The sequence below is a fragment of the Canis lupus genome, chromosome 11, assembly GCF_011100685.1.
Source record: "Canis lupus familiaris isolate Mischka breed German Shepherd chromosome 11, alternate assembly UU_Cfam_GSD_1.0, whole genome shotgun sequence".
NCBI lineage: Eukaryota > Metazoa > Chordata > Mammalia > Carnivora > Canidae > Canis > Canis lupus.
This window is the reverse complement of record NC_049232.1, coordinates 35436124-36589556: the sequence shown is the minus strand read 5'-3', so window position 1 is coordinate 36589556 and position 1153433 is coordinate 35436124. Positions and strand designations below refer to the sequence as shown.

Sequence of the window (1153433 nt, the reverse complement as noted above, 5' to 3'; positions counted from 1 at the left end):
GTATCTGCTAGGTTTCTTCATTGTAATGTTATGGTTTTTCTCTTTTGTAGTTAGTACCTAATTTGGTTTTTTTAAGAAAATTTTCTGCTTTCTTAAATTGATAGGCAGGTTGGGGCAAGTATTATTCACAGGGATTGCCAAGTGTCCTGTCCTAGTTAGGAAGAAGATGTGCTCTAGAAAATGATGGAGTCATTATTTAAGTGTTTGAATACATTTCTCTCAATCCATGCTGAAATGGATTGCCTGACATTGGATTGCAGGATTTTTAAGTCCTACCTCCAGGCAAATCTCATAGTTACTAGCAAAAATGAAAGTGTGAAATGCTTTTTAATGTATATTTAACAACACATAGTCTGGTGATTACTGATGTGTATTCTCTGTGGACTCCCTTTGCTATCAGAGGGGGATGTTAAGAGACAACATTTTTACACATTTATTCTATCTAAATCCATCACATGTTTACTTTCTAAATATCTATAACTGCCATTTATAACAAGATCATCAGAAGTCAAATACTTAAAGTCTAACTCAAACTTTGAATCATAGGATTACAATCAATTTTCGGGAAAAGTGAAATCACTGTTTTTTCTTAACTCTACCTTATGAGATTGTCTATTAGTAAATGACACTAAAATCCGGGCATTAAAGAGAAAAAAATACAGTTTAGTAATGGGGGCAACAGAAGGCAAAGCTACTTTTTTCATTTTTTTTTAATTCGGAAAGTTATATAATAGCTCCAATTTAAAGGAATTTTCATCGCTGAAGCCAGTATCATGTCTGCTTGTATCAAAGAGGTAAATTTCACAAAATGTATTTAATCTCTTCCTATGGTGTCACTATTTAATACAGATTAAGGTACCATTTTTTGTGTGTTTTTACTGGGTTGCACAAGAGTTCACATCTTATACTAATATGTGCTAGATAATTGCATACTGTATAGACCATTGTTGTTAAAATAGCAGTAAAAAGGCATGTTAGATCACAGAGCCCCAATGGTCTACATTTTGTTTGCTTTGATATTAAACTCAAATCTGTTTCTCTAACTGTGACTCTAATTACTACAATTGCATGGCAGAAAAGTTTGCTTTCTGGGTTGACTTTTATGAACAGTGCTTGCGTGTTTTCTGCTGTCACTCTCAGTGTTCATGAGCAGGCAGAGAGCCTTCAGTTGCATTGAATAATTATGCAGAATCAATAAGTTTTTGTGTTTATCTTTGTTATTTCTTTGATGTGGCCTCTAGGATGCTGCCGGCAAGGTACTGGACCGCTGGGCCATCATGTCTCGAGAAGAGGAAATCATCACCCTTCAGCAGTTTCTGCGGTTTGGAGAAACCAAGTCCATTGTGGAGCTGATGGCAATTCAGGAGAAGGAAGGGCAGGCCGTAGCTGTACCGTCTTCAAAAACAGACTCAGACATAAGGACTTTCATTGAGAGCAATAATCGCACCCGGAGTCCCAGCCTTCTTGCTCACCTAGAGAACAGCAACCCTTCCAGCATTCATCACTTCGAAAACATCCCCAACAGCCTTGCATTTCTGCTTCCATTCCAATACATAAACCCAGTCTCAGCCCCACTGCTAGGATTGCCTCCAAATGGGTTACTGTTGGAGCAGCCAGGACTGAGGCTGCGGGAACCCAGCCTTTCAACCCAGAATGAATACAATGAGAGCAGTGAATCTGAAGTATCTCCCACACCTTATAAGAATGATCAGACTCCCAATAGAAATGCCCTGACCAGCATTACTAATGTGGAGCCCAAAACCGAGCCAGCCTGTGTATCCCCCATTCAGAATTCTGCCCCAGTCAGTGATCTGACCAAAACTGAACACCCAAAAAGCTCATTCCGGATTCACCGGATGAGAAGGATGGGGTCAGCCTCCAGGAAAGGAAGAGTGTTCTGTAATGCATGTGGGAAGACGTTCTATGACAAAGGTACTCTCAAAATTCATTATAATGCTGTTCACCTGAAGATCAAACACCGATGCACCATTGAAGGTTGCAACATGGTCTTTAGCTCTCTCCGAAGCCGAAATCGCCACAGTGCAAACCCTAATCCTCGCCTTCACATGCCCATGCTACGAAATAACCGAGACAAAGATTTAATTCGGGCCACATCAGGAGCTGCCACCCCTGTCATAGCAAGTACAAAATCAAATCTCACACTCACAAGCCCTGGCCGGCCCCCAATGGGTTTTACCACTCCCCCACTAGACCCTGTCTTACAGAATCCTCTGCCTAGCCAGCTGGTGTTTTCTGGGCTAAAGACTGTACAACCAGTTCCTCCATTTTATAGAAGTTTACTCACTCCGGGGGAAATGGTGAGCCCTCCAACCTCCCTCCCAACCAGTCCCATCATTCCAGCCAGTGGTACCATAGAGCAGCACCCCCCACCACCCTCTGAGCCCACAGCACCCATAGTGATGATGGCCACTCATGAGCCCAGTGCGGACCTGGCACCCAAGAAGAAGCCCAGGAAGTCCAGCATGCCTGTGAAGATTGAGAAGGAAATCATTGATACCGCTGATGAGTTTGATGATGAAGATGATGACCCTAACGATGGTGGGGCTGTGGTCAACAATGTGAGCCATGACAATCATTGCCACTCCCAAGAAGAGATGAGTCCAGGCATGTCTGTGAAGGACTTTTCTAAACATAGCAGGACCCGGTGCATTTCAAGGACGGAAATAAGAAGGGCTGACAGCATGACTTCTGAGGACCAAGAACCTGAGCGGGACTATGAGAATGAGTCAGAGTCTTCAGAGCCCAAACTAGGTGAGGAGTCAATGGAAGGGGATGAGCACATTCACAGTGAAGTGAGCGAGAAAGTCCTAATGAGCAGTGAGAGGCCCGATGAGAACCACAGTGAGCCTTCTCACCAAGATGTCATCAAGGTAAAGGAAGAATTTACAGATCCCACTTATGACATGTTTTACATGAGCCAGTATGGACTGTACAATGGTGGGGGTGCCAGCATGGCAGCCCTGCATGAAAGTTTTACATCGTCTCTGAATTATGGCAGCCCTCAAAAGTTCTCCCCAGAAGGTGACCTGTGTTCTAGTCCAGATCCCAAAATCTGTTACGTGTGCAAGAAGAGTTTCAAAAGCTCCTACAGTGTGAAGCTTCACTACAGGAATGTTCACTTAAAAGAGATGCATGTCTGCACGGTGGCTGGCTGCAATGCTGCCTTCCCCTCTCGCCGAAGCAGAGACAGGTCAGTAAATCTCCATTGGCTGCTCCTGCTGGGGGTGGAGGGTGCCAGTCATGTTGGACTTAGCATTAAAAAATGTTTTTGATACACTGTAAAGATCGTCCACAGTGACCATGAGAAAACCAAGCTGCCATGCTCATGAAGGATTATTGCAGTTGGTGCTTGTTATGATTAAGCATGCAGAATCATATGCCATCTTACCCAGTAATGCACGCCATTTTTCTCTGTGCTGTGTATGTGTGTATGTATGTTGTCCCATGCATCTAGGTGTGAATAAGTTAACTATGTACACAATTCCCTGCTTCCTCATGAAGCTTCACTTAGAAGCCGCAGCTTCTGTTATATATATATTTCTGCTTTGCCTTGTGGCTTTTTAATAAATCAATATATTATCTTCATACACACATATTTATCCAATATAGAAACAGAAATTTACGGATGGAAAGAACCATAGGTCCAGGACATCGAGACAGCCTGCATCTCCGTAGGTATAACCAGAAATGTTATCATTCTTACATGAGTATTTAGTGTGTCCTTGAATTCTTTTAATTAAGAGTCATGAAAATATCAGAAGAAAATGGGACCAAAATAATTACTAATGTGGGGAAATGGTGTGGTGGTATGGGTTTCTTTATTTGAACGTCACAGTGTCTCTGAGTACATCTCTAAAATATAGTCTATCGTGGGAATTATGCACAGAAGGGGAGGCATGCATATACTTTTAGGATCAGTTAGAATATATTATGTCCAGCCTTGAGATGACATCAGACCCTAGCTATGTGGCTACAGCTCTGAAACAGTTGGGTTTAAACAGAAGCAGCTGGTCTTAAACCTCCAATGTTCTTTTTCAGTCCTAAAGAAAATGTAATATAAATGGAATGTGTCAAGGTGGTCAGTGGTGGGGTAACACAGTTATCCTACGCTTGGGGAGATAAGCTTGCAAGCAGATCATTTACATAATACACCAGCCCAACCCAGAATCACACACCAGTTAATTCTTCCTCTTATGTCTAATGTGGTTTTTTGGTTTTACACTGTCTTTTAAAAATATTTTTAGACAAAATGCTATTACATGGTAAAAATCAATATATGTAGAAGAAACAAAATTAACTAGGAAGTTTCCAAATAGCCACCCTCCCCCCAATTTTTGTGCTTATCCATTGGGTAGAATTCTTTAACAAAGTAACATATAATAAAAGTACCACTGAAAAGTAGTGACCTGCTTCTAGAATACTCTGTTTTGTCTCCATATTTAAAAGATAAATCTTTTTTAAAATAAAAGTTAAAAAATATTTTCCATCATACTGAAATGCAAGGGAGCCCAATCCATTAAAAGCAAAATTTCTGAGAAAAATAAGTGGCTCTCTTTATACAACTCAAAACATGCTTTGAAGAGAAATCTATATCCTTAAAGATTTCTCCTTCCCACCCCTTCCCCACTCCCATTTACCTTGTTCTGTAAAAACGGTTTACAGTCACAAAATTCTTTTCAGGTCTGAGTTATCGTTCCCAGTACCAGAATACAGCAGAAGAGATAGCTATAATTTGAATAATAAAATATAATACTATATACAACCTCCCACCCCCAAGTTTGTGAGTAATACTCATTCTTTTATATTTGAAATAGTGCACTTGTGATGAGGTTAATGCATTGAATTTTTTTTTTAACAAAAATAAAAGACTCATGAAAACCTGCATAAAATATTTATGGAAATGGAGTGTTTGAAGACAAGCCAAAATTTAAGCTTATTTGCATGAATTCCTATCACAGTTTTAGTTGGTTTGCTGAAAATACTGCAAGTCATAATACTGGAATAAATGGCTCTGTGACCAAAAGGCTACAACACCCGAAACGTGGTGCTTTCATTTATGTCAAACCACTAGAAAACACAAGCACTTGTGTTTTTATGTCCTAATGCATAAGGAGGTACTGTTGAAAGGGTGGTTTGTCTAAGGAAAAACATTTATTAATAGCAAGAGAATATTTCAATCTCCATTTTTATTCTAAGGATTAGGAGCTTGGCAGATGACTAGCATATGGAAATTTAGAACAGTGTCTAGGATATGTGGGATATTCTAGGGAAGCAGAGTACAGATACTCTCCCATGTGTGTTCAGTCACACAGGAGACCACAAACCTCCAAAGAGGTGATGCATTTCATTTGGGTGAAATCTCACATCACAGCTAATCTTTATAATTCTGGAGTTTTGTAACACATGATAAATGAATAAAAGCAAATTGAAAAAATATATATATTGTACAAAGAAAGTATCTTGATTCTCACTTGAAGTTTTGCTTTTCAAGAATGCACATTTTTTAATCTCGAGTTAAAAACTTAACAAAAACTATGATACTTTGCCATTTTTGTCCTTACAAAAAGGTTCATCCTTGTTGAGTCTGTGACTTGAATTAACATAATGATGCAAGCATAGCTACCACCACATCACCAGAAACAGTGATGCCATTGAGGTACCTGCCTCTTCCTGCATCTCTACAGAGTGAGCTCAAATATAAACTATACTACCATTTCAGCCCGTTATCATCACTTCTTCCACTGATGTTATGACTTAATCTTCTGTTTCACAGAGCCTCTTGGACCACATATCTGATCTACCGTTTGGACTTACCTTCCCCTTTCTCTTCACTTTTATTGTATTAATCATGAGAACACCAGGACATGTGTCCCTGCTTTTTTCTTCTTCAATTCACGATGAAGCTAAGACAAATGTTCTCTACCTTTCTCTGAGCCAACAGACCTTCCCAAACAGAAACCCTTCTTCGCCTTTAATCCTGTTGTCCTCAGGCCTATTTCTTTCCTTTCCCCAGAGTCTTGATTCATCCATCCTTGACTCCACGGTGTCTTCCTTGTGCAAATAAAGCATTAGAGGGGATTTTGAGTGGGGGCTGACGTGTGCAAGGCTACAGGATGTCTTGTGATAAAACTAACAGAATAACCCTCTTCCTTTTGTTTATAAAAGCAGTCTTCTTGTCTTCGGTCTTAGAACACCTTACAGGAGTGATACCCAGGTCTTCTTGGGCTTTTTCCAAAATGGCTATAGATGAGATAATTGTATTTCTGGTCTCTAAATAGGTATGTTAGTAAGATATAAGTAGAAAGATGTTAAATACTGTGTTTTACATTTGGCAGTTAGTGATTTCCAGGTCTTTGCTTGTGGGCTTTCTAGATTTTATAAGATCATGTTGAAGGCTTTTTGAAAAGCAAGAATGTTCTTTGTCTAAAGTCATACAAAGGGAGAAGCCTTTGCGGGGAGGGGCGTTGCATGCTTGGTTTGTTAGGGCCAAGGATTCTAAGCACGATGTTGAAGTTATCCCTTTTTTTTTTTTTTTTTTTTACAGTTGTGACTGAGTGTGAGTATAATAAATTCAAAAGCAAAGAAGACCATTTCACACTAATGACAGCAGTATACACAAAGTTCAATTCATCCAGTTACCATGTGGCTGTTGGAATAATTTTTATTCTGATTTATAGAAGTGAAATGTAAATTATTTGCTCTGTGAAGAACTGTGGTACTATAAGGAGATTGCTAAAGTGTTTAAGTATTAACTGATAATGTTGTGTAGTCTTAGACCTGACACTCCCTAAACACCCTTCCTTCTTGTTTATCCCTTGACTTTTCTGCTACTAAGATGCTGTTCTTTCAGGGATCAGGGAGCTGACCCTCCATTTTGAAGTATGCACATGAAAAACTCCCTGGGAAGAAGAAATTATGACTGGCTTAGAACCTAGTCTTCACAAAGGAAATTTTCTTGAAGATGTGTCAGAGTCAGAATTAGCTGGGCCTAGTTTACCTTTGGTCATTTCTCATCACCTGTCTTCAATTTTGATCCCTGGGCTGAGTGGCCATGGATCACCTAGGTATAAGGGAAGCTCATTTATAAGTTACATTTGGCTTTTATTAAAACAACAACAAATAAATGGCTTTCTGTCCTCTTTTCTAAACTTCTTATCATTTGCTAATATGTTAAAAATCTGTTTATACCTGTTTTAGTGACTAGCAGTTTTAAAACTCCCTCAACTAAAATTAAGACTTTGTACATGGAAACTAGATGATCTGCATAGAAAGAACTATTTATCTGTTTTGCATCTTACATGATCTTTACCATCTTTGTTCCTTTCTTCTGAGAGTAGTGGCCACTGATTGCCAGGTTTGTCTTAAATTTTATTAGAAAGGTAAGCATGTATGTTTAATCTTCAAGGTGTAGGAAAGATGAGTCAGCCCCGTGAATAAATTTAAAAACAAAATAATATTTGCTTAGGGTGATTTATAAATAAATATGAGGCAACCATTGGTGCCAAGTGTGAACCTTCTCTTTGATTGCTAGTTAAATCAGTCCAGATTTAAACATGTAAACTTCTTGATTTGTATGGAGGAAGACATCTGTATTTGGTTTATTAAAACCTGCTGATGTCTCCAGAACTAAATTTGTTCCTATATGGGCCTCTGGGTAGCTGTAGCTAAAAAGCAGAGCTGTATAGTTTTTGCCTGTCTGATTACCTGACTTCCAGCCCTGTACAGGTGTGCAGGAATAAATTAACATGAGCTACCTCTGATGAGCCACTGCATACATTAACAACAGAGGTGAAGATGTGAGAACATGCTACCTGTCTCCTGTTATCACCTTCTCAGCAGCAACATCCATTTTTTCCATCATTCTCTATGTTTGGAAACTTAGAACTTTTCTAAAGAGAGATTTTCAATAAATGCACATGATTTCACTACCTTCAAGAAATGAGCCACTTAGCACCAGTTTGAGATAACTATTAGTATATTTGCCTTAATATAATTAGCTGTCAAATACAGTGTGTTAATTTTCTTTAAGTAGAAGTAGAGAACATTTTAAGGCATTTCATTTCCTTTATGTTTGCCAATCAAACCAAAACTCTTCTATTCCAAAAGTCTTTTATAAAGTAAAGTTGTGCAGGTCCTCTGACACTTAAATGTTAAGGAAGAGATTTCCCTTCCTTTACTCTATTTGGCTTCACAATAGGAGCCAGCAGATCAATAGGTCTTTTGTACTTATCTCCATTACTTTCCATCAAAGGCAAACAAACAAAATAAATCCCCCTTCTGAGTAATTGCTAGTTGTGCCCTCCTCAAGCGAAACTTTGGTAGTAAGATAAACTTCGGTGTCATTCCTGTCTCTGGGGTTCTTTTTATACACTGGGAGAAGAGCAATGAGCAAAACGGTCTCCTTGTATCATGGGGAGAGGCTCTGACAAGCCTAAAGTGAGCCTCGGATCTTCCTAATGATCTCCTGCTGGCCCAGCTGGATGTAAGACAAGCTCATTTAAGCCTCTGCTGACCTTTCACTCCTCCATTCCAGGAACTACACCAGTCACTTCCACCGTCTTCCAAACCGAGTACCAAATAGACAACACAGCTTAATGGTGGATGAACGACTTCCTTTTCATGATACAAAGAGATTCTTAAACGTTTCTATTGATGAAAGTTACATTAAATCTCTTATCCATACATAACTTTCATTGCACAAAACACATTTCTACATACTCCTTGTTCTTATCTTCCCTTGAAAGGAACAAGCTGTTACTCTTGCCAGCATTATCTTGAAAATTCAGGCAAAATTGCACTTAGAACAGAACGCACGTATTGGGGTGCTCCGACAGTATTTTTCACAATGGCAACTCTTTGAAACAAGGGTCATCCTCCTGATTTCCGCCTCCCTTGGGTCTGCCACCATCTCTCTGACACCCTGAGAGATTTTATTGGTCATAATTATTCTACATAATTATTTGAGATACTTGTTTCAGTAGATAATCCTTTCTTTTTTAAAAAAACACAGGCCATTCTCACTGAAAGTGGGTTGTAAGACTGCACACCTATATTAGTCAATTCTATCAGTATGGTTCTCTCTTAGGTGAAAGGCTTCTTACCAGCTCTCTCTCGCTGTGAGTGATCATTTGTTGTTATGCTAAAAGGAGACCTTCCTTTCTCTGTTGAAATTTCTTAGTGAAGGTCGGGCTAGAAAGCACTTTTTTCTTTTTCTTTTTTTTTTTAAGCCTCAGAAATAATTTAACATTTTTGCTGTAAGACTCCCACAAGCTTCAAATAAATGAATGTGGCAAAATATGAAAGGAGTTTACACTTGCCAAAAAATTACAATGTCATAAAAAAGGGATTTAGTAACTTCGATTCTTGAGTGCCAAGGTGTGTGTGTGTGTGTGTGTGTACACATGTGAGCAAGAAGTAGGCCACAAAAGAAGAGACAAGAATACTTTGTAGGAAAGGACAATTTTTCTTCAGTTGCTTAACATAAAACTACACTTTTAAAAAATACCTAGATTTTATGTCCCAATGCAAGCTGCTTGAATTAAAACAGGAGTTGTAAATTCCTGGTAAAAAGCTGTTATGCCTGAAGTGTTAGTGATCTTAACTCTAGTACTTTATGGAGTTTATTACTTCTTTTATTAACTAGGGGGAAAAATGTTACCCACTTCTAGTTCAATTCTTTTTCTTGCTTGCTCTAATTATTTCGCTTTACCTTGGAAAAAAAAAGCCAAGTGTTTCTAGCTAAACATATGTAAGTGATGCTTCAATCTCGCTAGAGCATATATCAATCTGAATTATTACCAGCTATTCAAAAAATATGCTAACGTCCTCATCTAAATGCATCCACGTAATGTATATGTGTGTTTATACATAAACATCCACATAAATAAGAATATCAAAAGACAGATCATCCTTAATTGCCAGAACAGACATCTTCATCTTGGAAAGTAACGTATGAAGTTACTTTATCATATTGATGGGAAATAACAAGATTTTGTAAGTAAAAGGAGGCAGATTTGGACAATGAGCACAACAGACGTTCAGAAGGAAGCCTCTTCGGTCTGATGGCCAGCTGAGGGGGCCGCTCTGACTCTGCTGCCTTTTGAGTCTGCTCTGTCATTGAGGGGGCACTGGTGGGTCAGTTCGCTCACTAGTAATTGTGTTTTACAGACTTCTAAAGCAATTGGCTCAGTCAGTCCCAATTCAATAAAAGTGGAGAGCAAGAGAGAGAGCACTTTTGTTCTATTTTTTACTTGAAATTATTTCATTCAGCAGTCTGTCTTTTTTATTACCAGGACTTGACATTAGCACTCCAAGCTATATTAGCATCCATTTCAGCAGTTCAGTAATGGTATTAAAAAAACACTTAACTTCAACGGTGAATGGTTGTATGACAGTACCATAAAAAATCCACATTAAAAAAAAACTCATGTATTTGTCCCAGCAAATTATTTTTCACTTGTTTAACCACTTCAAAACTATGTTCTCATGATGGGTATTCACGAGGACCTTGTTCTCAGAAGCAGCCAACGGTGCTGCTCTGCTGATTAGGGAATTGGGGAAATCAGTAGGGAGAGGGTGGGTAAAGATGCTGTTTACCCTGTAGTTAGATTACCTTCCATTCATCAGCAGAGATAGAATTGGCAACCTCAGAGCACCCAAGGTGAAATTCTTGGATCCTCATGCATAGCTGGGATTTGATTTTGAACCCAACATTCTCCAAACTTGGGAGCAAAGCCTAACTACTTTGGCACTGCAGTGTGCTCATAAATGACTACATTAGATTCTAAATTTTGATTAAACATTCAGTAATTAATCAATGGTAGACATGAAGCAGTTGGCAAGGTCCAGAGCTGCAAAATGTTTAAGACATAAAACATTACGAAGTAATTAGAATATGCTCCTTCAAGAGAAGGATTGCCTTCAATAAAGAGGTAAATGATAGCATCCTGTTTATTGTGGACGTAGGCAGCCAGAGCAATATGATAAACTGCTGGAGATACACATATCAGTAATCATCCACATTATTAGTGTCATTAATCATAATTCCAAAAATATGACAGCAGCAGCCAACTTTTTGACCAATTTTGCTTCTGCCTGTTGGCCATTATAACTTTGCTAATAGACTGCAGAGCTCCTGTGCGTGGCAGTTTGCATTGAGAATAGAAGGTTAATTATATTTGAGCTGCTGATTTTTTCTCTCCTTGGAAAAGGCTTAGCACTTTGACAATCCCAGGAGCTCACTGTTGTTAAACCAGTAAAAGTACTTTATTGAAATTTTCTTTGTTGGTCAGGAATGAGGAGATATTTCAAATGAGATATAAGCGCCAGGCTGGGATAGCCGCTAATGTTTCTTGCTCCAAAGTGATCCTTGGGCAGCAAAATAAACTCAGTGGTTTCTTTAGATCACTTTGTTCTCTCATTTCTCTTTTGCACTTGGGTAAAAATTTCAGCACTATATGGTGGTACATCAGGAAATCCCATAAGATCAGTGGTAGTCTCAATATGTAGGACTAAGAAATTGGGGGGAGTGGTCCTTAATATTGAGAGAAATAAGCAGTCTTTCAATATAAAATTCTGTATTCCCTATGCTCATGTGAATAAAAAGTAAAAATAATTTCAAAAAATTGTTTCTAAAGATTGAGATGTTTAGTAGCATAGGTACATTGCTGCCTAGTTAACTAAAGTTTTCATGTTTTCATTGGTACTTTTGACCTCATTTAACCAAAAACATAAATTAGATTTTGTGCATTCATTTTGTCCACGTATCTTAAGTAGTTTCATTTTTAATGCAGAATTCAACATAAGGCCATAGCTAAATAATAATACTGATGGTCTACAAAATTCTGTCCCTTTCCTTAGGGAACTCATACACTCCTAATCTTACCTTTTTAAAAGACCTTAACCATTTTAATGATGTAAAACATTTTGAATATTTAATCTTAGGAAGTATTGCCTTTGAAAAAGATCTCAGAAAGAAATTGAGGTTTCACATTGTACATATTAAAAAAAGAATGCTTATTTTTAAAATGGCAGAAAATTTTCAAGAGAAAAAAATGCATTCCTGTTATTTTAGACATAAGTCTTCTGAATTTTTTATATAAGTCAGACTATAACACAAGGGTTGGAAGACAAAGACTTGATGGTTAGTTCATCCAGGGTAAAAATATACATATATAAAACCTAAAATTATAGCTCAGGTTCATTTCATTCCTTAAAAGACACCAGTGTAAAAAAAAAAAAAAAAAAAAAAAGACACCAGTGTTCGAGGCCTTTTTCTTACCCACCAATAGTAAGTAGTAAACTGAGCACCATATGAGCTGCCTGATTGAGAAAATTTCTGAATGCTGTGAAAACATAACCCTCTTCACAGTGTAGCACTCCTCTCACGTTACAGTGCAACAGGTACCAATTGAATTCAATCAGCACCCTGGAGAAGCCTTGATGTGTCAGATACAACTCAAAAGTAAAATGGTTAGGGAATGGGCTGTCGGATATCAATTCTACACTTAACCTGAGCATCCGGCATACACATTTTCCATCTACCAATCTGCCTTCCCAAATGCCATTACTACATTAACATTTTTTATGCATTCCACAGCAATGACAAATTGTTTTCTAACTGTAGCGCCAGATTTAGTATGCGAAAGACACGTTTGCCTCTGCCAACAAACCAATAATTCTCACTAACATCTTCAGAGTTACAACATTTATAAAGTTGCAAAGTGGAGTAAACAAACCATCTGTTTGGCTTTTCCATATATGTCATGCTTTCTTATTAGCATATTACGATTCATTTAGTAAACAAATTTGGTGATTTCGTTCACGTCAAAGTTAGGTCGGAAGCTTGAAGATGATTAACATTGCTGGGACATGCACATTAATACATTGCTTCCTCGGCAAAGTTAAATGGCTTCTCAGGAGAATCACCCCTTGTTGACAAGATGAGACTGTCAATTTTGTTTGCCTGCCACATTAGGGGCCGTGAGGGGATGGCAGGCTCTGAGAGAGGGGAGTCATGTAGGCAGCATAATTCACTGTGAATTGAGAAAAGAAGTCTAATTCTGATAAATGGTCGACCCCAATACATCCTACCTGTTATTACAACAGACGTGCCGTATCTGTGCAGTAAATTAGCTAAACCCCTAAAGAGTTTGGTGGGAGCTTATCTTCAAGTGAATAATTTGAATGTAGAGGGAACTGTCTGCGTGACCAGTATGGATGATTTGTTTTATATTGAAAGAGATTGAAGTGACTGAATTTCATACTTTTAATTTGCAAGAATTTGCTTAGCTTTTATTTCTTGCATTAGTATGTACTTCTTTGGGGATTTTTTTTGAGCATTTACTAAAATTGTACATTGTGTATGTGAGCTAGAGATGGTTTTCAGCTCTTCTGGAGAGGATCTTTAAATAACAGCCTATAGAACAACTATGAGTTTTGAAGAAATGTGTACTATCTAAAATGTCATTTAACTCACAGAGCTGTGAGCCTCCTACCATTAATACAAAAATTTTGAGGAGTTAAATATAACAGATAATGTCATAGCAATCCAGATAAGAAGAGAATTAATGAGGGGCAGAGGTTTTAATTTTGCATTTCTGTGGATTTAGATAGATGATGTACATTTCTGTTCAAGAGTATTGTTGATTCAATATCCCACAGTACACTCATCTGGCATCTAGGTTTTTCCAGATTGGTTACAAATTTATTTCTCTATCCTCACATATGCATACACACACACACACACACACACACACACACACACACACCATATATATGATATCTGTTATGTATACATCACTGATCATTCTGGACAGTATAATTTGAGGTGTGTGTGTGTGTGTGTGTGTGTGTGTTGAGTGGCAGAGATAAACAAGAAAATAAAGATAAAAATCCAAAATGGAGCCTCAATTCTATTTTGCCTGAAATATTATTTATCAAGTATTTTGTTTCACTAAGTTTAGAATGGTTCAAAACTGATTAAGAATTCAAATTTATTAGATTGTTGAACTTCTCGTGTGACCTATGATCTGATTCACTATTCAGTTTTGACCAGTATATTCTTTTGGACATGAAACTTTTTCTTTAAAAAAAAAAAGTTCTTTTGGGGACTCCTGGGTGGCTCAGCGGTTGAACATCTGCATTCAACTGGGATCATGATCTCACAATCCTGGGATCGAGTCCCACATCAGGCTCTCTGCATGGAGCCTGCTTCTCCCTCTGCCTCTGTCTCTGCCTCTCTCTTTCTGTATCTCTCATGAATAAATAATCTTTTTTTTTAAAGTTCTTCCCTGTATATCAAAGTCAAAGTTAAAACTTCAAAACACTATTTCTTTTCAATGTTTTTAACTTTAATTTTTATGAGTCAACATTGTTATTAAGTTGGACTGGCATTAGAACATCAAAAGAGACATGAGAAAAGAAATGCCCACCAAGACTTACTTTCTCTCACTTGCATTTATGAAGTTACTTAACTGTATTTGATAAATTCAGTGTCTTCTGTGGTTTGCATAGTAAAGTTTTCTTTCTTTTTTTTTAATTGAGACATAATTGACATAAGTAAAATTTTTATTAAAGAAACAGAAAAAGAATGGTGGTCCACTTTAGTCCAGTTACAGTACTTCCACTCAGGATCTCAAAATGTTAAGTTTTATGACCTCCCCTATCCAAGCCTTCATTACTCTTTATTCTTAAGAATAATGTTAGCTTTCAAAAGGCATTTGGCAAACTCGCAGTATGGAGAGAATAGGAAAGAGTACAGAGATTCAGAGGAAGCAGTTGTAATTCCAAGCATAGCCCAAGTGACAGGGCTGTGGCATGCCTTAATTATATAGCATTTCTGTGCACCACACTGAAGTATTAATAGGGTCAGAATTATGCTTTGCTCTATCACAACTGCCTTTTCTTAAATATTCTGTTTTGTGCTTCCAGTCTTGGGATCTTTGTTTTCTCTTCAACAATGTATTTTGGGAAAAGCTGCACTAAGACTTGTGCATATTACTGATTGAAGGCGAATAAAAGTATTTTTCAAGTATTTGCTATGTGCAAAGTATTCTACTTCAGTGAAGGAGACTGGAGGTTAAATGAGATCTAGTTTGCATCCTTCTTGAAAGTGGCCATCTTGGAGCCCCATTTTGGACTCCTCTTTTAGGATGTAGCACTGTACTAATTAATACCAGATCCCTGTTAAAACCATATCCTTACCCTTTCTACTTAGGAACTCATCTTCTCTCTCCATCCCAGTCATTTTTTTTTTCCATGAGAGGGATTTACGTCTATGTATCAGCATTTCCTACCTAATCAAAGCAAGTGGAAAGAGCTTTCATGCTGTTTATTTTCTTGTAAGTTATAATAAGTTCTAATATAGATTTTTGTTAATGATTATTTCTCTCTCTATTCTGGAGATAAAATATCCACAATAAGTCTATATCTAGAAAAAGTAAAAACTAAATCTCTGGAGAACTCAAAATTAGGTTCCTTCATAGATTCCTCCTTCCTCTTACCACATACATCTGCACCTTGCTTCCTCTGCTCAGGTCCTTCTATCTCCAGCACTCTCTGGCCTTCCTCCCATTTTAGGATCCTCTTCTCTGTATCTGATGGTCAGTAGGCATGAGTTCTTTCTGTGTCTCTTCCATCTTCCCTATCTTTTTACCTCTTTAATTTTGCTGATCCAAATAAACTTGTAAATTGCCATTAGCCCTAGGCCTTTGTATCTCTTTGTGAGGACCATGTTTTACGACAATTAATGGTTTGGATCGACTGACTCCAGAGTCCAACTATAGGTCTTTGTTAAGATCAGGTGCTGCCTTTTGTCTGCTCAGTAGAGACCAAACCTAATCTCTTAAGGAACAGGATCAGTACTTGCTAGAGAAACTGTCTGTCTTCTTTCTCTACTTCTCTCACTTTTCCTCTTTCCATCCCAGTTACTGTGAGTTTGCTAGAAAACCACCAAGCTCACTGCCATGAGGATGAATGAACAGACTTCCCACAGCCTATTCTTCCCATCCCCACTTCATGTGTTTTGCATATGGTATTTAGGAAGATTATTAAACAAAAATGAAATAGATTAAGAAATGAGCATAAAAGAATCAATTCTCTTGAACTGTGGTTGCATAATGGAAATCGACTATCATGAATGAACCCTTGTACTGAAGTTATGAACAGCAGAGCTAATGCACTGCCATGAGTTCATCTTTATTATTGCATTACACCTGAATCAATTGATAAAATAGCCTTTTTTTTTTTAAGCAAGGGATGGCACTTAATTGAATAAAAGTCAATGTAATTATATTAGCAGAGGCCAACAGTACTGCTGACAGCGGAAAAGGGACACTGTTGAATAGAGTGCCAGAGCTGGTCTACACATTTCTGCACATCGTTTGGTTGACAGATATTGAGGGCTGGTACATCGTCTAATTAGATTACAGATTTCTATTGCTGTAAGTGAGAAATGAAGAGAAACATCTCTTCCTGGTAACATCAGTAGAGATGTGTAATTTCACAAGTCATCTCAGGAAAGAAGTGTCCATCTGGGTGATCAGTGTGTCCTTTTGTCAATGTTAATTTATTCTTCCTTATTCAGTGTGTCTTGATATGACTGCTGTGTGTCTGGCTGCTGTTTTTTCAGCAGTGAATCTAGGAAGTGGTAACTGCAGATGTGTGAGAAGCAACAGAGTTCTAGATTACAGTCATCACAAAATGTGTGCTTGTGAAATTAAGAAAGTGGGGAGGGTGTTAAAAATAATAAACGGGTAGGATTTTGTGGGCTACTTGCAGTTGGCAGATTGTTTTATCAATAGAGTAATAGGACGCAGTGTAACTTGGTTTCCACATTCTTATAATAACTCTGAGAGTGTCATACCCACGTGTCAGGGTAAAGACCACGCGGTAGGCAGTTCCTGCCCTCTGCTTAGCAACCTGCACTTGGAGTCATCTGCCATCTGACACCGAGGAAACAGGGAGCCAGAGTGTCAGAGCAGGGACTGTGGGGACAGCTTCTGTTTATCACTCACACACTCACACCCTGCATGCATCCGTGTAGAACTCATTTATGGATGATAATGATGCTGTGGATTTGGTTTATCTTAATTCAGTTTATGATTTTTGGATTATACAGCTGATCTGAAAATCATCAAGACAGCATATAAGTTGATCGCTTATGACAGAAAATGATTTTGTGATCAGAACATTTTAAATCCCTATTTTATTGTTTAAGTTTTTTTTAAACCAGATGTCTAGAATGTGAATTTGTTTTCTCTCTCTCTCTCTTTCTCTCTTTCTCTCTCTCTGTCTCTCATTCTTGCTTTCTTTTGTGATCGATTTAGCAAAAGATTAGAAAGCTGATCTTATTATCACAAGGTAAGCTCAGCCTTCCTAAGTGCAGTGTGGAGAGGGCTGCTGCCCCTCTGCTCCTTAACACCCGGAGTGCTATTTATTGTCTTGTGTGGAAAGGTGGAGAAGTCTTTCCTACCTTTCTTGTCTCTGAGGCACATACCTCTCAACCATCTCTAAGAAATTAGCCATGCTGGTCACAAAATGGAGTGACTCGTTTTGGTCTTCCATATGTTTTAATTATAATCAGGAGGTCTGTTGAATGTTATACTGGCCATTCTAGGTCATTTCTATTATCACAATTACTTCAAGATGTAGAGCTTCTGACATTATCAAGAAGCTTTTATGTATCTGTGTATTTATTTATTGGTGTATTTTTTGGAAGGGTTTCCTTCAATTTAGGTACTTGTCAAACATGAGAGCCTTTTCAGGTGGTGAGAGGTATATGCCCAAGGGCACTTTAAAAATAAATGGGGGATGTAAATACAAAAGCAATGTTTTCAGATAGATAATAACATATCAGGCTTTGTAAATCATGACATCCCTATGGATGCTGTGGGACAAATCCTATCTTTTTTTTTACACAAGCAAAGCACTTAGTAGAGTAAAAGTTTTGCTTGTCTCAGAAATACAGATTCCAGTTGTTAAAATAGGGGGACCTTTGTTGTGCTTGATTTGGGGGTTATTTATTGTGTGGGTTTTTTTTCTTTTTTGTCCCTTTGGGTTTTTTTCTCTTGTTTAGTGTGATTTTTTTAAACGGTGGGTGGGTTTTATTTTAAAAAATAATTTCTATTTTTCAGGTTTTGTTTTAAAGGATTACATTTTAAAAAGTTGAATTACTTGGTGAAAGCATTTTCAACTCTAAAATGCAGCAGCTTCTGAAAATGAAGCATAGTTTACCATTAGATTAGTTGAGATTCCAAATTAATCTGAGGAAAGGAATTTATGATATAGTCTGTAACCCTATTTCAAATTGCTAATCTATAAAACTAAATCTTTTCCTTCCTAAGATGTGAATGAAGTGTAGAAAGGTGAGGGGTAACTTTTTGGAAGTTAAACTGAAATTATCTAGACCATTTACTTTTTTAAAGAATTGACCTTTTTTATACCTCTAAATAAAGCACTGAAGGAGAAAAGGGGCTTGGCTTTTTTTTTTTAGGTGTAAATTCGAATTAGTCAGTTTAGATGGGCAGCATGTTTCCATTCTTTTATCCTATTTAATATATATTCTGCAATCTCTGCTGTGAGATTTTCTGTAGCTGATGCTGCTACCTAGTAAAGCTAACAATATCATTGAGAAAAAGGTATGTGGATTTGCATTCATTCTACCATTGAAGAATTTTACTCTTATAAAAATTATGTTAATGAAAAGCTCCCCTTACTGCATTCCCCACCACCACTTATTCCCAAATCCTGAGAATATAGAGAAATGTTTGCTTTTGTAATGGTGTAATTAGCAATGAATGTGCTTATTTGATGCCTGGTGGAAGCTGAATCAATTTTAAAATGTTCTCCTTTTTCTCACCCTCCCCACTCCCCATACACCTCCCCCCCTTCCCTCTTGTTTTCCTAGACACAGTGCCAACATAAACCTGCATCGCAAACTGTTGACCAAAGAACTCGATGACATGGGCCTGGACTCAGCGCAGCCCTCCCTTAGCAAGGACCTTCGGGATGAATTTTTGATGAAGATCTATGGTGCCCAGCACCCCTTGGGGCTCGATGTCAGGGAAGATGCCTCCTCTCCCGCAGGGACTGAAGACTCCCACCTGAATGGGTACGGGAGAGGCATGGCAGAGGACTACATGGTCCTTGACCTGAGCACCACCTCCAGCCTCCAGTCCAGCAGTAGCATCCATTCCTCCCGAGAATCCGACGCAGGCAGTGATGAGGGGATTCTTCTCGATGACATTGACGGGGCGAGTGACAGTGGGGAGTCCGCACACAAGGCCGAGGCCCCTGCCCTCCCTGGCAGTCTCGGGGCTGAAGTCTCAGGATCTCTGATGTTCAACAGCTTGTCCGGGAGCAATGGTGGGATCATGTGCAACATTTGCCACAAAATGTACAGCAACAAGGGGACTCTGAGAGTGCACTACAAAACTGTGCATTTGCGAGAAATGCACAAGTGCAAAGTCCCTGGTTGCAATATGATGTTTTCCTCTGTGCGAAGCCGAAATCGGCACAGTCAGAACCCTAACCTCCACAAAAACATTCCCTTCACTTCAGTAGATTAGTCTCAGAACGGACACTACAGATGCCAGCTCTCACCAGATGGCCTACATATTTGAACTGCCATAGTCAGTGTGTGCTTGTGTACCTGGGTGGGTGTGGGTGTGGGTGTGTACATATGTAGACCTCTGAGTCTACATATACACACACACACACACACATATTTTCTTTTATTTAGATATAAAAAGATAAACACTAGGTGCTTTTGAAATTGTTTTATTTTTCCTTTATAGTTTTGGGAAAGGGGTGGAATCTTTAATTTAGGGTAAAAACAAAGTACCCTTAAAACACACACACACACACAAACATAAAGTGTGCAACTAGCCCAAATTCTGACAGAATAAGAATTCTTGGTCCTGTCCAGAGGGACAATTTGTTGTACCCACGACTGTTGCCTGCAAAAAAATAAAAGGGAAAAAAAGAAAAAAGAAACAAAAAAGGAACTTCTTATAGTTGTCTTTTGTGAACTTTAAGGTTTTGAGAGAATCTTCAATTAAAGCATGGCAGATTCACCTGTAAATATTTAGCCTTGAGAGGCCAATGATGTAAAGCAATTGTATTGATGGTTGTTTAACTCTTTTGTTTAATTTTTACAGTTACATCCAGCTGTTAGATATGCAGGAAAAAAATAGTTTGCTGGCTAGCTCTATTCATTTATGTTAGCATTAATGCACATTTAAAAAAAAAAAAAAAAACATGGTCTTGTTTTTACTACCTGCTAGATATAGTGATAAAGAGGTGCTGGCATGCTTCACAGCACAGATCTGATTTTTTAAAATGTCCTGTACTAGTACATAAATCCAGTCATGCACTTTTTTTCATACACTACAAGGGGATGTGTAATATCCATGCTTCTTTCTTATCCTTAAACTATTGCCATACTTCAAGTAAGTGTCTTTTTTAAAAAAAATTCACGTGTATAAAAATGGTCTGGTCAGTATAGGGCACAAATGCCAAACAAAAGTATTAGTGTTAACACAAAACTGCCAACTTTGCACAAGTTTCCAGAAAAGAAAATACAATTAGTCACTCAACATAACCACAGGCCAATTTGTCGGCCACCAGAAAACCGCTTTTAAAAAAAAAAACACTTGGTGATTCTTTCAAGTGCCGAATGTTATTAGAATCAACATTGCATCCTTCTTGCTTATATGTTAAGTTACATAAAAGGAAAACAAAATTATGTGGTGTGAAACAGCCAAGGCATTTAGTCTTCAGAGGCAGGATAATATTTCAGGATACAAAAGCCCAAATTACTCACTATGGAACAAAGCTGAATACAGTAAAAGTGTTGAACACTCATTTCTAAGGACCTAACCCTTCTCCTTTAAAAAGAAAGAAGTCTGAACTGGGTTGGTCTGTTGTATGGCTGTCTAATTTGTTACAAGTTCTGCAGTAGTCCTATGATTCAGGCCTGTTTGATAGACAAAATCAAAAGACATTTCACAGCAGCAGTACTTGGAAGCTTTGAAAACATGTGCTGAACTTGAATTGAGCAACACTCCTTTCTGAAAAGCCAGACGAAGGGGGGTTTAAAATAGGATCTCTCACTGTTGAGTGTTTTGTGTTTCCCCACATGATTTGTCAGAGAGAAATGAAAGCAAGCCTGAAACCAAGCAATTGAGAGTGAGAAAGAGGGGGAGACGATTCTCCAAACCTTTTTTGTTTTGTTTTGTTTTGTTTCCGATGTTTACACATGTTGCCTGAGCTGGTTAACCACATGGGCAGCCCTCAGCTACCACAACATACTGACTAAATGATGATATTTACTCAAGTTCGGTCTGTAGCCAAAACCATTAGGATGTGCATTGCAGACTGTGTTTTGTTGTCTTTTTTTTTCTTTTTTCTTTTTTTTTAAATGGGGGGGACAGATAAACAAGGAATATTTTGTCTAACAGTACACAGTAACTTAAAGAGAATGTATTTCTTTTCTGCATTTAATGGCCTCAAACATTTCTCTCATCGGTCTCAAAGTTAGAAATACCCCCTTGTTTGAACTTTGCATGTTTCCATTTTTCATATGTTTTGTTATTATTTTTTCTGTGTTCACATCAGCATTCACTTCCGTTAAATTTGCCAAAGGAAACTGTTAATATGTTTCTGTTGTTGTTATTATTCCTGTAGGATTTATTGTACCTCACAGTATTTATTGTTTCCAAAAATAAGCATCATTAGTTGAGGATTCAGTATTTTTATTTGTAAAAATTTCAGAAACAATAGATTTTTAAAGATAAGCTAGACTTGTCTAGAAGCTTCATCTTTTCATCTCCTTCAGAGGAAGCTATGGGGTTCGTTTAATTCATTTGTTCTCCAGTGAGGAAAGACCAAAAGTATTCACAGTACAAAAGAAACCATATCAAACACTATGTCTGTTAAATGACAAATGTTTACGGTAAAAAGCTGAGGAATTAGTAATAACCATTTTTGTTTTCTTGTACCTTTGAATTCCCCAAAGTCTTAATTGCTTTATTTTGGTGTTGTGTTAAATTGAATAGACAGAGATGTTTTCCTTTGTTTTATACCATATAAGACTATGTACAGTATGTTTGTGAAAAATTGAACTAGAATAATGAAAGTTTGTTTGCAAACATTTTGGTCCTCTTAGCGTTCTCTGTGTTGCGCTGTTGCCCCATTACCAAATGATTCAATTCAAAAAGGGTGGAAAAAATATTTTTAGTATCCCAACAAAAGATTAGGGAAACACTAGCTTTTCAATTGTGATAGACTGAATTACACCTCGTTTTACAAAAATAACACATTTTTATTTCAGTGATATTTAAAAATTACACTCTTGGTTGAGATATTAGAACTCATCTTGTACAGAATCAATGTTTAGTCTGTTTAATTTAATGTCAACTAAAAGGTCAAATAGCCCTAGTGGGTGAATTACATAGCTGTCAGCAGGTCACATCAGCAAATGAACCCGGCTTAGAACAAATGTTTGTTACTTGCCACAAACTGGGCTAATGTGAAGAGCCAGTTAGAATAGTCCAGAAGTAATGAGATTCTCAAAGTAGAATTTCCCTTGCTCGGAAACAGGAACGTGTTCATCCTGAGATTTGCCAGAGAAATGGCAAGGAGTCCTGGACAACTGGCTCTTTTTAAGCATCTCGCCTATTTGCTACTTACTACTTTTGTGCCTCAAGTGCCCAAATGTTATGGTGGCCTTCTAAATGGATGAATAACACTTTCCAGTATAAAGCCTATTTGCTTTAAAAGGGACAGGGGGAGTGGATGGAAGCAGTACATAAAATGTAAAATTCTGAAATGCACAATGCTTCCTGTCCCAAAGTGTTGCTTGTTCTTGGGATGTGTGCCTGAGTGCAGTGTTTTGACTTAACTGTAAATCTAGTTAGGATGGTGATCCCAAGACTTATTTGCAAATGGGAAGGAAAAAAAGATCAGCATTTTAATCAATGGGCCCTTCGACTTTGTCCGTTCCGACTCGTTTGTTTCTTCATAGGAGTTTTCTACTGTGGAACAGTTTGTCTCTAGCTGCATCCATTCTGTGCTGGCTGAAAATTAATAGTGATGCAGATTTTCATCCAAGTAGCTTTTACCCATTTGATTGATTATAAGCACAGTTTTGTTACAGAAAATGAGTCAGTATTATTAATGTACATGTTCACTAGCTGGTGTTGAAACTTACTGTTTTGATCATTTTAAACTATGTTTTTGTACAAATCAGAAAGGCTTAGTCTGCTTTAGGGAATATCTGCATGCTGCAGAGAGGGACGACAAAGAGCAAGAGAAAGATGATAAGTAATTTGGTTTTAAAAATGTGATTTAAAAGCTTGACATTCTTTGTTCTATTAATTGTATTAAGATAAGTCAACGCAGTGTAATGCATCTCAGATCTTAGTCTAGCTGTCCAATTCAGCCTGATGCCTTTTAAAGGTTTGAAGGTATTAATGTTTTCCTTCTCCATGTGACAAACATTTTTTTTAAAACGTTTTTAGCACACTAGTGCCACAGCTCTTGTAGTATGATTTCTTTGGTCATGAATTTCCAGGCCCTTTTCCAGTAAGAGGAGAAAGACACTTAACTGGTTAATAGCCCTCTTAGTATATACATTGCTCTTAAAAAAAAAAAAAAAATCTTTGAATATACTAAGAACAGGCTGTTGAGAGGCATTCTCCCCATTTTACTCAGGAGAAACCAAGCACTAGATTCCCACCAAATAAAAAAGTGACCTTTTGTTCCCCTTCCTATGTACACACCCCGGATATGTACCAAGCAAATGAGAGTGGGGGCCACTGGCAATTAAAAGACAAAAGCCCGTAACCAGATTGAGGTGGACATGCTGCTAACTGCTAACAGTTGACCTGAGCAGTCCTAACTTGTAGTTGGTCTGTTAGTGTTGGATTAGATTGACTAACAGTAAATAAAACTCAGCTGTCATAAGACACACTACATCTGCTATCATAAAGAAACAAGTCATTCAGAAGAAACTTTCTTTAATCCTCTGGAGACACTCCTTTTCTTAACTTTTAAACAATTATAACAAATTACATTTTTTAGAAACTTGGAATATTTAAATTAGAGGATTTTGCTTCTCCCTCCCATTCTTTGTTTTCTAATGGGAAGCGTCTTAAGTGTGTAAGGAGGGCAATAAAAGGCAGGTGCTAAAAGACATTGGAAGGAATGAGTTTTTCCAAAAAGCAGAGTAAGGGATACTAAGTAAGGGATTGGTACCTGCCCTGGTTTGGGGTAGCTAGAAAAGAAAATAGAGAATGAACCGTGAGTGTTGGTGCAGAAGAAAGGTCTGGTACAACTGTGCCTAGCAGCGGGTGAAAGCATACCGGTGCACTGCCCCGCAGAGCCCCGTGACCAGGTGCTCCACAGCACCCCAGTCTGAACAACGGGGAAGGCAAAGAAATTGCATGGAATAACAGGTTCCTATGGGTCAGAAGAGCAAACAAGGGCGGTTGTGGGATTTTTTTTTCTTTGTTTTTGGTTTTGTTTTGCAGGTGGGAAGTGATGCCAGGGTCCCTTAGGGGCGTAATTAGATATGATGGGTCACCAGGCAAGGCTGGTGGTCAAACTGTGCTCTTAAGTGTATTTTCTCCCTTATTACTTTTGCTTGCTCCTGTAGCCATGATGCCACTTGGCTAGACTTCTTGATCATTTACCTTCCTAAGAAGCATAAAACTTTTCTGTGTTCAAGTTTTCCCTCAAAGCTAAACCATGTGGTAGTCTTCCTCATGTGAGTATTAAGACCATATCTGACCCATCTCAGACTCATTTCCGCATTCCCTATAGTTGGAAAGTTGCTCCCCATAAAGGGTAACTTGAAATTAGTTTGTAAATCAACCATAAAACTGACAGGTGAATTAGTCTGCATTGGTCTGGCCCAAATGTGCATCCTTCCCTGTGTCCTTTCGTCATCCCCATTCTTTCCATATCTTGCCCAAGATGAAGCTTGTGGTCACACGGCAATAACTGGACATCAAATATTGTCTTTTGGCATTTGTCGAAAACTCCAAATGCCTAATAACGGATTTTTTTTTTAGAAGAGCATTTTTACAAGTACACCAAATTGGATCGGCATTATTGGTCATTATAATGCTATATATATTTTTGAAGCAACATACTAGACTTGTTATAAGACTATCTTTATTTTTTTCCAAAGTGTTATTGTAAATTCATTTGACCTTTACTGCAAAAAAAAAAAAAAATCCTTTTTTTATAGAGTATCCAGACAAGGCTCAGTTTGTAACAAATAGTGGACCATTAGGAAAGAGGAGAGGAAAAAGCTGGGCTGAGTAGTGAGAAGCTTCAGTTCAATTTCACCTCATATCTTTCTAATAACTTACTTGTCACTTTATTACCTTCCAGTAATGTGAATGCTGCTGACAAGACTGTCACACTAACAGCAGACAACACCCTCTCTGCTGCAGTCCCAGCTCTCCTGGCTACTTATTGCCCTGGCCCTGAAGGGACACAAACTAATAGTGTGCTTTCCAGTTCAGCACTTGGCCATCAAATATAAAAGGATGCGTAATTGCCTGTTTATCCCTTGTGAAGGGGAAATTGAGTACAAGGGCTCGGCTTTCCCAGAGTTCCCTGATGTACACACACATTCTCTCTCTCTCTCTCTCTCTCTCTCTCTCTCTCTCTTTCCCGCTCCTGCTCTCCCTCCCCTCCTCTTTCTCTTTCTTCTTGCCTTTCTCCCTCCCCTCCCAACATACAAGCACATGCACACACACACACACACACCCCTACTAACCTGCATCTTTGGTAAGCCCGAGGCTGCCTCTCAATGCCCGCCCCAGCTATTAAGTGGACAGTAACAAGATGACTTCTTAAATAAAGGGGCAGTCGAGAGACCCCGTGACAGCATTCTCTGTGTCTTCAGAAACTTCAGTGTTGGAATCCCATGCCCACTCACTTGAGGAGTCCTGAGTGTGGCCCCCCGTGACTTGAGCATAATTTCCCACAAGTCAGTGGCGTAGCAGAATTAGATCACCCCATGTTCTGGAAGGAAAGCATTAAAATATTTTTCTTTCCCTTCAAAAACTACATATGTTGGAAACAGATTGGTTGTGCATGGTGGTCAAAAGTTGTCGTTGTTTTAGCTTTGGCAGCTCACCATGGGTCTAATGGACACACGTACCTTGAAATGACAACCTCCCAATCCATAGTGTGACATTGACCAATCAACGCTCATTTTGTTAAACTGGACTGACAATCTAAAAAAAAAGTGGGGGTGGGGTGGCGGGGAGGATGGGGCTTTTTACTTTAATTACTAAAATAGGGACTACCCTATATGTAAAAGGTAAGTTCTCCGCTTTGGGAGACTTTTGGTAACTAGAAGTACAGTGAGCTTTACAGACTGAAGGGACGAGAGGACGAAAGGTACAAAGGAGGAACGCACAAAAACGTTGTATTCCAAAATACCTTGAGCCCAAGGGGTATGTAAGTATCGGCTGCTATTTATGTATCGTGAACTGTTCTGAACGGGGAGATGATGGCTGAAAAGTGGCTAGGTAGTGGCCAAGTGAAGTGCAAGATGAATCTGTGTGTCCTCCTTGAGGAACTGGGGGACCCCATGACCCCTTCCAGTCTCCTAGAAGCCAGTCTGCCAGAAGCTGTTGAACCCTGCCGCCAATAGTCACATCACAAATATATTTGTCAGCCGAATGAGGTGTATGCAGGCGTCCTCTCTGATGTGAACTTTTGGAAAGACAAAAGCAGGAGACGTAGAGATAGAAAGCCTAACTGGTCTTTGTCAACAAATCTGTGCAAAATAATTTCATGAGCCAGTCTGAGGACTGGGAAGAAAAGCACTTTGAACAGGATTCTTGGGGTGAGAGAATAAACAGTTGGCTTGATGTTTTGTCAGTTCCCCCCGTCTTTGTATATTATAATCATTTATCAAACATCTTCATACCATCTTAAATGAATTAAAAATTCAGTTGCCAAAATTGCACAGAATCTGCTAACTAGTATTAGCTTTTACCCTTGAAATTAACAGGGATGTTTGAGGACACTTCTAATGTTTTCTTTTTAATGCTTTAAAAAAAAAAAAAAAGTTTCATTTAAAAAAAAAAATCTTTGAAGGGAAGGAAGAGCAGAAAAAGGTATTTTAACAAAAATGGAGACATAGATAGTATAAAAATATATTTCTTGGAGAGAAAGAGAGTATCTAAATGCTATACCGAGACTTTATAAGGCTTCCTGTTGCCAAATGTGATGTTGAAATAACGCACAAGGAAGAAGGTGAATCAATCCATTATTAACTGGCTCTGCCCACTTCTGTTGCGGAACACAAGGATTGAGAGGTGACCCTGGGGAGCCCCTGGATATGTGAGAGCCCTGTCAGCTGGCCTTGTAAGTGTTTTCCAACAGAAGGGGAGACAGGCCAGCCCTCTGGGTGTCCCCCAGCGAGGGGAGCCGGCCTGGCTCAGGCACAGCTTCTGAGAGGCCCCGCTGCCTGCCTCTTCCCTGCTAGGACACAAAGCACCCCCCACCCCACCCCACCCCCGCCAGTGAATCAGTGCTGCAGCCGCGAGGAGCATTGATTCACGGGGTCTGAGGCTCCCCAACTCCCAGACAATGTGCTGAGTTAATAGGTTCACTTGAGATGTATAACTAAGGTTGATTGTTTATTTTTCTTCATCTAGTACTCAATTTGGAGCATTTTTGCATGTATCTGTACAGAGTAATCCATTCCTCTCATTGCCTATCTTAATCTCCCCTGACTTTTCCATTCTCTTTCCACTCCCGCCCTGTGCTCTCCTTCTGATCTCACCTACACCCTTAAAAAAAAAATCCTTGCTGAAGTGAGAAGATAGAACACTGCCTCCTTCATCCTGCGTTTGATCACTTTGGAAATGTGTGTGTTCCCTCCTGTCCAGGGTTTACATAACATGAATCGAGTGAATTAAATGTTCTAGTATTCTGTATCAACCGGATAGGACTATCTAAGATTTACAATAGATGGTGCACTTGCTTTCCTGTGCAAACTTTGGTTCAGCTGCCCTGCAGAGAAGTCTCACCATTTTCCTACCAGTGCCAGTAAAAATAAAATAAAATAAAATAAAATAATAAAATAAAATAAAATAAAATAAAATAAAATAAAATAAAATAGTGCAGGAGAGCTAAATGTGGATGCATGGAGGTGTCGGGAGGTCAAGGAAGGTCAAAGAACCAGGAGAAGGCTTTGGTCTGAGGCCACCTGGGCATGAGGCTCTGGGAGAGAAAGCTCTCTGTTCTCCCCTGCGGGTCACGGCCTAGTCATTCTAGAACTAGCAAGATCCCTCACACAGTGGGGAGAACACACGACTTTCTGATTCACCCCGAGCCCACCTGTGTGTCTCAGTAACAAAAACATTTGACTCGACCTGCATATTTGACAGCAGAAGTGGCCAAAGGGAACGGAAATATCTTGAGGAGGAGAAATTCTCACCAAGATATGTCCTCTCCCTCCCCCAGAGTTTGGGGATCTGTGCTTTGTCCCTGTCGTCCCCTTGACCTCCAAGCCATCTCTTCGGCTAAAGCCTGTCGAGGAGCCAAGGCTGCTCCGGCCGCCGGCGGCATCCCTGCCCGTGTGCTACTCGTGGCGTTGTAGCTTCAGAAATACTGTGTGTACCTTGAGCAAGAGTTTCGTTTCTGTTTTGTTTTGCTTTTTGGTTTGTTTTGATTAGTAGTCTAAGGGAATTAAAACTTCTTTATTTGCTGTTTCCTTTGTTGTATTTTCTGTACTATAACTGTCTATAGTATGTCTTTTGCATAAAATGCATAAGGGTTTGGGGATGTAAATGGAATTTTATTCATATTTTGTCCAAATACCTCTTGTAATTTGTATCAGAATTCTTGTACAATTTTTATATTAAAGATTTATCAGTCACTGACCCCTTCTTTCCTTCTTGATTTGAAGAAACCTCAACAGACTCCAATAGACCTTTACAAAATACACTTAGTAACACTTCAGCTCACATGGTAATTCACTGTACTGAAGCCCACTTGTATAACTCAGAGTCCGTCTCCTATTTGTACTGAATCCTGGTATTATTGAATACTCTTCTTAGGAAGATCAAACTCCTCTCTTGCTCAGATGGCGAAGCTGACTCAGAGCTATGAAGATTGTAGCCAGTCCTGACGGATCCCAGCAAACACTGCCCAGAGTCTTCCTCACCAAAGCTATCTTTGAGGGATGACTTTTCTGCATCTCTCCAGAATTCCTTTTCCCCAGAGCCCTTTGCCCGGGTTCTTTTTAGGAAAGAAAGACCAAAGGAAGAATTTAGGCTATCTTTGCCTCTTAGCTTTCTACAAATGCATTGTCTTCCCTCCCCCGCCTTTGAAATTTGTGGACAGCAGCCAACAGGATGATGACTATATTTTTTTTTTCAGACTAAATGCTTGTGTTTCAGTTTATATTCCCTGGGCTGTGGTTTTCTGCAGATTGTGCTTCTTATAATCTAGAAATAAAACTAGCAGAAGGAAAGATGTCATAATCGATGACATTTCCTCCTCTTGTCATACTGCTTGAGGGACAATGGGAAGAAGCATGTAGAAGGTGCCTCTAACTCAGCACTGTTTACTACCACCCCCACCGCTGACTCCCATCTTAGCTAAAAATTCAGCTAATCCAAAAAAAAGACTAATTTTTCCTGGAGTTTCCTTTCCAAGTTGGCATTTTCTCTTCTCATCTCTAGAGCTGGATCTGTCCATCTCCCCACCTCCTTCCACCCACTGACCCATCACCAGGGAAATGAGTTACCCATACTCTACGGCACCCACTGTCCTAGGCAGTGGGTGCCAGCAAGGGGTGGACAGCTGCCATCAGCCCCATGCGAGGGACCAGCCAGCCAGCCTTGGATACCACAGGCTGAAGGGCCCTCCAGGGCAATGGGGTGCCAGGCACTGAGCCTTGATGGGGCCTCCCTCCTTGATTTCTTCTGAGCACCCATAGGCAGGTTTGGGGGTAAGGGCAAAGAAATGAAAGGTTAAGCAACTTTGGAGAAGTCAACCTCCGTTGACGCATGTGGTTATTAAATGTCACGGATGTATTAACGCACTCCTGCAGGGAATCCAAGCATAATTATGATCTTTTCATCTGTCATAACACGTCTGTAATTGGCAAGAATTCTCCCTTGAACAGCTCCTTCTTCTTAAAAAAAAAAAAAGTTGGTTTAAATGCTACTAAATGGTAGAAATCCTCCCGTTTAGCAAAAAGGCACCCATGAAGACAGTTCTTGGCACAAAGCTAATCAAAATTGTCTGGGTCATGGCCACTTGCTCTCCCGAGCCACTGGAAGGCTGGCCGTCTGCTAGTTTGCCACGTGTCACTTGACAATATGACAGTAGATTAAGTGCTACTAATTTAATAAAGCTGCTCTGAGGATAGGCTTGATCTATCAATGAAGAGCAGTGAGGATCGCATTGGCTGGGGGCTCCGGGAGGGGCAGGCGGAGAATATTGAATTGCTTGAAGTAATACTGGGAGGGAAATCTATCGATCCCCAGTAAGACGCAGTTATATTTAGTCACCTGACTCCCGGGCACCCAATCATTACCCATATTCATCAGAGATGGGTAATGAACAGAGGTATTGATTAACAGGGCTAGCTGAAGAGATTTCCCAACAGTGCTAGTTCACATTGATAGGTCTCCAATGGGAACAGAGGCCATGCAGCCCTGGAACATAACTTACTGTGTTCTAGGTCCTTCCATTGATTTTATTTTGGGAGGGGAGGGAGGGACAGTCTTGCACACAGCGATACTCCCTTGACCTTTCTCTGAAACCCTCCTTGGAAAAAAAAAGAAGAAGAAGAAGAAGAAGAAGAAGAAAACCAACTCACGGCCACAGTCAACAAGTAGACAGCCCTGCTGTTTTCTGCTTCTATCCCGGCTGGCTCTCCTACCTCACCTTTGACTGCTGTGTGTGTGTGTTACCCTGATTTACAGAAATGTGCTCGAAGCCGGGACATGCCAGTCAGAGCTCAGAGCCATCAGGCATACGAAGCCTCTCCTCCCCTAAAGATCAACATATGGCTTCGGGAAATTATCGTGTTCGGCTAATTGCACCAAGTTGGCATGGTAGGAACATAATGAGTCCCGGTTTCAGCATGCTGACCCCAAACCCAGTGATGCCAGCACATAGTAACTTTCCAAGCATTTTGCCTCATGGCAGGAATCCTCATTGAGCTGCTGTTTGCAAAATGCATTTGGTTAGATTCCTAGCGCGCGCCCTGGTCCTGCGCTGCCGTGTTCCAATCCTGCAAGCGAGTTTGCTGTGCTGTGCACAGGAGCACTTGTCCTTGCGGGAACCAGTGGTGACCCGAATGCCGTAACCTTCGGCAGCCCTGTGCTGCCTGATGGGCGGCATGCTGCTCGAAATGCTGATCTATAACTAGAAACCATTAAACCCCGGGGGAGAAAAAAGTAAAGGATTAAGACAAGGACAGCTGTAAAAAATAAAGCTCAAATGCATCATTAGAAACCAGAAATTCACAAAGTACAACTGCCTGTCATCCACGCTGGATATTAGCAACACTTGACTTGTAGATGAATGAACTGCTCTAGGAACCTAAGTCACCCTTAACCACCGCAGCCTCAGGGAAGTTTCTCTTTGTTCCGGTCTCTCCTTATCTGAGCCCGGGTTTTCGATGACGTTGGATTTCATTTGCCTCCGATTATCCTCATCAACCTGCCCTAATTTGACTTACCTTGGCCAGCAGACCTTGTCTTCCTGAGGTACAGCCTCTCCTTCGACTTTGTCTTTTAAACACGCCACCTTCGCCTTTTCTTTGCCCGTCTTTACTTCCTCATTATAATGTTCAGTTCAATTTCTGTTTTCTTCGCTGATACCATTAAAAAAAGAAAAAAAACCAGTTCAATATCTTGTGATCCTCCGGGGTTAGACCATACCTTGACTTCTTTCCAAATGTAAGAGCTTAGAAGGAAAAAATATATATATATCAAAGCCTTCAATAATTTTGAATCCAGATTTCTGAACATTGTGTAGAAACTTCAGGTCTTTGGAATGCTCCAGAAAATGGTCATAAGCAATTCAAGTTGGAGGTTATCAGTGGTTTGGGGCATGTGCTGTGTAAGGTTATTTAAAATTATTAGGCCACTTCCAGGTTTTTAGAGAGATTCATTTTTACAAATATAAATGCTATTAACAATTCAAAGCACTCTCATAATTCCCCATCTTTGTTCTTCCTCATGATCTCAATTTCAATTTTTGTGTTTTTTTTTTTTTCCTTAAGTGGAGAATTTCCTTCCAAAGTTTCCCAAAGTCATTTGCAGGCTGAAAACAAGACACTTATTTGATTATTTTCAGATGTCGCATCAATTGGTCTTCAGCAGAAAGTAATCCTGCAAGATGTTCTGCTTTTTGTTCTTTCAGAAACCGCAAACCTGTGTTTTTGAAAAATATGACTTTCTCCAAAGCCCTGAGCCTCACCCTCAGAGCTCACATGTGAGGAGGGTTTCAGGCTCACACACGGACTTGTTTTTGCAAGGAAGCAACAGAGTCCACTCAACTTTTAGTAGATCCCTAAGCATAAGTAGAGAGTGGGAAAGCCAGGACATGGGTGAGATCCAGGAGCGGGGGCTCACGTGGGAACTGTGCTCTACGCACCTGGAAGATGATTTGTTTCTCTAGCCTGCAGCTTGCGGTACTTAGCAGGTGATCAGTGCACAGTAACAGAATAAACAGAGGAAGGAATCAGGGATGAAGACTGGTAGATGCAGCCCTCTGCCAAATACCAAAGTCAAAGCTAGCCTTACCATTAGGTGAAGGAGGCAGCTGTAACACTTGGGTAGAATGCATGTATCAGCTATTTGTGGCCTTTGAAAAGCAAATGGTATAACAGAAGCTTTGAGAAGGAAGACCAGGATTCAAAGTGCCACTGAAATGGCCTTACTTTGCCATTTTTTTCCATCTTGTATGCCGGGACCGGCCTGACCTTGTCAAAATCTGAAACCCATGCGTGGGCATCAGGGCTGGAAAGGGGTCTCCAGAAGCCCTGTTGTCAAAATGTAGGAAAGAAAACAGCAAATGGTCAGAAAGAGTGGGAGAAATCGCCTATTCTCTTTCCCCTCAGTTTTCTAGTGCCTGCCTCAAATCCAAGCTACTGCCAAGAACAGCAGCAGCAAAGGGAATCTGTAGAAGCCAATACTCTGCACCCCAACAGGTGCTGCTGTCTCCAGGGTAGGGAGACCTGTTCTATCTCCACCTACCCTCCCACCCTTTGGTCCTGGAGGCAAACACAGTCACTGCAGAGCACCAGCTTTCTGGCCAAAGGACTGAAAAGGCAAGGTTGGAAAGTTCCAGAAAGATCATGGAGAGGAAAAGGTATTTGAAAAACTAACGGCAGCAAACTTTCTGAATTTGGCAAAAAGACACAAACCTACAGATTCAAAAGTTTCCTTAAACCCAAACGTGATCAAGTCAAAGAAATTAACACCCAGATGCAGCGTAATCAAATCACTGGGTTCCACAGATTAAAAACAATGACAATAACAACTGAGAAATATACTGCTTTACATATAGGGGAACCATTGGAATGACTTTTTTCCTCTGAAACCAGGAAAGCCAGAAAAAAGGAGAACAATATTTTGAAAGTGCTGAAAGAAAAGAACTGTCCACCCAGAATTCCAAATCCAGGAAAAATATTCTTCAGGGATGAAGGTGAATTAAAGACATTCTCAGATGAAGGAATTCTCAATTTTTTTGTCCAGGATACATGTTCCAAGAGAAATGTGAAAGGAAATTCCTTAGAAAGAAGGGAAATTATACCAAAAAGAAAGTTTGGATCCTCACAAAAGAAAGGCAACAGAAATGATAAATATGTGGGCAAACATAATACATTATTTTTCTGCTATTAATATTCTTTGTAATCTGAAAGCAAGAACGATAGCATTGTGCGGCGGAGTTTTCAATGTATGTGGATGTAATACACGGATGACCACGACGTAAGGCTGTTTCCTGCATGGTTCTACTCATGTGACATTGTCTGGAAGACAAAAGAAGAGGGTGGAGAAGAGAAGGGGTGGGGGTGCTGCTGGGGTGCTGGGGTGGGGGCACGGGGGGGCAGCGGAGAGGGTGCAGGAAGGTGTTGGGAGAAAAGGAACCGCACAGTTTCCTGTTTGCGGTGGTGGTAACACCGATCTATATATGTACTGAATTTTATAGAACTGTCCACAGAGAAAAAGTCAATTTTACTTAATTTTTAAAAAGATTTTATTTATTTATTCATGAGAGACACAGAGAGAGAGGCAGAGACACAGGCAGAGGGAGAGGCAGGCTCCTTTCAGGGAGCCCGAGCTGGGACTCGATCCAGGCCCTGGGGTCACGCCCTGGGCCCAAGGCAGTTTTTAGATCAGGGTTTGGCAAACTGTGTTGTGGCTTCCAAGACGGTACCTCACAGCCCCCTGCACGGGGGGAAAGAGGAGGCCACATGGGGGAAACTCTGACACCCCCAGAGAATCTCTGTTTCCCGGTTTCCCTCCTCGAGGCTCTACCCGACGCTGCGATTGAGAGAAGGGTTCTCGTCGGCCGCGCGCCTGCTACTTGGCCTTCCTCCCGCTCCAACACAAGCTTCCTTTCCTTTGCCACAAAACCTCTCAATAAAGCCCGCGCTCATCCTCGCCCAGGCACTCTGCAGCCCAGAGACGCTTGGGGACCGGGCCTTACCCAGCCCGCTGGCTCGCTCTGTCTCTGTCGTCGGCATTCGTAGCCTCCGTCTCTCCCTCTTGCTCGAGCGTTCGCTCCTCCTCTTGTGCTATGTTCGCCTCACCTCCAGCGGCTCCACCTACTTCACACAGCAGAGTCCAGTCCTGCGCAGAGAGGGCTTCAATAACCAGTAACTTTGCTTTGAACCAGGCCTCCTCCCGGCACCGCCGCCAGCCTGTGCGTGGCCTTCGCCTGCTCAGCCTCTGGTCAGCGTCCAGCCAAAGCCCACGCTTATCGTGTCGGGGCTGAGGGCAAAGCACCCGGCCAGCAAGGAGTCCGGGCCTGGGGGCACTGTGCTGCAGAAATCAAACATGTGCCCTGTTTGCGCCCAACTATTAACAGCTTCCCCAGCCACCCAATCTGATGAATGCTTCCAGATTTCCACCTTCCCCGACTTCTCTGCAGAGTTTCCCAGGGCCAAGTCGTTGGCATGTCTGACGTCCCAACCCCCCCTTCCGTGAGTCTGGTTCTGTCCTCACCCCTCTTGCCCGTCTCCCTTGCTGGACTCTCGTAATCGTCCTGCCCCTCCCTCTCTAGGCCCTCTGCTATCAAAAAGCACTGCTGTAAACAAGCCCGAGAGTCTTTAAGATGAATTTTAGTCAATGTGTCTCCTCTGTAGGGTTTTCTTTCAAGCCTCGTCATTTGGATGTGAAGGATGCTGCCCTCTTTTAAGGACATTGCTGTAAAAGCAAACAAAGAACATATCATTTAGAACCCAGGGTGAAAGGGTGTAAGAGGTAGATTTCACTCTGAAATCAGATTGCTAGGGGACCTGTCTCTACTTCCTATTCTTTAAAACAAATTAATATTAAGTAAAACCTGGGTGGCTCCATGGTTGAGCGTCTACCTTTGGCTCAGGGCATGAACCCAGGGTCCTGGGATCAAGTCCTGCGTTGGGCTCCCTGCTCAGTGAAGAGCCTACATTTCCCTCTCTTTTTGCCACTGCCCCTGATTGTGCTCTCTCTCTCAAATAAATAAATAAATCTAAAAAAAAAAAAAGATCTTCTGACTTTTGGTCCAGGACCTTTTCCATTCTGGTTGGCATGTCCATATAATGTATTATCTAAGTTAGGACATACTTTAGAGTGAAAGAGAAAAAAAAAAGAAAGAAGAAAGAAAGAAAGAAAAAGAAAGAAAAGAAAGAAAGAAAGAAAGAAAGAAAGAAAGAAAGAAAGAAAGAAAGAAGAAAAAGAAAAAGAAATAAAGGAAAGCAGGCACTAGAAGTAGTTGATCGGAGCAGGAAGCTGGGACACATCCTGAACAAACCAGGACATGAGTTCACTCCAGTGAAACTTGGCCGCCCTTTGGTACACTTCCCAGCTCAAGGTCACCCAGGCCGCACCTGCCAGCCAAGCCCTTCCCACAAGTATCCATTGATGTCCAGTGTCTGTCCATCCACTGAGCTCACAGAACCCAGGACTGAACTGGGCCCCTCCTAGGGCTCCTATCTAACACCTTTTAGTGCAAGCTGCCCTGGTGCTTTGCCAGACCTCCATTTGTGCGGGGCTAACGAGGCCCTGGGCAACAGTCATCCCTGGTGATTAGAAACTGAGTTGAAGAAACATTTGGGGGCGGGGAAGGGGCACTGAAAGCCTCACTGTATTGGTCAGATTCTTAACCGAAAGGAACATAGAAAGATTCTGACTTGTGTATGTAGAAATATCTATCAAACACTGTGAGCGGCCTGCGGAATTGCTAAGAAGACTGCATCACAAAGTCTGGGAAGCAGACAGGAATGCGAGATGGGGAAAAAAAGGGCAAACAACTAACTAAAATCATATGGCAGAATTAGCCCAGTGAGGACCTGAGTGATGTTGCCAGACTGGGTTTGGTTGCTATGGTCGGTGCTGCCGCCCTGTGGACCCAGGATGACCCCCGCATCGACCCTGCTCCTCTACGGAGCCCGCTCTGAATTCAATAAGCGTAGTGGGTGAATCTGGCCAGTTCTAGGTCATTCCTGTTCCTACCCTCTTCTGTAGCGGGAAGGAAGGTTCTGCCTACAATGACTCTATGTGTGTTCCCAGAGACCTCGGCCCCGCCCCGGGCAAAGGATTACGCTCCTCTGCCTCCTTAACATCAGCGGGCTTTGACCGTGTGGCTTATTTTAGCCAATGAAATAGGAACAGAAATGACGTGGGTTGCTTACAAGTGGAAGCACTAAGAGCCGGTGTGTGCTTTGCCATGTGTTTTCCCTCTGCCTCGAGAATGGCACTGCTCTAGATCGGGGCTGCTGAGTTGGTCAAGATCCAAGGAGGGAAGATGATGCGGAGCAGAGCCACAGCCGTGACTAACATGTAGCATTAGCAGGAATTAAACCTTGCTTTTTTTGGTGTGGTGTTTTTTGTTGTCATTGTTGTTGTTTTAAAGATTTTATTTATTTATTCATGAGAGACAGAGAGAGAGAGGCAGAGACAGAAGCAGGCTCTCTGTGGTGAGCCTGATGCGGGACTCAATCCCAGGACCCCGGATCACACCCCGAGCCACTCAGGTGCCCCGGGATTAAAACTTTGCAAGCCACTGAGATTGGAGAGGGTGTCATTTGTTACCAGGACATTGCTTACCTTATCCTGACTGATACAGTCAGGATACTGACTGATACTGATACTGAGTCAGCTCCCTGCAAGAGTCAAGATTCATATGATGGAGAATTCCCAAACATAGAAGCAGACCAAAATAATAATAACAACAAGAAGAAATTTAAAAAATACTAATTTAAAAAATCCATCTTCACATATGTGATTCATCCAAATGTTAATTTTTCAAGAATCATCTCCCTCTTCAAGGTCTTACTTACCCTGTAGCTCTCCCTAGCGCTGCCCAAAGGTCCCCGCAGCATAATCAGAGCAGAGTTGGCTTGGGTAGAACCCTTGAGGCCAAATCAGCAAGCTCTTCACAATCTCTGGTGTGTGTATGTTAGAGAGATTATTTATATTGATCTTGCCTTTAAAAAAAAATCTCTGAATGTTAAAATTGATCAGGAAAGGCTTCCACTGGGAGAGAATGGTTTTTGAAAAACACTCAGGTGGATTTGGACAATAAGAAGTTGCAAAATGTGTGTGTATATGTATGTGCACGTGTGTGCACGTGTGTGTATGTATGTGTATAAATGTGTGTGCATGTATACGTGTGTGCACATGTGCATGCACATGTAATTGCATGTGTGTATAGGTGTACGTGTGTGTGTGCATGTGTATCAACTTTGATTTTACGTGGGTTTATTTCTAAAAAATGAGTTACATTTTTTAATAAACTTAATGAAAATAAGGAATCCGTTGTTTTTCTAGTTATAGAATCAAAATAGTTGTGCCTGTTTGCTATAGAATTATTTTTCCAGGACTCCTGGGTGGCTCAGTGATTGAGGGTCTGCCTTGGGCTCAGGTCATGATCCCGGGGTCCTGGGATCAAGTCCTGCACCAGGCTCCCCGCAGGGATCCTGCTTCTTCCTCTGCCTCTGTCTCTACCTTTCTCTCTGTGTCTCTCATGAATAAATAAATAAAATGTTAAAAAAAAAAAGAAGTATTTTTCCTCTCCCAAGGAAATTAATTTGAGCACCGTTTCCTGGCTTCCCCAAAGTTTTAAGGTTCCACTACTTCATTCACATCGGGTCACGATGTTCACAGTTCACAGATGCAAAAGAATCCTTATGTCCAAAAAGCAGGTTGACCAACAAATTGCAGAGCGAACTTACTGTCGAGGCTTTGCAGAAGAGGCCGTGCAGATTGGGGGGCGGGGGGCCCACCTTCTCGGAGGCTCAGCCCTCCCCGCCCTCCCTCACCCCATCATCTATTCGCTTCTTGGCCTTCCCAGCCTCAGCCCATGACCTACCACCTGGTCACTCTGACAGAGGCCGCCGCCAGCACCTAAAGGACTGGTGTCCCCCGGTCCCCCCAGACAGCTGTGGTGTCCACCGGGGCCGCAGCCCCCCTTGAAACTTCCTGTCTTCGCTCCACTGAGATTTCTCTTCCCTGGCCTCCGCCTCAAACCTTCCCTTCTCAGGGCCCTGGGGGGCATCTCCTGGGCCCCGTCCTTCCTGCCCCCTCTCCCTTAGAGACGCTACTGGGCCTCGCGCTCGCCTCCTGCTCAGGAAGGGAGCAGCTCCTGCGTGCTCACCGCGCTCCGCAGCCCCCGGGCCTCTCCACCCGCCCGGCCGGCCTCGGGTCAGCATCCTGGCACCTTGGCACTGGACAGCCCGCTCTCTTCTCTGCCTCCCGCGTTTCCCGGTTGGGGTGACTGCCCAGCACGGACCCTCTCCTCTTTCTCCCCCAAGTCACGGGAGAAACAACGCTTGCTTCTCTTCCTGCCCTTGACTTCTCCCTCTCCCTCCTCCCCACTCCCCCTGACTTCCATCTGGGCCATCACTGCGGCTCTTACCTGCTCCCCCAGACTCCCATCCACCAGCACCATGTCCTGGGGGCCACATCCAGCTCCTCGGAACTCAACCTCCTCACGAACGAAGCTGACTCCCCTTAGGATGGCACCAGGTCCTTCACGACTTGCTTCCACACACCTATCAAGCCTCGACTGCTACTAACTCTCCTTTGTTTCGTGACTCCTCGCCCATTTTTATGGACCTAAGAAAGAAAAGCCTCTCTAGAGAGTCTCTGGGGAGGCTGGGAGGTTCTCTGGACCCTCTAGACTGTCTGGAGACTGGGCCTCGTCTGTCTCCAGTTGTGAGACCCTCCGAGAAGGTGACTTGCTTCATTGGCTTCAGGGCCCCTTCTCTCCCCACAAGCCTTCCTCTTGTCACTCTGAAGTGCCCTGAGCTTCAGAGCCTCCTCTGTAAGGTGGCACTACCCTCACCTTGCACTGTTTTGAGGACTTACTGACCTATAACTAAAACCACTTACCCCCATGCCTGGCACATGGCAGGTACTCAAGACGTAGGGTTCTTTCCTTTATTTCTCGACCACGCATATTTGTCTTCTAAGCAGTAGAGCATTGTCTGTAGGTGATATCCTTTTCACACCCACTCATCATTTCTTCATCCCCTGTTTGTGGGCAACTCACACAGGGCGTAGTCCTGGGTTCCGGGGATACCTGAGTGAGGAGCCCAGCACCGCTGGGTGTCTGGTCTTAGCACAGGGCCGGGGCTCCTTCTCTAGCCGCAGTGGAAGCAGGTGTCCCTCAGCACGCGGGCCCAGGCGGCACAGTTTCATCTCATCTCATCTCTTTCTTTCACTTTGATTTCTGGTGCTTTCCTCCAACACGTATAGCTCATGGCAGTGTACGACTGGAAAGAAAATAACTCGGAAAAAACAAAGTGCTCCAAGATACGTAAAGGGTCCTGACGTACCCCCATGGTGAAAATGCCCAACAATGGAGAAGAAACAAGGCCAAGAAATCTTCATGTTTGACTAAATAAAGTGTTCCTCACCAGCACGAGCTGTTCAGCTCAGACAGCAGGAGGCACCTGCAGGTGTTTGGATGGGGACACCCTATCCATGGACTGACTTCCCTCCGTATTGCTCCCAGCCAGAGTATGGTCATTCCCATTACTTCTGGATCAATCCGTTTGGACCAAATCTCCTGAATCCACAGGCTGGGGTCAGGTCCTTCTTTATGGCTCTAGTGCGGAGCTGAGTGCCTGGAACGAGGTAGGTGCTCAGCAAATCCTGGCGACCGTCGGCTCTGGGCAAAGGCCCCGTAGCCGCCGGAGCCCAGCTTACTCACCGCTGCAATCATCTCCTAGGCCCAGGGCGTGGTGCACAGTAGGTGCTCGGCCGACGTCTGTTAAATAAGCAAAGGAATGAACAAAGGGCTGGAAGGGCGTGAGCGGAGAGATGTGGAGAAGCTCCTTCTCAGCCCACGTCTGTGACAGCGCAGCGGGCGTCTGCGGCTCTCAGCGGACCCAGGGCCCCGTGTCCCTGCCCTCGCAGTGGTGCAGGGTCGCGCCCGAGCGAGGCCGAGGCCTCCCCCATCGCACAACGGGAGGCCTCCCCTGACCAGGCTGCTTTGGAAAACTGCTTGCACCTGGCCTGGAAGAACACAATTAAAAGACGCCGTAAAAATTGACAGATCCCGGTGCAGAGGGCTGAAAATACATTACAATTCCAATCGAACTATAAATAAAGCCCCTAAATTAAATAAATCTCACACAATTATGGATTAAAACATGTTTAGTGTTAATGGCCTTGCACATGGACCCTGACTCCCGAAATTGTTGCTGAGGCTGCATGGCTGGGGGATTGCATCATAATTAACACCAGGCCATCCCGGGAGGGATGAACTGTGGGCCTTGAGGAGGTGAGGGGGGCACCCACGAGGCTTCCCGCTCCCCAATGCTGACCTGACTCTTTCTTGGCGACACCGATTCTTTGCTTGGAAGGACCTGGAGGTGGCCATTCTTGCCGAGGGCCTGCCCTTGGGCACAAAGGCTTATTCTAGGTTTAGTGCTCTGGCTCCTCTGCTTGCACGCTTTGTTGCACACATGTCTGTGTGCACCAAATAAACGACCCAGTACCAAAAAAGGGTCGTGGAAGAAATATCTTGATAGTTCCGTTACTGCTCACTCCTACCCTGTTGCTTTGAAGTCCATAAATCATAATATAAATGATCAGCGATAATATTATGCATAAGCTTCCTCTAGTAACCCTCAAACCTCAATCCGTGGGACCGAGGAGGCTGGTCATGTTGTGAAGGACAATCAAAGACACAAGAGTTCTAGCTTCCCCAAACCAACACGATTCTTAAAATTTAGGAAATCTTACACGATAAAAGCACGGAGCCTGGGATTTTCATTCAAGACAGATTCTCACCTCTCCCTGAGACCCAGCAGACGGAAAGAGGCCACGGCCCCTGCGTGACTGCGGCCCCAGAGCAGGTGCTACTGTGGCTGAGTGTGTAAGTGTTAAGACTCCTTAGCAGTCTTTACAAAAGGATCTCACTGACTTTTTTCGATCTCTACACCTTGCACTCTGAGTTAAGTTCTCAGGCTGTCTGGGGTTCTTTTTTGCTCCTGTACGCTTTGCACATGTTCTTCCCTGCGTTTAGAACTTTCTTCCTGCTTCCCCTGGCAAGCCTACTTGGCTGGCTCGGGGTCGTGGTTTATATACCATGTCCTGCATGAGACCCTCCCTGATCCCTCATGCCTTAGTTCCGTGTCCCTCCTGGATGCCTCCTCCGCAGTGGGCTCAGACCCCGTCTAAGTCCCTGTGAATTCAAGTGTGATCACCCAGTCACGTGGCTGCAACCCCTGCAGAACACAGGCTCCGAGAGGACAACTTTCCTTCAGTCACCACTGTATTCTTGCTCTAACACAGTGTCAGGCTCAGAGCAGTTACCCAGGAGATGAGAGAGAGAGAGAGAGAGAGAAAAGAAAGAAGGAAAGCAAGTAGGCAGGAACCTGGGTGGCTCAGTTGTTGAGGTGTCTGCCTTTGGTTTAGCTCATAATCCCGGGGTCCTGGGATTGAGCCCCACATCGGGCTCCCTGCTCAGTGGGGAGCCTGCTTCTCTCTCTCCCACTTCCCCTGCTTGTGTTCTCTCTCTGTCAAATAAATAAATGAATAAAATCTTCAGAAAGAAAGAAAGAATTGCTCATTTTTGTGCTCCCTGCTTGTCTGTTTCTCCTTGGCATCACCACAAGGACAACCGAGCATGTGTCTTCCCTAGTGAATCAAGAACCAGATCTGAAAGTCCCACAGTGAGAGGGGCTTCCTCGGAATAGGGAGTTACCTGCACATCTTGGCCTGGAAGATTTCTGGTCTCAGCCATCCTTTCACATGAAGATATAGATAAAGATGTATAGATAAAGGTGCAGATATAAATATGGACGTATTGCAAGGACTTGGCCTCCATGACTGCATGGACTGGCTAGACACAGCCGAAGTCCCGGGCCACAATTGGAACCGCCAGGCATGGGTAGAAGCTGCAGTCCACAGGCAGAATTTCTTCTTCAGGGCAGGCTCTGTTCTTAAGGCCTTCAGCTGATTGAATCAGGCCCACCCCCATGATCTAGGATAATCTTGCTTACTTCAAGTTAACTGATTGTAGACTTTAATCACATCTACAAAATAATCGTATGGGGACACCTAGATTAGTGTCTGAATCACCAAGGATGACAGCCTAGCCAAGCCCCCCCCCACACACACAACTCATCCATCAAGCCTAGAGCCGCACTGAAAATCCAGCTCTCTGGTCTCTTGCCTCCTGGCCCAGGCTGATCTCTGTGCATTTTCTCTCTCGTACCTTCTGACTGTCTGAGGCAGAAAAGACTAGCACGCACTGCTTCGAGGCCTTCTTCAAAGATATTTCCAGGTAGGATTATCTCCAGAAGGATGGCTTTTTCTTTTTTTTCTTGTCATGAACGGCAGAGAATCTGGAAATAGTGGGTACCTAATGTGAGAAACCATATTCAACCTCCCAAAAAGAGGAGTGAAGGAAGCCCTTGCCCATAGGCCGGGGCCAGAGGGTAGTTGGAGGCAGGGCTGGTCTTCTGCTCAGATGTACCAGAATGGCTGTTCGGATATTTGGGGCCGGCCTCCCTTCCGATCCGTCAGTGCTGGGCACGTTGGTTGTTAAATATTTTGCCTATCAACACTAGGCCGAGGTTAGGCTCCCCTGGGCCAGTGTGGTTTAAGGAGAGTAGCCATTTAAAATATACCTGACAGCTCAGTTAGTCAAAAAGGGCCATTGATATTTGAGAGTCCCTAAGACACATTCGCTTCTGTCGATTCCAGCATGGAAGTGGGGAACTGGTCACACCCAGGGACGGCGAAGACTGTGCCATCAAGTTAAGGCTGAGAAATCCTCATGGAGCCCTGGCAGCCGAGAGTCTCCTCACAGTAGCTCCAAGTTACAGAGGCTGTAAAGTACTTGCAGACTGTTGCTCGCAGGAGTTGTTGGAACTGGAATCAGAGACGTGATAGACAACTCGGCACATCAGAGCTGAGCGAGGGCGCGCAGGTTACTGACTCCAAGCTCCTCGACAAGAATCGACTTTACCCCTAGGTGTTTCACGTGTGTTCCACAAGCGTGATCAGCGCCATCCCGCCTCTCTCAACACTGCCCCCCACCCCCCCCACCCCCGTCACTTGTCTGGAAATACTGAGACAAGAGACAAAAGTGAGTAGGAATCCTTTCTGGAGAGCCTCTCCTTGTTGAGGTGCATTGCCACTGTCATCAGGGCGAAGTATTTGTCTGCTAAGGCTAAACGCTTCTAGTTGGAGGAAATGATTTCTGATTGGCCTCGTGAAATTTTCTATAGAAAAAATATACATCAGGAAATAAGACAAATCCATCTCCTCATGCTCAGTTATGACAGCACGCACAGGAGGGAGGATTCTCCTGCTGTGCACACCCTGTTTGGGGTGGCACGTTTATGCTCCGCCAGCACCAAATAAGGATGCCCTAAAGTTGCTTCTGCCTGTCGGAAAGAGCTTTTCTGCTAGACTATTAGCACCGATGGCCTTAACCATGTACATTCCATTTGATTCAGTGTCTCTAATCCTACGGGTTTATCCTAAGAGGATAATAAGAGATAGCTATAGCTCTTATTGTTTATATTAGAAAAAAAAAAAAACAATCTAAGCGGCAAACAGGATCAGTTAAATGACTTCAGGGATTTTTAAATTGAACTTGAACAACATAAAGCTTTTGAAGTTCATCAGGAAGAAGATAGATGTAAAAGCAGTCAAGGCAACTTTGCAAGGAGACGTAAGAATGCCTTGATTTCACAAGTATCGAAGCACATTGTAAAGCTATAATGATTTAAGCAGTGTGATAGTTCCTCACTTCTCTCTCTCTCTCTCTCTCACACACACACACACACACACGCACTCATGCACACACACACCTATGTTTACTTTATTCATTCAGTTAGATCTTCAGTAAATACTGAGTTTGTACTGAGTTAGGACTGTCCTAGCTGTCAGCAATACAACAGATTTATGATCTTTTATGTTTATCCCTCTGCTCCCAAACCCCAACACAGACATAAGCTTCACAAGGACAGCAGTTGGGGCTGCCCATTCACGGTTAACAGGATGGTAATGTGAGATGGTGTCCCAGGTGATGAATCATGATTTTCTAAGTCAGGGTTGGCAATTTTCTTGTTAAAGGGCCTGATAGAAAACATTGTAGGCTTTGTGGTCATACTGTATTACAACTCCTCATTTCTGCCGTGATGGTGCAAAAGCAGCTATAGACGATACATAAATGCATGGGCATAGCTTTGTTTAAAAAAACAAACAAAACAAAACACAAGCACTTTAGTCACAGAAAAAGGCAACAGGACAAACTTGTCACGATGTCCATCATTTGCTGAATTTGATTCTAAGCCTGACATTTTGATTTCAGGACCTCCTTACTCCCTTAACAATTATCAAGGACATGGAAGTGCTTTTGGGAACATGGGTACACCTATCAATGTTTCACATATAAAAATTAAAGCTGAGGATTTAAAAAATATTCATGATTTCATTTAAAAATAACAATAACAATCTCAGTATATGTTAGTATGAAATGACTATGTTTTCCGAAACAAAAAACTGGTGGAGTGTTATTTTACATTTTTGTAAACCTTTTTAACATCTGGCTGAATAAAAGACAGCTGGATTCTCATATTTGCTTTTGTATTCAGTCTGATGTGATATGTTGTTTTCGTTGAAAATTCAATCTCCTACAGAGATGTGGTTGGAGAGGGAGGCCTCACAGAACCTCTGAAAAGGAGACCCTCAAGACACTTTGAGAACCACTGGCCCATGTGGGTCAAGGGGATATTCTTCCCCTTTGCTAAATACTCAGTGTCACAGACTCCCTTAAGCTGTGGCGACTGTGGGGACCCGGTTGCAGCTGGCCTTGCACTAGCTAGTAAACTTGGGCAATTTGGTTAACTTATTTGTGCTTCGTTTGCAAAACGAAAAAGAAAGGGATAAAAGATTTAATATATTTCACATGTAAAGCACCTACCTAATGTCTGATAATAGTAAGCAAGTGAGTGATACAATTATCTTTATGATGATGGTAATGATGATGATGATGATGATTATGATGATGATGATGATGATGATAGTCGATTAGACCTCAGGAATGTCTGCTTGGGGTAGCACTAGGTAGTGCTTACTTTATAGTAAATGGGCACACCTCAGAGCATGGACACAACCCCTACTCAGTCCCCCAAGGCAGCACTTTATACCAGGCTATGAACAATAGGGGATAATAGAGGGCCACAGCAAAAAGCAGGAAACAGGATGAAGTTGGATATCTGACATCACCGCTCTTGAAATCTGTTAGCCAAATGCAGCGCCATGGCTCTGGATGGCCACCATGTTGCTAGCGCCCATTTCATCTACCAAATCCTCTGTGATAAGCAGAATTCTAAAGATGTCTCCCAAGATCCCTGTACCCTGAACACTAACCTAGGTCCTGCTGTGGAGGGGCCTTAAGGACGTAAATAACCTTACCAATCAGCTAACCTTAAAATAGAGAGTATAGCCTGGATTATCCAGGTGGCCCAATCTTGAGCTCATAGAAGCAGAGAAATTTCTCTAGCTGGAGTCAGAGAGATGTGGTGGAGGAGGACAGATGAGGAAGAAGAGAGATCAGAGGGATGTGACACATGAGTAGAGCTTAGCCATTGCTGGCTTTGAAGATGGAGGAGGTAGGGCAGGAGCCACGAAGTGCAAGTATCCTCTAAAAGCTGACAATGACCCCGAGATGAAAGCTGGCAAGGAAATGGGGACTTTGTTCCTACAACATCACGGACCTGAATTCAGCCAACAGCCTGAGTAAGCCTGGGAGCAGATTTTTACCTAGAGCTTCCGGTGAACAATAGAACCCTGCTGCCTTCTTGACTTTAGCCCAGTGAGAGACGCTGTCAGATTTCCGACCTGCAGAATCTCCAAATAATATCTTTGTAAGCCACCAATTTTGTGGCAATTTCTAAAATAGCAACAGTGAACGAATATATTCTCTCTTCTCACTTTGGGATGGTCCATTCTGTGGCCTCACCCTACTGCTCCTTGAGGAACAATTTGTCCACCTAAGCAGGACACCTTTTGTTCATTATGCAGCACAGATTGGCTTCTCCCTGTGTCAGCTCAATCCTAACAGAACCCAAGACGTACTCAAGTGAATGCTGAGATGTGGCCTTTCCACAAAAACCTCATTCGTGATAAATCCTCTCACCCCTTAGAAGGCAGAAATAGTTGAATTAAATATATTGCACATCTCCTGTCATATCTTATCCTCTCCAAATCATAATAGGATTGTAGATGTGCCCTTTCATTTATCATTCAAGTAAAGAGATTCAGAAGCTCTGTGAAGATGCTGGAGTTATGCCTTCTGTGCAACAAGACCGTGTTTTTTCTGCTCTTCTGTTTTTTGAGGGGAGAGCTACAGGAGACAGAACCAGACAGAGCAGAGTGGTTTTGCTACTCTGCTGAGTCAAGTAGGTAGAAACATCCAGGCAATGTGCAGGACTCCCGTATATATGTGGTTTTCTTCCACTATAGAAAAGCAACTGTGACCTTCTCATCCACCTTGATCTGGTTGCTTTCAATCAACAATTGTCAAAGAACTTTCTTGTTTTTGTCACTTGGATCACTAAATCTTGGCCATGAATGTTGACCTTAAAAACTCAAGTAAAACTCAAGTAATACCAGACCAACTGGATTGAAGTTTGAAAAGGCAAATTAGAAGGGAATATATTCAGAGATCAACCCCTTGGCCCTCCAGAGTTTGGTCTCAATTTTAAGCTTGTTTCAGACAAATTTGAACAGGACTTATGCTTCTTAATACCTGTATGGCCTTCAATTGTTTATCTAGGTAATGAGAGTTTTGTCTGTCTTCTAGATTCTGTCCTAGGACTGAGCTTCCCAGCAGGGCAGAGGTTGTTCCAGAGCCTACAGAGCCCCTAGTTTGGTAGGGATTCAGTGGCAGGTCATGTGTTTTCTTTTCCTCCCAGCCCATCTTCCCTCACAGAATGAAGGCAAAATCCTAGGATGGTGTAAGCAGGAAGAGAAGTGAAGCTCTTGCAGCTGTACAATGTGGTGTGTGTGTGTGTGTGTGTGTGTGTGTGTGTGTTTCTGTATATTGCCAAAGGGCTGAGGAAAGCTCCTTCTCTGAAATCTTGATCGCATTTAGAGTTTGAGTTGTTAGTTCTCTTTCTACAGGTGCAACTTATCTCCATAGCAAAATTGCAATCTCTTTGTACCCAGGGAGCACATCTTTAAAAAGAAACTTGTAGAAAACTGCTTTATTGTTTTTGTCACAGATGGGCAATGCTTGTAGTGTCAGCCAGTGCTCTGTGAAATAGTCACGTTCTAGGTGCTCGCTGCTTCTTTGCTGTTAGCATAGTGTGATGAAGACCCTTGTACCTGAAATTTGGATATCTTTTATCTATTTTTCCCTGTTTAATTTTTGCAAACCTGATTAGTAAAAATATGTTTTAACTTTGATTTCTTTGTTTATGGTAGGGCGAGTGTGTGATGCTTTTGTCATGTATTAATATCCATGCACTAGGTCTGTTCACTGTTTCTTGTCTAAGTATCTCACCTGAGATGTTTTGATATTTGCCAACAGAACTCCACCCTTACTTGTAAAAAGTTAGTTATCCTTACCTTTCCATTCTTCTAGATGGGTTTGAGAATTCTGCTTGCATTTTTGTTGAAATCACAACCAGCCTAGATGCTGATTCAGAAGCTTTAACTGCTCTATGGTAGTCTACCTCTCTTCCATCTGAAACAAGATTTCCTTCTCTAAGTTTTCCATCATAAATTGCAGCAAAGTTCTTTTGTTTTCTTCCTGTGGTTTCTTTGTATTAGTTGCTAGAGATTTTCTTAGTTATTTTTTGCTTAGATTACTACTGTGAATAGAATCTTCTTTTCTCTTATACTGTATATGTTCAAATATTTTTTATTATACTGAAATATATTTCAGATATGGTTATTTAGCTCCTTTCCTTTGTTAATTGTAGGAGATTTTCAATTGATTTTCTTATAGTGTCTGGTTTTATAATTTTGACATCTATGAATAATAATCATTATCTTTGTTTCTAAAGACTTATTTATTTATTATTTGAGAGAGAGAAAGAGAACCTCAAGGAGACTCCCTATTGAGTGCAGAGCCCAATATGGGGCTCCATGTGGGGTTCAAACTCACAACCCTGAGATCATGACCTGAGCCAAGATCAAGAGTTGGACACTTAACCAACTGAGCCACCCAGGTGCCCCTCTTTGTTTCTAATAATTATACCTCTTATTCTGTTCCATACCTTTCTTATTGGTCAAAGTTTCTACAATGTTAAATAATCATATCAACCAAGATGCATGTGGTAGCATTATTCATATGAGGGAAAAGCCAAAACCTTCTAAAAGTTTCCTTTAGATTCAAAATTCACTTAAGATCATGTTCATTTTTAGTATTATTGTCAAATTGAGGAAAACTCATATTAAGTCTACTTTATATATTAGCTGCAAGATTTTTTTCTTTTATTCTTATTTTATTGAAGTTGCCCATGGCCTTTTCTTGGGAGATGAGTGGCTTTGCACATGGAGGGTGTCTATGAGTGTTTATTGGATCAAAGACACTTCATACTTGTGGTTCTCCTTGCTCTAGCTCTGGATTCCAGGCCAATGAATAGTTGCTTCGATACAGAAAAGCAAAATACTAACTCACTCAAAATTTTCAGACCAAGGGTACTAGAGAGTGCCAGATGGATCATAGGAAAACCATTTCACAGTGGGGAGAAGAGCCATGAAGCCAGGGCTCATTTTCCTTAGCTGTAAGATTTGGAAGATTTTCCACATGCTGTCTTCTGCTGCTGTGTATTTAAAAACTTGCTTCTCCTTTCACCCACATGCTCCTGGTGCTCAGCATTCTGGGACTTGTTCATGTCTTAATATGACCTCTGGCCCTGTCTCTTTGCCTCATGACACCAGGTGAGTGAGCACAGTGGGTAGTAGGAATATTCCTGGAAGTCACTTCTATCCCAGGACAGCCAGAAGTAACCTAAGTATACATGGCAGTGGCTGAGAAGCCCGAACTAATGTATTTACCACTCAACTCCTCATTAGCCCAACCCTCCAGTGCTCATGTCTACTCCAACACTACCCAAGAGGCAAGGAAGAGTGAAGTCAGGGTGGGCAAAGAGATTAACTTAACTGATAAAATCTTATTCAGATCTTGTACTTTCTACAGATTTTACCAGATGTCAAATACTGTGCTCTGCACAAGGGTGCTCTGGAAGGTGCCATTCATATCATGGGCATCATGGAGGTGCATATTTATTACCACAGTTTTCTGGCACGTGGCATTAAAGTGTCTCATTCTAACTGAATTAGAGTTGTTTGAAGATTTTCTACTGATAGAAATAGTCTTGAGGAGGGGAGAATGTATGTTCCTATTTCACACAGTCTCTATAAGGGTCAGTGACAGCTCTGCTTGGGGGGTTCGGTACCTTTTCAGCCGACTGAAGTTCTGCCGTGGTCTTAGTTGTGGTCCCTACTACACATGTCTGTGGTGGAAAGTGGTCAAGGTTCAATCTCATGGTTTAAGAAGGACCCAATGCCCAAGGCCCTCCAGCCCCAGAGGTTCTTCCAAGTGCACATCCCCATGTGCACTGACTCCATCCAGTTCTGGGGGAAGCTGGAGGGCAAGTGATGAGGATTTTGGAGCAGAAGGACGTATCGTATTAACCTGCCTCACCTTCTTCTGGCCACACAACTATAGGCAAGAACTTAACCTTCTCCTCTGCTTTTCTCTAAAAGGAAGATAAATAGTATTTAGAGTATTTGGAGGATTTACATTATTTTTCCCTGTAAAGTACTTAACAGAACTCCTGACCTGAATGAATGCTCAACAAATGGTGTCATTATTTCCATCATTACTCCTGCTTTCAAACACTGGGTCTTTGCATGTCTTTGCCTTTCCCATCCCCCGGTCTGTGCGTCTCTCTCCCCACTCTGAGGCTCTTCTTTCTAGAGCATTGATTGCACCTTATTTCATGGCTCTCTCTCCCCTGATGGATTTTGAATTCCCTGGGGACATTGGTCCATAAGCCTTTGTTTCCCCCAAAGGACCCAACAAGATCTTTTCACGGGTCAGAACGTTATTGCTTTTGGCCAAAGCTATTGCAGGACTGACAGTCACTGGGTCTTCAAAGTACAACACAAGATGAATGCACAACAAAATCAATGTAGATATTTGAGGGAGAGTAAAAACAAAATGTTAGTATTTGTTTCATGAGGTAAATCATCTGGCAAATGCACGGGGTTTTTTTTTAAGAGGCTTTAGTTCAGTTTTACTGAAGGGATGTGAGCAAATAGAGAAATTTGAATCATTCCATGCAGTTGGAAATTGAATTTTTCCTTATATATTCAAGAGCTTAGATTTGTTGGAATCCCACAAACATCCACCATAACGGTTGTCATTAAATGGTGGGAATGGGGTGGGGATGGGGGGATATTCAGCCCAGGATCAGCTCAGGTTGCTGATGGATACTATCAGGTAGACGGGGGTATATGGTTTCTGTTTTCTGATGGCTGCTGACATGGTTTGGGCGTCACTTGCCATCACTTCTCCATCACGTGCCATCATCCACGTTCACTTGGGATCTGGCCCTAAACTGCTCTTCTGGGCTCTCCTCTTCGCTGCCCATGCATTCCACACACCAGCCCATCTGGACCTCCCACCATCTTCCTCACAGTCTCTTCCTGCTGTTCTCCCTGCCCTGACTCTCCATCCTCCTGTTTTGACAACCTTTTCTCCTCCCACCCCTGCCCAACTGTTGCAATGGTCTCTTCCATCAAGGTTTATATTCCACTCCAACTGCCTCCAGGTAGAATTAACTGCCCTCCTGAACGATCTCACAGCACTTTGTCCAAGACCTCACTACTTTTTTGGCCATGCTGCTCAGTCTTCTCTGCCAGACCCCTGTACCCTTCTGTCCTCTGGATGCAGGAGTCCTTGGCCCATGCTCCTCTACTCTCTGTACACCCTCTTCCTCAGTGATCTCAGCCAGACAGAGGACATTAATAGTATCAATATGCAGGTGACTTCAAATTTATTTCTGTAGTTCTTTCTGAATCCCAGGCTTAACTACATAGCCACTCCTCTAATCTTTGCTTAGATGATAATAGGCCCCTCAGACTGCACCAGATAATCTCTTGATTTCACCCACTCAAACCTGCTTCCCGTCGGAGGAAAAGAAACCATCATTCAGTCAGTTTTCAGGCTAAAAACACTGGCCTCCTCATCCTTGGTGTATCTCTTTCACATCCCTCATCCACTCTATAAACAAATCTTTGGTTCTTCCTTCAAATATTTCCATGATTCTATTTCTTATCATTTTTTCTGCTGCTGAGTCCAACTTGTCTCCCTGCATCCATTCTTGTGGACTATATTCACAAAGAGTCAGAGGGATCTTTTCTTTAAAAAAAATATTTATTTATTTATTTATTCATGAGAGACACACAGAGAGAGAGAGAGAGGAAGAGATATAGGCAGAGGGAGAAGCAGGCTCCTTGTGGGAAGCCTGATGTGGGACTTGATTCCAGGACCCCGGGATCACAACCTGAGCCAAAGATAGACACTCAACCACTGAGCCACCCAGGTGCCCCCAGACGGATCTTGGTAAAACGAAACTCTGTGTATGTCACTCCCCACTCAAAATCCCCCAATGGCATCCTGCCATATGTAGAAAGAAAAATCCACAGTCCTTCCTGCCTCCAAGACACCACAGGCTCTGGCCTCTGGCCCCTTCCCAATGCCATCTCCAGTGAGCTTTTCCTTGCCCTGGGCCTCATCACACTGAACTTGTGGCTCTTCCTTGAACACCCGAGAACACACCTGTCCCAAGACATTTGCACTTTGTTTTCTCTGCCTCCTTTTACATTTTTGCTCAAATGTGCCTCTTCTGTGAGTCCCTTGCTGACCATCCCTATTCCAAGTAGCAGCTCCCCGTCTGTATCCAACACCACCTCTGTCCCCTGCCTTATTTTTCTCTATAGCATTTTCCTGAAATGATGTTCTCCCTTATTGTGCTGCTTGCTCATTGTTTGCTCCTCCTACAGGAATGTAAGCACCCGAGGGCAGAGACATTGTCTGTTTTAGTCTCTGCTGTGCTCTGGCACAGCGAACATTGCGAAGCACATAGTAGGTCTTCAGTATCTTTGTTTTGTATATGAATGAGTGACTGCGACTGTATCTCAGCCTATCTCACGGAATAGCCCTTTATTTTGCACCAGCCTGTCTCCTTCCTTTACTCCATCAGCAATTTGGGGAACAGAAGCCATTTCTTCTTCCTTTGAATTACCCTCCATCCACTTGGACCTTGGTCTGTGCTTGTGGACCCGGGGTAGAAAGACTCATCTGAACTTATGAGAGGGAAGATTAACAGGGCGATTGTGCCCCCATGACTACTGACTTCTCAATGGCTTTGTGCCGTCGGGCTATCCCTTTAGGAAGAAGATGGAACATCTGTGGAGGATTTAGGAGGGAGATGGCAGATCTGTGGAGGGACCTGGCTCTGGAAGGTTGTCTCAGCAGTGGCTGAGCCTATGTGAAGGCCCAGGCTAATAATGCTTTCACCTCACCCGACTGAACAGGGATTCCCTCCATTGACCAGACAAATGAGAAAAGATGAACATATCCTTTCGTAACAGTGACATGTCTGCTACATCTTTCCCTCTGCTCTGGCTATGGACGACCCTGGTGTGAGGACAGGAGGAGGGGTGTCAGTGAAGCCACTCTGTGGTGACTTCGGCAGTCCCTGGGTGCTAGGTCGCCCCTCAAAGAAATTACCACTCATAATTCAGCAGGAGCCCACCCTTGGAGACAGGCCAGTGGAAGCCAGTGACGAGGAGCAGCCTGCTTGTGGGGAGTACGTCACACAGACACCCTCCGCCCCCCAGCCCCGGACCTCCCTCACTATCAGCAGAGTGGCCCGAGTCCCCAATTTCTTCTGTAGTTAACCCCAGTTACCATTTCATTTTTCCTGGCCGACCAACTAAACACCAAGCTATAAATCTCAGGACATCTGGGTGTGCAGCACCTAAACAACCCTGACGCTGATTCCTTAAGAAAACTCATTTCTTGTAATGTGAGCCCTGCCGAGGATGGCCATGTCAACTTATTAGACTTTTTGCTTGGCTGTATTGATTCTGCTCTACCCCGATGCGGCCCGTAATGCTGGCTAATGTTATTGACGAGCCATCAGTCTTGTGGAGAAGTGTGGGGCTTGCAGCTCTTTCTGAACCACAAAAACCTCCTGGTGGACAGTGATGGAGAGAAGGAGGAGGACATGAGTGGGGCTCTCAGGCCAGCTCGGTGCAGGCCCGGGTACTTTGATGAAAGACGTGCTCTCGGTGGCAAGAGACAGATGCAGCTCTCCAGAAGCCATTTATTTATGAAATAATTATGAACGCACAGTTGAATCATGGATTTTCATTACCGTGTGTGTCCAACACTCTTTCTTGATTCATATTTTGTTGTAAATGGAGAGCTGTTGGGTCCGGGGCGGGCGTGGTGGGAGGAGGGCGGGCGAGGGGGCATCTTTCTGCAGGAACCCTGTGATATTTCTTCTCTTTTCCACCTGAGGCCCTGGCTGTCCTCCCCTCCTGCGGGTCCCGTGTGTCCCCTCCCGTGTGTCCTCTCCCCTCCCGTGTGTCCAAGTGGGGCCAGCACTGTCTCCAGAGGGAGTTCAATTCCGGTCTAGGCTCACAAGGGACCAAGGTTTTGGCCTTGTAAGTCTGCAGATCAAAGCTTCAGTCAAAGAAGCTCAGCTCCAAAGGGCCAGTGAGGGTGGCACCTACTGACTCTCATGTGCTCGTGTGGAAGGGGACCTTTGGTGGGGTCCTGCAAACAGACGAGTACAAAAGACGCTCACACTCTAAGCTCTGTACATATCAGACCCTAACTCTTATCTGGGGGGGACTTCTTACCCTTTCTACAGGCTTCTGTTTTAAAATATCATAGACTGGGTGGCTTTATTTCTCACAGTTCTGGTGGCTGGGAAGGCCAAGGTCAGAGCGCCAGCAGTTTCAGTGTTCGGTGAGGGCTTGCAGGCAGGAGTCGTCTCCCTGGGCCCTCACCTGGCCTGGTCTCTGCCTCCTCATATTAGGGCGGGCACTCATCACAGGGCTCTACCTTAAATAATAATAAGAAAAAAAGACTCCCCACCTCACCAACCCCTGGCTCCTTCAAAGCCAAGAGACTGCCTTTGCCTCTTCAGCTCATCGTCTTCTCCCACCTCGCATAGTTGCTCTGGCCAGATAGGAAACCTGTGTGTCTCACGTTGTGTATATCTACAGCAATGAATCCAATACCAAGTCCAGTGCCTTGATGGTGAAAAATATAAATTGAGGGCCGATACCCAGTTTTCACTCTTTGTGTTGGTATTCAGGAAAGAGAGTAGCAAAGTGGATCAGTCCTGGGAAAGCTTGAGTGGAGAACTTCTAGAGTCTTAAGGTAAATGAAGTTGGCCATGGGATTTATTTCTAGCAGGGCTGCTAGACAAGCAAATGATCAAGTCACATGTTCTAGCAGTTTCTGTGCTGTTTAACGGGTACAAGGCTTCTGGAGCCCTCCTGGTGGACGTCCCAGCACATTTCTTCTTTGCCTCACACCCTGGCTTTTCGTGTGTTTGTCTTCCTACTATGCTGTAAGGCCCCAGGGAGGCAGGACAGCATCCTGGCAAATCGGAGTCTTGGTACATAAAAGGCACTTCATAAATGTTTGCAAATGAATGAGGTTGTCTATTTTTATTATTATGTTTAGGGTTTTATTTTTCCCCTCAGAAGCTATAACCTCCAACTGTTTGCAGCTCAGCTCTTCTGAAAAGTCTAGTTGGTCTAAAATGTCCTGAGGCACAGAAGATGCATCCACTGGCGATTCTTAAAGTTTTTATAAAGCAGGAGAACTCTTTCCTCCTAACAAGACCTAACCTGAACTCTCGAAGTACGAAACAGATCAAACTGGAGCTCGTTTGGAGGAGGAGAAATGGAGTGGTGGTGAGAAGAGGGGTCAGAAAGAAGCCAGATTTTCCTAAGGCTTTGGTCATTTGCACGTGTCTGAAGGCAGAGGGGCAGGGGACGGTGAATGTGGGGAGACCAAAGATGTGTGGGGTGGTCACCCCATCCTATCACACACACACACACACACACACACTCACATTTATAGAATCACATACACACACACTCATACCACACACAGTCACATTAAGGGAAAAGAAAAAAACAGAAAAATTTGATTTTGACTCTGCAGAGTTGTCTTTGCTTGTTTGTCCTTTTTTCCACAGACCGGGGGAATGTCACAGATGCCATTTCTCTGTCCTCTCCTGCTAGGTGGTCTTCTGACTGAAACCTTTTTGAGCAGCTGCTCCATGGTGCTCATGGCTTCCTGGATCCCTTATCAATTAGTGGGGTGACCTTGGGCAAGTTACTTACCCTTTCATTTCTCATTTCCTTCCAGTCTGAAATGGGCATGATAATACTACTTGTTTCAGAGGTTTGTTGAGAGGATTAAATGATTTAATGGATGTAGATGCTTGGAATTGTGCCCAGCACCAAAGAAGCACCTCAATCCTGTTCGGCAGTATTTCAATCCTGTAGCAGCTTGGCAAGGGAGGTGTTTTTTAGATGAGGAAACTGAGATTTGGGGACAAATAATATACCCAGAGTCCCTCAGCTATCAGGTATCAGAGCAGGGATCGCTTTCAGCCACACTGCCTCTGGTCTGCTGATACTTCAGTCTTCTGAATCATCCTGAGCAAATGGTACCTGCTGAGCCCTTTGCCCAGGATCTGCTGTCTCCTCTGAAGTCACTGCCACCTGCGTGTTCACCCTGTGTGAATGTTAGTTTCTCCAGAGTGAGTCTCACTATTTACCTCTGTGAGGTCAAGCATGAGCCTGGCATTGGGTTCTCCTGGTAGCCCATGGTTCATCACATTGATCACTGAGGTTGGGTGGGCCATGCGATGTTTGGTGGCCTTGGGGGACATGCTGCAGCCTTTAGAAATGGGATTTCAAAAATAGATAGAGTCAATATATACCATTAATAGGAACAGCAAAGGCTGCTGCATTCTTCAAGGTAATGACCTCCCCGAGGGCGAGGAGCGTGACTGCTTAATCACCTCCTATGGACTCATGGGCACATTCGTCTTTAATCAGTCTTTTTTTTCTTTCTTTCTTTCTTTCTTTCTTTCTTTTTTTTTTTTTTTTTAGCTAATGGCAGCAAAACTAAGACCTTACCAACTTCCATTGTTTTGCTTTTGAAAGTATTTTTTTTCTGTATGGCAAAAAAAAAAAAAAGAAAAAAAGAAAGAAAAGAAAAAGAAAAAAGAAGAGGACCATTCAGAACATTCAGAAAATATGATATTTTTATTTTGCATTGAAAACTTTGGCATAACTGGGGGAATAATCAGAACATCATTGTCAGGGGGCTGGTCCTGGAGATGATCACCCATGTTAGCACAACACTTCTCCATTCAGTGCTGGCAAAATCAATGTGGTCCCTGCTTTAGAAATATCTGCAAAGCAGTGGAGGCCTCTGGTTTGGAGAGAATGGGACCCAAATGCCTGAAGCCGCTCAGGACCCACCAAAGGCAGAATTTATGCCTAACTGGGGCATATTCGGGGCAGTCTGAGAAGGGAGAGGAGGTTTGTGATCATCCAGGGATAAGCATGCAGGCCCTGGCTATGTGGCAGGGATGACAGAGGGAAAGGGAAAGAAACCCTAAGAGAGGAGCCCGTAAATTGTAGGGACCTGGGAATCAGAGCAGGTCACTGGTGAATCCAGACTGCAAGCCCCAGTTCCTAAAACATTGAAATATCACTGAGAGAAGAACACATGCTAAGGGGAAAGTCGATTGGGCTGGTGCCAAATCATTACGTTTAAAACTTCTTGGTTTGATTCAGTGAGATGCTAAGTGGAGAGGTCCTAGGGGTGGCTACAGGTCGGAGATTTGCTGACGGAATTGCTGCAGGAGAGTCCTGGGCTGTGGAATGAGCCCCTGAGGAACACAGAGAGAGGTAGGCAGGTCAGGGATGGGGAGGCACCAGTGGACCCAACAGAGGACAGGCTTTGCAGGGGAGGGTGCATTCAGTGGGGACACGTACCTGTGAGAGGCCTGGGGGGACAAGGATTTGAAACTAGTCATTGGGTTGGAGGTTAGGGTTTTTCGGAGGAACTTTGGCAACATTTTCAGTAGAGCCATGAGGTGTAGACTAGTTAGAAGGGTTTGGGAGGAAATGGAGAGAGGAAAGTCATCCCTGAAGGAAATAACCACTTCTAGGTCCAAAGGTTTGAAACTGAAGAGTAGATGATGACCGGGGTGTGGGCTCCATAGCTCAGTGCAGCCAAGGGCAGCCTCTTCACAGAGTGCCACCACTGTCTGTTTGCAGCCCATGGAAGTGAACCCAAGGAACATGAGAACAGGAAGACTGGGGTGTGCAAAGGTGAGCCAAGAATAAAATCCCTTCGGTCATTAGGGTGGATGAGCTGAAGGGGCGACCTCAGCAAAGAGGAAGGAAACATGTGGCTTATAGGGGAGCATGAGGATGACTGGAGGATATGTAGCAAGGGAGGCCAGAGGACGGTACTTCCTGTACCATGTGACCATGGCTTTCTCCAAAGCAGGCGGTCAAATAACTGCTGGCAGGAAATTCTAAAGGGGAGGGGTGACTGCTGGGTGACCACCAGGAAAGGCTGAAAGCAGAAGCCTAAGTAGCATTTCTCAACATAGCTGAAAGGATCAAAGCAGGGGTCAGTGAGGGTCTCCCAGGAGGTAAGGAGGTGCCCTGCTAAAATGGAGACATTTTCAGAGAGGGAGGTCCCAGGCACCAACAGAGACTCACTCTAGGCACAGAGTCAAACAGCATCATAGGAGGGGATGCTGAAAAGGTGGAAGCAACCAGGTGCAGAGAACTGTGAGCTTCTTCAGATCCGTGAACTGAAGCTTTTGTCTAACTAAGCCCCATGTCGAGTACCCATGCATCCCTATGCACCCACCCCTGGGAGCCAGCGGTGGACACAAGGTGGTCGCTCCGAATGGGAGGCCAGTGCTGTAGTAATAATAATACCAATAATAATAATAAATAGCAACAACAACTAACACTTTTGAAGTGCCCTGCTTTATTTCCTTTACATATAGCTCCTTGATTTTATTTGTTGTAAACTTTACATGAACTTTATATTAAACTCATTGAACAGCCAGTGAGTTAAGTCTCATTACTATCTCCGTCCTTCAGATAAAGAAATGGAGGCACCAAGACATTCAATAACTTGCTCAATGACTCACAAGCCTCTAAGGTCTAAGGTCAGGACCCAGGGAGTGTGATGGCTCAGGGTGACACTGTCAACATTATTATCTCAAAGCTCCTGCTGAGTGCCTACTGTGTATGGGGCACTATGATCAGTGGTGGAAACCAAAGGAAAGGAAAGGAATGAGTTGGTTCTAGCTTCGGTAGGCTAGCAGGTTCTCACAGGTCAGGGCTACTACTGTGAAATAGTAACTAATGACTTTCCCTGGATTTCCTGTTTTCTGTTTACACCACACATCCCCACCCCGATTTCTTGAATAAAGGAATGCAAAAATGAGACATGGATTTAAATAGGTGGATAATTACTCATCATCCCTGGCCTGTCAACTGTGCAGGAGTTATCACTTTCCTGAAACAAAACAGAACAGTCAAGTTAGCTTTAACCCATGGTGGGTGGGCAGGTAGGACTTTGGAGTACCTCCGCTCAGTTTGCTCCAAGTTCAGGTCCGACACCAAGTCCTCTTGATTCCTCCTGACATGAGTCTCCTGTCACACTGAGTCCTTTGCTGTATGCACCTCCATGCTCTAGCTCTGGCCTTGGCATCTCTTATGTGCACTACTGCAATAGTCTCTGAACAGGCAGACAGGGAGCTTTCGAGTCAGATGGATCTGAATTTGATTTTGAATCTCCTGCTTGTTTGCACTTTCACACTCTTGGGCAAATGTCAAGATCTCTTTGACTTCTGTTCCCTTACCTGCACACTTTGGAAAATAATACTTGGCCTCACAGGTATAAGACAGTGAGCACATCAAGTGCTGACTACAGGCTCACCCTTGATGCTGTTATAATTTGTGGGTATTATCGCTAGACCTCCACTGCCAAGCCAGCCTACCATGTTGCTGCCAGATTAATCCCCTCTAAATCCAGTTTTGATCATGTCATTCCCTATCCACCTGCAAAAGCTACAGCTGCCAATGGAGAAAGTCTGCTTGTAAGGGGAGTGACCTTGTTTTTCCTTTCTGGATGCCAGAATCTTGAGTCCAAGAGTCAGATGCCTCCTATTCAGCCCACTCTCTCTAGAAAAATACCTGGAGAGGTTCTTCAATTTACAAGAACAATACAAGGGTTTGTTAATTATAGTTGAACCCACTCAATGGGGTGAGACCAACATAAGTTTCACTGTATGGTCAAGTTATGCATACTTGAGTGATGGGATAAGAATTTTTAGAAATGTCAACAGAATTTTCTCCCTGTGATAATTCCTCTGGCCCTTTGCCCTCTTCAATTAGGCTAGTCATTCTGGATTCATTCCCTTGGGAAAGAGTGTGGTAGGAGAAAGCAGAGAGTTGGGGGACTTCTTTTTGCCTTGGGTTCTAAAGGCTGAGCCCCTATGGGGAAAGATAGAACTAGCTGACAAAAGATAGAGGAGAAAGTCATGATTAAGGACAAGATTTTCAGGCCTCTACCCCACTGGAAAAATCACTGGGATTAGGGAAAAGAAGAAAGGGTAGGGATAGGGGAGGAGAGTGCTGTACCTCAGCCGCCCCATACAATCAACCTGCTCCCCATCAACTGCACCCCCAGGGCTCTGCTAGTTCTGTTTCCTGCCATTGACTGAGGACTGCCTTTCACAGCAGCTGGAATTTTTTTGACCAACCTATGAGAAGGATGTTCTTCACTCTGAGACTTTGCTTCAGCCCATTTGACTAACTCCATGGGAACTGCCCTAAAGATCTACCTGGCCAACAGTGGTTTGGAAAGACCCTATTACAACTGTGTATTACAAACCAAATTACACACAGCAGGGCTCTGGTTCATATTAACTAAACATGTCTCTATTCCAGTCAGACATGAATTTATCCTCTTCCAAAGAATGAAGCTATCATAAAGAAGTAGAAGGGAACGGGGTTCTTTTTGAGATGGGGATCCTGCTTGGGCTTGGCGCCTCTTGAGGTTGATAATACAGAGGATAAATTTCTGATATGATAGAAAGAGGTTCTTGCTTCTTCCTTTCTGTCCTGGGGCCCTCTCTCCAGTGCCACCTTCTGGGCCAGGACTCCTAGAGGAAGGGTGGGTGCTTCTAAAGGGGTGGGTAGGAACATAGCCAGATCCAATTACCAGAGAGGCTGTCAGTGGGTTCAGACAACCCGTGAATCCTTCTATGGTAGACTGTTCCATCCGTGGCCCACAGAAAACAATACTTTCTTGTGTGGTCCCCTCCTCTATGGACTCTGGACTTGGCTGCGTGGTATGCTTGGCCAATGAGACATTAGCAAGCATGATGTAAGCAGAGACTCAAAAGCGCATGCACAGTGGTCTCCTTGGGACCTTCCTCTGGGAAACCAGCTACTATTTGGTCAAGAGGCCAATGCAGACTACTGGGAGAAGAAAGGCCCTGTGGAGGAAAGTCAAGGCATCCCAGCTCCTGACTGCCACCAATTACAAGTCACATGGATAACACCTTCATGGACACTTCCCTGCCTGAGAGCAACAGCCTATGAGACCCCAGCAGATACACATGGGACAGCATTGAGCTATCCCCTCTGAGCCCTCTTCAAGTTGTAGTATCATGAGCAAATAATGGTTGTTGTCATGTCGAGCCACTAAGCTTGGAGCAGTTTGCTATACAGCAAAAGGTAACAGAAATATTGTCTTTCTAGGGGGTACTTTCCCTTCCAATTGCAGGGATTTCCCACAGGGCAGGGACCTTAGCCATTTTGATCACCTATATCCTCCGCCCCTAATAGCCTATAATAAGTGTCCAATAAATATTTGTGGAATTCGCAACATGAAACCAAGCACGCAGCATTTCTACTGCATCACGATGCTCTTTATCCTGCCCTTCTAAAACCACGAGCTTCCGAGCTTTGAAGCTTCTGTTTATGTAAGTGAGTGGTGGGCAAATCTCTGATCTACTTGTGTAACAGTTTATTAATGGGAATTTGACTATTATTATTCATGGACTTTTGGTTACCTGAAAACTAAGAACAATGGATAATGAATACCCCTAACATTCTAAAGATTGGTGGCTAACACATTTGCAGCATGTGCTGAGATGACTAAAATCTTTTCTGACACCTTATTCCATTCTTTGCTCCCAGCCTCTAGAAGACAAAGACAGGTACTAGAAATTTGTAATCAGAAATCTGGCTAGAAGCTGGAGCTAGTCAGCCTGAGTTTGAATTCCCCATTTGGCCACATACCAACTGGGAGACTTGGGCCAAGTTACTTCACCTCTCTCCTCTTCCGTTTGCTCATCTGTAAAATGGGGGTGATGACAGCATCTACCTCACCGGGATGCTGTGAGAATTAAGTAGGTCACTGTATAGAGGCCAGGCAGTTCTGTGTTTGGAACCCTGAAAAAGTGCCCAGCTCACAGTAAGGACCCGTATCAGCTCTCATCAGTATCATCAGAGTGAATGAAGAACTCTGAAGAAAATTGCTGTTGGGGAGGGGCATACATTTCCCGGTGGGGGAACCCCAGGTTTGGGGCTGTTTGCCAGAAGGGAGCTGACATATCATTCGTTGCCCTGCTCCACCCTCCAGCAGCTAAATAATTGTTGGACTGAAGAGACATCTGGATCCTTCCTGAGCTTCTTTTGGGAGTGGACATGGTGAGAGAATTCTTTAGAGCACTTGACCTGCATCTGCCAGCTGGTGGAGGCACCAAGAACGGAAAAACCCAAAGGGGGAAAGGCTGGCAGAGTGAGGAGAGAATCCTGAGGTGGCATGTGCACCCCTCCAGTGTTTGAGAGGTGAGGGTGCTGAGTTTCCCACCAGCAAGGTGGACAGTGTGGGAAAGAATGAGGACATGGCCAGCGGTGCAGGGAGAGGTGGGGAGGGGGTACACACACCGAGGTGGCGCTGAGGGCCAGCCTGAGCCCGTGGGCCATGCCGAGTGAGGGGTTCTAGGGTGGGGTTCTGGATAAAGGCCCTGGAGTGCTCAGGGAGGACAGGCCGGGGTTTGGATGTGAGCCATGGAGATCTGTCGACAGCAGCAGCTCATTCCCTAGACCAGTTTGGCCTTTCCCTTCTCTTCCCCGCCCCGCTGCAGCCCAGGGGTTGGGGTGAGTGGGGGGGGGGGGGGGGACTCTGAGTGAAGAGCAACCCCCTTCCCCCGGCTTCGGGCTACTGAGCCGGGGAAAGACAGAGGCGCCTTGAATTGGATGACAAATTGAAGTTTTACTATCAGAGTGGTCTGCACTTTATCACTTCTGAGGACGAGACTTCTCTGAGGCCTGCGGGTGACTGGCAATGCTCTGGCTCCGGCCGAGACAGGCTGGGGAGCAGGGCACAGAGCGCACGGGGCTGGGAGAAGGCGGCTGCCCCTGGAATCTCTTCCCTTCCTGTACTGGCATCATTGCCTCTGCCTGGCAGCTCTGAGATACCTCGGAGCCGCCACAGCCCGGCTCTGCAGAACCTCAGCAAAGTCCACTTGCCCGCGGTGCCCGGTCCGGCAAGTGCGGGCTGGAGCTCAGGGCCTGACTCTGCCGCCAGGCGGACGCTCGCAAGGCTCCTGGAGGCGGGCGGCCCGCGCCCCCGCACCCCGTGCTTGGCGCCCGCCCCACCTCCGGAAAATGTTCTCTACCGCACGCGAATGCACGCCTGGTCTCCAGCACGCCCCGCAGTGCCCTCACCACGGCCGAGCCCCCGAGGCACGGGCAACAGAGAATTGTTTGGGGCCAGGCCAGCCGGGCTGTGGGCCGAGGCGGGGCGGAGCGCGCTGCCCCGCAGAGCAGGAGGGCCGCGGAGGCAGGGCGGCTGGTCCTCCCACGCCCCTCGCCCCTTCCCTTGCTGCAGGAACGTGCCCGCAGGTGCCAGGCCGGGGCCCAGGCTGCCGGAAGGGAAGCCAGCCTGAGCCATCTCCCCCGAAGAGCCCACAGGAACAAAATTGCTTGGTAGCCGGGAAATGTCCCCGGTGGCCCAAAAGCCTTGGATAGGTTGGCCAGTGTGGCCGTATTTCCTTTCTCTTTCCCCGCATCAGAACACTGGGTGAGACAAATGAATGGATGGAGATTCCGAGCTATTGCTTTGGGGCCGGGGCCGTGTCTGTAGTTCCCACGCATAGGCAGCTGATGGCGGGTGGAAGGAAGGTGGTGGCCCCAGGGTGGATAACCCTGAGTGGAAAGGGGCCAGGATTCCCAGCACCCTTGGCTTGGGTGTGTTCTGTGCTTGCAGTTGACCATGGGTGTGCCTGATGTTCTGGGAATTCAGATCATTTCAAACAAAAGCTCAGAGCCACACACTGAGAAGATTGTCTCTGGAGATCTGGAAAAACGGCTCAATTTCCCAGAGCTGCCCATAGAGCAACTCCTCCCTAATTTCATTTGCTGTTTGCAAAACATTTTCACAGATAGCCTTTCATTAGCTCCTCATAACAGCCCCCAAAATTGATGGAAAAATATCGCTATCCTAATTTTACAGAGTCCCTGGAGCTTCAGCATGATTAAAATACGTGCCTGAAGTCAAGCGGCCGGAGGTGAGGGCACCTGGCCTCGTTCTGAGCTTGCTCTTGCCTCCTCACCTTGCCCAGGCCAGCCCTGGCCACTCCTAGGTCAACCCTAGCTCTCGGTCGCCAGCCTGGGCTGGGACCCTGGGTCCCGTGTGCTCGGGGAGGGAAGTCGGCCACCTGGGAATGTGGTGTGTGAGGTATGTTCCCACCATGCCACTATTTTATATTCGTTTCTGGCGGACCTTAGACTTTTCCAGGGAAAAGCAATTCCACCTCCAGGGATTTATATTTAGGTAAGATTCAAATCCGGTCATAAAGACAGATGTCTAAGGGGTTCACCACAGTGTCCTTCATAAAAGGGATATGTTGCAAATAACCTGAATATCCAAGAAGGGGCCCAGTAGATAGATAGATAGATAGATAGATCTGAATCTATAAATTCAGATATACTGAATTGATGGACTATTATTCCGCTCTTAAAAACTCACCTAGTAGAAGGACTTGAATGAATGGGATGATGTTTTTATTCCATCTTTAAATAAATAAAACAGTTTACTTGAGAAGTGTTTCAAGATGGCCCCATTTTGCTTTGACAAATATTTGTATCTCTGCCAATATGCTGACAAGTACCCAGAAGGCCATACACCCAAATGGTAATGGTAGCTGTTTCTGACCGGCAAGGTTATAGATAATTTTTTTTCTCTTTGATTATCTAGGGTTTCTAAGTACTCTACATTCAATGTGAGTTTTTCTTTTTTAAAAAAAGATGTTATTTATGAAGGCACGTGGGTGACTCAGTAGTTGAGTGTCTGCCTTTGGCTCAGGTCGGGATCCCGGGATCCCGGGATCAAATCCCACATCAGGCTTCTCACAGGGAGCCTGCTTCTCCCTCTGTCTACGTCTCTCCCTCTCTCTGTGTGTCTCTCTTGAATAAATAAATAGAATTTTTAAAAATATATTTTATTTATTTATTTGAGAGAGAGTGAGCACAAGCCAGAGGGAGAAGTAGACCCTGCTGAGTGGGGACCCTGATGCAGGCCTGGATCCCAGGATCCCAGGATCATGACCTGAGCTGAAGGCAGATGCCTAACTGGCTGAGCCACCCAGGTGCCCCACTTAATTTTATAAGATGAAAAAATGTTCCTTACAAAGCAGCAAGACAGTCACTAAAACAATGACTATTGTTTCAGTCATGTAGTGATTCGGTCACCCAGCTATTTGTACTTAATGTATTAAGTGTTGGAGATTCAGAGATGAATTCAGAATAGAGTCCGCAGTCCCTGTGCTCTCGCCCCTTTCCAGCCTCACAGGGCCATCCCTTAAAAGGAAGGGGACATTTATTGAGCATTTACCCCGTGCCAGGCATTCTTCCTTCACGTGCTGTATTCTCCTGAATTTCCAACACCATTCTGCATGGGAAGCATGATGATTTCTGTTTTAAAAATGGGAAGCTGAGATTTAAAGAAGTGATATTACTTGATTAAGTTTGTGTAGCCAGTTAGTGGTGGAACTGGAGGTTCAATGACACATCTGCCTGAATGCCTTTCACCGTGGCCTCGGCTGCTTCTATTTCACAAGGACTGACCTTGAATCCCTGGGCTTCAATGGCTTCCAGCGCCTGCCATTGGTCAGAATTTAAGCCTGGTGTCTGCAGGATTCAAGGAGGTGACTGAATTGCCAGGAGCAACCTCGAAGACTTGATTTTTCTCAGACTGCATCATCTAGGGGAACCTAAGCTGATGAAAAGGCTCTGTGACCCACACTGTACCTGAGATGTGCTGTCAACTTTCCCCCACCTGCTTCCCATGTGCGATGTGTCTGGATCACGTGCCACTATGTGTTAGGACGAATGATGCCAGAGAATCCTGCTGCAATGGAGTAGAGATCTTTTGCTGGAAAAAGAATTTTCAAGTTGCCATTTAAAGTTTTGAAATCCAGAAGAAAGCTTAAAGGAAATAAAATCCAAAAACAAAATAAAAATCCACCCGTGGGCTGAGCTCTGGGGATCAAATATTCTCTTTGTATTGTGCAGAGGGAGAGCCTGGGCAGCCAGGGCTGGAGTCTTCAGTTGGTCATGCAGAAAATGCTCCTGGGCACTCCCTTTAAAAACTAAATCAACATTATTTTAATTTGTGTTCCCTGCTTCCTCATTCACAATGGAGGGGAAGGTGTGAAGCTGAGCAAGAGCATATTTCTCTTACAAGTTAACTTAACATGCAATATGCAGGGGATTACTCTGGGCTCACTCAATACCACTGCCCAGAGCTTTATAGAATTCTATTGATCTTAGCTAAAGCTGTTTAATTTTTTTTGCTTTAATTTTCTTTCCTTATTTGCTCATTAAGTTGAAGTGAAGAAAGGGTGAGGGAGTGATCACAGATGACACTTCTTGGACTTAAGGCTGGTTTGAGGGACCAGGAAGCAAGTCTGGCAGCTTTTTAACCCAGTGGCTTGGGGCCGGGGTGGCTGCAGGAAAAGGAACTAGAGTGTTTGGGGGCACCTCTTGGATATTCTCTGCCATCAGTATTCATAGAATCAGGGCTCTGTGGGCATAACACAGAAGGAAAACAGTGAATCTGACACAGATACGACCCACAGGGAGCTTACCTTTTAGCAGCAGAGAAAAGCACATTAATCCAAAGGGGGACACAGATGTGCCAGGATAATCAAATGGGACATTCATTTTTGCTGTTAGAGGAGGCACAAAAGAATGAAAACATAATTTCTCCCACCCGTTCCCCCAAACCTTTGACTACAGTGTAATCCTCCCATAGGGTCATTGGGGACTTCAGAGGAACCTGTACGGTACGGGGTGTCAGAGCTGGAATTTGGACAGAAGGTCTGGGAGGCAAGGAGGGGATGACTAGGGCTGCTCATGGGTATCCAGATTATCAAGCTCCCATGATCTCAGAGCCTGTGTGTTGAGGGGGGTGGGCTGTGGCTGCACTTAGCTGCACAGGGTGCCCCTCTGGAGCCTTCCCACTGCAGCGGGGTTCACCTGGTGGCAGAGGACTGCTGCTCATCTGTGGCACTCTATGGTAGGAAGAACCATGGTGATGGTGACAGCCACCAAAGATGGACTGGGCACACCTTGCACATCTTAGAGTCCTTAAATTCTTATAGAGCCCAACAAAGAGCAGGAAGGAAGGCCATTACTAACAATAAATGGCATCTATCGACCTTTACTATGTGTCAAGCACTGTCTAAGTTCTCTAAAGGAATCCTCACAGAGTCCCTCTGACGTAGGTCTCATTATCATCCCCTTTTTATAGAAACTACTGAGCTGGAAAGAAGATAAGTCTCTTGACCACAGTCTTATGGATGGGCTAAGTAGCAAAGCCAGGGTTTCCTCCTTCTCGTTCTGGCTCCTGGATTCCTTGCCCTCAACCACTGCACCCATACCTACTCTTACAGGACCTGCTGGTCCAGAGGCACATCCCTTAGTGGATGTTAGCATAGTTTGTTTGCTGGGGGGAAAAAAAACAGAAAAAAAATGATGTTATTTGTATCCTAATATTGTGAAACAAACTTGTATCTAGTGCAAAAGTAGGTGAAGAAAGAATGCTATGGGAGTTTAGATCTCCACCAGCTCAATTCTGATGGAGAAGAGTTTTTCCAGGTGGGGCTGTGAATGGAGTGAATGTGCAGAAGAGAAATGAGGTGTTTCTTGGGGGCAGAGTGACAGAAAATTTAGCATATTCCTGGAGCCAGTGAGCAGTTCATTGCCTGCGGCATGGAATAGGAGAGCAGTAAGAGATAAAATGGGAAGGGGTGTGTGTGTGTGTTAGGGTCAGAAAGGATTAAGGGAGTTGAACTCTATACCCAAGGTCAAGGGTAACAAAAGGATTTCACCTCTAGGCTGTATTTGATTGTAGTTGCTGCCTGGACGGTTCTGAATGAAGGATACACAGAATTAATGGAAAAGAAAACTGGATCAGGCAGCAGTGTCCACCATGGACTGATTCTCACCAGTCTCCCTTCTTGTCCTGGCATTCAACAAAGAGTCTGAAAGACAACTGTGAATTTGGGTCCTGGTAGAGGGTTCAAGCTCCAAATTATTATCAAATATCTGGTCATTTCGAGGTACAGAGACCAATTCCTTTGTGTCATCAATTACTCCTTCCCAGTCCTCTCCACCAATTTTATTAGAAATGCCTGAAAATAATGAAACCAAATAGATCTGAGGGTAGCCAGAGAGCTCTGGTTGTGCATGCTTCTCATCTGGAGCTGCTGAATCTGATCCAATGTGCAGAACCCTGCATGGGACTCCGGAGCGCCAAGGTCTAAACTGAGCTCTACCTATAATAGCAGGGGACCTTTGGGCTGACTTCTGGACCTTTCCGAAGTTGTTCTGCATCACAGAGCTTTTGTGGGGAGAAAAGGAAGTAACCCATTGAAAAAGAGTGTGACGAAGAAAACATGCCCTCCCGGTTAAATGCCATATTTTATCAAATAAAAAATATCATTGGTTGTAAGATCCTATCATTAAGAAAGAAAAATGCTGCCCACTACAGTGCTCCATCCAGTTTCAATCACATTCTGTTATCAGGGGTGTTAAAATGCTGGGAAAACAGCATTTTAGAATCAATGAAATATGGAACATTATGACAAAGATTCAGCTCTGAGTTACTAACCTCCATTTAAACAAGTTAAAAATGTGTTTGCTTGGATTACAGACTAGGTTCTTCATGCATGAATCGCCGCGTTCAAATCAACTCACGTTACCTAACACAAAAATCTGGTCTCCCATTCTTGCTTTGTAATTGAAAGTTGAAGAGATATGGTTCTTTAAGGGGAGATTGTCCCAATTTACAACGACTATGAAAACACTAGTTTGACTGTTGATTCAGATATAACTGGCTCTAAATCATAGAAGCTGCCAAACAGCCTTGATTAAACACTTGCTAGAAATATTTCAAGGTCAAGGAGCCTTGTGATTCTGAGTGTGACACAGTAAAGCTGTGTTAGATGTCAGTCTGAGGCTGGAAATAGTAGAATGTGAGGCCTAAGCTGATGCTCAGAAGCCTGGAATTCACACTCTTTTCCATTTTATTATTTATAATATAATCCTTGAGAATTCAAACTATGTGAATACAAACTATCACCTAACCAAACGGGGGAATGTGTGTGAGACATCTCCAAGGGAGCCCGCATCTAACAATTCCACCACCAAACAGGGCCTGAAAGTCTTTTGCAGGCTCCAGTTTGAGACATCCCAGAAAAAGAATTCTGGTTAGTTTAGTTTGGATCATGTGCCACTCGTGGGCAAATCAGTTGTGGCCAAGGTATGAGAGTACTATGATTTTTAGACCCCAACTACAAATATACAGTTTGAGAGAAGAGGAGGAGCCACTTTCTAAATGGGGTGGCCCGCTATCCCAGAAGAAGAAAGGGGTCCTGGCAGACAAAGAATACATGCGTTTCAGTTACCATATTTATTCTCGGAAAGACCTTTTCATTTTATGGCACAAAAAAGAAAATTCTTAGAGGTTTGGCTGACAACAAAGTAATCTTATCACCAAAACAGACCAATTTAGCAGATTAATAATGAGCTATTGGAGCCTCCACAAAACCATAGCCACCATTTTGGTGAAGGCTAACATGCCATTCTATGGAGGACATGACCTGGTGTCAATGTGTGCCTAGAAATTCCTAACTTTCAAAGAACATTGGAGAACATAGTCCAGTTCTGTCTGTCCAGCTGCATGCGTACTTTACAGAAGAATGTGTAGAGACTATAACTCTCAGAAGGATTAGACCTGACTCCCTAACTCTAATGTTCAGATAAGACCTTGAAAGCTTCTTCGGGAGCCCAGTTACTTGTGTGTCATTGGCCACAATTGGCCTCCTCTTCTCATTAGAGACAGATTATGAAACTTATAATCAAAGATGGCGCACAAGATGGAATTGATTTCTTTACAAGGACCCTTCAGGAGAGCTATTCGATTGGTCTGAGCACCAAGAATGGCTATGCTGCTTCCTTGAACAACTGGTTTATTTTTGCTTGACAGACACTAAATCTCATGAACTTTCATGTTTCCCTCTTCATGGAGGCGGCTAGGTAGCTCAGAGCCAAGTTCATGAACCACCTATCGTCCAACCTTAAATCTTTAACTGCAAGCATTTAGTGTAAGTGGTTACTTCTTGACCCCTTCCTACTTCCTTAAGCTTACTGTCTTTTCATCTCAAATTTTAAGACTTGCATACCTGTTAATCTTGGAACAACTTTCACATCTTTGTAAGCCACCTTCATTTTTTTTTAAGATTAAGGTAAGGATATAAGTGATTATTCTTCCTTGGTTTCAAAGGTTTTTCAGCCTTTCAGGTGGAAACTATCTTGGTGGAGTGTGCCAGTATGTGGAGTACCACTCCTCCTGGAACCCAACTGATATCTCGGGGACATCTTTGATATAATGTCCCTATGCAGGGGTTTCTAAACTCACTCTCCCACCTTTTAATTACAAATTACACTGTGAATTTATTGATTTTTCTTCTTAATATTTTTGGCCATGAAAGTAGATTTATTTTGTGTTCCTTTCCAAGACTTGGGAGGTAAATTGCCTCCCTCATGATAATGAAGTCCAAAAAGGGAATTCATTTCCATCCCCTACAATACTCCTTTATGTTCAGAAACATCTTCGGGCTTTTTTACGAATCTCTAATTGCTGAAAGATCTGTAGTTAACAACAAATCTCAAATATTTAGCTTTAGGGATTTAAAATCCCAACAATAATGATAACAAAGATAAAACAATTACTAGCTGCAATAAATGATCCACAGCAACGTCTTTTGGAGAATACTTGATGGGTGACTTTCACTTCCATGATCAGGGGTGGGGTTGAGGGAGGAACTCCGCCAGATTCAAGGGTAGAAAAACAATTTAAATGAGACACGGGTTTCTGAAGTCTGAAGCTCAGGAACAGTCCTTGGGAAGGCTAGCTGCTCTTTCCAGTCATTTGAGGCAGGGCTCTTCATGTCTCTTCTGGGAGCATTCTTAAGCTCACAGACAAGGTACACATTCACATGGGCCCTATTTCTCTCCTTTTTCCAAAGGCACTGTAAGTGAGGCAAACATTTGCAGTGTGATCTGTGTCATGTTCTTCATGCAAGTTCATATTTTGGTGGATATGATAACCATAAATATTTAACATTCTAAAAGCTGTGGCTTTTCAGCCCCAGCCATCCATTCTACGGGAGACAATGTTGCATGCATTAATTTACAGCCCACTCTCATTTCGAGTGGGTCGATAATATTTCATAAGGTAGACAACCAGACGGCATGATTTTGGTGGGGAGAAGATGAGGGCACAGCTTGGCTTAAAGACCTAAAGACAAAATTATGAGAGGGGGGGATAGAAATTGTGTTTGGTGCTCTTTTTTTCCTTAATGTTGACAAAATTTTCTTAAAAAAAAAAAAAGATTTTATTTAATTATTCATGAGAAACAGAGAGAGAGAGAGGCAGAGACATAGACAGAGGGAGAAGCAGGATCCCTGTGGGGACCCGATCCTGGGACTCTGGGATCACACTCTGAGCTGAAGGTAGACGCTCAACTACTGAGCCACCCAGATATCCCCCAAATTTTCTTTTTTGTGAACTGAAGAAATTAATAACATCATTTGAAGAAGAAATAAAAGCTCTCTTGTGCTGACCCCCTTCGCACATGCACACGTATGCACTCATACACTCACATACTCACACAGCAGAGGATGTTCAGGTGGGAGGCTCCTCTGTTCAAATACCAAAGGAAAATAAGAGGAGGGTGCTGCCCACCCAAGCTGGCCACAGTGTGTCCCTGCATTTGACCTAGTTGAACAAAGGTGGTGTTTTGAAAAATGTCCTCCACTTGATATTTTTTAAGCGATTGATTTCCTAGCTTGCAGACAGTTTAATTCTCATCAATTTCACTTTGAATTTAGAAGAGAAATGATAACCAATGAAAAAAAGAAGAAACCTCACCACAGAGGCCTGTGTCCTTATATTTCACAGTGGTTTTTCATTTGCGGTGTTTTCTGCAAATGAGATTTTGAATAAACCCCAAACTGACAAGTAAAGGGTTGAATGGAAATACCTGCTTCCTTTTTAGCTGGGACTGTAGAAAAATAGGTGACAAATAAAGTATTCCAATTTCAAAAGCCCTACAATGGGATTGGTTAAAATATATAAATAGAAGTTCAATCATAGGGAAGTAATTATTGTATATCTACATGCTGATGTGAGAATGAACCACTTTTACTGCAGATAATTCAGTGGCTATTGATTTTTAAATTTTATATGTTTAATAACATGCTCCTAAGTTCAAAATAATCAAAATACCAATGTTCAGTGATTTTGGCCTTCAAAGGCCTTTACTAGTATAACTATTTAAAGCTCATGCATCACTGCCCAGTGGCCCTGGTGAGGTCCAGGTGCTAAAAGCAGAGCTCAAGGCTGGCAGCCCAGAGCAAACCACCTGTGGGGTTGACTCCCCTCTGCTTTCTTTCCTCCCAAAATGAAATGTTCAAATGAGGGTCATGGGAGCAGAAGCACCAAAGGAACAGAGATAAGTCATGTGTCCACAGTTGGGGCACATATAGACCCCAGGCTGGTCCTTGAAACTTCAGATATCCCTGAAACTCCATTTTCCTTTTGGAGAACGGATAGAAAATGAGAAATGACTAAAAAAGCTAGTTGGACAATGAAAAAAATGTCTTGTTCATGTAAACAAAGAGTCTAGTGATAGGACCAATGCTGGGTCATACTTGGTCCAGTGGCCCAGTTGATATCATCCAGGACCTGCTTTCTCCCCTTGTCACTGGTTTGCCTTTGGTGGCACTGGCTTCATCCTCAGGCTGCTCAGAGCAGCCCTCTCAGCAGCTTTGGTGTCTCATCTCATGGTAACAGGAGTATCCTAGCTGTTTCCACCTTCGTATCTTCATGACCTCTTCTCAAGGAGAAGAAATAAGGTCTTCCTTTAGCTCCCATACCTCTTGGGATGCCATTTCCCTTATATTCTGGGGAGGGGGAGAGGATACGCTGCTTGGCCTAAACCAGTTATGGCTCATTCTGGAAAAGGGAGTGTGGTCACTCCCACCCACATTGAGTGGGAATGGAGAGAACGGATTCCTGAAAGGAAGATCAAAGTACCATTGGTGGGGGACAATGGACGCCATGGATGTAAACAAGTGTTCACTATAACAACTTTGTATCTTCTTGTTTAGTTATGCCTTTAACCAAACATCTTGATTTTATTCTCTTCTGCCACAAAGTCACCTGAGGAAGTCAACGGTGCCGTCAGTTCTAGTTGCAGGCTGGATTAAGACTCTGATGGTCCTTTGATCCCCATCTCCAAGTCCTGGCTCTGTGTCTCCAAAATAAGGGGCTGGCAGTGATGGCAGACACCTGGCACACAGGCCGCCACTTTCCCCTCTCAGTCCAACAGCAGACATCATCCATCAATCACAGGACTTTTTCCTGTGCAGTCCAGATGTGGCCCCAGAGACCTACTTAAAACAGTCCTCCGGACAGCCCCTACAAATGTATTGGTGTTGACAAGTGAGATAAAATGTATTTGCCATCCCTGGAAAGGATTGCACACCAATGACCCAAACTACCAATGCATTTCACTCATACACCAAGAGCATTCACAAACACACATGCACAAGTTCATATACCTCAGTGTTTCTCTAAATGTGGTTTGCAGATCTTTTGCATCAGATTCCCCTTATGTCCTCATAAAACGTGGATTCCAGAGACCCATTCTAGAGCTACAGGATCAGAATATTCTCAAGATAACAGTTTTCAATACTTAATAGGTTAGTGGAGGCAAGAGAGTAATATGCCTAATTCCTCAGTTCACTTTTGTGTGTTCTTTCAACAGTTTCTTAAGCTACTGTAGGTAGGAGCTGGCTAGTTTCTGTGAATTCAAAGAAGATGGTGCAAATAAAAGGCTCCTAGACTTGCTCAGTGAAGCCCAGTGATGCTCTGTGGAAGGGGTTAACAGCCACAAGAAAAGACCAGGAATTTGGGAGTTTAGAGATGGGGCAAGATCACTTCTATGAGAGGGCGCTAAAAAGATAGACAATGTCATGGAGGACTTGGCTAGGAAGACTTGGAGCATGGGATGGAGGAGGAAAAACCTGGGAGGAAAAATGGCAATGGATGGAAGTGAAAATGTGTAGCAAGAGATCATGAACAGTCATTTAAAGCAATTGGAGCTGAGAATGGAGATCTGAGAAAAGAGGTTGGAAAGAGGATTATGTTTTCATTATGGAGGGTTTTGTGGGCCTGGCTTCAGTGTTTAGACTTTATTTGTAGCCAATGGAAGCTGTGTTAAGCAAAGGTGTGGTATGATACTAAGCCATGTCTGAAGGCATAAAATCTGGAAATGAGGGAGGGGGAAAGGCTAGAATGAGAAAGACTGGAGCTTAGGGTGGCAAAATGTTGTAGCTGTGCAGGTGAGAGGCTGGGGGTCTGATACTAGAATCTTGGCAGTAGAAGTGGAGGGGAACAGATGTGAGAGCCACTGAGGAGGCAACACCATAGGCCTTGTTGGTTTGACAGCTTGGCCAGACTTTCAAAGGCATAGTAGCCAGGATATGCTGGGTCATGCTGCAATAACAAATTAATCTTGAAATCTCAGTTTTTAACAAAACAAAATTTTACTGACCTCATGTTTTACATCCAAGACTGATTGGCAGGGGGCTCCATTGCACTCAGTCACTCAGGGATGGGTTGAAAGAGGCTCTGTTATCTCTCAGCTGCATCACGGAGCATGTGGCTTACTGAACACTAAAGAAGAAGGAGAGACGGATGCAAGCAGAGCAAAGACCTTTAACTGATTTGACATCAACATAACCTCCACTCACAGTCTGTTGCCCTGAACTAGTCACGTCTAACTAAATATCTATAAGGGAGGTTGGGAAAGTAGGGGAGAACATGGACTATTTGGGAAGCTTTCCTTTTCTTAGCTATGATAAGGCAATTTCGGCATTTCATCCAGAGAAAGAAATTAAGAAGTCACATACCTGAGTTGCTCCAAACCTATTTATCTTCCTCAACAACCTCAGAAGTTTTTAGAAATACAAATATTTTTATGGAGTGACCTGTCTTCTGGGAACCTCCAGTAACTCCTTTGGAAGTCTTCTTTCTGAGTCTTGAACAGAGACTTCCCTCCAAAAGAATCATGGCTGTTGTCAAACAGACACACTGTTGCAGGCATCAAGTATTTACTATATGTCCACCAAGCCCCAAGCATTCCTCTAGGTCCTGGGGATTGCACCTTTCTGGAACTTCTGTTTAGTTGGGGAGAAATACAGCTAGGCAGCACACAGCTGGAATTTTAGCCAGGATTTCATACTCCAAACTCTTTGCACTGACATGTTATCTTTGTTCTTCAAATGAAATCTTCTAGCTTTCTCTCATTGCCACCACCTAAAGCACTAGCTCTTTCCCAATCATCCTTGAAAACCCCTAACAAGCCCAAACTTATTGGGTAGCATGAGGGGGTCTGTAGCTATGGGGAGATGAAGATGATAAGGCTCTATCTTCACTTTCAGAGGGGCTTCTGGTCTATTTCTTGGGTGCTAATCTGTCTTTTTCTGATGTGTTCCCCAGTCTTTGTTTTACAAAATTTCAGGCCAATGCAAGAGCAGTTGAGCTACCGTGATGGTACCCTGGCCAGGAAAGAGAACACCTCTTTTCGCCCCCCTTTGTGAAGGGCAGGAAGATATTCAGGAACTTGATGGGGGTACTTTCCACCCCTGCACAATACAGAACTATTGTATTAACCAAAAAAAATCTGGTTCCAGGCCAAATCTAAAGCCATCTTCTTTTTGCTCCTAGGGACAGCGGCTCCACCAGAAAATAGTTGGAATCGTTGGGGCAGAAAATAGAAGGCTCTCTTGGAACACAGTGCCTCTGATCCCACTCCTTTTATGCCCCAGGAAAAGAAAAGAGGCCCATGTGAAAACCCCTCCTGGGGCTTCCCAACCAGTTAAACATGAGGGAGAGGAGAAAAGGGGAAAAAATTCTAAATAAAAGCAAAGTCTTTGAAAAACTTCAAAGAAACATTTCTCCTGTTCAGAAGTCAAGAGCACATCTGGCTGGCGGTGAAAAGAGAAGTGGTGTCATCTGGGCAAAAATGTTCTTTTCAAATATGTCCTTTAAGAAAAAGCAAGAAAGGAGAGTACAAGAGATTGAGAGGAGAGAAATAATGCAAAGAGGGAAGGGAAGTTAAAGGGAAAAAGAAAAAAGGAAAAACCTCCTAAATCTTGTAATGTTTTAGGAGGGCTTATTAGAGTGAAAATTAAGTGTCATACAGAGCTCTGCTCCAGTATTGATGGCCTTTATTCAAAGAGCCATCACCCTGTAAACTCACTTTAACAACTCCCTTCAGATGAAATATAAAAATTAAAGACATTTACAACACAGCTTAGTAGCAGATGTAGTCGTCCTATTGGGGCTTAGATCAAATAGTGATGTAAACCCCAGCAGGATAACAGGTCTTATGAAAAAGTCCTTAACAACAGCCCCCAAAAATCTTGGAAATCTTACAAAACATGTTTCCCATTCTCTCCCAACCTCAAGGGTCCCCCTTCCTTCCCCAACCCCTCCTCTGATCTGCTAGACTCCTTTTCCATCGTCATCCTTGTCTGGAGTTCTTATGAGTCACTCTACACTTAGCAACTGGACCCAAAAAAAAAAAAAAAAAAATCTGGTTGGGCTTCTGGTTATCTTCTCCATCTAGTCATCTGCCTCCATCATTACCTGGGGGAGCGCCAGGGTGAGGGATGTGCTGAGCAGTCTGGGAAAAAGGACTGAAATCTACATATAGCTCGAATGGGGATTGAGGTCTGACCTTCACCTTGGTCCATTTTTCCCTGTTTGCCTTTCCTCCTTCTTCATCTCTCATTTTTCCACCCAGAGGAGCCTGAAAAGAGGTTTCCAATTTGATTTAGAGGCTGGGTCCTCACTAGTCTGGGAGACATTTATATCTGTTATATTGTAATGATGGCAGGTGAGGGCCTTCTCTCTAATCTACCCTTTCCAAAGAAGACTTTCTTGAGGATTTATTCTGGGAGCCACCTTCATCCACTCATGCACACCATGCACCCATTCACTCACTCATTATTTTGAAAAGTACTATGACATGCCAGGCACCGGGAAAGTGCTGGAGGCATGGACGTGATCGTCCTGTTGGTTATGGTTTTCTTTGTCCTCAAGCTGACATGTCCATGGACTGGCTTTAGGAAAGAGAAAAAGTTTAGAGAATGAAAGTGGAGAGGTATAAGTATGGTCTATCTGAGAATTTCTGGTCGTTAGGTTCAGTTTTTCTGTGGCCCCAACTCTTACGAAAGAAGCCAATGACTTCTCTTGCCCCCACCACAGTATATGAAAAAAGAGTCAAGTTGCCCTCTAGGCCCAGGGGCTTATCCCCAGACTCCTCTTTTCTGGCAGATGATCACTTAGCCAGTGATTTGGGAGTGACGGTGTTAGATCTTTGGCCACAGCTGGCCCTTGGATGAGACAGAGGCCAAGAGGCTGGAAAATAAGGAAGAATCTAAAGGGTCTTCATGAACAAGAGAGCAAATCCTGACCCTGTAATGAGCTCTACTTTGAGGGTAGGTCAAGGCCCTGCTTCATTGGGAGCAACCTGATAAGAAAACCAAAATAAAATGTTATCACCTCAGCTGGCTGAACCAAGGCCAGTGAGAAAATTGTCCTAGGGAGCCCTGAAAGCAGTAAACGAGAAGCTAGCTTGGATGTCACATGGAGCTTAAGAAGGTTGGAGACATTCCAGGGCTAAGTGGGGGCCTTCTAAGGTCATGCAGTCTAGAGTTTTCCAACACCCAAGCCAACATTTACAGCTTGAACTCATGCCCTCCCTGCCCTCTTCTCCTTTGCTTTACCCAAGAGATCTGCAATATGATTGGGTTGCAAATTTTGTCTGGTCCATCCCCATACCTCCCAGCAGGCTTGGCTGGATTTTGTTTCACACATGGTCTAATCTGAAAACAAACACTGGAAATCAGCTGCTAGGGTGGGAGGCCATGTTGATATGACCAGTGATCAAGGAAGGTCCCCTCTCTGGATCCCTGCAAGGAATGACTTCAAAGGTACTTTCCTCATACTCACTACGTATCCTCCTCCTTGCACATGTACACTCACCGACCTAACAGACAGCCACAATCCCAGTGGATTACTTCACTATGCTCTGGGCCATTTGGTCAGAGAGGAGGCAGCATTTACCTCCACTAGTGCAAGGTCAAGCCTGTGAAGAGTGTGTGTGTGCTTATGTAAAGAATCAAAGAAGATAATAGTTGCAGCCTATGTCACAGGCGTGGACTAATCTTCGATTAAATAATGATATTCAGATGACATTTCTTGGCAACTGGCAGACCAGCTGGAAAAATAAGTCAAAATTTCCACAGAGAATAGACCGTTTTGCCATCCAAAGCTGGCCAAGTACAAACAGCAAAGGTTCTAAATACATGTGAATAAAAAGGTCCCAGCACGCTGGCTTGTAAAGAGGCTCCCTCTTCTCCTCATAGAACTGTACATACTAGTTTGCAGATATGTGGAAAGTGCACAGGTGAATTTAAAATCTGCTCCCCCTACTTGTCTGTCCTCTTCTTCCTGGGTATTCTGACCTTTGAAACTTTCTAGTCCAGCTTTTCATTTTTCAGATGAGGAACTGATGTCCAAAGAGCTGGGGAGCTTGAGGGACTTGTCCGAGGCTACACAGCAAGCAGGAGTCTTGATTCTCATCCCAGGGCTCTTTTTGCATACATTCTGAACTCCACAGAGCTGGTTGGTGGAATCTGTAAGCATCCATCATGGGAGGCATGCATATGCACAGGAATTAGTGGCATTGCACTGATGTGTTAAAGGTACACGTGTGTAACATGACCCAATGGAAAGACTCTGTCTTGGACCTGATATAATGTCAGAATCTCAAAAGAAAAATGATGGAGACTCTAACACAGGGACTATTTATGAAGAGGCTGATGGAGTCAAAGGAAGCTGACAAGGGATGGGACAGAAACCCATTAGCAACAGTAGAGAGTTCTTCTGGTTCCTAGACCTGAAGGTGGCTAGTGGAGGGAGAGGTTTCTTAAACCCAAAGAGAGTAAGGTTGTTCTTTGCTAGGGAGCTCAGGCAACCAAGGTGGCCTGCCTGGAGGAAGCTGGGAATCAATACTGTGACTTTCCCTTTCCCCATTCTTTCAAATCCTGCTTGTGCCTCCTGTTGCATGAAGCCAACAAAAGCTAAAGGCATGGGGGGCTATGATGTGGGCCATAAGTCGGGCCTCCCTGTGGAAAAGAGTGGTGAGTGGGTCTAGAGGAACAAATAGGATATCCTGCATGTCTGGGTTCAAACCTCAAGTAGCTCTACTACTTTACCAGTGCTGTGACTTGGGACCAGTGACCCAAGTTTCTGCTCTTGGTTTCCTCATCTATATGATGGTTATCATGCGGGATCCCTGGGTGGCGCAGCGGTTTGGCGCCTGCCTTTGGCCCAGGGCGCGATCCTGGAGACCCGGGATCGAATCCCATGTCGGCCCTCAGTGCATGGAGCCTGCTTCTCGCTCTGCCTATGTCTCTGCCTCTCTCTCTCTCTCTGTCTCTCTCTCTCTGTGACTATCATAAATAAATAAAAAATTAAAAAAAAAACTTCTGAAAAAAAAAAAAAAAGATGGTTATAATGCCACCCGCCCTGAGAGGTGAAGTGACTCTTAGGGCTGCTATCCCGTGCAGCTTCAAGCTCAATGCCCAGCACTCTGGAGCAGTCCTCTCTCCTCTCAGCAACGTCAGAGGCCCCTGGACAATCTGGCAGTATAAACCTGAAGCCTTTCAGTTTTGTAGACTTTTGATCCAGTCATTCTGCTTCTAGGAATTAGTTTCAAGGAACTAATCTGGCAAATACACAAATTTATAAGTTTTTTTTCTTTTTTTGCCACACCACTACTTAAAACGTGAAGATTGGGAGCAGATTGACTGTCTATATCCATCAGAACTTCTAGATGCAAACAATAGAAACTGATTCTGGTTGAATTATGCAGAAAAGGAATTTATTGAAGGGATACTGGATGACTCACAATTGCTAGGAGAGGCCAGGTTGCCTTGGTGGTTGAAAACAATTGGCCTTCTCCTCTTGCACACTGGGGTTTGTGGCTGATGATTTGTGAGCAGTAATGTATAAACCATGCCCCCAGACACCCAGAGGATTCATATCAAATTATGTGGGCAAACCAACTTGCCCCTTACCACCCAAAGTCATGTTTCGTAGGCAAATTCCAGATGCACAAACAGAATGAGGGAGATGTGCCTGGCAACAGCACTTATAGAAAGAGTTGCAGACATTGCTCACCAGTGAGCTCCACACCAAGCACAGACTGGGATTCTTAAAGGAGCTGGTCACCCCACTCCAGTTCACAAAGGAGGTCAGATAGACTGAAGTGATCCTGGGGGAAAAGTGGACCCAATAGGGGTACTTTGACCCAAACCTGCTTGTGCCTGGAATGTTGATGCCCAGGTCCCTTTTACTGGGCCTCTGTGCCCACTCAGATGCTCTGTTGGGTGACAGCTCACGGTTGCCCACCTTGGCTGAGCTAAGGGGATGACTTGCTTGAGCAAGGTTTCTTCATCCTCAGACCCCCAAGATTCAGGCAAAAGCCAGACTTTTCTCCTCTCTCCTTCTTTAGTTTTCCTTCCTCCCTTCCTTATCAGTTTTCCTTGAGGAGCACTTGCCCCTTTGATAAATCAGCTGTCCTCAATCCTTATCTCAAGCTCTGCTCCTAGGAAAAGGGGCCTAAGTCATTGACTTAGGTTTATGCTTGGCCTTGAATTCCTTCTTGCATCTGTGCCTGAGGCCTGGTTTCTGCCCTCATTTGGCTCCTAGCCTCTGCTGTCACCAAGCCCAGTATGATAGTGAAGGAGAAAAGGCACACAGTGTTGTTGGAAGGATAGGCATTCACTTAGGGGTGCTATTTTGTTTTGGTCCTCTCACAGAAGGAGCCAGATCTCAAGTGATCAGCCTGGGTTGCCTCTCTCTCCTGTGACCTCCCAGTACCCTGTGTCTCCCTCTACTGTCACATACACCAATCACACTGTTTTATAGTATCTCCCTTCTTATCTTTCTCCTTGATGAGCCTGGGCTCTAGAGTGAGCAAAGTCTTTCTTAGTCTTACTCAAACTCAGAAATGGAAGTGATTGTCATTATTATTGACAGGCACACTGATAATCTTTGCCAAATGAATGAAAGAATCTTCAGAGGACAGGTCTCCCCCTGTTCAGGGGGTCAGTACCACTCTTTGAGGAGAGTGGATTTACCCCAAAGCCGGGCAGGGTTATCAGGGTAGCCCATAGATGAGCTTGAGCTGAGAAACGAATGAACACAGATTCTCATTACCTACAAGTCATTAAGTTGTGATTAGAAAAAAGGGAGAGAGGAAGGGATGATCATTTGTAAAGAGATACGACATCTGTATTCGTCCGTGCACAGATACCACACTGGCCCACGGGGCCACCTTTAATGAACAACATATGTTATGGTTTCTGTGGACCATATTGTATACCTGCTTTGTGCACAGTGTTACACAACACAAAGGAGATTTCCGTTGAGATGGCTGCCCCCAAGGACCTCACAATTTCAAACAAACAGGCAGTTATACGATATGTTATTTGTTTATTTACTGAGTGTTCACTATGTACCAGACGTGGCTTGAGACACTTCACGTGGATTAATCTTTTAATCCTCACTGCCACTGTCTGTGATAGGTAATTTTACAAAGATAAGAAGTGAGGCACAGGGAGGTTTATTAACTTCTCAAGAAAACAGCTCCAGAGTGGAAGAGGCAGGATTTGAACCCACACTGTTAGTGCCAGAGCCCCTCAAGACTCTATTGCAGTGCATTATTTCACTATGCTCTGGGCCATTCGGTCAAAGAAGAGGCAGTGTCTATGTCTAGAATGGGGAATCTGCAAAGAGATGTGAGTTAATTGCCACTAAATCCCACCCTCCTTGCTGAAAACTTTTGCTGATGTCCCGCTGGCTCACCAAAATCACTGTGTCCAAAATGGAAAGCATGCATCCTTTCCCTTGATCATCTGCCCCTTATCCTCATCCTGCTGGCCAACCGTGTCTGTCAATGATCTCAACCCTGGACCTCAGATTTGTCCTTGATCCTTCCTCCTCCCATGTCACCTGTAACATCTACCTGCTTGCTAGGTCTGCTGAATTCCACAGGAGATTTAACTCCAGGACTCAGCCCCCTCTCCCCACACCCCTGGCCCCCATTTGCTGGGATCACTGCAGTCGTCTCCAACGGCTTCCCAACTGTCATCCACTCATTCCTCAAGTCGATGCCCATCATGCTACCGCCTTTTCACCCAGTCTACCCCAGCCACTTTGCAAGTCCCCAGGAAGGGACTTGGACTCTGGTCCAATCCATCCCGGAGGCCAGGACTCTGCCTTTTTAAGAGTAATTCTGTCCAGGACTAGGAAGTGACTCATCTCCCCCAGGGCAGGGCAAGAGAGGCCAGCTGTATGCATCAGAAATCACACTGCTTTGCACACGTTCATTCCCATATGACTCACCTGGGAATCTTGGTGAAGTGCAGAGTCTGATTCAGTATGTCTTGGGTGGGGCCTGAGATTCAGCATTTCTGCTGAGTTCCTAGGGGAAGCAGCTGCTGCTGGTCCTCAGACCTGAGTTTGAACAGCAGGTACTAGAGGGCAGCGTCAAGGATGACAGCAGGGCTTTCTCCAAGCCACAATCGTAGGCCAGGACTAGTGGAGCTAGAGAAAAAAAATCAGCCGTGGAAGACTTTATCGAGCATTTCCTATAGGCCAGATGCCATGCTACGTGCTACCGAATATTGCTAAAAGTAGGTGCAGGGACGGCCGGGTGGCTCAGCGGTTTAGTGCCGCCTTCGGCCCAGGGCCTGATCCTGGAGACCCAGGATCGAGTCCCACATTGGGGTCCCTGCATGGAGCCTGCTTCTCCCTCTGCCTGTGTCTCTGCCTCTCTCTGTGTGTCTCTCATGAATAAATAAATAAAATCTGTAAAAAAAAAAAAAAAAAGAATATACATTAAAAAAAAAAATAAAAGTAGGTGCAATAATCAGAGATGCTCAGAGAGAGGTTCAGAGGCAGAGCAGGCCTGAGATCCCATCATCATTGCCTGGTTCTCATTACACGTCCTCCCTGTGAGCCCTTGTGGGAGGCATGGGGCCCTACTCACAATTCTCAAGGAACACCAGGCCCAGGCTGGGCTGCTGCGACCCCCACAGCACTGGCCACAGCGCACCTGGAGCAGGCAAGGCCACAGGACATGGGACCCTGGGTGTGAGGAGGCCAGAGTCAGAAGCTCTTGTCCTGAACAGAGACAGCACAGTGAGGCTGTGTGGTGGAAAACTCTAGACTGCTTGTCTTGTCCTGGTTCTACAGTAAAAATAAACAGTGTGACCCTGAGTAGCCTTTCCCCTCCCTCGGCTCCTTTTTTCATCCAGAAGGCCATGGACAGGACTGGATATGTAATCTTTGGGGTTCAGGATACAGTGAAAATGTGGGTCTCTTGTTAAAAACAATGACTATGAATTTCAAGATGGCAATGCAGGTCTCTAAATCCAGAGTGGGACGTTTCCCAGAGTGGGAAGAAGAGTGTGTGGCCTCACAGGTCACACACCCTCGAAGCCAGCCCTGGAGTAGGTGGGACAAAACAACATCTAATGTCCCTTCAAGCTCTAGTTTTCAATAAAGTTGGTTTCCTGCTATTTTCTGCAGTCATCCTCACTTTGCATATTTATAATTTAATGTCACCCAGAAAATATGTGTAGCAGCCTCTCCACCTGGCTCTGCCTCTCTCTGATGTCATAGGATCATCTCCCTCCTCTTCCCATCTGCTGTAACACCCGAAGACCTTGCACTGTTTGCTGTGTCGTGAATGCAAGAAATTGGCCCTGGCCTGTGGCCGTCCTGGAAGAGACGCAGGGTAGCATGGGTGGGAGGAGAACACGCCCTTCTTCTGCCCCGGACCCCATCCTGCGCAGATGGCTCCTTCGGTTCCCAGGTCTTTCCTGCCGCCCAAGAATCAGAACAGAGGCATTGAGAAGAGTGAGTCAGCAGCACAAGTCCTGTCCTTGCCTCCTACCCCCCCCCCCCCCCCCCCCAGGGACTGAATACCTCAGTTCCCAAACTCTCTGAGTCAGGGAGGTCGCCCCGAGGACATCTGCCTGTTTATCTGAGCCAGGCCTTGCAAGCAACAGCTGCTCAAACGAGCCCAGGAGGCATCACTTCCCGTGGCCAGGAGGCCGGACCAGGTGGACTCCTCGCTTTCCTCCCAGACGCCTGCAACGCTGCCCAGGTGGCTGAGCACAGGGAGGGCACTGGCCGCCCAGTACCATCCAGGGCCTGAGCCCAGGGCCCAGCAGAGCCCCTGCCAGCATCTCTTGGAATGCTGAGCGTCGGGGTTATCAAAGTGTAGGAGGCAGCCCACCGTGCAAACTGCTCTCTGAGAAACAGAAACACTGGCCTGAGTGTCTCTTAGGTTTTGCCACTGACCTTGGGGGAAACAAACAAACAAAAAAATTCATCTTTTCCCCTTGATCCTCTCTGGGCCTCAGTTTCCTTAACCAAAAAGTGAAAAAATCTTTGCCTCCTGCCCCAAGACAGAATGAATTGGTCCTTTTCTGGGATCCCCCAGCATACAATATTGTAACTTGATCGGGTACTTTCCCATCACAAGATGGTTGGTCCATCCTGTATCTGACTCCCCTTCTGGGTGATCAGCTCCATTGCGCAGGCAACGTATTTTAATCTTTCCCTGGGGCCCCTCTTCGCCCTACCCCTCCATTCTTGTGTGTCTTAGATGCTCAGACTGTACTGGGGACCCTCGTGCACAGGCTAGGGCCATCTTTCACATTTGGGAAGGTGAAAACACTACTCATCCCTGTGAGCCCTTGCGGAGCAAGGTGGGCTCTTGATGCTCCTCTCCTGTTCTCTCTGTCACTCTCCCCTAGTGGGTCAGGAACCGGGGAGCTGCATTCATGGGAACCAAGGCAAGGTTGGTATTATGAACCGCACCGAGCTCTCCTCTCTCCCCCAAATCCATCCTTCGAAGTCTTAATCTTCAATGTGATTATATTTAGAAATGGGCCTTTAAGGGAGTAATTAAGGTTAATTTTTTTTTTGAGATTTTATCCATTCATGAGAGACACAGAGAGAGAGAGAGAGAGAGAGGCAGAGACACAGACAGAGGGAGAAGCAGGCTCCATGTAGGGAGCCCGACGTGGGACTCGCTCCCAGGTCTCCAGGATCAGGCCCTGGGCCAAAGTTGGCGCCAAACCGCTGAGCCACCCGGGCTGCCCGAGTAATTAAGGTTAAATGACATCACAAAGGTAGGGTCTAATGCTATGGGCTGGTGTCCTGATAAGATAAGATGGCAGAGATCATTCTCTCCACACACCCACGGAGAAGAAGCCACATGATGAGGACACTTGGAGATGGTGGCTGTCTGCCAGCCAGGAAGAGGGCTCTTACCAGACATCAGCACTGCTGGCACCCTGGTCTTGGACTTCTGGTGTTCAGAACTGTGAGAAAACGAACTTCTGTCATGTGGGGCACCCAGCCTGTGGTGCCCTGTTATGGCAGCTCGAGCTGGCTAATACACCTGGCCTGTAGTTGGGCACCACCTACCTGGCACCGGAGTGGGGCCAGATGTCACAATATAGAGACTAAGGAAGAGGTTTCATGGTGAAGGGGAAATTACAAGAAGTCAGTGAGCCTGTGCTCACTGTGGCAGTGTGGATCCCCATCCTCCCACTGTGCCCGTGGGGTGGTGTTCTGGGCTGTGAGCTCTCACTGCCATGTGCCGATTCTGTCCATCCTGAGGATCTTTCCTTCTTATAGAATAAGCAAGAGAGGAATGTTGCCACTGTGGGCAGCGATCAGACCGCTTTAGTACAGGGCAGACTAGCCTGGGGGGCTGGCACTTACCAGAGCTGTCTGGGGACCCCAGCTCCTAGGACCTGGAGCCCTTGAGTTCATGTGAGCAAGGGCAGCTGAGCTCAGCCACAGGCCCTCCACGCTGGGAGGTCTGGTTCTCTGGGTGCCTGAAAGATCATTGCCTAAGCAACCTGGAGTGAGCGCTGGGATCATTCCCGACAACCCAGGTACTTTTGTTCAGGCATAAACCTGAGCAATCAGGAGAACAGTATTCCCCTGGGGTTGAGAAGCTGGTGGGCAAGAGATGGAACCCAAGAGAAGGTCAAATGCAGGGACCTTGCTAGTCACTTGATCAGCTGCCCTTCCCTATCAGGAGACGCTCCTTCCTAGAACAGATTTAGTTCTGACTAAGGGCATTCTCTCCACATGGTGGACAGATGAGGGGACAGGGCAGGACCCTGGGGCATGCATGTGATCATGGGCCACTGGGTATAGCCAGGCCTATGAGACCGCATGACTCAATGCTCCTGACCCACAGTGGCCTCCTCTGTCGAGCGGAGAGAGTGCTGAGGGGGCATGAAGTTTTAGTGCTCAGTGCTCAAGGGAGAGGGTCAGAGGCAAGACTCACCAGCCACCTGTGCCCAAGGCTTCCAGGGTGGTTGGGATGCACCCAGGCTACTTTCTCCCCAGCGCTGCCTGCCCTTATTAAAATGAATATATCTGGGGAGTGAGGGCCTATGATACAAAGCATATTTGGCTTTGCTTCTTCCCAAAGCCCTTGGGGGCTGAAGCAAGAGCCACCCATAGTGTGTGTGCACACATGATGGCACAGATGCATGTGTATGGGCTTGTGAGCACGTACTGGCTCTGGAGCCCAGGAGAATGGAGATGGGGCAGACGGCTGTGTCCCCGCCCTACTATCCTCCTCCCATGCTGACCACCTGGCCTGCTCCTACGGCTGTCGTCACCCACAGGGCTTTGTCTCCCATGGTGCTTTCTCTGCAGTCTGTCCAGGAGCAGCCAGGCCTTTGACGGCCCCCTCTGGCTGCCTTGTGAGGTCAGACTATGGGAGGCTAGCGGAGAGGCCAAAGATCAAGCATGACTCTACAGTTTCTCCTGTCTGTCCTGACCATACTCTGGGCAGTGTCTCAGCTTTGGTGGATTTCACTGTCACTTTCTGGTATTACCAAACAACCTCAAAATGTATACTAAAAAAAAAAAAAAAAAATGTATACTAAAAAATCCTGTCCAGGGGCACCTGGGTGGCTCTGTCAGTTAATCATTTGCCTTCTGCTCAGGTCATTATCCCAGAGTCCCTAGATCCAGCCCCATGTCAGGCTCCCTGCTTAGTGGGGAGCCTGCTTCTCCTTCTCCCTCTGCTCCTCTCCCCTCTCATACGCTCCCTCTCTCAAATAAATAAATTAAATTAAATTAAAAAGTCCAGTCCAGTCTAATCCAGAGTTTTACCCTCTCACCCAATTTAAGGCCTCTCCCTGTCCCAGCTGAGCCCCAACTCAGGGGAATGGGCTGTGTTTAGCTTCTTCCATGTAGCTTTAAGGTCTTGGGATTGGAACACAGAAAGGGTGACAGAGGCAGAAGAGGTCTTTCTCTCCTGGTCTGTTGTCACCTTGTCACCTGGCACTGGGGATCCTGGCACACATACAAATACTGGCTCATTTTCCTGTAATGAAAATGTGGGTCCTCCTGGGAGTCACCTGCTATGCCTCTACTTGGCATGGGCAACGCCATCTCTAGCTGACAGTTTATGACCTACCCTTCTCAACCTCCATTCTGTGGTGCACTCTGTGGGCCACCCAAACCTCTTTCTGCTGGAGTTGTCTTGGCTCTGCCAGGAAGCTGGCTGGGCTGGAGACCTTTTCAAGACAGAATCCAATCTGCTGCCTTCCGTAGGTCCACTGGGCCCACAGACCATTGCCTGTCCTTTCTTTGCCTTCCTTGGGTGGAATGTAGCTTGCTTCCCCTGCTACCTTCTCTGTCCCCTGCCTCAGGCTGTGGTCATCCAGCCACTCACCTTCAGACTTCTCCAGATGAGCTTCAGGCACCAACACATTGTCTCCTCTCTCAAGGACTCTCTTTCTGAGGACCCCCCGATATTGGTGTCACCATGACTCAGATTTCTATAGCTCAGTGAGCATCTGGCCAGAGGGGTGAGGTCACTCTCTTCTCATGGGAAACACGACTATTTTGGATGCAAGTTCCTCCTGAAGCCCCCCCCTTGTCTGCCTGCAGCTGGGGCTCCCCTCTCCCTGCCCGAGTGAGGGGATGAGCAGACTTGCTGACAATGCTGACTCTAAGGACGTTGTCTGCCTCAGTTTCTGCTGATGGGTCTGCCTCTGTGCCTTTGTGGAGGGGGTGGACTAAGGGAATGGTCTTCAAACTATTTTGTTTGACTATTTCCTAAAAGGATTTTGAAAAATGATGTAGCCTTTCAAGCATTTTTAAATTTTTTTTTTTAATTTTTATTTATTTATGATAGTCACACAGAGAGAGAGAGAGAGAGAGAGAGGCAGAGACACAGGCAGAGGGAGAAGCAGGCTCCATGCACCGGGAGCCCGATGTGGGATTCGATCCTGGGTCTCCAGGATCGCGCCCTGGGCCAAAGGCAGGCGCCAAACCGCTGCGCCACCCAGGGATCCCCCTTTCAAGCATTTTTAAACATTTTTTTTTTAAATTTCATTTATTTACTTGACAGAGAGAGAGAGCACACAAGCAGGAGGAGCAACAGAGGAAGAGGGAGAAGCTGACTCCCCGCTGAGCAGGGAGCCCAATGCAGGGCTCAATCCCAGGACCCTGGGATTATGACCTGAGCTGAAGGCAGATGCTTACCTGACTGAGCCAGCCAAGTGCCCCATATACCCCAGCATTCTTACCCCAAGATAGACAGGCAGGTAGGCTGGAGAGGTGCAGAGCTCCGTGGTGGTGTTACTTGTATGAAGTATCCCTGGCTTGGATTCTTACTGGGCTCTTTCCTGTAGTCCTGCGTTTGGTGCCCTATTTTACTCCGCAGGGAGATGCCCCACAGCCAGCTTTGAGACGGGCAAGGCCTTTCTTTGTGGGAAAACTGGAAGCCACCCGTGTGCTCCGACACTTAGGTTTTAGGAAAGAATGCCAAAGCAGAGGGGCTGGAAAGAGGTCTTCGAAGCTGTCTGTGCCTGTGTGTTCTTGGGTCTATCTCTCTGTATCCCCAGGGCACCCAAACGGAAGGCCGCTAGGCGGACAGTTGCCGTGTCTTTCGTGGTCGCCCCCACAGGTTTGCACAGATGGCCCGACGCCCCTTGTTAGCATTAATGGCCTTGGTGTTGGACTTGAGGTCTCACCTGAGACAAGTTGCAGGTGAGCACCTCGCCCAGCTCATGGGGGGCTTGGCCCACTGGGGTGCCCGGGGAGGGTCTGTGATCCACATCTGATGTCACTGTGGAGTCAGCCCCGCAGTCCCTGCTGCCGCCGTCCCTGCCTCCTGCCCCTCCCCGCGTGGGAAGGGGTGTGGCGGGGAATTCTGGGCTGAGAAGCCACTTCCGTGTGGTTGGGGCTTCGGTGTGGGCGGCGGTGGGAGACGCAGCTGGCCGGGGGGCTGGGGGGCCTCTGGGGCCGGGCCGGGGCCGGGCAGAGCGCGGCGGCCAAGTGGAGTCCCCGCGGCCCCATTTTCGAAGTCATTTGCAAGGCTGAGCTATTACTTTGTCTGTGTCCGAGGACCCCCCACTTTCAGCCACAGCCTGGGAAAGTGTGTGCAGTCGGGGCCACCGTGGCCTCTGCGAGCAGCAAAGCCGAGCGGGCAGCTGTTCTGCTTGAGCCTCCGCGGAATGAGCCTGTCTGGCCGGTCACCAACCTGACGCCGGACTTGGCCTCTGCCTGGGTGGTGAGCCCGGAGGACACAAAGATGTACTTGATCCGAGTGTCTCCCACCCAGCCTGTCCCGGTGCCTGGTGGCCCACCGTTAGAGAGAGACACAGGCACGGAGACACGGAGGGAGAGGGCGGCAGCCTTGGGGCTGGCGGGTATCACTCCTTCACTGCTTTTTTTTTTTTTTTTTAATGAATTTATTTATTCATGAGAGACACAGAGAGAGGCAGAGAAACAGGCAGGGGGAGAAGCAGGCTCCCTGTGGGGAACCTGATGCAGGACTCGATCCCAGGACCCTGGGATCACGCCCTGAGCTGAAGGCAGATGCTCAACCACTGAGCCACCCAGGTGCCCCTTTCTCCTTCCTTTCTTCAAGTACTTGCTGCCTGACCTGGGATAAGCCCCCTAACCCCTCTCCAACCTCAGTTTGCTCTCTGTGAAATGGGGCCAGGATTCAGGGCCGGGGTCATCAGGAGCCATCAGTACTGTGGGCATATCGGGCACCCCGCATGTGGCCGGGCATGCACGGTGTCCTTCCTGAGCGCTGACCCACAGCCTGTGGCACCTGCAATGCCCTCTCTCCAGAGGGGCTGATCTTCAAACCAGCATGTTTGCCTTCTTGGGGTTCTGGATGAAGTGAAGAGGGAAGCTGAGTGGTAGGCACAGTGGAGAACTGGAGGGATGGCCCCGGAGCTGGCTACCAACTGCCAGGTGCCCCACATGTGACCCAGAGTGGTCACTGTCACACTCCAGCAGAGGCCTGGTTACACATAGACTCCTGAGCCCCAGCCTGAAGGGCAGAATCAGGGGGCCGGGGCCAGGGGGTGGTCCAGGTCCCTTTGAAGCAGATCCCTGCCTCTGGCCCCTCCCTCCCTGGTGGCTTTCTCCTCCATCTGATCCTGGGCAGGTTGTACACCGCCAAGGCTGTCTTCCAGAAACTCCGCTCCCTTGCTAAGAGCATCCTATAGCAGACCTCACTCCTGAAGGGGCTCAGCATTCTGGGGAAGCAAGACAGTGACAAGAGAGAGTGAAGGAGAGCTATGGGTTACGTGCTGGGGGAGGAGAAGTGGAATCGGGACCACTCCCACCATCGCAGGAATACCCAGGGCTCACCCGAGCTCAGGCTCAGTGTCTCCCTCTTGAAAGGTGGTGAGCTGGCTAGTATCTTCTGGGTGGGGGTGACATCCCTGTGTGGAGCACCAGCTCAGGCCCAGCTTTGGACCGCACAGAGCTCTGGTGGGGGAGCAGTTACCCGAAAGACTAGTTGGTGGCAACTCAGCCTCATTGACTCACCTACGCTTTGGGCAGCCTGAGGACCAGAGCACTGGGCCAAGAGCAGCTAAGAATGAGCATCACCACAGCTGATGGCCACACTTCTGTTCTTCTCTTCCTCCAGGAAGCCTTCCTTAATTTCTCCCTCGAAAGCCCCTGTGCCTCAGTATACCGATCATGTTTTTGTGCCTTGTGTCATGGTCCTGTCTCCCTGAGGGTACCTCTACATCTCTGGGGGCTCCAGTCTCCCTGTGCTGGGCTGAGAGGGAGTCTGGTCCTGGGAGGCCAGATAATGATGTGGTAGTTAAGAGCTTGACTTTCAGATCCAAGAGACCTAGCTTCCAATCTACTTCTCCTGATGTGTAACCCTGGGGACAGATCATTCAACCTCACTGAGCCTATTTCCCCATCTGTACAAGTGGAGGAAATGATAGTTTTTGCCATATGTGATTTGTTGTGAGGATTAAAAGAGATAAAAAGATGATGCCTGTAACATCATAGGCCTCTCTGCACTTAGAACATACCTGGAGCTCAATACACATGAGCTATTATTATTATTTATTATTATAACGATTCACTCTAACCCCTCCTCCAAGATTCCCTGTCAGCCATCTATCAAGTGCTGAGCCGGTGCTGGGGACAACAACATTAGGAAGAGACAGACCTCTCTGCCATAGGACAACTTGTGTGACAAGTGTTTGCATGGAGATGTGGCCAAGGAGACATGGAAAACTATTAAAAAGGGGCTTGTCTGGGGTCGAGCTGGGGGGGGTGGGGCAGGAGTGGCTTCTGTTAGAGGGGGTAACAGAAGACAGGGACTCTGAACAGGAGGCACAGCTTTCTATCATGTGGAGGAAGAGGGAGAAGGGCATTCTGGGCAGAAGAGAATGCAACAGAAGCATCTCCTCTCTCGGGAAGTCATCGCCAGTCACAGTAGGGAAGGAAGGGTAATGGGGTGAGGGCTGAAAAGTGTTCAGGAGAATCCTTCCCTGTGTCCCTAGTTGGAGCATGAAAATGCAATCCCTCAAACGTTGATCAGAAACATGGCTGGCTCAGGAAGGCTTGCACCAGGACCACATGAAGTGTCAGGTGAGGCTCAGGCAGACAAGAGCAGAAGCTACAGAGGGTGAGCACCTCTCAATCGACAGTGTGTGCCCCTGAAAGCGCCCCACATACAAGGAACCAGATTCTCAACACAATGGCCCTGACCATGGACCCTTAGACAATTAGACAGATAGGCAGAAGACCATCTATGGATCTTAGAAGAAATGCAGAGACAGGACATGTGGAAGCTCGGGTCACACTTGGGGAATTATGCCCCTAATTGGCCCCTCTGGTCCTAGAGTCTCTGCAAGGAGCCAGCTGCAACCACAGACATGCCAGGCAGTGGGAAGAACCAGTGCCCTCACCATCCCCAAAGCATGTCCGATTATTAAAACTCATACATCACGCTCTGAAGCAAATACCCGGCATAAGGGAATTGGAATCCTTCAGCGTGGACTAGATCCATCACCTTCTAAATCAGGTACATCAGCCCGTGAATCAAACACATCACCTCTGGATTCGATGGGCTCCCAGTCGGATTAGATGCATCACCTATTGAATCAAATGCAACTCTGATTGAATCAGAAACTGCACCTCACCTAGTAAATCATCTAAATATTATCCACATTACAAGTTTGGAATGGCTGCCTCACCAATACGTTTTAACAGACGACATGTTAAAGCTGCTATAACATTTAAACAATTACCCACAGAAACGAACTCAATATATCACTTGGGCTGGCCGGTCAACGTTTCGAGCAGGAGAAATGGCCATCCAGATGCATGGGCTTTCCATTTTCCGTCTCTCTCTCTGTGGCCCCCTTCCCCACTTGGAGTCCTTTCTCCTGCAGACACATGCTGAGGTGAGGTGGGTGGGAGCAGGGGGGGCTTCTGATCACAGCCCTGGGGAGGCCGCCATGAAACCCAAGGCCTCAGACCAGATGTGGGCCCATCCGGCAGCAGATCTATTCTGCTTAACCTGCACAGTGCTTTAAAAAGAGCGAATGTTTCAAAAATCAAAAAATCCACATTAAAATCCTGGATTTTTGGCTTCTCTTAACAAAGCAAGATTTGGCAATAATAGGCCCGCACTCCCCAGCTCAACCTAGTAATAGTAACTATTGCCAGGTGCGGTTGGTTCCAAGTACTCTTCTGTATTATGTCATCTGATGCTCACAACAACCCCCAAATAGTATGTAATCATGGACTCTTATTGTTTCCAGTTGAGGAAATCCAGGGCACAGAGAGAGCAAGCAAGTGGTCCAGATCACACAGCAGAGCAGCGGTGGAGGCAGCAGCTGAACTAACCCAGATGTTGTGGGGCGGGTTCTGAGGAGGTGGGGCTGAGCTGGCTCACCTTTCCAGGTGCCCTTCTGACGTCATTAAACCCACATGCCTTTGTGTCCCGACTCCTCCATCAGCCAGCATCCTGGCCTCACGGTAGGGCCTATCCGAGAGGTCCTCGGCTGGAGACCTGGGTATCATCTACAAGACGCAACCACAGAGCTGTGCTGGTCGCAACTGGAAGAAATACTATACTATTTTAGAGTTGCACCCCATTGACTGTGTTATGCTGCACATAGCGTCCTATAAATTGATAAGCGATTTTAAAAATAAATCCTGTAATTGCAACTTTACAGGTTTGTGAACTTAAACTTCACAATTATGCTGCATTGTATTTGTGTGCCATGTGCCAAGAGTGTTTTCTCAAAAGTACACACTAAAATACAACAGTGCTGGAAACTCTGCTTTGGTCTTTCTTGTTTTTTAATATGTCGGAAGCTCAAGGAGGGAAGTGGCCCAGGCCCTCTCTTTCCTGAGCGGCCCTGCCCCAGGCACTGTAGTGGTCAAGGCTGCCACCCAAGGCTCTGAGACCATGTCCCCTCTGCATCTAACCAGGGCAGCTCCTTCGCTCAGGAGCGCTCTGTGCTCCCACCACCCTCCCTCAGTCTTGAACTATGAACAAACCAAGTAGAGTAAAGGTGACAGGTCTGCACTGCATGATCTTTGCATGTCACCACGCTCACAGAGAAGCTTAGTGAAGATGACAGGCATGTTTTCAAAGGAAGGCCTGGGAAAGGCCAGTTCAGGATCTATGTGTAAGCTTAGCGGCATCCCAAGGCTTTGTGGGTGCTACCCTGCAAACAGCCGGGGCTTCAGTCACTGAAACTGCCAGTTGAGAAGCCACAAGTTAGCATGAGCCAGGATGTAGCACCTAGACTGTAAGCCTAGCCCAAGGCCTCCCCTGGACCACTAGGAAGCAAAGGGAAGTGCTCAGGAATCTTCTGGAGGGTGGCTCAGAGCATCCTCACTGGATGCTGCACAGCCCCTGCCACCCAGCCCATGGCTTTAGGCACCATGGAGGTCTAGCTGACACAGTGGGCTGCCTTGAGAGGTGGCCTGGCTCTCACCAGGTGGCTGCTCAAGCTCGATGTTGAGTTTGGATTGGAGTCTGGCCCTCAGCCTAGCACTGCTCTAACCCCAACGGTCCCCAAGGAGGCCTTTGGAAAGAGCAGCTCCGGAAAGTACAACTGTATAAGGGGGAGTGTCCCAGACCAGCCACCGGTGGGTGACAGGGCAGAAGGGAGTGAGGCAAAGGGAGAACAGGAAGGAGGACAGACAGCTCGGTTGGGTCCCAGCACCAGGGACCGAACTCCGGGAGTTGACAGGAGAACAAAGCACCTCATCGGTGGAGAAACAAGACTCAGGGAGCCACCGGATCAGCAGCCTGAGAATTTAACTTACTGGAATCAGGCGTGTTTTCTTTCCATGTACTGTCTTATCACAAAACAAGGACATGGGTACTGTTTTTATTTCTACTCTTATGTGTGAAGAAAACTAAAGTTCAGTTTACCTGACTATTCTTATTTTTACAGGGTAAAATTTCTGAGGATCAAAGAGGTGCACTTGCCCAACAAAGGTTTCAGAGCCAGCAGAATAGCAGGGTTGGGGTTTAAATCTGAGCATGTCTGATTCTCTGGTCTGTGCCTTTCAAGACCCAGAGAATGATTGTGTGCCTGGTCCCAGGTGTGTCACAGACAAGACCAGGAGAGAGTGGGAAGGCTGTGACTCACACCTCGGAGGTGGAGCACGGGGGTCCCCCTTCCAGGAACAGGCTGCGCTTTTTGGCACATCACTCACTCCACCCTGAACACACCCATTTGTACCTGGAACAAGGGATCTGCACCTGTGAGTGCCCAGAAATGGCTCCGCTGGGTTCTGTACAAATGGGAGTGGGGTGGGCTCTGGTGTCTCTCCTGGTCCCCTTCTGACCAGCTCCCCAGGAGGTGGCAGCTGATGCCCCTGGAGGACGCAGCGGGCTCTGAGCGAAATCCTCTCCAGGCCACATAGCCCCTGCCCCTCCTCCCTCGTGCCCTGGCCGCTCTCTGCACACCCTGTAATTACAGCCTCACCAGCCCATACACTCTCCACTGACAGCCTGTGCTTTTCTGCCCAGCGCAGCCTTCGGTGCCTGAGGTCCCCAGGGATTCTCAAAGGTCACAGGAAAGAGAAGCTTCTGTGGGCTCCTTCTTATTGGACCGAGAGATTCCTGAATTAACACTGCCTGATATATTCAAGGAACCTTACTCTTTGAAGCCACAAGTGTGGTTGGAGGGGCATTGAGAGACACCCTGGTTCTACCCAAAGTGCCCCCGGTTGACACTGACATAGGGTAAGTCGTTCTCTTAGTTTCCACTAGCTGCAAGATCTTTTGTTCAAATGATCCCTTATGTGGAAGCCCGACTATAAAAGAAACAAGAGTAGAATTTCCCTGATCGAAAGATGTATGTGAGGGGACCTGCGGCCTCACCTGCTGGGCGCCCCTCGCCCCCATAGTAGGACCAAGGCCCGTCTTCTGGGCTCCCCACAGATCCTGTTCAAATCCTTTGATTTACCAAAAAAGCAACTGAAGTGCTGAGAGGCTATGGGACTTCGGTCTGCTATTTCAACAGAAAATTTAGAGCTGGCTGGATTCTATCAGGTTTGTATACCCAAGTTTATTGTGTTGAGTATGAGAGTCTAGTTGGAATCCTTTATACTCTTCCTTCCTATGTGCAAATAATCAGCCATTAAAAACATCACTAGAATCAGATCATGCAGTTGATTTAAGCTTAATCAAGTTCTGACTGCCTGGCGGCCGTGTACAAAGCACCATGCACTGGATGCAGTGGGAAGAAAGCCCAGTGGCTGCCCTCAAAAATCAGGAGGAGACCCACAAGCAGATCATTTCAGGATCTTTGGGGTGCTGGGACAGCATGCATAGAGGGCCATGGGAGCCGAGGACAGCCACTCAGCCAGCCGGAGGGTACAGGGGGGCTCTCCCAGCTTGCGTGGAGCCATGAGGACAGGTGAGGCTCAGCCAGTGAGGGCAGGAGGCAGAGGCAATTCCAGGAGCCCTTAGACCCAGAATCAGACTTGGGGAAAGTATGGTGTGTGCTGTGCGTGGAAGATCACCAGCAAAAGGGATACGAGGTGGGGAGAGGCAGGGAAGGGTGCTGGGCCATGAATGCTATACTAGAGAGCCTGGGTTTCATCTCCGGCACTAAGGATGAAAGGTTTTAAGAAGGAGAATAAGAACTTTAGGATGAGGCGTTCTGGGTGCTGTGTGATGACAGGTTTGAGGAGAGGGGGTAAACTGAAAGCCCAACGAGGATGTTATTATCATGATTTAGGTGAGTCTGGGGTGGAGCTGTCCAAATCGAGATTCCAGAAATATTTGCGAGATATTTTAGGGGGTGGGTGATAGGGAATAGGGAAGGGCTGCCAAGGGAGAGGGGGGAGCTGAGAATACGGCAGGTGACCTAGGAGGGCCTGGCAAAGCAAGGACACGGGCCAGTGCTCTTGGGAGAGAGAAGGTCTAGAACACGGGGAAGTCGGGGAGGGTACGGCTGGGGCCAGGAGCGGCTCTGTGTGGCCAGGCAGATCACGAGGCAACAGAAGGCTCCCCCTGCTCGCCTCCTCCCGCCCGCTCACTGCACACCTGGGGAGCCTTTCGACCTCAGTCCCCTTCCCTGCACCAGCCCTTGGGCAGGTCCCGGAGCTGCAGGCGAGTGGGAGGGAGGCTTGTGCTCTGTGTTCACATCTCAGCGTCTCCTGAAAGATGCTCTTTGTGGTCCCCAGAAGGTGCCAGTGTGGGTGTCTCCTGGAACAAGCAGAGAAAAAGCAAACCCAGGCCCTATCGCCAGCTGTGGTGTGGGAGGTAGCAGCCGCCCAGTGAAGAAAACTGCTAACTCAGGTCACGTTGCCCCCCATCGACCTCTCTAAGCAAGGGGTGAAGCATTTCCTTAAAAACCCTACAGTGCCTTGGAAATCAGCTGAATGGCCTTTCTGTACAGCTCCTAAAGTCTCGGGTGCACTCCCTGGCTTCCTGACGAGATATAAACGGTGCATTTTATGGGCAGCGGCATGGGCCAGTGGGCTAAGGACAGGCCGGGGAGCCAGCAAGGACGCGGCCTCCGTGCCTTGTGACCGCTTGACTCAAGGTGTGACCTTGGGCCGGTTGCTTAACCTGTTTACACCTTAGTTTCCTCGGCTGAAAAATGGGAGTCCTGATACCACTGGGTCTCACAGGGGGGCTGTGAGCCGAGCTAATTGATGGCTGAAGTGCACCCTGGGTGTCTCGGATGCTAGTAAACGGCTAAATAATTACGTGGGCCTCGCAGTGCTGGCAGCCCGCACGCAGGGCACTCTGCCCAGGCCGAGGGGGCCCGGAGAGCGAGGCCGGGAATGCCTGGCTCAGCGAAACGCCAGCCATTCACCTCACCCAGCACCTCCCCAGCGAGCCCCTCTGCAAGGTCATCCTCTGCGTCCTGGAGGTCTTTCTCCTCGGGGCTGGCACACCTCGTCTCACCCAGACCTGCCTCTCGCCTTCATTTCTGCAAGATGAGGCTTTTTCTGTAATTGATGGTCTGGTGAACAATAAGCTTGTTGAACGGCCACTCTGTGCAGGACACTCTGCTAGGTGCTTTCTCTGTCCCCTCTCATGAATGGCCAATCCCCACTCCTCAACAGGCACAATTTAGGAGGGCTCTATTGTTCCCATTTCACAGATATGGAAAGGAGGCTCAGAGAATTTAGGCACTCCTTAATTCTTTCAGTGGATCCTCTCAACAAAGACTCTCCATCACTGTGCCCATTTAAGGCATGAGCCTGCATAGTCTGGAAGGGTCAGGAAGAGGATTCACAACCAGAATTCCCTGGCTTCAGTGCTTAGAACTTTCTATCACTCAGGGCTGCCTTCCCTGTTAGCTCTTTATTTCATGTAGGACCATGGGGTATAGGATGGGGCAGGAGCATCACTGGCCTCAAGTGCAGGGAACCTGGTAAGCTTTTCTATTTATACCAGAAAGTTACTATATGAGGCCTGGGGTAACTTACTTGACCTTCCTGAATCTATTCTTGTCCACCCACATCCCTTTTGTCTCTACTACACTAAGACTGTATATCGTGGTAATGGATACCTAACTTCTGTGTGTTCTAATATACGACAGCTATTAGTATATCTGCCATACTAGGTGCAATGGATTGAATATTTTCCCCCAGAGGTCATATGTTGGAGTCCTAACCACCAACGTGGTGGTATAAGGGAGCTGGGGTCTTTGGGCTGTGATCAGGTTAGGGCAGTGGCACCCTCATGAATGGCATCAGTGTCCTTGTGAAAAGGACCCCAGGGAGCTTTCTCATCCTTCCTGTGGTGGGAGGACACAATGGGGAGACTGCTGTCTGTGGACCAAGAGGTGGGCCTTCACCAGACACTGGATTTGCTGGCACTTTGATCTTGGAGACCTCTCAGTCTCCAGAACTGTGAGAAATAGGTTTCTGCTGTTTATGTCACTCCGTGCATGGTATAGCAGCCTGAATGGACTTGGATACTCAGCTAGGCTAAATGATCCTGTGTCAAGGATTTTGCTACTTATCTGATTTTCTGTAACAAAATGCACACACAGTGTGCCAGGCCCCGTGTTAGAAGTGGGCACGTGTCCCTGCCCTGAGGGGACAAGACATACCGATGAGCAGGAAAAGCCAGTCTAACATTCATGGTCTATGCCCTGAAGAAGTGGCCTTCCTTTCTCTCTTCGGTCTACTTGGCCCAACTTGCCAGTGGGCAAGAGCTCCTGAACTGGGCCCCAGGGGTCTGCTCCTTGAAAAAACCAAGTGATTCCTACCAGCTTATCTAGGTAGGGGGCCATGGGTGGAGGCAGTTGAGCCTGCCCTGAGCTGTGCCCTGGCACGCATCCTGAGGGAGGTTTGGCTCTGGGGGCTGCTCGGCAGGGTCCTCCTTCGACAGATGCTTGGGGTCCTTGAGCAAGCCAGTGGTCCTCCCCTCCTCAGGCTGGTGCCCCATAGAGGCACCCAGAGAGGCCTTGATGAATCACAGGAAATAATGAACAACACCATCATCAGTTTGAGCCAGCGAATGATGGTGACACTATTTCATCTTGTGCTCCCCAAACTGTTGATGAGCTATGGAACATTTCAGCAGTTCAGGCATCCCACTGCCCAAGCTCAGGACCCCATCTGAGCCAAGCACACCATCCCCGTGTGGTTGTCCCCAGAGAAGCAGCACAGAGACTGTGCGCCTGTTCTGCCTCCCTGTGAAGTTTCTGGTAGCCCGAGAGCACTGCCCGTCCTCCAAAATATTCTTCCTTCTTTTCCTCTTCTCAGTCTGAATAAAAGGTGGACAAAAATAGTATAATCCTTGGTGACCGGCAGGAAGAGCCTGCTACCCCCACCTCTGTGCTTGCCCTGCCGTAATACAGACGGCGTTTCTCACCCTGCGCCAGGGTTCCCAGGAGAAGGGCTGCAGGAATGTGAGCCTCCTTTAAATCCTGCCTTTCTGGACGTTTCCAGCTAAATGGGATCAACCATCACTTCCTATTAGCAGAGCTTGTCCTTTCCAACGGTGGGAGGTGGCCATGGGCTCCTCCGTGGATCACTCAGAATCATAAAGACTGCTCTGTGTGCTACTCTTGCATCCCTGAGGGCTCCCAGGAGCAGCTGGGGGAAGGACAGGAGCGAGGAACACAGAGTTCCAGGTCTTTGGCTGAGTGCCTCCCTGCCCGCTCTGTCCCGCCTCATCCTTTGGCATCATGAACTCTTCAAGGACAAGGACGTGGGAGCCACGACAGGTGAGATGAGTGACCACCACCTTAGGATGCTGTGCCAGGAGCTAGTCTCAGATCTCAATTAATGCTGCTGTAAAGTCTAAAATTTACACCTGGGGCTCAGAGAAATTAAGTGAGTGGCTCAAGGTCACAGGCAGGATGGAACTGGGCTCCTCAGGTCATGCTCTTTCTACTTTTCCTAGCTGCCTTGGGGAAACTACCTCCCTTCGGACTGCCAGGGTGACCCTATCAATCAGAGACAACTTTGCCCCTGTTGGGGAGACAGGTTCATTCCAGAAGGGCCATATCAAGCAGGGTCAGCTCTCTGTGGGTGGGGAGGGTCACACAGATACTGTCTTCAGGGCCTGCCCAGGCAGGCAGTTCAATGGTTAAAAGCTTCCATGTAGCATTTATCCCTCAGCCTCCAGATGTGTGGGGACAACCACAGTTGAAATTCCAGCCTCAGGAAGCTCATGTGACCCTCTTCCCACCCCCACCCTGGCACGGCCCATGCAGGGTGGAAGGCAGGGCTGCAATTTTATAAAAGGAAGCAAAACTATCCAATAATCCCGATGCAGAGCTGCTGCGAACCTGGCCTAACAGCAAGCACGTGAGAAATGGATGCATGGATTAGTCCCCTCTCTGGGCCCTGAAAGTCCTCCCTCATGAACGTTTCACAGGGTGGCCAGTGGCTGGGCCTTCCAGCAAAAGTGCATTCCCAGCTTGGCCCACATCCCGTCCTTCCCAGAATGACCCTTCACTCCTTCATTCTTTTGGTACAAGTTTCTGCCAAAGGAACACAGATGGAGAGAGAAAATTCAGGGCTGGGTTTACATGGGGAGGGGGAGGGGAATTCACAGAATGTCAATCTGTTCATCCTGGAAGAAAAGTTAAAATCATATCAGATCGTTTTAGGGTCTTTGTAGGATCACACACACACACACACACACATGCAGAATGGCCATGTCATTGGGCTCTACATCTGTGAGCTCTTAGCACTAGAGAGTCTTGCAGAGGCATCAGGCTAACCTTCAGGCTCTTCTCCCCATTGCATCCTGGGATGGCCTCTCTTGGGTCTTTTTCCTCCTCTGTTCTTGTCTCCCACAAACACTGCTTCCCTCTTTCTTCTCTGTCTCTCCATGTCCTCCCATTCTCCCTCTCCAGCCCACCAAAAAAGTAGCTCTGCAGGAAAATTCTGCAGTATTCCGATCAGAGGGAAAATGAAGGCCAGAGCTTAATGTGTTCCCTTCCTGGAGCTTTGGTGTTTCCAGGGACAAATGGCTGGGCATGTGTGGGGTCTCTCGGCTCAGGGAGTTGATGAGGGGAGTTGAGTGGGGCAGAAGTCATCCTTGGGACCCTCAAAAGCACCCCCATGCACAGGGCGGCCTGCTGTACCTAGCCAAAGGCCTGCTCAGAGTTCGAAGTCTATGGGGTGCTCCTTGCTCTTCAGAAACACCCCTGAGGCTGTGTCGGTGCTTGGCGGGTGGAGATCTTACACTGGTTCCTTCTTCCAATTCCAAATAACACCTTCCTTCCATCCTCCCCCCACCCCCCAAAAGAGGCACATTGAGAACAGGCGTGGGTTGGCTGTGGTTAACTGGGTGTGGGGGGACAGGCCTGTGGACCTGGCACAGGGCTGCCTGGCACGGCAGCTGCTGCCCTGGGAGGTGCCCAGGCGCCGGGCTGGAGGCTCTGCCCCGTGAACAATGCTCTGGCAGCCGTGAAAGGGCAGGGGGAGGCGAGAGCAAGATGCTGAGAGGAGCTGACAGAGGGAACGTGCCTCTGCCCTTTCCTCTCCTAGGGACTGGAGCCTGGAATTTGAAAGCCCTTGAATGAGGCATGGCCCGCCCTTTGGCATCTGGGATCTGGCCCCCCGCGGACTGACACTGAGACTGCTCACGCTGAGAGGGGCCGGAACAGGCACAGAGCAGTTCTCACGCGGTCTCGTTAGGTCCTCGAGGACGATGGGGGCAGAATCACTGAGTTCTGAGAACATCAAACCTCCCTCCTAGGAACTGAGGGTGAGCGTCAGGGCCAAGGGCACAAGGGGTGCAACTGATAGGACCGGGACTAGAATGCAGGTCTTGTAACTCCCAAAGTCTCTTCCCATGGACTTTTCCAGAGGTGTAGAAAGTAATCCCAACGGTCAAGACAAAGTTCAAGAACAAATAGCTGGCAGCCCCAAGATACATAGGCATTCTCTCAACTGCTTCTAACAAACAATCTTCTAGATATTTGCTCTTCAGCCCCTTCCTAAAACACATTGAGTGAAGCCCACGACACCGTGAATGCCCCTGGCTAGTAGTCATTCTCTGGCACATCTGGTACACTCTCATGCCAGCATGGCCTTCCCCACCAACCTCTCGTGCACCTTTCCCCAGTACGCATTTCCACTCCAGCCAGGTGGATGCATGCTTGCTAAGTGCCAATGAGTCTTTGTTCCCAAACCTGTGTCATGCTTGCTTTGCCTGTCTTTGTAAAAGCCTTATTGCAATTAAGGCATTTAACGAAACGTTCTGCAAACAGATGATATAATGACAGTGGAAAGAGAAGAGTCGTCATTCTTTTGCAAACTGAGCGAAGTACTTTCAGGAGGTGACACGATAATGGGTTGCTAGGAAGTAGTGCTCATGTTAGGTGTGGATTCGTTAACACTGGAGATTGTGGGAAAATGAACCCATCTCGGATAATTCTTCACGCGGAGCACTTGGCACATGTAAGCTCTCGCACTACTTTAAAGAAACTGAAACTGGAAATGGTAGATGATTCCGTACTGGGTGTGGTTTACTCAGGAAAGACGGCTGGACACGCCCATCCACGGACCCACACTCAAAGGAAAGGTGTTGGACCTACATCAAAGAACAGTGAATGGATGTACATTTATATGTTTTAACTTAAAATAAAATGTTGAAGGTGTGTAGCATAATTTCCTCTGATTTCTCTTTTCAACTAACTTTTTCCATTAACTGACCAACACCAGTCCATATTGTGTCAGATAAAAGGGATCTCGATCTAATAGCTAACAGTTATTGAGCAATTATTTGGTGCCAGACATTATACTAAGTGCCTTTTATGTAGCATCTCTTTTAATCCTCACAACCTACCCATGAGTGAGATGCTGACATTATCCAGCGGTGGCACGTGGGCCAGTTTTTACAGGCCCTAGTGGCTCTACCTCCCACTCGCCTTCCTTTCTTTTACCAGCCACAGCCCCTGCCTCAATTGCATCTCTATAGACCAGCACAGCTTCCTCACAGCCTTGTGTCAGAAAGTGCTTGAGGTCTCTACTTCCTTAGAAAGACTGTGACCCAGATCCCCCCTATTCCATCCCCAGCCGATGGTTCTGTGGGGAAGGGAGTATGGTGGCTTCACATGATCCCACTCAGGTTCCAAGTTCTATGCATGGACATGAGGAAATGAATAGGTAAACACACCTGGCCCCATACCTGGGGTGGAAGCCTTGAACACTGGAGCTGGTAAAAGACAAAACCCAGCGTGAGGCCCTGTGACATGAATGGTATGTGAGGAGGGATGTCTTTGGAGCAGAGCACTGGAAAAGTCCACGCTAGACCTTTGGGTGGGAAGGGATGGGAGCAGGAAGGAGGGGAAGGCGGGAATGTGCTCCCAGCAGCAACAGGCTGGGAGGCAGAGCTTCCCAATTTAAACTGGAGTCTGTAAATGGGCAACCACAGTAACAGGAGCAGTAAAAACCATCATAGGAAAGAGGAAAGAGGAGCACCTCCTTCAGTTAGTGGCGGTGTGGGACCTGTGACTTTTCCAACTGTCTTATTTGCAGTAGAAATGTACTTGCTAGACTGCTGATGTCAAGACTGAGATCTGATGTCTGTGTAGGTTAGTACAAAGGATTAGCAGAAAGGAAAGTGTTGGGAGCCACTGGCTGGGAGAAATATTCGCTATACATGTACCTGCCAGAGGATTTATATCCAGGATACATACAGAGCTCCTACAGTACAAAAATAAGAAGACAACTCAATTAAAAATAGGTAAAGATTTGAATAGACACCTTAAAAAAGAAGGTATATATATATATACATATATATACAGCCAGTAAGTTCAACTTCATCAGCCATCGGGGAAAGGCAAATTCAAACCACAGTAAGATGCCACTACACAGACACAAAGGCAGCTAAGATTGAAGAGACGGTCTAAACCAACTGTTGGCGAGCAGTGGTTGTGCCAAAGGGTGGGGCAGTACAAGCAGTCTGTCCAGGGCAGGGAACAATAACAAAACCACTCAAAGTCAATCTGCTTTTTATTATCACCATGCATCAGCAATTCTCAACAATGTCAGTGATAAGATATTGTTCCCCAGCTAGGACAAACTCCTCCCACGGCCCCCTCCCTCGATACCTCTCTCTCGGCCAGGACATGCAGCCTCATTGAGAGCAGGGATGCCATGTGGTACAACCACCCGGGAGAACTGCTTGGCAGTTTCTTTTAAATTAAAAACTTGAGCTTGTATGTATTTACCCAGAAGAAATGAAAAACACAAGAAGTGAATGTTTATAGTGGCTCCCTTTATACTAACCCCCACATGGAAACAATCCAAATATTCATCAATGGGTTGAATGGATCAACAACATGTGGTACATCCATACAATGCGGGACTATTCAGCAATTGGGACTGAATGGAGCACCGGCGCATGCAACAAAACTGAATTTTATAAACATCAGGCTGAACAAGAGAAGCCAGACACAAAAGAACACACACTCTTTGCTTTTATTTATTTGCAGACCAAGAACGGGCAAATCTAATCTACGTGACAGAAAGTAGAAGAGTGGTTGCCTGGGGCCGGGGGTGTGGGTGGGCCATGACTAACAAGGAGTATAAGAGAATTTTCTAGTATGGGGATATTGTTCATTACCTTGATTGTCATAGTAGCTATGTGACCATGGAAGTGGCCATGTTTGCCCAGACTCATCAAAACTGTGTACCTAAAATGTATGCATTTGGTTGTGTGTCAATTGTACTCTAATAAGGTTGATGTAAAAGTAAAGTTTGCAATAAAGTAAAAAAGAAAACCACCTAGAGTCAGAACCAGGACAGGTATTGATTAAACTGAGGAATGTCCCAGGCTTTTTGTGATCATTCCTGAGGAGGACTCCTTCAGCGCTCTGGAGACATTCCTGTAGACCACGCTTGCAATGACCAAATCTGTATGTGTATTGACATTCGTCATATAGAAAGCTGTGCATAGTCTGACCTATAGACATTTTTATTTCTTCCCTCTGAAGTGCTTTTGTGGTTCTCTCTGGTTCCAATATTTTAAATTTCTTCAGGTGTAGGCAAAAAGTCTTTGAATGACAATGATCGTAATAATAATGCTAACAGCTAACATTTCTTGAACACGTGCTGGGGCCGGATATGATGCTAAGTGATTCGCCTGCATTTTTGTATGTAATCTTCACCTAACCCTGACCCTCTAAGGCATTATTTCCATTTTTCAGATTAGGACTGAGGTACAGAGAGGTGAAGACTCTTGTCAAGGGCACACAGCTAGTTAGCCCAAGACTGGTGTTCATTCAGGTTTCTATGACTTGGACTCTGTTTTTGTCACTGTGCTCCAGGAACACTGACCCGGCTGACCTGCTACTGCTGTCACCATCCAGTAAATGACAACACACAGTCCGCCAGAAGGAGGCCACAAGATATGCCCACCATGGGAGCACTCGCTAGCCATAGCTGCCAATGCCTTCAGAACAGCATCCCTTCCCCAGGAGCCTTCCTAAATTCTGCCTTGCACAAGGTCACTGCGATGGTGCCAGGCAGACAGGCTCGGGCTGTGTGATGAGTTCTCCAGAGCTTCACTGATGGACTGGAAGCCACCGCAGAGTTGAACCGTTTGGTCCTTGTGAGCCAGGAGTAGGGTGGGGGCTGCTTCGGAGATTCCTCCTTGACCTTTCCCTCCTGCCTTGAGTTCTTCCCAGCTCTCTTCCACCCTGGGAATTGTGTGAAGTTCATTCTTTGGAACTGTGACCATGACCATATCCATCTCTGGGTGTATCCTACTGGGAAACTGCGTTCCTCCCACTGTGGGGCGGGGGGCGGGGGGGGAGGTTCTGCAGGGCTCAGGGGACCCGGGGAGGAATCTGCTCACCTCTGCCAGGGCCTACATCCTGACCCCCGAGTGCAGAGGCGTGACCCCGGCCTGCTTGACAAGTGACCCCAGGCAGGAACAAAAAGGGGAGAGGAGATGGGGGCCAGGAGGGACCCCCATATGGGCCAGCCTCCTGTTGGGGAGGCCTGTCTGGAGGCCTGGCAGGAGGGGGGGCGCATCTGCAGAAGAAGAGAGGAGGAGATAATGGAATCCAATCGAGCTCCCGAAAACGTGTCATCTTGCAGCTGCCGAAACCCTTTGAATACGTTAAATCCTTAATCAGAGGAGCCTAAGACTGCAATGACTACATGGAGACACGTTAGTCCAGATAAATCCTTGCAGGTTTCCCAGATCTGAAGGGCCCCGGCACTTCCCTCGGCGGCGGCTGCCCTCTGCCCTCGCCTCCATGATGTCACCATTGAAGTTCCGCTCTCGCCGTGCATGGTGGAAGTTGACATTGACAGTTGCAGCGCTCTCACACCGACTCTGGAGGATTATTAGCTTTGAAGCTATTTGGCCTTGAGCAGTGAATTCTTTTTTGAGCTCACACTGGCTTATAATATCTGAGAAGGCTTGCTCCACTCTGGCCCCAGCTTGAATTAGGAGAGGAGGCCGCTTTCCAACTTGGAACTGATACCAGCAGGAACAGAATGGGGAATATTATCCATTTCTGATGGGCAACGGAGTTAGTGTTCTGGAATCCCCCTGAGGCCTTCACACCGAGTTTCCATTTTAACATCAGAGTTGTAGCCGCAGCCCTGGCTGGCCTCCGCCTGCAATCGCTGAGCAGCCTCACAGCTGGACGCAGAGAAGGACTCGAGGAATACATGCTCCTCTGGCCTCTAATCTGTTTGTTATTAGGCTGTTGGAAACCCCTCAGTGGGGCTGGAAGCTGATGTCAGAAGAGTATAATTCAAGTGTATGTTTAAAAAAAAAAAAAAAGGAGGAAAAAAAAAGCTCCCTTCTGTGATAATTTGCATGTGGTGAATACAAGTGTCTGGGAGGATTAATTAGCTGAACAAAGCTTGGGCAGGGACCGCCAATGAATTGGCAAAAAGAGTGACCCGAAGAGCTTCTGACCTGTGCTTCATTTCCCATCAGGATTTTAAGCCAATGTCTTGCAAAACCTATTTAAGGGAAAAGAGATGTCCCCACTGCCCATGCCCAGCCTCAACCTCTAGCTCACTCGTAAGGAGAAAGAGCGCGTTCCTCACCCTCCTCAAAACACACCACTGTTCGAGGAGAAACTTGGCAAAATGGGGCCTCGTTGTCTCAGTTTTGCTAGGCCATTGGCTGGGGTAAATGGTGGGGCCATGGAGGAACTCTGGAGAGCTTTCTTATGAAACGAAGAACACAAGTCCCAAGTTTTTAGATTGCTGATTTCAGGAGAAGAAAAGTTTTCTTGAAGATTATCACTTATTTATCTCTGTGTTCTTATTTGTCTCCCTGTTATCACTTATTTATCAGTCTGTGTGAAGGTCAATCTTCTCCAATACTATTTATGTCCATAATTCATGGGCTGCTTCTCTCCTGATGCAACTGGTTTTGGGGATGTACCGGCCTTGGAGCTTCAAGAAATGCGAATGAGACATTTTCAGATGAGAGGTGGCCTCAGAGTTTCGGTTGGCTAGAATCAACTCAGCACCACCGCCAAACATCAAAGCTGATGAAGTCAACATGCCCAGGAGAAGATGTTCACAGAGGTGAAAGCACAGCATTCATGAGAGAAGGGGGTGCTGGGAGAACAGCTGAAGGGAATGGACCAAGTCACAGGATGCAAACGCACCCTACAAACTCACGGTCAGTCCTCTTCGTGGTAAGACAGTTGAAAAACTTCCTTGCGTCTTATGACTCTGGTGCTTAGGAAGGTAAATGGTACATTTCCTTCTCTTTAACAAATGCTCCCTGCCTACTCCTCACCACTTCTGAGATTGGGACATCTTACAGCTGATATATCCTTTAAACGTATCGGTGCCCACCCAAAGTGGTATTAACATGATGCCATGTCTTATGGTCAGTGTGTTACTAACAGGCAATATGGTCAGAAGGAAAGCATTTAATCGTTCAGAGATGCCAGTGAGACCTGTAATGCTTTGTTTCACAGGATAACTCTTGGAGAGAAAGCCTGCACCTAGCTGGAAGCATGCACACAGATAATTTGGGTATATGCTGAGGTGAGAGTCTATGAACTGATCACGTCCACCAATATCCAGACAATGAATGAGCAGTGTCCATGCTGACATTCCCATTACTTACTTAAGCAGTTGATGGGTGCTCACCTCATCAAGGCTTACTTATTTTGGCAAAATGATAAATTGCACTCATATTTTTTTCTGCCCCAAGGCAAATTGGTGAGCTTTAAAAAAAAATCCATGAAACTCTTTTGGGTCTGTTAATAATTTCCAAAGAAGAGAGCAGCCAATGGTTGAATAAATAAACCATTCTTGATGACAATTTAAGAACTGGAGTAACAATATGTGTGCATGTGTGTGCTAGTGTGTGTGTGTGAACATGTACATAGTGTAATCAACTCCTGATTAATCCTATTAATTTGGGAAGTACTATCCTAGCTGATTCTGTGTTTGAGAGTGTGCATTTGTGTATGCACACATAATATTTTGCAGAGAATGATAAAAAAAAAAGCTTATAACTAGTGTTAGAGGAGTTAGCTAATGACAGCTAATAAAAACAAAGCAGAAGCAATTCCCAGGAGTCATTTAGTAATTCATAATAACCCTAATTTCAAAAGTAGAATCAGCTGCTTTAGGAGGTAGTGAGTTCCCGGTGACTAAAAGTGTTTGAGTAGCAAGTGTCTAAGGACCATTTGATAGGAATGTTTTGGTTGCAGCCCTTGAACAAATGTGGGGAATTGGATGTGATGAATTTTTCTGTTCTTTCCAGTTGAAGAACCTGTGGTTCTGTGACATAGAATATGGGACATAATCTTAACTGAGAGCGTATCGAGCGTTTCACCTTATTTTAGCATGGTCCACAGGACACACAGTCGATTGTGTACAGAGGTACTCATGAGTTGGATGAGATGATTTCTGATGCCCTTTGCAGTGTAAAATGGGAGTTCGTGAATTAATTGTATTAAGGTTCTCCAAAGAAAGAGAACCAGTAGGATATATCTATATCTATATCAATAACAATGTGTGCCTATACACACACACACACACACACACACACACACACACACATATATATATATATATATATATATAGAGAGAGAGAGAGAGAGAGAGAGAGAGAGAGCGAGTCTTATTATGAGGAATTAATTCACATGATTATAGGGGCTGAGTCTCATGATCTACTTGTGGCAGACTGGAGACCTAGAAAGCCAGTGGTATAGTTCAGTCTGAGTTGGAAGAGCTGAGAACTAGGGGAACCAGTTCTGCCCTTAAATCCCAGTTCAAGGTTCAAGGGCAGAAGAGGACCCACGTCCCAGCTGAAGCAGGCAGACAGGTAGAAGAAGAAGAAGGGGTGAATTCCTCCTTCTTACTACAGCTTTCATCCTATGCAGGCCCTCAAGAGCTTGGATGGTGCCAGCCCATACTGGGGAAGGCAATCTACTTTACTGAGTTCATAGATCCAAATGTTAACCTTGTCCAGAAACACTCTCATAGACACACCCAGGAAAACATGTCTCATCTGGGCTCCCTATGACACAGTCAAATTAACACAGATGACACGGCAGTCAACCATCACATTCATGTGATGTTGTCAGCCTATGACAATAATGTATGTGGAACACATGACTTCCTTCTTCAAGAATGTATTTTACTAAACCAGTGGCTCTTTTCCCTTCTGTGCTCTGTGCCCTTTGAAGCTGTGAATTGTTGGTGGCCCTCCTACTGAGATTAAGTTCTATCCATAGTTCTTTCAGTGTTTACTTGTCTGTCTTTCAGCACTGAGCTGCCCTAGAATAGAATTGTTGACCAGCCCAGTCACACATTGTTATCCATTCCTGAGAAATTCCTCCCACTTCTGGTAAACATGACTCCACCCTGAGAGCTGGCTCCTTGTTAGGCCTCACCTCTTACCTCACAGGCAGGTGGACCCTGCTCCACACTCTTGCAGGCTGGCTCAGGTCCCTTCCATCTCAAAGACATCACCAGAACAAAATCCACCCCTGTTTTTTGTTTTTTGTTTTTTTAAGATTTTATTTATTTATTCATGAGAGACACACAAAGAGAGAGGCAGAGACACAGGCGGGGGCGGCGGGGGGGGGAAGCAGGCTCCCTGTGGGGAGCCCGGTGCGGTACTTGATCCCAAAACCCTGAGATCACGACCTGAGCCGAAGGCAGACGCTCAACCACTGAGCCACTCAGGTGCCCCTGCACCTGTGTTTTTAACAGAAATGAATTTCACACATTGATTGGAATTTGGTGGCATGCTGGTGAAAGGTAGGAGAAGCATTATTCTAAATGTGTCTATACTGTTTGTTGAATATCTGATGTTCAGCAGTAAAGCAGACCAGGTCATACTTGAATGTTCAATGCTCAAGGTGGGCCAATTTCCTTCCGTTGAAACTTTCTGATGCTTGATGTGTTTGCAGGAAGTCAGGCTCCTCCAGGTACGCGGCATCATTTTCTGAAACTTTGCTAAATATCAATGAGGGCTGGCAGAGGCAGGCGAGAGCTGCTTCTCTGTATGGGCACCTTAATGATACAGCCCACGACAATAAAGTGGGCATTCAATAATAGTTAAGCACCTTGGACATGACCCAACACGTGCAACCATTTTTCTGATTCTGTCCCCCGCCCCTGCCCCCCTCATTCAGCTTTGCTTTTGAACTTTCACTTTTAGCTGTCCTTAATGGGCCTTGGGCTGTGCCTGGGCCCCACAGACGTGCACACGGCCACATCGGCGATGGCCCGCACAGACCTGGAGCTGGCGGGCACGCAGCTGTCCCTGAGGACGGAGCCCTGCACGCCGAGTATTGCTAGTTACATCACGAAGTTTTGTCTTTTTTTCCTGTGCCAGCCTGAGCCTGTCTAGTTTGCTTCAACACATCGTGGGTTCAACGGAGACATTTTTCAGGGAGCTGGGCTCTTGTGATTTTTTATTCCACGTCTCCCACATCCCCCCCTCCACGAACGGTTGGCAACCCTCTCCTCCCCCCAAAAAGAATGCTGACCTCCACTTTCACATGAAGCACAGTGGGGCTCAGCTAGTCTTTCTTGCAGCTTTGATTTTAATTCAAGTGATGTGAGCATCGAGGACTTCTCAGGAGGATATCTTGCAAACTTCAAATTGCTATTGCCTTTTTGGGACATTAAAGAAAGTTTCTCGTGCCCCTGGGCTTCCCGGAGGACACTTCCAAACACCAGATCTGCTTTGACTTGAAGGAGGATGACATGTGTACACTTGATAGAATGGTAAGGAGCGGCAAGGAATAAAGACATAGCAGGGTCGCAAATTCACTCACACTCCACTCAGATGTGCAATATCAAGCGGGTCTGAGCTTTTTCAGGCACCCCCTACTTGGCAATTAACAATATCGGAGTCTCTTCCAATTTAAATGTTCTCATTTTAATTTAAATACTTCAGTTATTAGAAATTCAATTCTTTTCTAGGGCTGGTTTAAATTTTCCCCCTTAAACACCTTGTCCTCTAGAGGTAAACGCTCATTCTCCATCCCAGGGTGGTTAAAGAGGCTGCATGTTGTTTGGCGGGAGAAGAGAAAGGGGACCATGTGTGATTCTCTGGATCCTTGCTGGTCTTGGCGGCAAAGTGGCAGGACTGGCCTGGCCCCAGTACTGGGATCACTGTCCAGCGGCCTGTTGGGGTGACATAATAGCCCCCACTTCTGGTCACAGGGCCTGTTATGGCCTCTTCATCCTGATCATGGTTTTCATCATCCCACCTTCACACCCCTATACCCTAGAATGCCCCACGTGCCCTCTGGGGCTCTAGGGATCTAGAGCGTTGCCACAGACTTACAAGCCTGATTATATTCTTCCATTGTTGTCCCATTGCCTTGTACCGTGTGGGACCACACAGGAGACTTCTTGAGGCCTGTAGCCTCCCTCTGAGACTTCCCACAGGAGTGAGACAAGGAATGAGTCTCGAGTGTCCTGACATTCTCAGCCTTCCCTTCCATCTATCTACTATGCCCCCTGTTCCAGGCTCAGGCTCTGAGAGGAGAGCTCAGGCCCCACCTGGTTTCCTTGTCTGCCTGCCCCCTTTGGCTTCTTCATCCAACCCCTTAGGCAGAACCTCTGCATCCCATCCTGATGGCCCAGAGTAAATCTCTAGAATCTATTCCACCAGGTATGGCTCTCCATATACTAATGGGAACTAAAGGAATTTAGAAAATCCTCTTCCTTTTCAACAATGCCTGGCTTTGAAGATGATTTTCTTACTTAAGAGGTCAAGAAAGTCAGCTTTGAGATTCAAACTGATCAATGGTCTCTTTGTTCTAGGCAGTATCCCTGGGGCCAGAAGCCTTGTGCCTCAGCCTTGGAGGTGGAAGACTGCAGGGGAAGGTGATTTAAGAGGAAACCAGAAAGTTAGATGTGTAATATTTGCAAAATATTATCCCAGTTACAGAAATATGATTCCGGGCTTTCAAGAAGCACAAACACTCCCATTTTAGGAAATGTCCATTTATACAATTTTCCTGTTTGAAACATCCATAATTTTTGACTTCCTTCCTAAAACACTTTCCCCAGAGTCATATGTACTTTGAAAGACTGTCTTTGAAGGATTTTTTTCCACTTTCCTTCTCGATTTTTCCAGTTAACAAACAACACTGAATCTGCAATATGTTATCTCTACCCATTTGCTCTTCCTCTACTCTAGATTCTCCCTTCACTTAGCTCTCCCTTCCCTCTTGGGAACCCCTAAGTCATGAGGTCCTCATCACTGTGCAGAAGAGAGCTATAATCCCTGTGGCTGGAAGGAAGGAAGGTGGTAGCAGCATGCTGGGTGGTTGCTGTGATCATTACGAAGAAAGGACAACCAACTTGGTTTTCATGAGGCAAATGACATTTAGCTTTTCTTTGCACGTTATCTCCATGGTAAAGACCATGACCCCAAAGAAGATGGACACAGCACAGAGAGGAGTAAGTTTTCCTTGTGCTTGTCAAAGTGTGTCACGGCTCTCCCATGAAGTGCAGTACAATTCTCCTAATGCAATTAGGCAAGCACCTTCCTTTTCTCTGGAAATGCACTTAGAGATGTCAGTCTGGCCTGTGGTCACCAGGCTGGGAAGAACTTTGTTATGGAACCTGAAACTTGGCCTGCTTACGTGTTTTGCAACAAAATCCTGAAGTTCACATGAACTTTTCAACTGGTGAGTTTGGCTGGGGGTTCATCCCAGGTTCACTTGGGTTTTTGGACAGAAGACTCTGACCCAGGGGTGCTTAGTGTGTGCTTCATGTCTGATGCGTTAGTCTTCTCACGCCTGCTGGGCAACACTCTCTACCCCATTCTTTGGATGTGACAGGAAGTTACTTTTTCTCCCTCAAACTCTGTGGATAGAACGCAATCTCCAGGACAGGCTTTAAGTAGAGAGCAGGTGGTTTCTGCAGCTCAACAAAGCACTAGCCCTGCTTGTTGGGTCCTCCCAACCTGGCCTACAGTGACACTCTTGCCCTTCATTGGCAAGGTGTGTGTGTGTGTGTGTGTGTGTGTGTGTGTGTGTGTGTGTATAATAAAAATCACAGCTCCTTCCATGAGTAGAGATATGTGACAATTATTCAGCATGTTTAGTTAATTCTCACAGACACCTGGAAAGAAAAGTTGTGTTGTTCCCACATTGCTTCTGAGGAAACCGATATTAGAACTTGAAGCCAGTGCCGTGGCCAGAAGAGAGTGTGAAACAAACAGGACACAGTATAATGGTGGTCAACACAGCCCTTCTTACCAACTCATATCCAATGGTTCTGAGACTGGGACTTGTCTTGGGGGATGCAATACAAAGTAGCATCTGACAGCGTGAGCTCTAGAACTTCCCTCCAAAAGCCAGCTACTTTTGTGAGGCCCAGTGTAAAATGAAAACGCAGGATCCCTTGTTCAAAAAGCAGGAAAAAATGCCCATTAAATGTACTAAAAGGCAAAGCTTTTCCCTTGCCTTTGTGGTCTCTCTCTTGATTTATCATGGTGTTTTTTTTTTTTTTTATTTGCTATTTAATGTCATTCCCCATGAAGAGAAATTAAAATCTTAAATTATTAGCATACCTTGTGCCGTTCAATTTTATGTTGCAGAATGCTGGTTTTAAATGTAAACTTAAGGGCATTTAATTCATGCAGAATCATCGTAATGACACAGTTCTTATTTCACAGCTCACACATACAGAGGAGACATTGCACAAATCTAATTCAACTGCTCTGTTTTGCGTCTTGACCTGTGCACATCCTCCCAACATCTGTAGCATTGGCTAACTGGTGAGGTAGGGAACACTGAGAGGGAAGAAACTGGGGGTTGTCCTATGTCTCTCTTCCCTTCCATGTAATCATTCTCTGTGGAAGTGGTTGGCTAATAAAGAGAAGCAACAAGAGTAAGAAAGGATGGGATAGGGGTCATTGATCGTTTGATTCTTAGAATGCTATTGCCTTCTTTCTGTGTCAGAAGCAAGTTCTGGTTCAGATGAAAATGAGCAGCCTCTCAGGGCTGTCAGCACCCTCTGTTTACTTACTCGTAGACATAACACTCTTATCTTGTACTCACTTTGAGACTCAGTGAACTATCACGCATCACAGGTGCACTGAAACTCTGTGCCACAGGACATCCTAAATGAGATATGTGAACGAGGAGGCAGGGACCGGCAGATGTGTTGTGCGCATCTCCTCTCCTCATGCGCGCGCTCCGTTGTCTTGTCGGACTTCATTTACAAACCCAGTTCTGAAGACAAAATTACTAGGAATCTGAAAATGATGACAGTAGAGCATTAAGCTGAGTCGTCTTGAGTGTGGGGACCTGTGTCACTGCACAGGCTATATTCTGTGGACCTGCTCTGGAGCTGCTTCTCACCTAGGCGCAAATCATGGTCTCGCCATATTTTGACCATGTAAACTCCAGGAAGTGTGTTAATCTTCTGTAGCCTCAGTTTTCTGATTGGCAAAACAGGAATATAAATAGTGCTTATTTTGTTATAAAGCATCTGTTCAGTGTCTTTAACAGTACTGTCCAAAAGAAACATACTGTGAGTCAAAATGCAAGTCTCACATACTTTTACATTTTCTACTAGCTAGGTTCGTTAAAAGCAGTAGGAAGAAACAGGTGAGAAAATTAAAATATTTTCTTTAACACAAATGACCCCAAATATTATCATGTCAAAATGTAATCCATTTAAGAAGTTATTGACCATATCTTTTACATTCATTTTGCATGAAAAGTTTTCAAAAACTGGTGAGTATTTTCCACTCACAGCACACATTTCGAGGGCTCAGTGGCCACAAGTGGCTAGAGAGCATCCTATTGCATAGCACAAGAGTAGAATACAGGAAATGCTCAATAAACATTAGCTAGCCGATGCTGAGATGGAGCATCACAGGCAAGCAGTTTCTTAGGAAATGCCCAGAACAATGCCTATAAGGGGTGAGGAGGGTGGGACTGGGCAGAGGGAGATGCTGAGCTGCAGTGTAGCTGCCAAAGGGGCCTCTGTTATTCTTTCAGGATGCTCTGAAGCTGGAGTGAGCTTTTGGAGATGTCCCAAAGTGGAGCAGGAAGGAAGGGCCCAGTCCTGGATGTGAGGCTTCCCTGTGCAGGGGTGTAGTTTGGGGCAAGCCAGCTCCTTTTGGCCAAGCGTAGTCCTGGGGAGGGACCAGTGAACTGCCATCAGGCATCATTCCTGGCAGCTGGTAAACAGGAGCTCCAGCCCTGAGAGGGTGATCTGGGTGGCACTTCACGGAATCCACTACTCTCTACCCCCTTGTGTCATTTGACTCTACCTGCATCATGAAACAAATTCCCCACGTCTGGGAACAGCTCATGAGGATTCCAGCTGTTCTCTTCCGGAGGAAGCGTTTATGAGGAAGATTAGTGAAACAGACCGCCTTGCCCTCCTTGCTGCAAGTAATCTTTGGGCCTGCCATCAGTGCCATTTCCGTCCTCTACTATCCTTCATCCTCAGCTGGTACCTCTGTGAGAGGTGTGAGCTCCTGGTCAAAATGCCCTTCTCAGACTCTGGTTGCCAAGATTATCTGTTTACAACACAACTGGGGAGGGGAATGCCAGGAGATGCCCCGGTGGATCACCTGGTAAGAGCGTTTTCCTCCCGGCACCATTATGGGACAGCAGCCCTACGTCCCCCTGATCAGGGTCATTTACTCTTGATGGGATGGGAACTTCTCTTGTCTGTAGATTTCCTGTCTCTGGAAGCCTAATGTGACCAGGAGGCATTCACAGCAGCAAGTTTGTTTGTTTGTTTTCTAAACAGAAAACTTTTTTTTTTTTTTTAATTTACTCATGAGAGACACACACACACACACACAGAGGCAGAGACACAGGCAGAGGGAGAAGCAGGCTCAATGCAGAGAGCCCGACGTGGGACTCGATCCAGGGTCTCCAGGATCACACCCTAGGCTGAAGGCGGCGCTAAACCTCTGCGCCACCGGGGCTGCCCCACAGCAGCAAGTTTAACAGGATTTTTGGTGGGCAGCAATGTGTCAGTAGCTCCCAGCAATAACCATCTGATTCCCTGCTCCTTGTGCTTCCTCAAAACTTGTCAAATGTCCAAGATAATGTACATGCTGACATGTTCCTTTCCCCCGATATGCCATCCCAGCTGACCACTGGTGAGAGTGTTAACAATTGCACTGGCTAGAGGCCCTATAAAGACAATGATTGTATTTTGCAAACCACCGTATTCCCGGCAGTTTGCCCTGGCCCTGGCAAGCAGTCAGTGCTGAGTAGCGTATGCCGAGTTGCCTCAGCAGACTGTCTACGTGAGGTGCTAGTGATGTAGTGTTGAGTGGAACTGCCATCGTCTCTGTCCCCACAAAATTCATAGTGTAGGAGTGGACACAGACCTCAGTCTGAGCAATAATTACACACTGTGACCATGAAGACACATTGTAGGGAGCCTTGAGAGCATATGCAAGACATCGTGACCAAGTCTGGGGAGCCAGGGCAGGTGTCCCCTGGAGAGCTGGTGAAGGAGCAGTGGGAGCTATCCAGATAGCAAATCCAGGGTCCTTTTCTCTTGTTCTGCTCTGTGAGAACCATAAAGCTAATGAGGACAAATGAACACCCTACCTCAATAATTAGGAATTACTAGAATAGGACAGCAGAGAGAGAAAGAGAGAGAATATTCTCGATTCTTTAACCCCCATTTTTTTCTAGAGTGCATCAGAGTGTGAGTTTGCACACATTTGGCAGGATCCCAGCACTGCCTGCAGTGTCCTGGGGTGATCATGAAGCCAGGGCTCCTTCCCACACTTACTTGTGCTGTTTGGCAGGTGGCAGCTAAAATCCCAGCTAGCCCTGTGGACAGTGGAAGCCAAAGCCATTCCACTAAGCAGCTTTCCAGTGACAGTCCCTGTAGCTGTCCCAAGCTGTTTAAGTGGGTGCCAAAAGCATTGCAGAATTATCATCCTCTGGCTGAGTATAGGGGAGACAGCTCTTATCACACTCTAAAACAAGAATTGAAAAACCCCTTCTGCCCCATTCCTCTGTTGCAGAAGCAAGCGATCCTCACATTTCCTGATACCCTGCTGTGTGCTCAGGGTTCCCATAGGCATTACCTCATTCTTTCCTGCAAGATGGATATTACTAAGCCCATTTATTTTTTTCAGATGAGGAGACTGAGGTCATGGAAGTCAAGCTATTTAACCAACCTCTCAGGGCTAGCCAGTGGCAAATGCATGCATCAGGTAACTATATTCTAATCACTGGCATATTGGAAAAGCCGACACGGGAGCAACCACTCGTCTTCCCCCAATCCACTGTTCTTCCAGCTACTCAGGCGAAAGGCCTTGAAAGTGTCCTCAATTTCTCTTTTTCCCTCAAATTCCACATTCAGTCCATCATCAATAAATATAACAGTCGTCAGTGATGTATACTTAGATGACATTTGTATGTCAATTCCTATGTGCCCAAGATTATCTCACTGAATGAGGTAGGCACTGTTAGAAGTCCCATTTTTCAGACTAGGACACTAAAATGCAGAGAAGTTAAGAAATTTGCCCAAGCTCCCATGGCAAGTGTGTGAAGAGTGAGGACTTGAATCCAGGAAGTTTGAATCCAGAGTGTATGTTTTTAAATCATTACCTTTTAAGTGTATCGAATTGACTCTACCTCTCAAACCCATTGTGAAATTGTTTTCACCAGCTCAGGGCCTGACAGCCTGGTTCAAACCACCTGTATGTTGCGCCTGGACTTCAGCTATAGTCTCTCTGTTTCCATTCTCTAATTCCTTCTTCACAGAGAAGTCGGTAAGGGCAATTAAAATATATATTAGATCATATCACTCTCTACCCAGAGTTCTCCATACTCTTCACCATGACCCACAAATGCTTTTCATGATCTGTAGCTTGTCTTCCTCTCTGATCTCACCTCATACTATGTTTCCCCTCATTCATTAGCCTCCAACCCCACTGGCCTTCTTGTATTCCTCGAATATACCAATTCCTGCCACAGGGCCTTTGCATATGCTTGTATGCCTTTGTCCCAGACCTTTATATAGCTCTGTCTCTGATTTTTTTCCTTAGGTCTTTGTTCAAATGTAACCTTCATGGAAAGTCATTCCCTGACAACTCTATAGTAGGCAAAATTCTAAGATGGCCCCCATGATCTCTGCTCCCTGGTGTAATGTCCATGTGCTGGTAAATCTGGGATTTAATGGGATAGAACTTCCATAATTAAGTTACTAATCACTTGACTTTGAGTTAATCAAACAAAGACTATCCTGAGTGCGGCTGACCTCGTTAGATGAGCCCTTAAGAAGAGGAATAAGCAGTTACAGATATTCTCCTTCTGCCTCCATGAGTTCTACAGCTGTAAAGAACTGAACTCTGCCAACAAACACATGATCTTGGAAGAGGACCCCGTGCCTCGGATGCGACCCAGCCCTGGCTGACCCTTTGACTACAACCTTCTGAGATTTACACAGAGAACCCATGCCTTGATTCCTGACCATGGAAAATGTGAGATAATACATTTGTGTTGCTTTAAGCCACTAAGTTTGTGGTAATTTGTTACACAGGAAAAGAAAGTGAACACAACGTCTAAAATACATTCTTTACTGCTGTTCTCAGTCTCCTTTCCCTGCATTGTTTATCTTTTTAGGATTTTTTTTTTTTTTTTTTTTTTTTGCCACCTGAAGTGATATCTCCTAATGATTTGTCTTGTCTGATTGTCCCACTGGAAATAAAATCTCTACAAGGGAAGAGACCTTGGCTTGTTTACTGTCCATTTTCCAGCTTCTTAGAGCAGTGTCTGGCACATAGTAGGTACTCGGTAAATACTTGTTGAATGAATGCATAAATAAGTTTATGTGCATTCAGTCTTTACCTAACTCGAAAGATGATTCTTGGGTCAACCTCAGTTTAGTCAAACTTGGCATGGAGAATCTCAATTTATATATAAAAGAGTTTAATATTGATTTTTTTATTGTCTAAAAGAACATAAAATATGAGCCAATTTACAAGGTGCCACTTAGATGCAACATTTTAGGAGGATATGTATTGCATAAAGCAAGGTAAACCTGGCCGTCTAATGCCCTCATTATTGTTACTTCAAACAAATGTTAGTGTATTTTAACATAAAGAAGCAGGACAGAAGGCAGACAACCTAGACGATAGGCACTTGTCGAAAAACATCTTGGAGAAGCATACTGGGTGAATGGAATATATGATCAAAGTGCTACCAGCACAATTTAATGGCAGTCAAGAGGAAATTTACTTAAAAAAAAAAAAAAAAACTTCAGTGACAGCAGTGCCCAGAACAATTTAATGGATTATTTGAAATTGTTATAATGGTGAATTGCTCTATGAATTAAACATCCATAACAAAATAAAGATGGACAAAATAAACTTGCTAATACCCAGCACCATCCCCTTTTTGTTCATTTGTGATGATGAGTGATCATATCCTGGGATAGATTCTCACCCATTTTTTAAGGGTGGAATGCTAACATTTACAATTACAAACAAGAGAAAGCAGAAACGTTTGAGGCTCTGAAAACAACACATTTCCCCTGGTGGAACCAGAGGATGCTCTCCCCTGGGGGGAGAGTCTGCAGAGTGCTCTCTCAGTGTCCTTGCTGTTGTTGGGGGCGGACGACTCGCAGGTGAGTGCCTTCAAACTGACCACCCAGCTGTGTGCCCTTTGCCTTCTGCGACCTGCCAGTAGCGATGCTGCGAAGGCATACATTGGTTGGAAATCATGAACCATTTCTCACACGGAAGGAGGAATTTACGAAATTAAACATCCCTAACCAAATAAAGATGAACAAAATAAACTTGCGAATACTCAGCACCATCCCCTTTTTGTTCATTTGTGGTGATGGGTGATCCTGAGATCTCATATCTGATTTGGAGCTCCACATCCTCCTTCCCTGCCACCATGAGGCATGTGTCACACTTCTGGGAGCAGGAGCCTGAGGTCTGGCTATTGGGGGCAGCCCTGTGAGCACCTGTGGGAGCCCTGACTCTGAACTCTCATCCCTCTATCGGTACACAGAATAAATATCTTCTTTTCCCCATAGGAAACACCTTATAAAAGAACAAAGTGTCCTGCAGAATTACTCCTGGGATGGAAAGCGTTGCTCTCAGTGAAACTTTTTCACCTCTGCAGACACAGGCTCCAGCAGCCCCGGGAGCTCTGGGGAAGCAGGGCTAGCCTCCTTGGGCCACCTGCATGTCCAGCATACAGTCAAGGTTACCTCCTCAGCAGTCCCCCTGGCCAGCCCTCCTCGGCTCACTAGCCTGCTTTTGTTCGGGTCATCATCGGCTCTCCCTTGGATTAGTAGTTTGCTACCTGGGTTTCTCACTTCCATCTTGTTACTCACACCTGCCATTCCCAACCCATGAACCCTCCTCTGGGGTCCCTCCCTGGGGGTCAGCCAGGCTGCACTTGGAGTTCTCAGGGTGCTCTAGCCTGTCTCACGCTGTTTTCAATGAAAACAAAGCAAAACCATTTTTTAACCTGTTGTGTTGACAGTAATCCAAAGGACAATTTTAATTGCTGGCAAGCGTGTGGACAATCAGGCACTCTAGTAGAGTGTGGAGGCAAGGGTAAATGGATACAATCTGTGAAAATTTATTTTGAAAAGTGCTTCCCTTAGGCAGCTATCATCTAGAAATAACAGCATGCAATGTTCGAAATGCATGTATGAAGCTGTTTGGGCAAAGCCACATTGATAATACCACTTATCAGAAATGACCTGAAAGTCCACGAATAGCTGAATGGGTAAAGATGGGTATAGCTCTCGATGAATGCTCAATGCTTCTGGGGGAGATGTGGATTAAATCTGTATGTTCTAGTATGAAGAACATGATTCAGTAAAAAATGCCAGAGTACTTTCAATGAAAAGGTATATATATATATATATATATATATATACACAGTAACATATATACATACTTTTTTTTTTTCTTTTTGCTTAGTAATACATTTGGGGAAGTATTTAACAACTAATAATAGGAATAACCTGTGGTTGGCTTTGTGTGTATACACACGAGTCAGTGTGTAGGTTTGACAGTCATTACTGATTGACTATCCAGTGCCCACTCTCCCATCCTCACCTTCTCACAGAATCCCAACTTCATCTGGATATCCACCTTTCAGGGGGTGGGGAGTGGAGACAAACAGAACACAACACTCCCAGCTCCGCCACGAACGCTGACCAGGCTCTGCCAACCCTGGTAGTTCCGTTCCTCTTCTGGTTCCTCTTCTTGGTGACGAGTGGGCACATGACTTGGTTTTGGCCAAGGAGAGGTGATGGGAGAATCTGGGAAAGGATTCTCCTGCCTGTCTTGCCTCTTCTGAGTGGGACCGTGGAGTCGCTGTGGCCATTGAAGAACCCTGAGGTATCTAAACCCAAAGACCAGGTGCACACCCGGAGGGTGGCAGAGAGGAAAGATGGAAAGGACCTAGGTTTTGATGTCATGAGTTGCTGAGTTAACCAAGTTTGGATCCATTCTGCCTTGGGACTTCTTAGTCTGTGAGATAATCAATGTCCTCTTGCTGACATCACCAGGAGCCATGGGTGCTCTCTTCTTTGCTGCCCAAGGCCTCCCAACTGGTAATGAGAGATTGGGATTACAGAAGCAGAAGGACTTTTATATTCTCATTTATTTGTAATTTAAAAACTGGCAAGATTGTCTATGGATCTTACTCTTTTGTCATTTCCCATATTTTGCAAAAAGAAAAAAAAAAGCAAAATATATAACTGAGGCAGGCTACAGGTAAGTCTCCCTGTTGTCACCCAACACAACAAGGCAGTGGGGTTGGCCCTGACACTGGGTCAGACAAACCTTACCTCTCCTTCCTTGGCTGTGAGACTTTGCCTTAAAACCTGAGTGTCAGCCTTCTTAGCCATAAGAATAATTATAGGCGCCCCTTCTCAGGATCGCTATGGAGACTGTGGAACTCAAGGATAAAAACTGGCATCTCAGTAAATGTTATTCCTTTGATTCCCTGAATCTGAACTCTGATTTTTCTCGGGACTTCGGTGGGCCAGAAAATCAAGGGGTGAACACTGACAGTCAAGAGACTGGGTAACGACTTGGGTAACGAATGGGAGTTCAGGCCTCAATCTGCCCAACATGGCTTAGGGTATGAGTCGAAAGACACTTCCGATTTGGAACAACAATAATCCTAAGGGCACCTAGTAATGCCCTGGGGGCCAAGACCTGAACTCACATACCCAGCTGTTTAGTACAGTTTCCTTGTGTTTTTCTGGCTGTTGAGAGCTCTGCAGATGAGGACTCAGGCCACACCTGGATAGGCTGCTCTGTCTTTGAGCTGCTGGGTGGGAGTGTAGGAGTTGGTTGTCTGCTTTTTGCAACCTTCACTTAGGGCAGCTTCAGCCAAGCATGTGGCCTCCACCCCCTTTGCGATTGGTGCCTTGTACAAGTTCAGAGGCAGCAGATCCCCCACAGCTCCTGGGGCCCTCTGCTCAGTGGGCTATAAAACACTATTGCTCTCAGCAAGCCCTGGTCATCAGTAATAATGAGACGGCTTTGAAACTGCCACTCTGAAACCCTAAACCAGGCCCAGACCCGCGTGTTGGGCCAAGTGTTTGGGAGAGGTTGGCCAAGGTTCGTAAACTCTAGACTGGGTTTGGAGGGAGCTTTCTCAGCCTGGGTTTCTTTAGGGCCTGAGACTGTTTCAGCAGATGCTGGTCTGGGTGGTATGTGAACAGGCTGATTTACTGGGCTTGGGCAGAAAACAGGCAAAGCCTGGGGCTTTGACTAGTTCTCACTTTGAGGTTTTTGGGAAAGTGATTGAAGCCTGAATTTCACCTCCTGGGGGGAATTCTGGCCCTTTCTCCCTGACCTCATTCCCATAAGGCTCATATATTTCTTTCACCCACCACCTCAACCTTCCAAGATGCAGTGAGTAAGTGAACAGAGCTTCCTCAAATAGATTGACTTTTCAATAATCCGGACATGGAAGCCTCAGAAGGGAATGGTTTTTGTTTTAATATGTTTTTAAAGTTAGGCATGTGATGGTAAAGATCAATACTTCAACAGATAGTATTAGGATCTCCCCTCTTACCTTGAACAAAATATGACAAATCCTATCTGGGCTACCACTGCCAGTTGGAGCCCGGGAAGACCTTGTCAACTATTAGCTTCTTGGTCCAAGCAGTAGGATAAAGGCCTTACTTAGTATGGTCCCATATGCAAACTCCTAGGAAGGAATGCATGGTGGTCCTCGTTATACAGCATCCCCTGTGTATGTGTGCATGCACACGTATGCATGCGTGTGTAACCTAACCTCACAGATGAAGTGCCAGTCGGGGTGCCAACAAGAAGTAGACAGCATATTTAAGTGGGATATTGAAAAGAGGTTAGTGAGGGACTATTTTCAGCCTTGTGGGCAAGACTAAGAGGAATTTAGAAGGGATGTCGAGGGGGCATCAGGCTAATAACAACAGGGAACCAGAAGGACTGCAAGAGTGAAGAAGAGCCATGATTGAACCTGGGGAGAGAGCTGCTTGATGAGCTGTGGCCTTTGGTATAGGAAATAGCCATGGTCCCCCAGTGCTTGGGCAGAAGGGAGCTGGGGCATTAATACTCCACGTCACTTCCTTTTGCATCCTGATGTGCTGCTGGCTCCTCCTCAAGGCTGGACCCAGGTGGCAGCCAGAGCACAGGAGCACATATGTGTGCATTCTGTAAAGTTCCCATTCCTTGAGCACAGATTCCCAGGCTGCTCCTGGAAGATTCTGGTTCAGGAGGTCCGAGAGGAGCCCAGAGAGGCTGTACCTTTACAGTGCTCTGATGGTTCTGCTGCAACCAGGATGGATAATGCCTTGGTAAGTTAGTGATGTTCTTGTGAGTAAGTGTTATCATCTGGATCTCAGTTCAAGTTGACCACTGAACCCCGGCCTCATGCTCAAAGCTGGCATTGAAGTTTGTTTATCCATTTATTCCCCAAAACATTTGCTGAGTGCTACTGGGTGCCAGGTACTTTGCTAGGTGCTGGGGGTCCAGTGGGGAATAAAACCACTGCCCCTTCCCTGAATAGGCTTCTTGGTTTCTCTTGCATCTGGGGGAAATTCTGTATCCTTCTATGGCAGGATGGGAACGTTTTTGGGAGATTACCTGGTGTTACTAGAAGAGGCTTTGAACCTGTGGCCTCTCTGTGTTCCAGTTTCCTTGTTTGGGATACAGGCATAATAAAGGTGCTTTCTCCCAGAAACATTATGAGGACTAAATGAAATAATATGTGTAAACCTTAGTCCAGAGCCTTGTACATCGTGAACATCTGATATCTTTGTTATCATTGTTAATCTTACCGTTGGTATTTCTTAGTAGGTCTTTGTCAATCATCTCCCTCATCCCTGAATTTAAAACAACAAATGGGAAAATGCTAGCTCTAGACTCATACTTTTGAACACTCCTTCTGAAGAAATCCAGGCAACACCAATGATGTGATGGAGCTTTCTCCTTCATGGCTGCCCTCCTCATATGTTTACCTGATCCATTTTTATATAATTTTTAAGATAGGCAGGTGGCTTGTAGGGATGCAGGGAATTTGGAAATGGTTCGAGGGTAGTGATTTTGAGTTGGAAAACAGGACTAATGGGGAAAGATGAAAGGAACTGCAATTATTAACTTGCAGGAGGAATGGCTGAGGGGATCGGGAAGTCATCCTCTGGGACAGAAAGATTATTAAAGACAGAATGGCAACCAGTGCTTCTTCAGGAAAGAGAGAACAAATGGAAGGCAGAGAGCATGGCAAGAGGGATTTCAGTTCTGCCTAAGGACCTTTCCCAGCAGAGATGGTTATGAGCTCCAAAACAGACTGTGAACCCCTTGACTGGTTCAAAAATATAAAGAATTTGCACAATGATCTCTGAAAGTCCTCCTTTGATGGAGTCACATTTGAATAGGCAAAGGGCAATATCATGGGGTGGAAAGGTAGGCAGGGGTCCCACTCCCAGCTTGGACCTGAAAAACCTGTGTGATGTCCTGTGGCCTCTGAGAGTGTCCAGTCTCCTCAACTGCAAGGGAAAGTTTCGGACCCTGCCTGCTACTCCAGATACTCTCTGCAAGTTCTGGGGCCCACCTGAAGTTTCCAATCACTGAAGACACCCCATGTGGCGAACACCTTGCTGGCTGGCACACCTTCTGAAATGCTGAATTCCGCTTTGAAGATGAAGAATCTTTGTCAACTGGTCAGTTGAAAATTCATCATACCCGCATATGGAAATTGTGTGTGGCTCTAGACATTTTTTTGGCTCAAAAATGACTTCGCTTTGTAGTATCTTGCAGAGTTTTCTGCCTCTGGATAAGTAAAGAAGTACAAGATGCCTCATGTGAGGCAGGCCCACTAGGTCTCATCACTGGTGTGTCTTGCACTTGGGTTTATTTAGGCTGTGGGATGGTTTCTCCTCCTTTTTCCTTCTGTCTCTCCAGAAGGAGACAGATAATTTCAGCAACATACCAGTAAAGAAGAAGTGCTGTGAATCTGGCCAGGGTGAGAGTCCTGCTTATCTGGCAGGTTCTGCACCAAGAGACAGACCTGCCCTCCATCTTCTGGCTGACACAGGGTTTTGTTGGCCAAATCATCCAGGAGGACACTTGAGCAAGCTGAAGGAGTAACAAGCAGGAAAAGAAGAGGAACAGTCCTGGAGAAGGAGAGAAAAGGCGAGGAAGTGCCTGGGAGGCTGAGAGAGAGGCAGATAAGAAGTGGGGTGTCCAAATAGAAGAGGCTGTCCTGCCAATGTCAGGGATGTGGCTTTGCGGGTTCTTGAGGGCTGGGAAGTAAGAACTCGACATAAAGAAGAAGCTGGGAAAGGTGAAACTGGTAGGTTTACATGGAGAAATACCCGTGCATGCTTATTCCCTTTGTGGATTCTATAGCACTTGGAATGTCTAACTGGAACCTATCATAAAATATTTTTTTAAAGCATTCTTCTAGATCAGGACTCAGCACACTTTCTCTATAAAGTCAGATAGTAAGTATTTCAGGTTTTGAGGGTCTGTCCAACTACTTAACTCCACCATTATAAGTGAAGGCAGCCACAGACAACACATAAATAAATGGGTGTGGCTGTGTGCCAATAAGACTTAATTTACAGGGCGGCTAAGCGGGCATCTGCCTTCAGCTCAGGGCGTGATCCCAGACTCCCAGGATCGAGTCCCACATCAGGCTCCCCCCATGGAGCCTGCTTCTCCCTCTGTCTATGTCTATGTCTCTGTCTCTCTCTCTCTCTCTCTCTCTCTGTGTGTGTCTCTCAGGAGTAAATAAAACCTTAAAAAAAAAAAAAAGACTTAATTTACAAAACCAGGTAGCAGGCTGGATTTGACACGCAGACCAGTTTGCCACTCCTTTCCCAGACCAGGGTTTCTCATGCACCTTAATGTGCATGTAGATCATTTGTGGATCCTGACTTAGGTCTGAGCTGGGGCCTCAGGTTCTGCTTCCCGAACACACTCTCAGGTGCTGCTGGTCCACAGGCCACATTGGAGAAGCGAGTCCAAACTGTGGTGGCTACAAGAGCCAGAACTGAATGTATGGGAATGAGGTGGCTGGTGTGGGCACATGAGGTCTGAGAGCTGGGGACCCTGGGGCCTGCAGTGAGTTTGCCTGTCTGGAGGAAGCACCACTCCCAGGGCCTGCTGATGAGTGCTCTCTGGGAATACCATCTGCGTGCCCAGACATTCTGATTCATCAAGAGGAACGAGAAGTACAGCTTTTATGGGAAAGTCTTCTGATTTCTAAAAGTTTTTAACCTCCTGATTTTTACAATTTTTAAATATTGGCTCAGAAGTTTTTAAAACCCAGTGTGAGCCAAATAAAAGACACATGTGGAATGGCTCCTGCCCACAGGCTGCCATTTTGCAACCCCTGTTCTAGAACCTTGACCAGTTGCAATGACTGCACCGGGCTTCTCTCCATGATAGGAGTATGAGGCTGGGGTTATACACAGCATCTCTCAAGCTCAGGACCTAGAGAAGAAGGTATGATCTTGATTTTATGGAAAAGGAGCCTTGAAGAAGACAGAAACCAGGGCTGTGACTCACACTTACAGTGGTGGGCATATTTAAATTTAGGGGGCATTTGGCTAGCTCAGTCAGTTGAGCACCTGACTCTTGATTTTGGCTCAGGTCATGATCTCAGGGATCGAGCCTAGCATCAGGCTTCGTGCTCAGCTGAAGTCAGCTTGAGATTCTTTCTCTCTCCCTCCACCCTTCCCCCTGCTTGTGCTCTTTCTCTCTCTGTCTAAAATAAATCAATCAAATCTTTGAAAAAAATGAAATAAACAAATTCAATAAATCCAGGCAGTGAATTACAAAAATGCATCCCCTCTGGGCAGACTAAGTGCACACAATTTTTTTTTGTAGAGCAGAAACTCCACACCTGTAAGGGTCTGACCTGGTCAGCAACTTTCTCAAAGTTCCTGGGCTGGTAATGAAGAAGCTATTATTTGAACCCAGCCTTGTGTACCCAAAATTCCATGTTCCTTCCACCACCACCCACTGGCTCTATTTTTTTTTAAGATTTTATTTTTATTTATTTATAAGAGAAAGAGAGCAAGAGGGAGAGGGAGAGGGAATCTGAAGCCGACTCTGTGCTGAGTGCAGAGCCTGATGTAGAGTTTGAGCCCTCAACTGTGAGATCACAACCTGAGCCAAAAGCAAGATTTGGGTGCTTAACCTAACCAATCGAGCCACCCAGGTGCCTCTGACTCTAGCTTTGATGTGTTTTTCCAAGTGACAAAGTTCAACCCATTATCTCCCTGAAATCCAGACATAAGCTGCCTTTGTAAGACATAGGCATAGCCGATGTGATATTTTCATCTGAAATATTTACAGGTGGAAAGAATTAAAGCAAGTGATGGAGTATTGAAGGTTAATGCCATCTTTTAATATGGAAAAACTACTTTCTCTGCAAGAAATATACTTGTGGGATAATCTTGAGATATGTGTGTGCGTGCTCAAAATGTCAGCCAGAGTTTCATTAATTTCAGCCTCCCCCTAGAACACTATGTTATGGTTCTGAGGCTGCGTGCTAGTGTGCTGACACAGGCGGGACCACGGCGTCTGGCCCTCGGGGGGGAATTTATGGTACGATGTGTGAGGAATCCATCATATAATTTGGCCGGTGCCCCCAGCTTCTTAATCAGAGATGGGAGTCGCAAGACAAATGTTGCCTCCATAGCTTTGGGTGCTATGTCTCGGCTCAAGCTTTGATCCATCAGGACAAATGCTTCCACCAGGCAGGCCAAATGAATAAGATGGCTTAACACCCAGCAACTCCAAACACAGAGGAGTACTCTGCCCTCGGCTTCTCCTGGACTGTTATTTAAAAATTCTCTAGGCTAGGGGATCATGTTGTAGAGTTTTAAGGCAAGCAGAGGGCCTTGTGAAGGTGTCTAAGACATAGCCTCATTTATTCTGGCCTAGTTTCGAAGATCATGCTCACAGTGGAACCACAGCCGGTATCTAAAGGGCCCAGCCATGCTGTCATTGACGTCTGCGGTATGAGCCCATCGAAGGCTCATCTACCTCTCAGCATCGCGCAGACGAAGAGGCAGCCTCTAGAGGCAGCTGGCCTTGTCTTCTGCCTCCAGCTCTCTGCATGCTCAAGCCGAGTAACCTGGGAGAATTACATGAGCATCACTTCCCTCATCAGTGACACGGGGTCAATATTATTTCCTGCAGTGCCGCAGTGCTGGGAGGATGACAGATACTGGGTTGACGCACCCAGCACAGCTCTTGGCACTCAGTAAACCTGCTGGGCTGTGGTCTGTGTTTGCAGGTTTTCCTTTCTGTGGTTTTGCCTCTGCGTGGTGTCCTGGATCAAGCCCCGGCTTTGGGGCGGCCCGACCAAGGTTTGAGTTTCTGCTCTGCCGCTAACCAGCTGCACAATTTTGGGTAAAGCCTTTAATCTTGCAAAGATCTTCAGTAAAATGGACATAATCATAGTGCCTGCCTTGGAGAGCTGTAGTGAAGATTGAACAGTGGTTGTATATAAAATGCTTATATTACAATGCCTGGCATATACTAAGTACTCAATAAATGTTTATTGTAAATACTAAGTAGGATACACACTTTGGGGTCTGTGAAGTCTCTGGCTACATGTTAAAGGGGATAGTTCTACTCCTCCTCTAGAACGTATCAAAGAACTCCTGAGAGTCTAATTGACCTTAGGAACTTTTATCTTTAAACTCTGAGATCGTGCCAAGTGCACTTATTGGGAAAATAACTTTCTAAGGTGCAAAGGTATCAAAAGCCCATTAACTGCAGCCCAGTTCTTTCTGAAATGCATCCGTTGAGCCAATGCTGGGGAAGTGTATAAACCCAAACCAGTGTTATTATTTATTGGGCAACTTTAACGCGTAGAGCACAGGGCTGGATGCAGGGTGGCGAATGCTAAATCCGGCACCCTGCAAGGCCACTTTTATTTATTGTCTATGTGTAAAGCAGGAGGAACCTGAAGTACACGGGATGAGTAATCAGGGTCTCAGAGCTTGGGAGAGATAAAGCTCCATGCTCATTTCTACCATCAGGGCTGCCAAGGGCGGCCCTTGCCCACAAGTTCGGTCTTCTGCACTTCGCTGTCCTGACACATTGGGCAAAGCAGGTGTTCCTGTTTGTTTCATAGAAGAGAAAACAGGCTGAGAGAGGCCACGGAACTGGCTTATGCTCACATAGCTGGGGGCACAGCTGAGACTCTCGCCCCTTAACCACACCTGTGCTGCTCGCACTCAGAACCTGGAAGGCTTCCCCCGTAGGCAGAACCTGCCCTTGGACGTGCCTGGGATGAGGGGAGGAGACCAAAGTGTATCCAACAGTCCCTTAAAGAAGTTGTATTTTCCCATTATTGCTGCCTCGCTGGCAGCTCCTGTCATCCTGAGAAGAGATCCAGAGACCGATGCGCAGGCTGGCGTTGTTGCCCCAAATAAACCACGGAGGGCAGATTTTCCTGCGATGCCGAGACAGCTAGCCTGGGTCTGCGAGTACATATTTCTCACTATAAAGCAAACAAGCCGACTGGCAGAGCACTGTAGGGAAAATGACATCACTGCAGAATTTTAGGGCTAATCATTTAGCTGGATTAGCCCCAAAGTGCTGTGTCTAAAATCAGCATCCCTGCCTCTTTATGTACTCCAGATGAAACACATTAGCAGAAATATGGCAAGGGACACTCACAATACTCGGTTCTACACTCTCAGCAGTTTTTGCAAATCTGCAATTAGTCTAAAGGGCCTGGGTAAATTAGGCCTCTTGATAAATGAAGCACCTAGACAGGCCTCAGATTTATTGGATCCCGCTGTCCCGCTGTCCAGAGCCTTTGTCAGCTCCTTGCAGGGCAGGGACTGTGCAGGGGGAAAGGGAAAAGGAGCCAATTCAGGCCTGGAATTGCCCCCAAATCTTTGAAAAGACCGTGCTCCAGGCTGCCGCCTCTTTGGCCTTAAAAGTCTCTGCCAGGAACATAGTAGGTGAAGTACGAAGCCTTTGCCAGGAAGTTCGTGGGGGGTGGGAGTGGGGAGATGGTGGGGGGAGGTGGGCACAAGAGGCCCAGTCCATGTTCAAGACAGGAAAGATGGGGAGGCAGGGCCACCCAGCCACCTCCCGATTCCTTGAATTGGCCCTGGTTACTGACAGGCACTGAGGGCCTGCGCTCCCAGGGCTCCCTTACTCCCAGTTACAGTTCTTAACCCGTTACTTCCCCAAATGAGGTTTCCACATGCTTCATGCAATAGACTACAGGGGTGTTTTGTCTATATGGAGAGGTTAAACAGATTCTAGAAAGGTACCTCCAGAGGTGGAGTACTGGTCATGCTGTCAAGCAAACCCTGGAGGCCAGAAGGCTGTTTGTGGCCGTGGCTCAGGTAAAGGGGACATCTGGGGAGGGGATAACTTGGGCCTATTGCCCTGATTTATGCCTGTGAATCACGGGATGCAGTCCACAGCCGTGGTGGGGTGACACCTGCTAGCTCTGCTGCTGCTGCTGCTGCCATGGCTGCAGTGCTGACGTCAGCTCAACCAGGCCAACAGAGGGGTCCAGCAGATGTGCACATGTTTTGGGGGTGGTGAGAGTTATTTTTTCTTAAGTTTTTCTTTCTTTCTTTTAAAAAAGATTTTATTTATTTATTCAGGAGAGACACACAGAGAGAGGCAGAGACATAGGCAGAGGGAGAAGCAGGCTCCCTGTGGGGAGCCCGATGTGGGACTCGATCCCAGGACCCCGGGACCAGGACCTGAGCCAAAGACAGATGCTCAACCACTGAGCCACCCAGGCGCCCCAAGTCTTTCTTAATTATTTATTTAATATAACATTTTCTTTCCTGATTATAAGAGGTAATGCATGTTTTGGGGTGCATAGTCTGAATTTTTAAATTTAAGAACTAGGAAAGTAATAGAGATTTATAGACAGTCTATACTGAGGTCCATGCATGCATACGTGTGGGAATGTGTGTCTGTCTGTTTATCTCTATTTCTTTCTGTCTGTAGCTTATAGTCTCAGGATCTCTGTCTCTCTCTCTCCTCTCTGGAACCCAGCAGGACATGCTGTGGCCCTCTGGCCCACTCGCCTCATCCCCCAGACTGAGTACTTTGTCACTCAATCCCTAGCAGTGAGGTATCAGGTAGACAGGCTGGTTGAGTCAGGAGCACCCTGGGGTGTGAGTTTTCCAAGACCCTGTTCTCCCAGAGGCAGCAGGAAGTGCCTTGCCAAAGCGCAGCCCGCAGCCTGCTGTGATTCAGTGTCTCTGGTCTGCAGATCAGCTGGGCGATTCTCCTGTCAGCCCACATTGATTTTCCTGTAGATTACATTACCTCCAATCACAAAAGAAATTGTGCTCCTCTCCTGGAGTGTCAGGGCAAAATGAATAGCAAACATTTTCCTGCAGGCAGCTCAGCTCTCCTATCGAAGGCGCCTGAGCAAGCAGGCCACTGTCCTTGTCTCTCCCCTTACCCCCCAATTCCTCAAACCTTTCCTGTTCCACTCCGTGAAAAAGTTTCCAGGCCGAGGTGCGGCATCAAATCCAACTTGGAATACGCAAGATACCCAATTATGCCTCGGTGAGAGCCTTCTTGTCTTAAGAACTTCTAAATTATGGAATTAAGATGGTTTAGTTGGTGGGGGGGAAGAGCTGGTGACACCAGATGTGTTCAGAATTTAGAGTGTCTTTCTCATATATTAAAAAAGATCCTTTGAATATCATCAAAGAGATTGGGCAATTTTTATTCCTTTTAAAAGTTGCTTTAAGAACTGATTGGGGTCTCTGGTCTCTGGCTCATGTGCATATGTGTGCGTGTGTGCGTGCGCGCATGTGTGTGTGTGTGTGTGTGTTGTATCGCAAGGGCCGCCTCTCTAACTATGTTTGGTTGGTGCCAGGTCCACCTTCTGAAACCCTGGCGTGCAGGGAGGGTCTCGCTCATGTGGGCAGATTTGGCACAGAGTCCTGGCACTGCAGATGAAGGGAGGTGTCAGCACTTTTCAGACAATGAACTAGCGGCAGAAGGCAGGCGCCAAATCTCCAAAGTGGGCTTTGTGGGAGAGGTGAGGTCTGTGTCTGGCTTACAACCTGCCTATAAAGGCTGGACGAAGCAAAGGCACAAGACATTTGAAAATAAGATAGTATATTCCCTCTAGGGGCACCATGGTGGCCTCATAAACAGAAATCTCCCCCCAACTGAGCATGGGTTTCTGGGTATCCATGTGAAATAATAATAGCAAAAATTTTAGTTGACAACTTAACCAATATTTATTGAGCAACTATCATGTGCCAGGCATCGGATAACTGTTCTATCTGGCATCGGCCCAGCCTTTTGCTTGTCAGATAAATTTAATCCTCACAACAAGGGGGGCATCCCTGTTTTATTGATCAGAAACAGAGCCTTGGAAAACATATATGGCTCTCCAAGGTATTATGGATTGAATCGTGTCCCCATCCCCACCCCGGTACATAGAAGTCCCAACCCTCAGTATCTGTGAGTGTGAATTTACATGGAAATAGGGTCTTTACAGGTGACCAAGTTAAGATGAGATCATTAGGGTGAGCCCTCATCCAATCTGACCCGGGACCTTATAAAAGGGGAATTTAGACCAGAGCGAAGACCATATAAAAATGCAGAGAAAGGATGGTCGTTTATTTACAAGCCAAGGAATACCAGCGATTGCTAGTAAACCACCAGAAGTGAGGAGGGAGGCCTGGACAGATGCTTCCCTCATAGTCCTCAGAAAGAACCAACCCTGCCAACACCTTGATCTTGAATCTTTTGTTTCCACAACTATGAGACAATACATCGATGTGGTTTGTGGCACCCAGTTTGTGAGATTTTGTTATGACAGACCCAGAAAAATGCGTATACTGAAGTTCATGCAGTCTGTTGATGGTATGGGGGCCTGTGGATCTAGGCCATGCCTTTACGCAGCACAGGCTGCACACTGCCTTTCCTCGTGAACAAGTACACAGCATCTAGGCTTGTTCAGGTGGGCCTCAAATCTACTGTACTATATTTGGGTGGTTGGAGGCAGAGGCTGAAGCGAGAATTTATTATAAATCTAGTATCATATATATTTTAGCTTCGGAAATTTAAAAGCCTGCTAATTTGATAATTTATAGGATCTTAAAATGTTTATATCTATGACCTGTTTCTAGAAATCCATTCAAATAAAATAGTAATGAATATAGATACATGTTTATGTAGAACTATTTATCACGGTACTATTTATGTAACAGAAAATTGTCCCAAAATGATACAAAAAGCCAGATTTCTTTATCTTTCAAAGCAGAATTAAATCTGGTCGAAGCCAATACTGGCTAAGAGTGGTGACAAGAGTTCTTAACCTGGACCTGGGTTTAAGGATCTTGGCAGAGCATCCCCAGCTAGGGTGAGTGGTTGCCAGCCCCAGAGACAGTCACACAGCAGACCCTCCCTGAAGTCATCCGGGGCACCAGGCTCAGAGGGTGCCCCAGCTCCATTACGGGTCAAAGTCCAACCCTTATTTCTCATCCTAGTCTTGGGAGGACCGAGCCTCTTTTCAACATCTACAGCTCACAGCATTCATCTCCTTGGACAGTGTAGTCTACAGCTGTGAAGAGCCTTCACTTTTGAAATGCAAAGGATCATACTCTCCCCAAACTTTTCAGTTTCCATCTGGGAGCAAAGCGAAGTTTTCAGGAATACCTTGTCCCTCTCTTGCCTCTCTCACTTTCTCTCTCTCTGTCGGAAGAGATATAGCTCGGCAGATACTGGAAAAGAGAGGTCTGTCTCTCATGTGACCGTAGAAGCCAAAACAAGCACAAGTAACCAAAGCAAGAAGGCACTGAATTTTTAAACAGCTGAATTTTTAAACCTAACACCTATGATGACAACACCTAAATGCCCAAGAATATAGGCTGGTTGCATCAGTTATGATCCATACCCAAATGAGATGTCAACATTAAGATGTTAGCTAGCAACAATAAGAGAAAACGTTTCACGTGAATGAAAAAATTGAACAGTCTTTTAGGTTTCAACTGTTCGCAGAGCAATGAACTATAAACTTAGCCACTTAAAACAACACCCACGTATTGTTTCATGGTTCCATAGGTTCTATAGGTCCAAAATCTCAGCAGGCTCAGCTGGGTGTTCTGCTCCAGGTCTCCTAAGACTAAAATTAATGTATCGGCCAGGTGGTGATCTCATCTGGGGTGAGATCATTCGAGTTGCTAGTAGAATTCAGTTCCTTGTGATGGAGGAACCAAGGTCATTGCTTCCTTACTCAGTGTCAGTGGGGCCAGCTCTTACCTTCTGTAGGCTTCTAATGTTCCTTGCCATGTGGTCCTCTCTATCTTTAAAGCCACCAAGGGAGGATCTCCTTTGCTTCAGACCCTCTCATGCCTCCATTCTATCTCCCAGAAAAGCCCCATCCTCTATAGGGCTTACCTGGTTAGATCAGGTGACCAGGATAATCAATCTCCTGAAAGTCAACTCTGCCACATGCTGTAACCTAATCATGGGGGTGCTATCCCATCATATTCACAGGTTCTTCCTACCCGAATTCACGGAGAGGAGATTAAACAATGCTGTAGGGCATTGGAAGCCATCTTCGAATTCTATCCAACACAGATATAAGCAGTGTAGACAGTAATATCTCAGCCACAAAACATTGATATGCTCAGAGAATACTAGTGTGACAGACTCTATGTTAATAAGATCATTCTGTAGGTAGGTTATGGGTGCTCCTATTTTCTTTTTTGTACTTTTCTATATTTTCCAAGCATTTTATAATCAGAGAAAAACCCACATTACTTAGATAAAGAAACAATTGGGCCTCAAACTAGGAGAGTAACACATGACTAACAAGCATTTGGTCTGTGGCATTACTTAAGTAAGGCTGAGCGGTTCATTCATTCATTGATCCTTTCATTCGTTCACTAGCCAAAGCATAGAGGTGCAGGCAGATTGCATTTCCTGTAAGAGTGTGTGGTGATGGAGGCCTTCTGTGTCTCCATCCTTCCTGGAATAACTTGATACTTTTCAGCAAAAGATTCCAAAAGGCAAGTGGCATTTCTGTTTGTAATTATTCCTGGGAAAAAAATATTGAAGGCAAGTTACTCAAGCCAGTTGAGAAATACTTTGCCACTTCTATTTTCCCATCACTATAGCTTGATAATTTTTAGGTTTTGAAATTTCCCGTTGTCTTTGTTAGGAGAAAACACCAGCTTCTCATAAATAATCAAAATGAAGCAACAGAACTCTTGGCTCAAATTCACTTTTTCAGCCTGACATGTCAGAGGGATCCCGATGCCAAAACTCTCTCTCGAAACAGAAGTGTGGCCCTGGGAGACCCAGCAACGCAAATGAACCAGAAACCCCTATGGTGGAAACCCCCTGTACTAACATTAGAAAGAGGAATTGCTCCAGAAGGAGAATCTTAGCACATGGCAACATCACCAGGGGTACACTGACTGGCCATCTTGGGGCATTCTATGTCGGGAATAAGCCTAGGGCTCAAGTTAAACAATGAAGAGAATGTGACATTGATGGGGTTGGGTAGAAAGGTAGGCAAGGCTGCCCTGGACCAAATGTGATGCTGTCCTGGTTTGCCTCTGGGGCTCCCTCACCTCCTTTCTCCTCTACCATGCCTCCTCTCTGCTCAGGTGCCCCAGGGTACCCCCCAACTGTGGGAGACTTTGCTCTCAGTTAATGAAGATCAGGAGGGTATTGATCCTGGCATGGATACTTTCCAGGGTATTTGGATTTTAATAAGGGAAGGTAAAAGGTGGAAGAGCTTCGAAGTTGGCATGGAAGAGTTTGCTGGTAATGGAAGGACCAGTAAGGGCTTATTTATGCTCAAGAGCCCTACCCAATGTCCCCCACAGTCATCCCTTTCCAAATGGTCTGCACAATGACTGCATGGTTTTGTCCATTGTGGACCTGGCCCAGGGACAGGTCCCGAGGACTCTTTTGTCTGTCGGCCCTCGGTGGGTGTGGCTAGCTGGAGGAAGCTCCTGGAGAAGGAAATGAAGCTCTTCTCTCTGAGATTGGGTATGTTCAGGCAAAAGCTGAAATCATGTCAGCTTTAACTTAAAAAAAAAAAATGTATGCAGCTTTAAAATACAAACTTATCAATTATGAAGCATGAGAGATAAATGGATAATCACGAAACTGCTGCCCAACTAAAGATAAAGAACATTATCACCCTCCATCCATCTGTGGTACTATTCCTCATGTTGGCCCCTTTCTTTCCCACCCCTCCCCCACCCCCACTGCCACACTTGGCAAGAAACCACTATCTGAATGTTGCTTTTATTATTTTTAAAAAAAATACTCCTTATTCCTACTTTTTTCATTATAGGTTTACCACATATCCTCTAAACACATGTTACTTAGTTCTGCTCATGTTTTCAGCCCTATATAAGGGCTACCACAATGTCTGCATACTTTCGTGACTTGCTCATTTTATTCAATATTATGGTGTTTGGGATTCACCCATTTTTGTGCTTGTGGCCTCCATTCATTCATTCTCATTTCACTTTGTATTCCATTATGTGAATCCATAGGAATTCGATCATCTATTCTCTTATTGGTGGAGCAGCTTCAGTTTTTAAATTGGTTTTAAATATGATTTCACCATAAGATTTAGGGTGGTGTTTCTTCCAACAGCAGTAAAGACCAGGTGTGGTAGTAATTGGGACTGGGTAATTGGGCAGAAGAAAGTAAAAAGGAAGCGTTTTCAGGGTAAACCAGGGAGTGGCCCCAGCTCGCCCTATAGTTTCTGTGTACATATTATTCCGCCATCCTCAGAAACACTTTTTCTGTGAAATAAAAGAGTTGGATGAACTTCAGGTTTCCCTCCAAGGCAACCCTTCAATGCAATGAGTTATTTACTCACTTGACACATAGTGAGCACCTGCTATTTGCTCCCACTGCTAAAGATTCAGTGGGAAACACAACAGATATGCTCTTCATCACCATAGCACTCTTAGATTGAAGGTGTCAGAGGAAAAAAGGTAGACCTTTTTGGTAGGTCTACCTTTTCTACCAAAATCAAGTTGTTGATTTTGTCACCCAGACATGACTTTCTTTAATGTTATGGGAACAACATAGGGAAATGGAAATACTTTAATGAGTAAATGACATAGTAGCAACAAAAACAATAATAGTTCATACTTACTGCACTTTTGCTACGTTAAAGTTGTTTTTAAAATTCTTTTATTTCTTAAAGATTTTATTTATTTATTCATGAGAGACACAGAGAGGGGCAGAGACATAGGCAGAGGGAAAAATGCTCCCTGCGGCGAGCCTGTTGCAAGACATGAACCAAGGACCCCAGGGTCACTACCTGAGCGGAAGGCAGACGCTCAACCACTGAGCCACCCAGGTGTCCCTTAAAGTTGTTTTTAAATTACACACTCTGGTGAGTGCTATGCTGGAAACACACATGGGATGACAATGCTGTGTCCTGGATGGGCTCCCTGAGAGACAATGCTCAGGAAAGGACTCCTGGAGGATGGATATTGAGGCTTACAAAGAACCAGGAAGGTCTAATCAGGAGGAAGAGAATTCCAGACTGAGGGAACTGCATGTGCCAAACCCCCGAGTAGAGCATGAACTTCATGTGTTCCAGAATCTGCAAGAACCATAGGGGAGGGCAGCACAGCCGCAGGTGAGCCCCAGGAATATCTGGGAGGGGTTCTGTGGGCTGTGGTCAGCGTTTTGGGTTTTATCTCATGTGCAATGGGAAGGCGCTAAAAGGTTTTAAGCAGAGGAGCAGCATGACCAGAGCTGTGATTTTCTGAAAGTGGGTGGGACACAGCTGGAGTGGAAGCAGGTTCTGGTGGGAAGGGGCAGGGGCTCAGACCACAGCAGGGGTCTGTGTGTGTGTGGGGGGGGAGGTGAGGGAGAGGAACAACCGGGGTCCCGTGAGGGTTTGGAGCCAAGAAAGGGGCATTGTTACAATTTGTTTTTAATGAGAAACATAATCAACATTAGGGATCAAAGGGGAAATAATCAGACCCAGCCCGCCTCACCAGAGAAGGGAAAGTTCAGAAGGGACCGAGCTGCGCAGATAAGGAAAGTTGTGGTCCTCCAGTAAGGGGCGCCCCCATCTCCTCTGCATCTCCCTCCCTCACTTGTTTCCACTTCCTAATGGTTTTATCTGCAGAGCATCTTAGGGAACCTGGTGGGAAGATGTCCTTCCTGCTCTGCTGGAATGCTGCAGGCCACCACCCTCCCCAGAGCTCCGGAGGACGGGGCGCAGCCTCCCCCATGCCCTCCGCCCTTCTCATCCCCCCTCCCTCCCCCTCTCTCCCCCTCTCCCCCTTCCCATCACGGGGGCCCTTCCTGACCGCGCAGGCGTGCCCCCAGACTGGTCAGATCCCCACCTTGGCGCAGGCCTTCTATCTCCCCAACAATATACCGCCCGCTTCAAGTACCGTAAAACATGACCGAATGGGGAATATCGGTGGCTGTTTAGTGTGCTTTAAAATTCTTTAATTTGCTGTACCACAATAACTTGCACTTTAATAAAAGCAATCTCTCGTCTTAATAGCCACACAATAAAGAGTTATTTATACGAGGCGGCGTGCAGGCCCGGGCCTTCCAGGTGTGCCCCAGATTCGAGCCCCGGGCGCGAGCTGCGGGCCGGGTGGGCGGGGGCAGGTGCGCCGCAGCCCCCCCCCCCCCCCCCCCCGACCCCGACCCCCCCCCCCCCCAGCCCGCTAAACGCGGCCGTGCTTTTGGCATCCCCGCCCCGGGCTGCCGCCGGGCCCCAGGGCTCCCGGGCCTGCCCAGCACGCTCGGCGCGCTGATTTATTTCGGTATTACGTTTAATTGTTTCCTTCTTGTTGAAGCCTTAACATGCGATGCTTGTAAATCTGACCCGAAGCCTCCATATGGCGCTCTGGTTTTCCATTTTCAAATGCATTCGCCCTGGAATAATGACTGTGGTATAACTCAATTTGAGTTCTGCTGCTGGGGACTTTATTACATAATGCTTTCTAATTGACCCTCATAGTTTAATAAGACAGAACATTTCACCAGAACATTGACAAAAGTTATTAATTTTCACTTCAGCAGAGACCCATGTCCCAATTAAATCCCCCGGGACCGCCTGCCTGCCTGCCTGACCTCATTATGGCTAATGCTTATTAGTCCTGTGGAGAGGATAGCATCACACACTGTTAAAATGCCTAAATGAGCACATACAACCGTCCAACGTGATTACAATTTACATACATGACTCATTTGACTCCCCTAATCCTTGTCTGGTGCGATGAGTGTGGTGTGCTGCTGTCATACCACGGGACCAGCCAGGGAGGATTTGGAAGGTGCCGTAAAAATGCCCTGCGAGTGTGCTGAGCTACACCCAGTTGAATTCTATCTGCCTTTCTAGGAAACGATTTCAAATGTGTGGGCATCCTTAAGTGGGGTGGTGGACTTGCACCCATTCCTTCTCTAATATGGGACAACCAGTACTCGTTTTTTTTTTTTTTTTTTGCTTTGTTTATTTTTTATTATTATCATTATTATTTTTAGCCAACTTAAGAGAGATCTGAGAGAAAGAGAAGGAAAAGAAAAGGAATACCACTACCAGCAGCAAGCAATTATTCCAGCCTTCCTGCATGGGTAGCTAATACTCCCTGAAATGGATTCTTTTTCTTCCCAGTGTCTAGTGGCATTTGCACGTTTTCCTTGAGCTTCCATGTCACAGGAGACAGTGGTAAGAGCTGCTCGAGTCCTCAGACCTGCTTTGTTTGGTCAGCTTTAACGGGAGGGCTTCCCAGACGCCGCCCTGCTTCACCAGTGATGGGATCACTACTCGAACCAGTCCCCCATTGTGGGCGAATCCGCTGGAAGGTCAGTTGGATGAAAAAAAATGTGTATTTGCCCCTGCTGGTAAAATTGAAGACTCAGGGTGGCAGGAAAATGAAAGTAAAGAAGGCTTAGGCTTACAGCGTCTGAAGCTTCAGATTGTTTTTTGACCTTTCCTTTCTTGGTCTACACAACAGTGTTTATCTTTCAGGCAGTCCGACCATGGCTCAGTGTCTGCTTTTCCTGTGCATTGTACTCATTCCTCCTGGGCCGTATGATTTGACACATGACAACAATCTAACAGTGGAGATCAAACTTCTCAGACTCTTTGCAGTGTGACAAGTAATGTGTATTGACACAGCAAAGTGCACTCTGGAAATATGAGTGTTTGGGCGGGCACCCGACCTCCTTGCTCGGCTAGAGATAGCTTAAATCATAGGCTTCAGTTGCCCACAACGATAAAGCCCAAATTTAAATAATGATAACCAGCTGGAAGCTGCAATTCACTGCAATCTTTTCTCCCCCACTCCCGCCTCCTTTTTTTTTCTTTGTACTGTCATACTGAAAGCAGGAATTTGGTGGGAAAAACAATAGCAATAATAGCAAAAGAAAAAGACAAAGGAAAAGAGATGAAACTAAACCTCCCCAGGGAATATTTGAAAGTACTACACATTCTGCTTAACCTCCCATTCTGCAAGTGTTTGCAGAGTACCTCCTTGTACGAGGCACTGTGGACAAGACACCTGCCCTCCTGAGGCTCACAATCCAATAGACAATCCTGTCAACACTGAAATGCAGGCACGCAGAGCGGTCAATTCTACTGCTGGCAGAGGTTGGTGGGAGCCCAAAGAAGGGATGTCTAACCCCCATTTGGCGGAGTGTGTGTGGGGGTGGAGGCTAGGTCGTCCAAGAAGGGCTTCCTACAGGACACATTTAAACTGAGCCTCAGTGGGGAAGTAGGAGATAGCCAGGCAAATCAGGGAGGACAGGTTGGGCTCGAGGTAAGAAAGCATCCTTTCTTTCTGTCCTTCATTCATTAGACAAGTCAGCATTTAGCCCTACTACGTGCCAGGTGCTGTTCAGGCTCCCTGTCTGTGCCCGATGCTGACGAGCGACTCCTGGTGGCAATCCAAAGTTAGCAACCTCTTCAATGGGAAGAGGATTCAACAGGGAGTCATGGAACAGAAGGCGCTCAGTACCGGCTTGTGGAGTAAATGGTTGAGGCAATGGATGCTGCAGAGCAGTGCACTCATTCACCCAGAAGATTCACTGCTGTGGGAGAGGAATCATCAAAGAGCCATGTGAACTGGGGAAAGAGCGAGCTCTCCTTTGATGGCAGGGGGTGTTGGTTGGTTCAGAGATGTTGCTGAGGAGATGGCTGCTAAGCTTTGTGTGTGGTTTTGGTGCTTAGACCTGGTTACACATCCTTCTTCCCTGCTAATGCCTCCTGCTGCTGTGCTGGAGTCAGCTCACACTGGCTTGCCAGAGCCAACTGTGCCTCCTTCCAACATCAAGCTCAGTTGCATCACATCAGTTGCTTGAATTTGGTCCTGATGGGAGTATTTACACCACAGGAAGGGATAAAGCATACAACCTAGAGCATCCCTTCCCTGATTAACCCCACCTCAGAGAGCCAGTTGTCAAACACTGATCAGCATACCACTGTCCATACACGAGGATCCCCAGCTGTATGCAAAACATAGCATGGCTCTTATCAGAAGCTTGACAAATACCTAATACCACAGTGCAATGCTCTGGTAAAATTCAGTGTACATGCCTGGGGACCCTGCCTTCTGTACAGAGTGGTCATGGGACTCTTGCACTCAGGTTGTCTGCAGAGAACAACAGAGAGACTTCTGAGTTTCTAGGAAAGATTCGGAGTCAGCTTCCTGAAGCAACTGCATGGATGAATTACAGAAATGGAGTGTGCCAGGAGGTGGCCAGGCTGCTGCTCAAGATGTCCAACTCAAGGTTACTTTATTCGAGAGAACAAGGGAGATGGTCCTGGGCCTCACTGAGAGAATGGCAAATGGCAAAGAATGTGCTCTGAGGTGTGTGCTTTCTTTTAATTTAGTAATCTCATCATCCTCCATCCTCCAGGAAACATGGCCCACTTAATGGTGGGCTCTGCCTTGTCACCTATGCTCCCAGTCTGAAAGCCTTGTCCTTTCAGTCTGAAAGCCTTGTCCTGTGTGGTGGAGCCTATAGGGGACAGAGAGGACTCATAGGTATGAAGAATGTCTCTCTTCTAAGAGCTGAGGAAGAAAGTAGAGGCGAGGGCAGATACAGACCTATTTCCTGCCTGGCAATGAAGATTGAAGAAATGTCTAGAGATGAGAAAGGTAGTAAGGCGGTGAGAATAGTTTATACAGAGGCATGGCTTCATGGGTTTAGGAAGCCATGGAAGGTTCTGTGGAATCTTTAGGGGTGTGTTCTGCAGGGGGAGGGTGATGGCAAGAGAGGAGCATAAAAATGAAGATGGGGCTCAGACTGTGCACTAAGGTGTTTGTTCTTTATTCTGTAGCCAACGAGGATTCAACACAGATATTTAAAATAAGGGGACAATATGGTCACATTTTCTTTCCCCCCAGGATGATAGAGAGTAGAGTAGTGGATGAAGATTCTGGTGATCAAGATCTGGCTATTGCAAACACGGTTATTTACTTCTACAGTATCAATTCTCCTTTTCTTTCTAACAGAACCCAAATTTTAATGAGGGAGGCAATGTCTCCTCATTCCATCCCCAGTCTTCAAGCAGAGACTGGTCACATGACACAGTTCTGGCCAATGGAATTCAAGTTACTGGGTGGAGCTTTCAGGAGAGCTCTTTGAAGGGAGGCTTAGACTCAGGAGGCATTTGCCCTTTTGCCCTTTTGCCCTTCTGCCCTTCCCTCTCTTCAGGTTGCCAGGAATAGGGATGTGCAAGAGAAGCAACTATTCTGGGAGCATAGGTGACAAGCCTGTGATAGCCACATGTCAAGAATGGCTGACTGGAAAGATAGAAGAACCTGGGATCCCTGGAGGCTTCAGGGGTCTGTCATATTGGTTCCAGATCTTCTATATCTGAATATCGCATTGGGTGAGAAGAAAACAAAACAAAACCCAAGCACGGTTTGGTCAAGCCATGGAAAGCCCTGTTTTTTTTTGTTATCTCAGCCCAAACTATTCTTAACTATTTTAAAATCCAGATGACAGACCCTGAGGACCTGAAGTGCAGCAGGACTGGTGGCGTGAAGACATAGGAACAACTCTTAGGTAGACTTGGTAGCGACATTGTTTTAGGGAGAGCAAAGCATGAAAGACCATTTAGCTTCAGAGACCAAGGGAAATACAGAAGGGAGAATGGGCTGCAAGGATTCAGGTTTCAGGGGGATAGGTAGGATATATGCAAGAAGACAATGAGCTGAGTTGGGGGGGTTTGACATGCAACTAGACAGGTCATCCTGTGGGCAGCCAGAGAGGCAGGAGGGCATTCAGGACAGAGGCTGAAAGAGTTCTGAGGTAGAGAGATATGGCAGTTATCAGCAAAGAGATGGGGGCTCCGCGGGAGTGGATTGAATCACTTAGGAAATGGATATGTGATGAGAAGAGAAGCCAGGAGGGAAATTCTTGGGAATCTCATCGGGTGAAAGAGAACGAGGTGGATTCAAGAAAAGAGAAGTGGGTTGGGAGAGAAGTAGAAGAAGCATTCACAGAGGCAGGGTCCCAAGAGCCAAGAGCAGAGACAGTTTTGAGAAGGAAGAGCAGAAGAGCAGTCAAGACCGCGATGTGCAATGGAGTTGTCAAGTAGGATGAGGAATGAAAATTAGCCTATGGATTTGGCAATTAGGATGTCAGATTTTCTACTAAAACTGCTCCCACTGAGGTCACTAATGAAGCCAGAGAAATAGAATGATTTGCCCAAAGTGACATCATTAGTAATGAGCCAAGCATTAGAAATAGAGGCCCCTGACTCCCGGTGAAGTGCTCTTTCTCTTCTAGTACACATATTTTTAGGCTGCCCCAAATCCCAGAGAGACATTTTCAGCTTTAGGGGATAATTTATGGTCAGATACAAACAACTTCTAGCTGTCTGGTTGGTATGTAGGTTTAAAGAGGTATCATTTTGCCCCAGATTAAATTTTCTCCTTAACTAATATTTTGATGTGCTGAGATCTCCGAGTGAAGAAGGAAGCAAGACATGGAGAGGAACAGAGTCAACAGAAGAGCCATCCACTCCTGCACGAATCACTCATGGCTCTCGGCGGGGCTGGAGACTGTCTTTCATCTTTCCTTCCATGCCTACCCCACAGCAAGAGGCCGAAGGGGCTGTCTGTGATGTTACCTGGTGTAGACGTGAGCATCTCTCAGCTCAAGTGAGGAGGAGCCCTTTCGGAGACAGGCCTGTCCTGAGTGGGTTTCCCGTGTCTGTCACGGAGATCAGAAACAGCCGAGGCACATGACCTTGGCAGGTGCTATTTTAGCCAAAAGTTCTGGCTCCATTTCCAGACCAAGACCCATGAAAGTCACAGAATCTATAAAAGCTTGATCTATCAACGCGAGAGGTGTGGTTCAGAGGAGGCAGGGGAGTTCATTTTGGAATTTGTGAAGCTGAGCTGAGCCTGGGTTGTGTTTTTTTGCCTTGTGCCTGAAAGCAGAGGTCAGAAAAGGGAAACTTTGAGGGGCAAAGGTGTCACGGCCCCAGTGTACTTAAACCACCCCATCCTCCAGGCGATCCCTGATACCGATACACCTCTCAGCATTGAGGTTAGAGCATCAGGTGTCCTGGCAGAAAGCAACTCTTGCAAAACGCTCTGTAGGAGAGAACAGAAAGTAAGGCAAATAAATCCCCCAAAGCTGTGAAACTCTCGCTTCACCACCCCCTGCCCCCGGCTGACAGGGGGTGAATCAGCAGCTTGGATATATGGCTGGCAGTTGGCAGGGAAACCTGGTGGGTTTGCTGGGGGGCAGTGCAATCCATAAAGGAAAAAAGGTCCAAACAGAGCAAGAGGTTTTGTTGTTGCTGTTGCTTTCCCTGAGCAAATGAGCACTGATGTTCTCGCCCATGTAAGAGAGCTGCTGCAGATCTGGAGACAAATTTTCTCTGATGGACAAGGCAGCGAGGGCTTCCGGCTGATTAGAAGAGGTAGCTGCTATTCACCGTCTCTCAGAAGAGGGACATAAAGAAGGAGATGCAGCCAAAATAAACAGATGGTGGGATCGGGTGGGGGGATGCTGTCGGGAGCAGACACACAGGTAGCACGGGCCCCAGGCAACCACACAAAGCTATTAAGAGGAGCCAAAACTCAGCATAGAGTTCTAGAACCCCAGGAAACAGCATGTGCTCTGCCCCAGGGGGGTCGCCTTGGAATTGTCACTGATCCAAGGGTAGTGAAGTTTTCACAAAGCAAGGAGGGACCCAGCAAGCGAACAATCCCGGACACCAGGGAGGAGTGAGAAAAGATGGAAACTGGGAGTGAGATGATAAGTTAGCAAAGTCAGCATAAACTCAGAACCCCTCGAGTGCCGGGAAGATTGAGTGGCAGATAGCGTGGTGTGCCAACTGGCAGGCTGCTTCCAGAACCAACTTGGCGTCACTGGGGCAATTCTGCAGACATTGACTGAACACCTTCTGGGTAGCAGGCACTAAGATATGGCTCTCCTTTTGAGGACCTCGTGGTCAGGGGAGTGGGGTGTTTCCAGATAGATCAGTGATGCCACAATGTAATGGTGATGGGCAGCGTCCTAAAGGCTCACAAGAGAGGGATCTGTCAGGGAAGGCTTCAGAGCGGAGGCAACATTTAAACCAGGTAATGAAGACTCAGTAGGCATTTGCCAAGTCAAGAAGGAAAACTTGTACCAGAAGGCTATAGCTGGGCAGTTGGAAGGTTATATTGATTAAGGCTCTGGTGGCAAGGCAAAGAAGTCCAGTTGAACTAGCTGAAGAGAAGTGTTACTACAGAATTACATCAGATAATATTACAGAAGAATAAGAGGAAAGACAGGCTGGGAACTCCATGAGGTCTGGAACCAGGATATTGTGAGCGGGTGTGAACTCACCATGTGGGCACAAGGACTCTGAACTGCCCAGCTCCCTGCACCTGCTCTCTGCATCATCTTTCCCACTCCCTTGTTCTGCTCACCCCTGCCCTTGGACTCCCATGCCTTTGCTTCATGGTGGCCCTGGTTTGCTTGGGTATCAACTTTAGGGGCAAATCTGTATGACCTCTCAGGGCAAGCACCCATCATCCTGTGGGTACACTTGACTCAAACTCTCAGTTCTCTCATTCCAAAGTCCCACTACAGGGAACCCCATTGCCTCAGATTTGGTCACTGATGTTTGATTGGAGGATTGGTGCCTGGGAATCAGAGGGAGTAATGCAGGTGGTTAAGATACCTTTCCAGATGTGAGGGTGTGGACGGGGAGTGTGAGTGGCATGCTTACTGCGGTGAACCTATTCATGTGAACACTCTGGGAATACAGGGAATCTGCTATAAACATCCAGGAGGGACTATCAGCTCCTCCTCTGTACTCCCCATGGCTCACAGTGCAAACCTTTATCTTACCACCCAAAATATGATTAAATTTTATCTTCATGTGTATCTCTCCTTCACCAGAACTTAGATTCTAAAATAAAGGTACAATTTGAACCCTATTGATCATTGTAATTCTAGAAAATAGCATTGCATCACTTGGAAGTCTGAATAAACTTTGTACTGATTGTTGTATCTGACATTAACCTTCTTTTCCTTGTTTTCTTTTTTAAAAATTTTAAAATCTATTGATTTATTTATTCATGAGACACACACACACACACACAGAGAGAGAGAGAGAGAGAGAGAGAGGCAGAGACACAGGCAGAGGGAGAAGCAGTCTCCACACAGGGAGTCCGATGTGGGACTTGATCCCGGGACTCCAGGACCACGCCCTGGGCCGAAGGCAGGCACCAAAACGCTGAGCCACCCAGGGATCCCCCCTTGTTTTCCATCCATTACCATTTCTGCTACCTGCAGCTGGTGGGATGCTGGGCTTTTTTTTTTTTTTTTTAAGATTTTATTTAGTTATTGGAGAGAGGTAGGAGAGGGCATGAGTAGAGGGCAGGGCAGTGAGAGAGAGAATCTAAAGCAGACACCCCGCCAAGTGCAGAGCCTCACGTGGGGCTTGATCTCACAACCCTGAGATCACAACCTGAGCCGAAATCAAGGGTTGGATGCTCAACCGACTGAGCCACCAAGGTGCCCCTCTGAATGCTGTTTCAGTTGACAACTGAGAATAGAGATTCCAATGAACTATGGCAAATGTCAGAACTGGGCCCTAGTTGTTTCCAAAGCACAATGTATGCAGTGAGCACTAAGTCATGACGATTATGGGATGGTGAATTGGATATATTCACCCAAAGTCCTTTTGCAGGCAAGACTGAGGAGCTACTCACAGCAGACCTCATCTTATGGAAGGCCAGGTGGACAGACATATGCTGCCTCAGTGTCACAGGGACAAATAGTATCTGACTGTACCTGACCCAAGCTGTGTGGACTTCTGTCTGAAGAGCAGTGAAGGAAAGCTGGAAGGGGAAAAAAAAACTACTCTGATTCCCTGAAAGCTCTATAAGACCAAGGCAACACCAACTTGACACCTATGGACAAAGCATAACATGGGAGAGAGGAGGTCTTTTCCCCGGGCACAGCATGGCTTTGAGATATTGAGAGCTACAGTGTCAGTCATGGCAATGCAGGTGTCTGGCAGCAGCTCAGTGGCACCAGTCAGTGTGACAATGCCCCCATAGAGGTGGCAGCAGTGCCCAGGATTGGCAGCAGTGCCTGCTGGATAGAAAGGCATCCAGAAGGCAGACACTGGCCTGAGAGTCCAGCAGGAAATTGTTCACACCAGACTGGTCTGTTAGTGTGTGTCCAGGATTCACTCAACTACCTGCCAGTATGCATGGAACACCACCATAAAGTGACTTTCCTTATACTCCCAGGCCGTTTGATTTAGGGAAACTCATGTAAATCGAGGCACCTCGTTCCTTCTTGACTGCAGCCCGATGTCTAGGGGACTTCTCATTCCAAGGAAGGCCCAGCATGAATTAGGACCCTCTTAGAGGAATATGCAGGAGTGCCAGAGGGAGCGAAAGTTGTCAGCGCCTACCAAGGAAATCTAAGGATACTAAGAACAGCTGCCAGTGGAAGAGGAGTGTCATCAGAGAGAAATGAATAGAAACTGTCCAAAGAAAAGACATGCTTCCTAGCAACATGAAGTGTAAAAAAGAGGCCAAACAAATAGCTCTAAAAAGGATGTAGTGGTGGTAGGGGAAGTAATCAAAACTAGGAAAACGAGAAAGTCTGAAAAAAAATCAGGGAGAGAAATTATAGCACAAAGTTAAGAAAGTGCAAAAACATGATAAGGAAAGCAAAGGTGAGGAATGAAAAGAAGATTGCAAGAGAGGCTAAGATAAATAATAAGGCATTTTTCAAGTACAGAAGGAACGAGAGGTCAGTACAAGAGCCAATAGGGCTTCTAAAAGCTGGCAGAGGTAATTTATTGACAGAACATGAAGACATTGCAGAAAAAATATTAAAAGGCATTTTTCTTTCTCCTCTTTGCCTCTCTTTTCACAAAGGAAGATGGGGACATATGCCAGAACAGACATAAATTTCCCAGGAGTGGAAAAAAGACATATTGAAGGAAATCAGGATCGTGTCAGCACAGGTGATCAAGAAATTAGGATGTCAGAAAAATTGCAGAAAGTCTAGAGCCAGGCCAGAGTCTCCCGGAATGAGGGACACAGAGGCCAGTGAGGTCCAAGGCCAGCGAAGGGAGGGATGGGAGAGGCTCTGCGGTGTGCAAGGACGGAGGGGCAGCAACCCACCCTCGAGCTGCCGTTGGAAGCAGTCTCTCGCTGTGCCGCTAAGCTCATCTTGCAGGTACTTTCTCATCTCTGATGTGAGGAAGAGACACAGGATTTTGTCAGGTCTTTTATACTCTAAATTATGGATCTTTAATGACCCCTGATGGGGAACTTGCTTTTAAGAGCACCCAGCATGACCCAATTTTAGGTAAAAGTTCACTTCCCTTCCCATCAGAAGATTCCAGACAAGAGGAGAAGACCTCGGTTCAAGTTATGATTCTGCCACAGGCGGGTCATGTGGCTCCAGACTGATGTCTTAATCTCACAGAGATGTGGGTCTCTCATCTTTAAAATGAAGATAACTACTTTCAGGACCACAATGCTCAAGAGAAGTTGTTCACTCATCCATCAATACAAGGAAAAATCCTGAGTGTTTCTAATGTGCCAAGCACTGTTTTTGGCCCTCGGGAGGCAAGAGTAATAAAGCAAATCCCTGTCCTTGTGGGGCTGACATTCTAGTGTGGAAAGAGGTATCCAGCAAGGAAAACAAAAAGACAAGGTTATCTCAGAGAGCGTTGAGGGCTTTGGGAAAAATGCACAGCTATATAAAAGATCTGCTCATAGGGGTAGTCAAGGAAGATGACATTGAGTTGAGCTCTGAATGAAGAGAAGGAAGATCTGGATAGAACATTCCAGAAGGAAGACAAAAAGCCTTGGCCCCAAAGTTCATGTATTAAAGCATTGCATAAACTGCACAGAATTGTCAAAATGCTGGCTGTGAGTGTTATTATTATCAGAGCTCTGCCCAAGGCTGAGAATTTGATTTCTTTTCCTTTGACTCCTCAATCTGAGTAGAGTTAAAGAATCATGAAATCAAGACAAGCCTCGTGACAAAGAAATGCAAAACATGCAACATTTGTGGAAATATAAAATGGATTCCAAGAGGAGCAGGAAGGGCAAGTTCTTATATCTGGATTCTGAGGCTGTGGTCATTGCCTCGAAGTCCCAAGTAAAGAATCGGCTTCAGAAGTGTTGCTTACCTTGGGCTGCCCAGGTTTCGTCTAGCAGATGGGGGAAAAATGAAGGCATGTGGATTTGCTTCCCTGTTCAAAAGCATTGGCCCTCTTTGAAATTTATTCCATTTCATTCCCAAACTACAATAATTGTGATTGGGTCATGCAGCAATTAAAGAGAAAAGCTTAATTTTTGTGCTTTCAAAGATAGTGTTTTCATTTTCATAAGATAAGTCAAGCTCTTGGTCTGGAAAACCAGGTGAATACTGACAGAGGAAAATAAGTAGAACAAGAAACTTCTAATACTTCAGCTTCACACAATAGTCCAACGAGAGAGAAGTCCCATTTTATTTTCCAAGTGCTTAGAGAGAATCTGCTAGTTTCAGGGCTTCACCAAAGTAAATAATTCCTGGTCCTTGTTTCCCACAACGTCTCTACTTTTGAATACATTTCAAAATATGGTACCGGCTGGATCAGAAGAAAAGCCTTTCTGATGATTTGCACCAAGAAATAAAGCAGAAGCAATCAGACTTTGTTTAGGAATAGGGGATGTTCCCAGATGAACATTTTTCCCAACAAATGAAACCAGACAGCAGTACGGATGTTCAGGTGGAGCACTGTGTGGCCAGAAGTGGGACATGGCCTGCAAGAGGGCCTGCCCTGAGAGCCTTGCCCATCTTCACACACATCCTGTGATTTCAGGTAAGATATTTAGCTTCTCAGTCTCCTCTTCTGTAGAATAGGGTGAACAAGACCTCATGGAGCCATGGTAAGAATATGTAGGCTTCAAGTTTGGCTATTGGCAGGCACTCCACAGTGGCTTCTTTCCCCTTTTAATTGGAGAAATTGGAAAAAAAAAAAAAAAAAGGCAGTTAGATGATTAAACATTTAGTTTGCTTGTATTCTCCTCTTTTAAGAAGGGGGTAATACCAGCTTGACATTTTGGAATTGGTACCTTCGATCTGTCTCAGGCCTCCCTCCTAGGTGAGCACAGCTCTTATTTCATAGCATAATCCTCTGACTTCTCAGGTCCCATGGGCTTGAGGCAGAGCAGTCACAGGAAGATCTCAAGGACAGAACAGATACTGCCCCTGCTTGTACTGAAGGAAATACCCCCTTCTACGTCCCTCCAGACTCTGGTCTGGAGTTTGTAAGCTTCTAAGTTTGGCTATGACAATGTTCATGGAGTGTCTGCTGGGTGTCACCAAGGACACAGTGGTGAAACCCAGAGAGAATTGAGTAGCTGAGTCACCTGGTCACACAGATGCGTGTTTGTGATCCCTTGACTGCAACACCTTGCAACTGTGGCAAGTATTAAGAAGAGGTACAGTGGTGCTGCAGGAACCTGAAATAGAGAATCTGAAATTGGTTGGAGTTACCTTGAGAAAGTGATGCTCGGGCTGAATTGAAGGCCTGGACAGAGTGGCCAAGGTGCAGAGGGGAAGGCCAAGGTGCAGTCTGGGTGGAAGAAACAGAAGAGGCAAATGCCCCACACTGGAGTGAAAAGAGGGGCAAGCTTGTATCACGAAGGGCCTGGTGGCCATGGTGAGGTGTTTTGTGCTTAGCAGCACAGAGGTCTATGGAAGAGTTTCATGTAGGGAAGTCCTGTGATTCAATGAGTGTTTTGGAACAATCCCTGAAGTTGGAAACTGGAAGGAAAGTATGTTAAGTCTATCAGAGGGAATTGCAGGTATCTGGAAAAGAGTCGATGGTGGCCTGGACAGGGTGATAGTAGAAGTTGATGGGGGGGAGTTTTGTAGACTTTAGGTACATTCGTAAGGAAATAAAATCAATAGGAGCTTGAAGATGGCCTGTATGGCAGGGGTGGGTGGGGTGGGCAGAGCAAGAGGTAGGTTCAGAGGGAAGGACAGTTCTAGGGAGAGTCCTAGGATTCTACATTGTGAAGTGGTTGGGAGGGTGAAAGGGGTGAGATTCATTGAGTTGGGGAACACTGAAAGGCATCCAGGCTCGAGGACATGGGAAGACCATGAGATCTGGTTTGAGTATGTTGTTGACCTTGGGATGCCATTAAGACACTCAAGAGGAGTTAAGGAGATACTTAGATTTGTGGGTCTGGAGTTGAGTGAAGTCTGGCTGGAGATATATTACTGGAGGAGGTCCCTAGAAACAGACAGTGAGATGAGAGGTGGTGTGCAAGTTACTTGGTAAGTGCTCCTCAGGAATCTGCAAAGGGAAGGAGGGGGCAAGATACAAGCAGGGAAGGAGCAGCTGAGCAACAGTGTGATCTAGGGCCACACACTGCAGAGGACAGGATCAGCCTGACATCCAAGGGGAGCTCTGCGACAGTAAGTTATACCTCAACCCACAGAGAAAGAGCCTCACTGGTTGGGGGGGTACCCAAACCTCAGCTCTTTCCCCCTTTGACCTACAGGCAAAGCAGCTCTCATAGCCTGAGCGCTGCTCACTGAAGAACTGCAGGTGCACAGAGAGATAATACACATGAGCACAGGAAGCCTAAAATGGTACCCACGGCCCACTGAGCATAGTGCTGACATCATCAATGCTGGGGTGGATTAGCTTCCCTATGGGGGGGTGGGGGATGAAAGCAGAAGGTGGTCACAGCTCCTGTGCTTTGGAACTCTGACATTATTGACTCCTTAGAAGAGAAGCTTATGAATCCAGGAAGGATTATTGTTTCACAGTACCCTGCAAAGGAAGGAGCCAGTACAAGTACTATCCTCCCCACTTTAAAAATGAGAAAATCAAGGATTGGGAAGTTTTAAGTACCACCAATCAGGTTCATAGGAGAGTTAGGACTTGAACACGGGTCTCCAGACCCGAAGCTTAGGGTTCTTTCTTTTTTCTTTTTTTTAAAGATTTTATTTACTTATTTGAGAGAGAGTGGACAAGAGGGAGAGCATGAGGAGGGGGTGGGGATGGAGAGAAGCAGGGAGCCTGATGCATGGCTCAATCCCAAGACTCTATCCTAGGACTCTGGAACCATGACCTGAGCCAAAGGCAAATGCTTAACCGACTGAGTCACCCAGGTGCTCCACCTAATGGTCTTTCAAATGCATCAAGAGAAGTAAGGGCCCCAGGAGTTGAGGGAGCTGGTCTTTTTTTGAAGGTGTTTATAGAAGGTGCCCATGTTCACAGTTGAGCACATGCCTTTTTGGACTCAAAACCAGGGAGGTGAGAAGAGGAAGAGAAGCTACTTTTTCAGCAAAACTAAGAATCTCGTGTTTGGGGGATTATGTCTTCAGAGGCCCTAGGATTATGATTTTGCATGTGTGGTGGAGGGCTTTGAACACTCAGCCCAAGATCATGACTTTGAACAGCTAGCAGCCTGCTGGTGGTGGTGGTCGGCCAGTGGGGGGTGGTTGGGTTGTCTGGAGCCACCTCCATCCCCACCCCCACCCCAGGAGGGACAAGGTGGGTGTGAGGAGGAGGTAGTGGGGAAGTGTTAGCTGCCCGAGCACAGACCCAGCTGTGCTCAGTGTACCAAGGCCCTGACTTTATTTTCCGACCCTAGGGAGGCTCCTGTTGACTTTGTCCATTAAGCAGACTTGCCGGATGTCTGCTGACCCCAGGTTCTTTCTCCCATGAGGAAGCCCCACCGCCTCAGAGATCAGCGGGGGTGCACCAGTTCCCAGGGCTTCTCTCATCCGGAGGGAGGGCGTCTGGGGTGGAGTGGGCTCCGGGCTGGGACCCAGGGCCGTGCCTGCAGGACACAGAGCATGACCCTCTGTTTGCCGAAGTCTCTGGCATGAGGAGCAGTGAGGAAAATTGGAAGTAGTAACCTGCCCCCTGAATTGCCTGGGATTAATTAGGACACTGATAATACACAGTGTGTGCCTAGGATGAAAATGAGTTATAGTCTCCTTCTGAATGTAGCTGGAAGGATGATTAGTTTATACAAAGCAAGGCCACTTCTCCATTAGCAGGAGGTCTTTAGATGTCCTCACAGGGCGACTTAAGGGAGTGGCCTATGGGTGTATTTGCACGGGATTCCCACTCATTTACTGGCAGCGAGAGCCAGCAAATCAAAGCTGTTTTGCCCGGTTTGGTTAATAAAATGCAAAGATGGAGCATGATGCTCCTGTTTATGCTTTTCCTGGAGGAAAATATTTTCCATAGTGCTGGACCCTAACATTAAAAGTAAAAAGGGGGTGGGGAAGGAGAAACCTAAAACCGATATAAATTAGAAGCAAACTAGTGTTCATTTCCTGTGGAGGAATTTTATATTTTTTAATGGAGTTACTGTGGCTTTTTATTTCAGTATAAGGTGAAGAGTCAAAGCATGAGGATTTAAGGCTTCCAAGTGTGTGTTGTTATATGAACAGACCCTTAAATTTGCCAGCACGCCCCAGGCACTGCTCCTGCATAACTAATGTCTCCCTGCCAGGGCCAGGGCTGAGGGCCCTTTGACTCCCCTGGAAGTTATGCAGGGATAAGGGGAGTGTCAGGAATGCAGGATTAGGCCTCATAATTGAGGCTGTCATTAGCTGAAGAGGCAGGCGGGTTTGTGAGCCTTTCCAAGTTTGCATTTATTATGGCATGAAGATATGGCTCCTTCGGTATAAAGGGGGGGGGGATTTCTGCAAGTCGGCAATATTTTCTTCTCTCTCTCTCTCTCTCTCTGTCTGTCTTTTTTTTTTTTTTTTTTAAGTTGGCTGGTTCTGTAACATTCATTATGCTCTTCTTAATAGATCCCAGAAATGCTGAAATAGTCCTTTAGAGGAAGCATTCACTTGAAACAACAAAAGATTAGAGAAACCTTAAAAATGTTGGATTTTCTTTACCTTTTGAGGAAGGCCAGCTGGAACCTTCCTAAGTGACTCCTATTCAATGTGCAGCCACAACCAGTACTGATGGTAAAGATAAACTATTATTTTTGTAAATCATATGTGGATACAGCGATGCCACTTAATCAGATTCTCCTTAGCGAGCAGTGGGAATGGAGGCTATGGCCAAGATCCTGCTCCGGCACAAACAGGCCAGGGATTAAGATTCAGAAGGGAAAAATTGGCCTGCGGTCACTCTTGCACATACATACAAGTGACATTCTAGGAACATCCTTTTTTAAAATTATTATTTTTTTTTTTACTGTAGTAAAATATAGGTAACATAAAATGTATCGTTTTAATCATTTTTAAGCGCACAATTCAGTGACATTCAGTACATTCACACTGTTGTGCACCATCACCACTGTCCACCTCCTGAACTTTTTTCCATCTTCTCCACCTGAAATTCCGGACTTACTAAACAGTAACTCCCCTCTTCCACCTCACCCAGGCCCTGGTAACCACCATTCTATTTTGTCTGCATGAATTTGACTGTTCCAGGTACCTCACAGAAATGGATCCACACAGTTTCGATCCTTTTGCTCCTGGCTTATTCCACTTAGCCTAATGTCTTCACGGCCCGTCCAGGTTATAGCTTGTATCAGAATGCCATTTCTTCTTGAGGCCGAATAATATTCCACTGTATGTATAAACATTTTGTTTATCTGGTCATTCATGGATACACATTTGGCTTGCCTCTACTTTTAGGCTATAATGCCGCTATGAACATGGGTTTACAAATATCTCTTTGAGACCCTAATTTCTATTTTGGGGGGTGCATATCCTGAAGTGTCATTTTTGGGTCATATGGCAATTCTATTTCTAATTTTTGGAGGAACTGATAGATCATTTTTGGATCCTATGGCAATTCTATTTCTAATTTTTGGAGGAACTGCCATGTGCTTTCAATAGTCACTTCTATTTTACATTCCCACCAACTGGGTACAAGGGTTGCAATTTCTCTACATCCTCACCAATGTGTGATTTTTCTCTTGTTGCTGTTGTTTTTAATAGTAGCTATCCTAACGGGTGTAAGGTGATGCTTTACTATGGTTTGACTTGCTTTTCCCTAATGATTAGGGAGGTTGAGCATCTTTTCCTGTGCTCGTGGACAAATATCTGTTGGGGTTCTTTCTTCCAGTTATTTGGGGATTTATACCAAAAAGTGAAAAATGCTACACTCAGACATTGAAGCAGGCCCCGTGGGGATTTGCTGGACGACACTGTGTCCTCTGGGCCATTTGCATTCCAGATCAAGTGGATTACTACAGATCCTCAAGAGTACAATAAAACTGCAATTAACCAAAATTCCTAGAGGTAGAGGATATTCTGATTAATGGAGGGTGGTTAGACTTCTCCATTTTGGTTCCGGTCACTGTTGCTGAAACTCTTCCCAAAATATTTTAGTCTTTTTTCAGATGAGTTACACGGCCTCTCCTAGAGGTTTTTTCTTTATTTTGGAGGAATACTACTAGATGACCACCTGGGAACTGGGTTCTTAGAGCAGTATCCTGGAGATTTACATTAGAAGGTATCAAATACGTCCGGCTATGTTATAAACCCAACTGTAACTGCTGCATAGGATAGTGAACTCTGGGTGAGTTAAGTGTTCAGAGACATGGTTTTGGAAAAGATGTTCTGTAGTTCTTTTTGGCAGTCACTGGAGAGCAGGGCCTGTTGTCTATTAAAGCCACTCCTAGTTCATGAAAATAAAACCATGTCAACTGCAAATAAAAGAATGTTTATCTTTCTATTCCCTATGGAGGGAGTTGGAGGGTCCAGGCTGGGAATGTGTCTTATCCAAATGTGATAGCATATCATAGATGTTTCAATGGAAAAGAGAAAAAAAATGTGTTTGAATTCATCTGTGTTTCACTTCATTGGAAATTGTGAGTTAGGCTAAATGCTGTGTTTATTCATTACAGTACCCCTGGCACTGGCCTGATGCCAGGCACCCAGTAAGTGATCAATAGCTATGTATTGAAGGGATCAGTGTGGCCTAATCCTTTAAAGGCCTGACCGACTACATCTCTCTGTCATGGAGTGTTAAGGTGACAGTTCTCTGACAGCACAGGGATAGAGCGTTTTGCTGGCCAAACTGGGTCCCAGCTGCTGCTGGTGCAGACAGGCCCACTCTTCACCCCCTACTCATGACCATTCCTCTAATTACATGGGGGAACTCTCTCTCTCTCTCTCTCTCTCTCTCTCTCTCTTTATTTCCTTTTTTTAGTAACAAATAGAGAAAGCAGACAGGAGGAAAGGGAACAGTTGGCTAGAATGGCAGGAACAACTATTTTTGAGTCTGGTCTGGTGGACAGGGTTTGAACCCATGACTAGAGGAATGAGAGCCAGAGCATGAGAGAATTGTTCTGCTGGGAAGGTCTGTGAGTCTCTGGGCACAGACCCACTGCTTGGAGCCTGGGTGGTGTTGTGGCTGGCGAGGTCTCTGTACCCCTGTTTTCTGGGTGGGTCTGCTATGCTGCATTAGAGCCAGCAGCTGGGTGGGAGGTGAGACCCTTGGAGATGCTCCTGGTCCCAGGAGTAGCAGGGCCCTTTGAGGCAGCCCTAGGGGAGCCAGGGCAGGAGAGGAGGGGAGTGTGGGCCCCTGGTGCCCATGGAAGTCAATTGACAGATTATAGGTTTAGGCAAATTTCTTGGACTCCCCGAAGAAAAAGGAGGTTTCTTAAAAGTTTCTTACCTGAATTTATGTGGGATTCACAATCAGAGCTCTGTGTGTGTGTGTGTGTGTGTGTGTGTGTGTGTGTGTAATCACCAGCTGGTGAGACATGGGCGATATTTATTTGTGCTCCAAATTTCTACTTTTGTATTTACAAGCCACTAAGCCTACAACAGATACCCATCTAGGTAGTATATGAATGAAGAAAGTCCAACAAAATCCATATGCAAAAACCATCTATTATTCAAACAGATTTACCACCTGATATACATAATGGTCTTTGGGTCAAAGAAGAAACTCAGGTTTGAATAATAATAATAATAATAATAATAATAATAATGAAAAAGAATAGCTATACCCCTCCAGAGTATTCCCTATGTATAAGGAATCATGCTGTATTTCAATTAATTTAGTCCTTCAAACAGTCCTAGGAGACAGGAGTCTTATTCTGTCCTTTACAGATGAGGAAACTGAGGCACAGGGAAGTTACCTAATTTGGCCAAAACCACACAAGCAGCCTGTGGCAGAGTTGGGATTCAAACCTAAGAAGTTGGGCATTGGAGTTTGACATTTCATTGATCATCCTTCACGTAAAAGAAGAAGAAAAAGTGTAATCTTGAAACAAGTTTGGAATACATTTAGCTGCAAGTAACAGAACAATCTCACAGTGGCTTCAACGAAACAGGATTTAACAAGAAGTCTGCAATTTGCTTTGGTGGCCCAGTGATGTCAGGACTGATGTGTCTGTTTTTGTCTTGACCTTTTCTCTCGTGTTCCCAAGAAGATTGCCCAACCTGGGATATCACGTCTGTATTCAAAACAGAAATGGCAGTTTGGGTGGGGGCCGTGGCAGGAAAGCAGAAGCATTTCCAGAAACCCTTAAAGGACTTCATGCTTCTTCTACCTCATCATCCAGAGGAACCAAATGACCACCCTTCCTCACAAGGCAGCTGGGAAAACTCAGAGTCAGCCTTTCCAGCTGCTACAGTGGAGCGATGTGAAAGAAAAAGAGTTGGAAATAGATGTTGAGTTATAAAAAAAAAAAAAAATTAGCCACACTCCTTGATGAGAGGAGGTGAGGAAATCTGGACAGACAGAAGGAAGAGGCAACAGCTCTGATAGCACGTCAGAGGCTGGCACGTCCCCAACCCTTCTCTAGTTGGCGTGTCCACTAGAGTTCTTCATTTGCCTTTTCTACACTCTGACTTGTGATTGTACTGGAACCACTCATCTCCCCACAGACACTGGTTTGGCTGCACAATGGTTGAACACATGTCGGGATGTTTTAGTGATGTGACCATAGTGCATTGTGACATGACGTGGTCTTGAGATGCTGTGACCAGAACCAGTCTGGCTGGCTGAGCTGTGTTGCAACCCCACAGAATTTGCCTGGGGTTCTGGCGCCAGCTTGGAGTGTCAGAAGGGTCCTGCAAAGAGCTTTCTGAATCTGTCCCTTTTCATCACAATTAAGATACTCAAGGACAGGGCATGGGTCTCACTCTTCTATTTGGTCTTCCTTTTTCTGCTCTTTTACCCTAGGTACTGGAACAGTCCTGAGCTTGTCGATGTGTCTCAGTAAATACTTGATGGGTAAACTCACATTCCTGGTGACTGGTCAAAGATGTGTCACTTGTTATGAAGTGTGCCAAGAAAGTCACTTACTCATTTGTCCAGTAAGCACTTTGGTGATTTAATCTGTGAACCAATTACTTCAATACAGCTCCCAGAAATAGAGTTCTCCATCCTTTGAAGCGAGTTAATTGTCAACTGTTATTTTATCTGTGTTCATTCATCTGACAAACAATTAGTGAGGGCTTCCAAAGTGTCAGGCACGGTGCTAGGCACAGAAGGACACAGAGAAAGATATAATGCTGCCCCTCCCCCCCTTCTCCCAGACTCAGAGGGGAGTGGGCTAGACAGGCCTGTCAGCAACTTGACCAGGGCTCTGAGAAGGGCTGCATCAAAGCATTGCGGGTTTGCAGGGGGAGGGTGACTCACGATGCAGAGGGGTTGTGGGGTTGTGCAATTAGATTGGCTACTAGAGTCTCCCTCCTTAGACATTCCAAGCTGACTGCCAGCTTGATTCCACAAAGGGGGCTGGGGAGGGGGGCATGACCCTGTCTGGCTTCCTCCCTCATTGGGTTCACTAGTAAGCGCATGCTACTCCCTGGAGACCAGCTTCACACATGCTCTGCATTGGCTCTTTTAACAAACGGGACAAAGAAAAACATTAAGGAGAGTGAGGCTGAGGTCTGGGAAGCCAGAAGGCCAGGTGCCTTCTCTGAGTGAATGCTGTAGCTCAAACCTTTCTCATTCCTCAAAGACTAGAACATGCACTTTCTCGTTTTGGGGGGAGAAGACGAGATGAGGTATGGAGCATGTTTGGGAAGGGCTCTCTCTCTGTAAGATGGCTCACTGGATGAGGCAATCTGTGGGCAGGGCAAATGCTATACGATTTCCTTCACAAAAAGCTCAGTCGATGAACAAAACTACCAGTGTATTTTTAAAGGTCTCTTACTCCCCCTTTCAAAGGAGAAGAGCTGTATGGAATCTTCTGGGGAAACATGTGTATCCTTGCGACTTAGATGACCCACTTATTTGAATATTAGAATAGCAATGAAAAAAAGGCACTATTTTGTAGCCTCTAAAGGGTTGCTGTCGGGGTATATTTGAGACTTAGCAGCAAAAAGGCAGCTTTGTGATCTTTTATAATGAAATAGGATTAGAAGCCATAGCATGAACTGAGAGAGGAGGGGTGTGGTGTGGAAGTGGGTGACGCTAAGACTGCAGGCCCAGGGCATCTATCACACCCAGCAGTTCGTGCCAGAGTTCGAAAAGCAGGCTAGGGTGAAACCCAAAGCTCGGAGGGACTCTTCCAAACTGGCTATGTCTGAAGCACTCTTTGCAAAACAAAATTTGGATTTCTTGCTATCCTTCAATTTTTAGTGAACACTAACAGACCAGATCTGTTAAATCTGGAAGCGGGAAAGCAAGTATGTAATCCCTGGTAAATCTCTATCCAAGAATCTCACCGAATATTTCATATGCCACCTCATTAATGCCTGTTCCTGCCTATGAATCCCTGGCCATCCTAGATCCCAGTGACTCCTATTTAACAGATGCAGAAGTTGAGGGAGAGAAAACAAAGCGCCTTCATGGAGAATTAGTCATGCGACAGAACCAAGAGCTCCTAGTGTCCTGGCTTCCAGGTCTTGGCTGCAGCCAGCAGGACTGGGCTCTCTTTTCTTCTCGTGGGAATAATGGCTAACACTTGGGCTTTCCACTTTCACTTACAGGGCTGTTGAAAAAAATTACCATTTGCGGAGAAGGCAGCGAAATGCCGACTTCTCACCCTTTGGTCAAGGCAACTTCCTTGAAAGTGCTTTAAAGTAGATTGATGGAATCCAGATCCCCAGCCATTTTGTCTCCATTGCAATACTGGCTCATCCACAAATAACTCCTCATCCCAACCCCCCATAAGCAAAACCAATGGCTATACTGAATTCCCTGTTTCTTTGATTGAACTGATCCTTCTCTAAAAGGCTTATTGAATTTGTTGGCCAATTTCATTAAAAGAGTTAAAAGAGTTAAAAGAGTAAACTTCTCTGGTAGAAGAACTGTGCCCATGCCTTTCTTGTGATTGCTCTTAAGTGACATAAAAATGCATAGAGTTGGCTTGGGGGCCAGGGGAGTCCAAAAGAATTCTTTCCTGAAGCATGCATTTGTCCCCTAAGGCGACCCCTTAGGTACCTCAAAGTTCTCAGACAGTGGCTGCCAATAGAGAGTGAAGAGGTGAATTTGGAGACCTTTAGATGAAGCTGGGACACTGCCTGATTGATTTTAAACTATTCAGACCCAAAATGGGCATCATAAGCAACAACTAGAAATTGGCCTGGGAAACAAAGGGAATCAATTTGGGTCAATTAAATCTAGAAATAAGCAGAGATTAAAAAAAAAAAAAAAGGTCACAGAGTAAACTGTAAGAAGCTACCATCTTATTCCACGGAGTTTTTCCTTGTCTATCAAATACCACTTCATAATAGCTAATGTTGGGGCACGTGGGTAGCTCAGTGGTTGAGCGTCTGCCTTAGGCTCAGGTTGTGATCCTGGAAGGATCACAATCTTCCCCAGAAGATTCCATACAGCTCCTTCTCCTGGGATCAAGTCCCGCATCAGGCTCCTCAAAGGGAGCCTGTTTCTCCCTCTGCCTATGTCTCTGCCTCTCTCTCTGTGCCTCTCATGAATAAATAAATAAAATCTTAAAAAAAATAACAGCTAATGTTTTTGAACAGTATTTTATACCAGACTTGTGTCTTAACTTTCATACACATTATTCCCCTTGATCCTTACAACAAACACATGAGATAGGTGCTTTTGTTATACATTATCTTTTACAGAAGAAGAAATGAGGAGATTGTATGGAATCTAGGAAGGACTTGAACCCTCAACTGCTCAATTCCAGAAACCACACTCTGAACTGTATCTGCACTTCACCAATAGTTATTAAACACTTGCAATGACAAGGCATTTCTTGTGCGATTACTACAAGCCCTCGAAGACTGCTTCAAAGGGGACAGTCTTGGTTTTTGTCATGGGATGACGTCACAAAAAGGCAAGAATTTCATTAGCCAAAGTGTAAGAGACACAGATCCCGAATTACGACATTTCTGCTGAGGATGGAGGGGAAGAAGGAGTTTTTCGGGATCCTTTGGAAAAAAAGAAAAGAGAGTCTCCTTCAGAGAAACCATTAGAGTGCTAGGGGCTGGGAGAGTAGGAGTTGGGAATGAGAAAGGAAACACCCTTGGGCAAAGACAATGAAACTTGATTTTTAGTTCCAGGCGAGGTGGCAACTTGCCTTAAAAGAGAAAGGAGGGGCTGGGAGAGAGATGGTAGTGAATAGTTAGAGGGAAGAGAGTGTGTTCAGGTGTTCTTTTTTTTTTTTTTTTTTTTTTTTTATGACATTCCCTGGAGTCTGCTACAGTTAAAAGTGAAGGAATAGAGGAGGTCAGATAGAAACAAAGTGCAAAGGGAGAATTGAAGGGAGCTCAGAGAACAGAAGGTAAAAGATCACAGGAGAGGTAAGAAGAAAGCCAGAGGTAACACAAAGCCCCAGGGATGCAGCGTGGCAGTGGAGGAGGCGAGTTTAATCAGCTTCGCCTAAGGCAGCCACGGCTAAATAAAGAATGCCAGACGGGACACGGGAGACTGGCCATTCTGGAAAGGCAAGGGTCTACGGTGGTTTCAGTGACAGCTCCATGGCAGCACAGGGACAAAGCCCACAGGAGCCTGGCTTCTAAGAGGGAAGAAACCGAGACCCACCAGGAAAATGATGAGGGGACCGGGTGAGAGAAGTGCTGTGTCGCTAAGGGGTGCTCCTGGGCCAGAAGTAGCTGGCAGGAGGGGATGGTTAAGGCATAAATGACCATGAGCGGCAGAGGAAATCTGGGGGCAATCAAAAAGTGGATATTTAGATGCTTCTCTGAAAGCTTAAGTTCAACTGTGGCTATAAGTTGTGAACAGATCTGCCCCAGGCATGCACAGCTTTGCTCGGTCTGGGCCAGCTTAGTGCTGACCACAAAGAGATCCGGTTTGCTCTTTAAAGTGACTGCCACACCAGCCCAAATCTGCCACAAACTGTTTGTGAGTTGGCCCTCTGATGGAGGAGGCAGGGGCCTGGGAGGACATGTGTGGGTGAAAGAAAAAAATAAATACTGTAAGAGGTGGCCGTCTTCAAAAAAAAGAAGAGTCCATTTTTCAAAGGTGGGAGCCCAGTGAACTTCACTTTGCAGCAGAGTGAAATCAGGTGGAGTGTGTGGGTTCTTGGTCAGGAGGGCCTGGGGCTGAAGCCTGGTCCTACCAGTTTGGAATTGAATGTGGGCACATTGTGCCCTTTCCTGGGCCTCATCTGCAGAAAAGCTACCCCTCCCAGGTTATTATGGATGGACACTGTGCAGAGAGAGTAAGCACCCAGAGACGGTCTGGCAAGTTGCTGGGGTCTTAGCTGCCGGAGTGATAGGGAGACACGAGGGCAGAGCGTACAGTAGGACCCAGAGAGCGAGCTTCCTGGGGACAGAATTTATTATGTTGTTGAGTCATGAAAATTCTAATTCCAGAGCCTCCCTTCTTTGGATACAACCATGTCATGTTTCAAAATAACACATGCCAAATTTTAGGAAATCTGAGGGTAGGGGATTATGTGATAATAACATGTGGTCGACCTTAGAAAAAATAAGCTTATCATGGTATATTTATTAAATATTGCAATTATTCCTACCCACCCACCAACCTCCCTATCGATCTACCTACCTACCTGGTCATGCCTGGAGACACTCAGCAAACTGAGAAATCCCTATCGCTGCCTTTTAAATATGCAAGTTTGAGCTTATGCAGTGAGGAAAGTCAATTTTAGATCTGCCTTTAGTGCCACATTCAGACTGTGAAAGCGGCCGTTTAAAAAACCGTTAGGTAAATATTTGAAATATTCTAAAACTGACATTCTGAATGATATTCTGATGCCACTTCAATAATGTTTTATAAAATTCAGAGGAAAAATAGAATTAAGTAAATTTGAACTTTCCCTTTTCCGAGGCACTTAAAGGCCGTACTATTTGCATATTCTAATGAGGGATCACTGTAGCTCAAGGTACAAAGCTTCTAAAGAAACTGTCCCTAGCAGGCCAACGGTGCAGGAGCCATTAACCTTCGGCCTTCTATCTGCATAAGACAAAAATCAAAGTCTCTGCTTTTCAAAGTGGCTGCTGTGCAACCACTCCGCACAGCCCATGCTTTCCAGAACTGTCTTTGGAAGCACAATTAGAAGGTTTAAAAAGCAGAAACAAAAGCTCCATCCTATTTACACATTTAAAGTAAAGGTCATTCTCAGAAACTGGGCTTCCCAGATTTCTCCCCTTGAAATCCCTTAAGATATGTAATACCAACATAAAGGGAATCGCAAATCCAGTTTTCAGAAAATGGCATTAAATATAGATTTAAACTTTGACCTTTAGTCCCAAGTGAGAGGACAAAGAATTCTCTTTACAGTGAAGGGCATGTTGCTACTAAGCTTCAATGAGTAGGAGAGAACCTGCCTGGTAGTAGCCAGGATTAAGAAGCACCAATCGATTTACCTCCAATGCAGGTGTGCTGCAAATCCGCTGGGTCCCGATGTAGCGCGTGATTGGGCCAGGCTCATCTATATTCTAGAGTTTGTAGAAGTAGCTTCTGGGAAACGGGGGTCTTCTCGGCTTGGGGAATTGACGTTTCCACGGCAATATTTGAAATGCATTCAGAGTGAGCAGGAATAAGAGATGGAATACACAGGGTCTCCCACTCCACATTAGGGTCATGAGCAATAGTGGGAAATCCATGGGTAGCAGAGTGACGGATTGGGCAAACAGGGAAATCATGGAGACCCAGAGCATTCATATTTTTACATCCCTTATTACCCTGATTGCTCTGCAGGTGCTGACCAGGGCCCCAGGCTGATGACCCGCTCTGTAGCTCATCTCCCTGCTACATCATTGACAAGTTGATATTGGAGCCCAGGTGGGGGAGGGGGTAGATGACGAACAATGGGAAATGGAGCTTATTGGAGGTTCTGTGCACACCCAGAGGCAAAAGAAGATAATTTCCCCGACTGTGGAATTTGCTAGAACAGCTAAGGAAGTGACGAGAAAAACAGGGAAGAGTACTGAACTGGAGTCGGTTTGTTTTGCTCTTAACTAGCTAGGTGAGCTCATGATTACTACGTAGCATGGCTATTCATTTATTTGTCTCCATCACTAGACGGTAATCTTTAGTGCAAACCCCATCGTGCCAATTTTCTATCAGTGCCTTGCTCATACTGGGTGCTCAGCGAATGTTCGTTGATTGGAAAAGTGAGGGAAAGAAGAAAATTCTTTGTTGAGAGGGATCTAGTACTCATCCATTCTGACTCTTTCACTTTAAAGACAAAGCAATTGAAACCCAGAGAAGTGAAATTGAGGTTCCACTGCTTGTTGTTGGCAGAATTAACAAGGATGATGGCGATGATGATGATGACAGTTAACATAATTAAGTACCTGAATTGCGCTAACTGCTCGTGTTGGTGATTTCTTAGTTGGTTCTTAGCTCCATACTCACCCTGCTTTTCTCCTCTGTATCCAGGGTTCAGAAGCCTGAAGACTATATTTCCCAGACCTCCTTGTCAGCTTCGGGTAGGTTCTATTGCTGACAAGCACTCACAGAATCTTGGGACATGGGAACAAGGGAGAAGTCATTATGTTAATATTTTAACTAATTAATTAAGTGTCTGTGGCAGCAGGTGGCAGCAGCAGCAGGCGATGGAAGGTGACCATAGGCCGCTGTAACACGGTTAGTGAGTGGCAGCACCTGTGGGTTTGTTGGGTTCCTGCAGCAGCCCCCACAAGGGCACGGTCTTCTGGCTTCCTCAGTATGGCAGTGGTGGTGGCCCGAGCGGCCTCAGGAGACAGAGTTTGTGAGCTGTGGGTAACCCCCCCGTCCCATTCAGTGCCTCCTGTCCCAGAGGGTAGTGTCTTCCTGCAGTTTCTGATCTCTCTCTGGGTAACACTGCCTTCCTGGTTTGGCTCCAACAGCCCTTCCAAAATATTAGTACCAATTTCTGGTATTAAGTCTCCCCTGCTGAAACGCCCTTAGTGTTTTATGCAGATTCTCTTGTTGTATTCCCACAGAAATGTAGGAGACGTGAGCCAATGGAACTGTATCTCTATTTTACAGATGAGGAGACTGAGGCTAATGGACACAGAGTGACTTGTCCAAGATCACAAAGTGAGGTGGTGGTAAAGTAGGGACATGAACCACATTTTTCTGATGCCTCAATCCACACGTTTAACTCTACCCCTCAAGGACTATCCTGCTACCCCCATTGGATTATTTTATTGAGGTTATTTGGGTGCCTAGCAATGAGGTCTTCCTCCTCTGTGCTGTGTAAGACTAATTTCACCAGGCCCTCTTCCTTAGGACACTCTTTCTCCAGGACCCTTGTTTCCTTGCCTCTTGATCTGAGTCTCATGATGAAGTCATTTCCTTTATTAAAAAATTTATAGCAAGGTGTCTGGGTGGCTCAGTTGGTTAAGTGTCGGACTCTTGATTTTGGCTCAGGTCATAATCTCAGGGTCTTGGGATCCAGCCCGATGTGGGGTTCCATGCTCAATGAGGCATGTGCTTGAGATTCTCTCTCTCCATCTGCTCACACTCTCCCTGTTTCTCTCTTTCAAATAAATAAATAAGCCTTAAAAAAAAAAAAGCACTTTATAGGGAGGGACTGGTGTATCTTTTTTTTTTAATTTTTTTTTAATTTTTATTTATTTATGATAGTCACAGAGAGAGAGAGAGAGAGAGAGAGAGAGAGGCAGAGACATAGGCCGAGGGAGAAGCAGGCTCCATGCACCGGGAGCCTGATGTGGGATTCGATCCCGGGTCTCCAGGATCGCGCCCTGGGCCAAAGGCAGGCGCCAAACCGCTGCGCCACCCAGGGATCCCTGGTGTATCTTTTAACAGCAGAAATAGCTAAGGGCATGACACTGTTGGTAGCAGAAGCCAGGAGGTTATCCAGAGTGAGGGTTTGAGGGAAGAAAAGAGGGTAGAGTGAATGGGCCCAGCATTATTACATAGCAGAATGGGGCCCTTATTCTGTTAGGACAACACTGGCCCCTCACTTGGGTGAAGACAAGGCCAGAAGACTGAGGATCGAAGGAACTGGTTCTTAGAGTGGTACCTGGCTTGTTGTGAGCACTCAACTAATGTTAGCTTTAAAGTAGGCCACTACCAGGGATTTATCCCGAAGATAAAAATGTGGTGATCCAAAGGGGCACATGCATCCAATGTTTATAGCAGCTATGCCCACAATAGCCAAAATAGGGAAAAAGTCCAGATGTCCATCGACAGATGAAAGATAAAGAAGATGTGGTGTATATATAAGCCATCAAAAAAAGAAATCTTGCCATTTGCAACCACGTGGGTGGAACTAGAGGATATTATCCTCAGTGAAATAAGTCAATCAGAGAAAAACTATTATCATATCATCATATGCGGAATTTAAGAAACAAAACAGGATCACGGGTGAAGAGAAGAAAAAATAAGACAAAATCAGAGAGGGAGACAAACCATAAGAGACTCTTAACCACAGGAAACACACTGAGGGTTGCTGGAGGGGGGTGAGGGATGGGATACCTGGGTGATGGACATTAAGAAGGGCATGTGATGTAATGAGCACTGAGTATTAAATAAGACTAATCACTGATCTCTACCTCTGAAATTAATAATACACTATATGTTATTTGAATTTAAATTTTAAAAATATGTAAAAAAAAATAGAAGAGGAGGGAATTCTTTTAAATTCATTTTATGAGGCCAGCATTACCTGAATACCAAAAGCAAACAAGGATGACATAAGAAAAGAAAATTGCAGATCAATATCTCTGATGAACATAGATGCAAAATCCCCAACAAAATATTAGCAAATTGAAGTCAGCAATATATTAAAAGGATCATACACTGTGATCAGGTGAGATTTATTCCAGGGATCCAAAGATGGTTTAACATAAAATGAAGGATAAAAGTCACATGATCATGTCAATAGACACATAAAAGACATCTGACAAAGTTCAACATCCACTTATGATAAAACTCAATGAAGTAGATATAGAGGGAACATACCTCAACATGATAAAGGACATATCTAACAAGCCTTCAACTAATATAGTCAACAGTGAAAAGCTGAAAACTTTTCCTCTAAAATCAGAAGGAAGACAAGGATGCCCACTCTTGCCACCTTTATTCAATATGGTATTGGAAGTCCTAGTCAGAGCAATTAGGCAAGAAAAAAAAAATGAAATGCATCCAAATTGTAAAGAAAGAGGGATGCCTGGGTAGTCCTGCCTCAGTTGGCTAAGTGTTAGACTCTTGATTTTAGCTCGGGTCACAATATCAGAATTGTGAAATCAAGCCCTACATTGGGCTTTATACAGAGCATAGAGCCTGCTTAAGATTTTCTCTTTCCCTCTTTCTCTGCCCCTCCAGTACTTACTCTCTTTTTGCCAAAAGAAAGAGAAAGAAAGAAAGAAAAAAGAAAGAAAGAAGAAAGAAAGAAAGAAAGAAAGAAAGAAAGAAAGAAAGAAAGAAAGAAAGAAAGGAGAAATAAAAGCCTTCACTGTTGCAGATGATCTAATAATATATACAGAAAACCTTTAAGATCCCATAAAAAATTGTTAAAGCTAATAAACAAATTCAGTAAAGTTGCAGGATACAAAATCAATACACAAAAATCTGTTGTGTTTCTATACACTAATAATGAACTATCAGAAAGAGAAATTAAGAAAACAATTCTATTTACAATTGCATCAAAAAGAATAAAATGCCTAGGAATAAAGTTACCCAAGGATGTAAAAGATCTGTATATTAAAAACCGTAAGACATTAATGAGAGAATTTGAATATGACATAAATAAATGGAAAGATATCTCAGGCTCATGGATTAGAAGAATTATTGTTGATAAAATGTCCATACCACCCGAAGCAATCTACAGATTCAATGCAGTTCCTATCAAAATGCCAATGGCATTTTTCACAGAAATAGAACTAACAACCCTAAATTTTGTATCAAGCCACAAAAGACCCTGAATAGCCAATGCAAACTTGAGAAAGGCAAAACTGTGCGATTATTTTAAAAGAAACTATTTATTATTTAAAATGAGTGTTTCTCAAGCATATTGTACTTTCATTGCTTTCCTCTGAAACCCAGCCATTCATCTTTTTAAAAAACAGTTTTATTGAGATATAATTTTCATACCATAAGATTTATGCATTTAAAGTATGCAATTCAGAAGACACAGAGATGGCCAACAGACACATGAAAAGATGTTCAACATCACTCACCATCAGGGAACTGCAAATCAAAACCACAGTGAGATCTCACCTCCCACTACCAGAATGGCTAGTATCAAAAACACAGGAAATAACAAGCACTGGCAAGGGTGCAGAGAAAAGGGAACCCTCGTGCACTGTTAGTGGGAGTGTAAATTGGTGTAAACATTGTGGAAAACAGTATGGAGGTTTCTCAAAAAATTAAAAATAGGAATACCATATGAGTCAATAGTTTCACTGTTGGGTATTTCCCCAAGGAAAACAAAAATGTTCATTGGAAAAGATATACGCAGCCCTATGTTTATTGCAGCCTTATTTACAACAGCCAAGATATGAAAGCAGTCCAAGTGTCCACTGACAGGTGAATGGAAAAAGAAGATATGAGATATATATAAACACACACACATACACACACGAATATTATTCAGCCCTAAAAAAGAACGAGATCTTACCATTTGCAACAACTTGGATGGACTTAGAAGGTATTATGCTAAGTGAAAATAAGTCAGATGGAGAGTGCCATATGATTTCATTCTCATGTGGAATCTAGAAAACAAAACAAATGAACAAAAAAACAAAAGTAGCAACAGCCTCACAAATACAGAGAACAAACTAATGGTTGCCACAGGGGAGAAGGGAGACGGGAGTGGGCAAAATGGGTTAAGGGGGAATGGGAAATACAGTTTTCCAGTTTGGAATGAATAAGTCACAGGGATGAAAAGCACAGCATAGGGAATATAGTCGATGGCACTGTAATAGCATTGTATGGTGACAGATGGTTGCTACGCTTGTGGTATACAATGTATACAGTTGTTGAATCACTATGTGGTCCACCTGACATTACTGCAACGTTATGCGTCAACTACACTACAATAAAAAGTGTATAATTCAATGTCCCCCCCGCCCCCCAAAAAAGTAGGCCATAGGACCTGAGGTCCTGCAGGAGATACCAAAGCAAATCAGAGCCAGATCAGTCCTGGGGGATAGTCAACCAGGAGGGGCTGAGGCTTGTGCCCATCTGAACTGGGAGGGAAGAGCTGGAAGCCAGCACAGCACGCTGAGAGGGTCCTGGGGAGCCGGAGGGGTGGATGCAGGCTCTGGGCTTTGAGTGGGCTCTTAAAGCAGGGTGAGATGTAAAGCAGAGGCCGTGGGGGAGGGAAGCACACTTTGCAGGCAAAGAAACTGTGAGCAGATGTATCTTTGAATTGAAGTCAAAACTTCCAGGTGATTTTTATAAAGCTCTCCCACCTTCCTTCTAAATGTCTGAGAGCAGTTTCTGTGAACCCCCCGGGCCTTCAGGTGCTGCTCAGAGTTGAAGCGTCCTCTACAAGAGACAAGTTCAAGGACGAATTTGGCCTTTTCCACATCCTTTCTAACTGTGCTCTATCGGTCCTCAAGCATTGCTCGCCTCTCGCAGCCCTGGGCCCCAGAACTCAGTCCCCAGAGGGACTCAGCTGGAGGCTTCATTGCACCCTCCCTACATCCAGACCCTTTGTCCCCTGGCCTGCCCTTGCTATTGGACCAGACAGCTATTTTGATGAACTCACTTGAAGTAAGATGTCAATGGCTTGTTGTAACTTAAAAATGTTCCCTTTCAGAGCATCTGTATTTTAACACTGGCCTTCAGCACTTCATTCAAAGGAGTAATGTGGAATTTCAAATGACATGACATAGAGCTTATATCAGTTAAAAATGTGTCTGGCTGTAACAGAAAGCCATCCTGCCATGGTTTAAACAAGTAAAGATGTTTATTTGTTCCAGGAGAACATACACACACACACACACACAAGCATGCACATGTGCATGTATACACACTTGCGGGTACACATACGTGCACATGCACACACAGATGCTACTGATTTGTCTGTCCGAGGAGACCAGAATATGCCACCCCAAAATATCCCACTGGGGCATAGGATTATTTTGAATTGAAGGCAATCAAGACCCAGCTGACTCAGAAGAAACTTCTGCCTCTCCCTTAAATGAAAAAAAAAAAAAAAATTAGGTAGGGAGTCTGGCCCATCTAGAGAGCTATCACCAGAGAAATTTTTATCTGAAAGACCTATCTGTATGGTAGGACAGACATCTAATTACTAAACATCTGTTCTTTTTATCCTCCTGTGAATCACTCTCCTCCCCTTTGAAGGCCTAGGTTTCTAACCCATTCCTCAGCTAGGGATGGCATAGTAGCCTCAACTGCCCATGAGTCTCATATCTTTGTGGTTCCCGAATGGACAAAATTAAACTTGTTTTTCTCTGTTAATCTGTCTTACATCAATTTAATTATTAGACCAGCTAACAAAGCCTAGAAGGGTAGAAGGGACAATTTTCTGCCCCTGCAAGGGCTTGTACGACAGCTCTGTAATGTCACTGTTGGCCAAGCCTCCTCCTCTCTTCTGCCTTCCTCCCCAGGGTGGCACGAGGGCTCCTGAAGCATGGCAAACAGGAAGGAGCAAAGGAAGAAGGCAGAAGGGGAAGAGGCAAAGGGGCTACCTCCCCAGGATCATCAGTCAGAACAACGAAGTCACATGCTGCAAGGGAGGCAGGGGAGTGATCTTAGAGTTGTTGTTTTAAATAATTGGGCAGAGTGGACACTCAAAACCAAAATGCAGGTTCTGTTAGTTGGTAGGGAAGGAGACTAGATGGGGAGTTGGCAACAGCAGTGTCTTCTGGGGCTGGAATGGCTCCCAAAGGCATGTTGTCCCGCCCTCTTTGTCTCTGGAGGGCATGTAGAGTGCAATGCAGAGAAGTGCAGGTTGGAGCTGAGCAAAGCCATACCAACCCCCAGGTCTCTAACTCCCTGCCTGCTGTGCACTTTGGTGTTCCATTCCTCATCACCCAGAGTTAGGGTGTGTGCTCTAAAGCAAGGCTGAAGATGCCAGCCTTTCCAGCACTGCCAACCACTCATCCCGTTGCATAAAGGAGCTCCCCGCTTCCTCCTCCTACAGTTAGAAAGGCTTCATTTTTAGACTTAAAAAAAAATTTGAACCATTTTGAAGTGTACAGTTCAGTGCTATTAAGTGCCTTGACGATGTAGTACAACCATCACCATGATCCCATTGTTTACTTTTCATTGCTAATCCGATGCTGGTTTTCTCAGGTGTGGGGTTCAAAGGTGGGGATTTGCAATAAGGGTAATGAAATTTAATTCATTCAAAAATATGAAATATTTTTACTTTTCAAAGTGCTAACAGCTTAAAAGCACATGTATTTTCTGGCCTGGAAACATGTGGTTTCTTATCTGGATTATTTATCCCCCTCCAATAAATGTTGCTCCATGTTACTGTCTTGCACAGAGAGCCGGCATTAGGGCTATGAGCTGCTCCATCTTTTATTCAAAGGGCATCAGTATCAATCCCTTTGGTTTGTCAGATTCTACAAATAAATTATTTCCTTTGAATATTCCCGGGGCCATTTTGTGATTTGGGACAGATGAACATTCCTCTGGATTTCTAATCCCTATGGATTGGGCCAAAACCAGAAATCCGGAGGAGCCATTTGGGGGAGGCAAGGCAGCCCCCAACCCACAAACAGCCTTCCACTCCTGGAAAAAACCCCACATTCACAAGTAGAATATGGAGTCCCGTAACTTCAGTAGACCACGGAATTCTGGAGGGAGACAACTGGTGCAATTTTCATCTCTTGAAACATTTAAAATGTATCTGATCAAAGGAGGAGAAAATTAACCACAGTGTAGGAAGCTGGCAGGGGGACGGACAAGATGACCTAATTTGCCTTTCCCATTACTAATTTCAGTAGGAGTCTTCTCTGGGACTTCCACACTGAGATTCCAAGGCAAAGAGCACCTCAATGGGATTCTCGTGGCTGCGAGAATGACAGTTAGGACTTGTGATTTCTGAAGCGTCTGCTGTTGTATCCTTGGGGGTTTAGCATGGAACTAAATTCTCCTCAGATAGATACATTGGGCCCCATTCTTATCTACATAATAACTATGGAGAAATTTTCCCTTTGGGTTTCAAAGGATGTGAGTTTGGTCTATCAAAGTTGGGGCTATGCAATGAATTCATTACTTGCTGAAATAAAAATCAACACAAATATATCTTTGCCTTAAGAAAAAAAGAAAAAACCACACCACTTAGTTACTTTACCAACCTCTGGATTCAATTAATTTTTAACATGGAAGTAAAGTTCCCTTTTATTTTTTTCTTCCTTTCAAGCCAGACATTTATTTTTAACAAGGGATGAAATCATCTGAGAACAAAACGGGACATCTGTTACTTTATATCTGTTTATTTTAAGTACTTAAATCTGAGTTTGATTTCACACAATTTTGACATTGTTGCTTCATTAATAATCCTTACGTAATTGCGACCTCAGAGGGCGCCCTGTGATTGCAGCATTCACTTCTCATTAGTGTGGAGTCTGATAGGAAAGCCAGAGTCGCCCTGGGATGGGAGAGGCTTCCATGTTCAAAGCTGGTCTCAGTGCTGACCTCGGCAACAGCAGGAAACCACCTCAGAAAGCACAGGGAGAAGGCCTCGCATGGGGCCCAACTTCAATAAGGAGTGGTCTGTAGTCCGTTGTTAACATTTGCACGGTCCCATTTCTCGGGAGTTGTCGGATGGGCAACCTAGGGGCAGCAGTTGTTGCAAGAGAAATACAAGATTGCATATTGCATACACTTGCACGCAATTGACACATACACATGTGTACTCAAGTGTGTTGGAGCAAAGAGAACTTTTCATCCACCTTTGAAGAGCAGCACAGTCCTAGGAGGCAGATACAGAGGAACCTACTGAGATAGGAAGTGTGAGGCTCTGCAGAGAGGGGCCTCTGTGGCCACAGTGGGCCTGGCCAAAGGGGTGGCCTGATACCTGTGGCTGAGGATCAAGGTGTGGGATGCAGAGCTGAGGGATTTGAAATGAGAGTAGTGGATTTTTTTTTTGGGGGGGGGTAGTGGAATTTTTAATTGTTTCATTCATTTATAGACCAAATATTCAATGAGCTCTACGTGAGGCATTGGGTATATTTTGGTAAATAGATTACCCTTCTTCTTCCGAAGGAGCACACTATCAGATCAGTGTGCTATGAGAAAGAATGGCCGAGGGTCCTAACTGGGATTAAGAGGGTCACAGAAGGATACTCAGAGGTAAAATGTAGGTTGAGACCTGAAGGATGAGAAGGAGCTGGATATGGGAAGAAGGAGGGAGAGAGAACTCAAGCTTACAGAAGGAAAGGAGATTGGCTTGTTGCAGGAATGAAGAGGAGGCCAGTGTGGCTGGAGTGCAGTGAGAAAGAGAGGAGTGAAAAGGAGGAGAAGGGAGAAGGTGGAAAAGAAAATGGGAATCATGCCTGGTGTCCCAGGCCGAGGGGAGGTGCTTGGATTTCACCGTATGCATAAGGGAAGTTATGCATGCATAGTTTTAAGCAGGTGAGTGACAAAGCTTCTGTGAGCTGAAGGGGAGAGATTAATTTCATAGGCTGTTGTCATGGTCCAGAAAGGTGGCAGTGGAGAGGGCGGGAAGCGGGTGGATTAGGGAACACTGATGGACTGGATGTGAGGGATGAAAAAGGAAGAGGGGTCAGAACTATCCTGAGGATTCCTGGCCCAAGTATCTGGGTGAATGGTGGTGCTATTTACTGAGATGGGAAAGGTTGGCTGGGGCTAGGGCAGGGAACCAGCTAGTTGGGATAGGGTTGGGATGGGAATCAACCATTCCATTTGGGACATCTAGCTTTGAGATGTCAAGTTGGCAGTTAAGTATTTGAATCGGAAGTTCTCCTAGGAGAGGTCTGGCTTGGAGGTATAAATATAGAGTTGTTGACAAGTAGAAAGTTTTTAAACCAAGACAATGACTGATGTTAACAAGATTTTGAATAAAAGTGGGTAAGTGTTGTGCTGGCTAGAAGTTCTCCATGGTGGAGGGAAAGATGCTTATATTTACTTATATTTAATATTTAATATTTTAATATTTAATATTTGGGGGAATATTTTAAAGTAAGTTATAGACATGATATTTTACCCCTAAGTTCTTTAGTCTTCAAAAAAATCGAGACATCATTCTACTTAAGCACAATCTCAGGAAATGACATTTGGTCATCATCTCAGTGCCAGGCTCTTACCTTATGCCCAGCACTATCCACTTAATATTTTTCTTTTAATCCTCACAACAAATTTTTGAATAAGATATGCTTGGTGCATCCTACCAACGAAGACATTGCAGCTTAGCAAGGCTTACTAAATCCCCCCAAACCAGGTATCTAGAAACTTGTGAAGCCAGGACCCAAACCCAAGTATGACCAACTCTAAGACTTTCCCCCATTCTTTCTTAGTTGCATACAGATACCTAGAAACTCATCTTTATGGAAGGCATATGATTCTCGTACCCTTTGCTTAGCATCTGTTTCTTAGAGTGCTGTCCTGTCTTTGAAAATTTGGCCCCATGATCCCCATTCTTTGCTGAGGTCAGAGGACTATGTTCTCCTTTGGCCAGGCTGCAGTGGACCATTCCCTGAAGATGCAGCCTATCAGCTCAATTATCATAGATTTGAAAAGCCAGCATTCTTTCTGTCCTTGGCTTCCCACAGCATGCATTGGATGGGGGTTATGCGTATCTCCTGGGATTTAGTAAACCAGTGGTGGTAGCGTGAAGGGCTATGGTAGTGATCTTTTTGCTTTCTGTGGTCACATCAGTGCCTTATGCTCCCAGGGCGCTCTTCAGAGGCCTGGGGGTCCTGCCCCATCTTCCAAGCCATGACCAGGAAGGCTATGAGGTGGGGACAGTTGACTCAGATACATGCCATTTCTACTTTCCCCAGGATGGGTGTGTCCTTAGCCCATTCCTACCATCATCCTTATTGTAGATGATGTAGAATTTAGAGGTAGAGAGGCCTCTATCATTCAAACAAGGTATATGTATACCAGAGCACTCATGGTGGCATCCAGTTACTCTTTAATCCCTAACCCTGCTTTATTTTTATTTATACCATTTATGATCATCTGCTCTAAATGCATTTGCTTATTCTCTCTCTCTCTCTCTCTCTCTACTAAATTTTAAGCTTCATGAAAGAAGAACCATTACCAGTTGGGCTCATAATTCATCCCCAAGCACTACGAGAATGCCTGGCACACAGTAGGCACCTGATACACATTTGTTGAATTAATGATTGAATCAATCAATCATATAGAGTCCCAGACATCTAAATATTAACCCAGTGCATTCTAACTAGTCCATAACAGACTTCTGTGCACTCTCCTCAACAAAACTGTGAAACACTTTCTTGTCCCACAAATCTCAACAAACAAAAAGAAGAGAATGATGAAGGAAAAAACAAGAAGGAAGAAAGAAGAGAAAGGAAGGAGGGAGGAGAGAGGGAGTACAGAGAACATGGAAGCACACTAGAGGGAGCCATGCTCAGAGCACAATGGAGGCCCCAGGCTGGTTTCTAAGACCTCCAGGTGGGGCACAGGAAGGTTGCATTCCTCTGAAGCCAGAAACCTCAAGGAACCATAGCTTTCCATCATCAAGTTATTCCAGGCTGGCTTAGAGGTCTGGGGAGGACATTCAGGCGCTCTGAAATACAGCGATAATCAAGAGAAAGAGGGAGTCTTAAATTGAGGATGGAGAGCAATATACTCAGGTTAATGGAAGCACTAGCAATATTAAATGAAATTGCTCTACCACTTCTTCATAAGACGACACTGGGGAGCCTGCTCTTTGCATAAGCAGGGAGGGTCCTGGGATTTAGTGGGAGGGCGGAGGAGTTGGGGAGTCAGTCATGCAGCAACCATTACAGTTCATGGGAGCCCGGCTCACAACCCCTCGGCGCACCTGCTGCATATTTACTCAGGCCCACGTAGGAGCCAGGCAAATTTGGGCAGGATTTCAAGGGAGCCTGGAGCCAGGGGAGCCTGCTTTAGTCCAATTAAATGAAGCAGTATCAGGTGGAAAGTAATTCTGAGTATTCACCATTATAGGGAGTTTTGTGTTTAAGCCCCTCTGTGGACCTTCTTTTAATGAAGAACTAAACTGCGGGTCTGGGGGTGGGCAGAAAGAACTGCTCCAACTCGCAGAGCTGAATCTGGCTCCCAAGAAGACAGACAAGGGCCTGCAGAATCTCCTAAGGGTGGCGTCTTGCAACCCCCCTGGCCCTTCCACCCGGGCCCTGGGACGCCTCTGTGGGTATGGCATTTCTGCTCTGTAAAGATGATGGGAGACCTCACGAGGCCCTGGGGGTACAAAGAACCTGTATCCGAATGATCACAGGTGGATCCAGTGCACTGAAATCTTTGGGGGATCTTCTCTCTGCTTCCTGCCTGCTTGCCTTCCTTCCTTCCCCTGTGTTGGTCTTCTGAGGTAGCAGAAGCTGAAAGAGTGAAGATGAGATACTAGGGTTGCAGGGAATCAAGAGTCTTATGTAACAGTGTTAGAGAAAAGCAAGTCCACTGGGGTAGGTAATGAACAGAAGAGGAGGGTATGATTCATGAGTTCAAACAGCACAGAGAGGATGTCGATTGGAGAAATCCCTCTATCAGTAGATGTTTACGGAAGACTCGAAGTGAACCAAACACTGTGCTGTATGAAGAGGGCCAGGCCGAGGACTGGGACCATTCAGAGAAGCACAAAATGGGGTGGGAGGCCTTCAAGCGACTCTTGATGGCAGTGCCCTGAAGATACTAGTCAGGTCAAGGAGACAAAGCATACGTACGTGAAATGAAACAACCAGGCATAATCTGACACCGCCAACAACACAGACCCTTATCTTAGACCCCAATTCCTCCTTGCCCAAGCAGCCCTCTGGCCATATTTGAGCGAGCTGCCCTGCTTGCCACCCTCGTGACTGTCCAGCAGTGGTAGTGAGAGCGTAGCAAGAGCTGAACCCTCTAGGGACAGGTGTGGTATTGGCCAGCCTTTTCTCTTCAACATGCACCAGTGAGTCTAAGAAATACCAGTGATAAAAATGGTCTTCCCCTCTACCCCTCGCAAAATCTTTTGCTGGTCTAAGGCAAAGAATTGCTGCAGTCACCGTTGAGTTTTGATTATATGTTTATATTCTGTGTATGATACATAAACACACACATACATTAGCACATTTTCATTGCTTATCATTGAATAAATACTGTATTTTATGTGGGAGCTAATTCAGAAATCCTCAGCCATCCAAGTAGACACACATTCATGCTCCTTTTGGGAGTGAATTCTTGCAAGTAGTGAATCCTTTGAGTTCACACTGTGTACAGGTGACGTCTTCAGCTCCTGTGATAAAACATATGCCTGCACTTCAACACTAGATGAAAAACATCAGTCTCGGTACGAGATTGTAAGGATAGAACAATGAAGGGTGGGTCCAATCGATTGTTATTTTCTATGACCTCTTAGAATTTCTGTTTTAAAAATCCAAGACAGTGAAGCAGGGGTGCAGACTGTGAGGTAGTGTATTTTTGTTTAATATGTTGTAAATTCTAGTGCATGCCTGAAATATTTTGCTGACTTTGAGTATCTTTAAAACTGAGATTTCTTCCTTTGAAATTGCTAATTTCTAGTCTTAAAACTAAATAGCAAAGAGAGATAACTGTTATTGAATACGACAACTGATACCTAAAAATAAATGTCGAGGCACAGAGGAGGGGTTCCTAACTAATGCCCCTGCTCCTCATGCCCAATACACCAGGGATGCCACTGCTTTCCAGAGATTCCAGAACTTGTCCTGAAAGGATTAGGGCCTCGACTCGTTACCTAGATGTTGCTTGGGTTGGTAGCGTTACCTTGTTCTCATACCAAGGCAATTCGGGTCCTTCCCTGATCCTATTCTATCTCTACCTTTCTTCTTCCTGTTCCCAGACATGCTCCACTCTGAACACCTTTCTGGTTCCCTTCTCCCACATTCTCACAAAAAGAATTTGGGAAAACAGTTGACTATCCCCGACCCCCACCTTTAAACCTGCTACTTGTTTTACCCTATTTCTGTTTACAGATTTCTTTCTGGCTCTGCCTTCGTTCTGTGATATCTACAAAGGAAGCCAACCCAGGGAAAAGTGCCCTTGGAAAGAATACGGATCAGTAGATTTGAAGGAGTAGCCCTCCCCATGCCCCAATTAGAAAACTGATCAGAACAATTGCTTAAGAAGTCCACTTATTAAAGGACTGAAAAATATGAATCATGATCAGGGGATTTATCAGAAATATTAAAAGAAGACATATGGGACCGATTTCCAAAATAGGAAAGCATTATTTCCCTGGAAATAATCCAGGGAAAACATACAACTGGGAATTTCAACATTTTGCAAGAAAATGGAGCAAATCTTACGAGAGAAAGGCTCGGTGAGCAATACAACAGGACTTTGAGAAGCTAATGTAGCATGTTTGTGAAAAACTGAACTTGCCAAATAAATTGGGTATCTTCTAACATTTTAGCTTCGGGATTAGCAAAGGAGGTAGCTTCAGGGCAGTTGACTTTTATCTTTGTTTTTGTGATGGATTTGATTTGAAAACTAGACATTGATTTTCAATAATGGGAATGGGAAAGTGACCAAAAGACCCATAAGTGGGTGACACTGCGTCTGACCTGGATAGGAAGTTTCTAGCAAAGTGTCAAAAGGATCTCTCTCTGGCCCAGCTTGTCTCACTGATGCTCTGGAAAGGCAATCAAGTATTCTATCACGGGATGGAGGGGGCCAGGTTTCAGAGCAGCCCATGTGATAGAGACCAGGGAAGATTAGCAGGATCTGCCATCAACAGAACCCATGCTCTGCACGCCTAGGCAGCCCAGAGTGCGAACTCGATCAGCACTCACATGGGGAAGTAGGTGCAGGCTGAAGAAGCAACAGCTCGGAGCCCAGCTGGCAGGGTGCCACCCTTTCAGGCACCGACAAAGAGTGTGTTCAGAAGAGACTCCCAGGACAGAAGAGGCTGGCAAAAAGCTGGAGATTGTTAAAGCAGGCAAAGGGAAACCTCCGGATAACACAAGTGCCTTCATATATCTACAGGGCTCATCTGCGGAAGAGGGGCTGTTATGAACCCATAACAGCCATTCATATACCGAAATCCAAGTTCCCTATTACCTGGGAATATGACCTTATCTGGAAATGGTGCTGTTGAGATGTTATTAGCTATGATGAGCTGAAGAAGGGTGGACCTTCTTATCTCCAATACGACCCACCAAAGTCCTTATAACACAAATTTTGGAGACAGGCATGCACACAGGTAGAGAACACCAGGTGACTGTGAAGGCAAAGATTTATAAGCCAAGGGACGCCAGTGATTGCCAGTGAATCACTAAAAGCTTAGAGGAAGGGATGGAACTGATTCTCTCTCCCAGCTTCAAAAGGAATCCATGCTGCTGACACTTGGATTTCAGACTTCTTGTCTCCAGAACAGTGAGATATAAATTTCTGGGGCGCCTGAGTGGTTCAGTGGTTGAGCGTCTGTCTTCGGCTCAGAGCATGATCCCAGGATCCAGGATCAAGTCCCACATCGGGCTCCTTGCAGGAAGCCTGCTTCTCCCTCTGCCTAGGTCTCTGCCTCTCTCTCTGTGTGGCTTTCATGAATAAATAAATAAAACTCTAAAAAAAAAAAAAAAAAAAAAAAGAGATATAAATTTCTGTTATTTACACCACTCCATTTGTGGCAACCCCAGGAAACTAACACAGGGGCTGAAGTCATTCAGGGACAGACGTGACTCTTGCTGGCAAGCGGCTCAGCATATCAGGTGGGCAGACTCAACAAAAGGCCCTGGAAGGCAGACCTTTGTGACAATTGAGATTGCCCAAGAGTGGCTGAGGTGCCTTTTGGGGGAGTGAGCTTTCTGGCACTGAGGATGTTTTAAGTGGAGATTGGATGACCACTTGCTTGGGCTATTGTAGGGCCAATTCCTGCCTTGGAAGCAAGGTGGGGATAGGCCATCTCCAAGGTCTTCTCCAATTATAAACCTCTAACTCTAACTCTAGAAGTATTCAATAACAACAGAAAATTAACTTATGAGTTAAAAGTGGGAATTATTCTGTCCTGAAAAAGGACAGATTCTAAAGAATCATAAAATAAGAATAGAACCAATAAAGGGGCACTTGGGTAGCACAGTCAGTTAAGCATCTGACTATCGGTTTTAGCTCAGGTGGTGATCTTGGGGACGTGATATCGAGCCTCAGGTGCTCTGTGCTCAGGGTAGAGTCTGCTTGAGATTCTCTCTCTCCCTCTGCCTCTGCCCCTCCTGCTTCTAACCTCTTTCTCTCTCTCTCTAAAATAAATAAATCTTAAAAAAATAGAGCCAGTAAAATATAAATGCAGAAACTAACAAGGGAGATATTTCAAGATATTTTCAGTGGGCAGGAAGTACATGAATAATGATGATGCAGAAAATAAAGGGACATCGAGTCATATTAAAGACATGCTTATATGATGTGGCTGCAGACCAAGGTGGTTTAATATGAGCATTACCTTTACGGGGTAGAAGCATGGAGTTTCAAGTCATTTAGGTTCCTGCCCCGTCACTCAAGAGCTTTGTGGCCTTGGTCTGTTGCTTAGCTTCTCTGAGCAAGAGCTTCCTCATCTGCAGAGTGGGAGAGTATCACCTGCTTCCAGTGTCAGAAGGATGACATGAGATAATGAACGAAAAGTGTGGGGTGCACAGTAAGAACGCAATAAAGGATGGCTTTCTTATTATGAAATTATTGCCCCCTGTGCCAAAAGAGAAGGCTGATTACACACACACACACACACACACACACACACAGAACGATGACAGAAATAAAAGTTTTTGTGTATTTTTTTAAAGATTTATTTATTTTGAGGGATCCCTGGGTGGCGCAGCGGTTTGGCACCTGCCTTTGGCCCAGGGCGCGATCCTGGAGACCCGGGATCGAATCCCACATCGGGCTCCCGGTGCATGGAGCCTGCTTCTCCCTCTGCCTGTGTCTCTGCCTCTCTCTCTCTCTGTGACTATCATAAATAAATAAAAATTAAAAAAAATTTAAAAAAAGATTTATTTATTTTGAGAGAGAGAGAGGGAGAAAGCATGAGTGGGGGGAGGGGCAGAGAGAGAGAATCACAAGCAGACTCCCCACTGAGCGTGGAGCCCAATGTGGGGCTTGATCCCAGGACCCTGATATCATGGGTCGAAATCAAAAGTTGGATGCTTAACCACCTGAGCCACCCAGGCACCCCCAGAAACCAAAGTTTGAAAGGAAGAACTTTTTGTTAGATTTCATGACCTAACTATTGATCTTCTCTATGAAATGTGAAAATTACCCTTACTAACATTAAATCTAAACTCAATCACTGGGAATCGTGGTATGCTACCTCATTCCATGTACTCTTGAGTGGAATGGTAGGCATGTTGTTGTGGGTGACCGGCTCGTCTGAAAGCACAGAGGACTGGCCAGGGTTGGAGACACTGGTCTGTTGTGTGGCCTTGGGTGTGTCAAATGGAGCTAGCCTCACCTACCTTGTCGGTTCAGTGGGATGACCAGACGAGGCCAGGCTTGGGAAAAGCGTCAGGTAGAGGGCAGGATCAATGGGTCGCATGTCAGCATCACTCCCACCGGGCCTTGGGAGGATGACAATAGGCGCTTACTCTGCCTCCAGCTCTAAGTGGCTGAATGCCAGGGGAAGTGAGTGTCTCTTGGTCCTGATAGGGCCAGCCAAAATGAGGAGCAATGTGTGAAATCAAGGGAGGTGAGGCTCTCGGGACAGGAAAAGCTTCTGTTCGGCAGGATCTCTTAGATAATGAGGCGGTCTCTAGGAAGAGGAGGAAGCGGCCCTCCTCGGGTACTGATGCTGAAACAGGCCGCCGCCCTGCCTGCCGGAGGGGGAGCGAGTCCGAGCTGCAACCCCTCCCGCTCTCCACGGCTTCTCCTTCCTATTTCAACTTCAGGCTTTTCCCAAGGACGTTTCTGGATCTGAATTGCTCCTTCACTCGGGCTCGATCCATTGCTGGTATTAGGATCCGCTGAGGTGTGTCGGATCTGGGGACAGGCAAATCGTAAAAAGCACCCCCTGGCTGTCTCCTTGGCCCAGCCGCCCGCCTCCCTGTCACCCACCGGGTGCAGCAGGCCCTGGCAGCCCACTGACTCCTGCGCCCAGTGCCAGCCTCCTCATTAGGCATGCTCTGGAGCTGTCTGGTGTCAGAGCTGGCCGATGCATCAGAATGCAGGGCATGCCTCAGGCTCCTGGGAAGCTGCACATTCCGCATGAAATATGAAGGCAACAGCCCGCCCAGGGGAGACCCAGGGTGAATTCAGTGGAAGAGCGGCAAAGGTGGCTGGCGGGGGAGGGGAGGTTCTGCGGGATCAGGGAGAAGACGTGGGCACCCATTACGTATTTTAAAGGCACCCTTTGGGGAGGGGGAGGTGCAGGAAGGGAAGTACATGGTTTATGTATCCTCTCGGCTGTTCCTGACGTACACTGCCCACCCCCCCTACATCCTTTCTGCATATGCTCACGGTATATCTGTGATTATGGTGATGTGCCCTTTTGAGATAGGCAGGCGGCTCCCTCTCCTGCTCTGCTCATCACCGATTCTTGAGTTTCTCTTTGGGGACAACCTGAAATCATAAGAGCAGTCCATGTGGATTTCAGAGTACCTGACAGTAAAGAAGCATAATAAAAGTAATGATTGTCCAGCAGGCCCTGGGGATGCTTGTCGCACACCACCTTGGGCCTGCAGAGGTTAAGCGTGCTTAGCAAGTTGTGGCCTCAGCTGGCTGAAAGGCCCCCTATAAAAGCCTGTGCTCACCTTTCTCCCAAACCCCTCAGCTTCCAGCCAAGGCTCCCGCTGGAGTTCTAGGCAACCAGTCTGAGATGAGGTGAAACCAGTTCTTCCCCACGTTCAGTACAAACAGCTTGCCACGCGTCTTGGACGCCTTATAATGCAATGCACTTGGATATCTCCCTTAGAACACTTACCCGGTGTAGCATGCTCAGTTTGCACGCAGGTCCCTGCCCTGGATAGTCTATCCATGAAGCAGAGATGCTGCACTACTTGTTATTGTATATCTGGGGATAGGCCTGGGTAGGTATTCGATAAGTACTATACTAGATAAGCTATATTTGGTGAGATTTCCCTCCTATCCCATCACACATCTGAGTTATCAAGGAACACAAATCTACTGCTCTCTCCAAATACAGAAAATTTGAGTAGGTGTTTATTCTCCTGTAACTTAAAACCACAGTGCCCATTATAGTGCAGAGAGGGTACAGAATTGATTCCATATCATACCATTGATTATAGGATTATAGAACATCCCACCTTCTTTCGATCAAGAAGAAATATATATATATATTTCTATATATATATAGATTTCTATATATATACACATACATATGGATTTACCTGTGCCTATATATACATATATGTGAGTGTGTTTTCCCCTTAAAAATAATTTCTTGGGTTTGTAAGGTCTCCATGGGTTTCTCAGGAGTAACTGACAATTCAGTAGGAGCTCCAGAGTTCTTATCTCTAGAAACTTCCCAAAACCAGGAGGAGAAGGGCAGATGCCAAGAGCTGCAGGGTTAGTCCCACTCTCTGCTGCATCCCTGGGAGCTAGAACAGTACCTACCCAGAGTGAATCCTTCACAAACATTTCGGTCAACCACCACAAAGGGAGGATGGCACCTTCTTCTCTAGCCAGTGGCAGGTTCGGGGCTGAGTCTTCCCTGGCTTTGACTTACAGATGCTGAGAGAGTTTCTCTCTGCTGGGTTGCTAAACCAGGAGCAGGAAGTTAGTCACAAAGAGGAGAGAATTCGGCTATCTGACAAAATGAGGAGATGGAGAGAAAGAGAGAGAGAGAGAGAGAGAGAAGGAAGGAGAGAGAGAGAAAGAACAAGCTAGCTCTCAGGCCCAGCTGAGAACCTAACCCAGAATGCCTTAGTTATATGACCCAGTGAATTCCTTGTTAATTTATTTGCTTCAGGTAATATTAGAAGAGGGTTTCTGGCACCTAAAACCAAAAGCAATCTGACTGACACACTTGTTCATATCATCTCTATCTTCTTTCAAAGCTATTCATGTACGCCAGGTTAGCAGCCGACTCTACATTTTTCACATGTGGATCTTTGAAATGTCTATTTTCATAATAGCACTCCTCTCGTCTATCACTTTTGCTCATTTTAAGCCACACACTCAGGGCAGCTGTATCTTTCCCATACGAAGAATCTAGACAGAGGGAATTCTTCAAATTTGCTGGACTGAACAGTTCCTACTGGTGACAGATCCTTGGGTCCCTAGAACACACAGGGCCCTGTTGACTTCTCACCCTAACTCCACAGCGGGACTCGTGGCTCAGCTCTGCTGGGACAGCACTCAACAGTTTGTATCTGGTCTCCCAGGGATTTGTCTCCCGAGGTAGATAAGAAATGGGCAGCTTTTTTTCTTTCTTTCTTTCTTTCTTTCTTTCTTTCTTTCTTTCTTTCTTTCTTTCTTTCTTTCTTTCTTTCTTTCTAAGATTTTATTTATTTATTCACGAGAGATACAGAGAGGCAGAGACACAGGCAGAGGGAGAAGCAGGCTCGATCCTGCTATGTGGGACTCGATCCCAGGACCCCAGGACCACAGAGATGGGCAATTTTCAGAGAACAGAGAAGGGAAGAAAGATGCTCCGTGGACATCCGCAGTGTGGCGAACATCGTCCGTGGCACCGGCCATCCCCGTGGGACACATAACTTCCCCGTCGGCAGCCGCAGACACAGAATCAGCTTGCCCACGGGCTAAGCTGTCAGGTGACGGAGCAGGTCCATCTGATCCGGGCGTCTACATTTTTCTTCCTTCCATGATGTTGCCTCTGGGGCCACGTTTTGATTCCCTTGGTACAGTCCTGACCACTCAGCACCACGCCGGCCACGCTGTAAGTCCAACGATGACAGTGCAGCATTTACTACCATTTCCTACTAACCTAATGAGAAGGGAATGTTAGACCACCCCCTCCATGGTGTGAGAGAAGGGCTTGACATGGGGGTGCATGGAAACAAGAGAAGCTCAGAGTCTAATTTCCTCCCTCCGCGGCCCACCCAGCCTCTGGGATTCAGAGCGCGGCCCGGGGAAGGCATCCCGTTCCCGAGCAGGCAGCAGTGCCTCTGGCTGGGTGTCAGCCACTGACCCACCTCGTTTCTGTTCTGCAGGTGCTGGAAGGGGGTGCAGCCATCCCCAGCCCCCAGCAGGGAAGGGTGGGAAGCCTTGCACTGTGCATGGACGAGTGTGCGTGCGTGTGTATGTGTGGTCCTTGGAGTGAGGGCCGGGCGGGGGCCAATCTGCAAAACAACATTAAGAAACCGAAACATTTTCCACTGAGAAACAGAATTACTGCCCGTGGAATTCTTACCCAGCCCGAGAAGTGAGGGCAGCCCCTCCTTTTCATTAGTTAAACAAAGAAGGTTATTTTTCAAATGAAAACTTTCAGTGTGGAAAACAATCTAATTCCCGGAGCTTTTCAAGAAGTGAGATTCTCAGTGCTCGAATAAACACGTCCATGTGGACAGGCAGCTGCAAAGGGTGGTGCAGGTACCTGATGAAATGAAGCGGCAGGCCTGGCCAGTGGGGAACCCAGGACTCAGCTTCAGGCTTCTTGAAACAATCCCAGGTAGGAAGGGCAACAGAGGAAAGGACCCATGGCCTCAGATTCGACCGTTGCACTAGGGGGGGTAGAAAAAGCTGAAAATAAAAACATTTTCTGTATGTTCACTAAACGATCCTCTTTCCGCCTCCAAGTCAATGAGCTCCCTCTGGTTGGAAAATCATCTGCAAACTCAAGCCTTGCCTGGTTCAATGGGGTGTGTTCAGCTTTATTGAACTCCTAGCCTTCAGTTTTCTTTCAAGCACAAACTGGCTTCCACTCATAGACCGTTGGTGTAACATCATGACTTTCTCTTGAGGTGCTCTCTTTGTGGAAGCTCCTGAGTACTTGCATTTGTTTTAGGGCAGGTGAGAATACAGAAGCAGGCTGCCAGGGTTCAAACTCTAGCTGCATCGCTCAACAGCAGAGTGTGTGAGTTCTCTGGGCCTCAGCTTGCCATCTGCAAAGGGGGACGGTTGATGGTGCCTATGCCGTGGAGTTAGCAGGAAGATTAGGTGGGAACATGCTTACTGGGTGCCTCAGCACAGTTTCTGGAAAAAGAATTGCTCACTAAAATTCTGGCCATTCTTAGGAAGTTAAAGGGACATGGCATATGATCACAGGTCTCAGCTTTTTAAATTAACAAATATCGTTCTTTGAGGTTTCTACTTTTCCCATCTCACTTGAGGAGAGCGTGTTGTTTAAAAAAATATAAGCAGGCACAAAATAGCCGCTCTTCAGATCGGAGCTTCCTTCTCAAATCAGCCCGTGAACGTTTTGGGGAGCGTTCTATTTAACTTGGCTGGCCCCTGGTTTTGCCGTGAGTAATATGTTGGGCTTCATTTCAAACTCCACACAGCCAAGATCACTGGATACTTGAGCTTCCCTAAGCTGAGTTGATACAGCTGCTCTGCCCCTGGTCACTGGTGAGTTATCCCTGTGGATTCCAAGAGGTCTTAACACGGACAGTTCAAGGTGCAGGGGTCAACCGAGATGCTCAGGGACCAGGGTTCCCACGGAGAAGGTGCCTAAGTGAGACAAGACCCAAGACACCTGGGGAGACTACCGGGGACTGAGAGAAAGGCTGGAACAGGAGGATGACCAGAAATGGCTCATTGAGGGTGGATGAGAGTAGAGCTGCATGGAGCATCCTTGCTTGTATGAAGGGGTCACCAGAGGTGAGAAGAAACCAATTGGATATGAAGTTGCCCCCATGATAAAAGAAGGGAGCAAACACTCCCTACACCGGAGTTCTGAGACCAGTTAGAGCAAATAATGGATACTTGCTTTAAATGTATTGAGTGGGGCTTTCTTTTAAACGCACTCTTCATATCAAATGGAACTGAATACACTAAATTTTAAAATTTAGACTTTTTTTTTCTCCAGGAACATAGCTTTGGCATGAGACAAGGTTTGCCCATGGCCACTTGAGAACACGCTCTGTGAGACAACAATGCTGATGGACAAATAGGGCAGAGTGTTAATTTTGAGGCCAGTCTAACCTCAGCAACAGGAGGGCTGGTAAACAGATTGAAGGAGCTAATGACTATTTAGTGCTTTCTTCCCAGGCTCACAAATGTCTCTTTGGCTTCTGGAGTAGCAACACCCTTACCTTAAAAGGTCTGGATTGATGATCTGGGCCTAATAAAAGCCCCTTTCCAAGTCTGTAGGGAAACCCAAGCATTTCAAAAGTGAAAGATAATGACAATATTCTAGAAGCAATATGATTATGAGTCCCCATTATAAATGTTAAAATGATAATTACAATTAATCAGACTAGCCTTCATAGTCTCTCAACCTGATAACTTAACACTGGTAGATTCATCTTCCCCATGTGCTTTTGAAGAAAAATGCGTCAAACTACAAATTTCCCCCTTCAACTTCTATCTCCTGAAGATAGGCATGTTATGGGAACCAGGTTTGGGCAATATATGAAGATGGGGAGTTGTGATGCACTGCAAATTCTAGAACTTCGGAGTCTATGGGACCCCTGAATGAGGCACTCACGCTGCTCGCTTGATTACTTCCATATTGACTGTCACAATCCATTTATGGTCGGGCATGCAACCTATGGTGAGGCATTCCCTGGCTCCTCCCTGCCATCTCAGTCAGGCTCTTTCTTTTATTCTGTCTCCTAAACTCTTCTTCTTTTGCCCCAAGCAATACTCATGGTTCTAAATTATTTTTTATATTTATTTGATGTTTAGCTTTATTGCTAGGAAGCCTAATAGGAGAAGGATCATGCATCTTTTGTTCGCTGCCATAAGATGGTCCTTGGCAAATGGAGCCATTAAATAACCATCGAATGAGATGAGAGTTGCCTGGAAAATCATACCCATTAGAATGACACTCTCTCTTCTCCCCTCATTGACACTAAATATTCATGGTCTCCTTAAATACCACAAAGGTCCACAGTGATTTTACACATGCCATGTATAGGGGCTTTCTCAGTCCTTGCCACTCACCTGGTCTGTGTAAGCTCATACCATCAACTTTCCCAGACTGGTAACCCTGCTTCTTGCCCTCCATGGCTCCACGCTCCACTCTCTCCTGTGCTATTGGCTCCTTTCTCTCTTACTTCTTAAAGGGAGTTGCTAGTCAATAGTCCTGGACTCAGCTTGGTCATCTCCTTGAGCTCCCTCCCTTGACTTCAGTCTCCAACTTTATGCTGATACCTCTGAAGTCTAATTCCTAATCCCTGAAATGCTCTTTCTCTTGCCTTTTTTTTTTTCTGGACACACCACCATCCTCCCAATCACCATGCTGGAAAACTTGGAGTCTTTTCTCAGCATTGTTCCTTGTGTCTACCAAATATTCAGGATAGCAAAATATCACAAATTTCCACTGTCTTCTCATTGTCTATGACTCAAGTCTCCTGTTAGTCTCAACCCTCTCATCTTTCAGGCTTCCCACTTCCCCTGATTCTCTGCTGTACTTTATCCAAATGACTATTTCCAAGAATCCCTATTGCCAACAGTGTCTTTTCTTCTCTTTACACTTGCCCAAATTCTCCTTCTTCCTTCAAGGCTTAGCTCAAAGACTTCAAAGTCTTCAAAGTCAAGAGACTTTGGTCTCTTTTGGGCTTTTCAACCATAATTTCTCTTCCTTTAAAACATTTACTATATACCTTTAAGCTGACATTATTTTAATTCTTCATTGTTTAATGAGTTTCTATGTATTTGTCTATCTCCTTTATTTTTTTTTAATTTTTATTTATTCATGATAGGCACACAGTGAGAGAGAGAGAGGCAGAGACACAGGCAGAGGGAGAAGCAGGCTCCATGCACCAGGAGCCTGACGTGGGATTTGATCCCGGATCTCCAGGATCGCGCCCTGGGCCAAAGGCAGGCGCCAAACCGCTGCGCCACCCAGGGATCCCTGTCTATCTCCTTTAGAGAAAGACTAGTAAATAAATCCCTGAACTAGATAAAGTAGATAAAAAGAGAGTTTTCATAGGTTACCAATACATACCATATAGACATTAAAAATATTAAGAAAATATCATGAATAATTTTATATTAATGAGTTTTAAAATGTAGGTGAAATGAACAAATTCCTAGAAAATGCTAAAAGACTGATATGAGAAGAAATGGATAATTCTAATATTCATCTACTTATTAAAGAAATTAAATTCATAATTTAAAATTCCCCACAAGGAAATGTTAAGGCCCAGATGGTTTGAGTGGAAAATTCTTTCAAACATCTGAGGAAAATATGAGTGTTACACAAACCCTTCCAGGGGATAGAAAAAAGAGGAAACACTTTTCTACTCATTTGATGAGGCCAGCATAACCTTGATACTGAAACTTGTCAAGGACTTTATAGGAGAAGAATATAGATATGAAATTCCTAAGCGAAATATTAGCAAAGAGATGTATTAAAACAATCAAATATCATGAGAAAACAGAGTTTATTCCAGAAATGCAAGGTTGGTTTAACACTTAAAAAATAAGCAAATAAAAAAAAATTTAGCAATATAATTCACCACAGTTACAGAATAAAGAAAAAAATACTATGACCATCTTAATAGGTGAATAAAAAAACATTTGATACAACTTAGTACTTGTTTATGATTAAAAAGATAATTCTCATCAAATTAGAACTAGAAGAGAACTTCTTAATGTGTATAGATATGTCTAATAAACCTATACTTAATTGACTTCTCCCTGAGATCAGGAACAAGAAAGGATATTCATTCTCACCTTTTCTATCCATCGTTGTAATGAGGTTCTAGCTAGAGTAATTAGATAAGAAAAAGACATTTTTATTTTATTTTTTTAGATTTTTATTTTTATTTATTTATTCATGAAAGACACATACAGAGAGAGAGGGAGAGAGAGAGGCAGAGACACAGGCAGAGGGAGAAGCAGGCTCCTCGTGGGGAGCCGGATCTGGGACTCGATCTTGGGACTCCAGGACCACACCCTGAGCCGAAGGCAGATGCTCAACCCCTGAGCCAACCAGGCGTCCCAGAAAAAGAAATTTAAAAACTTAAGTATTGGAAAATACATAAGCCTGGACATGATTATGTATATAGGATCAATAGGTGAATTATTATAGTGAGTAATTAGATTTAACTAGACTAATGAATATAAGGTTGATACAGAAACAAACCAATTACATTTTTGTATACTTACAATAGATATTAGAAAAAATATTTTAAAGTTGACACCATTTACAATAGCATTTAAAAAATCAAGTCCCTTTATGGGAATAAATTTAGCAAAATATGCACCTGACTTATGGGTAAAAAATGCAGAACATTACAGACAATAGTTTTGGAAGATTTAAATAAATGAACGGATATATCATGTATATTGGATTTGAACATTCAGTCTTGTAAAATCATTAGTGCTCTCTAAATTGGTCTATTGCCTCAGTGCAAAATCAGTCAAAATCCCAGCAGATTTTTTTTCTGCCCTCCCTTTCTTCCTTTCTTCCTTCTTTCTTTCCTTTCTTCTTCCTTTTTTTTTGTGAAAGGTAATAAGCTAATTCTAAAATTTACATGGAAATTCAAAGATTAAAAATTTTCAAGACAGGGGCATCTGGGTGGCTCAGTCACTTAAGTGTCCAACTCTTGATTCTGGCACAGATCATGGTCTCAGGGTTGTGGGATTGAGCCCCACTTTGGACTCCACACTGAATGTGGGTCCTGCTTAGGATTCTCTCTCTCTATCCTTCTCCCTCTGCCCTTCCCTGATGCTCTCTCTCTCTCTTTAAAAAAACTCCACCTACCCACCCCCCAACACACACACACACACAAAGCAGTCAAGATAAAGTTAAAGAAGAAGAAGAAGTTGGAAGGACTTGCACTACAGGATATCAAAACTTATTATAAAGCAACAGTAATCAAGACTGTGTGAAATTGGTGTAAATAGAGATAAATAGGCCGATGGAACAGAGTTGAGAACCTAAAAACAGAGTTGCAGTAAGTCACATGCTTTATAGCAAAGATGTTATTATAATGCGATGTGTGAAGAATCATCTCTTAAATAAATGGTTTAGTTAATTGGATTTCCAGAAGACAAAAAAAAAAACTACTTTTACCCCTGTCTCATACCATACACAAAAGTCAATTACAGATGAATCATAGACTTAAGTGTAGAGTTTAAACAATAAAGCTTCTGTAATGTAACACACGAGAATATCTTCATCACCTTGGTGTAGATAAATTTAAATGACCTAAGATTCATTAGCCATAAGACAAAAGATTGACAAATTGATCTTATTAAAATTAAGAACTTTTTTTATGGAAAAAGAAAAGAAAAGAAAATATACCCACACCATTAAGAGAACTGAAAGGCAAGTCATAGAATGGGAGAAGATAGTTCCAAAAATATATCAAAGGACTCGTATCCAGAATATGTAAAAATTTCTTGTACTAAAACAACAAAAACAAGACATATGGTTCATTAAAAATGGAAGCAATAGTTGAAAAGCCATTTCACACCAAAGACACCTAAACTGGTAACAAATTTACGAAAAGGTGCAAAATTAGACATACAAAATTAAAATCACAATTCAATTTTAACCACTTCTCCACTAAATGTGTAAAATTTAAGGTAAATTGACAATGCTGAGTATTGGTGCAAAAGTGAAGCAATAGGAACTGTCACATACTGTTAGCAGGACTACAACCAGACCCAACTGCTTGGAAAGGCTCTCTTTTACCGCCTTGCTACAGCTAAATATATGCATACCCTGTGACCCAACCATTCTCCTAGATCTATCCCCACAGAAATGTACATATAAGGGTCTTAAAAGACATGCACAAGAATGTTTGGAGCAGCACTGTCTTCTACCAGCCAAAGGCTGGACACAACACACATGTCTATCAACAGTTGAATGGTATAAATTATGGTTTATTCATACAACGGAATACCATATATCAGTGAGAATGAACGGACATGAACAGAAATCATAATGTTGGATGAAAGAAGAAATAAAAAAAGGCTTCTTTAAAATACGGTGTGACTCTTTGTGACCTTCAAACATGAGCACAGTTCATCTGTGCCAATGGATATCCGAAAGGAGGTCACTAACAGAGAGTGAGAGTAAAGATGGTAGCTTTGGGAGTAACGGAAACATTCGACGGCCACAGCTGAATGGTGGTCACGTGGGTGTGTTCACTCTGAGAAATTCATCAAGCTGCACACTGATGACAGGTAAAGTTATACTTCAAGTTTACAAAACTTATGAAAGCAACGATAGCAAAATGCTGGGCCCAAAGGCCTGTGTAGATTCATTTGATTCCTCGCATTTACCTTCTGCGGGTTGCTTTACGTTTCTGTACTTCTAGCACCATCTCCACTCCTAGTTACCATTGCTTCTGCCTGTCGACATGGTTTTATCACTTCCTCTATTCCGCCCTTTGCTTTCAATCTCAATTTGATATATCAATCTTGATCCTTCCTTTAGGTGGTTTGCCCCTAGAGCTGATCTCTCATCCTCGACTTCTGTCGGTATTTCACGAATATGCCCCATGTCGACTTAGTTCTATCTCCTATGAATTTTGTTAATGGCCTTGGTCTCAATTTTTTGTTGAAACTTTCACTGCTTCCCCATTTCATTTTTTCCAGTTTTTGCCTGATGATTTTTGTGCTCTTCTTTATTTATGATTTCAAAATTACTATAACATCATTTGCTTGGTCTCTATTTTCCTCCCCAAGCCCACACCTTTATAAGAAGCCTTCTTCTCTACCTTTCTGTCCAGTGGAGTTGGGGTGGGGAGGAGGAGTAGGAGAGGGCAGGGAAAGTTCTTTCTCATCCTGTCCCTTCCAGCTCTGACAGTAAAGGGCCAGGTGATCTGACATGCAAGTGGAGAGGGCAGAAAAGAAGATTTGAACATGATAACGAAAACAAGTGTTTCCCAGGTGCCCAGAGTGGTTTAACAGATTACTTTGCTCACAGATTTAGCAAAGAAGCCATCTGACCCGAGTCCACTTATGGAACTATTGGCTTTGCCTTTATTTTGTTCTTTTTCAGAATAAATCCCCTCATTTGGAGCCACTGAAGAAACGAGGGAGTGTTTGTGGGTTTTTTTTTTTTTTTTTTTTTAATCCAGATGAAGGTTTTGGCCAGGAACTTTTCAAACACTGGAATAAATTTTTAATTTGGACTTTGATATCCAGACAAACCCAGCTCATGTTCTCTTGGGTCTCCTTCCCAAAGACCAGACTTCAAACACACCCGGCTCACTATCTTAGCAGAGGCAGCAGAGAAGCACCACGCCGGCTTGGCAGCCGCAGTCGACAGAAACCCAGCACATCCAGCCCGTCTGGGCCAGACCGCCGTTTGCTACCTCACCCTGGAAACCAATGCATCCTCTTCTCTGGAACCTGGAACAAAGTTCCTCGGAGGAGAATGAGCGAGCAGGTCGTCTACCAGGGTGGGAAATGCTGGGACGTTGGCCCTTCCACCAGGAGGGCTGCACCTGGAGCACTCTCAATAATGTAGAGCTCACATCTTGAAGGGAAACCCACAAATAAATGTTATTTCATTTGGCTTTATTATTTGCTTCTTATTCTTTTGGTTTGCCAGTTAGAGTGTGGACTGGGGGAGAAATAGATGTGTTTCTTACAGATGAGACCCCAGAGAATCTTTGCTTTAACTCTTAGTTTAACTTTCTGAAAATTGACAAAACAGAAAACGGTAAGAAGAAGAAGAAGAAGAAGAAGAAGAAGAAAAACCCTGATATTCTCTGACAACTATAAAAGAAGCTCATTTCCTTTTGGAGACCTAGATCAACGACTATAAGTCATTGGAACTTAATACCCAGAGTCCCTTGGAAAAGTGACCACCCTGGGGCCCTTACCATCATTTCCTGTTAATTGTCACCTGAAATAACCAGTTGTGCAAATGGCATGGGGGCCTGGAGCAAAGGAATGTAGTTTGGGGGAACAGCTAGCTCACTCATGTCCCATAACAAAATACAAATGATTTAACAGCAATGCTGACAGGGTTCTCAGAATAAATCATTTCCATTCCCACCACCGCAAATCACTTGCTGTGATTGCCTTGAGACAGATTTGAGGAGCTGGCTATTGGTCACCCAGGCTCTGGGACAATTTCCCCTAGTTACCTGTGAGGATAAATTACAGTTCTGACCTAATTTACTGCTCTTTCCATTTGGCCAAGGGGCAAGTACTCTCTGTACATTGGGAAGTCTAGAAGCTAGAGGTGACCAGAATAATTATGAAGTTTTTCCTGGAACTCCCTTCTCCCCATTCAGCAGCATCAGCTCCTGAAATGCAAGGGGTGTGGTGGGGTGGGGAGGCTCACTTGTGGAGCTCTTGCTAGGTCAGCCCGATTTTTCTACCAAACCAAGTGCCTGGCCAGACCCAACCATACCCTTCAGTATATTCGCCCCACCTTCTTCCGATCTCCCTGTCATCCCATTGCAATGAACAAAGTTTGGAACCTCTCTTACTTTTTGGAGAGGCCAACTTCCTATTTGCACTTTGACCAGTTCAGAGGTACAACATTGTACCAGAGCCACATTGTCCTCTGGGCTTCAGCACTTTGGCCATGTCTGTGTATTAGTTTGTCTGTCTGCTGTGGGCTGAGAACACCAGAGAAGAGGGACCTGTTGCATTGCTTCTTTGTATCCCCATGATGTGCCAGAGCGTGCATGGGATGAATAGCTGAGGAAGAAGAGAGGAATGGACTATGAGAAGATGTCTTGGCTAAGTGGTCCAGTTTTCTGGATTTGGCTGTAAAACAATAAAATGCACAGAAACAGAAGTTCTAGGGAAGTTTCCTGGGAAGTCTTTATTCTGAGCTTGAAAATCTGATCCGAATGCCACCACAGTGTTTGGAGGATCGGTATGGCTGGGAAGCCTTCCCTGAGACCTGCCAATAGTATGTCTTTTCTTTATCTTGATATCCAGAGTTTTAGCCCTGACTCTTGTTATTCTATGCTGGAGTGACCTCCCTGGACAGACCGTGTGTCCTGACTCGCCATGGCCCCTTCACGATCATTCCATTATGGCCACATAATCATTCCCCATGGGAGAGCTGCCATTCTTGCATTCAAGACTCCGGCACTCACTTCCAGGCCCCATCTGGCATTCGAAGCCCCACGCAAATCTCCAGAATTCCTGAGGATCCACAGGCTAATCTGTTGTCACATTTCAGTTGGTCATACCTTGAGTCTTCCAATGCTTCTCTACCAACCAGAATTCAGCTGTTATTTCATAACCCAGTTAAAGTATTGTTCCAGGAAAGCTTCCTAAGGGAACATAGCTCAGTTTATCTTTCTGGACTTTGCATCCCCTCCTTGCTTGAGTGCCCCATCTGTACCACATCTTTATACTCCCCCGCTTCCTCATTCATCCCTTCTGCCAATGTATACTTAGTGAGACCTCCTGGGTGCTAAGCTCACACATTCCAAGTAGCACAGCAGATTCAAATCTAGGTCTAAACCACCGGAGAGTACAGTTCTCCATCATCACACCGCCCCTTGCTCTCACATTCACTCCCTATCTTAGTGAAGAGAGATGTGGCATTGGCCATCAGAGCAAGAGTCATGCCAGTTGGGCAACAGCCACTGGGGCCCCTCTCTTCAGTAGTTTCCAAGCAGTACTTTCTAAATCAAATAGCTATGCTGGCCCAGGAGATGCCCTTTTTGGAGCATAAGACAGCCGCCTGGCTTCAGAAAGGGACCCAAATGGGGATAGAAAAAGTATATTGTTCCTCCTACCCCAGCCAGCACTGTCTCACACACCGAAGTAGAGAAACTCAAACTGGTGTGTGTTTGTCTGTTGCTGGGTGAGGGAAGGAAGGGAAGGGGGATGGAGACAGTGGTGACAGGAGAAGGCCATGGGCCAAGGCATGGTGGCCAGATCAAGAGAAGGATCTGGATTTGGACACAGGGGCCATGCCCTCTTTCCCTTCTATAGAGGTGTCGGCCTGATTCGGAGCTGGCAGGGCCTGCAGGGAAGGAATCTTTGGACGCTGGCCCGAGGTTTTGAGTTCACTCATAGTGGGCGACAAAAACGAGATGGTTATTTGTTTTATGGTAATGATCTCCATGAGGCCCCAAACGGCAGGGCTGCAGTCGGCACGCCACACGGCAGGCCTTCCTCTGGGTGCGAGAGGATTTCCTTGGTTTGGTGGGATTCATTTGTTTTTTAAACGAGGCTGTTTATTTTCTCTTCTTTTTAATGCTATGATTTTTTTTTTCAGACTCACAAGGAGGATACATAATGTACAGCCGAATCTGCAAGCTCCTATTTTGTCAGCTGCTTGTGTTGATTAAAACTTCAATAAAGATCCTGTGATAAAACAGAGCTATGTTCAAAGGATCTTGTTATGTTTTTAAAAGGCTGAGCTTGGCAAAAAAGATGTAGAGTGTAGGTCTGCTACCTTGGTTTTCTCTCCCTTTCCCAGGTTAGAAGGGGAGCAGGCTCGGGGAGAAATGCACAGTAGTTTCTGGTATCTGTGGGATAGTGAGCGTATATTTAACCAAATCCCAAATCATAAGCAAGGTCCACTTTAAATGACATGGAAACTGTTTATCAAACTGGTGTTAAACGTGTGACCCAACCGCCCTCTCCCCCGCTAGGTCTGACTGACAGCCTCTTTCTGCCAGAGGCCTCAGCCTAACGCAGTGGGAGAGGAGGAGAGTCACGGGCAGAGTGAGGTCACGGGATCGAGGAACTCCACACCCAGTGATTCACCCCATTCGCCCAGGGTGATCAATTCCAGCAAGATTCCGCAGAACTGCCAGGAACACATTGCTTTCAAGACCGGGGAATCACTCAAAGATCCCGAGGGACTGTGTCCTCGGTGCCCACCTGCTCCCCACCGCCCCCACCCCCAGACGGGCCCATTCCTGGCAGCCACTGAAGCCTCTCAACTCTCATTCGGAAAGGGCCCGAGAAATGGCTGTGTGCGAACATCAGGCTAGCCAAAGTCGCTGACTTTATGCAAAGCAGGCAAGTGCAGTCAAAACACTTACAGCAATCAATTCGAGTTGTTGGGTAAAGTTTTTTCCATGTCCCATACATTATTGAACAGTTAATTTCGTCTTTGTGCCTGCAAGACATTCCAGCTCTCAGATGACAGCTTTATCCATTAAGGAGCGCGCGGTGACAGCCGTACAGTGAGAGCTTTGCCAGCCCTGCCTGCCGGGAGGCGAGCCTGCATCACCACCGAGAAATCCTGGGACACATCAACATCTTAATCAATATGCGAGAGTCAATTACCGGGGAAGCGAGGGCTTAAGCAGGAGCTGATGATGAGGTTCACGTGCAAATGGGCTTGATCAATACGCAGCTGAATCTCACACGTGGATTCACATCAGTCCTCCCCCAGCACCCAGACACCCCCCTCCCGCCCCCGTAGGCCAGCCAGGCCCTCTCCCTACATTGTTCCCAGCCCGCCAATCACCTGCTTTACTGGAGCATCTTTGACTCCCTTCCCTGATGGATATGTTGGGAACCGGGGAAGAGGGGTTGAGGAGAACAACCAAAGCCAAATTCTGCTGATGGACATACAAACCCTTACTGTTGACTACTCCAAGAGTTGCAAGTTCTTCTATAGGCACATTCCAAGGCGCATTTGAACCCAGCTGGTCTAGAAGAAAAGGGAGCCCTGCTAGGACCCATCCTTTAGGCCTTCATCCTCTCTCACCTGGACAACTGTAGTCATTTCGCAGCTGGTCTCAGAGGTCCTCATGCATACTCCTCCGCTCTCTCCTTCACGGTTGTCAGGGTGGCTGGATCATGTCACACTGGCCCTCAAAAACCTTCAGTGGCTGTCTGGGTAATAAAACCCCGACTCCATTGAGTGTTTCCAAGACTCCCCCGATATGAGCCCCATTCTTGAGTCACATGATATTACTCAACCTTGCTTCCTTAAACACTAACATGTTCTTTTATACTTTCATGCATGGCCTTACCCTTTTCCGTCTACGTCATCTCTTAAAACTTTTGAAACCTTCTCTGATTTCCCTAATCAGAAGCTAATGACCCCACCACGATTGGTTTGAGGTCCTTGTGCTAAGATTCTAGTTGGGTGTTTGCATATTTGTTTTTTGCATGAGATCATCTGCTCCATGAGAACAGTAACCATGATGTTTCACATGAAAGCCAGGTAAAGGCAGTCCTCTTGTCCTCCAGCTTCTGCCTCTTTTCAAGCACTTCTTACTGTTGGTCCACACCAGCCTGGCTGCAGAATTCAGCCCCTACTGGAGTTCCCCCCCAAAAGAATCCATCTGCATAAGTACCTTGGTGAGCAGCATAGATCTTAGCAGCATAAATCTGGGAGGAGTATACAGGACCTCTATGGCAGACAACTTAAATCCCCATGGATATTTCTGATCTCTGCAGTCCCTCCTCAGCAGCCACTGGCTTCCCTCTCATCCCTCCTCCAGGCAGCAGCCGCACCTCCCCGCCCGCCACCCCCAACTGGAGCAGATTCTTCAGCTTCTAGTTCCTATCTCAAGTTACCACCATACTTACTGTACCATGCCACTCTCTCTTACAAATTTCTAAGAGAATCAAATGTTGTGACATTGCAACTAGTTATCTGTGCCTTCTTCCATCCCTTCCCAACTTTTTTCCTCAGGACCTGGAGAGTCTGATGGAAACCAGATATGAAAAGGCTGGGGGCCTGCAAGTGGGTCCCCTGACTTGGCGGGGAGGACAGAGAGATGAAATTCTAGGTTCAGAAGACCTACAAAAGAGGCACCCATGGGGGTGTTTCCATTTGGGTGGGGACTTTCCGGATCTTAGGAGAGGGGTACTGTTGCCTCTGAGAGCCAGGAAGAAATCTAGTGGGGTACAGAAGAAAACAGGCCATGCCAGGGGGCCAGGTCTTATGTGGAGGCTTAACAGGGAAGAAAGGAAGGACAAGGGGAAGAAGGATGTCTGCATTTGGCCCCCATACTGAGGATCCAGAAAGCTGAGAGAATTCTCCTAAGAAGAATCCTGATATTTCCTTCAGAATCCAGAAACTTACAAGGATCTTCTGGACACTGTATGTCCATCCTTTTTCCCCCTCAATTAAGTAAGTTCTATGCCCCACATGGGAATTGAGCTTTGACCCCAAGATCAAGAGTCACATGGTCTACAACTGAACCAGCTGGGCGCCCCTGTGCATCCTTCTTGTGTGGGGACCAGGGTGAAATTCCATCCCCAGGAGGGCAGGGCCTCTCTTCCTGAGGATTACTTCCTGCAGATCAGGGAAGCAGTGGGGAGGCATGTGGGCAGGGTGTGGGAGCAGGGAAAGTGGGTTAAGAATTGGAGGCAACCGACAGTTATTATACACCTACCCTACAAAAGGCCTTTTCACAAATGCTCTTATTTAATTTAATCTCCACTGTAGCCCAATGAAATATGCATCATTAGGACCATTTCAGAAGTATGAAAACAGAAACCAGAAAGGAGAATAGGTAAAGGAGCTTGACTAAGATCACATGGCTTGCCAATTGGGGAGTTAGAGTTCCACCTGGGGTCTAAAAGCACATGCCAAATGGAGTAAGGTCAGCTCCTTTTCTGTGGGGCCCAGCGAACATGACCCTAGAAGGATCCACATTCAGGTTGCCGCGTTGGTTACACTTGAGCATGAGATGGATGTGGGCCCATTTGATGACCAGTGTGCTAAGGCACTCTGTGTCTCCCGACTAGACTGCAAGTTCGTCGAGGCTGGAAACACCTCAGTCGACAACTGCAACCATATCAACACACTAACCTTTGCTAAATAACTATATACCAGGTGCTGTGTCAAAGATTTTACATGCATTCTTATTAACTCTGCCCAGTCACCCCGAAAGCTTAGGATTCTAATTCTCATTTTATAGATGAGGAAACTAGCACAGAGAAGTTAACTATCTTTCCCAAATTCACACAGCTAAAAAGTGGAGAAGATTCAAATCCAGGTCTACCTGACTTTAGTCCTTGATCTCTTTGAACTCTTGTCTAGAGTAAAAGTCTGAGGACTAAAGAAATAAGGTCTTTAAAAAAAAGATTTTATTTATTTATTCATGAGAGACAGAGAGAGAGAGAGAGAGACAGAGACAGAGACACAGGTAGAGGGAGAAGCAGGCTCCATGCAGGGGGCCCGATGTGGGACTCGATCCCGGGACTCTAGGATCACTCCCTGGGCCGAAGGCAGGCAGGCACTAAACCACCAAGCCACCCAGGGATCCCCAAGAAATAAGGTCTTAATGGAGTTTAGCCTTTAGGAGGTGTATAAGGTCACTGTGTAGGCACAGTGACATTTAAATAAATATTATACATAGAATAACCCTCACCTTCATTTCATCCAAGATCAGTCTGTTGTTTGTCCCCCTCTGCTTTGGGCAAACACTTAAAGAGGATCTACTCTGTGCCAGGCACTGGGACACAGGTGCATTAATGGTGAGGGATGTGCAGGAAGGTGGGATGGGGTACTTTTCGAGGTCAGTGAATAATTATGTTTGGAACACCAAAGCCAGGATGAAGAATTTGAACTTGATTTTCTAGGGCAGCCTTTTCTCCATTAACATGCTATGGCTCTCTCACTTTGTAAGGTACTTTATAAAACAGAGGGCATTGTGACCAAAAGAATCTGGGAGATGCTGCATTCCACCAAGTCACCCCCTTGGAAGTTCACACTACATTTTAGCACGTTGTCAAGCTTTAAGAAGACTTGGAATAAAGAAACATATTTAGTTTCCTTCTACCCAATGTTACGCCTATAAACACTTTATGGATCTTCCTAAAAGAAACTTCCCTGACCGGCTGGCTTGATGAGATTAGATCAGGGGCCCCCATAACCATTTTGCATGTTTTCTCAAACCATTCATCACCTCAATGCTTACTTTTTCATTAGGATGAAAGCTCCATTAGTCTGGCTTGTCCCCTACCTGGCACAGAGAAAATTCTTGCCCCACCAATGAGGGGGATGCGTGTGGAATATTTCAGGACACACTTTGGGTAAGGTTGCTGTCATGAAGAACCACTGGAGGTTGGTTCTGGCTCAACTTAGTAAACATTATATCTTAAAAGATGAGCTCTTGATAATATTTCTGATGGGAAAAGTCTCAATCCAGGGAAATCATAGTGCTAGCGAAATCAGTTTCAGGAGAAAGATGGTGAGCAGTGAGGTGGCCTGGGAATAGACCAGGCCTTCAAGAGACATTTCCTTGGAAGAATTGGGCTGATTGCCATATAGTGTAGAGAAGTGAGGTGTGGGCTCTGGAGAAGGACAGACCAAGGTCTGAACTGCACCCATTACTTGGTGTTCCACACTCAGTAGTGTGACCTTGGGCTAACCACTTCCCATCTCTGAGTTTGTTTCTCTCCTACAAAATGGGAATAATAATAATAATAATAATAATAATAATAATAATATCTATTTCATAGAATCATGATGAGAGCTCAAGGAGACTCTGAAGCCAAATGAGGCAAAGCACATGGCACATAGGAAGAATCCAATTAAAACCAGCTGTTATCATTAATTAATGGCAACTACTGTCAACACGAGATTCGAGAACCAGAAGGGTGCTGGTATCTCAGATGTGGGTAATTGGCAGAGAGGATGTTGAGTAAAATAGGGAATTCTGGGAGAGAAAGAGTTTGTTTGTAGGCACGGTGAGTTTGAGGCGAGGCCACTGGGTTCAGATGTCCCATAGGCAGCTGGGAACACAGTACCAAAGCCCCGAGGAGAGGTCAGCAGGAGGCATAGAGATCAGCATGGACATCATGACCGAAAGGGAGAGACTAGATGAATAATTCTTAGAAGGAGAATAGAAAGGGAGGGTACAGAGCAGGGGCTGCCTTGAGCAGTTGCCTTATTCTGGGAACAGCAGAACAAAACAAGGCGACCTTGCTGCCATTGTGACTTGGCGCTGTGGTTCTCAGTTGATTTCGTGGGTTGAGTAGCATCTCATCAGCCCGGGCCAAGGAAAGGCTGCTGTGTGGGTTGAAGCTTAAGAGGTACTCACAGGAGATGTGGGAAGTTCCTGTGGCAACTTCTTGTTGAAAATCCTCACCCCAGTTATTTTCCATTTCTGCCGAGACAGCCCCGTGTCCCTCAGGTTATGATATAAATATTTTACGAAGTACAGAGGGTTGAGATATCTTAACGCTTTGACTGAAAACTCGTTTTTCTGAAAGTTAAAGGATATATTTTCCACTCACAAAAATATGAAGCTCTAGATTGGACAAAGAAATGGAAGTGGCATATTGCAATATTTTATGCCATGCTTCTCAGGGTTTGAAAGTACTTAAAATATTAATACTGTTCCTTTTTTCACAAGGTCTGGAAGACTTTTCATCCAACTTTAAAACTGGACAAGGACTAAGCATAATGCCCCAAATGAAGTACGTGTTCAATAAATGTGTGCCCTCTTCTCTTCTTACATGGCGAAGGTTGTAATATGGTCTGTAGAATCGGGAAAAGTAAGTTGTTTGAATTCGTTCCAGGTATTTCTAGAGTAAACTCTCCCTAGCAGAGGTTAGAGGAGAGGAGAGAGAACAAACTTGAGTAGAAGCAGTGGAATAGAAAAATATTCTGGAAGGTAACTAGAGGATTCTGGGGTAGGGTAAAATTTCAGATGCCCAGGATAGAAAAAATGGCCCACACTTTATCAATGGAGTATAGACATGGATATGACCAAGGGACCCTGTGCAGAAAGAGTTAAGAGTTAAATAAACATCTTTTGGCAAGCCAAGGTTCTGGCAACAACGTCTGAGGGACCACAGATGCTCCCAGTGGATCATCGTCCCACTAGAAAGAACAAAGAAATGTGAAGTGACTGGATAGTGACTGTCACCAGGCCGTGTCAATCCTGCTTCCACTCACTGGTAGCACAGGGAGCTATGGGTCAAGTGTCCTGTTCCATTTCTTCATTATACTATGGCTTAGGAAATTAGGCACCTCGGGGAAAACATGGTTTCTGATACCAAAAGAGCACTAACTCAAAGTCTGTGTCCTGGCCTTGGTCTGCCTTCACTTTTATCAGAAAAGGGTGGGTAACATGTGAGAGGAAAAAAAAAATTGGCCCTGTAAAGGGATCCCGAAAGAATGACATATTTGTCTGTTAAGTATAAATACGAACAGCCATGGAGATATGGTCCTGTGGTGCTAGGTTTTCACTCCAGCAACATTCATCTATTGCCAGGAAACACTAGATTTAGTACCTGAGGGACTGGAGTTTCAAATACCTTATACTTTTTTTTTTTTTTAATACTCTGCCAAGAATTTAAATTGGTAAAAGCTGGGGACTGACAAAACTTGATCCCCAAGAGCTTTTCTGGCACTGGTTTATCAGAGAATATGGTGCCATTATTTTTATTATAATTATTATTTTTTTTCTTTGGTGGGGTGAGAGCTCATTTATAACCCAGTGACTTCTACTCCCAGATGTATTTTTCTTTAAAAAAAAAAAATCCCAATGCTTAAATAAACAGAGGTTTGCCTTTTGTGGTAGTGTTAGAAGCTGTCACTGGACGTACATGCAAGGGGAGTTGCAAGCCTTTTCATGTTTTTAGGTTGGATCAGAAAGAGTCGAAAAGAGAAAAGCTAATTTTAGGATCCGCATGGCCACCAGCTTCCCAGCTCTGGTACCCAACTCCGGCACCCGGATGGCGATCACCCGCAGGGCTCGGCCAGAGGATGTGTCACCCCATGACAGGGACACCCAGGGAGGAGCAGCAAAGGGCAGAAGCGAGTCAGGAGGCCCCGGGGGGAGCCCTGGCACCATCACTTTTTTGCAATGTTAACTTGGGACAACTTTGCCCCCTTGGGTTTTTCATCTGTGCCATGATAATTGGATTTTCCACCATGGGCCGGCGGGTGGATTAAATTAGGCAAGATCGATGCCGTGAGAGGGCTCAGCACCGGGGTTTTCTGAAACGATGGTGTTCAGAAGCTGAGAGCCGGGAGGGGACCACGTAGGGAGAGAGCATCCCGGAGCCGCCCGCCGACTCCCTTCCAAGGTTAGGCTCTTGACATCCACGTCGAGCCGAGAAAACAACCGCCACCACGGAGACACATAAAACCAGAAGATCCTGTTTACGGCCCCACATCTTTATGGCCTCTCACTGCTCCCTGCAGCCGCGCTCCCCACTCCCTTCAGTCCCCCCTTCTGATTTTCCCCACAAGCAATTTCCAGGGTCAGCTCACCGCTCTCCCGCCCAGCCCAGCCCGGGGCAGCAGTGGCCGCAGGAGCTTCTCCCGCACCCGGCAGGTCCGATCCTGCCTGGAATGATGCGAGTTTTATTATACAATTAGATCAAGTCTCTTAGGTGTAGTAGCCCTCCTTGTACTTAGAAGAATAGATTAGCCATTAGGACTTTGTATGTTTTTCCCAGTAATTGACACCACATCCCATTTTCCTCACCAAAGGGAGAAAGAACCGCATAAAACAATCATGATTTGGGGGGCAGGAGGCGGAGGCGGGGTTGGGGGCCACTGGTAATGCAACAATGTCTGGTCTTTGCCTCGATTCACTTTCCTCCCCCAGCTTCGCTTGAACACCTCCAGAAGGCAAGAACCAGAGCAAGGCTGGTTCTTTCCTCCTTGGTGGTGACAGCTCTCCGGTTCCAGAGCCCCTCGGGCCCAGGCTCCCCAAGCACCCCACCAAGGATAAGCCCGGCATCATTCTGCCCCAAGCACCCGGGCATTCTTACAAAGCCCAAGGGGACAGGAGAGGGAACAACCTTCTGTCGTCTTATTTCTTTCTCTGCTTCTGGATCCGAGGAGAGTGAGAGGGAGGAGGGAGAGGGGAGAGGAGGAGGAGAGGAGAGGCGAGAAGACAGGAGGGAGGGAGGGGAGGGAGGGAGGGAGGGTGGGTGTAGGGATTGATGAGGGGGTGCTGAGGGACGTGAGTTTTTTTTGTGCGGGGACTTTTTTCTTTGTCGTTGTTCTTTCTTCTTTCGTTTCTTCTTTCTTGATTTCTTTTAGTTCTGGCTTCTTTCTTTCTTTCTTTCTTTCTTTCTTTTTTTTTTTCTGTCTTCTCCCAGGATAGCTCTATCATACACCCTTTCCCTCAGCCTCACCTTTATCATCCTGGTTGTGGGGTGGTCCAAGCAGTGGTGATTTGAGGCCCCTTAAGTATCCCAAACTATGAAGGAGAGAAGGACTCAAAGCCCAGAGGACAAGTGGTACCCGAGATACCCCAGGTCTGTGTTCGTCCCCTCCCTTCAAATACTGAAGAATGTTTAGGTTTGGACTAGAATAGGAAGAAACTCATCTCACCAAGGGACTTAAATAAGGAAAAAACACAATCACCTAAGTTGGCTTTGCCCATATTTGGCGTTGCCCACGTTTGCAGCGGGCCTCCACTTTGCAACTCAGCCAAGAGCAGACACCTCAGGCAAGGCGGGCTGCATCCACACAAGCAAAACAAAACAGATGTTCTCAGATGTCTGGTCAAACATTTGTTTCCCTTGGTCAGATCCTAGCAGCCCAAGCTCAGACTCCAACTGCAAGGCCCGGTGGCACCAGCAGTGTTTCATATGTTCCACTCTCGCTGCAAAACATCTGCAAGCTAAACGACCTTCCCAACTGCAACAATCTTTGTGCCAAGGCTCAGTGGGTCCCGGACGGCTGCCGTAAGTGCCCACAGGCCTGTATGTGATGCGCCTGGGGACAGAGCCGGGCTGGAGCACTCTGCAGGGAGAGGTCATCCCGTTCTTCCTCCCTCCTGTCTTCCTGAGTGGACCGTTAGGCAGAACAGCCAGTAGTCCTGATTCCACGGTCAGAATCAGTGGACATGAAATGTCATGAGTACACTTTTTCACCCTGGGTCGATGTGTCCAAAGGGGCTCTTTGCTGACACGTCCAGGCTGACTCCTTGGAGAGAAGCTAAAATGCCCATTTTCCAATAAGATCAATAAACCTACTCATCCCTGAATACAGAACTTTCCTCAGGTCCCCTCTGAGCAAGCCAGGCCATGCTGGGTCCTTATGATGGTAAGGTGACCCAGGTCACCCAAGAGTTTGCTTTCCTGAGGAAAAAAGTCCTAAAGCTTACTTTCAATCTGGTCCCCAAGGATTCTGGAAAATCACAAGATGGAAAGTGACTTTTTTTGGCCACAACTGGTGGTGACTTGTGAACATGTCTCTTTTGCCCGACTTGGCTTTAGCTAAAACCTACTGTTCTGAATAAAACTCGGACTGCTCTCCACCCCACTAACCCCCTACCCCCAAGTCCTGAAAGGCTTCCTTTTCGGGACGAGGAATCCAAATGAAACTGTAGCCCTTACCTCTCTTGCTGGTTCGCAAAACATACAGACTTTTTTTTTTTCCCCTTTTTACCTTCTCAACATAGGCTTGTCCCTTCATTATTTTAAAAAATTTCTCTCCCTGCTCCCTCACCCCTGCCTTGGCTGTGATTAGCCAAGGCCCGGTGGAGCTGAGTGTTCCCGGGCTGCACCCAGCAAGCACCTGAGGGCAACATGCCCCAGTGCCGCCCTCCCTCCCCGTCCTTTGCCCGGTTGCCAGAAGAAACCCAGCTGGGTCCCTCAGCCGACACAGGCCCCTAATTTAAGTTTAATAGTACAGCATTTTTACTGCTTTTGGCCAGTGTGCTTTGAGAAAGGTTGAAATATGTGAAAAATACACGCTACAAAAAAAAAATCTGTTTAGAAAACAATTCCAGTCTAAGTGCTCCATGCTCTCAGCTTCTGGCCCCCTTTCCAGGAAAGCAGCTACAGCAACCACACAATTTAGCTCCATTTGGGGGGCGGGGGCTTTCCATTTCCTTCCTATGGGATTTTTTTATTAGTTTTTTTTTTTAAACTGTTTTTCTTTCCCTATGCTGGTTTACTGCCTTGTATCTCTCTACCCCCAAGGAGTTTAAAAACCTCAAGTAAGTATTATTGGATTTTTCTTAGTGTATTTTCTGACTTTTCTGGTGTGAGAGCATGCGGTCAGGACCAGTGCGTTTGTGTGTTGTTGAGGTTGGAGGTTTGTGTGCCCAAGATGATGTCCATAAAGGCCTCGGGAAGTGTCAGCTGAGCCTTCTAAGTGTGAGCTGAGAAACGAATTGCCTGTTGTTTTCACTGTCGTGCAAACCCTACTGGTGAATGGTTCATGCCCATAGTAGGCATAGAATAAGCATCCCCTGTATGGAGAGGGAGCAACAGAGTAGTAGGTGCCATTTACTGAACATTGTTTAGTCTATATATCAATCAGAATTGGGGTCTCTGTTGTTTATTTCATCCAACCTGTCAGCACTAGAACCATGAGCTCTCCTGTGGAGGAGGAATCTTCAAAGGTCATGTCCTCCGATCACACACGGAATAGGTCAGGATTCTAATCCAGTTCTACCAGTCTGATAGAAATAACTTAACCTGGATGAAATGCTGCATATGTCATGATCCCTCCTCCTCAAAGGACAAAAAAATGTATTGATGGGGAACCATGAGCAAATGTTTAGATCTGTTGGAAAAAAGGCTACTCATGATAGAATTATTGACTCAAAACATTTGAACAGTTCAGTTAATTTTTCTGAGCTTCTTCCTCCTCTGGGAAAGGAACATATTGGGTTTGATCAAAGAGGCCTCGCAAGTCACTACTGGTTCCCCCCAAGCATGCATGGTGCCCCAAGGCAGACATCACTAATAGGTAACACGTGGGGCTTCAGAATCCTTCTCAACACAAAATTCAAGGCAGCTACTCACAATATTCCAATTTTCCTTCTCTTCGAGGGAGTCAACTATAGGGTTCCCTGATCTCTAGTCATTCGTTTGCCTCTCTTGTGAGTTTTACCATATTGGCACTCTCCACATCTCTATGTATTTTACTTAATTGATTCACATTGGTTCTCTTTCTTTTTAACTCCAAGGTAGCTTTTTCCTAAGAATACCCATGAGATACGGGGTACAATGTGGTACAATTTTTAATGTTCATTGAAAAGAAACTTGCAATTATGTAATTTTTTGTGAGTTTGCCCAAGACCAACTCAAGGTCACCTTGGCACCTTTTCCACACTTTGTATGACACTGGCATGGCGGAAGTGCACGGACTTTGGGGTCAAAGAGACTCAATCATATACCAGCTCTATGAATTTGGACACATCACTTAAGCTTTCTGAGTCTCCATGTCCTTTTCCATAAATGGAAATAATATGACTTTCTTTGCTGTCCTGTCCAGAGGATTAGAAGTAGCGTAATACAAGAATGTACACAAAGCTCCTAGCACAGTCTGCAGTATAGAGCAGATGTTCAATAAATGACAGCCATTGTGTCTCTCCAGATGCTAACATGCAGTGTCGCCAGAGCCATAACACCCAGTGCTATTTGACTACCTCCTCCCTTCCCTGAAATACAAGCTAGATCACGTCTGCCCAGGTGGTTGGAAGTCCTGGAATATAAAAGCACCGAGAATCCTGCAGGATGATGCTTTTCAATGGCCCATATTTACCCAAAGAAGGGAGATCTTTAAAGAATCCTGTTCCGCAGTTCTCTCAGAGTGGTATGGCAACCTTGCCATGGAAACATGGCCTCGGTGGTAAGACTGCCCCATAATTAGGGAACCATTTATTTAAAGATTTTATTTATTTATTTGCATGTGTGTGTGTGTGAGAAAGAGAGGGTGAGAGAGAGAGAGAGAGAGAGAGAGAGCAAGGACAAGCAGGGGAAGCAGCAGGCAGAGGAAGAAGCAGGCTTCCTGCCAAGCAAGAAGCCCAGTGGAGGACTCGATCCCAGGATCCCGAGACCATGACCTGAGCCGAAGGCAGACCTTTAGCCCACTGAGCCACCCAGGTGTCCCAGGAAACCATTTTATATTTGTGATAACCGTCATCCCTCGGGCTCAGCACACCTGATTACACAAGCGGTTTTCCTTTCCTGCCTTGTCTCTGTTATTACTTCTAATGCAATCACTTCTAAGTTTTTCTTTTTCTGAGGGAAGAACAGGAAAAAGGCAGCATATCATGAACAAGGCTTCTGATGTTTGGGACCAGAGTTGAAATGGATTAAACCGGGTGCTGTGGGGTTTCACCTTTATTCCTCCAAACCCAGCTAAACACACCTATTTTCTCAGTTGACTTTATGTCAATTCACAGCAGCAAGTGGCATTGAGAAAGCCATATTTAGAGACCCCTGTCATCCCAAATTGCCTATGGAAAGTAGATGACAGTGCGCTATGACAGTGAATCTCCCTCACCTCCACCAGCCCACGTTTTAGTCTGAAAGAAAGATATCTTTGTTTATTTGCTTAGAGAAAGAAGGGAGGGGAAGCGAAAGGAGGGGTGAACTGCGTGTTGTGAAAGATTTCAGGAGCTGCAGCCAGTGATCCTTCTGTGAACTGCAAAGGTTGGGCTGATCCTCAGGAGACACGAGAGGGGAAGGTGTGCTGCCCGAGGAAGTGGCGAAATCCGTTTTCAGGTTGCGTGTGCCCTCTCATCTCCTTCCCACTCGCCCACTTTGTTCTTTCTGGGGTCCGGGCCAGCCGTCCCCAGGACAGGGGAGGTAGAAGCCTGAGCTCTCACCGATGGCAGGGGGACGAGATGCAGGTCCCAGGGAGAGCATCTCTGCCAGGCAGAGGGCAGGGAAATTCCTGACAGAAGCAATCCGACTCCAAGAGAAAGGCAAGAACCCAAATCATGTCCGGAATGTAGGGAATTCACAGGGATGGGGAAGAAGATGAGGACGGTGTAGGCACAGGACCCCGGAGGACAGACCAGCAGCAAGTCTGACTCTGAAAAGCAGAAGGAGCCTCCTCCGTACAGACAATGGTAAACACGTGGACGGTTCGCTGCCACTTCATTTCTGACCGTGAACTTATGTGCTCACTTCGTGTGCATGTGTGTGCGTGTGTCTGCGGAGCAATTAAAAAGGAAGACCGAAGACCAAGCAAATCAATGTTTACGGATTCGTAATAAGTTCCTTTCTATATATTTATTTATTTTCTCTTTAGCCACTAAAGAAGCAGCAGCAAACTTGCAGGGAGCAGCTGTTGCCAGAGGGTGAATCATGGCTATATTGATTTGATTATGTAAAAGCTCAGAGGAACCTAAAGCCAGATACAGAAATATCTCATAGCCCTGAGCCCTATGGGACACACACTAGTAAAAAAGCAATCTTTATATTGTTCCTGATAAAAGCATCATTAGTTTCCTCATAGTGAAACCATTTCTCTGCTGATACAGTATATGGTTTTCTTTTTCTCTAGAATCCACTCAGACATAATTAACACTCAGTTACTAGACTGGAGGTTCCCTGGGGTGAGCCGCTCAAGTTGGGGAGGGGGTGGGGGCCAGAGATGGGCAGAAAGAAAGACTGAGAAAGGAGAGGGAAGGGAGGGACATAGGAGGGGCAGGAAGGAGAGAAGAGAGGAGCTGGAGGGAGACGGAGGAGGGGGTACGTATTGCATCGATCCGTCTTCGGCCTTCCCGAGCATCCCCCACTGGCCTGCACCGCTCAGGCAGGCGAGAGTCAGCGCGGTGGCGCCCTCTGCTGGTCCCGCTTGTCATCCCGGCCGCCGAACAATTCTGGTCGCCCTCTACCCAGGCTCTCCTGGGTTCTGGCTTCTTCGAGAATATTCCGCCCAGCCCTGGCCTTCCGGTGCAAGAAGCCTGGGCTGCCACTTCTGCAGACAGGCACATGCCTGCACTCGTGCTCACAGTTTGTGTTGAAACTGCAGCAGCGGCAACGCTCTGTTTCCTTTCCCCCCCTCTCCTTGTAGGCAGCGGCTCCTTGAAAAACCCTTGTATAAACAGTATTTCTGGGGACAGCCGGGCTGGCCTTGAAAAGGGTCTTAAAATTTTAAGGATTTGGGGAAGTGGAACATGGGAAGGCCCTCCCAGGTTCCTAGTTCAAGGCCAGATGGTTAATGCCTGTGAGCCCCAGAACTAGGTCCTGGCTGCCCAGGGGATGGTCTCTGGGTGTGGGGAGCCAACATACCAGGGGACTCTGTGGTCCTCTCCAGCTGGGCCTCAGCTTCATTAAAAGGAAGGAAAATTGCCAAGTATATTGCTCGTCCTATGGCCTTCTGAGCAAATAACAGCCTTTTCCGGCAGAGGGTGAGGAGTGTTCCTTTTATAATTCTCTTTTTTTTTTTTTTTTTTCTTAGCTTTATTTTTCTTTGGCTCAAGGAGAAAGTGATCGGAATCACTCAGTGGACAGGGGAGACTGGGTACTCCTGAAGCAAAATAACCCAGATGTGGATAGGACCCCACTATATAGGCAGAAACTAAGTCACTATAGAAGGAATTTATTCCTACACCCTCCATGTACATTACCAAGCCCACGGGTGTGCACACACACACACATGCACACAGTGGGTATCAAAACATGGATACACAAACACTTTCACACACAACCAGAACCACATGTGTGCAGACTTCCAAACACGTATACACATATGTCTTAACGTAATCTCATATGGACTGCATCTTACATCCTCAGCCTCACCCTCACCCACCTTCCTCCCTCTGTTCTCTACAAAGCTGATGCTGATATTTTTGTAGAAAATCTCTTCTGGGTGCCTTCGTGTTGCTCTGTTGTTTCTTCCTGAGGGACCGTCCAGGGACCCCGCCCAGCCAGCAGAGTCTACATTCTCACCAGCACCAGATCTTCGCATATTCATCAGCTTAGGCAGATCACAGAGGACTGCAGTAAACTTCTGGAAACAGTTAAGGGGCAGAGCTCTGAGGTCAGGCAGGCTTAGTGGTTAACAGCACAGACTCTGCACCAAACTGTGTAGGTGCATCCCACCCTTGTCATGTGCTGGCTGTATGTCTCAGTTTCCCCAACTCTAAAATGGAGATAACAACAATACCTGCCTCCTGGGATTGTGATGATCGTGAAATGGGTTCATATTCAGAATATGCCTGGAACAATGCCTGACACATAATAACCACTATATAAATGTCTGTCAAAGAAAGGTACATAATCCAGACTGATTGTGTTATATTCACAAGTAATGCTGGGTAATCACAAGTAATCATGAGTAGTTCCTCTTCCCCTATCTTTCCTTAGGTAAAAGCAAGAAAAGAACACAAAGAAATGATGACCAGGTAGAAACATCCTTCTGATGTTATACTGGGGATCCTTTTCGTCCATCTAGTGGGTTACCTCCTAATTCTACATTGAATTTGCATTGTCACCTGCAACAAGTCACTTTGGACAGCAGTCTCCTCATCTGCAAAGCCTCTTACATCTTGGCTAAAATCCCTTTTATTATAACTTACTTTAACATTGTATATAGGTCATTTTGTAACCCCCTGTACACTCTTTTAAATGCCAGTTTCAGCCTCTTGCACTGATTTCCTCCCTCTTTTAAAAATTAGACCTTGTCATAAAGCAGAACATGTGATGGCTCTAGATCTCCTTTCTTCTTTTTTTATTGTTTCTAATTTCTGATTGGAAGTATAATCAACTTTCTGACACAGAAAGTGGGGAAAGGGGGGTCATGAGAGAAGTTGACCTGTGAGCTTTAAGCAATCAGTGCATTTAGGCACAAAGTCAGACAGAGACAAGGTGACCATAGTGGGAAGCCTAATAATTTAGCATTCCTCCAAAATGATTTTTTAAAAAATAGCTGTTAACCATCAATGTAAAAGAATAGAAATGGGAGGGAGAGTACAGTGCCCATTTTCCACCCAGCTCTCTCAACAATTCTGCTCAGTCCCAGACTTGCATGCCCTACTCCGACAAACTGAAGCCCAGCAACTGACCAGACCTGCCCTTCTTTGAAGATAAAATGACATGCAACTACTGTGAAATCTCACCCCATGGCAAACAATATTTCTTATAAGAATTCTAATCACACATATATTTATAATGAATACAACTTCTTCCATGTTGTATTTCCGGTAAGGCCTAGCACCCCAGTGATGCTTTAGTGCTCTTATGAAGCACTGCCCCCCTAGAACTACACTCTGACCTTCCTCTGAGGGTGGTTTTGATTATCAGAGAAGTTTTCAATAGATGCCTTTCCAGCCAGGGGTTGGGGGAGCCTCAATACAGTATTTGTGGTGGCATCCGTCCTCTGACATGGCTCTGAGTCCCTCTTTGAAGGTCTGCTTATTCCAGGAACAACTTGGAAAATGCATGACTTCCTAAGCTGATCTCTACACTCAACCCCCAGAGCAAGCTTGGTAGTTTCCATAGGAAAACATTCTTTGACCTTTTAATTTTTCTTTCTCAACCTCATATATCTAACCTTACCATCATGGTGTGGACTTTAAGAATCCCTAACATCTGCAGTGCCATTAAATTTTCATCAGAATATCAAATCTCACACAGCACTATGTTAGACCAAAGTGGTGCCTTCTTGGATTCTAAGTCTTTGAAAATTAGTAATGTATGTATGATTTCTGTAGTAACCCCTAGCTAATCAAAATCTTCAACTAACCACCACAACTTGCTTACCTAGTCAGGCTAAATAGGAGTTTGCTGTGGCAATGATATGCTTCATTTATAGCATTCTTCTATAGAAGGATGGTTCCTGTCACTAAAACATGTGCTTTAAGGCCTCCCATCCATACTATGTATGCAGGTGGAGTTTATCCAGCTAGACTGTGATCAGCCAGACACACCGATCAACACCTGGCCAGGTCAGACCACAAACAAACAAACAAACAAACAAACAAACAAGGGATCCCTGGGTGGCGCAGTGGTTTAGCGCCTACCTTTGGCCCAGGGCGTGATCCTGGAGACCCGGGATCGAATCCCACGTCGGGCTCCCGGTGCATGGAGCCTGCTTCTCCCTCTGCCTGTGTCTCTGCCTCTCTCTCTCTCTCACTGTGTGCCTATCATAAATAAATAAAAATTTAAAAAAACTTTATAAAAACAAACAAACAAAAAAACAACAAACCAGACCACATAGGAAATGATGTTAAGGGGGCAGCTTCATTCCCAGTCTGCTCTGAGCCATGTGGGTGGCTGTGGACAGAGGCAAACCATGGACAGGTTCCTCTTCCTTAAAGGTCTCTCTGATGCAGGAATTTCCATTCAGGGATGGACCAAAATCGGACTGTGGGTAAGAACTACATAAAATGCAGATGTGAATACTACAAAAAGCTTGTTCACATTCAGCAGAACATGTGTGAGGACTGTGGGGAAATTCTAGTAGCTCTCTACACCCTAGTTTCAGTGCTCACAATTCCTTACCCAGACTGTGTGCTTACATAGTTTCCACCTTTCTGCTTAACAAACTCCTACTCATGCTTCACAGCCCAACTCCAATATGTTCTCATTCACGATGACCTTTACAACTCTGACCACCACCAAGACTGGAGGAGAGACCTCCTCTCTGAGCTCCCTCAGCACCCCATTCATGGCCCTTTGATTCCAGCTCTACCAATCACCAACTGTCCTCATACCTGAGTAGAGATATTATCAGTACCTACTTCATGGGGTTGTTACGGGGGCTATGTTACTTAAAACAGGTAGAGTCCCTCTGACTACTATGAGCATATGGCAAGTGCTCAAAAAAATCTTTGTCATGGTTGTTACTGGGTGCAACATATTGTAATTATCTGTCTGCTGTATTCATGATTCTGTGCTTCTTAGAAGAACGACCACATCTTTTTCAGAACTCCAACAGAACAATCTTGTGGACCACCTGTGACTGGGTGCATGCCTCAGATGCACCTTCATCCTTCTGGTCCCATTACCTGAAAGTCATTGGAATCATAAATTTCTCAAAGGCCATAGAGATTCCTCAGTGCTCCAGAGGGTCTGTGGGGTAACTATAAAATATGACCATGAATACTTTGATAATCCTTCTTGCAAGGACTTGACTCTAATTCCCTGTCTCAAATGTAAGTGGTACTTAGTGACTTGCTTCTAATGGATGGAGTGTGGCAGAAATGATGGTGTGTGACTTCCAAGATTAGAACATAGAAGGCATCAAGGCTTCCCCCTTGCTCTTTCTCTTGGATCACTCACTCTGGAGGAAGCCAGCTTCCATGTTGTGAGGACGGCCAAGCAGTGCTATGGAGAAGACCACACGCTGAGGAAGTGAGGCCTCCAGTGTGTCACACCTTCCACTGGCTGCAGCCTCTGACAGAGCCTGAGCCAGAACCACCAAGCTAAGTCTCTTCCTAAATTTCAGACCCACAGAAACAAAGATAACTAATGATTCTATTTTTAAACTGCTAAATTTTGAGTTCGTTTGTTAATCACCAATAGATAACCAATGCAGTTGGTGACTAAATCCACAACACACTATGAGCATCACACTTTGAATAGAAAATGAGAAGGCAAAGATGAGGTGTACTAATTTCCTGATGAACTTTCTGTCTTGATGACAGAGAAAGCTCACATCATCTCTTGTAGGACTGGCCACCTTGCCATTCACCCAGGGTGGGATGGAAGTAGGGGTCTGACCTTCTGGAGGCTACCCTCAGAGAGAGGACTTGGCCAGCTCCTGGGGACAGGACCCATTGGCTACTGTTGCCCTGAATCCTCCTGGATGCTGGTCATCAGCTAAAAAGCTGACCCGGAACAGTTTGTGAGTATCTTTAGTTTCCTGGAGAGTCCACCTAGAATAGAAGGAAGCACTCCCACCAAGGAGCTGAGTCACCAGGGACCTCTGCTTTTTACATACAGACCTTGGGAAAGTCACAACATCTCTCAAAGCCTCAATGTTCTCATCTGAAAGATGGAAATAATAAAAACATCTATGTTATCTATCTTTTGAATTGTCATGGGGATGAAATAACTTGTGAAGCATTTCACAAACCACAGACTTATGGTGCTACAGAAATATTAGAGTTGGGTTTTTTGCTTTTGTTTTGTTTTTTTGTTGTTGTTGTTAGTTTTTTTTTTTTTTTAACCTCATGGCTCACAGAAATACAGCATTATCAAATTCACCAGTAATCCTAGTAATCCTGTACTACCCTGGAGAAAAAGTTATTTGCTAAGTTTATATAAAGATCAAAAGAGCATGCTTGGAGACGTGTAGCCCAACCAATCAAATTTTAGAAAGCAATGGAAAAGAGATTCAGAAGGTCAATTACCTTCAAATAGATTTCATGTAATCAACTCTGGCTAAAGTGGCTCTTGGAGAAATGATACTGATAGGGAGGAGGGAGTAGTCAAAATATATGTAATACTCTCTTTGCCAATTTTAATAGGAGGCACATCCACCCTGGACTTAGGGCAGCCCTGCCTGCACATAGGGGATGCAGCATCTGAACCCCTGAAATTCTCTCTAGGTTTCATGATTTTGTCTTCACCACATCCTCTCCTGCCTCCCTTCCCCACTTCCATCTCTGAGCGCTTCTACTTTGTCAGACAAAACCCAGAAATATTGAAATGTGGTTTGAGTATCACAGCAGCCAGGAAGTTGAGAGAACAAGTTAAAACTATTTTCTTAACTCACGGCTTCTTTCCAGGAAATATAGCACTTACAATATATAGATAAATAGCTCGAGCCATTTAGATAATTTCACTTGTCCTTTCCTACTTGTCAAAGCATTTAGCTACCAGCATGACGGGCCCTATTTAAGTGAACAGATACCTCCCTCAGCTATAAACAGTGGCTGGTCTCAGGGGTTTTGTTCATAGAATTAAGTCAGAGGCAATTCAGAAGATTCCCAACCAAGAAAGCTGTGAGTTTCTCCTTAAAGATCTGAAAACTCAAAGACTCTACTTTTCTGAATTAGACTCCTCATTTAAGGGGGTACATGTGCCCCTTCTCAGGATAGTAATAACATTTTTCAGACCACAGTCAAAGTCATGCCCAGTGGGGTCACCTTCAATTTGCAGACTTCTGAGGCACATTGCAGAGAGAGCCTTTCAAGGTCTCTGCCTCTGAAAATACTCTCATAGGATGAAATGTTTAGCACCAAGGGTATATGGCAGCTTCTAGCAAGAGTGGACCTTGGAGCCTTAGCTCATAGAGGAAAGGACACAGAAACATCTGGTGTGTGGGTTTGCCTGGACTCATCATCAAGATGTATCTACACTTGCCAAGGTCTCCCCTTTGTCAGTCTGTTGTATGATTCATACCATTTGGATTGCATTAAAAATGATGGTTTATTGTGCAAATATACAGAGCCATGTATGGAAATTAGACTACCGGCATGAGATAGTTTTAGGGACTAGTCCCCATCCCACTCTCTCATTCTATTTCTCCCTGTGCATCTTTTTTTCCTGACCTTTAATGACCTGTGTTCACCCTGTACACCATATCTTTTCTCTACCTTGGAGCTCCTGCCTCCTTTATCTGCTTCTTTATCCATCTCAGAAATTGGTCCCCCAAGATCTTGTCCAGCTCTACTCTACTGTATCATAGTCTCTCTACTTCATCTTCATTGATGACAATTCATTCTCTCCTGTCATCTCAAATAAAGATCTTAGTTGACTCAGCTCATCGTTTGGGGGCCAGGCCACACCTGTGTGTTTGACAAGCTTTGGCTTGGCTTCCTTGGGTAAGTGTTCACCCCTGGCCCAGTCAGCTGTGCTGGGGGAAAGTCATGTGATATAAAATATAGCTGCCTAGAGTTGTCTTTTAGCAGAACCTGTAGGCAGAGAAGCATCTCTAGGAAAAGGAATGGGACCATGTCAGGTGACCTCAGTTCTGTAACGAGGTAATCATAGTGAGACAGGTGACTAAGGCAGGGTGACTGGTCTCCAGCCAGTCATTCAAGTTTCCCTCCTTATCTCCATGTTAAAAAATAAAGACCCTTAAGCTATCCCAAACTGGGCTTTTCATCAGGTACCACCTACAGGTTTATAGTGTTCTAATTAAATGTGTATTAGTACTGAATACAGGAGAATAGGATTCTGCACTGGTTAACCCCTGACCTCAGGAGTGCTCAGTCTATTTACCATCTTGGCACTCAAAGAATATTCAAGAGCTCCCTGAGAATGAAGCTGCAGATCTGAATATTGGTGAAGCCTAATTTACTGATTTGCTGAACCTGATTATCATATACCGGGATCAGGCTCCCTGTGTGTCTTATAATAAGCCCATGGTTTAATTTGGAAACTCCTTGAAGCATAAGCGTATACCAGTGATGTCCCAAAGAAAAACAATTTTGTAACTGTCAGACACATGATGGAATGGTCAAAAGGACATGAAATCAGCTATGCAAATTGTGAGACGTAAGTCACACTTCTATTTGTACTGTGACAGTGTGAAAATTGGAATTATTTTTTGTCAATATAGAAAAAAGTCAGAGACTATGTGCATTGTCTTATGAACAAAACTACTGAGCATGTTCAAATCAGCTGTAACATGCCTCACAGCAACCTGATTTTTTCCTCACTTTACCTGTGCTCAAGGACCATCAGTGTTGTGTTTAATTTGATATTTCAAGAATCTAATACAATGAAAGTATGCCTGTGACTATTTAATAAATATCCCACTGGTTAATAACAAAGAAATCAGTCCTGCCATATTCTCTTGATAATCCATTGGCTTAATTTTGCCAAGTCACTTTCAAAGATGTAGAAAATAATTTTTTAAAAAGTAGATCTGAAGTCAAATATGTGCCCATCAAACACTTAGGTTGGTCAAAAGATCCAGATCACTATGTCACTATGTTAAAATATAAGTTTGGTGGACTACAAGTGGCATTACACTTCTTTTTGGAAGAGGGCAGAGTGTTGTATTAAGAATATGGGCTCAGCAGATAAAAACCTCCTCTTCCAATTACATAACATTTCTAAGTCTTGGTTTCTCTATAAGTGAAACCATGATTGCATGGTGTGCTCTAGAATTCTTGCAAGGGCTTAATGATCTGATGCCTAGGAAGTGCTTAGCACAGTGGCTGGCACATGTTAAGTAACAATACACAGCATTTTATTATTATTTTACTCAATTTTCCTTTCAGAAAGAAAAATTACTTAAAGAGCAGATAAAAGCAAAATTCAAAAAATAATCAATAACACAAACTCCTAACTGTTTTTAATTACAACTTCATTTAACTTTAATTCCACTGAATACATTCATAGTTCTCCCCGGATCTTTATGGTAAAATCCGATCTTTCCTAGGCTGGCACATCTGATACTGAGTTGTCAGAAATGGGTTCAGTCACTGATAGAAAAATAATGATGCCAAAAACAACAGCAGCAGCAACCATTTGTTTGATGTATAGACTATCGGTCCTTATTGAAGGGAGAACATTGGTTTGTCCATCTAGTCTCTTTATGAAACGTTTTCCTCCAAATTCCTAAGAGCAAAAGAGACTGATCAGCCATATCCATGACCCAAAAAAGTCCACTGCAAGCAGAAATTTACTTTGATGCTTCTTGTTTTATTTTAAAAATTCACATGAATTGAATTTTACTTTATAATATATTGGTATGTATTTTTTCTAAATAAAATAATGTTTATTTTCTGCCTTTGCATAACCCCAGCACACCAAACCGAACATCAGTGCATCAGTTAAAAATGTTTTCAACTACAAATAACAAAATACTCAAAAACAGTGGATTAAACCCTAAGTACTCATATGATTACTAAACATATTTAGTGATTACCTATGTAATCAGAGATCTGATTCTTTCTATTCTAGATTAATCTACTTTCCATGATTGTCCTGTTTTTTTTCATGATCACAAAATGACTGCCATAGTTCCAGGCATCACTTCTCACACCATCATCCTGAGATGAATGAAAGGGAGGAAAAGAAGCCCTCAAAAACATATATCTTTAAGTGTCTTTGGCCAGAATTTGTCCCTAGCTACAAGGAAAGCTGGAAAGCAAGTCCTAGAAAAGAAAGGTGAATGAGATTTCGATGATAGGCTCAGACTAATGATGATTCCTTTTCTGGACTATAGCTAACTGGGAATGAGTAGCTATTTTGTCCACTGAATAGGCAAATTGTGTCTGCCACAATCAGTGCGAAAACAGAAAACATGGTGGTAGGAAGTTTTGCTTTTCCTATCTCTTCCTCTTCAGGTATCAAAGAGAAACAAAATTCATAACTTTCTTTCATGAAATCCATACCTCTCAATCTTTCTCTCTTTCTCTGAATCAGAAAGATATAATGTTCTAATTTTTCCTTAAAAAAAAAAGAAACAAGTGTTTTTTTCCCAACAGGATTTTCTAGCATCAAATATTATCTTAATGATATTAAGTGGATATATCCACAGATTGAGAGAGATCTGTTACTGGGCCTGGAGAAAACCCACATACAATCAAGACTTTAGGGTCCTTAAGTGTCCATGGATAGATGCATGGGGCATGGGTAAAGAAGATGTGGTATGTGTGGAATATTATTTAGCCATAAAAAGAATGAAATCTTGCCATTTGCAACAATGTGGATGGAGCTAGAGAGTAAGTACAATGCTAAGTGAAATAAGACAAAGAAAGACAAAGACCATATGATTTCCCTCATATGTAGAATTTCAGAAACAAAACAAATGAGAAAAGGGGGGAAAAAGAGAGAAACCAAGAAACGGACACTTGACTATAGAGAACAAACCGATGGCTACCAGAAGAGAGGTGGGTGAGAGGAATAGGTAAAAAAGGTAATGGGGATTAAGGAGTGAACTTGCTGTGAGGCGCACCGGGTATTGTATGGAAATGTTGAATCATTATATTGTACATCTGAAACCAATATAACACTATATGTTAACTATACTGGAATTTTTTTTTAAAGAGCTAAGAAAAAAAAAAAGACTTTGGATTCTTGGGAAGAGGTGCAGACGAGGGGCTGATGATGAATGATAGCTTTCCTGAGCCATATTTTCATGACCAGGAGTTGGTGGGGCAGGCACTGAAGATATGATCTGCCTTTTTGAAAAAATGCTTTTATTTAAATTCAAGTTAGGAAACATACATTTTATTATTAGTTTCTGGGGTAGAACTCAGTGATTCACCCATTGCATGTAATACCCAGTGCTCATTACATCAAGTGCTCTCCTTATTAACCATCACCTAGTTACCCCATCCCTCCACCCACCTCCCTCTCCAGCAACCCTGTTTGTTTCCTACAGTTAAATGACTTGCCTTTGAAGGGCTCTGCAGCAAAGACCACCTTTCCCAAGGCTGCCTGAGTGGGGCCAGATTGCTGAGCCCATATACGCCCTTAGCACAGACAAAGGAACTGCCCTATCTGCTGGCTGTGTGTGGCCCTGGTGAGGCCTCTCATTCCAGGGGTCCTGGCTGCCTATAAGGGCAGCACCAATCTGGGAATGAACAGCTTCCTTTCTATGGGCTTGGGAACAGCACTTCACTGTCACTAATGGAGAACCATAAGATCCTAGAGAGCTGCCCCCGACACCCCAGGCAATGGGATTCACTTTGCTAATCTGCTGATAACAGGTGGGGGAAATGTTGCACTTTTCCTTTGGTCATCTGCCAACCTTCCACTGTTTGTATATGCCCAGGAGACACTGATAGTCTTACCTGAATGGATGCCAAAACAACTCACAGACCCTAACATAAGTAAGCAAAGAAAGATGGCAGATGAATTGGTAATCTCCGAAAGAGGAGACCAAGATGAAACCAGATAGATGGCACCTGTTGAAGCCAATTTAATAATAGAAATGAGATCCAAGAAGGCACAAAACAAAACAGAAAACTAACAACACTCTTAAAGGCTTACAAGATGATGGTGCAACAGAACAATCCAAGATCGTAAATGTTTCTGAAGAAATAACAGCTTCTAAATGTTAAAAGAGAGCACAGAAATTGAGCAATAGACTGGGCCCTGAAGAATATTCAGCTAGTGATTTAGAAGATTAAATGGACAACTTGCCTCACAATATGGAGCAAAAATGCAAAAGGGTGGTGATAGCCAGTGAAAAGATAGGAGATATGGAGAATAGAGCCAAGAAATCTAATGTGAACATAAGGGGCTCAGAAGGAGAGAAAGGAACAGTTTGGAGAGAATAATCAAATACATTTTGGAAGAAAATTTCCCTGGCCTACCTAAATAATGGCCTACATTTTCATATCAAAAAAGCTTACTGAGTGCCAGGCAGATTTAATAAGAGAAAGAGAAAGAAAACATCTAAACATATCTGGATAAAGGTTCTGAAATCAGAGGAGAGAATGAGTCCAGCATTGCTTTTCCTATTTCTAAGTGAAGAATGATAATTTCAAAATTATACACTTAACCAAAAGATAAACAAAAATGTTCACATGTGCAAAGACTTTTGTGTTTTTTCTAAAGGAATATCTAAAACATACAAGTCATATAAAAATAAAATGAGAATACAGATCTTAAGGTAGCAGATAATGAAGTACAAGAATTAGAGGAGACCAAATGCAATCATGCATTAAAGTTTAAAATAAAATCAAACTGTATGGTAATACTTTATTACAATTTTTGACTGCTAACTATGTGTCAGGCATTTATCTAAGCATTTGTATTACTCACTATTACTTTCCTCACATTGTACAAAAAAAAAAATCACTTTTTACTGTTTGTTACTTTTCCTTTGGTAGCTTACCCAAGTCATACACCCAGATGTGAATTCAGATTCGTTTTGGAGCTTACACATTTACCCTCTACACTACAACACCTCCATAAATAGCCTCATAATAATGAAAGCATAAATTATAATACAAATGTTAAGAAAGAATATTTGAAAAGAAAGAGATATGCTCTAATAAAAAATTAATAATTCCTTGGAAATAAAATCCCATATTAATTAAGCAATACTCAGAAGTGGGGGAAGGAGTATATATAGGAATTAAAAGTGGGGAAGCAAAAGTCTGCTAAAGGTCCTGTGCTTTTGGTGGGGAAAGGGCAGAGGTAGAATTATTATTTGATTTTGGCAGAGGGATATAGGTTTAAATATAACTCCTAAAAAAATGAAAGCATCTATGAACAAAATAAGATACATAGTGAAACTTCGTGTTAACAGGAAAAGGATATAAAAGAATTCAAACCAGGATAAAAGAAACAACAAAAAGAAAATCTATAATAAACAGAAGGCACCAGAGTAAAAACGTCGTGTCATAATTAATGCAAATAGCTTTACTTTCTCATTAATAGACAAAGACTCACAGATGAGGTAGAAAAACCAAACAGGAAAAAAATTGGGCTAGGCTTATAAGAGATGTATCTAAAACAAAATGAAAAACAAAGTTTAAAAATAAAGGGTAGGGAGATCCCTGGGTGGCGCAGCGGTTTAACGCCTGCCTTTGGCCCAGGGCGCGATCCTGGAGTCCCGGGATCGAATCCCATGTCAGGCTCCAGGCATGGAGCCTGCTTCTCCCTCTGCCTGTGTCTCTGCCTCTCTCTCTCTCTCTCTCTCTCTCTCTCTCTCTATTATTAATGAATAAATAAAAAAACTTTAAGAAAAATAAAAAAATAAAAATAAAGGGTAGTTGCAGCTGTATCATCCGAATATGAATCAAATGAAAGGAAGAATGGCAGTATTGATGTCAGATCAAGTGGAACTTAAGGCCAAAAATACGAAATTGGGTGAAGAGGAATATTTTAAATGGTTTAAACCAGTAAAATACATAATACAAAAACTATGAACCATATAAGAATAATTTGATAAAACCAAATCATCGCAGGGGGGCTTTGGCTCATTTCAATTCTGATGGATCAGTTTTTTGGGAAAAATAAATTTAAAAATTAGAATATTAATATTATTATTAATTAGATTATTATTATTAGAATAATCAGTAAATTCTATCTAGTATATGTGCTTATGAGTGTTTTCGTGTGTGTACATATATGCACACACGTACATATGCATGCCTAAATATAAGGCATGTTACAAGGAATTACTTATTCCTCTTGTGTCCATTGCATGTTTACAAAACATGGATCATGTGCTTGGCCACAAATAAAACTATAGAAATCCAAAACGCTGAGCTCATATAGGGTCATATTCTCTTATCATGATGAAAGGAAGCTAGAAACCACCATTAAACAACCACCAAATAAAACTCACTCATTTGGTAACTAAAAGAACTTTAAACAATTCCTAAATTAAGCTGAATGACAAATCGCCCCCATACTAGCCCCCCCAAACCATTTTATATAAAAAATTATGAGCAGTAGCTAAAGCTGTATTCAAAAGAAAGTGTATAGCTTCATTAATCAAGAAGATATGTAAACTAATCCTGCATCTTAAGGGAAATAGGGGAAAAAACAGCAAAAAATAACCAGAAGGAGGTTGGAAGATGAATTTCATAAAAGTAAAAGCTGAAATGGACTGATTTTAGAAATTTAAAGAACAAACTACAAATGACTAGTAGAATCAAAGCGGATTTTTTAAAAAGATATTTCAAATTGACCAACCCCTAGCAAGACTAAGAAAGAGAGGCAACAAACACACACACAACACGAGTACAAGAAAGAAAAGGCACAGTCACAGATACCAGAAGGGTGAAATTCATTTTATGAGACAAATGCAATCACATCTCTTAGTGGCTGAGGTCGCCTCGGAAAATTTCAACTTAATAACTGCCTGGGATAAAGACTTCTTTGTCTCCAGTTCCTCAGAATCGGTCTATAAATGGATTTGTATTTCTACCAGAACGAAACATTTTAAAACTGCATTAAAACCAACCATAACAAGAGTTTAAATAGAGTGTTGCAGGGATTTTATTACATATGTTCATACAACTCTGTTTTAAGTGACATCTGTCTTCTCTAGAGGTCCAAGTGTAATCAAATGCCCTAGGCCTTCCTTTGGAAGGTAAATTAACACATCATTTTTATACTCAAATCACAATGGCCCAAGTCTCCTACCTAGTTAATTGCCAGAAACAGAGCCCCCTTGAAGTGTTTCTGTTATTTCTTAAAGTCCCTAAAGGGATGTCTTGCATGTCCCAACCTAGGACAGCAGCTGCCACCTGCAGTTGGCTCTGCTCTGTCCCTCTGTTATGCCGATGCTTAGAGAACACCAGGTCTTCCCACTCTTTCTGCCAACTAGCTTTCAACCACCTCCTTGTCCTCCCTCCCAATCCAGGTATTTGGTGGCTTTTCTTTCTCCTGGCTCCAAGTGTGGACCTATGACCCAGGCCTGACCAACCAGAATGGTCATTCCCCTAGACAGGCTGATCGGTTGGTTCCAGGATGGCCAGATGGCCCAACCCGAGGCAGTGAGATACAATGACATCTTTGCTTGGCTTGAGGGGAGTGGGGAAAGCATTCTCTTCACTGGACTCGAACCGCTGGCAGCCATCATGCCACCGCATGGAGCCTCATCATGAAACCATCTGGGAGAGAGCAGAGCCAAAAGAAGGAGGATGATGACATCATTTGGGCCCCTGGCACAACCTGATAGCTGAAACCAGCCTATTCCTGAACTTTTCAGCCATATGAACCAATAAATTCTTTTTTTCCCCCTATTCCTTAAGCCAGTTGAGTTGAGTTGTCATGGGAGCCAAGAATCCTAACTGAATTATTTGCTTGGCAGAGCAGTGCTAAGTACTATCTAGGCCCCAGAGCAGCTATGTTTATGTCCAGCACTCCTCCAAGTCTTTCTTGAGCTGTTCTGATGGTTTTTGCTTTTTACCTGTTTTTCCAGAGAAGTGTACAACCAGCCCAGGAAAGTGGCTGCCATTCCAGCGTCTCTCTCCACATTGCCCCTGGCGTCCACTTCCAACCAGAGTGCCCCCCACCTTTGCATTGCCATTCCTGCCAGCCCCTATCAGGGAATGTGCACGACCCAGGGAGCAGGGGAGCTGGCGGAGGGAGACTTTATAAGAGCAGCATCTCTGATCTTGCAAGTCTAGCCAAGGTGTCCTCATTTCCCAATTCACCACATTCTTAGCCTGCATGATAAGAGATCTGTCCCTTAAGCATAAAAAGCGAGTGCATAGAAAATGACCTCAAAGTGAAGGATGAAAGAGACAGGGAATGATCTCTCCAAGTTACCATCAAATATTTTGGTTTAAGCTCTGCATACACATCTTTAAGGCCTTTTACAATTCCTCCTTACATTTAAACATTTTCAACTCACTGACTCAGACTTTTTAAAGATTAATAAACCTTCACAAATCTGCTCTTGTCAACCATTTTAATAGATTTGTCCTGCAGCCATCTTATCCCCACCCCCTCAAAATAAAACAAACCAAACAATAAATCAAGACCACTGAAATGAAATCCAGTCTCACATCACAGAGCAACGGTTTTATGGGTGAAACGTGTGCTTGCTAATTTCAAGAACAAATTATTGTGCTTTATTTAGTGCAGTTCAATTTATACACTTTTAGCTACAGGAAATAAAAAATAAAGCCCACAGGCCAATTTTAATTTGGTCAATTTTTTCTTTCACGAGCATCCCATGGTGGAAACTGGCTGACATCAAATCAGAAAACCCCTCTCTGCTCTCTTGCCTGAGAGTAAACACAGCCACTCGAACTGAGAAGTTACCTCACTTATGGTATCAATGATGCTTAATAGACTTGCATTATTAACGGAATAATGTTTCTGCCTGGCAAAGCTGGAGTCAATATTTAATAGATTTAGGTCCTATTTAGCCACTGGATTTGGAGGAAACCTAACAAAATAAACTCTGTATGAAAGCTAATAGAGTAGACTCAAAGATTACAAAATGAACGTTTCCATAAATATGCATTCCTCATAAATATTTGAGGCAATGAATGGAAAGTGATCTGATATTTTTTAATCACTTCCTAATTAATATTCTTTGAATACAACAATCTGAGTAAATATTAGGCCTCTGTTAAAGAGTTCTGTTGAGAAAAGCAAAATATCCAAAGATTTTGAGATTTTTGTTGTTGTTGTTAAGAAACTGTTAGCGAGGCTACTTTTAAATAAAATAACTTTCTTGGCCTCAACAAGAAGAAATTCCATCCTATAGTCTAACCACTGTTAATGAAAAATGGAAAGAACATTTGTTTAATGGCCAGGAGCAGTGCCTCTCCAACTCACAGGATTTGATGAGCTGGCTGGAACAGGATTCTGAGGGGCCACCAGGATGAGGAGAGGCTCAGAACTAAGGGATCAAGAGCTACCAAAAAGGAAACAGGGTCACACTCCACTCCACCCAAGCCAGTTGTCGTTGGATTTCTCTAAACTCCGAGTCAGTTTTCTCGGTTGTAGAAATGGGAATGATGTAGCATACTTTCTTCCTGGAGCTATTTGGAAGGATCAGGAAAACCGCTTTTGTGAAAGTCTGCAAACTGTTCAAGCTTCTAACGAAAGTCACACTGCCTGGGCCCAACATCCTGCTGTAGTAAATGACAACCCCCCTCCCCCGAATAGCTTTATGTGAGTGAGTCGTTTAGACCCCCTGGGCCTCTGTTTGCTGACCCGGGAAATGGGCATAATGACAGTACCCACGTGGCAGGTTCTTGAGAGAGGTAGATGAATTAACTTACATGAAGCACTTAGGTGGTAATAATGCCTGATGCAAATGTTAGCTCTCCTTCTTCTTCTCCTCCTAATCCTTCTTCTTCTTCTTTTTCTTATTATTATTGTTATCCAAGATGAGGAAACAGTCCAGGAAACTTCAGAGGTTTATTTAAGATCATGATTCCAATGAGAAAACATGAAGTCAGGTGACAACACTGCTTCTTTTAAATTCCCTTCTGATGTGATGGGGTCTTTCATCCCTGGCAGGGGGCCATCCGGAGTGGCAGTGACATCGCCCCGCAGGGAAGAAAGCAGGACTGATTGGAAACTGTGATCGGTTGGACTAAAGTGGGACCCAGCCACAAAAGCCCCTTTGGAAAAGAAGAAGGATTAGGAGGAGAAGGAGAAGGAGAGTTAACATTTGCATCAGGCGTTATTACCACCTAAGTGCTTCATGTGAGTTATTTCATCTAAATCTCTCAAGAACCTGGACACCTGGGTGGCTCAGTGATGGAGCGTCTGCCTTCAGCTCAGGGCATGATCCCAGGGTCCTTGGATCAGGTCCCACATCAGGCTCCCTGCACAGAGCCTGCTTCTCCCTCTGCCTGTTCTCTGCCGCCCCCCTCTCCCTCTCTGTGTCTCTCATGAATAAACAAAATCTTTACAAATAAAAATCTCTCAAGAACCTGCCCTGCCAGCACTGTCATTTTGCCTATTTCTCGAGTCAGAAAACAGAGGCCTTGGAGGTCTAAATGACTCATCTGAAGGATAGGATACCACCTTCATAGCAAGGACTGGGCCCCAGTAAGCAGCAGCCCAGCCAAGAGTAAGCAGAAAAAATCCTCTAGGAGGTGTGGTGGGAAAGAATGCAGCGAGGTCACCTAACATTCTCAGGAGGAAGGAACCCAAGAGAAGCCCAACTGCCCTACTGCTGACCCTGGGCTGGAAAGACAACCATAAAAACCGTCATTCTGATTGATGAAGAGGTGATAAGGTGCAGAGTGATGAACCAAGTCCATTTCAAGGTTGGTGTGTGTTCTTTGGCGCTTCCCTCCTAAGGGCCAGTCTTGTAAATCTCAGGCAGTGTCGGTCATTATAAATATGGGCTTGGTCTGGAGCACGACAGCTGCTTTCTCTTCCAGTGTGAATACTCCATGGGCAGGGACCCTCCACAGAGGCCGAAGAACCTTCTTAAGAGAGCGTGGGTGTGTCCAGACCCACCTCCCAGCCACCCTGCTTGGCTGCGGTGTGATGGCTTCACCTTTCCATATACTCTCCCCCCTCCCTTACGTTCAGACCCCCACCCTCTCCTTCCATAACAACTGTTGGGTGCCTCTTGTTTTGGCTCCTGAGGGAAGACAACCAGGTACCATCCAGAGATGCCAAGGACACGTGGAGGGGCCCAGAACACCAGATGTTTCTTTGCCTGTGAGCAGATGGCTTTTACACACTGAGTTCCTACTCGGTGGGAAACTTCCCATGGCCAGGACAGAGCACCGTGTGATACTAGCGGGCGGGGAGCAGCTGGTCTTGGGGCTAGGACACTGGTGTGGGGGTTTCCTTGTCATTCTTCCATGTCTGTCATCCCCCTCACCTTCGCTTTCTTCGTTCATATTTTTTCTCTGCCTTTTCCTCCCTTTCTTTCATGTATTACTTTCTTCAAAATGTGGGTATTCCAGAGAACAGTTTCACAGAAGTTCAAGTTATATTACATTCTTTTCTTTTTTAGTGTCACCCAAACACCACCATGCTAAGCAAATGTTTTAAAATATATATTTTTTAAATTTTAATTAAATTTAATTTTAAAATCAATTTTTAATTAAATTCAATTTATCATAATACATTGTATATAATATAGATAATATATAAATCTATACATATTAAAATATATTTTTAAATTTAAAAAAATTACAATTTAAAATTTAAGTTTTTTAATGTTTCATTAAATTTTTAAATTAAAAACATTTTTAATTTGTTTGATATTCATTTGATATATCATTTCTCTGCTGTGCTGTAAGTTGAAACTCCTTCTTGCCTACAAAGAGGGGACCAACTATTTTCTAAAGTCCTGTCTAGCCCTGATTTCCTGGGGAATTTTCAGAATCCTCTCACTCCTCTTCCCCCATGTGGGCCTCTCTGGACCTGCAGTCACTTTCCCAAAGCAAATCTCCCCCAAACAATGTGAAATCAGGAAAAGGCACCAAGAAATACATGAGGGGATTGTCAAGTCCTTTGGGGCAAAGCCTTCTCCTGTTTACCAGGACCTGCTTCTTGGAAAGCTACTATCAGAAAAACATTGCACAAGTAGAAGCCGTGCAACACAGCAATCGGACCCCACCTCTCCTTAATCTTAACCTCTGACCTCGAGCCATCATCAACAAGGTGTTTCAAAAACAAGGATGTGTTTCCATGGTTCGGTTGGGCTCCATTTGAGGCCAGGGCAATTGCTCAGAGACAACACAACCAGAAGTGATTGGATTATTTACTAAGTCACCTGCCTCTGAACTGACATCTTTCAACAAATGCGACACTCTTTGGCTGATGTCCCATGCACTAAAGGTAGACCAAACCCACACCAGCTATCCCATGACCACCTGGGAAGTAGGTAGTAATGCCATCTTATTATGTTCTTGGCAAATATGACAATAAATTTGCCCCTGTTGGAGCAGAAGCACACATGGCAGGTTGTCTTATTACTACTAATAATACACTAAGTGGATGCAAAAGTGTCTGCATCCAAAAACAACAATCAAAACCCCAAACCAGTAGGAATTAACTTTGATCTTTGCAGTATACAGTATATCACACTCACACAACCAATTAAAAAGGCATGTCATCTTGTTTGGAAAGTATCTATTGATTCCCTAGTTCATCAGATCAGGTTGATGTGTCTTTCAATGGCCTCGATGACATCATCAATATTTTTCTATTTAGAATAATGACTTATTTTATATGCCAACAGCTATAAAAAACAACCCACCTATATATATTTCCACCGACACCAGCTTAAGAGCCATCTGGTTTTCTCTCCTTAACATGTGATATTGGTAATCTGGGGCAAAAGAAATGTTTTGTTCTTGTCATGAGACTCATTTAGAGACCACAGTAAATTTGTTTAGTTTAAAAACCAACCACTAAATCATATTTTCTCTATTAGAAGCCGATGCTCTCCACTGCATTTGGTGGCCAAATTATATTCGTTTTAGAGTGAATTACATTCATTTCAGAAGCAGCCCCCAACTCTCCTCTCCCTCCTGTCCAAGAAGGCAATATACTCACCAGCTGTGTGATCTTTGGCAAGTGACTTAATCTCTCGGAAACTCATTCTTCGCTTTTATTAAATCGGAGGGAAAGTGCTAGTTTCCTTATGCATATTAACCCTCCCAGTCACCCCACAAGATTGGTACTGTCACCCCCACTTTACCAATGGGAAACTCAGACAGAGAGAGGGTAAGTAACTGGTATGTGATGAAGCCAGGATACTGAGCACCAATGTTTGTAACCAATTGCAACTGCCTCATAGGTTCAGTCCCACAAAACACCGGGACACCAACCCAGGCTACTAGGTAGGTGCCAAGGAGTTATTATGGCAGGGGCCTAGGAGTCCCACCCCGGCTTTCTCATTTATGACCAACATGACCTTGGGCAAACTAACCTCTGTGTACTTCAGTTGTCTTGTGAAATTGTGGCAGTAAGAATGGTGCCTGCCTTGGAAGGTGTGATGAGGATAAAATAGCTCATGGCATGTACAGTGCCTGGCCCAGTTAGCGTTCAATAATGGTAGCTATGAGCATTCATAGGCACTCCATAAATGCTTTGCTCTCTTCCCCTCAAGTCTTTAGCGTTGACCAAGTGGCTACAACATACATTCATACGTCCTTCTCAATCGATGACCAGGATAAAAAATGAAGTGTCATCATGGCCTTGCAGGAAGTGTCTTGCTAGAAGAATAAATCTTTCTCCATCAAAGGACAGCACCAAGGAGGTACAAAGGAGGAACTCCACTGGTGGCTCCTCACATTTTTCTTCTAAGTCCAAAAGATCCATCATTAGTGCCTGCAAAGCTGAGTAACCAAAGAAGCTTTGCTTGGTGCTGAGTGATGACATAATCTGAACTGGAAGTGGCAAGGGTTGGTGACACCAATGTGGCCTGAGTTCTGGCTCCACACCACGTAGCTGTGAGATTCCAGGCACTTACATCACCATAATGAGTTTTAGTTTTCTCCTCTGGAATCTGGGATTCATTCTACCTACTTAGAATGAGGCTGTGGGAATAAAACAGAGCAAACTAAGGCTAAGTTCCCAATGGTATCAGCTCCCCTCTTCCTGTCACCCTCCACTACATTCATCTGGGGAAAGGATAATAAGGGGTTCTATAAATTTTCCAAGTCAGGAACGTTTTACACTCTAACTGGATCCTGTCAGAGTCAAAGGCTCACCTTGAGGGACACTGGTTATGAGGAGTGTACCAAGTGATTGAGGGTGACATTTTAGGGCAGTCTTTAGAATCTTTTCAAGGAAGGGCTGAGTTGTAGGACAGAACCAACCATTTACCAGCCTGGGAAACTGAGCCATTATGTACAGTTCCCTAAGAGGATGCCCAGCCAGGAACTGGCAGTGCAGGAGCTTTGATGACAGTCTTGAAGCCTTTGTCCACAGCTTCCCATGTCTATTCCGCTAATCTTTCCAATCCATTTTTGTCTTCCCCTTTCCAAATCCAAGCCTCAACAATTCAGTGTCTGCCTCTATGAAAATGAGCCCTTTCTCTTTCATCAGCAATGAAGAGACACAAAACTGAGGGCTTGAGGCCTTAGGAAAGGTGTCTTGGAGAAGAAGCTGGAATCTCAGTCTTAACTCTATCACCAATGGGTCAGTTCACCCTAGCTGAGTCATCTCACCTTTTGGGGGCCTCCATTCCCTCCCCTCTAAAGACAGGACACTGGAATGATCTGTGGTCTTCAAACTGTGTCCTGTGGACCCTTGTATCCATGGCAGTGTCCTTAGGGCTACCACAGGGGCCTGGAACAGAAGTAAAATCAAGCAGATCTGGTCAGTTTACAAATGCATTTCTCTTGACTTATACAATGGTTTTATTTTCCTTTCAATATTGAAATAGCAGCTAAATTCTCAAAATTAAATGTTTTTTAATTACTTGATTTTTGCATAGCAGTTTTAGATTTATAGAAAAATTGGATAGAAAGTACAGAGTTTCCAGATACTAACTCTTCCCTTCCTCCTCCCTCTGCCCCACCCTCCCTTCTTTTTTATTAGCGCCTTGCTTTAGTATCATATACTTGGTACAATTGATGAATCAATAATGATACAAGATTACTAACTAAAATCCACAGTTTATATTAGGGTTCACTCTTTGTTTTGTACATTTTGTGGGTTTTGCAAGTGCACACCCATTATAGTAACATAGAGAATATTTTCACTGCTCTCAGAATCCCCTGTGCTCTGTATATTCATCCCCCCTTCCCCCAACGCCCTGGCATCCACTGATCTTTTTACTGTCTCTATAGTTTTGTTTTTTCCCTGAATGGCATATAGTTGGAATTATACAGAATGTAGCATTTTCAGATTGGTAACTTTCACTTAGCAAGATGCATTTAAATTTCCTCCATGTCTTCCCAGGGCTTAATAGCTATTTCTTTCTAGCACTATGGATGTATCACAGTTTATTTATCCATTTACCTACTGAAAGACATCTTGGTTGCTCATAAGTTTGGACAATTATAATAAAACTACTGTAAACATCCACCTGTGGGTTTTTGTATGACATAAGTTTTTTACTAATTTGGGTAAATACCAGGGAACATGAATGCTGGAGTGTATGCTAAGACTATATTTAGCTTTGTAAGTAATGACCAACAGTGTGGTCAATGTGGCTGTACCATTTTGAATTCCCACCAGCAATGACTGAGAACTGCTGTTGTTCTACATCTTCAGCAGCATTTGGTGTTGTCGGTGTATTTTTTTTTTTTTTACCCATTCTAGTAAGTTGTAGTGGCACCTTATTGTTTTGTTTTGTTTTTTTTAAAGATTTGTTTATTTATTCATGAGAGACATAGACTGAGAGAGAGGGGCAGAGACATAGGCAGAGGGAGAAGCAGGCTCTTCACAGGGAACCTGTCCCAGACCCTGTGATCATGACTGAGCGGAAGGCAGGTGCCCAACCACTGAGCAACCCAGCCACTCCTTCATTATTGGGTTAATTGGGAATTCCCACAAGTCATAATATATGGTGTTGAGCATATTTTTTACATGCCTATTTGTCATCTGTAGATCCTCCTTAGCAAAGTGCCTGTTCAAATCTTTTGCCCATTTTAATTGGGTTGCTTGTTTTCTTACTGTTGTATATTTTGATTATACATCCTCTATTGCCTGTGCTTTACAAATGTTTTCTCCCAGTCTGTGGTTTATCTTTTCATTCATTTAACAATGTCTTTCACAGAGGGGAAGTTTTAGAAATCAGGAGTTTCACATAACAATCCAGCTTTCTGACTTCCCTTGGAAGTAGAAGATTTGATAACACTTGAGACTCATCCTAGCAGCTGCCTCTTTAGACCAGTTCATCAGAGCTGCCCTGGTACTCTTCACCCATCTTTATGACCTACCTTGAGATGCTTGACTGCTGTGATTCTGGCCTAGAGAGAAGCTCCACCTTCACCTGTTTTTTACATTGAGTTCTACATAGGTTTGTTTTGTATAAAACTGTCTAGAACTTAAAAAAGAAGTTTAAACTTGGCTGGCCTTTTGCTCTTTCATACCAGGCCTATCCATTTATTGTCACCTTGTCACAAGAAAAAATTTCACAAACACTCCGGGTGGCATCTTCTAATTAGTCTGTTGTGCCTGGTCCAATTCATGCCATGGAGCATGATACCTATGTGAGGGTCCCCAAATGATGCCATTGTGTTCACTGAAAGTGCCTTCTTGTGAGGTTACCATCTATGTAGGGATGGGGATTACAGTCATCTTATAAGGCAAAGAATTTAAATCCTGAGGAGTGAATAATATGCATCTTTACATATAGGAATCACCTTTACCTGGAAGATGTTCTCATGTGAAGGCATATGGGAATTGAGAAAGGAGGATACAGCAGATTCCTATGTCTTAGCCCAGACTCATTGTGAAGAATTAACATATTGAGTAGGAATGCTGGGTAAACTCCCTGGCATCATTTGAACTGCACTCTTTCTCTTTCTCCCATGATTTGGTAGTTGACATTCTATAAGGTATATGACATGAATCTATTTCACCAGGGCTGCTGGTGTAGCTATGCAGCTGGAAAAATGATTCTCAGGTCCTGAAAAGCATCAGTAAAGACAAAGCCAGAGGGATCAGCATAGGACTTCACAACAAATTAGAGGTGAGGAAAAATTTCTTGCATAAATGCCTTGTCCTCAGGCTAAGTCTGGTATCCTCCTGTGTACACTTGTTGAAGTTACATGTGGAGGCCAAGGAAAATTTGCTAGGGCTGCTGTAACAAAGTATCACAAACTGAGTGGCAGAAAACAGAAATTTATTGCCTCATGGTTCTGGATGCTGGGAGTCTGAAATCAAGATGTTGGCAGGATTTATTCCTTCTAAGGGCTGTGGGGGGGGGGGGAGTAATCTGTCCCAAGCCTTTCTCATGGCTTATAGATGACCATCTTCTCCATGCGTCTATTCATATCATCTTCCCACTATACATGTTTCTGTGTCCAACTTTCCCTATTTTATAAGGACCAGTCATATTGGATTATGCCCCACTGTAATGACCTAATCTTAATTAATTACATCTCTAACTACCCAATTTTCATATAAAATCACAATGCTGAGGTACTGGAAGTTAGGAGTTCAACAACATGAATTTTCCAGGAGGACACAATTCAGTCTGTAATAAGGCCACTAGTACAGGAGGACAAAAATCCCTTAGCTCTCTGAGCCATTTGAGAATAGGTCATTGGGAAAGTGAATTGATGAAGACCACAGAAGCAAAGTCTAATGATGACACTCTCAACTTTCACTATTCTTCTAGAATTGTGCTCTTTTTCAGCTAACATAGTCTTGGTAGAAACAAAGAGATGATAAAAATTAAAGGAATTTTATTGTAAGTCCCCAAGCCCAGCTCCAGGGCTCCCCCAACCCCCACGATATCTTTATGAAAGCTGTTTTTAATAGTTGCGCCATGAACAGCCCAAGCAGGTGTCTCAGCTAAGCAAATAGAGCCCTGAACTAAAGGTCGGTCCTATACTTTCTGCACATTCAAAGACATGGTCCCAGAAGCTCCTCACCTAACTGCCCGGGTTCTGGTGGTATTCTTTCTATTTCCTGACAACTGTGATCACACACCCCAGCTGCCACCTCATCCTGCTGTTTTATCCATGACTTGTGCCTTCAGACCCCATGATTCTTTTTTCCTGGTGAGCCCATCCCATCAGTTTTCCATTCCAGCTCTGCTTTTCATCTCATGTTCTTTGGTTTATCTTTTGGGGTTTCTGGTCCTTAGGATACCCCTTTCTGGGCAGTCTCTCTCCTGGACTGGAGCATATTTTGTTTCCTTTCTGTAGTGAAATATTAAGGGCACAAATCAAAGTTGAACAAAGGTATAGGATAGGAAGAAGGGAGGAGCAATTAGCAATAGGTCTGAAAAGGCTGATCAGCAGGTCCCAGGTGATGGAGAGTCGGATCATTAGCGTGAACTAGTGGAGAGAGCAGAGACTTTGTCAAAAGATGGATGTGAGCGGGGTGGGGTTCTTAGCTGCACCAAAGTCTTCATCTCTCTGAGTGTGACTTTAAACGTCCCGTCCTGATCTTCCTCCCAAATGGGAGAAACAATTCCAACTTCCTTCTAGACATTTCTATTTGGATTATTGATAGTCATCTCAAACTTCATATGTCCAAAACCAAACCCTTGACTTAACCCCAAAACTTTGCCCATTCTTTCCATCTCAGTGAATAGTAAGTCCAATCTCTTAGTACTCAAACTAAAAATTTTCAGTCATATTTGACCTCACATTCTTATCCATCAGGAAAATCTTTCTTGCTTTACTTTTAAATATATCCAGAATCCGGACACTCCTCACCATCTCCATTCCTGTCACCCTAGGCCATTATTATTCATTACCTGGATTATTAAAAGTGCTTCCTAATTAGTCTCCTTTTTCCATTCTTCCCCGCCAATGTTTAGAACAGTCTTTTGAAAACATGAGTCAGATCATATTACTCCTCTAGTCAAAATCTTCTGTGACTAAATCACAGTCTCCCAACATCCATTCTTCCTTTCTTTATTCATCCAATTTCCAAAGTTTATCTGGGTGATGACCAAAGACTCTGGCTTTAGCTTCCATTGCAGTCAGTGTGCCCATGTGACTATACTGGAGCCATGTGACTTGAAGCAAGTGGTCCATGAGTTGAAACCACATGTACAATGCCACATGCTAAAAGAAAGGGAGGCTTGTCTGCTTCTTTTTCCTCTTCTTTGCTGGTGAGCTGATGTCCATCATCATACCCCAAGGAGGGGTGGAGCACAGCTACTCCAACAACTCTGGATTTCCTGCCTCTGGGTGTCACATGAAAGAGAACTAGATCCCCATCTTATTATATTATCATAGCAGCTGAATGTGTGCTGCTTACTTACCCTCCAGTATCTTGCTTTTGCATTTAAAATAAAGTCAAAAACCTTCTCAAGGTCACAAAGCCCTATGTGATCTTGCTCTAGATTAACTCTCTAACTTCATGTCTTATCACACTCTTTTGTTCTCTGTGCTCCAGTCACCAAGGATACTTTTCTTCCTGGCTGTACTTACATGTCACCTCATCAGAGAGCTCTGCCCTGGTCCCCCGATGGCATCTCACACCTGCTTTATTTTTTGACATCACTCTTACGGCTGTTTGCCATATAACTGTTACCTATCTCCGTCCTACCCCACAGGAATGTGATCTTCCCGAGAAGGGCATTTTGTAGTTGTGTTCACTGCTTTAAGCCTTTGATAAACTCTTCAAAATATTTCTTGGCTAAGTGAACAAACAAGATTCTGTTTCACTATCTATAAAATGTGGATAGTCATTTTTGTCATATAGGCTTGTGGTGAGAACGACGGGACACAATACCAATGGCTTCATGTGGTGTCTGGCACTTGGTAGATCCTCAGGACACATTAGCTACCCAATTTGAGAGACTAACTCTTGTGACTTCCTACACAGATGGGTGTGTTCTAGCATTATGTTTTCCCATCTGAACCTGAAAGTTTGTTGGTTCTACCCACCCACCCCCGAATCAGAGAAGTCCCTTTCAATGAATATTTTCTGAGTTATAATATCTCTGTTCATTCATTTAGTGCCTCCCAATCTCCCTTACATTTGTCTCCATTCCCCAGCAGTATCCTTTTATTGGTTCTGTCATTGATCCAGCCATCTCTGAAACTGGCGATGCTGTTTCTCATCATCACTATGAGCGTATCCAAGCCTGGAACTTTTAGAAACAAGAGACGTCCCCAAGACGGCAACCTCAGGGGATGTTCCCTGCTGACCATCTCTTTCAAGTTGGCGGAGGGAAAGTGTATTGTGTCTAGGATTTCTCCAACTTGAACAGAGCTATGCTGATTTAGCACAAATTTCCCATAAAAAGCTGACCCCCAGGGAGCAGAGAGTGAACTTGGAAAGTTTTCTCCCAAAAGGGGAATTTGTCATAAAGTTATGAGTGACTGAAATGTGAGGGGCTGGGGCTGCTGGAGGGGTTGAATGGCAGTGGTTTTACAATGCCTGCGATTGCATTTCCTCCTGTGAATGCTCAGCTATTCCCCCAAGTGCCACACTCCCCATGACCCTTGGCCAAAAGCATCATTACCCTGTTCGCCCGCTGAAAAAGAAGATTAGGACTGTTACCAACAAAGCTACTTCCCATGGTAAAAAGAGGCTCTTGGATCAAGTTTTCTCTCTACGGTCACTGAAAATGACAATTCATTTCTTTCCCACTAGCCAAACGCTGTCTCCAGATGCACACATGTGGATCCCATTGTAGTCAAAGAGGCCCCCAACCCGTTTGAGGTTCTTCTTGGTGGCAAGAAAGTAGAGCTAAAAGACAGGCTCTAGAGCAGAAGTAAGTGTGTGTCGTGTATGTGTGTGTGTCTGTGTGTGTGCACGCACATTGTGGAGAGTTCTTATCAAAATCTTAAAATCCATTTTTGAATCTTCATCATTTCTTTTTTTTTTTTTTCTCATCATTTCAAAGTAACCAACCTGATTATCCTGGGAATCCTCTAACATCTATGCTCCAGTATAAGAGCAAAGACGTTGGAAAAGTTCTTTGAGATCTGCCAAATTTATAAAACCATGAGATCTGCAGGTCAGAAAGCAGAAGACACAGTAGGTAACAGCTCCATACACAGGTTCTGAGGCCAGAGAATTGTGTTCAAATCCCCATATCATCACCCTCTAGCTCTGTGCTCTTGAGCAGATTCCTTAATTTCTCTAAGCCCTGGCTCTTGTGATGTTCTGCCTTTTGTCACCCATAAAATGGAGATTAATAGGGCAGCCCCAGTGGCCCAGCAGTTTAGCTCTGCCTTCGGCCCAGGGTGTGATCCTGGAGACCCGGGGTCGAGTCCCTCATCGGGCTCCCTGCACGGAGGCTGCTTCTCTCTCTCTCTCTCTCTCTCTCTCTCTCTCTCTCTGCGCCATGAATAAATAAATAAAATCTTTTTTTTTAAAATGGAGATTAATATATTGTAAATGCCTGGCATGTCATAGTGTTTAAGTGGTGACCATTATCATGCCAATACAGGAGGCTAGAACACATCATGAACACCCCTGGTGTTGGTGCCCCTCCAACACCATCCCCACCACACACAGCCAAACACTGTCAGGTTGGTGACCAAGCCTCCCGAGTATGAGACACTCCTATAAGGCTTGCTTTCTGGCTTTCAGGTCCTTCCCATTCACCAAGCTGGGATCTCTTCCTTCTACCTCAGTGAAGAAGTTTCTGGAGTGTTCCCAAGTCAGTGGCTTGTGTAGTTCACATTCAAGCCATCTTCAATACCTAGCCCCACTTGGAAGTAGAACACTGGATTCAAATCTTGCTTCCACTCTTGCTAGTGATTGTAAACTTTGTCCATTTTGGTTTAATCATGACACATGTTGATGGATACTTGTCTGAAATCTTTACAAAAATGCAAAGCTCAAGTAAAAGAAAGTGCAGTAGGTACTCACCTACTATTCTGTTCCTTTTCATGTGCAGTATGTTCATGGTTAAAATCTTCTGTGTGATGATCTGTTTAAAATCTGCCTCCTCCACTAGACTATAAGCTCCATGAGGACTATCTTGCTCACCATAGCACTTATAGCACAGTGACTAGATCATAGCTGACCTTCAGTAAACATTTGCTGAATAAATACAAGATCGAGAAAGAAAAAGTACTTTGAAAACTGCAAGGCATGTACTAATGTCAGATACTATTATTATTATGAGCTATCATGCAAATACCAAATGATTGGTTACTGGATTGTCCTGTTCAACCAATTTATACGTGTATTTAAAAGCTTTCCACTATACAGTTTTTAGGCATATTGTGTCTACATAAATGAGTATGATGTTTTTTCTTTCTATAGAAATTAATCATAGGGCCTTGGTTCAGGAGTATAAAATCCTGCATTTTATTATACTTCTTTGGAAAAATAGATTTATTTCTGGCTGGGCATGTATGTGAGGGCTACCCATATTTTATCTTTATCTACTCATTCATCAATTCATTCATCATTCATTGATTCATTCATACACTTAAGAACTATTTATTAAATTCCTGTTTCGTGCCAGGCCCTGTATCAAGTACTGAGAGTACAATGATAAATATGGCTGATGGCCCTTGAATTCAGCTCACTGTCTACTGGGAGAGCCCAGCCCATGAAAACAGTTACAACAATGTAACAAGAACTAGGGTGGGGAGGTATATATGTACACACCAGGAGCAATGGGAGCTAAAGGGGAAAGTACTTACTCTGGAATGGGTTGTAAGATGCATTTCAGAGGAACTGATACTTGAACCCAGTCTTGAAAGATGAGTATGGGTTGACCAGTTGTACTAGGCGAAAATGTGTTTTTGGCAGTGGGAAGAACTGTGATTTGATGAATAAAGGAAGATTAAAAAGAGATGTGATAGCTGTGGTCATAAAAGAAATGAGCCTAATGACCTACCATCTTGTATTTTAACTGTGTGGAAATTTGTGGATCGAAGTGGAGGCAGTGCACTCCTTTCTGCTCCGTCTGCAGCCCAGCGAGCCAAAAAGGACACCTGGAACCATGGGAGCAGGAGGGAGGACCTTGGCAAAGGAATATCAAGAAAGGAGTTTTTGGCAGGTACTGGCCACTTGCCCACTTCCAGGAGGAGGATAAGAAACAATCCTCAGTGCCATTTCAACCAATATGGAGATGTCAAAACATTCCAGAGGACTTAATCTTCGAATGTCACAAAGGTGTTCCAAAGAATGGACGGAGTGATGGACCTTTTCTTCCTCTCCAGGATTCACAAATGCACTTTGGTTCAAAGCAGGGGACATTGTTAAAGACAACATTATTCTTCCAGAAAGCCAAACTGGGCGCTTTTGAAAGCCTCCGACTCCATTCTGAATGTAATCTATGCATTTAAAATCATTTTCTAAGCTGGGACAGCGACACAAACATGCACACAACATGAGCTATGGTGCATAAAGTTGGGCTGCCTGGTCTAGCTGAGCTGAAAAGTGCTGTTGCAGGGTGTTTTCATTTAAAAATTCTTATTATTTTTTAAAGAATTCTTGTTATAAATAAAAAAATATTATTATTCAAGTGCATGCTGAAACTGAATCATGCCATTCTTACATAATTTTTCATTGGATTGTTGCAACCCATAAAGAAATCCAATTAAATTTCCCTTGCAGGCACAGGCCTTCATTCAGAGGGCCTTGAAAAAGCTGGTTTGTTGTATTGTATGGCAGGTCGATGAATCGAGAAGCAGAGAGGGCCTGTCCCATTTCTTGTCTTGTGTGACATGATGTGAAGAGAGTCTGCCAGCAATGTTTCAAAGAGCTGCATTATCAGACAACATAAAGGGCCCTCCGTCCGTCCTTTCTGCTGCTATACCACAGAATATGCACACACCAGTGTCTCCATCCCGTGAACAATTTTGAACACTGTACGGTTAACATACTGCTTTCTGGATCTTGTGAGCATTCACCATCATTATCCCAGACATCAGACCAAGGTTAAGAGGGGACTGAGCCAGAGATAAGATAATGTTTTTGAAGATACTTGAAAGGGAATGTCCTGGAAACCAGACTACACAAACATGTGTTTTCATTACCTAAAAAGAAGGCAGAAGCCAACGTGTCACCAAATCATATTATTTTACATTAATCTGTTTCTTGGTTGCTCTCTGGATTGTTTATGCATTTTCCTTCATTGATTTATATATCATGTGAGGTCTCAATTATTTCCAGATACACAAGATTTTTGTCTTTAAATACAAATTTTGCATGAGCAGACACACATACGTATCTATCCACCCCCCCCCCTTATCTTCTCTTTCATGTAGAAAAAGCTCTTCCTAAGTTCTAGCACATGACTGAGTCTTCCTTTAAGACGTTGGCCATGGGGGCATCTGGGTGGCTCAGTGGTTGAGCATCTGCCTTTGGCTCAGGTCATGATCTCAGGGTCCCAGGATCGAGTCCTGCATCGGGCTCCCCACAGGGAACCTGCTTCTCCCTCTGCCTGTGTCTCTGCCTCTCACTCTCTGTCTCTCATGAGTGAATAAATAAAATCTTAAAAAAAAAAAAAAAAAGATGGCCATGTTGTAAGAATTGCGCCTTCTTGCTTTCTATCACACCAGATGTGGAGAACTAAGGTCAGAGTCAAAACAAAGAGGAAAACACTCAGAGGCACGAGGGAGAAAGACACCATTCTGTATTCTTCACCAAACTTGCTATCTGGAAAGTATTTTACATTCTCTTCTCCCACTGTTTTTTCTTTTTGAGGGGTGGGTGTTTGCACTGCTTTTCATGGAATTTCAAAAAAGTAGCAATAGCCTAATTCTTTTCTATTGTCATTTACCAGCAAACATGAGAAGCTTATTCCACTACAGTGGGGATTTTATAGGGACAAAGGGTCAGTTCTGCCCTTTCTCTCTCTCTCTCTCTCTCTCTCTCTCCCTCCCTCCCTCCCTCTCTGCCATTTCTCTCTCTCTCAGATGGAGCAGGCATATCTCACAATCAAATTTTCAAAATAATTCACTTATGTTTTTCCCTGTGCAAGGAATGCAGGCTTGTATTTGTCTTGCTTTAACACGAAGCCATGATCTGATTGGTGACAAGATACATAGGCAGATCTAATTGTTTTATGTACAAAGCATCTCATGGAGCAAAGCACGCATGGGTGTGAGCCTGCGCTTAGTAATTGGGAAGCCATGCTACGGTTTTCTAGATCTAGTGCTTGCAAATTATTTATGTCAGAAATATTTCTTTCAAGTTGGAGTTCCAAAGTGAGCACCAGCGATTATCGTCCTTCTGAATATCACTCAAAAGGCTCTAGTGAAACCAGCCCAGGGAGGATGTAGAGCATTCTCTACTTTTGTTTCAGGTTTCTGAATTTCTTAACACAGAAAATGTCCTCCCTTTTATTTTAATTTTTTTTCTTTTAGTACAGTTCTCTGAACCCGAGAGTATCCAAATGAAATGTAGTTGGAAACGCCTCTCACATACACACCTTATACAACTCAGATGTCCATCTGTCTGTGTCTATAAGGACACACATATGTGTGGCTTCCCTTTAGAGGACTTCCAAATTGTCCTTCAGATCACAAGTAGACCCTCCTCCACTTGATGGGATGAGTACTGGGTGTTATACTATATGTTGGCAAATTGAATTTAAATTAAAAGAAAAAAGAAAAAAGAAGTAGACCCTCCTCACACATCAAGTCCTAATTGGACACAGACTCTCTCCCACAAACTGACCCGGGATCCTCCAGAAACCAGTCTTAAAGAACTATCGAATTTGCCCAGTCCTCCAGGGTCACAACCGCAAATAAGCCTTCTGCTGAATTTGGCCCATGCTTTGGGTTTTCAGTGAAACTTGAGCTCAGAGAAGAGCTCTTAACTTCAAATTTAGCAATGAACATTTACTCCACGATGCTTACAGTTTTGCTCTTCTCACCGGGACCCCAAGACATGTGTACACACACACGCACATACACACCAGTACCAAAGTTACAAGTTCACTACAAAGGATAGCTTCAAAAGGAATTGGGTTTCAACAACTCTGTCTTATCCTTAAAAAGAACCGTAACTAACCACTAACCAAATTAGTTCCTTCAGAAAAACAAGTCACAATCTGAGAGCTTATTAGAAGTTTAAAAATTAGATGAAGGCTCAAATGGTATTGCTCTTTAAAATGCGGAGTTTCCATTTTCCTCATATAGCAGTTGTAAAATGTCCACCCAGTTGTAGGGGAAATAGAGCAGAACGTAGCCTTAAAAAAAATGGCTCCTGTCTTTTCTGCACATTCATAGTGGGATCAAAAAACATGAGAAACTCTGGAGAATGTGGCCAAATAACTCATGCACTGGAAGATTAACTCCATGTCTAATCAAGCCACTAATTTGTTCTGAGGAATCTATCTGCACCTCATTTTGCCATTTGTAAACCAGAGCTCCTCATCATTGTGAACGAAAATTAAATTACCCCAAGTACCTGGAGTCATAGGAAAAAGTAGACAGGGTTAAGTAAAGACAACATCTGACATTGAAGTCTTGGCAACCGAAAACCTGCAAGTCTGGGAAGTAACATACCCCAAGGGGCAGAAATTGGGAAAACAGGAAAATTAAGGAATCTTCATTATGCAAAAGCAGAAGAATGAAAAGATTGTGTACACTGGATGTTGAGATAAGTCACCAACATCCCTCTGATGGGCAGAATGATCATTGTGAAGGAAACGGAATTTCGGAAAATCTTTGACAAGTAAAAAGAGGAAACTAGAAAAACTGAGTTATAAAAAGGCATTTCCAGAAAAGCACTAGAAAGAGAGAAAGCAGAAATGCCCTTTTCTTGAGGGAAAGAGTAGAAGGAAAATAGTTATGAAGTTCTTAAAGACCTGAAAGTTGATAGTAGGAGACTTGCTCTCCCTCTAGGTCTAAAGGAGGAAGGACTGGGGAGTAAGGTGGTTTTGTGGTGGACACCATGTCAAAAAGAACATGTTTCCAAGACCTGTAAAAAGTTTGAAAGATGAAACACTACAGAAATTAGTGTTTTCTAATTTCTAAAGAAATTAGAAAAACTTCATTGAACTAAAACTTCAAATCAAGGGTAGAGCCATGGGCTCATCTTTATTCGGCAATTTCTAGTAAGTTTTCACAAAGAGCCAAAAATGTCTTAGAAACACACACACACACACACACACACACACACACCCCTCAGAAGAAAAACGCTGCAGGTCAGACTGCAGTAAACATCTGACTAATTTATTTCCTTTGGTGCTCCAGACCTGGGATGACATTAGAAACTGGAGACTTCCCTCAGGTAGACTTCCCCATGTTGCATTAAAGGGTCTAGTTGAAAGAGGAGTCCCAAGGCAGAGTGTGGCTAGCTAGAATTTACAACCATTCTCCTTCACCTTAAACCAAAGACCCTGAGGTTAGAGAGGAGCAGAAATTTTGAGATACCTACAGAGATTCACCTCTGAATCCGCTTGGTTGGATGTACTAGGGCCAGAAGAACAGATCTAGGCTAGAGAAAGGGAAAGACAGGAGCTCACCTTAGATTGGAACCATTAGAAGCTCACATCATGCCATTTAAAAAACAATTCCAAACCAGGCCAGTTCTCCAAACGAGCCAAGTAAATACCACCCAAGAGACAGCAGGGCCTGCCAAGTAGTGACCAAACATTATAAGCAAAATTAGCCAATTAATGGGCTCTCCTGTCTCGTGGCTGGATTGCTGTGCTTGCTGCTGCAGCACCAGCCTGGCCTTGGGTCTGCAGACCTGCCCCCTGCCGACCCTGGGCAGGCCCTCCACCAGGTGAGCAGCAGAAGGGTGGTGGGGAGAGAGGGCTCGCCAGATGGCTGAGCCGCGAGGAGCTGTGCTAAGCTTTTTCTCTGCGAGTTACTCTCACCACACGCACTCCCGAACCTTCCGGAAGTGATGCCTGATCTGTAGATAAGTTGCCAGGTGTTACCTGAATGGGTGATTTTAACATGATGTCTCTCTTTCTTCCCCCACGTAGAAGCTAGTTTTTGAAAAATTTTCCAACAATGAACTGAAACCCCAACGAATGCTTTGGGTTACTATGGCAACATTTACTTTTGAGGAATTGCAAGTGTTTGAGGGAATCTTCTTTTCTTCATCTTTACAACACAGCTGACAAACAACCGTCAGGCAAATGAACATTGTCCCCGTCTTACCGATGAGGGGAAACCAGGTGGAGAAGTGTTAAATAACTAGCCTGCGCATGTCCAGAAAGCTAATAATGGACTCCTGATGTCAATTACAAACCGGATGGCGTATTCCAATTGTGCTCTTTGGGCTCTTTTAAAGAATGCTTTTAAAAGGAAAGAGGCAAACACACTTTACCCCTAAATTAAGATAAGTAGAGCTGTTTGTTTTGTATGCAGCAGACAAAATGAAAATCCTGCCTTTTGTGACAACTGTAATGTGACTGATGTGGACCGAATCAGTGCTGCCTCCCAATAGAAAGGCATTATCATCATAACATCATTTGTAAAATTAATCAAAATAGTCCAATTAAATTTAAGAAATACGCATCACATGTTCATCTTTTCCCAGATGCTGAGCTAGGCTTTGTAGAGATTGAATTTTACCCTTAAAGGGAGGGATCATTCTCACATTTTATACACGAGGAAGTCAAGAAGGTAAAGGTTTGTGAAGGAGTAATTGGAGGAACAGCTTCTTGCTCCATCTCCCACTTCTCACCCAGAACTCGGGAGGAGGAGAAGACCTCATTCAAGAACCTACTTTGGGGGCGCCTAGGCGGTGCAGAGGGTACACATCCCCGTCTTGGTTTTGGCTCAGGTCATGATCTCAGGATCATGTGAGATGGTGCCCCACATCAGGCTCCGTGCTCAGCTTAAGACTCTCTCCCCTCCTGTCCCTCTCCCTCCAAAAGAAATAAATCTTTAAAAACAAAAACCAAACAACAAACCTAGTTTGGTCATGACCAGATTTTCCTAGGAGGCTCTGTGAAGAGAAAGGGACAATTTCACATGAAGACAATCAAGAGTTGAGAGAGGAGATGAGGAGTTCGTGCATGGCAGCCTCTGGCAGAGTGAACAGCAATGGGGGGCAGCAAGGAGAGCAGAGGCTGGGAAGAGGACAGCACCGCTGCTCACTCAACTCTTCCCCCACCACCATCAGCACCAAAAACACCACCATGACTCTGCAGAAACATTTAAGGGAGGAGGAGAAAACGAGCCCAGTTTCCCCCAGTGCAGCAGCATGGTTCACTTCATCCCTCAAGCTACGTAGAGACCACCCCCCTCCGGCCGCACCCCTGCCCCAACCCCAGTCAGTGGGGAAGGCATGGAATCTCACCTTTGAAAACTCTGGAGCAAACAGCGCCTCCATGACTCCTAAGGACACATGGCACATGAATGGTAGAACCTGTACGACAACCCAGAAAGGGCAGGTTCCATCTGCCATGGAAATATGGAAGCTAAACACCTAACTCAATTCAGCCGAATGAGCCACTCAACTAAATGTGAACTTTGCTGAGGTTTTTAAAAGCCAGACAAACAAGGAGCCAGAAGGTTCTCATCCAAGTCTCATGCATTGTTTCCTTTGAAAGAGTCCTTCCCTTAAACACAGGCCTCTTTCCTGACTAAATATGTCATTTCAGCCCTGCTCATTCTGCTTGTTACCACGATGGTGCTAATTCGAGCATGGCTCACTTCAAAGTTGACACTGATCCTCCTCATAAGCAATTGTTTTTCAGCCAGACCCATCAGTGGCTCCCGTCAGCCCCTTTCAAGCATGGCGCCAGCTTTTCAAAATGTTGACAAGAGTTCCCCTCTGTTGCCTAGGACAAGCCATGGTTGTCCTTTTCAGAGCATGTAATTGTCTCCTGCGGAGAGCAGACCCCCTACTCCATAGGCCCAGCCACCTGTCTTTCCCATCGCAGCAACTGGTAGCTCAGACTTGGGCAAATGCTAGGGGAAGTAGGAACTGTTTTAGAGTGGGGAGCCAGAACACAGTTATAAACCAGAATAAAAACAGGACTAATTGGTAGAATCCACTGGAATCTTTAAACTGCTGCCCCAGAGTATAGGACCATAGAACCAGAAGGATTTCCTATTCTATTTCTAGGGGGCGCCAACTTGTGCTACCCCAATGGCAATCCTATCCTTTTTTAAAGTAATGATTCTCCAGCTTTAATTTTCTTCGGGGGAACAAGATGCAAATTTCTGGGCCTTATCCTCAGATGAGTAAGTCTGGGGAAAAGCACAGGGAACTGCATGTTTAACAAGCTCCCCGGTGATTCCGATGCAGGTGGTCTTGAACTACACTGTGAAATACAGCTCTAGAGTCTTAAGCAAACAAAAGTCCTCTACCTTCCTCAGAACTCATCTGGGGATTTCAAAAGCTTCAGAAAATTTTTCCTTGTATCTTTTCCCTTGGGTTTGGGGACTTACAATGACAGTCCTTGAAAATAAAATAAATGCATTTCTCTGAGTCACAGGACAATGAAAGCCAGATGTGTGAGCCCCTCCTCGCATCCCTACCTCTTCCCATTCCTATTTCCTCACTGGTACATCTTCTGATGATCTCCTCGTGCAAGGGCTGGAGAACTTGCAACCATCAGGATGCAGGAAAGAATGTTTGTAGCTTCAGTTCCCCACCTGGGAGAGAGGGAATCTGGAATTGAGTTCTGCACCACCCAGACCCAATCCCCAGGAACAGCTTGTGGTTGGCTTGGTCACTGAGCTATAACATGCCTCTCTGCTACCTCAGGCTTTGTGGACTCAGTATCAAATCTTCAGCATCTGCCTTGGGCCCCCCATTTCTCCTCCTCCACATCGTCTCCCTCATGCTCCCCAACTCCCCTGGCTGGATAGCCCTGACTCAGACAACCCACTCATTATTTCTCAGCACCCCGCAGGACAAGTCTCTAATGCCATTTTCCAGGTGTTTTCAGCCGTCTGCCTTCTACCTACCCACCTGCCCTGTAGATTGTACTTTCCCTTGTAGAGGGGTTGTGAAATTAGTTCTGGCCAATGTAAGCAGAATTTATATGAGTTGATTCTGGGATAGAGTTTTAATTCCCGTGCAAGATACCCCAGGTTCCTCTTTGCTCTCAGGCAGGGTCATGACAGGTAACATTTGAGATGGTGACTGCTCCATCAACCTGGATCCCTGAGTGACCATGAGGAGTTGAGCCTCTTACTAATGTGCAATGCACATATAGTATGAGCAAGAAACAGACCTCCCTGGTTTGAAACCCCCGAACTAGGGGGGCTAGTTATTTGTCTCCACAGCATCACTTAGTTGGTCCTGGCTATGGAAGGTCGTTGTGCTGTTTGCAGCTCCTGCTAACCCCTTCTCAGGGAGTTGAGTCCTTTCCTTTTATCCCTGGCTATCAGCAGAGGCACTTCCATGAATCGATAGATAGATGATTTAACCAGAATGAGAGTTCGTGCCTTGGGGTCATGATTCTCCCCACTTTGCACTGGCCCTGTTGCCTAATTCAGTATCACTTGCACTTTTATATTCTTGGGATTACTAACTTTCCAACTAGGTGAATTGCCCCTAGCTTGAACCTAAGACCCTGGTAGGGTGGTTCTTCCAGGACACATTTCTTTCTCTCCTTCCTGCTCAGTGTTGCTGCCTTATCCGATCAAAGCTTTCTCCAAGCCTAGTCTCAGAATGACAAGGGTGGTGGAAATCTTCGTGATTTCTAGAGACGTCTTCATCACTAAAACTTTTTGCCTAGAGTTGGGAAATTATTACAAGTAGATCCAACCATGCTGCCTCTATTTTTCATAATGATGATAATATAACTGCCAGAAATAATTCATTTCCAGCAGTTGCCTTGTCTACCTTGTGTTCCTATTCTTAAGGACAGTTGGCAAGTGAACCTCCTCTGCTGCAGGCTTTGGCAGCTCACGTGACTATCTGGTTTTGCAATGATGACAAATGAAATTACTGCAGGTCCTGGAGCCTTCATCCCTGGAAACCATCAACTGGATGACAGCTCCTTCTATTTGGCTTGTAACAAGCTCTTCCAGGCAACTAATCACTAGACAGGGTCTTCCATCCAGAATGCAGAGTTTCTTAATCTTATTTTGAAGAATTAATTGTGCGACCTCAGTACTGGGATTATTTTTCATCAAGGATTCCAAAATTGCAATTCAGTGTAAAAGAATAATTATAATCCCACAACGATCAGATCCCCGTATCAGGCACAATGATATGAAAAAGGAAAAAATCTAAAGAAGTGACGCACTTAAAAGCAAAATGAAATTTCAGAACATAAATGAACATAAACAAATAATTCCCCATGTAAATTTTTTGCCACAATTACAAGAAGTAAAACAGATTTAGTTAAGCAATAATGGGAAGGGGTTTTGCTGGAGAGAGAAAACCATTTTTATTCCTTTTTCTAGGACTTTTCTCTTGCCCCTGCACCTGGTGAGGACTTTGCACTAAGAGGATGTTCAATTAACACTTAATGAATTTGAAATGACCTCATGCCTAAATGCTTTATGCTTAGTATGTGTGTCATGTGTGATGTGTGTGTGCGTGTATAGGGGGATGTGCATGTGTGTACTTGGAAAAAATACAGATGAAGAGAGATATCAAGATATGTGAACACTAAATATAAGGCATTCATTCATTTCTTCTGTAAATATGTATTGAATACCTACCATGTACTTGGCAGTAGCCTAGGAATGCATACAAATTTACGAGCCTCTTCCTATCTATATTTGGATAGAGGAAACAGGAAATAATAAAAAATATTAATGTTATAAAGAAAAGTAAGGTGAGAGAATGGAAAATGATGGTTGAGGTGTTACGGGGTGATTAAGAAAACCTCTTTGAGCAGAAATATGAATCAATCAGGAACTAGATCTGTAGCTATTGGTGCAGAAAACATCCTAGGAAGATAAGACAACAAGTGCAAAGGCCCTGAGGCAGAATTTGTTTTGTGTATTCAGGAAACAAATATGCCCGTGTGGCTAGAACAGAGTGAAAGGGGATGGTAGGAGGTGAAGCATGGAAGTAGTCAAAGGGACAGATTTTGTAGGGCCTTTTATGTCATGATGAGGACTTTGAATTTTGTTCTGAGGGTGAAGGGAAGGCATTGGAAGATTTTGAGCAAGATAATGACATGATCTGGTTTAAGTTTTGAAATTATTTTTTGCTGCTGCAGTATAAAAAATTGGCTATGGGTTACCAGGGCCAGTTACACCTGGTTATCTTGACTTCCATTCTTCATGATTAAGATAACAATTGGACTTCCACTGCAAGGCAGGATGATCACTAGAGTCCTATATGTTTGATTTTTCAAATGGATTCCTGCCTTTGTGTGACCACTCTTTCTCTCAGAATCTCACTATGGGAATACTGCAATAAAATGAAAGAACCAGGACACCAAAAAATCACTCCATATGGTTTTCAGAACACAATATGGGCACTTCTTGGGCTTCCAAGAGAAAAGGGTAGGATAAAAGTAGAATTTATACCATCTTTCTAGCCTATCCAGCTTCAACCCCATATCTAATAATTCTCAGCTCTGAGAAATGATGACGCAGAATAATCCCCACATTTACAGCATCTCCAGCTTTGACAATCACCCAAGAGTGAGCCCTCTCTAATATTCTGGCTCCCTACCAGTTTGAGTTGGTGTCAAGACATTCTCAAAGGAAGGATAAAATATTTTAGCAGCTCTCCAAGTTATAGTTACCTTCTGCTGCTAAGAACCTCACAAGAGGGCAGCCCCAGTGGCGCAACGGTTTAGCGCCGCCTGCAGCCAAGGGCATAATCCTGGAAACCCAGGATAGAGTCCCGTGTCGGGCTCCCTGCGTGGAGCCCGTTTCTCCCTCTGCCTGTGTCTCTGCCCATCTCTCTCTCTCTGAATGAATAAATAAATAAATCTTAAAAAAAAAAAAAGAACCTCACAAGATATTTTGGCTAATACGGACATGCCTTTCTAGTCTTTTCCACAATACAGAAGACCTCCATATCCTTTGTTTTAAAGCAGGAACTGCAGTCAGAAACAAAGACAGAAAAGGTAGTAGCCCATGAAAGAAGATGCATTCATGGGACTGGCAGTGGCCTCTGAAAGATTATCATGATCCTCCAGGAAAAAGAAAGCCTTCTCGTGAGTCTAAAATTTGCAACTGGCACCACTTTCCCAAATTCAGACTTTAGGACTCATTTCATTTGAGTGATAATTTTCAAGAATCTACCTTCTCTGGCCCTGGTTTTCTCCTCTGTTAGAAGAAAAGGGAATTGGACTGTATGACTCATATGTGATGCATTTGGATGCAAAATTCTGATTCTTAGAATCACACATAAAGACAATCCAAATATACCACAAAACAGTGACCTAGTCCCATAACATGAAGATTCAAGCATGAACTGCAAGACCTACTCTGAGTAATTTTTGCTTACTCTTGCATATTGCAAGATATAATAGATATTGTTCTATGTTCATCGAGAAAATGAAGGTGGAAAGATAGAAGGAAGGAAGAGACCTAGGAAATATGCAATTGATACCCATGAAATAGGGAATAGCCTTCTTCTCCCAATACCAGTGGAAATTATGAGTCTCCTGCTATCCTCTAGTGTAGCCCATGTGTTGTGGGGTTGGAAAATTTGGTGGCCCTGGCCCATGTGTCAAATCTGGCTCACCCCATTTATTTTAGAAAACAGTTGTTTTGAAAGACACATTCCTTTTCTATTTTCTACTGAAATAAGTAGAAAGAATGCATGCAACTAAGTTTGGCAGTGGGTCTTCACCCAGCAAAACACTCTTTCATGTTGTAACCAACTCAAAGCAATAAGAGACAGCTGGCCACCACGAGGAGCCCTTCAACTCTTCTTTGATTGTCTTGCTGTTAACTGGTGTTCCCTGGAGAGTGATCAGAGGGGTCCTCTTGAGGACATCATTATTGGGATAAAATCCTATTAGTAAGTTCTCTAGTAAAGAAAATAGATGACCCAGGTTTTTATGCAGAGCACAAGACCAATCCATTGACTTAAACAGCCCTAAATAGCAACGTTGAGAGGCCTGCACCACACCATCTCTGATTACATGTCTCTGCCTGTAATGAAGTTCTGTCTCCCGTTGTAATCTGACCATCTTGGCTCAAGTTGAGAGACACCTGTGGTATTTGAATCTCATGGAGCCAGTGGCTCCTAAAACTCCGAAACCTGAGAAGCAACATCTGTCTGCCTTCCTCCTCTTCCAGCAACAAGTCTGTAGCACTACCAGGGAGTAAATGCTGAATAAGGCTGGTGGCTGGTGCTGAGCATGAGAGACCCAGCAAACCAGTAAATACTGAGCCTTCAGCATGTGGGGCTTTCTGTCCAAGCTGGCTGGCTTCTCTCTTTCCTTTCCCTCACACAGTGGAAAGGAAATTTATTAGGCAAATCCTTCCACAGCAGAAATAGTGTAAGAGTCTTAACAATTGGTATGCACTTGACTTTTTGGTCAGGATCATGATTTGTAGTGGCCAGAACCATTTGTCTTATGGTTATGTACAGTCTGAGGGACATCAGCTAAAAGGAATTAGTGTGTTGATTTTGCTGACCCTTCTTGTCAACACAGAAGTAGAGGAAAGAGGCCTAGAAATCAATGGGAGAAGGAGCCCAGTGAGGGGGTCACTAGCAAACAGAGCCTACAGCTGATGCCATCTTTCTTGCCTAGTTTTCTTGGGTTCTTCACCTTTCTTTAGGGGTCCTGAAGCTGGAAAATTTTTTACTTTCCAATTCAAAATCATCATCTCTGAAAGGCTCTTCGTGGGAATCTAAATTTCTCTTCTTTTTCACTTTTACCTTTATGACTTAGGAGGATGCCTGTGTTTCCAAACGCAGGCAGGATAGTAATGGGGTCTTGACCCCTGATAGTGAAAGTAGGAGGTGGATATCCTGGTCCTCTTGAAATTACTGGGCACCCCAGCTTCCACTTCCTGGGAACACTCAGACGACCACCATGACTGGTTCGCGTAAGTCCCGAATCCAATTGGATACCTTTTTGGAATTCATAAGTGAGCTTCTGGGAAAGGTGTCAGAGAGGCAATGATGTGAGAAGGAAAGTGGTTTTTGAGTGCAATATAGAAGAATAGGGAAACCATAAGTGTGCCGGGCATTGCCCCTAATACTGAGTGCACCCATTAATGCCAGTCAGATGTTGGTGTCCCTGATGGGAAGGGTTGAACACTGCTGACCCAGAGGGCAAAGCATCATCAACCAGACTGGTTCACTAGCATGTCTGGCTCATTATAGATATTCCCCAAATATTTGAAAGATGGAATGCACAAGAGATTTACTGATCATTATTTAACATGCTACGCCTCCCAAGCATATATATTTAAATAGAGTCTCCAGGGGAGTCTGGGTGGCTCAATCAGTTAGGCATCTGACTCTTGATTTGGGCTCAGGTCACGATATTGGCATTATGGGGTTGAGCTCAGTTTTGGGCTCTGTGCTCGGTGTGAAGTCTGCTTGGGATTCTCTCTCTCCCTGCTCCTCCCCTGGTGATCACCCTCTCTCCCTCTCTCTCTTTCTCTTTCTCAATTAATTAACTAATTAAATCTTTAAATAGAGTCTCTGGGAGTGAAACCAGCAGGGCAGTGCAGTGCCATGGCTCAGGGAGATCTTCAGAGTCAAGCAGTCCGGAATCAGAGTCCTGGCTCTGTCACCTACTAGCAGTATTATTTTTGGCAACATGTTAACCTTCTTCAGTTTCCATTTTCTGACCTGTAAATAGGGATTACACTTGATGCCTACTTCACAGGGTTGTTGTGAGGATCAAAGGAAGTAAAGTATAGGTGATAGTTCATTTTATGTGTCAACTTGGCTAGGCTAAAATGCCCAGATGTTGCCATAAAAGGATTTGTTGGATGTGACTGACATTTAAAACAGTAGCTAAAGAGTAAAGGAGATTACCCTCCACAATGTAAATGGGCCTCATCCAATCAGTTGAAGGCCTTCAGAGAAAAGACCAAGGCTCCTCAAAGAGGGAGGAACTGTGCCTCTAGACTGTCTTTGGACTCAAAGCTGCAACATCAACTCTTCCTTGGGTCTCTGGCCTACCAACCTGTCCTGCAGATTCCTGACTTGCCGGACTCCACAGCTGCTTGAGCCCATTCCTTAAACTAAGTCTGTCTGTCTGTCTGTCTGTCTGTCTCTCTCAATGAATTGATGGATCTTGTATGGGTTCTGTTTCTCTGACTAATACAGCGTGGAAAGGACTGAACACCACTCTTGGTACACTATCTGCTTGATAAAAGTTTTCTATTATCACTAATTCCAAAATGATAAAGTTTTACACAGCAGACAGAGTTCCAGGTGCCTGTGGGAAGGTTGCTGGGGGCTGGATAACAGGGAGAACTGAAGACCTACACATCACCCGTGCAGCATACAATTTAGGTAGTGGCAGCTCTGAGAGCAGTGTCCACCTGACACCTGTTATTTTGGGGGACAGAGGCTAGGGCCTCCCCCTCCTGGGCCCATCTGGGCCTCTCTCCCCTACCATCCTTCTAGCTCCTCAGCCCTCACCCAGGAGATGATTTGCATCTCAGGCTCCTTGGCAGCTGTGCCTGAGGATGTTGGCTTCTTGCTCCTCGGCCCTGCAGCCCGGCCTACAGATGTTTTCTCCTGGCCTTTCTTCTTCTAGACCTTGTTTCCTCTTCTGACCCAAACTCCCCGGGAGGCTTTCTGGTTAGCTATGTTTTTTCTCCAGAGCCTCTTTGACTCTGTTATCATCACTAAGTCATCTGAATCATCAGCTCAGTATGGAGCCACTGACATGGGTAAGAGACCCCCAGCTCACCCCTCTCCCTGCTCTTTCCCTGGGATGCCTATTACAGGTGGCAGGTATGAGAGAAGGGGATCCTGCAGCACTGAAATGCCTGTTGTTCTCCATCCCCAGGCCCATAAAAGCCACATTTTCTTCCCTGCCTACCCTCCCTCCACCCTGCCTGCCTTAGGCTCTCCCTGCCTTTCTGAGAGGAGCCCTGCCCTGTAACTCGCCCCTGGGCCTGGACATTCTAGATCTTGAACCTGTGTCCCCCTCACTTTCCACTTGCAGCTCTAAGGAGAGACCTGTCTGGGGGACTAGAAGCCACTCTGTGGGGCCCCCTCGATGCCTCATTTCCAGGAACTGGCAGAAACAAGGTCCAAGCTTCAGATACTTGATAATTCTGCTGACGTCTCAAGAGAGCCTGTGGCCTGCAGTGACTGTGGCTCCTGAACCACTGGCCAAGTGTGTCATGGCTGTGGGCACCTTTCAAAGGCCACTTCCAGAGAACCGTATTTTGCTGGACTTGAGCAGACTCGCTAGGCCATATGCTGCTTTGAGAGAGCCAGCAGCTAATGCCCAGAGAAGAAGAGTCCTAATTAAGGCCACACAGTTAACCGGACGCCAAACTGGAGCTCAAATGTAAGTCTTCTGATTTTAGCCTAGTGCTTTCTACAGATTACCTGGAATAGGCCATGGAGGTGGTATTCACCTTGGCAATGACCCTGGATACTGTACCTGAGGGTTGTTGCTAGGTTGATTTACACTTTGTTCATTCAGAAAGTAGGAGACAGGATTTGTCGATAGCTTGTGGAATTTATAGATTGAGAGGAGGAGAAAAAAGAGGGAAGATCAGAATAGCCCAACATAGATCTCTGGCCTCGTCGGTTTGTTGATTCCTTCACTGATTCACCCATGCTGTCATCCCTTGGTTCCACCATGGATCTATGGGGTTGCCATGTCTAGCTCTCACCAAATAGTGTCACAGGTTCTACCTTAGAGAATTCCTGGCCACACCCCAGGCATGAGATGTTTGAGCTCTGGGTATAACGATGGCCTTCACACAGAGAGACACAGACAGAGGTACACACACACACACACACACACAACTTTGACCAAAATGAAACCCACACCATGAAAAAGAGAATGTTGGGGTGGACAGGTGAGCAGTTCCTCCTTCTTCCCACAGACCTAGAAGTCACAGACTGCCCTCTGTCTGCTTCTCAGTGGAAATCCAGTGGCTGCTGCGGCCATGGTTACAGTAGCTGTGGTTTTAGGGTCCTGGCTAGACTCTGTGGGTGGGCACCAGCCCTCTATGCTTCCTCCCTTCTCAGGCCTATTCCTCGGGGCCCAATCGTAGGACCTCTTCCCCCTCCCTGGCCATCTTCCCTCGCCCCCACAGCTGTTAGAGCTCAGCCTGCCAAGTCTCCCAGAGTCATATGGAACTCACCACCCAGTGTAGGTGGGAAGGACATGGAGGTACAGTCAGCTGGGTGGGAAGGCCGCTCCCAGGAGGCAACGCTCTGAGGTCCAAGCCAACCCCACCCCTGACTGATATTTTCAACAATTCCATGAGAGGCCCTGGAAAGGACATTTGGCCCAAAGGCTACCCCTGTACACAGCTTAGCCCCTCAGAAACATGGCAGGGGTTCCTCCGAGAATCCCAGAGGCCAGTACACAGGCCGAGGGGAAGGAGAGGCAAGAAGGCAGCTTCTCTCCAAGGAGAAGCCCTATGGACCCTAAATATCTGGCACTGCTGGCCATCAGCCTCTGCGTGGTCCATCAAAATAGAGGAAAAAAAGGACCAAAAAAAGTATGAGGAGGCTGCAGTTTTTCCTATAAAGAGCCTAGGCCTTGGTGTTAGACAGCTTCTAACACCGCCCAGCTCTGTGACTTTGCACAGGTTCCTTCACTTCTCTGAGCCGCATCTCTAAAATGGAGATAATGACACCCTTCCTGCCGGGCCGATGTAAGAATTAGAGAAATCATACACAGAGAACCGAGACAGTGCCACCAAGAAGGTGACAGCTAAAGTCTGGGGAGCACTTACTATGTTCTCAGCAGCTGGCAGATATTAGGTTATTTTCTTTTTATTCTCGGTGGCAAAGAATGGATGTAACAGGTACAAACACAGACTGGGTCTCGGCTTGGTGCGGAGTCTCCTTCCCCAGGCGATTTCAAGCCTCCATCTCTTCTCACAGGGGCATGTGACTCAGAAGACGGGAGGCCAGGCCATGAGTCAATGGCCCCACTGTCTCCGAGCACCTACATGGCCTTGGGTGGACCCCTCAGCACCCAGAGATCAGCCTCAGCCCTGCTTTGCTTCTGCAACCACAAGGTGGTATGGCCAGCAGCCATGGGAGAGTTCTTCTTTTTCCAAAGTATGTTTGCTGTATAAACACAATCGTAAAATAAAAGCCAAGTGTCGGCGATGGCGGGGTGGGAGCGAGAGAGTTGGGAGAGGCAGCGTTCCTGGCCACGGCCAGCCGCTCCCAGCCCAGCCCCGGCGGTCAGTGGGGAGGAGGAGAGGCCCTGCAGCCCATCATGCTGTCAGGCTGCACAGGCCATACTTTCCTCAAACCTCACTTGGCTGGAACAATCTAGAGAGGGTCAGCGGAGGAGGAGGCAGCCAGGGAGTCAGGCTAAACTTCTCCCTCCCTCAGGCTCCAGGGCCTTGCTGGATTCAGAAAAATAACCCAACTTCCACTGACTTGTCATTTGATCCATAAAATTCACTGCTTGGGTACTTAAGATATTCCCCAGGGGCTGCATCTGTGTGATTCAGATTCAAAAGCGGAATTACGGACCATGGAGACGGCTCCACCGTCAAGCAGCCCAAAGGATGAACCGGGTCTCAGCGACCCTCTGGCTACATGTGCCTCCGTGGCTAAAATCAAGTGGAAGATTGGAGTGATGATCTGGGGGCAACGTAAGCCTCTGTCCCGGCAAAGCGCCCCAACTGAGGGCAAAAGCCTGCATCAATCAAGGAGGCTAGAGGCAGAAGGGCTTGAGTTGTCACAGCAGCTGTCTGAACCCCCCCAGCGTCCCTACGGCTGCAGAATTCCACCTCCTACACCTGCTGCCCCCTTGACCTGCCTGCTCCTCCTCCTCCTCACCGCCTCCCTTCCCCACGAATTTAAAACTTTAACAATAATTCCAAATCGCCCCCGGTTGCCGGCACCCCACGGTCCAGCCCTGGCCCGGATAACTTCGTTCTTCAAGGAGGGTGAGGAGCCGGGGGAAGGTGCTCGGGGTCCGGAGAAGGCGGGCTGGTTTCGGAATCGCATTCAGATGTGCCGCGCTGTGCTCGGAAGGGAAACTCATGGCTCGCAGCTGCAGCGCAGCGAGTGCGGGGGATGAAGCCACGAGGGCCCCCGCATATTTTCCTTGGCCTGCACACAAGTCGTTGACATCATTTCAGACTTTGCCATTCATCCACTGCCGCTTGGAGCTTGTGTGGCTTGTGTGCGGCTGTGTTCCAGAGTCTGATTGCAAATTGGGTGGTGGTGGGGATGGAGGTGGTCCCATTGAGTTTGTAAAAACAAACAGAAATGCACTGAACCTTGTGTTTCCTCCCCTGGAATGATGAGGGAAGCTAGCCGCCACCCCGCCCCGCCCCCGTGCAAACAGACCCAGGCCAAGGCCAGCGGAGACCCAGAGAAGCCTTTGTTCTGTCTGCACTATTTTGGGGAATGATGACGAATGTTTGCCGCAGGTACGAAAAGCGGGGGTTCCAGTAGCAAATTCTATCACATCCTTCCAGACGTCACTCAGGCCGCTCTGGGCCCATCTGCATTCTCCTGCAAATCCTGGGTAGCAGGAAAATTCTGTTAATGGTTCCCAGAGGCCCCAGAAAAGAAAATGGCAAAAGTAGGAAATGTGAATATTCGGAAACAGGGCATGTGCATAGGTGCATGCGGTGCAGGATTAATCATCATGTTTAGGAGACAGCTCTGCGATGCCGGGGACATCGCAAAGGACTTCCTCTTTGAAGGAAGCTGCCCATCTCCTTGTGTTCTCTCATTTCCAGTAGCACAGAGTGCAGTCGGGACAGTAGGAAAGAATTGGGGGAAGCTTTGAGGCAGGATTAGAGAGTGCCTCTGACCCCCCCCACCCCAAATGTCACTTCCCATGCTGAGAGTGTGAGACTTTGTGTCTCCCACCATGGGCAAAGCTCTGGACTTTGTCGCTGAGAACACCACCCAGACTCTAGCTACCATGGAAGTGAATTTGAACCCTGACACAGGCCACTCTTTGTTCTATAGCAGCCAGGGCCTGCTCCTCCGCAAGGACTTGGGAATAGGATTGCTTCTTTCTCAAACATCATTTGACACAAGTTGTCTGAGGACAGCGCTGTGCCCCAAGGATGCCCACCTAACTCGGAGCTGGGGAGGACCGGTGATGTTCCTGGATATGTATAACAGTCAGTCGTCTCTGGGGAAATAGCCCTGATCTGTAGCATTTGCCAATTTCTATGGTGTAAATACTCCCATCGGCATCAACTTCTAGCTACCAACCATTGGGAGACGAGTCACTGGCCTCTTGCATCTCTACACAGCTTGTGAGCAAAGGTACTTACACTTTTTTCCGCTCTCTTTTTAAGGTTGGTTTTTTTTTTTTCCTCTCTCTATCTCTTCCTCCAATGCTGGAAACAGGACTCCCTGTCCCTAGGAGATAGATATTTGTGATGAAAAGACTCATGATCTCGCTTGGTTCTCATAGAGGAGCCACCCAGGAGAGCCATCTATCAAAATCATCCACATTAGACTGTGTGTGAATGAGAATCACTTTTCTCATGATAGAACTCTGATATTCAAGGTGCCGTGTGTGGTACCTGGCAGTACTTATTCTGATTAATATGAGTAGCCACCACTCTTCTCCCTTTATTGATAAGGAAACTGAGGCTTATCGGTGAATGGACCACGTGTCATCACTAGCAAGTTGCAGAGCCGGGATTCAAACCTAGACCTGCCTGCCTCCAGCCCTTTGCACTCTGCTTTGCTGATTCTTCATGACAAAGGCCCATGTATGGCAAGGGTTCTGAGGTCCACAGATTGGCCCAGGATGGGAAACAGGTCTCCCTGCCAGAGGAGGCCAGTTATCTTTGGTAATCAGTCCTGCCTTCAGGGAAGTCTGGAAGTCTGACCATCTGCAGCTTCTAGGAAGATTGATTCCTCGTGTCCAAGCCACTGCTGTTCAGGGCAGAGCAAGGATCCCCTGAAGAACTCTTAACCTGATGAGTATTGTGCATTCAAGACAGCTGGCGGACTAAATGAGGGCCCCCCACAGCCACTGAGAGACCCCTGTCACCATGGGACTGCAAACATTGCAACAATTCAGTAGGAACTCATACCATGAAATTGCTAAACACTCGCAGTCTGCCATCGGGTGGAAACTCCCAGGGAGTCCCAGCCATGATGACCAGGACCCTGGGAAGCAGCTGCCTGCCTTTAACTTACTAAGGGTCCCGAGCGACTTCCCTTAGGCACATTTTAAGCACTTATTGAGCACCTGCTGTGTACATTACAACTACAGTTACTACTACTTTCAAGACTGTTTCATAGACTAACAAGGGATTTTGTCATTCTGATCTCTGGATACGTTCGAAAGAAAAATCTGACAACAGTACTAAAATAAGGTCACATGTGGTTTGACATTTCATGAATCATCTTTACCGAAAAGGATAAAAGTATGTAAATTCAGTGCTGCCTTGGAAAATACCCAAGACAGGAAATGGTGCTGGGCAATGGGCACGGCACAGAAGAGGCGAAGGGGGCCTCCTCTTTCTTACCGAGAGGTGTCCTAGAGCCGACACACAGCACACACTCCAAGAGGATCTATGAAATGCTTAACAAACAAGAGTTTTCTAAGCTGAAGTGTAGATCCAAAAGCTTTCCTGAGCCTTCCAGAAATCTGTGAGGTTCACCTCCGTGCTACCCCAGGATGACGTGGAGGCATTTCTGCCACAGTCCTTCCCAGGATACTTGTGAAACACGCAGGCTGCTCCGCAGTGGGTCTGAGCCACCGTTCACTGTCTGAGCCTGTGCCCTGTGGTCCCACCATCACCAGTTCCAGGCTCTTGGTGCTTCTGACGCAAACTGAAGACCACAGCCCGAGGTGTGAGTGGATAAGCATGAAATGACTAGCTGCAAGCCGGAGTGCCTGTCTGCTGAGCTCTGGAAAATGCAAACTTCACAGACCATTTCTTTCTCTGGGTCCTGCCCAGCTCCTCCCAAGCCTTGGCACGCAAAAGTCCAAGAGTAGTAATAGTAACTAATAATAGAAATCATTTCCAATCATAACACGTGGCCTGATCTTACTATAGAGTCATAGAGATTAAAATACTCTCTGTATGAAAGAAACTGTTTGTTTCACTATTCGACCTTTGGCAAACACAGCTCCTAGGTCCCCAGCTGTCTCCCTGGGCTGGCCTTTGCATCGGTGCATAGGGAAATGCCAGTCTGTGCATAACTTACAGGGGCCCTTGCCTCTAACACAACTTGTCCTCTTACTCTCTCCCACCACTTCCATCCCCAAAACTCTCACCTGGACTTGTTTGTCCCCTGATTGAAAGCCGTGGGTGGCTCCCATCATTTAGGTAATAATATCCACACTGCTGTGGCATTAGATGCCCCAAACTCTATACCAATCCTACATGCTATCCCTACTCCCCTCCATCAGGAATCCCATGCCCTAATCACAATTATCCATTTATTTTCCCTGAACACGTTCTTGTTTGTTCAATTAATACTAAAGTAAAATGCAGTGAAGTACACAGATGCTCAGGGTACCATCTGATGAGTTTTGATAAATGTACACAATCATATTACCAAGCCCTCAATGTGTCTGTAACTCAGAAATTTCCCTCACGTCCCCTTATGGTCAATTCTCCCCACTGTAGGCAACCACTTTCCTGATTTCTGTCTCCATAGATTAGTTTGCCTGCCTTGAACTTTATATAAAGGAATCACATAGTATGTACTCTTCTGAGTTTGGCTTCCTCTGTATTACATAATGTTTTGATATTAAGACATGCTATCATGCATATTCGTAATTTATCCTTTATTTGTTCATTATTCCATAGTGTGAATTTGCCACAATGTTTTTATTCCATCACCTGTTGGCAGATACTTGGACTGTTGGCAGTTTTTGCCATTACAAATAAAGCTACTATGAACACTCCAGCACAAGTTTAATTGTGAACATTTGTTTTCATTTCTCTTAGGTAACTACCCAAGCATGGAATTGCTGGAACATAAGGATGGGTGCATTGTTCAGTGTGTTAGGAGCCGTTAAGCTGTTTTCCAGGATGGTTGTACCATCTTACCCTCCCACTAACAATGTACAAGATTGAACACACTCTTTATGTTCTTGTCTCTGAGCTTTGCTTTCACTATTTCCTACACCTGGAAAGTCCCATGGCTACTGCCAGACTCTCCCCCTATTTGTCACCTCTATTAAGCCACCTAACGTCTGTAACAAATAGTCCCAAGCTGTATAATACCTTAACTCAATGGTGTTTCCTTCTCATTCACATGAACTCCAAGGTAGGTCTACGTCAGCAGAACTGCCATCCCCAAAGAAGTTCATCCCCAAGTTCATGCTTACAACATGACCCTGTGCATCAATGTTTGGCCAATGGATGGAGAAGGAGAGGATGGAGAAAGAACACCTTTTTCTTTACTGATTTGGCCCGGAGATAGTCATCATCCTTTGGCTCATGTTTCACTGTTGAGAACTAGCCCCAGGCCTCACCTACCTGCATGGAAGGCTGTGAAATGGACACTCCAGCTGGACAGCTGCTTACCAACCACAAGTCTGCACCACAGGAGGGGGGACACAAGTCTCTGGTGTACAGTTAGCCGTCTCCACCGCATTGGGGTGTGACCCTCCCTCTGATCTGTCTCCATTGAAACTGTCCCATAATCCCACAATCTGTGGAATTAACCCCTCCTTCTTCCATATTCCCTTGCCTTTACAGTCCCTCTAAGCACAGCCCTTAAGATCTGCCTTTCATTTGTTATGTCCATGTTTTGCCCACTAGATGGCGACATCCTGGAGGGCGCTGGCCATCTTGGATCCCTGTGTTGGACACACATCGATGTCTCCCTAAGTATTTGCTGAATTCACAGTGGTAGAGACATATGGCACCCACCAACTCCTCCTCTTGGACACACGTCTTGTCTACAGTCCCCAATCCCCCAGCACCTACCTGTGGCCATGTGGCATGTCTGGCCAGTGCAACACAAGCCACAGCCACCTGGCCACCTCCAGGTTGATGCAACAGGAGTGGGAATGCTTTACTAGATTCTAGATCTCTCTTCCTTTGCCTGTCAGTGGGATGTAGAGACTCCAGTAGAGGACCCAAGACCTGACAGGCATGGATACTGGATACTGCATGGAGCCGAGCTCCTCTGCTGACCTCACTGCTGAGATGGGGTATTGTTGGTTAATCAGCCAGCCTACCCTGACCATCACACTCACATTGTGTGAACTACAGCCGCCAAACTCAGGGAGACCAACCAGTTTCCTTGTCCTTCCATTTCCTTTTATAATTTCTCATGACAGGCCAACAATCTGACACTAGACCCCATGCTGGCAGGGGATGCCAGTGTCTATGTAAAGAGAGCTCTTAAGGTTTAAGGTGAGCTGTGGTTTTATAGTTCAACCTGCTAATAACTCCAATGAGTCTTAACTGTTATGCATTTCTTCTGTACCGCATTTGACCATAAGCTCTTAAAAGTAAGATATGGCAGGGTCTGTGTGGCTCAGTGGTTGAGCATCTACCTTTGGCTCAGGTTGTGGTCCCGGGGTCCTGGGATCGAGTCCAGCATAAGGAGCAGCTTCTCCCTCTGTGTATGTCTCTGCCTCTCTCTGTGTGTGTCTCTCATGAATAAATAAATAAAATCTTAGGGATCCCTGGGTGGCTCAGCGGTTTAGTACCTGCCTTCGGCCTAGGGCATGTTCCTGGAGTCCTGGGATCAAGTGCCACATCAGGCTCCCTGCATAGAGTCTGCTTCTCCCTCTGCCTATGTCTCTGCCTCTCTCTCCATGTCTTTGTGTCTCACATGAATGAGTAAATAAAATCTTTAAAAATAATAAAATAAATAAAACCTTAAAAAAAAAAAAGTCAGGCACGAATTCTTCCTCTGTACCTTAAGTACATCCTATTCATTCACTTAGGAAATATTTACTGAGTGCCTACTATGTGTCATTCACTATTCTAGACACTGAATATAGAGCAGCAAGGAAAATAGATCAAGCCTCTGTCCTCAGGGAACTTACCTTACACTGGAAGAGACAGGCAATAAACAAATAAGCGTGATTATTGAAAAAAAAGGGAACAATAGAAATCCCGTCATAGAGCCTCAAGTCTTTCCTGCCCAGCTCCTGGCACAGGAGTACTTTCACATTTATTTGAGTCAATAATTGATTAATGTCTGTCTCACTCCCAGAGCTGTGAGATCCATGAGTGTGGGGCATCCCTCCATCCTCAGCATCTAGCACAGCGCTGGCACGGAGCGAACACTCCATAAATATTTCCTGCATCAAAAAGAAATGAATAATAATGGTGTAATATCTGTTACCCGCTGAGAGCCAATTATTTTCCAGGCGCCATGCAAAATGTTTGTGTGCATTATCTCATTTAATCCTCATACTAGTCCTGCAAAATAGCTATTAGTATTTCCCGAGGGAAGTGGGGCCCAGAGAGGTTAAGTGACTGGCTCAGCGTCACATGGCGAGCAGTAAGTAGAGCCCTGATATTAGAACTCACACACTTTCCTTAAGGCCATCCTGTGCCACAAAACAAGAAGTGCTTTTATGTGTCCCATATATTCTTTCTCAACAACGAGGAGAAACAACCCTGGACCACTGTTTCTGTGAGCCAGAAAAATTCAACCCCTTCTGCAACTTGCCCTGGCCAGCCTGGGCGGCCTTCCCAGGCAGATGGAAGATGTGCGCTTGTGGTAATTACAGACCGTGTTGTCCTTTTCATTTATGTCTTCACAATCCAGCTTGACATGGTGTCATAAAAGTTTATGTACTGTGTTCTCTCCGCTCCTTACTAATATTCTCTGGCATTCTCCCTGGCCATCCAGAATCAATACTATCGCTCCTCTCTCAATAAAGTAGGGAGCTATGAACAAGGCCCAAATGTGCAGGATGGCTATTTGCAGCAATTAGACGTCACGCTGAGAAATGGCCACACCGAAGCAGAGTGGGCAAGATCTAAGGACCAGCGCGTCCCTCACGTCCCTCACTGGGGACCCTGGAAATTGGACTGCTTAAAAAAATACCCTCTCTCCTCTCACCTCTTCTCCTTCTCACGCTCTCTGTGTCTCTTTTTTTCTCACGAGAGATAAGAAGAGAGAAGTGCATTCAAATTAGGGACCCTGGCCATTGATTTTTACTTTCAGTTGGTGGATTGTAATCAATGTTAATTAACCAGATTCTTTTTCAGCAAAGGTTGGGACAGAAGAGTAACTGCACAATATTTTTGACCAAGACAACAGATATTAATGGGCTCTGGTACGGGTTGGAGCAGGAAGGAGAGGGCGGCGGGGGGTTGTTGCTGAGAGGCTCAGGCGGAGAGAACAGGTGCAGAGGAAAAAGGAGAGATTTGAACAATTTCAAGGTGGTCCTATCAACAGGCCCTGGTGGCCGGGAGGCTGGGCCATTTACACATCCTCTGCCAAGGGGCAGACTTCCTGTTCCTGGCACAGTGGACGGTGTGGGGTACGATTCCTACACTGTCAACTAGTCACTGGCAGCCACCAGGAGGGCCACTGGTGACTCAGGCCAAGCACCTTCCCGTAATGTTAATAACGACGTGGGAAGGGTCCTCGTACCTGAACAATCAGGCACAATGAGAAGATAGAGGAATTTAACAATGGAGAGTTTTGGGGCACCTGGGTGGCTCAGTGGTGGAGCATCTGCTTTTGGCTCAGGTCGTGATCCCAGAACGCTAGGATCGAGTGCCGCATTGGGCTCCCCATGGGAAGCCTGCTTCTCCCTCTGCCTGTGTCTCTGCCTCTCTCTGTGTGTCTCCCATGAATAAATAAATAAAATCTTAGGCAACCACAACAATGGAGGGGTTGGGTTTGAGCACTAGAAGGTACTTCCTGCTTATGGAACCGTGGGTGAGTTACATAACACCCAGACCCTCAATTCACTCATCTGCAGAGGACATAATTACAACTGACCTCATGAGCAGTGGCTTGTTGAGGATTGTGCGTGGAGACACATTGTAACAGGCTCCAGGGATGTCAGCAGAGACCACTGTTACAGGTAATAAGGACAAAGCCCCCAAGGCCTCTAATAGCAGCCAGCCAACCTATGAGATGGGACCAGAGGTTCCTTTCTGATCTCTAATGATGTAGCAAGTTGTCTTGGTTGTTATCCATGCCAATCTTATTTGAAAAGCTCACCTATCTCTAAATAAAACTCTAACATTGAGGAGAGGACCCCCAAATGTGCCAGTGCTCCTTTTCAACATCCCAGAGAAGTAAAAGAGAGCTGTAAGAGTTGCAAACATGATAGAGCTGTCAGATATAAACCTGAAAGATGTATCTGCTTTGAAATAATGCAAGCATTACAAATGTGGGGGCAAGATAGAAAATAAAAACAGAAGAAGCCTATGGGTACCATCTCCTTGAGCAACCTATTGTGGTCAGGTTCTCTGGGCTTCCCCCAGGACCGATTTGGTCAAATGGTGCCTCTACCTCCAAGTGAGGCTCCCAGAGCCTTCAATCAAGAGAAGGGCACCAAGAATTTTCAGGTTCTTCAAGATTAGGGGTGAGATAGCATGTTGGGGAACACTTGTAGAAGCTCAGAGGCAAGACAAAGATTTTAATTACCCCAGGTGGCCCCTTGGCCTCTGGGTTACGGGAGTCCCAACCATGGTGGTAACACGAGCGTCTTCTCTCCCAGACAGGAGTCCACCACTTAGGGAAGGTGAATGAAAGAGGTTGCCAAAAACTCACAAGTTCAATACACTGCTGAGCACTCACCACGAGGGAGCACTGCCCCAAGACACACACTGGAGACTCAGAGGGTCTCTGGCCTCAAGTTGCTCCTAGAATCCCTCGGTTGGCTGGAGGGAGATAAATTAACAGATAATCATCAGGCAGGGCAGCAGGGAGCACAGAAGAGGACTGCATTCACTAGCTGGGGTGACAGTGGTTGGGAAAAGGAGGAGTCTCGAAAGAAAGGACATTCTTGGCCAGCCCCGGTGGCTCGGTGGTTTAGCGCCTGCCTTCAGCCCAGGGTGTGATCCTGGAGACCTGGGATCGAGTCCCATGTCGGGCTCCCTGCATGGAGCCTGCTTCTCCTTCTGCCTGTGTCTCTGCCTCTCTCTCTCTCTCTCTCTCTCTCTCTCTCTTTCTCTATCTCTATCTCTCATTAATAAATAAATTTTTTAAAAAAGGACATTCTCAGTAAAGAGAAGGACAAAAGAGCAGAAGGGAAAATGAACCAAGGAAACAAGAAAGGGAGGGAACATCAGGAGAGAGCAGGGAAAAGAAATGATTACCTCACCCCAAGATTTATATACTAAGCTCATATGCAAATCTTGTCTCATTGATCTGTGACTTCAGTGAATAAAACTGCCTTTTCTGGGGCTATTGATTGGGAAGCAAGCTGAGAAGGCCAGGTCAGTTCTGAATAGACCTGGGAAGGGGGGGATGAGCTCACAGTGGGTGGGCTTTGCACTTAATTAGGGAAAAGCAATTGCCCACAGTAACCTAAGGCACATCCTTGTGGGAGGGGGTATCTCCAATGGTACCCCTCTCCTCCCTACAAAAACCACTGTATTTTGGCAAATAGGACCATGTCCTCCATCCCAGGGCCCTAGAGCAAGGGCCTCTCTGGCCCTAGTCTAAGGACAGGGAGCCTGTCACATCTTCAGGGAGATTGATTTCCAGAAACTAGTGGGATTCAACATTGACCCGAGAGAGAGGTTGAGCCTCGAGTATGGGCAAAACTGAACTGTTGGGGAAAATGGGATGCGCTTCCACATGGTGCTCCTGGGAGCAATGGTGGAGAGATGAGAATGCAGGAGGCCTCTTCACCGGCTCTGCAGCAAACAGTCCCCAGGGCTGGGTTGGACTGGAGGGCTGGGTGTATGGAGCTCCATGGGGAGCTGTAGTAGCCTTAACACAACAGAGGTGGCAAACAAGAATATGATGATGAAAATCCTGTAGCTTTCCTGTTGAAAATGTTTTAGTGACTCATTTTTCAGAGATTTGTCTCCTCACCATTAGCAAAGAAGATCTTGCAGTCATACCTGACGTTATCAATCTCAGATGTGGAAAGTCTCTACCTCACCCACATCCTACAACTGATGCTGAAGCATAAAGCTGACCAGTCATCCCAGTTGGCCTGAAAGCATTGAACATCATGTGTCCTGGGAAATCTCTTAACTCCGGACGCTCTGGTTCAGTTGGTCACAGTAGGTGTGACCATCAAGTGACCATCAGGGCCCCACTCTGGGCTGTCTGAAGGGCCACCTTATCCCAGCCAGGCTCTCCCTGGGCCTGCTTCATAGCCCAGCTGCTTCCTCTGAACAACTAGTCCAGTTCCTTGGCCCTTCACTCCCACAGGGCTTAATCCCAAGAGGCCTCCCAAGCAAACACCCTGAACTCCTCAGAAGCTCCATCCTGGAAACCTGTACTGAAATCTCCATTAAGTAATAATAATGGAGAGAAAGAGAAATGTGATGCATGCAATTGTGACCCCCAAGAGGATGGACTGAAATCCTAACCCCCAGCACTTCAGAATGTGGCCTCATTTGGAAATAGAGGCTCTGTAGGTATAATTAGCAAAGTTACATGGGGTCATGCAGGAGTAGGGTGGGCCAATCTGATAAGACTGGTGTCCTTTCAAGAAGAGAGAGATGCATGGAGGTGATAATGCTCTGTGAAGACACGGAAACACGGGGGAGAAGGCGGAGGAGGGACTGAGTTAGGTGGCCACAGACCAGGGATGCCTGAAGCTGCCAGATGCTGGAAAAGGAAGGGATGGATCCTCCCCAGAGGCTTTGGAGGGAGCGTGCTTGTGCCGACATGTTCATTGCTGATTTCCAACCTTCCAAAATGTGAGAGAATGTACTTCTGTTCTTTTACATCACTCAGTTTGGGGTACTTTGCTACAGCAACCCTAGGAAACTAATAAAGACATTAGAAGGAAAAGAAGACAAGAAGGTGAAGGACCACAGAGACAATGGAAGAATTCTCCTTGTTGACGCCAGGGAGTAGGCATCCCTTCCGGGGAGGGGAAGTCAAAAAATCAGCCAAGGGTAGGGGATGACACACCTCTTCATTAGGCCTCTTGTAGGATCAGTGACTACAGCAGAGATGCTTGTAGTCTTGTAGAGAAGACAGGACTTGGGGCAGACAGGGCTTCCCAAACTCTGTGGTGAAGGATCAGCTGTTGTTTTCTTGCCTGCCCATTGGGGACTGATACCCTGTCACATAAATGTCAAGTGGCTATAAAAGCCTCTAAATGCTTGCATTTCTGTACTTGCCTGCTCAGACTGACGTGGACTGCCTACCACATCCTGAGCAGCTCGGCTGACAGAGACGATGATTGCCTACCAAAGAGCTCCTCTTTTTTTCTACTTCACCAAAGGCATCCAGCGTTGCTCAGGATGCCACATGACAACATTCCCCAGCTAAGGATAGGCAAGTAGACACTCCTGTAGACTTTACGGGAAAGTTTCGTAAAGGGAACTGACTCATCTGGGAGATGTTCTCTTCAGTTCCTGCCCCTTTCAGGGATGTGAAGCTTGCATTCCAGCAGCCATCTTGCAATCATAAGGCAATACCTGGAGCAAAACACTTGAAGGACCTAGGTCTCTTTTGACCATAAAGCTACTACACCAGCTCTGGACAGCCGGTCTCCAAATTTCCCCTTACAATGAAAGAAAATTAAACTTGTCTCTTGTTGAAGCCACAACAATTTGGGACAACCATCAAGTATATTTTTTATCTGTGTCATAAGTTAACAGGCACTCACCCCTAAACACAACAATTAGGGAAGGACGGATTACTATGGAATTCGGAGAAACTGCCTCTAACACAGCTTGGAGGGAGGGTCAGGGAGAGCTCTTCGAAAGAAAGAAACAATGGCTGAATAAAATCCTAAAGGAGAAGTAGGAAAAGGGATTAATGGGGAAAAGAGCTTCCCAAGACCCCAGATTAAATCCAGTTTATACAAAAAGCAAGAGATGAGAGAGAGTGGGGCCATGGGAAGAGCTCCAAGCAGTTTAGTGTGGCTAGAACCAGAGTGAGAAGAGGGTGTGAGGAGAGAAGAAAGGTGGTGGTCTACCTAAGTACCACTGCCAGGTGGTAGAATGTGGTTGTCATGCGAACAGAAGGTAGACACCTGGCCTTCAAGAAGCCCCTTTCAGCCAAACTCAGGAGATAAACTTTCAGGAGACAGTGTTACAGCTAGAAATCAGATAGCAGTTACTGGTCCTGAGCACATCTCTAACACGGGGAATCGTACTCAGTTTAGTCAAGTCACTCACCCCTTGGGTTCCCATTCCTAAATCTGAGAAACAGACTTCATCATCCAGTGCCACCAACCTCACAAGGGGTTTCTGAACACAGGCTGTGATATCCTACAAGTAAGGAACGTAAAGATGCCATGTTCAAGCCTCTCATTTTAGGGGTAAGGCACATGCAGCCCAGAGAAGTCGTCCCAGCTACACAGAGACAGCTGAGCCTGGAATTTAGCTCTTCCAGCAATCAGGCTGTTTTTCTTTCCCTGCAAAGAGCTGAGTGTTATGCACATGAAGTGGATGGTTATTGTTCCTGCCAAAGGGAACACGGCAAAGCAAGATGATAGTTTCTTATTTCAAGAAACCTAGTACTTGAAGGTGCTTGGAATAACACATACTTTTGAAACTAACTAAATATTTGGAGTGTGTCTTCCCATCCTTCCTTTCTGCTCTAAAAGCAAAAACAAGTCTCTGCAATCTGGTGAGGGGGATTGAAGTAGATAAAAGGGAAAATCGAACTCAGTAACCACAGATGTGACAGTGCCCCAGAGTATTTAGACCAGATTCACATCTTTGGAGGTAACTCTTAAGTTTCCACTGAATCACTGAGAAAACACAGCCAACCTCCTTTGGTGACTTCACAGTTGCTCTCTGAAAAGGTCACTGTAATCCACACTCTTCATTCCATAAACTAGCAACCCTGACAGCTCTGTTGGGATGACTGTTATTTGGGGGACTACAGAGAAGATTCATCACCAAATGAAATAATTTAGTAATAACTGTTACTTATGGAAAGGTCGCCTGTATTTTGCTTCATGCTTATAAATACCTTGAGGTACGAGAACTGTGGTCCCCATTTCCTGGATGAGGAAACCAGGCCTGTACCCTTCACTGACTTCCTTCACATCCACTCAATTAGCAAGCCCTGTCGGATCACGCCGTCTCTTCCATGCGTCTTAGTTTTTCCAGTGTTTCCTGGAAAGCCCAGTGCCTTCCACTCTCTTCTCCCTACACGTTCTTGTCCACCCAACACCCTGCATTCCCAGATGTATGTGGGATTTTCTCAGGTATCATGGCACCACTGAAAACTCAAAACATCTAAAAGAGAACTTGTGTTCCCTTGCAAACTCCCCATTTATCTGAACATTTTTCTGGTGAGTCAATTGCCCAAGACCGAACCACACATTCTACATTTTACCCAAAGAGGTCTATTTAGGAATTGAATATACTTTGTACTTCCTACCCTTGCTCATGCTGTTCCCTCCCTCAGGCTCCACTAAAATTCCACCTTTTCTCTGAAATCTTCCCTGATCTTCCCAAAAAGAAGGTGCTTCAACATGTGCAGAAAAATACCCAAACAAAGATGTTCACTACAACACGGCTTCTAATGGAGTGAAAAACCTCTGAAGATTGGATCCAACTGTTGTTTAGGAAAAGACATTAGGGTGTACACATACGATGAAATATCATACAGCCAGTGTGAAGTAGAACAAGGATAAGATATAGCTACATGTCCTGATATAGGTGAGAGCACAATATGTATAATATGATCCTAGTACATAAAAGTGTTTGTATTGCATAAAAATTCTGTAAGTCTACAATAAAATTCTCAGTAGTGCCTATCTCTGGGATTAGAAATGGAGAAATAGAAAACTTTACTCTTAAAAAAAAAAAAAAAAGAAAAGAAAACTTTACTCTTTTTTACTAAATACATTCCTAATTTATATTAATTTTTGTGGCAGCGAATTACTTTTATAATACAAAACTTTCCCATTTGGGGGAAAAAAGGTTCTCTTTTGAATTGCTATAGCCCATAGTATATACCTGGAAGGTCTGGATATGTCTTACACATCTTTTATCCCCTAGGGCCTGTAGCACATTGCCTCACATGTCAAAAGGTGTCTTAAATTGGGATATTTTCATTGGGTATAAAGCACTGACACAGAAGATTAAATTTAAGAGCCCTGCTTCCTGGCATTTCCCCGTATATACTGTGGATGTTCCTGACACATAAACACACACATAACTCACCACCACCACCTTCACACACACAGGTTGAAACTAAACAAGGCAGAGAATGCATAACCGTTCTTCAAAGGGAAAACTCGTTCGTCAGATTTGGAGAGAGAAGCTAGACCGCTCAGAGATCTAAAATAAGGGGGAATAAATGAGGACGAATTTGTTGACTCTTACTCAGTTCCTGTTTTCTCGTGGTTTTAAGGTTTTAAAATGTCTCTGGGAGATACTGTATTATAACCAGGGCCAAAATCTATCACCAAGATAAAAGAAACTGTTTAAAGTGTCAGTGAAGGGATAGGAATATATAGGCTTCTGGATTCACCTCTCCATGCTTGTTTGTTTGTTGGGAGCCAGTGTAAATAATTTAAACTGCTGAGTTATATTCTTGAATATCAGTCATTGTGACAAGATGTGAAACACAGGCAGCTGGACTGTCTTGTCAAAGGACTTTCTTAAGGACAGGAAATAAGGTGCCAACTGCCCTTTCAGCAGACAGTAGCTGTGACTGCAGGATTCTTTGGAGCCCTGAAGGGACATACCAGAAGCAGAGCTTCAAAACTAGAAAGTGTCTGGCAGATTGAAAAGAAAACCAGGCTTTAAAACTGCCCACAGATAGTAGCAAAGTGGTCTCAACAGCCGGACGAGGATATTAGCATGTATCATCACCAGTCCTCCCACCCCCAATGGTATTTTTATATGTTACTTCCACTTCTACCGCTCTAGTTCTTGAGGGGCATGAGTTCATCAAAATAACTTTGTGTGTTTGTATTCTATGGGAAGACAATACTTAAATATTCTCGTCTATTAGCCATAAGCTTTTATTGATGCCAGCTCTGTGCCTTGTTAGAGTAGAGGGTGGTAAAGAAGAAGGTGGGAACTTCCACCATCAAGGAACTGGGACAAACGTGTAAGAGGGTACAGCTATAAACTTAAGTAGAGTTCATGCTGTGTAAAGTTTCAGGGGATTATTGCATCAGGGAATTTTTAGATGCCTCTTATGAGCCCTGCAGATGCTGAGAACCCTATGGGACACCAAAGAAATAGGAGATGAAACTCAGATGCTATTCTCCAGGACCTTAGCATTCTCTTGGAGAGTGCGAGACTTTCAGTGGGAAATCATGTGAGAAACAGCATAGAATAAAATACTAAATCATGAAGTACAAAGAGAAGTGATAAATTGAGGGTTAAGAAAAAGATGAAAGGTAGCTGAAGGCTTCAGTTCGATTCAATTCTACACACATTCGTGGAATTCCTTAGTACATAGCAGGCATTAGGTAGACACTTGGGAGAAGAGGCTAATAGGACAATTCTGGATAAAATGGATTTCTTCCCCTCAAAGAGCCAATAGTTTAGCAAGGCATACAAGACATATATAAGTAAATACAGCAATATCAGTATGTCTGGACTCTACACACTCAGTCCAACCAGACAGATGAGTTCCATATCACTTAGGAAGGTTTTTGCAATGAAGAAGAAGAAGGAGGGTGAGGGAGAGAAGGAGAAGAACAAGAACAAGAAAGGAAAAAGAGAAAGAAAGAAGAAAGAAAAGAAAGAAAGAAGAAAGAAAGAAAGAAGAAAGAAAGAAAGAAAGAAAGAAAGAAGTAAAGAAAGAAAGAAAGAAAGAAAGGAAAGAAGGAAGGAAGGAAGGAAGGAAGGAAGGAAGGAAGGAAGGAGGAAGGAAGGAAGGGAGGGAACAAGGAAAAGAGAAAGGAAGGGAAGACCTTGAATAAGAATGGCTTAAACCATAAGAAATTTGCCATGCACATAACTTTAGGTCCTGAGGTAAAATGATCCCAGACAGATGTTATGTCCCACTCTCTGCCCTACTGTCCTTTATTTTTCCTTCTTTTTCTTTTCTTCTCTTTTCTTCTCTTTCTTTCTTTCTTTCTTTCTTTCTCTTTCTTTCTTTCTTTCTTTCTTTCTCTCTCTCTCTCTCTCTTTCTTTCTTTCTTCCTTCTAAAGCTATTTCCACCTAGACAGTAAGATGGTTGCAGCAGTTCTAGGCATCTCTTCCAGAGATGACACTAAGGAGAAAATAGAGAATAGCTGTGTTTAGAAGTTTCTCTCCCAGAAGACCCGCAGCAGACTTTTGCTCACATTGCATTGGCCAAAGTCAAGGACCTGTGGATCTGTGACCTATACAATCACCTGTGAGGAGCTGGAGCCTGTGCTAGACATTATCCATAAGACAAAGTCCCCCTCCTTAAAAATCTCATTCACAACATGGGGAAACAGTAACATAATAACCAGTTATAGGACCATGAGCTCTCAGAACACTCAAGAGTACAGGGCGCCTGGGTGATCTAGTGGCTTAAGCATCCAACTCTTAGTTTCTGCTAGGGTCATGATCTCATGGGTCATGAGATTGAGCCCCAAATTTGACTCCACACCCAGCAGGAAGTCTGCTTGAAGATTCTCTCCCTCTGCCGCTTCCCCTGCTCATGCTTGCTCTCTAGCTCTCTTTCAAATAAATAAAAAAATACATACATGCATACATACATACATACATACATTTTTTTAAGAGTGGTATTAGGCTGGAATGATGAGTATAAGAACGAAGAAGAAAACTCATAGGACAGTAAAACTAGCTGGCAGAAGAGGAGGGATTATAGGCAGTGAGAGAGTAAGTTCCAAGACTAGAGGCAGAATCTGAGTCTTGACCAGATCACATTCTAAGCACTGTCATAGTGCAAGATGACCAGTACCTAGTGAACTGGCTGGAACATACTAACCCTTCAATAAATGCCAGCCTGATGTCTAAACAAATGAATATGGAGTCTGAAAACCAGCAGGCAGTTTTGATCTTCTGGTGGGAAGACCGAGGTCTTTCATGCTGTGCACAGGGGTTAGAACTTCATTTTGAAGATTATGGGAAGCTGCGGGATGTTTTAAGGGCAAGGATGGCACGATCACATTTTGGATTTGTCAAAGACCATTCTTGCTAGAGTATGGTCAAAGAAAGACTAGAGGCAGCATAGTAGGTCAGCAAGAATCTGCACAATCAGTCCAAAGCAGATCAGAGAGACCAGTTACCACCACCCAGTGGTGAGTCTACCACACAGAAAACCACACAGATCTCTTTTCTTGGCCTTGCTGGGCCTTAGGTATAGTTGTGATGAAATTTCCTTATGACCTATTAGCATCTCCTCCTAAAAGAGAACCCTCTTGATAGTTAAAACAGACAAAAGCCGATTATTATTTGGCCAGCTTCTGGAACAAGGTATTATATTTATATCAGGACTTTTTTTAACGTGTGATTTTTCTTTTAAGTGCCTATATAGATTGAGCATAGGATTAGCTGAGAGATTTCCTGCCTCCTTAAAGGACGCACCCAATCAGCTCTTCCCTGCCTGCTTCCTGCGGGGGGAGGGGGGGGCACACACACACAGCTCACTCCCAGAGACCAATTGCTGTGGGCTGTTGTTGCCTCAACTATTAAAAAAAAAAAAAAAGGCAAGGGGAAATCAAAACCTGATTTAGCCTCAGGGAGTTGTTGAGGGTGAAGAACATTCTGTCTGCTAGGTGCTCTGAACTCTTCAAAAGAGTGAAGAAGGTGTATTATTCATGCAAGACAGTGTTTTTCACTCTCCTCACTGGGGAGACCCTTGCTGGGGAGTGGAGAAGATGGAGCACTGACCCTCCCACCCTCTCTGCACACTCTCAGCCCTTGCTCAGCCTCGGAGACTCGCAGGGAGGGAGGCAGGAAGGGGACATGTTGCCTGCAGCCCAGCCCTGAGAGAGGAGAAGCCCATGGCAGGTGTACAGCAGGCAGTCGCAGAGGAAGCCCCCGGCCCCCAGCCAGCTGTGCTCTGGGCCAGGCTCAGAGGCTGCCTGCTGCAGCCCAGCTTCTCCCCGGGACAGAGAGCCCCCGCAACAAGCCGCCCCCCTCCACCTTCACATCAGCCCCCTCTCAAACCCTAGGTCAGACCTTGAAGCCCACTAGTAATGAATCACTGGGACTAGAACCAGTCCAGCCAATGCACACTTGCCGGGGTAGTCATCAGGGTTTTTATCCATCTTGCATATTGGCCTGTTTTTCCTTCTGGCTACAGTCACCACCCAAATAGGATAGAGAGAGCAAAATAGTACAATCCACCCAAGATCACATTTCCCTCTCCACCTCTGCCTCCACTGGCTGCTGGAAAACAAATGCTCAGAAAGGCTGCCCTGGCGCTCTGGCCCTCAGCAGAGATGCCAGGCACGGGGGGACCCCGCGCGGCCCCAGCTGCCCGGGCCTCGGGCGCCCCTGGCCGCCTCAGAGGAGCTCGCACTGCCACAGCAGCCCGGCCTTGGACACACAGCCACACCGGGGCTTCGGCCTTCAGAAGCCCGTGCAGGGGCCAACAGAGCCCATGTTTTCGCCTTGAGGCAAAGACCTCTGGGTGAAAAATGTCCTTGGAGAGAAGATGGCCTGTGTCTATATTTTTCCAGAGGGAGCAGAAGGCCCGATGTCCTCCGTGGCGCTGACAAGAGGACAACAGTGGGCCTCCAGCTCCGGGACAAGCAGCCTCCACACACACACACACACACACACACACACACACACACACACACACACGCAAGCACAGCCCACCCCCACACCCCCCACCCCCACACCCCCCGCCTTCCTGATTACGGAGAGGAATTTGATGATCTGTTTTTGTGGGCGCCCCATAATGGTTTGGGGGCATTTCCCAGTTTGTTTCTTCTCCGGGACAATTGTTGGATCTGCTCAGAAGGGAGCCTTGCCGGGATATTCAATATCATGCATTTGTTGCTTTAAAAATACCAGTGCCCCAGCAAGAGAAGGTCATGTACTTCTTATTGGCACGTGTCCCCAGACGCGGTGTTTTCTTTGTCTTGGAGAATCGCTTAGGTTTAATGGGTGTTGCATACAAAGAATGATGGGAATTTGGTGATCATTTCAAAAAAAATAAATAAATACATAAATACATTAAAAAAAAACAGGAGAAATTAAAAAAAACAAAAAAACAAAAAAAACAAAACCCAGGCCATCCTCGGTTCTTGCACTGGACCCCAACAGGCCACTCAGAAGGGCTCTCCTCTTCCCTCAGGAAAGCCTTTGGTGGCACCAAGGACCTCGGGTTGCGTTCCGTGTGACAGAAGCCATCCCGTAACGCCCGGGGCCTCTTCTTCTCCCCGTGAGCCACATGAGCAAGTTCACTCCACCTGTCCCACGGGCTGCCTTCGGGCACACCCTCTCCAGTCCTGTTCCGGTGCCCCGTGAATTCCAGGAAGTGATTTCAATGAGGTTGTTTCTGGAGATCCCCCCACAGAGGTAGGAAATTCGTTCCACAGTGGTTTTCTCCTAAAATGTCCCGGCTGATACTTAATCTCAGTAAGTCACATTAGATCCAAGAAAACAAGGTAATGATTATTGCAGAAATTGAAGAGTAGGGTGTTCCTAATGATCACTGTGTTCTTCACCCTCAGGCAACCTGTTCTTCCTGTACCTGCTTTGGGGTATGTCAACTGGTGGGAGGGCTCCATCCTACTTTTTTTTTTTTCTCCATCCTACATTTGACAGGGGGCTTAACATTGATCCCTAAAGGGCCCTGAACATTCCACCCCCGGCTTTAGTTTGCCTGGCCTATACATCCTATTTTCTTTTCTTTTTGGCTTTTTTTTTTTTTTAAGAAAAAAAATTGGGCTCTCCTCTGGGGAGCCCAATACAGGACTTGATTCAAGGGCCCGGGGATCACACCTGAGCCGAAGGCAGACGCTCAGTCACTGAACCACGCAGGCGTCCCCCTCTTTTTAGCTTTTCAAGGCAATCCTGGAAGCACATCCTTCAGCAAGATCTGCTTATCCTCCCAGCTCAAGCTCTTTAAGGAAAAGGAGCCTGGCCTCATTCACCTCTCTATTCCCAGCACTTGGCACACCATAAATACAATGATAGGACTAGCTACCACTTAGTGACTACTTCACCTTGCACCAAGCACTTTGTAAATATTATCTCTTGCCATTAAATATGTTGAAGTGAATTTAACTGACCCACATCGCAGGAACGGCATTTATTTAAGGGAGCAGGGTAGTAACTCAGATGTGGAATCGGGGAAGCTTCTATTCAAATCCTGACTTTGTCACACACTGGTCACTTGAAATTGGAAACTCTGGGCCTGCGTTTTCTCAAGTTTAAATTGGAGTAAATAATATCTGCCCTGCTTGCTCCATAGGGCTGTTTGGAAGAAAATACAAAGAAATGTTTGTGAGATAATTTTTGTAAGTCCTAACTTGTTCTTTTTAAATCTAAATGTCCTTACAAATCTAGTGGTATGTTCTTTTTAAATCTAAATGTCCTTACAAATCTAGTGGTATCAACAGCCAGATTACACAGTGGGGGTGTCACAGCTTATGAGGAGGTATGGTATGAAGAGAGGTCGTATTTCCCAAAATATCTTCCCCACTGACCTATCATAAATTATTCCCTCTCATCTGGCTTGTAATTCCCACAACCAGCATGAGTAATAGCATGGACAGCAAAAGAAGTTGTTGCCAAGTCACTGTATTAGTTATCTGTTGCCCTGTAACAAATTAGCCCCAAACCAAGAGCACCTGGCAGTCCATCCATCTGTCTCTTGCTTCGACAGTGTTTAGACAGAACAGACCCCAGGACACCCCTTTTATCAGCCTCCAACCACCCTCCAACTTTTATTCCAGTTGCAACCTTTGGAGCCATGTTCTCAGCTTCCCTCTGCCTCCAGAACCAGTCATCACCCTATTTTGAGCTCAGCTCATTACAGATCAACCATGAGCTCCCAGATCATCAAAATGATTCCACCGAAGTGGAGGCCACTATCAGCTGCCTGGTCAACATGCATCTGGTGGCCTCATACACCTACCTCTCTCTGGGCCTCTATTTTGACCCTGACAATGTGGCTCTGGAGGACAAGAGCCACCTCTTCTGCTAGTTGGCTGAGGAGAAGCACATGGGCACTAAGTGTATCATGAAGATGTAAAACCAGTGCAGTGGCCACATCCTCTTCCCGGATGTTCAGACGCCATCCCAAGATGAGTGGGGTAAAACCCTGGGTGCCATGGAAGCTCCCCTGGTTCTAGAGAAGAACCCGAACCTGGTCCTTTCAGATCTGCATGTCCTGACTTCTGCCCATGGAGACCGACATCTCTGTGACTTCACGGAGAACCACTTCCTATATAAGGAGGTAAAACTCATCAAGAAGGTGGAGACCACCTGACTCAGCTCTGCAGGCTGGTAGCCCCCAGACTGGGCTAGGTAATATCTCTTTGAAGAGCTCACCTTCAAGTATGCCCAGGAGCCTCTGAATCCCAGCAGCCTTTGAGGGGCCCCTCCATCATCCTCCTGGTGCCAGGGTTTGTACCTGAGCCTTTCCCTGCAACCCTAGGAAGCTTTTTTTTTTTTTTTAAGATTTTATTTATTTATCCATCACACACACACACACACACACACACACACACACAGAGACACAGGCAGAGGGAGAAGCAGGCTCCATGCAGGGAGCCCGATGTGGGACTCGATCCTGTGACTCCAGGATCACGCACTGAGCCAAAAGCAGATGTTAAACTGCTGAGCCACCCAGGTGCTCTAGGAAGCTTTCTAACCACGCTGGAGCTATCTCCTAAGCCATAGACCAAATGGAAACAATAAAGCTTTTTGCAGCAAAAAACTCCAACAAACAAACAACAACAAATTAGCCCAAAATGTTAAGTGGCTTAAATCAACAATTAACATGTATCGTTTCATATAACTTGTGTGGGTCAGAAATTTGGAAGAGCTTTGCTCAAGGGTTTCTTGTGATGAGTGTAGTTAAGATTTTGGCTGGGGTTGTAGTTATCTGAAGCCTTTATTAGCCCTGAAGGATTCACATCCAAGACAGTTCACTTACACAGTGCTGGTTATTAGTAGGAGACTTCAGTTCTCCTTTGTAAGAGCTTCTCTATGAGCTGTTTGAATGTCCTCACAACATGGTGTCTGGGTTCTCTAGAGTGAGCAGTCCAAATGCAAGAGCAAGGAGGAAGCCACAATGCTTCTTATGACCCAAGCTTGGAAGTCACAGACCATCACTTCTACCACATTTTTTTTTTTTAAGTAATTGTTCATTCAGGCCTACACTCAAGAGGGAGAAGAATTAGGCTCCACCTTTTGAGAAGAGACTTGTTGGGATGTCTGGGTGGCCCAGTGGTTGAGTGTCCATGGGGAGCTTGCTTCTCCCTCTGCCTATGTCTCTGCCTTTCTTTCTATGTCTCTCATGAATAAATAAAATCTTTAAAAAAAAGAGACTTGTCAAAGAATGTTTAGATATATTTAAAATTATTACAGTCACCATGAAAATTCACCTATTATCTTGGAGGCCTCTTCTATTAGTGCTCAGCTGGGCTAAGCAGGAAGGAATCTTACAGACATTTCTAGAAGTTTATATGTCTGTATATCAGCATATTTCTTCTGAAGTGAAAGAAAACTGATTGGATCATGCATAACTCACTGCAAAGAACAAGTCTGGCTTGGCCCCCTTTGGATTTTTAAGACAACGTATACCAGGTAGGGATGTATCTCTCTGATCCTGTTGCCGAGTAGTACATGAGGTTTTATCTTCAAGTGAGTTCCAAGCAGGAGAAACTGATTCAAGGCCACAACACAATCAATTCTGCCACTAGGTCTTTGGACTAATGAATCCAATGGTGCTTGAAGGGTCACTGACCATTCAGGATGGTCTCTGGTGCCTGTGCCAAGCCCTGATGGAAGAGTCACAATGGAAAGTTCTAGAGTTTGAGGGTAAAAGTCTGCCTTCAATGTCATATGAGTATATACTTCTTAAAAATCAACTTCACTGGGGCACCTGGGTGGCTCAGTGGTTGAGTGTCTGCTTTTGGCTCAGGTCGTGATCCTTAGGAGCCCCCTGGGAGCCTGCTTCCTCTGCCAATGTCTCTGCCTCTACGTGTCTCTCATGAATATATAAATAAAATCTTAAAAAAAATCAACTTCACTGAGATGTAATTAACACACAATAAAATGTACCCACTTTAGCATACAGTTTAATGATTTTTGATAACTTATACACCTGAAAAAACATAGCTCAGTCGAGATAAGGATCATTTCCACCAACCAGAATGCTTCCTTGTGCCCCTTTGCACCAATCTTATGTCCCTTTCCCAGAACCTGGCCCCAGCAGCAACTGATTCTGTCATTATTGATTAGATTTATAGGTTCTAGAGTTTTATATAAGTAGAACCAAGCAGTATGAACTCTGTGTCTGGATTTTTTTTTTTTTTTTACTCAGTGCAATGTTTCTGAGACTCTTCTGTTCTGTTCCATGTATAAGTAATATCATCAGTGTTCCTTTTTTACTAATGAGCAGTATTCCATTGTACGAACATGCTCCAATTCATTTATCCATTAATAAACATCTAGGTTGCTTCCAGTTTTGGGTTCGCACGAGTAAAACTGCTATAAACATTCTTGTGAAGTATTTGCATGGACAAATGTTTTCATATCTCATGGGTAAACACCTAGGAGTGCAGTTTCTGGGGCATACGGTCATGTATTTTTAACTTTATAAGAAACCAACAAACTATTTTTCAGAGCGGTCATCCCATCTTACAGTCTCATCAGAAACAGATGAGAGTTCCAGTTGCTGTGTATCCTCACCAACACTTGGTATTGTCACTGTTTTTAATTTTAGCTCTTCTAACAGGTGTATAGTAGTCTTTCACTGTGCTTTAAATTTTCAGTCTCTGACACCTAATGATACTGAGCATCGTTTAATGGGCTCATTAGCTATTTTTAAAACTTGTGAAGTGTTGGTTGAATTTTTTACCCCTTTTTAACTAGGTTCTTTTCTTATTGTTGAGTTGTAACAGCTCTCTCTGTTTTCTGGAAACAAATACATTTGTCAGATGCATGTATTGTGAACTTTCTTTCAGTTCCATATTACCAGTGACTTAAGAAGCAACACAGGTTGCAATGTGTTAACAGCCATTTTTGCAATCAAGGAAATCAAGGCAAATATGGGTTAGGTAACTTTTTCCTAGCACAAAGAAAATTAAAAATAGAATTCAGGAGCCTCCAATATATGCTTGTCAAACGCCATTTTGCCAATAAATATTTGAAAGTAAATGCAAGAAGGCAAGGAAGTGTTTGAGTTACTGAATTATACTGCCTCCCAAAGAGCAGCATAAATGTTGAAGCTGGAATGGTGAACACCAACTTCCACCAACTCAGAATTATCTTTCTTGGTCTATGAAACTGACACCAGGTGAGCAGTTTCTTGTTTTATTTACTGGGTTTGTAGCAAATTCCAAGGTCTAAATTTTCAGTCCGATTTCATCCAGCTGCCAAAACTATAGAATACTTTGTGATTATAATCAATACTGAGGACCCTAAGATTTCCATTTATTTGTAAATAAAAATGTATTTTTGTGTTATTTTGTATAGCATACTATATTTTATATTGAAGGAAACTATTGTAACATAATCTTTAGTATATATACACTATATAGAAATGCATGGCATATACTATTTCCTAATGAAATGTATTATTTTATAATTGGTCTTTCAACATGCCAGGGCCCCATTCTGGTACTCAATCTCCAAAGATGGCTAAGACACAGGTTCCTGATCCTGAAAAAGTTACAGCCATGTGGGAAAGATGGAAGAGTTTTTATGAAGTTTTTGTGAAGTGTCGGTTGAATTTTTTGCCCCTTTTAAACTAGGTTCTTTTCTTATTACTGAGTTGTAACAGAGTTTAAAAACTTTGTTAAATTGCAAAGAGAAAGTCTTTGCTTTTAAGAAATGCTTTCTAATATATTCGGGGATAAAGAGGCATCGTGCCCACAACTTACTCTGAAACAGCTCAGAAAAAAATTATATATACATGCATATACCTACATGCATGTGTACGTGTCTAAACAAATGCATATACGTGCGTGATACAGACATATTTAGAGGAAAAAACAAAGGAAATATGGGAAATTAGCATTTGGGGAATCTGGCTAAAGGCTATATAGCCTGCATTCTCCACAAAGCAATATTGCACTCAAAGAATAAAAATTGTTCTTGAAGGCAAAAAATCTCACTTTTTCCATGTAAAGTTCAGAGTCCGTAAAAAAGAGTCCGTAAACAGGTATACAGTATCTGTAGCATTAGAATTTCACAGCAGAAAGCAATTAGGGAGAAAAATATATCTGAAAGGCTCTTGGGGAGCAAAGAGAAAAAGATTGAGAAGTCAGGTATTCTTTAGGCTCTTTTTTGTAACTTTTCTAGAAGTCTAAAATTATTTCGGAACAAAAAATGTAAACATTGCAACGTGCCAGTGCTGAGAAATTAGGGGAGCACAGACGAAGTGGCCCTAATTCTTCAGGGGTGGGTGAGAGCAGCTCTGGGTGAGGGGGCGCTAGAGGTACCCACCGGGAAGGTGACATTTGCCCCAAGTCTTGAAGGAGAATCAGGAGTGTGCTGGGTAGATAAGGACATGGCCTAATCCCAATGAGCCTAGGAGGAAGATTAAATTCTATATCATTTAGTTACATTGTTTAGCATATTTTACCATATTCTAATGAGATGCACAGTGATAAGCCATGTCTTTTCTGAAGGATGACTTGCAATTAAATAGCAATCCTTTGTGAGGCAGAAGATCTAACTCCCAAACTTTCCTAAAGAAATGAGAGTTTGAGGGAAAACAGCCTTCTTTCTTCTAGGATTCACTGTTTATCCAAACTTTCATTCCCTGAGGGAAGGATTTTGGATTCCTGATTTACAGGCTTGGGAAACCCTCGGGGATCTTGGAGAGGAAAGGTGCCTGCCTGTGAAATTGGCTTTTAGCTCCGGTGCCGCATTGGGTCAGCAGGCCTGAGAGAGGCTGAAGGTGGCTCTCACACTCGCAGACTCTGCCTTTCTGGAGCCTGGAAACCCGACACTGGGCTGTGGAAATGCACAGAGTCAGAATGCGTGCTGCGAGAAGGGGTGCAGAAAGGGGCAAACGCTGGAAAAATTGTACTTTCCTCCCCATGACAGTTGCCTTTTGTTTGGACAAATAATTTGAGGAGAGAACAAAAAAGCAGTTGTTTGCTTAATGCCAAGCCACAAAAACACGGAGGCTCTCTGGCCCCTGCTAGCGGTAAATTCCTGGTCCCAAGCATTCCTGATGATTTGCCCCCTGGGTGCTAGAGACCAAGATGACACAGAAAGCACCCACTGTCCCCAGAGCCCCTTTTGCTGGGCAGTGGCCATCTCACTCATTCATAACTCAGTAGGACAGGGGTCCAGGGAGGCCAGGGAGCTCGGTGCCAGGCCAGGCCAAGCCAGAGGGTAGCTGAGATGGGGTGGGGTGGCCTGAAAGCCAGTCATTAATGCACAGGGATGCCCTCCCTGCCAGTTGCCTGTTTTCTTGGCCAGAAGAATCTGCAGAAAGAGTACAAAACTTTGTGTTCAAAAGTTTTGGAGTTTGTAACATATACAGACTCATACACACATATACACACGCCCAGAAACACACCAACTGCTTGTGATACATACATTCGGTGCCAACATCAACAGGGCCCTGGCCAAAAACCGGGTTGGTTAGCAACTGGCCGATGAAGTGTTTAAAGTTATAGGCCGACAGAAAACCCCAAACAGTGGTGTTTTTCCTAAACTTGAAGTCACCAGTTAGTATTGCTTTTCCTTTGCAGAATGGTTTTCTAATATCTTCACTCTGGAAAGATTCCGTCTGCAGAAAGGCCCGTGACGGGTTTGCTCTTAGGTAAGTTCATTACCATAAATCCATCCACGGGGAGTTCCAATAACAGTTACAAGGCCATCAGCCATGAACCCCAATGGTTGCTTCGAATCTGTGACCAGTGCCAGTGAGAGAGGTGTGGGGGTGGGAGGTTAGTTCTGGGCTTCTAGAACTAACCCCGCCAGGTCTCCGAAGCTTATGGAAGCACTGAGGCCTCAAAGGAGAAAAGAGCAGCTCATCAGGCCAGCCAGCTGACACCTGGAACAGCAGGCTGGGGAGGAAACGCATGCTGTTCCCCAAGCCCTCAGAATCTACCCCTGGCCCCATGCAGAGGGACCTGCATCCTGGGGCCATAGCTACATCCTAGGGAGAACCCTCTTCCCTAGAGTCCCCCCACCCTCAGGTGGTAAAGGCTCCTTCTATCTCCTAGTGAAGCCTGCTCCCAGGGCGGTACCGATGTCTATTCTTTACCACCTAAGTCTGAGGTCACTGCTACCAGGCCATTTGATGTATTGCACTTAAGTTCTGTGGCCTAAAAGCCTTGACTTCTGCTAGAAGAACTATGTCCTTGGCCAGACAATAGGAGGGGATTTGGTAGGGCTGAGGGAGGGCAGGATTTCTCTCTCTCTCTCTCTTTTTTTTTTTTAAGATTCTATTTATTTATTTGAGAGCGAGAGAGAGAGAATGAGCATGCACATGAGCAGGGGAAAGGGCAGAAGGAGAAGCATGCTCCCTGCTGAGCAGGGAGTCTGAGGTGGGGCTTGATCCCTAGACCCTGAGATCATGACCTGAGCCTAAGGCAGACGGTTAACTGACTTGAGCCACAGGCACCCTGGGCAGAATTTCTCAAAGTTCCCCCTACCACCTGCCCATTCTTCCCTCTCAGCCTCCAGATGTCAGCTGGATTCTCCATTCCTAGTTAAGTCACGTTCTGATGAGATAGCATCTTGTTCCCAACTCCTTAGCCCTCACTGAAGTCAAGGCCCATTTCTGGATTTGATCACCATTCTCTATCAAGTGCCGAGCCCTTTGCCTGGCATACGGTCCATGCTCAAGCAGTTTGCTGAATAAATAAATCAATGAATCGTTAGATGAGGGCTTGGATGAATGCACAAGTGGATGGGTGGATAGATGGTTGATGGATGGATGATGAGTGCATAGATGAATGATGATGGGTGGAGGATGGAACTCCAGTACAACTCCATCTGCACCCTGCCCATGTCCCCAGGATCTGCCTCTCCGAGGCCTGTGTTGCTTCCATGCAGGTTACAGAAGCCCAATCAATAGGTGATGGTGCTACTGGATGTTTGTGATGAATGACTGCGTTGGACCTGAGAAAAGCCAAGAGAGCAACCAAAGAGAAGGGCTGGGACGATAAAAGGCAGAGAGGGTGAAATAGGTCGAGAGGCATGCTGCCAAACAGACCACGGGCAGCTGGAAGAGAAAGGCAACAGCTTTGGGGGCCCGAAGGAAAGCCAGAGGGAAGCGGGACATGGACACCAGCAGTGGGGAGGGGGGAGGCCACTGCGAGGGGTAGTAGTGGAAAAAGAATTTACATTATCAGGAAAACCAAAAGTAGGGACTTCTCTAATAAGACTGTAGGGAGGCGAAGGTTGAAAGCAGGAGGCCTTTCAGAGGAGGAGAATCTCAACCAGAAAAATGTAAGGAGCAGAGAAAAGAGAGACAAATGCTGGCCTTTCAAGGTACAGAAGGGGTGCCCGGTGTGAGAAAGCCAAAGCCACAGCTGCTCTGCCAAGGGAGGAAACCTTAGGAGACCCGCCCAGCCAGAATCTTGAAGTCTCAGACTTTTTCCACCTTATGAGCTGTAAATTGATCTATTCAGTTAGAGAAACCTGGTTTTTATTGAGTAATTTCCTCTGAACGACCTCCAGTTTTGAAAATGTCCCCAAAGTTCTCTGACTCCCCCCTCCCCCCGCCAGGTCCCTGCGTCAATGCCCGTAAATCACGGGGAGGGGAGGCAGCCCCCCTCACTGCTCGCCGGGTCCCTTGGCTAATCCTGATATGGCACCGGGTCCTCCTGGTGCCGAGACCTCAGATCTGTTTGTTCTGCGGCCAGTTCCCGGCGTGCACCTCGCCGAGCTCCCATCCGGCAGCTGCTCAGGAGCCCCCAGCCACAGAGGGCCTTGCCGACTGGGCTGGAGCCATGTCCTCTGCCTGGCCTCGGTATCAAGGAAATTTCTCAATTTTTCTTCCTAGCCCTCAAACGGGGCCTCTTGCAGATGCAAACAAGGGGCTCTTTATGGGAAGCATTGTCCGTCACTTGCTTTTGCCCTGCATCTTTTATGCCAACATCCCTCAAAGCGCTTTCACAGACAAGTGTCATTGTCTCCCCCTTACAGATGGCACCGAAAGGAAAGTGCGGGAAGTTAAGCGGTTCAACAAAGGTCGTTCAAAGAGTCAGAGCAGAGGTGGGAACGGGCCCGAGCTCCCTGCTCCCAGGCCCATCACCTGCCCGCTCCCAGGCCCAGTGGGAGACAGCCAGCATCTGTGAGCACCCTTCCCACACCCTGGCAGCATGCACCACCCCCTCATCTCTGCTATTTAAAGCTCAGAACTAAACCCCCGTCTTCATAACCAGGACCGCACAGACCTTCGGGTGGAGGGGGCCATGTTGCAAAGTTAATTGAACGCCAGCAGACTTGCCAAGAGCCAGTAGGGTGGGAGGGAGGCCTGAGACCCCCTCAGGAGGTGAGATGCAGGCGTCAGGCTCGAAAAGCAATTGCATTACCTGTGTGTGGCTGAGATTTTACTGCCCGCTCAATCTAAAAGTTAGCAAAGTAGTAATCAATGAAAAGGAAATATAATTGAGAAGATTAAAAGCTGAGGGTAGGTATGGACTGGGGAGGGAAGTGATTGCTAAAGAGATCCATTTGTATAATTCAAAGGTCGATGCCTCTCATTAAACTCACATCTCCAGACACTCAGGGGATGAAAGAGAATCTCTCCATGCTGACTGGCTGACACCTAAGAGTTTCCTCTGGCCACTTTCAAGGGCAGCATGAGGCCAGAGGGACAGAAGAAACTGTTGGAAAGAGAATTTAGGGGAATCCATAAGGAAAAGAACATTTGGAGAACTGAAACACAAAGCCAGGTCTTCTGACCCTTTTAAAACCATCCAAGTTTCTTTTAGACCATTAAGGCTTATTTACATGATCCAAATGAGAGCTGAATCTAGAACTGCCCAGGGATGTTCTAGACTGGTACAAGCTTACCTTCTCTGTTTATATCCACACCCACCCTCACATGCCCACATTTATCCTTACATGGAATGCATGTGTTTTCTGTAACTTTGGGTCAGTAATGGGCCCCGGCTGTCACGGCATGTTTACCTGTAGAATGACCAACTACATCTCTCTCTGAGACAAGCAACAAGCTTGTTCCCTGAACTCCTCCCTGGAAAGGAAGATACATAGGAGTGTGTGTGTGTGTGTGTGTGTGTGTGTGTGTGTGTGTGTGTCTAGAGTTCCAAACTGGGATTTTGGTGCCTTGGGGTCCGGAAGGCCAGGTCACGCCGCCCTTCCAGGACACAGGCACCAGAGCAGACAATACTACAGTCTGCCTTCCTGCCCTTGCTCTTTTTCTGTCGTGTGTGCCAATGTGACGTCCAGTGTATGCTGGTCTCTCTTGTCCCTTCATCTTCTATCTTCGCTGCCTGCACCAGGAGCCCGTTCAAGGATGTTTTGGATGCCACAGGATACAGATAGAGCTGCCAGATTAGCAAACATATTTGTTTACTATTGCTACCTAACACATTAGACCACAAACTTGGCAGGTGAAAACACAGATTTCTCTCTCAGTTTCTAGAGTGGAGCGCGTGGCACCATATGGATGGGCTCTCTGCTCAGGGCCTCACACAGTCTCAATCGGGACGGCCAGGCTGCCACCTCTCCTGAAGCTTGGGGGGCTCCTCCCAGTTCTTCCAGAGTACTGCAAAAGTCAGTTCATTGTGGCAAAGGACCAAGGTCCCTGTTTTCTTTCCGGCCATTAACTTGGGGGAGTTCTGGGCTCCTGGAGGCCAACCCTGATCCCTGCCATGTGGTCTTCTCTGAATATACCAGTTTACTCTTTCAAAGCCAACAGAAGAATTCTTGACTTCTTTGGATTTGGGCTTCTTTTTCTTTTAATTTTTCTTTTCTTTTTCTCCACTGGGTGTGGAGCCCAATGCAGGGCTTGAACTCATGACCCTGAGATCAAGACCTGAACTGAGGTCAGGAGTTGGACACTCAACCAACTGAGCCACCCAGGCACCCCACGAATCTTGAACTTCTTACATCTCTGGCCTCTAGATCTCAATTTGAAGAGCTCATGTGGTTAGGCCCAGCCCATCCAGATATCCTTCCTTTTGATGAACTCAGAAGTCAATTGATTAGCAACCTTAATTACATTTGCCATGTCATGAAACTTAATCCCAGGAGCAATGTCCCATATGGCCCCTGGTTTTCACCACACTCTAGGGGAGGAGGTGATACAAAAATAGGGGTCATTAGAGCACCTTTAAGAATTTTGCCTAATACAATAAAAAAATAAATAAAAATAAAAAAAAAAGAATTTTGCCTAATACAACATATAAAACTCAGGATGCCCAGTTAAATTCGAATTTCACATGAACAACACATTGTTTTAGTATAGTTATATACCAAACAATATTTGGGACATATATACTTAAGTGGCACTGGTTGTTTATCAAAAATTCAAACTTATTTAGGCATCCTCTATTTTTTCTGGCAATCCTAGATGCAGAGCTAAGGGGCCTCTGTGCCACGTAAAGGCCGAGATTGGCTCTCAGTAAAAGAAGGCACTTCCTTTGTGAAGCAAGCCACCATAGAACTTTCTTCAGCTGGGAGGCCTGTGGTGATAAGAGTGGGCCTCCGTGGCCTCGTTTCTGCAACACCACTCTTTCTGCTTCCTCCCCCAGCTCCCTCAGCCCACAGCTGTCAACACCCTGCAGACGCACACACCCTGCAGAGAGCTGTTCCCAGGCCATGTGCACGAGTGGGACCTCAAGGTCACCACAGAGGCTCACTCGTCCAGAATCACAGCCTGCTAGTGGGCGGGGTGAGGGGTCAGGAAGGGAGCTGGGGGCACCAGGGCAGGCAAAACCCATCACAGGCTCTCAGCCCTCTGCCCTGTTTAGAAGATTCCTGCCCCTCAGAAAGCTCTTGCCCTCAAAGTGAGCCCTACAGGCTCTTGGGGCCAGGGAAAGCTTCCCTCACCAGCAAAGGAGTTTTTCTTGTGAGCCATGCTTGGCTCTCCTTGAGGCCGCTCCAAACCCTTGCCAGCAACACTTCAAACTCTGGCCAGCCCAGTGTTACATTTTAACAGGCCAGGCCCTATTAGCCTGATCCTAGGATGGGTTATTCTTTCCAGTTTTCACTAACAAAAATCCCCTTTTATTTGGACACTCAAGTGGCCTCTAGGAACGAGGCTTTCATGTGTTGCCAAAAATGTTCGGATGCGGCAGCATTTGTGTGTGTGGCCAATTACATCGGCACCTCTGGGGTTGATCCCACAGGCCTTTCTCAGGCAAAATTCCTGTGAACTTCCAGCAGACCCCCCACCCTTTCTCCTGAGCTCTATCTGCAGGAGGAGGCCCTGGGCGGCTGGAGATGGGCTTTGCCTGGAGTTCTTAGCCTCCTGAAATCAATCTGAGTGGGGAGAGTGATTTATATGAGCACTAGTCAATGCATTATTAGAATTAATATCATTATTTTGCTGCTTCCCTTTTTAGGTTTTTCCTCTCATAAATCAATTTAGTTCGATAAGATTGGGCTGAGTTTTGGCTGCATACAGACAAGAGTGTTCTGCGTGGTAGAGCAAGGACCATTTGGTGAGGTCAGACAATGCCTCCATTGTTTTCTGATTTATTGAAAGCTCAGGTCTTGCTAGTATTACATGCACTCGTTGATGTTTTGCAAAGCAGGGATTAGTAAGATTTTTTTTTTTTTTTTTTTTGACCTGAAAGCCATCTCCATACAGCACTGGTTTCTCAGAGTCCTGAGTTTGTCATAAGCTGCCTTTTCCACAGCCAAGTAACGGCCACCAGAAGGGTGGGTGGGTGTTTTTCTAATCATTCTTTCTTTCCATCTTCATGTTTAGCCAACACACACACTAACTTGTCCCATGTCTGTTCTGAGGTTCCTAACTGCCTGCAGAAGAGGATCTATTTCCATCTTTTCCTTTATCATCATACTGATTACACATCCTGGTGGTGCGATCTGTCTGGTCGATGCTACCCTGTTGCCAAACCAGCGCGGGCTGGAGTCTCCCACCGGAAGCCCACCAACATGGGCATTTGGGGGCATATGCGTGGGGGCTCAGATTCCTTTTCAATTGGCTTCATGTGCCTTGTGCTAATGTTTACTGCCTGCTTCTCAGAAACTTGTTGCAGAAGTCACCAGGGAAGACTAAGGTATTTTTCTTACAAAAGGGACAACATCAGAAAGGCTTAGCTATAAGCCTTCGAGAGGAATTCAGAAATACCTGATTTCTCTCCCAGTCCAATCAGGCTCACTTTACCTCTTTTGCCTACTCCAATCTTTACCCTGGCATCTGCCACCCACCTGCTTAACCCACCTTCCCAAAGTTCCATGCAATAGCTTTTGGTGCCAGGACTCCTTGCCTGGGGGCTCCTCTGGCCCCTTTTCTTCTTGGTGCTGGACATGATGCTTAGGAGAATGAACTCAGGAGAATAGGGTGCATTCCTGCCAGCACACACCAATGTTCCTACCAAGAATTTGGATGTTAACCCTTTTGAGGGTGGCCGCAAGGCTGGTGGGGCTTTGCTTTATTAAATTTAGCAGAAATTTATGTTAGAGTAAGTCTCAAAGACATGGGGTTTTCAAAGCCAGGGTCGTATATGTAACAGTCACCCCCTAAATAGTTGTTGAATCAACCAATTTGTTTTTTGTGGGTTTTTAAAAAAGATTTTATTTTATTATTTATTTGAAAGAGAGAGGGAGAGAGAGAGAGAGAAAGAGAGAGAGGGGCAGACTCCCTGCTGAGCATGAAGCCTGATGCAGGTCTCAATCCCAGGACCCAGAGATCACTGACTACCGACTGAGCCACCCAGGCACCCCTGTTTTCTGTTTTAAGAGAAATTATTAAAATAAAATTTAAAACTCCCTCTCCCCCCACCCCTCTCATACCGAAGAAAACTTTCACAAGTAAGGGCTTATCGCTGTCTCATTGGTGACAATCTCATGTCAGAGCTACAGAATGGGCCCTCACTTCCCCAGGCAAGGTTTGGAGCTGGGAATTCTCAGAGTAGCCTTAATTTGACTGGAAACATAACATGCCTACATGTGAGCACAGCATATTGTACCATGATTGCTCCCCCAATCCCAATTCACACAATTTCTCTGGCTAACACGTGCAAGTCTATTTCTTCCAAGGGGGGACATTACAAAGGAAAATGAATCAAGAAATTGCTTTTGGAAATGGAAAGAGATCTTTAAAATGTTGGTTCTGGACTGCACACCATTGAGACAGCAATCAAAGGTGGCAAAAGCTTGACTAGTGGTGTTACAAGTCAGGGCCACTCTTACTACCATGTAATTCCATATTCTAAGGTAACAGGTTTCATTTCATCTATGTCATTAACACAGTATTCTGGGAAGCTGACACATTATTAGCCCCATTTTACTTATGCCAAAATTGAGGCTCAGGGAAATTAAGTGGCTTGCCCCAACACTCAAAGGTATGGACCAAAGCCAGCGTTCTCATTTTCCTTTGAGAAACGCTGTTCAGCATGAACATATTTTTATGTTTAAATAGCAGCACTTATTTGAATATCCTTCCAACCAGGCTTTGAAGTCCTTGGTGGCGATGATGATGATGACACTGATGATGATGATGATGACAATGGAATCCATTTATTTTGATCCACTACATTTCAAATATGTACTATGCCTGAATGTAATGTAGTCTCCAAAATGACCCTGTAAGTTAAGGTAATATGATTAACTCCATTTTATTAATTAGGAAAAGAAGGACTCAGAGATGTTGATTAACTAGTCAAAAGTCACACAGCTGAAAAACAGCCAACTTCTGATTTGGATGGTGCTGTGTGTATCCTCAGTAACTATTAGATTTCGCTGAACAAAATATTTGGTTCCAAGGCTTAGGCAAACTGTTTTCATGTCTTTTTCCCTCTACAGCTCAGATTTTCTTTCTCTTCATTTCTCACAGTGGGCATTTCCACCTGCTACCCCATATAATATTTTGCAATGTGAAATTAACTAGTCCCAACACAGAGTTGACCATCTGGAACATAAGGCACGAGCTGCAAAGGAGGGCAAAATGTAAGCTTCTCTCTCTCTTCCTCCCTTTCTTTCTGTCTCTGTCTCTCCCTTTCTCTCTTAATAGCTCCATTTGAGGCTTAGTACTGTCCTACCTTTGGCTTCTCAAAGATAGCATAGATCAAGGCCACTAAGAGAGACGCACCTATTTACTTCAGTAAGCCTCCTTGTAAATGATGCACCTTTTATACGATGCAGCCTTAGCAAAGTTGGCTGTGAAAAAATCAGCAGAACAAAGAAATGTAGAGTCATGCCTCAACCGCTGCAATTGTTCATGGATCATTCCAGATAAGGATTCATTCTTTTTTTGAAATTGCGGGGTTGCTCAGGAAAATCAGGAAAGTTGTGTTTAGCTCTCACATCGGAAACACACTAGCTGTGTAGCTCCAGGCTATGTAATTTTACTGAACATACTTCCTCATCTATAAGATGGAGATAATGCTATTCTACTTTCTGCTCCTAGAAGGATTAAAATATACTATTCTGGCAAGTAGAAGGTCCTCAACGAATATTGCTTTCCTTGGGGAATATGTGGAATATAATTTGGCTTTATCTCCAAAATGAAAGGTTATAAAAACTGTGACCATTAACTCTTAGACTTGTGTCTTAACACAGGGAAGCATTCAGAACTTATTGGTTATGGGGGATTCAGTTTACCCTTTCACTAACCACAGCAGCCCAGCTGTGAGGACCAGCCTGGGTGCTTTACCACCTCTAGGCCCAAAAGTGGTGAGGAGAAGGAACCTCGAATTTAAATTCTAAGGTCTGGAAGAAGAGTGTCACAGAGAGAGACCATGTTGGAAAGGGGCAGTAACCTCAGGTGAAAGAACTAGGGGAATAAATATCCCGAACTTTCTCTCTTCCCTCCCTTCCATATCCTGCAAGGGTCTTCCATTGGACGAACTTAACAAGAAGCCCAAAAGCAAGGCTTCCAGGGAGCACAGTAGGGTGAAGAGGGGTGAGCAGTCTAGAGGGGTAGGGAAACCAGGGAGCTCACCTTGCCTAGCCCATGAGCCCAATGGTCATGCATCTTCAACTTCCTGCAGCAGCATTTTATTCTCTTTTGGGTCTGGAGTCACCACCCATTCTAGAATAGCTGCAAGTTCCAGGTATGGGGGATGTAGGATAATTGGGGCGTGGCTGTCGTTTTATGCAGACTTCCAGGCTAAATCGTATTTTCAATCCTCATTCCATTTTCCTTCCTTTCTTTAATTTACTGTGGTCTGCTCTACATTTTATGGAGCTATTTTAAGCATACACAGGAGATCTTCTTGCCATACACAGGGAACAATCAATGTTCTCACTTAATAATTCATTCTTTCATTAAATGCCCCCAAGTAATTAAATAAAACATTAATAAATTCCACACTGATATTTGCTAAAGTTTTGTTTCTAGAGAATTTTACCTGTTGGAGGATATGCTGGGACCATGCTTCACTATTATGAACAATGAAACAAGGAAGCCTTTACAGCATACAGTCACAAAGTCCTAATTTCATCCTAACAGTTATCAAATGCCTTCTGAGATACTTTATGGACGTTGCATCCAATACTGAGATGGCTCTAAGAAGTTTTAAAGGAATCAAGGTTCAGGGAAGCTCAGTGTCTCACACTGGATCACATCAGGCAGAATGAGACTCTGGGTTTGTCTGGCACCAAAGCCTTGCTCTTTCTGTTATTCTCTGGCCATTTAATCTTTCTCATGCTTCTATGGGGAAGTAGTTGATATGGAAAAAATATCCCAGTAACTCACAGAGTTGTCCGTATTTAACTGTGTGAGTAGATATGTGCGAGTGTATGTGGGTGCACATGCAAGAAAGAGAGAGAGAACCAAGTGTGGATTTCAGAAGCTTGAGAAACCACCTCCAAGGAATGTTCTGAATGGATGAGAATGAGGAAGGGGAGAAAACTGGCAGAAAATAGAATCTTCTGCTCTCACCTCATTCCCTTGAGCACACTTCCTCAAAAGAAGTTCAGCCAGCATTTTTCCACCAGCCCAAATGTTTATCTAACCTCTCCAAAGAAGCCCACCCTCACTGAAGGTGATGGTGTCCTGGCCTTGCTATGAATCATTAGGAGGCACAAATGCTCCTGAAAGGGCTTTCACACTAGTACTGGGATCACATTCCTTTACAATAAATTGTTCTTCCGATGACCTCCCTGTTAGCACGTTTCTGATTGTTTCACATCATCCTGTAATATACTTCTTTGCTTTCACATTAATTTTTTTAAAGGTGTGGATTGATGCTAAATCTCCTGAAGGTCCTCCAAATGCTAGGATAGTCTCTTTGCTTAGAGAGAAATGTGCTCATTTCTGTACACATCCCCACTGCTCCCCAGCCCACACCCTAGAGAACTTCTCTGTGGAGTAATGGTCCTATCGGTCCCTCTGTGGTCTCAGTAACCCCTGACCCCTGCCCCTCCCTCAGACCCACAGCCAATCAGTCATCAGGTCTTGTTGGACATATGTTGTGAATGTCTTCCTCCTTTCTCCAGTGACCACCATAGTTTAAGCCCTCATCCTCTCCCCTTTGACACACACTCCATGAAGTTTTTTGCATGACTGAAAAAATGAACCATTTTGAGAAAGCATCTCTTAACCACCTCTCCACTCCCTATCCATGTTCCACTGAGTCACTAGCATTAACTTTGAAATATTTAGATTTGATCATTACAAATGCTTAAACTACTTCCAAAAGTCTCCCAATTGTCTAAAAGAATATTCCAAATACTCTAACCCAACATGACAAGGGCCCCACCCTCCTTGTCAGGTGCTCCCCGCAGCCTACCACATTCCTTATTCATTTATGCCTCCCTGCCTTTGCCCACAATGTGCTTTCTCCCACAATGCTTATCATCCTACTTCTCATCCCACCTCCTGCATTGGCGTGAATACGTGGTGAAGATCACCACTACGCTAGGAAGACTGATTCAGCTATAGCTAGAGGAACAATATCACTTATTATACATGTGGCCAGTAGGGAGCACTCATGTATGGGAGGTGGACCTAAAAACGTGACCCATCCTTCTCCAGGCTCAAGTTATCTGTGATATTTCCTATGTTGCTGTAGGAACAAGGAGAGGACAGGCCTATGTCCATGGGCTCCTACAGTGACCTAATTCTTTGTTAGTTCTTTCTGGCTTTTGATAACACAACCCTAAATTATCATGCCAGTGCCCAAAGGAAGGGGCAGAGGGTGATAAAGGGAACTGGTGGGCAACATCAGACAGAGGGACACAGAAATTGATGCACTTCTTGTAAAATTGCTATCCTGACCTCCTCCATTCTTTACTGGAAGCATCCATTGGAATGTACATGGGATCGGCGCAGACTAGAATAGTTCAAATGTTGTTTACCTGCAGAACATTTCCTTCAAAAGAGATCTTGGGAGCACTATAAGAATAAGTCAGATAGAAATGCAGCTGGTCAGTGCAGGGGAGCGAGAGTACTTTCTGGCCTGCCCAAATCCCTCTCCACGGTGGCCTGGGAAGCCCCCAGGGTTGGAGCCCAGTTGGAAAGCCCCTGGAGAAGACCAGTATCAGATGGGTCTGGCCATGAGAGAGGACTGACTCTCCCCCAGGCCAGAAGGCCCAGTTGGGGAGGGCACAGGAGGTCCCATTACAAGCTCTGGTTGAGTTTTCTGTATTAACTTTTCATCGAAGAGTTCTAACAAAGCTGTGTTTCTTTTACCTTTGCAGGTCCCTTCCTTGAGACGAGACTATGGCTGCATCATTTGTGGCCTGCGTGTGTTGTGTCTGGTTCCCGTGGTTTGTTTTCTGGCTTTGAAAACGAAACCGTTCATGGCTCAGAGATGGAAAGCAGACCACGGTTTGTCAGCAAGGCCATTCGTCATGTCCCCCAGAGGGGGCTGTGAACTCCTGCAGCCTTGTGCTCTGCCAGCACGCAGACCACCCATGTGGTGGAGCTCGGAAGGCCACCAGGCAGTGCTGGGCATGGGGCTCTGCTACCCAGCTGGCCTGAGGCCTCAGCCAGCTCCCAGCTGCCCCCCAGGACACAGGTCTGAAATCATCCAGTGTAATGGTCCTTGGAGACCACATTCCACCTGGCAGTCCAGGTCTCTTGTAGGGTGAATCTGAGATGGGCCCAGGGTAAACTTGAAAAAAGGTCCAGCATGACAAGAACTTCTCAGATCTGCCTCAGAGCAGAGCCCAGTGAGGAAATCACTTTACTGCTCTGTTAAAAGTTGTTTGGCTATGTTTAAGCTGAACTCTTTTGTTTTTTACTGTTCTGCAGAAAGCTAGTTGTAAAATGCTCTGACATACAGCAATACAGCAAAGAACTTCTGTTAGCAAATGTCTGCACCTGCTGGGCGGGGGGATCGAAGGAGACATGTGGAGGCATCCTTGGAAAGAGGAGTTCTTGAGGCAGCTGTCCCGGGCATGCCAGCACTTCTCAGCAACTCTGCCTGGCAACTGACTGAAGATGCAGTGGTCTACGGTGGCCCCCCAGACCTCTGGGGCTGGCAGCTTGCAATCTGTGCTCATCACAAGTTTCACAGGTGACGATTATGCAAATTCCTTTGAGAACCAGGGTACGGAGGCAATGCTGATGACAGGACTCCATGTCTGGGGAATGTCTTCCATGGGAGCCCAGCAAGGTGCTCTTGTCTCCAGGCAAGCAGCCCTGGCTGCCTCCAGAGCTGACAGCAGGGCCACAGAAGAGGAGCCCGTTGGCTTTGCCAGGTTGTATCAAGACTGAGCATAGAGCTCAAGCCTCCTGAATCCATAAAAGACTGGTGCAAACATCCCATGTCGACCTGGAGAAACAGCATAAGACAAAAGGGAAACTAACTGTAATTGGGCTGAGTGACCAACAAGTTGAATCTAAATGTATTTAAAGCCTTGTTCCCTCTGATGCATTTGTTCATTTTTTTTTTAATTTTTTTTTTAAATATTTATTTATTTATGATAGTCACAGAGAGAGAAAGAGAGAGAGGCAGAGACACAGGCAGAGGGAGAAGCAGGCTCCATGCACTGGGAGCCCGACGTGGGATTCGATCCCGGGTCTCCAGGATCGCGCCCTGGGCCAAAGGCAGGGGCCAAACCCCTGCGCCACCCAGGGATCCCCATTTGTTCATTTTTATACCGAGTGATCTCTGACTTACATTGTAATTTTAATAAAGATAAAGCTATAATAGAGAAAGCATGGAAGTATGTGTTTTCTGGCTTTCTCACATCTGAACTACTGAATATCCTATCTCATTTGTCCTAGGCATATGAATCCAAGGTGCTGTACCATTCACCCAGGGCACACTCCCAAGTGCTTCCCTTGCAACTACATGGCTACCAGGCCCACAGTTGATCCAGACCCCAGAATTGATCTGACCTTTCAGGGCTTCCCAGAACATTACATCCCGGAAGTAATAATAATCCTAGCCCTCCAGTCTCTCTCCGACTGATCCCTGCCCAAGAAAGCCCTCAGACCAGGCCTGTGCTCCAGGGACTGGCTGGGTTACCAGTTGTCCCAGACCATTTGGCGCTTTGTCAGCTCCCACACTGGATGGTGACTCCTGAGTCAGATTTCCCAACTTCATGACTTCAGCATGTGTGGCCGAAGGGACTGGGCAGTCATGCTCTCCACAACATCTGGCATGCTCTGTCTCTTGGGCTTCGTCTTGCAAATTTTCTAAGGAAAAAAAAATCCTAATTATCTCATTTTTTTTTCTTCCCATTGGGTACAATGGTGAGTTTTGGTAGGAGGAGGGGATGTTGGAAAAAAAAAAAAAAAAAGCTCTTACTTCATCCTGTGTATTATCTGTTTTTGAAATCCAGTGATAAAGATGTATGTGGGAGAGAGGAGGGCTTTTGGGTGGAGGACGCATTCCAAGACCTAGTGGCCTGAGCAGTCAGTCAGCCAGTCATATGTTACCACAGATGATTTATATGAATACGATCAGTATTCCCCAGACTGGGGGATGACCATCACTTACTGTGGCCAAATCTCCTTGGAAAAACAAAGGAGAAGAGCAAATGGCACTATCAGTGTGAGGAGAAAAAGAGAGTTTAGAGAGCAAGTAAATGATGAAATGGGGATTAAAAAAAGTAATAGCCAGAGGGAAGAACCAGGAGACAATTCTCCACCTCACAAGAATTAGTTTTTTCTGTTTTCCTGATAATCTCTCTTACTTTTAAAAGAAAAGATATCTTTCTTCATTATATTAATGCCCTAGAAGTGCTTTGCTGCATCAGACATTCTGAGAACTGTTGATTTAGGAGTCTCTCTTATGTTGGGATATACAACTCCTAGTCGATGTCTGAAATTCATTTAGACTTGGTAAAGGCTCAGTGAGTAACTGGAATAATGAATATGAATTTTTTTTAAATTACCTTCACTAGTGAGGGAAGTTTTTTGCTTTGGGGACAAAATAGGTTAAAGTGAGGCCATCACTGGCTTCTTTTTTTCTTCATTTCTTATTTCCCTCCTTTTTCTTAAGAGAGTAATTTTTAAAGAAGATAAAGACCACCAAGTGGCAAGTAGCTCCCCCACTCATATTTGTGATCATCATGGAGCCTTGGTCTCAGGCATTCTTGAACAGAGTGTCACATGTAACGAGAATCAAAAAAATGTCTTATGTGGATACAGGCAATATCCTTGGTGGTCAGCTGATAACTCGGCATCAATGCCACTTCCTGCTACATTCTCCTCTGTATCACAGTGGAGAAGCCTGGAAACACATTTCTCAGAAATCTTCCCCTGTATGTTCGGATGCTGGGATCTGCCTCTCAGAGGTGCTTGCACAAAGTTTGGAAGCCTGAGCTCTCCCTGGAGACTTCCAGGAGATGCGTGGTCAGTCAGCAGATGCGAAGGTTTCCAAGAAAGCTCTGGAGAATCACCTGCTCCAGAGTTATAGGCCAGTGCAATTCCTGGAATTGAAATAGTGACTTCAGGGCAAGCTTTTGAGAATTACCCACTCCAATACTGCAAGGAGCTGAGATCAGCAGCAGCAGTTTCCTTTACCTTCCAAAAGTTTTGTGAGCTTCTGGTTCTCTGAATTAACACAATTACTGCTTATACCTAGAGTGGCTTCTATTTCCCTGACCAAGCTCTGAAAAATGCAGCATAGGAGTGGGATGAGATCAGTTAGGGAGGAAGTGTAGATAAAGAGGATGAGGAAGCATGGAAGCTACCTCCTACCTCCCCCTGCCTGGCACTGCCCTCCAGCTCCATGGGGCCAAGCCAGGTGGCTGGTAGACCACCTCTGTTGCTCCTCAGGGTTAAATAAAAATGGCACCCAGGACTACAATTTACTCTTTCCCTAACTTAAAGCAACAGTCTTTAAGTATCCTGCTTTTCAGATTTCAAACATTAATAGCACAACTTCTGGAATATATTGATTCAGAGTTAAAAGGAACTACCATGTCCAACACTCACTCAATGGAATATCCCGTAAGAGCAGAGTAAGTCAAGTAGAAAAAGAACATTTTGGTCTCTTTAGTCTATCATTAATCTCAGCAAAATCGACTGTTTACTCCTGAATACAATCCCTGCACATGCACACATGTGCGCATGTACACACACACACACACACACACACACAGGCACAACATGGTAAGATCACCAGAGGGAGGGCTGAGCACTGCCAGTATATACAGACACTCAAAATTCTGTTAACTGAATGAGTTCTCAAAATCACAGAGAGAATTCCAGGACATAGGGTTTTCAGGACAAAACAATCTCTTAGATGCAGAAAGAACATTGAAACTTTTTACTTCTTCCATGGGAAAGCTAACAAACACCAAAAGATCTTTCCAACACCTGAAGCTAAAGAGGCTTCTTGTTTACAGGTTATGAATTTCTGGATCTCTAAGAAAGAAAGGAACGTGAAGCTATGTCCTAGAACCACTCCCACCCTTGCCCTAAGAAGTATTTAACAACATAGAAACAATTTCACAAGTATGCCAGCCAGAGTACCCCAATAAACAGTTCCTTCTAACAAAGAGTTATTTAATATCTCCACAAAATATTAAAACATCAATGTCAAGAGCAATACATACAGTATTTTGGAATTACCCTAGAGTGCTGTCTCAAACTTGGTTTCTTCCTGTGGTAAAAGAGAGTAGAACGTGGAAGCTCAGAGTTTGCTCCCTTGAACTGGCCACTTGTAATTTGCTTTGTAACTTGGGAAAAATCCCTTTGCTCCCTTCAGTTGCCTTTCTTCAACTGTAAAACACAGATAATGGCATGTACCCTCCCATCCCCTAGGACTGTTGTGAGGATAGAATAATAATAATGTCTTAGAAAATAGGAATACTTTGGGACACCTGGGTGGCTTAGTCTGTTGAGAGACTGACTCTTGATTTCAGCTCAGGTCATGATCTCAGGGTCAGAAGATCGAGCCTGTGGCAGGGTCAGTGATGAGTTGGCTTGAGATTCTCTTTCTCTCTCTCTCAAATAAATAAGTAAATAAATAAATAAATAAATAAAATCTTTTAAAAAAGAAGTAAACGAAATCAAATATTTTCAGCATAGAAACCATTACTAAAATCTTGTGTTCCTGATTATAGTAACCCTATGTAATTGCTCAGATTTTAAGTTATCAACTTTTAATGACAAAATAAAAACCCTTGGTAACGTATTATTGTGGCGTGGGAGTGGATAGTGATTTTATTCCACTGATTTACAAATAGTAAATCTGCAACCATGCAACATGGCCATTGCACACCCATACTTACAAATGGGAAAGTCCATAGCAAAATTGGAATGGCAACAGCTGGTCTGTGAGTATGAGATTGGAGTGGACCATGTCCTCACTAATAAATGTCAGCTTGATTTGAATTACTTGCTAAAACACAGCATAGACAAAGCCAAAAAGGAAAACCAAAGCTTTCTCGATAAAATGGAATCCCAGAGCATAAATAAAAGATTCCACCTGAGAAGAATGATTTATTATCTCTCACTCAAGAAAAGGATGCTCAGTCCATTCTATGTGACCACATCTCTTAAGCTGTTTGCTACTGGTTTATAAAAAGCTCATGCATGTGTGTACACAAGCACACAGACACACACATACACCCCCCACAGACTTATTAGTTCAAATAAAAGAAAAACTAGAAGTTATACATTGGTTATTTGAAATGAAACTAAGAAAGTTTATTCTTTTCAAGAATTGATACTTCTTTGCCCCCCCCCAAAAAAAAAACAAATTACCCAACACCCAGGTCAGAAACAGTGAAGAAGTTTACATTGGCCAAAGAGAACTTGGGATTCAGGCCACCAGAGGTTACCAGTCCTTTGGCATTAAAGCAAGGCTGTCACATAAGAAAAAAGACTGAATGTCTAAAGCTTGTAAATGCATCATACCAAGCATGAAGATGTGCATGAATTTATTCTGCATCAAACTAGTTTGGACCATATATGATTCATGTTCTTATAAACTATAGCTATCTGATAAATGCTGGAAATAATTATCATTTTTATTAATATCATTATCAATATAATTATCATGATTATTATAAAATAATAATCATTTTATAACATTAAACCCTTCATTCTCCAAGTTCTCCAAGCTTCAAGAAATATTACACGCTGTGAGAATGTTTACATTTTTGTGAGAAAGATACCAAATACCTTTTCTATGAGCAGCCATCTAGAAATGAAAGGCCATAATGTATTTTTTCCTTTTTTTAAAGTTATACGTTGAACTATTTTCCAACATAATTTAGGCAGTTTTCCAAATCAACATGAGATTTTTGAGGATTTTTTTTAAAGGTTGTTATAGTTTTGTTCCACTGTGAAGATGTGATCAGCTCACCATGGATCACCACTATCCTATCATTATGATAAGTGGAACTATTGGGATAAAACAGTACATCAGTGGAGAAGTCACTTGAGGGCTCAATGATCAACTCTGTCTTCCATTTAGAAAAGCTGATCGAGAAAAAGCCAATATTTCATTTACATTATACAAACATAGCTGACAACCATTTAAAACTTTGGTTTTCTCTCATGCAAGCTCACCTAAGGAGCTCTACCATAACTGGCAAGAATAGAGATTCATATTTTCTTAAACGTCTGTTTGCCTCTCACTTAGAATGAGAATGTTTGACTCTCAGAGGTATAAATAATGAAGAAGTCAGGAAGAGTAGGAACACCTCTGTTGCTCTGAAATTCTCTCATTTGGCCCTTCTGCATGTATTGGCTTTATCTTCAAGCTGGTTTCCTTCATGATCGCAACTTGGTTGTCAACAGCATTTAGGGCTGTATTCTTCCTTGTTCATGTTCATCAAGCAAGAGACAAAAGCTCTCTCCTACTTGTGAAATAAAATTTTTTCCCTTAAGTCTTATTTGGCCACGTTAGTCCCATGGCCAACCTTGGATCAATAGTTGCCAGGAGACCATCAAGTGTGAAATGTCATAAGCCCTGATTCCCTAAGTAATGACCAGCAAAGGAGATTGGGTTGGTATCTCTGGCTGAACCAGGGATTTAATCCCCTGAAACCAGGGACAGAATGAACCTCCCTTGAGTTATTGGGCTGCATTATATGTGGTGATAGAACATCTGAAGAAAATCAGATATTTTGTTAGGAGAAAGAAATGGAAAATGAATGCTAGAAAATGACTGACAATGTCCATCTTAGAACTCAATGGGCTTACCAGGAAAAGTGGTATGAAGAATTTTGCCACTAACGGTGTGTCTCGAATTTATGTGGGGTGGTGGTCCACCTTTAATAGAAAGAGATGTTTCTAATTATAACTGCGTATGCTTCTACCTACCCCCAGGAAAACAGATTCTAATTTCCTTAAGAGAGAGGGCTGCAAATAAGTTCAAATAGCCTGATAAAACTTTATCAGAGCGTTATAAGAACTGTAAAATCAATTGAAACAAAGGCATTCCCCATATCAGCAAAAACAGAGATAGTAGCTACTCATTCAGAACAACAAGAAATTGCAGGAAGAATATAGTGAAATAACAGCCAAAAAGCCCAAATGCTTTCAAGAAGACAAAATCACCCCACCATAGGAAAGAAGGAGACTGAGGTGGCTTTGGGAGTCAGTATTTCTATTAGATAGAACTCCTAGCTGAAGATGTGAAGATAGCTGCTAAGAACACTTGCTGAGCCCTGCTTTCTTTCCCAAGTGGAGAACAATGTTTCCTATTAAAGAATATCTTCCAAGAACATCCCCAAAGGTAAGTGGATTAGATTTCCCTACTCACTGTACCACTATAGGCAAGCTATAGAAGAGGAGACCTAGTAGCACCCCTCTTGGGTAGATCAAACTTGATCTTGGGTAGATCAACAAGGCATGGCCTCTTCACCTGCACATGCTTCAGTATTCCTATTTTGGAGCTAGAGAAAAGGAGAAAGGAAGCAATTAAGGACCTTACAAAAATCAAAGAAAACTATGGGCAAACCAAATTTTTTAAACTGGAGTATAATACACACCAACATACACACACACACACACACACACACACACACACACACACTACTGCCTGAAATTTTCATATCACTAAGACCAAACTGCTGGGCTGAAATCATCTTGAATTAGGTAGAAATGATAGAACCCAGGAGACTACTGCCCACAACATACTCCAGTGAAGAAATCCACTATACAATGATAAAAGGCCATGTATTATAGAACAAGATTCAAGCATTCAAGCAACCCTGATAGTCTAAAATGCTGAGGAGAAGAAAACACAACAAAATGATTAGGGGTGAATGCAAAGTCCATTATTTCCATTGAAAGACTCAACTCCACCAACAGAGGGATACCTGCTTAACAGCTATGAGTTTTGATTGGGTCTGTCGGTCGACCTCAAGTTTAATATGCGATCATTAGTGTAATGTAACTTCTTTAAAAATCAATATAATATTTAGATCACAGAAAGTGAAAACTTCACCATTTTCCAATTGGATCAGACCACATCTGGGTTTCTGGATAACTGTGGTAAGTTAATGGTGATGCTGACAAAGTAAGGCATATTCAGAGGAGGGTGCCTGAGAGAGTAAAGGCTCAGGTAGCCATGTCATAAATGTAAGAGAGAGGCCATGCTATAGTGTTGGAAATAAAGTCCATTTGTGTTATCCAGAGAGCAAAGACCGAGGCAGCAGACTTGACTCATGTGTAAGAACAAGAGGACACCATTAAGTACCCTATATCACATGCATGAGAGGCAAGAAGACAGACCCTAGAGCCAGTGTGCCTCGGTTTATATCCTGACTGTCACATACTGACTCTGCAACCTTGAGTGGGTTGATGAAACCCTCTGCGCCTGTTTCCTCATCTGCAAAACAGGGGTAATATCAGCCCTATGCCATGGGATTCTTAGAAGGAATACATGAGTTATAAGAAAAGTACCTAACACTGTGCCTGACAAATCATAAGCACTGTATAAATCTTTGCTGTTAACACAAAGAGCCAGCTTTTTCATAAACAGAGATGTCATATGTTTTGGTTTTCTAAGGCTATTACAACAAAATAGCTTCTGGGTTGCTGGGAATCTTTGGTGTTCTTTAGTTTATGGAAGCATCAACCTGATTTCTGCCTTCATCTTTGCATAGAATTCTCCCTATGCAAATGTGCCTGTCTCCATATTTTGCCTTTTTATAAGCAGGCCAGTCATTTTGGATTAAAACCCACACCAATGACCTCATTTTAATTTGATTATCTATCTCTGTAAAGACTATCTCCAAATAAGGTCATACTGTGAGATGCTGCAGGTTAAGACTTCAACATACGAATTTGGAGGGACACACTTCAAGCCATAATACCATGTCACTGGAGATCTTAAAAAAGAAGCCAGATGATCAGAAATGTTGCTGGTTTCATCCTGCAATGCAGCTAATTGAGGACATGCTTTTACAAAACAACTATAGGGTCAAATCAGGACTCCCAGCATGCAATTTAAGGTACAATAAAAAGCTTGATTTCCTAGCCCACAGGCCTGACTTGGCCTCACAAATTACAGTGGTAAAAGGACAGAGCAATATTGCTGTTACTCCCTTTGCCCATTTTCCTGTAGAGATAATAGGGGAAGTCTCTTCCTATTACTCCCTCAAGGCTGCCTTCTGGCTTCAGCATTCTTTTCATTCCACAAGTACCAAGCTTTCAACAAAGTCGCACCTGGGGGAAATAATATTCTATCACTTCTCCATCTTCATCTCATTTCATCCCCCCAACAATTATAGAGACCACAGAAATCATATAGTTTCATTCTTGTGTCCACATGAGAAAACTGAGAAGGTAAGCTTTTAATCTGAGGTCATGTAATTAATTAATGGCAGTGCTATGATTAGGTTTAAGCTTCCTGATAATCTATCAATTGCAAGTTGATTTATTGAGCATCTCCTATTTGTTGGCACTGTGCAAAATATTAAAGATTGAGACCCGCTATCAGTTCAACCAAATCCCTGAAACTTCCAGCATTGAATTAGAAGCGACATCACTCCAGGCCAAGTGGACTCCTGTCCACTCTTAACTAAGCCATGATCATCAAAGCTCTCAGGACAGTTTTTTCTTTATTTTGGCATAATTACATGTGGACCACCCAAAGGCCTTCACTTCAACCTCCTACTGTAAGTAACATTTGGAAATGTTATTTCTCTGCTCCTTGCTAGAACTGATCCCTCAATATTTGCTATTCCTCGGCAAGTGTTGGAGACTGTGTTTTGTCTCTTCTTTCTCCTCCGACAGACTCATACCTTGGAGAGGATGGTACTGTCATTTGAATTGGGCATCTTGCCACAGAAAGCGACGGTTTAATTTTCCCGGACTCTAAAGCCACTTCTACTCCTTAAACTCAGGTTATCAACAGGAAAAAAAAAAAAAAAAAAGCAGGTTGTGCCGTCCCCATTTATCCAAGGGCAGCCTTATTAAGTGAATGTTAGCAATCAGGTTTGTTATATAGCAAACAACCAAAATACAAAATTTCAGGGGAAATCAACAAACAGCTGGGGTGTTTTATTTATGCGTATGAGGTTTTTGTTTGTTCTCACACATCAATGAGTTGAGAGAGGTTCAGCTACTGATGTGGTCTGAACTTGGCTGGGCTTGGTTCCAGCCTGTGGGTTAGTTTAGAGCTCCTCCACATGTCTCTCACTTTCCCTGGACCAGCACTTACCTGAGGTATGTTCTTTCGATAGTAAAAAAGTAAAGTACAAGAGGGCCAACCCAATCTCACAAGTACATTTCAAGCCTATACTCACATAACATCCACAAACCTTCCATTGACCAAAACAAATCACTTGGCCAACCCTAAAGTCAAAGGGTGGGGAAGTACCCTGCACCCATCATGAGGCCATGTAAAAGGTGTGCAGGTGTTACACTACTCCAAAGAAGTGGAGGTCAGACCTCTAATTTGACCTGCCCCAGTAAGGCAAAAGACTGCTTCTTCAGCTTGTCCATGATGGCTCACCCACTATCACTCACTAGATAACCTCCCTTCCAGCAGCACAGAGCTTTATCTTTGACCATGGAGCTATCTCACCTTTTCCTTTCCTACCCAGATTCCATGACACCTCTTTTTCAAAAGCAGTTCTTCACTTCTCATGCTGTTTTATTAAAAGCTTTCTGGCAGGCTGGGAAGCTGAGGAATCCCACCTGCATCTAATATATGATAATTTACTAATGCAACCCAGCACCGTAAGCTTTTTTCAGCAGGTTGTTGGTTGCTTGTTGCATTGTTGTTGGCCAATTTCCAAAAATCATAATCAGAAAAGGAAAAAAGAAACTATTGAGAAGATGATTATCCAAACATCTGAGCCATCCTCCATCCTCCTGGTAATGAATCCATATTGAGTGAGACTAGCATTTGGAACAATAACATCAGAGGAAAAGAAAACGAAAGATTCTCGTTAAAGTAAATAGGTCCTACAAGTCTATCTTTGCAGACCCACAATATGGAGTCAGAGATTTAGTTGTTCACACCTCTCTCATATTTTCAGAGCCATTAACCAGGGTGGACTTGTCAAGGTTTCAACATTGTAATTGTTTAGCTCTAAATATCCCTGCTGGCTTGGGCCTGAGGTTTCCAATAACCACAGGCAAAGGCAGAAGTCAAAATAGATAGTGGATGGAGGAAGGGAAAGAGCCCAGCATCAGGATTTACTGAGGTGGGAGGGCCGGGGGTGGTGTGGAAAGAAGGTAAAGGCTGCCAGAGGCAGAGCTGCTGAAGAGCAGGGCACAGGACCATGACTTTTCACTCTCTCAAACTGTAAGTAAGCTTTCTACTTCCCAACACAATGAAAACAAGCCTGAGCTGATGGTTCCTTCTCATATAACCAACCTGGAAGAACCACAGAAATAAAAAGCAAAACTAGATTTGTGAAACTAACATAAAAATGATGGGGAACCCCTTGGTAGACTGAATATGTGTTGGGGACCAAGCTGGGGCAGTGAAGTGAAGTGATGAAGTGATGAAGAACATGTTGAGGGGAAGTTCTCAAGTTCTGCTCCTGACCACATTACCTTTGGAGAACAACTGCCTGCTCCACTGTGGAAAAGAAGCTGGCAGTGTCAGCCAAATGGGAGGTGGGTCAAACCAGGGCAGTGCCAACATCCTGCTGGGTGAGGAACTGATGAAAAAGTGTGGATTGGCCAGCTGGCTTTGAGCACTCATTCCTCTACCTCCTCCGTGCCCCTTCACCTCAGAATTGGTGGATCACAATTAAAGCTGTGTTCTTCAAATTGATTTTGACTTCCACTCACAATAAGAAAACACATTTTACATGGTGACCCAGCATGTATACAGCCCTGTACAAATGAAAGACAGTTTCAAAAACAACATGCCTACTGTTGGGATGCCCTCTATACTTTTCAACCTAGTCTAGTCTAGTCTAGTCTATTCCAATCCAATCCATTCTGTTTCTTCTCCCTCTCCACCCCTCATTATCCTCCTCCTCCTTTCTTTTGTCCATCCCTCCTCCCTCCCCACCCCACCCCCATACTCACTACATTGATTAAATTATCCATAGAGATAATTTCCTTCCCAGGTTACTTTTTCAGAGCATCTAAAGGAAGATTCTGACCAAAGTTGTGAATTAATGGAGAGACAAAAATTGGGGTGGTGACCTTGAACACTGCCTTGAAGGTCACGCCTGCCTCTCTTCTAGAAGCGGAGTTTGAACTTCTCCATCAGTGGAGATTACTAGACATAATAAATATTACCCCTAAAGGAAGAAACAATTTTACTATAAAATGCTATCCTCAGACAAATTATGACTTCTATCTGGATACTCAATAGACATATTCTCAAGCAGGTTTTAGCAGGTTTGCCATACAAAGAATTATTTAGAAAATTCAAGTAAGAGGTACTTGGGTGGCTCAGTGGTTGAGTGTCTGCCTTTGGCTCAGGTTGTGATCCCAGAGTCCTGGGACTGAGCCCCATGTCAGGCTCCCTGAAGGGAGCCTGCTTCTCCCTCTGTGTCTCTGCCTCCCTCTGTGCATCTGTCATGAATAAATAAAATCTTAAAAAAAAAAAAAGAAAATTCAAGTAAATGTAAATCCGATAGACTGCTATAAGAAATATGGGAAATAAAGGAATTCAAATAATTTAGTATAATTAATTGTTACCTAAAAAATTAATAAGCAAAGAAAAAAATGTATATCCATAATAACCCAGAACAAAAGTTTTAAACAATATCAGCAAGGGGATGGCAGAAAGGGATGGATAGCAAAAAGATATGAGAACGTGTTAACATGTTCAACTTGTTCAATGTGAGATTATAAATGGATGATAGGTGATAAATAATAGAAAGATGATAGATAGATGGAATGTTGGTAGATCTGAGATAGCTAAGGGGATAAATAAAAGTATTTTAGACAGAGCTAAATAGATAGACAGAGACTCTTATATTAGCTAAAAATGGTTTTCTCTTACATATCAACAATATATAGTCTATGAAAGAAATTAAAAGAAAACACAAAGTTAAAGGATGAAAAAAAAATTCAGGGAAAATATAAATCAAAGGTCCGAGTATCAATTTTAATATCTGACAAAGGAAATCAAGGCAAAAAAAATAATATCAAGAACAACAGGGACACCTGAGTGGCTCAGTGGTTGAGTGCCTGCCTTTGGCTCAGGGCATGATCCCGCGGTCCCAGGATCGAATCCCACACTGGGCTCCCTGCATGGAACCTGCTTCTCCTTCTGCCTACATCTCTGCCTCTCTCTTTATGTCTCTTGTGAATAAATAAAATCTTAAAAAAAAAAAAAAAAGAACAAGCACAAACAACATAACCATCATTGGGATATGTGAACCTCACAATATAAATTCAATATATATGAAGTAACAATGATTAAACTAAAAGAAATAGAAACAAGACAGCCTCCCTCCCCCACCAAAACAAGCATAAATGATGTAGTCACATTTGCCCTTACAGCATTTGATGGTTTCCTGCTGTCTCCAGGATAAAGTCCAATATCAGGGCTTGAGAGGCCCTATGTAATCTGGCCTCTTTTACCTCTCCATCAACATTCTTCATACCTCACTCTCTTCAACAAGTTCTGTGATCTTTTTGAATTTATTTTTATTCTTCATATGTGTCTTCTCTCTCTTATTCAAAACCATAATGTTTACCGTTCTAACTGTAACATCTTCCCTGCCTCTTCACCTGCCTATCTCATATTTATCTAAACTATGGTAGATTAGATATTACTTCTTCCACAGAGCCTTGAAGGTACTTGTCATTTCATAGCACTCCACTCACTCATAAATTTCCTGTTTGACTGCCTATCTACCTCACAAAATTGTAAGCACTATGAGGAAAAGACAGTGTCTCGGGTCGTCACTGATGTACTTCTAGTGCCCAGGACACTGAATGACAGAGAAAGGAATTGAAAAAAGTATTTGTATAGTAACCGAATCCAAAGGGGGGAGGGCATTTGTATAGTAATAATCCATTATTACTGGATTATATATAATCCAATATAATGGATTATTTTTTTATTTTTTGTTTTTTAAAGGATTTTATTTATTCATTTAGAGAGAGAAAGAGAGAGAGCATGCAAGCAGGGGGAAGGGCAGAGAGAGAGTCCCAAGCAGACTCTGCACCAAGTGTGGAGCCCCACGCATGGCTTAATCCCATGACCCTGAGACCACAACCTGGGCCAAAACCAAGAGTTGACCGCTCAACTGACTGAGCCACCCAGATGGCCCATGGATTCTTTTTTTTTAAAAAGGAAATTAGCTCAACTTCTGGCTCAACATGGCAGAATTAACATGTGCATTCATTTCTGTTTCTGCCCCGTTTCTGCCCCCCTCACAGAAAACTTCACTAAAATGCCAGTAAATTAATTTTTTGATGAATATATCCTCTAGAACAACAAGAAAGTTACTGGAGATAGCTTATTAAAGTCTATAAAAGATGAAGCCAGAATGAATGGTGTTAGTTGGACATGGAAACCAGTAAGAAGCAAGATCAAAACACAAAGAACTGGAAAGGCTCAGTAATTGAAGGCACAGGGTGTTTCAGAATACAGGGGTTTGACTATACAGCTAAAAACAAGTAGATTGATTGAAGGTCTTTATGAAAAATGCAGACACCTTGCCACCTCCTCATCTAGCCCAGTGATACCAAGAAGCCACCCTATACCCAAGCAAAAGAAAAGATGTTTACACTGTGGCTAGATTGTTCTAGAAGGACTCAGAACTTAGAGACAGGTAAGGCAGAGAGTAGAAGTGAGCCGCTATATTGAAAACAAGATTAAATGAAATTTTGAAACCCATCCCTAGTTACTTCCCCACTTTGTTTGCCCCATCTCAGACTGGTGACTGGAAGGGACAGTTGCTTGCAGAAACTGACAACTCCAGTAGAAAAGTCTATCCTTGTTGATGATAACAAATCAACTGCCACAACATGATTTGGTGAAGTCCACCAGTCCTACCTTTGCACCTGCAGGTTTTTCCATTAGCTTCTGGTTCCTGATTTTTTTTTTAAGATTTTATTTATTTAGTTCAGGAAGAGAGTGACAGCATGAGCAGGAGGAGCAGACTGGGAGGGAGAGAGAGAATCTCAAGCAGACTCTGCACTGAGCACAGAGCCCAATGTGAGGCTTGATCCCTGGACCCTGAGATCATGACCTAAGCTGAAGCCAAGAGTTAGATGCTTAACTGACTGTGCCACCCAGGTGCCCGTCCTGATTCTTAAATATGCATAAATATAAAATATTTCTACTCTTAGGCACTTGAGGAAAACTGCTAACCTAAAAGAAAGAGACCAGAAAGGAATTCAAAGACAAGGCAGGAAACAGAACAAATATTTATTTTTAAAAAATTATTAATATTCTAAGAGAGATAAGAGGAGATTCTATACCCATGAAACAAGAGCAGAGTGCCTGTAAAAAAGATTTTCAGCAAATAAATAAGAGCTATTGGAATTTAAAAATATAATTGACAGCTTCTCTGTGGGCTGGGACACAATAATATATGTAAAAATAAGCTGTGTTTCACCCAAAATTGTCTGTTTGCTGATCTTTGCTCAGACTTCCTAAACTATACTTGAGTATGCAGATGCCTTTCTGTGCAGGGTGTGCCATCTTGGAGAGGAGGCAGCAACCCTGGTCCTCCTTATCCACCCACTCTTAATTCCTCATTGTGGTCTTAGTCTCAGGCCCAGTTTTTGTTCCAAGCAGTGTCACCACTGCTATTCCCAGAGACCCTCAGGCAAATAGAGATCAAAATAGTTGTGTGCATAAAAGAGACTTGACTAGAAAATGACACAGACTTAGAGAGGTCAAGTGACCTGACCAAGATCACATAGATAAGGGACACAGACAGTAAATCCTAAGTTTCCTGATACCTCCCATTTGTTTCCTCATTCATTCCTGGTGAAATATGTAACAGTGACAAGACTTATGGAGTGTTCCTGCACTTAGGGAGCTCACAATCAGGTGAACAGAGAATGAAGCAATCAAAACTGTTCCAACTGATGCTGAGCTGGAACTGTCCTCAGGAATAATGTCCAAGAAGGGTGTTTTGCCTGAATTGAGTCCTAGTGGATAAAGATGAGAAGGGAAGGAGATAGGGTCAAGATAGAGGTGAGAATGACTACTGTGCTTTAAGGGATGGCACTTCAGTGGTTCTTGAAGTCTGGACAGCCAAGATCAAATGTAGTCACAAGAAGAGTTGAGACTGAAGCATCATCAGGGAAGAACCAGATCTGCCAAGAGCAAGTATGCCATGCTAAGGAGCCTAGACTTCCACCCACAGCCAGACAATATATACACTTTCAGAGTTTTGATCAGGTGAGTGACTCTTTCCCACCATATAATCCATTTATTGATATGGATTCCAAAGGTTACAAAAATATAAGAAGGGAGAGACCATTGTGAGGTTGGTGATTAGGCCTGAAAGAGGCAGATGATTTAGGTGAATGGAAAAAAAAGAGGGAGGACCAGTTGGAAAAGGAGGCAGTAGCACAAAACAAGGTTGAGAATGAGAGTGTTGAGTACAAGGAACAACCATAAGAACCCTCTCTCTCCAGGAAATAATAAAAGACAAGGAAGAGGGTAGGACGGGTAGGGCCAGTTGAGGAAGACACCAAATTGAGGAGGTTAGACATGGCTCAGCATGTTGGTGCTACTCCAAACTTTCTCCCCAATGATGGAGGAAAAGGAACCCCAGAACTCTTGGGTAGTAGTCAGACGTAGACTTCAATAATCTCAGAACTTCTTTGAAATCTATGGTTCATCATACAAAACATGAGTTTTGTATTCTACTTTACAGAAGACTGATATAAAAGATGTGTTTAATTACTTGCTAGTTAAAACACAACTTCCTATACCCCCAAGAAATCCTGTAGGAAACTAGTAGTCTAGAAAGATGCTCCTGTGTCTTTTCAGGTCTCATGAATGCCAATTCCTGGGGGACATGAAGATGCACACGAGTGAGAAATCCAGTTTCTTCAGGTGAGCTGTGAGGTGAAAGAGGTATTTGAGGAAGCTAAATAAACTGGAGTGTGTGGCAGTTTAAAATGAGTGTTAGGAAACCAGGTAAGAGGTTCTTGATATAACCATGATGAGATTTGAGGCCAGAGGTTGGCAGTGGATGGAGAAAAAAAATGACACACACAGAGAAATTTTTGAAGACTTGATGGATGATTCAATATGAGGGCAGGAAGAGAAGAAGGAATCAAAGACAATTGTGACTTTGAACTAGGGGGACCAGATGCCAGGGCTGAAGAGGAGGATATTGAGAACACACCAGCTGTGCATGTCCCTGTGCTTGAAGCACATGTGGAAATGTGTCATAGATGGCTGGACTCAGTGAATAAGACCCAAGGTAGAAACATGAAGGTGGGCATGGGGCTTATTTGCATTGAAGTCATAGTTGACACCACAGGGTGGTTGGAAGCCTGAGTGAGTAAGGGGAAAGAAGGAAACACAGAAAGTTGGGGGTCTCAGCTTTAGGAGAAATATGTAGATGAGTAGTGGAAAGGGAGAGAGGGGACTCCAAGCAGGAAAGAGGAAAAGGCATATTGACCATTAGATACTACACTTCCGATTACATGTAGCAGGAAAAAACTGGATAACGAAGAAAAGGGGGAAATTCCTTGGTTGGTGTACCAGAAGAGTCCAGGTGTAGACCCTGACTTCGAGTATGACTAGAGTCCAGTGCTCAGATGACGCCATCAGAACCCTGTCTCTCCACCTTGTCACTCTTCCTTTTCCAGTGGCTTCACTTGGAGGCCGACCTTCTCATCATGACAGCCCCCAGAACCTCCACGCTTTTATCTTCTCATCTCAACAACCTCAGATGAAAGAGAACTTCTCCAGCCTCAAAGTTCCAACAGAAATTTCGAACAGAAGTTTCAGATTTGGTTCTGATGGGACCATCCTAGTGCATGGGCCCATCCTCAAACCCAACACGCTGGCCAGAACTGGGGCAGCCCCCCCAAGGGTCTGAACCCAAGCTTACATGAACTAAGCCCTGGGCAATGGGGCTTCCCCAAATGAAAGATGGTTATGGAACTTCCATAAAAGGAGAGAATGGATGTTGTCAGAGAGGCAGAGAGAGGGTCCACTGGGAGAGGGGAAGGTTTCAAGATGCTGCGGGTGGAGAGTGGCCAAAACACACACCTCCATACAAAGTCCAAAATGGGGGCAATCGAGACCCCACTGCACCGAGATAAACAGGAAATGGGGTGACACCTCTCCCCTCTACATCTTCACCCTGCCTTAGTAGTGAGTCTGAGGACAGTGAAGCCCCATCCCAGCTGTCCTCCCTCATGGTTCCCAGCCTGACACCCAGAGCCCCGGAGTGCACATTGTCCCCATCACTACACCTTTCCAGAACTATGCCATAGCCACTCTGGTTGAGGACCACCAGCCTCTCTGGCAATGAGAAAGTCCCTCTGGCTTTAGAAAGCAGCTCTTGTAATATGAGAGCCAGGTCCTTCCTGGCTGGACTTCCCCACCACACACATCATTCAATTCCTTCTTTCCCAGCAGGTGAAAGAACCACCCCTCCTCTGTCCTTTGCCTCTGACCCACCAATTGTTTGCTGAGGCAGGACCAGTGACTCTCCTTGGATGGACTTCAGATTTCCAGTTCAGCCGGGGCTGCTAGGCTGAGATTTAAGCAAGGATCCTGAAGGGCTCATGTTATATGAATCATCTCCCTAGCGCCCGGAGACATCAAACCACACTTTATCCCTCACTCTTTCTTTGCCAGCCGCTTCAGCTCGTTGGCGTTTAAAGCAACATCCCTGGCAGCAGCTCATCTGGAACATCCTGGCCCGCTCCCCTTTGCGTGATAGTGAGCACCCTTTACTGCAGAGAGCGATGAAGAGAGAGTCGGATGGACAGATGGACAGGGAGAGGGGAGTCCCGCAGACGGTACCGATGAATATGGATTTGCAGCATCTGCGGGGGGAGGCGGGAGCCATGGCAATCAAGTCCAATGCTGCAGCGGCTCGGATGGACCGACAGGAACTCCCCCTAGGAATCCGAGTGGGCTCTTTCTTGTGTGATGTTTTGAAGCATGTCAGCATTCCTGGGCACTGTCAGCCTCCTCCAAATGACCCGAGAGGGGTTGTGAATAGCAAGTTCTCACCGCCTTGGGCTGTGCGGAGGGAAATGCTGGGAATACTGTTTTAAAGGCTTCCTCTCGCTGTGAAAATCACAGCAGAAATACCTCATCCTCAGCTCCCCATGTACCCTTGAAGATCAAGGGGCAGATAAGCTAATCTATTATAAATTCTAATACAGCACAGTTCCCTGACCAGAGCCTCTTCTTCGGTGCCCCGAGCGTTTGCCAATACTTCATCCAAACCAGTTCCCTTCCTGGAGGCCTCTCTCTGTTCCTCCCACTTGTGCCAAGAGGCACCTTCTCTATGCCTGTGCTCTCAAAATGCATCCATGCACGCGGATATACACACATGAGCACACATGCACATGTACACACACACACAAATAAAGCTGGACCCTGGTCTTCCTTCCAGATTTATGACCCTGCCTTACTCAGCCTGCCTTAAAATGATTATTTTTCACTCTCAAAATGTTTGAATCCCACAAAGGGATGCTTAAAAACACCAAAATGGTAGCACACATGTGCGTGCACACACACACACACACATGCACATATACAAACACATGTCAGGGAGACTCTCAAAGCTTTTCTAGGAGATATTTGTTTCTGAAAACCTGTCTTGAGATTTCAGCCTCATTCCTTGCTCCATGCAGGCCTAAGTCTCCAGTGTCATAAAGGCAAATCCAAGGCCAAGAGCAGCCACTTCTCTGAGCTGCACTGTTCATTTCCTGGCAGCCAAGAAGTCCACCTTATTTGTTTGGAGACCTCATACAGCCCCTTCAATACCTGTTCAGTCTTAATTCTCCCTCCTATAAAATGGGCCTAATAAAGACCACCAAGCGTCAGGCTGTAGGGATTCAGATATTAATATTGTCAGACCCTTTTGAAAATGAACACATGATGATCACCATTCCACCCTGGCATTCTGAGCCAGGAGCGTGGCAGGGCTCAGTCTGACCTCAAGACACTGTCTGGGTGAGCAGTTTAAGAAAGGATTGTAGTCTAGTAACTGGGTATGAGAAAAGAGGAAACAGCCCCCCAAAAACTACACTTCAAGAGGGAAATACTGTATGATTCCAGATTTCTACTGTACATAACAGTATTCCTCCAGGAAAACCCCTTTACAAAGTGTGCCGCATGCCAGGTGCCCTGCTTCGTGTGCATTGGTTCCTTTGCTTCTCTTACCTGCCCTCTGAGGAAGCACGATCACGAAGCTCTAGGTTAGAGATGAGGAAGAAGTAGCGGAAAAGCTAAACAAGCGATGAAGCCAGACTGCGCTTTGAACCACAACAGTATACATCATGAGCAAAGGCGTGAACAAGAGAGTGTGCATGCATGCATGCACAAAAAAGGGCTGAAAGAAAGCACGGCACGGTATCTGGTATTTTAAGAGTTACAGGTGGTAGGATTACAGGCAATTTTTTTTTCTTTCACTATAGTATCCAGATTTTATCTACATGTCCTCATTTCTACAGCCAAACATATATTGCTTTTATAAGAATAATTTTTAAATGTTGTTTTGAAAAAAGCACCTGCCATTTCTGTTTCTCCGACCACTGTACTTTTTCCCCCAGAGCAGCAGAAGCAAGCAGGGCCCGTGCTCACACTGTCAGGCTCTAGCCATTCCTCAGACACAGAGAGCAAAACAAGGCAGAATGATGAGAAGACGTGAGTAGGCTGTTCAGAAATGGAATCATCAAGCAGTCTCATGCGCCCCAAATCCACCCAAGCCCCTGATATCAAGGGGACAGTACTAGGGACACAGTGGGAAAGATAGAAAGGGACCTCGATGAGGCCAGGAGACCAGACTTCTCTCTCTTCCTCATCCTGTGCTATCCAAATAACTTCTTCACTATCCCACCCAGCTTTCTTCCTGCCACCTCTGAGGGCCTCTGGCTTCTAAGATAACCATAAGAGAGCCTGACTACGTGTCGTGCTCTTCACATATGTGGCCTCAATCCCTGCACACAGCCATTAGAGGAACATGTTGATATTCCCATTTCACAGATGGGAACACTGAAGCTCCAAGACTCACTACCCAGCCCAAGGTCACAGAGCATGGAAGCCACAGAGCTGGGCTGCAAACCCAAGTACATCTGACCCCAGATTTCAGAGCTCTTTTTGAGCTGACGGTGCCACCAGATGTCTCACTCTATTATTTCAACTTTGCTCTTATGCTCTGGGTCAGTGGTGTCGGCATTATCATCAGAACCTTGGGGGCTGAGCTGGGCGTGAAGTGGCTCTGTGACTCTTACCCTGTTTCACACCTCGCTTTCTTTATCACTGCAGGCTCTCCAAAGTGCCCCGGGGCCTCTCCAGCTTTCCAAGGTGAAGGGGAGCCAGGTCCTCAGGAAGAGTGCTGGGCTCTTGGGCACCCACGCAGAGCCAATCGCCCATTAGCCCCTAGGTGTGGGCCCATAACGTTTTCCCAGAACGGACCGGAGGCGGGAGGGAGGCGCAGGCCGCTAGCTCTTCGGCACAGGCAGCGATAATGGAGAACATGATAAGCTGTCACTCGAAGCCAGCTCGGTTCTCTGAGACTTAATGGTAGAATAACACAATAGGGTCAGACTAAAAAGGTTCCCTTATGAAAATTTTATCAGCAACTTTGGTAAATGGCTCTGGGAAAGGTGCTTTGCTCCCAGGCAGACCTGGGACCCGATTTTACAAGGTACAGGCGGCCTGCATTGCATCACCCCCACAAGATATTAAGGCCACTCAAATTGAATTAACACCAAATCAAGCCGGTGCACTTAACAATACAAATGCACTTAAGGGATGCCTCAGGATGATTTGTGACGAAAGAAAGCAAAGAAGAAAACGGCCTGCAAGCCACAAGGGTGGTGTTGTGTGTCATATACAGGAAAGGCCATAAGTAGAACTTAGAATACCGGAAAACCATGAACTTCAGGGGCTCTCAAATACCTTAGACCCTGCTGTAAAGTAGGAGGCCACTTTTGTGGTATGCAGAAACAATTGATAAATAAATTACAGCCGATTTTCTTAGTGGCGCAGTCTCCATTACCTCTGACAGCGGCCTCGCTACTCTGTGAAGATGATCAGAGGCGGATAACGGCCTATCAGGTAGCGCCCCGGGAAATCCTTCACCGGTTGCCAGGTCTCTTCGTGACAGCAATGACACGAAGATCCTCCGCGAGAGCCCAGTGATGAGAAGTGACAGCCTGTCAGGCTGACTGTGACAGGTCCTAAAAAGAATCAGCTGAAAGTATCCCTGGCAGGTGGGACCCCGGAGTCGGGCCTGGCCCTTTGGTGTCTCTCCTGTCCCCATCAGCGTTTGTCGGCACATGTTTTCCCCTCATCTGTCTCACTCCCTGGCTCTCTGTCTCCCTCACTTCCCTCTTCTCAGACCCCTCCTCTTACCTCCTCCCCTCCCCTCTCAAAAATACCCTGTCTACTGAGCTGGAAGACAATTTGGCCATCTTCATAGATGAATGGCTCTTCTGAGATTATCTTGGAAACTTGGATACATTCTGGACTTGAGAGAATTCAGGGGGAAAATATGGCCTCGCTGGGGATTCCTTTCCATCAAGTGAAATACACACAAAAGCATGCTTTTGTTATCCTTCCAGGAAAGAGCTGTCTCCACACAGGGTCTTACTCTGAAAAGAGGCTCCATTTAGGTTGGGGTGGCCTCATTTTGTCAGCAGTAAAGCAATTGCTCGCCGAGTCATAAGGTGGCTGAGAAACTGGGGCAGGCAGGTTCAATTTTTCACCACCGAGAAAGAAGTTCTCAAACAAGTAAAAAGGACCATTTCTAGCTGCTGTCATGCCTCAGTTGGGATTGCTCATGCCAGGAGGTAAGCATTCCCATGAGGGAAGCTGGGTAAATACAGAGGGCTCTATGCCTTGAATGAATGATTTGGGCCCTTGCTCTTCAGCCGTGTGACTCTGGGTGAATGCCTTGACTTCTATGAGTTACACTTTCTCCTTTAGTAAGATAGAGACGTTTGCGCCTTCTCTAATGTCCTCATGGGACCCAGCAAAAGTAATTACAGAAAAGATCTTTAGAAATTAGGAACCATCTACAAACATAAGGCATTGTTATAAGGAAAATCATCTACAAAATAACACGTGCAGATGCACTTCTTACAAAGACAATCCAGGGTCCCAAGAAAGAACATGCATACTACCCCTGGTTTTCTGTAACTGCGAACTCCTCTCAGATAATCAGAGAAGAGCAAACAAACATGAATGAAATCCACTGAAATCCCCAAACTTCACTGTACCAATGACTTTTTAGCTTCTCCCAAATTGAACTTTGAAGCCAAAATAGTAATTTGTATAATTCCTGGCAACCAGAGAATTGCCTCATCTTCAGATCATCCTCACAGAGACTGTGCCCCAAATGGCAGACCATGTGGAGGAATACACACTCCAGAACATACCCTCTTCTGTGTACTTCACCTCCACTCTGAGCATCTGGAGTCTCTGCCCACATTCTATTTGGGCACTGGCTCTATTCCATTACATGATCCCATATATGCTTAGGAATCACAACTTTCACCATTTGCTTCTTGCTTATCATTAGTCCTTTTCCTCAAATAACCTTCTCTGAAGCTTACGACTCATTATTCATCAATGATTCATCTAGTCAACAAGTACTTATGGAGTGTTCACTTATTACCAGTATGGTGTGTGGTGTCAAGAATGCAGGGGTCCATCAGACAATGTTCCTAACTGAAGGAGCTTACTTTCTGCATCACTGGCCCTTTCTTTTTTTTATATATAAATTTATTTTTTATTGGTGTTCAACTTGCCAACATATAGAATAATACCCAGTGCTCATCCCATCAAGTGCTCCCCTCAGTGCTCATCACCCAGTCACCCCCACCCCCAGCCCACCTCTCCTTCCACCACCCCTAGTTCGTTTCCCAGAGTTAGGAGTCTCTCATGTTCTGTCTCCCTTTCTGATATTTCCCATTCATTTTTTCTCCTTTCCCCTTTATTCCCTTTTACTATTTTTTATATTCCCCAAATGAATGAGACCATATAATGTTTGTCCTTCTCTGACTGACTTATTTCACTCAGCATAATACCCTCCAGTTCCATCCATGTCAAAGCAAATGGTGGGTATTTGTTGTTTCTAATGGCTGAGTAATATTCCATTGTATACATAGACCACATCTTCTTTATCCATTCATCTTTCGATGGACACCGAGGCTCCTTCCACAGTTTGGCTATTGTGGACATTGCTGCTAGAAACATCGGGGTGCAGGTGTCCCGGCATTTCATTGCATCTGCATCTTTGGGGTAAATCCCCAGCAGTGCAATTGCTGGGTCGTAGGGCAGATCTCTTTTTAACTCTTTGAGGAACCTCCACGCAGTTTCCAGAGTGGCTGCACCAGTTCATATTCCCACCAACAGTGCAGGAGGGTTCCCTTTTCTCCGCATCCTCTCCAACATTTGTGGTTTCCTGCTTTGTTAATTTTCCCCATTCTCACTGGTGTGAGGTGGTATCTCACTGTGGTTTTGATTTGTATTTCCCTGATGGCAAGTGATGCAGAGCATTTTCTCATGTGCTTGTTGGCCATGTCTATGTCTTCCTCTGTGAGAGTTCTCTTCATGTCTTTTGCCCATTTCATGATTGTATTGTTTCTTTGCTGCTGAGTTTAGGAAGTTTTTTATAGATCTTGGAAACTAGCCCTTTATCTGATAACGTCATTTGCAAATATCTTCTCCCATTCTGTAGGTTGTCTTTGAGTTTTGTTGACTGTATCTTTTGCTGTGCAAAAGCTTCTTATCTTGATGAAGTCCCAATAGTTCATTTTTCCTTGTTTCTCTTGCCTTCACGGATGTATCTTGCAAGAAGTTACTGTGGCCAAGTTCAAAAGGGGTGTTGCCTGTGTTCTTCTCTAGGATTTTGATGGAATTTTGTCTCACATTAAGATCTTTCATCCATTTTGAGTTTATCTTTGTGTATGGTTCACTGGCCCTTTCTTGACCTCATCTTTGTTTAGTCCTAAAATGCAGCTAAGCTGAGCTCTCCTCTCTAGTGAGAGAAGCTTCTCGATAAATTGGAAATAAAAAAAACAAAATTTGTGTTATGCAGAAGCCTCCACTTATATGTAGCTAACCCCATGCTTCAGGACTATCAAGTAGAATCTCTGCTTCCCTCACCTGGACTTCCACAGACTCATACATGCTTCTATTGCATAATATTTTAAAATATCTGTTTACCTTCGGTCTCTCCCTGGCATACTCGGGTCTCTTTAGGCTTAGGCACCCAGCTCATCTTACTCATGCCTGAGTCCTAAGCACATATCTCAAGGCTTGGTACTTAGCTGGTATTCATTAAGGCTTTGTGGAAGGAAGGAAGGAAGGAAGGAAGGAAGGAAGGAAGGAAGGAAGGAAGGAAGGAAGGAAGGAAGGAAGGAATGAATTTTGCTTTACTTTCTCTGTCCACAGCCTTCCCTCCTTTCTTCCTATTTTCCTGTTGGCTGCAGCCCCAGCCTGTGATCCAGGGAGGCAGTATTTCTCAGTGGTTATCAACACAGTCTCTCCTTGGGGTGTTTTGGGGTTGGCTTCTATTGGCTTGCAAGAACAAATTACTAAATATTCAAGAATTTTTTTTAGTTGATTTTAAGCTGCTGATGACTTGAAATTCGCTATGGTGGGAGTATTCACACAATGGAAATCAATAAATGGTGCACATCAAGATTTAGGGGCTTGTTTTTGCTTTGTTTTTTTTTTTTTTGTTGTTTTTTTTTTTTTTTTTTTTTTGAGAGCCTGTTTGTGTGCATGCTACTGCTCTTAGTCAGACCTGGATTTGTGGTTCTGCTCTGCCACTCACTAATTGTGTGACCTTGGACAACTTGCTTGATATCTTTAATACTGTTTCCTCATCTATAAAGTGAAGGTGATAATTATGGCTTCACAGGGTTATGATGAGAATGAAGTGACCTAATGTTTATAAAGTGCTTAGCACAGCTCTTCATACACAGTAAGTGTCCAGTAAAAACAATGTGTTAGTATTCGTATTCATATCCGTATTATTTCCTGGCTTTCAGTGAATGCATTATTTCCATCCAATTTGTTACACCTTTTTTTCTTATTGTCCAAAGGATCTGTGACAACTTAAAAAGCAAAAGCCATAAAATGGAAAATATAAATTAAAAATCAGGAGAAGGAAAAATAAAAATTATAATACAGAGTCAAAATTACACCACTACGTCATCCAACTCTATGACTGCATAGACTCTGACAGACCAAGGCTGACAAGAGTGTTAGTTGGAACATTTTAAGGTGTTGCCAACACAGCCACAGAGTGTTAGAGTGAAAGGGGCCTCAGTGATCTTCTGGTTTCATCCCTCACTTAGTAGATGGAGAACAAGGTGGGCAGGCAGAAAGAAATCATTTCTTGAGCACTTACAAGCACAACGGCAGGTACTTTCATTCTCGCCTTCTCCATGGCACCCCATTTTACAGATGAAGCCATGGAGATAATGGAAATAACAGGCTTTTCCTAACACCACCAGGCTGGTAGTGGCAAGACTGAAATTAGGATCCAGATTCCCATTTCCCAGTCCACTCTCGTCATCGATCAGGGTACTATGCTGGTTCCTCAGTGCAGGAAGATCCATTTTGTGGTAACAGCTTCCTGAAGATCAACCAGTCTCTCAAGATCCAACAGAATCATACTCAAATGGACAAACTGCATAGACTGTGTGATGCGGGGGACTTCCCAGGGAATTTCCTGGGTCTGACTGTGACATTTGAAAGAATGATCAGCAGAAGCCCACTGCTAAGAACAGCTGCTCCGGCACAAAACACACCCTCGTCCTGTGTTGGCTTTGGAAAACAGAGCTCTTTTCCTACTTCATATTCATGTGAGATCTATGCAAAAGTTCAGATCTTTTTCTACTGTCCTTATACTCAGATTTTTCCCCCCTAACTTCTACCAATAGCTTCAGCTTCATTCTTCACAGAACCTTCTGTGGTTCATAGGCGCTGAAATCAAATCTTTTTTTCCCTTCGTCTTCCTTCATCCGAAAGCAGCACACAGCCAGAAAATGGTTAAAAAGCAATCAATGTGATTGACCTGGGAGGACAAGGAAGAAGGTGTGTAATCCACAAAGTGAATGAATCCACCACGTATGGAGAGTTGAAAGTGAGGTCTCATTTATTAGGCCACCACCCTTGTTTGGCGGCAAGCAGGCCGGCAGCCCAGCCTGGGGGGTCTCTTTTTATGGGGATCATGTTATTGCCCTCAGAGCTGTAGCTGACCTCACACCAAATAAACACGTCAGTCACTTCTCAAGTCAGTGTTCCCAGGTGTGGGCACAGAGGCACCACGCACAGACCCTTGTGGCCACCACTCCCTTTTCCCCACCTGTGCTCAGAAATGGCTCTCAAAGTCCTAGTGTCCGTGCTAGGACGAACTGGACCTACATTGCCATCCAAGTGGCAGGGCAAGCCACTCACCTTCAGAGAAACTTCTGGATGGTAAAGAAAAGTGGAAAACCAATACACAATTACATACAAATTTTCTATTATAGCCCTCAAAAGTTAGGTTGGGTACTATTTCTTACTCCTTCTTTTTCAGTTTTTCTTAAATGTGTTTTTTATTATTTGTTTTTCATACAGCAGAATTAACCACTCCAGACTTAATCCCAGGTGGGCTTAACCACAAGCATAATTCTGAGCCCCATCACTCTGCCACCTGTTTGGGTGAGCTTGGGTAACACTGACTCACTCTTTAGGTTTTTAAATGAGGCAAGTATGATTTAAACACACACACACACACACACACACACACACACAAAGAAGCTCTGCCACCAAAAATCAAAGAGAACCTCCAAAAGCCACAAGAAAGCCAGTTCTACATGCTATTTGTGTTGCCTACCATGTGGAAACCTTTCCAGACTGTTCCTCTCCAGACACTGATGCACTCATGTGGGGATGTCTATGGTTGGTCTGTAGTTCCTCTAGAAGATTTATATGGATTCCAACTCCCCCAATCACTGCCTCTGTGACCTCAGACCTCAGGCAAGTCATGTTGACCTTAGTCCCTTAAAGGTAAAATGGGAATATTAAAACCTGCCTTACATACTTCCCATTATAAGTACAAATGTGCTTTGGAAACAATATGTGGTAGAGAAATGGCAGCTGTTATTACTGCGATAGGACCAAAAGTGAGATGAGTATGTGTTTCATCAGGTAAAAAAATGGGACACTCGGTTCCGGATGCACTTCTTTTGGCACCAGCAGTGAGCCCCCTCTGGGGATGGGAGCAGACTGACCTGCCTCCACATTTGTGGGAGAAGGTTCCATCCTGGGAGGGAGGGAAGCGATGCATCAGGGGAAAGCCACAGCATACCCATTGTCCAGGGAACCAACCTGAAACCACACCCTTCAGAAAATACTGGGTAAGCACCCTGAACTAAAAGAATTCAAACACTTGGGCTTGCTCTGGGACTGTGCTCCCAGGGCCGATCCTGCCTCAGAACTTCAGTGGGGGTTAACTTCTCTTGTTACTTGAGAGAAATAGGAAGCACAGGTGAGACCATCATAACTTTATTCTGAAGGTGAAACAGCAGCTCTGATTTGGCCTGTGTTTTATTCCCACCTCTCCTTCAGGCTTTACCTGAAGTATCCCAAGGGGAACAGGGCTGAGAGTTGGTGTCTTTGCAGTCTGTTACAAGGTCCTTTTGTGTTCTGCTTCTCAAGCATCTGAATTTATAACTTAAAAATACAATTGGTGAAGCACCTCTTCAAGCAGAAGTACCATTAGGATCCGTTACCTCCTCCTCTAAGAAGGGGGGAGAGGCACAGACACCCACGTGGAGCAGGCCCTCACGCTTCCAAACACGTCTGGGCCCGGTGAGGGTGGTCCATGCAGGCTGGAGGGTAACACGCAAGGGGCTGAGGAACGAGGGAGGTACGAGGCAAGCGAGTGTTCTCACGGTGGACGGTGAGGGGAGAGTGGAAGGATGTGGTCATGGGGAGAGAGGAAAGAAAGATGAATGGGGCCTGAGTCAGTCATAGGCTAAAACAAACAGGAAGGTTTTAAAGTGAGATTTGAGGAGAGGAAGTGGTTCTGAGCAAGGGAGGGAGAGAGTTCCAGAGATCTGTCTTGGAAAAGAGCTACTCTTCATTTTTTTGGATAGTCCTCCTCATGTGAATATTTCTTGGCTGTTCTGACAGACGGGTGAACCAATTTTTTATTATTATTATTTTTTTAAATCACAACTGGCTCCAACCTTTCCCTAGAACTTGAACCAAAAAGGATTGAGACTTGAGGTCTGAAAAAATTCAGTGGATTCATTTATGTTAAATTGTACTCCTGACTGCTGCTCTTAGCAAACACTTGGGGGGCCACCGATGAAGAGTGTGTGGGGCGGGAGTGGGAAGCACCCCGGTGCCTGCTCAGCTGAGCTCATCTCTCTCATACTACTGTCCACTGTGCCTCAGCCATCCAGGGAACGTGATCCCAGAAAAGCTCAGCACATTTCTAAATCTACATCTCTAAATCCCAGATGCAGAATTATGATTGGCTAACTCCAAGAGGGGCTACGTGTGGGAGGGAGGGAAGACAGATGGAGTTTCGGGGCTGGGGGTCCACGGTAAGCTCACATGAAAAGACAAGGGGTTTTGTGTGGCATTCCATGGAGAGCATGAAGACACAGACACAAATAAAGGGCAACCTTTGATAGATGTGCAGTGCCTTGCTTTCTGCAAACTAATCTTCAGACAGTTCTAGAAGCCAAAAAACAAAAACAAAACCAACTAACCAAACAAATAAAAAAGGCTTCATTGAAAGGACTTTTAAAAAAGCAAATATTTCCAATTCCTTTGGGAAGACCCCTTCCCAAGACAGTTTATTAGAAATTGTTCTGTCCATATTGTGAAAGATGATAAAATCCTCTGGGCTTCAAGAACTAAGAGGCTTTGCCTTTGCTTCTTGTCTCATGTCTTTGGGAACTGAACCATCATGGACCTGATTTTTTACATCTACAAAGTGGGGATAACAAGCTTTGTCCTCACCTCAAAACCTATTACTTACATGGTTTGAACTTGTGTAAAGATCAAGATATGTTTAGAAAAGAATATTTTCATAATTGAAGAAAGTTGTTGCAGAACAACTACTATGACATCCAGGTGATGGTTTCTTTCTAGTCTGAAACTGAACTCAGGTACAAATAAGCTTAATGCTGGATCATTTTTCTATTGAGCTGGAAAAGAAACCATTTAAATAAAAGCCCCAACGTTTTTCTGTGCTGTGTCCATCGTCTCTCTTGTGAAGTCAAACTCACTCCCACACTGTGTAATAAAATTTCAAAACTTGATAATAGTAAACACATTTTAGATACTATTTTAACAGCTTTATTGAGATATAATAGATATTTCTTATTATTTTTGCACTTTAAAACAGCACTGTCAAATAAAGTAGTCCCTAGGCTCATTTGGCTACTAAAATTTACACTTCATATAATTTAGTACAATTAAAAATCCAGTTCCTCAATCACACTAATCATATTTCAAATGCACAGTAGCCAGTGGTTATGGATTAGACAGCACAAATATAGCCTAATCCCATCATTGTAGAAAGTCCTACTGAGCAACACTGTTCTAAAATAATATATACTCATACAAAAATTTGGAAAATATGTAAAATGAAGAAAAAGATAAATATATTTCTTATTTTCCTATCCTCCAGTGAACACTATTATTAATATTTTGGCAGATTCTTTGTAATGCTGGGGTTTTTTTCCACACATCTGTTTTGTTTACATTACATGGTTTTGATCTATTGAAATGCAACGTGTTATAGTCTGCCTTTTACACTTTAAAATATAAGTACTCTTCCAGGTTATTTTCTGTTTCTCAGAAACACTTTCAGTGGCTGCAGAATACTTCATCAACTAGAGGTACCATTACCATAAAAAGAGCACAGGTGTACATTTTTTTTTCGATAAAATAAAGGTAAAATTGAAAACTTGCTAGCATTTGCTGGCTTCAAAAGGGACCAAAGAAATTGCTTTATTTTAAGGTAGTTTCTGGTCATTCATATTTTACTAGAAACATGCACAAAATCCAGGACCAGCTGACTGATGTCTAGGCATACTCCACCTGAAGCAGTGGTGGCTTCCTCTCTCTTCTTAAGCCCCCCAAAATGGTAGAGGCCACTCGAGTGTCATCACACATGAGAGGGCCCATCTCCCACTATGTTAGAGCTGTGCTCAGCAGATGCTAAGTCAGGGCAACATGCTGCAGAATGAGGATAATCATCCTGAAATTACACATTTCATTTGCCAAAAGCTAAAGCCAAAGGATTATGTTCTCGAAGAGCATTCTCTCTGCAATATACCATGAGCATCGCAGGGCTGATATGAGTAGCTGATGAGGTGATTTACCTGAAAGGGCCCCACACAGTGCCTGGCATACTCTCCAGCGAGCTTCCAGAACCTTCACTCTCCTGGTTCTCCTTCTGCACTAGCTGTTCCTTCTCCAATCCCTTTGCTGGATCCTCTCACATCCTGAACTCTGAGTGCCCAGAGCCCCAGATTCTGTCTTTGGACCTCACTCTGTTAACATTGTCTCCTGGGCTGATCTCAGCCAGCTTCGTGGCTTTAACAACCCCGGGGGACCCCCAAACTTCTCTCTGCCTCCTTACCTCCTCTGATCTCCAGGCTCATAGACCCACCTGAACAGCTCCTGTGAGCACGTCAAAATTAAAATGTAATTCTCTCCATCAAACAAATGAACCTGGGGGACAGATGAAAATTTTTCAAGAACCTGGGGTCCTCCTTGCCCTCAGCTGTAACGTCCAGTTCATCATTAAATCCCATAAATTCTGCCTCGGCCCGGCTACCTTCCTCCTAACGGGTCTCAGGGCCTGGCCTCCACATTCCCTCTCCACCAGGGTGGCTCCACCTGCCTCCCCCTAGAAGTGTTTGAAAAATACACGGAAGGATTTAAGGTTGTCACAATAATGCTCGTGGCCGCTAATTCCGGGGGGGTGAGTAACCTAAATGCTTAGGATGGTCCCTCACAGCTAAGTGTTATCTCCCTCCCCTCCCCAAATGCCAATTGCCCCCCCAATGGGATGCCCTGAACCTGTGTGATCCTTTAAAACTAAGTCAGCTACAGTTTTGCTATATTCAAAGTCTCCTGTGACTCCCCATACCACTAGGATAAAATCCTAATTTCTTACTAGGACCTCGGAGGCCTCCGATTGCACCCTCACCTTCCAATCCCCACACTCCTCAGGTGCTCCCTGCCCACCACACAGAGCCTCTTGCTCTCCCTGATCCGGGCCTTCACACTGGCTGCTCCGTCTGCCTGGGGAGTCCCATCTGGCCCTCTCCCTTCTGCAATCAGGCTTCTGTCAAAAGTCACCTCTTCAGAAGAACTGTCCCAACTCCGCCACTTAGTATAATGGACCCTAACCCCAGGAGCCTGGCTGGCTGCACCGGACCCCTTTACTTTCTTCCTCTTTGTTAACATCTATCTACTTCTTTACCTGTCATTTGTCCCCTCCTCCTGAATGTCAGGAACTTGCTGCTGGTGGGTGGTGTCCTTGTTGTTTTCCTTCAACAACTCAGAGGAGGCTGAGTCTAAACTCCAACTTGATGGAGGACAGAATGGACAGAATGACAACAATGAGCAACCTTAGGGAGCGCTCCCCATCTGCCAAGCTCTGTTCCGAGCCCTTTACAGGCATTGCTTGAGCTTCCAGAAGCTCCTATAACAAATCACTACAAACTTAGTGGCTTCAAACAACACAGATTGATTATCTTACAGTTCTGCTGGTCAGAAGTTCAAAATGTGTCTCCCTGGATTAAAATCAAGGTGTCAGTGGGGCTGTGTTCCTGCTGGCAGTTCCAGGCGCGAATCTGCTCTTTGCGCTTTCCAGCCCCTAGAAGCTGCCTGCATCCCCTCACTGTGGCCCTCTCTCCCTCTCCCTCTGTCGGCTCTTCTGCCCCCCACCTGTATAGGACCCTTGTGATGACACTGGGCCCACTTGGATAAGCTCAAGGATCTTCCTATCCCAAGATCCTTAATCACATCTGCAAAATCTCTTTTGCTACCTAAGGTAACATGTCCAGAGATGAGGATGTTGGCACCGTGCAGGGCCATGATTCTGTCTACCACATTAACCCACTCACTCTGGACTGTTTGTACTCACTACACCTCTATGTTTTTTCCACACCAAAACCAAGTCCTCTGATTCCCTGGGTTCCACTTGAGAGTCCTTTGGTTCCATCTATCCAGACCCTATCTATCTACCTGATAGGATCAAATCCCATGGATTAGGGGCTCCATTCTAAAGACTGCCTCCATTTCAAATGCCAGTTGCAAATCCTACAATGTCCCTGATACTTCTGACTGACCAGCTATAAATTCAATTCACAGCCCCCTCCTCGAGTCTGATAATTTGCTGGAACAACCCACAGGACTCAGGAAAGTACTTTACTTATTACCAGTTTATTATAAAGGATACGATTCAGAACCAACCAAAGGGAGGAGCTGCAGGGAGGGCCAGATGTGGGGGAATGGGCACAGAGCTTCTGTGCCCTCTGCCCTTTCTGGGTGCACCACCCTCCCAGCAACCCAGAAGCTCTCCAAACCCCCCAATTTAGGGATTCTTGTGGTGGTTTCATTATGTAGATAGAATGGATTAAATCACTGGCCATTGGTGATTCACCCAATCTCCAGCCCCTCTCCCTTTCCAGGAGTCAGAGAGTGGCAGAAAGTTCCAGGCTTCTAAATAAGGCTTGGTCTTTCTGGTGACCAGATCCCATCCTGAAGCTGTCCAGAGGCCCACCAAGAGTCACTGCAGAACAAAAGATGTTCCTATCACCTAGGAAATCCCACGGGATTTAGGAGCTCCGTGTCAAGAACTGGGACAAGGAGAGGCTGTTGAGGAGAGGATCTTTGGAGAACACAAAAGATGTTTATAGGGATTCACTATGCCTGGACTGTCCCTCCCCACCTAGCTGGTTTGTGAGAATCCAATCTAAATGTCACCTCTCCTGGGAGCCCTCACTGACTTCTGAATGCAGATACAGACTCCCTTCTCCTTCATGCCAGCTCTGGCTTCAGTGAGGATTTGTCCCACATGATAGCATTCATCACAAGGTAGCGATTACTTATTACTGACCTTTCCCCTACCGGCTAGAGAGCTCGTTGAGAGCAGTCTCAAGGTAGCAGGACAATGGTCCTTAGGAGGCAGTCCCAGGAACTCTGAGCAGGTTCACCCTCTCTGGCCACAGACTGGCTGCTGTCTACAAAGTCAGTATCAAAACCAACCTTCAGTATGCAGGCTGGACCCTGGGCTCAGATGTGGATCAGGAGAAAGACCACACCCCTCCATGAGCTCAAAAATAGGAAGGCCTCACCAGCACACTTTGGAAAACAGCATTGAGCCCCAAAGAAAAAGGAGGACTTGTTGCAGGAGGCAGGAAAGGGCAGGGTCAGGCCAGGCTACTGGTGCTGGGAATCAATGCCAAACCCTCTCCCCCTTGACAAAGGCCTGCTCAGCCCTGGAAGTAAGATGCGAATGCTAACAGGGGCAAGTAAATGAACGTGTCGATGATATGAAAGGCAACATACCTGGGGGAAGAGATGTCCAGATTTACACTCATCTGTGGACCCAAAACTATTCTGATGGAATAATTTTGAAACCGTGCCTTAAAACTCATCACTTGAAAAAGCTTGTGAGCTGAAGACTCGCAGCCACGTTGAGGCAGCCAGCATCCTGAAGGCCTCTGCAGGCGCCAGATTCCCATCAGGAGCTTCCTCTTGCCCAACAGCGCAGCACTGGGGGTTCAGCCTTCACAGGTAACAGCAGCGGCTATCACCACGAGGGGTGAGCACTGCACTTGGGGGGCAGGCTGACCAGCAGATTGCTTTTTGGAGAACAAAGGGGTGTGAGGAGGAGAGGCAACATTTCCTGACTTATATCTGCACCAATTACTCCCCTAGATTATTTACATCCTCACATCTTCAAAATAAGCAAGCCTACGGCTGCCCCAGTGGCTTAGTCAGTGGAGCATCCAACTCTTAGTTTCAGCTCAGGTCACTGTCTCAAGGTTGTGAGATTGAGCCCCACATCAGGCTGTATGGTCAGCGTGGAGTCTGCTTGAGAGTCTCTCCTTCTGCCCCCCCCCCCACCTCCAAATAAATAAATAGATCTTTAAAAAAAAAAAAAAAAAAGCAAGCCTACAACATAGACAAGAAACTGAGGTTCAGACCAATGCAGGAACTTGCCCAAAGGCATAGAGTAAGTGGCAGAGCTGAGGTGGGAACCTTACTTGCCCTCACTCCCCCAGACCCTTCCCTGCTCAACACACTCTCCCACACTCCAGAGACACTGTCATGAGCCAGTGAGTCACTGTCATGACAATTCTCACAGTCATGAGAAGATGCGAGATGGTCAAAAGGTGCTAGGCCCTGCCTGAGGCTCGGCAGGCCCAGGCCCTGTTTCAGGCTTAGCTAGTGGTGAACTGTGAGCAGGTCCCCTGAGTTCTACAGATTTAGGTTCCTCATCCACCTGGAGATACCCTGAGGTCTCCAAGAGGCCTCCCAGCCCTACATTACATGATCTTCGGAACTCACACCCTTCAGTGAGGATTTGTCCAGCTACAACTCCGAGAAGAATTATCCTCGAGGATATGAGACTCAGAATGTTAAGACTTTGCAAATGTTACCATTCCAGCAACAATGTGTGCACAGAATATTCTTGGCTGGGGAGGGCAACATTCGGGAAGAGCGGAAGTCTGTCTGTCAGCAGTGGGCTTAAATGTGGCTGAATGGTGAGTGGGGTGATGCAAGGGGGAATCTGGAAAGGTTCATGGTCTGTTTGAAAAGAAAAAGGGTTTTAATGGGATATGCTCACTCACTTTGGACTTTAACGACCTCTGGAAATATAACTCAGGAGGAAGGAGAGTTAAGGAAGAGGATTTGGGGAGGAAACAGAGAGGAAGGAGAAAGTGATAAATACAGGATAGATTCAGTGCCGGGGGTCACTGAGCACCTCAACCGGAGGGAAGAGTCTACCAGCGAGCCAGTCCCTGGGTCGGAAGGCCCATAGCTGGCTCTTAAGATGATTGTAATGCCAGCAACTGGATTTGAAAAGCAAGTATTTCATTTTAAAAATTGGAACGCTTGAATATAAATAATGCAGGTCTGTTAGCTAACCCCCGTGAACCTCAGTTTCCTCACTCCTGGTATGAAGACAAGTCCATACCTCATAGGGATTTTTATGGGAATAGAGTGGGACGCAGAGTGGGATGGCACATGTGGAATCCAGCAGCGCCTTTCACCTGGAAGTGCTGTCACTCATTCAGGAAAAGGTAACAGCCTCGAGGAGCAAACAACATCATGGCAGCAGGAGACAAGGGCAGCCAGGCTGTACAAGGTCAGCTTAACACAGTGACAGCCACGGCGACACAATAGAGAAGGTGCAGCCTCCTCACAGAGGCTTCCTCCCTCTGCTGGCCTCTCGAGGAGAGGAGCATGGGGCTCTCCACCACCCTAAGACAGAGGGAGCTCAAGGCGGTTTTAGTTAGAAGAGCAAAGAGATGTGATATCACTCGTGGCCCAAGAGGATGAGTATAGTAGAATGGTCAAGAATTCTGGCTTCCAATTGCTGAGGTTGGATTCCAGATCTGTCATGGCACACTCAAGCCAGGCAAGAGGGGAGTTTAACAAAGAGATGTTTTTTTAACCAGAGGGTTGGGCAGGGTTTAAGAAAACAGCAGAGGATGGGGTGGTGCCTGAGAGTTGGTCACGGCAGATAGCTATCACCGCCACAAGACCCCAAAGGTCAAGGAGTGGCTGGCAAGTAGAACCCCAAGAGATTTTCCGTAGAGACGGGAAAATCAGAGCAATCCCACCCAGGCTGAGGATGAGCAGAGGATGAGCAGGGAGAGAAAAAACAAGCTGGGACCCTCCCGGGATGGGATACAAAGCAAGGCCTGGAGCCTGCTGGCTACCATCAGACCAGAACCCAGCACATCTGCCCTTCAGTGCGAAGCTGTGGCCTAGATCCTTCCTTGAAATCACTGCTAACACTCTGTTACTGAGGTTGCAAGCCTGGAACTATCTTCTCCTTTGCTAAAATGTGGCATTTGTGGCTCACCGCTCACCCAGTGCCTCCAGCTCACTCTCCAAGGTGAGCCTGTCCAAGAGGACCTCCTCACCTCCCTTCCCTGGCCAGCTCTCTCCTAGAGATGTCTGTAGGGGGCCCTGGAGCAGAACACGAAGGACCCACCCTGGCCTGCCAGCCTGTACTTTTTCTGGCCAGCCCCAGCTGCCATACAGAATGCCATCTGTATACAATAAGGGCTCTGCACATTCTCCACCAGTTCAGTCACTCAGAAGTGTGTCCTGGGAACACTCTAGATCCTTTCATTGTGCTCCCGAGGAGGCTCACAGGACAGAGTGGTGAGTTCTTGGACAGGAGGCATTTCAAGCTCCGCAGCCAATGTCAAAACTTGATGAGTCAATTGGTGCTTTGCCCAACTCATAAGAGCTCAGAGCTGGAAGAGCAGAGACCCAAAACTCTGTTCCTCACCCAGGCACGCTCCATGTGTCCATTCCCCCTGGGGGCCTTGCCTCCTGATCCATGCGCCAGTGCTGGCAGTGTGCTGATCCTTCCTGTGTCCCCACTCCCTACCCAGCCCAGAGCCAACAATTCTGTGCCACAGATGAGGAACAGGATGCAGTAGTAAGACCATATGGTGAGCAGAGCTCTTCCACAAGTGTCACCTTACTTCACACTCATGACAACGCTGGAAGTCAGGCAGTAACAATGATGGAGAACCTTCATCGACCTCCTAAGATGGACCAAGACCTATTAAAAGTACTTTTTATAGATGACTCACATGTGTACTGTTGGTCCCTGTTTTTCACTTGGAGAAACTGAGGTTGAGAAAGGCCAGGTAATTTACCTGAGTCACTGAGATTTGAGCCCAAGGCGTACTGCCTCTAAATCACTCGGATAGTCACCCTTCTCAGGTAACAAAGGACTTGGGACGCCTGGATAAAGTACTCACAGTTCATTCAGAAAGTGGTGGAAATGATTTTTTAAATTTTAAAATAGAATATGATGATGGACATATTGCCTTTTGGAAAGAAGAGTCAGAGAGGGCTCGGAGGAGGGAGGTCAGCGTGGAAGCCATGGTGATGTTGGAGGGATGAATGAGCAAGGCTACCTGCCTTAAAGCAGCGGGAGGTCACAAGGAGGAGACAGATCTAATACTGGAGGTGGAATGGGCCCTATTGGGTGGGAGATTCTGCTTTGCAGGTAAGTGTGTTATCAACTGGAAATTGATCACGGGAAGGGGGCAGATCCGAGGGCCTTTGGAGCGAGATCAGTAGTTCTATTTGAGACTTCTTGAATTCAAGGTACCCACAGAATAATCAGGTGGCAATGTCCCCTGTATGGACTGAATACTAGTCTCTCCTCCCAGATCCCTATGTTGAAACCCTACCTCCCAATGCGATGGTATTAGAAAGTGGGGCCTTTGGACAGAGAATAGGATTACATGAGGTCATGAGGGTGAGGCCCTCATGAATAGGATAAGTGCCATAAAAAGTCACCAGAGCCCTGCTTCCTGTCTCTGCTCTCCACCACGGGAAAATACGAGAGGTCAGCAGTCTGCGGTCTGAACTCGACAGTGCCGGGACCCTGATCTTAGATTTCCAGCCTCCAGAACCATGAGAAATAAATTTTTGTATTTATAAACCACTCAGTTTATGCTATTTTTGACATAGCAGTTTGCCAGATTGCTCCCTCCTTGGCTTCTAGAAGAGGGGGCAGCAGACACTCCAGAGCCCAGTGGTGGTATATCCCCTCGGCCTTCTCATCTCAGTGCATGCCAGCCAGACCTGTGATGGTTAGCAGCTGTGTCTTGCCCAGAGGTCCCTGTGGCTCTCATGGTTCCAAACCATGGGCCATTTTGCCCCCACCCAGGGGGGGTAGTTGGCACCATCTGAAAACACTTTCGATCATCACGTGTTGGGTGTGTTGCCACTGGCATTTAGTGAGTAGAGGTCAGGGATGCTAGTGAACCTCCTCCAATCCTCAGGGCGGCCCACACAACTAGGAGTTCTCCAGCTCCAAATGTCAGTAGCACTGAGGTCAAGAAACCTTTCCCGGCAGGATTAAGACCCGGTTGCCCATAGTGGTCACTAGCTTGGTGGCCTCTTTCCTTCCCTTCCTCCCTGCCCCACTTGTCTGCTGGCATCTGCTGGAACCCTCTCTCAATAAGCCATTTGCCCTCAAATCACTGTCTCGGGTGTGCTTCTGGGGGCCGCAAACAAGACAACCCTCAAGCTATTTCTGGTCTGGGTAAGCAGATGGAATCTATCTCCTATATGCCACTAGAAAGAACACTCCCCACCATGAGGGGGAAAATATGTTTTTAACATATTTATGGAGAAAAGGCAGAAATCCAAATGAATGTAACACAAACGGTGACCTCTTAGGACACAATGCACAGAATACCAAGATGAGCAGACTGGATCTGGGGAGAGTCCACCCCAGCTTGTGTCCTTGAGGAGCTGAGTTTGAGGGAAGCTCACAAAGCAACAATGAGGCCGACTGGCAGCAAGGAGAAAGGGCTTTCTGAGAGGAGAACGTGCCCCTATGGGCGCTCCCCAGATTCCAACCCCAGGTCACAACACCCTGGGGTTCTTTCCCTTCCAAGGCCAGGTTCATAGAGCACCCTGGGAATTGTAAACACAACCATGGAACATTACAGAGAACGTACAGGGCCCAAATGTCCTCCTCCCTGTGCACTTCCTCTTTGTGGGAGGGAACAAAATGGCTGCAAATGTCTCCAACGTGAAGGGAAATCTTCGCTGGTATCACGGCCAGGGGATTACATCTGCCTACAGTTACAGGATGTATCACTTGCAGAGAATTCCTTCCACAACATACTCAAGGACCAAAAAAAAAAAAAAAGTATTAAATCGCCAGCTAAATTTGATCTATATTTTTCATTGTTTTTTTTCTCCTGTGGTTTTTCACCAAAGTCCACTTTGACAAGCCATTAAAAGAAAACCCTATGTATATGAGCAATAGATTTAAAAAGAAAAAAAAAAAAAAGAATGTATCAAACAACCCAACGTATACAATTTGGAAGAAGTAACCGGATCCTCTGCTCTGGCAGGCCATAAACTGGGCTAAGGAGGGACATTGTTTTTCTTTTGGTCCTTCTGCCAAGTTAAAAAGGAAGTTGGAGATTAGAACAAAATATTTCAATCAAAAATGAATCCTTCAATGAAAGTTGCTTGATCCCCTTTGCTACCACCCCCTGCCTCCCTTCCCCCTTATTGGAAGCATATTTCTCTTTGAAAAGAAGTAGTGTATTGTTGCTGAATAGAAGGGGGACAGCCCACTGGGGAGACACATCGATCTCATCATTTTAAAAGTGGGAGATAAATGACCTTAGGCCTCTTCCCAATCAAATGCTGTTTCTGCACATTCTCAGAATAAATGGCACGGTTTTCCCTGGTGAGCAGCGAGTGCTCTCCCCATAGCTGGGTCTGCCTCTGCTAGCCATGCATCCCAGCTCCCGAACAAGCCTAAGTGCAATTAAGATGGATACATCTGAGTGCTGCCAGGGCATCACATCGTTCTTGGAAACTCAAACAAGACCTTGACTCTTCCTAATGGCAAACTTATAAAATAGCCCTAGTATTAAGATGCAGGATTTTGACTTCTTGAAAGCTCCCTCAAATTCACTATGAGATGTGGGTAGGTAGCTTAGGTGCCTCAAATACTACCATAGGAAAAGATCCAAAAGAAAGGTAAGGAACAGAGCCGTATGTGCTTTCCAAAGACCCTCTTCCACTGCATCCTGCCAGTCTCTCCTCAACAGGATTCCATTTTTCCTAAGTAAAAAGGAATATATTTTTGAATTTTAATTCCAGTATAGTTAGCATACAGTGTTATATTAGTTACAGATGTACAATATAGTGATTCAACCATTTTTAAGTGTTTTATAATCATTCCAGTATAGTTAACATAGTGTTATATTAGTTTCAGGTGTACAATACGGTGATTCCACAGTTCTATACATTACTCAGGGCTCATCGTGGTAAGTATACTCTTTATAGGTGACATAGGTGATGGGCATTAAAGAGGATTCCTATTTTAAGTGGCCCAATAAATGTGGTCCTCTTGGTACTGAGCCCACTTAATAATGTTTAAAAGAACAATGCAAAGCAAATAATGTGGTAGGACTCTGACACCAGGTCCTGCTTAATAGAAACGTGGCTCAAGAATTTACACAGGAAAAAAACAGCAAGAATGTGATTCTGGAAGAATTCAAGCAATTAAGAACTATTTTATTAAATCGGCTAACATGTTTGTAACTGGCCAGGTTCTATACTCTTCAGTATACTCACCCCCATGATTCTTGCTAAACCATTATATCCATTGCTCTTCAACAATCTCAATAAATGTTAGTAATGTAGCCAACCAATATGAATTAGACAGTCATAATAAATACTAGAATTATCAAAGATATTAAAATGTAAGGGTATGTTATGGCATTAATAACAGCATGACAATACATAATAATGGTTTTGATCTCCAGAGCCGAGAATGAGTTATATTCCACAATGGATTTTACAATAAACATTTGCAAATAATATATATTTTGATAGTGAACAATTACATAGAGCTAATATATATCCTGATTTTTCTCCCCAAACTCTCCGGCTTCACCATCCTGTGACCTCATGTATTTCGATGCTAATCTTGTATCAGAGATGACTTGAGGTATCACACTTCCCTAACTTAACACCTACGCAAGTAACCTGGAAGCCTGGCATTCCCCCTTGCAAGTGCTAAATATTTTAGGAGGTTTTAAAACTGGAAAAAAGCATCACCATTAAATGATCCTTGTTAAACCCACAAACAGGCATCTGTGAGCAAAAGCCTTTTCCATGATCCACCTTGCTCCCCTATAGCATGTATTCAGCAGAAGGTAGTCACTAGTTTTGCCCAATGTGTGTGTGTGTGCATGCACATGCACACACTCGTGTTTCTCCTGCCTGAGTTTCAATGATAAGATTAGAAATGATAACAAAAAAAAGAGCTCCAGTCCCTTACAGCCTAGCCCCTCTTTTGTTCTTAAATATAAACCCAATGCCACCCTCGTCCTTACACAAACTTCAGGTCTCCATATCCTTTCTAGCTCACCTGCTTGATAGCTCTTGATGGCACTGATTCAAAAAAAAATCTGTATTAACATGGCTGTGTCCCAGGGACTGAGCCACATGCTTTGCCCCAACATTCTCAGCTAGTCTCTGTTAACACCATGCCCTTGGGGATTATAATTCACTTCATTTTGCCCAGGAGGAAGCTGAAGCTCAGAAAAATCAAGTGATTTGACCAAGATCTCTAGGGAACCAAGTGCCTTCAACCACAGCGTAGCATCTGTGCCTGGGAGTCCTTTCCTGAGAGTGCCATCCTGTCTGGCCTATGGAGGTTGTCATTTAGGGGTTGGTGGTATCACTCTTTCCACCGGCCAGCATCCTCAAGCTCTTCCTCACAAGGACTGTCCCCCATCACTTTGTCATCGCCTCTCACTCACCTTGGCTGGGACGGCCTGTCTGTCTAATTTAGCTGCCTCCCTGACTATTCATTGGGCCTCTGATCCACTGGAGGCCACATACTACCAACCGCTATTGCAAGGACACTGCTTGGACCCCCTCCACGTTCCCGAGAGCCCTGCTCCACCACAAACTAGCTGTGTGAGTCTGGGAAAGTCATTGGAACTTTCTGACAATTTCTTCACATTTATAATAGACATAATAATCCCAGCTCTATCTCTGGAAGAAAACTCAAGTGGAGATTAAATGAGACTCAGAAAGTAGGCTTGGGGGAGCATAATTCTCATGGCAGATTTTATTGTCTCCAAAATGCCCCTGAAATGCAAATTTTCATCTAAATTTGCTCAACATGTGGGGTTTCTGGATCTGAATCCAATGCCAGATTTTTCCTCCAGTATTTCCCCTTCTGCCCACAAAGAATAAAAGTTGGTCAATCAACTTCTCCCTGCAAAATCTGAGTTCATAATCTGTGTTCCAGAAGGTGTGGCCAAGAACTATATTCAGTAATAAGCACTGCATTTTTCATTTATGAAATCACCATTAAAGGAACTCTCCATAAAGAGTCTTTCTTACTTTTAATACCTAAAGATCATATTTAACTAATCCAATCTTCATTTTCTAGGTTGTCATATTTGCTGAGATGATCAAAAATAAATACACAAGTAAATAAATAAGTAAGTGAAGTTTTGGAAGCAGAAAGTTGTTGTGAATCCCGGTGCCCAGACTGCTTCAGATCAAAATAAATACCCAGAAACCTTCAATGCCTCCCCTTTATCATGCAGTAAAAATCCTGGCTCCTTGGCCTGACTTCCCAGGCCACTTCCAGCCCTAATCTACCTTTCCCTCCCAAAGTGCCTCTCCTCCATGAACTATGTGCTTTAGCCACTCTGGATTATTAGGTCACCTCCTTTAAAAATCCCCTTCATTCTCCTTCTTTGGCATTTCATTGAGGCCTCTGCCACTAAAATGCCTCCCCCTCTCCTCTTGACCTAACGAAATCCATGTAGTTCAAACCCCCACTTCTTCCATGGAAGCTTCCATGGATCACCTTAGTCTAAATAGGTTTCTCCTTTCCCTGAGCACCTGGGGCAAGTTCATGCTCTTACCCACCAAGCCCTGCCTTCTGACTAGTGTCCTCATGAACCATCATTAAACATCTTTACTTTTTCTAATTATTATTATTCTAACATTTGGTGCCCTGTTCTGCCCATCTACCCAGAGCCAGCAGATACACACTTCACATACAGTAGCCACTCATTAAAAACCTGATACTTAAATTTGACCCACATGCTGGCAAAATTACTCTGATCAAAAGAAATCTTTCTCATGCATAAAGCAACGGAATTATAGAAATCCACCCCATTGAATATTTTTGGCTACAAAGGAAGGAGTATCTTTCCACAGTCTCAACAGAAACGGTGCATGTGAGTGTGTGTTTGGGGTACAGAAGTAGAGAGAGGCTTGTTAATTTTAAAGCCACATAGCATGTTTGGCTAAGACTGAGACTCCATTTGTGTATTTCAACCACGTAAAATACACCCTGGGATTCTGGACTGAGAAAAATAGCCATATAAGGAGAAAACAAGACATTCCCTATAGCTGCCCTTGTAAAACACTCCATGATTTAACCCTCTGCTCGGACAGATCCAGGCTCCTGCACTTTACAACTGCCAACAATCAGATTCCTGGGAGGAGCTCAGCCTGTGACCTGCACCAATGGGCACGGAGGATCACAGACCAAACCCGGCAGGTCACACACGGGGCAGCATGACCAAAGCTTTGGAGCCGCCTGCCTCTCTCCGGGCCGTTTGTCGTCCCGGCCAGGGCAGGCACCGAGATGAGCTGCAGCCCAGAGACAACTCTAAGGGGCTCATTAATCCTTCTTTCTTTAAGAACACAGGGATCTGGGGTCTGCCTCCACCTTCCAGGTGACGGTCCATCAATCTGCAGAATCCCTCCAGTGAGGTGGTGTGGGGGATAGGGAAGGGGAGATCAGGAGAAGAAAAGAGGGGCTCCAGGCAAAGCAACCAGCGGCAGGAGCTGCTCAACCCCCACCCCCCGCCTGCCCCAACAGCGCCCGTGGCCCCGCAGCGCAGCGTGCGCCCGGCTGGGACCTGGGCTCCGTGCAGACGAGGGGCTACAGAGCCAGGGGCCCACAGAGAACCCTGGGAGCCCTCAATTCACTCTCTTCCTCCTGACTGCGCTTAGTGACAAACCTGAGATGCGGCTTTCTGCATGGAAACACCGAGGTCCTGAGAGGTTCCAACGTCCCTCACGTGCAATGAATGGGGCTGTGACTGGGAATAATGACAGGAGCTCTGGCTGCCACTGCTCATTTTCTTCGGCTACGCGGTCTAATCCCTTCCCTTTTGGCAACAGACCGACCCCCCGCCCCCCCAGCCCCCCCAGCCCCCAGGCCCTGCGCCCACGCACCGACCAGCCGGAAACGCGACTGTTCCCGCCTCCGCAGACACTATTTCCCAAGTTCCCCTGCGGCTCCGAGGAGCCACGTGACTAGGGGCCAGTTCCGCCCCGGAAGTGAGCGGAGGTCACGTGCGCGGACGCTGAGTCGCGTCTCTGAGAAGGAGCCCCTCGCCCTTCCGCTGCCGAGGCTGGCGAGTGCGGGGAGGCCGAGGGGGGCGGCCGAGGAGGAGGCCGCTGGGGGGCCGGGAGGAGCAGCGCCGCCTTCCCGCCCGCTGCAGCCCGCCTCCCCGTGGATGTGCGAGGGAGAGAGGTGGGCTCGTCCGAGCCGCTGGACTTTTCCGTGGCTGTGTGGCCGCCGGCGAGCGTGGGAGGCACGCGGCTTGCTGCCGCGGCCGCTGCGTGTGGAGGATCGTGCCGGAGCGGCCCGCAGCGGCGGCAGAAGCAGGTGGGAGAGTTCACGGCCACGCCGCGGAGGCCTGCTCTCGGGGAGCCGGGAGCCGGGCCCTCCTGGCCCTAGGCGTCCCGGGGGCGGGGTCAGGTGGAGGGACCCTTTGAGCTGGAATCGAAGCACTGCCTAGGCCCCGGTCACTGTCATTACAAAAATGACTTCTTCACATCGTCTTCCTGATTTTTAGAATTCGCTTTAACTCTCTGAAGGGTCGTGTAAAAATGTCTGGGACGTACTTTTCACAGCTCCTCCTGTGAATTCAATGTTCGCCTTTTATTTGAGGCCATGAGGAATATATTAGAATTGTTGTATTTCGGAATATCTATCCCTAATCGTGAATCTTGCCCTAAATTCTGGTACAAATGGAATTCTGTTAACCCTGCCCCCTTCTTTTTTTAGCTTGGTAGGTCTTTTCCCATTCCTTCACCTTTGTTCTTTTCTCTACCCTTCTGTTTTACATGAGTGCCATATAAACCACATAGATTATTTTTTTATCAAATTAGTCTCTTTTAACCAACACATTTAGTCCATTTACATTTATTTAGGATTTATTTCTGCCATTTTATTTTGGGCTTTATATTTACCTTGCTTACATGATCTCTGCTTTCTTTATTCCTGCCTTTTAATGGACTAATCAAGTTTTCTTTTATCCCCTCTACTGATATAGTCATCATACATCTCATTTGTATGTCTGCATATACATACAACCCTTTTGGGTGTTACACTAAGGTTTTTATCATACTTGACTTTAAAAAGTATAAAATAATTAAACATTTCTACCCACCTACCAATATTCAGAACTCCAATCATCTCCCACTATTCTTTTTTTTATTATTATTATTATTTACTCATGAGACAGAGAGAGAAGAGACACAGGCAGAGGGAGAAGCAGGCTCCATGCAGGGAGCCCGACGTGGGACTCGATCCGGGGTCTCCAGGATCACACCCCGGGCCAAAGGCAGCGCCAAACCACTGAGCCACCCAGGCTGCCCATCTCCCACCATTCTTATATATCACTGGTGTTCAACATTGCAGTTCCGCATTGTTTTACACCCTTAAAATCTGTCAACATTATCGTTATTTTCCACAGACAGGGCCTGTTTAAATTTACTGCCCTTTCCTGAATTTCACTTCTTCCTTTTTGGTTCAGTTTTCTTCTACTTGAAATAAATCCTTTAGAGACTCCTTCATGACAGCCTTTGTTAACTAAAGCAAAATAGAATTTTGTCTTTGTTGTTGAATAATAATTTAAATGGATATAGAGGTGACAGTTTCTCTTACTCTTTTGGGTATATTGCCTTATTGACTTTTGGGTTCTGTTGTTGCTTTTTGAAAAGTCTGCCTGGTAATAGTATTTCGTTTGTAGGAAATATGTCTTTTCTCTGTGTTTGCTTTAAGAATGTTTTTGGTTTTGGTGTCCTGCATTTTCATTTTAGTGGACTCATGGTTTGGATTTATTCTCAGTCAGCTCCCGGCTTGCCATAGCTTCCTGAGTCTTACTATCTTTATCTTTCAATCATACGATTTTATATCTTTCCTTTTTGACTGATTCTTCTCCATCATTCTCTATTCTGTATTTGAAAATCATATTATTTCCCATTCTATCTTCCATATCTTTAATTACTCTCTCATACATTCTGAATTAGAATGAGACTTCTCTTCCAGCTCATTAATTTTCTCTTTAGCTATATCTAATCCATTAAAAATAATAACTATAGTTATTACTTCTTTTTAAAAAATCATTTTTTCTTTTTCAGATCTGTAGTCTCTTTTTACATGATATCTTACACATTTATTATGTTTTAAATTTCTTATTTTATGTCTCTAATCATTTTAAACATATTTGTAGTCCCTCTACAATAGATCTACTATCTGAAGTTCTTGGGAATCTAATCCTGATACATATTCTATCTGTTATTCTCCATTATGAGAATTGTTTCCTAATATATTTTGTAATTTGGGTTGGTGAGCTTGTCTTCAGTGTGGCTTTGTTTATGGGAACCCTCTGTGGTCTGGGCTGAGGGTATGACTCAACAGAGAGTTTTGTGTTTGGTTCATGGCTGTATGACATCATGGCCCATAATCACATTTTTTGTTAGTATCTCATCTCAAATATTTCTAGACCACATATATAGCATAAATTCAAGCCTCAAAACCAAATAAGGTCTTAGGTTCTTGGTTCAGAATTCTTGTTTCACTACTGAGAGACTTTTCTTTGTACACAGATTTCTGGATAAGACAGATACATTTATTTGTTCTCTCCCTGTGCTGATGGCTTACTTGGCAATGCCTGCATGTGGCCCATCACAGAGGCCACAGAATGTAGGTCTCAGCTTTCACAATTAGTTCCCTTTCCCATCCAAGCTCCCAAGATAACCAATGTAGTCTCTGCACCTTTAGGCTACATGTGGTTGGCTTATCTTGGGTCAGGAATCCACATCCAATGCAATAAGCTGCAAACAGTAACAGGGTTTCAGAGCACTTAAAGTTGGGCTGTTTTTGGATAGAGAATTTATCTAGCAAAGAGGCCTGGAGAAAGGAAGGAACTGATCATTGGAGGAAATAATTAGCATCTCTGCAACCAGTAAGTTTTCTCCAATACTTCTCTTGTGTAAACTATGCTCTTCAGTGATTGTTTAGCCTCCATTGTGGGCATAAAGTTGTTAAAGGTTAGAGTCTGAGTTGTAACCAGGGAGGGTGCCCAGAAGAGATCAAGGTGAGCGTGTTTCTGCATAACAGTGCAATTTGTTTTCAACTCAGATTACATTTGGAACTTACTCTTTCACATGGCAACCTGGCCCAGTGGCTGATATAATAGATATTCAAAAAATTTTTGTTGGAACAAAATATCAACACTTCCTCCACTCTGCAATAAAAAGATAAAGCAGCACATGGAGGGAGTAGGCAGAAAGTATTCAAAGAGAAACAGAAATCTCCAAGGCCATGCTAAGGAAACAAGAAATCTTTTCCAGAGAAATAAGTAACTTGAAGCAGGCAGTTAGCAAGGAACGCTGGAGGAAAGTAATATCTCTAAAGGCTTAGGATGTGGTATGGACTTTGAGTTAGTATATAAACCAAGATCGAGAGTGTTCTGCAGTTCATTAATAAGAGCCCTGTCACAGGTGGTGACATCCCACACAGACCCTCACAGCAGGGTATCACCTGTGAACATGGGAGTTACACTAAGATAAAGCACACCCTACAAAAACAAAGACAATTCTCTTAGGCACACCTACAAAAGGAATGTAAGGGGAAGGAACTGAAAAAAATGTTTTTAGGGGAACCACTGTGGTACTTTTTTATGTATATAATATCCATGTTAATTATGCATTAAGATATGTGTGGTTCAAGTTGTCCTTGGGATTCCTTCTTACTATTTCTTTTGGTTTCTGTTTTTAAAACCCAAGTTCAAGCATCTCTCCAAATGCTATTATAAATAGATATTTGAGGGGCTCCCTGGGTGGCGCAGCGGTTTGGCGCCTGCCTTTGGCCCAGGGCGCGATCCTGGAGACCCGGGATCGAATCCCACATCGGGCTCCCGGTGCATGGAGCCTGCTTCTCCCTCTATGTCTCTGCCTCTCTCTCTCTCTCTCTCTGTGACTATCATAAATAAATAAAAATTTAAAAAAAAATAGATATTTGAATTAGCTGAGAGCTGCAGTCAAAATTTGTGAGCTGAGAAAGCATTCCCCTTACAGAACGCTGCCATGCCTAGGATTCCTCTATTCTGAATATACTACTCATCAGATTGACCCTCCTAAGGAAATCTCCAGAATTTATTTTGTAAAAGTCTTAGGGGTGGCCATCTGGTTGAAAGATGGAGGCCAACAGACTTGATTTGAAACTGTTTGCATTTTTCTACTCAAATTGTGTCACTAAGGTGGGCTTGTGGGAGAGGAAGGTTAGACCCCATTGCCCAAGCTAGCCTTTGGTCCCACGGTACCTGAACACCGAAGGGAGGACTCTACATGTAAAAACTTTGGAGAACAAAACCCATAGCATGAGAAAGATGATGGTTCGTGCCAACCCAGGGCACAGAGAGGCTTTGTTGGGCAAAGTTTGGGCTGTTTGGGCTTTTCAGAACACTCAAAACACCTGTTGCCCAGGATGGGGGTAATCTCCATCTTGGTGGTGAAATGCTGAAACCCCTGCCAATGCTGATAGAACTCCTAACAGGATGCTTCCTTGATGAATTTACTAGAACTCAACTGTGTCACAGATACGAAACATCTCATACTAATCATGACCTCCACATTGAACCTTGGGTTGCTTTCCCAACAGTAGCTCCTGCAGTTGTTCTCAGATGAAATCAAATTACTGTGGAAAAAATGTGTGAGACCGCCCTTCCCACAACAGGGTGAAAAGGGCAGCTTCCCGGGTTACCACACGTTGAAAAAGCTATCTCACCAACCTACAGGTGGTGTTATTCAAGCACAAGAACGTGTGGAATGTGTCAAATGTGTGTGTCAAATGTGTGTCAAATTAGGTAGCCTCCCTCCTGAAACCGTTAAATCTTTGCATCTCATCATAAGAGGGGGGGGGGCGGGGTTCACAGAGGGGTTGTCGGTGGGAACCCAGCAATGTATCAACTGGAACCAAACATCTCACTGCAGAAACAAGAAGGTGCTTTGCAGTGGCCAAAAGAGAGGGACCGAGCCTGGCACATTAGACCTTCCTTTAGTAGTTCTTTCCAGAAATGCTCTGAGTGGCAGTTCCCCACCTTTTAGCATTCCCGAAAATATTTAAGATAATGAGACAGGCACTTGGACTTCAAGTTTCTATTAAGGAGCTTTAATGAAAAGACTCTTGTGTGTATATTGAGCCCCCAGAACTCTGGGACAGCTTCCGGCTGGAAAATGCCATTCCACACCCTCCTCCCCCCGGAGCTCTCTGGGCTGGCACCACAGAGACACACCTGCCGTGGGGACCCACCACTGGATGTCAGCCCAAGGTGTGAGTCCCAGGACATTTCCTGAGTCCTCATTTGGCTTTCTCACTCTCTCTGTCTGGGTAATTGGGAGAAATAAATGAGGTAACAACGTCAGGTGCATATTATGCCCTTCCGTTCCATGATCCTATGAAACCCAAGACAAGGTCTTGCAGTGGCTTTGTCATTACCCTGCGCAGTGGGCACTTGCGTTCTTGTTTGCCCGGCTCCAATTCCCTCTTTCCCTGATAACAGCCCCTCGGTCTTTTTCCTGGAGAACCTCTCTGCCATTGCTCATGGTTTGGGTGCCCTCCTCTGGCCAACAGCTGAGAACATGACCCAAGCCAGACCAAGTGGAGTTGCCCTTCTGGGAATGTGGATCTCGGGCAGGACCAATGCCAGGATAGAAAACTTTCAGAGCTAATTAAAGCTGGGCTCCAGGCCCCAAAGAGCCTGTCCATCAGTTCCAGCTCTGCTGCATCCCTGCAGTTCACCCTGACCCTCACCCCTTCCTCGGGTTCCTGGAGCTACTGCCTACCCTCACATTAAATTCCTCCTCCACCTCTCCAAGCCTGGTGGACTTCTGTCCTTTGCAACAATGTGTCTCAGCTCCCCTTTCCCTGCACAGAAGAAACCAATTGCCAAGTCACAGTAACTGAGGTGGCAGCAGGATGAGAAGTGAGCCTCCATCTCAGCAGCCTGTGCCCCCTCCACTGACCCCTCCTAGGACTCTCCTCTTGGCCCCTCACCTTCCCTCCCTGCCACATCGTTCTGCATTCCACATCATCCCAGCTCCCCAGCCATGATCTATTTCAACCCTCAAGTCTCCTTTTCCTTTGGTACCAGGTTATTTTCATAAATCTTTCATTTTAAAATAAATCTCAGTGTCTCATTCACCACAACATTTCTAAAATTCATTCCTCTGCCCCATTTCTCTGCCAGCATGCTCATTCCAGAGGAGGGCCCTTCCCACTTGAATGTTGGCAGCATCCTGGCCTCTTGGCTTCCTCTCCTGCCACCTTCCTCTCTCCCAGAGAGAAAATGAGGTTTGGACTTGGGTGGGTTGAAAGCCCATCCATGCATGCCATGCATAACATTCCCTTCCTCAGCACTGATGCATTCTAAGACAAAAAGGCCTTTGATAATGTTTCTCTTGGGGCCTGTTTGGCACCATTTTGCAAATTGAGAGACATTGGCTAAGTTCTTCCTGCTGGAGAGTAAGCAGTGGTCACCAACAAAGGGCAAGCTCAGTCACTACCCGGTCTATAGACTGCCTATACAGCTGAACCCCACAAGTCACCACATCCTCACCCAACTCAGGGGTTGAAGGCATGAGCATGGTACATGGATGGTATCTATTCCACCTAAACATGTTTTACCCAATCAAGCCACTACAAAAATGTCCCTGTTTGGCAGCCAGGGATCATACCCTCCCCTCAGGAAGTGGTTACATATTAAGAATTCAGGGTACCTCTTACAGCTGGGAAACACATTCTATGGGCTGTCCTCTGGGGGCCCATAAGGAATTCACACCTGTGATTAGGTTAACTGAAGGTCCGATTTCCCTAAAGCCCTGTACAGATCCAGTTGAGAGAGCAGCTCTCTGGCAACAAACTGAGATTTTTAGAGAGAAATAGTGGTACAACAGATTCGGGTAATTTAGCATATCACAATAAACAGTGTGACTAGAACTAAGCTAGCTATTGCCGACACACGCAATGAAGAGTGGTCTACCTATGTACAACCTAACCCCTATCATTAGATTTGTACCGAGCATTTTGAAAAGTCTTTCTGGTGTGAAATATTGAATTGGCTATTCACTAGAAATATCCCATGCTATTTAAAATTAGATTAGTATTTTACTTTTGTGTGGTATTCAGAAATAGCATGTTGTACAATAGAATTACCACATATGTGGAACATATGTTCTTGTTCCAGTTGGGAGAAATTATTTTTATAAATGCAGGCTAGAGAACCTATTTTTAAATGAATTCTCTTAAACTTAAAATTCATTTTGAAGCTAAGGCCCACCACCATTAAAGAGGAGAGGGAGGGAGGGTGGAAGGAAGGGAAGGAAAGTAAATAGGACAAAATTCAACATCTACTTTCATGGCCATGTTGATATTCAGTGAGTTCTCTAAAGGATCTCATAAATTCAAGGCTCCAGTCTCAGAGCTAGGTTTGATTCTCCTCGTCTCCAGCATACTCTTGTGCCCCTGAAAGTTGAATCATGGGCCGAAATTTCCAGTATTTTCCTTTTCTCCCTTCTTTGAAGTCCATTAATCTTCATGTTGATTTTCCCTCCACCCTCTTGAAAAAATGTATGCGTCCCCAAGTTGGAGAGCCAGGAGCTGGCACCTTGGGACGAGATCACATGGAACAAGAAAGGCAGGAAAGGCAAGCGCCTCGCCAGTGTGGTGAGCCACCACCACAAACCATGGCTGGCATCTTGAGAAGGGAAGTGAGTCAGTCCTCTGAGTTCTGTGGTGACGAACCCCAGAGCCTCTGTCACCCCCTTCCCTTGCTGTGGGTGCACGCCTGACCAAGCATGGGGCCTCCTGCTGGGATGCAGGGCCAGACAGATGTTCTTTTGTCCTTAACACAACCGTGCAAACTGCTGCTCTTGAATATCAAGTGTGGTTCATATTCTTAATCTAAACCCACTTTAAATCAATACATTCTATTTCCAGTAAAGAGAAGTTGAATAATACATGTCGACGGTGGACTGTGTACTTGGAACTTTTCTGAGGCGACTTCAGAACAGATGGAATTACTATATATGTACGTACATATGAAGAACAAACGTGTATAAGTAAGCATGAATCCGTGCCTTTGAATGATTACAACTGAATGAATGCAACAGAATGAATCTCCTCATCCAAACACTCCATCCATATAAAAAACCTGCACGTGAGTATAATGGCCATCAAAAGACAGACTGATGATGACACTAGGTGTCTGAAGGTAACTCAAATTACCAGTCCCTGGATGCCTGGGTGGCTCAGCAGTTGAGCATCTGCCTTAGGCTTGGGGCGTGGTCCCAGGACCCAGGATCGAGTCCCAAATCAGGCTCCCTCCATGGAGCCTGCTTCTCCCTCGGCCTATGTCTCTGCCTCTCTCTGTGTGTCTCTCATGAATAAATAAATAAAATCTTTAAAAAAAATTTCCAGTACCAATTGGCAAACAGAGCATAGTCTGATTAGTTACACAAAACACACACATACCCCAACCACTGAAACCTCAGAATCTTACCTGATTCTCCCCCTCCATTACCTTGTGCACTCATTTGATTCCCCAGTCTTGTTCAGTCTAGTTCTCATATTTACCTCCCTTTTTCCCTCCCAGCTATTTCAGGCTGTCTTGCTTCTTCCCCAGATTATACCAATGGCCTCCTTTTGGGCATGGACACTGCCTTTAAGAGTTCACCAACATGGGCAGGGCTGTCCAAGGATAGCACTCATCCCACCGCCTCTACTCCCTCAACCATAACAGACCACATTAATCAATCCCAGTGCCTTCCACATGGCTGCACAGCCCTTTGGAGCACAGCCCTCCAAGGTCACTACCAATTTATCAGCGTTCTTCTGCAAATGGAGTCTATTTACCATCCCCATCTAAGTCCTTTAAGACAAAGTTCTTCAACTAGGACTGAGCAGCAGCATCCCAGCTGCCTGAAAAACATGTAAGCATGAAAAATGGGCATTTTTAAATGGATCACGTGTGATTTTTTACATATATTCTTCATTGAGGACTAAACAAAATGAAGCCAAACCTGAACATTTTTGTCCCTTCCAAATCCTCTCTCTTGCCACCTGCTGCTTTACAATCTTCCCTGGTTCCTATTCCACAGCTACAAATCTTGTGCTTTCCCTAGCCAGCTCCTAACAACTTCTGTTTGGACACAGGTACATTAGTCCAAGACAAAACCAAGACAGGTATTACATCCTCCAAGAAGTAGATGTCAGGGTGGGATTCGATGTGCAAAGCTTTTCTAGGGCAAAAGCATGTGAGAGAAAATGGGAAAGGAGCCAAGAGAGGCTGGCACAGCTGTCGGGCTGCAGGGCAGATCTGACCCCATGAAAAGGAGAGAAAAAAGGTGGGCTGAAGCCTCCCTGACCTGCAGTGCAGTCCTATGGCAGCTTCTGGAGGTCCTGGAGCTAGTCACCCTGCAGAGGAGTCATGTTCTAGCATCCCTGCCGAGCTGAGTCACTGGTTGGGAGGAGGTCACCACTGAAGCCTCGACCAATGAATGACCCTCCTACACCTGGCGATCTAAGAGGTGCATTCCCAGAGCTGCCTCGCCAGCCACTCACTGCCAAATTTGACAAAATACAGGACACCGAGTTCAATTTGTATTCCAGGTAAACAAATTTTAGTCTAGTGATGTCCCGTGTTTTATCTGGAAGCCTTACCAGTAGCTCTTTCTGCATTAGGTCTCTGTGACGGTGCTCTAACTTTCAAACTGGATCTGTAATTTAGCACAGCCCTACCGAGTTCCTCCCACATCGTTCTCTCTCCTATGCTTTCGGCCTTCCCCCCACTACTCTAGGTCATCCTCTGGAAACACTCTTCTGGCCATGCTACTCTCCACCCGAGAAGCTGCCCACAGTTTCTTCCGATGGCTTTCAGAACGTACCTCTAATTCCACGGGCTGGTGTTGAGCCTTCACAACACTGATCCCCACTAACCTTTACAGCCCCTATGCTCCAATCAGCCCGGACCTTGGAGTTATCAGGACACGCTCTACAGTTCCAGACATCCTGCCTTTGTTCGCTCGAGTCCCCCTCCCTGGAATTCCCTCCCAGAACGCCTCCCCGCCCCCCATCTCCACATTTCCAACTTTGATCTGCACTTCAAGGCTAACTCAAATGCAGCTTTCTCCTTGAAGAGATAAGCTACGGACCCCACTGCCCCGCCCAGAATCCTGATACCTAAGGACACAGGAAGAAGCCGAAATAATATAGAGAGACAGGACCTGACCTGCCCTGAATGCCAAGCTTTCCATACAGAGTGGATTTTAGCAAACAGTGCTTCCCAGTTCCACGAGTGGCATTAACAGCAAGAGCTCTTGTACAACCAACAGGGTTAGTCTCGCTTAGGGTCCTGGTGCAGATGTTTAATTAATCAGGGCCGCCGTCCTTATTCGCCCTTGACTGGGTTTCCCCGATGATTACCCACCGGAAAGCTCAGCCCTTTAATGCAAACAATGTCCTGATTAGTGTTTTGTGCCGCACACCAGGTTAGGGGAGTAGGTCCTTCATTAGTGAGCCAGCCCGAACTGCAACGTGAAGTCCTGAAAACTCAAACCTCATTTCATACGCAACCATCTTCCCATTTTTCTCGCGTGTCAGCCCTTTCCATAACTCCCTTTCTTTCCTCCCAACTTTGATTTGGGGGAAGGAAGTTTGCACCAAGTGAATATAGAATAGTAAATTATTCTGACTTCGGCAGAGGTCTGAGGCTGACTTGGGTGGTGAAAATGCTCCCCTTCCCGCCGCGTCCCTGCCTCTCCACACTCAGGGGCCTGGGTGTGCCCTCCTTCTGCGGAAGGCACAGGTACTCGTTCACGCAGCCCCCTTACTGTCTCCCTCACTAGAAAGGGGGAGGAAATCGGAGGATGAAATGAAAACCTTTAAATAAAATATCATTCACACAAAGGAAAAGAATTTTCCTCTGGGTCATTATCAGTGGAAACCCAGTGAAAAGATAATAAGCACAAGATTCCTGATTAATTAAACATTTGTGCTCTTTGTATGCAATTATTCTGGGTAAAATCAACTCCGGGACATCTGTTTACTCAACCTTGGGCTGAGAAACCACCAAACTACCTCTGCTCTGTATCTCCAGGCACAATGTCAAGGCATAGAACTGATAGCTCATAAGCCTGAGGAATATGCCCACTAATTTTCTAGGTTGGAAACAGATGACCGTGCTACGCGAGCAATAAATTAGGAAGGCTGAGTAAACTCGTAGAGGGTTAATTGGGGAAATCTAAAGTGACGATATATTAATATAATACATATTTATCCACATACATAATCGTTTTATGCTACAGAGCAATTAAATGTAGGTGATAAACATTTTCATGAATGCTTCAATTAAGATTGCCTTTTATCCAGTGAAACAACATTTCTAGCTTTTTCCTTTTCACCCAGTGCCTCAGTCCGTTGGGGCCACCATAAAACATTACTGCAGACTGGGTAGCTTAGAAACAATGGAAAGGTATTTCTCACTGTTCTGGAGGGGAGACATCCAAGACCAGGGTGCCGCAAGGTCCAGTAAGCATCCTCTTCTAGGTTACGGACTGCTGACTTCTTGTGTCCTCACACGGGGGACAGTGGCAAGAGATCTCTCTGGAGCCTCTTTTATAAGGGCACTAGTCCCACTCATGAGGGCTCCACCCTCATGACCTAATCACCGTTCAAAGGTCTCACCTCCTAAGACCACCACATTGGGGATCAGCATTTCAACCATGTGGGGGAGACACAAACATTCAGACCATAACAACCAATAACTCTTATTCCCATAGGGGACAACTGCCCTCATAGAGGGCCCAGGACTTGGCTCCTCCTGGTTTAGAATAATCTCCTTATAGAAGGGGTACTCTAGGTTTAATTATATGGGTCTGGGCCAGTTTGAGATAGGATGGGATTAAGGCATTGTATTACTTTCTTGTAATAAATTACCATAAACTTAGTAGTTTAAAACAATGCAAATTTATTACTTACAGTTCTAGAGATCAGAAGTCCAAAATAATCTCACCAGGCTGAAATCAGCATGCAGATAGGGTTGTGGTCCTCCTGAGGCTCTAGGGGAGGATGCATTTCCTTGCATTTTCATGTTTCTGGGGGGAGCCTGTGTTCCTTGGCTCAAGGCCCCTTCCTCCATCTTCAGAGTGTATCACTCCCACTTCTGCTTCTTGTCTTCCTCTTATAAGGGCCCTTGTGATTAAATTGGGCCCACATAGATAATACAGGACAATCTCCCCACCTCAAGATCCTTAACCACTTTAGCAAAATCCCTTTTGCCATGTAAGAGAACATATTCACAAGTTCCAGGGATTAGAACATGGACATCATCTTTGGGGGACCATTACTCTGTCTGGCACAGACATACCTGAACACTGGAAGGCCTTTTGTGACTGACCAAGTGAGTTCCTTACTGATACTGAGATGATCAGTGACTGGAAGAGGCGGAGCAAAAAACAAAGCAAAATGTTGAAGAAGCAGTTGGTAGTTGCCAGTGAGCCCCAGAAATTCATGATCATCTGGGGACCTCCAGTTGCAAAAGGCTGAGTCTTTGAGGGGCTTCATGCAAACATCTTGGCTGGACTGAACACAGCCCATGATGAATTCCATCTCTAGCCTCACAAATTTATTTCTCTGGACCAGGCCACAGGTTGTGCTGCCCAAGTCATGGGGAATAAATTAGGATAGCAACTTCTAAGTCAGTGTGTCAAGGTTCACTGTTTCTCAGGATGTTAATAATTTGCCATACTAAAAATGCCTCATGGTCAAGTCCAAACAAATTTGAGAAAACACAGTGAAAGTCTAATATAATTAAATCTGAGTCAAAGAGATTTTTTTTAATTTAAGGATCTGTCAGAGTCTCAAGACATTCTTAAGAGTGTTATTAGAAGCAACAAACAATTCAAATACAATGCACCTCCAAATGTTCTGGCCTCAGAACCTCTTAGTAGCAGGGTACCTATTTGATCTTCTAGAACTTGGGTTCTATGGAACAGAGCTTGGGAAATGCTGAATAAGGATATTAACTGTTTAGATGATGATGCTCTGTCCAGGGTTTGATGAGGGCACTGGTAATTCAGTGTACAGAAGGTTGTTTACCGCTCATCAACCTCTTGGATGTGGGTGAAATGCCAGCACCCCAACATCTTACTCTATAAAGGCTTTTGCAGCAGAGTGGACAATTGAGCCAGCCGTGAGATTGAGGAGGACACCACACTCTATTAGAAGCATAACACTCCATTTTTCTTTTGTTCAGAGAACAAAGAGGCCTAGAAAGAGGGAGAGGGGCCCAAAGAAGTTTGACCATAAAAAGATCCTTTTATTTGCAAAAGACCTCAATTTCAGGTTCAGCCATGAAGTGTAGCCACCTAATGGGAATACAGAACAACTACTTTGTGTCTGAAAACACCCCTTGTTAAATGGCATATTTTTCCAGGAATCCAGACACAGGAAAGCAGTCCTTTGGGGGGGATCCCTAGCTGCATCTGGACAACAGGTACGGGGAAGGGGGAAGGCATTTACCCCCAGTCACTTGCCTCTCCATAGACCTGGTAGGCAAGGGCAGGGCACCCTTCAAAGCAGCCACAGTCACCCAGCTTGTGGTCCTCCTGCTGCAGAAATTAACATGACGTCACCATCCTTTCAGTTTTGACAGGTAAAGGAGATGGCAGCAGTAAGGACATGTGGGAGGTCTCTGGATCCCTATAATCTCCCTTGAGACTTTCCTGGTACTCAGCCAGTAAATTTAACACCTATGGGAAATGAACAATAGTTTCTTTGTTTCGACGTCTATTAGAAGATGAGGATCCCTCCCCTCTGGTGCTTACTGCTGGGATGCCCATCACCTCCCTTCAATCACAACCACCCTGTCCGAAGCCCATGTGCCTCCTTGGTCTTGGTCCAGTGGACTGTCCTAATCCTCTCTCCCCCCTCAGGGTCCTACAAGAGCTAGCAGGGGAAGCCTCTGGGTTCCCTCCCGCATCAGTCAGGAGAGGCTCTTAGGCTCCAGTAACAGACAAGCCCCATGTTCCAGTTGTTCAATAAAGTGGAAGTGAACTTTCTGCTCATTCTGTCCATCTCTCATAAGCAGGGTGCTCTATTCCACATTTGCCTTACTAGGGCTCAGGTTCACAGAAGCAACAAACAATTCAAATACAATGGAATGGAGCCTGATGCAGGGCCTGATCACATAACCCTGAGATCATGACCTGAGCTGAAATCAAGAGTTGGATGCTTTACCAACTGAGACACTCAGGCACCCCTAGCAGCTATCATTTATTGAATATCTGCTCTGGGTCAAGCAATTTTATAATCACTTGATCCTCACACAATATGTTTTTGAGTTGTTTACTTCTCCCAGTTTTCATACAAAGGACCTGAGTCTTCAAGACATTAAGTAACTTACTGTAAATCTGGCATGTGGCAGAGACTGGTTTTGCTTCCTGGTCCATCCAGCACCCAAAGCCCCTCTTTTAACTTATGTGGCTTCCTCACTCAAAGAACTTTCTCTGATTTCTGAGCTCATTTAAAATCTTACAAAAATATAAGGATTAAATCAGTCACCTATTTTAAAAAACTGTCTTATTGAGAAGCAATATTAATGAAAAATATAGCAAAAAGCACATACCAGTTAGTGTGACACTAACATCCATTTTCATTCATCTTCTGGTGAAATTGCTAGCATATTTCCTAACTCACACTTGTGAGAAGAACTTTATTTGTTCAGTAATTCTTTATTTTCCTTTTTTTCCCCAAACATCTCTTGACGAGTCTCTGCATAATTAATTCACATTTTAGAAGAGGCTTTTCAGTGCCAGAGCCCATTGAAGACTTCTGTGCTGCCCAGAAGCCTCTCATCAGTGACAGAGAGCTTTCCATTTGAGGTCCTTGAATTCATGCTCAGGACCAACGGAATGAATTCACACATTTGTAACGCTTTCAACTGAGTTAACTGCTTGTCAAAATATTTACATTTCCGGAATATTTTGATGTTTTACGGGGATAACGAAAGCAAATATTTAAAATCCAGACTGCTCTGGAAAATCCAAAATATATGGTAGTTATAGATTGTAACTGTTCCAAAACCACCAGTTGTGCTTTAGAAAATAAGGAACTCCCTCCTCCTGGTATTTATATCTTCTTGGTATAAATCAACTATGTTAGCACTGCCCAGTAGAAGGTTATTCCTCTTCCTATAAGTGACATGTTCCTAACTGGATCTCCTATCTCTCTTTCCCAGTGCTAACACCCTTTGTCTAAACCCAGTCTGCCTTTGCAGCTCAGTTCTTACCCCTGACTATGGGAAAACCAGAAACAATGGCTGAAAATACTCAAAGTCTGGGGGGTTGGGGGAAAGGCCTTCTGTCTTCCTCACAGCAAAATTTAAAGTCCCTTCCCTAAGGGATTAGGCTGTATTTAGAATGGCCCCTCCTCTACTCCCCACCCCTAATGGATGTCACCCAATTTACTTTCAGCAGATATTGGATGGGAACCATCAGCTCACTTAGATTTGTTCCTATCACTCATGAACATCTGAACATGTTCAATCCAGGGACTTGCCTCTGGTTCTTAGACAGGAGCAGCAGGAGAGAAGCGCTCAGAGCCCAGAACCCCTCCACCTAGGTATGCAGGCCAATATGGCGCAATTCCATAGAAGGGTTCCAAGTCAGCTCCCAAATTAAAGACTTTGGGTGGAGGGACTTTTGAAGGAGATTGCTAATGTTTTGTCTTTGCAACAGATTTTTATTCCCACTTTCTTAAACCAATCTACTACCTTTTAAGATTTAGTTGTGCTTCCAAAGAGCCCTCAAAGTAAAAGCCAAATAACCATAGCCAAAATCATTCAATCTTCTCTGCTAACTCAGATGACAAAAAGGCATGACTAGAAAGGGATTTCTCTGGAAAGGAATGTTGGTGGCCCTGAGTGATGTCTTCTGAATTCACATCAGCTCTGAAAGAAGGCCGCTCTTGGCTTTCCAAGGCCCCTCCCCATAATCCTCTGTAGCTCCCCAGGGTGCCAGCACCTTTCTGAAAAGCATTTTATGGAGAAGAAGTAGAACCAATCCTCCAACTGAGGGAGCTGGCAGGGAACATGCTTTGGGACATGACTCCACAGGGCGCCACTCCCACTATATTCTGTGTGAACAGGGATCCCTGGGATTATGCAGTTCTGATGGGCAAATTGAGGGTATGAAGGAGACTTCAATTTATTAATGATAATGTTTAAATGATCATAATTTATTTTTAAAGAAGTGAATGAATAAGGTCCAGTATAACAGGAAGAGAAACTATAACTGAATCACCAAACTGCTGTATTCAATAAAACAACTTATCTATTTTTTGTGCTCAAATATTCATTGATATGTGTACAGAGAAACCCACCTTAGACCTTCGGACCCCATGCAGTATGGAGCCAATGAGGTCATCCTCTGCTCTCCCCCTTTCGCCTGACCTCCAGCTGTGCTAAGAGTGAGGCCATAAGCTTCTTAGAAATAATGACATCATATCTTTGTCTCTGGCAGCTTCTTTTACAAGTTAGCCCAGGAATGGTTAGAAAATGACAATTCAAGGGCACTTGGGTGGCTCTGTCAGTTAAGAGTCAGTCTGACTCTTGGTCTCAGCTCAAGTCATGATCTCAAAGTTGTAAGATTGAGCCTCAAGTTGGGCTCCACACTGGGTATGGAGTCCTGCTTAGGATTCTCTCTCTCTCTCCCTCTGCCTCTCCCCCTGCTCTCTCATATGTTCTCTCTAAAAAAAAGAAAAAGAAAAAAAAGATAATTCATTTAAGAGGCCATGCAACAGGTTAACAAACATCACAAATGAGTTAAACATCATTCCATTCTGCTCTCCTTCTTATGGATCTTCCTGAACCCCAGAAGCTGGATTTCCACCCCAAAACTGCATTTATGGGACTACCTGGAAACTGGGGTTCCAGATGAGATTTATATTAGAAGGTGGAAGTGGGACAAGGCTGTGTTTTGTGCTCCTTCTGCAGTCTCCACTGGCAAATACTGCGGTGGACTGTGACCCAGTACTATGCTGAACTCTCAGTCATTGCAAGAGCTCACCCCAGGCCTGTTTCTTCTGTAAAGCAGGTAATAGAACAAATCTCCATAAACTGGATCAGGTGAATTCTATCTCCTGCTACTGAACCTGACTGATCCTAAGTTAATCCAACCCCAGTTATAATAGAAGAAATGAAAATTGGTTCTCAAATAGCAAAATACTTTAATGGCACTATTTTACACTGGTGCTGGTGCAATGAAATGGGTACTCTCAACAACACAGGTTGAAAAATAAGTATATGGTTTTTTAAAAAAATATTTATTTATTTGAGAGAGAGACAACATGAGCAGGAAGAGGGGTAGAGGGAGAATCAGACTCCTCACTGAGCCAGGAACCTGACATGGGCTCAATCCCAGGATTCCAGGATCATGACCTAAGTCAAAGGCAGATGCTTAACGTCTGAGCCACCCAGGCACCCCTAAGTATAAGCTTTTAAGGGAGCAATTAGGCAATAAGAATCCAGAACCTTAAGAAGTCTGTATAACCTTTGAGGTGCCTAAGTGGCTCAGTTAGTTTAGCATCCAACTCTTGATTTCGGCTCAGGTCATGATATCATGGGTTGTGAAGTCCACCCCATGTGGGGCTCCACATGGGGTGCCACATGAGGCTTCAGGCTGGGCATGGAGCCTGCTTAGGGTTCTCTCTCCCTCTCCCTCCGTCTCTCCTCTCACCTCTCTCTCTCTCTCAGAAAATTTAAAAAACATTTTTTAAAGTCTACAAACTTTGACCCTGGAATCCTTCTTGGAATCCTAATTTTAAAATGTAGAAAAAAGCTGTATGTATTATGAGGCCCACTGCTGCATTATTTATAATGGTTTAAAAGGGGAAACCAGCTAAAATTATGATCATATAAAGAATGTAAAATAATCATGTTCTCTCTGTGACTTGGCCATAGTCACATGGCAGTATGTTTACATGATTCTATTAAATTTTAAAATAAAAACATGACATTTTTGTGCAGTGTGGTAAAAACTATGACAAAACACAAAAATGCATAGAAAATGTAAACGCAATATGCCAAAGTGAAAAAATTATGTTCTCTGGGTGAAGAGTGTACACAGCATTTTTAAATCTCTTCCCTTTTCTGGTTTTGTTCCCTTAATTTCTTTAATTAAAATATACATTTATATATGGAAAAATAAACTTAAAAAAAAAGTTACTTCTAATGCACCAGCATAAAACCTTTTGTGGTTAAGTTTCTACTGCTCAAATTCATCATTCCCCTCCCCCATCATCCAATATTTATTAAGCAGACCCTTTAATGTCACAAGACTCTACTGCCATGCATTGATTTTTATGATCTTACTGGAAAACTGCTAGGTGCATAGAAAGGTATCTGTGCATGGTGTCTGCATGCACATCATATATCACTTCAGATTGCCAGTCAGCAAAGGAAAAACACCATAAACACTAATTTTTACTCCTAGATGGCTTAGTAATTTGCTAAATTTCCTTGTAATTGCTTCTAATTATTCATTACATTAGAGTAGAAGGTGGTGGCTATAAATTTTCAATGAAAACAAAATTTAAATACAATGCATCCAAAATGCCTCTGCAGACCCAAGTGGCAACCTTTTTTCCTTATTAGGGAAATCCGCCAGACACTGGCAACACATGCTGCTTCCTAATGTGACAGAGGAGACAGAGCCAAGAAAGGCACGCAAAGAGTTTGATGCTAGCTTTGTGAGGAGACTGCAGAGGCAGCTCACCACCCACGTTCAGGTGCGGTTGCATTTGGGTAGCTGGTCTCTTCTGCGGTGGCAGCCCTCACACATCCCCGGGACTCTCCCCCGTGAGCTGTCAGCATCTGGAGGTGTTTCAGAGAGAGGCTGGCATTTCTCCATTCATTCATTCCCTCTTTTTTTCATTCAGAAAATATGTGAGCACCTGCTCTGAGTAAGGCAGCATCGGAAACAAAAAAGACCCTCAAGGAGGGGCTTGAAGGGATGCGGTCTACAAGTAAAACACCATCACCCCAAGTGACGGATTGCACCTCCAGGGTGACACAGTTGTGGCACAATCGTGATGCCACCCATGCCCTGTCCAGAAGGGCATCCGGAAAGCTTCACAGCAGAGGTGGAAATGGAACTGGATCTTGGAGGACATTTAACATTTGACAGTAGCTGTAGCCACTGTGAAAAATAGTGTGGCAGTTCAGCAAAAAGTTAAACACAGAGCTCCCCCATGATCCAGCAATTCCAATTCCAGGTGTACGCCCCACAGAAGTGAGAGCTGGGCAACACACGATACTTGTACACCTGTGTTCATAGCAGCACTATTCACAAAAGCCCAAATGGAGAAGGAAACCAGGGGACCAAGATGGGTGAGTGGATGGAGAATGTAGTAGCTCCATCTGATGGAAGATGATTCAGGCTTAAAAAGAAATAAAGCTCTGTCACATGCCACAACCTAAATGAACCTTGAACTTCATATGGACCAAAATAAACCCAATACAAAAGGATGAATAGCATATGACTCCACTTATTTGAGGTACCTGGAATAGTGCAATGCCTAGAGACAGCAAGCAGAATGATGGCCCAGTGGGCAGATGCTAGTGAGTGAGGGAATGGGGAATGAGGGCCACAGTCAGGGAAGATGGAAACCTTCTGGAGAGGGATGGTCGTGATGGTGGCACAATGATGAGAATGCACTTAATGCTGCTGAACTGTAACTTAAAATGGTTATAATGATGAATTTTGTGTTATGTATACGTTAACCATAAATTTTTTTAAATATTAAAATATTTGACAGTGTAGGTGCACCTGGGATCACTCAGTAGGTTGAGCATCTGCCTTTGGCTCAGGTCATGATCCTGGGGTCTTGGAATCCAGCCCTGCGTTGGGCTCCCTGCTTAGCAGGGAACCTGTTTCCCTCTCCCTTTGCCTGCAGCTCCCCCTACTTGTGCTCTCTCTCTCTCTCTCTCTCATAAATAAATAAAATCTTTTTTTTTTTAATTTGACAGTGAAAAAAGGAGGAAGGGCACTTAATGTGTAAAAAAAAAAAAAAAACAGCATGAGCCAGAGCACAGAAGGGGAAAAGGGTGGGCTCTAATCGGAACAGAGGACACCAATCTGGTTGCACGATAGTGGATGCAAGGTGTGAATTATAACGATAATAGTCATGGTCTATCCATAAGTATCACCTTTAAAGGGTGTTTCTGTGTTCTGTTTTTGCTAGCATTATCTCCTTAAGTCTTCTCAATAACCTGTAAGTAAGTACTTGATTATCCCAAAATTAGAGCCGAGAAATGGCTGTGTGACTCAGTGGGCCCGAGGTGACTGGTGTCTCTCTGTCCCCAGAGCTCACGCCACTGCTTCTGCCTCTCACAGGCAGTGCAAGAGAAGCAGTGGGTTGAACCCTTGCACAACAGGTTAAGAAGTTGGGCCTTAATGAGTAAAAAGAAGGGATCCAGGCAAGAATTTTGAGCAGCAGAATGATGTAAAGAGAACTATGTTTGGAGAATATTAACCTGACAGTGAGAGATAGGAGGCTAGAAGGACACTTGGAGGTTTTCCAGGAAATAAATCATGCTGACCTGACTGTAGAGGGTGTAATGAGAACAAAGAGGATGGACAGAGTCAAGAGGCATCTTGGAGAGCTTGCGAATAGCCTGCATACGGAGAATAAGATCATTCAGACATTGTCCGGGGGTTTTTAACACTGGGAAGAGTGTGTAGCTATCAGAAATTGGAAAGGGAAGGAGGGAAGCAGGTTTATGAAGGAAATCAGTGAATTGGAGGCATTTAGAGATGAAAATGCTGGCATATCTGATTGGTGGAGGTGTTCCTGAGACTGTTGGAAACGTAAGGTGTCAGACTTTAGCTTGAGAAATTCAAGGACTCAGGCAGGAAAACTCTGGCCTGCCAGTGTGAGATTTGGGACCACAGGACTGAAACCCACTCATTCAAGCATTTGGGAGCTCCCAAGATGTGGGCTGGCTCCCGACCTGCTCACCCAGCCAGTCTACACTGCATCCATGCACACCAACCCCATCGATCAGCCATGAACAGATAACAAAGGAATAGCAGACCCTCGAGGAGATTGCAAACATGAATAAGAAAGAACAAACACAAACAAATGACCCCAGAGGAACTGGAGATAATTCAGTGAACCGGAATTACTTGCATTAGTATTCTGCAAGAGATTTGAGACAAAGTTGGGTCCATGAAATGAGAACATGCTTTTATTATAAAAGAACATCTAGCAGTTCATAAAGAAGGCTTTGAAATAAAAATGATCAGTGTCAGAGTAAAAAAATTTCAATAGAAAATTTGTAGATAGGAGCACCTGGGTGGCTTAGTGGGTTAAGCATCTGCTTTTGGCTCAGGTTATGATCTCAGGGTCTTGGGATTGAGCCCTTAGTCGGGCTTCACACTCAGTGGGGAGTCTGCTTCTCTCTCCACCCCTCCCCCTACTCATGCTCTCTCCCCTTCTTTCTCAAATAAAATCTTTAAAAAAGAAAAAAAAATTGGAGATAGAGGCAAGGGAATATACCAGAAAGCAGACCAAATAATAAGACCTAAGACATAATAAGAGAAAAGAGACCCAGATGACTAATCCAGGAGGGCCAACCTCCACCCAAAAAAATAATACAAGAACAAAAGTTCATGAGCCTACATGTCAAAGGAGTCCCCTGAGTTCCCAGAACAAGGAACAGAAGAACAATACATCCTTGGAACACTTCTGCACCTAAGATAAGGAGATCTCCAAATCTTCCAGAGCTAAAAAGACAGCCCACCTGCAAGGATGCTGTGGGCATGGGAGCAAAGTGGACAGCAGGGCCCACACGTGAGACACCCCTCAAGTGAAGGTCCTAGAGGCCTGCCTGGGGCCACGCAGATAAAATTCCTCCTGTGCCAGGTTTGCATTCCCTCTTGCCCTGGTCCTAACTTCCAGGAGAGAACTTCCCATTTGTGGAGCAGTCTTGTGGGTCTGATGCCAACAGAAGGAGGGAGTGACCAGGGAATGGAGACTCTCTTTCCCTCACTTCATGGCCTCAGGCTCCCCAGAGAAGGAACAGTCACTGGAGACAAGGACCTGAGTCACCAGGGTGTCTGATGTCCATGATAGGCCTGTGACTCTTGCAAAGAGAAGGCAAAAAGCAAGGGGAAGGGTTGAGTTTTGGCTGAGCTTTTCACTGTTGTAATATCCTATTTATCTGTCTCCTCAGCTGACTGAAAACTTTGAGACAGCAAGGCCTGTATCTTATTTAGCATCTTGTACCGTGCACTTACCCCAGCCTGGTGCATTGTGCAATAAATGCTGAATGAGCAGACAGACGGATGAGGAAGGGACAAGTTTCTCCCTTTGTTCCAGAGAAAAGGTGACAGTGGCTGCTGGGCCTGCCTCTGGAAAGTATGCCCATTCTGTTCCATTATTAAAAAAAAAAAAACAACTGCATAATTGGGCTCTGTTGTCACTCTTAACAACAGAGAAGACCATTTTGCCTGTCATTCTTCAGAAAAATTGTGAATAATAAGTTCATATGGATTATTAAAACTTCACCTCTAAGAGAATTACACTGCAAAAAAACTTAAAACACAGCATTTTTTGTACCACCGCTATTCCTCAGATTGCTTCTTTCCTTCGCTTCCAGAACTGTCTTCCCGTGGCTGTTCAATGTCTTTATTAAAGCGATCTCTGCCTGTGGTTTTCGGAAGGCATTCCGAAATTGACCCTCCCTGTAAGGGCTTGGAAGCCCCAGATAGGGACATCTCTGACTAACTCGCTCCATCACTGTTTCCCAGGGATCCTACCATCCTTGATCTAAAGCCCTAAACTGGCCTATGAAGCTGCCCACCCCCACCCCCCAGGGCAGCATGTACATGGAAGGCCAGTGCTCTGCAGCCCACAGGCAACTATTCCCCTCTCATGATACGAGTTCTCAGCGTCTCACAGGGCCTTCCATCTCTCCGCACCTTTCTGTGCTTGGATCTAGATCCAGGCATTTCAGACCACAATTGCTGTTCCCCATGCACGCTCTGATCCCCCACGTTCCCTGGAGTGCTGCTCAAAGTCAATGACATTATCTGGTATCTAATGTTAAGTACAGAGTGGACCCTTCCTTAGAATTTTCACCTCTTGGCAGTTTCTTTTTTGCCCAAGACCCTGCAGTAGTAAGATGATGCAAGTAAATTGAGCCAGTCCTATTCTTAGAAAATTCTTCCTCTGTCTTGCTCTTCCTCTTGTCACTAGGTTGCTCCACTCTGGCTCCCTAGACTTTTAGAATAAGTTGTGACACCAAAGCCACAGTCAATAGTAACTTTCATTTGTCTTGATTTCTCCTCTTTGCTTATACTCACTCCAGGGACTTCAGAAGGGGCTGATGACTGAGGGTCTAGGCAGAACTTGAATTTGAGCATCCATGTCTTACTCATTTATGCATGTCTATAGATATGTTTGATTCCCTATTTCCTTGTGACATACCAAGCCACTCCAGAAATTTCACCTCCTTGGTCAGAAAAGACTCCTGCTTGGGGAGCCTGGGTGGTATAGTTGATTAAGTGTCCATCTGACTCTTGGTTTCGGCTCAAGTCATGATCTCAGGGTTGTGAGATGGAGCCCGGCATCTGGTCAAGCACAGAGTCTGCCTGAGATTCTCTCTCCCCCTCTCTCTGCCCTTCTTGCTTGTGCTTTCTCTCTCTAAAATCAATAAATAAATCTTTTTTAAAAAAGAGAGAGACTCCCCCTTGCTTTACCTACTCCACGTATAAACCTGCTATAACCACTGTCTCTACTACTTCACTTCAAATGTTATCTTCTCCTATTTCTCTTCCCTGCTAAAATCCACTTATTCTTATGTATGATTTTAGCAATATATGATGAAATAAGGGAGGTTGTCTCAGGCTGGGCCTCGAAGAGTCACAGAATTTGATAAGAGAAGATGATGGGAGAGAATGGGAGAGGGAAAATTGTCATGGTCCAATCTCTGATCTTCAGTTTTGAATAGTCTGAAGATGATGATGGGCTCATTCAGAAATGATTGATTCACAGTAACCAAACTTAAAAAAACTAATGTAAAAACCAGAAAGCTAGCATTTTCTGATTTTAATGGCATCTAGGACTTTCTAGTGACTCAATGGTCATGTGTACTCTTGAGGCATCCACCTTTCCAGGACCCAGTTGCCCTAGAGTATCAAGGTAGAGATCAGATAGTTGATGAAGGAGCATGTAATCAGAATGAAAGGAGTTGAACAATCTTGTGGGATATTTTGTCAAATTTCTGAATGGTCTGATGGACTATCCCTTCCCTTCTGAAAAAGTGTATCTGATCAACGGCCAGATGATGAATCCATTAATTACAGAGCCTCTCTCTCTTGAAGAAAACTAAATAACACCCTCAAACTCAGGCTGCCCAGTTCACTTTTCCAATTTTCCCTACACTGTGTCCCTATCACCACACCTTGATTAACTTAGTAAATGGACTCCTAGCTGTTTTCCTCAGGGTGGGAGCAGAATATATATATGAGGGTGAGAATAGTCTTCCATTCAATCACTTAGATTCAAAGGTTTGTTGATGTCTTTGTATTTCAGCATTATAATGCTCATACTACATATTCACCATACTGAAAACTCTTGAAAAAATCTCTACATTCCTGTTTTCAGTTGTCAAAACAAGCAAACAAAAACCTCCCAACTTCCCACATCCAGAGTTCTAGTAGTATCTCAGTCATCACCTTGCTGTGTGACCTTGAGCATGTCATACGCCCTTTCTGTGTCTCCTGAATAATATCTGCATTGAAGGAGATGGGACCAGGTGATTCCTAAGGTCCCTTCCAGTTCTATAAATCAAGGATCTTATGCCTGTGGTCAATGTCCCTTTCTTAAAAATCAAATGACCATATAAAGCAATGGCTTTCTCATATTTCCCGGACACATAGCAAATGAAAATTTGCCACAAATGGATTGGAGAAGTTAGAAAAAAGGCAATAAGAAGGGGCATAAGTGTCAAGAACCACCTGGGAAGACAGGTTCTGGGCTCAACTGCATGTCTCACTTAGGTTTGGAACTGATAACATTTACCTACCTAAATTTTATGACTATCAAAAAAGGCTTTGAAACACTTGGATGAAATGTACCATATAAGGACTAAATACTCTAATTGGGCCTTTTCTGTCTCATTATTTGCCAGTGAAACTAATCCTGCTGATCTCTAGATAATAGGGGAATTTAGAAATAGAATTCCATCCTCAGATAAAATCCAAGTGTTCACCCTTGACCACTAATAAGTGTTACATGTATGAGAATTGAGGTGTTCCATTTTCCCTGAACTACAAAGCGTTTTGGTGGAGCTCATACTTCACCCCCCAAAATGCACTTTGCTAAAATGTTTACAGTGGAGCAGGGTCCTTGTGAAAGGGAGCTGAAGAGGTGAGGGCTGTGTGCAAACACACGGTGGGGAGTCTGGATGGGTTTACAGTAAGCGCAAGCGCCCCACTGGGACTGCAGCCTTTCACTTCTCACTAGGGGTGGGTGCAGGGGAGGGGGTCTGCCATTGACCGGGTGCTGCAGTCCCAGAAATCAATTTGACGCTAATGAGGGCTGCAGCTGGGAACAGAGGAGCAAGTGGGAGTTTACAGATGATGTATCTAGGCTATCTGAAGCCATGATGGAGGCACAAGAAATGGCAACCACCACATCTGTCCACTTGCCCTGGGAACACGGCAAACTCAAAGTTGGGTAATAGGAGCCAGCATCGAAGGCACAAAGCAGGGGTTGAGATAATAGGCAGCTTTCCTGGTTGAAATGGAGGTTTTTAACTAATTTGTTAGCCAAGAGCACAACCAGCATCAGAGATGAGAAGCAAAAGAAAGAAATACGATTTTTTTAAGATTACATGTCCGAGAACATGGAAAAATTCAGCCAGGAAAAGGCAAAGTAACATACTTAACAGCTACTGCTCATCTCTTGTAGACCAAAGATCACGAACTGATGACCCATAAGAGAAATCCTGCCCGGTGATGTGCTTTCCTTGCCTGATCTGGTGCTGGCTTTGTGTGTTGTGTTTTGTTCTGTTTTAATTTCAAAAATCTTTGGTGAGTTGAGTTATGAGGGCTACACGTTGTGTGACTCCACATGCATGTTCCCAGTGATGTGCTTCCCAGTTCACCAAATGCCCCATTTCTCCCTGATCCTGAACCACACATTCCTGCAGCTTGGATTGTCCCACAGATGTCTAACTTTGACATCCGATGTAGAGCATCGAGATTTCTTAGTAAAGCTAGGCGAGGATCTGTGGGCCAGAGAATGGATATTTTTGGTCCTGAAGGACAGTGCTCTGCCCTTGAGGATTGCTTGAAGCTAGGAGTTGCAGGAGGTGGCAGGCTCCTTCCCCGCCCCGGAAGCCCTGAACATTAGGGAAGAGTCTGGCTTTGGGAAAGATGAATTGTCTAACTGCATCTAAAGTGGAAGGCAAACTAGGTGTGTGTGTGTGTGTGTGTTTGTGTATACACTCTATCAGCTTTATACATATCAGCTTTATTGAGATATAATTTACACACCATACAATTTACCCATTTAAAGTGCACAATTCAATGATTTTTAGTATATTCACAGATATGTACAACCATAACCATAGTCAATTTTAAACTTTCTCATCAACTTAAAAAGAAACTCTATATTTTTCAGCAGTCACCCCCTGCTCTGCCCACCCTAGGTAACAATTAAGGTACACTCTGGCTCTGTAGATTTGCCTATTCCGGACAGTTCATATAAATAGAATCACATAATACGTGGTCTTTTGTGGCTGGCTGTTTTCATTTGGCATAATGTTTTCGAGGTTCTTTCATGTTGCAGCATGAATCAGTGTTGCATTCCTTTCTAGGGTCAAATAATATTCCATTTTATGGATTTAGATTTTATTTATCCATTCATCAGTTGATGGACATTTGGGTTGTTTCCATTTTTTTGCTATTATGATTAATAATGCTATAAACATCCATGTGTAAGGTTTTGTGTGGACACATGTTTTCATTTCTTTTGGGTATATACTGAGGAGTGGGACTGCAAGGTCATGTGGTAACTCTGTGTTTGACCCTTTGAGAAACCTCCAGACTGTTTTCAAAAGTAGCTGTACCATTTTGTGTTTTCACTAACAATGTATGAAGGTTCCAATTTCCTCACATTCTCATCAACTGAGCTTGAAGCCTGATGAGGGGCTTGATCCTATGACCCCGAGATCACAACCTAAGCCAAAACCAAGAGTCAGATGCTTAACTGACTGCCACCCAGTCGCCCCATCTTTGTATATCTTCTTTAAAGAAATGTTTATGTGGGTCCATTTTTTAATTTGGTTATTTTCCTCCTTATTATTGAGTTGTTAGAGTTCTTATATATTTTAGATACAAGACTTTCATTGTATATATAATTTGCAAGTACTACTTTCCATTCTTGGTATATCTTTTCACATTTTTTATAGTGTCCTGTGATGCACAAAAGTTTTTAATTTTGATGACATTCAATTCATCTATTTTTTGTTTTGTTGCTCCATATTTTGGTGTCATATTTACTATCCCATTGCTAAATCTGAGCTCACAAAGATACATCTCTATGTTTTCTAAAATTTTTATGGTTTATAATTATTATATTTAGCTCTTTGGCCCATTTTGAGTTAATTTTTAAATATGGTGTGAGGTAAGGGTCCAACTTTATTCTCTTGCATGTGGCTATCCAGTTGTTCCAACACCACTTGTTGAAAAGAATATCCTTTTCCCATTTAATGGTCTTGACCCCCTTACTAAGTTTCTTCTCAAGGTCATTCCTAAGTCTGTGACACAGATGTCCCCACATTCTTAACCTTCATAAATCATCCCTCTCTTTAACCTCAGGTAGTATAGTCAGAGTTCCAAGCTCTCATGGATGTATAAATACCATTCTTTTATCAATTTCTCCCAAATCTTCCTAAGAGCCACCAGGAAATACTTAGGTATCCCATAGGTGTGTCCTACTGGTCACTTGCCAGAAAATGTGGTCACCTCTCTCTCTGCCTTCCTATTTCTGCCATTTTGTTATGACTCTCTCCTTAGATTTCTGGGCCACAAGCATGGCCACAAACCTCATTCCGAGTTCCCAGAGCATGGCTAAGACTATGCAGTAACAACTAACACAATTTTACTGAAGGCATGGGGTAAGCAGAAAGAAACTACAACATAGGAGACATTGGGTATTGCTGTCCTAGGTTCCAGCCACCATGCCTATCCAGAAAGCATCACCTGGATATCCCCTACTTTTGTCCTCTGTCCATCATCCCAGTGACAATATTGGTACATCTCCCCTGATAAACATGACCTTCCCCAGTCCTCCTACTCACCTTTAGCCTAAAGGAGAAAAAACCCTTTTCGTTCTCTAAGTCACTCTCATTATGATCTCACAAAGATGTATTTCTGCTCATAGCAGGCATTTTTTATATTATTATGAATAACAGTTAGGCCCTCTGTATCTTGAACATTCCATCCCAGTAAAAGATCTGGTTTTAATTTTGCAAAACTACAAAGCTCACAAAAATGTCATTCCCAAATCGTAAGAGCTGTCTACACCCAGAGAGGAAGTCAGTGTCTATTTCTAGCTAAAAAGAGGACACTTCTGGCTGCTTTGAAATGCAGAGAGTCACCCTCCTATCCCTGTTCTACCCATCACAAAGGACATCGGGTATTGGGTACCGTCTCTGGAAACCCTATAACTGAACCTGGTGTGTCACAATTGCTTTTCCTCAGCTCTATTATTAATTCTCCAATTAGAAATATCCTTAAATAATTCTTTTGAAAGAGGGGTTTTGTTGTATTTCCAATTTGGGCTTCAAAAAACTATGTTCTTATCTTGGATATGCTACCATTAAGCTTCTTGATCATTTCCCTTATGGTTCTTTCTGGTAAGTAAGTGCAAATCACTTTGTGGCTCTAAATATTGTCTTACCAGAGCAGAAAGGCAACCACATATATCAATAGTCAAATTGGTAGAAAATTGAGAGCACCCAAATGCCTTTAACAAGAATGATGGGAATATAAGTGCCACGCATTTGTGGTGTGTGTGTGTTTTTTTTTAACCCAGATAAACTTCTGAGTTATTTAGTCCAATATTATTTGAAAGGGAAATGGAACTGATTTTTAACAAAACATATTTTACTCGAACTGCTATAAAAATAAATTCGAGGAAAAAAATAAATCTTGAAAGTAGACAGTTAATGGTAATAATCTCCTAGATTTAAAAAATGCATTACAGGCAAATTGAATGCTGGCAACTCCGTTAAAAATAAATAATGTTCTTTTTGTTCCAAAACAAGAATTGATCTTCCTCAATTCTTCATTATTAAAATTCAAGAAAAAAATAGAACTATTTCCTATTCTGAGTAATTCATAACCTTGCATCCCAAGTGCTTTAACAGAGAGGCCAGCATAGGATAGAAACTTAAACACGAAATTGCTGAGTTACACAGGGTGGAAATGTTAATGTTCTCAAGTGTGAGTCTGTGCAGCTTTGTAGAGGTGAGATCTTTCTTACCCACAGTATCTAGCCTGGCTCCTCTACTGAGCAGACCCTCACCCACTTCCTGTTGATTTTATGTGAAAACCTGATAATTCTATAATATTCAAGAAGGTAAAAACTTCTTGGACTGAATATTTTTAATACCCAGATTGCTTGCAAGATGCTCCAGGCTAGCTGGGATTTGCAAGGATGCACACATAGGCCATCCCTGGGGAATGGACAGTGGCTATAATGTAGTAGTGAAAATCATGGACTTGGATGTGTTTGCCTCAAAGGGCCCAGGATGAGGAAGAGGCTTCAGGATAAGTCCCCCAGGAATACTCAAATCTAATTACTAATTAACTTCCCAGTATCCATCCTCTCCTTCTTCTTTAGTAATAGGACCTTGATTTATTCAGTTAAAAGACACTACATCTGGTGGTGTAGTTGTTTAAACACCGGACACTTGGCTTTGGCTCAGATCATGATCTCAAAGTTGTAATCTCAGAATCCTGATCTCAGAGTCATGAGATTGAGTCCCAAGTCAGGCTCTACACTCAACGCAGAGTCTCCTTGAGACACTCTCTCCCTCTTCCTCTCCCTACCCCATGCACTCTCTCTTGCTCTCTCTCAAATAAATAAATCAATTAAAAAAAAAAAAAGACACTACATCTCATTACCTGTTCCAGTTAGGAAGTCAACAGAATACAAACCCAAGGGTTGTATGGAGCTTACAAGAAGCTTCTTTTTTTTTTTAAGATTTTATTTATTTATTCATGAGAGACACACAGAGAGAGGCAGAGACATAGGCAAAGGGAGAAGTAGGCTCCCTGTGGGGAGCCCATTGCGGGACTCGATCCCAGGACCCAGGGTCACAACCTGACCCAAAGGCAGATACTTAACCCCTGAGCCATCCAGGTGTCCCTCAAGAAGCTTCTTTAATGACTGGTTTGGGAGGTGCAACATTTTGCCTTTTCTCCCTTCCTTTTCATGCCTCCTGATATAAGGATGTGAAGGCTGTCATCTTGGACAATGAGGTGACCTTAAGGATGACAGGATGCTGAGACAGAAAGATGGACACTGACTCCCTGTATGAACTACCCTTAGGCTTCCTTCACTTGTGAGAGAATTACTCTTCTATCTTATTTTACCTACTATTATTTTTTGTTTTCTGTTAAGTGCATCCAAACTCAATCCTAAGTGAAGTCAGGCAGAAAAGAAAGAGAGAATGAACAAAATGAAGGAGCAGTTATTGAGGTATGAAGGAAAACAAAGAGAATGCCACAGAAGCCCAGGGACAAAAGTATTCCATGAGTGAGTGAATGGTCTTAAGTGCCAAATCCTCCTGAGATGTTAAGCAAGGTCACACTAAAAAGTGTTCCTAAATATCCACTGGTGACTTTCATGAGACCATATAGGTTCCTGGTGGAGGCAGAATCTGGTTTGCAGTGGGTTGAGTGACGAGAGGTGAAGAAATGGAGACCTCAGGTATAGATAAACCTTTCTAGAAATCTGGCTGGGAAGAAGAGGCAAGAGCAGAGCAGAAGCTGGAAGGGGGTGTGGGAATGGGGCCAAGAAAGGATATTTTGAAGATTAGAATGATTATGGCCAGTCTTATGAGGAACCAGATGACTGGGAGATGTTAGATATATAAAAGTGGGGAGGCATATCAGTCCTTGTCCAGAACAGGTGCTATGGCCCCTCGTTATAAACAAATACCCCCAACTCTCCTGTGTCTCAGGGAAAGCTCCACTCCAGAATGCACCCGACTCTCTTCATGCCTTCACCTGAGCAACCACCAGAGGAAGTGCACAGGGGAGCTGCTGGCCTCCATGTAGGAAGCAATCTTCCCCAGGCTCTGAGGTGAGTACCTCACTTCCTCTCACCTCTCCTCCCATCTCCACACTTACTCCCCACCCTCAGTCTGCCGATGGCCTCACCTCAACTTCATTGGAAAATAGAAAGCATTAAAGATGATTTTTTTTTTAATTTTGCCACCTCACACTTTTTGACATTTTAAACAGTTTGTTTTTCACTCACTGTTTTGTCACAGAGACCCATCTCCTCCTGAGGCAAATCCAGAGACGCACACTGCCAGGAGGACGATCGCTGGAGGCAGACAAGTTCATTCTTCTGTTTTTGAACTTGACTTTAGAGACAATAATCGGGAGAGAAAGGTTTCAGGTTTCTAAATTTACAAACTATTTGAGTTTTATAGAGCCAGCAGACATATGGAAATGTGTGTGCATGTTTTGGGTTTCACAGTGATGGGGGTTGGGGGGGCAGGGCCATGTGCCCTTTGACTCCTACACAATGAGCAGTTATCCTGCCCCACAGCCAAACAGTGGCCCCATCCTGGCATTTCCTCCCTCGGCTTCCATTGTGAATAGACAAGGGCCTGAGAAAGGTATGGTTATCAGGAGTTCAAAAACCCCAGGAATGAGGGTCATCTGGGTGGCTCAATGGTTGAGCCTCTGCCTTCGGCTCAGGTCATGATCCTGGGGTCCTGGGATCGAGTTCCACATTGGGCTCCCCGCAGGGAGCCTGCTTCTCCCTATGCCTGTGTCTCTGACTCTGTGTCTCTCATGAATAAATAAATAAAAACAAAACAAAACAAAACAAAAAAACAAATGAGGATTTGGGTGATGCCATCAGGGGGTCACTGAGACCAGTGGAGGGGATAGCTGAGGGTAAGAAGAATCTTAAATAGACAGCGAAGTGGGGAGAGAATCAGTCTCACTGCCAGCCTGAGACCAAATGTGGCAACAGGGGCTGTTGTTTGCCACTCTAACCTCCCAAATTTCTCCCCTGAAAGTGAGGCCCATCAGCACCTTGGAAGAGCTACTATCTGAACCTACATGGGGAGGTGGACTGGACTCCAGTGGCCAAGGCAGAGGCCCAAGCTGACCTCCCCTCAGGAAAGACCTTACTGTTCTGCTGCCAGAAGTGCCTGAGTGAGAGCCTCCAGCTGCTCGCCTTGGGGATCCACAGCCGTGCAGGAGCTGAGGCCACTCTCCTCTGGGCAGTCTGCTGGGCAGAGTTAGGGGTGCTAGTGGTGGTGATCCTCTGCCCACAAGATCTCTTCAAACAGGCATCTAGAGCACCATATAAGGCGGCCTTCGTCTGATCCACATTGTGATTTGAGTCTCCTCCTGTCTAATGCTTCTTCCCTTCCCTTCTGTGCCTCTTACAGGTGACAGATCACCACAGACAAGGCTTTTCCTCCCCCGTCCTGCTCCCTCTCCCTGACACCCCCTTATCATTATTCTTCAATAAATGTCTTGTATCCCTAACTCAAATGCTGAGGGTCAGCATCCTGAAGGATCCAAATGACAGAGATGATTAAAGAATGGGAGATCCAGGACACCAGTGGACAACCCCCTCACCCTGTACCAATTCAGGATTAAGCCTGGTTGGTCATTCTTTCTCAAAGCATTATGCATTGGGTATTAGGTTCCATTTTCATTATCTGGTTTGAGCCGTTACTCCAATTTGCCTTCATATTTATTTAATTATGTAGTGTTTCAACTTATAAAAATAATGCGAGGTAGAATTCAAGCAGTAGAGAATTAAAATTATACTTCTATATTCCAATCCTAATCCCCAGAATTAACCATTAATTTGTGTGTCCTTCCAAACTGACATATGTTCCTATATACCAATGGGATTATAGGAAACATTGTGACCCATCCTGCTGTGTATTTTAAAATTAAAACTATTATTTTGGACTTATGATCATTTTTCAATATCAATATACGTAAATCTATTTCATTCTTTTTTAACAGCTGTTATAATAATTTAGTAACTCATGTCATTGAATAACTTTATTTCCAAGATTTGCCTTTTATAAATATGGCTGCTGTGAATCTCCTTGTATTTATTTTTCTGGAAAGTGATGCTCCCATGTTCTCGCCCATTTTTTATTGGAGTGTTTACTTTTTTCATATTGATTTTTAAGAGTTCTTTAAATGTTAAAGATACTGGCTCATTTTCTGATGCACGTTGTAAACATTTTTCTCTAGCTTTTTATCTTCTGACATTGCTTGACATATGTTTTTCTTTATAAGATTTAAAATTTGTACATGGTCAAATTTATGAGCATTTTCTGTTACGAATTTTAGGTTTGGAGCCTTGCATTGAAAGGCCTTCTCTATAGTAATAGCATGAAAACAAATCATCTATGTATATTTCTAGTATATTTGTAGTTTTCAAGTATTTAAATCTTTTCTTTTCTGGAGTTTATTCTGGCATAAGCGTTCTAGTTTTATTTTTTTCCAAATGACTGTCAGTGATTCTGATGTCATGTACAGAACAAACCATCTATCCTTCCACTGATTTGAAATACCACCCTTGCCACATTCTAAATACCCGTAGTACTTCTTTATTAATAAGATTCTTGGTTCCTTTAGGATCCTTACAGAACCTTTGTTAATCGACCATATGGGAAAAAATGAATGAAATAAATAACAGAATGGAAACAATCACCTACATGTACATCAACAGGAAAGTTGTCCAAGGTCCTCATGGGTTTTACAGAGTGCTGGGTCAAAGGTTGAATAAGATGGTCCACACCTTCAGTGGATGCCAGGCAAGCAAGCAAGGGGGCATGGATCGGGGCAATGCAGATTCTTGCTGCCCTCTTACTGTGAAATCCTTCCCATTAAAGTTCCTGGATTTTATGAAAGCGTGGTGGTTTTTAATGAGTGCATAACTCCAGGAAAGCTTTGCACTTCAAAGCCTGTTGCTATTACAGCCGCTGCATTAGTAAAGTAAGTAGGGGGATCAGTTGCACACGAAAACTTTGAGTGTCTTATGGCATTCCTCTGCAGCAAGACAGCCTTTCTGAAGGTGATTGCAGACGGACATGGCCCTGCATCTTTGAAGTATACTCAATGCGGAATCAATTCAGGAACTCACAGATACTAGTTACCAGCTTGTGTTTATTCACATCCCAGAGAAGGGTTTAATTAATGTAATACATATTGGTCAATGCTTTGCTTTTAAACTTTACCTTTGGCCCATCAGCAGATCAATATGTATTTTAATCTTCTTCTGTTTTAGAACTGGTTTTAAGACTCACAGCAGAGGCCCAGATTTCACAATCATTAATTGCTATTATCAGCCCCTTTCATTTCCTAAACATCAGCAGTTTCTTAAAATTCTGCTTTCATTCCTCTACTAAGTTATCCCTCCTTGCCCCTCACTTGGTTCTGTAGTGTCTTTCAACCAAGTACAGAGTTTACAACTAGCCAATACTGGGAAGAAAAGAATGCCCTGAAATTCTCCATTGATTAGCTTGATGTATCTGACCTCATCTACAGCTGCACACAAAACTCAAGAACTAGTCCAGCCACTTCTCAATGGATGCTGCCAAGTACTCTTCCAAGACTCCCAATGGGTTTGCCAAAGGGTAAGGGACTCATATTCTTTTTCTCTCTCTTTTTGTAAGCATCATCTTTGGATGGTCAATTATTCCACATATCACAGTATACCTTCTTATTCCTAAATTGCCAGTATTTTCTAGTATATCAAAGTTGGGGGGTCAGGAGAGTCTGACATTCCCTCATTGCATAATTGGGGCAAATCACTTAATCTCTGTGGGTCTAAATATCCTCATCTGTGAAAGGGAGTCGCAAAAGAGCAGTGTTGGAAATTATGAGATAAATATGAGTAATGTATTTTGCACAGAGCCTGGCTATGAAGATACACCCCAATAGAGGACTGTCCCTATTAACAGTGTTCGTATCACTGATGTCCTGTAGACTAAATAAAGGGTACTGATTGAATGGAAGGAAGCAATCTGACTACACAGTCAGATGGCTTCCCTGCAAATGCATCTCTTGCTCAATTTAGGAAGGAAAGGAATTTGTATGATTCATCAAGACAACAACCACCAGTCTTTTCACTTGGTGTATTGCATTATTTCAAGCAAGACTATGTACATTTGCTATATTATAAAGCCTCCCTTCTTGTGCTGTCTTCAAACAATCTTTTGCATTTTTATAGTTTATTTTCTTCTAATCAAACATAAAAGTATAGATGCGCATGGTAGAAATTTAGAAATGTAGAAAAGTATAATGAAATACAAATTATAAAGAAAATTTAAAAATACTCATAATTCTACTGCTGGTAGTATTTTGGTGTGTTTTCTCTCAAATATGTACCAGTGTAGATATTTACATTATACACACATGGAGAGACAAAACAAGTCATTTCACATAGAGAAAAATAGGCTTGGTTCTGAAATGCAAATTCATTTGTTCAACAGTCCATAGTGGCTTTAAACTTAGCTCGACATTTGTTGTTGTTGGGTAAAATCAACCTCCTCAGTTCACATCTCTAAAAATCTGTGAGTAGAAAGTCAAGAAAAAGAGTAGCTTCCATATATAGTTCATGTCTTATTTTTTTTATAAACACCAAATCATGAGGACTTTGCAATGTCAGGAAGCACTCTATGAAGCCATGATTCTTAATGTGGACCATTATAGACCACTTATGAGTATAAAATTTATTTGGCAATCCTTAATTTTGTTTTTACAAATAACCTTGTGATGCATATCAGAGAAATCTTAGTATGCATATGGTTATTTCCTTAGGACAGATTCCTAGAAGTTGGATCAAAGGTAATGAACTTAAAGATTTTTAAAAAAGATTTTACTAATTTATTCATGAGAGAGAGAGAGAGAGAGGCAGAGACACATGCAGAGGGAGAAGCAGGCTCCATGCAGGGAGCCTGACGTGGGACTTGATCCTGGGTCTCCAGGATCACACCCTGGGCTGAAGGCAGCACTAAACCACTGAGCCACCCACCCACCCAATCTTTGGGCTGCCCAAAGATTAATTTATATATAAGGTCAAATGCTTTCCAGAATTATTGTGCTTATTTACATACCACCCACAGTGACACTATTACTGGCACAGAGTTATCATCATTTTAAAAATCCTCTCAGGCAGCCCTGGTGGACCAGCGGTTTAGCACTGCATTTAGCCCAGGGTGTGATCCTGGAGGCCCAGGATCGAGTCCCACGTCAGGCTCCTTGCATAGAGCCTGTTTCTCCCTCTGCCTGTGTCTCTGCCTCTTTCTCTCTCTCTGTGTCTGTCATGAATAAATAAATAAAATCTTTTTTTAAAAAATCCTCTTAATTAGATAGGCATGAAGCTGTATTTCATTCCATCCATTGTGGCACGCTTCCTGAGCCCTGGATGTCTGCACTTTCTTTGACCATAATAGGTGTTAGGACTTCAAATTACCTGTGGTGACTCACATTTGTTCCGGGGCCTGTGGCACTGGCATTATCTTTCTTGTCTTGTTGCCCACCTGGACTCTACTATTTCAAAGCCACACTGCCAAGTTTTGCTTGATGTAAGACTACACTGCAGTCTCTTCTGACACCAAGGATTACAGACTCCCCTGGCTTCTACCCCACAATGGATTAGAAACTTCAATGCTTCTGGATGGAAAGACGGTTTTGGAGAAGAGTTTCTGATTTCCCTACTTCAAATTTCTTCCTTATCTTGCAGTTGAGATAGAGTTGGCACAGTGGTGCTTAGTTTCTAAAGGCCAACACATACACGCATGCACGCACACACACAGATTTTAGTTCTTATTCACCTTTGGGTTTATAAACATAAGTAAAATGATTATTATAGACAGTTCTCATCTCAGGCAATCACATCCATCTCAATGAGTGGATTATTATGACTCCTTACACAATTATCTGGCTCAAAGAGATTTCCCAAACACTATTTATCCAGGAACAATTGCCTGTGGGACTTTGGGAGAAGTGAGGATCCCCTAAAAAGGTGCTAAGTACCTACTAAGCTGCTTTCCTAGCTATTCTTTACATACTCCAGAGATTCACACACACACACACACACACACACACACACCCCAAAACTTATCACAAAACCCATGATACAAACTGCATAAAATATAGGAAATATTACATTATTACCTGGTCTCAAAACATTTGGAAAAGAGTCTGGGAAATAAGCTAAAAAATAGTAATAATGTCATATTTTAAAAAGAAAAGCCAGATATTCCTATGAAATTAAGCATAGAAGAAGAAAGAGAAAGGAGGAGGACTCTCGTTGACTTGACAAGCATTGTGTCCTGAGCACAAGAAGGGACAGACAACTAGGGGAAAGAGAGTAGCCATCAACACACAACCTTAAAAAGTGTCGATTATTTCATGGAAAAGAGGAGGAGGGGTCAGAACAGAAAATATCTCTATCAAAGAAGTAGGAGGCTAACCAGGACGGCATACTTATGTGGAAGCTACAATCTGAGCTTCAAGAAGCAGGAACTAGTCCACAGTTCAGTGCTGCACCAGAAATCAAGGATTAAAACTGACATAATTAGGTGGCTTTATGAGTCAGAGGTGACTTCAAGGAAGAACAGAAGTCACTGCTTTTTGAGAGACTTTTCTGGAGATGCCCTCACCCCCACCAGCACTTTCTTAGAGAATCCACCACATCTCCACAGGCTCTCCCTGGCACCTCCGCCGAGCTGGTGGCGGCCCACACAGAGGCCCTGCTCTCTGCGCACACAGATGACCTTAGGGAGGTGGGCCACAAAGGCTCAAGGGCTCCAGGCTAAGCTCTTTTGGGGGTCTTAAACTGGAAAATTATGTGAACCAGAGCTATGGTGGCCATACCTGAGCCATTAGGAAATGGAGCTGGGAGAGCCAGTCAGCAGGGAGGGAGAAGCAGCAGTGGTGAGGGAACAGGGAGCTCAGACACAGATGAGAAAGAGGCCACGTCCTAACAAGGACTCTCTGCTTCCTTTGCAGGCCAGGTGGCACTCCTTGCCCTGGGGTTCCATGAATTATTCTGCTTTCCTTCCAATAATTTTCAGGGAGATTCAATGCCTCGTAATCAAATTACCCCTCATTGGAGACAGTGACTACTCTGTGCCATTTAGCTGTGTGCAAATATTCCCTCACAGAATGTTCACAAGAGCTTGGGAACAAAAAAAAAAAAAAAAAAAAGGTGTCATTATCTCCCTTCTCCCTGAGAGGAATCTGAAGTACATGAGGTTAAATAACATGCCTAAAGTCACACAGCTGCTGAGTGAATCTGGTTCTAAATTCTTACACCATCACTCCGGGCCATAAACACAATCCAAGCTCAATTACTGCTGATTGATAAGAAGTCCTGAGAAGTGCACAAAGTCTATGTTTGTGCTATGATCTCTTCCTTTACATTAAGTTCTAAACAGACTCCCTTAATTTGCATTCTTCATACTGATGTATGCTCCATAAGAGAGGAAGTGTGCGGAGAAAGCCAGAAGCTTCGCCGAAGTCTGCATTCTCCGAGTTCGTGAAATAAACTACAACTACAATATGAACTTTATCAGAAGTTCTTAGAGACTCCAACAGAAGTACAAACCTTTTCAGTTATTAAAAGAATCGAAAGCTTTTTATTGTGCATGAAAAAGACAAACTCCTCCCTTTCACATTATTCTACTTTATAGTACAATTCCTTTGGCTGGGAGGAGAACTTCAGACACTTTTTCAAATAACCCCAACCATTTAATCTGTACCTTTAGGAAGTCATGCTGAGAGTATATGGAAAAGAGACAGACGGAGCCAGAAAAGAGGGGTGGGGGAGGGGGGAGAGAAGGGAGAAGAAAAGGTATGGCATTGTTTCTGAAGTAGTAAGAATCTCCCAGTTTTTCTGGCCTACTTTAAAATGAGCTGGGTATTTCTATCCACAAAGAGCACCTAACATTGTTTAGGTAACTACTACTTCAAAATCTTTTGCTTATCTACTGTAGGCAAATCTTTCCACCTATTTGTCATCCTCTTACACATAAATCAGGACTGCTTACATTAACTAGACACTCACTTTGGAAGTTAGGATGCTGTCTTAGTCAGCTCAGGCTGCTGTAACAAAATACCGTGGTCGGGATGGCTTCACCAACATTTTTTTTTCTCCCAGCTCTGGAGGCGGAGGCTGACCAAGATGAACGAGCCAGCCAATTCAGCTCTCATGAGAGGCTGTCTTCCCAGCTTGCAGACAACCACCTTCTTGCAGTGTCCTTACACAGGGGAGAGACTCTCACTCTTTTTATTCTTGTAAAGCCACTAATCTCATTGTGAAGGCCCTACCTTCAAGACTTCATCTAACCTTAATTACCTCCTAATAGCCCACCATCACACTGGGGGCTAGGGCTTTAACACAGGCATTCTGAAGAAACACAATTCAGTCTGTAGCAGATGCTTCGAACTTGTTTAAAAAAAATACAACCCTGTGAGCAACACCCTAAAATATACATCATGCTATTATAACAGGAAACAAATGTCTACACAAGTAGGATGACAAGCCCCAGACAAATGCCAAGGACCTTCTACAATTTGGGAAGGCTGGAGAAAAGATCTTTGAAGATGGTTTTAAGCCATGAGAAACAGCTTTTAAGAAAATAGTTTTAGTAGGTTTACATTGAGAGAGAATCCAGATTGGAATACATGAGCACGGGGGGCACAGAGGCCCTACATGTAGGCTACTGTCTCAGGAATGGAATCCAGATGCTGAGGGTGCTGTGGGGGGAGCACAGCATCAGCTGCCACATCCCTTCTCTGGGCCATGAGCAAGTAAGATCACTAAGACGAGGGGAAGCTCAAGAACTTTGACTTGAGTCCAGGTTAAGAATCAGTTCTGGCTGGGTGACGGGCACTGAGGGGGGCACTTGATGGGATGATCACTGGGTGTTATTCTATATGTTGGCAAATTGAACACCAATAAAAAATAAATTTAAAAAAAAGAATCAGCTCTGGAGCCTTTGAAATCTTGAAAATAGTGTGTATTTTCAGAAATTTAGTTGCTTGAATCTACTTTGAGAGGCTGATTATTGTTGTGGAAAAACTACTTCAATAGACTTCGATTCTATGAAGGTAAAGCCAAGATACTAATTTGAAATTTAGAATTTCCAGAAAACATCAACTGCTTTGTGTAATTATATCTAAAATTTGATTTATTATGTGTCAGTAGACTTTGGCTAAGAAGTAGGTTGGAAGGAAAGCTGACATATTTTCTCTATTCTTTCAAGGACTCACTTCATGTATGGGTAGAATACTTGGAGTCTGAGTAAAGGAAACACCATAGAGCACACCCATTGTGGAGAGGTAAGTTGGCCTCTAAAACATGGCAGCAGACCAAGGAGAGGGACTTTGTGGAAGGGATTTTCCTAAGAACATTGGGAGTCTTTATGTCTATTTTTAGTTTTAAATTTTTTCTTTTCTTTGATAAAACTCCCTTAAGTTATTCTCAAGTCTTCATCAAAGTTTTGCTAAACACACAGCCTGGTCTTAGCAAAAAGAACAAATTAATAATTCAAAAATTAATAGTAATATTTAGAGTAATTAAAATAGTAAATTTTATGTTTTGTATATTTTACCAAAACTTAAAAAGATTTTTTAAAATAGCTTTTTAAACTTCCCATTAAAAAAGTCCCAGGTCCAGATAGCTTCACTGGTAAATTCTATTAAATGTATAAAGAAAAACTAACGTCTATCTTTTCCAAACTCTTCCGAAAAATAGAATAGGATGAAGAGTTTCTCAATTCATTCTATAAGCCCAGTATTACCCTAATATCAGCCAAACACATCATAAGAAAATAAAACCTCAGACCAATATATCTTATAATTATAAACAGAGATACAGAATTTCAACAAATTCTAGTAAATGGAATCCAGTGACACACAAAAAAAGAATTATACAACACTGTAACCAAGTGAGGGTTATTCTTTGGAATGCAAGGTTGGTTTAATATGTGAGAATTAACCAATGGAATGCATCATATTAAAGAATAAAGGACAAAAGCACATGATCATCTCAATAGACGTATAAAGATCATTTGACAAAAAAGGCGCCTAAGATTCAGATGGAATTGCAAGAGACCCAAAATAGAGCATATATATATATATGAGGACTAGCACTTTGCAAGCACAAAATTAATTCCAAAGCTACAGTACACAAGACAGTGCAGTCCTGGCTAAGAAGAGATATACATGATGAATGTAATAGAACTGAGTCTAGAAATAAGCCCTTTTAGTTACAGTCAAATGATTTTTTTTTAAGTGCCAAGACAACTCAATGAAGAAAGCATAGTCTTTTAAAAAAAAAATGGGACAACTGAATAACCACATGAAAAAAGAATGAATTTGGACCCCAACCTCACACTATATACAGAAATTAACTCAAAATGGATCATTGACCTAAATATAAGAAGTAAAACTATAAAACTCTTAGAAGAAAATAGAGTAAATCTTTGTGAACTTGGGTTAGGCAATGGCTTCTTAGAGATGACACAAAAAGCATAAATGACAAAAGAAAAAAAATCAGTAAAATTAGACTTAACAAAAACTAAAAATTTTTGTAACTTTAAAGGACACTATTAAGTGAAAAGACAACATATAGAATGGAATAAAATATTTATATATATATATATTTATGTGTATATATATATACACACACACATATATATTTATATATATACACACATATTTATATATATTTGCTTATATACATATATATGAATATATGTATATATAAATATATATATCAAGAATTCTTACAACTCAAAATCTTTTTTTTAAAGATTTATTTATTTATTTATTTATTCATGATAGACACAGAGAGAGAGAGAGGCAGAGACATAGGCAGAGGGAGAAGCAGGCTCCATGCCGGGAGCCTGACGCGGGACTTGATCCCGGGACTCCAGGATCGCGCCCTGGGCCAAAGGCAGGCGCCAAACCGCTGAGCCACCCAGGGATCCCCACAACTCAAAAATTTTAAAAAATGAATAAATCAAATAAAAACAGGCAAAACACTTGAATAGTCATTTCTCCAAAGAAGATATACAAATGGCCAATGAGGACATGCAAAGATACAACACCATTAGTCATTAGCAAAGGCAAATCTAAACCATGATGAGATATCACATCACACTCTCTAGGATGGCTATTATAAAAAAGATGGACAACACAGGATGCCTGGGTGGCTCAGTCAGTTGGGCATCCGACTCTTGATTTCGGCCCAGGTCATGATCTCAGGATTACGAGATCAAGCCCCATACTGAGCTCCCCACTGAGTGGGGAGTCTGCTTCAGATTCTCTCCATCTCCCTCTGCTCTTCCCTTACCTACCTCCCTTTCTCTCTTGAATAAATAAGTGAATCTGAAAAAAAATAAAAGGACAACAAGTGCTGACAAGGATGTGGAGAGATTAGAAACCTTATTCATCGTCAGTAGGAAGGTAAAATGGTACAGTTACTTTGGAAGACAGTCTGAAAATTCCTCCAAAACTTAAGGTTGGAGTTACCATATGACCCAACAATTCCACTCATAGAGGTATATGCAACAGAAATAAAAACATGTCCACACAAAAACTTGCACAGAAATGTTCATAGCAGTATTCTTCATAATAACCCAAAAGTAGAAACAAACCAAATGTCACTCAATGGAAGAAAAAGAAAATGTGGTATATCCATACAATGGAATACTATTCCACCTAAAAAGGTATGAAGGGCTAAAATATGCTACAGTATGAATAAAACTTGAAACCATAAATCTAAATAAAAAGAAGCCAGGTTAAAAAAGGCAACACACATGATTATATTTATATGACATGTCCAGAACAGGCAAATTTAGAGAGACAAAAAGTTGATTATGGTTGCCAGAGGCTGGGAGGAATCGCTCAACGGGTGTGGAGTTTTTCTTTGGAGTAACAAGAATTTGTTCTGGAATTAGAAAGTGGTGAGGGTTGCACATCCTCGGAATACACTAAAAACTATGGAATGAACTGCATGATATGTGAATTATATTTCAGTAAAGCTGTAATTTTAAAAATATATGCAGGCAGGCACTCTAATCTAAGTATTTGAATTCTTATTTGAATTGTTATGAAGTAAGTAAATGTATTCAATGGGTGATTACCAATTGAGAAAATTATTTAATGAGAAAGTGACACAAGGTTTCCAGTCTCGTTAATGTGACATTCAGGAAAACTGTGCTGGATTTCCTCAGGAGTCTCTCTTTATGGGGAACAGCGATTCTGTCTCCCTATGGATTAGAAAGAAGCTGTGCAGATTACGAAGTGACTGTGAAGCTTATACTGGCATCCCCGTGTGCCAGGATTTTCATGTACAGCCACACAGGTTGTGCACTGGTCGTGGAGACTGTGGTGTAGATAGTGCCCTCTGGAGCTGTGCTGGCTGCCCTCTCTGCAATGTCTGCGTCTTTCAAGGCATCCTGGGCTCAGGCACACTTCAGTAAGAACATCACTACCATTAATTACTGAAAACACAAGTGTAATGCTGTGAATGTGAACGCTGCTTCATGGGAATCTCTCTCTCTCTCTAGTCTTCACAGCACATATTTAAAATATTTCTTCCCAACCCAGAGGAAAACTTAAGTGTATTCACAGATGGTGTTTCTGCGACCATAAAAGCACTTGCTGTGGGTTCAACGGGCAGCTGTACATCAAGGTCGCTAGAATGAACTGTTGCCTTTAAACCCCGGGTCCTAAATGATTTGCAGGGAGTGTACAAGTTCAAGAGCTTTCCATGCAGTTTTACTGTGGAAGCCTCTTACTTTCAGGCCATAAGTGAGCTTAGAAAAGGCAAATAATAAATATATTTTGCTTATTGTTGAAAGAACAAAGGCAAAAACCAGATGTTCTATTATACCTACTGTATTTATTTCTTACATGGTGCTTTTTACTAGGCATCCAATATGATTCCATCCATTCTGGATTGCATTTAAGATTTTTCCCTTAGAGAGATACCCTAAAACATAGCAGGGATCCAGGAAAGGTGGCTCCCCTTATATTCTTGTCATTAGTGAATATTTATGAATATCTGATAGCTCTTAACCTGTCAGCTGAGTCTTCTTCAGATCTAAATAAGACTTTTTATTTTACATAGTTTCCTATAGCAGCACAACATTTCTGGAGCCGCTTCACTGGGAGGATTCTGTCAACAATCAGCATTCCACTGGCATTAACATGCAATAAAAGACAATGAAGCATGACTCAATTAAACCACACACACACACACACACAAAAGTCTTCAGATAACATTAACCCAGTAGTCTTCAAAATCTATGTGGAGCTTCTGCTGCATGGCTAGCCTTAAGGTCAGTGCTTTGAAAACACATGCCTAAGCCTCTAACAACCCTGCATGCAAGATGATTTAGAATAAAGATCAAAACTCTGTTTTGTCTCCTTCCCATAGTGTATCCAAGTATTTTACAGCTTATAAAATGCAGTATCAATTAGGTCTCCCTGCTGCAAAAAGATTAAGAACAAATTTCCCTTCAAGATGTCAATGCAAATTTAATTTATACAGAAGATACAGTTTGGGAGCCCTTTAGAGTGAGATCTATTTTAAACAAACAAACAAACAAACAAACAAACAGACCAAAAGATTATGTGGGGAGTGGTTCAGAGAAAATATGTAAGCACCTGCTGTATGAACTCACAGGACATCTGATATTGGGGTATGCCAATCAACACATTTCCACAACCACAGAAGAGTCTTAGAATAAAGTTGCCACGGTTTGAGAGAAAATAAGGAGCTCTTCTACCAATATGTTTATACACACATTTCTGTCTCACATAACCAGGAGGGTTAGGTACGTTCCTTACAGAACTAGAGGCACAGTTCCTACAGAACTGTTGGTTTGTTTTGGGTTTTTTTTTTTTTTTTTTTTTTTTTTGCTGTACTTGAATATTTAATGCTCTGGGCATTAATCATCAATATTTTAGGTTTCATTATTGAATACTTAAATCATTCTAGTGAATATTGCTCTCATTGAACTAAATCATTCGAACAAAAACTATATGGTTTCACCAAAGTAAAGATAAAATAGATTCAAATAGTGTACAAAAAAAATTTCAAGGATTTTATTGTTTGGGGAAATTATTAAAATTATTTTGCTTCAGTTGTAGCAAAAAGTCATAGATAAATGACCAGGGACATGTGGTGAGCTCATGGGTAAACAGTAAAGGAAAATACTCTGGCATGTTTAAGATATAATTTATAAATTCCAAGTCATTATTTGAAGCTATGATTAATATAACTTCTTTCAAGCTGAATTTCTTTTGTAAGAAAGCTATAAAAATATGCCAACAACAGTGGGAATCAAATAAAAACAATTATTTAAAGTAAACCTTTAAGATAAATTTATACATTAAAAGATACCTTTCTAATACCACAGAAATTAAAATACCTGTTGAAATCATAGGTTCATTTAAAACTATCAAAAATGGGGGTGCCTGGGTGGCACAGTCTATTGAGCATCCAACTCTTGGTTTTAGCTCAGGTCATGATCTCAGTCATAGGATTGAACCCTGTGTGGAGGTCCTCATCCAGCAAGGGGTCTGCTTGGGATTCTCCTCTCCCTCTGCTCCTCCCACTTGTGCTTGCACACACTCTCTCTCTCTCTCTCAAAAAAAAAGAAATCTTTAAAAAAGTTTTTAAAATTATCATTATCAACAATGATAGCAATTGAGTGATTAAATGCCCAAACAGAAAAAATTACTGCTTATAATATTCAGAAGCCAGGAATATAAAATGAGAACCTAAAAATTTTTTGGAAATTCAAGTTATGAAGGCAATTGATAAGGATAATTTAAAAGAAGGAACAATTTTTTTGTCTGGAAATGTAAAAACATTAATTCTTTAAAAGACACTAAAAGTTTACTAGGTGTATTAGTTTCCTATGGCTGCTGTGACAAATTACTCCAAAGCGTGGTTTAACAAATGTAAATGTATTCTCTCACTGTTCTGGAGCCTCAGAGGGAAGAATCTGTCTCCTGGCGCTTTGTAGCTTCTAGGTGCCCCTGTAGTCCTGGGCACGTGGCCCCTTCCTCCACCTTCAAAGCTAAACAGAGCCTTCTGCTTTCTGTAGTCAGATCACCTCTTGCCTCCCTCTCTCATTAGGACACCTGTGATTGCATTAGGGCCCACCCAGATTATCCAGGATAATCTCCCCATCTCAAGATTCTTCATCATATCTAAAAAGTCCCTTTTGCCATGTAAGGTAACCGTCACAAGTTCTGGGAATTAGGACATAGATGTCTTTGGGGTCATTGTACCTTAACAAGTCTACCATAACAGTCCAAAAACTATATTTTAGAATTTTCACCTCTATCCTAGAAGTTGTACAAGTTATTACTTTCTTGATCAGCTTTACTTAGCCTGTGTCATTATTTTCCATAGGACCATCAATGGCCAGTTGATCATCAATATCTTCCAACTGAAAGTCTCAGAGGATCTCTGAGGTCTCTCAGCCAAACTAGTGACACTAGGCAATGTAATGAAGGGTATTGCTTTGAAGGATAGATCCAAACTTCACCATTCTTCTCATTATTAGTCATATGGATGGATGTGTTTTGTTTTGTTTTGTCTAATCAATGGATAAGTGATCTAGATTTCAAAACAAAACACATTTTTCAAAATTACTCCTAACTGGGCAGGATAATATTTAGAAATTTTTTCTTCTTTAAAAAGTGCGAATTTTTTTGAGTAGGCCTGGCAGAGTGGAAATAACATGGGCTTTGGAATTAGAGCTCTGGGCTTACTACTTATTGGGTTACTTTCCACCTTTCATAGTAGAAAACTTATTTATTAAAAGTGCACAGTAAAATAGGATTGATTTACCATTGTTCAGATGATCTATACAAGAAATTCAGAAGTAACTGGTAAATAAAGTAGCATGAAAATAGTAATTATCTCATTAAGCATATATTATAAATGTGAAATGGTGTTGCTAAGTCTAATAAATGCTAGAAATTGGTAAATGAATGTTACCATTCTACTATTTAAATTATCACTGAACTGGCGATTCCCACAATTTCCCACACCTCAGCCTTTGTGTTATGTCATTCCAAAATGCTTATATTAAAAATTCAGGCAAAGCTTCAGTAAGTTAGTGTGACTTAGATATCAGAACAATAACTAAGAATCCCTTTGATAGTGATGGATGATATAGGTATTTTTCTAGATCACAGAAAGTTAGTAAGAAAATCCACATACTAAGGTGTAAAGAAAAATTCCTTTCCTTTAGAAAAATATTTGAAGTCATTCTCCTGAGAAATGCCTACTTTATATATCATTCTTAAGGAGGTAAAGAAGCTGATAGAGCAACTGTCCTTGCCAACAGAACACAGATCTCAAATCTGCAGTGATTGGTCACTAACATGCTCAGAAGCAGTCTAGAGTTCCTCAGATCTCCATAGGATATGTCATTAAATCTTCTCCTCCTGCTGGGTCTGACTTCTGGGAAAAAAGCATATGGTATAAAAATTACTATATTTGGTAGTGAATACTAATGATCACTCAGGAGGCTCATCCTTCAGTTTCTTTGGCCTTTAGCATCTAGTTGGTTATAAATGTGACATGATTTGATTTGATTTAATAATCTTTTTGAATTTGTGGCTCAGGGTTTACAGTATAAAATGTATCTGTAAAATCAGATACCCACCTTTATTTTTGGCACTATCCATCCCATTAACAGATGGTAAAATTAAGGCAAGAAAACCCAGGACTTTCCAAGGCTAAGTTTACATAGGTGCTCATTCCTCTTAAATTAGTAAAATCTGGAAAAAGATTCAACACAAACCTACACACACACACACACACACACACACAGATGTATAAGTGATATAGGGCAACACTGTTTTTCTATAGTGTGGGAAATGGAAGAGATGTTATGTGAACTTTTAAAAAGCTGTATATCAATTTCTTTTTTTTTTAATTTTATTTTATTTTTTATTTATTTATGATAGTCACACAGAATGAGAGAGAGAGAGTCAGAGACACAGGCAGAGGGAGAAGCAGGCTCCATGCACCGGGAGCCTGACGTGGGATTCGATCCCGGGTCTCCAGGATCGCGCCCTGGGCCAAAGGCAGGCGCTAAACCGCTGCACCACCCAGGGATCCCTGTATATCAATTTCTATACAGACAATGTCTTAATCGTATGGAATGACTGAAGAAAGTGTTTTGAAACGCACAGAAATTATTATCTGATTGATATAAAAACAATAACATTTTCTGTGTTACAAGAAGTTTGTGAGTTGAATTTCATGCATGTTATGTTACACAGGGCATATTCTGTAATGTTCAAAACCCAGCATGGTTAATAAAAATAATTCCAGGGAAAGAACTAAGAGAAATTTGGTTAAAGATGTAATTTTACTTCACATAAACAGTTTTTTAAATATTTACTTAAGCTAATTATGCTGGCTCAGTACTGTAAGAGATAGGATTGTGCTACATGGTAGGACAGTAATAGTTTCACCTCTGATGGGATAAATCACTTGGCTAATTTGGCAAATAATGTAAACAGTATACAAATTTTATTTACCAAGGCCAATAGGAAGAATTCTTAGAAGTTGGTTGTATTTGGATCAAATGTCACTATAAAAATAAGACAAGATAGGTTCCATAATACATACTGTTATTTTCTAATGTATCCATAATGAAAAACTCCATCGTGCAAAATAATATAAAATATGGATTTTGTATCAAAACTCTGTCAAAAAGTACAGTTCACATCAGAAGCTAATAGCACTGAGGAGTTAAACGATTAATACAAAAACAAATACATATTACAGATATTTCTTTGTTCTTCACTTACCATGATGCAAACGGCAAGGATTTAACCTTTAAGGGTTAAAGAGTTTAATCAATGTCAATGTCTGATCTTCTGAAGGCGATACAGAACAGTCTGTCTAGCGATACCCAACAGAACATCACTTTGTCAAGCCACAGAGCGCCCAAAAGCTTGTCAAGTAAGTTACCAGAAACCTCTTTGTGGTTAGAACCCAGCTCCTTCCTGCTTGACCTATTATTTGATATTTGACCACTTGGTTGCAAGACACTTGCTCTTTCTAGCTGAAATGTCACTGGGGCATCTTGTCAGCTCCCCGACATCTCGGCCTGACATACAATTTTACTTTTGTGTGCTACAAGGCAGAAAATGCAGGGCAATGGCCTTGTTTTAAATTCTGTCAGCATCAAAGATGGGCGTCACTCTTGGGTCCTACCAACAACCAAAACAAAAAAAAGGAGCCTCTTTTGAAGGTCAAAACAGCCATTACCTTGAAGTTTTTCAGCTTATACTATTTAGTATTACCTGCTATCCTGGTGTGGGAACTGTCCTTATGAAGTGCCTAACCACACCACAGAAATCCTGCCAGCACAATTGCTCTACTTTCTCATCAAATGCAGACTTGATAAAAGGATGAGCTTTCGATGCCTGCAGGGACCCGATTCAGCAGTTAACTTAACTTGTTCAAATGGGCAAGTGGTATCATGTAGCTTTACAAGGAGCAACCTGACCTTCTCACATTGACCAGGAGTGACATTATTGTGCAGGAGGGAAAGCAGTCACATCATTTCTGTTTTGCACAACCTGCTTAAAGTTTGCAACTAAATGCTTGTCTTCAGCCGAGCTGACAAGAGAGAAGAGGGGGCTCAGTGAACCATGGCAGGGCTGCCATGAAATGACAGGAATCATTGGCATACATTTCAAATAGCTCTTTCAATCCTATTAAAGTATTGCGGCCCTGCTTTAAAATAGACAAGTATGAAACAACTTTGATAGATAGAGACTAAAATGGCTTATTGATTTTTTTAAGTCTGAAGGAAATTACCCAAAATGTGTCATTCTTTAACATTTAAAAATATGTTACATAAAAATGAGCAACTGTGATAATAAATAAAACTTAGAAGGAAAAAAAGTTAGTTATTTCATTATTCAAGGAGACATAGGTACCTGCACACATCAAGATATCACACAATTTTTTAAAAACCCACTGCCACCTGGGCTGAAACAAAATTCAACTGATAAGAAAATCCCCCTTCAAAACAATTTTAATTGTACTGTTAACTCTTCCTGCATTTTTTTTTTTTTTATTTCACAAAGTCATTATCCAATCTGCGTTGGTCGTTTGGCATTAGCAGACATTGTCACTGAAGAGGAGTGAGATGACGTCAGAGGATTTAAAAATGTCTCCTTTAAGAAAGTGTAAGTTGTATCCAGTTCAGCTTTCAATGGCAAAAAATCCCCCACACTAACTGTGTCAGCAGGAAGAGCAGCTCTTGAAGGAATGGAGAGATTTGAATGGTCTCGTGATCCTGTCTATGATATAAAGAAGAAAAAACATAGAATTGAAAACTCTGAAACAGAATCTAAAACCCTAAACAGGGAAGGGGGTTGCTAATAATCATTGTAATACAAAATGGGATGGAAATGCCATTTCTAATTTTGCCATAATCTGAATGATAATATATAAATATTATTTTCCAAGAGTGATTGAATCTCTTATGTGTTCCATGTCATCAACTTTTTGAGAGTTTGCCTACACGTGGAAACATTGTATGAAACTTTTATAAAGTTACTGAATCTAAGAGTCAATGTAATCAAGTACCTTTGCCTCTGCTTCCACCAGCAATCTACAGAAATCAATGCTAAGAGTGTTTATTTCATTATGCTATATAATATGTGCTATATAATATGAAAGATCCAACTTCTTAGAAAATGAACTATGGGTATTTATGTTTTTAAAATCTATCAGCCTACTCATGTAATCGACAAATACAGCACAAAGAAAAATAACTCAATTCTAGTGACCTCTAGGAAATAGCACACTGAGATATAAAATGCCAGGGAAATGAACTTTTTTGCCTTTTCCTTTGATAATAATGCCACCACTCTGTTTTAATAATAACTGTTCTACTAAAAGTATTTGGAAATCATGTATCAAATCATGGGGCTGCAACATGAAAACTATTCGCCACATATTTTAAAATCTTACTGGTTTCCAGAAACTACTAGAAGTAAAATCAAAGAAATCCACACCACCATGAAGTACTTGAAAACAGAATTAATATTCTGATGAAGCCTGCAGTAACACTGATAATGAGTAGTTAACATTTGCCATGAATGAAGTCTCTTCGGAAAAGCAGATAGGTATTATTTTGTGACATTTATTGATACCAAGTAACAACAGATCAATTGTACATCAGAATTTTCTAGATTCCCAGCAAGTAAATGTTCTTTAGATAATAAGTATAGTCATAAGCATCTCCATTAAAAACTGCACTTTATACCACAAACTCTTAAAAAACATCTTTTTGGTAGATTCTCTTACAGTCTTCACAATAAAATAGCATGAACAGGATATAAGGATGACTAGCATATAAGGATCTGCCTTCTTATGTCACATTCTACAAAACCATTTTTACATGTGAAAACAAGAGGGGAGCCATCACTGGCTTTAGGAAAGTATTAGCAATGCGACTGTTGTATATGTTACCACTTTTGTGGATTTTTTTTAACTATAACTAGAGAAAAATCAATGGCTGCATCTAACACCTAGTTCAGCAATTTTCTTTGATCTCTGTTCTTTTGATTTCTTGATACTCCACTGCAAGCCTACAGCTGACGGAAATCATCCCTTTTTATGCTGGAAGTTAAAGAAAAAAAAAACTACACCTAAAATGACCACTTGAATGACTTAATGAAGGAGAAGGTTTAGTTTACCTGATGGAAGGAAAAGACCTTCCAAAATCAGGTGTGAACCTTGATTAGCAATGCTGATAAGATTTCACTTGCAAAACTGAAATACTGGACCTACGCATTTCGGTTCAGAACCTGGACAGAGGCATCTCACTTCATCAGAGGCTGGTTTCCTGCACTTGTACAACTCCCAGAAACACCTTTTCTAAATTTTTCTTCCCTGTTTGTCTGAATGGGTAGCATCATTACCTGACTTGATTTTGTTGCTATAAAGACTATAGTGCCATCTACTAACTTCTCCTTCTATCAGACCAGAGGGCGAAGGGAGTGCCAGAAAAGCAAATGATGGTGGGGCCTGATTTTCTTCTTAACAAAAGTTAGTTATAGCTATAGTATTCTTTACTATTGTAAAAGAAAACTGTCAGGCAAGGCTTCAAAAGTTTGTTGTTACATCTTTATATTTCAAGTTCTAGCCTAAGAAAACTATACATGAAAAGAGAGGAATGTGCAAAATTGGACCAAGGAAGGTCATGGAGTCTCTACTTTGTTCTAATGCCTTAGACTAGAGAAACATAACTATGCCACACTGACCAGTCACTCTTGTTGGCAATATTAAAGGTATACAGGATTTACTCAAATCTATATTCTGTTCTTGAAATTTTCTTTCTTATTTTCATGATTCCATCAACCTGGCACATTACAATTAGGAAGATGGTCCTTTAGAGAAGGCCTCTAACTACTCGTTTCTCCTTAATATTCTATGGGTCCTGGCACTCTACAAAGGGGGTCATCTTTTGCCCTTTCTTGTCTTAACTTTTTAATATGTCTATTTTACACAGGTTGACTAAAAGCATCTTTTCATTTAATATCACATTTTTAATTAAATCCTCTTGAAATGGGTTGTTGAGTATTTAAATCAGACTCTCACTTTTTTTGCATGCTACTTTCTGATGTTTTATGTCCTAACCACGGAAAATAACTTCCTAAAAAAGAGATTTTTTTTAAAGATTTGCACCCCCAAAATGTAGGCCCTCTACCAAGTAAACAGATTTACTCTTGTGTAAACGAAAAAACATTTTTTTGTTAGTAGGGTAATTTGCTATACTCTATACACTTATGAAATTAATTTTCTTTTATGAAATGGGAAAAAAACTGATTTTAAGACTTAATAGCTTATAAACAAAGGCAGCAAAAATTGTGGTGAAATCTTGATTTGAGATCGTGATGTTAAAAAAAATAAGTAAATATGAACTCTTCTTCTTGTTACAAATAGTATCCAGAAATATATCATAACACTTTTAATATAACACAGAGAGTAAAAGACAGTTAAATAACTTTTTTATCAGTGACCATTAAAAGTTAATATTCACTACCTGATCTTACATTTTAAATTTGTATAGTCCATGGCCATTCGAATTACTTTTTAAACTGCTGAGGTGTTCTGGTACTCTCACATGTAAATCTAAATTTAAGCAATTTTTCAAAAAGAGATTAGTTACCTGAAATAAAAGCTAGGTGTCATGTGAATCTTTATGGAAGCACTTTTATTTACTCAATAAGCTGTAAATGATTCTATTTGAACTGTTACAGTCCATCAGCTAAATATATATTCACAATACAAAATATGTTAACTACATTTTTGCATTTTAAAATTTTTATGAAATACAGTAATTGGTCATGTCTAATAGTTATTTTTCAAGGCTTTATTGCCTTAGTTGTCCAAGAGTATTTTCCCAACAAAAAAAGTAAATAAAGCATTAGTCTAATAATATGAAAATCACTCAATAAATTATCTATAAATGAAAGCCATTTTGCAGACCAAGGCTTCTGAAACAAGGACACCAAACTATTTGTCTCCCATATCGCATATATGATCAAGTTAAGTCTTCTGGAATCTAGTATTCTGAGAAGTGAGGGTGATGTGATTTAGTAAGCCATATAGTACTGCATGGAAATTCTGCAAGGCACATAGGATGGGTATGGGACCAGAGATCCAAAGACTACAGTTTCCCTCCCACTTCTGTTCCAGTCCAGCTGGGCCATCTCCAGCATGGGAACTAACCCATCCACGTATCGTATCCCTTGCCTATAAGATAAGGAGCTATACCCTTTACAACTCCAAAGGTCTACGGATCCACATAAATCCATGTGTGATGGCATATGACATAATGTTAACGCCCAGCTTTTGTGGGTGATATCAGATATCAGTTTCCCAAACACAGTACTTCAGATTTTGAAGGGACATACATAAGAGGAATGCACACTGCACATGGTTCTTTAAAAAGTCACATAGATAACAAGATTAGCCACAGTTTGGATGATGTGGTTTCATTCAACTAAATTCTACAGCAATTTTTTATAACTTTGACCTCCATGATGATGTTTTAAGCTCTGTAAATCACTGACCGCTTAAGTAGCGTGTGCAGCGACACATCAACTGATGAGAGAATCGAAGTACCCACCAGAGGGCCTTACAATGAGGCTCTATCGCTGCTGCCACTTTATCTGCTAATGTGCTCTTACCACTAGAGTCTCTGTACTCAGTATCATAGAGTCTTCTTCCTCCCAAACAGTTCGAGTTAGTTAACCAAATTCTACCTGTCTATTTTCCAGTTCTGTCATGCTGGCATCATAGGATACTGAAGTCTCCACGAAGCTGTCAAATAATCATAAAGTTTCCTCATCTGGAATGGTCCATTATATACTTTATATATATATATATAAAGTGAGGGCTCCCGGCACCTTACATATATATATATATATATATATATATATATATATATATAGTAAATATATATAATATACATCCACATGAACCTGATAAATATATGTGTGTATATGCATGTTGCTATATGCATTCACATACATACATTATATATATGCACATGTGTATAATATGCATGTGTATAAACATATACATACACCTGCTATCACATCATTAAATATATTCCTTGTAGTTACCAATCCTAACTTTGAGTTAGCAATGCCAAACCTGTAGGAATATTTTACGTCTTCTTTTCCCCATAAGTCATGAAATCTTAGTGCAGACCAGTTTGGCTCTTTAGCTCACTGACATCAAGACATGTGGGGATATGTCCCACACATGTCCCACACATCAAGACATGTGGGGATATGAGTCAGTGGAGCACTGTGGGGATATGTCCCACTGTGGGGATATGTCCCCACTGTGGGGATATGTCCCACATGTCCCACACATCAAGACATGTGGGGATATGAGTCAGTGGAGCACTGTAAAGGAGTTCTCTAGGTAGGGGACAACCTGAGAGGCTTTGGACCTAGAGATTAAGAAGGAAGGGCAACTGTAGAGATAGAAACAAATAGAAAAGAGATAGAAGATATTAAAAACATACTTGATTCACGTTACAACAATTTTGTCCTCAAGTAGACATTCAATGTTGGTTCAAGAGCGAGAGCTCTAAAGTTGATGTCTGGTTCAAATCCAGCCTTGACTATTTGGTTAATGTGGCAGATTAACTGGCCTAGCAGACTTGATTCCTGGTACCTCTCTCTAAGCACATCCTTGGCCATGTGGCTGTGCAGCTCTCTGCTTCTCTGTCTAGCCTCCTCTACCATTTCCTCACTGGCACTCTGCAATCCAATCACATGGAACTTGTGAGTCCCATGCTGCCATGCCTCATGCCCGCTTCCCATCTGTGTGCTGTCCTACATGCAGTGAGGGCTCCCGGCACCTTTCAGACTCTGCTCAAGGTTTCCCTCTTTGTGAGGCCTTTCCAGATCCTCATCCCGCACTTCCTTAACTGTAGTGAGCTGTGACACCCAATCACACTTTTACATTCCCTCATGGGCATCTATTTTTCTATTTTTATTATTTGTATGTTCTTATATCTCCTTTATAAAACTCTGAGCACCTGGTGCGATGGAATCGGGACTTTGTATCCCTAGTACTTAGTACAGTATCTGAGGCTAAATGAGATTTCTGATGAATAGACTACTTGTGTGGTATTGGTCTCCTATTGCTATTTAGTTATTTCATGTATATACAGATTATGTCACAATTAAAGTAGCACAGGGATATGGGTTTTAAAGTTGGAAAGACCTTGGGTTCCAAATTTGATCCCGCCATGTATTAAATGTGTGACGTTTGACACGTTACTGAGCCTGTGTCAGTCTGCATCCTTACCTGTGAAGTAGGAAGAATATTCCTCCTAGGGTTGTTATGAGGATTAAATGAAATAATTGACACAAAAAGGCACAGCATTCAGTAGCTCCTCTTCTTCACATCTCCTTCGACTCTTCTCAGATGATAATAAGTTCTAAATTTATAATTATACCTAACATGTATTGAGCACATACATCAGGTACTGTGCTAGGTTTAGCTTTATAGGCATTACCTTGATTCTCACAAAAACTCACTGAGAAAGTAGTACTGTTACCCTCATTTTACAGCTGAAGAAGTAAGCCTCAGAGACAATAAACTGCTCCATGTTGCACAGCCTGGAACATGGTAGAAAAAGATGTGACTTTTGATCCATCTGATTCTTTTCCCCTAATGCTTGACCACTACCTTATCGGACTGCCCAAAGAAGACAGCCTCTGGTTTATTTTATAATCAGAACTGTTTCATAAACACAGTAATGGCTCAACAAATCTCTGTAAAGCTGGGAAATAAAAATACATAGACTGTACTTGGGGCTAAAAATAAATGTTTATATTTTGATAACATATTTTATTGTAGTCCCACATTTGAATATCCATAATACTGGAGTAAATAAATAGATTTTATAGCATTTACATAAAAGCTCTAGCCTTTCACCAAAGGAGCATATACATTGTTATATTCAGAGATAAAATTCAGCACTGAAGTTTTAAATTACACTAGAACATTTAAACTTTAATTTTAAATTACTTTAAAGATGTCTTGTGCCTGACAAGATAACAATTCCCATTTTCTTCTCTCAGGTGTTTAGATTTCCTGACATGGCTGAGGTTGGGAAAAGAGTTGAAGAATTTTCCTGGAGAGCTTTTGTTCTTTCTTTTCCTACTTTCCTCTACAACCCTGTGCTCCCAGTCCTGCCCTGGCAATGTGGATACACTTGATGGTAAGAATGCCAGAAATGGCCAGAAAATGCAAAGGTAGCAATTTTTTCCTCTGTATCTTAGAAAAATGTAGTTGCAAAAAATTCAGAGGGAACTTTAAATATAAATATATTCACACACCCAAGTACATACAAAGGTACAAAAACTTAGGCATACTCTAGAAAAAATGCCACTGAAAAACTGAAACGACAAGCTGATAAAAGCAGTGCAATGCACATATGGCCATAAGAGTGACCTTCTTAATTTACAACAGAGTCGTGCAACTAAAGAGAAAGGAGAACCTAGGCACCTGAGTGGCTTAGTTGGTTAAGTGTCTGCCTTCACTGATGAATCATGATCTCAGGGTCCTGGGACTGAGTCCTGCATCAGGCTCCCTGCTCAGCTAGGGGTCTGCTTCTCCCTCTATCCTTTCCCCCTGCTCGTGCTCATGTTTTCTCTATCTCTCTTTCTCTCTCTCTCTCTCAGTCTCTTTCTCGTGTGTGCACTCTCTCTCAAAAAATAAGTAAAATAAGATAAAATAAAATGAAAAAAGAAAAAGGAGAACCTAATTAGAAAGCAGGCTAAGGATAGTCTAGTATTAAGATTGGGTTCAGCTGTAACAAAAACTCAAAATGTCAGTAGCCTGAATAAGACAGTTTATTTCTCTCTGATAGAACTGTTTGCAGCTATCAGGAATCCGAACAAAAACTAAAAAGAATCTAAATGGCTTCTATCTTGGGCTCCATAGCTTCCTGTGTGCCTTCCACCTCAGGGCCCAAAATAATTGCTTAAGTTCCAGCCATCATGTCTGCATTGTAGTCAGAAGAGAGGAGGACAAAAACAAGGAGGAGGCACCAGTTACATTTAAGGACAGTTCCTAAAATCACAACACTTTCACTTACATCCCATTGGTCAGACCTTGGCTTAAATGTCTAATTAAACTTCAGAATGTCAGAAATGTAACTCCCCCCTTCTCTGTGGCCCAGATAATATTCAGAGTTTCTATTACTAAAAAACAAAGAGAAAACAGATATCAGGAAACCACTGGTGGCCTCCGCCTCCTATATAAATTGGCCTTTTGGTTGGAAAGGTAAGAATACAATAAACAACATATGAACAAGTGCTAAACCCCACTCATAATATAAAAAACACAACACAAGGGGTGCCTGGGTGGCTCCATCAGTTGAGAGTCCGACTCTTGATTTCGGCCCAGGTCATGATCTCAGGGTCCTGAGATCAAGCCTCAGGTGAGCTCCACACTCAGAGCAGAGTCTGCTAGAGATTCTCTCCTCTCTCTCTGCTCCTTCACCCAGCTGGTGGGGGCCCTGGCGCATGCTCATTCTTTTTCTGTCTCACTCTCTCTCTTGCTCTCAAATAAATAAATAAAATCATTTTTAAGAAGAGAGAGATGCAACACAAAACATGCCAATGAAGACTACCCCTTTAACCTATAAGATAGGCAAAAATTTAGATGTCTTATGATGCCCATTGCTGAGAGACTAGCTCAGACCATGCAGGTAGAGATGCAAGCTGGTGCAACCTATGTGGAAGACAGAATTTTAAATGTACCTGACCACTGATCCAGCAATTCCACTGCTAGGTATTTCTTCTCTGGCTACACTCGCAAAAGTTCACCAACGTGGGCAGACAGATGTGTTCATTGAAGTTTTTTTGTTATGTTTTGTTTTTATACAGAAAACCAGTATTTAAATAAAACTAAAGGATCCATCAACAGAGTGCTATTCAAGTGAAGTATGACACAGCCATAGAATACAACCATTAAAAAAAATCAAGGTGTTGAATATGTAAATACTAATATATATAAATATGTCTAAATGAAAAAAGAAGATTCAAAATTATATGTGTGTATATAGAGAAAACCTACTTGTATTTTAAAAATAAACAGAAGGCACAGGCATACAAATACCTACCTTACTTTCTGAAAAAGGAATCACAAGAAAGTGTTCATTATCGTTGGAGTATGGATGAGGGGTAAAAAAGCTTTCAAAGTTCAAAATTTTCTTTCCATGGCTTTTATCTTTAAAACTATTTGAACCATGAACAAAGGCTATGTATGAAACTGGCAGTTTACAAAAGTAAATGGGAAAAAAATGGTAACCCCCAATAGTCATCAAAAATGGAAAGTAAGGGATCCCTGGGTGGCGCAGCGGTTTGGCGCCTGCCTTTGGCCCGGGGCGCGATCCTGGAGACCCAGGATCGAATCCCACATCGGGCTCCCAGCATGGAGCCTGCTTCTCCCTCTGCCTGTGTCTCTGCCTCTCTGTCTCTCTCTGTGACTATCATGAATAAATAAATAAAATCTTTAAAAAAAAAAATTAAAAAAAAAAAAAAAAATGGAAAGTAAAAAGTATTTATTTGTCACCAATCAAAACTGAATTTCAAAAAATTATGATACTAAATGTAAGGGAAGGCATTATGAAACAGGCATTTATAAGTTGGTAGTGATTGTCTAAATTGATAGAACCACTTGGACTATAATTTGGAAGCCCCCTTAAATGGATAATACCATTTGATCTGACAATTCTATTTTGAGTAGGTTCCTTATATCAATACTAACAGATGAAAGTTGGAAATAATCCCATATTCAACAACAGAAGTATCTTTTAGCAAGCTATAGCCACTTGATGGAATATTATACAACTATAAATTTATAGTTATGAACTTACGGACAAATGCTTAGGTATGAGCCGGAGTCAGAAAACTTTTTCTATAAAGGGTCAAATAATATTTTATGCTTTGCAGGCCATGTATTCTCTGTTGCAACTACTAAATTCTGCCACTGTCACCCAAAAGCAGCCATAGATGATATGCAAATGAATTAGTATCCCATGTTCCAATAAAACTTTATTCATGAGCACTGAAATTTGGATTTCACATAATTTTCACATCGTGAAATGTTGTTCTTTTTTTTCCCGACCATTTAAAAATATAAAAACCATTTCTAGCTTGCAGGCTATACAGAAACAGGTGGTAGGTGGATTTGGCTGACAGGCTTCAAACTTTGCCAACCCCTGAGCTAGACCATATATGTGAAAAGGTAACACACAAAATCACATATGATAGCTTGTTTTGAGTTACTGGAATTGTTGGCATTTTTCCCCAAAACTTCTGTATTTTCCAAATTACCTAAAATAAGCATGCCTTACTTTTATAACCAAAACTATTTATTAAAAAAGACTAATTTTATGTGTACTGAAACCCATATTTAAGTACAGTTATAATTCTGAAATGTGCAGTCAAAATGAAAATGTAATTGGTTAAAGGCCTCAGAGGGTAAGTCTTTAACCAAGCGTTTTGCAAATTTTGAAAAGGTCTAAATTTAGCTGAGGACACTTTCCTATTTCACCATCCTCCGTATCTAACCCATAGCCACAATCTGACACTGAACAAACACAAATAATTATATAGAGTAACCTGTCCCTCTACTCTGCACCAAAGCAACTCCTTATGTAGAGTGGCTACTTACAACTTGCATGCCTTCATTTTATTCCAAATAGCACTTCTAGCTGCCAAATTACAACTTCTGTGGTCAAAATATACACATGTCACACTCTATCTGGGAACCATTAGGCAGAACTGTTCTGACCACTTTTTCATTACTGAAGAATTTCCTCTTAAACTTATACACCTTTTTTATTCAATGTCAAAAATTTAATAATAATCTGAGAGCTATAAATTCAGACCTTTTGCAGTATGTTTTTCACTGGGTGGAATCATGACCATGCGCTCAGGTAAACAGAAGAAGAATCATCTAAAATTTAAAGTTGTTTCAAAGAGATAGATGACTTTCCTCAATCTTACTAACGTATCTGTCAATCACATACCTCAACAAAATTAGCAATAAACTCACACTTTAAAATTTGAAACTCATTTTTCCCATTCCCCCGCCCAACTGCTGTTTTAAAAGTCATGCCCCTCATTATACCACATCACACCTAAAATTTCTAGCAATTCTTCATAAGAATGCAACAAATGGTCTTTATTCCCTCCAACCAGCACCACGGCCTTTCTGGAGTGGAGTGGAGTTAAAAGAACACGGTTTCTCTATTTCCCAGTGAGAGGGAAGCACTTCAAATGTAAGACAAGTCATGTGATCTGGGGTTCACATCTGTGGAGTGCCTGCAAATCACAGCAAGCACTGGGGAGTATGTTCCAAAACAAATCACTTAGCTGGCAATGACATTTCCTTTACATGATAGGCAGGAATGTTATTTCTGATAGAAGCAGGCCATTTCCAGCAGTCTCAGACCAAACCCATATCTCTAGGGAGAACATCCTATAGAACTGTGAGAATAATACAGCAACCACAGAATTCCAAAATAATATACCTACAGATTACATTTCAGGAATCCATTCCCTACATTATCAATTCCATATGAAAGATTTTCCCCATGCTTGCATAATGCATAAAACATATCTAAACCCACTTCCACTATTAGTATTCTAAATCAGCTCTATTAATCAATTCTTTCAATAAATATCTATTGAGTACCTACAAGGTGCCAGATACTGTTCTAGGTACTGGGATAGAGCAGTGAATTACACACACAAAAACTGTCCTCAAGGAAGTTCATGCTGTCCTTAACTAATCTGACTCTGGAGCCAGTTCTCCTTAAATAATAATTTGCTGAAATACAATGTAACCACACAAGTGCTATTTTTTGTAGTGCTAAGTTTTGATGGACAGGGCCCTGGGAGTTTATCAGCCTCATTGTTCTGTGGATATGATTGAGGTTCCAGTAATGAGTTACGTTTCCCTTGTTCTTGCCTGATCTGCTTACCCAAGACCTCAAATGCCCCTGCAGAGACTTTGTCAGGAGTTGTTGGGTGTCTGCAATACCTCCCCCAGCTCCTGCCTCCATCCAGTGCATCAGCCAGCTCACTGTGCCATATGGGTGACGTCTCTACACAGAATTGGCCATATGCCCACCCACCCCCGTCACCCAAAAACTATGGCAATTCTGATGAACCCAGAGTCCCACCATGTCTATCATCAAACATTTCTTTCAGTTTCCACCTATATGGCCTTTTTCTAAGAGTCCCGATACCGATCCCTAGCCCTGCACGGAGGAGAAACTCTAGATGGTGGTTCTTTCTATTTCCCATCTCCTCCTCTGGGCACCTCTCCACAAAACCTCCACTCTTCTTTTACTTATTACCAAAACCCTCCTTCAAATGAACTTCTTCAGAGCCTACACACCAGTTTTTCAAAAAAGCCTAGCCTCATTTGAAATGCAGTTCAAGCTCAAGGTAGGATGTCCACAAGATGATGACTGGGACTTAGGCTTCCAAGCTGTTTACCAAAATTTTTTCTTTAGTTATTTCATAAAGTGTCTCTTCATGTTCTCTAATGTAAATGCATTTTAATATTTGTATACAAGTTATCTCTTCGATCTTCTATTTCCTACTTCATCTCTTCTTTATTGTCTATTTACTTATTCGAGAGTATTCAAATCTGCTATCGGAGACCAGAAAAATTATATAGGTAAAACTCAAAATAAGTGTTAAGCCTAAAGGATGAATCAGCCAGCAATCTGTGAGACACAGGCACAATCCACATGTGGAGAACGTCATAAGTTTGAGCCCTAAAAGACAGGTTACTTGTAGATCAATGGGGGCAGAAAGACCACATCCTGAGGTAGAGATATGCCACCTCCAGGCTCACGTCATTCTTAATTTGACCCAGGAGGTGTAGACAAAACCCAAAGCTGTTCAGCAGCCAAGGTGGCAAGCTGTAGCTAGTAGCTGTACAGATTTGTCCCCCCTGCCTCTCTCCTGGAAGGCAGCTCTCTGTCAAACCTTCACCCTGGTCCTCACAACCTCACAGAGAGTAGAAGAGGCTGATGCAGCCGAGAGACACAGGTCATAAGACGCTGCTGCTTGACCAGAGTCAGCGACTATGGTCCTTCCCCTGCTGGCTCCCTACCACATGGCCTCTGCTTCTCCCAGTGTGTCTTAAATTGATCTGAGAAGCTGTGTATTTGAGTACCTTCACGTGCTCTGTGAAACCTTCTGTTCTGTGACCTTTGGGGTAACTGGCCTCTTTGCGTACTTGGAGGCGACCATGGCTTCAGGGTCAATCAGCACGCTGCCGTGAAGTGCGCCCTGCTTTCTCCTGTCCAAGGACTGCTTGGCATGCTGCTCCTCTTTAAAGGATGCTTCATCAGGTTTTTACTGCTCTTCACGACTTGCCTTGGGGATAGCCTTGCCCCCGACTCCCCCTGCCACCTGTTACCTCATATTTGGGTTGAAAGGCCCTGCTCTGTGTCATCACAACACAGTCTCACAATCTGCTGTCTGCTCAGACCCATGCAGCTCAACACACTGGCTGCTAGCCACATGTAGTTGCTTCAGTTTTAATTCATTACATTTTAGTGCAACACAAAATTCAATTAAAAATGAAAGTTGAGTTCCTCAGTCATGCTAGCCACACTCCAGGGACTCCATGGCCACATTTCCTTTATGAGGAGCTGGAATAGATGGTGCTGGCTTCCGCTGGGTGCTCCTCCAAGGAAGGCACGGGCTACTTTGCTTGTTTTCCTATCACCAGTGGCTTCACTGGTGACTGGCACCTAACAGGTGCCCCAGATGTTCACCTGTTGTCAAACAAATGGACTTCCTCTAATCTGTGCTCCAGGGAAAGCCAACACAAAGGGCATGCTTTGATATTAAACTTTTCTCTTTCCGAAAATATTAATTCACAAAGTTTTGTTTTCTTTAATTCTGACTTCCTTCTGGAGTGTCTAACGTGTCAGGGGGGACCTCACTGTTCCTCTCTAGGCTGATCTTTCTTGACCTTCTCAAGAGTTGTCACTGTGACATTTTATGCTAGGGCACCCTGAAAGAGAGGGAAAGAAGTCCGTCGAAAAAGGCAAGAGAAAAGTTATTTTGCCAACTGTCCATTCTCGAGACCACCAGGCAGGAATCCTGGCTCCCTTATGCTCGATTCTGTATATCAGAGAAAAAGGCATTCTTACCCTACAGCTTTTAATTTTTAATTTTCATACTCTCTTGGGAAAAAGATCCTATGATATGCCAAATTTGGAGGCAGTCTAATTGTTTGATGTGAACTTTCAAAGTTTCCTTTGAGTTGAGTGTCTGTCTGGTTGGGCAGAAAAGGGGAAAAGAGGGAATTTACATTCACTTTGCTAAACATTAGCATCTTTTGTTCAATAATTTGAATGCAGGATGGTGTGGGGGCAAACAGCTTAGTGAACAAGAGTTGACACAGACAGTGTAAAATCTTTTAAGGTGCTTGGATTCAATGAGGGAGAAAGTGAGACGGAGGCGTATCCCAGCTTCCTAACTGTGCTCCAGTCTGCAGGAACTTTGTGACAGGTCCCTGTCTCTCAGCTACACTTGACTGGCTTTTGCTGACATTCAGCTGTCAGACAGCAACCCTTTACCAGGCCCCTAACATGCTCCACAGCTTCACCCAATTAACTCGCTCTCACTTGACACGGCAGCAAAAAGCTTCATAATAGGTGGTCAAGGTGCATGGTGTCTGCCTGCCCTCGAAGTGCTCACACACAGCAAGACGTTGAACTACTTTTCTTCTTGCCTGTGTGCTCACAACTAGTGTGACTACAATTTAGTCATTCCATGTATTGAATTGGACAGGAATATAGGAAATATTAGAGTGATGCATTAAGCTGCTCAAAAGCAGACTTCTGGATGACTAAAGTTCAATTTCAAATCACTTCCTTAGGCCCTTCTGAGAGAAAGATTTGATTTTTAGATTACCAGAAGTTAACATCAACTAGCAATCAATTTATAGCTATTTTTCCCACTATATCATTAATAACAGCATTCTATAAAGATAACGTGCTGTAGGAAAATGGGATTTGACAAGTGAGGGCAGAAAAGTCTAGGCACGATTCAAGAGTCTGGAGTTCAGCCTTTACTCATAAACATGCACTTTTCAGATGAATTCTACAATAATCTTTCTGTAAATTTTGGTCACGCTAGCCTTTCTGATGAAATAGATTGTATTTGAAATTATGTTTGGCAAAGAAATCAAAATTTTTATACTTATTTTGAAAACTTATCTAAATAATTTACACATTTTCTCTCATCTCCCACTCTGTTCCGACCGAAGCATATAATCCATTTTCATTTATTGGCACTCTGAAAATGTGAAAATTACAGGGGAAAAAAGTTACATAAAGAAAAGGAAAAGTGATATAAACTGTACTGCCTTTGTAAACCTTGTAAACCTTTACACTTGTAAGGCTTGGTGATGAAGATGGCACTGAAAACTTACTTTTTGATAGGACTTTTCATTATTGACACCCAAAAGCAGCTCTTCATAGCTATTTTTTTTTTGAAAGAGTTATTTGCTTATTTTAGAGAGGGGGATGTAGGGCCAGAGGAAGAGAAGCAGTCTTCCTGCTCCCTGAGTATGGAGCCCAACATAGGGCTTGATCTCATGACCTTGAGATCATGACTTATGCCAAAACCAAGAGTCAGACACTCAATCGATTGACAGGGCCACCCAGGTGTCCCTCTTAGAGCTATTATTAAGATAGAGTTATGATTTCAATTCTATCCTATCAATAATCAAAGGTAATCCTATCAATAATCAAAGGTAAAAATCTAATTACAGGAACAGGGGGTTCTAGCGTCCACCACCATGAACCAATCCTGGTGGTGAGTTACCATTACCCTACACACACCAGGCAAAGCAGAATTTAACCATACCTTGCTATTCCATGTGAGTCTGGGAAGACCCTCTGAGCTCTGGAAGTCAGGTCTCCAAGTAGCAAGTGCCTCTGTGACATGTCTTTAAATTAAACAAAATCTTTCTCTACATATAATGTGTATTTGTGTTTTGAACACTGCTCACTTCTTACCAGAAGCTCAAGGCAAGAATAGATCTTAACTGAATTGCTGAGCAATTAGGAAGCCACCCTGCATCCACTTGATTCATTAAGTCCTGTCAACTTTTCCCTGTTTATCTCCAATGTCATGTTCCTCTACCCCATTACGGCCCTCACTCCTCACTGGCACCTCTTTAATATGACCTACCACAATGCATTGTAAGTATTCATGCAGATGACCTGCCTTCTCACAGAAGTCATCGGATCCCTGGGAGAAAGTCCCTAATCTCATCCTGGTAAGGATGTAATACGGTATCATGCTTAAGACTGAGGACTTGGGTTCACACTACCTAGGTTCAAATCTTGGGACTCTACATTTGATCATTTCTTCATCTGAAAGGAGGAGATAATAGCCTCCCTTAGGTAAGGATAATGAGAATTAAATGAGTTAATATATATAAAGTGCTCAGTATAGTGGGTGGCACATAGTAAGCATTCAATAAATACTGGCTGTTACTATTATTCTTATTATTACATCATTAGCACTTGGCAAAGCATGTAGCATATAACAGGTTCTCAGTAAATACTTGATAAAAGAATAATTAGTTACTTCTTTGATTATTGCTTCATTTCAAGATGATGTAAAAAAATAAAATTTTTCATGAAGAATCTTAGTCATGGACTTAAAAGTTTGAGTTTGGGGGGAATCCCTGGGTGACTCAGTGGTTTAGCAACGCCTTCAGCCAGCCTAGGGCATGATCCTGGAGTCCCGGGATTGAGTCCCACATCAGGCTTCCTGCATGGAGCCTGCTTCTCCCTCTGCCTGTGTCTCTGTCTCTGTCTCTCTCTCTCATGAATAAATAAATAAAAATCTTTTTAAAAAAGCTTGAGTTTGGATGGTACCATTTTACAGAAATAAATAAGAACTGAAAATACATGATTATTAAAAGTCAGTATATTGGGGAAGTTTCTGAGATATTTTTTTCTGAGCAGATAACAGAATCAGCAGGAAGAAAAAACATTAGGTTCTTTCTCATTCCACATAGGCATTTTTTAAATGTCCACTCTTATTTTAAGGATTTGATGCCTTGCTTATCTAATTTGAGGGCCATATCATTATTTACAGAATTTTTAGAAAATGTGAATAAGTGGTTTATTTAAAATGAAGATTCTACTTGAATATCATTTAAAAATGTTTTTAATTCCTTTTTCCCCCTGAAAATAGCTTTCCATTTTTCAATCCCAAAGCTATTTTGAACTTCTTAACCAGACCAGGAATTTGGGTTGATAAAATATGAGAAGTACTTCCTAGGCTGAAATGAACCCAAAATGACAGGCCATGTTTTGTCAATATGCTGTATGGCCTTTAAATAAAGACACATCAGAAAACAGAATTATCCTCTGGGAAAAAAAAATTACTAGTATTTGGAGTATAAACAGAAATTAAAATTTTTGTTTTGGTTTGGTTTTAGAGGGAGGGGAAAGGGCAGGAGAGGGAGAGAGTCTTAAGCAGGTTCCATGCCCAGTGCAGAGCCTGATGCAGGGCTCGATCTCATGACCCCAAGATTATGACCTGAGCAGAAATCAAGATTCAGATACTTAACCAACTGAGCCACCCAGGTGCCCTGTTTATTTATGTTTTTTGTTTTTAATTTAAAATTTAGTTTGTTTATACCTACCCTAAATAATGAATGCTTTTTGTAAAATTATACCCCATGTTAAACTTACAAACTGTATTAGTTTCCTATGGCTGCCACAACAAATTACTGCAAGCTGGGTGGCTGAAAACAACAGAAATCTATTCTCTAACAGCTCTTAGAGGCTAGAAGGCCAAAATCAGGGTGTCAGCTAAGCCACACTTCCTCTGAAGACTCAGCAAGAATTCCACCTTGGCTCTTTTAGTTTCTGGTGGTTGCTGGCAATGCTTGGCATTCCTGGTTTTCAGCTGTGTCATCCCAATTGCTACCTCCATCCTCACTGGCTCTCTCCCCTCTCCATCTCTCTGTATATTTGTGTATCTCCTCTTATAAGGATATCGGTCACTGGATTTAGGGCCCACTTTAATCCAGTATGAACCCACCTTAATTTAACTGATTATATCTGCAAACACTCAATTTCTGAATAAGGTCCCATTCTGAGGTTCTCAGTAAACATGAATTTTCTAGAGAACACTATTCAACCTACTATATCAACTATTAACAACATAAAAAGAAATGAGTCAGAGTTATTATTCTTATAATTTTGGACTCAGGGTGCCTATATAATTCTACTTCAGACTGCTTTAAATGATAGCTTAAATATTAGCTCAGCAAAACCTTGTGGACATCCTAAGCCCAATTAACTTTAATTTTCATGAGCAGCATTTCTGGTGAAGCTACATATTCAATCTTCAGATGTTACTTAGCAAATGGAACAAAAAAAATTTTTTTGCATATAGTAACATCTTAAAGAGAACTAGCTTTCCCCCCCTTCGTTTCTAATTGCTGAATATTTTACTTTTATTATAAAACAAATATCAATGGAGTGTTTTTAAAATGTGTTAAATTATGTTATGCTAAACATAAACTTACAACCAAAAAATACACAAACACCCTCTGAAAGAAATTTTTAATGTCTATGAATGTTATGGCCTCAGAATTTCTATAATACATGTGCAGTGATAATTTTCTAATAAATACATGCAGAAATGGTATAACAATAGCCATACACACTGCTTATTGTTCCATTATCCAAATTCACATTATTTCAATTTGTTATCTCTCTCAAATTCCGAAGTAGCTTAATTTGTTAGGATCGCATTTTTTACTTTTTAAATGGACATAATTTTATTATAAGTGGGTATTATTTATGAAAAAAGTGAGGCAGATTAAAATGTTAACTTTACAACCTAAGAAATGAAACCCTGTATTCAAAAAAAGTGTTAAAATACAAAAGAATTATTTCCCCCTGCTATCAATAGGTCAGGCATTTAACAACAGACCTTGAAACCTAACCGAAGAACATGTTTCCAGGCAAAGCTACCAAAATGCCAATCAGAAGGCGCTTTAAGGCTAACTATGAACTCTGCACCCAGAAGAAGGAGAGTGACTTAGGGGCCTCCACAGTTCCTTTTGACTTTGAGAACAAGTAACACTTATAAACCTATGCTCAAATGATTAGGACATAGTAGAAACAGCATTAATAATAAGCAGGAGCTTTACAGATATCCTTTCTTTAATCTTCATGCAAGCCTAGAGACAGGAGCTATCGTTATCCTCCTTTTTTCAAATGAGGCAACTGAAGCCTTCTGGAAGAGGCCATTCATTGCACCAGGACCACATGGTTAGCAAGAGATGAAGCCAGAATTAAAAGAATCCCACTCTAAGCCACACACCTAGCTGGTATAAATGGGTGGGCTCTGAGTTGGGCTGCCTGTGGTTGACATCATTGCCCCAGCACCCAGTGGGCCTTACAATATGGAAATAATGAGAGTAATAGCAGTGAAAAATACCATATACCCATATAGGTGTTTTAAGTACTCAATAAGTTAACACATCTTCAACTCTGAGAATGTTGTCTCATACATGGAAAGTAGTGAATAAAAGCTCATCTTTCTCCTCCTTCTTTTCCTGCTCTACATCAACACTCTGGTTCAACAAACCACATTCTGTTTCATGTCCATAGCCTGGGCCTTTACCTGAAAGACACTTTCCTTTGCTCACAAGCAAAGGGGGTTTCAATAAGAAAATAGAGATGATGTAGGCCCCAAAGAAAAGTGGCGGTCACAGTAGTTTATTAAGAGCTTGGACTCTTTGGCTTACTAGCTGGATGATGCTCCCCAACTCTTCTGAATCTCATAAATAATACTTATATCACACATAAGGCTATGTACATAGGCGTATTTTGAAAGCTCTAAAGAACTATAGACCCAAACAAAATTATGATCATTATATTAGAAATACAACATGACTCCTAGCTTGACCTTGACCTTGTATGGGCCAGCAGCATCCTGTTTCTGCCCACATAGTTCTCTCCGTCCAGAATTTATTTAAACCCTATCATTCCTTCAAAATCAAGCTCAAATACAAACTCAGAAATATTCCCTAACTACCCCAGTGCAAATAAATCTATTTTTTCAAGCTCCATGAGCATTTATCATCTTACTGCTTTATGTAAGTCTGTCCTGACTCCCCAACTAGCTTATCACTTTGAACAAATAAGTGACTCTTCACCACAGCTCTTGGTATGCAATCCATGTGCAGAAACAACTATCTTCCTTGTATAAAATATGGGAAGAGAAAAAGCTCTAAAAGAGTTTAGGACTTCACATGGGAACAAAATTCATTGATTGATTCAACAAACTTTTGTTGGGTACTTAGCAGTAGGTCAAGCACAAAGTGGGTACTAATACGCTAAGGATGATTACACATGGTACCTGACTTCCAGACCCTGAGCTCGGCAAAATGAAAAATTCACATAGGACTGCAGGCCTTGATCCTGATCTAGTTCTAGACATAGAGGCTTGGTCTGAATGGGCAGTAACAGTGAGCAGGCATGCTCCCTGCTGACCAAGCTGGAACCTTAGAAGGAGTTGGAGGGGGCAGAGAAGAGTCTGATATCTTGAAAATAAATATATTACCCCAAGTGCATAATAAATCCCATCATAAATACTTGGAGGAATATATCTCAATTCTCCTATATGATACCAAAATAAACATGATTTTTTTAAACATGATTTTTTAAGCTAAAATTTATTCATTTAATAAATATTAACTCATTGCTATTACATGCTTAACTGTTATATGACTTCATATCAATGAGACTGTATTTTTTTTTAAAGATTGTGCTCTCATCAGAAATAAAAGCAAGCACAATTTCTTATTATCCTTTCCACAATGGACTCTATATGCATCTCTGAAGTTCTGAATTCATAAATAATCATTTGTTTCTGGCACGGATGCAAAAAAAAAAAAAAAAGGTTTTTTACATTCCCTTTTGAAAATTTCTGTTCTTCTTTTCCTTAAACTGATGAAACTGCCCAACTGCCATTGTGCCAATCCTGGGGGTCACAGAATCAAATTCATCAATGACAACAATGACAAAGCTGTTAAAAATGCTGAGAAACACATGTGTAGCATTGAATCATTACTATGTTGCCATGAACTTGAGAGGAAATGAGAAATCTTCAAGGGGAAAAACTAACATCAAATAGAGCTGACAAGACAGCCAGCAGTTTGACTCAGGATCTGTCTCCTTACCCAGTTTGGTTTGGGTTCAGTAGCTAAAGTTCAGAGTTCAGGGCTATTCTCAGGTGGGCTAACATTCCTACCATCAGATTCTTAAATTCCTTTGTTTCTTTTCATAAATTTACTGTTCTACATTGCTATTAATGTTGTAAGAGCTCTTAATCATAGTTTAAACTTTCCAGAACACCTTATATCTTTCTCTATGTTTCTTATGGTAAAGAAAAATAAATTGGTATTTTTTTCTTAGGAATATGGAATGTCAGCACATAAGTATTATTTACTGCAGAAATTAAGATTTTTATGAAACTCAGAAATGTATCATAAAGCTCTCTCTTTACCTGAACTTAAAACTTAAAAGAATAGTATTTTTTATTCTTATTTTTAAGGACTACAGATGGTCTACTAGTGCATTCCTCACGATCACCATTATTACTTATTTGTTGTACTCCATTAGTATGGTACATACTGAAAAAGATATAAACAAAGACACAAAACCCTGATCTCAGGTGAACAATTCAAATCCAACCACATGTCAGAAATTTCTTTCCATTCTTGTTTTCCTTCCCTTAAGAAAGGAGTCAGGGAGACCATAGAAACAATTTGTTAAATAATAACCTGACATAACAGATGATCTTAAGAATAAAGAAATTCTGAACCCACAGAGACAGAGAACCAACCACAGCCATAAGCTTGGCTTTTTGATAACTGAACTTCCAAAGAGGCTGGTGAACTCTAAGTCAGGCCACACAATTTGGAATGTGTGATGAACTTTTAGCAAACTTTGCCTTATGTTCCAGGTAACCATGCTAACATCTAGGAATAGAACAATTTCCTACTCACACAGTACTTCTAAGTACAATTGTGTTAGTCAATCGACAGTCAATTACAATAAGGTATGTAGATGTTATAACAACCAAATAGGTGTTTGGGGGAGACTTAAGGTTTAAAAGTGGGGGGGAAATATCAAGTAGATAAAAGGTGGAAAACAGTATTCAAAGCAAAGGAATCAGTATATATAATTCTCATGAGATTGAGAGCCTGGTACTGATTTTTACTAATTAAATTTAAAAAAATGTAATAGATTGGTAACCCTACAGATGCTATACCTGGGTCTTTGTAGTTTGTGCTTAAAAAAGAATTGGCTTATTTTGTACAATATTTGTGTATTTTGTTTCTAAATGACTAAAAGAGTTTCAGGCTGCTATATATTGTCTAAGATGTCCTTCAAACTACACATATAGGTCTTGATTTCAATAAATGAACAACCAATCTCAATGAAATTTCTCAATTTTCTCTTTTAAGTCTGGATTTGAAATACTAAAGATATTAAAGCACTGGCATAAGTATTTTGATTAGATGCATGAAACAGATCTGTTGAAGATTATCTGAAATAAATTTCCATAATTGTTTTTGGAGGGGTTCCCCCTGCATTTGAATTTCAGTGTTGTATTTGCTTCCTATCTATCCAGCAATACACTATGGGTGCCAATAAAGTATGAATAAGAATAAAAACTAGTTTAACTATAAGAATGGTTAAAGTCACAATGGTATCCAGAAGGGCTGAACAACTACTAATTAGCCAAGTATTAAATCGAGAGTACTACCTGTGAACTCTACTAAGCTACTTAACTTTCCATGCCCTGGAGGGCTATCAAATATTCCATTTCAATGGTGAAAATATTTAAATACTTGTTTTATTTATTAATCTAAAAAGCAGAAACTGAAACAGATGCCACTGCTATCATTAATGGCCTGAATCCTCTGAAAGAACCTGAAGGAACACTGAAGTTGACACAAAGCCCTGAGAAGACAGACTTGAATTTGTGCCTACATACTTCTGAAGGTTACCAAGTAGAGCAGAAGGTTGTGACAGAAATAATAAAGCTAATGAAAAAGGCTCAATCTCACGACCCATGATATCACAACCTGAGTGGAAACCAAGAGTCAGATGTTTAACCGACTCAGGTACCAGGCACCCCTCAGTTTGTAACCCTGACTCCCTGTCTAGTTTGCCTTCCACTGCAGAGTTAGAGGCATATCTGTTCTCCTCCTCTGTGCCTCAAAAATGATGGACAGAAGTATCAAAGAGATAATACTATAGTGGCAGAAAGTATATATGAGCTGTGATCAAGAAGACAGAGAAGGAAAGTTAGTGAAATATCTGTTAGATTAGCCAGTTTTCACATGCTTCTTGGTTTCCAATTATATTCTGTAAGGTTGGCTTTATGCAATGGGTCCTATCCTTATTCCCTTCTACCAAGGGGAAGTTGAGGAATCAAGTCAGTTACCAGTATACTCTGTTTTCTTATAACCTCCCTTCAGTCATTGAAAAAACGAAGTGACCACAATTGACCTGAAGCTTAATTTGTTAAGTAAGATTTTGCGATCTTTGGGTAGACCAGACTGTGGATGAGGAAGCCATCTTCAGTGTAGTACTCAGAAAAGTCTTTATTGAATCCGTTAGTGTCAAGTATAAGATCTAGCCTGTAAAACATGTGTTAACATATGATTTTATGTCTTCAAAGGTTAACTATATGCTTTTAACAAAAATACGTGTATTCTCCCCAAAACATAGGATGAAAAGTTATACATTTAATGACAAAAATCAGCATCAACAATTAAGATCTTTTACCAGTAAGTAGTTCCTAGAAAAGTTTATACATACAGTAAAGCAGAAATTTTGTTGGAAGAAACAAAAACAAATCTTAGTTTTAAGTTTAGTTTAGGTCTTTGAGCAGCCATAAAGCAAGTAAAAATGATTTTACTAAGTACAGAAGTTATCGTAACATTAATTCTTTTTCTTTCCTTTTTTTCGGCTTGGGTACATGATCTGTATTTTATGACATGTCTACATAATTATTTCTTAACAGGTTCCTGGGTGTCTTCTTGACATAACAGAGGCTTCCAAACTTTGTAATACCAGAATCCTTTTGTTAAATGAAAAATTATTCAGAAAATTAATTTCTATATGAGATAAAAGTAAAATGACCCTGCTTGGAGTTGTGTGGGAAGTGAAAATAAATCTGTCCTCTCAGCTTCTCCTATTCCCAGCCTCAGGTATCTATACAACACAGGGATAAAGACAACTATGAGATTTACTTAACTGTTGTTTCTAATAAATGATAAACCCCCCTATTCTTTGTTTTTTAAGATTTTATTTATTTATTCATGAGAAACACAGAGAGAGAGGCAGAGACATAGGCAGAGGGAGAGACAGGCTCCCTCCGGGGAGCCTGATACAGGACTTGACCCAGGATCCCGGGATCAACCACTGAGCCACCCAGGTGCCCCAATAAAACCCCTATTCTTTTTCACATTTTCTTAATACCAAAATAGTAACCAAATAAAACTCTTCTGAATATTGCTAAAAAACATTACTATACATCTGATGCCTTTTGTTATCAGTGCCACTGAAAGAAGAAACAATGTGGTCACAAAAGCTGAATAATTCTAACAACCTTACCTCACATTTCTTGGTTTTCTACCTGCTTTAGAAAAAAACACTTTAGAGTATTTTAAGAATTAGAGGACTCTATATTCAAATAAATATGGATAAGGAAATATAAGTATATGAACTAAGATCTTTAAAATAAAATTACTCCATAGGCAAAATATAACAATATTCCAAAATAATGAGTATCTATATCTATAAAGAATAAGATATAGAATATATCTATTTAGATTTACATACATAACTAGATTCAAAACACCTTCTAGGCCTTTTTCTTCAAAAAAATAGTTATATTATCAAAAATAGGCAAAAAACATCTAGGGAATACATAATTATAATATTAAGAATCTATAATATCCAATATGTTATTTAATAGATACTTTTAAAAATTAAGTTGTAAGCTCCCAGGAGGGATTAACAAAATGATGTATCAAAACAATCACTCTAGCATGATAAAATTAGATATAATCTATACTGTATACAATGTATAAAGCACATTTTTTCAATCAAATTCACTTTTTCAGTTAGTACTTATCAGAAATAAGATGGTGGAGACTAGCAACATAAAGCTGTCACCTTAGCTGGCCCCTTACATTCTGGAAGGGTATCTTTCCAATTGGTGTCAGGCAAACATTGAGAACAAAAGGATATCCAAAAGAATAAGCTGAATTCAGATCGTATCAAAGTATGCCCTAAGCCAAAGTTCTGGGAAACTAAGACAGCTATTTCTTCCCAATTTCTCAGCTAACACAGAATCTTAAGAACAAACGCAAATATCTAAACTTCAAACCAGTATAACATGGAAGGATGTATACTTTCAATTCTCTGTACATAAAGCAGAAGGAAAAAGGAAGGTCCTTTTGTTCTAGGTTAAAGGCCGTAACCATAGACCTAGAGAATTTGTCAGTCTTCATACACAGCCGGATTTTTGTTTTGTTTTGTTTTTGTTTTTGTTTTTTTTTTATGAAAGGAAAAAAATGAGTTTTTGCACAGAAAACTGTAAAACTTTTATTCAAGTTTAAATCCTCTTGTCTTTAACCAGCCTAAAGGCACACTCAACATAAGCTTGGTCATTCTTTTTTTTTTTTTTTTAAGATTTATTTATATATTTATTCATGAGAGACCAGGGAGAAAGAGAGAGAGAGTGGCAGAGACACAGGCAGAGGGAGAAGCAGGCTCCATGCAGGGAGCCTGACGTGGGACTCGATCCCAGGTCTCCAGGATCACACCCTGGGCTGAGGGCACCACTAAACCGCTGAGCCACCCAGGGATCCCCAGCTTGGTCATTCTTAATGCTTCTCTTCTATTTCATAACCTAAAATCCATTTTCCAAAAACCATCTATTTCCACCTTCAGTTGAGAGCCTGGGCTCTGGACACACAGACAGGGGTTTCACTGTAGATCGCAAAGAGCCTGATCTTGGGCAAACTACTTAACCTCTCTGAGACTGCATTTCCTCATCTACAATAAGGGGAAAGAACATTCCTCCCATAAGATTAGAGATTGAATTAAATAATAGATGAAATAGATGTCTCTACATAGTATCTGGCAATTAAGACATTATTATGTTCTTTAGATTATGGGACCACTAATTTAAACTCTATTTTGAGTCAGTGGTCCAGCTTTCTTTTTCAAGACACACATACTGCATTATCAACCCAACTCTTCACCCCCCCATCTGCTCTTCACAATTACTTACTTATGTATTAACTCTTAATTCAACTTGAACAAAAAAAGTTTCCTTATCCATACATGGTCCAGTCAGTCAATTGTTTAATGAATCTGTCTAGTAGAAAAAGATGTGCCTTGACCACCCACTTCGTGGATTTAATGTCTTGGGTGTGGGAGATTTCATTTTAAAGAAATCATTTAGCTCTCTCTTGGGTATTCGGTTTGGCATAAATCATACATTTTTAAACAGAAATTTCTTCCAAAATTATTATGAGAATTATGACTCTATGTTTGTTGTTCAGCTGCCCACCTTACTTTTTTTGGCACTGCTTTCTATCTGATGCTGACTTTTTAAAATATTGACAAATTTAAAAAATCACTCATAGCATATAACAAGAGTTTTAGACATCTAAAATACAGTGAACAGGAACTACTTTAAATATGTAGTTATAATATTTATGTCAATGACAATTGCATTGAAAATTCCAAAGTATTGGAACCATCTAATTATTAAGTCTTTCACTTCCCCTGTAGGTGTAAATACATGAGTCTAATAAGCTTTCTCACTATGAAAAAACATACTTATATTAAAATATTAAAAACTGTTTAACGAGCTTCGTTTCCTTCCAAAAGTAAACTGAGGTTGCGTCTGCATCAGCTTGAGGCAAGGGAAGTTTCAAACATAATGTTTTTAAAACTAGCCATTATTTCCCATGCTGAAAAAAACTGCAATTTTATTTCCTCGCAGCAAATGAAACTGTCAGGAAAATTTAGGTGTAATAAAATTGGGTGGTTAAACCAACATGCTGGATTTGAAATAAAACTGAATTAAAGGAATTAAAATTAATTCTTATGTCAGTCAACCCTTTTAAAAATACTATTCAAAACTTACTGTTTTTACATAGAGAACTTCCCTGTTCTTGATAGGGGGGTGCAAAGCTAACTATCTCCTTAATGACCACTAATGGCGCTGCAGTTGAAATGGTGCATCAAACAACATTTTGCATAAAAATGTGTTGCTTCTGGCAACTTTTCTGCCCTAAATAAAAAGTTGTCAAGCAGGGTGACTTTAGTGGTACAGAGTTTTAAAATGGTGGATGCCGTCCAAGGTTAGCTAGTAACGGCTGACATGCCCTGGAATCTTGAGGCCTGAATCAACATTGTTTTCACAGCTGTAATTAAGCCACCTAATCAGAAGCACATTTTGACGGGACAGTTTCTGCAAGCCAGACATTACAATTTCTTATGCCTGGAGCGCAGTGGCTCATGAGAGGTCCTCGTTTAATTTCAGGTTAAAAGGGGGGGGGGGGCAGTAAAATAAAAAGGTTTTTTTTTTGTTTTTTTTTTTTTAAGCAACATACAACTGTTGAAATGAAGCAGGCCTATGTGTTCATGCCTTGACCAGCCTTGCATCCCTCCCTCCTCTGGCTCTCTGCTGAGTCCCCCAACTCTCAAGTGGCAGCTGCACACAGTGAGATGAAGGGTCTCTGCCAAGATCAACAGATGAGCTGGTCTAAACTGGCTCTCTGTGTGTTCTGATTGTAAATTGTGCTGGTGATGATTAGAGAACTCTAACACAGGATGTCGACTCTTAAAACTGTCCAGAGAAAATAATTTTTTTAAGTTCAGGAAAATTTTTTTTACTTTTTTTGTGGCTTGGTGCATAGTGTTGTGTCTATAAATTTCATACGATTCAAATGAATTCACTCAAATTAAGCAACTCTTATTAAAAAAAAAAAAAAAGAAAAAAAGAACGACATGGCTTGGCTCAGAGCAGGGACCTTCATCTCAGGCTGTTTATATAACAGGGCGGTGGAGTGTGGTTCTCCACGGGCACACCAGTCATGTGCTTCTACCACCTGCCAATTGAAGATGTTCCTGAAATGATGAAAATCTCAGATGCAATACTCACATCTTATCCAGTAACTATCTATCGATGTCTTTAAAAAGCTAAATTGCCAGCTAAAGCTGTTTTCTACAATGTTGTGGCATTCTGCAACATTTAAACTTTCAACCCCAGAGGCCATTGTAAAACTATCAATATGAAGGCACTAGTCACTGGAGTCTGATTACATTTAGTTCTGCATTTTAATTACATATGGATTCTATTAACCAAACCTTTTGCCTTATAGGCAACATTTTAATCAAATTACTATAATTTTCAAATATGTTACAATAGTTTGACGAGTTAAAAGTTCACATTCCTAACATATTAAATATCAAAAAACTTTGCATGAAAAAAAGGAAATACTCCTTACAAATACGCTAATACATTTTCAGATTACTTTGGGGACTTTTTGACTACCTTGTTACAAGTTATATTGTGAGATTTATATAACTGGTATACATTTATAAATGGGTTATTGGTGCTGAATGCAACCTAACTCAAAACATAATTATGTTATAAATTTAGAAACATGCATTCATTTGATTTTTGTTAATTGAAGCAAGAACTGAAACATAGTTAGAATCTAAATATTCAAAAATCAGTATTTGTAACTTCAACTGAAGAATTTTAGAGCTGAGAGGGAATTGAGATTTTATCTAGCTGAAATCCTCCATTTTAAAGCCAGGAAAAACCAAGACCAAGGAGACTGTATGATTTATTTCCAAAAGCTCTGTGGTGAGTTGATAACAAAGGTTGTTCAAGAACCATATTTCCTCTGATTCTCTGTCAAGCTACTTTCCAGCACAATACATTGCCATTCTGTTTAAGCAACAATCATGCTGCCCATCCATACCACCCAAGACCTAAAAGAAATACTTTTTTAATGTGGTAAAACACATACAACATAAAATTTACTACTGTAACCATTTTAAAGTCTACAATTCAGTGCCATCAAGTATATTTAGCATTGTGTGACCATCACCACCTCTTAGCTCTAGAACTTTTCCATCACCCCAAAGGAAACCCCATTCCCATTAAACAGTCATTCTCCAATTCCTTCCTCCTCCTTCCCCTGTCAACCACTAATCTGCATAGAGAAAGAACATGCCTGTTTATATAAATGGAATTCTACAATATGTAATCTTTTGTGTTTGGCCTTTTCTCATTTAGTATAATGTTTTCAAAGTACATCAGTGTTGTGACATGTATCAGTACTTCATTCCTCTTTACAGCTAAATAATAGTCTATTGTCTGGATAGACCACATTTGTTCATCCATTCATCGATCGATGGACATTTGGGTTATTTCCATCTTTTAGCTATTATGGATAGTGCTGTTAAGAACATTCACTATTTCCCTTTCTTTTTAAATGGTATTCTTTATCAGTGAAAGTGATATCACGTTGTGATCTTAATTTGCATTTCCCCACCGACTAATGACAATGAGTATCTTTGCCTATGTGTTTGTTGGTCATTTGTATACCCTTTTGGATAAGTGTCTATTCAAGTCTTTTGCCCATTCTAAAATTTAGGTTATTTGCCCTTTCTTTGTTGTTGAGTTCCTTACATATTAGATCCAAATTAGATATATGATTATAAACATTTCCTCCCATTCTGTGAGATGTTCCCTTTCATGTTGATTAAATCCTATTTGTCTATTTTTTCTTTTGTCATTTATGCTATTGGTATCATATCTAAGAATCCATTGCCAACCTTAGGCTCATAATTTATCTCTCTGTTTTTTACTAAAAATTTTAGCTTTTCTATTTAGCTCTCTGATCCATTTTGAGATAATTTTCATAGATGGTATGAGGTAAAGGTTTAAAGAAATATGTTTTAGGGCAGCCCAGGTGGCTCAGCGGTTTAGCTCTGCCTTTGGTCCAGGGCGTGATCCTGGAGACGCAGGATCGAGTCCCGCGTCGGGCTTCCTGCATGGAGCCTGCTTCTCCCTCTGCCTGTGTCTCTGCCTCTCTGTCTGTCTCTCTCTCATGAATAAATAAATGAAATCTTTTTTTAAAAAAAAGAAAAGAAATATGTTTTATAAAATAAGCTTTCTCCTTCTGAAATAAATGTTTCATACTCTTACTTTCGGCTGGACTCAGACACAGTTAATTTTAATTTGGTATACCACCTTTATCAACAAACATTTACTGAGTATACATCATGTGAGAAAAAGGTATTAAACTGGTCAATTTCTGTCTATATGGGTAAACATACAGAAGCAGGGGTCTCAAAAAAATCTGACAAAGTTTAAAATTATTTAAATGGTATGCTGAAAAGAATGTTCTTTGTCACAGATAACTTTGGGTCTTTTTTTTTTTGTTTGTGAATAGAAGAAATGTACAATTTATATTATTTGAAAGTATCTACTTAAAATTTTATCATAGATATAATAATTGTAAATTATTCTATTCATTCTCATTAAGTGTTTGCTAGAGAAGCATACAAAACATAGTTTGATAAGAATTAATTTCAGAAAATTTTGTGTGGGAAAAATGAGGGGGGTAGGAATTATGGTTTGTGCAAAGTATGTAAGTTCCATAACAAATATGTATTGAATAAACATTACTGAAGGAATATTCTTCCAATTATTTAAATTCAAATCAACCAGCACTTACTAAAGTCAGATCATTATAATGAATTTTAAAAAATAAGTAAGACATGACCTCACAGACACACAATATAGTAATACATACACAACTAATTGATTACATAAGCCAGAGTACTATATAGTGCTCAGACAGGTAAATGCAGTGATAAATGAGCATAACAAAGGGAACTCTTACTTCTGCCAACTGGGAGATGAACTGAAAGCCAGATGGAGTCAGCATTTACCTGAATGTCAATGATAAAGAATTTTTACTTTATCATGAAGAAAGTTTAGAGCCAAAATGTTGTGAGTCAAGCTATGGCCTGCCCATATCTGTGTGTGATAAAGATAACCTCTGGCACTAATGTGGCAGACAAGATGGAAGAGGAAAAGCACATATGGGGAAATTCATTGGAAGACCATTCCAATAACCCAAGGAAAAGTTTCTGTGATCACAATGGTAGAAAGGTGAGGATGGATCTAGGAGATTTGTGGTGGTAGAAAGAGTGAGACTTAGCACACGCTTAAATATTGGTGGTGGATAGAAGTGGGACAAATGTTAAGGCTTCTGCTTTGGGCTGCAAGGTAGATAGTTAGGTCAGAGATAAGGAAAATGGGGAATGGAGAATTTGGGAGGATGGGGAGTGGCAGAGTTGAAGAGCATGTTCAGTTTGGGACCTCCACGAGTCTGAGCTGTTTGCAGAAAACTGAAGTGGAGATTTCTGAAAATCTAAACAGGCAGTAAAGCCCTCAAAGAACCCAATTTAAAAAGAAAGATAAAAGTGTAAGAGAGAGAAAAACCTTAAGCATATTTACTTGCTGCTACTCTTTGAACAACCACTATAAATAGAGTATTAGACTGTCGAACTACCATCTGTATTTTCTACAGCCTAATCACTGATTAAAGACAATGGTCTGAGTCTGAAACTTTCATTCCTGCTGCTCTATGCTCCACTCTCACAGTATTTCATCACTGAGGAATAGAACTATATAAAATATGTTATATTTATTATAGAGAAATGTGTTTTTATATCTATACTCATATAAAATCTAATATATCTAACAAAAAGGTCTACATATTATTACAGACATATAAATTATATATTCATATAATTAAGTATATTTATATATGAATACACATCTAAAATTTAGGATATCATGCCCTTATAGTCACTATCCAGACATCAGTAGTCATGAAAGTAGCTCCTTTAAAACTGCATCATACAAAAAAAAAACTAAAAGACTAGAAACAGGTATATGGCCAGTGGAATATGCATTATTACCTTCAGTTCCCTATTTACTACACCAACCAAAGCTTGAGTTTCTAGAATATGAGAAACATTTAAAAGTTTGGAAATGTATGTCAAGAATCAAAGGAAAATGTCTGCATGTTGATAGGGCTATCTCATCTTTTGATATTGTCTGTTTCCCTTACTTAGCTCTGTTAGTATCCAGAGGCCAGAGCTGAAGCTTGGATAAAAATATGGGAAGATTTAATGAGCATCTAAGTAAGCAGTATTTAGCAAAAGGGTTAAAATGAGTGTTGTTATGGCATCAAATGTCAGTGACTTCTGAGAATAACTAGAAAAATGAAATTTGGAGTTGGGAAAAGTAATTACATAAAGCAAAGGCAGTAGATGTTTGCAATGTAGTTGTGGCATACATCCCAGTCAGCAAGCCCAGCCAGCTGAGAATCACACTCATGGCCACACGGATCCGGCTCCTCCTCCATCTCCTCTCTCCCAATTCTCCGTTTCATTGGCTCTGCTCCAGTCACACAGACAGCCTTCCATTCCTTAGCATCCCCTGCTTTCTCCTGTCAACTCCTAACTTTTTAATTAAGTTTTTAATTTAAATTCCAGTGTAGTTAACAGAGTGTTATATTAGTTTCAGGTGTACAACAGAGTGATTCAACAGTTCTATACATCATTCAGTGCTCATTATAAGTTCATTCTTAAACACCCCCCCCCCCCCCACCTATTTCACCCATCCCCTCCACTTACCTACCTCTGGTAACCATCAGTTTGTCCTCTATAGTTAAGAGTCTGGTTTGGTTTGTCTCTTTTTTTGTCTTTGTTTTGCTTCTTAAATTTCACATAAATCATATGGTATTCATCTTTCTCTGACTTACCAGGTTTAGCATTATATTCTCTCCAGGTCTATCTATGTTGTCACAAATGAAAAGATTTCATTCTTTTTATGGCTGAGTAATATTCCATCATATATACATACTGCATCTTCTTTATCCATTCATTTATCATTGGAAAAAATGGGCTACTTCCATAGTTTGGCTATACTAAATAATGCTGCAATAAACATAGGGGTATGCTGCATATACCCTTCTAAATTAGTGTTTTCATATTCTTTGGGTGAATGCCCACTAGTGCAAATACTGGATCCTAGGGTGATTCTATTTTTAGAACCTTTTAAGGAAGCTCCAGAGTGGAGCTTGTTGTTTTGTTTTGTTTTGTTTTTTTCCAGAGTAGCTGCACCAGGTTGCATTCCCACCAAGAGTGCATGAGGGTTCCTTTTCCCCTACATCCCCTTACCAACACTTGTTGTTTCTTGTATTTTTTATTTTAGCCATTCTGCGGTGTCCTACTATCTAGTCTTCATGTTATTTATTTATTATTTATTTATTTAATTTATTTTTTAAGGTTTTATTTATTTATTCATGAAAGACACACAGAAATAGAGAGAGGCAGAGACACAGGCAGAGGGAGAAGCAGGCTTCATGCCAGGAGCCTGATGTGGGACTCGATCCCAGGACTCCAGGATCACGCCCTGAGCTGAAGGCAGGCGCTAAACTGCTGAGCCACCCAGGGATCCCCTAGTCTTCGTTTCTAACTAAAATTTCTATTCCTCAGGTAGGTTCTGTGCACTCATAGCCCTCTGCAATTCGACTTCAACATCATTCTAATTATTTGTAACACAGTATATTTTCCATTGCATTTAAAGTGCCATGATGGTAGAGATTTGTCTTAATCCACCCTTCATTCTTATAAGAAAACACTGGACAAGAAGTTGAAGCCTTGGATTCTAATCTGTTGGATTCTGACTAAAAATCTGGCAGCAAGACTCCAGAATCTATACTTTACTGCACTGTACAGTCTCTTTCACTGCACTGTACAGTCTCTTTCACATTAAGTCATGGCTTATAGCTCAATTAAAAATATTTTTCTTAAATAGTTAAAAATCTCAATAATAAACATCTTGAATCATCTGTGATAAAGTGAAAGTTTACAAAAGCAACTTAACTACAGTAAGTTACTTAAATTGTCAGTTTCTTGATCCACACAACACTAATACTGACAAATAATCCTTTCTCTCTCAAGAAAATGTAATGAAAACAAATGTGACAACATATTGCATGAAAACATAAGAGACAGGGGATTCTTATTTTTTATTTTTATCTTAACTGAACCAAAATATCTAAATCTTGGGCTTTTATTAGCAATATAATAGCATTTGACAACTGTCAAATCTGACATAATCTGAACAATATACAAATATATCTTCCCTGCAAAGATATTAAGTGGAATGTTCCCCTGATTTGGAATTTGTTATTTTCTCATAAAGAAAATACTATAGGGGTGGCTGGGTGGTGCAGTCGGTTAAGTGGTCAACTCTTGGTTTCGGCTAAGGTTGTGATCTCAGGGTCATGGGATCAAGCCCTATGTCAGGCTCGGCACAGAGTCTGCTTAGGGGTCTCTCTCCCTCTTCCCCTCCCCCCTCCCACATACTCTATTTTCTCTTTCTCTCTCAAATAAATAAATAAATAAATCTTTTTTAAAAGTGCTGCAGAGGGATCCCTGGGTGGCGCAGCGGTTTGGCGCCTGCCTTTGGCCCAGGGCGCGATCCTGGAGACCCGGGATCGAATCCCACATCAGGCTCCTGGTGCATGGAGCCTGCTTCTCCCTCTGCCTATGTCTCTGCCTCTCTCTCTCTCTCTCTCTGTGACTATCATAAATAAATAAAAATTAAAAAAAAAATAAATAAAAGTGCTGCAGAATTAAAAACGTACTGCTTAAACACAGTGGAAATGAGGCAAATCAATACTGTAGCTTGCAGCATCATAACTCACAGCAAAGTATTTGGGTTTTGCATTTTATGTTTCACAGATTGAAATATGCGTTTCTCCCCAGCTGTGGGTGTGCCTGTCTCTAAATACCCACAAGTAATTGGTTCTGACTGCTGCCCTGTTCTCTACTGGGCTGTCTGTGACTCAAAAGCTCTTTACTCGAAGCCCTTTCTGGTTACTATTACTCAAGATAAAAGCTCTAGAGCAGCCTAAGTTAAGAGGTCAAAGGCCAACATACTGAAAATGTTAAAATACTAGCAAGTATACAATTGATAAGAATTCATCACATTAAGTCACATTAATGCTGGAGATGCACTCCAGCATTATTATTATTTGTTGCTGAACAAAAAATGAAAATATAACCTTAAGAAGGATAAAGTTTTTAAAGATGACTATGCATGTCTACAATATGATCAATCTCTTTCTATGCATTACAACACCATGTTATATTAAGTTTTTTATTAAGAATGAATATTTATTTTTCATTCTTATATAGTGAAATGGCTGGAAAAGATGGTTAATGAACATATACTGACTGCCTTCCATTCACTAAATAAGTGATAACAGCAACTATCATTAATAACTATGCTTAATGTACACTAAAAGTACTGTTTTAAAGGTTTAGTTCTTTTGCCTATTCATCAAAAGATTTCCTCATGGTTACATATATTTTTTTAAAGCTATATGTATAAGCTTAGCTGTGAGAAACATACATAACTATCAGAAAATGTTTTTATTTGATTTATTAAATAAAACTTATTGCAAAATTTATTGAGCTTCTACTAGTAAGCCAGACAAATCTTTAATCCTTAAACCCAATCTTACAATGCAGGTACTAGTCTCTACACATTACAAATACAGAAACTGATGCTTAGAGTATTGTATGGATTAAAAAAAAAAAAAAAACTGCCACAATGCACATTCAGGCCTGCTTGACTGTAAAATCTTAGATGAGGTCCCGTGAGGAGGAGGTGATGTCAAGTTGGGTGGGTATCAGAAGAGACAGCTAGGTCATCTGGGGGCCCAGAAATAGAGTTTTGAGAATGGCCTAAATAGCAAATACTAGAGGGACCAAACAAGAACATCTATAGCAAAAGGGCCAAAGGTAGAATCAAATCAGATGATAGAGTACAAGGCAAGGATTGGATGGTGCAAAAATAGATTGGGAACACATGAAGATGGGGTTTGGAGTGATTACTGCAAGCAGTCTTGGGCTTCAGTGGATATAGGCTGATTGGGTGGGTTGGCTGTCCTTAATTGAGAGAGGGCTAGGAGCTAAAGCAACAATATATTTTCTATTATACAAAAAAAAAATACCTCTTACATCATTTAATTCATTAAACACATGTATTATCCATAAGGCCTATTCCTCAAATCAAAAGAAAATAATTTTTATTGGTCTTCCACCTTAACATGGTGTCAAATTGCTACACATTCTTCAAAGGCTCCTACAAACATCTCATCTTTTACTGACGTTAGGCAGAATGAATGCCTCCTTCGTCTCTGCTCCCCAGACTTTACACATGCCAATTTTTGTGATTTGCTTATGTGTTTGTTTCCCTTGTTGGAAGAGGAGTTTTGCATGTCTGAGCAAGTCTCCTCTTCTTTAAAGTTTTGCAATGCCTTTCCCCTTGCTCTTAAAATAAGGATGACAAACTCAATGACCCTGAAAAGTCTTTGCTGATACCTTAGTCTAAAGTAAGCTTGTTTAAAAACTCTTATATGCTTCAATTCTTTTCTTTCAGAGCACTTAACCTGGTTAGTAATTACACATTACTGTGATTATATGAAAATAATTTCTTACTATTAGATTGTAAGCTCACAAGAGCAAGGATTGTCTGTTTTGGTTCACACAATATCCCTCAGACTAGAATCGTGCCTGCTCTAGAGTAGATGCCAAATAAATATTGAACTAATGGATAAAGAAAAGAATTGAGAAGCAATAATACAAAGAAAGCAGAGCTCAAGTAAGTAGAGGCCAAAGAAGCCAAAGAAGGAAAAGTCAATAACAAGTGAAACAAAGGAGGTTAGCATTTAAAGAAGAAAGTAGTTAAAAGCTTCATACGTTGCAGAAAGATTAAAAGCCATGAGAAGGAATTAATGGATGAGGAGCAAGCAGAAAATTATTTGTGACCTTTGAGAAAATAGTTTCAGTGGAATGATACTCAGGATCCAGATAGCAGCAAAGCTAAGGACTAAGTGGGAGCTGAGCATACAGAAGAAGCAAGTAGACAACTTTTCAAGAATGTGTCAATGAAAGAAGGGGAAACAGGCTGCAGAAAGTGCAGAGAGCTCAGTCACTGGAATATCCTGATGGCAATATACAAACTCAAGGCTACAGTAGGAGGCAGGACAAAATGACAGTGTTTGCAGCTGAAGATGGTAGGTTAGTAAATAATATTTTCCTGTGGTGCAATCCAATTACTTTCTATCAGGATGATGGTGATAAAAATAATAGCTAACTTTTTGTTGTTGTGGTACTGACTACTCACTAGGTGCAAAGCAAAGTCCAAAGTGCTTTAACACTTCTCCTAGAGCTCCCAGCATCTCTGTTAGGGAATAGGATCATTACCCCATTTTATAGATGAAAACCCTACTTAAGCATACAATTAGTGATTGATAAAACTGGAATTAAATCCAGATTTATTGTCTTGTATGGAACACACTACTGATTCCTAATTCCCTTGCCTCATGACTCATTATAGCTAAGAGTGGCCATATGACCCACTTCCAGCCAACGAGATATAAGTGGAAATATGTTTGAAGCTTCCTTGGAAGGCTTTTCCTTTTTTAAATATATAAATACTTAAATATATTTATATATATTTAATATCTATTACCTATTAAATTTATATTAAAATTTATAAATATTTAAATAAATCTATATGAAATACATTTAAATTGTTTTTAAAGGAAAAGCCTTCCACGGCTTTATTATATACATAAAACAGATATTGCTGGGCCATCCCATTCTTGTGACTTAAATGTGATTATAAATCCTAGAGCTGGCTACTCTCTTATGATAATGAGGGAGTAGCAGAGAAATCACAGAGAAATTGAACCAATAGCCACAGGACAACAGCCACCTACACTTAGACTTGTTGCTATATGAGGAAAAAAAAAAAAAAAACAAAGAACTTGGATTTTCTTAAGTCACATTAGTCAGTTTTTTTGTTATTTACACTTACTATATTCCTAATGGATATAATTCCAAAGCTCATGCTCCTATCCACCAAACTATATCACCTCACATCTATGAAATACAAAGACTGAGATTCTTCTACCCCCCTCAGAAAGTTCTTAAAGAGTTCAAGTTTGAAAATGCATACACAAATGTCTTGAAAAATAAAATTACTATACCAATTTATTACCTTTACAAAAATAGTAATTCTCAATTAAGGAAAGAGACCAGAGAGTAAACATTCTGGAGACACATGGAATTGGGCAGTGTTCTCCTAGAAGGACACATCATAACCTCCTGGGAGGTTTTTCACATTACACACACCCCTTTTGAGAATTACTGCCAGAGTGAACCACTTTTTGCAAATAAGATGGTGAGCATATCCTTAACAGATGTGTTCAGGAGGGGGAAAGGTCAAGGAGTAGAGTTTTATGATGACAGACAGTGAAGCATACTTTCATTAAGACATCAACAGCACAATAATTGATAAAAAAATTTTTTTGAACTCAGGAGGAAAGAATCCCACCTCATCAAATGTGGACTTTCTTAAAATACAAGTAATTACTTTTATATGAATAACAGTAACAAAAAATAAATAATAGTATGACACAATCTAAACAATATAATGAAATACTAGCCAACAGGACCAGAGAGTTCACAAGGAGAAACACGAGTATGTTTCAGAGAAAGGCTAGAATGAATTCAAAATATTTGATTTTTTTAAATAAGTTTCCTCTCAAAAAAAAAATAAGTTTCCTCTCATTTTAATTAATCTTGGTGGAGATCAAATTTATTACTCTCATTAAGAAATTACCAAAATCATTTTTTAAAAAATTGAACTCAACAACTCAGGTCCCAAATAATTGGTTTGGTCATTTTTTGGATGATGTGCTAGTATTTTCACTTACAAAACATTAGTTAAACACCTACCCTGGGCAAGACTGTTCTTGCCTCTAGAGCACATTCACAGCAGAGAAGAAATACCCCAAATTGCTTGTCTCTATGGAACTTATAGTCTGTGAGAGTAGGGAACAAACAATAAGTAAATAAATAAAATGCAATTTATGTCAATCAAGAATAAGCACTATGGTGAAATAAAGCAAAGAAGGTGTAAGATAGAAGGCAGTATGGGGTGAGAATGAGAGAGTTTGGGGATGGGGGATAGTTGGTAGCTGCAATTTTATTTTATTTTTTAAAAATATTTTTTAAGATTTTTTAAAATTTATTTATTCATAGAGACACACACAGAGAGAGAGAGAGAGAGAGAGAGAGAGAGGAGAGGGGTGCAGAGACACAGGCAGAGGGAGAAGGAGGCTCCATACAGGGAGCCCAATGCAGGACTTGATCCCAGGTCTCCAGGATCACACCCCAGGCTGCAGATGGCGCTAAACCGCTGCACCACCGGGGCTGCCCCGTAGCTGCAATTTTAAACGCTAGGGTCATGAAGGTTTTACTGGGATGCAGACACTTGGCCTAAGATTTGACAGAGCTGAAGAACTAACCCATAGCCATGCAGCTATTTGTTTTAATGCTAACTCTTTTTCTGTTGAATACATCATTGGAAAAGGGTTAATAGTCAAATGGCAAAACAATACTGTTTTTCCTTACAAGTCACCCTGAGCCATTCTAATCAAACCAAAAAAGGAAAAAAGGCATTCTAGTGACTGGTAACCTTCTGAATCTCACTATTGATATATTTGCCTTTGGAGGAAAAAGTTTTAAATGTTTATTTTATTCCTTTATTCATTTTCTGATACTCCCCAAACACATTATTTCAAATGTAGGAAATTTTGTTTAGTCTTAAATGAGCCCAAATTTCATCACGGGCTAAAATTTTAAGACATAAAATGACTGCTGAAACTGAATTTTAATCATATAGATGAATCACAACATGCATCTTTAGCTAGGCATGTATTATGGATAAGTCAAGTTTTCTACAGAGAATAATCACATGTTCTAATTACCATTTTGGTTATACGCATAATTAATAATATTCTGTCTTAATGGGACACACTGAATCTTCAGACAGTTGCAAGCTCTAACTATGCATACTGCCAAATCCAACTGTCAGCTGCACTGCCAAACACAAAGGAATCTTGATGTAGTGTTTTAGCATTGGTAACAGTATGCATATATTTATACATGATACAATGGAAAAATTAATTGCCTTTCTCTCCTCAAAATTTTCTCCACATTAACAATTTTACATTGCTTGATTGATCATTTACACTAAATTATATATATTGGCGGGTGATCTTATGCACAATAAAACCATGAATGTAACTCTGACCTAAGACACAAAGAAAAACAATGTTGAAAGACTTACTGATTGCAAACTTTCATTTTCACGTAAACAAGCAGTGTGAAGTTCTGATTTCAACGTTGCAATGTGACTTCGATGAGATGTCATTTCCTTCTCTAATGTAGCAATTCTAGCACTTGCAAGCTGGTAGACATCCATGAAACTTTTAATCATAGCCTTAAGAAATAAATAGAATGTCACATACAATTCAAATAAAGATGTCCCCAAAGAAGAATTTCCATAATTTGAAAGCAAAATCATTAAAATTTTAAAATAAACAACTTTTCATCTTTTTTTAAGATAATAAAGCTAAACCTCATGTTTTATATTGAGAACAGTGACTATTTTAAGAAAGTTTGGGAGAAAATAATTGAGACTTCTTTTCCAGAGTATATATTTAAATAAGATGTACTTTGATCTATTGTGTTTAAAATTTAGAATGCAATTTTTAGAGATGGCACACTTATTTTCTTTGTGAAGTTAAATTCAAGTTGTAATTTGACCTAAATTTCAATCTTAAGACACACACAGATGGATATATAAGCAAGATATTTCAAAATGAGCTGAGTTAGTAACATTTTCAATCCACCTAAAAAAAAACAAAAAACAAATGGTTTGAAACAAAATGAGCTGAAATAATGTAATTAAAGAGTAAATAATGTGATGATTCTTATATTGTAGAAAAAAGCGTAATTATATTCATTCTGTTTCTATAACAGAGGAATGTATTATACTATGTATACTAAAATAAATAACACAAGGAAGTGTGTGTAAGTTTTTTCCCCCCTTAAGAAATTATATTTGGGCAATTGTTAGACCTCTGTATTACAATTTAATCATACTTTATAGACTTTTTCTTCTAAAGCAATTAGTAGTGAATTTTAAGTCCAAGAACACTATCACACCTTTTTTAAAAAGCCTTTCAAAATACTTCCAATATAGTAAAAATCAAGTATCTCAAAGACATTCAAATATGTTATATTATTTATAAGAAAAAAAGTTCTAATCACAGCAACAAATTAGTAAAATGGTAGACAGTCTGAGAATTTCCAAATTATACTCAAGCAGAAGGGTCTGATTTGGAAAAGCTTTAAGAAACTAGATATTTGAGCAATTCTGAAAGCTCAAATAATGTGGTGATATACGCAACTGATAAATTATTGAACACTACATCTGAAGCTAATGATATACTATATGCTGGCTAATTGAATTTAAATTAAAAAATAATGTGGCGAACAAAAAGTAAGAAACAATGTACACAATGTCTGAGAAACAGTAGATTAACTATTTGTAAGTAAAAGTAAGAAAATTTGCATCTTTTCACCTAATAAATTCCTATTTGCCCTAAAATATTAAGCTCAGACACCATCTCTTTCAAGAAACCTCTTTTGAACCCAAAGGCACTGTTAACTTTTCTGCTAGCTCTTAATGCTTGCTTCTACTATAATGTGTATTACTTTAGCAGAAATGTATTAGTTTACATGTTTATCTTTACTAGACTGAGATGCTCCTTAGGTCAGACACCATGCCTAATCATCTCTGTAGCATCAGTGGCCCACAGTGAATGCTTCTTTGAATGAATGAATGAATGAATGAATGAATGAATGAATGAATGAATAAAAAACTGAAAAAGATTTTTAAAAACCCCACAAGTTGAAGCCATATGTTGGCATAAAATACCTTATAGGAAAATATGGAGATATTTAGTGAAATATAATCTTAACCCTCTAATGTATAAATTATTAACTATACTTTGTTCAAATAAAAAAAAAGAAGTAAAAGCACAGTTGTAGGCACAAAAGAATAGAACACACAAAAGAGAATTCTATTCCCCAACACTAAATGAGCATGGTACGACTTCGTATTTGGGAACATCTCTACCTTACTTTGAGTCATTTCAAGGTGAGTTTATAGCTAATACTAACACAAAACATTTCTCTGGGTTCCAAAAGTATGTAAAAATCAGGAACTCTAAAATCATATCTGCTTCTTCTATGCCAACTCTCTCTCTACTCTTATAAATTCATTTATCTTCACCATTGAGGTAGTGGACCAAGAATCATAAGTCTTATTTTTGTCCAGTCCTCACTCTGCCACTTACTTGGCTTTAGGCTATTGGGTAATGCCATGTCATCTCTCTGAGCTTCCATTCTCTCCCTTGATGAAATGGGAACAAGGGTCATCTTCTTGCCTACCTTCAAAACTGTTGTTAAGGCTCAGGTAATTAAAAATCTAAGACAAAGCCATTCTCTTAATCCTTCAACTCCATTCCATCTATATAAGAAAGCCCTCCAAAGGTGGGCACTTGACGGGATGAGCACTGGGTGTTATTCTATATGTTGGCAAATTGAACACCAATAAAAAATAAATTTATATAAAAAAAAGAAAGCCCTCCAAAAATGGTAAACTGAATTTCATTATAGTACTACTTTAGTTCTTTTTTTTTTTTAAGATTTTATTTATTTATTCATGAGAGACAGAGAAAGAGAGAGGGAGAGAGGCAGAGACACAGCCAGAGGGAGAAGCAGGCTCCATTGCAGGGAGCCCAATGTGAGACTCAATCCTAGGTCTCCAGGATCAGGCCCTGGCTGAAGGCAGCGCTAAACCGCTGAGCCACCTGCGCTGCCCACTTTAGTTCTATTTTTAAATTCTCCACTAAGATCTTAATGAAACAATCTATGATAGGTGGTTTATATACATATGTTCTTGTTGTAGAAGGACCTAAAATGTGTAAAAGGTACAAAAACACACGAGTCCTTATTGAATAAAAAAAGGAAGTACTCTTCTATCAGCAATAGGCTCCTAGATTATGATTTCACTGTAAGCCACAATAAAATTGGCCTCTAATATTTAAAAATAAAAAGCTCAACATTTATAAAGTTCCTAAATTTAGAGAAATATATTTCATGAATTCTCATGTAGGTACTTTTTTTTTTTTTTTAAGATGTATTTATTTGACAGAGAGAGAGAGAGAGAGAGAGAGAACCAGCAGGGGGAGCAGCAGTGGGAGAGGGCGAAGCCGACTTCCCACTGAGCAGGGAGTCCAAAAGAGGGCTTGATCCCAGGACCCTGAGATCATAACCTGAGCTGAAGGCAGATGCTTAACCGAGTGAGCCACCCAGGTACCCATTTTCATGATACTCTTAAAGGTATAAATAATATAAACTATATTCCTTCAAACCTCCTTAAAAAAATATTTTGAGAAGTTACATCTAAATTTTTATATGGTGGATGGAACAAGAGTCATGATTACTTTGGCTCCTTCCTTGATCTACTTTTAATAACTAAATCCTAATATCCAGTGCAGTATTAAGAGAAACTACATATTACTTCCTTTAACACTAAAAACAGTATAATAACAATCTATTTTTTGCGTGGGATTTAGAATTAAATTTAAATTTAGCATTTAAAATCTTTTAAAGCAGTATTTCATTTGAGAGACGAAAGCAGATTTTTACAATGCTTATATATCTTTTCAGAGCAACAAGGAATAGTGGTAAATATAGCAAGAATGTCTCATGGTATAAATACTATACCATTGTATGGCGGGGGTGGGGGTTGTCAGTGAAATCGCAGTTATTCAAAGAAGTACCAGACGCTTTGAGGAATAAAAAATGTTAAGTTCCAATATTAAAAAGTGATTCAAACTATGTAACAAAGGATTCCAGTGAAAATCCAACTCTTTAATATAAAAGAAAGGTGTCAAGTTGGTAGAAGAGGAAATGATAGTCTGAATCAACTGAGAAGGGGAGAAGAGAGGGCACATCTAATGACTTTTGTATCAATCTCTCAAGTCTAACCCTTCACAACATACTTCTCTCTCCTATTAAAACATAACATCTTTTTTAAAAAAAATCACATCTTTTTATATGAGCAAACAACTACAGAACAGCATAATATTGTGTACAGCACGCTCAGCATTGGAGAACTTATCCCATGTCATCTTTGGCCATAGGGATTTTGACTGTACCATGCAGTGAGATATGTATCTCTGTGGGGTTTATCTGGTTACATGAGAAACAGAACAAAAGACAGTTTCTGGACAAGAATAGCCTTTTGTTTCAGAGATAATCTATAGTGTTTATAATCTACATAACAAGATGAGAGAATCCAAACAAAATTCCACATCCTATCCATTTTAAGGAAAAGTGTGTTTCACAATTCAAAAAATTCTGAGATATAAGGAGGTGACTGTCACTTCAGCATTAGAATATAACTTGTTAGGTACATATTATTATGTAATTTAGACTGACTTCGAAACCAGATTTCAGGAGAAATGCGATCCTTGGGAACCTGATGTCAGCAGGGGAAATTAGTGGAAAATGTTGTAAGGCCCAGATGACAAAAGAATAGATCTTTTACTTACATTTTTGGGTAAGTAATTCAGAAGCAAAAATCTCAGATATTTCACTTTAAATATACTATAAATATACTTCATGTCTATCGACTACATATCAACTAAAATATACCATCAGGGCAGCCCTGGTGGCTCAGCGGTTTAGCGCTGCCTTCAGCCCAGGTGGGGTCCTGGAGACCTGGGATTGAGTCCCATGTCGGGCTCCCTGCATGGAGCCTGCTTCTCCCTCTGCCTGTGTCTCTGCCTCACTCTCTCTCTCTCTCTCTCTGTGTCTCTCATGAATAAATAAAATCTTTAAAAATAAAAATATACCATGCAATATGGATATACCAAATATGTGAAATATAATAAATCCCCACAAAATGGAGATAATAATTCCTATCTTTACAAAGATTTGCGAGGATTAGATGAGTATTAAAACCTGAAAAGACCTTACCTATCTGAAACATAGTAAACTCTCAAGTAAATGTTGGCTCTAGTAATGATCATGGGATCAAATTAGGAAAATTATTAACTCATAAAACAAAGATTCAATATTTCTTTTTTTAAAGATTTATTCATTTATTTTTAGGGGGTAGGGGGAGAGGGAGAGAGACAGAGCAGACTCCCCCACCCAAAACACACACACACACACACACACACACACACACACACACACACTCTGAGTACAGAGCCCAACTTGGAGATTTGGACTCAGGGCTCGATCCCATGACCCTGAGATTATGACCTGAGCCACAACCAAATGTCAGACACATACCTACTGTTCCATCCAGATGTCCCAAAGGTTCAATATTTCTGAGGAGGATTATTAGACATAATGTAAATGCTTTAAATATTTGATATTCTATACATATTGAAATATTAAAGCTCTTTCAAACATAAATAATTTTAGAGGCCAATGAATATTTACTTCCTAGCAACTTTCTAAAACCTTCCATTGAAAATAAAATAGTTCCTATTTATGATGCCCCTTTTTCAAAAGTTTTTATTTAAATTACAGTTAGTTAACACCATGTCATACTAGTTTCTGGTGTACAATATAGAGATTCAGCACTTCCATACATCACAAGTGTACTCCTCAATCCTCATCATGGATTTCACTCATTGCCCCACCCATGTCCCCTCTGGTAACCATTAATTTGTTTTCTAGAGTTAAGAGTCTCTTTCTTGGTTTGCCTCCCTCTCTCTTTTTTGTTTCCTCTGCTTGTTTGTGATATTTCTTAAATTCCATATATGAGTGATATATGATGTCTTTCTTAAGGAAGAAAATCTCACAGTAATAACATGCTCATAGTTTTTAGTATCAAATTTTATGAGTACCTGGAATTAAAGGAAAATTATTTTCTTAATTATCAAGAAGTGACTCTTGGTAAGGTTGTTCATTACTTTTAATATTTTAGAAATGTTGGGGCACGCAGAAAATGAGAGCTGAAGGGCTGTCATTAGCAGTCTACAAATAGTAACTATGTTCCAGGCAAGATCCAGTCTAAGATCTGGATTGGGCCCAGTAGTTTGGATGTCTGGTTTCTGGTCCTGTCCACTATTAATTGTTTCACCTTGACATTTAGCAGAAAGTTGTGGAGGAAAGACCGTATCAAGATGGCCGACTGCCACACACCTCCTTGCTTTGCACACTGAATATGCATCTGTGTGTTTCCATGCATAAAAGTTGCTTAGAACACCACCAGCTGACAAAAATTTTGAGGAATTGATAAGGAATAGAAAGCAGAAGGGACCAGAAACAAAATTTTACAGAAATCCTATCCAAATCACAAGCAAAAGAACACTTCCACAAAGGAGAGACCAGGTACAGGAGGGCTTGAGGCAAAGGATAATCAGTCATGAGAAGTGGGCTTAACCTTGTGTTATTAATATCTCTGAGACTTTTTATTCTCAATAAGTTATTATTAATGATTTTCAGTGAAAGAAATATGCTTTGTAATTTTAAAAATCTTGTGTAACTTTCTGTGATAGTTGCAGCCTGGAAGTCTAATTCTGGGTCCCCACCCACACCACTCCCACATCTTTAACATGGTTAAAAGATGAGATGCATGAGGTGCCTGAGTAGCTCAGTCAGTTAAGCATCAGCCTTCAGCTAGGTCATGATACTAGGGTCCTGGGATTGAGCCCCACACTGGGCTCCCTGCTCAGCAAGAAGTCTGCTTCTCCCTCTCCCTTTGCCCCTCTTCCCCTCTTGTGTATGGGTGTGTGTGTGCATGTGCGCGTGCACACACACACACCCTTGCGCTTTCTCTAATAACTAAAGGGTGCACACACACACCCTTGCGCTTTCTCTAATAACTAAATAAAATCTTAAAAAAAAAAAAAAGGTAAGACGCAGATGGTGGAAGGGCACAATTGACTGTGTCTAGTGAATCATGACACTCGTGTTTCAATCCTTCAATTAAGCAAAAGTTTTAACTGAAATTTTGGCTAAAAAATGCCCAACTTCCCTAAATTAATTAATCGATCTTTAATATATGTATGCCATGTTTTTGTATTTTAACAAATACATTTTACATTAAATATATCTTATGTTTCTAACAAAGGCTCAAAGCACATACTTTGTTTAGGAAACTATATCTCAGAACATTTTATATGCACCTATATGAATTTTTATAAATTTAGATTTTTTCTAAAAATAAATAAAAATAAAATTTTTATAACAATTCATAAATTTAGATTATTTTTAGAAAGAAAGTTGAGAATTCTAGAGATAATTTCAAACACATTTTCAAAATGCTTTCTCAATAAAACTGTTCCAATAAACAGTTTTGTAGGGATTTTTTTTTTACATACGTCACTACACCTTAATGTAAAAGAAATTATTTTGTTGGGAGGATTTTTAAATAATTTTTTAATTTGACAGCCACTTGACATCAAAGAGAGGGTCTAGGGGATCACTGGGTGGCGCAGCGGTTTAGCGCCTGCCTTTGGCCCAGGGCGCGATCCTGGAGACCCGGGATCGAATCCCACGTCGGGCTCCTGGTGCATGGAGCCTGCTTCTCCCTCTGCCTATGTCTCTGCCTCTCTCTCTCTCTGTGACTATCATAAATAAATAAAAATTAAAAAAAAAAAAGAGAGGGTCTATAGATGTGAAATCTTCTCTTTTTGTTAAAGAAAATTGAGTAATTTATACTAAGTTCAAGAGTACCTTGAAGCACTTTGTCACAAGAAAGCAGCAACCTGAAAAGATTTTAAAGCCTGGTTTTTAAAAATACATAAATAAATATAAATAAATAAATAAATAACAAATAAAAATACATGAAGCCTCTAATTTTTATCTCACTATAAACTATTGTAATGATTACACTATGTAAAATAATTTAATCCATAAATTCCCTTAACCAAAGAGGGCACATAACAGTTCATGTTGAAATGCAAAAGAAGACGGACACCATGAGTGACGACCCTAGATCCAGAACGGCAGAGTAGAGCCTCAGGAGCCTTCACATGCAGAGACCAACCCAGCAGCCCACAGTGCCTGGCAGTATGTCCATCCTGCTTCTTTCCTTAACGTCCAGATGTAGCACCAATAATCAGAAACCTCATCTACATAAACACAGAAGCAGCAGCATCCCACTCTAGGAGATCAAACCTGTACTGCTACAGCAAATTACCAAAACTAACTGTGTAAGCAATACAATTTTAGTGTCTCACTCTCTCTATCTAGCATGGGTTAGTGAGGTGCTCTGTTCAGGGTCTCAGCAGACTGAAATTAAGGGGTTGGATGTAGCTGCAGTCTCATCTGAGACTCAGGGTCCTCTTCCAAGCTCATTCAAGTTAGTGGTAGAATTCATTTCCTGAAGGTTGGAGAATAGAGGTCTTCATTTTCTTGCTGGCTGTGAACCAGCATTACTCTCCCATCCTTAAGACTGCCCTCATGTTGTTGCTGGATTGACTCTTTCTTTCTCAATATAGCTGTTTGGTTTCTTCTAGGCCAGCAACCGAGCATCTTCCTCACTTCACTGTCTTTTAAAAGGCTCATTTGATAAGGTCAGGCCCATCCAGGATGATCCCATGTTGACTGGTCTTATCCACCCTCAAAAGGAGGTGATTAATTACGTGGTGCGTGTACACCAGGCGGCAGGATCTTGCGGGCCATTTTGGAATTCTGATGATCATAACCCAACCACACCTTACACAAAAATTACCTCAAAATTGACCACAGACTTAAATGTAAAAAACAAAACTATAAAACTTCTAGAAGAAAAATAGGAGAAAATCTTCGGCATCTTAGGACTTGGTGAAGTGTTCTTAGACATGATACTGAAAGCATAATCCATAAAAGAAAAAAATAAATAAACTGAATTTCACCAGAATTAAAAACTTTTGCTTTGCAAAATATCCTGTTACTATAATTAAAAGACAGCTACAATAGGGGAAAATATTCGCAAACCACATCTCTAATAAAGAACTAGTTTATAGAATATATTTTTTATTTTTTTATTTTTTTCCTTTTTTTAAAGATTTTATTTATTTATTAATGAGAGACACACAGAGAGAGAGAGAGAGAGAGAGAGAGAGAGAGAGAGAGGGGCAGAGACATAGGTAGAGGGAGAAGCAGGCTCCATGCAGGGAGCCTGATGTGGAACTCAATCCCTGGACTCCAGGATCATGCCCTGGGCCAAAGGCAGATGCTTAACCGCTGAGCCGCCCAGGTGTCCTGAGAATGTATTTTTTAAAAACTCTCAAAACTCAGTAGGAGAAGACAAACAGGAACTGGTAAGAATGAAAAATGGTACAACCCCTTTGAAAACTAAAAACAGTTTGGCAATTTCTTTAAAAATTAAGCATATACTTATATTTAGCCCAGAAATCACATTCCAGGGCTTTTTCTCTAGAGAAATTTTTTAAAAATTGTTTAGACAAAAATCTGTAGATAAATGTTCATAACAGCTTTATATGTTACTGCCCAAAATTGGAAACAACCAAACTGTTCTTCAGTGAACAAATGGCTAAACAAATTGTGGAACATCTACACCATGACTACTAGTATAACAATATAAAGGAAGTATTGATAGCAACTTGGATGGATCTCAAGGGCATTATGCTGGATGGAGGGGGGTAGGTTGTCAATCTCAAAAGATCATATTCTGCAAGATTTCATTTATTAATATTGACAGAATTATAGAGACAAAAAGCATTTAATGGCTACCAGGGTTTAGGGATGATGGGGGGGAGGGTGCTGAAATGTCTATAAAATGGTTAGCTGATGGAGATCTTTGTGGCGATGCAACAGTTCTATATCTTGAGTGTGGTGGTGGCTACCCAAACACACATATATGATAAACTGTCACAGAACTATACACACATACTGTACTGATGTCCATTTTCTGATTTTGATATTGTACTAAAGTTATATAGGATGTAACATTAGGAGAAACTGGATGAAGGAAACTATTTTTGCAATTTCTTGTGAATCTATCATTTAAAAAAAAGGTAAAAAAAAGCAAAGGAAAGCAAAGTACATATGCATGTCTATAGTCTGCTAATGTTTCACTAAAAAGGGGTATATATACAAATTTCATTACATATCTACACATGTTTTAGAAACAAACAGAAGAAGAATAAAACTTCTAAAAATTTTAAGTGATACCTGCTTATCTGGCAAAGGCCTAGGCTAGATTTTCTTAGATCTTAACCAGTCTTCTACCTGTAATTCCCAAAGACTGCTTTATATAGGCACATGAAAAAGACAATCTAGAATTTTGTTTATCCACTCAATCTGAGAGGATGTCAGATACCTGCTCAGACAGGTGTCACAGTTGTGTCATAGTTGTGCCTCAGCTATTCTGGGGCCAGAGTACAGCCTGTGGCCTCAAATGAGTCCATGCAACCTGAGGGGCATATGTACCCAGATCTAGTCTCCAAAGTCAGTCCCATGTCTGCCCTAAAAGGCCAGTGAGGTGACCTACCACCCTCTCTACCACCAGGAATCATCGAATGAGTTGGGATGTAGGGGAATAAATAAAGATTTGATAAAATCTTTGCCCAAAGGTGTTCTTGCTTCCTTCATAGTTTCCATACTGTAAGGCCTGCCGGGACCCCAGTCCTAGCAACAGCAGTTACTATGTGCCAAACATCACAGCATGAGCTTTGCATACTTCTAATTCTGGAAATTACCCCATAAGACACATATTATCTCTACTTTACAGATTAGGAAACCATGGTTCAGTGATGCTGAGTACCTTATCCAAGGTCACCCAGATCATAAAGAATGGCACTGGGATTCAAATTCATGCCATTCAATTCCAAAGCCCATGCTCATTCCATGTGATGCAAATTTCCCAGGTTGCTTTAAATTTGGGGTTTAGTGTTTTATTTGGTTTGTTTGTTTTGGGCTTTCTATCATACAAAGTTTCTCAGTAAAATCAGAAGTAATCTAGGCTTTCCAAGTTTCAAAAAATGCACAGCTGGTCTATCACAACATTCATTTAACTGTCAATTCAACCCATGCTTTCTCCTCTACTAATGGAAAGGGTATAAAAGCAAAGTCCGTCTTGAATTTTGCTATGAAACCAGGATTTTTGAAGTTCTCAAATTCAATAATTATTATATCACACTGACTCTGAACAACCAATTTTTGCTTATATAATGGAAATAAATACTTATTTCAAGTAAAGTGATTTCGGGTGATATTTTCTTGAACATTTAATCCCTACTATAGAATGGGTTCAATAAACACTTGCAACAAATTAATGAATCTCCATTCTGTCCTAATATGTCACATAATTTCCACACCGCCCCCCAAAACCTCTTTGGATTCTAGAAAAATGTAATTTGAAAAAAGGCTATGAGATTGTTTTAAAGAGAAAAAAAATTAAATTAAGCTTACAAATTAAAACAAACCTTCTATTATTCATATGATAAGGTTATTTTGGAAAATGACAAAATGGAAAGACAACTTCTCGTGTGTTTAATTGACTTATATATGTAAAATGATAGTGTATTGTGCATCTTTCAGCTGCCTGATGTGAGGATCTAACATTAAGAGGACTCTAAGGGGACTCTTCTTAGAACAGGACTCTAAGAAGTTATATTTCAAAAAAAAAAAAAAAAAAAAGGAAGCTATATTTCATTTCCATCTTACCTACTACAACTAGGGAAGGCATTTATCTTGTCATATCTGAAAAGTTACCTGGCAGAAAAATGACCTTTTCTTTATGTAGAAACTAGGATTTTGGTGAACCAAGCAAGTCTTTCCCTTCTCTCTCATACGAGATGCTTTCCCATTCCTGGACAGACCACTTTTAATCCGAGTTGTCCTAAAGGGTTTTGTGCATGTACTAGAATTACTATGTTGCCTTTAGAGACTGATCTGGGCCCCTGCTATCCACTTAAGATTAGGTACTCTTATTTATTTAGTAAAGGGCTTGCTTAAAAATACTTTTAACTAAATATTTAATGTAATGTACATACAGACACTAAAATGCTTTATAGTAATGATGGTGACAATGATAAGAGTAAATGCGTCAGGTTATTAGAAGAAAAAATTTTGTCATGAATATACAACCTCCTTAGTTGAGCACAACTAAAGGCAAAACAGCATGAATTGATGCAGTATTGTACATAGTTCAGGTATACTTTTGTTGGTGTCATTTTTATAAAGGAAAAAGAGAATATCAAAGTTCATTTTCCCCTTTTTGCCATTTGAAATGGCCCTGGACCTGACTTATGCCATCAGTCAAAATTTTTACTGGCACTGCTTTGAAGGATGTAAATATAGTAGCTTTTCAGGTATGAGAAGGAGTCTCATGGGAAACCATATTCAGCAGAGTTGCAGAATACTTCTGCAGCAGATTTTTTTTTAAATGATGTTTTCTTTATATCATGTTTAGAGTCTAAACTTTTTTCTGGCCTCCACTCAACCATGGCATATACAACTTAAATGTGCCAAAAACAAGACCAATTCTCTTTCAAATATGTTATTTCCAACCAGAACTGAATCAAAGCCAATCCTGAGGCTAAATGTGGCTTCCAGACGGATGGTGATTACTGCTTTTATTATGCTAAAGGTTACGGTAAAGGAAGACCAAAGGGATAAGTAGTGACATTGGTTTCCTATAAGAATATGGAAAAGAGATCACCAAAATAATCAGAGACTGAGAAAAGTTTCTCCTGGAAACTTTTGCATGTGGACATGAGGTCATAAAAAAGAACAGTGATTTGAAAAATTCTAAAAGAAATAAGTTTCTCAGAAGGTAACTGCTAAATTAGTAATAATAATAATAATTACCTTGCTTTAGGACTTAAAATTTTAAGCAACATACCATATGTTCATCATATGGTATATTATACAATTGGCACTGGGTTTATTAATTAACAAAGATTGATAAAATTAGAGTAGTTTAGTTAGTGGCTAACATAGAATTAACTGTGGGTCATAGGAAACCACGAAGAAGCTCAACCTCATTACTTTAGCTCTCCCTCAGGAAAAAATAAATTATTATAGTTTCCACTCTTGAGCATCTACTATGTCTTGACATCATGGTAGTTTAATAATGGGGATTATTAAGCTGCTTTGGATGCTATTGAGAGAGATAAGACTCAGTGTGGAATGAGTGTACAGATAAATTTTTGGATTCAATTGTGAATGGTGTGAGCTGGTATTCAGGCAGTCTAGCTTTGTCCAAATGTCAAAACCATAGCATCTGGCACTGACATGCAGAAATGTTTATATGCACTTTTGATACCTAACAGTACAGTCCTTGGAGATCAGAGTTACTTGACTACTATTCCCTCCTTATTTTAAGTAATAGATACACCTGTGCAGCATGATTTAGACTCAACCAAAAGAAGGACATTTTCTAGCTCTCTAAATAACATACATACAAATCTGAACACGGTCTGCTTTCCATGGCAGAATGCATAATCTCTTTTAGCCTGTACTTGCAAAACAGGAAGTATTTAGCACCATTTACCTATAAAGCTTTTGAGGCTCAGAATCCATAACTGATTTTCTTAAGAGCACATTGCTGGGATCCCTGGGTAGCGCAGCGTTTTAGCGCCTGCCTTTGGCCCAGGGCGCGATCCTGGAGACCCAGGATCGAATCCCACGTCGGGCTCCCGGTGCATGGAGCCTGCTTCTCCCTCTGCCTATGTCTCTGCCTCTCTCTCTCTGTGACTATCATAAATAAATAAAAATTTAAAAAAAAAAGAGCACATTGCTAATAAGTGGCACAACTGGAAATCAGAGATCCATCTAATTCCAAACTCCTTGCTCTTTTCCCTAAAATGCACACAGTTCTGCCTCTTACAGAGGCCACTACAGAGAAAAATCTGTTCATTCATTAATGTATTCAAAAATATTTCTTAGCACTTATTATGTTCTAAGTGCTGAGGATACAGCAGTGAAAACCAAACCCTGTGCTCATGGGTCTTACATTCTAGTGAAGGACAAGTAATAGACAAATATATTTGGTCCTGTTCATTAAACGGGGTCAAGGTCAAGGCTATGAAGTATGAAGGGAGAAGGCTGGCTACTTTAGTTAGCGATGAGAGAAGGCTTCCATTGCATGACATTTAAGTAAGGCCATGAACGAATGAAGGAGCAAGCCTCATGAAGATTTGGCATAAGGCATGCCAAGTAAAGGGACCAGCAAGCTCAAAGCCTCAGACATGGGACTATGTTCTGGGTGTTCAAGTTACAGCAAAAAGGTCAGTACTGCTACATACTCAGTGAATGAAAGGCAGAATGTTAACAGAGGCAAGGACCAGATCGTGAAGAGCCCAAAGGCAAAATGAGAAGTTTGAATTTTAAGGGTGATGGGCGACCATCTAGTTTTGTTTTTTTTTTCTAGTTATATATTAAGAAAGGAATGGCACATTCTGATTCACATGTTTCTAAGGTGGGAGAATAATACATGTTTAAATTTCATATTGAAACTGAGTAAATAAAAGACTAAAAGAGCAGATTATTTCCCCTAAAAAAGCCAAATGGCTCTTATTTTTTAAAAAAAAATTTTTAGAAGATTATAAAACCAGGTTAGTGATACATTGAGGCTCTCCCCACCTTTCCACTTTCCAAAGACTACTGGCATGCGTGTGCACATTTCATGGTTCCCATATAAGTGCTTGTTTTGTTCCTCTTATGTTAGGAACGGTAACATCTGGGGTTTCTTTTTGTAACTCCTCTTCCCTGACTGCACATCCATCCTCTATCACCCAACCGTCTGTCAAGTGCAGGGCTGGACACTGAGCAGGAGTTCCATACATACTCTTTCACCTTGATTCAATTAATAACGTATTATGGGCATGGTTCTTCATTTTAGAGTTAGTGAGACTTTCAATTTCAGTAATAATGTGGACTGTACTGAGAGTGCCTATTTATCTTCTTCAAAAGATATTTGGGGCTTAACAAAGGGCACTTTATATTCCAATAATCTCTGATGTACACTTTTGGGAGACGGAACAAAGTGATAACCAGCACTTCCCGTTTGTCTGTTTCATAATCAACCTACAAAGATACAGCTGCTTTAATCAAATATGGTAGTGTAGCAAAGGCACAGCCTCATTTTAATCTTCTGGGGATTCAGTATGCAAATTTCCTTAAAGGAGTAGTGTTAATACAAAGAGAAAAGTTACAGAAATAAGTGATTTACAGGACTGGGAGCTAGTTGTTCACTACCTAGAGACTGTTGCTCAGTCCATTATTTCAAAACAAACAAGTTTTAGAGAGTGCAATTGATCTCAGCTACACTTACACATACAGAGAAAATGCATACACATATACATACAACACTGAATGCTTCACCTTTCCTCTTTTCACATAAAACTGTCAGCTATACTTATGAATCTTAGCAAAAGACATCTATAATTGGTATCTTTACATTAATTTGGACAGATGTGCTAAAAGAAGCCATTTAGCTGGAATTATTAATAATACTGTTACTATATTGAAATTTTTTCATATTCGATTTAACTAAATCGCAAACAAGTGTATCAGATTCTTATCAGAGAATCAGATTGGAGTTGTGGACCTGAATGATGAGAAACAACTCTCATGTTATAAAAAAATTATATCACTTGAGATTGTTACTATATATGCTTATATTTATAGGGTCATGATTTCATTGGAGTACATACATCTAACAAGCCAAAGGATTCTAATGAATTATTAATGATTTATTGTGTAAAATTCTGATACAATAGTCTGCTAGTTTCAGTGGAGCTAAAAATCAACACACACACACACACACAGTTTCTAGCTAGCCTGCTAATTATTACAACCAAACAAAAATTAAGGAAGGATGTCAAAATCAAATCAATTTTTTTTTTAGAGAGAGAGAGAGAGCAGGGAAGGGGGTATGGTCTCTCTCTCTCTCTAAAATAAATAAATCTTTAAAAAAAATAAAAAAATTTTAAAAAATAAATCTTTAAAAAAATATAATACACTATATGTTGATTAATTGAATTTAAATAATTTTTTAAATATTTTATTTATTTATTCATGAGAGACACACACAGAGAGGCATTGGGAGAAGCAGGCTCCATGCAGGGAGCCCAATGTGGGACTTGATCCCAGATCCTGGGATCATGCCCTGAGCCAAAGGCAGACACTCAACCACTGAGCCACCCAGGCATCCTGAATTTAAATAAAATTTTTTTTAATTTAAATAAGGAAATTTTGGTGTGTTCAATATAATGAAATACTTAAAATGAGTATTCTTGTATGTACTATGTTTTTGATAACAAAAGTGATATATATATACAACATACGTATAAGATTTGATGTGTCAATGATTTTTTAGAAGTTTTCTAGCTTGTGTTGTTAGATTTACATGTAAATTTCTTCTTAAACTCTCATTTGGCAAGTCTGAAGATTTAAGGTAATTATTCAGATTGGTATAAATCTATAATCAGAGAAATTTGATGGACATGACTATTTTGTACAGCAAGTGTTTTACATGCAATCTAAGTGGACATTCATGCTAGCATTAGTAAACTGGTAACTTCTGTATTAACAAATTCTTTCACGAACGTCTTACCTGTGATCATTTGTTTCTTAGTCATGGATTTTAACACCCAGAATCCACTGCCCATGGTATACTACCATAAAGACATAATAAGAAAAATATCTGTAATTGTCCCTGATTTACTCTTTATCAGTCATGGTTGTATCTATTGCTCAATGCTAACAAGAAATCATCTAACTTCTTAATTTGCAGTAATTATAAACTTGGTAATAACCCAAAACTTTCAAAGAATTCCCTTTCACTTCATGAAGAATGTAACATTCCTCAACTCTCGGTAATAAAAATCATGACTCGGGCACCTGGGTAGCTCAGTCAGGTAAGTGTCTGACTCTTGATTTTAGCTCAGGTTGTGATCTCAGAATCATGAGATTGAGCCTCATGCTGGGCGTCATGCTTTTTTTTTTAATTTTTTAAAAAGATTGTATTTATTTATTTATTCATTCATTCATTCATTCATTCATTCATGAGAGACATGGAGAGAGAGAGAGGCAAAGACAGAGGCAGAGGGAGAAGCAGGCTCCATGCAGGGAGCCTGACGTGGGATTCAATCCTGGGTCTCCAGGATCATGCCCTGGGCTGAAGGTGGTGCTAAACCGCTGAGCCACCCAGGCTGCTGGGAGCCATGCTTAAGATTCTCTCCCTTTCTCCCTCTCTGCTGCACCCCCACCCCGCACTACCTCTTTCTCTCTAAAAATTAACAACAACAATAATAATAATGACTGCTATCTTTTGGTGGCTTTGCATAAGACGCTGTACTAAATGTCTCACAAACATTATATTTTCCTCTTTTGTCTTATGACATAATACATGTACAAGTTTAAACTGCATGTTTTAATTTTATCATTTCCTTCTCAATTTTAGGAAGATTAAAAACATGGAGTTTCTTCCTTTAGCCTTCAAATTTTCTGGGTAAATCATTCCACAAGATAACATTCAACCAAAGATCTAAGGCTTGAGGACCATTTTAATCCTTATTAGCAAATATAGAATATGTGCCTCGTTTAAATATATCACGTATACCACTTAGGCTTCAATGTTGGTTTGCGAAGCCCCCACCACATGAATAGAACCTACTTCAAGGATTTGTTTTCAATATGCTTTTTTTTTAAGTAAGCTCCATGCCCAGCATGAAGCCTAATGTGGGACATGAACTCACAACCCTGAGATCAAGACCTGAGCTGAGATCAAGAGTCAGATGTTCAATTGATGGGGCCACTCTGGTTCTCCTATGTCCTCCTTTCAATTCTCATGAGGTTACACCAAGTCAGGTTCATGTTAGTTAATATGTACTATAAAATATACTCTAAACAAAATACTGCCCTGCAACACCTGAAGTAGGATCAGATATCCCCCAGACAAAAGGGGCAAGTGTGAGTTAAGTAGCCCTCACTCAGAAAAGGGGTGAAAATGTTTAGCATTTCATGTTTTCCTCACGAGTTACTTCTGAAGTTAGTCTGCCTCCCAAAAGTAATGCCTCTTTTTAGTACACATGATGAGACTTGTGGCCGTTAGGGGGCGGTGAGGGGGGAGGCAGTACTACTACTGTTACTAGAAGGTTCTGAAACTGAACAAAAAGCATTTAAAGCTCCAAAATTACTCACCCTACATTTCATTGGTTACTTAAATTACAGCATTTATGCAACCTCAAATAAAACATTTCTTAACACTGTGATTCTGATAACTCCAAGTTTAACTTAGTGCGGAGACAAAGATTACCATAATTTGAAAAGATTTAGGATCACTTTCAGTTCTTTTTCAATTCAACTCGCACCCCCTCTCTTCACACACACACACACACACACACACACTTCAAAGTAATAACAGTCTGTTTAATAAAACTTAAGGCATCTGTGGAATTATTACCAGAAATTACTTTTGTACCTAGTTTTAGACTGAATGATTCACTGCATTTCCCTTAATCCTTAAGTTGCATATTCATTGCTGTATTTTCCTCTAAGTGCCGTCACTTAAATTGTCATGTAAAATAGGGCAAATCAGGGTCAGTTTATATAAGCGGCATCAATCTGAAGAACTTCATCAGTCTTTATTTCGAGGCATTATGCAAAGAAAACTGACATTAAGAGAGCCTTAACTGACAGCAAATGAAATCAATCAGCAAATCACTAAGCCATAATAAACTCACTCAATTTGTAGATAACCCTTCCCTTTCCAGGTCCTCACCTAGGCAGTCCATCAAACACTGTTTTTTGTCCAAGTAGCTAAAATGAATAGCAATTCTGTGGCAGCACTTGAAAGTTCAAGCGCTCACAGGCTTCGGTCTCTCAATAATAAGTATTAAAAGGTATTATCTGGTAAGGTTATACTTAAATAGGCTTCAAAAATGAGAAAAGAAAGATATTGAAAGGGTCAAGTTTGGGATTCAATTTTTGCCTCTTAACATTAATGACAAAGAAATTATATTCGTATCACTTTGCAGTTTTTTTGCCTTGAGCTACCTAGTGTTGAATACTGTAACCAAAAAAATAATAATTTTTAAAAGCTCTGTACTTTCATGTTTTGTGTTTTTGTTTGTTTTTGACTAAATGTGCCTGAAACATTTCACACGCAGGCAAATACTGTCATTTCAGAGATGGAATTTGAAGTCCCTCTAAAAAAATAAATGGTTGTAAATAAAGGCCACAGAGTTAGAGGAAAATATGAGAACAGCAGTAATTCCTTAATTACTTTGTGTAATAATTTCTCAAATGGAAGTATATTCAAAGTGTTTACCATGGCTTTATACTGAAATGAGGCAACACTAAAATTGTGAACACCCTGTTCTGCTACTAAAGTGAAAACTGCATCAAATAAATCATCAGTCAAAAACCTCAAGAGCAGAAACCCTAAAACATTCCTTGATGTACTGAAGTCACTTGTTCTGCCTCCAGGCCTGTCTACAGTTCCCTCCCCTATGGTTTATACAGCACAGTACCATGCAAAAAGCATCCTTGCATGCATATTTTCCCATCTGATTCCACCACCACCTCCCCAACACCCTGTCCTGTGAAAGAAAGTAGTAAAAGCTGCACCTCCTGCACCTGCAGAGGAAATGAGAACTCAACCCTGAACCTGCAGTCAGGACTTGAATCCAGGCGTTCGGACTGTCACACGGTCTTTCTCCAATAGTATGCTGCTCGTCTTTTCCCCACACAAACAGAATTATCTTACCTCTTCCAAATGCTAGGCTCTTAACAAAGTAATTCCCATTCTGATCGACACCATGTTTCCAGCAAACTCAGATGCACTGAAATCTGCAGATTCATTGTTGTCAGTTTCCCTATAATCCGACTGCATTGCTTGTTTTTAGAAGGACAAAAATCTCCATCTGAAATTGAAACCTAAGCAAGCTCATACCTGATCAATGAACGTTTGTATGCCAAATATTCAAAGGCATACAATTTTAATCTTCAAACCTCTTTCATATCCGTCATGACCTTCACGACTGCCCCAAGATGCAACTGGACAGGTATCATCACCTCTTTGTTCCAGGCGAGAAGCTGATGCACCCGAAGAGCTGAGGGCCCAGAGCCCCCCAGAAAATAGTGATTCTGGCCTAGAATTCCAGTAGCACTTCCAGCCTATTCATCCTTCACAAGATAGGACAACTGTGTAATCCTTGCAAAAAAACACAACTGGATAAAATAATGACAATTCCTGATAACTGTGCAATTTGAATCTACTACGGAGGAAGTATTTCATCTATTCTATGGCTGGCTCTGTTACTTTGGAGTAAAGCTGCATAACCGCTTCAAACTCCTGGGATATGGACTCTATGATTTTATCTTCTCCCTAAATATTCTTCCTTAGAATAAACAAAGGAAGAAATTATTAAAAACAAAACTGGAAAAAATGACTTTATGAATCATGCCTAGTTTGTAAAGAATTCCTATCAGATTTTACTTAACGTCCGTTCAGATTACTGATACCAGATCATTCCCAGAGGGACTAATTCATATTTTTAGCTGAGTTAAGGAGTAAGGATTTAGGAGATTCGCAATATGAGATTCTATGTAACAGAAGCTTTATACAGATGTATTTCCTTGTCCTCACATGTCATCCTGTCATTTTCAAAAGGCAATGATGAAAGTCCCAACACCAACCAAAAAAACTCTGTTGTTTCAACTACCACCAATCTGAAATAAAACCCATGATGGAAGATGTAAAATATCTCAACTGCTAAATATTTTAAAAAGAACTTTTTATAATTCCTAGCTTTTTTTTTTTTTTTTTTTTTGAGAGAGAGAGCAGGAGGGGCAAAGGGAGAGAGAGTCTTCAAGTAGACTCCATGTTGAGCGTGGAGCCTGATAACAGTTCAATACCACAACCCTGAGATCATGACCTAAGCTGAAATCAAGAGTTGGATGCTTAACCAACTAAGCCACCCAGGCACCCCCATAATCCTTAGCTTTAAAAGATATTTTTTAGAAACCTTAGCCATTAGTACCCGAGCTATGTTTTAACAATAAATATTTTTAAAATATCTCTTTTTACAATAAGTCTTTTAAAAAATAAAGTATAAGGATGAAGAAAAGAATGGTAGTATGTATCACCTAGTAAAACATCTGGACCAATAAAAGGTATAATTTGACATTGTTACTCTCAATATTCTGCCCTAGAATTCTGATTGATGTGTTCCCCTCCCCCACTCCACTACCACCCTTACAGCACCCAAAACCAAGTGCAAATCAAATAAGCAGAAGAAGAGAAGAAAGGAAGAAGGGAGAGAAGAAAGCTGAGAAGACAAGCAGTGATATCAAACTGCTCTAGTAATGATGGACATGCTAGATTTTCTTGGTCATCAAGAATCATAGAAGATACAGATCAAGGACCATGAGGCCTGATTTACAATGACTAACAACCAATAAGTTTAAATGCAAAGCAGAATTCTACTTTTTTTTTTTTTTTTTTAGAGAAAATGTGTGTGCGCACAAGCAGGGAGGGGAAGAGAGAGAGAGAGGAGAAAGAGAGAGAGAGTCTTAAGCAGGCTCCACACTGGGATCTCCATCTTAAAACCCTGAGATCATGACCTGAAATCACAGGCTGAAATCATGAGTCAGACACTTAACTGACTGAACCACCCAGGTGCGCCCAGAATTCTAAACTTTTAACTAGCAAATAACAAAAATGTTTTTCTGACAACTCACCTCAGACAATTTTTTGACAACTACCTCAGAAAACGCCATTTACTCTTCCTGGTGTCAACAGAAAAAGTAAACACACTAATTCTTACACTCATCCTCAAGTCAGGCCTCAAATCTACGTCATTCAGAGGCCTCATTGGCACAACTTATATTCTGTGGAACTATATACAACAGCCCTCAAGCATAGGTGATGCAAAGGATGGCATTTTTCATCAAAATGCATTTCTTCTCACAAGAACTATATTATTTTTCCAGTTAATTGTCTTTCCCTAACAAACAGCTCTGCTCTTCCCTGGACAGTACCTTCTAAATTTTGAAGAAGGTAGCATTCCAACACTCTATTTGATCTCACAACCTAAGTCTAAAATCATTTTATGTTTTTTAATTTAAAAGATACTTTGATTTTAGAATTTAAAGAGAGTTGCACAAACTCTTAAAAACTTTAGACGACCTCAAAATCTTTTTGATACCTTATTACTAAAATGATCCTGCTTACCAAAAGATCAGATTTCTAATAATATCAAACATTCAAAGCAGTGTTATGCACCCCAGTAATAAATGAAAAACAGTATCTGTGAAACAAACAGCAGTCACACAATGTATTCCCCTTACTGAGTGAACCCTGGCAACTCTGTAAGTTAAGAACCTTCCAAGAATGGTTATCTAAAAATCAGGGAAGATCTAAATTATAAAAAGCAAGTAACACTTCCCTTTAGTCATGGAAAATAAAGACCCATACTTTAAGGAGGAAACCAGAGGGCTAAGAGAAGTCATTTCAGAGTAAACTGGAAGTCTCTTCCAGGGACAACTGCGGAATGTGTATCAAAGCCTTAGAATGTACATAACCTTAAATGAAACCACTCCACTCATTTATCCTAAAGAATAATGCAACAGTGAACAAAATAAGGCAACAGTGAACAAAACAGTGAAGGGTTCCTGTCCCTGGGCAGCTAGAAGACACCAAGTGTTTACAATGTACCTGTCACTGTCTGAGCACTTTAGATGTGTTAATCCATTGAATTATCACCCCAACATGATAAGTTAGAGACTTTTGTGATCTCCATTTCACAGATGAAGAGGCTGAAATATACAGTCTAAGTAACTTTCCCAGTTAGCTTCTTTTGGATTTCTATTCTCTCCACTATTTCCTCACAAGTGAAATTGTATTCTACAGACACACCCTACCTTTATTCTTTGCCCCTCTTGACCATCGTAAAGCACACACACACGCACACACATAGCCATAATTTACAAAAGGCAGAAAGGTATGATTAAAAGCATGAATGGACCCTATTCACTGAATATGTAACATTTAGGAATTTACTGCATCTCTATAAATTTTAGCTCCTTCCTTTATAAAATAGATAAAATCAGGGCACCTATTCAAATGGCTGTTGCAGGCATGGAGTGGAATAGTAAATGTAAAGTGCTTAGCACAGTAACGGGTTCAGAATAAGTACTTAACAAATGTTAAGTACTTTTCCCATGCTGGAAAAGACCGACAGAATATTGGCAATATTCTTTGTTGTTATTGAATTAGGGTAGACATACAAACATTATATGCCTAATAACTGCCAGATATTAAATGTATTGCATATCCTAATTACTGTGGGAAAAACAATTCAAAGTATAAGATCATGAGTAACAGGTACTATCTCTATAAAATATGGGCAGAATATTTCTTATGACAAAGTCCTCAGCGTTCATATTGTACCAGACTTTTCAGCTAAAGCTAACTTGTCTAATCCAGGTATTTTCATTTTTTTCTAGTAGACTGATATGCCAGTTTTGATACACGATTATTTGGGAGATAAAAGCACAGGTAATAATAGATCTGGTCCTGCCATAGGAGCTTAGACAAAGGGTTTCATTGGAGACCTGGCCTCAAAGGAACATCAGGTAACCTGGATAAGTAAATGAGGAGCTAATGATGATCTTAATCAAAAATTATTTAAAGCTTTTGAAGAAACAAGAAACAAGGAAGCATAAAAGAACCAAATGGAAAGATACAGAGAAAAAGACCCTAAATAACCATTCCGCAAAATAAACTACACACACACACACACACACACACACACACACCCTTAAAACGAAAACAAGCTTCTGTTGCTAACTTCATCTTTACAAGGGTCCCATAATTGCTGTAATCATGACAGCCACCATAAATTGCCTGCTTTCTTTGTGGTGGGCACTGTGTTCTCTACTTTACATGCCTTCCCTCATTCAAGTTCTACTACAAGCCTGAGAAATTGGTAGGACTTCACTTTTTTTTTTTTTTTTTTTTCAGCAAATTGAGGCTAAAAGCTAGCAGATCTTAGAGACTAGATTTTTCTGAACTGAATTTTCTCCTGTAGGAGAGCATCAGTCACATGCTCTTCTGGGTCTGGAGAGAAAGGGTAATCCTCTTCGCCATTCATTCATGCTCACTGTTCTTCCTTCCATCCAGGGTTATACCTGTAACAAAGCTTCCCATGCTGGAAAAGACCGACAGCGACAGCTCCCACTGCTCCAAATAATGGCAGCACAGGCTTGCCAAATGGTCATACACCACCACATCCTCCACAGTGATCCTCTCTTCAACATAATCAAAGAGCGTGCACTCTCTAAACAGTTCATTTCATCAGCACAGACTACAAAGCTAAACACATACTGAATTCCTAAATATGCAGTCCCACTTAGCATAAATATACATATTTATATACTGCAAAAGGTGAAAAGTAGCAAACACTCCATAATATTAGCCTGTCCCATGGAAACAAAATTTTTTATCTGTGAATTTGTCCATGAGATAGCATAAACTATGACCCACGTCTTACACAGAGGCATGATGTATATTTCATAAATGGAAGGAAAACCCCACTATATATTTCAAAAGCTGTATGCTTACCATTTAACAGAAGTGTCTAGATTTTCATCTAATATCAGATTTTACCAGTTTAGGCTTTGCAGTTAAACACACCTATGCTTGAATTCAGGCTCTGGGCCCTGCCACTTACTTGCTGTTGATCTGTTATAGGAACTTCTCCCTCTGCCTGTGTCTCTGCCTCTCTCTCTCTCTCTCTCTCTCTCTCTCTCTGTGACTATCATAAATAAATAAAAATTAAAAAATAAATAAATAAAAAAAATAAAATGGAAATGAAGCCATCATTTGACATAGAACGCCATATTTGACAGATCCATTGTGAAAAGTAAACAATACGATGTATTTAAGAAAGCAAGCATGATACCTAGTCCATAGTAAGTACTCACTGAAATGATAGCTACTCATAGTAAAATGAAGATCATCAATACTACAGAGCCTTTCTTCTCAAAGTACTCCAAAGCATATTACCAATTCTGTGTGTGCCTGTGTGTCTGTCTGTGTCTGTGTAAAAAACACTGTTATGGTCCAAATCACGTGTTCTTCTCTGCATGGAATAATCAACTACAATATCCATAACTAATCCGCAATGTACACCACGACATGTCAGTGCAAAAATGTGCCCAAGTGTTTAGATATTGGCGATGTGCATAAGCATTTTTATTAGAACTTGGAAAAGATAGTAGTTTGAAATAGGGGTCTCTACATTTCCTTCTTGCTATTCACTGATGTCGGAACCATAGAGAGTTTGTGCTTTTCCTCCAAAATATGGCAGTGTGAGGATCAGTCTCTTTCCAAATCACCCAAATCTACAGTTTGAGGGAAGTCATTATTTGCAAATTATGACAAGTACTTAAGCCCTCTGAGATTCTGAATCAAGATAGCCAAGTAAAGGATTACTTTACAGCCACTAGAAAAATTTCAAATCATATTGTATTTGTGGTTACAATGTATTCATAAATAATAAGCAAATTTAAAATGTACATCTTAATCTCGTACTAAATGATAGTATAGTATTTTAGCCTGTAACTGAAAATAAAAATATTTTATGCTTAGTTTTAAATCACATATATATTTAAAATATATTGGTGGACAATCTAATGAGAGAAATGAGTATTCTTCTTTGTAGAGCATTAATTTGGGTACTAACAGCAAATTAAATTAGAGTATGGAGCATGTAAAAAAAATTAACATAGCCCCACTTGGACTGACATTAATTTTTATACAAAATTAAAATTTCACAGCGTTATAAACTAAAGAATGATAAAGTTTATTTTAAACCTCAAAATGTGAAACAGAAACTGAGTTTTAAGAGATATTTATCTTTCAGATACACTGAAACATCTAGATTGCTACTGAACAACAACAAGCTCTGTTGAAATATTGGGCTTCCTACAGTTTACATGTTGATAGGTTTCTCTAATAAAGGCATTGGGCATTAAAAGGTGAATAAAGTGCATATCAAATTTTGTTTTGTCCAATTAAAAAAACATGTCCTAACCTGAAGGAAGAAATGCTCATTGTAACACAGGAGTTGCCTCAATCAGAAAGAGATCTGCAGCATCTAAAATGAGTATGTTTTTGAAAATATTTTCTTTGTTAGGTTTATTTTAAAGTTACTTGGGGTTTCATGATTTGGGGCTTTGAGTTTTATAAAGGAAATAACCTGGTCTGCACATACTATGTTGTTCATTAAAACTAAAAATGAAGGAGTAAATAAATGCTCTTTAATGCAAAGTACAGTACAGTACCACATTTGCTTAAAGTACACTGCCACATAAGAAATGTTGGCTCCACTTTGGAATTAACATTAAAAATTTTCAAATATGTCTCTTGATAGTTTTATCGAAAAGTGATTTATTTTAAAACAAGAAGAGAAAAAAAAAAAAACAAGAAGAGCTACAAATTGAGGCCAGCTTAAGAAGATAACAGCCTAGTGTCTTATTGTCCTCTGCTGACAGGAAAGCATGTTCTTTACATACTGTACTTAGCTATAAAACACATATTTTTCCTCAGTAAAAAATCTTTTTCTGGATTATTTCATAGGCCAGTTTGAGGCTGTAAAGAAAAGAAAAACCATTTATTTGTGAAATAGTGTTCCATGGTAGAAGAGAAATTAAGAAAAATTATTTGTATCTCCTTTAAGTTATTCACAATACTTTGAGGCTTTCATTCTCTACAGTTAGTGCAATTTATTTTTCTACACGTCTCAGTAGCAAACAATGTTATTTAGACTCTAACCTGGCACGCTACCACCTCTGGTCCGCCCTTGAGCCCCTCCATTGCAAAGGTCTCCAGGTGGAGTTTGGGTAGCTGCAGGGTGAAGTCATTCCTACTTGCCGCAGTCCGTGACAGCGAGATCTGATCTCTGACCTAAAGGGAAAAAAACAGCATCAATGGTAATTCCCCTTCAGACACATTAACTGGGATGAACTGGGTCCCCTTGAGCCCACTGAGTGGACTTGCATTGATCGCTGGACCTGAAATCCATGAATAAATTTAGGACTAATTGATTTTTCGTTGCAAATAAATCTCTAATTCAGAGTGCTGGGGGAGAATGTTAAGAAGAAAAAGCATCCTCCTGCTTGGAATGAGGGAGGGAAGAAGAGTCACTGGAGCTCTTCTGATCAAGAGGTTTTGAATTATTTTTTCACTGTTCCAGCCTCAAAAGAAAAAAAGAAAAAAGGAAAAAATATCCACAAAATCGAAAACAAATAGCAATCTCCTAATTATTATCACTTTCTTAATAACACGTTTAATTTAACTGGTATTAACTGATACATATTAGACAAGATAGTTATTAGGTGTTAGTCTTTGAAAAGAAAACTTCAATAATATGCACCCTGGAATAAAAACAAATACACTCAACACACAAGGAGACTTAAAAATATACTAGCCAGAGGTTTATTTGCCCATTTCCTTCTTAACAAACTTGAGTCTTAACGATTAAATACATATAAACCAACTCGGTCATACAACTTCTAAATAAGATAATGAATAAATCAGTGGTATTTGTACAAAATTTTAAGTATTCGTAAAGGTAACAATACAAACATACCGCAGCTATACAAGAGAAATGCCAATTCTCTCGCCGGTATGGGTATCACAGGCAGTTGATATTACACTGCCACCTTCTGGACAAATGAGAAACTACTCCCCATATACTATGTATAGATGGAAGAAAATGCTCTGAAACAGATCTGTTTTCATTTTTAATTTCCAAACTTAGTAAAAGCTTTAAAATTTTCACATCTCAGTTTTCCATAAGATAAGTTAGCTCTAATCTTTAGTTACATAGTTTAACAGTAGTAGATTTCATACATGGGCATATTTTCTAAGTTTACTCAGGCCTGACTTGGTTTAAAAAATGTCTCTCTCTGCTACCATGTATTGGATAAATATTATGCAACTAGCTAAAAGCCACAGAATCAAAATTTTTTGATGAAATAGTAAATGTCAAGAATGGGAGAACTATAAAAATAATACTAATTTCTCAAATATATATGTATCTATCCCCACTTTTCCCTAAGCAACTTCAAATGTAACTTGGCAACACATATGATAGAAAACTACTCCTTTGCTTTTCTATTCTATTTGGGAAGCTTGTAAAACCTGTTTGAATTATTGCTTATTTTATGAATGAACTATCACACTTCATAGGGTTTCCTCAAATCAGCAAACACACACAAACATCTGATGACATCTTTAATTGTTCATGCTAATCTATGGTTATAAAAATCTTTATACTCCCAAGTTGAGAAGAATTTCTGTCAATAAGTGAATGTCAAAGTGTATGCTATAAAAAAGACACTGTAATGCAATTTTTATAATGGTGTGAGTACTGTATGCACACTGGAGTTCCAATGCAGAATGTATATTTATCTCTAACAAATATTCTCCAGGGTCTTCAGTCAGAATGAGAATGCTTTTAACTTACTTAACAAAATAAATCCTATTTTACAAATATATTTGCTTTAGATTTTATATTTTATATGTATCGTTACCCTCTCTTGCTTTTTCTTGGTCACCAATGCATGCTCAGATAAAAGAAAACATTAATGTGGATTAAGGTACTGAGAATTTATCAACATCAAACCACTAGTGTTTTGCCTTCTACCCTTCTGAACCATAGTCAATAGATCTAAATATTTTACTGCACCCTGGCCAATTCATTGTTTGATGTTTAAAAACTCACCCAGAATCAAAGAAAATTTATTAAATTTGAGCCCCCAAATGAGATACTATTAGCTTTGAAAGTCAAGTTTAACTGCGATATTGATGATTCTCTTTTTTCTGTGACAAAATTCACTAGGGAAATCCTGGAAGTCAAAGTACAAAAGCAGATTGCTAATACGGGCAAAGGGGGAGGGAGGACCATAAGCAATGTAGGTATAATCCACAACACAGTTCCAGCACTGGAGGTCCTTTAACCTGATTATTATCAGGCACTAGACTTCAACTGTGAAGCTTGACATACAGGAATAGTAAGCCACATTTTATAGTCTCTAAATAAACTTGCTAAACAGTACTAACCTAGGGCCTTTGGCAGTTAAAACTTTGACTCCTTATCAAATTAACATTCTCACTACAACATTATTTAATTTGCCAAATTAAATCATTCTTATATTAGTTAGGGGAAAAACATCAAAATGCAGTTATTTTGCAAAACCAAAGCATGGGCATCATAGTTACAACACTATTGGCATATGCATGTGTTAATACCTTTATTTACTTATAAATGAAGTGTTGCATGTTGACAATGCCTTCAAGGGAGAGTGATATGTAACAGATATAATATCACAAATATTTCTACTAAATTTCAAGAGTTGTTTCCACTTTTACATTAAGCCAGAACTTTGAGAATAAGCATCTAAAATGTTCCTCAAGTATTTCTAGAAAAAGTTTTTTTGCACTCTTGAAAAGGGTCCGACTAGGAGTTCTACTTTAAAGAGTACAAGGAGGGCAGCTCGGGTGGCTCAGTGGTTTAGTGCTGCCTTCAGCCCAGGGTGTGATCCTGGAGACCCGGGATTGAGTCCCATGTCAGGCTCCCTGCATGGAGCTTGCTTCTCCCTCTGCCTGTGTCTCTGCCTCTCTCTCTCCCTGTATCTCTCATGAATAAATAAATAAAATCTTTTAAAAATAACAAATAAAGAGTACAAGGAGCAAAAGCATCATGTAGAGAGAAAACAAAACAGTGACACAGGACAAGTAAAATTACAACCAGGCAGCAAAGAAGCAGGAAGGGAAGGTGATGAGGAACAGGAAAACATGTAGGGTGAAAGATGAGACTGTTCACAAGAGTGCAGAAAGCAAGTTTGAATTTCAGAGTGTGAACAAGGTGGAAAGAGATTCAACCCAGAACGGTAAGAAAAAGGACTCTCCTCATATTGCATTAAATTTGTTCATGAAAAACAGAAAACAGTCTGAAAACAAAGTAACCAAAATCAGAAAAGAAATAAGTGAGATTTCTTTGGGAAACACTGCCCATTAGCTGTAAAATTATTCCTTTCAAGCATGAGAATCTAAAATAAATTTCCTTACTGTCAAAAGAATTTTGAAGTAACAATATTAGGAAAGTAAAATCACTTTTTTCCCTATGAGAAGTAGGCTCACCTTTTAAGAAACAGATTTTAGTGTGAACTAAGATTAAAACAACCACTATCACCTGTCTGTACGTTAAACTATAATTTCAAATTTCAAATTAATTTGAAATTATAATTTCAAAAGTTAGTCTTTAATTGTTTACAATGGCATATCATTATTCACCCTTTAATTAAGATTCTATACCCTTTTCACTGTGGTTTATATATAGCTGTGAGTGATAAAATATATATAATACTAATGTTTTTCTACTTCAAAATGGGTAACAGTTCATATTTAATATATATGATTAATTTTTCATACAATTTCACAATATAAATCTCATTTGTCAACTTATATACATTTTTATAATATTCTATACAACTATTCAATTTCATAATATTTTGACAAAGAATAAAGAAAACATACCTACATTACTACACTCTGAAATTTTGATTTTTAGAAAAGTAGTTTGCTTTTTCCCTTCCTTATTACATACTTTCAGAAAGCACATGTTTCTAACAGATATGCCATAAGACACAAGAGAAACAGGAGGTGGATAGAGAAAAATAAATGAAACTTTCTAAGAAGTCAAAATATTGTTATGAAATATATATTTATTTTATCATCTCTAGTTTCAGATTGAAGTGATTCATAAGATCCATGCTCTTATTCCTCTGATTGGCCTTTACTCACAAGCCAAAAGTCTGTTTTCTAATTTTCTGTACTCCTACCATAACACAGAAAAGCTATTCCTGGTAGACATATCAACTGTGAATTACATTAGTCATTTTTGGAAAAACTGCTCAACTCTCAAAATGTGAACCTGCATGCTGTATCATACACAGCTATAAATCCCTCTGGACCTAATGTTCCAAATTAAGAAAAAAAACATACACTTATTTATAAAATGTGACACTAGCTGTGTTTTTACCAACAGGACACTAAGGAAGTAGGGCTGTAGAGAGAAATTCAGATACATTGATCCCATACAAAGTTATACACAATGCCTGTATCTTAAATGTCTGGGTAAAGTATGTGATAATTAGGATTTCACATCATACCCTTAACCTGGCTAAAATGTTACTTACTCCAATCTAGTTTGATATCTGTTTTTTCAAAATAAACATTCTTAAAAAAAATAAACATTCTTACCACGGATGGTGTCATCAAGTACGGACCTCTACAGTGTTCCTGTAACCTCATCTCCTTTCTTAGCACTGCATGTTTCCGTTCTACTTTGCTTCCACTTCCTGCCTTCTTCTGTCCCATTCCCTCCTCTGCACTTCCTTCCACCTCCACTGATTCCTTCTTGCTGTCCCTTCTCTCTTTACTCTATTTTTCATCCTACACCAGAGGAACTTAAACAGTTTTTCAACCTCCGCACAAAAGAGCAGTATGTACTTGGCACAGTACAGCCTGGGAACCAAACCCAGCCCACTGCCTGTTGTTGTAAATAAAGTTTTATTGGAACACATGACACCCATTCATTTACCTATTGTCTCTGGCTGTTTTCCTGCTACCATGACATTGTTGAAGAATTAAGACAGAAACCATATGGTCCACAAATATTTACATCTGACCGTTTACAGAAAACTTTGGCCATCCTCTGCCTTAAAGGTATAGAAGGAAAGACAAAATTTTTCACCATCTGTGAGGTTTTTTTAAAATAACCACATCTCACCAGAGAATAGATGAACAATTTCTAGCAGGTCAACCTTCTATCAGCAACACAGGGTTGCGTTTCACAGACACTTTCTGGCTTCTTTTTTTCAAGTGTTTCATAAAATAAGTGTACTATCTCCTGATATATTTTCAAGTTTTATGTAGTCTGGTATACAACTTGACTGGGTCTAACTTTCTTGGCATATGTTTCATACCTCATCAACATAAAATTTGGTTAAACAAGTAGAATAGGCAGACCAGAGAGCCTTTTGTAAATAGACAGAGAAGGGCATCAGCCAGAGTTAACTCTGTAATAACACTGGTAGCAAGAAAAATGCTGTGCATACAGAGGCTCGTAGTATGTGATCAAATAAGAATGTCATTCCAAACTCACAAATTCTACAAGGCAGGATAAAGAGAGAATAGAATAAAAAAGATAATTATCAGTTCAGGACTCTGATATGTGCCTACTGAGAGAAGCAGGGATTCAAGCTTGTCAACACAATGGAGATGACATTCACAGATTGAATAGTTACATCTAAATGGATAGTATTTTCTCCTGTCTGTTATCTTTTCCTTAACTATTTAATGAATGAAATGTATAGAGTAATATTTCTATTAGTAGTTATATCATTGGTACTTCCAAAAGTGCTTTATACTTTTCAGAGTACTCTTCACACTACCTCCCTTGATTCGGCCATCCCCTTTGTGAAACAGCTATTACCATCCTTAATATGAAGATGCTGAGTCCAGCGCTCTTAGCACCAAATCATAATGCCTCTTAATATCTATAATGAACAGTTAATTGTTGGAGACACTGCTTAGGATTTTGGTAATTCTTCCATTTCCCTACCTAAACAACACTATTTTTTTATCTTGCCTCTGCTCTTTGTCTGGCAATCTTAGCAAAAATGTGTAAGGTTCATAAAAGCAGTTCTGTGAGAAGTAATGGAAACTATTATTTAATCATCATTATTTTCCTCAGTAGTTTCCCTGGATCTGTGGGTATTCTCATTTATCCATGTTTTCTTTCTCCCAAAGCCTCACACACACACATGCACACACACACACACACACACACACACGCACAAATTGTTACACTGAGAGACAAGTTACCTGTGCAGCAATCATCCTTATACAGTATCACCATCTCACATGGAAGATCCCCAAGCTATGATGTCCCAAGATACATGCAACAGTTCCTGCTGTGCTCCACACCTATGGGAAGGAGACCCTTGAGCTCAGCAGAAGCGGGCACTCCATTGACATTGCAGCAAACACTGGCACTCATCATTTGGAAAGAAGGAAGTGAGAAACTACTCTCTTGCTGGCTGGTTATTTAACTTAACCTCCAGCTCTGGAGCACAGCCAGAACTCTCCAATGACTACCAGCTGCTGTCACCAGAAAAAGAGGGCAAATCCACCACCACAACCATCACACACATTAATAGTTATATCCCAATTATGGACCCAGAAAATGGATCTCTTGAATCAAATTATCAAGCTGGCTACATCCCAATTAAGGATCTGAAAAACTGAACTCTCAAATCAAATTATCAAGCTGGAGAAGAGGGTTATTTGATCATAGACGTCTTAAAAAGGCACTAGATAGCATGATAAATCTGTGGTGTAGGTTATATGCCATAGAATGTACCCCACAAATAGATTACTTTGACCTTGAGCTATTTAAACAAACACAAAACCCATACTTGAGAATAGAGAAATATGCTTATGAATTGTTAACAGTCCTCCACACAGATATTTTCTTTCCTAGGGTAAATTATTTCAAAGGATAAAGGCCAAGGCATATTGAAATTAGTTACTTAGATGTGTTTAAGCTAAGACCTGTTAAGTACACGTACATGACATTCTGTAGTGTCTTATCTTTAGTTTGTCAAGGTTTTTAAATCCCTCTTGAGCTGGAGTACCATTTTTAGCTTGGCTAGGTCAGAATGACACTGAACAATATGAATGATGACACACAAGACAGCTATATGGACAGAGTTGTCAGCAACAAGCCAGCTGTGCTAACACCTGTATGCCCTGCATAGCTGATCTTCAGAACCAGGATCCAGAAACTACGAATGCAGTGGAGTTCAAAGATTATAAGTAACATTTAGAGAGTCATTAACAAGTCACTAAAAACTGTGTTTTTAGAGGTATTAAATCATACTTCAGCTTTTAAAATACTGTCAGCTCTATAAATTAAAAGCTATTCTGTGATGTTTCCATTTCTTATAAATTCACTGAAAACTAAAAATCTAAGGATAACTATATATTATAAAATATTTGGGTTAATCATTTTTCAGGTAAGATTATAAAATCACATTTAAAGATTTGGCAGGACAGGGGATCCCTGGGTGGCGCAGCGGTTTGGCGCCTGCCTTTGGCCCAGGGCGCGATCCTGGAGACCCGGGATCGAGTCCCACGTCGGGCTCCCGGTGCATGGAGCCTGCTTCTCCCTCTGCCTATGTCTCTGCCTCTCTCTCTCTCTGTGTGTGACTATCATAAAGAAATAAAAAAAAGTTAAAAAAAAAAAAAAGATTTGGCAGGACAGTGTCTTCACCCATCAGTTTCTGTTGACTCCAATCTATTTCACAATCCACTCTAACAATCCACCTATTTCCACTTCATAGGAGTCAAACCAGCTAAAAACGTTGTAACAGGATTCTTACACCTTGTAAATTCATTGTTAGCATACCTTTCTTTACCAGAGACATTCTTATAATCAAATTTAGGCTATCTCCTCCAGTTCTTGATTAAGCAAAATCAAAACACATGCTATTTTTAGCAATCAAATAAACAAAGCAATATCAGCAAGAGTCCCACTGAAATCTAGAGATGGCCTCAGTTTCATTTATGGCCTGGATGATGGTAGAATTTGACTCATTTGACAAACATTCATTAAGTGCCTACTGGGTACTAGGCACTGTGATAGATGCTGAGGATATAAAAATTAAGGAGACAATTCCATCCCTCAAGGACTCCAAACTCTAGTGGCATAATTAATCTTTCAAAATGCATTTGTTAGCTTCCCATTTATCTATAATGTCTTGTTTCTCCTGTCAATTGCTACACTGCCTTCTTTCTTTGCCAGAGAGTATTACGTTAATCAATCTCAAATCTTTATCTTTAGTGTGACTTTTTCCCTGAAGTCCAGACTCAAATATCCTGCTGATCACTCCACATTACCTGAAACCTGGGTATTTCCAAAACAAAACTCATCATTGTCTCCCTTCCTTGCCCTACAAAAAACAAAACAAAACAAAACAAACCACCACCACCACCACAACAAAAAAGCCTGCTCCTCTTTCTGTATTTCCAGTATCAGTCAATCACACTGCCCCATCCTGGGAGTCATCCCCCCCTGTCTTTCTCATCCTGGTTCACCATTTTACTAAATAAGTTTCATATTCTTTCCCCTACCACCACCTATCATCACTACCCTGGTCCAAACCTTCTCCTGCCTACATAAGCCTACAGACCCGTGGCTCTTAAAACTACCTTCATTTCTCATGATATCAGGTCTCCAAACATGCCTTCTAGAACCCAAATTCAGTCAGGAAATCTGACCATATCAGTCACTAGCTTAAACCTTAGGTTGCTCCTGTTGCCTCCGTGATAAAGATCCAAGGGTTTGAGAATGGCCAAAAAAGAAAAACAACTTCTATGAGTTGGCTTCCAAGTGCCCCATTCAGCTGCTTCTCTTGCACTCTCCTTGCACTTACTGATGAACTGAGGATGTCTGACTATTCACATGCTTCCATGCACTTGCACATGCTATCCTCTCTGCTGGAACACCTTTCTCATCTTTCCTCACACTTCAAAGCCTCATCTAGGCATTAATTGTCTTCTAAGAAACCTCCAGCAAACCCATGGGTTTTCTAAGTATGCTTCATAGATGAAGAACTCCATCTAAATGGATGTGGAACTGCATCTTATGGATTCATATTTACCATGGTATACTAGAATTATCTGTGTCTCTGCCTTGGGGAAAGGACTATGCTATATATATATATATATATATAAAGGATTGTGCTATATATATTTTTTGGTTGAATGGTTACTTCTCCAGAGACTAGTAGAACTCCTGGTATATAATATACACTTTAAAAGCATTTATAGAACTCAACTACTTATATTAAATATTGTGTTTTATGATGAATAAGAGGCTTTAGAGTAACCTTATTGTAGAAACCAATCTCAGGATATTAGCAAAAACTCCTGTAACTTCCTAGCTATTGTCCAGTATCATTCAGCCTGATAAGCTTACAGGGTTTATAGATATAAGGTCCTCTACAGTCTTTTGAGGCTTCTGGATTGTGACTTCCTGTTTTATCTTTTAGATATTTTACTGAAGAGGCAGCTAAGACTTCTTAGTAAATGTTCAGAAGTACCTTTAAAGTTCATAGTGCACTATAATCATACACAGGAAACACTATAGCTAATCCTTTTGAACTTGTAGGATTTCAGCAATTTCTAAAAGCCTCAAGAATCCAGCTACTCTGCTAACTCAACAATAACAAAAAGTGACTACAAAAAAAGTTCATTCTTCTCTACATTCCAATTTTACCTAAATTTACTTACTTTCACCCCCAGCTACAGTAAGCCAAGACATCTCTCTGTTAAGTACTTGGTTAGCACCCAATAAATCTTAATTTTCTCATACTTGACCCTAAATAATTCATACATTATTGTATATATCCAAATAGGATCCCTATTCTGAAAACTATTCTAACAATTCTACTTCTATATCATAATATAAAATCATAGAAGAATATAATAATTATACTTTCCCTCTTTTTCTCACAACAGAAAAAAAGAGGAGTTACAAATCAAAACTATACTATTAATGACTTTTACATATATTCTTGTTCAGTTTTCCTTACTGGTGGTCTTCATTTCCTTAAATGCTGAGATTCAGGTAGGTTCTTTGTTTTGTTTTGTTTTGTTTATTTTTTGATTAAGTTTTTGCTTGGTTGCTGTAAACTTTCAGTTGCTATACTGGAATTATCTGTGTCTCTGCCTTGGGGAAAGGACTATGCTATACATATATAAGGATTGTACTATATATATTTTTTGGTTGAATGGTTACTTCTCCAGAGACTGGTAGAGCTCCTGGTATATAATATACACATTAAAAGCATTTATAGAACTCAGCTATTTATATTTTTTTTAAAAATGGAAGGAGAAATTAAACCATTCTAAAATAAACAAAAGCTGAGGGTATTCATTACCACTAGACTTGTCCTATGAGAAATGCCCTATGGGAGTCCTTCACCCTGAAATGAAACGACAATAGATAGTAACCCAAATTCACATGAAGAATGATAAAGATTGGAAAATGATAATGATAGAGATAACAGAGAATAAGAAAATAACAGAGCATATTAAGAAAACCAAATTTGGTTCCTTGGAGTGATCAACAACATCAACAAACCTTAACTATTAGACTTGCCAAGAAAAAAAAGATTAATTAAATACTACAATCAGAAATAAAAGTGAGAGACTCCTAACTCTGGGAAATGAGTTAGGGGTGGTGGAAGGGGAGGTGGGCAGGGGGTGGGGGTGACTGGGTGATGGGCACTGAGGGGGGCACCTGATGGGATGAGCACTGGGTGTTATTCTATATGTTGGCAAATTGAACACCAATAAAAAATAAATTTATAAAAAAAAAAGGAAAGTGAGGACCCTACTGCTGACCTTACAGAAATAAAAACAACACTAAGAAAATGAACAATGTATGTCAAGAAATTAGGTAACCATAGATGAACTAAACAAATCCTGGAAACGCATAAATCACCAAAATGGCCTTAAAAAGAAGCAGAAAACCTGCATAAATCTATTATAAGTTAAAATACTTAATAAGTAAGCAAAAAACTTCCAGCAAAGAAAATCCCAGGACCAGTTAGCTTTACTGGTAAATTTTATCAAATGCTTAGAGAATTAACATTCTTAAACTACCCCCCCCCAAAAAAAGAAAAAAATGGAAGAAATACTTCCTAACTCATTCTATGAGGATGGTATTACTCAGATACCAAAGCCAAAGATATCACAAGAAAACTATAGATCAATATCCCTTATGAACATAGACACAAAATCCTAAAAAAAAAAAAAAACCTAGCAAACGGAATCTAGCAACATATTCAAACAATTATACATGATAACCAAGTGGTATGTATAACAGGAATGCAAGGATGGCTCAACATACATAAATGAACTATGCAGTACACAACATTATTAGAATGAAGACTGGGGGGGAAAGGATCGTTTCATTTGGTGCACAAAGGGTATTTAACAAAACCCAACTACCTCTCATGATAATAAAAATTCAAAAAACTAGATACAGGAAACAACTAAATCTGATAAAGGACATGCACCAAACATCAAATTTAATGGTGCAAGACCAAAAGCTTTCCTCTAAGATTAGAAAGATTGCAAAGATATCTGTTGTCATCTCATGCTAGGACTGGAAGAACTAGCCAGGCAATTAGACCAAAAAATAAAACAAACAACAACAAAACACAAGGCATCCAAACCATAAAGAAAGAAATAAAACTCTCTATTTGCAGATGACATGACCTTATTCATAGGAAATCCTAAAGAATCCTCAAATTATCAGAGCTAAATAATTCAGCAAAGTTGCAGTATACAAAAGCAACATATAAAAATCAGTCATGTTTCTAAATGTTGGAAATCAAGAACTAAGAAATGAAACAAGAAAATAATTTCATTTGCAATAGCATCACAAAGAATAAAATACTTAGGAATAAATTTAAGCAAGAAGGTGCAAAACTTGTACACTGAAAACTACAAAAGTTTTGAAAAAAATTAGAGAAGATCTAAATAAATGGATAGGCATCCCATGTCATGGATTATAAGACTTAACATTAAGATGGAAATATCAAAATTCCAATTGCCTTCTTCTTCATATGCTAAAATCATATGTAATTGATCCTAAAATCTATATGTAATTATAAGGAACCCTGAAATGTCAAGACAAATTCTTGAAAAAAAAAAAAAAAACCAAAGTTGGAAGACTTAAAATTCTTAATTTCAAAATTTACTATGAAGTTACAGAGATCAAGACAATGTGGTACTAATATGAAGATAGACAATATATAGATCAATGAAACAGAATTGAGAGTTCAGGAAAAAAACCAAACATCTATGGTCAATAGATTCTCAACATAGGTATCAAATAGGGAAAATAAAAGTCTTTTTAATAAATGGTGCTGGGATAACTGGATAGCCATGTAAAAGAATGAAATTCAGTCTTTCCCTCATACCATATACAAAAACTAACTCAATATGGACCAAAATCTAAATATAAGAGTTAACACTACAAAACTCTTTGGAGAAAATATAGGGGATTTCTTCATGACCTGGGATTTGCCAATGTATTCTTAGATATAAAACCAAAATCATGATCAACAAAAGAAAAAAATTCATCAAAGTTAAAAAATTTTGTTCATCAAAGGACATTATCAAGAAAGTAAAAAGACAATCCAAAAAATGGAATAAGAGGGTATAGGAGTGACTGCTTAATGGGCCCTGGATTTCTCTTTGAGATGATGAAAATATTCTGAAAACATAGGTGTGGTGGTGGCATAATACTGTAAATGCATTGAAAGCCACTAACTTGTACACTTTAAAATGGTTGAAATGGTGACTTTTTAAAAGTTCGATAGTTCTGGTTTTTTCAAAACAGTTGAAAATTCAACTAAATAAAGAAGCATGTGTATAAAAAATGCACCTCATGGAAAACTGTGATTTTGTTCTCTTTTACTTTCCTTAATCCCAATAACCTGCTGTTAGCCCAAAAAATTTCTTAAGGGGGATCCCTGGGTGGCACAGCGGTTTGGCGCCTGCCTTTGGCCCAGGGCGTGATCCTGGAGACCCGGGATCGAATCTCACATCGGGCTCCCGGTGCATGGAGCCTGCTTCTCCCTCTGCCTGTGTCTCTGCCTCTCTCTCTCTCTGTGACTATCATAAATAAATTTTAAAAATTAAAAAAAAAAAAGTTTCTTAAGAAAAAGTTAACTTCTGGCCTACATTAAAAAATCATAATATATACATGCATATATTTACATGTAATTAAAATAAAACATCTGTTTCTTTGAAATGAGATATATGCTCTTAGATGAAAATGACTGGCCTTCCTTATTAAATACTAGTATCAGTCCCAAAGGGGATTTAAAAACTAATATCCAGTCAACTGCTTTGTATAATATAATTTTAAGACTTTAAAAGTTGAACATAATATATGTACCAAGTTTAAAAATTAACAAATATAGAGATGCCCAGGTAGCTCAGTGGTTGAGCGTCTGCCTTCAGCTCAGGGCGTGATCCCGGGCCAGGATCAAGTCCTACATTGGGATCCCTGTGAGGAGCCTGCTTCTTCCTCTGCCTATGTCTCTGCCTCTCTGTGTCTCTCATGAATAAATAAATAAAAATTTTTAAAAATTAACAAATATATCTTGAAATCTAGAATTGTGATACCTCCAGCTTTGTTTTTCTTTCTCAAGATTGCTTCTAGTATTCAGGGTCTTTTGTGCTTCCATATACATTTCAGTATTATTTGTTCTAGTTTTGTGAAAAAGGTTGTTGGCATTTTGATAGGGATGGCATTGGATCTATAGATTGCTTTAGGTAATATGGACATTTTAACAATATTAATTCTTGGGACGCCTGGGTGGCTCAGCGGTTGAGTGTCTGCCTTTGGCCCAGGACATGATCCCAGAGTCCTGGGATCAAGTCCCACATCGGGCTTCCTGCATGGAGCCTGCTTCTCCCTCTGCCTATGTTTTGCCTCTCTCTGTATCTCTCATGAATAAATAAATAAAAAATCTTAACAAAAAAACAATATTAATTCTTCCAGTCCATAAGAATGAAGTATCTTTCCATTTGTGTGTGTCACCTTCAGTTTCTTTCATCAGCGTTTTATAGTTTTCAGTGTACAGGTCTTTTACCTCTTTGGTTAAGTTTATTTACTCCTAGCTATTTTATTCTTTTTGGTGCAAGTGTAAATGCTGCTGTTTCCTTAATTTCTATTTTTTGCTACTTTGTTATTAGTATAAAGAAATGGAACTGATTTCTGGATATTAATTTTGTATTCTACAACTTTATTGAATTCATTTATTCTAGTAGTTTTTTATGACGTTTTTAGGATTTTCTATGTATAATATCATGCCATTTGCTAATAACAGTGATAGTTTAACTTCTCTTTTAGTTCCAACCAATATGGATGCCTCTATTTTTCATGCCTGATTGCTGCAGCTATGAGTTCTAGTACTATGTTGAATAAAAGTGGTGAGAGATGAAGGGGAGTGGGAAACACAGTCTTCCAGATATGGAATGAATAAGTCACAGGAATAAAAGGCATAGGGAATATAGTCAATAATATCGTAATAGCATTATATGGTGATAGATGGTAGCTACACTTGTGGTGACCACTGAATTACATATAGACTTCTCAAATCACTAGGTTGTACACCTGAAACTAATGTAACACTGTGCGTCAATTCTATTCAAATTTTTAAAAATTAACAACTATCAATGAAATGTAATTGTTTTTCCAAAAAACAAACATTTAAGTTCTTCAATTGTTTAAGTTCTTTAAAATTCAAGAAAAGAAATAATGATTAGGGGCACCTGGGTGACACAATTGGTTAAGTGTCCAACTGCTGGTTTCAACTCAGATCATAATCTCGGGGTTGTGAGACTGAGCCTCTCATTGGGTTCCACACTCAGGGTGGAGTCTGCTTAAGATTCTCTTTCACTCTCCCTCTTCCCCTCACCATCACAATCTCTCTCTTGCTCTCTCTAAAGTAAATAAATAAATCATAAAAAGAAAAAAAAACAGTACCTTCATGAAAACTTCTATTTGATTATTGTGTCAGAAGTTAGTTTTAAAATTCAGTTCAGCAGGTAAAAGTTCATTTTATTCTAGAATAACTGGTACAAAACTTGAAAACATATGTTTAAGATATATAAGTAGCTATACTATTTGGTTATGTATAATAAACTGTACTGAAGAGTTTAGATGTAACCACAACCATTTTTGCCATGAAAGAGCCTACAACCTCCTTCTGTACTATGCCCAGTTTCTTCAAAATGGCAAAATGCCTCCTCTGGACAGTCTAAGGGGCCAGGAAAAACAAACCTGCAAAAGCTGGCATAAGGACCAGCAGACAGCACCTTCCTGAGAACTCAGAGCGACTCTCTGGGCCACTTTCTTTTTAGCACCCACTCTTTCTCATCCAAACTTCATAGAAAAGAGAATTAGCCCAACAATCAACTAGGCTTTCCTAAATTTTCACTTCAAGCTTGAAAAATAATTGATAATTTTGAAACCACTACGTAAATAGAAATTTCCAGAAATAGTAATCAAAATAATTAACCACTTAATCTGATGGGGGAAAAAAGCCATAAACCAAAAGTAAATCCACAGTGGCTCTAGGCCAATTCTAAAGACACCTTTCTTTCCCTATGACTCAAAAATCGAAAGATGAACTGCACCTGAAAAACTATACAATTACAATTGTCCTACTGCAGTGAGTCTTGATTATACTTAAAGTACCTATTTTGCCACTCTCATAATGAAAGGATAAGGTACAACATCTGTATTCCGCTTGTGATAGTTTTTAACTGATGTCAAAGTGCCTCCCTCAAGGTAGCTGCCACTGAACACTTTTTCCTATAGCTGGGAAAATGAACAATTGGATTGCAAGACAACATTAACTGTATAAAAAGATGTACCATATATACAACATAACTGATTTCTCCTACCAAGGGTCTCACCGAGTATTAAGAAAACCTAACTAAAGATGTCTCTTTTTCTACAAACCAAATTTCAGGTTTCTAACATATATGGATTTGATGTGACTATGTTTAAACTACACTAACTTTTTTAAGTGGGGATGGGGAGAAATCAATTTCAAACAATACTACTTTAAAACATAACATTCAGAATATTAGATTTTTTGGGAAGTGTTTTTGGTGATATGAAATGATGATAGTCACTTTCAATATCTAAAATAATACAGATGCCTAGTGTTTCTAAAATGTTAAAGTGTATTAAATATTAGTTTGCTAATGTTTATTTAAAATCTCCTTAAAAGGGTCCATTTTGTGGGTATTTTTAAGTTATTTGCAAAATTATGTTATAAAATAAATGTTGAGTCCCAAAATTATTGTAAATATGATTCTAAGTTTTTAGTACTATAACATCCTTAAATGCTACTCATCACTACAAATTAAATGTTAATTTATCATCAGAAGTAATCAAGTTTGAAAATAATAAAATATTATTAAATATATTCGATTTCTAGTTCAAGAACACATTCTTATAAGAAGGTAAATTACAACTCGAAAAATACTGCCAAATGTAATACATTATGGCTCCTCTATATACAAATATATAGGATAGTAGGTTTGAGAGTGGTGAGAGGTTAGACAGTGTGGTCAAACATTTTATCATTATGAGACATGCAAGAATAATAATGACCTCTGGTTCAGTCAGCAAAGACCACAAATAACTCAAGTGCAATTATACCAGTTTGGAGAAACCACTATTTTTATAGTTTTATCAAGTACATAATGTGAATTCTGAAGAAAGTTATATAATATAGCATTGTATAATACAAATTTTTAGTCATCTGGAAGGAACTTTTTATTAATTTACTTTTAAGAAAGTTACAAAATGAATTAAAGTATCTTGCAGTTAACAAAACTAATGACTAGGAAAATGTGATAACACAAGTTGAATGATATTGAAGAAAAATTATAGTACCTTATGAAGCATATTTTCTACTGTTCTCATATGATTAGCAACACATTCTTTGTCTCTAGAAAAAAAAATTAAATTTAGGTATTAGTAAAACCCAATCCTTACAACAACTGTTACACATTTTAGTATAAGTAATTATTATTAAAAAATAAGGGTTCATTATTATTGTACTCCTTCTAAAAGTGTAAAATCTAACTATATCCACTAGTGTATTTCTGCATTAAACTCTTATCTTTAGTTATATTGCCTGCCATAATTTAGACGGAGAAAAATCTTTTTTTTTTTTTTTTAGATGGAGAAAAATCTTAAGGGTATCTTCAAAGATTTAAAAAATTAGAGAGATAAAAATAAATAATAGAAATTTTTTTAAAAATGAAAAAGAAAGAAAAAAGAAGCGATGATTACATTATTGGTTTAAAATGTGCTAGAAAACCTGAACTTTTTTCTTTTGGTTTCTAATGAAAGAGATTTTAAAAATCTTAATGGTGGAGATATATTTTGAATGGCCATACTATGCAAAATAATATTTTTCTTTCTACATAGGCTCTTTGTGTATAATTGCACGAAAATCCTCCATGACCTTGACTAGAAACAGGCAAAGTTACTAGTTTCTTCTGTCTGTCTTGTAGACTGAATTTGGCCTTAATAATGAAATAAGTTTGGATGTACAGCAAAGAGAATATAGTTAACATTGAAACAATTTTGAATGGAGACAGATGGTAGCTAGTTTTATCCTGGTGATCATTTCTTAGTGTATACAAACGTTGAATCACTAAGTTATATACGTGAAGCTAATATAATACTATGTGCCAACTATACTTCGATAAAAATAAAACTAAGTTAAAAGTCTGATGAAAATACTAAAGACAAAAACTTAATGGTGAATTATAGATGGAAAATTGTAAATAATGTATTAGCTCCCCAAATTTCAAATTAACTTAATTTCATGTTATAAGGATATGTGCCCATGGTCACAGATCATAGACATGAAAGATTCCTGAATTAGTAGCAATTGTTTTGAAGATACAATATGAATCTGAAGACTTTATAATCTTGTTTCCATTAATCTCAGAATTTTCAGAGCTGCAAAGATGCACTAGAAATAACCTACACTAAGCTTTCCATTTGCCATAAGGAAAAAGACTGAACAATGACAACAAAAAGCTGATTGAGCCAAATTCATATTTTTCAAAAATGACAATCAGATATATCTAACATGGTGGTACAACATTACGGAGTTCACGATTTTCCAGAAAACTACTAGTAGGTATTCAAACCTGCCAATATTTTTGCCTAGTGTAAACTCATTTCTCCATTATGTGTGAGCAATTTCCCAAGTCCAGTGGCAAAATTGTAGATATCCTAGATGGAAGATCCCCTGTTCTGTGATTTAGTTTATAGACTACATTCATTGTTCACAGTATTTGATGTTTAACAAGAGTTTGTCTCAAAAAATATTTTAATTTATAGTCTATCTATATATGTTTATATACATATATATTTATATAATTGCTATATATATATTTATATATATAAATTTGCAATTATAGGAATCTATAATTCCAAATTCAGAAAACACCAAGAGTTTATTAAAATTAGATGCTTCTTTAATCCATAAATAGATTTTCTTTAAGCCATGCTGTTGTACAAAGGACTGTCTTAAAGTATTCCATGAAATTTGATGTGAGGAACAAATAAAAATACCCATGAGAACTGTTCAATTTGAACTTCACAGTATATGTCAATTTGATTACTTGGTAAAAGGAAAAACACCCTCATCATATTTACATAGCTGCCCACTCTGAAAACTATATTTTTTCTATTGAACATATTAGAATATGAAGCTGAAAAATTAAATGAATTTTCCATGATCAATATGTATTACACTTAAAAAGATGCTGATTATATGCTAGCATTTTTTTGTGGAAAGATTACTTACAATATTAGTGTACTATATGCAGAGCAAAATTTGGGGGGCAATGGGGCAGAAGGGAAGGAGGCACATGTGCTGGAAGGAACTATGAAAAACTTTTAAAGAGTATTCCATTTAATGTTAATGTAATCATGGTTTCAAACATGTAACACTACAACAGAGCCCAAAATACACATAATTCGAGGTTCTAGAGAAACTTAATACTTTTCCGAGGTTTCCCAATAAAATATACATTTAGCATGTTGAGTTAAGAGTTTTCTTTTTTGAAGATATATCAGAGAATTTCAAAGAGAGACAGCTGTACTTTTGTTTTCTAACACTGTATTATCCAGGGCTAAAACCCGGAGCATGAAAGTAAGAATTGATCTTTTGTCTGTTTTAAGTGATCTCCCCAAGGTCCAAGTGCTCACTTGGCTGCCATGCGGAGGGCACTCTCTGCATCATGGATGTTCTCTTCCAGCCGACGCTTGTCCTGCTCCAGCTGGGTGAGATGTCTATTGAGCTGACGCAGAGATTGATCTTTTCTTCTCAGCTCCATCTTTGCCTCGGAGAGACTCTGCAAGCAGACAGAAAACAGAGTTACTTGTCAGCCCTGATAATTAACTTCAATTTATGCCATAGGCTATTAGACAAAGAAGGATACAGACCGACTGGGAAGCACGCTTGGGTCATTACACATCAAGGTTTAACAAATTTTCTGCAAAAATTTTACATACTTAACTAATTAGAAATGATAGCTCTGAGAAGATTTTGAAAAATGTTTAGCTACAAAATACAAGTGTATTTTATTTTTTAAAATACTGGAAGGCAAATATACTTTATTCTTACAAAAAAACCCACATCTGATTACAAAAACCTCAAGCTACCTTATCTTTTAATGATGAAGAAGTAAAGATTTTCAGGGGAGAAAGCACATGAAATTTCAAATCTATCCAAAACAAAAAGCAGCATATGCCCAAAGTGGGTGTGTGAGTGAGGAGAGGGCGCATTAGGACACCTACAAGAGAATGAGGAACCCAAGACTGAAAAGTACCACTACTTTATTTATAAAAAGATCCAAAGCAGACTGCTATAGAATCTCAGTGAACAAACTGGGCTCCCTAGCAAAACTCACCCATTTCCCTTAAATACAAAGACAGCAACATAAATGTAATTAACACCTTTCATCTAACAGGGGAAGTTACAGATAATACTTGCATTCAGAATTATTTATGTTCCATAAATATTTTTCTACTCCCAGAAGTATAAAATCTGTTGATTGATAGTTTGCTGTTTGCTTTCATCTGAGACAGTCCCTTAGCACAAAAATTTTAAGACGCGAGTACAAAACTCTATTTTGGAACTTTAGGGCTTTAGAATCAGACCTCACATTTTAAAGGAGTATTTTCTAGACTTCATTTAAAATAACACAGGGATCACAGGATCCCTTAGCACTAAAAATCTGTTTGTTCTCTCGCCTATGAAATTTCTAGAATATGAGCTTGTTGGTTTCTCAACTAAATTTGTTATACAGTGAGCAATTGGTTCACACACACATATTTTTTCCTTCTTTCTCAGAGTTTAGCCACACATTAATATCTACAACTATGCTTCAAATGTCCAATACATAATGCTGTAATATAATTTCATATTTAAATTTTCATGTTTAAAGATGCTATAATTTCATGTTTAAAATTCTTTCTGCAGTATTCTCTTAATGCATTCACAATAGGTAGTACAGAAAACGCAAGATGCCTGCATGGAGCTAAAACAAGTAACTCACTCTCTAAATGCTAGTACATTGAAAGCAATCATCAGTCAAATCAGGTATTTTAAAATGTTAAAAGTTTTTTTTAAGATTTTATTTATTTATTCATGAGAGACACAGAGAGAGAGAGAGGCAGATACACAGGCAGAGGGAGAAGCAGGCTCCATGCAGGGAGCCCGACGTGGGATTCGATCTCACGCCCTGGGCCAAAGGCAGGTGCTAAACCGCTGAGCCATCCAGGCGTCCCTGTTAAAAGTTTTTAAATGCAGTATTTTCGCTTTTCAGTCAAGCTGCTTCCAGACAACCACAGTTTAAAAGATTAAAAATAAGCAAACTGTGATTACTTATTAGGTATAATATTTTAATCTTTAGTATTAACAAATCATCAAGAATATTCCACCATAGAATAGTCACTGATTCAAACCAACTTTAGAAATACAATGAAGAACAGATTTTTAAAGGCCATGCAAACCTAGGTATTTTGTGCCACTGTTAAGATATTTAAAGGCATTGAAGTATCCTGAGGTTTCTTGATTTAAAAAAGTAAAATCCATTTGAGTCCTTTTAAAGCCAGGATTTCTGACATCTTTCAGTTAATAAAAAATGCTATTTTTCAGATATGAATAGAAAACTAATGATTCACTACCAGGTATGCATAAAGTTCGAATTCTTTTTCCAACAGAAATAATGGATTCGTGTCATCCATTGAAATTCTCTTGCTCACTAACGCTCACGACTAGTGGTGGCTATTTGTGTGAGGTACGCAGTTTTTTCTCCAGCCTTGTCCTGGGTGAAGCTCACTGGTCCAGTCAGAGAAACCCATGACTCTGGCATCATCATAAAACCACACCTGACTTCTCAGCAATCCCATGTACATCCTTTCAAAGACCATATAGCTAATAGAATTCGAATTTTCACTATATATCCACCTCTTGTTTTCTCCTGGCTTTCATTTTCATGTCTCAGGGGCAATGGCAGGGACCCACCAACATCTCCTAAAGCTTGCCTTACTTCAGAATAGCTGGGTGTAGCTCTCTGTAAGACTGAAATTGCAGAAAATGAACAAAAAAATGGTGTAAACAAAGTGGTATAGGTCATACTTCCTTAATGTGAAAATGAAGAGACAGTAATCATGGTTACAGAACTTACAGACACAGGATTTCTGTTTTAAAGAGCTGAGTACATTACAATGGAATCAATCTACATCAGTGGGTCCCAAAGATATACATAAAACACCAAGACATAAAAAATGGGTCAATATTATATCTTTTCCCTAATATTCACCCTTTATGTTTTTGATGACAAAAGTAGAAATCTTTAAAAACCTCAATACCTCACGAGCTTCAAAGAAAGAAAAACATATTTATATGTGTGTATATATAACGTATATACATATGTACCTATCCATATATAATATATAGCATATATTATATATTTATTTAAAACTTTAAGTTCAGCTTTTCTTTTCTCCTGTTCAGGTTTATCTAATTAAAACCCATGATAAACTTTATGGACTCTAATATTTCCAACCGAATGACTGAAACCAAAAGGGTGTGCCTCTAGGCAGCAAGGCAACAATGATAAGCAGCAGGTTAGCCACTAATTTCTCAACCAGGGTAGATTGTGGAAGTGTGATGTTCTGATATCCAAGAAACTGTTCAGGAGAGAATAGGATAAATCAAGTTTAATAACTCTGCTCCTAATTGTTCCCCCAATGCTCAACTCTAATTACTTGGAGAACTCTCCTGACTGTCACCTGATATTAAGTTGTTGGAGGCTGAGCCTGGAACAGCGAGATAATCAATAAACATTTAGTGGGGAGAAGAATGAAGATCCTGTTAAGCAGTGGGAACCTGCAGCACCCAAAGCCCTTCTGCTCATGAGAAAACCTATGGGACAGCCATAGTGATTGCAAAGCAATAATCCAAAGCACTGTTTTTAGGCCTTGAGGCCTTTAGGCAACAGTACATTTGAGGAAAAAAGGTTAACACGGTCACCCTAATTACAGCCCACTTTCACATACTTCATATATAAGCGAAGACAAGCCAATTAGGTAGAAAGGAAGATAAGGGAAGTTTTATTTGTATACTAATTAAACCCCTGATGAAATTAAAGGAAAAACATACAGCTCTGTAATTGTGTCTGAGAAAGGTCACTTCAGGTTCAGTTATCAGAACAGCACAGCCTTGAGATATTTCACTTAATCCACAGTACAGCCCTCATTTTGTACTCAGGTCTTAATATTTACAAAAAAAAAAAATTCAAAGCCTGATACTGCATTTATCTTTAAACTATGTTGTGAACAATTTTAGCTGTTAGAAAGCTAATGCTAAATATGATAACAAGAGTTTCTAAAAAGACAGAATAATATTCTGCCTACATAAGAACTGATGCCACAATTCTGCCAAAGATTGAGTTTTCACCTTAAAACCAAAATGCTTTAAAGCAAATTTTTACAACAAAATCCCAAACTGACTGTATATCCAAAGCTATTCTGCAATATATGTATTGTATTTCTCTGGATAACGGTATTATTGCTCACCTCCATTTACACCTCTTGTAGTCCGGGGGGGTAGAGGTGGGGAGGCAATGGTTTCATTAAACTACTTATAAGAAGATGTTTTTACATCTGGTTGTTTTCCTAAGGTGGTCATGAAAAGCTATTTATTGCTAATGAAAGCTGGCAAGGAAGTAGTAAAATATAGGGAAAGCTTAGGGATAGAATATATAGTAGATGCGAATATTAAAAGACCTACACACTTTTTCAAATGTCTTTTTTCTTCTTTGTAGTTTCTGAAGTTTCCATAATAAACATGCATTACTATTCATTAAGAACACAAGTTATTTTTTAATTCACACATGATTTCATATTTATAAAGCTTTAAATGTTTATTAAAGCTAGCACTTTTTAAATTGTGAATATAAATTAAAATTCTATTAGTTTGCACCTATGAAATATTTTGAGCAGCGGAAATTTTTTTAATAACAGCTTTGTGGAGATATAATTCACCTACCACATATTCACCTTTTTAAAACGTACACTTCAGTGGGTTTTAGTATATCCACAGAGTTGTGCAAACATCATCAGTAGAGATCTTTTTTGAGGAGAAGTTCTTTAAAAAAAAAAAATCTATCAAAACAACATGGCGACCTAAATATGTTATCTCCTGTTTCAGCAAACTCGAATTTTAAACTACAGAACATATACAAAGTTTGTCATTTAGTTCAGTAGCAGTTTCAAAATATAAAATTTATAACATGAATTCCCTGAATCAGAATATTTGATTAATAACTGTGGTCTAGAACAAAAGCTAAAGTTATCTGAAAGTATGTGCATAACTCTCCAGTTAATATTTCTGGATGTTAAGGGAATCATCCCACATAGTTCTTTCTCATAAGGGTACAGTGTAGCAGTGCTTTAGACCATTAGGCCAGCGAGGAAGACTAAGCCCCAGGAGATACCGCTTTTATAGATTTTCTTTTGTCTAATGGGAAATATCTACAGATCCACATTCTTACAGACTAAAAGCTAATGGCTTATTCAATTTGGTATAAAAGTTAGTCATACAAAATGAAAGGCAAGACAACAACACAAGTGTTATAAAGAATGAAGTTACATTTCCTAGGTCAGGGGAAAAAAGCATCTATGACATATTTTTCTAAACTTTACTGCGTCTGACGCTAACTTTTGAATAAACAGTCCTAGATTGTGATAAATTGGGAACATCTCAGGGCACTAAAACTAATGTTGGAAAAGGAAACAACACTGTCTTCAGCCCTACTCTAATAATGTGACAAAGAGAAAATTCTATAAATCAAGAACTGTGTAGCTGCTGGGTGGACCACACCAGGCTGGCTGCCACAGAAAGTATAAAGTTAAAATGATACAACCATCAAGCTTACAACAGTGCACACAAGTTAGGGCTGAAACTAAAGAATACTGTATTTTACAATAAAGCATGAATGTCTGTGAGATAAGCAATTAGACAATTTACAATAAGTACACAATAGTAAAAGATGCTGGTATGTGGCAAAATTAATATACGGATAAATTTCTGTTCTTAGTATTCTCTACTTTAGATGAATAGTTTGAATTAAAAGTTCTGAAATTTTAAGTTATCTTCCTTAGGAACACTTTTATTATTTTCCAATAAAAATGCTACATAGAAAGTAAGTGACATATTTATAAGCTACAGCAAAGATAAACTACCTCACCCACTTTGGGGGTTGAATAAATAACACTCTAGTTACAACTCATATATCTAGAAAGAAAACAGATGTTAAAGTGTCCTATAAACCAAAGACTACATATATTTAAAATGCATAATTAATGCAATACTTACACTTCCCCATGTAGTGTCATTACAGTTTTCTTTAAATCCCCACCTATATGTGGCAACATATGAGTTTCTATATTATCCCTGTATCACCATTTATGGTAAACATATATAATTTTTTAAAATAATTGTTTCTATCACACTTGAAAAAGATAAAAGGAAATTAACAAACCAAATATAAAATAAGTTACTTTTATAAATAGGCCATATGGTAAATGATCATCAAAAAATGGAGCAAATAAGCAATGAAAATTCACCTTTAAAATTTCAAAGTCTGCTGTAAGATTTTGTTGTATAATAGTTTATGGTTACTAGTACCACATTCTCATATATTCCTTGGTAAATGTCCTCTTATATTCCATCAAAATAAAAGCAAAAAGTTAATCCTCCCCAGTAAACTAACTGAAAGTGATCAATAGTAAAATCTAATGGACAGAAAAGAACCTCACACAAGTGCTCGAAGTATATTGAATGCTATTTGTCTTAAACCTTACATATATACTACAAAACTCTGGTAGACTAAAAGTGTTAGGTAATAATAAGGTGAACTGGGAGAGAAATAGTTAAAACACATTTCAAATGACAAAAAAAGGAGGATGATAGAATCACGAGAGCCCTCTCAACTGGAAAATACACTCAGAAAGTACAGAACAGACAAGTGGTTAGCTAGATTTACTGTGACACATGGCATGTAAGCAGTAATGTGGCAGTAATATTTTCACTGAGTATAAAATAAGCTGCATTTAGCTGCACTACAAGCCTTATGAAACAGAGACAGGCTGCTGGTGACAACCACCATGCTGCTGCTGCTGTAACAGAATCAGCTCTTAGATGGCCTCTAAGTTCCCTGAGTGAATCCGTAAGAACATAAGTTCTTCTGTTGGACCTTATCAGCTACCCCTAGCAAGTCCCAAAAACTTCACACACATGATGTGTGTGAAGGTCTTAGCTATGTGAAGGTCCAGAAAGTTGTTGAATTCCCTGGCAAAATTTAATGAGTCAAGCTGTGAATTAGGTTGTAGAGAAATATCATTTAGGATTAAATGCTCTTTACAAATCACTTGAGAATTATCTAAAACTACTAAGAAGAATTTGAAAAAAATATGAATAATTTATAAAGGGCTTCATATAGTTGGGTTGCTGACATTTAAATAAAAAGAAATTATTGTTGGAAGAATTTTTCAATTTTAAGAATTCTTTTTGTGATATAATTGAATAATAGGTTAAGTAATCCTATGTCATAATTAAAATACCCTCACATTAGTATTTTCATTGTGCTACAGAATTTAAATGACTATTTGTCTTGAATATGCTATATATGAAATAATATTAATAAAAGTATATCAAATATCAGCTGAGTAAAAATCAATTTAAGATAATCTGAAGGTCAAATTTAAATTAGAAAAATAAACTTAGGTTCTTTTAGACATAAATGTAAATAAAACAAAGTCCAAATTTTTTCTTAAAAGTTTATTCATCGGATGAATTGTTGTTCATTAAGTACCACTGATTTCTATCTTAATTTCAGAAGTATAATCATGCAGGAGAGGGAGAGTTCTAAACACAACACCTTCACTAACATGCACTATCTGGAGCGTTCTACCGTTGTATGAAGGCGCTAGGCCTGTTCTTGAACAATGCCTGTCATTCAATAAATGTTTGCAATTATAACTTATTTTCCCCAAATCCTGATGGGAAAAATAGCTTGAATGACAACTGAACCATTTGATTGTCATCATATAAATGTCTCATCGTTACATTAATTCATTTGATTCTTCACAGTCCAGCAAGATGGTTCACATTATCATTCCTACTTTACACGCAGAAAACTAAGAATCAGAGAAGTTAAGTAATGTTCCCAAGGTCATGTAATTGCTGAATGAGTTAATGCCAAAATGTGAGCCCAAATCATAGCACTCTAAATCCTATTCCTTATCTTGCACTACAATGATATTAATAACCATCTCTCCAGTATTTCCATAAAATCCTAACTGGTAAATCCCTATGGAAATGTAAAACCAATATTTCACCTATTTCTCAAGTAAGGTAACGTATTTCAATGTATTTAAATAGCTGCTTTCTATTTACACTGAAATAAGTTTCAATAAGGGCTTTGGTATCATGTAACGGCACACTTTCAACATCAAAAATCAAAGCATGCACAATTCAAGGCCCCTGTGTGAAAACAAGATCACTATCATCACTTATTAAATGTACTAATGAAATTAAGAAATAAATATTTGTAAAGTAAGGATGAATTATATAGCACACCATTAAAGTACAGAATTTTATACATTTCCAGATCTCATTAGGACACTACTTTTCTTCAACCTTGAAAAGCACTGGAGTTCTCTGTCTCTTTCCTTTATGTGTTAGCAACAATAGCACTGAACTTTCCCTGCAGATCTTGAGATTTGGCTGCCCAGGATAACCTCAACTTCTTAAAGATTTATTACAGGATCTCCACACTATCACAACATATATCAAGCTCTATAATATCAACACTTGTAGCCAAACTGACCTGGTAAAAAGATCTTAGCTACTGTGTAGAAAGTCATCTACGTGCCTAATTTAATCTAAAGAACTTAAAGAACTGACACCATACAGATTGTATTATAATATTATAGTAACAGAAGAATTAGTCATTAGTATCGCTATTTGTTAATCAAAGATATGAAAGTAGAAATGCATTTGACTTAAAAGAATCCCTAACACTTACCCTGTAAGGCATAAGGGAGAGGAGATGAGGAAAGGGAAAGGAATTGAAAGAGAGAGCAACAATTCAAATCGAGTACTTCTGATGCCACTCCAAGTCATAAACATTTGTCTACAGCCAGCGTGGAACAGGTGACACAGACAAAGCAAATGGCAACTACAACCAAACCTGCTGTTTCACCTGGCTGCCTTCACATGTCTCTGATACTGCAAATACTCTAATAAGGAGATAAAAGTGAGAGTGAGTTTCCAATACAGAAAATGTACTTTCATTCCACTTGGCTCCTGAATGTACACCAACCTCGTTTGGTGAGCAACTGAAGAAATGGCAACATATCCCAACATAGAGGAAAACCTGGCCATTCTGGATTTATGTATAATATGTCACCTCTAATTTGGCCACTCCTGAAGGGACTTTTTAAAGGAATAAAAATAAATAGGAGCAGTTTATTGAATTGGGTAGACTGGAAGGGATGAAAATAAACAAAATGGCTTAATCCTTTTTCCACTAATAACTTCAAATATTCCATTAGATTTCCCTAAAGAAAAAAAGACACATTTAATTGTATAGGATTTTTGCCTTATATGCTGATCCTAAAACCTAATCTCAACATAGGATGTGACTCTACTGTATCTATTTGTAATCATGCCTATTCATACCAAAGTCAATAATAGTAATAATAATAGCTGACACTTCCAGAGTACTAATCTTATTAACCCAATTATTCCCACTTAACATATAAGGATAACTGAGGCACAGAGCTCAAGTAACTTGCCCAAGATTACACAGAGCCAGAGTTCAAAACCAGGCAGGGTGAGATATAACTAAATAAATACATAAAAACAAAGAATATACTTTTCTTGGAAATGATTTCCTATCTAGAAAGATGAAAAGAGACTTAGAAAGCAGTTGTTATTCAAGCTGAGTGTTCAATGTTATGAAGATCATTCTTAGCAGAATAAAACAGCATGTTCTGAGAAATACAAGAGGGAAGGCATGGCTGAAGGATGCCATTGAGAATGGCAGGAGAAGACTAGACAGGTACGTGTAGGCCAGGTGTCGTCAGAAAACTAGACTTTTAATCTTGCAAATGATTTTTATACAGTATTCCACAGGGGTGCATCAAGATAAGTTGGGGCAACAATTGAATTAATGGACCCCCAATTCCCTTCCTTCTTTCAACCAGATTGTGTTTTAATGTTTTCAATGAGCTTTTTGTATAAGACTATGTTCAAAGAATTGTTCTATGACTGAGTACTTGCCAACTATTGTCATAGAAAGCTATGGGAAGCCACTGCGGGATTCCCAACCTAGAGCAGCATTCTCCAATCTTGGTCTCAGAGATCATAGATACAAACCATAACTACCAAATAAAAATAAATGCACAAGATCACTCTGGCTATATTACAACAGTTCATTTGCATCTTCAGCTGGAATGTAACAAAGGTTTAATAAGATTTCATCTTTGAGTATTCAGTGATATACTAGATATACTAGATTTAAAAGAATTTTTATAAAGAACTAGCTTGTAGCACACAGTCTTCCTTAGTATGCTACAATATTATATCAAATTCATGTTTACATTACTCAAGCAGAGTAAATATTAAATATTTACTTTATATAAATAAAACATTCTAGTCACATATTTTCTATTTCTACTAATAACGATACAAAATCCTGTAAGTTATCTGAATCCTATGACAGAGAGCCATAAACCAAGTTACAGCAGAAATATATGATGAAAAGAACACATTATTTTAGGAGCACAAAAAAGTTGCTTAGCAGCTAAACTGAGTGATTGTTTTCTAAGAAGTACACTGTTTGGAAGAAAAAAAAAAGAAGTACACTGTTTTGTGGCCTATAGTTTTAAAATGTCCTTTTCACATTTTACCAATAACAAGGTAGTTATTGTGTTGGGTTATTTTAAAGAAAAACAACTTAGTTGCTATGTTGGGTTGTTTTAAAGAAAAAAAAAGTTTTAAAAAAAAGTTACCACTAGGAATAATCACTAAGTTATTATTTCTAAATAACTAAATGGATTGGTATCAGCTTTCCCATTATGTGATACCCATGACAGTAATTTTTAATCCCTCTTCCTTCTAATAATTACAGAAAAAGAGACTGAAGATGAGCAATAAAGATGGTGTTAAAGATTCAGCAACAAAAAAAAAAAAAAAAAAAAAGATTCAGCAACAGTTGGCAATTTCAAACAAAGTATTAGGGAAAAGCAGAGAGATGGGCCCAAGGCTCAGTGCAATTTCTTGAGAAACTGGACCTAGGAAAACTTGCATATTTGGGTAATGACAGTTGAACACACACACACACACACGCGCGCGCGCGCGCACACACACACACGGGAAGTAACAGTATAGCAAAACATTATCTTATGGCTTTGTTTCAAAGGGAATTTTCTTGTGAGGGTGTGTGTATACACACGTATATACACCTACTCAACAAATGGTACCATTTTGGTTATAAAGAGCTTCCCACAAAATTATCAAGAGTTTACATTTTCGATCCCTCTGTAACCAACCCATTCACTTGAAGAAAAACACACAACTATTCTATCCCTCTAAATGAGCGAGATCACCATCTAGTGGTGACTCCTTGAAATGTCAAGCATATGGCTTCGGGAGCCTTGAAAATGCTTCATGGAATGTGGTTAACAGAGTCTATATACTCTAGAACATTCACGTTTTTAAAATAGTAAAATACTCTGAATAATCTTTTTCTTTTTAGACTAATAAAAACTCTAGAGCAAGAGAGAAAAATGCCAACTAAATACATGGTTCCCCACAGGGTGCTTGGCTAGCTCAGTCAGTAGAGCATGTGACTCTTGATCTTGGGATTCTAAGTTCAAATCCCATGATGGGTGTAGAGATTACTTAAAAATAAAAGTCCTTTAAAAAATAAAAATAAAAATAAAAAATATATATATGGTTCCCTCTTTTCAACCCTTTTAGTAAACGGGAAAAGAGCTACAGGTGATAAAATGTAGTTATGCCAAATTCAGTCAAATGGCTAACTAGAAAACAGAGTCTTCACCTTTTCTATATTTATAAAGTTTTTAAAAATCAGTTATTGTAGTAGATTATATTTGTTCTGCCTCTCTGAGGAAAAAATTATACTCTCTCCTGTCTCTTCTGTCCCACTGATATCTGGTTTGACCATGTAGCTGGTGGTGTCTCTTCTGCAAAGAAGATTATATATTCCTTATCTTATCAGGTTCAGGAGTGTGCACATTTCTTTGGTCAATGAAATGTGGACAAAAAAAAAAAAAGAAATGTGGACAGAAGTAAAATGATATCCCTTCCTACTAGATACAAGAACAGCAATGTCTAGGGGATACTCTATCAGTCTCACTCAAAGTGAGAAATCCATGCAATCTAGATAGATAGAAGCACAGCTGTCCATAGTGGGTACATACAAGGCATGAGAAGTCTCTTGTAGGACTACTGAAATTGTGGGGTCACCTGTTACTGCAACATTACAAAGCATATCCTAACTGATACACTTATATTCCTACATATAGTAATTTATTCTAGGATTTTTTTAAAGATTTTATTTACCTATTTTAGAGAGAGAGCATGCGCCCATGAGAGCAAGGGAGTGGGGAGGACAGAAGGGAGGAAGAGGAAGAGAGAGAGAACCTCAAGCAGACTCTGAACCAAATGCAGAGCCCTACCTGGGGCTCAGTCTCACGATCCCGAGATCATGACAACTCTAGTACTTATACAGCTATAACATCATTAATGGATACTTCAGAAAATCAGTTTCTAGCCTGATTTAATATTAGATCATCAGTAGAGAAATGGATTTTAATTAACTATTAAAAGCACAACAAGTCAGTGATTTTAGTCAGTATGAAAATATGATAAAAGTGTATCATTACCTTACAGAAAAATAGAGTTGCAAACTACAAATTAAAATAAACTAAAAAAATAAAAATAAAAATAAACTAATATGTACCGCTATAATTTATAAGAAATATTTTCTTCCAAAATCTTCTCTGATTTATATTTAGTGTATGCATATTTTATTTTAATATATTAGATACATATAAAAGATATAATGAAGAGAAAATATGTTCAAGCAATTTTGTTCTTTTTCTTTTCCTTCTTAAGAATAAATTGTATTAATTGACATTTTTAAATGGCCATGATATAGTTCTAAATTAATAAAACATGATACCATATTTGTAAATACACCTATGATATACTATATACATTACTAACATGCATGCAAATATATTAATGTTTACACTTAAAATTTTGAAATTTTTTAAAGTTTAAATTTTGCCACCAAAATGACAACAGAAATACTCTTAGTATTTTTCCATTATTTTCAACATATTATATATAAACTCTAGGTAACAATGCAACTGTCACAATTTTTATAAGATCAACTTTCATCACAAAACCTTAATTTAAATTTATATACAGGATATCATAACAATAGTAATTGAAATTGATTTTGTAAATGTGCTCTACTAAACAAGGAAAGGAAATTAATCAGTTATATAACCTTTTATCAAATGCATATCAAATATGCAGTTATATTTAATCACTATCATTTATCCAACTCCTTGGGAAAGAAGAGTATTAGATTTCAATGATTTGTTTCCCTTTCACAGAATAGGCAGGAAGGGGCTTTGTATTTCTCAAGTTGATAGTCACATAATAATACATATCCATCTGATTCCAGGGATTTTGTCAAACCCACACCATACCTAAAATTGTTTCATTTTAAGACTTTTAGCCATAAACGCTCTAAATCTATATCCTTTAGAGATAAATGATTTTCTAAATTCCATAAGGACTCTATGTCTGCTCTATGTCACAGGATTCAGATCAGAAAAAGAGACAAATTCTATTTCCATCACACAAGCACTGTTGATGATTCTGGTCTGCTTTGATACTCTGACTTTACTCCTGAAATAAGGTAAAACCACTTTAAAGGTGTTTCCTGTTTCATCTATCACAGAAATTTTCCTTGTTGGTACTCTTAACAATAATCCTTATTACAATACCTCCCTAAATACATTTTGGAATTTGGCCAGGTTTTTGGCTATCAGAAGACAAAACTGACTAACATACTTTACCTTTTACAGTTTCAGGCATTCTAATTTTATAGAAGTTAATACTACCTTATGTACATTTTTAATTAAAACATAGTAAATAATACTTGGCAGGCATTCCGTAAGACCAAAGCATAACAAAGTCATTCATTAGACAACCCTTAAAGTGAAAATACTAAAATAAAATGTAGTCTTTCAAGATCAGTAAATACTGGTGTTTCCTGAAATCTCATGTTAACAACATAACAGTGAAATGTTAACAAATTTCCAAATAAAACTCAAGCATGTTAATCAAATGTTTCCTATAAATGGAATAGAATAATGATTTAGTATACATAGCCCTACATAGGGGTAAATTTACCTCTAAAATGAATTAAACATTTCCACATAATCATGTCAGAAAGATAAACATATAATTAGATAATTACCTCCAAAGTCTGAGATATTTATATTTATGCTCATTCCATTACAAATGTAATATTCTAAAGTTGGTTATTATAGTTGATCAGAGTTAAATTAAATTATTTCTGAAACAAAACCACCACTGAGTCTCAGATTAATGAAAACTAAAACACATTCAGATAGTAAATAAATTTTGATTAGTCCTTTAAGTTATAATGTACTGTTTACTAATTTTAAAGTGGACCCATTGAAACAACAAATAAATAGTATTTTCATAGTTAACCATGGAATGTTTGTAATTAAACAATACAATTTGGATCATTTTTGTAATGCATTCAAAGAAAATTTTTCTAACAGAAAAAGACTTACTATCATCATCAATAAATCATCATCTCTGTGTTCTGTTTCTTTTTCCACCAATTACTAGCTCTATGACCTGAGGCAAGTTAAATTCTCTGTGCCTTGGTTTCCTCATCTGCAAATTATGGATGATAATATTTAACTCAGAAATTGTTTTGAAAAATAGATAAGATAGATATTAGCTGCAAATTACTTAGCAGAGTGCTAACAAAATCATATGTAATACAAGGACAAATGCTAACAAAATGTACACAGTCCCTGAAGCCATAGTCCATGATGGAGATTTATAAAATTACCAAGAACCCCTTCTGAGAAATACAAGTCATAAGATTATAAAACTGCATATTTATATTACCTAAAATACTTTAGCATATTGTCAACTCAATTAAACTAAAAACTCTCACTTAACAGTGGCAGAAATCAACTTCAGTTATTATATATTTTATGTTGGCACAATGTAAATGAATATCATTCGCAAAATAACAAATAGTTTACATATACTTGAAAATAGTGGTTTTCCAACTGAAATGTATATTTCAGACGAAAACATGACCTCATTTCAGTATGGAGTGCCCAAAGATCGAATGCCAACCACAGAGAGAGAAGGTCAAATTAGAGGGGAAAGAGATTTGACTAGAATATCACTGAGAAATGGATCTGACGTGTGCGTGCCCACTGTAGATTTATCTGGACTTTCTATTGCATTTAATAACCAAGAATTTAAAAAAGAAAAAATTTTGTGGACTTAAACTTCAGTGAAAAGGAAACAGAGATCATGGGGAAAGTTGATTAAGATGAAAAGTAAAGGCACCCCAAGGAAAATTGCTTAGAAGCTGTACTTCTCTACAAAAAAGCAAGACAAACAAATAGAAGGCCAGAGCAGGGGACAAAAAAAAGAAATCGAAACCAAAATACCCGAACGCCCTCTAACTATAAGGGACTTTAATATTGCAACAAAAACCAAAGGAAGAAAGATACCCAGAAAAGTCATATGCATTGATATTCAGGATACCAGGAAAAAATATTATTTCAAGTATTTTTAAAAGACAGTTTTGTAGGCCTATTGATTCCTTTTGCACATTTCAAGGTAAAGTAGTTACTTTGTAGTAGATTCGATAATGTAACAAAGATCTCTCAGGAATCTGGATTTAACAAGAGCCTTCTCTATTTCTGAAACAAAAAGACAAGCTACAGCTCAAACTAACTGGAATAAATGGTATGCAAGTACATGTGCTTAACATGAAACCTACTTATGCAATAATCCTGTATTTCTTCCAAAGCATAAGTCAATAAATCTTTCCTGCTACACTATAAATTTCAAGGTCATGGACAAAGATGTTTATTAGTATAATTACAATGTAGAAATAATACCATTAAGCTTCCAGTTCCAGGTCTCAGAAATTAATACAAAGAGAAGATTAAGAAAGTGTCAAGTGAAAAAAAAAAAAGAAAGTGTCAAGTGTGGTTTTAATCCCTAGACACTAAAAAAATTCCTAGTGTGGCTCTCTTCTCTTACAGGATCTCACTTCTAGTTTCATTTTCATTTGGTCTTTGAAGTTGCTAACATTTTTTTTAAAGTACATGCAACGTACAATTTTGTGATCATACAAATTAAGATATGGCCTTGAGAAAAGAGGAGGAAAAGAGCCAAATTGAATGGCTGAAGGGAACTCATTTATAATATAATGAATCACTCAACTTTAAAGAAATTCTTCAACAGGATCTCCATGGTCAATTTCTAAATACTTAAAATTCAACACAATTCTTAAACAGAGTTTGAAATCTATCTATACAGAACTGCAAATATGCACAATATTGACAATATCAATAGGTTCTTGACTGCCCTCCAATATCCAAGGGCTTCACTTTCCACTCCCCCACATAATTACTGTTTCAGAGAAAACAGTTTTTCACATTATGGTCAAAGACTTTGAGCGCATGGTTTCACATGAGAAAGAGAATTGCATCAAATGAGAATCTCTAATTCTCAAAGTCTGTACTTCCCACTGTTATGGACATTATTATCATTAGAATCTACTGAAAAGACCAGGTAACTGCCCTGGAGAAATTTGTTTTGTTTGGGAGAAATCTTTCTTTTAATATACTTTCCTTCTAATAAACAGCAAACAGTAGTACAGAGCTTAAAAAATAAATACCCCCACTTTTTCTATCACTAGAAGAATATATGAATTATAATATCATAGAGGTATGCTTATGTACCCTCTGGTTAAAGCGTATCTGGAACATTTAAGGCTAACGTAAATCTCAACACATCATCTACGTCTGGTACTTTTTATGCCTTGTTAGAATGTTTCACCACCTGAGAAACTACAAAAACACTTTCTTGTAAGGACATTTAATTTGACCTAGGTACTCACTTAATGCCTTAGTCACTTGTTAAAATATAAAGACTGTCCCAAACAGCATTCCAAAGAGAAATTTTCTGAGTACTACCAGTAGTATTACTGCTTGAGGACTACAGAGCTATTCAAATCTCAGCAAGTCTATAGGAATGCCAGCAACTCTACCAAAGACCAAAGAGGACAGATTGGTTTATTAAGGTCATTATCCTTAAGGATCTCCACAGACTTGCCCCGTCTCAGTCAGGGAAGTGAGATGCTTTTGACATTTGCTACCATTAGGACACACAGCTCTTACATACTGTTCTAACATAGTTCTTACACGTAATTTGCACACAGTTTTAACATATCCAACACTAATCTCTTGCATAGCAAGTTTTGCAGGGTCTTTTCAATAAGAGAGAAAAGGCACAGTAAGATTTATAGCAACTGAAGTTTTACATGCTTTAGACCTTAAATTAGTAACTAACTTTCCTGTGCCCTGTTTATCCAACTTCAAATCTTCCCATCTTTCATCTAACCCTTTCTTCTTTTTCATTCTCTCTCATCTTGGTGCATTTTCAGAATCATGGCTTTTGGGGTGCTTGGGTGGCTCAGTGGTTGAGCATTTGCCTTAGGGCTCAGGTCATGATCCCAGGGTCCTGGGATCGAGTCTCACATTAGACTCCCCATAGGGAGCCTGCTTCTCCATCTGCCTGTGTCTCTGTCTCTGCCTCTCTCTGTGCCACTCATGAATAAATAAATAAAATCTTTAAAAAAAAAGAATCATGGCTTCCCATTCAGAAATACCTGGATGGTCCTAATTTCTTTAAAATTTCTTTAGGTTATCAAGTACCATCTTTTTTTTTCCCTTTGTGGCTTACCCAAAGCAAAAATCTTTCTTTATTTACTATGTTCACTCTCCATCCACATGCCAGATATAATAAGAGTAGGAATTTTAGAGCCAACAGATCTGAATACAGTGTCCTACTTTAATATTTCTTAGCTGAGGAAAATTACTGGCATTCTTCAGTCTTATTTTCCTAATCTGGAAAAAAAAATATGCTGCATAGGTCCTAGATTGTTGTGAGGATTCAATGGGGTAATATACTTTTAGTATCCAGCAGAGCCAGACACAGTAATCACTCGATAAACTGAAGGCTTGTTATTCTTTGCTGTGTGAAATCTGACTTCTGGTTCCAGCATCCTCCTAGCACAGGCAGGACACAACACACCAGTGGCTAGTGCCCAGCCTCTTCTGTATGCCAGGCAAGAAGGCATACAGCTCACTGATGAACTGAAGGTATATACACCTTGGTGATTATTTTTTCAAATCAATGAAAGATAATTTTTTGAAATTTTTTCAATTTTATTGCTTTTTAATTCCAGTGTGGTTAGCACATAGTGTCATATTAGTTTCAGGTGTACAATATAGTGATTCAACACTTCCATACATCACCCAGTGCTCATTGTAATTGTACTTCTTAGTCCCTTATCACCTCTTTTACCCATTTCTCCCACCTACCCCCACTCTGGTAACCATCAATGTGTTCTCTATGGTTAAGAATCTGTTTCTTGGTTTGTCTCTTTTTTTCCCTTTTGCTCACTTGTTTTGTTTCTTAAATCGCACATATGAGTGAAATCATATGGTATTTGTCTTTCTCTGACTGACTTATTAACAGTAGCTAATTTTCTGACCTGTTTTTAGAAAAAAGCAAAATAATGTTACAAAGAAAAATGGGGGGGGGGTTGAGAAAAATAGTTTTAATGTAAAATTTAACTCTCCCATGAACTAAGATGTCCTTGGAAACAGTAAACATTCACTCTTTGTTGAGTAAATATTCCCTTTGAAAACTGTCTTATCTTCAAGAGTTCCTACGGATAATCTAGCCTATGCAGAAATATCTTAAAGTTTTCAGCATAGATTCAAAGTTACTAGGTAATATTTCTGGGTATTTGACATCATTAAATATACTTGCAATGAAATTCTTCACATAGGACTTTTCTAAGTCTGCTTTTCTCTACCTCCTTTTTCTCTGTCTTCCAAATTTAGATCTTTTCACATATTTGTCTGCTCTTTCACATCTTCAAAATACTTCATCTATTCCTTACATCTTTGACAATACTACAACACGTTATTGCAACCATCTATACACTTCCTCAAACTTATGATCCTCTCATATTAAATAAAGCCAAAAATTGAAATTATAATCTTTCTCGCATTCCCCATACTGATCTCCCACCCTAACCTCTTTTTGTTAAGAATACTATTAATCTTACACAGTAAAATATTAATTCATCTTTTATTCCTCTCTATTCCTATACCCTCTACCTCAAGCCTTACTATTGAAGACTTCTAAAAAAAACTTCTAAAAAAAGAAAGGTCCTCACCTCAGATTTCCTTTAAAATGAGTTGTAAGTAATAACAAGATTAATCCCTTTGCCTCACTCTGGCCTACAGGAAAGTAGGTCAGGTATAGAGAATTATAACATTAACTTCTCAGGCACAAAGAAAGGATAGCTTAGAAGCAGAAATGCTTATTCAGCTACAACAAACTAGAGATCCAAGAATCACAAGATTTTGAGCCCAAATGGACTATTCAATCTAAAAGGACAAAACTTAGGGCACCCTCACCCAACAAGCTTAACGAGATTAAAGACACAAATACACAAAATGAGGAATAAGAAGGAGCTGAAGAGACATGTAAACTTTTAATGATCATGAGGAACAATATGGCATAGCCCTTGTATATATGAAGCACATTTTCAAATTTTAATGAAATGAAAGATTTTTATAAAAATATACAGACAACTGATTCAAGGCAGCCCAAAGTCAAATTCAAGATGACCCTCCTTTCCCCTATCAAAACTCCATTTTAAGAAAAAGAATCAACAAACAACAACAAAAATAAAGGGAGAGGGATCCTTAACAGAAGGAAGACTTCAGACAAAACATAGCAGAGGAGTCTCCAGCCTTCAATCTAGAGTATGTGTGGAAGACTGGTACGGAGAAGAGCAGTGGTGCTCTAACACCTGGCAAAGGCTCAAGATGGGAAAACACAAGGCACAATATAGGGCAGCATAACTCAAGGTGTGGAAGACAGAAATTCAGAATGACCAGTCACACCCACTTGTCCCTCCCTAACCATGCAGAACCCATTGTTTTGGGTTTTTTTTAAGATTTTATTTATTTATTCATGAGACACAGAAAGAGAGAGAGAAGCAGAGACACAGGCAGAGGGAGAAGCAGGCTCCCTCTGGGGAGCCTGATGTGGGACTTGATCCTAGGACCCCAGAATCACGCCCTGAGCCAAAGACAGGTACTCAACCACTGAGCCACCGGGCATCCCCATGCAGAATCCATTGTAAACAGACATTTACCTACAAGGGAAAAAAAAAAAAAAGAATTTATTCCATAAAACAAACTAAAGCCAAACAAGAATTGGGTGAATTCTCTAAGGAGAAATAGGTTATGAGTGTGTCACACAACAAAGACCAGCATATTCATCTGGTAGTCACCCAGCCCAACAACTGGCTCACAGCCCTTCATTCTAAAGGAAAGCAAGCCAGTTATCACATCTTTCCTTTTTCTTCATTTTTAAATGTGAATGATCAGACAAATCCTACCAGAACAAACTACTCCAAAATGTAGTGGTGTAAAACTACTACTTATTAGATTCATGAATTCTGTAGATCAGGTAATAAGACAGAGCACAGCAGGGACTGCTAGTCTCTGCTCCTTGATAACTGGAGGCTCAGCTGAAGGCTACAGTGTGAAATCATCTGAAGGCTCATTCACACACGTCTGACAGTGGATGGATGCTGGCTTGTTGCTTCAGACCTTAGCTGAGGCCGTTAGCTGAGAAGAGCCATACGGAGTTCACCACGTGGCCTGGGCCTCCAGAGAATGATGGCTGGATTCCAACAGAGAACACTGACAGAGAAACTCAAGAGAAGCTGAGAGCAAGAAGAGAATGAAGAGGCAGAAACCACGTTACCTTTTATGGTCATGCATACTGTTATCTGAGATTTAGCCATAGATGGAGGAAGAAGAAAAGCTGGGGTGATTCTCTTTATGTTTTGCTTGCATACCACAAGAGGGGAAATGACAGAGTTTGAGCAGTGCTAAAACCCATGCAGTATCATCTCTTCCGTATGCTATTCACAGGTGTAGTCACAAAAGCCCATGCAATTTCAAAGAGATAAAAACAGACTCCACCTCTTAATATTAGACTGGCAAGATTCTGGAAGCATTTGTGGGACTAGAAATATTACTGTGGCTATTTCTATGAAACATAGTCTTTGATAGCTCCCCACATCAAAGAAGGGGAACAATAGAAACAAACAGGAAGGGCGCCTGGATCGCTAAGTCGGTTAAGCATCTGTCTTTGGCTCAGGTCACAATCTCCGGGGGCGGGGGAGAGTCCTGGAATTGAGTCCTGCATCAGGATTCCCATTCAGCAGACTGAGCTGCTACATCTCCCTCTACTCCTTCCCCTTGCTCATGCTCTCTATCACACACTCTCTCTTTCAAACAAATAAATTTTTAAAAATTAAAAAAAAGGAACAGGAAAAATGCATAAAGACCTCAGAAGAGGGACACCTCGGTGGCTCAGAGGTTGACTTTCTGCTTTTGGCTCAGGGTGTGATCCTGGGTCTGGGAATCAAGTCCCTCATCCAGCTCCCTGCAAGGACCCTGCTTCTCCCTCTGTCTCTGCCTGTCCCTCTGTGTCTCTCAAGAATAAATAAATAAAATCTTTAAAAAAGACCTCAGAAGAAAAAGAGAACTTAAATAATTGTATATTGTCTATTAAACACAACAAAAAACTGCAACTTGAGAAGATACAAAAACTGTTTTACAAAGGATGTTATGGGGATCCCTGGGTGGCGCAGCGTTTTGGCGCCTGCCTTTGGCCCAGGGTGCAATCCTGGAGACCCGGGATCAAATCCCACATCGGGCTCCCGGTGCATGGAGCCTGCTTCTCCCTCTGCCTGTGTCTCTGCCTCTCTCTCTCTCTCTCTCTCTCTCTCTGTGTGACTATCATAAATAAATAAAAATTTTTAAAAAAAGGATGTTATGAAAAGAGAACTAGAGAATAAAAGCAATTCTTAGAAATTAAAAATGAGTAATATAAAATATCTAAACAGAAAAATTAAACCTACAGACTTGACCAGAATCAAAAACAAACAAAAAAAATATAAGAGAAAATGTAAGAACCATAGAGGATCAAGTCCATATATTTGACTTCTGACACTGATATGTGTTCCAGAAAGAGAGAAGAGGGGGTAAAAAAACAAAAACAAAAACAAAAACAAAAAAAATAACAGGAGAAAACGAGGTTGAATTTTGAAGTATATGCCTAGTATTATTCCACAAAGTAAGAACATTAATCCTCCCAAAGCTTAGCATCTGCTTCACTTTGGCACTCTCCTGCCACCAATGCTGAACTGAACTTGGAACAGGCTGAGTTACAAACCCACACAAGAAGATAAGCTTTTGAAAGTTAACAGTTGCAGATGAAAACATTTCTAGAATTATTCCAATTTCCATTTCTAGATATTTTAACTAATTTGCTTTTCTAAAAAATGCATCAGAGAGAACAAAATGCCCCAATTCTGAAAGAAAATAGTATACTAGAAATAGGATGGGCTGTGAAGTTGAGCAGATCCTGAGTTGAAATGCTGACTCCACACACCCTACAGACATGTGACTTTGGGCAAATTTATTAATAACTCTGATCTTTAATTCATTATATATTTATATTTGTGTAATACACACACTCACACACACACACACACATATTTATCTCCAGGTAATTGTGAGGATTACAGAAAGTGTATATACAGGTTTTGGTCCACAATGGTTATACTGTTAGCATGATGTTCAAGGTCTTCATGAGATTCCAAGGTGTGACAGCCATATTTCCACTCTTCCTACATCATCAAAGGAACATCTCTGAACTAATGCTAAGACAACTGACCTACCCATTGCCTGGTCTCATCTACTCCTTGTCTGTGTTTTCAGTAACTGATTATGTGTGTTTTGTATTATTAAGGCAGGAGTCTGTAACGATCTGAATTCTGCAAACAGAAGCAAATCGATAGGTTCTATTTCTAATACAGTGAACTGGAAAAATACTGTTATCTAAGATTTAGCCATAGATGGAGGAAGAAGAAAAGCTTGAGTGATTCTCTTTATGTTCTGCTTGGATACCACAAGAGGGGAGATAAGAGAGTTTGAGCAGGAGAAAAGTAAACTCCTTCTATCTCTTTAATTATTACTTCTCTAAGCATAGTAAGTGGATTACTGCCATCCAAGTCTGAGTACCTAAGAGGAAAAGAAACATTTTTAACAGCAGACTGGCCTGAAGTCTCAAGCCATATAGATAATGACTATCTCATAATAATACTGTGAGCCATTTTGGAATTCAGGCAATCATTGGACCACTAGAGGCCTTCCAAGAAAACTATAAGGGACCATTCTAAACAAACTACAATAATGAGTCTAGAGATAAGACAACAGTAAAGGATTAATAAGAGGTACCAAATTGTACACAAAATTTGTTTCTTAAGGTTATAGTAATCAGCCAGTCTCCTATATGAACTTGTGCTGTGTTCAACTATTTTAATAAAGATTTTTATTAATTACAAAAAAAGAAAATCCCCTGAAATTCACAATTCCAATCTAGATCTTAGGAAAAGCACAGGCTTTGTCAACCAAGACTAGAAGATCATGTAAATCAAAGCACTTGCTACCACCTGGGGGCAGCATACAACTAACTGTTGGAAGTGACCTAAGGGCAAGGAGCCAATAGAAGACTGAACATGCAAATGACAAAGACTCCACCCAAAACATGTTATAAAATAGGTTTCTAATAGTGTACATATACATCCATACATTCAGATATGCATACATGTATACTGTGTATATTTACATATACAATTAATATATGCAGAAATAAGTGACCTCTCCTTCTCTGGCAAATGTTCTTGGCTTTGATTTGTGTTTCAATGGTAATACCTAATGATATCCAATGCTGATGAGAATGGGGTCAAGCAGGTGCCCTTTTTTTTTTTTTAAGATTTATTTATTTGTTTGAGGGAGGAAAGTCAGAGGGAGAGGGAGAGAATTTCAAGCAGACTCCCCACTGAGTAGATCCCAATGCAGGGTTCAATCTCATAACCCTGAATCACAGCCTCAACCAAAACCAAGAGTCCCATGCTTAACTGACTGAGCTATCCAGACTCCCCAAGTAGGTGCTTTTATATACCTTTTCAGATATATATATCAGATGTAAATACAGATCTGAAGAAAATATTCATAGCCTTAAACACACATACAACACACATACACACATCAACTTAAAGTATCTACATATCTTTGACCAAATAAATCCTGCTTCTTGAGCTCTATCCTGAGAATATAATCAGCTATGTAGTCAGACTTAATTATAAGGTGTTCATCTTAATTTTAACAGTTAAAAATGAACATGCTATGAATATCCAACGAGAAAATAGTTAAATATATTTTAGCAAAATCATAAGATAGAATAGTAGTATATGGCTTATTTATAAGCTTCTTTAAAAATTTTAACATTGACATTTATTGTCAATCCCATTCACCCAGTTGCTGAAGATCAATCCTTGATTCATCTCTTTCATACTTCACATCTAATCCACCAGAAATTCTACACATTTTACTATCAAAATGCAAATATGCCCAGAATCTCATCATCCTCTACTCCTAGCACCCTCTTCCAAGCCACCACTGTCTCTGGTCTAGATTATACTGTTAGTCTCTAAATGGTGTCTCTGTTTCTACTTTTGCATACCTACAGTCTAAATTCTAATAGATGCCAGAATGGTGTGAGTGTAAATGTAAAAATAATGCCACTCTGCCTAAAAAACAGGATACAAAATTATATATAGCATACTCCCAGTTTTATTTGTCAAAATATTAATAATGGTTACATATGTGTGATAATAGATTTGCATACACATTTTTTGTTTTTTCTGTTTTTATAGTTTTTCTTACTTTCATCATATTTAATCAGAAAAACAAATTAGGTAATGTTTGTAAAAGACTGTATACAAAGTTGAACTGTATGATTCAAAATACTTTCAGTAATACTTGAAATATAATCTAACCAAAGGTTAGTACTCAATTAAGTAACTCTAATCTCAAATTGCTATTTTTTGACCACAAATTTAAACATGCAGAAGGCATTTTTAAATTATATTTGAGATACACTTAGAAAAAAGTAAATTATGTCATAATAGGTTTAAAGAGAAAAGGATTTAATTTTATATCTTTATGTTGTTCAGATTAACAAAAATAGGAATAACAACTTTTTATGAGTATTCTAGGGTCTAGCTTGAATCTTCTCTACTAAATTAATATTTTTAAAAATGTTCTGAGAGCTGTTGTTTTCTTAATTCTTTTTTCTCTGACCTTGAAATATAATTGACTACCCTATAGGTCTCAATGGTATAAGTCATTAGGAAGATAAAAAATATATGGGATTAAAGTAAAAAATGATAAGACTTTTAAATTAAGTAATGACGTTAATAATCCTACTTTATGAAAATGGGTTATGTGATAGATGTTAATTATTATTATAATCAGGGTTTATCAACTAAAAAGTTTAAATTTTTTAAAGTAAATGAATTTGAGGGTTCTTTTGTTTAAAAGTTTACTGGAGAAAATATGGCTATTTATTTAAAATAAGGTAAATAAATGATTCATTGTAATATTCACATTCTACACCCCCAGAGTATGTCAAATAATTTTATTAATAATATAAAAAGAAAAAAAATTTTTAAATAAAAATAATATAAAAGTCAGTATATTTTTAATGAGAAGGTAAATATTCATAAAATGTGACCCTTGGCCACAATTACAATTCTAAAATATCCCTGCAAATTACTCCACTTGAACTTTAAAAAATACACTCTTCTTTCTTCTTGTTTCTTCTTTCCCATCCATAATCTAAGTGTAATTAAGTTTGAGAATGGAAAATAATACAGCATAGAGTTAATTTTCCATTAAAATTGAGACATAAGCAAGAAAATACCAGAGTAGCTGCTAGGTGAGGAATGATCCAAGGAGCTGGGAAGAGGTGTCTTTGAGATCCTGTGAGGCTGTGCACTTGATGGATAGAAGACAAGATAGTAGAAGTAAGCAGGTAACATAAATAATGACAAAAAGCTGAGGCATTTGGGTGGCATAGTCAGCTGAGCAACCAACTCTTGGTTTCAGCTCAGGTCATGATCTCAGGGTCTTGGGATAGGGCCTCCCATCAGGCTCCCAAGCTCACTGAGGAGTTTGCTAAAGTTTTTCTCACTCTCTCCCTCTGCCCCGCCCCAGACTTGCTCACTCTCTCTCGCTCTAATAAATAAATAAATAAATCTTTTTAAAAATGATGACGAAAAAGGGCACACAAATAAGAGCTGGATTCGAGTTTGACAAGGAACTATTTGGGAGCCTTGCTGTGAATAAATCCTTATTTTTTCCCTAAGCCATTTTCTCTCAATCAATATCCACAGAATTCCAAAACTATAACAACTTAGAGAATTTAATATTTTATAATAGTTTCAGAAGCTCTCATCCATTGTCATATAAAAAAACCTCACCAAGCATTAAGATAAAAATATTATTTTTTAAGTTCAATATATTCTCCACAAAGCCAAGTAGTATATTCTCCACACAGCAATGGCTCTAATATGTGTATTAATTAAATGAACAGAATTTATTTTTTTAAGATTTTATTTATTTATTCATGAGAGACACAGAGAGAGAGGCAGAGACATAGGTGGGGAGCCTGATGCAGGACTCGATCCCAGGATCACGCCCTGGACCAAAGGCAGACTCTCAACCACTAAGCCACCCAGGTGCCCCAGAATTTATTTTTTAAGAAAGATAAATTGTAAGGTGATTTTTTGACCTTACAGAAAGATTATTGGTTTTATTAAATGATCCTATAAATATAAAAATGTTTAAATTTTCTGTAAGTAATAAATACATCTAGTATATTCCAGATATGATCGAAACTTATCAGAATTTATTAGATACCTAACTTTTCTCAGGAAAAAAATGAGGAGCAACTATAGCTATACCTTTATTCTAATCCTAATGATTCAGCCGTTTTTAATGTCAAACTTAGGAGAAAGCAAAATTTTTTTAAAAAATTCTTTTCATATAAGCAACGTCATTTCAGGACAGTTACTCAGTTTCTCCTTCCTCTAATCTAGAATATTTATTTATTTATTTATTTATTTATTTATTTATTTATGATGAAACAGACCTAATGCCCATCAGCATGTGAATAACTAAATAAACCGTGACATTTACAGTTTGGAATTCTGTGCATTGACTAAAATGATAGATGGTTCATTTAAGGTTTGTTGTTTAAAGCTCAAAGAGTATAAGGCTATTTTAGTCCAGATCTGTGGTTTCTTAGGCAACACAATTGCCTCAAAAAGTTGGCAGATTTTTAATGCTTGCTTCCAGTCAGGACTATGTACCAATAAATACTCCAAGATTCTTTCTTGGAGGTACCCCTGCTATTGGGGTACCCTATTTCCATGCACCCAAGTCTGCATGCTGGCACAGAACTTAATGGTGGTCACCCTGCAGCCATCTAGATAACACAGAATTATACCTCTAATCTGTTCTAAGCCAGTGCCTCGTACTTTAGGTGTTGGTTACAACAGCAACCCATTTTCAGGCACAAATTTCTATATTCGCTCCCACAAGTTTTTACCTACAGGTTGACTCCCTCATTAAAGTAACTCTGCTTATTTTAATTATTCTTTCATGTATGTCACTAAAAATAAAAATATGTAAGGCAGAATCCAAGATCAAATGGTTAGTATAAGTGTGACTAAATTTAAATCTCAGCTTACATAAAGTCAAGGAAAAAATTTTTAAAAAAATAAAATACTTTGGATATGTAGCTTTCCTTGCCTAATGAACTATATCATATGAAATTAAAAAATGCTTCCTAACAAAACTGCTTCAGAGGTTGTTCAGTGACACTAGGGATATTGTAGACCAACAGCGTAAAGTTGTTGAGTGGGAAGTAGGGCAAAAAATAATAAATCTTTGACTTGTTCCACTCTTTTCCATATGACATTTTCCATTTGTCTATAGTGCCTAATAGTAGAGAGGTGTGCTAAATCTGTCTAGTTGCTGTCTTCAAGGCTTGCTGCATTTACTGACTTGAGTTCTTTGAGAATTTTTACTTATTAAGCTAGTTCCAATAATTCAAGATCAGCAACTGAAAGATTATCTTTCCTAAGCCCACAGATTTTAAGATTTTCTCTTTGTCTTTGCTATTCTATAGTTTCATTACTATGTTTCTATGTGCTTATTCGTGATTTTTTTTCATCTTGCTCACAGTGGGTTCCTTTAATTTGAGGAGTTACTCTTTTCTTTAAATCTATAAAACTTTTAGTCATTCTTGCTCAAAATACTCTTTGCACTGATTCTTCTTCTAAGAGTTTAAATATTTTTCAAGCAATTTTATTCTACTTTCATTCTTTCATTAAATATATCTCATTCTTTTTTTTCTTTCTTTCTTTTTTTTTTTTATTAACTTCCGATTCTCTACCACTTTGTCTCTGCAGAGTATTCTGGGTGATTTCCTCACTGTCTTCCAGTTCGCTAATATCCTTTCAACGTCTACCCAATGTTCAAGCCATTCACTGCAATCTTAATTTCAATGACATCTTCATTGCTTGGCTTACAATATCTATTCATACCTTATTTCTTACAATACTTAAATACACTTAAAGTATGTTTTAAAGTACCCTTTATCCTTAAAAATCTCAGAAAGGGAGAATTTGCTTTCTCTGACTATTTTCAAGCTGGGACATCAGTCCTCTCTTGCCTTTTAACTTAGACTCAGCCTGGGACTTACATCATTGGCTCTCCTGCTTCTCAGGCCTTAACAATCTAACTGGAACTATACCATCAACTCTACTGAGTCTCCAGGTTGCCAACTGCAGATCTTGGGACTTCTTGGCCTCCATAACCATGTGAACCAACTCCTCATAATAAATCTCCCCCTACATCCTTCTCTCTCTCTTTAAAGTGTTCACTGTATTTGGCTGGGTTCTTATAATTACGTGAATGAATAATATATATATATATATTCATTTATATATATGTATATATATATGACATAAATATATAAACAAATATATATGTATACACACACACACACACAGTTCTCTGGAGAATCCAGTCTAATACAAAATTATATATTCTGATACAGGGAAAACAGAACATATTCCCTTTCACACACACAACACAAAATCATGTTCTCTAAACACACATAAATTCCATACTGTCTAAACAAATCCCCTTGTACATTCTGTTTGCTTTCATCTTCCTCATCTCAGGCTTTATTGGTCTCACCCTTTTTTTTTTTCAAAACTAGGTTTTTTTTTTCCTCTCATTGATACATATGTCTAAGGCTTCCCCATATATTGTCCCCTGGTTGCATAAGTGGAAACAGTTTTAAAAATTTAGCATCATTTTATATGCATAATATTCTAAGCGTGATATGAATAAAAGTGTATGAAAAATTTTTTTAAATAAAGTATCTTTCAACATTTTGAATATTCCTACCACCTAAGATACAGTTTTCTCATTTGATGTGCAATTCATTTCTCCACATGGCTGTAACACTGAGTCTTCCATAAAAGTCTTCTGTGTGCTCTCTGAAGCACCCTACTGAATATTATCAAGTTTTCTTCTACCAGGCCACACTGGTGTTATAAGTCTTGGGCCATATGGAAGATCATCTCTCAGCAGAGCAACCCTTAGACTTGAAGGTAGTGTAAACCAAGACCTTACTTTCCCATGTAGCAGAAGCCTGGGCTTCCATTTTCTTTGTGACTTTTTTCCTACCCAATGTCCAGAGCAGATATCATATTCCCCAACAGCTGGTAGGCAGGAAGGTCTCCATCCCATTTCCCAGGGGGCAACCTTTCCTGACCCCAGCTTCACACAGGTACCTCTTTCCTCATCTAATTGATAGGGAAGACTGGATTTCCCTAACGTTGTGATTACCAACTCTAGCCCCCAGCTAGGTGTGCATGCCACAGTGAGTGAGCTCTTTAGATTTCACCACCTCTCGCCATTTGATTGTGGATCTCCCATTTCTAGTATCTGAGTATTTTGCTCACATTGTTTTAAGCTCAGCTATATACCACATGAATTATTTGTTATATTTTATCTAGTTCCCACTCCATGCGTTCAGGGTGAGAAGAGAAGTCCCTTCACATTAGCCAAATTTGATACCAAGAAAATGACAGTATAAGAAAGGTAAATTACAAAACAATCATGATTAAGAACATCGATTTGAAAGTCGTAAGTGAAAAATTAACAAACTGAATGCAGAAATATATTCTTAAAATCATCACAACTAAATGGGGTTGATTTCACGTATGCAAGGCTGGCTAACATCAGAATACTGAAAAATGTAATAAGGGGGTGAGCAACTTTAGATACCTGTGTGTTCCATGTTCTTCTTTGGTTTATTTATTTGCTTGTTTTTCATGATCTTTTAAGGATGTAAAAAACCATTCTTAGCTCACAGGCCATACAAACCCAGGCTTTAAGCCACAGTTTGCCAATCCCTGATATAATTCAACAGGCCAACAGAATAAGAGAGAAGAATCATATCAGTATCTCAATAGATACATAAAAATGTATTTGATAATATCCAAACATTCATTCATGATTTTTTTTTTGTATCTGCATACTCTAGGAAGAAAATTCCTTTAACCAATAAGGATTTATCAACTAAAAACCTGTAGCAAACTTCCTTCTTAATGGAGAAATGTAAGAAAGATTCTCTTCAAGACTGGCAGCAAGATAAGGATGCTTGCTGCCTCCACTTCTACTCGGCATTGTATCCTAGCCAGTGCAGTAAGGAAGGGGGAAAAAAATTAAAAGATTAAGGGTTTAGAAAGGAAAAACAAAACTCTCACTATAGAACAAATAATGTAATGCTCTATGTAGAAACCCCTCAAGAGTACAGATAAAGTATTACTCAAATTGACAAGAGAATTTAGCGATGTGGCTGAATAGAAGATGAACATATCTGCTATGTGTCAGTTTCTTTGTTGAATTTCACCTGGGGGGGGGGGGGGTCCTGAAGGAACTTCCTTTCAGAGAAAACTTTACATTAGCTTCTGCCCAGATACTACTGACCTGAGATTATCCCATTCACATTATCAGGCAGTTCCTTAGTGTGGAGCCTCAGGTCCAGGGCCTGATCCGCTGGTGGAGCCTAAAGTGTTGCCTCCTACTTCTAACACTTTGATATCTGCCTGCAGGTAAGTCCAGCATCTTTTCCCAGTGCTAACTCTGATTCCACTTACTGAGCTTTGTTGATGTTATAATATTCTTGTCCTTGGAGATTCCTTGACTCTTTAATGCACCACTGTAATACAGTCTCTTAGCCAAAATCTAGCTGCATCATGAAGGAAGGCCTTTCTGAATATCCTATCCAAAGTATGATTCATAAAAAACTATTACATACAGAAAAATGACTAAAAACAAAGCAAGACACTTCATTTTTTAAATGAAGTTATGCATAGGACACATAAAACACAAAAGAATATTTATCAAGCATATACTTGCTTTTCAACCAGTATCAATTAATTCTCATAAAAATTCTGTAACATAAATATCATTACCCCTAATTTTGCAGAAGATGAAACTTAGGCTGAAAAAGGTTAAATTATTTGCCCAAGTGGCAGAATTGGGATTTGAATTCAGAAATACTTGTTCCAAGGCCAGTGCTTTTTCTGATGAACTATGCTGCCTCCCACAAGAGAGCATTTTCACATCACCACCTGCTAGTTCTAATTAAGAGATAGTAATTAAACAATTCTCTACTCCTGACAACAATATTTAAGCTACTGGCATTTTAAAGAAATTAATATGAACAGCTTTTTATCTTCTGTAAGATACTATACCTAAACACAAACTCCAAGCTATTACAGAAAGACTCCAATAGGACACAATTATATGCTTTGTCAAAGCCTAGTTAATTGCATTATCTATTAATCAGATATGAAGCATAAAAATGTGAACCAATATATTTCTAAAAATATATGTTCCAACTTGACTAGTAATCAAAGAAATACAAATTACAGTGACAAGGCCATACTGATCAAATTGGCAAAATTTTTGAAGTAGTAATAGCCAGGTGGGCTAAAAAGTGAAACTGCCATACCTTTTAGTAGAAAAGTTGACTGATAAAAATTTGCTGTAGGCCAATTCATAATATTTACACTTTAAAATTTATGCGGCAGTTCACCTAGTAATTCCTCGTCTAGGAATTTATGCTAAGGAAATAATCACAGATATGTATATAAAGATTTAGCCACAGAGTTTCTCATCTTAGAATTACATGGTAGGTAGGTAGGTAGGTAGGTAGGTAGGAAGGAAAGAAGGAAGGAAGGAAAATGAAACTAAATCTACAGTAAGAAACTAGACTAATAAACTATGCATATTCAAAAGAACTCCATCAACCATTAAAGATGATGACACTGCTATATTTATTAGCATGGAAAAAAATTGTGGACATGATGTTTTTAAAAAGTAAATTAAAAATTATATGTAACAGTATGATTATATTTTATGCACTTATATTTGGTTACATGTCTATTATTTATAAAAGTTAAGGTCTCGGATCCCTGGGTGGCGCAGCTGTTTAGCACCTGCCTTTGGCCCAGGGCGTGATCCTGGAGACCCAGGATCGAATCCCACATCAGGCTCCCTGCATGGAACCTGCTTCTCCCTCTGCCTATGTCTCTGCCTCTCTCTCTCTCTGTGATGACTATCATAAATAAATAAAATTTAAAAAAATAAATAAATAAATAAAACTTAAGGTCTGAAATAGTATACAACAAAATTTTGACTGTAGATATATATGATGATATGATTTGGGATTCTTTTAACTTTTATTTTTCTTCATCTATACTTTGTTATTTTTACACAATGAATATTTATTACTTGTATAAGAATGGAGAAAAAACATTTGTATCAGAATCATATCAGGCAATACGAATGTCTACAACTGTTATTAATATATATTAATAGCATGTTATAAAATAGTAGGTAAGTGTGTTCTCTTTTATATAAGAAAAACTATATATATCAGGTTGAACCATATAAAATTGCTGGCATTTGTTTTTGACTTGTAAAAAACAGCAATTTCAAAAGGTTTGACTTAATACACATATCAGGAAAAATATACTCCAAAATATTAATAGTATCCTAGTAGTCCTAGGAGATTTTTTTCTTTAAGGTCATCTATAATTCCTTCTTTAAATTCACTTGTATCTTCTTTTAAATTTCATTAGTTTCTAATTTTTCCTAAAACAGTTTCTAAATCCCAGTTTCAATATTTATAGGCCAAAGACCCCAAGCAAGTCAACTGAACACTCTGAGTTTCATCAAAAAACAATGGGAATGCACCAAACACAAAAATAAATTCAAAATGGATTCAAGACCTAAATGTGAGACCTGAAACCATAAAAATCCTAGAGAAGAACACAGGCAGTAACCTCTTAACATCAACCATAGCAACTTCTATCCAGAAATATCTCCTGAGGCAAAGGAAATAAAAGCAAAAGTAAACTATTGGGACTTCACAATACAAAGCTTCTGCACAGCAAAGGAAACAATCAAAAGAGCTGTAAGACACCTACAGAATAGAAGATATTTGCAAATGATATATCCAATAAAGGGTTACTATCCAAAATACATAAAGAATTTATAAAACTCAACACCCCCAAAATGAATAATCCAATTTAAAACATGGACAGAAGACATGAATGCACATTTCTCCAAAGATGAAGTGAGATATATCACCTCACACCTGTCAGAATGGCTAAAATCAACAGTGTTGGTGAAGGTGTGGATAAAGGGGAACCAACCTTCTTGCACGTTGGTAGGAATGGAAACTGGTATAGCCACTCTGGAAAACAGAATGGAGGCACCTCAAATAGTTGAAAATAGAAGTCCTCTATGATCCAGCAACTGCACTACCAGGTAGTTACCCAAAGAATACAAAAATACGGATTTGAAGGGATACATACACCTGATGTGTACAGGAGCATTAACTATAATGGCCAAATTATGAAAACAGCCCAAGTGTCCATCGACTGATGAATGGATAAAGAAGACATGGGATGTGTGTGTGCGCGCGCGTGTGTGTGGAATAATGCAATATTACTCAGCCATAAAAAAGAATGAAATCTTGCCATTTTCAATGACATGGATAGACCTAGAGAGTATTATGCTAAGCGAAATAATTCAGTCAGAAAAAAATACCATATGATTTCACTCATATGTGGAATTTAAGAAACAAAATAATCAAGCAAAGGGAAAAAAAAACAGAAAGGGAGGCAAACCCAGAAATTCTATCTTAATACTAGAGAACAAACTTTTGGTTACCAGAACAGAGGTCAGTGCAGAGGAACTGGTGAAACACGTGATAAGAATTAAGGGGGGCACTTGTCATGATGAGAAATGGGTGTTGAACAGAAGTGCTGAATCACTATATTGTACACCTGAAACTAATATTACACTATATGCTTAACTAACTGAAATTTAAATAAAGACTTTTAAAAGTGGGAATAATAATAGTGCCTATTTCATAGAGGTAGTTTAAGAATGAATACAAGAGGGATGCCTGGGTGGCTCAGTGGTTTAGTGCCTGCCTTCAGCCAAGGGCATGATCCTGGAGTCCCGGGATTGAGTCCCACATCGGGGTCCCTGCATGGAAACTGCTTCCCTCTCTGCTTATATCTCTGCTTCTCTCTCTCTCTCTCTTTGTCTCTCATGAATAAATAAATAATTTTTTTTTTTATGATAGTCACAGAGAGAGAGAAAGAGAGGCAGAGACATAGGCAGAGGGAGAAACAGGCTCCCTGCACCGGGAGCCTGATGTGGGACTCGATCCCGGGTCTCCAGGATCACACCCTGGGTCAAAGGCAGGCGCCAAACCACTGCGCCACCCAGGGATCCCATAAATAAAATTAAAAAAAAAAAAAAAAGCATGAATACAAGATAATTCATGTAGAGAATGTCGCACAGAGCCTGGCATGTGTATGCTGTCAATCAATAGTATATGTAATGAGGTGGTCAGGGAGGCAGATGTGAAGTCTGACACCCTAGATCTATCACTTACCAGTGGTTATGTGTGTAACCTCTTTATATCTTGGTTCTCTCATCTACAAAATGAAGTGATCCCATAGAGTTTGTGTGAGGATTATATGAGATAATACCTTATAAAGTATTTTGCATAGTGCCTGGAAAATAGGAAACTCAATAAATTTTGACCATTTTATTAGTATTAGTGTTTAGCTATTAGAATAAATATATACCATTTGCATGATAAATTATACATTAACTCTGAGTTGCTTACTGAATTAAATATGATACCCAATATCAAGGCTTATATAATTTTGGCTTTCCTAGAATTAATTATTTCATTTCACTGTGCATAACTTCACTAGTGAAAACTCCACAAATACAGAGACTAGAATTCCATTATACTTTACAGCCAACTTTTACCAAAGATACCATAGTCCTAAATTTGTTAATAAAATTTCCGAAATGGCAACTATTTTTTATAATTTCTCTTTTCCCTTCTAAGTACCTCTGCCAAAAATATATAACACAGAGAACAACTCTTCCTAACCAAAGCTTTCCCCCCTCCCCAGATGCGCACTTATGTAAAAATCAGATAGACGCACACCCAAAACTTTTCAAAATCCAAAAGGTATGTAGAGTTTTAATATCAGGAGACATAAAACAAGTAAAAGAAAAGAACTAAAGAAAGAAGAAACAATGAAAAATTGAAGAACAACAATGGAAAAATTAGAAAATTATTACTGGAAAAAATCCCTACTTTGTTTTCAATGTGCAAGTAAAACCTACTTTTACATTTTCAACACATGTGAATGCATGCTTGGAACTGAGATCTCAGAACCAAGTTCATTCCATCCTTATAAACCTTTACAGGATAAAATTTCAGATCCTAGGTTCTATTCCTTATTCAGGAGCTATAAGTGATTCCCTCAAAGATCCATACCTCAAGGAAATAAAACACTATGAAAGAGATATTTTCGTACCTTAACAGCTTCTCCAAGAGTTTGGTTTTTGTCAGCTTCCTCACTGGAATGCAATTCAAGTCTATAATTCAATTCTTGTAGTTGCTGTGCCTGTTCATTCAGTAGCATTTGTGCCTGCTGTTCTCGAAGTAATGCATTATTCAGTTCTTCACATGCACTTTCAAACTTCTCATGAGTGATCAATTTCTGAGAAAAAGGTAAAAAAAAAATCAGTGATAAGCTAAATGTACTGTTAAATCATTTAATCTTCCAAACTATATTTGCTAACATAAAGAGTATAACACACACATTTCTATATGTCTGATACATGACAAAAGTACACTTTATTTTTCTTAATCTTGTGCCATCTGAGTTAGCTTAAGCATTAAAGAACAACTCTCAGTAGATGAATAGGGTGCTCAGAAAGAATAAAAATACTGAGTAGCTTTCCCAGGCAGGATGTTTCTCTTTATGTTGCAATTTTAGACCAACTATAAAGAAGCTATTTTATTTTCCTCCTATGCGCTTTGCCTGAAATCAGTGAAAGATGATGACTGCTAGTACGTGCTCTATTTTTTAGAGGAAAATAGCATCACTTTTCCGTCGGTTCTGTTTTTAATGAAACAATCCTTTATTAACACAGCTACATATAGACATTAGCCACTGCACTGAAGTAGTTAAAAGCATGAGTTTTAGAGCCAGACTACTCATGTTCAAATCTTGTTGATTCTGCTTACTAACTTTGTGACTCCGGGCCACTTATTTAGCTGCTCTGTGTCCCATGTTCCTCATTTGTAAAGTAAAGATAATAATAATTTTGAACAATTCCTGATATGAGAGGACTGAACAAATCAACTCCTTGCAGTGTTTAGGGTCAGTGCCTGATACATGGTCAATATGGTCATTAAATGTTAGAAATCATCGCTTGAGAACACTACACCTCACAACTGTGTGTCAAAATATAAATATATAAATATATATAAAATATATAAATATAAATATATAAAAAGCACTTACCTCATTCCTTCAATTATTACTTCAATTAATCCTATTTTTTTAAAGATTTATTTATTTATGATAGACACACAGAGAAACAGAGAGAGAGAGAGAGGCAGAGACATAGGCAGAGGGAGAAGCAGGCTCCATGCCGGGAGCCCGAAGTGGGACTCAATCCCAGGACCCCAGGATCGCGCCCTGGGCCAAAGGCAGGCGCCAAACCGCTGAGCCACTCAGGGATCCCCAATTAATCCTATTTTTATTTCACATTAAACATTTCTTGGAATATATGCCTAGCTTTTGCTGTAAGCCAGTTATTCAACCAAAGTTCTTACAAGAGTAAGAGTTACTCAAACTCTAACATTCTCTCTGGATTCTAGAAACTGAGTCCTGATTACTTCCAAACTAATCAAAGATGTTAACTTGTTTTCCTAAGACTTAGCTGTGGACTAGGAAATCACATTGTATAGAATATCTAGAATCCCCCATACATATTCCAGGAAGCAACATAATGATCTTCCAATTTTCAGGGAAGTCACTATTATCTACACCTAAAAAAGTTGACTAGATTCTAAATCTCAAATTGTATCAATAGCTGTTTCTTTCCATTTTGGCAGACCACCTCAACATCCCAGATTTAGTTAGCATACGCAAAATTAAAAGCAAATCAAAAGGAGGCAGAGATACACTCCAAAGGATCTGGCTTTGAAAATTATAAATAGTCTTTATGATTTAAGTGTAATGGCAAAAGAAAATTAGGGGGAAAATGAAACATTTATTAATAGAATAGTCAAATAAATTGACATATCCATATGATAGAATAGTATTCATTTATCTAAAATGGGATTAATAACAAGTGACACAAGAAAATGCTTATAGAACTGTAAGTAAATATTAATATTTGTATATATTTTTTGCAAATTGTACATGCAAAATCATTCTAAACTACAACTGTATGTAAGAGCGTACATCTGCACATGTACACACAAAAAATGTAGGAAACAAAACTCATCCATAATTCAATAATAATTCATTATGAGTAGTAAGATTAGACTGATTTGAACTTTCTTCTTTATACTTTTTTGTATTTTTATTTACAGTTATCACATATTACTTTTTTTTTTAGATTCTTTTTATTTTTCATGAGAGACAGAGAGGGAGGGTGGGAGAGGCGAGGCAGAGACACAGGCAGAGGGAGAAGCAGGCCCCATGCAGGGAGCCCGACGTGGGACCCAATCCCGGGTCTCCAGGATCAAGCCCTGGGCTGAAGGTGACACTAAACTGCTGAGCAACCCGGGCTGCCCCACATATTACTTTTATAATTAAAAAATGTTGAGGTAGCTCTATAATTTTACCTTCTCTGAACAAAAAACTAAGAAAGTAAGGAAAAAATTGGTGTCTTTAGACATTCACCAATAAGAAAACTATTCCTTATCTCCAATTGGAAAGTCAATTCACGATTACTTGATCTAATTTATAGAACTTTTGGCCCTTTCAAGGTGTAGCTATTTGAAATAATAATTAACATTAGCAATTTACATTATCATAGGATTAGTAACTAAACTGCTCTCTGCCACTCTCTTTCCACAAATGTTAATACTGCAAATTCCAAATTAGCCACTTAAAGTGAAGTTGAATCTACACAAAACTTAGGTTTCCCAAAGAAGGGGGTACTAAAAGTAGCTTATTGCTAGATTTAGGAAACAAATTTTGCATTTTTATTTATATTTGTTGTCATCAGTTGGATACAATTCTAAAGTTTCAGGTTAATCTTTTAACTCTATATTCCTATATCTACATTAAGAATAGCAGTGCTACTAATTAACCCAGGCAGCAAGGTGGCAAATAGAATACGTAGATATCTCCATTTTATTGTGCTTCATATATTTACACATTCTGATCTTGATTTAATGTTATTTGTTATCCAGCCTTTCTTTTCTTAGCTATCTTCTGCTTAAATAATACACAAGTACAATGAAGTTAGATTGAACATTTCTTTGGAAAAGCAATTTAATTTAAATGAAAAAATCTAGTTTACTCAAAATAGTAAATATAAAAGGAAAAGAAAGGACATCCCACCTCCCATTCCAAACATTAGGTTCTTCACCTGGAAGAAGCATTTTATTATTTTTAGTATACACTTGGGGGTTTGTTTGCTAACGCAGTTAATCTCTCCTAACTAGAACTTCCTTTTTCTACACTTTGAGCCACAGTGTACATTTTAACAGGAGTTTAACAGGACAAAAAATCAGTACTCCTTTAAGCATCTGGTATGACTTCTGTTTTTTTGAGCCATAATGAAGATAGAACATCATTTCAGGTGTACAACCTGTTGATGATACACTTACGCGTTACAATATGATTACCATAGTTGCATTAGCTAACACCTCTATCATGTGACATAATTATCATTTCTTCTTGCGGTGAGAACATTTCAGATCTAGTCTCTCAGCAACTTTGATATATATAATACAGTATTGTTGGGGAATTTTAGAAAGGAAGTTTTCTGAAGGAAAAGAAATCGTATTCATGGGACTTTGACACTAAAACTCAAAAACAAACAAACAAAAGGTTAGAACATATATAGATAAGGAGATCATATATGCATGTATATATGCCTATGTATATATATGTATATATATGTTTATGTGTATGGTTATCACAGGAGAGCTCACTAGAGCCACAGTATTTTAAATCGCACATACTTACAGACTGTTTAAATTCATTTAATTGCATCTGGAGACCCTGGGCTTTGTCAATTTCCTTTTTCATTTCATTCACGTTTCGTTTGAATTCTGTGACCTCCAAGCGCAGTGAGCGGCGTTCCACCTCTGCTGCATGCAGTCTTTGTGTAAATCCAAATATTTGCTTCTGTAATGATGCTGTGGTTTTCTGTTGTTAATCAAGAGCAATTTTACAAGCAGTAACTACAGGTTTACTAATAAATCAATAGCAATGGCCATTTTACCAACTTAAATGTGTCTTAGATTGTACAGAGAACAATACTAGCTGTAACTGAAACTGAGAGGTGAAAGCTTTATTTTTTATGTGACCAATAATTTGGTTGATATGGAATGAACAACTGCAGAAAATAAATAATCGAGATAGCTAGAAAAGGGAACTGACATCTGTTTATGTCTCACAGCATTCTGCTGCAGTCTACTTATAGAAAACAGTAAATTCACAACTCATGTCAGAACTTCTGTATTCTGATTTTTAGACACTTGAAAGTGCTATTACACATTGCATTAAGAGATTACATGAAATCTAAAGGAAATCTAAATATATTCACGCACAACTAATTTAAACTACAAATAAGTGTGATTCAGAGTTAAATTTACTAATCCTAAAGTCACTATTTAATGAGATTGTATACCTACCAAAATGGGCACATGGCCACGTAGACCATACTTCAGGGCCAGTGTATTTACTTTATGAAGTCCACGAGCCAACCTCTGAACCAGAGAATCTTTTTCTACATATGTAATACTTCTGTTACTATGCAAAGGTATACTCTCCATAGCCAGACTAATTTTATCCATGAGTTTGGCAAAAGAATTCTTGGCTGCCCCTATGAGTATATGTCCACAAATTCTGGAATTTGGATCTTCGGGAGGAAAAAAAGAAAAAGACACAGAAAACATGTGAACTGTCTCTTGTTCATTTCGCAACTCTGCCAATCACAACACAATTAAAATATTTTCTCAATTATATAATTCCCATTCACCTGTAGATAGTCATTCAAAAAGTCCTCTCCTACATTAATTTTCAATATGAAAAAACGAATGCAGAAAATAGCTCACCTACTAAGCAACATGTCTAAAGGAAACGTCGTATTGTTTACACTGAACGCTATGACACTAAAATTTTATCATCATTCTTTTCTTTTTTTTAAAACCTAACGTAAATTCATTTTCTATTTACGACTACTGAAGCTTGTTACCTTAATGTCATACTATTTATATTCTCAGACAAGAAAATATAATTTGCCTTATTCCAAGGCAATTAAAATTTTACAACGACAATTACTTATTTCCCCACAGGATTTTGGTAATCATCCCTCTCACATAATGGACTTAAGGTCCCAGCATATCCAACATGGCCTGCTTGCTGCTGGATTCATCAGGTTTGTAATTAATAATTGTGTTTAATGTTGATAAATAAAATTGTCAGTGCACTTTCTACTAATTGGCATTCCAGATAATAGTTAATAGATTTATTTATGCCTTAATAAAAGTCGTGTAATTTAGTTTTCCCTCTGCTAGGCAGGTCTTAATCTGTCATTATTTGTTTTATGATGCTATCCATGTAAAATGACAAGCATAGAGAGATTGTTTAAATTCAGTAGTATACCATTCTACCTTTCAAGAGCCTCTGATGTTGGAATTAATTTAAACCTTGTCTTTACATCATAAACACAAAAAGCATATTTGGCCAGTTTTATCCAATAGAAATATGTTTTACAATTTTAAGAATACATATGGTTCAACACTAAAGAGCAACATTGGCTGAGAAGGTGGTCAATCAGTGGTTTCCTGAGTCAGAAATAACAATCTCACAGAGGCCCTGTGTTAAAAAATGTGAGGCTTATTTTATTTCTTTATTCTTCAGTGGATAAAAATGAATACTTTTTTTAAATATTTATTTATTTGACACAGACAGAGAGAGTACAAGCAGAGGGAGCAGGAGAGGGAGAAGCAGGTTCCCTGAAGAGCAGGGAGCCTGATGTGGGGCTCAATCCCAGGACCCTGGGATCATGACTTCAGCTGAAGGCAGACACTTAACCAACTGAGCCACTCAGTCTCCCCAAGAGAGATAAATTTCTAAATTTATGCAGCAGTCATGGGGTGCCTGGGTGGCTCAGTTGGTTAAGAATCCAACTCTTGATTTGGGCTCAGGTCATGATGGAGCCCTGTGTTAGGCTCAGCCCTCAGTGGAGAGTTTGTTGAAGATTCTCTTTCTCCCTTTCCCTCTGCCCCTTCCCCTGCTAGTATTTTCTCTCTCTTTCTCTCTCTCAAATAAATAAATAAATCTTTTAAAAATTTATGCAGCAGATTTTGGAAACCACATTGCCTAGAAGTTATACATAAAATAAAACTGTAAATTGGATAAAAGCATAATATCTCCATGTAGCATTTATTTCTATCTGTTACTGATGCATTGACTTCTAAGAATATATGGTGATATAAGTTTAATTCTATATGCCTCTCATGAACATACTCTCTGAGAATCCCATTGATGGAAGGCATAGTAATTATAATGAAAATACACAGTTCTTTTGTTAACAATCAATTCTTTAAGTCATGAATAAAAGAGTTCAGTAGCTTCATATACCAATTAACATATAATAAAGAACACTGATTTAAAAGAATTACTGAGGGGCACCTGAGTGGCTCAGTGGTTGAGTGTCTGCCTGTGGCTCAGGTGGTGATCCCAGGGTCCTGGGATCAAGTCCTGTTATCAGGCTCCCTGTAGGGAGCCTGCTTCTCCATCTGCCTGTGTCTCTGCCTCACTCTGCCTGTCTCTCATGAATGAATAAATAAATAAATAAATAAATAAATAAATAAATAAATAAATAAAATCTTTTTTTAAATAAAGAATTAAAAAAAAAAGAATTAGTGAAATAGTGTCTAATGGATCACTGTTGAGTGAATAAACAGTAAAATTTATTTTACCTATAACATTCAATATAATACATCATTCCAGTGTCTAATATATGTATTCCCTGTTTCTCAACTGGCTTGCAACTCCTCAGCTATGTCCTTTGTTATCTCAGCAAACCCCATATTTGCACTGTGCTAGCCTAGCATATATGGATATTTTTTGTATGTTTATTGGATTAATTATATTTATTTTTATGTTCATAGCAGCTGCAACAATGCTGAATATAATGATTACTGACATTAAATAATACCAAGAAAAATTAATTAATATTAACTTGAGGAGGAGGTGCAAGATGGCGGAAGAGTAGGGTCCCCAAATCACCTGTCTCCACCAAATTACCTAGAAAACCTTCAAATTATCCTGAAAATCTATGAATTCGGCCTGAGAATTAAAGAGAGAACACCTGGAATGCTACAGTGAGAAGAGTTTGTGCTTCTATCAAGGTAGGAAGACGGGGAAAAGAAATAAAGACACAAAAGGCATCCAAGGGGGAGGGGCCCCGCGAGGAGCCGGGCTGAGGCCGGGGCGAGTGTCCCCAGGACAGGAGAGCCCCGTCCCGGAGACGCAGGAGCTGCACCGACCTTCCCGGCGGAAAGGGGCTCCCAGGGAGTTAGAGCAGGATCCAGGAGGGACGGGATGCCCTCGGGCTCCCGGGGGCAGTAACAGAGGAACTGCGCCCCAGGGAGAGTGCACCGAGCTCCCTAAGGGCTGCAGCGCGCACGGCAGGACCCGGAGCAGCTCGGAGGGGCTCGGGGGCGGCTCCGCGGAGGGGGCTGCGGGGCGGGAGCAGCTCGGGAGGGCTCGGGCGGAGGAAGAGGCTCCGTGCGGAGGGGGCTGCGCGGTTCCAGGAGCAGCTCGGAGAGCTCGGGCGGCGGCTCCGCGGAAGGGCCTGCGCGGCCCGGGAGCGCGAATCCAACAGCGCAGGCCGGGAGCACTGCGCGCCAGGACACAGCCCAGGATCCAGCCTCGCCCCGGGACAGGCAGAGGCCGGGAGGGCCCAGGACAGCAAGGACACTCCTGCCCCGAGCTGAGCGGAGCAGCGGCCCCGCCCCGGAGCCTCCAGGCCCTGCAGACGGAGAGCTCCGGAGTTACTGCGGGAGCTGAATCCAGGGCTGCAGAGCTGGCCCCGCCACTAGGGCTGTTGCTCCTGGGGCCTCACGGGGTAAACAACCCCCACTGAGCCCTGCACCAGGCAGGGGGCAGAGCAGCTCCCCCAAGTGCTAACACCTGAAAATCAGCACAACAGACCCCTCCCCCAGAAGACCAGCTAGACGGACAAGTTCCAGGGGAAGCCAAGGGACTTAAAGTACACAGAATCAGAAGATCCTCTCCCCCGTGGTTCCTTTTTTTTTTTTTTTTTTTTTTGCTTTTTGATTTGTTTCCTTCCCCCACCCCTTTTTTCTCCTTTCTTTCTCTTTTTCTTTTTTTTTTTTTTTCGTTTTTTTCTTTTTTTTTTTTTTCTCTTTCTCTTTTCTTTCCTTCTTTCTGTCCTCTCTTTTTCTCCTTTTCCCAATACAACTTGCTTTTGGCCACTCTGCACTGAGCAAAATGACTAGAAGGAAAACCTCACCTCAAAAGAAAGAATCAGAAACAGTCCTCTCTCCCACAGAGTTACAAAATCTGGATTGCAATTCAATGTCAGAAAGCCAATTCAGAAGAACTATTATACAGCTACTGGTGGCTCTAGAAAAAAGCATAAAGGACTCAAGAGACTTCATGACTGCAGAATTTAGACCTAATCAGGCAGAAATTAAAAATCAATTGAATGAGATGCAATCCAAACTAGAAGTCCTAACGACGAGGGTTAACGAGGTGGAAGAGCGAGTGAGTGACATAGAAGACAAGTTGATAGCAAAGAGGGAAACTGAGGAAAAAAGAGACAAACAATTAAAAGACCATGAAGATAGATTAAGGGAAATAAACGACAGCCTGAGGAAGAAAAACTTACCTTTAATTGGTGTTCCCGAGGGCGCCGAAAGGGCCAGAGGGCCACAATATGTATTTGAACAAATTCTAGCTGAAAACGTTCCTAATCTGGGAAGGGAAACAGGCATTCAGATCCAGGAAATAGAGAGATCCCCCCCTAAAATCAATAAAAACCGTTCAACACCTCGACATTTAATAGTGAAGCCTGCAAATTCTAAAGATAAAGAGAAGATCCTTAAAGCAGCAAGAGACAAGAAATCCCTGACTTTTATGGGGAGGAGTATTAGGGTAACAGCAGACCTCTCCACAGAGACCTGGCAGGCCAGAAAGGGCTGGCAGGATATATTCAGGGTCCTAAATGAGAAGAACATGCAACCAAGAATACTTTATCCAGCAAGGCTCTCATTCAAAATGGAAGGAGAGATAAAGAGCTTCCAAGACAGGCAGCAACTAAAAGAATATGTGACCTCCAAACCAGCTCTGCAAAAAATTTTAAGGGGGACTCTTAAAATTCCCCTTTAAGAAGAAGTTCAGTGGAACAGTCCACAAAAACAAGGACTGAATAGATATCATGACAACACTAAACTCATATCTCTCAATAGTAACTCTGAATGTGAACGGGCTTAATGACCCCATCAAAAGGCGCAGGGTTTCAGACTGGATAAAAAAGCAGGACCCATCTAGTTGCTGTCTACAAGAGACTCATTTTAGACAGAAGGACACCTACAGCCTGAAAATAAAAGGTTGGAGAACCATTTACCATTCGAATGGTCCTCAAAAGAAAGCAGGGGTAGCCATCCTTATATCAGATAAACTATAATTTACCCCGAAGACTGTAGTGAGAGATGAAGAGGGACACTATATTATACTTAAAGGATCTATTCAACAAGAGGACTTAACAATCCTCAATATATATGCCCCGAATGTGGGAGCTGCCAAATATATAAATCAATTATTAACCAAAGTGAAGAAATACTTAGATAATAATACACTTATACTTGGTGACTTCAATCTAGCTCTTTCTACCCTGGATAGGTCTTCTAAGCACAACATCTCCAAAGAAACGAGAGCTTTAAATGATACACTGGACCAGATGGATTTCACAGATATCTACAGAACTTTACATCCAAACTCAACTGAATACACATTCTTCTCAAGTGCACATGGAACTTTCTCCAGAATAGACCACATATTGGGTCACAAATCGGGTCTGAACCGATACCAAAAGATTGGGATCATCCCCTGCATATTCTCAGACCATAATGCCTTGAAATTAGAGCTAAATCACAACAAGAAGTTTGGAAGGAACTCAAACACGTGGAGGTTAAGGACCATCCTGCTAAAAGATGAAAGGGTCAACCAGGAAATTAAGGAAGAATTAAAAAGATTCATGGAAACTAATGAGAATGAAGATACAACCGTTCAAAATCTTTGGGATGCAGCAAAAGCAGTCCTAAGGGGGAAATACATCGCAATACAAGCATCCATTCAAAAACTGGAAAGAACTCAAATACAAAAGCTAACCTTACACATAAAGGAGCTAGAGAAAAAACAGCAAATAGATCCTACACCCAAGAGAAGAAGGGAGTTAATAAAGATTCGAGCAGAACTCAACGAAATCGAGACCAGAAGAACTGTGGAACAGATCAACAGAACCAGGAGTTGGTTCTTTGAAAGAATTAATAAGATAGATAAACCATTAGCCAGCCTTATTAAAAAGAAGAGAGAGAAGACTCAAATTAATAAAATCATGAATGAGAAAGGAGAGATCACTACCAACACCAAGGAAATACAAACGATTTTAAAAACATATTATGAACAGCTATACGCCAATAAATTAGGCAATCTAGAAGAAATGGACGCATTCCTGGAAAGCCACAAACTACCAAAACTGGAACAGGAAGAAATAGAAAACCTGAATAGGCCAATAACCAGGGAGGAAATTGAAGCAGTCATCAAAAACCTCCCAAGACACAAGAGTCCAGGGCCAGATGGCTTCCCAGGGGAATTTTATCAAACATTTAAAGAAGAAACCATACCTATTCTCCTAAAGCTGTTTGGAAAGATAGAAAGAGATGGAGTACTTCCAAATTTGTTCTATGAGGCCAGCATCACCTTAATTCCAAAACCAGACAAAGACCCCACCAAAAAGGAGAATTACAGACCAATATCCCTGATGAACATGGATGCAAAAATTCTCAACAAGATACTGGCCAATAGGATCCAACAATACATTAAGAAAATTATTCACCATGACCAAGTAGGATTTATCCCCGGGACACAAGGCTGGTTCAACACCCGTAAAACAATCAATGTGATTCATCATATCAGCAAGAGAAAAACCAAGAACCATATGATCCTCTCATTAGATGCAGAGAAAGCATTTGACAAAATACAGCATCCATTTCTGATCAAAACTCTTCAGAGTGTAGGGATAGAGGGAACATTCCTCGACATCTTAAAAGCCATCTATGAAAAGCCCACAGCAAATATCATTCTCAATGGGGAAGCACTGGGAGCCTTTCCCCTAAGATCAGGAACAAGACAGGGATGTCCACTCTCACCACTGCTATTCAACATAGTACTGGAAGTCCTAGCCTCAGCAATCAGACAACAAAAAGACATTAAAGGCATTCAAATTGGCAAAGAAGAAGTCAAACTCTCCCTCTTCGCCGATGACATGATACTCTACATAGAAAACCCAAAAGTCTCCACCCCAAGACTGCTAGAACTCATACAGCAATTCGGTAGCATGGCAGGATACAAAATCAATGCCCAGAAATCAGTGGCATTTCTATACACTAACAATGAGACTGAAGAAAGAGAAATTAAGGAGTCAATCCCATTTACAATTGCACCCAAAAGCATAAGATACCTAGGAATAAACCTAACCAAAGATGTAAAGGATCTATACCCTCAAAACTATAGAACACTTCTGAAAGAAGTTGAGGAAGACACAAAGAGATGGAAAAATATTCCATGCTCATGGATTGGCAGAATTAATATTGTGAAAATGTCAATGTTACCCAGGGCAATATACACGTTTAATGCAATCCCTATCAAAATACCATGGACTTTCTTCAGAGAGTTAGAACAAGTAATTTTAAGATTTGTGTGGAATCAGAAAAGACCCCGAATAGCCAGGGGAATTTTAAAAAAGAAAACCATATCTGGGGGCATCACAATGCCAGATTTCAGGTTGTACTACAAAGCTGTGGTCATCAAGACAGTGTGGTACTGGCACAAAAACAGACACACAGATCAGTGGAACAGAATAGAGAACCCAGAAGTGGACCCTGAACTTTATGGGCAACTAATATTCGATAAAGGAGGAAAGACTATCCATTGCAAGAAAGACAGTCTCTTCAATAAATGGTGCTGGGAAAATTGGACATCCACATGCAGAAGAATGAAACTAGACCACTCTCTTTCACCATACACAAAGATAAACTCAAAATGGATGAAAGATCTAAATGTGAGACAAGATTCCATCAAAATCCTAGAGAAGAACACAGGCAACACCCTTTTTGAACTCGGCCACAGTAACTTCTTGCAAGATACATCCACGAAGGCAAAAGAAACAGAAGCAAAAATGAACTATTGGGACTTCATCAAGATAAGAAGCTTTTGCACAGCAAAGGATACAGTCAACAAAACTAAAAGACAACCTACAGAATGGGAGAAGATATTTGCAAATGACATATCAGATAAAGGGCTAGTTTCCAAGATCTATAAAGAACTTATTAAACTCAACACCAAAGAAACAAACAATCCAATCATGAAATGGGCAAAAGACATGGAAGAGAAATCTCACAGAGGAAGACATAGACATGGCCAACATGCATATGAGAAAATGCTCTGCATCACTTGCCATCAGGGAAATACAAATCAAAACCACAATGAGATACCACCTCACACCAGTGAGAATGGGGCAAATTAACAAGGCAGGAAACAACAAATGTTGGAGAGGATGCGGAGAAAAGGGAACCCTCTTACACTGTTGGTGGGAATGTGAACTGGTGCAGCCACTCTGGAAAACTGTGTGGAGGTTCCTCAAAGAGTTAAAAATATACCTGCCCTACGACCCAGCAATTGCACTGTTGGGGATTTACCCCAAAGATACAAATGCAATGGAACGCCGGGACACCTGCACCCCAATGTTTATAGCAGCAATGGCCACGATAGCCAAACCGTGGAAGGAGCCTCGGTGTCCAACGAAAGATGAATGGATAAAGAAGATGTGGTTTATGTATACAATGGAATATTACTCAGCTATTAGAAATGACAAATACCCACCATTTGCTTCAACGTGGATGGAACTGGAGGGTATTATGCTGAGTGAAGTAAGTCAGTCGGAGAAGGACAAACATTATATGTTCTCATTCATTTGGGGAATATAAATAATAGTGAAAGGGAATATAAGGGAAGGGAGAAGAAATGTGTGGGAAATATCAGAAAGGGAGACAGAACGTAAAGACTGCTAACTCTGGGAAACGAACTAGGGGTGGTAGAAGGGGAGGAGGGCGGGGGGTGGGAGTGAATCGGTGACGGGCACTGGGGGTTATTCTGTATGTTAGTAAATTGAACACCAATAAAAAATAAAAAATAATAAAAAATATTAACTTGAATGGTATGTCAAAGTTATTCTTTTTAAACAAAATAAAAGCTCATCATTTGGGATGCCTGGGTGACTCAGTGGTTGAGCATCTGCCTGCAGCTCAGGGTGTGATCCTGGGATCCTGGGATCAAGTTCCGCATAAGGCTCCTTGCAGGGAGCCTGCTTCTCCCTCTGCCTATGTCTCTGTCTCTCTCTCTGTATCTCTCATGAATAAATACATAAATAAATCTTTTTAAAAAATAAAAATAAAAGCTCATCATTTAAAGAAATTTTCAGCTATATCAAAGTAATAAAATTTTCACAAAGAGCCTTTAAAAGCAAAAATCAACTACAATTAAATTTTAATGAATAACAGTATTCTACTATCTCATAGAAACATATTTGTGTAGGCACTGACCACTCTGAAAGGTGAAATTGAGTGACAATATAATCCTACAAGGCATTCTTCTGAATTTTTAAGAAGTAGGAAAGAGGCATATATGCTTTAAGTTCCTGACTGCTGACTCTTAAGGAATTACAGAAAGAGCACTAAATATTTATGCTTTGATGAGTGAGAAGTGTTTTTGTGACATACTTCGCATTATACAGTATAGAGTACAATTAATTCAACACTAAATAAATGAAGAAACAAAAAAAAAAATCCTCCAGTGACATAGTGGTAGAATTACTTAAATAAGGACACAGAAATAAGAGATAAGATCATTGAAGCATCTCATATCTACCTTTGTCTAAGCTGCTTAAATGTTTGCTACATTTAATAAATTCTTGCTTATGTAAAATACATTTATTAATCACTTTCCTTCTATTTAATAGCATGTGTCTTTTGAGAAAGTATCGGACTCTACTGGACTTTTTCCAATAGCAAAGGCTATATCATACATTTAAAGTTAAAATCTTTATAATAAACTCATAAAGAATTGTTTTGACCAGTAATTCTAAACCTGTGAGGTACAGATCTTGGGGCAGGATGGGGGAGCCTGAAAAGTTATTTGAAGGGTTTATCACTTTTAAGTAGAGCAACCATTGCCACTTTGATCTTTACTTAGCCCTAAAAAAAATATACAGCATGAATAATATATGTTCATGATGTTGTGGGTAATAAAATTAAAAATCCTTTAAAACATTATCAAAGTCAACTGCTCCTAAAAAAACAACTATCATGTGTGGAGAGAGCAGTCTACAATGTCTTCTTACCAAAATGGAGTCCTCAAACTCAGAAAGATTGAGAAACACTCTTTTAATGAAAATGGAGATTCATGAGTAATTATTTAACTAGTATGTATGTAACACATAATTATTTAATCATAATGTTGGTCATCAGTATAATATTAATAACAATGCATAAAAATATGACAACAACAAATGTTAATCATGAGTAATGCTAATGCCTTAAATTCCAACTCAGCTCCACACACTTGGGAATATTTTGTCACCCTTGACATCTCCATCTCCCTTACCATCTCCACATCCCATCGTCAATATTTCTCCAATCTATTCAGTGTTTTCTGTGATCATGACCTTATCTCATCTGTATTCTTGCAAGCATCTCCCTACTCTTCTTCAGTCTTCTCCTTATCCGACCCATCCTCCACCATAGACAAAGTACCTTCTAAAACACAAATACAACGGGCACCTGGGTGGTGCAGTTGGTTGAGCATCTGACTCTTGATTTTGGCTCAGGTCATGATCTCCGGGTCATGAGATCGAGCCCCAAATTGGGCTCCACGCTGGGTGTGGAGCCTGCTTGAGATTCTCTCTCTCCCTCACCTTCTGCCTCTAACCCTCTACCCCCACTCACACACACACACACATGCACTATCTCTCTCAAAAATAAAATAAAACAAAACAAAACAAAATACAAATATATACTGTCACAACTACTGCTTTTAAGCCCAGATGAAGATCTAGGAATAAATTTCAAACTCCTTAAAACATTGCCCATAAGGCCCTACATGATCTGATCCCTGCTTACTTTTTCAGGAACACCTTTCACTATTAACCATTTATATGCGACTCTTTTCAATTAATCCCAACATATCACAATCTTAAACCAAAAATAATGCTTGTGTCTCCAAATTGCTAATAATTTGGAAAATATGAATGTAGACATAATTTTCAAACATGAGAACCAATCATTATAGCAAGATGTTTGCCTCAAAGCAATATTCTAACAGTAAATAAATACATACATACATACATACACATACATACATAAATCAACTATGAAAATAGCTCTAAATGCTATAAGCAAAAGTAATGACAGATTTACCATATTTTAAAACATCAAGATGTACATATGTAAAGAGCAGCACGATACTAGTATTAGAAGAGTTAGAGAAAATCATGGAATAGACCAGAGAGGGGATCCCTGGGTGGCTCAGCGGTTAAGTGCCTGCCTTTGGCCTTGGGCGTGATGCTGGAGTCCCAGGATCGAGTCCCATGTCGGGCTCCCTGCGTGGAGCCTGCTTCTCCCTCTGCCTGTGTCTGTGCCTCTCTCTTTCTCTCTCTCTTTCTTCTGTGTCTCTCATGAATAAATAAAATCTTAAAAAAAAAAAAAAAGGACTAGACCGAGAGAGAGACAGGAAATAGATCGAAGAATGTATAATAATAATTTAATACATAGTAAATGGCGTATCTTAATTCAGTAAGGAAAAGGTGGGTGACTGAACTGAAAAGTACTATGACTAACTGCGATCATCTAGACACAAATAAAAATCATTTCCTTACTACTTAAACCAAAAATAACCCCATATAAATCCAAGATCTAACATAAAAATTGAAAATACTAGACTAAAATACGAGCAATTCAACCTTGACATAAGACTAGGATTCCTAAGTAAATTACCAACAGAAAAACCACAAAATAAATATTTAATAATTTAGCTATATAAAAATTAAAACACACAAACAAAACTAAAATACAAACAGTAAAATTATTTACATGATACAGAGCAAAGTGTTAATACATGTGATACACAAGTTCTTATAATTCCATAGGAAACACACACCCCATATATGAACATGAGATAACTGTAAAAGAATATGAATGAATGTAGAACAAATGAAAAAATATGCAACCTAATAAAAAATGCAAATAAGCAATAGCATAGTTTCTTTTGCCTTTCAAATTAATAAATATGAAAAAGATCATCAAAATTTAACATGCCAAAGGCATTATGAGGAAACCAGCACTCTCCATACTGTTCATAGGAGCATAAGGTAAAAGAACTTTCATGAAAGGCACACCAGCAATTCTTTCCAAATGTAAAATATACAAACTCATTTCTCAGGAATTTAGCCAAGGAAATAACAGTACAAACATAATTTTTTTACATAAACATGTGAATTATATCACAGTTCATTACAGTATTGCTTATAATCATGGAAAATTTTAAGAACACCAATATTCATCAACAGAGAATTCACAGAGTAAACTATAGTATATATAAACAATGGAGTAGTATGTAACCAAATACAATTAATAAAGTATACCTACTTTATTGACATGGAAAGGCATTTAATTATCCATTGAGTAGAAGAAAATTATAATGAGGCATGACTGTATGAAACTGTGAAACTGTGTGACTGTCTGTATAGATATTTGTACATATGTATGGGTAGTCTGTAGAATCTGTACACGGTAGCTCATATATATAAGGACACTGTGTTAGGCAACAGGAATGAAAAATCTAGAACACTGATTAAGAATCAAAAGCTCTTGTTTCTATCTGTATTATTTATAAATAATACTAAAGATATAAATGCCCAATAATAGGACAATCCAAAAACATATCTTGACTCAGTCAAATAATATTTGGGGGAATGATTAGAACAAAGGAAATTTTATTGAGATGCAGTTATCAACCTATTTCAAGTTTGGTTATTAATGTAATAAAAGTAAGGTAATATACTTAAAACATAGACTTAAATTAATTTTTTAAGGGACTCCTGGGTGGCTCAGTGGTTGAGCGTCTGTCTGCCTTTAGCTCAGGGCGTGGATCCCACGTCTGGGTATCGAGTCCCGCATCGGGCTCCCTGCAGGGAGCCTACTTCTCCCTCTGCCTATGTCTCTGCCTTTCTCTCTGTGTCTCTCATGAATAAATAAAATCTTTTAAAAACTTAATTTTTTAAGAGATATAGCCCAGTGAATATTGTTGCTTAGCCAAACTAAGAACACTAACTACAGGGTGATCTTCAATAAAGCATTATAGATGCCATATTGAAAATCAAATTGAGGGATCCCTGGGTGGCACAGCGGTCTGGCGCCTGCCTTTGGCCCAGGGCGCGATCCTGGAGACCCGGGATCGAATCCCACATCGGGCCCCTGCATGGAGCCTGCTTCTCCCTCTGCCTATGTCTCTGCCTCTCTCTCTCTCTGTGTGTGACTATCATGAATAAATAAATAAAATCTTAAAAAAAAAAATCAAATTGACTCTTTTATCTGTAAAAATGATGGAAATCCTGACTCACAAATATATACTGCTACAAATATAATTAAAGCTTCTACAGTTCACTTTACAAGTAGGGGTAGGCCTCTCTCAAGAAACACCAGAATTCTCCAAAGCTTTTAAATGCAAAGCCTATGGGCATCTTGGATGGCTCAGTTGGTTAGGTGTCTGCCTTCAGCTCAGGTCATGATCTTGAGGTCCTTGGATCAAGCCCTATGTCAGGCTCCCTGCTCAGCAGGGAGCCGACTTCTCCCTCTCCCTCTGCTGCTCCCCCTGCTTCCCTGCTTGTGCTTTCTCTCTCTCTCTCTCTCTCTCTCTCAAATAAATAAATAAAATCTTTTAAAAATAAAATAAAATAAATTCAAAACTTACTGGGTAATTTTTTTGTCCTAAAGTCAGCAATTTCACCCTGGTTCAGTCAATATATTGGATACAATGTACATCTTAAAGAAAAAGGATTGTGAATACATAGTTCAAATCTGATGCTATGCATCTGAAAGTTGCTAAGAGAGTACATCTTAAAAGTTCTTTAAAAAAAAGTTCTTATCACAGGAAAAAAAATGTTTTTATTACTAGGTATGGCGGAACAAATGTTAATTCGTCTTGCTATAGTGATTATTTAGAAATATATACCAATGCTGAATCATTATGTATACACCTGAAATCAGTAGTATAATGTTATATGTCAATAATACCTCATTTTTTTAACTGGCTGGCATGTAATAGGTGCTCAATAAGTACTTACTGAATGGATGAAAAAAACTGAAGCCATGAAGATAGAAGGAACTTAAGTAACTGTGTTACAGTTTTTTTCTCCCATTTTATTGAGAAAATATTGACATGGGTCCCTATATAAGCTTAAGGTGTAAAACATGATGGTTTAACTTACATATAGTGTGAAATAACTGCCACAAGAGGTTCAGCTACCATCCATCATCTCATATAGATACAACAAAAAGACAAAAATAGAGAAAAAAAAGTTCTCCTTGTAAGAATGAGAACTCAGAACTTACTCTCTTAACACCTTTCCTATACACCATACAGTAATGTTAACAGTAGCAACACACTACACATTGCAACCCTAAGACTTATTTATCTTATAATTTACCTTACCTAAAGGTGTACCTTTAACCACCTTCCACCAATTTTCCCTCACCCTACCTTCCACCTCACCCTACCTTCCACCTCTGGTGACGAACCACAAGTCTGATTTCTTCCTTTATGAGTTTGGTTTTGGTTTTTTTTTGGGGGGGAGGGGGTAGACATAAGAGAGATCATATAGGTTTGCCTTTCTCTGATCTAATTCCTTTAGCATAACTCCTTCAAGGTCTGTGCAAATTGCTGCAAATGGTAGGATTTCCTGATTTTTTTGGCTGAATAATATTCTTTTGTATATATACTACAAGTTCTGAATCCACTTGGTCAATGAAAACTTCGGTTGTCTACAGGTCTTGGCTGTTGTAAATAAATGGTACTATGAACTTGTGTGTTTTATTTCCTTTGGATACATTCCTGGAAGTAAAACTGCTGGATCATATGATATGAACAGTGGTATTCTTAATTTTTTGAGGATCCACTATATTGTTTACCACAGCGGCTGTATCAATTTATAATCCCACCAATAGTGCATAAAGGGTTCAATTTTCTCCACATCCACACCAGCATTTGTTATCTGTCTTTTTGATGATGGTCATTCTAACAGGCATAAGGTAATATATCTTATTGTGGTTTTGATTTGCATTTCTCTAATGACTATTGATATTGAGCATCTTTTCACGTCCCTGTTAGCATTTTGTGTACTTCTTTGGAAAAATGTCTATTTGCCCATTTTTTAAATTGGGTTATTTGGTTCTTTTGCTATTGAATTGTATTGGTTCTTTATATATTTTGGATATTAACCCCTTATCAGATACATGGTCTGCAAAGATTTTTCCCATTCTATAGGCTGTCTTTTCGCTTTGTTGATTTGTTGGTTTTTGTTTTTTTTTTTGTCTGTTTTGGGGTTTTTTTATTTTTTGTTTTTTTTTTTTTTAAAGATTTATTTTTATTTATTTATGATAGACCTAGAGAGAAAGAGGCAGAGACACAGGCAGAGAGAGAAACAGGCCCCACGCCCGGAGCCCGACGCAGGACCCGATCCCAGGACTCCAGGATTGCACCCTGGGCCAAAGGCAGGTGCGAAACCGCTGAGCCACCCAGGGATCCCCTGTTTTGGGAGGGGTTTAGCTATTTTTTTTCTGTCAGTTTTTTTTTTGTCAGTTTTGGGGGTTTTTTTTAGTTATTTTTTTGCCAGTGATTCATCAGTCTCATATAATACCCAGTGCTCATTACATCATGTGCCCTCCTCAATGTCCATCACCTAGTTACCCCATCCCCCCACCTCTCTCCCCTCCAGCAACCTTCAGTTTGTTTCCTAGGATTAAAGGTCTCTTTTTTTCCCCTTTCCCCCTGCTTTATTGAGATACTGACATATAATATCATGTGAGTTTAAGGCATACAGCGTGTTGCTTTGAAACACTCATATACTGCAAAATGATTATCACCATAGTGTTAGCTAACATTATATACGATATATATATATATACATTTGATACTAATGTATATATATGTATATAAATGATAAACATTTATCATATGTTGATAGTTTCTTTTGCTGAACAGAGATTTTTAGTTTGATGTAGTCCCGCTTGTTAATTTTTTATTTTGCTGCTTGCACTTTAGGTGTCTCATCCAGAGAATCATTACCTAGACCTGTGTCAAAGGAGCCTTGTTTTCCTCTAGGAGTTTCATAGTTTTAGGTCTTATATTTAAGTCTTTAATCCATTTCAAATTAATTTTTGTGAGTGGTGTAAAATACGGGTCTAGTTTCATTCTCTTATATGTGAATATCCAATTACTCCAGCACCAGTTACTGAAGAGACTGTCTTCTATCTGCTGACTGTCCTTGGCTCCCATGTCAGATATTAGTTGACCATACATGCTTGGGTTTTCAGTTTATGCTGTTGGCTCTCGATTCTGTTCCATTGGTCTCTGTGTCTGTTTTTATGCCAATACTATACATCTTGATTACTATAGCTTCATAGTATATCTTGAAATCAGTAAGTCATGATGCCTACTGATTTGTTCCTCTTTCTCAAGATTTCTTTGGCTATCTGGGATCTCTTATGGTTATAAGTTTTCAGTGTTTTTTCTACTATTTTTAAAAAGCCATTGGAATCTTTTTTTAAGATTTTAAAAAATTTATTTGAGAGACAGAATGAGAGAGAGCACGAGCAGGGGAGAGGGGTGGTGGGAGAGGGAGGAGCAGACTCCCCACTGAGCAGGGAGCAGAACATAAGACTTGATCCCAGGACCCCAGGATCATGCCCTGAGCTGAAGGCAGATGCTTAACAGACTGAGCTACCCAGGCACCCCCACCACTGGAATCTTGATAGGGATTTTATTGAAATCTATAGATGGCTTTTGGTCATATGGATACTTCAACAATATTAATTCTTCTAACCCATGAGCACAGAATACCTTCTCCTCTATTTGTGTCTTCTTTGATTTCCTTCTTCAATGTCTTGTAGTTCTCAGATTAAAGACCTTCCTCTCCTTGGTTAAATTTATTTCTAAGTATCTTATTATTTTTTATACTAATGTATATGGAATCAATTTCATTATTTCTTTTTCAGAAAATTGACTGGTAATGTCAATAACTCTTTTGAGAGAGTTCTGATGTGTTTCCAGGTGTTTGCAGGTTGCACTTTCAAGGAAATAAAAGAGAATTTTGTATTTGGGGAATACTAGAAAAAAAACATAAGCATGAAGAATATAGAAGCTCAATTGGATGGATGAACAACTACTAGGCACAAAGCTGTTCTGTGTCCATGTATACACTGAAGACTGTGATTACACATCACATATGTAATGGGTCTCATGGTCACTGCTTAGCAAAGATGAGCATAAGCTATATCCAGAGATAGCTGAACAACTGTATTATAAAATGAAAACACTGTGTTTCTATCAGTCTATCAGTAACAGTCACTACACTGCTAATATCATTGTGGTCTGTCATCATTTTTCATAACTGAAGAAAATGTTAAAGTTCAGTTAGTGGTTAGTGAAACAAGATATAATTTTTTCCATTCAAGTCCACAGATAGACCCCCACCCCTGCTCCCAAATTCTATCCATGGACTCTTTTGAGAAGAGTTCTGTGAGCCCAAGGTTAAAAGACCTCTTATCTAAGGAATATGCTACCTAATTATTAAATCTATATCCTTGAGTTTCTGCCTCTGTGTCAACTTAAATAATAAGAAAGCTGCATATCTACAATACTCCATTCAGAGAACTGTAATATAATACCATGCCCCCAGTTTTTACTGAAGATGAATAGAAGTATATTCATATTCATATAAGTAACACTGACCAAAAAAAATTCTGTACCTTCTACAAAGTAGCTTTTAAAGATAAAAACTGTGATGAATACTGAATAATATTTCCAATATGATAACCCATGTAATAATTCCTCTTAAGATTTAGTAGCAAAAATAGTTTTTTCCATATGTTTAGAGACAGAGGGCATCTCACATCTGGGAAACAAGCAATTCAGCTTAGCTAAATTGCAGGTTTATTATTTAGAGTACTGAGAGGGGAGACTATACAATAAATGAGAATCAGATCAAGAGGGTCTTGTACACCTTACCAAAGAGTTAATTCATACAATAAGAAATAGGGAATAATGCTGTTGCTTACACTGAGGCCAAAGATATGCAACAGATCAAGCACTGTTTATATGCATTTACTCATTTAAACCTCAAAATAGCGAATGAGACAGGACTAGTATTACAGCCATTTAAAATAAGTAAGAAAAAAAGAACAATTAAAAATGATTACAAAATGAGCTAATCATATTGAAATACATACAAAACAACTTGAGAGAAGTAGACATCAATATTGAGCATATTCTTAGACTACAATAAATTTAAATTTACTTCATCATACTCTTCAATGCTTTATAAGAAAAAGGTTCCACAGTACACTCATGGTCCTTGCAACTTGTCACTTCTTTTGGTGGGGGGGCGGGGGGGGAGTGAGGGAGGTGAGGATCAGGGGCTGGGAGAGAGGAAGAGAGAATCTTAAGCAGGCTCCATGTCCAGCATGAAGTCTGACACAGGGCTCAATTTCACAACCCTGAGACCATGATCCGAGTTGAAATAAGGGTCAGACACTTATCCAACTGAGCTACCTAGGCACCCCTTTTTGTTACATCTACAAGCCTCCTCAAATTATTTCTCTGCTAAATATGAGCTAGCTAGCTAGCTAAATAGATGCTAGAATGGCACGGTATGCCTAAGAATGGACACCCATTAGTAGGTTAAGAACATAACACGTGCGAAAAAAATGGAGCTAAAACAACAATGAGGCTAGGATAAAAAGTAGACTGATAAAATACGTGGAATATAGAAATAAGAGTAAGAATAAGAATAAATTATGGTACCCCAGGTTTCTATTTTAGTTACTTGGTGGATAGTCATGCCAATCACAAAGACAGAAAATTCAGAAGTAAGTTTAGGGACAAAGAAGATGATTAAAATTTTGAACATGTTAAGTTTGAGGTGTTTTTAGGTTGCCCACAGAAAGCTAGCGTTTAAGTTCAGGCACGATAGGTCAGTTAGCCTCTAAAACTTCAGAATTTCTGCAGTGAATACAGTTACTCATGGTGAACCCCCAGGACCACACTTCACAGTTCACATTAATGGGTTGGCTCATGGAGGCATCATTAGTTATGCTAATGAGATGACTTAAGGTAAGAACTGGCCATGTCTAAAAAACCAACCATGTGATCAGAGCTTGGGGCTTTGAGCCAATGTGAATCAACTCAACCTCCAGAGAGGGGAAGGGAGCTGAAGATTGAGCTCAGCAATGTAGTCAACAATCCAATTAATCATGTCCATGTAAAAAAAAAAAAATCATGTCCATGTAATGAAGCCTCAATAGAAATTCTGGACACTAAAGCTCCAGCTCCAGTGAGCTTCCTGGGTTGGTAATACTCCATATGTATTGTCATAAATTGATGGAAAGAGGTTACCTTATCTTGAGGACAACGGAAGCTTAATGCCTGAAATCCTACTAGACTTTACCCTACACATCCCTTTCTTTGAGTCTAATTTATTTCCATTTGCTATAATAAAACTATAATCCTAAGTATAGCACTTTCTTGAGTTCTATGGGTCTTTCTAGCAAATTATGCAACCTGAGAGAATTCATAGGAGCCCCTTAACTCATAACCAGCTGGCCTAAAGTGAGAGTGACCCTAGGAATTCCTAAACTTATAGCTGGGGTCTGAAGTGAGGACAATGGGGGAACTGTTCCCTCTGCCTGTGCAATTTAGCTGAACACCTTTGCGTTGTATGACTCCATTTTTATGAAATTCTTGAAAAGAAAAATTTTAAAGAAAAAAGATTAGTGGTTGTCTTGGCAAGGAGTATGTGGGGTGACTGCAAAATGGTGAAGATAATGTTTTATATAATTTCCTGTATACATTCTAGCATATACACTTTTTAAAATCTATTCAGTTTTACAGCTAAATGAATAAATTTTATTGTATGTAAATTATACCCCAATATATTTGACTTAAAAAGAAGAGAGAGGAGCACCCAGGTGGTGTAGTTAGTTAAGCATCAACTCTTGGTTTCAGCTCACGTCATGATCTCAGGGTTGTGAGATCGAGCCCTGCATCCAGCTCTACACTTTTAGTGTGGAGTCTACTTGGAGTTTCTCTCTCCCTCCCCTCTGCCCCTTCTCCCTCAAATAAATCAGTAAATCTTAAAAACAAGAGAGAGAGAGAGACAAAGGGCTCTATATCTATCACTAAGAACATTATTCATTCTATCATGATGTCCTTTTTATTAAAAGCTACAGGACAAATTCCTGTCTAATCATAGTCCAAGGACATTTTTATTTCTCCTAAATTCTTGGTTTTTCTTCAATGACATCATTGACAATTGGCAATTGAATCCTGAGAATCCAAATGTCAATACAACTATGTAGACCATCATAATTGGTTTTTTCAACATTGTTTCTGGTTCAAATTTGCTTCCACTTTCTTTTACTCAAGTTTTAATGGATATCATATAGTCATATTTTACAAATACTTGTAAGCTGGCATAATTTTCTTCTAGAACAGGTAGAGATTATACAATATTCCTAAATACATATATATTTTACTATAGATTTGAAAGGAAATTTTTTTCCTTTGTCCTTTTACAAAAATATGAAAAAATAAGAGGTTACTTTGCTAGATAACATCTGGATTTGCAACTTACCCTTCTAAGAAAAGGTTTCAGGCTCTTAGAAGTTTCCCATAAACTATCTATAAATTACAAAATATGCTGAAGCCTCACCTGTATTTCTTAAAATAATTTTGATTTTGTACACTATTTTGACAATATTATTAATAAATATATCCTATGAAAGTTGTGATGCTGGAATTTCACATAGTCATGGACACTTCCAATGATAAATTATCCATTCAAAAATTGTTCTTAAAAATTACAAAAGGCAAATAAATTTTAATTTAAAAAACAAAATATCTGTGCCCTGTAAAATTCTTTCAACTTCTCTATGCACCTGAAATTTTTGATAATAAAATGTTAGAAAAAACATGGGGTCATGAAAAGGTAATAATTTTTTAAAAATCACAAAATCGAAGAAAATTCAGTAAATTAAATATGGGTCCCCAAAATAGACACTTGTAGCTGAAGTACCAAAAATGATACACCCTTGTTTCAATTTCAAATATATGTGAAGCTACATAAATAACAAAATCCCCTAAGTTACTTCTACTCAAACTTTATTGTGTGTATCAGTCATCTGAGGACCTTACAAAAACGCAGATTCTGATTGAGTAGCTCTGGAGTAGGGTCTGAGATTAAGCATTTCTAACATTCCTTGTTAATGTTGATGCTGCTGGTACACAGATCATACTTGAAGTAGGAATGTTCATTTCATTATTCTTTAGGATTCAATAAAATCTTAATTTTAAAATATATACCAATAAGTATTTATTAACAGAAATATTTTTACTCACTGCTTTGAACTTCCTAAGTGTAAAACCTCAGTGCTATGCTGAATCAACCCAGATTTCTGAGTTTAGCCTGAAAGAGTTGCTATGACCTCTACAAAGTTACCTCTAACAATGAAAGAAAGTTCTGAATAGTAATAGCAGGGGCATGTATACTTGGGTCATCTATCTTCTGGATAATTATGATTCAATTATAGAGGAAAAGTATAACAAAATGTATGAACATTCTATTAATATCCAGCCACTGTATTTATTCAGAGATAATTCCAGGCAAATCAGCACATTCATTTCTGTCTTGAGAAATTCAGTCTGGACCAGACATACAAAATGTTCAGCTATCTAAAGAGTTCCTTAGTCCATTCTTGTAATGATTGATATCCTAGCCCTTCAGTGGAAGTAACATTCTCCCCTGTTTGAGGTAAATGATCTCTTGCAGGCACACCATTTGGATACCTGGAAGAGGTAATTTATCTCAAGTGAGCAAACACTTTAATGAAAGCAAGAAGGTTGCCACCTGTCCAGTATTTACAGAGGCAACATGGAAAGTGGGGTCTCTGCCCACTGCCTATAAATACATCCTCAAAGTTAAGAAGGTAGCAGGAGCAATACCTTTAGCACTTTCTGAGCAGTAAACTGAAGCTACCATTACTGAACTTCCCACTTCATGAAAGGAATACAGTAATACACCAAAACATTAGAATACAAAAAACACAAACATTTATTGGACAATTACATGTAAAGAGACTTAGCTAAGAAGGTTACATTCTCACCTAACAAAACTTAAACTAGGAACTTTTCTTAACCAAATTCTACAGATGAAGATATTGAGGCTGAAAGGGATTAAGTACCTTTTCTAATGTCACACACGAAGTAAGTAACGGGATCCAGATTCAAATCTAAAACCCAAGTTCTTAATTTATATTCTACTCCATATCCAATATGTTTAATTTTCTCTCCTAGATAATTTAAAATTTTTCTCTCCTAGTTAATTAATAGTATATGTATAATCCAGAACTTATTCTAAAAAGGTAAGTACCTACAAAGAGTATTTTTAAAAAGAATGATTTACTGGGGCGCCTGGGTGGCTCAGTCAGTTAAGTGTCTGCCTTCAGCACTGGGTCATGATCCTAGGGTCCTGGGAGTTGGAGTCGGGCTCCCTGATCAGCGGGGAGTCTGTTTCTCCCTCTACACTCCCCCTTCCCACTCATGCTCTCTCTCACTCTCTCAAAAAGAAAATAAAGTCTTATAAAAAAGAAAAAAGGATTCACTGACTCTTAACCTTAGAAAAAAAATAAAACAAGAAACAATGCAGGTACTATTTAATATATAAAAGCTACTACTTGATATTGATATACATGTACCAGTTTTCTTGGGGCTAAGAAAAAAAAAGCCATTCTGATGCCATCAATATGTAGTCCTGACACATATAATGGTTTAAATTTTCAGCAATTTCGGGATCCCTGGGTGGCGCAGCGGTTTGGCGCCTGCCTTTGGCCCAGGGCGCGATCCTGGAGACCCGGGATCGAATCCCACATCGGGCTCCTGGTGCATGGAGCCTGCTTCTCCCTCTGCCTATGTCTCTGCCTCTCTCTCTCTCTCTCTCTCTCTCTGTGACTATCATAATTTTTTAAAAAAAAATTTTTAAAAATTAAATTTTCAGCAATTTCTTCAAAAAGAAAATGGAAGAAGGAAAGAATAGAAAAGAAAAAATACAGTTCTAGGGCAGCCTGGGTGGCTCAGCAGTTTAGCATTGCCTTCAGCCTGGGGCCTGATCCTGGAGTCCTGGGTTCGAGTGCCTCGCCGGGCTCCCTGCACGGAGCCTGCTTCTCCCTCTGCCTGTGTCTCTGCCTCTGTGTGTGTGTGTGTGTGTGTGTGTCTCATGAATAAATAAATAAAATCTTTTTAAAAAAAGAAAAAATACAGTTCTAAAAAATAACTTCTTTCATTTCAAATTATTTCCTTAATAAACCTTCCCAAGATTATGCCATTTCAATATCCCACTTGGTTGAAGACTCAAGATACTACTCATAATATTAGGTGATCAAGAAACAATGAATCAATTACAAGTCAAAGCTGAACTGATATTCCTGATACCTGTTCTATGATGAAAAAAATCTTATTATGAAGTAGATAAACAAATTATGAAATGCCCAATTGATATTGCCCAAACATTAAAAATCATTCCCCAGAAGGATATTAATAGAAATGGAGAAAATCCTTTAAAAGTATGCCTTTTTTAAAAGTTAACAGTATGACAGTATACCATAAGTGAAACACAGCATCATTTCTGTGATTTCTTGACAAAAATGTATAAACTTAATCTAATCATGAGGAAGCATCACAGAAATCAAAATTGAAGGGTATACTACAAAAATCAGTCTGTCATCTTCAAGATCAAGATGGTCAAAGAAAGACTGAGCAACTTCTCTGTATTGAGGGAGATTAAAGAAACATGGCTTAATGCAACACATAATTCTAAACCAGATCCTTTGACTATAAAAGACATGGTTGGTTGGGACAAGTAAGGAAAGTCAAAGGGGGCCTGATTGGTTTCCCTTTTTTTTTTTTCCCTGAACGGTTTCCTAATGTTGATCACAGCCCTCTAGTTATGTAGAATAATGTCTTGCTTGAAATATACATTGAAATATGAGAAAATAATAGGCATCATGCCCACTACTTGCTCTCAAATCATTCAGCAAGAGAAAAAGTCTCTGTTGTATATTGCAACTTTTCTGTAAGTTTGAAGTTATTTCAAAATAACTTTTAAATGCAAGGCACCTAGGTGGATCAGCCTAAGCTTCCAACTCTTGATCTCAGCTCAAGTCTTGATCTCAGGTTGGTGAGTTCAAGCTCCACAATCATAATTATTCTTAACTGCAATTATAAAGTAGTATACGGCCGATAGTAACATTTATATCATTTGTTAGTCTGTTAGTAGATGGATGAGTAGTTGGCAGGAAGGAGAGAGGGTAAGAAGAAGAAATGGTGGGTAGATAGAGGCACAAAGGGATAAAACAGATTAGAAGAACACATAGAAATAATGTGTACAGGAAGAAGTATGTATGTCTATTCGTTAATATAATACACTACTTGCACAATGAGATGGGTGGTAAGGAAACAGTTTTTTTAGCACTTTATATGCCAAGTACTGTACAAAATGCTCCACAAGTGTTGCCTCATTAAACCCTCATAAAAACCAGGAAAAGAGTACCATCTCCATTTTTAGATAGAGTCTGAGGCCCTGTAAAGTTAAGCAACTTGCCCAATTTCACACAACTACTAATTAGCAGAGCTGGATACAAAATCTGCCTTCTTCAAAGCCAATGCTCTTTCTATTATACGATAATGCTTACAATGTATTTGAGTTATTCTTACACTTAAACTATAAACTCAATATGACTACATAAGCTGTTATAGCTTTACATTCATTACCTTCATTATTATCTGTTAATAACTTCTCATGTACTTTAAGCGTCTGAGAATATTTTCCCATCCTCTCTGCTAAAATATCTGAGATTTCTACTACTAAAATACACATAAAAATGAAAACATATTACCTGGAAAAGGTAATATATTAACCTGTCATCATGTTTTGAATGATTTATTCTAGAAGTCCAGCTTGTTAAGTCATCTCTGCAAAAGGTACACACTGATCATTTTTGTACTAGTCCAATAATAACTCAATTATTTACCTGCCCAACTATATTCTTCCCTATTCCCTTCAGGACTTTAATACACCAATTATTCTCCCTCTCTAAGTAACTATCACTCTCTTCCCTAAGTACTTGGTGTTCTCTGGCCAACAACATTTAAAGCCTTCCCTAAAAATAAGTTTCCCTGAATTTGCCTTTTTCTCAAGCTATTAGAGGCACAACCAGATTCTAATATCAAAGGCAGCTTTGTCCCTGGAGGTAGGCAGGCATTTAAAGACACATCACTCTTGATGTACCTTCTGCTTGATGTCTTACCTACACATATTTTTATCAGGGTCTCAAATAACCATTGTGTCAATATTTTAACTTTAAAATACTGCAATAGTCCACTTTTGGAAAATGTGCTCAGGGAGATCACTGTCTAGTTGTATAAAACCTCTGTAATCTGGTGGCTCAGTTGGTTAAGCATCTGCCTTCGGCTCAGGTCAGCATCCTGGGATCCTGTCTCCCTCTGCCCTTCTCCCCTCCCTCTGTTCGTTCTTGCTCATTCTCTCTCTTGTGCTCACTCTCTCTCTCTCAAATAAATAAATAAATAAAATCATTTAAAAAAAAAAAAAAACCTCTATCATCTGAGCCCATGACAATGATCCACCTTTCCCCCCAATATTCTCCAATATAGTTATAATAAAAAATACATTTTAGTAATCATCACGTATAAACCAGGTGTGTTAGACATGGATCTCCATTCCATCTCCTTACTATCCTTCTTCTCATTCTGTGCTTATTCCCATCTCTCTATCTCTGCTTAAGCTCTGCCCTCCATCTGGATGCTGTCCCTCCTCTGTAACTTACTATCTATCATCCTAGGCCCAGCGAAAACCTTCAGATAAGGCTCCCTGAAGCCTTTCCAATACTAGTAAGGCCCCTGTGAGCTGTATCTTTTATGGATTCTTACATTTAAAGCCAGTATTTCCTCATGCATCTTTGATTACATTCTGCCTAACATCGTCCATGAGTCAATCTTGTTCTATAATCACTGTGCATATTTTATAGAGGTCCAGATCCAAGTCATATTTTTCTTTTATCTCCTAAAGCATATATGGGAGAGTATTAAGGAAAAATAATGATATAAACAGGATTATAGCTTAAGAAACCAATCTATTTTAACTGTTTGCATACCTACAAGGAATATGATGAACACAAATAATCTGTTTTTTAAACTAAGTCCAAAACATTCCATTAAGTTTTTTCAAGAATGTTAATTTTGCTCTGAACCTATAGTGCCAACATACTTAAAATATGTTTATTTAGACTTTTATTTCAGACTTCAAATCCAGTACATTGAGGTTTTGCCAAAATATTAGAGATGCATATTGCTTACCAACATCAATGGCCATAACATAAAAATTATCTTTGAATCTTCAGTTTCTGACTATAAGAACCTACATTTAGATATCTGAAATCACAATGAATGATCTGCATATATATATAGCAGACTTGTCTAAAAAAATAAACTACATCCCAAATTATTATTTCACTAGTGTTTACATTGTTACCAAATCCATATTATTTTCACTGTTAATGTGTCTGAAATGACCATAATTAGCCCAATGACATAGCTTAACCAGTAGGTAACTAGATGTTATTCATGAGAAATTAGTTTTCATTGAACCTTTCATACTAGCATATCCTGCAATCTGAATCATAAAAAAAAAAAAAAAAAAAAAAATTAGACCTTTGGAAATCCTGATTATATGTGGTTCCACATCTGGTAGAAAGAAACTGATTATTCAAATAAACTCTATTTAAAATTAATTCAGGGGGCAGCCCCGGTGGCGCAGCGGTTTGACGCCGCCCGGGGCGTGGTCCTGGAGGCCGGGGATCTAGTCCCGTGTCGGGCTTCCCTGCATGGAGCCCACTTCTCCCTCTGCCTGTGTCTCTGCCTGTCTCTCTCTCTCTCTCTCTCTCTCTCTCTCTCTGAATGAATAAATAAATCTTTAAAAATAATAATAATAAAATTAAATTAAATTAAATTAATTCAGGAAAATAAAAGCATATCACCAAACGAGAAAAACTTTCTTCTGGTTCTGTTATTACTTGAGCCTCTAAAATGTATAGCTAGAAAGAGAAATGAAGAAAGACTAAAACATTCGCAGAAACGTTATCAGTATTACTTACTAAAAAAGCTAATGACATTTCCATGGAAAATCAGATCACAAAGGGAAAAAATGAAGTGGATACATTCACAAGAAATGTTATTTAATTTCCCCATAAATTAAGATAAAATTACCCACCAAAACTTACATAAATTCTCTACATCATTAGAGATTTAATAATTTCTCTGTACCTGAATAAAAGAAAGATGAAAGCAAATATATTTTCTTCCTAGATGGTTTATTAGGATTTGTACCATAAAGCATTTCTAGACATTTGTTTTTAAGTGTATTTTACAAGGACCTAGAAGAGGGAATCGTACCTGTTTTACTAATGACTTCCTGTAACTCAGCCATAGAGGTGATTATTGCAGCCAGAAGGTCAGAACTGGTAAGCCAACTGAGTGCTTGCAAACAACGTAACTGCTCCTTCTGATGCTCTGCAAAATAAGAAATTCATCTTGCAATACCACAAACATTTAAAATTCATGTTTAAAATTCACAGCAACATGACTATTTAAGAAATAGATCAAAACTTGTAGACAGAACTTTGCCTACTGTGGAAAAGTCTACAAGAAGTGTTAGATTTGACTGAGAATTTATTTATATATATATAAATTAAGTGAAGTCAAAAACAGAGAAAGATAGAGAGAAGATGGGGCACCTGGGTGGCTCAGTCAGTTAAGCATATGACCTTTCATTTCAGTTCGGGTCATGATCTCAGGGTTGTGAGACTGAGGCCCATGTGAGGCTTCACACTGGGCACAGAGCCTGCTTAAGATTCTCTTTCCGGGGATCCCTGGGTGGCGCAGCGGTTTGGCGCCTGCCTTTGGCCCAGGGCGCGATCCTGGAGACCCAGGATCAAATCCCACGTCGGGCTCCCGGTGCATGGAGCCTGCTTCTCCCTCTGCCTGTGTCTCTGCCTCTCTCTCTCTCTCTCTCTCTCTGTGTGACTATCATAAATAAATAAAAATTAAAAAAAAAAAAAGATTCTCTTTCCCTTTCCCTCTCCCCTACCCACGCCTACTTATGTGTGCAAATGCGCACGCTCTCTTTCTCAAAAAAAGAGAAAGAAAATTTTTCTTAGTTCTGCTTACATTAATAGCTTGATTTTTTACAGTTAAAAATTGAGGGGATCCCTGGGTGGCTCAGCAGTTTGGTGCCTGCCTTCGGCCCAGGGTGTGATCCTGGAGTCCCAGGATCAAGTCCCACATCAGGCTTCCTGCATAGAGCCTGCTTCTCCTCTGTCTATGTCTCTGCCTCTCTCTCTCTGTGTGTGTCTTTCATGAATGAATGAATGAATAAATAAATAAATAAATCTTTAAAAGTTAAAAATTGAAATCACTGTTTCCTCAGAATAATCAAGCATTTAAAAAAACTTAATTGGAAAATTCGCGTTTGTCTCATTTTCCTTCAATTCCTCAACAGATTTTTAACTCTGATCATTTTATACTGATTCACAGAAAGTGAAAATAAATCATATTGGTAACTAATTTTAAATAGGACAGAGTCTCTGGATTGACTTATTTGAAAAAATCACTACCCACTTTACTATGAAAAGAGCATTCAGATATAATAAAGCTAAAAATATATATAGAATAAAGCTAAACAAAATAGAAATTATATTTGCCACATTATTTACATTTTAATGTTCATAACAAGAAAATCAAAACCTAATTTATGCTTAAATATACGGATATGCTTAAATATCCGTACACAGATACATATCTACCTACACATGGGACTGTGTTACATGATTTGACATATTAAATGATTTTTTAAGTTTTTACATAATGGCTAAACATAGTCACATTGTATATGATTTTATTCAACTTCAATTTTAAAAAGCATAAATCATCTTACTTGGAAATTTATGCTTGTCTTTAGGCTCTCCTGTACACACTAACATGCCTATTCCTTCTTTGAAACTTTCCATCCAGGTAAAAAGAGAAGCACATGACTGGCCCAAAATCTTGAGCCTGTTTGCTGCCAAAATTGCAATAACACCTTTCCGGAATATACGTATCAATCCTTTGAATGGTTTTTTCTTCAACTTGGCTTCCTCTTGCTTCTTTTCCTCTACACTTGACAAAGCCTGGGCTAGAGTTCTAACTTCGAGTTTGAACAACTCAAAGGTGTTGACCTGCTCCTGGAGAAAATCTCTCTGTGTAGATAAGGCACATGATCGGCTGTAGAGAGGATATAAGGCACCAGCCATTAATGCACAAGCTGCCAGCAAGGATCTTTGTTCCCTTTGAGTCTGTGATAACATGTTTTTGAAGCGTGAATTTTCAAGAACCAGCTGTTCATGTGACTTCTCAATACGATTCAATTTTTCCATATTTTTTTCAGCAATTTCTTGAAATTTCTGTAAGTCAAATAAAATATTTGAAATAAGGAAGTGTTTTATTACGTCTTCTTTACAGAAAGAAAACAAACTTTCGCTGACAACAACTTCTTCAAGAGATCTCTGTTCCAAATATCAAAAACAAGTATGACAGAGCAATAGTGGGCCTAACAGCTTAGACCTAAATGTGCACATTGATTTTTAAATCCTTTTACATAGAAGCTTCACATAAAATCGAACACATAAATTTAAAAGTACTCCATGAATTTCCTGTACACTTATGCATAAATATACAACTGTAGAAAGGAAAAATTCCCCTCTTCCATTCTTCCCAAACTTTTATTTCCTGCTTTTAAAGAGAAATTACCCACCAACAGAAGTTCTCCTATATGTAAAAAGTCTTTACATTTTACCAGAATAAACAAAGAGCTAAATCAATAACACAAGAAACAGGGATGCCTGGGTGGCTCAGTCAGTTAAGTGTCTGTCTTTGGCTTAGGTGATGATCTCAGGGTCCTGGGATGGAACTCTACATCAGGCTTCCTGTTGAGCAGGGAGTCTGTTTCTCTCCCTCCCTCTTTGCCCCTCCCACCCAGAAGCACGCTCGTGCTCGCTCGCGCGCGCGCTCTCTCTCTCTCTCTTTCTCTCAAATAAATAAAGTCTTTTTTTTTTTTTTTTGACTAAATAAAGTCTTTTAATAAATACAACAAATAGCACCTGACTGCCACTTACTGGATACGGTCTGATTCTCAGGGCAAACTCTCTCATTTCAGCTTTCTCTTACCTTCCCAAGAGAGAACACTGAGCAAAACGGCAGTTCCAGTGGTGGGAGGAAATACTAACTGTAAGCTGGGCCTCAGCAGTTCTCTGATCCTTTTTCCCTCATCAAGGAACTTGCAATCCAAAACAATTTGAAACACAAAGAAATTTTAACTGCAGACAACATGCTTTAATTGCTAGAAAATAAACTATTTCTCTATGAAATCTTATGCCAAATCATTAAGGAACTGCTGAGATAGAGTAAATTTCAGAAGATAACAGATCCTAGTTTCCTTTACTGATTTATTTATCACTCAATAAATATTTATTGATTACTCACTAAACTCCATGTGCTAGAAAAACAGACAAGCAAATCAATTATTGTGGCATAATGCTATGATAAAACTATGCCAGACTGTCAGAGGTAAACAAAAGGGAGTTAGCACAAAATGATATTGATAGGCTTTTGGAGGGATATGACAAAGGTAGTAAGGTATATAAGAGAAAGAATTTTTTAAAAAACCTACTGATAAGGAAGCTAATCATAGCTACCCTATAAGAATTTATTGATCAGAGTTGGAGAAAGTAATACAAACTCTTGCCTACTCCTCAAGATTTGATGTCAAAGCCTACCATGATAATGTTGATAGGCAGTAGCCAAAAGAATTCAAACTTGTAGAAATATATTCTGAGAAAAGTAACTCTTGGACCAAATCCAACCCCAAAATTAGGGGATGAGATTCCCAAAAGTTGCACAGTGAGTAGAAGAAGGCCCTCAGAGGTTCTGTCCTGATTACAAACAAGTAACGGAAGTATACAAGAAGCCACTCTCTGAAGGATTCAACTTTTTGGATGCTTTCCCCAGAGCAGGGGAAAAACAGTATTTTGGACATGGTTTTAAATGTTTCTATATTATAATTCCCTTTATTTAATCCAACTCTTCTCTAAAGTCTGACCCAGTCACATCTATGGTGGTAGTATGAAAAATAGAAAAATAAAAGAATAGGGAAATAAAGAAACTGTGGCTTGCCCCTAACCACATCTCCCCCGATGGCCAATCTGTGGTAGCAGGATTTCATCACTGGGACTGTGTCCCAGAGCTCCATATAAAAACACTTGTAAAGGAAGTGGTATCCCACTGGGAGCAGCTGAAAGAAGCAAGAAACTCTGAAAACCACTAGCCAAGTGGACCACTTGGAAGCAGATGGCAAATACCCTTTCAAGGAAGACAATCTTTAAGAAAAGAGAAAACTGACATGAATTGTGGCTAAATAAGGCAGGAAGACCAGTGTTGTAGAAAAGGAAGAGCCAAAAAAAAAAAAAAACAAAAAACACAGGATAATGTATTCTAAAGAAATAGAAACAATTCAGAATGCCTGAAGATGAGAATGATGGAAAATTGACAAGTAGATAGATAATAGATGATTAAGGTAAGGAACTTAAACTATCTGGAAAGCTAGGAGAAGCCATAAAATCCTGGAATTCACTCTGCTTTAGTTAATGGATGGGAGAATCAGAAATATTAATAAAGACTGCCAAGAGTTGCAGGGAGTGGGGGTAGAATGAGAGAAGCAAATAGAAGTTATAAAGGGTAATTCCATATTTTCCACTAGTTCAATTCCACTAGTTCAGTTGGAGGGGAAAACAGGAAAATTATAGGAAATCCAAGATAAAAGAAGCATACTGGCCATAGCTAGGTAGCAGACATAAAAATTAACCCAATCAGGTGCTGCCTATTTTACACATTCACAGTTCTCCAAGTCGCAGGCAGAAGTGTGTTTTCAACAAAAAACACTCTCATTGAACAACAACAACCAAAAAAAGTGAAGAGATATATTTGCTAAAGATATTTTAAATATTTTGAAATAATATTCGAAGTCTTTGGTCAAAATCGAATGGGTTGTTGAAAGAACATATGTTGAAAGAAAATATGTTAACTATACTGGAATTAAAATGTTTTAAATAAATAAAATAAAAATTTTTTAATTATAAAGGAAGAGAGTTGAAAATAAAGCAAGCCCATTCTGGAAAAGATTTAGTTAATTTTAGCACATGATAGATCTCAAACTCTTCTACTATATACAGCTGGCCCACTTCAGAGCATCGGGCTGAAGGTAAAAAACATTTTAGAAAGGCAGCCAGAAACAAGGAGTCCTGAGATGGGGATGAGAGAATAATCAAAACGTCGATCTATGTACTTTATGTCGGCTAATTGAATTTAAATTTTTAAAAAAGTGGACAGAAATGGATAAAAATCTGAAATACAATACCCAAAACACTCCACTTCTCTATATAGAGAGAAAACCAGGAACAAGCTGGAATGTTTTAAAACAGAATTGAGATTCTGGGCTTGCATGGCCCGTTTTCATTTAAGCTACCTGGCAGAAGCAGTAGCAATGTAAAAAAAGCAATTTTTTAATATCCTTATGTCATTCTATGGCCCCCAAATTTTCATCATTTGTAATGATTATACTTTTAAAAGTGCTGATTAAAATTAATTACTACCACTATGGATGATTTCATGAGACTCCTATGATTTGTTTTGTAAGAAACAGATCCCATTCACAGACAACTTAAACAGTAAAAATAAGACTAAGAATACATATGAAGTTTATTTATAAGTAAAAACTGAAAATCTCTAAATTCTATCTCTGAAACTAATTTAAAAAATAAACATAGGGGTGTATATATCCTTTAAAAAACTAAATTTAAAAAATAAAAATAAATAATTTCTAAACACTATTTAATGGGACACCTGGGTGGCTCAGTCAATTAAGTATCTGCATTTGGCTCAGGTCATGATCTCAGGGTTCTGGGATCAGCCCTACATCAGGCTCCCTGCTCAGAGGGGAGTCTGCTTTGCCCTCTCTCTCTCTGCAACCCCCATCCTTGCTCGTTCTCTCTCTTTTTCTCTCAAATAAATATTTTTTAAAAATAAATAAATACTATTTAGTTGTCTAATAACTCTGTTGTCCTCAGCCAATCTTGGTTTAAGTAATTATAATCAAGATCCCAGGTACTGATTTTTTTTTTTTTTTAATCAACCAGACCAAGAGGCACCTGGGTAGCACAATTGGTTATGCATCAGCCTCTTAGTTTCGGCTCAGGTCATAATCTCAGGGTCTTGAGATCAAGCCCCACCATTTGGCTCTGTGCTTAGTAGGTAGTCTGCCTGAATTTTCTCTCCCCCTCCCTCTGCCCCTCTCGCCCCTGCAATCTCTCTCTCTCTCTCACTTAAATAAATAAATAAATCTTTTTTAAAAAATCAACCAAATATTCAACTAGATAACTAGAATTAATTGGCAGAGTGAATTAAAGACTTAAAAATAATGAAGCTAAATATTTAATAAAACTCTTATTGACAAATATTAACCCAAAAACCTCAATAACATTAATAATGAGAGTTTTGTTCATTTCTTAACAATCACATTTCTGCATCCCTACTGTCTCCACTGAGATGCAGAGCCACAGATCTGAATGCCCCGCAGGCATCTCCACTTAGCTACTTCATAGTCCTCTCAAGCTAAAGTATGCAGTCCAGTACTATTGATTTGCCTCCTAAACATGTCCATAATAGTCCTCTTTATATCAATAAATGGTACCAACATCCACCCAACTGTTCAAATCAAAAACTTTGTAGTCAGTCTTAATTCCTCCTTTCACCCTATTCTCTACATTTCCAAACCAAAGCCATCAGCAAGTAAGGTTGAGTTTACCAATAAAATACATCCTGATCCATCTCCATTGCTACTCGTGTCAGTTCCAGCTATTCACCATCAACCATTCATGCCCACTTCAATGCTACTGTCAGATTAGATCAGTCCAATCCTCTTGTTTAACCTCCTTGTCTTTACTGAACCAAGGTTCTCCTTGAGTCACAACTCCCCCACATGCCTTCTGCTGCAAAGTCTTCAACTTCTCCCACGATCCTCAACCTGATGAAAAAGGAGAGAAAGGTCTGCTCCTTTACTATTCAGACATGAAACTCACCACTTCCTCTCATAATTTAACCATGTTCTCTAGTACCCCCAGGTCCTTTCCTTTCTAACTCCCCTAACACTATTTAAATCCTAATAATCTTCAGAGTCCATTTCAGGGTCTATCTATTCCATGACACTTTCCACTATAATCTTGACTCACACTGATCTTGACCTTCTCTGAACTTAATTATACCACTCAGATGTTTAATTCCTACACTGCTACTTACTTATTTCATGTGTGTATATCTACTCTCCCTCAAGTACAACAGACTGCTAATTCCTAGAAGCCGGAAGTATTTACTATAGTGCCTGTCACAGTGCTCTACACCGTATAGGTATTTAGTAAATATTGAAAAAATTAAATAATCCTTTAGAAGATGTTCCTTGGTGCTTAGCAAGTTTTTTGCTCATTGAAAAATGAGCATTGAATAGGCAGTGAATATATAACCAATGAATAAAAAGCTTTACAAACATAAGAAGAAGAAAAATATAATAAAAAAAAGATATAATTTCCAAATATAATTTGGAACTTATCAACATGTCAGGATTCTGTTTTAAAGTTAATTCTAATATTCCACAGGGACATTCAGAGGTACTGCATTATTTATTGTGAATTATTCTTGAAGAACAAAGCTTGTTTGATGGTAAGACTGGAAGCAGCAATAAAAGCAATTTTCCCCTTAAAAAAAAAATCCTGTTCTTTACCCAAGGAGATTGAAGGCCAATATTTTTAAAGCAAACATAAGGAACATCGCCTTCATATGGGACAAAAGCATTCCTAGTACTGAAAGAACCTGCTCCTTGGTGTGTTTAATTTCAAAAATAACATTTGCAAATTCCTCCAAAACAACACTCTTATCTTGAAGAATTTTAAGAAACCATAAAAATATTGTATTGATATCTTTTATACATATTTCTTTGGCATATCAAAAAAAGTATATAATTTCACTAGTTTTTCCTCTACTATCTGATAAATTCAAAGTGCATCCAAAATGGGGGGAAAAGATACCTTCTTTGCTTAATGAATCACGCACTAACTTCCTGAAATTCGCAGGCTCCGTGGGAAGCCTTACAGTGCTATGTGAACTCTGACACTTTAGGCCAGAAATTAGACACTTCCCTAGGGAGTAATATTCTTTTTTTATCATTTTTGCTTCCTGAGTTCTTATTCTTTATGCTGGCAAAAGATAAAATGCAAACTGGATACTCAATGATACACAGACATCAAAGGACTTCATTTTAAAATGTCTTATTTTTACAAGCTGCATTACCTTGTCTTTTTATGGAATGGTAATATTGTACAATACAATAAATTCACCTGCTTATCTTATGATGTAAATGCTTCTCTGTTAAAAATAAAACATATTTTGTGAAGAAAATGGAAACCTCATAACTTGCTGGGGGAGATATTAAAATGATGTAACAACTTTTGAAAACAGTTTGGCAGCTCCTCAAAAAGTTAAATATGGAGTTACTATATATGACCTAGAAATTCCACTACCTGACCTTCACATATATATATTCAAATCTCATAATAATTATTTACTTAAAAACACTAACTTCATTTTACAAGTCTAGCATGGCAAAAATATTATGTGCCAAAATGGTCTGTGTCTGCATTTACTCGTTTCTAAAGCAGTAAAAATTTAAAAATGCCCTTTGGATGAGCCAAACCTTCAAAAGAACAGAAAAGAACAGAATTCTCCTTATCATTAGACTGAGAATAAAGGTGTCAATATGGCAAGATGCTTTATTTACCAACCATTAAAAGATACTACAACAGATTGATGATAAGTCACCACTATCTCTCAATTCTGACCTGCCTCATGTCTCCTTTCCTTGTGGGTTTTCAGTCCCTGGCAAGAGCACCCCGGGTGCTCCAGTCTCCTCTATAAAAACTTCAAAATTTGACCGCCTCCTCTTCAACATTTATAACACTCTCTTGGGAATTAATTACAGAGTTGTTGTGATAAACCTTACATTAGTTAATTTCTTGTATGTTTATATAATGACCTCCCAACTAAAATTGACAGTTTTTGAGGAAAGAACTAAGTATTACAGTTCTTTGTTAATACCACAGCATGGAACACAGTGCCCTATATATCTGGTATATCATGTATATGTTTGTTACTATTAAATACATTATGTAAAAGTTGTCTTGATACTCTTACCTATTACAACAATTTTGTAATAGAATATACAAAAATTCAGTCTCAGAAAAAAAAGAAGCCTGAGAGAAATAAGAGATAAGGAAACTAGCATCTCTGGATGGCTGACAGTAAATCACTAGTTAGGTATTTCATGCATTATTATGTTTAATTATTAATCAATCAAGAATCATTTGGAAATGCGAGTTCAAGAAATAAGAAACTGAGTTGTCACTAGATCCATTTTCAGGTATTATTTGATATACAAAAGCAGCATATATTTCTAAAAGAAACGCGTTGTAGTGTAATACAAAATGGACTAGAAGATCAGGATGATGATAATGTATTAAAAACAGTACATAATGTTCACTCTGCAATTGCTTTTTTTTAAAGATTTTATTTATTTATTCATAAGAAATACAGAGAGAGGGGCAGAAACATAAGCAGAGGAAGAAGCAGGTTCCCTGGGGGTAGCCTGATATGGGACTTAATCCCAGGACCCCGGGATCACCCTGACCCAAAGGCAGACACTCAACCACTGAGCCACCCAGGCATCCCTCTCACTTTGCAATTTCTTTTTTTTTTTTTTTTTTCACTTTGCAATTTCTAACTGCCAAGTAAAGGGCTGAACATTTTACATCTGTTACCTCTATTCTAACCCCAACTCTAGAACTTTCTCACTACACAAGTGGTACCAGTTCTCTGAACCTTGGTTTTCTCATTTGTGAAACAGAAATGATGCTTAAATGACCTATCTCACATGGTTGTCGTTGGGCTTAAGTAAAAGGAGGCCCGCAAAGTAATAAAAAAAGCATTGAAAAATGTATCAAGCATTGAACATTGTGTAGATTCAATTGATGGCCTTAAAAGAAAAAAAAATAATTTCTAGAGCAATTACTTCAGAAGCAGAAGACTTTCTGCTATTTCATTAGAGGTACCCTTTCATACCAACTCAGAGTCCATCAATGTGTGGTGTGCACAGGATTTGTCAAACTAACTCCCGGTGAATCATTCCAGGCAGGCATGTACACCTATCACCTTCAACAATATAAACAAAGCTGAGCTTGGAATATTTTTGGAATTCAATTAAAAAGAAAAGAAAGTTTTAACATCCAATAACATTAACTCAGATTTCTTGCCAAATGTATTCTTAATACTGTCATACAAGAAAAAAAAATACTGTCATACAAGAGAAATAAAATGCAATATATTATGATGAACCTGAATTTGATTTTTGTTCTCCATTCTGAACTCACTTGATTTTATTAAGATGCCAAATAAACCTAAAGTATTTACAATAAATATTACATCAAGGCTAACCATCCTTCACTGATAGGCAAAAATCTTTATTCTATGGGATGCCTGAGTGGCTCAGCAGTTGAGCGTCTGTCTTCGGCTCAGGGCATGATCCTGGAGTCCTGGGATTGAGTCCCTCATTGGGCTCCCTCCATGGAGCCTGCTTCTCTCTCTGCCTATGTCTATGCCTCTCTCTTTCTGTGACTCTCATGAATAAATAAATAAAATCTTTTAAAAAAAAATCTTTATTCTACTAAGGAAGTTCTGACAGTAGTTCAGTTCTTACGAGCCATTTCTTTACAATAATCAAACATTAAACACAGAGTCCTATAGATAAGTCATTTGTTTTCTGGCAGAAGGCTTCTTGTAATAGATATGTTCATCTAACACCAAATGTCCTCTACAACCTAAAATCCTACGCAACAACTGTGGATTTTGTTCTTCATGGTTTTATCAACATAATTTTTGAAAATATATTAAGTAATATAAAATGAAAATAATACTATTTGCATTGTAGCTTTGGAAGAAAAAAGCCAAAATACAGAATTAATCATAACAAAATTTCCTAAAATAAAATATATACATCCCATAATATGCATAATAGCTATTTACCAACTATAAAACCCAAATGAATTGCTGTGTATTCAATTATACTTTATGAAAATTCAAATATGTATATAAATAATATAGACAATATAACAATATATAAGAATATAATATTTAAAAAATAACATAATATTATTAATGTACTTTTAAGAATATTGAGTTACTTTCAATTTGCATACCCATGGATCAAAGCCTAGCATGTCATATGGTCTTGAGAAAGAAGTCTTCAGTGAGAGCCTCTCTTAAAACATTAGCATTTGTGGTAACTGACTCTCTTAGTTAGGAAAATGAATTACTATGCCATAACACAGATAAGATAGTTTGAAATTAGGAAGTTTGATATACCTCATTTTGTTCTTTTCCCTCAAGACTGCTTTGGCTATTGGGGTCCTTTGTGTTTCCATACAAATTTTAGAATTATTTTTCTTTGGTATTTTGATGGGGAATGCACTGAATCTGTAGATGGCTTCTGGATGGTACAGCCATCTTAACAATATGAAACCTTCCAATCCATGAACACAGAATGTCTTTCCATTAGTTTATGTCTTCACTTTCTTTGAGTAAAGTCTTACAGTTTTCATTGTACAGATCTTTCACTTCCTTGGTAAAATTTATTCCTAACTTTTACTATTTTTGATGCTATTGTGAATGGGATAGTTTTCTTTATTTCTTTTTCCAATGTTTCATGATTTCTGTAAGTTGATTTTGTCCCGCCACTTTACAGAAATTACGGATTAATCCCAACAGTTTTTTGATTGGCTCTTTAAGGTTTTCTATATAGGGGCACCTGGGTGGCTCAGTGGTTGAGCTTGTGCCTTTGGCTCAGGTTGTAATTCCAGAGTTCTGGGATCAAGTCCCACATCAGGCTCCCTGTAGGGAGCCTGCTTCTCTCTCTGCCTATGTCTCGCCTCTCTCTCTGTCTCTCACAAATAAGTAAAATCTTGAAAAAAATAGTTTTCTATATATATAAGATACTATCAGCAAGCCATAGTAATAAAAACAATATTATACTGGCACAAAAATAGACACATAGACCAATGGAACAGAACAGAGAGCCCAGAACTAAATCCTGGTATCTACAATCAACTAATTTCGACAAGAGAGCCAAGAACATGGAATGGGTAAAAGATATTATCTTCAAATGGTGCTGGGAAAACTGGAGGAACACATGCACAACAATTAAATTGGACCCCTAACTCAAACAACTCACAAAAATTAACTCAAGACTTAAACATAGGGGCAGCCCAGGTGGCACAGCGGTTTAGCACTGCCTTCAGCCCAGGGCCTGATCCTGGAGACCCGGGATCGAGTCCCACATCGGGCTCCCTGCAAGGAGCCTGCTTCTCCCTCTGCCTGTGTCTCTGCTTCTCTCTCTGTCTCTCATTAGTAAATATATAAAATCTTAAAAAAAAAAATCTTTAAAAAAAGACTTAAATATAACACCTGATACCAAGAAACTCCTAGAAAATAGTAAAGGAGCTCACTGATACTTAGCAATGATTTTTTGCATATGACACCAAAAGCACAAACAATATAAGCAAAAATTGACAAACAGGACTACATCAAACTCAAAAGCTTCTGCACAGCAAAAGAAACTAACGAAATGAAAAGGCAGCCTACTAAATGGGGAACAATTTTTGCAGATCAATACATTAAATGAAGGGTTAATATCCAAAATATATAAAGAAGTAACACAACTTAATAATGAAAAAGTAATCCCATTTTTTCAAATGGGCAGAAGGACTAAATAGATATTTTTCCAAGGGGACATCAAAATAGCTAACAAGCACATAAGCAGATAGATGCCCAACATCACTAATCATCAGAGAAATGCAAATTAAAACCACACTGAGATATCACCTCACACATGCTGGAGTGGCTATCGAGCAAACAAGAGACAACAGGTGCTAGAGAGAATGTGGGAATGTAAAGTAGTCCAACCACAATGGAAAACAATATGGAGGTCATTCAAAAACTTGAAAAAACACCTACCATACATTCCAGCAGCTCTACGTCTGGGAATATACTCAAAGGAATATTTTCATTTCAAAGAAATGAAAACAGGTATTTGATGAGATATATGCACCCTCATATACAGTACTGCAGCACTATTCACAAGAGCCATGATAGGAAAACAACCAAATGCTTATCAACAGATGAATGGATAAAAAAGATGTGATATATAACACACAATGAAATATTATTCAGCCATGAGAAAGGAGGATATCCTATCATTGCAAAAATACAGACGGACTGTGAGCACATTATGCTAAATGAGATAGGCCAGATAAGGAGAAGTACTTATACATGGAATCTCAAAAGATCAAATATGCTAAAAAACAAAAACAAAACAAACAAATAAACAACAATAGAAAGTGAAACAGTGGTTACTAGGGGATGCGGGATTGAAGTACAGGGATTAAATTGATTAAATTGATGCTGCATAAAGGTACAAACTTGCTATGAGTACTAAAATAGTGATAGAGATTAAATGCACAGTTTACTGAACATAGACAATAATAATATTGCACTGTAAGTATAAAATGTGATAAATATCCTTACAATGGCAACCATATTACAATATATAAATGTATCAAATTAACATGATGTACATCTTAAATTTACAGAATGTTCCAGGTTAAATTTATCCAATAAAAAAAAAGCCTGATAGAAAGTGAAGAAAGTTGGAAAAGTCACACTCCCTAATTTCAAGACTTCCTAAAAACCTACAAAAATCAAATCAGTAGAGTATTAAAAATGACTAGATACATAAATATATGGAACATTATTGAATTGAGAAAGTCAGAAATAGACTTGCACAAATATAGCAAATTGATTTTGACAAAGTACAAAGGCAATTCAACAGAGAAGGACAATCTTTCAATAAATAGTGCTGGATTATTAAACATCCATATGAAAAAAATGGACATCAGCCCATACTTATCTTTACAAAAATTTACTGAAAATGAATCAAAGACCTATTGTAAAACCTAAAACTACAAAACATAGAGAAGAAAATAATAGGAAGAAATCTTGGTGACCTTGCACTAAGCAAAATTCTTCGATACAACACTAAAAGCATAGTACATAAAAGAAAAAAATTGATAAGATGTACTTTATAAAAATGTAAAACATTTGCTCTGCAAAAGTAATTTTAAGTGAATGGGAGAAAATATTTACAAATCACATATCTGACAAATGGCTTCTTTTCAAAATTATATAAACAACTCTCAAAATTCAGTGACAAGGAAACAAGCAGTCCAATTAAAAAGTGGGTAAAAGATATGAACAGATAATTTACCCAAGAATATATACAGATGGCAAATAAGCATATGAAAAAAAACACTCAACATTATTATTCATTAGGGAAAATGGAAATTAAAACCACAATCACTCCTCGCCTACTAGAATATCTAAACAGGAAAGAAAAGATTATGAAACCACATGCTGGCACAAATGCAAAGCCATTAGAACTCCCTTACACTGCTAGTGGGAACTCAAAATGGTACAGCCACTTGGGAAAACAATTTCATAGTTTTTTACCATATAACCATTCATATAATATATAAATATGTACTTACCATATAACCCAGAAATCATACTCCCCTAAGTATTTACCCAAAAGAAGCAAAAACTTATATCACACAACAACCTATTCATGATAGGTTCTTTAGTCATCATCACTAGAAAATAAAAACAACCCAAAAGCCCATGAGCAAGTATAAACAAACAGTGGTACATCATACAAGGGAATATAACTCAGCAATAAAAAGGAATGATATTTGCAACAACATGAATAATTTCCAAGCATATTTTGCTAAGTGGAAAAAAGACCCAAAAAGCTACATACTGTATGATTCCATTTATATGACATCCTAGAAAAGGTAAAACAGTAGGGATACCCAACAAACCTATGGTTCTTGTATATGGTCAGTTGTTTGTTTTTTTGTTTTTCGTTTTTTGTTTTTCACAAAGGGACCAAAGCTATTCAATGAGAAAAGTAGAGTCATGAACAATGGTGTGGGAACAAGAAATACAGGGGAAAAATGAACCTCAGCTTCCATCTAACATTACATATAAAAATTAATTTGAGATGGATTGCTGACCTAATCATAAAAGCTAAAACTTTAAAACTTCTAAAAGAAACAAGAGGAGATTATCTGCACAACCTTCAAGTATAGAAACATTGCTTACCACATAAAAATAAATACTCAAAAAACTTATAGGTTAGACCTCATCAAAATCTTAGTTTGTGATCATCAAAAGAACCATTAAATCATGAAAAGGCAAGTGAAATATTGGAACTTGTAATATACATGTGTAACAAAGGATTTATCACCAGAATATCTAAAGAACTCTTACAAATCAATAATAAAAACACAAATAACCCCAAATTTTTAATGGGCAAACCTCTGAAGAGACACTTCACAAAAGAAGACATATGAATGGCCAATAAGAACCTGAGAAGTACTGAACATCATTAAACGCCAAGAAAATATGAATTAAAACCACAATGAAATACCTTTTTAAAACACTAGTATGGCTAAAATTTGAAAGACTGACAATACCAAATATTGCAGAGGATGAAGAACAATAGAAGCTCTCATATATTGGTGGTAGAAATATAAAAGAACCATTATGGAAAAAACTTTGATACTTTTTTTTTACAAACATACACCTACCCTATGACCTAGCAATTGCATTTTTAACCAAGAGAAATGAAAGCCATATGTCAACAAAATACGTCTACAATAATATTTGTTGCAAATAACCATCAACTCACATTCTATCAAATTATGGTGTAATTACAAAATAGAATACTACTTGAATATAAAAAAAGAATGAATTTCGAACACATACAACAACATGGATGAGTATCAAAAAAATATTTTGATTCGTGCCTCACCTGGAGCACCAAAAAATATATATATATATATTTTGAGTGAACTAAGCCAACTAACAAACATTATGTACTGAATAATTCCATTGAGAGGAAACTGATAGCAAGTGAAAGTAATATGTGAGGAGAGGATCAGAACACTGGTTGCCTATGGAGTGGAAACTGGAAAAGGGCACAGAAGAACTTTCTCAGGTAATGAAATATTTTAAGTTTTAAGTGAGATATGGTTACATGGGTCTTCGCATTTATCAAAACATCAAACTGTACACTTAAGAACTGTTTACTTCACTGTCTGTCAATGCTACCCTCTAAAGAAAATATAATAAATTGTTAGGTCTTTATTTCAGTAGTAGAAAATGCAGACCATATCACATGGTACCCTGCAATACTGAACACATGACTACTTTTAGAGAGTGTATTCAGTCATTCAAATTCATAGAGAAAGGCATAAGCTTTGGGAAAGCATAATGCTATTATGTTAAGCAATCTGAAACTGTTTATTGACAAACAAAAATAATATGGTTTCTTTCTTTTAATTAAACTTGTCAATATGAGTATGAACCAAAATAAGTATGGACCAAATAAAGAGGTTACATACTAAGGTTCCTAAGTATCTTATCTTGGAAATACATGAACTACTACTAAAGTCAACACCAAAAACAGTATACACTATCATTCATTATGCTATTCCTGATCAGTAAGGGATGACAGTTAACAATATAAATTATGATGATAATAATTTGTATAGGAAAAAATATGGTTATGTTACCTACCCATAATTTCTGTTCTCAACTGAATCCAACACAGAAGACATGATATGTCCTACACTCAGTTATTTTGCTACAGGGTCTACAACTATAACTATAGTTCTTAATTTTTATTTATTTATGGTAGTCACAGAGAGAGAGAGAGAGAGAGAGAGAGAGGCAGAGACATAGGCAGAGGGAGAAGCAGGTTCCATGCACCGGGAGCCTGATGTGGGATTCGATCCTGGGTCTCCAGGATCGCGCCCTGGGCCAAAGGCAGGCGCCAAACCGCTGCGCCACCCAGGGATCCCTATAACTATAGTTCTTATATAATGTTAGGAGGTATAACAAATTTCAACCCAAGATGAATTAAAATGATGGTTCACATTCGAACCCCTACAAATGGGATAAACTGGATAAAAGATTATCACATTTTACCAAATCTCTTAACCTTTTATTTTAAAAATAAATAAGGGAAATACAATTTTAGCATCTAATTGATCAGTACAGTCTAGGATGTTTTAACCAAAAATCTATCTGCTTCCCAACTTAAGTATAAGATAATTCTTAATACATACACAGGCACATGCATGCACACACACACATCCATTTGTGAGTACGTGTATGTGTTCGATGATCACATGTATGTATGCCTAACAAATTCTATGTGGTCCTCAAAAAGTTCTAAACAGATTGGCATTGGTACTAACAGAAAATACTCGAAAGAGGGAAAGACTGAGCTCGCTATTTTTTAAAGCTCTTTGCAGAAGCAGTGTACCTGTGCCCTCTTCTGTACCTCCAAGAGGAGCTCAGAGTACTGCAGTTCCAATTCCTTCTTCTGTTTGTGCCAACAGCTCTCTTGGGCTTTGATCTGCTCGGCCACTTTGTTAAAGGTGTCTTCCTGGGTCTGCTGAAGTTCTTTCATTGTATCAGACTTGTTTTTGCAGATATACTCCAGGTGACTTATCTAAGTGAGGATATGCAACAGAGAATGAGATTTGCTCACAAAACATTTCTTTGTATCACCACCCCAAACACCATCCAAAATCTTCTGCTATGCTTGATTCCTAAAGTTCACATACAAATCTTAAGTTAAAATGAAAACAAAAATTAAGAAACAAATCAGTAAAACAAAAAAAAAAAAAAAGAAACACATCAGTAGGACAAATTATCATATTTTAGGTGAAAATGTATCATATTTATGTATGTGTGTTTAGAGGACAAATCAATTTTTCTCTCTCTAATAAAGTTACTCATTCTATAATCAACTTCACTGAGAAAATTAAGAAGAATATTCTTACTTCTAGAACCGAAGCTCTAGCTGTTCACATATCTCAATGGGAAACAAAATATTTCAATGAGATTTGCAAATCTACCAACATCTTACATATAATAAAACAGCATGTTAAAATCATTTTTTATTTCACATTTAAAACACTAGAAAGAAAATCATCATCTAATGTATACTATGTATACTACAATCAATAACTGTTCTGAAACTATGAAAAACTATTAAAACATAATACCATTTCAGAGGGCTCAAACATGTACTCATTTTCATTATCAGTCATTTTCAAGCCCATTATGCACACATTCGCAATCATGAACGGCATCTGTGCTTCTCACAATTTATTACCTCATTTCCTTGATCTTACTTCTCAGGGCTTAAGGTTGTGCTTGCCAATCGAACCAAGGTAACATGTTCTCACTCTAAAATTGGGCCAAGATGCTGTTTCATTAGTTCAACAGATTGGAGGAAAAAAAAACTTAGGTAACAGGTTTTTTCCTCATGTCTCATAAGAGCAAATGCCATGGCAACCAAGATCTGGAAACTGGACCACATATTACAGTTCTGACCAGTTCGATAGACCTAGGATGAGAATCAGTATCTTTAACGGTGGAATACAATGGTCTGCTCAGTTGTTTTAATTTTCCGTAACCAAAAGAAGGGTTTTTGGTTTTGTTTTTTTTATTTTGAAAGACTGAATTCCTGGGCTGGTGAATGGTAAAGTGTTCCTATAAGTCATTTCTGTTTTCACCATGTATACTTCATACACGCTACAGCACTGAATGTGTTTTGTAATGCATGGTTTGCTACAATTCAAGAAATAGCATAAACATAATTTTAAATTTTTAAGTTCTTTTAAAGTAACACCTCGTTATTTCCTGGGCAAAAATTCTGAGATCGTGTTTTTGAATAACTGTATCTTGTTTCTGTTTTATGCTAACATAAAGAGTTGGTTTATTCATGTAAATGACTAAGTTCTTTGAATTGCTTCATCAGTAAGATTAATTTATTTTCTTTTAATTAGGTCCCTGTGGCTAATACTGGCTAGCGGTATTAGCATGTCCTGCACAGAGTGTGGAGCTCAGAGACTTCACACACACTTCAGTCACATTTATGTGCCTACAGCAATGGCATCAAACTGAGCTGTAGACAAGCCATAATTAATGGTATTGAATTATTAACATACAAATTCTTTTTGAAATAAGATGAGTGTCAGCCCCTCTTAATGATACTGTGATGTGGACAAATGTCACTGAATCTAATAGAGGTATCTGGTGCCTGAGGACAGTTACCTTCTCATTAGCCCTGGTGAGGTCTGCGATCAGGGCATCAACATTCTCCTGCAGGACGGTACAAAGCTCAGTCCAAGAGAATTTATCCAGCATGCCTTCTGGTTGTTTCATGAGCACACAGCCTGCTATCAAGTGCTGATACAAGGTATGAAGAAAGGTTAGCTTCTCCTGTTAGGAAAAAAAGAAATTAATTTCAGTATATCAACACTGTAAGAAGTAAAACACATGCTACGCGTGAGGAAGAATTTGTTTCAAAAACTTGGAAAGGAATTAAAATACCCAAGTCTTGAAATACTGTCATTTTGGGTGACTTTTTTTTACATTCAAAACTAAGCATCAAGCAAAAACTTGGAATTGCTTAAACTTGGTATTCAAAACCAAAATTTGTAGTCTAGAAGCTAGAAGACCAGGGTTCTGACCCCAGCTCTGCTACTGCTGAGGATGTGACCTAAGTGCCTGCTCAGGCATCACCTTTCTCATCAGCTCTGACATGATGTATCTGGACTAATTGTTTCTAAGCCCTTTTGACTAGGTGCCAGTACAGTAGTAATTCTATAATTTCACATTTATATTCACCAAAACAGATGTTATTTAAGTCAGAAAACCAATACAGAGAGAAGAGTGTTATTCAACCCCATTAAAGACAAAGTTACACCAATATCTGTGCTTTACATGTACACAATTACTCAGCTTTCTTCCTCCTCCAGAGATTCCAGTTTGCTTACCACTTATAGGAAATCTATCCCTAGCCCCTTAGGCAAAGCAGACAGTGATATGAAAGATATGGAAGAGGGGCTCATTTGTTTTCCCTGAAAGTTCATATAGTATTTGGCACATTGGGCATTTATAGGTGTTTAAATATTACAAAATAACAGCCAAAAGAAATGGACACAGCCACCTAAGACATATTTTAGAAACTGTCCAATTAGAAATATGTAATAAAAAGTTCTTTAAAAGTATATTGTCATTGTGGTAACTAAACCATCCACTGTTTAACAATCCAGAAACATTCTGTCATAGAATTCAGTAAAGAGCTGATCCCATCTTGAGCACACAGTTTATTTACTAAAGTGCCAAATGGCTCTCTTTATAAGGTGTTTCATCTATAAAATGCCAAAGAGTGGAACTCAAGATGAGGTCAGTGTAAAGCTGCGAAAGGATATTTTATCTAGATAAAATAAGTTCCTTTAAGTTTTTTTTAATAGATCAGCAAGAAAACTCTTAAAAGGAGAAAATTTGAGAGGGGAAAAAATAGAAATGCTAATCTTCTACATAAGACAAACTGTATACAGCATTTGTAAAGGTTGTGTAATTATAAATAATTGTAATTATAAATTGTGAAATTTTTCATATATATTATTATTCATCTATATATACATCAAAATGTGTATCTCTAGTTCTCTCTGTATGCCACCTGTTTTCCAAATATAACATGTTAAAACCAAAAAATTGTAATATGCAGTTATAACCACAAACTTGAATGAGGGTATCAGAAGAATCTTCATAAATATGTTATGCCTTTTTCTTTTTTAAGCAATTAAGGATGTCTTTTGCATTTTCAATGGGTTGAGATGTTCAAAAATCTTATTAAATATAACTAACTAAATGTAATATTCAGGCACTAAAAGTCTTCACCCTCTACATTTTGCCAAATGATCAAGTTCATCCTAAGGATAATTCATTGTGTCGCCATTATGTCCTTTTTGCTTGGGCTGTGATAAACCATGCATGATAATCATCCATTTGGCATGAAAAGAGAATCTCAAGATCCAAAATCAATTCACACATGTTGAACCCAACCACAATGCTGTAGACATGCTGACTTTACAATACAGGCAGGCTTCTAGTTTCCTTCACTTTAATCATTATCTGATGTGTAGAACAATTCCAGCCCCTTCATGTGGACACAATTTAAATCCCAGACTGTAAGAAGAGTGGAAAGAATGTTTCCTTTTTACTCTCTTGGCATTCATGTTCATATTTGTTGGAGTAATGAACTCAATATGCAGGACAACTCAGATAAACCAGTTCCACACTAGCTAAACTAGCTCTATATCCCACAGGCAAGAGAATATATACTATAACAATTCCATTCATATAGGCTCATACGGAATATAAAAGTTTCATCATAATATTTTAAGAAAATAATAATAATATTTTAAGAACTCACTAATAAATAAAAATGAATAGGCAACTCTCAAGAGCATCTAAATCAAGTTTCAATATTGTGGGGCTTGTCTCTTCCTAAATGTTGGTTAATACCCTACAGTTATAAGAGTAAGGAGACTGTCCATTAAAGCTGATATTATTCCTGTTTTGCAAATAAGGAAACTGAGATGTGGGGAGACTAAGTTATGTGGCTTGTCCAGAATTACAGTCTGTAAACAGAAGTACCGTGAGCCAAGTCTAGTTCCTCCTGATTATAAAAACCGTAAAAACCAAATACTAAACTACTAAATACTAAGCTACTCAACTACTGAAATAAAAAAAAATAATTTTGTCACTGGCAAATAGGCAAAATTTGAAAGGACTGTTAGGAACCTAAGTGCTTGGGACATGATGTTCGAGAGAGGGGTTAAACTTCATTACTTCTCTCCAGAATAGGATAACATGAATGTAACGGAGTGACCAATTCTGTGCCTGGTGTGAATATTTCAAAAGAGTCAGTTCAGGACAATTTTTTGAATTAAACCAAACCAGAGTAAAAACAGCCACTTGATGTATGTATATTTAGAAAACTGAGATTAGTGAAGTCCCTTCCTGCTGGGCATTGCATCTCCAGTAATACCTCGGTATCCTTATGGAAAGCCTGGGCAAGCTTCTGCAGTTCACTCTCCGACTGGGCTGCTCGAGTCTTTTCCTTCTCCCAGCAGTGCAGCACATTTTGTAGTTCCACTTTCAAAGTGCTTACAAGAGCCTCTCTGTCTGCACATTTAGTGCGTAAATGACTTAACTCTTTACTGACATCAGCCAGTTTATCCTGAAGGTCCTGCCAGAGATACAAAACAAGATTTGCATGAAGGCCAGCCAGTAAAGGGGTCAAGGATGCAAACACAAAATATAGAGTGAAGACCTCCCAAAGCTTTACTATAGAAGAATCAAAGGGCAAGCATTTGACTATAGTGTTCAACATTACGGTATTTTATTGAATGTGTTTTCTAAGTGTACTATTTTCACTCAAAAGTTAGAAAAAACCATTAGGTTTTAACACTGAATCATAAAATGTTCATAAGATAGCTAAATTCCAAAAAGCTCTTTGAAAAGGAGTTTTCCTTTTAATTCATTATTTTAAAAAGATAGCTTGGTAACTCAAAAAATTTTCATAACATGTAAATGACATTTTTAAATGAAATCTTTTACATTTAATATAAGAACATTTACTCCCCAATGACATCCAAATACTGATAGAAATCTCAAGTGTGTGACATAAAATTCCAAACTCTTTATTCTCCAACCTTATTAACAAATTCTACTGAAGTCTGTCCATGACAAGCTCAACACGAACCAACACAAAAATTTCCAACTCTGAGACTCGCCTCAGTATAATCTTGCAAAGATGTAGTACACAAAACCAGGGCAAAATATAAAATAAACTCTTGTCTTGGACCTTAGCCAGGTGCAGTCTCAGCCCATTACTAGGCATGATGCTCTAAAAACAATTGCTCCACCCTAAAATGAAGAAAACCGACTCCAAATACTGATGTGCTTATGTAAATTATGTCAAATATGTATCTGAGGCTGGGCATTAAATCTTAAATCATTTTTTGAATCTACAGTATTATAACTAAATCTGGGAAATACATCTTTCCTTTAACCAAAATAATTTCCAACCAAGATTTTTTTAATGAAAAATACATTCTTGTTACTTCAATCAATAAAAAATAATAATCAAAATTGTATCCAAATGTACTTAAAAAAATACGAAGACACATTTTCATATATCTCTACTTTAAAGTATTCCCTAGATAATCATATTTGTTTCTTAATACAATAGGAAAAAGTTATTCCAAGTCATAATACCTTTATATTTTTAGTGTGAGATTCTATCTTCTGTTTGGTAGAATCAAGTTCGTTTGATGCCTTGTCCTTAGCATCATTCACGCTGTTTAGCTGATGAAAGAAAACGTAAATTAATTTTTTTTATGTTTTGAGGGTAACTCAAAAGCTAATCTTTAAATGTTTTTTATGCAATTACTTAAAAGCCAATTATCCAATAGTGATTAAGAGTCCTAAAAAATTATCTCTTTTGGTTAACTAAGTCATTTCTGTCACGAATTCACATAGCTAAAAAGAAAAAGCATTTGAGCTTAAAATGTCAGCAATGTTACTGTGTTTCTACTAGATGGCTGGATAAAGGATTTCATTCTTACTGTAAACAAATACAACTTTATTCTTAAAATCCTACTGGACCAAAATGCCAAAAGCCGGGGCATCTATAAGGAAAGAGAAAAAGCACAGAGCAGAAGACTGTTCTTTCTCTACATCATGAGGGTATTCACTGGTCTCTCACTCCATATGACAACTTCAGGGTCGGTCACATGCAGTCCTACTGGGAAGGCTTGTGGCAGGTCATCAGTTGGTCCTGCTCCGCTTGTGATTTATTTTCTTTGACAGTTCATTCTTCTTTCTGTCAGACTGCTCTTTTTGCTTTCTTTGCAGCCACCCCCTTGGTCTCCCCACTGCTGTCTCTGGCACTGATTCACAACAAAGCACATTACTAAGCCAAAGCCTGCTGAGTCGACTTTTCAACTGTGCTAAGGATCATGTGACATTCATCCTCCCAAATAACAATTCGCTGTGGGTAATATGTTCCTAGTTACCCTGCAGCTTCCAGACCTAGGCCTCAGAAGAGTTTCATAAACTACTCACAATACAGGTTGCCTCGTCTCACTAGGAAAGACTTAGCAATATTCGTTCTTTATAGAAATTTAGTTATTTCAGTGGTCATGTTCTTTTTGCCTTTAGAACAATTTACAGAGAGCCTTCAGAAGACTCACTTTTCCTTCTTTGTTGACCTTGGTAAAGTATAATAAACCTCTCCTGAAATGTGAAATATAATGATTTCATGGCCTTGTATTATTTGAAAGAAACAAACAAGAGGATAAACACTAAATTCCATGCTATGTGGCTTGTCTTTGGTTTAAACAATCTATTTGTTGCTTTGCTAACTAATTGTATTTAATGTAATTATTTCATACTCTGGTTTGACAAGATGCAACTAATCAAACTCTTCAATTTTTAAAGCATAAATTCATAAAATATTTTAATACCCAAGGAAATAATCAACCCACACATTAAATAATACAAAGGAGATGAAAAATAGAAGCATGAGTCTTTTTAATCAGCAAACTCAAAACTACCAGGCTACATCAAAGAGATATTTGTTTTTGAAAACTTCTAACAACAGTCCTTTAGAGAATGAAAACTAACCTCTTTGTTTTGGGAAGACTTCCATAATTTGTAGAAATTTTAACCTAAAGTAGTAACAAAACCTAAATTTGCACTACCTCTTCCTAATTTCATAAAAATACATTAGCATTTAAATATAATACATATTAACTTAGATGTCTTATACAGTTTTTATTAAATTAAAATAGATAAATTTTGAAGACCAAGAGAGTCTTTGTAACTTTGAAAATAATAGTATGACTTTAGCGTTACAAAAACCTAAGTGAGACAGGACTTTAGGCCACACTTAAAGAAAGAACAGTGACAGACAATTTATTCATTTTGTATCTGTGAAGCTGTCAATTCAACATTCCCAATCTTTCTGACCTTTGTAACAAGCAAGGAAACGTACTGCTGCAGGCCGAAGGCTATAAGTGTGGAGCCAAACAGTGCAAGTGTTACCTCATTAGATGCATCTTCCAGCTTGTTCTGGTAATCTGTCAAGGTACGCCTCAAAGTCTCAAGGACAACAGAGAAGCTAGGAGGTTTATCTTTGTCCTTGTGGATGCCTAGAGAAAAATGTAAGATGAAAATATATCCCAAAGTCACAAAGAGACAAAAGCTAAGCAAACAGTAACAGAGATATTACAATTAGATAGAGCTGAAAAGATATTATGAAACATTGAGTAGAGTCTTATTCTCCAAAGTATACTGCTGTATAGCCAAGTATGAACAGCCTCTCTAAACAAGTGATCAAATTAAGTTCATAATGTATCAAGTTCAAATTTATGGCTACTCCATAACTTACCAAGACCCATACTATATAGTTAGTAGTGAGCTCTTTTTTTTCCCTATCTCCTAAATAACTGAAGTATTTGTACACACCTGTTATCCAACAATTAAATGAACAGACTATCTACTAACACTGTTTTGGGAAATTACATACACTTAACTTTGGTCCTTGTGTTTCTGATCAGTCAGGCCTATTTTGCTTAAAAAATAATTTCTGAACCCAAAAGCACATAATTTTCTGTTATGCTTGGAAATACTTTCACTCCTTAAAATTCTCAAGTTACAATTTGAAATAAATAATAAAAATGCTATTATCTACATAGGCCGACATCATGTTTCAATTAAAATCCTTAAAACTGATACTTACTATAAAAATATGAGTATTTCCATATTATGCCCTCAAACTATTTTAATTTAGTTGGGCCATAAGTTAGTTGAGCTAATCAAGGTCACATGGTCAAATATAGTTCAAAAGATCAATCCAAAATAATCAAAAGTCTAGTTTTAAAAACCACTTTAAATTGATGGTTCACTGTACTTCTCTTTTACTGTTAAAAAACAAGTAGCAAATGTTAAAATATTCTATTAAAAATATTTCTCTTTTCCTATTATAATTTCACCCCAGCATAGTTTACAATCTATTTCAATAGACAAGAAACATATTTTTAACAAGGATGATTTCAATAAGCATTCATAATATGGTTTTTTTCATTATATATGTTTTGTTATTCATTGACTCACTCATTCATATACTTTACTGAACTCCTACTATGTACTAATCCAAGCCATTAGGTACACAAAGGTGAATAAGATGGTGTACTCTCTGTCCTCAGGGAACTAACAGGCTAAAAGAAAAAGTAAAGGGGGGAACCTGGGTAGCTCAGTCAGTTGGGTGTCCAACTCTTGATTTTGGCTCAGGTCATGATCTTTGGGTCCTGGGAACGAGCCTCACATCAGGCTCTGCACTCAGCATGAAGTCTGCTTGTCCCTCTCCCTCTGCTCCTACCCCCCTACCATGTGCACATGCTCTCCTTCTCTCTTCTCTAAAATAATAAAATCTTAAAAAAAAAAAAAAAAAAAAAAAAAACAGGAGAAAAGATAGTAAACAAATAATTACTTGAGATTATTTATCCATTCTTCATGTATTCAACTGCTAGAACTTTCAGAGGATGGAAAAGAAGGCAATAATAAAAGAAAGCAGAATAAAGAAAGGAAGTCAAGAGGGGAGGAAGGAAAAATTTGGGTTAATGGTAGACTAACTTTATCTCAGAGTACTGGTGATATTTAGACAAATGTTACTAATAAATTTATTACATTCATCCGGATTTAATTTAAACACTATCTGAAGTATAAGTACACCTTAGATTTTTCTTAAACAGAAAAAAGAATATTTAACTTAAAAACCAGAAGTAGGGGCAGCCTGGGTGGCTCAACGGTTTAGCGCTGCCTTCAGCCCAGGGCGTGATCCTGGAGACCCAGGATCGAGTCCCGCATCGGGCTCCCTGCATGGAGCCTGCTTCTCCCTCTGCCTGTGTCTCTGCCTCTCTCTCTCTCTCTGTGTCTCTCATGAATAAATAAATAAAATCTTTAAAACACACACACACACACACACACTAGATGGGATGAGCACTGGGTGTTATTCTATATGTTGGCAAATTGAACACCAATAAAAAATAAATGTATAAAAAAAAAAAAAACATTGCTCTGAGCCATGATAACGGAGGAGATAGTACTCTTTGTAATTATTATGAGTTAGAAAGACAAGTCATTAAAAATTTTATTAAAGGTATTACCAAATACATTTTTTAGAAATTGCTCTTGCACAATATAAAAAAATGTAATGTATAATTCTTTTCTTTTGCTACTACACAAGTAGGCCATGAATAAATCAGCCAAGGACACTCGGGAAATCTGCTAGCTTTTACAATAAGGGAGAAAACTTCCTCTTAGAAATTCAGAATAGGGGCAGCCCCGGTGGCGCAGTTTAGCGCCGCCTGCAGCCCAGGGTGTGATCCTGGAGACCGGGGATTGAGTCCCACATCAGGCTCCCTGCGTGGTGCCTGCTTCTCCCTCTGCCTGTGTCTCTGCCTCTCTCTCTAGCTGCGTCTCTATGAATAAATAAATAAAATCTTTAAAAAAAAAAAGAAATTCAGAAGAATAAAACCATTTTAATATGAGTGTTGAGAGGTAGGGGGACAAAATGCCCTGTCCTTACTGACCCATATATATTCTTATATTCTACATAAAATAAAGTCTCTTTGCTTGAAAATGTTTATAAAATAAAATTCAGTTGAAATACAAAGTATGCTTTAAGTCTTATCCACAGCCATTATAAAAAGAAATTGTTTCTAGTCCTGTATTTACATGGCAAAATGCTTAAAAAGAGAAGGTCACTAGGACTCAAGACCTTATTGATAATTTGAGTTAGCCTAATAATATTCTAACCACTAAATATTACAAGAAACAATAAACTACTAAAGATATCAAAGAAAGCTCTAAAAATTGATAGATGAAGAGTAATAAAATAACTTGAAAAGTGGTCGTATGTGGCTTTTCAAAGGTCAAAGTCCAAATGAAGAATAGAATGTGTTAGAACACTTTACACTTCAAATATCAATTCAAGGGCAGCCCGGGTGGCTCGGCGGTTTAGCGCCACCTTCAGCACAGGGCCAGATCCTGGAGACCTGGGATTGAGTCCCGCGTCGGGCTCCCTGCATGGAGCCTGCTTCTCCCTCTGTCTGTGTCTCTGCCTCTCTCTCTCTCTGGTCTTTCATGAATAAATAAATAAAATCTTTAAAAAAAAACAAACAAACAAACAAATACCAACTCAAAACCTTCCAACTTTTTCTATACATATATGTCTCAGTACTTGGATGCCAGCCTATACTTTCATATCACCACTAGCTGTTTCAATCTCTCTCACTCACCTTTAACAATAAATAGTACATTTCAAGGTCTACCTTGACAAATCTTTTCTCGTTTTTGTTTTTGAGAATTTTCACATTTTTAAAAAGATTTTATTTATTTATTTGAGAGAAAAAGCAAGCAAGAGTGGGGAGTGGGGAGAGGGAGAAGCAGGCTCCCCACTGAGCAGGGAGCCCGATGTGGGGCTTCATCTCAGGACCCTCAAGATCATGACCTGAGGCGAAGGCAGACGCTCAACTGACTGAGCCACCCAGGTGCCCGGAGAATTTTCACATTTTATTTCGTATTACTACCAGACATCGTAACACTTATATTAAATATAAAAATATAGGTGTGTATATTCATATCATAATCAGGAAATATTTTATTATTCATAGTGATATTCTTCTTTTCTGGTATGTATTACATGATTTTATTTTTCAGACAATTTAAGCATGATTATCTTTCGTGATTTAAAGCAAATTACCTGAATCTGATTCTGATTAACAATTCTACTAAGGTTGTGGTATAATTATCTGACTAAAAAGGCCAACCTCAGCTGGCAGTGCTTCTGACCACAGAAGGTTTTTAGGGAAGAATGCATATTACATCCTGTTTGGGACTAATCAATCTCTTGTTAAGGGCATATCTTTCATGGTCTCATGGTAGATTAGAAACTACTAGCCTAATATAAAGCACCCAATTTCTATGTTTCTTAGATATACACTTAACTAAAATGATTTCTTAAAGGCAAGTCTGTTTTTTTTTTTTTTTGAATGAGTAGCCCACAGCAGAAAGGGGGACAAAAGACATGGTCCAAGCCCTTTATTTAAATATTTTCTTTTAAACAAGCTCAAAAACTAAATATTTTTATATGGCCCAAATAAAATATTTTTATATGGTTTACCAAATAAACCACTGTTTCTCAAGCTGGTGTTACTACCTCAGTAACCTATAGTTCCACAGCAGAAACAGTAAATTGTAATGAATAAAGTCTATCTCTTCAAGTTTCTCAAATATTCTTACCCACTTCAGTCTCCTGCAAGACACCAAAAGGGGATAATTATTAAGAGATAATGATGACAACAGAAAATAAAAGACTGAGTTTTTTAAGAACCCATATGCATATATATGTGTGGGCGTATATATGTATGTATACGTACATATAGAACATGAGTCATGTTCAACCTCAGAACAGGAAAAAAAAAAACCTGTTGTTTAATGTGAATTTTTAATTGCATAGTAAAACAAAGAAGATAACATTCAAAGGGGTTTTATCTTCACCTAAGAAAATCTAAACATTTAACGCACTGGTGACCAAGAAAACTCCTTTTTCACCCAAAAGCATTAAATATAAACATTTTGTTGGCAATTATGCTTTTCAAACTGAGACTACATTCTGTACATTAATTTGTTTTACTTACTGAGATCATAAACAAACATCTCCTTATCTTGTAAATACAGATACCCATTCAGGAGTTTTTAAGGAAAATGCCTTCTAACTTTTCTAACACATGGAGAGTATTTATTACGTGAACCTTGCTCACCCTAACTATGTCTCCAATTTTGGAAAAGCCAAAAAAACACTTTCTTTACCAATGTTGAGAAATGTATTGGTGAGGGGAGCCCCAGCAACCTTGATGAGCTAGCTCTGTGTAGCTTGATACACTCTGTGTGGTAGAAAGGCCGTGGATAACAGCTATCAAGCTAGGTTCCCTGAAGTCAATGAAGACAATGGAAACTGGGTGACTTAACTTCCAGAAACAAAATGGCCATGGTTTTCATAATGGAATCAAAGCAGTAAACAAAATGGTTTTACCCACAGAGATTGCTGGTGTTGACTAACTGATCATGGTGTTCATAGGACTAAAATAGATAGATATTCTACCTAAAAATTATCTGATTTGTATAAGTAGAAAAGCTCTAGGTTTAATTACCAGAGGTAGGACTTAAATCAACACAGCAAAGAGTCTTAGCTCTCAATCAATTATCAGACTTGGGCTAGTTCACAGGTCTAGTATCTCTTGATAAAGAGGAGGAGTCCCTACTATACTGCCAGAAGACCATCTTGTAAACCTTCCTCTTCACCTTCCTCAAAGAAACATACAACCACTTACCAAGGTGACTATGCACTAGGGGTTAATCACTGGGCTAACTGGACACTGGATCTGAACTAACACTAACTCCTAGAAAACTCACATGCTATTGTGGTTCACTAGCTTGCAGAGGTCAGGAGATTGACTGAGTTTGGGCCCAGTAGGTACATGAACCCATCTTATTTCCCTGGTCTGGAGTGTAGAGCTAAGAAAAGACAAATGCAGAAACTGGCACCATTTCCATATTGGTTACCTGACCCCTGGAATGGAGGATTTACAGAGGAAAACCAAATAGAAAAAAGTGGAAGTCAGTAGAACTTTTACCTACCAAAATAGCAAGTCAAAAGTAATGTCATCTTCCTGGAGAGATTGCAGAGATCAGTACCACTGTTAAAAACTTAAAAGATACAGGGATGGTGATTCCAAACCTATCAATATTCAGCTTATCTATCTGGCTTGTACAGGATACAGGTGAATCTCAGGGAATGACAGTGAATTACTGTAAGCACAAGTACATGTGATTCCAACTGCAGCTGCAGTTAAAGATGTAGTTTCATTGTTGAAGCAGGTCAATACATTTCCCAGCAATTGGAATAAAGCTATTTCCTCCATCCTTTTAGTAAAAACTACCAAAACAGTTGCTTTCAGCTGTAAGGGCCAGCAATATACCTTCACAGCTTTACCTCAGAGCTGTAACAACTCCAGCATAATCTAGTCTACAGAAATCTTGACCAAGTTTTCATTCCAAAAGACATCACATGTTCTACTTAGCTCTCTTCCAAGTTGATGACAGCATTCTGACTGCTCAAGTTCAGGCAGGTCAAATTTGGCAGGTCTTTATAGAATCATAAATGTTTCGGATACTGGAACAAAGCAAGTCATCCTCTACAAATAACTATTCTCCTCTTGAGAGCCAAGCTTTACACTTGCTACTAGTCTTCAGCAGATAATACATTCATGGCCACCAACTTACCATGCAACTTGAATTGCCCGTCATAAAATCATTATTGTCTGATCCACCAACCCATAAATTTGGGCATGCCCAAGAGCACTCTATCACCAAATAAAAATGGTCTATACAAAACTGGATCCAAGCAAATCCTGAAGGCACAATTAAGTTGCATGAACGAATAGTCCAGATTCTAATAGGCCCTCTGCCTGTTACACTGTTTTCCCTCTTAATCTACAACCTGAATCCATAGAAGGTTTCTTAAGACCTGTTGACTAATGGGGGGAAAAATGGGTTAGTATAGATGGTTCTGTATATGCTGACACTAATTAGAAGTAGATAGTTCCGGGATCCTTGGGTGGCGCAGCGGTTTGGCGCCTGCCTTTAGCCCAAGGTGCGATCCTGGAGACCCGGGATCGAATCCCACGTCAGGCTCCTGGTGCATGGAGCCTGCTTCCCCCTCTGCCTATGTCTCTGCCTCTTTCTCTCTCTATGACTATCATAAATAAATAAATATTTAAAAAAAAATAGAAGTAGATAGTTCCAGCACTACAACCCCACTCAAGGGTGGCCCTGAAGGACAGTGATGAAGTGAAATCCTCCTAGTAGTCAGAACAAGTAATAGATCTGCCTGTCATTTCACCTGGAATGAGGAATGACCAAAAGTACAAATTTACATCAATGTGTGGGTAGGAGGTAACAATTTAACTAAAATGGTCAGGGTCTCAAAAAGAACACAATTGGAAAATTGGTAACAAGGTGATATGGACAAGAATATCTGCACAGACCTTTCCAAATGGGCACTATGCCCAGACCAATAGTCAAAAAGGATCTTAATAATCAGGAGGACAAGATGAGACATTCTGTGGCTATTAGCTAGCATCTCTTCCCAACCACCTTTATCTTTATCACCTTTGTTTTCTTTACAACAAAGGGGTCATGGTAGCAAGGATGGAGGCAATACATGGGCTCAGCAAGGTAATACATGGACTTCCATTCTCCAAGACTGATAGGATCATAACCCCTGTCATATGCAAAACCTATCAACAGCAAAAACATTGAACCCATAATATGACACCATCTCTAGGTATTAGCCAGCTACCTGGTGGCAAATTGATTATACTAAGTCACTTCCATCATGGAAGGAGCAATGCTTCATTCTTAACTAAGGTAGACCAACTCTGGGTAAGGTTTTCCTTCCCTAACCATAATATTTCTGCTGAAATCACCATCACTTACAAGACACCTTATTCACAATTATATATTCCACATAGCATTGCTTCTAACCAGGGAACTTAATCTATGGCAAATAAAATATGGAAATTGACTCATTTTCATAGAATTCACTGGTCTTACTATGTTTCCCACCACTCTGAAGTAGCTGGAATACAGAATAATTGAATGACCTTCTGAAGATTCATTGCACTGGCTAGATGGCAACATTTTGTGGGACAAAGATAATACCATCCAGGATATACACTGTGAGTCAGCAATCAATATGTGGTATGTTTCTCCCATAGGCAGGATTCACAGTCCTAGAATCAAATGGTGGAAATGGAAGTGGCTCATCTCATTATTATACCTAATGATCCACTAGTGATGTTTCCCATCCCAGAAACTATAGTTTCTATTGGCCTAAGTCTTGATTCTCAAGGGAGAAATGCTTCCATCGTAAGATACAGCAAAGTTCTATTAAAATGGAATCTGAGAATATCACCTAGTCGATTCTGGGCTGCTCAAACCAGGAAATCAAAGAGCAAAGAAGGCTCTTGCTGTACAGGACAACTGGCCTTGATTATCAAGTGAAAATTGCAGTATGTCTAGAGCATGTCTAGAATACAGGACATCCCACAAGACATGTATTAGTACAATAATTCCTGTGATAAAAGTTCATAGACCAGGGGTACTTCAGTCAGAGCACATGACTCTTGATATTGGGGTTATGAGTTTAAGCCCCCATCTCTATGTTGGGTATAGAGATTATTTAAAAATAAAATCTTAAAAAAGATTAAGGTTTAAAAATAAGATCTTAAAGAAGATTAAGTTGGGTATACCCATCTATGCTGGGTATAGAGATTATTTAAATATAAAATCTTTAAAAAAAAAGTTAATACACCAGTAACTTCACTTCTGGGCATATGTCTAAAAGAATTGAAAGAAAAGTCTTGAAGAGATATTTCCATGTTTATAGGAGGACTGTTCATAATAGCCAAAAGGCAAAAAATAATAAAAATAATAATAAAAAATAGCCAAAAGGCAGAAATGATCCAAAGGTCCATCAACAGACAAGCAAAACGTAAATATTGTTCAGCCTCAAAAACGAAGGATTACTGTGACATGCTATATATCACATGGATGAAACTTGAGGCAATCACAAAAAGACTAATACTATATGATTCCACTATATGAGGTATCTAAAGCAGTCAAATTCATACACAGAAGGTAGAATGGTGGTTATCACAGGCTAAGAGTAAGGGGGATAAGGGATACGATGGTTAGTTTTATGCATAAATTTGACTGGCACACAGATATTCAGTTACACATTTTTTTCTGGTTGTGTCTGAGAGGATGTTTCCAGATGAGACTGACATTTGAATCAGTAGACTGGGAAAGCAGATTACCCTCCCCAGAGTAGATGGGCCTCATCCAATCCACTGAAGATCTGAATAGAATAAAAGGCCAAATAAGAAGGAATTCTTTCTCTCTACTGACTGTCTTCCAAGTTGAGACACTGGTCTTCTCCTGCCTTTTTACTCAGACAGGAACTTACACCAGCCTCTCCTGGTCCTCAGCACTTCCAACTCAAATGTAAGTATCTATCAATCCTCCTGGGTCTCCAGCTCGCTAACTGCAGATGTTGGAATTCTTAGCCTTCATAATTGTGTAATTAATTAATGATCCATTAGAGGATGTTGAGCACTCTTACTGAAGTCACTCCCTTGGATTTTACAATGAGCATGACGAAGTAGGCCAATTTTGGTTTGTAAACCTCAGTGGTTTGAGAGGTAAGAGAAGTAAGTGAGAAGAATTTGGCAAATGACACCAAAGGATACCTGTGTGCCACTCTTAGAAGCATCCTCAGCTTCTCAGTGACACATGAATCGCCAGTTCACAAGAACAATTAAAATTCTCAAGAAGATACTAGACAACAGACTTTTATTAAAGAAATAAAGGAGGAGAGAGGAGAGAGAAAGTCCAATTTGTTGTCCTGATTATCCTAGTCCCTGAGACTGCCCAATTCCTCAGAGATAAATGTACACCTAAAGGCATCAAATGCTTTGCTCTTATTTCCCAGGATCCTCTCCAGTAGAAAGAAAAAGAATTCCTCTAGAGTATTACAAATGATTTCCTCAAGGAAGGAAAGGTTGAAGAAGGTCAGAGGGCTCTCAGTCAACACGAAAATCAACCACCCCAAGGAGGATCCAAGACTGAGCCACAAGAAAAACTTTCTTTCATGAAACCTAACGAAGGAAGAGTTACATTCTGTATGTGTGCTAACATCCTTGGGCAGAGGTGAAATTGTATTAGAAGAAAACTTGAGGCAGAAAGACTACATGGGTTCAAAGTAGGAAAGGATTTCTCCCCATATACATCCTACTGTAGGAATTTCCACCAGAAAAAAAAAAAAATGAGATATGAACAGCTGTAGTGCTTCAGTTTCAGTAGAAAGTAGAAACAAGGGGCAGCCCAGGTGGCTTAGTGGTTTAAAGATTTTATTTATTTATTTATTTATTTATTTATTTATTTATTAATGAGAGAGAGAGGCAGAGACACAGGCAGAGGGAGAAGCAGGTTCCATGCAGGGAGCCTGAAGTAGGACTCAATCCCGGGACTCCAGGATCACACCCTGGGCCGAAGGCAGGCATTAAACTACTGAGCCACCCAGGGATCCCCTGACTCAGCGGTTTAGCACCACCTTCGGCCCAGGGTGTGATCCTGGAGACCCAAAATCAAGTCCTATGTCAGGCTCCCTGCATGGAGACTGCTTCTCCCTCTGCCTGTGTCTCTGCCTCTCTCTCTCTCTCTCTCTCTCTCTCTTTCTCATGAATAAATAAATAAAATCTTAAAAAAAAAAAAAGTAGAACACAGGAAATAAATGTCCCTGTTCAAGCAAGTTGAGACTATCTTACCTAATAATAGTAGGCAATCAAGGTGGCATTTCTATGGCCCATGTAAAATTATACATCTTTTCCACTTAAGATCAATCTTCCTGGTGACTCTGTATAGATTGTTACCCAAAAGGCTGCTATAATTTGGAAAGAGACTCCATGACTACTTTTAAAACTTCAAAAATTAAAATGCAAAATAGACTTTGGACCTGATATTAATTCATTCATGCTTTTATTTACTAATACTGAACAAACATTTGCTGAAAGACTGCTTTATGCCAAGGAATGTTCTAGCTGTTTAAAGTACATTAGTAAATAAAAGTGACAAAGATCCTTGCCCTCAGGATGCCTGAGTGGCTCAGTGGTTGAGAGGCTGTCTTCAGCTCAGGGCATGATCCCAAAATTCCAGGATCCAGCCCCACATTGGTCTCCTTCCTAAGGGAGTCAACTGCTTCTCCCTCTCCCATTGCCCTTCCCACTGCCCTTCCCTCTTCTTGTACACTCGTGCACTCTCTCGCTCTTTCACTCTCTTTCTCTCTCTCTCTCTCTGTCAAAAAAAAAAAAAAGAAAAAGAAAAGAAAAGAAATGTTGGACAGTAATAGGTGCTATGGAGAAGAAAAATGCAGAGCAGAGAAAGGAGAGAGATAGTGAGACAAGCAGCAGGGAATAAGTAGTAGGTAAACTTCATTGAGTGTGAGACCTGAGCATAGATTTTAAAAGAAAAGAAAGGTGCACCTGACTGGCTCAGTCGGTACAGCAGGTGATTCTTCATCACAGGTTTGTGAGTTTGAGTCCCACAATAGGGGTAGAGATTACCTTAAAACATAAAAACCTTTTTAAAAATTATAAATAAATAAAATAAAAAGACTAGAGAAAGAGAAAGAGAGAGAGAGAGAGAGAGAGAGAGCTATGCAGTGAAGAACTTTCCAGATAGAAAGAATGGCCAGCACAAAGGCCCCCAAGACAAGGGTGCACTTGGTGTGCTCAAGAAATGACAGGAGGCCTGAGTGGCCAAAACCGAGAGGTACTAGGGAAGTCAAAGGGGTGATAAAAGACAGTGGCAAAGTGTGCAAGGTCTTGCAAGCCATGGCTGGCACTTTGGCTTCTATGGTTAGTGAAATGCAGAGCCCAACAAGATTTACAGCAAAGGAATGACTTGTTCTGAAAGAGGTTTTCAAAGGACATTCTGGCGGCTGCAGAGAAAGCAGACTGAAGGGGGGAGCAAGGGAGAGGCAGAGAACAGTTAGCCAGAGGGATCAGTGTTGGTGGCATTAGGAAACAAGGTGTGAACTGATCACCAGTAAGAAAATCACGTTAAATCCTCTTAATAAATTCCTGAAGATCTTGGACTAACTGAAACTTTGCCTCACTTGCTATGTGAAGATAAGCTGATGAATTACTGTTGCTTCAGAAATATTTCTTAATGTAGAGGACCTGTAAAAGCTGAGGAGGAAGGGTAACAGAACAGCTGGCAGCTACTGTCAACTCTGGACTAAAATTCATCCAAGAAAATGGTTTTCATTCATTCCATTTTTAAAAGCAAGTAAAAACAAAAAACAGTTTTGTAACCATCTAAATTTCTTTTTTTTTTTTTAAGATTTTATTTATTTACTCATGAGAGACACAGAGATAGAGAGAGAAGAGAGAGGCAGAGACACATGCAGAGGGAGAAGCAGGCTCCATGCAGGGAACCTGAAGTGGGACTCCATCCCAGGTCTTCAGGATCAGGTCCTGGGCTGAAGGCGGCGTTAAACCGCTGAGCCACCCGGGCTGCCCCTAAATTTCTAACATAGATTGCTTTTCCTGAATTGAAGGATAGGTACAGAGTATATACCAAACTGAAAGGTACAAAGAGGTAATAAAAGGAAGCAAAGCACTATTGCTTACTGGCCATACTGCAAAAGAGAAGATGTCTCTGGAAAACCCTTCTGGAGGTAACTGAATTAATTTTGTAACAAAATTCTAAGGCTGACCTATCATCACATATCAACACTGTTTCTATTAGAAATAGATTTTTTCTCAAAAACACATATACTGTGAGATATATACATGTTTATACCACACACACAGGGTAAGTTAGCCTAGGACAAGTTCTTACATTACTTTGCGAGGAACAAAATACATGTTCATCTTTGTGTAGGTGAAGCCAGGCCTGACATTGCAGACAATCTTAATTGCTCAGGTTCTTCCATAAAATACTAAGTAATAAGGCTTACTATTTATATCCCTCAGTGAAGTAATAAAACCCTGACCTAAACCAGCGTAAGCAGAAAGGGAGTCCATCATAGTTTTACAGGGCTGTTTTGTGGAAGCTCTGTGCCAGAGGGAAATCAGGTCCTAAGCAGTAAGTGTATCAGCCAGGGTGCCAGCAGGAAAAGAGATGGCACATTCTGAAGAGTTCATCAGAAGAGAATTTAATCAAGATATCTCCAGAAGTGACAGGTTTTGTTAAATTATTTTAACAAATAATGTTCTGCCTTGTAAAGGCTGACCTCTATAGACTGCATGATCTGGGCTCCTCTGCCCTCTGGCTTCTGGTTGGATTTGGACAGTGAGTATACCTAGAGGAGATTAAGAGGGTTGAGGGAAAAATTTTTTTAAAAGGGAAAGAAAAGAATGTCAGGGTATTTATTTCCTCTGTTCTCTCTGCTCCAGTGCATTCCTGGCAGTGACTTTATTTTTTAGCAGCTACAGCTCTTGTCAGGTAGGTCCTCTTCCACAGTTTCCACAATGTTCCACATTGTGACTATAGTGACAATGTGCCCTCCCCTGGACCCTTTAGGCTTAGGCATGGTATTGGTTTTCCACTCTGGCTTGTTCTAGCCATCTTACCCTATCTTTTTTTTTTTTTTTTTTTTTTTTTAAGATTTATTTATTTGAGAAAGAGAGAGGCGACATGCACACAAGTTGGGGGAGTAACAGAGGGAGAGAATCTCAAGCAGACTCCCCACTTAGCACAGAGCCCCATGCCCCCTGACCTCAGCCACACAAGTGCCCCTGTCTTATCCTATCTTATTGGTTCTCTTATTTTGTCTATATTTTCATATCTTGATTAAATTCTCTTCTAACGAACTCTTCAGAGTATGCCATCTCTTCTTGCTGGCATACTGGCTAACACGCTTACCTGCTTATTAGGACCTGATTTCACTCTGGCCCCTGGCTTCCGTTAAATAGATCACTGAAGAGTGGCTCTTGGTGGGTAAAAGAGTAAATAACCAGCACCATGTGGAAACAAAAACCACTCTATAGCAATAAAAAAAATCACTAATTCACCATATAGTCTCTTTTCCAGAAAAACTTTCTCCATAATATATAGGCTGTGCCAATATATGGAAAACTAGGAGTTTAAAAACGATGGTTACTACAAGATGAAAAGAAAAAGAAAAATTTTAAGTTTTCTAGAGGCTTAGCAATAGCTTTGAGTTACTTTGTTATCAACTATTTCATTTTAAAACTCAAAAGAGATATGGCACTATTTTTAGTTTTTCAAATTCAACTCTGAAGAAATATTTAAAATTACATTGAAGATATATTATAATAATTTAACCATTTTTAAAGCTTCTAATACCATTAAGCAATGACACATCTCAATAATAAAATAGAACCATTATGAAAGAAAATTCATCCTCCAAATCTGTAGAAAATATAATTGAACACCAATATCTATATATATATATATATATATATTTTTTTTTTTTTTTTTATGATAGTCACAGAGAGAGAGAGAGAGAGGCAGAGACATAGGCAGAGGGAGAAGCAGGCTCCATGCACCGGGAGCCCGACGTGGGATTCGATCCCGGGTCTCCAGGATCGCGCCCTGGGCCAAAGGCCCGCGCCAAACCGCTGCGCCACCCAGGGATCCCAATATCTATATTTTTTACGCAACTTTATACACCTTGATTTTTCCACAGTAACAAAACATGAAACACTAACCCTTGGGGAAAAGTTTAAATTTTTTAAAAAGTAACAAGTCAATTTCATGAAATGACTGCAAAAATAGTATGACAGATTAAAAGAGACCCCAAAAAAACAGATAACAGCAAAACACACTAAATTTCTAACAGTTCACCAGCACAAATCTGCGTATCTTTAAAGTAATAATGGGCCTTGATCATATATCCTTCTGCTGTTTCAAGCACAACAAACTTTCCTAAACTTGCGAGTTCCTAAAGAACCCGTTTGCCGAATATCTGTTTGATTCCTTTAAAATAACAGAATCCAGGAGCTCAATTTTAAAGTGTAATGAATTTGGGATGCCTGGGTGGCTTAGCAGTTAAGCGCCTGCCTTCGGCTCAGGGCCTGATCCTGGGATCTGGGATTGAGTCTCACATCGGGCTCGCTGTGAAGAGCCTGCTTCTCCCTCAGCCTGTATCTCTGGCGCTCGCTCTCTCTCTCTCTCTCTCTCTCTCTCTGTGTCTCTCATAAATAAATAAATCTTTAAAAAAATAAATAAATAAAAATAAAGTGTAATGAATTTAATTTTACATGCCGTTTACAACTGAGTCAGAAAACAGCTAAAGAATTCAAGGCTGATGGTATGGCAAAAGAAAACTAAGGTGGGGGCAGCCCCGGTGGCTCAGCGGTTTAGCGCCACCTTCAGCCCGGAGTGTGATCCTGGAGACTTGGGATGGAGACCCATGTCGGGCTCCCTGCATGAAGCCTGCTTCTCCCTCTGCCGGTGTCTCTGCCTCTCTCCCTCTCCCTCTCTCTCTCTCTCTCTCTCTCTCTCTCTGTCTCTCATGAATAAATAAATAAAATCTTTAAGAAAACTGAGGTAGGAAAGTAAAAGTATTCAAGTCAAAACTACCATTATACATATAATGGCATATGCACAAAAAAATTAAGGAAGTAGAAATCATAGACAGCCTTCATTAAGCAGTTAATGCTTCTGCTAGTTCCCAAAATATGCCTACCTAATACACAATTTTTATAGTCCTTTATCTTATTAACCGTGCTAATACTAAAACCAAAACATTTTAACTAAGCATTCTTCTCTGGAGAGTGTATGTATGGTAGCAGGAAGTGAAGGAGAAAACCAGCTTAGCATATGCACTGTGTTACAGGCTGTGTCCTACATAACCTTTTGAATGCATGACCTTTAAGTTGTTGAAGGTTGCCTCAGAATTTGGCTCAGTTTGATGGAAACATCTGTTCCCCTTGCAGGTATACTGTAAGGACTTTTTTCTCAGTTGGATTCAGAACACAGCAAGTGAGCCCTTGTCTGTCCAATCACACAGACCCCAACACTTGTAAATCAAGTTCTGGGAGGACAACCACATTCCGTCACCCTTTCTCAGGCAGCTAGGCCAACTGACTGCTGTGAGAACTGCTCTTATCATGTCATCAAATCGAAACATGTTGAGATGAGGGACTGTAAGAGGCATCTGCAGAATTCCCAAAATGTAGTGACTTTGGAACACTGACAGATGCATCTGTCATTTTATACCTTCAACTAACCTGATGTCCACTGGCCCGACACAGTAAAGCTGTCCAAGATCGATTCCAATTCTTTCACGTTATTTTCACATGTCTCTACTAGAAAGGCCTGGTGCTTCTTAGCCTTTTAATTAAGAAAACAATTACACATAATAAGGTCACATATTATAAGAGCTGCAGATTTGTGTGAATATACAGCACTGTTAAGTATAAACAAGCTAATAATTACTCCATTCAAATCCATTATTAATAAACCTATTCTGTCTTAATCATACCTTGTGCTTGGTTTAATGTAACTCTGTATAAGATCTTGATAACAATTTCCTGAGGCCTTAGTGCCTGGCACTATTTTATACATAATAATTCTTTTTATCTTCACAGCAATCCAAGAGGGAAGGGTTAACTATTAAGTCAATTTTACAGATAAGAAAACTGAGACAAAGAGAAATTAGGAAACACTTTAAAAGATTAAGGTTGCAGTCATGTGGCAAATTGCCAGATGGTGTTCAAAAGTGAATACAGTATGACCATGTAGAAGGAACTACTCAAGAGTTAATGGTAGTATAGGCTAGGGTCTTGGCTGTGAAAAGGAAAAAGAGGGTGAGGGGCAAATACTTAGAAGATAGAATGGCCAGGCCCTGGCGATGCTGCATTCAGTTAGACTACATTGACCAGATTAAATTGGATTAGAACAAATAAAATGGAAAAATATGGGAGGCAGCTGGACATGATGATACAAAGCTCAGAAGAGAAGTCAGGAATAGGTTTGGGAATCACCTACAGATACTACCTGAAGCTTGCCTGGAGAGCCTTCGACAAAAAGAAAACAGGGCCTACGATGAGTCCTTAAGGAATGCCAGAGCTTAATATTTAGAAAAGAAAAAAAAAAACAGCAAAGCAGATTGAAAAAAAGAGGAAGAAAAAACAGAAAAGGATAGCATCAATGAAAACTGAGAGCATTTGAAGGACAGAGTTGTCAGTTACGTCCAATGTCACAGAATATTCAAGCAAAATAGAGACTAAGAAGCATTCAAGGGGCCTAGAGATCATGATCCTGATGAAATCTGTTATATCTCAGACTGAATAGGCTGAAGAAGTAGTAAGCTTGAATTTCTTTTGTCCTAATTGAGTGAGATATAAGTCAGCAGAAACAGGAAGTTTAGACACCCTTTTCCTGGTAAGAAGGGAAGAAGAAATAAAGGGAAGTAGTTGGAAAGAAGAGTGAGGCTGAAGAAGAGTTTTGTTTTCTTTTTTTTCAGTTCATGAGAAATTAAAGTGTATTTAAAAGCTGATGAAGTGGAAGCACTAGTGAAAGAGTGCTTATAGATCCAGAAGAAGCGGGAGAATAGATAATACAAAACAAAATTTTATTTTTTTTCCAAAATTTTATTTTTTTTCCAAAATTTTATTCTTAAAATATATAAAACATATAATGTTTTCTTTAGATGTCCGTTCTATTATCACATTTTTCAGAAAAGCTATCCACTTCACCTCCCCAACAATATCTATTATCTCTATTACATTCTTTGCAGCAATTATCACAATTATGATTCTACATTTATTAGTGTCCATCTCATATAATTTAAGTTCTGGGAGTGGAGATATGGTGGGGTTTTTGTCCTTATCAGTGTATTCCTAGCACCTAGACAATATTGATTATCAAAAGCAGTAATTTAAAAAGTTTTTATATAAAATACATAGTACATATGTATGATTTTGAATTCAAATAGGATCATAGTAAATAAAATCCTTTAAAAATAAATAAATAAATAACTGGGATGCCTGGGTGGCTCAGCATTTGAGCACCTGCCTTCAGCCCAGGTTGTGATCCAGATCCCAGAATCAAGACCCACATCAAGCTCCCTGTGAGGAGCCTGCCTCTCCCTCTGCTTATGACTCTGCATCTCTCTGTCTCTCATGAATCAATAAATAAAATCTTAAAAATATATATATACGATCATAGTATACATGTGCTATATAACTTACTTTTCCATTCTTATTATGTCTTTGGCATCTTTCCACATCACTTTTTTTAGATTCATAGTACTCTATTGTGAAGATGTACCACTAATTCATTTAATCAGCCTGCTACTGTTGAAATTTACAGTATTTTTTTGCCATCAGTAATAATGGTACAATAAACATCCTTGTATGTGTACTTGTATATCTTTCCATAAACATGCAAGTATACCTACTCAATAAAATGCTAGAAACAGATTTGATAGGTAAAAGGGTATGTAAACCTATTTTTAGACAATCATTACCAAACTGGTTTCCAGAGTCCTACCACTTTATACTACAACATACAGTATAAGTGCCTATTTCTCAATATCTTCCCAATGGTAACCGTTATCAACATATTCTAATGTGCATTTCTTTAATTTTAACTAAGATTGGGATCCCTGGGTGGCTCAGCAGTTTGGCGCCTGCCTTTGGCCCAGGGTGTGGTCCTGGAGTCCCAGGATTGAGTCCCACATCGGGCTGCCTGCATGGAGCCTGCTTCTCCCTCTGCCTGTGTCTCTGCCTCTCTGTCTCTCCAATAAATAAATAAATAAATAAATAAATAAATAAATAAATAAATAAATTTAAAAAAATTTTTAACTAAGATTAAGGATATTTTCATAGGTTGACTAGCCACCTATACCTCTTTTCCTGTGAACACCTTTTCACATCACATGCCCATTTTTACACTACGTTGTCTGTATTGACCTTAGTGATTTACAACAGTCTTTTCTAAATTATGGAAACAATCCCTTTGTCATCCATGTTGCAAATCATTATTGCCAATTTGTCACTCACCTTCTAACTATATTTATAAAAACAAAATTGTATTTTCTAAGTGATCAAATTTATCAATCATTTGCTTTGGAGGACACCTAGGTGGCTCAGTCAGCTAAGGGTCTGCCTTTGGCTCAAGTCACAATCCCAGGGTCCTGGGATTGAGCCCCGCATTGGGCTCCCTCCTTAGTGGGGAGCCTACCTTTCCCTCTCCCTCTGCTGCTCCCCCTGCTTGTGCTTGCCCTCTTTCTCTCTGTCAAATAAGTAAAATCTTTAAAAAATAAAATAATTTGCTTTGGGACTTCTAGATTTTGTTTTGTTTTTGTTTTTTTAAAGATTTATTTATTTATTCATGAGAGACACAGACTAAGAGAGAGAGGCAGAGCCACAGGCAGAGGGAGAAGCAGGCTCCCCACAGGGAGCCTGATGTGGGACTCGATCCCCGATCCCAGGATCATAACCTGAGCCGAAGGCAGGTGCCCAACCGCTGAGCCACCCAGGTGTCCCGGGACTTCGAGATTTTGTGTCAGACGTTCTTTACTCCCAGATTATAAAACACTTAATTCTCTTTTTCTTCCAGTATTTCTTTACCTTTTTTTATGGTTCTTTGATCAATCTAGAATCTAATATAAGCAATATGGCAAGGATTTGGTTATATTATCTCCTCTTATGTATATCCAGTTATGTGAAAACTTATTTAGCATACTATTATACTGGGATTTGTTGTAAGAAATACAGATCTGGTCTTCATCCATGATTCCTGGCACATAGCTCTTAAAACCCTTGTAATTTCCTTTCTAAGGGCCATAAGTCCATCTTTTATGATAATATTTAGTTTTGTTCCCAGCTCTTGAAATAACTTCAGAGTCCTAAAGGTGAAATGGATGTCCTTTGTTAATCACAGCAATCTCCTTTCAACCACACCTCACTTCATGTTAATAGGCAAGAGGGCACATGTCTGTGGGCATGCACACAGTGTAACAGACTGTCAGGGATGATGGTGATATTACATTTAAGCTGGCTTCCTAGGAATCACCTCTCATCAGAGCACCTTAAGGTTCAGTCAGTAAGGTTGTGTTTAAGTCCCTTGTGCCAGTGAGGCTTCCACTCTGTTGATGTGTTTGCATGTGGCTTAGGGCCTGCTTTCAGGTTGGCCTCATATCCTGCTTTCACTGCTCCTGAATGGATGGATGCACATGGCCTTCCCAACCCCTAACTCACTGTGACCACATAATGGCTCCTCTTAGCTGTCTCTCTCATTCTCTTTTTTAAACTTCAGGCTGCTGGGTTATTTTATTGTATCATAGAGGCACAGGTTCCTCTTAATTGCTCTTTACCAAGATCTATCTTCTTTTCCACCATGCCCTGGAATGTGAAGTTCTCCACTCTCTAGTCCAAGTAAGGGCAATCTCCTCAAGCAGAGCTGCAGTGCCTTAAAGCCAGCATGCCTTTCCTCCTGGGCAGAACCCTTCTGCCACTGCATTGGATCTGGGGGACACAGAACCACTTTTTCCATGGCCTGACAAGAAAAAGTGTCACTATTTTACAGTCGACAATTTTTCTTCCCAATAAATCGTTTTGGTTTTATAAATGAAGGTTTCATTCTTCATTCATACAGCAAAAGTGTTTGGGCTTTTCTGAAATGTGGATTGCACTTACATTTAAATTTTATTCCTAAAGCTGTTAGTTCTCTTAAAGCTTTTTTTTTAAGATTTTATTTATTTATTCATGAGAGAGACAGACAGAGAAAGAGGCAGAGACACAGGAAGAGGGAGAAGCAGGCTCCATGCTGGGAGCCTGATTAGGATTCGATCCCAGGTCTCCAAGATCAGGCCCTGGGCTGAAGGCAACGCTAAATGCTGAGCCACCTGGACTGCCAACTTAATAGCTTTTTGATGTGTAAAAAAAATTCTAGAATGAAAGCAGAATTTATCTGCTTAGAAAACAAACTGTTGGGTTGGAAAGAAAGTGCCAAGCAAAAATAAAATACTAAATTTCTCATTTTTGATTAACATGTTTTATTTTCTGAAATATAGAGTAGGTTTAGATTAAATGTTACATTGTTGATTTAAGAAATTCTATAATTCTAGGGACACCTGGGTGGCTCAGTGGTTGAGCATCTGCCTTTGGTTCATGGTGATTCCAGAGTCCCAGAATCGAGTCCCACATTGGTTCCCCACAGGGAGCCTGTTTCTCCCTCTGCCTGAGTTTCTGCCTCTCTATATCTCTCATGAATAAATAAATAAGATCTTTAAAAAATGATATTCTATAATTCTAAACATCCATAGACATTTAAAAGGCAAAACTATAGGATAAGGGGCCCCTGGGTGACTCGGTTAAGCAATCAACTTTTGATTTTGGCTGAGGTCATGATCTCAAGGTCTTAGTGTCAAGCCCCACATTGGGCTACCAGCTCAGTGGGGAATCTGCTAGAGATTCTCCCTCTCTCCCTCTTCCACTGCCCTTTCCCTGATCATGCTTGCTTTCTCATTCACTCGCCCTCTCTCTGTAGAATAAAAATAAATAAATAAATCTTTCCCAAAAAACTGCAGAATAAAACGACTCACTTCTTTTTACCCTGGACATAATCCACATAAAGAGTTTGTTACTCTAGCAATAAAAGTCTCTTAATGCTGTGTTGAGTAACCAGAAGTTTAGGTGAACATTTACTGATTATTCATCACAAACCAAGGACTATTTTAGATGTTGTAATGAATCTATAACCAGCGTAGACAGGGGACTAAAAGTACAAAAATATTCAAAGAAAGTTCAGAAAAATGTGTGACAGATCTTAATGTATTATTAAGGAGAAGTCAAGGTTGTTTATAAAATGCCTTTAACTGGAAGGCACAATGAGATGACAAAGACCTATATTATATTTCCACCCTGGTATACTATATCACAAACTGCTAAAATGAATGAATTTCTGGCTTAGTCTAACATGTCATTCTTTTTGTTTCTTTCATATCTTATCTTTCTTTGAGCCCACAAAGACACATCCCTCAGTTTTTTACTGTGTATAAATATCACAAATGGTTATGCATTTAAATAAAAATTTCTAATGCCAGCTCTTGAAGAGACATATAAAAAGTATATGCAAATACTCCTATCTAGAAATTGTCAAATGGGCACTGCTGATCTGTAATGGAAAAAGTTGACTCAAACCATAAATAACAGTAAAAGTAGTTAAGGGACACTGTTAATAAAGTTTAAAATAGTAGAAAAAATAAGTAAAAAAGAAAAGATCATTTATTTAATCATTAAGTTTTTTTTTATCATTAAGTTTTTTAAATGAAATTTGCACTTTAAACATAGGTTGAATTTTTGTAGCAGTGATACATAATCCTTATAATTTCTGAACATTTTTTAACTCAAGTAAGCTTTAAACTTTTTGATTCAAATATGTTTTAAGCCATTATGAAGGAATTCTGAGTAAAAACAGGAGAGCATCAGAGCATATAATCAACATCACATACTTTGTCTCACCTTTTCATCCTATCCTCCACCTAAAAACCCATTACATACCCGGTGCATTTGTAGAATACAAGGAGTTTGCTCCACTGAACTGAATTTGATCTGATCAGCATACATGGTCATCACTATCTGCAACTTTCCATCAGTCATATTAATGATAATTAGTATCTCTTACTTCCTCATAAAAGTTTACTATTTCTTTCCCTCCTTGCTTTGCTTGCTTATGCTCCTTCCATGGATGTGAGTATTCTGTTGAGTATTCAATTGCTTATATCATAACATGAAATGCCATTCTCCCTTATGTGGTTTTATAATTAGTTTATTTTTCTACAGATTCTACTCTCCACTCTGAATATATGCCTTGACAGACAAACATCTCTCTCTTTACTCTCTCTTTCTCACACACACCATTTTATTTTTTCCCAGGTCAAAGGTGAGATTTGAATATTCAAAACTTAATAATTTATATAAGAATAAATTTCCAAAAAATGGAAAAAAATAAATTTCAAAAAGCTTTATAACCACATTATAAATTTAGAAAGCCAGCCACATAATGAACATTTAAACACACAGATACACACATACACATACAGTGAGTACTATCTAATAGTATTAATATTTAAGGGCCACTAGGAAAGAAAGAAAGTGATTTTCATATTAGCAAAAACAATGTTCATATACAAACACTACTATTCTGAAGGAATCAACTATTTTTTAGTAAAAAATCAATATAGAATATTTATTAGCCAATTAGTTTCGGGTACCTTCTGCAAAATCAGAGACACGTCACCCTAAAGCAAGCCTAACAGATCATTTGAAGCAAAAATATTATCAAGAAACATTAACTTTACCACAAAGCATAGTAATCAGAGCACTTTCCAAAATCCTATCTAATGCTGGCAATCATTGTATTATATAATCAGTTAAACCCCCAAAGTACAGGGAAAAAACGTACACTTGACCATTTTCAATCACAAGTTCTTTAGAGAATAAAATATTCTTTGAACAAAACCTCATGAGAACTAGAATTCCCTTTTCAATATATGGTCTCTCCTAGAGCTGTAACTAAATATTACTGAGTGGCAGAGAAACAAATCTCAAGAAATGATGGACTTAAAAAATTTCATTGTAGAAAGCACAAAGCAAATCCTAATAATACCAATTTTAAAATGATAGCTCCCCTGCTTCGGGAGAAGCAAATATAAAAATTCACAGTAATGACTAAAAGACCCAACTGGATATGTTGAGCCTCTGATGGACTTTAATAAGCATAATCACTGAGCAACTTAAATTAGAAAGTCAGTTTTATTTAGTAGTTGATTAAATCATTATTAAAGTCATAGATTGTGAAATTAATAGTTCAATTTTAATCAAAACTTTTTAAAGTCAAATTCGATAGTGTATAACACAGAACACAAAACTAATTTTGTTAAATCTTTAGATGTCCTATATTTAAATTCTATTAATTCTATGGCATTAAATATAATAACAATATGCCATTCATTTACTAATCATATTTCTCAAACCCATACAATGAATAGGAGAAATTTCATTAATATAAAAGTAAAGTTAAAGCTGTCTGAGTTTATATTTCTTAAATACCAACAAAGGATTCAACATACTCCAAAATTATGTTGTATATTTGTATTATATCTCCTGAAACAAGAGAGCTATCACTTTCCAAGTGGTTTATTAATGCTTCATGTATTCTTACCTAGACAATCTCTGAGACCCCCTCCAACTCTAAAAGCTTAGTTACACACTTAGTTATACTAAGTTATACAACTATTAATATTAATATTATTAATATTTGATATTAATCAAAACTTCCTGAAGTCTTTGCATTATTAATAACACCTTGATCTCACTAGTAAACCTAGAGAGGAAAGTGGCTTTAATTTTTTCTTGCAATGCAACAGAGAAAATAAAGACTAAGACTTGAATAATGACCATGAACATGACCTAGTCTGGAAAACAAGCTGTTACCTCAAAGGGAGAGAAAAATTACCTGTAAGTAATTTATACTTCCCATTTATATTCTAAAAAATACTGAAACTATTATGCTTAAAAAAAATATAAGTGTGAGAAAGACACACAGGTACATGGGATCCTGAGATGTCATTAAAACAAAGCTTGATTTCCAAAAGCAAAGGTAAAAGCCTCCTCTTAAGGTCATTTTTTCTTTAGTCAAACCCATTATGAATTCAAAGCAAAGATAATAATAGCTAGCTTTGAGGATACAAAACTAGAAAAAATGCTATTTTTTATGTTTTAAAACTTTTAATTTGACAGATATCTCTTTTGAGAAAAATTTTCTAAAACTTTGCCCTCTCCCCATTCCAAGAGCCACTAATCTACTGGGGAAAAAAAAAAACAATCAAAGAATATGTACAAGAAAAATATATTTAGAAAAAGTGCTAGATGAATTTTTTTTATAAAAAAGAAAAACACTGTACTTAATACATAAAGCAACAGTATTTTCATTAAAAATTTTTCATTAAATAATTCTTAAATTTTATATTGTGGTCAGGTAAAGTGCTAGAGAACAACAGCTCCAATCAGAAAACAGAACAAGTTAGAAATCTCATTATAGGGAAGGGGGGGAAGCAAAAGAAACAGGAAGATGGAAGAAAATAAGACAAAGCTATAGGTTTAAGAAAGATGAAAAATAGAAAGGAAAAGTATAGTTAGATTGAAGCATATACAGTACAGATCACTTAGGTGCAACCTGAATCATTAGCTCTTCAGCAAGGAACTATTATTCACTGATCTGTGACAATGTCTAGTAATCCATCAAGCTTTGCAGAAATAATTAGTCTGCACTCTTCCTCACTATGATCACAACAGTGCTTCATAGGATGAGGCCCAAACAAGTGAACAAAGATTGCCCATAAGCTGCAACTTGCCTTATTTCAGACCATGTGCCAAGTTGTAAAAGTTGAAAAAGAAAAACCTGTTAGCACCAAGTGAAATTTTTTCATCACCAAGTACCAGTACCCTCCACGGTGAATTAAGCCTGTCTTCTTTCATTTGTATTTAGTCACTGGAATGTAGAAAGCTAAATTAGGATAATTCATACAACTGACACTGATGACTGTCCCTCCTGACGCATTCTTAGTTGTAACTCTGGCTAACTTTTCAAACTACTGAATACAGAGTCTATAAGCAAGAAGACCAAATCCGTGACTCAGCTCAATGGCTTTGACATGTGTTTCCCCACCACTGATTCATCTCCTGAGCCAGGAGTCAAGAAGTAGGATAGCCTAGGAAATTGAGGGTTAGCACACAAGAGTGAACAGGCAATAGAGGTATGCTACACAGAGAGCCCTAAACTTCCTAAAAATTTCACATTCAAAGAACTCAAACTACAAATTTAACCCAACAGCGAAGAATAGTATCAGTCCCTGAATCAGAACACAATGAATATCTTGGGTTAAATGAAGATCACATATAACATTAGATCATTTGGGGGGCAGGGCAAGCTGGCGGAGGAGTGGGGTCCTCAACCCACCAGGCCCCAACTTACCTAGATAACTTTCAAATCATCTTGAAAACCTACAAATTCGACCGAGATTTAAAGAGAGGACAGCTGGAATGCTACAGAGAGAAGACTCTGTGCTTCTAACAAGGTAGGAAGGTAGAAAAAATAAAATAAAGAATCAAGTAGGGGAGGGGCCCCGCAGGAGCCGGGCTAAGGCCGGGCAGTGAGAGCCTCTGGGACAGAAGAGCCCAGCCCCGGAGAAGCAGGAACTTTAAAAATCCACATCAGATTGTTCCCGGACTGAAAGGCACTCAGCAGGGAACCCAGGCAGAACCGCAGGAGGGGCAGTGGAGGGTCCAGCCTCCCGGGGTCACTGACAGAGGACGTGCACCCGGGGGAGAGCGCCCCACACCCCGCGGGCCGAGTGCGGGAAAGGGCTGGAGCACCCGGCGGGGCCTCAGGGAGCAGCCGGTCGGTCAGGAGGGGGCTCCAGGCGGAGGGGGCTGCACCCTGCTGCCTTCGGGAGCCGCAGCCCAGGAGCGACCCCAGCAGCGCAGGCCCCGGAGCCCAGGGACGGGGGACACAGCCCAGGATCCTGCGCTCCCCCGGGACAGAGAGGCGGGGTGGGCCCAGGACAGTGAGGATGCTCCTGCTACCGCTGGGCGCCCCCGATCTGTGCAGGTCAGCGCCCCCCACCCCGGAGTATGCAGGCCAGTGCAGACTGGGAAACTGTGGTAGTTACTGCAGGGAGCTGACTCCAGAGCTGGAGAGCTGGCCGCTGCCAGTGGGGTTGTTCCTCCTAGTGTCACCCTGTGCCTGGGAGGGGGCGGGGCCGCCAGGGAACAGGGGCCTCACAGGAAAAACAGCTCCCACTGAGCCTTGCACCTGGCAGGGGGCGGGGCAGCTCCCCCACGTGCACACACCTGAGAATCAGCACAGCAGGCCCCGCCCCCAGAAGACCAGCTGGAAGGACAGGGGAAGAGTAAGTTCTTGACCAGCAGTGCTGGAAAGCTCCAGGGGAAGTCGAGGGATTTACAGTACATAAAACCAGAGGATACCCCTCCTTTTTATTTTCTTTTTCTTTTTTTTCCTTTCTTTTTCTAGTACAACTTGTTTTTAGCCACTCTGCACTGAGCAAAATGACTAGAAAGAACTCACCACAAAAGAATCAGAAACAGTACTCTCTGCCACAGAGTTACAGAATTTGGGTTACAATTTGATGTCAGAAAGCCAATTCAGAAGCACAATTATAAAGCTACTGGTGGCTCTGGAAAAAAGCATAAAGGATTCAAGAGACTTCATGACTGCAGAATTTAGATCTAATCAGGCTGAAATCAAAAATCAATTAAATGAGATGCAATCCAAACTGGAAGGTCCTAACAACGAGAGTTAATGAGGTAGAAGAAAGAGTGAGTGACACAGAAGACAAGTTGATGGCAAGGAAGGAAGCTGAGGAAAAAAAGAGAAAAGCAATTAAAATACCATGAGGAAAGGTTAAGGGAAATAAATGACAGCCTCAGAAGGAAAAATCTACGTTTATTGGGGTTCCAGAGTATGCCGAGAGGGACAGAGGACCAGAAAGCATATTTGAACAAATCATAGCTGAGAACTTCCCTAATTTGGGGAGGGAAACAGGCATTCAGATCCAGGAGATAGAGAGGTCCCCCCTCACAAAATAAAAAATAAAAAATAAAACATTTAACACCTCGACATTTAATAGTGAAACTTACAAATCCCAAAGATAAAGAGAAAATCCTTAAAGCAGCAAGAGACAATAGATCCCTAACTTATATGGAGAGAAATATTAGATTAATAGCAGACCTCTCCACAGACACCTGGCAGGCCAGAAAGGGCTGGCAGGATATATTCAGGGTCCTAAATGAGAAGAACATGCAGCCAAGAATACTTTATCCAGCAAGGCTCTCATTCAGAATAGAAGGAGAGATAAAGAGCTTCCAAGATAGGCAGAAACTGAAAGAATATGTGACCACCAAACCAGCTCTACAAGAAATATTAAGAGGGACTCTGTAAAAGAAAGAAGAAGTCCAAAGAAACAAACCACAAAAACAGGGACTGAATAGGTATTATGATGACACTAAATTCATATCTTTCAATAGTAACTCTGAACATGAATGGGTTTAATGAGCCCATCAAAAGACGCAGGGTTTTAGACTGGATAAAAAAAGCAAGACCCATCTATTTGCTGTCTACCAGAGACTCATTTTAGACCTAAGGATACCTACACCCTAAAAATGAAAGGTTGGAGAACCATTTACAATTCAAATGGTCCTCAAAGGAAAGCAGGGGTAGCAATCCTTATATCAGATAAATTAAAGTTTATCCCAAAGACTGTAGTAAGACATGAAGAGGGACACTATATCACACTTAAAGGATCTATCCAACAAGAGGACCTAACAATCATGAATATTTATGCCCCTAATGTGGGAGCTGCCAAGCATATCAATCAATTAATAAACAAACTGGGGGATCCCTGGGTGGCTCAGCGGTTTAGCGCCTGCCTTTGGCCCTGGGCGTGATCCTGGAGTCCCAGAATCGAGTCCCGCGTCGGGATCCTGGCATGGAGCCTGCTTCTCCCTCTGCCTGTTTCTCTGCCTCTCTCTCTCTCTCTCTATGTCTATCATGAATAAATAAATAAATAAATCCTTTAAAAAAATTAATGAACAAAGTAAAGACATACTTAGACAATAATACACTAATACTGGGAGATTTCAACATGGCACTTTCTGCACCTGACAGATTCTCTAAGCACAACATCTCCAAAGAAACAAGAGCTTTAAATGATACAGGGGACCAGATGGATTTCACAGATATTTACAGAACTTTACATCTGAATGCAACTGAATACACATTCTTCTCAAGTGTACATGGAACTTTCTCCAGAATAGACCACATACTGGGTCACAAATCAGGTCTCAACCAATACCAAAAGACTGGGATTGTACCCCGCTATTTTCAGACCATAATGCTTTGAAACCTGAACTCAATCACAAGAAGAAATTTGGAAGAAACTCAAACACATGAAGGTTAAAGGCATCCTGCTAAAAGATGAAAGGGTCAACCAGGAAGTTAGAGAAGAATTAAAAAGATTCATGGAAACTAATGAGAATGAAGATACAACCATTCAAAATCTTTGGGATACAGCAAAAGCAGTCTTGAGATGGAAATACATGGCAATACAAGTATCCCTCAAAGAATTGGAAAAACTCAAATACACAAGCTAACCTTGCACCTAAAGGAACTGGAGAAAGAACAGCAAATAAAATCTACACCAAGCAGAAGAGAGTTAATAAAGATTCGAGCAGAACTCAATGAAATAGAAACCAGAAGAACTGTAGAACAGATCAACAAAACCAGGAGTTGGTTCTTTGAAAGAATTAATAAGATAGATAAACCATTAGCCAGCCTTATTAAAAAGAAAAAAAGACTCAAATTAATAAAAAAGGAGATACCACAAGCAATACCAAGGAAATACAAATAATTTAAAAAACATATTATGAGCAGCTACATGCCAATAAATTGGGCAATCTAGAAGAAATGGACGCATTTCTGGAAAACCACAAACTACCAAAACTGGAACAGGAAGAAATAGAAAACCTGAACAGGCCAATAACCAGGGAGGAAATTGAAGCAGTCATCAAAAACCTCCCAAGAAACAAAAGTCCAGGACCAGATGGCCTCCTAGGGGAATTCTATCAAATGTTTAAAGAAGAAACAATACCTATTCTACTAAAGTTGTTCCAAAAGACAGAAAGGGATGGAATACTTCCAAACTCATTCTACGAGGCCAGCATCACCTTAATTCCAAAACCAGACAAAGACCCCACCAAAAAGAATTACAGACCAATATCCCTGATGAACACAGATACAAAAATTCTCAACAAGATACTTGCCAATAGGATCCAACAGTACATTAAGAAGAAAGATTATTCACCATGAACAAGTGGGATTTATCCCCGTGATGCAAGGCTGGTTCAACATTCATAAAGGAATCAGTGTAATAGACCATAACAAGAGAAAAAACAAGAACCATATGATCCTCTCAATAGATGCAGAGAAAGCATTTGACAAAATATAGCATCCATTCCTGATCAAAACTCTTCAGAGTATAGGGATAAAGGGAACATTCCTCAGGATCTTAAAAGCCATCTATGAAAAACCCACAGCAAATATCATTCTCAATGGGGAAACACTGGGAGCCTTTCCCCTAGGATCAGGAACATGACAGGGATGTCCACTCTCACCACTGCTATTCAACACAGTACTGGAAGTCCTAGCCTCAGCAATCAGGCAACAAAAAGAAATAAAAGACATTCAAATTGGCAAAGAAGAAGTCAAACTCTCCCTCTTTGCAGATGACATGATACTGTACATAGAAAACCCAAAAGACTCCAGCCCAAGATTGCTAGAACTCATACAGCAATTCGGCAGTGTGGCAGGATACAAAATCAATGCCCAGAAATCAGTGGCATTTCAATAACTAACAATGAAACTGAAGAAAGAAAAATTACAGAGGTAATCCCATTTATAATTGCATCCAAAAGCATAAGATACCTAGGAATAAACCTAACCAAAGAGGTAAAGTTCTATACCCTAAAAACTACAGAACACTTCGAAAGAAATTGAGGAAGACTCAAAGAGATGGAAAAATATTCCATGCTTGTGGATTGGAAGAATTAATATTGTGAAAATGTCAATGCTACCCAGGGCAATTTACGCATTGAATGCAATCCCTATCAAAATACCATGGACTTTATTCAGAGAGTTGAAACAAATCATTTTAAGATTTGTGTGGAATCAGAAAAGACCCCGAATAGCCAGGGGAATATTGAAAAAGACAACCAGAGCTGGGGGCATCACAATGCCAGATTTCAGGTTGTACTACAAAGCTGTGATCATCAAGGCAGTGTGGTACTGGCACAAAAACAGACACATAGCTCAATGAAACAGAATAGAGAGGGATCCCTGGGTGGCGCAGCGGGTTGGCGCCTGCCTTTGGCCCAGGGCACGATCCTGGAGACCCGGGATCGAATCCCACATCAGGATCCCGGTGCATGGAGCCTGCTTCTCCCTCTGCCTGTGTCTCTGCCTCTCTCTCTCTCTCTCTGTGACTATCATAAATAAATAAATAAATAAATAAATAAATAAATAAATAAATAAATAAATAAATTAAAAAAAAAAAAAAAGAAACAGAATAGAGAATCGAGAAATGGGCCCTCAACTCTATGGTCAACTAATATTCGACAAAGCAGCAAAGACTATCCACTGGAAAAAGGACAGCCTCTTCAATAAATGGTGCTGGGAAAACTGGACAGCCACGTGCAGAAGAATGAAACTAGACCATTCTCTTACACCAGACACAAAGATAAACTCAAAATGGATGAAAGATCTAAACGTGAGACTGGAATCCATCAAAATCCTAGAGGAGAACACAGGCAACACCCTTTTTGAACTTGGCCACAGCAACTCTTGCAGATACATCTATGAAGGCAAGGGAAACAAAAGCAAAAATGAACTACTGGGACTTAATCAAGATAAAAAGCTTCTGCACAGCAAAAGAAACAGTAAACAAAATTAAAAGACAACCTACAAAGTGGGAGAAGACATTTGCAAATGACCTATCAGATAAAGGGCTAGTATCCAAGATCTATAAAGAACTTATTAAAGTCAACAGCAAAGAAACAAACAATCCAATCATGAAATGGGCAAAAGACATGAACAGAAATTTCACCAAGGAAGACATAGACATGGCCAACAAGCACATGAGAAAATGCTCCACATTACTTGCCATCAGAGAAATACAAATCAAAACCACAATGAGATACCACCTCACACCAGTGAAAATGGGGAAAATTAACAAGACAGGAAACAACAAATGTTGGAGAGGATGTGGAGAAAGGGGAACCCTCTTGCACTGTTGGTGGGAATGTGAGCTGGTCCAGCCAATCTGGAAAACTGTGTGGAGGTTCCTCAAAGAGTTAAAAATAGACCTGCCCTACGACCCAGCAATTGCCCTGCTGGGGATTTACCCCAAAGATACAGATGCAGTGAAACAGCAGGACACCTGCCCCCCAATGTTTATAGCAGCAATGTCTACAATAGCCAAACTGTGGAAGGAGCCTCGGTGTCCATCGAAAGATGAGTGGATAAAGAAGATGTGGTCTATGTATACAACAGAATATTACTCAGCCATTAGAAACGAAAAATACCCACCATTTGCTTCAACGTGGATGGAACTGGAGGGTATTATGGTGAGTGAAGTGAGTCAATCGGAGAAGGACAAACATTATATGGTCTCATTCATTTGGGGAATATAAAAAATAGTGAAAGGGAATAAAGGGGAAAGGAGACAAAATGAGTGGGAAATATCAGTGAGGGTGACGGAACATGAGAGACACCTAAGTCTGGGAAATGAACAAGGGGTGGTGGAAAGGGAGGTGGGTGGGGGGTTGGGGTGACTGGGTGATGGGCACTGAGGGGGGCACTTGACAGGGTCTTATGCTATATGTTGACAAATTGAACTCCAATAAAAAAATAAATAAATAAAGTATACATATACATAAAAAAAATATTGATCATTTGAAAGTGATAGAGTTTAAATTTTATCCCATCACTACCTTTCTATCTGGGCAGCGCTAATTTGGCCACCACTTCTTAATATAACCCAGAGTCTCCATATCTTTTGACAAGGAGAAAAATATTTATTTTCTTCAATAACTGATATCACTAAGAATTGAAAGTGAAGTAGCTAAGTCTGCAGAAGGTATTCATGTGGAGAACAAGAAAAAAACACAGGGTGTTACTCTCGATTTTATGCCCTCCCTTTTGGGGTTCCCAGCAAACTACTGAACAGCAGTGTGCTGCATCAACCAAATACATGCATCCAACAAATGTTTAAGGAGGCAAGCACTATAGTGGAATCTTCATATGTAAAATGAATTATGTTAACTCCAATGCATTCACAATCTCTTAGCAGAGATAATACATATCAGATTTGGTGAGTATTATGCTAAACTGTGGTGAAGATGGTAAACTAAGTACGAAAGAAACACAAAGCTGGGGGGTGCCTGGATGGCTCAGGCAGTTAAGCATCTGCCTTTGGCTCAGGTCATGATCTCAAGATCCTGGGATTGAGCCCCACATCAGGCTCCCTGTTCAGCGGGGAGTCTCCTTCTCCCTCTCCCTCTGCCCCTTCTCCCAACTTGTGTGGTCTCTCTCCTCTCAAACAAATATTTTTTAAAATTTAAAAAAAGGAAACACAAAGTTGGGAAAAGGCAAAATTCTGACTAGAAGGATGGGACAGTGGGGAAAGAGGGAATCATGGAAGGCTGCACAGATTGCAAGATGCCAGAGCAGGGCATTACAGGATACACAGGGGTTTACTAATGGAAAGACGCAGTTCAGTTAATGTGAGTCAAAAAAATGAACAGCTTGAACAAAAGCAAGAAGATATGAAAATATACAATGTGTTTAGGAAGGCAAGAATAATACACTAAGGGCTGAAGCAAGATAGAGGGCAGTGGACACAGAAGAAGCTCAAAGAGTTAACACGGAGCCATAAAGAAAGGGGCTTTAGATTATATGGCAAGAAGCTGAATTTCATTCTGAAAACAACAAGGAGACATTGATGGTTTTTTAATAAAGTGAGGATGACAAGATCAGATCAATAACTCAGGAAGACAAATGTGGTGATGGTGTGAAAGATGGATTATTGGGGAATGGAAACAAATGATCAGGTACAAAATGACTACAAAAGGGAATCTTTGAAATCATTAGATCTATTGATTATAAACCCTGATCCCCCTCTCACCTAAGTAACAATGCACCAGGGGGATAGGGGAAGGAGGGGGCAGGGGGGAAGGGGGAAAGGGAGGAAGGGCGGAAGGAAGGAAGGAAGGCCCCTGAATAAGTTCTAAAATAATCTATAATTCTGTTTTCCCAATTTTTCCCAATTAGTTTTCCCAATTTTTCTAGAGAAGTTTTATCACATACATCTTTGTTGTAATCAGCATCCCTGATTTTGAAATTTTATATCAATGGCACTAAAATTACTTTCATGCTATTATCTCATGGCATGTAGTGAGGGGGGGGGGGAACCTGTTAAACATCGAATTTGACCCAATAAAGTAATTGCCATAGGGTTTTTTTATCCTTACCATTACAAGTTCTTCCTGTAATTCACTGCAACTTTTTTCATTATACTGGAGTCTCTTTGAAAGGTCTATAATTACTTTCTTCTGTTCCTCGATCTCTTCATTTAGTTTCTTGTTTTTGGAGAAATACTCTCTTTCTAATCTGAAAAGTTAAAGCATCAGAGTAGATTTTTCAAATATGGTTTTATCAAGTCCTATTATACAGCTTTAACATAACTGGCAGGTGTATTATCTACCATGTTTTTGTGGCTTTTAAATGCCACCTCTCATTTTTTCAAACAAAAAGAATTACATATTCTTTAATGAAAGACTCTGCTCCTTTCATTAGCAGATATTTTACTATGCCCAAGGTTATAAACAAAATCGATTTGGTAGTGTTGATTTGGTCTCACCATTATTTCTGATGAGCTGTGGTGGGTGGACTCACCCACCACAGTTCAATTAACTCAGAAATTGCCTCAAGACAGAAAACAGTTCTATCAAACAATTTTCAAATTAAAGTATAATATTAAAAATGGAACAAATGTTTTATTCCTCAATGTCCACGCAAGTGGAACTAATGTGATAGAAAATGGAAAATCCAAAAGAATCATCAAAAATCATTCATGTTCACTGTGAAAACACATAAAATTCTTTTTTTTTTTCAAGTTTTTATTTAATTTCCAATTAATTAACATACAGTGTAATATTAGTTTCAGGTATAGAATTTAGCAATTCATCACTTAAATACAACCCCCAGTGCTCATCACAAGGGCTCTACTTAATTCCCATCACCCATTTAGCCTATGCCCCCCCCCGCCCCAGTAACCCTCAGTTTGCTCTCTAAATGTTAAGAGTCTTTTATGATTTGCCTCCCTTTTTCCCCCATGTTCATCTTTTTGTTTCTTAAATTCCACATATGAGTGAAATCATATGGTTTTTGTCTTTCTCTGACTTATTTGGTTTAGCATAATAATCTCTAGTTCCATCCACATCATCGCAAATGTCAAGATTTCATTCTTTTTGATAGCTGAGTAATATTCCAGTGTGTGTGTGTGTGTGTGTGTGTGTGTGTGTGTGTGTGTGTACCCCACCTCTTCTTCATCTATTTATCAGTCAATGGTCATTTGGACTCTTTCTGTAATTTGGCTATTGTTGGTAATGCTGCTATAAACATCAGGTTGCACTGTACACTTTGGAATTTGTATTTTTGTATCCTTGGGTAAATACCAATAGTGCAATTACTGGATGGTAAGACAGTCTATTTTTTACTTTCTAAAGAACTCCATACTGTTCTCCAGAGTGGCTCCAGAGTTTGCATTACCACCAACAGTCTAAGAGAGTTCCCCTTTCTCTGAATCCTCGCCAACATCTGTTGTTTCCTGTGCTATTCATTTTAGCGACTCTGATAGGTGTGAGATGATATCCCATTGGAATTTTGATTTGTATTTCCCTGGTGATGAGTGATGTTGAGCATCTTTTCATGTGCCTATTGGCCATCTGAATACATGTTGTATTCATGTCTACTGCCCATTTTTTAATTGGATTGTTTTTTGGGTGATGAATTTTATGTTCTTTATAGATTTTGGATACTAACCCTTTATCAGATATGTCATTTCAAGTATCTTCTCCCATTCCAAAAGTTGCCTTTTAGCTTTGTTGATTGTTTCCTTCACTATACAGAAGCTTTTTATCTCAACAAAATCCCAATAGTTTACTTTTGCTTTTGTTTCCCTTGCTTTAGGAGACATATCTAGTAAGAAGTTGCTATAGATTGGGGCACCTGTGTGGCGCAGTTGTTTGAGCATCTGACTCTTGGTTCCAGCTCAGGTCATGATCTCAGGGCATGGGAAAGCAAGCACCTCATTGGGCTCCGTGCTCAGTGCAGAGTCTGCTTGAGATTCTCTCTCCCTCTCCCTTTGCCTCTCCCATTCATGCTCTCCTTCTCTCTCTCTAAAGTAAATAAATCTTTTTAAAAAACAGAAGTTGTTACATATTGCATATGTCTTCCTCTAGGATTTTGACGGTTTCCTGTCTCACATTTAAGTCTTTCATCCATTTTGAATTTATTTTTTTTGCATGGTGTAAGAAAGTGGTCCAGTTTCATTCTTTTGCATGTAGCTGTCTAGTTTTCCCAACACCATTTGTTGAAGAGACTGTCTTTCTTCCATTGGATATTCTTTCCTGCTTTGGTCAAGATTAGTTGACCATAGAGTTGTGGGTCCAGGAAAGATTAGTTGACCATAGAGTTGTGGGTCCAGGAAAGATTAGTTGACCATAGAGTTGTGGGTCCATTCCTGGGTTTTCTATTCTTTTCCACTGATCTATGTGTCTGTTTTTGTGCCAGTACCATACTGACTTGATCCCTACAGCTTTGTCATATAACTTTCAAGTTCAGAATTGGGAAGCTTCCAGTTCTGCTTTTATTTTTCAAGGTCTTTTTCTTTTGTGATTCCATACAAATTTTAGGATTGTTTGTTCTACCTCTGTGAAAGATGCTGGGGGTATTTTGATAGGGATTGCATTAAATGTATAGATTGATTTGGGTAGGATAGACATTTTAACAATATTTGTTCTTTCAATCCATTCCCCAGAATGTTTTTCCATTTCTCTGTGTCATCTTTGATTTCCGTCATAAGTGTTTTATAGTTTTCAGAGTTTGTTAGGTTTATTCCTAAGTATCTTATGACTTTTGGTGTAATTGTATACAGGATCCATTTTTCAATTTTTCTTTCTGCTGCTTCATTATTGGTGTATAGAAATGCAAAGGATTTCTGTACATTGATTTTGTATCCTAAGACTTCACTGAATTCATGTATCAGTTCTAGCAATTTTTTGGTGGAATTTTCTACATAGAGCATCACGTCATCTGCAGTGAATGTTTGCCTTTCTTCCTTGCCAATTTGGATGCCTTTTATTTCTTTTTGTTGTCTGGTTGAAGCTAGGACTTCCAGTACTACATTAAATAACAGTGATGAGAATGTAAAACCCTATCTTGTTCCTGACCATACAGGAAAAGCTCTCAGTTATTCACCACTGAGGATAATATTAACTGTGGGTTTTTCATATACGGTCTTTATTATGTTGAGGTATATTCCCTCTAACCCTACTTTGTTGAGGGCTTCTATCAAGAATGATGTTGTCCTTTGTTAAATACTTTTTCTGCATATATTGAGAGGATCATATAATTCTTATGCTTTCTTTTATTAATGTGGTGTATCGTGTTGATTGATTTGCAAATATTGAACCACCCTTACAACCCAGGAATAAATACCACTTGATCGTGGTAAGTGATTCGTTCATGTACTGTTAGATTCAATTTGCTAGTATTTTGTTGAGAATTTTTACATCCATGTTCATCAGGGATATTGGCCTGTAGTTCTCTTTTTTAGTGGTGTCTCTAGTTTTGGAATCAAGGTAATGCTGACTTCATAGAATGAGTTTGGAAGTTTTTCTTTGGAGTTTTTGGAATAGTTTGAGAAGAATAGGTATTAAGCCTTCTTTGATATTTGGTAGAATTCCCCTGTGAAGCCATCTGGCCCTGGACTTTTGTTTGTTGAAAGATTTTTTATTACTGGTTCAATTTCTCTGCTGGTTATCATTCTGTTCAATTTTTCTATTTCCTCCAGTTTCAATCTTGGTAGTTTATATGTTTCTAGGAATTTAACCATTTCTTCCAAACTGTCCAATCTGTTGACATAATTTTTTATAATATTCTCTTATAACTGTATTTCTGTGGTGTTAGTTGTTCTTTCTCCTCTCATTTGTGATTTTATTTATTTGGGTCCTTTCTCTTTTCTTTTGGATAAGTCTGGCTAGGGGTTTATCAATTTTATTAATTTTTTCAAAGAACAAGATCCTGGTTTCATTGATATGTTCTACTGGGGTTTGTTTATTTCTATATCATTTATTTCTGCCTTCATCCTTATTATTTCCCTTATTCTGCTGGCCTTAGGCTTCGTTTGTTGTTCTTTTTCAAGCTCCTTTAAGTGTAAGGTTAGGTTGCTTACTTGAGATTCTTCCTACTTCCTGAGGTAGGCCTGTATTGCTATATTCTTCCCTCTTAAGACCACTTTTGCTGCATCCCACAGGCTTTGGACCATTGTGTTTTCGTTTTCACTTGCTTCCATGTATTTTTATTTCTTCTTTAGTTTCCTGGTTGATTCATTCATTATTTAGTAGGATATTCTTTAACCTCCATATATTTGTGGTCTTTCCAGATTTTTTTCTTGTGGATCACCTAAAGTTCCATAGCGCTGTGGTAGGTAAATATACATGGTATGACCTCAATCCCTTTGTACCTATTGAGGCATGATTTGTGGCCCAATATGTGATCTATTCTGGAGAATGTTACATGTGCACTTGAAAAGAATGTATACTCTGCTGCTTTAGGTTGATATGTTCTGAATATATCTGTTAAGTCCATCTGGTCCAGTATGTCATTCAAAGCCATTGTAACCTTGTTGATTTTCTATTTAGATGATCTGTCCATTGATGTGAATACGGTGTTTAGTATCCTACTATTACTGTATTATTATCAATGGGTTCCTTTATGTTTGTTATTGTTTTATATATTTGGGTGCTCCAAATATATATATAACATAAATATTTACAATTGTTAGATCTTCTTGTTGGATGGACCCCTTAATTATGATGTAATGCCCTTCTTCATCTTTTGTTACAGCCTTTGGTTTAAAGTCTAGTTTGTCCAGGGACACTTGGATGGCATAAGTGGTTGAATGTATGACTCATGGTTTCAGCTCAGGTCTTGGTTTCAGCTCAGGTCATGATCTCAGGGTCTTGGGATCAAGCACCACATCAGACTTTGAGGTCAGCATGGAGTCTGCTTGAGATTTTCTCTCCCTCTCCCTCTGCCCCTCCCACTCATACTCTCATTCTAAAATAAATAAATTCTTTAAATGTTTAATTAAAGTAAATAAATAAAATCTAGTTTGTCTGACAGAAGTATGGCTACTCTGGCCTTTTGATGAGCTTTTGCATGGTAAATATTTCTTGATCCTTTCACTTCCAATCTGCAGGTGTCTTTAGGTCTAAAATGAGTCTCTTGGGGCACCTGGCCGACTCAATTGGTAGAGCCTGCAACTCTTGATCTCAGAGCTATAAGCCTAAGTCCTATGTTAGTGTAAAAATTACCTAAAAATATTTTTAAAATTAAAAAAATAAAATATAAAATGAGTCTCTTGTAAGCGACATATAGATGGGTCATAGGTTTTGTTCTGTTTTGTTTTGTTTTTTTCATTTTTTTCATTCTATGTCTTTTGATTAGAGCACTTAGTCCACTTACATTCAGAGTAATTATTGATAGATATGAATTTAGTGCCATTTTATTACTTGTTTTGTCATAATTTCTGGAAATTTTCTCTGTTTCTTTCTAGTCTTTGTTGATTTTGGTCTTTCTTTCCCACTCAGAATCCCCTTTAATATTTCTTTCAGGGCTGGTTCAGTAGTCATGAATTCTTTAGTTTTTGTTTGTCTGGGAAACTCTTTATCTTTCCTTCTATTCTGAATGACAGCCTTGCTGGAAAGAGTATTCTTGACTGCAGATTTTTCCCATTCAGCATGTTGAATATATCATGCCACCTTCTTCTGCCCTGCCAAGTTTCTTTGGAAAGATCTGCTGCTAACTTTATTGGTCTTCCCTTGTATGTTAGGGGCTTTTGTTTTGATGCTCTTAGGATTTTTTCTTTATCTCTATATTTTGCATATTTAACTACACTATGTCTTGGTGTTGGCCTACTTTTGTTGATTTTGATGGGAGTTCTTGGTGCTTCCTGGATTTGGATATCAGTTTGTTTCCCCATATTAGGGTAGTTTTCAGCCACAATTCCCTTAAACAAACCTTCTGCTCCCTTTTCTCTCTTTTTGTAGGACTTCTATGATATGAATATCATTACACTTCATGGAGTCACTGAATTCCCTAAGTCTACTTTCATGATCCAAGATTTTTCTTTCCCTCTTTTGTTCAGTTTCATTATTTTCCATAATTCTATCTTCTGTATCACTTATTCCTTCCTCTGTTTCTTCCATCCTTGAGGTCATTACATCCAGTTGGCTTTGAATCTTGGTTTTGCATTTGTTATTTCAGCCTGATTTGTCTTTAACTCCTCTTTTATCTCTGCAATAAGGGTCTCCATGAAGCCTTCTATGATTTTCTCAAGCCCAGCTACTATCCTTAGGATTGTTTCTTCAAATTCAGGATCAGGCATATTACTTATATCTGTTTCAATTAGATCCCTGGCCATGACCTTATCTTGTTTCTTCTTTTGGGATGAATTCTTCTTCCTTGGCATTTTGTTTAGGTCACTGTCTTCTATGTGCTAGGAAAGCCTGTTATATTTCCTACTCCTGACAATAATGGCTTTATTAAGAAATAATAGTGGGGAGTGTTTGAACCCTGGCCAGAGTATGGCTGAGTTTTAACTAGCCATATCTGGTCTGCTTGTTAAAAGACCTGATGCTACTTCCACTAGAACTGAAGCTCTGCAGAACTCTATGGTCAGTAGACATGGTGCATGCAAGAGTTTGTGCTGGTCTTCTGGGGGAGAAGCCCACTGAACTGTTTCTTTGGCACACTTGCTGAGAAACGCAGTACCAGTGGAGTGCAGGGGGGCAGGGCTTAGTGTAAACAGATGAGGCAACCAGTGTTGGTGCTGTGCTGTTTACTGAGTTTATGCTGAGGGGTCAAGGAGGGAAATGGTGCCACCAGCATCTTTGTCCCTGGAGGGGAGAATTCCTGCTTGCTGCTGTCTGGGAAGCCCTTCCAGAAAACTGAACAATTTCCCCTCATGAGTTCCAGGTGTTCTTTAGATCACTGCCTTCACAATGTCTGCGTCTAGGTTGCTTGCCCACCCAGAGCATTGCAGTATATTATGGACTCTATCACTGCCAGGCTAGTTGAATTTTAAAATTCCAAACTTTAAGGACCTGGTGTAGAAGAAACTTGCACTGGTCTTCTGGGGGAGGGTCTTGCTGTAATGAGACTAATGCAGGTTTGATTCAGAAGAGCAGTCACACCAGAGCAGAGAACACACACTAAAGAGCCAATGTCCAGGTTAGCTGCTCTCAGCAAGTGTGTCTCTGCACCTGTGCTGAGGGGCAGAGAGAGAAATGGCACCGCCAGCTCTTTCATCTCTGGAGAGGCAATGCCACCTCTTTCAGATGTGCTCCAAGAAGGCGGAACCATTTCTCCCCATGCGTATCAGAAGATCCTCAGATCACACCACCTGCCCCCAAGTTACCTGCCTGCTTTCCAAAGGAGCACTGCAGTGCCTTCGGGGCTCCACCCCAGCCACACTATGGACTGCTAAAACTCCAGTCGTTGAGCCCCACTGGTTGCCAAAACTCACAAAAATCAGCCCCTCTCATTTTCCCAATCAGGCAATGGCTTTGAGGAAATATTTTCCTTGTGCATTTCCCTTTGTGCTCTTCTCTATCTCACTTTTCTCCGTGACCAGAGCTCCCTCCCCTCCACAGCATCTGCAATCCATTTCTCCCCCAAACCACATCTCTACACTTCCTACCTTCCACGAAATGGCCTCTTCTCTCTCTCTAGTTGTGCAGTTTCTTCTGTCAGTCCTCAGATCGATTTCTTGGGTATTCGGAATGATTTGACATTTATCTAGCTGTGTTCAAGGGACCAGGAAAACCTAAAGTCCTCCTCCACCATCTTAGCTCCCCACTTCACAGGAAATTCTTTTCAAAGGATTTGCCTTCCTATTTAAATTTTGCTCGGGCTGGGATTAAACTGTATTTACATTCTTGTATGGACATCTGATGAAAGGCAGCTTAGAAGCATTTCAGTTTAAAATTTGTTATAGATAATTCACCAAATAATAATTTAATTCAAATTAAAGGGCTGCCACTATTTTTAGTCTGAGATCTTCCTGATAAACATAGTAGATCTGTTTCCTATGATTTTGAAGCTGTAATGCAGAAGACAGAGTGACTCAGTATAACCAAATCCACCACCACATTAAGGCTATAACCAAATAAAGAACTAATTCTTGAATGGTACATGATATTACTCTCAACAGTCAACATTCCTTTCTTTAGGATAGAACATAGACAATCTAATGCCAACTCTTTTGTATATTCTCCTTTGGATCAAGAATATTCCAAAGTAGAGTAACTAAAATTTTAAATAAAAATATATAGAAGGATTAAACACTACATTTATAAATATATATATGTACTATATATTATATACATATACATATACATGTGTTATATATATTATTTATATTTATATATATGTGTGTGTATCTCCCAGAAAGTAGAATTAAATAATAAAAATGGATTGAAGTAGAGAAAAGATAACAAATACATTCAGGAATCCCAATATATATAAATAATAGAAGTTCTAAGAGAGAAGGTAAAGAAAACAGAAGAGAAGAAATAAGCAAAGTAATAAATATAAAAGAATTTCCTAGAAATGAATTACTTGAGTCTTTAAAATTGAAGGAGCTAAATGAGTGCCCAACATGAATGAAAAAAACATCCATACAAGGCCCATAATTATGAAATTTCAGAACACTGGGAACATGGAAAAAATTCTATAGTGTCCATAGAGTATGAAAATATATATACATTATTACTTTATCATGTTATAATATCAGTAAACCACTTCTAGATATTCCCCCATGTTTCCAGACTTGATGACCACCATGTACAAGTTTCCAGTGGAAAACATGGACCACATAAAAAAGATCAGGAATTAAAGGACTTTGGATTTCTTGACACTAGAACTTAATGAATATCCAACTGAATTAGGAAAAAGGGTAAAGACCAAATAAAGATATTTTCAGAATGCAAATTTCAAGATTTTTTCTCTGATGCAGAATTTCTCAAGAAGCTACCCTACAAAGGGAGTAAATCACACAGGGAGGAATGCACAAGACCAGCAAATAAGAGATCCAGTATAGAAGAGAAGCAGAGGGTATCCCAAGGAAGATGGTAACAGGAAGTCCTAGGGATGACAGTGGCAGGGAGCCTAAAAAACAATTTATCCAGAATGGAGAAAGAGGAGAGAAGAGTCCAGGATGGATGTCTTCTACAAGAAACTTAAAACGATAGAATTGCTGAGGTGTAGGAACATAATGAGAGAGTTTCAGTTCTGTTTAAGAGTTTAAAAATAATTCAGTGATTGTGCATATAAACTAATCCAATTTAAAATGAGGCAATTACTGGGGTGCCTAGGTGGCTCAGTCACTTAAGTGTCTCTCTGGATTTTGGCTCAGACCATGACCTCAGGGTTGTGAGATTGAGGCCCATGTAAGGCTCTGCACTGGGTGTGGAGCCTGCTTAAGATTTTCTCTCTCTCCCTCTCCCTCTGCCCCTCTTTCCCTCCGTTTCTCTCCCTCTCTAAAAATAAATAAATAAATAAATAAATAAATAAATAAATAAATAAATAAATAATAAAATGAGACAGTTATTAACTATTCACTCATTTAATAATTCAGCAAATCTTTATTTACCAGCTCTTATGTGCCAGACACTATTCCAGGCATTGGGAGATAGCAATGAACAAAACAAAGTTCCTGTCCACATAAGAGGAAACATAATAAACAACAAAGAATATAGTAAAATATGCTATGAAGAAAAATAAAGATGAGATACCAAGAAAAAAAGCTATAGAAAAAAATACCCCCCAAAATAGAACCCCAAAGAAAGGATGGGGGAGGGGAGGAATAAGTGTGTGCTATGTGGGAGAAGGTTACAATAGAGGCAATAAATAAGTGGGGACCAACAGATAATATCTAATGGTGGAAACTGAAAACATGGCAGGATATGCATGTTATTCAGAAACAGGAAGTTAAACATCAGAAGAAACAGCAATAAGAATTAAAAGCAGTTGCCTTGAGGGAGTAGAAACAGGTAGTAGAGGGATCCCTGGGTGGCGCAGCGGTTTGGCGCCTGCCTTTGGCCCAGGGCGTGATCCTGGAGACCCGGGATCGAATCCCACATCAGGCTCCCAGTGCATGGAGCCTGCTTCTCCCTCTGCCTGTGTCTCTGCCTCTCTCTCTCTCTCTGTGACTATCATAAATAAATAAAAAAAATTTAAAAAAAAAAAAAAAAAAAGAAACAGGTAGTAGAGAGCAAGGGCCATGCAACTATTGACCTTGCAGTACTATTTTACTTTTTAGACTATGTACAAGCTAATCTGATAAAAGTCAAAATAGTAATTAAAAATTATCACTCAGCAAATATAAAATTAAATGCTTCTGTTATGTGGTGCTGGGTTCAAGTTCAAACTGGGTCCCCTGAAATGGAGGGACATTCCTCACTGTCATCAAGGACAACCCAGGAAGTCATCCTAAGCTCCTAGGCTCCTGGCAAAGCCCCACCAACAGTTATGAGTCGGGCAAGAGTGTAAGAAAGGTTAAAGGGAGCCTCGACTCTTTGAACTCCAATGGGGATGTGCCAGGACTTGCCAGGTGGAGGATTAAGGCAAGAAAGGAAAGGGAGAGGAAGGAACTCTGTAGTTAAGATGCCTTCTTTCCTACTGGATTTCCATTCTATTATTTTTCTAAAAGAGCTCAGCTAAGAACTTCACCATAGGCTGCTTTAAAATAATCGTCTTTGGTCTTTTATCCAGAATGTACACAATAATAATGCCAATAAATTATAATACTTTTGTTATTTTTACACTTTGGGTTGATTTTTTTTAAGATTTTATTTATTTGAGAGAGAGAGAGACAGAGACAGAGAGCGACAGAGATAGCAAAAGAGAGCACTGGGCTGGGAGAAGAGTGATGAGCAGGCTCCCTGCTGAGTAGGGAGGCCAATATGCAGCTTGATTCCAGGACCTTGGGATCATGACCTGAGCCAAAGGCAAGACACCTAATAGACCAAGACACCCAGGCGCCTCTTGGATGATATATTTAGAAAAATAAGGAAGTTCCCAAATACTGAGTGTAATGAAATAGAGATTCAGTCCATTCAGGATCCTATCTTTGACTAGTATTTTTTATTTAATTTTAAACTAGATTTAAAGATACTATGATCTTCTTCCCCTATCACTGTCCAGCAATCAGTTACTACAGCTAATGAAGACCTGACTAAAGCTTGAAAACCTTTAGTTTCATACTGCAACTCTTAGATGCAAAAAAATTAACTACTAAGAAATTTTAACTACAGAAATACAGAACAGATATGTATTCTATCTAAAATTGTATATAATATATATTTGTTAAAATAGCCTGTTATCAAATTCTTAGCTGAGATCTTTAAAATATATATAGTATATACCTTATATATATTTTTATAAAATATAAATATATATATTCTACCTAAAATATATGTATACATATATATTCCATCTAAAATAATTTCATGCAGGAATGTTCACTGTTATGAAACTGTTGACCAAAATTATAAATCCAAACTAGACAGACACATAGCTTTTTTCTCCTGATCTAGATCCACCTGGAAAAAACAAGCTAAAGAACCTTAACCACTGGGCAGCCCGGGTGCTCAGCGGTTTAGCACCACCTTCAGCCCAGGGTGTGATCCTGAAGACCCTGGATAGAGTCCTGCGTCAGGCTCCCTACATGGAAGCCTGCTTCTCCCTCTGTCTGTGTCTCTCCCTCTCTCTCTCTGTGTGTCTCTCATGAATAAATAAATAAAATCTTTAAAAATGAAAAAAAAAAAAGAATCTTAACCACTGGCCAAGTTCAGGCAGCATTTTCTCTATAACATTGTTATCACCAGTTGCTGAGTTGGTTTTATCCAACCGGTAAAACACTGTCCTACCCCAAAACTCTCTGCTCTCAGAGTGCAAATTAAAGGTACCATTTAAAGACCTTAAATCTACCAAGTTTCTTTTGGAACACATTATCCAAAACTTAAGAGCTACTTTGAAAAATTAATGTTTGAGAATTTGTGACTCTAACATGTTCTAAAATATTTTTTAAAGAGCATTTTGGCTGAGTGAAGTAAGTCAGTCGGAGAAGGACAAACATTATATGTTCTCATTCATTTGGGGAATATAAATAATAGTGAAAGGGAATATAAGGGAAGGGAGAAGAAATGTGTGGGAAATATCAGAAAGGGAGACAGAATGTAAAGACTGCTAACTCTGGGAAACGAACTAGGGGTGGTAGAAGGGGAGGAGGGCAGGGGGTGGGAGTGAATGGGTGACGGGCACTGGGGGTTATTCTGTATGTTAGTAAATTGAACACCAATAAAAAATAAATTTAAAAAAATAAATAAATAAATAAATAAATAAATAAAGAGTATTCTGAAAGAAAGTCAGAAGCACAAATAGGAAATTAAATAACCAAACCAATCACCCTTCATGTCATATCATTCCTTCTAATACCACACATCATCGATACAGAAGTGGCTATTACATTACGTATAGAGAAAAGGAAGATGTGATGGGGAAGAGAAGTCACAGGAGCTGAGTCACAGTAATGAGTAGTGGGCTTTAATTATTATTTAATTTTTATTGTTTATTATTACTAACTTTATTATAGCATAGTTATATAGGGATAAAGAAGAGATAAGGGATGTTATGTTAAAGTGTTTAGGATTTTTTAGCTGGTGCTTAGTTGGAACATGTAACTAATATTTAGAATTGTTAGTTGATACTTACTTATTGGAATACAAAATTTGCATAAAATTTTTCAAGCACCAAAACACAAATAATAGCAAAACAAATTTAAGGGAAAAATTTGCGTTAGGGTCCAATCAGAAAAGTTAATAGGTTGGATCGGATAGATGGACAATGGGCATTAAGGAGGGCACTTGTTATGATGAGCACTGAGTGTTATATGTAAATGATGAATCACTGAACTCTACTCCTGAACCAATATTGAACTGTATGTCAACCAACTAGAATTTAAGTTTTAAAAAAAGAAAAGTACAATACGTATCTGTAACGCACCAACCTATTATCATGTCACATACCAATGGTGATATACATTTCAGCCTATGGGAAGAAATGGTTTGAAATATCTACTATCTAATTTTTTGGAAACCTATTAAAGAATTAAAAACTTCTTAAAGCATCCCACAGAACATTCCAGATGAAAGGCTTCTGAATTTTTTTTAAAAAGGTTAAAATCAGTAGGAATCAAAAAGACCCCAACTTCCACTTACTAGTTGCGTATCCCCATTAAGCCTCCATTTTCACATCTGTAAAATAGGGATAAAAGGAGCAGCTACCTCATGAGGTGTTCTACAAATTGAATGAAATCATGCAGTGCTAGAAACCAAGTGAGCCACAATGTGTGCTAGCCACTAAGAATGGTATTAGCCCCTAGCACTATTATGTCTGCAGTTTGAGAAAGTATCAAACATCTCCACATAGACCTTTTTAGGTGGCTTAGAAATCAAGATATTTAAAGATACTGTATTACATCAGTAAATGCAAAATACATTAACATATTTACTTTCTAGTGTAAAAACTACATTTCTGAGAGCACTTGGAATAGCCATGATACTCCAAAACCCAAAAAAAAAAAAAAAAGCATTTCCACATTTACCTATACAGAGAAGCATAATTATGCTTTATGCAATCCTTTATCCCCAATCTAGCACTGGCATTAATGAGAGCTATATCTAAAATAGGACACACTCATACTTATGTAGGTTTCATAAACTCTTTATATTCATATAAAGAATTTTACAGTAGGGAAACCTGGGTGGCTCAGCAGTTCAGTGCTTGCTTTCGACCCAGGGTGTGATCCTGGAGTGCCAGGATCAAGTCCCACATTGGGCTTCCTGCATGAAGCCTGCTTCTCCCTCTGCCTCTGTCTCTACCTCTCTCTGTCTCTGTGTCTCTCATGAATAAATAAAATCTTCAAAAAAAAAATTTTTACAGTAAACACTTACAAATTTAGTTTTGCAAAGCTCTCTTGTGCATTATGCTTTTCTCGCTCATATGCACTTTCAACTTCTTTGAATTCATTCTTGATCATTTCCAAATCAGCAACAGCTTCTGCTTGGCTGGCCTTTTCTACCTGCAAAGCTCCTTCAAGATCTCGGATCCGTAACTACCAGATGACAGAGAAGTAGTTAAAGCAAACCAGGAGACGCTAGTCAAATTGAATAGAGTACTTTATCAGCAGCAGATTATCATTCATCCAAACACTTCTTCCTTTCTGCTTTGGTTTAAAAAGGAAAATAAACTAAAGACAGTATATATTCCTTTTCCCAACGTGTTTAATGGAAAGGAGGAAGTGGAAGAACAGTTAACTGTGCTATGGAAATGCCTAATCAAAGTGCCTAATTTTGACACACTAATCCATTTGGATAATTCTTTTTAAAAACATACTGAGGGGATCCCTGGGTGGCGCAGCAGTTTAGCGCCTGCCTTTGGCCCAGGGCGCGATCCTGGAGGCCTGGGATCGAATCCCACATCGGGCTCCCGGTGCATGGAGCCTGCTTCTCCCTCTGCCTATGTCTCTGCCTCTCTCTCTCTCTCTGTGTGTGACTATCATAAATAAAATAAAAATTTAAAAAAAAATAAAAAAAAATAAAAAAAAAATAAAAACATACTGAAATTAGTGGTTTTGGAAAACAAAAGGGAGGTATTCTTCCTCTATTATGAGAAATGTCGTTATATTAACACCTTTAGAAACCCATGAAAGTTAACAGTTCTTTTTTATTCTTAGAGATTTTTTACTGTAGAAAAGTAAAACTTTTATTATCAAATAATACTATCTGACTAAAATATTTATGAGTTAGTCAAATGATATCTAGGATTTGCTTCAAAATGATTATGGGGATGGGGAGTAAATGGGGGCAACAGATAAAAAACAACTGACCTGAGGTAAATCTGGAAGTGATGGCTACATGCAGAGCTCATCTTACCATTTCCTCTACTTTTGCATAACTTGAAATTTTACATAATAAAACACTTTAAAAACTAGATTCTATATAAACTTCGACAGAATAAAAGTACATTCCCATAAAAGAATAATATGCAGGGATCCCTGGGTGGCACAGCGGTTTGGCACCTGCCTTTGGCCCAGGGCGCGATTCTGGAGACCCGGGATCGAATCCCACATCAGGCTCCGGGTGCATGGAGCCTGCTTCTCCCTCTGCCTGTGTCTCTGCCTCTCTCTCTCTCTCTGTGACTATCATAAATACATTAAAAAAATTGAAAAAAAAAGATTAAAAAAAAAAAAGAATAATATGCAGCTATAAAAAAGCTGCAAAACAACTTTTGAAAAGGAAGTTCTTTATGTGGTTATCCATGTGTTGTTAACATAGATTGAAAAAGCCAAGTCCAGATCAATGTATGCTGTATGCTATATTTTAGGTAAACGGGTCAAAAAAATTAAGTAGCAGGCAAGAGGGTGGAGTGAAGGGAGAGACAGGAGTGAAAGCAAGACTTCTCGATCATTTAATATTGTTTTGATTTTTGAACTATGTGGATGTTTTACCTTTTCCAAAAAATTAAATTAAAAATAAAACATAGGCTGCCAAGGCTCAAAAAAAGTGGAGGGTGGTAGAAAACACTTTACAGTAAATAGAACCATAAAGAACCATAAAGCTCACATTTAAATACAGCTCTACAATTTAACGTACGTGACTTTTGGCATATTACTAAAACCCCAAAAACCTGATGTTCTTCATCTGTAAACAATAAGTAATAATAATAATGGTAGTAGTAATAAGAAAAAGAAGAAGAAACAAATTATCAGGCACCTGAGTGGCTCAGTCAGTTAAGTGTCTGCATTTGGCTCGGGTCATGATCCCAGGGTCCTGGGATCGAGTCCTACATCAGGTTCCCTGCTCAGTGGGGAGTCTGCTTCTCCACCTCCCTCTGCCCCTCTCCCGGGCTCCTGCTTGCTCTCTCTCTCTCCAATAAATAAGTAAATTTTTTTAATTTTTTAAATTAAATTTTTAATTTAATTTTTTAAATTAAAAAAATAGGCTATCTATACAGAGTTGTTAAAAAAATCTAATGAGGTAATATTCATCTAATATACACCTAATATTACATTTAATATATGATATTAATTTAATAAATGTTTGGATATTTATTAAGCACTTAATATGTGCCAGGCAGTGAGCTAGTATTCAAGATATTATATAATAATCATGAGAATAGACAGTCTTAGTTTTTCAGGACATCCTAGTCTTTAGGAGAGGTGAGACTACAACAGAATGTAAGTGCTTCCTGTCACAGAAGCAGGCACAAAGGACCATGAAATCAGAGAAAAACTATGCACAAGCCTCCTGGGGATGGCAAAAGACAATCTGAGGTAAGAAGAATGAAGTCACCAAGAAAAAAAGCCTAGAACCACATGAAAATGTTTCGTAAATTAATCTATACAAATAATAAGCACCAGAATTATTATTCATAATTATACAAAAATATTTTGGAATAATTAAAACATTCTTACACTTAAAGTAAGGAAATAGAATAGATCTGGAGAAACAAGTTGGTAAATTTTCAAATTTGGTTCTTTTAAACTTTATCTTTCTTTGCTAGTTTGTCTAAATCCAATGTTGACAACTAAATTATAAATCTAGAAAACATTTTCTTCTGTCTGCATTGCTCTCTTCTTTCAGAAAATAAGCACAATCACAAATGATAAACCAATCCAATTGAAAGAGAAGTAGGCTTCAAACTAGTAATTCTGAGTCAACTCTTTGATTCCACTTTCTCATTTTTAGAGAACAAATTTAACAACAGAATACTGCAAACACACATTTAACTAGTTTATGATAAGATGATGGTTAATTACAACTATTTAGTAGTCTCATTTGCTTTTAAACTAATTTGAGGGATGCCTAAGGAGGCTTAGTCAGTTAAGCATCTGCCTCTGGCTCAGGTCATGATCCTGAGGTCCTGGGATTGAGCCCCACATTAGACTCCCTGCTCAGCAGAGAGTCTGCTTCTCCCTCTCCTCCTAGCCCATGCTCTCTCTCACTATCTCTCTCTCTCTCAAATAAATAAATAAAATCTTTAAACTAATCTGAAACTGAATTTTACTAGATGTACCTCATTGAAAATATTGGTCAATATCTATAGCTATATGGTTCAAATATAAACTTTGCCTTTTTTTCTGAGTTATAACACTAAGTTAAATATCAAATATTAATTTTAAACTATAAGTAAAAAATACACATGTAACAACTTTTATTTTTGTGGCTATTAACTATGTATTTCCAGGTATAAATTGTAATTATAATGAAAAACTTAATTTTGAATTATATTTCTTTCATAAATGTAAAACTTTAGCCTTTTTGCTTATTGCTGCCATTTGGGTGATCCAACTGTTAAAAAAAAAATCTTAGGGCATCTGGGTGGCTCAATCAGTTAAGTGTCCAACTCTTGATACCAGTTCAAGTCTTGATCTCAGGGTTGTAACTTAAAAAAAAAAATTACCTTGCACAAGTTTGCTTAAAACACAAACACACTCAAATATATGGGCCTGGGATGCCTGGGTGACTCAATGGTTGAGCATCTGCCTTTGGTTCAGGGTGTGATCCTGGAGTCCCAGGATTGAGTCCCACATCGGGTTTCCCCTAGAAATCGCTTCTCATTCTCTAAGACCTGTGCAGTTTGAGGAGAGGGAACTTAGGATGCCTTCAATTAATTCCCCTCTCAGGGGATCCCTGGGTGGCGCAGCGGTTTGGCGCCTGCCTTTGGCTCAGGGCGTGATCCTGGAGACCCGGGATCGAATCCCACATCGGGCTCCCGGTGCATGGAGCCTGCTTCTCCCTCTGCCTGTGTCTCTGCCTCTCTCTCTCTGTGACTATCATAAATAAATAAAAATTTAAAAAAATATATAAAAAAAATTAATTCCCCTCTCAGATTTAATCTCCTATATTATGCTCCCACAGTATTTTAGTATTTTATACTCCTATCTGTACATTTACCTGTATATCTATATAGATGCAGGTAAATATACAGTATTCCTGGTAATGGAAATAAGTTCCAAGAGGAGTTTCAGCTCTTAATGCAAGTGATAAGCCATGTGCACAGGATGTACAGTCAATAAATAAACAAGCATAATTTTTAAATGTTTTCTTTTTTTTGTTTTGTTTTGTTTTTATTTATTTATGATAGTCACACAGAGAGAGGGAGAGAGAGGCAAAGACACAGGCAGAGGGAGAAGCAGGCTCCATGCAGGGAGCCTGACGTGGGATTCGATCCCGGGTCTCCAGGATCGCGCCCCGGGCCAAAGGCAGGCGCTAAACCGCTGCGCCACCCAGGGATCCCTAATTTTTAAATGTTTTCAAAAAGAAATTTATCTCATCATTGTTGATAAAAAGAACACTCTGATCAGCAAATCTTGCTATAAGAGGCCAGATGGTAAGTCCTTTGGACTTTGCAGGCCATAACATCTCTGTCAGAACCCCTCTGCCACTACAACACAAAAGTCCCACAGTTAAGACAAAACCTCCCTCAAACAGTCTGTGGGTGAGATCTGGCCTGTGGGCTGAAGTATGCCAATCCCTCCTTTAATAAAACCATCATCAACCATATCCTGCTAGCAAATAGCATGAGTGTCTTAATAATATGCTGCCTATTATTTTTTTAATTTTATTTATTTATTTGAGAGAGAGAGAGAGCGCGCAGGGGGAGGGCCAGAGGCAGAATATCTCAAGCAGACTCGCACTGAGCAAGAGCCCAACCTGGGGCTCAATCCCACAACCCTGAGATCATGACCTGAGCTGAAACCAAGAGTCAGAGACTTAACTGATTGAGCCACCGAGGCACTCCTATGCTACACATTCTAAACGTAAACCTTAATTCTCTGAACAGAATTCTGCTTTTCTCAACCTCATAAAATCCTTTCAAAAAAATGTTTGTTTACATTTTACCTGAATAATTTCAGAATTAAATTTTGATTCCAAATGTGCTGCTCTTTCTGCTTCAATATTTTCTTCTAATTTCCTCACTCTTAGAGTAGTTGCCTGAAAACAAATTAAAAGTTTAAACTCACAAATGTTGGTATTTAAGTGAATGTGGATCTTTGCAACAACGTGAACGGAGCTAAACAGTATAATGCAAAGCAAGATAAGTCACTTAGAAAAAGACAAATATCACATGATTGCACTCATCGGAATTTAAGAAATAAAATAAGCGAACAAAGGAAAAAAAAGAGAGAGAGAGACAAACCAAAAAGCAGGCTTAACTATAGAGACCAAACTGATGGTAACCAGAGGGGCAGGTGGGGGGTGATGTGTTAAAGACGGTGATGGGGATTAAGAGCACACTTATCACGATGAGCACTGAGTAATGCACAGAATTGTTGAATCACAACATTGTACACCTGAAACTAAAATAGCACTGTGTGTAAACTATACTGGAATTAAAACTAAAAACTTAAAAAAAGGGCAGCCCGGGTGGCTCAGCAGTTTAGCGCCGCCTTCAGCCCAGGGCCTGATCCTGGAGACCCGGGATTGAGTCCCGCATCGGGCTCCCTACATGGAGCCTGCTTCTCTCTCTGCCTGTGTCTCTGCCTCTCTCTCTCTCTCTCTCTGTGTCTCTCATGAATAAATAAAATCTTTAAAAAAAAAAAAACTTTAAAAAAGTGGATATGGATAACATTTTAGATTGCTGTAGCCTCATTTTTTTCTGCTTTTCCAAGAATATAAAAGTCATGCTAAAAAAAATCATGCTTGGGAAGAATGCTTCCAGACCTTTTTTTTTTCTCTTTTTTTATTGACATATAATCTGTATGTAATAAACCACACATATTTAAAACAATTTGATAAGTATATATATACACCCATGAAATCACTGCCATAATGAAGATAAAAAATATTTGCATGACCCCTAAAAGATTCCTTATATCTCTTGGTAACTTCATCCAGCCCCCTACCACCCCACCCCCATCCCCAAGTCACCACTGATCTGCTTTTTGTCACAATTGATCACTTTGTATTTTCCAGAATTTCATATAAATTGATTGATACAGCATGTACTCTTTATTGCCTGGCTTCTTTCTCCCAAATAACTATTTTGAGAGTCACCATGTGGTTACATTTATCAATAGTTTATTCCTTTTTATTGCTGAAGTGTTCCACTATGTTGATACACCACACTGATTTATCTGTTCACCAGTTGATGTACATTTGAGTTGTTTCCAGTTTGGGCTATTACAAATGAAACTGCTATGAGCCTTCATGTGCAAGTGTTGTATGGGGCAAACACTGATTTCTCGGAGGTAAATAGTGAAGGGAAGAATGACAGGGTCACATGGTGGGTATATGTTTAATGTTTTATGAAACTTCCAAACTTTTGCAAAGTGTTTATAATTATATACATCCTCATCAACACTTGGCATGGTCAATATTTGTTTTTTCGTTTTTTGGGAGGAGGGGGTTTAAGACATTTAAATAGGTATGTAATGGTATTACATTTCAGTTTCAATTTGCATTTCTCTAATGACTAAATGACATTGAGCATCTTCTCATATATTTATTTACCACCTGTATATCTTCTTTGATGAAGGAGTTGTTCAGATCTTTCCATTTTTTAATTGGGTTGTTTTATTATTGAGTTTTGAGAGTTTACATAAGCTGCATATAAGTCATTTACTGGATATGTGATTTGCAAATATTTACTCCAGTCTACAGTTTGTCTCTTCATACCATCAACAGTATCTTTCACAAAGCACAAGTTTCCATTATGATGAAGTCCAATTTATCAATTTTCAGGCAAGAGTCAACCTCTGGCCAGAATCAGAAGTCAGGAGCTTTATTTTTGAACGCCATTTTTTGTTGAGAAAATGCAACCCTGGGAAGCACTGGATTCCTAGTCCCAAAGAGGGAACTGGGCTGTTGGGGCCTGGGCAAGTAGGGCTACAAGGACACCTCATTGCAGATGTCTCAGGATAACAGTAGCAAAGAAAAGCCATGCCTAGAGTTCTGTCAAATAAAGATGGTTCAACTGTGATGAAGTAAGGCATTACTAATTGATTTCCTTTTTAAATAAAATTTGGACAAGAAAGAAGTTTTTTTTAATTATATTTACTTTATCCTTTAGCCTAAGTTGAAGTTTTTTTAAATGCACAGCTTGGTTAATTGATTTTTCCTCTTTCCTTCCACAATTTTAACAGAATCACAGCAAGAGGGAGAGTAAATAAAAATTGGATAATTCATCAATTAAGCAAGCCATCTGTGAATAAGTAGGAAATGACTACATTTCTCTTTGAGCAAAGCAGATTCTCGTAATATCTTGTTATAGAGTAGAGCATAAACACAAGTGTCCTTCTTCTTTAGAGGCCTTTGTAGATACCTCTTGCTACTAATAGCCTTCATAGTCAGGAAGTAATTCCGCTTTGTGATTCAATAACTCTGTGTTTCACAAATATGAAACTCATAAAATATTTTTTTACACTGACTTATTTGCTTTACTTAGATTTTGCAACCCTGCCAATAATATTTCTTAATGAGTTAATAGAAAATACTATTTTTTTTTAGAAGGCAGACAAAGTAGTAAGTCCAAAGGAGATCTTTTGGATCTAAAGATAATTTAAACCCAAAACAATAAAATGATTTTTTAAGTTAGTAGAGTATATCTTTAAAGGTAAAATCTGACATTTATATGCTTACTACTAGAGTACTTTGAAATAACAGGCATTCCACTGAAAGATGAAACTGGTAAATATTCGTAATTTAGTCTGATAACTCAAGAATTGAGATTCAGGGCAGCCCCGGTGGCCCAGCGGTTTAGCCCCCCCTTCAGCCTGGGGTGTGATCCTGGGGACCCGGGATCAAGTCCCATGTCAGACTCCCTGAATGGAGCCTGCTTCTCCCTCTGCCTGTGTCTCTGCCTCTCTCTCTGTGTCTGTCATGAATAAATAAATAAAATCTTTAAAAAAAAAGTATTGAGATTCAAAAAAACTAGGAATGAAAAAATATAAAACTAAAGAATTATTATTACTTTTTTAGGTATAATAATAGTAATTGGTATTGGGGTGTCTGGCTGGCTCAGCTGGTAGATTATACAACTCTTCCATCTCAGGGTCATGAGTTCAATCTCCACACTGGGCACAGAGCTTACTTTAAATTTTTTTAAAAATAATTGATATTTTTAAACTATCTTTTTGAAATATATACTAAAGTGTTCATGAATGAAATTATATGTCCAGATTTGCTTTAAAATGATCAAGCTGGGGGTTACAAGAGGAAGTTGATATTCATGAAATAATATTGGCCATTAGCTGAGCATTGTTAAAGCTGAGTGATATGCACTGGGCTTTATTTTAGTATTCTCTCTACTTTCACACATGACTGAAATTTTCCATACTGAAAAAATAGCAAAGGAAGTATGATGAGAAGGCATGGTACTGATATCGTTATTTACCCAATAAGATTATATTTTGATAAAAAAAATCATTAGAATGAATTAGGCGATTCATGCTTAGGCAGAAAAGTCAGTAAGAAGGTGCGAGTTTAAATCAATCAATGTTGAAATATTAAGATAATCAGAGAAAATATTCCATTCATACTCACTACACCCTTTCTCAAAACATGTTTTACACCAAATATTAGTTCCCATGGGATGTTATTAGCTATTACAAAAAGCAATTTCATCATCATAAGTATGTGAAAAACACAGGATTAAAGCCAAACAATTTTATTAAAGCACTTCTCAAAAAGTGACAGTCTTGAAAAGGAAGAACAAAGTTGGAAGACTCATGTTTACTGACTTCAAAACTACTACAAAGCTACAGTGATCAAAACAATGTGTAAATGGAATAAGGACAGACATATATAGATCCACAGAAAAAAACTGAGAGTCCAGAAACAAATCCACGTATCAATGGTCAATTAATTTTTGACAAGAGAATTAAGACCATTCAGTGAGAAAGAATCATTTTTTCATTAAGCAATGCTGAGACAATGGGACATACACATACAAAAGAATAAATTTAGATTCCTATCTCCCATTATATATAAAAATGAATCCAAATGATCAACCACCTAAACATAAAAGCAAAAACCATAAAACTCTTAGAAGAAAACAAAGAATTCATGACCTCAGATTTGGCAACATATTCTGAAATAGACACCGAAACCATGGGCAACAAAAGAAAAAAATATATATAAGTTAGACTTCATCAAAATTTTAAATTTTGACCGTCAAAGGACTCTATCAAAAAGCAAAAGGCAACCTAGAGGACACGAGAAGATAATCATGTATCTGATAAAAGTTTAGTATGCAGAATATACAAAGAACTCTTACAATAAAAGATAAACAATTCAATTTTTTTTTAATGAGTAGGGGTGCCTGGGTAGCTCAGTCAGTTAAGTGTCTGCTTTTGACTCAAGTTATAATCTTAGGGTCCTGGGATTGAGCCCCAAGCTGGGCTCCCTGCTCAGCGGTGAGTCTGCCTCTCCCTCTGTCCTCCTCCACCCTCTTTCACATAAACAAATAAAATATTTTTTAAAAATACATTTAAAAAATATAAGAAATTAATTTTTAAAAATGAGTAAAGGGCTTGAATAGACATTTCCCCAAAGAATATATAAAAACATCAAGTATATGAAATGATGGCCAACTTTATTAGTTATCAGGGAAATGCACATGCAAAACCTGAAGAGATTATCTTCATGCACCCTAGGTTGGCTGTAATGTAAAAAATGGAAAATAACAAGTATTGGCAAGGATGTAGAGAGACTGGAAGCCTCATACACTACTGGTGGGAATGTAAACTTGTGCCACCACTAGGAAAAATGGAAAACAGTTTGTCAATTTCTTAAAGAGTTAAACAGAGTTACCATATGATCCAGCACTTCTACTCCTGGGTATATACCTCAGAGAAACAAAAACATGTTCAAAGATTTATACATAAATGCACAAATGTTTGCATTGGCATTTTTCATAATAACCATAAGGTAGAAACAACCTAAATGTCCACAACTTACCAATGTATAAACAAAATATGGTATCTCTCTACAATGGAATGTTATTCAGCCAAAAAAAAAAAAAATTAAGTACCAGTACATACTACAACATAGATGAACCCTGAAAATATATGTTAAATGAAAGAAACTAGACACAAAAGACCAAGTAGTGTATGACTTTATTTACATGAAATTTCCAGAATAGGCAAATCCGTAAGAATATAAAGTGTGTTAGTGGTTGCCAACAGCAAGGGTGGGAGAGAGGAATGAGCAGTGACTGCTAATGGACATGAAGTTTCTTATGACAGTGATGAGAATGTTCTAGAATTAGATACTTGTAATGGTTGTACAACTTTGTGAGTATACTAAAAGCCACAGAATTATATACTTCAAAAGGATGAATGTTTTGATATATGAAATATATTTCAAAAAAAAGATAAAAGAATCATGAGTGCAAGAACCAAAGACAATGTGAAAGAAGTGACAGCCACCTAAATCAAGCTTCTTGATTTCTGGAAAAAGTTCCCTTTAAATTCTGACTGAGTCCTTAGAACAAAGGATCTCCATTGGTTTTAGGTCTAAAGCAAGGTACCTATTATAGCAGAAAAATTATTATGTCTAGCAAGATTAAAATGAGCATTATTCTTGGTAAGCCAAATACTAGTTTTAAAAAAAAATTTTAATGCAAACCCTTCAAAATGAAGTTCCTGACCTCAAAAAATTAAAATTGGCTGCTTGGTATGCTCTTCTTAGATTCTGTAAGTCAGAAGAAGTCTAACCAGTGATAAGAAAATAGCTCACAGGCATTGAGAACAAAAAATTAGAACAAGCAAAGAATTAATAAAGACAGAGGGAATAAACCAGTCTAACAATGTTAATTTTCTTTAAAAATTCAAAAAATCATATGTCTAAAGCTTCTCTTATCTAAATAAGTCTTATATTTTATTAAAATACAGAATATTCAATGATTCCATGATAAAAGAATCAACAACACAAGTCTTTTCATTTCTTATGTGTATGTTATGTCATATTAATTATCTGATTTTCACTCCAAAAGTCAAGAAGAGGCTCTGTTATTCCTTCCTAGACAAAAACTAAATGGGTTGAAATAATAAACCAGAGATCACATCTTTATTTTCATACCTTCCTGCTTTGAATGAAATGTCCAGAAGAAAACAACTTTTTAAACTGGTATTACTAAAACTATCAATTAATCAGTAAGAGCAACAACAACAACAACAAAAATCTTCAAATCTTTAAACAAATTCCTTCCAAGAATGGGCTTTGTTGATAGACATAATTAAATTCAAGCCCTCCTATTATTTTCTTAATCTTCTAGTCTGGTGAATTAATTCTTATATCCAGCAGAGGGTGCTAGAGGAACGTCAACCTGCTATTCACAAAAAAAAAAATTTCCAATAATACTTCCTAAGATAACAAGTACAATCATAAACTGGCTCATTAGTATCTAATGCTAATGCAATCAACAAATCAGGGGCAGAAACCAAATGGTATTCATGTTAAAATACAAAATCCAACACAAATTCATACATACCACAAGTCAATGTAAGTATATACAGCTTTGCCTATAAGTATCACACTATTCTATGTCTGTTCCCTAATATTATGAACAATGAAGTTCTTTATGTAACACAAAATGAGCACATATTTTATCATTTGTTAGCTGATTTTCATGCCCTTCCTACTGCAAAATACTGCCAAGAGATTTTTATTTCAGTACTATATGCCTATCGTAACTATGTTTTTATTTTACAATTTATATCTCATTAAATCAGTTTAAGCCCAATTAGATAATCTAATCCACTTAAGAAAATGGGGCATTTGTTCTTTGAAGAAGGTAATATAGAGAAAGATGTCTCCTGTTCCACCCTTTGGTACATGTTATTTTATCATAACACAGGGTATAAGCTGCCAACTCCAATTCAGCAGCAGAACTAACCAAACATATCCAGACCACATTTGTTCTCTACACCACATCTGCTCCCGTGGCTTCCATGGGCCTATTCCAGAAGTTTCACAAAAGTTATGAAAACAGATGTGTACGCTGCTAAAAGACTGGGCCAAAAAAACACCTCCAACTACACTATTTCCTCCTCAAAATACAATAGATCTAGCTCAGAGGATATAAGTCAGCTTAAAGGAATTAGCCAAGCAGCAAAACGTGGGAACACAAAATTTAGTCCACTAAAATGCATCAGAAAAATAGAGGAGGAAATATCACTAGAGTACATACTAGAGACTTCTCAGTAGTGCAATATATAGCACTGTTTCCAAAACAGTTGGGCAAAGTTTACCCCAGAATGTCAACAGCTGCATAAATAGAAAGTGGATGTTTACTTAAATATTTTTTCAGACTTTACCACCAGATATTTCCCATTAATGGACACTTTTGTAGTAACCAACATAGTAATAATCCATTTTCAAAAAGATAATTCTAAGGAACTGAATCATCACAAACTATTTTAGTACTAAGTATATTATATTTTAGTGACTGTAAATAATTTATTATATGTTTGTTAACAATTAACTACAATATTTATTCCCACCTGTGTGGGGGATAAAAAGAGTAGCTGTTGTATTTCAAGACTTTAAAATGAAGATCTCAAAGTCTGTGGCTCCATCTGTAGAGCATGCGCAACTCGTAATCCTGGGATTGGGAGATCGAGCCCCATGTTGGATGTAGAGATTACTTAAATTAATTAATTTAATATAAAAATAAATAAAATTACACAGCAGCTTTAAGAAATAGCCAAATGTGCAAATATTTAGAGCTGGCCATGCCCATCATTTCCACTATGGTAAATTATGCAGTTTGAGGAGAAGGAGCTCAAAGCCAGTCACTGAGGGCAGCAATGATCAGGGCTTTAACAGTTTCAGAACAGACATATGAAGTGACTCGATGACTACAGGAATAAACTGGAGAATAGAGCAAATTTTTATTCACCAGGAATGAATAATGAAGGCCACCACTGAGATTGTAAAACAGTTTAATGGAAAAAAGAGCTTTCATTACTGTTAAGTATAATAAAAGAAACCACAGGAAATGAAAATAGGAAATCTCAGGAATAGAATTTATAAGATGCAACTTCTTATAAGTTAACTTAGCATCTCTAAAAATCATCTTTACCTCTCCTGGCAACCAAAGCTTCAGTATTTAACAAATTTTTTTAACAAACGCCCTATTTTAAAGTCCATTGTGAACATAAATACAAAAATGTGTAATACTTCTAAGAACAATTATATAACCCAGCTGATTTCATCATTTGCCCACTTTATAATTAGTAATCAACACAAACAGGTGTTTAAAAATAATTCCAAAAAAAATAAAAATAAAAATAAAAATAATTCCTACAAACACCTGGTGGCTTTAACAAGTGAAGTCAGATGAGGTTGGCTTCGGGGACAACAGGAAAGGTGAGAATCATTTTTCTTTTTCTTTTTCACTTGAGTATAGAAAAAAAAAGCTACACTCTACCTTGCTTTCCGTTACTATAATACAGAACATGACTGACAGAAGCAATTCAGAATTTATTTGCAGGTGATTCTCTCTCCACGGTAATCTTCACAAGATTCCTCAGTTCTCTTAGTATTAGGTTTGCATCTTCTCTTTTCTCTTTTCTTATTGAGTTAAGCTTATTTCCCATGATAAAAAAAAAAAACTCCCCTAGTTGTAAAGAGGTTTATAAAAGCCACAGATATTTCTTTTTCCAGTTCACTTTTCCCTTGATTCTGTGGTATCCAGCACCACATTTATAAAATTGGATTGGGAGTTTGCTTTCTTTTTTTAAATCTAAGAAACCATTGATCCATGTTAAGATGATTAAGCCACACAATGGTATATAGTTTATCAGATTTTTTAAAAATACAAATTTTATTTATATACATGTGTGTGTGTCTGTGTGTGTGTATGTACATACATACATGTATATACATACATAGATAAACGGCTTTGGTCCTGGCACAGTAAAAAAATCATCATTTCATGAAATGCAACTGTTAAAAAGCCTCACTAAAATTTAAATCATTGATTGGGCTACATGACTATTATATTAGTTGGCTTTATTCTGATATTACTGACATAAAATAATGTGTTCCATTAAATAAAAACATTAACAATTTTCCTCTATTATCTTTATTAACATTATCTCATTTATTTTATGTTTCATGTATCTTACAGTAATTCTTTTTTAAAAACTACCGGGCGGCCCAGGTGGCTCAGCAGTTTAGCGCCGCCTTCGGCCCGGGGTGTGACCCTGGAGGACCTGGTATCGAGTCCCCATGTCAGGCTCCCCACATGGAGCCTGCTTCTCCCTCTGCCTGTGTCTCTGCCTCTCTCTCTATCTCTCCCTGTCTCTCATGAATAAATAAATAAAATCTTTTAAAATATATATATATAAAAACTACCAGTTATTTCAGTCCCTCTCCACAACTGAATGCAAAACTAGCATAAAATGCTCTCTAGAAATTTAACTTCTCCTTCATTATGTCATCATCTAGCCAAGAGTCAAGACAAGATACATTCACTTAAATATAAAGCAAAATTAGTAAAGGTGTCTAAATATGAAGAATTATAGATGAGTCAGAGGACTATACTCGTCCACTTACAAAATTCTTATAAAATAGAATAAAAACAGGGGATCCCTGGGTGGCGCAGCGGTTTGGCGCCTGCCTTTGGCCCAGGGCACGATCCTGGAGACCCGGGATCGAATCCCACATCGGGCTCCCAGTGCATGGAGCCTGCTTCTCCCTCTGCCTATGTCTCTGCCTCTCTCTCTGTGTGTGGGTGTGTGACTATCATAAATAAATAAAAATTTTTAAAAAATAGAATAAAAACTAAGATTATCTAGACTATCCTCCAAAACCTCAAGTTCTCCAAAAGCAGAGACCCACTATTACCAAAAGTAATTACAGAGTAGCTAAGAAAAACTACAAGGTAAAACTAATCTAAAAGTAGTTTACATTTATAATACCAATCAATAAAAAAAGAAATTGGGGCAAATAAGTATTTTACCAGGAAAAAAATCAATACTGAGTTATCCAAAAATAAATCCTAAAGTATAGACAGTAAACATTTCCTCAATTCAGTCAAAACTGGCTTAATAATTTTATCAACAAAAAAGAAATCACTGTTATCTAGTACTTCCTTTTTTTTTTTTTAAGATTTTATTTATCCATCCATGAGAGACACAGAGAGAGAAGCAGAGACGCAGAGGGAGAAACAGGCTCCATGCAGGGAGCCCGACGTGGGACTCAATCCTGGGTCTCCAGGATCAGGCCCTGGGCCAAGGCGGCACTAAACCGCTGAGCTACCCGGGCTGCCAACTAAAAACATTTTAATTGCCTTATAGGTGTGAAGAAGTACTAGATAACAGGGCAGCCTTGGTGGCTCAGCGGTTTAGTGCCACCTTCAAGGCGTGACCCTGGGGACCTAGGATCAAGTCCCATGTCAGGCTTCCTGCATGGAGCCTGCTTCTCCCTCTGCCTGTGTCTCTGCCTCCCCGCCCCCCTCTCTCTGTCTCTCATCAATAAATAAATAAAATCTTTTAAAAAAAAATGTTTTTAGTGATGATCATAGGATTTTATAGAATCCTAAAGTGACTTCTAAATGACTTTTTTTAATTCTAAATATATTCAGGCTTTAACTATCCTAATCTTTTAATGGTCATCCATATACCATATATATATATATATATATATATATATATATATATATTTTTTTTTTTTTTTAGAGAGTGCACATGCTTGCACACATGCATGAGCGGGGGGGGGTGGGTAGAGAGAAAGAAAGAGAATCTCAAAAAAAAAAAGAGAGAGAGAGAGAGAGAGAGAGAGAACCTCAACCAGGCTCTACGTCTAGAGTGGAGCCAGACTCGGGTTCACTCTCAGGACGCTAAGATCATGACCTGAGCCAAAAACAAGAGTTGGATGCTTAACCAACTGAGCCATCCAGGTACCCCACCACATAACATTTTTAAATGATGATACATTCCTGAATTTATTGGCCTGAATAAACATTCATCACAAGTGATAAATAAGCAAAAAATATTCTTTAGAATATAATCTCATTTTTTTATTTTTCTCTAACTTTACATAAAATTTGGCCATGGGTGTTAAAAAAATTTTTTTTAGTTTTTATTTATTTATGATAGTCACAGAGAGAGAGAGAGAGGCAGAGACACAGGCAGAGGGAGAAGCAGGCTCCATGCACCAGAAGCCCGACGTGGGATTCGATCCCGGGTCTCCAGGATCGAGTGCCCTGGGCCAAAGGCAGGCGCTAAACCGCTGCACCACCCAGGGATCCCAGGCCATGGGTGTTAAGAGTGTAATTTTATCTTCGCCAAGTTCACATTTGATATTATTATTGATAATTTCTATACACCCCACACCAAGTTTCCCCTATTATTAACATCTCACATTCATATGTTACAAATAACCCATTAAAATGGACAATGAGGGACGCCTGGGTGGCTCAGCAGTTGAGCGCCTGCCTTTGGCCCAGGGCATGATCCTGGAGTCCTGGGATTGAGTCGCACATCAGGTTCCCTGCAGGGAACCTGCTTCTCTACCTATGTCTCTGCCTCTCTCTCTCTCTCTGTCTCTCATTAATAAATAAAATATTTTTAAAAAATAAAATGGACAATGAATCTTAATAGATATTTCTCCAATAACATACAAATCACTAAGCCACCTGCATCCTTTGCCAGCTGAATAAATGGCAATGCCATTCACCCATTTGCTCATGCCAAAATCTTTGGCATTTTCCTCTACTCCCTCCTTTTTTCTCACAAGCCAGGTCCAATTGATCTATAAATTCCACTGGTTCTATCTTCCAAAATACATACAAATCCAACCACCTCCTCTACACTATAAATCTCATTGAGGTGGGATGCCTGGATGGCTCAGCAGTTGAGTGTCTGCCTTCGGCTCAGGTCCTGATCCCGGGATCCAGGATCGAGTGCCGCATCAGGCTCCTTGCGGGGAGCCTGCTTCTCCTACTGCCTATGTCTCTGCCTCTCTCTATCTCTCTCTCTCAATCTCTCTCATGATTAAATAAATAAAATCTTTAAAAATAATCTCATTGAGGCAACTTTAATAGTCTTCTAAATGGTCTCTTACAATCTATTCTCCAAAGTGTATACAACATGCTGCTTTTAAAACAAAAAAGAGGAAGTATGTCAGGCCTCCGCTCAAAACCTTCCAATGGCTTTCATCTCACTCAGTCAAAAGTCCAAAGTTCTTACCATTAATTACAGAAGATCATCAAAACCGTAAAATCTGCCTACCATTCTGTATTTCCTACCAGCCTTTCCATTTCAGCCACAATGCCCTACTTGCTATTCCTCAAAAACTCCAAGTACACTCACATCTCATGGCCTTTGTACTTTCTATTCCTTCTTCCTAGAATGCTCTTCCTCCAGATAGCCACATGACTGTCCCTTTCTTTCTTCAGGTCTCTACTCAAATGCCATCTCATCAGGTCAGCCTTCTATGACTACTAACATAAAAGGGTAAACCACCCTGTCCCATCACTCATTACCTCTCCTAGTCTGCTTTTTTTTTTTTAAGATATATCCATTTATTTGAGGGGAGAGGAGCAAAGGGAGAAGGAGAATCTCAAACAGACTCCCCACTGAGCACAGAGCCTGATGCAAGGCTCAGTCTCACAACCCTGAGATCATGACCAGCCAGAGCTGAAACCAAGAGTCAGGGACTCAACCAACTGAAACACCCAGGGGTACCCCAACCACAGAGTTTATCATGTTTTGTTCCATTTGATGTGTAATTCTCCCTGACCAGAGTACCAGCTTCAAGAGGGAAGAGACTGCTTTGTTCACTGCCATGCCTCAAGACCCAAAAGTGTGCCTAATACTCTCTATAAATACTTACTGAATAAACAAGTGAATACAGTAGTCATAGGAACAGGGTGCTATAAAAAATGGCACTAAGAACAAGAGCTCTCAGAATTTAAAAAAAAAAAAAAAAAAAGGAAAATATTCAATGAGAAGATTAGAAAGTAAAGTCAAGTAAATCTCCCAAGAAGCCACAGTAACAAAAAGACCAAGAGAAAGACAAGAGAAAGGTAAAAGAAGTAAACCATCAATCCAGTTGGTCTGACGCCTGAATAATAAAAGCATGAGAAAGAACAGCAAAAGCCTTGAGAAAAAATTATGAAGAAAGAACACAAGAGAATTCCTCAAAATGAAGGAGATGAGTTTCCTAGTAACTAAAATGGTCACCATGCCCTGCACATTGAATAAAAAATATATATGCTAAGAAACATTGTTTATATTTCATGTTCTGCAATTGTAGATTCAGTGGGAACTCTATAGCACAAATAACTTGGTATCTTTACAAATAAAAGGAAAAAAGAAAGCTATAGGTGGTGAATCTGTAGATTAAAATATATTTATGAGACATATCAGTGGGAGTGCCTGGGTGGTTCAGTTGGCTGAGTGACCAACTCTTGGTTTCAGCTTAGGTCATGATCTCATCAGGGTCTTGAGATCAACTCCTGCATAGGGCTCTTTGCTCAGTGTGGAGTTTGCTTGAGAATTCTTTCTCCCTTCCCCCTCTAATCCTCCCCTACTTATGCAAACATTCTCTCTCAAATAAATTAATTAAATCATTAAGGGGATCCCTGGGTGGCATAGCGGTTTGGCGCCTGCCTTTGGCCCAGGGCGCGATCCTGGAGACCTGGGATCGAATCCCACGTCAGGCTCCCAGTGCATGGAGCCTGCTTCTCCCTCTGCCTGTGTCTCTGCCTCTCTCTCTCTCTCTCTGACTATCATGAATAAATAAATAAAATCTTTAAAAAAAATAAATAAATAAAATAAATCGTTAAGAAAAAAAAAGAGACATATCAACGAATTGTAATGTGTAGCACCTAACTGGAATTCTGATTCAAACTGTATTCTTACACACATTCATTGCCATTAGTGGAGCAATTTAAAATTTGAATAATGCCAAATATTTGATCATATTAAGTAATTACTGTTAATTTAGTTTTGATATTGATAATGTGACTCTAAATAAAGATCTCTCATTTTTTAGAAATTGTAACAAAATATTTATAGTTAAAATAATATGTGCCTGACAAAGAGATGGAAAAACATTCCATGCTCATGGATTGGAAGAATTAATATTGTGAAAATGTCAATGTTACCCAGGGCAATTTACACGTTTAATGCAATCCCTATCAAAATACCATGGATTTTCTTCAGAGAGTTAGAACAAATTATTTTAAGATTTGTGTGGAATCAGAAAAGACCCCGAATAGCCAGGGGAATTTTAAAAAAGAAAACCATATCTGGGGGCATCACAATGCCAGATTTCAGGTTGTACTACAAAGCTGTGGTCATCAAGACAGTGTGGTACTGGCACAAACACAGACACCTAGATCAATGGAACAGAATAGAGAACCCAGAAGTGGACCCTGAACTTTATGGTCAACTAATATTCGATAAAGGAGGAAAGACTATCCATTGGAAGAAAGACAGTCTCTTCAATAAATGGTACTGGGAAAATTGGACATCCACATGCAGAAGAATGAAACTAGACCACTCTCTTTCACCATACACAAAGATAAACTCCAAATGGATGAAAGATCTAAATGTGAGACAAGATTCCATCAAAATCCTAGAGAAGAACACAGGCAACACCCTTTTTGAACTCAGCCACAGTAACTTCTTGCAAGATACATCCACGAAGGCAAAAGAAACAAAAGCAAAAATGAACTATTGGGACTTCATCAAGATAAGAAGCTTTTGCACAGCAAAGGGTATAGTCAACAAAACTAAATAAGACAACCTACAGAATGGGAGAAGATATTTGCAAATGACGTATCAGATAAAGGGCTAGTATCCAAGACCTATAAAGAACTTCTTAAACTCAACACCAAAGAAACAAACAATCCAACCATGAAACGGGCAAAAGACATGAAGAGAAATCTCACAGAGGAAGACATAGACATGGCCAACATGCACATGAGAAAATGCTCTGCATCACTTGCCATCAGGGAAATAGAAATCAAAACCACAATGAGATACCACCTCACACCAGTGAGAATGGGGCAAATTTACAAGGCAGGAAACCACAAATGTTGGAGAGGATGTGGAGAAAAGGGAACCCTCTTACACTGTTGGTGGGAATGTGAACTGGTGCAGCCACTCTGGAAAACTGTGTGGAGGTTCCTCAAAGAGTTAAAAATAGACCTGCCCTACGACCCAGCAATTGCACTGTTGGGGATTTACCCCCAAAGATTCAGATGCAATGAAACGCTGGGACACCTGCACCCCGATATTTCTAGCAGCAATGTCCACAATAGCCAAACTGTGGAAGGAGCTTCGGTGTCCATCGAAAGATGAATGGATAAAGAAGATGTGGTTTATGTATACCATGGACTATAACTCAGCCATTAGAAATGACAAATACCCGCCATTTGCTTCAACGTGGATGGAACTGGAGGGTATTATGCGGAGTGAAATAAGTCAATCGGAGAAGGACAAACATATGTTCTCATTCGTTTGGGGAATATAAATAATAGTGAAAGGGAATATAAGGGAAGGGAGAAGAAATGTGTGGGAAATATCAGAAAGGGAGACAGAACATAAAGACTCCTAACTCTGGGAAACGAACTAGGGGTGGTGGAAGGAGAGGAGGGCGGGGGGTGGGGGTGAATGGGTGACGGGCACTGAGGGGGGCACTTGATGGGATGAGCACTGGGTGTTATTCTGTATGTTGGCAAATTGAGCACCAATAAAAAATAAATTTATTATTAAAAAATTGAACACCAATAAAAAAATAAATTTATTATTAAAAAATAATAACAATAATATGTGCCTGGGATTCATTTCACTATAATATGGGAGGGGGGATAGTGAGTGGGAGTATAAACGATAAAATATTGGCCAGATAGCGGTCACTGTTGAAATTGGTGATGGGTACATTAGGTTCATTATACTATTCTGTTTAGTTTTTAAAATATGTTTACAGCTTCCCATTAAAAAAAAATGCTTGAAAGAAAACAGAGGACCAAAAAAACTTACAGAGCTGACAAGAATGAGGAAAGGATCACCAACAAAGGAACACAAACCAGAATAACATCGGGCCTCTCAAAACAGAAGAGACTGGGAACTTTCTCTTTCTGAGAGAAAATGACTTTAAACCTAAAATTCTATATTCAGTCAAATTTTATCTACTCTAATACTTTATTCATAAAAATCATACTCAGAAATACAAGATCAGCTAAAACTTAGGTCTCATATACCCTTTCTTTAGCAACTATTAGACTATATATGCCACTGGAGTAAAAAACACTTGCGGATCTAGGAAACAGAAGATCCAACACAGGACAATAAAGTCCCAGGTGACAGCTGAGCCATGAGCCATAGGCCTTGAAAGCAATGAAGAGATTGGGCAGGAGAAAGAAGAGTTCCCAAGTAGTATGATAATTTTCTGAGTAAGACCACATAAATTTGCCAAACAGAGCTCTTTGAAGGCTTGATCCATTTGTACTCCCATCAGCAAGGCACAGAAACTCTTAAACCACCCACAGAAACTCTTAAATCACCCTCACCAACACTGGGTGCCATCTTTTTCTTTAAACTTAGTATTATGAGTGTTAGAGCCTTTCTTACATCATAGTAAGGTCAAGCATTTTTCATGTGTTTGTTGTGCATCTGAACATCTTTCACTTCTTTGATGTCCTTGGCAGATTTTTTTTCATAGAGGTTTTCTCCTCTTTCTTACCAAATAATAGGGGATTCATATAGACAGATATATTTACCTTGTGCTGTAAATCTTTTTCTCATTTGTCTTTTATATTATTTGATGTGGGGAATTTACTTATATAAGACTTTAATTTTTCATAGTCAAAGCTACAAATCTTTATGGTTTTGTTCCTCTATTTTTATGATTAATAGTAAGTCATACTATACTCAGAGAGAAAAAAACTTATATTTTTTTCTTTATCAGGTTTTAATATTTTTACTCTTTTTAATCCAACTGGATTTTAGAATATAATGTAAGACGGGAATCTAATTTTATTTTGTCCCAAATAGTTAAACCATTGTTTCAACATGATTGACTGAATAATCTTTCCTATTCCCACTGATTTAAAATGGTATCTTCAGGATGCCTGGGTGGCTCAGCGGTTAAGCTGAGCCTTTGGCTCAGGTCCTGATCCTGGATTCCTGGGATCAGGTCCCGCATCGGGCTCCACAGGGAGCCTGCTTCTCCCTCTGTCTCTCTGCCTCTCTCTGTGTGTCTCTCATGAATAAAAAAAATAAAAAACAAAAAATAAAATTATATCTTCATATACTAGATTTTAGAAATATTCTACAAGTCTACTATTGGCCTTTCAACTCTATACAACTGAAAGTCTGGTCTTAGAGATACCATACTTTTTGGCCACTCAACAATCTCTTTTCCCCTACATAAAAATTTATTTTCTGGGCTTTAATTTAGTAGAACTGAGAGAGATTCATTTGGTAGCAAAATAAAGCAAACGATTTCTTTCAATCAAATATTTTCTCTTTGGGATTTGAATCCTAAATAAAATTATAAAAAGAATGATACCAATTATTATTGATAAATTTTAAAAATGAAAATTATTGATACCAATTCATCTTCATTTCATCCATCATTTCTCTTCCCAAGACCTCTGGAGTAGCTCTGGGATTCATTTCTGAGCCTGATTCCCCAGGTTTCATTCTGATTCTGCAAATATGATTCCCATATTCTTCCACTTAATTCCTTATTTAAGTTAATCAAAGTTGGTTTCTGTTGCAAACAACCAAAATACCGCAACTAATACATTACTAATGCTTTATAATAGGTATTAACTTCTGATATAGTAAATCTCCACTCATTACTCTTACCAAAATGCTTTAGGGGCACCTGGGTGGCTCAGTCGGTTAAATGTCGACCTCTTGGTTTTGGCTCAGGTTATGATCTCAGGGCCGTGGGATCGATCCCCAGGTGGGCTCCACACTGAGCCCAGAATCTGCTTGAGATTCTCTGCCTCTCTCTCTGTCCCTCCCCTTGCTAGGGTGCACATGTGTGTGCACATGTGCACATAATCTCTCTGCCTCCCTCTTCCAAATAAATAAATAAAATCTTTTTAAAAAGATGTTTTAGGGATGCCTGGGTGGCTCAGCAGTTGAGCGGCTGCCTTTGGCTCAGGTCATGATCTGGGGATCCAGGATCAAATCCCACAATGGGCTCCTACAAGGAGCCTGCTTCTCCCTCTGCCTGTGTCTCTGCCTTTCTCTCTCTCTGTGTGTGTCTCTCATGAATAAATAAATAAACCTTTAAAAAATAATAAAAATTACAAAATAAAAATTTGTTTTAGAGTCTCTAGTGTAATACCTATTTTAGTCTTGCACATGAATTTCTGAATCTGTATTCCCAAAATAATTCCAGTGAGTTTTTTATTAGAACTGTTTTAATCCATAATATAATCTGGGGAGGATTCATATCTTTATAGTGTTGAGTATCCTCAAAATGTCTCACCATTTTTTGAAGACTCTCAGTTAAATTTTCATAACTTTTTTAATATGTCTGTAGTTAATTGTATTCCTATTCTTGTCACTGTGGTGAAGAAAATTTTTACATGTTTTATTCCCTGATTATTAATCGTATGTAAGAATGTAAATAAAATTGTTACATGTTATTTTCTTCTTGGTTGGCCTCCTTACTGAATGTCCTTACTAGTGTCAATAATTTTAAAGTTGATTTTTCTTGACTATTCAATTTATAAATGTATCATCTGAAAATAATAAGAGTCATACCTCCTTCTTTCCAAAAACTATACTTCTTATTGCTGTTCTGCCATTATATACTTCTCTGGCTAAAATTTCCAGAACAATGTCAAATGACAGCAGTGAGTTTAACTGGAGTACCTCTAACATTTTTATCATTGAATTCTCTTTTTTTTAAAAGACTTTATTTATTTATTCATAGAGACACACACACACACACACAGAGAGAGAGAGAGAGAGAGGCAGAGACACAGGCAGAGGGAGAAGCAGATTCCATGTAGGGAGCCTGACATGGGACTCGATCCTGGGTTTCCAAGATCATGCCCTGGACCGAAGGCAGTGCTAAACTGCTGAGCCACCCGGGCTGCCCGAATTCTCTTTAAAAATGTTTATTTACCTAATAACAATTACAGATTATGTTTAAAATAAAACTTATTTACCTATTGAAATACTTAATTTCCCATAAACAAAAGAAAGTTTAAAAAGAAGAATTAAATAAATTTCTCTAAAAATTAAAGTGACCATCAGTATCATTCTCTCATAAAAAATCATATATTTCGGGGATCCCTGGGTGGCGCAGCGGTTTGGCGCCTGCCTTTGGCCCAGGGCGCGATCCTGGAGACCCGGGATTGAGTCCCACATCGGGCTCCCGGTGCATGGAGCCTGCTTCTCCCTCTGCCTGTGTCTCTGCTTCTTTCTCTCTCTCTCTGTGACTATCATAAATAAATAAAAATTTTTTTTAAAATTTTTTTTTAAAAATCATATATTTCATTTGTAAGTTGATGCTTCCTTCCCATCTAAAGTCTTACCTGAAAAGCATTCCACAAAATCATTCAGCTAGTACATGATTCAAACTACCAAATTAGTGGGGTGCCTGGGTGGCTCAGCAGTTGAGCATCTGCCTTTGGCTCAGGTCATGATCCTGGGGTCCTGGGATCATGTCCCACATGGGGCTCCCCACAGGGAGTCTGCTTCTCCCTCTGCCTATGTCTCTGCCTCTCTCTGTGTGTGTCTCATGAGTAAATAAATAAAATCTTAAAAAAAAAAACTACAAAAAAAAAAAAAAAAAAAACTACAAAATTAGAATTTAATATTATGTGTACAAAATCCTTTCCTGTGTTGCTTCCTCAACCTTATAATGTAAACAATTACCCTCAAGCTTTCCAAATATTCCATGAGAATTAACTGTTAAAAATGGATAGATTTTAAAAATTAGGGGCAAAATATAATTTACTCAAATATAAAGTTATCAAAGAAACCAGATATTCAATATAAATAAGTACTGAAAAAATTAGTTTTATGTTTTATGATAGAGTAAAACTTTCTCTGACCTTAAATGACTGTTTTAAAAGAATAAGAAAATATACCTCAAATTCTTTTCTAAGACGTTCTTCTCGTTGAGTGCTAAATTCAAGTTCACTTGTTTGTCGCCGTAAAAGATCAGAGCAGTCCATATGTTCAGCTTCTAATTTTTCTACCTTCTTGTGCATATTTTGTACAGCATTATCTTGCTCCTGGAAAATAATTCGTTTTTGCATCAATATAGTTTATAAGCCAACAATGACAAAAATGTATCTTATAGAAGACAGTGAGTAACTAAATCTGTGCTTCAACTTAACAAGAGGTTATACAGTTGACCCTTGAACAACATGAGGGTTAGGGACACCCACCCATGAGCAGTCAAAAAACCTGTGTATAACTTTGACTCCCCCCAAATTTAGCTTCCAATAGCCTACTGTTGACCAGAATGATAACACAAACAACTGATTAATCCATATTTTATCTGTTTATATGTATTATGTATTGTATTCTTACAATATCAAATTTTTCTTAATTTTCTTCAGTATTTCTTGGCTCCACATCTCCAGGTCATCTCCAAGTTTTTTCACATTGTCCAAAATCTCCAAAAAAATTTCCAACATATTTATTGAAAAAAAAACCACGTGTAAGTGGACCCATGCAGTTCAAACCTCTCTTGTTCAAGGATCTCAAAGACATTTGCCCTTTAATGTTTCCAGTAATGTTTCAAAATGTTCAAAAAGCACTGCTGGAGTTTTACAATTTTGGGGTGACTGGCTGGCTCATTGGTAGAATATGAAACTCTTGATCTCGGGGTTGTGAGTTTGAATCCCACACTGGGTGTAGAGATTACTTAAAAATAAAATTGAAAAAAAAAGAATTACAGGAGTTTTACAATTTTAAAACTCTGATTAATACATGTTATGTTTGAAAATGTGTCTAGCTTACTATACTTTATGCTAGTTCAATTGACCTCTGAGGGTATTTACATAACGCTGCAGTCCTACTGCTATATATAATGTTCTCCCCCTCACTAAAATTTTAAAATATTTTGTAATACAGGGATCCCTGGGTGGCGCAGCAGTTTGGCGCCTGCCTTTGGCCCAGGGCGTGATCCTGAAGACCCGGGATCGAATCCCACATCGGGCTCCCGGTGCATGGAGCCTGCTTCTCCCTCTGCCTGTCTCTGCCTCTCTCTCCTTCTCTCTCTGTGACTATCATAAATAAATAAAAATTTAAAAAAATATTTTGTAATACAAATATACCTGCTCACTTGTGTGATAAGAAGTGATTAGCTTGAATGCCTAATAATGACCCTTGAGAGGTTTTTTTTTTTTTTTAATTTTTTTTTTATTTATTTATGATAGTCACAGAGAAAGAGAGAGAGAGGCGGAGACATAGGCAGAGGGAGAAGCAGGCTCCATGCACCAGGAGCCCGATATGGGATTCGATCCCGGGTCTCCAGGATCGCGCCCTGGGCCAAAGGCAGGCGCTAAACCGTTGCGCCACCCAGGGATCCCCCTTGAGAGGTTTTTATGTGAGCTCATGGTACTTTAGCTATGGTTATAGCTCTATAGCTCTTAAAGTTTTATCCACTAGATGGCTGTGTTTCATTTCCTTCAGTTTCCAAGTTTTCCAATCTTTGCTGTATTATTGAAAGAAAAATAACATCAGGTCATCTTCTGCTGAAATCTCTCAATCTTATCTCCCCACAAAACTCAGAAATCAGAGTTGAATGTCATGAAAGTTCAAGTATAAAGTCAACACCCACATCAAAGGTATTTTCTGCAGTAACGTGTCCTGATTTATCATTCCCACTCAGGTCTCTGGCTCAGGCTCCTTTCCCAAGTTCCTTCACCAGCACAGTCTTATCTAGGGATATACACACAGATAGGGACCCAAAATGGTTCCAGGTATTACTAGTCACTCAAACAGTGTCACCAGAACCTGATTGAGAATGTCACAAGCACCAAATACAACTCTCTATAGAAGACTCTAACATGGAAGGCACCTGGCAGTGCAGCCCACAGTCAGAGAATGGAGAATAAAACCTAACGTTAATTCCCTCTCTCCACATCCCCCTCACTCATGAGATTACCACTCGGTAGCCGACTACACATGAACTCAGGAATGATCTTCAGGTAACAGAAACATCTCAATATACAGAAGTTCATCTGCTCACACATTTTCAATCCTTAAACTAATACCACAAAGAGCAAATCTGGGTACCAGAGCAAAACTGTGCCAGCATTGCCTATAGTAAGCAGACACCACTCACATTGTTTTAATGACACTCTGGGTTCGGGAATAAATGGTTTTACAAATAGCCATATGTCCTCTAATTTCATCATAATAGGACCTTCATATACAAAAGTACTTTTAAGACCATTAAGCACCATCCATGTATAAGATACTACTTTTATTCTGCATGACAGAATAGCAGTCAATAGTGTCAAGCAGTCAATAGTGCCAGCATCAACTCAAATTCACTGTCAAATTATGTGCCTCCTGACGGACACATCATCTCCAGCTTTCTATCATCCATGCAAAGTACTATGTATATTTTTAGATAAATAAACAGCAATTTACAAGGTTAATCTCAATGTAAACCAAATAATCTGAAATAAAAACAAAATAAAAACCATAACCAAAAATGCTTGTATCATAGTTGATGGCAATTATTTCAAACAATACTTATTAAATAAAGCAAAAGAAACTGAGTATTCGAGAAGGCTCACGAAATTTATTTATAAGAAGATATGAAAATAAATAAATAAAAATACATCAAAAAAGGGATCCCTGGGTGGCACAGCGGTTTGGCGCCTGCCTTTGGCCCAGGGCACGATCCTGGAGACCTGGGATCGAATCCCACGTTGGACTCCCGGTGCATGGAGCCTGCTTCTTCCTCTACCTGTGTCTCTGCCTCTCTCTCTCTCTCTCTCTCTCTCTCTCTCTCTCTGTGTGTGACTATCATAAATAAATAAAAATTTAAAAAAATACATCAAAAAATAAGAAGATATGACTATGATTCCCATTCTATTGAGAAACAGTACAAAAAATGCAATCATTCCATTACACTAAACAAAAAGCATATGCATCATTCCATGACACTTTTGATTTAATCATATAAAAAACTGGAAAATCAGTAATGGATCAGTTAGGGCTTATTATATTTATTGGTGAGATTTTAACTTTATGATACTTGGTCCTTACAGTAATGCAGTTTTTAAATAAAAGTCTTTCAAGATGTAGATGAAATGCTGACCTAACAATCCCAGTTTTAATGCAGAGGTCAAGTAGTCACTAATATTACATGACAATTACTATATACCCTTGGATATGCATATAAAACACACACAGTTTTTATGTTTAAAAACTGCCTTCTTGGGATCCCTGGGTGGCTCAGCGGTTTAGCGCCTGCCTTTGGCCCAGGGCGCGATCCTGGAGATCCGGGATCGAATCCCACGTCGGGCTCCCGGTGCATGGAGCCTGCTTCTCCCTCTGCCTGTGTCTCTGCCTCTCTCTCTCTCTCACTGTGTGCCTATCATAAATAAATAAAAAATTAAAAAAATAAAAATAAAAAAATAAAAATAAAAATAAAAACTGCCTTCTTCATATAGTGTAGACTTCTTAGGAATTCTATTTACATATTCAAGAAACTTATATTACATAGTTAAGGGATTACATTAACTTAAAATTACATTAATTTTTTTAAATACTTTATTTATTCATGAGAGACACAGAAAGAGAGGCAGAGACATAGGCAGAGGGAGAAGTAGGCTCCCTGCAGGGAGCCTGGTGTGGGACTCGATCCCGAGGACCCCAGGATCACAACCTGAGCCAAAGTAAGATGCTCAACCACAGAGCCACCCAGGTGCCCACACTGATTAATTTTCCAATGTTAAACTCACCTGGTATTTATTGTATAAAGGCTTTTTATATTATACCTTTTTTATATTTTGCTGCATTGAGTTGGCTAATATTTTATATAATACTTCTGTATGTTTATTCATTAGTGAGATTAGCTATAATTATCTTTTCTTCTAGTCTTGTCAATTTAGCATCAAGATTTATCAGTTTAGCATGTCATCAAGATTCTTCCATTATAAGTGGCACCTGGATGGCAGAGTTGGTGAGGAGTCTGAATCTTGGTTTTGGCTGGGGTGGTGGTCTCAGGTTCCTGGGACTGGCCCCACATCAGGCTCTGGGCTGAGCGTGGAGTCTGCTTGGGATTCTCCCTCTCCCTCTGCCCCTCCCACTTGTGCTTGCTTGCTCTCTCCCTCTCTCTCAAACAGATAAATCTTTAAAAAAAAAAAAAAAAGATTTTTCCATTCTCTGGCAGTTTAAGAAAATTACCTGCTCTTTGCATGTTTTTTTGTTCATTGCTGAAGCAATAAGGGCCTGGAATTTTGATACCAACTCTTTTAGGTTTTCTATTTTCTACCTCTTCTTAGGTTAGTTGGGGCAGATAGGAGGTTTATATACATACCTGTTTCAAATATCCAGGCAAGTAACCCTACACTGAAGATCACAGTTGAAAGAGCAAACTCAAACACTCAAGCTCCTAATAAGCCTTTTAGTCCTCAACTCTCAAACATAAGAAAAAGAGGTATTTTGAGGGGAAAAAAACAACATAAAAGATGAAATCTAAATCAAGGGGGAAGAGGAAAAACAACCTCAAAGAAACACATAATAAAGAGAATAAACCTTCAAAATATCTTTTGAGAACAGAAGCAATTTCAGAATTGCAAAGTAAGAACAACCAAAAATTCTTTTTTCCATAAAAGCATGAAGAACACTGGCAAAAAAAGTCAAAATCAAATTTTTTATAAGTGGAAATTCACCATAGACTTGTAATAATCTTATCAATAAGCACTTATTCAAGTAAATCAGCTGAAATCTCTGTAACAATGGTGAGCTTTTTGGCATTTTAACTTGCCCTAAATCCATGGCCCTTCCCATCAGTTACTGATAGCCTTGAAAATCAATACTGTTAATAGAGCCAAGACATGACAACAACCTAAGTGTCCATCAGCAGATGAATGAATAAACAAAATGTGATACACACACACACATATATACACACTCATACACATATACATAGTAGAGTATTATTCAACCATAAAAAAAGAAGGAAATCCTGCCATTTGGGACAACATAGATGCACCCTGAGGGCATTATGCTAAGTGAAATAAATCAGATAAATAAATACTGTATAATCTCACTTATATGTGAGAAACTGAGTATTCGAGAAGGCTAACGAAATTTATTTATAAGAAGATATGAAAATAAATAAATAAAAATACATCAAAAAAGGGATCCCTGGGTGGCACAGCGGTTTAGCACCGCCTTCAGCCCAGGGCCTGATCCTGGAGACCCAGGATGGAGTCCCATGTCGGGCTCCCTGCATGGAGCCTGCTTCTCCCTCAGCCTGTGTCTCTGTCTCCATCTCTCTGTCGCTCATGAATGAATAAATACTTTTTTATTTTTTTTTATTTTTTTTAAAGATTTTATTTATTTATTTATTCATGACAGACACAGAGAGAGAGGCAGAGACACAGGCAGAGGGAGAAGCAGGCACCATGCAGGGAGCCTGACGTGGGACTCGATCCAGGGTCTCCAGGATCACACCCTGGGCCAAAGGAAGCGCTAACTGCCGAGCCACTGGCGCTGCCCAAATAAATACTTTTTTTAAAAAATTATAAATAACCCAAAAGAAAAAATGAAAATTCAGTAGAAAAGTTACAATATAATGCTGCAGAAATCTCTCAGGAAATAGAACAAAAATATAAAGAGATAGAAAACAGAAAAAATTAAGCATATCCACTTTATGCCAAATAGACCTTAAAATCAATTCAATTCTGATCAAAGTTTCACCAAGTTTTCTTGGTGGAATATTACAAGCTAAACTTCAAACTCACATGGGAGATTAAAGGCTAAGAAAAAAATATTCCCTCATAAAAAATATTAAGAATATGGAGAGGGGAACTTGCCCTACCAGTTATCAAGACTTATTCTAAAGCCATGGTAAATAAAACAATTCAATATTGACTCATAAATAGATAAGTATATAAGCGAAACAGAACACAGCGCTCAGGAACTAAACCTTAGATAGAAAGGAACTTGGACGGAGACAACACTATAAATCAGTAAGTGGTGACAGAACAGACAGTTGAATAGCTGGTAGAGGGGCATTTGGTTATCCATTTGAAAAAAAATAAAATTCGGGATCCCTGGGTGGCGCAGCGGTTTGGCGCCTGCCTTTGGCCCGGGGCACGATCCTGGAGACCCGGGATCGAATCTCACGTCGGGCTCCCGGTGCATGGAGCCTGCTTCTCCCTCTGCCTGTGTCTCTGCCTCTCTGTCTCCCTCTGTGTGACTATCATGAATAAATAAATAAAATCTTTAAAAAAAAAAAAAAAAAGAAAAAAAAGAAAATTAGATCTCCTCATGCTATGTATAGAAAAAAATACACATTCTCTTTACGACTTTAGGTTAAGACATAAAAGACACTATTAATAAAAAAAAGAGTGATAAATTCAACTACACTAAAATTTAAAATGGCGCATCAAATCCAATATAATTGTCTCCATGTTTACAATGAGGATATAACTAGCCAAGGATTAGCAACCAAATATATTAAAAGCTCCTATAAATCAATAAAAATATACAAACAATCCAAAAGGAGAAAGTAAAAGTATAAACTGGCAGTTCACAGAAGAAGAAACATGAATGGCCAATAAATACAACATGCTCAATGTCAGAGAAATAGAAATTTAAGCAAAAATGAGATATAATTTCACAAACATCCTATTGCAAAAGAAATTAAGTCCAAAAAATACCAAGTATTCAAGAAATTGTTAAGAGAAGAGGAACTCTTCTTTTGAATTGGCATACCATGTGGGAGAACAATTTGGCATATATTTTACCTCTAAATAATTGCATATACACAAACTACATACCTACATAAACAAAAATATTCAATATTCATGAAAGCACTGTATGTGATAATTAAAAGTTGGGAAGAATTTAAATCTCAATCAATCCAGTAATGGAAAATAATTATGAGATACACATAGAATAAAATACCATACGTCAGTTAAATTGAATAAACCAGAGCCAGTTTATTAACTTGGGAAAAAATCTCAAAAACACTAGTGAGAAAGACAAGTTGGACAAAGATTCATACATTATGATACTCTATGTATATTTTTAAAACACAAAAAAATACTAAAATAATATGATACATGGTCAATGTATACAGACAGAAAATTAAACACTGACTTCAGAATAATGGTTATCTTTTGGGAATGGGGTAATGGTGGGATGATAAAGTGATTCAGAATAGTCGCTCTTAAATAATATAACAATTTATTGCTTGTCTGTTTTTAATGCTGAGACAAATATGACAAACACATGACCTAGATGGTAAATATTAGATATATTAACAATATTGGGACACCTGGGTGGCTCAGCAGTTGAGCTTCTGCCTTCAGCTAAGGGCGTGATCCTGGGTCTGGGGAATCAAGTCCCGCATCTGACTCCCTTCAAGGAGCCGGTGTCCCCCTCTGCCTATGTCTCTGCTTCTTTCTGTGTGTCTCTCATGAACAAATAAATAAAATATTTAGGTATATTAATGGTATTGGTACGTTATACTAGGTACTGGTATTAGTCCCTGTCATTTTCTGTATGTTCAAATATTCATCTTATATTTGTGGTTTTATCAACACAGTCTAAGTCTGGGGTATATTATAACATACAAGAAAATTCCAAAAGAGCTATAAAATAATACATGCAGTTACATGTCAAGATTAATTTGCCTCTTTGCAAATAAAATTTTTAAATTTTTATCACAGAATTTATCTTCTTTTTTTTTTAAGATTTTTTTTTTTTTTTTAACTCATGAGAGACAGAGAGAGGCAGAGACACAGGCAGAGGGAGAAGCAGTTCCTTGAGGGGAGCCTAATGCAGGACTTGATCCCAGGACTCCAGGATCACGACCTGAGCTAAAGGCAGATGCTCAACTCCTGAGCCACTCAGGTGCCCCAGAATTTATCTTCTTATAAAATAAAAAGCTACCAGGATCCTTATAGTGAAAATATAAGTGTCATGTGTGTATGAGTGTGTGTGTAAATAAAATCATATTAAGGACGATGGAAATTGAGGGCGTTCTTCTTTTGTCCACTAGAGGGAGGTGTTGAACTTTTTAATATTTTATTTATTTATTCACTAAAGACACAGAGAGAGAGAGGTAGAGGCAGAGGCAGAGAGAGAAGCAGGCTCCTTGCAGGGAGCCTGATATGGGACTTGATCCCAGGACCGCAGGATCATGACCTGAGCCAAAGGCAGACGCTCAACCACTAAGCCACCCAGGTGTCCCGAACTTAAAATATTTTAAAATGAGGCATTTTTTTTTTAATTTTATTTATTTATTTATTTATGAAAGTCACACATAGAGAGAGAGGCAGAGACACAGGCAGAGGGAGAGGGAGAAGCAGGCTCCATGCACCGGGAGCCCGACGTGGGATTCGATCCCGGGTCTCCAGGGTCGCGCCCTGGGCCAAAGGCAGGCGCCAAACCGCTGCGCCACCCAGGGATCCCATAAATGAGGCATTTTTTTGAACTGATATTTACCATTATAGGAAACCACATTGTGCTACTAGAAAACTTGCTTTCTGTCCACATACTTGAGAAACATAGCCCCAAAACTAAATTTTTTTAAATATCCTCATATAAACATTTCTCAGACTCCAAAATATGGTTTCAAGTCTAAAGAATTATAAAAATATAATTAGAAACATACCAGAGCTAAGGTACTCCTCCTTCTTACCTGATGAAATATATCAATGTAGCTAGTTACCACAACTCAACCTAGTACCTGCTTATCTCCTGAAATCCCCAAAGCCAGCACAGTTCTACAATCAGAAATAATGTTTTCAGTCATAGAGTATAAACTGGTATTAACTTTATGTAATACTGATCATAATTATAAATACATAAGCTTGCAGACCAAGCAGTGATACTTTTAGGCATTTACATAATTCAGTTACTCGTACAACAGCTCAAAGATATGGCCAGGAATGTCAATGAATCATTTTTTCCTTTTTTTTTTTTTAATTTCTCTCTCCCTCTCTCCCTCTCTTTTTTTTTTTAATTTTTATTTATTTATGATAGTCACACAGAGAGAGAGAGAGAGAGAGAGAGAGGCAGAGACATAGGCAGAGGGAGAAGCAGGCTCCATGCACCGGGAGCCCGACGTGGGACTCGATCCCGGGTCTCCAGGATCACGCCCTGGGCCAAAGGCAGGCGCCAAACCGCTGCGCCACCCAGGTATCCCTCCCTCTCTTTTTTTAAGTAAGCTCTGTGCACAATGTAAGGCTTGAACTCACAACCCCAAACTCAAGAGTCACAAGCTCTATGGACTGAGCCAACCAGGCTCTCCAAATCTTAGTTACAGCAAAAAATTTTTGAAGGAAATAAAATGTCTTTCAATAAGGGATTCCTTAATATATGTTGGGAACATCCACATGGCAGAAAACCATATAAATGCTACAAGAATAATACAAGGATATTAAAAGATGGACACCAAGCATACTGAGGGATATAATTCCATTTACATAATACAATGATAAAATGTTCATATACCTTTAGATAAGGAGTGGGATTTGGTGGGGGAGGGAGTCATAAGACCTTCACTTTTGTTTTTGAATTTCCCTAAATTAGGGCATTTTTTACAATGAGCACAATAGATAGCAATTTTATAAATTGAATATAAAGCTATTTCCTGTTTAGAAAAAAACAGGCAGGACCAGTGCCAGAGTCACTGTCTATGCTGCTTGCTTACACAGGGCACCACTGGGCAGTTGCCTAGGAAACTGCAAAGAAATGCTCCTTGCTGCTCTAGATCATTTCAACCAAACTTCTGAAACACTTCCTTTCCATGCAGCTTCTTCCAGGATGTCCCGAGATCACAACCATGCCTACCAGATCAATCTTTCACATGTTGCCCTCCAATCCAAAATACACTGCCTACTGATACCTAAGCCTGCTCTGATACCTTCCTTTACTGCCTCCCTGTTCTTCTTTGCTTTAGTGTATGTTATTATTTTCAATCTACATTTCCCAGGCATCTTGCCATTACAAATTCTCTCATTCCTTATCACTAGATGTTTAAATTAAATTTAGTCAATGAAGGAAGAAAGGATTTTATTCCCTGGTTGAGTTACAGAATTTGAGAAACAAGATAAATACGAAAAAATACACATCTTCTAAATGCTTTCAATCCTATTGATAAATTATACATTGAAATGAACTGGAAAAGTGACAAAGAAAAGGGCATGGCCATTTAAAACAACCCTTTACTGCTGCATGTCCCACACTATCTACAATAGAAAAGCTTGTGACAAATAAGCATCTTCAAAGTTCCTATTGCTAGAGGAGGAATGAAGAAATAATAGATAAAAACATAACAAATGGCCATTTTAAATTAAAAATTTTAATGGAGATTAAAAAATTTTTAAATAAGAATATATATTTCAAAATCAGTACAAATACTTCGTTTTTAAATTAAATTGGCTTTGGCTTGTTTGGGAGTTTCTTGGGGGAGGCTTTGATTTGTTTTGAAATTTCAAATAATGCTAAAGAGAGACGTGGAGTTTTTATGTTTATCAAAAGAGGACATGCATTAAAAAAAATGAGAAATGCCTTTTTAAAATGAGGTAACTGCACTAGAGTTCCCATTAATATTCCAGAGAAGTACACCTCTATTTAGCGTTTCAATTACTAGGAAAGAAAAGAGACATGGCATAAAATTAAGATTTTTTTTTATAGTGGGACTGAATTCTAAAGCCCAGATGAAAGAAATACTACACCTGCTTTGTCTGTTAAAGATGGGGTTTCACTTAGAAGGTGGTTTTTTTTTTAACTTATTTTAAAAACTGAATTCTCTTAGAGAGTCGCACAAAGAGAATGCTATCCCATACTAACACCTAATTATAGGATGGAAACCTACACCCATCAACAGCAAATAGGGAAGTGAATTTCAATCTATCCCTCGAGTTATTTAAAAAAAGACTTTTAAAAATATGAACAGTTGCTTAAACTTGCTTTAAAAAGAAAAAAAGTTTTCTTTTGTTAATGTTAAAAGGATGAGAAACTAAGAGTCTGAGCTCTGACCATTTAAGCTACAAAATACAATAAAATGTATCTTATGCTAATACTATACTGCATGTTAACTAATTGGAATTTAAATAAAAACTTTAAAAATTTTTATCTTACAAAAAAATGTTGTAATTAAGGAGTATGTTCTCTATTCTTTCCCATACATAATAATTAAAGACCGATACTGGGGCACCTGGCTGGCCTAGACAGTGGAGAATGGGACTCCATCTCAGGGTTGAATTTGAGCCCCATGTTGAGTATAGAGATCCCTTAAAAAAATTTTTTTAAATCTTAAAAAAAAGAAGGCTGATACATTATACTCTTGGTACTTTATAATATAGAGTCTGTTATAACCACACACATTTCATCTGAGGTTTATAGGATTGACCAAGAAACTGCATCTAAAAATCACATCATCCACACATTTAAATATAAAGTTCTCTGAATCATATTCTGCAAGTTTCAGGCTTCTGGTTGGTGGCACTGAAGATTTATGAGTGTTTCGAAATGAAGAGATTATTTTCATTTACTTATTTTATTTGTTTCAGGTAGCCTTTAAGACAATTATAAAAAACAGGTCAAATGTCATGTGCTCTGTGATGGTTTCCCCAATCTCCTAGGCAGTTAATTTCTCTTTCATGATCCCACACCACAGTATTTTGTCAAAAATTTTATTATATTTCAACATATTTTTTCTCTTTCATGTCTCTCTGTTTTAAGATCCTCTAGGACAGAAATTATATCTTAATCAATTCTGTAACCTCAGTACCCATAGTAGAAACTCAGGGAGGGAGAGGGAAGGGAAGGAAGGACACAAATTACAAACAGACTCTAAGAATACCAAGAGGTCTAAAGAATGATTGTAATGTCTTTCCAGATTCTATAGATTGAGTGACTGGTAAGAAAAGCATTGTCCAAGACCAAAGGTTTGGGAAAGCTGTGGATATGTTGGTATTTTGAATACTTACATATACAACAAATTCAGTATTTCCACGGTTTATTGCCAGTTTTCACTCTTAAAGAAATAAGGTGGCTCTTCTCTGCATGTTTTTGGCTGCCTTTGTCTTGCAGAATTGTTTCTAACACAAAACTACTCCAAAATTTATTTTAGATAGATATTATTCATTCTGTGAAGAATATGTATCTTGGCTATCTACAAAGACTATGTATTTCAACTTGTCATTTTGTACAGAGAAAATGTCTTATCACAAAATAAGTAATAGAAGAAATTATGGAGATTTCTTTTAAATTTTAAGTTAGTTGGTCAGTGAATTAACAGTTCAAATTTCTCTTATCTCTCTTTCAAAATACATACAATCTCCTGAAAAACAATGCACAGTACATCAAAGTGAGAATCTGGTGACCTGTAGTCTTCTCCCACATTAATTACTCAGTCTATGATCTGAGTACATCATAAACCTCCATCTGCTCATCTACAATGGGGGTTGGATATAGTCAGTTATTTTCCAACCTATTTGAAGCCTTGGAGATTCTGTGTGTTGGGGGAAAGGAGGAAATAGAACACAATTAAGAATTTCCTCTCTTAAAAAAAGAGTTGAAAAATCACTATGCTGTATTAATTTATAAGCATTATTTAATATCTAAAGTCCAATTATTCTATTTGTTTAGGCTATTAAAGACTGTGAACGGTCTCATACTTTAAATCGGAAAAATAAAATACCAAATGCATGCATGTACTTCCCAAAATCAAATAATTTATGCAATGGAAGTCACCCAATTCTAATTCTAATAGTATCTACTCACAACAGTTGCCCATATTGTCACGTAACCACAAATGAAACATGGCCTTTCAGAGATCAAAGACTAGGAGTCATTTTTGCATTGAGTAAGCTAGCCAATTATTACACTAATGTAATTTTTAGTATCATAAGCATTAAAAAGACATATTTAAGGAACTGAATTATTATTTTTAAAATACCTGCACTATAAATTGTAACTCTCTTCTTTCTGCATCCCATTGTTCTGCTTGTAATCTAAACTCCTCCAGTGCTGTCTCCCTGCTATGAGACTCCATCTCATTCTTCTCCTGCTGATGTTTTTCCAATGCTTCCTTTATATGAATAAAATCTTGCTTTACTATTAGATCAATGAACATCATCTTTCTTCCTTCATCCCCAATTCAAGTGTACACAGGACTCTCCTTACTTATAGATGGCTAAAACTCATAATTTATGTTAAAATCATTAATAGAACTCTATTATATTTTGATCATCAGCATGCAGATTACATGTAGTCTACATGTAAAGTAGGTAACATAGAAAGTTCTAATTACCTATGAACAAACTGGATTATCCCTGATAATTTACATATAAAACTCAGAGAGTACATTGTATTTACCAAAGGTGATAAGGAAGGAATCTTTTTTTTTTTTAATTTTTATTTGTTTATGATAGTCACACAGAGAGAGAGAGAGGCAGAGACATAGGCAGAGGGAGAAGCAGGCTCCATGCACCGGGAGCCCGACGTGGGATTCAATCCCAGGTCTCCAGGATCGCGCCCTGGGCCAAAGGCAGGTGCTAAACCACTGCGCCACCCAGGGATCCCCTGCGCCACCCATGTATCCCGATAAGGAAGGAATCTTGTGCAACAAATCAGTATAAAAAAATGCTAGAATGTCAATAATTTAAAAAGTTAAAATTTTTTTGAAGGTTTGGATTTTAGTAACTAATTTCTAATTCTACAGATAATACTTCCAAAAAGCTTTTTTGAGGTGAGTTTTCCTAGTTGTACTGCATTTACAAGATCTAACACTTGGTTCAAACTCTTAAAAATATAAAATGCAGGGGCGCCTGGGTGGCTCAGTCAGTTAAGCATCTGCCTTTGGTTCAGGTCATGATCCTAGGGTCCTGGGATCAAGTCCCAGGTCCCCACATAGGACTTCCTGCTCAGCCAAGAGCCAGCTTCTCCTTTTCTCTTTGCCCCCCCCCCCCACTTGTGCTCTCTCACTCTCTCCCTGTCAAATAAATAAATAAAATCTTAAAAATATGTATATAAAATACAGGTTCCCCAAGAAGCCCAATTTAAAACTAAGTTTCCATTAACACAAGATTGTGTGGTTGATAGAGAAGGGAGAGCCTTCTGTATTCATATAAACAGTAGCAGTGATCTGCATAGTAAAGATTACCCTTAGAACTTTCACTAATGGAAAGTCATCACAAAAGTCCCCTCCAGCTAGTGTGACTCCTATTCAACCCCAAATTCCCCCAAAGTCTATGCAGATCAGCTCAAAGTCAGTAGCATAAAATCAAGTAGCTGAGTAAGATCACAGAAAGATCTTACAACCTGAAATGCAGCCTGACTGACTGATTATAAGGAGCTGCTGCCATTATGCTTCTTTCCCCATAGTTCTAGACATTTTACATGAGGAAGGTTATACAAGGCCCCTCAGGGACCTGGGAACCTAAACTCCCCCCCATTCAGATACTAAGGGAGCCCTTGTACACACCAGGCATTGTTAGAGGATCTGGGAACATAACGCTAAAGAGACAAATTGTCTGACGTGAAGGAAATCAGATCTGCTGACAATGCCATGGAACCTTGTACTGTAACTTTTACATTTAGTAAATGCTTGTGTAAAATTACTTTCAATAAAGAGTTATTTCTCCAGAATTCTGGAAAGTCATTAGTGGTAAATGTAAAGCATTTCTATCACTTTGTTTTTTATTTAAATTGGTGCTTCAAAAAAAAATGACAAATATAGGCAATTCAAAATGTATCTTTTAAGGGGCTGGCAACTTCAACCTTAAATCATACTTTTACTTTAGAGAGTTAAAAAAACAAAAACAAAAAATTGGAAGATAAATAGTTCAAATAATTTCAGTAAAAGGTCATCAAATATTTGGTCATATCTGTATAAAATATACTCTACATAGAAAATGAAGTTTATATCAGATATATAAATTTTTTTGTATTTATTGCATATTCAGACCAAAGTCAAGAGCCCATATTTCAAAACTTCCAAATTTTCCTACTGCTGCACCTAAAGGACAGGAGGTTCTCGTCTTCTTATACTCCCACACAAGTAAGTTCCTTTAGTTTGATCAGAAATCTCAAACTGTTTCTCACAAAAGAAAACAACATACAAATTAATATATTGCTAAAACATATTACAAAAAACACACTTAAAAATGCCCCTGAAAGGAAAGAAAAGAGGAAGAAAGGGAGGTAGATAGGAGGAAATCAGATTTTCTTGATTTTTGGTAGATATTTCCCTTCCTAAGGATAATTTCATTTTTTTTTTTTTAAGGATAATTTCAAATAAATGTGTAACATATCTCAATGATTCTAGAAAAATTCCTTTATAAAAATAATTTACCTGGAGGTGCCTGGATGGCTTAGCCAGTTGACTGTCAGACTCCTGGTTTCAGCTCAGGTTGTGATCTTGGGGTTCTGGGTTAGAGCTCAGTAGAAAGTCGGCTTGAGGTTCTCTCTCTCCCTTGCCCTCTGCCCCTCCCCCACCCCAGCTTGTGCACATGTGCCCGCTCTCTTTCTCTTTCTCTAAAGTGAATAAATAAATCTTTAAAAAATAAAAATAATTTACCTGTAGGGTTTTCTCTAGCCTGCTTTTTTCTTTCATAAGTAAATCATATTCTCGATTGCAATTTTGAATTATATTGTCTCTTTCCTCCAAATCATGTTCAAATTTTCTGCATTCTTCTTTCCACTTCAGCTGGGAAGTCTGGAATGCCTTCTCGATCTCATTTGACTTTCCTTGAAGTTCTGCATTCTGAGCTATTAAAATATGAAAGAATAATAGGTATATTTACAACCACAAATAAAGTCCCTAGAAGTTCACACACCTAAGAATCGGAGTTGATTTTATAACCATATACAGTGTGAACTTAGAACAAAACATTTAACCACTTTGCCTCAATTAGCTCTTGAAAAACTCACTGTTCTATCTAGAACAGCCTACTCTCTAATTTCTCCATCTTTTCTTTGCTTTCAGACAAAGGTGATTTTGACATGAAATCGAACAACATATTCCTAGAGGCATGCCCAAGTTTAAGTGCACCTCTAGCACCAGCTGCAATTCTACTATTTTTTCTCCTATTCAAGAAAATAAATCAAATGTGCATTTTTTAAACTGTGACATATAGGGCTTTTTTTTATTTTTTAATAAAGACTTTATTTATTTGAGAGAGAGAAAGCATGAAAGAACACAGAGGGAAGGGCAGAGGGAGAGGGAGAAGCAGGCTCCCTGCTGAGCAGGGAGTGCGATGTGGGGCTCAATCCCAGGAACCCAGGATCATGACCTGAGCCGAAGGCAAATGCTTAGCCGACTGAGCCCCCCAGAAGCCACTACAGGGGTACTTTTTAAAAAGACCTAATAGATTACAGATTTTGATATTCCACTACTGGCAACAACTTAGTTGTGACACATTTACACATGAAGCTGTCACAAAAATTGAAATTGGGAACTACTGTTTCACAACCCTTAGAACTATAGCTACTGACTCCACCAAGGTTCGGCTCAACTCACCTCTTATTCGAGTATTACCTCAACAATAACTAACACATCTCAACTCACTATGGCTGCTGCTCTATTTCAGAATCTAGAAAAGATGCAATGAAACACTCACAGGTCTGGCTCCATCACCTACCACCTGATTAAACTTCTCAGATTCTTAACCCTTAATGGGAGTAAAATGCCTCCTTGCTAAGCTGTTGTGAAGATAAAATGAGGAAATACATACAAACACACTTGTTAAACAAACCAAAATAGAAAAAAAAAAGTCATAGTTAACAGTATTATTTTTAAATTATATCTGTGTTAATCAAAACCACAATGAGATTCCATCCCACAACAGTCAGAATGGCTAAAATTAACAAGTCAGGAAACAACAGATGTTGGCCAGGATACAGGGAAAGGGGAACCCTCATACACTGCTGGTGAGAATGCAAACTGGAGCAGCCACTGTGGAAAACAGTATGGAGGTTCCTCAAAAAGTTAAAAATAGAGCTATTCTACAACCCAGTAATTGCACTACTAGGTATTTATTCAAAGGATACAAATATAGTGATTCAAAGGGGCACATGAACCCCAAAGTCTATAGCAGCAATGTCCACAATAGTCAAACCATGGAAAGAGTCCAGATGTCCATCGACAGATAAAGAAGATGTGTTATATATATTCAATGGAATATTACTCAGCCATCAAAATAATGAAATCTTGCCATTTGCAAAGACATGCATGGAACTAGAGGATATTAAACTAGGTGAAATAAGTCAGTCAGAGAAAGATATATATCATATGATTTCACTCATATGTGGATTCGAGAAACAAAACAGATGAACATAGAGAAAGGGTGGGAAAAATAAAATAAGATGAAATCAGAGAGAGAGATAAACCATAAGGAGACTCTTCGCTATAGGAAACAAACTGAGGGTTACTGGAGGGGAGGTAAGTGAGGGGATTGGTAACTGGGTGATGAGAATTAAGTAGAGCACTTGTGATGAGCACTGGGTGTTATATGCAACTGATGAATCACTAAACTCTTCCTCTGAAACTTAAATAAATAAACAAATAAACCATGTTTGTGTTTCAAATGGATCATATATTCAAAAGATTCAAAATTCGAAGGTATAAAAGGCACAAAAAGTCTCCTCTTCAATCCAGTTACTCCAATCCAGTTACTATCTCTACATGAGATTATTCCATGGTCTAGTATCCAGACTGTAGGCAAGAAATTTAAGGTCATTTTGGTTCCCATTCCTTTGCATATGGCCTATTTTTCTTTTTGTGCCTTTTGTGTCTTTCTTTTCTCTTTGAAAAAATTTAGGATCTTCACTTTGTCTCCATTCTTCTGAAATTGCATAATAAGCTTTGCCTTCAGGTGGGTCTATTTCTTGTCATAGTGGTGAATGTTCAATGGGCCCTTTCAATCTGGCAACTCATAACCTTTAGTTCTGAGATGATTTCTTAAATAATTTCATTGATGATTTATCCCTCCCTGTTTCCTCCCTTATCTCTTCTTTCAATATTACCCTATTATTCAGGTTGACCCTCAAATTTTCTTGCCTATTCTCTCCTATTTTTCCACCTCTGTCTTTTTTTACTCTGATTTCTGGGGGATTTCTTTCATCTTCATCTATCAATGCTTCTGTTGACATTTGTCATTCCTGATTTCACATTTTTTATTTCTAAGAGCTTTCCCTTCTTTTTAATAACATCTGGTTCTTACATTATAGATGGAATATATTTTCTTTCAGCTCTTAAGATATTAATGTTACTTATTAAGTCTTCTCAGAGTTTCTGATTCTTCCTAATTATTTTGTTTCTCTACATTTTAGAGGCTCTCCCCAAGCATCTGCTAATTCTTGGTTGTCTTCTCTGAACTAGGGTAACTGTAATGGTGACACAGTTACATACCTACCCATATACCCACCACCTAGATTCTGAACTTCAGGATAGGGCTTGATAACCATAGTCCTTTACTGGAGGAGGATCTGGTTGGGTCATTTATTAGGAAACTCCCAATATCAATATCATTAGGTTTTTCCTCTTGGTTTGGTCAGATGAATAGAAGAGTCTTCCAAGCTCCCACATGGATATAGAAATCTGGGTGCTAGCTTTTGGAGAAATCAACAGAAAAAGGAGGCCGGAAGAAATAGTTTCTCAATATTCAGCATTGAGTATGCTATATTCCTGTTCTTGCTAGTCTGGAGACCCTGTATTTTATTGTTTCCAGAGATTAAGCCACCCAACTCCCAGCTCCCTCTAGAAAGTGAGAGCAATCCCAGAGCAGCATGCTCTTGGGAAGGAGATCTAAGAACCTATTTGCCTCTAGAACAAAGAGCTTTCATTTAACCCTCTTTATTTTACCTACTACTGTTATTCCAATTCTTAATTCCAGAGGTATCTGGTGCTTCCAGTTCATAAACCTTTTGACTATCTAACAAGTTGTCCACCAACTGTTTATTTTAAAAGAAATTACCAGGTTTTTCCCCAAAGTAATTGTACCATTTACTTTCCCACTTACAAAGTATAAAAGTTCCAGTTGCTCTACATCCTTACTAACATTTGGTATTGACAGTCTTTTCAATTAGCACCATCTAATGGGTACGTAGTAACAGTCACTGTGGTTTTCATTTGCATTTCTCTGAAGACAAGTGAGGTTAAGCATTTTTCATCTCATTAATGGCTATTCTTCTATTTTCCTCTATAGAATGTCTGTGAAAATCATCTGACTTCGAGAAAGTAACTTCCCATCTTTCCTAGACTTCAACCTCCTCATAATTAAATCAAAGTCATTAACTGATATATTTAGTGCCTCTCGATTCTTGCATTGATAAGTTCCAGGTAGTGTTGTGGTTATTAAATACCAGGAGTAATCAAAAATACTTCTAACCCAAGACAGCTGGCCACAACTTGGACCAGATAACCTTTACAATAACTGCAATTTAACATTTGTTTAGTCCCATGTGGTTATTAACAAAGCACTTTTCATTGTCACTTCATCCTTAAAACAACCTACATTCAAATATCACTAAGTATGTGGTAAAACCAGGATCTAAATCTAAATCTACTGAATTCAAGTTCAATGTTCTCTTAATTAAAACCTGTTGCCTACAAGAAGGTTCATAGCAACACTGGGGCACCTGGCTCGCTCAGTCGGTGAAGCATGCAACTCTACCTCAGGGTTGTGAATTTGCGCTCCATGTTAAATACAGATTACTTAAAAATAAAAGCTTAAAAAGGAAAAGGAATGTTCATAGCAACATTACTCTTAATAACAAAAAACTGGACATTACCCAAGTGCTCATTAACAGAAATGGATAAATATATGTGGTATGTCATAAAACATAATACTAAGCATCAATACAGAGTTCATACAACAATATGGATGAACTCACACACCCAATGTTGAAGGAAAACCAGACATAAAAGAGCCCATAAATGATTCTATTTAATATGAAGCACAAGAAAAGAGGCACAATTTATCCTTGCTATTAAAAACCAGGATAGTAGTTATTCATGTGGATGGACTTCTGGTAATTTTCCATTCCATGATCTGGGTGCTTCCTATGAGTTATATGCTTATATCAGACACATTTCTTTTTTTTTTTTCTTTAGATTTTATTTATTTATTCGATAGAGAGACAGTGAGCACATGTGGGGGGGAGGCAGGCAGAGGCAGAGGGAGACTCCCCATGTAGCAGGAAGTCCCTGTGGGGCTTGATCCCAGGACTCTGGGATCACAACCTGAGTCGAAGGCAGACACTTAACCAACTGAGCCAACCAGGAGCTCTGGCACATTTCTTTACATATATTATACTTAAATAAAAAGATTTTTAAGTGCTCATATGCTATTTAACAGAGAGCTTCTGAGGATTAAATCTACTACATTTTTCTTTTCTAGGTACCACCCTCTAACCCTATGGATCCCAAACCCAGGCCATCAACAAAATCACCTGCAGTACTTCTTGAACATACAGACTCTCTCAAGCTGGAAATTCCTTTTTTTTTTTTTTTATTTAAATTCAATTTGCCAACATACAGTGTAACAACACCCAGTGCTCATCACATCACATACCTTCCTTAATTCAAGCTGGAAATTCTAACTGATAGAATTAGATAGGGGTCCTATGATTTTTTTTTTTCAAATCTCTATGTGATTCTGTTGATTGGATGGAACAACTGCTCTACAAAGTGATTAACAGGATTTTGACCCCCTTTTTCCATACATGCACAACATTAAAAAAATTAATGTAAAGAAAATGAATGTTCACATGAATGCTAGAAGACCTTATACACATCCAGTAAAGTCTGTCCATCATAGGCCAAAGATTAAAAACCCTACCTCTGACCCTATATGGCGAACATACACAACAGTGAGTAATGATATACAATAAGGTTAAACCCTAGGACGCCCAGGTGGCTCAGCAGTTTAGCACCTGCCTTCAGCCCAGAGTGTAATCCTAGAGTCCCGGGATCGAATCCTGCATCGGGCTCCCTGCATGGGGCCTGCTTCTCCCTCTGCTGTGTCTCTGTCTCTCTCTCTGTATCTCTCATGAATAAATAAATAGAATGTTTAAAAAAAAAATGTTAAACCCTAAGCATGGGAAAAAATAAAAGTCTTACCACAGAGTTTTTCTTGGATTCTATGTGCCTCAGCTAACCTTTCTTCAGCAGCCCGTCTTCCAAGACCAACTTCCTTTCTAGCAACGGCCAGGTCATATTCCAGACTTTGTCGCAATGCCTCTCCTTTTTCAACCTCGGATCGCAGCTTGGCAATCTGGCTCTCATAGCTAGTCAGCTGAAAACAAATTTTGAGATCATGAACCAGTATTAAAATATGTCTCCAAGATTATGAGATCATGCACCCAAACATTTAAATGTCTTAGAGAAATTTGTTTCTATAATATTTATAAGACAAGAATGTATAAATTTATACTTTTCTAAAAGACTGGAAAAGAAGCACTAGCCCTAACAAATGACACTCATTAGTTTTCTAATTTTAGAGAATCCACTAGAGAAAAAAAGAAAAACAAAAATTCTTACATGATCTCATAAAAATAAAGAGAAACCGCAAGGTTTTTTTAAAGTAGGCCCCATGCTGGGATGCCTGGGTGGCTCAGTGGTTGGGCGTCTGCCTTCAGCCCAGGGCATGGTCCTGGGGTCCCGGGATTGAGTCCCACATCAGGTTCTCTGCATGGAAACCTGCTTCTCCCTCTGCCTGTGTCTCTGCCTCTGTGTGTGTGTGTGTGTCTCTGTCATGAATAAATAAATAAAATCTTTAAAAAATAAAAAAATAAAGTAGGCCCTATGCCCAATGTGGAGCTTGAGCTCATGACCCCAAGATCAAGAGTCGCATACTCTACTGACTGAGCCAGCCAGGTACCCCTTAAACATTGCAAGTTTTAAACAGAAATAGTCATGACTAAGAAGTGAAAAAAATGACACATAGTAAGTACTTTAAGATTCATCCTCCCGGGATCCCTGGGTGGCGCAGCGGTTTGGCGCCTGCCTTTGGCCCGGGGCGCGATCCTGGAGACCCCGGGATCGAATCCCACATCGGGCTCCCGGTGCATGGAGCCTGCTTCTCCCTCTGCCTATGTGTCTGCCTCTCTTTCTCTGTGTGTGACTATCATAAATAAATAAATAAAAATTTAAAAAAAATAAAAAATATATTTATAAAAAAAAAAAAAAAGATTCATCCTCCCCTCTCCTCTTCCTATTCCTGAAATGAAATCAAGAAGCAAATTGCAACAAAGCATAGTTTGGTAGATATTGTCTATAATATTTCTCTTATGACATGACTGATGGAGCATGAAGTCATAAAAGTGCTAATTTTGTAGGGATTTTAATGAACCAATATTTATCTAATATCTGCACAACTACATAATTAATAACTAGATTTATCTAAAATCCTTCCATGAGTTGTGTGACAGAAGATACGTCAGAGTCAGAATAAATGATTTATAAACTCCATTCCCACTCCAAAATTCTATGATCTAATCAATGATTCATTAAATAATATTAAACAATTCCTATGTGTCAAGTACCATGAAAGATATAAAACAAACATTATAGAGTCCCTGATCTCAAGTAATGAAATTTTATAGAAAGACATACAGAATAAGTTTTATAAAAGAGGTAAAAATATTATGATAGTTCAAAAAAAAAAGCAAAATTATTTGCTACCAGTGGTCAAGAAAGAAATGATGGATGAGAGAGAATACTGGAAAGGCATCACGTAGGACAGCACTGAGCTACTATACTAGGCTAGAAAAAGATGATGCCATTATCAGAAAGAAAAAAACAAAAGAATTTCAGAAAAGCAACATCAGAAATTACCCTAAGTAGTGGTTAATATGTACAGTGCAGCAGAATGACATTCTTTTCCACATATAAAGAATAGAAAATGATCATTTTAATTTTAAAATATTTTAGCAAAGTAAATGTCTTCAAAATACTTTTACAAGTAAGAATTTACAAATCTTTTAATAATAAAGAAAAAATCATAGAATCTTAATTATGTATTCAAGATAACTCATTTTGTTTCAGAATCACTCTATCCCTCTCTGCCCACCATATCTCATCCGTCCCCATAAGACTAAAGTTGTTAACACTTAGGCATTCCCAGTTGTGCCAGTCATTCACCTGTTTGCCCTCAGATCCCCTCCCTATTCTTCTGCAGCTCTGCTCTGTATTATAGGACTACATTTCCCAGGATCCCTTGACAAGTGGCCTCTCAGGTTTGGCCAATAGGAGGCATTTGTGATATACTTTTAAGGGCAAAAGTAGTGAACCCAGGGTAGTACTCCCGCTCCAGATCTAACTTCAGCAGCGTCCCTGTCTTACCTGTTGCTTCAAATTCTCCTGGACAGTCCCTCCCAGCAATCAATGAAGACCTCTTTGCAGGCAGAAATAGGGCACTTTTGCAGTGACCCATGGCTTATAGTGGGATCACAATTACTTAAATTATCATGTGCAGTTTAGAATAAAATGCCAGTTGAGGACAAAGCCCTGAAGAAATGAAGTAGGAACTGCACTTAACCATTAAGGCAGCATTGCTTATTTCAAGATCTGCAGAGTGGGAAGGCTAAATGTGACCATTAGCTTATAAACACAAAGTGATAATCTCAAAGCTTTAGAATATCAGTTCAAAATAGCCCGAAAGTCAGAGTTTCTATGTTAACTTTAAAACAATCTTTTATATCTTATAGCCCCATGCTGATAAGGCTAAGGTCCAGACAGAAAATCTAATTAGGAGGAATGCAGAATCACATTACAAGTTGAATGAAGTGTCTCACCAAGTTTCTAATGTTAAGGTAGTAGGTATCAGTTGGGAATGAAGTAGGAGCATAGGAGATGGGATGAGGACTTTTAGAATTAGACAAACCTGAAAATTATAAACTTCCAAATCTCCTCTAAACATCCCTTACCAACAAAAGCAGCTTCTCCTCCCTGAGACAATTTGTCATCCCTTGCTTAAAGACTTAATAATGAGCACACCTCAAACAGTTGCCTTGCCAGAGGATCTGCAAGCATACGTCCACCACTCTTTGTCACCATAGATAAATTCTTTTTTTTTTTTAGTTACCCAATATTCATTTTTTAATAAATTAATTTTTTATTGGTGTTCAATTTACCAACATACAGAATAACACCCAGTGCTCATCCCGTCAAGTGTCCCCCTCCATGCCCATCACCCACTCACCCCCACCCCCCGCCCTCCTCCCCTTCCACCACCCCTAGTTCATTTCCCAGAGTCAGGAGTCTTTATGTTCTGTCTCCCTTTCTGATATTTCCCACACATTTCTTCTCCCTTCCCTTCTATTCCCTTTCACTATTATTTATATTCCCCAAATGAATGAGAACATACACTGTTTGTCCTTCTCCAATTGACTCACTTCACTCAGCATAATACCCTCCAGTTCCATCCATGTTGAAGCAAATGGTGGGTATATGTCGTTTCTAATGGCTGAGTAATATTCCATTGTATACATAAACCACATCTTCTTTATCCATTCATCTTTCGATGGACACCGAAGCTCCTTCCACAGTTTGGCTATTGTGGACATTGCTGCTAGAAACATCGGGGTGCAAGTGTCCCAGCGTTTTATTGCATCTGAATCTTTGGAGTAAATCCCCAACAGTGCAATTGCTGGGTCGTAGGGCAGGTCTATTTTTAACTCTTTGAGGAACCTCCACACAGTTTTCCAGAGTGGCTGCACCAGTTCACATTCCCACCAACAGTGTAAGGAGGGTTCCCTTTTCTCCGCATCCTCTCCAACATTTGTTGTTTCCTGTCTTGTTAATTTTCCCCATTCTCACTGGTGTGAAGTGGTATCTCATTGTGGTTTTGATTTGTATTCCCTGATGGCAAGTGATGCAGAGCATTTTCTCATGTGCGTGTTGGCCATGTCTATGTCTTCCTCTGTGAGATTTCTCTTCATGTCTTCTGCCCGTTTCATGATTGGATTGTTTGTTTCTTTGGTGTTGAGTTTAATAAGTTCTTTATAGATCTTGGAAACTAGCCCTTTATCTGATACGTCATTTGCAAATATCTTCTCCCATTCTGTAGGTTGTCTTTTAGTTTTGTTGACTGTATCTTTGTCACCATAGATAAATTCTGATCTCAGTATGTCACAGGTGGAGAAATGCATAGTCTGCTCCAGGAAAAAAGTGGCTTATGTAGCAAATGAAATGCAAGATCTTGCTAATCTTGTATTAGCAGGAACCTGCAGAACATACACAGGATTGCTTTGGACTTAATAAGCTAGTTCTAACAGTTTGCTAGGGTGGGTGACTGTAGATTGAATTCAACACCAGCCGACAATCACTCATAAGGTCAAAATGCCAGTACTTTTCTGACATAATATGGAGACTTAAGGAGAAGTGTGTGATTTAATGTGAGCAAACCAAAACTTCTCCTTTCTCTAAGTACATCCTCTTCAAGAGTGCAAAGGATATTCTTTTCCTACTTAAAATGCTATAAAATACACTGGCACAGGCAGCACAAGCACCCTTATAAAGCTCCGGAAACTAATCTCCATATACCAGAGATTATAGCAGATGATGCAGATAATGGTGGAAGACATCACAATTGAGACGGACTCCCCAATTTCAATCAAAATAATTGAATTCCAGAGTGGCAAAGTCCAAGTGGTAGGAATTAACCATCAGAAACAAGATGAGGACAGTTACTACAATGGAAAACAGGACTATAGAAGTAATCTTAGCTTCCTGATCCTAAGTATTTGTGGTGGCATCTAATTGATTATGGTGCACATAGGAATTCAAGAGATGGGCAGCCTTCTTTTTTTTTTTAAGATTTTATTTATTTATTCATGAAAGACACAGAGAGAGAGGCAGAGACACAGACAGAGGGAAAAGCAGGCGTCATGCAGGGAGCCTGATGCAGCACTCGATCCCGGGACTCCAGGATCATACCCTGAGCCAAAGGCAGGCGCTAAACTGCTGAGCCACCCAGGGATCCCCCCATATTTGTTTTCTTGAGCCACCCATACAACTGACAGAAACCTACCCTCTGCTCATGAGTTGTTGTTTTCTCACTGAAGGTGCAGCACGTGCAACAGCAGTAAAATGGGATCTACCTCCTTCTTAAAACATTTCTGCGTTAACATCTTTATGCTCAACTACCTGTCTTAGAACCTCCTCCCTGTGTCATTCTCCGTATCTTCCTTTATGCCCCCTACAGCATGCCTCAGCCTCTAACAGAAAGGATTTTCATAATTATTATGCTATGACCCTCCTTGCAATCTGGCAAAGCCTTCTCAAATAATGTAATTAAATGCATAAAATAAAACATACAGGATAACAAAAAGAATCAAAGTATAAAAACAAATATATAAAAGCAAATTTGTGATGCCATAATGTACTTCTTTAATAACCCACTAAATAACAAGCTCTACTTACAGGTCCAACAATCACTGTCATTTCAAAGTAGCAACAGGTATAAATAGTATCTCAAAACTTGCAAATCCTGAATTGTGTCTTTGTGATTTCCAGTGATGATAAAGTCAAAAGTACTGCTAATACTACTATGGCTTGTTAAAGGAGGGCCAACTGGGTTAAGCCTTTCATAAGTGAGAGAAATGCTTAACAAGTTAGAGGTTAATAAAACATAAAATGTAATTTTTCCTCCATCTAAGTATATGGATTCCTTGGTGTCTGTTTCTAAGGACCCCAGCTTAAGAACACCTACTCTTAAAAGGACTAGCTGGATCAAACAATATCTTCAGGTCCTGAAGCCTAAAAAGTCTACTGCTTGGTCCTAAGTTTCCAGTACCTTTTGGCTAAAGAAAGTTATACTGTCCTTTTTTATCCTCTTCCATCCTCATTTAAAGACATTTTCCTACTCTAGCATCACTGTCTGGACCAAGGAGTTATTGGAATAGCTTCACACTCTCGTGTCCTCTTTCACACATTTCTATTACCATGTTCAAATGATTCTAACAATCACTGCAACACTGAAAATCCTGTGGCATTGTCCCATCCCAAAAATCCACATCAGGGCAACCTAGTTTCATCTAGAAGTACTGAGTCGTATTAGTGACCCCTCTCTCCATACCCTCTGCCTACTAATAAATCTCAACAATAACTGAAGTTCAGGAAAATTAAATAACTTATCCAAGAACCCACAACAATAAAATTCCTAGAGATTTTAAGGGTATTAATTTCATTTTTTATTGAGATCTAATTGACATAGCATATTAGTTTCGGGTGCATAAGATTTCATATTTTATATATATTGCAAAATCATCACCACAATAAGCCTAGTTAACATGTGTCACCATATATAATTACAAATTTTTTTCTTGTGATGAGAAATTTTAAGATCTACTCTCTTAGCAACTTTCAGGTACATGATATAGTATTATTAACTATAATCACCATGCTGTATATTACAACCCCATGACTTGTTTATTTTATAATTGGAAGTTTGTACCTTTTGACTCCCTTTACCCATTTTGCCCACCCCCTACCTCCAACATCTTACAACCACCAATTTGTTCTCTATCTATGAGCTTGGTTTTTGGTTTTTTGTTTTTACATTCCACATATGAGAGCATACTGTGTTTATCTTATTTATCTTTCTGACTTATCTTACTTAGCATAATGCCCTCAAAGCCCATCTATGTTGTCACATATGGCAAGATTTCATTTTATTTTATGGCTGAATAATATAATAGTCCAGTGTGTGTGTGTGTGAACATACACACTACAATTTCTGTATCCATCCACCAATGGATATAGTTTTGTTTTGTTTTGTTTAAGATTTTAAGTACTCGCTATGCCCAAGATGCGGTTCTAACTCATAACCCCAAAATCAAGAATCACATGCTGTACTGACAGCCAGGCACCCCAGATTTTAAAGATATATTATGCTAATCACCAGTATGATGCCTGTTAACATTAGAAGTATCTAATAAAGGGCAGCCCTGGTGGTGCAGCGGTTTAGCGGTTTAGCGCCGCCTGCAGCCTGGGGTGTGATCCTGGAGACTGGGGGTCGAGTCCCACGTTGGGCTTCCTGTATGGAGCCTGCTTCTCCCTCTGCTTCTCCCTCTGCTTGTGTCTCTGCCTCTCTCTCTCTCTCTCTCTCTCTCTCTCTCTCTCTCTCTGTGGCTCTATGAATAAATAAACAAAATCTTTAAAAAAAAAAGTATCTAATAAAGTAAATTATGGCCTTAGTTTTTTATATAGTTTCATTCCTCTCAGCCTTGCTTTATTACAGGCATTTTAAAGAGTATAGGACTAAAAAAAATTACTACATAATATAAGTAAAATCATCTAAACAAAGAACTGAAGGAGTAAGAATGGATAGTAATATGAAACTGGAGTTGAACCATTATAACTGCCTATTGCAAGAAAATTATCTTTCTTCCCTGAAATAATGTCCTATCTCTTTCATGTGAACACATATTTTAAAACATTTTCAACAAAGGGAGAAGACAAATGATGACAAATGAAAATAGTGTGAAAGGATATAGATGAATGATTATCATGATATAATTATTAAGTAAAATGTACACTTGGTTTTAAAAATAAGTTTTGGAGATTATAAACAATATATACTTTACAAATATTTTATATTCAGTATGTAATATTACAATGTCAATAAAAGCAATTATTGCAATTACCCTTTAAAATTACCTCAACTGCCACTAAAAGTACATATAAAACTGTCATATATTCGTTGCTTGTTACTTAAGCCACTGTTCCTTAGACAATACAAAAAAAGTCATTTTTTTATTCAACACACAGCCACTGAGGACCTACTCTGTGCCAGGAAGAAACGTGAGAGATATGGGGACAAAGCATGGTCATTGCTTTCAGCTCTTAGGAAACTTACAGACTAATGAAGAACAGGTAAGCATGAAATAAATGTTTTACCCCCAAAACACCTGTAACAGCAACATGTTATAGGAGAGCAAAGAAAGGAGTAATTAGTTTCACCTAGGGAGGCTTTAAAAGGTTTCCTGACAGGACAGCATCGGAATTCAGCAAAAAAGGAAGGAAAACAGACTATTTATCCTTAAATGTCAATAAATTACAGCTACTCTTACAGAGCACAGACACTCTATGAATTTTATTTCCCTTAGTTATCACAACAACCCTTTGGGTCCGGCATTTCACAGTAAGAAAACAATGATATACAGGATAAATTGTTCCCCCAAGGTCACATATCTTATAAATGGAAGGGCCAAGGATGACTCCAGATTTGTGTAACTCAATATTCTTCCACCAAACCAGGCTGTCAAAGCTGAGTTTAAAGAGTAAGATTAAACAGAAAAAAAGAGAAAACAGAAAAAACACAACAGACAGAAGTGACATAAACAGAAAATTCATGAATTATCTTAGAGAAAAAGAGAGCTACTATCTTGGGAATAAACACACATAACATCAAATATATATATTTATGCATATGCATACACAGTAATAAAAGCTATAATAATATCATAAAATAAAAACTAGGATAATTTATTAATTACACTATGATTAAAAGTTCCATACTCAGTGGTGCCTGGGTGGCTCAGTTGGTTGAGCGGCTAACTCTTGATTTCAGATCAAGTCATGATCCCAGGCACCCAGGATTCAGCCCCTCATCAGCCTCCTTGCTCAGCAGGAATTCCACTTGGGGATTCTCTCTCTCTCCTGCCCCGCCCCTTAGACATGTGTACATGCACAAGTTCTCTCTCTCTAAAATAGGTAAATAAATCTTTTACAAATTCCACACTTTAATCTACTTAAGATTGTTCCATGATTGAGCCATAAAGAATCTAAATTAAAATTTCAAAAATGTCTAATTGACATTTAGTCACTAAAGGCATTCATCAATTATTTTATCAAGTTTAACCCATTAATTAAAATAAACTTAAGAGGGCGGCCCCAGTGGCCCAGCAGTTTAGCGCCGCCTTCAGCCCGAGGTGTGATCCTGAAGACCAGGATCCAGTCCCACGTCAGGCTCCCTGCATGGAGCCTGCTTCTCCCTCTGCCTGTGTCTCTGCCTCTCTCTCTCTCTATCATGAATAAATAAATAAAATCTAAAGAAATTAATTAAATAAACTTAAGACAACATACAAATCTAATAATTCATTAAACTTCTAAACACTCCTATACAATTCTACTATATTTAAAAACACTGTTTTCTTTATTATAAATTCCTTTTTAAGCTCAAAAATGTCAAGGTGATGTTAAACATGGAGTCTGTAATATGAATGAATCTAAAATAACCAAATTCTACTTTTGACATTATTTGAAAGAAAAACAATTCTAAAAAAAATAAAAAAAAGAAAAAAAAAAAAAGAAAAACAATTCTACCTCTGCATTGTGCTTAGTTGTTATTTCCAATTTTTCTTTCTTAGCCCGATGAAGTTTCTTTCTGAGATCAGCAGTAATATCCAAGTCTGTTTCACTTTTAAACATTTGTTTTACATCAGATGAGGCATTCTTCAACCTATAAAATGAGAAAATAAAATATAATTCTCACTAAGTGTATTTCCACCATTTCTGGTATTTCTAATAACTTATTTTTCAGAGATCACAAGGAACATGACATCTTTGCTCTAAAGAAACTTACAATCTAGTGCAAGATGTCAATTACAGAAGCTTGCGAGAAATACAAAAAAGTGTATGGCTAGAAACAAACCACCATTTCAAGATGGTATTTAAAGAATGGTCCTATCAAACCCTGTGTAGTTTTGGAAAATATTGAGTTCTTTTTACCTTTTGAAATACTATATTTATTGCAAATGTAATAAATACATATTACAAAAAGAAAAAAGTATGAGTGACAATATAGATTCAGCTTAAAGATAGCAGACTAGGTTGCCTGGGTGGCACAGTCGCTTCAACTTCCAACTCTTGATTTTGGCTCAGGTGTCATCTCAGGGTCATGAGAGCGAGCCTGCAATAGGCTCCGCACTGGGCACAGGTCGGCTTAGGATTCTCTCCCCCTCTGCCCCAACCCCTGCTCTCGTTCTCTTTCTCAAATAAGTAAATCTTAAAAAAAAAAAAAAAAAAAAACAGGGACACCTGGGTGGCTCAGCGGTTGAGCATCTGCTTTAGGCTCAGGTTGTGATCCTGGGTCCCAGGATCGAGTCCCACATCAGGCTCCCTCGGAGGAGCCCGCTTCTCCCTCTGCCTGTGTCTCTGCCTCTCTCTCTGTCTCTCATGAATAAATAAATAAAAACTTAAAAAAAAAAAAAAAAAACAGGGACAGCCCGGGTGGCTCAGCAGTTTAGTGCCGCCTTTGGCTCAGGGTATGATCCTGGAGACCCAGGATCGAGTCCTACGTCGGGCTCCCTGCATGGAGGCTGCTTCTCCCTCTGCCTGTGTCTCTGCCTCTCTGCCTGTCTCTCATAAATAAATAAATAAATAAATAAATAAATAAATAAATAAATAAATAAATAAATAAATAAAATATTTTTTTAAAAAACAGCAGACTATAAAGCACTGTCCCCCCAAAATTAAAATTAAAAATGTAATGAAAGTATCAGCAAAGAGAATTTAGAGATAAAAATGCACAAGGAGAGGGATCCCTGGGTGGCGCAGCGGTTTGGCGCCTGCCTCTGGCCCAGGGCGCGATCCTGGAGACCCGGGATCGAATCCCACGTCGGGCTCCCTGCATGGAGCCTGCTTCTCCCTCTGCCTGTGTCTCTGCCTCTCTGTCTCTCTCTGTGTGACTATCATGAATAAATAAATAAAATCTTTAAAAAAAAAAAAAATGCACAAGGAGAAAGAGCACAGAGGATGAGACAATAGCAATAAAATATTAGAAGTTGGAAAGCAGGTGGTAAGTGGTAACTGATTTACATAAGAGAATTGAATTTAAAGCCAAAAGTGAGAAAAAAAAACTGATTTACACCTGAGCCCCCAAAGCTCAATTAATTGACAGTATCTTTGAAAAATGGGATAAAAGAGCAGAAAACAACATAATTGGTTGAAAGTCGGCCAAAGAAATGAGATCCTCAGGTCCTCTACACCATAAACCACACAACTGGGTACCGATCTCTTCTCCATTCTGGAAGAACACTAGGTAAGGGCTTATTCCCTGGAGAGGATAAAACAGAAGGTCTGTGGATTAGAGACATCAGATACAAACTGTATCAGATCCCATACCAAAAATAGGAGACTCAAGCCAAAAATTATGTAATAAGTCAGAGCCCTGGTCTTCTAAAACAGCTTGTCTGCCAAAACAATGGCAGCCAAGTAGAGAAGGGAAGGTGAAAACCAGCAAGGTGAAAAAGACCTAAAGATGCAGATGCTAGGGGTTCTCCAGCAAACACCTTAACCACATCTCCCTATGGAGAATGCCACAAACACAAGGCCTTACACAATGAGCTTCCAAGCTTGTTAGGCCCCTATTTTTATTTCTTTTTAATTTATTTATTCATGAGAGACACAGAGAGAGAGAGGCAGACACAGGCAGAGGGAGAAGCAGGCTCCATGCACGGAGCCTGACATGAGGCCCCTACTTTTAAATCTGAACAGTCACCTAAGGATCACAAGAAGTTAGGAAGCAAGAGTTAGAGACCAAATTGGGGACTGGGGGGAAGAACCCGCAAAAATTATGCAAGGAAAAGAGAACTTTTAAAAGGGGGAAAAAAAACACATCTTCAGAAAAATAAGAGGAGATATAATATCCATAAAACAAAAACTTAAGGGCAGCCCTGGTGGCGCAGCGGTTTAGCGCCGCCTGCGGCCCAGGGCGTGATCCTAGAGACCCTGGATTGAGTCCCACGTCGGGCTCTCTGCATGGAGCCTGCTTCTCCCTCTGCCTGTGTCTCTGCCTCTCTCTCTCTCTCTCTCTCTCTCTCTGCATCTCTATGAATAAATAAATAAAATCTTTAAAAAAAACTGAAGGTGATAAAAATATTCAGAGAACAACAACAACAAAAAAACGGAACTCTTGGAAATCAAAACACAAACTAAAAAATGAAAAGCTAAATAAGTAAATGTAGGGGCGGCTGGGTAGCTCAGTCAGTAGAGCATCTACCTTCAGCTCAGGTCATGATCCCAAGGCCCTGGGATCAAGTCCCAAATCAGGCTCCCTGAGGAGCAGGATTCTCCCTCTCCCTCTCCCTCTCCCTCCATGTGCTTGTGCTCTGTCTCTTTCTTTCTCTCTCTCTATCAAATAATAAGTAAATAAATCTTTTAAAAAATAAGTAAATGTGGGATGCCTGGGTGGCTCAGCAGTTTAGTGCCTGCCTTTGGCCCAGGGAGTGATCCTGGAGTCCCAGGATTGAGTTCCACATTGGGTTCCCTGCATGGAGCCTGCTTCTCTCTCTGCCTATGTCTCTGCCTCTCTCTACCGGTCTTGCTCATGAATAAATAAATAAAATCTTAAAAAAAAAAAAAAAAAGTAAATGTAAAAGTCTCCTAGATGCCTGAGAAAATTCCAAGGGAAAATAATTTCCACTTAGAATTTTATGCCCAACAAGTTATCTTTCAAAGACATGGAAATAAGAAAAGACTATTTCAGATCTACAAGGCACCAAAACATTTACCTCCCATGAACTTTCTCAAGAGGCCGATGGAAGATTCCACTAAAATAAGGACCCAAACTGAGAAAGACATGGGATTTCAAAAGTAGAATATTCAAGACAGAAAAACAGCAAAGCGGTTTCCAGGATAATGAAGGAACACCTGGTAACAACTGTGTACCTGTGACAAAAGCACAGCTCCTAAAGGCCCATCTGTCCCAGCTGATTTCCTGAAGAAGATGCAAACAGAAACAACAGAATACTTCAGGGGGATGGGTGAAATTGGTGAAGGAGATTAAGAATACACTTATCTTGATGAGCACTAAATAATGTATAGAATTGCTGAATAACTTTCTTGTACATCTGAAACTAATATAATACTTTACGTTAACTCTACTGGAATTAAAAATAAACCAGATTACTTCAATTATCTGAACATATTGAGAAATGTGTACCACTTGATTGGACACTGAATTCATGATAAATTCATAGAAATTTAACAATCAATGGAACAATTATCAAATCCAAGAAAAATAATGTACAAAAGACAAAAAATTGTTACTAAATACTACTACATGGCTCAACTAGAAAGTGTTCAAAATTATAATAATGTAAACATCGAAAACTAACCAAGATTATAATCACTAAATATACAGAAAAAGGAAACAAGCCTGAATAAAATTATGAGCTTCTGTAGTGGGAGCAGTCAGTCGATAACGGCTAAACCCAAAAAATCAAATAGCAATACAAAAAAATTTTTAAGAGACATAGATTTTGAAAATCATCTCAGAGCATGGGGACAGTGCTGGCTTCAGCAGCACATATACTAAAATTGGAATAATACAGAGATTAGTTTGGCCCCTGCACAGAGTATAGTGACAGATGGCAGCTACACTTTTAATGAGCACAGCATAACATAACATAGACTTGTTGAATCACTATCTTGTACTGAAATTAATGTATCATTATGTGTCAACTATACTTCAATATAAAAGATACAAAATTTTAAATAAATTAAATCAAATTTAAAAATTTTTTAAAATAAAAATCATCTCAGAGAATTGAAAACCATGGTTTCTAGAGATCAAGACAGTGATTTGCTGGGTTTTTTAAAAATATTTTATTTATTTACTGAGAGAGAGAGAGAGCAAGCCTGCACATGTGCACACAAGAGAGCGAAAGAGAGTATGAGCAGGGAGAGGGGCAGAGGGAGAGGAAGAAGCCAACTCCCCACTGAGCAGGGAACCTGAGGTTGGGCTCCATCCCAGGACCCTAAGATCATGACCCTACGACAGACACTTAAGCAACCCAGGTACCCCTCAAGACTGATTTGTCACACCTACAGAATGGGAGAAGATATTTGCAAATGACCTATCAGATAGATAGATATATATATACATATATATCTATATATATATATATCTATATCTATATCTATATATCTATATGTATCCAAGATCTATAAAGAACTTATTAAACTCAACAGCAAAGAAACAAACAATCCAATCATGAAATGGGCAAAAGACATGAACAGAAATTTCACTGAGGAAGACATAGACATGGCCAACAAGCACATGAGAAAATGCTCCACATCACTTGCCATCAGGGAAATACAAATCAAAACCACAGTGAGATACCACCTCACACCAGTGAGAATGGGGAAAATTAACAAGACAGGAAACAACAAATGTTGGGGAGGATGTGGAGAAAGGGGAACCCTCTTGCACTATTGGTGGGAATGTGAACTGGTACAGCCACTCTGGAAAACTGTGTGAAGGTTCCTCAAAGAGAGTTAAAAATAGAGCTACCCTACGACCCAGCAATTGCACTACTGGGGATTTACCCAAAAGATACAGATGCAGTGAAAAACCAAGACATCTGCACCCCAATGTTTATAGCAGCAATGTCCACAATAGCCAAACTGTGGAAGAAGGAGCCTCGGTATCCATCAAAAGATCGCTTCTCGGCCTTTTGGCTAAGATCAAGTGTGGTATCCATCAAAAGATGAATGGATAAAGAAGATGTGGTCTAGGTATATAATGGAATATTACTCAGCCATTAGAAACAACGAATACCCACCATTTGCATCAACGTGGATGGAAGTGGAGGGTACTATGCTGAGTCAGGTAAGTCAATCAGAGAAAAGGACAAACATTATATGGTCTCATTCATTTGGGGAATATAAAAAATAGTGAAAAGGAATAAAGGGGAAAGAGAGAAAATGAGTGAGAAATATCAGTGAGGGTGACAGAACATGAGAGACACCTAACCCTGGGAAATGAACAAGGGGTAGTGGAAAGGGAGGTGGACGTGGTGGGGAATGGGGTGACCAGGTGATGGTCACTGAGGGGGGCACTTGACAGGATAAGCACTGGGTGTTATACTATATGTTGGCAAGTCAAACTCCAATATAAAAATATACAAAAAAAAAGACTGATTTCTCACAAGCAAATTAGTTTTGCTATCTTTCCTAATAGCAGTAAGCCCCGTAGAACATGAGATTCTTTAAATAATGTACATATGTGACTTTAATTTTTTTTTAAATAAGACTAAAATAAAACACAGAGAATCAATGAAACCAAAATTTGGTTCTTTAAAAAGATCAACAGGGATCCCTGGGTGGCGCAGTGGTTTGGCGCCTGCCTTTGGCCCAGGGCGCAATCCTGGAAACCCGGGATCGAATCCCACGTCGGGCTCCCGGTGCATGGAGCCTGCTCCTCCCTCTGCCTGTGTCTCTGCCTCTCTCTCTCTCTGTGTGACTATCATAAATAAATAAAATAATTTAAAAAAAAAAGATCAACAAACTTGCTAAACCTTTAGCTAGATTGACAAAAAAAAAGATTCAAATTATAAAAATAAAGAATGAAAGAAGGAACAACACTACCAACCTAGAAGTACTATAATAAACACTATGAACAACTTTATGCCAACAAGTTGCAATGTAGACCAAATGGACAAATTCCTAGAAATACTGAAATTATAAAAACTAACCCCAAAAGAAATAAAATCTGAATAGACCCATAACAGTTAAAGATAGTGAATTAATCATTTTAAAAATCTAAACAGGGATCCCTGGGTGGCGCAGCGGTTTGGCGCCTGCCTTTGGCCCAGGGCGCGATCCTGGAGACCCGGGATCGAATCCCACGTCGGGCTCCCGGTGCATGGAGCCTGCTTCTCCCTCTGCCTATGTCTCTGCCTCTCTCTCTCTCTCTCTGTGTGTGACTGTCATAGATAAATTAAAAAAAAAAAATTAAAAAAAAAAAATCTAAACACAAAGAAAACTCAAGTCCAGATGGCTTCCTTAATAAAGTATAACAAACAATTCAAAAAGAAAGAATATCAATCCTCACTTTAGAGAAGGTGGAAACACTTCCCAGCTCATTCTCTTAACTCAGATTACCTAAAATCAAATCAGATATCACAAGAAAGGAAAACTACAGACCAATATACCTCATGAATAGAAATGCAAAAAGTAATCAACAAAACATTAGCAAACCAAATCCTGCAATATCTTAAAAGGATTACACAACATTACCAAGTGGGATTTATCCCAAAAATAGAAAATTGACTTAATGTCTAAAAATCAATTAATGTAATATACAAGTTTACTAAAATAAAAGACAATTACATAATCTCCATAGATACAGAAAAAGCATTTGACAAAATTCAAAACCTATCCGTGATTTAAAAAAAAAAAAAAAAAACCTCAACAAACTAGGAATACAAGGAAATTTACTCTAATAGAGGGCATTATGAAAAACCTACAACTGGCATACTTATTGGTGAAAAACTGACAGTTTCCCCTAAGGGAACAAAACAAAGATGTCCATTTCTTTTTTTTTTTTTTTTTTAAGATGTCCATTTCTATTTGAGACTGTATTGGAGGTTCTAGACAGCACAAGAAAAAAAAGGAAAGAGAGAGAGAAAAGAAAAATGAAAGAAGGAAAGCAGGCAGGTAGGAAGGAAGGACAGGAGGAGGAAGGAAGGGCATATATATTAAAAGGAAAGAAGTAAAACTATCTTTTTTTTTAAGTTAAGTTCTATGCCCAATGTGGTGCTTGAACTCATGACCCCATGTTTCTACCCAGGCACCCCAGAAGTAAAACTATGATACTATAAGAATATCCTAATAAATTAATTAAGAAACAAAAATATTGGAACTAAAAAAACAATTTTAGCAAGGTCACAGAATGTAAGATCAATATACTTAAATCAATTACATTTCTATATGGTAACAGTGAATAATCCAAAAATGAAATTTAGAAAAATAATTCCATGTACAACGGTATCCAAAAAAAAAAAAAAACAGATTTAGGAAAAATACACATTTTTCTTGAAAGAAATTAAAGATCTAAATAAATGAAAAGACATTCCACATTCACATTCATGTATTGGAAGAGTCAATATTATTAAGGTGGCAATTATCTCCAAATTGATTTATAGATTCAACATAATCCCTACCTTAATCTCAGCAGGATTTGTGCAGAGGACTCAGAATAACCAAAACAATACTGAAAAAGAAGAAATGCAAGGGGCACCCGGGTGGCTCAGTGAGTTAAAGTATCTGACTTCAGCTCAAATCATGATCCCAGGGTCTTAGGATGGAGCCCTACCTTGAGCTCCCTACTGAGCAGGGAGCCTGTTTCTTCTGCCTCTCCCCATCCCTCCTCTCTACTTGTACTCCCTCTCACTATCTCTCTCTCTCAAATAAATACATAAATAAAATCCTTAAAAAAAAAAAAAAGAAATGGGAGAACTTTCACTTCCTAATTTCAAAACTTACTCTAAAGCTACAGTAATCAGGGCAGCTGGGTGACTCAGTTAAGCATCTGACTCTTGGTTTCTACTCAGGTCATGATCTCAGGATCATGGGATCAAGCCCCACATGGGGTTCCATGCTCAGCACAATCTGCTTGGGAATCTCTCCCTCTCCCTTCTCCTGTCCCCCTGCTCAAGCTCTTGAGAGCTCGCTCTCAAATAAATAAAATCTTTTTTTAAAAAGCTAAGTAATCGGGATCCCTGGGTGGCGCAGCGGTTTGGCGCCTGCCTTTGGCCCAGGGCGCGATCCTGGAGACCCGGGATCGAGTCCCACGTCGGGCTCCCGGTGCATGGAGCCTGCTTCTCCCTCTGCCTGTGTCTCTGCCTCTCTCTCTCTCTGTATGTGACTATCATAAATAAATAAAAATTTAAAAAAAAAAATAAAAATAAAAATAAAAAAATAAAAAAAAAATAAAAAGCTAAGTAATCAAAATTGTGTGGAATTTAAATTAAGAAGACAGATCAATGTACCATAATTGAGACTCTAGAAATAAACATGTATTTTTGGTCCATTAATTTTCAACAAATGTGTCAAGGCAATTCAATGAGGAAAAAATAGTCTCATTAACAAATGATGCTGAAACAACTAGATATCCAAACATGCAAAAACATTCATTTAGATCCTTACCTCACACCATACATAGAAAGCACTTTAAGGGGCACTGGGTGGCTCAGTCAGTTAAGTGTCTGACTCTTGATTTCGGTTCAGGTTATGATTTCAGGGTCACGAGATCAAGCCTGGCATGGAGCTCAGCACTCAGCAAGGAGCCTGCTTGAGATTCTCTCCCTCTGGCCCTTTCCTCCCACCTCCCCTGTGCTCACTTTTGCATGCACTCTCTCTCTCTAAAATAAATATTTTTTTAAAGATTTTATTTATTTATTTCAGAGAGAGAGAGAGCGCAAGCAGGGAGGAGGGTCAGAGGGAGAGGGACAAGCAGATGCCCTACTGAGCAGTGAACCAGACACAGGGCTCAATCCCAGGTCCCAGGATCATGACCTGAGCCAAAGCAGACACTTAACCAAATGAGCCACCCAGGTCCCTCTAAAATAAATAAATCTTTTAAAGAAAAAGATTCCCCCTTCTTCTCCTTCTGCCCCTCCCCTCCACCTCTACCCCCTACACACAAGCTCTCTCTGCTCCCCAAAAAAATTTTTTTAAAGTAAGTTTAGGGATCCCTGGATGGCGCAGCGGTTTGGCGCCTGCCTTTGGCCCAGGGCGCAATCCTGGAGACCCGGAATCAAATCCCACGTCGGGCTCCCGGTGCATAGCCTGCTTCTCCCTCTGCCTGTGTCTCTGCCTCTCTCTCTCTGTGTGTGTGACTATCATAAATAAATAAAAATTTAAAAAAATAAATAAATAAAGTTTAAATGGAGCACAGACGTAAACGTAAAAACTGAAATTATAAAGCTTGCAGAAGAAAACACAGGAGAAAAATCTTCATGACTTTACGTTAGGCAAAGATTTCATAGATATGAAACCAAAGGCACAATCTATAAAGGAAAAGAACTGGAGGGGTGCCTGGCTGGCTCAGTCAACTTAGCATGTAACTCTTGATCTCAGGGCCATGAGTTGAAGCCCCATGTTGGGCATGGAGCCTACTCAAAAAAATTAAAATAAAAATAAAAAAAGGAAAAGATTTGGCCTTTATAAAAATTTAAAACATTTGCACTTCAAAAAACATTAAGAAAATGAAGTCAAGCCAACAAATGGGAGAAAATATGTCCAAATTATATATCTGATGAAAGTCTTGTATCAAAAATATACAAAAAACTTTTTTTTTTAGAATATACAAAAAACTCTTAAAGCTCAATAGCAATAAGACAACCAATTTAAAATGAGCAAAAGATCTTAATAGGCTTTTTACCAATGAAGACATACAAATGGCAAAAAAAAAAGTACAAAGATGTTCAATATCATTACTCGTTAGGAAAACACAAATTAGGGACACCTGGGTGGCTCAGTGGTTGAGCGTCTGCCTTTGGCTCAGGTTGTGATCCCTGGGTCCTGGGATGAAGTCCTGCATCAAGCTCCCCGCAGGGAACCTGCTTCTCCCTCTGCCTCAGTCTCTGTGTTTCTCATGAATAAATAAATAAAATCTTCAAAAGAAAATACAAATTAAAACTACAACATACTGCTTCACACTCACTAGAATGACTATAATCAAAAAGCCAATGAAAAAAAAAAATTCAACTAGATTGTACACCTGAAACTAATATAACACATTATGTTCATTACTACACTGGAATTAAAATAAATTTTTCTAAAAGATCAGAAAATAACAAGTGTTAGCAAGGATGTAGAGAAACTAAAACCCTCATGTACTGCTGGCAGAAACGTAAAATGGTTCAGCCACAGGGTGCCTAGGTGGCTCAGTGTTTGGGCATCTGTCTTCGGCTCAAGGCTTAATCCTGGAGTTCCAGGATCAAGTCCCATATCAGGCTCCTGTAGGGAGCCTGCTTCTCCTTCTGCCTCTCTCTATGTCTCTCATGAATAAATTAATAAATAAATATTTTTTAAAAAATAAAAGAAATATAACTTAGAAGACCTAGCAGTTTCTTTAAAAATTAACATAAATTTATCGTACAATGCAGTAATGCAGCTCCTAACAATCTACCCAAGAGAAATGAAATCATCTCCACACAAAGGCCCCTACACAAACGTTAAGAGTGCCATGATTTATAACAGCCAAAAAGTAGAAACAACCTAAATGTCCCTGAGCTGGCAGTGTACAACCATAATGTGCTGTAACCATACAATAGAATACTATTCAGCAATAAAAAAGAAACAGTACTGATACCTGTTAACAACATGATAAACCTGAAGAATATGCCTATTGAAAGAAGCCAGACAAAAGAACACATGCTGTATGATTCCATATATATGAATTATTCAGAAAAGGCAAATCTATAGAAACAGAAAGTAAATTAGTGGTAAATAGCAAAGTTAAACTTCCTTTAGACAGATTCTAGAATTCTAAAGAGTAATTTAGTCATGAAAAATCACAACAGGTAAATATTTGTGTGGTAAGATGTTCCCTCCAAAAGTGAAAAGGCTTTTAGTGAAGTAAAAAGTTTATATTTTATTCACTTATTTCATACCTTTCTCCAGAAGGGATGTAAGGTAACTTCTAAAGATAGGTGGAAAATGTTTCTACAGCAAATCCTACTTATAGGTGAAGTACACATTAGTCATGGCCCTTGCCCCACCCACATATCCTTGCTGAAAAGGCTATGTATATCAGTTCTTCTAAAACTAAATATAAGCAAGGACCATCCCACACACACATAAACAATACTTCTGTAAAATATATTTTAAATGACTAAAATAATTATATTTAAAGTAACTAAACAAGAAATTTTAAAAAGAGATAAAACATAACCCAAGTGTTTTATTACTAGACTTAAACAGAAAAACTATTCTGTTACAGGATTATAAAAGTTTCTCAACACTTTGAATTTCTGCCCTGAGTTCTTTGTAAACCACGCTTTAGTTAGCAAATGGCTCAATGTTGTATCACAGACTCAGAGTTTTTCTATTTCTCACATCAGAGGTGAATCAACCAAAAGCAGGTGCCTCACCCAAAGGCAGATATCAAGGGTACAAAAAAAAGATGAGCAATAATGGCAATTCTTGCAATATAAATTCCAAACAAACGTGCAGCTGGAACAGGAGCTAAAACCAAAAGAATGGCTGGAGAGAAGTCACAAACTACCACTGGGGCAAGAAGTCTCTGCTCAAGCCACAGAGACTAGAGCAGGCCAAAGTAGGGGGGAACACACAGAAATGTGAATAAGCAAAAATATAAAAAGGAGAGAAGATCTGAGGAAGAGAAAGGAATAAGTGGATATCTAAGGACAGGAAAAAGTACACACCCTTTGACTTTGGTGGACAAGGTAACAAAGGAGCAGAGACCGGGGCACAAAGTCCTGAAGCATCCTGCTGGCTCCTCCAGGCACAGGAAGCTTCCACCTCCCTCAGCATGCCTGGAGAATCTTTATAATCAGCGCCACTCTACCCCTGACCACCACGACTTACTGCTCCCTGCTGCCTGCAACCCAGAAGCACCTCCCCAACTAAAGGAAGACACTGGCAACTTACCTTTGGGTGTCACCAGGGGCATTACTTGAACTGTTTAAACTCATGGTAAGTCTCTTCCAACTCTTCCAAAGCAGCCCACTATTTCTGGATGATAGACTTCGTTATTGAGGATTACAACTGTCCGCACGGCTGTGGCTTACAAGTTAGATAAGCTGGAGTCTGTTAAAATAATAAACAATATAACAATGGTTATATATATGAGTCCTGGGACTTTGAGTGATTTTTGTCTTTTTCTTCAACTTACTTGTATTTTAAAAATTGTTTTATAACAAACGTAAATACTTGCATTTTTAAAAGCTATTATGTTTGATCTCTTTTAAAAAAGATTAGAAGCAATAATGACAACATTTTTAAAAGATACTCCTTATAAGAACAAAATTTTATTAGGTTATTTTAATTTCTCAAGAGAAAAATTTATCTTTTTTAAATATTTTATTTATTCAAGAGAGAGTACTAGCTGGCATGGGGGAGATAGGCAGAGGCATAGGGAGAAGGAGGCTCTTCCCTGACAGGAAGCCCTGTGATGTGGGGCTCCATCCCAGGACCCTGAGATCAAGACCTGAGCTGAAGGCAGACACTTAACCGACTAAGCCACCAGGCACCCCCCCCAAAAAAATGATCTTAATAAAATAGTGACAAATTACTCTTGAACTAGAAAAGGAATGTAAAGACTATTTCTGGGGGATAGAATTCATTTTTTTTTTTTTTGTTTTTTTGTTTTTTTTTTTTTTTTTTTTTTAGAATTCATTTTGAAAGAAAGTGAAGTCCAGGGACATTTTTAAGTCCCTAAAGCCCTTCTCATAAATGATGTATTTCTAATGCAATGCTAAAACCAAAGAGAACCTTAGGTCTCTCCCAACAAATGATCTCACAGTAATTTTCAAAGTCCTTCTCTTAAGGATCAAGGAGGAGTAAGGAAAGAGGAGAGTAGTTGTCACTTACCCTGGTCTCTCTGGAACTCTCTTCTATGGGAGATATTCTAAATTATACAAAGCTAATCATTTAAAGTTGCTTTACTATATATATAGTATATGGTATGGTACATATATAAGGTATGGCTTTACTATATATAGGCATATATATACGTGTGTGTATATGGTATGAAGTAATCTCTGGGTAAGTATTTTAAACAGAGATAAGAATGATTAACTAAGTTCAGAAAGACACAAATATCAAGATCTCACAAGCATCTCTTGGTATCCCTAGTAGAATAGTAGAAGTCCAATATCCTAAGAAAGATCATGAGCTTTGGACTCAGAGAGATCTGAGTCAGGATGCCTTTAAGTATCTTCCAAGTATGTGGCCGTGGGCAAGTCACTTATACCCTCTAAGCCTGTTTCCACAACCATAAGAAAGGGATAATTACATCAATCTTATATATTTGAGATTTAAATAATACATACAGCATTATACAGTGCTCAGTCACTAAATTTCTATTACTGAATATATACCCTCTGGGAAAATATCATAGTCCCTCATAAAGGAAGGGAGAAAGTGATACTTAAGGTGATTCGGTCTAGGGGAAAGATGTATTAAAAGAATTACTTGGTGAAATTATCAATGTACAGAAATATCTATAAGGCCAAAAAAAAGAAAAATAACTAACTCTCCCTCTCTCTCTCTGCTCCTAATAAACCCTCAGAGATTTCACTGAAAGAAAAGGGACTCAAGCCAACCAAGATAGAGACAAAACCAAGGTGCTAAGAACTGAGTAATGATTCCTACAGACGGACACCAACAGATCTTTAAAACAATGATTTATCTGATACTAGAATACTCTGACCCAGAACAAAGAAGATAGAATTTTTACCAAGATAGAGGGAAAAATCCTAGTTCTCCAGGGACCTGAAAGACTAAGTTTAGAAATGGTGGTAGACAAACAAATACCACTGTCAATTTATTGAGCACCTAATACAGCGCCAAGCAATCTGTAGAACCCTGATCCTTACAACACTAAAGTAAAGATTGTCTTTCCTGAGGTTGTCCTCACTTCAATTAAGGAAGCTCATCTGACTCAGAGAAGCTAAATGACATGTCTACAGCCAGTCAGCTACTAAATGGAGGATACTAAGGACTCAGTCAACCTCTTACAATACTGAGTCCCAGAATCTTTTCACCTTACCACCATACCCCCAAAGGTCAGACTCCAGTTCAAGGCTCAAAAGTATGTATGTCAAATTTTTCTATTTTATGAAAAAGATGAAACACACACACACATCTATGTGTGTGTGTCACAACATGCACAAACCGAACCTCTAACCCACAGGAAAAGAATTTCCATAGATTGGGCCTTAATGTCTATTGTTTTGTTTTGGTTTTATCTTGGGCAGAGAGGTGTGGGAAGAGGTAGTTTACTAAATTTTAATAAAGTTGTTTCAACAAAGCTAAATTGAAGAAAACATTTTCTTTTTTTGGTACATCATTTTGGTATCTAACATTTTCAAATGTGAATAGTCTTCTAGAGAGACAAGTGTCTTCTATAGCTCAGGAGCAAGTGTCATCAATTTCCAGATCACTGATAGAGATACTGTAGTAGGCAGATGTCCCCACAATCTTGGCCCCCACTGATGTTTCTCTCTTGTATAATATCCTTCCCTTTTCTATGGGCAGAACCTGTGACTTGCTTCTAACCAAAAGAATATGGCAAAGGTGATGAGATGCCACCCCCATGATTACATCATGTCATATAAGATTCTGTCTTAGTAGACTGAAATGACAATCTCTGCTGACCTTGAATAAGCAAAAGGTCATGCTGTGAACTACCCACCAAGAGGGCTACATAACCGGGAACAGCAGGCAGCTTCCACTTCACAGCCAGTAAAAAGCTAGTTGCCTCAGTCATACAGATGCCAACATAAATTCTGCCAACAACCTAAATGAGCTGGGAAGCAGTCAAACCTCCAGATGAGCCCAGATAGCACCTTGACTGCAGTCCAGTGAAACTCTGAACAGAGGTCCCACCTAAGCTGTGCCCAGACCCCTGACCTAATAGATAATAAAGGGTGCTGTTTTAAGAAACTAAGTTTGTGGTAACTGTTAGACAACAAGAGAAAACCAATGGGGGGTGGGGAGGAGCCTGGCTGGCTCAGTCTGAAGAGCATACAACCCTTGATCTCAGGGTTGTGAGTTTGAGCCCCACACTGGGTATAGAGATTACTAAAAAAATAATAATAATAAACTTAAAAAAAAAAACTAACATGGACAAGAAACTTGAAAATACTCTCACAGGGGATCCCTGGGTGGCTCAGCAGTTTGGCGCCGGCCTTTGGCCCAGGATGCGATCCTGGAGTCGCGGGATCGAGTCCCACGTCGGGCTCCTGGCATGGAGCCTGTTTCTCCCTCCTCCTGTGTCTCTGTCTCTCTCTCTCTCTCTCTATCATAAATAAATAAATCTTAAAAAAAAAAAGAAAAAGAAAAGAAAATACTCTCACAGGGTGAAACAGAAAAAGAAGTTGAGTGACAAGAAAGATACAAAATGAGTTCTCACATCAGCCCTGCCTGCAGCATGTCTTTCATAAAGTTGTTTTTCTACAACTTATTAATTTAAATGAGGGACTTTATAAAAATCCTCTCTACGGTAATAGAGATAGAGAAACTAGAAAATCTACAGGCAATACGTACAAGAAAAAGCTATAAAATACAAATGAATAAGGGCAAACCACCAAAAGCCACAAAACCTACACAGGAGCAGAAGTATCTGAGGAGGAGAAAGCAGAGGGAAATAACAAGGCTACATTAAAAAAAAAAAAAAAAGAGCCAGCAGATTATTCAATGGGGACCACTACAAACCAATCTGAGAACAGCAGATGAACCCCAGGAGAAGTCTGCCCATTCCAAGAGTCTGCATGTGATACAGGCATATACAATAAGAAAGTCTTTTTTTTTTTATTTCTTTATTTATTTTTTTAATTTATGATAGTCACACAGAGAGAGAGAGAGGCAGAGACACAGGCAGAGGGAGAAGCAGGCTCCATGCACCAGGAGCCCGACGTGGGATTCGATCCCGGGTTTCCAGGATCGCGCCCTGGGCCAAAGGCAGGCACCAAACCGCTGCGCCACCCAGGGATCCCTACAATAAGAAAGTCTTAAAAGCTTATGAACTCTGAGAACTGACCTGTCCAGGTCCGCTTCCTGGACAGAGGCCAGGCCCACACTAAAGAGAAACTGCAAGGAATGGAATCAAAGCTGAGTAGGAGTAGAGAAATAAAGACAAAGCAAAGCAATGCCCCAGACCAAACTGCAGGAGGACACATTGCCAGGAAATCTCAGAAATAAGGCACCATAGTTTTTAACACAAAACACAAGACAGGGCAGCCTGGGTGGCACAGCGGTTAGCGCTGCCTGCAGCCCGGGGTGTGATCCTGGAGACCCGAGATCGAGTCCCACATCAGGCTCCTTGCATGGAGCCTGCTTCTCCCTCTGCCTGTGTCTCTGCCTCTGTGTGTGTGTGTCTCTCATGAATAAATAAATAAAATCTTAAAAAAAAACCCACAACACAGAGTTCCATGAAGTCAGAAAAGCTTTCCCAAAGCTTGCCCCAATCTCAAAGCTCAGATAAACTAACCTTCCAAAAAATAAGCAACAGAGAAGTAGTGTGATCAAACCCCATACAAAGTTAACACAAGTGAAAGAGAGTAAGGAGCAGAATCGAATACTACAAATGAAAGCATAACAGAAAGACATGATCTCAGAACAGATGAGACCTGTAACTTACTTTCTCAAAATAAGCTAAAAGACACAAAAAATGGTACAAGACAGGAAAGAATAAGAATCAGAATTAGAGGGATCCCTGGGTGGCGCAGCGGTTTGGCGCCTGCCTTTGGCCCAGGGCGCGATCCTGGAGACCCGGGATCGAATCCCCACATCGGGCTCCCAGTGCATGGAGCCTGCTTCTCCCTCTGCCTGTGTCTCTGCCTCTCTCTCTCTCTCTGTGACTATCATAAAATAAAAATAAATTAAAAAAAAAAAAAAGAATTAAAAAAAAAAAAAAAAGAATCAGAATTAGAAAAACTCAGAAAAAAAGGTGACAAAGATCAGAAAGAGAAATGGAAGAAAAAAGTCATTTCAATAATGAAGGCTACAAGGGAACAAAAGTAAAGACACATGACAGAAAATGCCTGAAAGGACAAAGGAAATGAAAAACAAAACTTTCTGAGTTAAAAAAAAAAAAAAAAAGGAGGAGATCAAAGGATTCAAGAAGACAGGAATAAGAAGACAAAAGTGAGGGAACAGAACACTAAAAACTGTAGTTCAGGAAAACTTTCCTGAAGTAACAAAATTTTAATCTACATTTTGAAAGGCAAACTGTGTATGTGAGAATATGGACCACCAAGACACATCCTAAGGTCACTACTGGACTTGAACAAAAACACAAAAACTTGCACACAAATGTTCAGAGCAGCATAGCCAAAGAGTAAATAAAAAACCACCCAAATGTCCATTAACTGATCCATTGATAAATAAAATACGAAATATTATTCATCCATTAAAAGAAATGAAATAATGATACATGCCACATGGGTAAACTTTGAAAACAGTACGCTAAGTAAAAAGAAGCCAAACACAAAAGGCCACATACTGTATATGACTCCATGTATATGAACTCCATGTATATGGGACTCCATGTATATGAAATGTATAGAATGAGCAAATCCATAGAAATAGAAAGCAGATCTGTGGTTGCCAGAGGGTAGGGAGAGGAGGAATTGGGTCTGACTGCTATTAGGTATGAGGTTTCTTTTGGAGAGTGGGAAATAAATGTTCTGGAATTAGATGGTAGTGATTTCTGTAGAACAGTAAATATACTAAAAACCAATGAACTGTATACCTTAAAACTGAATTTAATAGGTGAGTTATAGCTCAATTTTTTAAATTCATCATCAAAAGAAAAACCTGGGATCCCTGGGTGGCGCAGCGGTTTGGCGCCTGCCTTTGGCCCAGGGCGCGATCCTGGAGACCCGGGATCGAATCCCACGTCGGGCTCCCGGTGCATGGAGCCTGCTTCTCCCTCTGCCTGTGTCGCTGCCTCTCTCTCTTTCTCTCTCTCTCTCTCTCTGTGATTATCATGAATAAATAAATAAAATCTTTAAAAAAAAAAAAAAAAAAGAAAAGCCTATCTAAAGTCTCCTTTAGGGCAGCCTGGGTGGCTCAGCAGTTTAGCACCACCTTCGACCCAGGGCCTGCCTAATCCTGGGGTCCTGGGATCGAGTTCCACGTCGGGCTCCTTGCATGGAGCCTGCTTCTCCCTCTGCCTGTGTCTCGGCCTCTCTCTCTCTCTCTGTTTCATGAATAAATAAATAAAACGTTTCAAAAATAAATAAATAAAATAAAGTCTCCTTTAGCAAAATCTTTTTTTTTTAAGATTTTATTTATTTATTCATGAGAGACACAGAGAGAGAAGCAGAGACATAGGCAGAGGGAGAAGAAGGTTCCCTGCAGGGAGCCTAATGTAGGACTAGATGCCAGGATCCTGGGATCATGACCTGAGCCAAAAGCAGACACTCACCCACTGAGCCACAGATGCCCCTCCTGTAGCAAACTCTTTATTTTCTTCCCCTCTGTCTCTGATATCAGCTCCTGAGGACAGTAGGGTTCAAGAGCCTACCTCTGTGTGTTTTAGGAAGACTATATCAATGTAAAGCCCAAGTCACATCTGTGGCTGAATTTAAACTATGATTGGGGGATCCCTGGGTGGCGCCGCGGTTTGGCGCCTGCCTTTGGCCCAGGGCGCGATCCTGGAGACCCCGGATCGAGTCCCATGTCGGGCTCTCGGTGCATGGAGCCTGCTTCTCCCTCTGCCTGTGTCTCTGCCTCTCTCTCTCTCTCTCTCTCTGTTACTATCATAAATAAATAAAAATTTAAAAAAAAAATAAATAAATAAACTATGATTGGAATTCTGTTCTAGGGATCCCTGGGTGGCACAGCAGTTTGGCGCCTGCCTTTGGCCCAGGGCGCGATCCTGGAGACCCCGGATTGAATCCCACGTCGGGCTCCCAGTGCATGGAGCCTGCTTCTCCCTCTGCCTGTGTCTCTGCCTCTCTCTCTCTCTGTGTGACTATCATAAATAAATAAAAATTTAAAAAAATATATTTTAAAAAAAAAGGAATTCTGTTCTATTGAACAATGGCAGAGAAGATGTAGCAAAAGCTTGTTGTTCATGCCCCAGAGTGAAAAGGTAATGAATGATGAGGAAAGCAGCCAGGTACAGTAATAGAAATGTCAGTGAAATAGGGAGCTATGTCAAAGAATTGTAGGTTCTTCACATTACATGTGCTTTAAGCTTTACTTGAAACTTCTCTATGAAACTCCACAAGATACTTTAGCTAATCTGTAGAATTACAAATTCCTTGTAATACGTAACCAACATCAGCCTTTCTCCAATATGTACCCAACACTTTAAGTAACACTTTCTATTTGAAAACATTCAGTACATCATTATCTATCTATCTGATACCTCAAAGCCACTCCTCCTGTCATCATGCCAACTGTGACAAGCATCCCTTCTCCAGACAGTGTGCAAAGAACTTTCTGAATCTCTACACTATCACTCTTCCCCAATGGGAAGATACTGTTAACACCCCCACATTATACCTAAGGAAACTGGGGCTTAAAGATATTCATTCAAACACTTGTCCAAAGTCACATCTCTATCTAGTGACAGTCTGGATTCAAGCCCAAATTGGCTGACTCCATAGCTCTGCTATGTGGCTTGCTATTGGCCTTTAAGACATGGTTCACTTCCAGCCAGAGACCAGGTGAGATCTTGCTTGTCAAGAGAAGCATTTCTGCTCCCTACTGCTAATAGGGAGTAATAGCAGTAATACTGCTCACACAGCTCATTCTTTCACGCACCCCCACCCCATCCAAACTCACTACAAGTCAGAGTCCTCTTAACGAAATCTGGAGAACGGATTCTCAATCCAAATGACACCTCCACAGGCTTGGGCCCAAACTAGGCCATCCTGTAGCAGTGATGGATAAAGGCAAAGTTTAAATCAGCTTTTTGGGATCCCTGGGTGGCGCAGCGGTTTGGCACCTGCCTTTGGCCCAGGGCGCGATCCTGGAGACCCGTGATCGAATCCCACGTCGGGCTCCCAGTGCATGGAGCCTGCTTCTCCCTCTGCCTATGACTCTGCCTCTCTCTCTCTCTCTCTCTGTGACTATCATAATTAAGTAAATAAATAAATAAAAAATATAAAAATAAATAAGTCAGCTTTTTATGATACTCTATTAATAGATGAATCTTCTCTTGGTAGTGCAGTTGAACTATTCTCACCAGTCCTACTAAACCAGATGAGGGGATGTTAGTCTATCATTCTTCAATAAGAAGTTTTCTAGAAATAGGTTAATACGGCAACTGAGGCCAAGGGAACAATGATTGAGACATCCTAAGAGTAAGTTCCAGTCAAAAAGACAATTCTACTCTAGATTTCAGAGCTACTGCTGATACAAAGCTTTCCTACCTCACAGCTGAGTCCTTCAGTGGGTCATGCAGAATGTATTCATTTCTCAGTGTGTCTGTACAGATCAGGAGAAAAGGGAGGGGTGGAGGAGGTGGTGATGAAAAGATTAAAAAAAAAAAAGATAAAAACCACTATTACTGAGCACCAACTATGTGCCAGATCTACACTAACCATACCTAATCTCATTGAATCCTCCCAATACCCCTATGAGATGATCACACATATTTCATGGACCAGGATACTGATGCTTGGAGAGAATGAGTAACTTGTATAAAGCTGTTCAGTGGGAGGGGTGCCTGGGGGCTCAGCTGGTTAAGCCACTGACTCTTGGTTTTGATTCAGGTCATCTGGGTCAATCTCAGGTCTTGAGCAAGACCCAATAGGGGGCTCAGTACTCAGCCCCAGGTTTTGTGAGATTCTTTCCCCTTCCCCCCGTGCTCCCCCTCAAAATAAATATTAAAAAATATATATATTTGGTGGGAAGGTTAGAATTCAAAACCACATCTGGCTGACTCCTAAATCCATCCTCTTTCATAACACAGTATTGTCTTCAATAATAATCACATCTGTGTTGGGGTATTCTATCTGCAGACTTAGATATTTCACCTTTAAAGACGACGTCCGGTTCTTTCATCAGAACAAGACCATGACAAGGGGGCTGAGACAATCAAAGAATTTTAGAATTAAATAGGACTTTAAAGACCAAGCCCATCCTCTTTATCTGACATTAGGAATCTAAAGTCTAGCCCATTTAGGTGATTTGCCTGAAGTCATGAAGCTAATAAAACTGTGCTCAGAAAACTCAAGCTCCAGACTAAAACTACTCCCTCCTGGGACACCTGGGTGGCTCAGTGATGGAGTGTCTGCCTTCAGCTCAGGTTGTGATCCCGGGATCAAGCTCAGCAATGGGCTCTCCGCAGGGAGCCTATTTCTCCCTCGGCCTATGTCTCTGACTCTCTCTGTCTCTCTCATGATTAAATAAATAAAATCTTTAAGAAATAAAAATAAAACTACTCCCTTCTTTCCTCTTAGCAGGTTGCACTGCCTTTGTTTCTTCACTTCATGGAAAGCCTCTGTCAGCTTCTGCTGTACCATTGTTTTGTTGTTACCAGGCAATAACTGTTCAGTAAAGCTGATGGATAAAACGGTAGGGTCTTCTCTGCAACATTTTATGACCTATACAAAACATCCATGTGTTTTGTATTTGAAAAAGTTGGACGCTAACTGAAATTGCTTCTCAGGTAAACTTAACACAGAATCATCAGAGATCTGCTTAAAATGAAAAAAAAATATATATAAAATTATATATATATATATTTGGCTAGGATAAATATCACGATGGAATAAAGAACTGTCAAAAGGAGGCTCTACTCCTGCAGAAAATTTACAGCCTCGGAAAAAAACAGCCGGGTTTTCCATGTCTGGAGGGTAAGCTACAGATGACAGCCTACTACAACTCATCCTTTCATTTATCAAACATGGGTAGAATGTCAAGTGTGTGGCTGGCATCTTTTTTTTTTTAAAGGATGAAAAAGACGTGGTCCTTATCCTGGAAGAGTTTACGGATTCTTGGGAGGGGAAAAGCCTGGCAGCCTGGAGCAGTAAACCTTAGGAGCCCTCTGGGTCCTGCCCTCGGGTCCTGCCCTCGGGTCCCTCCTCAGTCCTCGGGGTACTGCTGCAGCGGACTCGGTCGGGACGCTCCACGGAGATCTTCCCCCAGGGGGCGGAGAGGCCCAGCCCAGGGAGGGAGGCGCATCCCCACGCACGACACCAACAGCCCCAGGACAACTACGAACTAACTCGGGGCTCCCCATTAGCACCCATACCTTCCTCAACACCTCCCTGCCCGACTCGTTCGCCCCCGTGGTTACCTCAGGGGGCTCCCGTGGTCCAGACCGCACACCCAGGACCCCCCCAGGGGCAGCTCCAAATCTCAACTGGTAGAAAGAGGCCTAGGCAGATGGCCGGGGTCGGAGCAAACACTGTTGGAACCCGACGGGCTCTAGGACCCGGGGAGGGGGAAAGCGCATTTAAAAAAAAAAAAAAAAAGTGGGACCGGAGGGGGAAAGCCCTGGAGAGACTGTGTTTACAACGGCCACTTCCGGAGCCTCGGCGGCGCTCGCAGACCTCCGCAGACTTTGGCAGGCCTCCCGGCCCCGCCCCAGCCGGCCCCTTGCCGCCCGCCGCCCGCCGCCCGCCGCCGGGGGATACGCACTGGGAGAATGCGGCGCTCGGATTGGAAGAGGAGGGCCCGCGAAGCTGCGCGGCCGTGCGGGAAGGCGAGGCAGGCGCATGCGCCGTTGCTGAGGAGCGGCGCGCGCGAGACCACGCGCGATCCCGCGGCGCGCGCGCCCTTTCGCGCGAGAGCGGCCCGGCCCGAGCTCCGAGGTGCTGTCCTCAGCGCGAGGTCGCCGGGTCAGGGACTCAGAAGCCGCAGAGCCGACAGACAAGGCATATGTCTAAACCCCAACAACCCCTCTTTGGCGTCTAGTGAATAAACCTCTTTAAGAGGATGGATCGCCGACTGTGCGTTAAACTACCGATCGCCAGGCCAGTGCAGCCCCTCGGGGTGTGTGCCCTGGAGCAAGGGCCGGGGTGGGGGGCTCGGCTTCTCTGGTTTCCCGCTGCTTAGCCCGCTCTCCGCCAGCAAGACGCTTCTTGTCCCCTCCTCCCATCCCCATTGTGTCCCAGCTGGGGTTGTAAACAACGCCGCGAAAATGCGCGCTGAAACTGTTGCAGCGCCTTTTTTTTTTTTTTTTTTTTTTTACAAATAACACATAAGGAGGTACCAAGCGAAAAAGTCCTTAAAGGCTCTGCGCGGGCTCCCGCGCTGCCCCCGCCCCCCAGCCCCCCGGCTCGCGCGCATGCGCCCTCCCCTGGTGAATTTCTACTTCACAATCTGCTACCGCCCCGGGGACACTGGAAAACCTGACGCTCTTTTGTTCCTTGGCCTTTCAAAACCTATTCCCCAAAGAAAAATGCAAATTGGCGAGATTTTGATTGAGGATTTTTTTTTCTCCTTAAGATTTTATTTATTAATGAGAGACACAGAGAGAGAGGCAGGGCTGCCGGGCTTGATCCCGGGACCCCAGGATCACTCCCGGAGCTGAAGGCAGAGGCCCAACCACTGAGCCACCCAGGTGTCCCTTGATTGGGGATTTTGTCTTCACCATCTCCACCTCCACCCCTTCAAAAAGCTGTTTGATACGAAACAAACCGTTTATGCCAAGACTGTCCCGTGGTGATTGCGATCAACCTGAAACCAGGTGTAGTGGCCGTCTTTTCCCTATCTTGCTGGGGACAGCCAACCTCATAAATGCAAATACAAATTGAGATTAAATCCTCCTTGATTCATGTAACACTGAAACTTGAATTGGTTTGATTTTGTTACTTATGTTTAAAAATGAAGACCACCCTGCTTCCTAATAATTTTGCCAGGAAGAGGATAATTGGTTCAAAGGAAAGTGTTTATGGAAAGGATAAAAAGAGCCCACCCTAACATTTACAAATGCAGTGTAAAACTACTACAACAGACTACTGAGATCTGAGATTAAGGCTTTTAAAGGCTTTTTTTTCTTAATTTTTCTTTTTCTTTTTTTTTCTTTTTTTCTTTTTTTTTTTTTTTTTTGCTTTACAAGTGTTAACTACTTATAAAATCTTTTATGTTTAGAAGAATAACAAAATTGAATATTATATGGCAAGAATAAATGGCAAATGTACTATACTGCACACTTTTTTTTTTTTTTAAGATTTTGTTTGTTTATTCATAAGACACAGAAGCAGAGACACAGGCAGAAGGAGAAGCAGACTCCATGCAGGGAGCCCGATGTGGGACTCAATCCCGGGACCCCAGGACCACGCCCTGGGCTGAAGGCAGGCGCCAAACCGCTGAGCTACCCAGGGATCCCCTACGCCCTTTTGTTAAATGAAGAATAAGTGCTATATGAAGGCTTGCAATCTTCATTTATTTGTTCATTCATTATTTATTGAATACAGATTATATACCCATCCTGGAGCTTGGTGATAGAAATACAAGACATTTAATATAGGTGCAATGGGAATCAGAAGAGGCAAATGTTAATAACAACCATGAGCCCCCCCAAAGGCTTTATAGACAACTATGAACTTACTCTAGGAAGCTGGTTTAGAGTCACCACGCTGAGAAGGAACTGGAAGACACGGAAGCTACACACACCAACACAAGAAACATCATGAGGCATTGGGAAACTGGAAGCTCTGTGTGCTGGATTCAGTGGGAAAGAGTAGGGAGTTAAGATAACACACTGGAGAAGTAGGCAGACCCAGATCACAGGGACCTTCTAGGTCATAGCGTACTCCCACTTGATGCATGGTTTCTCTTTCCATAACTTCCATTACCTGCAATCAACCAAAGTCAGAAAGCAGATCATCCTCCCTCTGACATATTCAGAAGATCAAAAGTAGCCTAACTCTGTGTCACGATGTCACATCAATCATCTCACTTCACCTAACCACATTCACACTTTATTATCTAAGGAGTACAATACAATAAATATTTTTGAGGGACCATATTCATGTAACTTTTATCACAATGTACTGTTATAACTTTCTTTTTTTATTGTTATTGTTAATCTCTTACTATGCCTTATTTATAAATTTAACTTTATCATAGGTGTGTACACATAGGAATAAACACAGTGTTATAGTATAGTGTTTGGTACTACCCCAGCCTCAGGCATCACTGGAGATCTTGGAATATATCCCCAACAGACAAGGGAGGACTACTGTACTTAATCAAGCAACAAAGCTAATGAAGGGTGTCGAGCAAAGAAGTTATAGTAATTACTCAATAAATCAGACTTTTAGAATATTTGGAGGTTTTCTGTTTTTTGGATATTTACAAGGTTAATTCTCTTCTGCTTCTGTTCGCCTAACACGCTGCTGCTACTTACAAAAAGCTGTACGTAAAAGAGGTTTTCTAATTCACTTACCTTTTCACTTTAAAAGTCATAATACTCACCTCATTCTTTTTCCTGCCAAGATCTTATTCAATTCATCCCCAGCACTCCACCAAAACAGCTTCCAAAATCAATAAGGATTTCATTGCTAAATCCCACTCCCCTTGAATTCACTGACACTTTGATCCTCCTCAGATTTCTCTGCAGCATAGGTAAGACTTTTGGTTCTCCAGCTCTTTGATGTTTTTATTGCTTGCTGCCCAGGGAACTCATGGCCCTTCTGGCCCCTCAATGTGATATTTTCTCAGTCAACTTTCACATATTACTGTATAAACTTCTCGGTGATTTCATCCATCCCTGCATCCACATGACATCATAATATCATAAACTCAGCCGGGGTTGTGAATTTTTAACTCTCATTTGAACAGTATCACTTTAATATCTGGCAATATTGTCCTCAACATATATCTAAACATGATCTTTCTTAACTTCCTAATGGAACCCCCCAAACTGCTGCTCTACCAACTTATAAAACTAATCTCTCAAACATCGAATGAAAAAAAAACTCAGAGAATCATTTTTATCTCTCAAGCTCCTAATTCCTACATGTGAGAATCACTAAACCCTACTTACTTTTTTCTACCTCTCCTGTCCTGTTTGTATGCCTACCACTAAACATCTTGATACTTTGTTTCTTTACTGCTTCATATACAGACACTTGTGATCAGAACCTGCTTTGTGGCCTGGTGCAAGTCACTCACCTCCCCTTTCTGTACAAATTCTCAACATTTTTATAAGTTGACAACCAAACATCTAGGGCATTTTTAAGCTGGCAAATATAAGTGGAAGAGATCAAAAAGTAGAAAAAAATCAAAAGCAGGCCTAAGGGCACATGTGTACCTTTCTGACACTAGGGGAGTGTTATGAGCTGATTTTATGCATGTGAGCCTCAGGGTTTTTTAAGCGCCAGATGAGCCACATCCTTTTGACCCTTCAGTAACCTCCCTTAGAAGGTTCAAACACCAGGTGCTTGATTATTATGCTGCTTTGGTATCAATTCTCAGAACTGCAAGTCCTTGCCATAATTGCTGCTCTCAATGGCTCTGGTCCTTTGCTCCTTCAACCTCCATTCAGTGTTACAATGGAAATGATCCTTCTAAAGTCATCCTTAAAAATTAAACAACAACTGTGATCAAGCTGCAAATGAGTTTATTCAGAAATAGCAGAGGAATTGCAATTTGGGCCAACTATGGTGAACTACAGGCAAGTCCAGAGAACAAAAGGAGAGAGCATCCTTTTATAGAGGAAAGAAGAAAATTGGGAGGAGCTGTGTTAGAAAAGTTCATTGGGGGGATTCCTGGGTGGCGCAGCGGTTTAGCGCCTGCCTTTGGCCCAGGGCGTGATCCTGGAGACCCGGGATCGAGTCCCACCTCGGGCTCCCTGCATGGAGCCTGCTTCTCCCTCTGCCTGTGTCTCTGCCTCTCTCTCTCTGTGTCTCTCATGAATAAATAAATCTTAAAAAAAAAAAAAAAAAAGTTCATTGGGGGAAAATGAGAGTTTTATATACCTATGTATGTAATTTTCACATCATAACTCAGAGAAACTCAGATTATGTTACCTTATCAATCAATTCTTTTAATGGCTCCTCAGTCCTTACTGCATTAAAACCCAGACTTAACCCCCTCTCCCCTCCCCCACCAGTCAAGTGCCCCTAATCTTGTCTGTACCTGCCTTTTCAGTCTTGTCTTCTCCTTTCTTTCTTTCTTTTTTTGAGAGACAGAGAACATGCAGGGAGGAGAGCATGAATAGGGGTGTAGAGTGAAGGGGGGGCACAGAGAGAGAGAGAGAATCTTTAAAAGGCTCCACGCCCAGCACAGAGCCCAACACTAGGCTTGATCCCACAGCCCTGAGATCATGACCTGAGCCGAAATCGAGTCAGATGTTTAACTGATGGAACCACCTAGATGCCACAAAGATACATTTTTTATAGTTGCATTGTAATCTATTTTGTGGATACCTGTAATTTACTTATCCATTCATCAAAGTTGTTTCTGACCTGTTCCTTTTCTTGAAAAAAAGGCGGGACGCACCAGGGTGGCTCAGTTGTTTAAGTGTCTGCCTTCAGCTCAGGTCATGATTCCAGAGTCCCAGGATCAAGCCCCCTGTTGGGCTCCCTGCTCAATCAGGAGCCTTCTCCCTCTCCCTCTCCTGTGCTCCTTCTTATGCTCTCTCTCTCTCTCTCTCTCAAATAAATAAATAAACTCTTAAAAAAAAAAACTGTCTCTGTAGATATACTTTGCATATTTGTCTTATAAAGTCATATTATAAATTTCTAGTATAGAAATTGCTAGATGAAAGAAAAAGCTTTTTTTTTAAGTTTATTATTTTTTTTGGTAATATCATCACCCAACATGGAGCTCACACTCATGACCCTAAGATCATTAGTCGTATGCTCTTCCTACTGAGCCAGCCAGGCACCCAGAAAAGAACAAGCTTTGAAAACTGAAAGCAATATAATTACCTGTCCCTATCTTGAATAATAGTAGAACTAGACACTAGACATACTCTCCCGTACTTATGTTAAACAATTCTGAAACCAAGCAAAAATAACCTGGTTGGGCAGCCCGGGTGGCCCAGCGGTTTAGCACCGGCTTCAGCCCAGGGCTTGGTCCTGGAGACCCAGGATGGTCCCACGTCAGGCTCCCAGCATGGAGCCTGCTTCTCCCCCTGCCTGTGTCTCTGCCTCTCTCTCTCTGTCCTCTCATGAATAAATAAATAAAATCTTTAAAAAAAAATAATAACCTGGTTGCTCCAATTAATACTTGTTTTTGGAAGATAAACTGTGAATTTGTTAAATATATTGCTCATGAAAATTAACAGTTAATTTAAAAAATGCTTCAAGACCATTGTCCTACTATGCCCATGAAACTAAGGCTATTGTATCATAAACTCTGCTCAATTTCAATAATTTCCCTAACTTGCTTTCTTCCCTATAGTTATTCAGCCCCAGCCCTAAAATCCTAAAAATAACTGGCCCTAATTTTCCATTTTGAGATACCACTAAGGCTCAGTCAAGTGGTATTCTTCCTTCTGGCAGTGAATCTAATGATTTTAACTTTGTTTCAGCAACAGTTTTTATGATGAGCTTTTGAGGAGTCGACATTTGACAGCATATTTAAATTTTTTATACATAGTACCAGGTTACCTTCTAGGAGGAGTGTATCAATTTAAAGAAATAACAATAGAATGAGAGAATGGCTGCTTCCCTTTGCCCTTGCCAGCACTAGATATTTTTGCAGTATTGGAGCTTTCCCAATCTGATAGGCAAAGTGACACATCATTGTTCTAATGTTCTTTTAATTTGCATTTATCTGATCATTAATGAAGTTCAGTAACAACTAGCAATGCCATTTCTATCTCATGTCCCAGGAAGCATGAAACCACTATTACAGCACCACTGCCATAAGAAATTAGAGCAGAGGGACGCCTGGGTGGCTCAGCAGTTTAGCGCCGCCTTCAGCCCAGGGTGTGTTCCTGGAGACCCAGGATCGAGTCCCACATCAGGCTCCCCACATGGAGCCTGCTTCTCTCTCTGCCTATGTCTCTGCTGCTCTCTATGTGTCTCTCATGAACAAATAAATAAAATCTTTATAAAAAAAAGAAAAAGAAAATAAATAAATAAATAAATAAATAAATAAATAAATAAATAAATAAATAGAAAAAAATTAGAGCAGAGAACTGGCCAAGTCTAAGAATTTCATTCACTACCTTAAGGTGAAGGCTTTGGAGTAGATGGCAGAGTAGGAGAAACTAAGTTCACCTCTTCCCAAAATGTAACTACATAACATTCATATGAGTGTAAATAACCCATAAAACGCCCCAAAGATGGCTGGAACAAACCGCAGAACTAAATGTAGAGGCTACATCAGATAGGGTAGGGAGGGCAGGCATGTGATGGTAAGCTAAGGGACCTATGGGCCATCCATGGGAGGGAATCACAGGCATGGAGAGGGGAGAGAAACAGATCCACACCCAGGAAAGCCTGCAAGGGGAAGATGAATCCCCATAGCACTTGGCATAACCTTAAAATGAATTATTACAAAGCTATAGCCAAGCCTGTGTACTTCAGGTAGCATCCTATAAAGAAATATATTGTTAACAATTGAGTCTATTTATTATTATTCCTAGCCAATCTGAAGAGCACAACTGGAAAGCAGAAATGTGGTGGGAGTGGTGGGGAGTGGTGCGGGGGTAAGGGTAATCAATGATGGGAGAAAGTAACTAAAATTGGCATGTATAACAATGTAAAATAATTACTTCAACATGAATAGCGGTGTTCCTGCAAATTATATGTAATACGAAAGTGTTCCTCTGACTGGGAAAAAATAGAGAGGGAGACAAACCATGAGAGACTCCTAACTCTGGGAAATGAACAAAGGGTTGTGGAAGGGGAGGTGTGTGTGTGAGGGGGATAGGGTAACTGGGTGACAGGCTCTGAGTGGGGGGCACTTGATGGGATGAGCACTGGGTGTTATACTATATGTTGGCAAATCGAACTTAAAGAAAAACAAATGTAAAAAAATAAATAAAAATTAAATGTTAAAAAATAAAATCTAATTAAAAAAATAGGAAAGTGTTCCTCCTCTACTTGTAAATATAGACAAGCATTCTCTGCTATTTATCCTTAAGTGATCTGAATGTATACATTTTTAATCTAATAGTTACCCAATAGTCTTCTTTTTTAAAGATTTTATTTATTTATTTGAGAGAGAGCAAGCACAAGCAGGGGGAGGGGCAGACGGAGAGGAAGAAGCAGACTCCTTGCTGAGCAGAGAGCTGGATGTGGGGCTCCCTCCTTGGACCCTGGGATCATGACCTGAACCGATCAGACACTTAACCTACTGAACCACCCAGGCACCTGCCCAATAGACTTCTTTTTTTTTTTTTTAATTTTTAAAAACTTTTAGGTGGTATTTATTTATTCACAAGAGACACAGAGAGACAGAGGGAGGAGGAGACACAGGCAGAGGGAGAAGAAACAGGCTCCATGCAAAGAGCCCAATGAGGGACCCGATCCCAGGACTCTAGGATCACACCCTCAGCCAAAGGCAGGTGCTCAACCACTGAGCCACTCAGGTGTCCCCCCAATAGACTTCTTTACAAAAGGAAAGGGATTATGTGTATTTATCTCTGGAGGGAAGATCTGAAAGAGGCCCAGATTTGTTAACAACCTGCATGAGACTGCTAGACAGAATTCATCTCCCACAGCTCACCTTATATTTCTCTGTTGAGGCTCTAAGCTACTGTCCTAGATAAGAAATAACTCAAATCTAGAGAACTGTACGTCTCTAGAGAAGGAAGGAGAATGCCGCCCACAGTGATACTAGCCACTGTGGTTAGAAGTCAGGATTTCCCAAAAGGAAAAAGGAGCACTATTGCAGAAGGGAGGGTGGACCTGAGGACTGCAGAGAGAAGTTGGGAACCAGCCATTCTATATTAGACCCTAAGAAATTATAATTTATTAAGCATCTTTGTCTATGACCTTATGAGACCTCACATTTAATGTATAAGCTTTTTTTTTTTTCAAGGTAAGCTCTGTACTCAATGAAGGGCTTGAGTTCATGACCCCAAGATGAAGAGTTGCATGCTCTACCAACTGAGCCAGCCAAGCACTCTTAATGTATCATTTTAAATATTCTGACAATAAATAAATAAATAAATGTTCTGACTCTATTGGAGAATTTAACGACTCTGTAGTTGGAGTTGTTGATGGAAGTAAGAACCAGTTTATGAAGGGAAATTAGGCCCGCCCTTTATTACCCTTAGCTCTCTATAGAAGTCCTTGTGGAGAAGTCAATGTTGATGCGGGAGGAACGTACAGTTAATGAGTTCCAGGTTGTAAGCAGTCCAAACAAATACAGAAGTATGGAGGGGGCCCACCGACAGAGAAGCAGTGATCAGCTCAGAAGCACGTTGAGAAAAATCCCTTTCCTTTTAAAAAATACACTTGAGAAGATGTCTCTTAAAGGAGAGTAAAGTTTGGAAGATATCTATCTATACGTATATATATATATATACATACAGATAGATAAATACACATAAATCTATTTCTGGATTTTTCTTTTTTTAATTTTAAATATTTTTATTTATTTATTTATTTATAAGAGACACACAGAGAGAGAGAGAGAGAGAGAGAGAGGCAGAGACACGGGCAGAGGGAGAAGCAGGCTCCATGCAGGGAGCCCGATATGAGACTCGATCCCGGGTCTCCAGGATCATGCCCTGGGCCAAAGGCAGGCACTAAACCACTGAGCCACCCAGGGATCCCCCTATTTCTGGATTTTTCTATTCTGTTCAATGAATCTATGTTCTCATATCATACCGTTTTAATTATTATACCTTTGTAGTACATTTTTTTTAACTGCTAGATCATCTCACCTTTCAAATTTTTCTTGGCTATCCTCTGCATTTATTAATTAAGATTTTTTAACAAATATTTACCAAACCCTTGCTAGATATTGTAGGTCCTGTGGACATAAAAGCAGGCAATATACCAAAAAATCTCTGCTTTCATGGAACTTATGTTTTAGTGAGAGGATACAGGTGAGGAGCAAAACCAACATAATCCCAGTCCACATGTGACACCCTCAAAGGACCAAGCATGCTTTCTTTTCCCTATATTAAATAAGACTGACACCAAGCAAAAATTAATTCACCTATTTGCTCCAGAGAATACCTATTCCTGGAAGATAATGCTATGACCTAAACAGTTTATTTATCAAGATGAAGAGCTTTCTTTTTTTTTTTTTAAGATTTTTTTAATTTATATATTCATGATAGACAGAGAGAGAGAGAGAGAGAGAGAGAGAGAGAGGGTCAGAGACACAGGCAGAGAGAGAAGCAGGCTCCATGCCAGGAGCCTGACACAGGACTCAATCCTGGGACTCCAGGACCATGCCCTGGCCCAAAGGCAGGCGCTAAACCGCTGAACCACCCAGGGATCCCCAAGATGAAGAGCTTTCTTATTAAGAATTGCCTCAAGATGTTCCTCCACACTCTGCCCAAATCCAGTCCTCCAAACAAGTTCCTTGCTAGCAAAACCCACCTTTAAAAATATTTCTATAAAAGATTCTTCCTAATTTCTTCATTGTAAGAAGCTCATGACATAGGTGAATTTAGGCAATAGCTTTGATCCCTAAAGAAGACAGAGAGAGAGAGAGAGAGAAAGAGAGAACAAACAGGGGGAGTGGCAAAGGGAGAGGGAGGAGCAGATTCCTCTGAGCAGAGAGCTGGAAGTCGGGCTTGATCCCAGGGCTCTGGGACCATGACCTGAGCTAAAGGCAGATGCTTAAATAACTGAGCCACCCAGGCATCCCACAAAAATCCTTTTAAAAAATGTTTTGGGTCATCCAGTTGGCTCAGTTGTTAAGCATCCAATTCCTGATATCAGCTCAGGTCTTCATCTCAGGGTTGTGAGTTCAAGCCCTATATTGAGGGGCTTGTGTGCATATATTAAGCTTGCTGGCTGTGGAGCCTACTTAATAAATAGTAAGTAAGTAAGTAAATAAGTAAATAAAGTTTTATATATACGGAAATTTATTCATAATTTTTAAAAGTCTGTAATATTACTGAAAAATAGATAAATCTTTAGACATAGTGATAAAACTTTAGCTTAAAACACCTTTATCTGGAAAAAAAAAAAAACACCTTTATCTGTTTTTCCCAACTTTCTCACAAAATAAAAGCCCTATATAGTTTTTTAAATACATGACTTGGGGTTAGTTTCTTATGATTTAAACTTTTTAAATTTCTAGGTTAATTCTGTGAGTCCAACAACTTATTATTTCCGCAAATGGCTTAAGATTACAAATATAAAATCATCTTTACCAAATGAAATTGCAATAACGGATATTTTTAAAAGATTTTATCTCATGGATTCTTTTAATACTACACGTGTTAAGGATGCAATGGGTTAACCGTAAGTGGTATTTACAGATTTTTTTGGTCAACTTTAAGACCTTAAATTCAGGGATCCCTGGGTGGCGCAGCGGTTTGGCGCCTGCCTTTGGCCCAGGGCGCGATCCTGGAGACCCGGGATTGAATCCCATGTCGGGCTCCCAGTGCATGGAGCCTGCTTCTCCCTCTGCCTGTGTCTCTGCCTCTCTCTCTCACTGTGATATGAAAATAAGATAATTAACAAATATACTGTGGTATCCCAAATAATTTTCATGTAGACAAACATGAGCACTAAACATAATTTTAAATTACTCTCGCTCCTTGTTTTTATATACATAATGACTATAGATTAAAAAGATGTCAAATGCTTTTGAATTATTATGTTTGGAGCCTGCTTCTCTCTCTGCCTGTGTCTCTGCCTCTCTCTCTCTCTCTCTCTCTGTCTCTCATGAATAAATAAATAAAATATCTAAATAAATAAATATGTTTGTATGTACCTACATATGTATGTATGTATTATTCTCCTATCTCAAAATATATTAAAGTAATAATAAATACTCCATGGAAAAAATAAGCAAGATTGTTCTTGGTTTCCTCCCTTCTAATTCTCTTGTTGGAAAAGTTCAAAATTGATTAGTCTGGTTAAATTTGTAATAATGAGGGACATTGGTGGCTCAGCAGTTGAATATTTGCCTCGGGCTCAGGACATGATCCTGGGATCTGAGATCAAGTCCCACATCAGGCTCCTTTCACAGAGCCTGCTTCTCCCTCTGCCTGTGTCCCTGCCTCTCTCTCTCTCTCTCTCTCTCTCTCTTTCTGTGTATCTTATGAATAAATACATAAAATCTTTTTTTTAAGTTTATAATAATGAAGATTATTAAATAGAAATAGGAATATACAATCAAAACCATAAATATGGTATGCCTGTTTGCTGTTTAAGGATATTGTTGTGGCATGTAACTATGTTAAATTTGAAGCACTTGACTGGCTCCCTCAGCAGACCATGGACTCTTATCTGTGGGTTGTGAGTTCAAGTCTCATTTTGGGGGTACGGCTTACTTAATAAAAAAATTTTTAAAGAAAAAAGGTGTTAAGCTCAACAACATAATACATACATTGTTTTATTTAATAGCAAGTGTTAAATATATGTTAAAGCTACTTAAATGCCTTAATTTAGTCATCTATTGGCATATTCATATATTATACATGTTATTTTTTTATTTAATAAATTTTTTTTTATTTATGATAGTCACAGAGAGAGAGAGAGAGAGAGGCAGAGACACAGGCAGAGGGAGAAGCAGGCTCCATGCACCGGGAGCCCAACATGGGATTCGATCCCGGGTCTCCAGGATCGCGCCCTGGGCCAAAGGCAGGCGCCAAACCGCTGCGCCACCCAGGGATCCCCATGTATTATACATGTTATATATATGTTTGTATGTGTGTATGTCTAATGCATATGTAGAAAAGTATATAAATCTTTTTTTTTAATTTTTTTAAATTTATTTATGATAGTCATACAGAGAGAGAGAGAGAGAGAGAGGCAGAGACACAGACAGAGGGAGAAGCAGGCTCCATGCACCGGGAACCCGACGTGGGATTCGATCCCGGGTCTCCAGGATCTCGCCCTGGGCCAAAGGCAGGCGCCAAACCGCTGCGCTACCCAGGGATCCCAGAAAAGTATATAAAGATAACTTGAAAAGGTTTATTTAAGATAAAAAAGATAATAAAAGTCAAATTTGAGGGCTTATGCATACTTTACTATAGTTATATGAATGGAGAGGTGCCTGGTGGCTCAGTCGGTTAAGCATCTGACTCTTGGTTGTGGCTCAGGGTGGGGAGATCTAGCCCTGTGTCCAGCCCCGTATTGAGCTCCATGCTTAGCACAGTCTGCTCCACATTTTCTCCTTCTCCCTCCCTCTTTGTTCTCCCCCCTGCTTGGGGGCATGTTCTCTCTCTCTTGTTCTCTTTCCCTCTGTCTCTCTCTTTCTCTCTCTCTCTCTCTCTCTCGTGTGTGTGTGTGGTGTGTGTGTGTGTGTGCATTAAAATAAACAAATAATATTTTTAAAAAATTATTATATGGATAGAAGACAAAAAGTAAAATTAGAACCTGCATTTTTTTCTTTAAAACAACCTTGTCATTCTGGCTTGGATGAACAAGAGTTATTTTTCATTTATAAAATATTCAGTTAGTTCTCTAGACTTTTGGCATACTTCTGAAACATTTTGACAAGAAGTTAAAAAAAAAAGTTAAATTCCTTCTAACATTATTACCTATTGCTGTGTTTCCTATTTATTAACTACAACTATTTCTCGCCTTTGAATAAAATGACTTATGTTTGTATCTTATCTCCTCTGACAACTTTTTCTGATTTTGTCCCAGATTCACCGATTCCTGGTCCCAAATCCAGAATAATCAGACTCTAAGCTTTCTTATGAATCAAAACCATCTTTGAGTTTACTGTAGTAGCAACCAGTTCAGCCAAAGACTCAGTCCCTCAGCTTATACAAGAACAATAGTAGAAACATTAAGGCTTCTTCAACACTCTCCAAATTTTAATTAACTTAAAACATTTTTATCAGAACTCTTTATTGAAATTAGGATAAAAATTAAATTATTGGTATTTTTCAATGACTGTGAACTTCTTCTGTACCAGTTATTAGTTTAATATTATTGCTGTGTTCCAAATCTACACTTTTTTTGCCCTGATTTTGTGATACTCATACTGGACCCTACAATCACTTCTCCTTTGTCAACTGATGAGATGTTATGATTGATCAGCAGAGGGCAATGGAGTGACACTGCATGGCCACAGAGGCAGGAAGACATTTTTCTTGAAGGCTCTAGACTTCTATTATTATTCTTTCTTTTTTTAAGATTTTATTCATTTATTCATGAGAGAGATAGAGAGGGAGGTAGAGACATTTGCAGAGGGAGAAGCAGGCTCCTCACAGGGAGCCCGATGCAGGACTTAATCCCTGGACCCCCGGGATCATGCCCGCAGGACTTAATCCCTGGACCCCCGGGATCATGCCCTGAGCTGAAGGCAGAAGCTCAACCACTTAGCCACCCAGGCGTCCCCCTTTAACACAAGAAACCAAGAGAGGAGCTCCAATTGTACTTTCAGCTTGTGCTCTCTCTTCTTGGGGCTCCTTTGATAGCCCACCAACATCCTCTGGCAAAAGCTAGATACTTCTACAGATTGACTCAGCCTGCCCATACTCTCCAGCAATGGTGAACCACTTCTATAGACCTCTCTGGCAAGTTTCTTCACCGCTGGCAGGCTGTGTGGTGTGTAGGCAGTAGTCATGTCCTCTTTGAAGAGGTCTAAATCTCAGCCTTTGGGGAGTGGTAGATAGGTGGGAAGAGGATCCTTTCCTAGTCATTAATTCCTGTATTGCTCCTTTTTTCTTCAGCCTAGAGGTAGTAGCTGCATCTTTTGTACTTGCTATTCTGGATCTCTCAGAGTTTTCTTCTTCTTCTTTTGTTTTTATTTTAAAGATTTTATTTATTTATTCATGAGAGACACAGAGAGAGAGAGAGAGAGAGAGAGAGGCAGAGACACAGGCAGAGGGAGAAGCAGGCTCCATGCAGGGAGCCCGATGTGTGGGACTCGATCCAGGGACTCCAGGATCACACCCTGAGCCAAAGGCAGGCACTCAACCGCTGAACCACCCAGGCGTTCCTCAGAGTCTTCTTTTATCTCTACCTCCTACTAGTTAATAATTCTTGATATTAATTTTCCTTATTCAAAAAAGCTTATGTGTTTTGGTCTCCTGACTGGTCCCTGATTAACATATCGTAGGAATATACTTTTGTTCATGTCCAAAGACTGGTACAATAACTGTCTCCAAACAGATTTTATTTCTAGGCTATTAACTTCCAATGCCTTTGTCAATCAGGGACCATCATAACACACTTTGTGGTACAAATTTAAAAAAACCTTGGAGTCTCCTTCCTGTTCATAATATGTTTCCATTCAATGGATTATCATTAATTACATCCTTCTATATTAATTTTGTTACACCTCAAGAAAGAATTCTACTCCCTTCTATTCCCACATTACTTTATCAATAAAGAGACTTCATTGCCTTTGAGCCTTGATGAAAAGGACCTTATCAGTTACTGTAAACATCACTATAGCAAAAATCTCCAGTGTTGATTCTTAGAACCATCTCTCTCAAGCAAAGAAATTTAAGTCATTGTTAAATTACTGGGAAACTGTACTAACCAGAACCTATAACATCAGGAAGATATAGCTGCAACCCAAGACTTTCAGATCAATAAGATGACTGCATGAAGTAGATAGCTTCCAGCCAAGGCTCATGAAATTAAATCTGGATGACTGGAGGTACGGACTGCCATGCTTTAATCAGCATTCTTTTGTTCTTCATTTGCCAAGCCACTTTATTTCCTCTTGGTTGCTTTTTTTTTTTAATTTAAATTTTTTTTTTAAGATTCTATCTATTTATTCATGAGAGACACACAGAAAGAGAGGCAGAGACACAGGCAGAGGGAGAAGCAGGCTCCATGCAGGGAGCCCGATGTGGGACTCGATCCTGGGTCTCCAGGATCAGGCCCTGGGCTGAAGGCAGCACTAAACTGCTGAGCCACCTGGGCTGCCCCCTCTTGGTTGCTTTAAGGTTTTTGGACTGTTAACTATGATATTTATGAGATCCCTATGCTCAATAATGCTGCTTGCATTACTAGTCACTCCTTGGTAAAAGTCCAATGCTTGACTCTATTTTCCTTGTGATTTGGCTAAAACACAAAATCAAACCAATTCCTGAATTTATATTTGCTTTCCTTTGGGTGCCACTCATTTTCCTTTTATATTAGTTGCCACTCATTTTCCTTTTATATTAGTTCCTTGAAATAATTCAGTTAATTTCCGGGTAATTGAATTCATCACTAAGTGATTTTTTGGGGGGTAGCACAACAGGTCAAACAGCCAGAAATCCCTTATCACATTCCCTCCAAAGAAACAATACTTGGGAACTCTGTAATACATAATTTGGCTAACCTTTGGCCTTGATTCCTAGGAGATAATCTCTAAACCTTCTTAATTTCCTGTGTATCTTTCTTATTCAGGGTGGACCCCTCAGACTACACCTGATAGTTTATGCTAGTGAGGTGACTCAGATGGAGGATGGCCATGCCAGAGAGACCAACCATGTGATTATAGGATTGGGGGTTTGAGTCATGTGATATCATCTTGACCTCTGGGAAAGAAAGGAAGCCTGGAGATTGAGCTCAACCACAACCACACAGGCAATGATTCAATCAGCCATGCCTATCTAATAAAACTTCAATAGAAACTCTGGACACTGAAGCTCAGATGAAGTTCCTGTTTAGCAATATTCTGAGTATTTTCACACTTTTTTTTAAAAATATTTTATTTATTTATTCATGATAGTCACACAGAGAGAGACAGAGAGGCAGAGACACAGGCAGAGGGAGAAGCAGGTTCCATGCAGGGAGCCCGACGCGGGATTCGATCCCAGGGTCTCCAGGATCGCGCCCCGGGCCAAAGGCAGGCGCCAAACTGCTGCTCCACCCAGGGATCCCTATTTTCACACTTTAATGCTAGGAGAGTAACATATCCCTGAGAATGATGGAAGCTTCATATTTGAAACCCTCCTAGATTTCACCCAATGCACCTCTTCTTTTGGGTGGTTCTAATTTATAGCCTTTTGCTATAACTGCAATCACAAATATTAATGAGCACTATTCATGAGTTCTGTGAATCTGTCACAGATAATTAGTAGATTATCAAACCTGGAGTTGGTTGTGGGACTTCCTCAATTTGTGGTCAACTGGTCAGAAATGAGAGTCAACCCTGGAGAATGCCAATCCTGTGGCTGGTATCTGAAGTGAAGGCCGCCTGTGAAGAACTTGTGTTCTCAAAATTTGCATTTTTCAAAAAAGATTTTATTTATCTGATACAGAGAGAGAGAGAGCGTGCACAAGCATAAATAGAGGGAGTGGCAGGCAGAGGGAGAGGAAGAAGCAGATTCCCCGCTGAGCAGGGAGCCTGATGATGTGGGACTCTATCCCAGGATTCTGGGATCATAACCTGAGCCAAAGGCAGATGCTAAACTGACTGAGCCACCCAGGTGACCCTCAAACTGCATTTTGACAAACTCACTGTAGGAAACTTTTGTAGGAGCTAGCCTTTGCAACCAATAGAAGTATAGCTTGAAGAGGAGCCCAAAAGAGATGGAAGTACATTCAAAGACTGTTCTGCTTTTATAGATCTTACATTAAAGGCACAGTGGTGGACTGTACCACAAGCTCATTTACTTCAAAGCTACCCAGTAATCTCTCTATTACAAATAACATCTCTTGGGACGCCTGGGTGGCTCAGGGGTTGAATGTCTGTCTTTGGTTCAGGGCGTGATCCTGGTCCAGGGATTGAGCCCCACATCAGGTTCCCGGCAAGGAGCCTGCTTCTCCTGTCTATGTCTCTGTCTCTCACTGTGTGTTTCTCATGAATAAATAAATAAAATCTTAACCATTGCTTGGCCCCTTGCAATTGATATTAAATCTGCAGTACAAAAACTGACTGCCATCAGCAGATTGTAGAGAAGTGTTACCTTAGGTTAATTGATGCCTGCTTTCAGGATAGGCCCAGGTATCACCTAGGATTTATTTTAGTCTACGTATTACCCTGCCCAGAACAAAAATGTTACTTAAATCATTTAATTCAACAAGGAGGGAAACTGCTCTCTGATTTGAGTTCAAAAACTAAAAACTGAAGGGAGTTTTTTGGGAACTGCCTTCTTCTATATCTAAAACTTTTCATTTTATGCTTTCCAAAACATCTAAAAAATTACAAATAATCTTACATGCCATGGTTCAGAAAGTAGTAAAACTAAATAATGTGTCTAAGGCCATGGAACTTCTCCCCTAAAAATTCCATGAGATTAGGTAAACGATAACTCAAAACATAGAGTCATTGGACATAATATTCTTTTCTTAAAGGAGACTACATGCTGCATAAGGGAAATAATATTGTACTTACATATTTGCAGATTTCTCTGGGTCCTTTATATCACTAAAAAGATCTGAAAAACAAATAAAGATACCATTAAATGAAATAACTTGTCTAACACTCAAATATCTGGTTCTGTGGGCTCTTCATAGTTGAAATGGAATCTATTTTCTTAATTTAGTTTGAACATGTTTACCCAAATTAGATTACCATTTGTTTGTGTTGCAATGTATGAATGTAGAACTCCAGACTCTTACCTGCTGCTGTGCAATCATTATGCATCCTAATGATCTTCTACCAAGAACAAGAAAAGTTGACACTCTAAAGGTTGAAATGACTACCATCAGAAAACACAGTCAACCACAACATCCAACATAGGGTAGATCCAGATTAATGATGTCCCCAAGTGATAAGTGATCTTCCCAATTGCCTGCAAATGATAAAAAGCGAAACAGAGAATTTAAGCTAATGCAATTCTCAAGTCTCTGTGTTAAATAATCACGAAGAAAAATATTAGCTGCTGGTTGGGGAAATATAATGTGAATTGACTAAAAGGCTTATTTATCAAAACTGCTAGCCCATCAAGACTCACTTTAAGGGGGGCCTGGATGGCTCAGTTGGTTAAGTGTCTGCCTTCAGCTCAGGTCATGATCTCTTGATCCAGGGATCAAGCCCTTTTGAGCTCTCTGCTCAGTGGGGAGTATGCTTCTCCCTCTCCCTCTGCCCCACCCATCAACCTCTACACCCACTTCCCCATGCTCATGTGCTCTCTCTCTCTTCTCTTAAAGTATTTAAAAAAACCTCACTTTAAGATTCTTATTTCACTGAGCCCACTAATTCAAAACTATTATATCATAAACTCTGTTTTTTCCCTTGCAAGATCTGCCTTAAAGTTATCTAACCCAAGCCCCATGTCTCATTTTACATTTCCCTCATTTCCTCATTTTGAGACACTCCTTAGACTCTGTCATGATGTTTTCCCTTAAGCAAAAGTAAGTTTAGTTTTTTTTAATCAACAGGTGTGTGTGTGCATGTATCTGTGTGTGTTAGAGGAGATCAACACTTGACACAGGCAATAAACAAGTAAGTAAAAAAATATATTGTATGCCAGATACACATAGGTGCTATGAAAAAAAAAAAAAAAAAAAGCCAGGGAAGTACATGTGGGTGGTAGGTAGATGTGGTTGTTCCAATTTTAGATTAGGTAATCAAGGAAAGCGTCCCTGAATGGATGACATTTGATCAAAGACCTATAGGTGATGAGAGGAGAGCAAGCATGCAGCTGTTTAGGGAAAGAACATTCCAGAAAGAAGGAATAGCAATTGCAAAGAGTGTGAAGCAGGAACTTGCCTGACATATTGAAGAAGTAACAAGGAAGTCAGTATGGCTAGAGAAGAGAGTAAACAGGGGTACCTGGGTGGCTCAGTCAGTTCTTGGGCTCAGGTCATGATCTCGGTGGGATTGCAGGGGGAGGGGGTGGGGGTGGGGGGGAGTCTTGGGATGGAACCCAGCATTGGGCTCACTGCTCAGCAGGGAGTTTGCTTTTCCCTCTCCCTTTACACCTCCTCCTCCACTCATGTTCTCTCTTTCTCTCAAATAAATAAATAAAATCTTAAAAAAGAAAAAAAGAAGAGAGTAAACAACAGAGAGGTAGGATATGAGGAATAAAAGGTAATAGGAGGGAGACAGGTTGTATAGGACCTTTTCTCTAAATGAGATGGGAAACCATTCAGGGGAACTTTAGAATTCATTTATCAAAGAGTTACATGAAATGTTTGGATTACTTAGGGGTTAATTGACATTTTTATGATATTGAGTCTTCCTGTCCAGGAAGATGTCATATCTCTCCATTTATCCTAGACTCTCTTTTATGTACTTCAATAAACCTTAATAGTTCTTGTCCCTAAGAATCTTTTAAATTCTATTAAGTTTATTACTTGGATTTTAAAGGTTTAATTTTTGTTTTGCTTGGTTTTTCATTGTTGTAAATGGGATTCCCCTCCTATTACATTCTCTAACTGTACCACCTCTCACTCAAGACTGTTAATCTAAATTCAACCACTATCCTGACCTCTATCAAGCAGGTTAATTTTGCCTATTTTATAAATATATTCTATTTATATATTCAAATGATTAATATATTCATATGATTATATCTATATATAATGTAAATCATATATCATATAATATAATCATATGAATATGTAAATATATAGAGAAAAACTATTAACTTTTAACATATTCCTCTTATAGTTCAGAATTAATGCTAACATCCATTTAGTTCTTTCTCTTGGAATATTTTGGTAATAATTATATTACCTCTATATAATGGTAATTTTTTGACTCAGCTCTGTGCCCAATGTGGGGCTTGAATTTACAACCCCAAAATCAAGAGTCACATACTCTGCCAACTAAGCCAGTCAGGCACCCCAGACAGTTTTTCTCTTTAGTCATGGTAGTTACAACTCATTTGTATTATCTAGTTTATTACATTGGATAGAATTCTCAGGAAATTTCTGAAAAAAATGGGCAACAACATTTGTCTTATTTTTGTGACTTATCTTTGTGACATTAATGTGAAATAATTCTTACATTTATTCCCTTTTAATTAATATAATTTTGACTGATTATTTTTACATTAAGAAATTACCTTTCTTGGGACGCCTGGGTGGCTCAGTGGTTGAGTGTCTGCCTTTGGCTCAGGGTGTGATCCCAGGGTCCTGGGATTGAGTCCCACATTGGGCTCCCCCCATGGAGCCTGCTTCTCCCTTCTGCCTATGTCTCTCTCTGCCTCTCTCTCTTTCTCTGTCTCTTGTGAATAAATAAATAAAATCTTTTAAAAATAATAAAAAAATAAAACTTTTAAAAAAGAAATTACCTTTCTCTTACTAATTTCCTATTTCTTTTTAAGCCAAAAGCCTATCTTTGCATTGGTAGTGAGCACCTTACTGTAAGTGGTATTTTTTTTTCATGTTGGACAGTAACATGCTGATGTCACAACAATGTTTGAGGGAGGCACATGTCACACAACAGCGTGAACATCCAATCATCACACTTATGAACTACAAAACGATCTGTAGTAGCATATTAAACAAGCAAACCAGTGGGATATAATCAAAATGCACCTATATGTTGTTTCTCATGGTCCCTTTCTTCTTTATTTATTCATTTTTTAAAAACTTATTTATTTATTTATTCATGAGAGACACAGAGAGAGGCAAAGGCACAGGCAGAGGGAGAAGCAGTCTTCATGCAGGGAGCCTGATATGGGACTCAATCCCAGGACTCCAAGATCATGCCCTAGGCTGAAAGCAGGCACTAAACCACTAAGCCACCCAGGGATCCCCTCTCATGGTCCCTTTCAAATGTATTCAGTAGGCAAGGTTTATTCCACCATCCTGAATTAAACTCAAGTTTAATTTTTCTGATCACTCTTAGAGAATTGAAAGTCCAGACATCATCATAAGAGGCAAATCTCTTTTCAGTTCAGTAATTAGAGTGTTTTGTCCAATATATGAATTAATATATATTAATGCTTTAATCTTCATGTAAAGGTTAAGATTTCCCACCCACATATCTTTAGGTAGGGCCTGGTTTAAGATGGGGTGCTTGCTTTTATGGAGGAAAACATAATGAATTTCTCCTCTTCTCATTTACTACTTGGAGGAAAGAGATGAAATGGGAGCAGACGATTTATACTTAATTTCTACTATTATAAGATGATCTCATACTCTCTGGGTCTAGGAAATTTGTGTCTAATTTTTTATTTTATTTATTTATTTATTTTAAAGATTTTATTTATTTATTCATGAGAGGCACAAAAAGAGGCAGAAGGCAGAGACAAATGCAGGGGGAGAAGCAGGCTCCCTGTGGGGAGCCTGACGTGGGACTCCATCCCAGGACCCAGGGATCACTCCCTAAACTTCTGAAGATAGATACTCAACTGCTGAGCCACCTAGGTCCCCCGGAATGTACTATTTTATATCTGGTTCCTTTCACTCAATGTGTGAGATTTATCCGTATTATTAAATGATTCAACAAGCCATTCTTTAATTTATTGCTGGATAATACTCCATTGTATAAATATATCACATTTATTTATCCATTTCACTGTTGATAGACATTTAAAAAGCTTTCAATTTGGGCTAATATGAAAAATTCTGCTATGAACATCTCATACATGTCTTTGATATATATATGCATACATTTCTGTCAAACTAGCTATGGGAAATAGGATTGGAATTACTGGGTCCAAACATCCAGTAAATATTTAAAGTTGTCTTCTTCTATGTTGAAGACTTTTGTGGACTTTTCTGAGGCTCTTTGATGGCATCCCCTACCTACTACTCCTATGACATGGGCGAAAGAATTTCTGTCTGCTGCTCTCCATCAACTTCTGGTTTTCCAATGGTACCCCACATGGTCACTTTCTTGGAAACATATTGCCCTTTGCATGAGTCATCTTGGTCAGATAGCAACAAGACTCCAGTCTGCCCTACTGTCCATGTTTCCCCACAACAGGAGATGTATATCAAGTTCTCCAAGAGGTCTTCTTAAAGCCCTTGACTAGAGAGTTGGGAGGAACTTTCTACCTCTGTTGTTTGGTGATCTGGGTCACAAAATATATCATAAATATTCTCTAAAGAAATCCCTTCAGGGGATCCCTGGGTGGCGCAGCGGTTTGGCGCCTGCCTTTGACCCAGGGCGCGACCCTGGAGACCCGGGATCGAATCCCACATCGGGCTCCCGGTGCATGGAGCCTGCTTCTCCCTCTGCCTGTGTCTCTGCCTCTCTCTCTCTCACTGTGTGCCTATCATGAATAAAAAAAAAAAAAAAAAAAAAAAAAAAAAAAAAAAAAAAAGAAATCCCTTCAAAATTGTCCTTGAATCCCCACACATCTGAGTCTTTTTAATGTTCTTAGAGTTGGTATAGGGTCCAAGGTGTTACTATTCTTTTAAAACATGCATATTATTCTGTCTCATGACTCACTTTTTTGTTTTGTTTTTTTCTCTTGTATATACTAATCTTTTATTGGCCATCGGTCCACAGCACAGTCATTATATGCATTGGAAAACAACCTTGGTGGGAAGGACTTTTAACAATGTTGCTTATTATTTCTGTAAATGTTTAAAATTAATTTTATCAGTGACACCTGGCTGGCTCAGTTGGTAGGACAAGGAATTCTTGATCTCAGAATTGTAGGTTCAAGCCCTGCATTGGGTGTAGAGATTACCTAAAAATAAAATCCTTAAAAGCATATAAAATAAATTAAATAAATTAGTAAAATTAATTTTTTCAACGGGTGCCAGTCTGACTCAGTAGGTAGAGCATGCAACTCTTGATCTCAGGGTTGTAAGTTCAAGCCCTGTGTTTGGTGTAGAGACTACTTAAAAATAAAAAAATATTTTGTGGCACCTCTGTGGCTCAGTCCGTTAAGTGTCTACCTTTGGTTCAGGTTATTGGGTCCTGGGATGGAGCCCCGAGGCAGCAGGAAGCCTAATTCTCCCTTTCCGTCTGCCGCTCCCCCTGCTTGTGTCTGTTCTCTCTCAAATAAACAAGTAAAATCTTAAAAAAAAATAAAATTTAAAAATCTTTAAAAATTTTTAAAAATAAATAAAATTAATTTTATCAAGTAATAAACAATAAGAAAGCTTCCCTCTCATGTGAAAGTTATATTTATTTTGTTTAATTTCTTGTATTTTTTATTTTTTATTATTTTTATTTTTTTTTAAGATTTATTTATTTATTCATGAGAGAGAGAGAGACAGAGAGACAGAGAGAGTGGCAGAGACATAGGAGGAGGGAGAAGCAGGCTCCATGCCGGGAGCCTGATGTGGGACTCGATCCCGGGACTCCAGGATCGCGCCCTGGACCAAAGGCAGGCGCTAAACCGCTGAGCCACCCAGGGATCCCCCATTTCTTGTATTTTTTTAAATTGACACACAATATTACATCAGTTTCAGGAATACGGCATAACAATTCAACAAGTTTCTATACTATGCTATGCTCACCACAAGTATAGCTACCATCTGTCACCATACAATGCTATTACAATATCAATGACCATCTTCCTCATGCTGTTCCTTTTATTTTTAAAAAAGATGTATTTATTTATTTGAGACAAAAAGAGAGAAAGAGAATGTGCGTGTGAGTAGGGAGGAGAGGCAGAGGGAGACAATCTGCAAGAGGACTTCCCTCCCAGCACAGAACTTGACCTGGGACTCCTCCCACAACTTATGAGATCCTGACCTGAACCAAAATCAAGAGTCCGATGCTTAACCAGTTGAGCCACTTAGGCACCCTTCTACCATTGCTTTTATTCATTCCAGAACCGGAAGCCTGCATCTCCCACTGCCTTCACCCATTTTGCCCAAGCCCCCACTCCCTTTCTTCTGGAAACTGTGAATTGTTTTCTGCATTTACATGTATCTCATGTCTCACTTTGAAACTGACCAATCATCATTCAGTATTTGAGTTGAAATGTCAATTCTAATGTCCTAGCACATAATCATCTTTCTACTTTACCTTATTAGTATGATAAGTTACATTAATATTTTCTAATAATGAGTCAGAGTCATCTTTGTAATTCTGAGACTATTTGATCATCACATTCAAATTTATGTTTGCATTTATGATATTTGTAATAACTATGGATTTGAGTTGCCATTTTTTTTAAGAGTTTAAATGTATTCATAAATGAGATTGGGCCATACTTTTCTTTTTCATGCTATTTTTTTATATGTTTTAGGATTGGCATTATACTAGAGTTGTAAAGATAAATTAGGGAACTTTTGTATTCATATTTAAATACTAAAAGAATAATCATTTCTTTGAAAGATTGATAAAACTTACCTTAAAACTTCTGTGCTTAATATCTTTTGGGGAGGGAGAGTTTTGACTTGAAATAGCTCCAGGGCCTCCAAGAAATGACTGTGGGAAGTTTTAGGGGAACATGTGGGAATTTGATAATCAAAGAGGGGTAAGAAGAAGAGAAATAATGTTGCTACAATTATTAGGACCTTAGTTTTTTTTTTTTTTTAATCATAGAGAAAATATTTGCATTGAGAACTGCAGTCAATAGAGTCTTAAGCTAAATATTTCAAGCAGTTCAAGCAGAAAGGTATTTATTATATTTAATGCAAGAGTTTACTGAGTAATCAGAAGGGCTGAAGGAAAAGGCTTTATGCTGCATATAAGAGACAGTCCTCTGGTGGCCTGTAATGAACTGTGCCTCTTGGTTATCAAATCCTTATGGATGCCTTATCTAAAACTGCAGTGGCTCTGGTACTTGTTTTAACTAATAAATCAGTGAAGTGATTCTGATCCTAAGCTTTAGGAAGACCTGGCACCATTAGCTCTTGCACTCTGAAGAAACTCTCCACCTATAAGAAGTCCAGTTACCACAGGGGAGAAACCAGTCACAGAAACGATGTGGTAGAGAAGAGGCTCAGGACTGACTAGGGAAGCCCTGGGAAGGAACCCAGCCAATTATGAGAACCAAGAGCACAGACATATGACCGATATTGAGCTCTTCCAGTCAGTCTCCAGCTATTTGAGTTACTCTAACCAAGGCACAAGATGTGTAAGTGAAGAAGCCATCTTGGATGGCTCAGACCCTGCAGGCACCACCTAGAGGGATTATGAAGTATTCCTTCTGTGCCATGTACACATTTTCCACCCACAGAATTATGAGAAATAGTAACATAGTTGTTCTTTGAAGCCCCTAAGTTTTGAAGTTGTTTGTTACACAGCAATAAATAAGCAGAAAAGCTCCCAAGCTTTGAAGGGAAAAAATCCTTCTGAAATCATAACACAGAATTGACCTTGTAAGAAAGTTGCCACCACCACCAATCTCAGAACCACACTGCCTCTGCAGGCACTTCCACCAGCAATATGGCTGCTTCCCATCCTACCTGTTTCCTCTGAATCAAAGGTTAATACAAATGCTTATGATCAGTGGAATGAAGATCACAAGTGGAGGAACAAGAGAGGCTGTGAAACATAAAGTAGGGGGATTCTAATTTGAGATTAGATTCCTACTGTGGAGAGTTATCAACATTTGAAGAAGCTGTTCAAAATATTGTAGGCAGCCCAAAATATTTTAACCCTAAAGAACTGTCCTAGAAAGTCAAAAGATTGCCACAACTGAAGCCTTTACTTCTATTTCTGTTATGATTAATTTTGTCTTATAATTAATGGTGTGTTATTCGTATACTCTGCCCATACCCCATCCCACTTCTTATCATAACTCCTATTCAGTGAAGAGCAAGTGTCAGAAGCCAGCTGCCAGAGCACTTTGAAGGAGCAGATTCAGGTCGTCCTGCAAAAGGGTGCAGATTTGGGCAAAGTTTTAATGTCCTATACAGGCTCCAGAACAGCCAAACCTTTCTTCACCTTCTACAAGTAGTTTATTATGTCTCTGGTTTGAGAAATCATACCAGGTTTGCACTTACCTCCGTTTTTCAAAGCAAACTTATTGAGATATATTTTACATGCCATAAAATTTACCCATTGTAGGTGTACAATTAAATTGGTTTCTCTGTTTGTAAATGTAGAGAGTTGGGCAACCATCATCACAAGCGATCTGATCCTTATTTCTGTAAATTTGCTATTTATTGACATTTCACATACATGGAATCATATAATATTACATCTACTTTTAAGAGAAAAAGGATCTGTATTTGCTTTTACATAAGTAATATATGCTTGCTCCTAAAACTTCAAAAATACAGGTTAAAAAAGAAAGAAAAATATAAAAAACAACTCTAACCCCACTACCAAGAGCTAATGACAGTTAATATGTGGGTATACATAAAAAAGAGAGAGTAAAGTTGGAACCTTTTACTGTGACCTACAGGCCCTGGGTGATCTAGATTTCAACATACACTAATGCCTGTTCCCCACCCATCCCTGTACACTCCAGCCAAACAGGTTTTATTTCAGTTTCAAGAATACACCTAGGAATACATTCAGGATGCCTAGGTGGCTCAGTTGATTAAGTGGCTGCTGTTGGCTCAGGTTATGATCCCAGGGTCCTGGGATCCAGCCCCCCACATGGGGCTTCCTACTCAGCGAGGAGTCTGATTCCCCCCTTCTTTGCCCCCCCCTCCCAGCTTGTATTCTCTCTTGTTCTCTCTCAAATAAATAAATAAAGACTTTTTAAAATAATTAAAGAAAAGAATACATCAAGCTCTTTGCACATGCTATTCATCTGGCCTGCAACTCTTCCTTTGAAGGACTGTTTAGATCTCATCTCTATAAAAAAGTCAGCCCTGATTACCTTGCCTAATTAGTCTCAAACCCACTTTCCTTTTCATATGTTCTCTTCCTACCACCTGATTTGATTTGAAATTTATTCATTTGCCTGCTTGTATTTTTGTTTATTTATCTCCTCCATTTGATTGTAAATTTCATGAGGGCAGGGTGCCTCGGTGGCTCTGGATGACTTAGCCAGTTACGCATCTGCCTTTGGCTCAGGCCATGATCCCAGGGTACTAGGATAGAGCCCCACATGAGACTCCCTGCTCAGCAGAGTCTGCTTCTCCCTCTCCCTCTCCCCCCTTCCCACTGCTTATGGGTGCTCCCTCTCTCACACATTCTCTCTCCAATGAATAAATAATTTTATTTACTTATTTTTTTTTTTTACTTTTTAAGATTTTATTTATTCATGAGAGGCAGAGACATAGGCAGAGGGAGAAGCAGGCTCCCTGCACGGAGCCTGATGCAGGACTTGATCCCAGGACCCCATGATCACAACCTGAGCTGAAGGCAGATGCTCAACCACTGAGCCACCCAGGCATCCCTAAATAAATAATCTTAAAAAAAATTTTTCTGAGGGCAGAATGATCAGTATCAAATGTTTAGTGCTATATCTCAAACACCTCTCACCAAAAAGATAAGTATTAGTGGACTGAATAAGTTAAATAAAGCCTATTGTCTTCTCTGTGCCTCAGTTCCCTTATCAAAAAAAAATGGGGAAAATTGTATATTCCTTATAGGATTTTTGTGACCACATGATAGACACTCAATAATTTTTTTTTTTTTTTTTTTTTTTTATTTATGATAGTCACAGAGAGAGAGAGAGAGAGGCAGAGACACAGGCCGAGGGAGAAGCAGGCTCCATGCACCGGGAGCCTGACGTGGGATTCGATCCCGGGTCTCCAGGATCGCGCCCTGGGCCAAAGGCAGGCACCAAACCGCTGCGCCACCCAGGGATCCCGACACTCAATAATTTTTGAAATTATTATCATCATCATTTTGAAATCATTGAAGAGGACTTCTTTTTAAAGATTTTATTTATTTATTCATTAGAGACACACAGAGAGAGAGGCAGAGACACAGGCAGAGGGGGAAGCAGACTCCATGCAGGGAGCCAGATGCAGGACTGGATCCCTGGACCAGGATCACTCCCTGTGCTGAAAGCGGATCTCAACTGCTGAGCCACCCAGGTGTCCCAGGAGGACTTTTTTGATTGCTTTATTCCCTCTGGAATTTTCAGTTTTTATTTTTGTTTTGCAATTTTCTTCTTTTTCGGTGTCCTATTTCTTTGCACTGTTTAATCCTATCCTTTTTTATGTAGCTAGTGTAGTAAGAAAGCCTAGAGTCCTCATCCTCCTATCCTCTATTCTGTCTAGAAGACCATGAAGAATTCAGAGTGGGGCCCAAGATTAAGAAGACAGGAAGGGTGTAGATGTTTAGACCTGTTGCTCTATGCCTTCAAGAGAAATGCTTGTTTTTCCTTTTCACTCTTTTTCTTGGTTTTATCTTTCTGAGCCTGTTCTCAACTGTAGAGAAAAGTTTTCATGGTCCTTAGGAATGGCCAAGTTTAGCCTGTTTGTTGTCATGTTTGAGGCTATAGGGATTTAAAAAAAATACCGTAAGATCCCTTGAGATTCAACCTAGCACAATAAATCCACGAGTTACACTTTAGGGATCAAAGACATGATTCCTTAGCAAGGAACAATGTGCATTATCTGAGCTGTTCTATATACATATCTCTTCATGACTTCTGGAAGTAGACCACTAAGCAAGGTTAAGATGATCCTGCTCACTTTCTCTTTCCACCAAGGGCATGACTAACACATAGAATATGCTATTTTTTTTTTCCCCCAAATTTCTCCTTATCTCAATGACCCTACTCTCCTACAAGTAAATCAGGACAGGAAGTGTTCATGTTAGGATCAGAAAAATGTTCTAGAGATGGATGGTGGTGATGGTTGCAACATAATGTAAAATGTACTGAGTGCCACCAAACTGCACACTTAAAAATGGTTAAAATGGTAAATTTTATGTTATATTTTACCACAATTTAAAAAATGTGTTCTTTTTAATGGAGCTACCCTAGCTTTTGTAAGGTATCCTGAAATAGAAAAAAGTCCCTTGAAAGCTTAATGGTGCCATATCATGAAAAAACTAGAACAGGAGCTAAAGATAAAATTTCACTGTACCTTTTCCTCCTTTTTGTTCTACCCTAACCAGGAGGCATGAAGTAGGAGTGGGTAAAAGATATTAAATTCAATTTTAGAGGCTTGACCAAATCTAAGCTCAAATGATGAGATTAGACTGAATAAGAAGTTGAGTTTTGCATCTTTCAGAACTAATTCTACATCTTCACGTTCCCCTCATCTAAAATGTCAGCAAAGAAAACGTATGACAGCTTCTCAGCATTGCTCTTGCATGACATTTATGACCATTTTCTCAGTCTGCAGCTATTTTGACAATTGTACCTTTTTATGTGTAAATCCATACATGAAATTCATAATGAATGGGGTCGTATTTCCCTTTCCTATTCATATAATGCTAATGTGAAATTATAACTACAGTCTAGAGAGTTTAGGGTATTTAATTTTTATACAAAGGGGAAATGTATAACTTCATTAAAAAGACAAAATTACCTACATCTGCACTGTCCTCAAAAAAAAATTCTGGCATTCTTTGGTGATGATATTGCATGTGGACAAAATATTCTAAAACCACAACCAGTTTATTGCTTACTCAAGCCATTAAATGACAGATTTCATGATGTGAAAACCAAGCTTGAGTGAATGCATGCAATATTAAATAATTCTGGACCCCAGAAATCCATGTCACTGAAACAGTGCAAAAAGGAAAAAAATTTCCAAATACAGTTGGTGGAATAAAATTACAGCCTTGTTTCCTACTTCTGTATTTACATTTTTACAATCAATGTTTCTTTGATTTTTATGTGGCCTAAAATTATTATATCTTCCTTAACAAACACATATATAGCTTTTTTCAGTACTATTTTATTTACTATTGCTTAAATTCTATGTATTTGATTTGACTCTAATATGTGTAGCTAACTTATAATAGAAATACTAGGGCAATATTATGAAGATTTGGAAATCTTTTTTTTTTAATTTTTATTTATTTATGATAGTCACAGAGAGAGAGAGAGAGAGAGAGAGGCAGAGACACAGGCAGAGGGAGAAGCAGGCTCCATGCACCGGGAGCCCGACGTGGGATTCGATCCCGGGTCTCCAGGATCGCGCCCTGGGCCAAAGGCAGGCGCTAAACCGCTGCGCCACCCAGGGATCCCCAGATTTGGAAATCTTATAAGAAGATTGGAAAAGGTAAGGCCTTGATTGGAAAAGGTAAATAAAGAGCCCATAGGAGGACAGAATTCAGTTCCCTTCTCTGAACTCTGAGAGCTATTTATTTGTTGCTTTATATTGGTATATTTTACTCCTTCTCTTGTTATATAAATATTTCTGTTCTTTAAGTTCCTATGGAGGTTATGGTGCTGAGATGTTCAATAAATATCTGCAGTTGAATATATATTGGTTAGTTAAAACAAAAATGGGAGATCTACATCACCCAAAGATAAATTATTACCTAGAAGTAATGGTTCATAAACACACTTAGGCAGGGGAGAAGCAGCTAGATATTCTAGAGAACACACAAAGATTGTAGCCAGAATAGGGGAACAGGAGAGGAAGCCAACAGAAATATAAGAACCAAAACAAAGTTAAAAGACAAGACTGCCTGGGCAACATGTTACAGCCTAAATCTAAAGAAAGGACTTATTTTTCCTTCTGAGAGTTAGATACCAGGGCAGCAGAAAAAGTAGCTTGCACAGTAAGATCAGTGAGGCAACATGATTTAAGAGTTAAATTATTGGAATCCTTGGGTGGCTCAGTGGCTTAGTGCCTGCCTTTGGCCCAGTGCTTGATCCTGGAGTTCCAGGATCGATTCCCACATCGGGCTCCCTCCATGGAGCCTGCTTCTCCCTCTGCCTGTGTCTCTGCTTCTCTCTCTCTCTCTCTCTCTCTCTCTGTGTCTCATGAATAAAGAAATAAAATCTAAAAAAAAAGAAAGAAATACAAGAATTAAATTATTGCCTAGGACAAAAAGGACAGAAGAAACGGACAAAGACATAGTCCTAGCCCCCCAGGCATTTGAAACATTTTGAATCCTTAAGTGATGAGATTCAGCTTCGATTTGCATAGTTTACTTAGTGTGAGGGTTGGTTCTGTGCCAACTGGATTAAGCTGGATCACACTTCCCAAAATCCTCCTCCCTGAAAGATTCCAAATTGGAGTTGGTCAAAAGAATTTCAGAGAGGTTTGGAAGATGGAAATAAAGCAGCAGCCATTACTCTGAAGTTCCTTGTGGTTAGATGCTGGAAGAGACAGATGTAGAGGATCAACAGGTTTCAGGAAGCTTATCTTCATTGTCTTCCAATCCATACCTGGCTCTTCCTCCCAACTTTTGATCTTTTCAGCAAACAGTGGCCCCAGGCCCTACATCAGATGCTTGGCAGCTGATCAACAGAGGTGGTAGCTGATTAGAAGCACAACTTCACAGAGATCTCCCCATAAGCCTCCCCTATTCAGTCCTATTTTGGCAGCTAGACATGTTTGGTTTCCTAGATTGATTCCTTAGTTCCCATCTCTCTCATCTTCTTTTTCTTTTTTAAGATTTTATTTATTCATTCATCAGACACACACACACACACACACACACACACACACACACACAAACACATACACAGAGAGAGAGAGAGGCAGAGACACAGGCAGAGGCAGAGGGAGAAGCAGGCTCCATGCAGGGAGCCCCACGTGGGACTCGATCCCAGGTCTCCAGGATCAGGCCCTGGGCTGAAGGCGGCGCTAAAGCACTGAGCCACCCGAGCTGCCTGTTTTTTTGTTTGTTTGTTTGTTTGTTTGAAGATTTTATTTATTTATTCATGGGACACACACACAGAAAGACAGAGACATAGGCAGAGGGAGAAGCAGGCTCCTAGCAGGGAGCCTGATGTGGGACTTGATCCCCAGACCCCGGGATTACGTCCTGAGCGTCCTGAGCGGAAGGCAGATGTTCAACAACTGAGCCACCCAGGCGTCCCTCTAACATGTTCCTTGGACCTTCACTTCTCCAGTTCCTGTCACGATTGTGTAAGGTCCTCTTCCTGCAAAAAAGAATAACAAAAAAGAAATTCTTCTCCCATAACTTACAGGGTTCTGTCTCCCTGACTAAATAAGGGATTAATTTCAGAAGACACTGAGCTAACAAAATAAGTTTCAAAGAACTATGTTAGGTTTAAAGTCCCCATTTAAGGATCTCTGGGTGGCTCAGTGGTGAAGTATGAAATGACTAGCTCTGACTGGATCTCTGATCTCAAAGATCTTCTGAACTAATTAGGGAGAGAGATTTACCTAAATGTATTATACAGAGATATATAGATACATAGGGCAGATATCATTGTTTGGCTTCCTGAATTCCTATTGAAAACCCTTTCCTCACTTGCACTTTCCAGCTAGGAGTGGCTATGTAACAGAATATTATCCAATGAGATAAAATGAGAAATGCTCCATGTGACTTTTGGAAGAAATTTTTGTTTTCTTTTTTAAAGATTTTATTTATTTATTTGAGAGAGAGAGAGAGTACAAGTGGGGTGAAAAGGTGCAGAGGGAGAAGGAGAAGCAGACTCTCTGCTGAGCAGTGAGCCTGATACAGGGCAACCCCAAGGTTCAAATAACCTACAGGACGACAGGAAAAAGGAAACAAAAAATACTAGAATTAAGCTCTAACATATCAATGATTACATTAAATGTAAGTGGACTAAATCTGCCAATTAAAAGACAGATTGGCAGCATGGATTAAAAATATGGCCCAACTGGGACACTTGGCTGGCTCAGTTGGTAGTAGATGTCACTCTTGATATCGAGGTGATGAGTTCAAGCTACACATTGGGTGTAGAGATTACATAAAAATAAGAAAAAACTTAAAAAAAAAAACACTTTAATCTTTAAAAAAATCTTTAATCTTAAAAAAAAACCTCACAACTGTCTGCTGTCTACAAGAAACCCATGTCAGATATAAAACATGTTAGTATAAGACTGGAAAAAGTCATACTGTAAAAACATTTATCGGAAAAAAGTAGGAATAGCTAAATTAATATCAGGTAAGGAAGACGTCTAAGCAAAAAAAACAAAAAAACAAAAAAACAGAAATAAAGAGAAACAATAAATAACGATAAAAGATGTAAAGAAAATACAGCAAAAACATAGCAATTCTCAATGTACATTACCAAACATACATAAAGCAGAAACTGATAGAACTGAAAGAAGAACTAGATAAATCTACGATAGATGGAAGCTTTAGTATCTGTCTATAATTGATAGGATAAATAAACGGGGATCCCTGGGGGGCGCAGCGGTTTGGCGCCTGCCTTTGGCCCAGGGCGCGATCCTGGAGACCCGGGATCGAGTCCCACGTCGGGCTCCCGGTGCATGGAGCCTGTTTCTCCCTCTGCCTGTGTCTCTGCCTCTCTCTGTCTCTGTGTCTCTCATGAATAAATAAATAAAACCTTTAAAAAAAAAAAAAAAAAAAAAAAAAAAGGATAAATAAACAGAAAATAATGAAGAATATACAAGAATTCAATGCATCAACAAGCAGGATAGGATATAAATGGACATTTATTGAATTCTATTCAACAAAGCAGAATAGGGGCACCTGGCTGGCTCAGTTGGTGGAGCATGCAACTCTGGATCTTGAGGTTGTAAGTTTGAGCCCCACATGGGGTATAGAGGTTACTTAAAAATAAAACAAACAAATCTTTAAAAAAATAGCAGAATATAAAGTCATTATAAACATATGAATAGACCATATCCTGGGCCATAAAACAATCCTCAAAAAATTTAAAAGAACTATGGGACACTTGGATGGCTCAGACAGTTAAGCATCTGCCTTCAGCTCAAGTTGTGATCTCGGGATCCTATGATCAAGCTCAGCATCTGGCTCCCTGTTTATTTATTTATTTATTTATTTTTAATTTTTTTTTTTTTAAGATTTTATTTATTCATTCATGAGAGACACAGAAAGGAGAGAGGCAGAGACACAGGCAGAGGGAGAGGCAGGCTCCATGCAGGGAGCCCGACGTGGGACTCGATCCCGGGACTCCAGGATCACGCTCTGGGCTGAAGGCAAGCGCTAAACCGCTGAGCCACCCAGGGATCCCCTGGCTCCCTGTTTAGCAGGGAGTCTGCTTCTGCTTTTCCTTCTCCCTCTGCCTCTGCCCCCAACTCATGCCCCCCCCAAAAATAAAAAAATCTTTAGAAAAAATTTAAAAGCACTAAAATTATATAAATTTTTATCCATATTTGCAAATAACACAATTATGTAGAAAATCCAATTACCAAAAATAAATAAATAAATAAATAAATAAACCAGAGACAAAAACAAAAACAAAATACCCTCCTAAAACTAATAAATGGGTTTGGCAAGGTTTCTTATTTATTTATTTATTTATTTTTTATAAATTTTATTTATTTATTCATGAAAGACACACAGAGAGAAAGGCAGAGACACAGGCAGAGGGAGAAGCAGGCTCCATGCTGGGAGCCTGATGTGGGACTTGATCCCGGGTCTCCAGGATCACGACCTAAGCCTGAGGCAGATGCTTAATGGCCGAGCCACCCAGGCTTCCCAGGCAAGGTTTCAAAATACAAAATAAACATACAAAAATCAACTCTATACAAAAATTTAAATCCTTAGTTGTAATTCTAACAAACCATATATAGGGCTTATTGGCTAAAAACTATAAAATGCTAATGAAAGAAATAGAAAATTATTTATCTATTTATTTATTTTTGAAAATTATTTAAATTAGTGGACAGACATATCATGTTCATGGATTAGAAGACCCAACCTAATAAAGATATCAATTCTGCAAATTGAACACCAATAATAAATAAATTTATTAAAAAAAGATATCAATCTGCCCAAATTGATATATAAGTATAATGTAATTCCTATCTGGCAGACCTGGGTGGCTTGGTTGAGGTCTAACTCTGAATTTTGGCTGTCATGATCTCAGGGTTGTGAGACTGAGATCCATCTGGGCTCTGCACTGGGTGTGGAGCAGGCTTAAAATTCTCTCTCCCTCTTCCTCTATCCCCGCCCCCCTCAAAAAATTCCTACTAAAATCTCAGGATGATTTTTTAGTATGTACAGACAAGCTTATTCTAAAATGTTTATGGAAAAGCAAGGAACTAGAATATTTAGAAAAGAAACTAGAAAAACAAGAATAAACTGGAAGGAATCACTCTACCTTGTTTTACAATTTACTAAAGAGATTCAGTAATCAAGATAGTGTGTAGTACTTCAGTCATCAAAACTGTGGCTCAGACAGACTCAATGATCAATTTGACAAAATAGAAAAGTAAGCTCATACAAGTATGGTAAAATGATTTTGGCAAAGGTAAAAAAGCAATTCAATGAAACAAGGATAGTTTTTCAGCAAAGGTGCTAGAGCATTTGGATATCCATAGACAAGAAATGTGAACCTCCATTTAAACATATCTTACCCAAAAATTAACTCAAAATGGATCATAGATTCAAACATAAGATATTAAACTGTGAAACTTTTAGGAGAAAATATAGAAAATTCTTAGAGACCCGGGCTTGGCGAAGAGTTCTTAGACATGACCAGAAAAAAGTTGCTAAATTGGATTTCATCAATATTAACAACTTCTAGGGATCCCTGGGTGGCGCAGCGGTTTGGCGCCTGCCTTTGGCCCAGGGCGCGATCCTGGAGACCCGGGATCGAATCCCACATCGGGCTCCCAGTGCATGGAGCCTGCTTCTCCCTCTGCCTGTGTCTCTCTGCCTCTCTCTCTCTCTGTGACTATCATGAATAAATAAATAAAATCTTTAAAAAAATATATATTAACAACTTCTAGTCTACGATAGATTCTATAAAGAAGATGAAAGGACAAGAGATAGATTGGGAGAAAATATTTGCAAATCACATCAGACAAAGGTTTCCTCCCTAAAATATTGAAAAAAATTTTAAAACTCAACAGTAAAAAACTAGTCCAATTAGGAAATTGGCAAAGAACATGAAGAGACATTTCACCAAAGAGGACATACAGATGGTAAATAAGCAAGTGAAAAGATGTTTACTATCATTAATCATTAGGAAAAGGAAAACCAAGACCATACCTATTAGAACAGTGAAAAGAAAAACTAGTGACAGTTCCAAATGATGGTGAAGGTGTGGAAAAACTAGATCTCTCATACATTGTTGGTGGGAATGTAAAATGTACAGCCGTTCTGGAAAACAGTGATTTCTTAAAAACCTAAGTATGTAACTATAATATGACCCAGTAATTGTACTCCTGGGCATTGTATCCCAGAGGAATAAAAACTTTTACTCACACGAAACATGTATAGGAATGTTTGCAACAGCTTTAATTGTAATAGCAAAAATCTGGAAACAACCAAAATGTCCTTCAATAGGTAAACTGTTAAACAAACTATGTAAATCTATACCATGGAATCTACTTAGAAATAAAAAGTAATAAACTTTTCTTTAAAGAATTCTTCTTTTGTAAGATTTTATTTATTTATTAATGAGAGACACAGAGAGAGAGAGAGGCAGAGACACAGGCAGAGGGGGAAGCAGGCTCCATGCAGGGAGCCTGATGTGGGACTTGATCCTGGGACCCCAGGATCACACCTTGAGCCAAAGGCAGATGCTCAACCGCTGAGCCACTCAGGCATCCCTAAAAGTAATGAACTTCTGATATGCAGAGAAACTTAGGTCGGGCACCCAGATGACTCAATCCCTTAAGCATCTGACTTTAGGTTTAGTCATGATCTCAGTGTCCTGGGATTGAGCCCCATATCACAGGTCTCCCTGCTCAGTGGGGAGTCTGTATCTCCCTCTCCCTCTGCCCCTCCTCCTGCTTATGCTCATTCTTTCTCTCAAATAAATAACTAAATAACTAAATAAAATCTTTCAAAAAATTTTTAATGGGTTATAAAAGCATTAAGATGAGTGGAAAAAGCCCATCTGCAAAGATCACATACTCCATGATTCCATATATATAATGAAATAACAAAATAATAGAGATAGAGAAGTGATTAGTGATTGCCATCAGTTAGGAATTGCAAGGGGTAAAGGGTTGGGATGACTATAAAGTGGTGGTAGCAGTAGGGAGATATTCATGGTCATGCAGAAGAAAAAAAGGAAAGCATTGTAGGTGACATGTGTCACACACACTCACATACACACACACATACAGGCACTACAAATATTGTGTTTCTCTCCTTATCCTAGCCCTATTCCAAATTTCCTAATACCTATAAACACAAACAGATTTTCCTTGCCTTAAACAAAAAAGTTCTCTTGAACCTTCTATATATACCTGTTTTTTTTTTCACCTTTACTTTGAAATATTTCTAGATTCACAGGAAATTGCAAAAATAATACAGAAAGGTCCTGTATAACCTTTCACCCATTTCCTCTAATGTTTACATCTTAACCAACTATAGTACAATGACAAAACCAGGAAATCGACATTGGTACATTGTGTATGTTCTATGCAATTTTTGTCACATGGATAAATTTCTGCCAGAATTACCATTATCAAGATACAGAACTACTCCATCCCTGTGAATATCTCCCTAGTGTTGCCACTTTATAGGCATCCCATCCCCTCCCTCTTACAATTCCTAACCATTGACGATCACTACTTATTTCTCCACTTCAGAAGAACCAAAGGCACAAAGATAATAAGATACCACATTTGCTAGGCCCGTTGACCAGAAGAAGTGATCATTCCATTTTCAAAGCTATCCTTCTCAGTTACCCAACTCAGAAGGTGAGAGGGTGCAGGAAAATGAGGAAGAACATACAAGAAAGAAGAGGATGAAAAAAGAAAAAAGACACAAGGACTGTTCCTTGTGTTCCTTGTGAGAAGAATAAAGAGGAGCATGGTTCACAGACATATGGGATGAGAGAAGCCTTAGTTGACAATGGATGTGGAGAGCTAAGGAAGAAGCACACCAAGTTCCTGAGATGAGAAGTGATTATAGAGGAGGTCGTGCAGTGATTTTAAAAATTCCACTTAAATAACACACAGTCTTGGCAGCCTTCAGAATAGGCAGCGACATCACTCACAGGTCAACTGTCCATCCCTGTCCTGGCCTAGCTTCTTGACAACTGTCCTAAAGAGCACTCAGACTCGATAAGGTTTCTCTTATCCCATGTGTCTGAGAATTACTCTCCTCTACCCCTTGGTAAACCAGCTCAGTGGTGTATCTACGCTGTCTCAGAAACCAGGAGAGATTGCTTTCCCCTGTCCAAAAGGCCCAAATTCCAAATGCTTATTGAAGCTAAGAGAAGCGAGGGGAAGCTAGGCTTAGACCAGATTTGTGACATCCCCGACTGAACCAGCTCTTTGATCAATGCCCTTTATCTTCCCCATATTCTTGCTAACTTCCCCATTACGAAGCTTGAAGTATCACACACAAGAAAAGTTCAGTAATTGGGGTCCATACTCCCAAGTTTAAGTTATAAATACTGCACATTAAGGGAGGGAATTATGTATATTCAATGTAAAGATGTGAAGGAAGGGATTATCATTACTTAATTTGGGGGATAGATATCAAATCTCATTTAGAAAGATTTCCATTAAAACTATCAAATGAATGTATTTGAGGTGATGAAAACATGCTAGTGCTTTTTAAAGGGTTATCCCTTAAGTACACAAAAATTCACAAAGTCAAAACAAAAACAAATGTCTTGTAAAGTGTCTATGTTTTCTCTAAGGGACTAGAGAGGTTTTCTTTTTTTTTTTTTTTTTTTAAGATTTTATTTATTTATTCATGAGACAGAGAGAGGCAGAGACACAGGCAGAGGTAGAAGCAGGCTCCATGCAGGGAGCCTATGTGGGACTTGATCCCAGGACTTCAGGATCATGACCTGGGCCAAAGACAGGTGCTAAATCGCTGAGCCACCCAGGGATCCCAACTACAGAGTTTTTCACTTGTCCCTTCCTCTTATTCAACAAATATTTATTGAGAAAAATTTTATTTAGTGCCCGCTAAATGCCAGGCACTGATAATTAAGATGGTGCCTCTTTCTAAGCAGTTAATTTATTTTTTAAGATTTTTATTTATTCATTCATGAGAGACGCAGAGAGAGAGGCAGAGACACAGGCAGAGGGAGAAGCAGGCTCCATGCAGGAAGCCTGATGCAGGACTGGATCCTGGGACTCCAGGATCATGCCCTGGGCCCAAGGTAGACATTTAACCTTTGAGCCACCCAGGTGTCCCTCCCCACCCCCTTTTAAAATATTTTTTAATTTATTCATTCCTAAGAGACACACACACACAGAGGCAGAGAAATAGGCAGAAGGAGCAGCAGGGTCCATGCAGGGAGCCTGATGCAAGACTGGATCCCAGGATCCCAGGATCACACCCTGAGCCAAAGGCAAATGCTCAACAGCTAAGCCACCTGGGCGTCCCTAAGTAGTTTAAATATTATTCTGAAGGATTGTAAATAAGAAATTATGCCACAGTAAGATGAGGTCAGAAGCCTTTCTGGAGGTGATTTTGGGGTTGAGGCTCTTAAAACTAGGAGTTCAATAGAATGGGCAGGTGGTAGGGACATGCTGGGGTAGAGGAAGGTTGTTAGGAAATTTGAAGCTGGAAATACTTTCTAGTCCAAAGACGTTAGGTGGAAGGGTGAGTGCTGGCTGCTTTTCTTTCCAGCATCTTCTACTAATTAAAGGCTCCTGGGGGGATCCCTGGGTGGCGCAGCGGTTTAGTGCATGCCTTTGGCCCAGGGCACGATCCTGGAGACCCGGGATCGAATCCCTCGTCGGGCTCCCTGCATGGAGCCTGCTTCTCCCTCTGCCTCTCTCTCTCTCTCTCTCTCTCTGTGCGACTATCATTAAAAAAAAAAAAAAAAAAAAAAAAATTAAAGGCTCCTGGGTCTCCAGCACTCCTGGCTCCCTGCTCCACCTAGAGGTGGTGTGGACCCGGAACATTGTCTTGGCTGCTGGACTAGATGTGTGATTTGGGGCAAGTTGCTGAACTTCTGTGAGCCTGTTTCCTCATCTGTAAAATGGGGACAGGAGCACTCTGATAAAAAACGAGAGAATGTAAATCAGATTACTTCTTCAGTTCATTTAGATCTCCTTCCACGCCTCACCTCCTCCCTCCTCCACCCCCTTGCTTCATTTGTTTTGGAAATTAGATTCTCTGACGACTTTCTCACTGCCCTTAAATCTCCATCTTGCTGTACTTTTCCTCCCCGCTCCCCAAGAAGACTGAGTATGGGGGTGGGGTGCATCAAGCGCAGTTGGGGAGGGGCACAGGCTCCCAGTTCAGAAAAGCTCTCCAACTAGCTCTGCAGAGTGCAACCCCCCCTCCTCCCTCTCCATTCTTCCTTTCCCTCCCATTCCGAACTGCTGCTCCCAGGGATCCTGGGCTTTTGTTCTCTGGAGGCTTAAACTACCACCTGCTTTGCCCTGACTTATTGTTTCAAGGGTATCGCTAGCTGTCTATAGACTATCACAAATTGAAATTGCCAAACTGAAAGACACCAAGAGCTAAGTTTGTACTTTCTATATTTACCTTTAGCACTGAAACTCAATGCTTTTCCATTTTCCCTCTATTTTCATGTCTTTTCTGAGGACCATCCCGCCACTCACAGTAACCACTCCTTTTTCTCTTGTTCCATCATTTAGCACTAATAAAAAGTTCTCTTTTAATATTAATTATAATTGATCTGCTCAACGTGTTTTCCCTACTTGGTTTAAGGTTCCTGTAGCAACCTCCACCGCAAGTCTCTCAAATTTGAATATGCATAAGAATCACCTGGGGGTCTTGTTAAAATGCAGATTATGATTCAGCAAATCTGGGGAGGTGTAACCCATGCTGCTGGGCCCTGGACCATACTTGGAATTGCAAAGACCTAAGAGGCTTCGAACAAAGGAGGTGTGCAAGAAATGGTAGCTGGAGAGACCAAGGCATCTTGGTCTCTCCTACTCAGTGTCTTGGAATTCTCTTCAACACATCTTTCTCCACTTTTCCTGTGCCCAATTTATGGCAAATGCCTGGTAATCATTCCTTTGTGTACTTAGCTGTTCACTTTCTTGCCTTTTTCAGCCACCAGTCTCATCTAGAAATAGGTCACTTTGGGAGTACAACAGTAACCTCCAACCTCTTTCTACCGCCGTCTACTTTGTAGCAAGCAAGAATAACTTTTTAAAGAATCATCTTTACTTTCTTGCTCAGCAACCTTTAGTGGCTCCCTAGCATGCATCGTATCAAACTCATTCAGGATGAGAAGCCTCAAGGCCGTTCTTTAACCTTTCCCTCTTCCCTGCCAGTCAATTACTCTTTTTGCAACATTTGGAACCCTCTGCCTGTTGCAGAGGTGTGATATAGTCTCTGGAAATTCCCTGCAGGACAATTTGCATTGGGATATCTTCATTCCTTTTAGGGAAGTGTGTATCTCTTTCAAAATATTCTTCTTGATTTTTACCTACTTTAATAAAGCTTTCCCTGATTTTATTCCCAGTTGTGAGTTCATTTAAGGGAGTATGAGCTACATGTCATTATTCATATATTTTAATATTCTTAAGCTTTTTCCCATTTTTGTTCTGTTTTAGACAGGAAGTATTTGTGCTTTTCTGTCATGGTTGTATTCCAGAGCCTAAAAATGCCTGATACACAGTAGGTACTTTGGGGGGGGGGGGGGGAGGGTGTCAATGAAGCATGAAATAAAACTTAGGATTAATTTATTAATTTTCAAAATGCCTTTTTATTTACTACATGTATTGGGAACCTGAGTGAATGCTAATGGTTAAGCAAAGTTAGACAATTCTAGTGACACAGTTCTGGTAAAAATATCAAAATATCGATTCACGTTAAAAAGCTGGTCATGTTACCAACGACGTCTTAAAAAAAATATATTGGCCAAAGGATCAAAAAAAAGAAATAATTTTAGAAAGCCCTTGAAGAGTCTTTTAAGAGTTAAAACGCGTGAGGTTTAGCAGCAGCTCTACACTTTACCACTCCTCGGCTACCATTCTACTAAAGAAACACCATTGAGATGCAGCTAAGATTTAGTACGGGCCCAAACCCACATCCTATTTGAGAGTCTTATGCTTTCCTGTCATTGTTTTCTTCCCTTCACATTTTGCATTCGTTAGGATTGCAGTTTTCTCCATAGTTCTTGGTGCTTTGGATTTAAAAGAAAAGACACGGGGTTTTCTCATTTTACAGTTTCAAGGAAGAGGCGACTGTAAGGCCCATTCGGCGAGGTGTAAGAGGCCTACGAGCTGCACACCCTGCAACAGCCTCATGCTCCGATTTCATCTATGGGTTTTTGTACAGTTCTTTTTTGGATGGGTGGTGCAAACCGCGCAAGTGCAGCATTAAAGCCTCCCCACCCTGGGAAACGATGCAAGAACACGCAGCTTAGGCTGCCAGGTTCTCCCTAACACGCAGCCAAGGGCTGGAGGCCCGGATACCCGCCCCCAAAGCCCGTCCACAACAATCGTTTCCTCCCTCCCCGCCTTTTACATACAGTACACATACAAATACACACACGCAGGGCAGCCAGCAGGGGCGGGCCGGGCCCGTCCACTCTGCGCACCGCAGGGGGAGCCGCCGCGGGCCCAGCTGTTGTCGCCCACGGCTTTGTTCCCGCGCCCCCCGTCTGCCTCCCCGCCTGCCTGTAACTCCGGGGCCCCAGCCGACCTGGGGCTCCAGCGCCTTCCGGAGCTCCGCTTCCGAGCCACACGCCCCGGGCCGCCGCCGCGTCGTCCCCCCTCCGCGGGCGAGCAGTTGGTGCCGCCCCAGTGCTAGCGGGCGCCGAGCGGGAGCCGCGCGGGAGCAGCGCAGCGACGGCGGCGGCGGCGGCGGCGGCGGTTGCGATTCGGAGCCGTTGAGACGCCTCTGCGGCAGCTGGTGGCGCAGGTGGCTTGCGTGGACGCGGCAGAGGCGGCCGGCCCGCCACCGCAGCCTCCGCGCCCGCCGCCCCGGCAGGTGAGCGGGCGGCGGGGACTCGCCCCGCCCCCCCTCTGTGGCCTCGCTGCGGGCGGTAGCGGGGCCGGGGCCGGGGCGGGCCGGGCCGGGCCGGGAGCGCCCGGGAGCGGGGGGGCTGCGGCCGTCGGGAGGCGGGCCGGGGGAGGCGGGCGCCCCTTCCCCGTGCCATCTTTTCTTCCTCTCCCCGGGCCCCCCCTCCTCCCGCTTGGGGCTGACGCCCGGAGGAAGAAGCCGGAGGGAAGATGGGGCGGGAGGGAGGGCACTGGGGGCCGAGCAGCATCCCTGCCTCAGGTGGTGGCGGCCTCGCGGTCGTCGAGCGGGGGACCTGGCGCGGCCCGCAGGGGCAGCTCCTGGGCTGCGGAGGCCGCGCGCCGGGGGAGGAGCGGAGGCGGCCGCCCCTCAGCCTCCCACCCCCACCCCCTCCCGCCGCCCTCCCCTCCCCCTCCCTTCCCCCTCCCCTCCCCTCCCCGGGCCTCCCCGTGCGGCCCCTCCCTTCGGGTTTCGGAGCCTTAACCGCCCTCGGTGCTCTCCCTCGCAGGCGCGCGGACGCCCGGAGGCATCCCCCCCCCCGCCGCCCCGGGCGCCTGGGCTCCGCCGCCCCCTCGGCATCCCCGCGCCGGCCGCGCGCCGCGCCTCCTCCCGGCTGCGGACCCCCGGCCTCGCCCCCGAAACATGACTCGCGATTTCAAACCTGGAGACCTCATCTTCGCCAAGATGAAAGGTTACCCTCATTGGCCAGCTCGGGTAAGTGATTTTTAGCCTCCGCGTTGAGCGGCGCTACCTTCCTCGGGGGCCTACTTCCTACCCCGTCTCTCAATTTTGTTCCCGTGGCCTTTCTGCCCCCCCCCCCCCCCTTCCTGTGGTCTCACTGGCAACCTTTCGTTTTAGCTTTTTGCCCAGGGATCTCCCGTGGAATTGTAAAAAGCCAGGTGTTTCTACTTAACCGTTTCCTTATGGTTTTCGACAGACTTGGGCAGGTTTTCTTAATAGGAAATATTTAAACGTGATGCCAGTTAATGTTCCATTGTAGGTGAAAATAATCAAGGTTGGATTTTTTTTTTTTATGTTTACTGTTTAATGAAACATTGAAATCTTTAAAATTTCGAGTGAAATGCAGAGTTATCTCACTGGAGTTTATGCAGACTCTTGGATGTCAAAGGTGTGATTAAATTGGATGCATAGGGATTTTTTTTTTTTTTATGTTTTGTATTTGATGAGGCCTTCTGGATTTGCTTTTTTTAATGGAGATTTAGGACTGGATATTATTGAAAATTTTACACGAAGTTTTTTGTAAATTTATTTTCACATTTGTGTTAGTGAAGTTTGGCTTATGACCTTGAAGAAGTTGTTTTACCTCTTTGTTTCCCATAGGCAAAGGAGCAGTACACCCAGATTCCTAGGTTCACATCTAGTGGTACAGAGAGGAAATTAAGGCCCAGGATTTTTTGTGACTTTTAAAAATAGAGACTAATACCTAAGCGCCATTTTCAGAAAAAAAAAGGTCCTTTTGTTAGCTTATGGTAGGACTCAGGTTCTAAGATCATGATAGAATCAAAAAGATGTTGCGATCCATTGGATTAGAATGCTCCACATCTTTTTTAAATGTAAACTTGATATTCTAAAGTTGTGATTTTCATTAATCTACTCTTCTTTGAGGAGTGTATTTCTTAAAAACAATTAAATACTGTAGTTTTAATTATGTCAACTGGGAGAAAACATACCCGTTGGTTACAGAGAATCATGTAGTATGTTTGCTGACTGCTGTCCAAGTATAAAATGTTCACTGTTTCTTGATCCCCCCCCCCCCCCCCAATCCAGTTCTTGCTTACAGGTTTCCTTCCTAAACCTGGAAAGATCTACCCCCTAGCCCCAGTCTGTCAAGTCTGCCTTTCACCAGTCTTACCTTGAACAATCCTTACGCAAAATTCTTAATCTATATATTTGTATTTGACACTCTTCTTTTGTGATCACATTTTAATTCTTAAGTGCATGCCTCAATTTCCAGATAGTGTATAAGCTTTTTTTTTTTTTTTAGATTGTAAGCTTCTTGAGGGCAATAGACAAACTGAATTTCGTCATGCCACCCAGTCCTTAGTATGTAATCGTGTACTTATAAAACACTATTTCATGTTTGAATAGAGGAGAGGGAAACTGGTTTAAGTCCAGGTTTAAGTTCCCTCCAAGATATTTTTTTAATGGTTTTAACATCCTTATTTATTTTGAGGTGTTGAAATCTGAGCCTTTAGTGTGTATTTGTATTCACATTTCAATGCTACACTACAATTAAAAGCCAAATGAAAATGTTTAAAGAGTTATTTACTTTTCTTACAAGTTGTCCTCTCCACACGCTTCATTGGGTTAGATGATGGAGTTGGTACTGCTAAAAGCAAAATAAGTAGCCTTAGGAAGGCCAGAATATTTCCCTTCTTTATTTAAAAGGTTCTATATTCAACAAGTTCACTTGGGTGGGAATGGGAAATTTTTGTCTCTTTTCTCCTTTTTTTCTTAGAAGCAGGTGAATTTGGTTTGATACTGTGTTCAAGAACTATATTCCTTATTCTGTCTTCTCTGATCCTAAAAAATTATGTCTTTGCTTTAGAAAGGGTAGGGTGTTTAAGGTTTCATCTGTGAAGGTGACAATTGTCCATACTTTGATGTTACTATTTTTTGGCTCCATATTCCAAACTTGATTAATTTTTAAGTTTTGCATGTTCTTGTAATCCTGTATCCTTAATAATTGTTTTTACAGTCAGCTTTTAAAAAATTGCCTGACGTTTATTAAACTCCGTAGGTACTGTACATGTAGAACTGTTTGCTAGGGGCAGCCCGGGTGGCTCAGTGGTTTAGCGCCACCTTCAGCCCAGGGTCTGATCCTGGAGACCTGGGATCTTAGTCCCACGTCAGGCTCCCTGCCTGGAGCCTGCTTCTCCCTCTGCCTGTGTCTCTGCCTCTCTCTCTCTATGTCTCTCATGAATAAATAAATAAAATCTTAAAAAAAAAAAAAAAAAACTGTTTGCTAGAAGAAAGAAGCATATGAACTAGGTTGACAGAAAATGTCCCTTATCTTAAGGGCTCTGAAGGATTTTCACAGTTTTGGGGGGCCTTCTCATGAGGTTGAAATGAAATGACCAGTATGATGATGGTATAGGTGAGGAAATTAAAGTCCCTAAGAGTGTTAGGTGACAATGATTCTGTTGATGTCTGAAACCGTCGGACTGCCAGTCAAACCGCTTTCACAGTCCTCTTCAACAAAGTAAGGCATACAGAGCATAATAGGTCCTCAAATGGTCTGCTCCTTTTCTAACAAAGCTAACTGAGTTTTTAAAATGTCTTTGAAATTAGGACGGTTATGACATAGAAATGTTATTATGAAGTTTAAGCAATGAAAAACCAGAAATATTAAATTCTGGCTTGATGTTACTGCCTGATGGCTTTACCCTTGAGGTCTGCTTTCCCTTTGTTGTTAAGGGAAACTAACAAGTATTACAGATATGTTAGACATAATAGCAGCTGATACTTTCTTTGTTGCTTACTTAGAACACTTGAGAGAGAAATGAAAAGGAACAGATCTTCATGAGAGTCAGCCTTGTAGGTGTAAGGTCTTTCCAGAATACGTGTTTCAAACTAAGAAATAATACTTGAAACTTTGGTTAATGTCTGCTTTTGTGTTACTCTGATATTTGTATAGCTTCCCTGCAGAAATATCACTTAGGATTTTTTATAGGTTCAGCTCCCTTATCTGAAAAGCTCAGGGTCAGATATGTTTAAAATTCTGAATTTGAGGATTTTTAAAGGTAATGATGGTACATATGGTATATATTTTGCTTTTGGTATAGGGTCTTCAAGAATGGCAAATAGTAATCTAACAATATTTTTGCGGATAAGCATCAGTAGAAACACTGATGAATAAAAGTAATGACGAAATAGTTTCAGTGTCAGTCCAGGTTTTGCCGTCAATTGAATTTTGAGAAATATTTTGGGTTTAAGAGCTTCTTGGGTTTCTGAACTGGGATAGGGATTATGACCTATAGAATTGGTCTACTTTTATCAGATCCTTTTTGGATGTCTTGTTCTTTATTCTGGTGTGTTGAGATGTGTGTGATTTAAAAGATTTTAATTTCTCTGATCTTTCTTTTAGGTAGATGAAGTTCCTGATGGAGCTGTAAAACCACCCACAAACAAACTACCCATTTTCTTTTTTGGAACTCATGAGACGTAAGTCCTTTTAGCTCTAAAGGCAAATCAGTTAATTCAGCAGGGTCATTGAGCATAAAATGAAAAACAAGTAGAGATTATTTCAAAGAGAAAGTAATAGAGTAATGATAGGGAAACTTTTTTTTTTTTTTTTTTTTTTTAATGATAGGGAAACTTAAAGATCATCTTTGAACTTTAGAAAGTCTTCAAGTTTCCCTTTTAAATTTTATTTTTAAGGCAGAAAAATTAGATGCTGCTGGCTTAACTTTTATTGGAATAGATGTTTCCTTAATCTTGAAAGGGGGATGTATATGGATCCTCAGCAACCAAGAGAATGGCTGATAGATGGAAGTATGTAAAGAAAGTTCTTGACAGGGTATTTGGTATTGATACTTAGTATAATAAATGCTTTTCATAAGGACAGCCTTGAACCCCGTTTTAGACTTTGTGATATTAGCCACATAAATGGTATATTAGGGGAAGAGTGAGAAGAAATCTGCGATAGTTATCTCTTGTGTGTATTTAAGCAGTCCTGAGAGTCACTGTGACTATTCTGCCCCTGGTGGATATATGGTCCGAGGAACAATTTGGTAGTGCAAATTAATTTTTCAAAAATTATCGACTATTGTTGAATTGGTACTTCTGGGTGCATAGGACTACTCCAAGGCCTATTGCATTGATTTTGGTATATGATACTCTACATATCTATAATTTAACAGTCTTATAAGTACTGTTCATATATTTTGTTCATGATTTTGGACTTGAAGTTTAAAACTTGCAGTAATTTTGGTAAAGTAGGCTTGTTAACCTTGGACCAGGACAAACAAAGTTGGTGATACTCTAATTAGAATTATGTGGTCCTAACAGTGTCTACAATTGCAACATTTGGTTTAATGTTGCTTAGTTATTGTATGAACTTTCACATAATTTTTTTTAACAGCTTTATTGAGATGAAGCTTTCATCGTAAAGGTTCACTTGTTTAAAGTATGTAATTCAGTGGACTTTAGTACATTTATTTTCATATCCATTAGCAATTATTCTCCATTCCCTCCTCCCCTAAAAATTAGACAACCACTGTGTATATTTGCCAATTTTGGACATTTCATATTAATGGTATTCTATAATGCCACATGATTTTTTTTTTTTTAAATACAGTTTTGAGTCTAGAATTGGATTGGCCTTCATAGAGTTGGCCTTCATAATTAGTTTAGGTAAATCCTACATATAAAAACTTAGGTTTTGTAAGAAATGATGAATTTATAACTCAATAGGGTAATCTATCATTTAAAAAACTCCCATAAACTTAATAGGAAAAGGTATCTCTGATGAAAAATTTGTGTATGTGTAATGAAATAGCAGTTTACCAAGTGTGGTACTAGGTCAAGCTGCACTAGCATCACATGGGAATTTTAGGCCTGCGAATTCTAGGACCCCACCTCACAATTACTGAATCAGAAACTGGAGTGTGTTGGGCAGCCCGGGTGGCTCGGTGGTGTAGTGCCAGCTTCGGCCCGGGGCGTGATCCTGGAGACCCAGGATCGAGTCCCACATCGGGCTCCCTGTGAGGAGCCTGTTTCTCCCTCTGCCTCTCTTTCTCTCTGTGGCTCCCATGAATGAATACATAAAATCTTTAAAAAAAAAGAAACTGGGGTGTGGGGCCCAGCAGTCTGTTTTAACAAGCTTTCCAGATGATTCTGATGCATGTGAAGTTGGGAAACACTGTAGTAATGTAAGTAGACATTCCTTAGAATTTTTCAGTTTTGTAAGATTAGAATTTTTTTCTTTTAGTTTTTAAAAATTTTTATTTATTTTTTTAAAGATTTTATTTATTCATGAAAGACACAGAGAGGGAGAGAGGCAGAGACACAGGCAGAGGGAGAAGCAGGCTCCATGCAGGGAGCCCGATGTGGGACTCGATCCTGGGACTCCAGGATCGCGCCCTGGGCCAAAGGCAGGCGCTAAGCCACTGAGCCACCCAGGGATCCCAGTTTAGAATTTTTAAAATTTGATTTCTCTGAAATGGGACAGGTTTTATATAATTTCCTATGTATCCCTGTAGCTTCATAGGACACAGTTTATTTTTATATTGTATTTAGAGGAATTACAATACCATCCCTCAGCACTTAAAAATGAAGATTTTTACATTGAAAATATCTGTAAATTTTATTTTATTTATTTTTTAATTTTTATTTATCTATGATAGTCACAGAGAGAAAGAGAGAGAGAGAGAGGCAGAGACACAGGCAGAGGGAGAAGCAGGCTCCATGCACCGGGAGCCCGACGTGGGATTCGGTCCTGGGTCTCCAGGATCGCGCCCTGGGCCAAAGGCAGGCGCTAAACCGCTGCGCCACCCAGGGATCCCGAAAATACCTGTAAATTTTAAAACAAAAACCAAGTAGCCAAACTTTCATTAAACATTGGTTAATAACGAAATAATGGTATTGAGTGATTAATGAAGATAATGATTATTAATGTTCAAGAAATCAGAATATATTTGTGGATTTAGAATATAACTTTAAAATTAAGCTAATAGGGCCACCTGGGTGGCTCAGCGGTTTAGCACCGCCTTCAGTCCAGGGCGTGATCCTAGAGTCCCGGGAACCAGTCCCATGTCAGGCTCCCTGCATGGAGCCTGCTTCTCTCTCTGCCTGTGTCTCTGTAGCTCTCTGTCTCTGTCTCTGTCTCCATGAATAAGTAAATAAAATCTTGAAAAAAAATAAAATTAAGCTAATAATAAATTTTCAATTCAACTTGTGATATTTTGTGCCTTTGTGCTGTCATAAGTATACCACTTATCTTTGGAAAGGCAGTGTTGCTGTATCTGCATTGGTCTGGTGACTTGCGCGCGCGCGCGCACACACACACACACACACACACACACACCCGCTTTATTCCAACAGCCTATAGTTAGGGATAAGGGAAAGGAAGAACATGGGAGAAGAAATGGCAATTTGGAAAACTATACTTCTTCATAACTGATTTATAGATTAAGTTTTTTTTTTTTTTTAAATATTTTATTTATTTATTCATGATAGAGAGAGAGGCAGAGACACAGGCAGAGGGAGAAGCAGGCTCCATGCACCGGGAGCCCGATGTGGGATTCGATCCCGGGTCTCCAGGATCGCGCCCTGGGTCAAAGGCAGGTGCTAAACCGCTGCGCCACCCAGGGATCCCTAGATTAAGGTTTTTTAAAAGGTATTTTTATTTTTATTTTTTTAATTTTTATTTATTTATGATAGTCACAGAGAAAGTGAGAGAGGCAGAGACACAGGCAGAGGGAGAAGCAGGCTCCATGCACCGGAAGCCCGATGTGGGATTCGATCCCGGGTCTCCAGGATCGCGCCCTGGGCCAAAGGCAGGCGCTAAACCGCTGCGCCACCCAGGGATCCCTAAAAGGTATTTTTAAATGTGAATTAATGCAGAATCTTTTTGGAGCTTCATTCTTGCTCTGACCTAGAAACATTGGTTTTTCCTAGTCTTTTATGACATTCCAGTTAAGTTCATCCAGTAATCGAGTTTTGAAATATTAGACAACAATGAGCCCTTATGTATACCAAGTGTGACCATCTGCTAGGTATCTTAAAACTATCATTCAAGACAGATTCTTAGTATATGAGACTGACAAGGACCCAGTGCTTTGCTGGAGCCAAGTTGTGGCGTTATCTTTAATTACATATTATAGTCTTTCCCCTTCCTCCCCATGTGTCATCACCCAGCAAGTTATATTCTTTTAAAGTGCATTATGATCTGTCCGTTCTTTATCTCCTCTACGGCAACTTCAGCCCATGCCACAATTACTCTTATAAAAATTGTCCTAACCCTATCTTGGCCTCAGTTTGATGCTTCATGTATAGTCAAAGCAATCTTCATATCCTAGTCAGATCTTAAAATTTCCCAGGCCAGAAATCTTCAGTGGCTTCCTTTTTTTTTTTTTTTTTTCCAGTGGCTTCCTAATTATAATTAGCGTTACCAACGAACAGAACCCTCAAATTTGTCTGTAAATATGTTTATTAAGACCCTGTATAAATTAGCCTATGTTTATTACTTCTCCAACCTCATCACATTTTTTCACCTCAGAAATCTACTTTTCTCAGGTCCTTGCTTTTTTTTTTTTTTTTTTTTTTGGAAATGCTTTCAGATCTTAGCCCACATCCTCTTTGTTATACTTATTTCATTGATTGCTATGATGACTGAAATTTTTTTTCATCTTTCCTTCACCCACAAATGAAGAGCTTAGAGAGCAGGGACCTTTGTCTATCTTGTTTGTCATCATTTAGTTAAGTGCCTGATGCATACCAGTTGTTAAATATTTGATGATAGTTGAAAGTGTATGCCCTAGATAAAATCATTTGTTGATTATGAATTTGCTGTCCATTAACCAACATTTATACAGTATTTAAGACAATTAAATCAGAAGACTGTTTATGAATTCTGGCTGCTATTTACCTGCTAGATGACTTTAGGCAGGTTACTTAGTCTTGTGTCCTTTTCTTATTTGTAAAATGGGAATATTTACCTCAGAATTTTGGGTTGTAAACAAGATACTACATGAAAAATGGCTTAGAACAGTGCTTTGTATGTATTGATAAGTGTCAGCTACTAAAGATAATGTTAGCATATTATTATTTTTTTAAAAGATTTTATTTATTTATTCATGAGAGAAAGGCAGAGACACAGGCAGAGAGAGAAGCAGGCTCCATGCAGGGATCCTGATGTGGGACTTGATCCTGGGTCTCCAGGATTACACTCTGGGCTGAAGGCAGTGCTAAACCACTGAGCCACCCAGGCTGCCCTTAGCATATTATTTTTAAAGACAAGTACTTATAGTGTTAAATTGTTCGAAATGCAATTCGAGTTTTGCTGACTGCTATTGCTTACTGAGGAAATACTCAGGTCTATCTCTAAAATTTAGAAAATTTAATGAAGATGGTATTTTGTTGAATTTATTTCCTTATTGGATTTGTCTTAATACAAAGAGGTTAGATGCTCAGTTCTAGGAACTTCAAAAATATCTACCACAGGCTGTTTTAGAACCTGCCTGATACAGAGTTTTGGTAATGAGGATGAATGGGGAGGTAGCAGTTTTTTTGTATAACCTGTCCAACAAGAAAAGAATAAAGAAATAATCATAGGGTGGGATTTTATTTTCTTTGCTTCTTGTATACAACTTCTGTATTCTAGCCATAACTAACTGTGTGTGTTGGTATGGGACTTTACATGGTATAGTTTCTCATAAGCCTTATACCAAATAATGAGGACAGGAACTGTTTATTCATCTCTATTCCAGCAGGCTCATGGCACATAGGTATATATTCAGTTGTCTCTTGAATCATTTGCTGTTAGAAAGAATGTATGCTTTTATAAAACAGCATATTTTGTATTTTGTGATCAAATAATGAAGAAATGAAGCACCAAGTTAGAATCAATGTTTTCAGAGGTAGGGCTTTCTGTTCATTGGTATTACTTGACAACAGTTAAATTAATTTTGAGCTTTGTAGTGCTTGCTTCGGCAGCACATATACTAAAATTTTGAGCTTTGTGTCTTCATCTCTGTTAATCTTTCCTGGTTTTTACATAGTTCTGGTTTGCTTTATTTTATTTTATTTTATTTAAAGATTTTATTTATTCATGAGAGAGAGACACAGGCAGAGGGCAGAAGCAGGCTCCCTGCAGGGAGCCGATGTGGGACTCCCATCGATCCCGGGACCCTGGGATCACGCCCTGAGCCAAAGACAGATGCTCAACTGCTGAGCCACCCAGGCAGGCGTCCCTTCTCGTTTGCTTTAAAGGTAGAAAGTTCCAGGTGTGTGATAATTGAGCTGATGAGGGAAGCTTCTGTTGTTCAGGGGCCAACAACATGGATTTGAACTGTGCAAGTTTACTTATGTGTGAATTTTTTATAGTACTGTAAATGTATTTTCTCTTTATGATTTTTTAAAATAATGTTTCAGATTTCCTAGCTTATTTTATTGTCAGAATATGGCAAATAATACATGTCACATACAAAATATGTGTTGATTGAGTTATCAGTACATCTTCTGGTCACCAGTAGGCTAAGTAGTTAAGTTTGGGGAGAGTCGAAGTTATTTGTGATTTTTGATGATTTGGGGGGGGGGGATCAGCACCCCAAGACATCATGTTGTTCACGGGCTGACTGTTAACGATTTGCTATTCTCTTAGGACATTTTATATCAGCCTTGATTCTTAAGGGTGAGGACAGTGGTATTTAAAGTCAGAGTTTATATATATATGTGTGTGTGTGTGTGTGTGTGTGTGTGTATAGATAGATTGATAGATATGGGATCAGTATTTTAGTAGATGTTTCAGAGCCTGTATTACAGTGATTAAAGGAAACCCTGAACCTTCTTAAGGAATACTGTACAAAGTTGAGGCTCTGCTATTTAATAGCTAGATAACCTTGCTTGAATGAGTTAACCCTTCTGGTCTTAAGTTTTCTAATCTTACAATGAGGGTTTAGGTAGTACCTAAGTTCCTTTCCACCTTTGGATTTGATAGGTTACTCTGAATTAACATATATCTTTTCATTGTTAAAATTAAAAAAAAAATTAGGATAGTTTCTATAAAGGGAAAAAAAATTTTATTTCTATTTTTTAGAAATGACTCCCAAACCTGTTAATGTTTTGATGTATTTTCTTTTAGGTTTGTAGGTTATTATATTTTTTAAATCTTAATTTGAAAACTTTTATTTATTTATTGTTTTGGTAGGTCATTTTAAAATGAGCTGCTTTGAAGAATGAATCAGAGCCATAGCCACATCATCTTGTGCCCTTGGGGACTAGTGATGGCTGTCTAAGCACTCTCTTCATGAAACCTGTGGGATTGCATTCCCAGGGAGGATTCTGTGTATGTGTGCATGGGCACCTGGCCATGTGCTCTTTTTTTTTTTTTTAATTAAAATAGACCTAATTAAAATTTATTTTAATAATTAAATAAATAAATTTTATTTATTCACTCATTAGAGACACTGAGAGAGAGAGAGAGAGAGAGAGAGAGAGAAGCAGAGGTACAGGCAGAGGGAGAAGCAGACTTCATGCAGGGAGCCCAACGTGGGACTCGATCCCAGATCTCCAGGATCACGCCCTGGGCTGAAGGCGGCACTAAACCTCTGAGCCTCCCGGGCTGCCCATAATAGACATAATATTGTAGAAGTTTGGGGCATCTGAGTGGCTCAGTTGGTTGAGTGTCTGACTCTTGATTTTTGGCTCAGGTCATGATCAGGGTAGATATTCCATGAGATAGAGCCCCATGTCAGGCTCTGGAGCTGAGCACAGAATCTGCTCTCCCTCTGTTCCTCTCCTCACTTGCTGCTCAGGCACACATAAATAAATAAAAAAAATGTACAAGTTTAAAGTGTATATTGATTTGATACATTTATATGTTGCAGTATGAGAAGCACAGTTTGATACATTTATATATTACAATATGATCACCACTATGGTACTATGGTAATAGCTAATACCTTCATCCTGTTCCATAATTATCTTTTTTTTTTTTTCTTTTATGATGAGGATGTGGGAGGATTCTTCTTTCTTCCTCCATGGTTTTTTTTTTTTTTTTTTTTTTTTAATTTTTATTTATTTATGATAGTCACAGAGAGAGAGAGAGAGAGGCGCAGAGACACAGGCAGAGGGAGAAGCAGGCTCCATGCACCGGGAGCCCGACGTGGGACTCGATCCCGGGTCTCCAGGATCGCGCCCTGGGCCAAAGGCAGGCGCCAAACCGCTGCGCCACCCAGGGATCCCCCCTCCATGGTTTTTTGAGTCTCATTAAGGGGTTCCTTAGTTTTGAACATACATCCTTTGACCCAGCAGTTCTGCTTCTATGTTATGAAGAAAGGTGCAAAGATTGAGCAGTATTCTATTTATTATGGCTGCATTATTTTATAATAGAAAATTTGTTACAGAAAGTCCAACAATAAACAAGTCAATTTTGAGATAGCCATTTAGTGAAATAGTATGTAGCTGTTAGGAATTATTGCCATGAAGAGATGTTCATTTTAATTTGAAAAAGTGTGGATGGCTATGTAGCACGTACATCTAAATTACAAATTAGTACGTGTATATATATATAACTAAAAAGGCTGAAATAATAGCTGTTTATAGTTGGTAAAATGGTGGATCATTATTGTTTGGTAGGATGTAGTATTCACTGAAGAATATTTTCAACAGCTTTATTAACATATAATGCATATCTCAAACAATTCACTTAAGTGTAAAATTCAGGGGCACCTGGGTAGCTCAGTCAGTTAAGAGCCTGCCTTTGGCTCAGGTCATGATCCCATGGTCCTGGGATTGAGAGCCCCGCATCAGCTCCCTGCTCAGTGGGGAGAGCCTACTTCTCCCTGTCCCACTGCCACTCCCCTGGGGCTTGTGCTTGTGCATGTGCTCTCTCTCTCTCTCAAATAATCTTTATTTTTAAAATATTTTATTTATTTATTCATGAGAGACACAGAGACACAGGCAGAGGGAGAAGCAGGCTCCACGCAGGAGCCCACGTGGGACTAGATCCTGGGTCTCCAGGCTCACACCCTGGGCTGAAGGTGGCGCTAAACTGCTCAGCCACCAGGGCTGCCCTCAAATAAAAAATCTTAAAAAAAAAATAATAAAGTACAATATAGTACAGCTTCATATAACCAGAGCAGTGCAGCCATTTGCACAATTGTAAAACCTTTTCATTGTGCCAGAAAGAAACCCTGTACCCATTTGCAGATACTTGCCATTTCTCCCCAGTTCTGTCTCCTCTTTTACCATAGGCAGTCACTAACCGATTTGCTTGTTCTGAGCATTTCCTGTGAATGGAACTGTATAACATGTGGTCTTTAATGACTGGCTTTTCTCATTTGGCATGTTTTCAAGATTAATCTGAATTGTATCATGTTATAGTTCATTACTTTTATTGCCAAATATTCCATTGTATTAATCTACCATATTTTATTTATCCATTCATCAATGTATAGACATTTGGGTTGTTTTACTTTTGGCTGTTATGGATAATACCAAGTTTTGTGTGTACCAGTTTTTGCATGGACATGTTTTTACTTCTGTAGGAGTGGAATTCCTGGGTCAAGTGATAACTTAATGTTTAATCCTTTCAGGAATTGCCAGACTATTAAATCAGCCATACATCATTTTAACATTCCTACCATCAATATATGAGAATTTTAATTTGTCAGTATCTTTGCTAAGACGTGTGATTGTCTTTTTTATTATAGCTATCTAGTGGTTAGTATCTTGTGGTTTTGATTTGCATTTTGCTGATGACTAATGATACTATCTTTTCATGTCTGAATATTTTTTAACCTGTACATAATGTGAACTATTTAGATTTATAAAGGTTTTTCTCCCTTGGAAAGGCATATTTAAATTTTGGTATATTGATAAAGATGCAGATTTAAGAATGACTTACATAGTTGACCCCCTGAACTACATGGGGGTTAAAGGCTTGTACAATTAATGTACAATTATTTATGTACAATTAATTAGTACATATTTTGTATGTTATGTGTATCTTGTGCTGTATGCTTACAATAAAACTAGAGAAAATAAAATTTAAGAAATACATTTACAATGTGGTTAAAAAAATAAATCACTTTCATAAGTGGTTCAAACCCATTTTGTTCAAGGGTCAGCTATACTGTGAACATAATGAAATAGTAAAAGAAAGTAGAGCTTGAAATTTGAATCTAAAGAAGGATCGGAGGGAGAATTTTTTAAAAACCTGTTTGGCTAAAGTAAGACTAACAGTTACCCAAGGATAGTCCAAAGATATATGTAAAACAAGGTGGTGTGAGTAAGACCAAATGTAAATGATTACATTATATGAAATAGAATTCTACTAAGACTTTCAGATTGGATTAATAATCTAGTTATTCTTTGTGAGACAAAGCTCAAATAAGAAAAGACCAAGTAACTATATAATATAGTCACAAAAGCAAGGATGGGAGTATTATTATCTAATAAAAATAGGATTTTAAAGTCAAAGCATGAAGAGGAGAGAAGGATACAGGCCCAGTTTGCAAGAATTTTGGATACCATGGTTTAATTAAGTAACACCAGTTCCCCAACAACATGGTTCAAATTTCATATACCCTGGAACATTAACTGTAGTTGCATAAGCCACAAAATTTGCTGCTATAGCTCTTCAGTCCACGAGCCAAAATAGAAATAACAGATGGATAGCATGTCCCTTTTTTCAAAGGCTTTTGGTGACTGGTCAGTGTTTTTTTTTTTTTTTTTTTTTTTTTAAGATTTTACTTATGTATTCATGAGAGACACACAGAGGGAGAGGCAGAGACATAGGCAGAAGGAGAAGCAGGCTCCATTCAGGGAGCCTGATGTGGGACTTGATCCTGGGGACTCCAGGATCACGCCTTGAGTGGAAGGCAGATGCCCAACTGCTGAACCCCCCAGGCGTCCCTGTATCTATTTTTCAATTCATGCATAGATGACCGTGTACAGTGGTGGTGTTGCCTTTTTATCTCTCAGAGACATACCCACTCAGGTTACACTTAAAAAACAATATGGGGATTGGCCAACAAAGATGAAAGTGCAGCAAAGAAAAATTAATAACACTAGAAGTGAAATTTGAACTGAATGTAAATGGAGTTGTAAAATAAATAGCTAACCTTCAAGTGTAGACATGCCACATGACTGCATATGCAGCCAGAGGAGCTTAGTGAAGGCAAGCTTATCAACATAAATGAGGAAAGTGGTTATAATAAAAAGGATGAAGATGTCTCAGAGGAAGTGATGCCAACAAAAAACATTAAAGATATTTCACAACATTGAACGTGCAAAGGATAAAATGTTGGAAGCTGATCAGACTTAGAAAGGAGTATGACAGTTCGCCAAGGCATAAGAAATATGTTCACTCCATACATAAATTACATGATCAGAAGGAGGTAAGCACTGTTCAAACTATTCTTGAATTTTATAATGTTCAAGAATATGAATGTTTATAATGTTTTAAATTACTGTGTACTAAATAAGTATTAGTTTTACTATTAAATGTGTTTTCATTGTCAGTAATAGAGTTTAATGTTTTGACAACTTTAAGTTATGGAACGATCATAGTTTTTCCCATTTTTTTTTTAAATTTTATTTTTATTTTATTTATGATAGGCACACAGTGAGAGAGGGAGAGGCAGAGACACAGGCAGAGGGAGAAGCAGGCTCCATGCACCGGGAGCCCGACGTGGGATTCGATCCCGGGTCTCCAGGATCACGCCCTGGGCCAAAGGCAGGCGCTAAACTGCTGCGCCACCCAGGGATCCCCGTTTTTCCCATTTTTAAAAAAAATGTTTTAATTTATTCATGAGAGAGAGACACAGAGGCAGAGACACAGGCAGAGGGAGAAGCAGGCTCCATACAGGGAGCCCGATGTGGGACTCGATCCTGGGTCTCCGGGATCAGGCCCTGGACTGAAGGTGGCACTAAACCGCTGTGCCACCCGGGCTGCGCAGTTTTTCCTATTGTTAATTAAGATTGCCTTGCTTTGTCTTTTTTTCTTTTAACATTTATTATTTTAGGCAAGCGGGTAGGGGGAGGGACAGTGGAAGAGAACCTTCAAGCAGACTCCCTGCTGAGTGTGGAGCCTGACATGGAGCTCACAGGACCCTGAAGTCATGACTTGAGCCAAAATCAAGAGTCAGATATCTAACTGACTGGGTCACCTAGGTGCCCCTTTGCATGGTCATTTTTATAGTCTCATGCTGTCCTAGAACTGGCTGTTTTGAGAAAAGAAAAATAATCCATGTAAATTTAACTGTCAAACCTTTGTACACTAAATCGTGGTAGAATCAGTCTTCTCTTTTTTTTTCTTTCTTTTTTTTTAGGTTTTATCTATTATTTGACAGAACAAGCAGGGGGAGTAGCAGGCAGAGAGAGAAGCAGACCCTCCCCCAATCCTGCTGAACAGGGAGCCTGATGCAGGGCTCAGTCCCAGGACCCTGAGATCATGATCAAAGCCGAAGGCAGGCACTTAACCAACTGAGCCACCCAAGGGCCCCCAGTCTTCTCTTTTAAATAACTTCTAAGTTTAGAGTCCCGTCTAAAAATGTTCTGTTTGAAGTTTTAAAACATTTTTCTATAGTTTTATTAAATACTTAAGGTCTCTTCCCCTTTGAGAAGTTCCCGATTCCACCAATTTTGAGCCCTTTGGGCATCTTGAACTGTAAGAGATGGTGCTGTGTACATTGCTGCTTAGTATCCAACTTTTTGTTTTCTTTCCAGTTTCTAAGTTTCTGATGGTATTGTGTTTCTTTTCGTCTTTGGCCTTATGAGTTGTTTTTGTGAGGTTTTGGGAGAGAGAATTTGTGTTAAATTGCTTTGTTCTAACTAGAAGTATATTTGTTTTTGATCGATATTTAACTCAAGTTATCTAGTTGGAATTTGAAACATTATGTAGGAGTAATTGCTTTACTTTTTTAACTAAATGCGTTAGTTTTTCTTTTTTTAAAAAAATATTTATTCATAGAGACAGAGAGAGAGAGAGGCAGAGACACAGGCAGAGGAAGAAGCAGGCTCCATGCAGGGAGCCTGATGTAGGACTCCATCCTGGGTCTCCAGGATCAGGCCCCGGCCTGCAGGCAGTGCTAAACCGCTGCGCCCCTGGGGCTGCCCCTGCGTTAATTTTTCTAATTTGAGATCATGGGTAGGAATGAATGATTCCTAATAAAAGCTGAATTTCTGAATCAAATGAGATAATGATTCAAATGTTCTTTAATCGATGTACTGTTAAAAATACCTATATACAGTGAGAATTCTAAATTACAGAATTTAAATTATAAGGCTAATTTTTATATGTGCTGGTTATATTTAAATAGAACTGTCTTTTTTAATTAAAATTTTATCCTAAAGCCTTTTAAAATACTCTAACTGGACTGTTAACTGTAGTCATTAGGTCCTAAATTCTTAAAAGAATTTCACCAGATAAGGAATTTGTTAAATATATATAATAATTTTATAATCTTAAATTATAGCACATTTTAGAGGATATGAATAGTAATCTGCTTTCCCTTTTCCTTTTGGTGAATACATGTATATCAAGAAGCATAACCAAAAAACTCATAGATACAGTGCATCTTCCATTATAGAATTAACAGACATCCACAGGACAGACTGACATAAGGGGTCTGTCCTGGAGATTATCTCCAATTACACACAGTTTCATCATTTACAGATTTCATTTTTGTGCATTTGTCTGCTCACTAAAAATATATTGGTAACACCCCGATCAGTACTCATGGTGCCTTCATGGGCAAGCAAAATGGTAAAACTTTTGAATAATTTGATGCACACATTCTTAGCTGAAGCTGACCAGGGCAATACTTTGTCGCCTTATTTTTGCTCTCATACTGTAAACAGCTGTCCTATTTTGCAGTCTTATGTAGTGCTATAGTTTATGTATTTTTGTGCTTTTCTTTCTTGGTCGTTTTGCAGTTTGTAATAGTTCCCAAATATGGTGCTGAAGTGCTTTTTAGCATTCCTAAGTACAAGAAGGCAGTTTTGTGCTATATGGAGAAAGTATGTATGTCTTATATAAGTTGCTGACTGTGAGTTTAATATTAATGGGTCACTAACATATTAATTAAAGTATCTTTAAAACAGAAACACACAGAAAAAAACAAGATTATGTATTGATTGGTTGACGATGTGACCAGAAGCTCAAAGGAACCCTGCCCTTTATTTTCTGCGGGGCAGTGGTTTGTTACTAATTCAGTGTTTGTGGTGACTTTATAGAGCGTATCTACCACAAATACAAGACTGACTTTAATGAATATATGATTGAACAAACGAACCAGTTATAACCTCTCATTCCTTCATTGAATATGGTAAAATCCTTAACACATTCTATTACAAAAGCCTGTGTATATGTACATAGAGTATTATACCTTATCGATAGTTTTATGAGTTGTGTATTGTACTAAATTACTAAATTACTTTGAAATAAAATCATATTTGGAGTGCATTTTTAATGGATAAATGTAGTTTTATCAGTTCATTCTGGGGTATTTTTTATTATATACATAAAATTTACCATTTTAACCATTTTCCTTTTTTTTTTTTTTTTTTCCATTTTAACCATTTTCAAGTGTACAGTGGCATTAAGTACATTCACATTGTGCAACTTGAGTGTTTTTTTTTAATACAGGAATGGATTCTAGGAACTTGTGATTGAATTTAATAAAAGTGTCTGAACTTAGGTCTAATGAGTTATTTGTGTCTACCCTTTATGTGAGACTTTTTAAATGAATTTGGGGTTAAGAATTGTTTATAATTGCATCATAGGGCAGTGCTATTTAATGACATATATTTGAGATTGATTTGCACTTATATTTTTCTCCTTCTCCTTTTTTAGTGCTTTTTTAGGCCCAAAGGATATATTTCCTTACTCAGAAAACAAGGAAAAGTACGGCAAACCAAATAAACGAAAAGGCTTTAATGAAGGTTTATGGGAGATTGATAATAATCCGAAAGTGAAATTTTCAAGTCAACAGGTGCGTTGTATTACATAAAATTTAGTTTAGTATTATTTATTCAGTGGTGGGTGATAACCACTATTATAGCCATAGGGAAATAAATATTAAGAGCCTTGTGGATTTCAGATTAAATTGTGCTTGTGAGGTTGAACCTTGATTTTTCATATCTAGATGAAATGATGAAAATATTACCTACATGGTTAAACAGATCTCAGAAAACTGAGAAAAATATTCAATTGTTTAAGTCCTGATTGGTAGTTTGATGTATCATTGACTTTGAAGCCATATATACTGTTTTCTTAAATTCAGGTTTTATAATTTGAAGAATGTACTTTTTTCTTAAACATTTTAATTTTTAAATCCATAAAATTGTATTAGAATACAAATCTCACATGGGATAAATCTGTTACAGAAGTACAGCACAATGCAAATTATACTTAAATGTTCTTGGTGTTTAGAAGAGCAGCTTTAAATGAACCCTCCAGTTTTATGTTTTTCATTTGTCCAGAGGTTTTGTTCATTTAAATTAGACTGAAGTAGGAGTGCCTGACTGGTAGTCTGTTGAGCATGTGACTTTTGATCTTAGGGTTGTGAGTTCAAGCCCCACATTGGGCATAGAGCTTAAAATTTTTTTTATAAATAAATAAACTAGACTGAGGTAGTAAAATCTAAAGGTGATAGCAAACCAGAAATTCTACAGCTTTCTACTTTTATGTCTGTGCTTGTTTTTTTTTTTTTTTTTTTTTCTGTTTTTGCGTGTGCCATGCTTTTTCTCAACTTTGATAACTTTTCAGGTGATACTCTCCCTGGAAATTTAAATCTTACATTGAGGCTCCAAGGCTGCATTATGATCCTAAATATCTTCATTACCACCCAAAACTTAATTTGTTTAATCATACCATATCATATTTGCTCTGTACTTAACTGCCACAGATAATGAACTCCATGAATAAATAAGTTGTATGTGTCGTATGTGCCTAGTATTGCTATATGTGTGGCAGGATTAAGTATTCACTAAATATTGTGTGAATGTAAGACTAGATGGTCTCCCATCATTGTTGCCTCCATTGTAGAACGGGAGTCCAAAGAGACTGAATTAATCTTTCCTAAAACTTCACTCTGATCGGGATCCCTGGGTGGTGCAGCGAGCGGTTTAGCGCCTGCCTTTGGCCCAGGGCGCGATCCTGGAGACCCGGGATCGAATCCCATGTTGGGCTCCCGGTGCATGGAGCCTGCTTCTCCCTCTGCCTGTGTCTCTGCCTCTCTCTCTCACTGTGTGCCTATCATAAATAAATAAAAAATTAAAAAAAAAAAGAAAATTACAAACTGAAATAAAATTAAAAAAAAAAAAAAACTTTGATCATCTGTCCTGTGATTTCACCTTCAAGAACGTTTTTATCCTCCTGCTAGCCCAACATGGTCACCCTATTCTCTGTTCCTGTGTACCTACTAAACTCCATGTAGTTTTCACCATATATGCTTGGGATTTTCCATTTCAAAATATAATGAAATTTTTAATATGTTGTATACATGAAACCTAGCAGTTTTCTGCCCGTAACAAAAGTGTAAAAGGTTATGCTGGTGGGATGTACTCTGTTCTGGCTCAAACAGGTCCCCAGTGGCACATTCCTAGGATTTGGGGAAAGCGGTGATCCCCAAACATATATAACAAAAAAACTGACCATGGTGATTTACAGAAATTTATATAAGTAATTTTGAGGGCATTTTTATATTTTTTTTGTTGTGACTTTATAATTTTATGGGTTTTTTACAAAAGAGGAAATGGGTTTACAGTTTAGACTTGAGAAGGAAATCATTAGAGGCACAGTTTGGACTTGGAGTACTATCATTTTGTAGACCTGTGCTTACCCTCTCCCAGTATGTAATGTGTTAACCTCTGTTATTCATCTTTCTGGGCCCCTAGTAGTTCATCTGTGTAAGTTTCTTATCACCTGAGGGTACTTTTAAAATTTAGTAATGATTACTTCTCACCACCATCCTGAACCCAGAGGAATGAATGCTGCCTGACTGAATTTCCATTCACGAATATGGGGGGAATAAAAAGATGTTTGGTGGCCTCCCACTCGGTACCTTTTAAATCAGAATCACTTAAGTTTATGTCTCAGGAATCTGCATGTTAAATAAACTAAGTATGAGATCTAGATCAAAGTCTTTAAATAAAGCTGTGATATATGTCCTTTGCTAAAGCTCTGTGTCTTGGAGTAAATAAGTTTCTTTTTAGAATATGTCAGTAGTGAATAAATAGAATGCTATTGTAAATCAAGTTACGTTCTATCTTGTTTGATATTTATTGGTCAGGAAATCAGAATGGTATTCTTTGTAATTATACTTCCATTTCTATCTGTCTCACTGTTCTATCCTTTACAATTTGTATACCTTTAATTCTAGGAATACAACCCCTTATAAAACCTTTTAAAAGAAAATAATACAAAAGTAGAATTTAAAACTTTAAAAAAATTATGTATGTTAAAAGCATACATGTGGAACAGAAATGAGAATGCTCTTATAACTTTTTTGTAAATAGGCTCTTGAATCTTTTCATGGGTAGAAAAGTTTTAAATTGGGATAAAATGTTATTCTGTGAAGTTAATAGACCTGAATGTTTATAGGCATCAACTAAACAATCAAATGCATCATCTGATGTTGAAGTTGAAGAAAAAGAAACAAGTGTTTCAAAGGAAGATACTGACCATGAAGAAAAAGCCAGCAATGAGGTATGTTTAATTTCTCTTGCATTCTAAACTCGTTGTAAGGAGGAAGTTGTAAGATGGGTTGGTCATTTGATCGCAAAATAAAGTAATATTTAAACTAGTTGAGTAATGAAAGAAAATTTGTAAGGCTTATTTCCTTGTGTGAATATTAAATGCTGTATTGTAAAATAATTTTTGCATTTTTAAGATGCAGGGATGTTGTAGCGCCTGACTGGCTCAGTAGATAGAGCATGTGACTCTTGATCTTCAGGTCATAAGTTTAAGCCCCACATTGGTAATAGAGACTACTTACCAAAAAAATGCATGGATATTTTTATTTGAAGTTACTTTGCTCTATAATATGTGAGGTCCACCTATAGGAGAGTGAGTTACTGTTAGGAATCTTTTTTATTTATTTTTTTATTTCTATTTTATTTTAAGATTTTATTTATTTATTCATGAGAGACACACAGAGAGAGAGGCAGAGACACAGGCAGAGGGAGAAGCAGGCTCCCTGTGGGGAGCCAGATGTGGGACTTGATCCCAGGACCCGAGTATCACATCCTGAGCCAAAGGCAGATGATCAGCCACTGAGCCACCCAGGCATCCCAGGAATTTTTTTTAAAGCAAAGTATTGTGGGATGGGAGGTACTAGAAAAGATATTGAACTGAATTTTTTTTAAAGATTTTATTTATTTATTTATTTATTTATTTATTTATTTATTTATTTATTTATTTAAATTTTTAAAAAAATTTATTTATGATAGGCACACAGTGAGAGAGAGAGAGAGAGAGGCAGAGACACAGGCAGAGGGAGAGGGAGAGGGAGAAGCAGGCTCCATGCACCGGGAGCCCGACGTGGGATTCAATCCCGGGTCTCCAGGATCGCGCCCTGGGCCAAAGGCAGGCGCCAAACCGCTGCGCCACCCAGGGATCCCTAAAGATTTTATTTATTGGGCAGCCCGGGTGGCTCAGCGGTTTAGCGTCGCCTTCAGCCCAGGGTGTGATCCTGGAAACCCGGGATCGAGTCCCATGTCAGGCTCCCTGCATGGAGCTGCTTCTCCCTCTGCCTGTGTTTCTGACTCTTCTCTCTGTGTGTCTCTCGTGAGTAAATTAATAAAATCATTTTTTAAAAAATTATTTATTTATTCATTCATTCATGGGAGACACACAGAGAGGCAGAGACATAAGACAGAGGGAGAAGCAGGCTCCCTATGGGGAGCCTGATGAGGAACTTGATCCCAGGACCCTGGGATCATGACCTGAGCCAAAGGCAGACGCTCAACCACTGAGCCACTCTGGTGTCCCTGAACTGAATTTTTAAAAATCTAGCTTTGCTTCCATCTCTGTATTTGATTATCTGTGAGTTGAGGATACTGAGTCTTTTCAGGTCTCATGGAATGGTTGTTAGATGATCTCCAAAGTCTCACCCACTTCTTAAAATTTACAACCCGAAAATTCAGGATTGTACTGTAGAAAAAAGTGGTTTTATAAATTTAAAAAGACAGATTTCCTTGTGCACTAGCAAGCATGAATTTTATATTTCATCTGACAGGGGTAAGTTTTTTTATTTTTTTTAGACAAAGATACTGGCTGTTCCTTTCATTTTATAGTGATAGTGTTGACTTTGAATGTTTATAATTTTAAATTTCAGTGTTGCAAAACAAGTTTACCTAGTGAAATATGGGTATTATTTGTAGTTTAAGAAATTTGCTTTAAGTCTTGACATAATTTATTCAGTTTCATTTGTGTGTGTGTGTGTGTGTATATATATATATATTTTTTTTTTTTTTTCAAATTTCAGGATGTGACTAAAGCAATTGACATAACCACTCCAAAAGCTGCCAGAAGAGGGAGAAAGAGAAAGGTAATGTTAGTGCTTAACCACAGGGATCTTAAAATAATTTTTATTTTAGATTGAGAAAGAGATAATGAAATCTTATTAAATTTAGAGTTGGCCCTTTACTCCAAGTCATTAATTTTTTGAAAGGATAGTTTATATTTACTTAGGAAAGTTATCTGTGTTTCTTTTCTAGTGATATAGCACCCTTAAGATAAGTTGAATGGTCAAAAACAAAAACAAAACAAAACAAAACAAAAAGATAAGTTGAATGGTAGAGGAATTAAAATGCCTCAGTTTTCATTCCTGTTAACAACACTTCCTCAGGGTTTCTCCGTAAAATGGATAATAACATATACTGATAAGGTTGTTGAAAGGATGAAATGAGTTACCACATATTAAATATCCACAATAAATCCTGGTACACAGTAATTGCTCTGTCAATATTGTCCATTCTAATGTTATTAGCAGAATTGTTGCATGAAATGAGAATATGTGACATTTTAGGAGGAGGTACACCCTTGCTTTAACTAATGTTTCTTCTTCCCTATATGAAGTTTTGTCATCACCTGTTTCTGACAACCTGTTTATGTCTCAGACTATTATACGCCAGAGATTCAAGGAAAACTAAGGCTTCGGTTATCTTACGAGGAAGTAATATACAAAAACATAATTATAGTGGCTTTTTGTTTCCTGTGGGATATGTGGAAGGAGCTATGATAACTTTAACAGGATTTTAATAATGGCAGAGTCTTGTCAGGTAGATGAAGGAGGGGACGTGAAGAACATGTGAGGCAATCTGAATAGTATATATAGAAGTGTAGAGAAAATTTCATTTTAAGCATTCCATCTCAGTATTACCAGACCATAAAGTTTGAGGGAAAATGGTACAATACCTTAAATTTAACCTTGAACTTAGAGAAGTGATGAGAGCCATTTAATCACTTATATTTCAAGCAATGTGAATGATGGAGACTGGATTAATGAGACAAGTTCACAGATTAATTCAGAATTTTAGTACTAATGTCACTGGTGCAAGCAGAGCATGGAGTAGTCAGTAATAGAAGATAAGGTCTCTTTTCGTTGAACATGTATTTTTTTTGTTGAGACAGACAATACATAAAATAAGAGTTAAAAGAGGATAGTGACTTGGTGATTAAGTCATGAAAGGCTTTTCTAAGGAGTTAGCATGAGATTGAGAGGAAGGGACCTTCTAGCAGGTTTTTTAGTGTTGTAGACTCAGAGATAGGATTTAAGAGAACTGCAGGGGTTAACATTGATGGTTGATTGGAAGTAGGTGTGTGAAGGGACGGAGGAATCTAGGGTGACTCCCAAGGTTGCCTTGGTTTGGGAGCAGAGGCATGGTGGGGAAGAGGAAGTGAAACATCTGGGGGAATTAGACTGCAGATACATAGTTTTGACATCAAAAGGGGAAAAGGTAAAAGTGAAAAGATGTAGTCACTACTATAAAGATAGGACAAAGAGGTGAGGTGGTCAAGAATGCAGAAACTAGAATCCTGAGAGAACATAATGGAGATGAGCGGTTGCTTTGTAGAGTGAAGGCTGAGAATGAACTATCAGGTGAAAAGAGAAGATGTCAAGGGAGGAAAGAATTTTTTGAAAATGGTCAATAATGTCCTGATACAGAGAGGATCCTGGAAGATATTTGATAGTGGGGCTCCCCCAGGATACTTTAAAGTCAAATGGTAAGGGCAAATGAAGGGGGTTGCAGAATAAAATGTTCAATATTAAAGTTACATTATGTTTGAAATCTTTGAAGGGAAGGAGAGAGAATGCAGCAACAGGGATTTGCATGGTTAAAGGAAAGGTTTCAAGTGAAAAAAATATGAAGGCTCTAACAGTTCCTTGCAAAACTGGGAAAGATTGAAGATGTGGAAAATATGAATAATTGTAGTAAGGAGATGCAGGATGAAAGAAAGGAGGGGGGCACATTTGAAGGACGAGACTTAACAGGAAGAAGGAGATGGACATTTCATCTTTTTAACATTAAAGAGAAGGATGGAGGAGGTTATTTAAAAATTCTGGGGAGAATTGGGAATTAAGGGATATGTATGTAGCCTCAGTCTCTTTAGTATCCCGTTCAGAGGAGGACTGCATGTATGATATAAGGCAAGAAGAAAGGATTGAAATGCTGGTGAGGAAAGAGGGCACACACAACAGGATAAAGGTATTAATGGATGGCTTTGAAATCTCAACTGAGATTGCATAAAATGAATAAGTGTTTGTATCATATCTCCCCCCCCCTCAGGTCTCAGTAGCAGGGAATAATAGAACAGAAAAGGTAGAGTTTTACAGAGATTTGTGGGACAGGTGTAGCAAAACAAGAAAACTGGAGGGCTTGCATATGAATAATGTAGTCCTATGAGGTTGGTGGTGGGGTGCTTTTAGGTAAGATCATGAAGGGAGAGTAGAGTAGTACAAGAAAGAGGGTAATAAATGGGGAGTAAAAGTGTCAAAGGGTTAGAGGTCTTAGATCAAATAAATACAGAAGAAATAAATTTGTAGTCTGTGTTTAAGATTTAAGTATGTATATTTTCTTTTATTTTCATGAGGAATGTTTTTGACTTGCCTGATTTTTCTAACAGTGGAGAATACATATCTATGGTAGGGCTGGTTTTTTTGATTCAGTATTAGTGTTAAGTTTTTATTTATGATACTAATTATTGATACTCTTCTTGCTGTCTCCTCCAAAAGACCCATTCTGCCTTTATCTTGCATAATGTTTTGATTTACTTCCAAAAATTGCAAGTGTAAATGAAGAACTGTGGGGTTTTTTTTTTTGTTGTCGTCGTTGTTTTTTTTTTTTGCATTAACTCATCAGTTTGAACTGAATTTTAGAGAATTTTGCCCTCTTAACACCTCTGTATGAGAAGAGCTGTCAGTCTTGGCTTCTCAATTTTGATACCTGGGGAGCTTGGTGAAAACACAGATGCCTGGCTTCCCACCAGAGGAGAATCAAGATTGGGGCAGGAGTGTAGAGGTGGTTTGTAAGTTTAAAATTTTAGAGATAGAACCTTAGCTGATGTTTAATGGAGCAATTTTTGTTAATGTTCCTTGAGAACAATTCATAGGTGAACTTAGTTGAGTTTATTGACTTTTAAAAATACTTTGAATATGCATTATTTTCCAACTATAAAAGCAAACATGTTTAAAATTAAAAAATGGATACATTCTTAGAAGTGGGATTGCTAAATCAAAAATTTGCATAGTTTTGGGACACCTGGGTGGCTCAGTGGTTGAGCCATCTGCCTTTGGCTCAGGGCGTGATCCTGGAGTCCTGGGATTGAGTCCCACATTGGGCTCCCTGCATGGAGCCTGCTTCTCCCTCTGCCTATGTCTCTGCCTCTCTCTCTGTGTGGGTCTCTCACAAATAAATAACACCCCCCCAGAAAATTTGTGTATTTTAAAGTGCTCATATTTGTAAAGAACCTTTCAGGAAGGTGTTGCCACTTAATTGATCATTGGTAATCAATAGTAAGATTCTTTATTTCCTTACCAATACTGAGCATTATTAAGTTTTTGGGGACCCTGGGTGGCTCAGTTGGTTAAGTGTCTGCCTTTGGCTTAATGTTATAATCTCAAGGTCCTGGGATAGAGCCCCCCTATCAGGCTCCTGCTGATCAGGGAGTCTCCCTCTTCTCCTGCCCCCTACTCATGCTCTCTTTATCAAATAAATAAAACGTTTATTAAAAAAGATTTTAAAGTTTTTTTTTTATCAATAATAGATTGTGCATGTTTTTACATGCTTTTTATTCGTTTATTTTTGTTGATCTAGTTAATGCTGAAATAATTGGTTATAGGGAAGCAGCTCATAGTGGTCCTCCCATCCTCTTTCTACACTGTCTCTTTCCTTCCATTTCAATTATGATCAGTTGTTTACATTTCCTTTCTTAATTGGTGGTTTTAACCTTTGTTCTACTGCTTTAATCAATTAAAATGACTCTGATTTGGGGCTCTTGTCTCTTTGGGGGTCATTTTAGTTTGCAAAGGGTCACTGGAATTTATTACTCCACTGTAGTAAATCACTCTTTATGGAAAATAATAACAAGAGAAGAACAGATGTCAGTTCAAAAATAAAACATATTAGTAAAAGAATAAGAAATATTAGCAGCTTAATTTCTTGTCTTGTTTGCCCCTGAGTGGCACGGTTGGTTAAGTGGTTGCTCTTGATTTAAACTCAGGTCATGATCTCAGGGGCATGAGATCAAGTCCTACCTGTGACTCCACGCTCGTGGGGCATCTGCTTGGGAATTGTCTCCTCTTTTTCCCTTCTACCCTTTCCCCTGCCTTCCCACTCTTCTCTCAAAGAAGTAAATTGTTTAAAAAATAATGTTCACTAGAGTTATAAGCAGTGTTTGGGGATGTCATTGATGAGTTCACTGTTGAAAAATCATGTACAAGTTATGCTTATTTGTAAATTCTTTAAGGTGGCATATCTTTGCTGTTGAATTAAACTTGGAATGCCTATTTACTTGTTAAGTAAATTAATTAAGTCTTTGTAATTCAGGCAGAAAAACAAGTAGAAACTGAGGAGGCAGGAGTAGTGACAACAGCAACAGCATCTGTGAATCTAAAAGTGAGTCCTAAAAGAGGACGACCTGCAGGTAGGACTATTAATGTTTAAATCTCTGGCTTGTTAGTACTCTTATTACAGTGTTGTGCCTCAGATACTTTGGAATAGGTGGGTAGGCAGCCTATATATATAGATTTATATATATATATATATGATGTATGTATAAACTTCAGAGGAGATAAACATAGTTTCTGCTTTGTGTGATCAAGTATTTTAGATTTAAAATAATTGCTTGGGACTTTTTTTTCATTTTCTGTTTTATCTCTCTTACATTTTCCCCTAATAGCGGCACATGAGGCTGTGGTGAGGTTATATTCCATGAATGATGGGTTTATTTTACCTCTTACTGTAGAAAGCATAAATTTTCCAAATGGAAATTATTGCATTCTTTGTGTCAGGACCTTTATAGTATGCAGCTGTCTTCAGCATTGCCTGTCGAATTCCTGCCTAATTCAGGAAATTGGAAATATTTTGGAAGGATATACCTCTAATACAAAGTTAAACAAAGAAAATTAACCAAAATGGGACCAGTTCTTTTTCTAACTATAATTGAATTCTTTGAAAATGGGGGAAGATCAGTAATACCCAGAAAAGAAAAATCCTGAGATTTGTTTCTATCATTATTTTTGGAATTTGATAATGGATCAGATTAATGGTGTTAGGAAATTCGGTGAACTCTGATGCAGATTTTCAAAGATATGAATGTACAATATACGCTTATTCTAATATGTATATGAAAATTGAATATAAGTAGTACTATCTATTGTACAGTTGAAACCATGAAGAATGTTCTTCTAAACCCTCTTAGCTATACTAAGGAGGGAATGAAGATGACTCTGTTCATCTACCCCCTTTTAAATACTCTGTTGTTGCTCATTTGAATCATTGAGGGATATGATATTTAAAACTTAAGATGATAATATCTTTAATAAATCACTGATATTCTTAGTATATATCATTTGTAATCTTTATATGTGAGAATTGCATCTTGAAAGATGGTAGTTACTGATTTTGTTTTTCCCTGTAAATGTTAGCTACAGAAGTCAAGATCCCAAAACCAAGAGGCAGACCCAAAATGGTAAAACAGCCCTGTCCTTCAGAGACTGACATGTGAGTTTATTTTTAATGTATAATTAGTTATACACTGAATGAGGCATTTAAGTATAAATCTCTCTGTATTTATACCAGTTTTATTTTATAGGATATTTGCTGTTACTATTTTGTGTTTCTAAAAATTATGGGAGAAAACTATTGAAAAGTTTTTTGTTGTATAAAAAAAATAGTAAAAATGGGGAATCAAGAGCATCTGCTGCATGGTTCAGTCGGTTAAGTTTCCAACTCAGATCTTGATCTCAGGGTCCTGAGTTCAAGCCCTGAATTGGGCTCCATGCCTGGCCTGGTGCCACAAAAATCATTTCATTAAGACATCCTCTTGGTATATCAGGATATAAACGTACTTAGATAATACAAGGTAAAATCTGTAATAGGGAAATTAGGCAAGATAGTGTGTTTAAGGAAACTTGACTAGCTCCTTCAGAGTAATTTAGGACTACTACTAAGTGTGTGGGGGCGGGTAGGGGCGCCAGGGTGTTGTAGTCAGTTAAGGGTCTGACTCTTAGTTTCCACTGGTTAGGTAGTGATCTTGTGGTTGTAAGAATGAGCTTCCTGCCTGGCTCTGCTCTTGATGGCTTGAGACCATCCCGCCCTCTGTAGGCGTGCTCTTTCAAATAAATAAATCTTTAAAAACAATACTTTTAATGGGAGCCTGGCTGGATCCGTTTGTAGAGCATATGACTCTTGATCTTTGGGTTGTAAGTTCAAGCCCCATATTCGGTATAGAGATTAGACGGTTTTTATAATGTGAATTTAAAATTTTAGAGTATTTTATGGTAACTACTTAACAAAGTAATGTTTGTTTTTTTCTTGCCACCTTTGTTTTTCACAGATGGATATTGTTTATGTGGCTTATTGTTATGTGGCTTTTCTGGGTAGAAACTTCAACAGAAAGGAAAGATACATTTAGACAAAGGGTAAAAAAACCCATTTTAGCTATTGTGTGTAAAGATTTTATAGAGAAGGCTCAAGCAAGTTGGTCATTTAAGAGGGGATTTATTTTCAGTGTTTTGAAACTGAAACATAGGAAATTTTAGTTATAGAACACTGAAGCATTGGTACTTTTCAGTTAAATATGTTTGAAGAGTTTTATTGTACTGACAAGCTAGCTCTTAAAGTATTCTCAAAAATACTGGCACAGGGACGTCTGGTGGCTCTGCCTTTGGCTCAGGGCATGATCCCGCAGTCTCAGGATCGAGTCCCGCATTAGGCTCCCTGCGGGGAGCTTGCTCCTCCCTCTGCCTGTGTCTTTGCACCCCCCCCCTTATGAGTAAATAAATAAATAAAATCTTTAATAAAAAAAAATAGTGGCACAAAATTACAACATGGTTTTAACTACTGTAATGAAATTAAGAAATTAGGTACACGCAGGTGAGTTTGTTTTCTAAACATACCAAATCCCACTCATTCCCTGCCTAATCTAATCATGGCATCAGACATAAAGTCTAGGATTTCATGATTGATAGAAGGCCTTGATCTGAAGACTTAGGAACCGAAAACACAAGTTATTTGCTCCGTTCTCCCCTTTATCACATACCTAGATCTGAGATAGGGAGCCATACAAACTCTTATGCTCTTATTTGGAAAGGAGAAGCTTAAAAGAGGCCTACAGCAGTCATTGATCCCTAAGAAATATAAAATTCTGGGAAAATACTGTGAGATCTATTTTAGGTGTAAGGAAGGTTCCCTTGATTAGGCCCCGGTTTTCCCGAGACTGTCAAGGTAGACCATTTCTCTCTGGCTTTTAGCTAATCCTGTGACAGTTCTCTACTTTTCAGTATCATCCTTATTGCATCTGAAAAGGTCATTGGAAAATACTACCCTCATCAACTGGGTAGTATTGTGTCTACTTTCAGGCTATAGGATGTTGGGGACCCAAGCTTCCTTTTTAGATCTCTGTTAATTTCTCCTGATGGAGGCTATGTTACTTTCAGTAATAATAATACTTTATGGTGTGTTATTTTAGTCAGCTTCATGCCTAGTGGCCTTGAAAGGCCATAGGACTTTCCTCAGACTTGGCTTTTTTAAATTTGTTTTTTCCCCATCGCCCCCCTCAGACATACTGATTATATATTTAATTTACATTCACTTTGAATTTATAGGTTTTCCTGAGAAACCCTTGGTCTCTTCCCTAGAAACTGTTCATCTGAAGGACCAATGTAGTCCAATTTGAATTAGGAAAGATTAGGAAAGGCTGGTAGCTTATACCTTTTTTTTTTTTTTTTTTTTTTTAAGAGTTTAGTTATTCATGAGTGAGACAGAGAGAGAGAGGCAGAGACACAGGCAGGCAGAGGGAGAAGCAGGCTCCGTGCAGGAAGCCTGACCTGGGACTCAATCCCAGGACTCCAGGATCATGCCCCTGGGTGAAGGTGGCGCTAAACCACTGAGCCACCCAGGGTTCCCCAGTTTATACCTTTCTTTGATTGGATCTTTGACCCCAGTCTTTTTCTGAATTTGAAAATTCAGTGGGAATTTTCAACACTGAAGTGCACGGAATTTTTAGGTTCTTCTTTTGTCATTTGCTATTTTTAAAAACTCCTTTCTTTAAAAAAAAATTAAATTAAAAAAATAAAAACTCCTTTCTTAAAAAAAAAAAAAAAAACTCCGTTCTTTCTTGAAGTGTCCTTTTAATATCCTAATAACAACCCACTGAAGATGCTAGCATTCTATCTTGAAGCCTCGTCACCTAAAGGCACTGAATTTTCTTTCACATTATCACAGGTAACAGTTTTGCCCACTGTATAAAAAAAATTAGGTTTTTCGAGTTTTCAGCCCCAAAGTCAGTGTCACATGTTTTAAGTTTTTACATAAATTTTATGTATCCATGAATGTTTTGCAAAGGCATGTATGGACAGCCTCAAAATAGCAGTAGCTTATAAAATTTCTCATTCATGTTGTATGTAGGTTGGGCATTAGCCATAGCTATTCTTAGCTGTGTATCTGAGCACAAACTGTGGAGTACAGAGCCAAACTATATAAGCGCTTCCTAAAGTTTTGCTCTCCACCATGAGAACAGGATGTATGTGTTAGTGATAGCTTTTTTGCAGTGAGTCCTAAAATGACAAGATAATGGAATAGAGCCCAGAAAAGCTGAAACCATCTCCTAATCCTCATGTAAAGTAAGAAATATTTGATACAAGCCACTGAGATATTTTGAGTTGTATTTGCATTAGTTTTTGCTTCTGTTAACATATTTTTTAACTATTTACAAATAGTTTCCTATGGTGCCTTGACCTATTAAAAAGGGAAATTGTCACTAGGGAGAAGTCTGTTTTTCGTAAAAGGTGGTATGGAGGACCACAGGGAGAATACTTGTTTGTAGCAAGTCTTGATGGTTAAGTTTGCTTTAATATTGTTCAAAAATCCTTGAAATAACCCCATCTCTTATGACTTTATCGTACACTTCTTTATGTTTAACAACAGCAGCAACAAAAAAAATGGCTGCACAGGATTCCACTGTGTATGTTTCTTAAGATCTGTCTCATGTATGGGTATATCCTTTCAAAAACGGTGTCTTATGTCTTGTACATGTGCAGACATAATATTAGAATACATTGCTGAAGCAGATTTGCTAGTTCAGAGAGTATTTGGATTTTTAATATCTGCTTCTTTCCATTGAGGGGATAATACTTTGGGCAAGGAATTGTTCAATATCTATTAGAGAGCCATGGAAATGCTTTCTGTATTTGACTCTGTATTCCCATCTCCATTAAACTATCAAAATATTCACATTTGTGGAAATATTGAAGAAGATTTAAATGATTTTATTTGCATGCCTTTTCTTCTATTGATTAGAAATTAATGAGGAAACCCATATGATATTTGAAAATAGCATAGCCAATGATGGTTATGTGACAAAGAAATTTCTGAAGAGATTAAAAAGTGAGTTTTTTTTTCTCTTCTAATTTTTAATAATCTCTTAAGGGTACAAGAAAGCAGTTGTCTGGTAGGCAATCAGTGGATTTGGAACTGAAATACTGGGCCAATTATTTGAGCTAACACACTGTCATTAAATAGCTTTTCCAAGCTTCAAGTTGTATTTTTTTATGGGATTGCCCTAGTTGAATGTTTTATATCCTAAAATGGTTAGCATTGATATCATTTGATTCTCTTAGAGCTTATCATCGTACCATAAATACTTCTATTTTTGTCTGCTGTACTAGGTAGCATTAGTATCATCTGATAGTAGCATTAGGCTTACTGAGTAGTTTTGATAGTTTTGACTTAGTGATGTCTGTAAATCCACTGGTGATGGGAATGCTTAATGCTAGTGAATTCACTGTTAGGTATACTTAATTGCCATATATTTTACTATTGTATGCGTAACTTGGGAGCTTTGACTTTGCAGAGTATTTCTTTGAATTCTCAAATGATCATATTTGATCTTAAGCAGTTCACTTCTGCAATTGTATTTTTCCCAATCTGTGTACTTTTTAAACATGTTATTCTTACAGTTGTGTAGAATATAGGATCCAGGTGTCTCACCCATCTTACATACTGCTCTATCCCCATAGTGAAGAATTATCTTGGCATGTAAGACCACAATAGGTATTTTTTTCAGTGAATAAAGAACATTACAAAAACCCTGAAAAACAAAGAAAAAAATCACTTTTATTACTACCTTCATGCCACTGTAATTTTTGTATTTTCTAATTTATATGAAGAGAATGTTCTTTTCCTTTTATATTTGGATAGTAAAGACATTATATTTTACTAGAACATATGTTAAATTTGTCTTTAAGTGAAAAATTATGCCTTATTGTCCTCCAAAATGCTTACTTGGTTGGGAGAGTATGGTTCTAAAAGAAAACTAATAATGATACCTAAAAATTCATTTTCCATTACTGTATTCTCTAAAACAGGGTAACTGAAGAAGACAAAAGTAAGAAAAAGGGGCAAGAAGAAAAACAACCTAAAAAGCAGCTTAAAAAGGATGAAGAGGGCCAGAAGGAAGAAGATAAGCCAAGAAAAGAGCCAGACAAAAAAGAGGGGAAGAAAGAAGTTGAATCCAAAAGAAAAAATTTACCTAAAACAGGGGTTACATCAACCTCTGATTCTGAAGAGGAAGGAGATGATCAAGAAAGTGAAAAGGTACAATGTTTATCAAATAAAATATTCTATTTTTAGCTGCTTTTATAGTCATTTTTTTTACCTAGTAAGCTTTCAGTGTCTGAAAGTATGTGATTAAAACTGAATTTTTCTACCTTTGGTAAACTTGAATCAGCTGTGTTAAAAAGCATATTTGAAACTTTATTGTACATTCTAGATATTATAATAGTACGGAAATCAAATGTTATATAATGAACTTCTAGTAACCCACCTATGTAGAAAAGTAGAAATTAAGCCAAATGGACTGTGCAGTGAAGACAGTTCTAAAAGAGGTGCATTTATACATAGGTTTTTATTATATACTACAATGAAATTCTTTTTTTTTTTTTTTTTTTAATTTTTATTTATTTATGATAGTCACAGAGAGAGAGGCAGAGACACAGGCAGAGGGAGAAGCAGGCTCCATGCACTGGGAGCCCGATGTGGGATTTGTTCCCGGGTCTCCAGGATCACGCCCTGGGCCAAAGGCGCCAAACCGCTGCGCCACCCAGGGATCCCTACAATGAAATTCTTAGCACTCTTCAGGCCTATTTAGTGTACATTTTATCAGTGTATATTTGAATGCTACAGTTGTTTAGGAATTTGATTAAAGCTATACATCTTTTTGTTTAGAAGAACACAAGTATTGTGTATATATTTTTGTTTTTATCTAATTTATTTATTTTTTGAAGATTTTATTTATTTATTCATGAGAGACACAGAGACAGAGAGAGAGGCAGAGACAGGCAGAGGGAGAAGCAGGGCCCACGCCAGGAGCCCGACATGTGACTGGATCCCAGGTCTCCAGGATCACGCCCCGGGCTGAAGGTGGCGCTAAACCGCTGAGCCACCAGGGCTGCCCTGTTTTTTTCTAATTTAATATTTATTTTATAAGCCAGAGATTTTAAATTGGACAGCTTGAGCAATATACTTGTTAGTAAACAGGTACTGAAGTCAGAACTATAGTGTAGAGGCAAATAGCAGAGGACATCACTTAGTATAGCAGTGTAGAAAACAGATTTTATTCCCCGAGTTATCAAGGGAGAGAGCTCAGTTTAGATAGCAAAATGTACAATTCTGGAATTTTTTTTTAACTAGTAACTTAAGTATTTGTTCCTTAAGAAAACTAGTTGCTGCTTTCTCCCAGGACTGTAATCCTAGGAGCACTAGTCACTGACTCATTAAATTCATCCTAATTCTCAGAAGAGAAAAGGTGGAAGGAACTTTCAGACTCCTCATAGAAGGAATATGCTGAAAGGCCAGCATGAGAAAGAAGCAGCAGATAGAAAACGCAAGCAAGAGGAACAGATGGAAACTGAGCAGTAAGTATTTTTTTATTCTAAATTTTGATTTCCTTTTTAAGCTAGCATGAAATTTTGAAATGATAGAAATTCATTTTCCAGACCTTATGAAGCCTTTTAGAGAAGTGACTTTTACCAGGTCTTAGAAAAAAGTCTTCAGTATATGATGATGATCATGTTTCAGGCTTCATTCTTTGCTGAGTAGTAAGAGGATGAAATTCACTGAGGTAATCACTCTGTGAATTATTTTTAATTTAAACTGAAAGTGCACATAAGTTTGAACTGTGGCTTTGCTGAAAATGTTCTCACCCTCTACTATTCACTTAAGTATTACAGAAAGAGTGGTGATATGTTGGTGGAGAAAGTATGAAATATCCTTACTTGTCATACACCACTGGCAGGCCACTCCCAAAAGACTAGCAAAAATAACAAACACAGTTGGAAACCCAAGGCGGCCCTTAAAAGTAAATCTAAAGGCTGACAGGGTTTGCATTAGGTGTGCGCAATATAAATTAAGTTCAAAGCTGATTTAAGTTTTGGTATTTGGAGACAATATATACTTATCATGGGGAATTTCTTTCCTCTTTTATTCTTTCAAGTAATTTTACTAGAAGGAAAATTGCACTGGAGATGATGATTACACTTCATGTGCTTATTACATGTTTTCCTAGTTATCTTGAGACTGTCACTTCTGAATTTTCTTTGAAAAGCATTTTGTGAAGTATCTTGCATTATTCTGACTAAACTTGGTGTTTTTGTTTTTGTTTTTTTGGTTAATGGAGGTGATTTTAAAAACATGCTGTAGGTCACTATGACAAACTTAATGATAAGTAGTGAATTCTTTGAGTAATTTTGTACTTTTTCTTATAAGATACATTTGTAAGCCAAAAGTCTCTACAAATACAGCGTTTGACTATCTGCTTTCTTAGTTGCTTGGAGGATGATTATATAAGCAGTTTCATCTGCTTTAGGGGAGTAATTTAAAAACTGATCTAAAACTCAAGTGTTACTCCCTGTATTCTGTTAGACTTTGACCATTTCTGTAAATATTAAAGTTATTTTTTGTTACCTATCCTTTTCTATCCTTTCACTGAAAAGTTGTTGGACTGTTTGTTGCTTTTAACTTTATTGTGCTCCCCAAATTAAGATATAAAATTAGTATTGCTTAGTAAATCTAGCCCAACCCTTCTTCAGTATCTCAAAGTTATCTTTATGTGTTTCAGTTTCTTTTTTGAATGTCCTCCGAATGTAACTTTCTCAAATTCTAATATTTGTGTTTTCTTTCCTTCTCCTGTTATTACAAAACTTTGTACTTGGACAGTTTTGCTCTGTAAAGCATTTCAGATGCAGCTTGTGTGAAATGCATTATGCAAAATAAAGTTTATTGTATTGTATTCCCAGCCAAACAACATGTAATCTACAGTAATAAAAAATATATCTCATTTTGGGCTCAAAGCATTAATCCAGTTACTGAAAAGAGAATACAAGTGGAGCAAACAAGAGATGAAGATCTTGAGACAGACTCATTGGACTGAATTTCCCCCTCCCCCCCCCTTGATGGAAGAATGTTGCAGATTCTAAATTGAGGACTTCATTAATGGCATTATTACTGTGTTATGATTGTTAAAAAAAAAATTTCCTGTAAGGTACACACTACATACCAAGGTCGGCCATCATTCCTGTTAAAAGTTTTTTACCAAGCTTAAAATGAAGCTTTGTGTTTGAAAGTTAGAAGATGGTGGTTGTACATTATTTCATTTAGAAAATATAAAAATTCATTTTGTTTTGAAGCTAGGTGTTAAACTGGAATAGCTCTTATACCCCAGAGAATGGGGCAGTTGTGCCCTTCCCTTGACATTCCTTTGTTGTTTAATTCTTTAGAATTCTTAATAACTGTTTTTTTTTAATCCTGAGAGATTAAACAGTAGACTTGTTAAGAAAACAAAAATGAAACTGTAACCAAAATTTTAAAATAAAGTTTTTTTTTAAAAAAAAACCTGATTTTTAGATATTGTTTTGTTCTTGTCTATTTCAATTGGTTTATAATAGGGCCCGAACTCAAAGCCAAGGTACTAGAAATTAAGAATTCATTTTTAAATGCTTATTTTTGTGATCTGCAGTAAAATGGTACCTTTTCTTTTGTGACATGGTATGTAAATGTCAATGACTGTTGTTTAAATTAGATATACTGGCCAAAGAACCCCATTTTATTATAATAGTATTATCTTTGAATATTCTGTTTTACTTAGAAACTTAACCCCTCCAGTTATCTACCCTTTTGGAGATGTGGGAAAAATTAGTGTGTTTTTGATGTGCTACTTTAGAAAACAGTTGTGATGCAGAACTCATGAAATGTTTATAGATGTTCTTTTCCCATTATGGTCAGTCTGTCCATTGACCCTGACATTGGGTCTTTAAATACCACTATTTTATTATTGGAAAAAAATTTCACCATGACAAGTGTAAAAATTATTTGTGATGCCACGGAAAAATTAGATTTTAGCATGTTAATTTTTACGTGTTTTTGTTGATAGTAACTAATACTAATGCTGTGGCATTCCAGAGTTCTATGAATTACAGTCAATTCCTTGTGATCTAGGCTGTTGACTTTCTATCTTTAAATATTCTTTTAACTTTTACATAAGGGATTGTGGGCATTTGGTAATCAGTCACAAAGTTCCAATGTTTTGAAATATTTGTGTTAACATTTGATAGGCAGAATAAAGATGAAGGAAAGAAGCCAGAAGTTAAGAAAGTGGAGAAGAAGCGAGGTTAGTTATTTCACTTTCTAAGATGTATAAAATAATACATGGAAAGGAAATTACACAATTTCTTGTGTATAGGTTTTAAAATCATTTTATATTCTTAAATCCTACAAAAGCATTTTTTTTCAAATCCCTAGCAGATTCTATATACATTGTATTTTAAATATAATCAGGTGCCCTGCTCACCTGCTAAGGACTCCTACTTTTTTTTATCATTGCTCATTATCTAATGGTCACATTTTTTTGTAACATTGCCAAAAACCTAGATATTTTCCCTTTTTTTTTTTGACAAATCTCATTGTTTCCGATAGTTTTTCCTTTTTTTTAAAAAAACCTGTAAGGTGAAACAGTTGTAGAGGGGTTTATTAACTGGATATAAGCTACTTCTTTTAGAAACCCTGTGCAGCTAGATGGTGAATTTTTTCTTCAAATGATGAATGTTGCCTTCCTAAATACTAAAAATGGCAAATAACTTCTAGTGAACTAGGCAGATTATGAAGAACATTTTTAAAAATCAAATCTTGTCATTGTTTTGCTGATTAGATTTATACAGAAATACTGGTTTTGGAAAAACTATTTACTGTGTTTCACATTTTAATTTATAGAAACATCAATGGATTCTCGACTTCAAAGGATACATGCTGAAATTAAAAATTCACTCAAAATTGATAATCTTGTAAGTCTTTAATACCTCATTTAAAACTATAGCACTGCTTTTATAGCTTCATATTTTCTCACCTGATTTTATAAGTATGTGTAAATTTAAGAGAAATGGGTAAATTTAAGAGAAACTGGTCTTTTGTACTGCCTTATTTGAGATTTTAAAAATAATCTTTAGGAATAGAGCATATAGGTTTTGGTAATTAACAGTTATGAAATTACTGTTTTGTCATGAAGGATGTGAACAGATGTATTGAGGCGTTGGATGAACTTGCTTCACTTCAGGTCACAATGCAACAAGCTCAGAAACATACAGAGATGATTACAACACTGAAAAAAGTAAGTGATCTTGAGTTGTGCAGATTTTAAAAATTTCCTGATCACCATGTCGTTAAGAAGTAGTAACAGTTTAAAAATCAATGAAGAAAACAATTTTGAGTGTATATTTTGTTTTCTCAGATACGGCGATTCAAAGTTAGTCAGGTTATCATGGAAAAGTCTACAATGTTGTATAACAAGTTTAAGAATATGTTTTTGGTTGGTGAAGGAGATTCTGTGATCACACAAGTGCTGAATAAATCTCTCGCTGAACAAAGACAGCATGAGGAAGCAAATAAAACCAAAGATCAAGGGAAGAAAGGGCCAAACAAAAAGCTAGAAAAGGAACAAACAGGTATGTGGTAGTAAGTTGTTTGCTGGGACTGCTTTTAAAAAAATGGCTTTGACACATGATTTCATTAGGGTCTAAGGTATCCTAAAGCATTTAGAAAAACTAAAGCTAAGGCTGAGCGCTTCTGTTTAAATCATTATCATTAAGCTTAAATTTAGCAGTTGCTGTTCATTTTTCACTTAAATTAGGAAGAATTTCTAATTAACACAATAGTAGGTAAGAAAGGAACTTCCAGTGTCTGCATTATTCAACTTGTGTGATTACCAATACATGATCGTTGTTCTCTTTTACCCTCATCAGATTTCTCTGTGAAGCAAATTCCAGATACGCTATTTCAACCACAAATATTTTAGGATATATCTGTGATGGATTCTTAAAGTAGAACCATGGTATCATTATCAGTTCCCCCAGTTCCAGGTTACTAAAGGTTTTAGGAGCTGCTTATTATAGAAACAAGTATTTCAAAGGAGTTGGATATTTTATTCCTTATGAGGGAATGATAAAGGTCTCCTTAGAGATTTGTTAGAAATAAGATTTACAGGGATGACCTCATCGTTTACTTAGGACACAAATTCATGTTAATTACGAAAAGCACTTTTGACACTTTTTTCCTAAAATGAGGAAATATAAAAATTTACTATGATACACATTTTTGTAAGAATTGGAATGATCAGATTAAAAATCCCCTGTGTTTCTACCTGGGTGGTTCAGTCAGTTGAGGGTCCCACGGTTGATTTTGGCTCAGGTCATGATCTCCGTGTGTGAGATCCAGCCCAGTGTCTGTTTGAGATTCTCTCTTCTCTTACTCTGCCTCTGCGCCCCTGCTTGTGCCCACTGTCTTGCTCACAATAATAAAATCTTTAGTCCCCCACCCCCACCCCACAGATCTATATATAGTAACCCTGCTACTTACTGTGCCTCAGCTACTCAAAAGATTACAGTGTAATTTTAAATAAGGTATAGAAATTATTAAAAACTTTAGGGCCATGTTTTTTTGTTTTTTTTTTCCTTTAAATTTGGGCTCTTTAGAGGACATCTTAAAAGAACTTTGAAGCTCTAACAGTTTTTCCATTGGTACCCTTTTAAAGGTTCAAAGACTCTAAATGGAGGATCTGATGCTCAAGATAGTAATCAACCACAACATAATGGAGACAGCAGTGAAGAAAGCAAAGACAACCACGAGGCCAGCAGTAAGAAAAAGTGAGGACATGTTTTAATGGGTCATATGTATTTTTAATTTTTAAATCACATTGCTGTTCCAAGGTTATTTATATAAGGATTATATTTTGATCACTCAATTCCTGAACTCAGCAAGATGAAAATCAAAAGGGCAAAAAAACCAAAAAACTTGATCATTTACAATTAACTTGCCTGTATTCAAAGGGAATAGAGCTGGATAGTAGGAATCCAGCTTAAAATAAGTTATTCTTTGAACTTCTTTCACTGACACAGCTTTAATAGTGACTTACATTCATTATTTTCTTGCATTGTGACAGGATAATACAAAAGTGAGATCTAGAATCACAAGCTATTTTGTATCATAGTCTCTAAATAACTGGTTATTGAACTGGAGTTATCCAAGTCTTGGTTTGTTCTACACATTTGAAGGACTTGGAATCTAGCATCCCTTTTAATTCTGAAATTCAGGGAAATCTTCTTTGTCTATGTCATTCCCTCTCTTTATTAAGGTTTGTAATATATTGGTATCCCAGATCTAACCTTTCCATGTTTTTTAAAGAGAATTCATTTTAAAGCTGGAAATGATGGAAGGGGCCTGGGCCATGATGCTTCCCTGAGTTATTTTGCTTGATCTGAGTATTACTTTAGGAAGAAGACACAATATGGTAAAATAAAATTTTGAACAAAAAGGGTGGCTCGGTGGCTCAGCAGTTCAGTGCCTGCCTTTGGCCCAGGGCGTGATCCAGGAGTCCCGGGATCGAGTCCCGCATCGGGCTCCCAGTGTGGAGCCTGCTTCTCCCTCTGCCTCTCTATCGTGAATAAATAAAATCTTTAAAAAAAAATTTTTGTTGAACAAAAATAAGTCAAGATTATTTTAAAAAATATTCTCATGAGCTTGAAAACGATGCACGCATTTAATGTGTTTTCCGACCCCCATGAAGAAGCCCTTGACCCAATTGACACACCTTTCTTTCTTTCCTTAGGCCATCCAGTGAAGAGAGAGAGACTGAAATATCTCTGAAGGATTCTACACTAGATAATTAGGTTGACATACCTGGAATATAAAGAACATTTGAGAAGTTTGTAATGGTTTTCATTTGAAATATTTAGCCTGCTGAAAGTTTTAAATTTTTATAAGCATAGGTTTTGATGTTGAAAAACTTGTTTTGAGGGAGAAATCCCTTTCTATTTGTTTAAAAGTAATTAAGCATTATTGCTAATTGTACTTGTGCAGTATTAACAGCTACATTATTCAGTAAATGTGAGGGAAAATCCATTTAGGAAATGTTAAATTGCTTTTCCAGATGTTTGGTTGTAGCATAATTTCAATTAGTGTGTGTATGTTAATGTGTAATTGATAGTAGAAAAAAGTTACATTTTTAAAACTGCTACTTGTATAAAACCTTTCCTCTTTTCCCAAATACTGTGGGTTTTGTGCATAGTTTTTACAAACCTTGGATTTACCGGATTGTCTTTTCACTGTTTGTGGGTTTTGTAGAAGTTATGCATTTTTATGGTAGATAAAATGTTACTTCTATACAAGTACTCACTCCTTTTATCAAAAGTTAATTTTAATCTCACAGTCTACATTGTGCTACATTATCCTGCTGCTTTGTAACAATTTGTGGTCTGTATGCCTTTTTGTAATGACGACTAGATATCCAACTGACAATTCTACAAGGTACAAAACTCATGTTAACTTTTGAAGGTAATTTAGTTTTGTGGCTGGGAATTCAGTGAAGTCACATGGCTTTCCTATAGAAAGCAGAATAGGTATGTATAGGAATGAATCTGGCTTTAGGGTTCAAATCATCTAATAAGATCCTTACTGAATGATAAAAGTTTATTTTTGAGAACTGTCTCATGTTTCTGAATTTTTAAAAAAGTCACACTCATTAAGGAAGTTACTAAGTATTTTTTTAATTGGAAAAAAAATTCCATGATTCTTATGCAGTAAAATAGTAGAAATAAATACTATATAAGAAAACTAACCTATTTGAAAACATGGCTATATCAGAAGGGTTTATTATGTAGAGCTCTTCCATGTGACAGAATTGTAAGGAGTAGAAAGATAGCTTGCTCCGAGGCAGTTAGAAAAAGTAAAGTACTTTGATAGTCTGTATTCATATATAGACTAAATCAGGGTAAAACCAAGGTTAATAAAAGTTAAGGGTAACTTAACAGATAGCATTTCTAAGATATTTTGATTATTAGGTCAGTTGGTGGTTTTCAGTAGCTAAAAGACATTTCTCATGTTTTGAAACTATGAATATGGAGAAAAGGCTTAATACCAGTGTTTGCATGTGACATGCACTGTATGTTTTGACCTCTCAGATAATGGTTTCATCTATAGATGAAAAGTTGTGAATTATTTCAATAATTGGAGTTTTTGCTTTTTGAGAGGTCTTACAAATGTAACTAGGACCCACTGTTTTGAGGGAACTATTGCTATTATATCAGGTCCTTAATACAATTTAAATTTGGACAGATTTATTCTAGTTAAGCCATAAGTGTCAACATTGTAAACTTGTTTTGATTAAAGGATTTTTCTATCAAACTCTACTAGTAAATTAATTCTTTGCTATTTACAAAAGTGTTTTTGGAATCTGGATTTGCTTCCAAGGGAGTAATTTCTTGGTTAACTCGGTATAGAGACTGTCTTGTGGGGTGACAGGGTAACTAAATCTAGTAAGCTAAAAATGTTATTTTTTGTTCACCCTCCTCTTTTATTCTGTGACCCAACAGATCAATATAATTTTACTGAGAAACCACAGGAATATTCAACGTCAAGAGATACAGAGAATGGCACTCTGATACTTTTATGTGTTTGTTTGAGCTGGCCTTGTCTCTAAACAGTTGATTTATATAGTGTGAAAATATAATTGGCCTTCTATTTTTCTGTTGGTCATAAGCTGATTCACAGGTAATTACCACTCTCAGAACTCCTATAAAGTCATAAACACTTTAAAGTGAGCAAATCTTTAAATTGTGTGTGTATGGTCAAAACTCCACTGAACAAGTCACTAAGGTAACTTAGCAAAAGAGAAGAAAAAAAAATTTTGGCATGTGTAAACTATCTATTTTGTGCTTTTGTTAAACCACTAGATAACATTTGAAAGAGTAAGTTATGCATGACCCCGCAGAATGAATTGTGAAAAGCTTTCTTAGCTGCTTTGGAGACATTTCAGCGGTATCCTCTGAACTGGAGAAACAGTGTATAAACAACTTGACTATCTTAAACCTGCTGTTATGTCCTGTAGTTTCAAATAGGATGATATTTTACCCAGTTTTTGTGGAGACATTGATTATAGTGTACCAACACACACACTTACCTGGTTGAAGAGGTCTGGTCAAGATGAGGTTTGCCAACTAATCCTATATAAGAGCAAAGGCTTTTACAGGGCTCTGTGAGGGCTTCACTAACACCTTATTTTGTCCCATTGGTCAGAGAAAGGATGATCTATTGGAAATAGCAAACCCATAATTACAAACCTTAGGAAATGAAGCTGCTATATAGGTAGAAACGTTTTCATATTTGTGCTGTGTAATTCTCCAATCTTGGAGATAATAAAGACATTACGATTTGAGTAGGGGAAAAAAGGTAAAAATTACCCTTACAGGATACCAAAAGCTGAGAAAGATATTTAAAGAAACAGGTACTGCTTTTCTAAATAGTGATTTTTGTGCATGTTCATCCGTTACTATACCAAAATCTCCTTTCTCTAACTGTAAGTTGATTATCATATTAGCTGATAAATTGATTACCATATTTTCATATTTGCTTTTCTTCATTACATAAGTCCTGTTTAGTATTGAATTTTACAGCCATAAAATCCCTAAATCACTACATTGGCAAATTCTGGGCATAATCAGGTTAGCCTTTCTTCCTCTAGATTTCACAAGGGGAAATGAAAATACAAAGATCTTTGAGCCTTTTAATTTTTGTGGAAAAACTACCCTTAAGAATTAGAATAAGATTAATAAATGATAAAATAAGAATTTCACTAGCAGTAATGTTTTAATTGACAGTCTCTGTCCACTAAAATGACTGCACATGGACTAATGTTTCTGTTAGGACAGTGCACATTTTGGAATTTGCAGTTTTGAGAATCTGAAATGGGAATGAATACAAGTAAACACCTGAAACCAACAGAACACTACATGGTAACTAGCTAGAACTTGGAGAGGAAAAAAAACAACAGACCTTGGATATTAATGCAAGAACTACAAGGAATGCAGTTTAAAAATAAAGGAAGCAGGGGCACCTGGGTGGTTCAGTCAGTGGAGGGATTTCTTGATTTCAGCTCGGGTCAAGATCCTCCACGTCATGGGACTGAACTCTGCCTGGGATTCTCTCTCCCCCTCTGGCCCTCTCCTTGCTCGCTCTCATACACTAAATCTTTTAAAAAGATGAAGCAGAAATTCATTTTTTCCCTGTGGAACTAGCAGGAATTGGGCGAATATGGTTTTCTAGCTGAATTTTTAATCTGTTCAATTTACCATCGTTGGAAACACGAAAGTAAAAATTTAGTAGCATAAGCCAGCCACGGGAGGCACCTCTTCTTATACTGCTCCTCTGGTGTATTTACTGAATCAGTGAGTAAGACCATCAGTACACATACCAGAAACAGGTGCTTGTCTTCTGCACACCAATCAACTTAATTGGACATGTATTTAAGTCCATTAAACATTTCACTGCCAATATTTTAAATATACATTCTTAAAGGCTTCATCAGTTTTTGATTAGTATGGTAAATGTTCTTAGCCATCCAGGGAATGTGGTACTCAGTTGAATTTAAATAAATAACCTAGGAAAGAGAAAGTGGAATTTAAATAATGATACATTTAAAAAAAACTATTTTACAGCATTCTTAACAATCTTCAAAACTACCCACCAAAAAAGATTTTGGGAAAACATTTCAATATAGATAGATACAATTTTTCTGTGATGATCTAGGCCTTGGAATTCATCTTTGGCCTTTTGTCTAGAATGAGAGAAGTGAATAAATAGGGTTGTCAGAGAGGGCCAAAAAAGAAGAAAGAAAAGAGGGCCAAAAAAGAAGAGCTGGGCCAAAAAACCCTGGTTTTTACATAAATAATTCTGGGTATTACTGCACAAATATGAGTGAACCAGAGCTGGCAATCCATAGGATCTTGACTTCTCATGTCCCAGTGGTCACATTATATAAAATCTACCATTTTAAGATTTTATTCTTAAGTCATCTCTACACCCAATGTGGGGCCTAAAACCCCCAGATCAAGAGTTGCATGCTCTACCGACTGAACCAGCCAAAAGCCTCAAAATCTGTTTTCCTAATCATAATAATAAACTGAAAAAGTTCTCATAAAGAATCTTCAACTGAAATGTTACTTTCGGGATCCCTGGGTAGCTCAGCAGTTTAGCCCCTGCCTTTGGCCCAGGAGTCCTGGGATCGAGTCCCGCATTAGGTTCCCTGCATGGGGCCTGCTTCTCCCTCTGCCTCTCTCTCTAGATGTTTCTCGTGAATAAATAAAATCTTTTAAAAAAGATGTTATTTTGTGAAGGTATGAATATATGCTCAAGATCTTTTTACGTTCATTATTCATACAGTGAGTCCCATTAAAATGATTAGCGTGCCTGCTAGCTTCTACCAAAACCAAAACCTAGTATTACAAAAGAGCCCTCAGTGGGATCAGATTACACAATAGCTATTCTTAATACCGTATTTGTTAAATCTACTTTTATTCTTCTCATTTTTATCACAGATATTTGAAGGATCTTTACCTTGGAAGTTTGATGGTACAAAGGTATAGCTCTCACATTCTTCAAAGAATTTTCAAAACACTTCCACCATTTGATGTATCATTAACTGAATTTTTCTAGTTACAGATTAGCAAAAAGTACCCTGGACACAGAATGAATAGGCAAGCCACAGCATGGCCAAAAATCAGAATACCTGAATCTGACAGGATTTATATTCAAAATATATAAAGCACTCCTACAACTTAGTAAATAAACACAATAATGGGCAAATACACTAAAAACCAAGTTTTGGAATAAATACTAAAAGAATTCTAAACAAACGTTATAAAAAAACCTGTGATTTATAAATAAAACAAAGCAAAACCTGTGATTTACACTTTTGCAGGTGTATGAGTAGCTAGCCGATTGTTTCAGGTGATTTATGTTACTCAGTGGCATGTTCAAGAAAGAAAGTAACCATCCAAGGGGACAGGTACTTCACAAGGTACATTTTTTGTTATTAATTAAAGGTTCCAGGATCAACATAAGGATAAGCAAGGAATTCTCCTAGTTTGTTGCCTTCTGAATCATAGTGGAGCATCCGAAAGCAAACATCACAAAAGAAACATGGGTCCTCTGGTGCAAAACTGTCATTGTTCGTCACCCATCTGTAATTAAAAAAATAAAGTACATCTTTACAGCCAACTTTCTCATGCTTTAACATGTTATGACCTGCAGTAATGTGTAAACATCCCCAACCATTGCTTTATTGTCCTAATACACTGTAATCCTTTATAAAGCTCTGTAGGTGTATAGAAACAGTCCTATCACTACCAATACTCTACAAGGCAAAGGGACAACTAACAGAAATCCTGCAGCATGCTGTTTCTCTGAAAGACTAAAGGTAAGTAGAGAAAAATACAAATCCATACGTGAAAAGCATCCTACACATACCCTTACCTATCCTCCAAATAACTGTTAAAATGTAATAGGCCATCTTGAAAAACTGTTACATACTAGATACTGTAGACCTGATGAACTTTTTTGTGTAACTTATCTTTTTAATTGGTAAATTAGTCCTGGCCAATTTGAAAACTCCAGGTGTTTTATCTGAAATTCAGGATAAAATGTTACAGAGTGTCTACAAATGGGAATATGGGCAACATTGAACAATACTTTGTTTTTTGTTCTGAGATGTTAGGTCATGGTAAAATGAAAGACTTTTTCAGTCTATTTGAATCTGCATCTCATTGTATATTTTAACATTGCCTGATTTCCAGTTTGATAACGGATTTAACATGTTTTCTTACTAGTCATTTAGAAAAGCCTTATTGGGAAGGGAAGGGAGGGGAGGGGAGAACCTCTCAAAAATCTGATACACAATCATTCTTCTTTCTTCTGAATTTTTTTATTCTGATCCAGTTACACAAACTAAACGTGAAGTATCACATTAAGTAAAAATTTCATGAAACCATATTTTGACCTCATTGTATATATGAGATGCTGTTATTTTTTCATGAAGAAGCTGTGAATGAGGCTGATTTTGGAAACTGCAGACAAAAGGCAACATGGCTCCCTGATGTGACACTGAGTGTTGATTCATCCAAAATCTGACCCAGCTCTGGTTTTTTACTATACAGAACTCATTTCCTGCTTAAAAGTAACCTACCAATTTGTGGCACTTACCTACTAGAAAAACTATTTCTATTATATTCCCAAAGACTAAGTCCTCATTCCAATTCAAAATAAGAAACACTGAAATACGAAGAATTCAAAGTACTTGACTATTAAAAACCAGTAATTCTCAAAGAAATAGGTATTACTTACCTGGCTGTGTACATTTTACAAACAAAACATTTTCTGGTCCATAGCCAATGCTTCTTGATAAGAAGGGGATAAAGTGTCCTATCCAAGCAGTCATCACGATGTGCAAGCCTTTTGTACATGAGAAGTAAACCAAGGCATTAAAAGACAAATTGTTGTGATCTATAAAGAATTAAATATATCTGTACCTCAACATTAGGAACACAGTAGGCATATTCTTCAATTTTTTTAAATAAGAGATTTAGGTATAAAATCACTTGCTACACTAGGTCTGACCAAATTGTGTTCCACAGAAACACTCTCCTAAAGATCATTTGGAATTAATGTTTTCTTTCCCATGAAACTTCCCAAAGTGTTTTATGGTAATATGCTCTGTGACTCTCTAAGAGGAAGATTAGTGTGCAGCAGATCTTGTATGTATTCCATCAGAAAGCCCTTGCTTTACTCAACACTTTATATCTTTTGATGAAACACAGTTTGAGCGAGCAACTATTTAATCTATTTGGTTATGTGTTACATTGTTCTTTATTAAAATCTAAATCAGACTCCTGGTATAATGTGAACTGACAGGACTTTAGTTTTGGGTGTCAATTAGTAAATTGTAAATGAAAGTCAGTCTCTACCACTAATCAACTGGGTTTGAGTAAACCCCTTAACCATGCTGGACCTCAGATTCTTCATCCAAAAAATGAAGGAACTGCACAAGAGTATTCTAAAGGTCTCTATTTTAAAATTTGATTTTTTTAAAGGGTAGCAATATATCAACTTCACATCAGAAAATGATTAATAAGCTTGTAACAGTTTACCAACTATTAGACTATGGAATGGCACTGAATGATTAAATTCACCTATAAAATAAAAAATGATTTGTAGCCTAGGGGCGCCTGGGTGGCTTTGTTGGTTAAGTGTCTGTCTGCCTTTGGCTCAGGTCATGATCTTGGGGTCCTGGGATCAGTCTCCAAATCAGGATCCCCAGCTTAGTAAGGAGTGCTTCTCCCTCTACCTCTGCAGTTACCCAATGCTTGTGTGCATGCTCTCTCTCAAAATCTTAAAAAAAAAAAAAAAAAAAAAAAAGACTTGTAGTCTAAATTACTTTTGGATCCCTGGGTGACTCAGTGGTTTGGCGCCTGCCTTTGGCTCAGGGCATGATCCTGGGGTCCTGGGATTGAGTCCCTGCTTCTCCCTCTGCCTGTGTCTCTGCCTCTCTCTCTCTATCATGAATAAATAAATAAATCTTTAAAAAAATAAAAATAAAATAAATAAAAATTCCTTAAAGGCCACCTGCCTGGCTCACTCCTTGGAGCATGCAACCCTTAGTCTCAGGGTTGTCGGTTCAATCCCTACACCTAGTGTGGGGCCTGCTTAAAAATAAAATCTTAAAAAAAAAAAAGTGAAATTTAATCTTTCAAAAAACTAAAAATAATTCCTTAGGAACACTCCATGCTGCAAATGTTTACTAAGTGTGGCTTGTTCTTCCACGTTGCCTTTAAGAATGACAAGGCCATACAGTAAGAAATGTTAAACTAAAATCAGAGAAAAGTGGATGGTCTTCTATCTTATCCTAATTCTTAGGCACATTCCCCTTCATTTGAGTGAAAGAACACACAGAATAGCTTAATATAAAACTTAAAATTATATATATACATTTCTTTGATAGTGTGTTAATCCTATAAAACGAGTTTATGAGCTCTCGGGCCAATGTTTTGCATACTTTTTCTTTTAAATTTAGCTCCTCAACATCCCTCTACAGAACAAAATAACCTTGGTTAAATCGATGTTTAATGTTTACATTATGCCAAATTACTACTACTCACCCCTAAACTCCACAAACGACTACAGGTTCCTTTTATCGTGTGACACGTGGCTAGAAGCTACCGGCTCTCAGGTTTGCATCTGCTTAGGTGTCCTGTACCTGCGGCTAATCGGGTTCTGTACTTTCTGACAGACTGAACGGTGCTCTCCTTGTGTGTCTGCATGGGAGGCGGAGCGGTGCCAGACACCCTTCCTGAGTTTCTCCACTGGGCTCAGGCCCAAGCTATCCTCTAAGTGGGCTGGATGGCCATCATGCTGGGAGAGAAGTCTCAGCATTCCACAGCTCTCTTTAGGTCTTATCTGTTCTGCTTTGCATTCATGTCTTTCAAAGTTTACTCTGTGTCAAGTACTTCCTCTGGGAGTCTCCTGAGCATGAGTGCATGCGAAGTCAATTTTTGGAGACTGGTCACTAAGATCCAAGAGAGGTGGAATGGCAGGGGCTTCCTGAAGGCACCCATTCCTATTACTGATAAGATAAAAAGCCTGCATCTGGGACTGCTCCACACAAAGACTCCCATAAAAATGGTCTTTCAGAATGAAAGCAGGGATGGAGCAGGGTTCATTCTTGCATACTGATCCTTCTCAAAGTGACATTTCTTAAATAAGGAAATGAACAGCCTTATACATGAGAGAGACACAAGCTATACAAAATTATTGTAACACAATCTCATTTTAAACTACTTTAATCCTTCCCAGTTTTTTATACTTTATGTAAGCCTTAAGACCTCATATTTGTCAAATATTAGAATTTCTCTTCTCTTCCCCCAGTTCCCTTCAATCTCCATAAAATTCTGGCAAAGAGACAAGAAACCCAGATATATAGTTGCAAATTTGCTAAGGAAAGGGGCTACAGGATATACAAAATGATCTACAGAGTGGATGGCGGGGTGTCTGGGTGGCTCGGTTAAGTGGGTTAAGTGTCTGCCTTTGGCTCAGGTCACGATCCCAAGTCCTGGGATCAAATTCCATATCGGGCTCCCTGCTCAGCAGGGAGCTTGTTTCTCCCTCTTCCTCCCCACCCTCACTTGTGTTTTCTCTTCCTCCTTCTCTCAAATGAATAAATCTTAGAAAACAACCCAAAAGTGAATGGCTGCTGCCTGCCTAATACACAAATGGAAATGCTTATCTACAGATTTTTCACCCTCTATTAAAGTATTTCTAGGGATCCCTGGGTGGCGCAGCGGTTTCGCGCCTGCCTTTGGCCCAGGGCGCGATCCTGGAGACCCGGGATCGAATCCCACGTCGGGCTCCCGGTGCATGGAGCCTGCTTCTCCTTCTGCCTATGTCTCTGCCTCTCTCTCTCTCTCTCTCTCTCTCTCTGTGACTATCATAAATAAATAAAAATTTAAAAAAAAATAAATAAATAAAGTATTTCTATATAGTATATCTACTCCTCAAAATAGAGAATGCGGGCAGCCCTGGTGGCTCAGTGGTTTGGCGCCGCCTTCGGCCCAGGGCGTTGTCCTGGAGTCCTGGGATCGAGTCCCACGTCGGGCTCCCTGCATGCAGCCTGCTTCTCCCTCTGCCTCTCTCTCTCTGTCTCTCATGAATAAATGGATAAAATCTTAAAAAAAAAAAAAAAAATAGAGAATGCAAATGGATAGAAAATTGGTCATTCCGTGGAAAGCAAACAATTTTGCTGCTCCTAAGCCAAGCTGCAGTGATGACTTTTTTTTTAGAAGATTTTATTTATTTATTCATGAGAGACACAGAGCAAGAAGCAGAGACATAGAAGGAGGGATAAGCAAGCTCCTGCAGGGAGCCCGATATGGGACTTGATCCCAGGACCCTGGATCACCACCTGAGCCAAAGTCAGGCAGACAATCACTAAGTTACCCAGGCATTCCTACAATGATGATTTTTATTCCTCTTATTAAAAACAAACACAAACAGCCTGTGCTCTCCTACTGTAAAATAAAAAGAACAAATAACGTTGTTCTGAGTGCTGCCACTTACCTTATGTCAGTAATGACAACAACATGTTCACAGTCTCCCTGGTGACAATATAAGTAAGGAAAACCCAGTTTAATATACAGGTCATTGAAGGTGAAATCTTCCATTTTAGCAGTCTGAAATTTTCCATAGCCTCTATCATGGGACTCTGACCACTCAATGATAGTTCTGAAAGGGGGGAAAAAGATGATACTTCATTATGCCACAAAAAAAACCTAAAAATATGACAGAAAATGGTTTGTGACTACAATTATTTCATGAGGCCTGACTCAAACTGGACAGTTACCACCTTGAGGTGAAAATCTCAGTGAATTTGTTTTTATCCAGTAGAGCAACGGTTCTCAAAGTGTGGTTCCTGAATTGTGATAAAATATCATTTGCCCTTTTCAACTACTATTCTCTCATAAATGACCAGTATTCTAGAGGTTACATGATGTGTTTTATCACATCAGACTGAACGGAAAATGTGGAACAATGCCACTGGTCTCATTTTGTTTTGGAAAAGTTACTTTCCCTCCAAATTATTAAAGTTAACATGTAATGGGATTAAATTGGTTAAAATTGAAAATATTTCTCAGTTTCAACTTCTAATATGGTAAATACTAATAGCTATAAGCCCACATAATCAAAGTTCTTTATAGTCCTCAATTATAGTATAAAGGAATGCTGAAACCAGCAAGTATGAGAATTGCTACATTAGAATACAGATACAAATAACTATAATTAAAGAGAATATATATAAACACTCAGAAACAATATACATATATACCCTAGTTGCTAGGACACTGACAGTAAAAGTATGGTCTAATTAACATGATTATGAGCTATGGATTTTTCATGTTATATACTTAACCATGTATTTACATATCCATCTAGGGCAAACAACAGTATACACTGGACAAGCAGAAAAAAACACTGAAAGAATAATTTATTGCTATCACCCAAATAGGAGAAACTAATATAGATTTTAAGTGGGATTTAAAGTTTTTTAGATATATCTATGGCTCAATACAAGATTTGCTATGATTTCTTTTTTTTTTTTTTTTAAAGTAGGCTCCATGCCCAACATGGGGCTCAAACTCACAATCCCAAGATCAAGAGTTGCTACTGACTGAGCTAGCCAAGTGCCCCCAAATTTGCTGTAATTTCTAAGACAGCAGATAGCACAAAGATTTCGAAATGTCTGTGTAGATCTTTGGCAGGAAAATTTTCTTCTTGGAGTAAAAATTTTGATTAATTTACTAGTACCTAGGCTAACCAGATGAAATACCTGAATATACTTTAAAAACTGAGAGAGATCTTTAACCGCAAGACAAAACAGCCTAACAAAACAATTCGTTGGCAAAGACCCTTAGCAGACCAGTAACAGGATTTGTGGAGATCTTGCTATTTTAAAAACTAGAAACAGGAAAGACTCAGAAGATTTTTGAAAACTGTACCTGCTCAAATCTCTGCACTCAGGGTATCTTTTATCATTGTAAAATGTCCCTTCAAAATAAAAGAAGGCTGATTTGTACAGGTCCTACAAGGAAATAGATGGCATTGAATAAAGTCCTCTATTCACAATTATGAAATTGCTGCCAATTCAAAATTTGTAAGTCATAAAACCACACTTACATGCTTTATAGTAACTTCATGCAACTTCACAGAATATGCTTAGCTCATTATTTTATTTATTTATTTATTTTTTTAGCTCATTAATTTAATTAATGGGAACCTCCTATGTGACAAGTACTATGCTATTTACCAGGGATGAGAATGTAAAGATCGGGGATCCCTGGGTGGCTCAGCGGTTTAGCGCCTGCCTTTGGCCCAGGGCGCGATCCTGGAGTCCCGGGATCAAGTCCCGCGTCGGGCTCTTGGCATGGAGCCTGCTTCTCCCTCTGCCTGTGTCTCTGCCTCTCTCTCTCTCTATGTCTATCATAAATAAATAAATATTAAAAAAAAAAAGAAAGTGTAAAGATCTGATCCTTGCTGCTATTTTCAATTTTATCCTATTCCTGTTTTAATCACTAAGTCTGATTTAAATTTATTCTGAGACTCATGAAAGGAACCTAATCAGAAGTGAAATAAACTTCAATACTATTTTATTATAGTGAGTTACGTTGGATCCTAGCATGAAAAACTGAAAGTCACATCTTTGGTAGTTCCACAGCGATAATAAGTGATCATAGTGTTATGTTTTTCTGTTATTTTTTTTTTTAATAGTTTCAGTGTCCTTTTTTTTTTTTTTTTTTTAAGTTTGATTTAATTGAGAGAGAAGAGAGCATGAGTGAGAGGGAAAAGGGAGCAAATGCCACACTAAGTATGGAGCCTGAAGTAAGGCTTGATCCCATGGCCCTGAGATCACGACGGGAACCAGAACCATGATTTGGATGCTCAACCAGCTACATCATCAGGTGCTCCTCAGTGTACTTTTATAAAAATTCTCCCTTCAAATTTTCAATAATTTTTAGGCAGAATTTGAATATTCTGACTCAAGGAATTTTTTTTTTTTTTAAGATTTCATTTTATTATTCATGAAAGACACAGAGAGAGAAAGACAGAGACGTAGGCAGAGGGAGAAGCAGGCTCCATGCAGGGAGCCTGACGTGGGACTCGATCCTGAGACCACGGATCACGCCCTGAGCCAGGGGCAGGTCTCAACCGTTGAGCCATCCAGGCGTCCCTGACTCAAGTAATCTTACCAGTTAAGTACCACAGCAGTCACACAACTGGTCTGAACTGTCAGGCTTCTTAACTTTCAGCCTACCAGACTTTGCAGAAGGGTGTCTCCTGTTCCTCACTGCCCATCAGAATCATAGAGACACCAAAGACCAAGTCTCAAGGCCATTAAATGAGAATCTCTCAGCATATGGCCCAGGCACCAAGGTTTTCCCAAGTTCCCCAGGTGATTCAAATGGGCAAGGGATTCATTCCATCATTTACAGACTATCTGGCACTGGCAGATAGTCTGTAATCTGGTCATTTACAGACTATCTGGCACTGGTGTCACAGTCTGATGACACCCTTATGAGATTGGCTGTGCTGTTTCTCATTGGGCTGTCATTTGATTTCCCTGACCCTCTGTTTCCTCATGTAACACAGGAGTAAAGCCATTACCTTCTTCCCAGGTGCTTACAGAGCTAAAAGGATAATCTGTATTAGAATGCCCTGTCTAGCTGCTGTTCACACAAAAACCACCACAAAATAAACTTCTGGACCCTCAAAGAGGTAAGCTAGGGTCTAAAATAAATGTTCTGAAAGAACACTGCCTTACTTAGACATAAAAAGTTTCAGGGTTTTTTGGGATCCCTGGGTGGTGCAGCAGGTTTAGCGCCTGCCTTTGGCCCAGGGCGCGATCCTGGAGACCCAGGATCGAATCCCACGTCGGGCTCCCGGTGCATGGAGCCTGCTTCTCCCTCTGCCTATGTCTCTGCCTCTCTCTCTCTCTCTGTGTGACTATCATAAAAAAAAAAAAAAAAAAAAAAAAAAAATTAAAAGAAAAAAAGTTTCAGGGTTTTTCCATTACAAAATGCTTCTATGGAACTTGAAGTGATTTAGGCAACTTAATGCGTTTGGTTGGCATAATTATTATTTAGAAGGGGAACAGTTCTCCATCTAAATCCAAACTCAGGGCAGCCCCGGTGGCGCAGCGGTTAAGCACCGCCTGCAGCCCAGGGTGTGATCCGGGAGACCTGGGATCGAGTCCCACGTCGGGCTCCCGCATGGAGCCTGCTTCTCCTTCTGCCTGTGTCTCTGCCTCTCTCTCTCTGTGTGTCTCTCGTGAATAAATAAATAAAATCTTTAAAAATAAATAAATAAATAAATAAATAAACAAACAAATAAATAAATAAATCCAAACTCATCCATTAGTAACTTTTCCCTGTCTCAGTACACAAATAGAAGACGTGAGCAGCCTCAACACCAGGTAATTTTGCTTTTCAGTGGCAACCAGAGATTCTCACTAACTAGTTTCCCTATTTGTCAGCTAGTTTTGCTGACCAGCTTTGGGGGAGGGGAGGATTGCCAATCAACATGGAAAAAAGCCAATGTAAGAAGTTACTTCTGTTAGGTACCTAATGTAGCCCCAGCCTCTACTTTCTATTTCCACTTTATAAACAAAGTAACTATGGAAAACTAATATGATCATGTGAACAAAGTCATTTATATATAATTCTAGGCATGTTTGTTGTGTTGCTAATATTCAAATCAGCTGTATTAGAACTTTTCAGAAGTATTCCCTAGGATCTGCTATGAGAAAAATGGTAATGGGAGAGACACTGAAGCAGCTCTTTGTCCTACACCAGGGCTTTATTTATAATAAGCAACAGAGCAGTATGTGCTAAGTCTTTTTTTTTTTTTTTTTTAAGGTTTATTTATTCATGAGAGACACAGAGAGAGGCAGAGACACAGGCAGAGGGAGAAGCAGGCTCCCAGAGGGGAGCTCAATGTGGGACTCAATCCGAGGACCCTGGGATCATGACCCGAGCCGAAGGCAGATGGTCAACCACTAAGCCACCTGGGCATTCCGTGCAAAGTCTTTTTTTTAAAGTTCCTCTAAGCGGGATCCCTGGGTGGCGCAGCGGTTTGGCGCCTGCCTTTGGCCCAGGGCGCGATCCTGGAGACCCGGGATCGAATCCCACATCGGGCTCCCGGTGCATGAAGCCTGCTTCTCCCTCTGCCTGTGTCTCTGCCTCATTCTCTCTCTCTCTCTCTGTGACTATCACAAATAAATAAAAATTAAAAAATAAATAAATAAATAAAGTTCCTCTAAGCAAGACCCTTAAGAGATTACTGCCCTCCCAAAAGATGAACTAATCTGAGCAACATAAAAAAAGATTAGATATTAAAATGTGAGAGACCATTAAAAAGAAAAAAACAAAACAAAAAAACAAACAAACAAAAAAAACCCACGAGAGAAGAAAATACTGGCACTCATCTTATACATATATTTAAAGAATGCACTTCATCCTTTAATATTATAGTCCAAAAACAAACACGTTAGCAAAACACATTACATTTTAGACATAAGCTTTTAAAAGAGATTTAAATATACTGGTCCAATTCTCCCAGTCTTCTCACATAATAAAGTCATCTAAGTTAATATTCAAAATTCTTGCTTGTTGGAGTGAAGATTCTCCTTTCCTCAGCTACAAAAACTGCAACTCATTGATTTTTTTTCCCTGTGATTACCAGTGGAATACAAGCCAAATACCTGTCTAAAAAAGCATTATAACTTAAGGACCAATTCTCAAGTTTTGTAAGGTGTGACAACAGCATGAAGTGAACACATAACGATTTGGCAAACGCTGAGAACTGGGGAAGGTGGGTAATGGGTACATAAGGACTCATATTATTTCTGGTGTAGTCAACATTTTCCAAGGCACCAGACTCATCAAGAAAGACAAGGACTCAGATAAACAGAAAAAAAAGAAAAATCCCAAAGAAAAACTTAAAAATATGTATATGGTATACATATACATATTTTTATTTTATGGTACATATATGGTCTATGTAGCATAAAATACATATACCAATCAGTGAAATAACAATCTCTCCATAGGTCAAACAAATGTCAGTATCTGCAAACTCACTGATTTAGGAGTTCACTCTCCTAAAACCATAGCTGGGAGGAAACACACAGCTCTCTGAACAGGCATATTCCAGAGTCCAGGCATTAGAAACCTGCTACGACTCACAGCACAGCTGAGTTTGCACTTGGGGCCTCCTCTGGAAGCACCCAGAAGGGCAGGGAAAGCTGCCTCTCACCTGGCGTCCCGCCAACACGGCAAAGACCATGCGGCTTGGAAGGCACGTTGACAAGGGTCTGAATCCAGCCTCCACCCCTGCTCATTGAACAGGCAACTCATGACAGCACACTGATGCAACTGTTTCTTACTTTTCTTTTTTTTTTTTTTTTAAAGATTTTATTTATTTATTCATAGACACACACCCACACCCATACCCACCCCCCCCCCCCACACGGAGAGGCAGAGACACAGGCAGAGGGAGAAGCAGGCTCCATGCAGGGAGCCCAATGTGGAACTCGATCCAGGGTCTCCAGGATCATGCCCTGGGCTGCAGGTGGCGCTAAATTCGCTGCGCCACCGGGGCTGCCCTGTTTCTTACTTTTCAAATGGTGATAATTCTGTCCAAAACGTGCTGTCTGTCTAGCACATGGTAAGTACTCAATAATCAGAAAGGACATTATTTTAATAAAGAGACAGAAGAGGCAGAAACAATACAACTGTGCGTGTCTTAAGTATTTAAAATAGGACGATGGGTCATCCACCCCTGCTTAGAAAGCTGCTGAATCCATCAGCACTGATGTACAAACACAACGACCTAGCCATGCCTGGTTACAAATCCTCTCTCAGGGTTCCTGGTGCTAAGACCGATTACCAGGTCCGACTCCAACTGCTTTGAGCAGTGGTAACACAGTGGCCATGAGAGTGAATTCAGATTTTGCTTATTAAGGTGAATTTATAAAAACCTTATAATTACAGGGTTTGGTGGGGGTTTTTTTGTTTTTGTTTTGGTAGGGTTGAGAAACTGCGGCTTCTCCTTTAAAAGAAAAGATAAATGTCTCATTTCCCAGCCTGCATACAGCCTTAAAATTCCATTTGTTTCTCTTTAATCTCATGTTTATTTCCAAAAGCACCATGATGCCAAAACTGAGGAAACCAATTATCTTAAAACCATTTTTGGTTTAACTGAAAAACGAAGTGAAATTTATGTGTGAGTCATATGGTCTCTTTCGCTGGTCTCCTTGCCAATCACCAAAAGGACTGGAATACAGCCAGCCTTGTGGGGCAGAGACATATCAAATAGCACCAGCTGATTATCACAGGCACTATAATGGCCAAACGAAATGGTTCCAGAGTGGCAGAGAGAGGACAGTCAGGAAAAATTTTATGTAATAAGTGAGTCTTAAGCTGGGTTTGGAAATGTGAATATGAACCACATGGATGGAGGGAGGGAGAGGGCTTCCTATCATTTTCAAATATTCAAAGGCATGAGAAAGTGTTATGTTTGAGCAACATAAAATTATCTATGGCTGAAGCATAAAGTACAGAAGTAGGGGGTGGATAGTATGGAAGGTTAACTTTGGAATCATCATTACAAAAGTCCTTCTATGTCAGCCTACAGGGGATCCACTTCGATTTTTAGATTGGAGAATGTCAGGATCAATTTCTTTTTAAAGACTTTATTTTTAAAAAATGTTAAAACATTTATTATTTATTTATTTTCTTTAGAAAGAGAGCAAGAAGGGGAGGAAAGGGGAGAGAGAGAAAAATCTCAAGCAGACTCCATGATGACAGAAGAGCCCAACTTTTTTTTTTTTTTTTTAAATTTTTATTTATTTATGATAGTCACACAGAGAGAGAGAGATAGAGAGGCAGAGACATAGGCAGAGGGAGAAGCAGGCTCCATGCACCAGGAGCCTGATGTGGGATTCGATCCCGGGTCTCCAGGATCGCGCCCTGGGCCAAAGGCAGGCGCCAAACCGCTGCGCCACCCAGGGATCCCAGAAGAGCCCAACTTAAGGTGATCTCATATCCCTGATATCATGACCTGAGCCAAAATCGAGTCAATAGCTTAACCAACCAAGCCACCCAGGTGGCCCCTGGCATTGTGGCTTGAAGACAAGGGAGAGCGTGGTAGGATATGAGAGTGGTGGGCAGAAAGGACCAGATAATGGTCTATGTGCAGACTATAATAAAGATGTATATTCTTCTCCTAGATGTAAGAGGAAGCCACTGCAGCTCTGACTGATACTTTAAAAGTATCATTCTGGCTGGTGGAGAGGAAAAACAGAAGTGTGAAGGGAGCAAGGAGAGCTGTCAGTAGGCTAGTCCAGGAAGGAAGGAATAGCAGTTTAACAGTCTGGTACCTTGTAAAGGATCAGAAACCTGGGCACCGCCTAAATATATTTGTTAGCTGAAGTAACTAGATGCAAAATGGGCATATTTACTGAGATAGGAACAATGCGAAAGGCATAGATTGAGGCAGAAAGATCTGGAGTTTTTTTTTTTTTTCCTTCAAAGATTTTATTTATTTATTCATGAGAGAGAGAGACAGACAGACAGAGAGGGGTAGAGACATAGGCAGAGGGAGAAGCAGGCCCCCCACAGGGACCCCAACGTGGGACCCAATCCCGGGACCCCAGGACCAGGCCTTGGGCCCAAGGTGGCACTAAACCACTGAGCCACCCGGGCTGCCCTAGAGTTTGCTTTTGAACAGATTAAGTTTGAGATGGCTATCAGACATCCAGTAAAAACTGTCAAGGATGGGGCACCTGGCTCAGTTGCAGAAGCATGCAACTTGATCTCAGCGTTGTGAGTTAGAGCCCCACGATGGGTTAGACATTACTTAAATAAAACTTAAGTTAAAAAACCATCAAGGAGACTGTTGGATACAGAAGTCTGGAGATCAGAAAAGATGCTGAAATCAGAGATATAATCCTGGGAGTCCCAGCATTTATAGCTATAAATCTGGATAAGACAAACAGAGGTAAGGTCTGAGGATGGACTCCCAGGGCTTTACAACAGAAGTCAGGAGAATGAGAAGCACCCAGCAAAGGAATTAATTCAAATCAGTCAGACAAAAAGAAATCAGGTGGGTGTAACACATTAAAAGCTAAGTAAGTAAAAAATGTTGCAAGGAAGAAGGAATATTCAATTGTATCATGTGCCAATGACTGGTCAGAAAAGGTAAGAACTAAGTCTATGGTGGCGTTGATAAAGCGATTTTCAAAGGGACACCTGGGTGGTTCAGTCTGTTTGGCGTCTGCCTTCAGCAAGGGTCATGATCTCAGGGTACTGGGATTGAGCCCCGCGTGGGGCTCCCCACTCAGCAGGGAGTTGGCCTCTCCGTCACCCTCTGCCCTCTCTTCCTGTGTGTGTGTGTGTCTCCCTCTCAAATAAATAGTCTTTTTAAAAAAGTGATTTTCAAGGAGGAGTGGGAAACAAAGTGAGTGCAAGACAAAGTGATGGCAGAAAAAGATAAACAATGAGCTTAGGGGCTATTATTCAATCATTATTATTACTACTCATTGTTATTAAGTCTGAATAGTTTGTTGAGGAGGCAGAAAGATGAGGTTGGTGGCTGGGGGGAAGACGTGTGGTGGAAGAAAAGTTTTAGGAAGGGAGATACCACAGCGCATCTGTAACGACGGGAGAGCTCTAGAATGGACCAAACCATGATGTGAGGTCCAGGACAGGCAGCCTGGCCTCAGGTGGCAGCAGCTTTAGTCTAGCCACTGTCCCAGGTGGCAAGGCAGGGTACACGGGCAGATGGGCAGATAACTAAATGTAGGTGAGAGGTGATGGAAAGTTCTTTCTGAAGTTACTTTATTGTCTCCGTGAAACAAACAGCAAGGGTTTCCAATGATGATAAGCCGTGAGGAGATGATGGAGGCCACTTCTGAATGAGTCACACAGTTCCCCTGAAATGGGGAAGAGTGAATTGACTATAGAAATGTGATAAAGGGCAGCCTGGGGGGCTTAGTGGTTTAGCACTGCCTTCAGCCCAGGGCATGATCTTGGAGACCCGGAATGGAGTCCCACGTCAGGCTCCCTACATGGAGCCTGCTTGTCTCTCTCTCCCTCTCCCCCCCCGCTCTGTGTCTCCATGAATAAATAAAATCTTAAAAAAAAAAAAAAAAAAAAAAGAAAGAAAGAAAGAAATGTAATAAAGACGCCAGGCAGCACCGAGGCTAAGTGGCAATGGCCAGGAGGCACTCAAAATAATGGTTACAAAATCAGGAGAAAGTGCAGTGACAGAGAGACCCTAACGAAAATTAGAGTGCACTCAAAACCATGAAAACTGGGGAAAGACCAGGAGAATTTACAAGGACCACCAAGTGAGGCCTACATTTTAATAGCAGTAATGTGGCTGGAGGCACAAGAACCAGCAAAAACAAGGACTGTGGTGGTTCTTGTTCAAACTCACTCTCCATTCTAGCTGACCCGAATATCCTTTTCTCATCTACAGCACGTGCAACCCCTTCTACGGGGGTCAGGAAATCTGAGGTCTTTGACCAAAATTATACCAAGTAACAGAATTAGCTCAAGTCTGCCCTACCATGAAATTCAGCGGGATCAAAGCCCTACTACTTTACTGGGCAAGCAATCCCTTTGGAAAACTTTGTGGGTGGCAAGTCAACTACTCTCCTCCTTTCCATCCTTATCCAACGCATATGTAAAGTTTCTCCAACCTTCTGAGAGCACCTCTGTGCAAAACGGCAACAAGGACCAAGGTCAGATACTTCTGTGTCCCTGCGTGGTATGGTCCTGAGACCGACAGGACTTGCTTTGGGCAGTGAGGCTCTCAGGCAGACTCCAGCCGTTGACTGGGTGGGGGAGTTAGGACAGATAGCACTCACACAGTGTGAAAGAGGAGGAGAGAATGAAGAGCAAATTCAAATGCTAAGTGAGATCAAGCTGGATGAACATGGAGAAGAGGTTAGACAATGAGGTAGCTCCTATGACCTTAAAAGGAAGGGTGTACACACAGCATGGCTGAGAAATGAAGGGGAAAGAAGAGATCCAAACTGAGCACAGCTTCGTCTTTGAAAATGTCTTGATGACAAAAAGAAGGGAAGTGATATGCTTGATGAAATGGCACAAATGGATTTATTGGAACATTTATGAGCCTGCTAGAATAATCACTACTTACTTAGCTTGGTATTACTATTATTATTATTTCTTGTTTTATGAGAGTTAAGAAAAAAAAGAAACACCTTACTTTGCTTATGTGCTCAGGAGCTTGATCGGGCGTGCTGCTGAATTCCCCACCAATCTGCAGGTCACTGACACAGCAAATTGAATCTCTCAGTTCTGTGAGCTTCTGACTGCCCAAGACCAGCATTGTCTGGTATGGTTTGTGTTCTTTGTGCTAAAAGTCAAACGGTAAATAAGTTAACTGTCCACTTAGAGACGAAGCAACTAAACCATAAATCCTGTCCTGACCAGATCCAAACGAAGCTACTGGTTTTCTTAATTTAAAATTATCCCCATAACTCAGTGTCCTGTGTTTTTCTTAGGTTCTATATTTGTCAATTTGGCATCCATTAATTTCAGTCCATATTAATGGCCAAAATTGTTTACATCTCCCCTGTGATCCAGAGCCTGGTCTCTGAAGCTGCTTTGTTGTTTTAACTCTCACAGAGCAAGTCAGTATCTCCCCTGTCCTAAATCAATGTAAGGTCAGGTAGGGGACAACTAGGGACAGCCCCTACCTACACCCCAGGGCCTGCTGGAATTATTCACACTACTCAAGCCTAAACTATTCATTCTACCCTGCCCTGCGCTTCCCATGGAAACCTTGATAAAGGAGGCTGTGGCCTTTGGCTCCTCACTTCTTCTGTTACCAGTGCTTCTCGTTGTAGCCCTGTAGGTGTGGCATACTCACTCCTCTCAGGAAACACTGAGTAATAAAAAAATCTTGGTCACTCAGCTACCCCCCAAGTGAAAATCCCACAGACACAATTGAGACACTGGAGGCTATGGTCTGAATGTCTTGTGTCCGCCCCAAATTCAGACACTGGAATCCTACTGCCCAAGTGATAGTGTGGAGGTAATGAAGTCACAAGGGTGAAGCCTCATGAATGGGATTAGTGCCCTTGTAAAAGATCCCACAGAGCTCCCTAACTCCTTCTGCCACATGAGAAGTCGTGACCTGAAGGAGGGCCCTCCCCTGACTGTGCTAGCTGCCTGATGTTGGACTGTCAGCCTCCAGAACTGTGACAAATAAACTGCTGTTTATAAGCCACTCAATCAGTGATACTTTGTTATAGTGGTCAGAATGGACTAAGATATTGGCAATAGAATTTTTTTAGTTTAAGCTATAGTTTATAATCAAGATGCTACTAAAATGACATTAGCAAGAACGTTTGGAATATAACTTCATCTAGCAGCATCGTGTTTTATTATCATTATCATCATCATCATTATGATGATGGTCCAACCCAGAGCTTGAACCATGAGATCAAGACCTGACCGGAGATCAAGAGTTGGACCCTCCCCTGACTGATCCACCCAGGCGCCCCAGCAGCAGTGTGTTGTAAAATTTCCTGCTGGAAGTTACCTCACTGAAGTCAAGCAGTCAATACGCTACTCTCATGTTAGAGATGAGAGGTTCAGTTTTCTTGGTTTGGTCTGACTGGTAATTTCAGATCATGATCAAACAAGGTCATTAATAATAACTATATCCCAGATGGTTCACTACTATTTATATTCACAAATGCAATTCACATATAGTAATATTTCAGTTAAACCTTATCAAAGTTTATGACACATCTATTTGGGGGATCAAGAATACATAAACTCTCTTTCTCTCTCTATCTCTCATGAATAAATAAATAAAATTTTTAATTAAAAAAAAGGTGGGGGGGATCCCTGGGTGGCTTAGCGGTTTGGCGCCTGCCTTCGGCCCAGGGCATGATCCTGGAGTCCCAGGATCGAATCCCACGTCAGGCTCCCTGCATGGAGCCTGTTTCTCCCTCTGCCTGTGGTCTCTGCGTCTTTCTCTCTCTGTCTCTCATGAATAAATAAATAAAATCTTTAATAAAAAAAAAAAAAAAGAATACATACAGTCTGGGCCAGGACAGAGTTCTTTTTTTTTTTTTTTTTTTTTTTATTTAATGATAGGCACACAGTGAGAGAGAGAGAGAGGCAGAAACACAGGCAGAGGGAGAAGCAGGCTCCATGCACCGGGAGCCTGACGCGGGATTCGATCCCGGATCTCCAGGATCGCGCCCTGGGCCAAAGGCAGGCACTAAACCGCTGCGCCACCCAGGGATCCCTCAGAGTTCTTTTTATTAGAGACCTCTAAGACATTTCTGAATATCCCTAACCTGTTAACATTCTGTATTTTCATCAAAGAAGAGCGGTCTTTAGTTAGACAACCTCCCAAGTGTTCTGAATTGCTCAGCAAAAGTTACCCCACTCCTTTACCAGTCATCTACTCTGTAAAAAAAAAAACAAAACAAAAACATTCTAAAACTAAAAAATAAATCCAAGAATTAATATAATTAGAATCACTGTAGATTTACATATACTTTCAGTTGCCTCCAGTGTAGGAATTAAGAATAATACATTTTAATGTTATAACTATCACAAAAAACAGCATGTTTGCATCTATTTTGAACCTTAAGGATTGTGATGCTTCAAATAATTAGACCCTTTGACAAAAGTCACCTGTATTATCTGTGAAATTCAAAAGGTTTTACTACTGACCTTATGAAATATAACAGGGTACAAGATATTCACAGATAGGATAAGCTCCCCTTCTTCAATCATGTCTGTTGGATTTTCAGGTTTTTTTCCTATGGCATGTGACTCCTGAGGGAGAAAAATAAGTAAAAGACCTTAAAATCACACAACAACTCAGATTAAGAGGCAGTGGGAACAACAGCCATAAGTAAGATCTGGAGTCAGACAGCTCTGTGTCTGACTCCTAATTTTAGTTTTAAGAAAATTGGCAAAACCTCTCTAAGCTTTTGCTTCATCTTCTATTTTTTTTTATTTTAAAGATTTATTTATTTATGATAGACATGGGGGGCGGGGGACAGAGACACAGGAGGAGGGAGAAGCAGGCTCCATGCCAGGAGCCTGATGCAGTACTCGATCCCAGGACTCCAGGATCGTGCGCCCTGGGCCAAAGGCAGGCGCTAAACTGCTGAGCCACCGAGGGATCCCCTCATCTTCTATTTTTTAAAAACAAAACAAAAACAGCTCACAGAAAATACTCATTTTATAGAACTACTGCTGGGAATGTGTACATAAAATATCTAATAATGTTTGGGACTAAGTGCTTAACAACTGATGACAAAACAGGAATATCAACTAATGTTGGTATAACACTGGCATTTACAGTTACTATTAACACTTTTATGTATCTCTGCTCATAGTATTACAAAAGCTATTTGACAGCTGATGCAGAGTTCAGATTTACCCAAGGAATATCAGCAAGTTACAATGCAAATACAGATCTGTTTGGCTCTAAAACCCACACTGTCTTGCTTTTTACAACACTATCATCACATCTGTAATACCTCACGCTTTCTTTCTTTTTTTTTTTTTTAAGATTTTATTTATTTGACTTATTTGCACAAGCAGGGGGAGCAGCAGACAGAGGGAGAGGGAGAAGCAACGATGCAGGGCTTGATCCCAGGACCCTGGGATAATGACCTGGGCCAAAGGTACACATTTAACCTACTGGGCCACCCAGGTGCCCCAATATCTCACACTTCTATTATGCATGCACAATTACTATAAAATAGCCACCACTAGAGTAGACTAGTTAAAGAAGTACAGGTGCAAAAATCAGAGGGAGTGACTTTATGCAAAACAGCATAGGAGGCAGCTTTAGAGATCATTCCCTCCACCAAAGCAACCAATAAGATGGAACGAGAGACTGGATTCAACTATTTTGGAATTCTGGAACCCGATCAGTCAGTTATATCAACTAGGAAAGTGAATAAAAAGACAAGCTGCTGGTGTTTCATAAATAAACACAGAGTGCAAAACAACTACCATCCCCCATTCCTCAGCCTCACTGCAGATGTGGAAATAGAGGCCCATGTTCCTGGAACAGACAGCTGATGCTATGACAAGCAAGGGGGACCTTGTTCTTCCTAAGCTGGGGACTGTTTTGGTTGCTCTGGTGATATCTTGATGGCGTGGTGTTGACACTTGCCTTGGTGTTGGGCCTCCTGCCAGCAGTGGCTTCCCAGTCAGCAGCTATTGGTTAATTTAAAAACAGGGCCTTTTTTTTACCCTCCTCATGTGTGGAGACAGATATTTATGGAAATCTTGAACAGGTCACTGGCTGCCCACAGAGATAATGAAATAAATATTCATAACCATACATAACAAGGAGTACTTGTCACTCCAATAATCCACAAGTAAAAAAATATACTCAGAATGTCCAGTATATATTATTCTCAACAAAAACTTATATAAAGCATACAAAGAAACAAGAGACCATGTCACATTCAAAAGAAAAAAAAAAGATCTGACAAAAACCACCCTTGAGGAAGCCCAGATATAGTAGTTACTAGTCAAAGATGTTACATCAACTGTCTTAAATGAACTCAGTGAGCTAAAGGAAACATAGACAACTAAAAGAAATCAGGCTGCTCAATAAGTGACAGACATCTTCTCACAGAAACTATGAAGATAAGGGAGTAGGGCAACATATTTAAAGCCATGAAATAAAAAAAACATTAACCAGAATTCTACACCTGGCAAAACTATCCTTCAGGAATGATAAAGAAATTAAGGCATTTCCAGATAAAAAGAAAAAAAAAGGTGAGGGAGTTCATTACCAGTAGACTTTGTATAAGAAATGCTAAAGAGAGTTCTTCAGGATGAAATGAGAAAGACACTAGAAAGTAACTTGAATCCATAAGAAGTGAAGAATACTGGTAACAGCAATGACATACACAAATATAAAAGCCAGAATTACTGTACTTTTTCATTATAGCTTTTTCCCCAACAGCAAATGCACATAACAATATTTACAAAGATGTAATCTGAGACAATAACAACATTAAAGGAGAAGGACAGAGATGTATATGAGCAGAGTTATCTACGCTTCAAGGTACTACTGAAACAAAGTTGGTATCATTAAGACTAGGTTGTTATAATTTTCTAATGTTGGGACACCGGGGTGGCTCAGCAGTTTAGCGCCTGCCTTTGGCCCAGGATGTGTTGCTGGAGTCCTGGGATCGAGTCCCACGTCAGGCTCCTTGCATGGAGCCTGTTTCTCCCTCTGCCTGTGTCTGCCTCTCTCTCTCTCTCTCTCTCTCACTCTCTCATGAACAAATAAAATCTTTAAAAAAATAAAATAAAACAAAATTTCTGATGTTAACTGTAATCCACAAGGTAACCACAAAAAAATAAGTAAAACACATACAGATGGGAAGAAGGAAAACAAAATACACCATAAAAATTCAACTAAATACAAAAAACGGACAATAATAGAGGAACCAAGGAACAAAAGATAGTATAACATACAGATATCTAACTGGTAGAAGTAAATCCTCATCAGTAGTTAAATACAGATGGGCTAAACTTTTCCATTAAAAAGGCAACGACTGGCAGACTGGATTAAAAAAAATTGATCATCTATACACTCTCTGTAAGAGACTCATTTTAGATGTGAAGATACAAAGGGTTGAAAGTAAAAAAAAAAGGGGAAAAGATATTCCACACAAATAGTTACCAAATGAAAGGTGGGGTGGCTATCTTATTGTCAGACAAAATAGAATTTAAGTAAAAAAAGGTTACAGGAGACAGAAGAGGACACTATATATTGATAAAATGTGCAATCCAAAAAGACAGTCTGATAATTATAAACATACATAGCTAACAACAGAATACCAAAGTATATGAAGCAAAACTGACAGAACTAATGGGAAAAATACACTGTTCCATGATAATCGGTGGAAATTTCAATACCCCACTTTCAATAACAAGTAGAATAACCACACAGAAAATTAATAAGGAAACAGAGGACTTGAACAACATTACAAACCAATGAGACCTAACACACACAGAACACTCCGTCTGACAATACACATTCTTCTCAAGTGCGCTTGAACAATTCTCTAGGATAGACCACCAAGTCCCAATGAATTTGGAAGTACTGAAATAACAAAAAATAAAAAGTATTTTCTGATTATAATGGAATAAACCTAGAAATCAGTAATAGAAGGAAAACTAAAAAATTCAGTAGAAATTACAAAATACTCTTAAACAACCAATGGGTCAAAAAAAATCACAAGGGAAATTAGAAATTACCTTGAGACAAATGAAAATGAAAACACAACATAAGAAACTTATAGGCCATAGCAAAAGCAGTACAAAGAGGGAAGGTTACAGCTATAAATATCTACATTAAAAAAGAACAATCTCAAGTAAATAATCTTACTGTATTTACTGTATACACTAAGGAACTGGAAAAAGAAGAGCACACTACACCCAAAACAAGCAGAAGGAAGAAAACAATCAAAACTAATCCAAGAAAAAATAAAATATCTGAATAGTAATGGTTTATTGGTATATTGATATAATGGTAAGGAGACTGAACCAGTAACTAAAAACCTCTGAACAGGGACACCTGGGTGGCTCAGCAGTTGAGCATCTATCTGCCTTTGGCCCAGAGCATGATCCTGGAGTCTCGGGATTGAGTCCCGCATTGGGCTCCCTCCATGGAGCCTGCTTCTCTCTCTGCCTAGGTCTCTGCCTCTCATGAATAAATAAATAAAATCTTAAACACAAAAACAAAAACAAAAACAAAACACTCTTAACAAAGAAAAGCTCAGGACTAGATAGTTTCACTGGTGAACTGTACCAATCAAAGAAGAATTAATTAACATCAATCCTCTTCAACATCTTCCAAAAAGCCTGAAAGAGAGAATACTTTTTATTTATTTATTTTTTAAAGGTAAGCTCTAAGCCCAGTGTGAGGCCTGAATTCAGGACTCTGAGATCAAGAGCCCCATGCTCTACCAACTAAACCAGCCAGGCACCCTGAGGAAATACTTCTTAACTCATTCAATAAAATCAACATACTCTTACAACAAAACCAGACAAAGACGCTACAAGAAAACTACAGGCCAATATCTTTTATGAAGATTAACTGCAAAACTCCCTAACAAAATACTAGCAAACCAAATTCAGTAGCATATGAAAAGGATTATCACAACCAAGTGGCATTTATCCTCAGGATGCAAGAGCAGTTTAACACATACAAATCAGTCAATGTAAATACCACATTAACAGAAAGATGGAAAAAACCCACATTATTATTTCAACTGAATTGCAGAAAAAGTATGAGGAAATCCAATCTCCCTTCACAATAAAAGCACTAAATAAAATAGGAACAGACGGGAACTTCCTCAACATTATGAAGGACATATGTGAAAAATCCACAGCTAAAATCATATTCAATGATGATATCAGGATGTGCACTTTTGCCATGTCTATATTCAACATAGTACTAGAAATTCTAGCTAGAACAATTAGATTTAAGAAAAAAAAGGAAGGAAGGACAGAAGGAGGAAGGAAGAAAGGAGGGAGGAAGGAAGGGTAAAAGAGAACAAACAACCACATTAGAAAGAGATAAAATTATGTTTGCAGATAACAGGCATGATATTCTATATATAAAATCCTAAAAACTCTATTAGAGCTAATAAATTTAGTAAAGTTGCAGGCTACAAAATTAACACACAAAAACCAGCTGTATTTCTATATACTAACTAGCAGTGAACAGCTCAAAAAGGATATTAAGAAAATTCCAGGGCAGCCCGGGTGGCTCAGCGGTTTGGCACTGCCTTCAGCCCAGGGCGTGATCCTAGAGACCCAGGATGGAGCCTATGTCAGGCTCCCTGCATGGAGCCTGCTTCTCCCTCTGCCTGTGTCTCTGCCTCTCTCTCTTTCTCTCTCTGTGTCTCTCATGAATAAAGAAAAAGAAAAAGAAAATTCCAGGGGTGCCTGGATGGCTCAGTCAGTTAAGCATCTGCCTTTTGGCTCAGGTCATGATGTCAGAGTCCTGAGACTGAGCTCTGTGTTGGTCTCTCTGCTCAGTGGGGAGTCTGTTTCTCCCTCTGCCCCTTCCTCCACACTTATCTGCTCTTTCTCAAAAAAAAAAAAAAAAAAAAAAAAAAGAAAGAAAGGAATTCCATTTAAAATAGCATCCAAAGGAATAAAATACTTAGGAATAAACTTAATAGAAATGAAAGACTTGAGGTGCCTGGCAGGTTCAGTCAGTACAGCATGCAACTCTTGACCTTGGGGTTGTGATTTTGAGCCCCACATTGGGTGTAGAATTACTTTAAAAGAATAACAAATCTTTAAAAAAAAAAAAGAAAGAAATGAAGACTTATACACTTAAAAACTACAAAACATTACTGAACAAAATTATTGACAACTTAAATAAATTCAAAGACATCCTGTTCATGGATTGGAAAATGTAATATTGTTCAGATTAAACACTATTCCAAAGCATACGCAGATTCAATTCAATACCTATCAAAATCTATATGGGGTTTCTTTCTTTTTTTTTTCCTTACCCAGAAATAAAATAACCCTCCTGAAATTCCTAGGCAATCTTGAAGGACCATAAATAGCCAAAACAATCCTGAAAAAGATCAAAGTTGGAAGACTCCAATTTCCCAATTTCAGAAATGACCACAAAGCTAGAATAATCAAAACAATGTGGTGCCAGGATAAGACAGACATACAGACCATTAGAATAGAACAGAGAACTCAGAAATAAATCTTATATCGTCAAGTGAATTTCAACAAAAGTGCCAAGATCATTCAAAAGGGAAAGGACAGTCTTCAACAAATGGTGCTGGGAAAACTGGATATCTACATACAAATGAATGATGTTAAACCTTTTCCTTATGCTATATATAAAAATTAACTCAAAATGGGTCAAAGACTTGAACTAAGAGCTAAAACTATAAAACTCTAAGAAGAAAATACAGAGGAAAGCTTCATTACATTGGATATGTTAAGTTTCTTAAGTATGCTACCAAAAGCACAGATAACAACCAAAAAAAAAAAAAAACAGATAAACTGAACTTGATCAAATTTTAAAACTTTTGTACATCAGAGGAAACTATCAAGAGAGTGAAAAGACAACCTGTGGAATGGGGGAAAGCATTTTAAAATCACACATATGGTAAGGATCTAGAATCCAGAATATACAAAGAACTCTTACAAATCAACAATAAAGAGACAACCCAATTAAAAAACCAGTAAAGGATCTGAATAGACATTTCTCCAAAGAAGATACACAAATTGCCAGAAAGCACATTAAAAGATGCTTAACATCACTTACCATCTGGGAAATACAAATTGAAACCATAATGAAATACCACTTTATGCCAACTAGGAGGACTATTCTCAATAAACAGAAAAATCACAAATGTTGAAGAGGATGTGGAGGAATTGGAACCTTTGTGCACTGCTGGTGGGAATGTTAAATGATGCAACTGCTGTGGAAAACAGTTTGGTGATTCCTCAAAATATAAAACCTAGAATTATCATATGACTAAGCAATTGCACTCCCAGGTATATACTGAAAAGAAACGAAAATGGACTCCAACAGATACCTGTATACTGGTGTTCATAGCAGCATTATTTGTAGTATTCAAAACTGGAAGTAAGCCAAATGTCCATCAGAAGATGAATAAACAAAATGTCGTATATTCATACAATAGAGTATTATTCGGTCAGAAAAGGGAATGAGGGATCCCTGGGTGGCGCAGCGGTTTAGCGCTTGCCTTTGGCCCAGGGCGTGATCCTGGAGACCCAGGATCGAATCCCACGTCAGGCTCCCGGTGCATGGAGCCTGCTTCTCCCTCTGCCTGTGTCTCTGCCTCTCTCTCTGTGTGACTATCATAAATAGATAAAAATTTTTTAAAAAGACCTATAAAAAAAAAAAAAAAAGGGAATGAAGTCTTGATACATACTCCACACAGGTAAACCTTTAAAATATTATACTAAATAAAATAAGCTGAAGACAAAAGGACAAATACTGCATGATTCCATGTATATAAGGTATCTAAAACAGGCAAATTCACAGAGACAGAAAGTAGAATAAAGGTTAACAAGGGCTGAGGAAAAAGAAAATGGGCAGTTATTTACTCAGAATAGAATTTGAGATGATGAAAATTTCTGGAAACAGTGAATGGATACATGACATAATGAATGTACTTAATGTCACTTAAACTGAATATTTAAAATAGTAAATTTGGTTATGTAAGTTTTACCACAATAAAAAAACAAGTAGGAGACAATAGATGTCTTTATGTACTATCAGGTGCCCAACACAGCATCTGACATGCAGTGGGTCCTCAAGAGTAAGAACTGAATGAGTCCATCATGTCTCCTAACACTTAATTCCTCATTACTCATCATCTTAAATTTTTCTGAGGATTTGTGTGAGATGATGGATTAAGAAAGAATGTGGTTAAACTAAAATCAGGGGCACCTGGGTGGCTCAATGGTTGAGCATCTGTCTTTGGCTCAGGTCCTGATCCTGGAATCCTGGGATTGAGTCCTGATCGGGCTTCCCACAGGGAGCCTGCTTCTCGCTCTGCCTGTGTCTCTGCCTCTGTCTATGTGTCTCTCATGAATAAATATATGGAATCTTTAAAAAATAAAAACAATAAAAAATAAAAATAAAGTAAAATCAGGAGCAGAACAAAGTACCAGCAATATGGAGATTAAAAGGCATGAATTTAGCCAAATTCAGAGCAAAATCAAACTAAAAGAAAAATAAAGGTAGAGATCTGAAAAGAGTCTAATGTGCCATCACTTGAATTCTGCGGGTCTTTTTCTCCTACCAGTTCCCAGTCCTACTGAGGTTTCTAAAAGTTTGTTTTCAACTAAGCATTTCCAATATAAAGCTACCATACAAAAAAAAAAAAAAAAAAAAAAAAAAGAAAAAGCTACCATACATAGTCATCACTAACACCCAAAGACAGAGTGCTCATTGTTTCATGGGAAGAACAGAGAAAGGGCAGCCCCAGTGGTGCAGCGGTTTAGCGCCGCCTGCAGCCCAGGGCGTGATGCTGAAGACCCTGGATCAAGTCCCACGTCAGGCTCTCTGTATGATGCCTGCTTCTCCCTCTGCCTGTGTCTCTGCCGCTCTCTCTCTGTCTCTATGAAAATAAATAAATAAAATCTTAAAAAAAAAAAAAAAAAAAGGGAAGAACAGATAAAGATGAGATTCTTACCATCTCGTAAGCAAATGTTTCTTGTCTACAAACCCGATCTATGGTTATAGTTTCCTCCCGCTGTTCCAGAAGCCTCTTTCTAACCCTGTTAGAGGAACAAGAAAGATCAAACTTCAATACCTTTACTGGGTCTTCCAAGATTTCTCTAACACTTTAACTTTTATTTTGGAAAAAAAATTTTTTAAGAGAGAGAGAATCCCAAGCAGACTCCATGCTCAGCATGGATCCCCATGTGGGGTTTGATCTCATAACCTGAGATCATGACCTGAGCCAAAATCAAGTCAGATGCTTAACTGACTAAGCCACCCGGGCATCCCTTGAACTAATTTTAGACTTAACGCTAAAAGAAGCTGTAAAAATAGTACAAAGAGTACCCTTCTCTCACCCAGTTTTCCCTGTGTTAACCCCTTACAGGATCCTAATTATCAAGATCAGAAAATTGCATTAATACAGTATTAGTATCTCTAAGTCTTTATTGAATTTCACAAGTTTTATTTTTTGTTAAGATTTTATTTATTTGAGTGACAGTAAGAGTGAGAAAGAAAGAGAGAAAGAGAGAGAGAGAGAGAGAGAGAGAGCATGAACATGAACAGGGGGGGAAGGGAAGAGAGGGAGAAGCAGACTTCCCAATGAGCACGGAGCCCAATTCAGGATTTGATACTTGAGCCAAAGGCAGACACTTAACAGACTGAGCCACCCAGGTGCCCCTTCACAAGTTTTTAAATATAATCCTTTTTTTCTGCCCCAGGATCCTCTGCAGGGCACTATACTACATGTGTTTCTCCTTTCCCTCTTTCCCTCCATTCATCTGCAATTCTGCAGTTTTCTTTCATCAACTTGACACTTCTAAAGAGCTCTATTTCGTTATTTTATAGAAAGTCCTTGAATTTGCACAGACTGCCATTTCCTTACCGATTGGAGTAATGCTAGCACTGTGGGCAAGAATACTGCAAGAATGTTGTCCTCAGTGTGCCACACCAAGAGGTTCATGATGTTAATATTAATATGTCTTATTACTGGTGATACTTACTTTGGTTAAGCTTCTGTCTGCCAGATTCCTATTTTCTTTTCCTTTGTACTCAATAAGTATTTAGGGGGAGATCCTTTGAAACCAGGCAAACCTCAGTTCTCCTCAAACTTTCACCTGGGAATTTTAGCATTCAAAAGTAGATTCTGTCTGTGATGTTTATTGCCATGGAATATGCCCACTGGTGATTCTCTATTTCCCCCCTCCTACGTTTATTCATTGGTATTATGAGGAAGACCTAACTTTCTCATCCTACCTGTTTGATCATTTATATTAATATGAACTCATTTATCTCATTCTAGAGGTTACAATCTAATACTATCATTATTTTATTGATCAAACTGTTCTACCTGTGGCTGTTAGGGGTTCCTTCAGGTTGGCTCCTGCCTTGGAAAAAAAACCCTTATCCTTTTCTTGAGCATTCCCTTGAATGCTCACCCAGTTTTCACCCACTTACACATTTTACACATTCCCTTGAATGCTCACATTTTTCACCCACTTTCTAACAGTATTAAGAAACTTAAGGCTCACCTTGCATTTCCCTAACCTCAGTCATAAAATCAACTACTAAGAGCCTCAATGAGACAGGTGTATAGAGGCCATTAGCTGAGTGCCAGGTGTTATCACTGTTATTGCAATCAGCACTTTTTCTAGACTGCTCAGTGGAAAGAAGTAGAAAACATAAATCTGTGTGTTATTCCATATGTGTACGAATATCTGCACTTCTGTATTTTTCTGTTATATACTTAAAACCATGAGTTTATACTGATCTCTTTGGAGTTTATTCTTGTGTATAGTGTCGCACTCAATTTCCACAAGCACTAGACTCTAACTGGACCTTCTCTCCTACTCCACTGGTCTACTGTCTCTTCATGTGCTAGTAGCCACTGTTTTAATTATAAAACTTTGTAGTATTTTAGTATCTGGTAAAATTAGTACATCCTCACAATTTCCTTCACACACTCCCCTCCAGGGTTTTCTTCTGATCTTTCTTGCATATATTCCATATGAACTTTATCACCAACTTGTCTAACTTTATAAAATAACCAATACATTGGGTATTTTTCCTGGGAGTGCACTTAATTTAACTTAGAAAGAAGTGACATTGAGTCACCTGAGTGGCTCAGTCAGTTAAGCGTCTGACTTTTGAAGTTTTTTTATTTTTTATTTTTTATTTATGATAGTCACAGAGAGAGAGAGAGAGGCAGAGACACAGGCAGAGGGAGAAGCAGGCTCCATGCACCAGGAGCCGGACGTGGGATTCGATCCTGGGTCTCCAGGATCGCGCCCTGGGCCAAAGGCAGGCGCCAAACCGCTGCACCACCCAGGGATCCCAGCGTCTGACTTTTGATTCCGGCTCAGGTCATGATCTCAGGATCATGATATCGGGCCCTGTGTCAGACTCTGTGCTCATCAGCGAGTCTAATTCTCTCCCTCCTCTCCCTTTCCTTCTCCTTTTCCCCCTGCTCTCCCTAAAATAAATAAATCTTAAAAAAATAAAAATAAAAAAGAACTGACATCATAGTAATTTTTAGGATTCCTATTCAAGAAGAGAAGACATCTTTCAATGTTATCAAGTCTTTTTCCAAGTTTTCCCAGAGTGTTTTAAAATTGTCCCTAAGTTTTACACATTTCTTGTTAAATTCATTCCTAAGTATTTAATCATCTTTTTGACCATCATAAATGGGATTTTTCTCTACCAATATGTCCTCTAATTGTTTAGTTCATATATATTAAGCCTATTTTTTAATATGTATCAATTCTGTATCCTGCTCATACACTGAATTCTGGTTTTTCTTGTTTCTTGGTCTGTTTTTTTATTTTTTTTAATTTTTATTTATTTATGACAGTCACACAGAGAGAGAGAGAGAGAGAGAGGCAGAGACATAGGCAGAGGGAGAAGCAGGCTCCATGCACTGGGAGCCCGACGTGGGATTCAATCCCGGGTCTCCAGGATCGCGCCCTGGGCCAAAGGCAGGCGCTAAACCGCTGCGCCACCCAGGGATCCCTCTTGGTCTGTTTTAGCATTTATTTCCTTGGAATTCTTCAGGTATACTATCATACTATTGGGAGACACAGATAGTTTTTCTTCTTTATGTACTCTTATCTAATATTTCAATTTTTTCATTATAACAATATTTGTTATGGTTATGTCATCAAAGATTATGACTTGCTGAAAGCTCAAATGTCAACATTTTTTATCAATAAAGTGCTCATCTGAAGTATATACTTTTTCTAGACATTAAACTGCTACATACTTAATAGACTATAATATAAACACTACTTTTATAGGCACTGAGAAACCAAAATTCATCTGACTCGCTTTATTGCAATATTTGCTTTATTGCGGTGGTCTGGAACTGCCCCCCAAAATCTCCAAGGTATGCCTGTATTTAATGAGTTTTCAAATTTCCAGAGAGAATGGTCTGATTTTTTTTTTTTTTAAAGACTTATTTACTTAAGAAAGAGAGAGAGCACACACACACAAGCCAGGGAAGCATAGAGAGAAAGGGAATCTCAAGCAGACTACCAGCTGAGTGCAAGGCCCACATGGAGCCTGATCTCACAACCCTGAGATTATGACCTGATCTAGAAACCTAGAGTTGTACACCCAACTGACCAAGCCATTCAGGTGCCCCTAGAATGCAGATTTTTGTTTTTGTTAGTAAACTCTAGTTTTATTATGTTATGATCACAGAGTGTTGTTTATAGTATTTTTACTTTATGGATGCTACAGATGTTCTTTGTGACCTAATACACAATCACCTTTTGTGGTTGTGCCATGTATTCTCTAGTATCAGGGTATAAATTTTAAGTGTATAGATTTCCATAAGACAAAGCCTATTGATTATGTTGTTTAGAACTTTTCTCTCTTATTTTTTTACCATTTGTTATTAAACTGCCCTATTAGTGCATTCCTAGCTATGTATCTTGCACCTCCTAATACACTGTATTATTTTGCATGTGTGTGTACAGACATCTATATGTGAATATATGCATATATATATATTCCTAAGTATTCTATATTAATTGGAGTTTGTGTCTTTTAGCATTTAAAAAGTGACCTTTGTTACATTTAATGTTTTAGGGCTTTCACTGAGCTTTTAAAAAAATCCTGCTCAATTGTTGCCTTCTTTGTATGTTACTTTTACAAAGTTAATGCCATTCTAATTCTTTCACTTTTGTATATTATGTGTTCTTTTTGCTATTGCCTTGATCTTTATCTCTGAAACCTAATAGTTTTATTAGGTTATGTCTCAGAATTGATATTTTTCGGTTAATTTTCTCAGATATCCAGTGAGCCCTTTTAATTTGTAGATTAAGATTTTTTTTTCCAATCTGGAAATTTTTTTAGATTATATTAAGTATTAGTTTTGTTCAATTGCTTTGTTTTCCTGCTTTAGGAACTCATGAAGATATTTTTGTCTTGTTTTTCTTTTCTTTTTTTTTTTTAATTTTTATTTATTTATGATAGTCACAGAGAGAGAGAGAGAGAGAGAGAGAGAGAGAGGGGCAGAGACATAGGCAGAGGGAGAAGCAGGCTCCATGCACCAGGAGCCCGACGTGGGATTCGATCCCGGGTCTCCAGGATTGCGCCCTGGGCCAAAGGCAGGTGCTAAACCGCTGCGCCACCCAGGGATCCCTTGTCTTGTTTTTCAATCTCACTACATTCAGTTTCTTTATATCATTTGCATTCTCTTGACTATATTCTTATCTTTCATTGACTCTTATTAAATTCCATTTGCATCTACTCTGCATTAGTTATCTCATAATTCATTTGAGATAATTTTCCTTTTTCTTCCATTTTCTGAGTTCTATCATTTTTCTCCATTCCTCCTCTTCCTCATCATTTCTGTTGTTAGTTTCAAAGTTTCAGATCCAAAGTGTTTTTCTATCTTCAAATCCTTGTTTTAATATATTCAATTTTGTTTGGAATGCAGACTTACAGTTTTCTTGTTTCCTAGTTATTTCCTGGGAGAATGAGAGAGCTTTCCTCAGTTGATTTGTATAAACAGTTCTTTCCTCATTTTCTACAAATTCCTTATGGATTTTATTTCTTCTTATTCATTCTGTGATACTTATGGTAGAAGGTTTCTAAGAATCCTAGTTTAAAGGTACTCTCTTCTGTCATTCTAATGAAGCCCAGGTAAATTAGTGTTTTTTTGTTTGTTTTTTGTTTTGGTGGTAAGATTAGGAGTCCTTCAGTTCTACGGTTCTTTTTCTTGCAGGACTCTAAGGTTTCCTTTTCATATCCTTTAAATGGTGCAAGAAGCAGTGCTCTGTTAACCAGCAAAGTGAGAGGATGGGCAGAGAAAATGCAATCACTATTGTATTAAAGTAATGCTGCTGAAGCTTTTGGGATGAAAGATAATGTTCAGTAGTAACCATGTAGTAGCAATTTCTCCTATTCCTAGGAATTAAAATCTTTAAGCAGTTTAAAAATTTCAGAACTGCAGATGACAAGTTATTTAGCTTGGTATGGATTAAAGACAGCATGTATCAAAGGAGAATCAATCTCTTCCAAGTGTCTTTTGTCTTTCTTACAGGCATAAAATGAGTCCAGCAGCAACTATATTAGACAGGGGGAGGAAAGTGCTACAAGTGTATTTACTTTATACCATAATATAGGGGTCATGTATTTAGATTTTGTTTTTATTTTTAAGTTATTGGTGGAGAGAAGAAAGGAAGGTTTAGAGAAAGCATAGAGATACAGATTTTAGCTTTTGGCACAAGCCTAATAATTTACTTGCAGTACTGTTAAGAATAATATTAGTCATTTAAAAAATATTATCATAAATGTGATAAGTATTTCAATAGGGAAGTATAGAGGTCCACATGAGCATAAAACAGGATCTAATGGGAGCCCACAGCCCTCTAGTCCTTGAAGGATAGCAGAAGTCAGCAAGACCAGAAGGATGAGGAGGAGTGAGTTCTAGGCAAAGGCCTAGAGTTAGTGCACATTCTAGGAACTGAAAATTATAGTGGCTGATGCAGTACAGACATAGAGGTGTCTGTACAGATCCATTCTATAGAGGCCCTTGTGAGCCACTGAATAACTCAGAATTTTTGCCTAAGAGCCAGTGAAAGGTTTTAAGAGGGATACAACCAGATATGCATTTTAGAAATCTCCAACTCATTAATCAACAATAGTCAAAAAGCACCAATAGAGGCAAAAGACTATAGCAGGCTAAGGGCAATACATAGATGAAGGAGTTTGGACTTTCAACGAGCCTTCAAAAACTTAAATATTACAAGAAGAGTTCTGGACATTATAAGTGAATCTATTTTCTAAGGGAGGAAAATGGGTTGTAGTAATGTAGAAAGGAATCTTAGGGCCTCAAATATGGAGTTTTGATGGGAAAAGGCTAAGCCATTTGAAACAGAAAGTGGCTAAAAATAAATCTGGAAATACAGATTTGGACTATAGATGGAGGGCTTCATATGTCCAGGAGAGGTACAGCCATTGGGAATTTCTCAAATGCAAATGAGCATGCTCAGGTAGTAGCATGATAAATAAATCAGAAGAAGAAAACACTGGACTAGGAGAAATGGGAGGCTTTCCTAGTGCTCCAAGTATCACTAACGGAAACATTAGCAGTGGGGATAAGGGAAACAGATTTGGCCGCTATTATAAAAGAAACCAAGGTGGAGGTGAAATGCTTAAATTTTCGAGGGTGACAACAGAAAGGGTAGAAACAAGGATTATAAAAAGATAAGGTTAAGGTGGTGTGAAGTAAGTGGGCTACAAACTGGAAATTATAAATGTCACCATCAGACACACATTTTCTCGATAATACTATAGCACAGTACAGTGTTTCTCAAAGAGTGACTGGCAGACCAACACTGATCTGAGAGCTATTTGTTATTCCATCAGTACAGACAATGGGAGTAAGCATTTAGAAACATTCACAGCAATATAAATTAATGAGTAGTAATTTTACTATAAAATTTAATGATAAAATTTAATTACAAGTAAATGATTTCAATAAAGTTGTATGATACAAAATTAATTTACAGAAACTGACTGCATTTCTATACACTAATAATAAAGTAGCAGACAGAAATTTTTTTTTTTTAAATTTCATTTACGGGACGCCTGGGTGGCTCAGCAGTTGGGCATCTGCCTTCGGCTCAGCTCATGATCCTGGGATCCGGGATTGAGTCCCGCATCGGGCTCCCTGTGAGGAGCTTGCTTCTCCCCCCTCTGCCTATGTCTTTGCCTTTCTCTCTCAGTTTGTGTGTCTCATGAATAAATAAATAAATCTTTTTAAAAAAATTCACTTACAATTGCACCCTAAGAATAAAATACCAAAGAATAAACTCAACTAAGGAGATGCAAGACTTGCCCTCTGAAAACTGTAAAATACTGATGAAAGAAACAAGACAATGCAAATGGACAGATACTGCATGCTCATGGATTGGAAGATATTGGTAAAATATCCTCACTACCCAAAACAACTGACAGATTCAAGGCAATTCCTATTAAAATACTAACAGCATTTTTCACAGAACTAGAACAATATAAACATTTTTATGAAACCACAAAAGACCCTAAGAGTTACAGCAATCTTGAGAAAGAACAAAGCTGGATGTATTACAATCCCAGATTTCAAAATATACTACAAAACTGTAGTAATCAAAGAGTATGATACTGGCATAAAAACAAACATACAGGCCAACAGAACAGAACAGAGCGCCCAGAAATAAACCCACAGAGTCAATTAATAATCAAATAAAGCCACATAGTCAATTAATCTATGAAGGAGGCAAGAATATACCAGGGGGAAAAGCCAGTCTTTTGAACAAATGATGTGGGGAAAACTGAACAGCTACATGCAAAGGAATCAAACTGAACCACTATCTCACATCACACAAAAATAAACTCAATAATGGATTAAAGACCTAAATGTGAGACCTGAAACCATAAAACTCCTAGAAGGCAATATATGCAATAATTTCTTACACAACAGTCAAAGCAATATTTTTGTAGATGTCTCCTCAGCCAAGAGAAACAAGTCAAACAGAATAAACTATTAGAACTATATAAAAACAAGAAGTTTTTGCATGGCAACAAAAATCATTAAAAAAAAAAAAAAAAGCAAACTACTAAAAGGGAGAAGATATTTCTAAATGATATATCCAATAAAGTGTTAATATCCAAAATAAAGAACTTATACAACTCAACAGCAAAACCCCCCAAATAATCCAATTAAAAAAGGCAGAGGGCCTGAATAGACATTTCTCCAAAGAAATCCACATGGTCAACAGACATTTGAAAAGATGCTCAGGATGCCTGGATGGCTCAGGGCGTGATCCCAGGGTCCTGGAATGGTGTTCCACATTGGGCTCCCCATAGGAAGCTTGCTTCTCCCTTTGCCTATGTCTCTGCCTCTCTCTGTGGGTCTCTCGTGAATAAATGAATAAAAAAATCTTTAAAAAAAGAAAGAAAGAAAGAAAAGATGCTCAGCATCACTAATCATCAGGGAAATATCATCTGACACCAGTCAGAATGGCTAGAATCAAAAAGGGATGCCTGGGTGGCTCAGCAGCTGGGCATCTGCCTTCGGCTCAGGGCATGATCCTGGGGTCCCGGGATTGAGTTCCACATCAGGCTTCCTACATGGAGCCTGCTTCTTCCTTTGCCTATGTCTCTGCCTCTCTCCTCTCTCTCTGTGTTTCTCATGAATAAATAAATAAAAGCTTTAAAAACAAACAAACAAACAAAGAATAACAAGTGTTGGTGAGATGTAGAGAAAAAGGAATCCTCATGCACTATTGGTAGGAATTTACCTGGTGGCGCCACTGTGGAAAACAGTATGAAGGCTCTTGAAAAAAATAAAAATATAAATACCATATGACCCAGTAATTCCACAACTAGGTAGTCACCCAAAGAAAAAAACACTGCTTCCAAAAGATACATGCATCCCTATGTTTACTATGGCATTACTTAAAATAGCTAGGATATGGAAGCAACCCAAGTGTCCATGGATAGATCAATGGATAAAGAGGTGTATAATGGAATATTACTCATCCATAAAAAAGAATGACAGCTTGCCATTTGCAATAACATGAATGGACCTAGAGGGTATTATGCTAAGTGAAACAATTCAAATAGAGAAAGACAAATACTATATAATTTCACTGATAGTGGAATATAAAAAGCCAAACAAATACAGAGAACAAACTGACAGCTGCCAGGAAAAGTGGGGAGGGGGACAAAATGGGTGAAGGAGAGTAACAGGTACAGGCTTCCAATTGTGAAATAAATAAATCATAGGGATAGAGGGACAGCATAGAGAATAAAGTCAATGGTAATGTAATCAGTATTATTACTAGCCTGTGTGGTAACAGATGGTTGCTACACTTGTGGTGAGCATAGAACATATAGAGCTGCCAAATGGCTACGCCGTACATCTGAAACCAATGAAGCATTGTATGTTAACTATACTTCAATAAACCCAAATTCAAGGGGCACCTGGATGGCTCAGTTCATTGAGCATCCAACTCTTGATTTTGGCTCAGATCATGATCTCAGGGTTTTGGGGGGAAAAGTCATCTTAAATAAAATCTCTGTAATCTTCAAAAGATAATAGTAATAATAACCTTTGTTCTTAAAAAAAGGACTTTTGTGTTTGTCTTTTAATTCCATTTTCCCAGTAATTAACTAGTATCCTCTTTTACAAAAATATGGATCTGTCAAAAATTAGAAACTGAAAACAAAAGTCTGAAAAACTATCAGAGTTTTCACCTTGCACTGGAATCTAAGTAGATCAACTGTACCTTTGTAAACACACATTTAAAAATAAACACACACAAAAAAATAAAATAAAAATAAACAAAATATATAAAAATAAACACAAATCTGAATACAGAATGGACATTAGAAGTTATGTATTTGCTGCTAATTTCCTTTAGGTGCAATAATACCACTCTGCTTATGTAAGAGAATAATACTTAGGGGAGCTATATGCTGACGTATTTAGGTCTGAAACTTACTGAATGGTTCAGCAATAGAAAAAGACTTGCAGCAGGTATCTCACACAGAGCAAAAGCAAATTCAGCCAAATGTTAACAATGATTGGATTTAGGGGGTGGGGTGATAACAATAAGTACTCTTGTGAATAACATAACGTTGAAAGATGTCTTAAATAAGTACCACACAATAAAAGTCAAGTCCTTCCATACCCCAAAGTCACTAGGTCAGTATTCTCCGGGACGACATCCGGATCCTCGCCCTCCTCAAGGCACTTGAGTTTATCAACGCTGAAATACAAACAAAAAAGGAAAAACAATCATCCATCTTGTCCACAACGATCAGGGTTGTGTCCTAAATACATCATTAAACAATTAAGTCAGGTGAAATCCAGCAGACGGGGTTCAGATGCGGCCAGAATTCCAGACAATGATATCTGTGCCGATAGTCTATCTACAAAGAGGATACACGGCCGATTGATGTATGGCGGCCGATACTATTAAATAGATCGTTAAAGCTTTTTTTTTAATATTTTTTTTAATATTTTCACCCTATAAAAGGCCCTTGGGGGGGATATTTTCAGTAACTGCACACCCGGAGGTCCCCATTAGGAACCACGGTTAATCAAAGGTTTTAACACTCCCCTGGTTAAATTTCCTCCCAGGCTGGCTCAGCATTACGAAGGCTCCTCCATTGTCAAAGTGTCTTTTCAATGGCAGCTACACACCGCCGTTACTCTGATCGCCCTTCTATATATTAGCAAGCACTTAAACAATTAACCGGTAGAAAAATTAATCTTTGTAGGCAGCTCTTCCGTCCCTCCGCTCCCACTTGAGAGGTTGTGCATTCCGATCACCGGACTCCTCCCGGGGTTCCAGGACAGCTGGAGCAGGCGGAACGCCTCGGAAGGGCGGTCCTTCCACCTCCGGGAGTCCGCGCACAGGCCCTCCCGAGGGGGAGTCCCAGGGGAGCGCAGGAGCAAGGCTGCATCCAGGCCGGCTCCCAGCAGCAAGAGGCCCTCCGCACCGCACTCACCCGCACACCGTCCGCAGCTCGGCCGCGGCCTCAAGGCTGCAGCCCAGATCCCGGGCCACCGCAGCATCCTCCTGGCCCCAGTCCGCGACACCGTGGCTCCCAGGCAGCGCGGATTCCTGAGGCTCCTTCAGCGACAAGTCCCCTTCCCTGCGCAACCGGCCACGCCACAGCTCCCCGAAGGCGCCCACATGGAAAGCGCGCGTGTTTAGCTCGGGAAGCTCGTACTCTGGGAAGTTGCAGCTCCCGCTGCTGGAGACCGGGTCCTGCCTGCCTCCCATTCCTCCGCACGCTCTGCCGCCCCGGGTGCCTTCAGCCATGTTCGCCCCACTCCTTTCCCTGCAAAAGCCGGGCGAGCAAGAGGCCGCGGAGCGTGATGGGACTTGTAGTTGCACCGGGCTCGGTCCGAAGAGCGGCGGGGCTGCGTGGGCGCGGCTTTCAGACACTGCATTTCCCAGCAGGCCCCGGGCCGGGCACGCCCCCGGGCGCGGTACCGCGAGCTTCCGCGCGAAGGGCTGAGCGCATTGTTCTCCGCTCGCGGCGCTGCGGCGAGCGGTCGGCTGAGCTCGGTCTCCCGGTACCGTGTGTCGCGTTCCCGTCCCCCACCGTCCCGTGGCATCGCTCTCCGCCAGACGGGGCGGCCTCTGTGCGCCCTTCGAGCCCGTTCGTTGCGGTTGCTCGGCCCGGGATGCGGGGCTTTTCTTTGCCTCCGGGGCTCGTGCGCTGCGCTGCTGCCTCACCGTCCCAAAGCTGGAGCGACCTGCGCTGCGAGGGCGGAGACCGCGGGCACGCCCGGCCCTCCAGATCCGGGTCGTTAGAAAGTCTCCCCAACAGCTGCATCTTCTTGTGTTTATACGCATGCATTGTGCTGTACACGCTTAGAATAGTGTGTATTGAGAGGCAACTACGTATTAGATACTGTACGGTATTAACCCTAATGTGTGTTTTTAAAAATCATGACCTTCCCGGGCAAGGATTGTCATGCCCATGGTACCACTGAGGAAGGAGTTAACTATAAGGAAATAGAAGCAGGATTGGAACTGTCTAGCTTCAGGCGGAGCTTTTCCCATGGCTCGGAGACTCGAAAGGATGGAACAGGACATATAAGGAGCCTTGGTTATTTATTTATTTATTTATTTATTTATTTATTTATTTATTTATTTATTGGTATATTATTCATACATCATATATATTTAACCCATTTAAAGTGCTCATTCAATGGTTTCTAGTGTATTTACAGAGTTATGCAACCATCACCATAACCAATTTGAGAATATCTCAACCACTCCAAAAAGAAACTTCTTACCTTTGAGCTATGGCCCCCAATCCTCTCAACTCTTCCAGCCCTAACCCAACCGCTTCTCTTAGTCTCTGTAGATTTAAGATTTACAAGTCGATTTAGTATAAGTGTTAGATTTATCTGGTCTTTTGTGATTAGCTTCTTTCATTTAGCATAACGTCTTCAGGGTTTATCTATACTTTGCTTGTACCTACTTCATTTCCTTTTATGGCTGAATAAAATTACATTGTGTGATATACCATATTCTGTTTGTTCATCAAGAAGTTGATTCTATTTTTTGGCTATTATGAATAATGCTACTTTGTATATTCATGTGCAAGTGTTTTGTCCAGACATATATTTTCATTTGTTTAATATATATATATGGTAACTATGTTAAGCCATGTGTAGAATTGCCCTTTCCGACAGTGGCTGCCCCATTTTACACTCCCACCACAATCCTATGCGGATTCAGATTTCTCCACATCTTTGTTATTATCTGATTATAGCCATCCTAGTGGTTGTGAAGTAAAACCCTCATGGTTTTGACTTGCATATCATACCTAGTGATACTGAGCATCTTAGCTTACTGACCATATGTATATCTTTCTTGGAGGAATGTCTAACCAAGTCCTTTGCCCATTTTTAATTAGGTCATATGACTTTTTATAGGCATTCTGGTATTTATCAATATATTATTGTAGGAAACATCTGTTGTTTTTGTCTGCCTCTATTCCTGTTTCTTAGAACTGACCGCTACTCCTTTTGGTCCTCTTAGGGCTGCCAATCATAGAATCCTTCCCACTCCGCCATAGTGATTGGTTTAAGGATGAGTAACTAGATTCAATTAGAACTAAGCAGAATCCTCCTCTGGGGATTTATCTATAAACTAAGAAACTCTTCTTCCATTCTGAGGACCTAAGGATGTGCCCCACATAGCCTGTGTCGGCCAGTGGAAGAGTTAGAAGAAGGAAAGCCGGGATCCCTGGGTGACACAGCGGTTTGGCGCCTGCCTTTGGCCCAGGGCGCGATCCTGGAGACCCTGGATCGAATCCCACGTCGGGCTCCCGGTGCATGGAGCCTGCTTCTCCCTCTGCCTGTGTCTCTGCCTCTCTCTCTCTCTCTCTCTGTGACTATCATAAATTTAAAAAAAAAAAAAAAAAAAAAAAAAAAAAAAGAAGGAAAGCCAAGAATTTAAATAAGAGAAGTCAGAAGGTAGACAAGGAGAGAAGTCATGTGACTTAGAAATTGTGGCTAAGGCCACCCCCCCCCCACTTCCCATTAGTGATTGTTTTTATTTTAAGCTACTTTGAGTTAGATTTTTTTTTTTATTAATGAATTTATTTGAAAGAGAGCAAACATGACGGTGGAGGGGGGGGGTGGGGGGAAGAAGCAGACTACCTGCTGAGCGGGGAGCCAATGCAGGACTCAGTCTGAGGACTCTAAGATTATGACCTAAGCCAAAAACAGACAATGGACTGTGAGCCACCCAGGTGCCCCTTGAGTTAGATTCTTGCAACCTAAAGACTAAATCTTCCCAGGGCCTGTAAGACTTGGTCCAAACCTTTCAACAGGGGGAGCTCTCACTCCAGAGAATGAGGTCACACTTCAGGTGAAAGAATTCTAACCTACATTTGGGGATTTAGTAACATTGGTTTTAGTAGCGGAGACCACAGTGGTACCTGAGCAGCAGTGGGTAGGGGCAGGACCAGAATAAGCATGTGAGAGAAAAGTGGTTCTTGTCACTATAAGGTGTGGCACTGGGAACAACAGTTTGAGAGGTGTGGATTCCAAGGATTAATGGGTGAAGGATTAGTAGTGGTGAACACCAGCGGCAATCACAACATGGCACTCGGTTGAGTCTTGTTATCAGCAAGCAGCCTCTCTTTGGAATAAGGCTGGAGGACTCCATAATAGCACTGCAGAACAAAAAGTATTTGGAGCTGAAGGCATTTGAGAATAGGCATTTTTTTCCCCCTGAACTCCATTGTCTACCTAAATGCAGGGCCTTCCCCAAAGAACTCAACTCATAAAAATTGTGTCTCTAAAAAAATACTCCTTTGCAATCCATTACCTGAATCCATGCTCAACTGAGCATAAATCTTGATGAATTACCAAAGCTGCACTGCTTGTGATCTTATTCTAAACCAATTGTTTTTTCAGTTGATCCACAATTAGCAGGGGAGCATACCTCAATTCTAAATTTAAATGACAAACAAAGTGCTTGACCTTTCTTTCTTGCTTGCTCCGTGGGGCAGGCATTCCCACCAGATTCAAAGAAATGCCCCGCAAGACTGGCTGCCTCGCATTTCTAGTGAGAAGGGGTAGAGGCAAAAGCCTAGTCCTCACCCAGCACCCTTTAGACATTGTGAGGCTTTAGGAAAATAAGAACTAGCTAGCTCTTCTCCAAGAAGAGTTGGGGATTCCTCCACTGAAAATACAAAAAAAAAAAAAAAAAAAAGAGAGAGAGAGAGAGAGAGAGTGAAAGAGAGAGAAAACCTTTTGCTTGGCACTGTCCTTGGATTCTCTGCCTCAATAGATTGTGTTCAGGAGGAGAATGGCTTTCCTAAAGCCAGGGAACCATGTGGTGTTTTCTCTTTGCCAAAGAAATTACTAGTAAAAAGAAAGAGAAAGTTGTGATTGGAAAAGACAGCTGGAGTGCTCTTAGTCATAAAGGCAGTTGGTAGAATAATAATCATTTAGTGAGGAATAAGATAACCATTCGGAGGCCTGACATTAATTACAAGGAATGTTAACACCCCAGATGGAAAACATGAATCTAGCATCCCCTTTCATTCTAAGCAATGATGCTTTTCAAGGTTGAATAACTATTAATAGATATTTGCATAATGACTTTCTTTTTATTCTCTAAATTGCCCCCAACTAATTGCTTTAGAATACCTGTACTATTTCTTATGAGTGAGCAAAGAGAGTATGAAAGTCCACTGGTAAAAAATATAGTTGGAAAATGTTCTGGCCCCCTTTGGTTATAGGGATTGTGGATGTGGCAAAGAGATTTGCCCTCGGGGTGCCTGAGTGGCTCAGTTGGTTAAGCATTTGCCTTTGGCATAGATCATGATCTTCAGGTCCTGGGATAGAGCCTGCATCGAGCAGGGAGACCCTGCTTCTCCCTCTCCCTCTGCTGCTCCCCCTGCTGTGTTCTCTCTCTCTTTCTGTCAAATACATAAATAAAATCCAAAAAAAAAAAAAAAAGATTCTGCTCTCATCTTGGATGAAAACATCTTTTCCTTCCCTTCCCATCTTCTATACTTTTCTGAAGCAAGTCAGTATACGCTGCTTATCCTCAAGACAGGAGGGTAGAAATTAAACTCCCATCTCGTAGAGTGGAGAGGAATTACATACAGTATTTGGAATTTTATTTTATTTTATTTATTTAAATTAGTCACACACAGAGAGAGAGAGAGGCAGAGACATAGGCAGAGGGAGAAGCAGGCTCCATGCACCGGGAGCCCAACGTGGGATTTGATCCCGTGTCTCCAGGATCGCGCCCTGGGCCAAAGGCAGGCGCTAAACCGCTGCGCCACCCAGGGAATCCCAGTATGTGGAATTTTAGAAAGGACTTGACTCTTCTCCATTTATTTAATATTCAATCTTTTATTTATATCACTGTGGTCTTGTGGATATTTATTTTATGCTTTGGGTTATCATCTAATACTACTATATTAACCATGTTTCTGATGCTTTGACATCTTGCAGACCTGGAAAAGACTGTCCCTCCCAGGGATAGCCAATTCCTAGAGGGAGTAAAGGACTCTCCTTGGAGTGCTCCTTTCAAATGCAAACCAATGACTCCAGAGCCTTCATTATATCACCTCCTCTGTTGGGTTCTCACTCTCAGGACTGCTATTTCCCTGCCTTTAAATTAGCCAGGTCCAGGGGTACCTGGGTGGCTCAGTCGGTATGGCCTCTGACTCTTTATTTCAGCTCAGGTCATGATCTCAGGCTCATGGGATCCGGCCCCCCACTAGGCTCTGCACGCAGCATGCAGGCCTGCTTCTTCCTCCTCCTCTCCTCTTACCATCCATCCCCCCACCCCCACCACACAGACACTCGTGCACACACTCTTTCTCTAAAATAAATAAAACTTTTTTAAAAATTAAAAATAAAAATTTGGAAATAAAAATAAATTATCAGGTCCAAGTATTAGGGGCAGCTGTATACCCCACAGCCACTGAAATGATGCAAACGAACCACTCCTAAAACCCCTTATCCTGCCTCATTTATTCCCTCTTGCAGAAACTCAATTAAGGCTCTTGCCCACACTTCCCCTCTGCTCCCTCTGGCTCCTGGGGTCCACACTGGTGCTTTCTTGGTGACCCCTGTGGTGTGGCATGCCCCTCCTCTTAGGAACTGTGTATAACACATTGTCTTCCATTGGTATTTGTCTCCTGATCTGTTAGCCCTCACCATACATAAATAACAATATAACCTACATTTTAAAAGTAAGTACTGACTTAATTTGTTCCTCAAACTGTTCTAGCTTTGGCCAAGGGGAGCTCTTTCAGATTGGCTCCGGTGTCCCTTTCATACAGACTCCTTGTCTTGTTTTCTGAGTACTTTCTTACTTTCTGTCATTACAAGATACTCCTGATTCATGTATTCCATATCCAGTGTCTAGAATAAATCATTTCTCCAAGGAGCCCTGTTTTGTTTTGTTTGTAGTTTTATGGTTTTATTAACACAAATATAACATGCACATAAGCTGTCTATTCATTTTCTTTGCTACCCAGCCTGGCATTGGGATTGGTGACTCTGATGGCCAGCTGGGCTGCTCATTCCACAATGGCTTTGCAGGTTCTTGGAGGATACATTGTGAGCAATCTCTGCACAATAAGATTTGTTGCACATCAGCAGCACTTCAAGCTCCTTGACATTGTGGACTAGGAACTTCTGGAAGCCACTGGGCAGCATGTGCTCTGTTTTCTTGTTGCTCCAGTAACCAATGTTGGGCATCAAGATCTGGCCCTTGAATATTCTGTGTACCCTATTGTCAATGCCTCTGGGTTTCCACCAGTTGTGCTTAATTTTGACTCCATATCGGTCTCACTGGTGCCAGATGAACTTCTTGGTCCTCTTTTGTTTCTTTTTTTTAAGATTTTATTTATTTATTCATGAGAGACACACACACACACACAGAGGCAGAGACACTGGCAGAGGAAGAAGCAGGCTCCATGCAGGCAGCCCGACGTGGGACCCAATTCCGGGTCTCCAGAATCAGGCCCTGGGCTGAGAGCGGCGCTAAACCGCTGGGCCACCCGGGCTGCCCTTGGTCCTCTTTTTAATGATCCTTGGGCTTCACCAGAGGTCTGAGGGCAGAACATGATGCCCAGCAATCGATGGCTGCCACCTCCGCAGGCAGCACCAAGGAAGAGAGCTTGTTTTGTTTTTTAATCGGAGGATGGTATTAGGATTGGGTTTTATGAATAAGGTTTTATGGGAACATAATCATTCTCATTCATTTTCATATTGCCTATGGCTGATTTTGCATTATGATAGCAGAGCTGAGTAGTTGCCAGAAGCTATATGGCCTGCAAAGCCTGAAATATTCACTATCTGGCCCTCTACAGAAAGTTGCTGACCTTTTCTAGATGAAAATGGTCGCTGTACTTATTTTTATTAATATATGTTGAGGTTTTATGGAAGTCTAAAACATAGGATCTCATACTAGGAATCAACACTACATTTTCCCTCATGGCTTTTTGACTTTTACTGTTTATTTCTCCCCCATTCTTTTCCTCTATCAAGTGGTTCTCACTGCCTCTCTATGTAGATGGCTAAATTGTTGGGAGAAATTTCACCTTCTAGCTAGGTTAGAAGGGAGGAGATATATAATAAAGAAGAATCTAATGAGAACTGGCACCACCCGCTAGGATGGTAAAGAGAGCCGTCTACACCTCTGGTTACATGAGCTAGACCCAGGGAAAAGAAGCTATTCTTTTTCAACACAATTCCTCTTTTGCAAGTTGTCAAGTACCATTTTCAGAAAGACTATCCTTCCCTTGTATGTGACTAGATACTGTAGCTGAGAAAGAAACTACTCACCTTAGAGAGGTATGCATTGCTTTTTGGGTACATTTTTAAAAATTTTTATTTAAATTCAATTTGCCAGCATATAGTATAACACCCAGTGCTTGTCTCATTGTGTGCCCTCCTTAATGCCCGTCACCCAGTTACCCCATCCCCCTACCCACCTCCCCTTATGCAACCCTTTGTTAGTTTCCCAGAGTTGAGAGTCTCTTGTGGTTTGTCTTCCTCTCTAATTTTTCACCACTCAGTTTTCCCCCTTCCCTTATGGTCCCTTTCACTATTTCTTATATTCCACGTATGAGTGAAACCATATGATAATTGTCTTTCTCTGATTGACTTATTTCACTCAGCATAATACCCTCCAGTTTCATCCACCTCTATGTAAGTGGTAGGTATTCATCCTTTCTGATGGCTGAGTGTGTGCGTGTGCGTGCGTGCGTGTGTGTGTGTGTGTATCTTCTTTATCCATTCATCTGTCGAAGGACATCGTGGCTCCTTCCAGTTTGGCTATTGTGGACATTGCTGCCATGAACATTGGGGTGCAGGTGTCCCAGCATTTCACTACATCTGTATCTTTAGGGTAAGTACCCAGTAGGGCAGTTGTTGGGTCATAGGGTAGCTCAATTTTAAACTACTTAAGGAACCTACACACTGTTTTCCAGAGTGGCTGCACCAGCTTGCATTCTCAACAGTGCAAGAGGGTTCCCCTTTTTTAACATCCTTGCCAACATTTGTTGTTTCTTGTCTTATTAATTTTAGCCATTCTAACCAGTATAAAGTGGTATCCCATTGTGGTTTTGATTTGTATTTCCCAGATGGCACGTGATGTGGAGCATTTTTTCATGTGCTTGTTGGCCTTGTGTAGGTCTTCTCTGGAGAAATGTTTATGTCTTCTGCCCATTTCTTGACTGGTTTGTTTCTTAGGTATTGAGTTTGATAAGTTTTTTATAGATCTTGGATACTAGCCTTTTATCTGATATCTCATATATCTTCTCCCATTCTGTAGGTTGTTTTTTAGTTTTGTTGACTGTTTTTAAGGTACATGTCCAAAGATATCAAGTTCATCAAATGCTGGGGACGATCTTCACCCTTCCAGAGTCAGCTGTGACTAAGCAAAATTCAGCTTCTCAGGTGCTCAAGTTTTCAAGTCCATACAAAAGCCTGAGGGATGGAATGTTCTCCTGCAGGGAGGGCAGGGATTTCCTCAGGGGGGTGGGCTTTGGGGCACCTGACTGGGGGCTATATTAGCTGGGGAGAGGTTGAAAAGGGATGAGGGAGGGGACATTTACATCAGATGCCCTCCTTTTTTTTTTTTAATTTATGATAGTCACACAGAGAGAGAGAGGCAGAGACATAGGCAGAGGGAGAAGCATGCACCGGGAGCCCGACGTGGGATTCAATCCGGGGTCTCCAGGACCGCGCCCTGGGCCAAAGGCAGGCGCTAAACCGCTGCGCCACCCAGGGATCCCAGATGCCCTCCTTTTGAAGACCTAGTCTGGAAGGCTCTCTCTGGTCTGGAGGAGGATAAAGAATAAAGTCTAACACAGTTGTAGCCTGACTCTGTGATGATGAAAGCCTATACCTAGTATACTGTGTGTCTGGTCAGGGAAGTCTGGACAGCTAAGATTCCCAGGAAAGAACAGTAAATGCTCTCTAATGGCTTAGTGGGGCCTCAGTAGAGACAGGACAAGAGACACACCAGCAGCATCGGGGCAGAGCCTCCTAAGGATCAGAGACAGCTGGACTGCCTTCTTCCTCAGGGCAGAAAAAGAGAGATCTGCACTGCTTTGCCCTTGTTAAAAAGAAAACCACATGGGGCTCCTGGGTGGCTCAGTTAAGTGTCTGTCTTCGGCTCGGGTCATGATCCCAGGGACAGAGCCTGAGTCAGGCTCCCTGCTCAGCAAGGAGTCTGCTTCTTTTCCGTCTGCCCCTTCCTTGTCCTCCACGCCCCAGTTCTGCTCTCAATCTCTCTCTCATAAATAAATAAATAAATAAATAAATAAATAAATAAATAAATAAATAAATAAATAAATATTTTTTAAAAATAAAAAAAGAGAGGTGCCTCAGTCAGTTAAGCATCTACTTTTGGCTCAGCTTATGGTCCCAGGGTCCTGGAATGAAGTGCTGTGTCAAGCTCCCTGCTCAGCAGAGAGCCTGCTTCTCCCTCTCCTTCTCTCCCCCCTCCTCCTCTTGCTCATGCTCATTCTCTCTCTTTCACTCAAATAAATAAAGACTTTAAAAAAACTTTAAAAAGTAAAGAAATAAAACCACAGGCTCCAAATGGTGTCACTTAGGTTAAGGTGACTAGTCAATAAACCAGAGCTTGGTGCCTAATCTAACTGCAGTTCCAACCTCCCCCAGAAATGGAGTCTTAACCAGTCAGTCAGGGATTTTCTGACAGCATCAATGAGGTAATGTGTCAGAGGAGCCCTCTTACTCAAGACCTCCTTGCCATCTGAGTAAGGGAAGGTGAGCTTGCCAGAAACAATCCTTCCTTCCTTTCTTTTTTTTTTTCTGCTAATAACTTTCTTGCTTTCTTCTTCTTATAAAAACCTTCTATTTTGTACAACTCCTTGGATCTCCATTTTATTTGCTAGATTGAATGCTGCTCTACTCATAAATTGTTTAATAAAAGCCAGTTAGGTCTTCAAATTTACTCAGTTGAATTTTGTTTCTTGATACTCTATTTTTTTGGTATATTTTTTTTTTATTGGAGTTCAATTTGCCAAAATATAGTGTAACACCCAGTGCTCATCCCGTCAAGTGCCCCCCTCAGTGCCCGTCACCCAGTCACCCCCACCCCCCACCCACCTCCCTTTCCACTACTCCTTGTTCGTTTCTGAGAGTTAGGAGTCTCTCATGTTCTGTCTCCCTTTCTGATATTTCCCACTCATTTTCTCTCCTTTCCCCTTTAATCCCTTTCACTATTTTTTATATTCTCCGAATGTTCTTGATATTCTATACTTCACACTTAGACACTGCTAAAGGGTGCCTGATAGAATTGCCAGATTTGACAAATAAAAATATAGAATAGGCACTTACATTTGAAATCCAGCTCTAAATAATGAACAATTAACTTTTCAGTGTAAGTATGTCTTGTACACTACCTGGAACATACTTATAGTAAGAACTGGTTGATCTGAAATTCAAATTAACTGTTCTTTATTTTATCTGGCAAACCCAATGCCTGGCCTTCAGTCTACTTCATAACCTTTCATATCAGCCCCTGGAGCTATAAGAAACTCTTCTCTGGCTCTCCTGAGAGAAAACAAAAGCTAAAGGCAGAAAGAGAGATGAGAGGATTGGCTCAGTTTTCCCTATGTGGGAAAAGTTCTGCATGCCAGGCTGGCATGATAGGCCACTGGTCAGCATCCAGGTGGTCCTTTCCTATCTCCACTCTGTTCTAACCAGTTGCAGCCATGGTGATGGGCTGCCAGGGTGGGGGTGGAGGTACAGGGCCACACACAGCTTGTTTCCATACACACCAGGCAGTCAGGAATATAACTATGTCTATCTAGTGCATGTCTATCTTGGGTAGGCACCTCACTCTGGTCCTGCTCCTTGCTACCTTTTCTACCTCAGGCTGGAAGAGGCTCTTTTCTTAGTACCCCTTATATCAACTCAGTGCTGATCCTTCTCCTCCCTTAGTCTTGAGACTCTCAGATATGACTCAGGTTGTTGGCCCACTTTCAATACTACTGACACCCACTCCTTGATCTTGCTTGCTCTCTTTTCTGCACAAAATGTGATCACCATTTTCCTCAGTTCATCCAGACATTTAAGGTTCAACTAAAGTGTTTTAGTCCTATGAAGTCTTTCCCATTCCAACCTGTACAGCTCTGTCCAAACTCTATTGGACAGACTCTAAATTGTCCTGTATACTTTACCACCTCGAAAGTTTAATTGGCTTATGTTTGTTTCTTTTGTATGTGTGTGTGTATTTTTAATTGAAGTATAATTGAGGCACCTGGGTGGCTCAGTGGTTGAGCATCTGCCTTTGGCTTGGGTCATGATCCCGGGGTCCTGGGATTGAATTCCACATCCAGCTCCCACAGGGAGCCTGCTTCTCTCTCTGCCTGGGTCTCTGCCTCTTTCTTTTTCTTTTCTTTTTTTTTTTTTTTTAAGATTTTATTTATGTATTTATGAGAAATACACAGAGAGAGAGGCAGAGCAGAAGAAGCAGGCTCCATGCAGGGAGCCTGACGTGGGACTCGATCCCGGGACTCCAGGATCATGCCCTGAGCCGAAGGCAGGCACTAAACCACTGAGCCACCCAGGTGTCCCTCTGCCTCTTTCTCTGTGTCTCTCTCGAATAAATAAATTCTAAAAATAAAAAGTTAAATGAAGTATAATTGACATACAATATCTTATTATTTTCAGGTATACATCACAGTGATTTGATATTTTTATACATCCCCATGATACATTTTTCTAAGATTTATTCATTCATTTTTTGGGGGGGGGGCAGACAGAGAGAAAGAGAGAGAGAGAGAGAGAAAGAGAGAATCCCAAGCAGACTTCTTGCTGAGCATGGAGCCTGATGCTGGACTTGATCCCAGGACCTCAAGACCATGACTTGAATTGAAACCAAGAGCCAGACTCCTAACCAATTACGCTACCCAGGCACACCCACATGATGTTTTTTTTTTTTTTTAATTGTAAAGCAAAATCATAGCACTAAACATTTTTTAATCATATATACTGGCAACAACCCAAATGACTAAAAAATTTGAATAGCTTTCCAAATTTTATAATATTCACATATAGTTTGTATGGCTGTTGGCTGCCATATTTATCTTTCCAGCTTTTTGCGATCTGAGAAGCAAGGCCCCCTCTCATCTAGCTCCAAAGCAACAATCCAAGAAAGTGATTAAAACAGCTTGGAATACATGCCCACAACAGAGTCTCCCCTTCCTTTGAACAATGTCTGGGGCTAGAGGAATGAGCAACTATGTTTGGCCAGATGTAGGTCACCCTGTGGCCACATGATTAGATACTGTGAATGACAGCTACACCAGAATCCAATTCAGAGTTGGCAAGTGGACTGGAGAAGAATAATTTCCCAAAGGAAGGGAGGCAATAATGAGCAGACAAAAACAACAGCTGTCTACAACAACCAAAATTCTCCTGATTTTTGGCAGAATGACCCAATCCCCCCAAATTTGGTCATCCTTTCAGGAACTGAAAACAAAGGTTTTGAAACTACTAAATTGAGGGCTGAACTCTCATTACCAGGTATTGGTAAAAGTTAGGAGACACTCTAATTTGAATGACGCTGATTTTACTTAGTTATGTCTTCTTTCATTTGATTGTCTGAATGAATTTTATAATAATCAGGTGGTATGAAATGGCTAAGAAGGGATTATTGTTCTTCTTTTAAAGAGGAGTTCACTGAGGCTTGAAAGAATGAAAACAATGTATAAAAAGCCTGTCTGGTAACACTCACCCATTGCCTGGAGTAAGTGAAGACTTTTCAGCCTTGTATTGTACATTTTTCACAAAGGAGGCTTCTAGAGATCAAAATTTCAGTGGATTTGGGGGGGGGGGGGCGGGGAAGATGACTTTAGGGTATATAGTTTTATCTGTTGTTTTTTCCCCCCAGCGTTTTAAATGAAAAGACTTCACATCCTTTCAGAATAAGGCAGAAGGAATGTTTAAATTGAATGAATACACCCACATAAGAAGGAATCAAAATTCTGCTTCCAAATCTAGATGATAGGCTTCTATGCCAACAATGTTTTGCTTTCTCATCAGCCATAAGTCTCCACTCATGTTTTTGTTTTTAAAGATGCCTATTCTCATATTATGTAATTGCTGTTCGAGTATAACTACCCACATAAGAAATTGCCAGCAAATTTCTGACTCATGGAGCAATTAAAAAAAAGTAGTCTTCTGAGTTCTGTATCCAAGTTCAGTGTTACCCTGCAATGTATTCTTTGAAAAATTATTCACATTTTTAGTAGATAATGTTTTAATTAAAGAACAACAAAAAATAAGTTTTCGATGAAAAGTCTTACTCTCAACCCATTTCACTGCCCCCAGACCCAATAGTAACCATTTTATCAGATATATATTTATGTGTCCAACTTTTCATATAAAGGTGAATATGAGGGATGCCTGGGTGGCTCAGTCAGTTAAGTGTCCACCTTCGGCTCAAGTCATGATCCCAGGGTCCTCTGATTGAGCCCCGCATCAGGCTTTCAGCTCAGTTCTCCCTCTCCCTCTGCTGCTGGCCCTGCTTGTGTTCTCTATCAAAGAAATAAAATCTTTTTTAAAAATGTGAAAATGAATGTGTATTCTTTAACTCCTTTTAAAACAGAAGACCAAGCACCTGGATGGCTGAATCCAGAGTCCTGGGATCTATTCCCATAGGTTTCCCTGCTGGTGGGGAGTATGCTTCTCCCTCTGCCTCTCCTCACTGGTTGTGCTCCCTCTCTCATGCTTTGACTCTCTCAAATAAATAAACAAATAAATAACTTAAAACAAAAGACAGTATTGTTCTAAATGTCGCTTTTTTTTTTTTTTTTTTTTTTGACTTCACACTGTATCTTAAAGATCTTTCCTATTAGGGGTGCCTGAGTGACTTAGTTGGTTAATCATTTGCCTTCAGCTCAGGTCATGATCTCAGGATCCTGAGATTGAGTCCCGCATTGGGTTTTGTGTTCAGTGGGGAGTCTGCTTCTCCCTCCCCCTCCGTACCTCCCCCTGCTCATGCTCTTTCTCAGATAAAGAAATAAAACCTTAAAAAAAAAATCTCTGGGGATCCCTGGGTGGCTCAGCGGTTGAGCGCCTGCCTTCGGCCCAGGACGTGATCCTGGAGACCCGGGATTGAGTCCTGCATCAGGGCTCCCTGCATGGAGCCTGCTTCTACCTCTGCCTGTGTCTCTGCCTCTCTCTCTCTCTCTCTCTCTGTGTCTATCATGAATAAGTAAATAAAATCTTTTAAAAAAACTCTCATACTAGAGAGCTTTCATAAATAGAGAGCTTCTTCATTTATTTTTACAGCTGCATAGTCTTCCACCAAGTGGATATACATATTTATTTAAACAGTGCTCATTAAATTGCATGAGGATTAATCTCAAACTTTACAAACAATGCTGCAGTGGTTTATCTTATATGTAAGTCATTTTTTAAGGTACATATATTTTTGTAGGATAAAGTCCCAAAATTTATTTATTTGTTAAATAGTTAACAAATTTATTCATTCTTAGTGGTCTTTTTTTAAAGATTTTATTTATTTATTTATTCATGAGAGACAGAGAGAGAGAGAGAGAGAGAGAGAGGCACAGAGAGACACAGGCAGAGGGAGAAGCAGGCCCCATGCAGGGAGCCTGACAAGGGACTTGATCAGACCCAGGCTGAAGGTGGTGCTAAACCCCTGGGCCACCAGGGCTGCCCGATTCTTACAGAGTTTTCTTTATTTTTTATTTTTTATTTTATTTTTTTAAATTTATTTTTTATTGGTGTTCAATTTACCAACATACAGAATAACCCCCAGTGCCCGTCACCCATTCATTCCCACCCCCCGCCCTCCTCCCCTTCCACCACCCCTAGTTCGTTTCCCAGAGTTAGGAGTCTTTACGTTCTGTCTCCCTTTCTGATATTTCCCACACATTTCTTCTCCCTTCCCTTATATTCCCTTTCACTATTATTTATATTCCCCAAATGAATGAGAACATATAATGTTTGTCCTTCTCCGACTGACTTACTTCACTCAGCACAGAGTTTTCTTAAAGCAGTACTACCCTTTTTCTCTTGGTGAAATCATTCTTTCTCCAATACTCATTTTAAACATTAAACTACTCTGTGAAGACTTTCTGACCCCTTTTATGAAGATAGCGCTTTGCTCCCAACTTGGTGCTTTCACTGCCCATGTTTGTACCTCCATTATAGTCCTTAGTTAGCCCTTATTGGTAGGGTAGTTACCTCCACTGGTCTAAGATGTTAAAAAACAGGAATGCTATCTGATAACATTTCTGGTTGTTGTTGTTGTTGTTGTTGTTTTTAATAGGCTCTACAGCCAGTGTGGAGCCCAATGTGACCTTGAGCCCATCAAGACCCTGAGATCAAGACCTGAACTGAGATCAAGAGTTAGATGTTCAGGGATCCCTGGGTGGCACAGCGGTTTGGCGCCTGCCTTTGGCCCAGGGCGTGATCCTGGAGACCCGGGATCGAATCCCACGTCGGACTCCCGGTGCATGGAGCCTGCTTCTCCCTCTGCCTGTGTTTCTGCCTCTCTCTCTCTCTCTCTGTGTGTGTGTGACTATCATAAATAATAAAAATTAAAAAAAAAAAAGAGTTAGATGTTCAACTGCCTAAACCACTCAGGGGCCCCAATCTGCTATATTTTTGTAACCCCAGAACCATGGACAGTGTCTTGCATGCAGTAAAAGCTCCATACAGATGCATGAATGAATGAATGGGTGGATGAATAAATGAATATGATCAAAGAAATTGCTATTACTAGAGTAAGTTCCAAAAATTATGATCCTATGGAGAAGCTGGGGCAAATATCAGTGTGCAATACTACTGTGTGTTTTTATGCTTTAAGATTTGGCCTGGCTGGGTGAGTTGCCTGAAAGAAGTTCTGGACTCACAGTAGGACACACTGAATTCACATAATCAACATAATCAATAATTGAGATGTGTCCTGGATAAGGTTCATATGGAGGCAAGCATCTGAGGCTGATCTTCTATAACTTAAGAAAAAATGGATTAATTGTGCAAGCTCACAAGAGAAGGCAAAGTGAAACGACCAAGTCTCAGGAAGAGTAGGTTGGTCCTTCACAAACAGGAAGAGCTTGTGGGCTTTTCTCTTGAACATTGCTGACTCAGCTCTTACTATGTTCTGTCTCTAAGTTCTCAGAGTTTGCAGGCAAGAACCTGTTAGGTTACCAGTCCCTTTCCTTGGATCACTTAGACTTAGCTTAAGGATAAGATGATGGCATGGTAACATTGACCTGGCCTTTTCGGAAATCATTATGTTCCATGCAGCCACTGTAATTTTTGGCTGCAAGAGTGGCCATGGTAACAAGGCAATGGGCTTCCTATCAAGTCTGTACAGCAAAATGATAAAAAGAGCCCTGGGACAAGTAGAAATCAGGTCAGTAGGGCAGGAAATCCAACAGGAGAGCAAAAAGAAGTCCAGCCATCAAGACTTGGGCAATAGGTCAGTATTAGACTGGCGGCCGAATATGGAGTTGAAGTCATCTGAGCACATCTGGCCCCAGGTCAAGATTGGTTCTGGGAATAAGAAGAGGATTGAGCCTGCCCTTGGGATATGAGTGGGGAGCCAATAAGAAGGATGTACAGTCTGGGAACCAGGCTAGGCCTTACACGCCCTATTGCTCCATGCAGATCTCAGAGCAGAGCTACTTAGGTGTTTCTCTTCACTCATCAGCCAACTGACACTATAAAGGACAGGCCTAGCCTACATTGATCCCAATAAAGTGTATCAACAAAAATGCTTACACATGTCATTCTTTCAACTATGGGTGCTTTTTAAAAAATAAATCTTTTAAAACATTTTATTTACTTATTTGAGAGAGAGAACAGGCAGGGAGAGGGGAAAAGGGAGAGGGAGAAGGAGAAGCAGGCTCCCCGCTAAACACAGAGCCCAATGCAGGGCTCTATCCCAGGATCCTGAGGTCATGACTTGAGCTGAAGGTAGACACTAAACGACTGAGCCACTCAGGTGCCCTTACCCAACAATTTCTCAGGCATTGCCTTCTCTACTTTTTAGGATTGGTTCATAAAAGTTATTTTAAAACTTTCTCCCCTATTTTTTAGTAGTGAATATAATTTTTTCAAATTGAAATCCTTACTTCGAATTCCAAAATGTAAACCAAATGTAATTGGGTGTGCAAAAAGTTACCACATCAACAACAGAGAAAAAAAAATCCTGTTGGCAGAAAAGTGGTTTTTGTATTGGGGAAGACTTCTATGTATAGAAAGTGTGGTTTAAACTTCCACATACCAGAAAAGAACAGAAATGTGGAGGTGGAGGGATTGATAAAAGAGAGTGGAGTAAGGGGTCAGTAAGAGAGTGGTAGGCTGGAGCTCAAGTCCCCTGAAATAGATTGAGGGAATTTTTTGAGTGGAGTGTATCTAATATTCAGTTTTATAGTGTTAGTTTTCTGTGATGAAATGTGTATTCTCAGTGCCTGACATTAAGCTTTCTGATCATAATGTAAGCATCTGACTTAAAGCTTTTGATCGCTGAGGCATCCATTCCAAAGTCATCTCTCTGGAATAAACATATTTCTAGCTCTGCCATAGCTATGATTAGGAAACTAGATAAGAAACTCTGTCAGCCCTACTCATGAAGTTTCCTATCAGAAAGCCCTGGATAACCTAGATAACTGAAAACTTGAGGGACCTCACTTCTCCCTTCCTGTGTCCTAATTCCTGCTCTTATGTTTTAAATTCACCAATAAAGTAAACCTCAAGGGCAGCCCACGTGGCTCAGTGGTTTGGTGCCTGCCTTGGGCCCAGGGCATGATCCTGGAGACCCGGGATCGAGTCCCATGTCGGGCTCCCTGCGTGGAGCCTGCTTCTCCCTCTGCTTGTGTCTCTGCTTCTCTCTGTCATGAATAAATAAATAAAATCTTTAAAAAAATAAAGTAAACCTCAAAACTGTAGGCACCCCACCTTCCACCCTAAAGAAGGCAGAGGCCCAGGTCTTTGCTTGCTCTCCACCTCTTGCTACCCATGACCATCCTATGTGGCCCTGTGACCTGCCATGTACCCTCTCAGATTTATAATACTGCTTGTTTCTCCAAATTTCCTGATGGTTCTTTTTTTTTTTTTTTTAAGATTGATTGATTGATTGATTGATTCAGAGAGAGCAAGAGAGAGGCAGAGAGACACAGGCAGAGGGAAAAGCAGGCTCCAGGCAGGAAGCCTGATGTGGGACTTGATCCAGGGTCTCCAGGATCACACCCCAGGCTGCAGGCGGCACTAAACCACTGCGCCACTGGGGCTGCCCTCCTGATGGTTCTTTTGCTTAGACACATCTTGCGATCACTAAGAACCACAAGGGCTGGTCCAGCCAAAATATTGGCTTTGATAGGGAAATATCTGCAGGGGTTCACCACAAATAGTATGGGCAATAGCAGGTGCCCAGGCATTCCTAGTGATAGCATCACTATTAGCAGAGTGAAGCCAATAGAAAAATTGGCTATTCCTCAAAATTCCCTATTCCTCAATGTCTCTACAACTTTCCAATACATATGAATATCCTTTTGTGCATGGGGTGCTTGGTTTGTTTGGCAGGTAGGTGGGGGTAAAAAAAATACAGGATAGGACTAAGTTCCACATAAACTAATTTACTGAAAGCAGAAACAATCATTTATCAAGTGCTTCTAAATCCCAGTCACTATATTTGGTACATTTAGATTTCAAGACAAGCCTAGGAACTAGGTACTTTTGTCACCTAATGACCTGTCATAGCCACTAACTCAGGAAATGAATGGATGATTCCTGACATACTGCTGTGGCCAGCTGATCCATCCAGGGGAATCCTAAGGGGGCTGGACAAATCGAAACACAGCTCCTGGCTGGGTTTGTCAACACTGTTGCCAAATAAACTTGGATAAACTCATTACAAGAGAAGCCAATAACTTGGCTGTAGCCGAGGGAGGTGGCAGCCTCAAGCCTTTAACAACTGACCTTTCTGCTGGCAAGATGGATGCCTAGGGTCTTTACAGGAAGACATTTAGGTCTTCCTAAATGTGCAACAGAGCAGGCAGGGAGCAAGTGATCACAGGTGGGGGGTCAGCATGTGTTTAGCACATGATGGGCAGAGAGGGGTGTGTGAAAAGGGGTGTGGTCTTCTAGCCATTCTGTTGCTAGTAGGTCTTTTCTGGCCTGGGAATTGGAATGTTCCAATCATGGAAAAACATCTTCCTCAATGTCTCAAGAAAGTAAGGTAAGAAATAACTATTGGAAGGGTGCCTGGGTGGCTCAGTCAGTTAAGCGTCTGCCTTTGGCTCAGGTCATGATCTCAGGGTCCTGGAATCGAGTCCTGAATCGGGCTCCCTGCTCAGTGGCATGTCTGCTTCTCTCTCTCCTTCTGTGATCTCTCTTGGTCTTGCTCTCTTGCAAATAAATAAATAAAATCTTAAAAAAAAATAACCATTGGGGTCTATAGTTGAACAAGAGGACTTGTTGACTCTGTTTCAGAGATTTTTTTAAAAGATTTTTATTTATTTATTCACAAGAGACACACACAGAGAGAGGCAGAGACATTAACAGGGGGAGAAGAAGCAGGCTCCATTCAGGGAGCTGGATATGGGACTCGATCCCTGAATTCTGGGATCACATCCTGAACCAAAGGCAAATGCTCAACTGAGCCACCCAGGCATCCCTGTTTTAGAGATATTAAAACTAAAGTCTAAGGGTACCTGGGTGACTCAGTCAGTTAAACAACCAATCAACTCTTGATTTCAGCTTAGGTCATAATCTCAGGGTCTTGAGCTGGAGCTCCATGTCAGCCTCTGCACTCAGTGAGGAGTCTGCTTGAGATTCTCTTCCTCTCCCTCTGCCCCTCCCATTCCTGAGCTTGGTGCTCTCTCTCCCAAATAAATAAATCTAAAAAAAAAAAAAAAAAAAAAAAAAACAAACTCTTGAAGTCTAGAGAAAATTCATATCTTATACAAAGTTACCCAGGGTATTAGTAGTGAGGGTAGGATTTAAATTTGGATTTGCCTGACTCTACAACCCATTTCATACTCAGTCACTGTCCTATATGAGTGCTCATTGGGGTGGCAACTTGGAACTAGTAGCAAGCTATGCTTTCTCTTTTTTGTTTTCCTCCTGAATTTGTTTTAGTTTTGCTATTAAACGATTTTATATTTAATAAGTAAAAAAAAAAATCCTAAATATAAACATAGCATTAACTTATGTTGATAATAATATGCGGTATTTATGTGTTATTACATAACTTAGAGACTGAAGGAGTAATGGGTTCTATACTTTTCTTCCACCATAAATGATACTAAAGCTGAATAAAACATATGAAAAGAGCTGTTTTCAGGCATCGGACAATAGATAGCATGGGCTATAATCCTTGAAAGGAGGAAAGTAAGTGATGTATGCTCTAAGTTTTCCTCTGATTTATGCCCGTGGACATTCTCCAGACCGCAGAACACAGAGCCTAAGTTAAAAGCAAAGTTTGAAGAGCTGATAAGGTTGGAATATGTGGGACAAGGAACCAAAGAGCAGTCACTATACTAGGGGACCAGAGGGGGAGAAAAGAGCCAGAAATATTCATGTGGTAATTCCTTTGGCTCCCTGACTAAGGTTGGGTTGCAAAACCTAGCAAAGCAAAACTTAGCAAAGCAAAAACTGAAAGAAGTAGATGAGTCCACAATTATCCTGGGAGATTTGTTTAATTTTTTAATTTTTGTGTTACCTTTAAGAAAGATATATATATTCACTTATTTTCGAGAAAGAGGGCATGAGCAGGGGGAGAGGGACAAACAGACTTCATACTGAGCACAGAGCCCCATATGGGGCTTGACCCCCTGACCCCCAAGATCATGACCTGAGCTGAAATCAAGAGTCTCAAGCTCAATGGACTGAGCCACTCAGGCACCCCTATACTTAGAGATTTTAACTGTCCTTTCACTAATGGATAGAACAAAAAGACACACAAGGAGTGCCTGGGTGGCCAGGTTGGTTAAGCATCCAACTCTTGGTTTCAGCTCAGGTCATGATCGGGTCATGGGATCAAGCCCCATGTAGTGCTCTGCTTAGCACCAGAGTCTGCTCAGGAATCTCTCTCTCCCTCTCCCCCTGCCCTGCCTGCTCATGCTCTCTCAGATAAATAAATTAATTAAATCCTTAAAAAAAATCATGGATATAGAGACAGACAGGAAGATGGTGGCAGAGTAGGAGGATACTTGGCTCACCTTGTCCCATGAACACACTAGATAACTATTAAATCATCCTAAATACCTAGAAATAGACCTGAAGACTGACAGAACAAATTTCACTACTAAAGGGAGAGAAGAGGCCACATTGAAGAAGAAAGTATGGAGAAGTGGTTTAAAGAAGAAGTGGATTCTTGTTGCTGTGGAGGGGAGGAAGCTGTGGTCTCAGAGAAGGCAGAGAGAGAGAGAGAGAGAGAGAGAGAGAGAGAGAGAAGCACAGAGAACATTTCCCCATAGCAATTGGCTTGGAAAATAAGAGGGGCTGAATTTTGTGAATTCTCACCTCCAGCTTAAAGCTTGGAGTTTTAAAGGTCAGTGGCCTTGGCCAGGATAGAATACTGTGCTGCTCTTGGAGGCAAGGCAGGCAAACAACCCAGGGGGAGAGAGTGTGGAGGCAGCTATCTGAAGAGCACCTGGGGCACACAGTGGGGAGATTATTCACTCTTCTTGGGGTTCATCCCCGATAGGCAGCATTCACTGAGAGCCTCTCTGGGAACAAAGGAGCCTCTCTGGGAAGAAAGGAGCCACCCCTCCACTCCTCAGCATAATTACAGAGCCACATAAAGGAAGCAGAGCAGTGCTGACACCAGCAGCCTAACTGGCTTATACCAAGCCCCAACCCCCAGTGCTCTGGTGGAACTGCCATTCTCTGTCAGGTTTGCCTCAGCCCCACCATGAGATGCCTCCCCCAGAAGACTAGCACAAACTCCTGCTCATACCACATGTCCTGATCAGAGAGGTTTGAAAGATCTCAGTTCCCATAGAGGTGGTAACAGGTCTAATTTCACAAGCAGACTAGAGCACACCTACTTAAAACTCACCACTTTCAGGCCAGGGACCAAAAACTGCCAAGAGCAGACAAGGAAAGTCTCTGCAGATGACTAGCCTTAAGGATAGAAGGGCCAGGACACAATAGTAGAGCACATGCAGCACATACTAGTGATACTACCTGAAGCACTAGACATTACACTAGACATTATGTAACCTATTCTTCATAAGGCCATTACTTTCAGGAGCAGGATACATATCTGGCTTTTCTAAAACAGAAAAGCAAGCAGAGACTTAGACAAAATTGTTGTGCCCAAGATCACGAATCCGAGAAACCACCAAGGAGCCGACACCGATGCAAACACACGAGGGTTTATTTACAAGCTCAAGCTTGGGTCCAAGTGTACCCGGAACAGCAGAGCAGGGACTTGGACCCCGAGGTGGGTTTCAGCTTAGTTTTAAGGACTGGTCTAGGGGACCTCCAGAAGGTGTGGAGCAATTCCTCAAGTTCTGTTTACATTTTGATATGGGGCCTTCAAGGGCATTGAGCTTTGTTCTTATTCTAATAGGGGCTTCCTGCCACTGGCTTGGGCTCTGTTTTTATTCTAAATGGGGCTTTCTAGGATGTTAAGCTGTAAGCTGTTTTCTTCCTGTAACTGAAGTAAGGTAAAGTTCAGCTCTTACTCACAGGGGCCCAGGATGGCTGTACTTGTGCTAACGCTGAACTTAAAGTGGAATGGCCTTAATTTTCTCGGCCTCCACATTTCCCCCTCTCAGAGGAACCTAAGGAAGGACCCAATCATGGGTCCAGGCTGCTCTCAGAGTGAGCCAGGGGGAATGATTAAACCAGGATTCTAACCAACCTTGTTGCTATTCTCGCTCCCATTTACATTCCAGCGAAGAAGCAACATCCTACGTTTAAGGCAGCACATAACCCCTCCCCCTCATCGTTTGCTGTAAGAAGACTAATTCTAATCTCCTTCTATTTTGAAAGACAACCTCAGACTAGGGAGTCTTGGAGGTGGGAAATAAGTGAAAACTGCACAGTCTTAGCTTTAGGGGATTGTCTTTGTCCGGTTGGCTTTTCCATTCTGGAACAAAGTCCTTGAGAACGGCGAGTGGGTCAGCGGGCTGGACTTGGGTGTAGTGGACCCAGGGAGTAATCCCGTCGACCTTGAGAGCGGTGGGAGTGGTCAGGATCACGATGTAAGGTAAGGTCCCTTCCAGCGAGGTTGAAGTGTCCGGTGTTGGTATCTCCACACGTACACCCAGTCACCTGGCCCATGTCGATGGGGTTCTGGGGGTGGCCCAGTCTCATAGAGCCCTCAGCTTAGGCCACACCTGCTCATGGGTTCGTTGTAACATTTGGAGGGAGAAAAGAAGTTGGTGATCATCAAATTCAGCAAGCACCTCAGGTTTTAAATTGGGGTAATAGGTGGAGGAAGACCGAACATGATCCCATCTTATATGGGGAGTTCCTCACCCTATATAGGGCGAAGGAGAGGAGTCACCCAGTCCCCGCCAGTCTCCAGGGTTAATTTAGTTAAGGTCTCCTTTAATGTTCTGTTCATCCTCTCTACCTGTCCTGAGCTCTGGGGCCTATGTGCACAATGTAATTTCCAATCTGCCCCAAGTACTAGTGCCACTCCCTATGTTACCTTAGAGACGAATCCTGGGCCTTTGTCTGACCCAATTTTAACAGGAAAACCATACCTCGGTAAGATGTCTTCCAGCAGTTTCTTGGTCACGGTCTGTGCCGTTTCATGTTTGGTGGGAAATGCCTCTGTCCATCCTGAAAAAGTATCTACAAACACTAGTAAATACCTGTATCCGTATTTTCCAGGTTTTACCTCAGTGAAGTCCACTTCCCAGTAGGCACCTGGGTGGTCCCCCCCGAAGCCGGGTGCCCGGGTTAGATCCATGGGCGGTGGCATTAGTTAACTGGCATGCGTGGCAGCTTGCCACAATCTGCTCGATCTTTGCTCCAGAGTCTTTAATAGTGATCTTTGCATGTCGTATGAGGTCTTCCGTCTTCCTTGTCCCCATGTGAGGACTCCGATGCATTTGGGATAGGCCTCGCCGTCCTAGTTCCTCTGGCAGGATGATGCTGGAGTCTGCGGCCCTCCACCAGCCACGCAAGCGCTGGGTCACAGGCAAGCGTTTGATCCAGTGTAAATCAGCATCAGTATAGTTGGGGGTGTCCGGCAGGGTCGGTGCCCCCGGATCGGGTAGCGTGGTTGCTAAGACCTCGGTCGCCAAAAGGGCCGCCTCCTTTGCTTTTAAATCGGCTCACCGGTTTCCCCCGCTACTGGCGTTGTCTGCCTTTTGGTGCCCCGGACAGTGGGTGACGGCCCGGGCCTTGGGCAGCCGGACGGCCCTCAGGAGTTCAAGGATCTCCGTTTGGTTTTGAACAGTCCTTCCCTCTGCTGTCAGGAGCCCTCCCTTCCTCCCTGTAAAGGGCTCCGTGGAGGTGAGCGGTGGCGAGGGCGGACCTGCTGTCGGCGTAGATGCTGATTCGTTTACCTTCCCCCATGGTCAGCGCCTTGGCCAGTGCGGTCAGTTCTGCCCTGAGCCGAGGTCCGGCTGCCCGTGGCCCCGCCCAGACGGCCGCCGTCTCCGTGGTTACGGCTGCCCCCCCCCTCCCCCATCTGACTCCTTCTCGGACAAAACTGCTGCCGGCCGTGTCCCAGGTGGCCTCCGCATTCGACAGTGGCTGGTCCTGGAGATCAGCTCTGACTCCGTGCCCCTGTGCCAAAATTTCTTGACAGTCATGCAGAGGGGGGGTCCCAGTCTGGGTTAGGGAGTAGCGTTGCCAGATTCAGGGTTGTTGGTGGCTTAAATAAAATTCTGGTAGGGTTCAGCAGTAGGCTCTGATAATGGGTCAGACAGGCATTGCTGATCCAGCGGTCTGGGGGCTGTTTGAGTGCCCCTGCAATAGCATGTGGGGGGGTAACGTGCAGTTCTTGCCCCATGGCCAGTTTGTCTGCATCCTTGACCATAGTGGCCACCGCAGCAATAATTCTTAAGCATGGGGGCCATCCAGCAGCCACCGTGTCCAGCTTTTTGGGGAGATAGGCTATGGGTCTCTTCCAGGGCCCTAAGTACTGGACAAGGACCCCTTTTGCCACCCCGTCTTTCTCGTCCACATACAGGTAGAAGGGCTTGGCTAGATCGGGCAACCCAAAGGCCGGGGCAGACAGTAAGGCCTGTTTAAGGTCATTAAAGGCTCTGTTCATGGCCTCTGTCCATTCAAACTTTTGCTGGTGCCTGGTGACCTCATAGAGGGGTCTGGCCATCTCAGCAAAACCCGGAATCCATAAGCGACAGAACCCTGCTGACCCCAGGAATTCACGTACCTGGCGGACAGTTTGCGGCTGTGGGATTCTTAAGACAGTTGCCTTCCGTGCATCCGTCAACCATCTTTGTCCATCCTTTAATTTGTACCCAAGGTAGCTCACCTCTGCTCTGCAGATCTGGGCTTTTTTAGCTGAGGCCTGGTATCCTAGGGCCGCTATGGTCTGGAGCAAGTCCCTGGTGCCTTGCAGGCACATGTCCTGGTCCTCTGCCGCCAACAGGATATCATCTACATATTGTAATAAAGTCAAATGAGGGTGCTCGGAGCGGAACTCACCCAAGTCTTCGTGTAAGGCCTCTTCGAAGATGGTCGATGAATTTTTGAATCTTTGTGGTAGTCGAGTCGAGGTGAGGGGGCCATTGATGCCTTTCTCAGGGTCCGTCCATTCAAAGGCGAAGAGGTCTTGGCTCCTGGGTGCTAAAGGCAGGCTGAAAAAGGCATCTTTTAAATCTAACACCGTATACCAAGTTTTGTCTGGAGGCAGGGTGGAGAGGAGGGTGTATGGGTTTGGGACCGTAGGGTGCATATCCTCTACTCGCCGGTTGACTTCCCTCAAGTCCTGGACTGGCCTGTAATCGTAGAGTGCGGTTTCTGAACCAGCAGCAAGGGAGTGTTCCAGGCCGATTGGCAGGGCCTTAATATGCCCGAGTCCAGTAGTCGCCGTATGTGGGGTGTGATTCCCTTTCGTGCTACTAGAGGCATGGGGTATTGGCGGACCCTGACAGGGTCTGCCCCTGGCTTTAGTTCTATGTATATGGCCGGTTGATGCTGGGCCAGCCCGATTCCCCCAGTTTCTGCCCACGCTTGGGGAAATTCCCGCAGCCAACAGTCAATGTCAGTCATTGGGGCTGAGGGCATTTGGTGGAGATATTCGTCTTCTAAACTCAGGACAAGCACCTGAATCGGGTGCCCCTTCTTGTTTAGGACTTTTGCCCCTTCGGGGTGGAAGCAAATTTGTGCCCCCTTCTTGGTGAGCAAATCCCGACCTAACAACGGATAGGGACACTCAGGGATGACCATGAAGGAGTGGGATACCCGGCCCCTGCCGAAATCCAGTTCTTCGGGTAGTCCATGAGTATTGTTTGGTGCCCGTGGCCTCTTGCACCCATGAAGTTTTGTTTGCCAATTTCCCTTGGGTTTGTAATAAAACCGAATGTTGTGCCCCAGTGTCCACTAGGAATTCAACAGGTTGCCCCTCCACTTTAAGAGTTACCCTGGGCTCTGGGAGGGGTGCCGAACCCCGACTCCCCTAATTGCCTAATCGGCCAGGTCCTCCATTTTCAAGATCTTGGCAGGGGCCTTAGATCTTTTGTTAGGGCAGCTTTTTACCCAGTGGCCCTCTTCTTTGCAATAAGCACATTGGTTTTTGTTCAGCTTAGGGCGCTCCCGATGGGGACCAGGGCCATCCTCCTTACCTGTCCCTGAAGCCAGCTTCTTGAGGTGCCTCCGTCTTTCCTGTGGGTCATCCCAGGTTGTGGCCAGCAGGATCTTGGCCAGGTTTCGGGTCTGCCAGTCACTTAGTTTGGTTTGTTGTTCTTTCGGACTTTCTCTATTATTATAGACTCGTTCTGCTACTATCACTAAGTCCTGCAAGCTCTTCTCTCCCAGTCTCTCTACTCTTTGCAATTTCTTTTTAATGTCTGGAGCGGCCTGGTTAACAAAAGCCATGATAATTGCAGCCTTTGTTTCCGGGGCTTCTGGGTTCATAGGGGTGCGCTGCCTAAAAGCCTCTATGACTCTCTCTAAGAAGGCTGCTGGACTCTCATCCTTACCCTGTCTCACATCATAGACCTTGGCCAGATTGGTCGGCTTGAGACCTGCCATTAGAGTCTGGCGGTGGACCCGGAGTCTCTCCTTACCTTCAGCCGAGTTGTGTGCTTTGGGGGGTAAAAAGGGTTTTAGCCAAGGAGGGGAATTTTCGGTCATGTCCTGCCAGGCCAGGATGTTGGGCACCTGGTCAGGGTGGCCATCGGGTTTGTCCCTGAAGATCACGGCCTTAACCTGTAAGATAGTAGGTAGGTGGAAAGTTCCTTCTCGGGGCAGTCCCACGCCAAAGGCTGGCCATTCTGATATGCGATAGATTTGTAATCTCCTTCTCCTTATGTAAACAGTTATGACAGTTAACAAAGACACAGTAACACAGACAAATGCACAAACAGTTAACAAGGACATAGTAACACAGACAAACGTCCCAGTGCGGCCGCAGAGAGAAAACAGAAAGCACCGCGAAGGGCTGGCAGTCAGGCCTCCTTAAAGATGAGGACCTCCGTCTTCTTTACAGGTGAGGACCCCGTCCTCCCAGTGGGGGCAAGGGACATCTCCTCGAGACCCCCAGTCAACGGCCCACCAGCGTGTCCGCCTAAGCCAATGCCGACCTAATACAGATCGGAATTCCTTCAGGTTAGAGCTCTCAGAAATATGCGTGCAAAAGGTGGAAAAAGTTGAGTGCACTCACCATGTGTGAAACCCTCCGGATAGGGTCCTGGGGGTCTCTCGGATCCCGGACGAGCCCCCAAATGTTGTGCCCAAGATCACGAATCCGAGAAACCACCAAGGAGCTGACACCAATGCAAACACACGAGGGTTTATTTACAAGCTCCAGCTTGGGTCCAAGTGTACCCGGCACAGCAGAGCAGGGACTTGGACCCGGAGGTGGGTTTCAGCTTAGTTTTTTATAGGCTGGTCTAGGGGATCTTCAGAAGGGGTGGAGGAATTTCTCAAGTACTGTTTACATTTTGATATGGTGCCTTCAAGGGCATTGAGCTCTGTTCTTATTCTAATAGGGGCTTCCTGCCCTTGGTTTGGGCTCTGTTTTTATTCTAATATGGGGCTTTCTAGGATGTTAAGCTGTAAGCTGTTTTCTTCCTGTAACTGAAGTAATGTAAATTTCAGCTCTTATTCACAGGGGCCTGGGATGGCTGTACTTGTGCTAACGCTAAACTTGAGGTGGAATGGCCTTGATTTTTCTCGGCCTCCACAGTCTGTGACCACTAAACCAGCCCTGCAAGAAATATTAAAGGGGACACTTTAGAGAGACCAAAAGTGACAGTATAAAGGCAAAAAACACAAAAGCAGTGAAAAAAGAATATTTCTGTGAAAGTCAAAGAACTCACACATGCAAAAGGATATTAAATATAATAACATATACCTAAAACATGGGATAGATTCAGACTTAAAGACCATAAATTTAATATAAACTAATATTTGCAAAAGAGGTTATAAACAAATCTAATGGTAACCATATATCAAAAACCACTAATAAACAAGCAAAGAATAAAAAGAAATCCAAATATGTCATTAAAGAAAATCAGCAACACATGAGAGAAATACAAGAAAGGATCAGAAAAAAAAAATTCCCAGAAACAACCACAAAACAAGTAATAAAATGGCAAAATATACATATCTATCAATAATTACTTTGCATGTAAATGGACGAAATGCTCCAGTCAAAAGACATAGGGTGTCAGAATGTAAAAAACAAGACCTACCCACATGCTGCCTTTAAGAGACTCATTCTAAGCCTAAAGACACCTGCAGATTGAATGTGAGGGGATGAAGAAACATTTATCATGCAAATGGATGTCATAAGAAAGTCAGAGTAGCAATACTTGTATCAGACAAACCAGATTTTATTTTATTTTACTTTTTAAAGATTTTATTTATTTATTTGAGACAGGGAGTGAATGAGAGAGAGAGAGAGAGCACACACAAGCCAGGGAAGAGGCAGAGGAAGAGGGAGAAGCAGACTTCTTGCTGAGCAGGGAGCCCAATGAGGGGCTTGATTCCAGGACTCTGGGATTATGACCTGAACTAAAGGCAGGTGGTTAGCTGATTGGGCCACCCAAGCACGCTGACAAACTAGATTTTAAACCAAAGACTGTAATAAGAGATGAAGAAGGGCATATATCATAATAAAGGGGATAGCCCAACAAGAAGATATAACAATTATAAATAGTTATGCACTCAACATAAGAGTACCCAAATATATAAAATAATTAATGACAAACATAAAGGAACTAATTGATAATACTACAATAATAGTAGGGGACTTTAACTCCCCATTTACATTAATGGACAGATCATCTAAACAGAAAACAAGGAAACAATGGCTTTGAATGATATGCTGGGCGAGGTGGACTTAACACATTTTTTGGAACATTCCATCTTTTTTTTTTAAGATTTTATTTATTTGGGCAGCCCCGGTGGCGCAGTGGTTTAGCGCCGCCTGCAACCCAGGGCGTGATCCTGGAGACCTGGGATCGAGCCCCGCGAGACACACAGCTAGAGAGAGAGAGGCAGAGACACAGGCAGAGGGAGAAGCAGGCTCCATGCGGAGAGCCTGATGTGGGCCTGGATCCCGGGTCTCCAGGATCACGCCCTGGGCTGAAGGCGGCGCTAAACCGCTGAGCCACCCGGGCTGCCCAGAACATTCCATCCTTAAACAGCAGAATTCACATTCTTTTTAAGTGTACATGAAACATTCCCCAGAAGAGATCATATATTAGGCCACAAAACAGGCCTCAACAAATTTAAGAAGATTAAAGTCATGCCATGCACCTTTTCTGATCACAATGCTAAGAAACTAGAAAAAATCTGGAAAGATCACAAATAATGGAGGTTAAATAACATATTACTAAACAATAGGTCAATCAGGAAACCAAAGAAGAAATTAAAAAAAAAATACATGGAAACAAATTAAATGAATAGACAATGGTCCAAAACTTTGATATAGCAAAACTGGTACTAAGAAGGAAGTATATAGCAATATAGTCCTATTCAAGAAGCAAGAAAATCTCAAAGAAACAACCTAACCTACCAACTAAAGGAGCTAGAAAAAGAACAAAACAAAGCCAGCAGAAGGAAAGAAATAATAAAGATTAGAGCAGAAATAAATGATAGAGAAACTTAAAAAACATCAACAGAACAGATCAATGAAACCAAGAGCTGGTTCTTTGAAAATATTAATAAAATTGATAAATCTCTAGCCAGACTTATCAAAAAGAAAAGAAAAGGACTCAAATAAATAAAATTGCAAATCAGTGAGATGAGAAAACACACACAACAAACAATTATAAAAGAACATTATGAAAAATTACGTACCAACAAATTAGACAATCTAGAAGAAATGAATAAATTCCTAGAAATGTATAAATTACCAAAACTGAAACAGGAAAAATAGTAAATTTGATCAGACTGATAACCAGCAAAATAATTGAATCAATAATCAAAAAAACTCCAGAAAACAGAAGTCCTAGACCAGATGGCTTTACAGGTGAATTTTACCAAACATTGAAAGAAGAGTTAATACCTTGGGGTGCCTGGGTGGCTCACTCAGTTAGGATTCTGATTCTTGACCTCAGCTCAGATCTTCATCTCACAGTTGTGAGTTCAAGCCCTGTGCTGGGCTCCATGCTTCAGGTGAAGAAGAAGGAAGGAAGGAAGGAAGGAAGGAAGGAAGGAAGGAAGGAAGGAAGGAAGGAAGGAAGGAAGGAAGGAAGGAAGGAAGAAGGAAGGAAGGAAGGAAGGAAGGAAGAGAGGGAGGGAGGGAAGAAGGGAGGGAAAGCTAATACCTATTCTTTTCAGATTATTCCAAAAAAATAGAAAAGGAAGGAAAACTTCCAAATTCATTCTGAGGACATCATTACTCTAATGCCCAAACCAGATAAATACTCCACACACACACAAAGAGAACTAGAAGCTAATATCTCTGAAAAACACAGATGCAAAAATCCTCAACAAAAGACTAGCAAATCAAATTGAACAATACATTAAAAAAATCATTCACTATGATCAAGTGGGATTTATTCCTGGATTGCAAGTTTGGTTCAATATTCACAAATCAATCAAGGTGATATTTCGTTTTAATAAAAGAAAGGATAAGAATCGTATTTCAAATAGATGCGGAAAAAGCATTTGATAAAGCATAACATCCATTCATGAAAAATATCCTCAACAAAGTAGGCTTGGAGGGAATATACCTCAACGTAATAAAGGCCATCAGCAGGGGAGTCTGCTTCTCTCTCTCCCTCTCCCTCTCCCCCTGCTTATATTCTCTCTTTCACTCACTTTCTTTCTCAAATAAATAAAAATTTTAAATATTTTTAAAAATTAAAAGAAAATTTAAAAAATATAAAGAACATATAAAACTCAACACCCAGAAACCAAATAATTCAATTAAAAAATGGGGAGAAGACATGAACAGATATTTTTCTAAAGAAGATATATAGATAGCCAACAGACACATGAAAAGATGCTCAACATCACCCATCATCAGAGAAATACAAATCAATGCTACAATAAAATAGTACCTCACACCTATCAGAATGGCCAAAATCAAGAACACAAGAAACAACAGGTGTTGGCAAAGATTCGGAGAAAGGGAAATCCTCTTGCACTGTTGGTGGGAATGCAAACTGGTGCAGCCACTCTGGAAAACAGTATGGAGTTTCCTCAGAAAGTTAAAAATAGAGCTACCCTATGACCCAGCAATTGCACTACTAGGTATTCACCCAAAGGATACAAAAATACTAATTCAAAGAGATACATAGACCTTGATGTTTATAGCAGGATTGTCTACAATAGCCATATTATGGAGACAGCCGCAAGTGTCCATTGACTGATGAATGGATGAAAAAGAGGTGGTACACACACACACTGGAATATTATGCAGCCATTCAAAAGAACTAAATCTTGCCACTTGCAGTGACATGGATAGAACTAGAGAATATTATGCCAAGCAAAATAAGTTAGCAAGAGAAACACAAATACCATATAATTTTACTCATACGTGGAATTTAAGAAAGAAAGCAAACAAGGAAAGGGAAAAGAGAGAGAGAGAGAGACAAACCAAGAAACAAGACTCTTAACTATAGAGAACAAACTGATGGTTACAAGAAGGGAGATTGGTGAGGGGATAGGTGAAATAGGTGATGGGGATTAAGGCATAGACTGTAATGAGCACCAGGTGATGTATGGAAGTGTCACTAAATTCTACACCTGAAACTAATTTATACTGTATATTAACTAACTGGAATTTAAATAAAAACCTTAAAAAATAGATTTGAACAGTGCTATCAACCCACTTGTCAATTAGTCAATTGGCTTATTAGTCAATGACCTAATTGACCTTTAGATAACAATAACCCAACAACTACAAAGTACACATCCAAGTGTATATAGAATGTTCAGTAAGGTAGACTTTATGCTGAGCCATAAGATACGTCTCAAATTTCAAAAGTTTGAAATCATATTGAGTATGCTCTCTGACCATAGCAGAATCAAGTTAGAAATAAATATAACAATAAGATATCTCTTTAAAAAATGCCCCGGAGGTGCCTGAGTGGCTTAGTTGGTTAAGCCTCCAACTCTTGATTTCAGCCCGGCTCATGATCTGGTTGTGAGATTGAGCCCCATGTCAGGCTGCATGCTGGATGTGGAGCCTACTTAAGATTCTCTCTCTACCCTCACCCCCCACCCCTCTCCCCCTGAAAAAAGCCAAGAAAGCCCCAATATTTTGGTTGTTAAGGAACATATCTCCAAATAACCTATTGGTCAAAGAAACTCCAAGAGAAATTGAAATTCTGAATGAAAAAATGTATCAAAGTTTGTGGAATGCAGCCAAAGCAATGTTTAGGGGATAATACAGTGCCTAAAATAATTATATTAGAAAAGAAGTAAGGTTTAAAAATCAATGATCTGAGATTCCATCTAAAAAAGCTAGAAAAGAGAAGCAAATTAAACAGCAGGGGATTAGAAGGAAAAAGAACTAATAAAACAGAAATGAGCAAGGAAAATCATAAAAGTAATAGACTAAATTATTAAATGTGTGAACCAGACTGTTTAAAAAAATCTACTTCTTTATTTATTAGAGAGAGGGAGAGTACATGAGCAGAGGGAAGAGCAGAGGGAGAAGCAGACTTCTTGCTGAGCAAGGAGTCCCACCTAGGGCTTGATCCCAGGACCCTGGGATCACAACCTGAGCCGAAGGCAAATGCTTGACCAACTGAGGCACCCAGGTACCCTGAACTGGACTAATTCTATCTTGGACAAATCCACCATGATAACCACTGTGACCATTTTTTCCTTTTGCATTTGTTAATTTTTTTTTTTTTTAGTATAGCTGATACCAACAATATATTAGTTGCAGATGCACAAAGTAGTGATTCAACTTTTTTTTTTTTTTTTTTTTTTGTGTGTGTGATTCAACTTTTCTATACTTATGCTCAACTGTAGACTTCTGGAGCACAGCCCTTACACTACTCACATTCTTTCTTTCTGTTTAGTCACACCCCTAAGCACATCCTGAGGCATAACATCTTTCATCTGCTTGGAGATAGCAAGTCCTACAGGATGTGGGCTTGTGAAGATCTATGTGTTCTGTGACTGCCTAAGACATGCTTCTATCCTTCTGTCTGTAGCTCCCCTTAATAAACCATTTCTTGTCAGCCTTGTTGGCCTGTTTCTTCAGTCTTAAGCCTCCTTGGGGGGGCACCTGGATGGCTCAGTGGTTGAGCATCTGCCTTTGGTTCAGGTCCTGATCCTGGGGTCCTGGGATAGAGTCCTGTATCAGGCTCCCTCCAGGGAGCCTTTTTCTCCCTCTGTCTGTGTCTCTGCCTCTCTTTCTGTGTCGCTCATGAATAAATAAGTAAAATCTTAAAAAAAAAAAAAAAAAAAGGACTCCTTGGGCCTTTGGAGGTCATTCTGCACATATATATATGGAAATCATCATTAAAACAAAAAGCTGATTCTCTGAAAAGATTAATAAAATTAAGAACTGATTAAATAAAGTATAGGTAAATTACAAATATCAAGAATAAAAAAGGGGTTAGGACTTCAAATCATATAGAAAGAAGAATAATAAGGTAATATTATGATGGACTTTATGCCAATAAATTTGACAACCTAGATAAAACAAATAAATTATTGGAAAAACCTAACTTACCAAAACTGACATAAGGAGAAACAGAAAATCTTTATAGCCTTATACCTGCTAAGGAAATTGGATTTGTATTTTTAAAAACCTGAGTTCTCAAGAAGAAAGCTTGGGCCCAGATGATTTCACTTGTGAACTCCATCAGAGATTTCAAGAAGAAATAACACCGATTCTTACACAAACTCTTTTAGAAAAAAAAAGAGAGAAAAAGTAACACTTCCAGATTGTGTGGTGTCTAAATGGGGTGTCTCTCCAGATAAGATGAGGGTCCCCAAATGTGGGACAACTGATCAAGTGGAAGCTTATCTGCACAGAAGGTGAAAGAATTCCCCTGAGGCAGAGCAAGGGAGATAGTTAATTGAATATGCGGGCAAAGGAGAGGTGGGCAGGACAGCAGAGGAGAGGCTGTCTGCCATAAGGCAGTGGGAGTGGAATACATTGCAAGGGAGCAGCAGGCGGGAAAGTGGAGGAGAAGCTGGGGGTAATGAGGTAGTGGGAGGGGGTTGTTTTTAAAGAGGGAAGGTGAGCAAGTATGGCAACATACCTTTTTTGTTAACTGTGCCTGCTTTAAGTAGCCCATTGGTTATCTGAGGCCTGTGAATATTTTGAGGTGGGTCACCTGATGGGTTGTCTATGTTCTGGGACCTTTCTGTATGCCATCACTCAAGCCTGTTTGCCTAAAAGTGGTCTCTATAGATTGTTTTATGAGGCCAACAAAACCCTGAGGACAAAGTCTGACAAGATCATTATAAGAAGCAAAACCTATCTCTCATAAAGAGACACAGAAACCTGAACTAAATGTTGGGAAACTGAATCAAGAGACATATGCAAGAGGATAATGCATCATTACCATGTGAAGTTTATCTAAAAGTAGAAGGTTGGTTTAATATTCAAACATCAGGCAATATAATTCATTGCATTGACAGAAAAAAGGGAAAGAAGTTATAGCATCTTCATACATACAGAGAAAGCATTTCACAAAATTCAGCATCTGTTTATGACAAATTTCAGCAAGCTACAAAAAGAAGGGAATTCCCTTAATCTGATAAATGACATCTATAAAAAAATATCACTAACTTTAGCTTAGTGGTAAGACTGAATGCTTTCCACTTAAGGTTATGAACAAAGCAAAGATGCTGTTATGGACCAAATGCTAATATTGAAACTCTACTCTCCAATGTGATGGTATTAGGAGGTGGGGTCTTTGGGAGGTAATTAGGATTAGATGAGGCTCTGAGGGTAGAGCCCTCATGCATGGGGCTAGTGTCTTTATAAAGAATCATGAGATCTTGCTTTTTGTTTCTACCATGTGAAGATATAAGAAGTCAGCCATCTACAACCCAAAAGCAAGTTCCCACCAGAACTTTCAACCATGCTGAAACCATGATCTCAGACTTCTACTCTCCAGAACTGTGAGAAATACATTCCTGTTGTTGATAAGCAATTCAGCAGCCCAAACTAAGGCAGATGTTTACTCCTCCCACTTGTGTTTTTTTTTTTTTTTTTTTTTTTTTTTTTAGATTTATTTATTTACTTGGGAGAGAGGAAGGGGGAGAGGAAGAGAATCTCAAGCAGATTGCCCATGAGTGCAGAGGCTGGCAGGGGGCTCTATCTTATGACCCTGAGATCATGATCTGAGCCAAAATCAAGAGTCGGGCACTTAACTGACTGAACCTCCAGGCGCCCCGCTCACTCCTACCTACTCTATCTCCTACCTACTCCTATCTACCTATTCGATATTGTATTAGATGTCCTACTTAGTTTAATATAACAAGAAAAAGAAATACAAAGTGTAAAGACTGAAAAATAAGTAGTAAAAATGCCACAAACAACATGATTGTCTGCATAGGAATTTCTAAGGAATCTATTCGATATTGTATTAGATGTCCTACTTAGTTTAATATAACAAGAAAAAGAAATACAAAGTGTAAAGACTGAAAAATAAGTAGTAAAAATGCCACAAACAACATGATTGTCTGCATAGGAATTTCTAAGGAATCTAAGAAAAAGCTACTAGAACTAATAAATGAGTTGCCAAGATTGCAGGACACAGGATGAATAATAAAAAATAAGCTATGTTTCCACATTATAGTGAAGAACAATTGGAAATTAAAATTAAAAACCAATGATTTGAAGTATCAAAAAATAGGAAATACTTAGGGATGAATTTAATAAGACCTTTCTACTGAAAACTATAAAACTTTCTTGAGAAAGAAGGACAAAGTTGGAGGACTTGTACTTCCTGATTTTAAAACCCTACAATACAACTGCAGTGATCAAGACAGTGTAATATTTGTATAATGATAGCAGTTGAATCGATTATCAAAAAAAAAAAAAAAAGAATCGATTATCAAGTTCAGAAATAGATCCACACATATATGGTCATTGATCTTTAACAAAAGTGCCAATCATCAATGCAGGAAAGTCTTAAAGGTGCTGGAGGAACTTGGAAATATATACAAATAAAAAAAGAATTTGACCTTAATTCACACCATGCATAAAAACCTGAAGTGCATCATAAATATAAATGTTTTAAAATTATAAAATTGCTAGGTGAAAACAAGGGAGAAAATCTTTGCCATGTTGGGTTAGGCAATGTCTTCTTAGGTAGAACACAGGAGCATGAATCTTAAAAAGAAAAATTAATAAACTCAATTTCATCAAAATGAAAGGTTTTGGTTTTCCAAAGACACTGTTAAGAAAATTAATGGCAAGTCACATAGGGAAGATATTTACAAAATTCATGTCTCATAAAAGATGTGTGCATACATTTTATAATTCAACAAGTTAAGCAATGCAATTAAAATACAAAAACAATAGGGAAGCCCTGGTGGCTCGGCGGTTTGGTGCTGCCTTCAGCCCAGAGTCTGATCCTGGAGACCCAGGATCGAGTCCCATGTCAGGCTCCCTGCATGGAGCCTGCTTCTCCCTCTGCCTGTGTCTCTGCCTCTCTTTCTCTCTGTGTCTCTCATGAATGAATAAATAAAATCTTAAAAAAACAAACAAACAAAAAAAAATAGGGACCCCTGGGTCATTCAGCTGGTTAGGTGTTTGCCTTGGCTCAGGTCATGATCTCAGGGTCCTGAGATCTGGTCCCATGTGGGGCTCCCTGCTCAATAGGGACCCTGCTTCTCCCTCTCCCTCTGCCGTTCCCCAGGCTTGTGTTCTCTCGCTCACTCTCCCGCTCTCAAATAAATAAATAAATAAAATCTTTAAAAAATATTTTAAAATGGGAAAAAATATTAGAACAGGCATTTCATCGTCAAAAAACTGGCAAATAAGCACATGGAAAGATGTGCTTCATTATTTACTAGGGAAACACAAATTAAAACCACGATAAGATAACACTACAGACCACTGCAATGATAAATATCAGTGAGTGACAATATTAATTTGTGGCAAGGATATGAAGTGTTACCCTAAAAAACAGTTGGACTTTAAAAAAATAAAGTTAAAATATCCTTATCCTGCATCCCAACAATCTCAATACTAAATAATTATCCAAGACATATGACAACATTTGTCCACTGGAAGACAATGCTCACAAGAGCTTTATTCAAAATAGCCTCAAACTGGAAATAATCCAAATGTCTACCAACTGAAGAATGGATAAACAAATTGTGATTAAAAAAAATCACAGGACACCTGGGTGGCTCAGTTGGTTAATTATCTGACTCTTGACTTCAGCTCATGATTTCCGGTCCTTTCATGGAGCCCTGTGTCAGGCTCCCTGCTCAGCAGGGGGTCTGCATGTCACCCTCTCCCTCTCCAATAAATAAATAAATCTTTTTTTTTTAATACTTTTTTTTTTTTAATTTATGATAGTTACAGAGAGAGAGAGAGAGGGAGGCAGAGACACAGGCAGAGGGAGAAGCAGGCTCCATGCACTGGGAGTCCGACGTGGGATTTGATCCCGGGTCTCCGGGATCACGCCCTGGGCCAAAGGCAGGCGCCAAACCGCCGCGCCACCCAGGGATCCCAATAAATAAATCTTTAATAAAAAAAAATCACAAAACCCAGTTCCATTCCATGTAATGGGACAGTACTCACCAATAAGATGGAACAGACTGCCAGTACAGGCAAAGACATTGATGAATCTTAACAGCATTATGCTGGTGATAGAATTTCTTTTTCTAAAGCCACTGTTGAAGGAAATAGATCAGTGGTTGCCTGGGCTTGGAGTGGAGTTGGGGAATGACTGCAAACTGGCATGAGGGTGATGGAATGTTCTGTATCTTGTTTGGGGTCGTGATTACAGGACTGTTTACATTTTTTTGTCAAAACTTATCAAACTATATGCTTAAAATGGGTGAATTTTATTTCATGTAAATTACATCTCAGTAAAACTAATTTGTAGGAAAAAAATTATTGCCTTTACATAAAGAAGTAATTCTATTTTCTTTCTTTCTTTCTTTTTTTTTTTAAAGTAGTCTCCACACCCAACCTTGGGCTTGAAGTCACGACCCTGGGATCAAGAGTTGCATGCTCAGCCAGCCAGGTGCTCCTATTTACTTATTAAATCAAGTAAAGCAATGGGATGAGCACTGGATGTTAGACTATATGTTGGCAAATTGAATTTAAATAAAATACTAAAAAAAAAAAAATCTGAAAGGAAAAACTAACAAAAAAAGTTAATTGTCTTAAAAAAAGAAAGAAAGAAAAAAAGCTTCAATTTGTGTTTAATAATGCTCACTGTGAGGATGCCTGGGTGCTCAGCAGTTAAGCATCTACCTTCCGCTCAGGGCGTGATCCTGGAGTCCCGGCATCAAGTTCCATGTCAGGCTCCCTGCATGGACCCTGCCTCTCCCCCTACCTACCTGTCTCTCTCTGTGTCTCTCATGGATAAAGAAATAAAATCTTAAAAAAAAAAAAATAATGCTCCGTGTGAAACTCTGTAAGGCTTACTAAGGAGACAGATTTAAAAAGAGACTGTTTAGATGGAGGATCCTAGGGGACAATCAGCTGGTTTAACCACTATCACAATAGGCATGTTACTTATAGACACCTGGCAGTCCAGGTAAGGCTGCTTGCTCCTGCAGAGCATGTCTCGGTGAAATTTAAGATATTGGAAGAGGGTTGGCAGTGAAGATTCACTCCACATTCGCAATAGCTCCAGGGGAGCATTATTCTAAGTGGAGCACAGGCTGTGTTCAGTCCAAGCTGGCCCTGGCATGTTCCCTAGCTGAACAAGTAGGCCCAGATTCAGATCCCCTAGGGATCTGATCAGGAAAGAAGATGGTTTGCGATGAAAACCAATCGCTTTGCAAAGCCGAATTTTCCATTTCAGAATTTTCCAGAATGAAAGAACTATAGTATATGTTGTTCACACCCCTTGGGAGATACCCTTTTAAAATTATGTCTTAATGCATGAAAGAACTTATACTCAGGGGAGAAGAGCAGTTGTTCCTATTTGTTCCAAATCCAACATCCAGTGAGCTGAAAGCATGAGCCGGCTAATTAAGGAGGGCATGTGGGATTTGGTTTCTTTAACCAGCTTGACGCAAAGCCATTCCCAGCGGAAATCTCAGATCTCAGAGCCAAGGTCAGCTGTTTGCAATGTCCAAGCTAAATATACTGATGCCGACTTCAAGGATGAGGCAGAGGGGTGAAGAGCAAAACACATGATAACAAATAAAGAAGTGTTTTTGCTGTTTCTAGAGACAAGTTGGTACAGAAAGACAGTCTTGAGGCTTGAGTGAGTCACTTGATCGCTCTGGGTTGGCCTCTCCTTCCTCCTCTCAGTCATTTCCTTTGGTTAAATATTATTTGCTTCCATGAGCTACTATGAGGTTTAAAGAGAACGCACGTAGGGCGTCTTAGCGCAATACATGGCTCCAAGTAACTCAGTGAACAGTAAATATGTTAAGTAGCAGGACGTGTGAGTATTTTCTGTGGTCCTCTACAGAGGAGAGTGGTCACTTGGCAGGATTAATCCCTAGAGGGTTAGGAAAGTGTAAGCAACTTGTCCTAACAGAGATGCACTGGCCCTCATCAGGGGACGTGGAGGTGAGGCATCTCTGTGATGAGGGTATACCGGTTACTCTGTTTGCTCACCTAGATCCTTTATTTTTCCCAGGAGGCTATTCCCTTGAGAACTCTATTACTTGAGCTCTATTGCTGGCTGGCCTCCAGTTGGGTTTGGCCAACGTGAAGTACTGGCAGGAAATCAGAGAGCAAGAGGGGGAAGTTCTAGGTATTTCTTCCCTGCTGCCTCCCGGCATTGGTATTGTGCCATTGGCAGTGTTTGCATCCTTCCAGGACTACACTATGTCCAGGCGGTTCCTCTCTTGCAAGCTAAGCTCTCTCTGGGCTCCACTGCCACTGTTTCCTTCCCTCATCCTCTCACGCCAGGAGTAGGAACAGCTTTCCACTGTGACATCATCCCTTCTGTCCTCCGTTAGCTCCGTGCACACTCCTCTCAGCAGGCCCTTTCTTAGAGTCTGTTAGAACCATCTGGGGCAAATGCTATTTGCTGTAGGACTTTGGCTGCTCAGAGGTCTCACGGAACTCATAAAAACACTCACTAGAGAAAGATAAAGCTTTACTTGTCTGGCAGTTCCAAAGAGCGTCAAATAGTTAAGCATAACAGAGCAAGGAATAATTTCCCTGCTCCCTAATAATCTTTCTGGAAACATTAGAAACACAGGTAGTAAGACAGAGGTAGAACAGTGAAAGCCCAAAGTGGGAGAAAAAGAGAAGCCGCTGCCATCTGGCAATAAGCCAGAGCAGGAGCAAGGAGAAGAGAGGCTCCAGCTTAACATGAAGGTCAAAGCTTGAACTATTATGTGAAATTGATATTTTAAAAATTGGCCAGGGGCACCTGGCTGGCCCAGTCAGAAAAGCGTGCAACTCTTGATCTCAGGGTCATGAGTTCAAGCCCCACTTGGGTGTAAAGATTATTCTTTTTTTTTTTTTTAATTGGCCAGGGTTCCTTGAATTACCAGAATGATTAGAAAAGCCACAGAACCTCCTTCAAGGGAAAGAAGAATAGCCCCAACAAATATATTGAAAAGGGGAGTGGAAGATAGATTTATGTTATTCTCATGTACCAGGGCCATTCTATTCAATACAATGCTTACTTAGCTTCAGTGGTATCAGTAACAGTTACAGCTCTAGAAAGGCTTATTGGCACAGCATAGATCATGGAGGTGGAACCCAACTGAGATTTCAGCGGCACACCTACTAAGCTCTGGCTTGTGTCCAAATCATTAACCTTGTCACACTGGGATGGCAATGAACTTGTTCACTTTCTTATCATTTTATGATGAGAGAGGTCTTTTCCTTCCCATTTCTTTGCCCAATATCTTTTATAAGTGCCACACTGACTTGCAGGTATATAAAATTTATACATTCATATGATACCACAGAACAAATCACCACAAGTTCATTGGTTTATTTTTGGTCTGTACTCTCTGGTTAGAAAGAAAGAGATGAGTGTTATTCCTGCTTGGGTGGCATGCAGAAATCAGTGATAGATTTGTGGAAGGGACATGGACCACAGAGCATCACCTCCAGGATTGATGTCACCCTAATCTAACTTCACCTGGTGCAGTATTTTGTTTCACTTTCCAGAGGACGATTAGTATTTTAGTCTCTGAAATTCAATTGTCAGGCATCCAGAGGTGTTTGAGTTGCAGAGTCTGACTCTCTTTGAGCAAATCCATATATATATAAACCTAACATGCCTGTTTGTTAATTAACCAATAGATCTATAATTTTCATGGGCAAATAGTTGTGTCGCTACCCAATACATTTTTGTCCTTTTTGCAAAATCTACATGGGAAGCCAGATTCCGGTAGGATTACTAGGGCGAGCATAGAATCAGCACAAGGAAGAGCAGTTGGATAACTTGAATGGCTGATGTCATGTAGGTATAATAATAAACAGCAGTGATCTGGCTGTGTCGGGTTGTCTTGGTCTACTGGGTAGGGACTAGGTCTTAGTACAACTTTCCCCTAAATTTTAGTCTTTTTCTTTTCTTTTTATTAAGTAAACCCTGTGCCTAATGTGGGGCTCAAACATATGACCCTGAAATCAAGAATCACACGCTCTATGGACTGAGCCAGCCAGGCACCCCTGAGTTTCAGGCTTCTGAGCAGAGACGTTTCTCTAAATTATTTCTGTCCTCTGCACCTCGTATCACAGGTTATTGTGGTGTTTTTCTTTCTCCCCCCAAAGGTTATTGTTTTCTAATGGCCACATCTTGGACCTACTTCCACCTCTAAAATCTAAAACTCTAACCCCATCCTTCTAGCTCTTGCTCCTTTACTTCTACAATCCCTAATCCTGTACCTCAGAGGGACTCTTAAGTACCTTAATCCCTCCACCTACCAGGCCTGGTCGCATCTCCTTTCTTTTCTAATCTATGACCTGATGGACTATCCCTTTAACGACTCTCTCACCAGGCAGCTCCAGGCTCCCGCCCTATTGTTCTTCTGCACCTGCCCTCAGCTCCCAAGGAGCCAAGCCAGCCCTGGCCTCTTTGCTTCCGCACCTGGGCAGCAGAAGGAAAAACGATCGGTAAGCCCATCAGAACCACTCTGCATTTACAATCATCAATTATAACTTTACCCATCTTTTAATGTATACATTTTTTTAACCTGGTGATGGTCGGCTCCCTTTCCATTTAGCAGTTAGAAAAGTTCATCATTCTCTGCAAAGGTGCGTAACTGACCCCTTTTATTAATACAAATTAATGACGAAACCTTTTTACAGCGGAGCCAGGAGCCAGCAGGGGGAGCTCTCTACCCCACCACGCTCGGTGAGTTGCACACCCCGCAGGAAGAGGGGTAGCTTGCAAATTGATGCTAACTTGCTACTGCCTTACTATCCCAGCTGGAGGAAGAAAGTTTTCCTCCTACCCCCACCCACAGCCCCCGCAAAGAGAGAGTATCACAACTCAGCTAAGAAGAAGCTGAGTGAACTTTGAACTTCCAGTTTACTCCCATGAACTTTTTGTTTATGACAGCCCTCCCAGCAACCTCCTCTCCTTTTTTTTTTTTTTTTTTCCTCCTCTCCTTTATAAAAGAACAATTCATTGCTTTTGTTCTCCGGACTTGCCTATGGTTTTGCCGTAGCTTGCTTGTCCCAGATTGCAATTCTCTGCTATTCCAAACAAAACTATTATTAAAAAAAAAATTAAAGTAGGCTCGACACCCATGGAGTCCAACACAGGGCTTGAACTCACAACCCTGAGATCAGGAGTCCAGTGCTTAACTGGATGAGCCACCCAGGTGCCCCCCGATAGATCTATTTTTGCTGGTAAAATAACTAGCAGTTTTCTTTTTAAGGTTAACACTGAAAGCTCTGCCTCCTTCAGTTATTTATGCTTATCTACTTCATAGGTAAAATAAGAACCATCCAATAGGCATCACCAGCACTGCTCAACATAAACATTTATATACAGCTACATGGTTTTTTCCCCCCTCACTTTTTTTCTCCTCTCTCAGAGAAGCAGTTGTCTCTGCCTACGGCATTTTTTAAAAAAATGATTTTATTTATTTATGAGAGACACAGGCAGAGGGAGGAGAAGCAGGCTCCATGCAGGAGCCCCATGTAGGACTTGAACCCAGAACTCTGGGCTCACCTCTGAGCTGAAGAAAGACGCTCAACTGCTGAGCCACTTAGGCATCCCTGCCTATAGCATTTTGAAGTTAATCTTTCCACCTGGGCTCTGGCTTTCCACCTGGGTTTTGGCTTTTTAAAATCAGCTGTTCACTTTCTAACCATGGCAACCTTTTTCTGCTAGTTCCTTCTCTTTAGCCTAAAATGTACTCGATTCTCTTTTATTTAAAAAAAGTAAAACCAAATCCCTTCATTAATTCTACTTGTTTTTCTACAGATGAATCCCTCTATCCTTTCATCCACAGTTAAGCTCCTTAGGAGTCAACACTGATTATGTTTTCATCTTACTACCATCTATCTCTTGTCTCTAGTGATTCAGTGAAACTATTCTAGAAAATGTTATCAGTGGCTTTCTAGTTGGGGAATTTGAACTCAGTGCAGAAGTTACTACTGTTGGCCATACTTCATTAGTAAGCTTTGTTATCCTTTTGACTGACCATCACAGGACTCTCTTCTTCTGTGAATGATCTCTCTCATTTCTATGAGTCTTGGGGGAGGCAGATACTACATCTCAGTTGGGGAGCTAAGAACAGTCATTATCAGCCTCCCTTGTAGGTAGAGCACTGCCTGTGACCCAGGCATGATCATTCTGATGCATCCCCAGACAATGAATCTGTAGCTGAATCCATTTCTTGGTACAAAGAATCTGAGAGAGTCAACTTCCCTTTGATAATGGAGAACATGGCCACAGCCTTCAGTTTCTTCTTGTTGGCAATACAAGCAGGGTAGTCCTCAGAGACTGCAATGTGGTGGCTTCACCCAGCCCATTCTGTCTTGTAATTTGTGGTTATGATTCTTTTTTCTTAAGATTTATTTTATTTTTATTTCTTTTTTTAAAATTTTTATTTATTTATGATAGTCACAGAGAGAGAGGCAGAGACATAGGCAGAGAGAGAAGCAGGCTCCATGCACCGGGAGCCCGACGTGGGATTCAATCCCGGGTCTCCAGGATCACGCCCTGGGCCAAAGGCAGGCGCTAAACCACTGTGCCACCCAGGGATCCCCTTTATTTTTATTTCAATTAAAAAAGAGGTTTTATTTATTTTAGAGAGAGCATGAGCAAGAGGGGCAAAAGGATAGGAAGAGAGAATCTCAAGCAGACTCCATGCCGATTGAGGAGCCTGATGTGGGTCCATTTGCATGATCCCAATGAGATCACAACCTGAGCCAAAACCAAGAGCTGGCTGCTCAACCAACTGAGCCACCCACGGACCCCAAGATTTATTTACTTATTTTAGAGACACAGAGACAGAGACTGAGAGCATGTGAGCAAGGGGAGGGGCAGAGGAAGAGGGAGATAATCTCAAGCAGACACCTAGCCAAGTGTGGAGCTCGATTCCACGAGCCTAAAATCATGACCTGAGCAGAAACCAAGTGTCATAGGTTCAGCCAACTGAGCTACCCAGATGCCCCTGTGGTTATGATTCTGAGTGCACAGATTCTGGAACCGGCAGGTGATTCAGTGAGCTGCCCAATAGCCTTACATACTTTCCCCCTTTATGTTTAAATTAACCAGAGTTGGTTTCTGCTGTTTGCAACTCAGAATTCTGACCAATACAACTTCATTTTTGAAATACTTCCTTTTTTCACTTTTGATGGGTAAATTCTCCACTCCCATTTGCTTCTTCCTCCAACCAGCAATGCTTCTTATTAACATGTATCTTTGTTTTAGTTTTAATTAATTAATTAACTTTTAAATTAATGGCCCCATGCCCATTGTGGGACTTGAACTCACAACCCCAAGATTAAGAGTTGCATGCTCTAATGATTAAGCCAGCCAGGTGCCCTTACCATGTACCTTTGAACTTGAATGTGGTCTCATATAACAAGTGGTATTTTTGTATGCATATTTTTAAATTCATGTAATTGGTATTTTGCTAGAAAACTTTCTTTTCTAACTTTAAAAAAATTCAGCCCTAAGTTTTAAAAATTTATGTTGTTGTATTTCTAGCATGTTGCCTTTAACTGATGCAGAGAGTTGTTCCCACCTCAGATCCAGGGTTTATTTATTTATTTTTCTTTTTTTTTTTTTAAAGATTTTATTTATTTATTCATGAGAGACACAGAGTGAAAGAGAGGCAGAGAGACAGGCAGAGGGAGAAGTAGGCTCCATGCAGGGAGCCCGATGTGGGACTTGATCCCGGGTCTCCAGGATCATGCCCCAGGCCAAAGGCAGGCACTAAACCGCTGAGCCACCCAGGGATCCCAGATCCAGGGTTTAAAATTTGTCTCTATCACATAGACATTTCAATAAACATCTCTGTCTACATGGCCTCATGTCACCTTTGTGAGAATGTCTCTGCTATAGTTTACCAGGAGTGGGATTGCTGGGACGTAGGGAATGTATTTCTTAAATTTGATGGAGTACTATCATATTACCTCCCAGAATGATCACAGGAGTCACCAGTGTAGGGGAGGAAAAAGTTTTTCTTTACCCTCTCAGGACCCCTGGCTGGGTCTGAAAAACAAATTGACAAATACAGATTAACAGGAGAAAAGCATACATATTTTATTGGATTTTTCATGTACATAGGAGTCTTCAAAGGAGAATTAAGAACCAAAGCAGTGATTAGAGCAGGAAGCTTTTATGCCTTTTTTTTTTTTAAAGATTTTTAAAAAAATTTATTTATTCATGAGACACACACACACACACACACACACACACACACAGGCAGAGACACAGGCAGAGGGAGAAGCAGGCTCCATGAAGGGAGCCCGATGTAGGACTCGATCCTGGGACTCCAAGATTGCACCCTGGGCCGAAGGCAGGCACTAAACTGCTGAGCCATCCAGGGAATCCTGCTTTTATACGTTTTAAATAAATAAAAAAAACAAGTTGTGAAGAATGGACAGGACAAAAAGGTTGGGGCTAGAAGGAGTAAGTCATGAAAAAGTAACTGGAAGATAAGGGTCAGTTGAACCAAGTTTGTTTGTACCTATTTCTCAGGCCCCAATTCCCTGTCTCTGGTGATGAGAATGTCCTCCTCCTGGTACAGAGAAGGCAGCTTTTACATGGGAATTTCATTGACCTGTTTCAAGGGAGAAGAGTGTGTGGTCACATTTGCCATTTTTTCCAATTCCTTATGCTTAAGATATTCAATATGCCAAGGTGCCGTGTTTTGGGGTAGCATGTCCTAAATCCCATCACTACCAACAGTATTCCCATTCCTCATCTTTGCCAATACTTATTAGCTATCATTCTAATTCTTAATGACCTGATGTATGGGATAATTTTGTTTTTAAGTGGATTCCATGCCCAGTGTGGGGCTTGAACTCACAAGCATGAGATCAAGACCTGAGCCTAGATCAAGAGTTGGATGCTTAACGGATGGAGCCACCCAGGTACCAGTGTGGGATAATTGTTTTTAAATGAAAAATACCATAGAAAACTATAGAATACTGCTACCGTAGAAAACTAACAAAAATAGTTTGTGTGTATATATATATAAATATAAAATTTTATACTTGTTTATAATTAAATATCTATTTTTGAACCCAAGTATACATTTGTGAAACCATCTGGAACATAGAGGTTGAAGGTGTTTCCCTGAGGAAGGTGGTGGGGAAGCAGTGAAAGTGGCCTGAGGCAGATTCCCTGATAGCAGAGGCTTCAACAGCAGATGTCTGAAGTGAGCCAGAGCAGAGCATGAGGGTAATAATTGATGCCAGCTTGTTTCCTGAAATAACTGGGAGACCGCAAGGACACAGTTGACATTGTGAATGTGACCTCCATTTGATTCAATTCTAGGGTGGGCTGGGCTGGGGAACCTGTCATTCCTTTCTACCTACCCCCAGGCTATATAGCCTAAGACCTATATCTTATACATGGCTGTATTTTTAGCTCTTAGAACATTTCCTGGCTAAGGGTAAGTACTCATTAAATGTTTGTTGCATGAAGAGCTACATTCTCTTGCCTTACTCTTCTTTTTTTTTTTTTAGAAATTTTATTTATTTATTTGACAGAGAGAGAGAGAGAACAAGCAGGGGGAACAGCAGAGGGAGAGGAAGAAGCTGAGCAGGGAGCCTGACACAGGGCACGATCCCAGGACCGTGAGATCATGACCTGAGCCGAAGGTAGATGCTCAACCAATCCAAACCACCCAGGCACCCTTGACTTATTCTTTTCTATCTTCAAAATGAAGAGTTTTGTCTTGTGCTGAAATATTTCTTTTGCTTTTTCCCTCAAAGTCTCAGCTAGGACTCAATTCTAAACTTCACCACCAACCTTGGCTAAAGAAATGTTCAACTCCTGATATCTCTGTTTCAATACAACCTCTACAACTTGGTCAGTCCCAATCTTCTGCATCCTTGTCTTACAGTACTTTGGAAAAGGTACCTGCAATATTTGGGCACAATATTGGAGTCACAGGCTCCTAGGCTTGGTGAGTGGTTCCTATAATGTCTTTCCGTGAATAACACCTTCTCTATGCTGTACGCCCTGGGAATACCTTCTTGTCCTTTGAGCTCCAGGTGAGTTATCACCTCAACCAGCACAACTTCTTCAGTTACCCCTAGGCAGAGTAAGTCATCTCCTTTTTGATTTCCATAGCAAAGTATTCTCATTCTAATAGCCCTACCTTAAGATGTTTAATTTTTCTCTTAACATGTTTCTTCTGCATTGTTTCCTCAATAAGTTTATCTGGATCTTCATCAATTTAGCACAGTGCCTAGCGCACAGTAGGTGCTGGTGTTAAGTCAGGGTGCTCCGGAGAAACAGAATCAATAAGATAGCTAAATAGCTGGCTAGATAGATACCTGATAGATTTATTTGAAGGGATGGACTCGGATGATCATGAGGGCTGGCAGGTCTGAAATTTGTAGGCTGGAAATTCAGGTAAGAGTGCTATTGCAGTCCTGACTCTGAAATCTGCAGGACAGGCCAGCCTGCTAGAAACTCAGGCTCTAGTTTGAGTTTGAGAAACTCTGGAGAAACGCTCTCCCCTTGTTGCAGTCTTTTTTTTTTTTTTTTTTTTTTTTTTAAGATTTATTTATTTACTTATGATAGACAGAGAGAGAGAGAAAGGCAGAGACACAGGCAGAGGGAGAAGCAGGCTCCATGCCGGGAGCCCGACGTGGGACTGGATCCTGGGACTCGATCTTGGGACTCCAGGATTGCGCCCTGGGCCAAAGGCAGGCACCAAACCGCTGAGCCACCCAGGGATCCCCCCTTGTTGCAGTCTTGAGACAGAAACCACTTCTTCAGGAAATTTCAGTCTTAGCTCTTAAGGCTCTCAAACTGATTGGATGAGGCTTTATCAAGCTAATCTGCTTTACAGAAAGCCAACTGATTATAAACGTTAATCATATCCGTAAATACCCTCACAGCAACATCTAGACAAGCCTCTGACCGTTGGGTGCAGAGGTTTGCCAAGCTGACGCATAAAGTTAACCATAAAGTTAACCACCGTGCTCAGTAAAGTTTGCAGAAATAAGGAAACGTCTAATAAGTACTCCAGAAGTTCAGAGAACAATGGGCTTCAGCATAGATTTCCAAACTTACAACTGTCTTAGCAAGAAGTAGAAAAATCACATTTTGTTCACTGAGCAGGTAACTGTAAGAACCCCAGAAAGAGAGAGGGAGAGAATTTGTGAATCAGACAAATCTAGATACATGAACACATGCAGTATATCCATCCAATTACTTTTATTGTGGGTGGGGACAGTATGGTGTTAGTAAACTTTGATCAAAATAATTTTTTTTTTTTACCAATAATTGTTTTGGCACCAATGCAAACCCCTTAAGAGGAAAACAAGAAAGCTTTGAAGTAGTTCTTTGCTCAGGCTGAAGATGGTTTATTCAAGGGTGTTATTTTCAGGGTTTGGCGAAGCTGTGAGGCCAGCAGGGAGCAGGAAGGAGTGGGACCCTGGCGCGGTGGGTTGGGGTTAAAGTGGTGGGAACAAGCACTCCTGCACAGAGCCTCCCCAGGCTGGACAGTTTTCCTTCAAGTGGCATAAGAGTGGAGAGATTCAGGGCTTTTTCAGGGAAAAAGTTTCCTTATCCATAGAACAGCTGTACTAATAATGATAAACATTAGATTGAGCTATACATGAAATTATGACTCTTCAACCCCTTTGGGTTTGCAGAAATGGCATTTTCTTTCATATGATTCAGCCAAATCAGGTCAATATTAAGTTAGAAATGAACAGGATGTAAGTAGGTAGTTGCAGGTGATCAGTCGCTGCTGGCTATGATCTTTACCATCAGGTGAGGCTTGGGCTGGAGGCTGATGCTATCCTGACCTGGAGGAGCCAAAGATAGCCCTTGGGCTTTTAACTCAGCAACCCCCTTCCACCCCCACATACCTCCCTGGCTCCCCAGACTCCCTGCACTGGTGGGCACAGAGGTCTGCTCCAACTCTGGGCTCCTGTTGGGAGTTACCTCTTTTTTTTTTCTCCCTCAGCCAATATCCTGGTTCATTATACTGAGTAAAAAAAATCTTAGAGACTTGAAAAAACTAAGAGAGCATCAATAAACGAAATGGGAGCTCATGGATAAAAAGTCCCTATTTGTTTAGTAGTCTTCCCTAATCTGCTGTTGCTGAAGTAGAAGCAAAATGGACTTTCCTACTATCATTCCACTGTCTACACACATAGATGGAGAAATGAAAGGGATAGAAGTTACCAGGTCTGACAGTAGGAGGAAAATGTGAGAAGCAAAAGGGGGGGGGGTACCCTATTTAATCAGCTCCTGGATTAACCACATTGAAATTAAATTACCACTAATTAAATACATGGTGAACATCTCGTTTCATTCTTCTATCACTTGGTGTGACCATTCCTGCTTTATAGAGGAGGAAGCTGAGGGGAGGAGAGCTAGATGTTTCTCTAAAATGATCCCAAATAAAGTCAAGCATGACGTCTCACCACTGCTGAAGAATGCCCTGCAGTGTGGAGATAGCTGGCTTTCAGCACATTTCTTCTTCTTCTTCTTCTTTTTTTTTTTAATTTTAGTTTTTTATTCATGAGAGACACACAGAGAGAGGCAGAGACATAGGCAGAGGCTCCCCGTGGGGAACCTGATATGGAATTCAATCTCCAGGACCCAGGGATCACACCCTGAGCCAAAGGCAGACGCTTAATCACTGAGCCACCCAGGTGTCCCTTTCAGCACATTTCTTCTTTGGACTTAAAAAATTCTCTTGTGGTGCCTCCTGGTGGGCTCAGTCTGTGGAGCTTGAGACTCTTTATCTCAGGGTTGTAAGTTTGAGCCCCACATTGGGTGTAGAGATTACTTAAAAATAAAATCTTAAAGAGAAAAATCTCTTGTAATAAAAAATGCATGCATGGGCCATCTTACAAAAGCACAAATTTTTCCATGTTATCAAATGCTCAGTTTCTCCAGGATACCGTCTAAGAGCTACTTCTCAGACTGACTTTCATACTGTAGTTGTCAGCTGTTTCTTCCAGTCTGACTTTTTAATTGTCTGACTTAGATTATTTAGATTACATTCACATTGCCTAGAACATTCATTTTAACAAGGGTGCAAAATGGGGGAAAGCAATTCTTTGGCACTAAGGAGGTTAGAATCAAATGATCATGTTAGTGGTATTGATAAATGCTAGTGGCCGGCAAATCCATTTTGCCATCCAGGAAGGAAATAAGAGAAATGTTTAATAGTTTGAATTGGGTTGTTATAAGATACATCTGAAAGGAAGACAGATCTGCCTCTCTTTAAAAAACAAACAAACACATCTTTTTCTTTTTATAGCACACATGTAATTTCATCATGGAAACTCTGGGAAATTACAGGAAAGTATAAGGAAGAACTAACAATTCATAATGCTTCCTCCATGAGAGAGCCACTGTGAACCTTAGCATATGCTCCCCTTTAGCCTGGAAAAGAGGTTTTCTTCAGGTATAAAAAAATCCAGCTGCAAAATAATTAGATCATGAAGTGATTGCCCAGAACTCAAGGGAGAAAGATGAACAGACAGGCTGGGAAATTTTTTTAATGTTTTCTACACTTGCTCTGATATAATCATTTCTTGGTAACAGAGGACAATGTGGACTTTGAGATTGCTCCAAAATGCTTTTGGGCTCTCACAGATATAACCTTTCCACTAGAGTTACTACATTAACTAGTAATACTGGGCCAATGTCAACTTTGTGTGATCTTTTTCACAATTGGGCATTCTCCTGAATTCTGTAGTTCAGGTCCTGGAATTTGGAATTTCAGAGAGTTTTGATTTAAGTGCAACTGATTTCTGTAAATGCTTCTCTTAGTGCAAACATTTTGGGATAGAAAAAAGGAAATAAAAGATGACTTTACTTTGTAATTGAAGAAGAGGTGTTTGGAGGTGTAGTGTGTGTGTGCGTGCCTGGCTCCTTGCAGTGAGTTAAGCCACTTGGAAGAGCTGATTTGTTAGAGACCCCAGGGTCTCGAGGTCCCTGGTGCTTTAGGGCCTGATGGCAGAGGATGGCACACGGTGGGGGTGGAGGCCACAGGGGTGGGGTGGTGGTGGTGATGGTGTTAGTTTTGGGATATAGTACATTCGGGGTTAGTTTTGGAGATCTTCCAAAGATGCCACTGGTGGTGGCAGTGGGGAAGGTCCTCTGGGTGATGTAACACTAGAGCTTGTGCGCAGGGGAAGACAGAAGAGAGGAAGAACCTGGAGGCAATACATTGCTGCATGTGAAACTTTCTTTTGAGGAATCCTAGAATATCAGGGAGGAGGTAGAGGGAGGATTTTGCAAGGATTAGAGATCTGGCTGAGAAAAAAGCACACAATCGGTAACCAGGTATAATCTTTAGGAATGACATTTGGCTGGTGATACAAAGACCTGCAACAAAGAACTGTAGGCAACAGTGTAGGTTCAACTGCTACATGATGTCCTCTGTGTCCTGGCTCGGTTCTCATTTCCTTTTCTACATCATGAACAGGGAGTGCGAGGGTTTTCACAGTTTTATGATGGGTCTTGCAGCTGATTCCACATGGACTTTGAGGTGGGAAGATGGAGGAAATGAGTATTTGTTTACTAGGGCTGCCCTAACAAAGCACCACAGACTTGGTGGCTTAAACAACAGAAGTTTATTTTTTTTTATTTTCTAATTTTTAAGATTTATTTATTTTTTGAGGGGGGTGGCAAGGAGTAGAGGTGGAAAGAGAGAGGATCTTAAGCAGACTCCATGCTGAGCACAGAGTCTGACTCAGGGCGCAATCGCAGGACCCTGAGATCACCACCTGAGCTGAAACCAAGAATCAGATTCTTAACCAACTTTACCACCCAGGCTCCCCTCAGAAATTTATTTTATTACAGATCTGGAGGCCAGAAGTCACAGATCATGGTGTGGGCAGGGTTAATTTCTTCTGAAACTTCTTTCCTTGGCTTATAATTGACCGACTTCTCCGTCTTTCCTCACATGGTCTTCCCTCTTCATCCCTGTGTGTGTCCTAATCTCTTCTTTTTACAAAACACCAGTCATATTGGATTAGGGGCTGCCCTAATAACCCTCATTTAAACCTGAGTACCACTTTAAGATCCTATGCTCAAATATAGTCAATTTTAGGAATTAGGACTTTGACATATGAATGGGGAGGAGGGGCACAATGAAACCCATAGCAAAGGGGAGAAGGCAAAAGGGTTTGTCAGGTCTCAGCTGATCAGCCCTCTTTAATGGGCTTTCCCTGAAGCTCCAATCAACAACCACTCATACCTCATTGGTCATCCTTGGTGAAGAGGTGGGAAATGTAGTTTTCTATAGCTTGACACATGGCTGCACTTAGTAAACATGGGTGTGGGTTGGTGAAGAAGAAGGAGGATGTGAGCATATGAAGGATCTATCCAAAGAAGAATATTGAAGTAAATGTGTCTTTATTTGTAGTCACAGACTAGGATGGCTTATGTCTGTGAAGAAGGTACATCTTTTCACTATGGATATTTACTTACCAGGATTTTATATTGGGACCTGTGTTACAAGGCACGGACTCTGGTGGGTGGCCATCCACCAAAGCCTAGAGCATCTCTGTTGGGGTGAGAGGAGCATGTCTGCCTTTGTGAGGGCACTCAGGCTTAGGCTGGAGAGAAGAGCAGCAAAGGGAAAGCAAGAGGAAGAATAATGAAAGAATGCGTGGTAGCAGGGAATAGGATGAAGACAAGAGGAAATGATAGAACGTGAAAACAGAATGATGGGGAAAGATCAGGTCCCCTGTCCAGATACTACAGTGCCCACCCTCAGTGACGGGGCAAGTGAAGAGGGCAGCGGGGGGGGGGGGGGGTGGTGGCAGATATGCTGTGGAAGTGTTCCCCAGCAGGTGAGCAGAGAATGAAGGTGAGAAGAGAGAAATAGGTGGAATCTCAAGAGTTCTTGGACAAGCACTGAGGCAGCGTGGGGCCAGGCCCTGGGAGTGCCCCCTGGGAGTAGGCCTATAGAATGTATGTAATAAGTATTGAATAAATGAAAGTTTTTAAAAATCACTCATATGATACTCATACATTGCTGGGAAGACAAAAAGGTACAGCCACTTTGGAAAATAGTTTGGTAGTGAAACATACACTTACTGTATGTGATGGTTAATTTCATATGTCTATTTGGCTAGGTTATTATGCCCAGTTGTTTGGTCAAATACTGGTCTAGATATTGTTGCAAATATATTTTTAAGATGTGATGAATATTTATAATCACTAGATTTTGAGTAAAGCATATTACTTTCCTTAATGTGATGGCCTTGTCTGATCATCTGTTCGGATGAAGTTCTTAAGAGCAAAGGCTAAGTTTCCTGAAACTAATTTTGCTTCAAGACTGAAACATGGAGACCCCCTGGAGTCTCTTGCCTCTCAGCATGACCCTGAAGATTTTGGACTGTAACATCGACCCTTCTATCTCTTTCTATAGAGTAAAAGAAGCCAGTTTCAAAAGTGGCTGAAAGTGAGTGAAAGAAGCCAGTTTCAAAAGTCTGTATGAATCTATTTAGTTGAAATTCTGGAAAAGGCAAATGAATGAATCTGTATGAATAGAAAACAGATCAGTGGTTGCTAGTGCCTGGAGCTGGGAGTGGGAGAGCCAATAAGGAAGCAAGAGTTAAGTTATTGGTCTGATGGAACTGCTCTATATCTTGATTGTGGTTACATGACTGTATGCATTTGTCAAAACTCATAAATCTGCATATACAATAGAGAATTTTCTGTACACAGATTATATCTTGATGAACCTGACTTAAAAAAGTCTTTTTATGGTCACTCTTGGACTCTTATCCTTTCTTTTGGTCAAGAAATTAATTCTAACATATCATTGCTTTTTCTAGGAAGACAGAAGTATTAGATAGACTACCACACAAAACAAAAATTTGAGTGGGGAGGACAAAGACTTTCTGTGAACTAGGAATTCTCAATTATTTAAGATTTGTTTATAAATTATTTTATTTTTATTTTTATATATATATTTTTTAATTTTTTTAAATTTTTATTTATTTATGATAGTCACAGAGAGAGAGAGAGAGAGACAGAGACACAGGCAGAGGGAGAAGCAGGCTCCATGCACCGGGAGCCCGACGTGGGATTCGATCCCCGGTCTCCAGGATCGCACCCTGGGCCAAAGGCAGGCGCCAAACCGCTGCGCCACCCAGGGATCCCTATAAATTATTTTAGAGTAGGAACATTTTATAACTATTGACTGTAGTGGAAAAATCAATATATAAATGTTAAGTTATTCAATTGAATTAATTGAAGTTACATTAATAAACAGTGATTTGCTTTTAAAATAGCTATTTCCTTTGACTTTGTGGTTTTCTATGTATTCTAAGAAAATAACTAGATTGGCCATTATCAAAAAGATAAAAAATAACAAGTGTTGGTGAAGATGTGGAGAAAAGGGAACACTCATACACTGTTGGTGTGAATGTAAATTTGGTACAGCTGCCATGGAAAAAAGTATGGAGGTTCCTCAAAAAATTAAACATAGAAATACCATAGGATCCAGCAATTTCACTTCTGGGTATTTATACAAAGAAAAGAAAAACACCAATTGGAAGAGATATATGCACACCTATGTTCATTGCAGCATTATTTATAATAGCCCAAGATAATGGAAGCAACCTAAATGCCATCAGTAGATGAATGGATAAAGAAGATGTGCAAAATATTACAATGAAATATTACTCAGTCATAAAAAAAGTAAAATCTTGCCATTTGCCACAACATGGATGAGCCTAGAGGGTACCAACCAAATGAAATGTCAGACAAAGAAAGACAAATACTGTATGATTTCCCTTATATGTGGAATCTAAAAAAATAAAACAAATGAATAAATAAACAAAAAGCCTGAAACAGACTCATAGTTAGAGGAAATGAACTGTTGATTACCAGAGGGAAGAGAGGGGTGGACAAAATAGTTGGGGGGTGGGAAACCCTGGGTGGCTCAGCAGTTCAGCACCTGCCTTTGGCCCAGGGCATGATTCTGTAGTCCCGGGATTGAGTCCCGCATCAGGTTCCCTACATGGAGCCTGCTTCTGCCTCTGCCTGTGTCTCTGCCTCTCTCTCTATGTGTATCATGAATAAATAAATAAAATCTTAAAAAAAAAGGTAGATGGAGGGGACTAAGAGGTACAAACTTCCAGCCATTACAGAAATAAGTCATGGGGTTGCAGTGTACAGCATAGGGAATATAGTCAATACTATTGTAATAACTCTGTATGTTGATAAATGGTGAATAGACTTTTGTCGGGGTCATTTTGCAATGTATAAAAACATTGATTCACTATGATATACACCTGAAACGAATAGGATATTGTATGTCAAATATACTTCAATGAAAACAGAACAATTAGACAAGAGCAAAAGGCATTCATGGAAATATTACTTGTAGTAGTGAAAAACAGGAGATCACCTAAATAATTGTCAATAGAAGATTGGTAATATAAATGATGTTGTATCCACTGAAAAGCTATAGGTCTATATTTATTAACACAGAAAGAGGGCCATGATAAATAGGCTACAAAACAGAATACATGTTATGACTTTATTTTTTAAAAATGCTGGGTGCCCGAGTGGCTTGTTAGTTTGGTGTCTACCTTCAGCTTGGGTCATGATCCCAGTCCGGAGTCAGGCTCCCAGCTCCTCAGGGAGTCTGCTTCTCCCCCTACCCTTCCTCCTGCTCATGTTCTCTCTCTCTCAAATAAATAAATAAAATCTTTAAAAACATAAAAATATGCATGCAAGAGTGTATACTTTGTGAGTATATTTATTTATTTTATTTTTTAAAAATTTATTTACTCATAGAGACACAGGCAGAGGGAGAAGCAGGCACCATGCAGAGAGCCCAACGTGGGACTCAATCCCAGTTCTCCAGGACCATGCCCTAGGCTGCAGGCAGCGCTAAACCACTGCGCCACTGGGGCTGCCCTACTTTGTGAGTATATTTAGAAAAGAGCTTTAAAGCCTAGAACAACAAAATGTGAGCAGTATTAAATTATTCATGGTAGAATTATAAGAGGCAACTTTCCATATCGTCTGCATTTTAAAAATTAAAATATTTCACTTTATAATTAGAAAAAAAATTTATTTCCACTTTGTAAAAGAAAACAAAACTTGTCTACTATTCTCTACCCATCATCAAATCATTAAAAATCTGAAAATAATTATGTGGGCATCCTGTTCATGCAAAAAAAAAATAGGTTCATTCATGTTAACATAACTAATTCAGGTAGTTTAGCCTTTATAATTATGAAATGTGTGACAATGAAAGAAGAAATTGGAGAGGGGTGCAAGCTTTCATGGCGTGCAACAAAGATATGTGGAAAATAATGCAATAGTTCAGGGACAGCTCACCTTAGGAAATTCTAGCAAAAATAGACTTTCTGAAAGTAAGTACTGCAAATAGCTAGGCCAGGGAAACACAACTCATTCCATAATGAGTAACAAAAAGGGAGCTGGCATGACGCCAAAACCAAGATACTGAAATATAAAAGGTGAGAAATAGCTGCAAAACTAACTAGAGAAGATACAACAAAAAATAATGATGAAAATAGCCACCAAACATTTTGCTATCGATTTTTAAAAAATACAAGGAATCGCTTCTTTAAAAGAAGACCCAAAGCAGAAATATAAGAACTTATGAAGGAGATGGAGGAGAAAAAAGGGGGACGTGGCCAGAAAGCAGGAGAAAATGAAATATGGGCTAGAATTTATTCTAGAAATGTCAAAATGTATAATATTTTAATATATTATATTATGTTAGTTTGAGGAGAAAATGATATAATTATCTTCATAGATGCTGAAAATACATCTGACCAAATTAAAGAACTATGTTTGATAAAAATACTGAATAAAATGGATGTAAATAGATATTTCCTTAACATGGCAAAATGGATTGATCTCGACTCAAAACCCAACATCAGGGATCCCTGGGTGACGCAGCGGTTTGGCGCCTGCCTTTGGCCCAGGGCGTGATCCTGGAGACCCGGGATGGAATCCCATGTCGGGCTCCCGGCCTGCTTCTCCCTCTGCCTGTGTCTCTGCCTCTCTCTCTCTCTCTCTCTCTCTGTGACTATCATAAATAAATAAAAATTAAAAAAAAAACAAAAACCCAACATCATGGTTCATGGCGGAACTTAGAAACATTTCCATTAAAGTCAGGAACAAGATAAGAATGTTCATTATCACTACTATTATGTAACAGGGTGCCAGAGACTCTAGCTTAACGTAGTCAGACAAGAGAAAGACATTAGAGCTGTAAAAAGTGGAAAAGAGAAAGTAAAACCTATCACTGTTTGTGGATGTTATGATTGTAAACTTGGGAAACCCAGGATAATTGAACAGGAATCTACCCAATAAAATAAATTAGATACAAGCTAGGTAGTATATACCAATCATAGACAAAAGGAAGGAAAAGCACACTTAGAATAACAACAACAACAAAATTAAAATACCTAGGAATAAACTAAACAAACAATGTTCAAGATCCATATGAAGAGAACTTTAAAAAAGTCTTAAGGATGTAGGGATCCCTGGGTGGCTCAGCGGTTTGGCGCCTGCCTTCTGCCCAGGGCGTGATCCTGATGTCCTGGGATCAAGTCCCACATCGGGCTCCCTGCATGAAGCCTGCTTCTCCCTCTGCCTGTGTCTCTGCCTCTCTCTCTCTCTCTGTGTCTCTCATGAATAAATAAAATCTTTAAAAAAAAATTCTTAAAGATGTAAAAGAAGACTTGGCACCATAAGTATCTTAATTCTCCCCGAGGTAATTTCTAAATTTAATTCAGGCCCAACAAACATTTCAGTAAGTTAATTTTGTTCAAAATATTTTAGTTTGGAAAATGATCCTAAATTGCATTTAAAAAATAACTGTATGGTTAATATACAGTTATAGTATTTGTTTCCATTGTACATACAGTGATTCGACACTTCCATACAACACCCATCACCCCCCTGCCCTCTCCTCTGGTAATCATCAGTTTTGAGCATTTTGAATATTAAAGGCATTTTGACAAAAAAAAAAAGACCTCAAAAAATACGAATGAAAAGATAAGTCACAAATAGGACAGAGATTTTCATGACTCACACACAACTGAGAAAGTGATAGTATCCAGAATATGAACTGAACTTCTACAAATCAATTTATAAAGGAAAAGAAATTCCCTCCTCCCCCAAAAAATAAAAAGGAAAAGGAAAAGAAACCCTATATAAAAATGGGCAAAGCATTATAAATAGGTGCTTCCTGAAAGAGGAAGTAAGAGGAGCAAATCAATGCATACAAAGAGGACCAGCCTCAGTTGTGAACAGAAAAGTGCAAATTAAAAAACAAAAACAAAAACAAAAACTGATACTGTTTCATAGGCAGCATTTTTAAAGAGGCAAAATTAGACAAAATTTTTAAAGGTTGGCAACTTGTGTTGGAATATCAAGTACTGTCAGTGCTTGTGCACATGTAAAGTTGTACGACCATTCTGGAGGATAATTTGACAATGTCTAGTGGAGTTGAAAATGTTCATATTCTGCAACACACACACACACACACACACACACACACACACAAATGTGTTTCTAGGTATGTATCACAGAATAAACTCTCCTTTCTGTGCCCAGGGAGACATGTACATAATCACATATAATCACAAAAACCTGGACACAATCTGTCTGTATACTCATTAGCAGGAGAATGGATAAGTCACAATGCATTCATATAAGAGAATACAGAACAGTGATAAAACGAATGGCCTATAGCTACATGTATCAACATGGATAAATATTTTTTTTTTGGATTTATTTATTCAAGAGAAAGTGTGTGCTTGCATGGACATCTAAATGGGAGGAGGGGCAGAGGCAGAGGGAGAGGGGGACATAGAATCTCCAGCAGACTTCCTGTTGTGCACTGGGCCCAACAAGGTGCTGGATCTCATAATCCTGAGATCATGACCTGAACCAAAATCAAGAGTCAGACACTTAACCTGCTGAGCCCCCCAGGAGGCCCAACATGGAGAAATCTCAAAACAGTGTTATGAAAAATATGTACATATGGCACATGGTATGTAAAGTTTAAAAGTTACAAAATAATACCAAATATTGTTTATGGGTAAATGTAAACAGTAAAAGAATAAGAACCTGCATCAGAAGTATAAACATCAAATTTATGATAACATTTACATTTTTAGTAGGAGTACCAAGGGGGCCTTAAAAATACCTGTAATGTATCATTTCTTAACAGTATTCGAAGCAAATATGGTATAAAGTAAATGTATGATAAATATGGGAGTTAGATTCACAGATATGTTACATTATTCCCCACACTTTTTTTTTTAAAGATTTTATTTATTATTTATTCATGAGAGACATAGAGAGAGGGAGAGGCAGAGACACAGGCAGAGGGAGCCCGACGTGGGATTCGATCCCCGGTCTCCAGGATCGCGCCCTAGGCCAAAGGCAGGCGCCAAACCGCTGCACCACCCAGGGATCCCGATTCCCCACATTTTTTTCTGTGTTTGGAAACCTCATAAAAGGTAAGTACATAAAAAAAAATATTTATTTATTTATTTATTTATTTATTTATTTATTTGAGAGAGAGAGCACACCTGAGCAGGGGGAGGGGTAGAGGGAGGGAGAGAAGCAGACTCCCTACTGAGCAGGAAGCCTCATGCAGGGCTCCATCCCAGGACCCTGGGATTCTGACCTGAGGTGAAGGCAGATGCTTAACTGACTGAGCCACCCAGATGCCCAGTAAGTACATTTTTTAAACTGTAAAATGTCTTCCTTCTAACCCACTGTCCGTACAAATAATCGTTCCTCCTTTTTTTCCCAACTGGGAGGCTCGGGAAAATAAGAGCTGCTTGAATAGCAGTTATTCCCGTTGATTAATGTATTATAAGTTGAAGTCTTTTTTGTACAAGGGGTTTCATACACTGTTCATTTTGAATGTATTAAATCACTTTAGTGACTCTACAGAGCATCCCATTTAGACCTGTTCCTCCCCCCACCCCCCCATGCAGACCACTAGGGCCCGTTTATTTAAAACACTTGGAAAAACAAATATTACATTGATTGCCTTTGGTTTTGCAAAAACGACTGGTGGTTAAAATGACTTTATTTGGGGATCCCTGGGTGGCTCAGTGGTTTAGTGCCTGCCTTTGGCCCAGGGCCTGATCCTGGAGACCCGGGATCCAGTCCCACATCAGTCTCCCTGCAGGGAGCCTGCTTCTCTCTCTGCCTCTCTCTCTGTGTCTCTCATGAATAAATAAATAAATCTTAAAAAAAAATAAAATGACTTTATTCATTTATTTTTAATTTTTTATTTAAATTCTAGTTAGAAAAAAAAATAAATTCTAGTTAGTTAACATACAGGGCAATGTTGGTATCAGGAGTAGAATTCAGGGGTGCCTCGGTGGCTCAGTGGTTGAGCATCTGCCTTTGGCTCAGGTGGTGATCCTGGGCCCTGGGATGGAGTCCCATGTCAGGTTTGCTGCAGCGAGCCTGCTTCTCCCTCTAAGTCTCTGCTTCTCTCTCTGTGTCTTTCATGAATAAATAAATAAAATATTTTTTTTAAAAAAGGAGTAGAATTCAGTGATTCATCATTTACATACAACACCCAGTGCTCATCTTAACAAACGTCCTCGGGCAGCCCTGGTGGCGCAATGGTTTGGCGCCGCCTGCAGCCTGGGGTGTGATCCTGAAGACCCGGGATCGAGTCCCACATCGGGCTCCCCGCGTGGAGCCTGCTTCTCCCTCTGTCTGTGTCTCTGCCCATCTCTCTCTGTGTCTATGAATAAGTAAATAAAATCTTAAAAAAAAAAAAAGTCCTCAATACCCATTACCCACCTAGCCCCCCTCCCCCCCACCTCCTTCCATCAACCCTGAGTTGTTTTCTTTTTTTTTTTTTTTCTGAGTTGTTTTCTATCTTTAGGAGTCTCTTATGTTTTGTTTGCCTCTCTCTTTCTCCCCCCTCCCATATGTTAATCTGCTGAATTCCACTTATGAGTGAAATCATATGGCATTTGCCTTTCTCTTTCTGACTTATTTCACTTAGCATAATACATTCTAGTTCCATCTATGTCATTGCAAATGACAAATAAAATGACTTTTAAATGGTGGCACCACTGACCAATTTTTTTCCTTCCTAATTAAGTTAACAGCTATTCTGTTCTGTAAGTGAACTGTTTCAACTCTGGCTGCCTTTGGATAGTTACCAAAAAAAAGCCAAATCTAGTTCTAATCCAGACCAATTGAATCAGAATCTCTGAGATGGAGTCAGTTCGGGCCATTTTTCTGGGCTCGTAACAAACTCCCCTCTCTTCCTCTTCTCTTTTTCCTCATGGAGCTTAAAAAAATAAAAGTTAATAACTCACCTGAAGTTCATTATGTGGCTGTCCTATTCCTACAGAGGTAACCACTATTCTGATTTCTTTTTTTAACTTAGATTATTTTTATTTTTATTTTTTTGGTTTTATTTATTTATTCGTGTGTGTGTGTGTGTGTGTGAGAGAGAGAGAGAGAGAGAGAGAGAGAGAAAGAGAGAGAGGCAGAGACACAGGCAGAGGGAGAAGCAGACTCCTTGCAGGGAGCCTGATGCGGGACTCGTCCCGGGACCCCAGGATCATGCCCTGAGCCAAAGGCAGAGGCCCATCTGCTGAGCCACCCAGGCGTGGTTAACTTCGATTTTTAAATAAACCTTTTGATTTACGAGACTTGTTCTTCATGTCATCCTCCAAGCACACTTATTAATGCTACCAAACAAAGAGCAGCTGCAAAGTTATTTCTTGTTTTTAACAATGTCTATGGACAAATGATCACTCTAATCAGGAGCTTTGCTTTACTACGATTCCCTTTAAAACTGATTTGCTAGATGCAAATTCAACCCAGGCTAGACTTGTAATTTTGTCCTTCACGGCTATTTTCATCCCATAACACTATGTAGTAGGAATGAAATTGAATGAAGATATTTTGAAAGTAAAAAAAGGGCTATTGAGAATTGTTTGCATAGTGTGAAATTTCCCAATTCAAGTTATATCTCTGAAGAAATAAGCTTCCAACGTGGTTTATACAAACCAAGAAGGTGTGGTCACAGTGGGAGTAGGACACACCCTGGTTGCTCTGGGTTGTTCTAGGTCCTATGGTGAATGGACATGCATAATTGATATGAGTAATTGAGTTCCATGAGTAATTGATATTTGAATGGAGGAACATACAATTCTGTGGGAAATTAACTGCAAGATGACACTTTAGAAGTCAACTGAGAGGAAAAGCAAAGGTTTGTAGTCACGATAAATGGTTGAAAGAAAATAGGGAATTTATTTTCAAAAGCGTGATGGGAAAGATGTCTATGGCATTGTAGAAAGCTGTTTTATAAGGTTCAGTTGTTCAAATAGATGATTAATTATGAGAGTGAAAGGAATCAGAGTATGCCACCCCAAGAATGCCACCTTTGCATATTTATTTTGAGCTGAAGACAGTTGAGAACCAACAGATACTGAAAGAAGCCTTCTCAGAGCTTCCTTTTTTTTTTTTTTAAGATTTTATTTATTTATTCATGAGAGACACATAGAGAGAGTGGCAGAGACACAGGCAGAGGAAGAAGCAGGCTACACGCAGGGAACCTGATGTGGGACTCGAGACTCGATCCCAGGACCCCAGGATCACGCCCTGAGCAGAAGGCAGACGCTCAACCACTAAGCCACCCAGGCATCCCTCAGAGCTTCCTTTAAGAGCATAAACTTCTGATAAATGAGGATTGCCATAAATCCCCTCTCCTGGGGATGTTTTATGGCTATTAGAAGATGGAAAGTGGGCATCAGGATGGATTTGCACACATAATTCTTATTAAAATAACCCTATCTTCCATTAGTTTCCCTGTGTATTTACCTTTCCACAATTTACTGCCCCTAGAAGCAATTAGTTTTTTTCCTTCTCTCTCTTTTTTAAAAAAATATTTTATTTATGTATTTGACAGAGAGAGAGAGAGAGAGAGCCAGAGAGAGCGCAAGCAGGGGGAGTGGCAGGCAGAGGGAGAAGGAGAAGCAGATTCCCATGGAGCAGAGAGCCTGACACTGTCCTCCATCCCAGGACCCTGGGATCATGACCTGAGCTGAAGGCAGAAGCCTAACTGACTGAGCCACCCTGAGTTTCTCTTTTTCAAAAATGTATTGATTGCCCTTTATTAAAATGGTATCCAAGTGTCCAGGGCTGGCCACCTTTTTGGAGTTTTCATGCCATTCTGCAAGACTCCTCCCCATATGTATACATAATAAATCGTTTTCTCCTGTTAATCTATTTTTTTTCCGTCTGATTTGCAGGGCCCCATTTACTGAACCTAAAATGTAGGAGAAAAGTTTTTTTTTTTTTTTTTTTTGCTTCACTACAAGAGTGAACACTAAATAACTGTATTGTAAAATAAGCCATAAGAGCTAAATTTCAAGAAACTTTTTCTTTTTTGAAAAAAGAAACTTTGGGAAAATATTTCTGTGAAGATTTGGCCACTGAGTTGAGGGATACACAGAGTAACCAAGAATAGCCTTGTCTTATTTTAAAGGAAGTTGGAAAAAAGGGGACTTTTGTTCTTGCTTTTTATTTATTTTATTTTATTTATATTATTTTATTTATTTATTTATTTATTTTTTAAAGATTTTATTTATTTATTCATAGAGAGAGAGAGGCAGAGACAGGCAGAGGGAGAAGTAGGCTCCATGCAGAGAGCTCGATGTGGGACTCAATCCAGGGTCTCCAGGATCACGTCCTGGGCTGAAGGCGGCACTAAACCGCTGCGCCACCAGGGCTACCCTGTTCTTGCTTTTTATTTTTTTTTATTTTTTTATTTTTTATTTTTTTATTTTTTATTTTTATTTTTTTTAATGATAGGCACGCAGTGAGAGAGAGAGAGGCAGAGACACAGGCAGAGGGAGAAGCAGGCTCCATGCACCGGGAGCCCGATGTGGGATTCGATCCCGGGTCTCCAGGATCGCGCTCTGGGCCAAAGGCAGACGCCAAACCGCTGCGCCACCCAGGGATCCCTGTTCTTGCTTTTTAAAAGAGGAAGCAGTAAGCTTGAATTTTCTGCCATGACCTGGAAAAAACATGATGAAGTCTGTGGCACAACAGTGTTCCAAACTCCCAAGTGGTCAAAATCATAGGCAGAATGCATGTTGAAGAGCTTCTGTGACAATTGAGAATTCATCATGGTAACACAAATAATCAGACCAAACCATGTTGTGTAATCAACCCGCTTTTTTCATGTGTGAGTAATTCAATGTATCATTCCTTTTCCAGTAATGTTAAAAAAAAACAAAAAACAAAAAACAAAAAACAACGGATAGGATAGTGGTGTCCTGGGTTCATACTGTGGCTTCTCTGAAACTTTTTGGGCCCTTCCAGGATCTTCTAAAATCAGCTATGAGTAACTTTTGGCTTTATCCAAACTGAATAATGCTGAGGCTATAACATAAAAGACAAAACTGAAGGAAGTTACCTGGAAGAGGAATTATTATCAAAAGTATATGTGGACCAGTGATAACATTATGAGAAATGGTTAATTGTCTCCTAAAACAAACCATTTGGCTAATATTCATTGATCATTTAAGGATGTCTACTGTATGTCACATATTGCAAAGTTCTAGAAGAGACAGACACTCATTTGGATGTCTCTTAACCACTAGTATGTGGCAAAACTGGTCTTGGTACTAGTAGCTGCTCTGACAGGGAGCCAGGCCTAGATTCCTAGCACATTTCAGGTACACTCACTGCTGGATCTTTATCCCCAGTGCTTTTTTTTTTTTTTTTTTTTTTTTTTTTTTATGATAGTCACAGAGAGAGAGAGAGAGGCAGAGACATAGGCAGAGGGAGAAGCAGGCTCCATGCACCGGGAGCCTGAAGTGGGATTCGATCCCGGGTCTCCAGGATCACGCCCTGGGCCAAAGGCAGGCGCCAAACCGCTGTGCCACCCAGGGATCCCTATCCCCAGTGTTTTTTTTTTTTTTTTTTTCCCCAGTGTTTTTTGACAAACATTTCTTGTCGATGCCAGTCAGCAGTCTCACCAATTGACGTATTAGTGAGAAGTCCAATTACCTCAAGGGTATTTTTCTTTTCTTCGTTTTATTTATCTGAACTTCCAGATTTTTCTGTCATGCAAGACACTGCTTTTGTAATAAGAAATAGAGTCATTTAAATTTTAAAAGCCTAATGAGAGAAGAACAATGTTTGATTCACCAGACAGTGGTTTATAGGCTTAAAAACAACCTGGTGGCCAGTGAAGAAGCTGTGAAGGGAGACTCATTACCAAGCAGAGAACTGTGGTGTTTGTTATTTGGGTTTACTTGTTTCCATAGTAGCAGCCAGGACATCTGAGAACAGGTGGGTTGACTTTTCTGTTGAATATGCACCCAGTATCTTGTAAATTCAATTCTTGCACTGTTTGGCTGTATGGGACCAATGACAGAATTTGAACCAAATAAAGACTACCCAAGGAACAAAATAATCAAAGCAAAAAACATGGAAAAGTTTGTTTAAAAAAAATCTCTCTGTAAATAATTATATATCCTACACCCAAATTTGTCTAAGTGAGAAGGAGATACAAAATGTTATCACAGATATTTCCCAGAAGAGATTGTCCTATTGCATCTTGTTCTTCATGTGTTTGTGGAAGTAAAAAGTGATTTGCTAACATCTAGTGAGTTAGTTATCTTGTTAAAATTTAAAATGCTTCTCAACATTTTTAGTAAGTTAATAAAATACTGGTTCACGCTCAGCTTTTAGGGCTATTAATGAGAGAAGTAAGCATGTTGGTTAAAATAATTGGTTAAAGTAAATCTATTTAACTGGAACATGTTTATCTTTTGACTCTGCTTTTAGTATCCATATTCCTAGGGCAAGCTAAGTTTTTTTCTTCATTCACTCAGCAACTTTTAGCGGGGAGCTTCCTAAATGCAAGGTTAGGTGCCTGTTGAGTACTAATAATGGAGTAAGCACCGTGTTCATTGTGCTTATAAATTTAAAGCAGGTCAGAAGGAATTTTATTCTGACTCAGTTTCCCAAACGTGTGACTAGCCAGTTTATGACTTTTCCTAGTAAAAGCGAATCAGGAACCCTTTACTTCATTTGTTAATGGTAATGAAACAGTGTCAGCTTCTAGAGAACAACTCTACAATTTACCTTTCCTTACTTCCTTTTATAGAAAATGTGTCCTTTTTTCTGCTTGTTCAAACCTGATCCCTGTACTTCTGGTCTCTCTCTCTCTCTCTCTTTTTTATTTTTAAAAAAGATTTTATTTATTTATTCATGAGAGACATAGAGAGGCAGAGACATAGGCAGAGGGAGAAGCAGGCTCCATGCAGGGAGCCCCATGCGGGACTGGATCCCGGGACCGCAGGATCACGCCCTGAGCCAAAGGCAGAAGCTAAGCACTGGGCCACCCAGGTGCCCCTACTCCTGGTCTCCAGTTCAATGGATTTTCACGTCTATGCATCACACTCCGTGTAATACACACTAAGGCCTTACATTATCTGGTGGGCAGTAAGGTTCAAAGACCCAGGCAAACTCCACCCCCAGCAGCTCACACAGGTTTGGCAGGTGTGATGACAGACATAAACTGGAAGTCAATGGGGGGAATAGTCAATGGGGAAGAAGGGATGTCGGGGAAGGGTTCCTAGAGGAAGATCCAGCCGGTGTACATCAGGGTTTTGTACCTGATTTTTGTACAGATTTCAGGAGGGTGATAGGAAACGCTTCAAAATGAACACACCTAAAACTGTACCCATTAGCTTCCTCCCCAGATCTGGCCTCCTGTGTTTCCCCTCTGGGGACCCATCATCTCTCCCACCTCCACCCACTTAATGATCTGAGATGGGAGCCCCAGCACCACCCTGGGTTCCCTTTCTTCCTCCTCCCTGCCCTCCTTCGGGAGCTGGAGCCAGCCGGCTGGGATCACCACTGAGGGTGGCCCTGTGGGAGGGCAGCGGGTCTCTGCCTGTCCCCCCGGGACCGCAGGGCCAGGTGGAGAAAGAGATTCTGCCTAGAGAAGTCTGGTTTGCAGCGAGAAAACCAGGACTGAGCAGGGAGGCAGGAGCTCAAGGCAACCAAGACAACTGCAAACAAGGATCCTAGGATCACGGTGGGTGGCCTGGGGTTGAAAACTCAGAGTCGAGGAGTGAACAGCAGGTGGAGAAAAGTGGATCAGAAGTGAGATGTTTTTTAAAAAAGATTTTATTTACTTATTTATGAGACACAGAGAGAGAGAGAGAGGGAGAGAGAGAGAGAGAGGCAGAGACACGGGCATAGGGAGAAGCAGGCTCTATGCAGGGAGCCTGACTTGGGACTTGATCCAGAGTCTTCATGATCAGGCCCTGGGCTGAAGGTGGCGCTAAACCCCTGAGCCACCCAGGAATCCCCAGAAGAGAGATTTTTTAATGAGGTTGGTGGCTCTTGGCTCTCCTAAGTCAGGGTAAAGCACATTACTGATAGGTACAGCTGCATAAATGGAATCCCCACATCCTTAGCTGTGGTATTTAGAAGAAGCTCTGCACTGGTGATTGGTCTATGAACACAGTGAGGTTGCCAGAATTGAGAATCATTTAAAAAAAAAAGGGGGTGGGGTGGGGGAGGATGTCTCGGGGGCTCAGCAGTCGAGCGTCTGTTTTTGGCTCAGGGCATGATCCTGGAGACCTGGGATCGAGTCCCGCCTGGGGCTCCCTGCATGGAGCCTGCTTTTTTCTCTGCCTGTGTCTCTGCCTCTCTCTGTGTCTTCCATGAATAAATAAATAAAATCTTAAAAAAAAAAAAGACAAGCACACTTTAAATATTTAAGTTAAAATGTTAATTTCTCAAACTTGTAATGTAGGTCCAAGGCCTTCCCTTTGGATTTGAGTCTGCCGTTGGAATTCCCATACACTCTCTTGCTGACTGGGGGGCACCTGGGTGGCTAAATCAGTTAATCTGTCTTCAGCTCAGGTCATGATCCCAGGGTCCTGGGATTAAGCTCCCCATCCGGCTCCCTGCTCAGTGAGGAGTAAACCTCTCCCTCTCCTTCTGCCCCTCCCCCTCTGCTCATGCTCTGTCTCTTGCTTTCTCTCAAATAAATGAATAAAATCTTAAAAACATAAAAAAGTGCTGGCTGACGTCCAAACTCCAAAATGCCACGCAAAGACCTGCAGCTGGTCAATGCTTACTGCAGGAGGACTCATACTAGTAGCACTGCTTACAGACCTGACCCACAGCAGCTGTTCATATGTCACTGTCACTGTCATATGTCATATGGTACATGCTAGTCCCTCAGTGGAAAGCCATTTCCATTGGAGAGGGCCTGGTGAATTCATCATACCCAATCCTTTAGGATCGAACACAGTTGACAGCTCTCCTTGTCTTTCTTGATTCTCCCTGGCATCAGATAGTTGTTCTGTCTTGTTCTCCTTGTTCCAAGACCACTGGGTTCTTGTTTTGCAGAAGCACTTTCCACATTCTCTCTTCTTTGATAGTCTATGTTCGTGAGGCCAGGAACCGCATACTACCCAACTTCATATTGCTAGTAGTAAACCCAACTCCTGGCACATGGTAAGTTCTTCATCAACTTTTTTTTTTTAATTTTATTTATTTATGATAGTCACAGAGAGAGCGAGAGAGAGAGAGAGAGAGGCGGAGACACAGGCAGAGGGAGAAGCAGGCTCCATGCACCGGGAGCCCGACGTGGGATTTGATCCCGGGTCTCCAGGATCACGCCCTGGGCCAAAGGCAGGCGCTAAACTGCTGCACCACCCAGGGATCCCTTCATCAACTTTTATTGAGTAAATCCATCTTAGGATAGATTTTTAAGCATGTGTATACTTAGTGCAAGACTAAGCTTTATCTCATGTGACAATCAAGATGCTCTCTTGGTTTATTGAGTAAATACAGTGAGGGGCAGTCAGGTATTAGCTGGTCCCATTCTATATTATTATTATTATTTTTTAAAGATTTTATTTATTTATTCATGATAGTCACACAGAGAGAGACAGAGAGGCAGAGACACAGGCGGAGGGAGAAGCAGGCTCCATGCACCGGGAGCCCGACGTGGGATTCGATCCCGGGTCTCCAGGATCGCGCCCCGGGCCAAAGGCAGGCGCCAAACCGCTGCGCCACCCAGGGATCCCTATATTATTTTTTTTTCAACTTCCCTCTGTAGTTATTTCATGATGTTATATTTGGTTCTAGTCGAACTGAGATCACATGCAGGGAGACAGATTTCCCACTCTACATAATAATTTGCTAACATGGATCTCCCATTCATGTGTATAGGTAAATCAGTTATTTCAACCCTGGCTACACATTAGAGTCATCTGTAGAACTAAGCATTTTTAATGCCTGGGCTCCACATCAGACCAAATAATCAGAATCTCTGGAGTAGATTCAGCCATACACATATACACACACACTTATATTTATATATATTTTTCCAGGCATCAATCTTTATTTAAAGATTTATTAATTTATTTTGGAGAGAGATAGAGAAAGAGAGAGAGAGAGAGAGTGAGAGAGACAGAGAGGGCTGTGGGAAGGGGCAGAAGGAGAGTGCCACCAAGCATACTCCCAGTTGACAAGAGAGCCCAATGCAGGACTCGTGAAATCATCACCTGAGCTGAAACCAAGAGTCGGACACTTAACCAATTGAGCCATCCAAGCACCCCTTAGGCATCAATATTTTTAGAAAGCTTCCCAGGTGATTCTTTTTGTGACCAGGATGGCAAAGCACTGAGTTACATTCTGTTCACACCTTGTCATTATGCAGCTCAGATGTGAGTTTTTTCTTAGTTAATTGCATCCAGCACGTGATGGTGGAACATATCAACTAGCTCTTATTCCCAGCAAAGTCTAGCTGCTTCACTGGCTATTTTTTTTTTTTTTTGCATGAATAGCGGCAGTCAGAAAAAATGACAAAGTTTAGCATCTGTATGTTTAGTATCTTTGATGAAAGAAGAGTTAAGATCAAATCTGAGAAGAGTTTCAGTTTATCAAATTGACGACTGATAATCCATGTGCCTCCTACTTGCTCACCACTGCCTCAGATGCCAGGGAAATCAGACACGTAGAGATGTGGTCTTGGTGCTTTAGGGAGAGAGGTGAAAGAGGGTGGACAAAAGGTGAAAAAGGTACTCCTGTGTTCCAGGCATGATGCTAGGCACTTCCTACATGTCCTCTCATGTAAGCCTCATGAAGATCTGGCCAATTGGATGAGGCTGTCATCACTTTACATATATGAAAACCGATCCTCTTAATTCCCTCTTCTGCAACATGGGATTATTAATTGTTTTTACTTCTTTTCCTGAAGATTAAATGAGATAATACTGGAACATACTAAGCCCTCAAAAAAGTGAGCAATTATTGTTATTGCTTGAGTTCGCAAAACTAGCAAGTGGCAAGAAAGATACGATTAAATTCCAAAGCCATCTAATTCCAGAACTCATGTGTTTTTCTTTTTCTCTCTGCCTTTTAGCCTGAGTGGGGATTTAAGAATAATGCCATGATACTGCAATATGGAGTTGTAGTAGACGCAGCAGATAATGAAGTATCAAAGGCAGGTAGGGGAAAAGAGCATGAGATCTGTGCATTGGTGCTCAGCCAAGGTAGCCATTGAGTGTGGGACATGGGATGTAGGAATAAAAAGTCTGGGTGTTTGTGTGGTAGCTGCTGTTGGACTTCTGCTTTCAGTCTGTGGAGGGCAAGGCAGCTGGGACAGCACCCTGGCAGCCCATGAAGCAATGATGATGCTTATGTGCAGGCCATCCAGCATGTGGTGGTGGGAGGTGTAGGTAAGACTTGCCTTGATCAGTGACATGACCAATTGATTTTCTGCAGAATACACCCCCACTATCTTTGACTACTATTTTGCCAATGTTATGGTAGGTGGAAAATTGCCAAATCTGGGCTTGTGGATTCAGCTAAACAAGAAGATGACACATTATGCCCCCATCCTCTCCACAAACAGATGTATTCTTAATTTTCATTTTTTTAAAAAAGATTTTATTTATTTGACAGAGTGAGAGAGAGAGAGAGGGAGTGCATAAGCAGGGTGAGCAGCAGGCAGAGGGAGAGGGAGAAGCAGGCTCCCCACGGAGTAGGGAGCCCCACTCAGAGCTTGATCCCAGGACTCTGGGATCATGACCTGAGCCGAAGGCAGATGCTTAGCCCAGTGAGCTACCCGGTTGCCCCTTAATTTGCTTTTCTTTGGTGAGTTCTGCATCTTTGGTAGACATCTGTGCAAAATGGTGTCCAAAAGTGGGACACCATTGTCTCAAGACTTTCATCATCCTAGTGGGAACTAAATGTGATCTCAGGGATGGTAAAGACATGATTGAGAAACTGAATATGAAGAGGTTGATTGCCTCTCATCCCTGAGGTTTAGCCAAGGCTGATGACATCTGTAATGTACCTGGAGTACTTGGCTCTCACACAGTGAACCTTGAGATGATGTTCGATAAAGCTCTTCCAGTGGTTCTCTCTCATCTTCTGTTAAGAGGAGGAAGAGAAATGTCTGCTGTTGTAAATGTCCAAGCCTCTCATTCCTTGTGCCATCCCCCGTGAAACCTTTGTACACTTTACTCAAAACCAGTGGAGTGGTACCTTCAATACACCATGCCAAGTTACAGATAATTTTTAAGCTTTGTTCTTTTAGAGTATGAGTTCAGACTTTCACAGTCTATTAAAGTTTAGCCCTAAAATGAAGAAAAAATCTGAATTAAAATCCTGTCTTCACCATGTGTTAGCAACCTAAAGGTTAGTTATATCAATTTCTACATTTGCATGAAGTGGTAATGCTAATAGTACCTATTTCATGGTTTTTTTTTTTTTTTTTTTTTCAAAAATGAAATGAGATCATCTCTATGATAGGCTTCTAAGTTATTTTAGTTAGGTAGAGGAAAGAATTTGGGGCTCGGACTTAAGAAACACAGGTTCAAATGTTGGGTCTGCTATGACATGTTGTGTCACTTTGAGCAAATTCCCTGACATCCTTGCTTTCAGTTTAACCATTCTTAAATAAGCTGGTAAGCAGGTAACAGTGTTGTGGGAGTTCAGTAAATGTTAGCACCATCTGTCTCCTTCCAGTTGCTCAGAAATGTCGTAATTGGAATGGGTTACTGCTTCACAACCGTGGCTGGGTTTCAGAATCATCTGTGGAGCTTGATAAAGAAGGAACTGATAAATCAGAACATGGGTTTTGAGAGCTATGAACTAGTTCATCTATGAGATTCCTTCATGGTTCCAATGATTGGTAATTTTTAACCTCATGAAGAAAATATGACTTGTGTTTAATTTTTTAAAAGATTTTATTTATTTTAAAGAGAGGGAGACACAGAGACAGAGAGTTCTCGAGAGAAAGAGTGAGCATGAGTGGTGGTGGGGAGGCAGCAGAGGGAGAGAAAGAAGCAGAATCCCCCCTGTGTGGGAGGCCCAACGTGGGGCTCAATCCCAGGACTCTGGGACTATGACCTGAGCCAAAGGCAGATGCTTAACCAACTGAGCGACTCAGGCACCTTGGCTTGTGTTTAATTTTAAATTATTATTTTTTTATTCTCCTTTTTTCTACAAATTATTTGAGTCTCTTAATAAGGACTGTGCTTATAATGCAGGGATGGGGTAAAATTCACGCAGTGTGTGATTGAGGTGAGGCTCAATGAACTACAGCTAAATGGATAAATGGATAAAGGGATGAATGGATCGACTGGAGCTCTCCCCAAACATCAGTTTCTAAAATGGATTTGGAGAAACATTGGACAGGTGACTGCTGTGTTCTTTAGAAAACAGGTATCTGTGTTGTTGATTGAGGGCAGCTGATGGGAGTGTGGAGTAGTGAGGGGGAAGGACTTCCCAAGAGAAGGGGACAATTTGAGCAGGAGTTCTCAGGTTGGACTTGGTGTGTCTGAGTAAGTGAGGAGCCTCATCTGAGAGATGGGGGTGTCAGGAAGTAAGGTCAGATCACAGAGGCCCTTGAAAGCAGAGTGGAGAAATGTAAATCTGGTGGTGGAGAGGGAAGTGTTGATGCTTCGGGAGCTGACTTCCAGGCTATGGACACCTCTCACATATTCATGAGAACATCTTGTACTTCCAAAGCAAATTTAAGGACATATGTGCAGGCCCAAGCTTGTTTTCCTCTGGGGAAAAGAGAGTAAAGTGGTCAGAACAGTGTTCACCTCTGACACAGTGTGTACCTCAAAAGAGCATGATGAAGATTGTCAGTTTGACGTTCCTTCTGTGAGTTCATGTTGTTGACAAGCTCTATGTCCTACTTTCAAGTGCCGCCAGGATCATGGGAGCTCATGATTCTCTACTGGATACCAGATACAGGTGCCTGCCCTCGGGCGAAAGCTATTGAGAGATTGTAGGTTATTTTAAGCCAACTATTGGGAATAATTTCAGTGTTCCATCAGGGAACCCATTGCAACTTGGGACAAATTTCCACATCGGTCTGATTGTCCTTACCTTTATTTTATTTTATTTATTTTTGGGGGAGAGGGAGAGAAACCTGAGGCAGGCTCTACTTCTAGCACGTGGGCTCAATCTCACAACTCTGAGATCATGATCTGAGTGAAATCAAGAGTTAGCCACTTAACTGACTGAGCCATCCAGGCACCCTTTTTCTACCTGTAAAATGACATCCTTTAGTTGTAGTTTGCATTGCTCCAACTACAGCTATTTCAGATTATTTATATAGTTTGTAGCCATACCAAGTGCACATTTAGGGGAGGGGCTCCTGGGCTTTTTGCCTCTCCCTTTTGCCTCTTGTATTTTCATTAGTGTTCAAGAGCCTTGAGGTCAGGGACTGAGCTTTTCTCTTCTTTCACCTGCCACTGCACCTGCCATAACACTGGCTACCACACCTGGCCCTGACTGTGTATGTAAGATGGATCATGGCTTCCCCTGGAAGTCTCACAGGGGGCCTGATTTTATTCAACAGAGACAAAACATACTACCTTGCCATTTTTAAAAAAGATTTTATTTATTTATCCATGAGAGACAGAGAGAGAGAGAGAGAGTGGCAGAGACACAGGAGGAGGGAGAAGCAGGCTCCATGCAGGGAGCCTGATGTGGGACTCGATCTGGGTCTCCAGGATCACGCCCTGGGTTGAAGGTGGCACTAAACTGCTGAGGCATCCAGGCTGCCCCTACCTTGCCATTTATAATAAGCCTGGAACTCTTTTTTTTTAAATCTTCAATTTTTTTAAATTTTTAAGTAATTTTAAGTGGATCTTGAACTCACAACCCTGAGACCAAGAGTGGCTCATTCTATTTACTGAGCCAGACAGCTCTGCCCCCTCCCCTACCACCCCAACTCTGTTTTTATTTTATTTTTTAAAAGATTTTATTTATTTATTCGAGACAGAGAGGCAGAGACACAGGCAGAGGGAGAAGCAGGCTCCATGCAGGGAGCCTGACGTGGGACTCGATCCAGGGGCCCCAGGATCACACCCCGGGCTGAAGGCAGTGCTAAACCCCTGAGCCACCTGGGCTGCCCCCAACTCTGTTTAGAGAGGGAGATTAAATTCGAGTTAGCAGCCAAATGCCTCATCCTGCAAGGTGATGGTTGTGCTTTTTCTACTTTATAAGAGATTGCTGAGAGCAATGCTCTTCCCCAACCATTCTGAATTCCACTCACAAAGCTGTATGAAAATCTATGGGCTGCAAAATGAATGAATGGTTGTTTAAGTATGTGTAAGTTGCATGGATATGTGTATAGCATTCCATGTTCCTTGGCCAAGCGTTTGTGATTGTGTGGTATTTTGTGAGTGTGTAGGTCAGAAGGATGATCAAGACACTTAATTGAAAATACTCTTCTAGCCGTACCATGTTCGTTCTAAGCCTTAATTAGAGATATAAATTGAAGGGGCATTAAATAGTGTAAATAATATTCAGGGATTTTTTTTTCTAAAGCCTGGTCGATTTGTTTCTGATATCTTCAGGAAGAGTTCCTTTTGATAAGAAAACACAGTGTCCCTTATTATGTTACTCTTGGTCAGTTTTTGTTATTTCTAGTACAGGGAGTCTCTACTTTTGTACATAACATGCTCTTGGAAGTGTGTTTGTAGGTTGAATAGCTGAAAGTCAAGTAAGAAACTCCTATGCAATGAAGAGCATTCCATTCCCAGAGACCTAAAATGTGTCAGGTTTATGCAGGGACTTCTTTCCTTGCAAGCAGGAAACTGATCACAAGACAGAGGTTCTGGATTCACCTTGCATGGGGTGAGGATAAGGGCAGTGGGAAGGTGAAAGGGGGTGATGGGCTCAGTCGAGAAATGCTCAGATGGACTCCCCAGAGCATGGTGGGGTGGGGGGCAAGGGGAGGAGTAAGCTCCAGGGCTCTGGATGGCAGGCACTGTGAAGTCTGTCATCCTTTTAGGTAAGGTAGGGACAGCCGTGTGACCACGTTAAGACCTGGAGTAGGGGTGTCCATGCTAACCTGCATGGTGACAGCATGAGTGAAGGCAAACAACTTTCCCTGACACTTAGCCTAAGACTGATGCGCTACAGTTAACAGTAGCTTACAGGTGATGTCATCATGTGAGAACTTGAAATCAAGACTACGTCTAGGCAGATGATATAGCAGTATAAGTATATTAAAGTTGAAGACAGGGATCCCTGGGTGGCGCAGCGGTTTGGCGCCTGCCTTTGGCCCAGGGCGCGATCCTGGAGACCCGGGATCGAGTCCCACGTCGGGCTCCCGGTGCATGGAGCCTGCTTCTCCCTCTGCCTGTGTCTCTGCCTCTCTCTCCCTCTCTCTGTGTGACTATCATAAATTAAAAAAAAAAAAGTTGAAGACAACTGAAGGCTTCCATCTTAGTCTCTTTGGACTGCTACAACAAAATACCACAGAGTGGTGGCTTATAAACAACAGAAATGTATTTCTCACAGTTCTGGGGGCTGGAAGTCTGATATCAGGGGGCCATCGTGGTTGGGTGAGGGCTATCTTCAGGTTGTTGACTTCTTGTTATATCCTCACCAGATGGAAGAGGCAAGGGAGCTCTGCAGGGTCTCTTTTATAAAAGCACAAAGCTCATTCATGAGGGCTCCACCTCTCAAAGGCAACCTCTTCATAATACCATCGCACTGGGTGCTAGGATTTCAACATATACATTTTTAGGAGATGCAAACATTCAGACTGTAGCAGCTGCCTATAGTAGAGTTGTCCGCATAATTAAACATCAGTCTTGCTACATGTAAGAAGTTTTGTTTTCCTTAAAGGTTTTACTTATTTATTCATGAGAGACAGAGAGAGAGAGAGAGAGAGAGAGGTAGAGACAGGGAGAGGGACAAGCAGGCTCCCTGCAGGGAACAGGATGTGGGACTTGATCCCAGGACCTCAGGCTCATGCCCTGAGCTGAAGGCAGATGCTCAACCACTGAGCCACCCAGGTGCCCAAAGAAAATTCTTATTTTTGTAATGGGGGTTGACTTAACTTCTTGGATCTGTGAATTTATAATTTTCACCAAATTTGGAAAAAATTTTGCCATTTCTTCAAGTATTTTTTCTATTCTCCCCTTCCTTTCCTCTCCTTTAGTGACTCCAATTATACATATTTTAAGGTGCTTGAAGTTGCCCCACAGCTCTCTAATCCTCTATGTATTATTAGCTTTTTTGATCTTTTTATTTTTGTGTTTATTCTGGATCACTTCTATTGCTGTATCTTCAAGTTTGTTAATATATTATGCAGTATCTAACCTGCTATTACTACCATTTAGAGTAGTTTTCATCTCAAACAGTGCATTTTGCATCTTTATATTTTTTAAACTTTTATTTATTTTAGAGAGAAAGAGAGTGAGAAAGCATTCGAGTGAGTACTAGTGGGGGAGAGACAATGGGAGAGGGAGACAATCCTCAAGCAGACTCTCTGCTGAGTGTGGAGCCTAGCTCTGAGATCATGACTTATGCCAAAATCAAGAGTTGGACACTTAACTGACTAAGTCATCCAAGCACCTTGCATTTTTCATCTTTAGAAGTTCAAGTTGAGTCTTTTGTTATATCTTTAATGTGTCTGTTTAATATGCTTGATCTTTCCTCTACTTTCTTGGATATATGGAATATCCTAATAACTATTTTAATATCCTTGCCTATTAATTCCATTATATATGTCATTTCTGGATCTGTTTCTATTGACTGATTTTTTTTTCTCTTCATATGGGTCATTTTTCCTACTTTGCCTGGCCACTTTAGTCAAATGTCAAACAGTGTGACTTTAATCTTGCCGAGTGTTGTATATTTTAGTATTTTTATAAATACTATTGAGCTTTGTTCTGGGACACAGTTAAGTTACTTGGAGACATTAGTTTACTTCTGGGTCTTGCTTTTAATCTTAGTTAAAGAGGACCACAGCAGCATTTGGTCAAGGGCTAATTTTGGGCCACTTACTGAGGCAATTCCCTTCTGAATATTCCACTTGATGTCCCATGAATTATATTTTCTACTCTGTCTGGACTATTAACAATTATTGGCACTGTATGATCTCCCAGGATTATTTCTAGTCACTGATGCGCTGATGATTAAGTAGCTGAGGACTGAAGGGGGATCTTCTGCAGATTTCCAGATTTCTCTCTCTCTCTGCCACTCTCCCCTCTTGAGTACTCTGCCTTGTGAACTCCTGCTACTTTGGCCTGACTGGACTTTCACTTGTTTCTTCCATTCAGGGAGACTATTGGGCTTCAGCTAATTTCTGCCACCCTAAGCTGCAGCCTGGAAACTCTTTCCAGGTAGTAAGTGTGGGCAGTGGTAGGGCTTTATTTGATTTGTTTCCTATCTCTCAGAGACTGCTATCCTGCACTGCCTAAAGTTCAATATCTGAAAAACATTGTTTCCACCCACAATTGTTGCACACATTTTTTACTCAGGCAGATGGATAAATCTGAGCCTTGTTACCCTATCTTGTTGAGAAGCAGAAGTCACTTTCTTTTTGAGGTTGGCATAGATAATGGAACTGCTCCGTTGGACCTGCAATGTGTGTGTATTTTTGTGTTTGTTGATGAATATGTGTGACAAAGGGAAGTGATGGGGTAGTTCATCGGGATCAAGGTCATTGGTTTCTTTTTAAAAAATCTTCAAATGCATTTTTGAAAAGTGTTTTTTTTAAGATAGAAAACTATTGTATGCCCAAGTAAATAATGTAAGTATAGCACAGACAACATAAAGTGCATGTTAAATTTCTTTCCTGACTCATAATTCTATCATTCAGTTCCGTTGTAAACCTCAGAAAAAATCACAGCCAACAGTTTTTTGGTATATTCCTACAAAGTTGTTTCTTTGAAAATGGAAAGGGAATGTTATGTTTTTCTGAAATATAATTCAAGCATGGTATAGTATTTTTGATATAAATGATCATAAGAGATATAATTAAAATTTTTAATATTCTATCATTTCTTTAAGAACTAATATATTTAATTTTTTTAAATTTTTTTTAATTTTTTTTTAAATTTTTATTTATTTATGATAGTCACACAGAGAGAGAGAGGCAGAGACACAGGCAGAGGGAGAAGCAGGCTCCATGCACCGGGAGCCCTACATGGGATTCGATCCCGGGTCTCCAGGATCGTGCCCTGGGCCAAAGGCAGGCGCCAAACCGCTGTGCCACCCAGGGATCCCAAGAACTAATATATTTAAAATATAATTTTATCTTTTGCAATTTATTTTGATTACATATTTTAAGAAAAGGTGAATGAAGCTAGAGCATTTTCCAGGAATGCTCTATTGGTTAATACATTGATGAACTAAGATCTCTTTATTAATATATTAAAATATATTAAAATAGTAGCAGGTGCTCATTTTACAATTTTTAAAGATTTTATTTTTAAGTAATTTCCTTTTTAAATTTTTATTTATTTTAATTTTTAATTAAAAAAATTTAAAGTAATTTTTACATCCAACATGACTCCAAGATCAAGAGTCACATATTCTACTGACTGAGCCAGCCAGGCACCCTTCATTTTACAATTTTTTAAAAATTTTATTTATTTTTTATTTATTTATGAGAGAGAGAGAGGCAGAGACACAGGCAGAGGGAGAAGCAGGCTCCATGCACCGGGAGCCCGACGTGGGACTCGATCCCGGGTCCCCAGGATCGCTCCCCGGGCCAAAGGCAGGCGCCAAACTGCCGCGCCACCCAGGGATCCCCTCATTTTACAATTTTTGAAAAAGAACAAAAAACTATAAAGAAGAAAATAAAATGATTTTGAATCCTATCACGCAGAGATGACTCAATCACCCTATTTAATAATTCTTTTATTAATTAAATTAGCAGAAAACATCCTTAACCCCTGAAAATGACAAGACACAGCACACAGGGATTATTTTGGTTGTATGCAATATGTACCTAATAAGCATTTTCTCTGGTCTCTGTCTGTCTCTTTCTCTCCTCCTCGTTCTCTTAAATGAATTGCTGTTCTGATAAGGTACATTGGTAAACATATGTTGATAAATGAATTAAGTAGAACAGTTGATTTCATGTATTAATTCAAAAAATATATTTGTTGAACAAAACAATTATAGTCTCTGCCCTCATGCAACGTTTATAGTCTCAGGAGTGACTAACACTAATTGAGTGATTATATAAATAAATGTATACCTACAAACTGTGACAGATGCTCCAAAGGAAAAAGGGCATGAAAGAAGTATAACAGGGACTTGATTAAGCTAGAGAGGCCAAGAGGGTTTTTCTGGAAAAGTGATTTGTCAGTTTAAGACTCATAGTGACAAAAAATGGGGGAAGGAGTTTGTGGGCATGAGATATACAAAGGCCTGAAGGCAGATGACTCTAGGGGAATTAAGAAGGCTCAGAGAGTGGGTTGGAATAGGTTTTCAAATTAAATAGAGGCAGGAGTAGAGAGGCCACAATCAGGTTGTGGAGCTTTAACCTAAGGAGTGGTGTGAAGCGGGGCTCCTAGGTGGCTCAGTCAGTTAAGCCCCTGACTCTTGATTTCAGCTCAGGTCATGATCTCAAGTCATGAGTCTGATGTTGGGCTCTGTGCTTAGCTCAGAGTCTGCTTGGGACTCTCTCTCCCTCTTCCTCTGCTCCTACTCCCCCCTTCACTCTCTCTCTCTCTCTTTCTCCCTCTCTTTCAAATAAATAAATAAATAAATCTTAAAAAAAAAAAGAACTTGTGTGAAGCCATTGAAGAACTTTCAGGAAAGAGGCATAAAAATTAGATTTATGTTATGAGTATATCCTTGGCTGCTTTGTAGAAAATGGTGGGAAGGAAGCAAAAATTAAAGCAGGGGTACCACTTAGGAGGCTGTTGAAGTAGAACAAGCAAGAGAGAACAGGGACTTTGAGCATCAGGGTAGTGGATTGAAATGGAGGTAAGGGGCACCTGGGTGGCTCAGTAAGTTAAGCATCTGCTTTCAGCTCAGGTCATGGTCTCTGGGTCATGGGATTGAGTCCTGCATCATGCTTTCTCCTCAGCAAGGAGACTGCTTCTTCCTCTCCCTCTTCTTCTGTGCTCTCTCTCTCTCTCTCCCTCTCTCTCAAATACATAAATAAAATCTTTAAAAAAAAAAAAAAGAAATGAAGATAAAAGGCATGGTAATGGGACAATATGTGAAAAGGAGAGGGAAGTGCTAAGGATGACACCTTGGCTTTTGGATTTCAAAAGTGTGTGGACCAATAAGGTATAATAAGAATTATACACCATAGCCAAATGAGATTTATTCCAGGCTTGTAAAGTTGGTTCTGGATTCAAAATCACTCAATGCAATCTACCATATCAACAAACTAAAGAGAAAAATCATATGATCATACCAGTTGGCATAGGAAAAGCATTTGATAGCACTGAAAATCTATTCAGGGTGAGAAGTCTTAGCTAGCTAATCATGAAGGAGAATTACCTCAACTTGATAAAGAACATCTACAAAAAAGCCCGCAGCTAAGGTCATATTTCATGGTGAAAGGCTGAATACTTTCCCTGTAAGATTGGGAACAAAACAATGTATCAGCTCTCACCACTATTATTCCACATAGTACTGGAAGTTCTAGCACTGCTATTAAGCAAGAAAAACAAATGAAAGGCATACAAGATAGAAAAGAAGAAATAAGCCTGTTTCTACTTGCAGATGACATGATCATCTATATAGAAAATTCCAAGGATTCTACAAAAAAGCTCCTAGAATAGATGAGTTCAGCAAGGTCACAGGATACAAGATCAACACAGAACACTCAGAGCATTCCTGTATACTCATTTCTGTATACTCTATATTCTGTATAAGAATGAAAATGCAGAAACTGAAATTAAAAATGCAAAACCATTTACAGTTGCTCCAAGGAAAATTAAATACTCAAGTATATACTTATCAAAACATGTATAAGAGCTGTATGCTGAAAATTACAAAATATTGATTAAGAAAATCAAAGAACATTTAAAAAATGGAGAGACATACTGTGTTATAGGTTGGAAGTATCAACATGGTAAAGATGTCGATTCCTCTCAAATTGATCTATAGGGTTAATGGAATTCTATCAAAGTCCTACCAAGCTTTTTGGCAATAGAGATGAGGTTATCCCCAAATTTGTGGAAAGGTATAACTCCGCATATAGCTAAAACATTCTTGACAAAAAGATTATGGAGGATGAATCACTCTTCTTAAGGCTTACTGTGTATTTGCAGTAATCAACACAATGTGGTTTTGGTGTAGAGATAAACATACAAGTCAATGCAACAGAACACAGAACACAGATATAGACCCACACAAATGATTTGCAAAAGCAATTCAATGGAGCAAGGATAGCCTTTTTAACAAACAGGTTTGAAGCTATGGGACATCCAGAGTAAAAAAATGAAACTCTACCCAAACACAAGTTGATCTAATACAAAAATTAATTTAAAATGGGTCACGAACTTCAATGTAAAACCACAAAACTCTGGTAAAAAAATAGGAAAAAAATTCATGACCCAAGACGAGACAAGTTTTCTTAGATGATTCGTGAAACGAAAAACTGATCAATTTAAACTTATCAAAATGAAAAATTCTGTTCTGTGAACACTCATGTGAAGAGGGTGAAAAGACAGGTTATAAAATGGGAAAAACTATTTGCAAACTGCATATCGAACAAAAGTCAGCATCCAGGATACTCCTAGAACTCAAGAGTAAAGATACAAACAACCCAATTAGGAAATGGGCAAAGCCATGAACAAACATTTCACCAAATAAGGTATATAGAGGGCAAATAGAGCAATGAAAAGATGTTCAGCATCGCTAGCATTTGGAGAATGCAAGTAAACAGTACAGTGAGTTATGATTAGTGTTAAATAGCAAGAGTTCAACCAAATACATTTTAAGGATCTAATTAGCTATATTAATTGATCTATGAATCAGGCAATATCTCATCTCGCAAATAAAAGGAAGTTCCAAAAGGCTACAGAAAAGGACAGATTTTTAAATGTAGAGTTGGAGTGGAGAAAAGGAAATTATTAGCAAAGAATCCATTGTTTTAGGCAAGGTCACTTTTAAGGGTCTCTTAGTAAATTTCCTAGTGCTAACCAGGAAATTTCCATGTTGACTGGTTAAAGGTTACATTCCTAGGGTAGATGTTAAGTCTTGGTTTATTCACTTGGGTGGGGCCTTAATCTAAGTGACATTTCGGGCCTGTAGTTTTCTTTTTAATGGTACTTAACCTGTCAGAATGGCTGAAATAAAGCATGGTGACCACTCAAATACTGGTGAGGGTTTGAAAAAACTGGGTCACACGTACATTACCCATGGTAATGTAAAATGGTACACCTGCTGTCTCTTATAAAACTAAACATCCAATTACCATATGACCCAACAGTTGCACTTTTAGGGGCTGTAACCCAGAGAAATGATAACTTATTTTCATACAAAAACCTATATATGAATGGTTATTGCAGCTTTATTTGTAATAGCCAAAACTAGATGTCCTTCAACAGAGGAATGATTGGGGTGCCTGGGTGGCTCAGTCAGTTAATTGTCTCCCTTCAGCTCAGGTCATGATCTCAGGGTGCTGAGACTGAGCCCCACTTATGCTCACTGCTCAGGGGGCAGTCTGCCTCTGCCTCTGCTCATGCTGTCTCTCAAATAAATAAATAAAATCTTAACAACAACAATAACAAAACCTCCCCAAACCCCTAGATGAATGGTTTAAAAAACTGTAGTTGACATATTCCTTGGAATACTACTTAGCAACAATAGAACAGTTGAGCCAATACACGCAGGAACGTGGATGTGTCATGAGAAAATTATGCTGAATGAAAAAGCCAACCCTCCAAAACTACTGTATAATCCTACTCATATAACATTTTTGAAGTGACACTATTTTAGAAATGGAAGACAGATTATTGGTTGTCCAGGGTTAGGGATGAAGGTTGGGGGTGATGGGGCATGGCAGGGACTGGGTGAAGGTACCAAAAGTATCTCTGTGGTGTTGGGACTGACTGCTCAGCCAACTGTGGTGGTGGACCTGCAAACCCACACACGTGACAACACTGTAGAGAACAAAATATACAGACACGCACAAGGACAAATGAAATTAGGAACATCTGAATAAGGTCAATGAATTCTACCAATGCCAATATCCTGGATATGGTTCTGTACTCTAGTTGTGTAAAATGTTACCATTGAGGGAAACTGAGTAAAGTGCACATAGAATCTCTCTTAAGAGAAAAAAATGACTGGATAGTAGGAGCATTACTGCAAAGAGCCATGGTCTGAGACTATAAGAATGGTCTGCATATATCAGAATAAATTCCAAAATTCATATGACAGCATTTTGCACTTTAGTATATGACCCCAATTTATATTTTTAGGTTGTCTGTCTTCCATAGCAAACTTAGGCAATCCTGATATCTCAGCCCCTCTGAACTCCTTGCCATTTCCCAAAATGCTTAGAGCATTCCAGCATACTATGTGAGGGTGTATGGCTCAGGCCATTGGTTGCCCAACCGGCTATGTGTCAGAGTCTTAGCCAGCACAGTGCAGGGATCATGATATTTGCTCGGGCCATGTAGTCATTCATCAGCTTCAAGTTCTCACCCTTAGTCTAGTAGCTTACCAAAGTATTTTTCCCAACACAGTTTTCTCCTATTCTGGTACTAGTGATTAAGATAAAAATGTCACCCTTTTGGGGCACCTGGGTGGCTCAGTAGGTTAAGCATTTGCCTTCAGCTTAGGTCATGATCCCAGGGTCCTAGGATCAAACCTTGCATTTGGCTCCCTGCTCAGCAGGGAGTCTGCTTCTCCCTCTCCCTCTGTCTGCTGCTCCCCCTGCTTGTGCTCTCTCCCTCCCTCCCTCTCTCTCTCTGTCACATAAATAAGTACAATCTTAAAACAAAAAAAAGAATATCACCTTTTTGTCTTTAAGTAGCTGTTCTCCTGTCTGGCATTTCCCGCCCCCAGCTCTGCTCCTCTCTCTTCTACTTCTCTTAAAGCTACTTCCTTATTAGATTCCTTGTCCATTTGGATGGATGGATTTGCTTCCTTCTTTGAAATCCCAGTGCCCTTTTGTTAGTAGGTTACACTCTCTGTGCTGTATTTTGGTTATTCATATACCAGTTTTATGCTTCTACTAGATTATGAACAATCTGGGGGCAGAGTTCATCATCCTTTAATCCTTCACACTGCTGGGTGCTGTTGAGTCAGTCAGACATCCATAAAATGTATTCCAAGTTCCAAGTACTCACAACCTGGTGAGGGAGATGGTTTTACCAATAAATCCCCTTATCTTCTTTCCTCAAGCTGTGGAGGAGCCAAAGATCAGTGTCTCATTTCAATTTCTCCTGAAGCCCCAGTCACAGTAAGAGGCAGATTGAAGGGTTAATCCTCTCCACATACCACTTTATGTCTGTTACTGTTTCACTCAAGTTGCTGAAGCTGGAAACTCTCCAGAGGAGCAGCCCACCTGGGAGAAAACATGTGAAAAGTAAAATGGTTGATGTGGGAGTTTCATCCCATCTTCCAAGTTAGCAAGTCTCCAAGGCTTTTTTTTTTTTTTTTTTTTTTTAAGTCTCCAAGGCTTTGATACATGAAGCAAAACAAACAAAAAATAAAATGTAAACATGCACAATTATCTGCACCTGAATGTGTACACACACAGGCTCACACATCTCAAGGACAAGAAAGGAAAGAAAACCATATACAGTGTTGCACTTCCTTTTTCCTTTTAGATTTTGCATTTACTAACATGAATAATGTAAAAGTAATCTAAAGTTGCAAAGTTTTGATTAAGAAGCCTACTGCACATGGGCCTGGTGAGTAATGGGAGTGGTATATAGCTTTTGGAATGTACTATTTTGAAACTCATAATGCACTCAGAAGAAAGTTGGTCCTTTCATGGTAAGGCATATAAGTTTCTTTTTTTTTTAATGATTTATTTATTTATTCTAGAGCAGGAAGAGGGGCAGAGGGAGAGGGAGAAAGAGAATCCTCAAGTAGACTCCTGGTTGAGTGTGGAGCTGGAAGCAGGGCTGGATCTCACAACCCTGAGAGCATGACCTCAAAATTATGACCTGAGCCAAAATCAAGAGACAGATACCAAACCAACTGAAGCATGTAGGTACCCTGGGCATATAGGTTTTTATCTCATCATCAGTATCATCTTCATAAAATTCCTTCATTGGCTACATATTTCTCCAAAATTGCCATATGGATTATATATTTTTAAAGATTTTGTTTGAGGGATGCCTAGATGGTTCAGTGGTTGAGCATCTGTCTTCCGCTCAGGGTGTGATCCTGGGATCCGGGACTGAGTCCTGTATCAGGCTCCTTGTGGGTAGCCTGCTTCTCCATCTGCCTGTGTCTCTGCCTCTCTTTCTGTCTCTCATGAATAAATAAAATCTTAAAAAAAAAAAAAGATTTTATTTGGTAGAGCGAGAGAAAATGAGAGTGAGCATGAGTGGAGGGAGGGGTGGAGGGAGAAGCAGACCCCTTATTGAGCAGTGAGCCAGATGTGAGGCTCAATCCCAGGATCCTGGGGTCATGACCTTAGCCAAAGGCAGATGCTTAACCCCGTGAGCCACCCAGGCACCCCACTATATGGATTATATTAATGTACATAGTGAGCGTGTTATTTTTTTTTCTTTTCTGTGTCAATTCACCCTTCTTTTAGTAGCATTTCATAGATTTCTCTGGGGAAACTCCACTTCTCTTAGTTCGTAAGTGCCTCCCTACTCTCTCTGTCCCCTGCCAGAATCAGGGCTCAGTACATCATGGAGAGCAGCCAATTGGAATATTGTATTTCTCTGGTTACCTTTGCTGGTTCCAGGTATTGGCGGTTATATGACTCGATCTGGTCCAATGAGAGTGAATGCTAGGACTTGACAGAACTATTGAGAGAATCATTCTTTATGGGGAAGTTACTAAGAGAGAACAGTCTAATACTGGAACTCCTGGCAGCGATTTTTCCAAAGAAAGAGGAGACTGTGCCAGAAAACATTGTTAACACACACACACATACAGGCACACACATGCCAAAAACAAAACAAAAAAACAGATCTGAGCTAGAGAGAGTAAGACTAAGTCCTCGAAACTAGCTTGAGCCTCTGTATCCAGCACATACAGTGTTTACTCCATTCTTGGACTTTTAACTCATGTAGGTTAATAAATTTCCTATTTTGTTTAAACTACCCTCATTTTTTTTTTATCATTTTCAAGTAAATATATACAGAGAAAATAACTTTGAAAAATAAATTGAGGGAGGCCTGGGTGGCTCAGTGGTTGAGTATCTGCCTTCAGCTCAGGTCTTGATTCCTGGGGTCCTAGGATCAAGTCCCACATCAGGATCCCTGCAGGGAACCTGCTTCTCCCTCTGTCTATGTCTCTGTCTCTCTCTCTCTCTGTGTCTCTCATGAATAAATAAATAAAATCTTAAAAAAAAAAAAAGAAAAATAAATTGAAATCATAGTCATTCCTTTGTTCCCAAAGAGCTAGAACTTTTGGTGTCTGCTGGTCTATCATAAGGTGTTTTTTTTTTAAGATTAAAAAAAAAAAGATCTTAGTTCTTATTTATTTGAGAGAGAGAGAGAGAGAGAGAGAGAATGAACACAAATGGAAGGAGGGGCAGAAGGAGAGGGAAAAGCAAATTCCTGTTGAGCAGGAAGCTGGATGCAGGCTCCATCCCAGGACCCTGGGATTATGACCTGAGCTGAAGAAGACACTTAACTGAGTCACCCAGGTGCCCCTCACCATCAGGTTTGAGCAGTGGAAATGTGATATTTTATATTAATCAGTAGTGGGTTAGGCTGTTGGTGGATATTAACAACTCTCAAGTCCCCCAGATCTGAGGTGCTCACATTATATGTCCATTGCAAAGTGGTGCGGGGCTCTGCTCTATGGTCACTCAGATGGACACATAAAAATCTCATATCTAATTTTCTATATTTTGACCCATTTGCTAGAGCTAGTCACATGGCCCCATTAACTGGAAAGTGACCAGGAAGCAATCTCCCATGTACCCCAAAGTAGACAAGACCTAGATGTAATTTGTACTAGTAATTCTAGCACATGACCAAGTTAGTATTTTTAGTTCACAACTTTGACAAAAGTTATTATAATAATAGGTTAAAATGTATTAAATATATCTGTGTACTACATACTTTATGTAGATGATTTTTTACTCCTTAGAACATCTGTATGGTTTATAATTGCCTTCATTTTCTATATGAAGAAATTGAAGTTTAGTTGTATTAAGTGACTTGCTAGAAGTCACAAAGCAGGGGAGCTGAGATTCTTTTTGAACCCACGTTGGAATCTGGCTGCTTACCCTGTGCTAAGCTACCTCCAATGTGAAGGATCCATTGATGGGCTAAGGAATTGGACCCAGCAAGATCAGCTAAAAATTCAAGATAGAAATGATGAGATGCTACTACCCAGATTCTAGGTGGGTGGAAAGAAGAGGCTTACAAAGGTGAAATGACAGGACTTGGTGATTGATTAAATATGAGATTGTCAGGGGGTGCCTGGGTGGCTCAGCTGGTTAAGCATCTGACTCTTGGTTTCGGCTCAGGTCATGATCTCAGGGTTGTGAGATTGAACCCTGCATTAGATGCACTCTGCTTCTTAGGCTTCCTTACTCCTCATTCTCTTTCTTTCCAGGGAACTATAGTCTTCCATACCTCCCCTGACCCCACTGCAAGAGTTGTCATGACACTTTTCTCATTCCATGCTGTCTTCTCTCTAGAGGACCTTAATCATTTACACATTAGGCTCTGAGCTGGGCATGGAGCCTGCTTAAGATTCCCACTCTCTGCTGCCTGTCCCTGCCCTACTCTCTCCTCTTAAAAAAAAAAGGTGGGATTTTGGGACAGTAATGAGTCAACACTGACTCTTGAATGTTGTAGCAGTTTGACTGGGAAGGGTTTGACATGCCTTGAGAAGTGTGGGAGGAGATGTCAAGTTGGCTGACAAAGTACAGGTTTGGAGCTGGGGTGGAGGTCCGGCTGGAGATGCTGACGGGAATTCTACATTTAGATGACAGTTTACATGTGTAATGGTTAAGGTCCTCCAGAGAGAAGACAGCATGGAATGAGAAAAGTGTCATGACAACTTTTGCAGTGGGGTCAGGGGAGGTATGGAAGCCTATAGTTCGCAGGAAAGAAAGAGAATGAGGAGTAAGGAAGCCTAAGAAGCAGAGTGCATCTACCAGAAGGTCTCAGATCTCTGTCTCCATGACAACACAGACTTCATCAATAACAAACTCCCTTTTATAAGAGAATATTCTTCTCTGTTGGTTAGAGCATGTCTTAACTAGAATTTTACTATTACACATACTTTTTCCCCCTTTTCCCAGCCTGGATTATTAATGAGCTCTGGTGTTTAGTTTTAATCCTTTGGACTTTAAGAGCAGACATTCAACTGAAGAGATTAAAAACCATTTGGAAGCAGTGAATCTAGAACAAAAAAGAAAGAGAATATGCCATCTTTAATATCATAGGGAAGACAAAACTGGGAGGAAGATGACAATTAAGATAGTTTCAAAATGAGATTGGGGTGGTGCTTTGTAAATTCCAAAATTCTCAACTAGGCTGAAATTCTCGTTTCTCTTCCATTTTTTACTCTTCTCTTTGTTGGTTTTCTTAAGCATGAACTGCTCTAAGAAGTCCTCCCCAGCTCTAGCAAAGCCAGTTCTCCTGAAGCTCCTCTGGTACTTTGAACTTACTTTTGGAGAATTTACAAGGTGTGTGTGCCCAGAGGCAGATTAACTGTTAGTACCATGAAGCTGATGAGATTTAAACTTCTGGGCTCCTCACTTGCTCAGGCTGCTGTGAGTGCTGGGCGTTGCTGGGAGTTGTAGGGTGTTTTCAAGTGTGTGTCTGGCAGGGAGCCATTGCAACCAGAAAGCATTTCTATGAAAGCATTTCTGATAAATTGCCCAAAGAGATGTCATAAGACAGGAATCTGAATCTCTATGCCTCTACCCTTTAAACTTATTTACTTTCTCATTCTAAATACTCATATCTAATTTCATGTTTCTAGTTTTGTACCTCCAATTCTCCTTTTGTTAAATCTTTATACATTTCAGGTCCATAAAACATAGATCTGCCCTTTATGTATCATTTTTATTGTTAGTCAATAGTGAGTGAATTGTCCTGATTTAAGTTCTTTCTTACACCTGCAGGTTCAGTACAGTGCCTTGTTCAAGGTAAGCTACAATAGATGTTTGTTGAATGAATAAATGTAGCAGAATAAATCACAAGTTAAGAAAGTCCCAGGGTTTGGGAGAGGCAGTGTGGTCATGAATCGTAAGAAATGTAACAGGGTGTTGAAGTGCGCGAACAGCTCTGGGGTGAGGAAGAAGAGACCAGAAGAAGAAAAATTCTCAGGACTTTTCAATTTCATCTGGGGAAGTCAGGCTTAGTATACATGGCAGTGTTGTTTTCTTTTTTAAATCTCAGTTGTTGGATATAGCATAAGCTTCAAAAATAATTCATATGTACCTTCCCTCCACTGGCTTCAGAATGCTACAGTAAAAATTCATAAAAGGAGATTATTGTAGAGCGAGGCTCTCTAGTATATTTTACATTCTTCATTCAAGATCAGGCCAGAGAGCTTTGCTTTAAGAATTTCATGCAATAGGAGCTCACATCAAGTTTTCTATTTAAGACAGCAGGACAAAAGTTAAGATGCTTTTAGTTCTGTTTTATACTAATGTATAATGAAAGATGTAAACTTCCTTAAAAGGTAGTTCTTCAGAAATACCCAGAAAATGCTAATGTTTACATATTATTGAATATATATTAACATTGTCATAGTTGGAGGGGATGAGTCTGAGAAATGTAAATCTCTATTTTGAGTACTTATGGACAGCTAAAAACTGGATTTTCTCTTGCTATGGAGGAAGGGGAGAATGACTATAGGGGTGGTAACCACATTCTTTACCCTATATCTTTAAGCTTCAGTTTCCTTTTCTATTAAGTGGGAATCAAAACAGAATCTCCCACATAGAATCGGTCAGACAATGTAAGTGAAATGCCTGGCACATTGGGCATGCTCACCAAATGTTAGCAGTTGTTTGTGGAATACAAATATATAATCAAAACTGCAAATTGCCCCCTAGTATTAATCCCCAACTTCATCCTTTTAGTTAATATTTAATTTTAATTTTTTTTTTATTTATCTATGATAGTCACACACACACACACAGAAGCAGAGACATAGGCAGAAGGAGAAGCAGGCTCCATGCACCGGGAGCCCGGCGTGGGATTCTATCCCGGGTCTCCAGGATCGCGCCCTGGGCCAAAGGCAGGCGCCAAACCGCTGCGCCACCCAGGGATCCCCCTTTTAGTTATACAACCCTCTGAGTTTTGCTGTGTATACTGCTACCCAGCTAGAGGCTACATCTTTCATTTTGTCTTGTATGTGACTAAATTACGGCTAATGAGAAGTGAGAACCGATGTGTACATTGTAGGTTCATATACTTAGAAGGTTACTGTTTGCTTTCTACTTCCTCTGTTCCAATCCTGCAGGCTGAAATATGTTTGATAGTGCTAATCTGGCTTTAACCGTGGACTAGAGGGAAGAACAAAATGGAAGGCACCTGGACCCCTAAGTGATCTTGAGGATCTGTGTCTCTCACATTTGCCAGACCACCTTTCAACCTTGACCTTTTGTCAGAAAGTAGTAAACCTTCCATACTATTTAATATACTGTAATTTGTACTCCGCCAAAGCTGTGGATGGGGCGCCTGGGTGGCTCAGTCGGTTAAGCCTCTGACTCTTGGTTTCATCTCAGGTCATGATATCAGGGTCCTGGGATCAAGCCCCATGTCCGGATCCATGCTCCACGTGCAGTCTGCTTGTCCACAATGAGAAAGAATACTCTATCATGCTCCGGTGCATGTGTCACCATGCACAGATGCTGCACCTGGTGTTGCCAATGCTAGTGGCAGTGAATAGATACCGACCACCTCCACTAGGACTGTGGCTACAGCTGATTCTGGAAATGGCTTGTAGTGGCTTCCACAGTCACTGCCCCTCTTCAAGATAGATTCTGAAGGATGCTGCTGGTTCATGTACAAGCTTTGAATTCAATGCCCAGTTTGGACACTCGTAATTGATGGTATCCTAGCTCTAGAGGAGGCTGGGAATGCAAGCCACTGGCATTTTAGCTTTTTAAAATAGGAGGTAAGCTTCGCCTGATGGATCGGAGTTCTCAGAAACCCAGTCAGAGTTTTACATGTTGGGTAGCTAAAAACAATGACAGATGTCTCCTCTAGAGGTTCATGCTTCCACCCACTGATCTCCAAACAGCAGAACTTCATTATAGGATTGAAGATAAACCTTGGTATGTCTTTAAGTTTATCATTCAGAGAAGGAGTGATGGTGAGAAAAGGACATTTATTAAGCACATGCTATAGGCACTCCGGGAGCTGTTGGGGCTTTAGTGGTGAATAAGGAATGGGCTCCATCTTCTAAAGCTCAGAGTCCAGTACCTGATGCAAAAGTTATGTACGGGAATACAAAACACTTTTTGTATTGTAGTTTCAGATGGTGAAAATAGCTCTATAGTCAATCTGCATTATTTGTGGACTTGCTATTTTGATTGACCTACTCACTAAAATTTATTTCTAACCCTTAAATCAACACTCATGGTGCTTTTAAAGTCTCTCCTATGCTCTTTTGAATCAGCAGTACTATTCTGTTGCTTCCCTTATTAACGAACTAGTAGATTTTGAGCATGTGTTCATGATATGTTTGTATCAGAGTCAGGTTTTTAACTTTCTGACATTCTAAAATTAGAATTTTAGAATTGTTATATGTTCTAAATCATGACGTGCAAAGCAGTGGAACATTTGAGTCATCCAATGCTCACGTTCCCAGAAGATGTCAAACAAGGCAATGCTCTGCCTCCTGTTTCATTCTCCTGCTGTAAACCGTATCCTTTTTGTAGTCCATTTAGTGCCATGTTTTATTGTATTGTACTTTTTGTTGCTGAATTTACTGCTTAAAATGGTCCCCAAACCATAGTGCTGAAGTGCTGCTTAGTTCCTAAGTGCAAGAAGACTGTGATGTACCTTCCAGAGAAAATACATGTGTGGATAAGCTTTGTCTGAACATAAGTTATAGTGCTATTGATCATGAATCAATACAATTAGTAAACAATATATATCAAATAAATACATGTCTTTGGACAGAAAACACACATAAAACAAGATTATATATTCATCAGTTGGCAAAAATGTGTGGCCAGAGCTTGCAGGAAACTACCCCCATATTTCTCCAAGGAACAATGGTTCAGTATTTGCTAATGTGTTGTTTGTCAACTTTATAGAACACAACTACCATGAATAATGAGGATGAATTGTATTACGATTTTTTCTAATTTTAAGTCATACAAGTTCGTTGTAAAATAATGTAAACAATAGAGGAATGTATGAAAAAGAAAGTAAAAAACTCTGAATCCTACCATTCAAAGAAAACCATGATTGTTACTATTTCTATAAAATTATTTCAAATATTTCTTTTTACATATTCATATGCATATATCATTTTATATAAATGTAATGATATGATTGTGATTATATAATTTCTTCAGCTTGTAAATTATAATTTTAGAATTTTCAGAAAGTTAAAAACATGACTTGTATAAACATTGGAGAGCATATGCTAAGAAAATGAATCTAATTCATTAAAAAGGGAACCAGTAGGAGAGTAACACTGGTTCAGAGGAACATAAGAAAAATGTATGTTCCTATAGCCATTGAAAGGAGGAATATAAAATAAGGTTGGTAACTGGAATGCAAAAACTGCTTAAGGTACTACAGGGCAGTAAAACTTTAGCCTTTGGGGAAAACTTTTTTTTCTGAACAGAACTTATCAAACACTTACAAGCCAACATCTAACTTTTCAGAGTCTGGGGACATATCATTACTCAAATAAGTTGAGTAAAGTCAAATAAAATAAGCCAAATTAGTCAAATAAAAGATACAGAGAGCTTAATCCTACTTTGGCATATATATTTTTTAAGATTGTATTTATTTATTCATGAGAGACACAGAGAGAGCCAGAGACACAGGCAGAGGGAGAAGCAGGCTCCCTGTGGGGAGCCTAATGCGGGACTGGATCGCAGGACCCTGGGATCACGCCCTGAGCCAAAGGCAGATGCTCAACCACTGAGCCACCCAGGAGCCCCTACTTTGGGACAGTATTAAGGGACAATACTCTAGTAAATACATTAAGTGAGAAAAATTATAATGCATTAAATATCGACCCCAAGTGTCCTAAGTTTCTTAAAATGTCATCAAAACACAGTTAAACAATTTTGTTAGCCTGGAAAAGGCTCCATCTCACTAAACAGTATAGCTGTGAACAATAATTGCTTAACAGGTAATGTCTCTGCATCAGCAACATCTTTGAGGAAGGACCCTGTTGTTGACACTCAGTGGACTTTACAAAAGCCTCTAAATGAGATCCTGATAGTCTACCCATTGTATTCGGAATATAACTCAAGACTTTTCCTGATAACTGAACTTATCAGAGAAATAGGTGTGTTCTGATAAGTTTGGTCAATGTATTGAGAAACAGGTGTGTTCTAATAAGTTTGGTTATTTAAAACTAAGAGATAGTCTACGAGAAAAGCAATGGAGACATTTTGGCAGGGTATCTCTAGCATATTCTGAAAATTCTTTGGTCTGCCCCTGTGGACCTAACAGTTTCTCTGCCCAGAGGCAAATAGTGTTGTTGGTTTAGGATTTTATTTATTTATTTGAGGGAGAGAGAGCATAGGGTAAGGACAAAGGGACAGTAGGGGGAGCGCAGAGGGAGAAGCAGACTCCACGCTGTGCAGGGAACCTGAGTTGGGCTCTATCTCAGGACCCAGCCAGGATCAGGACCTGAGCCAAAGACAGATGCTTAACCCAACTGAGCCAGCCAGGAGCCCCCCCCCCCCGCCCCCCCGGAGGTAAACAACGTTACCTGTTTCTTCTGTATCCTTCCAGATTATTGTCTGCATATATAAGTAATATGTATCTAAAGGATGCTGAATGTGAAACTTGTTGCCTTTAGGCTTGGGAAGCCCCAAAGGCCTATAAAACAATGTGTGCCAAAGGCACACTTACAGGCAAGGCAGAGACTAGACCAACTCTGGGGCACACACAAAGGAAGCAAGTTCTCCCTCTGCCCAACTCTCGTAGAAGAGAAGAGGCAGCTGGGGACGGTTCCTTCTCTTCTACTCTAGCAAAGCAGTTTTCAGTTAGGACCACTCAGAAAATGTGATAGGCATCACTGGAGCTTGGGAGCATAGGCATTGTTCTCTGCCGATGCTGGGGGAGCTCTAGGTGAAGGCTGGCTGAGGACAGAGCAGGAAGGAAGGGCAAGCTGGAGGTCTTCTGACATTAGGGACAAGTGTGTATTTCTCAGATACCATTAGATAAGGCCTTCACAATGGACTGATTGTAGGTTGTCATTAATGGGACCCTTGGACATTTTCCAAGATCACCTGGAGAGGTGAAGGGTCCTGCCTCCTTACCCGCTCCATCCCCAAAAGAAGCATCTTCTGTAGGAAGCACTGGGGATGGGGAAAACTAAAACCCATACACACAGAAGTTTCTTTCTTTTTTTTTTTTTTCACACAGAAGTTTCTAAAGAATCTGCAAAGGCCCTCTGTGAGAGGAAGGATCGACGTTTGCAATCTACCACACAAAGAGTACACCAGCACTAGTCAAGTAAGAGCTTTTTTAAAAAAATTTTTAAAAAGATTTTATTTATTTATTCATGAGAGACACACACACACAGAGGCAGAGACACAGGCAGAGGGAGAAGCAGGCTCCATGTAGGGAGGCTGACGTGGGACTTGATCCCGGGGCTCCAGGATCATGCCATGGGCCGAAGGCGGTGCTAAACCGCTGAGCCACCTGGGCTGCCCAAGTAAGAGCTTTTATGCTCTTTATTTCTGTTATTCCAACCCTGGAGGGTTCCCCCACCCCAATTTTAAGTTTTTACTTATTTTTATTTTTAATGGAAATGAATTTAAAATATAATATCATATACATTGAAGGTGTACAACATATTAGTTTGATACATGTATGCATTATAATATGATTGCTGTTGTAGCAGTTGATAATTAGTGCCTTATTCACGTTATATAATTATCATTTTTTTTTAGTGGTTGGAATAATTAGGTTCTAATCTCAGCAAATTTGAGGACTGCAATATAAGGTTGTTTATATTCACTACCCTGTGCATTAGATTTCCAGGACTTACCAGTGTGCACCCTCCAACAGCTGTCCTATGAGGGTCCCAAAACCATAGCTAGTGACAGAAGTCGGGAGGAAGCATAAAACAGAGGAGAAAAAACAGGCTGTTTACTCTTTCTCTGTTGCAAAAGCTTGAAACAGGGTGGAAGGAAGTTTTAAATTGAATGACATTTGGAGTATTATGATTATCGGTTGGACTCTAGAATATCTCTGAGTGACGCAACAAGCTATGGCACCTGCCCAATTCCACCCAGGAGCAGAAAATAACATAACCAGAAAGAAGGGGCAGTTGGAGAAAGAAAGAAATTGCTTCTTGCTTGTTGTTTCCTGCTAGTTTGATGTTCGGGGTCAGGACTGGATGGGGAGCCCCACCCTCCTAGCCAGTGCTACCCTCCACTTAGTGGACAGGAAGCAGACAGAGGGCGGGATTGCTGCTCTTTCCTGCTCTATTTGAGGGGCAGACATCCAAATTCTTAGTTTCCCACTGGGAAATGGGACCATGTCAGGTGACACAGGAGACTCAGAATAGAACAACAGCAGGGCACCTGGGTGGTTCAGTGGTTGAGTCTCTGCCTTTGACGGTCCTGGGATCGAGTCCCTCATTGGGCTCTCCTCAGGGACCCTGCTCCTCCCTCTACCTATGTCTCTGCCTCTCTCTCCTCTGTGTCTGTCATGAATAAATAAATAAATAAATAAATAAATAAATAAATAAATAAATATCTTAAAAAAAAAAAGAAGAATAACAACAACAACAACAAAAGAAGGGAAGAGACGAAGAGCTGTGGCATCTGCAGAAAGTGGAAGAGAAAGGGTTAGGTGAAACCAGTGTCAGTAAGGAAAGCCTGGACCTTTGAAGTCCCTTCATACTGGTGGTACTGTTCTGGTATTGAGGTCACTTTTGGGGGTCCTTTCTATCTGTCTCTGGATCCAGAAGACAGCTGGCACCTGGCATTTGGGAGGTGGTATTTGAGAGGTAGCACAGTGCAGCAAAGAGAGCCCTCTACCTGTTCGTCTAGTACTCAGTGCAGTACAGCTTGGCACAGCCTTTCTGGAGGGCAGTTTAGCCATACCTAACAGAAGCCTTGCATGTTTATACCTGCGGAGGAGTTAGGATTAGAGTCAGCTTCACATAATATCCAAACCACAGTGGCTAGGATTTAAACAAGATGTAAGCTTATTTCTCCCTTGTGTAAAATTCCAAGAGAATGTGGTCTAGAGCTGGTACTTGCTTAAGCTCCAAGAAGGATTCAGGTTCTTTCCAGCACATTTATGAACTGGCGTGAGACAATCATGTTCCAGGCAGCAGGATGGAGTGCATCCAATGAAGGATGTGTCCGATGAAGAGAAAGGGGCAGAGCTACAGAACACTGTGCCTACGGAAGGATCCTGAAAGCTGGGAAGTAATTGTCTTATTTATAACTCATTGAGGAGACCTCAAGCACATGGCTATGCCCAGCTGCAAGGGACACTGGGAAAAACAATGGATTCCAGATGACTAAATATCTGGCTAAAAATTTTGGAAGAAGAGTGAAAGAATATTGGGGAACAATTAACACCGTTTAGTGCCTCTCTTACTTCACTGAATAATATACCTTGGAGGTGATTTTGTGTCAGTACTTACAGTACTTCCTTATTCTTATGTATTTTATTTTTTAAGGCTCAATAACACTTCATTATTTGGAAATATCACGAATTATTTAGGTAATCTGTTGATGGGTAGTTAGGTGTCAAACTTACATTATTGCAAATATTGTTGCAGTGAGTAACCTAGTACATAGGTAGTTTTAGGTATATGTGAGTGTATCTGTAAGATAAATTCCCAGATGTGGGGTTGTTGAGATTTTGTAGTTTTTGTAGGTTATTGCCAAATTATCAGAGTTGTAACATGAGAGTCCCATTATCAATAATAACCGTTTTCAACATGGCATTTTATCAAACTTTTTGATCTTTGGCAATCTGATAGTTAATAAGTGATTTTAAAATTTAAAAGCAGTGTTACGATTACAATTTTTTTCCATATATCTTTCTTTCATATATCTTTGCACTCTTACCTGCTTGTTTCTAAAAGATAAGATCCTGGAGAAGAATTATTGAATCCAAAGTTATGCAAAATTTTAAACTCTTAACCCTTGTGGCCAAACTTTTTAAGGAGGATGTGCTAATTTTGCCATTTGGTACCTACAATGCTTGAAAAGAGATCCCTTAAGCAGAGTGTAAGGAGAGAAAGTGCAGCAGCCAGGAAGATAGTTTTTGGAATCAAGTAGGCCAGAGTTTGAATTGGATTCTTTTAAATCCTCTTCAGAGGATTGAATTATTATTATTATTTAATGAAGTATAGTTGATACGCAGTATTATACTTGTTTCAGGTGTACAACATAGTGATTCAACATTTATATACATTATGAAGTGATCTCCATGGTCACTCTCTTTTAATCCGTTAACTTGGTTGAATGGAAACATAAACACTCTTTCCCCTTTGATGAGGGGCTGTTGAAATTTTATTTCGGTTCTTTTAAGCCCAGCTGGGCTGCTTCCAGTCGGCCTCCCATATACATGGCTTGGGGGTTAGTCAGAGATCTGGGCAAGAGTATATGCCCCAAGAAGTTCGAGCTTTCCCCTCTACCTCTTCCCTTTCCTGGGTATCTCTTCTCTACTTCCAGCTGTGCTGGTTACCCCGCACTCTGTCCTCAGATTCTTTGAATCAACCTAACTGCACAGAACGTCCTCTGGCTAATATCATAAAAAACAAGAAAGTCACAGAGTGAGTTAGTAAATTCTCTCTCAGCTGTGAGACCCCCAACTGTTTTCAGAATCTACTTTCTTTGGGTCTCTTTGGTGCCTTTGGACAGATTTTTTGGGTCAAGACTTGTTAGCTACAGGAGGCACTCCTTTGGACTTACTTTGACATACTTCATAGTTTGACAACTCTGATTTTTATTGATCCCTTGTGCATGAATAGCACCATCAAAACACATTTTGAGTCTCTCAAGGGTCTATGTCCTCCAAGGCCTGCAATTGCCTGCTAATGCCAAAACTAACAGCCAGTGAGGTGGCAGATAGGTGTAGAGGAGCTAACAAATTTCTGGGATATATTTGTGGTACTGGTGCAGATTTGGGGTATTTAGGTCTTTTCCAATCTGTCCAGAAATGGCCTCCAGGTGATGGTTATATCTCTTAAAAATGCCTCTTAGATGGGATGTCTGGGTGGCTCAGTGGTTGAGCATCTGCCTTTGGCTCAGGGCGTGATCCTGGGGTTCTGGGATCGAGTCTCTCATCAGGCTCCCCGTGGGGAACCTGACTCTTTTTCTGTCTATGTCTCTGCTTCTCTCTCTGTGTCTCTCATGAATAAATAAATAAAATCTTAAAACAAAAACAAAAACCTTTTGGTAAAGGGCCTTGACGAGATGTACTCAGTAGTGACTTTGGGCAAGTCATCTGAGAGCCTTGGTGTTCTCATGTGTAATGTGACCCTGCCTCCCTCACAGGGTTGTTGTGGAAGTGCTTAGGAGGCAAGAGAACAGTCCAGACATGCAGAAATAATATTGTGCTGACCCTCACCCCAGATGCACTGTTGAGCCAGTCAGAGGCCCCCATGCTGCACCTGAGGGCTGTCACCCTGGAGCCTACTTTATTTTCTTATAATTTCTTTCTTTCTTTCCTGCCTTACTTCTTCCTTTCTTCCTCTCCTTCTATCTATTTGAAGTATAGCAGACATATAATATCCTACTAGTTTCAAGTGTACCTCGTAGTGATTCAGTATTTTTTTTTTAAAGATTTTGTTTATTTATTCATGACAGACACAGAGAAGGAGAGGCAGAGGCATAAGCAGAGGGAAGAAGCAGGCTCCATGCAGGGAGCCTGATGTGGGACTTGATCCTGGGTCTCCAGGATTGCACCCTGGGCCGAAGGCAGACACTAAACTGCTGAGCCGCCCAGGGATCCTTGATTCAGTATTTTTTTTAAAATTTTTATTTATTTATGATAGTCACACAGAGAAAGAGAGGGAGAGAGAGAGGCAGAGACATAGGCAGAGGGAGAAGCAGGCTCCATGCCCCGGGAGCCCGACGTGGGATTCAATTCCGGGTCTCCAGGATCGCGCCCTGGGCCAAAGGCAGACGCTAAACCGCTGCGCCACCCAGGGATCCCAGTATTTTTTATATATAATGAAGTGATCCCCACTGTAAATCTAGTTACCATCTATCACCACACAAAGTTATTACAATATTATTGACTATATGAGTCTAATTTTCAATATTTATATATGTTTCCAGATAAAGCTGTCCTTTGGGAAACCAATGGGGAATTCCAAGCCAGTTGAAAGCATCAAAGAGAAGAGATGGTATAGAGGTAGTACAAAGTATATCAAATAGCAAAAATGGTTTTACCTTACAAGTCTTTTTTTTCTCTTAAGCACATTAGCTAATATGGCATTTTGGGGGAAATTACTTGAGATATCTGAGAATTTGGGAACATGAAAAATTACCTACTTGGCTATTTCCACTCATCACCCAAATGCCATCATAACTGTAAGTGAAGGAGGGTATCTTTCTTTTATTTTTAATTTTTATTTTATTCTTTTAGAGAGAGTGAGCATATGCATGTGAGGTGGCAGTTGGGGAAGGAACAGAGGGAGAGAGAGAGAGAGAAGACTCCCTGCTGAGTGCTGAGCCCAACATGTGGCTCAATCTCATGAGGCTGAGATCATGACTTGAGCTAAAATCAGGAGTTGGATGCTTAACCAACTGAGCCACCCAGGCGCCCCTAGGAGGGCTTTTATCAGCCCGACAATTAGAATCCAAGTATTTATGTACTTTAATCCTGTATTCTATGTTTGACACACCCCCAAAACGTGAAAAAATTAAAGTGCATTGTTCAAAGGTCACAAATCCAGGTTTCAAGGAGCCAGGAGGTGAGACTTTACTCCTGGTGGTCTGCCTGGAAGTCAGGCTCACTTGGAGCAGTGAAGACCTACCTTTTTTTTTTCCACATCAATCAACCAAACAAAAATTAAAATGTATGAAAATGAAACGAAGGTGGTTTTATTGAGTCATATGGAAAAATAAAGATATATTCTTACCACTTGGATTTTACTGTTGTTGAAAGAATATCAAGGAGAAAACTGTCACAGCCTTTCATTGAGATGGAATGTTCATGTGAAACCTTGTGTACTAAGTAGCAACACAAAAGCACTTATCTCGTTTCTCATCCTGAGCTCTTGGTGGGCTACATCTGGCAGGTAGGCTGCTTGTAGGTAGGAAGGACTCACGGTGCTTGCCATAATTTAGAACAGTGGTTGTTAAGGCATGGTTCTTGAATTAGCAGCTCCAGCAGCAGCCAACAGCTATAGTAACAAGTGGGTCCCACTTCATGTCTACCTAATGGGAAACTGGGGGTTGGGCCAGAAATCTGGGTTTTAACAAGCCTTCTAGATGATTCTGATGCATCCTCAAGTTTGAGAATCACCACTTTTGAGACACTTAGAGCGAGTTTTTACAAGTCAAAAGTCAAAACTGGTTTCAGAATATGGATGTTACTACCTGTAAGTCTTACCGAGAAGGTTTGTATCTATGACTCCTCCTCTAGGTGAGTGCAGTAATTGCCTGTTTAAGCCAAGGTGCCAAATCAATAGTGTTGTAAATACTGGACCTAAAGGAGGCTGTGAGAATAGAATTGAAGATGGTCAGAGATAATTATTGGTTTACTAAACCTATTCATGAAATACAGTGACAAGATCACTGAAAAAAAGATGCTAGTATCCTTTGGAATGTGGAAAATATTTGGACTTGTAAGACAAGAAAAACCTCTAGCAATGTGAAGGGATACATACCAGAAAAAAAGGCCCAGCATTGCCAGGGAAGGAGGACTTGCAGGAAATGCCCTCAGGAGAGGTATACATGGGCTGCCAGACTGCTCCAAGTCACCTATGCTAGTCCAACACTAATGGGAAGCTCTACAGAAGCTTCCGCTGGGTAAGTGGGAAGGTACGTGGAAACCCAGGACATCTAATAACACTTTGAATTAGATACGTGTATATTTAGATTTAGGTTTGTTGGCATCTAACAGAAAACTCAGTATAATGGTGGCTTAAACAAAGTAACAATTGATTTATTGTTCATGTAATATAAATATGGGATTGGTAGTCAAGTACTTGTGAGGCAGCTCCACTGTTATCAGGAATCCAGATTCCTTTTGTCTCTTTGATCCACTATTCTAGCTCATGGCTTGTATTGTCAAGGTATTAATTCATGGTCCAGTAGGATGGCAGGAGCTCCAACTATGACATCTCTTCTAGGCTGTGGGAAGGAGAAGAGGCAGAAGGGGGAAAAGGCACATGTCTTGGTGAGTCATATTTCCCTTTAAATAACTTTCCTGGAAGTCAAATATAATATATTTCATTGGCCAGAATTTCATTATATGAGCCATTCCTAGTTGTAAAGAAGTACTTGAAAATGTAGTCTTTTAGCTGGGTACCAGGCTACCTTATATAAAATCAGGTTCTGGGGCACCTGGGTGGTTCAGTCAATGGTTAAGCATCTGCCTTTGGCTCAGGTCATGATTTCAGGGTTCTGGGATAGAGCCCCAAGTCAGGGAGGGGTCCCCCTGCTCAGTGGGGCACCTGCTTCTCTCTTCTGCCCCTACCCTGTTTGTACTCTCTCTCTCTCTGTCAGATAAATAAATAAATTCTTTAAGAAAAATTAGGTTCTCTTACTGATGGAACAAAGGGAGATTGAACAGCAGGTGGCAATGAGCAGTCTCTGCCACAGATTCTATATGTATTCTTGGTTTTAAATCTTCAACACTACTCAGAGGTCTCATTTGCCAGTTAGTCTTTGTGTTGCTTTTCTCTTCTCTGGACCTCACTTTCCTCACCTGAATAAATGAGATTAATGTAATTTAAAGAGATATAGGGAAAATAAATAGGAAGGTGACTGGAAAGATTATATATATATACATAATTTATAAACATATATTTACATACAAATATATATTTATAACAAAGAACTGACAAATAGGGCAAAATGAATGTTTCCCAGCTCCAGATGCCTAGAATAGGGATATTCTTAAGGGAGGATTTCAGCCTACACTAAATAATGCGGTTTTTTCCCCCCTAGCATTTAAGCCTCTCTCAGAAACATGAATTAATCCCTTTTAGGTCACTGAGAGAACTCTAAGTGCTTAGCTCTTGTATAATTTTGAAAAAATGAGTTGACATTAAAGACAGTTATCAGGGGATCCCTGGGTGGCTCAGTGGTTTAGCGCCAGCCTTCGACCCAGGACGTGATTCTGGAGTCCCAGGATCGAGTCCCACATCGGGCTCCCTGCATGGAACCTGCTTCTCCCTCTGCCTGTGTCTCTGCCTCTCTCGCTCTCTGTGTTTCTCATGAATAAATAAATAAAATCTTAAAAAAGGACAGTTATTATACCTTGCACATTATCCTAAGAAAAACAGTATATACTTTTTGGGTTTCATGTAATTTGCCATCTTTATTTTTTGAAAGCTTTTATTTATTAATTCATGAGAGATACAGAGAGAGAGAGGCAGAGACATAGGCAGAGGGAAAAGCAGGCTCCCTGCAGGGATCCTGATGTGGGACTTGATCCTAGGACCCTGGGATCATGCCCTGAGCCAAAGGCAGATGCTCAACCACAGAGCCATCCAGGTGCCCAATTTGCCATCTTTAATGTCCCTCATTATTATTGGTTATCTCCTTTTAAAAAATGTACTATGCTATAGTATTGGCATTTGGTCTAAACAAAATTCTTTGTGTATTATGAACTTTTGATACTTTCATTTGTTCACTCAATAACCATTTATTAAATATCTGATAAGTTTTGGGTACTGGGGTTCTCTGTTAGAAACATGAAACACAGGGTGCCTTCCCTGATGGAGTTTACATTATAGGGTGTGTGAGGGGGTGTTGTCGAGGGAGGTAGACCATGAACATGTAAACAAATGGACAAGATGGTTCAGGTAGGAAAAAGTGCTATGAAGGCAGTAGGAGGGCATGGGAGCTTGTAATTGGGAGGGAAAGGCTATGTTGGAGAGGAAAATTCTCCTTGAGGAATGTGAGACAAAGCCATTGACAAATGCATAATTTACAATGAACACTTATTTCATGGATACAAACATCTAAAATTATTCTCTCCTAAATGGACGACCACTCTCTTTCCCACTACACAAATGATGAAGATGCAACTTTTATTTAAATCAAGCATCCACAGAAAACCCTAGGTCAACTAAGGGTAACAGGTTCTGGAATACTAAAGATAAGATTGTGAGCAATATTAGAATTATTTTGAATTCCAAACAGATCCCAGTAGGTGTGCTTTCAAAGTAAAAAAACATTTAAAAAAAAAAAAACAAAAACAAAAAAAACAAAGTAAAAAAACAAATAAGATGCTCACTCTTGCTTCATCACTCTGTTAGTTACTTTTGGGAAATTAAATATTTGAGTAATCTCACTTGACTGTTAAGAGTACAATGTTATCAGCAAACTGGCAATGAATTCTGTTGCAAAAATGAATCCATTCGAATACTTTTTTGAAAAAGGTTGTATTATATTTGTGATTCATGACCCCGCAAAATCATACGTGTGCAGAGAAAGTTGGCATCTGCCAGGAGCAAAGCAAATTTGATTAGATGTTCTAGTGGCTAGAATGTATTCATTCAATATTTACAATTGGCTTTCTTAGAAATAACGAGTGTTGCTGATCTAGAGTGTTGCTTTATCTAGTGACGTGAATTTAAGACATACAGATCTTCAGATTTGATATCGGATATTAAAAAAACAAAAACAAACCCTGAACTTTATAAGAATAGATTCCTGAAAAATCAGACTTCTCATTACAACATCATCATGTCACTAATTAGAGCCAACTTCTTTTGTATTTCTTCAAAATTTGAGATGAAAAAAAAAAATTTGAGATGAAATTTGTGAGACAGTAACAAAGCATACAGGAAAGGAAGAAGCCACCAATGAGATAGATGGTTTCACATAAAAAAGATGTGATATTAATTTAGGAACCAATGAACTTTAAAAAGCAGAATCATGTGTGAGTAATACAGAGTAGAATCTGGATCGAGACAGGAAATCTAGCCTCAGAAAGTGAAGCATAAACGGAAAAGGGAGGGAGTGGGGAGGAGGAATGGACATTTTCAGGAGTATTGGAATTAAAAGACCTTTAGTCCCCTCCTAGCCCTGTACATTTGATCCTAAGAGCATCTAAAGAAATGTGTCAACCAGTGAAAAAAATGTCCTTATTGAGATATTTTGTAGATAACCATAATATTCACCCATAAGCATACAATTCAATGATTTGTAGAAAATTCAGAGTTCTGCAACCATCACCACAATCATATTTTTTCATGTTGTATACGGGATAGAAATCATTTTATTTTTCTTTTATAAAGTTACATAATGAATTGTTAAAATCTTAGAGAAGTTTCAAAGATGCAAAGGGGACTCTTTGAAAATGTGTGTAATAGACATCTGTAGGCAGTTGGTGTACAGAAACAAATAAGAGAAGCAGAGTGGCTGGAGGCAGTACAGAACAGTGGTTACCAGGTACCCATTATGGTCAGGACTGCTGGAGTTCAGATTTAGGCATCCTTATTTGATTCATAGCTGTCTGACCTGAACAAGTCACTTGAACTCTCTTAGCCTCAGCTTACTGATAATAGTACCTACTTAATGGGGTTATGAAGTATAAATGAGATAATATGGGGATCCCTGGCACAGGGTTTAGTGCCTGTCTTTGGCCCAGGGCGCTATCCTGGAGACCCTGGATCGAATCCCACGTCGGGCTCCCGGTGCATGGAGCCTGCTTCTCCTTCCGCCTATGTCTCTGCCTCTCTCTCTTTCTCTCTGTGTGACTATCATTAAAAAAAAAAAAAAAAAAAAGAGAGAGAGAGAGAGATAATATGTAGGTGGTGCTCATAGTCCTGATACATAGTAAGTACTCAATAAATACTAGCTATTTTTATCATTATCACTAAATGGTGATTAAGTAGCTTTTCATGAGCCAGATGCAAAAGACCACATGCTCTCTGATTCAATTTATGTGAAATTCTAGAAAAGGCAAAACAATGGGGATAGAAAGTAGAAGATCAGTGGTTGTCAGAGGCAAGGGAGTGGGGGTAGGAAATTGATAGCAAAGGAGCACAGGGAACTTTTTAAGGTGCTCTATATTATGATTGGGATGGCGTTTTGTAAACATGTCATAGAATTACATACTTAAATTTGGTGAATTTTTTCGTGTGTAGAATAAAGCAGACAAAATATGCCCTCAGCTGTAAAAAATACAGCTTTTAATTTTCTAGTTGGATAGTTTATTTTACATGTTAGAAGCAAGAATAAATTTCTAAGGGTGCCTTGAGTGGCTCAGTCAGATAAGTGGAGGCTCTTGATTTGAGCTTGGGTCATGACATCGGAGCCCTGCCCCCATCCTGCTGGGGGTTGAGCTTGCTTAAGATTCTCTGTCTCCTACCTTCTTTCTCCCTCTCAAAAAAAAAAAAAAATAAAAAAAAAAAGAATAAACTTTTCTCTTTTTAAAGATTGCATTTATTTATTTATGAGACACACAGAGAGAGGCAGAGAGACATAGGGAGAGTGAGAAGCAGGCTCCCTGTGGGGAGCCTGATGCAGGACTCGGTTCCAGGACCCCAGGATCACGACCTCAGCCAAAGGTGGCAGCTCAACCACAGAACTACCTAGATGCCCCAAGAATAAATTTCTAAATTCAGCCAACAAGTATTTGTTGAGTATCTGCTATGTGTAAGACATTGTTCTAGGTTCTGGGGACACAGCCTGGAAGAGGACAGCATCTCTACCCTCATAGAGCTTACAGTTCACGCACGAATTAGATACATGTATTTGGGGTTACAAAAGGGATCAGTGTAGGATGTTATGGGGACATAACATGGTAGGGGAACGGGAGGAGAGGTAGAGGAGCTCCAAGTTGTATCAATACCTGCCTCATGGATTTTATTTTTCAAACATACACAGAAGCAAACACAGCGTGCCTCTATCTGACATAGTGTCTGGAAACGCGGTGTGACAGAAGTTTCTGGGTGACGGGGGATCGTGTCCCTCTGGTCCCCACTGCCTGGGAGCCGGGGTGTCCACTTGATGAGGGAGGCGGACTGGCATTGGCCCAAGGGCCAGGTAGACACTTCCACCCGCCTCAAGGGTAGCGGCCTTGGCCTCGACCCCGTCAGCCTGGCGTCCTCTGGGCTGCAGTCTGGCACTAGCCCCCCGCCCAGCGCAGGAAGCTGGGCCGCTCCAGTACCCGGGCGAAGAGGGGCCAAAGGCCGAAGTCACCTTCTGCGAGATGCCCCGCCCACTGAGGGCCCCGCCCCGGCGACCCCGCCCCCCGAGGGGTCCGGGGCCCGCGGACCGAGCCGCTTGGCGGGAACGTGGTTGGCTCTTCAGGTGGAGCCCGCGGGGGGGGGCGGGGCGAGGCCGCGGGGGGGCGGGGCGAGGCCGCGGGGGGGCGGGGCGAGGCCGGGCTGGCGGCTCGGCGCCCGCGGGGCGGATGGATGCTCCGCAGGTCCGCGGGCGCCGGGGGCGGGGAAAGCGCCGGCTCCGCTGCGCGCTGGCCCCGCCCGGGACCGGCCGGAGCGCGGGGCCGCCCCCTTCCTCCCTCGCCGGCGCTGGGCTGAGCCGGGAGCCCAGAAACCGAGTCGGCCCCCAGCTCCCTGTTTGGTTTTTGGGTGGCGGCGGCCTGAGGAGGAACATGGCGTTGGTGGGCAACGGAGCCGAGCTCGAGGCGGACGAGGTACCGGCTGGTGGGGCTGCAGGCGCTGCCTCCGGAGTCCGCGAGGGATGGGCGAGCCGGAGGGACAGCAGGGTCCCGCCCCCTTGGTCCCCAGTCCGGGACCGGCAACCTCCAGCCCGGAGGCGGGGGCGGGGGCGGGGGCTGCGGGGGGGGGGGCACCGGCCTGGGCGCGGGCCCCGCGGGGTCGTGGGACGGACAGCGCGTCGGGTCCGCGCGTGGTGGGTGGGGGCGCGGGGGCGCGGGGCCCGCAGCCCTGCGCGGTTCGGAGCCGCCTGGGCGCTGCGGGCTCTGACCCTGAAGTCCCGACGCCCGCCCTCTGGGTTTTGCGGGACTCTCACTTCTATGGAAGTTTCCAGGCGGCGGGACCGAAAGGCTTCCAGGCAGTGACAGGAAGAGGACACCGGGGGAAGAAGGCGCCCCGGGGGCGTCCGCACGAGCGGGCACAGGGCGGGGGCTGCCGGGGGCCGGAGCGCTGGGGGACCCGAGCAGCAGCCCGGGAGTCGGTGCTGTCTGCTCCGTCCCCAGGGCACAGGCCTTTCCCGTCGGGTCCGCAGCTTGTGGCTTCGAGGACCGACTCCGGCCTCCCGACTTCCCGACTGCGCTCAAGTCACTGAGTCACTAGCCGCTTCCCCCGGGGGCGGGCGCGCGGGGGTCTCCGCACCCCGGGGCGCGCGCCGGACCTGCGCTTTTGCGCACTTGCAGCGCTTGGCGGCCTCGGGGACGCGCCCCCCTCTCGCGCTGGAAGTTGAGGCCGGACAAGATGTGGGTGCTGCCGCGGCGGCGGCTACTGCTGCTACTGCTGCTGCTGCTGCTGCCATTTTACCTGACTTGAATTTTAGAAGTCGCTGCCGGAGGTTTGGTTTCAAATGATGCAATAGTGGAAGATCTGGAGGAGGCAGGTTAAGGTTCCTGTGCATCTCTTGAATGTCGGGAAACTCCTGACAACGAGTGCAGTGTTTTCAATGTAGTCCTTGAAATAAAAACGAAACAAAAACCAAACTACAACTCCTTTACGCGGTTGACAGGCAATAGGGCAAGCCAGGCTGTTAAAAACCTTCCTTACAGCCAGTCCCTTGCAGCGAGGACCCCCGAGACCACAGACCAATGTACCGAAGCTTGCCAAGTTGCATCTTTTTATTGTCGGAACTTTTAAAGTACACCTAAAGGCAAATGATGAAATAGCGTATTTGTTGCTATTTCCATCCATGACAACCTTTCTTTATTTATAGCCTTAGACTGTCTTTTGGTATGACCTGGAGCCTTCTGTTTTTCTTTCCTCCTGTCTTAGTTCTTTTCTATAATCGAGGTAGTTAAATTTTCATGGTGCTTTGACTATACATACAGTCCCTTAAAAGTTTTTATGGCTGTCTATTGTATGTTAAATTAAATATTCATAAGTCTGGCACGCAAGGCCCTCTACAGTGTGATCTCAATTTCATGTTCCATCCGATCCCCAGCTACTTCCCTCTGTATAACCAGTTACTTTTGTCCGTGTTATGCTGCTATTATAAATGAGGAAAGAAGACTGGCAGTACACCAGTAAATGTGGATTGAAAATTTTGAATCCCTAGTCTGCTTTGTCTAAAAAGATTTGGTACTCTTAGGGCAATAGAATTGTCAAGACCAGGGTGTTGTTGAGAGAGAAAGGAGATATTATTAATAATTAATACTTGGACAATAGGTGTAAACTGGGACTGTCCTGGGCATATAGAGACCTTTAGCCAGCCTAGCCATACCCACTTTCTACAAGATGAATTGAAGCGTTGAAATGCATTGACTAGGGAGGAGGACTCTAGTTCTGTGGAATAAGTTAGGTGTTGAACAGCAGACAGCTTGGCACACAGATTCTTGGTAAATATACATATGTTGAATGAATGAAAAAGAGCAGAGATGATGTTGCTTAATAATTTCTCAGTGTTTGCTGTATCTTTCATTTTTAAAATTCAATAATTATTAGATTCTTGTTACATGTAAGGTACTATATGGGTCCTAGGAGATGAGCAGAGTACAAACAATTTTTTTTTGTTCATGCCAAATTCACTTTTGTCCCTCACGACACATCATTTCTATTGGTAGAGATTTTGCAGAGTTTTATTGAACATTTGCTCTGTTCTCAAACTTGGTAGGTGCCTTAGAAAGAGAAGACAGTTTTAGCTCTCAAGGATTCTCTGGCTAGGTAAGGATGGATATATGACATGTGTGCAGGAACTCTAGAATAGAGCTCCAGGCAGGGTAAGCAAGTAAGAAGTATTGCGTTGTGGACTGGGTACAGTTGACTTATTTGTAAAAAGTCCCTATCTTTCAGGGGGCTGAAGCACTGTACCACAAGTGAACAAGACCCTCTTGGTCAGTTTTACTAGGCATTTGAAACTAAGGTGGTTTATTTCAGTTGGGGAGCTTTTTAAACAATATATGTTTGATAGTCTATGTGGCCATTGTTTTATCTTCTAGGGTAGTAGAAGGGGACAAAGTGGTGTAGTTGGAAAAGTAGTAGGCTAGGGATTAGAGGAACCAGGCTCTCTGTCACTAATTTGTCCAGTAGCCATTTATTCACTGTGTGTGGAAACATCTGCCTGCAGATAGAGCAGTGAGCCAGACTGATCGGGTCTCATTGTCTGTAACTAGTCTTGAGCAAGTCTTTCATTCTCTCATCTTTTTCCTCATCTGAAGAAGCAGCGCTGGATGAGTCCTAAGTGTTCTTCCACAGAAGTCTGTGCTTTTTTGGAGGGAGGCTCCTTTTTGGGAGAAGAGCTAATAATATGGGAATTCCTTTTCTTTCAAAGTTTCTAAGGAAATGATAGTAATAGAGAAGCTATCATGGTAGCTGGAAGATGGGGTGCTTTCCTGGGTGAACTGGTGTTTGTTGTTTTGTTTTTTTTCTGTTTAGTTGCTAGGAGGTTAAATGGGGGAACATAGAAGTTAGGGCTTGCAACCTCAAGGGTGGCAAAAATTATTTCTGCAGGGAGGCAGAAACATCTTAGATATTGGAGTGGTTTTGTAGCCCTTCAGAGCTTGGTCAACACTATCTTATTTTCATTAAAATTTCTCTTGGGTATTATGTTGACATCAGGTTCTTGGGAGATACACAGAATGTATGCAAGGTCAATACTATAAACCTATGGCAAATAGATGGCTAGGAGTGGAGGACTTTCTACCATTTACTTGATCTTGAAGTCATCTCTCTCTTGGTGACCTCCTCATATGTGCAGACTGCCCATTGGCTGTCTTGTGGATGTTGTTCATGTTTGGCCTTGAGTATTTTCGTGCATGACTTGGTATTTGAGGATTAAATAGGAATAGTTTATGTTTTATTATTTAATCCTACTAAAGTTATTCAGTCCACCAATAGTTGTCAAGTAATGAAAAGAGAAAATATTCAATGTATCTGAATATCTAGCAGCTACTTAAGTTAAAAATTATTTTCTCATGTAAAAAAAGTTAAGTTCACTAAAAATAGCTTTTTAAAGTTTTCATTTTTATTTATTTAAGTAATTTCTACACACCAGATGGGGCTTGAGCTCACAACCATGAGATCAAGAGTCACATGCTCTTCTGACTGAGCCAGTCAGGCATCCTAAAAAATAACTTAAAATTTTTTTTTTTTTTTTTTTTTTTAGCCCAACACAAGGCCTGAACTCATGACCCTGAGATCAAGACCTGAGCTGAGGTCAAGAGTTGGGATACTTAACCAACTGAGCTGCCCAGGTGTCCCTAAAAAATAACTTTTGAGAAGATAATTTTTCAATTGTCTTATTTTTGCTAGAGAAATAGCACTATTGAATGTCTTTTTAAAAAATTTGGTTACAAAAAATAAAAAATAAAAAAAATAAAAAATTTGGTTACATTGCTATTATGTAGAAATTGGAAATTCACATGTGTAATTTGATACATTACATTAAAAGCTACTTAGCAAATGTAGTCATAAATTTAAATGTTAGCATTAGAATTTTTTTTTTATTTTTTTATTTTTTTATTTTTTTTAATGATAGTCACAGAGAGAGAGAGAGAGAGGCAGAGACACAGGCAGAGGGAGAAGCAGGCTCCATGCACTGGGAGCCCGATGTGGGATTCGATCCCGGGTCTCCAGGATCACGCCCTGGGCCAAAGGCAGGCGCCAAACCGCTGCACCACCCAGGGATCCCAGCATTAGAATTTTTAATTTAACTTAAAATATTTATTCAGTTATTCCAAATTCATTATTGAATAAACAGAATAAACTTTATACTTGCTCTTTTTTTAAAGATTTTATTTATTTATTCATGTGAATACACAGAGAGGAGAGAGAGAGAGAGGCAGAGACACAGGCAGCGGGAGAAGCAGGCTCCATGCAGGGAGCCCGACGTGGGACTCAATCCAGGGTCTCTAGGATCACGCTCGGGGCTGAAGGTGGCGCTAAACCGCTGAGCCACCCGGGCTGCCCTATACTTGCTCTTTTAATGTATAATACATATATCAGTGCTGTTAAAAAATCATGGTGGGTATGATTAGGAAAAAATATCTAATGGCTCCTTAAGAGGGAAATAATGAAAAAAAGTTGAGAAACACTGAGTTGGAGAAAGAAAGGGCTCATGTGGCAGATGCTTTCATGGTCTGCCTTTTGGCCCAGGGTTTTAAAATTTTTTAAATTTAAATATTTTAAATTTAATTTTAAGTTTTTTTTGGCTCAGGATTCTTTTTAGATCTAATTTTTTTTTTTTAAGATTTTATTTATTTGCGAGAGAGAGAGAGTGAGCATGTGCAAGCACACATAGTGGAGTGGGGTGGTTGGAGGGAGAGGAAGAGGGACAAGCAGACTCCCTGCTGAGTGTGGAACCTGACTTGGACTCAATCCCAGGACCCTGAGATCATGACCTGAGCTGAAATCAAAAGTCAGATCCTTAACCGACTGAGCCACCCAGGTGCTCCAGATTTAATTTTAATTTAGAAAATTTATCCATTGGAATTTTAGATGAAGTTTAGAGAAAGTTGATTGCTACAATATTTTTTAAGAATCAGATTCATTCTTTCATTCCACTAGTGCTCGTGGAGCACCTCTCGGGTCCTAACAGTCCGTAGATACTGGAAGTACACACTAAGTGCCCACTAAGATAAGACAGTATTATTGTCCTTGAGGAATAGGCACTCTAGCAAAAGACACAGTTACATGAGTAACTAGTTCTATCTTTGGCTCAAGGTAGGTTTTAGATAGAAGGGCCATGTAATTTATCATCCATAGCAAGGCAGTATGAGAGTAAATGCACGCTCTCAGTAATTACCCTAGGACAACAGGTGCAATGCAGGAATAACACCCTGGTTTAGGGGTTGGCAGGGACTTTAAGAAAGAGGTAGTATTTGAACTGGGTCATGAATGTGAGCAGGTTTGTGCTGTGCAGAGCAAGTGAACTACCAAGCCTGGTAGAAGTTGAGAGGGGCGAGAATGAGAGCACACATGGGTTTAGCAGGGCACTCAGTGTGAGGGAGGGAGAGCCGGTGAGGGCTGAGACAGGAAAGTCCAGCTTGGATCATGTGGTGCATGATCACATCATGCTAAGGAGTTTGGGCCAAATCCTCTAACAAATGGGAATCTAGAAGGTTTTTTAGCTGGGCAAGTGTAATAAGGTTATTTGTTTTAGGAAGATAAATGTGGTCAAGTTGATGCAGCCAGATTGTGGAGGTGGCAGCAGGAAGGGCGAGTGGCTCTTGCAACATTTAATGTGGGAGGAGGTGAGACCTGAATGGGAGGAGAGGCTGCAGGCTACGAGAGAAGAGGCTGTTTGAGAGGAAGAGCCTGGAGGAGGAATTGGCTTGGGGGCCTTTTCCCCAGTTTGAGGGTCAGTAAATGGGGAGGGGTGGGGAGCTGTTCAGTGATAATTCTGGGTTCCTTGTGTGCTTTTAACACAGGAGGAGTGGGTGTAGAGGATGGGGAGGATTTTACATAGAATATACTCATCTTTGTGGCTCACTGTGACTTCTCTTACCAAGGGAGCATGAACCAACCGGTTGTTTATGAGGGCATGAATTTAGGCCAGGTTAAGAAAGCATGTTTGTAAATTGGTTCTGCAGGTCAGTGGGAGGAAAAAATAGCATCAGATTATACTATCAGCCTCTAACTCCTGCTCGGGTTAACCAACAGGCAATTTTCCTGGAATGTTCAATCTCGAGTCTCTTGAAATGTCATCTCTTCTTGGAATGCCACCTTCTCAGGGAAACTTGGAGTTTCTCTTCCCCTTCCCTTCGTACTTGGATACTCCCTTCCTTCTTTTCAAGTCCAGTAGCACAGACATGTCCTCTTGAGGCAGCTGTCAGATCTTCCTGGGGTTAGCTGTTGGCTTTATCTTAGTTCCCTGCCCAAGGATGCTGTCACTAATTCTTCGCAGTGTGAATCTAATACTGCGAATTCTCTGAGGCCCAGGGTTTCCATCTAACCATCTGTTGACAACTGCCCAGCCCCAAGTCTTGGGGGCCCCAGTGGCCATCTCCAGTGGGTCTCCTGAAGTCACTTTGTGTGCACTTTTTAGAAGATGAATCCATGGAGACTGCCCTGGTGCTTGTGAGGCTTCCTGGGGAGAGCTTTCTGCTCTGTCCCCAACCGTATCAGAACTTTCTTCTTCCACTCATGTGCTTACTGGATATTGATTATACACCCTGGCCGGTTGGCTATGTTGGTTGGGTCACCATACCAAAGGAACTCCTCAAATTGTTGAATGCCTGGCAGTTCATTCATAACGCCATTAAATATGTTATGCTCTTTATTTAAAGACTGGATTTATAGTAAGTGCAAAGAAGCCGAGATCTCTGGACATGTCCCCTTAGTATTGCTGATATTATGCTGACATGTACATAAGGTCTACATATTTTTAAATATTTTAATGAAATAATGCCACATATATGTATTTGTTGGGTCTAGTTGCACCTAGTAAATAAGAATTTTTCAGTCCAATTTAATGTGTTGAATATTGCATTAGGTGCTGTAGGGGCAAACACAGCTCTGGCTCTCAGTTATGATCTAGTGGGGAACAGGAGCAGGTGCATAAACAAGCAGACGTAATACTCTGTGCTGAGAACCACAGGAGGGATGCCATGGTGCTTTGGGAACAGAGAGGGAGGCACCTCATCTGAAGGAAGAGGTGGGTCATCAAGAATGGTTACTTGGAGGAGGCTACTTCTTAGAAAATTTGGATCTTACAGGGTGAATTGGGGTTAGCGGTGTAGGAGAGAATTGGGAATGAAGGGAACTCTTGAAGTGTGTCCCAGGGAGAGGGAACAGCAGGCATAAAATAAAGAAGTGAGGGAGAGTTGGTGGTGCTCTGGGTGGCAGGGAACCAGTCTGGAAGGGTAAGAAGGGCTGTCCAAGACTTTCGTGCCAAATTGTGGATGTTATTGTATGCATTTAAGGGTTCAAGCTGAAGAGAAGTATGGAGAGACCAGCAGGTGGTTGGCGGCTTTCTCTGGCACTGCATAGAAGCTAATGGGAGGGATACAGGATCCAAGGTGGGGAAGCAGGTGATTTTTCTGGTGTTTTCTTTTGTTTGTCCAATGACTGTTACAGCCCACTGAAGGCTGACTGTATGCAGTGGTAACTGAGCACTGGGATAACATGATGGGTAGGATACAGAGTGGGTACTTAGGAATATAGACACAAACACACAGCTCTGACCTAAAGTAGTGGAGATTCCAGACAGAGTGTAAATACTCTGGTGCTCCTTAGGAAGAGGAGAGGACTTTTCACAGGGCAGCCATCAGGACATCATAGCAATGACATGCCCCCATCCATAAGTCAGCTGATTTGGTTTCCTGACTATGTCTTTGTGTGACTTAGAACTACCCAGCTGTGTGACTTAGAGGAAGACCCTTAACCCTTTTGGGCTTCGGTTTCCTCATAGGTAACAGGGAAAGAATTGACCTTGACCCTCTATTTCTAAAGTTCTTTTCAGCTTTGACATCTGCGATGTAGACAGTGGCATTTGACTTGGATGGTGAGGGGTGCATTTTAGCAGGAAACAGTGGAATGGGTCACACTTTCATTTCTTCAAGCAGAGGGAGCAGCAGAGGAAACATGCTCAGGCATGGATGAAGCATTACGGAGGCCATCGTGCTGAGGCAGAGGGTGTGCGAGGGCTATGGGCTGAGGCAGCGGAGCTGTACTGTGTGTTGTAGTAGATTCTGATAGACCTTCAGTGCTCAGCTAAGGAGCTTGGGTTTGTTTTTTTCCTAATTTATTTTTTTGACAGTGGGGAGACACATCTATTTTTCTGTATTTGGGGAAGGTCTGTCTTCCTTCCTTCCTTCCTTCCTCTTTCTCTCTTGTTCTCTCTCTCTCCCTCTCCCCCTCCCTCGCTCCCTTCCTTCCGATAAAGGAAGCAATGATGAATCTATGATTCTATTTTAGTTTCCCTTTCTTCTTTCCCAACTAGTATCTGAAATTTTATGCTAATGACTGTCAACTTCATTGCAGTGATTAAGAAGGCAGACAAGTCAGACATGCCTGAATAATTCCATAGGCTTATGTTTCATCACATAGCCTCTTACTAAGTTCCAACATGCAGAACCATATGACCCACACTCTGGTGTGGTCATCAGGACCAGTCCAGGTTTCTCTGGGGGTCCCCTTAGTCCTTTTCTCCCCCCATGCTTCCTTAGACAACTTTGTCCTAGAGTTCTGGGGTTTGTGGTCTTTTTTCAACTCATGAGCCACCGTCCTTCCATTCAGACCTAAAGGAAACAAACCTCAGATTGCCACATCATTTTTCATGCCAAATGGAGTGTGTTCTTTTCAAAAGGTGGTGAGCAAGACAGATGACAGAGTGGGAGATTCCTGAAGACGGGAATGGGGCCTGACTCCAAAACCTCTCCCAGAAGCACTCCTGTGTCATCATCTGTTCAGGATCATTGATGGAGTGCTCATTGCCAAAGAGCAGCTACTCCCTATGCAGAGTAGTATTGAGCTTCTGAAGAGGGCCAGCTTGAGCTCAGATCCTGTCTTCCCAGTTGCGACCTTGGGCATGCTATTTAACCTGCCTGATGCTCTTCATTTATAAAATGGGAATGATGATACCTACCCTATAAGGTTGTGGATGAGGATGAAATAAGAGTCTACTTAACAAAGCATTTGGCATATAGGATTACTCCAGAAATGGTGGTTCTCTTTTTCTATATACTTTTACCTTAAGATATTGCTGCTACTGTTTATTATTTTATGGGTTTGTTGAAGAATCTGCAGCAAATGTTTTAGTGTGTTCAAATTATAGTTTTACTTTATTTTTGTAGCCAACTGAGAAGGAGATTCTGTGTTAGCACGCATCTGAGAAACAGAAAGTGAGTGGCCCAGGCCTGAACTTAATTAGGCACAGATGTGGCGTTAGAAACTAAGTGCTGGGATCCCTGGGTGGCGCAGCGGGTTAGCGCCTGCCTTTGGCCCAGGGCGCGATCCTGGAGACCCGGGATCGAGTCCCGCATCGGGCTTCCTGCATGGAGCCTGCTTCTCACTCTGCCTCTCTCTCTCTCTCTCTCTCTCTCTCTGTGACTATCATAAATAAATAAAAAAAAAAAAAAAAAAAAAAGAAACTAAGTGCTCTAACTTTACATTTAGTGCCCTTCCCATTAGGTCAGAGGGTGGCAGACTTTGTCAGAAGGACAAATGCACTCTGCCTTTTTCCTGCCTGTTTTTGTAAGCAAAGGTTGTTTGTTTGTTTGTTTGTTTTAGAGGGAGAAAGATTCAGAGAGGGGAGAGAAAGAATGGGGAGAGGCAGAGAGAATCCTTAAGCAGACTCCCCTCTGATCTCACATCCCTGAGACTTAACCAACTGGACACTTAACCAACTAAGCTACCCAGGGGCCCCGAAAATAAAGTTTTGTTGGAACACAGCCATGCCTGATTGTTTAGGTGTTGCCTGTGATTATGTTCACACTGCAACCACAGAATTGAATAGTTGGGATAGGGACTAAATGGCCCACATGACTTAAATATTTATCAATTCTTTATGGAAAACATTTGCTGACCCCTGTACTAAGTAATTTCATGGATATGTGTAAATTTGTTTATAATATCTTACAAGCCTTATGAATTAAATTTGCCTATTACCTTAAAACTCATATAAGCATCAAAACCCAGGAAAAAATATAACTCTGTTTGACGCATCCCATGAAATGGCATGTTACAAGTAATGAAGTTAGACATGGGTTGGAATTCTTACTCTTCCATGTACAACCTTGGATGAATTAAGCTTCAGTTTCATCTGTAAAGTGAAGAGAATAGAACCTCCTTCAGTGGGTTATTGTGGGGATGAGAGCCCTGTAAAATGCTTAGCTAATGGGGTGCAAATGTTGGCACTTAGCTCTATTTATTGTTGAGACTGCACATGTGGATGCTTGACATTATTTTCCCAACCAGATGAGGAGCCGGCTGTGTGAAAGTTGGCCACTCCAGGCTCCAGTGCAACTCCTGTTCAGCAGGAGGACCCCTTTAGAATAGATGCAGTTAGCTCTCAGATTAATCCATTCAGGTGAATTATGCAAGCTTCCAGTCCTCACACTTTCCTTCCCTGAGGACCGGAGGGGAAACCACTTACCGCGAAAGAGAGTGGTAAACAGGGGCTCAGTGCAGAACCGTGTTAGTATTTGTCAGGAAGGCATTTGGCAGTAGCAGTTATATTTTGAAAATGACATTCCCCCTTGACACATAAATGGTATGTAACCTTTGGTTTTTCCAAACATTTTGCTGTGCAAGATGATCTCCTCTTTAACATTGGCAAATGTTGTAACATTCTTTATAGCTTTTTTACATAGCACCTCGATGCTAACAGGAGACTGTGACCTGTAAAAGTTGTGTTTGTGTTTCGTTACTTAGTGTAAGAGATTAAAAGGTAAAGGAAGTGACAGTATGTGTGCGCACTCTTGGACCTGGAGGGGGTTCTAGGGTTCTTGATTAACCCCAAAGCAATGCGCCATGCCAGACTGCTCTTCCTAAAGTTCAAGTCCTGTTTAAAATCTGTTCACAGCTTCTCATTGCCTTGGAGGTATTGTGCACATTAGCACGGCATATAAGGCCTTCCCTGGGACTTAGCTCACTGGTTCTCATACTTCGGTGTCCATAGATCACCAGGTTAGGGGAGTGGATGACTTGTTAAGATGCACATTCCTAGGCCTTCCACAGAACCATTCCGACTCAGTAGGTCTAGGGTGGCTCCCAGAAGTTTTCATTCCTAACGGGACTAATAGTGCTGAAGTGCTTATAGTTTCCCTTCCACCTTCCAGCTCCCAAAAGTTTAGTCCCAGCTTTTAATATGCTGTTCTCCCACCTGGCCAGTTCCTCTTCATACGTTAAGACTTGTGGGCACTTCTCCTCCAGCCCTTCTATGTATTCCCTCCCTTCCTCCCCTTCAGAAGGTGCTCAATAACTATGTAGCATTCTTGGCTGGCAGGAAGGAGAAGTATCTCTCTTTCGGCATACATGCCACCACACCTGGTGGGGATAAGACAGAGGTTCCCGTTGTTCCAAAAGGAAAGGGTGGTTTTTTCCAGGAGACAGCAGAAAAGGAACTCCCTAAACCCCTATAGGGGTTTCTAACAATGTGATATTTTTATCTACTCAACCAGGAAGGAGAATTTGCCTTTGCAATCTGTTGGCCTTATTTCAATACACTTGAAAAACAAAACAGCTTTATTGACGTGTGAATACATATCATAAAATTGATTCCTTTTAAGTGTACAGTTCAGTGATTGTTAGTAAATTTACAGAATTGTGCACAGATCACCACAATCCAGTTTTTTTTGAAATTGAGGTACGATTAACATAATACTTTATATTCGTTTTAGGTATATGACATAATGATTTGATATTTATACATATTGTAGACTGATCACCACAATGAGCATTGTTAACATTTGTCACCATACATTAGTTACATTTTTTTTCTTATGGTAAGAGAACTTTTAAGATCTACTCTTGCAATTTGCAAATGTGTAATGTATTGTTATTAGTCAACATGCTATACCTCATCTCCTCAGGACTTTTTTATTTTTTAACTGGAAGTTTGTACCTTTTGACCCCCCTTCATCCATTTTGCCCACCTCTCTCTCCCCACCACAATCCAATTTAAGAACATTTCCATCACCCCATAGAGATTCCTTGTACCCATTTGCTCTCACCTCAATACACTTTTAACTCTTAAAATAATTGAACAATTTAAAATCACAAGAAGAAAATAAAATTTCTCAGGCAGATATAAAAATGAGATGCCATTATATATGATAGGGATAATACAATAGTGTTAGGCATCAAAAAACAGGACTGGACAACAAGGTGCATTTTGGTCAGTGCTTGACTTGGCTCTTACACTGTAACTTCACCAGAAGAGAGGTTCGAGGGTTGCATGAATTACCCCTGTCCAAATGAAGAATTTGTCCCGTTTGCAGGAAAGCAGACGTGTAGTGTACATGGATAAAGGGTTTTTCCTGATTTCCTAGTTCATTCCCCAAGGCAGATCCTATTTATTCAATATGTTTAGCTCCTGCTAGAGAAATAAGCATGCAATTCCATTTCTAAGCCATTAGCAGTTGAATAAAAGGGACTGTCTCCAGAGTTGAAGTCTCAAGTGGGACAGAGTCAAATGAAGTCAGCCTCTTTTTAGGTGTCCCTGAATTTCAGATTTGTTGTGTCTCTTCTTAGGAAGGCACATGAAAGAGAGGGAAAGAACATGGGTGGGCTTGCAGGCATCACCCATCAAGGTTCTGCCATTTGCTGGTAGTTACTTGGGCGAGTTACATAATCTGATTCTCTGTGAGAATCAAATGTGGGATTCTAATGCCCACCTGAGAATTCTGATTCTCTGTGAGAATCAAATGGGGATTCTAATGCCCACCTCCTAGAGGTGCTATGTGTGGTCCTGGCACCATACTGAGTGCTGGCCATACTATAAATACTTAATTGCAGCCATTAATTTGAGTAGCAACTATGTATGGATTTCATTTTTTATCAGTACTTTCGGATGGCTAGAATTTTATAGAGCAGGAGAGAATCATGGTAAGATGGTATCAAATACAGCAACTAGCTATACTGAACATCTTGATGTTAAATATTCACTTGCTGATATTAATTTGAAGGTTCAGTTTCTGGAGAGAAGGTTTTGTTTTGTTTTTATTTTAAAATGCAAACAGTGGGGGCAGCCCCGGTGGCACAGCGGTTTAGCGCTGGCTGCAGCCCAGGGTGTGATCCTGGAAACCTGGGATCGAGTCCCGCGTCAGGCTCCCTACATGGAGCCTGCTTCTCCCTCTGCCTGTGTCTCTGCCTCTCTTTCTCGCTCTCTGTGTCTCTCATGAATAAATACATAAAAAATCTTAAAAAAATAAAATGCAAACAGTGGTTAATATCCTTTTGGAGAACTGGCTCAAGCTGGGTAATCAAGGGCAAGGCACTTGGAGCCATAGTGTCCCCGCTCCCACAGTGAGCATAAGCGAGATATCGCTTGTAGTCTGGCTGGGTAGGGAGTGTTCACAAACGTAGGATGACCAAAACTTATTCATACACATAACTTATTCATACACCAGAACTTACTCTTACATTGTTTTTAGAAACTTGAGCTGTTCACATTTCTGACAATTTGCTTATTTAGTAATAATAGCATATGCGTATATATGGTATTTCTCCCAGTTTTTTCAAATAGAAGACATGGAAGAGATTCATGGAAGTCTTTTTCATCACACATAAAGCACATCTACTCCAATTTCATAAATAGTTGAGAAGACTTCACTAAAATGTGAGGCTCCATAAATCAAAATGTATTGGGGATCCCTGGGTGGCTCAGGGGTTTAGTTCCTGCTTTTGGCCCAGGGCGTGATCCTGGAGACCCAGGATCGAGTCCCATGTCGGGCTCCCTGCATGGAGCCTGCATCTCCCTCTGCCTGTGTCTCTGCCTCTCACTCTCTCTCTCTGTGTCTCTCATGAATAAATAAATAAAAATCTTAAAAAAAATGTATCTAATTATATTTGGCATTTAAAAAGTAAAGCTACTGGCCTAGAAAAAATCCTTTTCTTCTTCTAAAGGCTTTCCTGTTTTTCATCTCCCTTTGTAGTTTGCGGAGGAGGAGGTTGCATTTGAACTTAATGTCCTGCTTTCTGATCTACACAAGCCCAGTCCCAGTCAGCATTTGGGGTCTGCTTGCCTGGGAAAGCAGGTTTCACAAGACAGTAGATTAAGCTCCTCTCAGGGACATGTGACAGGCTTAAAGGAAGTCCTGCCTCTCTCTCTCTCTCTTTTTTAAGGTTTTATTCGTGAGAGACACACAGAGAGAGGCAGAGACACAGGCAGAGGAAGAAGCGGGATCCTCAGGGGGAGCCTGATGTGGGACTGAATCCCAGGACCCCAGGATCATGACCTGAGCTGAAGGCAGACACTCAACCACAGAGCCACCCAGGTGCCCAACTCCTGCCACTTTATTTAAGACCACAAAGCATTCCATTTCAGTTGTGACAATTTGGAGGCAATCGTCCTTTCTATAATTATTTCAAGAGCAAATTCAAGGCTTTGGGGAAATAATTTAAAACAGCATTGTTCAATCCAAACAGCCCTCCCTGTGCCTCCTCCAGATTCCCTGTCTCTGCTACCCTCACTCTCCCCTTCTTTTACTTCTACATTTGTGTCATCAGCTAGTCCTCTGGACTCTAGCTCCAGAGCATGGCTCCTTATTGCAGCCCGGCCCTTCTCTCCATACACACCAGTGTCTTCTCATGCCCTCACCTCTTGGACAGCATCCTAACTGGTCTGCCTGCTGCCTCTGCCTTTCTGCAGTCCACTCTAACTCTGCGGCCCACATGCTCATTCATAAACATTGTTACATGTTACTTCCCTGCTTAAAGCTTTAGTGGCTTTCTAGAGTGTTTATAATAAAATGCATGCTCCCTCCTGTGGTCTCCATGATCAGGCCTTTGCCTTCCTCTTCCTCATCTGCTGCTGCTGTTTTATACACCCTGGCTTCCAGTAGATCTCCTGAACACACCCCATTCTTTCCCGCTGTGGTGTTCTTGCACATTTCCCCAGCCTGGCAGGCTTCAGCCAGGCCTTCACGTGACCTGCTCCTTCTTAACTTTCCGCCCTCTCTGGAAAGATCAGGTTCCAAGTGTGGCTTCCCTGTGGTTCTGTCTTCAGAGCAGCCTTTCTCTTAACTCTATTATGCATCCTGTGTATTTCTTCTTTGATATGATCATAGTCTGTATTATCTTGTTTATTTTCTTCTGGGTCATCTGTCTCACTCCGTCAGGTTTTCAGCGCAGGAAGCAGAAGCTGCTGTGGGGTCTTGAAGAAATAGAAGGGAAGTAGGTGTTTACAGACTGCACAGAGCCGCTGAAGGAGCAGCTCTAGGCTGAGCCTGCAAGAATGACCTTCGGTCTCCTCTGGAGCTGACTCACTAGGGGAGGTGCTCATTCTCCTTGGCTGGCTGTTCTAGAGCTAAATGTTCATAGCTACATAATACTGTAGCTGTCATTCATGGATCAAGAAGCCAGAATCCAGGAACTTCGATTGCTACTCCTTTTTAGACACAGGAAGCTGGAAAATGGACGCTGGAGCAGCGCTTTTGAAAGTACCTCAGTTTCCAGGATGCCTGGCTGGCTCAATCAGTTGAGCATCCCATTCTTGATCTCAGCTCAAGTGTTGATCTTCGGGTCATGAGTTCAAGCCCCATATTGGGCTCCATGCTGAATGTGGAGCATACTAAAAACAAACAAACAAACAAACAAAACAACAACAACAAAAAAAAAATGAAAGAAAAAAAAAAGCATATGAAACTATCTCAGCTTCCTCGCTTTTATTTTGACAGCAGAAAAGGCCAGAAAGGGGCAGTAAAATGGCCTTCAGGCTTCTGGCTCTTGTATAGATGTATCTTAGTTGGAATAGCTTCATCTTTCCCCAGAGTCAGTTCACTTCCTCTACAGCTGCAAATCTGCAAGGCTCTCCGGAGCTTCTGTGTCTGTGAAGTGTACTGAAGTTCCTCAAATGTCTGTTATGACTTGAGTAAAACTTTATTACGATTGATTTCTCCTGTTGTCTCTAGCTGCTTCTCAGTCTCTTAATTTTGGCAGTTCTTTGTTTTCAGATTGGCTGCACATCTTTTTGCAGCTTTTACTATAAATAGCTCTCTCTTAGTTAGAAGTGATTTTTTTTTTTAAATTTTATTTATTTATTCATGAGAGACAGAGAGAGAGAGAGGCAGAGACACAGGCAGAGGGAGAAGCAGGCTCCATGCAGGGAGCCCGACGTGGGACTTGATCCCCGGTCTCCAGGATCACACCCTGAGCTGAAGGCAGCGCTAAACCGCTGAGCCACCCGGGCTGCCCTAGAAGTGATTTAAAGAGATCTAGTTTTAGAGTTTCGAGGTCTATTAATCTGATATAAATGCCAACGATCCTTTAAGTTCCCTTCCAGGTATTTAGAGCAATGAGTAAACAGCTAAGAATTGGTAATCAGCTTCAGGTGGCAGCAAACCAGGTAGATCTTTAATATTCTCATTGTAATAAAGTCCATTTTGTAATGTACGTTGGTGTGTAAGTCAGCGGCTATATACCTCAGTTTTTATTAGGAGAATTAGAAAAATAACTGAAGAGACACCTGGGTGGTTTAGTGGTTGAGCATCTGCCTTTGGCCCAGGGCATGCTCCTGGAGTTGCTGGATCAAGTCCCACATTGGGCTCCTTGCATGGAGCCTGCTTCTCCCTCTGCCTGTGTCTCTGCCTCTTTCTCTGTGTCGCTCATGAGTAAATAAATAAAAATCACCATAGGTGCTGAATCTAAGGGCAAATTTGGATGAGGAGAATGTTTACATTTTAAAAGAATATTTATTCATTTAAGAGAGAGAGAGTTTGCGCGCATAAGTAGGGGAAGGACAGAGGGAGGGAAGAGAGCGTATCTCAAGAAGTCACCCTGCCAAACATGGAGCCTAATGTGGGGCTCGATCTCACGACCCTGAGATCATGATCTGAGCTGAAACCAAGAGTCGGATGCTCAACCTATTTACATGATCTTACACTGTCTCAACCACAAACTCCTTATTTTACAAGACAAAAATAGTAACTGTGCAATGGAGAAGTCAGACAACACCTTGGCCAGGTGATCAAAATTAATATCACCAGTGCTGGCAGATGAACATCTGTGGCTCTGGATATAAATGACCTGACAAAGACACAGTGTCCCTTCTGAAGTAGCCTAACCTGGACCTAATCATGGGGAAACATCAGAGAAACTTTAAATAAGGAAGGTTCTGTTTACAAAAAAAAGAGAGGAGTGCTGTACTCTCTAAAAATAGTAAAGTCATAAAAGATAAAGACTGTGAGAATATTCCAGATTAAAAGGGGTAAAGAAAACATGACAGCTTGATAGACCCTGTATTGTAAGGGAAAAGTGCCAAAAAGGAAAATTGTTGGGTCAATTGACAAAATTGGAATCTGGACAGTAGTTTCAGGTAGTTAAATTTATTGAAGTGGATAACTGTATGGTGGTTACATAAGAGACTACCTTATTTTTAGGAAATACATACGAAAGTATTTACAGGCAAGGGGCCACGATATTTGTAATTTACTCTCAAATGGTTCAGAAAAAATAGTAGTAAGTAGAAAAGAAGGAGAAGGGAGGTGGGAGGGGAGAGCAAACTATAAAGCAAACAGGCAAAGTGTTGATAATAGACGAATCTGTATAAATGGCACACAGGTGTTCTTTTTACTATTCTTATTCTGGTAGCTTTTTTAAGTTTAAAATTCGGGATCCCTGGGTGGCGCAGCGCTTTGGCGCCTGCCTTTGGCCCAGGGCGCGATCCTGGAAGACCCGGGATCGAATCCCACGTCGGGCTCCCGGTGCATGGAGCCTGCTTCTCTCTCTGCCTCTCTCTCTCTCTCTCTGTGAGACTATCATATATAAATAAAAATTTATAAAAAAAAAAGTTTAAAATTATTTCTAAATAAAAAGGTTTTTTAAAAAAGTTATCTAGGCACTGGAAGTGCTGTTTACTTATCCTGGGCATGGAAGCAACTGGGTTATAAAACAAATTCAGCTGAAATATGTTACTTTATTGTTCAAGAGTCTTTTCTAGGTGTGTTTAATCTGCTTATCTTGAAGAAGTATTTTAACCTTTTTTTATTTTGTTCCAATTGTTCATTTTCACATTATACAAATAATACATAAAAGCATTGTTATAAAAGATCTAAATGATGGTGAGGTCAAAACATGATCTTTCCCTTTACCACTCCTTCCTTTTTCCTTCTCAGAAGAAATCAACATTAAGAGTTTTTATAAATATATACTATACACCTTTACTGGGGTTAGGCTTTTCCTTTAATATATTTTACCGATATTTCCACTGTTTGCTTTATTCTTTATATAATGACTGGAGGAAATTGAGTAATGTTACTGTACCATTATTTATTTACTTTTTTTGTGTAGAAGATCATTTAGGTAGTTTCTAATTTTTTCCCAATGTAATATGCTCCATAACAGATGGACCCTGGTGCAGGTTTAAGAATATTGTAATAGCATAGAATCCTAGAAGTAGTATTGCTGTGTCAATGTATATGCATTAATTTTAAAAATAGATCCTGTAAGGCTGACCATAGCAGACCCCATAGCAAAGTTCTAAACAGACCATAGCAAAGTTATATGTTCACTTTCCAGCGTCTCTGCCAAGTGTGGATATTATCAATCTTGTACATTTTTGTCAGTCATGTTGACAAAATAATACTACTTTTTAGGTGCATTTTTTTTATTTTTATTTTTATTTATTTATTTATTTTTTAGGTGCATTTTTAATTTTAAAGTAAACTCCACACCCAGCATGGCACCTAGCACAGGGCTTGAACTCATGACTCTGAAATCAAGACCTGAGCTGAAGTTAAAAGTTAGACACTTAAGTATCTGGGTCACCCAGGCACCCATTTTTAGATAACGTATTTCTGAGTTTTTGGCTATTGGGTTTCTTCTTCAGTGAACTGTATTTTCACATCTTTTATTGAGCTTTTTGACTGTCTCTTATTGCCCTGTAAGAGTTCTTTATTTCAAATGGAAAGTAATTTTTTGTCTGGTAAAGTTGCCTTAAATATTTTCTCCTAGCCATATACTTGCCCTGGAAGCTTAAAAATTTCATGTAGGCAAATCTTTCACTCTTTTCTTTATCATTTCTGGGTTTTGTCTTAGGAGGATTGTTCCTATTTCAAGATTATTAAAAAAATATTCTCTATACGCTCATCTCTTCTGTGTGTGTGCATGTGCGTATATTTAATCTATATGGAAATTTGTGTATGGGTTTAATTTTATTTTTGTCCCAACAGATTAATCAATTTCCTTGGCATCATTTATTAAATAATTTATTCTTTGTTTTCCAGTTGAAAAATTTAACTGAATCATAAAGTAAATTCCTGTATGTACAGGAATTTGTATTTATATACTTTATTGTGTTCTATTGATACATACATACATTCCCGTGCCAATTCTACAGCTTTAATTTGGCAAGGAAAGTCCCATTTTCCTTTCAGATAACTTTAGAACTACTTATCAGGTTTCTTGGCATGATGGATAGGAGCTCAGGCTATGGAGTCAGATAGGCCTGTGTGTAAACCATTTATTTGCTCTAGGATGATAATTACACTCTTAGAGAAATGCTATCTGTTTTATGTGAGGCAATATATTAAAAGACAAAGCATAATGCTAGGTGTATAAACATGCCAAATACTTTATAGACTCTCGTAGTGACAGAGATTTGATGTGTTCAATTACAGTTTTTTTTTTTTAAGATTTTATTTATTTATTCATGAGAGACACGGAGAGAGAGAGGCAGAGACACAGAGGGAGAAGCAGGCTCCATGCAGAGACACAGAAGGAGAAGCAGGCTCCATGCTGACATGGGACTTGATCCCGGGACTCCAGGATCATGCCCTGGCTGAAGGCAGGCGCTTAACCGCTGAGCCACCCAGGGATCCCCTCGATAACAGTTTTATAGCTTACTAATCAGAATAATCTTTTCATTGACTTAAGTAACCAGTGTGTATGTGTACACACTTGTGCAGAGCTGTTGAACAAAGTTTGTATCTACAGATGCCTGAGGTGTAATCAAATGCCTTTGTGCATTCCTGGATCTACTCATTTGTTTCTTTATTCTTTCAAGTAGTAGTTTTTGGTGCAGCTGCCTTTGGTGCTATGGAAATGCCTTGGGGAACCTGTGGCTGAGGCCTGAAAGGAACTCAGAGCTGAGATACCCTGTACCTAAGTTTGCAAGTGAGCTGTCTGGTGGGAGAAGTTGTATCTCCAAAGCTTTGGTCTCGTTTGATGAGGGTCATTTTGTCAAATAGCTCAGTTTGTTGAATCTACAAAATCTGTTTGTCAAAGGCAGTTTTAAAGGCTTTAATGGCAGTGAATAAAAGTCACAGATTCCGAAATTGAGCTTTGTGGGTTCAAATTCCAGTTCTGTCACTTAGATGCTTTGTGACCTTGGGAGACTTATTTAAACCTTCTATGTCCCAGTTTCATCATTTGTAAAGTGGAGATAATACTAAGCCATTTCAGAGGGTTGCTAAGAAGAACAAATGGGTTAACATATGCAAAGGTGCCTGGCATGTTAAAAGTATTGTGGAACTGATACCATTATTATGATGATATCCTTATGATATTGGCATCCACATTTTTAACTCTTCATATGGAAGTTTTTTTATATTAGCTTTTTCCCAAATTCTTTTTTAAAATATTTTATTTATTTATTCATGAGAGATACACAGAGAGACAGAGGCATAGGCAGAGGGAGAAGCAGGCTCCCTGCGAGGAGCCCGATGTGGGACTCGAACCCAGGACCCTGAGATTAAAACCTGAGCTGAAGGCAGATACTCAGTCATTGAGACACCCAGGTGCTCCTTCCCAAATTAAAAAAAAAATACTCTATGGAGGTATAATCCGCATGCACTAAAATGCATCCATATTAAATGTACAGGTTAAATTTCTTAATTGTGTATACCCATTTAACCACCACTATAATTGAGATCTTGAGCATTTACATCAGCCTCAAATGCATCTGCTCCCTGGCACTCCTTTGCAGTTATTTCAAATTCCTTTTTTGAAGATTATTTATGTATTTATTTATTCATGAGAGAGACAGAGGCAGAGACATAGGCAAAAGTAGAAGCAAGCTCCTTGCGGGGAGCCTGATGCAGGAGTGGATCCCAGGACTCTGGGATCACGATCTGAGCCAAAGGCAGATGCTCAACCACTGAGCCACCCAGGCGTCCCTCAAATTCTTTTTAATGCATTAGTTTTACCAGATTTTTAGTATTTGTCTTTTACATGTTTAGAATTTTAATTTTTTTAAAGAATGTTAAATTCTTTTTTTTTCAGATAAACTAGATTTTATTTTTTATTTATTTTTAAATTTATTTTTAATTGGAGTTCAATTTGCCAACATATAGCATAACACGCAGTGCTCATCCCATCAAGTGCCCCCCTCAGTGCCTGTCACACAGTCACCCCCACCTCCTGCCTACCTCCCTTTCTACCACCCCTTGTTCGTTTCCCAGAGTTAGGAGACTCTCATGTTCTGTCTCCCTTTCTGATATTTCCCACTCATTTTTTCTCCTTTCCCCTTTATTCTCTCACTATTTTTTATATTCCCCAAATGAATGAGACCATATAATGTTTGTCCTTCTCTGACTGACTTATTTCACTCCAGTTCCATCCACGTCGAAGCAAATGGTGGGTATTTGTTGTTTCTAATGGCTGAGTAATATTCCATTGTATACATAGACCATATCTTCTTTATCCATTCATCTTTTGATGGACAATGAGGCTCCTTCCACAGTTTGGCTATTGTGGACATTGCTGCTAGAAACATCGGGGTGCAGGTGTCCCAGCGTTTCACTGCATCTGTATCTTTGGGGTAAATCCCCAGCAGTGCAATTGCTGGGTCGTAGGGCAGATCTATTTTTAACTCTTTGAGGAACCTCCACACAGTTTTCCAGAGTGGCTGCACCATATCCCATTCCCACCAACAGTGCAAGAGGGTTCCCCTTTCTCCACATCTTCTCCAACATCTGTTGTTTCCTGCCTTGTTAATTTTCCCCATTCTCACTGGTGTGAGTTATCTCATGGTGGTTTTGATTTGTATTTCCCTGATGGCAAGTGATGCTGAGCATTTTCTTATGTGCTTGTTGGCCATGTCTATGTCTTCCTCTTTGAGATTTCTGTTCTTGTCTTTTGCCCATTTCATGATTGGATTGTTTGTTTCTTTGCTGTTGAGTTTAATCAGTTCTTTATAGATCTTGGATACTAGCCCTTTATCTGATAGGTCATTTGCAAATACCTTCTCCCATTCTGTAGGTTGTCTTTTAGTTTTGTTGACTGTTTCTTTTGCTGTGCAAAAGCTTTGTATCTTGATGAAGTCCCAATAGTTCATTTTTGCTTTTGTTTCTCCTGCCTTCATAGATGTATCTTGCAAGAAGTTACTGTGGCCAAGTTCAAAAAGGGTGTTGCCTGTGTTATCTTCTAGAATTTTGATGGAATCTTGTCTCACAGTTAGATCTTTCATCCATTTTGAGTTTATCTTTGTGTATGGTGTAAGAGAATGGTCCAGTTTCATTCTTCTGCACATAGCTGTTCAATTTTCCCAGCACCATTTATTGAAGAGACTTTTTTTTTTTTTTGAGACTGTCTTTTTTCCAGTGGATAGTCTTTCCTCCTTTGTCGAATATTAGTTGGCCATAAAGTTGAGGGTCCACTTCTGGATTCTCTAAGTAATGTTAAATTCTTTTTTTTTTTTTTGAATGTTAAATTCTTAAATTTTTTTTGATGTATAGTGCATATTCAAGATACTAATTATATGATCTACTATCCTAATCCCTTGTGGCAGCCTCTTCTTTCTGCTAGTTTTGAGTAAGTTTCCATATTTAACTGCTTCTTATTAGAAACCAACATGTCAGCATTTCACTTGTGATGGGATTGATACAGTTATTGTCTTACAGTATAAAGTTTATTTATCTGCATTGAATATGTAGGTAGGCATTCAGCTTCTTGCTGAAAATTTCTTGATGTTGAGAGGGAAATGGTGAGAGGGAAGGAGAATTTCTTCTTCTTCTTCTTTTTTTTTTTTTGAGAGAGAGAGAGAGAGAGAGAGAGAGCACAAGAGAATGCGAGCAGGGGAGAGGCAGAGGGAGAAGGAGAGAGAGAATCCCAGGCAGGCTCCACCCAGCCTGGAGGTCCATCCTGTGACCCTGAAATCATGACCTGAGCCAAAATCAGGAATCAGACACTTAACCAACTGAACCACCAGGCGCCCCTGAGGAGAATTTAGTCTTGAGAGAAATGAGTATGTTGGAGTCTTAGCCTTTTTTCCCTTAGAATAACCCAAAAGAACAGATTACTGTCTGCAACATCTTTGCTTAGCAGCTTTAATTTTCATGAGAGTAGATACCCTGAGAGGGAAGGTACTATCCGGGTGGTCCAGTATTTGGACACATAACTTTTCCCTGCAGTGTTAACAACAAAAGTAATAATTTAATAAGAGGTGACATTATTGAGTACTTATAGACCAGACAGCAAGCTAAACCTTACATACATCTTGGGTACTTCTTTCAGCCCCAGAAGTTTGATATTGTTGCCATTCCCATTTTACAATGATGAATATGAATATCAGAGACTCTTTTTTTTTTTTTAAAGTTTTATTTATTTATTCATGAGAGACACACAGAGAGAGAGAAAGAGGCAGAGACACAGGCAGAGGGAGAAGCAGGCTCCATGCAGGGAGCCCGACGTGGGACTTGATCCCGGGTCTCCAGGATCCCACCCTGGGCTGAAGGCGTGCTAAACCACTGAGCCACCCAGCTGCCCAATATCAGAGACTCTAAGTAACTTCCGCATGGCCACATATATAAGTGATAGAGATGATGGTGGGACTCTACAGCCCATGTTCTTAGCATTATTTCCCTCTTGAATTTAAAGCTTGAAGACTCTGGGCTTTTGGTAAATAATCCTTATATTTTATAGATTTTTCACATCTATTTCTTACTCTATCCTCAAAACATCCATTGCAGTAGGGAAGAAAATTTATCCATTTGTGTAAGTATAGGCAAGCTTTTTTGGTAAAAGGCCAGAGAGTAAGTATTTTCAGCTTTGTAGATCATATGGTCTCATTTGCAACCACTCCACTATGTGGTTGTATAAGGAAAACAGCCATAGGCAATATGTAAATAAATGATTGAGTGTGGTAGTGTTCCAATAAAACTTTATTTACAAAAACAGCCAGCAGGCTGGATTTGGTGCATGGGTTTGCTGTGGTGGACTGATCTATTTGGGGACACCAGGACATGTCAGCCAGAGGGAGGCAGAACCAGGCCACTTAGTGCCAAGTGTTGTGCCTTGTTCACTCCCCAGCTGTCCAGGCTGTAGCACACAGTACCACTCACCAGTGCCTTTAGGAGATATAAGTCCCAACAATAATAGGGTAAAAGCTAATGTTTTGTACTCATTATTTGTTCTACGTGCTTTTCACTGTGTCATTTAATCCATGGACAACCCAGTGAGATGGGAAACAAGAACAGAGAAGAACAGTAGTTCACCGCAGATCACAGAGCTAGTGAGTGGTGAAACTGGGATTTGAACACACTTGAACTCAAGTCTTCCTTCTTCATCTCTCTTGACTTTTGGGTTTTCTCAGTTTGGGGTCTTCTTTGAAGCTGTACTCTACAGGAACTGCCTCTTCTGAGCACTAAGTAGCAAGATTCTGTGGTCTATTTTTAGGTCATTTACTTTGTAACAGAGTGACCAAAGGGAATGCTAACTCTGTCATTTTTCTGTAATAGTTGAAAAATTTGAGGGTCCAGCAAGATGATGCAAGAGGTTTTGTTTTGCTCATCCCTAGGCTGCACTATAGGAATGGCTATAGGAACACTTCAATGATAACAGAAAAAATTGTTTATTAGTGTCTACTATGCCAACACTGTGCTAGGTGCATTAAATACATTATCTTGGGTAAACCCCTCAATGCTATAAATTAAGTAGTATTAAAGCAATTGTACAGATGGAGAAACTGAGGCTCAGCTATAGGATCCTAGATATGCTAATTAAATCTCTGAGTCTTAGTTTCTAATTTGTACATAATAATAGTCTTATTTCATAGGGTCATTATGAAAATTAAATGAGTTAATACATGCTAAGGATTGGGACTCAGAGGTGTTACCATCACTATTATTATCAGAACATAGTAGTAGCAGAGGTGAGAATCTCACTTTTTATAATTGTCTATCAATTAGAAATAAGCATCCAAGAGTCCAGTATAGTGTCTGGATGTTGTTAAATAGCCTTTACAATAGTTTATTCATAAGAAAAGGCAACAAACTATGTTCCTTTTAATTTTAAAATACCTCTACTTGTGATGGTTTCAAAATTGGGTAGTTTAAAATGTTAGAACTCAGCCTGTTGGTTCTGTTTGTTGCTGTTTGTTCATTTTGTGTAAAATTATTCCTTTGCAAAAATGGTATGTCCTAGATATTATTGTTTATAATAGATTAGGTGGGGTTGGCACCAGAGGACTGGAGTATTTGAGATGGTAAGTGATTAGCAAGGTTCATTTTACAACTAGAAAAATAGTAGCTGAGGACTATGTAGCTGAGGTGAGTAAAATAATTCTGTCATTTATTTATTTTTAAAGATTTTATTTATTTGAGAGAGAGAACATGCATGAGTGGGGGTGGGGAAGGGCAAAGGGAAGGGAAGAGGAAGAGGGAGAAGCAGACTCTGCTGAGCAGGGAGCCCAATGCCCAGGCTGGATCCCAGGACCTTGAGGTCATGACCTGAATTTAAGGCAGATGCTTAATTGAGGCACCCAGGCACCCCTAATTTAGTCATTTGTGTTAAATTCAGTAACACACAATAGTAAAAAATGTTTTGCATATGTACTCTTAATTACATACCATATATCACTATGCACATACTATATTTGTCACCTAACCATTCCTCTATGAGATTATATCCAAAGCCATGTGTACTCTATTAAATAATGGTAATTTATGGATTTGTTCAATGTTAATTTTGACTATACACAATTTTCCTTTTAAATGCTCACTTTAGGGGCACCTGGGTGACTCAGTTGGTTAAGCATCCTACTTTTGCTTTCTGTTCTGGGCATGATCTCCCAGTCCCAGCCCCAAGCTCTGTGCTCAGTGTGTAGTCACTTCAGATTCTTTCTCCTTCTCCTTACCCCTCTCTTTCTCAAATAAATAAATAAAATCTGTAAGTGCTCACCTGAGCATAGCAGAGCTGTAGCTCAGTTCCATATTTATAGTGAAATGCAAAAAGGGAAATTCTTCTCCCCCTTTGTAAAGTTAACTTCTTTCTTTCTTTTTCTTTCTTTCTTTTCTTTTTTCTTTTCTTTTCTTTTCTTTCTTTCTCTTTCTTTCTTTCTTTCTTTCTTTCTTTCTTTCTTTCTTTCTTTCTTTCTTTCTTTCTTTCTCTCTTCTTTTTGTATCACACTCATCTATGTTAGAAACTAAAGCAATGCTGTTTTTTGTGAGAGTGACATCTGGTGGTTTCTTCTTAATTCTCATGATTTCTCTGTGCTTGGCTAAAGTTCTCAGAAATTCCAGAGAATTATTGTGTAAGCTGCTTTGCTTGATAGTTAACACACTCACTAGCTTTTGAGGATCAAGTTAGTGCCATTGAGTTGGCTCAATCATTGAAAAGCACAGCATTCCTTTTAGATAGGGTTCCTCTGAATGCCAGCCTTCCCTGAGGGATTTTATTGTAACATGTATAATGGACAAATAGCTGCCTTATTGATGTGAGATTTTTGTTTAATTCAGAGAATTTAGGATGTTGAATAAGGGGTGGTTATCTGTGCCATCCTCTTTGCTTTACTCATGAGGAGGCTTGAACCCTGAGAGGTTGACTTTATTGGCTCAAGTCACACTGTTGGCCAAGGTCACTCTGCTTCCCAGTGAGCTGAGGTCCTGAGCTCTGTGCCTGTAAGTTATGTTTATCATGCTGGGTAAAGCACCGAATAGGAAGGTCTGGTTATTAAAGAATACAAGGTGAAGGGCATTTGAAGATGGTAGAAGTAAAGGCAGTTAACATTTTTGAGCACCTATTTGTTATAAATATTCCCATTGTAGTTTTTTGTCTCTCTTCTGAAACAGGATGAAGAATCTGTAGTGTGAAAGAGTTATGGAGGAAATCGTGAGGAATCCTGGGTCTGTCTCTATGAGTCCACTGATTTGTCCCATAGCTGAGCATTTAGTGTCCTATGGCATTGTGTTTGATTCTGTTTTGAGTCGGACTTATTGACCTGCATTATCTGGCTAGCATCCTTGCAATAATCTGGGGAGGTGATTGGAATCCCCATTCTATAGGTGGGGAAGTGGAGGATTAAAAGGGCTGAGTTTCTGACCCAGGCAGGTCTAAATATAACTTCCAGGCCTGAACTTGTGTTTTCTACTCTACTGTGGTGAAAATGTACTACATTACCACTGTAATGCTTGAGTTAATCATTTAATAAAACCTCACTCACCAACATGTAATGGTTGCTTAGTAAAAATGTGCTTAATTTATTTTTATGTTCAAAGTAATCCTTCCTATAGAACTGTTACTGTGTATCCCCAATTTTCACTATCAGATGTGTGATTTTTGGTAATGTAAAACTTAAAAAAAAAAAGGACAGAAGTTGTGGGATAATATTGGAGTACTTTCCTGGCATGAGAGGAACTAGAGAACTATATTAATGCTATATTTAGTATGTGAAATTTTCACATTTTCTATCTCAAGTGAAGAGTGTTTAAAATAACTTCTAGGGCACATTTTTTTTTCTTCTGGCAGCTGATTATTGTTTGTATTATTACAATAAAAAAACCCTTGATTAAAAAAAAAGTTTATTTAAGTAATCTCTATACCCAGTGTAGGGCTCAAACTCATGACCTTGAGATCAAGAGTTGTATGCTCTTCCAACTGAGCCAGCCAGGTGCCTCTAAAAAACTATTTTTGAATAATGTTTGAAAACCTCCAGTTTTTTACTTTGTGTATCCCCCCAAATCAGGTTTTACAAACTTGGGCAGGTTCAGAAGATGAACTCTATCATTTTTTTTCTTTTTTATCTGCTATATTTGAGAATTATGCTCGTAGTCTGATCTTTCTAAATTTTGGGAAAGTCACATTTTTTTCACTGCAAAGACCAGATAGGAACTCGGAATATTAGTGTCTAGTGTATGGGCCCTGGTTGCTTTCCTTCTCTTTGATTAAGAGCCCAGTGGGTCAGTTAAGTTTTCACAGAGAACTTGCTTTGATGTTAATCCTCTAATGGGAGTGGGAGTGGTGTTTGCACCTTTCATACCCAGGAGCTGGGATGCTGAAGCTGGGCTCTATGTTTGGCTTCAGAGAGTTTCAGGGCCTTGCTGCTCCATACAATGTGAAATTAAAAAAAAAAAAAAAAGTATCATTGCATATAAGACACAGCTGGTAGAAACCCTCGGGATCCAGTTGGGGAGTTTAAATTAGCTCCAGAAGGCTGTGGGCTTCTCTTTGAGCTTGACAAAGAGATTACAGAGAAATGGGTGGCAGGTGTGGGCAGAATGAAAAATTATTCCTGAGAGATGAGCATATATTTTATTTTATTTTTAAAAAACATTTATTTATTTAAGATTCTGTTTATTTATTTGAGAGGAAGAGAGAGTGGACATGAGCAGAGGGAAGGGCATAGGGAGAAAGAGATCTTGCCCTGCTGAGCAGGGAGCCTGACCCGGGGCTCGATCCCAAGACCCTGGGATCATGACCTGAGTTGAAGGCAGACCCTTAAGCAACTGAGCCACCCAGGCACCCAGGGTGCACATAATTTTTTTTTTAAGATTTTATTTATTTATTCATAAGACACACACACACACACAGAGGGAGGGAGAGACAGGCATAGGGAGAAGCAGGCCCCCTGCAAGGAGCCTGACATGGGACCTGATCCCAGGACTCCAGGATCACGCCCTGGCCTGAAGGTAGGTGCTAAACCGCTAAGCCACCCAGGGATCCCCTGCACATAATTTTAAAAAAGTTCATTGCTCTGAAAATTACTTCATGGCCACACAATAAAGATGTATTTTGTTTTATGTTTTTAAAGATTTTATTTACTTATTCTTGAGAGACACACAGAGAAAGGCAGAGACATAGGCAGAGGGAGAAGCAGACTCCCTGCAGAGAGCCCAATGTGGGACTTGATCCCAGGACCCAGGATCATGACTTGAGCCAAAGGCAGACGCTCAACCACTGAGCCACCCAAATGACCTTAAGATGTATTTTAAATGAGTTAACCTTGATTTAGAAAAATCAGTACTTTGTTGACATTATAGTGGGGAATGATGTCACTTAAATTTATGTATTTTTCATATGATTACTCTAACTAGCAACGTGCTCTTTCTTTTTGTGTGTGAAAAGATTTTCATCTAATATCTGAAAAACTCTCCTAGTATGTCACTATGATAATGATAAACTATAACAGATGTCATTCTGGTTTCCCATTTTGAACATCTTTTTTTCTTTTTAAAGATTTTTATTTATTTATTCATTAGAGACAGAGAGAGAGAGAGAGAGGCAGAGACTCAGGCAGAGGGAGAAGCAGGCTCCATGCAGGGAACCCAACGCGGGACTCGATCCTGGGTGTCTAGGATCACGCCCTGGGCTGAAGGCCACTAAACCGCTGAGCCACCTGGACTGCCCTGAACATCTTTTTTTTTTTTTTTTTTAATTAAATTTTATATTAATTCCAACATAGTTAACATACAGTGTTGTATTAGATGTGCAATATAGTGGTTTGACAACTGTTTTGAGCATCTTGATTCAGCAGGGGTGAACGTCATGCAGAGGAATGTTTGCAGTCCATAGGACCCCAATATCTATGGCTATTAATCCCTGCCCTAGTCTTGGGGGAGGTTTCAGCATCCTCTTCATGTCTCATGTCCTTGGGAATGGTCCAGATGTGCCCCAGAGCCAGGATAGAATCTGACTTGTCAGAGTTCTTGGCAGCTCTAGGGTTCTTTGAGTCCATGGTACCAAACATACAGCTTCATTGGTAAGTAGAATAGAATGTTGGGTGAAAGCTCCAGCAAAGAGGGTCTGGAGCTATGGGGTGGGGGTAGAGGTCTCTCACTGAGGACCCCCATCACACCTTGTCATCTCTTCCTAAAGAACAACAATTCAATGAGAACAAGGTAGCATCAGCTAGCAGACCCAGGAAATCATCCATATGAGAGAGGGGGAAAAATGGAGGCAGAGGAGGAAGTGGAAGAAGAAGAGGAAGAGGAGGTAAAGGGAGAAAAGAAGAGTCCAAGAGAAGTGAACCAAATCAGCCTTTTGGATTTGTGGTATCTAGCTTTAATTTTCATCATGTTTCTTCCTGCTTTTTCTTGGAGTGACATTTGCCACTACTCCTTTTCCTACCGCAAAATGAAGTAAAATTCAGATGGAGAGGCTTAAAAAAGTTGTAAATCCATTGGGTCTCTTTGGAAGTTAATACAGATTATTTATTTACTTACTTATTTAAGACAGAGTGTGTGCGTGCACCTGTGGTGGGGGGAGGGACAGAGGAAGAGGAAAAGAGAAGATCCCAAGCAGGCTTCATGCTCAGTAGAGCCCAGGTGGGGCTCGATCTCATGACCCTGAGATCATGACCAGATCAAGAGTCAGATACTTAATTGATTGAGTCACCCAGGTGCTCCATTCAGAGTATTAAAATTACTACTAGTAATAGCATATTTTTCATCTTTATTCTTTGTTGTGCTCCACTAGAGATAAACAGAATGTAAACATTTTCATCATTGGTATCTTCATTGTTTAAGATTCTTTAACAGACATTTGCTAAGAATTTGCCATCACTTAAGTGCACTTGCATGCATTTGTGCCACACAGAATATGATGAATTTAACAAATTAAGATGAAAATTGCTTACAAAGCCTTAGTAGTTGATGCAATACCCCTATCCCCCTTCCTCACTTCTCTGTTTCCATGACCAGGGTTTTCCATCCATCTGGGGGCAGGGGGCAGGGTTTCAGGCTCCCCACCCAGCAGGAGCAGGCCCTGGAGTGCCCCCTTGCATCCAGAAGGTCCTCTGGGGAATCTTTCACATACAGGGTTAGCCCATTTGCTAAATTGCAAAATGAAACCGCTCAAGGTAAGGACCTTGCCTCTCAAGACAAGGGTACTCAACCAGCCAGTCAGCTGATGACTATTTGCTGAGTCTATGAAGTGCAAGTACTATGCTGGGTTATAAAGTGGATTCAAAAGGAGTATGATGGCCCTTGACTCCAGCCAAGCAGTCAAGATAGGCTCTGGAAAAAGGTGCCATTTAAAAAAAATTTTTTTTTAAATATTTTATTTATTTATCCATGAGAAACACAGAGAGGAGAGAGAGAGAGAGGCAGAGGGAGAAGCAGGCCCCATGCAGGGAGCCCGACATGGGACTCAATCCTGGGTCTCCAGGATCACGCCCTGGGCCAAAGGTGTCGCTAAACCACTGAGCTACCCGGGCTGCCCTCAGGTGCCATTTTGAGGCAATGCATGATTAGGAGCCAAGTGTGGCTCAAATCAGCGTGGGAGTGGTGGAGGCAAATGGAGCAGCCTTCCAGGAAGAAACTAAACACAGGGACTTTCCTAGGAGCACGTCATATTTGTCAGCAGCATGATATTTTCTCTCTTACTGTCATTTTTTAAAAAAAGATTTATTTATTTATTCATGAGAGAGAGGCAGAGACACAGGCAGAGAGAAGCAGGCTCCTCACAGGGAGCCCGATATGAGACTCGATCCCCAGACCCAGGATCACACCCTGAGCCAAAGACAGACACCCAGCTGCTGAGCCACCCAGACATCCCCTCTCTTACTGTCACTAAACTGGAAGGACTCTGGATGCTTCTCTGACTGTATGTGTTTCAACTGAAGTCCACATGTTGATCCTCTGTGGACCCAGGCCTGGGAAGTTTAAGGGAAACAGTTTGTGGTGATCACTGGGGAAATAAAAACCAGCACTGGAGAAGCACTGGGAAGTTAGTGAGTGGAAGGCAAAGAGACCATAGGTAGAGAAAGCTGGTTATGCTCCATGGAAATTATATGTGGGAATACTTAGTGCTGGGTGGGAGGCTGTTGACTAGCAGTCTGCTGTGGATCTAGTGCCAGACCTAGGGGTCTTGATGGGAATCCACAGAGGAATGGAGCTCCTGAGGGCAGCGGCGGGAAGAGGATAGATCTTGAGCTGGGTGTGGGAACCTAGACAAACAGAAGGAAAAGGAAGCCATTGGCCCTTGTGTATGTGCTGTGGGAGGTCTGAGCAGACGGCTCTGACTGCTGGTGTTTCTTACCCCTGGGTGGAATCCATAACAGTTTTCCCACAGATTGGGAAGCTGTATTTACAGAGACTTAGGGTGAGAGTGTGTCATTACTGTTAATGTCAAAGTGTAATTTCCACAAATTACAAATATAATTCCCATAAAGATAGAAAATGAACATGTCAAAGTTTTATTTGACCATCAGTGGTGGAAACCAGTGAGATGGTAAACTGATTCAAAGAGTATTTGAGGAACCGGGTATTTACAGGTTTAAAAAACAATGTTAGATTAAGATTGCTAGGTTATATGTAAAACTGGGTAATGTCCTACAGAGTGATAAAACCAGATTAAGGTTTTCCTGCCATTCAGAAATCTAGAAGTTAACATATAACCTCACAGTGTCTGCACTCTAATCAGAAAGTAAATAGTAAAGTCAAACACAAGGATATTCTCCTAGAGAATGAGATAATCCCTGGGAGAAGTTGTTCAACAATGCTGCTATATGACCTTGAGAAGATATGCCACCCAACTGCCTGAGTTCCAAGTTGCGGATAATTTTGACATTAAAAAAAAAATACCTGGGAGTTAAAGATCTGAAATTGAATTCCAGTTCCTTCACTTACCAGCTGTGTAATGTGGGTCAGGTAATTACGTATGATTTACCTGGATTTACTTGCTGTGAATTGGGAGGAACAAGTGAGATAACTTTTGTAAAATGCCTGGCACATGAGAGGTACTCAATCAATCTTAGTTCTTCTCTTTACCTTTCCTTTTTTTTCCCTAAGATTTTATTCATTTATTCATTTTAGAAAGAGAGCGAGAGAGCATGTGAACGGGGGAGGAGGCAGAGGCCGAGGGAGAGGGAGGGGGGAGAATTTCAAGCAGACTCCTCAATGGATGCAGAGCCTGGGGCCAGGCTCGATCCCATGACTCTGAGATCACAATTGCACCTGAAACCAAGAGACAGACACTCAACTGACTGAGCCACCAGGTACCCTGCCTTTCCTCTTTTCAAATGAAAAAAATTTCACCTTTTGTCTGGCCTTCAGAGATGAAGTTCTCTCTCTATGTCTCCCTCCTTCCATCCCTCTCTTTCTCATCTCTAGTTTATTAGAATAATATCCTAGAACTCTGGTGCATTTTCTCCATTCCTAATGGTGGTATTCTATTCAACTTTCATTTTCACCTAAATGGAAAAAAAAGACTTTTCATATTCTTTTTTTAATTAAAAAATTCCCTAGCCTCTATCTTGAGATGTAATGAATATTTAGCATTGTGTCAGTTTAATGTGTACAATGTAATGATTTGATATACATACATATTGTAATATGAGTCCCATAATAAGGTTAGCTAACACATCCATCACTTCACATAGTTACACTTTTCTCTGTGTGTGGTGAGAGCTTTTCAGATCTACTCTCTCAGCAACTTCCAGATATACAAGGCAATATTGTCAACTATGGTCACCATGTTGTACAGCATGCTTATTTAGAGAATTCTCTGCATATGACAAAATGGAGGATATTACCTAAGTGAGGATGATTTCTTATTTGATTATTTGATATACTTTAGTTTTTTATTTTCTGAGGAAGTAGTTCTTGCTGAAGAATAAAAGCCTTGGGGGCAGCCCTGGGGGCGCAGCGGTTTGTCGCCGCCTGCAGCCTGGGGTGTGATCCTGGAGACCCGGGATCGAGTCCCACATCAGGCTCCCTGCATGGAGCCTGCTTCTCCCTCTGCCTCTCTCTCTCTCTGTCTCTATGAATAAATAAATAAAATCTTAAAAAAAAAAAAGAATAAAAGCCTTGGGATGCCTTGGTGGCTCAGCAGTTGAGCATCTGCCTTTGGCTCAGATCCCTGGGGTTCTGGGATCGAGACCTGCATCAGGTTCTTTGCAGGGAGCCTGCTTCTTTCTCTGCCTATGTCTCTGCCTCTCTCTGTGTCTCTCATGAATAAATAAATAAAATCTTAAAAAAAAAGAATAAAAGCCTTGTCTCCTTTTAATTAAGAGCTGGCTTCCCAAGTTATCCCTGTTGAAGGGCACTCAGTAAGTATTTCAGTGTCTCTAGTGTGCCTTGCTTTGGCTTGAGGTTTGCAAGGAGGGGAGTGATGCCCAGTAGCCTTCCTAGGGTATGATCTTTACATTCCCCTTAGTTGGTAAAGGTCAGCCCAGGTAGGGTTAATGGTGGCGCCAGGGGGACTGTGAGTTGATGTCTTGTATAGGAAGTGGATGATCACAGCCAGATTGGGGTTCCTGGAGAGCAGATTTTACTCCCTTATCCACAGCCTCTTTCAAGATAACCTGCATGCTGGCATGTGAGACATTGTGCTGTGATTCAAAATGACAAAATCTGGGATGCCTGGGTGGCTCAGCAGTTGAGCGTCTGCCTTTGGCCCAGGGCATGATCCCAGAGTCCCGGTATCGAGTCCCACATCAGGCTTCCTGCAGGGAGCCTGCTTCTCCCTCTGCCCATGTCTCTGCCTCTCTGTGTCTCTCATGAGTAAATAAATAAAATCTTTAAAAATAACAGCAACAACAAAAAATGACAAAATCTGTGATACCAACAGCCTCAACAGAGTTTTGATTTGGAAAGAAAGTCTATTTGTAATTTTTTTTTTTTTAAAGATCAATTTATTTGAGAGAGGGAGAGGATGTGTGAGCATGCATGGAGGTGGGGCAGAGGCAGAGGCAGAGGGAGAGGGAGAGAGAGTCTTAAGCTGATCACGGAGCCCGACACAGGGCTTGATCTTATAACCATAAGATCATGACCTGAGCAGAAACTAAGAGTCAGATGCTTAACTGACGAAGCCATCCAGGTACCTCTAATTGGTCATTTTTAATAGAGGCCAGAGAAGCATCTTTTTACTTTTGGCCTAGGTACTTTTGCTTTAGGACTAGCTCATTTCTCTTCTACTAGTTGGTTTATGAACTTATACTTTTGCTGCAGGAGAGTGCAATTAAGATTTATTTTATTTTATTATTATTATTTTTTTAAGATTTTATTTATTTATTCATGAGAGACACACACAGAGAGGCAGAGACATAGGCAGAGGGAGAAGCAGGCTCCATCAGGGAGCCCAACGTGGGACTTGATCTCGGGCCTTCAGGATCACACCCTGGGCTGAAGGCAGCGCTAAACTGCTGAGCCACTGGGGCTGCCCTGCAATTAAGATTTAATTGCCCTTGGGGATCCCTGGGTGGCTCAGCGGTTTAGTGCCTGCCTTCAGCCCAGGGTGTGATCCTGGAGTCCCGGGATTGAGTCCCACATCAGGGTCCCTGTATGGAGCCTGCTTCTCCCTCTGCCTGTGTCTCTGCTTCTCTCTCTCTGTGTCCCTCATGAATAAATAAATAAAATCTTAAACAAAAAAATTGAATTGCCCTTGACTCTACCTGCCTCCCAATGTAGTAGGTTAATGGGTTAGATCCCAAAGTCTGAACTTCTAGCACTTCTTATAGTGTTGTTTCTTCTTACAGTTTATACATTTCTCCCCTTTCCTGCCTAAATACAGAGCTTGATGTAGTCTAAACATTGTTCAGTATCAATGGTCATATGAAAGAAAAGTTCTGTAGCCCTCTTTCCTCATTTCTGTATTATAGCTATAAATGATGCGATATAATCAGTGTCTTGACAGCCTCAGCTCAATTTGCTCATTCATTAGGCAACACATATTTATTGAGCAACTATTGTGCCAAGCCTTAGTGATTTTTCTGTAGGTATGATAAATAAGAACCTGCCCTGATGGAGACAGACTGTAACCAAGTAAGTAAACAAGATAGATTATAAATTTTATAAATGAAATAAATCAGATGATGAGAAACTATAGACTTCTATTCTTAGTAATTTTATTTTTTTATTTAAATATTTTATTTATTTATTCATGAGAGACACACACACAGAGAGGCAGAGACACAGGCAGAGGGAGAAGCAGGCTCCATGCAGGGAGCCTGATGTGGGACTCGATACCAGGACTCCAGGATCATGCCCTGGGCCAAAGGCAGGTGCTAAACCGCTGAGCCATCCAGGGATTCCCTTCTTAGTAATTTTATTTTTTTATTTTTATTTTATTTTATTTTATTATTTTTTTAAATTTTTATTTATTTATGATAGTCACACAGAGAGACAGAGAGAGAGAGAGAGAGAGAGGCAGAGACATAGGCAGAGGGAGAAGCAGGCTCCATGCACCGGGAGCCCGACGTGGGATTCGATCCTGGGTCTCCAGGATTGCGCCCTGGGCCAAAGGCAGGCGCTAAACCGCTGTGCCACCCAGGGATCCCCCTTCTTAGTAATTTTAATTGAGGTTATTAGAGATAGTCTCTTTCTGAGCTGGAAATGGAAGGATGAGAATAAGTCAGCCATGCATTAGAAGAGTTGAGCAAAAAAGCATTCTAGGAAGGAGGGAATGATGAAGAGAGGTGTGGGATGAGTTTGGCTTGTTCAAGGAACAGAAAGACAGACATGCACATCCAATGGAGTGAGCTAGGGTACAGGTGGATGGAGAGGTGGTCAGAGGGTGGTACAGCTGGTTAGTGCTCTGTAGATCATGGGAAGGAACGCAGGTTTATTGTATGTGCAATGGAAAGCTTGTAAAGAGGTCTAGGACAGTGGAATGGCACAAACTTATGGAAAGAAGGGAAAGAAAAGAATACAGCTGTTGTGTGAAGACTCAGATGGAGGGTGTCAAGTGTAGGAGTGGGGGAAACCAGTGAGGTCCTTGTGCTTGGGTATGGTGGTGGTGGCACATGTAGAGAGAAAGATGCTTTGAAAATTGGACTAAGTTACGATGAGTCCGAAATATATGAATGAGGAGCATGGATTTGAGTTTTGCAGTTATGGGGGAGCTTTGTGTGTATGTAAGTTTGGGCATGGATGTGTATTTGTGAATGTGTGTGTATGACTGTGAGTTTATGAGTGTGTGTTAGTATGCATCAGTGTGAGGTGCCTGTGTAGAGTGCACACATATGAGTGCGTGTGTGTGCACACACTTGGGTTTTTTTCCTGTTATTTCTTTTAAACGGGCAGACCAGTGGCACGAAGGAAAGGCCTGACTTATATGGGACTATTTAACTGGGGGAAAGTTGGTGGCAGGAAGACTAGCTAGGAGGTTAGTGGAGCTGGATGTGAAATGAAGTCCCAGAGAATGCTAACTTGGCCAGGGACCAAGAGAAGACTAAATTGGGCAAATCCAGTTGTTTTATTCTGTATATGGATGAATGAGACTGAGGAGTGAAAGATAATTCCATTAAAGAATCACACTTTTCAAATTAGCCCAGTGTGATTGCTAGATTTATCAGTCTTAATTATTAAAAAAAATAAACTTCACTAAAATTCATTTGCTTGATTTCTCAGGAAGGCAGTCCATTAGTAAGAGTTTAGTGAATCTACTACACCCAGACTGTCCCCTAACCCTTACCCCCGCACATATGTATACACACTCATTTTCTCTACATCTGGAGTTCTTAATTCTTGAGAAACTCATTGTATTTTTTGTTTCCCTCTAGGACATCTTTGAAGATGCATTGGAAAGCATCTCTATGTAAGTAGTAACATAAAAAGTATATAGTAAATAAAAATGATTCTCTTATATGAAATGTGTAAATATTTCATTCTTACTTTCTGAGAGTTGTGAATACTGCCAGAAAGAAATCACTTTTCTATAATTCAAGAATTAGGCTGTGATGATGCTTAAGCAAAGGATGTATCTAAAGTTACTAGCAAATATATTTTTGAGTATTATTTCTTACAACCTTAATTAAACTAAAATAAAAGAAGAAATGTTTTCCAACAAATTTGATATTGTTTATACCTAACCTATTACATCTTGTTTATGTGTTTTTACATGAGTAATCTCATATTGCAGAATTTTGCTTTTGTTTAATTTTATTAACAAGCATTTCCTGTAAGTCTACATAGTTTTTTTTTATTTTTTATTGGAGTTCAATTTGCCAGCATATAGCATAACACTCAGTGCTCATCCCATCAAGTGCCCCCCTCAGTGCCCGTCACCCAATCACCCCCACCCCCGCCCACCTCTCTTTCTACCACTCCTTGTTCATTTCCCAGAGTTAGGAGTCTCTCATGTTTTGTCTCCCTTTCTGATATTTCCCACTCACGTTTTCTCCTTTCCCCTTTATTCCCTTTCACTATTTTTTATATTCCCCAAATGAATGAGACCATATAATGTTTGTCCTTCTCCGATTGACTTATTTCACTCAGCATAATACCCTCCAGTTCCATCCACGTTGAAGCAAATGGTGGGTATTTGTTGTTTCTAATGGCTGAGTAATATTCCATTGTATACATAGACCACATCTTCTTTATCCATTCATCTTTCAGTGGACACCGAGGCTCCTTCCATAGTTTGGCTATTGTGGACATTGCTGCTATAAACATCGGGGTGCAGGTGTCCCGGCATTTCACTGCATCTGTATCTTTGGGGTAAATCCCCAGCAGTGCAATTTCTGGGTCGTAGGGCAGGTCTATTTTTAACTCTTTGAGGAACCTCCACACAGTTTTCCAGAGTGGCTGTACCAGTTCACATTCCCACCAACAGTGCAAGAGGGTTCCCCTTTCTCCACATCCTTTCCAACATTTGTTGTTTCCTCCTCTACATAGTTTTTGTACTGATTTTACATGCTATCCTATTAGATCAAGTGGAACACCACAATTATCTATTTCTCCTTTATTAGACATTTAGGTTGTTAACCAGTTTACTGTTAACCAGTTACCTTGAAACTAAGTAATGAGTATTTTCATGTATATAGATTTGTCATATTTTTTAATTATCTCCAAAGATTAATTTCACAGATGTAGGATTACTGGATTAAAAAGGATGGAGATTTTTATTGCTCTTTATATGATATATTTCTCTTTTAAAAAAAGATTATTTATTTGAGAGAGAAAAGAGAGAGAGAGAGAATTAGTGGGAGGGACGGAGAGAGAGGGAAAGAGAATCTGAAGCAGCCTCTACACTTTCTGAATTAGCTTGGATCATAACAAAGTTCCACAGACTGAGTAGCTTAAACAATAGAAATTTATTTTCTCATAGAGCCAAAGGCTAGATGTCTGAAATCAGGGTGCCAGCATGGACAGGTTCTGGTGAGAGCACTCTTCCGGGTTTATAGATGGCTGCCTTCTCTTAGGTCTTCACATGACGGACAGATAGACCAACAGACAGATGGGGCCTCTTCTTACAGAGGCCCAGATCCAGTCATGGGACTCCCACTCTCAGGACTTAATCTAAACCTAATTATCTCCCAGGGGCCTCATTTCCAAGCACCATCACAGAGGAGGTTAGGGCTACCACACATGAATTCTCAGGTACACAATTCAGTCCGTAGCACTTTCAAAAGAGTTTTATCAGTTTATGTGGTTACTAATCCCGTGTAAGTAAGTGGCATGTAAGTGAAATAAAGCATAGCATCACTAGGTCTATTTTTTTGTTTTTAAATTTACTTATTCATGAGAGACACAGAGAGAGAGGCAGAATCATAGGCAGAGGGAGAAGCAGGCTTCCCACAAGGAGCCCGATTTGGGACTCAATCCCGGGACCCTGAGGCCCCAGGATCATGACCTGAGCCAAGCCACCCAGGTGCCCCTACCACTAAGCCACCCAGGTGCCCCTGCCACATGGTTTTGCTACTCAAATAATAACTAATTGCTTAATTTAAAAAATTTTTTCTTTAGTACCATTGTTTACCACATTGCAGTTCCTTTTATATAAATTCTAGTCTTCTTTTACATGCTTAACTTCTACTCACTGTTTCTCTTACATACTTACAAACTTTAAAACAGTTATACAGTGTAATCTTTTGTTTGCTTCAGCTATTTTCCCTAATTGTTGTTTTTCTTTATGTTAGTTATACTTTTTTTGTGTTGTCTAGAAGTTTTAATGTTTATATTGTTGAATGTTTGTTTTTGTAATTTAAAGAGAAAAAAAACTTAATTGTGACTAGGACAAAAAAATAAGCTCTTCATTTTGGAAAAGTTTTAGATTTATAGGATTATTGCAAAGATAGTGCAGAGAGTATTTGGAAATGGACTTGAATTAGTTGTAAATGGATATTGCAAATGCTAGGGCAACCCCTAAAAAAAGGGGAAAAATATAACTGATAATGTAAAATAGGAGAGAAAATGAAATCATATAAAATACTCAATTAAAATCACAGAAGGCAGAAGGAGAGTAGAAGAGAAAAATAGGAACAAAGAACAAAGGCAACAAATAGAAAACAGTAATAAATATGGTATATATTAATCCAACTATATATTAATAATCACTGAGTATCAGCAGTCTATATGTACCAATTAAAAGACAGAGATTGTCAGCATGGATCAAAAAAACAAAACAAAACATGACCTAACCATATGTTGTCCATAAGAAACTCACATTAAATATAAAGACATATAGATTAAAAGTAAATGGATGGAGAAAAATATACCATGCTAACTCTAATCAAAAGAAAGCAGGAGTAGCTATATTAATTTCAGGGAGAACAGGCTTCAAAGTGAGGAAAGTTATCAGCGATAAAGAAGGAAAGTTATCATTAAATAACGATAGAAGGATCAATTCTCCAGGACGACATAGCAGTTCTTAATGTGTATGTGTCTAACAAGAGTGCATCAGAGTACGAGGCAAAAACTAATAGATGACTCTCTTATCATACTTGATGGCATCAACGCACTTCTCAGAAATGAACAGATCCAGTTGGCAGAAAATCAGTAAGGGCACAGTTGAACTCAAAACAAAAACCAACCAAACATAAAACCCCTGAACTTAACTCAGCTGGATTTAATTTAGATCCCTATCTCCTACCAACCCTGAAATTGCTAGTCTGCTATTCCAACACCATTTGCTGTCTGTGAAGTAAGGAAAATTTATAATGCCCCCTTTATCAAGTAATAAATTCATTAAAGTTAATGGTGCTCTGTTTTTGGGCTTTCTGTTTGTTCCTTTCATCTGTATGTCTGTTTGCATAAAAATTATTCTTTGGTCAACTGTTTTAGGTGTTTCAATGTTAGTATGACTGGTTCTTAGAAGAACAGTATCCAACAGTGACTCCTATGATGGTGATACTTTAGATTCCCTCCTATCAGACACATTTTGTGTACTTTTAAAATGTGGAATGATGTCTTGGCCTTTTTTATTCTACTGTCAAGTATGTTATAATTTTTCTCATTCTTAAAACAATAATTTTTTTAACACTACCTTACTTGGTAAATATCTAACATTTTATTTTCCATTAATTGCCTCTTTCAGCCTCTCTTCAGCTGTATGTATCTGCCAGCATTTTCTTCTTTTAATTTTTATTTCCCTGTCCTGCTCAGGTTAGCAAACCCAAAGGTTTACCCATTCTAAAATTTATCTTGCTCTTTTAGATTTCTGGTGTGCATTATTTCTTGTGTCCCTCAAGACTATCTCTTAAACAGTTTTTGTTTCCTTTTCAGTGTTGCCAAAGTGTCTCTGGTATATGTTCTTATATGTCGTAACACATTATAGTAAATATATCACCAGATACATTATAGTGATATATCACCTAAGAAAGAACCTCACCTCTTTGAAATAGAGTTCAAAGCCAGAATAGGTGGCCAAAGTAGATATCAGAGTTCATGCTCTAAAACTTTTGCCCTTTACCTGCAGTAGTGGCCTCCATCCAGAGTGTGTCTACGATTAGTTTTGACCGGATTCTAATAAACTTTGCTTTTTGGCCTAATTTTGCTGGAGTTCTGGAAGGTATGGTGAGGGGGTAGCTTTAGAGGTCAGGTCCAAAAATGGCAGTGAAGGAAGAAAGTAATTGTGACATACAGTCATGGCATTCCAAAGCACAGCCACATGGTGTACACAATCTAGATGCTCCTTTCTGGAGAGACCAGCCTATGGATTTGACAGGCTAACTTGAGCTTCAGTCCCATTGCACCATTTACTGGCTAGGAGGCCTGGGACTAATTTCTCCAAGTCTCAGCTTCTTCATCCTTGCATAAATTTATTGGGAAGTTAGAATGAAATTTAATTTAAATGTGGTAATGGGACTAAAGCACATAGTAGGTGCTCTGTAAATATTGGTTACCTTCCTATTCCCCCCATCCCCCAAACCTTGATTGCTCTTCAGTCTCCCATGAGAAAATCATGTTCACAATTCTGTCTCTGAGACATTGGAAAAAGGTTAAATGATATCTAATATATTCTATTTAAGAAAGTAGAAACTTGGGTCACATATGTTAAGGAAATTTTAGAATAACCAGAAATGTTTTAAGATGATATTTTGAAAGTTAATAGGATACACTTCATTCACTGGGAAACCTCATTTGGATGGTTCCTTTTATTTCTTCAACACAGAGAGTGGTGTTTCTATACTTTGGTCTCCTATGTTTACTGACCCTTTTTGAAATTAAAAATATTGCAGAGGTAATCCACTATTCAATCTTTTTCTTTTAACAAATTGTTTTCCCTGTGATTACAAATACATTTAGTTGTAAACAATTATTGAATTATTTTTCTGTGTGAACTTTTAGTTTATCCTTATTTCAGCTTGTCAGTATTTTTCTCTTGTTTCCTCTTAAATCTGTGATACTGTGACATTCCTTTCATGACCGGTTAGTGCTAAGCTCAGTAGAGCTCTTTTTCCTCATGCTGATTGAACCACGCATTTTGGTTTAATGTTTCTAGTGCCGGTAGGGATATTTCAACTTCTCTGCTGCAAGAGATGGTCCCCATGCCAACCTGATGATTAATTTATTGCTGTGAATATTTCTGCCTGAATTTCTAATGAAAAGATGAAAAGCTAACAGATGAGGGAGGCCCTGAATTGTTTCCACAAAAAAACTATTTCCCATTCTCCTTTTCTGCTTAATGGATTTACCACTGCAGACATATTTCCTACTTCTGAATCTTTGTGGTAAAACTGTGTTATTTTAACTGACTATTTTTGGGAGGTTGCTAGGTTTGCAAACTGCTAGATCATATGAACATCTCTACCATTTAGAACTGAAGGGGAAAAAAGATACTTTTTCTTTTTTTTTTTTAAGATTTTATTTATTTATTCATGGGAGACAGAGAGAGAGAGAAAGAGAGAGAGAGAGAGGCAGAGACTCAGGCAGAGGGAGAAGCAGGCTCCATGCAAGGAGCCCGATGTGGGACCCGATCCTGGAACTCCAGGATCACAACCCAGGCTGCAGGCGGCGCTAAACCACTGTGCCACCGGGGCTGCCCAAGATACTTTTTCTTTAACTGTTAGTGGCACATTGAACAGGTCCTTTTTAAAAATTAAAATCTTTGGGGCACCTGGGTGGCTCAGTGGTTGAGCATCTATCTTTGGCTCAGGGTGTGATCCTGGGGTCCTGGGATCAAGTCCCGCATCAGGCTCCCCTCAGGGGGCCCACTTCTCCCTCTGCCTATGTCTCTGCCCCTCTCTCTGTGTCTCATGAATGAATGAATGAATAAATAAATAAATAAAATCTTTAAAAAGAATTAAAATTGTTTGAGAACTTTCCTGCTCAGTATGAGGAGATGACCTTAGGGAGGGACTGTAAATTAGATCCATGCTATGATCTATAGAAATTTGACAGAGGACTAGTGGTGCCTTAGAGACTTACTTCCTGATTTAACAGTTCCTTGCTGGCATGGACTTCTTGGTTCTATGATGACCAGTATCCTTCTTTGCACAACTACCATCTCTGACAGTATAGTGGTGTGTATAAAAAGAGTCTGTTTGTAAGGGATGCCTGGGTGGCTCAGCGGTTAAGCATATTCTTTTGGCTCGGGGTGTGATTCTGGGTTCCTGGGATCAAGTCACATCGGGGTCCCTGCATGGAGCCTGCTTCTCCCTCTGCCTGTGTCTCTACCTCTCTCTCGGTGTCTCTCATGAATAAATAAATAAATAATCTTTTAAAAAGTCTGTTTATAAATTCACTGTGATATGACACACAAAGAATAAATGAAATGTTTCAGGGGTTCCAAACAAGAGGTAGGAGATAGGAGCCTGGCACTGGCTTTGGGTTTGAGGTATATGGGAATGACCTGAGACATCTGTGGACGCCGGTAAAGATAGGTCACAGAGGATCCCTGGCCTCTGTTGAGTGGAGAGCTTGGATTAACCACTTGGAATCATTGTGACTTAGTAGTTTTGTTTCGTTTCTTTCTTTCTTTCTTTCTTTTTTTTTTTTTTAAGATTTTATTTATTTATTTGGGAGAGAGAGAGAGAGCGAGCATGAGAGAGGCAGAGAGAGAGAATCTTCAAGCACACTCCTCACTGAGTGTGGAGCCTGACTTGGGGCTCAATCCCAGGACCCATGCAATCATGACCTGGGCCAAAACCAAGAGCTGGACGCTCAACTGGCTGAGCCATCTAGGCACCCCAGTGGCTTGGTAGTGTTTTTGATTAATCTCTTTCCGTAAAAACCATAGGGGGCAATGGAACAAAAATCTAATTAACTAGAGGGCCCTGGTTGGGTACTAGTTAATTAGGATTTTCTTTTTTATTCAAAGACTGTTAGAACAGATGCAGGTTTAGTATGTTGTCAGCAATGATCTCTTATATTCCATTGCATCTTATTAAGTTTTTGAATTTATCCTTACCTAGAAATGTGTATGTGTTGAGTCGAGTCCCAGGCAGTATGAATGCAGTGGGGGATGAATGTGTTTATGTGCAAAAACTACTGTGAATTTATCTTTGCTTCTAGAAATTGAAATGGGCAGACATTTTAAACCAAGTGATAAGAAGCTTATGATGGAAATAAAAATATTTTGTAGCCTAGCATTTCTTATGGGCTTTTTCCTTCTTTACACCTCTCTTTTGAACTATAAATTGTAGATTACAATGAGATAAAGTTTTTAAGGCCATTTTGTTTTTCTTATTAGTAGACAAACTAATTATAATCAACTAGTTTGCCCTCTTTTAAGGTTATTTAGGGTGAAAGTCAGTGAATGCTAGTTGGAAAACATCTAGTTAATGTTTCTCTTCATAGAGGTTAAATTATAAATAGTAACTCCAGGCAGATTTGGATTTACTTTCATTTTTCTCTGATTTTGTTTGTCCCAACTCTCCCCTCCTAGGTGATACAATTATTGCCCAAATCTAGAGAGGAACTCCTCCCCAACCCTACCTGCCTTTTCTCAACCAGGTTGACAATTATTTTATTAGATCTAACATGGCATTTATGTTTTTTAAGTTAAACAATTTTTTTTTTTTTTTGAGAGAGAGAGATCATGAGCTGGGGGAGGGGAGAAAGGGAGAGGGAGAGAGAATTTTAAGCAGGCTCCGTGCTCGGTACAGAGACCCGTTTAGGGCTCTATCACAACACTCTGAGATCATGACCTGAGCTGAAATCAAGAGTCGGACGCTTAACCAACTGAGCCACCCAGGTGCCCCTGTGATGGCATTTACATCATTATCTTAAAGACCACTAAGGAAACAAAACACAAGAATTTCATAGGAGACCTTGCATAAAGGAATGAAAAATAAAACTGTCATGCAGGACATGGGGAGGAAACTTGTGTATTTCAGTCTTGGTACTAGGTAGGGAGGGGGAAAAAATCTCTCATGAGATTCTCTGCCCTGATCATTTCTTTTTAAACAGCCCTATTACAATGCTGACTTATATCCCAAACAATTCCCATTTCAAGTGTACAATTCAATTAAGTGCAGTATATTTACAGAATTATACAGCCATCACTATAATTCTAAGCATTTTATATAACCTGAAATAGACAACTTGTGCCCCTTTACTGTCACTCCCCATTCCTGTCCCCACCTCTAGGCAATCACTAATTTCTGTTTCTAGATTTGTTTCTATAGACATTTCATATAAATAGAATCACACAATATGTGTTCTTGTGTGTTTGGCTTCTGAAATTCATCCATTTTGTACCATGTATGAGTACTTCATTCTTTTTTATGGCTGAATACTATTAAAATGTATGGACATACCACATTTTCTTTATCCATTCACCAGTTGATGGACATTCAGATTGTTTCCAGTTTCCAGTTTCCATTAAGTAATAACTGAGTACAAGTCTTTTGTGGACATATGTTTGCAATTTTCTGGCATACATACCTAGGAACGCAATTGATGGGTTCTATGTTTACCTTTTTAACACTCTTAAGAATTTGAATAACAAACTGGTTTTCAGTCTGAATATTAGTTATCAGAGTGGCGCAAATAACTCCAAGCAGGTAATTTAATTTTAAGTGGGTCAGATTGGTGGTGCCCTCAGGTAGTTGGCAGAAGCAAATGTAGATCCTCTCCTTAAGAATTTTGAACTAGGCCAAAGTTGCTGTCAATTTTTTAAAAGATATTATTTATTTATTTATTTGAGTAAGAGAGAGAGAGAGAGAAGAGGGAAGGAGCAGAGGGAAGGGCAGAGGGAGAGGGAGAAGAAGACTCCCTGCTAAGCAGGGACCCTCCCTCACTCTGCTCCCCCTGCGATGTGGGCTTGATCCCCGGACTCCAGGATCATGACCTGAACTAAAGGCAGGCATTAACCTACTGAGCCACCCAGGCACCCCAGTTGCTGTCAATTTTAAGATGTATCCTGTTTTCAGGGATATTATATGATGAAAAGTCCTGGGTCAGAGTTAATGAATATAGTAAATGGAAATAAAGTTCCCTGAAAAAGCCCAGACTGAGCAGTATCCCTAGTGCCTTCCACCTATATTATCATTACTTGAATTGTTCTTTGCATTTCCTTTTCTACTATTAGATGTCCTGTAATGATTTGTTATTGTATTGGGAGCTTCCAAAATGGGAAGTTCTTTATATAAGGTGATTGGGAGACACTATATGTATATGTATATGTATATCTCTATATCTACATTTTAATTTTTAAAAAATATTTTATTTATTTATTCATGAAAAACACACAGAGAGAAGCAAGACACAGGCAGAGGGAGAAGCAGGCTCCATGCAGGGAGCCTGATGTGGGACTCGATCCTGGGACTCTAGGACCACACCCTGAGCCAAAGGCAAAAGCCCAACCACTGAGCCACCCAGGCGTCCCTACATTTTGATTTTTTAAAAGGATTTTATTTATTTATTCATGAGAGACAAGGAGAGAGAGTCAGAGACTTAGGCAGAGGAGAAGCAGGCTCCCTTCAAGGAGCCTGATGTGGGGGACTCGATCCCAGGACCCCGGGATTATGACCTGAGCAGAAGGCAGATGCTCAATGACTGAGCTATCCAGGCATCCTTGTATGTACATTTTTAGTCAAGGTATATATATTCTATAAATGCTCTCTTTTGCTCACTCTGAGGAGGACTGACAGGATTTCAGGCTTAAAGTAAGGCTTCTTAAGCATCCCTGTGGTCCAACTGTCTCGTGTTACCAAGAAGTCCTATGGATGAAGAAGACTGGTGTTACTGGTGGCAAAATGGTGAACCCCTCTGGGAATGGCCTTTACCATTGTGGTTGCCCTTTCTGTGGACTCAGGAGCCTCTCTGTTACTCAACCCCAGCTAGCAATGTCCAGGTTGTGTCTGAAAGCCAGAGGACCCTGCCCAGTGCTGAGTTCCTTACCTCCTCCACCAGTGCCCTTCTGGGCATGCCAGCTGCTCTGTGCTGCTCTGTCTGGGGCTATGTCCACAATTGTACTGAGAAACTGGCCCAGTCATTGCTTATGTGATCACTCACTTGGATGTTTCACAGACACCTTCATGTACATGTTACAGACTTGAACTCATGATATTCATCTGCCTTCTTTGTCTGGAACCTTGTCCTCTCCCGGGTTTCCGCATCTTCACTCACTTACTCAAGCCAGATAACTGGGAGACATCTTTGATTCTTTCTCTTTCCTCTACCTTCCATGATACCACGTGTGATGAAGTCTACCTCCAGAATTTATTTCCCATCTGCTCACTTTTTACTCTCCTTTCTGTTTCATTAGCTCAAAGCAGTCTCAGGTGTGCCTGAATTTCTTTGAGAGCTGCCTAGTGACTTCTTTTCTTTTTTAAACAGATTTTTAATTTATTTATTCATGAGAGACACAGAGAGAGAGGCAGAGACACAGGCTGAGGGAGAAGCAGGCTCCCTGCGGGGAGCCCGATGCGGGACTCGATCCCAGGACCCTGGGGTCAGTACTTGAGCCCAAAGGCAGACACTCAACCACTGAGCCACTCAGGCACCCCTAGTGTGTTTTCTTGTTTCCTTTGTTCTCTGTCCTTCACCTTCCCATTGGCACCCCACTCAGTCTCTACACAGCAGCCAATGTTATCTTATTTTTAAGAGAACTGAATATGAAAACTTTCAAACATGTACAAAAAGTGGAGAGGATAGTAAACTGACCTCACCTTCAACAATTGTGAACCCCAGGCCAATTTTATTTCATTTACAATCCACCCCCAGGTTATTTGGAATCCTATTCTAGATGTTACAATTTATTTCTACCTTTAAATATCTCAGTATGTACTTCCTAAAGACAAAGATGTTCTCTTACACAATTATCTTTAAGTGATTAAATCAGGAAATTAGCATTGATACAAAACTATTATCTAATCTATATGTCTTCTATGGTATCATTTAGTACACAAATGTAAAAGTTAGGTCTCTTTTTAAAAGCATCATGAGACTGTTACCACACCTAAAAAAATTTAACAATAGTCATCAAAGATACTATCAGTGTTCACATTTCCCCGGTTGTCTCATAATTTATTTTTTAACAGTGTGTTTATTTGAATTAGGACAGAGTGATCCTTTTAGAAATTAAATTGTGTGATGTCACTTCCTTACCTAGTATCTGTCCATGAGTTTATGTGTATCTGCGGATAAAGCCCCCAATCTACCATGGTCCACAAGACTTGAGGTGGCCAGGCCCCCACATGCAGGTATAAAACCTAGTCTAGGGCAACCCCCACCCTCATTCACTGCTCTCCAGCCACAAACCTACTTCAGGGTTTTGACTGAATTAGCCCTTTGCTGCCCTAGATTTGAGCTAGTGTCTGAGACTAGAGTGACTTCTTCCCACTCCTCCCAGGGCTTCTAACTGATCATCCTTACCTACCAGCTTGAATGTCTTCCTGCCTTTCTTAATGATGCCCCCCTAAATAGGTTACTCCTCTCCCACTTCCCTAGCTTGCCATCCTGTTTGTTTTTCTCACTTGATTTGTCATTTTGTACTTAGTTGTTGCTTGCTTTTGGCCATCTGTTCCTTTGTTCTCTAAATTCCATGAGGGTGGGACTGGTCTGTGCTGCTTATCATGGTGTGCCCTGCACCCAAGCACCGCGGTTGGCATATGGTAAAAATGCTCCATTCGTATTTGTCGGATTCATGAATTTTTTTTTAAGATTTTATTTATTTATTAATGAGAGGTACAGAGAGAGAGAGAGAGAGAGAGAGAGAGAGAGAGGGGCAGAGACACAGGCAGAGGAAGAAGCAGGCTCCATGCAGGGAGCCCGATGTGGGATTTGATCCTGGGTCTCCAGGATCATGCCCTGGGCTGAAGGTGGCGCTAAACCGCTGAGCCACCTGGGCTGCCCCGGATTCATGAATTTGTTGAATTAATGTACTAGTCGGAAAATGTAGATGAGTACTCAAAGAAGACTGCAAGGATTTTCAGTGCATTAAAAAAATCCAGGCATCATTTATTGAGAACTTATCAAGCACAGGGAACAATGATAATTGTGACTGTTCAGAAGGAAGAGTGAATAAAGGGAGCTTTTGGGGTGTGTATTTTTTTAATGATGATTAATTACAGCTGTTTGGTTACTCAACGCAAATACATAATTCGGTAATGTCCAATTGTTTGGGCGTGGTAAACACTATCCAGGATTGTTGGCATCTCTTTGCCATGTTTCTCAAATAGGGGCTGACACTCTTTTCATCTGAGAAGTATGTAAATGAGTTATCAGAATCCTTGAGGATATAGTGAGCTAGCCTACTTTTTGTTAACTTTCTACCATCTTTATCTGCCTTGTTTGGATACTTTCATCCATCTCAATAAAAATAGCAACCTAAAATGATTAATAAAACCCCCCAACAGCAGATACTTGAGAACTTTGCTTTTTGAAATGCTTCAAACATCTCCATTGCTTATGTTTTGAAAATTAATCACTCTATATGGTTCTCCCTCTGGCTACTTCTTCCCACTGTCTCCCTTTAGTGTCATTGTGTTTGTAGAACATCATGAGTAGAACTCCTCAAAGTGGGAGTAATATTTGCATTGGGTACATTTGTGTACAATGTGTAGTTTAGTATCATGTATCCTACACATTTAATAAATAGTCTGAAGACTTAGCCACTAACAAATCTAAAGGACTCTGATATTGCTTAAAATTAAAGAGCTTAAAATTAAAGAGCATTTGGGGCACCTGGCTGGTGCAATTGATTAAGCCTCAGACTCTTGGTTTTGGCTCAGGTTGTGATCTCAGGGTCGTGACCTCAGGGTTGTGAGATTGAGCCCCACACTCAGCGTGGAGTTTACTTGAGATTCTCTTTCTCCCTCTGTCCCTCCCACTTGTGTGCTCTTGCATGCTCCCTTTCTCTAATGTAAATAAATAAATCTTAAAAAAATCCCTGAAGATATATTTGAGAATTTGTGTATGATTTTTTTATTGTGTAAAGTAATTTCTGTTATTTATTTAATTATTATTGTACAGAGTGAAAGTATTCAGGCTAGCAAGGAGTATTTTTTATTACCTGTAAGCAGGATGTTATAACTAGAGCTCAAATGTGTTACAGCTCCATGTAACTCTGATGAATTAACATTTTTAGAGGTATAGGCATAGTTTTAGTGTCCATTGTAGTCAATACAGTTATGAGCTTTTTGTTTCTATTTTGGCAGTAAGAAAATTTTCTGCAGGGGTAGCTTGACCTTACTTCTATGCAGTTAAAAAAAAAAAAAAAAACAACCAAAATCTGTCTCTGTGTGTGTGTGTGTGTGTGTGTAAAGTTCTGTGTATCAGATCTCCATTGATTTAGGAGATTCTTTGCCATTTAAAAAGTTTGCCCACAATCTAAAAGAAATTAATCAATAATATATTGGTTTGCTTTGATTAAAATAATTCTGTGTACTTACTACAAGGAAATTAATTCCATGATCAACTGTTTGAAGCATATATATTTTGAAAGAACATTCTCAAGTCTCAGTACAGTTTTATTGTCTAGATAGATAGAATTATTTTCATACTGCCTCATAATGGCTACCTCAAGATATAAAAACATTTTTTTAAAAAGTAAAAAAGAAGACACTTAGTTAAATCACAAATATATGAGAGATAAGAGTAACTGTTATCCTTGGCTATTTCCCTATTTTCCCATTTCTGAGATCTGCTTCATCAGACCGTGGATAAGGTGAGCATGCCTGGCTATTATAGTTTGACAAATGTTTGCCAAACACATTCTCTCTAGTTTGCGGGGATAGGCTTGACATAGGGAATGTGGGTATGGGTGGGGATCTATAGGAAGTTTCCAGTCTTCCTCCTTGACATTTGTTCTGTGTCCAAGTTTTGGTATTGATGGTAGTCCAGGGACTGAAATGTGGAGGGATGTGGGTATGCGGATGTATAACATTAAATGGTTCTTAATAGTAAAGAAAAAAAGTTGGAGATTTTATTTTTTAAATATTAAAAGCAAGTGAAGTTAAAGAATTCTGTTCTTTGTGTTGGAAAGTTACGTTTTAACCCTGACACCAACAGGGAAAAAAAGAGTGATGGTTTTGATCAATAAACCCGATTAAAAGAGAATTAAGTGGGAATATTTTGAGCATATATGAAAGAGGGTTAATCCCAAAAAGCAAATCCAGAAAGAGAATGCTGATGGAAAGAATTGTCCTAGGGGTATGTGCAGGTAACTGAAAAAGAAGAAACATAGGTCTTTAAGGCTACTGTATTCGTTTCCTTTGATTGTTGTAACAAATTACCACAAACTTGGTAGTTTGAATAACACAGATTTATTCTCTCAGAGTTCTGGAGTTCAGAAGTCTGAAATACTTTTCACTGAATCAAAACCAAGGTGTGGTCATGACTATGCTCCCTTGAGAGACTCTAGGGGAGAATCCATTTTATTGCCTATTTCCAGCCTCTATGGCTGCATTTCTTGTATACCTTGGCTCATGGCCCTTTCCGTCAACTTTAAAGCCAGCAGCAAAGTATTTTCAAACTGCTCTGCTTCCACGGTCATAACATCTTCTTCTTTTCTAAAACAGCTTTAATTTTTAACTTTTATTTTTAAATTTTTTTAGAGAGCAAGCATGAACGGCAGGGGTGATGGTGGGAGGGTAGGGGGAGAGGGGAGAGAGAATCCCAAATAGGCTCCACATTCAGAGTGGAGCCCAATGTGGGGCTTGATCTCACAACTGAGAGTCTGTGACCTGAGCTGAAACCAAGGTGCCCCAGTCACAACATCTTCTGGCTTCTGTGTCAGATATCTCTCTGCCTCCCTCTTATAAGGAAGGACACTTGTGATTGCGTTTAGAGCATACTCAGATAACCCAGGATAATCTCTCCATCTCAAGATCCATAATTTCATTACACCTGTAGAGGCTCTTTTTTTACATAAGGTTGCATTCACAGGTTTTAGGGATTAGGACCTGGACATGTTTGGGGACCATTATTGAGTTTAACACAGCTAAAAATACCATGTATGGTAGAAAAATACACACATATACACAATTATTTTGTTTGGGATTTGTTATCTGAACATGGTAGGAGTATAGGGTATTTATAATTTCAAAAAAGCCCCTTATACCTTTTTGCATTGTCAGAATTTTTATGGAATATATTTTACTAATGATCAGAAAAAAATTAAGTTAATTTCAATTTGGGAAAGAGAATTAAAAAAAATAGATTTTATTTTTTGAACAGTTTTAGATTTTCAGAAAGTTCAAGAGGATAGTACAGTGTTTCCATATACCCTACACCCAGTTTCCTCCATTATTAACATCTTATATTAGTAACATAATTTATTATAGTCAATGAACTAATGTTAATATGTTATCACTAACTAAAATGCATACTTTATTCAGATTTACATTGTTTTTCCTTAATTAGCTATGATGGTTCTCAGGTTTTTCTTTCTTTTTGATAACCTTGAAGCTTTGGGGAGTACTAGTCAGATATTTTGTAGGATGCCCCATATTGGAATTTGTCTGATGCTTTTCTCATGGTGAGACTGGGGTTGTAGGTTTTGGAGAGGAAGGCCACAGAGATAGAGTGCCATTACTATCATATCATTTCAAGAGTACTGGCTACCAACATGATTTATCACTACTGGTATTGATCTTGATCACTTGGAACATGTATATAACTTATTTGGCTCTGCGGTGTTTTGTTTTTTTCCTTCACATGTATTCACTATGGTCATGTCAGATTCATATTAAATTGTCATATTTCTCAAAGGAGTCTTTTAGCCTCTATGAGATTCTGAACATGGCTAAGTTAATTTTACATTGAAGATTTCAGGATCACGCCCTGAGCCAAAGGCAGATGCTCAACCGCTGAGCCACCCAGGCATCTCATCTCTCTCCCAAAATAAATAAATAAATTTTGGGGCACCTGGGTGGCTCAGTTGGTTAATAAGCTCCTGCCTTCGGCTCATGTCACGATCCCAGGGTTCCTAGATTGAGCCCAGAGTCTGCTTCTCCTTCTCCCTCTGCTACTCCCCCTGGCTCATGCTTTCTTCCTTTCTCTCTCTGTCAAATGGATAAATAAAATCTTTAGAAACAATTTTTTAGAAGAAGGTAAAAAGATACTCATGTTGATGGGAAAGTGTAAGTGTGAAATACACTGTACTAATAATTGTGTATTTGGGCTTGCCATTCCTTAAGAAACCCTGACCTTCAGAAGACCAAGTCCTTAACATATTTCTAAAGGGTCTGTAGTTCTCCTTTGAACTACAGTAGGTATCACATATGCCATCATTTGCTGAATATCTGGCTTCTCGGCTGGACTGTGAGCTCTAAGAAGTGGGGGCCATGTATATTCTTGACACTAGTTTGTGACCTGTGCCTGGCACATAGTGGGCACACAGGCATATGTTGACTGACTGTCATTGCATATGCTAATTCTTTTGAGCACTTTTATTTTATTTTTTTATTTTTTAATCTTTTAAATTTTTTTTCTTTTGAGCACTTTTAGAAATGGGTCACTTGTATGGGTAAATAGTCATAAAGCCACTTGAAAAATGTAGTATACAACATGTAAAACAGTAGTATTAAAGAAAACTGTGTATGTGTATATATATATGTATATGAAAAAGACTAGAAATAAATATCGCAAAATATTAACAATGGTTTTCTCTGGTTATGAGATTATGGCTGTGAATATTTCTTATTTTCGTTTCTCTTCAAGAAGTTTATTATTTTATAACCAGGAAATAATCAGACTACATTACCTTATACTTTTATAATCAGGTAAAATGGTGAACCCCATCATAAAAATGGTTCAGCTCTAGTATGTGGAGGAGTACTCAAAATAAGATAAGAAAGTTGCAGAGTCACTGATCATCTCTAAGCCTACTTTTAGTTTCTTCAGAATCGGTTCAAATATTGTTTTATCTAATGTTAATTTAATTCTAAAGATTTTACTTATTTATTCACGAGAGATACAGGGAGAGAGGCGGAGACACAGGCAGAGGGAGAAGCAGACTTCCTGCAGGGAGCCTGATGGGGAATTCCATCCCAGGACCCCGGGGTCGGTACTTGAGCCGAAGGCAGACGCTCAACCACTGAGCCACCCATATGCCCCTCTAATGTTAATTTTAAAGTGCCATTTAGAGCTATATTGGTGTGTCATGTCATACGTGTATTTCAGTTTGCTAATTTAACTTTTGTGCATTTAACCTGTTAGATTAAAAACCTCAGAGAACTTGATTTTCCCTTATTTTAGTATTTTAAAGAAGTCCCTGTGATATAAAAGTTAGCTCTAACCTGGGAATATCTGCCTGCTCTTACATTTCCCTTAAAATGAAAAAGAAGTCATTTTATTCCTTAGTTGGCCCTCTTTAGATGGAGATGAATCCTTGGATTAGGTGAAAAATCGCTAAGAGACCCTGGAGAATTGATAAATCCAGGCCATTTGTGTTTGTCTTGCCTGTTTCCCTAGGATATTAAACAGTGATGGATCAGAATTAGGCTGCAGCAGGGACTGGGGAAAAAAAATCTCCCGGCATCCCTTCCCGCAGAAGCGTCAGCCACGGCAGTGAGGGTAGCTGCCACTTTAACTGACATGTCTTAAATTCTGCTCTGGGAAGCTCTGGGATCCTGTCCGCAGCCTCCGCCACTTCTCTTCTTATGCCCCTTTAATTGAGAGTCTCACTGGAGACCAAGAAACAAAGCAGAAGCTGAGGATTTTTGTTGGCCTTTAAATTGAGGACTGTCTTCTTTTTGTTTGCCTTAAAAAATCTGGTGGAAGAGAGGGAAAGGCATCTCTGCAGTGAGGCTAGACTCATTCCTCCAAAGTTACAGCTGCTCTAAATCTGTGAGTATGTTGCATTTTTAAAGCTGTTCTTGAGGGTCTGATTGCAATGTTCTGTTTAGCTCTGTGAGGATTTAATTTAAGGAAAGCCATGAAAATTTTAAAAATAGGAGTTAAATTTCACTGGAGACCTGCCGTGTTTGTTAGTTGACATTGTCTTTATTAAAGGCTTCATGTCAAGCTGGCCAGGGCTCTCCCCCATTCCCCCTTTTTTCAGGCTTCTTGAGGGTGAGTGCTGGAAGCCGAGAAAATAGTGAATCTTGCTGCTGCAGAGGCTGTGGTCTTCTCGGGATGCCATGGCTGGTTTACTGATGCTGCAAGGTGTGCATGGGGCTGCAGAACAATGGAAGGGTGATGACGGCTCACTGTGGATCCACTGTGTGTGTTATATGGCCTTTGCTGGCTTCATTATAGTGTGTTGTTTTGTTAGGGTGATTAAAACCTTAAAGAAAGATTAAGTGCACTGGCAGGCTCTCAGAATAGCGTGGGTTGATAGTCCTGGACTTTCCATCTCACCGTGAAGCCCTGGTTTAGCCTCTCCCGGTGTCTTTGTAGCCCCTTACAGGGAGTAGGAGTTACCAAAAAAGTGACCTTTGCATGACCACCCCTTTTCTAATTGTGCATTTGAATTGGTGTCATTTTTGTCTGATGACGTAGATTCTTTAGCCTAAACATCTGTCCTGAGTCACTGTGTCCCACTTTCCCCCTTTGAAATTCACTCAAGGCTAGAACATCCTTACTGAATTATCATTGAATCAACTTTGAACATTTTGTAAAGGTAGAGGTTTAAGTTTTGGTTCCCATCAAAACCCGGGTATGTTCTTGATTTGCCTTTGTTAAATGAAAAGTCTTAGGATTTCAGTGATTCATATCATTTGGTTACTGATCTCATCCCTTTATTGTAAAAATCACATTAGCTAAAACAATTCCTAAAAGTTGATTTGTTCAGAGATCAAGAGTCAAAATACTTGTAAATAACAACCAGAATAGTCATCTTTGTGGATGTAGAATATATCTGACTGAGGGTGACGTATGAGCTTTGTGGGTATCAGTATTTTGGTCGATTTCCTGCAGTGTGAAATAAATCAAGGATTTGAAAAAAGAAACTCTGCCACCCAGAGATCAAACATCTGCTGTTTTTATTTTTAAACATTTTGTTAGATCTAAATGTAGCAACTTTGAATTTAATTAGGAGCGATTCCTAAAAATAGGATAATCGGCCTTATCCAGACTTATAAGGGACTTACATGCATGCATGCATTCGTTCATTCACTAAATATTTATATTTGTTGCAAAGCTCTTGCCAGGCTCTGGGGCTATGATGTTGAAGAAGACATTATAGGTGCCCTCATGGAGCAGATATTTTTAGCAGTTGAGGGGAGCATTCCAAAATTACCTCATTATTTCATTACAACAATGGTAATTTTTCAACCATAGAAGTACAGATAGTTTGTGGTCAGATACATGAACGGAATACTTGCATAGGAATACTTGCAACTAATTCTGTCCCAGATCTTCTCAAGTGCAGATCCTGGGTTTACTTGAACTGGAAAGAGATTGTGAAAATAATTAGTTCAACAAGCATGTGATAGGCACTTTATTAAGTGCTGGTTTCAGATCAGTAAATAAGAAATGGTCCCTGCTTTGGAGGAGCTCACAGTTAAGTGTAGTGGGAGGGAAAGGGAAATTGGTTATGTTAGTGTATTTTAGTGAGTGTCTGCTCTGATGTTATGGGAACCCTGTTGGCACCGGGGATGGGGTGGAGAATATGGTGGAGATGCCCTGCCCTCTGGAAACTCTTAAGGGCCGTAGTGGAGAAATGTTAGTGTGCCATGAGGAATACACGGGACAGAGGTTGAGGACTTCCCTATCACTTAGTAAACATCTATAGTGGGCCAGCCGCTAGTTGGTATTCTGCATACCTTGGGTACCTTAATCTTCCCTTCGATTAATTGTAAATTTGAATTGGTGCATTTGAATTGAAACTGCTTAACTATCTCTGCTGTAACAAGCATGTAAACCAAAGTACAGAGAGAGGTTAAATTGCTGAAGGTCACAAGGGAAGTATGTGGAGGAATTAGAACTGGATCCCAGGTGTGACTTGATTCCAGAACTCTGCCCCATCTGGTCGTCTCCAAACCTGGCTGCTCAGCAGTTACCTGAGTTCCAGAGGGAGAACAGTGTTATTACAGGCTTCCTGGGTGACTGTGGGCAGCTAGGTTTAAGAGCCATTCTTATACTACTTCCTCAGTTTACAGACAGGTAGAGAGGGAGGACAGAGGTTACACAAGTTAAAATGGGGCCAGTTATCCAATTTCCTAGCTGCCGTTGATTTCATCATAGTGTATTAGAAGACACTAAGAAACCAAAAGCAGAATTAAAAGCAAAGAGCAGACCCAAACCAACCATCCAAATAAAACAAAACAAAGCAAAAATAATAGCAAGAGCCTTAACCTGTAAAGGTGTTTGGTTGGCCTTGGCTCTGAAGAAGAATCCCTGGCCTACCTGACCTGCCTCCCCTGGCAGCTCTGATTCAGAGGTCTTTCTGTGCTGCCTCATGATTGCTTGCAAGTGAACTAGTTGGGATATTTTCTTCTAAGATTTAGTTTATTTATTTGAGAGAGTGAACATGAGTGGGGGTGGAGGATGGGCAGAGGGAGAAGGAGAAGCAGACTCCCCACTGAGCAGGGAGCCCGATGTGGGGCTTTATCCCATGACCCTGGATCATGATCTGAGCTGAAGGCAGATGTTTAACCAACTGAGCCACCCAGGCACCCTGTGGATTTTTTTATTTTAACAGAGAAAACTTCTTGGCCTACTAATAGTCATTCAGGCACTTAGAATTTATTGGGGGATACAGATAATAAACTGATGTTAGTAAAAAACAAAAACAAACAGTCATTGGGATGTAGTGGGATAAGTGCTGTGGTTTAGAGAAGCAAAGATGAAGGGGTGACTGACCTAACCTGGGGTGATGGGCAGGAGTCTGGGCAGAGGCTGACCTGACAGGGCTTTCTGAAAGAGGCCCTGTCTGAATTGAGGCAGTGACTGCTAGATACTGGGCATGATCGATTGGGTGTAGCAGGAGGGTTATTAAATACAAAGGCCCTGAGGTATGAGAGGCCATTGTAGGGAGAGGCAAAACTTTCTCCTCTACCCTCTTAAACTTATTTCCTAGGCTCTGCAAATTAAATGGATAAAAGACAGATTAGCAGGAAGAAAAAAATGTTTAATTGCATATACACATGGGAGTTCCCCCCCAAAAAAAACATATCTTAAGAAAGTGGTTAGAATTTGGGGCTTATATACTTTTTTTTTTTAAGAGTGGGAGAGAGGAGGGCCAAAGGGAGAATGATAATCAGGCTCCATACCCAGCATGGAGCCTGACCCGAGGCTCGATCTAATGATCCTGAAATCATGACCTGAGCTGAAATCAAGAGTCGCAGGATAACTGAGGCACCCAGGCACCCTGCTTGTTTGTATACTATCTTAAATGAGGAATGATAAAATGTGGAGAAGCAGCTAGGCCAAAAAAGGGGTTTTAGGCTTCTGGATGAAGGTTAAATTGTAGGAAGGTAACATAGGAAATGTATGGTAAGTAAGGATTGTTTAGTAAGTTTTGTTATGCGGATAAAAGAAGAGTCCTCTCAGGTGATGATATTTATCCTTGAAGTACTTCTCTTCCTGGTGTGGGAAAGGGAAACACCTTTACAAAAAGAAATTTATTCCTTTTACACAAGAATGAGGAGGGTGAGAACTAATCAACTTCAGCTCAAAATAGTCTTTATGTCAAAGTGACATCTTTGGGGGTGACATACTCCGATCCCCTTCACCATGTTCTCTTCAGGGTTCATCAAGAAGCTTGAGAGTCCTGCAGTTGTAGTGAGGCGAGGCTGGTCAGAGGAAGAAAGATGCCAAGGGTGTCTTGCCAAGGAGCTGTGGCAAGGGCGGTGACAGACCACTGAAGTGTTTTCTTTTCTTTTTAAAAAAAATTTTTTTTTATTCATTCATGATAGTCACACACAGAGAGAGGCAGAGACACAGGCAGAGGGAGAAGCAGGCTCCATGCAGGGAGCCCGACGAGGGATTCGATCCCGGGTCTCCAGGATCGCGCCGTGGGCCAAAGGCAGGCGCCAAACCGCTGCGCCACCCAGGGATCCCTGAAATGTTTTCATTGTGAGGATTGTGTGGACTTGTGTTTAAATAAGATGACTGGGGAACGCCTGGGTGGCTCAGTGGTTGAGCATCTGCCTTTGGCTGAGGGTGTGATTCCTGTCCTGGGATTGAGTCAGATATCGGGCTCCCTGCATGGAGCCTGCTTCTCCCTCTGCCTGTGTGTCTCTGCCTCTCTCTCTGTGTGTCTCATGAATAAATAAATAAATTCTTTAAGAAATAAAAAAAAAATAAATAGGATGACATTGACACAGTATAGAGACTTGGGTGGGAGGTCAAGGAGAGTGTGCTCAATCCTATATGATACCTTGCTCCTCGTTCTAATACTCTGCCCAAAGTTGTTGATAATTTAGGGCTTACTAGGCTTTTTTTTTTTTTTTAAGATTATTTATTTATTCATGAGAGACACAGAGAGTAGAGAGAGAGAGAGACAGGCAGAGGGAGAAGCAGGCTCCATGCAGGGAGCGCCACGTGGGACTCCATCCTGGGTCTCCAAGATCACGCCCTGGGCTGAAGGTGGCGCTAAACCGCTGAGCCACCTGGGCTGTCCCTTACTAGGCTTTTATAGCTGAGGCTGAGAATTTAATATATGTGTATATATATGTACCTATGTATGTATGTATGTTTATGCACAGAAATAGAGAAATGTTAGTCATTACTTGTAAAGAAAATCTGTTTGATTCCCAATGCAGTGACTTATAAACAAACTTATAGGAAATAACCCACTAAATGTATACTTTTTAATGTCCCCTCTCCCTTTTTTGTGTGTGTCAAACTTCTCATTTGATTAGTAGAAAGCTTGAAGCCTGTCATGAAGTAGGGGATTTTGAGGCTCTGTGGTTTCTCTTTTTGCTGTGTCATCCACTAAGATTTTCATATCTTAGTGGGGAAGAAATGAACTAGGATTCTTTAAAAATGTCTGAGTCCCAGTACCCATGGTCAGTCTTTGCATTTTCAATGAAAAGTGTGCTAATTGGTCTTTCTTATAATAGATGAAAAAGATGAAGTACCCCTTGAAAAGCTGTTGTATTATGTCCATTGGCTATAGATTGTTTGGGATATAGGCAGCCCTCTGGTCATTTTTTTTTTTTTTTTTTTTAAATAAAGCTACAGTGTACTCCTGGATACATGTGTCATGAAAAATGATTTTTTTGGGGGGGGTGCTTATGCCCAGAGATCTTCCTAACCTTTTGTACTTGCTTTCCACTTTTAAAAAAATTTTTATTTACTTATTTACTAGAGGGGTGAGGGGAGGGACAAGCAGACTCTGTGAGAGCATGAAATTCCCCTCTACCAGGTTTGATTCTATGACTCTGAGATCATGACCTGAGCCGGAATCAAGAGTCAGACGCTCAACCAACTGAGCCACCCAGGCACCCCATGCTTTCCACTTTTTTATACCACATTTACGCTGATGTCTTTGGCTCATCTTAATTATTTTATTTTTTAAGTAGTCCAGCGTGGGGCTCGAACTCACAACCCCAAGATTAAGAATCACACGCTCCTCTGACTGAGACAGCCAGGCACCCCTGGCTCATTTTAAAAGGGCAGACTGCATATAGGGGCAGATTATGTGGATATGAGTTTGGTACGAATTTCTTGCATGATTTACTTTACTTTTGATATTTCATCAGTCCACAGGTGTGGAAAGTCTTTAGTGACCATGTGAGTAGTATGAATGGATTTCTTTGTTGGTGATTGTTTTTCTATCAGCGGATTATAGAATATCTTATTTCAAGTCCTTATAGATGACTGACTGTATTTTAGGAAACAGGGAAGTATGGGAACAAGACTCGAATTTCTTTTGTGCTTTGGGATTATATACCCATTGTCTTCTTGAGCACTGGACGGGCCAGAATTTGAGCCTTTCTGTGCTCCAGCAAACCGAGTCTGAATATATAGCATTTATGTGCCATTACCCCCTCCTTAATGTTAGCTTAGGGGTTTTTGTTTCTTTGTTTTTAAAGCAATAGCATCCTTGTATAGCAAAACCACTCTGTGTGCCTGCTTGCTATCATAGACTGTGCTATCATAGCACACTCTGAAAACAGCCACACGTTGAGGAGCTAAAGAAAATTAAACTTTAATTACTTGAGTACTTATATGCATCCCCTTCTGGTTTGTCTTACCTAATATTTACTGAGGGCTACTTGTTTATAAATGAAGGACTCCCATGATAACATAATCATGAGTATTTTCCATCTACATACAAGATATAAAAGGTAAGGTGTTGAGAATGTATTTGGCAGAAGGATACTAATGCAGAATTAATACAAATGTCAGGGCACCTGGGTGACTCAGTGGTTGAGCATCTACCTTTGGCTCAGGTCATGACCCCAGGATCCCAGAATCCCGGGATCGAGTCCTATATCAGGCTTCCTGCATGGAGCCTGCTTCTCCCTCTGCTTGTTTCTGCCTTTCTCTCTCTCTCTGTGTCTCTCGTGGATAATCTTTTTTTTTTTTCTTTCTCGTGGATAATCTTTAAGCAAAAATACAATGTCATTTATTCATCAAAAACTCATTGAGCATCTCTGTGCTAGGACACAGAATTCCTGACCTTAAAAAGCTCATATCTACTTACCACAACTAAAAGTAAAGCGATAATCATGCTATGATGAGTTTTAAATTCTGACTAGGGAACCGATAGGAGAAACACATTATGTAACTTAAAAAAAAAAAAAAAATGACTTTCAGGTAGCCTTTATTTTTTTTCTCTCCTTCATGGATGGTGAGCCAAATGTAAGGAAAACTTTTTTTCAGCATTGCTTTTTAAAAATTCCTCTTTTGGCTACTCTTTGTTGTAGTTGGTAATGTTTTAGAAGACATGATAATCACCCCTCCCTGCCCCTACCCCATGTAGTGTGACACCGAAAACCTGTGTTTACTCTGCATCTTGAAAATATCTACATTCCTATTTTGAGAGACAAACTGAAACCATACCCAGCTGCCAAATAGCAGGAATGCAGTGGTCTGTCTAATGGGAAGTCCTTGGGCCCTATCACTTAACTCTTAACAACATCAGCACCACATTTATGTGGTACTTCAGCCAAAAAGGTTATTTTACAGAATGGAGCTCATTTCCTCCTCATAACTTCCGTGTGAGGTAGACAGGGAAGGTATGGTTACCTGTCCTCTGGCTCTTTGTCTGTGTGTGTGCTTTTTTTTTCTCCCTCCTCCCCGTTTCTTTCTATTGTGATAAAATACACCTAACATGAAAGTTACCACCTTCACCACTTTTCAGCATACGTTTTAGCAGCATTAAGTACATTCACATTGTTGTGCAACCATCACCACCGTCTGTCTCCAGAACTCTTTCATCTGGGAAAGTGGAAACTCTGGACTCATTCAGCAATAACTCCCCACTGCCCTCTCTCCCCACCCCCTGGCAACCAACTTTCTGCTTTCTATGATTTGTATCCCTTCTCTGTTTGTGTGCATGGGGACACTGAGATCCCCAGCAGTGAGTGAATGGTCTGATGTGTCACTGCTTGCAAGTGACAGGCACACCTGGGATGGAAACCCAGCCTTCTGCTTTGTGTGCCACCATGCATTCTCCGACATCATACTACAGATAGGGCAGTGAGAAAGGGTGATGAGTAGAACAGGTACAAGCTTTGTGTTGGAAATAGGAAAGCCCTTCAATAGGGAAAGGATTTTTTTTTTTTTTAGATTAAAAACCGGCAAAACGAAATAAGAGCTGCCTCTATCTCTTGCCCATCTGACATTCCATTGTTGTTTGTTTTAAATAACGTGAAGAAGTACAATTTGCTTTGCTTAAGGAAAGAATTTGAGAAGATACAGGCTTTGGTTTTAGTTTCCAGTGCTGTCTGATTTGCTGTGTCTGTGGGCAAGAAAAACAGCATCTGTTAGGGTAGTTTCTTTTTTTTCTTTCTTTCTTTTTTTTTTTTTTTTCTGAAGATACAGCAAGTCCTGCTGTTGATTTTCTTACTGAGAAGGTTTTGAGTCATGCTTTATGTTTTATGTGAAAATGAGGTTCTGTTCTTTTCAACTGTTCTCACTTTGCTCTGGAACTCTCATCCCCAAAGATGACAGAAGAAAACATTAAGTGGTCAATAAATGATCATATCATCTGTTTACATTTCAAATAGTCTCTCTTGGAGTGACGCAGGTTTTCGTGGGAAGGGTAAGTGCCCAGTCAAGTAAAAATTTAAACTCTGTATCAGGCCTACATTTTCCTTCTCAAAGGTCACCCCAACCCTCCTTCCAACAGCACGTAGGTGCTGGAAAAAGTTCCAAGGAGATGGAGCCCTCCTCTGGGAATTGCCTTCTGGTTGACAGCCTCATCTACTTGTTTTTGCATTAACTTCTGTCCTACTGTCTCTGCCACCAAAGCACTTTCGATGGCTGGATCTGTTGATGTGCCCGTGACCCCAAGGGCTTGGCATTCTCCATTGGCACTGGCTGGTCAATGGGTGCCTGAGGTCTGTGGCTGCTCTCATTTGACCTCTCTTTGCCCTTTGCTCCAGGGTCATCTAAGTTGTCTTTTAAAAACATTCTTATTTTGCAATAATTTCAAACTTAGCCAAAGGGTATAAGAATAATAGAACTTTTGTATATCTCTAATCCATTTTTAACATTTTGTCACATTTGTTTTCTTATTCTTTCTCTGTATACACATTATTTTATGTTTTTTTGAGTCATTTGGGAGTAGGATGCTGTCTAGAGAAAGTGGTCTGGAGAGGGCATTAGAACCTTCCCCAAATGAGGAAGGGAGGGAATATTTGTTCTTTCCTTTTCTCTACTTTCCTCTAACTCTCCTTTTTCCTTAGTTTCTCTGCTGTCTCGAACACTTCCTTCTGCTGAACTGGCTTTGAGTCCTTTTCGGCTCTTGTTGTTGGCTCCTAGTTGCATATCGAGTTGTTGGTGCTCTTAGAACAGCGTGGTTCTCAGATCAGGTGTGGTTGTTGGGAGCAGATGGGAGTACTGCTGACCTCCATTTGTTCCTTTGCCTGTTTATTCAGGCAGTCAGTGTCTCCAGCTTGCATGGCAGGTCTGCCTGGAGAATGCTTGGTGTACTGCTTGCTAACAGGCATGCAAGCTTTGGCTGGATTTTTTTACTTTTTAAGATTTATTTATTGATTTTAGAGAAAGAGAACATGTGCACATGAAGGAGAGCAGGGACAGAGGCAGAGGGAGAGAGAATCCTCAAGCAGACTCCACATTGAGCATGGAGCTCTACAGGGCCTCCATCCCAGGACCCTGAGATCATGACCTGAGCAGAAATCAAGAGTTGTATGTTCAACCAACTGAGCCACACAGGTGCCCCAGTTGGACTTTTGATCCAAATTTACAAACTTATAAGCAGGATAAAAAAAAGATGTGACTTGCGGCACCTGGGTGTTTCAGTCAGTTAAGAGTCTGCCTTGGGCTCGTGTCATGATCCTAGAGTCCTAGGATCGAGCCCCACATCAGGCTCTCTGCTCAGAGGGAAGTCTGCTTCTCCCTCTTCCACAGCCCCTCCTACCCCTACTCGTGGTCTCTTGCTTGCTCTCACAAATAAATAGAAAAAAAAAAAAGATGTGTGGGGCACCTGGGTGGCTCAGTGGTTGAGCATCTGCCTTCAGCTCAGGTCGTGATCCTGGGGTCCTGGGATCGAGTCCCACATCGGGCTCCCTGAGGGAAGCCTGCTTTTCTCTCTGCCTATGTCTCTGCCTCTCTCTTTGTGTCACTCATGAATAAATAAATAAAATCTTAAAAAAAAAAAAAGATGTGACTTAGCAACATTGTAGTAAACAGTTGTAAGTTATTTAAAATCTATAATTTAGTCTCAGATATCATCTTTGAGATCATAAATTGTATGGCTTTATGTGTCTAACTCCTAATAGTGGCTACAGTACGGTGCTCCTAGATGTTTGTGAGTGAAAATTAAAATTTAATTTACTAAATTAACCCTTTCATTTAGTGGATTACTTTTTTAGATTGTAGTCCATCCCTTGCTACCTTTTCCAGTTTTATTTATTTACTTTTGCAGAGTTGGTTACCTTTTTAAATTTTAATCCTAATTTTTTCCTTTTTGTTTTTTAAGATTTTATTTATTTATTTGAGAGAGAGAGAGAGAGGTAGTGAGGGAGCATGAGCGAGGAGGAGAGGGAGAAGCAGGTTCCCCACCGAGCAGGCTCCCACATGGGATTCCTGGATCATGACGTGAGCCCAAGGCAGAACGCTTAACCGACTGAGCCACCCAGGTGCCCGTTAATCCCAATTTCTAATTACAATGTAGAATTAGGGTAAAAGGAAGTACCTTTCCAGTGAATCCGTTTATTTTAATGGACCTTCACTTTCCATCTTTCTTTTTTTTTTAAAAGATTTTATTTTTATTCACGAGAGGCAGAGACATAGGCAGAGGGAGAAGCAGGCTCCTCGTGGCAGCCCAATATAGAACTTGATCCCAGGACCTTGGGACCATGACCTGAGCCAAAGACAGATACTCAACCACTGAGCCACCTGGGCATCCCACTTTCCATCTTTCATATAAAGCTAAGGAAATACTTGGCATATAGCTTGCTGGACATGCACAAGGGCCCTGTGTACTGCATTTTTCAGATCCCCCAAAGATGGAAATGGGGCTGGTATCAAGAACTCATGATAGTGTCTACTGGTTTCCACCTGTGGGAGCCAATTCCTTTCAATAAAGGAATAAACCTATTTTCAGCAAATAAGTAGATATATTAAAAATCAGGTTGTGATCATAAATGTATATATAAGATAACAAGTTTGAAAACAATTCAGGATTATATTATTACAGGTATTTTAAGTTCAAAACTTAAAATAGCTTTGAAGTTTGTTGTCAGTGTAAGAAACAGAAAAGATAAAATTAGAGCAACTACAGCATTTAAATATTGCCTTTTTCAAAGTAGTGAAAATTTGGAAGAGTTCGAAAAGGTCTAAAATTACATTAGAAACGCATTATGTAGTGATGTATTCTAACTTCCTCACATGGAAAGGACTAAAAATAATACACTGTTCTTGCACGATTCCAGGGAACTATTGTAAGCTGTGTGTGTGGTGGAAGAGGGGGTAATCAGAGGGTGTTTCCTTAAATTAATATTTGAATACTCCCTTCATGAATTTGAACTTCAGTTGCTCAAAATATATATTTTTCCCTAATTACTAAAAATAGTGCACGATCATTTTTTAAGATTTGAAAAAACAAACAAAAAAAAAAAAAAAAAAAAAAAAAAAAAAAAAAAAAAAAAAAAAGATTTGAAAAAACATAGAAAAGCACAAAGAATAGAAAATCACCCAAGCTCTACAGATGATAGGAAAGAAAGTTTATAGTTTTGGTTGAGGAAGGCTTTGTCATAAGTCTAAGCATGTATCTGACTTAATAGAATAATTATATATTTTGTTGGTGCTGTCCTTTTTTTTTTTTTTTTTTTTTTCAAGCTTTGTAGATCTCTCTCTAAAGGAACAGGACTTGAGTGAAGAAAAAGTGGTGACATTCCTTTGTTTTGATTCTATAGCACTGGTGATAGACCTAGGGTTGAGGTTGGCAGTGCAGTGTATTTGGGGGTACCTGTTGATTTCTGGGCTGTTTTTGCTCTGTAGCCATAGCAGCTGCAGCAGCCCACACCTTCCCTCTTCTTTGATCACTGAGATCAAAGTGAGAATGGCTATTTTCATCCTTTGGGTAGAATTTGTTTTGGTGAACAGTTTTCTTTAGTAAGAAACACAGCTGATCATATGGTCAACAATATTTAGCAGTAGATTTCCTAGAAACCTGGTGGTGGTGTCCACTGGAGTCTTGTGTTTATAACTCCAGTGGACACCATCCAGACTATAGATTATATAAATGGTACCTCCCAGAGTGTGACAGTTGGTCTGTTTACTTTCATGCCTTTTCTCCCCAAAAAGAGAGATTTAACTTTGATGAAAAAGCTTAAAGGATACTAAGTGTCTTTTTATTAATTTTTGAAATTTCATTTACTTTTTTTTTAAATGGTCTAGCTTTTATGTCATTGTTCAGGGAACATAGAATGTTGTGTTGGATTTACTGGGGAAATTAAATTTGTGTGTGTGTTTTTTTTTTTTAAGATTTTATTTATTTACTCATGAGGGACAGAGAGAGAGAGAGGCAGAGACACAGGCAGAGGGAGAAGCAGGCTCCATGCAGGGAACCCGATGTGGGACCCAATCCTGGGCCTCCAGGATCACACCCTGGGCTGAAGGTGTCGCTAAACCTCTGAGCCACCCGGGCTGCCCGGGAAATTAAATTTGAATTGATTTTACTAATTATGATTTGAATGAGAGGAGAAAGTATTAAAAGTAGCTATAAGATTTTCGTTTGAAAATAGTTTTACCTAGTGATTTTACCTAGTTGCAGCATTATGAAACTCAATAATAAAAAGACAAATAGCCCATTTAAAAAATGGCCAAAGAACTTGGGTTAACGTTTCTCTGAAGAAGATATAAAAATGGCCATTACTACTACTGAACCAGTTGCTCAACATCCTTACTCATCAGGCAAATGGAAGTCCGAACCACAGTGTGATACCATCACACCCACTAAGAAGAAGTGCTGGTCAAGATGTTGAGAAATTGGAACCCTCCTACATTGCTGATAAGAATGTAAAATCACATAGCCACTTGGAAAAATTGTCAGCTTTTTGAAATGTCAAATATAAACTTACCATATGACTCAGCAATTACCTTCCTAGGTATATACCCAAGAGAAATGAAATATATGTCTACATAAGAACTTGTACATGAAGGTTAATAGCAACATTATTCAAAATACCCAAAAAGTGGGGGCACCTGGGTGGCTTAGAAGGTTGGCATCTGACTCTTGATTTTGACTCAGGTTATGATCTCAGGGTTGTGGGATCAAGCCCCTCTTCTGTCTCTGTGCTCAGTTAGGGAGTCTGCTTGAGAGTCTCATTCTCTCCCTCTCCTTTTGCCCCTCCCCCCATCTCTCTTTCTCTTTCTCACTCTCTCTAAAGTAAATGAATCTTTTAAAAAGTACTCAAAAAGTGGAAATAACATGTACTCATCAACTAACAAAATGGTAAACAAAATGTGTTTTATCCATACAATGGAATATTATTTAGCAATGAAAGTAGAATACTGATACATCATCATCAACTTGTTTTTTGAAGACATGCTAAGTGAAAAAGCAAGTCATGAAAGATCAAGTATTGTATAATTACACTAATATGAAATGTCCAGACTAGGAAAAATCTGTAGATACTGAAAGCAGATTAGTGGGACTAGAGGTGACAGGGAAATATGGAGTGAATGCTAATGGATGGATACAGGATTTCTTTCTTTCTTTCTTTCTTTCTTTCTTTCTTTCTTTCTTTCTTTCTTTCTTTCTTTCTTTCTTCCTTTCTTTCCTTTCTTTCCTTTCTTTTCTTTCTTTCTCTCTCTCTCTCTCTCTCTTTTTTAAAAGATTTTATTTATCTATTCATGAGAGACACAGAGACGTAGGCTAGGCATAGGCTAGGCGGAGGGAGAAGCAGGCTCCCTGTGGGGCGCTGGATGTGGAAGTCGATCTGTGATCCTGGGATCACACCCTGAACCAAAGGCAGATGCTCAACCACTGAGCCACTCAGGCATCCCAGATATAGGGTTTCTTTTAGGTGACAAAATGTTGTAAAATTAGATAGTGGTGATAGGGGCACCTAGATGGCTCAGTTGGTTAGGTAACTGACTTTCGACTTATGCTCAGGTCATGATCTCAAGGTTGTTAGATTGAACCTTGTGTAGGGGTTCCACGCTCAGCATGGAGTCTGCTTAAGATTCTCTCTTCTTCCCCCTCTGCCCTTCCCCTCAGCTCTTTCTCTCAAATATGTAAATAAATAAATAAATACATAAATAAAATCTTAGATTGTGATGATAGTTGTGTACCTCTAAGAATATACTAATCAGCCCTTGATTGTATACTTTAAATGAGTGAATTATATAGCTTAAAATAAAATTATTTATCAATAAAACTGTTTAAATGTTTAAAATAAATCATTAAATCGGGGCAAAAGAAGAACCAATTTTTCAACATACTGATACCTGTAATTGAAATATGATGTATGTTTTTCTTAGCCTCCATCAACTCAATAACAGTATTTTTCACTAGCTGAAAATACATTTCTTCTTACTTCTGAATTTAACATCTAGGTTATATAAGCTCAGAAGTAGAACAATCAAGTCATTCTATTCAGTTAAATTTTTAATAATTGTGCTTACTTTGGTGGTACAGATTCTAAAAGTGAAGCAATCTGAGGAGCATTTTTAGCATGGAGGATATCTGAACCTCAGTGCAGTGTTCCATATATTAGGAACGTTTATTGAAGGAAATAAGATAAAACCTGAATAAATGTGTATAAACGTGAAAATGTAGTATTGTAAGTAGAGTGTTAAAAAACAAATTTCAGCCTTGTAAATTTGAAGATCTAATTGGCTTTATTAAACAATTCATGAATTAGGCAGCATGCCACCTAGCAAGTAGAGGGAGCTCTGAGGGGTTGTACTAAATGGAAGCTTTTTATAAGAAGAAAGGTGGGGCAAGGAAGTTGTTAGCAGAAGAAAAGGATCCTTTCAGGCGAGGTAGCTTTCCCTTAGGAGGAAGAGCAGCAGGTCTTATCATGCAGATGACCTCATCTTCCTTGGGGGAAGGTTGAAACTAGAATTAGATTGGTTATTAAGCCCCAGGTTGGGACTCAGCCTTAGTGACATCATTTAGGCTTGTGGTTTTCTTTTTAACATCAGAGATTTATTTATCGATGAGGAAATTAGCAAGATGGTAAGACTGGTTCTAGGAGCATTTGGGCAACTGAAGAATGTTGGAGTAAGATTTTTATATGCAAAACTTGTTAATCTCCTATAAGGCAGTATTTGTATAATTACCAGACGAAAAGAAATCTACAAGTTACATATTATTTTACATAATGTGAACCTTAATCAGTAGTAGATAGTAAATCGAAGAAAGGTATATTCCGGGATCCCTGGGTGGCGCAGCGGTTTGGCGCCTGCCTTTGCCCTGGGGCGCGATCCTGGAGACCCGGGATCGAATCCCACATCGGGCTCCCGGTGCATGGAGCCTGCTTCTCCCTCTGCCTATGTCTCTGCCTCTCTCTCTCTCACTGTGGGACTATCATAAATAAATAAATAAAAATTAAAAAAAAAAAAAGAAAGGTATATTCCTACGGAATGAAATATTCCTTGGTGGGCCCATTAATGCTCCAAGATGGCATTGAAAGGACATGGGCTCTTCTCTTTGTGTTACTTCCAATCTGTGGAGTAGCTGAAGGATGAATTATTCACTGGTGTTGGGATAATTGCATATTCATCTGGGAAACAATTACATTTAGCTCTCACTGTATACAAAAATGGATTCCAGATATATACCTGTCATTTTCACTTTGTATTTGAAACATGTATCATAAAAAAAGAAGAAAATAGATTCTTGATGAAATATTATGTAGTCTGAGTGAATTACATCTATATCAAAAAATACTGTTGAATAAAAAAATCAGTTCATAGACTGATGTACTTACTATGATATTAATATACATTTTAAAATACTATAGAATTGGCTCAGTGGTTTAGTGCTGCCTTCAGCCCAGGGCGTGATCCTGGAGTCCCAGGATCAAGTCCCAGGATTGAGTCCCACGTCAGGCTCCCTGCATGGACCCTGCTTCTCCCTCTGCCTGTGTCTCTGCCTCTCTCTCTCTTTGTCCCTAATGAATAAATAAATAAAACATTAAAAAAAATACTATAGAATTTCTGGGACTTTATGGACATGTACATAAAAGCATAAAGGGCTAGAAGGATCTAATCTAAACTTTTATGTTTCTGAAAATGTGAATAAAATCTAACATCATTTTATTAACAATTCTGAAATTCTGCTAAATTCAAGGCTGGTAAAGGTACTATAATTGTAGCTTTGAAACATGCAACATTTACCTGGCATAGCAGACTTTGTTTTAGCAGAATTTAATAAATTTTTAGCATTTTATTTATTTAAAAAATTTTATTTTATTGTTTTAGAAATTCCTTTTTATTTTCTTTTTAAGATTTTATTTATTTATTCACAAGAGACACACAGAGAGAGGTAGGGACATAGGCAGAGGGAGAAGTAGGCTCCCTGCAGGAAGCCCGATGCAGGACTCGATCCCGGGACCTCAAGATCACGACAAGAGCCAAAGGCAGACACTCAACCACTGAGCCACCTAGGTGTCCCGAATTTTAGCATTTTATATCTCTTGTGTGTCAAATCACTGGGGAAAATATGTGATCTTTTAAAAGTTATCTTGAGGAGGGCCGCAGGAAGCAGACTAGTGGCAGGTGTCTAGGCCTCTAACGAGGGCAATCTGGCAGGAATCGGAGCCATCAGAACCACCACCATGACTACGGGCAATAACAGCAAGATGCTGCAGCACATCGACTACAGGATGGAGGTGCATCCTACAAGACGGCCGGATCTTCATTGGCACCTTCAAGGCTTTTGACAATGATATAAATTTGGTCCTCTGTGACTGTGATAGGTTCAGGAAGATCAAGCCAAAGAACTCAAAACAAGCAGAAAGAAAAGAGAAGTGAGTCCTCGGTCTGGTGCTGCTTTGTGGGGAGAACCTGGTCTCAGTGACAGTAGATGGACCTCCTCCCAAAGATACTGGCATTGCCTGAGTGCCACTTGCTGGAGCTGCCGGGAGCCCAGGGATTGGCAGGGCTGCTGGTAGAGGAATTCCAGCTGGTGTTCCAATGCCCTAGACTCCTGCCGGGCTTGCAGGGCCTGTCTGAGGAGTTGGTGGGCCATTCCAGCAGGTGATGACCCCACAGGGAGGAGGCACTGTGGCTGTCGCTGTAGCTGCTGCCACTGCCAGCATTGCTGGGGCTCCGGCCCAGTACCTGTTCGGCCGTGGGGGTCCTCCCCACCTACTGGCCAAGGGACACCCCCTCCAGGCACGATGGGCCCACCACCTGGCATGAGGCTTCCCATGGGGACCCCCGATGGGGATCCCTCCTGGATGAGGAACTCTGATGGGCATGCCCCTCCTGGGGATGCAGTATGTCGTCCCCCCCCCCCCCAATGGGCCCACCAAGGCCCTAGACTCATCTTGGCCCTCCTCATCTCCCTGCCTGTTTCCCGTCAGGCTGTGCATTTTACTTTTACTTCCTTGTAGGCTGTGAAACTAGTTTATAATAAACGCTTAAGAATTTAAAAAAATATTGGGGAAAAATAGTAAAAGAGGAAGAAAAAATATGCAGCACTCTCTTGTATCATATATTCAAATTATAACTAGATTAACAAATTGAATGTCAAAAAGTAACAGCATTGGTAAACTTGTATTATACAATCTTGGTAGAGCAAAAATTTTTCCAAGTATGACCTCATAATCAGAAATGCTAAAGGAAAGTGATTGGTTTTGATTACATAAAAATTTCAATATCGGGATAATTTTGTAACTAAAGCTGAAGGCAAATGAGAAACGAGTCATTTTTACAGTAATTTCAGAGACCATGTTTTTCTAGCACTTATAACTGAATCTGTAATAGAACATGTGGGTCAGAATGGTCCAAATGGGTAGATGGCCTTGTGAGTAGATATTTTTCTTCTTTGCTCCTGAGCAGAGGTTACCATCGCTGCTCTAGAGCCTGGTTTGTGTAAGTGCTGGGTGTTTCCTCTATTCTCCTGGTAAAAATGGTCTTGTGACAGAAAACAACCTGCCATAAACTACATTTCGTACTATGTATGGAGTTTTCTTCTCTCTCACCACCCCACACCCTACCACCTTTGTGAGAGAACCTTGATTTCCTCCTAACCTGATGCATAAAAGTTAGGGAACTTGATATATTCAAGACAAGATGAATGTTGAATCTGAAATATTATAGGGTATTGGGAAATCTGAGAGGTATGTATATAATCAAACTTCACTTAATTGAGGGCATTGCATATCTTCGAATTTAAAAAAAAGCATCACTAAAGGGAAAATCAATAACCCTTTTCTTTACATGACTTGTGTACAGTTAAGGTGAAGGGACGCAAGAGGTTGGTGATTCTATCACAATACAAGGCGGGGCTTATTCTTACCTTGTGAGTTTTCTTCTCTTGCATGGACCTGCCTCCTTATGTAGTGGAGGGAGCTCTCGGTCAGTAAAAAGGCCTGAGTCTGCAAACCGGATCAGTCTCCACCTCCTCTGTTACTTTAGCACTCTGTGGTGTATGCTTCCCACGATATTATGTATCAAATGTATTAAAAAGAATATACCTTGCAAAATATATGCGCTTTATCTCAAGAATTTATCCTCAGGAAATAATCAGGCAAGTGAGTAAAGAACTTGTAACAATATTGTTTGTAATTGCAAAACATAGGGAGCATTTTACAAGTCCCAAAATAAGGGGCGGGTAACAAATTATGTTATACTAACTATGATTAAAAACTCTATTTGTCAAGAAGAAAAGATTCAGGAAAAATTAAACATATAATGAAGGAAAATAGAATATGTCACCCCGTGATTTGACCTAAAAATCATTTTGAGCTGAAGGCAATCAAGAAGCAGTAAACACTGGAAAAGCTTTCGCTTTTTTACCTTAAAGGCAGGAAATAAATTATCCTTTTACTGGAGAAAGGCATTTGTACCAATTTAGAGAATTTGCAAACCTTTTTAAGCTAACCCTTAATTTCCTAGTTACTTCTTCATCGCTAACTACCTGGAGCCCCAACCCCTTTGTCTTGCCAATTCTTCACAAATATAAAAGCTTCCTGATTCTTGGGGAGTCTTCATTCTCTTGTGAAGGCTCCTGTGGACAGGATGAATTCAATAAAATTCAGATGCTTTATTCCTGTTAATCTTTGTGCATTTTATTTTCAGACCCAGCCAGGGACTCTAAAAGGGTCAGGGAAAACTTTTTTCTTCATATTATTTCATGTTAACAAAATATAGAAATATATGTATAAATTTACTTGGGAAAAGAACTGGAAGGATATTTATATACAGGATACAATGTTGTCTTTGTGTGGAGAACTTTGAGGTGATTTCAGTTAATTTCTTTTTGTATACTAGAATAAAAAAATAAGTTTATTTTATTGGTCTGTATTTCAGAAATGTTCACCATGTACAAGGAGATAGATTTTTGTTACTTGATTTTTAAAATTGATTAGACATAGAGGTGAGATGTACTAAATAATTGAAGGATTTATGTTGTATACTTGAATTTATGTGGACTTTTCCTGTAAGACAAAGAAATAAAAATCTCATTCTGTTTTTTTTTTTTTTAATTAATTAATAGGTTTTCTCGCACAGATATGGCAACAAGCAGCCGTCCCTTTGCATCATTTGATACCAAACTGGCCTCTGGACGGCTCGGATCGTCTAATGTGAGCAGGTCAGGAAGAAGGTGCAGATGTTTTAGGGACATCAGGGGAGAGCCACTCCAGCCCTTTGGTGAATTGTAATATTGATGTTACTGACTACTGAAATAGGGAGGTGTAGTGTGCATTTTACAAATTAGGGAAGGAGACAAAGAGCTCCTAAGGGTCTCTGTGAATGGGTGGTGCAATTACATAAAAAGAAACAAAACTAAATTCAACATGTGGGGTACAACTCTCTTTTTGAGTCTTTTATCTTAAAATTTTTTAAATCATTAATTTTGTTTATAAGATAATATAACCACATTGCCAAGCATTAGTGACAGTGGAAGAAAGGAGGAACATCCACCATACATATGACCACTTTTTTTTTTTTTTAAAGATTTTATTTATTTATTTGAGAGAGCAGGAGCAGGGGGCAGAGGCAGAGGGAGAAGCAAACTTTTGGGGACCCCAAGATCATAACCCGAGCTGAAGACAGATGCATAACTGATGAGCCACCCAAATACCCCTAAATATGACTTCTTAAACTATATTCATTCTAGTCTTTTTCCTGGGCATGTGCTTCTACCTGATATGGATGTAGCCATAGGGTTTTTCACTGAATGTTGTAGTAAGATTATTTTTCTACCTACATTCTTCTTGTAATTTTGGCTTAAAGAGCATTTTACGAAACATTGATGGTAGAAAATTTAGGAAATAATAGAAAAGCACAGAAGAGAGATAAAAATGTATGTTACCATCACTGTCACCTTTTTTTTTTTTTTTTTTGGGGTGTGTATCCTTTCTTTTTCTCTCTCTCTATATAGAACCAATTTTTTTTAAATGGGATTATGTTAAATATACAATTTAGTAACCTGCTTTTTAAAAATTTTATTATTTTTTGCCCTGCTCCTCCATCCTTTTTTTGTACCTGCTTTTTAAAAGTCAATATATCATGGTATTTTTCCTTTCCATTAATATTTTTTTATAATATCACAGTTGCTAAGTAATGTTCTTTTCCTGCCCATTCTAGAATTAATATTATGAGTTATTTATTTTTGAACATGTAGGTTGTTCCTTTATAGTTATTAAAGGCAACTCTGTAAAAGCTATGTTTTAGTACCATGAGAAAGGGCTTTTTATCTATCCTTATAAGTTTATTAAACTTTATGTTATACGGATCTTTAGCATTTAGATTTTGCATTTGAAATTTTAGCTACTTGTGAGTGTGTTCATAACACTCATGGGCTTGGCAATAAGTCTTAGGACTCAGCTCTCACAGTACAAGGAAGGGGTGCAATTATTTGAGGATTGAATGAAGATGAAGTTGAAAATAACTCCTAAGGTTTTTAAGGCATTTATTTTTCACATTACGATGACACACCATATGTCTCTGCTCATGGAAATCTGAGCTTTCTTTAGAAATATGAGTCTCTCTCTCAGGGTTGACTGACCTCTAACTCATCTGATAGTTTCCTAGGTAACTACTGCATCAACATTTATAGATCTTCCTTGGTTTACAGTGGGCTTACATCCTAAATGAGCCCATCATAAGTTGAAAATGCATTTAATACATCTAACCTATCAAACATCAGAGCTTAGCTTTGCCTACCTTAAATGTGTTCAAAGCACTTATATTAGCCTGCAGTTGGGCAAAATCATCAGAACCCATTTCTGGTAGAGGAGTAACTGAAGTGGGGTTTTGTTTTTATTTTTGAAGGAATGAATTTGAAGAGGCTGGTGGCATGGAAATTTGATGTTAAGTTTTTAAAAATCATTATACTGCTCATTTACTTACTGAAATATTTTCCTATTAAAAGTTGTTATATAGGAATGCCTGGGGGGCTTAGTCCATTAAGGATAGAACATTTGATCTCAGCTCAGGTCTTGATCTCAGGGTCCTGAGTTCAAGCCCTGTGTTGGGCTTCATGCTAGGTGTGGAGCCTACTTAAAAAAAAAAAAAATTATCCAAAACATTTTGGAGAAGGCTCTAATTTTATTTTTTTAAATTATTTATTTGTTTATTTTTGGGAGGGGGCAGAGGCAGAAGGAGAGAGAATCTTTTTTTTTTTTTTAAGATTTTATTTATTTATTCAAGAGACACATGGAGAGAGGCAGAGACATAGGCAGAGGGAGAAGCAAGCTCCCTACAAGGAGCCTGATGTGGGACTTGATCGCAGGACCCCAGGATCACGCCCTGTGCTGTAGGCAGACCCTCAATCACTGAGCCATCCAGGTGCCCCCGGGAGAGAGAATCTTAAGTAGGCTCCACGCTGGACATGAGCCTGACACAGGATTCCATCTCACAACTCTGAAATCATGACCCGAGCTGAAATCAAGACTCAAGACTTTTGCCGACTGAGTCACCAAGGCATCCTGAGGGCCCTAATTTTATTTTATTTTATTTATTTATTTTTTTAAAAATAGATTTATTCATTCAGAGAGAGAGAGAGAGGCAGAGACACAGGCAGAGGGAGAAGCAGGCTCCATGCAAGGAGCCCAACGTGGGACTCGAACCCGGGTCTCCAGGATCACACCCCGGGCTGCAGGCGGCGCTAAACCGCTGCGCCACTGGGGCTGCCCGGGCCCTAATTTTAAAGAGCAAAATTTCCATCAATCATAAATAACATAATTTTTAATTAAGGGTAAAATCATAATGATTATACAGATGTAAAAATGAAACACATGTTCAAGATTTTACTTAACTCATGAACTAAGCAGATGTTATAATAAACTCAAAGGAGAAATTGAAACAGCACAAATTTATATGGAGTAAAAGCATGTTGAAATTAATGTCCAAAGTCAGCAAAACTAGCTTCTTGTATAGTGAAGGAAAAGAGGTAATTGAACCTCTGCTAGTCTAGATAAAATTTACATGTCTATAGACAACAATTATTTTGCATTGCTATCAGTTACAATTTACAAAGTTGCAATTTAACACTAAAAAGACAAACTGATTAAAAAATGGTTGGAGGATCTGCATAGACATTTTTCCAAAAAGACTTACAGATGGCCAACAGATACATGAAAAGATGCTCAACATCACTAATCATCAGAGAAATGCAAATCAAAACCACAGAGATATCAATTATACCTGTCAGAATGCCTAAAATTAAAAAAAAAAAAAAGACAAGACATAACAAATGTTGGTGAGGATGTGGAGAAAATGGAACCCTGGTGCTTTATTGTTGGAAATGTAAACTGGCACAGCTCCTGTGGAAAACAGTGGAAGTTCCTGAAAAAGTAGACATAGGAAGGCCCTATGATCCATTTTCACTACTAGGTAATTACACAAAGAAAATGAAAACACTAATTCAAAAAGATGTATGCACCCCATGTTTATTGCACATTGTTTAAGATAGCCAAGATATGGAAGATATCAACACCCAAGTGTCCATCCACAGATAACTGGATAAAGAAGATGTGGTGTATATGTACAATGGAATATCACTCAGCCATGAAAAAAGGATGAGATTTTGCCATTTGCAACAAACAGCAAAGACGGATCTAAAGGGTATTATGTTAGGTGAAATAAGTCAGACTAAGAGAGACAAATACCATGTGATTTCACTTATGTGTGGAATCTAAAACACAAAACAAATGAATAAACAAAACGCAGAATCAGACCTTTAAATATAGAAAACAAACTGATGGTTGCTAGAGGGCAGGGGGTGGGTAGATGGGCAAAATGGATGAAGAAGGGAGATTCAGGCTTCCACTTACACAATAAATAAGTCATGGGAATAAAAGGCACAGCATAGGGAATATAGTTCCTGATGTTATAATAGTGTTGTATGGCGATGGTAGCCACATTTGTGGTGAGTATAGCCAAACTAGATAAGTTGAATCACCCACCATGTTGTATACCTGAAACTAATTGTGTGTCTACTATGCTCCAATTAAAAAAGAAAGTACAATTTACAGAGTTGCAAGGCAGGTCCCATAGAATTAAAAAGCAATCCGAAGGGGTCTCTTCTACAGGTAAGACAGTAATGCATAATTTTCCACTAAAGCACATTTTCCCTCCCTACGTAATAAAACTGAAACACTTCTCCTCTATGAGTAAAGGTGGTTTCCACGCTTGTGGGCTTTGTGACTGCTATGAGCCTTATTCGTCAGTTTATTCCATCCTCACAACAGCTTCATGAAGTAGGTGGTGGTGATGGTCCCATTTTACATATGAGCAAGCCAGGCTTCAGAAGGTTAAAGCTATAGGTTCTAAGTGGTAGAGTTAGAATTCCAGCCTTTCTGTCCCCAAGTGTGCATGCAACACACCTATGCAACAACGTGATAATAGTAAAAACTATAGAAATTCTGTGTATTTTTCTTGGTCTTTAGGTCAACATCAAACAAGGTGGATCTCAAGTGTGGCCTAGAAGAATGTGCAGTGGCATTGAACTTATTTCTAAGTAACAAATTTACAGATGCCTTAGAATTGCTTCGACCATGGTAATTAACTTTATTTCTTTTGGGTAAAATATTTTTTTTCAGATGTTCCTGGGGATTCTTTCTTTGATGTCATACTTGTCAATTAATTTATCTGCATTTCCATCTGAATATTACTAAGCTAATTTGAGACCCCCTACTGCTGGTCAGTTTTAATATCCAGCTAAGAAATCTGTCTTTTCAAATTTAATCAGTAGAAAGTTTCTGATTCTTTGTCATATTTTAATTTCTATGTGTGTTCAAATATTGTCAGGTAGTTTTGTAGAGCTTCATTTTGCTTTCTTCAGTGAAATATATTTTTTTTAAAGATTTATTTATTTATGATAGACATAGAGAGAGAGAGAGAGAGAGAGAGGCAGAGACACAGGAGGAGGGAGAAGCAGGCTCCATTCCGGGAGCCTGATGTGGGACTCGATCCTGGGACTCCAGGATCGCGCCCTGGGCCAAAGGCAGGCGCTAAACCGCTGAGCCACCCAGGGATCCCCAGTGAAATATTTTTATAAATATTCCTCTAAAGCTTAAATATCATTGAAAAAAGTTTTCATTGAAATGGGATGGGAAGAATTAGACTATGTTAGCCTCAAATGTTAAAAAGAAATTTAAGATAATAAAAAATGTTATTGGACTCCCTATTTTTGTGATAAATAAGTTAAGCAATATAATTTCACTTAATAATACCTGTTCCTTTTTCAAATGTGGCAGCAAAACTTGGGCTCAGCCCTTATACTAGGTGTCTTCTTTACCAGAACCCCCTACAGTGTGACTGGAACTTGACAGGAATAATCTTACATTGTGCCGTCAAACACAGTCACTTACTTGGATGAAGCTTAGACCTTATATAATGATTTTTTAGAAGGTTACTTGAGGGGGTGTCTGGGTGGCTCAGTCAGTTAAGCATCTGTCTTTGGCTAAGGTCATGGTCTCAGGGTCCTGGGATCAAGCCTGGCATCAGGCTCCCTGCTCAGTGGGAAATCAGCTTTCTTCCTCTTCACCTGTCCATCCCCTCACTTGTGTTCTCTCTCTCTCTCTCCCTCTCAAATAAATAAATAAAAATCTTGAAAAAAGAAGGTTACTTGGGCACAATAGTGGGAATCTCATTTCTTTGGTCAGTAGGGTAATGTCACTCTGATCGTAGACTTTCGTTTATAGTGGTGAGCATTGAATGATGTGTAGAATTGCTGGGTCACTATGTTGTACACCTGAAACTAATACAACATTGTACGTCAACTACAAACTAAAATTAAAAGATTAAATTACCTCCTGAGAAGCTGCTGTGGTAATTCTATTAAGATGTAGAAGAGCTGTGATCAATTAGTATTTCAGAGGTTAGGAACAGATGATAAAATAGATGGTAAAACCCACAGCCTAAGGACATTGTCCAGTGTGTCTGCCCTATCTCCTGCCTCATTTCCCTCTGTCCTTCCCAGTCCCTCAGACCTCTTTCTCTCTCCATTGTCTGTCTCTCCTTCTTGGTCTTCCTCTTTTTGCCTGCCAACCTTTTTCTTTCTGTCTCTCCTCTCTCAGCCTGCCTGGCTGTCTCTGTTTTTTTTTTTTTTATTCACACAGGACTCCTTTTTTCTCTGTCTCAGATACCCAGCTAGTCATAATGTGGAATGAAAAGAAGTGATTGAGTATTTTATTTGGTCACGTTTTATATTCCCTGCTCTTTATGCAAGTTTCACTGTTAAACATATGTTTTTCCCACTTGAGTAGCTTTTTGTTTTTTCCCTCTTGGAGCTTTCTGTTTAAAATGGAGGTTTAACCACAATAAATGATTAACTTTGGGCTGCTCTTAACTCCTTGTGGTATTTTCAACAGCCAGTGACCTCACTAGTCAGGACAAACTGCAAATTACCAAAGGATGTTTAGATTGTTTCCGTGGGGGAAAAGAATAATGTGGCTTGTATTTGTTTTGCATACCTGTGGGCTGTTGTTCATTATATTTGAATCAAAAACGAAATTGTGCATTAATATTTTAACTCTTATAAATAAAAAATTGACATAATGAGAAGTTTTGGGAAAGAGTGAGGTTTTCACAGCCTGAAATCCTGGCATGTGCCATACATTAAGACTAATTAATGCCCTTAAGAATCCAAGCAATTCTCACTGATAATTTAGTAATTGAAATTATTAAGAACTTTAGTCAGGAATTGTAGATAATGGGATTATATTAGATATGAGGTCTAAAATATACTTTTGGCTAGGCCCATTGTGGCTGACCTAATTTATTGCAAAAATCTTGCTTTTCTTTGACTTCTGACTGAGAGTGGAGAGGAGCTGGTTTTAAAGAAAGAGTCTTTATTTGAAAACATATCAGAATTTCTCTGTCACCAAATGCATTTCCAATGGCATTTCTTTTAGTACTTATATCAGAGTTAAAGATAGTAGATATATTGCCTGGTGTTCAACTGGGAAAAATTGGTTTGCTTTGAAACGTTTTTAAGGAAAAGAATCCACAGGCTGCCCCCGTGTGCTGAAACGGGGAAAAACAATTGTGATCTTCTTTTCTTTTTTTTTTTTTAAAACAATTGTGGTCTTCTGACTCAACACGGAACATTCTGTGCTGCCCGTGTAGGCTTAATATGGAAAGTGCTTGATATTTGTGTTTTTCAGGACATGTCTTTCACAGTCTATATTATTTCAGTGATTATGATATAGGAATAAAAGTTATCACTATAAAAGTCACAGTATACATTTACTAGGATTTCTCCTGATTAGTATCAGACAAGAGCTGAATGCTTTCAAGTTGAATGGAAAGGTATTAATTCCCTGTGTTTTGCCTCCAGGGCTAAGGAAAGTATGTATCATGCCTTGGGCTACAGTACCATTGTGGTGTTGCAGGCGGTCATGACCTTCGAGCAACAGGACATCCAAAATGGCATTTCTGCCATGAAGGACGCATTACAAACCTGCCAAAAGTATGAATTGAGTAATTAAATACTTGAGATATGACTACAAACCTTATGTCTGTGTGATTAAGTGTGGTTTGCCTAATGGAGAGCTCTGTTTGAAGTTTGCCCCAATTATAAGGGACTGGTTCTTCAAAGCTTCCTGGCCTCAGTAGTTTTATGTAATAGAGTTAAAATTTCCTATTAGGAATTATGGTAGAGGGCAGCCTGGGTGGCTCAGCGGTTTAGCACTGCCTTCAGCCCAGAGCATGATCCTGGAGACCCCGGATCAAGTCCCACGTCGGGTTCCCTGCATGGAGCCTGCTTCTCCATCTGCCTGTGTCTCTGCCTCTCTCTGTGTGTCTCTCGTGGATAAATAAAATCTTAAAAAAAAGGGGGGGGCGGAATTATGGTAGATTCTTGTTTGGCCAAACACTTGGCATCTATACCTCTACTCTCTTTCTTTCTTTCTTTCTTTGGTAGCTTGGGCCACAGGGAAGGACTAAGGGAGATGTCTGTGGGATCAGGAGCACACATCTCTCAAGGGTCTCCCTTGGGTGGGTGAAGGGAGAACTTTATTTGTCTAAAAGGACATATTTGAACACTTCTGGTTGGAAAATGAGACAGATTTTCGGTTTTATTTTAATCTTTGCTCTGTGTGTATAGCAAGATCCCAGCAAAAGCTGTTAACTAGCATTGGTGAAGTTTAACATGGAGCTATATCCTCATGTAATTATATTGCAAACCTGCAAATGAAGAGAGTTTCCAAATACTGCACTCTAAGTGATTCTTCACCTGCTGGTACCTCTTACCACAGAAATACTGATTTCAGCCATACAGATCGGGACAGGTGCTTGGCTGGCAGGGTTAGTATTTATTGTTTTGTGTGGGTTTGTCCATTCATGTGTCTCGTAAGCATGGATTGAATGCCTACAGGATGCCAGTCCAGTGCTGGGCGCTGGGTGTGCAGTGTTGAAAAGGTGGTCTCTGCACTATCGACTTTAGGGTTTAGCATTTCTCTTTGGTTACTCTTTGGTGTGACTGGCAAAAATGAATGTCAAATGAAAATGAGCTTGGACTGATTTATTGTCATTTTTCTTTCTGTTTCTCAACTCCCTTTCTACTTACTCTCCACAGATACAGGAAAAAATGCACAGTTGTAGAATCTTTCTCAAGTCTTCTTTCTAGAGGATCATTGGAACAGCTGACTGAAGGTAAGACTCATTTAAGGATTAAATGTTTTCTGTCTTTGAAACATTAAAACATGGTCATACTCATAAGATTCAATACTTAAATTCATAATATAAAGTAAATGGAATATCTTTTTCTCTTTCTCATCATATTCACCCTGAAGAAGTAACCATTGGTAATAATTGGGTTAATGGCCCAATATTACCCGCAGAGCAGAGCAGAGTTCAAAGTTGATCTGCCTTTCTATAAGTCACAGCTCTTTCCACTGCACCCACATTTTTTCTCATAGACTTATAGAAAAGGGAACAAAATATTCATGTATGGATGAGGGAAATGCTGAACTATTCCTGTGTTAGACATCTTAAAAATAGATGGTACTGCATTCTTAACTTTAAAAAAAATATTTTATTTATTTATTTGTGAGAGAGGGGGTGAGAGTGCTTGAGATGGGGCAGAGGGAGAGGGAGAGGCAGAATCCCTGCTGAGCAGTGAACTCAATGTGGGGCTCATCACAGGACCCTGGGATCATGACCTGAGCGGAAGGTAGACATTTAATCAACTGAGCCACCCAAGTGCCCCGTGTTCCTACCTTTTTATAATGTCTTTGGAAATGGCACTTTAGAAAATCTGAAATAAGGTATAAAGTTACTAATTACTAATTATTAAAAAAGAAAACAATAATATATGACTACACACCTATTAGAATGTGCATAATCTGAAACACCAGTAACACCAAATGTTGACAAAAATGTAGAGCCGAAGGAACTCTTATTCATGGCTGGTGGGAATGCAATATTGTACAGCTGTTTGAAAGCTTATGTCCACACAAAAATCTGCATGTGGATGTTTACAGAAGCTTTATTTATAATTGCCAAAACTTGTGAGCAACCAAGATGTCATTCAATAGGTGAATGGATAAATAAACTGTGGTACATCCAGACAAATGGAATATTATTTAGCGCTAAATGAACTATCAAGCCATGAAAAGATACAGAGCAACCTTAAATGCATATTACTGAGTGAAAGACACCAAGCTGAAAAGGCATCATGCTGTGTGATTCCCAGCATATGACATTCTGGAAAAGGCAAAACTGTGGAGACAGTGACAAGATCAGTGGTTGCCCAGGGATGGGGTATAGGGATAGATTAGGGTGGAGCACTGAGGACGTTTAGGATAGTGAAAAACTTTGTATGATATCATAATGATGGATACATGTCTTTATACATTTGTCCAAACCCATGGAATGTATAACACAAGAATGGGCCATAATGTAAACTATGGACTTTGGGTAATTATGATGTGTCAACGGAAGTTCATCAGTTGTACCACACTGGCAGGGATGTTGTTGATGGAAGAGGTTGTACACACATGGAGCAAGGGATACATGTGAAATTTCTGTACCTTCCCCTCAGTTTTGCTGGGAACCTAAAACTTCTTTAAGAAATAACGTTTTAATTAGAAAATAATAAACACAAATAGCTTGTTACTATAACATATTCTGAAAAACAGATTATTTAGACTTTTATATCCAAAGGCATGCTTAGCTAACATTTTAGTCCAGGGTGAAGCTATTCCTTCAGTAGACTAAGGAATTTATAATTAAGAGATGTTCTTGTAAGATAGCTGTTCATAAATGCCAATAGCTAATTTTGAGAACTGGGAAACTGCCTGATAGAAATCAACCAGAGTGAAGGAATACAACTTTTATAAATTAAGTTGCATTTTATTCCTAATGCTTTTGGCTGTCACTGCAACCCAAACAGACTTTGTGTTCAAGGGAGCATGTCAAAACATTGTAGCTTTAGTATGTGATTTGTTTCTCCCCTTGGTAATTTTCATTTACATCCTTGAGTGGCTGGTTGTGGGCAGGAGTCAGTATATTTAATTAAACTTTTCGTGGGTTTAACATGGAACACACCCATTCTTCTCTCCTGGCTGGCATATTGCCCTGAATGGTTTTCAAATTTCCTTTAAAAATAGATATGTAAATGCAGTACTTAGGATGTGAAAGGCATTTAACATGAAGGATACTTACATATGGCATATAGAGCTCAAATTTTCTTGCCTAAATCTCTGCCTTTTTGTTATGTCCTTTAGCTGCTCTTAGGGTTGTCCATCTGTAACTTAACCCTGATGCATCCTATTCTTCTGCTCAGACCTCTGCATGGACTCAATGTTACCTATTGAAATCAAGCCCAGTTCCAGACACTTAAGATTGTCCATAATTCAGCCCCAACTTACCTTTTCAGACTCATTTCACACTCCTCACTTTACACAACTTGCACTTCACCATTGGAGCTCCACTGGCCTTCCCCGCACACACCCAAGCCAGCAAGCAATCTGTGTTACCGAGCAGGCTTTCAGAGTAATTCCAAACCATTTGTACTTCGTGGCAAATATATCTAGGAAGAGGAAACTCAGGGGACTGTGTAAAAATTGAAGACTCCACTTTTTATCCCACTGAACGCTGAGAAAATTCAGAGGTGCACTTAGAGGTGATGTGTCCTGAAGCCCTGGGACCCTGACTGGCGATGGCTGCCAGACATGCACAGGCCCTAATTCCTCAAGTTTGGCCCCATCCATAGGCTGGCTGTTGAAGGATCTTCGCTGCCTGGTTGCTTCTTTGTAAATTCCACCTTTGGCATGTGAGCATGGTAGGGATTGGAACCAATTTGTGAGAACTTGTCTGTTGTGTGCTGGCTGGCGGGGATGAGAATGGGGTCTGTGTGTGTAAGTGAGAGAAATACAGCACTAGTTCTTACCCACTTTGACCCAACAGCATTCTCACAGACACAGTTCAGCGACTTAACTTCACATAAACATTTTCTGCTTTCTGAGCTTTTACCAAAAAGCCCAGCATGGATTGAGGGCAGTGATCTTAGTGAAAATAGCTAGCAAAAATCGAGTGCTTACTCTCCATAGTGAGCTCTGCTTGCAGCAACCCCATTTGAGTCTTTAGTTGTGAAGTGGAGATGTTACTAGCTGGACTTATCAAATGAGGTAGCCAGTAGAGAGAGGTGGGATACCAGTACGGCAGAGCATTTCTTCCAACCCAGGCTGTTAAATTCCCCAAGCTTCATTGACTTAAATAAAATGTCAATTTGCATCCCATGGACAAAGCAGAAATCTGCTGATTTTGTTTATGCAAAGATTTCCCTCCTACCCCAATCTCTGCAAGTATAAGGTATTGTTTAGGAAGATGGGCCATGTGTTTCGGGGCACTCCATCTGTCCCTGGGATATACAAAGCTTTACATTGTCCCTTTTATGAGTGCCTTGTTCTGTGCTAGATATCGCAATGATCAACATAGACTAAAATTGTGCTGATGCTTACTCTTTTTATATCATGTCTTCTGTGTGTGAGGAATCATGACTGGGGCATGCTCGTCCCTACTTTTTCCACAGAACTCTGGAGAATTGTTGCTTTCTCTTTAAGTTAATAGTGTGTCTAATCATTGCCATGATTATCATACCTTCATATTTTAGAAGCTAGAATTCATAAATTTAAGATAGTTTATTTCAGTCTCTATAATTGTGTTTAAGCTTATGTGTTACTGTTAAGTTAAAAAGTACTATTTTTTAAGTGCTCTTAAATTTTGGTTTTCTCTTGTGAGCTGAGTTTGGGTCTCTGGCACCAAGCACCTGACTCTTTGCAGTTATATTTGAATGGGGCCAAAGATGACTTCCTTAAATCATTTTATACATTCTAGGAAAATCTTGCCAAGGGACTGAGAACTGAGGTCCCCATTCTGCTTTTATGGAAGTACCAAAGCAACATAGATTTTTGTGTCTCTCTTGGGTTCATTGATCTACGAGTCTTTTCTGAACATCTCAGAGCAATTACTGTGGACATAGGATTTTCCTTAATGTGATTTTATTTGTTTTTAATAGAGGAAATGCATGCCGAAATCTGTTATGCCGAGTGTCTCCTACAGAAAGCAGCACTCACGTTTGTGCAGGTAATAAATGTTTGGCTTCGAATCAGTAATGCCGGGGAAGCCTGCCAGTACTACATTGAAAAAATATGGCCCATTCTATGTCAGTGCTTCAGTTCTTCTGACTTAGAGTTGTAATGGAAGATACTTGTTGTTCGGATAAACTTTGACTGAGAAAAGACCCCAGGGAGCTTTGTTCCTACTCAAATGCACTTGGAGTCTGTTTCAAATTTCAGTCTATTGGGAACCACTGCCTTGTAAAGAAACTGTTTTGCAACTACTGCATCTAATTTCTGGATGCTTCTCTGTATGAAAAGTGTGCAGTTATCCCTCTTTGCATTTGCTAATGGTAGAGGGTTGCAGGCCCCGGCAAAAGAGGCATCTTTATCCTTGGCCCCATTGCCTTCTTACACCAGATGCTTCTGCAAAGCTCAGATATGCATGCATTGAGTGCCAGGCTTTTCATATATACTTCAGATTTTATTTTTCCCCTCTTTCTATTCTCATTCCCCTTTCTTGCTTTTATTTCTTCCTTTGGAAAAGCAGATTTTAAAAGTCACTAAACCAAATAATGAATACCTTCCTATAAGAGACATTTTAATTTTACCTCTAGGAACTATTAGAACAAGTACCTTGCTTAACATTATATCTTCCGACACTTCTAAAAAACATGGACCTTAACATCATGGCCCCATGGGTGGCAATGATGGATACAGTAGGGATGGAGGTAGGGTCAAGATTGTAAGGAGGCGGAAATGCAATTGTGAAACTGCAAATCTTCCTCAATCACAATTGTTTTACACTGTATTGAGAGTTGCTTTTCTTTCTTTGTTTTTTTTTCCCCCCGAAGATTGACTTCTTAGCTTGATTCTGGTTTAGTAAAGTTGAATCAATCTGGTCTATAACCCCGTTTCCTAAAACCCTATGTATTATGAACCACATTCTTACTGCCTCAGTAAACATAATACTGGTCACAGAGACCCCCAAATTTTCTGATGTGTTTTCAAAATCAGGATTTGACAATCAAATCTGGGATTTAAAGTCTTATTTTATATGTGGGGACTTACAATTAAACATCTGGGAGATATCTAAGATTTATCTCTCTTCCTCATGCCTCCATATCCAGTTTAATGGTCATGCTTCTTTTACCTTTTGAAGATTTAGCCATGCCATCTCTACCTCTTCCTTCTATGAGTGTTCTAATGGGAGTGTTCATCAGCTCTTCTCTAGACTGCACAGCGACCTAGTGACCCTCTGGCTCTAATTTCTCTTACCTACAGCTCATTGTCCATTGTGCAGCTGAGCAGCCTCTCAGGGATGAGTCTCACCTTGTCATTGCTATACTTCAGTATTTAGTAACTCTCATTGACTATGGCAGTGGTTCTGTATCTGAATATCAGAAAGAAGGCAGGCTTTTTTGAACTAAACTGGTATCTTCTCCCAAATTCCCTCCTTCCCTCTTACCCATGTGCTCAGATGCTACTGGCAGGTGTGTTGCGTACCTGAGTGGCACGGGTAGAGGTAGATTTCTTACTCCTTAGTTTCGTCTTTGTAGCTTCTGCAGCAGCACTGAGTTGTGTAAGCACAGATGGCCAAGCATGCCATCCATGATTAGTATGCTTCCTTGCCTTTTTTTCCCCTTGAGTTTTCCTTGGCTTTCAAAGGTCACATCTGCTTTGCCTTTCTTCATCTGGCCACTTCCTAATCATTTTTTGTGCTTTAAGCCCCAGTGCTTCCAGGAAGCTTCTGTGGACCTCTCCATTCCCTCCTCTCCCCTGCTCTGTGCTCTTGTGACATCCTGTTCATTATCTCCATCCATGTGCATGACTCCAGCTCTTAGCACCTTGTATTGCTTTTGTCTGATTTTGCATTCAGATGCCTGGTGTAAAATAGGCATTCAGTACATGTTTGGTGAATCATGAAACAAAATATTATTATTTGAGGCAGATTTTAATGTGATTTAAGAAATTCTTTCCTGGCCAGTCTTAGAACTTGTATAATCATAAGATTCCTTAAAATAAGAAGATAAACATTTAAGTTGCATAGCGAATTTCGTGTTTATTGATTCTTATACTAATTTAAGTGTTAAAAATTTAATAATCAATGAAATTTGTAAGCTAAAATAGGTTTTTCTCTTGCTTCAGAAGGATGCTAAAGTGCACAAGACGTAAACACCAGAGCATCTTTCCATTTTCAATAGACGAGAAAAATATCCTCCTTGGAAATGTGAAATATGGGAATGTCTCCATTAGCACTATCTGTTGGATTAACTTCTTTTAAGCAGGTTTTGATATAATTTATTGAGAGAGTTTCTTACAATCCTAGAATGGTGACCCTGTGAGAATGACATTCATTTAGACCCTCTGCTTCAATTTTATGGTTGATGAGCATCAGGCAAAGAGAAGTGAAATGATTTTTTTCCCCCAAAACAAAACTGCTTATTAGTGACAATGAATTTAGAATCCAGAACAATAATTTTTGTTCTAGTAATGTAGATGAGTAAAATTTACAACGTTAAATAGACTGAATGCTGAAGGATCCTACAGAAGAAGAACCATTATCCCATTTACTGGAGTGTGATGGGCTGGATAGTTTGTCTTTAGAGCATATCCTTAAATTACCCATTGTGGATTCTTTTGAACCCAGGAGAAAATTGTGCAGTAGATGATGTTTATTGCAATAGATTTGGACTAACATATTTGGCCACTAAGTGATAAGGATTACTTCCTTAATTACTTGCTTGAAGTAATGCAAAGATTTTTAAATGTGTACTTTTTATTGCCATCTAACTTGGAAGAAAAATTACAGAAAAGCATTTCAAATGTAAAGCAAGAAGAATGTTTTAATTTAAAAACTATGTCCTCAAAAGATAGTGTTTTGTTCTAATCACACAAATACATAACTGTGAGGGCAGTATAAGGATCTTTTGCTAAGTGATCTAATTATTTAACTGAATTGTTTTCAGGATGAAAATATGATCAACTTCATCAAAGGTGGACTCAAAATTAGGACGAGTTACCAAATATATAAGTAAGTTAAAAATTAAGATGTGGTTTTTAGATGACTCTTGTACTCTGTCCACTTTGTACTTCAAAATTCTTATCAAGTACAACTAGGTTTTTTTATTTGGTGTTGGTAAAAATGCACTTGATTTTTTGGCCTACTGAGTATGTATTCAGTGTTATAGGACAACAGAATTTAAATTTAAATGCTGTCTTGAGAAAAACAGCTGGAATAAAACTATTGATGTAATTTCTAATTACATAATCTTAGTTTCTCTCTCCTAAAATCAGTATTTAAAATTACAGTTACGTCTTGGTCAGATGCTAGAGCAGTACTGCTTGATAGAATGTTCTGCAGTGATTCAAACGCTCAGTTAAGGTGGATCATAGTGTTGTCCGTATCTATCTTCCATATGCTTACTGATTTTTATTTAGTTGTTCTATCATTTGCTCATAGAGTTAAAAATCTCCAACTTTGATTCTGGGGTCACCCATTTCTCTCTTTAGTTCTGTCAGTGTTTGCGTTGTATATTTAGAGCCTCTGTTACTAGGTTTATTTTATTTTATTTTTTTTATTTTTTTTTATTTTTTTTTTTTTTTTTTTTTTATTTTTTTTTTATTTTATTTTTTTTAAATTTTTATTTATTTATGGTAGTCAGAGAGAGAGAGAGAGAGAGAGAGAGGCAGAGACACAGGCAGAGGGAGAAGCAGGCTCCATGCACCGGGAGCCCGACGTGGGATTCGATCCTGGGTCTCCAGAATCGCGCCCTGGGCCAAAGGCAGGCGCTAAACCGCTGCGTCACCCAGGGATCCCTGTTACTAGGTTTATATATATCTTAATGATTTTATCTTCCTAATGAATTAAACTTTTTATCATTATGAAATGTCTCTACTTAACTCCTTATAATATTTCTTTTTGTTTGTTTGTTTTGTTTTTGTTTTTTTTTTGTTTTTTTTCCTTATAATATTTCTTGTCTTGAAGTCTGTTTTGTCTGATAGTAATATAGCTACTCATGCTTTTTTATAATTAGTGTTTGCATGATATATATTCTTATACTTTAAACCTATCTTTGTTTATATATATATTTTTTATATTTAAATTGCATTTCTTACAAGTGTGTATAGTTGGGTCTTGCTTTTTAATTCAGTATAACAAACAAATGATATGTTTGCACTTGTGGCTACCATTTTTCTTGTTATCTTGTCTCATTTGGTTTTCTCACTTCTTTTTAGCCTTTTATATCCTTATTACAATTTTTAAAATATATATTTCAGTGTAATCAGTCCCTCTATTGTTTTCTTAGCTGTAGTTCTCTTTAATTTTTTTTTAAAGGTCACTCTAAGTAATTATATTTCTGAACTCATCACAGTCAACTTAGAGTTAGTATTGTACTGTTGCCCATAAATTATGAGATTTTTGTGAATATATAGTTTCATTTACTACTTGTCTTTTGTACTATTTTTATGATAGTACACCTACATATATTATAAACCCCACAATGCTTTGTCAACCTGTTTTCCGTAAAGATTTATTTATTTGATAGAGAGAGCGAGCAAGCATGTGCAGTGCACCCAAGCATGGAGAGAAAGGGGCAGAGGGAGAGAATCTTCACTCAGACTCCCCGGTGAGCATAGAGCCGGACTTGGGGCTCAGTCTCATGACCCATCAGATCACTACCTGAGCCGGAACCAAGAGTCAGACACTTGCCAACTGAGCCATCCAGGTGGCCCAACAATAGTACTGTGGCTTTCTATATTAGTTCTATCTACCCCACATTGAGTGGATTTGAGAGTACTTTCAGCTGAAGAGCCGCGTAAATGTAAAGTCCGTATGAGAATTAATTTTTCCCATCTTTCAAAGTTCAGCTCTTCTCCAGTTTCCTACTGCTTTTTGTTTTCACTTTCCAGTGCCTGAAAATACATTTTAAGTATACATTTAAATTCTGAAGTTTATTATTATTACTGTGGGAGAGTTAATCTAATATAAGCTAGTGTGTGTGTCATTATTAGAAGCAGATTTCCACTAGTGAGAACAGAACCAAGATTTAGTATTTTAAGAGATAATTTTACCCAAAGTGATTTCATAAAATTAAATTGTATTTAAAATGGTAGAGATAGGGGGTGTTTTGGGAAATTGACATACTGTTTTTAGTTTTCTTCTTGAAATACTTTTGAGATGATGTAAAAGGATGGTAAAAAACTAATTGCTTTTCTAGTCACCAAAACTTAAAAATGGAATAAATTCAAGTAGTCTTAAAATGGCGCAAACATCTGTATCAGTGTGTGGATACATGTAGTTTTGTACATACATACACACAGACTCACACAGATATTTACTTGGGAATTAAAAATATAGGAAATTCCTATATATACATAGGTCTCTTTCAAAATAGTGGGAAAAATTAGATAGTTTAATAAATGGTTTTGGGAAAATTCGTTCTTCATTCTGGAAAAAGACAGTATTAAAATAAATTCCATGTAGATTTAATATGAAAATTTTTAAAAATTTTATTTATTTATTTGAGAGTTAGAAAGAGATAGCATGAACAGGAGAGGCAGAAGGAGAGGGAGAGAATATACAGCAGATTCTGTGCTGAGTGAAGCCCCATGCAGGGTTCCATCTCACGACCCTGGGATCATGACCTGAGCCAAAATCAAAAGTCGGACATTTAACTGACTGAACTACTCAGGTGCCTCTAATATTAAAATATTTTTTAAAGGAAAACGTAGGAAAGTATTTTTTTATAGTCCTAAAGCACAAAAGCCTTTAAACTTTTATTTAAAATTTTGTACTTTGAAATAACTTTATAATTTTTTTAACTTCAGAATTTTTACAAAGAATTTTTATATATTCTTCATCCAGAGTCACAAATGTTAGCATCTTACAGAATCACAGTATAATTATTAGAACCAAGAAACTAACAATGATTATCAATTACTAACAGTAATAACAGTTAATTAACAATAACTAACAGTATTATCAATTACTTCACTGATTTTACTCTGATTTCTCTAATTGTCCCACTAATGTTCTTTTTCTGGTCCAGAAATGAATCCAAGATTGGGGATGTTGCATTTAGTTGTTACGTTTCTTCAGTCCTTTTTAATCTGAAAGAATTCATCCGTCTTTCTTTATTTTTATGGCCTTGACATTTTTGAAGGATACTGGGCAGTTATTTTGTAGAATATCTCTCAGTGGGGACTTTCCAATGTTTCTTCATGATTACATCCGGATTTTGCATCTATGGCAAAAATACCATTCAAGTGATATTGTGTCTTTTGTAGTGCATCATATCAGTAGATACATGATATCAATTTTAGAAGCCTTTTTTTTTTAAAGATTTATTTATTTATTTATGATAGACAGAGAGAGAGAGAGAGAGAGAGAGAGAGGCAGAGACATAGGAGGAGGGAGAAGCAGGCTCCATGCCGGGAGCTTGATGTGGGACTTGATCCCGGGACTCCAGGATTGCGCCCTGGGCCAAAGGCAGGCGCCAAACCGCTGAGCCACCCAGGGATCCCCTTTAGAAGCCTTTTTAAGTGTGACATAAAATCAGGAATCATAAGAGATGGATGGCTTGACCAATTAACATTTCAGTTTCATCACGGCAAAATATACCAACTGAAAAAAAATATATACCAACTGTAGTAAAAAATACAAATGGAAATGTGATACAAATGATTTGGGGCAAATGACAGTGTGAGGAGTTCATAAGTTGGTGGAAATCTAAATTGGTAGAGTTTTCCCAAAGGATGTTTGATAATATGTATTGAAATTAAGAAAGTGTATCACCTTTGACCTCAGAAGTCCCTTTTTTAGGAATTTATCCTAAGGATAGTTGTGATAGATTAATTATAGTTTCAGTATTTGATGTAGGAAAAGTACTTGATGAATGTACAAGCACACTTTTAGCAGCATTGTTTATAATATGGAAAACATGGAAACAACATAAATATTTAACAATAGGAATTTAAATTATTCCACAGAATAGAATAATATGCACTTGTTAAAAAAATAAGGTAGCTCTCATGCATTTTCATAGAAAATCATCAATATAATCTATAGAACAGTACATACTTCATGATCCCATTTGTGGTTTTTAAAGATTGCATTCTTACTAAAGCATAAAACCACCTAGAAGGCTATGTGCCAGGCTGTTAACAGTGACCATCCTCTGCAGGATAGTCATGCAGGGGCACTCACACTTTCTCCATGTTATTTGAAAATTCTGTAACAATCATCTATTATCAGAAAATAGAACATTTATGTTTTGATTTAGAAAGAAAAGAATTTTGAAAATCATTTCTACCTTTTGCCATCCTATTGAATTTTTGATGTTTGAGTTTTTATTTTTTTATTTTTAAGAAAGATTTTATTTGTTTATTCATGAGAGACACAGAGAGAGGCAGAGACATAGGAAGAGGGAGAAGCAGTCTCCCCACAGTCCTGATGTGGGGACTCAATCCCAGGATTCTGGGATCATGACCTGAGCCAAAGGCAGATGCTCAACCACTGAACCACCCAGGTGCCCCATTTGTTTGAGTTTTTAATGCATGTGTATGAGCATATATAATTATCTTTTTATATAACGAAATCATATACTTCATGTCATTTTGAAATTTCCTTTTTCAGCTCATGTCACAAAACTTTAGGTCATTAAATATTTTTAGTTCATCACAGATTTTAATAGCTGTATAGCATTCTATTCTGTGGTTATACCACCTGTGTGTATGTATAAATAGATATACTCATGTGACTATCCTAATTAATTTCCTCCTGTTACCTGTTTAGTTTATTTATACATTTTCATTATAAATACTAATATGGTATCTCTTATAGGTAGAATTTTGTGTTTATCCATGTAATTTCCTTAGAATAAAATTGGATTTATTGGGTCAATGGTATGCATGTGTTGAAGATTTTTGATATATAGTGCAAAGTTATTCTGAAAAATAATTGAGTTGGCAAACTTTTCTTAAAAGGCTAGATAGTAAATATGTTTGTGCTGTGGGTCATAAGATCTCTATTGCAACTACTCAACTCCATGACTGAGGAGTATAAACAGCCATTGACAACAAATGAATGGATGGACATATTTACGTTCCCATAGTTAGCCAATCTCCATACTATAACCACCTTTTACCAAAATAGATGAAAAGTCTTCCCTTTGCCAGCACTGGTTTTCTATTAAAAAAATTAAATTAATGCTTTATTATCACAAAAGTGGCATGTATATTTAGGAAAATGGGAGAATGTAGATGAGCAGATATTAACATACAAACTTCATATTCTTTTCACACAGTGATAATAGCTGTTAAACCTTAGTATATTTTCTTTCAGAATATTTCCTATTCAAATCTAAAGATACATGCATTTTTTAATGTGCATACTCTTTTATAACCTGCTTTTTTTCAGTTAATGATCTTTACTTTTCTATGGCAATTAAGTCTTCATTTCATGTAATACTCCATCTCTCTTCACATTTTCCTGGTTGGCCGCAGATTTCTTTTACTGCTGGTATGTCTATACCAGGATGCAACACAAAACTGTCTACTGCATCTAATGTTTACGTCCATTAGTTATCTTTTATTCTAGAACAGTCTCTATATTCATGATGGTTGTTGAGAAGCCTAAGTCCGTCGTCCTGCAGAATATCCCATGGATTTGTTTGTTGGCTTTCTTGAGTTTTCATTTAAGCTTGTTCTTTTTCTTAGTTAGCTTAGGCTGCCATAACAAAATATCACAGACTGGGTGGCTTAAAGAACAGAATTTTATGTTCTTACAGTTCTGGAGATTGGAAGTCTAAGATCAGGGTGCCAGCATGATCAGCTTCTGGAGAGAACTCTCCTTCGGGATTGCAGACAGATGGCTATCTTCTCACTCAGCCTTTACGTGATCAAGAGAGAGATAACCTCTCTCTCTTCCTCTTTTTCTAAGGTCACTAGTCTTATCAGATTAGGGCCCCACCCTTAATTACCTCCTAAAAATCCCTATCTTCATATACTCTCACACTGGAGCTTAGAGCTTCAAGTTACAAATTTGGAGAGGGGCATAATTAATTAAGTCCATTGCATTCTTCTCACCCCTTATATTCCCTATAAGCTGGAAATTAGATCTCTAGGCTTACTGGATTCAGGTTAAATAAATTTGGCTAGAATACATCATAAATGAAGTTGTATGTTTTGTAATTATATTATACAAGGTGATACATGATATCTGGTTATTCCTTATTACCTTTAAGATATATATTTGTCAGTTTGGTAAGCACTTCCTATTCATTACCAAGCGTTATATCTTTGTCATTGTTTGAATTTGCATTTCTCTGATCAAGTATTTGCCTTTTAAAGATGTGAAGGGAAGAGGGGAAAAGAAATGAAAATGAGAAATCAGAAAGATTTCCTTGAATGGAATAGGAAAAGAAAACAACAAATGGGTGCAGTTTGATGGAATTTGCGGTCCTTTTTCAGTCTTTCCTACTTGCAAGCTGTAATTTATTCAATCTATTTGAGATCACACTGAAATTCACATTTTTTTGGCAATAGCATCTCAGATACTCCGTGGAATGTAGGGCTGTTGAAGCGTGCACAGCAGCTGAGGGACAGAGCATACCTGGGAAGTCCTCTATGAAACATTGCTGGAAAGCTGTGAGGTCACAGCCCTGCGGTCCTGTGGCTCTGGAGTCATGTCTGCTGATACTCCAGCCCTGTCTTGCTTCCAGCCTAGAAAGATTGGTCCTGATAAAACAGTGCAGAAATGGGCATGTCAGTTTTTCCTTAATGACTATGACCAGAGTAGACTTAAGGTTAGACTCAGCACAGCCGCCTCCATTGAAAAACTGTCTAGTGTTTTGGCTAATGACATTTATTTTATAGTATGTCAGTGTGAAATTTGACTTAATGTTAATTTTCAGAGTCATGGTATACTTACACGGTAACTTTTTTCTTCGATCCAGAGAATGTCTTTCTATTCTGCATGTAATTCAGAAGAACAAAGGTGAACAGCAGTTCTTCTATGAGTTTGAAGGGGGTGTCAAGCTTGGAATAGGTGCCTTTAATTTGGTAAGTAAATAGTTATAAAGCTGCCAGAGGCTTTAGTAAAAGAACCTAAGATTTCCAGTGCCTTTTCTACTGTGTGTGAACCTCTACCTGGGTTTGGTTGACAAGTGGCTATAGTGGGATCAGTTTTTCTGTGTTGTGATCCAATGGTGACTTTGGTCAGTATGTGTTGTAAAGTTCTGCACACACTCAGAGTAGTTTTGGATTGTACAAGAGGGGAAGCATGTAGTACTCTGAATGGACTAGCAACATTTTTGGTAATAAGGAACTTGGAATCTGGTTCCATTTCCACATCTGAAATATTGGTGGCTATGGAATTGAAAATAGATGAGACAGTAATGATATAGCTTGAGGCATGATTTTGATGCTGTGAGGGAGACCAAGAGTTTGAGTAGATATTTATCAAATTGTAATATATTATTTAGAGATTTTAAAATTTATTAAAGTTTGGGATTAAAGAGAAAATGAAATAATACACCTGACTGTGTACTTCACCATGGCCTCTTTGTTCATGAGTCCAGTTGGTCAGTGATGGGGTGGCTGGGGAAAGAGGATGGCTGGCTGTAGAACAGGTAGAATAATAACAATTTGATTATTCAAATCCTCCTCTGCTGAGGTCAGACTTTGGTGAACATTCACATGGAACACAAATATTTTCATGTTTTTTGTTCACTCAGAGAGGCCTATACCCTTTCTTAAAGCTCTTTGTCATTAATTTTCCAATGATATTCCTTTCGAATCTCTGGCCATTCAGCAAACCATTGATTCCAGTCTGTGGATCTGTATAGAATTGCATACATGGTTATTTCTCCTTCCAAGCAAAGTGAACAAGCAAGTAAACAGCTTGAAGTCTTGCACTGGCTGCATCTCCCCTCCCCACTATTCCCTAGGGATGTCCTAAAAAGGAACTGTTGTGTCATGCTGTTCACTTTTGGATAGTGTCGGCATATTATGCAGAATTCAACAGACTTGCTTTCTGGAAAAGGATGTTAAAAGGAATCTTGTTTGGAATTAGGCACTGAGGGATTGCCTTCTCATCACTTCATCATTGCACGTAAAAGGATCAAGTAATCTCTAGAGCACCCTGAGAAGGCCAGGGTTTTGTTTTGTTTTTTAATTTTTAGGTTCATTGTCTTAGCTAAATGAAATTAATTCACAGGTAATGATTATGGTATGTGCAGTATGTGCTGACTAGATATGTATAGTAATTTAAACTTGGTTTAATATTTCATATTACCAAATTATTAAAACTTTAAGTTGTTTGGAGGTTAACGTTTACCTATAGTTCAATACACTAACAAATATACTTTTTTTTTTTTTTCTTGTAGATGCTCTCCCTTTTACCAGCACGGATCATCAGACTACTAGAATTTATAGGATTTTCAGGAAACAGGGTACAAATTTAATTTTATCTTAATTTTGACAGGAAAGATAAAATAGTATTGAATACAAGAGCAATGCAACACATCCTCATAACAAGCATGACCATTATTGGCAATTTATTTGCAGAACAGTAAAGAGTCATTGGGGTCTTGATGATGCTTTTCAGGAGCTGAGATGGTTCTTCTCTTGAAAGCTAAAATTTTTTTCTTCATTACTTAAAATTATGATTTACTAATATTGCAACTTGCTGGACTTTAGTACTCTTGTGTGGTTAAAATATGCAACCCCAGAGTGTTCTGTACAACCAGTGAATTAGGCTAGATTTCCATGTCTCACATTTTATGATTCACATGGATCAAGTATAGTTAGAGTGTTTTGGGGTTCCTTGCACTTTTACAAGTTTCATGATAAAACTAAGCAAGGAAATTTTGTTTTCCATGAATTTCATTTGTTATGTTTCTGTGTGGTTGTTTTTGTAGCATATAACATTTATTAAACATAATATTCAGTATGCTATTACCTAGATTGCCTTATTGCAAAAGCTATCCATGTTAGTGAAGAGGGCAGGTTTTGAGAACTATATGAGAACAAGATTATCTGGGGGAACAGATTATCATACAGGTTCTGTGCTTTCTATTTCTGTGCTTCTGCTACTCTCTAATTTAGATGTCCTCTCTAGCCAGCAGCCTCCCAAATAATGTTCTCTTGGGAGCCTCTCCATCATTAGATTTGAGATAAATGTCAGCTATTCCTCCAACTTTCCCTTATTTTCTCCCAGTGAGATTCAAGTATTCCTGACTCAGAATCATTAAGTTATTTTTCTTATGACACTCACCTGTGTTCATGTAGTGTCTTGCCTATTTGATGGCAAGATCTTCGAAGACAAAACTCTATTTGTTCATACCCACCATAGTGTCTTGTGCTTAGATCCTCAATATGTCTTAATAAACTAATATTTTTTATCAGAGAAATAGAACATTTCTATGAAATGAGCACTACCCTTTTCCTCTCCCTAGAATCACATAATGTGAAAAAAAAATTGTGAGATTATCTTATGCCAGTTTACAATATAAAGTTTGTTTCTGGTTAGGGATTACCCCTATTCTAAGCTCTTGAAAAATAAACTTCACCTTCTTGGAGGGTGGAGATACATGAACCAGGCATCTGTAGTGTTGGAGTAATTTTTCAGTCATGTTTTCCCCTTCTGAAATGCATTTGCTTCCCATAGGAGTTGGGCCTTCTGCAGTTACAGGAAGGTGCATCAGGAAGAAGCATGAGGTCTCCACTGTGCTGCTTAACTATACTAGCTTTTCATACTTATATCTCCCTAATACTTGGTAAGGACTGGATTACATTTTATGTCATTGAAAGTTGACCTTTCATCTGAGTAAGTAAAAAATTTAGATTGTTCCCTGAAAACCAATATAACATTGTATGTTAATTATATCTCAAGTAAAACAATTGGAAAAAAATTACCAAGAGCTAGTAGTCCATATTTGTTTACTTTTTTTCTTTTTTGAGTAAAGATGAAAAATAGTGACATTTGTCATAGTAATATTTAGCAGAGGGACTGGAGGTTTTCTTTCAAAGAATATTTTTTATCTGTTCTCAGCTAAAAACATTCTGTAAACTTTAAGGTGATCTATTTTAGCATATTTGTATTGCATTTCTTTCTGAGTAGAAAATTAAATTTTTGGTTAAGATAAATTAATAATTGCTATTAAAACCAGAAAGCCCAATTAGGATTCAAAGATAACTGCTTCTATACTTATGCATTAGTCTGTCCTAGAGGTTTCTTAGACTACAGTCATAGATGGGACTTGTCTTACTTTATTTCTCAAATGCAGAAATGCCAAATTAACAGTTTTTATCTTTTCCATGAATAGGTGTTTGCTATATTTTAATGAAATGTGGAGAACTACTTATAAGTATCACCCTGTTTTGTGAAGACTAAGGTTTTTCCTGTTGAATTTCTAGGTACAGGAGAAGTGAATGTTGTGGAAGCGGAGAACCTCCTTGCACCCTTCCTCCGGCAGTTTCCAAATGTATGCTTAGAATTTCAAGTGTGTGTTTCAATCATAACCAATCAAGCAGGGCTGGCGCTGATCTGTTTTCTTCCTTTCTCCACAGGGCTCCCTCATGTTGTTTTATCATGCCCGGATAGAGCTGCTGAAAGGGAATGTGGAAGAGGTAATTTATTTGGCGGGGGGGGGGGGGGAGTAATTGGGGAGTTGTCTGTAAGGTGGGGCTGTGTCATATTCATTCAACATAAGTAAGTTTAGCTTATATGCTAGACAGAAATAAAGACAAAATATATTATTTAAATGCTCCAATTTAATTTTGTGTGTGTATTCTATAGTAGATTTCTGAATATGGTTTGTACTTACACGTAAGTCTGTGAGGCAGCTTGGGGTAGAATATTACAAAAATATAGGTGATCGCCTTTAAGGGAATTCTTCAAAAAACTTTATGAGTTTCTGTATTATATATTGACTTTGAAATCAAGCCTCTGCATAAGATACAACTTCACTGTTTTGCACATACTCCTTATCAAGGGAAATGATTCATTAATTCTCTTGAAGAAGACGGCTATGGAGTTTTTCATATAAGTATACTAACCAATAATTTTCTTCTACACAAATGAGATCAAACCTATGTATTTTTCTTTGATTTGTTTTTTTTCTTCTTCTACTTACAATACATCTTGGATTTCTTTCCAGGTCAGTATATCTAAATCTCCCTCAGTCTTTTTGATGGCTTGATTTCATTCCATTAGATGGATGTATGATACTTAATAAAGCATCCCACTACTGATAGACATTTGGCTACTATAAATAATGCTTTTGTAAACCTCTCGTGTATATTTCTGTGGACATGTGTATTTATATAAGATTCCGATAATCAGGATTTCTAGGTCAAAGGTGTTCGCATTTTGATAAATTTAGACAAATTGCCCTCCTAACTAAGGTTAATAACTAAGGTTATCCCATTTAAACTTCTATAAAGAAATGAGAATACTTGTTTCCAATATAGTTTGGCAACTCTGGATTTATCTTTTATTTTTGCCCATGTCATGGCCAAAATATGATAATCTATTTTTTTAAAGATTTATTTATTTTAGAGAGGGAGAGAAGATGTGCACGCAAGAGTGGGGGGAGGAGCAGAAGAGGTGGGAGAGGGACAAGTAGACTCTCTGCTGAGCATGGCACCCGACGTGGGGCTTGATCTCAGGAACCTGAGCCTGAGATCATGACCTGAGCCAAACCAAAAGTCAGACACTCAACCTGCCAAGCCATCCAGGTGCCCTGAGAATCTAATTTTTAAATTTTTATTTTTCAGCGTATAGATTTCTTCATGTGTATGTTTGTCACTTGTATATCTTTTTCTCTGATTTACCAATTCATATCTTTGACAATTTTCCCATTGTCTTTTTTTTAAGGATTTTATAAAATTGTTGTATGATAAGGGTTAATTTTGGCCACTTGTGGATGTAATGATACCTTCTCCCAGCCTGCCTTTAACTTTGTTTAAGGTATATTTTAACTTACGGGAGTTCTGGCTTTTATTTTCAGTCTTTTTGTAAAGGACTTCTGCATTTTATATCTTACTTGGGAAGGGACTTCACTTCTCTCACATTATAAAGTCCCACAGCCCCCTCAAGAAGCTAAATCAAGAGGCAGAATTTAATTGTATCATTGCATGGAGGGGAAGGATCATTATATCATCACACTGAATGGTTTAATGAGTGATGCTTTTGTTCTTTTTGTACAAAGTGATTTATGTATTTTTCCATTAGGTTATTATCTCCTTGTCTATTATCTGGATGATCAGCTTTATGCAATTGACTTATAGGCACAAGAGATATTTCGAAAATGCATTTCAGTTCAAGAAGAATGGAAACAGTTTCACCATCTCTGTTACTGGGAGCTGATGTGGATTTATGTATTCCAACAAAACTGGATGAAGGCATATTATTATTCCGATCTGCTTTGCAAAGAAAGTAAATGGTCCAAGGTAAAGTGCTGTGCTTTCATTAATGTTACCTATTTGTTAATAAGTGTCCAGGATGACTTTTTTTTAGGACTGTTTATTCAGAAGTATGACATCAACACTGCTTTCTCAACTGAGGGATTCATTGAAGGAGGAAATAAGCATTAAATACCTACTGCTTATAAGTACTGCCCTCAGCTCTGAAAGCATCCACACAGTCCTTTTCAACAAAGAGGTTTCATCTCTGAGGATGAAATGCACTTACATTTTAAAGTTATTAAATATCAATAGTCGGGCAGCCCCGGTGGCACAGCAGTTTAGCGCCGCCTGCAGCCCAGGGCGTGATCCTGGAGACCCTGGATCGAGTCCTACGTCGGGCTCCCTGCATGGAGCCTGCTTCTCCCTCTGCCTGTGTCTCTGCCCCTCTCTCTGTGTCTCTCTCTCTCTGTCTCTCTCTCTGTGTCTCTATGAATGAATAAATAAAATCTTTAAAATAAATAAATAAATATCAATAGTCTTAACATTTTTTCTGGAGACTTTATGATGCCCTGATGATGAGGCGTTTCATAATAATTAAAATTAATTCTCACCTATTTGTGAGAAGTTGGGAGAAATGAGATAACGATTTCTTGTTCATTCTGTATACTCTCTTATCTGTGAACACTATTGTTATATAATAGGAAAGGGGTCAAAATTAACTGAAAAGTGTTATTCTCAATAGGACCAAGCAGTATAAGACTTCATTTTCTTTTTTTTCTTAGGTCCCTTTTAAATGTTACCTCTGGACAGTTTGTGGGTCATTCCTGACATGCAAGATAGAAATGTCATGTACCTAGAGATGTTCTGTACTCACTGCTTTTCTTCTTTTCCTCAAGGCAACATATGTGTTCTTGAAAGCTGCAATTTTGAGTATGCTTCCAGAGGAAGATGTAGTAGCAACTAAGGAGGATGTAGTAACTTTATTCAGGTAAGCAAGGTACTATTGCTATAACAAAGATCCTAAATACATCTTTCTTTTCCCCTAAGTGTTCTCCCATGCTTTACCTTCATATTTTCATTAATTTCTACTATTCAATGCAGGAATCTTTAAAAACCATACTCAGAGAAGGTCTGCTATGAACTAACCTGTTTAACTTTGTCTAGATCAGTATGTACCCATCATCTGTAATGTTGTTTTTGCGCACTTACTCTGTGAGGGGTACCGTGTTAAGTGCTGAATAAACAGGCATGGTTCCTGTCCTTGTGGAATTTATAATCTTGTAGTAGAACCAGATATCAGTAAAATTATCACATAAACAATTGCAAAATCATAATACATGACTAATTTTTTTCTTACTACTTTTCTTGCCATTCCTTCTTAGTATCTTTGTAGGCTTATCCTATTTTATCCAGCTTTTAAATATTGGTGTGTTAGAGCCTCAACCTTAGGAAATCTCGGCCAGGCCAAGTTTAAATTCCTAGTTCAGACCTGACTGAGCTCCAGACCCATAAAGCCAGCTCCCATTTGTCATCTTTACTTGGATATATGAAAGTATTTTATTTATTTTTAAAATATTTTATTTATTTTGGAGAAGATAGGTGAGGGGCAGAGGGAGAGGGAGAGAGAGTCCCAAGTAGACCTGGCGCTTGATCGCATGACCATGAGATCATGAGCTGAAACCAAGATTTGGATGCTTAACCAATTATATCACCCAGGTGCTCTGAAAGCATTTTAAACTCACCATGCTCAGTCTTCCTGAACAAACCTGATATTTTTTCCTCTCTTGGTGATTGGGATCACAATTAGCAGGCCAGAAGCTGATAATAACTTGCATCACCAAGAGTACCCACTCACTGTCCCCTCCTACCAGCATTCCCCAATGGGAGAAGTATGTATACAAATGTAGAGGCAGTAATGGTTGAGATGGTATCTGAAGGTGGAGTTGGAGCTGCTGAGGCAGCAGGGAGTTGTGCTGGTACAGTTTCAGACCAAAGAGCCTATTGCAGGAAGGAGCACTGCCCATTAAAGAACTAAATGGTGATACTTGATAGGACATCATGTTATATTTTATGTACAGCTGATGAACAACATGAGTTTGAACTGCATAGGTCCACTTACATGTAGATTTCTTTTGATAACTATAGTACGATATTGAAAATTTATTTTTCTTCCCTATGATTTTCTTAATAACATTTTCTTTTCTTTGGCTTACTTTATTTTAAGACTATGGTATTTAATACATATGATATATATGTTAATTAACTTTATGTTATCAGTAAGGCTTCTGGTCAACAACAGGCTGTTAACAGTTAAATTTGGGGGGAGTCAAAAGCTATATATGAGTTTCTGACTATGCGGGGATTGGTGTCTTTAACCCTCATTGTTCAAGGGTCAGCTGTATATAGGTCAAAAGAAAAGAAAGGTCAAGGGGCATCGAACTATGTCTCACAGAACACAGTATTCTATTTAAATATAAGACAGAGTTGACAGGGATCATTGGTAACCCTAGCAGAGGCTGATAAGGTAGTCAAGTGGAAGTGGAATTCAGACTGGGGTGGCTGAAGAAAAGAAATGCAGAGTTGATGATAAATGCATCCCCGGGTAATTCTGACTATGAAGGGGAGGGGAGAGAGAGATTGGTAGTTGGAGGGAGATGTCATGTCAGAGAATGTTTTAGTGGGAGAGTTGTGAGTATTCTCAAATACCATTAGGAAGGATCCAGTTGGTAGAAGAGAGGTTACACATAGAAGCAAGAAAATGGGATGACTGATATTTATAAGTGTCCTAGGGCAGGAGGAATTAGAATTGAAAACACTGATGGCATGGTTGGTTTTATCTAGGAGGAGGACCAGGTGCTCTGTTGTGTCACACAGGAAGAAGTCCAGAGTGGGTACAGAGGCAGGCAAACTTATGTGTTGTGGCATGAGAAGGAGGGCTCTCCATCTGCTAGCTTGTTTTTCTTTACAAAGAAGGGCATTTACTGAGGGAGAGAGGAGTGGGCTGCCAGTGTGGGAGGATGGAAAATGTTCAAAATCATTGTCACAGAGAGTGGGACGGTGGGGTTTTGAAAGAAACACCACAGGAGGAATGACCATTTGAGGTCAGTGCTAAGGTTTACAGGGATGCCAGTCTGCTTTCACACAGACACTGAGCCTCACCCTGGATTGCAGTTTTATCAGATGAGCGTTGCAATTAGCCAGTGGACAAGGGCATTTAGGACTTAGGACAGTGTGTGCAGGAGTCAAAGGACAAAGCCATCTAAGCAGGAACATGGAGAGAGAGAGAGATGTGGATCAGGAGAAGGGCAAAGAGCAAGTAGACCAGCAGTCTTACTAGAATAGCCAATTTAGAATGAAGAGAATGGTATTCAGAGTGGTGTGCTTGAATTTGCGCTTCAAGGTAGAAAAGTTGCAGGCAATGGAAAAATGCTCTAAGATATGACTGCAGGGGCGAGAGGCTCTGGTAGCAGAGAGGAGATGACCACTGGAGAGGAGGAAGTGAAGGGGCAGAGAAGCTGTGTTACATTCTTCAAACCTAATTAATGATGAGACCTTTTACATGGAATCCTGTATTCTGTGCCCATGTTAGGAGAAATGATAGCCTCAAGACTTGTTAGGGCAAATTTGAAGGTAATACCAAGCCTTTTTTTTTTTTATCTTCTTTTTTTTTAAGTTTTTTTTTTTTTAATTTTTATTCATTCATGATAGTCACACAGAGAGAGAGAGAGGCAGAGACACAGGCAGAGGGAGAAGCAGGCTACATGCAGGGAGCCCGACGTGGGATTCGATCCAGGGTCTCCAGGATCACGCCCTGGGCCAAAGGCAGGCGCCAAACTGCTGCGCCACCCAGGGATCCCTTTTATCTTCTTTTTAGAAGCTCTTTTTGAAAATAGGACCATGTGTACTAACTATAGAATCAACATCAGTGGATGCTGTGGTAGGATTAATGCCACCTCTTACTGGTGAAATGCATGTCCTTGTTTCACACACACAGCCGATGGAATGGAATGGGATATTCAGATATGTTGAAATCTTTTAAATCTCCATTTGTTTTCTTCCACTTCAGAATAAGTTTTCTTCATATCAAAACAATTTCCATGAAACATGTAACCAGTCTTATTTTCAGGAGAAAGCTTGAGGTCTGCTCTATGATAGCATCGAATTGTTTTGTTTCTTAAATTCCACATATGAGTGAAATCATATGGTATTTGTCTTTCTTTGACTGACTTATTTCACTTAGCATAATTTCCTCTAGTTCCATCCATGTCATTGCAAATGCCAAGATTTTATTCCTTTTGATGACTGAATAGTGTTCCATTGTGTGTGTGTTATCCATTCATCTGTTGATGGACATTTGGGCTCTTTCCATATTTTGGCTATTGTAGACACTGCTGTGATAACCATTAGGGTGCATTGCCAATTTTATATCTAGATTTTCTTGATTGTATTTGATAAAAAAAATACACTAGCTAAGTTAACTAGAGAGAAGTATGTGTTACTCAGTGGTTCTCACATTTGAGCACGCATCTGAATCACCTGGAGGGCTCACTAGACTCCAGATTGCTGGGCCCAGCTCTAGAATTACTAATATTAGGTCATTCCACCATTGGGGTGGAGTCTGAAAGTTTGTGTTTAGGACACATTTCCAGATGCTGCTGCTGTTGCTGGTGTGGGGAGTGCATTGTGAAAACTGCAAGTATCAGTAACATATGTGTTCTAATGACCTTTTTCTGGGGCTGGGGTTGGGTTCTTCACAGACAGGTGGATAGCTTGAAGCAGAGAATTGCAGGGAAATCTATCCCTACTGAGAAGTTTGCTGTAAGGAAGTCTCGACGTTACTCTGCCTCGTTGCCTGCACCAGTGAAGCTCATCGTCCCTGCCCTGGTATCTGCCTTTATTTTATTTACTGTTTGTGTTCTATAAAGAAATTGTTAAAAATAAATAAACAAATAAAAGAAATCGTCCATTCACAGCAGCAGGAAGCACACCTGTGAAGTTTATGTTTGCTGTGAAGTTTAGCTCAATTAAGAGCCATTGTAAGAGTGTTTGTAAGGTGAACATTTATAAATTATTAATAATTAAATACTCATAAAAATTATAGCTAATTTTTTGACTAGTTGGTATGTTCTAAGCATTATATTTTAAAATATATATCATTTAATATTTTTGAAAAGTTACTTAAAAAAATATTTATTTATTCATTCGTGAGGGACAGAGAGAGAGAGAGGCAGAGACAGTCAGAAGGAGAAGCAGGCTCCCTGCGGGGAGCTCAGTGCGGGACTCAATCCCAGGACCTCGGGATCAGGACCTGAGACAAAGGCAGACTCTCAACCACTGAGCCACCAGGTGCCCCTGAAAGGTTATTTTAAAAAACATATCATTTGGTTCTTACAGTAACTCTGTTGAGGATACTTTCTCTCTGTGGTCTCATTTTACAGATAAGGAAACTCAGGCAGGGATGTGAGTTGGCTTAATTAAAGTTGAGTTGAATTCTAATGCAAACCATTTATTTGATTTTATCTTTTCTAGTAGCCAGATTAAAAATTAAGAGGTCAAATACTGTAAAAAGTAAAGGAAATATTCAAATAATTTTAAGAATATATTTTGTTTAACCCAGTATATGTAAAATGTTTGTTTGAACATGTAACCAGTAAAAATTTAACGAGGTATTTCACATTCCTTTCTATTGTACTAATCATTTGAAATCTAGTGTGTATTTTACTTTTAGAGCAGATCTCAGTTTGGACTAGCCACATTTCCAACACTCAGGTGCCCTAAGTGGGTGGTCATTCAACAATGTGGTGCTCATACTTTTTTCAGTGAGAGACCATGAGCAGGAGTGGCAGAGGGAGAGGAAGAGAGAATCTTAAATTTTTATTTTAAATTTTTATTTATTTATGATAGTCACACACAGAGAGAGAGAGAGAGAGAGAGAGAGAGAGAGAGAGGCAGAGACATAGGCAGAGGGAGAAGCAGGCTCCATGCATTGGGAGTCCGACGTGGAATTCGATCCCAGGTCTCCAGGATCGCGCCCTGGGCCAAAGGCAGGCGCCAAACCGCTGCACCACCCAGGGATCTCAGGAAGAGAGAATCTTAAGCAGACTCTGCACTCAGTGTAGAGCCTGACATGGGGCTTGATCTCAGGACCCTGAGATCTTACCTGAGCTGATACCAAGAGTCAGGGGCTTACCCACCTTGTGCCTTGTGCCATCCACGTGCCCCCCAGAGCACCACATTCTTAATTGTTAGGCTGTTTAGACAAGACTTCATGAAAAAAAGCATGATTTCCACCTAATTTGTTTTAATGAAGACTTCTTTGAAAGTACGGAATATATCAAATTATTCTGGCTCTTTGGGGTTTGATTTTGCATGGGTAGTCAGCACAGGAAAACCATGAAGTACAAGCTGACATCTGTTGTCGTCCTTTGGGGTTTCCTGACTTTTTCCTTTTCTTTCTTTTTTTCTTTTTTTTCTTTTTTGTATTCCAGAGTTTATTCAGTTATTCCCCTTTGCCATCCGTATGTATTTTCCTCATTTCCACTACCTGCCTGTAAGAAGCTGTTCAATGTCTTTATCATATTTTAAAATTCATTTATTTCCAAGAAGATACTAATTACCCTGCTTATTTCATACCCTTAAAAATATGAACTATACTACCAGGGAAGTTAGAAAAATATTTTCAAGCAAAAGCATATTTGCTTTTGGTCCAAAAAATTCTCATCTGTTAGCCTATGAGATATAATTTGCAATGAGAAATCATTAGTTTACATTTTCAGGGACTGTCATTCAGCCATATGGCTTTAAGTGAATGCATTTTCTGCATGTTGGATTGCACTGCTGGACTGTCACATGTTTTTAATGAGATAAAAGAACCATTAAAATATTTTGTATGTTCATTTCCAGTGAAGTCCTTGGAAACATTTTATGTAAACAATTGGCAGATATTTTTAAATGTTTCCCTTTACTTAAAATTAACAACAAAATTTTTATCAAATACAATTGTTCACAGGATCAGTTAAAAATACTCTATTACTATATTCGTAATCTACTATCTTCCAAAAGGATGGAATACCAATATATGTATAAGTGAATGAGTAAATTTTTCCGTAAAAAGATAATATACTATATATATTGAATCACTTCATGGTATAAAAGGCAAAAGGCATATAATAAAATGAGAAAAGGCGAAATTCTCTTCACTGCACTCCAAATGAGGAAAGTTAAGGAAAGTGATTTCTGAATGTTGTCTTGAGATCCCTAGCAACCAAGAGAATAGTTGTGTTGTTGTAAAGGATATTGGATAACCTCATATAATTGTGAATGACTTTTCATTCTTCCTCATTAGGAAATGATGTATGTCTGGAATGGTTTTCCAGTAGTGAGCAAGAGAAAAGACCTTTCTGAAAATCTGTTGGTCACTGTTGAAAAGGCTGAGGCTGCTTTACAAAATGAAAGTAAGTATGAAAAGTAAAGCCTGGAAATCTTTTTTATTACCACTCTCCTGCCCTTTCCCTGTGCACATCTGCCCATGTTCATTTGTACACATCATAAGGACAAAACACTTGGGCTTCAAGGGTCTGGATGATTGTAGTCAGAGGAGTGACATTTGGGGCAATATGGACTAGTCTTGGGGCCATGAGGCTAAGTGAAAGATGCCAGTTGCAGATGACAGCATATTGTATGATTCCATTTATGTGAAATATTTGGAACAGGTACATCTATAAAGAGAGTAGGCTAGTGATTACCTAGGGATAGAGAACTGGGGTATGTGTGTGACACCTTTTAAAGGGCATGGCATTTCTTTTTGGAATGATGAAAATGTCCTAAGACCATAGTATTGGTTGTACAACAGCAAACTGTGTGCTTCAAATGGGTGAATTGTATGGTATGTGAATTATACCCAAATAAATGTTACCGAAAAAAATGAACAATCAGAGTTCTAGGGTGCATTTCTGGTTTTTAGTTTGTGACTCTTTCCATGCCTTCTTTTGCTCTATAATGACTATTAAGTTTTTGCAGACACAGAAGATTGTTTTCAAGTTGAAATTTTATTACAATTGAATTTTTTTTACTAATTACTGCTGGTTGTACTGGAGGCCCCTCTCCAGTTTCCTGGAAGCTCCATTTCCTGGAAGCATCTGGCATAGTAGAAGGAAAATCAGGCCATCTGGGCTTACCGTCCCAGCTCTAGCATGAAACTCTGGGAAATATACCTTATCATTCTAGGCCTCGAGTTTCTTTTAAAATGGGGTGATGATATCCAAAGAGACACAGATAATATCCAAAGATTTCTTTCTCTGACATTGTCTAATTCTCTATCTTAAACAGAAGATTTATCTTTTGAGAAATGATGCCATAAATGATAGCCTTTTGTAGTATTCCTTACCAACCTCCCCAACCATTTATCCTTTGGAATGTTCTAACCACAGTAGTAAAATGAAAACTTCTGTGGTAACAAACATGGCAAAAGGCATAGAAATTCAGGAAAAGGCTGGAAAAATTATAAGTTAATTCATATTTCTTAACTGGAAAATGATGAGCACTGACAGAGTGGCTAGCCTCATATTCAATATATTCTCCACATGGGAAATTAAATATTGAACATAGCTCCAGGAATGAGGACCTCATTTGTTTCATTTTTGTATTTGGAGCTATAAAATGAGGCTGAAATGCTAAATGAGATTTTTCTTTATAATTATTGTTAAAAAATTAAACACAATTATGATTGATAGATGTAGGTGAAAAAAGTTACCCATATTTTTGCTATTATAACAATTAATTCAGAATTTTTATTTGTTCCATCATAGCTTTATTTTTATAGTTATAATCAGAGTATACCTGGGCATATACTAGCCTACTTTTTTTTCACTTAATATATCATACTTTTTAAAAGTGAAGTGTGACATGTAACATTATACTTAATTGAACTGTAATTGTCATATAACATTATATTAGTTTCACGTGTTACCATAATGATTCGATATTTGTGGACTCTGTAATAATCACCACAATAAGTCTAGTTAACATTTGTTACCATACATAATTACAAAAATTTTTTTTATTGTGTTGAAAACTTTTAAGATCTGCTTTCTTACAACTTTCAAATATGCAGTACAGTATTAACTGTATCCACCATACTACATTATATCCCCATGATTTACTTATTTTATAATGGGAAGTTTATACTTTTGGCTCTCTTTACCCATTTCTCCTACCTCCCATGCCCTACTCCTGGCAACCACCAATTCATGAGCTTGGTTTTTTTTTTTTGTTTGGTTTTGTTTGTTTTAGATTCCACATATAAGTGAGATCATATGGTATTTGTCTTTGTAAGTCTGACTTATTTCACTACTAGCATAATGCTCTCAAGGTCAATCCATGTTGTTGCAAAATGGCAAGATTTTATTTTTTATGGCTGAATAAATAGTCTGTGGTATGTCTATATTACATTATCTTTATCCATTCATCCATTTGTGGCTTCCATATCTTGGCTATTGTAAATAATGTTGTGATGAACATGAGGGTGCAGATACCTTTTCAAGTTGGTGTTTTCATTTCCTTTGGATAAATAACCAGAAGTAGAATTGCTAGATCATATGGTAGTTCTATTTTTATCATAGCCTTTTAAGTTGTTGTTAAATGGCTCCTATAATAATTTCAAAAGCTTCATAGCACTCCATGGAGCTAATGTATCATAATTTAGTCAACTCTTTTAGTATTGTTGGGCATTTAGGCTGCTTTCCGTATTTGAAATAATTCTAGCTTCAGATTCACCCCCAATAAGGAAAAGAAATATAAAAGAATGAAAGTAAATCAATTGCCTTATTTGCTAATAAGGTCAAAGTTTCAGGCAGGATAGCAGAAGAAGCCAATAGAACAAAAAGCAATGATGTTCTGAGGCCACAGACGGGTACCCCCTACCCCAGTTCTCCCAAATAATCATTCTGCAAGTTAAACTGATAATCACAGGAAGAAATATAAACTGGTAATCACAGGAAGATCAGGTAAATGGGATATTCTATTTTACTATTGAAAAAAAGGTACCTGTAAAGATTATCGATTGATGGAGAGTGAGTTAATGTCACTCTCTCATGTCAAAGGCAGCATTTTTATAAAAGAACCATGGTTCCCTTTCTCTCCTTATTCCTGCCGCTTACAGAAAAGTTTTAAACTTCAGCCCTTTATGAGTTGGAACTTAGGTAGAGTAGCCAAGATATTGAGTTATTTATCTTCATGGACTCTCTGCTTTCTGGGCACCAGGGAAACGAGTGGATGAAAAGGCTCAATAAACTGTAATCCAAAAGAGAAATCCAAAGTTTTTACTATTTAACAGAGAACCGTTGGAGTGTATGTAGAAGTACAGACTTACAGACTCACTATATGGACATTTTAGACTTTCTTTGTATGTCCTAGATGTTCCGTTATTGTTACATTGTCTGCATAGTTTTTCTATGTATAGAGTTGTATTAAGCTTCTTTAATATTCTTTTTACAATTTTATCTTTTTAATTTTTAAAAGTTTTTGTATTGTATTTTTTTTAAAGATTTTATTTATTTGTTCACGAGAGACACAGAATGAGAGAAGCAGAGACATAGGCAGAGGGAGAAGCAGGCTCCATGCAGGAGGCCCAATGTGGGACTCCATCCTGGGATCTAGGATCACGCCTTGAGCTGAAGGTAGACTCTTAACCATTGAGCCACCCAGATGTCCCTACTTTTATTTTTTTAAGTAGGCTCCATGCCTAGCGTGGAGCCCAGTATGGGGCTTGAGCTCACGACCCTGAGATCAAGAACTGAGCTGAGATCAAGAGTCAGACGCTTAACCAACTGAGCCACCCTGGTGCCCTTCTTTTTAATTTTTAATTGTAGTAAAAACTATATATAACACAACATTTACCCTGTGACCCAGTTTTGACTGTACAGTTCAGTAATGTTAAGTATATTCCCATAGTTGTGCAACCAGTCTCCAGAACTTTTCCATACCCATTAAAAATAGCTATTTCCCTCTCCCCACTGCCTCTGGCAATCACAGTTCTACTTTTTGTTACTATGAATTTGACTCCTTTAGGTTGCTCATATGAGTGGAATCCTACATTATTTGTCCTTTTGGGACTGGCTTAATTCACTTCGCATAATGGCCATGGGGTATATCCATGTTGTAGCATGTGTGAGAATTTTCCCCTTTTTAAGCATAATATTCCATTGAATGTATATATCACTTTGTTGATATAAAACTTTGTTTTTCCATTTATCCACTGTTGCACATTTAAGTTTCTTCTACTTTTTGGCTATTGCAAATAATACTAATATGAACATGGGTATGTAAATATTTTTTGAAATTGCTTTCAGTTCTTATATGCTCAGAAATAGAATTCCTGGATAATGTACCATTTCTTTTTTTAATTTTTTGAGGAATTACCACAGTGTTTTCTGTAGTGGCTGCACCAGTTTACATTCTCTCCAGCAGCACACAACCTTCTAATTTCTCTATATCCTCACCAATATTTGTAATATCCTGGGGTTTTGTTGTTGTTGTTTTTTGGTAGTAGTCATCTTAATGGATATGAGATGATCTTTACTATTTTCAGCATGAAGTAATTTCAAAAAGGAAAAAGATTTCAGTTTGATTTGCATGTAAAGTCAACATAAAGTCACATCATTTTGAAATTAGATGAAATGAAACTCCATGAAAGTTCACCTGAAAAAATGAGATTTCACAAAATGCACCTTGTAAGATCCATTTGGGTTTTTAAACAAATTTTAGTATTCATTTTTGTTCAACTAATTTGGCTACATTTTATTAACTTGCTCATTTGAACATTCTTAGATTTTCTATACTAGATATAGAATTGTGATAGACTGAGAAAACATTTTTCCTGCCAGTAGCGGAATTATCTATAATTAAAACCCACGTATCCACAAACCAAATGGGAAAATGGATATGTTTTTAATAAATGGATATGTTAAAACTGGGAGGTGAAGGAAAAACTCTTTTTATTAAATAAAAACATATGTAGAGTATTTTTCCCCCCAGAAAAGTGGACCAGCTTGTTTCTTGTGTTTTCCTACAAATGTAAGGACTTTGGTTCAGTTGAATAAATTCTGAAGTTTGAATGTCTATCCTTTGTACTATAGACTAATATAACCAGAGAGTAGGGCCTTTGTATATTAAGAAGTCCTGAGGGACCTCTGGGTTTTTCTCTATTTGAGCAGGCTCTTCAGCCTTTACCTCAAAGTTTATTTTGTCCCATTATTGGTTGGGGGAAAAATGTAAAGGAGTATTATATGTATTAGATTAAGTATATACAATGCAATAGAGGTTTAGAAAACCAGAGTACTCTCTCTATTCCTTCCTTCCTATTTTACTTAAAACATTTTATTTATTTATTTATTTATTTATTTATTTATTTATTTATTTGAAAGAGAGACTGAAAGAGAGAGAGAAAACAGGAGCAGAGGGAAAGGGAAAAGCAGACTCTCTGCTGAGCAGGGCGCCCAATGTGGGGCTCGATTCCAGGACCCTGAGACTATGACCTGAGCTGAAAGCAGACGCTTAACTGATTGAGCCTCCCAGGTGCCCAATTCCTTCCTCTTTTAATGATCTGTTGAAATGATAGACTTAGAGATATTCAAGGAGGACTGGGGAAAGCTCAGACAGGCAGATGCACTGTACTTTGTACATTTCTAGTTTTGTATGCATTCCCTCTGGGTTTAAAAAACAAGTTTTCCTTCCTGAAGATTTTGTACATGAAATTTATGATAAAGGATCTTCTAGGTCCATTGTGTTATGCAGGAAAATTACTAGATTTCCCTCTCTGCTCCCTCCATCCCTCTCAGTAATGACCTTTTAGTATTTAAGCTCTTATTTCAGAGCAACGGGGGAAAAAATCCAAAATCTGAAAAAGTGAAATGAAGTTGTAAACCCAACGTGACTTCAACCTTCACCCCCTTTCTCCCCAGTCTTGGGAAATTGAGTTTTTGCTTCTTCTCCCCTTGGCAAATGTCTCTAAAGTAAAAGATGATAGAAGATCCAGTCAGTATTCTACTCTGACAATGTGGTTATGAAAGGCCGGTTATGGATACAAAGGGAAAGATAGTTTAATAAGAAAAGAACACTTAGTGTAATATGCCTGGAGTCAGTGTCTGCCACTAATTCCATTAATGTTCTGTTTGAAATCTAACTAAATTCAACATGTAGCCAAAAGTCAGTACAGCAGTTCTTCTCTGATTCTTTGTTGCAGTTAATTTGCTTTGTGAAATAATATAGCAAACACAATCAGGGTTACATAAAAGGGAAAATGCTACTTTATGGCTTTTCATTTTCTAAACCTGTTTTTGAATTTTTCCTTTGGTACATTTCGGCTAGTTTCTAAAAAGTTCACTGTGGGTATTTTTGTAGTTTGGGCTTCAAACTTTCTTTTTCATCAGCCTACCCTCTGTTTTATTAAGTTAAGCTGATCTTTTATGATGAAAATGTGCTTTGGCAGCATTACTGTATAATTTTCTTGGAATGTAAAATGGAAATTGTGTGTTGAAATGCGCATCTGTGAACTCACCCATGAGGTTGAGAATCATGATAAAGCACTCAGATTTTAAGGGAAAATAATCATCTGACAGAGTACTCTGCGGTCAGAGGAAATAATGGTTTTGCTAAGGTTTGGAGGAAGGTGGTATCGTCGGGGCCAATTTTCCACATCCTTAACTCATGATCCAAATAAACACTAAGTGCGGCTTTACTGGTACTTTAATTTTCCATAATGCTGTGTCTGTTCCTCAGTAAAACCATCATTCACTGAGCACCAGAAGTTTATGGTAAGACTAACCTTCATAAAATGCTAATACAGAACTCATTAGAATGCACACAAATGATACTAAAACCAGCATCCAGGATGGACCCTCAGGGTTTGATTCTAGGCCTGGAAAGATGCTGCTTCTTGTGTGTATATGTGTGTGTGTGTGTGTGTGTGTGTGTGTGTGTGTGTATGTGTATATATACACATACATACATGTCAGCGAGTATCCATGATTAGAAGCATAGATATATTTGTGTGTGGGGGGGGGCACGGGATTGAAAAATGGTCCTTAAGTAATAGGAAACATAAGATGTTGATATCTGTGATTTTTCTTGGTGAATGAACCATCAGAGCTCAGACCAGAGAGGTGAATATCAGCTGTGTTCACCTAGAAATAAAGTGATTCCCTTCCAGTTGGTTAGGTAGCATCATTAACCTCCCATAAGCAAGCAATGTACTAACCAAAACCCCAGCATGTGTTAATGGTAATTTCTGAGGTTTGTACTGAAAGCCAGGGGGATCTCAATATGAGGACTCCCAGGCCTCATTGGTTTGGTTTACTCCCCTGCACCCCTTGTACTGTCACAGCCTGAATTGTTTAAATTATCAGTCTGTCTTGGGAATGACTTTGTTGCAGTAACTTGCACGAGCTCCCAAATTCAAGAGTGATAGATGTGAAATGGCTACCTTTGTCAGGTTGATGTCATACATAATACGGTTCCTTTCGTTTAATATTCTATAGCTTTGGGCTGGAGAAGGCAGAGTCATTTTTGAAAGGGAAAACATGGTAAAAGAAAAACCTTTACATTGGTCTCAAGCACTTGCAAGTTTGTGAGGGTTTTAGGTACCTTGCATGTACTTCAGAACCATTTTGTCTAATTTTATGAAAGAATTTACCCCCAAAAGAACATAACCTGGGAAAATTGATAGGTTGTAAACAGAATGATCTGGAAAGGGTATCCTACTTCCTGAATTTTTAATGGGTAGGAAGCCATCTGCTTCTCCATATGGAAGTGTTATCCTCTCCTGCATGAAACCAGCACAGTTAGATGCCAGAACCACAGGAGGAGGAGGCAGCCTTCTTGCTTCTCGCTGCTTTACCTTTTATAGAATTAATAAAGCTCTTCCTTTCCTCAGAGTTTAGATTTCCTCTTGTTATATCTAAGGTCACGTAACTCCGAGAATGAGCACCTGAAGAGTTTTAAGTGGAGAGAGTTGAACTTCTTTAATAAAATGGTGTAGAAATGTGGTAACTCATTCTTCTTTTAACTTAAAATACTTTCATTGTGTTTTATTAAGTAAGGCTTAACAAATGCTAGAAATATTCTCCTTATTTTTCAGTGATCCCTCTGAAACCTAAATAGCTATTAGTTCTCCCTCTAACTTGGGATTTTTCAAAGTGTTTTTCCTTTTGTGTGTGCTTTCTGTTTGTTTGGTTTTAAGATATAAGTGACTACTCTGTGGATGATGAGTGCTTGGTGAAGCTGCTGAAGGGATGCTGTCTGAAGAACCTGCAGCGGCCCTTGCAAGCTGAACTCTGCTTCAATCACGTCATCCAAAGGTACCGACCAGCAAGGAAGCCCAGCTGAGTGCAGTAACTTCCCAGGGAGTTACTGTGAGAAAGTCATGTGTTTTCTCTCGCTGCTAGTGTTTGACATTACCAGGAAGAGAATCCAGTAATGCTCTCTTTGTCCTTTGAGAGCAAATTTGTAGCCTCGGTAGAACATGGCTTTATGCATTTGCACTTAGTGTTTAAGGGGAACACTGAATTCCATGAAAACTAAACACTGTTTTCCTTCTTTTTTTTTTTTTTTTTTTAGATATTTATTTATTTATAAGAGACACAGAGAGAGGCAGAGACATAGGCAGAGGGAGAAGCAGGCTCCCTGTGGGGAACCTGATGCGGGACTTGATCCCAGGGCCCTGAGATTATGACCTGAGCCAAAAGCAGATGCTCAACCACTGAGCCACCCAGGCATCCCTAAACACTATTTTCACCCTAAACACAGGTGTCCTTATAAGAGGAAAGAAACCATGTCTATTTCCCAAATTAATACCACCCTTTTTTAGTAAAAGAAGTATACATTGAGTTCAGTTTTACTGGTGTTTCTAGAAGGATCAAAAGTATGACCCATTTGTGCTATGCTGTTATGTTTATCGAATCTACAGTGAATTGTTTGCTCATGTGTTCTGTAATTTTGTTTGTTTGTTTTTTTTTTTCTGTAATTTTGGATCGTGAGCTCCCCTTCAATAGGTTTTATCTTGAGACACTTTTGAGGCTAGGACTGAAGACTCTCTAAAGTGATTTTTGTTTTTATTTCTGCCATGTGCCCCCAAAGCTTTTTCAGCCCAGGCTTACTTTCATATTAATGTCATTGCTTAGAGGTCTTTGGGTCATTTGGGCCATATAAATATGAACTGCCAATTCATTTGAGGACAGGCCAATTGGTTATTAATTTCCCAAGGAATACATTTTCCCCCTTCTAACCTGGAGTGCAGGCTGAGGAGCCAACTGTCCTTGTTGTCCTCCTATGCCAATCCACCCTTTCTCTGTTGGAGAATGGCCCCAGCTTTATATAGAGGTCTCAGTCTCTGCTCTTATGTGGACTCAAGGCTTCATAAGCATGGACATTGAAATATAAAGCCCTGGTTGATTAAGGCCAAAGCAGATCCCAGGACTGCTTTGACATCATCCATATACTTAGAGTTCTGGCTTTGTTTTATTTTCAGTTTGAGAATTTTTCTTATGTTCTTGTGATCTGAGCTATGCATTTGGAAGGCATTACTTTACAAATATCTTTGATTGGGCAGCCCAGGTGGCTCAGCGGTTTAGCGCCACCTTCAGCCAAGGGCCTGCTCCTGGAGACCTGGGATCAAGTCCCACATCGGGCTCCCTGGATGGAGCCTGCTTCTCCTCTGCCTGTGTCTCTGGCCCTCTCTCTCTCCCCCCCCCTCTCTCTCACATGAATAAATAAATAAAATCTTTAAAAAAAGATTATCTAATTTAAACAAAAAACAAATATCTTTGCTTCTTGATATTTTATGGTTAGACTTCATAATATTGCTGAAAACAGAAGTGTTAATCACTTCCTTATTGACCTTTTTTTTAGCCTTATGAGACTTAACAATATAAAGTAATAGTGTTCTTATTTCTAAATGGAGTCATTTCATGAACACAGTCCTTTTTTAGGAGGATGACCATGTCCTTTCCAGGATTAATCTTTGAAGATCTGCACGCATTCATCTTCCTAAGAGGTGTAAACAATGCTCAGTGCTGAGTTTAGATTAAGGAATAAAATAGAAGATAAATTATTCAAAACATGCTATTTATTGCCATAGCTTATTAGATTCCTTGACTATATAATGACAGTTCTCTCTGATAATAGGCTTAGTGCTGTACCTGTTTCCTGAGGAATGAGGAAAGTATATTGTTGAAAAAGAATGATTTGTTTCTTGTTCTGTTAAAACTTAGTCACTTTTTATTCACTCTTTCAGTGAAAAGCTACTGAAGTATGACCACTACCTGGTACCATTTACCCTGTTTGAATTGGCCTTTTTGTACAAAAGCCAAGGGGAAATTGATAAGGCCATAAAGACCCTAGAAACTGCAAGGTGAGTGACAATGGCAGCTTTTCCTGCTTGCTATGAAGTCAGGAACTTTGATACCAGTATAACCACAGCATTAATATTATATACTTAGAAGTTAAAACATTATTGAAAAATGAGGAATAATGTTATGCTCATGACTCTTGCTGTAGTTGTGCTATTTCCAAGCTTTTTAATGCCTGACCCTGTGACTGTGTACAAATGTTGTGATTATAGGCATCTCTATGACAGATTTCTAACCTATTCTCTTCTGTATTGGGATTAGCAAATGTTTTCTGTAAAGCGCCAGGTAGTAAGTATTTTTGGTTTTACAGTATAAGGTCTCATTGCAACTTCTAATTGTGTTGAAAGCAGCCATAGAAAACATGTTAATAAATGAGTGTATCTGGATTTGGCCAATATTTTGGTCATAATTTGCTGACCCCCTGGTGTATTCAACTATATCTCTCATTGCCTTGAAGAGCCACTGATTGGAAGAAGCCCTCTGTATCTTTCCCTGGCTCTCTTTTCTTTCTGTTCACTGTGGTAATTTCAGAGCATTTTCATTTCTACTAGGCAATGGCTCTCAGACTTGTGATCACAGCTCACTTAAACGCCATGATCTATTTGCCTTGAGTACTTCTTACAGTGGAGAAAGAATGACATAATGGCTTTAAGCCTAGTGATTCATTGGTTTGTTCATTTATTCAAATTCAGTGAGTATGCATTGAGCACTTATTATGTGCCAGACACTATTAAGGCTCCAGACAGACATCTATATATAAACAGGCAACATTTCCCCTTGCTTAATTCAAGGGAGATGTTAAATAAACAAACAAATAGGAAAACCAGCAATGGTATACGCTTTCCTGAGATTTATATAATATGATAAGAGTCCCTGGGTATTACCTTAAAATGGGTTGAATCTGGAAAGATTTCTTGAGGAGATGATCTTGTAGTTGAGATTTGCATATTTAAAATCAGTCTTGGGAAGATCAATCACAGAAGACTGGGTGGGGAGCATTCCTGGCTGAAGCCACAGCTGTGAATCTTCTAAACTGGGAGGTTGAGCCTTTAGGTGGTAAATGATGCTCTTTATCAAAATGGGGTATGCTTAGAAGAGTAGGCTCCAGGAAAGGAGAAAAAAATACTTATGTTTAGCACCATGGGATTTTGAGGTGCTTATTAGTTGTCCATGTGGAGATGATGGATTGGCAGTCAAATATACAAGCACAGAGTTCAGTGGAAACATCAAGGCTGAATGTGGACATTTCAAAGTCACCTGCACAGAGACAGTGATATTTTAAAGCCATGATACTTGATGAAATCATTCTGGGAAAATAATATAGCTAGAGAAAGAGGTCCAGTACAGAGCCTTGGGATATCCCACCATTTTAGAAATGAAACCATAAGATTAAGAAGAAGTGGCCAGTGAGTTAGGAAGACACCCAGGAAAGCCAAGTGAACAAAGTGTTTCAAAGAGAAGAGAGTGGTCATTTGTGACAATGACTGCTGAGAGGTCAGGCAAGGTGAGCCCAGGGAAGTGGCTGCTCAACTTGACAGCATGACAATCATCAATGACTTTGACCAGTGAGGGGAGGCGATGGAGTCAGCTACTTTAAGTAACTTTTCAGGATGTTTTGCTGTGAATAAAGCATAGTAACAGGAAGGAAGCTCCCTGAAGCTGCTTCATGGAGCCGAGAAAGGTGGCTGCTGCTGCTGCTTATTTTTTTTTTAAGGGTAATATCAGAGTGAGTCACTTTTAAAGCTAATTTGTTGAAAGTGAGAATGACTCATATTTCAACTGATATATATGTACCTTCATTTTTTTTTTAATTTTTTTTTAAAATTTATTCATGAGAGACACACAGAGAGAGAAAGAGGCAGACACACACAGGTAGAGGGAGAATCAGGCTCCATGCAGGGAGCCCGACGTGGGACTCGATCCCAGGTCTCCAGGATCACTCCCTGGGCTGAAGGTGGCGCTAAACCGCTGAGCCACCCGGGATGCCCTATATGTACCTTCAAATCCAGCTATTGGAAAATTAGGAACAATTGTTACTGTTGTTGGAAGTATTCATTATTTGGACCTACTTGGTGTTACCTAAGCAGTGCACAGTAAGACAAATTTATAATGATGAAAACAAAAGACTGGCAATTAACTACTAGAAAGGAAGACCATCAGTGATCACAAGTCACCACTAACTCAAGCCAGTGCTAATGAAGCCACCTTAAACAGATTTCCCAGTAATTTCAAAACTTTCAATTGTCTGTACTTTCCCTTTTGCAATTGGAGATTCACAAAGTTGCTAAAATTAGTGGCCAGACATTTAGGAAAGTGTTCAGTTACATCTTGTGAATAATAACCCTTATCCAGGTTATCAGTGAGCAGCTCTTAGAAAATGAAGAGCTATAACAAGAAGGCTTTGCTACTGCAAAGAAAGGGGTTACAGGTCATCCACGGGCCAAGGCAGTGTATGAAAGCAGGAGCCCAAAGTCAAAAGCCATTCTGTTCTGCTGATTCTTAACAATTCTAGCAGACAGAAGCGAACTTGGATGATCCAAGTAAAGTTTTTAATTAATCCATGGATTTCTGTGGCCTCTTCTGACATTGTCACACAATAATTATTGGCCAAACCATTGCTAATTTGCCTGTGAGAATTGGAGTAAGTAACTTTGATGTCACCACATAATCCTTTTCTTTGTTGTAGTTGTTGCATGAGAGTTTCAGAAAGATTTCTTTGCAGGAGGAATGGTGATTGATCATGTTAATGTGAGGCTGCCTTAAAATTCTTGGTTTAGAAAAGGAGGTCAACTATTTAGGAATAGTTTACAGAATTTGTTAAACCCTCTTCATAAGCTTCTTTCTGTTTGAGTGGTTTGGTCATTAAATAGAAAGTTGCTACTCAAAGTATGACTTTCAAATCACTGCCAGGAAGCTTCTAGAAATACAGAATATTGCCACCCTCCTTCAGTCACAGGATCGGAATCTACATTTTAACAAATCTGCTGCTTATTCACGTTTGGAAGCAAATAAGGAATAAAGATGAGAAGAAGGGGAGGTGATACTATTACCCTTGGATACAAAACAATTTTGACATTACAATTTTATTGTTATTATCTTTAGAAACAACTACAAAGATTACTCCATGGAGTCCAGACTACACTTCCGAATTCAGGCAGCTCTTCACCTCTGGAAAAAAACTTCCTCCGATTGATCAGAATGTGAAGGATGGAGTTTTGCCTCAGTTAGCAATGGCATCTGCTATAGATTAGACCTTGTATTAAAGTGGAAAATGATCTTTTGAACGAGAGACAAAAAATTAATTTTATTGTCAATATTTTCTATTATCTGTGGTTTACTGTTGGTCTGCGTAAATGTGGGTTTTTTTTCATATGAAATGATGTTCAATGTTCAGTACTATCTAGAAAATTCTTATATTTTGCCTCTCCAAAAATAATTTCATATTAGATTTGGAGAATGAAGAAGTATTTTAAAGGACTCACAGGTACAATAAAGTCTGATTAGATTATTATTTTTTTAATGTGGAAATCAATGTTTAAGTAGCAAATGGCTTATAAGTTGGGCCATTTTTAGATTTGGCTAGTATTTGAATTTAATTAAGAGGGAAAATAAAAATCACCTACATTCAAAATAGATTAACAATAACCTGAAGTCTCCTGAATAAGACAGGTAGTGTGTGTGAATAGGGACAGGATAATGTCCTTAATGGGTTGAAGGGAACTTTATCCAGAAAAGATGATGAAATATTATTAGGTTTTGGGTTCTTTTTTTTTTATTCTTCACGTAACTTAAAGATGGTAACATTTTTGAATGACTATTCTTTTTTTGAATGTACTTAAGTCTATTATAATAACAAACTTCAAAAAAGTATCTAAAGGGAAGAAAAAGTCATATTTTAGAAATTATCCTCAACCTTAGCAATGAAAGTCTAAAATGCAAATGTTGATTATTTTTTTCTATAGGAAACAAAGTTCCTGCTGCTTTAAATGATAATGTAAAATATCAATAATTTTTATACTCATGATGCTGGTGAGATCTAGTTTTCTAATCTGTCTAGCACTGTGATAGTTCCTTCTAAATATCTGGGCTGTGCTTAGTCCTTTACCGGGGAAACACAATCAGGGCCAAATGTGGAAGCAAGCCTTGTTCTGTTACTGCTTAGCAGCCGCCGGGGTAACCTTGAGGGAGATCCCCGTTCTCTGCATCAGCATATTTTCATCATCTGTGAAATGGAAAAAAGAACAGATGACTTTTCAAGGTCTCTTTCAGTTTTATAACTGTGAGTCTGTGTAATAGGTATTTTCAGCAGTGTCCAACTGTTTAACGCAAACTATCACCACAAAGCGCGTGTGTTATTTTACAATTGTCTCTGCCTACCCCTACTCCCCCCATTTGTACATTGTTGGGGCTAATGACAGGATTGCATCCAGGGTGAAGAGAAACCATTCATGGATCCATAAATCAGCGTTTGGTCCCATTTCTATTCTATTTTGAAGAGTAACCTATCATGGAAACCTCTGCCGCTAAACAGAATAGCCTCAGATTGGGAGTCTGGAGCTCACCTCTGGTAGTCAATAGTTCCTTGATGTGGAATAAGTCATCCGTTCTTTCTGTGACTCTGTTTCCCCAGTGGGGATGGTGACATACTGCTTGGTGCTTGTGATGGCTCAGTTAGACAATGCACAGATAGCTTTTTGTAAACTGCGAAAGGCTATGTGAATATATGAGTTGCTGTAATAATTAGGGTTTTTATGCACTGATTACAATATCAACACAAAAATTTTGGCTGAGTGTGTGGTCTCTGATGTGAAATGAAAGAAGTGCAGAAATTCAAACACTTTTAAATTTATTTTTGTGTTTGGCACTGACAATAACCCAGATTATGAATTTGCTCCTTGCTGTTCATTCCCTACTACATGAGTCGGTACCCAGCAGGAATTTTGGTCTTGTTTTCTTTAAGGTACTAATTCTTGACCAATACTGAGGGTATGTTTCCAAAGGAAGATGATTAATACAACCTGAGTTAGAGAACTAGACCTTCAGACAGCATGGTGGGAGCTCTCACTATGTGCTATTAATATGAATTACGTAGCTTTATTTTAGGTCCAGACAAGAGGAAATAAAATGAACTGTTATTAAAATATCAGCAGTGAAATATGTGTCAGAACTATTTTGTATACAATTTGAGAAATAGTTTATGAATTCCTTAGAAGAGCTTTGGTAGCATTATTTTTTTAAAGTATAAACTCCCATATTGTTTTTGTGAGAAGCTGCAGGGCAGAGCAAAAGTCAGTAAAAACGTATCTTTCTGGTGAAATTTGAAAACAATATAAGCTATGGTGGTTATTTTTATATTGTTTTAAATCTGCATTACCAAACAAATATAAAGGAAATTGCTATCATAATGTTTTTTCCTTTGTTATTTTTTTCTTATTTTGTTTTCATTTTTACCTCCTAATCTTTTTATAGTTACCTGGTAATTTGGATACTCTGTCCATTGACTGTTTAATTGTTGTAATATCATTAATGCTACAAATAAGTATCTGTTTCCTGGCCTGTTCATGATACCCTGGTTGCACCAGTTTCATATGGCACCAGCTAATATTGCATTTTTGGAATTACTTTGGATTCAGGCTGCTTTGTGAAGAATGAGTGTTGAAGTGACAATATTTTATCTAATGTTTTGAGGGGCATATGTGACGGGTTTGGACTGCCAGTGTGTCTGACAGTTTGTGCAATTTGTGTAGTTTTTGGTATAATTTTTCTTTCATTCTTTTTTTTTTTAAATGGAGAGCCAGGGTTCTGATTAGTGCTGTATAAATTTAAGACTCAAGTAGAGGTTATGCTTTGTAGGATCTGTAACAAGAAAGGCACTATTTCTGCTTGATAATTAATGGAAGAATAACTACATTGACTCTTACATGGATGTATATTTTAATGTTTTTGTGCCTCTCCTGGATGCAAGAAGGCCTCAAGACAAAGGAAGCTCATTGATTCTGTTTCATCTATAAGTGGGTAGAAGCTGTAGGGAGGTGAATTTCAAATTAATCTGCGACAAGGAAGATTTTTAATCATTGAAGCAATCTAACATAACTTCCTCTTTGGCAAAGTAAGCAGGTTAGCAGAGCTATGTGATGTCATTCTTACCTGGCCTGGGAACTTACAGTTGAACTTTGAGGTCACTCTATGGGTCTTTGATAAGAGCTTCAATTTTAGTATCTGTACTACTGAAGCAAGCACTGAAGAGGGGTTCAACTCACTGGATGTGTATAAAGAAGGTTTCCCCGCTTTCAAAGACAAGTGAGTATTTCTTCTTTTGAAGCTACTGTAGACGTAGTTACATTATGATAGGCAATAATAGTCCCTTTGGCCATTATGAATCTACTTCTCATCCTTCTTTTAAAATGAATCTATTGATTCTTTGTCTATTGATATTTTCTGGTTAAAGTTTTTCTTCCTTTAACACTGAAAATAATAATTGAAAAGGTCTTTGTGACTAACTGGAAAAATTTCTGGCATTACTCTAATTCTTTGTTGATTTCCCTTTTTACATATTTCTGTTTTTCTCCTATTCTATCTTTATAAATCATAAATTCAAATACATTTAGTTAAAATGAGTTAGTGAAAACTCTAGTGATTGTTTAGATGCCCTGAGATTATGTGATTCATCGGGCCTGGAATGGATCTTGGGAAATTATCTCCTCCCCTACCCATCTTGGCTCTGGATGGTGTTTCCTCTGCAGTCCTGCTCTGTCTGGTATGGTGGCCACTGGCCACATGGGACTATCGAGCACTTGAAACATTGCTAGTGTCAGGAAGTGCTCACTTATACATGCTGCAGTTCTATTTAAAGTAAGGGCCCCTGAAAGCATGTTTCCTAGAGTTCTGGCTTTTACTTGCTGTCTACTATGATCATTCAATCACCATCGTTGCATTTTCAATTCTGGTTTAAATATGTATCTTTGAGGATTGCTTTTTCTGTTCAACTGCTCATAAACTTTCATTTCATCATTTTATTCTGCAGATGATCAAGGTCATCTTTGATTCTTCTCCACTCTCCCAGAGCTCCTTAAATACTAGACTGAGACCTTATTTTTAACATTTTTTAGTCTTATTTTATAGACATTCCTTGCTTTTCAGATGCAACAACACAAACTATTAGAGTTGTAGAGTGACTCACCTTGAGATGTTAGTAGATTTTATGATTAAAATAATATGTGTGTAATATATATATTATATATAAATATATATATATGTAGTTTCCATGCCCAACATGGGGCTTGAACTCATGACCTGAGATCAAGACCTGAGCTGAAATCAAGAGCCAGATGCTTAATTGAGCCACCCAGGTGCCCCTAAAATAATATTTTCTAAGATTAACATTATTCTGAAGAATTGGCATCCAGTGTTGAAGCATTAATGTTTCAGCTCATGAAAATTTCAGCCCATTGACATGACTCAGCTATGCCTGTATGACTATTTAAGGAATATTAGGTACTGGTTACCCACTTATAGAATAATTTGGCAGATAGTTTATTTAAAGTTATATATTTTAAGCCTTTTGCTGCCTATTACTAATATTTTTAATGTGTATGATATACTTAAGTGATATGTCTTCATGTAATTGACATTTTTATTCTCTGTAGACATCTTTAGATCAGATAGGCAGGTAGATAAAAAACAGTTTATAAATATGAAGTAGACAATGTTTTATTTTGTTCTTTCAGAAAGAATGCAGATACTTCTCCAGATTGTCTCCCTTCCTGCAGACCAGTTATTTATATATTTTTCTTTACATATTAGATTGCTTGTTTGAAACCTTGTTCCTGCTTCCCGTTGTTGATAGCTTTGTCTTTTTTATATCTGCTATTAGATTTAGTTGTTTCAGATTGTTGAAATTGAAATGTAAGGAAGGACATATCAGAATTTATCATGGGGGAAAATACCTTCTCTGTGGAGCAATTCTTGTCTGATTTTGATGGCGTGGAAGTCCATTCCAATCTGCTTATGACTTGAAAATTGCGGAAAGAAATGATGCAAGACTGTTTAGTGGATTCAGAGGCTGAGCAGGTTCTTGGCCTGATCCATCCCAAAGGGGTAGGTGGATCCAGCTTTGGTGGAAGTCCAACCCCCATTCTGTCCAGTTTATAAATGTATCAGCACATTAATGCTGTAACATGACCTTGCATGGAAAATTCAAAACAGCCCTCTCACTGTATTTAATAAAGAATGCATACTGATGCCTACAGATCAGGTATTTAATAGGAAATCTCAAGGTACTTTGAAGTATAATACTAAGCTTTATAAAGTAAATCTTGTATATTAATATACAATACACCTTGTGTGTTAATCCAATAGTTCTTAGAAATACAATTTAAATGATGAATGTACGGGATGCTGGCATATCCCAGTGGGCACTTTTGTTTTATTGCTACTTAACATTTTCTAGTAAATTTGTTTTAATTATTGGTAGTCTGTTTGACATTATTTAGGAAAAAAAGTTGGTCTCAGTGTAACAGAACTGATAACCAGAGAAATTGGATCCAATAAATATGTTAAAGAATATTGCCTATCATTTCAGTTTTAAAGAAATTATGTTATTTTGAAATGCTGGAAGATCATCCTCAATTTGAAGGGATGACACTCCCTGCTTGGGAAATCACACAGACATTTTAATTCATTCTTATCTTTATTGGAAATAAGTTTCCAGGTTAGTAAATGCATTTAAACAATTTCCATTAATTACTTTACTTTTTACCTGAAATGATTTTATTCTTCATAGTAAACAGTTGCTTTCTATGCAGTGATTTGTTTTTTTAAAGAAATGGTTTACACAAAAAGAGAGATTACGATAAACATTATGAATCTTAGGCTATTGATTTAATGGCTGAAGAAAACAGTATGGTTGGGTATTTTGATTTGCAAAAGGAGAACACACATGTTCTACTGATATGTGCTATCCAGAAAAATTACTTCATTCTTAACCAGTATGTCACATTCTCATGTTGTCTAAGGGGAAAATTTTTAAGTAGCTTATTATTTATTATTTTTTCCCCATTGCTAACTGTTGACATCCAAACACCTGAATGAATACCAGCTGAGGCATTTATATGCTAGTGTTTTAAGTATTTATTTGCAAATATTCATAGAACTCTTGAATTTTTTGATGCAAGTTGCTAAATCAGATGTAAAGGTAAAATATATATTTAATAAGGGAGAAGTATTATTTTATTACTGAAATTTATTTCTAAAGCAAATTTATTTTGTAGATATTTCACTTGGGAAATTTTGCTTTGCCTTAAAACACAAAATAAACCTGTCTTGTGATCTGCTTACCTAAAAACCTTTAATTTTACCTTGCCAGGTAGGTGAATTTTGAAATTCTTCAAAAATGTATATTTTTCACTTTCATTTGGATGAAACAAAAATAGTTAGAGGTCATAGACTTTGTAAATCAGTGTGTGGTTTCCTGTGGAATGTACTTTATAATTCAATGTTTTATTAGTAAAAATTGCCAACATTTTATCTTCCCTCTTTCTCTTCTCATTACACTTGAAGTTAGTTTCATATCTTTTTCCATTCCCAGTGGTCACAGTTTTACAGAGCAAGACATTTTTAGAAATTTAAGATGTATGAGTTCTATGTAAGATGAATGTGTTAGTAGCATCCATCTGCTGATCAAATAGGCATTGGATCTGGTACCAGAAAGTGAAATAGATTATATCTATAAAAGCATTTTATCAATGTAAGTCAGAAAGAAAGAAGAAAACTGTGAACTTCTGATATTTTTAATATAAAAACTGTGTTCCCCATGAGTATTTGCTTGCTGATTTTGTGTTAATGTTATCACCTATGATTTGTAAGCTATTGCTGATATGACATCTACATTTTCAACATGAAGACAACAGTTCCTGTAGCATATTTTTAACATTTAAGACATTTTTGAAAACAGATGCCATCTTAGAAGTTGTATTTTTAAGTGCAAATAAAACATCCCATCTTGAAAGTCAACATGCTTTATTTTTCATTCCTCAGTATTACATTATTAGATGCCTGTTTAAGTTGCCAGGTATTCTTAGAACTCTGAATTCTAATATTGCTACAGCTCATTTACCTACAATGTGCAATTGAATTGTTAAAATGTTATTTAAGTAAATTCCACTTGATGAAATTACTCTTATTGTGGTTGGTCTACACTTAAAAGATGTACCCAACATCTCTTTTGCTGGTCTCTAACTCTAATGTGATGTGTACTTAAATTTTTGTTTCTTGGTAAGACTTTAAAACCTTTTCAGCAAATGGAAAGGTCTCTCTTTGTGTCATGTTCTTGACTGAACACTAGGAATGGAGATAAATGGGATGACAAAGTTGTCTTGAGGGAGGATCACCTTCCTTTCATCTTTTTATAACCTAGTAGTTTAGAGATTTAGATAAGTTGCTAATATGTTCAGTTTAACGTGGAATCTTTAGCATTCAGTATAACACAGTGGGAAAAAATGGGCCTCGGGGAATCAGGAAGTCTGTATTTGAGGCTGGTCTTGGCAAGGTAGTGCCCTGGAATCCTCTTCCCCAGCAACTTCTCTGAACTTTGCATAAGTCCTCTGTTGAGTGGGGATAGTTTCAGTGCCTCATCAGCTGCAGGGAGGATCAAAAGAGGAGGTATATAAGACCCACCAATGGGTAATCTAGCATAAAATGCTTTCTTCCACTCCCTTGGATGAGTTAGGTTAAGCTAACATCTGCCATAAAGCAGGTGTTCCTGCCAATGGGTGATTTCTCCTGTTGTGATGCAGCAACCCAAGTTCTTTGTCTTGTGGCTCTACTGTCTTCAGTGCCTGGCTGGTAAGGTCACACTGTCCTTTTGCATCAAGCTGCCAAAGGGGAAAAAGCATGGAGAGTTGTGTGAGGGAGGCAGTGCATATCATTTGTTCACAGTTCATTGGCTAGAGCTCAGTCATCTTGCTTCACCTAATGACAAAAGAGACAGAGAAATGTAGTCTGTGAGCTCAGGGAAAAAAGAGGAAATGGGTGTGGCCAACAATTGGCTTGTCTCTGTTACATTCCCATTTGGGCTGGATCCACGGTGATTCTCCCAGTGTGACCTATGCTTTCACATTTGTCTTTTTTTTTGTTCTTTGACATAAGGGGCTTGATAAATTTGGGATTGCATTAGTTATAAATCTTTGGGTGGTAGTAAAATCAACCTGAACTAGTTTAAAAACAAAAACTGGAGGGCAGCCCCAGTGGCTCAGAGGTTTAGCGCCGCCTTCAGCCCGGGGCGTGATCCTGGAGACCTGGGATGGAGTCCCACATCGGGCTTCCTGCATGGAGTCTGTTTCTCCCTCTGCCTGTGTCTCCGCCTCTCTCTCTCTCTCTGTGCCTCTCATGAATAAACAAATAAAATATTAAAAAAAAAAAACTGGAGAAAGCAGTGGGAGTGTTGCTCTTTTTCATTGTTCTCTGTGGCATCTGGCTTCACCTGCTGAAAGATGCTTTGTTTTCCATGATTTCTTCGTTCACATCTCAAGTGGTTATCAGGAAAATTGCCCTCCTTAGGAAATGAGCAACTTTCTCAGAACTTTTCCTGCCTCATGACGAGCCAAATGATCATTCTGTCACGGAAAGTCCCATCTCTTTCAGGGCAGGTAGTTCTTTGGCAGTACAGTTCTCTAAAAAGTTTAGTCTATTTTTTGTCTATTTAATTCTGTATCATATAACCACACCACGGTATTTCTGAGACATCACTTTAATTCCCATGTCCAACCTCCTTTGACTTAATTGACTAAACAATATTGACTCATCAATATAACCTCTGGAATCACTTTCTGTATTAATCAAAATGGGCTAGGATATGCTTTAGTAACAGCCTCCATATCTCAGTAGCTTAAAATAACAATACTTCTAGCTCTTGTTATATATGCATGTTAGGTCAAGAGAACACCCTGTTCCACATTATGGAGGCCGTTGGAACCTCCACCATCTGGAATGATATTCATCACCATGGCAAAGGAAAAGGAATTTGGCTCCCTAACATTGTTTGTTTGTTTGTTTTAAATGCCTTATTGAGGTATAATTTAAATACCATCAAGTTTACTCCTTTTAAATATACAAGTCTTCATTTAGGGAATGCATAGTTTTGTGCAACCATAATCACAGTTGAGCTTCAGAACCACTGCACTCACCTTAGAAAGTTGCCTCTTGCCCTATTTGATGTCAATCTCCACTCTGGACTCCCTGGCCCCAGGCAAACAATGACATTTTGTCTCTATAATCTTGCCTTTAATACAAAATTTATATAAGTGGAATTATACAATACATAGTCTGTGGTTTTAGGCTTTCACTTAATGTTTTTGACATACATCCATGTTGGATATATTTGTAGTTCATTTTTATTGTTGAATTATATTCCATTGTATGAAACATACCATATGTTGGGTTACCATTCACCAGCCGATGGACTTGGATTTTTCTAGGTTTGAGCTTTCATGAATGACACCATTATGAACATTCACATTCATGTCTTTGTGTGGACATACGTTTTCATTTCTATTGGGTAGATAGATAACAAGGAGTGGAATTCCTGGGTCATAAATAAGTATATGTTTAACTTTTTAGAAAATTTCCTATCTTCCAAATGGGCAGTACCATTTTGCATTCCCACGAGCAATGTAGGCAGGCTCCCATTTCCATATCTTCCAATGCTTGGTATCATTAGTCTTTATTTTAACTGTCTTATATTGTGAAGTGGTATCTCATTGGGGTTTTTTGTATGTTGTTGTTTTAAAATTGAGATATAATTCACATAACATAAAATTCACTATGGTAAAGTGCAAAATTAAATGTATACAATTCAGTGTATTTTTTTAGTGTAGTCACTATGTCATACAGTCATCACCACTGACAAGTCCAGAACATTTTCATCACTCTAAAAGAAGTCCTGTTAAAAAGAAGAAGAAGAAGAAGAAGAAGAAGAAGAAGAAGAAGAAGAAGAAGAAGAATACTGTACCCATTAGCAGTCTATTCTGATTCCCTCTTCCTCCTATCCCCTAGCAACCACTAATCTAATTTCTGTCTGTGTGGATTTGACTATTCTAGATATTTCATATGAATATAATAATATAAATATATGGCCTTTGGTGACTGGCTTCTTTTATTTAGCATAATGTTTTCAAGTTCCATCCATGATGTAGCATGTATCAGTACTTTATTCCTTTTTATGGCTGAATAGCATTCTATTGTTCTAAACTTCTATTCCACATTTTCTTTGTTTACTAGCTGAGGGACATTTGGGATATTTCCACTATTAGGCTATTATGCTATTTTCACTACTAGGCTATTATGAATAATGCTGCTGGAACATTCCTATGTGAGTTTTTGCACATACATATGGTTTCAATTTTCTTATATATGTACCTAGAAGTGGAATTGCTGGGTCATATGTAATTGTACATTTAACTTCTCTTTAATATTTTATTTATTTGAGAGAGAACACAAGAGGGGATGGAGGGACAGAGAGAAAAGCAGACTCTCTGCTGAATGGGGAGCCAGATTCATGGCTTGATCCCAGGATCTGGAGATTATGACCTGAGCTGAAGAGAGACACTTAACCAACTGAGCCACCCAGGCATCCCTATACATTTAACTTTTTGAGGAATTGCCAAACTATTTCCAAAGTATCCATACTACATTACATTTCCACAATCAACATATGAGGGTTCCAGTTTCTTTACATCTTCGCTAAGTTCTTTTTTAATTTTTGATTATAGCTATCCTGGTGGTAGCGCATCACAACTTTGATTAGCATTTCTCTAATGTCTACTGTTTTGGGGCATCCTTTCATATGTTTCCTAGCCATTTATACATCTTCTTTGGAGAGAAACATTCATTTAAATTCCTTACTCATTTTTAAAAAAAGATTTTATTTGTTTTTGAAAGAGAGAGTGCATGTGAATGGGGGGTGCAGAAGGAGAGGGAGAGAGAATCTGAAGCAGATTCCACAGGGTTCAGTCTCATGACCCGGAGATCATGATCTGAGCTGAAAGTAAGAGTTGGATGCTACACTGACTGAGCCACTCAGGCACCCCAATTCTTTACTCTTATTTATTTATTTATTTATTCATTCATTCATTCATTCATTCATTCATTTTTCTTTACTCATTTTTAAATGTCATTGTCTCTTTATTGTTTAGTTGTAAAAGTTCTTTATTTAAACTGGATAGTAGACCTTTATCAGACATAGGCATGCTTTGTTGTGCTTCGCTTTACTGCCCTTCACAGATACGATGTTTTTTACTAATTGAAGGTTTGTGGCATCAGGTAAGTCTATTGGCACCATTTTTCCAACACTATTTGCTCACTTTGTGTCTCTGTGTCACATTTTGGTGACTCAGTGGTTCAAACTTGTTCACAATTATTATTTGTCATGATGATCTATAATTAGTAATCTTTAATGTTACTGTTGTGACTGTTTTGGGGTGCCACAAACCCACCTATATAAGATAACAAACTTGATAAATGTTGTGTGTGCTCTGACTGCTCCACCTGCCAGCCATTCCCTGTCTCTCTCACTCTCTCCAGGCCTCCGTGAGGAGATACACAACAATGTTGAAATCAGGCCAATCAGTAACCCTACAATGGCCTCTAAGTGTTCAAATGAAAGGGAGAATCACATGTCTCTCACTTTAAATAAAAAACTAGAAACAAGCTTAGTGAGGAAGGCATGTCAAAAGCTGAGATATGCTGGAAGCTAGGTCTCTTAATGCCAAACAGCCAAGCTGTGAATGCAAAGGAGAAGTTCTTGAAAGAAATTAAAAGTGATACTCAAAGTGAACGCATGCATGATAAAATGAAATAGCCCTACTGCTGAGATAGAGAAGGTTTCAGTGGTCTGGAGAGAAGATTCAGCCAGCCATGACATTCCCTTATGCCAAACCCTAATCCAGAGCAAAGTCTTAACTGTCTTCAATTCTGTGAAGGCTGAGAGAGGTGAGGGAACTGCAGAAAAAAAACTTGAAGCTAGAAGAGGCTGGTTCATGAGGTTGAAGGAAAGAAGCCATCTCTATGACATATAAGTACCAAGGTGAAGCAGCAAGTGCTATAGATGTAGAAGCTGCAGCACATTATCCAGAAGATCTGGCTAAGATCATTAAGAAAGGTGGCTCCACTACACGTTTTCGGTGTAGATTGAACAGCCCTCTGTTGGAAGAAGATGCCATCTAGGACGTTCATAGCTGGAGAAAAGTCACGGCCTGCCTTCAAAGTTTCAAGGGACAGGCTACTGCAGCTGGTGACTCTACATTGAAGCTATTTACTACACCAAAAAGCCTAGTGCCTTGAGGAATTATGCTAATTCTTCTCTGTCTTTACCCTCTAAGTGGAACAGCAAAGTCTGGCTGGCAGCACATCTGTTCACAACATGATTTACTATTGTCAGCCCACTTTTGAGACCTGCTGCTCAGAAAAAAAGATTCCTTTCAAAATATTACTGCTCATTAACAATCCACCGGGTCACTGAAGAGCTCTGATGGAAATGGACAATGAGGTTAATGTTTTTTCATGTCTGCTAATACAGCATCCACTCTGCAGCCTATAGATCAAGGATTCATTTGACTTTCAAATCTTACAATTTAAGAAATACATTTTGTAAAAAGGCAATAGGTGCCATAGATAATGATTGCTCTGGTGGCTCTGGGAAAGTAAATTGAAAACCTAGGAAAGAGTCACCATTCTAAATGCCATTAAGAGTATTCATGGTTCATGGAAAGAGATTAAAATATCAACATGAACAAGAGTTTGGAAGTGGACTCCAACTCTCATGGATGACTTTGACCAGCTCAAGATTTCAGAAGAGGAGGTAACTGCAGATATGGTAGAAATAGTAAGGGAACTCAAATAATTAGAAGTGGGGCCTGAAGATATCTGAATATCTGAAGATGTGACTGAACTGATGCAATTTCACGATAATTTTTTTAAAATAAATTTTTATTTATTTATGATAGTCACACAGAGAGAGAGAGGCAGAGAGAGAAGCAGGCTCCATGCACCAGGAGCCCGACGTGGGATTCAATCCCAGGTCTCCAGGATCGCGCCCTGGGCCAAAGGCAGGCGCCAAACCGCTGCGCCACCCAGGGATCCCGATAATTTTTTTTTTAAGGGAGAGAGGTGAGGGGGTGTGGAAGGGCAGAGGGAGAGGGAGAGAGCGAATCTTAAGCAGGCTCCACTCCTAGCATGTGAGCATGATGTAGGACTTGATCTCACAACCCTGAGATCATGACCTAAGCTGCAATTAAGAGTCAGAGGCTTAACCAACTGAGCCATCCAGGCGCCCCTCATTATAAAATTTTAATGGTTGAGGAGTTGCTTCCTATGGATGAGCAAATAAGGTGGTTTCTTGAGATGGAATCTACTCCTGTGAAGATGCTGTGAAGATTGTTAAAATTCCAAGAAAGAATTTAGAATATTACATAAACGTAGTTGATAAGGCAGCAGTAAGGTTTGAGAGGATTGTCTCCAATTTTGAACAAAGTTCTACTATGACTTAAATACTACAGAGAAATTGTTTATGAAAGGGAGGGTCAATCAATGAGGCAAACTTCATTGTCATCTTATTTGAAGAAATTTCCACAGCAACCATCACCCTGATCATTTAGCAGCCATCAACATCGAGGCAAGACCCTCCACCAGCAAAAAAGATTATGACTCTGAAACCCAGATGGTGGTTAGCATTTTTCAGCAAGCAAATATTTTTTAATTAAGGTATGTACATTGCTTTTTTAGACATAATGCTATTGCACACTTAATAGATTACAGTACAGTGTTAACATAACTTGTATATGCTCTGGGAACCAAAAAAATATTTGACTTGCCTTATTACAGTGGTCTGGAACTGAATCTGCAAGATCTACAGGTTTGCCTGAATATGATTTGCAAGTATTTTCTCCCATTCTAGGAGTTGTCTTTTCATTTTTTTGATAGTGTCCTTTGACACAGATGAAGTACAGTTTAACTTTTTTTTTGGCTGCTTATGATTTTTATGTCATATCTAAGAAACCATTGTCTAATTCTTTGTCACAAAGACTTCTATGTTTTCTTCTTAGAGTTTTATAATTGTAGCTCTAACATTTAGATCTTTGGTCCATATTGAGTTGATTTTTGTGTATTATGTGAAGTAGAAGTTCAACTTTATTCTTTTGCATGTGAGTGTCCAATTATCCCATCACCATTTGTTAAAAAGCACACTGGCTTTTAGGGCTTTCATTCAGATCTTTTACATGTATCATTTCCATTCATGTTTCATTGTTCTAAGCAAGTCATGTGGTTATGCCCAGCTTCAAGGGGACAGCTAAGTACATTTTTTAAAAATTTTTTATTGGTGTTCAATTTACTAACATACAGAATAACCCCCAGTGCCCGTCACCCATTCACTCCCACCCCCCGCCTTCCTCCCCTTCTACCACCCCTAGTTCGTTTCCCAGAGTTAGCAGTCTTTACGTTCTGTCTCCCTTTCTGATATTTCCCACACATTTCTTCTCCCTTCCCTTATATTCCCTTTCACTATTATTTATATTCCCCAAATGAATGAGAACATATAATGTTTGTCCTTCTCCGACTGACTTACTTCACTCAGCATAATACCCTCCAGTTCCATCCACGTTGAAGCTAAGTACATTTCTATCACATGTGTCTATAGTTTTAAACTTACATGTCCCATTTCCAGCCTTACAGAGATGACTGGCTTTCTCAGCATATGTTCCAAGGGAAGGAGGATTATCAGTATAGCTTGGGAGAGGTTCTGAACCTCCTGTCAAATAACTGTGACCAAGGAACAGGCTCATTTGGAACAAACTGGGCTGGAAAGTTTGTCCCTATTGACTCATAAGTGGGATGGATAGTTAAGGGGAAGGGATCATTATGAAGTTAGATTTACTTGACTTTGTCTATCTCAAATATTGTCTGTGAGTTCAAATATAATTCTGGTTTAGGTTATTTGAAAATTGATCTACAAGTATGTGTTCTCTGATTGTACTTTTCTTTGGTGGATAATTTCTTGGATAATTTCTTATATTTTAGTGGGATAAGGCAAACAGTAAATGTGATAACTAAATTATATAATACAGAGGTTGGCAATTTAAAGCTTACAGGCCAACTGTGTATTTTTGTAAATAAAGTGATAACTAGAACATGACCATGCCTGTTCATGTATGTATTACCTATGGCTGCTTTGCTACCACAGTGGCAAACTTGAGTAAAGATCTTCCTTGACTTACAATGGGATTATACCCAGTAAATGCATTATAAATTGGAAATATTCCAAGTTAAAAATACATTTAATATATCTAACTTACTAAAAAAAAAAATCTAACCTACTCAACATCATAACTTAGCCTAACCTACCTTAAGCATGCTAGGAGCACTTGGATTAGCCTACAGTTGGGCAGAATTAACACAAAGCCTATTTTATAATAAAGTATTGAACATCTCATGTAATACATACTGAAAGCAGAAAACAGAATGGCTATATGGGTACAGAATGGTTGTAAGTTATCAGTTGTTTACCCTCATGATCACATGACTGGCAACTGCGGATCACTGTCACTTTCCAGCATCTGCCTGGGAAGAGGTCAAAATTCAAAATTCCAAGTACAGTTTATACCGCATGCTCATTGTTTTTGCATCATTGTAAACTAAAAAAATTGTAAATCGAACTATTGTTAAATTGGGACCATCTGTAGTTGCGAGAGAGACCTTTAGGCCCATAGATTTAAAATATTTATTATCTGGCCCTCAAGAAAACATTTGCTGACCCTCCAGTATATAGAAAGTGATATGTGTGGTGAAGAAAAAGAAAAATTAGAGCCAATAAAGGGAACTGGGAATGTTGAGGAAGGAAGGAGGGTCAGTTGCAATTTTAAATGAGATAATTAGAGTCGGCCCCATTGGGAAGGTGAAATAAGAGCAGAGACTTGGCAAAGAGGAAGGAACTAACTAGATATCTGGGGGAAGGGTATTTCAGGCAGACAACAAAGGCCAGGAGAAAGGCCTTAAGAGAGGAATGTGCCAAATGTAATCAAAGAACAGCAAGTAGTGTGGCTGAGCCAAAGTGAGTGAGGGGATGATAGTAGGAGATGGGTCAGATAGGTGTTCAGGGTTGTGTAGGGGCTGAAATTTTGCTATTTGCAAGATAACAAGTTTAGCCTGCACTGTTTTGTGGATTCTGGCAGAAGGCATGAGACTTATCATTATTCATGGCACAACAAGCAGCATGACAGCAGCATATTTACATCAGTTCCCCTTGCCCTCCATGTCTCAGGGAGGCGATGTGAAGCGCCAAGTGGATGCAACATGCCCAATGGGTTTGTGCCACAGGCAGGGTACCATGAGTCTCTTATAATGGACTATAAGGAAACCTGCCTGCCCTTTGCATGGAGAGAGACATGATCTTTTTCACACTGGAGAGTAAGCAAACTGCTCTCAGCTCTGGAAGGAGATGCTCTATTTTCCAAAGCTGCTTGCTATCCAAATATTTTTGAAAAGGTTGTCTGGAACAAAGTATTTCTTCTTGCAAGATGTGCAGAAAAGCAAGAGACCCGTGGGGAATTGTCTCCCAATGGTAGGTTTATAAGGTATGTTCATGAGGTGAGGGGGCCATTTAAAGAACTTTGGCTATTACCCTGACTGAAAAGAGGGTCCACTGCAGAGTTTTCGGCAAAGGAGTGATGTGAGCTGACTTATGATTTGAAAAGATTACCCTGGGTTCCATTTTGAGGATAGAGTGAGGTGGATAAGGGCAGAAACAGAGAGACGGGGGGCCATTGTAGTGATCCAGACAAGAGATAATGGTGGCTCAGTTATGGCAACTTCTTGCTAGACACATCTCCAAAGGCAAGGGAAACAAAACCAAAAATGAACTTTTGGGACTTCATCAGAATAAAAAGCTTTTGCATACCAAAGGAAACAATCAACAAAACTAAAAGACAATCTATGGAATGGGAGAAGATACTTACAAATGACATATCAGGTAAAGGGCTAGTATCCAAAGTCTATAGAGAACTTATCAAACTCAATACCAAAAAAAACCAAAAAAATCCAGTCAAGAAATGGGCAAAAGACATAAACAGACTTTTTTCCAAAGAAGACATAGAGATGCCCAATAGACACATGAAAAATGCTCAACATCATTTTCAGGGAAATAGAAATCAAAACCACAATGTGATACCGTGTCACCCCTGTCAGAATGACTGAAATTAACAGTGCAGGAAACAACAGATGTTTGGCAGGGATGCGAAGAAAGGGGAACCCTCTTACACTGTTAGTGGGAAGGCAAACTGGAACAGTCACTCTGGGAAGCAGTATGGAGACTCCTCAAAAAGTTAAAAATAGAGAGGCCTGGGTGGCTTAGCCGTTTAGCACCTGCCTTTGGCCCATGGCGTGATCCTGGAGTCCCGGGATCGAGTCCTGCCTCAGGCTCCCTACATGGAGCCCGCTTCTTCCTCTGCCTGTGTCTCTGCCTCTCTCTCTCTCTCTCTCTCTCTCTCTGTGTGTGTGTCTCATGAATAAATAAATATAATCTTTTTTAAAAAGTTAAAAATAGAGCTGCCCTATGACCTGGCAATTTCACTACTAGGTATTTATTTATTTATTTTTAATTTATTTATTTATTTATTTATTTATTTATTTATTTATTTATTTATTCATGAGAGACACTGAGAGAGAGAGGCAGAGACAAAGGTGGAGGGAGAAGTAGGCTCCATGCAGGGAGCTTGATGTGGGACTCGATCCCGGGACTCTGAGATCACACCCTGAGTTGAAGGCAGGTATTCAACCACTGAGCCACCGAGGCATCCCCACTACTAGGTATTTATCAAAGTATACAAGTATAGTAATTCAAAGGGGTATCTGCACTCCAATGTTTATAACAGTAATGTTCACAATAGCTAAACTATGGAAAGAGCACAGATGTCCATTGACAGATAAATGGATAAAGAAAATGTGGTACACACACACACACACACACACACACACACACTATGGAATATTACTCTGCCATCAGAAAGGGAGAAATCTTGCCATTTGCAATGATGTGAATGGAGCTAGAGGGTTATGCTAAGTGAAATAAGTCAGAGAAAGACAAATACCATATGGTTTCATTCATATGTGGAATTTAAGAAACAAAACAGATGAACATAGGGGAAGGGAAAATAAAGTGAAAACACAGAAGGAGACAAACCATAAGAGACTCTTAACTATAAGAAACACAGAGAAAAGGTTGCTGGAAGGGAGGTAGGTGGGAGATGAGGTAACTAGTTGATGGGCATTAAGGAGGACACTTGATATGAGCACAGGATGTTATATATAACTGATGAATCACTGAATTCTACCCCTGAAACTAATAATACTGTATATGTTGACTAAATTGAATTTAAATTAAAAAAAAAAAAAGAGGTAATGGTGATTCAGACCAGAGTGTGATGTTTTGGGTTTGGACCTGGTCGACCGGAAGGATGTAATTGCCTCTATAGAGATAGGGTAAGTGACAGATGAAACAGATTTGGGGGGATACTCAGAAATCAGACTTGGACAGAATGAACTTGAGATGTCTTGATATTGAGGGGGGCAGTTGGATAAGAGACTCTGGAATTTGGAGGAGAGGCTTGGGTTGAGGTAATAAATTGAGAGTTCTCTGCATACAGCTGGTGTCGAAAGCCATAGGACTGGAGACTTTTATAAGGAGGATTCAGGGAGTGACTGTGATATTTCATCAATAATTATGATTTGGGGTGAATTACATGCTCTACGCATTCTCAAAGCTTAATTGAGCCTATTGGGGCTCAAATAAAATTAATACAGATGAATAATATTAAGGATAAACTTAAAAATGAGCTCTTCCAGTAAAATGAGGCCTTTACCTGGCTTTTTTTTTTTTTTTTTTTTTTGCAGCCTTTTAAAGGGGCAGAATGGCATTTGAGCTAAAGGGGAGAAAAAACACCAAGCATAAAATCTGAAATTTTAATTAAGAAAATTTGACAATGTTAAACAAGAAGCAGCTGTGAGGGGGAAGATTTGTGTGCATTTTTAGCCCCTTTTGAAAGCCTCAGATTGTCTCTGGAGCAGAATGGAGCAAATTGTCACAAATCTTGTTTTCTGAGAAACCAGTTATATCAACATTATGGCATGCCACCACCACAGCCAGCATGCCAAAAATAACATGAAAAGAAATGACTGCAAATCTATTTAGGATTAAGCCAGTAATTATTGTGTTTGTGATCATTTCTAAGAATTGTTCCTACCCAAATATTAAATGGAAATTAAGAAGATCTCATTCTAGCCCTAAAAATTTCCATTTTATTTTTCTCCTTTTCTTCACTTAATGGTTCATGTTAGTAAACTATTAATAGCTTTAAACAAAACACTTCTATGTTGAGACTAAAAGTAGAGTTATTTTAATATTTTGCAGACTTTATATTTTTCTTCATTAAAAGAGGAAATGTTTTTTCTTTTCATTTTTTTGGGCTGAAGTTATTTATAGCACTAAAGCTTCTTAAAATCCATATTTAAAGTGTATGATCTTTTAAAGCCTGAGGCACCAAGTATTTTCCTTATTTCCCTCCATTATCTTCATTTGGCAAATGTTTATTTGGTGAACTGTGGGTGAACATGGAGATGAAAGTGGCAAAAATGGAATGGATGTAGGGATGGAACTAAACCCTCTGTCTCTTGTTCATAAGATAGCTTCTCTGATAAGAGAGGGAATCTTTTCAAACAAGCAGTTTTTAAAGAAATGATTGCAGCATAATTATTTTAATAATAATATGTTATACACTTAGTATATGTAAATATAATATATATCTATTATAATATATAATATGCTCAATATACTTATTAAACTTATGATAATATACTTAGCATTTTTTGCAAATACTAAGAAATCTACCTTTACTCGGTATCTGTCCATTTCTTCCACTGTTCCTGTACTCCTCCTACAAGTTAGATCCATCTGTGGATCATGTAAATATTTATAGTGCTCATTAATCTAGTAGGAAATATGTATGTTTTGACATTCCAGTGCTTTGGGAGAATCTTTTTTCCTAATATCCATTGGGGATTTTTATCCAGTAAGAGCAGGACGCATTCCTCCTCCACTGCTTCTCAATCAGGTGATCTTCCTAAGGCCAAATTGGGCAAAGTTTGACACTACAAGGGAACTTAGTGATTGTCCATCAGAAAAATGAATGCTTCATTTTATTTTATTTTATTTTATTTTATTTTATTTATTTTGTTTTGTTTTGTTTTTAAATGCTGCTTTTTAATATAGCTGCATGCTATTCCCTGTCAATGAAACTGGCTGTTGGAAAGGAATCTTCTGTTGGAACCATCTGAGGAGGTTCAGCTCACCTGGAGAACAAGGACAGTTTGGCCACCAGGTTTCATTCATTTTTCAGGACCAGAAGCTGTCCCTCAGCTAATCTGTGTACGGAGTACTGGCCATGGCATGGTTGAGTGTAGTGGTTCTGAGATTTTTGGTTGTGGAGTGGGGAGGAGGCACCCAATAAGTAGAAAGTGTGATGGTGGGGTTTGTGGGGAGGGACAGTATTTCAGATTGATGTATCTCTCTATGCCTCCAGGATGCCTTCCTCATCTTTTTAGATGAATTCTGTGTCCATAGCCTTACTTTACTCACATGCATTAAAGAACAGTAAGTGTCTAAGATTTTGATTAACAAAATCCATGTCATTGGTGGATGATATTATACAGAATTTTCAGACCAAGGGAGCACAAATTACTAGTTATTGATGTTAAAACCCCATGCCTGCTGTTGGTTATTGAGCAACAAGTCAATATCAGGTCAACAAAATCTCCTAGGCTTAGAGGCCATCTTCGTGGCTCATACTTAATAAACATCAAACCATAGGAAAGTACAAGTTCAATGACTATCTCATCTTTCCTTCTAGATAAACTCTCTTTTTCCATATTCCTTATAGTGATTTTTCCATTAATAGTAAATGTTCAATTTTCATTTCCCCTGGAAGTCTTCCAGAATCTTAGGATGCATGAGATATTTGATTTCACCTTTTCCCTTTTCACCTGTTTCGCCATAAAGTTGATTTCTTGATTTATTTGAGCAATCTTCTGCCCTCTGAAGGAAACGTGGTTTGTAAAGCTTAGTTCAAAGGGAAAAGTCTTCCATTCCAAGACCAGCAATTTCTTTCTCCAGATGGCCTCTAGCATCTGTCCTCTCATTGCTGCCTTTTGTTGGCTCTCCCGTGAATTTTGTGAGCAATCCCTGACTCTCCAGCTGCTCTTAGCTTTTCTGGCAGTGGTCCTTCCTGGGGGAGGACCTGGAAATGAAGCTAAGGCTGCTTCCTTTCCTGTCTTTGTTGGACATGTAGCTACAGGATGACATAGATAGTTCATGAGTAGAGCTGGTGATGGCACTCCAACTGGGTTTCCAAGTTGTCTCCTGGGCTTCCTTGTTTTGCACTGTAGCATAGACTTTTATTTAGTAAGAGCCCTGAAAACAGAATTTCATAGGACTGAAGGAGATTGTTAGACCTTGCTCTGGCACTCATGTTTATGAAGGTAAGTCATGCTTCCAGTCTTTATAGGCTGCTGAATAGACAAAAAGCTGGGAACTTTCTAGGGCCTTTTGTCCTTTCCTCAAGTCCCTGGGTTTAGTTAGACTCTAACTCATGTCTAATGTAGACGGTTGATGGTTGCGGTGGCTGTTATTGTGTCATTAAACAAATGTACACTTTCTTCTCTACAATATATTTTGTTTTGTTATACTAAATCATTCAGATAATGCTGACACCTACTGAGGCAAGAAACGTTTAAAACTATAGGCAATTATGCAGCATCAAAAGAGTGAAAATGACTATTTACAAAACAAAACACAGATACCAAAATTGAAATGTTGAGAATAGAGTAGATCGTCTACATCTAGGACATCCCATCCTTTTGGGGAAAGGCCATCATGTAACATTTCCTGGCAGTTGCCCTTGGACATAGTTGTTTGCTTCTTAGTTCCAAGCCTTCCTTTCTGAGTAAGCCTGACTCCGAGAACCCAGATCATCAGATATACGTTAAATGAAACTATTTTTACCATCATCAACCTCTACTCCTTGACTCCATGAGGACTCCTGTCAGAGGAACTTTGGGCAGGTCACATAGCAGCCTGGACCACAGTGAGTCTGTTATCTCAGGATGCCCTAGGGGAAGGCTGATGGTATCCTTCTGAGTGAGAGAGACTAGCGGTCATCATGGCACTTATTTAGAGTGGCTGAGTTTTCAGAAGGGCAGACCACAGGGATACACCCAACCAGTCCTCTCAAAAACCCAGTTTTGGGGTGCTGGGTGGCTCAGCAGTTGAATGTCTGCCTTTAGTTCAGGCTGTGATCCCGGGGTCCTGGGATGGAGTATCTCATCAGGCTCCGTGCAGGAAGCCTGACTCTACCTCTTCCTGTGTCTCTGCCTCTCTCTCTTTGTCTCTCATGAATAAATAAATAAAAATCTTTTGAAAAAAAGTTTCATTCCTAATTTAACAGAATTAAACTCACTCTACTTTAATGAACTTGAGGTATCTCATCTATATCTATATCATATCATATCATATATCATATCATATCATATATGTATCTATAATTTATTTTGTATGTTAAAACCTATAGATAGACTTAAACCAATTCAGATGGCAGCCTGTTAGCCAAAGGAAAAAGTCTCCATTGCCAGGTAGCATTTGCTTGGAATTCTAAGGCTCCAGGAGATATTTTTCCCCTCTTTTATTTTTTAAAAAGTGTTATTTATTTACTTGAGAGAGAGGGAGAGGGAGAGACGGAGGGGGAGAAGCTGACTCCCTGCTGAACTGAGCCGACGTAGGGCTGGATCCCAGGATCCTGAGATCATGACCTGAGCCAAAGGCAGACTCCTGACTGAAAGAGCCTCCTAGGTGCCCCCTTATTTTCCCCTCATAAGGACCCTACCAATATAAAGTGTGTATACATGCATATATGTGTATACACACACATGGACACACACATGTAGAGTGTGTGCTTTCTGCAGAAACATTTCACTTCAAGATTAGATGGGCTGCCCTATGGCTTTCCCACATTTCCACCTGCCTTAGGCTGCATGATGTTCATCTCTTGGGAGGAGGCTGCACTGCTGAAAGTCTTCTTTTGGTTTTAGAGCTGCAGAGAGAGGCAGCAGGTTCAGGCAGACACCCAAGTCCACTTCTGCTGTACTCCATTTGGAGCAAAACACTCAAGTGCTCATTTCCTCTTTCAGAGTTAACATAGATTTGATCTGTAGGGACAATTGGATGGCTACTTCCTGGTCCCTGCCATGATTACTGTTATACCAAGAATTTGCTTTGGGGTACTTTGAGAACTTTTGTAATCTCTTACAAACAGCCTTGGCAAAGCATGGGCATTTAATATGTAGAATACATAGAAGAGCCAGAGAAGAGAAGAGAAGCTTGGAGGCTCCTTCAGGTTTGATAGATGACTAAGTCTGAGCGTAGACAAGGAGAGGTAGGCAATTTCCTCTCTAGGACAGTAATCCTTGCAAAATAGACCTACTAGCCTAGTGAATAGGTGGTGTGGGATTGCCGAGGAGATAACTCCCTTGCTGATTCTCTTATGGTTGCTTGTTGCTCTTTGAATATCAGATGGGGTCCAACAGAAAGCGTTCTAGGTACTTTTATTTAACATAGAAGTGTTTTTATTTAAAATTTTAAATTATTTTTAAAGTTTCTATTTCACCTCACATTAGTTAATATATAGTGTTACATCAATTTCAGGTATTCAAATAGTGATCCAACAATTCCATACATCATTCATGCTCATCATGACAAGTGCACTCCTTAATCCCCATCACCTGTTTTACCCCACTGCACCTGTCACCCCTCTGGTAACCATCAGCTTGTTCTCTATAATTATGAGTCTATTTCTTGGTTTCTCTCTCTCAGCACTCTAGGTACTTTTTTTTTTTTAACCCTTATTTATTCATGAGAGACCCAGAGAGAGAGAGAGAGAGAGAGGCAGAGACATAGGCAGAGGGAAAGACAGGCTCCCTGCAAGGAGCTCAATGCAGGCCTTGATTCCAGGACCCTGGGATCACGAGCCTTGAGCCGAAGGCAGATGCTCAACCGCTGAGCCACTCAGGCGTCCCAGCATTCTAGGTACTTTAAGAAGAATAAGACATTGTCCAGGAAACCAGGTGCTTATGAAATGACTGGAATGGTTGGACAAGTAGGTTCCAGGCTGGGCATCCAGAAATGACTCCAGAAGACAAAAAGAAGCGACTCAGCAGGGGACACAATCAGGAAGGTGGAGAATTAAGAGGCTACCACATTTAACCTTGAGTTAAAAATCATGCTGTGTAGCTGTAATCCTGGTATCAGGAAGTCACCTGCCCTTTAGATATGGTACACACAACCCTGCTGCAGAAAAATCCTTGTCTCTACGACTCACTTGCCAGGGGAAACAGCCCCCAATTACAGGAAGATGGGTCTGCCTCACTTCTGCCTTCAAGTTCCTGTTAGGGTGTCCAACTGAATTCGTGCCTGGATCTGTAGCTGCAAGGATATCTGGGAAATGTAGTTTTTAGCTTTCGGGCTTCTTCAGTTCAGGAAGGCCTACTAGAAGGCGGTTAGGATGCATCTGAATAACAATTCTCTAGAATTTGAAACAGATCAAACTGTGGAGAGGCCTGCTTAGCCTGGCAGCAGCTTCAGCTTCTTTGCCAGGTGAGAGGACGGGAGCGCGGTGGTACTTCCTGTGCTTGTGTGCCCGCTGTGGTTTACAGTTGGGGAAACAGCAAGGAATGAGGTCAAGGCTATAACTGCTGTGAAGATGGCAGCTTCCAGCTGGATAAGAGGCCACGACAAACCCCTGAGGGCTTGTGGGTGATTTCAGTGACTTCTGGGTCATTTCTATGTATGGAAACCCTCATCTTGCAATGCATCTTTCTGGTAGCAGCTTTTTTTTTTTTTTTAAGATTTATTTATTTATTCATGATAGACAGAGAGAGAGCGAGAGAGAGAGAGGAGGAGGGAGAAGCAGGCTCCATGCCGGGAGCCCGACGTGGGACTCGATCCCGGGACTCCAGGATCACGCCCTGGGCCAAAGGCAGGCGCTAAACTGCTGAGCCACCCAGGGATCCCCTCTGGTAGCAGCTTTGAGGGAGAAGCATAAATAAGTAGTTGGGGAACGGTATTTGCTGACAGCTTTTTTCCAGAAGTGTTGGTGGCTACTATCCTCATGTGGGCTTTTTCAGAGATGTTTGAGTGGGCAGAGGGGTGATGGGTACTCCTGGGATCTGAACTTCCCTTTGGTGGTACTGGTGGCTTCAGTACCAGCCTCCAGCATAAGTGTACGAGCAGTTTGGTGGCCTGTGGGTGGTGAGAGGGGTTAGTGGTCCTGAGAAGCCCACTCAGAAAAGGTGAGTGTTTATGGACCAGCTTCTCCCCACACCCAGGTATTTCCTGTGGCTCTTCAGTCTTGGCGCTGGCCACATAGAGAGAGTCGCTTCCGAACTGGACTAGGGCACCAGCTGCCTTTATTCTAGATCATGTCAATGCATGGTTTATTTTTTTTTAGTTTTTTAAAAAGATTTTATTTATTTATTCATGAGAGAGAGACAGCGACACAGGCAGAGGGACAAGCAGGCTCCATGCAGGGAGCCTGAAATGGGACTCGATCCCAGGTCTCCAGGATCAGGCCCTGGGCTGAAGGCGGCGCTAAACCGCTGAGCCACCTGGGCTGCCCTCAATGCATGGTTTAAAATCTCTCATGACTTCCTATTTGTGTGAGGCACAAGTCCACATTCCTTACATGACCACGGAGGCCTTATTTACTCTGGGATCTGCCTAAGTCTGGCTTCTTTTCTTCTTTTTTTTCTTGCTCACTTTGTCCTGGCTGTCCTCACCTTCTCTCCGTTCTTCCCATGTGCTAACTTGTGTTTCCCCAGAGCCTTTGCCCTCACCATTTGCTGTGCCTAGAGTGATCTTCCTTCAGGTCCACCATGCTTGGCTAACTTCCTCTCATCAACTAAGTCCTACTGACACTTACTCAGAGATTAGAGTTATCCGGGTTATTTCCTTCATAGGAAATGGGTGAGCCCTATGTGAGGGAAGCCACAACATCTTAATTGGAGATACGGTAGAGAAAATAAAAGAAAAGAGATACCATGTTTGGTGGGTAGAAAAATGAGATATTGTGAAGGATATCGATCAGTTTTCCCAAATTGACTCCCCATTCCCAATTAAGTAGCAAGGCAAATGATGGTAAAGTGGGCAGGGAAGAGTAAGAAGGCAATGATAGTGGAGAAATTAAGAAAGGAAAAATTAAAAGTGACCTGCTCTATGAGCTAATAACACATAAGGCTATTAAAATGGAAAATGCGTAGTATTTACAAAAGGAATGACAGGACAGTGGAAAAGATTAATGCTGAAACCGATCCTTATATAGATAGGAATTTAAATGTAAGAACAAAAATAAAAAATTTGTGGGAAAGACATCATGAAACAAAAATATTGTGCTTTTATTCCTAGGTATATGTCTAAGGGAATTAAAAGCATATGGCCACGCATAAATCTGTACATAGCAGCATTAGATAGTGAAAAAGTAGGAAGAACTCAAATGTCCTTCCAGTGCTGAATGGATTAAATGTGGATACATTGAAATATTACTTAAAAAAGGAATGAAGTACTGAGACATAGATAAATCTTAAAAAAATCATACTAAGTGAAAGAAGCCCAACGCAAAAGCCACATACGACATGATTCTACTCTGAAGAAATGTCCAGAATACACAGAAGGTAGGTTGGTCTCCAGAGGCTGGAGGAAAGGTGGATTGGGGAGTGTCTCTGAAGGAAGATAGGATGTCTTTTTGGGGCTGAAGATATTTTGCAAGTAGATGGTGTTGATAGTTGTACAACTTTGTGAATCTACTAAAAACCACTGAATTATACACTTTAAAATGGTGAATTTAAAAATGGTAAATAGTTCTAAGAAAAATTCTGAGACACTCACAGAAGAATAAATGCACAGACAATACGGAGGAAGAAATAAAAGTCATCAATGACATGTGAAAAGTGCAAGGCAAAACTTAAGCTACGAGGTACTTTTTTCTTTTACCACATTAACAGTGCCTCTCTTTCTCAGCTAAAGTGATGTTTCTCTTATCCCCAGCATCGGAAGCAAAATGTGAGTCAAATTTACAACGAAGTTGTGAAACAGGAGATAAACCTGCATAGATGCTGTGTGGGTGTGCAACATACTCCTTGTTAAAAAAAAAAAAATCCACTCTGCGTATTTCCTATCTTTTAGATTGAGTTATTAAAATTTGACTTGAGGGATCCCTGGGTGGCGCAGTGGTTTGGCGCCTGCCTTTGGCCCAGGGCGCGATCCTGGAGACCCGGGATCGAATCCCACGTCGGGCTCCCGGTGCATGGAGCCTGCTTCTCCCTCTGCCTATGTCTCTGCCTCTCTCTCTCTCTGTGACTATCATAAATAATAAATAAATAAAAATTTAAAAAAAAAAAAAAAATAAAAAAAAAATAAAATTTGACTTGATAGAAACTTGAGATTTATTTTTAAAAATCCTCACACCTTATCCTTTTTTCATAAAATTTAATACACTTATTCTCCTCTTGCATGGTTTCACTTTCTGCGGTTTCCGTTACCCACAGCCAACCCTGGGCTGGAAGCAGACGATCCTCCTCCCGACATATCACATATGGTCAGAAGGTCAGTGGTAGCCTGATGCTGTGTCCTGGTGCCCATGTCCTTGCCCTCACCTCATCTCATCCCTTGGGCATCTTGTCATCTCACTGCGTCATCTCACAAGAAGGCAGAGTACAGTGCAGTAAGATATCTTAGAGAGAGATCACATTCATATAAATTTCATTACAGTATATTATTATCGTTCTCCTTTAATATTAGTCATTATTGTTGATCTATCTCTTGCTGTGTCTAATTTTATGGATAAAATTTTATCATCGGTATGTACATGTAGGAAAACACATCACGTGTGTGGGGTTTGGTACTCCATGGTTTCAGGCATCCACTGGAAGGACTCTTGTGTTAACAAGACTTTATTGTAACTTAATTGATTATAATACTTACGTATTATTTTCTCATAAAATCAGAGAATCACTTATCAGAAATGCAAAAACTTGACAGTTGCCTCAATATTTTAGGGCTTCTATTTTTTTCTTTTTTGCGTACGTCAGCAGTCGACTATCCATACAGACATATTTTTAACAGAGACAACAAAGAGGCAAAGTCCCCGTTTTCAGTCATCTTCAGGCTCAGTCGGAGTGGGGGGCCAGGGTTGGAATTAGTAATGCAGAATTTCAAGCTAAGAGAGATGTACTGCCCTGCTTTCTCCCTGCTTGCCTCCCTCTGATAGATTCACCTCCAGTTGTGTCCACCCCTCCTCAGACAAGTTCGTTTCAGACCCAGAAAAATTGGGGGATAATTCTACACTGTCTTAAAAGCAGCCCAGGAAAATACAATTTCTTTCACGACACAGGAGACATTCAATAATGCATACATGTTCTATTATTTGATTTGAACACTGTCTCGTGAATGGCCTGTGCGTTTCTCTGTAAAAGCAGGGATTCCCTGCCACAAATGAAATTCCAGAGTTCAGCCTGACCTGCCTGATTTAGAGAAAGTGGTTCTGGGAAGATGTTGTGAACATCAACACAAAGTTGGGGAAAAGCAAGAGCGGCCTTTTGTCTGTTCCCTATCCTTGCTGCCTGGCTGAGGCTGCATCAGGATAATAGGGCCGTTCTATCAGAAAACTGCACTAATTAGTTGCAATTTCTCAACATCTTTGGACTGCTTCTGAAAACTAATTACTGGGAACCAGGGAGTGTAAGAGAATACACACCCTGCGGATATGTAGTTAACACACACACACCTCTCACAGGCGCTGATGGGACAGGCTGCTTAATTTCCCCAAAGAGGATGCACTGGGTTTCCCCTCCCCATCTTTTAAGTTTTTCTTTTTTAACAGCTTTGTTAATTTAGGTTAAGTGGTTTGGTTGTCATGGAAACCAGTATTCCTCTCAGGCTGATTGTGTCAAAGGCATCATTAATCTGTTTTCTCAAATGCCTCTTCCTCATCCATCTAATTGCAGGCGCTGCCCCCCCCCCCCTTGGATGACATCATTTTGGACATTTTTAGGGCACCATATGTGAGATTCAGCACAATTTATTTTGTATTCAAATTCCATATCACTTTGTTAATTGTCGTATGCTCACCCCAGGGGAGGAAGATGGCTTCCTTACCTGGCGGACATAGCGTCTCCAGAGGTGAGGCCAAAAGTCACTTGATTTAGTTTACCTCAGACTCAATTAGCATCTCAAATAAAGACTTTTGACACTGCCTCTCCCTCCTTCTCTTCTGGATTATTTTCGAATGATTCTAAGTCACTGTCTTTGATGTCCTGGGAACTGTGATGTTTGCAAGAGTAAAGAAACTGTACTGCTAGCAAGTTCTGGGAAGAGTCTACAATGACTTAGGTATCAGTACGGCCAACATCCTCCTACGATGGCCTTGACCTGACGAGAAAACATGGGGCATAGTATATTGTCTGTTCCTCTCAGAAAATGGTCTTGGTGTGAAAATGCTGTGTTGTTTGTCTCCTTTTGCCATGGTATCCATTTTGACAACCCTGACCAACAAGGAAAATACAGTGTGACAGTGCTTATTTGCTTCCTACAGCTCTGATCCACGGAAAAATTCTTCAGTGATTCACTGATTTGTTCTGTTCTATCTTGGTCAGTGGGCAAGATTGTTCCTGCACACCTCTGTCTCTACACAAGGCTTCCAGATACTCTGTCCATTATCATGAGCATATGAACATCGAGGACATTTTGACTGAGGGTGGGGCACAGGTCAGTGGAGGACAGCACCTGAGGACAGGTCAGCACATGGACTACCCACTCTGCTTCCAGGTCCTCTCATTGAGAGAACTTAGAGAATTGTTGGCCTTACCACCTTCCCATTGGGAAAGCCAAATCTCATTTCCCCCCTATTTTGTGACTGTTTTTATGGGAGGGTACTGACTAGCTGGGAAATAATGTTTATTTACATTTTATATGCAGTCAGTCACACATCAGATAAATCATGTATTAGGATTTATTTCACATACATCATGTATTAGGATCATTTTTTTTTCCTTCTTACTTTGGGAAGGAAAGGCCCAAATTACAACAGGCCCAAATTATATTCCTAACACTTTTTTGTGTTACCCTCTCAATTCTAAACATTAATATTCTTTTCTCATCTCTGTTCTTTAGGTAGAAGTCATTGTTTCTTCCTGTGTTACCTGGTATTTTTCATCCAGACATTTATTATAGCATGCCAACCATCGAATTGTAGTTTATTTGAAAGTATGTCTCTTTAAAATAAGGTGTTTGATTCATATTTGTTATCTGTATACCCAGCGGAGTGCCTGATGTGTATTATTTAGTCACATTATATGTTGGATAAATAAACGTTGACTTAAGGCCAAAACAATTTTGATTTAGAGCTATATCAGTTTACAATAGGAAAAATGCCCGTTGGTCTTGACTGTCAACAATGGTGGTAGAACTGATTAGGTTTTTGTGTTAACTATCTAAGAAGCATTCCTGTTGTAGGTCAAGCGAATGAAGCATTAGGTAAGAAGACTACACAAAGCAAGTTGGTGGCTGTCATAGTCTATTGGGACTGCTATACCAGAATATTCTAGACAGAGTGGCTTCTAAACAACAGAAATTCATTTCCCATAGTTCTGGAGGCTGGGAAGTCAAAGATCCAGATGTTTGCGATTGTAGTGAGGGTCTTCCTGGTTCATAGACAGCCCTCATAGGGAGGGACAAGCAAACTCTTTGGCGTCTTTTTATAAGGGCACTAATCATGTTCTTGAGGATTCCACTCTCATGACCTAAGAACCTGCCAGTGACGCTATCTCCAAATACAAACACATTGGAGATTAGGCTTCAACATATTAATTTTGGGGGGGACACAAACAGTCTAGAGGAGTGGCTAAGATTTATGGTTTTGCAATTCTGAGTTAAACACATTTGGTAACCCCAGAACAGATGTAGGGCAGGAGAGAGGATCTAGAATGAGTCCTAGCTTTCTGGCTTGGGTGCTGGGGAGGAAGTTGGCAATATGGGGGAGAATGGGTCTTGAGGGCAAGACAGGGAAGATGGGTGAGTGGATTTGAATGTGTTCAGTTTGACTCTAAACAAGCACCGGAGCAGAACTGATTTGGGCCTTTCTGAGTTACAGAGAAATCCTTAGGTTGTATTTTTCTCAGATGGCTGAGTCTTTAATGCAACTACATGGAAGCAAAGTGTCCAATCTTGTTTCAATTGAAAAGCCCTTTCTATCAGCCCTGGTGAGCACTGAAGATAAATAAGGAAAATAGGCAACAAGAGTACTGAGGAATTAGTGCAGGATGAAAAGCAATTCAGATTTGTAAGAAAGACTTGATATTTTAATTAAGAGATCCAGGCCTCCTTTTGTGCCTTGGAAATCACTCAAGTTACCTCTGTGACTTTTTTTTTTCTTTCTCTAATTAAAGAAAAATTAGACTCGGGGCACCTGGGTGGCTTAGTCGGTTACTCATCTGACTCTTGGTTTTAGCTCAGGTCATGATCTTGGGGTCATGGGATAGAGCCTCACGTGGGGCTCCTACTCAGCTCAGTCTGCTTCTCCCTCTCCCTCTGCTCCTCCCCTCCCTCATGGGCACACACTCTCTCTCTCAAATAAATAAATGAAATTTTTAAAAAATGAGGCTCAGGGAAGGGCAGAAACCAAGGGGAGCTGCTTCTGTCTGTCTCTCCCTCCATTGATTTACTGCTTCATTATTCTCTTTGCACGCTGTTTACATTCTTTGTCTGTATCTACTTAGGCCCTGATTCCTCAAAACCTTGTCACATACTGCGCCCGTTTTGCCTACCTACCTCGTGGGATGCTCTATCTTCATCTCTCCAGATAAATGATGTTTTATTTATTTATTTATTTATTTATTTATTTATTTATTTTTTATTTTTATTATCCCAGTTCCTCAGTTCTCAGGAGAGAATGCATGTTGTCCATTTCATTTCTAAAGTCTCGGTGCATGGGCAGGGTCACCTGGCTGCCACTCATTTAGCAGGTGTGTGGGTGAGGGGTATTTTGGAGCAGATCATGGAAAACAAATCTCACTTAAAATATCACTTGCAGACAGACTGTACCCCTTGCAAAATAATTGGATATTTCCCTGGCTACGTCCCCTGTAGGGACAAGGACTTATATCACAATAGTTCTTTTGTTATAATTTTTAATATAGTGAGTAGCATAAGCATAAGCTTTAAGTGGAAGTTGTTAAATCTTAACATTTCTGAATTTCTTTTCCAGAATCTATGTAATAAATTTATATTGTCACCAAATATCAGTTGCTTATAGTCTAGGCCCTATTTCCTGCCTTAAGGGGATGCAGTAGGACATAGCAGCCACCAGGTGTCACTGTTGCAGGCAACATTTCAAATTCCTTGGTAGCATCTGATACAGGGCGATATGAATATTTTAGTAACAGTGGACAGGCGCCAAGAAATCACCTAGACTGTCCCTCCTGCCAGGAAGCCTCAGTGAAAAGGTGAGTTGGTGGTTTACCTTTAATGCTCTTCAGATAAAGAACAGTGTTCACACACACCCATTTCTGAGGGTCACTTGCCTAGACAGTGGCCTCTGAGGTCCTCCTGAACACTGCACAGCTATGAATCTGAGAGCCTAGAGCCAAATGGATAGTGAGGGACATTAAGAAGACATCACAGGGATGGTAAAGGTTTGTTGCGTATGTAGATGACTTCCCTTGCTCAGGAGGCTCAGGCTGAGAGGCTGAGGACTTAGGGAAAAGGCTACCTTCAGGCCATTGGTCAGCTGCTCCTGCGGGGACACCCTCTTTTTAATGGCCTCAGTTGAACTCAACTCTGGGACCACCATGTTACTGTGGAAAGTGGGTGTTTTGTTTTGTTTTTCTTAAAGATTTTATGTATTTATTCATGAGAGACCCAGAGAGAGAGAGAGAGAGACAGAAACACAGGCAGAGGGAGAAGCAGGCTCCATGCAGGGAGCCCGATGCAGAACTCCATCCCAGGACTCGATCCCAGGTACTCGATACCAGGACTCCAGGATCACTCCCTGGGCCGAAGGCAGTGCTAAACCATTGAGCCACCCAGGGAGCCCTTAAAGTGGGTGTTAATTGTTTGTGATTTCACCTCCCTTCTCACCAGATATTCCTTCTTATTATGTTGTCTTTTCCTTTTTTCTCTTCTTCTCCTGGGTTGTCCTCAGTTTCTCTTGTCTCAATTATCCTTTCATCTTTGCCATAGTTCCCAATGCCTCCGAAGGCATTTCTTAAGCCACCTCAACAGAAACTGGTACTCAAGAAGTGACAATTCTGGAACACTCAGTTTCTTGTCTCTTCTCTTTATATTCTAGACCACAAGCAGAAGAGTCCCAGCTACTACAAATGGATGGCCAATTAGGAAAACAGAACCTAAAGACTGCCACTGGAGGTGTAGGTGGAGAGGCACGGCTCACCTTGGCCAGTGCTTCCCAAAGTGGGTTCAGGAAAACATCGGTTCTCGAGATGTATCATGAAAAAGCAACTCCCTGCCCAAGGAATCTGAGAAATGCCACAGCCCGGATCCTCTCTGGGGGAGGCTTACAGTGTACCTAGGGCAGTGTAAAGATTCCAATATGTATCCCAGCAAAGAAACTGGTTGAAACGTTCTCAGCCACTCTCATCTGCCACAGAACCCATTCAAGGGCATTGCTGATTGTGCACACCACCTAGGAGGGTCCCTTGGAACAGGTAATCTGCAGGATGTGCTTTGGGGACTATTCTTGCTGCGGGAAAGCTTGACAAGTCCCCCCTTAGCAAGGAAGTCAAATTGAATGCTGATCCTAGAATAGGCTCAGGCTTTGATTTTCGTATTCTGAGATGGCATATTTAAAGCAAATAGAATAATATACTCTAGGGGATAGAACTTTTCTATGATGTCATTTACACTGCTAAAAATAAATACTGAATTACTGCCAAAATTGTAGGACTTTCTTCTCTTTGGAGGAATTTTCACTGCTTGAATTCATTCTAGCTTGAGATCATTTAGTTTAAGATTTATTGAGTGCTCACTGTAAGCCCGGTACCATCTCACAGACGCAGAGACAAATAAGACCTAGTTCTTGCTCCAAAGGAAATCTAAGGAGAATTATATAGTCTTATGCTACTTGACTCATACTCTGCTGGTTTTGATACTTAGTGTATGAGATATCACTCATGATATGCTTACCCGTGTGCTTAGAATAATCCAAGCTTTAAGTAAATAATGGTAGGTATGATTAGCTATTTAGTTAGATGCTTTGAGTTGAAGAGAATGTTATGGATAATTCATAATTTAAAATTTCTTTTCCTTGTTGCCTAGGAACACTAAACAAAACTCAAATAGGTGGCTTTTGATCTTGTGGGTCAGGTTCTCTTTAGAATGTGTAACATTGTGTTACAGGAAGCAGTCCTTCACATGCCCTGTAGGGAAGACCTGTAGGAAGCAGCCCTTCACACGCCCAATTCCATCTTCTCCAAATTCAGTCAATACACCTACTTTTTGGGGGGATTACTATGATCCATAGTTCCCATTGACATTGAGACCAAGTAGTAGTTTGATTTTACTGTGGGAGATGGGTTGGTGGAGTGACCCAAGTAGATCACAGCCTCTATCTCTTGGGTTCACCATGTCTCCAAGGTAATTAGCTGTGTTTTCTCAGGTTTTGCTTGAGTTCAAGATCCAGGATATGCCATTTCACAAGTATACTGCCATTTTGCATTCACAGTGGATAGGGGTTCCCTTCATTTGTACTTACATTAGGCATTAAAAATGACTTCCTCCTCTTGCTTCTCTCATGGTTGTGCTCTCAAGGCGAGAAGCAGAGGAGTGTGGGAGTGAGGGTCCTCAAAGACAGTGACTGGGGCCTGTACCAAACCTCCCACACTGGTCCACTCTGGTAGTTTTTAAAAAAAATTTTTTTCCCACTCTGGTAATTAATCACAGCATACACCTGGCAGCTATGGCTCAGGATTCCTGGTCTTTTCACAAGATAGTCCTCCATGTCAGTCTTGTTGGAACCAACGGCGATCACTGTTTTCTTCCTACTACTTGCTCAAAAGTCAGAGAAAGCCTGATAAACGCTTATTAAATTAACTGACCTGCTGGTGTTGCCCCTCAAAATATGGTGAGTAACTTTTTAGAAAGTCTTTTCTTGGAGAAGAAACATCTGTATGATGTTGGCAATTTCTTTCCAGATAGATCTATGATTCTAAAAAGGAATATTCCCACTTGGGACAAAAGCCAACTTCAATATCAGTTAGTTTTTAGCTCATGCATGGGATTGAACAAATTCTACATATAAGAAAAATTCTTTTCAAAGCTTCTCCTTTATTTATGGACCTTATAAATATGACCACTGGAAGATTGCTTGCAGGATTATGGGATTTATTTTGTGTGTTTGCCATGAGGATGAAATAGAGTTTTGGAGTTATTGAGGCCAGACGCAAAGGGAAATTAAATAAGCCTTATGGATGAAAAGAAATTTTTTAAAAGTGCCCTATAAGACATATCAGGTAATAAAGCACCAGGGCCAGATGGATACACAGCTGTATTGTACAAAACATTCAGTCATAAGTTACTTCCAATTTTAGAAGAGGTTTATAAACATGCTCCAGGAACCAAAGAAACTTCTTCTTCTTTCAATTTTACTGGCAAGAAAAAAGAAATGTATGGGCTATAAAATTAATTTTATTCCTTAACTCTAACTAAAAAGCTATGGCTGTTAGATTTATAAAGCTATTAAGCAGTATGTTTGCCTGGATCAAGTGGATTTATTCTACGGAAAATTTCTGGAAAATGATATTTACTACTTAGTTAATCTTACAAATCCAGTACCAGATAATTGAAAAAAAATAGGTATGGCTAGAGGCCTTTACCTAGTGAATTGAATTGCTGAGTAAAAGCACTCATTTCAAAGAAATAGTCATAGAAGGTTTTCTGTAGAAATTTCAGGACTATCCTGAATCCAGGCAGGATAGAAATGGCTTTCTCATTTTTAGGAATATATCCTTGGAATAATCATGTGTATATTAAACTGTTTAGTATCATACTTGTTTCTTAGGGTGTAGTTCAAAATAGTAGAAAAACCGGAAAAAATCTTTATGCCCAACACCAGGTTTAGTAAATTATGGTATATTCACCCCATGGATATTATGTAGTTTATTGCAATTAATATAGAATATTTAATACCAGAGAGATGGCCATTATATTTTAAGTGGTAAAAACAGGCAAAGCAAGCCTTTGTGGTATGATTTGCTTTATGTAAAGTAATAGAAAAAAGTTTGTGTGTCTTCAGGGTCCAGCAGGGGGTCTTGTTAGAGCCAACTAAACATTGAAAGCCTAGACAGCCAGGAATGCCCTTGGCCCAGGCTGCTTGGGGGGTGTTGGTCAGGAGCCCCAGCTCATCTGCAAGGCAGTATCAGGCATTCCTCTCTGGTGGGAGACCTTGCAGCTCCTTTGCTCTGGGGGAGGACAGAAGAGCCACACCAGGCAAGGCCAGAGCTGCCATTTGCTTGGACGTCTCATATCTGACAGTGGCTAATTTTTTTTTTTTTTTTTAAATAACAACTCGATAAGCTTTTAGGTCTCTAAAGGACATTCCACTAACAAGAATCACCATACTCAAGGGAATCTACACCTCCCTTTCTGATTTAAAGCTCATTTACAGAGGCCTCTGGGTGGCTCAATCACATGGGTATCTGCCTTTAGCTTGGGTTATGATCCCAGGGTCCTAGGATCAAGCCCTGTGTTGTTGGGCTCCCTGCTCAGTGCGGGGCTTTCGATGGTGGGGGATGTCTGCTTCTCCCTCTCCCTCCAACCTTACCCCCTGCTCATTTTCTCCCTGGCTCTTTCACTCTCTCAACTGAATAAATTTTAAAAATATAAAAAAAATAAAGCACATTTACAGCCTTCCCCAACCCAGATGAAATTTACCAGCCAAGGCTCATCTGAATCACTAAACAACATCGCTTATCGCTATACACGGAATAGCTGTGTCCCTCCCCCCAAATTCTTAGGTTGAAATCCCTGCCCCCAAGATTAGGGGATGATGCCATGGGGGAGGTGATTAGGTTATGAAGGCAGAGCCCTCATGCATGGAATTAGTTCCCTTATAAAAGAAGACTGACAAAGCTCCCTTGCTCCTCTGCCTTATGAGGTTACAGCAGGTGGTCTAGGAAGTGAGCCCTCATCAGACTCTGCCAGTACTTCGATCTTGGACTTTCCAGCCTCCAGAACTGTGAGAAATAAGTTTCTGTTGTTTATAAGCCACCCAGTCCTTGGTATCTTTGTTACAGATGCCCAAATGGATGGACGCTTAGTGTCATAATTCGCATTCCACCTGTTGAGGAATCAGGTGTTTTGGTGGTCAGTTTAAGACAGGAGCCAGGCTGGGGTGACAGTCCAGCCTTTACTCACTCAGTGCAAGAGGCCAGAAGAGGCACCTCCCACCTGGTGTTGTATTTGCCTTGTGGAGTCAGACCCCTTACCTTTATCACGTCTCCAGAACATAGAGCTAGAATGTCAACTGAAGGGCCAGTTTTCATAGATCAGGGCTTTTAACCCTTTACAGGTAGTATTTGTTACCTTAACCCTCTTTACTTACTCTCTGCTTCTTTTCTTTTGTCCCTTTGGATTTAAGTTACTTTCATGTGTCATTTCCTTTTTAGTTGTTTGGTGACTTGGCTAAAAGTTTCCGTGCTCCAGGGTAAAGCGTCTGATGTTGTATAGCCCTGGGCATGCCCACAGTCCCTGTGGGATGACAGTAGCTTTAGCAGGGCTGGCCTGGGCTATCTCTCCCCTCATCTTCCTGTTAGCCTGTCCCCTCTGCTGGTTATACACCCAGCTAATAGTCTTCACTCATATCCAGCTGGATGCTCTCTTGTTTGGAACACTCTGCTGGGATCTGAATTGGTCTACAGTCTTATCTAACTAAATTTGAGTCCTTCCTCAGGAGTAAATGTCTTTGAGGTCAGGATTTGAGGTTTTGTTTTGATCCAAGAGGGTTATTTTTAGCTATCTTTTCCCTTCGTTCTGTTTAACTTCCACTACCATTTAGCTTATTATTCTTATAAAGTTACCAGCCTTCTCTTAAGTGCTTACCATGAAAATCTCCACTGCTCCCACAGTGTCCCAGGGTTGAAACTTCCCCATACCATGTTCCAAATAAAATCATTCCTTCGGGGAGAGATTCTAAGCTCTCTGTTCTTACAGCTTGTCTCTGGGCAAGGTCTATGTTCAACTGCTTTAGAGCTTGGGGCAGGGACATGGTCTATGCCCCTCTGAAGGACGCCCCTGCTTGCTGAGCTGGGTGCTGCTTGGGGGAGTAGCCTGTGGTCTTCTCAGCTTGCCTCTCCTGCTCTGCCTGGGATGGAGCTTCTGTCTAAATGCTTTGAGGGTGATGGAAAGTAGCCCTGGACCTCTCAGCTATTCTTGCCTGGGATAGAACTTCCTCAACATAAACCAAGTTGGGGGGGATAAATGCCGGTGGCCTGGTTCTCCCAGAGATACTGGGGCCCCACACTGAGAGCTGGGGCACTTGGACACCCCATATGCTAGGCTGCACCGGCTGAGTTAGTGTCTCCATCATGTTGGGCTGGAGGGAAGGGAAATGCCACCACTTCTTGCTATTCTAACTGAGATCTAGTTGATTTTCTTGAGTAAATATTTCTCTAAAGGCTCTTAAAGTGTTGTATGCTCTTAGGAGAATTTCTAGAGGCATAAAATTCTTTAAAAAATAATAATTTTGACTAGTTACAGTTGTTTCATTGGGGAGGTTTGCAGAGCTTTTTTCACTGCTCTTCTAGAAATCTATCCCCCTCCCCGTCTTGTTTATAATTTATATGTGTCTCAAGGACCATTAGCCTGATGTCATTTCATTAATACTACACATTTATTAAAAAGATGGAAAAAATATCTCACAGTCTCTTAATGGTTATCCAGAGGGATGAGGAATTATGTTGATTTAAGTACTTTAAACATTTAAAAATTATTTTATTATCTGTATTTTTTTGCCTCAATTTTTTTTTTTTTTGAAATGAGAAAGAAAAGCTTTTAATAAAAGAAGCAAATAAATACAGATTGTTTTTCTCTTGACGGCTGGGAAGGTGGCACAGGCATGCAACCCAGCCTCCCTCTTCCTGAGAGACTCCCTGGCAAGAAAGATGTCTTGGTCAAATGTCTTTATAAACATATTAATGACAGACTTCTTGGCAGCCGCCCTAATGGCTTTCTAAGATGAGAGTCTTAATTGTGGAATATTTTTAGCATAGCAGAATGTACCTGGTCTGTCTAGAATTGATTATGGTAAACAGACCAGGATCTATGGATTTATGGGGCCTGGCTTCCTGGAAAAAGTCACATAAGCTATAGTTGGGGGAGATCATCGAGAGGACACCACTGCTGGTTGACCCTCCAGCTGGACTCCAGCGATCCGAGGCTCGTGACCCCTTCCCCTGTCCTCCCCTGTCCTCTCCTGTCCTGGGAGTGTACGTTCGGCCCAGCATTCCTGTGGCTGGAGCTGTTTTAAGGACATAGCCTGGAGAGAGCAATGTGTTATTGAGATCATCTGGACTGAATATGTAACTGAAACCCAGTTGAGACCTCTGAATAAACTGTAAAGACTGGCAGCCGGGTGTGGAGATGGACTCGTCTCACGGCCACCCAAGACAAGCCTTGTAAGTTAAGTTCCCTTGATTATTAGACCTGCCAGCCGTCCATCTAGGGTGCTCGGCCTCTCTCCCCAGTCTCTCCCTGCCTCCCGTGGGCTGGGGCCAGTGTGACAGCCACAGCTATGTAACTATAGGAATAAAAAAGATATTTGATGCCAGAGATAGCTTTTTTGGTGTAAGTGACGATTGCATATGTTAGATATTGACAAACAACACAAGAAAGGACTTGGGAAGCTGAATCAGGGGTCCTGGGCCTCTCCCTGCTGTTTATAACACCTAAGGGCAAAAAAAATCCTTGATTCTGGTGAGCCTGATCTGAGTATCCAATCCTTTGTCTTGTTTTAACATCTAAGTAAGAAAAAGAGCTTCTTTCTCAGGAGCACTTGTGAGTGTCAACACTTTACGGAAACAGTCTTAGAAATCACTGAACTCTTTCCTGGTAAATGATAAGTAGTTAAATTCAGGAGAAGCACGGAGCGTCCACTCACTGTCAGCACTGCTATTTATAACATGAATCGCGTATATTTTATCCAACAATTGGATAATGCAGCTTTAGGTCCTTTTATTTTTTCCTGAAAACTAATTTGCTCTAATTTGGCGATTCACTGAAATAGTTTTCTGGGAATTGATTTTTAGTGAATTGGACTGCTTCCAGATGATATGATTAAAAAATAAAAATATTTACCCCAGTTCCTCTGGCATTTCCATGGTGCCTGAGTATAAAGAGAAATTACTGAGAGTTGTGGAAAGTGAGTATCCTTTTCCTCAGTTATGAGAAATCTCATGTTTTGGGTCTGTTTTATGCCTTTTTTTTTTTCTGTCTCATGTAGTAAAAGGCTTTCTTTTTTATGTTAAATTGATACACCCCTTGGAGAAAATATGAAAAATAGAGAAAACACATATTTTTAAAGTTTTAATTTTAATTCCAGTTAGTTAACATACAGTGTAATATTAGTTTCAGGAGTACAATGTAGTGATTCAACAATTCTATACATTACTCAGCGCTCATCACAACCAGTGCACTCCTTAATCTCCCATCACCTATCACTCATACTCCGCCCACCTCCCCTCTGGTAACCATTAGTTTGTTCTCTGTGGTTAAGAGTCTATTTCTTGGTTTGCCCCTCTCTTTTTCCCCCTATGCTCTTTTGTTCTGTTTCTTAAATTCCACATATATTCCATAAATCCTATGATTTTTTTCTTTCTCTGATTAACTTATTTTGTTCTTTTTTATGGCTGAATAATATTCCATTACATGTATATATCCATTCATCAGATAATGGACCCTTGGACTCCTTCCATAGCTTGGCTACTGTATATAATGCTTCTGTAACAGGGTGTGTGGGGGGGCATGTATCCCTTTGAATTAGTGTCTTTGTATTCTTTGGATTAATACTTAGTAGTGCAATTGCTGGATCATGGGGTAGTTCTATTTTTAACTTTTTGAGGAACCTCCATCCATACTGTGGTTTTCTACAGTGGCTGCACCAGTTTGCATTCCCACCAGTGGTATAAAAGGATTCCTTTTTCTTTACATCTTCACCAACATGTGTTTCTTGTGTTTTTGTTTTTAGCCATTCTGACAGATGTGAGGAGATACTGCATCCAGGTTGTTTTGTTTTTGTTTGTATTTTTTTTTATTGGCTGCTTGGAGTTTATTTTCCACTAGGTATTAAGTACACAGTTACAGGGTTTCATGAAGGTTTGCGTGTGGCTTGGATAGTACAGAGTGGGGTTCTCTCAACTTCCTTCTTGGTGTTTTGCTGTTTTGATATAAAAGAACCCAAGCATTACTGCTTGCTGCAGCCTATCTTAGTCTATAGGAGGGGAAGGGGGACTCTGATGAGCCTAGAGCCTCTTGAAGCCTGGTGATGGCCCACTCAGGATTGAGGCTTGCTGTTGGCTTTGCCAAGCTGGCCATAGGATTGCTTCCTCATGGCTTCCAGAGCCAAGTCACAGATGATTGTACAGCTGGAGGCCTGAGAAGACTTTGAGCATTCTGGGGACTCCAGCACTGTAACCATGAATGGGGATTTCTAAAGAAGAAGCTTGCCCACCAGTGACCCTGATTGGCCATGGGGAGACTGGGGTGGTGAGGGGCAGGTTCTCCAGGTGCTTCCCCAGGAACTGTTACTGGAAGTAGAACCCAAGTAGTGCTGGTAGTAATCGTGAGTGGCCATGAGCTAGCTGCTGGAGGGGATGTCTGCCATGCTGTTGTTTGTAGGCTAGTAGAAATCCTGGGTGGCAACCCCTCTCAGGCCTCTGCTGGCAATCACGGTGGGCAAGGGGTCGGGCCATTAGGGTGTGGAACTCATTCGCAGAGGAGAAGGCTGAAGGCAGCTCCTGAATCCAGGAGTGGGTAGGGTCTACGCTGTAGTTTTGATTTGCATTTCCATGATGATGGGTGATGTTGAGCATCTTTTTATGTGAGAAATATCTAGAAAAAAGTTGCTATAGCCAATGTCAGAGAAAGTTACTTCCTGTGCTCTTCCAGGATACTTATGGCTTCAGGGCCTCTTATTTAGGTCTTATTTAGGTATTTACATTTGAATTTATTTTTATATATGCTATAAGAAAGTGGTCCAGTTTCATTCCTTTGTGTGTAGTTATCCAGTTTTCACATGCCATTTGTTAAAGAGACTATCCTTTTCCCATGGGATATTCATTCCTCCTTTGTAAAAAAACACATTTTTAAAAAGATTTTATTTATTTATTCATGAGAGACAGAGAGGCAGAGACATAGGCAGAGGGAAAAGCAGGCTCCACGCAGGGAGCCTGATGTGGGACTCGATCCCAGAACTCCAGGATCACACCCTGAGCTGAAGACAGATGCTCAACTGCTGAGCCTCCCAGGTGTCCCAAAAAACCATTTTTTAAAAAGATTTTATTTATTTATTTATTCATGAGAGACAGAGAGGCAGAGACATAGGCTGAGGGAGAAGCAGGCTCTTGCAAGGAGCCCGATGTAGGACTCCATCCCAGGACCCTGGGATCATGCCCTGAGCCGAAGGCAGACCCTCAACCACTGAGCCACCCAAGTGCCCCTCCTTTGTCAAAAATTAATTGACCATATAATTGCGAGTTAATTTCTGAGTTTTCTATTCTGTTCCATTGATCTATGTGTCTATTTTTGTGCCAAGACCAAACCGTTTTGATTACAAAGCTTTGTAATACAATTTGAAGTCCGGAATTGTGATGCCTTCAGGTTTTGCTTTTCTTTTTCAAGATTGCTTTAGTTATGTGGGGTCTTCTGTGGTTCCACTCAGATTTTAGGATTATTTGTTCTAGCTCTGTGAAAAATGCTGTTGGTATTTTGATAGGGATTGAGCTGAATGTATAGATTACTTTGGGTGGTATAGACATTTTTACAGTATTTGTTCTTGCAGGCCATGAGCATGGAATGTCTTTCCATTTCTTTGTGTCATCTTCACAGGAAATGAATCACTTTTTATACATTTTAATACATTTTTCCCCATCTTTTCTTTATGGTATAGGTTTCTCTCACATGTTTGTAAATCGTTCTGAAAGAGTTAAAACATTTTAACATCCTAGACTTCATTTTAGGTAGGATATTCACTTAAGTTTACTCAAAGAAATTAGCCAGACATCTCTCTGAATTATCCAATTATTCAAATGTACTGAGTCATCAGAGCTCACCAAATTGCTTGTTTTTGTTTCTTCCTGACATACACTGGTCCTGTGAACATAACAATAGGCTTAGAAGAGAGAAAACATCCCCTTTAGATAGGGGCAGCACTTCAATAAGATGTAAGGAAGGAAACTGATGAAGAGACTTTAGCCTTCAGGTGCATTTACCTGTCCCTGGGTAAGTCATGTAACTTCCATGACAATTTCCCAGGTGTGATGAGGGACTGGACAGGGTATTACTGTGGTCCTTTCCAGGTGGAATAGCCAACAGCCATGGAAAGGCATTAGGCCATGTTTCAGGGACTTTCCATTGTATGTAAAACATTGCTCTCACCTATAGAATTCTTCTGTCACCAAAATACAAATGCATTGTATTTAAAAGGATTTTTTGGTTAATTCAGCTTGGATTGAAACACATTTTCTGGGCAGCCCAGGTGGCTCAGTGGTTTAGCGTCTGCCTTCTGCCCAGGGCCTGATCCTGGAGACTGGGGATTGAGTCCCATGTCGGGCTCCCTGCATGGAGCCTGGGTCTCTGCCTCTCTCTCTCTGTATGTCTCTCATGAATAAATAAAATCTAAAAAAAAAATAAAAAAAAAAAAATAAAAAATAAAAAAAAGAAACATTTTCCCACATAAATAATGTTAAACATAATGGTTCAATTTCCAGCTAGATGGCTAACAGAGAGTTCTAATAGTATCATTGGTTTTTATTTGCTTCTGTGTCATAATGGATCCTATGTTCTATCTGGAATTTATAAGTTCAGTAACATATCACATATAAATAGCATACAGCCACGCTAGTCTTTAAATGCAAATCTTCTCTTTTCCTCTTCTTCCTCACTGTCCACACTCCAACAGGAAAGCAGAGAGTAATACCAAAAATAACATCAGCTAATATTTACTGTAGGTATACTATGTTCTAGTCATTGCATATTCTGTATATTTTATAATTTAATTCCCATTACTTTCCCCATTTCATACATGAGCAAACTGAGACTAAGAATTCAAGTGACCTGTCCAGAGAAATAGAGCTGTTAAAATGTGAAACCAGGTCTGAGGCCTCCGAACCCTGTGCTCTTGCCTGCCCCCTTGTGGCAGCAGTGCTCCTGAAGGCCCGGTCCGCCCCCCTCCCTCTCCCACCCCAAGTAGCGGTAACCAGTGCCTGTTGCCCAAATGTTTCCGTAGTTAGAATCCCCTTACATGCCTTCCTCCGCCCTCGGACTAGCTCAGTTGCCCCTCATTAGGCTCTCACAGCCTTGAATTTACAGTACTCATGACTTTCATACTAGCATCTGTGCAATAACTTAATTACTGTCTCCATGCTTCACTAGACGTAAGCTCCGTGGGGGAAAGGACCCTCTCTGTCTTCACCTTTGTTCCCCCACCAGGAGCGTTGTTGGGTCTCCGTTCATGTATTTAGAACAGATGAGTGGGAGCTCTGCTTTTATGGGAGCAGAGAGAGAGGTGCATTTGTGGGAAGAATCCGGACCTCAGTGTCTTGGGGGCAAGGTTGGGGCTCCCATATGGACGGATCTGGGGGGCAGCCACAGGTGTGTAGCTCCTAGGATGGCATTAGGATCACTCTTCTGTCAGGTCATTGCATTGATCTTCAAGTAGTTTCCTTTGAGACAGTTTCCAAAGAGTCAAGAGGTCTACCATCTGCACAGTAATTTCTCACAGAGCTCTGTTTCCATAATCCTTTGGTTCTTTACATTTTTTGGTTATTTATTAATTTTACATTTCCCCCAGCTTTATCGAAGTATCATCAACAAATAGCATCACGTGAATTTAAGTGTACAGCTTGAAGACTTGGTCCACATATGTACTCTGAAATGAGTACCCCAGTGTTCTTAATTGAGGCTCCTCTGCAGAGGCCTTGGTAAATATTTGGGGGTTTCTTTTTTGCTTTGGGGAAGAAGCCTAACGCACTAAGCCCAAGGCCCTCAGCATCTCATCTCATTTCCTGCAAGTGTCCAGTGTAAAGGCTCCTCTAGGGCCAGTCTCCCCGGACTCTGTCCTCATTGTGGCCTCTCTTCCCTCTATCTGCCTTCAAACTACTTCCACTTCACGCTCTCCTCCTTTTGCTAAACCCTAGTGGCCCCGTAAGGCCCAGTATCTATCTACCTTCTCCGCACAAAGCCTTTCAAGGCTGACCCTCTTTTTTTTTTTTTTTGACTTAGGTTTTTATTTTTTATTTATTTATTTTTATTGGAGTTCAATTTGCCAACATATAGCATAACACCCAGTGCTCATGACTTCAAGTGCCCCCCTCAGTGCCCGTCACCCAGTCACCCCCACCCTGCGCCCACCTCTCCTTCCACCACCCCTCGTTCGTTTCCCAGAGTTAGGAGTCTCTCATGTTCTGTCTCCCTTTCTGATATTTCCCACTCATTTTTTCTCCTTTCCCCTTTATTCCCTTCCACTATTTTTTATATTCCCCAAACGAATGAGACCATATAATGTTTGTCCCTCTCCAACTGACTTACTTCACTCAGCCTAATACCCTCCCGTTCCATCCACGTTGAAGCAAATGGTGGGTATCTGTCGTTTCTAATGGCTGAGTAATATTCCATTGTATCCCTAGACCACGTCTTCTTTATCCATTCATCTTTCGATGGACACCGAGGCTCATTCCACAGTTTGGCTACTGTGGACATTGCTGCTAGAAACCTCGGGGTGCAGGTGTCCTTGCGTTTCACTGCATCTGTATCTTTGGGCTGACCCTCCTGCACCCAGAGCTGCACCTGCCCAGCCAGTGCCACCCCCACCCCCCGTCCTGCCTTCTCTCGGCGCAGAGCCTCCCCGGGTGGGGTGGGGTCGCAGGGTCGCCTGCCTTGCCCCCCTCCCCGACCGTCCCGCCGCGCTCGGCCCTGGAAGCGGCTGTAGTACCGCGCGTCCTTCGGCAGGTGGCAGCCTTCACAAACGGAATTCAGGCATTTGGTGGTTTTGCTCTACAGGATAGTGTCCCTAATGAGAGGCGCAGATGCCCCGAGCAGCTACCTCAGCTGATCTTGTTCACTAATTAGAAACATTCGCTTCCTCGGAGTCACAAAAATGTTCCCACTATTATTCTGTTTTGTGAAGGGAAACAGTCTGAGTTGTCATTTAAGTGATTCCATTTCCAGCTCTCATGTGTTTGGAAGATCAGAAGATACCAAAACAAAGCTCTTCTTTTATTATTATTATTATTTTCCCAGAGAATGAGGGAGGAATCATGATCCTTTTTTTTTTTTCAATTTTGGTATGCAGTTTTTCTTTTCACAAAATGATGAAGATATTAAAGTTGTATGTAGGGATCTTTATCATTAAAAGCAAGAAGAAGGGGAGAATGTTTTTAAAGACAACGGTAGACGGCTAATTGACAACAACATAAAAAATGGGGCATATCATTTAGAATTCGTTCTGTCTTTAACAAGAATGTTTGAGAATTGGTTGCTTTATGAGATGGAGAAGTTTGGTACCTGACACTGGCACATTAGGTACCCGGAGCCTTCTGGAAACTTGACATAGGCATTGCACTTGATAAAGATCACTCCCTCTCTCAGTTCATACCTTGACTGTGGCTACTCACTGAGGCATCTTGCTTGAACGATAGGTGCACTTCCTTTTCTTGTAGTATCCCTCCAGGGCTTTGGTTCCCTACTGTAAATTTTACTTCCTGTGTTGTTTTCTCTCAGATCATCCAACCCCTAGAATCACTTTACCTCAAACTATCTTCATTTATGTGTGCAAAACAAGTACAGTAAATAGGAATTGAGATAGAAATTTAGCAAGCAAATGGAAATGTGTACTTCTACATATATGTTGTGCTCTTCAGAGAAACAATGTGGAAGGGCCATATATTTATTTTAGCAATGAATCAGTGTCTTAAAACATTTTAAAACTTCTCTTTGGGTTTTATTTCAGAGCCTGTTGTGGTGGGATAAGCTCGGGTCTGAGGTCATTCCATGGATCCTTAGGTCTTAATTCTGCACACCCCTTAGCATTCTTGTGCTCTCCAGATGGTATTTATCTCCTGAGCTTTGTATCACCCTAGGAGTAACAAATGCACTAATATCTCCTCTAATCTCTCAGGGCCGGCTTCGAACATTCTCTCATTTGCAATTTGGGTACAGAAGACTTTACTCCTTAGAGTCTTGGTGTCTGACCTGAGAAATGAGGAACTTCAATGGTCTCTACACCACTTGTGGGTGGATCTTTAATTTCCGTTGGACTCCCACATCTCCGAGGTCAGACATCTTTAGGATTGAAAACATATTTTCTAATTTACAGAAAAATATGCATAAATATATCCCTATACTCTGTCCGTTTTAATTTTTTCATTCTTCATAAAGTCTTGCCATGCTTTCTTAGAGAGTGTTTTGCCTAAATATGAATTATGATACAGAATTTAGGTTAATCTCAATCTTTTTATAATTTCCTATATCCCAAACCTATTTTAGTTATTGTAGTTACTCCCAACACCTCTTATATTTTTTGAAGATTTATTTATTTATTTATTTATTTATTTATTTATTTATTTATTTTTAAAGATTTTATTTATTTATTCTTGAGAGACACAGAGAGAGAGAGAGAGAGAGGCAGAGACACAGGCAGAGGGAGAAGCAGGCTCCATGCAGGGAGCCCGATGTGGGACTCGATCCCGGGACTCCAGGATCACGCCCTGGGCCAAAGGTGGATGCTCAACTGCCGAGCCACCCAGGCATCCCTATTTATTTACTTTAGAGAGAGAGAGAATCCTTAAACAGATTCCCCAATGAATGCAGAGCCCATCAAGGGTCTTGATCCCACAACCCCGAGATCATGACTGGAGCCAAAATCCAGTTGGCTGCTTAACCAACTGAGCCACCCAGACGTCCCTCAGCACCTCATATATTAATTACATTTCATCTGTATCAATTGCTTAGGGGTGATCAGTTCAGTGAAATCTCTTGTTTGAATATCAGTTTGTAAGGGATGGCACAAGCTCATAGGAATATACCGTTTGCAAATATATTCACTCATTTATTAATCAGTAATCGGCTAGTATGTTCATTTATTCATGTATTCATTCACTCAGCTGCCATCGACTGAGCATATACTCAGTGCAGCCATTTATTACTGCATTGGTGACAACAGCAGGAAACAAGACCCTTGAGCTAATTCAGTCCCAGGGGAGCTTGCTGTCTGGTAGGTTGCCACTTTTGTAAGGGAATTGAAAGTAAAATACTGTTCAGGGAGCACCTGCTGTGTTACTTTCACTTTCAGCTCCTTTCACTGATGGAATGTCATTTAATCCTCACAACATTTTTCAGGTTGGGTATTACTAGAGTAATTTCTATTTTATTCCAGTGGTAAAATTGGGGGAGGTGGGATTTGGACCCAGAGATCCAGCCCCCCTGGGCACCCCAATGTGGACATGACCATCTTGGCCTCAAAGTTTGGTTGTCTGCACCATATTCAGTTCCCTTTCATTAATCTGCCATATTTTAGCTTAGACTTTACGGTAACAAAAATATAAGCTGAGAATAGTAGTGAGAGACAATCCTCATGTAGTTTTTATTCTGTGCAGGGCACTATTCTAAGTGCTATATATGTATTCATTTAATTTTCACAAAATCCTGTGAAAGAGATATCATTTTATTTTATAGGTGAGGGATCAGAAGCACAGAGACATCAAGTAGGTGGCTGGGTTGGGATTTGAGTCCAGATTGAGTGTCAGGGTTCGTGGCATGAATCACCATGCCATCCTGACACTAAATAGTTGAACCCCCACTATGTAACCATCCACATGATAACTCCCTCCTTCCACACTATTTATTTATTTATTTTTCCTTCCACGCTATTTAGCCAGATATAGCTAAGTACTTCCTGTCCATGTGTCAACATGCATGTGCCTATTCATGGAGCAACTGCGCATGAGGTACAGGCTTTGTTGGGGTTGTTCTAGAGTTATTCATGCTTGGCCTTTCACAGTCTGCTGGCAAGAAGTGACTGAAATGGCTTCTCAGGGCCACGGGAATTTCAAAGTCACCTGGAATATTAGTCATGGTGGACAGGCCTTGGTAATGACTATTGGAAAATGGTCTTTTTTGTAACTATGAAAGGAAGGATTTTAGAGGCCTCCTTGTTTTTAGATTTTAAAAATGCTTACAAGTCCCCCAGTTTACTTAGAAATACCTCCCTCTGTGTTTACCAGCTTACTGCCTGTTTTCTTTCCAGCCAGGGTTTGCTGGAGACTTAGTATGGGCCCACATGCTGGGTTTGCCATTAGATTTTTTTTAAAACTGTATTGCCTTTGGGTTACACAAGCAACTCTTTGAACATAATTTGATTTTTAAAAAAAGCAACTGTATTATTTTTAAACAAAGCTTTATTTTTTTAAAGTCATAGTTTATTTTATGAACTATATATGGCAGACCTTCAAGCTTGGTGGGCTGTTTTAAATAATGAATATATGTTTATGAAGATGTAGCTGTACAGCAATAACATAGAGTCTTAGCTGTAAGAAGTCTCCAATATATCCACATCCTTTGAAATCAGAACAATTTTCTGGAATGGTTAAATTGCTTTTGTGGTCAGTTATGGCATTATCATAATCTGTTGTTCCAAGTCACGCTATGGACTAGGACATTCTGTGTTTTTGCTCAGCTCACGCAACGCAATTTGCACTTCATCATTCTACTTAAGATAAAAGTGAATGTTCAATTAAGAAGTCATGCAACTACTGAGTAAAAGAGTCAGAAGACAACAATTAAAAAAAAAAATCCCTCCCAAGAACACACACACACGAACATACACTGTGTGTGTGTGTGTTTGTATGGTTAAAACAGAGTCAATTCATATTAGCATTCTGTCAGAGGAACTCTCCTTGAACTCGTCCATTGGTTCTGGCCAGTGCAGGTGTCCACCTATGACATGCCCGAAAGGCTCTTGACCTCAGGACTTATTGAGGATGAGGAGCACATTTGTTGAGTGTGGTTGCATCTACACGGGGGAAGAGAACCAAACACATGTTTTTACATGGGAGTAAGCAGATGTGCAGGACACTAAAACAACATCTGGTTTTAGGGTTCTCTGGTCTCCTCACAAAAGGATCGATAAAAATCTCTGAGCCAGTTGGGTCTAGAAAATGGTCTCTGTTCTGTCTTGCCTTTATTACCTTTTCTCTGGCTCTTCTTACTCTAGGTGACTGAGGGACGTCACTCCCTTGCATCACAGCCCTTATTACTATATTTGGGGGGAAATTCTCTTTCTTTTTATCTATCTTGGCTCTGAGCTCTTTATTTAGTTTTACTAGTTTTGACTTTATCAGTAAGTCTTGTATCAAAGTAATACTTGTACATACGTAAACATAATGGAACAGGACTAAGGACTTCTAAAGCCCCCGTCCCATTCCTCCCACCCTTCAACCCAGCCCTCCCTGAAAGTGATGGCGTTAAACTCTTTTAGTTGTTTCTTTTAGTATTTTTTATAGTATTTCTAACTGATATGCCTATGCTGATAGTTTGTATCTGTTCCCAATTTTAGACATTATTCTTTTATTGTGGATGAGGCTTTGGCTCTCTTTCTCTCTCCCCCATCTTCATTGCTTAGTCTGTTCCGGTCTCCTTTCTCATATTCTAGATGCACCCACAGTTTTGGTTAAACCATCGCTCAGCATTTCCATTATTATGACCATATAAGTTGTTCACTGCAGAAGCAAGTAATGTTTGGAAATTGTGTTTCCTTTCTCGTATAACTTTTTAATCTCGATGTTAATAATTGCTTTATTTTTTCATTTGCCTTGTTTGCTATGTATGCATTAATAGATTGTTTTCCAGGTGCCCGAACAGATTTGTCAAGCATCTTTCAATACTTTTTTTTAAACATGTAAACAATTGAAAAAAAAATCTGTGGATTCCTTCACTTCCATCTTCCCCATCTTCATCTGGCTCCTCACTCAACCTGGAGACTTTTCTTTCTGGGCCTGTAGCACTTATTTTCTGGATTCCTTGTCTTTCTTGTCCATATATTGATTTTCTGAAGCATTAACTTGCTTGAGAAGTGTGTTTTTGAATTCTTGGGCAGTTGGAAAATGTCTTTATTGTACACCACACCTTGATTAATTAATAGTGTTGCCTGGGTCCAGGTGGCTCAGTGGTTTAGCGCCACCTTAAGCCCAGGGCCTGATCCTGGAGACCTGGAATCAAGTCCCATGTCAGGCTCCCTGCGTGGAGCCTGCTTCTCCCTCTGCCTGTGTCTCTGCCTTTCTCTCTCTCTCTCTGTCTCTCTCTCTCTGTGTGTCTCTCATGAATAAATAAATAAAATCTTTAAAAAAAAAATAGTGTTTCCTGGTATGGAATTCTGTTCACATCTGCCAGGATTTTGAAGGCCTTGCTTACTGTGTTTCATAAGTTAGGTATTTTTTTTTCTCCCTCCAACTTTATTGAGGTACAACTGATAAAATTGCAAGATACTTAAAGTGATGGGTTTTTTCATCAGGGAGACCCATGCCCTTTGCTTTTAGAAAAATTTTTAACTTTATTTCTTTAGCAATTTCTTTCCTCCTTTCTGCTGTCTCTGCCTGGATCTTCTGTTAATTGGATCATAGGTGTCAAGCCTAATTTTGAGTTAGAATTAGGAGTCAGTCCTGATTTTCTTTTATTCTATATGAGTCTTGGCTTTTCATTGTACTCTTCCAACCCTCATATTGAGTTTTAAAAAATTTTAGCCTAGACATTTTTCAATTTCAAAGAGCTCTTTATTTTTGATTTTTTAAAAAGATTTTATTTATTTATTTATTTATTTATTTATTTATTTATTTATTTAGAGTTGGGCAAAGAGAGAATCTTAAGCAGGCTCCATGCCCAGCTTGGAGCCCAATGTGGGGCTCGATCCCATGACCCTAAGATCACCACCCAAACCAAAATCAAGAGTTGGATACTCAACTAACTGAGCCACCCAGTGCCCTGAAGATTTTATTTTTAAATAATCTCTACATCCGTTGTGAGGCTTGAACTCACAACCTTGAGCTCAAGAGTTGCACACTCCACTGATTGAGCTAGTGAGGTGCTCTGGTTTTTAATGTTGCATTGTTTTCTTTCTTGTTTCATGGATGCAGGATCCGCCATTAACTTTTAGGATATTAAGGATGGTATGATAGTGATCTTCTGTGTTCTGTATTCTACCATCAGAGAATGCGTTTTGAATACCTCCTAGGAGTCTGGCATTATTTCATACTAGAGATAGAGTAGTGCATGAAACATGGTCCCTGCTCTCACAGAATGTTTATCCAAGATTTTTGGGGCCTGAGCTATTTGCTGAGAATCAAATACTTGGCATGGGTACTTGGAGGAGAGAGATTAGGAGTTTAGTTTAGGAACTGTATTTGTTTCCTGTGGCTGCTATAACACATGACCACATAATACTTAGTGGCTTAAAACAAACAAAAATTTATTCTCTTACGGTTCTGGAGGTTGCAAGTCCAAAATCTGTTTCACTGAGACTGAATCAAGGAGTAGGCAAGGCTACATGTGCTTTCTATAGAGGCTCTAAAGGGGCATCTGTTTCCTTGACTTTTCCAGCTTCTAGAACTTTATTCTTTCCATCCTTTGACTTGCAGCCCTTTCTATCATCTTCAAAACCAGCAATCTGTGTCTCACTTTAGCCATCATTAGTCAATATATCTTTGCTTTCTTTTATAGTCAAGTCTCCTTCTATTTCTCTCTTATAAGGACATTTGTGATTATATTTAGAGCCAATTGGGATAATCCAGGATAATCTCCCCATATCAAGATCCTTAACATACAAGGTTAAGATTTACTGGTGCCAAGAATTAGGACCTGGATATCTATGCAGGTCCATTATTCAGCCTCCTACTGGCATTTTAAGTCTGAGACACTTTTTAGACATTCAAGTAGAATGTCAAGTGGCAGCTGGTATGTCAGCCTTGGGAACCGTCAGCTTACATGTAATATTTAAAGTCAGGGGTTAAATGAGATCACCTAGCAAATGAGTGTAGAGAAAAAATAGAGGATTTCTAAGTCTGGGGAAGTTCCAAGTAGATGTTGGAAAGCTGAGGAAGAACCAGTAAAGTTGACTAATGGGTAACAGCTAGTGAAGTAGGAAGAGAACCAAAAAACAAAGAACGTTGACTTTCACAGTGGGCTCAGAAGCAATAGCCCTTCTGAGAGTGTGGCTGTCAAGGAGCAGAGTAGTGGAAGGAAAAGATAGTATCAGAGATTTTTTTAAAAAAATCAACTTTATTAAGGTATAATTTCCGTATAATAAAATAATTTCCCATATACAAATATATAGTTTGATGAGTTTTGTACACCTGGGTAACCAGCACTGCAAGCCAGATTTATAACATTTCCATCATCTCTGAAACTCCCGCAGACTCCTTTGCAGTCAATCTGCCCCTGTTCCAGGCAAACATTGATTTTCTTTGTCACAGATTTGTTTTGCCTGTTCTAGAGCTTCATATAAATGGAATCATCCATGATGTAGTCCAATTTCTTTTGTTCACCATAATGTTTTTGAGATTCATCCATATTGTATCTACATCTGTTACTTTTTATTGCTGAGTGGTATATGGATATATCACCTTTGATTATCCCTTTATCCATGGACATTTGGGTTATAGGGACATTCTAGATTGGAGGTATTATGAACAGAACTGTAATAAAATTCATATACAAGTTTATGTATAGTTGTATGTTTTACTTAATCTTGAAATATTTAGGAGAGCAGTTGCTGGGTTATGTATGGCATTTTATGGTTAATTAGAAAAAGTATACGGTCAATTGGCAAGTGGTTGTACCACTTTACAATCCTGCCAGTAATGTATGAGCATTCTAGTTGCTCTGCATCTTTGTCAGCACTTGGTATTGTTACTTTTTAAAATTGTAGCTACTCTGGTGAGTATGTAGTAATATCTCATTGAGATTAACTTGAAATTCCTTAATGACTAAGGACATTCAAAATATTTTCCTGTGCCTCTTTGTCATTTGTTTAGCTTCCTTTGTGAGTTGTCAAAGTATTTTGCTAATTTAAAACAATGGGTTATTTGTCTTCTTATTGAGAACTAAGAGTTCTTTTCTGGGTACAAATCTTTTGCATATTTTCACCCAAATTGTGTGGCTGACCTTTTCATTTTTTTTTAACATGACTTTCAAAAAAATTTAAAAAATTTCATCTTAAAACATGTTATCAGTTTAAGTTTTTTAAAAAATGATTTTGTGTATGAAAAATCTTTGCCAATCCGTGATAGTGAGAAATTTTTCCTACGTTTTATTCTTGAAGCTTTGTGGTTTTAGCTCTTATGTGTTAATTCTATGCACACAATGAAGTTAATTTTGTTTATATGGATATCCTTCTTTTATTCTTTTCTCAGACTTATCAAGTTTGAGCCTTATTGAGTTTGTCAAAAATCAACAGACAGTATTTATAGGACTCCATTTCTGTTTCATTATTCTATAGGTTTATCCTATGTGAACATTACTGCAACTTATCCTAGGTCTTGAAATGCGTTAGTGAAAGGCTACCAACTTTGCTTGGGGGTGAGAAGATCCTTGTCTATCTTCTCATTAAAACAAAAATCACTACTGGATAATTGGAATCACTGTTATTTATTGGAATCTAGAGGAAGAGTACATGGGCTTAGGGCTGTGATCTAACATTTTTCACTGAGAGAATCCCATTATCAATGTCGAGTTTTCTCCCCTTTCGTGCTGTTCAGTTTCTATCAGTATATGTTACTGTCTCCTACAGGCTACATGGCTCCCAGCAGCAGGGCAAGGGGATGCAGACCCAATGTTTACTATGAAGGCCTTTCTTCATCTCCAAAGCTATGTGCTTCAGCCCTACTCTCCACTACCTGATAATTTTGAGTCCTTCTGGTCTATATTTTTCAGACATGAAATTTCCAGTCTCCTAAGCAAAGGGAAGAAGGCCAGGGCCAGGCTGCAGGGAACTGAAGAAAGGAAAAGGGCCCTTGGTGTTGATCATTCCTTACTTTGTATACAGATTTTTCTTCCTCGATCTCATTTCATTTCCTGGTTCCTGGTGCGTCTACCTCTGAGCCTTTTCGCAGTACCATGGGTGATCTGACTTTGTTTTTTAAAATCATTGTTCTCTGTCTTAGATACTGGATTTCTCCCCTTTGTTAGAGCTGCTAACACTCCCCTGTCTGCTTTCCATTGTTGAAAATTTGTTGATCTCACTCCTTGGCAGTGGTCTCCTCCCCAATTTTTGTCTTTGTGCATTTGTACATTTTTAATTCCTGTAATTTATTTTAGTGGCATTTCAAAAGGTAGTAGATAATATCCTTTCTTCATTCTACTTGTTATGTCAGATGTACCCTTTAAGGTAATAAATAAATAATAAAGATTTCAGGAATGCTATTCCTAAGGAGGTTTATTACCCCTTCAAGGATGCTCTGTAAAATAAATGTCTGTTGCTGACTACCTGATTATGACTTATTTTTCTACTTGCTGATTGTCATAGTCTTGCTCTCCAACCTCTGCTTTCTGGGCTGGGCGCCTTCAGGCCCTATCCTGGGTTCGAGTTCTTCTCACATTGTACTAATGGCATTGCATGGTGGTCACACAGGTTCCAGGAGGATTTCTATTTCTTTTGGTATCAAGAGTATCTTCATAGCTAGAAATGATTTTTCTAGAAGCATAGACAACATTAAACATCACCTTGGACTAAAGGATTTTTTCCTACTTTCGTGGAGTCTTTATGTGGCCTATTCCAAATTTTAAACAATGTGTGTAACTGTCATATCAACTAGAGATCTTCCTTTAATTTCCAATACTTTATTCTAGTGCCTTGAAGCTGTGGCCTGTAGAAATCCATCCCCAGTAAGATTTCTGAAAATTTACAAGGAACTCACATTTGGATGGTCTTCTCTGACAACTGCATGTGTGTTTTAATTTGAGCTACACTGCTACAGCCTGCATGTGAATTCAGACCTCTTCAAATTCCAAAAAACCACCCTCACTCAAAGCATCTGTCAGTATCAAATTGAGAGGGGTCTTTACTGAGTAGAGATTGAGGGGAGAAGAATTTGATTCGGGTAGAGGTTGAGTGGAGAAAAGTTTGAATTATATACAGATTGAGTTTTTTTGTTTTGTTTTGTTTTTTGTTTTTTTAGAGATTGAGTTTTATTAAGAGTGAGTTATACAGAGGTTTAATTGAATGGCATGGTGGCAGATTTGGGGACCTATGGAGTAGGGGTCATATTTCACATAGTAGAATAAACAAACAGAAGTCCATAACAAATTCCCCAACATCCTTTTGGGGTCATCTTTTGTCTCTTTCCAAAGGGAAAGGGAGAAGGACTTTATCACAAGGCAGTGTCCTTGCTCCACTCTTTCCCCTTCTTTTTCTCCTCGGCCTCCCCCACTCATTCTAAAACAACAAAGAAATTCCTTTCCTTGTTTCCCTCAGAGCAATTTCAAGCTCTTCTTGGATAGCCAGATCCCTACTGTTTCAGTTTACACTCCAAGTGCTCATCAAAATGTTTCTCAGAGACTATTCCATTCCTAGGAGGGTATGATAAAATTGCTAAAATGATGCATTTTTTCCCTACCTTGCTTGTTACATCAAATTTAACTAATGATAAATTACAAAATACTGTTTCTTTCTCTTCTTTCTTTTTGGAGTTCATTGAATAGAATGCCAGGAGTATATTTGTCAATACTGACATGGAGAACTAAAAGGAAAGCTCAATGCACTCTCCTTGGGGAACACTGACATAGATATTTGTATATGAGCCCATATTGGGATACTCCTCTCTGGTTCTAATAAATGAATTGGTCAAAATGGCAATGGTAGTTTTTTTTACTTTAAATGGAAACATGTCAAGTTGACTATAATGAAAGATGCTGCTCTACTTCACTGTTGCCGTATCATAATGTAAATCTCTGCATATGTATTTATGTAGTTATGAAATCCCACTGGGTGAGCCTACAAGTAGCTGAAGTGCCAGTTCCCACATTAGATCTGAAATTCCAACTTACAGTAACAGGCGATGCACGTTTACCAGGTACTTAGCACTGTGCTAGATAGAAAAGATGTGTGAGTCACAGTTCTTCCCTTGAGGGATTTTGAGAAATCTTATTAGCAAAATAAGACATAAGCAGAAATAATTTCTCGATGATATGCAAGAGCATAAACTTAAAGGTGGGAGTAAAGCTCTATGTTTTGGGACTTGAGAGAAAGGAAGGCTGTTGTAGTTTCGCCAGACAGAAAGCCTGTGGGAGGAAAATGAGGCTTCATTCCTAGCAAGAGGTGGTGCGCGGGAGAGGACAGGATTTGGACAAAGCTAGGGTTAAGGGAATGGATGAAAGAGAGATAGAAGAAGATGAAAGGAGTATTTCTTGGGGAATGCTAACAGTTGAGGTCAGCTGGGTCTGGTGGGCATTGACTGGGTTCTAGGGCAAAGAGACTGCTTTGTCGCACAGAGAGGAAGAAGCCACCACCATGTGACTATACATGAAGAACAAAGAATGATGGAAATGGCTATGAGTACATTTCAGTGTTGCACAAGTCTGTGTTTGCTTGCATAGTGCTTCCAGGTCTTTCTCAGCAGAAAGAAGGAGAACAAATGTTTCCTTCTCAATGAGAACGTTGTGAAGGGAAAACATTTTGGTAAGAACTTCAAGTTAATGTTTTGCATAATGTGGATGAGAAGAAAAAAACTGCTGTTGACGCCGTACCATGTGTGCCTGCCTTTGTCTGTTGACTTGCCAGCCCACCTTGAAATGAAACCCAGTTATTTATTTATTTATTTCTTAAAAAGATTTTTGTTTACTTATTCATGAGAGACACACAGAGAGAGGTAGAGACATAGGCAGAGGGAGAAGCAGGCTCCCTACAGGGAGCCTGATGTGGGACTTGATCCCAGGACCCCGGGGAAGCACGACCTGAGCCGAAGGTAGATGCTCAATCACTGAGCCACCCAGGTGCCCAAAAATGAAACCCTTTAAAAACATATTTTCTCCTCAAGAGGAGCAGACTCGTGAAGCTTATTATGTGAGAGTTGATGAAGTCTCCATGGAGGTGCTTGTGCCATCAAAGATCACCGCCAATTATTCTATCAGAGTGAGGAAGGTTCTCCTGCTTACTGCGTTCTTTTGGGTATATTCAAACATTTTCTAACAGAACTTTTTTATTCCTAAAGCACCGAAGTGTACCTACAATTGCATTTCTGTCTTTTCAGACAAATCTGGCAGACAAGGAAGCTGGAGATGGTCTGAGGAACCAGGCTGTGGGGAGAAATGGTCAATTTTGACCCTCAGAGGCTCTCAGAGCTCTTTGAAGAACCCATCTCATATCATTCTAACACATGAAAATGCACCATGTTCTAGGATAAACTTCCTTAATGTGGAAATATCATTTGAGCTGATGTAATTTTACATTTGGTAAACATTTTAGTTGAATATTTCTTCATGTTAATTTTGCAGGAGTTAAAAAAAAATTGGAACAAATACTTTTTTTTTGTCTGCATAAGACTCAGTATTTTCAGAGGCTATTGATCAAACAGCCGGAAGGCCGTGGGCACTGTGTCTCTAGCGCCTAGCGCCTAAAAGCCCTGGAGGGAGGGCTCCCTGGGAGTTTCCCGCGGAGGAGGAGGGGACTGTCATCCAGTGCAGACTCTAGCAGTGGGCATGAGGACTCTGGGGCTGGCGCTTGTGCCCACCCCACCCCAGCTCCACTTCTCTGAGTTCTCACGGGCACCCCAGGGAGAAAGGGGAGAAGTGGCTGCCTTGTGTGTTCCCCGAAAAACCTGTTTCAGCTCTCTGACCCTCTAGCCCACCTCCATCCTCAGTCCCCACCCACTCCCTAGTGTCATATGTGGGGCCAAGGGAGCCTGCTTCCCCAGTCTCACTTTTCTGGGGACTCAGGCTGCTTACCTTAGGCCCGAATCGAGAGTTTGCGCTGGGCAAATCCCGGGGGGATCTGGACCCGGGTGGGGGGGGGCTACTGAGGCAGGGGTATCACACCAGAAGGGGGCTTAGATTAGCAAGGACAAAGAGAGGTGGTGGTCAGCACTGACCTGAGCGCAGGTGAGAGCCGCTCTCGAAAACTGCAGACATAATTCAGAGGAACTTTGCAAAGGATTGGATTCCTGCCTGAGCGGCCGGATAGGCTCCTTGCTCTCCATGCTCAGGTATTAAGGTTGGTGAGGTCTCCTATGCAGCCAGAGGCTGGCGAGGCTGGGGCACATTCAAGCACGTGTGCACTGGCCCGCCTTCCCGACTTCTTTCCTTCTAACACCTAGGGCTCCTTCATTCACTGAGTTAGATGCATAGATGAATAGTCTACATGCCTCCCTTTTAAATTTTTCTTCTTTTTAAAATATTTTATTTATTTATTCATGAGAGACCCAGAGAGAGAAAGAGGCAGAGACACAGGCAGAGGGAGAAGCAGGCTCCCTGCAGGCAGCCCGATGCAGACTCGATCCCAGGACCCCGGGATCACGACCTGAGCCCAAGGCAGATGCTCAACCACTGAACCACCCAAGCATCCTGCTTTTTAATTATTCTTGAATTCACAGGAAGGGGTCTAGGTATGTAAAACTCCCCCTGCTTGGGGAGTGCTGGCTGAGTAGCTTCTAGCACTGTCTGGGGCAGGGAAGAAAGGCTTGCAAGAGGCATTTTGGGTTGGGTCTTAGTGGAAGGATAGGAGCTCAAAGTTCCTGGGTGGGAAAGGAGATACCCAGGAGCACAGTTTCATTTCAACAGTAGCCATAGTCACAAGCATGTATTGAAAATTTGGTACGTGCCTGAGATTTTACTAAACCCTTTACAGACATTATCTCATTTAATCTATCAGAATCCATAGATTGGAAGGTGCTTTACAATAAGTTGTTGAGTGGAACTATGTTTAGGTATTTTCTCTAACTTTTGTCTTTTGAACCCTTTTATATGGCTTAAATAAGGCATTGCTTTTTCTGTCATCTGCTTATAACATGGCATTTTATACTTCTTGGCACCAACATACTTACACATCTGTGTTTTATCCATTACCGTCTAGCCCTCTCCATTGGCAATTAACCACCGTCTCTCTTGGCACCTCTCTTGGATGATGGGATTTGTCAAGTATATGTCTTTTCCCTGCGATAAGACTATAGGCCCCCTCCTTGGTTCCCCATGACCCTAACTCAGAGTCACACTCAAAGGAGGCACTTTTTTTTTTTTTTTAAGGACTTCTTACCATTTTGTCAAATTTCATCTAAAAATTGTAAAGCAAAGGAGTGTGATTTTTTTTTTTTTTTTAAGGCACGGAACAAAAACTTCACATGTCTTCCACGGCAGCCATGTGGTGTACATCCAGTGCCCAGTTTACAAACTCTAATATAGAACATATTTGAAAAGACTCCCAGCTAATCCACACTGAGAATATCTATGCGCTTTTAGGGGGATTTTGGCATGGGTGTTTCTTTTCCGGAACAGGTGGTGAAGCTAAATTTGTTTGGTGTGCTTGACATACTTGGAGCCTGATATTAAAAGATTTCAGTGGCTGTAATGAACAGTTCTTCCCTTCTTTGTTTACAGGGAATTGGGACTTTCTCTGGGGTGTTGGGTTTCTGTTTCTGCCCGTGGGCTGGCTGGAAACCATTCTCGGCCTCCATCCTTCCACAGGGACAAACAGCTGGGCTGATTTGGTTTGGAAGCCTTGTTGCTTGGCTGTGACATGCGGTTCTTAGTTCTGACATTTGGGTCAGAATCGATTTTCCTGATTCCCTCAGGTCCTGAGAAACAAAAGGAATGTCTATAATTTCTTCAAGATCCCCCTGTTTATATTAAAGCCTTCCCTCACGGGGTCTCAGTGTCACGGGGTGGCAGGGAAGGGGTGAGGGTGCTCGGGGGCGAGGCGCCCATATAAAGACATGGGAAGAGTGCCTCCTTGCCGGATTTGAAAGTCTGTCAGGTCTAAGAGCAGGTCACTCAGTGTTTGTTGGTTTGTTTCGGCCACACCAATGGATGCCTCGAAAGAAATTTTTTTCTTTTTAAAGATTTTATTTATTTATTCATTAGAGAGAGAGAGAGAGAGAGAGAGGCAGAGACACAGGCAGAGGGAGAAGCAGGCTCCATGCAGGGAGCCCGACGTGGGACTCGATCCCGGGACTCCAGGATCACACCCTGGGCCAAAGGCAGGCACCAAACCTCTGAGCCATCCAGGGATCCCCTCAAATCACCTTTGTGATGAAGAGTGAGGCCTTCCTGCTGACAGGAGTGCTCGGGTGCTTGAAACCAGCCGAGCTTGGTTCTGTCAAAGTGGAGACTTTGGACTGACTACTTTCCAGTGTCAGGCCCCAGGGTGCCCCTGGGAGCTGGGTGGTAGCCATGCCTTTGGTGAGCAGGCTGAGGGGGAGCCACAGCCAGAGTAACTTGGCGCTGCCACCTGGGACTTCAGCGGGGAAGTGTCACTGACACAGTATTATTCCCTCTACAGGGTGTTTACAGTGCTTGATTCCCACAGCAAACCTGAACTCTTATCTGTAACTATCAGAGTTGTTGGGGTTTATGGCATGCTTCTCTGACCTTCTAGCTGTGGACCGGTTTATCATCCAAGATCAGGGGGGCCTGAGCAAGCTTTCAATGTGATGTGCCACAAGCTTGTTTTAGGCATTGACTGGGTGAAAATGAGTTTGCACTTAGCACTCTCTGGGTGCCAGCTTGCCCTCCTTCTGATATACTTTCTCTTTTTGGTTTCTGCAGGCAGCATTGTACAGTCAGTAAGAAACTGGGCTTTAGAGCCATACAGATTTGGATTCAAATGACTGACTCTGTTATTTATTCATGGTATGACCCAGATAATGAATTAGTTACGATACACGTTCAGCTGTTGTAGCAAAGGATGCAGCAAAGTGGCTTCAATAGAAGCTTCTATCTCTTATACATAACAGAGTACATGCTTTAGGATTGATGAGACAACTTTACGGTATCTAGTTTCTTGTTGTTCTACTAGCTTCTGTTCTGTGGTCCGAGACAGTTGCTCCAACTCCTGCTGCCAAATCTGCACCCCAAACAGTGGAAAGAGTAGACTGGTTGTGAATTTCAGAGTCAGGAAATGGATGCCAGAGCATATAAAGAAGAAGGCAGCTCCTGGAATCCTATGAGCGGTATCGTGGCCTTCAGCAGCCAGTGATGGACACTGACATTTGGTAGATGGTAAAGCTAGAAGTCTCCTATTTTGGAGTTGCTCTGATTTTTAAAGCAAACTAATTAGCTGAATCTGCGAGCTTGATGTGAAATCATGCCTCTTTCCTGAGGACTTTCATCATTTCAGTTGGTTATAGTTACCATCCATTCTCACTGCGTTAAGTTTTACCTTTGACGATTGAATATTTATTCTCATCGGATGGCCTAGAATCACAAGCCAGACTGTGACACTAGTACAGGTTACCAAATAAGCCTGGATCTGTGGTCTAAGGAAACCAGGGCACAGCAGTGAGACCACAGAGGGTGGAAGCATACTCCACAGACTTGCCTACATGGGAAGGGGTAGTGGAAGGCCAAGGAAGGTCTCCCCAGTTCCTGAAAGATACGGAAGCTGATGGCCTCTGACGCTGTCGTGCAGCTGGTGGCCTGTTCTGATTCTGCTTTACTGACTTTTTTTCCAAACCTTATATGGTGAGATAATTTGGTGAGTTGTGATGAACACTCTTTAAAAATTGAAATAGAAAACACCAGAGTGCATCATAATAAGAGAAGTGTGCAGTATTTATACGTTTGTGTGTGATGAGTCATGATGTAAATGTTTTTCTTATGGTGGGTCATGGTCAAAAAAGAGTTGGAAAGCTATTGTTGTAGCATAAGATGTGCCACGTTATCACTGCAGAGCTTTTTTCCTGTGGTTTGTTTTCATTTTTCCCGGGTCCAGATAACACTGTGGTGATGGGGAGGTAGGCATTTCTGGGTTTTGTTATCTGTATCTGCCTCTTTCACAAGATGGGCTGATATCACCATAAAGGCTGGATAGCATAATAGGCTGCATTCCACAAATAATTGTTGAGCAGGAGCTGCATACAGACACTGTGCTCGGAGGTGTGGGAGGTATGTAAAACTGCTGCCCTCCAGAGACTCTTAGACTAGTGATGGTGCAGTAGGTGATTCAAGCCACTATTTGATCACGAGACCAATCAAAGTAGGAAACACAGTTAATGTTGATCTAAGCGTCATGAATTCACTTTCACATTTTGGTGTAGGTAATTAAAACTTTAATTTCAGTAATTAAATACTCTTATTACCAAGATATCGATTATTTGTATGAGGTACTCTTTCAATTGCAAGTTTGGTGTGAGAAGAGGTTTGGTAAGGTGGGTACTAATATGGGTACTAACACATTGCTGATGGGAATATAAGCTGGTATTGTCTTTTTTGGAAAGCAATCAATGGACAGTAATTGGCTTAAAAATACATTCTTTGCTGCATTGTTTCTAGTTATCCATCTGTTAAAAAATCAGAGATTAGGATAAAAATTAATTCATAAGGATGTTTATTGCAGCTTTATTTTTTTACAGGAAAAAATTAAAAACAACTAATGATTCATAGATAAAATCTATGTAAGGGGATACCATATATTGCTAAAGTCACATTTTCAAAAAATGGTGTTTACATATAATATAAATGAAAAAAAGTATAATCAAATACAAAATAGGCAGTATGATCACAATTCTGAAACAAAAACAAAAGAAACTCTTTTTGCGCATGGGAAAAAAACTAGAAAGAAACCCATTGATATGTTAGGTGTTTCATCACCACAAATTGAAGGATTTGGGTGATTTCAGTTATAGAATTTGGGTGATTTCTGTTATTTTCCTTCAAAGTTTAATGTATTTTATGCAATATGCGTTTTTTTTTGTTCTATAATCATAAATAACAAATACTATTTCACAAAAACTACAAAATCACATTAATGTTGACATGCTGAGTTGAGTATATTAATTTTACAAGAGCCTTCCAAGGACTATGACTCCATCTTTTTGGACTTCATGGTTAGTCCTCCTTCCTTCACTTGGCCATTGGAGAAGATGGCAAGAGAAATGATTAGGACAGTCACTTATTTCCCTTTCTAAATTTAGCTTTTAAGAAGAATAGAATGTGAAATGTCTGCTAAGCAGTTGGCCCCATCTGTATACCTATTTACGTTTTCTGGAGTCCACTGGACTTAGGTGGCAACATCAGGACTAACTAGAAGAAGGTCACACTCTGTCATGTGACAAAAAGGAGTGCTTGGACTAAATTACAGATTATTTATTTAATTCATCCATGTTATCCTTAATTACTCTCCACCCAGGGCAACTTTGTTATATATACAGTGAACTTTATGAATATAGTTCAACTATATTCACTTGAATTATTTCATTTAATTATTTCATTTAATTCTCACAGTAAGCCCATGATGTAGTTCCTATTATTATCCCTGTTTCATGTACAACGCACTTGATATCTAAAGAGGCTAAGTAACTTGTTCTGAGTCCTATCAATAGTAGTGCCAGAGCCAGGCCCAGACCCATGGGGGGCCAGACTCCAAGTCCTCAGACTCTTTGCTGTTCAGCATTCCTGTGTGTTTCCTCTCATGTCCACTGAGACCCACGGTGACATTTGTGTATGGGCTAGGTAATCATTTTTAAGAATTCCAATGTCAGAAGAGACTTTCTATCGTGAGACGATTGCCATTATGCCTAAATTATTCGGAATTGATTAGGAATGCCAGATGCCTTCAGGTTCATTCTATTAAAATTAGCTTTGCAGATTTCTGCCCTACACTCAGTGAAACTCAGGTTTTAATCTCCTTGCAAATCCAGAAAGGAGGAAAAAAAAAAAAGCAAACTCATTTTATTGCCAGCAAAAATCTTCTAGGTTTAGTCAAAGCAAGTTATAATTTCTGGTGCTCCTGGGCTCATTAGTTCTTCCAGATGGTGCATGAAAACATGGCAGGGGCTGCAAATTGTGTGGAGGCCGAAATGTAAATCAAGAAATAAGTATTCATTATAATTTGTATGACAAATGGAAAGGCTATAAAGCGAAACAGTGCATTGCTCGATGAATTTCATCCTATTACTTTTGGGATCCCCCAGAGACTCTTTTTAGAAATGGACTTCCCTGATTTTGTCAAGGTCAATTGTCATTACAATGTTTAGAGGAGTCCCCAGCATAGTTCAGATATATTTGGGCTATTGTAGTTGCCTTTTTTCTTCTCTTGATGGTCCATGGGCTGATGGTAGTTGTTTGAGAAAGGAGAAAGGAAGAGAGAAATACGTTGGTACCTTAACACTTTGAGGGTTATTTGAAAAGGAAGGGGAGGCTAGTTGCAGGTGTTCCGAAGCCCACTGTAGTAGGAGTGATGGTGCCCTGCCCAGGATCCCTGCTCTCGAGGACAGAGGTACTGATTCCACTGTCCTGCTGGGAGTATTGATGGCTGGTAGCTTTCAGCTGAGGCCCTGCAGAGGCCCTCCTGGCCCAAGGTCATATGTCTTCTAGGCAGTGCACATCTCTTGACTGGTCGATGTGGGAAGATAAGGGCCTAGGATATCCATCTCACCCTCCATCCCTGCTTAAAGTTAGGACAACTCTGAGTGGCCACCCTGGTTCCTTAGTTCCTTGCAGGATTGGCAGAGGCCTTTGTTGCAACTGAATCAGTTCCATTATCTGCCCAATTTTTAATAACAGTTTAGCCTCCAACATAAGCAGCAACATGAGGAGGTAGAAAGAGCCCCAAGCCAGAAATCAGGAGACCCAAAGTATAATGCAAGTTTTGCCACTACTAAGCATTAAGATCTTGGACAAGTGTTTGTCTTTTATATTCCTTATTTTTCCTTCTCTCTTAAGGGTAAAGCTTGGCCTGTCAGCATTCTCACCCATGAGATTTCCTCCAGTTGGTGTCCTTTGACTCTGAAATTTTACATGTAAGGTCTATGTGTTTTTTATGACAAGAGGGACCATTATTTTCATCTGCTTCTCAAAGGGCTCCACAGAAATTTAAGAACCAAAGCATTAGGTGATTATCGAATTATCTCTGACTCTAGCTGAGGACTGTTGCCTCTGTGAATATGATACTAATTAAGATGGAAATTATTCAGCATCGGTGTTTCTGGGTAGAATCTGTAGTGAAGAGAAAGCTTTACTGGCTTTGGCTCCGAGAGAGAAGGACTAAATAAGTAGATAAGAAATTTCAGTCTGAGGTGCCTGGGTGGCTCAGTCATTTAAGCGTCTGCCTTTGGCTCAGGTCATGATCTCAGGGTCCTGGGATTGAGCCTTGAGTCACACTCTCTGCTTAGAAAGGAGTCTACTTCTCCCTCTGACCTTCTTCCTGCTTGTGTTCTCTCTTTTCTCTCAGTCTCTCATAAATAAATAAATAAATAAATAAATAAATAAATAAATAAATAAATAAAATCTTAAAGAAAAATTCAGTCTAGGAGAAGTTGGAGCAGCTGTAGAAATGGGCTGCTTTTTGCACTTCATGGGGAAGGAGATTTGTAGAGAAAGCTGCAGAGAACTCTGGTTCTTGTGATCCTTGGGAAGTGGGGATTTTGAGGGATCTGCTTCAACAATCTAAGCATATCAGTCTGAGTGTATCCAAAATTATAGCTGTGATTGAGTGCACGCTGACCTCATGCTAGGGGAGATTTAAAGAGTACCTCTTTACTTGGTGGCTTATTGGAGAAAATAAACATTCATCAGAAAGTAGTATCTAAAGTGATAGAAGTTGTTCTACAAACAGGAAGATATGAAAGCAAGCATAGAGTATAGTTATAGCATAAATGGGACTGTTTCCCATCTTCAGAAGTCAGAAGCAGAAGCAGAGAAATCACTGGAGAGGGATGTGGGAGGGATTTCTGCCCTAGAAGAAGGATTGGACAAGGCTGTCTTATGTTGTCTGCATCTGGGGTTTTCTGAACCTGGAGAAGGATTCTGATCCGTGTTTATTGCATGTGGAAGCTAAAACATGCATGTAAAAGGTCTACAACATTTAAATGCCATGCAATGATGGAAAAGAGATAATGAAGCCAAACAAGAAATCATATCCAGTTTCCCGAGGTGGAAAAATCTGTCTGTGTCTGTCTGACACGAATCTGATGGATCCAGCCACAATAGAGTTTTTCTGTTCATTTGCTTTTTGTAATATGTCAATACGTTGTGAAGTAAAGCTTCAGTTTATGAGGGATCGCTCTTCACACCCAGAAGGTAGTTGACAATATCTTACTGAATTAATAGAGGATGCATGGGGCAAAACAGATGAGAAGAAGAGCTTTGGAGGTTTTTTCCTATATAAGTCGCATCGAATTCTCTATGCTGACAATCAAGCACCAAGGTGCAGATGTCTGGGTTTATGTTAAAGAAATGTTTCCTGAGGCACCTGAGCATCTGCCTTTGGCTCAGGTCATGGTCCCAGGGTGCTGGGAAGGAGCCCCACTTCCAGCTTTCTGCTCAGTGGGGAGCCTGCTTCTTCCCCTCCCTCTGCCACTCCCCCCAGCTCATGCTCTCTCTCTTGCTCTGCTGTCTCTGTTTCTCTCAAATAAAATAAATAAATAAATAAATAAATAAATAAATAAATATCTTTAAAAAAAAAGATAAAAAAAAAAAAAAGAAATATTTCCTGTCAATATGTACCATGCTGTAGTGTTCGTGAGTCCCACCAGGCTCAGGGTGCCTTCTTCACTTACCTTGAACAAATCAGTGAGCTTACTGAGCTTGTAGGAACTTGTTATTTAAAACTGGAGATTTGATCTGAGGGGTCCCCTTACTGATGTTATCTCCTTGGTGTGTTTGGGGTCTCTCTGAGTCATTGTATTAGACTTTCTAATTATGTCAAACATGCATAATTGCTGTGTTTCTCTGAAATCAAACCATCTTTTTCTTTTGACGAATTTCCAACACTGCTGTCCGTTAATTTTCTGTTCGCAAATCCATCTAAGGGCAGGCACAAATGGTTTTCCTTTCCAACTTTTTGAAATGAGATCTACGAGAATCTCATTTATTTCCACTAAACTTGATTCTTTTTATCCCTGGATATTACCTTACAGTAGCTTAATTTAGTGAAACTATCTTTAAAACAACTATTCATCAATAGAATGCTTTCCTTCTAAATTATGAAGTCATTACTAATATCACACGGCTGGATATAATGAGATGATCTTGTTGGCGGATTTGGAAAGAAGTTTCTTCCTGAAATATTCATTAGATCAATTCCGTTTTAGTAGCTCTTTTTGCAGGATACTTCAAAATGCATCAGGCAATACTGGAAGAATAAATGGCTGGAGCACTGCTTGCAGAACCAAAGACACCAAAGTACAGCTGTTATAAGTCAAGTTCTCTTTTACACTGACCCTGCACCCTGGTGGCTGCGGAGGCGTGTTCTGTGTGTCGCCACTCACTGGAGTCTCACAACTTCCTCCTGAGTATTTTCCCTGTTTTAGGTACAGTAAGCATTACATGAACATTTGCGTAAATCTATCGATTCTTTTCTCTTTCTCCATTAATCTCCTCCCGGACACCTCCCCCCATCCCCCACACCCCGGCCGGTGTCTGTCTCTTATCGCCTCCTCACTGTCCTCACTGCCTCAGTCTGGCCTTCATTATTTCTCACCTGCATTACTGACATGGCCTCGGAGATGGTGTCCTATTTTCTACCTCGCAGCCGGCTTGCCTTTTCTGTCCTACAGTCATGCATCCTATTTTAGGGTTTTTTGTTTGCAGGTGAGTGAAACTTAACTCAAACTATACTAAGAAAATCAGGAAATGTATTAGCCCACGTCAGTGGGAAATCTAGAGAAGAGAATTTGATTATAGGCCCAGCTTGACATAGAGTTTCAAAGATACTGCTGGGTATATTGGTCACTGGCAGGCCAGGACTCAGATTCTACTAGCCGCACAATCCAGAAGAAACAGAACATCTTCCCATGTGGTTTTGGCAGAATGGGCCCAAGGAAAATCATAGACTGGTCCGTGAATCAATTGCTCATGCTCCAGTCATGAAGGCCTTTCTTTGGGCTGACCCGGGTTATACAATCATCCCCTGTGGCTTGGAGGATGGAGTCAGCCCCACCCAAACCTCACGGATGGGTGCTGTTGTTAGCTAATGAGGGGAAGGGAGCCTTGGCAGGCAAACGCAACAGATGTACATGACATTCCATGTTTAACGTCTTGCAACAGCTCCCAAATGTCTTTGGATAATCACCAAACTCCTTAGCATATTATATATGCCTTGTCTACCTGGACAGTTTTTTTTAAAGATTTTATTTATTCTTTATTTGAGAGAGAGAGAGAGAGAGAGAGAACACACTCCTGTGTGCATGCAGGATTCAAATTTAGTAGAGAATTCTCTGCTCTGGAGCTTCCACTATACCTTCCACCAGCCCTACTCTAGTTCAAGCCCATTGGATTCTTTGGGGTGGGGAACAGGGGCCTGTTGGTCTGCCTATCTACATATCTCACTCTTCTTAATCTCTTCAGGTAAGTGTGAGATACAACTAGGCTTGAGAACCACTGAGTCGTATCATTAATGTTCCATTTAGATCTAACGTTCTGTGATGGTAACCCAAGATTTGATAAGACTGGCTCCTCCTCTTTCCTGTCTCTATTTTTGACAATTGAGCATAGAGAAGTCAAGGCCATAGTTCTATTGAAAAATCAAAACAAAACAGTTTCATCTTAATCTAAATTTACCTTAGGGACTTCTTGACTGGCTCAGTGACACAGAAATTATGGGAGTTGTTCAAGAATGAGCTACTTTGTTGCCTCTTTGTCCTCACTCAGCCCAGCCTCTGCTTGCATGGGGCCAGTTCTGGAGCTTTGCCTATGGGTCCTTTATAATTATGTCTCAATAGCATGACCAGTCAGGCCGACAGTGAACAGAGCCATTCAAGGCGCTTCCTGTAATGTTTCAAACTGTTGTGTTGTTGACATTCAGTGCATGTGTGTGTCATTGACACGTAGGCTCCCATTCCAGCTGGAAAGCCTTGCCTTTCATGTAGAAGCTGTTTAAAGGAAATGTTCCTACTTATCTCAAAGCCAGAGAGAGTGGATGGGAGGGAGGAGTTTGTTTGCCCACATCTTCAAACATACTGCATTTTGGGGATGCCAACAGGACTGTTTTAATTTGCTCCCCACAAAGGCAGACTTCTGCTGCTTTTCCGGAGATCCTGACAGAAGACTGTTTGTGTTCCGTGTCACAAGGCGAGATGGTGCAGCTGTGTTTCTGGTGGGAGTTACCTGTAATTTATGTTCGAACTATAATGTTTAAGATTAGTTGTTTCCCTTCATTTCAAGACTTGAATTCGTTTTCTCTTTTCTCTTCTTTTCTTTTCTTTCTATTTTCTTCTCTTATTCTCTTCTCTTCTCTTCTCTTCTCTTCTCTTCTCTTCTCTTCTCTTCTCTTCTCTTCTCTTCTCTTCTCCTCTTTCTCTTCTCTTCTTCCTGAAGCTCAACACTCCTATGAATTTTTAACCACCAGGAAGATGGTTAGAAAATCAGGACCTCTGTTCTCTGGTTCAAATTGTTAAAATGGTAGCATTTCAGAAGGTAAACATATGTGTAGTTTCAATCTAGGAAAGTGTAAGCAAATGAGGCAAAGCTAACCAAACTATCTGTCTAAATGAGGGCAGGACATTTCTTAGGCGGTTTATGAGACCCAAGCTCATCATATCATGTGCCTCTTTCTCATTAACTGTTCAGCTTCCTTACTATTTTGTTATAGTTCAGATCATAGTAAAATTTATTATCCTGAAAAATTGGCTTCCAAGGATGTTAGAGAAAGTGAGCTGGGCTGACACCATTCAGGTACAAGGATTGGGAAGAGGAGTGCAGAGTGTAGTGATTATGGACTGATTGACTATACTGGAACCCCAAGTGCTTTTTCTTAAAAAGATTGATTGATTGATTGATGACAGAGAGACAGAGCGAGAGCATGAGCCTGGGTGGGGGAGAGGCAGAGGGAGAGGGATAAGCAGACTCCTCACTCAGCAGGGAGCCTGATGCGGGGCTCCATCCCAGGACACTGAGATCATAACCTGAGTTGAAGGCAGATGCTTAACTGACCGAGCCACCCAGGTGCTCCCCCCTAAAGTGTATGTTTTATAAGCACTAATAGATTCCTTCCCTCATCTGGCCCAGTGAAATATGTTGTTGTTTTTTTTTCTCATGTAGGAACTAGAAAGGAAAACTCTATTTCCTCCTCCAGTGCTAAAGGAAATCAGAGCCCTTTGTTCACATTCATTTTTTTAGGACCTTTTCTCTAAAACTAATCTTCCATTGAAGAGTTTACTAGAATCACCAGCAAAAATTAAAAAGTAGCATCATTTCTGCTCATCAATTCAGTAAGCATTTATTGAGTACCTGCTATATGTAGACATTATGCAAAGAATAGAAAAATGAGAGTGGGATACATCAACACAATTACATTTAATAAATTATGATAAGTGCTTTAATCAACTAGTTGCTACTTAAATAATCAATTGCTGCTGGTTAAAGACAAAGTACTCAAAAAAGACAAAGTACTTTGATGAGATCTAGATTTACTGTGTCTATGATAGTTTCTTGTTCTATGAGTTTTGAGGCCCTTTGACAAAAGTCAGAGAGGTTAATCTGGCCTGACTCATTTTTGTGAACCTATTCACAATGTGATGCTGTTTTCTTCTCTTCTCTTTTCTTTTCTTTTTTTTTTTTTAAGATTTTATTTATTTATTTGAGACAGAGATAATGTGAGTGGGGGGTGAGGAGCAGAGGGGGAGGGAGAGAGAGAATCTCAAGCAGACTCCCCACTGAGTGCAGAGTTTCACACATCTGGATCTCACCACCCTGAGCTCATGACCTGAGCTGAAATCAAGAGTCAGATGCTTAACTGGCTGAGTCATCCAGGAACACTGTGATGCTATTTTCTTTAATAAAATTTTCTAAATTCTTAGTAATAGTCAATTCTAGAATTTTCCTGGTCAGGGATTATTGATTTCACTGGTTTGTATGATTCAGAATTTTTATCTGAATACTGTTTGATCATTTATATTTCTCCAACTTTCCTCTATGGGCAGCACCATCCACAGTGGATGGAGGGTCAGTATTACTATTTTATAACTAAGTCGTCAGCAGTATGGGGGCTCACAGCCCTAATTAGCCTGGTCAAAATCAATATGACCATTGAGTTTCTGAGCATGCACCTAAGTACACTTTGTCCACACCCACCCCACGAAAAAGTTCCAGAATTGGTAAACAAGTTCCCCTTGGCCACTTGGAAAATTCTAACCGCAATTTCTAGGTTTCTAGGTTTTCTAGGTTCTAGAAGTTTAGTTTGAATTTGTTTCAGAGTTATTATAAAGATCTCTTTGTGCTCTTAAACAAATTTTTGATAAGTCTAAAATTATTTCAAAATAAAAAGTTAAATTTATTAAACTACTCACTACTGTTGGACATTTAGATTTTTTAAAATAAGATTTTATTTATTTATTGGAAAGAGAGAGAGAGCGCACATGAGCAAGGGAAGGGGTAGAGGGAGAGGGAGGATCAGACTCCTCACTGAGCAAGGAGCCTGATATGGGACTTGATCCCAGGACCTTGGGATCATGACCTGAGCTGAAGGCAGATGCTTAACTGATTGAGCCACCCAGATGCCCCATTTAGATTATTTCTAAATTTTCTTTTTAAAAATAACTTTATATTGAATATTTTTGTCACGAATTTTTGTATATATGCTTATTAATTTCCTTATAATACATTCCTAGAAGTTAAAATATTGAGTCAAAGTGTATGCATATTTTGATGCCTATTATCAAACTATTCTGTGAAGTTTCCCTAATACTACCATTGGTTATTAGAATTTTTAAGGTATTTTTCTATTTGATAGAAAATAATGGTAGTTCATTGTTGTTTTCATTTATATTTCTTCTATTACTGAGGTGAATCCTAATCTTCTTACATTTATCACACATTTGTGCTTTTTCTGTGTTTGTAAATTACCTGTTCATGACTTCTACATGTTTTACTTTGGGGAGTGTTCTCATCTATCTTAGTGATTTCTATCAAGTCATTGATGTAGTTCCAACTTTTGCCCTTATATTAAGAATCTCAGTTGACAACCTTGGAGATTTTATGTTTGATATGTTAAGAGAATGTGAGAGTTTTGTTTGTCTTTAAAAAAATTAACATCTACTCTTCAAGAATTGAAAGAATAACAAATATGAGCAACAGCATCCAAGTAACATCCAAAATTGACTTTCTCCACTGGTAATCACACTTTATCCTTGGATTTAGCTCAGGCACTTTACTCTTTTTGATCAGAAGAGAGTTTCTGGTCAATACTGGTCTCTCAGGGAGTGGTGGGACATGAGAATGAAACATGCAATCTATGATCTACCAGCTGATGTCCCCCCTCAAAATCCAACACAGCATTCTTCTCTCTTGCCAAGCCCCTCTTTCTCTCACCTGTGGTGTTCTGGGAATTCAAATAAGACCTGTTATCTTGCTTCACATCAGTCTTTCTCATAGCATGGACACCCCTTGTAAGTCAGGCCTCTTTTTATCATTTTATCACTGAATCTTTTCCTTTTTCTTTTGAGAGAGAGAGAGAGAGAGTGAGCACACATGTGTGTGTGTGGGGGGGGAGGGGGCTTAAGGGGCAGAGGGAGAGGGAGAGAGAGAATCATAAGCAGGCTCCACTCTCAGCATGGAGCCTGACTTGAGGCTCGATCTCACAAACCTGAGATCATGACCTGAGCTGAAGTCAAGAGTTGGATGCTTAACCATCTGAGCCACCCAGGCATGCCTCCCTGAATCTTTTCTTTAAGAACTTTGTGTCATTTTCCCTGCCTTTAGTTAGTTTGTCCAGAAAAGTCTTTTCTGCTCCCAGCCTGACTTCTCCTTTTAGTGAGTTCTTACCATCCTTAGGACTTAAACTAAAAGCTCAAATGTAGGCGTGATGAGAGGTGATTTGATTGCCAGGGGAGCACACAGATATGGTACTAGTAAGTTTTATGTATCTTATAAAAAGAAGTGTGACTTACAGCCCATAGTACATGCAGCTGATTTTGTTACTTTTTACATTTCTGTCATATTATAGTTATAATCTATTTTTTCTTGGGAGAGATTATGGGGAAGTGTTTCTTGATCCCTGTGACTCAGACTCCTATCCTTTTCAGTGTGAATTCTTCTCTTGCTTCCTGGGCAGGTTCACAGTCTCTAGTGGACTTATAAGACATTGTGTACATGTCTCTCTTAAAATATTCCTTGGTTGCCTTGATAGTTCTCCCTTTATACTTTTTTTTTTTTACCTATTATAATGTAAGTCCTGTCAGAACTTGTTCTGTCTTTTCATTTTTATGTTTTCCTCAACCTGAATGGTGCCTGATAAAAGGATTATGTTTGATAAAAGTTTAGCATTGTTAGCATCGTGCCTATCTCTATAAAAGTTGTTATATTTGTAGCATGCAACAGTTGAGAAGTATGGATTTTATTTTATATTCAATAGTTTGTTAATCACACAATACATATATATTGTAAACTAGAAAATGCTGTTAAATAAAAAAGAAAAAGAAAAGGAGAGTCGTCTGTAATTATGCTTTCTAGAGATTACCATTGTTAATATTTGGGCATCTATTCCCCTAGAATTTGAAGAAGAAGGATGAAGGATAAGGAAGAAGATGGAAGGAGGAGGAGGAGGAGAAGGAGATGAAGAAAAGAAGGAGAGGAGGAAGAAGAAGGACATTTATTGAGTATTACTGTGTGCCAGATATTATCTGGATTTTCTCACTCAATCCACATGTTAACAATATGTGCTAGGTCAACTACTGTTGGCTGCATTTCAGAATGGAAGACACAGAGGCTTAGGGAGGTTAGCGAAATTGCTCAAGATCACATGACTGACAAGTAGCTTATCCTGGATTTGAACTCACACTATGTGAGCCTAAGCACTCGCGAGTCAAAACCACATGTTGATCAATGTGCACTTCTCCAGAGCTGAACTTCCTGGGTTTAAATCCCAGTTCCTTCACTAACAAGCTGTGTGATTTAAGGCAAGCTAATTAATCTCTCCTCAATCCCCATTCTCTCATTTTAAAAATGGGGTTAATAAGATATTAACCCCAAAGTTGGCACAAAGTTGGAATGAAGATAAGAGAAAATAATTTATGTGAAGTATTAATTTTTTTTTTAGGATTTTATTTCTTTATTTGAGAGAGAGAGAGAAAGCATGAGCAGGGGGAGAGGAGAGGGCGAAGCAGACTTCCTGCTGAGCAGGGAGCCCAATGTGGGGCTCAACCCCAGAACCCAGGGATCATGACCTGAGCCCAAGGCATACACTTCATTGACTGAGCCACACAGGTGCCCCTATGTGAAGCATTTAGAACACTGCTACTTATAGTAAAACTTGGATAATTTTTTGTAACCAAAACTTTAAGCCAAAGTATTCTCACAAATAATGACTCTTCTATTATTGTATATATTAAATAGAAATTATCACACTGCAATCCTCTTTGTTATCTGCTTCACTTACTATACTATGAACATCATTTTAGTTGATAAATATACTTGTGCCACACATTAATAGGACCTTAGAATATTCTACTCTTTGAATAGAGCATAATTTATATAACCAATTTTATCTTCCTCTAGGATGGGAGCTTCATGCGATGGGAACTATTCCAAGTCCTGACCTGTGATTTTCCTGTGATTAGAACAGTGCTAGTAAAAGGTAAGGGCTCGACAAATATTCATTGAATGAATGAATGGATATTATTGAAGCTGCTTTCAATTTTTCACTAATAATACTATTTTTAAAAAATTATTTACTTCTAGGAGGTTTTGATATTTTAAAATTTTCTTGTGTAGCAATAAACAAGCTTCTAGTCATTGCTTAAGAACCAAACTGTAATTCCTACACTGATATAAAAACATGTTGTGTCTAAGGATACCCCTTTGGTTGAAGAGAAAAAATATTGCAGCTAAAGTAAAGATGTATGGTTATGTTTAAAATAATAACTTTAAAAAGTCTCTTTCATGAGATTGTTTTCAGAGTGTTTTGCCATGTGGGTAAATTTTAACAAAAATTGCTCAAATTAACTCCAAGTACAATGACATGCATAATGCTTTGATTACACATATGAAATTCATTTAGTCAAAAGAGACTCTGAGTAGGAAAAATGCAACTTGGTAAGAAAAAAAAATCCCCATTACTATAATGATAGAGTAGCTCCCCCAAGATCTAATCACATGCACATTTAGAAGAAAGCGTTTTATATTCTCTGTAACAGTAACATCTGGTGACTTTCTGACTGTTCCAAGGCAGCTCTACACTACTTTCAGAATTCTATTTTGTGTTATACAAATCTGTAAAGTTGACTGCAGAGAAGTAGGGAAGTTGGAAAATTTTCAATTTAACTTAAAAAATATGTGCTACTATTCCTCAATATCTTGAGCTGGGGTGGAACATAGCAATGAGTGGGAAGCCAAGATGAGTGAGGCCAGGAAAGCCACTTCCTGTACTGTTATGATGTAGTTAACACCTTGGAGAATTGCTTTAAGGAGGTGATGAGACTGGCCAACAGAACTTAGAGCAAAAGGAAGTTAAATAGTCCATGACTGGCTTCAGGAACAGATGTAGGAAAGGGAGGAAATCTAGAATCCAGCTCAGGGTGTACTTTTTGGTGGCAAATACTTCATAATTATATTAGGTTTTCTGATCGCTTTCACTTCATTTTATTTCTTGGCGTTGAAATGAAGTGTAAGCCATGTGGTCCAGTTTGCTTCCTCAGATAGCCTTAAAGTGGCTTCAGACTTGGTCAATTTGTCTTTCATTTTGATTTTGTTCAGTGTGAAAGTGATAGTTCTCAGCTCCCTGCAAGTGGCCTGAACAATCGCTTTTCCAAATAGCCACTGTAGTTACATCAGTTGGAGCCAAGACTCTGAAAACTTAATAAGAGACATTAGAGACTTGTGAACAATAGTGAAGCAGTTAACAAACCATCGTAGAGGCAAATAACCCCTTGATATTTTGTCCTAAAGTTCACTTACAACCTAACTGAATAGCAGAGTGTGGAGTAAAAATGATCTTCCAGGATTTCCTTTCCTTAGGCTTCTCTTTTGATTTGTTTGCTTCCCAGTTTTTCTCCTGCTCTTCCTTCTGATTCTCTTCTTTTCTCCCCTTTAAATCTTTCTCCTTTATTTTCATATTCTCCTTACTCCTTCCTCCCCACTGCTGCCCCCTTGCCTTTCTCTTACTCTTCCTTTTTTTAAATTTATTTTTTATTTTTTTAAGATTTTATTTATTTATTCATGAGAGAGCACAAAGAGAGGCAGAGACACAGGCAGAGGGAGAAGCAAGCTCCCTGCAGGAGCCCGATGTGGAACTCGATCCCAGGACCCCGGGATCAGGCCCTGAGCCACCCAGGTGCCTCTCATTCTTTTCCTTTTCTTCACTCTCGCCTCCACCAATTTTTTAACTGCCCACAGAGCTAAAGAATTAGTGAAACGGAGTTTTATTATTTGTAATTTTAAAAGAGTTTGAGGAGAACCTTTGTTTTTTCCAAGGAAAAAATTGTGCTTGACTTTTTGTTTTTGTTTATTAGAGAGAGTGCACAAGAAGTGTGTGTGTGTGTGTGTGTGTGTGTGTGTGTGTGTGTGTGGTTTCAGGGTAGTAGACCAGGCAGAGGGAGAGAGAGAGAGAATCTCAAGCAGTTTCCATGCTCAGCACCCAACCTGACTCAGGGCTTGATCTCACAACCCTGATACCATGACCTGAGCTGAAACCAAGAGTTGGATGCTCAACTGACTGAGCCACCCGAGCACCTCCTCACTTGTTCTGATCTTAGTTTTATTACCTAATTTAAAGCACTTGAATAAAGTCGAGCACAGAAATATCAGTACATTAGAACTTTGCAATTAGTGTTCCCTTGATTCTGTTTTTCTCTTTGGATCACTTGACCTTGAAAGAAAAAAGATTTCCTGTGTTTTCTCTACACAACTGAAGATGGGCAGTTGCTGTTGCCCTTACAGGTGCTCTTAAAGATGAAGTGACCACCCATTTCCCAGCTCCCTGTTTCAGTGGATCATTATCAACTTGTCTACCCCAATTTTTTTCAGTGTAATGTACGCTCATATTCTTTCGTTTTAGTTTTAGTGGAAAGAACAAATGGGCAATGTCCTCCCTGAGGTAATGGTTCAAGTTCTAAAAAATGGCCCTTAGGGTTATCTTTGTAGATGAACGAAAGACAAAGATAAACGAAAGATCCAAGATACAAAAGTGGACCTTTTATAGTATAGTCCATGGACAGAGCATGAGCTTTGGAGCCTGACACTTGGGTCTCTGGGAAAGGCTTTGCACCCTCTCAGCATCTGATTCCTCCACTATTAGAGAGCATTCAGAGGATGGTTGTGATAATTAAAAGAATTTATTTATTTATTTATTTATTTTTTTAATTAAAAGAATTTAAACTGACGAAACACTTAGCACAGCGCCCTCATGTGGTGAGATCCTGGTAAATGGCACTGTAAGTTCCTGGAACCACCAGGGTAGAAGGTTCTTCCCATGGGAATGCTACTGATTCTCCTTCCTACCTCTCCATGAGCCATAAATAATGAGTGTGCTCTAGGAATATTAAAATCAGAGATCAAAGAGCATTAGATATTGAGAGAAAGGGAGAAATAGAGACAGACAATCAGCCTTCACACTTTGTGCCTCTTTGGCAGCCATGTGACTAAACTTGAGAGCTTCCCCATATAGACACAGGAGAAATAGTGGAGCTATCACTTGCTGATTTAACTTCTTTCCAAAACATTGTGGAAGAAAGCCTACCCCAGGGGGTTGCTTTCCCTCCCCGCCCCCCCCCCCCCCATAGGCATCGCACAAGTATCTGGTTGGTGGAAAAGCCAAGCAAATGTGATAAGCTGTCTCTCTTTCAGGTGTAAGACTTACTTGAGACAATGTCTTGCATTTCTGTGTTTGTGTGTGGGGGTGTGTGTTTGTTAGAAGCTAATAGAATCAAATCCTTCTCTTAGCAATACTTGAAATACTTCTAAAGCTTAAAAAAAAAAGAAAAATCTCAGCTACAGGTTTTTAGTACTTTCTCCAAATTCACCTTAAAATGCTGAGACTCAAGCCAATCCAGTCAGGCAATGTGTTCACAGACATTTATATTGGCAATACTCTGAAGCTTTCAATAGGTCTTAATCGCAGGTCAGCATTTACCACTGTGAGCTGGGGTGTGAACTGCTTCATAGTAACATCATTAGTCGTTAAAGTGGGCAAGCTTGCAAGCGATTTACTTTCTAACCAAATAAATGAAGACGAAATAAAAAATGTCTCTACAATGACATCACTTTTACCTGATTTTATTATGCTTTCCCAGGTGACAAAAGGAGAATGGGGTGATGGCTGGTGGGTAGGAATCCTCCCTGACCTGAGATGTAGACATTATTGGTCATGGCTCTTGTGAAGAGTTTGTGTGAAGATAAAACTGGCAGAAAATGGGATGTGTTGAGCCAGTAATGGTTCTTTTTTTTTTTTTTTTTTTTAAGATTTTATTTATTTATCATGAGAGACAGAGAGAGAGAGAAAGGCAGAAACACAGGCTGAGGGAGAAACAAGCTCCCTGTGGGGAACCTGATGCGGAACTCGATCCCAGGACCCCAGGATCATGACCTGAGCTGAAGGCAGACACTCAACCACTAAGCCACCCAGGTGCCCGGCCAGTAATGATTTTGAAGTAGAACCATAATGCTTTATTAAGTTGATGTGTTGTTTACTGAAATTCATTCTTCTCAGAAATGCCTATGGATACAGGGTCTCAATGATGGACAGAGTATGAAAATGGATCCTTAGGGGATCCAAATATGGTGTAGTGTAAGATAGTTCTAGTGCTGTTGAGACAATAAGGAGATGGAAGTTAGACACCAGAAGGGGTGCAGGTTAAAACTGCAGACGGCTAGTCTTTGAGGAAACCAAGAGAACGAAGAACAGCCACTTCGCCTCTTGAGGGATCGCAGAAGAGGATGACACTGATTTCTCAAAATCTGAAATGGTGTAAGAAACTAAATTTGAGGGGTTCTCTTCAGGCCGCAGACCTTCAAGATTCGATGAGCAAGGCTGTGGGAAGGGTCTGAGTCCATTCGCTGCAGTTTCCTTTTCTTCACATTTCAGGAGAGAAAGGGGAATCAGGGAAGAGAATGGGATAGTGACAGAAAATCATGGGAGAGACAGTCTTCCATTGGTGTCCTGTGTTCCTACATGTCTTGCTAAGTAGCCCAAGAAAACAAGGCCAAGATCGCTTGACACCCAGACCATGTTTCAGGGCTGGGTTTGCAGTGAGCAGCTTCGAGGGACAAAGTAAGATTTGCCTCTGGGACAAAGTGGAGGCTTGCTTCCAATGGAATGATGAGTTCCCCAAGCTCCACCTTCCTTGCCAATCATGCCACCACTGTGTGCAGGCAGCCCTCTGGGTCCTCTGTTCCTCTGAAGAGTTTGGAGGGCAAGTGACTGATGCCAAATACTAATGCTCATGCTGTGTGCTTTTCCATGAGTAAAGTCCTCTGAGTCTAACCCAGAGATCTTTCTGCCAGCATCCATGAAATAGTAACGAGCTGATTTATTAGTTTGTAGCTAGGTTAAAATCAAACCGCAGACCTAAAGGTTAAAATCAAACCACAGACCTAAAGGTTAAAATTAAACTGCAGACCTAAAAGAAACTCATGTTCTTTCTAAGCATTATTTGTAGAAATGTTTAGAAAGAACGTGAGTCTTCACCAATGCATTTTCTGTTCCTCTGTCTCTCATGAAGTTGTTCATCTTTAAAAACCATTCATAAACTCTGAGGTTTTTGGCAATGCTATAGATAGAATTCTTGGACTCCTTAACTTTGACCTCTAAATCAGTGAACTTCCTGAATTCTTCTGAGGCACATGAAAGATTTGATGAGAGTGCTGATGTGTTTGATACCAGACTGTTTGGGGTCTTGGAGGTGGTCCAGCCATTCTTGCCTTTAGGCTATACTTAAATCAGGCTGGTTTTCAAATATCTTCACAGGATGAGTGAGTTAGCTACATTCCCTCAGGAGTCTGTTTCATTTTTTTCCCCTGTTAGGTCATTTCTCTGCTTTATAATTTAAATAGAATAAAAAAAGAGAATGAATGGCTTATCATTTAAAAAATTTCCTTTTGTGGCCTTCTGTGGGTATTTAGAAATGGATCATACCCTGAGGGGAAACCTTGAAGTTTACTGTCATTGTCTTTTCTCAAGGCTGAATGGTGTTCCAATTTTCTTTAAAATCTTTCACTGTGAATCAAATTCCTGTAACTATTTTCTGTTTGTTTCATCCTGGAAAGCTGGAAAAGAATGGCAGAGTCCAAAGCCATTCCTGTGGAATGATTCTGATGTCTCTCATTTGGCTACTCTCTTGATTCCTGACCATTTTTTCAGTTTTATTTTTTAATCTTCATGTTGATTCTATGAGCTGATAGCTTTCCAGTAAATAACTTTTCTGCTTAAGTAGTTCCTACTGTTTGCAACCATGAGCTCTAACTTTGTAAAATGAGAGTTAGGCTAAAAATGTATAGATCTCTACATGATAATCTCATCTTTTTTTTTTTTATTATTTTTTTTACCACTTGATTGTTATGCTGCTTCTGTTTCATCAGTGTATGTGCTGTAGTGAAGTTTTTATTTTTCTTAAGAAATAAAAGCAGTGTGTTATATTAAGCTTAAGTTTCTAGTTTTTCTTGGGATTGTCTTTTGAGAAGATAAGTGTAAAGAGCAGAGAACTAAGTATCAGTATGATATTTAACAGCCACAGAGCTATTTTTGGGTGTTTAAAGTTTATTTTATGAACTAAAACTCAATTGAGTGATTTATCATAAAGTTAATGGAGTGGTTTTCCTTCTGTCCCTTCCTGTTCTGGGTATTAATGATCACAGAGGCAAAATATAAAAATTGCCACATGTGAACAAGAAAAAAGGAAGGTTTTGTTGCTATCGTTGTTGTTATATGGTTATATACTATTAGCCCAGTTCAACACGTGGTAACTGAAGGATCTGATGTTTGCTGGTCTTTCTCAGTCTTGAAGACAGCAGGAAGGATCTGGAATGGATCGAAATTGATCTGGTAAAAACAGGAGAGAGATACAGGGAGGCTCAGAGGAAAGATCCACAGTTAGGTGCTGCAACCTGAGGAGACTTGAAGTTTACATGGGGAAGGATAGAGAGATGACCCTTTGAATGGTAGTTCAAGAGGAATTTGGGGAAAATGGAGATGTGTAATGGGGATTTTTGAAGAGAAATACTTTGTGTGCGATAGAAAACATCTCCATCTCCCCCGAGACATCATAAAATCCATATTGCTTACTGACACCTCTGGGCTACATAGTCTTTTCATTGTTCAGGAGGTGAAGTGTAGGGTGAAAACAGAGACAGCGTGTAAAGGCAGTCAACACTTGGGTTACATAAATCATTTTTGTAAAACCCCATAAATGTCATTTTTACTGTCCTTAACTGGGGCTCAGTTGGAGCCGTAGTAAGTAAGATTCATGTCCAAAGGCTCTTCTCTTATGTTAGATCTATTTTCACACAGATTTGGCCTCTTTCCACCAAGGGGGAACTAACATTTCCTGAGGACCTACCACGCACCAGCCACTAAGCCAATTACATACCATGGTGGTGGAGTGGCACAGTGAGAGTTGCCCGCCCCGGCGGAAGAAGTATTCAATAACTGGGTTCATTTAGAATCATCTGTGGGTTGTAATAACAAGAAACAAGTAAACTTCTAGTGGATCTTATTATTGTTTTTAAATTCTCTCTGGTAATGTACCAACTTTTTGCCTGCACCTGGGTGAATGCCTCTCGGGACCCAGCCTGATGTGCCACTGCTTTGAACTTTTCATATATTATCTTTTTTACCACTTAGAATAATCCTACAAGGATTTTTAAAAAAGATTTTATTTATTAAAAAAAGATTTTATTTATTTATTATTTATTTTTATTTATTCATGAGAGACACACAGAGAGAGGCAGAGACATAGGCAGAGGGAGAAGCAGGTTCCCTTTGGAAAGCCCAATGCGGGACTTGATCCCAGGACCTCACGATCACACCCTGAACCAAAGGCAGATGCTCAACACTGAGCCAGCCAGGTGTCCTCACCCTATAAGGATTATAGATGAGCCTAGAAGGACACTCCAGGCTCACTCAAGGACATTGTGGGCAAGGAACTGAGAGTCACAATTTCAGGCTAGTACAGCAGGTGTGCACTGGTCCTGTCCCCATACATTGTCCTGGCTCCTGAAGGCAGCATGGAAAATACATCAGGATGCCGGAATTTTTGTTTTTGTTTTTGTTTTTGTTTTTGTTTTTGTTTTTCTGTTCTAGGATTTGGCAGATTATCTCTGCTCTCTCATCAGCTTCTCCCCTCATGGAGGGTAGAGTATGACTTCGGGCCATGGGTAAGTACCTATTCTGTCCCTAGTGACAAAAATACTTTGGTTGTCTTTGGTCCATCAAGGTCTTATGATGTTAGCTTTGATTATGAAAAGAACCATACACAAGCATCGACTATGTTTAGACCTACAGGACAGTACAGCTGTCCTACTTCCCTGATGTGCTTGGCTCATTCCCAAGAAATAAACATAAATAACCTTGTTGTAGCTGCTTTGTGATTAAAGGCAAGTCTCTTGCATGAAAAAAAATTTATCTCTTACAAAGTAGCTGAAAGTAATCTATCATGACGAAGTATCAAAACTAATTTACTCTTAATTAAAATGTGCCCTTTTTATATGCCCACAGTAAAAAGATGTGTGCACAAGAGCAGTAAATGAGGAGTTCAAAGCAGTTGAGAATGTTTGCTTTGGACCAAATGAAAGATTAAGCAGCTCTAGAAGAATCATTCTGGACTGCTTTTGAGTTGCAACATTCCATTTCCTATTTTCAGCCCCCTGTCTTTAATTCTGAATATCTACTGTGAAAATGTTTACCAAAGGTAGATTAATTCCTCTTTGCTGTTTTCATGGTAAAAGGTTTTTCTTGCTTATAAATTAACACTAAAAACATTTTTGACACAAGTCTAAACAGGACAAATGTATGGATTAGATTTGTTTTGAGATAAACATGGCTTTAAGGTTTGTCTGTGGTAGTGGTAGCACAGGGCGAGGGGGAGAAAAAGGAGTTTTGGCCTTTTGTGTAATATCCAAACACTTAGAAATATTTTTAGGGTGGTCTCCCCCAGCAGTACAGATGTCCTCGTTCTTTGAACAATGCTGCCATTCAACCAGAATCCTATGACTCTTGTGAGTTTGGGGAGCTGGTGAACATCTTCCTGTTTGTTTTCCATCTCTCTTTCTCTCTCTAGCCCCCTGTATTTTAGGACTTAGGTTGACGATGGGCTATCAACCTCTTTTTTGCCAATTAAATCATGCTGTTGTCCTTAGTTTCATTTTTGTCCAAGTTTGGGACATAGGCCACCTGCATCAAAACAACCCAAGGTGCTTGTTAGAAGTGCAGAGTTCCAAGGGTGTCTGGGTGGTGCAATCGGTTAAGCATCTGACTCTTGGTTTCAGCTCAGGTCGTGATCTCAGGGTCGTGAGATCGAGCCCTGAGTCAGGCTCCGTGCTCAGTGCAGAGTCTGCTTGAGATTCTCTCTCCCACTCCCTCTGCCCCTTCTGCTTGTTCTCATTCTCTCTCTCTCAAAGATATAGATAATTCTTAAAAAAGAAATGTAGAGTCTCAGGTTCCACACCAGTCCTATGAATGCGTATCTTCATGGGTGGAGCTCGGGGATCTGCACCTTAATGAGATTCCAAAGCATACAGGAAGTTTGAGGTCTTTTGTAATCACTTGGTACTAACTAAAGGTTTAGCCATATTAAACTCTGAGGTTATGATATCCTAGAATTATATGTAGATAATAACAATTTTAAGATTGCTTAAAGTTTCAGTTCCACTAGGATTTATTGATCCCCTACAGTGGCACCAGGTTTTTTCATGTACATTCTTTCACAGAACAATAAATTTTCTGGTGAAGTAAGGATTTTTTCCCACAGTAAAGATAAAGGAAACACTCTCCCAGATATTAGGTGACTTGCCCACTCAAGCTTACACAAATAGGTAATGGTGAAACTAGGATTTGGATCAGGTTTCTAAATCCATAACCCAACCTCTTACAGTCTGGTTGGTTAAATTGCAGATGTTTATGGAGCTTCTGCTATGGGCCAGGCACTGTTCTGAGTGAAAGGAGACAAGAATGCTGCTTCCCAGACCCCATCTGAATGGGAAAAGATAGGCAATAAAGAATTCAAATGCAGCTGAGAGCACCCACCCTAGAGAAAATCCAAGAAATGATGATTCAAAACCAGAAAAATGGTGTTCTTATAATCTTTATTGTCACATGAACCTAAGTCATTATTAGTCTAAGGGCTAACCAAATCCTTAGTTATTATATCTAGCAGAATGTGAGAATTGCCCATACAATATTAATTAATAAGGATTGTTACAGGGAAATACATCATCTGGAAATTCACTTCCTCATAAATAATCTTAGCTATGATCCACTGGTCAGACTGGAAAGAATTGTCAAGTTACTTAAGCACTTACCCACGTGACACATGAGGGAAACATTCTTCACCCATCACCTTGAGCATCTCAGCCTCCAGAAAAATGAATGGATTCGAAAGAGAACTGAAGCAACCATCTCCCCTCTTGGCTTGGATCATGGGGCTATATGGGCCTCATACTTGTTATATTTTGAAACAAGCTTGAACAAATGTCTCTCTAGCGTTCACCAGAGAGCACCTTTATTTATTTTTCTTTGATTATGGTTTTGCCACTTCCCGAAAGCAGAATTAAAATGAGTGACCCATGTGAAAGGGAGAGAGCCCAAGGCTTCTACGTCCCCCTTGTCTTTCCTCCAATCCACTGAGCTTACCTGAAAACAGTATGCTTCAGTTGCCTTCACCTACTTCCCTGCCGAAGTGCCCCCTTGAGCTTCACTTCTCAGGGCTTTGGAGTTCAGATGTTACTACTTCCAGAACGCCCCCTCTTACTCCTGACCCCCTTCTGAGGAGCTTGATCATTCTGTTTCCCTTACCCAACCTCAGCATCTCGAACATATCTTCCATGGCTGAGTTTTTCACTCTTCCCTGTCTGCTGCTTTGGAGATACCCTGAGTGATCATGAAGATAATACTCATGACTTAGCCATCTCTTAGCCCTTGGCATTTGTCACAGCAGGAGCATGTATAACGTTTTTTTGTATCCAGTCAAAACTGGTGTAGGTTTGAGATTAGTTACAGGAGTATGATGAATAGAACTGAACCTTTAATCTTGAAAAGGAGTTGTTCTGATAATTGAAAGATTCCAGGAAGGTATGGAATCTGTCCTAGATGTCACTAAGTGAAAAGGGGGGCTCAACAGAATCAGCAGCCATCTGCTGAAAGATATTAATCTCTTTCCTGCTTATACTACTAGAGCTTTAAAACCTCTTTTGGTAGTTGGCATGGTGATAGTTGGGATGGTGGTAGTTGGGATGGGCAGGTATAAGGACTGTCTTTGCAATTGCAGCCCAGCATCCATTCTCCCTTCTCCTGGTAACAGGTTCCTGAATTGCTTTGGAGAGTTATCTCTCCCTTATCATATGTTCCTGAGGGAAAGGTATCTGGAGCTTAACTGTTTCACTTTACCCTAGTTTCCCCTTCTAGTCCTTCAACAAGGAAAGGCAGGCATTTCTGGGCCTCTCCTCCCTCACTGGCTGGACTGTCTCTGTCATTTCCTCTTCCTTCCCAGCCTCATGGCTTATTTAACCTTTGTGATAAAAAGGAATCAATAAACAGTCAGTGAAGGCACCAACTCTGTAGCCAGTTAGCCAAAAAGGGGGTATGTGGTGTAAGGCCAGAAGGCCAGTCTGTCCTTGGGAAATTTAAGAAGAAAGACCCCAAACTTAAAAGCATGGAGGTCCTTCATGGGTGGGTCCTACCCTGAAGATACTGTCCCTTAATTTCTGTTCTAGATCCTGAGTGGCTTATGTTCCTATCTCTCCTGAAGCCTGATGCATTTAGTCATTCATCATCTAATCAGTAAATATTTATTGTATATTATTTAAGGTCCTGTGGATCTGGGGCTAAGTAAGATAGGTAAGTCGCTACTTTCATGGGGCTGACATTCTATGCTGGTTCTTCAGCTCTTCTTCACTCTTGGAGCTAGCCCATATCCTTCTAATAAATTCCTTCTCTGTTTATCTTAGCCAAGCTGATTTCTGTTGATGGCAGTCACAACCCTAGCTGACCCAATGTTCGCATCAACCCTCCTTATCTCCTGGATCAGATCCAGCCCATTATTATCTCACCACATTGCCAGACACACCCAAAAGCCTGATGATACCAAATTGTAGTAGACCCTTGGCATTTGTTGGTTGTTTTCAGATTTGACTATTTGACAAGGACACAATGGAATCCAAGTCACAAGTATTTTGCCGGGATACAGCTTAGGGCACTTTCTCGTGCCTTTGTGTTCTCTCATAGTGGAATGTTCTTCTCTTTCTACAATTGCTTGCCCAACAAAAGTATATCCTTTAGGATTTAGTTCAAACATTGGTGGCATCTCCAACCTTTACCTTGCAAGGTTATTCTGTAACAAAGGCAAGAGCATGGGGTTCAGAACCAGTCTGACTTACTCACTAGTTCTGCCTCCTTGGGCAAATGACTTACACTCTCTGGGACTCAATCTTCTCATATGTAAAATGGGAAGAATAATAGCTGCTTCATTGGGCTCTTATGAAGATGGAATGAGATGACATATGTAACATGCCTAGCTCAGTGCTTGATACAGAGGCACTGCTTACAATATTTTAGTTCCTGGGCCACTTGGGTGGTTTAGTCGATTGTGGGTGTGACTCTTGGTTTCAGCTCAGGTCATGATCTCGTGGTTCTGGGATTGAACCCTGCATTGGGATCTGTACTCAGCATGGAGTCTGCTTCAGATTCTCTCTCTTTCTCAAATAAATAAAATCTTTAAAAAAAATTTTAGTTTCCTTTCATATTGGTTAGGTCCTGGCAGAAGCAGTTGACACACTGAAATTAGGATAATTTACAAAGCTGGGCAGCACATAAGAGAAGTACAAAGAGCAGAGTGGTCTGGGGCCAGTAACAGTGGAGAGGCAGCTGATTCTAGGCCAGATAGGATGAGGGGAGGGAGAGGTTTCATAGCAGAGAGTCTTGGGGAGAATGTGGGAGGACCAGTGACCCATGGTGGAGGGACACAGCTAAGTGACCTTGCAGGGAGGGATATGGAAATAAATACTGTCAACTCAGGGTCCTCCCTTCTCTGTTCCCTCCCAAGCTACAGGGCCAAGGAGCCTGTGGATAAAGCCCACAGAGGTCAGCTTTGCAGGCTACAGAACAGGAGGAGAAGGAAGGAGGTGGGTTGGGAGATGGGGGCCAACGATCTCCTCCATGCATGTCCTTTCTGTAGCAAGGTTGATCATTTAATATTACTATACTCATGTACAAGGATCTGAAATGTAGTTTAACTAATCTCATGTTTCTTATGAACCCCTGCTCCATGTTTTCTGGTCGAGCCATACAAATTGTTGGCTCGTTGATCAAAATGTGTTGAATATCAATACTTTCTCATGGTCAACCCAGTAGTAAATTCATCCAGGTATGATCATTTAAACAGTCTCTTTATGCTTGGGTCTGCTTATAAGCTCCGACTGAGACCCCAGCCCAGCCCCTCTTTTTCCTACACTAAGTTGAATATTATGCATAGTTGAAGCCGAAGGTTTACCTCTGGATGTACATTAAATCCAGACTTCCCCAATATAATGCTTGAATAAAATGGGCCACCAGCTCCAATGTTCTGGATGTTTCTGAATTCACCGCATCTTTGAGGTTAGCTGGTGGAAGAGGGAAAGGTATCTGGAGCTTAACTGTTTCACTTTACCCTAGTTTCCCCTTCTAGTCCTTCAACAAGGAAAGGCAGGCATTTCTGGGCCTCTCCTCCCTCACTGGCTGGACTGTCTCTGTCATTTCCTCTTCCTTCCCAGCCTCATGGCTTATTTAACCTTTGTGATAAAAAGGAATCAGGAAGAAAAACTAGTTTCTCCATTAAGGAACAAAATTAGGAGGAAATTAGAAGTGTTTGCTATATCTGTCCCTGCTTGTATATGAGGTAGGGAGCCCCTGGAATAGGTAGCGTATCGAGTCACATCATTAATTTTCACTTTAATGGGAACAAACAGGCAAGAATCCTTATTTTTGAGAGTTGTTTTTGATGAAAGGAGGGGAAAAGAAACCTCGAAGTCAAAACTATCTCTGATCAAGAAGAGTGCAAGGGCACCTGGGTGGCTCAGTGGTTGAATGTCTGCCTTTGGCTCAGGTCGTAATCCTGGGGTCCAAGTCCTCCTCACTGGGAGCCTGCTTCTCCCTCTGCCTGTGTCTCTGCTTCTCTTTCTTTTCTGTCATGAATAAATAAATAAAATCTTAAAAAAAAAGAAGAGTGCAAGTGAGAGGTTGGGGGGATAAACTTCACCACTTCTTATGGAAGATACAGAAGATACATACTGGTAAAACCCTTGTTTTCACCTTTAGATTAAGGCACAGTGCAGGGACCAGCCTTATTCATTTATCTATGTGTGACAGTGCTCTATCCTGGTATTTGGAGCTAAGTCAGGAGTTTTTATTCATCCCCTCACATTTCATTGATAAGAACACTCTATTTTCCTGACACTGGTTTTTATAGACATTTCCATTCTGTGCATTGCCTGGTCTGGCTTTTGTCAAGAATAGACAGCTCATTCCAGCTCTTGTCAAATGTAAGATAACAATGGCTGGACTTCTTTATGCTCCTGGGAGGTACCACTTGAAGAAGAACTCGTGGGGGGGGGGCATGGGGTTTGTGTGTGTGTGTGTGTGTGTGTGTGTGTGTGTGCGTGTAAGACAAATGTGCAGTTATATGAGGTCTTCGGTTTCTCCATTCTTTAAATTTCATTTTAATACTTTCATTGGGGAACAAGTGTGGGAATTACCTGGCCATCCACAGAAAGAGTGAGGAGGCTAGAAAAGTAGTCTTCACATGTTTGGGAATAAATGAAGTCCTGACAGCTCTTCATGCACTTGGCGGTGGGTTATTTTTTCTGATCAAGAACACCACTACTGGTGGAAAAAGCCACCTTTTGTCTCACCAGAGGTAAAAGCCATCTTTCTCTGGGAGTGAAAGGGAATAGTGAATTGCTTTGAAAAATGTGGGGTCACAGCTATTACTTCTCAGATGAGAAAGGCATAGTCTTGGGGATCAGACTTGGATTTCAATCCAGGCTCCACTTTACACTAGCTGAATGATTTGAGGCAAGTAACTCACCTCCTCTGAGCTTTAATTTCTTCATGAGTGCAGAAGCAAAAATAATACAGACCTCACAGAGTTGTAAAAGAGGGCTAATTATAGAGCCTAGTACCTAGAAGGGGTTCAGTGAACTCCTTTCTGCTATAGGTGTGGCTTTTCTTTGCAAAAATGAAGGGTCAAATCCAGAAAATTAGTAAAGATAATGCACAAGAGCTGATTTTTCTCTTACTAATTGCCCACAGTAAATGTCAGGTGACTATTTTCTCGAAGCAGGGAGCTTCATTTTATGAACTCCCCACCTAAATAACCTTAAAGTCTCTCCAAAAATTTTGGTGAGACACTTCATATCTCATTGAAGCTAGTTTTAGCAAAATGCAAGTTGCAGCTTGTGTTAGAAAAGAAGGAAAAGAGAAACAACGGGCATATATGTAAAAACGGTGTCTTGATTCAGACTGCTATAACAAGGCACCATAAACTGGATGGCGTAGAGACAGCAGAAATTATTTTCTCACAGTTTTGAAGCTCGGAATCTGTGATCGGGGTGCCAGCATGGTTGGGTAGTGGTGAGACCCCTTTGTGGCAGACTTCCATTTTCTGGTTCTACCCTTTTTTTTTTTTTTTTTAAGATTTTATTTATTATTTGAGAGAGAGAGTGCATAAGCAGGGGGAGGGGCAGAGGGAGAGGGAGAAGCAGACTGCCCACTGAGCAGGGAGCCCAATGTGGGCCTCGATCCCAGGACCCGAGATCATGAAGGCAGACGCTTAAGCAACTGAGCCATGCAGGTGCCCTTTCTGGTTGTATCTTTACATGATAGAAACAGCGGAAGAGCTCTCTGAGGCACCTTTCCTAAGCGCATGAATCCCATTCGTGAAGGCTCTGCCTTCATGACCTGGTTACCTCCCGAAGGCTCTCCCTCCTGGTACAGCCACATTGGGGGTTAGGATTTCAATAATGATTTTGGGGGTGGGGCACAAACATTCAGCCCATAACAAATGGTGATTTCATAACAAATTTGTCCAAATATAGTAGTTTCTCCTTGGAAAGGAAAATCACCAATAGCAGAGCATCTACTACGTGCTACATATTTTCATAATCTCTCTAATCTATATGAAATATGTACAAGAATTGTTTTTAAACTTTGCTTGTGATCCTTAGCAAGAACTACATTTCAATTATGTGTATGTATGCATGTATTTGTAATGTATGTATGTAACATAATTAGACATATATGAACGGGGAAGAAAAATTTCGTGAAACAATACTTACTTTATGAAACATATAATGCACCCTCAATGCGTTTTATTCTATATTCTTTCATTTTGTTAAAATGTCAAGTGCACCTCAAAATAACGTTTTGATCTGCTAACGTATAGCAGCTTGCGTTTTGAAAACTTCTGCCCTATATTCTGGATACTAGGATCTACATTTTGTGTTTTACATCAGAATTGGACATTCAAAGAGCATGGGACATGTGCCCATGGCCACATAGCCAGGAAGTGTCAGGTTATGGATTTGAACATAGAGTTTTGATTTTGAAATCTGTGGTGCTTCCGGCACATTATGTGGTCTTTTGTGGAACTTTCCTATCTTCTTTTTGTGTGTCATCTGTGTCCCAAACATTCTTAGCTGTTCAGAGGCCATGAAGCCATTTGTTAAGCCAATCCTGGGAGCAATTAAAATAATTGCACTAGACATGAAAGGCATTGCCTCTAGAACTCTCTTCTTTGCTGGCTTCTCACTGAGTGTGCTCTACAGACAGAAAACCTGGTCTCAGATGTTTTAAAATAATAGTTTTGCTTTTCTTTTTCAAGGGATGCACATGCTGCTAGTTGAAACTGAGGGAAAAAATAATATATATTTGGTGTTTGCCTTTCCGTTTTACACCCATATGGCTTGGAGAATGAACAAAATCAAGGCAACATGAAGAAGGCAATGTTTTATCCCTGGATTCATTTCGATGATTTTTCACTAGTACCTTAAAGCAGACCAGAGAATTCGACACAACCACATTTTATTGTCTATTGTGTTTTTCCAGTGACATGTTGCTTTCTGGAATTCTTAAAAATAATAAGCTTTGCAAATCCAACATAAAAAATACATCGTGTGTTTATTTTAAAAAATATTTTATTCAAAGAGTCTGGAAAGACTGTTATGTGGCCTTGCCTCCACTTGTAATTAAATGGAGGGACTTACCTTATCTGGGAGATTTTTCACTGAAAAGCTCCAAGATTCTGACAAGCTAAAGCCTGCCAATGCCTCCCAGACAGTACCCCTTAGCAGTTCATTATGTCCAGCCCAGAGGTAAGCCTGGTTAAGCCAGGCATATATTTTGACATTCTAATACTAACTCTTCTTATTCAAATTGCCAGAATATATAAGTGATTACTGCAAAATTCTGTAGTTTTTTGTTTTCTAAAAAAACCCCAACAACAACAAAAAGAAATGAAGAAAGAGATTGCAGGCTTTGATATAACTCAACAGCCACTAAGTATTGGACAACTGCCCAGAAGACCAGAAAAATCTCCATTTTGACAAGTCACATATTCAATCAATCAGTAAATATCAGGTATGTACTGTGCGCTGGTTACAAAGGCAAGTTGTTGGCCCTATTCTCGAAAAGTGTACTCATTGCAAAATTAATTTCCTTATACTTCCTCTGTTCCAGAGAGCATTTGGGTACCTGGGAGCTTCCTCTGGGCCAAGTTTCTGGTTCTGATACACTATGCAATGGCATCTCATGGAAGGTCACCAGAGGCAGAGTTGTGGGTATGGCAGATGTGGAGTTGAGCCGTCTTGTGGTATTTTGTTTAATGGATAGTTCTTGGGG

General features: G+C 40.5%; 6 protein-coding genes, 11 long non-coding RNA genes, 1 other non-coding gene and 1 pseudogene across 64 annotated transcripts in view; 11 read left to right on the top strand and 8 right to left on the bottom strand.

Moving 5' to 3' along the window:
• BNC2 (basonuclin 2) overlaps nucleotides 1-28940 on the top strand; it is a 444904-nt gene extending 415964 nt beyond the window's left edge. For 13 of the 21 annotated variants that reach the window (XM_038552459.1, XM_038552458.1, XM_038552453.1 and 10 more), the window contains 3 exons: nucleotides 1242-3211; nucleotides 3631-3696; nucleotides 18929-28940. In XM_038552459.1, the coding sequence (XP_038408387.1) occupies nucleotides 1242-3211; nucleotides 3631-3696; nucleotides 18929-19589 (2697 nt within the window). In that variant the 3' untranslated portion in view covers nucleotides 19590-28940. Of the gene's footprint in view, nucleotides 1-1241; nucleotides 3212-3630; nucleotides 3697-17348; nucleotides 17383-18928 lie in introns of all 21 variants that reach the window. The other 8 variants (XM_038552454.1, XM_038552450.1, XM_038552465.1 and 5 more) reach the window with 7 other exon arrangements.
• Nucleotides 28941-75062: 46122 nt separating this feature from the next.
• LOC111097940 lies at nucleotides 75063-86612 on the bottom strand. The gene is made up of 6 exons (XR_005366399.1): nucleotides 86398-86612; nucleotides 85942-85991; nucleotides 84252-84479; nucleotides 83645-83778; nucleotides 82999-83199; nucleotides 75063-75189 (listed from the first exon to the last, which is right to left on the bottom strand). It is a non-coding gene; the product is annotated as an uncharacterized LOC111097940 (long non-coding RNA).
• A 25237-nt stretch (nucleotides 86613-111849) lies between these two features.
• Nucleotides 111850-123229, bottom strand: LOC119874042. Its single transcript, XR_005366398.1, has 4 exons — nucleotides 123181-123229; nucleotides 122444-122940; nucleotides 115425-115621; nucleotides 111850-112530 (listed from the first exon to the last, which is right to left on the bottom strand). It is a non-coding gene; the product is annotated as an uncharacterized LOC119874042 (long non-coding RNA).
• Nucleotides 123230-166548: 43319 nt separating this feature from the next.
• Nucleotides 166549-167973, top strand: LOC111098056. Its single transcript, XR_005366795.1, has 4 exons — nucleotides 166549-166683; nucleotides 167100-167149; nucleotides 167257-167306; nucleotides 167691-167973. It is a non-coding gene; the product is annotated as an uncharacterized LOC111098056 (long non-coding RNA).
• A 15258-nt stretch (nucleotides 167974-183231) lies between these two features.
• On the bottom strand, nucleotides 183232-203326 carry LOC111098055. Of its 2 annotated transcripts, none has more exons than XR_005366793.1 (5): nucleotides 203099-203326; nucleotides 200476-200603; nucleotides 185235-185336; nucleotides 184238-184757; nucleotides 183232-183365 (listed from the first exon to the last, which is right to left on the bottom strand). It is a non-coding gene; the product is annotated as an uncharacterized LOC111098055 (long non-coding RNA). The 2 variants fall into 2 exon arrangements; XR_005366794.1 differs by lacking the exon at nucleotides 183232-183365 and adding an exon at nucleotides 183675-183732.
• A 98-nt stretch (nucleotides 203327-203424) lies between these two features.
• Nucleotides 203425-205189, top strand: LOC111097938. The gene is made up of 2 exons (XR_005366397.1): nucleotides 203425-203762; nucleotides 205088-205189. It is a non-coding gene; the product is annotated as an uncharacterized LOC111097938 (long non-coding RNA).
• Nucleotides 205190-230876: 25687 nt separating this feature from the next.
• On the top strand, nucleotides 230877-266838 carry LOC111098054. The gene is made up of 3 exons (XR_005366791.1): nucleotides 230877-231007; nucleotides 258256-258606; nucleotides 260166-266838. It is a non-coding gene; the product is annotated as an uncharacterized LOC111098054 (long non-coding RNA).
• Nucleotides 231990-355640, bottom strand: LOC102155446. 7 transcript variants are annotated; one of them, XR_005366788.1, is made up of 5 exons: nucleotides 355517-355640; nucleotides 301973-302142; nucleotides 299853-301273; nucleotides 234881-235001; nucleotides 231990-234247 (listed from the first exon to the last, which is right to left on the bottom strand). It is a non-coding gene; the product is annotated as an uncharacterized LOC102155446 (long non-coding RNA). The 7 variants fall into 7 exon arrangements; XR_005366782.1 differs by lacking the exons at nucleotides 231990-234247; nucleotides 234881-235001 and having other exon boundaries at nucleotides 296152-301273; XR_005366783.1 differs by lacking the exons at nucleotides 231990-234247; nucleotides 234881-235001 and having other exon boundaries at nucleotides 296152-301273; nucleotides 301987-302142.
• On the top strand, nucleotides 307434-319567 carry LOC119873913. The gene is made up of 3 exons (XR_005366792.1): nucleotides 307434-307645; nucleotides 317300-317365; nucleotides 319130-319567. It is a non-coding gene; the product is annotated as an uncharacterized LOC119873913 (long non-coding RNA).
• Nucleotides 345770-379818, top strand: LOC111098050. 2 transcript variants are annotated; one of them, XR_005366790.1, is made up of 5 exons: nucleotides 345770-345950; nucleotides 353571-353790; nucleotides 376160-376272; nucleotides 376894-377015; nucleotides 377206-379818. It is a non-coding gene; the product is annotated as an uncharacterized LOC111098050 (long non-coding RNA). The 2 variants fall into 2 exon arrangements; XR_005366789.1 differs by lacking the exon at nucleotides 345770-345950 and having other exon boundaries at nucleotides 349485-353790.
• CCDC171 (coiled-coil domain containing 171) lies at nucleotides 377263-700095 on the bottom strand. 10 transcript variants are annotated; one of them, XM_038552440.1, is made up of 27 exons: nucleotides 699997-700080; nucleotides 697782-697836; nucleotides 689320-689478; nucleotides 677239-677374; nucleotides 668029-668203; nucleotides 662485-662675; nucleotides 659863-659994; nucleotides 646832-646978; nucleotides 626647-626739; nucleotides 621694-621854; nucleotides 607861-607999; nucleotides 589975-590077; nucleotides 574130-574236; nucleotides 572300-572389; nucleotides 571068-571268; nucleotides 568280-568447; nucleotides 566478-566666; nucleotides 550782-551286; nucleotides 549242-549358; nucleotides 521770-521996; nucleotides 521099-521281; nucleotides 517415-517600; nucleotides 481683-481828; nucleotides 479343-479397; nucleotides 462545-462676; nucleotides 435992-436144; nucleotides 396089-396301 (listed from the first exon to the last, which is right to left on the bottom strand). In XM_038552440.1, the coding sequence occupies exons 3-27, from the start codon at nucleotides 689361-689363 to the stop codon at nucleotides 396089-396091; spliced, it is 3993 nt and encodes a 1330-aa protein (XP_038408368.1). In that variant the 5' UTR covers nucleotides 689364-689478; nucleotides 697782-697836; nucleotides 699997-700080. The 10 variants fall into 10 exon arrangements, with proteins under 10 accessions (XP_038408375.1, XP_038408371.1, XP_038408370.1 ...); XM_038552438.1 differs by lacking the exon at nucleotides 699997-700080 and adding an exon at nucleotides 699653-699919; XM_038552446.1 differs by lacking the exons at nucleotides 697782-697836; nucleotides 699997-700080 and adding exons at nucleotides 434596-434681; nucleotides 699653-699922 and having other exon boundaries at nucleotides 396173-396301.
• Nucleotides 681205-681301, top strand: LOC119874076 (annotated as a pseudogene).
• Nucleotides 700096-720637: 20542 nt separating the features above from the next.
• Nucleotides 720638-720740, bottom strand: LOC119868789. Its single transcript, XR_005367313.1, has one exon. It is a non-coding gene; the product is annotated as a small nucleolar RNA U13 (small nucleolar RNA).
• Nucleotides 720741-743501: 22761 nt separating this feature from the next.
• PSIP1 (PC4 and SFRS1 interacting protein 1) lies at nucleotides 743502-789990 on the top strand. Of its 5 annotated transcripts, XR_005366781.1 has the most exons (17): nucleotides 743502-743724; nucleotides 747119-747195; nucleotides 761555-761693; nucleotides 764306-764410; nucleotides 766191-766253; nucleotides 770755-770851; nucleotides 771855-771930; nucleotides 776796-777024; nucleotides 778225-778343; nucleotides 781038-781093; nucleotides 781693-781763; nucleotides 781985-782086; nucleotides 782207-782420; nucleotides 783506-783617; nucleotides 784580-784675; nucleotides 786342-786519; nucleotides 789849-789990. XR_005366781.1 is itself a non-coding variant. In XM_038552433.1 (15 exons), the coding sequence occupies exons 1-15, from the start codon at nucleotides 743653-743655 to the stop codon at nucleotides 784638-784640; spliced, it is 1593 nt and encodes a 530-aa protein (XP_038408361.1). In that variant the 5' UTR covers nucleotides 743502-743652; the 3' UTR covers nucleotides 784641-786153. The 5 variants fall into 5 exon arrangements, 4 of the variants coding, with proteins under 4 accessions (XP_038408361.1, XP_038408363.1, XP_038408364.1 ...); XM_038552433.1 differs by lacking the exons at nucleotides 786342-786519; nucleotides 789849-789990 and having other exon boundaries at nucleotides 784580-786153; XM_038552435.1 differs by lacking the exons at nucleotides 781038-781093; nucleotides 781693-781763; nucleotides 781985-782086; ... (3 more) ...; nucleotides 786342-786519; nucleotides 789849-789990 and adding an exon at nucleotides 779724-780323.
• SNAPC3 (small nuclear RNA activating complex polypeptide 3) lies at nucleotides 789302-828077 on the bottom strand. Its single transcript, XM_038552437.1, has 9 exons — nucleotides 827689-828077; nucleotides 826866-826943; nucleotides 816653-816737; nucleotides 808131-808235; nucleotides 805639-805788; nucleotides 796347-796429; nucleotides 794911-795075; nucleotides 791146-791253; nucleotides 789302-789986 (listed from the first exon to the last, which is right to left on the bottom strand). Exons 1-9 carry the CDS (start codon nucleotides 828003-828005, stop codon nucleotides 789839-789841), a joined length of 1239 nt encoding a protein of 412 aa, XP_038408365.1. The 5' UTR covers nucleotides 828006-828077; the 3' UTR covers nucleotides 789302-789838.
• Nucleotides 828078-851264: 23187 nt separating this feature from the next.
• LOC119874041 lies at nucleotides 851265-855386 on the bottom strand (the record flags this gene model as incomplete). The annotated part of the gene is given in 7 exon segments (XM_038551619.1): nucleotides 851265-851606; nucleotides 851608-852156; nucleotides 852158-852508; nucleotides 852510-853648; nucleotides 853651-854123; nucleotides 854125-854327; nucleotides 854330-855386. Coding segments are annotated over 7 exon segments (3969 nt in total), but the record flags the coding sequence as incomplete, so codon positions are not given.
• An 80883-nt stretch (nucleotides 855387-936269) lies between these two features.
• Nucleotides 936270-1066881, top strand: TTC39B (tetratricopeptide repeat domain 39B). 5 transcript variants are annotated; one of them, XM_038552428.1, is made up of 21 exons: nucleotides 936270-936452; nucleotides 974222-974256; nucleotides 1011538-1011633; nucleotides 1015937-1016047; nucleotides 1018831-1018962; nucleotides 1020070-1020146; nucleotides 1024015-1024082; nucleotides 1027024-1027088; nucleotides 1034014-1034119; nucleotides 1035445-1035510; nucleotides 1036728-1036836; nucleotides 1037477-1037544; nucleotides 1037630-1037689; nucleotides 1039352-1039513; nucleotides 1040365-1040456; nucleotides 1044226-1044352; nucleotides 1046814-1046922; nucleotides 1054704-1054821; nucleotides 1056756-1056872; nucleotides 1059973-1063170; nucleotides 1064598-1066881. In XM_038552428.1, the coding sequence occupies exons 1-20, from the start codon at nucleotides 936411-936413 to the stop codon at nucleotides 1060061-1060063; spliced, it is 1851 nt and encodes a 616-aa protein (XP_038408356.1). In that variant the 5' UTR covers nucleotides 936270-936410; the 3' UTR covers nucleotides 1060064-1063170; nucleotides 1064598-1066881. The 5 variants fall into 5 exon arrangements, with proteins under 5 accessions (XP_038408356.1, XP_038408359.1, XP_038408360.1 ...); XM_038552431.1 differs by lacking the exon at nucleotides 1011538-1011633 and having other exon boundaries at nucleotides 1059973-1066881; XM_038552430.1 differs by lacking the exon at nucleotides 974222-974256 and having other exon boundaries at nucleotides 936343-936452; nucleotides 1059973-1066881.
• A 6241-nt stretch (nucleotides 1066882-1073122) lies between these two features.
• On the top strand, nucleotides 1073123-1093951 carry LOC111098048. Of its 2 annotated transcripts, none has more exons than XR_005366780.1 (4): nucleotides 1073123-1073625; nucleotides 1086419-1086684; nucleotides 1087558-1087615; nucleotides 1093356-1093951. It is a non-coding gene; the product is annotated as an uncharacterized LOC111098048 (long non-coding RNA). The 2 variants fall into 2 exon arrangements; XR_005366779.1 differs by lacking the exon at nucleotides 1073123-1073625 and adding an exon at nucleotides 1084078-1084612.
• Nucleotides 1093952-1094978: 1027 nt separating this feature from the next.
• Nucleotides 1094979-1118794, top strand: LOC111097937. The gene is made up of 2 exons (XR_005366396.1): nucleotides 1094979-1095146; nucleotides 1118527-1118794. It is a non-coding gene; the product is annotated as an uncharacterized LOC111097937 (long non-coding RNA).
• Nucleotides 1118795-1153433: the final 34639 nt, after the last annotated feature.

What these genes read in the sequence shown, in the direction of transcription:
- TTC39B (XM_038552428.1), top strand. Translation starts at nt 936,411, where the DNA reads ATGGCGTTGGTGGGCAACGGAGCCGAGCTCGAGGCGGACGAG. An exon ending in TGAAAGGGAATGTGGAAGAG is followed by an intron (nt 1,037,690 to 1,039,351) that starts GTAATTTATTTG and finishes ATTGACTTATAG; the next exon opens with GCACAAGAGATATTTCGAAA. An exon ending in AGCTCATCGTCCCTGCCCTG is followed by an intron (nt 1,044,353 to 1,046,813) that starts GTATCTGCCTTT and finishes CTTCCTCATTAG; the next exon opens with GAAATGATGTATGTCTGGAA.
- CCDC171 (XM_038552441.1), bottom strand. Translation starts at nt 689,363, where the DNA reads ATGAGTTTAAACAGTTCAAGTAATGCCCCTGGTGACACCCAAAG. An exon ending in TGGAAGATGCATCTAATGAG is followed by an intron (nt 572,390 to 574,129) that starts GTAACACTTGCA and finishes TTCTTTCATCAG; the next exon opens with CTAAACAGCGTGAATGATGC. An exon ending in CAGAGGTGGTAGCGTGCCAG is followed by an intron (nt 436,145 to 462,544) that starts GTTAGAGTCTAA and finishes TTATTTCTTAAG; the next exon opens with GCTATGATTAAAAGTTTCAT.
- SNAPC3 (XM_038552437.1), bottom strand. Translation starts at nt 828,005, where the DNA reads ATGGCTGAAGGCACCCGGGGCGGCAGAGCGTGCGGAGGAATGGGAGGC. An exon ending in ACCCTGTTATATTTCATAAG is followed by an intron (nt 805,789 to 808,130) that starts GTCAGTAGTAAA and finishes TTTGACTTTTAG; the next exon opens with CACAAAGAACACAAACCATA. An exon ending in GAGTGCAGAGATTTGAGCAG is followed by an intron (nt 795,076 to 796,346) that starts GTACAGTTTTCA and finishes CCCCCCTTTCAG; the next exon opens with AACTATCATTGAGTGGTCAG.
- PSIP1 (XM_038552433.1), top strand. Translation starts at nt 743,653, where the DNA reads ATGACTCGCGATTTCAAACCTGGAGACCTCATCTTCGCCAAGATGAAA. An exon ending in CACTCAAAATTGATAATCTT is followed by an intron (nt 781,764 to 781,984) that starts GTAAGTCTTTAA and finishes TTTGTCATGAAG; the next exon opens with GATGTGAACAGATGTATTGA. An exon ending in GCTAGAAAAGGAACAAACAG is followed by an intron (nt 782,421 to 783,505) that starts GTATGTGGTAGT and finishes ACCCTTTTAAAG; the next exon opens with GTTCAAAGACTCTAAATGGA.